The sequence below is a fragment of the Heterocephalus glaber genome, unplaced genomic scaffold (assembly GCF_053883595.1).
Source record: "Heterocephalus glaber isolate CG9 unplaced genomic scaffold, H.glaber_assembly_v1.0 deba00000937, whole genome shotgun sequence".
NCBI lineage: Eukaryota > Metazoa > Chordata > Mammalia > Rodentia > Bathyergidae > Heterocephalus > Heterocephalus glaber.
The window spans coordinates 1,481,579-2,498,636 of NW_028258173.1; the positions used below are offsets into that span (position 1 = coordinate 1,481,579).

At 49.6% G+C, this 1,017,058-nt stretch overlaps 13 protein-coding genes, 5 long non-coding RNA genes and 3 pseudogenes across 68 annotated transcripts; 10 read left to right on the forward strand and 11 right to left on the reverse strand.

Annotated features, from left to right (window-relative positions):
- The first annotated feature begins 28,605 nt into the window (after window positions 1–28,605).
- Window positions 28,606–34,543, forward strand: LOC110345082 (uncharacterized). Its single transcript, XR_002388142.2, has 3 exons — window positions 28,606–29,251; window positions 29,930–34,074; window positions 34,279–34,543. It is a non-coding gene; the product is annotated as an uncharacterized LOC110345082 (long non-coding RNA).
- Window positions 34,544–47,017: 12,474 nt separating this feature from the next.
- Window positions 47,018–88,911, forward strand: Slc38a10 (solute carrier family 38 member 10). Of its 8 annotated transcripts, none has more exons than XM_087208314.1 (18): window positions 47,019–47,372; window positions 49,069–49,402; window positions 51,467–51,584; window positions 56,300–56,345; window positions 57,179–57,272; window positions 58,913–59,056; window positions 60,062–60,186; window positions 62,926–63,028; window positions 63,687–63,869; window positions 66,644–66,755; window positions 67,499–67,605; window positions 77,209–77,365; window positions 82,474–82,641; window positions 82,904–83,338; window positions 83,872–84,012; window positions 84,992–85,015; window positions 86,864–87,043; window positions 87,433–88,911. In XM_087208314.1, the coding sequence occupies exons 3-18, from the start codon at window positions 51,512–51,514 to the stop codon at window positions 88,503–88,505; spliced, it is 3,165 nt and encodes a 1,054-aa protein (XP_087064440.1). In that variant the 5' UTR covers window positions 47,019–47,372; window positions 49,069–49,402; window positions 51,467–51,511; the 3' UTR covers window positions 88,506–88,911. The 8 variants fall into 8 exon arrangements, with proteins under 8 accessions (XP_021096652.2, XP_087064440.1, XP_012933627.2 ...); XM_013078173.3 differs by having other exon boundaries at window positions 49,307–49,402; XM_013078172.3 differs by lacking the exon at window positions 49,069–49,402.
- A 2,894-nt stretch (window positions 88,912–91,805) lies between these two features.
- Ndufaf8 (NADH:ubiquinone oxidoreductase complex assembly factor 8) lies at window positions 91,806–94,159 on the reverse strand. Its single transcript, XM_004860915.4, has 3 exons — window positions 94,011–94,159; window positions 93,768–93,878; window positions 91,806–92,083 (listed from the first exon to the last, which is right to left on the reverse strand). The coding sequence occupies exons 1-3, from the start codon at window positions 94,092–94,094 to the stop codon at window positions 92,054–92,056; spliced, it is 225 nt and encodes a 74-aa protein (XP_004860972.1). The 5' UTR covers window positions 94,095–94,159; the 3' UTR covers window positions 91,806–92,053.
- A 150-nt stretch (window positions 94,160–94,309) lies between these two features.
- Tepsin (TEPSIN adaptor related protein complex 4 accessory protein) lies at window positions 94,310–101,345 on the forward strand. 3 transcript variants are annotated; one of them, XM_004860912.4, is made up of 13 exons: window positions 94,310–94,469; window positions 95,582–95,654; window positions 96,083–96,174; window positions 96,298–96,391; window positions 96,534–96,601; window positions 96,803–96,878; window positions 97,048–97,119; window positions 97,788–97,985; window positions 98,280–98,454; window positions 98,615–98,728; window positions 98,910–98,988; window positions 99,244–99,378; window positions 99,987–101,345. In XM_004860912.4, exons 1-13 carry the CDS (start codon window positions 94,422–94,424, stop codon window positions 100,506–100,508), a joined length of 1,746 nt encoding a protein of 581 aa, XP_004860969.1. In that variant the 5' UTR covers window positions 94,310–94,421; the 3' UTR covers window positions 100,509–101,345. The 3 variants fall into 3 exon arrangements, with proteins under 3 accessions (XP_004860969.1, XP_021096764.1, XP_021096762.1); XM_021241105.2 differs by having other exon boundaries at window positions 99,322–99,378; XM_021241103.2 differs by lacking the exon at window positions 94,310–94,469 and adding an exon at window positions 94,476–95,268 and having other exon boundaries at window positions 95,464–95,654.
- Window positions 101,346–103,919: 2,574 nt separating this feature from the next.
- Cep131 (centrosomal protein 131) lies at window positions 103,920–128,503 on the forward strand. 2 transcript variants are annotated; one of them, XM_004860910.4, is made up of 26 exons: window positions 103,920–104,058; window positions 106,105–106,296; window positions 111,748–111,842; window positions 115,653–115,767; window positions 115,969–116,090; window positions 117,031–117,144; window positions 117,712–117,861; window positions 119,267–119,384; window positions 119,810–119,926; window positions 120,055–120,208; window positions 120,594–120,688; window positions 121,172–121,354; window positions 121,708–121,884; window positions 122,351–122,476; window positions 122,660–122,785; window positions 123,523–123,639; window positions 124,144–124,246; window positions 124,947–125,148; window positions 125,642–125,749; window positions 125,904–126,021; window positions 126,235–126,309; window positions 126,814–126,956; window positions 127,071–127,248; window positions 127,324–127,487; window positions 128,086–128,146; window positions 128,228–128,503. In XM_004860910.4, the coding sequence occupies exons 2-26, from the start codon at window positions 106,120–106,122 to the stop codon at window positions 128,300–128,302; spliced, it is 3,213 nt and encodes a 1,070-aa protein (XP_004860967.2). In that variant the 5' UTR covers window positions 103,920–104,058; window positions 106,105–106,119; the 3' UTR covers window positions 128,303–128,503. The 2 variants fall into 2 exon arrangements, with proteins under 2 accessions (XP_004860967.2, XP_021096704.2); XM_021241045.2 differs by lacking the exons at window positions 115,653–115,767; window positions 115,969–116,090 and having other exon boundaries at window positions 128,228–128,483.
- Window positions 128,504–143,298: 14,795 nt separating this feature from the next.
- LOC147828730 (uncharacterized) lies at window positions 143,299–144,766 on the reverse strand. The gene is made up of 3 exons (XR_015450167.1): window positions 144,585–144,766; window positions 143,626–143,761; window positions 143,299–143,480 (listed from the first exon to the last, which is right to left on the reverse strand). It is a non-coding gene; the product is annotated as an uncharacterized LOC147828730 (long non-coding RNA).
- Window positions 144,767–145,631: 865 nt separating this feature from the next.
- Window positions 145,632–186,663, forward strand: Lmtk1 (lemur tail kinase 1). Of its 18 annotated transcripts, none has more exons than XR_015450178.1 (15): window positions 145,671–145,799; window positions 165,644–165,777; window positions 168,392–168,539; window positions 171,011–171,090; window positions 171,393–171,511; window positions 171,638–171,725; window positions 172,667–172,800; window positions 174,016–174,100; window positions 174,174–174,295; window positions 175,569–175,718; window positions 176,053–178,570; window positions 178,683–178,865; window positions 178,977–179,195; window positions 180,017–180,215; window positions 181,325–186,663. XR_015450178.1 is itself a non-coding variant. In XM_087208317.1 (14 exons), exons 1-14 carry the CDS (start codon window positions 145,718–145,720, stop codon window positions 180,055–180,057), a joined length of 4,074 nt encoding a protein of 1,357 aa, XP_087064443.1. In that variant the 5' UTR covers window positions 145,632–145,717; the 3' UTR covers window positions 180,058–180,993. The 18 variants fall into 18 exon arrangements, 3 of the variants coding, with proteins under 3 accessions (XP_087064443.1, XP_004860965.3, XP_021096790.2); XR_015450180.1 differs by having other exon boundaries at window positions 178,683–178,836; XR_015450177.1 differs by having other exon boundaries at window positions 145,683–145,799; window positions 165,641–165,777.
- Baiap2 (BAR/IMD domain containing adaptor protein 2) lies at window positions 181,683–248,033 on the reverse strand. 11 transcript variants are annotated; one of them, XM_013078123.3, is made up of 15 exons: window positions 247,849–248,033; window positions 231,587–231,662; window positions 228,333–228,419; window positions 208,698–208,759; window positions 207,904–207,975; window positions 207,178–207,315; window positions 195,381–195,533; window positions 192,899–193,123; window positions 192,515–192,716; window positions 191,830–192,031; window positions 190,717–190,785; window positions 190,110–190,272; window positions 188,490–188,524; window positions 186,197–186,241; window positions 181,683–182,372 (listed from the first exon to the last, which is right to left on the reverse strand). In XM_013078123.3, exons 1-14 carry the CDS (start codon window positions 247,900–247,902, stop codon window positions 186,214–186,216), a joined length of 1,566 nt encoding a protein of 521 aa, XP_012933577.1. In that variant the 5' UTR covers window positions 247,903–248,033; the 3' UTR covers window positions 181,683–182,372; window positions 186,197–186,213. The 11 variants fall into 11 exon arrangements, with proteins under 11 accessions (XP_012933577.1, XP_021096798.1, XP_004860966.1 ...); XM_021241139.2 differs by having other exon boundaries at window positions 191,830–192,034; XM_004860909.4 differs by lacking the exon at window positions 186,197–186,241.
- Window positions 248,034–248,398: 365 nt separating this feature from the next.
- On the forward strand, window positions 248,399–266,495 carry LOC110345073 (uncharacterized). Of its 3 annotated transcripts, XR_015450186.1 has the most exons (4): window positions 248,457–248,591; window positions 249,026–253,777; window positions 254,582–255,171; window positions 255,728–266,495. It is a non-coding gene; the product is annotated as an uncharacterized LOC110345073 (long non-coding RNA). The 3 variants fall into 3 exon arrangements; XR_015450187.1 differs by having other exon boundaries at window positions 248,399–248,522; window positions 254,582–266,495; XR_002388115.2 differs by having other exon boundaries at window positions 254,582–266,495.
- Window positions 266,496–284,548: 18,053 nt separating this feature from the next.
- Chmp6 (charged multivesicular body protein 6) lies at window positions 284,549–291,496 on the reverse strand. The gene is made up of 8 exons (XM_004860902.4): window positions 291,190–291,496; window positions 288,807–288,916; window positions 288,623–288,710; window positions 288,168–288,254; window positions 287,452–287,517; window positions 287,157–287,237; window positions 286,098–286,152; window positions 284,549–285,551 (listed from the first exon to the last, which is right to left on the reverse strand). Exons 1-8 carry the CDS (start codon window positions 291,250–291,252, stop codon window positions 285,496–285,498), a joined length of 606 nt encoding a protein of 201 aa, XP_004860959.1. The 5' UTR covers window positions 291,253–291,496; the 3' UTR covers window positions 284,549–285,495.
- A 10,054-nt stretch (window positions 291,497–301,550) lies between these two features.
- On the reverse strand, window positions 301,551–305,964 carry LOC147828731 (large ribosomal subunit protein eL18 pseudogene; annotated as a pseudogene).
- A 171-nt stretch (window positions 305,965–306,135) lies between these two features.
- On the reverse strand, window positions 306,136–677,907 carry Rptor (regulatory associated protein of MTOR complex 1). Of its 5 annotated transcripts, XM_087208321.1 has the most exons (35): window positions 676,267–676,375; window positions 616,840–616,963; window positions 606,863–606,965; window positions 592,787–592,869; window positions 537,157–537,315; window positions 508,445–508,591; window positions 492,818–492,993; window positions 454,737–454,796; window positions 427,951–428,051; window positions 427,213–427,357; window positions 409,428–409,503; window positions 405,747–405,848; window positions 396,571–396,654; window positions 394,665–394,775; window positions 373,262–373,336; window positions 370,066–370,131; window positions 369,512–369,703; window positions 366,877–367,017; window positions 363,173–363,290; window positions 362,184–362,324; window positions 361,501–361,659; window positions 349,474–349,592; window positions 343,319–343,422; window positions 342,578–342,761; window positions 340,875–340,985; window positions 326,508–326,613; window positions 323,181–323,295; window positions 321,720–321,844; window positions 319,474–319,578; window positions 313,469–313,575; window positions 311,617–311,744; window positions 310,123–310,209; window positions 309,141–309,257; window positions 308,662–308,791; window positions 306,136–308,054 (listed from the first exon to the last, which is right to left on the reverse strand). In XM_087208321.1, the coding sequence occupies exons 2-35, from the start codon at window positions 616,906–616,908 to the stop codon at window positions 307,986–307,988; spliced, it is 3,915 nt and encodes a 1,304-aa protein (XP_087064447.1). In that variant the 5' UTR covers window positions 616,909–616,963; window positions 676,267–676,375; the 3' UTR covers window positions 306,136–307,985. The 5 variants fall into 5 exon arrangements, with proteins under 5 accessions (XP_087064447.1, XP_004860956.2, XP_004860955.2 ...); XM_004860899.4 differs by lacking the exon at window positions 616,840–616,963 and having other exon boundaries at window positions 361,501–361,656; window positions 676,267–677,907; XM_004860898.4 differs by lacking the exon at window positions 616,840–616,963 and having other exon boundaries at window positions 676,267–677,907.
- On the forward strand, window positions 339,037–353,588 carry LOC147828732 (uncharacterized). 2 transcript variants are annotated; one of them, XR_015450189.1, is made up of 4 exons: window positions 339,037–339,240; window positions 347,675–347,849; window positions 348,686–348,786; window positions 351,861–353,588. It is a non-coding gene; the product is annotated as an uncharacterized LOC147828732 (long non-coding RNA). The 2 variants fall into 2 exon arrangements; XR_015450188.1 differs by lacking the exon at window positions 339,037–339,240 and having other exon boundaries at window positions 346,874–347,849.
- Window positions 586,670–587,416, forward strand: LOC147828733 (small ubiquitin-related modifier 2 pseudogene; annotated as a pseudogene).
- A 38,727-nt stretch (window positions 677,908–716,634) lies between the features above and the next one.
- Window positions 716,635–725,682, forward strand: Nptx1 (neuronal pentraxin 1). The gene is made up of 5 exons (XM_004860897.4): window positions 716,635–717,196; window positions 717,465–717,672; window positions 719,407–719,651; window positions 720,957–721,136; window positions 721,814–725,682. The coding sequence occupies exons 1-5, from the start codon at window positions 716,753–716,755 to the stop codon at window positions 722,033–722,035; spliced, it is 1,299 nt and encodes a 432-aa protein (XP_004860954.1). The 5' UTR covers window positions 716,635–716,752; the 3' UTR covers window positions 722,036–725,682.
- A 35,836-nt stretch (window positions 725,683–761,518) lies between these two features.
- On the reverse strand, window positions 761,519–777,291 carry Endov (endonuclease V). 5 transcript variants are annotated; one of them, XR_015450191.1, is made up of 11 exons: window positions 774,281–777,291; window positions 773,711–773,882; window positions 769,154–769,288; window positions 768,917–768,956; window positions 768,131–768,243; window positions 766,930–766,998; window positions 766,151–766,543; window positions 765,600–765,724; window positions 765,252–765,395; window positions 764,010–764,083; window positions 763,056–763,168 (listed from the first exon to the last, which is right to left on the reverse strand). XR_015450191.1 is itself a non-coding variant. In XM_004860896.4 (9 exons), exons 1-9 carry the CDS (start codon window positions 774,334–774,336, stop codon window positions 762,946–762,948), a joined length of 1,011 nt encoding a protein of 336 aa, XP_004860953.2. In that variant the 5' UTR covers window positions 774,337–774,409; the 3' UTR covers window positions 761,519–762,945. The 5 variants fall into 5 exon arrangements, 1 of the variants encoding a protein (XP_004860953.2); XR_015450192.1 differs by lacking the exon at window positions 765,600–765,724; XR_015450190.1 differs by having other exon boundaries at window positions 765,252–765,724.
- Window positions 777,292–777,415: 124 nt separating this feature from the next.
- Rnf213 (ring finger protein 213) lies at window positions 777,416–878,989 on the reverse strand. 2 transcript variants are annotated; one of them, XM_013078126.3, is made up of 68 exons: window positions 878,833–878,989; window positions 878,392–878,531; window positions 872,899–873,068; window positions 863,738–864,223; window positions 863,409–863,531; window positions 862,702–862,874; window positions 862,092–862,244; window positions 861,502–861,701; window positions 860,468–860,748; window positions 859,722–859,981; window positions 858,235–858,432; window positions 850,899–851,118; window positions 850,393–850,448; window positions 848,913–849,066; window positions 846,414–846,563; window positions 843,712–843,801; window positions 842,913–843,035; window positions 839,360–839,540; window positions 837,284–837,457; window positions 836,695–836,844; window positions 833,370–833,956; window positions 832,180–832,345; window positions 830,401–830,618; window positions 829,262–829,402; window positions 828,864–829,028; window positions 827,053–828,208; window positions 826,223–826,416; window positions 825,837–825,992; window positions 821,464–825,072; window positions 819,664–819,800; window positions 819,249–819,344; window positions 817,727–817,845; window positions 815,718–815,837; window positions 815,229–815,356; window positions 814,683–814,830; window positions 814,305–814,443; window positions 812,654–812,842; window positions 811,305–811,444; window positions 809,999–810,153; window positions 808,456–808,668; window positions 807,975–808,156; window positions 807,317–807,437; window positions 803,802–803,902; window positions 803,512–803,694; window positions 802,632–802,801; window positions 802,441–802,540; window positions 800,002–800,113; window positions 799,068–799,281; window positions 798,733–798,920; window positions 797,789–797,911; window positions 796,680–796,790; window positions 796,018–796,257; window positions 795,315–795,396; window positions 794,118–794,152; window positions 792,592–792,686; window positions 790,786–790,945; window positions 789,933–790,113; window positions 788,579–788,670; window positions 787,821–788,072; window positions 785,511–785,643; window positions 785,108–785,191; window positions 784,535–784,715; window positions 784,083–784,284; window positions 783,195–783,272; window positions 782,008–782,202; window positions 781,404–781,493; window positions 781,138–781,316; window positions 777,416–779,354 (listed from the first exon to the last, which is right to left on the reverse strand). In XM_013078126.3, the coding sequence occupies exons 1-68, from the start codon at window positions 878,967–878,969 to the stop codon at window positions 779,201–779,203; spliced, it is 15,633 nt and encodes a 5,210-aa protein (XP_012933580.3). In that variant the 5' UTR covers window positions 878,970–878,989; the 3' UTR covers window positions 777,416–779,200. The 2 variants fall into 2 exon arrangements, with proteins under 2 accessions (XP_012933580.3, XP_021096800.2); XM_021241141.2 differs by lacking the exon at window positions 863,409–863,531.
- Window positions 849,407–854,941, forward strand: LOC110345083 (uncharacterized). Its single transcript, XR_002388145.2, has 4 exons — window positions 849,407–849,547; window positions 854,066–854,230; window positions 854,360–854,558; window positions 854,672–854,941. It is a non-coding gene; the product is annotated as an uncharacterized LOC110345083 (long non-coding RNA).
- A 38,545-nt stretch (window positions 878,990–917,534) lies between the features above and the next one.
- Window positions 917,535–934,526, reverse strand: LOC101725105 (uncharacterized). The gene is made up of 3 exons (XM_087208322.1): window positions 923,981–934,526; window positions 923,718–923,778; window positions 917,535–921,801 (listed from the first exon to the last, which is right to left on the reverse strand). The coding sequence occupies exons 1-3, from the start codon at window positions 924,012–924,014 to the stop codon at window positions 919,170–919,172; spliced, it is 2,727 nt and encodes a 908-aa protein (XP_087064448.1). The 5' UTR covers window positions 924,015–934,526; the 3' UTR covers window positions 917,535–919,169.
- A 7,835-nt stretch (window positions 934,527–942,361) lies between these two features.
- LOC101723185 (uncharacterized) lies at window positions 942,362–952,117 on the reverse strand. The gene is made up of 3 exons (XM_004860895.4): window positions 951,976–952,117; window positions 951,717–951,777; window positions 942,362–950,344 (listed from the first exon to the last, which is right to left on the reverse strand). Exons 1-3 carry the CDS (start codon window positions 952,007–952,009, stop codon window positions 947,950–947,952), a joined length of 2,490 nt encoding a protein of 829 aa, XP_004860952.3. The 5' UTR covers window positions 952,010–952,117; the 3' UTR covers window positions 942,362–947,949.
- Window positions 951,975–976,317, reverse strand: LOC147828734 (NAD-dependent protein deacetylase sirtuin-1 pseudogene; annotated as a pseudogene). The gene has a single exon (XR_015450194.1). The product of XR_015450194.1 is annotated as an NAD-dependent protein deacetylase sirtuin-1 pseudogene (transcript).
- Between the last annotated feature and the right edge of the window lie 40,741 nt (window positions 976,318–1,017,058).

Here is a 1,017,058-nt window from a genome sequence, read left to right on the forward strand (position 1 = left end):
CTCCAAGCAGCCGGTGGAGAGCGTGGGGGTACTGAGTTCCCAGAAGGGTGAGGGGCGGATAAACCCCTGGTGGGCGACTCCTTTGTCTGGCTTAGCCGCTGCCCAGGCCATCCAAGCGTGGGGCCGGAGGTTGGGGCGCAGGCTGGGGCGGGCTGGGCTGGGGGTGGGCGCCCCATCCTGACCCCGCAGGTGTTCGGCGGGGCGCACGTGCGGCCCACCCGGGACCGCGCCCCAGAAGTTCCCCGCTGCGGAGTGGGAAAAAAGTTGAAGTCTTGGTCCATTTTTTTTTTTAGTTCAAATTAATTGGGAAAATAGTAAGGGCACTTCCCAACGCGTGGGGGGGGGTCTTTTAAAAAATTATATCTCCTTGTTGTGGCGGATTTTCTGATCTTTCCCTCTATTAAAAGAAATGTTGCCACATTTAATTTTGTTGCCATGAGATATGGAGAGGGTAGCCCAACATTTTGAAGTAATTTGATAAGCCTTCAAGTAGCAAATCCGAAAGGGAGGCTGGCGGCCCAGGTATAGTTTCTTTATAACCTGAATTTACAATGAAAGCATTCTCCTTTATGGATATAATAGATTAGATTTCACAACTTAATTCTCCGCAATGCCTCCGTTTAAGGGAGCTCCGGCTGATTTTATTACGCCAAGCCAAATTGGATGTTTGTGGTCTTAACGAAAAGCGTTTGTGACATAAAATACATAATTTTTAAAGTAAAAAAAAAAAATGGGTCCAACCCCATCCCCTCCCCCTTCTACCTTTCCTCCTCACCCCCAGCTCAATTTGGGATATACTGAGAATTAATGGTGTTTGTTGATTTCTGCCGGGACACAGCTCGTGCTGGTGGGGACCTGGAGGCCTCGAGGGCCATGCGCACGCGGTGCGGCTCCCCGCCAAGGCCGGGCCTCGCCTCGGCGTCGTCCCACTCTGGAACTTCCCGGCCGAGCTCCGGGATCTCTGGGCACCCGAGGGCGGAGCCCCCCGCCTACCCCGGGCTGCACCGCACGCGGCGCACGCGGAGGACTCGCGCTGCCCGGGGTCTCGGGCGCTGCTTGCTGTAAAACAACTGCTCTCCGGGTCAGCGCGACAGGGGCGGCCGAAGCACCCACCCTGCCGCCGTCCCCCACCCCCCGCACCTCAAGTCCTGTCGGCGAGCACCGCCCCTGAAGAGTGGGTGTCCGAGAGAGGGCCTTCCGAGGCCCAGCCACCCCGCTTCTGAGCACCGGGCCTGACAAGGACCAGGGTGTTAGTGGCCCTGCTATGGGCCGAGGCTCACTGTGCCATCACTTCTGATTAAAGCCGGATTCTGTTCTCCTGGCAGCGCCCCCCATTGTCGGGGGCTTTGTTAGAGACTGATTCGGCCCCCCAGGAGCTGGGGACAATGACAGCCTGCCCGAGGTCACCTCGATTCGCGCAGACCAAAGACCCCCACCCTTCCCGGGGAGCCACCCATCGGTCCCCAGCAGCAGGGACAGCCTGGGCGCCCCGCGGCCCACACAGGCCCCGAACCCGCGCGTGGGCAGGACGCGGGCGCGCTGGCTGATGCTGGGGGCTGCGGGGGCGCGCTTTAAATTAAATCTTCGCAGCGCCTGACCTTGTTTTTCCTGGGGCGATAACGGCAACAGCTGTTTTTTCAGAATTCCTGCTGCTGGGGGAGGGGCGTTATTATTATTATTTTTGGTTGTCACAGCCTGCTGGAAACATTCCCTGGCCTCAGAAAGTGTAACAATAGCACAGCGGGTTTCTGGAGGAAGCCCCCTCTCCTGCTCTCTCCAGGGACACCTCTGTCCCCTGCTGGGGCCCAGCTCCCCCCTCCTTGGCCTTCAGAACCAGGCCAGGCCTTGGGGTCCTGTGAGCCACTTTTGTCTGCCACCCCCTGACCGCAGTCACTCCCAGGAGAGGTCACAGCTCTCCCAGCGGGGAGATGGGAGGAGTTAATAGTGTCCTCCAGCATCAGCACCTACCCCAAGCCCACGCCAAGTAATTGCTCACCAGGGCCCTCCTTTAAGACACTTCTTCCCGACTCCAGTCCCAAGGAGCTAGCTGCCTGGTACTAGGAAGGTGCCTCCTCCACAGGAAGCTGCCCCTGTTTGCTTTGGGGGTCAGCGCTGGCCCAGAGCAAGTTAAATATTAAGAGGCCTGCAGCCCTGGGGGAGGGGAAAGCCAGGCCACTGTGGTGTAAGTGGAGTGCACTCTGCCTGTCCCTGCCTGGGACCCTCCCTAGGCACCAGGCCACTGCTGGGCTCTGCACGCGGCCCCCCACTTCCACCCGGGTGGCTGTCCCCTACCCCCATGTGGAGGGCCAAGCAGTGTGTTCAGGAAGGGACAGTGACTGGTTCCCTCGTCTGTCGAGGGAAGTTGCTAACCACAGACCTGACCCCAACTACTTGTGGCTCTGTGCACCCCTGGGGACTCCAGCCTGTTCATTATGTGGGAAGGGTCTAGGCCCTCCTCACTGCTCCCCTAGTAGGACAAGGAGCCCAGAAAAGTGGCTGTGCCCTGGAAGGCAGGAAGCCAGGCTGGTCAGCCTGTCTTGCTGCATGTGGCTGGTCCGGGATCAGATAGGGAGTGTGTGTGTGTGTGTGTGTGTGTGTGTGTGTGTGTGTGTGTGTGTGTGGGGGGGGGCGGGGGCGGCTTCGGGGCCTCAGGCAGCCAAGCGTGCCCTGCATCTCCCGGTCTTTGCTGGTGGATGGACCCTGCTTGACCTCAGCCCCTTCCTGGCCTCCCCTGCTGGGAGAGGCCTCTTTGTGTCCAAGTGGCCTCAGGACCTCCTACCCATCAGCAGCGGGATGCAGCTCCAGGCTGTGGCCTCCATGACCTGCCCTGGTCAGCAGGGTGGACCCCCTCCCAAGCCCCTTGTCTGCCCGGAACTTTATTTACACTGTGTTACACCAGGTTTGTAGCTGTGACACCCAGCCTGCATGGATGGCAGGAATTGAACTTTAGTCTCCGAGTGATTACAGTGCAGGGAGTATACTTCATTAATGGTTGTTACACAATAAGAAAAAGATAAAATGGCCCCTATTTACTTTTTAAAATGCAATTTGTTTTAATTTATGGTTCTAAGTACTTCTGGAGTTTGATGGGGGTGGTTAGGACATGGATGGGGTGGGGGTCGGGGTACTCGGAAAAGAGGCAGACTGGACTAGCACGACCCCTCCAGGAGGGAGGAAGTGGACCAGCAGCCCTAGCCTGAGGCTGCAGGAGGGGACTATTATGGACTGCATTTAAAAAGCAGAGAAAGGCCATTCCGCGGCCTTGCCCTCTGTGTCTGGATGTCGCCGAGCAGTCCTTAGGAAGCATTCCTGAGGCAGACGTCTGGAAGCTGGCTGGATAGGACTTTCCCCCAGGGACCCTGGGACCTTGGGCACAGTAGTTCATCTCCCCCACGCCAGTTTGCTGAGCAGGTCCCTGGGCTCTGAGGTCCTTTGGGTCCCTTGCACCTGGCCTTGTGACTTCCCTCTGTATGAATTGAATTTGTGATTCTTCCAGCCTCTGGGGAGTCCGGTGTCCCTGTCAGGGGCTCTCACCTGGCCAGGGTGCCCCACGGAATGCCAACGAAAGCCTTCTTGGTCCCCTGCACCTGCCGTCTGCCTCCCTGCAGTCTCTGGCTTACACCCGCTGTTTCCAGGCTGCCTTCTGGGTCCTTTGGTGTGAGGGAGTGCTGCACCTCTGCCCCCTCCCCAACCACAGGCACAGAAAAACCTGATGGTGGCAACATTTGAACCCCAGCTACCGCTAAACGGAAGTGGGCTGGTGCTAGCAGGAGTCAGAGAGGTGAAGAAGTGCCGGGAGGGGAGTCCAGCACTGGAGCTAGGGCCTGGCTTTGTGGAAAAGACTAGCAGATGGGGCTGGGGGTGCCGCTCAGCAGGGCAGCACTGCATGGCATGCGCAAGGTCCTGGGTACCATCTCTCAAACTGCAAAAAAAGAAGAGACGACTACACGGGAGGGGCCAGAGCTGGAGACCATTGGGTACCACATTCTGTAGAGCCTGAAACATCCCAATCATCTGCATCCACTGGCTCCCAAGTTACACACCTACTAGCCTGCATGGTCTTCAGTATCCAGGCACAAATGCTACCAGAGCCAGGATCCTGCCCTACCCTGTCTCCCCACACTCCCTCCCTAACAGGTTCACAAGATGCAAGAGCCCCGCAGGACCCAGACTGAGAAGGCCTTGCCCCTCCTGCCACTTGGCAGTGTGGGTGGACAGGGGCAGTCTCCTAACTCCTCTTCATGACACCCCTGGCCAGTGGCTTTGGCTTGTCTGACCCTCAGGCTCTTGAGGACAGATTCTCCACCTGCCCCATCCGCCCAGGCCATCCTGGGCCTTTGCCTCCCTTTCCCTTTTATTTTGGGAGCCCTCAGCCTGCTGAGTTAATTGGCAAACTTTCCCAGAAGTAAACTTGAGGGATGGAAATTAATAATTTTCCTGGTGTTGCACTCATTGCTAATCAGGCCAGCTGGGGGGGGCCACCACAGAACCCCGGAAAAACCATTAATGAACAAAATCTTCCAGGGGCGAGGGGGTCCCCGTGCAATTTAGCAGCTCTGCAGCCCCAGTGCGGGTGGTGGTGCCTGGGAAGGATGGGAGCCATCTCTGTCACCAGGGCCAGGAAGCCGGCTCCTCTCTGGCCCCATGACCTGGGCACAGCAAGTCCTTTTGGGTACTTCCAGCCGGAGTGCTCCAGGCCAGGTGGGCCCTGGGGTGACAGCTGGATCCTCAACAGATCCTCGCCACAGTTGGCAGCTTTGCCAGCTCCTGGTGGGTCCTTTGGAGCCTTGGGATGGGTGGTCAGAGGCTCTTGGGAAGAGCCCCAAAGCTTGGCCCTTGTAACCCCCAAGGGCCCCAGGTGGCTCTGAGCCAGATGGTCTAATGACTGTCCCCGGGGAAGAGCCAGTCCTGGGGTGCTGGCTGGCTGGATGTGAATGGATGGGTCACAGGTGACAAGGTTTCTCTGGGCCACCCCCTTTAGGGGCCACACAGCCCATTTCAGCAGAGCCCCTCCCTGGAACTGTCCCTGGAAGCAAACCCTAATGGGGACAGCCACAGTGGGGAGGGCAAAAGGACATCCTGCTTCTCCACAGCACGCCCCACCCCACAGCAGCTCCACTCCTGTGACAGGGGCTGTGATCGAATGCCCTGGAGGAAATGCCACATGTGGGGAGAGGCAGAGCGAAAGCCCCACTGGGCAGGGATAGAGAGCCCTCTGCTTGGGGGCTGCAGGTGAGGGCCACAGCTAGGTGGGGCCTTCCTGCCAACCGCCCATGCCCTGTCCATCTTGAGCTGTGCTGACCCTCTCCGGGGTCTGGTGAGCGCGTGTGCTGGCCCAGGGTGCCAGCTTAGCCTTGCAGAGACTGCCAAACCAGACAGCTTCTCCCTCGGCACAGGGATACGGAGCAGGACAGAAGGGAAAGCTGGTGCTGGCCAGCACCTGTACTTTGTACATTCATAGCAGTAGCATTCTAGGGCCCAGGAGGGCTGGTGCCATGGAAGTGACATTACAAATGAAGACATGAAGCACAGAGCGGGTCCGTACTTTGCTCAAGGGCACACAGCAGGATTTGAACCAAGTGGATCTATCTGAAAAGTGAATTCTTGTCCTGACACAGTGTTTTCCAGATTAAGGCTGTCATTCCCCCAGAAGGAACCCTCCTCCATGCCCAGGACAGTGCCCGTGGGCCAAGCAGCTGACCCAGTTTCAGAGCTAGATAGCTAGAAAGGCAGCTTCTGAGCATGAGGAGCTCTCACCTCACCCCCAGCTCTGGGACTGGATTGGGCTGGGGACAGCGAAGGCTCTGCTCTGGCAGCACTAGGAGCAGCGTGTCCTGAACCCCTCAACCCCAGGGTCCTGATTAGAGCCATTGGGGACCTGCTTGTCCAGCAGCTCCTTTGCGGCATTAGCTCAGGATGGCAGGGACTTCCGTCCACTCTTCTTTCACTGACCTTGGCTCTGGATGGACAGACGTAGTCCCCTGTGCACTGGGCCCTGATGCCATCCCTGCAGTAAAGGTGTCCCGGCTTCAGAGAGCTGTGGAGGACTCTTCTGTGAACAGAGCATCATCTTGCAGAGGGAACCATCCACACAGGCCCCCAGGCTCTGGGGATCGGGGTCAGGGTGTGAAAGCCGAGGGGAGCAGCTGGGGAAGAGGCTTGCAGAGTCCTCATGTGGCACATGGGACCAGCTGGGGTTTCCTTCCACTGTCTGAGCCTGGGTTTCCCCAGGTGACTCACACTGTCACCTATGTGATGCCCTTGCAGGGATGTTTAACCAGGGTGAGGTCATGGAAGGAGCAGCATGGGCATCCAGTGGAGGGAGGGCCGTCCTGCAGAACCCCAGCTCCAGACTCTTAGCAGGGCCTTGCATGCTGGGGTCCTGGGTTCATCACCACTGCTTCAAAGAGAAAGAAAAGAAAAGGGAGTGGGGTGGGGGTGGGGAGAGGCTGCAGCATTGTTGTAGACAAACTGCTCACAGTGGGAGCCCTCCACAGAGTCCAGACCCAGCCTGGGAAGGGGCAGCCTGCAGGATAGAGGGTTAACCGGGAACTGTGGACAGGGCAGTGAGGAGCCTCACACCACTGCACGGCGACCCATTTCCTGGGCTCGATGACACAAGAAACTCTTTGTTCTTAGCTGTGAGATGCTGGAGCACTTGGGACAAGGTGGCATGATATCCATAAGACTCTCAAAAGTTTTGGCAATTTTAAATAAAGGTAGAGAAGATAAAGCAAATGGGACAAAAATCTTTCTAAACAGAATGGCCGGGTACAAATTCAATGTATAAAAATGCATTTTGTTTGCACAGATTTATAAAAATGTTCTTTGACTGCAAGTGCCAGAAATGGACTGTAGCTAACTTAAGCTACGAGCAAATATCTGGCACCTGTAGGGGAGGGCAGGAGTGGGCACTGCCCCTGTCTCCACGGTGGCACCCCCCAGTGGGCCCCAAGAGGACCTCTCAGGTATTCACGTGTCAGGAAAGGACCAGGCATAGAGGTGCACACCTGTAATCCTAGCCCTCTGGGAGACTGAAGCAGGAGGATACCAAGTTCGTGTCCAGGCTGGGCAATTTAGCGAGATGCTGTCTAAAAAAAAGGGGGCGCTGGCTGGGGATATAGCTCAGTGTGAAGGCCGTGGGTTCCATCCCCAGTACTGCCAGAAAAAAAGGAAAAAATTTCTAGAAAAGAAGCCCTACTGGCCTTGCTCATCTAGGGTTGTGACCAGTGGAAGGTCCTCAAAAGCCCACCTGCTGCTGTAGTCCCAAGGGCCACGTAAGCTTCCCTGTCACAGGGCCACAGAACACACGGGCTCTACAGTGCTCCTCGACTCACACGTGGATTGTCAGTGGCAAATACATTCTAGCTTAGCCGCCAGCACAGTGCAGTGCCAGCTATTTATCTTTGTTATTATGCAGCCGACTGGGCCCAGTGGCTCCTTAGTGGTGCCGGGGCCCTCAAGTCTGGGTCCTGGTATCATAGCCCAGAGTACACTTTTTTAGCGAATATGTATCACTTTCGTATCGTCATAAAGTGAAAAATCATTAGGTGAAACTATCACAAGTCGGGACGTCTGTGCTATTATAATCATTCTCATTTCATGGAAGAGGAAGTTGAGGTGCCAGGAATTTAAACTCTGTACCTAAGTCCACCCAGCCAGGGAGTGTGGCCCCTCCTGGTTCTGCAGCCCCTAGGGAGGATATGGGTGGGCAGCGTGTCCACCCAGGCTTCCTCCTTTGGGCTCCCAGCACTCACCTAGATGCGGGAACATTCCCAGCCATCAGAGCCTGCGAGCCCTGCTGCCACCACATGCCATAGCACTCAGGGTAGAGGTGCCCCTGGCTCAACCAGGCTTGCTCTGGACCCATGCTGGGCTGCATGTGTTGCTGACATGGCTGTGTGTCATGCTGGCAAAACAAACCTCAGTCAAGGAGGAGACAGTGGACACGGCTTGCCCAAGGCCGATAGCCCAGGACAATAGAACTGGCCCCAGGCCGGCAGGTGTGGAGTGCACTGCAAGGGCAGCCATGGTGGACAGGTGTCCAGTTCCCAGGGTGGGCGGACAATCATCCCTCTATGCAGCATGTAACCTCACTCTCCGGCCTCTGCATTTCAGAGCAGCACAGCAGCATGGCTTCGGCCGCCTCCACTCCGTACAGGCACCGCTGCCAGCTGCGGGGTAGCAGCCTCCTGCCCAGAGAGCCAGTCAGGCTGAAGAAGCCCCGGGAGGCCCTACTCACCACAGATCTGTCTTTTCCCCTCTCCTGTGCTTTCTTTGTTTTGCTTTCTGAGAAAGAGTCTTGCTATGTAGTTTATTTGAACTCACTGTGTAGCCCAGGCTGACCTCAAACTTGCCGTGACCCTCCTGCCTCAGCCTTCCAAGTGCTGAGATTTTTCGATGGAAAACAGATACCTCCACACCGGCAGAAAGGCCTTGGGGGTTAGGATTAGGGGTCCACCTTCGGGCTGGTGACCTTGGTGCACTCTGACCTGGCCTGGCAGCTCTGGGGCCAGTGACACTTGGGCAGCTCAGCAAGCCACAGTGGAGGCAGGAGGGGGCACCCTGTCCCCCAGAGCTCCAGGCTGAGGCTGCCCCGGGCCTGATTCTGCCCACCAAGACTGTGTCTGTGCCTGGCCATCTGCTCTCTCCCCTCTCCTCTCCTCGGTCCCCACAGCAGGCAGCGAGCACCCTTTCCCATGTGTGGCCACAGGCAGCAGACAGCAGGCCCTGGACACGAGCTCACATTTCTCTGGAAGAGACGGCTGGCCTGCAGGGGCTGTCACAGGATGCTTGCTCTAATCCTGGGTTCTGCTCCCCAGTGTGAAGGAGCCTTTGCGTGGGGCTCTCTGTAACAGGAGGTGTGGAAGTGTCCAACTCCACTCCCTGGACTCTGGCTCTTGTCTCCTCCCCATCAGGATGACTGACCCCTTACCATCAACCCAGAGAGCAGGAGTGGGGGCCCAAGCCCGCAGAGAGGGAGGCTGTGCCCTCAGTGCTGGACCCCAGGGCCCCATCGACTGACTCCTGCCACCCATTCCCCTGGGGCTGCAAGGCAGCATCTGAAAGCCTCTACTCTTGCTCTGCCAGCCTCACCACTTGACTCCCTACTGTCCCTGGGGGCCTGGGGGTGCTGTGAGGTCCCTGGCAGATCCTCCCCACTGGCGCTGGGGCTGGCTCCACCCCTCCCAGGGGATCCTGGGTGATGGAGAGACAAGAAGGGGCCCCCAGGAAGGAGGCCACCCTCCTCTGAGACCTGTGACCCCAGATCCTCCGCCTTTCTGCTCCAGGTGTGGGAGGTAGGGGGCTGGGGGAGCCCCAGGGACTCAGGAGTCAGTGACTGCTTGCACAGGGCTGACTAGCCATCCAGAGGCAAGAAACTGAGGCCCAGAGACCTGGCACAACCTGCCAGAGCCACACAGCTAGGAGGAAGCGGGAGCGGTGGGAATCTGCACTCAGAACAGGTAGGGGTGCAGAGCCTGGGATGACTGCCCCAGGACATTGGGGATCCCAGGGTTCTGGGCTTGCGGAGATGCTGCTGGTGCTTCAGAGCTGGGGAGAGACAAGCTGCCCCGGACACGCTGGACCGAGGCCTGTGTGGGTGTGGGAGGGAGCCACAGCCCAAACACACCTGGCCCAGCGCCTGGCCCTGGGGTGGGGTTTCACATCTGCTCTTCTCACTTCACCCCAGGCAGGGGTGAAAGGCAGAGGGCCCCCAGCCAGCCTGGAGTCAGCAGGCCTGCCTGACAAACAGGAAAGACCAGCAGCAGATGCCGGGAGCATACTTGCTGGGCCTAGGCTGTTTGTCTGCTCCCAGTGGAGGTGGGGAGCCCCCATTTGCCCTATACCCTCTTCCCTCCTCAGCCAGGTAAGGGGGAGAGGTGAGGGAGGTGAGAGAGGATCCCAAACCTCTGCGTGCCCAGGCCTGACATCTGTAGATCCCTGTACTGCTGCCTGTTTGTTTTCCACTAATTTCACAGGCTTCTCTTTACCTGATCTTGTCCAGAGTGTTTTGTCCGTGAAATCACAGGCTTAATGTGTTGGCTTTGTTTTTTTTTGTAATGCACACTAAAATAAAGCATGTGTGTTTTAAAGACTGCTGGGCCATCTGTGGATCATGTCAGACACGCCCAGCCTGGGGAGGACAACCCTCCTTTGGAAACTGAAGGGCCTTCCTGGGGTAACCCGGGAAGGGGATATCACAAGGGGCAGCCCCAGTCTGTGGCCTTGAGTAGGTCCAGAGACCCTCGCCCCACCTTCGACAGGCCTGGCCCCCTGAAGTGGCTTTGCCAGGCAACCTGGGATCCCACTCCCCTGGGGACAGTGTGCAGGGCAAGTGGGACGGTGAATGGGCTCCCTCCAGCCCCACACTGGCCCACAGCTCCCCTGGAATGGGCCAGCACATGCACCTTCTCATCTCCAGCCCTTCCTCATTCCAGTGCCTCCTCCCAGTGTAAGGCCAGGCAGTGGCAGGGTCCCCAAGAGCGCCCTCTTTCTGCACCCCAGTTTGCTCATCCAGGTGCCTTCCTGCTATAGAGAGCCTGCCTGGCTCCCAGGAACCTCAGGGTCCCAGCTGGGGCCCCCAGGGTGGCCTCCAAGCCAGGTGTTCCTGGTGTGGCGGAGAGAACTCTACCCAGCTACCTGCGCCAACTGTCTGCAGGGTGGAGGCAGGGAGCCTCGGCCGACCCTATCCGCCTTGGAGGGACACAGGGTGTCCTCTGCCCTCCCTTGTCCACCTCTGACACCTCTCCCTCCCACAGCAGCTGCTTCCTGCAGCCCAGCCCTGGAGGCCCTGGGGGGTGTTCAGAGAATGAGCTGGGGCAAAGTGCCAAGACTCACCAGGGCGAGGATTTGTCCCTCTGTGAAAGAAACCAGGTGGCCACCCTGTGGCCCTCTTCTCACTGGGCCGGGCAGTGGGCAGTGAGGGCTGACATTTACTGAGCACTGTTACATGCTGGGACTGGCCCTGTCTGCCTCTTGAGAGCTGGATGCTGTCCTGGGTGAGGAAACTGAGGCACAGAGTGATGGAGCCAGCTGCCGAGGCCCCACAGCTTGGGGGGGCAGAGCTGAGACTCAGTGGTACGGGTTGGCAGACCCTCAGAGCACCCTGCTGCCCAGCCTCCGGAGCCTGCACACGTCACAGATCCCTTGGTGGGGGGCAACAGTCTCCCGTCAAAGATTAAAGTCTGGACCAGGCTGGGAATGTGGCTCCAGAGTAGAGGACTTCTCTAGTATGCACAGATCTCTGAATGAATGAACGAAGGAATGAATGAAAATAAAAGCAACCTGGGTTGACAAAGGAAGCAGGGTTTTGTGGCTCCTTGAGAAAGTGAATACAGAATCCTCCTCTGACTCAGCAACCTGCTCCTGTGTATACACCCAGAACTGAGTCCTGGTCCACCATCGGGGTTCACATGGTTTTTGTTCATAAAACCAGGCCACTGGTGACATTGCCCAAGTGCCATTCATAGGATGAGCAGATGAGTAAATATCTAAAATAGTACCCAGCCTTCAGAAGGAAGGACATTCTGACCCAGGCTGCAATGGGCATGACCTTGAGGACATTCCAAGTGGAAGAGTTCAGACCCGAACATAAACAAGCAAACAAAGTGCAAATACCGTAAGATTCCACGGGTGAGGACTATCTAGAAAAGGTGAATACACAGAGACAGGGAGTAGATTCAAGGTTGCCAGGGACTGATGGGGGTACAAGGAGCCACTGCTCGGTGAGCACAGATACTCTCTTTAGGGTGATGCAGTCCCGGAGAGGGATGGGGTGACGGGTGTTCACTTGAAAATGGTTCAGATGGGTGGTTTTATGCTATATATATTTTACCACAAAACATAAAAAGGGCTTTTTTGTTTTTAGAGAAAAGGCCCTTCTGAGGGTTGGGGTCCCAGGGATTCCTTTGGCTGCTCCCCACTAGGTCAGGAGATAAAGAGCGATTCTGTCCACTTTGCTTCTTAGTCCACATGTGGCGAGGCCTGCAGCACACACAGAGTCTGGGGTGTCTGTGCTTCCTCACACGGACACCCCGCGTGCTGCAAGACTAACTGCCGTGGCTGTGAGTCGCGGGCACTCGGTCAGCCCACAGTCCCCTCTTATCCTGCCCCCGCCCGGGGAGCCTCTCCAGGCAGCCCTGGGTCTGGCACGGTGCTGGCTGTGTGGCCTACAGCACGGCCCGGGCTTGAGCTTGTCCTGGTCCCCAGTGTGGGCTGCTCCCCAGAGTGTGAGCCCGAGTAGTCCTCTGTCCCCACCTGTGGTGTGGCGCTGGATCCTGAAGCCTTTCCAGGCCAGAGTCTGCAGGCCTCTCAGTCTGCTTGAGGAGTCGTCTTCTCCACATGCAGACCCCAGACACAGGCTCCAGGTGCACTTGGAGACATTGCTTTCCTGTCTGCCTGGCATTTCACACCCGTTTTTTCAGACAGCTATTGTTACTTTTCAGGTTTTAATCTAGCAGGTCGATTGAATCGGCCATTTCCTCACTGTGCAGCCTTTCAGCAGGCTGCTTAGCATCTCTGGGCCTCACTTAAAGGTGAGGTCATCCTGGATGAGGGTGGGCTCTACCTTGAAGCAAAAGTGTCCTTACAGAGGAGAGGAGGGAGGGAGGGAGGGCTGGGGAGGGGGTACATGTCGGGGAGGACGGCTGTGGGAAAACAGAGATGGAGATGGGGCAGTGTCACCAGAATCCCATGAATCCCAAGGATCCCTAGTAACTCCCGGAGCTGGGATGTGGAGTTACAGAGTCCCTGACAGTTCCAGCATGAACCAGCCCTGCCGATGCCTCGATGCTGGACCCAGAACTCGGCTGCACTGCAGGGTGAGGGCTGGACACCGTCACTCTCTGGGGCCTGGGGTTCCAGCTCCTGCTGCACAGCGAAGGCTGTTGCTGTGGACCCTCTGGGTCCAGGGTCAGGCCACAGGCACAGCTGCCCTGAAGGCTGGTGGGCTGTGTCCTTCCAAGGACCCTGAGTCTTGGTGGGAAGCAGCCACCCACAGGGATCAGCGTGTGAGCATATTGGAGGCCTGCCTGATGTACCCACTGTCCTCAAGACCAGACCCTGGGCTGCTGCGGGGCTCCCAGGCTGTCAGAGCAGGGGCAGCTGCCTGTGACTCTCAGGCTCCTTGGTCATCCTCTGCTATCCCTGCCCCTTAGGAGGGCCTGTGTGCAACCCAAACGGCCTTCAGTGGCAGCATGCTGGCCAGGGACCTCACGTTGAAGGGCCCGGCCTGCCAGCACTGGGCCTGGACCCCTGGGATCCCCTGAGCCTGTTTCCTCTTTAGCCGAGTCGGGGACATCCTTATCTTACTTGTCACTCCGGTCCTGTTTATCAAAAGGACTTGGTGGGGCCAGGGATTTAGCTCAGTGGTTCCACCGCCTGCTTCGCAAGTGCAAGGACCCAAGTTTGATCTCCGGTGCCAAAAAAAAAAAATATGTTAAAAATGGTGAGTTTTGCCAGGGATTTAGCTCAGTGGTTTTGCTGCCTGCTGCACAAGCGCAAGGACCCGAGTTCGATCCCCGGTACCGAAAAAAAAAGGACTTGGTGGCCTGTCTTGCTGTTCCTGCAGGGGACAGGAAACCCCAACACCACTGTACTAGAAGGCAGTGGTCAGGGTGGAGGGAGACAGTGGGGACCTGCTGGGCCGTCAGACTCTGCACAGACCTCGGCCAACCAGGATTCAGGAAGCGAAGCATGGTCCCCAGCTCCCTGACTGACCCTCTCAGGCCTGGCTGGCCAAGCCGTGAAGGGCAGCCTCACCCCCACCGTCCCAGGGTGGGTTGGGCGTTGCCCAGAGAGGAGAGTCCCTCTGTCCCCTGTGTCCTGTGGGGACATGAAGCAGACCTCGGCAGCAGCCGCCTGTCTCTGGCCAACCTGAGTGCCCGGGGTTGTTGTGTGGGGCCGTCTGGCCCCGGGTGTGGAACCGATTTATTCGGTAGCTTTGCTGCTGATTATTTGCAGGTGAGTGGATGGCACGTGGTTTGTGTTGTAACAACATTTTGGGACAATTAGATTGAAACCACATTGCTGGCGGCTGTGCTGGCGGCTGGCCCTGGGCTGTACTCTCCCGCCCTCTGCGGCTCCTGTGCCCGCTGGGGGGCCCCTACCCTCGGGGCGGGGCAGGCGAGAGGGGGTGGCTCTCCTCCCAGCCTACACCCCCTCCTGTCCCCTTCTGGCCTCCCGGTGACCTCAGCCTCCAGTTGTTCCAGAAAACAGCTGCTGGGAGATTTCCCAGGGCAGGTGGGAAGAGGTGGCCCGGGGGACTCAGCGGGACCGTGTGGCCGGGGAGTCACCCAGCAGGGAGACAGCTGTCTCAGCCCGTGCCTGACTCTGCCCCCAGGAAGTCTCCCAGCTTCCTTCCCCTCCAGGAGGGGGTCTGTCCCAGGTAACACTGGGGCAGGCTGGCTGAGGCCTCTCCTGCCCACTCCCCATCCAGTCCCCAGAGATTCAAGGAATCTCACTCCCTGCTGCCCCTGACCCCCAGAGGTGCAGGGTGCAGGGTCTGTCTGAGTGGTACAAGGCCTGAGCACAGCTTCGACTGGGACCCAGACCTGCCTGGTGCTGGAACCGTCGCCCGTCTCCTGGGCAGGGCAGATGGGGTTCAGACCCCACAGCCTGACCTCCTACATGCCCGCTCTGAGACTGTGCCTGGGCAGGGCCTGGGGCAGCAGGCCATGGGGTGGCAGCAGGGTGTGATGAGGTGCGGGGGGTAGAGCACCAAGGGCGTAGGTAGGGGCCCAGCGACGGAGGGGGGCCGCTGGGTGGAAGGGGTACGGTGGGGGGGCACAGGGTGGAGCGCGGCACTGCCCTAGCAGCATGGGGGCTTGGACCCTTCCCTTCTAGAAGACGTTCAGGTCACACTGCGGACAAGCAGCCCCTGCCGAGTGCATTCTGGGGCAGGCCTTGGGTGAGTGGGTCTGGGCTTCTGCAGGAGACGCCAGGCTGCTCTTGGTTCTGCTCCTCAGCCCTAACCTAGGGAGGTCCTGAGAGCTGCCTCTCCAGGCTGCTGGAGCCCCCTCACTGGCAGACCCCTTCCCTGGGCATCTTCGGGACCCCTGGAGAGGGCTCCCTCTGCTGCAGGAGCCCAGCGACTCATTCTGGCCTTCCTTGTGGGCAGCTGCCATGGGTCCCAGCTTGCTGAGACCCTTGGGGCAACTTTGTAAAGGATTTTCTTGCAGCTCCGCACACCATCACTACTCAGCCCTGTCCCATCCCACCCCCTGGGGTCCTGCTCCCTCTGCTCTGCTTTCTGCACCAGCTGGAGCAGATCTTCATGTCCCAGAGACTCCGGGCAGGTGAGTAGGGGGGAGACACAGGGCCAGGGGCTGAGAGCCAGGACATGGAGGGCACAGGCCAGGCAGTGGGTGAGGGGCTGTGGGTCCCCGTCCACGGTGCCCACATGGCAAGTCAGGGCCTCTCCTTGTCTCTCCTCCTCCTTTGCTGGCATCATCTCTGGGAGCGCACTTGGACCCACTGAGGATCCACTGCCTCCACCTCAGGGTCCTTCCTGCCTCCATCATCTTGGACAGTCTGCCTGACTTCAGGCCCAAGGCTTAGGCTGTGGAAGCCGCTCTGCCCTCACTGACGGGTGAGTCTGCCATGGTCTTGTCCTGACCTAGGCTTGACCATATCCCTTTCTGCTGCCATCCTGGCCAAGGAGGAGCCCCAGAATCTGCCTGCCCACCCCACACCTTCCCTCCTGAACCCTCTCAGGGTGCCAGGATGCCAACGTGGACCTGACTTTGGTGCCTGGACGGGGACCTCTCTGATGCAGCTTCCTAGAGGGCTGGGGAGGAACGTGTCCACCCTGCCCTGTGTCTCACCTGCCAGAGGACCTGGATGGTTCTGATTTGATGGGCACAGACAGGCTGGCATCGAAGAGCCCCTCCTGGGACACTGGGGGTGCTTGGAAGACACACAGATGCATGCATAGTGACATGGTCTGGGGGTCACTGAGCCCCACCATGGGTCCCAGGAGCCGAGTGCCAGGCTGGGTAGTCTAGGGTGAGGGTAGGCTTGGCCAGGCCACTCTGGGCCTTGGGTTTGGGGCTGTGCCTGTCCCCCCCAACCACCCACGGTCTGAAACCTTACCAAGCACAAGGTGCTGTTTGTTAGGTTCCTTTCTTTCTGACTGCTGTGGGGGTTTGGGTCAGGTGGGCCAGGGTGGGGCAGTGGGCAGACCTTTAGGACCATCCACCCCCACTTTCTGGGCCACTCAAGATCCTGGGTATAACCTGGTGAGGCAGTCACAGACTCCCTGCCCTGGGACCAGGACAACACACATCAGTGGGGCAAGGGGGCCCCTTCAGCAGGGTATCCAGGTGGCTGGGCCTTGCCAGTTTCCCACCAGAAAATGCATATGCCTGCCCTGCCCTGTGGACCTTGGCAGGGTGCCTGCCCAGCCGAGGGGCCAGGCCTCCCTCAGGGTGGGGGGATAAGCAAATGTACATGGATCCCCAGGGAGGACAGGCCGGACAGCCCTGCGGCCACATCTGCTCTACTCAGGCAGGTGCCACCTGCGCGCAGCACACACTCCCACCTGAAGCACCTGGACAGGACCAGCCAGTTCACTGTCCATCTCACTTGGTGGCTGCGCATTTGTCATACTATCCTATACCTAATGTACCCCAGGTGACCCCCACTCTCCCCAGGGAACGGTGAAAGCCAGGGAGGGGTAACCCAGCTCTGCATCAAGGGAGTCTCCTGGGAACCAGTCTCCCTCCCACCCCAGGATCCAGACTGGCAGCCAGATGGCTTGCTTGGGGCGGAGGCCCTCTTCCCGCTACCTGTGGGTAGAGCCTGCCGCTGACTGGAAAGCTGTGGCCAGGCAGAGTGGAGCCCTACTGCACAGCGGGGAAACTGAGGCTGAGAGAAGCTGAAAGGCTCTCATGCCTATTGTGAAAGGGCTGAAGGCACAGAATTCCTTTGATCTACCCCATTGTCTTTTTTTTTTTTTTTGGTACCGGGAATCGAACTTGGGTCCTTGCACTTGAGCAGCAGGCAGTGGAACCACTGAGCTAAATCCCCAGCCCCACAATTTCTTTGTTCTAGATGTGATGCCCAGGAGACAGCACTGCTTACCAGCTTCTCTCCTGGCCAGGCTGTCAATCACAGGGCCTCTTCCCTTAGGGAGGGCAAATGGCCCAGGCTGGCCAATCACAGCAGCCTGTACTCTGACCATGTGACTTGGTCAGAGAGCCGGGCTGAGTAGGGACAATCAGCCTTCCCAGCCAACTCTGGGAAAGCCAGGAGAGGGTGCCCTTGGGGGTGGGCTTGGGAACTACAGGACAGGAGGGGCCCCAGAAGCCAGGCGGCGGGCAGCCCAGAGCACCCTTGTGCCCAAGTGCTGGCTTCCATGTCTGCGTAAGGGGGTCTTGGGTTTTGGGGACTGTGTCTTAGTATATGTGCTGCCAAAGTGAGCACATTGGGGACTGTGTCTTAAAGAGCCCACAGCATTGGAGAAGAGAAGACTGAGCCAGGCCACGACCACAGGCCTTGGCTGCCACCACAGAGGGCTTCGCCTAGAGCAGCACTTCTTAAAGGGTGGCCACAAACAGCTCAGCATCACCTAGTCCTTGTTGGATGCACAGGCTGTGGGCGGATTCCCAGACCCGGTTTCAGAACGGGGGCTGGGGCTGCAACTGGGCTTAGTTGGTTCTAATGCTGGCTGAAGATAGAGCCACTGGGGGCGGGGGTGTCCAAAGCAGGCGCTCTGGAGCTGGGACCTGCAGGGTTGTAGGACCCTACCTGGAAAACGAAACCCAGGGTGGGGCACTCTGGAGGGAGGTGAATACTTCCAAGGATGCCCTGGCTGGGTGGTCCTGGTGGCTGAGCTGCATTAATTGCAGGGTTCGGGGCCATCCTGTGGTCTGCCTGGCACTTGGCAGAGTGGAGTACTGACTCTCAGACACTTGTGGCTCAGTTTCCCCGTCTGTAAATAGGGCTAATAATGGCACCTTCCCATGGAGGCTTCCTGGGAGGACTGAATGAATGAATACACACAGAGCTCTTAGACCTGGCCTGGTGCTGTGAGAGGAGGCTGGTGCAGGGGAGGTTGGGGGCCCCAGGGTCTGTCAAACCTCAGGGTTTGGGGAAAGAGTAGACTATCAGGCTGGAAGGCTTCCACCCAGACACACAGAGCTGTTTGGCCAAATGGCTCTGCCTAGGCTGAAAAAGAAGATGCCTGGCAAGCTTCTAACAGTCTAAGCCTACGGTGGCGAACCTATGGCACCCGTATTATTTTTTTCTTGTAAGACAAAACATGTTAACATATGAGTTGTTTTTCCTAAACTAAAACCTCAGTAGTCTGGTTTAATTGCAATGTTGGTACTTTGGGATAAATAAGTGGGTTTTGGGTTCCAGTTTGGGCACTTGGTCTCTTAAAGGTTCGCCATCACTGGACCTAAGTCCTTATGGTCCCCTGGCTCACCCTCAGGGCTCTTCTTTCACAGGAAGGTGACATCTAAATGTCCTTTCAAGCTGAGCCTGGGGGCCCACGCCTGAAATCCCAGTACTCTGGGAGGCTGAGGCAGGAGGATTTCAAGTTTGAGCCCAGCCTGGGCAACTCAGTGACTTTAGGAACTCTTGTTTCAAAATAAAAAATTAAAATGGGCTGAGGATGTAGCTCAGTGTGAGAGCCCTGAGTTCAATTCATTTTAGTGACATAATGAAACTCGGTCTCAAAAAAAGAAAAGAGAAAAGGGGTGGGGATGTAGCTGAGTGTGAGGCCCTGGGTTTCATTCCCATACTGAATGAACAAATGAAGGAATGAACGAATGAATGAATGTTTGTCCTTTCAGCTGGAGCCCCACCCCCACCAGACTGGAGACAACCGGGCGAGGATCAGAGGGGATGTGCATTAGTGGCCTGGGGAGCTGGAGCGGGCTGAGGTGACCCTGGGTGGCCCAGGCCCTATTTGCTGCTCCTCTCCTCACCTTCAACTGCCCCACATCCCCTGTGGGCACCCTGGTCAGCAGAACCTCCCATGTCATTTGGCACCAAGCCTGTCCCAAGCAGCCTCTGCTCCAGGACATGCTTTGGCGCAGGAGCCATGAACATTGTGGTTCTTTGTGTAAAGCCATAAAAATGGAGATGCCAGGTGGTGCCAGCCTGTAACCACAGCTTCCCAGTTACTCGGGAGGCTGAGGCAGGAGCATGGCAAGTTTAAGAACCACCTGGGCAACTGAGTGGGACCCTGTCTCACAATTTAAAAAATAAAAAGGCTGGGGATGAAGCTAAGTGTGAAGGTTCTGGGTTCAAACTCCAGTAGTGAAAAAAGAAAAACAGAACGTCTTATACCCGGAGAAGCAGCCCCCCGTTGGGCTGGTCACTTCCCCAGCACACTGGCCATGTGCAGCTGAACAGAGCCCTTTTCCGGGGTCTGTGCTTTCACAGGGAGTTCCCTTCCATGGCCCGGCTCTTGTGGGTGAGGGCTCATGTTCTGGGGAGGGTCACAAGGGCTTCCAACACGGGGCTCTAAATTGAGGGCTAAGGGGGACTCCAGGCATAAGGAGTGCGAATGACAGAGGACAGGAAGTGGTGACTGCGAGGGAGGCAGGCAGGCAGGCGTTGAAAGGCTCCCTCTCCCAAGAGGCACCCGAGGGACAGGCCTCTGGGGGAGGGCCCTGTGTCACCACACCCACATAGGTCTGAGCTGACTGCCCGGGGAAGGCAGCTTTAACGGCCTTTGGAAGCATCGGAAGCCCACAGGCCCTGCTTCAGAGCTGGAAAGTTCCGGCAGACAAAGGCCAGGAAAGGGTGCTCCAGCTCCAGGAAGGGTTGCTGGGAGGTCCGGGCCTAGAGTAGGAGCTACACTGTGGGAGAGGCAGAGAGGCACAGCTGAGGAGCCCCTGGGCAGCTGCAGGGTCGGCCTCCACTCCATTGAATGCTGTCTTCTCAGGTGCTGTAACTGCTCTGTCCTGCACCCTAAGGACTGCAGCGGGGGAGGGACCCCGAGGGCTGGGAGGGGCAGAGTGGGGTGCAGAAAGCCATGAATAGAGTAGCAGGCTCACCTGGGACAGCTCGTGGTGGGGGTGGGGGCTGCCTCTAGGCCAGCAGCCCAGGGTGGGTGGCGCTCTGCTGCCCACCATCCCGGGCTGGCTGCGGGGCTGGAGCACCCCACTGTCCCCTTCCCACCACATTCATTTACTGTCTGTTAGCCATAATTTAGGCCCAAGGTCACATGGCCACAAGGGTTGCAGCTGTGTGCCTGGGAAGCAGGAGGCAGACTTGAGGCTCCTGAACCCAGGGGGAGCAGGCACCTTGGGCCTTCTGGTCAGGCAAGAGCTCATTTGGCCCCCCCACCTCCCCTCCCCTCCCCGATTTCTGGGAGCCCTGGCTGTGTGGCTTGTGTTTTGGAGCTTCCATGCCTCATGGGAACCCCGTGAGGGATAAGCAGACAAAGCTGCTGCAGGAGGACCAGACACGCAGATGGCTGGAGACTTTGGCCAGTGCAGGACAGGGCCCTGGTGTGGCCGTGGTCCTACACGGACAGTGATGTCTGTCTACACCGCTGTCCACATGGCTGGAGACGGGGTGGGCAGGGGGTGAGTGGGTAGCAGCCTGGGTGTGACTCCATCCCTTTGGAAACTTTTTTTTAATGAAAGAATAAAACAAAATTTCATAATCAAATAAGAGAATAACAACAGTTATTATACTGTGTATTATAAGTTACAAATAAGTTACTCAGAGTACAAGACATAAACCCAAAAAGATTCTTTTTTTTTTGGTACCGGGGATTGAACTGTGGTCCTTGTGCTTGCGCAGCAGGCGGCGAAACCACTGAGCTAAATCCCCAGCAAGATTCTTATAAAAAGCAACAGATAGTAACATAAAAGTTTCTTTTCAGTGAACTAAGATAAAGTAATAGTATAAATAAAACCAATTAGCATATATTGAAAATTTTTCTTTTGGTACCGGGGATCGAACTTGGGACCTTGTGCTTGCGAGGCAGGTGGCGGAACCACTGAGCTAAATCCCCCGCCCTATTGAAATATTTTTAAAACAATGGAATTTGTAATTTGGGAAAGTATATGAACTTCTCCCTACTTCTTATTTATCTCTCTTCTATTTTGCTCTTTATCTGTCCATATATATATATATTCCTGACTTATGAACAAGTTCTGTTCTGGAGAACGGTTTTTAGTCGGATTCATTCGAAACCCAACAAAGTGAGTTCTATACAGTACACTTGTGAAAGTTCACAACTTGAATGTTCATAAGTTGGGGACTTACTATATATATATACACACACACATATATATATATATATATATTTTTTTTTTTCTTTCATATAAGAGAAACCAGATAATAGCCAGGGATTTAGCTAAGTGGTTTTGCCTCCTGCTGTGAAAGCACAAGGACCCAAGTTCAATCCCTGGTACCAAAAAAAAAAAAAAGAGAGAAACCAGATAATATTTGAGCTGGTGTGTCTGATTTATTTCACTGAACATTATGTTCTCAAGTTACATCCATTTACCTACCCTTTGGAAACTCCTAAAAATAAATAGGGGCTCATGCTCGCCTCCTAAGCACATATACTAAGATAAATAGGGGCTGAAATCATCAGGATCTGGGTATGAAAGGAAACTGATGAAACCTTGTCTTAGTCACTTTTCTGGTCACTAAGATACAGTACCTGATACCTGCAACTTAAGGAGAGAGGCTTATTTGGGCTCACGTTTACAGTTCAGAGTGAGGTAGCTCCAAGGCAGGACGCCGTGACAGAAGGGCCTGGTGGAGGAAAAGCTGCTCTGGTCATGGAGGCCAGGAAGCAGATAAATTCAAAAGAGGACCCAAGATAGGAGATACAGTGTAACCTTCTGGGTCACAACCACAGTGACCACCTCTTCTGAGACCCCACCTCCTAAAAGCAGGTCAGCTCTAAAAAAAAAAAAAAAAAAGCAGGTCAGCCCTAAAGCATAACAAGCCCCAAACCCTAACAGAAAGAGAAATTTTCTGAACTATTTGAAAATTCTGCGTGATTAACACATGGTGATCAACCAGTGTCAAAAGATTACACACAGCCCAGGGTTGGTGGCACCCACCTGTAATCCTAGAACTCAGGAGGCTGAGACAGAAAGATCAAGAGTTCGAGACTTACCTGGGTTACATAGGGAGACCCTGTCTCTAAAACAAAACAAAACAACAAGGGGGGAATGGGATAAAATAAAATGAAATTTATTAAGAAAAAGCAAAACAGGGCCGGGGATTTAGCTCAGTGGTTCCTCTTCCTGCCTCAGAAGCACAAGGTCCCAAGTTCAATCCCTGGTACCAAAAAAAAAAAAGATCCTGTCTCAAAATAAAAAAGGGACAGGGATATAGCTCAGTGCAAAGGGCTTGAGTGCAAAAATAAATTTAAAAGGCTGGGGGGTAGCTCAGTGGTGGAGTACTTGCCTATCATGTCAAGACCATGGGTTCATCCCCTTCTCCCCAAAAGACGATGCACTGACCAGGGAAATGCAAGTGAGATACCACTACGTACCTTCCAGTGTGACTAAAATTTAAAAGGCAGACACTCTCGGGTGCCAGTGAGGGTGTGGAGGAGCCAGAATGCTTGTATACTGCAGGTGGGAATGTGAAACAATACAGCTGGTTTGGAAAGTGGTTTGGCAATGTCAGAAAACATTAAATATATACCTCTGTGACCCAGCTGTTCCACTCCCAGGTGTTCCTCCAGAAATGAATGAAAACATACATTGCCTAAAGCCCTACACTCAAATGTTCCTGACAGCTTTGTGCATCAGTAGCCCCCAATTGGAGACAACTCAAACGTCCAACTATAGGTGAACAATACAAATGTAGTCTATCTGGGCCATGGAGTGGGACAGCACCACAGAGCGTGGGCCTTGACACATGGGGTGCCAACACAACCGGATCTCAGGGTCATTGTGTGAACTCGGGGAAACCAGTGCGTTCCGGATAATTCCATTTCTATGACATTCTAGAAAAGGCAAAACTAACCTCAGTGCTAGAAGGCAGATCTGTGGTTGCTTGGACTGAGGGTGTGTGGATGCTGATTGAGACAGGGCCTGAGGGGCCTTTTGGGTGCTGGGGATGGAACCCAGGGGCTTGTGCATGCCAAGCACATGCTCTGACGTGACCTGACCCCAGCCCTGCTCTGCGCCTCGATTGTAGTGATCCTCAACTGTGTGTATTTGTCAGATTAAGTGTTATCCTCCTGAACACTTAAAATGGGTATTCTTTTTTGACTTAAAGTATATCTATCTCAATAAAGCTAATTAAAATTTTTTCAAAACCAAGATTCTATTTGTCACCTAAAATGACTGATAATACTCAGCTCTGCCAACTAAGGAGGGAAGTAGACCCTCATCCCTGGGCAGGAGGCGTGTGTGTTTTGGCATGCTCCTGGGCAATTTTGCAATATCAATTAACATTTGCAATATGCATACCTTTTAATCTGGCAATTTGTCTTCTAGGACTCATCCTCCAGACACAAACTTGCAATAAAGGCACAGAGTTGGGCTTGCCGACCATGCATAAGGCCCTGGACTCAATCCCCAGCCACACACACACACAAACACACGCACACTTACACAGCATAGAGATGTGAACAGAGATGTCTTTTGCAGGAATATTTGGTAGGTTGAAAAAACAGAAGCAAAGCAAATGTCTAACAGTGGGATGCTGGCTAAATACACACGAGCTGTTAGTTAGCTTTCTGTTGCTGTGACAAAATAACAGATAATCAACTTATAAGGAGGAATATTTTGTTCTGGCTCACGGTTTCAGAGGTTTTAGTCCATGGTCCTTTGGCCCTGCTGCTTTGGTCCTATTATAGCCCAGTACATCAGGGCAGGAGGTCATGGTGGAAGAAGGCTGTTCACCTCAAGGCAGTGAGGGAGCCAAAGAGAGAGGAAGGGCCCAGGGTCCCCATGTCCCCTTCAAGGGCAGCTGCGAGGATCTAGCTTCCTCCCAGAGCCCCACCTCGTAAGGCTCCACACCTTCCCAACAGAGCCACAGACTGAGGACCAAGCTGTTAATACACGGGCAACCAGGAGCACTCCAGACTCAAACTGCAGCACTGACCCATTGTCCCAGCTTGCCAGGGACAGTCTGTCCTGGTGTCAGCACTGAAACCCCCAGGTCTGCGAAACCCCTCAGCTTCCTCAAGCCCAGACTGATGATTATTCTCAACACACCGTGGTGCGGACATGCCTGGGAATATTATGGAGTCGGGAAAGGTGAATCCACACTGCCATTGTGGAGGCTGTCCTCGTGATAATATTGAATACAACTGAACACAACAAAGAGCCAGGGTGCAAGGGGCAGGGAGGGTAGGATTAGGCTTTTAAAGAACACCTGCATGGTACCCACCTTCCTTTGAGCAGAAAAATGCCTGGGAGGTGGAGCAAGTTGCCCTTCATGGAACTGCTTTTTGCTTTACATCCCATTGTGGTATTGGATTCATTTGCTCGCTGTGTGTATGAATTTTATAATTTAAAAATATTTTCTAACGGAAGCGTGACCTTGATCTGCAGTCAAAGGCAGGTGGGTGGGGCCTCTGAATTACAGCCTCAATAAGACGGGCTGAGGGCGGAGAGTCCAAGGACGGAGGCTTCAGCGAGGGAGGAAGACTGGGAGCGGAGGGCGTCCCAAGGTCAAGGTCTCGGGGCCTGCTGCCAGGGCGGGGGCAGGCAGGGGATTCCTGGCAGCCTTCCATCCTCACTTTCTGTCCCTGGAGGTGGACCCCGTCCAGGACCCACCGCCGGAGCCAACCCTCTCGCTGCCGCAGGCTCCTCTCAGCCCAAACACCCGCAGCCTGGGATTGTTAAGCAAATTGACTGGAGGGGCCCTGAGCCTAGCTAATTCTAGTGTCTTAATGAGCGGGAAGATGAGGTTTTATTCATCACTGGGGCTTTAAAAATTGCAGTAAAGTGGCCCACTTTATAAAGAAAAAATCAATCGCAAAAAGAAAACAGGAGTATGTAAATGGACAGGGTGACAAAAAGCGGGCCAATTACCCCCAAAATGAGACGCAGTTATGGCTCCATTAACTCAATTATATTTTCAAAAGGATTTCTTACGAGGCCCCCACCCCACCCCACCCGCACATGTCTGTAATTTTTACATCAACTTCAAGCCATTAAGTTGCATTAAATTATTTTGTGGGAGAGAGAGGTGTGTTTGGGAAGAGCAGGCTCTAGGCCGCCTTGTCCAGCCCTGTGGGGCCACCCCCAAATGTGTCTCAGGGTCGAGCCTCAGGGCTCGGAGCGGATGGGCTGGAGGCTGCTGTCCCGGGGTCCCCTCACACGGTCATAGCTGTGCTGCTCCTGGCCATGGTTGGTCCTGCAAATGCCAGCCCACCTGGGAGTCCCTAACTGAGGTTTTTCTTTGTCTCGTTCAAGTTAGAAAACTTAATTTTTTTTTAAGAAATGGAAAAATAAACTTGCATTTTAAAAAAGACACCTGAAATAGAGATCAAATGGGAACACATTCTGTTCTTCCTACGCTCCTTCGAAGGCCAAGCACCCCCTGGAAATCAATGGTCCTGGGTGGCACTGGGCATGAGTCGTTTGTCCAAGCATGAGGGCTCTCAGACTTGGTCAGAGCGCGTGTGGGCCCTGCAGTCTCAGGCTCCTCTTGTGGTCTCTGACTGGGTCTTACGATGTGCCTGCCCTGCAGGTCAGTGGCTGAAACCAGCTTTTCGGTGTCAGCTGGCCCTAGGGGAGCTGAGGCCTGCCCTACATAAGACTGTGCCTGGGCCGCAGGGGAGCGAGTGCTTAATATGGAGCTCAGGGGGAGCCACGGAGAAGGGGAGGAGCTGGGACAGAGTGGGAAGTGGGTAGAGGGGGGCTGTCAGACAGATGCCTGGGGGTTCTCAGCCAGCGGGACAGGTGTGGAGGACTGAAGGTGTGGACTAGGCAGACAGGTAGGGGTGGGCAGTGACCCTGAGCACAAGCCAGGCCCAGGGCTGGCAGGTTGAAGGGTTAAACCCTAAAACAGGAAAGATCTGTGCTGCTCTGCCGATGGGCATCACGCTGAGACAGTCGGAGGACTGGCTCAGGACAGGCTGGGGAGGAGGGCTGAGCCGCGTGGGGCTGCGGCCTGGCCCCTGGGACCTCCTTGCAGCCTCCTGAGGGGCCTCCTACCGGTGAGGCTGAGGGAGAGAGGGATGGGGGCCGGAAGAAGGATAGAAACCAAAAAGGAGTCCGCTCTGAGCTGCACCTGGACCCTGATGGAGGCTCGGCGGGCTACTGTGTGGGCTCTAGGTCTACAACACATTGTTGCCCCCACAAGCGCCCTGGAGTTGCACAGCCCCCCACCCCAGCCTGAGTACACCCTCAGCCCTGCTTCTGTGTTCATTCCTAGATAAAGAGCTACAGCGATTTCTGCTGCCCACCACCAGCCCCCGGCGGTGTCCCCCGAGGTGAGGCTGGGAGGGGAAGATTCCAGGAGAATGGGGAGTCTGATGCCGGAAATCCGGGAGACCTGGCCATTCCCGGGGCCCCAGAGACCCCCCCTGGGGCAGCTGTGCGCACATGCACGCGGGGCCGGCCGGGGTGGGGGGATCTGCAAAGCCTGGGCTCGGGAGAGCTGGGGGCCTTGTTGGCCTTACGTGGCCAGCGAGAGCACACACCTCCCACCCCACTACAGCCTTGTCCTGCAGCCCCAGGGGCTTCCTCTGAGCTCCCAAGCCCTAGGGATGACAGGTGGCTGCCCCTTATCCCCAGGGTACCACAGTCCGAGGGCCTGGGAAGTCCCCTCTGAGGGGTTTGGACCTCACCTCCCTGGGACAGGAGCCCTGTGTGTCCTCACTCCCTTTTATGTATCATCACCAGCTACCTACTCTCTGTCAGGCCACGAGGCTGCCCTTGCCTGCAGGTGGCTTCTTGCTGGGTGCTGAGGCTGCTGTTTGGGAGGGTTGAAGGGGAAGGCCTCAAGACAGGTGGTTGTGTCAGTGCTGGGCTCGGGCTCCTCCCCCGACCAGCCGGACCCAAGGACAGCCATTCAAGCCTGGTTTTGGAGGCCTGGAGACATGGGACAGAAAGGGTGATGCACTTGGCTCCTAAGAGAGCCTAGCACTCAGGGCTGCAGACCCTCATCTCTCCCTGTTGGAACTCTTTGAGCTCAAGGGGTTTGGAAGAGGGAGAAGGGAGGAGCTCAGGGCTACCACCTCCGGGGCACTGGGAAGAACCTCTGTCCACCTGCAGGGCTGGGGGAGCTTTTCATTTGAAGGGTGGCCATGACCTCCTGAGACTCAGCTGCCTGGTTCAGCAGCACATAGCTGCCAACTTGCTTCTCAGCTCTGACCCGCCTCTGTGGCCCCTTGGCCTCTTGTGTCTCTATCTCTGGGAATCTCTCCAACTCTTGTCATTCTTACCCCAAACCTCCACCACTCTGCACCCCCTTTACCCATGCTGCCTACATAGCTGTCCAGAGGGGCCTGGGCCTGCGGACCATCTCCCTGTGGAGGCCTTGCCAGTAGCTTGCCACGCTGACCCTCCCTCCAGCCACACAGACTCCATGTGCTGCTGCTCTGGGCCACCCAGAACTGCCTGGAACCGCAGCCCCTGCCCTTCCTCTGGCCCCCAAAGCTTGGGCACCTCACTGCTGAATGATGGGGACTTTGTACCTTTTCAGACCCATCCCCAAAGGGCAGCTTCTCTTGATCACTGCTCCCCTGGGAGGCTACAGGCTGGTGGGTCCAGGCCCTCTCTCTGCTTCTCTTGCCTGTATGGCCCCTAGACAGGAAGCCAGAGCCGCAGCCTTGTGGCTGGAGGGACCAGCTGGGCAGTCACAGCTGGGGCAGCACCAAGACCCCAGGAGGTTGTCAGGGACACAGGTGTGCTCTGCCAGGCCAGGCCCTGGCCCCAGGGCGAGGCTCTCTGATGGCTCTGCTGGTGACTTCTGGGAGCCCCCCTGCCTGGGGACAGGCAGTGGCTCTAACCTCAGAGCCAAAGGGCCGGCAGGATGCGTAGGCAGAGATGAGGTCCTAGCCCAGGTTGGAGGCCTCCCCCTCCACTGTCCTGAGACATGTCCTTTGGCTCAGGTGGGCAGCCACAGGGGCCCCAACTGGAGTCTCAGGGCCCCAGTGCTGGGGGAGCTGGGGGTGGTTTGTCACCTTGGGAGGTGGTTCCCAGCCACCACCGCTGCAGCCTGCTGAGTGGACTCTGTGTCCCTCCCCTCCCCACCCCCTCAGACCAGCTCGAGAGCTCAGAGTTCCTCAAGGTGAGGAGGGCGTTCTTGATGGCTCCAGCCGCCCACACGGAGGTCTGGGCACCAAGGTCACTGACAGCTGGGTGCTACACAGGAAGAGGGAGGGAGACGGGGAGGTTACTGTCTAGAGGGAGGAGACAGGGCTGAGGAGAGGAAATAAAAAGAGATTACATGTTTTAAAAGGCACTCTAGCTGTCTACTGACTCCGTCCCTGGTCTCCATCCGTTTTATGGCCTGCTGGGCTCAGGCAGCTGGGCCCTGTTTGTCAGGGGTGTGTGGAGGGCTGGGGGCGAGCAGCCAAGCCCTCCAGGTGGCCATGTCTCCCCTGCCTGGCTTCCCCTTGGGGCTGTCTGGGCAGCAGGAGCCCAGCCTGGGCAAGGCAGCGATGCTTTGTGCAGGGGGTCCCCAAGGCTGGAGGGGAGGTTGCCCCCCGCGGGTAGCCACTATCGCTGCCCATCTATCCCCCTGACAGGTCAATTTTCTCCCGTGTTTTACAGGAGCTTTCAGGGCAGGAAATGTGATCGGGCGGCTGATTTATGTCCTCACCTGGTCTTTGTTCACAAGCCTTGCTCTGGCCCCCCGCTCTCCTCCAGGGATTCCCGCCCTCTGGCTTCTTCCAGGGCCGCCACTGACCGCCCGAGCCCAAGCTGGCCTTCGTGAGGTGGGGACATGGCAGCCGTCGGGCGTGGCTTCACCGCTGGTTTTCTATGGAGAGGCTTCCACACGGGATGCCTGAGTTTCTTGGCTGCACCTGACCTCAGCTCCCTGTCACCTGCAGAGTGTGATGTGGGACCCAGAGGTCTCAGAGCTGCATCTCAGCCATGCTGGAGGGCAGCTGCGGACGGGGACAGAGTGACTCCCTGGAGACTTCTGTTTCTTGTGCTCAGAGTTCTTTCCTGCTGCTGTAGCCAAGTCCTCCTATCACACCTGTGGGAGAGGGGAGATAAGAAGACCCTAATGTCCCCCTCTGCTGGAGAAATGAGTGGTCAGGAGCCTGCAGTCCCCAAGCCATCTTTTGAAATAAGGACAATCTGGTGGACAATGAGTGGATTCTAGTCTTCTCTCCGAAGGGGTACGGAGCGTATTTGGAAAACTTTCGGTTGACATTCCGAGTGAGAGCAGCTCAGCTTCACGCAGCCCTTGCCCCTGGCCCCACCTCTCCCAGGGCTGCCCCAGTCCCTCAAAGATGGAATTCTGGGAGGCTAGGGTGTGGGTCCCCCATGCGTTCCCAGCAGCTCTGTGAGGCTTTGTCACGTACTCAAGTGCTAACAGGGGTCATAGCATTGCACCAGACAGATGAGATGCCATCCCCAGCCCCTTCTCCCCAGGGCCTGGCGGCTCCTGAAGAAGCTGGTCCCATGCTTAGGGAACCTGGATGCACCAGTCTCTCAATTCTGGGCCAGGCACATGAAGGTATCAGGGCCCAGGAGCAGCGGCTCTAAGAGGAAGGTGAATACTATGCCCTGCTCAGGCGCCCTGAGGCGTGGGGATGCAAACATGGGGGCCTTCATGGTGGGGGGTGGCCTGATGAGAGACCCCAGTGCGGCCTCTGCTTGTTCCCTGGTAGCCAGGACACACTGTAACCCAGAACTTAGCCAGTGGGCTTTCCATGGTTCTGGGCACTGGCTCCTAACCAAGTCACCAGGTGACAGGTTGGGCAGAATGCTGGCTGTGAGGCTGATGAGCTATGCCCCTTGCCAGGCTCTGACTGCCAAAAGACAGATGATGCTCCTTCCGCTTCTCTCCACAGAAGTTCCTGCTTCTCGAGCTCCACCTTCAACCACTCATGTCATCTCTGAGATCCCATCATCCTTCCAACCTCAACCATTTTTTTTTTTGGTACCGGGGATCGAACTCGGGATCTTGCTCTTGTGAGGCAGGCGGCAGAACCACTGAGCTAAATCCCCGGCTCAACCTCCACCTTTTTGATGAAGAGAGTAGGACCACTTTCTGTTGCCAAAAAGTGACTGGAAGCATTTGTTTGATATAAGACCCAGCAGAATGAAACTAACAGGATTAGGATTTAAGTTTCCACCTAGAGAGGACCTTAGTCCAGATCATAGCCATCCACCTACCCACTTATCCATCCATCCATCCACCCATCCATCCATCCGTCTGCCCACCCATATGCATGCATATTTATCCACCATTTGTCCGTTTACCTACCTAGCCCTCTTCCTCCTGGCCGTACCCATCAATACACCCACCCACACACCTACTCACAAATGTCCTTTCATCCACCCATCCAGTGATCTATTCATCTACTCATCTATCATCCACTTACCCATCCATCCTGCTGGTCATTCATTCACCTATTTACCCACTCACTCATCCATCCATCCATTTTATTCACCCATTTGTCCATCTACCTATTCATTCATCCATTCTCCCTTCTGTCATTCTACCCACCCAGACACCCATTTATTATTTTTTTCCACTAAGTGTATTGGTACATGTTAGGTATACAATACAGTTACGTTCCTCATTGGGATCTTGTACCTTTACGTAAGTATCTTGGTTCTTATTTTTTCCCCATTCCCCTGCCCTCCCTTCACCTCCTCCACCCTTCCCTATTTACAAAGATTTTGTTTCCATGTTTTTCCTTTTCTCATATTTTTTCTTTTCCCTTCTTTCCTTTCCCCTACCCCTCCCACTTCCCCTACTCCTTTAGACATTTTCTTATTTCACATTATCAATTATACATTTTGATTCTTATTTACCCTTTTAGTTTTTTGCACCAGAGAAACTATTTGGTATTTACACATGTGTGTCCTATTTATTTCACTTAAGAGTTTAGTCTTAATGTGCATCCACTTAGCTACAAATGTCTCCAGTTTCTCATTCGTTATGGCTGAGTAGTACTCCATTTTATTAAAAAAAACACACATCCTCTTTATCCAGTTTCCAGTTGATGGGGACTTGGGCTGTTTCCAAGCTTTAGCTATTACAAACTGTGTCGCTATAAACATGGGTGTGCATATATCACAGTAGTATGATTCTTTTAATTCTTTTGGGAAGATACCCAGTAGAGGAATAGCTGGGTCAAATGGGACTTCTACTCCCAGCTGTTTGAGGTATCGCCATACTGATTTCCACAGTGGTTGCACCAGTGTGCACTCCCACCAACAATGAAGCAGGGTTCCTTTCTCCCCACAACCCTACCAGGATTTGTTATTGGTTGGTTTCATGGTAGCAGCCATTCTTTCTGGGGTGAGGTGGAATCTCAGTGTTGTTTTCATCTGCATCTCTCGAATGATCAGTGATGTTGAACATTTTTTCATATGTTTATTTGCTGTTTTTACTTCTTTGTCTGAGAAATGTCTGTTCATTTCAGATGCCCATTTTTGAATTGGGTCTTTATATTTAGGGGGTCTGGTTTTCTTGAGTTCTTTATATATTCTAGATAGTAGACTTTTGTCTGAGGAACAGCTGGTAAAAATTTTTTCCCACATTGTAGGTTGTCTCAGCTCTGCTTGTGGTTTCTCTTGCAATGCAGAAGGTTTTTAATAAGATGAGATCCCAGTTGTTGATTCTTTGTGCTAGTTCCCCTGCTATTGAAGATTTGTTCATAAAGTCCTTTCCTATGCCAAGGTCTTTGAGACTTCTACCTAACTTATCTTCCAGCAAGTTTAGTGTTTCTGTTTTAATATTTAGATCTTTAATCCACTTTGATTTTAGTTTAGTGCATGGTGAAAGATAGGGGTCCAGTTTTAATCTTTGGCAGGTTGAAATCCAGGTTTTCCAACACCATTTATTAAATAGGCTATCTTTCCTCCAGTGAGGATGGTTGGCTCCTTTGTCAAAGATGAGGTAGCCAAGTATGTCTGGAGTTGTTTCTGCATCTTCTAATCTGTTCCACTGATCCTCGGGTCTGTTTCTTTCTTTCTTTTTTTTTTGGTACTGGGGATTGAACTCAGGACCTTGTGCTTGCGAGGCAGGCAGCAGAACCACTGAGCTAAATCCCTGGCCCCTCAGGTCTGTTTCTTTGCCAGTACCATGCTGTTTTTATCACAGTAGCTTTGTAATACAGTTTCAAGTTGGGAATTGTGATACCCCCAACCATGTCTCTGTTGCCTAGAATTGCTTTTGCTATTCTAGGTCTCTTCTGGTTCCAGATGAACTTTTGGATTGTTTTCTCTAGTTCTGCGAAATATGCTGTTTGGATTTCAATCAGGATTGCATTGAATCTGTATAGCAGTTTTGGAAGTATGGCCATTTTCACTTGGTTCTTCTTACCCAGGAACAGGGGATGTCTTTCCATTTTCTTTTATCCTCTTTGATCTCTTTTTTCAGAGTGCTGTAGTTCTCAATGTAGAGGTCTTTTGCTTCCTTCATTAGATTGATTCCTAGATATTTCTTTTTGGGGGGTGCTATTGTGAAAGGGATTGTTTCCCTAATTTCTCTCTCAGTGAGTCTGTTATTTGTGTACCAGAAGGCTATTGATTGATTTTTGAGTGTTGACCTTATATCCAGCTACTCTACTGAATCTGTCAATTAAGTCTAGAAGTTTTTTGGGTCTTCTATGTAGAGTATCACATCATCAGCAAATAATGACAGTTTAACTTTTTTTTTTTTTGTACCGGGGATTGAACTTGGGACCTTGTGCTTGCAAGGGAGGTGCCGGAACCACTGAGCTAAATCCCTGGCCTATGACAGTTTAACTTCTTCCTTTCCTATCTTTATTCCTTTTCTTTCTCTTGTCTAATTGCTGTGGCTAATGGTTCCAAAACTATATTGAACAGGAGTGGTGATAGTGGACCACCTATTCATTTTTCTTTTCTTTTTTTTTTTTTTTTTTTAAAGGGAGATCGAACTCCGTCCGGTCCTTGTGGTTGCGAGGCAGGCGACAGAACCACTGGGCTAAATCCCCGGCCCTACCCATTCATTTTTCATTCAGTCCCTCTCCACCCACCAAACTATCCACCTCCACCCTGTCTATTCACTCACCCATTCACCTGTCAGTCTATCCTTTATCCATTCTTCCTCCACCCATCTCCTGCCCATCTAACCAGCCAACTGGATTTATGGAGCGCCGATGATTTTCCAGGTGTGGACTACTCAGTGAGCTCACTCACCGGCCTCCTGTTAGTCATCATCTGGTGGAACAAAACGATGTCCTATAGGAACGTGGGCTCTGAGACACATAGGCAGGACTTACGTGACTGGCTGGGAGAGGAGGGGCCAGGGGGCTTCCAATAGGAAGCAGCCCTGGACCTGAGTGTTGAGAGGGGTAAGACTGAAGGGCTTGCTGAGTAGAGAATCAGGGTCAGGGCTAGAGGGCAAGAAAGGCTGGTTTTCTCGGTGTGTGAAGACCAGGGAGCCAGAAAACAGACCGAGCACACAGAATCCAGCTGGAGCTGAAGAGCTGGGGGTGAATGGCCTGCTGGCTAGACCTCGTTCCCAGGCTCTGGGGCTTTGCAGGCGGAGAGGGGTGGTTGGGGCTATGTTTGTTGGGGGTGTGGCTACTGTACCAGGAGCAGGAGGGGGCAAGAAGGGTGTGTGAAGGTGGGCAGGGCAAGCCAGCTGCAGCAGGCTGACCCTGGGTTTCCCTAGGCCCACTGGGTGCCCCCGTGCTCCCACCTAAGGCCTGTCTTCTCTCAGCTCTTCTCCCTAACCTGAGCCATATCTGACATTTTAGCCAAGGTCTTTGTCAAGAAAAAGGGCTGGCTTCCTGGGTGGAGGCCAGTGAGATTGCACAGGAGCTGGAGTTACAAACACCATGGCTTAAGGCTGTTCTAAATGTTGTAATGATTCTCTCTCTGAACTTGTGTTTTGTGAGATCTGGCGGTCCACAAGCAAGCCCATGAGCAGCCCTGCTATACAAGCCACACCATCCCTCGAGGTCCTCAGAGCTCGAGGGCACAGAATCTAGTGGACCCCCCAAGTGAGCATCAGGTGAGTGTGTTACACAAAGGGTGGAGCCCTTAAGGCCACGGGGGCCACGCTTCCTGTTAGAACCAGAAATAGCCCAATGACAGGAAGCAGGCAGTGGCCGGCATTTTGACTTTGTTACTTCCCTGTTTGAGCCAGGATGACAAGGAAGGACAGAGCAGAAAAGGGCAGCTCACAGCTGTTTTTCCTTCCTTTCTCTGCTCACAGGACATCAGAGGAGCAGCTCAGGGGAATGCAAACTTGCGAAGAAGTGAAAAGGAAACAGCAGAGGGCTGGGAGTGTTGCTCATGCTGGAGGCCCTGGGTTCCATCCTCAGCAGTGCAAAAACAAACGGACAAACAAACAAAAAAACAAAAAAGATGAGTTCCTTTTGTGTCCTAATTTGGTGATAACAAAACCCATGTGCCTCTATTTGTATTTTGGGCTGGCATTGAACAACCCAAAGATGAACAATAAATATATATGGTGATCATTTAAATCTTCTTTATTTTACTTTATTTATTTATTTATTTACTTTTGGTTCTGGGGATCAAACTCAGGACCTTGTGCTTGGGAGGCAGGCATGGTGCCACTGAGCTAAATCCCTGGCCCTACTTTATTTATTTTTGCAGTGCTAGGGGTTAAACACTGGTGAGTTCATTCCCCTGTTAGATGAGAAATCCAGGTGACCTGTGGGTTGGCAAGGGGACATTTCAAGACCTGTATTGGGGCTGGGGACCAGGCAGGGTTGGGGACATCTTCCCAAAGCTTTGCCATTTTCTGGGAACTGGAAAAATGGGTGGGAATGGGGGTGTCTTGGCTCTGCAGGGCTCTGCTGATGAGCACAGGACCTTGTCTATGTGGGGCTCAGGAGAGGAAGGAAACCGCCCAGTGCTGGAGCTGGGCTCAGGGCCATGACACAGGGTGGGGCTGGCCTTGTGCACTTTTGAAGCCTCCACCTGCCCCGAATACAGAAAGTAGCCCTCTTCCTCCTGGCCGTACCCCTCACCCCAGCTGGCAGCATCCAGGCTGGGCTGGCCTAGTGGCTCTGAGTGGAGAGCAGGCTAGAGCTTGGCCTAGGCTGTCCCAGGCCAGCCTCAAGGATGGAAACAGAGGCTGTCCACACCAGGCAGTCTTTTGCTGCGGCCTCTCTGGTCTCCAAGGCCTTAGCTGTCCCCAGGCCCCTCTGCTTTTTTGGTGTGGCAGATTCTGAAGGACTTGGGTGTCTTAACCATGTGTCAAGGTGTGAAGATCACATAGGAGTCTGGGTGTGACACAGAGCCTGGCCCAGGGTGGCCCCTAGACTTGGCCTCTGCTTCTCTCCCTGCCCAGGCCCTGCCTCCAATAAGGCCACCTCTCTTGGGGGCCCCTCAGCCCTGTCCTCAGGCAGACCGTGTCCTGGAGCCTCCCTGTGCTCCTGCCTCCATCACTTCTCAGCTGTCAGGGGCTCTAATTACCAGGCTCCATCTGCCTAGGCCTCTGCACAGCTGGGGAGGCGCTCCAGCCCTGCGCCCAGGCACACTGCATTCCTGCGTATCTCCCCAGGGCCACTGTCCTGCCAGCTGCGGGTGGTAGAGTGCAGGAAGCCCAGGGGGATGCAGCTGCCGGATGGGGTCCGGAAGCAGCCCAACTGTGCCCCAGGACTCCGAGCTGTGCCTCGCTGATTCTCACACCCCCTCCTGTATAGCCCTGTGCCCCAGCCTAACAGAGGGGCCTGCTGCCCCTGGGGAGTTCCGAGGGTTCTGACAGCCACAGGCTTCCATGTGGGCAGCCAGCAAAGGGACCTAGGCTTCCCCACACAAGGTGAGTCCTTTCCTGGAGCCATGGCCCTTGGGGTCTCTAGATGAGTCCCATCTGGGGTGCTCCTTTTGGGAGAGACAGGTGACACCTCTGCTCCTTGGGCTTCTGCTGGCAGTGGTGGGCCTCAGAGAGCCAGCTCCAGTCCGGTCTGCTCCCACTCCAAAGGTGGGGGTGCGGAGGATTGCTGCCCTCTCCCTTCTGGAGCGTGAACTGCATTCCCTGGGGCCGACACCCGTGAGTGTCTGGGACTGGCCAGTTGTGTGGAGCGCACACCTGCCCCAGGACACTCACCCTCTGCCCTGACCCATGCAGCAGCCTGAGGAGCAGGAGGCCTCAGCTCCAGGCCCTGGGGAGATGTGGGCCATGTACCCACACTTCTCAGGGCAGAGGACGCCCCAGGCTGCCTGGTCTTGGTGCCCTGGCCTAGGGAGGACAGAGGCCATACTGCGGGAGACTACGAGCAGCCTCGTGGTCAGGGCCGAGTCAGAGGCTCCTGTGCCCACTCAGAACCTGCTGAGGGGGTCAAGAGAAGGGCATGAGACAGAGGGTGAGCTCAGAAGTGGTTGCTACTATTCTTGTGCCCCAGTGGACCTGCCTCCTGCCCAAACAGGAAGGGTGACCTGTGTGAATGTCCTGGGGGCCCACCCTGGGGGCCTGCCAGACCCTGTCTGCAGGAGCTTGCCCAGTACTGTGCGTGCCTCTCCCAGCCTGTAAAGGGGCCACACTGCAGTTGTGTGTCCAGCACCTCCATCTGGAATTTTGAGAAAAGGCCAAAAAAAAAAAAAAAGGTCAATGAAAGCAGGTTCTCCATCATGTCAGATTCTTCACTGTCCTCACCAATTACAACAGGACAGTGAAGGTGTGGGGGACATTTCCTCCTGGTGGCCAAGATTTCAATCTGCAGCTTTTGTCTGGGCTGAGGATGACTGCAAAGGTCACGCTGTCCATCCAGCTCTGCAGATCAGCTGTGGGGGGAGGGGGTTGCCTCTCAGGCCCCACCTCAGGAAGGTGGGGGACATGGCACTCTGTAGCCATCCCTCGCTAGGACCTGGCGAGGACTCACACCCTGAGACCAGGGCAGAGCAGGTCCTAGCTGCCCCCTCTCTTGGAGGTCCACTCCATGCTTGCACCCAGGCCAGCCTGGAGGAGAGTCAGGCGTAGCTAAGTAGCATGTCCAGCATGTCCCTAAAGTGCCTGCGGGATGGTCTCTCCTCAACTCTGAGCAGTGATTAGATGCAAGTGGCCCGGTGGTATATAATGACCTATGACCTCTGTCCCTCCCCAACCCACACTTAGGAGTCCTGTGGCCTTGAGCACATAGTTGCACCTCTCCAAGCCTCAGTTTCCCCATCTGTAGAATGGAGAGGGTCATGGTTACAGACTGCCAGAGCTGCCTCTACCAGGAACCAAAGCAACAGTGCCACAGAGTCCCATCCAGGAGGGTGGGAGAGATGCTGCTACTCAGTTTTCTGACTGTGCAAATTTAAATGGATGACAATGTAAATTGAACGGAGACTCTTTATTTATTTAGCGGTCCTGGGGATTGAACCCAGGGCCTTCACACTGAGCTGTATCCCCAGCCCATTTTATTTTATTTTTTGGTACCGGGGATTGAACTTGGGTCCTTGCACTTGCACAGCAGGCAGAGAAACCACTGAGCTCAATCCTTGGCCCTCCCCTTTTTATTTTTTGAGAAAGGGTCTCACTAAGTTGCTAAAATGCCCAGGTGGACTTGAATTTGTGATCTTCTGCCTCAGCCTCCCAAGTATGGGGTTACAGGTGTGCAACACCACACTCAGCTAAATGAGACCACTTAAATGCAGGAAAGGTTTATAGTGGCTCATAATTTGGGGATTTCAGTCTGTGGTCACTTGACCCTGTTACTTTGGCCTGTGGTGGCACAATGCATCATGGCAAGGAGCAGGTGACAGAGGAGTCTCGGTTACCTCGGGTCAGCTGGGAAGTACAGAGAAGAAGGAGAGGAAGAGGAGATGCCAGGGCCCCAGTATCCCCTTTGAGGGCTCATCCTCAATGACCGAGCCTAGCTTCCTCCCACTAGGCCCTGCCTCCTAAAGGTCTCAGTAGCCAAGATGTTGGTGACCAAGAGCTTGCCGAATATACCCCAGATTGAGATGTACACACAGGACATGGTGAGAGATGGTCAGAAACTTGGATGGCTGAATGTGGACTCACCAGGATTTCCTGACAGATTGGGTGAAAGGTAGGACTGAAATGGAGATGTCGAGGATGGTTCCACAGAGGCTGCAGGAGCTCCAGCCGTTGCATCTGGCAGGGGAAAGGAGAGAGTGGAGAAGAGAGAAGCACTATTAGAAAGCCTTTTTTTAATTATTATTTTTACTTTTTGGTACCAGGGATCGAACTCAGGTCCTTGCGCTTGCACAGCAGGCAGCAAAACCACTGAGCTAAATCCCCGACCCCTAGAAAGCCTTTCCTGCAGTCCACCCAATCTTTCTGCTTACCTGGTCAGGACTTAGTCACATGACAAAGCTTGTCCCTCTGTCTGGCTGCCATCTCCCTGGCAGATTTGGGTTTGCTTGCTCTTTCTCTCTGGCTCCTGAACCAGAATGGCAGCCAGTTGGGCAGGCAGAAAGAGAACAAAGCCGAAGCTGATGGGTACAAGTGAGGACCTGGCTGCTTTCTCTCCTCCTCCATCTGTGGGAGCGCCTGTAGGAATTAGGCTGTTTTTCTCTGCACACACAAGCACAGATGCCATTTCTTTGACTCTCCAGGTGAGGGTGGCAAAATTCTGTGGGTGCTAGGAACTGGGTGTGCCAGCTTGGGTTGGAGGGGTGGCTGGGGGGTGGGGAGTGCAGAGCCAAGGGAGGGGGGAAGGCCAGTGAAGTGCACAGGGACCTGCTGCAGGAGTGGAGGACATCGGGCAGGGCAGGCTGTCTCTGGAGCAGGGGTGGTAGCCGCTTCCCGGTCTGCAGGATGCAGGAGTAAGTGTGGCCTAGAGGCTGAGCGAGGTGTGTCCTGGGGTCCTGGGGTCCTGGGGCACAGAGCAGAGTTCCACAGACAGGGCCCTCACATGCCACCCACTCCTCCAGGCAGTGGGGAGACTGCCCCAGGGGCTCCGGGGGGGTGCTCGATTGTTGGCCTTCAGCGACATATGGAAGACTCACCTGTTCTCTGGCTCCTTCACTCTTCAAATGACTTCACCCACTTGTGCATCTGCATCAGGCCTCCTGTTTTCATAGGGACAGACACCAGTCCCACTGGTTGTAGGGCCCACTCTTCCAGAAAGACCTCATCCTAACTGATTGTATCTGTGAAGACCCTATTTCCAGAGAAGGTCATATGCTGAGGTACTGAGGGCTAGCACAAAATTGGGGATACTACTCAACCGCTGCATGCAGGGAGAGAGGAGAACTTGGAGGCTCTTCACACAGCCCCCTCCTTGGCTGAGGAGCTGGGAGGTACAGGGGGTCCCTGTCCCCAGGGACAGCAGGCCTGTGAGGACGGGGCCTCTGCTAATAGCCACAGGATTCCCAAAGGAGAATAAATACATTTTGGACCTTCCCCACACACCACCAGATGTCCAGTGTCTCCCCAGTAAGATTCCTGGGGATGGTGAGGCTGGGGCGAGGGGGTGGGCCAGGCTCATGGTGGGAGGAGGTGTAGGTGTCCCTCTCTGGCACCTCCTTCTAGCTTCCTGTTTTCCAGGAGAGGGAGAGGGTGGGCTGGGGCTGGGCAGGGCCTCCTGGGCTCCCTCCTTCAGTCCCAGAGCCACCAAGAGGAGAGAGAGGGAGCCCCGACTCCTCCCTCGGCTCAGCTGGTCTCCCACGGGTCTGGGTTTGCCTGGTGTCCTCCTGCCCACTGGACCCAGCCCTGGGTGGCACTGTCTTGAGCTGAGTGGGGTGGGCCGAGAAAGGCTGGCTCCCAGGTTCTGGCCTCCTCTGCCGAGCCCCGGTGGGGGTGCTGGAGGAATGGACAGTGGCCTGTGGGCAGGTAGGGCCACAGCCAGTGGTTTTCCACCTGAGGGTCTCACGGCTGCTCGGCTTTAGGGCATCAACTGCTCTCCACCCCAGGGCCCGCTGGGCCCTTGTGGTTCCTTCAGACCCCCTCAGAGTAGCACTTGTGCCCTCTCTCCTCACCATGGCCTGTTCGGACACCCTGGTGGGTAGGAGGCAGCCCTCCCCACAGTCCTCCAGCCACCAGGGGATGCAAACAGGCCTGCGTGCTGAGTCAAACCCTGGCTGGGCCCCGGGTCCCCTCCCCTCCAGCTCCAGCTCTGCCCCCTAGACCAGGGAGTTCCCTGGGTGCCTCCTTGTTAGCTTGAGGGAAGCTCCCACAGAGGAGCAGGGGGCCAGCCTGGGCCTCTCCCCCTTGGCAAAAGGGCGGATCAAATGAGCAGATCCAAGCTACTTGGAGAAACACCCAGGGACTGGACCTCACTTCTCACACCCTGCCCCAGGCTCCTAGAGAAGTCTGTCCTTCTTGGTTCCCTAGCTGCCCTCGGATGTGGTCCTTGGCCATGGGCCTGGGTGGTTCCCAAACTCTCCGTGTGGGAGGCCTGGGTAGATTCCACCATGGTATGTAATACGTGGCTGCCGCTGGGCTCCCCTCCCAGCTGTGGCTTTAAAATGGGCTGTGGATGCTAAATTAGATCCACTCCTGCCTGCCAGAGTTGTGCTCAGCTTTGTGGCTCTGGATTTGTAGAAACGGGGAGACAGGGTGGGTAGAGATGGAGACCCCCAGGCCTGGGTTCCCCCTCTCCTTGATGCCACCCCAGGTTGAGGGGCTTCAGGACTCTGCGGGGACAGAGGGTTCACAGGGGGAGAAGCCCCAGAGAAGAAGTGGGGACTCAGTTTCTTCACAATGCAGCATTTGAGCTGAGTGAACTTTTTTTTTTTTTGGTACCAGGGATCGAACTCAGGTTCTTGTGCTTGTGCAGCAGGCGGTGAAACCACTGAGCTAAATCCCCAGGACCTAGCTGAGTGAACTCTTAACCTCTGCCTGCTGGGGACAGAAACCCAGTCCCACATGAGGCTCCCTGAGTCCACATGGCTCAGCCCCCAGGTTCTCTGCCACCCTGTGCCTCCAGATTGGAAGCCTGAGACGGATGGCAGAGCAGAGGACTGCCTAACAGAGGAGCTGGGGCAGGCGGCACCTGCACTGACCTCACAGTGATGTGGGGGGCTGGAGCAGGCTCAGGCTCTCCAGGTGACGTGGCCCGGGCCAGGTCCTGTGCATGGCAATGGGCTGAGCTGGAGAGTAGAGGAAGGGAAGGGGAGGTGGGGAAATCCACCCTGCCTGAGTCAGGAGGGACCTGGCAGAGCCTTAGGAGAAGTGGGTTCGGCCTCTGCGCAGTGTGGGAGAAGCAAGATCCTCACCACAGATGTGGACGTAGATCAAGGTTCCCAGAGGGAACCCCAAAGAGCAGCACCCAGAGCCATGGCTCTCTGCACTGTCCTTCCCACAGCTGTTGTGCCCACTGACCTGCTGGAAAGCTGCTGCTCTTAGAAGCCTTTCAGTGGTGGGTGCTGCCTGTGGACTCCGAGAGGCACATCATGTACCTGGGCTCACACAGCCCTGCGAGCTGGGGGTTGCACTGGAATGAGGGGATCAAGGGCGCAGGGATGGGCCCCAGCGCTTCCTTTTCCTGCCCTTCCTTACACTCAGCCTAAAGCATTCAGGCAGGCCAGGGCTGGGCAGTGTGAGTGAGGGGTGGGATCCAGGGTGCTTGGGGCCTCCCTGAGTGGGAACAGGAGCCGAGGGAGGAGGTGGAGATATTAGTGTTGGAGGCACAAACTCGGGAGGACTGGACAACAGGGTGAGCCTGCGGCCAGGCCCACCAGCAGTGGTGGAGGTGCTGGTGAGGACTCATCTTCCAGGACAGGCATCGAGGCATGGGAAGAAATCTAGATGTGAACATGTGGCGTGCAGTGGGGCCCCAGAGGCTATGAGCACTCAAGACTCCACCAGGGCTTCCTTTTTTTTTTGGTACTGGGGATCGAACTCAGAACTTTGAGCTTGTGAGGCAGGCAGCAGTACCACTGAGCTAAATCCCTGGCCCCTCCACCAGGGCTTCTAATGGAGGTCTCCATGGAAAGGAACGGGGTCCTTGCAAGATAGCTAGGGGCACCCTATTGAGCCAGAAGGCTAGGCCGAGCTCAGAGAATGAGAGGGACATGCTGAGGGACACAGGAGCTGGTGGAAGGGGCTCCAAGGTCCAAATCTGGGGTAACTCGAGAATCAAGATAGTGTTAGCTGTGTGAGGCCCTGGATTTGATCCCCAGCACTGCAAAAAAAAAAAAAAAAAAAAGTGTCCGCAATGGATTGTAACTCACTGCATAAAATAGGAGCCAGGAGTCCCTCCTAATGTAAATTAAAAAATGGAAAGTTTGACAAGGACCAGATATTTAGTTTCAAAGTATCTCTCCACAAACCGCTCACGAACTCCCCAGGACAAAGGGAGGCCTTTTTGGCAGACAGCTCAAGTGATCAGAGCAAACCTCATCAGCGACAACCACGGTGATGCCACACCTGATGGGATTCAGAGAGACTCACTGCCACCACTGCGACAAGGACACACAATGGCATCTTATCGGGAGGGGGTCATTGGAGCCCTGGCCCCAGACCTCACGCGGCAGGACTGTGCCCGTGATTAAGGTAACAGACCTTGAGGGGGCCAGGGACTTAGCTCAGTGGTTCTGCTGCCTGCCTTGCAAGCGCAAGGTCCCGAGTTCAATCCCTGGTACCAAAAAAAAAAAAAAAAAAAATTACTTGACAAGGGAACAGACCTTGAGATGTGGAGATTATCCCGGATCATCCAGATGGGCCAGGCTAATTGCAGGAATCTTTAAAATGGGGAAACTTTCCCCAGCTGGCTCAGAGATGTGACCTGGAAGAACTTCGTTGGATTGAGAGATAGAGGAAGGGGCAGCCAGCCTGGAAATGGCCTTCAGTTTACAATCAGCAAGAAAAGAGGACCTTGGTCCTGCAACTCTAGGGCGCAGAATTCTGCCAACAACCAGCTGAGCAGGAAACCAATTTCCCTGGAGCTTCCAGGAGGGAGATTTCAGCCCAGTGGGATCTAAAGGGGACTTCGAGCCTCGAAAACTGAGAGATAATAATTTGTGTTAACTGCCAAATTTGTGGTAATTTTGTTACAACAGTGATGAACTACAAATGCAACAGGAAGACATCTGACATAGACATAAATTGAAGGTCACAGGGTTAGTTGTCAATCCCACAGAAAAAGCACATAGAAAGAAAGAACTCAAGAAGCCAGGCGCACTGGGTGGTGAATACCTGTGATTCCAGCTACTCAGGAGGCGGAGGCAGGACGTTTGGAAGTTTAAAGCCATCCTGGGCAACTTTAGAGAGAACTTGTCTCAAAAGGAAGTGTGAGGATGTGTATCACTGGTAGAGGGCTTGCCTAGCATGGACGGGGCTCTGGGTTCTAATCCCTAGTACCCCATTCTCCTTCCAAAACCCAGACTCCTCAAAAGTCCTAAGAACAAACAGCTAAACAGAAAGATGGGCAAAAAAGAAACACACATTTCACAGAAGAGACATGAACAATAAAAATACGAATAAGCCAAGTGCAGTGGCGCATGTATGTAATCCCAGCACTTGGGAAGCTGAGGGAGGAGGATCACCATGAGTTAAACACCTGCCTGGGGTACACAGTGAATTCAAGGCCAGCCTAAGCTACAAGGTGAGACCCTATCTCAAAAAACCTCCCCCCAAAACCCAAAAAACAAAGCAAAACAAAAGACTAACTAAGGGAAAAGAAATGAAAGCTGTCCTGGGGACTCCATTCTGTTCACTACACTGGCCAAACTGATGCTATCAAACTGTTGGGGATGAGAGGAGACGACACAGACACACAGGACTTCAGGCCAAACTGGGACAGCTCCTGTTTTGTAAATAAAAGTTTTCTTGATCGCAGGCAGGCCCACTTATCCAAGGCCGCTTCTACAATGGCAGAACTGAGTAGTTGTGACACAGACTGCATGGCCTGACAAGCTGAAAATATGTACCATCTGACCCTTAGAAAAAGCTTGCCAACCTGTGATGTAAACCAGAACGTTTATAGCCACTTTGAAGAACACTTTGACTACAGTCATAGGTATGGATGCTCTTGGATCTACAATTCCACGTCTAGTTATTCGTGCTAGAGAAATTCTAACATACAGACATCAAGGAGACAAGTCCAGTAATGCTCACCGTGCTGCTGTTTAAAATGTCAGATAATTGGAAACAACTCAGGTGCCCTTTGTAGGAGAATGGAGATGGATTCTGGGCTACTTTAACAATGGGATTCCATAGAGCAGTGAGAAGGAATGACTCACAGCACACACATGCGATATACAAGTAATGGTGAATCTTGTAAATGATGTTGAATGAGAGAGTTGCAGAAGAATATCTGAAATATAATTCCTTTATTATAAAAGTAAAAAGTGCAGAAATGCTCTATCCCAATACGCTACTGAATTAGACCATAGCTACTTCATGGTACAGAATCCAAAACAACAGCAGCCCAAACCAGACATTCTGTCTCTATGTCACGGAGCAGTTGGGAGAAGGTAGTCAGGGATCAGCGGGGTGGCTCCACTCTGTGATGTTGCCCAGGGATCTGGGCTCTGTCTAGCTTGTTGCTCCACCCCTGCCTTTGGCCTCATGACAAGATGGCTCCATACCACCACGTCTGTGTTCCAGACTCCATGAGGAAGGAAAGGACAGATCCTGCCTTCTAACAATTGTGTTCTTTTTTTGGTACTGGGGATCAAACTTGGGACCTTGCGCTTTTGAGGCAGGCAGCAGAACCACGGAGCTAAATCCCTGGGCCTGGATTGTGTTCTTTATTCTAGGCACCCACATGTGCATGCCTATTAAATTAGAAGATGGACTACATGAATAATAAGAGACAAATAGTAATCTTTCTGTAATTGTTTAGAGCTATATCTGATGCAGTAAACTGCTACAGAAAAGTAATGACAAAGTCTGGACAGAGACCATTTGAGGATGGCAGGGAAGAGGGGAGGAAGATGAAACTGGGAGGGAACAGAAAGGGAGAACCCCAGCTTCTGCTAACATCCTGCTTTAAAAAACATTTTTTTTTTTTGGTACCAGGGATTGAACTTGCACTTGAGAGGCAGGCACGGTGCCGCTGAGCCAAGTCCCTGGCCCTAACATCCTGTTTTTAAAGCTGATGTTGGTCCCATGGGTATTTATTGCTATTCATTAAAATATACATTTAAATTTCACATCCTATCTTGCATGTATTTCATTAAAACTTACACAATTAATCAAGAGCAGGTTATAGACTATATATATGATTCCATTCACATTAAAAATAAATGAATGCTGGGCTGGGGATTTAGCTCAGTGCTTTTTTTTTTTTTTTGTATATCCTTTTATTGGTACATTTTAGGTGTACAATATAATGACATGCATCATTGGAGATATGCACCTTTACATACCCTCTTGCTTCTTATTTTTTCCCCCTTCCCCTGCCCTCCCTTCAACCCTTCAGAACTCTTTTTTTTGTTTTGTTTTCTTTTGGTACTGGGGATCGAACTCCGGTCCTTCTGCTTACGAGGCAGACGCCAGAACCGAGCTAAATCCCCGGCCTAGCTCAGTGGTTTTACCGCCTGCTGCGCAAGCGCAAGGACCCGAATTCGATCCCCAGTACCAAAAAAAAAAAAAAAAGAATGCCTTGAAAGCTCAAGGTCCAGAGTTCGATCCCCGGTTCCAAAAGAGAAAAAAAAAAAAGAACACAAATCAGGCATTTATTATTTTCGCTTTGTATTCAATTATTATTTTCCCCCCAATACTGGGGATTGAACCCAGGGGGTGCACTGCCACTGAGCTACATCTCCAGTCCCACTTATTTTGAGACAAGGTCTCCCTAAATTGTCCAGGCTGGCTTTGAACTTGCGATCCTCCTGCCTCAGCCTCCGGAGTAGCTGTGATTACAGGCACGGGCCATCACACTCCGCCCTTAAATCACTCTTCACCCTGGCATTTCTTCTTCTTCCTCTCCTGTCTGAGAGCAGGACAGAGACTGCCTGGTGCCTGAAGAACCCGCCTCCTAAGACCTGAGCCGCTGCTCTGCTTGCAGACGTGGCCTTGTTTCCCTGGCGGCCTCTCCCAGGCGCTTGTAATTCTTCCTATGCACAATTCCAGCCCACTTGGAATTACTTGCTTCCTCCGGAGGAGTTTCTCTGCCACCCTCCAACCCCACTCCCGTTTCTTTGCATTCATTTGTCCTTCAAGCCTTACCCTAGAAGCCACCCCGTCACCCCGCCTTTTTTTTTGTACTGGGGATCGAACTCAGGAACTTGCGCTTGCGAGGCAGGCGCGGCGCCACTGAGCTACATCCCCGGCCCAAGCCACCCCTTCTTGACGCCTTCGCAGATTTCTCCGGCCACATCAGTCTCTCCCTCTCGCCTTCTCACATTTCCTTTGCTCCTGCATTCCAGGGCGTTACCTCTCCTCTCCCCCGCTCTGGGGGCGGCGTCTGGCCGAGCACCGGCTGTGTGGCCGAGCCCCACGCCCTCTCTTACGATCTGTGTGACCTTAGCTGAGTCGCTGAAGCCTTCGGTGCCTCGAGTCTCCTTTGTAAAGCGGAGGTGCTAATTTCTCTGCGCAGATTGTTTTCAGCCCAGGAAAAGCACACCGCCTCCTGCGCCCCGGGCACCAGGAACCTGTCTGGAAACCGTTCCAGCAGCTAAATGCCGACCCAGAGCTCTCCAACCCCTCTCCTCTCCGGAAGGCGCAGCGCCCTCCTTTCTCCTCCGCCCTTCCGGACTGAGGCCCCACGGGTGAACACCCTGCTTCTCCAGCGCGGAAGCCCGGCTCCGCCTTCCGGCAGGTGCGCGACCAAAGAAGCCGGGGGTGGGGTGGGGTGGGGGTGGGGTTTAGCCCCGCCCCTCCCTGCCCCCAGGCTCCGCCCAGAGTCCGACCGCGCCCCTGCCAGGCCCTCGCAGGCCTACCTGTCATTGGCTCACATCGCAACGAGCCCAGCCCTGATCCCACCCAGTCAGTTCCGTCCTGGCCCCGCCCAACCAGGGCCTTACATTCTTGCATCTCATTGGCTCGCTTCCCTCCGAGTCTCGCCCCAGCATGGCAGGCCCCGCCCTGATAGCGTTTGGGGAAGCTTTTCCTAGGTTCCTGTCCCGCCTCGCCCCGCCCTCGATGCCGTCACTTCCGGCTGGGGAGCCCGCGGAAGGCGGAAGTATGTGAGTCGGCAGTGGAGAAACGCCGCTGAGGTGTCACTAGCGTCGCTTCCCGCCCGTGGTCTGGGCTCGGAAGCTCGGAGGCGGATACCAGAACAAGAGAGGGACGATGGTCATGAGGCGGTTGCCTGGCCTGGCGGGGTCTGGAGGCTGAACTGTCCCGCCGCCTGCTCCCGGGTCTCCTGCTGGCAGCCGCCGGCGCCGGCCCTCAGGATGACTGCGCCCGCCGCCTCCAACTGGGGGCTGGTCACGAACGTAGTGAACAGCATAGTGGGGGTCAGCGTGCTCACCATGCCCTTCTGCTTCAAACAGGTGCGTCCGGGCCGCCTCGCCGGGGCCCTGGGGTCGGGAGGCGGGGCCGCGGGGACTCGGTGCCGGCGAGTCCCGCTCGCAAAACCGTGCCGGAGGGCTGTGTGAGCACAAGGGAGAATCGAGAGGATTCAGTAGAGTTCCATTCTGTTATTTTAAAACTCTGCCCAACTGCATGAAAGCAGTTGGTTACAAGGTAATTTAAAAAATCACCAGCTCCGTGACTTGAGAGCTGTATTCCACAAACATATTGTACGTATTTGGTCTGTTTTGTGCAAATTTCACCGCCACTGGAACGATCTTACTATGTAAAAACGTTTGGTTTCATCTCACCATTGAATGCCACGTGAAAGCAAACGGTGGTTTCTGTACAGCTTATATTTAAATAATCCACAAATGAGCAGGCATTCGGAGGCTGATGGAAACATCAAATTGGGTAACTTCTTGCCTTAAGACTGTTTTAACAGATGAACGTGGGGCTCCCCCCTGAGGGGAATCATGTTTGCCACGTGTGCTGCTGTCCCCTGCTTCGTGGCAGGGAGGAGCTGGCTCTGGAGAGGTCCTGGCAGTTGTATCTGTTGATGCTAGAGTTAGAAAATGAAATAAGATGGAATTAAATTTTTTTTTTTTGCAGTACTGAGGATTGAACCCAGGGCTTTTGTCCTGTCCCCTGCCCCATTTTAAGATAGTCTTGTTAAATTTCCCAGGCTGGACTCAAACTTTCGATTTTCCCACCTTAGGCTCCCAAAGTGCTGGGATTACAGGCATGCATCACCATGCCCAGCTAGATGGACATTTTGGAACTGAAAATGGTATTATTGGTAGTTTAACTTTAAGTTAACATTTTGTGTTTTTCATATTTTGCATCTTTTGGATAAAAATATAAAAGATTATTTTTGATCTTAGAATTTTCCATCCCCACAGGGCCCCGCATCCTGGCCTGGGTGAAAATGCACGGAGGGTTGATGGTGTGGGTTCTGTCTGACATGGTTACAGTGTAGGTAGGAGGACAGAGTTACAGGTCGCTGCAGCCTCCGGGATAACATCTGTTTCTGAATCGTGTGCTGTGCCAGCCACTCCTGGGTGTGTCTGGAGCACCTGTGTGTTCTGGTGTCACAGCAGCCTGCCTGGTAGCAGAATTGCATCCTGGGGTGTGGAATGGTGGCTGGTTCCTCATCTGCAGTCTGATGCTGTCATCCTTGATGCCAGTCTTCAAAGTGGTTTGAGCTCTGGTTTTGACCCCTGTGTAGGGTCCAGGTGGTTCAGCTGTCTCCATATTGGGAACACCTGGTGTCCCGCCAGAGCATGTGAGGGTGAGGCAGGCAGAGACTTGCCTGGGAGGAGCTTGAGGCTCAGCGGGCAGCCCATGTGCAGAAACAGTCACTGTCCTGAGGGCCTGCCAGCTGCTGCTGTCTCTGGACTCAGCATCTCCTCTAGGGGAGGCCTCTCAGACCAGAGCACAGCCTGAGGCCAGCAGGCTATTTGGGGATGTGTGTATAGTGTTTGGCAGTCATGTCATTGAAATTTTTTTTTGGTTTAGTGTTGGGTTCTAAAATTGTTGTTTGTTTCAATAATTCTGGCACTATTGAAAATATTAGAACATCGTAGTTTAATGTATAGAAAACTGTACACACTTTAGGTGTGCTCCTTTCTTTTCATTTTTTTCTTTTTTTGTTTTTGTTTTTGTTTCTTGAGACAGGATCTCGCTATGCACCCCAGACTGGTCGTAAACTAACTATTGAGCCCAGGCTGGCTTTGAACCTGCAGATATCCTCCTGCTTCAGCCTCCTGAGTGCTGGGATTACAGTTGTGCATCACACGCCCAGCAGAGGGTTTTTTGGAACCGGGGATCGAACTCAGGACCTTGCGCTTTCAAGGCAGGTGCTGGAACCACTGAGCTAAATCCCCAGTCCAATTCTTGATGAATTTTCATACAGTGAACAAGCACATGTGACTCACTCCACATTGAAGAACACCACATTTCCAGCCCCCTGCCAATCACTCGTGCCCACCAACTACCTTTGGTGCTAGAGGTTAGTATTGGCTGTGTTTTTTCTTTATCTTTTTTGAGACAGGGTCTCCCTTGGTAATTCAGGCTAGTCTGGAATTCTGGGCAATCCTCCTGCCTCACCTTCCCAGGTGCTAGGTTTACAGGCATGTGGCACCATACCCGACTGCCTTTGTTTTGTTTGAGACAGGGTCTCACTATGTAGTTCAGGTTGCCCTTGAACTCACTACGTAGCCCAGGCTGGTATCAAACTCATGGCGATCCTGTTGCCTCAGCCTCCCAAATGCTGGGATTACAGGTGTGTGCCACCATGCCCAGCTAATGTCCCCTGTTTTGTTTTTTTTGGTCTCAGGGATTGAACTCAGGACCTTGTGCTTTTGAGGCAGGCAGCGGCACCACTGGCCTGTTTTTAAATTGAGGTAGAATTGTAATGTGTGTGTACTTGAGTGGCCAGTATCCCATTGAATGGATCTACCAGAGTTTTTTATACCTTTGTGAGGCACCTGGTGTTTCCTATTTGGAGCTCTTATGATGTACAGAGGACTATTGTGAATATAGGTGAATGTGACCGTGTGTCTGCTGGGTAGAATGGCAGAGTCGTGGGGTATACGTGTGTTCAGCTTTAGTATATGCTGCCCAGAGTTTCCAGGCAGATGTACCAGTGTGTGCTCCTGCCAGTGAGTATCTTGAGGCCCAGATTTTCCATATGTTATCAAATACTGCAGAGAATGCGGAGCCGTTGTGATGCAAGTTTGGTGGTATGGTGTGCATGTGCACTCATGGGTGTGTTTGTGTGTGTGATACTGGGGATCGAATCCTGTGTGCTCAACCACCGAGCTCTATCCTTTTTTTGGTACCGGGTATCAAACTCAGGACCTTGTGCTTGCGAGGCAGGCAGCGGAACCACTGAGCTAAATCCCTGGCCCTTATCCCCATCTCTTTTAACATTTTATTTTGATACAGCGTCTTGCCAAGTTGCCTAGGCCAGCCTTGAACTTGCACTTCTTTTGACTCAGCCTCTGGAGTATCTGGGATTACAGATATGTACCACTGCTCATGGCTTGTTTGTGTGTATTTTTTAAAATTGGTAGAATTTGTTTATTTTTAGCAGTTTTAGATTTATGATCAATGGAGTAGAAAGCACAGGGAGTTCCAGTAGACCTCCTCCCTGTCCCTTCAGCCTCCTTGTTAATATTTTTACACTAGTATAGTGGTGCTGAAGTTTTAAAGGTCAGAGTTATTGAGAAATAATTCACATGCAGTGAAGTACACTGGTTTTAGGGTACGGTTCCCTGGATTTTGATATATGTGTACAGTCATGTGGCTACCATGGTCAAAAAAAGTTACCTCTGTCTCTCTGCTGTCAACTGCGTTCCCACCCTGTGACCTGCTTCCCAGCCTGATTGTTTGCCTTTCTGGAATGCCCTGTAAATGGCTTCACAGTCTGTTGCCTCTGAGTCTAGCTACTTTCCCTCAGCATGGTGGATCTGAGAAGCACCCATGTCCACGTGGAGTGGGTGGTTCCCTGCCTACCTCTGAGTGATGCTCCTTTGCACAGATGGACCCCACTGTGTCCAGGCGCCCACAGAAAGCCATTCAGTTGCTCTTCAGCTGTTGGATTAGGGTTAAACATGCTGTAAAGTACAGGTTTGTGCATGGCCACGTTTCATTTCTCTGGGGGAAATACCTAGGAGTGCAATTGCAGTCACATGGTAAGCGTCTGTTTAACTTATAAGAAGGGTGCACGTGTCAGTGCTGATCTCTTCCTTCCGGAAAGTGTTTTCCACATACAGGTGACCGGGATGGCTACAAGGCAGTGTACGTGGGGTATGCAGAGCGCGGGGAACTAGCTTTGGCAACACTCTGCTGTCCAGCCAGACTTGGAAGGGCGCGGGGTGTCCCTGGTACTCTTTGGGATCCAAACTCAGGGTTCCTGCATTGCTGCTCAGTGCTCAAAGGAAGCCCACAGGAGAGGGAAGTGGAGTGGGGTCCCAAGTGCATGCAGGCATGAACGGAGGAGGCTCATGTGAGCCCGGTGCTGTTGATGTGTCCAGTTTTGTGAACAGTGCTTTCCCTGTCTTCCCTGCAGTGTGGCATTGTCCTGGGGGCCCTGCTGTTGGTCTTCTGCTCCTGGATGACGCACCAGTCGTGCATGTTCCTGGTAAAGTCTGCCAGCCTGAGCAAACGGAGGACCTACGCCAGCCTGGGTGAGAACTGGCTCCCTCGGTGGTTGGGTGCCGGCCTGTATCAGATACCTGCTCAAGAAGAGAGATGAGGGCTGGGGATGTAGCTCAGAGGTGCCTCGCCTGCCTGGCAAGTGCAAGGTCCTGAGTTCTATACCCGGTACCTGAAAAAGAAAAAAAGAAGAGGGGCGCGCTAGTTCTCAGGGACAGGGGACCTATTCCTTTTTTTTCTTTTGGTACCGGGGATCGAACTCAGGTCCTTGTGTTTTCGAGGCAGGCGGCAGAACCACTGAGCTAAATCCCCAGCCATGTCCTCTTGTCTAGTTATTTTTCTTCTACTTTATTCTTGGTGAGGTTCTTGGAGGGAGTGTCTTTTCTTATTTTATTGTTGGGGTTTTTTTGTTTGTTTTTTGGTACCAGGGATCGAACTCGGGACCTTTCACTTGCAAGGCAGGCACCGGAACCACTGAGCTAAATCCCGGGCCCATCTTTTCTTATTTTAAAATTTAATGCCATTTAAAAAAACTGCTTCAGAATTGAAGTGATGCAGAAGGGTATGAGACATACCCCCAACTCTTTTTTTTTGCGGTACTGGGGATTGAACTCAGGACCTCATGTTTGCCAGGCAGGCACAGTGCCACTGAGCTACATCCCCAGCCCTCCCCCCAACTCTTGAGCAGAGGGACACATAGTCTTCCCCTCCAGGTCTAGCACAGACAGCGGCACTCACTGCCTCTTAGTGGCTTGTTGACCCTGTAAGTCTCCAGGTAGTGAGGAGCCTTCCTTGGAGTTGGTGAGAGGAATCCTGCTAAATGCCCCACCTGGAATTCCCAGGAGGAAATGTACTCTGGTCAGGCTCATGCTGGATTAAGTAACTCATCTCCCCAAAGGCTTTGTCTCCCTCCTGGTGGTGTTGGGTTGTGGTTCTGTTTCTTTTTTTTTTTTTTTGGTACCGGGGATTGAACTTGGGACCTTGCACTTTTGAGGCAGGTGGCAGCACCACTGAGCTAAATCCCCAGCCCTCTGTTTGTTTTAGTCCAGAAGGAGCTGGTGATAGCAGTTTGGAATCTTTTCTAGGTAGTTTGGCTCAAGGACACTGTCCTGCACTTTCCTGTCTGCCCCTGTCAGGCTGGTGTGTGAAGCCTAATTTTCTCTTCCTGGCTCGGCCCAGGCTCCAAGTGTCCATACCAGGAACATTTGGTGTGGATGTTGAAATGCCACTTTCCTCTTCTCAGCGCTCAGCCTGAGGGTGTTTGGTGAACATTCCTGACCTGCAGTGAAGCTCCCGATTCTCTAGCCAGTGTGTGGCCAGGGTGCTGGGCCACCCTGCAGAGGGCTGGCCTGGCCCTCTCATGGAGGAGGGAGGAAGCAGGTGTGAGAGGAAGTGGGGCACAGAGTTCCGGAGCCAAAGTAGACATCTCTGGAGATGCACACGAGGGCTTCTGCAGTTCAGCCTCTTGTTTCCTGCTAGTCTGCTTTGTGCTGGGACCAGGACATTGGCATTTATTCCTGGCTTCAGAACCAAGGAGTGCCTTCCTTTTCTTCTGTTGAGGGCAGTGGTGTTGTCAATCTTACTGTTGGCACTTGAGGAAGTGAGGTTTATCAGTTAACTTGACCTACACTGAGGTAGGTGATCTAATTCCACTAGGGATGAAGTGTGCCTACTGGAACCCAGGGCGAGGTTCTTGGGTGACCCCCTTTCCTGCTTTCCAGAGCCATGGCCAGGCTGGCTCCTTCCCTGCTGAGGTCTCTGGCTAGGCTTTGTAGCAGAGGCTACAATTCAGGTATGCGCTGTATTCTGAAAGAAGCTTGGGGACCCTCTGCTGGAGAGGCTGTGGTTTCTGATTCTTATAGGCTGCCTGATTATTCTTTGAAAGTCCTTGAGAAGTCAGACCAGTTTGGCTAGACATGAAAGCCTGAAGGAAAGTTGCCTGATGGGCATCCCTGTGCACTGGCTGTGGGGGCTCCAACTTTCACTGAGTGGGGTGACTGCTGGAAAGAAAAGATTGCTGAATACCAGTGGCCTCAGATTGTGCATTTGATCTGTCCGCTTAGCACCAGCTTCCTCTGTCCCCAGAGGTGGATAGATCGCTGTGTGGGAGGGAGCCACACCGGACAGCAGCTGGACAGTGCAGAGGAAGATCTCCTGGTGCTGCTGCTGTGGAGGGGTGGCCCTTGTGGCAATGTGGTCCTTTCCTGGGGCCTGATGCAGACATTTCTGGGAGAGCCTTTTCCTCTGTCCTCCCCCGGGTGAGGACCTCACAGGCTTGCGCTATGTAGCCCCACTGCAGGGCCTGGACAGAGATGTCCTCGCTGCACCCGGCTTGTGTCTGTAGATGCAGGGAGCAAACGCCTTGTCGGGCAGGTCAGGGCATTGGGCAGCTGTCTGGTGAGATGGGCAGATGGCCTTCATCTGGACCTGGAGACTAGAAGAAAGTGTAGGAAACCCAGGTACTGCAGATGTGTCTCCAGATAGCCTGTTCACCTTGCATACTTGTTGGGAGAGTTGGTGGTGTTCCAGTGTGGATGAAGAATAGTGTCCTGACGCGGGTTTGGCAGTTTGGCAGGCTGAGGCGGTGGTCTCTCTGCCCTGACAGCCCACTGCTCCAGTTACTGAGATGATCTTTGCTGGTGTGCAGAGTCACACGTGTGGGGGTTTTGTTGGGTTTGTGCACATGTTTGTTTAGTTTGCTTTTGCCGTTCTGGTTGTTCTGTGGTTCTTGCAAACTTCTTGCCGGGTCTCTGTACGAAATCCCGAGGCAGTGAGGGGCCATCAGCACATAACTTAGCATACAGACTAGGGAACAGACACTGGGTTTCTTACCGCTTTGTCAGGCAGCTGTTAGTTATGTAGCTGCTGTGTGCTGGTGGCCCTCCCTGCCTCTTAGGTGTCCCCCATCTTGATCAGCACCCCTTCTCGCCTTGTCTGTGCCCTCATCTGAACAGCACCTCCCCTTCTCTTGCTGCAGCGGGGCATCACAAGCAGGTGGAGTAGGGGTCAGCACTGCATGTGGCCCTGGGGAGAAGCTGGCCCAATTCTCAGGCTCAGGGAATGCAGGGCAGGGCAGGTGAAAGCCTGGGGGCTTGGTGAGGCCAGAGCCACAGGTGTGACCTGGCCTCCTGTGTGGCAGGCCTGGATGGAGAAAGAGAAGGAGTGTGGAAAAGGGCACGTGTGTCCACGTGAGGACACCCCTGGGTAGCCCAGGGGAAGAGAAGAGGGGAGGGGAGGCCACGGTGACAGGGCCTGGTCTCCGTGCAGCTGTTCTGGGATGTTCTGGGAGCCTGGAGAGAGAACACTTCCCACTTGTCCTGACTTCTGACCACTGTCCACTTCCCTGTGCCCGGGCTGCGGACATTTCCTGGGCTTTTCAGGCAGGGCACTGCAGGCTTTGGAGCATGCTGTAGACTGTCACTTCCTTTTGGACAGTAAGGAGGAATGGAAAAGGGTAGGCACTCAGGATTCCTTGTGTTGGGCCGGGATACTGTGTTGTGCTAGGTGTGCTGGTGCCCACGTCTGAATGGCCTCTGGTGACAGCACGTTCTCTGGCTAGGGCCTCTGGAGTTCTTAGTTTTTGAAATTCTAGTTTAGATCTTGATCTGCACTCAGGATTTTGTATAGGGACCCGGCTTAGGTTTCTGCTTTGTTAGATGCCCTTGAAGGGTGCTAGGCTCCTTTACTAGTGATCCAAGTCCACGAAAGGCAGAGTGACCCCTGGAGGCCGAAGCCTTCACTGCTCCAAGGCCCTCGGGCCCTTGACAACTCTGTGCCTCTACCTAAGTAAGTTGTAAATAACAGGGAGCATGTGTAGATTGTTCATACCCACCTGGCTGTGTTTCCGGCCTTCACATCCCCTTGGAGGGCCTCTGGCCTTGTGCAAAGGGAGGAAACAAGGGGCAGGGAGTTGGGGTTCCCTGGAGCCATCCTGTCACTCGCATTCCTTTTGGGCCGTTCCTTGGAGACCAGAACTTTCTGTGGGCCTCATTAGACTGGACTGAGGAAATGCTGAGTGACCGGATCAGCGTTAGGGTCCTCGGAGGGACTTTGGGAAGGCAGCATTTAATTTCTCATCTGCTGGAAAAAATTCTGTGGTCAGGAAGGGGAGACAGAGGCTCCTTTTGTGGCAGGATGCCCTGTGTCTTGGCAATACACACTGCTCATCGGCAAGACTCTGGATGTCCTCCCTGGGCATTGGGGAGCCCCAGAACTCTTGTCCCCTCCCTCCCTAACTGCCACACTTGCCAGGATTCTGTATGCTTCTGTAAATCACACCCAAAGGGTGAAACAAAAGCCCTGTAGTGTCCCTGTGGTGCAGGCTTGGGTGTTTGGGGTGAGATTGGACCTGTGGGGTGCCTCTGAGCTCTGGGGACCCCCACCTACACACTGCCAGGGCCCTGGATGGGGCCAGATTGGCTGCCTGGGACTGTAGTGGGCAGGTCTCATTGCAGTCGCCAAATGTGGGGAGCCACCATTTTGCAGCCCCCTCCCTTAAATATCATGTGAAAAGAACAGTCTGCCTTGTGTCTCCCTTGTTTTGTCCTTGTCATAAGTAGTTTGGATTGTGGATGGTAAACCTGAAAATGCCTGAGGACCAGAATTTTAGAAGTATCCCCCTAGGCCGCATGAGCTCCGGACCTGTGGCTTTGTGTCAGGTTTCCCTTCACAGCTTTACTCAGTACCCTTTGCTGATGTGCTTCTCACGCTGTCGGACTGAGGGGCTGTTCTCTTTCCTTCGCACTAGCATTCCACGCCTATGGAAAAGCCGGGAAGATGCTGGTGGAGACCAGGTAAGGGGGCCACCTGTTCCTTGTCCCCTGCGGCTGCAGAGACAGGGAACAGTTGGGACATGCTAAGGAATGAATGACAAGTTTTGCTTGTGGGTTGGTTTATATCTTCTAATATGTTTCTGAAGAGTTATCTACAAAATAGTTGAAAGTCCAGTTTATTGTACCCTTAAAATAATTGTTGTCAAGGTTGAAAGCTTTATTTAAATATTATCAAGAAGTACTTAAAAATGGACAACCTGGGGAACATAGTAAAATTGCTTTCCCTCCATTGTAATTAATCTCTTAATGCTCTTCCTTAAACTGTACCCCAACACTGCTACATAAAATTGGCATTAAACTGCAAATGCTACATTTTTTTTCCTTTAGAGTAAAATTTTACGAAATGAAAAATTGCTGGGAAATTGTACTTTTAGGCTTCTAAATTAGCAAATTATAAACTCAAAAGAAAACCTTTTTTGGAAGCAGTTGATTTTGTATAATGTCATGGTGCATTTTTGTTCCATCTGAAAGAACTTTCAAAACCTCCTGTGGAGAGAAAAGTACAGTACCGCACAGCAAAGAGTTCAGTGCGGTTCAGTATTCACTCCAAGCCCGGAAGAGTGTACTAAAAAAACATGCCTGGGTCCAGAGACCAGGGATGTTTGAAATTGCAGCTCTCAGCAGCCAGGCTGTGGCGTCCATCCATGCACAGTCCAGGGGCAGGGCCTGGCCCTCGGAGTCCTTGGCCTGTGGGTGCCTGGGCCTTGATTCTGTGCATGGCCCAGCTTTGATCATGACAAGGCAGCACACTCCTCCAAAATGTCATTTTAAACTCACGGTCTCCTTCTTTACAGCATGATTGGGCTGATGCTGGGAACCTGCATTGCCTTCTATGTTGTGATTGGTGACCTGGGGTCCAACTTCTTTGCTCGGCTCTTTGGGTTCCAGGTGAGGACTTCGTTGTGAGGGGTTGGGTCTGAGTGCTATGGCAGCTGGCGGCCCCGTATCGGTTGGTTGGGATTGGTGCGCTTGACGGGAGAAGCTTCTCTGTGGCCAGCTGTCCACTCGGGTCCCGTGTTCTAGGGTTCAGGGGCTGTGCTAGGGTCGCATTGGCGAAAGGCACCAGGAGGGGGAAGGACAGCCGTGCGGTCTTAGCCAGCCGGTGCTGCCCAGTGAGGGGCAGCAATGACCAGGGTCTCTTGCTGTCTTGGCCGTCAGCTGAGCAGCCGTGCTGGGAACTTGGTCTCCACTCTGGGCGTGAGCGCGCTGCTAGCAGCCCTGTGGACAGCCGTGTGCTCCCTGCCGCTGAGGGGGTCACACCTGTGGCCTGGGCCCCAAGTAGCTTTCTGCACACCTGGGACTAGAGCTGGCTACGGGGGAGGGAGGCGGGGGGGCACCTGGCATTGGAGGCATATCACTTCTCTGTGATAGGCCCTCCCTCATATTTGGATGCCAGCTCTGACGGGGTCAGGTGGGAGCCCGAAGGTAGAAAAGGATTTCAGTTTGCAAGACTATAGCAGCAGAGGTAGGGTGGAATGTGCCAGATTTTCACACTGCCAGGGGACAGTGGGGTCTGAGCATGGCCCTGGTCTGTGTTCTGCACACGTCTTCTCCTGGACTTTTCATCTCGCATGCTTCGCTGTGGACTGAGCAGAACTTTTAGTCTGTCCTGCCCACAGAGCACTTGGGACTTTCCTGCACCTGCCATCCTGCCCGCCCCCCCAAGCCGGACAGCTGACCTGTGGTGCTGTGGGGCTTGGAGAGAGCGCTGGCTGCCCCTGTCAGCTGTGTGCAGAGCCTTTCTGTCCTCGTCCCTGCTGGTGTGTTGTTGAGGGTTCCCTGTGTGAGCTGCTCTCATGCTGAGTTGTGGACTTGGAATATATCATCTGTAGAAGTTTGGAGCTGGGGAGAGACAGCCAAGGAACATGTTTGAGGGGTCTTGGTAGAGCTTTCATCAGGCTGGCCTTGAATTCACTATAGTCCAGGTTGGCCTCAAACTTATAGCAGTTCTGCCTCAGCTTCCTGAGTGCTGAGACTACAGGTGTGCACTGCCACACCTGGCCAGGAACTGGAAATTGGATGTATTGGCTGCAGCCAAGTTAGATGTTAGATGTCTTTAGACCTTTATGTGTTCTGCTGTAGCAAATGCCAGTTTGGAGTTTTGTGATTAATTTTCTGGACCAGAATTGCAAGACTCCCATCCTTCTTGAAGCAGGGTCAGCTTTGATTCAATAGAGAAGTACCCTGTGGTGGGCTCCTTCGGGTCCCAGCCTGTCTCTGTCAGCGCTGGGTGTACAGGGAGGGTCCAGGCAGCACAGGCTCCTGCTCCCACCCCTTTTCTTCCCTGTGTGAAGGCGGACAGTGACCGTCTTTGCTCTGGCTGGCCTCATTCATGGGCTGGGCTGGACCCTGTGGGATTGGAAGTGGTCGGTGCCCTGAGCTCAGAGCCCTAGGACAGCGTCTGGAGTGCACGTGCCAGCCTCCAGCCTTCTGCCCCCAGGGCTCCCTGTCCAGCGGTGCACAGGTGAGCCCTGCTGGTGGGAACTGAGCACTGTGGCTCCTTGGGGACCCTGCCTATTCCCTTCCAGGTGAGCGGCACCTTCCGTGTTTTCCTGCTCTTCTTGATGTCCCTGTGCATTGTGCTCCCGCTCAGTCTGCAGAGGAACATGATGGCCTCCATCCAATCCTTCAGCGCCATGGCCCTCATCTTCTACACCGTCTTCATGTTTGTGGTGAGCACTGCGTGAGAAGAAGGGGTTGGTCACAGAGAGGCCGCCCCAGGTCTGGCTTGGCCTCCAGCTACCTTTTGGGGACGATGGAAAAGCGGCTCCGGGCCTGGGAAGTATGTTGCGTCTGCTGGCCAGTGAGCACTGTGGGACAGGTGCAGCCAGACAGCAGAAGATGCAGGGGATGCTGGGCAGGAGGGGCTCTGAGGCCAGCGTCACTGCATCCAGACAGGTGTCGTGTCTGCGCGATCTGTGGAGGGCCTTCCTGTGGGATTCGTGACCAAGAGCTTGATGTCAGTGTTTTGTCGCATGTGGCAAGCTTCATTTCTCTAAACGAGAGTTGGTAGGAGGATAGGCTTTAGGGTAAAGTGCAGAGTTGACGGCGGACGTGGAGACCTCACAGAGAGGACCTTGGGGCTCTGTCTGCCTTGCCCCTGTCAGGCCCCCTATACCTGAGGCCCTGGACCCGCATGCACTCTAGCAAGGTCAGAGACGCCCCTTCCTGGGGGCATCTTTACAGGAGGCCTGTGTCGGAGGGGGCTGTGAGTCACCAGGATTTCTCTATTGTCTGCCAGGACCAGCCCAGGGACAGTGAGTTTTCTACTCTCGGACAGCTGCATCTCAGTAGGGTGAGCTCTTGAAAGATACCTGCAGCACAGCCCAGGACCAGGCAGGGACCAGGTCGTATTGAGGGCACCGTCCTCTCTGACTTGCCACATGCTGGTTTCCGTCTGTGCTAAGCAGTCCCGCACAGGAGAGGCTGGGGTGCCTGCAGGAAATGCTCTGCAGCTGGGTGCACCCCATGTCTAGGGCATGGACTAGGGTGCTCCTGGGCTGCAGGCAGTGTACCAAGAAGGTGTGGTGCCCTCTCACCCCTCCAGGCACCCCAGACTGCGTTTGCAGGGGTCACCGGCAGCAGCGTGGGCTGAGAGCCACGGGGTACCTGCCTCACTCTTGGGAGGCTGAGCATGGCTGCCCCCTGACCTATGCCCTGCTCTCTCCTTGGTGCAGATCGTGCTGTCCTCCCTCAAGCACGGCCTCTTCGGTGGGCAGTGGCTGCAGCGGGTCAGCTATGTGCGCTGGGAGGGCGTCTTCCGCTGCATTCCCATCTTCGGCATGTCCTTCGCCTGCCAGTCGTAAGTACCACGGAGACTGAGCCTCTGCTCTTCTGCTTTTTCCTCTGGGTTTCTTTAATTGTTCATTTCTGGCTGCTCAGGAGCAGTGTCATGTTCCGGTGTGGCCTGCACCCTCCAGGCTGAGGGAGAGAGTTCTATGCGAACCAGAGAGAGAACCTGCTGCTGGGTCCGCTGGCAGGAGCACCTTGCTCTCCAGATCTTGTGAGAGGAGAGTTGGCTGTGTGGGTGTGCAGAGTCCCCAAGAGTCTTGCCAGAATTTACCTGCTCTGTGAATATTTGAAAGGAAATTGCACAAACACTGACTTCAGGCTGCTGCTGGGACAGCTCTGAGGCCCCTGTGTGTGTGTGTTTGTGTGTGTGTGCGTGCGTGGGCGTGCGGGGGCAAGCATCAGGCGAGCTTCCTGGCACAAGGGGCTCTGTGAATGCAGATCAGGCTGCTCCAGGATCTGAGTGGCAGTACCTACTCCACCAGGGTGGCAGGAGCTAAGTGATTCATGCCCGGACGGGAGCGGTAACCAGCTAAAAGGAGAGGTGTAAATCTGGCATGGGCCGAAAAGACCATCAGCGTGTTGGGGGCTGGCAGAGTGGCCCCCCCACAGTGTCGGTAGGGATGTATTGTGCCAATTGTAAACTAATGTGACAGATAAAATTTGCTCACACTGCTGTGTTTACACCCACATAGGAGATCCAAATCGTCATTTCCCACTTACCGTCTCTCTTGGCAGCTCTGTTTCCACCAGAACACACTCCAGCCTTGCTGTTTAATGTCCCCATTATCATCAGTGACAGAAGTTACATTCTTGTGCCGTGTACCTAGTTATCAGTTGTCCTTTCTGTCTGTGTGTTTGCTGTTTTAAAAATAAGCCTGTGGTCGGAGCTCCAGTGGTGGCCATGTAGCAGCCCTCGCACATCTGTTGGGTTGGAATCTCAGGGAAAATTACGAGTTCCTGGAGGGTGGCAGCACATTGCCCTCCCAGCACCAGCTCTTTCCTGCCCAGGAGAACACTAGGGTTGCAGGCTTGCCTGCTTCACCCATGCTGGACACATGAATGTTTGCCAGGTGCACGGCAGAGGACTCTTCCTTCCATGGCAGCCTGCATCAGATGGCCTGTCCCACTGGGTGACAGCCAGGCCCCTGCCTTGTGACTGGTGTAGTTGTTGCCATCACTGTCTGCCCATCTGGTTACACTTTCTAGGAACACGTCTTGGTTACAGAACTGTCTTCCTGAGCTCAGAGAAGCAGCCGAGGTGGCAACTGAGCACATGTCCAGGCTGGGCAGGGTCCAAGTGGCGACCCAGGGTCCCACTCCAAGCAGTGGGGGTCAGTGCGTGGCACCCCAAGAGCTGCATGTAGTCACTCAGGTCGCCCTGCAAGGGGATACCACAGAGTGGTGCTCGTGGCTGTAGTACCCTCCCAAATGGCATAGGGAGATCCCACACAGGTAGCGGGGATGTCTTGTGCCTCCACCTTCCATCTCTCCAGGGTACAATCCAAGGGAGGCCTGGAGCACAGTTAGGATTGGAAGGGAGCCTGACTTGGCCTTTCCGCCCCCTTGTGCCCAGACATGGCCTCCCCCATGGCCACCACAGCTTCCTGGACAGTGACTCAGGTGTGTGTTAGCTTGGGGCAGGCCCATGCCACAGGACTATGGCATGGACTCCTTCAAGCTGGGCTTCCTGGTGCAAACTCAGCCGTGGCCAAGGTCTGGTCCATGCAGGGAAGTTGCTGCTGGGATAGTCTTCTTCAGGGTGCCAGTCTGGGGCTCAGGGTGACTCCCCTTTGGGTTCTCTGCTGTATCCCCAGGGCTGCCTGTTCTCTCCCAGCCTGACCGCTGGGGGTAGCCTGAGGAACAGTGTGCCATGGGCCTGGGGTGAGCAGGATGATGCCAGACTTGCCCTCAGGGTCTTGTCTACTTTTTGATCGAGTTGGGGCGTCCTCTGTTTTTCTTTCACTTTTTAAAGGCAGTTTTGGTGTTTGGCTTTACTGACCGTTGTGCTTGCCCATCTGTTGGCTGCCGATTTCCTGCATCCTGATCCCTCCTTGTCCCCCTCACTGGCCTCATTTCCTCTGTGCCTTTGAACCCGGCCTGGAAGGGCAGCCACCAGACTCCCTCCTGTCTCACTGCGCGCTGCAGCCGAGTCCTCGCCTGAACTGCAGAGCAGCTCCCTCCTCCCCACGTCCCCACCTCTCGCAGGTGCCCAGGTCCTGCTTTCCTCAGCTGTCACCCTCATAAGACGAGCTGTCTGAAGAGAGCCTGCGGGGCTGTTCCCTGCTCAGCTGGTGACTTGGGCCCCTCCCACCCGCCCAGCAGCACCGCATTTCTGGCACTGGGTCTGGGAGAGGAGCCAGGCCTCTCATCCACAGGCGCAGGCACAAGGGTGGGAGCTGGGGCCGAGCCCACTCGCTCCTGTGCCGAGGTGCGTGGTGGCGCCGGGCTGGGCTGCAGCTGGCCAGGGGTGTTTGTGATTCCTGGCCAGTGGGCCTCTGGTTCTGTGGCACTTGTGAGATGTCTGTGTAGGGTGTGTTCTGGGGGCTGCTGGGGGCCCCTCGAAGTGCTGCCATCTGTACTGTCATGAAATCTGCCAGCTTTGGCTCCGTGAGCCACGGTGCATGGTAGATGTCATGTGAAGGAAGTGTGCGGGCTTGGCTGGGTGGCAGAGTAGGTCTCAGGAACTGCCGTGCAGCAGGCTGGTGAGGCTCCCTGGAGTCTGCTTTGTGAACTGCTTGTCTTTACACAGCCAGGTCCTGCCTACCTACGACAGCCTGGACGAGCCGTCTGTGAAGACCATGAGTTCCATATTTGCTTCCTCCCTCAATGTGGTTACCACCTTCTACGTCACGGTAGGACGCCTTCCATGCTCTTTCCTCTCCCAGGTCCTGCCCGCACAGGCGCCCCCTCCTTCTCCCTGTCGTCTCAGTGTCTGGGACACCCTGCATGTGCAGTGACAGGGCAGCTGCTCCTCAACCCCAGTCCTCCAGGGCCTGGCCCTGTGAGCTGCCTTCCCCCAGGCTCTGTGGGTGTCTTCTGTCTGAGGGGTTCAGGGCTCTGTTAAGATTTGGGTAGATTTTTTTTCTCCCAGTCTTCTTTTTTTTTTTGGTACCGGGGATCGAACTCGGGTCCTTGCGCTTGTGCAGCAGGCGGCAAAACCACTGAGCTAAATCCCCAGCCCCCTTGGTTGAGTTTTGAAGCCAGACTAAGAATAGCCTCCCTGAAGGGCTTGTTGGGGGGGCGGTGTCATTCTGGCACCTTCCTTTCCGCATATTTCTCATCTGCAGTCCTTTTGGAAAGTTAATGTCGACCCCTCCCTTACCTGTTACCTTTGGCCTTCTGGTTATCAAGAGAGTTGTGTGGATGAGGAGTCGAGTGGCATTTTTGTCCTCCAAGGCCGTCTGTTGCTCCACCTTCCTTGGGAAGGGGCTTGCTGGACATTCTGGGGCCACCCCCATTCCCCCACCAGACGCCATGCTCACCACCTTGCTGTCTTTCCTCCTCCTGCAGGTGGGGTTTTGTGGTTACGTCAGCTTCACCGAGGCCACGGCAGGCAATGTGTTGATGCACTTCCCCTCCAACCTGGTGACCGAGATGATCCGTGTGGGCTTCATGATGTCGGTGGCCGTGGGCTTCCCCATGATGATCCTGCCCTGTAGGCAGGCCCTAAACACGCTGCTTTTTGAGCAGCAGGTAGGGTTCTTGAGGCATCCTGGTGGTTGGGTAGGGTTCTCTGTTTTCCTGGGCAGCAGTAGGGGAAGCTTTTCTTGATTAAAGATGAGCAAGATCCCATGGAAATAGTCTCCTCATAGGGTTTTGCTTTATTTTTTTTCATTGTAAAATTAAAAAAAATTTTTTGTGGGACCGAGGGTCCTGTACATGCTACACACACATTCTATCATGTCCTGTACATGCTACACACACATTCTATCATGTCCTGTACATGCTACACACACATTCTATCACTGAGCTACGGCCCCAGCCCCTAATAGGAAAATTTTAAACTACCTTTGGAAAAAAGAGCACCAAAGACAGGCCTTTTGGGGTTTGGCTGGTGTGCAAGCAGCTCAGGCTTGTCTGTGTGTCTTCCTAGCATTAATGCCATCACCCCCCACTCAGAGGAATAGCAGGAAATGGAGTTTGGTTCAGAGCAGCCCTGGGCAGGCCTTGGTGGTGGGATGGGCACATGGCACTGGATTCATTGGCCACTGTTGGTAAAGACAGGAGTTGTGGGGCTGGGGATTTAGCTCAGTGGTTCTGTCACTTGCCTCCCAAGCGCACAAGGATCCAAGTTCGATCTCTGGTACCAAAAAAAAAAAAAGACAGGAGTTGTGGGGTGGCCTTCTTGAACTATTTTTTTTTTTTGAACTTTTGTTTAACTTTGAAAATATTAATAATTTAGCCAAAGATTTTTGAACCATAGTGTATGGGGGCAGCTGCTTTACAAGAGCTTTTTAAATACAGGGGTTGAAACCAGGAGGCTGCCTGTGTCACCTGCCTGTTGCTGAGTTAACCACCAAAGGTGCATTTGTGGCACAGTGCCCAGGTGGTGGAGACCGAGGCCTCACCAGGGCATCGTGGGAACCCTGGCTGCTGCTCAGGATGCAGTCCCTGTCTGTGCCAACACATAGCTTTTCTCTTTGGTGGCATCTTCTGCTCCAGGCCTGCAGTCTTTCTCTTCAGCAGGGACTTCTGGTAGCCAGGGACCCAAGGTCACTTCACCTGGTTGTGTTGTGGGGAGTTAGTGGCCTTCTAGAATCCAGGAGAGAGTCCAGCAGCAGAAGGGCAAGGGCGGCTGCCCCTGGCCATGGGAGCAGATGGCACAGGGCTACCTGTCCATGTGGCATGTGGTTGTGGCAGCACTGCAGCTCTTGACTTCTTCTTGTGTACTCTGTCACCAGTGATAGCAAGGCCAGCCCCAAGGACCAGTGCCCCTCATGTGCCAACACTCTGGGCTGCCTCTGCTAGCGCTCAGGCACCTGGGCAAAAGGAAGTAAGATGTAGGGCTTTGTCCCTTGGGGGAGGAGGCAGGGCCAGGTCGTCTGGCTGTGGGGTCCTCCCTGGCTTACCTTACTTCACCTTCGCCCATGGTGACTGGAGTCCATCTTCACTGGAGATTTCAAAGTGCAGATGTGCACTTTGTATTGGAACAGCATTGGTGCTGTTGTTTATAATACATTTTTCTGAAGTTAAAAAAAAAAAAAATTGCATGACAGAAAGTATGAAGTCAGAACACCTGCCCGGTGCCAGGGATTTAGCTCAGTGGTTCCGGAGCCTGGCTCGCAAGGACAAGGTCCCAAGGTCGATCCCCCGTACCAAAAAACAAAACAAGCAGAACATCTGCCTGCACCCTCCCCTGACAGGGCGTGTACAGGGACGTGGTGGGATTCCTCTCACTTGCCCTTCTGGTCTTCAGCGGCTGTGCCTCTGTGCCTGTGGAAACCCATGGCCCCTCTAGTCCCTGCTTTTTCCCTTTGTGGGCGGGGTGCTGCTCGCTGGCTTTCCCTGTGACCTCCCTGAAGAGCCATCTCATGATTGACTTGGTGCCTGTAGTTCCCTACTTCCCTTTCTCTTGGAGCATCACTTGGCGAACTGGTGTTGGGTTTCCTGGGCTGTAGACCTGAAGCCACAAACTGTCACTCAAAGTCAATAGAGATTCTGGCTCCAGCTCCTTCAGTCCATCTGGTGTAAAGTTTATTTTGAAAACTGGGGGCTTAGAATTCTAGGTCTGGAAGGTTCTGTCGTTGTTCCTAACATGGTCATCCTGCCCGTGTGTTAACTCCTGTGGTCCTCGGCATAGCTTGACAAGGACCTGCTTCTGTTGGGAGAGGGGAAACTGAGGCACTGAACTAGTATCAGGAGAGCATGGATCTGAGCCGGCCATCCAGGGCTCTATGGCAGGTGGAATCTGAGGCCAGTGCCTCTGCCTGTGCTGCTCCTCCCAGCTCCCTGTGTGGGGAGTGTGAGCAGGGAGATGTGGCTGTGCCGCCTCACACCTTTCTTACCTTTTCTTCCTCCCTTAACTGCTTGTTGTGTATTGGGAATGATGATAACACAGGTGTAGGAGAGGCTTCTGCCCAAGGCCTGAAACCCACAGACTTCATCTAGCAGGGTCCCAGTGGAATCCTATTTTGTTGTCCACACTTCATGTCTCTGTAAGAGTCTCTCTTGTAGCTCTGCTCTGAAAGTGAAAAGGAAAACACAAGGACTGGACTCTGACATTGCAAAACAAAGCTGTGAGATCTGTGGTCAGTACTGGGGGCGAGACATACTTGCACCTTCCTGCTATCGTACAGGTTCCCATTAAGGTCGCTCAGCCAAACCCGATGGTGCGGGTGGTGCTCGCTCTCCTGCTAGGCAGTGCCCCCAGCCCATGCAGAGACAGTGATGCTGTGCTCGGCATCGCTCTATAGGAGTGGGCAGAGGAAGTCAGTCGGTTCAAAACTTTTGTATTTCCTTTCATGTAGCAAAAAGATGGAACCTTCGCTGCTGGAGGCTACATGCCCCCACTCCGGTTTAAAGTGCTGACCCTCTCGGTTGTGTTTGGAACCATGGTTGGTGGCATCATGATCCCCAATGGTAAGGTGGGCGGCCACTCAGAAACTGGCCCTGCCGCTTTTCTGTCCCCTTTTGTCCATTCTTGCTGTTACATTCAGGCCCTGAGGTGTCCCTACCCTGTGTCTTGGTGTAGAGCTAAGACTCCCAGGGTCTCATGCTGTCCTCAGAAAAGTTTAGAAGCACCTGGGTCATATTTTTCTTTGACTCAAAGAGAAAGGCTGAGGATAGCATCGGCAGCCTGTTGGAGCAGCAGGCCCATGTTGAGACCAAGTAGTTCACCCCTGGGCAGAAACTCCAGGGCCGGAATACAGGCCCAGGTCGTCTTGTCTGTAGAGCTCCTCATTCTTTGATCTCATTCTGTCGACTGCTGAAGTGGTCCACACAGTACCAAGGAGAAGCATTTATCTGATCCAACCACCCACTCCCAGCTGGCGAGCAGGAGTGTGGGCACTTGCAGGTACTCCCCAGAGGCCTCCTGTCCAGATTCCTGGCAGTGGCTGCCCTCAGCCGGTACACTTGACTTTTATGTGGGTCCTAGGATGGCCCACTGGGTCGCCTGCCAAGTACCAGGCAGCATGACCCAGGGAATTCCCTGGAGCCTGGCCCTTCAAAAATGAGCAGCCAGCAGTCACCCTCCTCCAAGTCCCGATCAGCCTGATGGACCTGGCGCCTCTGCTGCAAAGCACCTTGCTGTGTGGGGTGAAAGCCAGGCCACCCTCCGCAGAGCCCTCCTGCTCACCCCCTGGTGTCACATCTGTTCCTAGTGGAGACCATCCTGGGCCTCACGGGGGCGACAATGGGGAGCCTCATCTGCTTCATCTGTCCAGCTCTAATCTACAAGAAGGCCCAGAAGAACGCCCTCTCTGCCCAGGTGAGTGAGAGCCAGGGCCTGGAGCTCGCGGGCTGGGCTGGGCTCCAGAGGATGGCAGCAGGGTGCTGTCCTGCTCTAGTGTTCAGACTGGGTCTGCCGATTCGTCTGCAGCTTGCTAGCTCGGGGGGTGCTCAGTCACAGAGGCCGGGGGCTTCTCCCCCAGGGGCTTCCATATGTGACAGGTATCCCCTCCCCAGGGTCCCGTTCTGTCCTGAGAGCACTGCCGCCGGCACTTGGGGTGTGTCCACAGAGACACTGCATGCATCAGCTTGCGTGTGTTCATGCTCATATTCATGCTTTTTTATTATTTTTTAATAGCAATCCAGCTTCCTGCTGCTTTTGCTTAAAATCCTGCGCAAGTTGCCCATCAGCAGTGTGCATGCACATCCAGCTGCTGTGCTGTTTTTAACTGCTTCCTGGTGCTACATTGTAGGAAAATTCCATAATTCCAGCCTTGGATGGAGCCCATGCCCAGCCTTTTGCTGTTACAGACAGTCTTCCGATGACCTGTGACGGTCCACATAGGGCATTTCCAGGCGTGTGAGAACATGGCCCTAGGGGGTTCCAGACTCGGGGTCCCTGGGCCAGTGTGAGTCTCGTGATATCCTTCCCTTGGGCAACCCGAGGAGACTCTGTCCCCATGCCCATCCTTCCCATCTTTATCTTTCTGGGCTTCTCTGCAGTGGACTTGAGCTCCTCTCATGAGTTTGGGAACCACTTGCATTTCTCTTCCTGTAAACTACTCCTGCTGTTGCTCACTTGTGACAGGGTTGTGGAGCTTTTTGTTACTGATGTGTATCAGTGGGTGTTTATAGGTAGAGTATGTGTGCAGCGAAGCACATAAACCGTGTCTGCAGCTTGAAATGGTTGTGCAAAGTGAACCCAGCCACGGAACGAGCATCAGGGGAGATAGATATCAGCATCTGGTGCCCGAAGCTTCCGTGTGACGCTGGGTCACCCGGCCCATGCCCCAGCGGCACTGCTGGCTGTGTGCTCACACTTCAGGATGCTGTTGCCCGACTGCAGCCAGGCACACACAGAGTTTCACATGTGTCCTTATGTGTCAGCCCCTCAGTCTCCCGGGCTCACCCACACGGCCGTGTGGCTTCCCTTCTGTGCCTTTCCTTCGCTTTCCCCAGCGCCCAGCAGGACAGGTGGCTTTTGGTCTGGCACTGCTCTGAGTGCTTCTTCCGTGCCTGCGCTGTGTGCTGTTCTGCCTTTGGGAGGAGGTTGCTGGGTCTGTGGATGGTGCTCAGTGCTGCAGCTTCTGGCAAGTGGGTTTTGGGTTTCCACCCTGGTGCCTCCACTGCATGGACAGTCCACTGCCCTTCTGGTTTACTGTCCCTTTCAGTTTTTTATTTTTTCAGTACTGGGGATCAAATCCAGGGCTTTCTCACTGAGCTATGTCTCCAATCCTTTATTGTTTTTTATTTTGAGACAGGGCATGCTAAGTTGCCCTTGCTGGGCTCAGACTTGCCATCCTGCCTTGGCCTCCTGCAGTACTGGGATCACAGCCCTTCTGAGGGGTTGTGGGGTGTGGCGGCGTCTTGTTGGGCTTACAGTTTGCAGTCCCCAGATGACTGATGGCACCATTAGCCCGTGGGTGTGCTCACTTGCATGTGGGTGTCCTCTTGTGCAGGCCTTTAAGACTTGCTTTGTTTTTTCCTGTTGGCTTTCTGTCTTTTTCTTACTGATTTGTAGGCATTTTTAATAGATTCTAGATTTTTTTTTCAGAAATATATATGGCCGGACCCGAGTTCGATTCCTGGTACAAAAAAAAAAAAGCAAGAATGGGAAGATAAAATTTGGGCCGGGGATTTAGCTCAGTGGTTCTGGTGCCTGCCTCATAAGTGCAAGGTCCCGAGTTCGATTCCCAGTACCAAAAAAAGAGAAATATATATTGCAGATGTTTTACCCTTGGCTGCCTTTTTGCTTTCTTCAGGTCATCTTTTGACGAACAGAAGTTCTGATCTCAGTGTGGTTCAGTTTATTGATCTTTTTCTTTTCCTTGGAGCTTTTTACGTCCTATTTTAGCAGTTTTTGCCTATGCAAGGCCCCAAAGACAGTTGTATGTTCTGGAGGCTTTTAATTTCGTCTTTCACATTTCGGCCTTCATTTCACCTGGAACAGACTGGTGTGCAGTGGGTTGTGTGGGTCTGGTGGATCCACTCCATCCTCCCATGCCTGTCCCTCTCAGGCCCTCACGTGTGTGAGGCTGTGGGGGACCTCTCTGTCCACAGGTGCATTGCTGTCTGCCGTCCCAGGCCTGCTGAATCAAGGGGGTGCTGCTTTATAGTATGTTGTGATTGGGAGGACTGGGAGAAGTCCTCCCAGTGTGTTTCTCTGTAAGATATGCTTTCCTAGAATGGCCTGTCAGCTTCTGCCAGATAACCTGTTGAAATTTTCATTGAGGTTGCATCAAACAGTAGATTGAAGCTGGGCACCGTGGTGTGTACTTGCAATCCCAGCACTTTGGGAGGCTGAGGCAGGAGGATCTCAAGTTCAAGCACAGCCTGGACAATTTAGTGACTTCGTAAGACCCTGTTGTGAAATAAAAAAATAGGAAAGGGGCCAGGGTTGTAGCTGAGTGTGAAAGCCCTGGGTTCAATCCTCAGTACCACCACAAAAATAAGAGTAGATTGAAGAATTAACATCCTTTTTTTTTTTTGGTACTGGGGATTGAACTCGGGACCTTGTGCTTGCCAGGCAGGCACCAGAACCACTGAGCTAAATCGCCAGCCCCTACATTATCCTTTAATTGACCATATTTTCTGATTTCCATTGTGATTTGTTCTTTTATCCGTAGCTTCTTTAGATGACCAAACATTTGGAAATCCTAGTAATCTTTTCATTGCTTTCATGCTAATGTCGGTGTGATTGGAGCATGCACTCTAGAGAGTCTCACTTCTCTGACAGTGGGGGATGCACCGTGTGGCCGTGCAGGCTCTGCCGAGAGGTCAGTGGGCTGTGTGTTGTGCAGAGCTGGGCGAAGTCTTACCTGTGTGTGGGTTCGGTCAGGATCACTCACTGCATCAGATTTCACGTGTTCCTACTGGTTTTTAATCTCATTTATGAGAAAGATAGGGTAACTCCTACTCTAAGTATAGATTCATCTTCCCTCGTCGTCCTGTCAACCTCTGCATCTAACTTCGGAGCTTTGTTGTTTGCAGGCACGGGCTCCAGTTGGCCGTGTCTCCTGCTGACTGGACACTGTCTCTGAGCGCCCTGTGTGTCTGTGGAGATGCTGCCCAAGCTGGCCTTGCGGCTTCCTTAGCACTGCTGGCACAGCATAGCTTTTCCATCTTTTTTCTTTTGGTATCTTTATGCCTTTTTATTGAAGTTATTCTCCTGTAATAGCATCGTAACGCTTTTTGTTTTGTTTTTATCCAGCCTGGTAATATGAGTTAATACAGCTAATATGATTACTGATTTGGAGGAGGAAAGTTCCATCTTATTCTTTGTTTTTTGCCTCATCAGTTTTTTTTCCCTTTTAGATCAGTCAAACATTTAAAGTATTCTTAGGGGCCAGGGATTTAGTTCAGTGGTTCCAACGCCTGCCTTACAAGCGCAAGGACCCGAGTTCAATCCCTGGTACCAAAAAATAAAAAATAAAGTATTCTTACTGGTGCATTTCTGTTCTTCTAGTGGTTACACTAGGTAGTTAATACAAAGCCTTGACTCACTAGAGTCAACTATAGGCTCTAATCACTTCCCAGACAAAGTGAGCATCCCAGAGTGTTTAACTCCATTTACCCTCCCTGGCCTTCAGTGTGATTGTTCTTGTGTCTTTTCACCCTATATACCTTTAAAGCCCCACACAACATTATTATTGTTGTTTCAAATACACATGGTTCCTGACTTAACAGTAGCTCAGCTTCTTAGTCATAACCTTCTGGTGTTATGAAAGCAATACAAATTCAGTAGAAACTGTACTTTGAGTTTTGATCTTTTCCCAAGCTGGCCATGTGTGGTGTGACACTCTTGTGATGCTGGGCAGTGGCAGTGAGCTGTAGCTCCCAGTCATCCTGCAACCAAGAGTGGACACTGCCAGTGCCTGTCCTGTGCTGGGTGGCTCACAGGTATCCGGTAGGCTGGGTGAATTCAATGCATTCTCAACTTAGATTAGTTTCCATGTATGTTGGGTTTGTTGAGATGGAGCCCCATTGTAAGATGAGGAACATCTGTAGCCCATACTTTCTGATCCTTTCCTTTTCAGTTTCTAGGTTTTCTGTCTTGGTCCTGTCTTCTGGAATGCTTGGTATTTTGCAGTTATTGTGTTTGAAAAGCTGCAGAGGTTCTGGGTCATGTGACCTTTGCCCGTTAGGATAAGCAGAGGGCTGGATCCAGTGAGGCAAACCTGTATCCACTTGCCCTGGCTGCTAGGATCTGCACAAACCTTGGCACCCTCAGGCTGCTGAGTTGTCTGCTGCACTTCATGTTCTTGCAGGTGCTCTTGCTCAGTCCTTGCTCACCTCTGCACGGCTGGTAGGTGGTATGGCCTCAGGGGAGAACGGCACACAGGACTGTGTGCTGAGTGCTTCGGTGGGGATTCCTTTGTCCCCAGGGCTGTGGCTGCTGGAGCCCTTGCTGCTTGTTCTTGATGCCCAGCCCTGTGAGTCTGCCTGGCATCTAGACTGCCACCTGGTGTCATCCCTGGTGCTGGTACCATGATGACGAGGGCCCCAGGAGCAAGCCTGGCTCTCTGTGGTGCTGCCCCCTGGGTTGCGGCCCCTGCATCTGAGCTGCTGAGGGTGTTCACCACCATCTTCAGTCAGGTGATGCAAGCGAGGGCTGTGGTGCAGCTTTTGCTGTTTTAAGTGTGAAGAGCAAATTGACAGCTGCTGTCCCACCGTAGTCTGAGGCAGAGGTTCCCAGTGAGCTGGAGGAAGTTAGCCCATTGAGGTCAGATTGCAAATGTTTTTCTCTGCAAAGTCTCAAGCTCATCATGCTTTATTTTTTTATAAGGAAAAAAAAATCACACATTCCCCACTCCAGTATTATTTTAACAAAATTCCATCACTTTGCCCAGTGCTTTTTTCCTTTAAATTTTTGATCCCTCTTTTTTATTTTGGTATAAGAATCCAATAAGTATCCTCTCTTTTCCTAGGTGGTTTCCTGGGTGTAGAACATTGTTTATTGAGTAAACCCGTTACTGATAGGAATCACTGGAGTCACCCTCATGGAAATGGAATGTTGGCTGGACCTAGTTGGGGACTTGCGTTTTAGTTGTTGGTCGGTTTCTCCTTCTGAACTGTTGTAATTATCATGGCCTTGTAACAGCACTCACTGCATTCTGACCTGCCACTCTCTGAACCATTTTAAAAATTCTTCCTCTTTGCCCTTATTAATTTATTTTGAGGGATTCATTCTAACCCCTGCTTTTTGCTCTTATTAGTATATTTTTGAGTATTCTTATTTGGTTTATTTTCCGTATGAACATTTGAACCAGCTGATAGGACACTAAGATAAACAAGTTCTGGTTTTGTTTTTTGATCTAGTTGGAGTTCATGGACGCTGTCGGTTAAGTTAGAAGAGTCAGTGTCTTAGACTCTGACTGATCTACAGTGTACATTTATGAGCGTCCCTCTGGTCCAGCTGAGCACGGCCTTCAGCTTGGGCCCAGGCCATACCAGGCCCCCCAGGGCCTCTGCTGTCCTGCCCCCCTGAGCTGCTAAGTGGGGATCCCCTCTGTTGGCTTTTGTAAGCGGTGTATGTAGGGAAGCTGTGGATTCCCATACATTAATTTTTTTACCTGTTAACCTTACTGAACTCTCCTTGGTTCCTCACCTGCAACTAATGATAAATTCAATCCCTTCTTTCCCATCAGTACAGCGCTTCCTTCTCTCTTTTCCACACGTGTCCTTGTGGGCCTGGGTGTGAGGGCCAGCGCTGCCTCTCCCTGACCCAGATTGGAATGGCTGCTAGCTTTTGGCTGTTCAGCCTGAGCTGGCTCTTGGCTTGATGGGCAGGAGTGAGTGTGCACAGTCAGAGCTCTGTGTGGGGGTGAGCACACACTGCATCACGTCAAAGGTCTGCCCAGGCCCCTTTCACTAGGTTTCTTTCTTTTTTTTTTTGAGACAGGGTCTCACTCTAATTCAGGCTGGCCGTGAACTCACTATGTAGCCCAGGCTAGCCTCGAACTCACGGCAGTCTTCCTGCCTCAGCTTCCCAGGTACTGTGATTATGGGCATGTGCTGCCCAGCTTTATACTCAGTTTCTTAAAGCCTAGGACATGTGTTAAATTGTCTAAATTACTTTCTTGTTGTTGTTATTGTTTGTTTTTTGAGACAGGGTCTCTCTGTGTAGCTCAGGCTGGCCTCACGGAGGTCCTCTTGCCTCAGTCTCCCAAGTTCTGGGGTTACAGGCATGCACCACCATGCTGGCCTGAACCACTTTTTGACCATGTTGGGGAGATGCTACAATTCTCCCTCTGAATTAGCATCCGAGAAGTTACCTTATCAGCTGCCCTGCTGATCTGGAGCAGGTGATCAGCTGGCCTGTGTGTGCCATAGCTTCCCGGCATGAGGGAAGGGTGGCTGGGCCCGGGTAGCCAGGCCCTGTCCTGAGAGCTCTGCCGCTTTCACAGGTGGGATAGGAACAGAGTCCATGCTTGGTTTGCCTGGGCTGTCAGCTTGTTCCCTAGTTAGGGAGCCCATGAAGAGCCATGTAGGTAGGGCAGTGTGGAAGGGTTTAAGGCCGTTCCCAGAAGATAATTAGGAAGATTAAAAATGGTCCAAATGAACCAAAAGAAAACTGTCTGCCCTCACAAGTTGCAGTTTTTAGGACCTGGGGATTTAGCTCAGAGGTGCTACACCTGCCTCGCAAGCAGCAAGCAAGCACAAGGTCCCGAGTCTCCCATCCCTGGTGGGGGGGGGGAGTTGCAGTTTTTGTGGGTCTCTAATCCTGAGTGTGGCTGGCCTGGGCCCCTTGTTGTGGATTTGATGATGTCCTAAAGCCAGCAGGGGGTGCTGGAGCCTGAACAGGCCATGGTTTTAGAAGAAAGTGATCTGGGGCCAGAAAGGCCTGCCTGGGGGAGAGATGGGCACTGCCCAGGGGGCTTGGGGCAGGAAGCGCCTGCTCTTGGAAAGACTGCATGATCAGCACCATCTTGTGCAGAGGGCAGAGTGAGGCTGCCTGGGCATGGCAGGGCCATGGGACCTGAACCAGAGCGCAGGCTGCAGGCTGCAGGATGGCTGGGGTGTGCGTTGTGTCGGGAAGCACAGAATGTGGATTTAGTTGTCCAGACAGCAGAAGTGAGCATTTTCTCCCCGAGCCTGGGGCTTGTCTGTTCTGGGTCAGGGCCCACCTAGAGCTGGAGCCCCATCATTGCCTGACGGGAGGGGAGGCGTGCTGAGACTGTGGCGCAGAGTCAGCGCCCCAGATTTTCCAAGCCTGAAAATCCAGTTTCGAGGCTGCCCAGGATAGATTTGTGCTCCTCCCCCTGCTGGGCCATTGCCAGGGTCATAGAGCGGGACCTCTGAGATGGATGTGGCTTATTGACCAGGTCCCCTGCTTCAAAAGCAGCCCTTCCCCCACACAGGTGGCTGTGCCGAGGGCACAGTGCTGCTGGGCTGGGCTGGGGCTCCAGAGGCCTGAGGCTGTGCTCCAGCCAGTGGCCCCCTCCCAGGCTCCCAGCTAGAAGGGATTTGTCCGCCATGGCTGACTGTTGGAGCAAGAGCTGGGCTCAGGTCCTCACCTGGACCCCAGGGGAACTGTCATCGATCCTTTGCGCAGTCAGCAGTTAGACCCTCCCACAGCAGTGCAGAAGGAGAACTGTCCACCCTAGAGGCCAAGCCTCGCTTCTGCTCTGCACCATAAAGCAGTGTGCCGCAGATAGAGGGTCGAGGCCTTGAAAACAAAAGGCCCAGAGGCAGTCTTGACTTAGGGCAGGCACGAGGTCAGAGTAGGGGTACCAGTGGCGTTTGTGAACCTCCCAGGCCTCCCTCCCATGCCAGCTTCTGCGCCACGTCAGCCTGGGTCACCCACTGGCAGCTGTTGGTCACGCAGGCCTTCCCACATCTTCCTGCAAGGCGCTGACAGCCTCAGGACATCAGAGTTTCCTCCTCTGTTATTCTAAGATTACTCTGCCCACTGTCAGACCCCATCAGTGGTAAGAAGAATGTAATATGCTGATTTGGAGCCACACAGCTGAGGCTGGGCCTCTGTGAATGTGTAAGAAAATAATTTAGGGCAGAACAGGGGCCAGGAGCTCTTGCCCCTAAGCTCTGTGTATCACAGGCCTGTGGGGACTCAGATCAGTGTCCCATATGCACCTTTGGCAGCCCTGCTGTCACCTGATAGGCCTGCTGTGACTACTGCTAGAGGGGTGTGTGGGTCCCCCAAGAGCCCTGTACATCTATCAGGCACTCTGGGGTGTCTGTGAGTGCTGGAGCCACCTGCTTCAGGCTAGAAGCAGATGAACTTTTCCTTGAGGTAGTTTTTTTCCAAGTTGGTCACTCCCCACTTCAGAGACTGCAGGTCTCCCTGTCCCATAGAAATCTTTTTGTGTAATTGCGTTGGACCTGGGAAAGTCTCACCAGTTAGTTCTTCTGAGCTGATTGGTTTAAAGTCAACACACCTTTCCGGAGAGGACTGAGACCTCAGGGGCGTGGAATAGTGAGGGCCCTCTGGCCGGGCAGGAGGCCGCCTTGTTGGCCCCATCACAAAACGGGGGCGCTGAGGTAGCAGAGCCTTGTGCTGAGACAGCACATAGGCGAGCATTGGCCCAGCAGGTGCATGTCCTAAAATAGCCCAAGCTGCAGCAGGACAGGTGAGGTGTCTGTAGGACTGCAGACTTTATGATCAACTCTGGGGTCCTTCAGAGGCAGGAGAGGCCCCTCAAAAATCAGGAGTGCCTGGAGTGCAGCTTGTGGGGACACTGACAGGCACCCTGCCACCGCTGAGAGAGGTCAGGCCCTGTCTCTCCCCAGTGACCCAGCACGGTCTACTGCCTTGCCATCTCTGGACACGTCCAGCCTGCTGCTGGGCATTGGGTGTGGCCGATGTTTGGAGACAGATCGTCCGTCCCCACGTGCCCCGCGTCCTCTGTACAGGGCCTGCTCTGTGGGGTCGGGGCCCATGCACCTCGAAGATGATATGTGCAAGGGGACCCCCCAAGCCGGGCGGTTGCACTGAGATTCTTGCTCCTCTTGCCATGTGCTCAAGAGACCTGGCCCCTCCCTTCCCGAGGAGCTGGGTCAGGGCCTGGGTCCCTGCAGCCGTCACACACACGGTGCTTGTGCTCTGCCTGGCTCCTCTGCATGCCCACAGCTCCCCAGAGACACAGCTCCTCTGCCTCCGTCCTGCCCCCACGCCCCACCCTGGTCCTGCCATCCCTGCTGATGCAGGTCAGCAGGCTTGGCCGAGGTCCCGGCTGAGGGAGGGAAGGACACCACTCTGATGGGTTAGGGAACAGTGCCACTGAGTGTCACTACAGCTCCTCGCCATCCGCAGGCGCGCAGTCTGCGGGGGGCCACTGTCCTCAGGCAACTCCGGTGCCCACTTGTCCTCCCTCCTGGAGGGATGCTTCGTGTCCCTTGCTGCATCCCTCAGGTCCTTCAGAGCTGCTGCAGCCACACTGTCCTGGGTCTCTGTCTGGTCCAGGTGGTGCTCTGGGTTGGCCTGGGCGTGCTGGTGGTCAGCACACTCACCACCCTGTCTGTGAGTGAGGAGGCCCCTGTGGACCTGGTGAAGGAGGCTCCCAGCAGCCGGCTCGGGGAGGCCGAGGGTGCCGTGAAAGCGGAGGTGGCCCAGCTCGCAGGTAGGCACACAGCCCTGGGCCCGCCCCTGAGCGAGTGTCTCATGTCACTTGGCACCACGGGGTGGAGGAGGTGCTTTCCAGGCTGCCCGTACCGAGCGTGTTGCTCCGCTGCCAGCAGCCTCTGCCCCGTGGTGATGGAGCCGGGGCAGGAGCTGAGCCCTGCTGGTCTTGCCCTTGGAGGCTCACACCACGAGGAGAGGTGGCCAGGGGCGTCCACCCGTGTGCAAGGCTGGTGTCTCACCGGCTGAGACAGTGCCTGGTTGAGGGCATGCTGACAGGTACGTAAATTGTTGGCTCGTGTTTGTTTTTTCTTTTCAGCATGTAAATTTCTAGCCAGTTTTCTCCTTAACAAAGTCAACCACGCTATCTCGGCTTTGCTTACTGTTTCATGTATTCATTGGTTGTTCATCAGCCCCACTGATAGGATCACAGCTCACACTCCCTCATGGGGCTCCCGGCCACCTCAGAAAGCACCCTGGGGGTGCCCCTCGGTTTCTGCTGTGGCCCACAGGCCCAGACCCACGCCTCCCCGGCAGCTCTGTGGCAGGGGTAGCTGCTGGTGGGGCTGACAGTCAGGTCCTGTGGCTCACAGAGGTGCGGCCATGTGTGGCCGGCTGGCCTCTGTAGAGAGGCATGGATTCAGACCCGGTGGGCGTGCATCTGGCCCGTGACTCTGGGCGGGCCTTGTGGGGAGCATGGCCATCCTGCTGGTGAGTTTCAGGTTGCCCTGGAGGTGCCGGCTGTGACACCCGCTCCACAGAGCCTCTGTGACGGACAGAGGAAACAGTCCCTCGAAGGAGCCCGGGGACAGCACTCTTGGAGCCTCTGCCTTAGCACAGGGAGCCCAGGCTTCTGGCTGCTGTGCTCAGGGCTCCATGGGTCTCACCTGCCTTGTGCCTGCGTGCAGACTGCTGAGTGGCTGTCCTGCCACCCCCCACCCCGCCTTGTGCAGCCCCATGGACTGGGGTGTCCCCACGAGAGGGAGCTGGGTGGCGCTGCCCTTCCCACCTGGGGTCTGCCAGTCTGGTACTGCTTCCGGGCCACCGGGCAGAGCGGGTGCTGATGCTGAGGCAGCTGCAGGAGGAAGAGGAGTCCGGGTGAGAGTGGCATGCTGGGGAGCCCGAGCTGGGTCCTGGTGCAGGGGTCCCTCTCCTAGATGGCAAGGCTTGTGACCCTGAGCACTTTGGGACCACCCGTACAGAGTGAGTGCCACCTTGTTCTCATCTTAGCGGCCACAGGCAGGCCTGGGGATGAGTTTCTTGGCCATTTAGACTAGGGCTTCTGTCTGAATGGCGCTGTGGAGCTCTGATCGTGGCCAGCAGCTGCATCCTGTCACCACGGCCTGCGCAGGCTGCCTGCTCACCTGTTGCCCTCTGAGACCACATCTGGTTTCCATTTCTTTGGTGAGGCTGTAACACACAGGCAAGGCCCCTCTCAGAACACGGGCCTTCTGCCAAGGCAAGCGCCGCCTCCCGCTCCAGGCCCTGCCTCCTCCAGGTGAGGAGCTGAGGGCTTCGGGCTGTCCCGACCCGACCCGGGAGTGCCTCAACGGGCTCTTTGATGTTGTGCAGGCCACAGACAGACCCTGCCAGCTGTGCCGAGAGCCCTGGCGAGGCTATGACCGAGTCCTGTTCTTATGTGGGACACGCATGATTGGCAGGTACAGCCAGGCCCCACGTGCAGGCTGTGGGCCTGTGGCAAGCACGGTCAAGTCACTGGGAAAGCTCATGAAGACAGTTACCTATTTAAAAGGCTAATTAGGCCATTCGTCTCTGGGCCTGACAGCACCCAGAGGGTCTCTGGACGGATTTGGATTTGGTGGTGGTCCAGCTTCTCATTGGAAAGCTGCTATGCCCCTTGTCTTTCTTCCTACCCCTCATGAGCACACTGGCCCCACCCTGGTCCCCGGCAAGCTGTCCCCTTGCCCAAAGCAGGAGCAGCCAGCTGCTTGGCTGCTTGACGGGAAAACAAGGTACGTACGGCCCTGCGGGACAGTGGACTGGACCAAGCAGGAGGCACTGTGAGCAGTGGCATGGCTGCACGTGTGGGCACTGGAGCGGAGGTGACACAGGCCCAGGGGACACAGCCGTGCCTGGTGTCCCGCGCCTCCAGCTGGCAGACTCCCTCTGCTCTGCCATCACCACTCCCTCCCAAGGACCTCCCTCAGCCTCCATTCCCTTCTGGAAGGAGGCAGGGCTCTGAGCCGGGTCCAGACCACTTGCTCCTCCAGCCTCGGGGCAGTGTGATCCCAAGGCTCCCCCTGTTGGCAGTACTGGGGCTTGAACCCGGGGTTTTTGTGCTGAGCTACACTTCCAGCCCATTTTGATGTTTCATTTTGAGACAGGGTCTTGCTAAGCCACTAGGTTGCCTAGGCTGAGCTTGAACTCTTGCTTCAGCTTCCCAGAGTGCTGACTACTGAACAATATTTAAAACCTCCTTTGCTCCCTCGGCCCCTGCTCTGGTCACAGTTTTCACCCCGTTTCCCTGCTGGTGCTGATTTCACCATCCCAGCTCTGCAGGACTTGGCGACTTTGAAGCCCCGGGAGGGCAGGAAGGGACACTGCTTTCTGCAGCTGCTGGCCTGCTCGGAGCCTGTGTGACGCGGGGCTGCTGCACTGCCTTTGAGGAGGGGCAGGCAGCATCCTCCGGCTGATGCCAACTCTGGTCCTGGCCATGGGGCTGCCTGGGCCCTCTGGGCACCAGAGTCTCTCGCCGAGCCGTTGGGATATCCTTGCATTCCAAGAGATGAGTTGGTGAGGCCTTGCAGCTGAGTGCTGACCGGGTTTTTAAAGCAAGCCCTTAACGAGTAATCCTTTCCTCAGGGCAGAAACCAGGTGTATTACGAAAGGTACCTAACCCAGGGGCTGGTTTTAGAAAACCAGCAGAGTGGTTTCTCCTGCTTCCTGGGCAGGGAGCTTTGGGGCCCAACCCCTAGTCTGGGCTCTCAGTGCTGGCTGGTGGGAGCTTGTCAGTGGGATGCAGGAATCATGTTCCAGCATTGCTGCTTATGGGGGTGGCAGCTGGAGGTGACCCTTCCCATGTTTACTGAGCACAAGATACAGCGACAGAAGGCGATGCTAGTGCCCCGCGGAGCTGCCCAGAGCGGGCCCACTGCCACCCGGCCTTGCCAGCTCCAGTGTGGTGGTCAGGGCCACAGGTGATGTTCCTTCTTCCCCTGGAGGAGTGCGATGGAAGTGCGATGTGCTACCCCAAAAGTGTCTGACTGTGGAGATGGGGCTCTGAGCTGCGGCCTCCCTGACCCCTGCTGGCCACGGGAAATAAGGCCAGACCGGCAACACCGCAGCGTTCCTGTGTGTGGAAGGAGCCGAGAGCCTGTGCTGTCGGCCCAGCAGTGAGAACACGGAATAAAGATGGAATTTCCCCGGTTCTGGCGCAGGCCATGGTGTTCAGTGACCAGAGGTGACAGCTTTGAGGATGCGTGAGGGAGACAGGGCAGAGCAGAGCCGCAGTGGACCCCATCTCTCCGAGCTCTCCGGAGCCCTGGCCGAGACCTTGGGGCCCCTGCCGCCCAGCACTTGCCTGCTTCCACACCTGGCTGCCTTTGATTGGAAGCAGGCGGAGCACCGGGGTCTTCTTAGCTGCTGATTTGAAGTTTTGTGTTAGTGTTGCTGCAGCCAGGAGGCACTGCCAGCCAGCTGTCCCTGATGAAAAGACCATGGCTGCTGCCCGCCAGCAACTGCAAGGTGCCAGGCCAAGGCGGCTTCTGGGAGGTGTGAGCCAAGAAGCCTTTGCAGCCTCTTGGGCTGTGCCCTGGAGCCTAGCAGCTCTCCCAGGAGGGTTTCCAGAAGTGTTTTAGGGTGACTGCGCTGTCCTGTGCAGAGCTCGCTGCCAGCTGTGCTGTGCTGCTCCCTGAGCGCCCGACTGAGCCCCCAACACCCAGGGGACGCAGCCATTCCCTGCCCAGTGCCGCACTGGGTTTGTTTCCTGCCCAGGCTGCTGCTCAGGCAGCTCTGTCTTGTGGAGAGTGGAGCTTCTCTTTGTTTTGTTGTCCCGCCTCCCTCCCCGTCTCATCTCTGCCGTGGCCGTGGCCGGAAGACCCTCTTGATTTATGGCCCCTTCTTACTTGCAGAGGCGGGGGCCTCTGGCAGGGAGGTAACTGAGTGGCGGACACCAGCATGTCCATGCCACTCAGCTGGCTGCACGGTGGAGCCTGGCTGCTGTCTGTGGGGCTGTCTGTCACCAGTGAGCAGGCGCTGGCCTCCAGTTTGCCTAGGAACCTCGGCTGCACATAGACAAAGCCTGGCCCTTATGTGCACACTTCTGCCTCCCTGGACTAGGGTCGGGGCAGGCGCTGCAGGCCTGCACAAAGCCCAGGTGGCTCCCACATTCTTCTCCGGGAGGTTGTCAGACTGCGGTTCCGACAGGGCTGTGCGTGACCCCTCCCCACCCAGCTTCCCTGGGGTCCTAGGGCCCCAGTGCCCTCCCCAGGCCACTCATACTTTTACCTCCCCCTCCAGGGGAACTAGAGTCCGGGGAAGGGGTGTGGAGTTTGCTTCGGGCTTCTGGGATGCCATGATTGCTTTCCAGAGTTCTTCAGTTTCTGCTGTGTTCGCCCAGCACATAGCATGTGGTCTTTTTAAACTGGGACCCTGCGCTGTGTGGCTCCCATGGGGCCACGCGGCTCCCAGGAGTGGCTAGCTTAAGCAGGCGCCCCTCTTGTTCTCATCTTTCTGGTGTGTTTCCCACATGAGGAGTAAGAAGTCGCCAGGACCACAAGTGCACGTTTCCAGCGTTCCTTCCCTTATAGCCGCTCTCGCTCGCAGCCTTTCAGGAGCGTGTCTGGCTTGGGGCCCTTGCAAGGGGGACCTGCGGCAGATGCAGCTCTTTAGTGGGCTTGTGCTGCCACCTGGTGGTCCCAGCTGAGTATTACATGGCATGGTCTTCTGCACCGTAGTTAAGTGTAAACTGCATTTTGACACATTTTTGTTGTTAATACACATGAAATATGATAGTTTTCTGTGCTGCTTAGCCGCTAATGATTGAGCAGGAAAAAATGACTGACTGGGCTTTGCCATTTGGCTGGGAGCTATGATGGCGACCTGGGTGGCCGCGGGGAGGCGTGGGCAGCTCACGGCACCTTGCTTCAGCCCAGGACCTTGTGGTGGATGTGGCCAAGGATGGCTGGGAGAAGCCGAAGCTGCCGGAGGAGAAGGAGGAGCTGGAGCGGGCCCAGATTAAGGGCCCCGTGGAGCTGCCTGCTGGGGAAGAGGCTGCTGAGAGGCAGGAGGTTGCACAGCTGGACCGCCCTGGGCAAGGTGGGTGGTGCTGGGGTCAGAGAGGGCTCCAGAGAACGCTCGGGGCTGCGCGCCTCCCGTCAGCCCGTGTCGGGCGCTGCCTTCCACCTTCCTCATCCTCTCCACCCCACTACGCCTCTCGGGACTCAGAGGTGGCGCCCGCCCTCAGCTGGACTTGCTGACCCAAGTCACACGGTCCAGAACCAGAATTCAGGTTGCCTGGGAAGGAAAGTGGGGTTTCCCCTCCTCAGCCCGGCCCCCAGCAGTCCCCATGCCCTTCCAGGTCTCGCTGTCCCGCTGGGGGAGGCCCACCGGCATGAGCCCCCCGTCCCTCACGACAAGGTGGTGGTGGATGAAGGTCAAGACCGAGAAGGACCGGAAGAGAACAACCTGCCTTCCAGACACACAGATCGAGGGGCTCCCGGGGGCGAGGGCCTGGCACCACCTCCCAAACCAGAGAGAGAGGAGGAGCTGGAGAGGGCAGAGGCCTTAGGGGACGTGAGGGGCCTCCCTGAAGACCTCCAGAAGGTCCCAGAGGCAAATGGCCAGCCTGCTGTCCAGCCGAAGAAGGAGGACCCCGGGCCAGGCAGCAGAGACCTGCACCCAGGGCCCCAGGCGGCCCTCCTGGCAGAGAAGAACCCCAGGGCGGCAGATGCAGGGGAGGAGGCCGTGCGTGACGCTGCGGGGGATGCGGGGAACGTCCTGGAGAGCGGCCCTGGTGAGTGTCGGCCTGGGGCCCACGGAAGGAAGCCCTTCTCCCTGGCACGGTGTTGGGGGCGGGAGGAGTCGATTATTCTTGTGTCCCATCTCTCTCCCCGTTCACAAGATTAGCATGTGAATGTAACAGCCCCTTCGGCAGCTGGTGAGGAAAACGAAGAGTCTGGTGGCTTGACAGCTACTATAATATCTGTCACACAGTTGTTTCCCAGACCACTAAATGTCAGGTGCCACGCTGTTCTCGTGTGTCTGGGCGCACACGGGGGACGGCGCCACAGCGCTTGACAGGTAGCACACTGTTAAGTGCCCGTCTAAGAGCTGGTTAGGACGGGGCTTGCATTTTAATTGGCAAAGGTAGTTAGCATTGGCTCCCTGCCACAAGCCTATGAGATTGTTAAATATTTTTTTATTACTTCCCCAGTAATCATCAGGTTGAGTATAAACTGCTGATGGGGGAGGGGGGCGGCAACGGAGAGTCATTTTAGGAAACATCTGCCGCCTCTGTCCCCCGCCCCTCCCGTGCCCCGTGTGCAGGTGGGAAGCTGCCCCTCCCGGGGCAGAGGCCAGCCGCTGGGGCTGGGCTGCAGCCGGAGCAGCCGGGGCAGCGGGAGCAACGGGACACGGAGCAGGCAGCGGAGCGGCCGGGCGGAGACCAGACGGGCAGCAAGCTGGAGGGTGAGCCTGGCCAGGGAGAGGTGGGGAGGGAGGGCCCGCTCCCAACGTCTGCTCCTGTCCTACTCAAAACATCTTGAGAGACCCGGGCCGGGGGTCTAGCTCAGTGGTTCCGCCGCCTGCCTTGCAACCCTAAGGAGCCAAGTTCAGTCCCCAGTACCAAAAAAAAAGTGCTCGCTTCGGCAGCACATAGGCGTCTTCAGAGACCCCCTTCTGCCTCCCACCAGTGACTTCCTCCCTGGTACCTCCTTAAGAACATTTTTTATCTCCCTTTAAAAAAAAATCTGTTGCTCTGTCATATGGCTTTTAATTAGCATTTTTATTTCATCTGAAAGTGGATATGTTAATACTGCCAACACTCAGGGTGTTTAAAGCCAGCCAGGTGTGGGACATCAGTACACCCACATATGAAGACTTTATTTCCAGGCTGGGCCTTGCCTTGCCTGGCGCCTGTCTAGGGGATGTGGCTGCAGTGGTCCCTGCCAGAGCCCCCAGCCCTGGAGCTCGGCTGTCCCTCTGCAGTCACACTGGCCCCTGTCCGCCGGAAGCGCGTGCTGCTCCATGTCCCAAAGCCAGACCCCTGTGCCTGTTTGGGCTTTTTATGCCACTCCTTGCACTGCACTTTCCTGCCCGAGGCCTGCCACGGCCTTGAGATGCCGCCTTTGTTCCTCAGGCCTGCCCCCAGGGAGCCCATGGCCTCGGGACCCTGTCCCCAGGCATGGCGCCTGGAGCCCGAGCCCCTGCCCCCAAGAGCCCTGGAAGGCAAACCTAAGGGACCTGTTAGGGTTCTGGAGCTCACAAGTTTCCTGGAAAACTCTTTCACTTAGTGTATCTGGTTGTCTCTGGTTGTAGTCTATTAATTGGTTCTAATTCCTGTATTCTGTTACCTAAACCTGTTTGATTTTTTTTCTTTCTGAAAAAGAGACTTTTCACGGTTTCCTATTCTGCCTTTCTTCCGTATGCCTCTCAACGGGATGAGCAGCTGAAATTAAAAAGATAGTAGCAGGTATGGCTCGAAGGGAGTGTGCTGAGATGAGAAGTCGCTTCTGGAGGTCTGCGGTCGCCCCAGCCCCTGGCCCGCACGCCCACCTCAGGGACCCTGTAGCCAGTTGGGGCTCCTCCCTTTGCAGATGCCTGTTCCTCTCGGCCCCAAAGCTGTGTTGTCCTCAGAGGACAGCGGCAGTGTCTGTCAGCAGGGATGCTTTCAGTACCACTGAGTCAGAGGCAGGGTGGGCCTGCGTGCACCCACTGTGTGTGCATGGCCTGTGCTCGTCCATCCCATCTGTGTGCCTGCCAGTGGCCCGGCAGACTGTCACCCCACACTTTCTCATCTGTCCCGTGTGGCTTCCAGCTGGACATGGTGCCTCTCCTGCTCGCCCTTCCTGATACTGTCCAGGTCTAGCTAGTCCCCTGAGGAGGAGCCGGTGGGGCAGGGGTCTGCTCTCGGATCTGCACCCTGGAGGCTGGGAGGGGGCCATCTCTGTACCATGGATGATTTCATGGTCACAGCTCAAGGACAGTGGGGTGAAGGGGCCATGGCTGAGGCAGCTGGTGTGCGCCTGTGGGGTCAGCACCCCAAGCTCCTGTCCCCAGGGGAGTACGTGGAATTGTCCCAACCAAGCAGCCTTTCCCCAGCAGGGGTCTGGATAACCTTGGGCATCAGCAGGGAGCAGCTGCCCTTCCTCCAGACAGCCAGCTGCAGCGCCCTCTCCTTGGTCCACTGCCTCCGGCATGGGCAGATGCCAACCTGGGGCACTCTGGCCACCCGTGGCCTGTCCCTGGCACACGGCGCCCTTGCTGGGACCCTCACTTTGACTACTTGCAGACACTCTTCTTCCTCCGACTTGAACCCACACACCTGGCAGCCCTAGCCGTCATCCTTCAGACTCCCAGTTTATAACAGGGCCATGAGAATGCGTACGCTGTGGCTGCGGCTGAGACGGTAGTAAAAGCTTGTATCCTCTGCACCTGGGCTGAGACTCCAGGCCACTCCCGCCCTGTGCTCTGTCTGAGGAAGACACAGCAGGTGTGAGCAGCGTGGAAGGGCTCCCTCTTCCCCACACTGGTCTGTGGTGCCCGGTGTGTGTCTCCCCTCCCACCGGGCTTGCCGGTACCTGGTGGGTGGTCAGGATCCACCCGTCAGCACTTGTGTGCTGACAGCTGTGAGCCTCCCTGGTGTCCCAGCCTTTGTGCTCTAGGCCTTGGGCCAGCCCCAGTACTGTGAGGGAAAAGGGAAAAGGAGCATCATTTTTGTTTCTTAAATTCTCGAGTTAGAGGAAATTTCCCCTCCTCCCCTCCCCTGCCCTTCTCTGTTTACCTTTTTTCCTTTCCTATCTTTGTTGCCCAGCTGGCCCTACACTCCCTCTCTTCCTGCCTCGGCCTCCTGAGTAAATTGGTACTATAGGTGTTCACCACCACAGCCGGCCCAGAGCAAACTTTCGTAAAGCATGAATATTCTTTTCCCAAATAATAGCTTCTAGTTTTATTTTCTTAATGTTTGTTGTAGAACAACTGAACTTATGAGATGGGGGAAATTACCCAGCCCAGATAGCTGTGACCAGTGTGCTAGCATGTTCCCTCTACTGCTTTCTCTGGACGTGTGTGTTCAGTCAGCACAAGGCAGGGAGCTGGGCCGCCAGCCTGAAGCACAGCAGCACAGCAGCACAGTGGGAGAGCGGAAGCAGGCAGGGCAGCCACCCGAGAGGGTAGGGGGGTGGGAGACCGGCCCCAGCTGGGGACTCTACTGACCGCCTCCCTGTGTGGTTACAACTGAAGACAGCATTGCCGGCATGGGCTGTGTCCTCACTGCTGCTCTGTGCAGGCAGCCGAGCGCCCTGACTCTGTGTGTCCCTAGCAGAAGCTGGCCGGGCTGAGATGCTGGACCACGCCGTCCTGCTGCAGGTGATCAAAGAGCAGCAGGTGCAGCAGAAGCGGCTGCTGGACCAGCAGGAGAAGCTGCTGGCTGTGATTGAGGAGCAGCACAAGGAGATCCACCAGCAGCGGCAGGAGGACGAGGAGGACAAGTCCAGGCAGGGTAGGTGGGGCCGTGGGCAGAGCTGGGCAGAGCTGGGCAGGGCAGGGCAGAGCTGGCGGTGGGCCCTGCCTAGGGAGGTGACGGAGCTGGGTCCGGTGACGTGAGGGTGTCTCCGGGTGTCCCTGCGGGCTGGATCTGAGGCTTGGTGGGCTCAAGTCCTACAGGGTGAGTTCAGGTTTTGATTCTTAATTCTATTTTTTTTTTTTTTTTTTTGGTACCTGGGATCAAACTTGGGTCCTTGTGCTTGCGCAGCAGGCAGCAAAACCACTGAGCTAAATCCCTGGCCCGATTCTTAATTCTAAACTGCTTGCACATTTGTTTGTTCAGTCCCTGCATTAGCAGCTTATGCCCATTCCTGTGGCTAAGCTGAGTACCAACTTCGCTTACAGGAGACATGCAGCCAGAGCCCGGGGTGGCTGTGCCCAGAGGTCAGGAGCAGGAAGCTCGAGACAGGCATGCTGGGGAGATGGTGGAGAATGGCCCTCCGAAGCCTGTGGGGCCTGTGCCCGGAGCTCCTGGGGACCGGCCTGCCCCACCCCAAGAGCTGGGCCAGCACTCCCCGGAGAAGCCCAGGCAGGCTGTGGAAAGAGACCCAGCTGGTCCTCCTGGTGGTGTCTCTGACACAGAGCCCCAGGCAGCCCAGGCCAACCTGAGCAAAGACCAGAAGGGCGCTGTGCCTGAGGCACCCAAGGCTGTGAAGCCCGTGCCCAAGTCTGACCCCACAGGGGCCCCTGGGAGCCCCGAGAAGCGGCTTGCTGAGGAGGTCCCCAGAGAGAGCCAGGATGTTTTTGGCAGAGCTTCCCAGGAAAGGAAGCAAACTGGAAAGAAAGTAGTGGCCCTTGGAGCCAACGCTCAGAATGAGGCTGCCAGGCCCATGGCAGGGGCAGGCGCGGAGCCTGGGGACGCCCTTGTGAAAGCCAGGCAGGCAGACCCAGGACCTGCTGTGGGCCCGTCGGGCCGGCCAGCAGTCATGGCCCCTCAGCCCCAGGCTGGACTGGATCAGCCTGAGCCCCGGGCCGTCTCTGATGGGGGCCAGGGTGGTCACCTGGAAGCAGGGCAGGAGTCACCTGGAGGAAACCACGCACCCACCCCTACCCGGCAGCCAGGAGCTGGGCAGGATGCTGCCAGCCAGGAGCCCAGGCAGAGGTCAGGCCCTGAGCCCGGGCCCAGACTCACTGTCCCCGAGGCTCAGAGGCCGGACAAGGCCAAGCCCAACCGAGACCTGAAACTGCAAGCTGGCTCCGACCTTCGGAGGCGGCGGCGGGATCTCGCCCTTCATGGAGAGGGGGACCCGTCCCCAAAGGATGGGGTCATCATCAGCTTTAACCCCCTCCTGGACATCCCGGCCAATGACCTTCGCAGCGCCCTGGACACCCAGCTCCGCCAGGCCGCTGGAAACGCGCTGCAGGTGGTTCACAGCCGGCAGATCAAGCAGCTGCCCGGGCCTCCTGAGGAGGCCTGAGCACCCCTGAGCAGTTGGCCTCCCGGCCCCGGCCTGGCTGAACCTGGACCTCAAGCTTGCTGAGCCCCAGGGCTGTGTCTGAGACCCTCACCAAGTACTCGTCTCTGCACCTGCTGCGCTCGTGTGTCCCACAAGTGGCTCTGAGTGAGGTGGCACTGAGGCCCAACTCGTAGCTGAGGAGAGCTGTGTCCTGCCAGCGGCACCTTTGACATCGCCAGGGCTGGGCCACCACTGGGCTCTGAGAACCTCCACTCACCAGGACAGTCCCGGCTGCCAGTGTCCCACGGCACTGTGCCCCTCCTCAGGGCCTTGGTACCCGCATCAGTGCCCTGCACACCCCGGGGTCTGCTCTTTGAAATCAAATTACTGAGGTAAAAAATAAATAAAAACCTGACTGACCAGTCAAGTTGGTGATGAGTCAATTCCTAAAGGAAAACGAGTTTGGGATTCTAGACAGCAGCACTGAGAGACACAGGGGGAACAGCGCCCCAAACCAGATGCCGCTGGGCTTGCAGGCCAGGTGGGCGTGCCCGGGGGACCTCCAGGCCACCGGTGCCTGGGGCTGGCCTGACCTGTGGCCGGGCAGGCGTCATGCACGTCGCAACTGGTGGAGTGGCGGCAACTCCTACTCAGGCGCTGCCTGTCCCGCATCCGCATGGGCTCCTAGCAGAGGCAGGGCCACCTCTTGGGCCAGCCTCCCCTTCCCGTGCTGCCCAGAGCAGCCATGGCTGGAGTTCTGCTTTTGAGAGGCCCGGCCCAGAGGGCTTGAGAAATACAGGGCAAGCGCATGAGAGCCCGGCTTGTGCCCAGTCCTGGCACAAAGGCCATGGGAGGACACATTTGTGAACGCTTCAGGGAGCCCTGGCCCATGCCCTGGTGTACTCTCCCTGGACCTGACAAAATCTTTTTGGGTTTTCTTAGAGTTTCCTCAAACCTGTCATTCCATGTCCTGAAGAGTAGACAGCGACTGAAAGGAGCGGGAACTTCCGTGAGCGGAGTCCTGATTCCTGCTGCATGGGCCAGGGCTCTGCTCACAGGAGGGATACACCCAGCAAAGGGGCCTGGGTCTCAGGTCTCTTTTTTGGTACTCAAAATCGAACTCAGGACCTCCTGCTTGCCAGGCAGGTGCTGCGCTGCTGAGCTATATCCCCAGCCCTTTTTTTTTTTTTTTTTTCAATATTGAGGATCGAACCCAGGGCCTTTGTACTAAGCTATGTCCTCGGCCTTTTTAAAAAAATTATTTTGAGGGCTGGGGATTTAGCTCAGTGGTTCTGCCGCCTGTCTCGTAAGCGCAAGGACCCGAGTTCAATCCCCAGTACAAAAAAAAATTATTTTGAGACTCTCACTAAGTTGCCCAGGCTAGGCTGAAACTTGTGATCCTCCTTCGTCAGCCTCCAGAGTGCTGAGATTATAGGTGTGCACCACACCTGGCTGCATCCTTTCTTTTTGACAAAAGAAACCATCACTTGGTGGTAATACCTCTGGACAGCGCTCTGCTCAGAACTCACCTGTTACATTGCCAGGAGTGGGGTCTCTGCTTGATGCTCCTGAATCCCGGAGCTGGTTTCAGTTTCTGTTCTGCCAGGTAACCTATGACCTGGGAGTAGGCAGCAGGCACACATGAGTGGCCCTGCCTCTGCACCCTGCCCTGGCCGCCCTCAGGACTCCTTTTCCTGGCCCTCCTGGGCAGCAGCCCCATGGGGAGGAGAGAGGTCTCCCCTAGAAATCTGGGGCCTCTGCTTCCTGGGCAGCACCCCGGCCGCACCACCATCCAGGTCAGACACAGGGTCCGGCCCACCCCAGAGACCCCTGGGGTATGGTTCCTGCCTCCGGGGCCCCTTTCTAGAGCAGCCGCAGTTCGGCCAGTCAGCAGCACATGCTCCACAGGGGTGGAGTGTGCCTGACGAGAGCCATGAGGTGGCTGGTGGGCTTGGCCTTCAGCCATGAGGTCTTTTTTTTTTTTTTTTTTTTTTTGGTACTGGGGATTGAACTCCGGTCCTTGTGCTTGTGCAGCAGGCAGTGAAACCACTGAGCTAAATCCCCGGCTAGCCATGAGGTCTTAACAGGAGCTGACATTTATAGCAGCTACGGTCGAATGTGGCCCCTGCAAGATTCAGGGGCCGGGCCAGGCCGCTGTGGGAGAGAATGGGGAAGTGGGCCTGTTTTGCAGGGTGTGTAGGCCCCGTGAGGCCCCCGCGGTGCTGGGTGTCAAGGTTGTACGCACCCTTACTTTCTGCCAAGTGAGGAGATGGCCCCAGGCCCTGCCGGACAACAGCGCCAGCCACGCTCCATCCCTAACTTCCCAGCTCCCCGATGTCTCCGAGGCGCAAAGGACCGAAGCAGAGCTGAGCACAGAGACATGGCTATGGAACAAAAGCCATCCCTGCTACACACTGACAGCCGAGTCCTCAGCAGAACCCCAGACCTGGGCACCCAGTGAGTCTGGGGGAGGCCTGAGACAGGTGGGCAGGAGCCAAGGCTGAGGGAGGTTTGAGAGAAATTTGGGGTGATGGGGCCATGCAGAGTGGGGTCCAGGAAGCCTGAGAGCTGAGTTTGGCGGCCTGGGCCACGTGGGCCATGAGAAGTGGTGGCCCCATCTGTCACCACAGAGGCGGGTATCAGGGGACAGCAGGAGGCAGCACCTGCCCAGTCTGGAGGGCTCCCACAGGGAGTCCCACGGGACCAGATTGGGCATCTTCAGGGAAGCTGGGCATAGCGGCACACACCTGTGATCCCAGCACTAGGGAGGCTGAGGCAGGAGGATCATAAGTGTGAGGCCAGCCTGGGGTACAGAGTGAGCTCAAGGCCAGCCTCAACTCTACAGCGAGACCTTGTCTCAAAAATATTTTTAAAAAATAATTTAAGTCTTCGGGAAGAAGCCCCAGCCAGCAAGGTGGCAGGTGCCGTCAAGAGGCTCAGGTGGGTTGGGAAGGACAGTCCTCTGCAGAGGGTCCCTGTGGTATGGGGTTTCCCCTCAGTATTGCTGGGCTTTTCTCTTTGGTGTGTCCTGGTCATGGGCCTTTTGGTCTAATGGCTTCACAAGATTTAGGTTAAATTTTTTTTTTTTGGTACCAAGGATGGAAGTTGGGACCTTGCGCCAGGCGGCGGAACCACTGAGCTAAGTCCCTGGCCGCAGATTAAATATTTTTGGTGAGAATGTCTTTAAGTAGGGATGTTGTGGCAGAGTTCACAGCCCAGACTCACCAGCTTTTTTGGGGGTGGGGGTGGCTAGGACCCCTTGTTCCTGGGAGAGACCAGGTCCCCACAACACAGCCAGTGTACGATAAACACAAAACCATGCAAGATGTAATAGTCTTTATTGCTGATTTGGTTACATCTGAATCTAACTCAGATCCTTCTGCACGCAGAGCTGAAAACAAATTCCTGTCTTGCCCAAGGTCCAGCCTGACGAGGAAAACACACTGGGACACCGAGAACTTGGCTGCTCCCACTTCCTTCTGCCCGGAGAGCGGTCCTGGGCACCATCCACATGTGGGGTCTGTGCCCACGGCAGTGGTAGATGCAGGGGCCAGAGCCCAGGGTCCTCCCTAGGAGCCTCCCTTCAGGCTCTTCTTGGCCTGAAAAACAAAGCATTCTGTCTGAATTGCTTATTTCTAAGTTAGGTATTGCTCAAAAACAAGAAATCTACCACACTAAATACCATGTTCTACCAAACACCTTACACACAACTTGAGTGCTGGTGTGTGGCAGGGGACCAGGCTGCCTGGAGCTCAGGAGGCCCCAAGGCTGGGTGTCTCTGAGACCCACTGGGTCCCATGCTGTTGCCAAGGGCAATGGAGCCTCTTCTCTCAGAGGAGACTGGAGGTGTCTGCCCAGCAGACAGGGCTCATGGGATGAAGCACAGAGCCCGGACCACCTCCTCAGGTAGCACCCCAGGAGCACCCTGAGTCACGGGGAGGAGAGGCTCCTCATCGAGAGGGTGTCTTGGGGGTCCCAGCTGAGCTCAGTCCATCTAATGATGGAGACTGGTCCCCCTGACCCCTGGGTAGTGGCTCCTGAAGGTCTTTGATCCAGGCAAAAGAGTGTAAGGGGGTTGGGGTCACGGATGGCCAGATACCTAATAGTTAACTCGTGCCTGGCCACAGAAAGGGTGTGTGGTAAAGAGAACCCAGGTGTATCGTATCACTGATCTCCTGAGAGCTGCTCAGAGTGAAGACCTGTCCACCTTTCCCCTCACAGAGAGCTGGCAAGTTGGGAAGCTCCTGAAAGTCAGAAACCGAGTCAGAAGGACCAAAATAGTGCTGCTTCTGATGAGGGACCCACCTCTGGGTGGGAGGATGGGCCACAACAACCACAAGGCAGGCATGAGTTCTCCCAGCCTTCCAGAAAATGAGTACAAGACTGAAAGAAATACACGTACCACATACTCTGCCATTCTGCTTAGGACAATCCCAGAGCACCAAGAAACTGCTTCAGTCACAGTCTTCTGTTACTTCTTGTCCAACTACCCTTCCCCAGTCCAGCTCTCATTAGCAGCTCCCTGGAAACGCACCCCACAGAATCAGGGTGCTCCAGGTGGGGCCCAGTGATGCTGACACTGGGAACCAGCTTCAGAATGACAGCCCGAGACCCTTGTGGTTAAAGCCCCATAGGCAGGGACACCTTGCTGGTCCTGTTCTGGAACATTCATAATGGCCATCTCCCCAGCCTGCAAGAACCCTACTTTCTCGAGGGCCTTTACGCAAGTCTTCCTCCTTCACAGTATGTGGCCATTTGCACAAGCAGTATGCCGTTTTCATCGGTGGTGCAACCCGTCAGACAAAGACCTTGACAATACCATGACTAAGAAACACAAAGGACTGGATGGTGGATGGGTCAGAGGTAGAACGAATCAGGGACCAAGGTGCTTCCATGAGAACCTGCTACGTTTCTTTGTAGATTCTTTGTAGAATCTACGAATTCCCTTTCCTCCTCTATGAAAGGGCGTGTCCGGCAGGTCAGGAGCTACAGCAGGTGCGGGGCCCCCATTAGGCAGTTACGCAGGGTAGAAACGGGCCGCGGTGGGCCTTGCTGAGTCCAGAGTCTGGGTCCCGCCCTTGGCGACAGTACCAAAGTTCAGGAGCGCTTCCCGCTGCATCACTGCTGGGCCTTCTTGAGGTTGGCGGGATCCTCGATTTACAAACGCAGAGACTAGCCTGTCTGCCGGGTCAGGGCAGCCCTTACAACCTGAGCCGGGGGAAAGGAAAGGCAGGAGAGGGACGACTCTCGGGAAGGGCAGGGGAGGGGGCAGCCCCCACCTACCGCAGCGACGAAGCAGCTCCGCAGGGCCTCGAACTCCCGTGCACAAAGGTCCTTGCTCAGGCGGCCGCCCGGGGCGGTGGAAGCCTGCACGCACCTGCCGTACGCCCCAGCCTGCGAGGGGACGGGCGCGGTCACGGGAGCCTGACGGTGGCCTTCGCCTGCTCTCCTGCCACCTCTCGCCTGGCCACAGGCCCCACCAGTCTTTCCTACCCTGCAGACATGGCCCCGCTCTCGGCTCCTTACCTCGGCCTCGCAGGCCGCCAGGCGCTCCGGGAAAGCGCGGAAGCGGCTCCGCACGCGCCGCCACACCGCTCCGTTCGCTGACATGAGAGGATCCTCCTGGCACGCGTGGAGGCCGCCATTTTAGGGGCCCCCTCTTCCGGCGTTCATTGCTTGGCCAGTCTGCGCTTCCGCCCATCATCCTTCCTATTCTTCCTCGTTGACTAGCATTTCCTGGCCTCAATCCCTACAATTGGTTTTTATCCTTGTCTGTCTCTACCTTCGGACGTCGGATTGGTTCAAGTGCAAATTGTTCACGAAGCCGACCTCAGGGCCCGCCTGCCACTAGCGATTGGCTGTTGGAGCCAGAGTCGCGTGGTGATTGGAGAGTACGCGCCTGGCGGAAGCGGGGCAGGCCGGGAGGTCATCTGGACCATGGCGGCCCCGCCGCCGCTGCGGGACCGCCTGAGCTTCCTGAACCGGGTGAGTGAGGCCAGCCCGGTTCGCCGACTTCCGGGCGTCCCGGTACCTCACTGGAGCGGCGGGGACGGTTCAGCAGCGCCAGAGAAAGGCGAGCCCACTCCGACCGCGGGAGAACGCGGTACAGGGCACAGGGACACCTCGTGTAGGAGACGAAGACACCTTGGAACAGAGGCCGCGGCAGGCCCGTCTTAGTAGATCTCCAAGAGAGGGGTCAGGGCCTTTTGCCAGCTGCTGGTCACAACAAATCGTAAAGTCCTTTGACAGCTCTCTGACTTCTGAGGCTGAAGTCTCAGGCCCTGGACGGTCCCAGGCAGGTGGTACAGCAGGTCTGCAGTCCTAGGCAGGGCTCTGGCGGAGTCCTTATGCCCTCCCTTCAGGCCCCCTTCATGGTGTGGTGGGCAGATAGGCGGTGTGTCGGAGTGGCGTGTGCCCACAGCCTCCCGGAATACCCACGTGGTGCACGTTTTACCTGTGTTCATGACTGTAGGTGCCTGGCGTTCAGACTGTATTCTCTGCTTTAGGACCTGACGTGGTCCCCATACTTGTCATTGTAAATAGCCTTGAACCCCTCCACAGTCCAGGTATTGAATAGGCGTTTCCATTTTTCAACCCCATAAATGTTATCTTTTCCTGACAAGCAGGTAACATAAGCAAACAGTCTGTACTGATGTGTGAACAAAAGCCCACAGCTTGATTGTTCTTAAGGAGCTTTGGAGTTAATTGAGCTGAGTTCTGATTCTGCCCATCAGTGTTCAGGAGAGCTGGTGTCACAGCCCTGAACTTTTTCTTCTGCTAGTCAGTAAGTATGTATATTAAAAGTACCTTCAAATAGTCTTACTGATAAATGTAGAAGGATGGGGCTGTGCCTCATCTTGTCTGGATAGAGGACCAGCATTGATGTTCCTCTCCCCTGGGGCCACATATCCCTGACCATGCAGAGGAGACCCTCCTTCAGGTCTCCTATGGCCATTAGAACGATTCTTGTCCCTTTCAGGTCCTACCCCAGGCCGGCATGTCATCAGTGAGAGCAAGGCCTTCTCCTACGACCTTTGGTGGCTGCAATCTCACCTTCTTATAGAAGGTGAATGCTTAGGGCTCTTTTTCCCTTTCAGCTCCCAATTCTCCTGAAGGGAACCTCAGACGATGATGTCCCATGTCCAGGGTACCTGTTTGAAGAGATTGCTAGTATCCTTCCTTGACATCCCCCGTGTGGACAGAGTGGATGGCAGGGGCCCTGGTGCAGCACCCGGGATTACTGGAGGTTCTGCCCTGCTGTGGGCACACATGATCCCTTTATCACAGTAACCTGGGGTGGCTGGGGTCTGGAAGCTGGGATACCATTAGGCCCCTTGGATGCAGCCCAGCTGCCCCTCTGGTCTGAGGACAGTGGGCAAATTGGGACTTCTCGTGCTTTGAGGAAAGTAAATGAAAAGACCTGGGGCCCAGGAGACCCTAGAAGCTCCAGTGCTCCTGAAACCTGGCCTGTGGTAGGTATCTGCAAGGAGTGTGAGCTAAGGAGGTGGATAACACAGGAGAGCGGGCTCTCTCCTCACCAGCACACCCTGCTGTGGCCTGCATCAGCTTGCTCCTTTCCTAACCCGAGTGCATCCCAGAAATCTCCCATGAGTCGGTGGGCAGCAGCCAGTGCTTACTGGAATACCTCCTGAACCGCCTGGACAGCAGCTCTGGCCATGTGAAGCTCAAGGTGAGTCCTAGCCTGGCTGCTGGTTGGGGTGGGGGGTACATGGCCCAGTGGTGGGTGGCCGGGCCCTGGCCTGAGCATCCTGTGTAGGGTCCTACCAGCCCCACATACCCGGTGATTCCCCAGGTGCTGAAGATTTTGCTCTACCTGTGCAGCCATGGCTCCTCCTCCTTCCTGCTCATCCTCAGACGAAACTCTGCTCTCATCCAGGAAGCCACAGGTAGCAGCACCAAGGGGAAGCCAAGGGCCTTGGATGGTAGGGAGGAGGATATTGGTTGGTCTGGACCTGCAAAGAAAGGTAAAGGGGTGCTCTCTGGGGTGGCCAGCTCAGCCTGCCTCCTTCTGCCTTCCCTGCCCTGCAGTTTTTGTAGGACCCCCAGACCCTCTGCACGGGAACAGCTTGTACCAGAAGGTGCGAGCAGCTGCCCAGGTGAGCCCCAGCCCCAGTCCCTCCCAGGGTCCCCAGGCTTGCTGAGGTGTCGGCAGAATATCTGCCGTTCTCCCACTGCTGCTGGCCCACAGCTCCTGTGTCTGGCTGGGAGGCTCCCGGCACATTTGGGATGGAGCTAAGTGACAGGGCAGGAGCCAAGAAAGCAGCCTGTAGCTCAGTGAGCCCTGCCTCTTCCCTCAGGACCTGGGCAGTACCTTGTTCTCTGACGCTGCACCACTGCCTCCCTCCCGGCCTGCCAGGACCCTGCCTCTCACAGGTAGGAAGTTCTGGTACTGCTCAGTGCCATCTCATTTCTCCCTGCCCTCCAGTCCTGGGCTTAGTGCACGTACGGGCCGTTGGGTGGGTGGGTTTGTGTGGGCAGGGTCAGATGCTTGTGTGGGTGTGGCCAGGGTGAGTGGACTCTGCTGAAGCCCAGGTCCTCCTAGGCATGGGCTCCCAGTCCAGGCCTCTCAGCGTACTCCAGGGTTTCGGTTACAGCCAGGAGCGGGGCCATGCAGGTAAGGGGGATCCTGTGGACCCAGCATCTGGGGGTGCAGGGAGACCAGGGCAGTCAGAGCAGGCCTCACTGCTCACAGTGGTATACTCCCCACCACCAACTCCTCTGCCCTTCTAAGAGGAGGGCAGCACAGGGGTGGCCAGGTCTGCTTGGTGGAAGTCAGGGTCGGCCAGAGTGGGGGCTCAATCCTACTTTGAGGGGCCAAAGGTGGTGGTCCCAGCCAGAACAGGAACTCAAGGTCCCATGTTGGAGCTGTAATCAGGGGTGGCACATTCCGGTATCTGTGTCCTTAGGACAAGTGAAGCCTTCCTGTTGGAGGTGTGCAAAGTGGCCTATAACAGGGACAGAGCCACTTCAGAGTCCCCTGGGACTGGACCTCAGGCTGTGGCCAGCTGTTTGCTGTTAGACCCTGTCACAGATCAACTTTGTCCTGGCTCTGGGGCCCCGGCTCTCACTTTAGTCTGGAGGGACCTTCTGTAGGGAGCTCACACTGGCAAGGGCAGCCCCTTCCCAGTGCTGGGACTAGTACCCCTTAAGGAAGGACAGCCACTTGGGATACCCCCTGCCAGTAGGCCTCTGCTCTGTACGTGCAGCGTGCATCCCTGTCCCCAGCCCTGAGCATCGGGGCAGGTGCGAGTGTCAACACCATGCCCCTTCTCCTGGGCACAGGCTCCTCAGGTGGAGCCTTCCTATCCACCATCCAGAGGGCTGCAGAGGCAGTGGTTAATGCCGTGCACCCCGGGGCTGAGAATTCCCGGAACCAGAGGCCTCTGCCACAGGGTGACACCTACCAGCCTTCGATGACACCTTTGGGCAGCCACCCTGCCCCTGGGAACCTGCTCCCTGGGGCCATCCCAGGTGCTCGAGGTATTGGGGGCTCTGGGTCACTCTCCTGTCACTTGCTGGGACCCTGGGCTTTAAGGGCTTGTAGGCAAATGACCACAGGGGAGAAGGCGCCAACAGCTCAGGCAGGTGGAGATGAGGGGTAGAGCAGGGAAGTGGAATGCCTGTTGGGTGGGGTTCACCTGCCTGAAGTTTTCTGGAGCTGCTACCCAGGCAGCTGCCCCGTCCTCAGCTCAGGTCACAGAGGGCCTGGGGAGGCAGGTGTGGGGCTGATCGGAAGCTGCTGAGCATTTCAGCTGCCATCCCTGTCTCTTCCAGCTGTGAGACACCAGCCAGGGCAGGCTGGAGGGGGCTGGGATGAGCTGGACAGCAGCCCTGGCTCCCACAGCTCGTCCCGGAACAGTGATCCGAGCCGGGCCTCAGACTCGGGCAGTCGGTCAGGCAGTGACAGCTACTCAGGGGCCAGCCAGGAGCCGGGTGACCTGGCAGAAAGGTGAGTGGAGCTGCCAGTGTCAGGCCATGTGGCCTGCCCCCTAGGAGGGCCTTCCAGCTGGCTTCTGCCCCTAGGCCCACCCAGCGCAGGGAGGGAGGAGGCCCGGCCCTAGCCCTCCACCAAGGACAGAGCTGCCCTGACCCAGCTGTACCCTCGTCAGGGCCGAAGCCATGTCCCTGAGTGACTGCCAGCAGGAGCTGAGCCTGGTGAGGACTGTGACGCAGGGGCCCCGTGCCTTCCTGAGCCGTGAGGAGGCTCAGCACTTCATAAAGGAGTGAGTGGCGGAGCTGGGGATTTAGCTCAGTGATTCAGGCGCCTTCCTGGTAAGCTCAAGACCCCGAGTTCAATCCCCAGCACCCCCCCCCCCGCAAAAAAAGAGTGAGTGGCCACTGGTCCTACCCGCCCTGTGGGGAGAGGGGACACCATGACCGCCCCCCAATTCCTTCCTTCGGCAGGTGCGGGCTGCTCAACTGCGAGGCTGTGCTGGAGCTGCTCCTTTCCCAGCTGGGCACAGCCAGTGAACACGAGCAAATGGTGAGGGCGGGCGGGCGCCAGTGGAGGGCACCCACAGGCAACGTGGCGGGTGGCTGTCCCTTGCCAACTCGGGGTGGGGCTGGGAGCAAGGAAGGGAGTGGGTGAGGAAGGTCTGGAGGAGCCGCCCGAGCCCCTCCCTGTACCAGGTCCGCAGGAGCTGAGGAGGAGCGGTCAGCAGAGGGGCCCCTGCAGGCCTCGCTGCCCCAAAGGCATGGAGTGGTGTAGGCGGCTGACCTGTCCCTCCCGTGCCTGCAGAGGGCCCTGGGCGCCATCTCCTCCCTCGGTTCTGCCGACCTCCTTCCCCAGGAGCACATCCTCCTCCTCTCCCGGCAGCGGCTGCAGGAGCTCAGCAGGGGTAGCCCCGGGCCTGTGACCAGCAAGGCCACCAAGGTGGGCAGCAGTTGGAGCCACAGGTGCACCGGGCCCTAGGGAGCCATGGGCAGCCTCAGCTGTCCCCACTGCCATGGGCAGCCTGTGTTTAGACTTCCCCAGCCCTGCCCAGTGGGCGGTGCCAGCTGAGGGTTGTCCAGCTCCTGGAACCCAAGAGCCCACTCCACCCAGTGCTGCCTGCTCCCCTCCCTCTCCCTTGCCTGGGCTCACAGCCTCCGCCAGGGACCCCACTGCTGCCTTCACCTGGACCAGCTCCAGGCGAGCAGAAGCCTTTGCTTTTGTCTGTGTCTACTTCCTGAGCCACTCTGAGTGCCTGGGGGCCTCTCCACCGCCTGGTAGCGCCCCCAGCTTTCTTCCCGTTTTCTCTGTGGCTGCTGAAAACTAGCTCCCTTGCTCCCGGGCGAACAGGGCCATGTGTCTGTGCAGAAATGACACATGCTGTGTGTCTCGATGTTTTGACATTACAAGGCCAGCAGCAAGTGACCACGGCCTCCCCACACTGGCCCTGCCTCTGGGCAGTGGACTGAGGAGGGACTTGGAGAAGGCACCCTCAGACTGTGACCCCAGGAGCTGCACACAAGCCCTCACCGCCTCCTCTTTCCTTCCAGATCCTGAGGCACTTCGAAGCCTCCTGTGGACATCGGCTCCCAGCCCCAAGGCCCCGTGCCGAGCCCGGCCCCACATCCACCCTTGTGGGGCCGTCAGACTTGCTGTCAGACCCCAGGCCTCCCCCTGGGGGCCAGGTCATCCTCCAGCCTCTGAGCTCCATCCCAGTCTTGTCAGGCAGCCCTGCCCCTTCCCCAGCTGCAGACACCAGCCCCCTCCCAACCCCTGGACATGCCAGCAAGGCTGAGACCCTCCCAGCAGCTTCCAGAGAGCGGGGGGCATGGCCTGAGCAGGGCTTGGGGGACACGGACACCCCAGAGAGAGGCCCTGGCCACTTCCCATGGAGCCACGACTCCTTGTTTGCTGGCATGGAGCTGGTCGCCTGCTCCCACCTGGTGGGGGTTCAGGCTACAGCAGAGGAGCCCAACCCGGCCCCCCACGGCCCTGGGACATGGGCCCAGAGGGCGGCAGCCACACAGCCTGCAGGCCCAGAGTTGTCAGCCTTTGCCTTCTTAAACAAGTGACCATGTGGGCCTGGCTGGTCTCCTTGTCCTCAGCTGGTGGCTCCCAGGACCCCATGGCCTCCTGCTGGCAGCCACCGACCCCACCCCTTCACTTACCCATCGCCCACTGTGGCCTGGGTACAGGAGCCTGAGCCAGATGGTGCCGAGTGGGCCTCCCAGCAGCTGGCCTGGTTGCTGATGGGCCGAGTGTCCCTCAGGATGCTGTGGAGCAGCCAGGACAGGATGCAGTTGGACCCTCAGAGCCATCTCGGATGCACTGCTCCCCAACCAGCTTGCCTGATGAGGACCCACACAGGTCGTTCTGGGGGTCTCCCTGTGGCTGGGGCCAACTTGGCCACTGCAGAGGTTTCCACCTTTCAATGGCGCATCTGCAGGGCTGGCATTCCTGAGGCCCAGCCCTCGGCTCACCCTGCTCCTGTCTCCAGCTCACCTGTCCACCATCTGCTTTGCCAGAGGCTGGCTATGGGGACTTGAGTTCTGCCAGGAAGGTGGCAGGGCTCAGACGTGCTGCCTGGGTACCCAGGGCAACTCTCGCCCGCCTTGCCCTCCGGACCGGGGTGCTGGTGTGGCTCTGGAGGCCTCTGCTCAGTTATTTTCATCTTGACCTCAGACCTCTCCTCCCCAGGAAGGTCACAGCCTCTGGAGCTGCGGCCTTGTGGGGTGGGCAGCTGAGGGGATTGGTGCCTGGGGCTGGGGCCGGTTCTCAGCTGCCTGGTGTCCTTGGCCCTTTCAAGGTCAGGGTGGGGAGTGGGGGTGTGAAACCCATCCCTGGAAGACCTGGAAGGAGCTCTGGGATTCACACTCTGAATAAACAGTGCTGTTTACACGGACCTGGAACATTGCTGGTGTTTTCTCCTTTTGTATAGGTGCATTTTAATGAAAATACCATTATGAAGGGAAACACTTAAAGGCTGCCTGAACAGCAGTGACAGGTGCTATCCCTCAAATGTTCGGTGCAGCTCCCCAGTGTTCTTGTCTTCACCATTAACCCCTGGGGCAGAGAAAACCGTGCACCTTGGTGGTGGTTACTCAGCCGGTGTCCTGGATGCAAGACTGGCGATGCGCCACTTGGTAATGGACTTCGATGTTTCCCAAATTCCACATCAGGTTTAAGGTGAGCCCCGGTAAGGCTCAGCTGGACCCCCCTCCACCCTGTGATTGTTAGGCAAGAGTTCCAGCCCCAGCCCTCTCAGCTGGATTTTTTTTTTTTTTTTGGTTATGGGGATCAAACTCACGACCTTGTGCTTGAGAGGCAGGTGTGGTGCCACTGAGCTACACCCCTAGTCCTCAGCTGGATTTTTAATATAGTGAGGAGCTGATACTAAAATTTATAGGGAAAGTTAAAGGAGTCAAAATAGCCAGGATAATTTTGAAAAAGAACATACTAGATTTCAAGATTTTCTATAAGGCTGCAGTAGTCAAGACTGTGGTATTGGTGCAAAGTTCCTCATACTGTAGGTCAGCAGAGCAGCAGACTGGAGACACAGACCATACAAACAGTCAACTGATTTTCTACAGAGATGTAAAAGTAACTCAGTGAAGAAGGGGTAGCCTTTTAAGAGTGAGCTGGAATAATCATCTGTATGGAAAAAAGAATCTTGGCCCATACTTCACCTCATGCCTTATACAAAATTTAAAGCGAGCCACGGACCTAAACATAGCACCGAAAACTATCAAACTTTGAGAAGAAAAGGAAGAAAAGTTTCTGTCATTGGGATTGGCCGTGGCTTTATACATTAGATTTTAGAAAGCACAAACCAGTCAGGCATGGTGGTGCACACCTATAATCCTAGCACTCTGGGAGGCTGAGGCAGGAGGCTCACAAGTTTGAGCCCAGCCTGGGCAACTTGGCAACTTAGCAAGAACTTGGCTCAAAAAATAAGCAGGCATAGCAGCACATGCCTGTAATCCCAGCATTTAGGAGGCTGAGGTAGAGGATTACCACAAGTCGAGGCCAGCTTGAACTACATAGTGAAATCTTGTCTAAAAAAAAAAAAGTAATAATAAAATTAAAAAGGGCTGGCGGTTTGGGTCAGTGGAGAGGCCACGGGTTCAATCCCCAGTATCTCAGAGGAGGGGACACCCTGAGGGTTCCAAGAGGTAAGTGGAGGGGGAGCCACTGGGGATTCACACAGTGCTGATGGGAGTGTAGCGTTATACACGTTCTTCAGAAAAGTTTGGCAGTTTCTTATAAAGTTAAATAAATACCACAGGCCCCAGCAATCCCACTGGTAGGCGTTTATCCAGAGAAATGTCCCGTGCTCACATGAAGCCCCTAAGTGGGTGAGTGAGGCCCCAAATGTGCTTGACCTGTAGCCTGCATTCTCCGGGGAATGCAGATGGATTTTAGTGTCAGTGGGGAAAGCCAGCCCAGGGTCACGCGGGGGTCACTCCGGCTGTGTGGCCTTGGCTGAGGCTGGGGCACAGGTCGGTGGAGGGGCTAAGGGCTGGGCAAGACTGGGGACAATGAGGCCACCCAGGGGTTCGGGTGGAGGTGGCAGTGGCCTCCATCTGGATTGAGGGGTTGGTTTACACAACCGCACAGCCCAAAATGTGAACGTCACTCTACCTTAATCAAACTTTTTCATTAAAAAAATGAATAAAACGGGAAGTCAGCACTGCTGTTATTTTGATACAACTTTTGCTGGAAGAGCATCTGATGATATACAGGGCGTAACTTCAATTCTTTTACATTTACTTAGACATGTCCTATGAGCTAGCATGTGGTCTATTCTGGAGACTGACCCGTGTGCAGCCGAAAAGAATGTGTATTCCGATTTTGTGGGGTGGAACACTATAAATATCTATTAAATCCATTTGTTCAATAGCTTGGTTCAGTTCTAGAATTTCCTTGTTAACTTTTTGTCTAGATGATCTGTCTATTCGTGATAGTGGGGTATTGAGTCTCCCACTACAATCGGGTTAGTGTTTATTTGGTTTTTCACGTCTATTAATATTTGTTTTGTATAGTTGGGGCCATTCGTATTTGGTGCATATATATTTAGGATTGTCATCTCTGGAAGAGCATCTGAACCGGGGGCCAGGGCTCTCTGGGCAGAAGGAGGACAGCCCACAGCGGGTCGGAGGCTCTGGACCCCGGGGGCAGGCGGACAAACTGGGGCGGAGACCACCGCTAGCCGCTCAGCCACAGGAGTCACCCCCCCGGCCCCGCCCACACCGCCTGTCCCGGCCCATGCGTCGCGTCCGCCCCCTTCCAGCCGCGTCCAATCGACAGTCCGCGTCGGTCCTGGCCCTCAACTCTCCGCCCCCTCCCCTCTTGAACTCCCTGACGGACAGCCAAGCTGCCCAATGAACTTGTGAAGCGGCCAGCGCGGGCGGCCGAAGGGCCAATCCGAAAGTGGCGCGCTCTCAGGAAAGGCGGGCCGGTGTGACGGACAGGGGAGGTGGTGCCAGGCTGGTTGCTAGCCGCCGGCGCTGGCCCCGCGGCTCCGGGCTTCATTGTCGTTCGCTTCCGAGGCATCGCCGAGGGCCGCGGGGCGCCCACCTGGCCGGGTCTGCCGGCCCAGCTCTCTAGGGCCTGCCCTCGAAGGTGAGGGGGAGTCCACGCAGCGCTGTTTGTCTAGGGTTAGGGGGTCCGCTCAGGTGTGAGAGATCCGCGCGAGTGAGAAGGGGGTGGACCTCGCAGGTGAGGGACTCCAGGCCCTGCAAGCGAGGAGGGGCTCGTGCCCCAGGATGACGGGACCTGGGGTCCATTCAGGCGTCTCTGGACCCCTGACCTAATCCTGGGGCGTGGGGACTGAGGAAGTGGGTAGGACTGGACCGCAGAGGACAGCCCGCTGCAATGGGCCCTGCCTCTGGCATCCCTGGGTCAGCTCAGCCCTGCAGGGCCAGGCAGGGGACCAGCCTCTACCCCTTCGAGACTTTCAAGGGACATCGCCTCATCCAGGAGACCCTGGCCTCCCAGGCCTCCTGGTGGTATGGGGTTTCTATGGAGAGGCTGTTTACCTCCTCGGAGCCTCCCCCTGCACGTGTGGTGGGCAAGCCACACCCCCCCCCCCCAAGCTCCAGGGCAAGCCTGGTGCAGGTGTCAGATTTCACTCGAATAACCGGAAATGTAGCTGTGGACCCTGGCCAGGCTAATGGGTGTGCAGCCTCTGGAGAATGGGTCCTGCCACCTGTGAGGTGTGGGGCCTCAGTGCTCCCTGTCTCTCGTGGCCCGATATGGAGACAGGTAAAGCAGGATGAGGGAAGGAAGAGTGCTGGGTGGTGGGGCCGGGAGGACACCATGAGTGGGAAGCGTCCAAAGCCAAAAGGCCAGCAGTCCTAGAGGTGTGTGGGACAAGCTGGCCGAGTCTGAGGCACGGCAGAGCTAGGGAGTCACAGAGAGCAGGCTCTGATCTGTGGGTGTTAGATTTAGGGGCTTTATCCCTAAGCCTGAGGCCTGAGCCGAGCTGAGAACAGTTTTGGGCCTGTGAGGCTGAATGGGAGCCAGCCAGCCAGGGGCAGAAGGGGTGTGGCTGGAGCAGAGTTCTGGTGTGGAGGAAGCCAGGAGGCCCCAGGTGGTCCCCAGGTGAGAGGGCAGATAGAGGAAAGAGGGCCCCACCTTGGGTTGGGAAGAGGAAGAGGAGACAGCAAGGGAGATGGGAGGGTGGCCTATACAAGAAGGGGTGGCAGGGGAGCCCTGGAATTGAGAGAGGTTGCCGCATCCCAGGAGCACATGGATGTTCTGAGGCAGTGCAGGGGTAGTGGTGAGGTAGTGGTGTCCAGGTAAGCCTGGGACCTGGGGGTGTCTTTACTGTGGAACTTCTGAGATCATGCACTTCTCGGTTGCCAGCCTCATGGCCATATCTTGTCTGAACTTCCTGACAGACCCTGTGAAGAGGCATCATTTATTTCCTTTGCAGTCCTGGGGATTGAACCCAGAGCCTTTGCATTGAGCTACATTCCCAGCCTCTTCTTAAATTATTTTTACTTAATTATTATTTAAGTCCCTGATTTATGAACATTTGAGTTGCAAATTTTCACAGGTGTAGTATATTAGAGTCACTTTGTTGGTTTCCAAACAAATCGACTTTCAAATGATTCTCCCAGAAAAGAACTCGTTTGTCAGTCAGGGCATGTATATATACAAATTTTTTGTTGTTTTTTCAGACAGGGTCTCACTGTATAGTCGAGGCTGGCCTTGAACTCACTATGTAGTCCAGGCTGGTCTCAAATTCACAGCAATCCTCCTGCCTCAGCCTTCTGAGTGCTGGGATTACAGGCCTGCGCCACCATTCCTGGCCCAAGATGCACTTTTAACCCCATTTTACAGCAGACAGGTGGGGTACCTGACTAGGTCATGGAGGTGGGGCTGAAGGGCAGAGCCTGCTCATCCCCATGACTGCTGCTGTCCCTGGCCATCCTGTCAGGTGCTGCTGTGCCTGTGCCGCCAGCCTCCACTGCCCCCTGCTCCTGTTCAGAGCCCTGCTGCCCAGCCCCACATCTGTGGGGGCGCTTAGAGCAGCCGTGTTCCCGTGGGGGCCCGTCCCCCACAAGGAGAGTGTGTGGATGGTGTCTGAGGCTCTGCCGTGGGTGGTGATGCAGGGGCCTGCACTTCCTCCAGGGTGTCCCATCTCATCTCTCACTTCCTCAGGGCCCACTGCCCGCCATGAAAGGCTGCAGGGCCATCAGGAGTGCCCCTGAAGGCAGCCCCGACTGCGCAGGCCTGAGTCTGACGGGCCTTCCTCCACCGTTGTCCCGGCGCCCCAGCAGCGCATCGGCCTCTAAGCCCTTTGTGCGTTCTGTCTCTGTGGCCGCAGGCAGCGAACCCAGGAGGAAGGCGCTGGTGAGTGCAGGGCCTGAGGTGGATGGGTCCGGGCACCTGGCCCTTGAGGGTTGTCGTCTGTGGCGTGGCTTCAGGCTCAGCTCCACTGACTCACCGAGAGGCCGAGGCAGAGCGTGTCCACCGGCACTGGCCCAGACTCCTGCTCTGTGGCCCTGTGGCTCTGCCTGGAGCCTCAAGAAATGGGATTGACCTGCGGGGGTGGTGAGCTCCGTGGCCTGGGGCGGCAGGGGCTCAGGTGAGCAGGGTGAGAGCCACCTTTCCTCTTCTGTCCCCTCTGCAGGGAAGGGGGAGGGGTTGTCACCAGTGAGTGGAGGTGGCCTCGGGTCTGTTGTGCCCCTGAGCTGCTGTCTGCCAAGGGGTGGGGAAGAATGAGTGCTCCGGAGGCTCCATGCCACCCCAGGCTGACCTCAGCTTCTGGTAGCAGGGGCCTGGAGGCTTCGCTCCGATGCACTGGTCGGGGGCTCCCTGCCTTGCAAGGGCTGAAGTCTGTGTGGAGGTCCCAGGAGGGGAGAAGGCAGCCCTGTACAGGGGCATCAGGGCTTGCCTGATGGGTGCAGGCCAAGGCTCCTCTGTGGACAGCAGGTTCCCCCTCTCTCCTCCCTGAAAAAGCCAACTCCGTGTCAGACAGGCTGGGGTCTTTTGGTGTCAAGCTGAGTTCTAGGCAAGAACAGCTGTCCAGTGGAGGGTCTTTTGTCCAAATAAGTTTCTGAATCCTGTGACCTGCATAGCAGGCACCTGGGGTGTCCTGCCAGGTTGCTTCTGACAGACACAGTCAGGAGCACTGTGCTGCCTCAGCGGAGGGATGATCAACTCAAGCTAGCAGGCCTGAGCTGTGCCCCTGGGTCACTGGACTGCTTGTGAAGCCATAGGAGGGGCCCTCTGAGATGGCCTCACCCCGGCATACCTGGCGGGGTCTGAAAGTTGTCCCTGGCCATCCTTGTCCTCCTGGTCACCTATCCTCACTGCCATTTGGTCTTGTTGAGATTCGTGGGCAGCATTTGCTTCGGCCAGGCTGTGACTTCACCCCTGACACAGGGATGGGGACTCTTTCTCCTGGTTTCTGGGGGGCTCTGGGGGGTGTTGGCCCCTGGCTCGGGGCCTTCTTCGTGACTGTGTCATCCTGATACTTTTACTCTGCCCTTTGTCTCCAAAGAGCTACCCCAATCCAGAACCTCTGTCCCAAGCTTCCTCATCCCAGACAGGAGCTGCAGTCACTGATGGGTGTCTGGCTTAGGTGACGCTGGTGTGAGACCCAGAGGGTCCTCTTCCCTGCTGCAGCTGAGTGGCCACTTGATTGCTTTGCCCTCTGCATCACTCCAGTTTGCTTCCCTGCAAAGGAACAAAGTCTTTATATCTCAAAAGTCAGAGCGTGTTGATAGAACAGGTGTTACCACATATGTGTTCCAGCCGTGTGGCCAGCTCTGTCCCCAGGCGGGGTCCTGTGCTCTTGGGCTGTTGATGCCCTGCCCTGTGTGATGGTGGAGTGAGTGTTTTTTGTTTGTTTTGGTTTTTTAGCACATGTTTGCAGCACATAATGATTACATTCATCTAGGGGAATTGAGTATGTGCACATGACCCACCTTCTTTTTTTTTTGTACCAGGGATTGAACTCGGGTCCATGTGCTTGCGGGTCCTTGTGCTTGCGCAGCAGGTGGGCGAAACCACTGAGCTAAATCCCCGCGGCCCTAACACACTTCCTTTTTACTCCTCATTCCCTTCCCTCCGCCCCTTCCTCCACCTCTTGGTCCCCTGCCCATGAGTTTGAGGTCTTTAGTCCATGACTTTATTTACCTTTTGAGAACTTCCTTTTCACTTTGGTGCTCTTGACTGAGCTCAAGATGCTCCTGCTCCCTGACATCTGTTGTTCTCAGCAGTAAGGTGGTAAAACTGCCGCCTGGAAGATGGAGAAAAAGTGATGGTCTCCTGAGTCAGTCACCCTGATGCAGTGGCTGGGGCTGTTTTGTTGGTTTCAAATATTCTACATATGTTATTTTGAGTGAGTCACATGTGCCTCCCATTTAAATGCAGAGGGCGAGGGAAGGGAGCATGCCAGGTGGGCCATTGTTTTGTTTTTTGAGCACTTTACTTCCTGGCCCTCAAGCTGCTTGGCCTTATCTGGTGTGTTTCACACTCCAGTCTTGAAACAGCCCATTTCTCCAGCAGCCCCGGTCCCTTCCATTGGAGAGTGGTGTGAGACTGAGATCTGGGAGCTAGGCCCCCTCTGTGTGTGCGTGTGCGTGCGTGCGTGCGTGTGTGTGTGTGTGTGTGTGTGTGGACACACCAGTAACTTTCCCTCTGTCTCCGTCTGCACCTGTATTAAGCAAGCATGAGTTCCCGCTGAGGTCTCCAGCTATCCCCAGCACCTGGGCAGGTGTCGCCTCTCCCCTTGCTCCTCTGTGGCACCCTGAGAGGATCCAGCCCCTCTGTCTTCCCTCAGCTCCTGGTTTGTTTCCAGTGAATGAGCGAGGTACTGTCGGGATTGGTGGCCTGGGCTGCAGGAACAAGCTCATTGGTGGAGCCAGCACCTTATTGGGCCCTCTGCCTTCCTCTCCTGTGAGCTCCACGTGGGCCACTGCTCGAGGGCCATACCCTGGTACCTCTGCTCTGCAGAGCTCTGCCTGCATCCCCCTGGGAGTGAGCTGTGTGGCTTTTCATGTGTTTAAGGCCATTTATCTTCCCTTCTCTATGGACTGTTCTTATCCTTTGCTGACTTTTCTATTTTTTTCCTATGGTTTGTGGTTCATATCATGAATGAAGCCGAGTTCCCAAGTGTTTTCTTGTGGTGTCATTCTGTCCTTTGTTCAGGTCTCCTTGCGGCTGTGCAGAAGCGCTCCCACCTTCTCCACAGTGACAGTCCCCAGCTGGGCTCTGCCGCAGCCACCTGTGCTGCTTCTCATTGCTCAGCGAGTGTCCTCCAGGCTGCGGGCTGCACCAGCTGCTCACAGCCAAGCACGTCCTCAGAAGGTTTGCATGAGTCAGCGGGCACATGGTCCTTGCAGACACCCTCATTTTTGACACCAGCAGCCTGTCTGGGGGTCCCCAAGACCACCCTTCCATTCAGTAATTTCCCAGAAGGACCCGCAGGCTGCTGAGAGCTGACACAGTGACAGATTTTTTTTTTTTGGTACCAGGGATCGAACTCAGGATCTTGCCCTTGCCCTTGCGAGACAGGCACACACCACTGAGCTAAATCCCCAGCGAGAATGCAGATTTAACAGCCCAGGGAGGGAGAGTCCAGGGGTCAGACACGGAGCCTCCATTGTCCTCTCCCATAGCATAGGGACAGACCTGCTTTCCTGCATCGATGGTGACAACATGCACGGAGCGTTGCCAGCCCAGGGCGTGCCCTGGTCCTGGTGTGCAGAGTGCTTGGGGTCCCCAGTGCAGAGGCCTTTGGGCAGTCCCTTGGCTAAGCTGTCTTCAGCCCCTCACAGGTCCACTGATATCGAGCCCCATCCCATGTCACCTTCTGGCCGTGGCTCCAACTTAGGTCACAGTGTTAAACCATGAGGGTGGCCACAGGCCCTGGGTCAGGCCCTTTGATCAGGCCCTTTGATCAGGCTGGATATTCTGGGGGTTGTAGTTACCACCCAGAAGCTGAGGGCAAAGGCCAGGGCTCCCTCTGGCAAGGCTGGACCCTCACTACACAGTGCCTGCAGCTGCTTCTCCCCGCATCGCGCACCCTCCCCAGGGCATGGGGCTCTCCGTGAGGCCCTGCACGGCTCCGTGAGGAGGAGGCATGCTCTTCAGCACGACCGTGTGTGACCACCACAGTGCCGAGCCTCTGCAGTGGGTTGCGACTTCTCCCCAGCCCCCTGCTCCTCCAGCTCCTGCCCCTGTGCAGCTTCCTTCACCCTAAGCCCCAGCACTGTCCATACCTCATCTCCTCACCGCGCCTCTATCCTCTCTGACACCCTTTCAGTGGCTGCCCCAGGGTCCACTGTGTGATCCAGCTAGGACACTCACAGGAACTGACTGAGCCTTGGTGTCACCAGCCAGGAGCCTGGCAGCTCTGCCTGGTATTGAGCATTCCATGGTCTTTAGTGGTCTGCTGTTTGCAGCCCGGTCGGATAGCATGGGTTCCTCCTGGGAAAGTAGCACTGTCAACCAGTATCACTTCAGGACCCCGATCCCCAGTAGCCTCTCCCAATCTGCCACTTCTGGGCTGGGGATGTAGCTCAGTGGTTCTGCCGCCTGCCTGCCTCACAAGCACAAGGTCCTGAGTTCGCAAGACAAACAAACCCATGTCACCAATCTGCCATTTCCCTACTTAAGAAGACAATTTCATGCTGGGCGTGGTGGTGCACGCCTGTAATCTCAGGCAGGAGGATCACCGTGAGTTCAAGGCCACCCCAAACTCATAGCAAGACCCTGTCTCAAAAAAGCAAAAACAAAGAAAGAAAACAATTTCATGAGGTGGGGAAAGACCCATGGCAGATTGCAGTGGGATTCCATGTTTCCTGGTTTTCTTGTTTTGTCTTATTTTGGTTGGGTTGTTAGTTTTTAGTTTAGGGATTCAGATTTTAAAGTACCTGAAGTATTTTAAAGTCCATAGCTTTGTTTTCCTAGTCTTAAAGCCTCACTGTTTTGGGGTGGAGTCTGGCTGGGTCACATCTCCTGGTGTAAGCTGGCATGGGGTAGGGGACCCCCAGGATGCCCCACTGGATTTTGATCCCTTTTCCTCAAAATACTTCATCTGGAAGATTTTTAAGCCTACAGAGAAGTTGGAGGCATAGTATAACGTGTGCCCATGCACTGCTCCGGGGTCCGCTGACAACTGGCGTTGCCTCACCCAGTTGAGAACAAGCTGTGGACAGCATGGGCTGTCTCTTAAGTCCTCTGCTCCTCTTCCCTAGGAAGTGGGCCATCTCCAGGGGTACCTCCTGACGCCATAGTGGCATCTGATACACTCATCCCTTCCTCTGCCGCTCCCAGACATCTGCTTTCTCCACTGAGATCCCAGAGGGCTCACACATTGATCAACAGCATTGTTGTTTCTGATTCACCACCTCTGAGCGTCAGGCTGCCCTGGTGTCTGGGATGAGGGAGGTACCTTCCTCACAGCATGGGTGGCTCTGCGCCCAGACAGCTGCCTGCCACCATGGGCCGTGCCGATGGCTGCATCTACCGTTCACCCACGGTGCTCTCTTCTTGCCATTCCCAGAGCTCACTGTGATAATGGTGGCAGGGAGGAGCAGTTCCTGGCCAACAGCCAGAACAAGCAGTCCTGGCAGGTGCAGAGGCCTCTGCCTCACACAGGAAATTGAGATGTCAGTGCCAGGGCCTCCCATACCCACAACTGTGCCCCACACTGGCCCCTGGTCCTGTGCCCCTACTTACCTGTCACCCCTCTGTTCTCACCCATTTCTCCAGGGCCGAGGCTGGCGCTGAGGAGCAGGTGAGTGTCTGAGATCTTTGTCACTGAATGGGCTGCTTTCTCCCTCTCTGCAGGAGGCTGCAGGGCCCGGGGGCTCCAGCGCCATCAACAACCTTCGAAGATCTAACAGCACCACACAGGTCAACCAGCCCTGGGCTGGGTCCCCTAGGTAATCTTTGTCTTCCTTGGGTGGCTGCAGCCCTTGGGACTCTGGAAGCCCCGCCCCTGGGCTCTCTGTGCCAGCTCCTCCTGCCTCTGCCTAGGCCCTTCCAGTTCTGTCAGTGGTGGCCCTTGCAGGGCACTGGACTTGGGGTGACCATTCTGCAGCCCAGCCCTTGGGTCCCACTCCCTCCTCTTGAACTAGGAGGGCCAAGGAAGCCATGTGCAGCCAGCCTATCCTGTCACATCCGCAGAACACTGGTACCAGGCCCTGGGACAGATTTTGGGCCTGCAGCCTCTGCCCTTACTGGTGGGGACAGTGGACATACAGGGGAGACCTGCACGGCCCTCATCTGCGTCCTCCAGCTGCGGCCATTCCCCTGCCCTTCGGACATCCAAACCTGTCCCCTGCAGGAGGTGGGGCATTGAGTCAGCTCTGAATCCTCCATGCCCCTGTCCTTGTCCTGGACAGTTAAACAGCCATTTTCCCCTGTGGGCTCCAAACTGGCGAGAGGGGAGGAGCCGCCATGGGGCCCCAGTGCCAGTGTGAGGGTCGGATCGACGCCTGTGAGCTGATTGTGGCCAACTCCTGCCGGCCAGGTCCCTGAGCAGGCAGGCGCTCCTTGGGCTGCAGGTCTGTAGATGGTTTAAGTTCTGGGCCAGCCAAGGTGCAGACCCTCCTGAGAGAGCAGAGCAGTGCCCCTGACCCAGCAGCAGGACTGCTCTCAAGCCTCTGGCGCCCAGGGCTGTGTGGGGCATTGCCTGGGACCTCGCTGAGATAGTGCCTCTCCCCCCAGGGATGTGGGTGCAGGAGTCGCCAGGGCAAGGGGCAGCAGCCACAGTGTCAGTGCTGGGGGTGGTATGGCATTGTGTGTATGCATGTATGGCATGTGTGTGCTGCATGTATGGTGTGTGTGAGCAGTGTGTATTTGTGTGGTGTGTATATATGTGTATGAGATACATTGTGTTTATCATGTGTGTGTCACATGTGAGGTGGGTAGGTGGGATGTAATTCGTGGTGTTTGGTATGTGTGGCATGTCCATGGTGTCCGTGGTGTGTGTGCGTGTGGCATGTGCAGTGTGGCTGTGCTGTTTAAAGGACGTCCGGGAAGCACCTCTCCCTGGCTCTAGGCTGGAGTGGGTCTGGCTGTATTAGCGGTTGAGGGCCCAGCGCTTTTGCTGCTTCAGCCATCTTTCTGCCTGGACCCGGTCGCCTGTGCCTCTGTAGTGCCATGGCTGTGTGTGGGCTGGCCGGGCCCCTGGCTCCTGTCCCCAGGCCCATCTCCCTCAGCTGGCCCACACTCCCTGTGTTCCTCCATACCGCTTGCTTTTGAAGCTGGTGGCTGTTAGGGAGAGGCCGGGCCTGGGGCTTCATGTTCCTGGAGCTTCATGCTCCCTGTGCTTTGACGTGCACATAGGTGATCTCCTGGAGTTTCTCTAAGGCTGACCCTGTGGGGTTTCCATGGGGTGGCGGCAAGCCACCATTTGGGATCCCATTTGGGATCTGGGTGCCCCGTGGGCCTGCCCTGCCCTAGGCTTCACTGTGTGGGTTCAGGTGGCCTCTCGTGGGTCCCAGCTGTTCCCCTGATGAAGGGCCTTGCATGTTTTGCTGGATGCAGCAATCGTGCCGGTGTGAGTGGCCTTCCTCCCTGGCCTGTGTTCGGTGGGCTCCATACTGGCGGGTGGGAGTTCCTGTGATGTGGCCCTCGTTTGCTGGCTCTTTTACATTTTCCACAAATAAAGACATTTTGCATTGCATGCCATCCGCCTGGCAGGAGTGGAGTGGGGTTTGTTTGGGTGATACTCACCCCTCAGCACCCCCAAGGAGGTGTTGTCAAGTTTGCCGGGATCCATTTTGTTTATGGGTGGATTCTGAGGCCCGTTCTGCATGTCCGTCTCCGCCGAGGCTTGTCAGCTCAGAGGTGCTTTTCGGGGCTCCAGACGCTCCCTGGGGGCAGCGAGGCCTGTGCTGGCCAGCGTGGCAGTCTTGGCAACGCTGTGCCAGGCCTAGGAACAGACATGGTCAGGCGGCCAGGGGCCAGGTCAGAGTTGGGAGCCTCCCCACAGTTCTTGGGCTGCTGCCTGTCAGCACTGCACTAGCGAGAACTGCCAGAGCAGCCAGGTGCCACCGTGCCTGCCTTCTAAGCTAGAGTCCTGAGCTACATCCCAGACATTTTAAAAAATATGTATTTATTTGTTGCAATAACTGGGGATTGAACTCAGGGGTGCTCTACCACTGAGCTACTTCTACAGCTGTTTTTGTATTTTATTTTGAGGCAGGGTCTTCTAGCCTAGTTCAGTGATTTTATTTTTTTTTGGTGTATTCACAGGGTTGTGCAACCATCACAGTCAAGTTTAGAATGTTTTCATCACCCTAAAAGAAAAACCACATGGCCAGGGATTTAGCTCAGTGGTTTCACCGCCTGCTGCACAAGGACCCAAGTTCGATCCCGGTACCAAAAGAAAGAAAGAAAGAAAGAAAGAAAACCACATGCCCATTACCAGTCAGTCCCCAATTCCCCTCCTCCAGCCCCCGTCAACCCCCAACGTGGGTTCTGCCCCTAGGGATCGGCCTGCTCTGGACAGTTCCCCTAGCTGGCGGTCATGTGGCCTACAACATGTGGCCTAAGGCCTTGCTTCTTCTCTTTTTTTTCTTTGGTACCAGGAATCGAACTTGGGATCTTGTATTTGCGAGGCAGGTGGCGGCACCACTGAGCTAAATCCCTGGCCCATCTTCTCTTTTTTTTCCCCAGTGCTGACTGGGGATCGAACTCAAGATCTTGCACTTACCAGGCAGCTGCAGTGCCACGGAGCTATGTCCTTGGCCTTGCCTCACCCCTTCTCTTTGCTTCTCTTCTCTTCTCTTCTTTTTTCTTTCTTTCTCTCTCTCTCTCTCTCTCTCTCTCTCTCTCTCTCTCTCTCTCTCTCATCTTTTCCTCATGGCACTGGGGTTGAACCCTGGGCCTTCTCACTGAGCTAATTCCTCAGCCCTTTTTATTTGTATTTTGAGACAGAGTCTAGCTAAATCACTAAATTGCCCAGGCTGGGCTCAAACTTGAAATCCTCCTGCCCTACCTCCCAGAGCGCTGGGATTATAGGTGTGCTTCACCTTGCTTGGGTGGGTCTGGTTCTTTCACTGAGCTGTCTTCAAGGTTTCACGTCCTCAGGGTTCTGCTGAGCCGTGGCCTGTGTCAGTGCCTCAGCCTCTTTATGGCTGGATAATGTACCGAGAGGTGGACAGAGTATATTTTCCATCACAGCTGTGTTTGGCTACAGTTGTAGCCTCCCACGAAGCAGGGTGTCAGGAGCTCTCCCTCCGGTTCAGTTCAGAGGTGGCAAGGTGGGTCCTGGGTCACGGTGGCTCCTCATCTCCTCTGAGCAGCAGGCCCGAGTCCCTTCGGTCCACAGAGAGGAGAGTGTCAGCGGCTGGAGGCCACCTATTTAAGGCCTTTGGTTCCCAGACAGCTTGGCTTAGTACGGCCAAGCCTTTGCCAGGGCTCGATGGGGGCCCCCAGGCCTCATCCCCCCCAGGCACCTCTGCTAGATGCCTTTGTAGCGGCATCAGGGCTGAGAAACTGTCTTTTTTGGTTTTTTTTTTTTGGTACCAGGGATTGAACTCAGGTCCATTTGCTTTCGAGGCAGGCGGCAGAACCACTGAGCTAAATCCCTGCCTGAGAAGCTGTTTTAAACTGTGGCCTTGGGCACAGAATCCCCCTGTCCTGGCCCCTCCTCCTCTAAACCCTGGACTTGTCTTCCTTGCTGGAGTAGGCTTCACTGCCGGTTGACTTTGCCCCTGTGTGCTCTCCTCCCTGGGACACAGGCTGGCAGAGTCCCCCGACTTCCTGACGCTGTTCGAGGGCAGCCCTGCTGGAAGAAGGAGGCTGGTGGGTCTGAGCAAGGCATCTGGTGAGAAGGCAGCCACTTGGAATGTCCTGGTGAGGCTGGGCATGAGGTGACCGCGAGTCCTAGTCCCCCGAGGTAGCTGCCTTTGACTGCAAGAGGGTCCCCCTGGGGGGCCCTGGGGCACCCTGTCTGCTTTCTTGGGGGGGGGGGACTCCTGTATTTATGGGTGTAGCAGTGTCAGGTAGGCGGGACTGGAGTTGGGGTGTACTGAGGGGTGTCCATGTGACCCACAGGATGAGCAGCCCAGGGGCCTTGGCTTGCAGGCCAATGCCCAGAATTCCAGGGCCTTCGATGCCCCCATGGGCCCACGGAGGAAGGAGTGCACCCTGGCACCCAGCTTCACTGCTAATAACAGGTGGGACCTGCAGGTAGTGGGGCAGCCCCAGCCAGGGGCAGGGGCCAAGGACTCTGTGTGTCTTTGTCTGGCTGGTGGCTGGATCTGGCTGTTTAGGAATGAATGAGTGGAGAAAGGAAGCAATGGCATTTTTATACGTGGTACTGGGGATTGAACCCAGGGCTTTCACACTGAGCTATATCCCTAGTGCTTTTTTCTTCTCTTTTCTTTTCTTTTTTTAAATTTTGAGACAGAGTCTCACTAAGCTACTGAGTTGCCCAGGCTGGGCTTGAATCTGTGATCCTCCTGCCTCAGCCTCCCAGAGTCTGGGATTACAGGCGTGTGCCCACACCCAGCATGCATGGCCTTGTTCTCCAGTGGTGAAGGGAGGGGCTACAAGGTGGCAGGTGGTGTCTGTCCAGGAGGGCCCGCTTGCCTCCGCTTGAGGATGGGGCTGTGCTTGGCCCAGCAGGCTGTGGAAGACAGCTTTCCCTCCCTCCAGAGGCCGGTATGCCCTGCAGGGCTTGTGCGGTGCTGTTGTGTGGCTCCTGAAGCCTCGTTTTGCTTTAAGCTTGGGGGCTGTATGTGTCCCTGGAGGTGGGGGCCAGGTCACATCCGGGCTGCGTCAGGCGCACGGCCAGAGTGTGTGGGAGTGGTGGCCAGCACGGCCTCTGCCTCAGCTGGGTCGTCAGGGCCTCAAGCCCACCTGTGGGTCGCCTCCAAGCCCGAAGGCAAGTGTGGCTCCACTCAGCCTCAGCGGGGCTGCGGACACAGGCTGCTCCCTTGGAGCGCAGGAGGGGTCCCCAATCCCAACAACGGCACAGGCCTTGGGGCCCCGAAGGACCCTCGGGTGATGCCACAGGAGGCCCAGACAGCTCCTCCCGGCCAGAGCCTGTCTGTGCTACAGGCGTGATCTTGGCCATCTGCTTCCTAAGCTGACAGCTTCCCGTCTCTCTGGCAGGAGCAACAAGGCAGCTGTGGGCAACTGTGTCACCTCCATGGTGCACAACCACTACACCCCCTCGGAGAAGGCGCACCCCCTCAAGAGCTCCAACCAGACCACCCCCTCCCTCAAGTAAGCTGGCGTCGGCTGGGAGGCGCCTGGCCCAGTGTTTGACTGCACAGGCCTCGGGGCGTGTGCATGTGAGGGTCCTTGGGCTGTGTGCAGGGACCCTGTCCTCTGCACTGTCACCTGGGCTCGTGTGGTCCAGGTCTGCTTCCCAGGGACAGAGAAGACAGACCAGACGAGGTTGAGCCCAGAACTCACACCTGGGGTGGCCCCTTCCGGGGGAAGCTGCCCTCGTGTCCAGAGCTGAGGGGTGTCTCAGTGAGGTGGCTGAGCAGAACAGAGGGGCCGGGCCCCTGCATGACTTTGCTCGGTCAGTGGCCCTTGGGGTTTCTTGACTTCATCTAGCTCTGGGCTCCTGCAGCTTTTGAGAACTTCTTATTCTTTAACCATAAAGAACATTCTCTTGGGTGCCAAGTGATGGGACCTTGTTGGGGTGCATGTGGCCCCAGCTAAGTGGGGCTGGGGGCCTGGCCTTGCGCTGTGGCCCAGAGGCCTCTCCAAGGCTCAGCCCAGCACAACTTGGGGCAGAGCTGTCCCCTAGGGCAGTTAGTTGGGCTCTCTTCTTCCTGCCAGCAACATCATCAAGGCGGCCACCAGTGAGGGCAGTGAGGGCAGCAGCTTCGGGAAGAACTTCTCCAGCGGCAACCAGGCAGCCCAGAGTGCGCCTGCGGGCAGCAGCACCCCACTCAGGCGGAAGGAAGTGACCGAGGAGGAGGCTGAGAGGTGAACACTTCCGGGGAGCTGGGGCCTGTGTCTCCAGTGGCAGCAGTGCCATTTAATAATTGTTTCAAAACACTAAGGTCGAAAAGGCCACACGTGATGCAGCTCCACCTGTGTGACACACCGAGGGAAGGCAGATCTAGAGAGGCAGGAGGTTGGGTGATGGTTGCTTGGTGGGACCTGGAGAGCAGAGTGCGCTGTGGGTGATGGGAGCGTCTAGAGCTGGATTGCTCTGGTGGTTGCACAGCTCTGTCGATTTCTAAAAAGCATGGGATTAGATGCTAAAAATGGGTGAGTTTTATAATATGTAAATTATACCTCAGTAAGCTTAATTATAAAATGTTTAGGGGAAAGAAGATGTGAAATTGAGAAGGACAAAACCCCTAAAGGACCGTCTCCTGGACGCACTCCCATGGGTTCTAGATGTGGCTCGGGGCCAGACGGCCACTGCAGGCGCTGCCCACCCTGGCTCCTAGGAGCCTCCCCTGCCCTGGGCTCAGCTGCCCCACTCCCCAGGGGACCAGCCAAACGCATGGGCAAGAGGGAGTGAGGGCACTGGAAAGGGAGGCGAGCTGGACAGGCCTCTTGGGGTGGGCACCTGTTACTCTCCAGAGCCAGGGCCTTCACAGCGGGCAACTGTCTGTGTCCTGGGTCCTCAGTGCCTTTGCTGAACGGATCTCTGGTTGGACCCTCGAACCGAGAGTGAAGTTTGTGTTCAATCACCTTTTTTTTTTTTTTGTACCGGGCATCGAGCTCGGGACCTTGCGCTTGCAAGGCAGGTGCCGGAACTACTGAACTAAATCCCCGGCCCTCAATCAGCTTTTTGAGTATTATAATATAGTAAAGTGTGTATGGTGATAGCTACAGATATACCATACCAAGTCCAAACCATTCCAGCAATCCCAGGATTCCCTCCAGCTCCTTCTGTCCACCTCCTGCCCCAACCCTGGCTCCACCAGCCTGTTTGCCTATAGCTGTGCCTTCTCTGGGATGCCTGTAAATGCAGCCGTGACGTGTGACTCCTGTGCCTGGCATGAGTTGCTGGTGGTTGCTCTTCACTCCGAGCAGCATCCTGTCACCTGGATGTACCTGTCTTCACTCTAGCTGGCTAGTAGGCATTTGGGTTATTTCTCGTTCCTAGTTTCTATCCGTAAAGCCACCCAAGCCTGTATCCATAGACACTCGCTTTGCCTGGGCAACGGCTCCAGAGGGTAGGTTTTGGGTTTTAATTGAGTGAGCCCAGAAGTACTGGCTCTGTCCGGCCCTGGCCGGGTGGAAAAGGACTATGTGCGTGCAGCCACCAGATTCACTCTTCCTGGCTGGACCTGTGATTTCAGGTTCCTGCAGGGCACTGAGGGGAAGGGGCCCACAGGCCTCCTCTTAGTGCTGGGCCCTGCTCTCTGGGCAGGTTTATTTGCCAAGTAAACCAGGCTGCCATCACCATCCAGCGCTGGTACCGCCGCCAGGTGCAGTGGCACCATGCAGGGGCCAGAAGCCTGGAGCACCTGCTGACGTCCAAGCGAGAGGTCAGTGTGAGCACGTGAACCACCCTAGAAACCCCAGGTCTGAACCATGTAGGTAGAGTTTTCGGGACAGATAGTTGAGACCTGCCAGCACCCATAGGTGTACCCATGTATGTGGGCCCACTTGGTCCTGCAGTGACTGTCGTCAAGGGTTGGGTGTCAGGAGATGCCTGCGAGCCTGGAAGGACACTCCATACAGGCTTCTGTCCCCAAGGTGTGGAGCTGTGCCCCTGCTGAGCCACCAGTGCCAAGGCTTGGGACTTGTCCTCTGTTGAATGGAGGTGGCAGGTTCAGGGTCTCACTTCCCCATCCCCACGAAAACTGCAGCCTCCCGGGATGGTAGGAGCCAAGTGGAAACCCCCAGCTGAGTCCCAGGTGTCCGTCCATCTGCTCGTCTGTAAACCCCCTGGCTTTGGCTTCCCTGGCAGGAGCAGCGGCAGCGCCTGGGTGGCGGGAACCTCCTGGAGCTGCACCAGCAGAAGGAGGTGGCGAGGAGGAAGGCCCGAGAGGAGAAGGCCCGCCAGGCCAGGCGGGCGGCCATTCAGGTGCAGGGGCCCCTGCAGCCCCCAGACCCAAAGCTAATTGTGATATGGATCCGCAGAGTGGCTGGCTGCGGGAGGATGAGGGGCTGTCCTCGCCCAGGGCTGCTCAGAGACCTCCCCCTTCCCTGCAGGAACTTCGGGAGAAGCGAGCCCAGAAGTCAGGGGAAGCTGCACTGCCCAAGGAAAGCCTGGAGACCAGAGCGCTGGGGCGACCTCCACCCGCCCAGGGGCCACTCCCACTGCCAGGCAGTGCTGCTCGACAGGGCCTCAAGGCCAGCAATGCTGGTGAGCGCTGTCCGTCAGCCCTGGAGCTTGTGACCAGGGAGGGCGTGGCCTCTGCCAGCATGCCCTTGGCCCTCACGCTGCAGCTGTTTGGTGGCTTCCATGTACAGTGATGGAGCCTTGGTCTCTGCAGCCCTGGCCCTCTGCCTCCACCCCTACCCCACTCACTGTAGGGCTGGCCTTGACAACCAGCCCTGGACAAGGGGCCCAGCAAGCAGAGACCCCGGCCCTGGGGCTGCTTGGCTCTTCCAGCCTCACACCCTGAAGGCCAAGGCTCCCCAGTGCCTCTGCTCTGTGGTGTCACACCTGCCTCCCCGTACCTGACTCCCTCCCAGGGCTTCTTAGGACTGGGGCTCTGGGCGAGATGGTGCTGTATTCTGTCGTGCAGGTGCCAGCGTCCAGCCTGCAAGCCCCAGGGACCCCTGCCCGCCCATCTCCAGCTCATCCCCAGAGCCCCAGCAGTCTCGGGAGGACAAGCTGCAGGTCTGTGCACAGCCCGCCTTCCCTCGCTTCCTGGCTCCAGCTGCGGGCCGAGTTGTGCCAGGGGTGGCTGAGCCAGCTGTTTCCCTGCCCCTGGCTCCGCCGCTGGGTCCCTGGTGCCCTGAAAGGCTGCTCGAGGGCTCCTGCTGAGGGATGAGGCAGCAACCTGGGAGCCCGCACTGGGGCAGGGTCTGGTGGAACTGCTCTGAAATCCAGTCAGGTTTTCACATTTGCCCCGGGTGGCCTCAGGCCAGGGGATGGCAAGGCCACCAGGCTGCCCTATGAGAGAGGCCCAGTGACTGAGCCTGTCTGTTTTCCCAGACAGGGACCCGGAGACATGTTCCCGGGTGGGACAGATGTTGTCAGCCTGCAGAGCAGGAAGCAGGCCACAGAGGCCTAGGCCCCGCGCCATGGTTGGGCTGCTACGTGGGTTACTCTTGGCCACTGAACCCGGCTGGCTTCTCACTCTCTGCCTGTCTGCTGCAGGGTATCCACCCCCAGGATGTGGCCAGCGAAGATGTGGTGACAGCAGCCCCTGTCAGGAGCAGGGCCAAGTCCAGGGCGACCCTGGATGAGCTGCTGGACACGCTGCAACTGCTAGAGGAGGAGCCAGAGCCACTGCCCCACCCCAGGGGCTATCAAAAGGAGAAATACGCCTGGCTCGACGAGGTGACTAGGCCACGCAGCTGCCCTCACCCAGCCCAGGCTCTGGCACTGTCCACACGGGTCCTGAGGTCACTACAGGGGTCGGTTGCCACCTGACAAGGATCAGAAAGGTGCAGGTTGACACCTGCTCTCCCTCCTGACCGCGGCCTCCCTGCAGTCAGGACACACAGTAACCTACCTCTGCCGTCAGCGGTGCCCCAGGCTCTGGTGTGGCTGGAGAGGCCCTTCCTTTGAGACCCAGGCCTGGCTGCCTCTCTCCCTACCCCTGCCCTTCCTGGCCAAGTGGTCCCTGATTAGGGGGACCCTCCGTGCTCTGGCTGCCTGGGCAGCCCCTGATGCTGGGCCCCCACCCACAGGAGGATGACACCAGCTCCCTGACAGCTGACAACCTGGAGAAATTTGGGAAACTCAGTGCACTCCCCGGGCCCCCCGAGGATGGGACGCTGCTCTCAGAGGCCAAGCTGCAGAGCATCATGAGCTTCCTGGACGAGATGGAGAAGTCGGAGCAGAGCCGGCTGGCCCCCCAGCGGGAGGTAGACACTCACCAGCTGCCCCTCATGCCCCCGCAGGAGGCGGGCACCAACAGGGCCCCCAGCCCCCAGTGGGAGTGGTCAGTCACCAGGCCCCCCACAGCAGCCCCAACCCCGCTCTGGATGCGTCACCTCTGGCACCCCTGGGCCCTGTTGTGCCCTGGGCTGTGTCAGTCCTGGGTGACAACCAGTGGCCAGCTGAGTGGAGCAGTAGTGGATTTTAGTCTACAGGCAGGGAGGTCAGAAGATGTAACCTTCTCAGTGGTCCGTGTGATAACTGAAGCTACGGCCTTTACTCTCCTGGGTAACAAAAATGGCGCTGTTACCTACTGTCCCTCACTCTGCCACATACCCTGCCTGTGGCTGGTCCTCCCGAGGGAGGGCGTCACACATGTCCGTGGCCACCCTAGCCATCCACCAGGTAGGCAGTCAGCAGTGGGCTGCCTGCCTGATGCTCAGCCATCCACAGAGGCTGGTGCCCCAGGCAGGGCAAGGCCATCCAGAGCTGGCATCCAGCAGGAACGTGTCCGAGATGCGGCTGAAGCTGGAGGTGGAGGAGAAGAAGCAAGCCATGGTTCTGCTACAGAGAGCACTGGTACGGCCATGGTGCCTCTTTCCTGGGGCCAGCAGGGCACGCCCTGCCAGCACCTCGCCCCAGGGGCCAGGGCGGCTCTGCTTTTCCTGGAGGCCCTGTCTTGCCTTCTCCCTGCGTGGCTGCCAGTGCCAGGCCCAGACTCTGGGGGGACCCGGCACAAGTGACCCCTCCTGTACCCTGCAGGCACAGCAGCGTGACCTTACTGTCAGGCGGGTCAAGGAGACGGAGAAGGAGCTGAGCCGACAGATGCAGCAGCAGAAGGAGCACTACGAGGCCACCATCCAGCGGCACCTGACTTTCATTGACCAGGTGACACTGCCCGGGGCCGAGCATGGGAAGAGGGTCAGAGGGACGGGGCCGGGCCCAGACCGCCATAGTCTTGTGGGGACTCCCAGAGCCAGGGCCTCTCATGCTGGTCATTGTCCCTCTGTTGAACGCAGTGCCAGGCAAGGGCTGCCCCCCTTCCATCTGGGCATAGTGGGCTGCAGGGGGAGCAGGCAGGACACTGCCAGCAGGCTCCTCAGAGGGATGGGCAGTGCTGGAGCTGGCTGGCCGGTGGGAGGTTCCCAGACACACATTCCAGAGCTTTCCTGTGCTGTCTGCCCCAGGGAGGCCACTCCTGGTCTGAGGGGCTGCCACTTTGCTGTCACTGCTCACAGACTCCTGCTCTGGGGAGAGCTCCAGGCCTGGGGTCTGGCAGTGCATCTGGTGACCTCTGCTTGGTGGTCATCACAGGTGTCCAAACCTGGGGCCTGGTCTGGGGCCTGGTCTGGGGCCCTCAGTGGGATGTCCTCAGAGGCTTCCTGGCAGGCAAGAGGCAGGTGACAGGGGAGGCTGCAGTGCTCTGCATCCTGGGGAGCTCCCGGTGTGGTCATGCCAGGGCCCAGACCACTGTGCCCGCTGGGGCCTCTCTGGCAGCAGCTGGAGCCCTGTGTCGCAGGTGCACGTAGTCCTCCCACTGACCGCAGGGTCCAGCCATAGCACAAGAATGGGGGTGGGCTGGGAGCGGGAGCATTGATGCAGCCTTGGCTCCCGACCTGTCACAGCTGATTGAAGACAAGAAGGCACTGAGTGAGAAGTGTGAAGCAGTGGTGGCTGAGCTGAAGCGGGGGGACGAGCGGTGTCGGGAGCGCCTGGCCCAGATGCAGCAGCAGCACGAGCTGGTGAGAGCCCGCCCGCCGAGAGCCGCTGGTCCTCACCAGGCAGTGGGGCCTGCTCATCTCTCTGCTGTGTTGGGCCAGAACCAAGCTCCTGGCTCCCTCCTGCTTGGACGGCAGGACATGAGGAGGAGAGTGATACGGCCTGGCTGGCTCTGCTTCCCATAGGCCTTCCCTGACGTGTGCCTGGCTCTGAGTGGGGCTGACGTTGGCATTCTGAAGGGCCCAGTGTCCATCGCCAACACCCCAGCTTGAGGACCCCCAGCCACACACTGGCAGAACACTGGCCCTGAGCTGTCCCAGAGGGTCTGCGGGGGCCTCTGTAGGCTGATGCTGTCCCTCTGCCTCTCAGCAGCCAGGCGTGGTGGGAGAGGCCCCAGCCTCCAGCCTGGCCCGGGGCCCCTTGGGAAGACCTAAGAGCTCTCTAGAGTGCAAACCCAGGAGGTGACAAAGGGGCAGCACCCATTCTTTGCATCGATTCTTTTCAACTTCCTGTGTTCCCACTCCTAGGAGATCAAGAAACTCAAAGAACTTATGAGTGCCACTGAGAAAGTCCGCCGGGAAAAGTGGATCAGTGAGAAAACCAAAAAGATCAAGGAGATCACTGTCAGAGGTGGGGTCCCCGAAAGATCAAGGAGGTCACTGTCAGAGGTGGGGTCCCCGAAAGATCAAGGAGGTCACTGTCAAGCTAGGCTGCTTGGGGGAGAGCACCAGGAAGGTCACCATCAAAGATGAGGCTGGATGGAAGGGTGACCAAGGAGGCCATCATCAGAGGTGGGGCACTCTTCTAAGAGTGAACAGTAGTGTCTGTCGCATGTATAGCATGGGGTGAGCACAAGACCTTCCTTAGGGAGGCAACCACGTTGGACATGGTGACTGTCCTGGGGCAGGAGGTGGCAGGGCCCACACAGTCTGGCCCAGCCTTGGCCAGAGAGGCCTGAACTGGGAGCAGCATCTCCCCCCAGGGACTGGGGGTTGGTATCTGAAGGAGCCGGGGACCCTTAGGTGGTGTGGGGGCTCCTCTGGCCTGGCCTCCTGTTCCAGGTCCGAGTAGCCCGCTGGGATGCCCAGTGGTTACGGCACAGGGCCGGCGGGGAGAGGGCGTGCGGCAGAGGCGTGCGGTGGCTCCAGGTGCCAGACTCCCAGGGCAACCCTGCCTTTGCCACTCAGCTGTGCTTCTGCAGGAGCCCCGGAGTGGCCGTGGTGGCCTGGGTCCTCCTAGAAGGTGGAGTCCTCTCACTGGGGGGGGTCCCCAGGCCCCTTGTTCCGGTGAACGGGGCCCCCTGCTCCTCTGCAGCTGGCTCCCTTCTCAGGTTTGGAGCCTGAGATCCAGAAGCTCATCGCCAAGCACAAGCAGGAGGTCAGGAGGCTCCGGGACCTGCACGAAGCAGAGCTGCTCCAGCGAGAGGAGCAGACTGCACAGCGCTACCTGCTCCAGGCTGAGGAGCTGCGGGAGAACGCAGAGCGGGAGAAGGAGGCGCTGGGCCAGCAGGAGCGCGAGCGTGCCCAGCAGCGGTGGGTGTCCCAGTGTGAGGACAGGGTCTGAGCCAGAACGGCGGGACCCTCAGCCTGAGGCTCGGGCTCACTGCTTTGAACTCCGTGGCCCCGTCTTGGATCCCGGGTATCGGAGGCGGTACAGGAGCTGAGCTCCCAGAGCAGTGGCCCTGCCTCCCTCATCAGCATTCAGTGGCCTCGCTGGGGCCGGCCGGGTGCCCTGACCGTGTGAGGGGACTGGGTTTGTAGGTCTCATTAGATCTCCAGACCCAAAGCCTCCGACGCTCAGGCAGGTGGCATCGCAGCTCCTCTGGGGCCGACAGCTTCTCTCCTCAGCCCTCGGCCCCAGCGCCTATGTGAGGTGTGACCAGATTGCACGGTCAGACCCAGGACCCGGTGGCCCTGGGTGGCCAGGGCCGTGCCCAGGGATGGTTCGTATCTGTAGGCAGCAGTGACCTGGGGCTCCTGGCCCTGCCTTCGTGAGCCAGTCCCCGCCATCCCTGCCGTCCTGCAGGTTCGAGCAGCACCTGGAGCAGGAGCAGCGGGCCCTGGAGCAGCAGCGACGGCGGCTGTACAGCGAGGTGGCTGAGGAGAGAGAGCGGCTGGGTCAGCAGGCAGCCAGGTGCCCTGGGCCCCTGGCCCCTCACGTGGGCCCCTCCCTCTCCCCTTCCAGTTTCCCCTCACCCACCCAGCCCTCTCCCCGTGACCCCTGGCCTGGCCCACCCGCGCCCTCGCACAGTGGCCCTTTGCCCCCTGACCCCTCACCCGGCCTGCAGGCAGCGGGCAGAGCTGGAGGAGCTGAGGCAGCAGCTGGAGGAGAGCAGCTCGGCGCTGACCCGAGCTCTGAGGGCCGAGTTTGAGAAGGGCCGGGAGGAGCAGGAGCGGCGGCACCAGGTCCTCTCCCTGTCCCCCTGGGAGCACTGTGCCCAGCCCGGGATCCAGTAGGGCAGCCCTCTCTGCCGCCCAACCCTGCAGTCTCCTAGCCCTGGGTGGGGCCCATTGGGTGGTCAGGGCCCTGGGCAGGGGCTGTGGCTGGGGCAGAGGGCACAGCTGTGGGCCAACCAGGCCATGAGGCAGTCGCTGGGCCTTGTTCCTGTCCTTGCGCAGATGGAGCTGAAGACCCTAAAGGACCAGCTGGAGGTAGAGCGACAAGCATGGACTGCCAGCTGTGCCAAAAAAGAGGTGGGTTCTGGCAGGTCGGTAAGGATGGGCTGCGCTTCCGGGGCTGAGTGGTTTATCTGAGCTTGTGTGTGTCTCTCTGCCGGGAAGATTAGGAGCTGGGAATAGGGAAGAAGCGCCTTGACAGGGCTGGGCCCTCTTTCCCCAGGAGCTGCCCCACCTGAGCCCTTGAGCCAGCTGACCCCAGCCCTCAGGCTGCTCCCTGTGTTTCCTTTGGGAATTTCCAGTTGCTTCCACGAGCTGGCCCCATCCACACTCTTTTAACAGCTGAGAGGCCATCCTGCTGTATCCACCTCTTGCCCATCTCCTCCTCATGCCCTGTGCGCACACTAGGTCCTGATGACAGGACATGGCCCTCCCCCGGGCATGGGTCTGTGCGTCCCCCTGTGGTTCAGTGCAGGGGAGCCATCCCAGGAGCCCGTGTGGCTGCCCCTGCGCTCCACTCCCACATGCATGGACACGCTGCCTCCCGACGGCAGCTGCTGAGCCAGCTGCATGTCCCTGCAGGAAGCATGGCTCCTGAACCGGGAACGTGAGCTGAAGGAAGAGATCCGGAAAGGCCGGGACCAGGAGATCGAGCTGGTCATCCGCCGGTTGGAGGCTGACATGACACTGGCCAAAGAGGAGACGGAGAGGGCCGCCGAGGGCCGGTGAGCTGGGGCTGCCTCTGGGCGCCCGAGACCCGGGAGGACCAGGAGCTGAGATGCACAGAGCAGTGGCTCATCCAGGTCCCCTGCCACCCTGCTCCTCTGCCCACTTGCCAGTGTGAAGCGTGTGCGAGACAAGTATGAGACAGAGCTCTCGGAGCTGGAGCAGTCGGAGCGGAAGCTTCAGGAGCGGTGCACGGAGCTGAAGGGGCGGCTTGGGGAGGCGGAGGGGGAGAAGGAGCGGCTGCAGGCCCTGGTGCGGCAGAAGGAGAAAGAGCTGGAGGACGTGCGGGCTGTGAGTGTCCCCATCCCCTCCTGCAGCACAGTCCCCGCCCGCTGCCAGCTTGCTCACCGCCTCCCCTGCCCCCAGGTGAACTCGCAGCTGGCCGGCGAGCGCAGCAGTGTGACCCAGCTGGTCCGCCAAGAGTTTGCTGAGCAGCTGGCGGCCTCGGAGGAGGAGAACCGGCAGGTCAAGGCCGAGCTGGCCAAGCTGCAGGCCCGCCAGCAGCTGGAGCTCGATGAGGTGCACCGCAGGTGGGCATCTGGGGGTGGCAGGCCTGGGGGTGGGGTGGGGGAGGCGGGGGAGCAGGCAGTTAGGTCAGATGCCCTCTCTCCTTATGTGGGACGCAGGACGACCCGTGGGCAGGGCTGGTCCCCTGGTGGCACCTGGTTCCAGGGCACCAGGGATTCCACCAGGCCGGTGCCCTTCTTCTGTTTTGGCTCCGGGGGTGCTGAGTGGGTGGGGTCAGGCCGAGGGCCCCACCCTGTGGTTCTCCAGAGAGCAGGCCGGCTGCCCCAAGGTGGAGGCCTAGGAGGAGCAGGCCTCTGTGGAAGGGGTGAGCACAGATGGGGTAGCAGTGTGCCCCAGGGACCCCTTAGCTCTCCTGTCGCCTGCAGCCCTCTGTGGGCCTGAGGTGGGCATGGGGGCTTCCCGCCCATCTCAGTCAAGCCCCCACCCAAGCTGCTCCAGTAACCCACTCTGCCAGGGGCTGAAGGGATTCCCATGGAGGCCTCTCCGGTGGGCAGTGGGCCAGGGCCAGCTTTGGTGCCCGGGTCAGCAGGGACCATGGCAGGAGGCTGATGTGGGGCCGAGGGTGAGCGCTACGTGGAAGCTCACTGTGCTCTGCTGCAGGGTGAAGACGGCGCTGGCCAAGAAGGAGGAAGCCGTGAGCAACCTCCGGAGACAGCATGAGGTGGGTCCCCATGGCTCCCCTTGCCATCCCGCATCCTGCCCGGGCTGGGGTGGCCCACGCCTGACCTTGCATGTGTCGCAGGCCGCCGTGAGGCGGGCTGACCACCTGGAGGAGCTCCTGGAGCAGCACAGGCGGCCGCCTCTGAGTGCCAAGTGATGCTGCCCGAGGGACGGAAGACAGGCCAGAGGCGGGCACAGGGCCCCGAGGCTGGTGCCCAGGCCATGGCCACCAAGCCCAGGGCTGCGCAGCGGGAGCGAGAGCTGAGTGAGGCGCCCCTCTGCCCACCCCTCCTCAGAACACCTGTGGTCAGAGTGCCTGCAACCACCTTCACAGCGAAAGAGGCCATGGTTTCTAGGGTTTTGTGTGACCTGTCTTTCTCTCCTGGGTGCGGGTCCCTGTGGCCACAAAGCTGGCTCTGCTCCCTCCCCGCCCTTTGAAGCTCCCTGTCCAGTACCCTGCCTTGCCTTGTGACCCAGAGCGGTGCTCCTGTCTGAGCACAGAGCACCTTTTGTCCCAGTGGCTGGGCGGGAGCTCTCACATCCCACCCTGAAAGTTCTGAGGCTCTCCCCAACCCTGCAGGGCCTCGGAGCCCTGGGCCACTGTTGTGTCCCCATGGCTGGAGAGACACAGAGGGAGTGGGCAGCCCTCCCGGGACACCCCCTCCCCATCGAGGTTCGGCCGCCTGGACGGTGCTGAGGAGAGCAGCATTGGCCCATTCCCAAGCTCAGAGCATGTCCTTTGCGCACGGCACGGCCACCTCGGAGCCCACTGAGCACCCTGCTCCTGGCCAGGTGGGCCGTGGCCGGCAGGAGTGCAGACTGCAGCCACATGGATGGAGGCGGAGAGGACGGGGAGGAGGGTCCTCCAGGAAGGCCACATCATGCCAGGATCAGGCTTTGGGTCGGCCAGGATACCACCGACACCCGCCCAGCCTCCCTCCCCTCCAGGAAGACCCCTCGTCCTGGGCCTCAGGTGCCGCTGGCCACATCTGGGCCTGCCCTGAAGGTCTCTCCGACCAGGCCTGGTCCCTGCCTGTCACTCCTGGACATGAGCCATCTCCCCAGAGAAGCGCTGTCCTGGTTCCTGTTCAAGGCTGGGTCCTGGTGAACAAAGACTGCGAGTGGCAGAGCGCCCCTCCGTGGCGGAGGGTGCAGGTTGCAGGGCCACCGGCTTCTCCTGAGTCAAGGTGAATTCAGACAGTGTGGCCTGTGCCTGTGCGTGTGTGGCCAGGGCAGTGAGGCTCGGCCTGGAAGGGGCCGTTCCGGGTCAGTGGAAGAGTGCAGGCTGTGAGTGCAGGACCTGTCACCCTCCGTGCTCCTGGCCCCGGCCTCCACCTCCCTCCCCGCCGCCTGCAGCCTGCTCCCCTCTGCCAGGGGTCCTGAACTCCGGTTCCAAATCTTGGCAGAGGCGGGGAAGCACTGGATGCAGGAGTGGGGGCCGCAGGGGGCTTGGAGAGGAGCTGTGGTCCTTCAGCCCCTGGGTCTGGCCCAGTGCCACCACCAGCCGCAGCTGCAGCCTGAGGGGACCAAGGGCGCAGTGACCAGGGGCTGAACTGGGGACAGGTTTCTGTTCTGGTACATTTGCATGCTGCAGCAAAAAAAAAGTTTTGATCTGACACTGATGTTAGATGTTGCTAGGAGAAGTGACTCTTCATTGCTAAACTGAGGTGTTTTGCAAGTGAGATATTGAGCAGATGGGGGCGAAGGTGACCTCTGCAGTCGGGGAAAAGGCAGTGGGGACCCAGGGCTCCCAGCCAGGGAGACAGCCCCTGAGTCCCAGCTCCTGATTTGCAGGTTTCCTGTGGCTTCACCTATTCCTCTGTTCATTCATGTATTCCCGCATTGGCTCATTCATTCATCCTTGAGTTCATTTAATTTGTTCATCCATTCATTCATTCTTAAATTCACTTGTTCATTCATTTGTCCATTTGTTCCTTTCTTCCCTGTCCTTTGTTCATTTCTCATTGATTTGTCCACTCCTTCCTTCAGCCCTGACTTTGTTCCTTCCTTCCTTTGTTCCGTCAGTCCTCGGTTTGTTCGTTCTTTCCCGCGTCCATTCATTCACTCAGGCTCTCACAGCCGTGTGCCTGACACCCCCTGGGGACCGCCCTCCAGTACGCTTCTGCACCTGCTGCCATTGGATCTCTTTGCTCTTGTTATTTTTAAATTCAAGTTTTGGTTGTCATGATAATCTGTGTGTGACATTAAGGGGCTGGGCTGAGTTTCTGGCCTGCCCACAAGCCGCACAAGCATCCATACCCTACCTGGATGAGAAATGCACCCCTGAGAGGCCAGAGTGGGGGAAGGTGCCAAGTACGACCAGGGGAAGGGGCCTGAGGTGCCATTTCTGCTTCCTGATGATGGTGGGACCATGTGCGGGCGAGGGGGCCTGGACCTGGGCTCTGGGAGTAGCTGCTAGAAAGACCCAGATCACGCTGTGGCCTCCGCTGTGGCCATCCAGCCTCTTCTGCTGCAGGTACTTCTGGCACCTGATGGATGAGGGCACAGGGCACCGTGAGGTGGGACTGGAGTCACCCAGCAGGGCACACACGGGCTCCCCAAGGCAATGGAGTGGTCTTCACACCATGAGGTGCCCGGAACCTCTGCCCTCCCAGCTGTGTTCCTTTCCTGGCCAGGCTGGGGGCCGTGGTGGGGGGCACAGGGAGGACACTTAATTCTGACCCTTAACATGTCAGAATTCCCGCCCTTATTTCCTCCCCTCTTCTTTGAGTCCAACTTTCCATTCTCTTTCTAACTCCTTGAGAAGGGTACTTACTCATAGATCATTGATTGCCAGCACTTTTGCCTTTCAAATAATTTAAGCTGTACCCACAAGGATTGGTATGTTGTATTTTCCTTATCCTTAGGTTCAGAATATTTTCTAATTTTCATGGTGGTTTTTCTGAACCAGGGACTGTTTAGGCTACATTGCTTTTCTTATCTTTGTTTTTGATTTCTGACTTTGCTTCCCTGTGGTCACAGGAGCCGTTCCATGTATTTCAGTCCTTTGACTGGATGGAGACTCGTTTTACGGCCCAGCATCTGGCCTATTTTGGTAAATGCTACACTCGTGTGTTTTAAGAGACTGTGTCAGATGAAGGGCGGTATCTGTACCACGGAGGTTCAGGTAGTTCATTGTTTCCTGACTACGATAGCCTTACTGACTTCTTTCCTATTTGCTCTACCGTTTGCAAGATGGGGAGGCTAAAGCCTCCCACCATATTTGTACACCATTTCTTTCTCACTTCAGTTTGCTCATTTTTACTTTCTGCATTTGAACCCCTATTATTAGATGCATACACATTAGAGCAGTTGTGTTTGCCTTAAAGTCTCCTTTATCTGATAGCAGCTTTGCCACACCCGCTTTCTATACCTCAGGTGTGTTACATGTGTACCTTCGCCTTCATTTTTACTTTCTGTGGCCTTGTAGTTAAGCATAGTGTGGCAGGAGCCACAGACAGAACAGCACACCAGGCTGGGCGAGGTCACCTGCTGACCCTAGGGGGCCAGTACCCCAGGTCTGGGCTCGCCAAGGGTGCTCCAGGCTGGGAGGATTGGCTGCTGTGCCTGTTCTGACTCCTCCCATGCAGGCTTCCCTTTTCTGGGATCTCAGGACCCTGTGTCCTTGGTGTTTTGCTTGCTTATAAAAAACATAATTCATGGCGATTATTATAGTGGATTAAGGGGAAAGAGACTCTGGGATGCCCAAGGAGGGCGGTGATGCACGAGATGGTGTCAGCCTCACAGGGTGTGACATTGGGCAAGACTGAGAGAGAAGAGGGAGCTCATCAGGCAGCAGAGGAGCATGTTAGGCTGAGGGACAGAGGTGCCAAGGCCCTGGGGCAGGGCATGCCTGGAGGAGCACTGGAGGGGGCTACCCACTTCCCATGAATGGTACCAAGGTGACCCCACCCCTGCTGCTCCCCTCTGCCCCTGGACAGCGGGACCGGAGAGGGGCAGGACTGTGAGCAGTGGTACTTATACCAAAAGGCCAAGGAGCCTGGTGTGTTGAGGGCGGAGGGCTAAGCACTGGTCGCTGGGGGTCCTGCCAGAGGACTGGGAGGGGGGTGGAGGATGAGCATGGAGGGGAGCCAGGGCCAGAAATAGGAGACAAGATGACAGAGCTGCCACCTGGGTGTCTCCGGCCCTGGAGAGACTGTAGGGCACCACTCACCCTGCCCTGGGCGGCGGGTGCCCGGGCCCCGTCCACACAGCTGCTGTGTGAATCCGGTGTGTGGGGCTGGGCAGGGGCAAGCCCAGGGCAGACTGGAAGGGGCCCTTCCGGGTCCAGGCCCAGAAGGCACCAGGCTGAGCAGTTGGGCAGGGTGTGGGGCCAGGTCCGTGTGCCCGCCTCCCCCAGGCAGTTCCCGCCTGCACACTCTGCAAACACACAGGACCACCAAGTTCATTTGAAGCTGCCTTGCTTCCATTTTCCTGGCACAAGCCTCCTCGAACCAGCCCCAGCAACTTCTGCCCGGTACACACCTTCCCTGCACAGGCCTGAGGCGTCCCAAACAGGCCTGGCCTGCTCATGCTTCTATTTCTTGGGAATTTTCTCCTGTTTGATAAGTTCAGAAAACTCCGGAGCAAGCAACCCATTTCCCATAAATGTCCTGTTCTGTGATTCTGCCCTCCCGGGCCCTTCAACCTAGAGATGATGAGGCTGCCCCTTTTATAAGGGTCTCACAGTCTGGGGACCCCCACCCCGGGCCTCTAGGGGTACAGGAGGGCCAGAGACTGCTGTTTGCCTTGAGCCAGACCCTTGGTCCTGCTAGGCCCCTGCCCTGGCTCACAATGACCTAGGTCTCCGGAGACCCTTGGGAATTCCCACCAGACCAGACCTTGCTGAGCAGGGGCCTGTGATCGGCCAGCCTTTCTCAGTGCGGAAACTGAGAGGAGGGGTCAGGGCTGAGTCCTGAGCAAAGCCCTCTAAGCCTTGGGCCGCCCATGTGCTGAGGTCTGGGGCATCTGCCAGCCCCGGTGCACGGAGGCTGCAGGGTGGACAGTGGGGAACGCGCTGGGTGCTGTCGGCCAACAGCAAACCTCGAGGGATGTCGTGGGGCGGGGCCTGGTGGGGTTTCCCACTCCCCGCCGTGCGCCCGACCTTCGTAGTTGATCCTCCTGTCCTCGTCCCTGTTGGCCACCCGGAGCATGGCCGCGGCTTCCCCACCCGCCGGGGGGGGGGGGGCAGTGGGCAGGTGACTCAGGAAGCACCTGAGCCGAGGGGGGCATGGGCTAGTCAGGGAGCTGCTGGGCAGCACCCAATGCTTCCAGGACGCCCCCTCCCTCCCCGCCTTACAGATGGGGAAACTGAGGTTGGTCAGGCCCCACCTCCCACCGGGCAGGTAGTGGGGACTGTGGGCAGGGCAGGTAGTGGGGACTGTGGGCAGGGGGCAGGGCTCGCCCCGCCCTGCCCCGCCCCGCCCCGCCCCGCCCCTTCCGCACTTGGCTTACTCCGTCTCATTCCATTCAATGAAGCCACTGTCGTCCTTGTCTAGGCTCTGGAAGGCCTTACGGGTGACACTGTCCAGCTGGCCCGAGGCCTGGAACTTCTGCATGTACTCAAAGAACCCGAGGTAGCTGAAGGACCGACCCTAGAGCACCCGGGCTCTGGTCACACGGGGCGTGGGGCCCAGCAGCCTGGTAGACAGCGCTGGTCGGGGCAGCAGTGCCTGTTCCCCCTTTCCCACCCACAGGCCATGATTTCCTGGGCTCGTCAGTCCGGGGGACACAGGAAAAGTGTCCATAGCTGGGGCTGGGCCAGGGCAGCTGGGCCTGTTCCCTCCCCACAGGCTGGCCCAGGGTGTGTAGCTCTGTGGTGCCTCATATCCGAGGGCATCAGCTCTATGTCCTTGTCTGACAGGGACGTGCCCATGGCCAGTGACCCCTTCATCTGGGAGGAGAAGTCCTCATCCATCCTGGCCCTAGGGGTGGACACAGCCAGCTTGTGGGAAGTGTGCCCTGCCCAGCCGCGGGTCCCATCCCCAGTGAACGCCACAAACCTCAGCAGATGCAGGAGGGGCACGAGGCTTAAAAGAGCCAGAGGCCAAGGGGTTTGCTCAGCTCTCAGCTCCAGCCTCCCCGTGCCTGTCTCCCCACTGAGAGCCAGGATGATTACAGGTCCCCAGCAGACCAGAGTCTGTGTGTCACCAGCTCCTGCCAAGGCCAGCTGCTGCCTAGGCCAGGGTCTGGCGCAAGCAGAGGGCCAGGTGGGTGCCCCCCTGGCAGCGCCTTGTGGCCTGCCAGGCTCTCGGGATGCGTCTCTGGGGCGGGTTGGGTTGTGGGGCTCTCGGAGCGGCCATCTGAGAGGTGTCCCGGGCTCCTTGACCCTCCAGAAGGCTCACAGGGTGGTGGGCCCTTCTGGAGCATGCATCTGGGCGGCGGTGCGAGTCCTTTCTCCTCCGGACAGGTCAAAGGCGGCACCCAACCCTGGGGAGCGGGGAGCCCTTCTGCCCTGGGTGCCCCCACTGCTCTGTGCCGCTGGGGTTGATGGGAGATGGGGAAGGGGCTTTGCACCCTTTGTGGGCCGGGAGCTGGTTCCCAGCAGTTGCTCCAGTGGCTGATGCTTGCAGCAGGCTGGGGAGCAGGTGGTACCCAGCTGGGCGAACTGAGGCCCCAGGACAGGCCCTTCCCCCACCCCGCCATCTCAAGATCCAGTCTGCAAGAGGACCCGCCTGCCCCTCAGGGTCCTGCCAGGGGACCTGTCACCTGCTGGTATATTTTTGGTTTTTTAGAGCCGGGGGCTGAACTCGGCCTTGCACATGTGAGGCAAGCACTCACCACTGAGTTACATTCCCGGCCCTTTTGGAGTGAAGGTCTCACGAAGTTGCCAGGCTGGCCTTGAACTTATGATTCTCCTGCCTCAGCCTCCCAAGTAGCTGGGATCATAGGTGTGTGCCACTGAACCCAGCTAACCTGTCACCTGCTCTATGGAGGCGAGGCTGGGTCACATTTGAGGCCAAGCCAGGAGTCCACATCCGTTTGCAGCGCACTGGGCACCCACCTGCCATCCCTCTTCCCATTCCATCCCGTCGGGTGCAGCGCACAGGCCACGCTGTGGCTGGGTGGGGAGGCAGAGCCTCGGGCTGTTGCTTATGTACAGCTCCCACATCTGCACCTGGGCTGGGGTTTCCCCGTCCCCTGGTTAGGCTGTGCTGTCCAGCCTGGTGGGGAACCTGCCTAGCTCCTGGGGCGGCCGTCGGCCCCTGGCAAGGTCCTACTTCTTTCCTCGGTACAAAAGCCTCCCTTTCCTCCCCTCCCTGCCCTTCCACCTCCCACCTCCTTGACCTCCAGAACCAGAGCTGCCTAGAGCTTCAAGGCCCACAGGTGCCAGCACTGCCGGGACCCGGATGCCCTTCCTGCACCCTGACCACTCCAGACCATCCACATGGCCCTCCTTGGGGGCCAGGGGCTGCAGCATCTGCCAGGGGCCACCAGGTTCAACTCTGGAGTGGGAGAAAGGGCTCATACGTGGGATAGGGTGAGGGGCAGCAGGGTCCCTCAGAGGTCCTTGGCATGCCTGTGGAGCCCTTGTGTCGGGAGGCCCTGGACCCACGGCCCTGCCAGCCCCCACCTGGTCCCCACTCAGTACCCAGGGCCTAAGGGTCTCTGGCTCCCTGTACTGTCCTGGCTCATGGCCACCCTCAAAGACTCCTGTCCGTGAGCTGGCAGGAGCCACACCTGCACACCTGCACCCTGCACACACTTCGACCCAGGCACACGCAGCAGCTTTCAGACCCCTTCCCCTTCCTTTACCTCCCCTGTGTTTCCCTGGGCTCCCCCGGGCCCCAGCCCCTCATACCGTATAGGAAGACAAGGCCCTGAGCTCCCAGCCAGCTCTGGTGGCCCAGCGCCCACTCTGCCTCCCCCCTGTGGCAGGGCTTACCTCCCTCCACAGGGCTCTCCTCAGGGGCTCTGGGAATGCGGCAGGCCCACTGTTGCGTGGCTGTGGGGATTCAGGTTTATACCCATGGCTGCTCTGCCTGTTTACATCTTGAGGCTGCAGCTGTCCCCACTCCTCCTGGGCACTCCAGCCTGGCACCTGCTGCCCCAAGGGACTCACTGGCGCTTGGCACGTTCACCTTGGGCCAGACAGACTGACCATCGGCAGCAGCGCCTGGCCTTGCCAAGCTCTGGGTGGGAGCAGGGAGGAACAGACAGATGGGGAGTGGGTGAGCAACAGAGGGTGCTGGACCCAGGGCCTTGGCCAAGGTCACAGGGCTGGAACCCCAGACTGAGCCTCTACCTGCAACCCTGTGGTGCTGAGCAGGAGAGGCTGGGCAGGAAATAGCTGCAGGTTGACCCCGGGCAGGGCTCAGGGGACCCTTGAGAGGTGGGTACTAGGGCAGGGTGGAGACTGGGCCAGTAGGGGCCACACAGCTTGGCACCCAGGGAGGCCCCTGGTAGAGAAGAAGTCATCCCTGCCACAGCTACCTCCCAGATCACACTGTGTCCCCCTAGCAGGGTAGAGGGAGGGCAGGGGTGGTCCCTGCTGGCTCGGGACACCAGGCACATCATCACTTCTGCCTGGGACAGGTGGCTTCACCCCTTATGCTGCCCAGAGCGTGCCCTGCCTCAGCGGGACAGCAGGCTGGGCGGGGGCTCAGACTGGGGCTGTGTGCTGCCAGAGGGACGTGGCTTTCTGGCAGAGGCCCTGGGGCTCTCACGGGGCTGGTCCTGGTGTGAGGATTTTGTCCTAGTGAAGGGAATGTGTTTAGGATATGTGGCCCGTGACAATGACCATGGTGGAGTGGGCCCTGCCCCACGCCGCACTCAATGGTGTCTCAGGTGACCCTTGCAGCAGCTCCCAGGCAGGCTCTATCACCCTGCCAAGAGACCCCAGGAAGGTGAGAACGTGAACCTCAGCTGTCTGCTCGGAGAAGACTGTCGTCCATCCCAGCCAGGAACAGGTGGGCAGGGGGAGCCTCAGGGCTCGGTTCAGGCACCAGGGAGACGTCCAGACCAGCATGGTGTAGACACGTTTGTCCCGGCGGCTCACTGTCCCGAAAGGCAGAGCTATCTTTGTCCGCAGCAGCAGCTGAGGCCAGTGCAATTCTTGCCTGTCTTTCGGCTCCATGTGTCATTGTTTTAACCGGGATGACTGAGGTAAGCCAGGCACAGGCCTGTGATTCCAGCACTCTGGGAGGCTGAGGCAGGAGGATCACAAGTTTGGGCCCAACCCAGTCAACTTAGCAACTGAGGGAGACCCTAAGCTGAGACCCTGTCTCAAAAAAAGTAGGGGAGGTCTGGGGATAGAGCTCAGTGCAAGGCCCTGGATTCAATATCTAGTACTAAAAAAAAAAATCACTTTTTGGATGAGATGAAGCAATGTTCAATGTAGAGAGTTTGCAATGTGCAAAAGAGACAACCAAAGGAGAGGAAGTCACCTGGGAAAGATACTTGATGATCAAAGTATCTGAGCTTTGGGGGTGCTTTTCCCTCTGCTTAATGCTGTTCTTTCTCATCCTGGTAAAGTAAGTGCACACGACAGAAGAGCTGCTGTCTTCATCAGCGCTGAGCACAGTCAGCTCATTCACTCTGAGGCAGCATCCCCACTGTCGGCTTCCTCCCCAAACTCTGCCCTCGGTACAAGAGAACTCCTTCACTCCTCCCCTAGCCCCTACAACCCCCGTCCCACTCTCTGGCTCTACGAGTGTGACAGTCCCAGGGACCCCCTGCAGTGGACTCGTCCACAGTGTCCGCCCTTCTGTGGCCGCCTGTGTCATTTAGCACCCTACCGCATGGTTCATCATGTTTCAGTGCGTGTCAGAATTCCTTTCTCTTAGAGGCTGGATCCTAGTCCGTCCTGTGGAGAGACACATTTGTTTATCCTCTCATCAGCTGATGGACACTTGGATTTTTCCCACCTCTTGGTTACCATGAACACCGCTTCTGTGAACCTGGGTGGATCATTGTCTCCTTGCGTGCCTGCTTCCGCCCTTTGGGGTCACGGCGTGGAAGGGCTGCCTCACACCGTAATTCTGCTTTGAGTTTGTTGAGGAACCACGGTACTGTTTTCCACGGTGGCTGCCCCCTTGCACTTCCCCCCAGCAGGACACAGGCTCCAATTTCTCCACACCCTCGCCCACACTGCTTGTTTTCTGCCTTTTTGAAGTAGGCCTCCTGCTGGTGGTCTCCGTGTGGCTTTGGGCTGCACTTCTCTCCTGGCTACTGATGCTGAGCTTTCTCGTGCTTTCTGGGCATTTGTGGGTCTTTGGGGACAAGTCTATTCTGGTCCCTGCCCACTTTTGAATAAATTATTTTTTTGTGGTTGAGCCTTAGGAATTCTCTTTATATTCTTCACATTAATCCCTCATCACATATGATTGGCAATGTTTCATTCTTTGGATTATATTTTTTATCCTGTTGATATTTTCTTTTGTTGCCTGTGTCTTTGGTGTCGTGTCCACAAAATCACTGCTAAATCCGATGTCATGAAGGTTTTCACCTATGTTTCCTTCTAACACTTGCAAGGCTTTCAGTCTTACGTGTAGATGTTGTGCGAACTGAGTCCAGCTTTGTTTTTATTTTTATTTTGGGGTGAACCAGGGATCCAACTCAGGACCTTGCACTTGCCAGGTAGGTGGCAGAACCACTGAGCTACATCCCCAGCCCTGAGTCTAGCTTTATTCTCTTGCATTTAGACATCTACTTTTCCTGGAACCATCTGTTAAAAAATCTATCTCAGGGCCAGAGATGTAGCTCAGTGGTTCTGCTGCCTGCTTCCTAAGCGCAAGGTCCCGAGTTTGATCCCCAGTACCAAAAAAGAAAGATCTATCTCTTCCCCAGTGAATGGTCTTCAGACCCTTGTCAAAACCAGTTGGACCATATATGCAAGAGACTTTCTCTCTATTCCATCCCACGGGCCCGCATGTCTGGTGCATGCCACACCCCTCTGTCCATTACTGTAGCTCTGTAGTAAGCTCTGAAACTCAAAACTGTGGGTCCTCTAGCTTGGTTCTTCTTTTTGAAGATTTTTTTTTTTTTTTGGTACCGGGGATCGAACTCAGGACCTTGCGATTTCGAGGCGACCGCCGGAACCACTGAGCTAAATCCCCGGCCCCAACACTGAAGATTGTTTTGAAAATTCCAGGTCTTTTGAGAAGACCTAATAATATATCCTATGAATATTAAGAAGGGTTTTTCTTCTTTCCTGGTATCTGGGATTGAACTTAGGACCTTGTGGTTGTGAGCCAGATGCAGTGCCACTGAGTTAAATCCCCAGCCCAAGATGTTTTTTTCTTTTTCTTTTTTTTTTTTGGTACCGGGGATCGAACTCAGGACCTTGTGCTTGTGAGGGAGGCGCTGGAACCACTGAGCTAAATCCCCAGCCCAGGGTTTTTCTATTTCTGCAAAAGTCATTGCAAGTTAGAGAGGGATTGCACTGAATTTGTTGATCACTTGGGCAGTCTTGACTTCTGAACATGCATTGCCATTTATTTATGTCTTCTTTACTCTCAGCAGTGTTTTATGATTCTCATTGGACAAATTAGTTACTGCCTAAGTATTTTATTCTTTTTGATGCTATTATACTTGGAATTAGTTTTTGCAGTTTCCTTTTCACATTGTTTATTGTTAGTGTTTACAAATGTAACTGATATATGTGTGTGGCCTTTGTTTCTTGCTACTTTGCTGAATCCATTTATTAGCTTTGACAGTTTATTTTTGGATTCTTTCAGTACCAGAAATTAAACTCCAGGCCCCTTTGCACTGAGCTATATCCCCAGCCACCCCCTCCCCCCACTCTTTTTTGAGACAAGGTCTTGAGTTGTCCTGGCTGGGCTCAAACTTGCAGCCCTCCTGTCTCAGCCTCTCAGAGTTCTGGTATTACAGCTGTGCACTTCATGGCCATCTGTTTGTGACCTCTTTACGATCTTCTATGTACAAGATCATATCATCTGTGAGCAGAGATAATTTTTAGTTCTTTCTTTCCAATGTGAATGCTTTTTATTTTTTTCTTGCCTAACTGCTGTGGCTAAAGTCTCCAGCACTGTGTTGAACAGGAGGGGCAGGAGTGGCCCTTGCCCCCTTCCTGACCTTAGAGGAATAGTATCAGTCTCCACATTCACTGAGCGAACCCACTGCTCAGGATTCTCCATAGATGGTTTGCACTCTGTTGAGATGATTTACTCCTCTTCCGCCTTTGTTGAGTGCTGCTACCATGAAAGGGTGTTGAATTTTGTCAAATCATTTTTCTGCATCAGTTGCCACGATCATGTGATTTTTATTATTCACTCTGCTAAAGTGAGGTTATGGTTTGGATCTAAAATGGCCCACACAGCCTCATGTGTTTGGAAGGTGATTGGACCATAGCGGCACTAGCTTGGTTTAGGGAAGTAGGGTCTGGTGGCAAGAGGCGGTCCCTGGCTTTATCTCCCTCCTTGGGTCCTGCTTTGACTCTGTGCTTCCTGTCTGCCATGAGGTGAGCAGCTCTTCCTCTGCTGTGCCCCTCTCCCAAGCTGTTTCTCCCTTGGACTAGAAACATGAGCCAAAATAATCCTCTCCTCCTTGAAGTTGCCAGTGCTGGGTACTGTGTCTGTGACGAGAAAGTAGCTGAGACAAGAGGTGTATTACACCAATGGACTGTCGTGTGGAACCACCCTGGTCAAGGTGATAGTCCTTTAATGTGCAGGTGGATTCAGTATGTATTTCGCTGAGGACATTCACATATGAGTTCATGAGGGTTTGGTCTGTAGATTTTTCCTCTTGTGGTGTCTTTGCTGCCTTTGGTATCCAGCTGAGCATAGCCTCAGAATGACACAGGAAGTATTTCCTCCTCTTCTGTTTTCTGAGAGCATTGTTTTCTAAGCATTTGGTAGAATTCAGCACTCAAGCCAGCAGGTCTGGGGCTTTCTTTGTCAGGAGATTTTTGATTGCAAAGTCAATCTCTTTGTTTTTGGTACCGGGGATCGAACTCGGGTCCTTGCGCTTGCACAGCAGGTGGCAAAACCACTGAGCTAAATCCCCAGCCTACTAAGTCAATCTCTTTATTAGCTGTAGGTCTGTCCGGGTTTTCTATTTTGTGTGCTTTAGATTTGGTAGGTTTTGTATTTCTAGGAACTTATCCTGTGCTTTCGTGTAAAACAAGAGATGAAGATATGAGTGGAAACAACAAGTCTGGCCCGAGTGCCTGAGAAGCAGCAGGAGAACCTGAGCCTCCTAGAGTGATCAAGGCCAAGCAGCTGTCTGTGTCCACTACAGGGGCCAGGGAGCCATGCCCAGGATGCTCTGTAACATTAAGGCCGTGGAGGAGCAGGAGGCTCTGTTGGGCCAAGCTGGCTTCTCTGGGGGACCCTGTGAAGGGCTATTGCCATAGTGGGACCTTGGGGACCGGGGCAGGGACCCCTCATCAGAAGCCCCTCTGGCTACGGCCTATCTGTAGGGGATGCCTCACTGCCCATTTGCTTTCCAGGCCTAAGACTTTCATCTTTGTATTTCAGCAACAGAACTGCATCTCAATAGTGACAGGGAAATAAAGGCCCGAGCAGCTCCTTTTCCACCCTGGTTTAGCTGTGCAACCTCCGCCCTCAGTGACCGACACCCAGGGCCTGCACGAGCTGCTTTGTCTGCTGTCTTTTCCCACAGGCCACCTCACTCCACAGCGTCACAAACTCCCTGTGTGTCTGGGCTCGGGTGTTCCAGCAGCTTCCTGGACTGAGCATCTGTGCTGGGCCTTACGAGGCTCCAGCGTGCTGTCTTTGCCTCTGTCCCAGAAGCACCTCCCTTGCCTTGGCCACGTTCCTATAAGCAGAATGATGGCCACCCCGTGGAAGGGCCCTGGTCCTGCAGAATTCTCCAAGAGGGTTTGCCTTGAGCCCAGGCATCCCAGGCAGCCCTGGGCAGGGTTCCCCCGGATGCCAGCATCTCCTCAGTAGCAGCTGCACCAACAGTGACATGTGAACAGACTAAGAAGATGTTCCAGCCAGATGATGGAATTTGCTCAGCCCAACATGGAGGAGCTTAGGAACACATGTAGGGTGAAGGAAGCCACACGGAAGACACGACAGGACGTAGGAGTCTATTTTTATGAAAGGTCCAGAATAGGTAAATCCATAGTGAGAGCACTGATGGCTGGTGGCCAGGCCTAGGGAGGGGGAGGGCGGTCGGTGTTCAGTGGGGTCAGGTTTCCCCTTGGGACAGGGAGAACACTGAGCTGGACAGTTGTGCTGGTCACAAGTCACTGTGAAGGTGTCAACGCCCCTGGGTGCCACATGTTAAGGTAGCTAATTTTGTTATGTTCATTACACCAGAATGAAGAAAGGAAACCCACAGAGTGCGTGAGGATGGTTTAATAAAGCAAAAACCCCAGGAAGAGCGGGATGGGAGCAGCCAGGCCTCGTGTGGGGGCTGGCAGCGGGGTGGAGGGGCCAGCAGCTTGGTGGACGGATGGAGGGATGGCACGGGCTCCAACTCTCCTGCCAGCACCTGCCCCGAGCTGACAGATGGCCTGTCCCCCGCAGCCCCTCCAGCTTCATTCCTGCCTGGAGCTGCCCCTCCAGCCCCAGCCCTGGTCCCCTGAGTTCAGCAGCCCTGCAGGGCCCACAGGGGCCACTGCACAGCTCTGGATGACACTGCTGGCCCCTGTCCCCCATGTGCACAGACATCCCCTCCCCAGGCTGGGGTCTCCGCCTGGCACTGCCCATCGTCTGTCTGGAGCGCTGGCCAGCAGGGTATGCGGGGGCCTCCTGCTGGACACCGCCCCCTGCTGGGCACGGGGATGGAGGAGAATTAGCTCCTCTCCCCAGGAGCCTCTCCATGTGGCCTCCTCCCAGATCACCGTGTGCCCTCTGGGTGGGTGGGTGGCTCCCGGCCCGCTCTGAACATTGGGCAGCAGGCTTGCCTTCCCAGGAAGGCTGGGCACCCTTGGCAGGCTGCCCTCTGCCCCATGGCAGCGTTGCTTTGGCAACTGCCAGGACTTACTGTCCCCGGCCTGCCAAGCACAGCTGCGGTGGGTGGCACTGTGGGGCAGGGCTTCTTCCCGGGCCGAGCGGCTCTCTGGGCCAGCTGGGGTGGGCGCAGCCCTCCCCCTGCAGCTGCACCCCTCTGCACAGACACAGGAGGGGCCACAGCCAGAGGCAGTGTGGATGGTGGGCTGGGGTCCCAGCCTTGGCCTCCTCTTGCTGCACATGTGAAGTTGCCCCTTTCGGTGCCTCGGTGTCCCTGTGTTCCCAGGAGGCTCAGCACTGGGGCTCCCCGGCATGCCGAGGTGCTATTCAGAGCCGGACAGGAAGAGCTGGGCATGTGTACGGGGACTGCCCACTGCAGGGGGTGGTCCTGCCAGGCAGGGGTGCCTAGCACAGGTTAGTGCTGAATCCAGGGCAAAAATGCTCACATGGCTAATTGGGATTAAAACACTTATGGGAAGAATTTAGGAAGGTGCTGGCCCAGTCCCCTGGCGCCTGAGTTCCCCACTCTGCCCTCCTATAGTTGGTTAAATTGCCCCCCTGATAAAAAGGAAATGTCCAAGTCCTAGCCTCGTACCTGTGAATAAAGCCGTAGGGAGTTTGGAAACAGAGTCTTTGCAGGTACAATTAGGACGAGGTCACACTTGGCAGGGTGCAGCTCAGCGGCAGAGTGCTCATCTGGCACATGCAAGGCCCTGGCTTCATCCCCAGTGCTGCACAAAAACAGAAAAGCTGAGGCTGTACTGGCCGAGGGCGGCCCTGACTCCGCTGAATGGCGGCTAGCAGCTTCTGTGGTCCCAAGCATACAGTCTGTGATCCTTTTCCTGGAAGCCACAGGACACTCCCAGTTCCTCCTTGTAAGGCCCTTCTTGCTCCTTGTCCTGCCCCCTAGTCCCCGTCCCTGAGCCCCTGGGTCTCACTCTGTGGAAGGGGACCCTGCTGGGGGCCAGGAGGACCCATGTAGGATGTGGGAAGGAAAGACCATGGCGTCCCCCGCTCCTGGCCCGCACTGCCAGGACAGGATCCTGAGCAGGAGCAGCCTTGGGCTGCAGAGGGCAACAGCCTTTCTGCTCCTGCCTTTGTTCAAAATTGTGGGATTTTGCTCCTCTTGTATTTTTTACATGAATTTTGACTCTTTAAAACACTGCATTAAAATATTGGTCACCTAATTCACAAACACCATTTTAAAGACTTCAGTGATTTTTGCTTTTAGAAGTGGTCTGTGTGTGTGTGTTTGAGACAGGTCCTCACTGTGTTCTTGAACTCACTCACTATGTATCCCAGGCTGGCTTCGAACTCACAGCGATCCTCCTGCCTCAGTCTCCCGAGTGCTGGGATTACAGGTGTGTGCCACCATGCCCAGTTTATAATTACTGAGTTTTCTTGCATCCCTGAAATTTTGCTAAGGTGGGTCCTCGCTCACCTTGCATTCACCCGAGTCTAGCCACCCCGGCAACCCTCTAACACCGAAAGGCTCCTGTTCTGCTTGACCTCCCTCCCGCACACCAGTATTTCCCTCCAGAACTTCTTCTTTACCTCTTGGACTGGCAACTCCTTCCACAGCCAGGCTGGCCTCTGGGTCAGCTCCTTCTAGGGAGAGTGTTCTGGGTATGGGGCAGGGCATAGCAGTGTCCTCCAGCATCAGTGTCCTCCAGCGGACAGTGACCACACCACGGAGGCCAGAAAGAAGGTTCTGGACACCCGGGCCGCTGCAGCAGCTTAGGTGGGAGAGACCTGTCTGCCCCAACGGGGCACTCGCAAGGTGTCAGGGGTCAGGGTGGGGTCCCTGGCTCTCCCCGTGTGGGAGACTTTCTACACAGGGCAGCACCGCCGCCCCCCCCCCCCCCCAGCCTGCTGACTCTGAGCACCTGTCCTTATCCCTGGGACCCAGCTGGGCTCCCCCCAGGGGGTTTGCAAATGGCCCAGGAATGAGTGAAGGCATACGTCTCCACAGCACTTTAGCATACCCAGGGGGGCCCTCAAAGATGGCGCTGCAGCCGGGCGTGGAGGGATGGGGGACACAGCGGGGCACACTGTGGGGGCTTGACAGCTTCGCGGTGCTCAGGTGAGGCTCACCACCGGTGCGGGCAGCGGAGTCCTTCTAAGTGGTTGCGGCTGTAGTTGCAGCACGGCACAGGTGCAGGCAGCTTGTGCAAAAATAACCTCCCTCCCGCCGCCCCAGCAAGGCACCGCCCAGTGGGCACGCAGGGGGCTGCACCCTGGCCGCCTCTGAAGCCTACAAGTGACCCCAGCGCCTCGGAGCCCCCCTCGGCTCGTGCTACCCCCTCCCCGCGCGGCTCCGTTTCCCGGCCCTGCCCGAGGGGCCCCCTGCCTCCGCGTCCCTCCCACGTCCGTGCCGCCATCCCTGGTTTTACTACGCAGCCCCCACCCCCGCGCCTCCGCGTCCCCTCGGCGCCCTCCCCTCTGCCCCGCCCCGCCCCGCCCCGCGCGCTCCCGCGTGTTTTCGGACTGCACCAGCCTGAGCCCCGCGGCGCCGCGGTGGCGGGCGGAGGCGCTTCGTCTGTCGCCGCCCCCACTGGCGCCCGCGCTGCGGCGGTAGCTGGGGGCGCTGGGCGCGGGGGCCGCGCGCTCCGCACCTGCGGCGGCCGCTGGGCGATGCCGCGGCGCGGGCCAGGGCCGCGGGCGCTGTAAGGCAGCGCCCGCCCGGGATGCCCGCCGTGCTGCTGGCCCTGGCCATGTCGTCCTCCTTCTTCAACCCAAGCTTCGCCTTCAGCTCGCACTTTGACCCTGGTGAGTCCGCAGGAGCCCCTGGCCAGCTCCCTGTGCAGCTGCCCGCGCCCGGTCCCCCCACTGCGGACATGCTGCTGCGGCCCAGCGCGGAGTTCCCATTTTGCATGGAAATTAATCCTTCCTCCACCCTGAGCCGGCGCAGAGGAAGAGAGCACGGCAGGACCCCTAAGGCCTTCAGAGGTGGGCCGGCTTTGGGGCCCTGAGCAGGTACATCTGGGGTCTCCAGCTGCCCGCTGGCAGCAGCCCCAGGCCCCTGGGTCTCTGGGATGCCTCCTGGCACAGGTTGCAGGGTGTCTGAGGGCCTATGTCGGCCCCAGCTTCACAGCAGAGGAGATTGCCGGGACTCCGGCCCTTGGGGAGGTGTAGGGGTGTCTGGGAGCTGGGGCCCAGGCCTGCTGTGGCCTCTTGCCGTCCACGGCCTTGTGTGGGAGGCTCCAGGAGCTGGTGCCAGGGCTCCCTGCCCAGACCCCTAGCAGTCTGTGCGGGAAGTGGGAGCCCGGGCTGGTCCTCGGAACAGAGCCCACCTGGTAGGGGCCTGGAGATGGGCCTCAGGTGCTGGGGCCCTGGAAGGCAGGTGAGGCCAATCGGGCGTTGTCAAGCCAGCTGCACAGAGCCCAGGCTGGGCCTCCTACCCAACCCAGCAGTGGGCCTGGTGGTGGCCTGTTTACCTGTGGCCGCCTGGCCATACTGGGCAGCTGGGGTGGGCAGAGGGGCCAGGTCAGCTGGAGGCCCTAGGTGCTGCTGGAGGGGTGGGCTTTCCTCCCTCTGCCTTCTGCAGTGCTCACCCCTGCTTGGCCTGAGTGGGGGATTAAACCCCTACCCAGGGGCCTGGCGTCCCACCCACGTGTCCCCGAGGCTCTGGCTCAGGGCTGGTGCTGCCCAAACAAAGCCAGGCGCACACGTGATGGCTCTCCTGGGTCTCCCTCCCTGGAGTGCAGCTAGCGTGCATCGTGATGCACAGGGTCCCCCAGGCAGAGCCAGGTCTGAAGGCATTTGCTACTGGGGGAGGGCAGCTGATGGGAGGTCTGTCTGCTTGGCCTACAGCTGAGAAAATGACCTCCTGGGGTGACTTGAGGGGTTCAGTGTCATCCTCAGGGAGAGGCCAGGGACCAGCATCAGGGGCAGTGACTGGCCAGGCCCAGAACAGGGATGGAGGGGGCCATGCTGAGCCGTACCAGGCCCAGACCAGGTGTTCCTGAAGCGGGTGGAACTGGCCTGGGCCCCCGGAAGTGCCCCTGCCAGGCACTACCCAGGGTGCTTGGTCCTTTCTGCTGGGAGTCGAGTTCACACCCAGGATGGATGGTCTTGGAACTGTTGGTGAGGAGGGAGGTGTGTGCCAGCAAGACTGACCCCTCCACTCAGCCCTGGTCCTCATGCTGCGGGGCTGGCCTTACTCTGGTGTCCTTTGGCCCACCCCACAGGGGCTGTCCAGGACAGGAGAGGCCCTGCCCCTACCGAAAGGAGCAGCAGCTCTGGGCTGCTCTCGCACAGGTGTGCAGACAGCTCCAATCAGTGTAATTACAGTGTGTCTGGCTAATGACCTAGCAGAGAACAAAGTTGTGCGGAGGCACGAGGAGGCCTCGGGCCAGAGCTGTGTGCTCAGGATGGGCACTGTGCCCTGCAGCCAGGGAGCTGGTGATGGTGTGGGGAAGAGGGCCCTCAGGGGCGACAGGGCGGGTCCCCGTGGATATTAGGGAGAAGGAGACTTGGGGTTCCCTCCCTTCCCCCACTAACTTAACCCAGCGTTCAGAGCCCACTGACCCCATGAAGTCCCTCTGTCCGTCTCTGCCTCGCTAAGCCTCTGTTTTCCCATGTGTAAATGGGGTAATGATGCCCGCAGCGAGGCCTGGTGGGGTGCAGAGCTTGGTGAGCGCCTGCTGCGTGTCAGGACCGGTGCTTTGGAGGTGCAGAGGTGTGTGGCAGTGTGGGGGGAGTGCAGGAGGGTGGTTCAGAGGTGGGCAGTGGGGAGCTGTGGGGGTCCTGAGTGGAGGCGCAGAGGTGTGGGACTGTGGAAATGGGAGGTGCGTGCAGGAGTTCGTGGCCTTCCTGGGGCACAGCCTGGGCACTGAGGCTCCCTTTTCATGGTGGTCTCCTGGCCGTTCCATCCCCAGTGCAGGGAAATGGTTCCCTCTGAGTCTCTGGCACCCAGGGGGTCCTACTGGGGGCGCCCACACCCGGGGGCAGGGGCTCACATCTGTTGTGGGGCAGTTTGTTGGTGGGGTTGCTCAGCAGGCCTCGGGAAGGCACAGGGTGCTGACCGTCCAGGGCCAGCATTCTTCTGTCACAGGACTTGATGCTGGTCGCCTGGAGTGCAGGGCCATCATGGTCGCACAGGTGGAGCGTGGCTCTGAGGCAGAGGCCCCAGCACCACCAGCAGCCCATACTGGGCAGAATGGGCTTTAGGGGCCAGGCCTGCACCTGTGCTCCTGGGCAGTGCAGTCTGCTCAGGTGAGCCCTAGGAGTGCTGCCTCTTCTGAGGCCTGGCTCTGCCCCTGGCTCCCCGCACCCAGGACGGGGTGACTGTGGTGGCTCTCTTGGCAGTTGTGGTTTAGCAGCCTCTGCAGTGGGCCAGTTACCCAGCTTCTCTGAGATCAGCTCTGCACCAGTTAAACCTCACCTGGGAGACCAGGTGGGCAGGGAGTGTGGAAGTGGAGAAATGCAGAGCAAGGGAGGGCCTCTGAGGGACTGGGGGGGAGGGATGGACGGAGGGGGCCGCCTCTTCTGCTGAGTGCCCCGAGCAGGGCTGGACTCCTTTCTCCCAGCCACAGTGTGACCAGATGCAGCAAGGCCGTCCGTGGTGGCTCCCGGTCTGGAGCTGTCCTGGGCACAGTGGGCGTATGGGGGCCCTGTCTGCCTAAGAAGAGCCCTCTCCCAGGATCGGCCGGCCCACGCACGTTCAGGGGCTGGGTTTATTTGGTGGCTCCCCACCCCACCCCTGCTCTCTAGCGCCTTCCCAATTGGGTCCCCTTGTGCTTCTGTGTCCTTATCTGTGAGAAGAAATAGGTAGAAATAGCTGTCACCGTGGGCCAGGCAGTGGTACTTGCCGTTGGTGGCAGCTCACAGAAGACGCAGCTGCTGCACTGCATGTCCAGCCCCTGGCTCGTGTCCTGGCCACTGGCCAAGTCCTTGCCTCATGTTCTGCGTGGGCACTCTGTGGCCCCCAAGGTGATGGCTCCCCCCTTTGGTGTGCAGGTTGGGCACACCTGGGCCCACAGTGACCATGTGCCAGAGGAGGCCATGCATTCCTGGCCTGGTCTGATCCGACAGGCAAGAGGACACGTACGCTCGGGAGGATGGGGCCAGCGGTGGGCTGGGTGTTCCCGGGAGTCTGGCTTGTGGCTTATGGATGTGCCCTCCCTATGGCAACTGGAAGGTCCTGACCAGCCCACTCACACAGCCCAAGGTGTGGGGCCCGGCTGAAGCGCAGATTGCCAGGCCCTGCTTCTTTTTTTGTTTTTTTTTGGTACCAGGGATTGAACTCGGATCCTTTTGCTTGCGAGGCAGGTGGCAGAACCACTGAGCTAAATCCCTGGCCCAAGGCCCTGCTTCTGATAATCAGCCCCTCCTCCTGGGGCCGGGGAGGACACAGGGGAGGCTGAGGAGCTCCCTGGAGAAGCCCTTGCTGGAGAGTGGTCCCAGCCAGCTTGGGACACCCCAGGGCACATGAGCTCAAGGTCGCAGACTCCTAGCATACTCTATAGGAAGCCGGACTGTGGCTCTCTCAATGGGGCACCACCCGCGGCTCCTGCCCTTCTGCCCCTCCCCAGAGCTCCACGGCTGCATAGAGGGCACATGGCTTCACACACACATACTTGCAGCACACACGCCTCACACGTGTACCCATACTGGACACCCCTATGTGTCTGTGCACACGTGTTCCCACCATATCCACCATGTGTGCACATGCGGGCACAGCTTGCTCTTTCAAGTGTGCGGTTGTCTGCATGGGGCCTCTCTCCATGCAGCTCCCTCCCAGCAGGGACCATGTACCCTCTCCCTCCTCGGGCTGCTGCCATCCATGTCTGTGCCCACAGCAGCTTTGGTTAATTGGAGCCCACACTTGGGGCTGTTTTGGGACCCAGTTCTTCCCAGGGCCAGAGCCTCTCCCTGGCCTGAGTGAACTTGAACTGGGTATGTTGGTGACCTACCTTTTGCATGGGCCTGAGTCCCTGGAGCTGGCTGGGCCGGCCCTGTCTTTGTTGAGTCTTTAGGAACATGTTGGTCCCCTGAGTGCTACCTTGCGTTTCAGGGTGCAGAGTCCCCTCCATGCCTGTGGTGTCCCCAGCCTTTGTTCTCCACGAAAGAGGGCAGCTGGCCCTGGGCCTGCCGTATGACCATGGACAAGTGTGTTTTTGGAGTCTCTGGACAGTGGGCTCGGCAGCTCTGGTTCGCAGTGCTGGCCGTGCTGCCCCACTCAGACCCTGCCACCCACCTGCAGCCTGGGAAGCCTGCACCCCTGGATGTGGGGGCTCCTCCCTGTGTCCCATGTCCCACCTAAGTGGCTCTCCTGAAGCTTTGTGGTGGTTTGAATGGTGTCAGGCAGATTCACGCCCACCCAGAATGTCAGCATGGGCCCTGACTTAGAACTGCGGCACTGGGGATTGAACATAGGGCCTTTGCAGTCATCTCCAGCACTTTTCACTTTCTGTTTGGAGACAGGGTGTCACTAGTTTGTCTAGGAGGGACTCAAACTCAAGATCTTCCTGTCTTAGCCTCCCAGAGTGCTGCGATTACTGGCTCACACCTGTGGAAATAGGGTCTCTGAAAATGTAGTTAAGATGAGGTCATCCTGAGGAAGGGTGGACCCTAAATCCAGTGGCTGGTGTCCGTGTAGGGCACACACAGAGACACACAGGAAGATGGCTGTGTGATGGTGGACAGATACTGGAGCGATGCAGCCACAAGCCAAGCAAAACCTGGAGCCCCAGAGCTGGAAGAGGCCGGAAGGACCCTTCCTAGACCACTGGGGTGGGCGCGGTCCTGCCTGTGCCTTGATCTCGGACTTCTGACCTCCAGGACGGAGAGAATGAAGTCTGGCATAAGCTGCCAGTTTGTGGTGCTTTGCTTCGGCAGCCCCAGGAAGCTGAGCCGAGCAGGGGGCAGAGGCAGAGATTTCTTCCACTTCATGTGCTGTGGGCAACAGCAGGACCCCTGGTGGGATATGGGACACGCACGTTCCAGCCTCAGAGCTGGCCGCTCCTTAGACTTCTGTGAAGGAGTGGGGGCTGCTGGGGGCCCCCAGACCCATGTGATGTGGGGCCGTGCATAGCAAGGGGTACTGGCCTGGTCCCCAGAGGCAAGGTGGCCTGGAGGGTCGTGGTAGGTGGGGGACAGACCTGGAAAGATGCCCTTGCTGTCCTTGGCCACGTGTCCCTACAGCCCTCCTCCCAGGCCCTGGGTTGGCTGCCCTTCTCCTGTTGTCTTGGGCATCTCGGGGCTAAAGCTGGGCCCGGGGAAGCCGGCTTGGCCTCAGCCCGGGTGGAGTCTGCTGCAGAGCACTGCCGAGGAAACCCTGGCCTGCTGTCCGGGCCCCCCGAACCCTGCTGTCTTGACTCCAGCTGGCCAGGACCGAGGGGTCTCAGAGCCATGTCTGGGGCGGGGAGACCCCTGTACTGGCCCCTGCGGAACGTCTGCCTCTGGCTCCTCGGCTGGTCCCACCTGCCCGTCACAAAGGAGCCAGTGGCTGCAGGACAGTGGCCACAGCCGCCCCGCCCCCCACAGAGGAAGCCGGCAGAGGAAATGAGGGCAGCGGACGCGGGGCCGCAGCCAGTCCCCAGGCTGCCTGTCTGGGCAGACGGTTGCCTGAGAATGTCACCATAGGCGGTCACACGGTGTCCCCTGCCTTTCCCCACTGGGGCCAGGGCCTGGGTCAGGGCTGGCACCCAAGGGGTTACCTGGGGAGGAGCTGCAGTTGGAGCCACGTGGGAGCAGCCACCAGCCTGGTAGGGTGCATGGGGCTTCCTGGGAAGACGCAGGCCACCCCGGGGTGGGGACGGGAACACTGGCCATGGGCCTCTGCTCCCACAAGGACCCTGCCAGAGGGCATGGCCACACCAGCGTGTGCTGGGCCTCCGCGGGGGCAGTTCTGGGCAGCAGAGGTCACCGGTCACAGGTGGCTGAGGTTAGGTTGTAGGTGGCTCACCTAGCCCAGTCCCAGTCCCCTCTGGGAGATGGCCACAGCTGTGCTGGCCCCGCCCCCTGAGGACATGGGGGTGACTCCACCTTCTCCCTGCTGAGGGAGGGGAGTCCGGCTCCACCCACATGCCCAGGTTGCTAGGGAGCCCCTCCTGGTTTCTGGCCTGGGCACCTGGCATCAGGCAGCCCTGGGCTGCTGGCCTCCAGCTCTTCGTGGAGAGGACCTGCCTGCCAGCCCAGGGGTGGGTACCTGGTCCCGCAGCTGTGCCCTGAGGCCACCCTTGGAGACCAGCAGGACATCAGAGGGGGGTGAGTCCTCTGGAGTCCTGCACACAATGGGGACCCTCTGGCTTCACGCTCTGTCCCTGCTCGCTTGACATTCTTCACAGTTCTGAACAAGGGGTCTGGGGTTCCCTTTAGCACAGGCCCTGTACTTCCCACACACGGTTGCTCCTATTCCGGGAGTCCCATCAGCCCACGGCCAGGCCAGGAGGGCATCCTGGTGGGCTGTCACCTGGTAGAGGGGTGTGGTGGCTTTGGGGCTCCTGTTGGGTTTCCTCTCCACTTGTGGCCTGGAGATGTGGAGCCATCCATGGTCTGTGGTCCTGGCCTGAGCAGCCTTTCCTGGAGTCCCCAGCTTCCTGCTGAACATGAGCCCTGTGCAAAGGTGCTGGTGTCTTAGTGGGTGTGCCCCAGTTGGACATACCTGGGTGACAGTGCTCCCAGCCCTGGCAGCCCCCTTGTCCCCTCTCCTAGCTCCTGGGCCACCACACTGCTCTTCCTGGCCATGACGTGTCTGCTCCTTGGCAGGTGAGCATTCAGTTCTGAGTGGGTTTGGGCTGTTCCACCAGGTGCTACTGGGAGCATTGAAGGGAGGCTGTCCCCCCCCACTCCCTTCCCTGCACCGAGGTTCAGTTTGCATACCCTACAGTGTGTCCAGTTAGTGTTGAGGCCGGGCTTTTAGCTGTGCTGCCATTACCACAGTCAATTTTGGGGCATTTTTGTCCTCTTATGAAGGCCCCGTGGCCCTTAGTCATCACTCTCATTCCTGCTGACCCTGTCATGGCGCCCTCAGATCTGCTTGCTGTCTGAAGTCAGCCCTTCTGGATGCTCTCCTGCCATCAAGTCACATGACCTCTGGTCACACTGCCCCGTACCACTGCATGCGTGTGCGCCGGTGTGCGCAGGGCCTCCGGTGTGTGGTGTGTCGCGTTCGCGGGCCCTGCAGCGGGCCTCCCTGGAGACAGTGCGCCCTGGGTCCTCCCCGTGGAGACCTTCTCTGTGTGCCACTCTGGGGAGCACAGGTCGGTCCTGAGGTCTGGCGTCCGGAGCCCCACCTCCTGATGATGAGAGACACTGAAGGCCTTCCTGGGCCTGGTGGCCTTGTAACCCTTGTGAGTGCCGCCTGCGCCTTTGTGTCGCTTTGTCCGGAGCCCTGATGCACTCTGCGTGGTCCCGTCAGATGCGCGTGTCCCCACAGCCTCGTTGCTCACTGGCTTCCTGGCAGTCCCGTCCCTCCTGGTGATGGGATGGCAGGGGTGCTGAGTCCCCTGCGCTTCGCACAACCTCCACTGTGGCGGTGGGCGTATTTACACCCGGGGAGGCGCATCCCCCTCTGTCCTCCGGAGCCCAGGGTGCTGAGCACAGACAAGCACACCACTGGGTGTGGGTGTCTGGTCACCCCAGAAGTTGCCTGGAGTCAGAACCAAGCTGCCATTCCTGAGGCCAGCCCTGGCCCCTGGGTAGTGGCTGAGTGCATGGTCCTGTGCAACTCAGCCTGTGCTGGCCCCGCTCGGCCTGCCCCGGCCAGGCCACAGCCACAGAGTTGCCCACGGCCGCAGCTACACCTGGCCTGGGCCTGCCCCACCGTTGTGTGGCCGAGGGGCTTCCGAGGCCTTGCCCACCGCACCCTCCGTTCACAGGGCCTTTGGTGGGCACAGCACTAGGTTCCGCCACCCAGGAGCCAGAGCTGATGCATCGCTCTCCTCCCACAACAGGAGCCCTGCAAGTCCTGAATAAAAATGATTTCAGCCCTTGTGCCTCCCGGTCTGGCTGGGGACCTGAGGGACCCCTGCCTGGCAGGGCTGAGCCTTGTGGCCTCTCCGCCTCTGCCGGCATCCAGCGGTGTCGGGGCTGGGTCCCAAAGTGACCGGGAGTCAAGGGAAGCGGGTCGGGGGCAGGGGCTGGGGCAAGGTGGGCTGTGGTCTGTGCAGGGAGCAGGAGCAGCCCCAGGGACAGAGCCTGAGGTCTGCCTCTGAGGACCTCGACCTCACTACCCGAGCTGTCAGCCGGGTGCCTGGGGCTGGGGCATCCTAGGCGCCCAACCCTTTGGAAGGCCAGCCTTGGGCAGGGCCCGGAGTTGCCAGGGGAAGTGGGAGGGGTGTGAGTGCCAAGGGACTCAGCACCAGGCTTGTCACCAGCAAGCGTCCTGCTGGGTGACTTCCCTGGCGCCGGGGTGTTGATTTCAGGACAGCCTGTGGAGGGGCAGGGCAGGTGGGCTTCGGGGTCTGAGGCCAGTTCTGGGGAGCCGTGTGGGTCCTGCAGAGCATCCCGGCCTGGTGCTCCCCCAAGCGTGGCTGTGTGTGCTTCAGGGCTGTGGGTGGAATCAGTGTGAGGACAGTGTGCACACGTGAACATACGGAGCTCCGAGAAGAGGCACACACAGGGTATGCATGTACTTGTGTGTGAGCACGCGTGTACCAAGGTTATCTGTGAGCATGTGAATGGGTGGGAAGGTAGACATGCTTGCATGTGTTTGAGCGTGATTATGTGTGGACGTAAGGATGCATGTGTGGCTATTGGGCACGCACGTGTGTGTGTGTGGACACCCGTGTGTGTCAGAGCACCAGAGTGAGGAGTGGGAATGTGCGTCTCCCTGGGGTCCTCTCTCAGGGTTCTGGGTGCTGGTGACCTTTCATTTCCATCCACACTGAGGACAGAAAGGAGACCGACCACCCTCACTGAGCACCCGCTGTCCCCTGAAGCCAGGTCCAGGGTCTGGGAATGAGCCTGGCAGGGCATCCATGTGGCCTCCTCTCCCGTGGTCCACTTGCCAAGGGGCTGACCCTATGGCTCAGTGAGCCCACAGCCCCACCCTGACCACCTTGGTGATGGCCAGCATGGTGCCTTCTGCTCGTTTGAAGGGGAGCTGGGTGGCCAGTCTGCCTGGGGCCTGCTGGGCTGGCTTTGGCCCTGTGGGTTCTGCCTCACTTGGCAGAATGGCTGCGGCCACTTCTTAGGCACGGGATACCCACGCTCACTCTCTGGAGGGACCCTGGGGTTGAGGAGGCCGGTCAGGACCCAGGGGCTGCGTCAGACCCTCTGGGGTCACAGCCTCCCCTCCCAGCTGGTGAGTCAGTGGGATCTAGCTGTGCCCTTCCTGGAGCTCAGCTTCAGCGGTACGAGGTGCTTGTGTCCCTCCTTGGGAAATCTGCTTCCCCATGTCTGGGCTTGGGCAAACCTTTGCCAGGAAGCCCTGACCTCAGTCCCGAAGCTCTGCTGTCCTCAGATGCCTTGTGGGGGGCAGGGCATCCCTCCTCCTCCCTTGCCCTGGGAACCCCAGAACCCTGCTGCATGCCCCAGCCAGGAGCTGGAAGGGGCATCTGCGACAGAGGCTTGGGGAGGGGTGGCCCTGGCTTCCCTGTGGCCCTGGCCCTGCCTGGGTTGTGTGAGTTCCTTCCGGCCTAGATCCCGTTTGCATCACCAGGTGGGCGGGCAGCAGGGGCGGGGCTGGTGCAGGAGGTCCTCAGAGGCCCCGCCTCCCAGGCCTCACCTTCCAGGGGCCTGGGATGGGCCGGGTGGGGTCCCAGGAAGGGGTCCCCAGGACAGTCATCTGTTGTGGACCTGGCTCCCATTCCAGGGGGTTTTGGGTGCCCCCTCCCCCGCCGCAGTTCCCACCTCCTAGGCCCCGGGGACCTCGGACCCCTTGCTGTCTCTGGAGTGGGCTGCCGGGTTTTCCAGTCCTCGGGGGTCAGGGCGCTCTCCCTGTCCTGCAGACAGCACCCAGGTCCGTGGGGAGACGGGCAGCTGCCAGGAGGCTTCTGGTGGACGGCCTGCGTGCCTGTCTACTCCCTCTTTCTTTCTTTTTTTTTCCTTGTGGTAGTGGGGGTTGACCCCAGGACTTTCATATTAAGCCATATGCCTAGCCCACTTTTACTTTTTATTTTGAGACAGGTGTGGTTGGTATTCTCAGTCTGTATCCTGCCCTTGGTTTTAGCTTTATTGAGGTAAAAATCAGTGTAGAGTCAGACGAACCTTTGTTCTTCACGAGTGTTGACATATTTCGAAGATGCCTGTCGATGTGTGGATGATTCTCTACTCATGTGAAGCCTGACCCACAGCCTGGGTCACAAGTGGCCCCTGAGCCCAGATGTCCTGCGTGTACCTTGCATCTCTCAATCCATGTGACATCACAGTATTGCTGTCTCCCTGTTTATTTAAAACATCTTTTTAAATTCACTTTTTAGCCAGGGATTTAGCTCAGTGGTTCCACCGCCTGCCTCACAAGCACAAGGACCCGAGTTCAATCCCCGGTACCAAAAAACAAAACAAAACAACAAAACAAAAAGTTAAGGGGGAGAGGCAGAGGGGAAGGGAAAAAAGAATTAAGAAATGTCATGTACACGTACCAACTCCCCACAATGAATATAAGCATTACGTACTACTAACACGTGCTGATAAAAATGAATAGTTAAAAGGCTTAAAGTGTGGAGTGCTCAGATAGATTGGTTATTCATATAAACCTGGCAGCACTGATTTTAAAACTATGTACATGTGTTACTCGAATAAAAATGAAGAAACTAGATCCGTATGCCTGCCAGGACACATAGTAACCATATGAATACAGGCATATTTTCTGAAGATGCATTACTGTCCTACTCAGCTGTGCTTCAGGGCACAAAAATCTGGTCTAGAGATATTTGTTGGTTTTAACTATCCCAAAATACAATTTTTTTTTTTGGTCCTGGGGATTGAGCTTGGGACCTTGCGCTTGGGAGGCAGGGGCCGGAACCACTGAGCCAAGTCCCTCACCTCCAAAATACAATTTTATGCTGCTGTTTTTATTTTGTTTTGTTTTGTTTTTGTACCAGGGATCGAACTCAGGTCCTTGTGCTTGTGCAGCAGGCGGCGAAACCACTGAGCTAAATCCCTGGCCCATATGCTGCTGTTTTTAGTGAGTGAACTTGCTTCATTGTTGAATATTCGGGGTGCTTTTTTCTCTATACGCACCACTGCAGTGAACAGCTCTGTGTGGGGAGTTTTTGTTTGTGGCCTTGATTTACTCATTCTTTCATCCCCTGTTGTTCTAGGTCTCTGTGTTCCTAGTGGTTCCTTAATTTGAAGTCCTCAGTGGGTCATTACCTGGGCAGGCCAGGCTCAAGGCTGTCCCTGGAGCCTGGGCGGCACTAAAAATTCCTGCTGACTGGACCATGGCTGCCACAAGGTGGCACACACCTGTAATCCTAGCACTCTGGGAGGCTGAGGCAGGAAGATGGCATGTTCCGGCTCAACCTGGGCAAATTAGCGACGTAGGGAGACACTGTTTCAAAATAAAAAATAAAGAGGGGCTGGGGATGTAGCCCAGTGTGAAGGTCCTGGGTTCAATCCCCAATTTGGCAAAAATATAAGCGTTTTTCGATTGTGATGGAAGCTGAATATGTCCTTGGGGGGCCAGTGGTTTGTATTTGCCCTCTGTGAGCTGGTGTCACATGGTTTTCTCCTTCGTGCTTTGGGGTCTTAAGGTATTATTTTCTGCAGATTATGTGCTCCTTAGAGTAATGACATCAGCTTTTAGACATACTTTCTGTTGAGTCATTTTTCCTAGTGTGCTGTGTGCCTTTAATTTGGCGACTTTTATTGATCATGCATTTTTCTCATAGCCAGATCTTGGATTTTTAAAAATTCCTTCTATTGCTTTTAGCTTAAAAACACATCATGCAGGATATTGGTACTGGAGCGTAGCTCAGTGGTACAGTGCTCGCCTAATAGATGCAAAGCACTGGGTTCAACCTCAGCCGCTACATAAAACAAGAACAAACCCCCTGCTGGTTACCTGTGTTCTGTGAAGTTGCTGCAGCTGGCTTGGATGCCCTGGAGCAGTCTGGGGATGGGGATGGGCCAGGACAGCCCTCTCGCCAGGCCTGGCCTTTCAAGCCTGCGGGCCACCTTCCCAATGCACAAATCCCTGGCAGTGGGAGCCACAGCTGCATCCTGGGTGCTCTTGGCGGGGCGGCTGCGTTCACAGGAAGGGCAGGCTCTGCTCTCTGCTCCCCCCTTCCAAAATGTTACCCCTACCTGTCCAGAGCTCAGGGAGAGGTTCGCTCCCTAATGGGCTCGAAACAGTGTGGTCGGGTGAGGGATCTTCGGATGAGACAGAAGCTTTGGTAGTCACAGAGAGGGGCCAGAGATGTGGCCCGAGGTGGCACTGAGCATGGGGGTCAGCCTTTGCCCCTTGCTTTCTGGGAGTCCCCTGGCCATTCCCTCCAGTCCCCCACCAAGTCCTCGCATCTGCCCCTCCTGGGGACAGGGTACAGTGTCCACCCAAGGCCCAGTCCCAGCCTCTCTCTGGGGTCCTTAACACAGGACGGTGCAGTCAGTGGGGAGGCAAAAGGGTCTGGTATAGGAGCCTTACCCTCTGAGCCCCAAACTCCTACCTGCAACTTTGGCTGTCCACTTTTAGCCAGTCTGGGGCCTGTTTGGGGTGTGGGCTGGGTCTGTGCAAGGGAACCTTGACTTTTGGTGCCACCCAAGACAAACGAGGAGCTGGGTGTGGTGGTGCATGCCTATAATCTCAGCACTCTGGGAGGCTGAGGCAGGAGGATTGCAAGTTCCAGCCCAACCTGGACAATTTAACAAGACTATCTCAAAAAAAAAAAAATTACAAAAGGACTGAGAGTGTAGCTCAGTGTGAAGCCCCTGAAAAAGAATTCTCAGTACTAAAAAAAAAAAAAAAAAAAGACAAAAGGGGAGTGAGTGAGTCCTGCATCCCTAGAGGAGTATATACACTGGGGAAGAGGCTTCCTGCTGGGCCTGGTGGTGCACACCTGTGATCAGTCCCAGCACTCTGGAGGGAGGCTGAGGCAGGAGGATTGCAGCAAGCTCGAGGCTGGCCTGGGCTACCTAGTGAGTTCAGGGCCAGCCTGAACTACACAGGAAAACCCTGTCTCAAAAAACAAAAAACAAAACAAAACAAAAAAGCACCTTCCCAAGGGCCGAGCAGGGGTAGAGGCTCCCATGTGCGGGCTGCCCTGGGCTCTGCCTCTGCTTGGGAGGCATGGGGTGGGGGTGGGGGGTTCTGCACCTCTGTGGGGGCCAGAAAGGCCAGTGCCTCCAAGCTCGGACTGTGCTCTGGGGGCCTCCTTGCACCCCAGGGCATGCAGGCCCTGAACTCTGGCGTGGGGCTCAGGAGGCTGGGCGGAGGGGGCTTTCAGGTGGGGAGCCTGGCCTTTCCCCCTCACCTAGGAGCCCCTGATGGGATGCAGTCCTGGCCTCCTGGGATGGGGGTTGCTAATTCTGGGGTGACGAGCTGAGAATGTGGGCACGCACAGAGATTGTGAGTGTGCACAGAGGTTGTGAGTGTGCAGAGATCATGAGTGTTGTGTGCACAGATGTTGTAAATGTACAAAGATTGCATGTGTGACAGAGGTGAGGATGTGCAGAGGTTGCAAGGATGTGCAGAGGGGTTGTGAGTGTGCACAGGTAGCAGCAGCAGACCCGGGTGGAGCCTGGGGGAGCAGATCAGACCCTCTGCAGAGAACTTGCCAGCACTGGAGCTGCTGTGGGGGCCCTGTTCCTGGGGACAGCTGTGCAGAGCTGGAGCAGGTCAGGTGGTCTGGACATGTGTGCTCACCAGGGCTGAGGTGCTCCCCTGGGAGCCACAGGAGGTGTGGCCAGGGCTTGGGCAGCAGGGCCACCTCAGCCTCACCCAGGTCACTCCCAGAACCCTCCCAGCAGCCTGGAGCGAAGGAGTGGCCACTCTTATGACCTTGGCAGGGCCTTCTCTGGGAGGTAGGGCTGGCCCAGGGAGGTCTGGGACTGGGGTGGAACAGGCCGTGAGTGGCCCCACACTGTCATAGGGGTGCATAGAGAGGCACCTGACCCTGGGTGTCAGAAGATGGCTGTCCAGCCCTGTGAGTCTCTCAGCAGATCAGGCTGCCAGGGCCTGGGAGCTGGTGGCCTCAAAGTGGTGGTAGGGTATAGCCCAAGGCCACCAGGTCTAGGAAACGTGTGCCTGTCTGGGGGTGGGCAGCATCCCCTCAGCCATTCATTAGCGATCCTGCTTTGGAAGGGGACTGGGGGCCTGTCACCCCTTCTGAACCATTCTGGGGGATGGTTCATGCCTGGCCTCCAACCTGAACCAGGAGCTCAGTGTTAATACGGCTGAGTTCACAGACAAGGTCTGACAGTGGGGGGACCTGGCAGATGGCCCAGCCCACATGTCTAGCTCCCCTTTACACAGTGCAGGTGGGGGCTTGTGCCACAGGATCTTGGAGGTCTGGTCACTCCACACACAGCTCAGGTTAAGGCCACAGGCTCAGCACATGCCTAGAGCACAGATAAGGGAACAGGGTCTTCTGGTGGGGGAGTCTAGGGTGCCAGTCCTGGCTGACATGGAAGGGTGAAATCTCTCTGTTGGATACTCTATGAACTGGGCAACCCTGGAAGGAAAGAACCCTGCTTCCAGATGGGGAGGCTGGGACTCAGGGTCTGGATTAGTCAGCTTTTCAGTTGGACACAGTAGCCACAACTTAAAGGAAAAGTATGATTTGGCTTACAGTTTCAGGGGATTCAGTCCATGGCTACCTGGCTCCAAGGCAGAGACGTTAGGTTGAAAGGTCTTGGTGGACCGGTGGTGTTCAGTTCATGGTGGCTGAGAAGCAGAGCCAGGGAACAGTGCCACAGAGGAAGAGGCAGAAGGATTAGACATAAACCCCAAGTCCATGTTGGGCTGGGTGGCACATGGCTCTAATCCCAGCACTCAGGAGACTGACACAGGAGAATTGCCATGAGTTTGAGGTCAGCCTGAGCTATATAGTGAGTTCAAGGCCAGCCTGAACTACATAGCAAGACCCTGACTCAAAACCAAAAAAAAAGCCTCAAAAATAAGTAAATAAATGAATAAATCAAAAAACCCTATAGCTCCGTGACCTAGTCAGAGACACCTAGAAGTGTGCACCACCCGTCTCACGGGTGGATCCCAGAGCCAATCCAGCCTCATTGCCACAGGGCCCCACAGCCAAGGGTAGCAGAGTTGGCCCCTTCCAGCCCAGGCTGCCCTGAAACTCTGACCTCTGACTTAGCTGTTCCCTCTCAGTTTGGGGGGGACTTCTTGTCTGATGGGCCCCAGGCAGAATCTCCCACCTGAAGCTATCCCTGGCATGCTGTGGAGGGTGGCAGGTGGCCACTCCTCCCAATGGCCAGAAGTCCCCAAAACCTACAAGTCAGTACACAACAGCCATCTTCTGCAAGGGACCCCCAGACAGGCAGAGCGGGGCAGGACCCCAGCACCAAGTGCCCCTGGATCCCATAGAGGTGTCTCCTGGGCAAGTGGGGGATGCTCTGGTTGAGAGGCTCTCCACCCCAACCCTGGCAGTGCCTTTCCCAGAGCCACATGTGGCCATACTGGATTGGCCCCATGAAGCCTAGGAGCCACTGCCCCTCCCTAGGGTGTCTTCAGAGGGGGCTGGACAGCAGGTCTTGGGGTCCCTGACCTTCCTGCTTTGAGGGCAGTGTTTAGGGACAGGGCCCAGGGGCCCATAGTGACGGAACCATGTACCAGGTTTAGCTGAGGCTGAGCAGGGCACATGGAGCCCCAGCTGTCTCTCCTAGGAAGGGTCCTGTGCCAAGAGGTGTCCTTACACTGGAGTTCCTAGGCTGCATCCCCCAAGCAGGCTCCTGTCCCCATACTAGTCAGATAATTGGTTACACCAAGCCTCTGCTCAGCTGTCAAGGGTCCCCAGAGGATCCCGCTCCTCTGAATGGCATATATAAAGTAGCTAGAGAGTGCCACCTGATGGGGTGAGGGTCATCCTGGATAAGCCTGTGGCTGGACCTCAGATGGGCTATGGACAGAGCAGGAGCCCAGGCAGCCTCTAGGCCCTGAACAACCCTAGATACTGGGCCCCTCAGAAAGCCAGGGGCGGAGCTTCATGGGTGAGGGTGGAGCCTCTGGGTGTGGGTGGGGCCTCCAGTGAGGGTGGGGTCTTACCTGGATGTGGGCGGGGCTTCCTGCCTGATGGCCCGGATTTCACAGGTGAAGGTAGGGCCATGCCTACCTGTGGGTGGGATTCCTGGGGGGGGGGCAGGGTCTCACTTTCGAGGGTGGACCTATGCCTGGGTGGGTGGAGCCCCACAGGCAGGGGCCACACCCATGAGGGCAGGGCCAGATTCAAAGCCAGGCTTGAAGTTTGAAGCCCAGGCTCCACTTCAGGCCCCTCCCTGTCCTCTCTGCCCGCTCCCCCCTCAGGCTCCCATCCACCTCCTTCTGGCCTTGGTTCCCCTGTCTTCCTCCCGCATATCAGCAGAGCTGACCAGAGAAGGACGTAGCTGCATGGATGAGTTGAGGACTCAAGGGCTCAGCCTGGCCCAGCTGAACATGCAGATGACTGGAAGGTGGCCTGGTGGGGTTGCCACCTTCCAGACAGGCAGCACAAAGCCTTCAGACGCTCATCGGGACTGCCGGGTGGCCACCCCAGCCCTTGGCTCTCAAGCATTGCCTAGAGGGCTGAATGGTGTAGCTGGGCAAGGCCTGCCTACCAGGATAGGCATTCATAGGCCCCTCACCCTCTCCTGTGACCCTGCCCACACCCTACACCCCGCGGGCACTGCTGACTGTCGGGCTGTGAACACCAAGTGGTTTCCTGTCTGTGCTCCCTCGCCCTCTGGTGGACAGGGGTAGGAAGTCTGTGTGTGTAGACAGACAACACAGACATGGCATCAGGCCGGGTGCCCCTTTTATGTATCGGGGTTAAGTATAACCCGGGTTCCTCACCTGCCTACTGGAGTCCAGTAGCCCAGGGCTCTCTGCTGCCCCGTCCGTGTCTGCACTTCCTTCACCAACAGAGCCAGGGTGGCTCCTGCTTGACTTTTGATCCATGGCCTAACTCTCTGCCCTGCCGTCTCTACCCAGCCTTCCATACCCTTGGTCCTGGGCCAGAGTGCCACATGGCTTCCCTAGCTGTGAGGACTGGGGACCCCTTATGAGCTGCTGGGCCTGGCTCCGCCCTATTGGTGACCGGTGTCCCGCAGCCAGCCTACGCCCAGAGTCACACCTGGGGTGGTGCCAGTCCCCTCATGGTCCTGGGCTTTTCTCTTTCTTTGTCAATCCGCATGGGTGGTCGGTGGTCCCCGGGCCCTCATGGCATCCGGAGGGTGACTGTATCCTTTGCACCAAGCAGGGACTCACCCCTGCCTGAGGTTGTCACAAGAACGAAAGGAGGGTGGGCCTTCCCGACCGCCAGTGTGAGTAGATCCCGAGGGGATAGTGGGGCCCCACCGTGGCTCATGGAGGAGAGAGTACAGGGCTGGCTCTGGCCCCCAAACATCAGCAGGGCATTTCTGGGGTGCATTCGTAACTCTCCTGAGCCTGTGTTCTTACCTGCCCAGTGGAGATGATGATACCTACAGAGCAGGCTTGTGGGACAGGAGGGGATCTGTACAGGTGCACATTCACGCGTGTGCACATGTTGTGTGCATATGTGTGGGTGTGTGTGCCTACGTACACGCTCGCTGTATGGGCCCAAGCACAGTGTCTGGTGCCTGCACGTGAAGGCTGCGTTGTGCCCAAGTGCAGGCACATGCTGTGCTGTTTTGGGGGGTGAGATGGGGCCCCAAAGCACTGTGCCCGGCTCTGGCCATTGGGGCCCGGCTGCCACCGGCGCAGCGAGGCTTGGAAGCCTCAGATGAGGGTGTCTGGGTGGCTGAGGGCTTCGTCAGCCTGAAACCAAGGAGCCTGGCTTTTCCACCTGGTGTTGCACCATGGCACAGCTTGCTGGGGCCCTGGAGCGAGTCTCCTGACCCACGGGCCTCAGGGTCCTGAGGAAGGGGTGGGATGAGCCCGGACCAAGGGCTTGGGCGCCTCCCTCCGGTTGTGCTTTGTACCGTCCCACCTGGCTGGGCTCCAGATGTGAGCTCAGGTCCACAGCCACCCCGTTCTTTTTTCTGCCTCCGCCAGCCCTTTGGATCATCTCCCTGCTGCTCCCATCCACAGGGATGGGGTGGGGGCGCTGCTCAGCACCTCTCTGCCCTCAGTGGTGCTGAATGACCCCACCTCCCCGTGCCCTATGTGATCAGGGCTGGAGTCGCTGCAGTGCATCCTGCCTGTGACCAGGCATGAGTGGCCCCAAAGGGTGGGTGTGTGACCCACCTGCTACGATCCTTGAGGACCAGAGCACCAGCCCCAGGCCCTGAGGCCACCAAGTGGGCAGTTTGTTCCTCACAAGCAGAGGTGGGTGGGAGGGGAGCCTGCTGCTTCGGGCACCAGATGGAGAAGGGAGAGGTCACCATGGCAACAGTGCAGCCTCAGGGCACTCGAGGCTGTGTGGAGGGGCCAGGCTGCTCAGCACACCTGCCTTCCAGTCCGTGCCTGGCACCTGCGCTCCTGTGTGTCTTGGATGTGAGGACACAGTGGTTCTTACACCTGTGAGAGAAGTTCACACAAGCAAGCCCACATCACACACCTGCCTTGGACCTCTCCCGCGAAGGCCCTGCAGGATGGGGACGCAGCCATGGGTGGCTGCCTTCTGTGTGGGTCTCCATGCACAGGCTGAGCTGGTGACCTTGCCCTCTTGTCCCCTAGCCCTGCCTGCCTATTCCAGCTGCTGAACCCCCTCTCTTCCCCAAGTGTGGAATTGTATAGGAATTCTTTTGGCAGTGAGTGGGAATTCTAGACTGTCCTCTAGGCCTTGCACTCCCACCACCTCTAGGCAGCCCCCCAGATGCCCCATTAGCCCCAATCCCTGCATCCTTGCTGCAGGGGACCCCTGAATGGGAGCCAGGCTCTAGCTCAGTAGTCGGGGTTGGGAGGGCACTGGGGGCCTCTGTTTCCCTAACTGGGATGAGGGACCTCACGTGAACCAGGTGCTGCAGAAGGGGGTGCCCCTGCTGTGTCTAGGACAGAAGCAGCAGCAGCAAAGGCCTCGGGGGTGGGTCGAGCAGGGGACAACTTGGAGCAGCTTCTGTCTGGTACACAGAGGGCCACCTTCTCAGAGCCAGGGAGCTCTCTGCACTTTGGAGAAAAGACAGGTTTGTAACGCAGGGCCCCGGCCTCCAGCTGTCCAGGCCCCAGCATGCGGCCAGTGGCCTGTAGTCAGCTCCACGATCACCCCTCCTTGGCAGTGTCCGTGATGCCCTCCTAGCCTCAGAGCAATGGAGGAGGGTGCCCAAGGTCCAGGAGAGAAATGGAGGGCTCCTCCCACAACCCCTGAGCTCCTGATCTCTCAGAGAAAGGTCTCTGAGCCCCCGCATTGGGACCGGGGCCCAGGTTGACCACTTTGCCAGGCTGTGAGCCCCACTGGTGTCAGAGTGCCCCTCAGTGGTCAGCACATGACCATAGGCTCTGTCTGCGGGGTCCTGGACAGCTTCCCTGAGCATGAGTTGGTGCTGACACTGGGCCCAGAACACAGGAGTCCGGGGTGGGGTGGGGGCCGGGGAAGGATGGGTGGGCCTTGCTGGGTGCTCAGCTCTGCCCTCACATGCTCCCTTCTCAGCAGACGGTGCCCCGCTCAGCGAGCTCTCGTGGTCGTCCTCCCTGGCTGTGGTGGCCGTGTCCTTCTCTGGGCTCTTCACTGTCATCGTCCTCATGCTGGCCTGCCTGTGCTGTAAGAAAGGCGGCATCGGGTTCAAGGTAAGGGTTGGGAGTCCATCAGGGCTGCGCACCAGGCCCCTAGGGTCCCTCACATCTGCTTGGCCTGAGCTCTCCTCCCTCCTGGCCCACTGGGGCTCTCAGGGGCCCCTGCCCACTGTCTTCCCTACTTCAGGTGCCCTCTGTAGGGCATGGCCTCATGCCTTTCTGTCCCAGGTCAGGGTCAGGCCCATCAAGGGCCAGGAGGCCGAGGGTGGCCTTGAGGGCCAGGGCGGGAGGGGGGCCCCTGCAACCCGAGGGCTCTGATTCCGAGTGGAGGGGCCGCCCTGAGAAGTCCTCAGGCCCTTGCTCATTGAATCAGAGGGAACAAGTCGTGCAGACAGGGTCCCAGGCACCAAACTGTCATTTGGAGTTCCCCGGTTTGGGTGTCTTCTTCCCATGAGCATTGTCTACAGGTTCTAGATGCCAGGGCATCGTTACCGGTCCTGGGGAGGCTGGACTTGAGGTGGGCCCCCCTCTGAAGATGGTGGCTGAGGGTAGACCGTCCCCCACCATCCAGTGTGGCTCTGGGCAGGGAGGGTCAGCAGGAGAAGCATGGAGCTGCACTGGACAAGGAGGCCCCACCCAGGGCCGCGTGGGCCGCAGTCGTGCCCATCAGCACATTTCGGGCTGGCCAGAGCCCTCCAGCCATTCATGCGCCTACGCAGGGCAGCCCTACTGGGCTGGAGGTCAGATTCCTGCCCTTGGAGAGTCAGGATGGGAGGAGCCTCTTGTGCCTGAGCACAGCACCCCGTCTGTATTTTGGGGCCAGCTCCCTACCGAGTGACCCGCGGCCCAGCCACCGTGGCCCCCATGTTAGAGCCCCGTTCTCTTGCCACCCTGCCTGCTGTCACGTCCCAGAGAGGCCTTCAAGCTGGTGCCTGCTCGCCCCCTACCTTTTTCAGAGCTGCCATCGATGGCTTTCAAGGGGAGCTGCGTGCCTGGGTAGCCTTGGTGCCCACTGCGCCCCACCCTCAGGCACACAGTTTCTCTGGAGGATCGGAGCCAGACTCAGCTGTGGGGCGGGGCGGGGTGGGATGCAGGCTGGGACTCCGCCATTGTGCAGCAGCCCCTCCTCCCATCGAGAACAAGGTCCTTCACACAGGCAGCAGCCCCTGCCAGCGCCTTCCTCACCCCCTGGGAGCACGGTGCCCAGAACATCCCAGTGCCAGCAGACCTTGGTGGGAGGCTCCCTCTGGGGCTCGGCCTCCTGGAGCTGTGCGGGGAAGGGGCTGGGCAGGCCCGATGCTAACACTGTGCTACCTGATCGCCCGCTGTGCTGGCAGCACCTGGTGGGCACCCAGGCCGAACGGGCAGGTAATGGGCTAGACCCAGGGCTGACCCTGCACGGGGAGGGGGCATCTGCAGAGCCCAGGAGGGAGGGGCCGGGCCGCAGCTGGGATTAGAGGGGTCTCCTGGGCCCCAGGGAAGGGGAGTTGCCACGGGAACGAGCCCTATTTTCTCACTCCTGTCCCCTGATTGGCTCTGCCTCTGGGTTCAGACCCCGATCAGCCCACAGGAAAACCAACAAGGAGCCTAAAACTCCCTCTTCACTGCCAGAAAATTGAAATCCAGAGAAAGGAGAGCCCCCAGGTGGCAGGGATGTCAGGGCTCCTCCCTCCCAGCCCAATGCCTGTCTACAGGAGCAAGGGCCCTGGAGTGGGTGGCAAGGTTCCAGCTCCTCAGGATGCCCCTTGACTCCGCAGAGCCTCAGTTAGTTTCCCCACTGGGCAGCAGGGCTTGTGGGGGAGTACAGCATGTGGCCAGGAGAGGCTGTTACTGGATGTGTGTGTGTATGTGTGTGTGTGTTTGTGTGCACGCTTGTCTTAAATTAGGCCTGGACTTGTTCCGGGGCTTTGGAGTGTGCCCTGGACCTGGTGTGGAGGTCTCCTCCAGTCAGGCGTGGCAGCCCCACTGCAAGTCTGCAGCCTGGCCAGGAGCAGCTGCCCCAGGGTGCCCAGCACTAGCTCTTAAGAGCCTGGCTCCAGGGGGAGGTGGGGGTGGAAGTCCAGGGCTGACTCAGCAGGGAAGGTGGTGGGACCCTGCCTGGGGGTGCACATGGATGGGCTCGCTGCCCCTCTTCTGACCAGGGGTGGGGGCCCCTAGCTGCTTCTCCCACATGACTTTGGGGACAGGGTGGGGTGAGGCCCCCTGTGCCTGAGCTTGTCCCAAGACAGGGTGGGACCGCAGACAGGGCCGAGGGCGAGGGGCTCCTGGGGGTTGGGGTGGCTGAGCCGTGTTGGGGTCTGGTTCGGGTAGGCAGGGCCAGCTGGCTGCAGCTCCTCCCCAGTGTGGGGCTCTTCCCAGCCTGTCCACCTGTCCCTGAGCCTGAGGCTGGCGACACAGGGCTCATGCTGTTCCCTGGGAGCTGAGGTGAGCGTCCTGGCTTAGCTCTGGCCTTGGCCCCTCTTGGGACAGCTGGGTCCCTGGGGACAGAGTGGCTGGGAGCAGGGCTCTGCAGGGGAGGTGGGGGGCAGTTTCGCGGGGTGGGCACTCCCCGCACCCTGCCCGGACCACGCCGGGAAGGGGTGAAGGGGTGCCGGGGTGCCTCGTGGGCCCTGGTCACACCCACGCCAGCCTCACGGTGCGGGGCTCACGGCTACGCCCTGGCCAGCAGGAGTTCGAGAATGCCGAGGGCGATGCGTGTGCGGCTGAGTGCTCGGCGCAGGGCTCCCCGGCGGCGGTGGCACAGAGCGGGCCCGACGTGTACGTCCTGCCACTGACGGAGGTCCCCTTGCCCGTGGCTAGGCAGCCGGGCCGCTCAGGTGAGTGGGCCGGGGGGAGGGGCGCTGGCCTCCCCTCCCCTCCCCCATATCTTGGGGTCAGCAGGCCTGGCCCTGGGGAAGCACCAGGACTCCGCTCCGGAGATGGGGACGGGAGGGGCTGGGGACACATGTGGCCACTTGCAGGGTGCTGGCCCAAGACCCTCTGGCTGCACCCTAGGCTGGGCTGTGGCTGAGCGTGCACGTGCCCCTCTAGACCTGGGGGCAGCTGTCAGCAGGCTTGGGGGACACCCTTCCACCTGCCACCTCCCCACCTGAGAGGCTGCACTACAGAGGGCACTGAGCAGGACCGTGGCCGGGCTCTGTGGGCCTGTGATTGGCTCCCTTTCTGTGCTAGCCCCAGATTCCTGCTCCCTGAGCCCCCACTCCGCAGGGACCTGGGCACCATTGTGCCTGCCAGGGTGGGCCTGTCCACTCACTGAGGGGCCTTTGTGGGGCTGCCCTGTGCCTGGCTCCAGGAATTGGGCTGGAGGACCTCCTGGTAGGTGCAGACACAGACACAGGCACGGCCTCTTCCTGGGGCTCCCTTGGCCTGGGGCTGCCCTCTGCATGTCTCCCTTTTGGCCTCCGGGGGTCGTTCCCACGATGCCGGCCACCACAAGAAGCCAGAGGTGATGGTTCAAGGGCCAAGTCTCCGGAATCTCAGTTCTGTCCTGGATAGGGCGGGGTCGCAGGCCTCAGGCCACCTCTATGGCAGTCAACTCTCAAGCCCCTCTGCCTGGAAGTTCTAGCCATGGGCTACTCCCCTTTACTGCCCAGTCGGCTCCCCCAAGGACGTTGAGGAAGGGCATGTCAGGCCAGGGAGCCCTGCTGATCCAACGGGGGCTCTGTTGGCACCAGGGCCTGTTACCATGTTGACAAGCAGACAGGTTGGCCTAGCCTGTTGGGCCTGACCACCATGCTTCCCATCTCAAGGCACTGGTCTGGGCCTGCAGAGCAGAACCGGATGACGTCCAGCTACCAGCAGGCCCAGGGCACCATGCATGTCCCTCCAGCCCCAGATCTCTTGGAGGAGAGGTCACTGGCCAGGCAGGAGGCTGGGCCTGGGACTCCAGCCTCAGAGCACATTTGTCCTCTGGCCTGAAGGCTTGTAGCTGCCCCAGCACCTCCTGAAAGGGCAGGCATCCTCAGCTGCACAGGGTCTGCCGTCCTGGATGGTGTGGGGGGTGCTCCGAGCCCTGTGTAGACACTGCTGGGAGCAGATGGGAGCCGTGGACCACCCTGGGGGCACTAGGCTGTGCCTGGGCCTATCTGCCAGGAGCAAGTGTGTGCCTGGGACCCCATGATCCTTGAGAGCCAGTTGGTCCCAGCCACTGGAGGGCTGTCCCTGGGGACAAGGGGGACAGGGACCCCAGGGAAGACAGGTATATTTACTCCATTGTTGCAGCTCTGGTCTGTTTTCTAGGGGACACCCTGCTTCTAGGGAGGGGAGAGATTTAGGGTGAGGCTAGGGGTCCAGGATTGGAAATGTGAGCAGTAGGAGTCACCCAACTCAAGATGGCAGAGAACAGCTCCACCAGCCCAGGGCTGTCCAGGCCCACAGGGCCCTGCCCCACGCTTACAGTAGTACAACACACTCCTGCCTCCATGGCTTTCCTGAGGCCTACCGGCATGGGACCTGGGCCTGCTGGGGGACAAGTGAGGTCCTGGAGACCCCAGGTGGGAGACAGGATGCCAAGACAGACTGAGGTGCACAGGAGCAGCCCCAGGAACAGGCCCAGTGGGGCTCCCACCCTAAACTCTGCATCAAACCAACACCGCCCCTCACCCCTGGGCTCTCCTGGCAGCCGGGCTCAGTCCCAACCCCCTCTGCCCTCTGAGCAGTTGGTGTGGGAACAGAATCTGGGGAATCCACTGGGGCATGAGTGGGTACAGCCAGCCGCAGCCCCTTCCTCCTGAGCCTACCCTGACCCTGCCTGCCTGCTGACCTCACCCAGCCTGGCCCGCAGGGAGAATAGACCCAGTGTGTCCCGTACAGGGCTGTGCCAAGCAGCCCCCAACAAAGGAGCCTTTGGTGTGCCGGTGCTGGGATGCCAGCCCCTGGGGGATGGGGGCGGGCTGCTCTGAGGCCATCCCCAGGCCTCGGCACCGGCCCTCCTGCCCCAGCCACACTGCCTGGCCAGTGTTACGCATCTGGCAGGTCCAGCTCCAAGCCCTGCTGGCTCCAGCCTGGCTTGTCCCGGTGGTTCCAGCACCCCCTTCCCCAGGCCACCCAGAGAGATGCCTGGGTGCAGCTTGCAGATCCACAGCTCTCTTGGGCATCGGCCATCCCTGCTCCCAAGGCAGCCTGGCCCCTGATGGCAGCCCCCAAGTGTGGTTCTGCCTCGGGGGCTGGCTTGCCCTCCCTGGCTGGTGCAGGGCACTTGGGAGCTCCCAAGGACAGCTGAGGAGCCAGGGAGGAGTCTGGAGAGTGGGAGGGGCTGACGGGTCCTGAGCCCCCTTCCCTGTTACAGTGCAGCTCCTCAAGTCCACAGACCTGGGCCGGCACAGCCTTCTGTACCTGAAGGAGATCGGGCATGGCTGGTTCGGGAAGGTGAGTGTGCGTGGCTGGCGGCTGGAGTGGCAGGGCACAAGTCTGCTCCTCTGGCAGCAGCCTTATGTGAGGCGGGGGGAGCAGCATAGTGGTCCTGGCTTCCTCCGGAACCCTCTTCCTCACTGTGGACACGCAGAGAGAGCCAGGATAGCCTTGGGGTAGACCCATGCTCACAGTATTCCAGCCTAGAACCCATTCTGCAAGTGGTAAACCCAGGCACAGGAAGGAGGTAGTTTATCCTGGGGGATGGGGAGGAAGAGGAACGAGGCGGAGGGTGGCCTGGGTGACGCCTGTCCCTGCAGGTGTTCCTGGGAGAGGTGCACTCGGGTGTCAGCAGCACCCAGGTGGTGGTGAAGGAGCTGAAGGTGAGCGCCAGTGTGCAAGAGCAGATGCAGTTCTTGGAGGAGGCACAGCCCTACAGGTGGGTGGCACCTGGGGACAGGCAGCTGGAGGGGCAGGGGCCAATCGGCCAGGATCCCTGTGACAAAGGCAGGCTATGTGCCACCTGCCCCACCTTGCAAGTCAGGACAATCTGTGGCTCTTGCAGAACCCTGCAGCACAGCAGTCTGCTCCAGTGCCTGGCGCAGTGTGCTGAGGTGACGCCCTATCTGCTCGTGATGGAGTTCTGCCCGCTGGTGAGTGGCTGCCGGGGAGGAAGGGCTGTCCCTCCCTCTCTAGGCCCTTGGCTCTGAGCTGCCGCCCAGATGGGATGGTGGGGGCCTCTGCTGAGTTGGGGTCCTCCATGCCTTGCCCATAAATAGTGCCACCCGGGCGCCTCATCTCCCCTAAGGTGGAGTCCCAGGAGACCCTGCCCTGAACCTTCCAGAGGAGGTCTGTGCAGAACGGGGACCCAGCAACACCAGCAATGGCTCTGAGGGCTTGGGTAGCACCAGCCTGGCACTGGGACAACCCTGTGCCCCCAGGGTTGTCCACTGCCTGGCTCCCCGAGCAGCCTGGGTGGTGGTTTAGCCCAGGGCATCCCAGGCAGCTGCACAGCCTGTTCCAGTCATGGCCAGGGTCTGACCACTTCCCCAAGGCAGTCTTGGAATCCTGTGCCTGCAGCCTGCCGCCCAGACCCCCTGTGTGCACACACAGCTCCAGCACCGGCACGGACTGAGGCCACCCTGCAGGACACAGGCTCCCGCAGTCTGATGTCTGGACTCCCGGCTGGGTTGTCAGCGGTTGCACCTGCCAGCCCATCCTCTGGTCACCAGCTCTGGGTTCCACCCTGGATCACTTGGCAGGAAGCAGATCCACTTGGCCTCATGTTCTTGTCTGTTCACGGGGACGTGGTGCTACAGACCCTGAATGGCCGGCTAGCAGGTCCCGTTAGAGAAGGCATTCTGGGAAGGGCCTCTTGCCTGTGGGTCACCTGGCTGGCCTGTCCTTCGACACACAGCCCCTCCCCAGCTCTGCAGGTAGCTGCTGCCCATGGCTGTTAGCCAGGCACCTTCTCAGCCCCACTCAGCTCCAGCATGGGCGGGCGCAAGATAAGGCAAGGTGGGGGCCCCTAGGGCAGGGCAGCAGGCAGCGGCTGCTCCTCAACTGGGAGGTAACATTCGCTCCCTCTCGGCAGGGGGACCTCAAAGGTTACCTGCGGAGCTGCCGGGTGACAGAGTCTATGGCGCCTGACCCCCTGACCTTACAGCGAATGGCCTGCGAGGTGGCCCGTGGTGTCCTCCACCTGCACCGAAACAACTACGTGCACAGGTGAGGGGCAGGCAAGGCCACCCGGGCAGGTCCTCTCTACAACCCACGGTGGGGGCTTCTCACCTGCACAAAGGGCGGGTGGTACTGCCGCTCCGTGGGGCCTGGTGAGGATGAACCGGGTTAATCTACATGGCATGAGCAGCCAAGCTATAAGGAATTTCACTAGTGAGGGCACCTGGCGGCCCCTCACCAGTCCCTCTTGTCTCTCTCGGGGTGCAGAGGGGTCAGCCAGCCCTGTCGGGGAGGGAGAGGGGGGCCAGGACACCCAGCCCCGGGGAGCCTGGGGGACGTGCTGGAAGAAGTAGTGATGGACGAATGGCCCCCGCCAGCCCTGGATGCCGCACGGGCCGTCCTCCCCAACAATATCCTGGTGCTGAGTGATGACACAGGCAACTCCAGCATCAGTGATTTTGTTGAAGAGGGCAGCTGCCAGCCTCCTGACCTGCCTGCCGCGCCCCTGCCCCAGTTGCCACAGGCTCAGGCACATGTCTGTGGCTGGGGCACTGGCCCACAGCTGTCCCCTGGGAGGCAGACACAGGCCTCAGGGAGCAGAGAGGGGCTGGGCACTCTGTCCCTCAGCGCAACAGCAACAAGGCAGGTGGCACATCCTATAGTGCCCTGTGCCCCCAACACCCACATGGCCACTGGCCAGGTGGAAGGGTTAGAGCCAGCTCCAGGGCTGGCTGCCAGTTGGAAGTAGTCCTGGGGCAACCTGCATGCCCTGTCTGGGGATGCTCCATGCCTGCCCTGCCCTGGGGCCTCAGCTCCACCTCTACCTGGCAGGGCAGGGCCAGGTCCTGGACCATGGGCTCTAGCTGTGGACAGGAACTCCTGGTACACTCCAGGCCTGTTTCCCATTGACTGCCGCCTCTCAGGGTGCTGGGAGGGGGGAGATGGTCCTGAAGACTGCAGACACACAGGGTGGGGCTGTCCGTGGCCTGAGAGCTCCCTGGGTAGGTCAGCAGACTGGTGTCCCAGAAGGGTGGGAGCTGGGCAGTGTCTTCACCGGGGACCCATGGGTGTGGACCTCTCTGGGCCACTGCCCTGTCACGTTTGAGGCCCTGTCCACGCGGACCTTCCAAGGTGCCCAGTGTAGGGCAGCCTCTCAGACACCGCTTCCTGTCTGCCTGCTGGGCTGAGCCCAGGATGGCCCTGGGGAATGAGCCATTCTGCTGTGGGCCAAAGCCGCAGCTGACCCTGCCTCCCGCCCTGCAGCGACCTGGCCCTGCGGAACTGCCTGCTGACGGCCGACCTGACAGTGAAGGTCGGCGACTACGGCCTGTCCCACTGCAAATATAGGGTACGTCAGGGGTTCAGGCCTGTGGGGCGGGGCTGCTACACGTGGGGTCCGACCCTGCCCCGTGTGCCCGCAGGAAGACTACTTCGTGACTGCCGACCAGCTGTGGGTGCCCTTGCGCTGGATTGCACCCGAGCTGGTAGACGAGGTACATGGGAACCTGCTGGTGGTGGACCAGACCAAGAGCAGCAACGTGTGGTGAGCAACCTTGCGGTGGGCACGTGAGCCTCTGGCTTGCAGGCCCAGGGGGTCACCAGGCTGCTGCCCCACCCACCCCATTCAGGGAAAGGCCAAGTGTGGCCTAATGTGCTTATGTTTGCCACACTTTGGTCTCAGGAGGTGTGGGCTCTTGGTGCACCCCACAGCAGCCGGGGACCCTGAGCTGGTGGAGGGACTGCCTAGATGGTCAGGGTACTGTACCTCCCAGGACCTAGTGGGCCAACACCCAGCAGTGTCAGGGCTGAAGCAACAGTGAGATTCCAAAGCCCTCAGTGAGCAGCAGCAGGGGGTGTACGTCCTGATGGGATGTGGGGCCTTGGCTGGCATCTGTGCCTGTGGAGAGTCTGGGGACTATCAGCCGCTCTTGAGGGAACTGGGAAGAGGGAGGAATAAACAGGCAGGAAGTGCTGAGATCTCCCAGAATTGTAGCCTGGCAGCCACCACCCTCCATCCAGCACCAAGCTGTGCACAGAGCAGCCATTCTTTCTGACCTGGCTCTGCAGCCTTCAGAGGGATGGGGCTGAGCTGCCTTGGGGGCTCTCACAGGTGTCAGGGTATCTCCTGCCATGGGGGTGTTCGTTCCAGGAGCAGCCTCTGCTTCTAACTGCTCCATCCCATGCCTTGCGCCCCTCAGCCTGTACACATGGAACAGCTCCTCCTGAGCATGTGGGGCCCTCCTTGAAGTCCTTTAACTATGCCCCATCACGGACACTCCAGCCCCTGCTTGTGACCCCATTGAGGAGCCCCTTCTTGGCATGCCCACCCTCAGAACCCTGGCTGGGTCCCCATCACAGGACTCTGGCCACCAGGGTCCAGCTCTGTCCTACCTCCCAGGGCACAAGGAGCCAGGGGAAGCCACTCCCAGCTGCTTTCTCCCGGCCCTGCCCGTCACCCCAGCCCTACCCACACTGCCTGGGGCTCCAGGTCTGCTCCTCCTTCAGCCTGGTGGACCAGGCCCTGTCTGGTTACAGGCTTCCTTTCAGCTCCCCTGGCAGCTCCCACACCTGGCATAGTGTCTCCAGTGTGACCAGTGAATGAGTGAGTTGACAGACCAACGGATGTGACTTTGTGCAAGGCCAGACTGCCTTTTACTTGCCAGGCACTAGAGTGTTGGGCTCTGGCCTGGCTGGGGTGGAAGGTCTGTCCTTGGGGAGGGCAGCTGGTGTGTACTGAGCTCTGGGCCCAGAGTGGCTGGCATAGTGGTGTCCTGTGTGGTCCTGCCAGCCCTGTCTCACCTCAGTCACCCCTGCAGGTCCCTGGGCGTGACCATCTGGGAACTCTTCGAGCTGGGTGCACAGCCCTACCCTCAACATTCAGACCGACAGGTGCTGGCCTACACTGTCCGGGAGCAGCAGCTCAAGCTGCCCAAGCCCCAGCTACAGCTGAGCTTGTCTGATCGCTGGTAAGGATCCCCCCACTTGGGGACAGGAAGTCCGAGACAGTAGGGTGCTCCAAGTCTCCAGGGACAGGTGGCCTAAGATGACCACCTGAGCCTGCAGCTGTCCCATCCTTTTCCTGGCCCTACAGTCAGGGAAGGGGACCTCAGGCAAAGTGTCGCCTTCCCTCACCTCTGGTCCCAGACTCCTTGGGGCTTAGGATGCTGAGGGAGTTGAGGAAGGGAGAGATTCCCCCAGCAGCCCTGGAGGCACCTGGGGTGCAGGGGGGCCAGCTCCTGCGTGGAGGGCGGTGCGCCACTCTCCTGGGGTTCTGGGCCACCCATGGGAACCCCCTGGCAGGTACGAAGTGATGCAGTTCTGCTGGCTGCAGCCGGAGCAGCGGCCCACGGCAGAAGAGGTACACCTGCTGCTGTCCTATCTGTGCGCCAAGGGCGCCACCGAGGTGGAGGAGGAGTTCGAGCGACGCTGGCGCTCGCTGCGGCCAGGCAGGGGCGGCTTGGGGTCTGGGCAGGGCGCAGCAGGTCCGTCGGTGGGTGCTGGGGCCGACCTGGCTGCCGCCTCGTCCTTCCCGCTGCTGGAGCAGTTCACGGGCGACGGCTTCCATGGCGACGGGGACGATGTGCTGACAGTGACTGAGACGAGCCGAGGCCTCAACTTCGAGTACAAGTGGGAGGCGGGCGTCGGCGCGGAGCCCTTACCCCCCAGCCCGGGCAGCGCGCGCCTGCAGGAGCTGTGCGCCCCCAACGGCGCGCCGCTGGGCGTGGTCCCCGTACTCAGCGCGCACAGCCCCTCACTCGGCAGCGAATACTTCATCCGCCTGGAAGAGGCTGCACCGGCCGCCGGCCACGACCCCGACTGCGCAGATTGCGCCCCCAGTCCCCGTGCTGCCGCCGACCAAGATGACGACTCCACTGCCTCGCTGGCCATGGAGCCCCTGTTGGGCCACGCGGTACTCGCCGATGGCCCCTGGGGCCGCCGCGCCCAGGACTCACCCTGCCCCTCCCGCTCGCCCTCTCCCGGCGCGGAGGACATAGGCTGGGGAGAGGCCACCTTCTGCCCCTTTTTTGAGGACCCACTGGGCGTGTCCCCTTCTTCCTGCTCAGGGGCTCTGCCGACCCGGGCTGAGCAGGTCGGGGAGGCCGAGGCACAGAGGGCTGCCCAGCGTGCCCACTGGAGCTCCAACATGTCAGCCAACAACAACAGTGCCAGCCGCGATCCTGAGTCCTGGGGCCTCGGCTACGTGGGCAGCTACACAGACAGCTATATGGACGACTGCCCCAGCCCAGCGCAGACCCCACGGGTCTCCCCGGACTTGGGCCACCCCCTGGCCCAGGAGGGCCCCAGAGAGCCTCTGCTTGGGCCACAGTCAGTCTCCCTCGGGCCGGAGCCAGGCCACTGCCTCAGCCTTCCCGGTCTGGGCTCTGCCCAGGGCCTGGCACCCGCTCCCTGCCAGGTCATGCCCCCCTGGACAGGGGCAGCCGTAAGTGGGGGTGACAACCCCCAAGCAGAACCCAGGCTTGCCCAGGAAGCCGAGGGCTCTGCTGGACCCCAACTGTCCCTTCCCTCTGTCCCCTCCCCGTCCCACGAGGGAGCATCTCTTCCCTCAGAGGAGGCCAGCGCCCCTGACACCCTTCCGGCCTCTCCCACATCCGCTGCTGGCAGCCAGGTGACAGTCTCGGAGCTGGTGCCCACCCTCAGCAGCAGCAGCAGCTCCCCTGAGGTGGAGGAACCCAGCAGTGAGGATGAGGACACAACGGAGATCACTTCGGGCGTCTTCACTGACGTGTCCAGTGATGGCCCTCAGGCTGAGAAGCCCGACGTAGTACCAGCCTTGCGCTCTCTGCAAAAGCAGGGGGGAACGCCTGATTCCCTGGACTCCTTGGACATCCCATCCTCAGCCAGTGATGGTGGCTGTGAAGTCTCCAGCCCATCCACTGCTGGGCCCCCTGGCGGGCAACCCCGTGCACTGGACAGTGGCTATGACACGGAGAACAATGAGTCCCCTGAGTTTGTGCTCAAGGAGGCCCATGAGGCCAGTGAGCCCAGGGAGCTGGCCTCAGAGGAGGATAGCCCAGGGCCAGAGACCCAGCTCTCAGCCTCCCTGGGGGGCCTCAGGGAGAAGAACCCCTACCGAGACTCCGCCTACTTCTCAGACCTGGACGCCGAGTCTGAGCCTGCGGTGGGCCCTGAGAAGAGCAGCCCCGACCAAGTCTCGGGGCAGAGCCCTGGGTGGCAGTCGGCGCAGACCTCTCCCGTTCTTGGGGTGCTGGGGGAGGCACCTAACGCTGGTCACAGGGAGGTGCTACCACCACTGCAGGGGCCCCAGGAGCCTCTCCCGGAGCCAAGCGCCTGTGCCCCCAGCCCCCGGCCAGAGCCTCCTGCATCCCTGGGCTCAGCTGAGGGCCAGCCTGAGCGGAGCCTGGGCTCCTCCAAGTTCTTCCTGCTGACCCCTGTCCCGCGGAGCCCAGAAGGTGATGGCACGGAGCTCGAGGGGACCCCAGGACTGTTTTCAGGGAGGCCAGGGGATCTAGGAACCCCCAGAGCCCCACTCTGCTTGGCTCTGCCCGGGCGTCCTGGGCCCTTAGAGGGCCGGCCCGAGGAGGAAGAGGAGGACAGTGAGGACAGCGACGAGTCCGACGAGGAGCTCCGCTGCTACAGCATCCAGGAACCCAGCGAGGACAGCGAAGAGGAGTCGCCCGCGGTGCCTGTGGTGGTGGCCGAGAGCCAGAGCGCGCGCAACCTGCGCAGCCTGCTCAAGTTGCCCAGTCTGCTGTCCGAGGCCCTCTGCGAGGACCTGGACCGGAAGAAGAAGGCCGTGTCCTTCTTTGACGACGTCACCGTCTACCTCTTCGACCAGGTGGGCGGGCCGCTCCCGCGGGCGTGGGCTTGGTGCATGCGCAGGCGCATGGACTGCGGGTGTGGAGGGGCTGCGGTGTGGGTGGCCGAGCAAGGTGTGCTGACCCCTGCAGGAGAGCCCCACCCGGGAGCTCGGGGAGCCCTTTGCCGGAGCGAAGGAGGCGCCGCCCGAGTACTCGCCCGGCAGCCCCGGCTCGCCCAGCGCCCCCAGCCGGCCAAGGCGGGGTGACCGCTCGCCCAACGGCTCCGCGGAAGAGACGGAAGAGGGTGAGGAAGGCAACGTCGGAGAAAGGGCTGTGAGTGGGGCGGCGTGAGGTCAGGGCGGGGCTGTGGCGTTGGGTACCCTTGGGCGGCGTCGGGGCGGGGCCTCCGCAGACGAGTGACGAGGCAGCCCCGCCCATTTGCAGGCGGTGGGTTCGTGTGGGACGACGGCTTCCCTCTCCCTCGGGCGCCGGCGAAAGGGACACTGGCGACTACCTTGGGCCCGGCCGCGCCCGCGCCCGCCCGTGTTGCGTCCCCCACACCGACCCCAACCGCGCTCTTCTCGCGCTTCACCGTGTCGCCCGCGCCTGCGTCCCGCTTCTCCATCACGCACGTGTCGGACTCAGACGCCCAGTCCGTGGGAGGTGAGGCGCGGAGGGCCGGCAGGGGAAACGCGCGGGCGGGGCAGGTCCTTTGCCCAGGCCCACACGCCTGCGCTGGCCTGGCTGCCCCTGTCCCGGTGGCCGCGGCCCGGGTCCAGGCCCCTGGGCCGCCCACGGTCCTTGCCTCACGCTGTCTGTCCCCCCCCCACCCGCTGCGGCCTCGGCCTGGGAACCCCCGCCTCCGGAGCCTGGTGGGTTCTCCCCCCCAGGGCTCATCTGGGCCGGTGCGTGTCCCCGAAGCCGCGCAGGCTGCCTGTCCAGGGCACAGGGCCTGTAGCCAAGACCCTTGGTGCTCCGGTGGGCATTGCTCGGAAGAGGGGCTGCACTCCCCCACCGCCAGCTGTGTTCCAGTCCACAGCCTGGGCTTCTGCCGGGCGTCAGCTCTCCCTACACCCCGCGCACAACGCCTCAAATTCCTCAGAATCCTGCTAGGTGGCCCTCAGAGTCCACTTCCTCCAGGAAGCCTGCCTGCCCCTCACCCCACCCGAGGCAGACCTAGTCCTCTACCTGCCCTTGGCTTGTACCTGCACCGGGAACGGGCGGGCCTGTCATCCTCACCCTGGCTCGGATGAGCCAGTTACCAGGAAGTACATGGGTGACCCTGGCCAGCTCCTTGCTCTCCAGGCCTCAGTTTCCCCATCTGTAAAAGGGCCCGGTCAGGCGGAAGCAGTGGAAAGAGAAACATCATTTCCCAGGGAGACACTGCTAGACAGGCGATGGGGGTAGGCCCACCGGTGACCGTGGGCCCTGTGGGAAGGAGAAATGGGGGCCCATAGGCTCACGTCGTACCTTCTCTTTGCTAGGCCCTGCAGCAAGCGCTGGAGGCGAGTACACTGAGGCTTGAGGCCCAGGCGGCTCCATCCTTTGGAGGCTAGCGTCACCGGAGCCCCTGCTGCCCTGTCCCGGGCAGCAAGAACAGTGACCAGGAATGAGTAGCGACTGTAGTCCTGGTGGCAGCAGATCCGGGGTCATGGCGCCCCACATGGCATCCTGGAGCAGCAGGTGGGCAGGAGGTCCCTCACCAGCCCTGGACAATATACTGTGCACACTGTCACCGTGGGGGCAGACTGTGTCCTGGACACTAGGGTTCACTGCCAGCTACCCCGGATGGCCTGGCCTGAGGACTGTGGGTGTCTGTATACACAAACTCTTAAAAGGGGCCCTATTATCCTACACCTCTGGGCCTGGCCCATCCCGACCCTGCAGCCGCCTTTCCACTCTGGCTGCTGCCTTTGGACTGCTCGGCCTCAGGCCGGGAGACCTGCCCCAGGCCATGGGCCTGCATGCCATGCCTGGCCGGGCCCCTCCATGTGTTCACAGGACACTCACACCCTTGGCTGCGTGAGGCACAGGCCCTCAGGTGGCCATCAGACGTGCCCCTCAGCCTCTCCTGGGTCCGGGTTTGTGCAGGGCCAAGAGGGGCCCCTGGGCCAGGGTCCCCATGCCCTCACCTGTCTATGGCTGATTCCCCTTCACTGCCTCCCCCGGAAGCCCCTCTGCACAGTGTCTGGCAGCTCCTGCCTGGGTTCTGAAGTGCCTGGCATCTGCAGACACCCAGAGGGCTTCCAAGCTGTGCCCAGCCCTCCGGCCCTGTTCTCGAGGTGTCCCTAGCAGGGCAGTGCCCTGTCCCGTGCCTGGCACCAGAGGAGAGTGGGGGCTGTACCCCACAGGCAGCGTCAGGGCTCCTGCCTATGCGGGGGACGAAGGGTGGGACTGGGCAGCACAGGGACTATTTTTGTAACAGCTACTGCTGGAATGAATAGAAATGGGGTGAATCTAAGTTATTGTTGCCAAAGAGATGTAAAGTTTATTGTTGCTCTGGGGGTGGGGGGGGTACTTGGTTTTGGTTTGTTTTTTTGTTAGTTTGAGGCTTAGGACGCTGGTGCAATGATTTTTGTTTTGTTTTTGTTTTTTAAGAGAAACCAAGCTACAAAAAAAGTTCTTGTGCTCAGCATGTTTTCTTTTGGGGTCTGTATAAAGCCCCTGTGTTGGGGGTTCAAGGCTGGGGTGGGGCCCAGTTGCCAGCTCTGCCTGAGGACAGGAGGGAGGCTGGCTCTTCTCCCATCCTGGTCACCTCACCCTGGTGATCTGGCACCGCTGTGCCCGCACAGGGAGACACTTGAGACCCCCTCTTCCTGCTCCAGAAGCCGGCCCTGCCCAGAGGGTGGATAAGCCTATACCCCACAAGCAGCTCCTGCCCTTCCCCGGCCAGCACTTGCCCAGCCTAGCGCTGGGTGGAGACTGGAGGAATCAGGTAATCTGTGCTCCCTGCTGTCCTGGCTCTGTGTCCCCACCAGAGCTCCATACCCTCAGCCTTTTGAGCAGGGTGTGGGCCCGTGGCTCAGGGGCTCCAGAGCCCTCCTGGGAAGGGTCTGTGAGGGCTGGACTTCTCTCCAGACAAGGACCACTGTCACCAACACAAGTCACCACATGGTACTGCATCCAAAGAGCACAAAGCAGACTTGGCAATACAAATTTTAAAGTCTTGTATTTGAGCAGCGGCCCAGCCCCTGCAGAAAGCAGCCTGAGGGGGGCACCCAAGAGCCAGGGGTAGAGTCCAGGAGCTGGATCCCTACCAGCCAGCATGTACACGGCCAGCGACCCTGGCCACTGCTATGGTGACAAGGTGTCTGCCACGGTGGGAGCATGCAGGAGCCCCAGAGCAAGGGGTGGGCCCAGGCCTTGGCACAGCAGGATAAATTACTCTTCAAATGAGGGTTCAGGCGCCCCCACCCCTCAGGCCACAGATCATGCTTTGCACAGAGGCCGTTTATTGACCAGACACATGGGAGTGTGGGAGTGAGCTCCTTTCTAGCCACTGGATGATGGGAGTGTCCTCCTGTGCCCAAGGCTTCAGGGGCCTCTGACCTCAGGGAGCTGCCTCGCTGCCAGGGTGGCACAGCCAGTGGGCCTCGGGTTCTTGGATAGATTCCTCGGGGCAGCTGGGATCCAGCCCAGGGCAGGCTGATGTGCAGAGGGTGATACCAGGAAGTGGGGGCCGGATGTTCGTCCTCTAACCAGGAACACACAGGTGGTGACAGCGTCAGTTATGTAGGTGGGCCCAGAGGGTGGCGCTGTAGATGTGGCCATCAGCTGAGGAGTGGGGCCGACCTGTCGTTGGTCACTGTTGGCTTCAGCTGCACATTGGCGAAGGGGTTCCTGAGAAGATAAGAGCAGTTTCTGGTCGGGACAGGTACCCCAGACAGGCTGTACCATGAGGGCTGTCCTGGGACACTCAGTGTGGGACTCCCAACAGCCCAGCCTAGAGCAGGAGATGAGGGGCAGGACCGGGTCTGAGCCAGGTGCTGTCTGCAAGGCCCGCTGGCCCCAGTGTGGCTGCCATCTGCTCACCCCACATGCTCTGGGCAGGCAGGGCACCCTCACTTGGAACTGGGGATGGTGGGGTCCAGCTGTGCCCCTCCCAGCTCAGGGTGGATGTCCCCTGTGGGGAGGGGACCATTTCCTTCTCAGGAGTTGGGCAGCCCTGGAGAGGGTCCACGTCAGTTTGGTGAACCCCCCACCAGGCTCAGCCCTAAGGATAGAGGAGCTGATGGCCTCTCACGAAACAGGACATGGCTCAGCAGACAGTTCGAGCCAGCCCATGCATGCAGGGCATCCAGGCACGCCAAGGACACGCAGACACGACAGACAGGGCGCACGCGCAGGCTGGGGTGAACACCGTGGCCTCTGCAGAGGGCTGACTGGAGGGCAATTTCCCTGCGGAAGACAGCACCACCTCCTCCCGGGAAAGCCACAGCCTCCCCTGCCACAGCTGATGCACAAATAGGACTCGAGAGACAAGAAGTGGAAATGGAACGAGATGAGCACAGACGGGGGCGGCACTGGCCCTGGCCTCATGGAGCCTCTCCCCCTGCACTGCTGGGCTCGGGAGGCCACCCAGGGGGACAGTGCAGGGCAGCAGGTGGGGACATCAGGCAGCTCCACGAAGGACAGCACAGATGGTGCGTGGACACGGGGGCTCGAGCACAGGACTGTACTCCAGGGAAAGCAGGCTCGGCGCTGGAGCTGTTACCTGGAGAGGGGTCACCTCGAGCCTGGTGGGCCAGCAGCAGGCACTCCATCCAGCGGGCCCCAGAAGACCCACGTGGGCAGGAGCATCACCCCATGTTTTCCGAGGACCCTGTGTTTTCTAAAATCTGAAACATCGACTGTGAGTTTCGGAAAGGATGCGATGCAGAGTAGACAGACCGGCAGGTCCATGCAGCCTTCACCCTCCAGAACGCGGTCTGCACGTCTTGCAGCTTCACGGCTGGCCACATCTGGGCTGTAGCATCCGGGACAAAGGCCACTGTGACTCCACCTGCAGCATCAGGGTCTGCCCATTCTCTGTGCCTCTGGTCTGCACAGGTAAGCTTCAGGCCCTCACTTGCTGGCCAGGTGGGGGGTGGGGGCACAAAGGCGAGGCTCCTGTTGTCATCAGCAAAGGCCACCAGCTGCAGGCCCAGTGGGGTGGGGGGCCAGGCCTGCCCACTGTGGCTTCTAGAAGGTGCTCGAGCCCAGGCTTAGGGTGGCAGATCTTGGGGAGATTTGGAGTGGGGACAGGTCTTCCCATGAAGGGTCTGGGACAGCAGAGCAGAGAGCAGAGCTGCCTGGTACGAGTGGGAGGCCAATTCCAGACCAGTGCCCAGGGCGGAATGGCCAAGTGTTCTGCAGGTTCCACCTTACTTCCTCAGCTTCAACTTGCAGTCCAGCTCTCACTGAAAGACGTGAATCGCCAGCCAGGAGCATGCAGAAGCGCAGGCCTACAAAGGGCCCCAAGGGACTTCCGAGAGGACCTCTGTACTCTGACCGCGTGTTCTTTTCTCCAACCCCAACATGGTGGGGCCATTCAGAGCACTGTGAGTTTTGAGCAGATGGGGGCTTGGGACCCCAAATGTGGTCGAGCCAGTCTGATGAGGTGGGAGGTGGCAAGGCCTATACCCTGCACACAGACACGAGGCAAGGCTCGAGACTGCAGCCAAACCCAGAAGAGGGGCTGGGCAGCCATGGCCTCCTGGAACAGTCTGAGAGCAGGTGCCTGTGAGTGATCCCCAGATCTCGCTGTGTGAAGAAGTTAAGGCCCAACACTGAGGTGGCAAAAAGACCAGATCTGGAGCCTAAAGTAACTGCAAAGTCTTCCTGTGCGTGTGCCTGCCAGGCACGTCTGTCCCCTCTGGAGGACACGTTTCCTTCTGAACACACCATTCAGCAGATGAGCAACCAACTTCCAAGGGATAGGACCAGCACGTGGCATGTCCAGCAAAGGAATGTCACCAAGAAGCGTCCAAGAGTGGGAGGACCCAGAGGGAAAACATGCCCTGAGTCAGGCCAGTCTGGAGGGCCGGGCAAGCTGGCCTTGGGACACAGGAAGACGGTGACTCTGATGCACAGAACAGTGTCCTGTCCCAGCACCGATCAGGGCTCTGGGGCCAGATGTGACAGAAGGTAGGTTGGGGATGCTGCCAGGGCAGAAGCAGGCCAGGCAATCCTTGTGCCAACTCAGAGCCAAGAAGACAGGGAACTCTACCTCAGGCCTGTGGGCAGCGGTCCACGGGGGACAGTGAGAAGAAACCTGGCTGAGCTGGACTCCCTTGCAGCCACTCTGGCTTGTCTTCCAGTCTCACGGGACTCAAGGACACTGCAGGCTTTAGGACACTGTTTTCTGATCAGCCACTTGAATGAGAAGCAGGGTGACTGAGAAAGCTCATCACAGATTCATCCGGAGCTTTCAGGGGACGCTGGGGCAGGTCAGGCCGCTGCCCATTTTCTCCACCGAAGTAAGTGGTTTCTGGCATCCTCCGAGGAGGGCCCTCCTGGGATCAGGGGTGGGCCATGGGCCTCTGCTGACCAGCAGTGTGGGTGGTGGACTGGCACCAGCCCCTCTCCCCAGGCCTCCCCTTGGGGTGAAGCTAGATAGCAGAGGGTGGGGGCACCTGCTAAGCAACCATAGGTGGCTTTTGACCACCCATCCAGGTGGGCTGAGGCCAGCTGGCTGTGTGGCCAGATGGCTTGAGGCATCGAGGTGTGGTGCCAGGCTATCTGCATCAGTGGTACCTGACTACCCCATCCCGTGTCTGTCTAGCCCAACAGAGGCCTTCTAGAACCTTCACTCCTCCTGGCCTCCAGCTGAGGACAGCATGGCCCCAGCCAGCTCAGAGGGACCCAGGTTCAGCACATGGGGACTCTGAGGAGAGGCTGGGACGCCCGCTCTCAACAAGCACTTTGTGTGCAGATAGCTGGAGGTCCACAAGCTGGCCTGCCCAGGGTCAGCCAAGGGCATTTATATTCCATCCTCCAACTTCAGGAGCATTTTCCCACAGAACTTCCTGCCATTCATGCTACAGCTCCCACATGAAGGCAGGCACAGAGAAGCAAGGGTCCAGGATCTGCTTGAGTAGCTGAACTGCCTGCACGGACATGGTGACCACGGTCCTCTGTCAGGGAAGCAGGTCCTGACTTCCCAGGCTGCCCTTGAGATAGGAAGTGTCAGGGAGGGCCCTATGTGGGGGAGTAGAAGGGCGGTCCTGGGCAGCTGAGATGGTGTCTTGGGACCATGGGAGGCGTGAAGGGACTCAGAAAAGGAAAGATCAGAAGGTAACAGGGCCCGATCCACCACCCCTGGGACCCTAACCCTGAGCCCAGCCCTCTCCCCCCAGCTACGATACCCACCAGGCTGGGCTCAGACCACCACACCCAGAGGACCACTCACACCGGTGCTACGGGGTCAGGGGAGCGGCCTGGCCCCCGCTGCCTGCCAGGGTCACCCTTGGATGGTAGCCGGAGCAGCAGGGACAGAAGAAGATAAGCAGAGGCCAGGCCAGCCCCACACCCAGCAGCAAGGGCAGTGATGGGGCAGACAGGCAGAGCCACACCTCCAGGCTGAAGGAAGGAGACCCACAAGCCCAAGGAAGGAAGCACCGGAGGCAAGAAGGCCCAGAGCCACTGCAGAAGCAGGCGGGCACAAGAAAACCAGGGCAACTTACTAACTAGTCAGGGCGGCTCAAAATCTGGCCACTTCCACATTGGCACTGCAAGGAAACACAAGGCTGGTTGGTGGAGCCAAGGGCTGGGGGGAGGGGGTCTGAGGACTCCGCAGGGAGGATGGGTCAACAGGGTCAGCGCAGGCTGCCAACAGGGCACCCAGAACAGGGTGTCCCTGCTCCCTCTGGATCTGCATCAGGCCCCGAGAGGCCCTCCTCTCTTACTGGGGCATGGGCCACCCCAGGTCCCATCAGCAAGCAAGGTGAAGGCCTAGCTAGGCCCACACTGCTCGCAAGGCCAGCTCATTCCAGCCTGTTACCCAGGTGCTCTGCAGAAACTGACCATGGGCCATAGGTGGGGGAGCACGGAGGCATGGCCTGTTCACACAGCCCGGACCTGTGCCGGGGCCTGGAAGGAGGCTCCCAACCCAGCTGGATGCAATAAATAAAACTTTTATTCAAACAGTTAACTGCAGTACAGGGCACAATTCGGGTTAAAAAAAAAAAAAAAAAAGGAAAGGAAAAAAATATTTTCAGTACTTTACATCTTCATACAAGTTTTGCTGTTTTATGTCTACATTCATCCATTGTGCATGGAATCCCCTGGATTTGAAATCTTTTAGCAAAGTTAGAACAGCACAGAAGGTTCTTTACACAGGTCCAGGCTCTGGCTATGTTTTCCTTAAATATAAAACAGGGTCAGTCTGTGCCTGAGCCACTGCTCACAACACCACCAGCCACATCCCAGTCCTCGGCAGGCAGGCCTGCGGGAGTTCGCTAACCACATCAGAAAGAGGCGCGTCCACGGCTTCGCAAGGGGCTCCGCCAGCCACAGGGCTAACCTGGCTGCACCTCAGCCTGGCTGCCCAGAATTCAGTGTATGAAGAGACAAAACCAGTAGCCACTGAGTCCAGTGTGCTTGTTTCTAAAGTCACCAAGACACACAAAAAGACGAGCATTTAGGAGGACCCAGGCCAGGACTGCCTGTCCCCTGGTGGGAGGCACAGGGCCAGCCTGACCAGGCTGGCGCACCCTGCCCCTGTGGCCCGGCAGCCACAGACGGTCACAACTCCCTCGCAAGGCTGGTTAAAGAACTGATTTCCAAAAAACGGGATGGGGTGGTCTCTGGAGGTCTTTGGAATGTCCGCATGTGGCCGGGCAGCGCTGCTCCCGACCCCCTCCTGCCAGCGCACTGCATAAGGTAACTGCTCCTGCTGCGGAGACACCACGCTCAGCCTTATGTACACCTGTCCAGCAGTGTCACCGAGGAAAGAGGCCTGGGGCCTGGCCGGGTGGGCCGGACGGGGGCTGCAGCCTCCCTCACAGGAGTGGCCAGTGTCCTCAGGAGGCCCCCCGCCTTGTCATGAGCCCCCTTTCTACATGTGGCCCTTGCGAGGGGCCTGAGCCGCTTCCTCCCCTGTCCTAGGAGATGCCAGGGCGCCAGGGTCAGATGCAGAATAACAGTACGTACACCAGAGTCCATGCATATCTATTTTTGTTTTTCAGGGAAAAAAAAAGTCCTTTTTCCCGTTTTTCATCTTTTTTTCTTTTTTTAAGATTTTTCTTTTTCTTCAAACTCTAGACCTGGCTCGAGGTGAGCCTTAGAAAAGGGTTTGCGTCACAAGCATCGCGGGCTGGGGCAGCGCCCAGCAGGCCCCACCCGGCACTTTCTGCTTGAGGCTGGGGACACACGGGGGGCAGAGGGAGAGCACAGGGGGCGCAGGGAGCAGCACCATGGACCCTGGGGGATCACAGAGTCTGGGGTCACCAACCAAAAGGCGGGGGCAGGTAGGGAAGAAAACAACCCAAGAACGAACCAACGAGAGCGGAGAAGGGAAACAGGGAGGGGCTCTTCAGAGCAGCCGCCGCGGTCAGCGTCCTCACACTGTGGACACCAGTGTGCCACTGCCGCTGTGAAACAAAGCACAGGACAGCTGCCCAGGCGCCCTTTGGGCCAGCAGCAGGCCACCTGTCCTCGGGCGGGCAGGGGGATGGAGAAGCCAGCGCAGCTCATGCCCAGGCCGGGGCAGAGGCAGGAGAGGTCCTACCTGGTTCTAGGCAGCCAGACCCAGAGGCGCAACCTTGCCCAACCCTGTCCTTTCCCCCGAGGGTGGACAGAGTGGCCTGGACATCAGGGAAGAGGATGAGGGCCCAGGAGGGCAGCACGCTCAGGGATAGCCGGGATGCCCCCAAGAACCACCAGTGGGCTTCCAGATCCCAAGAGAGGGCCACCCCACCAGGCCCCTGGTACCCCAGCCCCAGCCCCAGCCCCAAAGAGGAGTCCAAAGCCCCTTACCTGCTCACAGACCGTGCTCCGTAGTCCTCCAGCCCCTAGGGAGCGAAGGCACAGCAGTCAGGCTGGGCCCACGGGGCTGAGGCTGAGTCCCCGACCCTGCGCTCCGGCACCGTCCACAGGGATGACCCAGACGCTGGGGTTCAGACAGGGCTCCCCAGGAAGGCCGCTTCCCCATTCTCTCCACCCCTTCTCTGGGCACAGTGGTGACACCCCTGGTGACCTCCCAAGCTAACTGGGCCACCTGCACCTGGCCAGTGGCTGACCAGGTTACCTCATCAGCCCTGTGGGACACACCCGCCGTGCCGCAGGCCTCCCCAAGAACTAAGCTGGAGAGACACTTACTGCTCACATGGGAGGGAAAAGGAGGAAGGTCTGGGCAGGCAGAAGACATCTGGCTCCAGCCAGGACCTTACATAGGCTGGGGGTGGGGTGGGGCAGTGGGCATGGAGGCTGCAGCCGGCCCCCTGCAGGCCCGCCTCACCTAACCCTGGCTGGCCCAGGGCCCATGTCCTCCCCCGTTGCTGTAGCTTCCTGGAAACGGCTGGCCCCAGGACACCGAGGGGTTCGGGTTCACAGTTTCCTGGCTCTCCTAGGCCTGAACCCTCAGCACTGTGGGTGAGAGGCGTCTCCCAGCCCAGGGACTGGCCCAAGCCCCTGGGTCTCCACTCAGGCGGGATGGGCTCCTTCTGCCGCCACCATGTGCTCTGCGCTCTGGACGGCTCTGGCCAGTGGGCGGCCGCACCACCACGGTCTGGACCCTCACCACACCAGCCTCCCTTCCTGCATTCTGCCTGCCAAGCCCTCCTCACAGGTACACAGGGGCACGGCCTGAAGAGCACCTCACACCTCCAGCAGGACTTCCTGCACAGCCCCAAGTCCCCTGTCAATGGGGTCCCTCAGGTGTCAGGACAGTGATGGTCCCCCAGAATGCCCAAGACCTGGGAATGGACGGCTCTCTTTCTCCAACCCTAGCCCAGCCCAAGCAATGCAGCCACAGAACTGTCTTCCTACCCCTGACCTGGAAGCCACAGCAGACTAATGTCCTTCAACCAGAACACCTGCAGAAGAGCCCCAGGATGACAGGGGGCTCACCCCATCCACAGTCTGTCTGGGCAGAGCCAAGTGGGGCTCCACGAGCTCTGTTCCAAAGCTCAAACCCCATCTGGCCTGCACACTGAGGCCAGCTCTCACACAGGGGCACCGGGACCTGTCCCAGGGCTGGGGATCAGCCCTCTATCAGCCGCCTCTGGCCTGCAGGGTGAGATGACCAGGGCCCAGGATCATGCTGACCAGAGGGTGCTGGGCAGCAGGAGCTCCCGTGATGGAGGCGCATGGTTCTGAGGGAAGGAGCTCCTAGAAACCAATCCCCTGGCCCCAGGCTCTTCACAAGCAGTGGCAGGCATCCAAGGACAACCTCGAGGCCAGCTGTGCCCCAGCCCTGACATTACACCCGGGGTGGCAAGCAGACCAAGGCTGGTATGGGGCCACTGTGAGACACGGACTCAGCACTGACCCACGGGTGTTCGTGTGGCCCAAGTCCCGAACCACAGCCTTCACCCAGGCCTGTCAGGCAAGACACCCACACTCCACTCAGGGCCCAGCCAAGGGCCCAGCACTCACCTGGGAGAAGGCGGGCACGGCCACACTGTAGGGCCTCTGCTTGAAGGTGCCGGCTGTCTGGCTGGGGAAGGCCCGGGAGGATGTGCTGTAGTCGGGGGGTGGGATGGCCAGGTCGTCCTTGTCCAAGAGGTTGCCTGTGCTGCTGCTCTTGCCCTGCTGCAGGCTGTGTGGATGTGGGGCTCAGGGGCTGGCCAGACAGCGTACCCAGCCCTACCGACCTTCACAGGCCTTCCCCTTCTGGCCTCCCTGCCTCCTTCTGGGCCGGTCACCTGGGACCAGAGAAAGCTGGCATGGTGACTCCCCAGCCCTCTGGTTGCTGCTCACTCCCACGAGGTCCAGCTGAGTCCCCAAGGGCCAGGATGACCTGGGACCCTCGAGAGGGCTGTGTCCTCGTACACCCCACCCCAGGAGACGGGCAGCAGGAGTGTGCCCGGCCGCAACAGGGTGCCCAACAGCCAGCCCACACAGTACTGACTCCCACAGCTCCTCTGGATGCCACAGCCCCCCCCCCCCATGCTGGCCTCAGCTGTGCAGTGCGGCCTGAGCTGGGCAGCCCTGGAGGTGGAGGAGCAGCCAGGGAGCCATCTGGCTCAGCTGGCACACTCACCTCATGTGTAACCTGTCACTGCCGTCACTGTCCAGGACCCGGGTGTAGGAGAAAGGAAACCAGCCCCTCCTGGAAGAGAGGCTCCGGGTCGGTGCTACACCCGCGGGCCCAGGCAGGCAACTGGGTGGCATCCTACCCCCACCCCCGTCGGTAGACCCAAGTCCCAGCAGTTCCACAGTTCCACAGGGACAGGCGCCCTGCTCTGCGGAGACCAGGGACCTAGGCCGCTGGACATGGGCTACCCCTGCCTGGTGAAGCTATGGGTGTGGTCACCTGCACCCTGAAGAGGGATCCAGGCAGAGTGTCCCCCACCTGCCACATACCCCTCAGCTCCATGGGTCACAGCTCCAAAACCAGAAGAACCACAGAGAGAGGGGTGGGGGAGCTCTTGCTCTAGGGGCTCCCTCGCCCACAGCTCCCACTGGGCACTGGGCCAGAGCACAGCACGGTTCAGACCAGAGATGGCGAGCCTTTTAGAGCTGTCAATGCTAACCAACAGCTGGCTGCGGCACGTGTATGGCTGGTTCACCACCACTGCTTGACTCTTGCTCCCGTTTACTCTCCCCCATGGACAGTGTCTCCTTCCTCTCTTGCCCAAAGGGACCTGGACAAAAATCATCCCGAGAAGGGGCAGCCCCTAACCTGCCCACCCCAGGTGCAGCAGGAGCAAGGCCTTGACACAGCCTCTCTGCAACAGGTGTGGCCCTGTAACTTGGTAATGAAACTGAGAGGTGGTCAGACACAGAGGAGGGCTTAGGGGCACCACGACGGTGATGTCTGGCTGGCCGAGTCCCACTCTGCCACCTACCGCCCGGGAAGCCCAGTGCCCGCCCACAGGGAAATGGCCAGGTCCCTTATGGCACGGATGCGGTTAGGGTGCCACGCCCTGGGTCCAAGGGAAGGGTGTGGGAAGATTATAGGACAATGGAGCCAACAGCTAATGAAGACCCCCACCAGGCCAGGGCTGCATGTGGGCAGGTCCTCGGGGTCACTCTTGTGCTGGAAGAACCTACGACCTGATCAGCGCGGCGAGCGCCTCTGAGTGCCGGTGCCCCGGGATGCTCACCGCGGGGGCAGGCTGCCCAGGGCCCGCCCCTCCAGACGGGCACTCACATCTTGGTCTTCTCACTCTCGCCGTAGTGCCAGCCGTCACGGGCCTCGGGCACCAGGAGGGTGATGAGGTCCCCCTCTTTGAAACTCAGCAGGGTGCTATTGTCACCAGCCGCGTGGGAGAAAATGGCCTTCACCCGCATGCGGCCATTGCGCTCCAGGCCAGCTGCCATGGAGCTTGAGCGTGGCAAAGTCTTGTTCTCAGCTGCTGGGACAATGGGGGTGGGTGTGAGGGGTGGGCGGTGGCAGAGGGAACCCGGGGTAGAGGCCAGGGAGCCTGGATGTGGATGGTGATGGCGCCCAAGACTGGACACTGGACAGGATGGGGAGCTGCAGCCCCCCATGCCCATCTGTCTCCCCTGGTCACTGAGCCAGCCTGCAGGCGGTCCTGGCCTCACTGTACCTCGTGGCACCACACACACTGCACACCTGTGCATGTGAACACTGCCCCGGGCACGCACACACCAACACGCAGACGCATCACCCACACAGCATGCACACGTGCACAATACACTCCCCCACACACCTGCACAAGCACGGGCACACAGATGAATGTGCATGCTGCCCCCACGCAAGCTTTCGTGAGCCTTGGGGTCTCCTAGACCTCCACTCAGGAGTGTGGCAGTACTAGAGGCCTGGGGAGGCACAGGGGGAGGGGGACCCAAACCCAGCAACCGCAGGTCCTCACTGGTGGCGTAGCTGTTCTTCGGGGTCACACTCTTGCGCACAGGGAGAGTGTTGGAGTAGGAGTCACTCAGCTTGCTCTGAGACTGCGGGGGAGACAGGGATTTGGGCTGGGCAGCCTTGCGGTCAGCCCAGGGGTTGTAGTCCTCGCTGTCCGGGCCTGCGGCGCCATTCATGATGGGCGCATTCTCCTGAGCCGACATCCGCTGGAGAGAAAAGGAGGCGGGGCAGGGTGTCACTGGGGGACCGGCTTGGGAGACACCCCCCATAGGGCGCCTGGGCTCAGCACACTGGGCCTGCCCTGGGAGGATGAGTGGCCACGTGATGCCACCTCCAAGCAAAGGGGGCCACTCCTACACCCACAAGCTTTTAGAGGTCCAGGACTCACCCCCACAAATGGTGCCAGCTCGGGGGGCACTGGCAGGGGCTTGGCCCCAGGAATGGGGTCCGAGATGACCAGGTTGGACTTAGAAGCCGACAGGGAGCTGGGGAGGATGGAGCCGTTGCTGCTGGCCACCTGCTGCAAGAGCTGGACGGCGCGGTCTGGGATCTTGTTGGGGTCGGCACAGGCCTGCTGCCACAGTGGCAGCTTCTGGGCCAGCAGTTCTTTGCCCTGCAGAGAGGAGAAGCAGGGGAGGGGGAGTCAGGGGTGTCTGAAGGATCCCTGTAGCGAGCACAGCCCAGAGACGCCGTCCTGACACTGTCATCTTGCATGTGCGCTGTGTGTGCCAAAGGCCGCTCTTCACCAGGGGTGCCCGCAGCAGACCACCCATTTGTGAGGCCTGACTCACGAAAGGGAATGTGTGTGGTGTGCTGCCACACAGTGTGCTGCTGGGGAACATCGGGTAGACCACCCCATGGCCCAAGCCTGGTGGGGTCTCCGGGGGACTGGAGGAGAGAGAAATGGGCACGAGGCTCACACAGCCAGACATAGGATGGGCAACTCCTTCAAGGGCAAACCACACCATACTAGAGAAAGAGCCACTAGGGAGGTAGGAGAGGAGGGATCATGGTGGGGAACGGACGGGGCTGCTGGGTTGTGGGAAGATAACCCCCCAGGAGACAGAGCTGGGGCCAGTGCTCCTGCCCAACCCCAGGGGCTGCAGTGCAGTGAAGAATCTGCATCCTCTCCTGGGAGGTGGCTGTGGCTGCAGGCCAGGGGCACAGCTCTCTAGCCTTCAGCCCCAGCACAGCCAGCTGCTGCCACCATACTGGGTCTGTGCTCTCCTCCCTGACCCCATCACTGGGCCTGGCTACCGCTAGAGGGCACAGCTGCCTGCTGCTAGCTGTAGAGCGGAAGCCACGTGTGCAGGCTGAAGACCTGCTCTGCTCCAACTCTGGGAGAGGGCACCCAGTTACTGGGAGCTCAGAAGTGCAGAGGGAGAGGAGGTGTGGCCAGAAGTGCTGCCACCAAACAGACGCAGGTGCCATTCTGCCCTGCTTTGCACTTGCCCACAGCCAGAGCAGGCCTGGACAAGCAGAAAGCTCTGGGGAGGGAGGCATGTGTCCCCCTGGTGCCCTGGGCTGCAGGGACCAGAGCAGTGGTTCTGGGTCACGTGTGTATGCATGAGTACACCTGGTGGGCGGGGGCACATGTCCATGTGTACCCTGCTGATCCCTGACCTCCTTCACTTGAGATGAACACACCAGGGCTTCCCTGGCCAGCTCGTCCGCCAGACTGCATCGTCTCAGTTCCAGGAATGCTCTGGGGACAAGTCTGACCTCAGCTCAGCTCCTGCTAATGGACTATGGGTGAGCAGGGGCCCCTGACCACACCCCGCCCCCGTTTACAGTGGAGAGCCTGTTGTCCGCGCCCTGCCTGCGCCTGGGGGCTGCACCAGCCATCTACCACACTGGGCCTCTGACCCCAGGAGCCCCAGGGAGGAAGCCCACCGGGGCCTCTGCCGAGGAGCTCACTCCAGGGAAAACCCTGGCTACCTGTTCAGCAAGCCTGGGCCCGATACTGGGATGTGCAGCCTCCTAGGGCAGAATCACCCACCTCAAGTCACTGGAGGGAACCCAGCAGGAAATATGGGGTCTAGGACCTGTGGGGGGCAGGCCAAAGTAGCAAGGTAGGGGCTCTTACCGGCAAGTGCGAGTCTCAGGGGTCAAGAAGGAGAAAAGGATGAAGCTGAGTCCCTAAGCCCCCATAAGCCCAGTGGTTTGAAGGTACAGAGGGATGTATTTCATCCAGGGAGACCCCCAGAGCCTCGTGGGGAAGAGTAAACTCCAAGAGCCAGAACACGGAAGCAAAGGATGAGGGCAGGCTGGGATGGGTGAGGCGGCCAGGTCCCCAAGGGACAGCCAAGCTACGGTAGGTGCTCGAAACAGGGCCCAGGAGGCCCTGGGGGCTGGTGACATAGCCTTGTCTAGGACAGCAGGGGCCCCCAAGGCTAGGAGCCTTTGCGCCGGCAAGTGAGCAGACATGGTCGAGGAGCCCCCATCACGGATCCCATGGAGGGGCTGTCAGAAAGGGTAAGTGAAGGCACGGAGCCAACACTGCCAAGAGGGCAGGTGGAGACCCTGCACCCAGCAAGGAGTGCTATGGGCCACTCCCCAGCCTCTACCCAGCTCCGGCCTCGCCAAGACAGGGGTGACTGAGAAGGCCTCAAAACCCACCTCAGGACCTCCTCGGCAGGCGCTCAGCACAGAGAGCCCCAGAGATTCCTGACGTGGGTCTGCAGACTCGTGCCAGGGCTCTATCCCCTGGAGTCTCCAAGGGCACGGCGAGGTGGGGGTTCACCCCAGCTTCCTCAGCACTACAGCACAGGTGGAGACCGGGCTCTGGCTGCATGCACCCTGCTGGCTGGTGCTCACTCACTTCCCCCAACAGCCCAGGCCCGGAGCAGCAGCCCGGAAGCTGTGCTCACCTTGGAGTGGTAGGCGGCAGAGTTCTTGGCCACGGCGCACTGCTTCTCCACCAGGAAGCAGAACCTCCTGCGCTCCTCAGTGAGCGCCGTCTTGTAGCCGTCCGACACGTAGTTCTCCAGCTCGCCCTGCTTGTTGCTGATGGCATCGATGTACTGGGGGCAGAAGGACAGTGGGGATGAGTGGTAGGAGAATGCACCGGGGCCCTGGGTGGCCCTGAGGAAACAGTGGTGTCTGGGCCACTCAGAAGAGGCCCGATGACTACGTCCCCAGTGGCCATTCCCGTGTGCCTGATCAAGCCGACCAGTGTGGCCAAGGTCTGCCTCCTGCGGGAGTTCAGGCCGAGGGGTCAGGCTCTGGGGCTCCTCCTGAGGAGGGGAGGAGGTGCGTGTCCTGCTAACAGGCCAGCCCCTGTGTGTGGCCCCACCCACCGCACAGAAGCACGGTGTGGAGTGCCTTTCACATGTGCCCCAGTCCCTGGGCCACGAGGCAGCTGCTTGGTCCTCCTGTGACACCTGATGGTCCCTCAGCCTTTGTCTCAGCTCAAGCAGGAGACACCAGGCAGTTACAGTTGGGGACACAGACCTAGGGGACCTCAGGGGAGGCTTCTCTGCTGGGCAAGGACAGCACCTCGGGGACTGTCCTGTGGGAGACTACATCCTTCCCTGGTTGATGCTTGAGAAGCTGAGGAGGGGACAAAGCATGGCCACTGAGCAGATGCGGGACAGGCCACTTCCTGGAGATACGCGGATCACACTGGAGTGACCCAGACCCTGACCCTCCACCTCAGGGCTCCCCCTGGTGCCTCCAAGGTTGGGGAGGGGGTGAAAATGAGCCCAAACACAGTAGCCTTGGGGGCCCCTTGGCCCTTGAAGGTACCCTGGGGCCAAAATGGCATCAAGGATGTGGCTGGCCATCCAGGTCTGCAAAGCCCACAGCAGAACCTCCCTAGCACGCTTCCAGAGTGCCCATCTGTCCTTGGCTCCGGCGCACCCCACCCAGACCGAACTCCCTGTGGCCTGGAGCGGACTGTGCCTCCCTCGCTGACCAGAAGCTCCTGCAGAACTGCTTCCTGAGCAGGCCGTCTTCCTGCAGGAGCAGGCCTGCCTGCAAGGGTGCCTCCTGTCTGACTCACGCTGCCTGCAGCTCTGACTCAGCGTGGGTGGGCGGCTGAGTGTGGGCGATGTGGGTGTGAGCAGCAGGCTGTTCTCTGGGGGCCTCTCCATTCGGGGCTCAGCTGGATGTCAGGGAGGAGCCCGGCTGGTGTGGGCTGGTCCCCAGCGTGGCCACCAGCCTACCACGCCTGCCTCCCAGGCAGCACAAGTGAGCCACCCTGCCCCATCGAGGCCGCCCAGCTCTGTCACTGCACACAGTCCCTGCTCCCTCTGCTCCAGCAGCCCTCCAGCTTCCACACTGCGTCCCACTCCTCCTCTGAGAGGGCAATTTAAGTGGGGCTCAAAATAGCAGGTTCACTCCCCCGACCCCTAAATGCTGGCTGGAGCCACCAGGAATGGGCTGAGGTCCTCCCCAGTGCCACGGGGCCTGACTGAGGTATCCAGGATGGTACTCAGCGAGAGGCTCTAGGGCAGCCCTGAGCAGGCTCTCCAGCAGCGCTGCTCTGCTGCGATGGCACAGCCACCATCTCCTCCTCCTCCTCCTCCCCCCGCTCTGCCGCTCCAAGTACTCTTCCTCTGGTTACGAAACATGCGCCTACCAAGGCCTCCCACTCCTGCTCCCAGAACCACCTCTCCTCACTCAAACTCCTTCTCTGGAAGGTGGGGAGCATCCACTGAGATTCACAGCGCCCGGGGGCTGCGGCAGGAAGGACTCCCAGGAACAATGGAGGAGACTACCGGGAACACTGTGCCCTGGGCCTGGTCTGGGCTCCTTTCCTAAGCTTTAGGATGGGAAGGCCTGGATGGAGCAGGGCAGGCTCAAGGAGGGGGTGAGCTTGTGCCCAAAGAAGACCCCAAAGCCACATCCAGCCCTGGGCTGCAGCTGCCCAGAGGTTCCCTTTGCTTGGCTGAGCTACTAAGAAAGAGGTGCGGGTAGAGGTGCCGCCGCCACAGTCTGCACGACCGTTATTCTCTAACAGGACTTTGAACAGGGGAAAGCGATGCTTGCAACACTCGGTGACTCTAGCACAGCAGCATAAACCAGGACGCAAGGTCCCCTGGGTTCCCTTGCCCTGAGAATAGCACCTTCTAAACTGAGGCCCTGGAACCAGTGGCTGCCCACCCGATCGCTGGTTTCTGGGTTTGTAGGCTGTGGTGCGGCTTCACATTGAGGTGCTACTCCCTGGAGCGCAGTGCACCAAACTGGGCACTGGCCTCATTAGCAGGGTCTGGCAGCCTCTGGGGCTGGGAGGGAATGGTGTTTAACTTTAAGATCTCTACTTACGAGCTGGAGAAAGGCTGGGAGCCCCTCAGCTCATACCCCAGAGCCCACTGAGGAATGGCAGGCAGCCTGTCTGCAGGTGCCCCCAAGTCTCTGCACCCCCATGCACCCAACTCCTGAAGGTGTCCCCTGAGCCCACACTGGCCAGCCAGCCCAGGAAGGGGCCACGAGGACCAGGACAGAGCCTCCGGTCCTGCTAGGTTCAGCTGCTCTGAGCTCCCCTGCCTGCTCTGGGGCCACAGCAGAGCTAAGTCTGCTGGTGACACGAGGCTGCCACTTCTGTCCAGGAGCAAGAGTGGACTCCCCGACTTCCTTTAGCTGGTCACTGACTCCTCATGGAGAAAGGCCACAAGTTCGATGGGCAGGTCCTGGAGATCCAGGCCAAGTGAGGAGTGTCACCCCACAAAGGGGACAGCGAGGGACAGGGAGAGTGAGGAGGTGGCAGACAGCCCTGCGCTTCACTGCCAGGTAGACAGGGGTGCCCATGGGCTGGGGGGCATCTGAGCTCTCTGAAGAGTGCAGAGGACAACGTGAGGCCTATACCTCAGCAGCGCGGAACAGGCCACTCGAAATGGCACTGAGCCTGTGCCTGCCCGCGCTGCCTCAGCTCCCTGCTTAGCTGGGTGCTATGGTGACGGCACTATAGAAACACCCAGCTGAAAGCATTTAAGACCCACAAAATGCTCCACTTAGTCACCCTGGGCTGAACAGCCCTGTAATCCGAGAAGACAGAAGTGATCCAGCGTGTGTCTCCTCTTCTCCCCAGCAAGCCGTGACTCAGAGCAGGGAGGGGTGTTCTAGAAAAATCCGAAGCCACTGTGGTTCACCTCATCCCACAGCGCTTCAGTTCTGTTTCTCAGACACCGTGGCTGCTCCTGGAGGTCCCCTGCAGCTCACACAAATGAGGATGTAAATCTCAGTCTGCTGTCCCTGGGAACAAGGGCTCCCAAGGGGACAGCTTAGAATCCTGTCAGCTGTGCTGTGTAGGAGCAGAAACAAGAACCGGACACCTCATGTTGCCCAGAGTCACCAGGAACCTGCGGCTGCAGCCATGGGCTTCCTTGCTGCCTGGGCAGCCCAGTGTGGTGGTTGGGGACCTAGGTCTGTGCACAAAGCCTGGGGCTGCCAGACCATGGCATGGTTCAGAGGACCGCAAGCCCGTTAAATCTTCTCTCAAACCAAGAGCTCAGGCAGGAGTGGAGCCAGGGCTGTGCAGAGGAGCCGGGCATTTTGGCCTCGAGGAGGAATGCCCCGGGGCTTTAAACTGTCCCTGGCAGGTCCTGTGCTGAAAGTCCCCAAAGTCACCTGTCAATGGTGTTTGGTGGTGCGTGCCAAGGAGTGCCTCTGGGAGGTATCTGGGTTAGATGGGTCACAAGGGTGGGACTGAGGTGGCCTTACTGGCTTTGTAAGAAGAGAGACCCAAGCTATGTGACACCATCAAGAAGGCCTTGTCAGGTACAGGCCAGGCATGTGGACTCCCAGCCTCCAGAACTGGCCCAGGAGCTAAACAAACCTCCATCCTTTAAGAATTGCCCGGTCTCAGGTATTCAGCCACAGCAACAGAAAATGTCCTAAGGCAAATTTGTTATGGCAACATCCTTGGGAAGACAGCAGTTGCCCTCTGGAAGGCTGCCGGGATTCTCAAGTACTGGGGTCCCCACATTTCTGGGAAGGGCCCAGAGCTTGCATCACATTGGCAAGGGGTAGCTGTGAGCAATAGGCCCCAAATGCCCACATCCTGCCCACCACCTGCCCTGAAGCCCACCAGCCCCAGCACTGCACAAGCTCAAAGACAGGAAGCTTGGCCCCTTCTGTCTACCCTCGTGGGCTGAACACCCGGCAAAGGCTGGAGCCCCAAGGGCCACGTGAGGCGGGAGCTCTGATGTCTGAGTGACCCAGCCCACAGGCTCAGGGCACAGTGCTCTGTCCCCAGCCACCCAGTTACCCGGGCACACAGAGGTCTGAATGCCTGACAGGACTTGGCGTCTGGTGGCTCACAGTCCTGTTTTTCCCTGGTAAGGACCCCTGGCGATTTCACCCCAGAGAAAGGTGGGGTCCACCTGGTTCCTGGAGCCTGTCCATGCTGACTCTGGCTGGGAGAGCTCTGCCTCAGCCAGAGCTGGCTCAGCCGCCCGTACCTCCTCACGGCCCTCCATGAAGCGCCCAGCCTCTGCTATCATCTTCTTTGAAGATCTAAACTACGGTTATTTCACCTTTGCTTTGTTAATTATACAGCCCTCTAAATAGAATCTCTCTCTCCCTTCTCAGACCGCAGTCCGGATGTTTGAGAACACAGAAGGGACACAGGGCTGACGGAAGACCCTGGAGGCACCAAGGGCACTTGGCCAACCCCATGTCACGGTGGACAGGAAAGTGAGGTGGTTTTCCGCACAGGGGCTCCCCTGCCCCACAGCCTTTAGGACAGGCCCCTACCCAGGGCCAGGCGGGCTCCCTCTCCTTACAGGACCCGCGGGGAGGGCCACACCTGCACCCTCAAAGCCCCTTCCGAGGAGACAGCGCAGGTGACACAGGCAGGGCCCTGGCTCTCCCTGTAGCACCCACCATTCTCTCAGCCTTGGTGCAGGCAGGCCTCCAGGAGGAGGGGTGGAGCTACAGGCCCGTGTCCCCGAAGCAGGCCCAGAGACAGGTCAGTAGACACATGGCTGGGCGGCCAGGAGCCCTGGTGGGCCAGGCAGAGCCATTCTGGACCTCTGCTGTCTGCTCTTGGGCTGGCAGGGGCCACCTATGGCTGGCATGATTCTGAGTGGGGCTGGGCCTGTCTGCCTGCCTCTAGCTGCTGCTTTCTGAGCTCTCCCAAGGCCTTCAGTGCCCCAGGACGGCTTGGGGTTTTGGCTCCCCTTCCCAAAACTCCTGGAGCCTGCAAATAGGCCAGGAAGGACAAACTGCTTCCCCCGACCCCGACCCACCACTCACTAGCTCACACTGCCAAGTGCAGCATAAACAGTGGGCTCCCAAGGGGCATGGGCCCCTCCGCCCGGTGCGGCCCAGGTCGCTCCACTCCAGAGAGCAGGACAAGGGCGAGGGCCAGGGAGCACAGTGACACACAGTCATGGGGCAGGGACAAAAAAGGAGGTGTCACGTGGCAGAGGGCTGTCACACTCAGGAAGGCTTCCTACCTGTGCTCTGTCTCATAAGAGTGAGGCTGGGGGAGGGGTCAAATGGGACAAAAGCAAAACCAGGAGAAATCCAGCCCGAGATCTGCAGAAAGAAGGGGACAGTGTGCACAGCCCACCTGGCTCCTTTCAGCGCGGCTCCCACACCCCTGAGCCTTCAGTAAGCCCTGGGGACACCAGCTGGTCAGGGAAGGCTCTGGTCAGCATCACCCAGGCCTCTGAGAATACAGCACTGGGGCAGCTCAGCTACTCAGAGTGCATCCCTGAGAGGAGGAAGGCAAGGCCAGACCAGGCCAGGCCAGGGAAGGAAGCAGCTCTGGAGATGCACCAGTGGCTACAGGGCAGCCAGGGAGGAGGAGAAAACTTGGCCATGGGAGTGAGCTACCTCCTCCCAGGGAGGGCAGCTCAGTACAAACTCTCCCCACCCCCGGCCACGCAGCCCTGCAGCTGCCACCTGTGGCCAGAGCTCCTGAGGAGAGAGGAACAGGGTGGACCACTAGATCTCGGCTCCGCTCCTCCTCCCACCTGGGCTCCAAGTGCAGGGTGGAGATTTCACACAACCCTGTCCACATGTGGAGGGCACAGGCTGGGTATTCCGAGGCCTGTCCAGGCTAAAATGGCCCCTTTGGTTCTGAGCTGGACACAGCGTGCATGTGCTGTGTCCCTGCAGAATGGTCCTAAACATCCCATGATGATGGGCTCTTCCCTGGAGCCTGGACAGTGACTGAGTGAGGACCCAAGGCTACTGGGGGGAGGGTGCAGCACCTCAGGCCATGAGGGTGGCTTTTGGTACATCCCTCCTTATATATAAAACTCTTCGTCCCAGTTAGTGCCCCAAATGCTTCTATGCTCCTGTTCCCTGACCTATAATTAAAATTAGTTCTTTCTGTGGAAATCCCAACCCATAGGCCCAGCAAGCTTGGGACACCCCCAAGCCTGAGCAGCTATCATGCAGACCCGGGACGACAGTCACTTTCCTCTCTCTGTACCTCCCACCCTGCCTCACCTGTGGGTGGTGACCACTCTGGGCACAGCTGTCCTTGGTGCAGTCTGGGCCGAGGCCTGGCCACTGTCACACATGGACTCACCTCTGCAATGCCCAGTGGCAGAGGGGTTGTGGGGAAGACCACACGTGCTGGGGCCCTCTTCCAGGCAGGTGCCCAAGGGCACAGGGCCACCCCTGTGAGTTCCAAGGACTCACCCTTGATAGGTAGTGGCCGCAGGGTCTCCCAGGTGAGTTCCTGTCCAGGAGCCCCCAGGACACGTGACCCAGGAGGCTGAAGGGGGCGCCGTGGCTATGTCAGGCTCCAAATACACCGGTGACGCCAGACACCAATTCTCAAGGCAAACCACTCACCTCTGGGGTGCAGTGGGGAACCCAAGTCTGACAATTATACCTCAGAGCCCTCCCTTCCAGCCCACAGAGCCACACCTGAGAAGACCAGGACGGCAGGGACTCAAGCATCTCTTCCTCTAATGGTGGCAGCAAAAGTGGTCAGCACTGGGGCACGGGCTTTAGCAATGAGCCTAGGGGGAACCATGCCAGCCATGGGATGCCTCACACTCAGGATGCCTGCCTTGCTGTGCATGGGCTGCACCACACCAGGCCCTGCTCGGCTCTGGCCGGCCAGGTGAGGGACCTGCAGACCCAGAGACGCGGGTGCCAAAATCCCATCGAGGGAGCAGGCAAGGGCCTTGCAGGGCAGGGCTGGGGGGACGGAGGAGTCAAGGCCTCCAGTTCTTTGCACCATGCCCTGGGCCTAGGATGACTTGGCCCATCCTGGGGCATGGGGTCATCTCCATGTCCAGTGGTCTCGTTCTCCACCCTCCTGGGGCACTGAAGGTCCTGCCCTCCTCCACAGCGGCAGTGTGGGCACCCCTGCCTCCCTGGGTCTGCTTCAGGACTGACAACTCCTAATGCCAATGTGACCCCTGCAGGCACACAGAGGGCAGCGTGAAGAGCACAGAGCAACACGGTCTAGTGCTGTGGCTCCTCGGGCCAGCCGGGGTCTCCAGCACCATGAACCACAGCCTGGCTGGAGACCCCAGACCTGCCCCCAGGGGAGTCCTGCACCGGACTAAGCCACTGGGCTCCCCAGCAGGCCGGCTCAGGAGGATGAAAAGTTCGAGCTCAGCCTGGGCAACGTAGTGAGACTGTGTCTCAAAAATGTAAAAAGGGCTAGGGTATAGCAGGCATGAGGCCCTGAATTCAATCCCTAGGCCCCTTCACTTAAAAGGCAGAAAGTAGGCGGGGGATTCAGCTCAGTGGTTTTGCCGCCTGCTGTGCAAGCGCAAGGACCTGGGTTCCGGGTTTGATCCCCGGTACCAAAAAATAAAAAAGGCAGAAAGTCCTGTACTTCCCGGGTAAAGCGCCTTTCCCTGGTAATCAGGCCAACCCACAGGAAAGCCAGCCCAGAAGGGCAGGGTTGAGAGAGACTGAGGACTGGTAAAGGGTGGGGCCTGAGCAGGGGGTGGAGCTGGCGTAGAGTGGCAGGGCCTTGCAGAGGGCTGCACCAGCCAGCTCAGCTCAGCTGCCCGGGTATTTCCTCCTCTTCAGAGGGGAAGGTGCTACAGCACTGCCCCTCAAAGTGCCACCCCCTGCAACAGAAGTCAGAGCTTGGCCTGGCTGAGTTCCCACAGACACCAAGGGCTGCCCGAATGGCAAGGCTCCCCGAGCAGCCGGGCAGGCAGGGCATTCAGCACAGCTGCCAAGAAGGCTGCCCCAGCACAGCGGCCAGGGGGCTTCCCACCTGGTTCAGCAGGACCCAGGGCAGCTGTACCTGAACTGAGAAGTGAGGGACTCCAAGGGTACCCTGGCCCAGCCTCAGGCTTCTCCACCAAGGGAGCAGCCTCCCTGCTTCCCACCCTCAAAAACAAACGGAAGGGGCCAGGGCACAACTCCACAGTGGAGCACTTACCCAGAATGCACGAGGCCCTGGGTTCATCCCCAGCACCGCAGGAAAAGAAATGGAAATACTGAGCACTGTAAACCACCCATGTGACAGCCTTTGCTCCATGCTGAGAGGGATGCCCAGCCCTTCCCAGGAGGAACTCAGCGGTTCGGGGGAAATCAAACCCTTGGCTGTTTCTTGTAAGAGACAAGGAAGCAGAGAATTTGGAGAGGCAGAAGTTGTGGGGACCTGGGAAGTGAGCCAGAGCACATGTGACACGGGGGTGGACACCAGCTTCATCTAGCCTGGGAGCCCCTTCCTGTCCATGCCCAGAGAAGGGAGAGTCCTTACCGCACAGTCAGGAAAACTGAGGCTCAGAGAGGTACTGCGAATTCTCAAGGCAGGAGGCAGCTCAGTGAGAGCCAGGTGGTGGGGGTCAGAGACAGGCCTGGCCACTGACGACATGGGACAAAACAAGCCCCAGCCCAGGAAGCAAAGTCAGTATCACCTGTGGCCAAGAGAAGTCTGAGGCGCTGGGAAGTGTGGTCCCAGCCAGCCAGTCACAGGCCTCTCCAGCCAGAGGCACCCACACCTGGGCCCGCTGCACTCGGCTCACAGCCTCCCTCTTACTGCTGCTCATCGCAGTCCCACCTCACTTTCCCCAGGCCCGGGCTCCGGGGGCTGGGAGGACCACAAACCCGTCTGGGGAGGCACTGCTGAGCAGCCTGTCAGTCACTCCCCAGCACCCAGCCTCTGGCTCCGACCGACCCATCAGGACAGACAGACTCTTGGGCCATCGACATGCCTCACCCTCCACATCTGCCCAAAGCCCTGACCTCCCAGAGCCGCAGGAAGCTGGCTTCACACCGACGGTGGCGGTGGATGGTTCGTTCGGTCTGGCCCCCGAGGCACGGGGAGTCTCAGTCTAGGGCCCCAAGTCTACAGTGGGAGGGGCACCTGCAGGCCGTCAGAATGAGGCCTGCCACCAACACCTTCAGTTCTGCACCCAGCATTTTCAGCATGGTGCCCTCACAGGTAGCCATTCAGACAGGAGAGGGAAGCAAAGGGCCTGTCTCACCCAAGGCACGAAGGCCAGCACCGGGAGCAGAAGTGGACACTTCTCAGACGGCCTCCACACCCAGGCCCCCAGCAGCCTGAGACAGAGAGGTGAAGGGGAGGAGGCACCTGGACGGTCCCACGGCCACTGCAGGCCTGGGAGCACCCAATGGACAGCCAGCCCCACCCAAGTGCGAGGAGACAGGGGCAGTGTCAGGGGCAAACCCCACCTCCGGGCCTCAGGGCCACCCAGGGTGCAGAGGAGGACGGCAGTGGACACAGGTGTGTGGTCCACACTCCCCGAAGAGACAGGGCTGGCATCGGGGAGAGGGATGGTGTGTGGGCTGGACATGGAGAGAAGGAAAGCAGGTGGGGACGGGCCGGGAAGATGGGTGCCCTGGCCTGGGTGCGGGGGCTCCTAGTGAGGGCCCGACCCTGAGCAGGAAGAGACTCACACAACCATGTGACCCGTGGCTGCTGAGCTGTAAAGGCAAGGCACCAATATTCCAGGATAAAAGCCAGCGCAGGCACGCCCACATGCTACAGTGCAGATGAACCTCCAGACAGGCTCACTACACCACGCCGGGCATGAAAGGCTACGGCACGCAGCACTCCGCACAGGGCGAGCCAGGACAGGGACTCTGCAAGGACAGGCAGGATGGTGCCGGCGGGAAGGGGGCGGGAGGGGAAGTGGGGGGCTGCCGATGTGTATGGGGCTCTTTGCAGGGTGGTGGAACATGCTCCAAAGTTGGAACAATGGTTTCACAGCTCTGCGAAAACCACCCAGCTGCACACTCTAAGTGGCAGGCTGCATAGCACGTACATTATACTTCAATCAGGCTGTCATTGGATTTTTAAAAAGGGGGGACCTCAAGGACAGGGGACAAGCCCCAGCCTACCAGAGGTGGCTGACCCCAGGTGAGCTGGTCTTCGTGTCCCCAAGGCCAAGCTCCCAAGCCAGTCCAGGGGAGGCTCCCTCTTAGACTCGCTCGCACACCCTGGACAGGTGCTCGGGGGTCAACCGCAATCACACCTGCACTGCCCACACCCGAGCAGGATGTGTCCACTGGTCAAGCATTCAGAAGGCATCAAGGTCAGAGAAAAAGAAACACCAGTGTTCGAGTTCCTCAACCCCACAGTGCCACTGGAAGAGGCTGTTCACAGAAAAGGCTCAAAATGGCTCTCGGCAATGGTATCTGTCCTTAGAGCAGCCACGGGCTGTGGACAGTAACCCAAACAAAGACTCTGGACACACAAAAACGTGCCCCACCTGGGGACGGCAGGACTCACTGCCGCCACCTCGCGGAGCCGAGTGTGTAAGAGCCCCCTCCACGGCAGCGGGGTGGGCAGGGCTCCACTTCCTGCTTCTGTGGTCTCTTAGTCGGGACATGTGGGCATTACTCTCCTCCACAGCTGCTCGGGCCTGTCCTTCCCTTCGGCACAGCCCAGCTCCTCCAGGTGTCCCCTCGGGGCTGCTTGCTGCTTACCACTGCCAGGGATGGACACAGAACTGTCCTCCTGGTCCTAGGGAGAGGCCAGAGGCGCTGACTTCCAGCAGGAAGGCTGGGGCCCCAGGCCAGAGACGAAGCCCAGAGCCACACCCAGACCTGCCCTAGGGTGCTTCCGGAAGCTTCTACTAGAACTGTTTTTTGGGGGGGCTTTTTGGGGGTTTTTTGGTACTCAGGGATCAAACTCAGGACCTTGCACTTAATGAGACAGGCTCGGTGCCACTGAGCTAAATCCCTGGCCCAGGACAGCTGGGGTTTTCCAGCTGACTCCTCTACAAACAGCTGGAGGTCCTGCTGAGTTCCCTCTTTATCTGTGCTGCAGTGACCTCGGGAGCGGAAAAGGGGTGTCTGGGCCTGCTCTGTGTCAAGACACTGGCTGGGGGGTCTGACCACCTCGAGTGTCATTATGGGACATGATGTCCTAAACCTGGTCTGCTTAGCATGAAATACTGGCAGGATGGGGAGAAAAACACAAAAACCCAGCCTCTCAGGAGCCCCTGGGGCCATGTGCCACGGCTGCCTCTGACCAGCGAGGCTGGGGTGGGCAACCACAGTGATTAGTAACAGCCGGGCCTGGCTCCTGGTGCGATACAGGGGCACACAGGGAGGATTTAATTTGGGTTTCTGCTCCAGTAACCAAGAAACTTCCAGGAGCCTTAGCTGAAGGCAGGGCAGGGGGCCGAGGGGGAGCGACGGCTGTGAGCAAGAGAGAGGTTTTTCCTTCACCTGTCACTAAGAGGCCAGGCAGCCCAATTCGAGAAGAGGCTCCACGGCGGGAGCAAGCCGCGAGCACCCAGCGCCGGGCAGCCCTACCTGCAGCTCCTTGTCGGAGTACTTCTGCGGGTTTTTGCTTCCCTGGCTCTTCTTGCGGAGCTTCTTCAGCTCACCCTGGCATTTGTCCAGGGCATCTCCTTTGCTTCTCTGCTCGGTCTGGTATTTCTTCAGTGCAGCCTGAGGGTGCACAACAAAACAGGCCTGTGAGTGCCATCGAAGCAGCTCAGCAGCAGCTCCCTTCCTCCTCCCTCAGCAGGCCCTGGCTCAGGACCGCAGGAAGGACTCAGCAGCGATCAGAGAGGGAGTCACAGCTGAAGACTTCAGTCCTACCCTGCCTCGGCAGGTCTCTGCTTCCCAGAGGAAGACCAGACCTGGGGAAGGCGCCCAGCCCCATGTGCTTGCTAAGTGCAGCAAATGAGTGCAGGAACTCATAAACTTGGGATGGTATACATGGCCAGGAGCTGTGGCCCACAATTTCCCTCCAGCTCACGGGAAGAGACAGTGAGATACCACAGCCAGGGTGCCTGTGGGGGCTCCAGAGGGCAGCAAGGCCATGTCATCGGCTTTACAAGTGACAGAGTGGGGGCACTGCACACAGGGTGTTGGACACAACAGGTTCACCCACAGGGTCATAGATGGAGACCAGGAACACTTAGGCCAAGGCCCCTGCTTGGGCGGGAAGCACACAGACAGGAAGCTGAGACATGCAGAGGGAAGGATCCGGACACGCTCGAGCCCGGGAGGTGTGCTGTAGGGTGTACTTACACTCAGGTACCGGGAGTCCAGCTCTACCTTCTGCTCCAGCTGGGTGAGCAGCTCATTGTGAAAAGATTTTAGCTAGACATGGAGAGAACAGACCAGCACTGAGCTTCCACACACAGCCTGGGAGCAGGAGCCCAGGACTCTGGCAAGCAGAGGGGCCTGGACCCGAGGAGCACAGGCTGCAGGACTGAGTGTGGAGAAAAGCCCCAAATGCTGCATTAGCCGGGTGGTCCACCCCCAAAACATGGAACCTGCCCCCCCACCCCGTCCTTATCCCTCTGCCATCCCGTGCTGGGATCACTCAGGCCGAGGCTGACTGAGTTGGACCTGAAGGGAAACTGGAGGTCTCAGCAGCCCCTTGCTGTAGAGGGGACACTGCTTGTTGGGGGCCTCCAATCATGTTGGTTTAGGGACATCATGCTTGCTGGTCTGCCTACACCTGATAGTTGATGTCCAAAGGAAATGACTTTCCAGCCCATCAGTGGTGGGTGCTGGGTCCTCACTAGGGATGCTGCCAGGGCTTCCCTGGGATCGGTGCTCACAGAACCTGCCTGGCCCAGCTGAGCCTCAGATCTTGACCTGGTCCATGCCCCCTCCTCCGGGGCCCTCCTGCACCCCAGGACCCCAAGCTGCTCAGCATGGCTATGGGACCCTGTCCTGAGCCCAGGGCATGTCTCTGGCAGTGTACCCACAGGACCGTGGCATAGTCCTGACCCTCACGTGGACTGAGGGTCAAAGCACTCAGCCAGCTCTGACACCCAACTGCCCTGCACCTCAAGATCGGGCACTGGACTCACCGTCTCCTCCAGCTGGTTCTGGATCTGCCTGTGGACTTCGGCCATCTGGAAGAGGACATCCCCTAGGAGGACAAGACAGCAAGAAAGAAAACGGGTTACACACACCAAACTCCCACCTGCCCCCTTCCCTGGGGCTGAGCAGGACACCATCAGGCCATCCTGGGGACCTGTGGTCTGGGGGTGACAGGAGGTTCTGCTCAGTAAGTTCCTGTTGGCCACCCGTGATCCCAGGCAGAGGAGCTCCCAGAGGCCAGGGCCAGACGTGTGGGAGGGATGTCATGAGGAACAAAATTCTAGGATGAAAATGGCCTCAGGACAGAGTATCTGGCATCTTTGGGGACCTCAAATGTCTATGAAGCAGGTGCTCAGGACCAAGGCAGGACAGAGAGCTGTGCACGAGCCTCCACTGGGCACTGCTGAGGGCACACACACGCAGGCACCAACGACCACCCATCCAAGGTGGGCCCGCTTCCTTCCACTCACTTCCGCTTCTGCCAAGGTGTGGGACACAGAGAAGGCCAGGTGGAGAGGCCTCGGGGACACAGGGGACAGAGAGAAGAGCAGGGGAGAAGCCTCTGGGAGGAGAGGCTCGCCATAGCTCTCCCTCTCGGCTGGACAGTGAGTCAGCGGAGCCCCACCCCAAAATCAATGCCTGAGGAACTCAGGCCCCCAGCAGGGAATGTGCAGCTTGGTCTGTCCCTGAGACCCTCGGGACCACCCACCCCTTAGGTAAATGGCCTCTGGTCCATGTCTGCAGACCGAGGGGCTAGAACTCAGGAGTCCAGGCAAATATTTGCTGAGTGGCCATTTCCAGGATCCAGCCCCGACCACGTGCTGTGGACACAAACAACAGGACAGTCTGTCCCTGCCTGGAAAGTGGGTCATTTTCTGGTAAGCCCTGCCCCCAGTCCTGCCTGAAGGACTGCTCTTTCTGCTCATATCTAGACACCCCGGCTGATACGGCCAAGGGATAGTCTCTAGACTCGAGTAGGCAGGGTGGCCAATGAGGTGCCCCCAGTGCCCATAAAAACCAGAACAAGTCCTCTGGAGCCCTAGCAGAAGCCTTATCCAGATGCCACTTCCCCCAGGAGTGCAGCTGGCCCCAGGTGTTTCTGGCCCTCCTGGGAGTATGTCTGAGTTCCAGGAAGGCCAGCTCCTCCACCTGCTTCAACTCCAACAGCCACAGGGACCCTGACCACTGACTGAGGACCAGGCACTCAGCAGACAACTCAACCGCCAGGCATGACGGCCCCCTGCCCCCAGTGAGCGGGCAGAGCTGCCCAGCGGCTGGACGGTGGCCAGAGCCAGGACTCAGCCCTGCTCAGCCTCCACCCAGATACTCATAGGGTCACTCTGTTGTCAGTTGCCTAGATGGTGCTCACACCACCCATCTCACCTAGACACTCATCTCCCCGGCTCCACAGTAGGCCCTGTCTCTGTGGAGGCCATGGAGACTCGGCACAGGCATCTGCCCAACCTGCTCTGGACACTCGCGTGACAATAGGCCTGGGCACTGCCATGTGGCCCGGCGTGGTGGGGTGAGGGTACGATGTGCCCCAGGAACTGCACCAACACGAGTGGGCCATGATGAACCAAATGCTACGGTGGGAGGTGAGCCTAAGGCGAGAGGCCATGAGCCAACTCTGACCCTGTCACCAACTCTCCAACTCAGGCTTCATGGTACTCAGGGGAAGGAGCAGGGTCAAGGGGACAGAATGTGGCGTGACACAGCCTGGTCCTCATACCTGGCTGAAGGGAAACCTTGGGACCACACCGGCCAGTGCAGGGGGTGGGGTGGGGTGGGGTGGCGACAGGGATCAGGCTGCAGACATAGAGCCCTGGGGGAGGCTCAGCTCCCACCCGCACACACATGGCCACACTGGCAGCCCAGGATGTCCCTCTGTCTCCCAGCATCTGTAAAATTCCCCAGGACGGCTCACTACTACCTCTGAAGCCAGGAAGCCAGTGGGGGATGCAAACTCTGGGTTTGGTTTGATTGTGTTCCTGTGACCTAGCAGGTCCTGGATCCACCTGCTGGCTCGCAGAGGTGCACAGAAATCCAGGAACTGGCTTTAATCAGGTAACCATGATGAACACAAGATTGCACCTGGGCAGAGAACCTGTTCCACTCCTTGGCCCTGCCGACCTGACCCTCATCCTTGGGATGTTACCCACACCCAGACTTCCCAAGGCTGCTGCTCCATCGCCCCTCAAGAGAGGGCCATCAAAAGGTAAAGAAGGGGACTGGGGATTTAGCTCAGTTTCAGCACCTGCCTCGAAAACGCAAGGTCCTGAGTTCAATCCCCAGTACCAAAAACAAAAACAAAAACAGAGGTGAAGGGACCGTGATGACTTCATGACAAACCACACACGCTCTGCTGGATGTCTCTCTACTGGGTAGTCCCCATGGGCCTCACCATATTCTTTGGGCCCTGGAATTATAAGTAAATGTCAAGATCAAATAGAAAACACATTCCCCTGAATACCAATTCAAGAACCACCAATTCAACCCTGTAGGTGTCAGAAGACTGCCTGTCTGGGCCCAGCCTGGGCAACTTAGCAAGATCCTATCTCACTCCCTGCCCCCGCAAAAAAACAGGAGTGGGGACTGGGGATGTAGCTTAGTGGGAAAGCCCTGAGCTTAATCCTCAATACTAGGGGGGAAACATGATTTGGAAAACAGTACTGTCAAGCAGCAAATCCTCTAGGAGACTTGCAAGGGTCTATGAAGCTGCTGGCAGGTTTCTGGCCAGGTACAGGAGTCAGAGGCCCGACGGGGACAGTTGTCACCATTCTAGCTGGACTATGGAGACACTCGGGCCCAGACCCTGGCCTGCTGGCCTGTCCCCAGAGCCCCACACTGTACAGCAGGTGCACATGTGGGGGACCCCGAGGCAAAGCTGCACAGAGCCAGGCGTGCACACAGCCCCAAGCCACAAGACGGTGCCGTGCAGAATTAGCCCACACAGTGAATTTTTAAACTCCATTTTACAAGCAGCTGCAGGAAGCTACATGCACGTGGAGCAGGAGCATGCAGAGCCACAGCACTTAACCCCTGCAGTGCCATGTGCACCACGCTGGAGGAGGGACGGCACCCCCAAGCCTCCTGTGCCAAGCAGGCCAGCATCAGTGCAGTCACCAGCCAGGGTGAGTGGCTTCTGCCAAAGAGCAGCCAGGTCCCGGAAGATAGCCAGGGTAGGGGGGTGCTGGAGATGCCAGGCCAAGGTCCCATTAGTGGGCTCCGTGACCTCTGCCCTCTCCCCCCAGCAGTCAGGCTCTCCCAGGCCCATGCTGCTGAGGGCTTCGGGGATAACTGTCCTTTCTAACTGGCCTCATCTGACGCACACACAACCAACCTGTGGGGACCCGGTGTCTGGGGCCACAGCACAGGTGGGGCCAAAACTTGAAAAACCAGCTTTAAAATGGGAGGTAAGGCGCAGCTGTGCCAAAGCAAACAGCAAGCGAGGCAGGGTGAGCGGTGTGGACAGTTGTCCTCCGGTGGACTGCCAGGGTGCTGAGTGTCAGCGGGTGACCAGCAGCAGGCGGCCCTGCCCCAGGGTGCTGTCTGGGAGAGCAGGGTGGGAAAGAAAGCCCCTGGCACACCTGCAGTGGTGAGTGAGCCTCAGCCCTGCCGCCAGGGTGACACAGGGCTCAGGACACACTGGCTGGAGCTTGGAGCTGGAGGAAGTTCCAGCCACCTGAACATCTGGGGGGAGAGACCTCCAGCACACACGTGGGTGTCTCAGGCAACGTGTGTCACTTGCAACAAAAGTCTAAAAACACACGGGCCCCAGGGAACAGGCCACACCCTCCTCATCCACCCGCTGGCAGCCTGCAGAGTCAGGGCCACCGGGTGAGTCAGCTCCAGCTCCCCGCCAGGCCTCCTCTCTGAGGATGTCAGGTACTGTGAGCGACCTTGAGCACAGTCACATTGTGAGGTCAGGAGTGAAAAAAACAGTCCTCGTGGAAACTTCTCCTCCCCCACAGGGAGAGGCAGGGCCCAGGCCACCAGGTCCAGCTGAGCCATGACACTCATGTATTGCACACACGTGTTCACCTCACTGACATGCACACAGGTACACACACCCAGGCATGTTCACAACATGCCTACAGCTGTGCACACACAGAACACAAGCACACACACAAGGGCACAGACACAGATGCACACACATATACACGTGTACCCACAGATGCACACACTGCGATCCCCGGAGTGCTGTGAAACAAGGAGCATCCAGGATCCAGGCAACTTGGCCCAGGCTCCCTGCTGAGCACCGGCCTCTGGCCACCGCCCTGCTTCCCCATCCCTCCGAGAAGCTCTTCTGCACACTGAGCTGCCAGCCCCCACCGGCAGCTAACAGGATCCCCAAGGGCATGAGCACCAGTCCTCAGGGAGACTTGTGGGCCCCACTCTGTCCCAGTGTCCCCCACCCCAGTCCTAGGACACTGGGCCAGGCAGGCAGGAGGTCACACACCTCGAGACTCAGGGGCCATAAGGGCCTCCAGGGTCTGCAGCCAGCCTGAGGGACTGGGAGAGGGAACCCACCGGGCTGCACCTTATTTGAGGTGAGCATCTTCAGACCTTCTGGGGTCATCATTTGGCTTCTGCCCCCATGCAGCCAGCACATGTGACCCCTGAATCTGTTCTCCCAGAAGCCAGCGTGTTGTTTAGTGATTAATCACTTTTTTTTTGTTTTTTGAGACAGGGCCCCAATAGCGTATGTAGGTCGGGCTGGCCTTGAACTCACGGACCCTCCTACCTCAGCCTCCCTGCTAGGATAACAGGTGTGCTCACCACACCCCACTATTAACTCACCATCTTAGAGTGAACAAGGCAATCACATAATCTCCACTTCTAAAGTCTACAACATCTCCCTCATCCCCAAAGACCCCCCACCCACCATCAGCAGCCACTTCCCACCCCAGATCTCCCCACGGTCTATCTCTACAGATCTGCCTGTTCTGAGCTTCTCCTTTCACTGAGCATAACGTCCACAAGGCTCCTCCATGCTATAGCAGGGCTCAGAAGTTCCTCCTTCTCTAAGGCTAAATCATACTCCACTTAATGAAGGGGCCACATTTGTTACCCACGCATCCACCGGTGATATTCTGGGCGCTTCCATGTTGGGGCTTAGGAAAGGAGCAGCTCTCTAGGAAGTTTTATTTTATATTCCTAAACTCTACCTGTGCATCTTTAGTGTCCCTGATACACATTCCTGATCTCTAACAAAAAGCTCACCAGCAGGTAGCCCAGCGGAGTGGACAGGCGGCACAGGAGCCAACCTAGGGAGGCTGGAGCCTCACTCCCGGGTTCCTAGGTGTGTGCCACCTGCTCCACCACAGCTGGCTCCTTTCCCACCCCCAGGCTGGTCCCAGTCCACTGGGGAGATAAAGGAGGAATTCGATAAATCAAGCAGCAGCCAACAGGGCTCCATTCTTCAAGGTGGTTCTTGCTCCCAGCAGGTCAGTCTCCTCTGTGGGCGGGCACTCAGATGCAATCCCAGGGCCTCCATCTTGGCTGGCCTCTGCCCTGGCAAGGGCTGGCTTCAGCCAGACCTTGGGATCTTGAGGAAGAGTGATCCCCAGGGCTCTACCACCGTGTCATCTCTTCCTTATTTCTCTGCTGTTACAAAAATAATTCCTGACTAACCCTCAAATACACGTACAACCTGGGTGCAGTGGCACATGCCTGTCATCTTAGCTACTTGTGAGGCTGAGGCAGGAGGACTGCCTGAGCCCAGGAGTTCAAGCCCAGTCTGGTCAGCATAGTAAGACACACCTTCTCTAAAAATAAAATAAGACCCCAGGAAGAACTCAGTGCCACAAGCAATGGCTGAGGTACCCAGATGGCCCCACAGAGCCCAGGACCAGCCACAGCAAGGACTGGCCAGGGCCTGGGGGCCAAATGTATGCAGCAAGAGAAGGAACAGAGATCAAGAACAGTACATGCCACCATTAGGTCACAAGTGAGCCCAACACAGAGAAAACAGAAGAAAGCAGAGAACGTGTGGGCCCATGGGCCTGGAGATGCACTTGCGATTTTAAAAGGGAGGTTAAAGGGGAGGGACAGGTGAGGAAGGCCTAGCACCAGGGACACAGGGGGCCAAATACTTGGCACCGGAGCCTGGGCAAGACCAAGCTCAAGGAAGGGTCCTGAGGAACCAGCATTCAGCAATGCTCTCCCTCGAGGCCCCTGCTGCGTGAGGACCACAGCGCCGGCAGGCACACAGGGCCCCAGCTGAGCCACGGAACAGATGGCAGGAGTGTCCATCCCTGGCTGCTGTAAGAAATTTGGAACGCTTTGGGATTTTTGAGCTTTCTTGTTTTTTTGGTGGCATTGGGGTTGGAACCCTGGCCTTGTACATGCTAGGCAAGCACTGTCCCACTGAGCAGCATCTTCGGTCCCTTGTATGCTTTAAAACTTCCAGAAAGAGCATGGTGGAGTGAGAAACCACCCAAAATGGCAAATCTCAGGAGTCTTCAGGCAGGTTCACCCAAGGTCAAGCACTCAAGGTCACGCTGGTGACAACTGAGAGGGTCCATCTGGTGTGCTCAGAGCACACTGTGAAGGCTACTGAGACTGGAAACAGCAGAGGGTAGCAATCAGTACAACACAGGGAGAGCAAACCAGGGCTCAGGCTCCAAGCTTCCAGCTGGCTGTGGCAGCTGTGGTGCAGAGGTAGGGAAGAGGGTGCGGCAGCAAGATACCTCCCTGCCCCTTCCGGACCTTCCTACCTTAGCCTCCCGAGCCCAGCACAGGTGCAGGGCTTGCCTCCCACTGAAACCCACACCCACCAGGAGTCTCTGAGGACAGGCAGGGATCCACCGCAGCTGCAGACAGCTGGTACCACAACCATACCCGGGCTGCTCAGGAACACCCCTGGGTCGACAAAGTGGGAAGTAGCCAGGAGATCACTGCACACGGCATAGCCTCGCTGGGCCCGTCTTCCTGTGGCTTAGAAGACTGGACGAGTTCTCCCCAGCCCAACCTCTGGAGCCTACGGGCAATGCTGCAAGAATAGCACGGCAAACACAGCTCACCTCCTCCATGGCTCCCCTGGACGCTAGTGCTGCCCACGTCTGCTTAGCTCTCTCCTAATACATGTATGTGCACACAAGCTGCTCACATCGGTGCACACACAGGCATGCACGGAAGGCACATACATGTGCACACACAGATGTGCACACATGGATTTTCTGAGCCAGCTGAGATCCAGCTGCAGACAATGTGACATCCCCCAGCACCTCAGCTGTGTCCAATAGCAAGGACTTCTTGCTGTTACCACACTGTCCGGACGTGCAGGAAGGTGACCATGACACATATTCTCCTGCAGCCCTCAGTATGCTCCTGAGTCCCCAAACAGCCCTTGTGGCCCCTCCTTCTCACCAGCTAGAGCTTTATCTACCCGGGCTACTTCTAAAACACCCTAAACAAATACAGATGCATCCAACAGGCTTAAGTGTGGGTTGGGAGGAATTCGCTAACTTCTAGCACACTGGGATTCTTAGCTTTGCTCCCGTGCCAGCATGCTTTGGTCTCTTTAATCTAGAAACATCCCCTTGCATGTTTTTCACAACAGTGGCATTTTTAAACGTTCAGGCATTTTTTCTCTTTACCCAGAAAATACAACATGTTCTTATAATCCTCAGATGACAAGAAGCTGAGAGGGAGTGTGAATCTGGGAGACTGTGAGGAAGGCGGGAGGGAGTGCAGAGTGGGCTGGGGTGTGGCCCCCTGCAGATCTGGGCAGCCTCCGTCTGTCAAAGCAGGGGTGGGCCAGACCCCACCCGAGGGCCTTCCAGGCCAAAATGAGGCTCTTGACCCTCAACAGGACCATGAAGGCATTTCATTCGGATTGGAGCCAATCCTCCGCTTAAGTTTAAAGTCATTTCCACCAATGTAGCATAGGTCTGTGAAGGCGGCCGGGGTTACTCCATGGTGAAACTGGGTCACAGCGGGGGCACACTGGCTGCAGGGTCCCAGGGCTGGGCGCACTCTCTGGAAGGCCAGAGCCCCCCTGGGCTCGGGTCCTAACATGGTGAGCACCTTGGGTCCACAGGATCAGTGTCCAAAAGGCAACCCAGACAATGAAAACTCTAGCAACCTGCTTAACCCAAGAAACAGTGGAGGAGCCAGAACACCAGGGTGGGACGATGGCTTCCATCTCCGAGGTACACAGTCTGGCTGAGTCCTGGCTTGGGACAGGGTGGGCAGCATGGGGAAGGAGGGCCCAATACCACACAAGGGGCCACCCAGGAACCAGATTCCAGAACCCACTGCCACCACACAGCGTCCTCCCCAGCAGCAGGGGCCTCTGTCCACCGTCTGTCTGCCGGCTGAGGATGTCCCTGCACCCAGAGGGTGACACACTGCAGGCTCTGTGGGGGAAGGGCTGCAGGACTGGACCCTACAGATGCCGTGAAGGACACCCACAGCCTCAAGGCTGAGTATGGACACTCCCCTGTGCCTAGGAGAAAGTCAATACAAGAACAGGGACAGGGCAGAGGACACAAGCAAAGGGGAGGAAGAACCCCCAGCCCTCAGGCTGCTGAAAAGCAGGCCCCACACGTGGCCGCTTTCTCTCCCCGGCTCCTTCAGAATCCAGATCCAGGAGGCTGCACGCAGGATAGAGCAGAAACTGCCCTCCCCCGAGGTTCCACCTAGCACCAAGGTCAGAGGGACACACGTGAGCCTCAAAGCAGCAGGGACTTTGGCTGGACCTGGAGAGGTGCTCACGGGCCACAAGACTCAAGGCAGGAATGTGGGGAAAAGCTTTGTTTTCCCAGCTCACAATGGGTCAGGCCGGGCCAGGGCCACTCTGTGCCTTGAAGAGCCCAAAAGGGTCCTGGAGAATGAAGGGATCCAGAGATGTGGACAAGGATAGAGCCAGGGCCTGTGGGCTGGGCCGGCTTAGCCTCTTCAATTCTGCCCCGGTGCCCCAGCTGGGAGAAGAGCACATCACCCGGGCAGGGGGAATGTGGAGAGTTGGCCACGAAGTTCTGGGACCAGGAGCCAGCAGGAGGACCACAGCAGCTAGTGGCCATGGGAGCCTGCCCAGCTCGGCACCCGAGGAGCAGCCAGGAAGGCCAGGACTGGCCCAGCCATGACTTGGGGGCCCTGACCCTGGCGTGAGCATGTGCCGTGATGGAGGAGGTGGTTCTGTGCCACCTCTCTCACATGTCACAGACAGTAGAATGTGCTGGAAGGTCTGCCAGGCCCAGATGGAGCTGGAGGGTGCAGAGAGGGGACTCCTGACCCTTCAGGTGCCTTGACCCGGAGCCCTGAGGCTCTGGTGCTGGGTGGATCCTACACCACAGGGTGTCACCAGTGGACTCCTTCCTCAGCCATCCTGTCACTATGAAAGATACCAGCACTATCATCCTCTCTCTGCTGGTGGCAGAGGGCTCTGAGCCAAAGGGTCAGCTGCTCAAACTTGGCTGTGAGCACGTATCACCTTCCGGAGCCTTCTGAAGCAAATATCCATAATGCTCGATTATTCCGGTGGCTTCCCAAGCGGAAAGGCACCTCCGAGAGCTAATTAGCATACGCCTGAGTGAGGCATGAATAAGGAGTTCTCATTAGCCAAAGACAGACAGCTGAGGGGGCTGTGGGGCATCGGGCAGCCGGAGCCACAGAGAGGGGTCCAGAGCTGAGATGGGCAGAAGGACTCCATTCTGAGGCTACCAGCCCCGCTGTCCTCCGGCCTCCAGTGCTTCCTTGGGAGAAGTAGGCTCTTCTCCCACCTACAAAAAGGCTAGAGTGGAACTTGGCCTGGGGAAACCAACAGAAAATCAATGGCTGTGTTGCCATGGTGATGACAGCAGACTGCGATGCTTATGGTCATGTTGTTCTGAAACAAAACAAGTCCAAAGAGCCACCTGGATATCAATGTTGTGTCAACAATCAGACCTGGGAGTCCTTGGGGCTTGGAAGCAGGGAGGGAAAGGAGGGCACTGTCCTGAGCCGCCACCGCCTCCCCCAACCTGCTGTGAGCTCAGGTCAAGGACCACTGTCACCTGGAGTCTGTTCGCACCTCAGAATCTCAGGACAGCCTTGGGTGGTCGTGGCCCACAGACTATCAACTCACCTGCCCCAGGGTGGCAGTACGTGCTTCAGGCTCAGGCGTCTGTGCGGTGGCCAGGGTGGGCTGCTGCCAAGGGCCTGGCCATGCACAGCCGTGGAGACAGGGCTCAGGGACTGCACGGATTGATGTCCTCCCACTGAGGCCGAGCAGCCGGGGCCTTGGCCCAGCTCCGCAGCAGTGGGACCCAGGCCTGTCTGGTCCTCCCCGCCTAGCACCGCTCATTCCCACAGCCCTCACTGCCCCTGAACCCCGCCCGTCTTCTCTTCTGCCTGACATCTGCAAGAAGATACAAAGTCTGAAGGGGCAGAGGGGCTCTCCCACCTCCCCAGGCACGCTGACCAAGCTCCCCTGGTGCAGCAGACCTGACACCCAACCCAGGGGGCCGCCTGGATGCCCTCAGTGTGGGTGGGCAGCCCCATCAAGGCTTGGATTAGCCTCACTGCATTCTTCCTGGGCAAACTTGCCTCTTCCCAGGAAGTTTCTCGGGCCTCTGCTTGTGCTATCCCTGGGGGGTGGAGAAAGGAGGTGGGCTAATGTCACCCAGGAATGTGTGGGCCAGTGGCCATGCTCAGGACAACAAACAACCTTGGTACGATCTCTCATAGGGCACAGCCAGTGACCACGGGCAGGTACCCAGTGCCAGCCTTTCTGCTAGGGCCCAGGTGGGGTGACCAGTGCATCCCACAGAGGAGAGGCCTTTGCACAGGCAGAAGATGCCAGACTTCCACTGAATATCCCCAGATCTGTCCTGGGGCCCCAGCCAGCCTCAGTATGGACAGAAGTGCCACTGTCAGGAGCAGAGGAGCACTGCCAGTCCTAGAGGACTATCGCCGCATGGAAGGACCTCTGGGCGGTCACCCATCCAGCCACCATCAGTGTCCCCCAGCACTCCACAGAGATGGTGGTCACACTGCTGGTGGGCACTTGGACTAGGGACTGTCTGTGATGTGTTCACGCTCTGGATGGTTAACTCTGCCCGGGAGGCAGCCAGGCAATGTCACCTGCATGTGAAACGGCTAACGATTACTGAATGCTTCCGTTTTGATAATGCTTCCCCTCCCCAGCCTCCCGGAGTGTTAGGATTACGCCATGCACCACCATGCCCAGCCAGCTGGACATTCCTGCCTCCTCTGCCCTCACCTGGGCGCTAGCACTGCCACCAAGAAACAGCAGGCCAAGTCAGGAGCGCCTCAGCTGGGGGACAGATGGCCGGCCTCGAGCCTGGGGGTCCCCGGGGGCCCGCAGAGCCCTCTTATGGCCCTGGCACCTAAGGCACAGACTGGCTGTCCTGATACAGGGCAGCCAAGGCCTCAGAGACTCTGGGGTCTGCATGTGGCTCTGGAGGATGGGGCTTAAAGGAGTTTGTGCCTCCTGCCTTACACCACCAGGACACAGGACAGGACCATGCTTCTTACAACAGGAGCAGAGCTGGCGGAGGCCACCAGCCATCCTCCAAGGCCCCACGTTCTGCTCTGGTTCCACCTGCCTCGTCGCTGGGCAACAACGTTCATCTCCAGGGAACAGGCTCAGACGGAATTGGGCTGATGATGGCTCCTTATTTGCTTCTGATCAGAATCCACTGGTCACTGGCTCAGAGGCACCACAGTCACCAGCCCTGGCACCGCTGCTGTATTGATATTCCTGCCACAGAGCAGACCCAACGCTGGGAAACACGAACACACGCCATGCCACCTCCCGCTACCACAGAGCTGTGTCCTGGGCCACAGAAAATCCAATTACGGTTGTTATTAATCTCTCCCGACACAGGCTCCCCAGCCCCACAAAGCTTTCGGCAGGGTGGCCAGAGCTGGAGGCCCATCCCCCACAGGAGCCCAGGTTGCCTGAGCCTGGAGGCTCCCGGCCACCCTCAGGCTCCAGGTGCACTGCACTGCAGTCAGCCAGCTCAGGTTTGGAGCATCCGCCTGCAAGGGGAGCCAAGCGGGAGCCAAGCGGGCTGGGTGTGGCCGGACACCTCTCCCTTGCTCTCCCCTCACTTTCTCCTTTTGTTGCCAGACAGCAGTTGCCATGGAGGCCGAGGACCGGCCAGGACCTGGTGTCAGGCCCCTCAGGGTCGTGACGCTGACACAGCCCCTGCTGCGTGGATCTAATTAAGGCTCTGAAGGTGTCTGTTGGGAGGATTAGCAGTCTCCGAGGCAGGTCCCCGCTGTTAAAGAGTCTGACAGCGGGAAACACATCCAAGAGCCAGCTGTCACGCACCAATGGGGAGGCCTGAGATGAGGCTGGGGATGCACTGGACTTCTTGGCTGGATGTGGATGGCTCTGCCCAACCCGAGAGGCAGCCATGGCCAGACAGCCCCCAACTTCCCTGAGAACATGGGAGTCTAACCACAGTGCAGCATGGATGAGGCAGCAGCTCTGAACCACCATGGCCAACAGGAGCCACTGGGGGGACAGCCTTGAGGGCCCCTCAGGGTCCCAGCCCAAAGGGATTCCGCCTGCCTAGCCCCTGACATTCCAGAGACGTCACGTGCAGAGACAGGCCATCCTCGGCCTCTAAACTGGAGGCTGGTGTGCGAAAAAAATGAGGCTTGACTCACAGCCCAGGATGGTCTCCCAGTGGGGCAGGGGGAATGCTGCCTCTGAGCCAGAAGTAGACAGCAAGCCAAGCCTGCAGGAGCTGTCCAGGCCACACCTCAGTTCGATGACTCAGTGACTGAAGGCCAGCCCAGAGTTTCAGGCAGGGTGGCAGCCACCTGCCTGCAAACATCCGCATTCCGAGGCATGGAACTCCCACCCACTCTGGGGAGCCCAGGGATGCCAAGCAGAAGGCAGGGCCTCAGCCCAGGCCCAGAGCACCTGGCAAGCTCACACATGCCCTGTGATCACAAACAAGTGTGCTGTGGGCACCGGCAGGTACAAAGCAGCCCTTCAACGGCCAGAAGCACACACAGCAGAGGCATCCAGAGACCGGTGGCTTACAGAACAGCCTGTGGGGGACCAGCGCTAGCACAGCCCTGCCATGCACATGGGAAGTTCATCCACACCAAGGACTGGGACAGAAACACCTCCCAGGAAACCCCGTCCTCTTGGGACAGGTCGCTCCCTGCTCCTGCAGTAGTGGCTCCACTTCATACCTGCTTAGGTGTGTGAGCTGCAGCAGGAACATCGGGACTCTGGTCTCCCACTCCCACCTGTCTCCCCTCAGGTGGCTCAGGGTGAGCCCGCTCCTGTGCACCCAGGTGCCAGCCCAGGAGCTGGGATGTGCTCAGCATGCAGCCCCGAGGAGAGGCACAGTGAAGAGCAAGGAGACTGGACAGCAGCTCTCCACCCTCACAACCTCAGCAGTAGCCACATGTGCTCCCCAAGGCCCCAGCAGCAGGCTAGGTGCCTCCCTACCCCCTGCCCTGCAGCTTCCATGCAGGCCTCTCCAGGGCCAGCCGCCATGGTGGGCAGTGGACAGAGGGAGGAGCAGGAGGCACAGATGCTGCCGTCATACTTTAGAGAATCCCAATCCTCAAGTGTACCAGCCAGCTGAGGAACGTGAGCCCTGCAGGGACCTGGGTCCAGGGCACACCGCATGACTTCTGCCCCCACATGCCACCCATCCTCCTCAGGCCACTCTCCAGGCCCCTGGGTCCTGGGGCCAGTGCATGTGTGCAGACCTCAGTGACAGCCCTGGGTGGGGGCCCTGTCACCCTGAGCTGCTCTGCTCGTCGGCCCAAGCACCAAAACACCCAAGGAAGGCAGCATTCACATCCAGGCACACCATTTCACAGCAAAGTGGCTGTGAAGGCAGTGCATTCGCCTCTGCACCCCACTTGCTCCGGCCAGAGCTGGTGCTGAGGCAACCTCGACAGACATGAGGCTGGGGAGGGAATGGAGACAGGCAGCAGACAGGCGGCGAGGGATGGCTGTTGGCTAGGGGAAGAGCAGGGCCTCGAGAAGATGCTGGGACTCGGAGCCGCCCTCACTCCCGCCTAAGCACCCTGCCGCATCAAAGTGGAGCCCAGAGAGTCAACTGCAAAGACTTTCTCACTGCAGGGGAGAAAACACTCCATTGACAATCAGAGGACTCAGCGGAGCACTCAGGAGTGTGCAGGCCGAGGCCACCTCCCCACCGTGAGGCTGGGGCTGCTGCACAGAGGACCAAGTGGACCAAAGGCAGACGCTGCCGGCGGGCTCTCCTCGCTTAAAGGCGAGGCAGGGAACAAAGGGACAGCACTCGGCCCTGGCTCCTTGTCTGAAGCGAAAGTGACTTCCCAGGCTCTCACCACTGAGCAGCTGGGCCCTCGTCCAGCCCAGCCACCTCTCCACTGAGACTGGGAGGGAGACCTCTAGCTAATGCCACAGGGCGTCACTATTTCTGGGGAGAATGAAACTTGGGAAGCAAAGGGAAAGGGGGTCCGCAGGGGAGGCAGAAGCTTCAGCAGTCACCAGGCGAGGGTCGGCACAGGGAAGGCTGCACTGTCCTGACTTGACTGTGGGCCCAGTGAATAGGGTGGAGCCACAGCAAACTTCCTCCTGCTGCAGAAGAAAAGGCAGGAGGAACCCCGGCATGCCGGAGCAAGGATCAGGTGGGGAGGAGGAGAAGTGGTTGGCACCACTGCTCACCCGCTAACCCTGGCCACGAGAGGTCCCAGGAAGGAGATCGGCGGGCAGAGGGTGAGCTAAAGCCTTGCTTTCCAGACATCACGATTAAATCACCAAAGCCAGGCACGGTGGCACCCACCTGTAGTCCCAGAACTCAGGAGGTGAGGAGGGAGGTCGAGGGAGTTAGGATTTCAAGACCAACTCAGGATTAAGCACTGAAAACAACTGAGGGTCCTGTCGAAGGCAGGTCTAGGCAGAGTGCCCCCCATTTCTCCCAGACCTGGGCTCCATTCCTTCAGGCTGGGCTCTGGCTCAACCCTGACAGAGCAGAGAGCTACATTTCACCTCTACCATCCCGGAGCAGTAAGGGCAAACTGCGGAGAAAGGAACCAGAAATGACCAAGGCTGTAGACAGGAAAAGGACGAGCACCAATCAAAACAGATAAAACTTGGACTCACTGGTCCAGAGAAGTCGCCTTACAGTAGTAAGGTCCAGGTTAACGAGAATATTAACGGCTGGCTGTGTGCCTACAATAGATGGTATATGCCTGTAATCCCAGCACTCTGGGGGGCTGAGGTAGGAAGACCACAAGTCTGAGCCCAGCCTGGGGAACTCAGCCAGGCAGACCCTTTCTTTCTTTCTTTTTTTTTTTTTTTGTACTGGGGATCGAACTTGGGTCCTTGCGCTTTCGAGGCAGGCGGCGGAACCACTGAGCTAAATCCCCGGCCCAACAGACCCTTTCTTAAAGAAGAGAAAGGGGGTTGGGGCATGTAGTTCAGTGTGAAAGCCCTGGGTTAAGTTTCAAAACAGAAAAAGCTTTTAGGGAGGGGAAACCAAGAGAACTCACATTAAAAAAAAATTAGAATCAAATGGCATTGGACCCTACAGTACCAGCAGTTAAGACAGTGGTGAGGTGGCAGCTCCAGACTCCAACTGAAAATCCCTTCCCGCCTGGGATTCTACACCAGCCAAGCCACCAGGGCCAGGTAGGAAAACATCTGCAGACAAGCACATCCCCAAAACATTTCCCGTTCCCATCAGGAACCTTGAGAAAAATGAGATGATTCTCCTAAAGGAAGGAATAACCGAGGAATGGAAAAGACAGGTACCCAGAGAACAGGGGCGGCAGCCCAGGAGGCCCCAGAAGCTGCCCCGACGCACGGCAGGGAGCCAGAGGGCTGGAGCTGGCCCGTGGCACTGCCAAGGGGGCTTAGAAGAAGAAACGACCCAGACTGCAAACAGCAAACATAAGTCCAAGAGCGCGGTCTGCGGGCCTGGAACAAATCAGCACGGAAGATGAAGCAAATGAGGGTGTGAGGCCATTACTGACTCTACAAGAGACAGACTTTACCATAATCAAAATCACAGTCGGAGTCATAGGAAAAATCCATGTCAAAAAAAAAAAATCCAACAATTGGACTTTGTTAAAGCTCAACATTTTTGTTCTAAAAGCTTTCGGGCTGGGGGAGTATGATCCAGTGGTAGGGCCCCTGTTTAGCATGTGCCAGGCTCTGGGTTCCAGCCCCAGCACCAAAAAGAAAAAAATGTTGTTATAAAATCAACTTGAGGAAAAAAAAAAAAATCAACTTGAGAGAAAATATTTGCAAAATACACACCCGACACAGGACTTGTATTTGGAGATATCTTGTATATGGAGAACTTCTAAGTCAGTAAGACAAAAACCCAAAGAGGTAAAGATGTGAAATGTCAATTCATTAAAGATAAACAACTGGCAAATGAGCGCATGAAAAGACGACCATCACTAGCTGGCCAGGGAAGTGCACATTTGAAAGCACCCCAGCTAGAAACAACCCAAAGGTCCATAAGAGATGAGTGACAAACTGGACCATCCACACGCAGGACACGACCGAAAGGCACGGCCACCTGGAGGACTCTCGTACGCAGACCAGAGCGGCTGGACCAAAGAGGACACAGAGTGGCCCCATGGCTCCCCTCACAACCAGGCTGCAGACAGTTACAGAGACAGCGGGCAAAGGGCTGCCTGGAGATGGGGAGGGCGGGCAGGGAGGCCCAGGACTCTGTGAGGAACGGGCAAAGTCCACCCTCTCCATCCTGGCCACAGGGTTCCACACGTCAGAACTCTTCCTGCCCTACATGCAAATCTGTGCAGCTTATGCTCCAATTAAGCCCAATCAAGGGCAAAAACAAGGCGTCATAGCACACTGTGTCTTAGCTATGACAGGGATTTGTATTAACATCATATAAACACTGTGCTTTTTGAGACAGGGTCTCCCCTTGTAACTCAGGCCTTGAAGGCACTATGTAGCCCAGGCTGGGCTGGAATTCTCAGCAATCCTCCTGACTCAGCCTCCCGAATACTGGGAGTACAGGTGTGCATCACCACACCCAGCTAAACACTGGGCATTAATTTCAGCAGAAACTGTGATCATTACTCTGGGTGGGGCAAGAGAACAACATGAAAAAGCTAAATCCAGCCGAGCATGGTGGAACATGCCTATAATTCCAGTTCAGAGCCAGCCAAGGCTACACAGTGAGTTCAAGGCCAGCCTGGACTACATGGTGAGACCCTGTTTCAAAAAAAAAAAAAAAGAAAAGAAAAAAAAAAGCTACATCCAATCTTCCATCATAAGAAGTCATTAGATAACATCTAAAATTAAAAAGAAGAAGAAATAGCATTAACCTGTCGTTCAGACACACAGGAGAAAATAGCACAGGAGCTGGAGGCAGCTGCCTCTGAGAAGCAGGGCGTGGGCAGGAGGGGGCTGGCAAAAGAACCAACTTATTTTTAAAGCAAATGCTTTAATAAAAATTCAATTTCCAATTATTTGACCCAGCAGTTTTACTCTCAGGCACTTGCCCAGGAGAAATGAAAACATGCATTCACACAAATACATGTGTACACCCATGTTCACAGCAGCCAAAAAGTGGAAGCAATCCAGATGTTCAAAGAATTAATGGACGTGGAAGATGTGGTCCAGACTCACTGGAATATTACATGGCCATAAACAGGAAGGCAATCCTGATACACACAACATGAACATCAAAAACCCGCTCTGTGAAAGCAGCCAGACATATAAAGACTGTGCGATTCTGTTCTACGAAATGTTCAGCATAGGTAAAGCCACAAACATTTAACAGGATTATGTGATTTTTTGGTGACATTTTTCAGGACTCAATTGTGCAGTGCTCAGCCACAGACCACATAGGTGACCACAGAACACCGGGGGTGGGAGGGGGAGCGTGGATGTGCAGCGGTCACTTTGTCTCCCGTGTCACCACACAGGAGGATGGAAACCCTCCTGCGTCCAACACCGTACACATGGTGCAACTTGGCAAGTAAAACGCAGCAACTAGACTCCTCAGAGTATTTAACCTACCGGCCCGAGCGTCTGGTTATTGTTATTAAGCAGACGTCTAAGTTCTCATTAAACCTGGGCCTATTGTTTTAAAACATAATAAGTGAAAATATTAAATACAGGAAGTCTGGTTTCTTACATACTTGAACTATCTTATATATTCTGTATGCGGCCCAGGACCACTCCTCTTCATGTGATGCGGTGTGGCAAGCTGAGGCTGGACACCCACATTCGCGTGCCAGAGCTGGGGGCACAGCATGGCCTCCTGGAAGCCTGAGACCCCATGGTCTCCCACTCCGCTGGGCTGCATCCATGCATGGCCTTGTCCCCCTCACCCCAGGCCAGGCCCATGGTCACACCTATCAGCTCAGCAGCCCCTCAGGGATTCTGGAAGCCTCGGGAATCTGAGACCCATGGGACACTGGCAGGCCTCCGTCACCTTCAGCGAGGAGCAGCAGAGGTGACCCCAAAGCCTGCCGTCCACAAGTGGGATGTCTGTCCATGCGCAAGGTGAGGAGATGCACACGGGGCAGAGTGTGGGTGAGGCCAGGCAGAGCTGCGTGCACAGCCCGAGGCTGAGGTCCCCGACCCTGAGAGCCCAGCACCCAGCCTGCCCACACAACCTGGGCCTCGCCTGAGCCAAGGGAAGCTTCTGGGCTTTGAAGAAAAACTGAACAGAGGCCAGAGCGCATCAGCCTGGCTGCCCTGTCACACCAACCTGCTTCCACCTGGGCATCTCTACCTGTGGCCCTTGCTGGCCAGACACAAGGCCCACTTCCTGGAAAAGAGACTGCAGGGAGGCTTCGTGGACCAGGAGGCCAGACACAGACAGCCTGCCCTGTGCTCAGAGGCTGGAAGACTCCAAGCGGTGCTCAACCAGTTTGGGTTTTTCACTGGTCCACTGTCAGCCTGTGGCTGCAGCCCATCCCGGCACTGCGGAGCACACAGGCCAGGCCACCCCCGGCCTACACCATGGCCAAAGCATCCCCTTGAGGGAGGGGAGACCTCAGCTGCCTCGATGGCACTGATGCCCTGGCCAGGGGGACCATGAAAATGTGGGCTCCACTCGAAGCCAAGCTCTTGCTGACACTGCAAGCAGCCCGTGACTTCCACATTCTGGGTCCCTTGATAGCAATCTAAGCTTCTCACAGAACATCTCTAAAACACAGAAAAGCATATAAGTACCCAGGAATTCCACCTGTTGACACTCCTCCATTTACTGAACGTCTACATGTGTGACACTTAAGCAAAACGGGTCAGACCATGCCTGCACCTGCATCCCTTCCACCAATCTTCACACCAGCGGTGACTCTGTGTCAGGAGACCCTAGCAGCTGAGTCACATTTTCCACGCATGGCCCCCCTGTTGGCCATTTGGGGTTTGCCTCTGATACTTTTGTCACTGTGCCATGCTCCTATGGAAGATGAGCCCACCAGCGTGACCTCCAAACAGCACCGAGCCTGCCTGGGGACCCCCACTTTCAGGAGGGGGTGAGGTCGCTGCCTCTGAGGGCATGTGTCATTTTAAAACACCTTTGCTTGTTGTTGACAGGTAAAATCTGATCCCACTTTGAAGAAGGGTCAAAAGTGAACAAGACCCCAGACTGGTCTGGGACATGGGATGACCCAGGGACTCTGGGCTCTGCAGTCTGGAGACTTACCGAGTTCCTTAGAGCCCTGGCTCTCACTGGCCAGCTCCCCCATCTTCACCAGGGCGTCAAAATAGCCTTTGGCAGCGAAGGTCACACCTGAGAGAGAGGAGGAGAGGGCAGTTACTTCCTTCACAAGCCCCAGACAAGACCCACAGCAAAAACACACCGACTGCAGCTCAAGCTGACCCCCCTGTGTGCCTGGACAACTGCAAAGAATACACCTGCTGTGACTCTCTGGCCGGACATCACCTTGTCTCTTGTTGATGTTCTTACTTCACTCCAATCCTGGTGGTTCCTGTATGTGTAAGAACACTGTGTACTGTGCAGGTCTGGAGCTATTCAAGGCACCTGCAGAGCGCTGCACCCTGTCACGTGCCGTGCGACAGGGGGAGGGAGCTCTGCTTCCAGTGCACTCGGTGAGACAAAGAGCTGATGGGAAGATAGAGGCCCCTGCTTCACCCAAGGGCCCTGAACCAAATCCAAAGGGTTACCCACTTCCCCTGTCCCCAGTCTCAAGATAGGACTCAATGGGGAACACGTGCCACTGCTGGAGAGCCAGGTGCTGTGGCACAGCCCTGAAACCCCAGCTCCTGGAGAGGCTGAGGCAAGAGGATCACAGATGTGAGCCGAGTCTGAGCAACTTAGCAAGTCTTGGTTTCAAAATAAAATAAAAAGGGCTGGGGGTACAGCTCAGTGGTGGAGCACTTGCCTGGCATGTGTGAGACCCTGAGTTCAACCTTCAATATACAAACAAACAAACTCCCCCCAAACCCCATAACCCGGCATTGCTGCCGCCAGAGGGGCTCACGTCAACTCAGAGGTAACCCTGGCCTGAGGGGGGAAGGGAGAAGCGGGCTGATCACACCCTAGCCCAGCTGGGCAGCTCCTGCTGAGGTGCGGCGAATTCACACAGAAGCTGATAGGTCTCAGCTTCCACTGTGGCACCTTCTTGGACTCTCTGGGTACCTTGGCAGACTCCTACACCTGAGAAGAGGTCCCAGCCATCCTGCCCTTCAGGCTGCATGAAGGCCGAGGCAGCAGCTCTGGAGAACAAGGCTGGGGAGCAGCCTTCAGTGGCATAATCCCAATTTCTAATCTGTTTTCTACGGAACCCACTTAGGGGATTATAACTGGGCACTTGATCAAATTTTATTTATGAAGTTTTCAATTAAGTGCACACAATTTGTTCTGTGGCACAAGACTGTGTCCCCAGGGGGTGGGAGTGCTTCTGCCACCTGGGAGGGTGGGCTTCTTAAAATAAACCAAAGGACAGCAAGAGAGCAAGATTCTGGGTGTGGTGCAGCTACAGTGGTGTGGGGCCCGGACACTGAGCATGTCCCATAAACAATCCAGGAAAACAGGAAGAGGAAGTCACCCTCAGGTTCTGCACACAGCTGGGACAACCTGGGAGGAGCCCCAGGGGCAGGCAGAAAGGCCCGGAAGGAAATCTGAGCTCACATCAAAGAGGAGGAGGTCATAGCCCAGGCCACCAGCTCAGCCAGGAAAGGACGCCACGGCCACTCCCTGCCTCGGGACACCTGGGAACAGAACTCTCCGCCCAAGGGAGAGCCACAGGAGGTAGCGAGAGTTCTCCATGGCTTAGGTCACCGAGCACCTCACGGACAATAGCTTTGGGAAAAGGTGCTGTCGCTGAAACTTGCACATTTGCTCCCAGCCCCCAAAGGAACCCGTCCCGTACCTTCTGACTCCCACACCCAAGGTGCACAAGGAAAGGCAGATGGGCTGGAAGATGAGAGGCTGGGGGCTCTCAGAGCCCAGAAACTAGCTTCGCTCAGACAGTCTGACCATGGTGTGCAGTACCTGAAGCAGGACCTTTCTGCCACCTCTACGTCACCTTCCCTTCCCACCCCCTCAAAAGTCTCTTCTTGGGTCAGCACGCAGACACAGGCCAAGCCCACTCCTGTGAGGACAGGGCAGGGCCACCATGAGCAAACACCATACCATGGCAGGGGTGTGGACCGGACCTAGCTTCTGCCAGGGCCTGGAAGTGGCCATGCCTGCCACCACGCCAGGGCTCCTCCTTGCCATGGTCTGGGGGTCTGAGATGTCTCAAAGACTGCAGGCTGGCTCTCCACTTGAGGGGACAGCTCCCGCGACAGAATCCAGATACATAAGCAAGGGGCCTCTGGAGCTCCGACATGCGGGTCCCTGGGGCTGTGTGACCCAGTTTAGGCTGCAGAGGGATGGGATGGGGTGGGGATAAGTGAAGCCATCCCAGGATGGCACAGGGGACCCTGGCACACACGGGCTGCAGAGCTTCTTCTCTGTACCCTAAGAGGGAAGCCCGGACCTGTTCATGCCCACAGAGGCCACCCGCAGGGACAGGCTCCTCCCTGGAGCGGCCTCAGTAACCTCTCAGCCTGTACAGATCACTGTTGTCACTCCCCTTCCGCAGGGGCAGCCCTGCCTGTGGTGGTGCTTCAGAAGGAAGGGCCAGAGTGCCGGGGGGGACCCAGGCCGCAGGACAGAGTGCTCTCCATGGCATGACGGTGGGACACAAGGAGGCCAGGGACAAGCCTGTTCTGCCGGTGCTTCGTCACGGTGCTTTGTTCCCAAGTGGCCAAGGGGTAAAGGTAGCAGGAAGAGAATAAGAGCTGAGCCCTCTCCTTTCCCAACAGTGGACCACAGCCTCGGCTCACTTGGGGGTGGCAGAGATGTGGTGCCTATCTGGAGATACACATGACCTTCCTGCTGGGGGGGGGGGAGGTCACCTATAAAGATGTCACAGCTAGCGACAGCCCAGTGCTGCCCGGACAGCTGCAGGAGTACACAGAGAACAGCTGGTCTCCAAAGAGCACACCACTCAGCCCTGCCTGGGCCCCGCCAGACCCAGGATCCAAGGGTTGTGGGTCCGCATCCGGCCCTTTCATGAGCTGGACAAGGACGTCCTCAAGGGTCCTGCCGGGCCATCCCAGCCACTCACACCTCAGTCTTGGTTCCTGGACCTGGAGCTGCACAGGGTCTACTCAGCGGGGACAGGCCCGCACGTACTCTTGCTATGACACCAATGGTGTCCTGTGTATGCCAGCCCTCCATTTCCAGGTAACCCTGGAGGGCGGACAACCACGCCCATCTTTCGGTACCCTGCTTGTCACCACAGCCCTGGGACAAGATGACCCACAGGGTGAGGACATGCAGTCACTCTGATGGCATCCGCAGCCTCAGGCAGCCCGCTGGGTTTTATTTCTGGCTTCAACCTGGGCTCTAGGGCTGAGCCGAAGTCCATCTGCCCAGGGCACTACCTGCTAGAGCTTTCTCATAGTTCTTCCCCATGGCGATGAAGTTGCGAAGGCTGGGGTTGAACTGCTCCATGATGGTCTGGAAGAAAGCAGAGAGAGACTGTGTCACTGCTGCATCCACCCCAGGACTCTGGGAGGGCCCTGTGGGGAGCAAATGCAGGGCAGACATCACCTCAGGCTCCAAGTTCAAATCCCAGCTCTGCCCCTGTGAAACGCCCTTGGGCAGGTGACCCGAGGCTCCATGTTCACATAGGTACCCTGCAGACAGGCTCAGACCTGGCTCTGGGGCCTGCAGAGTAAGAAGCAAGCCCTCTCCAGGGCAGGTGGCACAGCGCCAGCACACACGTGGCTGCAGAGGCACCATTACCCGGCTGGCAGGGCTGAGTCAGCCCCAGAAGGCTGCCCGCCGGCCACACACAAACGCTCAGTGACGCCCCCCACGCTAAAACCCTAACTCAACACATCAATTACAAACATCAGCTCTGATTAGAGCGATCCACAGCCTGATTTGCAAATACCACGCTATGAATAATCCAACAGGCTCCAGGATCTGTTTGCCTGACGGACTTCGGTCTCCCTGCCAATATCGGCAGTTCTTAGACTCAAGAAATTAGATTTTCACTGCGAAGGCCAAATAAATGTTTTAATTACATGGCGTAAAAACAGGCACACACAAACAGCAGCCATATGAGAATTCTACTGGCATAATATGCACCGACTGTCAACAGCCAACCCCAGACAGAGAGGACCCCAGGAGGAACTTTGAAAGAAAATCCTGTCTCGGCCACATCCTAACCCTTCTGACTCTTGTCACGCTGTGAGCCCGAGCCTTCCTGAGGACAACAGGGAGGGAAGTCGGCTGGCTCTGCAGGCATACAGGAGGCTTCGCAACCCTACGCAGCCCCAGACTGTTGGCCCGGGCAAGGAAACCCTGTCACAGCTCCTGTCCTAGGATGCAGGACCAGCACAGTAGATGAGGAGGACAGACATCTTAGGACATCAAGCCGCACCCAGTGTAGAACCTAGCTCTGGGAAACCCGCCCCTGTCGTGCTGCAGGCCCTTGCCCTGAGGTGTGGCAGGGTGTCCACACCAGGGGACACCAAGACCCACGCTCTCGTGGGATGAGGGCTCAAGCTCTGAGCTGCCAACCACCCACATGTAGTCTGGACTTACTGACCCCTGGCTGCCGTGCCAGGCTTCCCACAGGCTAGGAAGTGCAGACAGTAGCACAGCTTGGCCAAATCCTCAGTCGGGTGGCTCTGCCTTCCTGGACACAGCACCAGTGTGGGAACCTATCCAGCCGGACAAAGTCCCACAGAGCTAAGGGGAGACTTCAGCTGGGGAGAGAGGGCCCAGCAGCAAAGTGGAAGCCAGGGAGGCGGGCCATCATCATCACCTGGAGACAACGTCAGGAGGCCAAACCAGTGCAAAGGCCCAGGTCCAGGGCTGTGCTGTGGTGGGAGGGGCAACAGGAGGTAAGAACAGGAGGAGAACTGAGTGTAGTGATTATCCCAGGCAGGACAGGAAGGGTCTGAGCAGATATGATACACAGTATATGTACCAACTCCTCACAATGAATGTATTAATTATGTATCACAAACATATACTAATAAAAGTAAAAAAATGTCCCCTCTGGCTGCTGAGATTTTAGCCACAGGCCCAGGTGGATGCTGGGAAAGCCCCAGCTCAGCCCTCTGAAGAAAGGGAAGGCAGCACCAGTCAGGCCTGGATTCCTCATGCTCTGCACACCAGGCAGCAACACCGAGGCGGCGGCGGCTACACACAGGACTGGGGACGAGGGCTCTGGACAGGTGAAATCCAAGCCCAGCCTGGGGCAGAGATGTCACATGGACAGCGAGATGAGCCTGCTCTGACATGCAGGAGAATCCTGGGCAGAGATGGAGCTCAGGAGGTAGAGGGAGCTCTGAGCAGGGTTGCTCCTCCAACTGCCCCCCAGGTCCAGGAGTGGCAGCAAGGCCAGGGCAGGACTGCTGTAATGAGACAGAACAGAAGGGAGGCACACTGGGCAAAGGCAAATTCGACTGAGTCCAGTGTCCTGGTGTGTGTGCATGCTTATGTGCATGTGTGCTCATGGATGTGTGCTTTGGTGTTTTGGTACTGAGGATCGAACTCAGGACCTTGTGCTTACGAGGCAGGTGTGGTGCTGCTGAGCTAAATCCCCGTCTCATGCATGTGTGCTTATGAGCACACGTTTGTGTGCATGTGTACGTACTTATATGTGCATGCACACGTGCTTGTGGATGTGCGAGTGTGTGCACATTCATGCACGTGTGTGCATGTGTGATCAGGTATGTGTTCACATGTATTCACAAGGTGTACTCTGCACATGTGTGTGCACTGGGAGCAGAGTTGCATCACACCAATGAGACTGACACTGGTCTGAGAACACGGCCCCAGAGAGGGTGGACTGTGTGTGAGTGGACCCCTGCTCACTAGGCCCTAGAGAACGGGGCTGCAGGCCCACAGGCCCATCCGGGACCAGTGCTCCAAGCTCCATTAATGTCCTGAGTGACAGAAGAAAATGTCAGAAGCCACCAAGGCCAAGCAAGATGGGTCGCCAAGGTGCCTGGCACACCCTCTGCGTGACACACAGGGATAGCCATGAAGTTTCACTTCCTCAGTGTCGCAGCTGAGCTCATACTCAAGGAATGCAGAGCAAGCAGGCAAGGCAATGTGGGTACTGAAGTGCCAGCCAGCCCACCAGGACACACAGGTGCTGCTGTCTGGGCGTGGAGGCAGAGGTGTGGATGCCACTGAGCTGACAGCACAGAGGCTTCTTGCTGGGGAAGGGCCAGGCAGCTCCTCCTCCCAGCTCTGCGGACCATGCCTGGCCCTGGCGAGAAGAGCAGCCTTTTGGAGAGCGAGCCTTGGTATCCTGGTGAACGTCACGGCCCTTCCTTCAGGTCAGCCCATCTCCCAGCAACCATGAGGGCTCTGGTGGGGGATCCATCTCCATTGGGGAGAGGTCGTGCTGAGCCGACAAGTCCACCCATCACTCTGGGCCTCACCCAATGGGCCATGCCAACCCATCAGAAACCAAGGTGGCTCCAAATCCATGCACAGAAGCCCTGGATGGAGGCTCCTGCCCCCAACTCAGACAGCGCCCTGTGCAGTGAACCACATTCCAGGCCCACCCTCCCCGGCCAGGCCAGGTGCCAATCCAGGGGCCTGTCCAGCCTGTGGGCATCTCCGGCAGGCAGGGGCTTCAGAACATACCTGGGTTCCCAAGAGGGACCACGGAAGTACTTGGCAGTGGACACAGCTTCTGCCTCAGCTACCTCCTCCTCCCTCAGAAGAGAATGTGAACACCACCCAGCCCTGGGTGGCAGAGCACTTCACAGTGGCTACCTGCCTCTCTTTCCCAGGCAAGGAAACAAAAGTCCTTTCTGCAGGAATCTGCCAGGAGGGAGCTGAACTAACACCTGGAGGGAGTGGGTGTTTGCTTTAAAGGGGAAGGGAATGTCTTTTCTCATCAACCCCAAAGGGAGCCAAAGCAAAATGCAGGGGGCAGAGGGAGAATCCTGATCTTGAGGAAATAAACTGACTGCGCTGTGCACAGCCCAGAGGCCAGCTTTCCACGAGGAGGGTGACCTGAGCTCAGTGTGCTGTCCTCAAGCTCATTGTGAAACTTGGGGGCTATAGGGGCTGACAGTGCAAAGGGCTCTCCAGGGCCCCGTGTGCCCTGACCATGTCATCCTGCTGGGACACAATCCCACTGGATGAGCAGGGACCACCCTGCCTTCAAATTCCAATGATACCTGTGTTGCGCTAGGAAAACCTCACCTGCTCAAATCCTGCTGCTGCACACTGTGACTGTGAGTTGTTCCTCAGTAGCTTTCGGGACCAAGAACTATATTTAGCACCTGCGTTCTTCTACTTATTCACTTGTTCATGCAATATTTATTAGAGAACACCTCTGCATGACAGGTGAGGTGCTGGAGGCTATGGACGAGACACAGCCACTTCACCCCCATAGCACACATACTGAGAAAGGCCAGGGGAGGAAGTGGGCCCTGCCCAGGGTGCTCACAGGTCAAGCCCTTTACAGCTGCCCTCCTTGCAGGACTGTAACAAAGCAGAACACCCTATAGCCCCGGAGCTGTGAGGAACCCAGGCCCAATGGTGTGGTCCCCAGCAGGGCCCCGGGGGAGGGGGCTGGTTGTCTCTTTCTGTAGGAGGAAGTGGGAGGGGTTAAGCCCACCAGTATTAGCGGCTGTCACCAAAAAGATACTGAGAACCCTGGGAGCTCCTTCTGCTGGCCACTCCCACACGGTCCTGGCTGACCTGACGACTGGCCAGGCCAGTAAGGACAAAGGTCAGCCAAAACAGCTGTCCCTACCCCACCCCATGCCTGAGGCAGCAGAGAAGAAAGCCAAGTGTTTGTAGAAAGGAGTCCCACCAAGGAACTTTGCCCCTCCTGCTCCTGCACACTGCCTGGTCAGGATCCTGTCTACCTGGCAGCCCTGGCTCCTGCCAGGCCCCTCCTAGCAAAGGAGGAGATGGGTGTACATGTGTGTGTATACAAGAGCACACACACATGCTACCTGCATTGCAGCAGGCTAGGCCCAATTTCCTCTCTACCCTCACGGCACTCAGAGGACCCTGGGAGTCTCCCTGAGTGCCCAGGGCCCCAATGATCCATTTTACAGATGACAATGAGGCTCAGGGTCTTAGGGAGCCTGCCTCTCAGTTCCTGGTGGAGCCAAGTCCTGGCTTCAGCTGCAGGCCAACCAAACAACCACACACAATCTCACTCCACAATGGCACCACTGCCATCCCTCAAGAAGCCACACTCCGGCAACATCAGAAAGAAGAGCGAGGCAACCCGCTCTGGTCCGAGCCTCTCCTGGAGTGCCCCACCTGCTTCCAGCCAACACTGCTTACTGCCAGCTTCCCCAGGCCCAGTGCCGGCTGGGGGTTTAGCTCAGTGGTTCCACTGCCTGCCTCACAAGCGCAAGGTCCCGAGTTCGATCCCCGGTACCAAAAAAAAAAAGAACCAGAATCCAAGGCCCAGTGCCACCCACCTGCTCCTTCCACTGCTCCCCTCCCCTCCCCTCCCACTGATGCTGGGACTCACCAGGAAAAGCAAGAGCCATCTTTGGGGGTGCTGGCTCCCCCCAGCCCAATGGTGCCACTGTCCAGGTGAGAGGGCTGCCACACAAACACAGGCCCCAGTGTCCCGTGGCTGTGCTCCAGGGTCCCCTGGCGAGACTTGCCCAGGACACCAGCTCCTGGGGAGGGGCAGGGGTGGAAGATGTAGGAGGGGACAGAGCCCAGCTTAGGAGGCTAGGCCCATGCACCTGGAGCACACTGGGAGGGTATATAGACATGGTCCCGCCCAAAGGATTTCCCATCCTGGGGCTGGCTGTCCTGAGGCCCCAGGAAAAGCCCTCTGCTGTGGGCGGGGCTGGGAAGAGGCAGCCTCTGGCCTGGGGGACACCCGCAGTGGCCTCCCCAACAAGGAGCACCACGGCTTGGGTGGAACTGTGAAGCCTCTGTCTCCCTCTAAAAACTGGCAGAGCCTTCTTGAAGGAATAAGCCCACTCCAGAAACTCGGTGAGTGGTGGGAGGGCTGCCTGGGGCTGAGCTGCGTCTAACTTGGTTAGAGCAGAGGAGGTTGGAAGCTGTTTGCGTGAGTTTAGAAGGTGAGGGGATGCCTTGCTTCTGCAAGGGAATGGTTCTTGGGGAGCGGGCAGAAGCACAAAAGCTAGCGGGACAGGCTCTCAAGGGAAGCGACCCAAGCAGAGCTCAGCTCCCCGCCCTGAACTCTCCCAGCTCAGGGCAGGAGGACGAACCGCTCTGGGCCCCTCTGACCTCACCCCACCACCGGCTGAGCAGGCCGTGGACTTGCTCAGTCATAGGCGCCAGCATCAGGAAACGAGAACCTTTCTGTGGAGCCAGGAGAGGAGCTGGCTTGGCCCAGAACGGAGGCTGAGTCCCTGGCCCTGAGGGAGGAGTGGCCACCTGGCCAAGAGGGTGGCAGGGAAGGGGAGCCCGAGGGAACTGGAGAGCAGTGGGGACAGGTCCCACCAGGGCCCGGGCAGAAGCCACCCTGCAGTACTGCAGCAGTTCTGGTTCTCAGCTTTGGTGGCTCCCCTGAGAAGCTGCCAACACTAATAGGGCGACTCCCTGTGTCTTTGGCGGGGCGCCCAGATATGACAGTAGGGCAAGAGAGGCAGGTCCTCTTCCCTGTCACCCTTGCCTGCCCCCACCAAACAGGGCCCTGCTCCACTGGTTGCAGTGGGGCCTTGGCTGAAAACAATGCCACAAAGGATACCAGTGTGGTCATTTGGTTCACCTGGTCACTGTGGTCTTCACACCATGTCCCGGCTCAGAGGTCCCCCAAACCTCCCAAGCACCCACTCTGCTTTTGCCTGATTTATTTATATTTATTTATTTATTTATTTATTTGGTACCAGGGATCAAACTTGGGACCTTGTGCTTTCGAGCCAGGCGCTGGAACCACTGAGCTAAATCCCCAGCCCCACCAACTCTGCTTCTGGAAGCCTTCAACTCCTCAGCCCAACCTGACTCTCTCCAGGGGTCTGCAGCGATCAGACACCTCAAATCTGGCTCCTCCTGCATGAGGTCCCCAGGGGCAGAGGTCCCCAATGGTAAAAGCTACACCTGAGGCCAGCATGGCAGGCACCTGGCCACACAAGGTAGTCCCATGTGGGCATGTGCTGAGAGAGCTTTGCTGGGGGCACCAGGCAAGGGCAGAAGCCAGGCTTGCACCGTCTGACCCACTGTGAGAGCCATTCCCACAGGCGCTGGACATCACCCATCAGTCCAGGAGCCCAGGGTAGCAAGGGTCGGACACAGGACCTAACAGCCTGGCCATCCTTCCTGTCTGAGCGGCATGTCCTGCCCATGTCAACTCCAGAAGATACACCCCCAGCAGGGCTGCAGACAGCCCCCTAGTATATGGCTGCTCTGGCCTGGGTCACAGAACTTATTGCCTGGCACCTGGCCTGCGTGGAGGTGTGCATTTAAACTGCTGTCTTTTGTGGATAGCATTAAGCTGGAGCCACACTTCCCAGCCAACTGCTGTATAACGACATCACAGTGTGGCCCCTGGATCCCCACTGTCACAAGCTGAGGGCTGCAATATGCGTGAAATTGGAAGGGACTCAAAATACAATTGACCTAGAAATGGATGGCTGCCAACAAGACAACACTCAGGACGACCCTCCCCAGTGGACCACACCTTACCATGGGGCAGGGGGAAAGGGGCTGGACTGCATCCCTCCCAAATGCACACACTGGAGCCCCAGCCCTCGGGACCTTAGTGACTATGCTGGAGATGGGGTCTCTAAAGAGGCCACGGGGGAGCTGGGCATGTGGCCAGCACTCTGGGAGGCGGGGCAGAGGATCTCAAATTCAAGCCCAGCCTGAACAAGATAGTGACTTCCTGAGATCCTGTCTCCAAATAAGAAATAAAAAGGGCAGGGGAATTTGGCTCAGTGTAAAGGCCCTGGATCCAATCCCCAGCACACAAAACAAAATAGGAGGGGGGGAAGGCCATTAGGTGAAATGAGTCACTAAGGTGGGCTCTGAGCTAATCAGCATCTTACAGGTGTCTTGTGGTAAAAGGAGATTAGGACACACAGGAGAATGAGCACGTGGGGACACAGGGAGGAGATATCCATCTGCCAGCAGAGTGGCCTCAGGTGGAGCAGCCCTGCTCATAACTGATCTCAGACGGCCAGCCTCCAGGACCGTGAGAGGGTAAGCGTAAGATGAAGCATCAGTCTGGGGTGCTATGTTACAGCAGCCTGGGCTGACCAAGGCAGGATCACCTCACATCCAGCACAGAGAGGCTGATCAGCAGTTTTCTCATCACCACTGATCACAGAGGCTCTGCTGACACCTGGCCCAACCCCAGCCAAGGCCACTCACTGAGCCATCCTCTTCCCTGTGACAGCACTGGCCAGGCCCCCTGCGGCAGAGAAACGAGCGATGAGCAAGCCGGGAGGCAGCCTTGGAATGCTCTGGGACTGTCCCTCCACCCACCGGCCCTGGCTCTGGCAGATACAGTGCGCTGGCCCCTCGGTGTTGTTACGGAGAGAACACCCGACCCTCCATGCCCAGGAAGGGGCTGGGTGTTCCAGCCTCCAGTGATTATTCTCTGAAGAACCTTCAGCCCCATGCACCGATGGGCCTGGTCACCACTGACCTGATACTTTAGGCACCAGGAAATATCCTATCATCTCACTGAATTTTTGATGAGAAAACAGTCATCTGGGAGCGAAAGATCTTGTCTGAAATCCCTGGGACTCCTGCATGACAGGGCAGAGGCAGCACCTGGGAAGTCAAGGTCTGCTCCGATCCTGACTAGGCCACCTATCCGCTGATGGGTATGGATATGCTCCCTCAGCCAGAGGCTCCCCCATGGGGCCCTGTGAGCTCCCTGTAAAGCCAGTGTGAGGGGGAATGATATCAGGCCCACAGAACTCTCACATCACACCTGGTAGGATTAGTGTGAAATCTACCCAAGATAACAGCAGGCTGCAAGGCCCAGGCCCTCCATGGCCAATATTCTACGTCCTCCAACACAGAGCCAGTGAGAGTGGTGATGCTGGCCAGCTCCCTCCCCCTATAGAGCTGGGATGCCAGCCACTGGCCTGATCAAAGCCCAGGGCTCCCATCTGCCCATCCCTCCAGCCCATCAGGGGCCAGGATTTCCACCCTAGGGATAAGATGCGCCCTCCATGGGTGAGGGTTGGAAGCGGTGGACAGTTAGCCTCTTATGCCAGAGATGGTCACTTAGGGCAGAGGTGGCTCAACAGTCCCCTCTCACAGGCTCAGAGGGGCAAGGTGGGGAGAGGGAAGCCAGGCCCACTCCAGCTGTCTCCACCATTATTCTCTGGTGTAAAAGCCTCGCCTGGAAGCACCAAGACGGCCCTGCCTGCTGTGAGCAGGCTCCGCCCTGACCACACATGGCTCCACTGAGACAAACTCTCTCCTGGACAGACATCAGCTCCTAAAGGCAGGGAAGCGCCCCACCTTCACCTACTCCGAAGATCAAGATGGGGATTTCTCTCACTGCACAGACACCTGTGTTTCACAATCTCCGAATCTCTACCCCAGCACCAGCAGCAGCCATGACACCCATGACACCCGGCACAGCCCCACCCAATGACTGGCCCCTCGTACAATGGGACGTTTCTACCCACAAACCACTGAAGGAACACTGAAAAGGTGGAGGTGACCTGGCTGTCATCAGAAAACTTTGTGATCATCAAGAAAGTGTCAGTAACAAAAATGATGCAAATGTCGGGGGCTTGGAAAACCCAAGACACTTCTTGGGACATGTTCCATCAGCAGTACCAGGGAAGGCTCAGGACAGAGTGCTGGGGACCCGCTAGACATGAACAGCTCTGAGCTGAAATGCAGTGCAGAGGGGTCTGAATTCACATGCAAAGAAGTTTTGGGGAAACACTACCAATTTTTAAAATATCTACCACAATAATTTTTATGTACTTATTTCTGTATTTGTTGTGCCGGGGATGGAGTCCTAGGCAAGCACTCTACCACTCCACATGCCCAGCAAGTACAAAATAAAAACCCTAAGCAAGAAGAAAGCACTCTAACTGGTAGCCTCACGGCTGTCCTTACTCCTGGTAAGGTCTGTAACATCTCCTAGCTCACGCACCTGCACCCAAGAACATGACGTGTAGAACGTGTCAAACCTACTCCCCACGAGAAGAGCTAGGACCCACCACTCTGGCCGTCCAGCTGAGGATGTCAACCTCCAGGGACCCTAGATCATCCCACCCATTATGTCTGTGGCCCTGAGGAATGAGACTCAACCAAGCTCACACAGCCAGAAGAAAGAAAAGGCAGCAAGGTTTCCTCAGGGAGCCTCTACAGGAATTTCAGGACACGACAGGATCTTCAAAGATGAGGCTGGCAACCCAAGCTGGAGCAGCAGAGGAGAATCCTACAAGGTAGGTGGGAAGGAGGAGCAAGGCTACTGCACGGAGCTAGCTGGGGAACCAAGCGCTGCCACACCCTGGCAAGCAGGGGACCCACTCCAGCATCAAACCTCAGCTGACTCCAGCTTTCCAAGGTGACCCCTTGGAAACCACACTGGCTCATGCTGTGAAAGCAAGGATGGGCTCAGGCCCACCAGCCCACTCTCCCCACGCTACACTAGCCATTCTGGTCTCCTCCAAGCCAGTCTCCAGAGCCTCAAGGACACAGTAAGACAAAGCACCTCCCACTGACATCTCAGCCCACACTGGCTGGCCCCATGCCTGAGCACCCACCTCCAGGGAACCTGCAGATGGCTGGGCCACTGCTCCTGGAGCTGACCACCAAAGCAGCAGCATGGCAAAGGGAGGTGGCAATCCCAGCGTGGCCTCTGTCAAGTCCAGAAATGGAACTCACTCATCCCCAAGTACTAGCGGACCTCGTCACAGTGTGGCCACCATTCCAGGCCCTGGGAATACATCAACAAGTATTGTGCCCCCAGTCACGGACCCAGATGGGTCTTGAATTTCCAAACCTGTCTCTCCGGGGAATATCACATGGGGAGAAAGAATTTTTCTGTTTATAAGAAGCACATACGGGCCGGGGATTTAGCTCAGTGGTGCCACCGCCTACCTCGAAAGCACAAGGTCCTGAGTTCGATCTCCAGTACCAAAAAAAACCAGAAGCCGGGGACGCCCAGGCCAACCTGCTGGCTGGAGGACCTGCTGGCTGGAACTGCCCTGGGTGTGGCTCAGGGGTGCAGCTGTGCCCCTCCACCTCCCTTTCCCCTGGATTGAGTGGTTCCGAATCATCTTGCAGCTGTACAGGCACAATCAGGGGCCTTGCATGACTCAGAGCTGGGGGTGGCAGGAGGTTGGAGGAAGGTGCCAGCTCGGTCCACGCCTGTCTGTAATTACCCCCGGCACAGGCAGCGGATCACAGCGCAGCAATGTACAGGGAGGCTGGCAGCCACCCAGCCACCCAAAGCACAGGGTTTCCAGGGACACAGTCGTCTCCACTGTGAGGCTTCAAGTTAAATCTCTGGGACAGAGGGGAGAAGACAGCATGGGGCAAGACTGGCTCCGTACTGGGGGCCCAGAAAGAGGGTAGGAGCAACCCTAGCCAGCAGAGGCCCAGGCCACCCCACACCAATCAACAGCTGGGTAGCACAACAATGACAGCCACAGGCAATGCCCGCCTGGAATAGCCGGCAGAGATGGCCAAGCAAGGCTGCACGGGGACTCGTGATATGGGCCAGCCCTGCCTCCCTCCCACTGCTCCCACTCTTGAGTAGGGCCCAGACCCACCAACCTGTGAGAAGAGAGGCAGGCCTTTGCCTCCCCAACAGCTGTTTCCTCAATGCCACACGCCAGTCCTCCCCTACAAGACTATGCCACCTGTGGCCAAGGGCCGAGTCCCACCCCACAGCCTAGGCCTCTGGAAACGTCTGTCCCCAAACACAAGAACAAGAAGAACATGGGGACCGGGGATTTAGCTCAGTGGTTCCGCCGCCTGCCTCGCAAGCACAAGGACCCGAGTTCGATCTCCGGTACCAACAAACAAACAAACAAACAAACAAGAAGAACACAGCTCCCAAGAGTACCCACACCCCAGTTCTGCCCCTAACAGTGGCCGTGGCCCTCAAGAGCTGAGAGCAGCACTGATCATCATTCGGACCTTGAACCTCAAGTCTAGCTGGTCACCCTCACTGGTCAAGCAACCTCCCTAAAGACATACTTGAGAACTGCACACAGCATGCACAGGCAAGCATGGTCCCAACCCAGCCCGGACACTGTAGAGAACCATGTCCCAGAGGCCCAGGTACACCTGGAAACAGGGCAGTCACCACCCACTGCCAATCACCGACCCCAAGCAACAGTGACTGGGCACCTTGAGAGCCAACAAGAATTAAAACCCTACAGAACATGGCCTGGGGACAAGGTCTGAGCATGCTGGTCAGCTCAGAGGTCTTTGTGACAGAGTCTGCCCCTACCAAGCGAACCGGGTCTGAACAGCCACCCCTAAAATGTTGATGGAGGACAAAGGCAGGCGATGTGGGATGTAAGAGAAACGCAGAGGGTCCGCCCAGCCATCCGGCGTGAAGATGGTGCATGACAAGCTAGCCCCAGACAATGCTCTATGACGCATGCAGGCAAGGAGCACACACAGCACTACGGCTGGTACCCTCCCCAGTGGAAGGGTGCCTGGGTGCCTGGTGTGCAGCCATCCAGTAGACACCTCCACTGCCAAGTCAGAGACCCCACTTCTTTACCTCTACATAGGCCGCACTACTTAAAAAGGGAGGACCACTGGATGTGCTGGTCCACACCTGTGATCCCAGTACTCTGGGGGGCTGAGGCAGGAGGATTGCAAGTTTGAGCCTAGCCCAGGCAATGTGGCAACTTAGGAAGCCCCTGTCTCATGATAAGGTTTAAAAAGGGCTGGGGATTTAGCAAAGGACTAAGACCCTGGATTAAATCCCCAGTATGGCAAATAATAAAAACACATTAAATTGGACCAGGATTTAGCTCAGTGGCACTGTGCCTGCCTCACAAGCACAAGGTCCTGAATTCGATCCTTGGTACCAAAAAAAAAAAGGGGGGGGGGATCACATTAAATTAAAAAGGGGAAGGGCCAAGGATTTAGCTCAGTGGCACCACGCCTGCCTCGCAGGTGCAAGGTTCTGAGTTCAATCCCTGGTACCAAAAAAATAAGTGGGATGGGGGAGAGGATTTAGCTCAGTGGTTTCACCACCCGTTGCACAAAGGCAAGGACCCAAGTTCAATTCCCATACCAAAAACAAAACAAAACAAAACCAAAAGCAGGGGGAAGAAAGAGTCTCACTGTGGTTCATGGTCAGTAGAAGGGTTCTGGGCTCCCCATATTTCTCACAAATCCTGGAAACAACCACCTTGAGAAGTAGGTGGGATGTGACAGGGACAAGTGGCGGCAGGTGCCCAGTGCCCGCTGCCCACACTCTGCTATCCCTGACCCTTTACACCAGAGGTGGCAAACCCAACTGGCTCCAGGAACCCTCTGGCATCTGCCACCTTCACAGGACAGCTGCACCAAGGCCAGGCCAACTTCCAACAGCTGCATGGTGAGGAAGATAACCAGATGGCTTCTGGTGCCCACCTGACTGCATTGCTCAAGGCCCAAGGCCCTGGGACCACAACACCATAGGGCCTTGCTGCTGCTAGGGTGCTTTCCCACCTTGCTGCATCAACAGGTGCCACTAACGCTATTGCTAAAGAAGGTGCTGAAGCTGCCACCCTCGAGTGTCATAGGTCATCTGGGAGCCAGAGCTGGCTCCTCATTCTCCTGGGATACAAGACTACGACCACCAGAAGCCATGGCCATCTGCTCAAGAAGCCCCCTTCTCCATGCAGGGGCACTTGGAGGACAGTGCAGAGGGTCCTTCGGTTTCAGGCTGCTTTAATTCTGAGTTCGCAGCAGACCCTAACCCCAGCACTCTGTCCCTGGATTCCAGGGGCTGCCTCGTCTTCCTCTCCTCACTGTCCTCCCTGGCAAAGCCTGAGGGGCCAAGGGTGATTTCCCAGGGGATATCAGGAAGCTGTCCTATTCCCCCCCCCTTCATCTTTCATGAAATTCCCCGAGGACACAGCTCCCAAGGGAACTGAGCCACCAGGAAAGAGGTCAAAGTCTGTGTTACGGATTCTTCCAGGAGGAAAATCAAAACTGTACATTTTATTCTTGAATTTTTAATCAGCAGGGCCAAGGACAAGCATCCTTCTTTGCCAAGGCAAACACCATTCAGAACTGCAGTTGAGGCAATGCAAGGGCCAAAGCAAACAGCTGAGCCGCACCACCGGGTGACACTGAGCAGGGCTACATCCCAACCTTTCCAACAGGCGATGCCAGCACTTCTGCAAGTGCCAACCCAGGCAAAGGAGCAGCCCATAGCAGGGAGCCATAGGCGGTGTGGTCCCGAGAGAGGACAGAGCACAGCGGTACCTGGACCGGCTGGACCGGCCCAGATCTGCACACAGATGACTTCGGCTATCTCTTGACTGTGCCTCTGGGTTTCTGTCTGGCCAACGTGCCAAGCTGCCCAACCCGTATGGCACTGCCACAGTGCTGTGAGCTTTCCAGTGACAACACACAAAGTACAGGACTCAAAGACTCAACAGTCAGGGCCCCAGAGGACAGCACAAACCCCCTACCTTCTAATCAAACAGCCTTGTAGAGTAGAGCCTGTCCCTAGGGCAGGAGGAGCCCCAGAGTAGAAGAGCCCTTCAGACACCTACAGCCTGTTTGTGTCCAACCCTGAAAGCAATCCTATCAAGATCTCATCTGGAGGACTGGGGATATAGCTCAGTGGCACCGCGCCTGCCTGGCAAGCACAAGGACCTGAGTTCGATCTCCAGTACTGAAAGGGGGGGTGGGCTCTCATCTGCACACCTTCCACAGGCCCAGCAAGTACAAAACACAGAATCCATGTGTTTAGTGTAAGCCTCAAACCTGCCATACTTGGGCCAGAGGGACGAAAAGCGCCCGTGTGCCCTGATCTGGACAGTGTTTCTGCCACCACAATGAGCCTCCCTTCAGCCACCCAGGTCGATGACAGCTGCGTCTGGGTGAAGCTGCAGCGCTGAAACTGCAGGCTGACGTCCGGAGATGTTATTAAGGGTGCCCTCGGAGTTCCCTGGAGCAAAGCCGCTCCACACACCCCTCACGGTCTTCACTGTGAAAGTTCCTGTTTAATGGTTTCAATTTTTCAATTCAGAAGCAGGAAAACTGTGGGGGGGGGGGGACTGTGACCAACACTTCTCTTCCAACCTCCACAATAACGAGCAAACTGTAATGGAACTAATGACTAATGATTTAATAAACCTCCCTCCCTTGACAGCATGTGCTTCCACGGAGCAACAAAGCCAGCAACGTACACATACGCCACAGATTCCCCACAATTCTGAACATAAAACCCTTTTAAAGGCTGTTCCAAATCCTGTTTACCAGCAGCTCCAACATGGCTTCAGAGCTGCCTTAGCACCCCCATCCGCCTTCGGGATTCCTCCAGACCCACTAGCCGCAACTTCAAAGCCTGATTAAAAGCTGTGTTAAAGTATAATCTGCTCTCTGGACTCCAGCTGAAACCAAAGGGGCCACCCCAGAAGCTTCCATCTGGCCGTCGGCAGCCTGGGCGAGCCAGTTAAGAGATCTCGGGCCACGGGCTAAAAGGCACAGCCATGGCTGGTTAACACAATTAGAAACTGTTGCTCCGAGAACGGGTCGGGTCGCAATCCCATTCAGCTGCCGTGAACCAGCAACTCCATATGAAAACCAGCTGCTCTAATCGCCAGCCTTTCACTTAACCTTCAGACACAGTTGTGAAAGAAAGCATATCTTTGTAGAAGGACGCCATGGACCGGCCAGGGCAGGGATTTGTCTCTTGAGAAAATGCCCCAGGGAGCTGCAGCCCGCCTGGTGCCATCCGGAGCAGGGCTGTGTGGCTGGGGGTGGGGGCCTGGACTGAGGGAATGGAAGCTGAAGAACAAAAACCCCGGGGCCTGTCCATCTGCACACAGGCACAAACGCGCCCGGGAGGGGGTGGAGAGTCGGCTTCCAGGGGCTCTGCGGTTGTTACATGGGAAACTGTCATTTCACAGATGAGGACGTGAATGCGACTCCTAACACATATCTGAAGCCAAGGCAGGCGCGTCAGCCTCCTACACAATTGGTCTTCTCCCTCCGCGGTTACATAAGATGATGGATTATCTGTCCACCCATCCAACCTGCCCGCGCTCGACCTCCCACCTTGGGCCACGTCCTCTAACGCGGGGAGTTGTAGAAAGGGAAAGCCTGCTAAGAAAGTGCCCAAGGGCTGGCGTGACCGCGAGTGGAAGAGCCCCACGACTCCAACCGGGCACAGGGTGACGGGCGACGGCGGCCTGCCGCCCCCACGAAGCCCCTCAGCTCGCTCCACTCAGCTCTCCCCAGGCTTGGAAGGGACCCGAGGGCTCTCGGACCGGGCGCGGCTCCGTTCCCCAGACGCCCAGCGGGCGCGCAGAGGGGCGCGCGGCGGCCGAGCAGCGCCGTCGGGGTGGGGGCGCCCGCCATAACTGGGCCGCGACGGGCGGAGGGGGCTCGGGCGGGCGCGGCCACCTGTGACTGGCCAGCACCAGGCTCACCACGCCCGCGCCCAGAGGCCGGGCAGGAAGATCCTGGAGGGCTCGGGCCACTGGGCTCCAGGCCGCCCGGTCGGGACCGAGCCTGGAGGCGGACTCTGCCAGGCGCTGGGGCTCACCTTGTAGACATTTTCCGTGAGCCGGTGCATCTCCTCTGAGCGTGACAGGGACATGGTCTTGGGTCCGGGCTGCACCACAGACCAGAGCGGGGAAACGGGCGGCGGAGGCGGCAGCTGCACGGGGAAGTAAAGTGGCGCGTACCCAAACCACAGAGCACAGTTCCCGGCGGCAGCCGACTTTATAAGTCGCGGTCGGCCCCGCCTCTCCCAGGCCCCTCCCCTCTCCCCGCCCCCGCCGCACCCAGATCACCGCCCCCGGCCGCCCGCCCCCGCCCAGCCTCGCGGATGCTAGGCAACCGCCAGGCCCGCTACAGCACCGCCTTTTCCATTGGTAAGTTCCGGGGGCGCGGGCGGAGGGCGGGCTCAGGGGCGTGGCCCGAAGGTCAGCTCCCGGCGGCGATTGACCGGCGGCGCCGTCGATCCGGGGAAGCAGGCGGAGGCGCGGCGTGGGCTGGGGCCCCGGAGCAGCCTGAGGGGGCCCGGCGACAGCCGGGCTGGGGGCGGGGAGCGGGGGCGGGGTGGCGCAGGAAGAAGGCGCAGAAGGTGGGGGGAGGCGCGCGGAGGCGGCACTCCGTGGGGCAGTGGCCCGGCGGCCGACCCGCTGGGGTCTCGGCCTGGCGCTGCGGGGGTCTGGTCGTGAGGCCAGGAAGGCGGAGGGGCAAGTTAGTCCGCAGGTTGGTCCTCGAGGCGGGCGGCTACCCGGCGGGCCTTCGGGGAGCCAGGAGAACCGCGACTGGGACCGGGTAGGGTGGGCCCTCGGGCGGCAGCGGGAGATGGGCAGGCGGGCGGGGGGCCTTGGGCCTAGGATTCTGGTGGGAAAGAGGGCTCTGGGAGGATCTGGAGAGTGGAGGTTGAGCGCAGCATTCTTCCGCGAGGACTGGGGGACCTGGGGAGGGAGACGGGGGACGGGAGGCGAAGCGCCCCGTGGGGACAGGGAGGGGGTCCCTGGCGGGGAGGTGGAGGAGCGCGAGCCCAGCCGGGTGTTTTAGGGAAGGTCCTTAGAAGCTCTGCCGAGGAGGCTGGCGCCCCGGGTTCCAGTACAGTACCACTGGGGAGATATTTACATAAATTAGACGAACACAGAGGAATGATTTGCTTTACGTTGTAAAACACCAGATCTGAATGTTTTCATGTGATTAAACCTGACACTCTCCGCCTGCATCCCGTTCCTGGACAGGCGGCCACTCGTTCATTCCTTCAACAAGAACAGGCTTCCAGAGGACACAGATCCACAGGGGGGCTGTCAGAGCCCCAGACAGGCAGCCGGAAGCTCAGGCAGGTCCCGTCCTCCACGCGGCTGCATGTGGATGAGGGGAAAAGGAAGTGGGGTCCGGGAAGCCGCCTCTGCCTGGCTTCCCTTCCTTCAGCTTCGGACACTGGCCTTCTCCTGTTCTTCACTGCCTCCAGTGTCTTGAGGTACACCGCTGTGCATTTCTCTTCTGTGATTCTTTTGGTTGCAAGTGACAGCCAGTTCTGTCTGGCTCTCACAAATGAGAGAATTTATTGACTCAGGAGACTAATAAGTCTCAAGCTCTTCTTTTCCCCTGTTCCATTTGCCTGGGCCAGTGCCCACTCCACTGGACCACTTACCATCCTGGCCCTCGGACTGGTCCTTCTGACCTGAGCCAACCTGGAGCTGGTGGGCACAGAGGTGCAACTTTTTGCCTGCCTAGCAGCAAAGACAAGAGGCCTCCTCTCTGGGATAGGGAAATTAGCCTGTGGAGAATTCATCTCCAGGTCTTGGTTCAACTCCCTGCAGCCTCCAGACAAGAGAGGGCAGGGGAGCCCCTCCAAAATAGTTTCCCTGGTCCAGGCCTGTTCCACCAAGTTTCCCACAGACTTTACCGGATCGCCTTACCCGTGATTACCCTGGGAGTGTTCCAGGGGGCACACTCACCTGTGGTGACCTGAGAGACTCAGAGCCCAGGCTGCCTTCCAGCAGCCTCTGGGCTGGGCCTGCCTCTCCACCTGGCAGCTGGGCAGGAGGCCGGAACAGAAGGCTGCAGAGAGAAGAGGCCCATCAGAACACCCGCCTTCCTGAAAATGAACACGCATCCCACATGGCACCTAACACTGAGAAAAGACACTGTGGCTGGTGGCAGGTCTGGGCAGGATTGCCTAGGAATGGGGGACGAGGGAGAGCCCATGAGGCCTGCCTGCTCCTGCCTTGCACCTCCAGGGACAAGTTCCTGCCTTTTCAGCTCATGGAAGGAAGTCCTAGCCCCAGGGGAGACTTCACCAGCCACCACTGAGGCCTTTCCGACTTAGGTAGCAGCCCCTTTTAATAGTGTGTGTGTGAGCCAGATGTCATGGCGCACGCCTGTGATCCCAGCACTCGGGAGGATGAGGCAGGAGGATTACCGTGAGTTTGGGGCAAGCCTGGGCTATATAGTGAGTTCAGGGCCAGCCTGGACTACAAAGGGAGACCCTGCCTCAAGAAAACAAATGACAAAAAAAATAGTGTGGGGGGATGGGTACCAAGGGTAGGCACTCAGGTCCTGGGAGTGGACAGGCAGGCTGCAGGGCTGAGTGTCCACAGACTGCCCGACACCGGCTTGAGGTGGCACCTTGAGGCTGCTCTGGCCAAAACCCTGTGAGTTTTGGAGAGATTCAAGCCCTTTGCAGACTCTATCTTGTTCCTGCCTCTCTGGCTCTGTTAGACTGGGCAGTGGGGTTGACTGGGCTCTCCCCACACCCCTCTCCTGCAAGACTGCCAGCCGCCACGCCCTTCCAGACCCTCTGCCTCTCCCCAGATTAGCGTCCTGTTCTTCAGGCTCTGTGGTGGGGACAGGGGCGGAGTTCACAGTCCAGGTTCCCGGGTGGGGCTTGGAGGTGGTTTCTGCAAATGAGCAGCTCCTCTCGGGAATCACCCAGCACAGAGACAGACGGGAACCCATACGCTCAGCTTTCGATCTGTCTTATGACTGTCCTTCCTTGGCTGGCATGGTGTTAGCAAGGGGGACTGTAGCCATGGAGATCTGTGGCCCCCAGCTCTGAACCTGAGAGTCCACTGCCCCTTGTTCCAGCCTCGGACCCTACACACACAGAGTGGTGAGCTGGGGGCAGAGGCAGGAATGACCTCATACCTAGACCTGACCCCCGAGCTCCGATGCTGACCCCAGGTCAGCAGCACTGGTGGGCAGCATGGGGGACAGGCTAGGGACGGGGAGCACCATCATGCAATGTCTCCAGCAGCTTATTTTTAGTTGTGTTATGTAAGTGGCTTCATCTCAACGTCACGTAGGAAGGGGGGGGGTCTCAGATTTAATTACAGGATGACAGCCTTTGCCTTTGAAGCAAGCTGTTCTCCTGGCAAGGCAGGCACAAGGATTGTGAGTTTTTGCTCAACACGAGTCCATCCAGCAAAACTTTAACCTGTTTTCACCGCTCTCCCTGTCTCTCTGACCTCCTCACCTGGCTCTGGCTGAGCTGGCCTGAGAGGGTGGCCCTTGGTCTGAGAACCCGGAACAGCCTGTTCCTGTCAAGGGAGCACTCTGCACCCCCTTCCTTGGCAGCTTCACTGTCTCTCCAAGGGAAGGAGCCACCCAGGCAGAGCTCCTCCTCCTTCTTTCCCCAGACCTGGACTGAAGCTCTTGTAATCATAACCAGAAAGTTCCGGAGCAGAAGAGAATGGAAGGCACAGGAGCCGGGTTCACTCAGGCTTCCGGGACAGTGTTGGGAGGGCCGGGTGTGTGCTCTCTGCTGTCCCTGGCCTTGCTGCCTGCTCCCTCCCAGCACTCCTGGTCCCTGGAAGGTAACTGTGCACACTGCATGGGACACTGCTCTCCTGGTTCCCGGAGAAGCTGAACAGCTCACTGCCTGCTTTATGCCCTGGGAGGGGAGCTACCCAGTTGGGAGTCCTGCTCCCTGCCTGCACAGGAGCCATCTTGGCCCCTTTGTCCAGTGTGTAGAGTAGGACCATGGTTCCATGGCAAGCTGTCACCTACAGGGGTGAGGAGAGGGTGAGATCTACTCTGCAGGGGTACAGGGGGGATGCAGCTTGGGAAGCAGGCTTGCGGGGAGAAGAAGGTTGGGGAGAGTTAGTTCTAGGAGCTTGTCACTCCCTCTCCTTTGTGGGCAAGATGGGGCTCCCATGGTTGCTGGGCAGGTTTCACAGACTCTCCGAGTGGCCATGAATGGAGGTTAGGGTTAGGCTGCAAAGCGATGTTGGGAGGAGCCAAGGCTCTCAGAGACCCTGGCCTGGTGAGTACTGAGCCCTCAATATGTTTTAGAGAGCGCTGCTGCTGTTAGGTTGGATGGGACATCTCCAGAGAGTGCCCAAGTGCTGCCCAGAAAGTCCCATTTGTTAGAGGCTGCCCTTTAAAAAGTGAGGGTGCCTGAGGCAGTGGAGCCCACTCCCTCCTTACCTGCGGGCTGTGTGTAAGCATTCTTCCGAGAGCACACTAAGGAAGGGGGAAAGAGCAGCTTCCTAGCCAGGAACCTCACCACCATCTGCTCGGTGGCAAGACCAACACCACTGAGAGGTCATGGAGACATCAGGCTCTGGATGCGATAGGACCTGTGGACGCTCTGCCTCTGATCTTCCTCTCCAAACCCATCTGATGGTGAGAGAAACATCACAACTGTCAAGGTCATCAAAGACAAAAGAAGTCTGAGAAACTGCAGCCAAGAGGAGACAGGACAACTGAAGGTCACATGGGAGCTTGTGTGGGACCCTGGACAGGACACTGGAGAAGTCTGAATAAACTTGTCTTAGTGATAATGTGTAGGCATTGGCTTAACCACAGCAGATGTGCCACAGCCCTCTAGGGGTGTGTGAATTCTTACAGGCATATTTAGGGAAACCTAAAACTATTTTGGGATTAACTTCATTAAAGGGGGCAGTGGTCTTGGCACAGGACTGTAGGGGCCTGAAGGTGAGTGCCGGTGTCCCACCCTGGAATCTGTGGGACCCTGCATCCCCTCTGCCCACTTCGGGATCTGAAGACGGAGCAGTGGCCCCGGGGCTCAGTACAGCTGGTCAGGGAGCACATTGGAGGCCGGAACTCCGAAGAGGGACCAGTCTATGAGCTGGTACAGTGCACGCTGTGACCGTGGCCGCACTGCCCACGAAAGCCAAGGTCGCAGTGTGGAGGTCCAGCTGGTGGCTGGCCGCCTAGACTGCGTCTGGGGTTCACTACCCTTGACCTCCTCTGCTTCAAGGGCTTTCTTTTCGCCGGCCATAGATGGGGCAGATGGGCCCCTGACAGCCTGCGATGTCCCATGCTGCCTGTCCCTCGGGCACCTGGAGTGTGAGTGCGGAGGAGGGTCCCCACCTGGCCCCTTCCTGCTGTGATCCAGCTTCCACTGTTTTTTTTTTTTTTTTTGGTACCGGGGATCGAACTCGGATCCTTGCGCTTGCGCAGCAGGCGTCAAAACCACTGAGCTTGAAACCACTGAGCTAAATCCCCGGCCCCCAGCCTCCACTCTTAAAGGCAGCCTAGAAAGTTCCAGCCCCAGCCCCCCACCCAGGCCCAGCACAGAGGAATGAGGGCCCTTCTGCTGAGCATTGAGGGGACAGGAGCTGTGGCCTTCCTCTGTAGGGTGAGGTTTGGAAAGAGGTTCCCCAGCAACTGGCCCTCTTATGTAATCTGCACCTTGAGTCGGCGGCGTGACTCCAGTCCCCGTGGGAGGCAGCATGAGGGTGCGTGCAGGGGTGAGAGCGGGCCTCGACGTCTCCTCGGGCGCCTCTCCTCCTCTCCCACATCTCAGCGTCATCCTGTCTGCCAGCTCGGTCACCCACTTGCCTATCAGAATACATTAACTGACAATGCAGACTTAAATAACTCGGGCAGGTGACAGGCCTGCTGGGAGCCCACTGCACCCACCGGGCCCTGCTGTGGGGTCGGGTAAGATGGGAGGACCTGGGTCCGGAGAAAGGATTCCGGTGCCCAAGGATCGGGGCACTGCCTGCTTCAGCCCCAGGCAGGTGGGTGGGGAGAGTGCGGGGCAGGGTTAGGTGCGCTGGGCACCTCTGGCCAGGCTGAGTTTGGGGTGGGGGATATGGGTGGGTGCCCATGGTATGGTACCATCCTGCCTGGCCCGCAAGGGAAGCCTTGTATGGGTGCAGAGACTTGCGGTGGGAGGGCTCAGTGATGGGGTGGGCGGAAGTCCAGATGGCGTCAGCGCTGCACACCACAGGACTTTTGAAGGGCGAGGGCACAGAGAGCAGCCGCTACCCAGGAGCAGCTCAGGGCTGTTGTGTGCACCCGCTGCTCCTGGGGCCCGGGGAGGGGCGTGGGCTCTGTGGTCACTCAGCCCCTTCCCTCCCCACAAAGACAGAAGACAAACTTTGCATCACGCTCAGTAAGATAACTCATTTACCCCCGAACAGGAAAGCGTATCCTTGTTTTCTTACCTCTCTACCCTTACCCTGACTTGAATTGCCTTAAAAGTAATGTGCAAGGTGTTTTGGGACGCGGGTGGAGGGAGCTTGTTCGGAATCTGAAGTTGGGGGACGCCCCGGAAGTGGCCTGTGTGTCCCCGGGGACCCTGCACTCCGGAGACGGCAGCGTTGTGCCTGGCATCCCCACTCTGCCTGCGGAGTCAGAAGCCCAGACGTTGACGTTCGGCTTCGCAGATGGCTTCCCTGCCCAGGGCTGGCTGGCTGATTCTAATTTCAGCTGCTGGAGGCTCCGGGCGCTCACTCTCTTTTTTTAATTCTACGTTTATTTAAAGCCAGATTTTTGAAATGTTGTCTTCAGCCCTGAAATCTGACTTTTTCTTCTTGCAGATCTCCAAACCCCACCTGGAGCTCCCCCCCCCCCCACCGGAGGGGGTAGAGGAACTTTGCCCCACTGTACGACACCATGTGATGAACCTTTGGAGGACTGGCAGGGTCCCCTTCCAGCAGTCCCAGCCCCTCAGCACAGAGTGCAGAGCTTGCTAGTGCACGTCCTGTGTTTCCAGATACAGAAGGAGACGCTGGGGGCAGCTCCCGTTGGGGGAGGAGCATAGTCACCTGGTGCTGATGGTCCGAATGGGAATGGGAAGGGCTGCCCTGGGGCCATCCTGAGTTTCCCCGCCACCGTCATCCTGCTCCAGGGCCTAATGTGGTCCAGGTGCGTACCCCTGGAGGTGGATTGACGACAGCTGCTTACTGGGCTGAGTCCCCTGTCTTGTTACAGCCTCAGGGCTCAACATTCCCCTCATCCACTGAGCCACGCCAGTTTCTCCTTGCTCACCCTCACTGGGAAATCCAGGACACCAAAGAGGAATTGGGTTCAAACCTAGTATAGGACCAGCATTCAGCGTTCTGGAGCATTGACCTGACCCTGGTTCTACAGGAAAACACCGCTGGTCACCCAGTGTTTATTACTCAAGGTCAGACTCGGGCCATGGGGACTCTGTCTCTTGCATGAAAGGGGGATGTCTTAGGGAATTGGACAGGGGAGAGGCAAACCAGCTGGCAGGAATTTGGGTGGGGGGATGTGGGGGGAGGACACCTCAGGAGGAAAGAGTGTGTTCACCTGACTGGGAATGAAGGCAGCAAGGGCCGGAGGGCTCACTGTGGAACTGTGAGGTCACCCGAGGGCCTCAGAGCTGCCCTGAGGGCTGGGGCTGGGGCCTACAGAGTGGGCACAGCTGGGGCAGTGGCCTGAGGACTGCCTGAGATGTTGGCCAAGTCCCCGCACAGCTGCTCTGCCAGTTTCCAGCCAAACTAATGCGAGAGCTACAGAGGCCCGAAGGGGGTGGGTGCCATTTGGAGAGAGAGCAAAGCAGTTCTCCCCAAGCACTGCAGACTCCTGCCAGGGCTGCTATGCTCTTAAAAAGTGGGGAGTGTTGGGATGGTGTCCCTGGCACGTCTGGTCAGAAAGTAGTATGATTTCCAGAAAAACTATTGGAGTGTTAAGCTTTAGAATGTCATTTCTCCCAGCAGGCTTGTTTTCTCCCAAAGTTGGAAGACGGAGTTCTTTGTTGAGGTTCATGGAAAACTAGCTCTCTGCTAGCTGTCCAGATGAAAAGAATATTCCATCCCCTGGGGAAGGACAATTACTCTACACAGATTCGGGTGACATTTTACCCCCAGTACAGCCAGAGGTCGACTTGATGTGACTTTTGCGAATGTCGCCTCTCTGCCAGCAGAAGCCAGGATCCCAATATCTGGCAGCTCGCTCCCTGGAATCTGCTATTAATTCTCACCTAGATTTGGAGATTTTTCTTTGCAGCCTCGGGAGCCAACAGTCCTTTGTGCCGCCTCAGGACTCTTTTTCAGAGTCCAGAGGAGCTGGAGCTCCTGGATTCAATTGTAACTTCTTACCTTCTTTGGTTCCTAGAGTTCCATTTGGGGAAACTCTGTGCCCTGGATTCTCATCAAAAATGTGGACACTGAGACTGTGGCAGGGACTCAGAGTCTCTTTCAAGGGCAAGAGCCAGTGGTTCCTAGTTTCAGGCCAGGTTCCAGGGCTTCAGTTGGAGGGAACCCTGGGACAGGGGAGATGCTGGGAAGACTTGCCCTCGAGCTGCAGCCTGGGCACTCAGACTTAGGACCGATGTCTTTGGAGTTTGCAGTAGGCTTTGCCCCATGGCAGAAGTGGTCACAGCCTTGAAACCTTTTGGCTGGCAACAGACTGGGAACTCCTTCAATCTCTGCCACGGCCCCAAGGCCAGACTTGGGGGGGGTGTGAATTTGCCATCGGGAACTCACCACTGCCCCCTGGTGGACAGCCAGAGAAAGGAGCTATGGGATGCCCAGGGTGGGGCAAGTGTGGAGGGTGTGAGGCCTAGGGGACAGGGCGGGGGAACAGGCTCCTGGGTGGACAGTCGGCCGGTGGAGTGCAGGGCAGTGGTGGGTTTGTAGGGCAATGGGGAAAAATAAGTTCAACTTGCTGGATGTCAGACTTATGGAGTCTGTGTCCCCTGAATTTCAAAAAATGAATTCCAAGGGACAAAGAAGGTCAAGAGTAGGAAATGTTTATTGAGAAAGCTCCTGAGAGTCAGGGGGGTCCCAAAAGGGATTGCTGCCGAGGCTACTTTTCCAAGAATGTTTCAGAGAGCAAAATCACAAGGTGAGTACAACGTGGGTCAAGCTACACCCCACCGATAGGATTACAAGTATAGTCACTTAGCTGACACTACTGCAATAGAGAATGAGGCATGTAGCAAGGGTACATGGCTAGCATCATCAGTCTCAGGTTACCTATAACTTCTAACATAGAACGAAGGCATTTGGGGGAAGGGATGGGTCCAGATGTTCTGGTCACCCGCTGGTATGCCTATCTGGACTTCCTGGACCTGGTAGTGCTAATTACAGTGGAATCTCAAGTTACTGTTTATCCCTTAGGAGGCTCCCAAGCCAGGCCATTGCGTCTCCATCTTGAGGCCTGGCCTTCTTCAGATGCACCTTCAGCCAGTTTTGATGTGTTCTTATCTTATGGGCTGACGCCACCGAGGGCCTATCCCTGTCTGATGCCTAAGACCCTCCTGGAATCCTGGGCTCTGCTCCTGGGACGTGCAGGACCTGGGTGAAGTCACAGAGCTGGGAGCTGCAGAGCAAACTTGTGGGGATGTGGGATCGCCTAGAAGCTCAGCACTGCAGGAAATGTCTCACCATGGCACTCATTTTCCAGGGACCCTACGGCATCTGTTTTAAAATTGAGGTCAAAGTCATAGAATATAAAATTAACAATTTTTTAAAAAGAGGCATGAGAAAGGTTTGTTGGAGATACAGGACGCACTCAAGACTGGGGTGCGGGTGCCCAGAGAAATGTGGCGTGATACAGTAGGCAACTGCGGGTCTTTCACGTGTTTTGGGAGGCAGAAATCCGTGGAATTTGGTAATCTGTAGTCTCAGGCTTAGAGGGTGGGAGAGGGTGGGAGAGGGTGTCCCACCCTTAATGAGCTATTCCTGTGGAAATGCCAAAAGGGAGGTCCCTTTCTGGGTGAAAAAGGACCATTTGCAAGTAAAAGGGAAGGGACAGACCAGTTTGCAGCTGAAAGGGTGCTACCCAGGCTTGCTCTTTTGGGAGAAGGAAACAAAGTAAATACACTGGGCTTTTGTTCTGAAGATGCAGTTTTTCTTTAAAATACAATTTTTAAAGTTTAGATTTCCTAGAAATGGGGATTTAGCTCAGTGGCACCTCACAAGCGTAAGGTCCTGAGTTCGATCCTCAGTACTGGAAAATAAATTCAATTTCCTTGTCTCCTTTCTACCTAACTTTATTTCTTCTAACTCATGTCCCTCTGAGACTTCAGTCCCCCCTTTTTTTTTTGGTACCAGAGATTGAACTCAGGACCTTGTGCTTTCAAGGGTGGCACTGGAACCACTGAGCTAAATCCCCGGCCCACAGTCCCTTATCCTTAAGGGGTTGTAAAAGACCGATGGTCCATATTCAGTAACTGCTTCAGACTGAGGAGGGACGAAATTAACATTTAAAGCATTCAGTTCAGTCCAATTCATAACTTTGTGAAACTGCCACCTCTGCCTGAGACAGGTGAAAAGCACCTGGCTGTTTGTGCCCTGTACCTGCTGGAGGGGGTGTGGCTTGGCCTCCCCCTCACTTCCTATTCCTCCACTTGCCCCCAGTGGACTGGGACAGTTTGCTTCAGTGCTTCAGTCTCCTCCTTGGCTATGACACCATTATTCTCCACTCCAGCATGAGTGCAGCCACGCCCCAACTCCTGCACTTTGGTGGATTCTGTGGCTAAAGGGGTACCCTGCAGTGGGAAGGATCAGGAAGGGAGGGATCTGGGTTTTTATCCACATACCCAGCATGCACAGCAAGCTTCAGCCCCGCCCTTCACTGACACAGGCCGGCTGCTGCTAACTGAGCACTGCCCAGCCACATCTGGGGAGCCGCTTGTGCTGCAGTGGTCCTGTGACATATTTCTCAGATAGTGTGAGCTTCAAGAGTCCTATAGATCTACTCAGCATTTTTTTATCCTGAGTAGCATGGAGAGAGCAGTTATTTAAAGAAAAAAAACAAGAAACATTCAGAGCTGTTAGCACTGAAGAGCTCAGGCCAGCAGCAGAGACAGCACCTGGTTGAGTCGACCTATGGTGTCTGGCAAAGGCTGGCCTCAGAGCCTCAGGTGTGACAGCCAGAGAGTGACTGTGCCAACTATTGGCGTCCAGCATTACCTGGTGTCATCTGGTGACATCACGACGGCTAGCAGAGCTGCACTTTGCCAATGCACAGATTCCATCTGAATTGAAGGAATGAAGCCCAGGCTGACTGGCAACACGGTTCTAATCTCCATCACCCCACAGGGGACCCCACAGCTACCAGCTGTCATTCCAGCTCGCCTTTGTGGCAGTGCCTGCTTCAATGACTGGTTGAGATGGGGTGACAGGACATGTGGCTTTCTGTGTCTGGCTTTTTGTGAGATCATGTGGAAGGTTCATCCCAGTTGTGGCATGTGTTGTTCTCTCGTGTAGCTGAGTAGTGTGCTGCTGTGTGTGAGTGTGAAATTCCATGTGGGTTTTGGTTGATGGGTGTCTGGATAGACAACCTAGGGTGGGAACTGGTTCCTGTAGCATTCTGTGCATAAGCTTCCAAGGAACTGACCGGCTTCTACTGTGGCTCTACCATTTTACATCCCCGACAACAACAACAGCTGGACTGGCACGTATTTTCCTTTTAATCCTAGCCATTCTAGAGGGTATGGAGTAGAATCTCACTGTAGTTTTTTTTTTTTTTGTACCGGGGATTGAACTTGGGTCCTTGCGCTTGGGCAGCAGGCGGCGAAACCACCGAGCTAAATCCCCGGCCCTCTCACTGTAGTTTTGACTTGTACTTTCCTGGAGACAGACAGGAGTCTTTCCAGGTATGGCCCATTTTTCTTTCTTTCTTTCTTTTTTTTTGGTGGTGCTGGGGATTAAACCCAGGAGAAGTCTATCACTGAGCAACATTCCCAGCTCTTTTTACGTTGAGACAAGGTCTTTTTTTTTTTGGTACCAGGGATCAAACTTGGGTCCTTGCGCTTGCACAGCAGGCGGTGAAACCACTGAGCTAAATCCCTGGCCCGAGATAAGGTCTTGATAAACTGCTTAGGTTATTCTCAAGCTTTCAATCCTCATGCCTCAACCTCCTGAGTAGGCTGATAGGCATGTGCTCCCACTCCGCCCCCAACCCTGGAATACTTTTCTGTTTTTATTAGTACATGTTTGCAGTACATAATGATTACATTTATTGTGGGAGGTCTGTATATTTTACGTAACACATCTTCATTCTTGTCTCCTTCCCCTCTCATCTCTTCCCTCTTCCCTCCAATTCTTATGCCCCTTCCCATTTGAAAAAGCTCTTTCCATTATTTCTCCTATTCTTTTTAAAATTCCTTTTTCCCTCTCCCCATGTCTTTGTTTCCCTTCCCATTTGAAAAAGATCTCACTACTTCCTATTGTCTATCCTTTGTTTTGCTCTTTACTTACATTTAGTATTTCTCATATGAGAGAAACTGTGGGATATTTAAACTTGTGCGTATGATTTATTTCACTTCACATTGTGGTCTCAAGGTGCATTCATTTATCTACAAATGCCTTAAGTTTATCCTTCTTTATGGGAGAATAGTACTTCATTGTGTATAAATACCACACTTTCTTTATCTATTCATCTGTTGCTGCTTCTGAGATTTAGCTATTGTGAATTTTGCCACTGTAAGTATGTGTTTGCAGGTGTCACAGTAATAAAGTAACTTTAACTCTTTCAGAAAGATACCTAAAAAAGGAATAGCTGGGTTGAATGGAATTTCTATTTTTAGTGTTTTAGGGAATCTCCATAGAAGTTGTACTAGTTTACATTACCACCAACAATGTAGGAATGCCTCCTGCCCCTGCAGCCTCACCAGCATTGGTTATTATTTGATTTCTCTTTTTTTCTTGGTAGTGGGGATCGAACTCAGGTCCTTGCGCTTGCAAGGCAGGTGGTGAAACCACTGAGCTAAATCCCCAGCCATGTGATTTCTTGATGATAGCCATTCTTTCTGAAGTAAGATGGAACCTCAGTGTTGTTTCAATTGGCATTTCTCAAATGGCCAGTGATGTTGAACATTTCTTCATGTATTTATTGACCATCTGTACTGAGAAGTGTGTTCATTTCAGTTGCCTGTTTCTTAATTTGGCCTTTTATTTTGGGAGGGGTTTCTAATTTTGTTGAGTTCTTTATCTATTCTAGATGCTAGTCCTCTGTCCATGGAAAAGCCAGCAAAATTTTTCCCATTCTGTAGGTTGTCCTTTTACTCTGTTTTTGTTTTCTGTGCTGTGCAGAGCTATTTAATTTGACATGATCCCATTTGTTGACTCTCAGTATTATTTCTTGTGCCACTGGGGTTTTGTCAGAAAGTCCTTGCCTATGCCTTTGTCTTCAAGAGTTTTACCTAAGGGCTGGGGATTTAGCTCAGTGGTTTCGCCACCTCCTTTGCAAGCGCAAGGACCCAAGTTTGATCCCCGGTACCAAAATAAAAAATAAAAATAAAGCATTAAAAATAAAAAGAGTTTACCTAGTTTATTTTCCAGCAGATTGCTTCTGTTTTCAACATTTAGATCTTGATTCATTTTTATTTTAGCTTAGTACATGGTGAGAGAAATGGGGCTAGACTCAATTTTCTGCATGTGGACATCCAATTTTTCCAGCACCATTTATTAAAGAGGCTGTCTTTTCTGCAGTGTATGTTTTGGCCCCTTTGTCAGTGATCAAATAGTTGAATGTGTCTGGTGTTGTTTCTGCTTCCAATATTGATCCACATTTCTGTTGTTTTTTTTTTTTCAGTACCAGGGATCGAACTCTGGTCCTTGCGCTTGTGCAGCAGGCAGCGAAACCGCTGAGCTAAATCCCCCGCCCAACACATTTCTGTTTTTATCCATGCTGTTTTTATCATTTTAACTTTGTAATATAACTTCAAATCTGGGATTGTGATGCCACCTGCTTTGCTGTTGTTACCCAGGATTGCTTTTGCTGTTCTGGGTCTCTTCTGGTTCCATATGAATTTTTGGATTGTTTTCTCTAGATATGTGAGGAATGCTGTTGGTATTTTGGTTGGGATTGTGTTCAATCTGTGTATCAGTTTTGGAAGTATGACCATTTTGGGGTTTTTTTGTGTGTTTGTTTTTGTGTGTGTGTGTACCAGGGATTGAACTCGGGACCTTGTGCTTGCCAGGCAGGCATGGCGCCACTGAGCTACATCCCCAGCTCAAGTATGGCCATTTTGACTATACTGGTTCTGTCTTTCCAGAAACATGGGACATCTTTCCATTTTCTGATGTCCTCTTCAATCTCCTTTTTTAGAGTGATAAAATTTTCCTTTTTTTTTTTTTTTGGTACCAGGGATCGAACTCGGGATGTTGCGCTTGTGTGGCAGGCAGCGGAACCACTGAGCTAAATCCCTGGCCCTAGAGTGATACAATTTTCATTGTAGAGGTCTTTCACTTCCTTAGGTTAGTTCCTAAGTGTTTAATTTTTCTTGATGCTACTGTGAATGGCATTGTTTTCCTAATTTCTTTATCAGTGAGTTCATGATTAAGGTATAGAAATGTTATTGCTTGTGTGTGTTGATTTTATATCCTGCTACACTGCTGAATTTTGTTATTAATTCTAGGAGTCTTTTAGTGGAATGTTTTTGGGTCTTGTAAGTAGAGGATTATGTCATCTGCAAATAAAGACATTTTTACTTCTTCCTCTCCTATATGTATCCCTTTTCTTTCTCTTGCCTGATTGCTCTAGCTAATGTTTTGAGGACTATGTTAAGCAGAAGTGATGATAGTGGACACCCTTGTCTTGTTCCTGATTTTCGAGGGAAAGCTTTCAGTTTTTCCCCATTTGACAGGATGTTAATGGTAGGTTTGTCATAAATGGCTTTAATCAGACTGAGATGAGGTCCTTCTGTATCTATTTTCTTCAGGGTTTAATCATGAATGAACGTTGGATTTTGTCAAAGGCTTTTTCTGCATCTACTGAGATTGATCATGTAACTTTTGTCCTTGTTTCTATTTATGTGATGAATTACATTTATTGATTTGCATATGTTGAACCATTCTTGCATCCCTGGGATGAAGCCTGCTGGGTCATGATGTATGATCTTCTTGATGATTCATTGCATTCTGTCTACGAGTATCTTATTGAGGATTTTTGCATTTATGTTCATTAAGGTGATTAGCCTGTAGTTCTCTTTTTTGGTTGGATCCTTGTCTGGTTTTGGAATCAGGGTAATGCTAACTTCCAGGAGTGACTTTGGGAGTACTCCGTCCTTTTTGATTTCATGTGGGGGCATTGGCCAGAGGTATGTACGAGATAGATATGCAGAGGTGAGGGACTTTTGGAGCCACATACCCAAAACCTCCCAGAATGCACGGTTAGAGACTAAAGGATAGTCTACAGAGCCACAAGTCCAAGTAAGATCAAATACATTGCCTTAAGGCTCTGGCCCTCATCCTCCCCATACTCCAATCTATTGTTAGATTGGCCCTAAGGTCAGTCACGTAACAGACCACCCTGAACTTACCCTGTCCTTCCCGTCCCCTACATGAATCCCTACACCGATATCCTTCCTTTGTCCTGTATCCTTGCTTCCTGGTTCTATCAATAAAAAGCCATAGAAGCTTCAGTTTGGGATTCTTTATGAGACTCTCATGCTGAAAGGTCTCAGTTAAGACCAGGCCCTCTGGGCCCTCTTGGAGTTTGAATTGGATATTGACTCTGAGTAATCTCTCATCCTTTGCGCTGTGCCATGGTCATAAACTGCAACAATTTCATTAGAGTGTGAGGAATATTGGCAATAAATCTTCCCTGAAGTTCTTGTGAATCCATTAGGACCTGGGCTTTTCTTTGTTCATAGGTTGTTTCTTTCCTGTTTCAATTTCATTGCCTGTTATTGGATTATTCAGGATTTTTAAGTCTTCTTGGTTCAGTTTTGGTAATTCATATGTATCTAGGAATCTCTCCATTTCTTCTGAGTTCTCTTATTTATTGGCATATGAATGTGAAGTAGCTGGTAACAGTATTCTGGAGTTCAGTGGTGTCTTGGTGTCTGTTGTGATTTCACCTTTTTCATTTCTAATTGCATTGATTTGTGTCTTTTCTTTCCTTTTTTGGGTAAGATTGGCTAAGGGTTTGTCTAGTTTGTTTATTCTTTCAAAGAACCAGCTCTTCAATTCATTGAGTCTTTGTATTTTTTTTTTTTTAGTCTCCATTTCATTGATTTCTGGTCTGATCTTTATAATTTCCTTCTTTGTACTAGTTCTGGATTTGGGTTGCTCTTGTTTCTCTATGGCCTTGAGGTACATCATTAGGATATTTATTTGGGGTTTCTCTGTTTTTTTGATGTGGGCATTCACTGCTATAAACTTCCCTCTTATCTTCTTCCATTGTGTCCCTTAATTTCTGATACCTTGTACTGGTATTATCATTTAATTCTAGGAACTATCTTATTTCTTTCTTAATTTCTTCTGTGACCCATTGATTATTCAATAGTGTGTTGCTTAATTTCCACGTGTTTGCATAATTTGTTTTGTTTTGTTATATCCCATCCTTTTTTTTTTTTTTTGGTATGGGGGATTGAACTTGGGTCCTTGCGCTTGCGCAGCAGGTGGCGAAACCACTGAGCTAAATCCCCGACCCCATATCCCATCCTTTTAAAGGAGCCAGAATTCAACCTGATGTGGTGGTGCACAGCTGTCATTCCAGTACTCAGAAGGCTGAGACAGGGGGATGGGAAATTTGAGGACAGCCTGGGAGTTTAGCGAGACCCTGCCTCAAAAAGATGAGGGAGGGGCCGGGGATTTAGCTCAGTGGTTCTGACCCCTGCTTTGCAAGTGCAACGTCCCAAGTTCAATCCTCGGTACAAAAAAAAAAAAAAGATGGGGGAGTGCTGAGGTCATAGCTCAGTGACACAGTGGTTGCCTCACAAACACAGGCCCTGGGGGGATCCCTAGTACTGAAAAAAAAGACTAAGCCGTCAGACTTTCAGTGCCTTCATTCTGGGGTCCATCTGGGAAGGGCTGGATGACGTCCTGGAGTCATCCAGCTCACACCCAGCCTCCTCATGGGCTTCTGGGCCCAAACCTCAGCTCTTCCAGCTGCCAGTCCCCATCCACTCGGAGTTTCAGAAGCAGCAAGGATGACCAGGACCATCTGTGCTGAGGGCTCCTGCCTGCCTTGATGCCCATGGCCATGCTGGGGGTTCAAGAGGGTGGGGTGTGAACAAGCTGTTGGCCCCACGGGGTCAGACACAGGACACGCCGTGGACCTGGATGCATGAGCAGAGTGCAGTCCCCACCTGCCAGCTGCAGATACCCAGTGGAGTGGCCAGCATGGCCGTGGCAGGCAGCTCATCTAGGCGCGGTGTGACTCCCTGCCACTGAAGCCATCCACAGGAGAGCAGGGCTCTCTGCACACCAGCCCTGTGGTGCTGGAAAGGGAAACAGAGGCCAGAGTGGGCAGGGACTTCCCCAGGCCACATGCCCGGCAGGCTCCTCTGGTCTCTTCCTGGGAGGAGCCAACTGCACCATGAGGCCCAGCAGGTGAGACCCTGGGACTTCAGCAGACTCAGGAATTGGTGAGAGAGCACTGGGGCTGACCAGGGTTCCCGGGAAGGTGGATGCAGAAGCCCTCACAGTCCTGGCCAGAGGATGAGCTGGTTCCACTCAAGGGCACCAGTGTGGCCTGCCACTGGCCGTAGTGTTGCTGCTGTCCCCGGGTCCCCAGGCTCACAGGAGCTGTACCCTGTGGAACCGAGCGATGGTGGCTGCCCATCCTCCTGAGGCTGTTGGTCAAAAGGACCTGTGCTAAGTTGCGACACCCCTCCACCCAGGAAGGTGCAGGCGGGTCGGCTAAGAACAGTTACCTCCTCGGGGGAGCACAAGAAGTGTGCGTCAGGGCAGAGCATGTGACGTGTGCAGGGCTTACTGCAGTCTGGGTGCAGGGCCAGGGCCACGCCCAGCTCCTGAGGCTGCTCTGTGGTGACCCCAGCTCTGGCACAGGGAAACTGAGGCCTAAGGAAAGAACTGGAGCCAGGGGCCCGGTGGAGGGATGGGCACATCAAGCGGGGCTGGGGGCTGGGAGCAGGGTCTCAGCATCTGAACAGCGCCCTCTCTCCGGTGTGTGGACTCAGCCCCGAGGCCCGCGCTTGCACCTCTTACTCAGTCCTCTCAGCTGTGCCCCAGCTGTGGCTCTGATCGCTGAGCCCACAGTCCCCGCCAGGACCTCCCAAGTCGTAGTCCTGCGTCCTCATCCTCGCCCTTGCCTCCATAAGTCCACCACTGCCAGCGGGAACCTGGGCGCGCCCTTTCTCAGTCAGCCTGCGAATTCTCCCTCCAGCCTCCTCTTCACTCCACACTCACCAGCCCTTTCCAGAGGCGCCGGTCCAGCCCCGCCCCGCTGCAACTCTACAGTGCACCCACAGCAACGCAAGGCTTGTGCGGGGCGGCCTGCACTAGGGGCCCTCCCTGAGCTCCAGACAGCCTGGCCCAGCTGGGCAAGAGCGGTGACTGACTGGGTGATGCTGAGCTGCCTCCTCAGCACCGATTTGGACTTTGGGCACCTGTGTGACTGACCTTGTCACCTTGTCAACCTGAGTAACAGAGATAAGAGTCTCCAAATAATGGGAGTTTTTTTGTTTTGTGGATCTTGCTGTGTAACCAGGCTGGCCTTGAACTCCTGGTGATCCTCCCGCCTCAGCTTCTCCAGTGCTGGGATTATTATAGGCATGTGCCACCATGCATGACTAATGGTTTTCATTTGGAAAGAGGAGGGGCTGGGATGAGAACACATATGCTAGAGTAACTATGATGTTTCAAAGGGGTTGAGAAAGGGGGAGGGGTTTTGTTTTTTTTGAGACAGGGTCTCACTATGTAGTTCTTGAACTCAATTATGTTGGTCTTGAACTCACTGTGTAGCCCAGGCTGACCCTGAACTCATGGTGATCCTCCTGCCTCAGCCTCCAGAGTCCTGGGATCACAAGCATGGCCACCACACCCGGTGAGGTTGTCTTTTTAAGGCAAAAATGAGGAGGATTCCATAAATTACTTTGAAATGGTAGTCCTTGGCCACAGAATCAAAAGTGGGAGTGGTGGCACATGCCTATAATCCTAGCACTCCGGGAGGCTGAGACAGGAGGATCACAAATTCAAATCCATCCAATTTAGAGAGACCTTGTCTCAAAATAAAAAATAAAATGGCTAGGGCCGGGGATTTAGCCCAGTGGTTCCGTCGCCTGCCTCGAAAGCACAAGGACCCGAGTTTGATCCCCGGTACCAAAAAATAAAAAAAATTTTAAAAACCCAAAAAACCCCCCCAAAAATAAAATGGCTGGAGATGTAACTTAGTGCTAGGGCATTTATCTAGTATGAGTGAGGCCCTGGGTTTGATTCCCAGCTGAGCAGACAGTTGATGGGCAGATATCCTCACAGAAGTGCTTTAGTGCAAGGTGGTGGCGACCTGTGTACAGACAGTGACCTTTGTGACCATCACAATCAGGCAGTCCCATGTGAACCCTTCCTCCACAACCTCCAGCTGTATTCATTTATTCTGACAGGGTTGATGCAACCAACTCCATCCTGATTCCAGTAACTTCCACAGCCCCTCAACCCCAGCTGCTAGCAAAACCCCCAGTAGGCACCCAGGAGAGAAGGGGCAAGAAATGGGACCCCTGTGACCTAGGAGGACAGGCCCAGCCCCAGGGGCCTCCACTGTCCTCTTACTTTGTGGCTCCCTCCTCCCAGCTGACCCCAGGGCCCCTAGCACTCTTAGGCATTAACAGCAGCTTCAAAGCAGCAGGTAGCTGGGACTGCCCCGCTCACCTAGGATTTGGTTTGTTTGTTTGAGATTGGGTCTCACTACGTAGGCCAGGCTGGCTGGAACTGGCAGCCATCCTCCTGCCTCAGCCTCCAGAATGCTGCGATCACAGGCCTGTGCCACCACGCCTGGCCCTCACCTAGAATTAAACCTCCCTCTCCCCTGCCTTGTACCCAGACCTGCCATGGGCAGGAAGCTTGGGGTTTGCAGACATTCCTAAATGTTTGTGCTATGCAAATTCCAATTCTCTCTGGAATTCCTCCATCATTTAATTTACTTTCTTCATTGTTTTCTCTACTTAAACAAAAACAAGCTGCTCAAAGGGGTTTGGAAGTTCTGTGGTGCCTCCCCAGTCTGTATGCCCTTCCTCTTGGTTTCTGCCCTGTGCTCTCCCATTGAATGTTAGATGTCATGTATTACAGACTGTGGGACCGGGCCGGCCAAAGGGAGCCCCATCCAGGGCATCTGTCCTCACACTGGCTGTGCTGCTGCTGCCCACCACAGCAGCAGTCAGCAGACAGAGAGATCTCTCCTTCAAAAGCCCTGCTCTCTGGCTCTGGAGAAAAAGCAAGCAAAGTTCTGCTGAGGACACTGGGCTCCAGCCTGGAGGGGCTGGCTTTCCCTGCAGGAGATTGATGGCCTCGCTCCCCTCTGGCTGAGCTGCATGGAGGGTGGGCTGCTCTCTGGCTTCTGTTCCTCCACACCAGTCCTGCAGGACAGTACCCCATGGCCTCCTTCCGTGCGTTCTGGGTCCTGGGCCCAGAGAGAGGCCACAGGGCCGGCCTGCTCTCCGAAAGCTCCACGCAGGCTCTTCCACATCCTCTTGGAAACTTGTCAGCCCCCTGAAGGGGTGGTCAGCCCTGCAGTCCCCACATTTGTCCTGATCAGACGCCCTCAGATCTCTGGTCTGTCATCATACACAGCAGGAATGCACACTTGGTGAGCATGGCCGCAGATGGTCCGCTCACTGCATCTGCAGCTTTCTGATGCCTTTAGAGAGATGCTTTTGATATTTCTGTTGGGCTTTTCTAGTTCTTATTGGGAGCATTGATCTGTCTGCTGTAAACTGCTGCATCCTATGTGCAAGTGGAAGTCTGCTTCCTGTGTTTACGATTTTAATTTCTGTTTCCGATCACTCATTGCTGGTAAATTCAAATATGCATTGAATGTTGTACATTGACCTAGTATTCTGTGATCTCACTAAGCCTTCTAATTAGTTCTACTGCATTTCTCAGTCCTATAGGATTTTCTATGTAGAGATCACGTTGTCTACAAATAGAGGTTTTATTTCTCTTACCAATATGTGTGCATTTTCTTTCTTTTTCTTGCTACCACATTGGCTGGGGCAACAACATGATGTTGAACAGAACTGGTGACAATGGACACCCTTTACCACTGAGTGTGGTGTCCCCTGTAGGGTTCTTAGTAGCTATCTTCTGTAAACACGAGGGAAGTTTCTTCCACAGCAGTGCTCCTTCATGTCGGGGGAACACCAAGATCCAGGGGCCCAGTGGAAGCCTGTACACCGCCCCCCCCACAGTTCCAAACCCATCTCCTAACAGCGTTTCCAGCTTAACCAAGCACCGTCAGGCACTGTGGGGTGTGACAGTCAAACTAGCACCATTGTTTTCCTTCACAATTTCATGGGCGGAAGACCATTTCAACATCAACATGCAATCTTTTTCTCTCCTTACTGAGAACTTACATCTTTTCACTTAAAGGAAGCACTTCATGGCTTCTCTTTGGCATATCCCAGTTCTTCAGGGCCAGGTATGGTGGTGCTGCTGTAATCCCAGGATTTTGGGAGGCTGAGTCAGAAGGATTCCAAATTCAAGTCCTGACTGAGCAATGAAGCAAAACTTTATCTCAAAATAAAAAAATAAAAAGGGCTAAGCAGGGCCGGGGATTTAGTTCAGTGGTTTTGATGCCTGCCTCAAAAGCGCGAGGACCCAAGTTCGATCCCCGGTACCAAAAAAAAAAAAGGGCTAAGGAAGGTGGCTCAGTGCAAAGGTCCTGGGTCAATCCTCAGTTCCAAAAGAAAAAAAGGGGGTGATGTGAGAACAAGACATCAGCAGAGCTGATGCAAAGCAGTCCGTCCAGCCAAGAGGACTACTTATGACTAACGGGCAGGTGGCTACTCAGCATGGACACACTGGGCAAAGACAGAACAAAGCAGAACAAGATTTCATTACACTACTTGTGCTGTGCATTTTTTTGTCACTGAGAAAAGCACCTAAGAGGAGGAAAGATGAATTTGGCTTAGAGTTTCAGGGGATTCAGTCTGAGGAAAGGGGCCCCAAAGCAGGACCGTCTTGGCCGAAGGGCATGCAGAGCAGGGCTGTGTACTTGTCCATGGCCAGGTAGCAGGGAGGGGAGCATGGGAGATTCCCTCTCCATCCAACCACACCCCAGAAAGCCCAGCAGAGGCAGGCAATCCTCTAGTGCAGGAGTTTTTGGAGGTATGGCAAATCCAAACCACAACACTACTCAAACCGGCATGCAATTTAAACTTACACAGTGTTTTATTTCTGGGATTCCCCTCTGAATATTTTTACACCACGGTAAAACTAAAACCATGGAAAGCAAAACCACAAGTAAGAGACCACTGTATTCCTAGCTTGCTGGGAGTTTCTTTTCGGTACCAGGGATCGAACTTGGGTCCTTGCACTTGCAAGGCAGGCGGTGGATCCACTGAGCTAAATCCCCGGCCCTGTTTTTTGGGGTTTTTTTTGGTACTGGGGATCGAACTTGGGATCTTGAGCTTGCAAGGCAGGCAGCAGAACCACTGAGCTAAATCCCGGCCAGTGAATATTTTCATTCAATTCAAAATATTTTCTAATTTCCCATACGATTTCCTCTTTAATGTATAGGTTATTTAATATTTGTGGATTTCCTAGATAACTTGTTACCGATATCTGAGTAATACTAGTCCTGAAAACATGGGTTTTTGTGGGTTCAATTCTTTCACATTATAAGGTTTATTCTATGGCCCAGGACATGGCAGGTCTTGGTGAACGGCCCACAGGTACTTGAACTGCTGGGAGGGAACAACTGCAAGTGTCAGTTAGGCAGGTCTCTCATATTCTTATGATTTTCTGTTTATTCTCTCAAGTATAGAAAGAAAAAGATCAAAGTCTCTAACTATAAAAGACCACTGACCTTTGGGTTCTATCAGTTTTTGCTTCCTCCGTTTTGAAGTTGTATTGTTAGGTGGACAAACATACATTCAGGATGGTTGCGCTTGCTTTGCTAATCATATAATGTGTCTTTATTCTTGCTGATATTCTTTGCTCTAAAGCTTACACTGACATTAACATCACTACCCCATCCTTATTTTGATTATAGAGTTTGCATGGTTTTCCTCCTTTTCCTTTTTCTTTTTTTTTTGGTACTGGGGATTGAACTCAGGTCCTTGCGCCTGTGAGGTAGGCGGTGGAACCACTGAGCTAAATCCCTGGCCCTCCTCCTTTTCCTTTTAATTTATTCTACCTTTATATTAAAGGGTGTTTCTTGTAGACAGCATACAGTTAATTTTTTTAAATCCCAGTTTCACTTTTTCACTTGCCATCAGTGTGTTTATATGATGTATATTGAATTACTAACACAACTGGGTTGAGGTCTACCATTTTATAGTTTCTAGTTGTCCATCCCCTCTTTTTTTTTTTTTTTTTTTTAGTGGTACTTGGGATGGAGCCCAGGGCCTTCACACTGAGCTACATCCATCCCAAGCCTTTTCTTTTCTTTTTTTTTTTTTTGGTACTGGGGATCGAACTCGGGTCCTTCTGCTTGTGAGGCAGGCAGTGGAACCACTGAGCTACATCCCCAGCAAGCCTTTTATTTCCAAGGTTTTTTATTTTTATTTTTTTATTTGTGAGACAAGGTCTAAGTACCTAAGTTGCCCAGGTTGGACTCAAACTTGCAATCCTCCTGTCTCAGCCTCCTAGAGTGCTGGGATTACAGGCACGGGTCACCACACCTGGCTTCCTCTCTGTCTTTTTGTTCTTCTGTTCCCCCTTTCCTGACTTCTTTTTGGTTTTCTGCCTTTTTTTCTTTTTTCATTCTTTTATTGGTACATTTTAGGTATACAACACAATTACATCTCTCATTGGGATCTTGTACCTGTAGCCTTTTTGTTTTTTGAGACAGGGTCTACCTAGTCCAGGCTGGCCCTGAACTCAGTGTATCCCCCAGCCTCAGATCCCCAAGTGCTGGGATACAGGTGTGCACCACCATGCCCAGCCCTTTTTTATTTTTAATTTTTGAGACAAGGTCTCGCTAAGTCAATAAGTTGCCCAGGCTGGGCTTGAATTTGGGATCCTCCTGCTCCAGCTTCTCAGAATGCTGCGATTATAGGGATGTGCCACCATGCCTGGCTTTTTGTCAGCATTTAAAATTATTGTAGCTAGGTGTGGTGACACACACCTGTAACCCCAGTACTCAGGAGGCTGAGGCAGGAAAATCACTGGAAGACAGCCTGGGCTAATGAGTTCAAGGCCAGGCTAATTACAGAGCAAGACCCTGTCTCAAAAAAACAAAAATAATAAAATAAACAAAAGTTACTGTTCCACTCTCTTCTGGCCTACATGGTTTTAATTAGAAACCTGCAGGGCTGGGGATTTAGCTCAGTGGTTCCACCAACTGCCTCACAAGTGCAAGGTCCCAAATTCAATCCTCGGCACCAAAATAAGAAAAATAAAAATGAAAAAAGAAACCTGCAGGCACCCACATTGTGTGCATGTTTTATTGTTATCCAGCTGCTGTTATGATGTGTCTAGGAAAGATTTTCTTTGGATTTACCTGTCTGTGGATCACTGAGTTTCAAGAATCTACAAATTGGTAACTTGCACTGAATTTGTGACTTTTCATCACTATTTCTTCCAATATTTTTCTGCTCTCATCTCTTTCTCTTCTCTGAATAGGATTTTAATTGCACCTAGGTTTGGCCTCTTGATCTTGTCCTGGGACTTTGCTTCCCCAACTCCTAGTCCTTGTCCTTTTGTCTGTTCTCCAGATAGAACAGGTTCTGCTCGTTTATCATCAAGTTCAGAGCCTCTTTCCTCAGTCATCTGCATTTACTCCTGAGCCTGTTCAGAAATTTTTATTTCTGGTATTGTAATTCCAGGTAGAATTTCTACTTCCCCCTTGTACATGGCTTCCGCTCTTCAGCTGAGAAGCCCTGCCTCGCCATTTGTTCTGATGTGTTTGCCTTTACCTTCTGGACCAGTTTATAATTGCTTTGAAGTTTGGGTCCAATAATTCTTTTTTTTTTTTGAGACAGAGTCTCGCTATGTAGCCAAGGGCACCTTCAAACTCGTGGCAATTCTCCTGCCTCAGCCTCCCAAGTGGTGGGATTATAGGAATGCTCCACTGTGCCCAGCCTGGGTCCAATAATTCTATCACTTGGATCATCTCCGAGTTGGATCTGCTGATTGTCTTTTCCTTTGGATATTGATCACATTTTTGATTCTTTGTACGTCAAGTAATTTGGGATTGCAAATTAGACATTTTGACTGTCATGGTGTGTACGCTCTGTTACAGTCCTCGGGAGAATGTTGATTTTTCTGTTTTTGCACCCACCAACCTGGTTAGTTTAAGGGACAAGTTCTGCTGGCCTCAGTGGCCTGTGGTTTCTGCCTAAATTCCACTTTGGAGGTCTTTTTTTTCCCCCCGAAGTCTTTTTATGCTGCTTCTTTGAGTCTGTCTGGGGTGGGGTGGGGGTAACTCAGGGGTGAGGGGGGTCTCCTGTTGGTTCTTACATAGAAAGACAGGGTCTCTTTCTGCAGCTCTCTAGGACAAACTCTTTCTAGACTCAGGGCCCCTTTCCCTATTCCTCTGGCCAGAAAGACAGGGTTTGTCAGAGGCTTAACTGTGTTTTGCTCTGCAGTTCAGAAGCTGAGGCCCACGTGGGGCAAAGTTGCATGAGAAAAGAGAAAGTAAAAACCAGCGGACCCCTTCCCCATTAAAGCCACCTCCTCCATCCATCTGCTCTGGTTTCTTCTGCAGAGCCCTGAGGGGCCTGGTGGTTGTTTCCTTGTGTTTTTCCTGAACTTGAGCTTTAGTTGTCACAATGAGAGATGTTGTAGTGGGCGTCACTGCCACACAGGTACAAACCCCTCCTAGGTCACTTTCAAAGAGAAGAAAAATCATAGGGAGATGAGGCAGTTAATCCAAAACAATTCATTTAAACATTTCTATTTTGCTTAAGGATTCAGATTGTTCCTTATTCAGAGTTCCTCTCTGTCAAAGTTCCCTGCTGCTTGAATGTTGCCTAAGCAGAAACCAGCTGCATTTGTATCACTTCTCTGAACATCGGTGTGGGAAAGCTCCCCACTCTGCCCAGGTTGGCAGAGGAGGCCCCTTGGCTGAGGCTGGGCAGCAGCACAGACCCGAGAGGCAGCCAGAGTCTCCAGTGTGCCCGGGGGCGCAGGGAATTTCCTCCAGGTCCTCACCTTGAAATAAGGAGGTGCCTAGTCCTCTCAGAGGTGGGTGTGTTCTCATGCGCTCCTTCAACTCTATAGTTAGAATTAATGTTGAGACCTTTGGAGGGTTATATTTTTGTTATTCACAAAAACATTTTGTCTTAAGAATCCAAGGGGGGAATACCACAGTACTTGAGAACAGATTGTTTATAAACATGGGTTTAAATATATTAGGAGGACTTCTGGGGGTGGTGGCACATGCCTGTAATCCCAGCACTGAGGGAGGCTGAGGCAGGAGGACTGCAAATTCGAGTTGGTCCTGGGCAACTTGAGATCCCAGCTCATAATTAAACAAACAAATTTGGAATGCAGTTTAGTAGCAGAGTACCCCTGGGTGCAATCTCTAGCACTGAAAAACTCAATCAATCAGGAGGACTTAAGTGTAAGGAATAAAGATGAGGACCTGAAAATGTCCAATGGGTTGGCATCCCCCCCTTCAGTTTTTTATCCCCTTTGTCACCTTAAAATGCTGTGTCAGATCCCTGCTGCGTTCTGCATGTTGGCATGTTAATCACGCAAGGAGTGTCCACATCACAAGGTTAGCCTTAAATTTCCGTGGCCTATCTCATCCCTCTCAAGACTAAGGACACCAAGATAAGAGTAACTAAAGTAATTTTCGGGATTTGTAGGGTCATCCAATTACCAGCCTGTGCACCAGGTCCAGTTCCAGACGCCCTGAAGCAACTATAGTTCTAAACCTCAGCCCCTGGGATGCAGGGAAAACAAGGACTCACAGACCACCCCCTAAGGAGTTCAGCTCCCCCAAGCAAGAACCATCATCACGGGAGCAGAACTGCTCCACAAACCTTAAGGATTACTCTGGAGCTGCAGAGCCGGGGGCGGAAGTGGTCAACCAGACCCCAGCCCGCCACAGCGCCCCGCCACCGATTTAGATAGGCCCCGTTTCCCTGCTAACAGTTAGGCCTGACCCTCTCGGGCGGAGTGAGTGCGCGCCTATTCTCCCTCACTTTCTAACTCTTCCTATTAAGTCCGCCTATGCCTCACACGCACGTGTTCTGAAACCCCTTTTTGCCGCCGAGGGTCAGAAACCTACCCCACAGGTCGCGAACAGGTCCCACGTCCTCTTTCCCGGCCCGGTCCAGAGAGAGGACGCAGAGCCGCGCGGCGCCGCCCCGTGACGTCACTAGGGAGCGACGCGTCCCGCGCGGGGCAGGCTCGGCAGCTTGAGTTCTCCTGTGTAGCCAGGGACGCTAGAAGTGCAGCTCGCTCTGCCCCCGGCTGGCCTTCTCGCCACACTCTCTTAACTTGTGAAGCAGGATATCCCGAATACAGTGGAAACGTTGGTTGCTGACCTGGGGCGGTGCTGAAAATGTTAAGTGTGTGAGGAGATGACCATGTTGTTCTGTTCACTCCAGCCCAGACCGGAAGTGCTTCCTTCAGTGAGGCCTGGAGTGACCGGACGTGTGGGCAGTGTCCGGGGCTCTTTCTGGCCCCCGTGCTGATCCCACCGGCCCTGACACGCCGTTGTTGGGTACCTGGTGGGCCAGCCTGAGTGAGGCTCCATCTGTCTTCCCAGCTGGGGATCCTGTCATGGGCCTCACTCTCCCTCCACGGACCCTGAGCTGTTAGTTCTCTTCGGGAAGCTTTTCACCCGACTGCACACCCGCCCACAAGCGTGCCGTATCAAACTCAGGTTTCGTGATCGGGATCACAGGAGTTGTATGAAGACCCACAAGTATGTATCTGAAGCCGGCGCTCAGGCACCACCCAGGCCGTCAACCCTGCGCCTGCCCTGCCCAAAAAAGGGAGGAAGGGTGTGCGTGGAGGTGGACGTAGTGGGTTGAATTTTGCACAAAATACTCTTTGTGTGGACTTTGTTTTTCTTGTTTTTATTTTTTTTTCTAACGTTTATTTATTTTTCAGTCTTTGTCAAGTTAATTATAAACACAGATTAACAGCCAGACTAATAGACCTAAAAACATATAAAACACATAAAAACAATTATATTCAATCAAGGTACACTTTTAGATACATTGACCATGCTGAATTAAAATAACTTTTATTTTCTATTATCTGTCTTTCATTTTGCACTATATTTATCTGTTGGGTTTGGAATATAAGAGAAACCATACAAAATTTAAATTTGTGTATCTGATTTACTTAATATTATGATCTCAGGGCACATCTGTTTTCCTACAAATGACTCAAATTTATCCCTTTTTGGGGGCAGTTATATGTAAATGCCCCATTTTCTTTATCAATTTATCTGTTGATGGACATATAGGGTGCTTCCAAAATTTAGCTGTTCTGAATCGTGCTGCTATAAACATGGGCATGCATGTGTCTCTGCAAGATGATGACTGACACTTTTGGGAAGATACCTAGAAAGGGACTAGCTGAGTCAAATGGAATCTCTACTTCAGGGTTTTTGTTTGTTTGTTTGAGAGAGGGTCTTGCTTTGTAGCCCAGGCTGGCCTCGAACTCACTTCTATACTCCTGCCTCAGTCTTCCAACTGCTGGGATTATAGGTGTGTACCACCATGCCTGGCAACTTTAGTTTTTTGAGGAAGCTCCATACTCATTTCCATTTTTTGGTGGTTTTTTTTTGTTGGTACCAGGGATCAAACTCAGGACCTTACGCTTGTAAGGCAGCCGTGGCACCACTGAGCTAAATCGCCAGCCCTCTCATGTCCATTTTGGATGTACAAGTTTACGCTCCTACCAACAGTGAAGAAGGCCTCCTCCCCACCTCTACAGCATTCATTATTGTTTGATTCTTTTTTTTTTTGGTACTGGGGATTGAACTCGGGTCCTTGTGGTTGTGCAGCAGGCAGCAAAACCACTGAGCTAAATCCCCGGCCCTATTGTTTGATTCTTGATGATGGCCATTCTTGTTTTACAAATCCAGATTCAGACCAACAAGTAGGTTCTTTTTTTTTGTGGTACCAGGGATCGAACTCAGGGACTCATGCTTGCCAGGCAGATGCTGCACCACTGAGCTACATTCCTGGCCCAGTTTTGTTTTAATTTACATGGTTTGTGTGTGTGTGGTACCAGGAATCTAACTCAGGTCCTTGTGCTTTCTAAGCAGGTGGCAGAAACACTGAGCTAAATCCCCGGCCCAATTTCCATGTTTTGAATGGCCAGTGATGTTGAACATTTTTTCATGTATTTATTGGTCATTTGTACTTCTTTTTCAAATGCCCATTTATTGATGGAGGCTTTAAATTTGGGGGAGTCTAATGTTTTGAGTTCTTTGTAAATTCTAGATACTAGTCCTTGAGTAGTAGTGGCAAAATTTTTTCCCATTCTTTGTTGGTTGTTTCCTTTGCTGTGCAGAAGCTTTATAATTTGGTATGATCCCATTTGTTGATTCTAGGTATTATTTCTTTTTTTCTTTCTTTTTTTTTTTGGTTCGGGGATCAAACTCAGGACCTTGTGCTTGGAAGGCAGGTGCGGTGCCACTGACCTAAATCCCTGGCCCTCTAGGTATTATTTCTTGTCCAACCAAGTCCTGTTCAGAATCTTTGCTTATACCTATGTCTTCAAGAGTTTTACCTATTTTTATCCTTCACTAGATTAAGTGTTTTAATATTTAGATCTTTGATCCATTCTTATTTTAGTTTATTGCAGTGTAATTGCTCCAACAGCAAGTTTTCTGGGAACTTACTCTAGTATTGTTAATGTCATAAAGGTAATCTGAGTGTTTGCTTACAGAGGAAACCCATTAATAGCAACAGTTATGTGACCCTGGTAATATCAAGTAAATCAGCTACATAGTATCCTCCATGACAAATTGGATATTAACATACCATAAGAACCAATTATGTATCACCCTTAAACCTAGAGAAGAAATTTACAGTTATGGTATAAACATTGAAACAACCCAGGTATTGACTTACAACTAATATGTACTAAATGAGATAGCTGTATCTCTGCTAAGGGTAGAAAATTCAGCAATAATTTTATAGAGGTAACTCTCTAAAGATGAATAAAGCTTTATGGTTATACTTTTTTTTTTTTTTTTTTTGTACCAGGGATCGAACTTGGGACCTTGTGCTTGCAAGGCAGGCATCAGAACCACTGAGCTAAATCCCTGGCCCCTAAGGTTATACTATTAAAGATTTAGGGGTTGGGAACTGGGAATGCAAGAGGAAAAATTGGAAACCTTAAACTATGATATGAGGAGGAGAGAGAGTGGGACAAAAGATCCTATTGGGCATAGAAGAATGTTTGAAAGGTTAGGTAAAGAAGAGAGAAAAAAACTGATGAATAAAAGATAAAATAAGAGGGGGGCAAAAAAATTATATGGGGAGTAAAAAACGAGAAAACATTAAAGGGGGAAAAATTAAAAGAAGAGGAAAAATAAAGAAAAAGATAAAAAACAAAGAAAAAGGAGAAAGGAAAATTCTCCAAACCCCAATAAACTGGTGAAGAAGAAAAAAGAAAGGAATGAGGAAAAAGAAAAAAAAAAGACACACAAAGAAAACCAATTTCTCTGGGATTTTGAGTGTGGTTTTCTTCTGGGATGTACAACTTTGGGGCAGCGTCCAAGTCAAGACGTCCCTGCTCACGCTGGTACACAAGGAGGGCAGTCAGCCCCCAGGTCTGTGCTGGATGCGGGCACCAGCAGGCAGCCGGAGTAGGGAAAGGGCGCCAGTGCCGTGACTTTCAAATCCAGAGCAACTCAGGCGGGGTCTGGCCTCTGGCCCTAGGGGTGGGAAGTGCGTCCTTTAGCTGAAACTTCTGGGGGAGGGTCTCTTTCCAGCCCACTTCCTGACTGTGGCTGTCTCCCGGGTCTGTTTTGGGAACACAACAAAGTCAGTGCTCAACCCATCAACCCTTCCCTAGAATGGCATCTGACTGAGCACTCTCCAGGGACACGGTGGGTGGTGGGATTGGAGTCACTCAGCAGCTGTTGTCTGTGGAAGGACCCACGGAGGAGCGGAACCCTCTCCCTCCAGTTCACAGCACCTGCCAGCCTTTTCCGCCGCTGAAACTTTCTCCCTGAGACTATGATGTGGAGTCTGCAGCTTTCACTTTGTCTCTGTACATGTAGTCTCCCTTTCCAGAAGCCGGGAGCCACAGGCCGGGAGCCAGGGAGGAAGTGCAGAGGTCTCTTCCCTTTGCGTTGTGTTGTCTCTTCACTTTCTCTAGATTTTCACCACTCTGCAATTTCCTTTTCTGTTTTTAATGCTATGAGGCTGGGAGCAGAACTGAAACAAAGTGGAGGTGCCCACTTTACCCAACATCGCAATGCAGGTTTTCACTAGGGTAAGGAGGCAAGGAAATGAAACTGGAGACATCTAGGTTGGAAATGAAGAAGTTAAACTATCTCCATAGACAGGTGTCATGTTTTTTTTGTGTGTGTGGTATTGGGGATTGAACACAGGGCCTTCACTCTAAGCTACATCCCCAGCCCTTTTTAATTTTTTTAATTTTAAGACAGGGTCTTGCAGTTGGTGAAATCTATTTGCCAGTCCTTTATGGCTCATTGCTAAATTGCCCAGATTGAGCTCATACTCAAAATCCTCCTGCCTCAGCCTCCCAGAATGTTGGGATTACAGGCATGTGCCACCACACCCAAATGATCTTTAATATAGAAAAACCTAAGAATGTAATTAAAATATCTAGAGCTTATAAATTCAGCAAGGTTGCAGGAGATCAGTATACAAAAATCAACTATTTCTATAGACTTGCAATTAATAATCTGAAATTAAAATTTAAAAAACAATTCCATTTAAAATAGCATCAAAAATAGTAATAAAATTACTAAATTGAAAAAAGTATAAAACATTTTGAAAATACAAAACTTGAAAGAAATTAAAGAAGACTCAAATGAAAAAATCACTCTGGCTCTGAAGAATTAATATTGGTTAGATGACAGTATGCGTGCATTCTTTATTTATTTTTGGTTTTTAAGACAGGCTGTCACTGTATAGTTCAGGTTGGCCTTGATCTCACTGTGTAGTCCAGGCAGGTCTCAAACTCAGCCTCCTGAGAACTGGGATTGCAGATATGCACCACCATGCCTGGCATCGTGAATATGATCTCCAGATTTGTTGTCCATTCTGTCATAGTCCCTTCTGGTTTCTTTGCACAAATTGAAAAAAAGCTTATCTGAAAATTCGTATGGAAATTCAAAGGCCCAGAATAACCAAAGCAACGTTGAAAAAGAACTTGGAAGACTCACATTTCCCAATTTCCAAACTTACTACAAAGCTAAAAGGAGACTATGAAAGTACACGTACAAATCAGTGAGAGAGAACTGAGAGACCATCATTTGTGATCAACTGATTTTTGACAAAGATGCCACAATGATTCAATGGGGAAAGAATTGTGTTTTTAACACATGGTGCTGGGACAACACATCTACATGGAAAAGGATGAGGGCAGATTCACCCAAACTCATGCCTTACACTGGTTAACTCAGGTTAACTCAAAGACGTATGTAAGAACTACAGAAATTTAAAAAAGGAATCATAGGCATAAATCTTTATGACCTTGGATTAGGCAAGAATTTCTTAGGTATGACACCAAAAGCAAAAGCAAGAAAAAACCCCCCAAAACCCAAAACTTGGCTTTATAAAAATTAAAAATTTTTTTTGTTTTTTTTTTTTGGTACTGGGATTGAACTCAGGACCTTGTGCTTGCAAGGCAGGTGGCAGAACCACTGAGCTAAATCCCCGGCCCAAAATTAAGGCTTTTGACCTTCATAGGATACCAGTAAAAAAGTAAAGATAGCCCATAGAATAGAAGAAGGTACTTGCAAATCATATATCTGTTAAGGTTCTGATATTCAAAATATATAAAGGTTGTTATAACTAATTATAATAGACAACTAAACAAATTAAAATGGGTAAAGAATCTGAGTGGACATATCACTAAGAAGATACACAAATGGCCACAACATATGAGATGACCAGCATTATTAGACATCAGAGAAGTGCAAATCAAAACCGAAGGACAGCATGTACCATCTCATACCCAGGAGGATGGCTGTGATCAAAAGACAGGAACCAAGTGTTGGTGAGGCTGTGGGGAAATTGGAGCCCTCATACACTGAAGAATGAGGAATGGTGGTTACCGCGGTGAACAGCTCTGTGAACACAGACACAGTAAGACCCAGTGATTCTACTCCTAGGCATATACCCAAGAGAAACAAAAACCTATGTCCCCCCAGACACATGTATGCAAATGTTTGTATCAGCATTATTCATACCGGTAATAATGGAGACTACCCCTCAAATTGAAGAATGGATAAACAAAATGGTATCAATAGGTAGCATATTCTGTGACAGTAGAAAGAAGTGCTGGTACATGCTACAACACAGATAAGCCTTAAAAATATGCTAAGAAGCTGCAGAAGACCACAAATTATATGCTTCCACTCTTACGAAGGTCCAGGGTAGGGAACTGACAGGGTAGTGGATGCTCAGGGCTGGGAAAGGGAACGGGAGTGGGGAGGTGACAGCTAAGGTATACAGGGTTTCTTCTGAGGTCATGAAAGTGTTCTGAGAGTGACTGCTGCACATGTCTGTGAATATGCTCAAAGCCATGAACTGGCCCTCTACCGTGGGTGCAGCACACACTGGTGGCACTTAAGGATGGGCAGGGCCCCTGCGCCTCTGCAGTCCAGCCTCCTGGTGGCATCTCTGGTTTCTCATCCCTGAGCACACTGCTGTGGTGTCTCGGAGTGTGGACGGCCCCGGGACACCTCGGGTGACAGGACAGGAGCCTGACACTCAGCTCCCTGTTGTGAGGTCACAACGTGGGTGTGTGTGTGTGTGCAGACATCATGGACAGCACAGGGCTGGCTCAAGTCCCTCAGGAAGGTGGGGGACAATCTGGATTACTGGGGAGTGGTCAGCGGGCCTGGGACTGCAGCCCCTTCCTGGCCCCCCAGCAGACTCTCTGTGGACACGGTAGACACTAGCAACCCTGTCACTTCCCTGCTGCATGGTGGTCTGAGCCCCAGCCCCACACAGGGAGATGGAGGGCTGGCAGCCTCCCCATGTCCTGTGCTGTCACAATAGCATCCTTGAGCCACGTCCCTCCTTTGAGGGGGACCCTGGGTCTGGGAGGGTGTGTGGGCCCCACTGCCCACCTCTTGGTCTCCCACGTGGCTGCACAAACTCCCATCCCTACCCTGCTCACCTGCATGCGTTCCTTGTGTCCTCACTGTGGTGGGGATGGAGGGATCTCCATGCATGAAATCCATAGCGTTGCACAGGAAAATGAAAACGGTTTTCCTGTGAGACTATTTAAACAAAAGAGCTTGGGGTGTCGCTCAGCATGAGGCCCTGGGTTTGGTCTCCAGTGCCACAAAAACAAGAACAAATGATATTACATCACCAGGTGCACACCTGTAATCCTGGCTACTTGGGAGACAGGCAGGAGGACCACAAGGTGGAGGCCGCCCTGGGCAACTTAGTGAGACCTGGTCTCAGAATAAAAAAGCCCGAAGGGCTGTGCTGCAGTGGTAGAGTATTTGCCTCATATGCACGGGGCTCTGGGTTCGATCCTCACCACGAAACAGACAAATGTGAACTGAGGCAGATGCAGCCGCTCCAGCCTCTGGGTACCACCTGCCACTTGGCTGGGGGCCGCAGTTTTCTGCAAGATGCTGTGAAGTGGGGGCTGCCTGGAGGTTTTCATCAGTGTCATCCTATTCAATGTGGCCATGCTCTGTTCTTTCTCCTTTGGTCTGAGTGTTGTTCTCTGCAAAACTTATGTTGAAGATTTCACTTCATCACAACTGTTTGAGAGGTGGGACTCTCCTGTGCTCCCATCTGGCAGGAAGCGAGTCTGGAGGGCTGGGTGCTTGAGACCCCACCCCCACAACCTCACGAGGGACCAGTCTGGGTCACAGTCTGTCCCTTGGCCGAGGAACTGCGCTGTGCAGGAGCCAGCCAGGCACTGGGCACACACAGGTCAGGTGCCCCATTCCACCCAGGACATCCTGCATCTGGCCCTCCCCTTTCGCTCCAGTCTGTGCTTCTCTGCTTTCCACCCCGCCTGTGGGAGCCCTGGAAACCTAGGTCACTTCCCGTCCCCAGCTGAGCCAGGGCTGGAGTGGGCTTTCAGTGGCTGCAGCCAGGGTTCCTCAGCACCCTTAAAGCTGCTGCCTGTCCCATGGCTCCCGGAGTCTCTTGCCCCTCTCCACCCACTCAGCACGCGCACTGCTGCCAGGCGCCCCACCTGTGCCCCCAGGGTCCTCCTGTTTCCCCAGACCCCAGGGAGCCTTGCTGCCAGGGTACCAACTCTGCCTCAGTGTGTGCGCTTAACTTTGACTTGTGATTGTCGTGGGTGCCATGTCCCCCTATACTGGAAGGAAGTCAGGCCAGGGTCTGGCTGGTACTGGGCTCCTGCAGGCTGGCAGGAGCTGCCACTGGCCCCATGACAGAAGCAGCAGCTGCCAGCCAGGCACGCTCAGCAGGGCCAGGGCATCAGCTCAAGGTTGTTCTGGGCTGCAGGGATGAAATTAAGACTGACAACCTGGTGAGGGGATATGGTCTCCTGTCCTTTTCTTGTTGCCCCAAGGGATGAAGGCTGCCCCCAAACTGTAACCATGTGGCTCAGGCCAGGGCACTGTGGCCTGCGCCTAGCCTGGGCTGAGGGCGGCCCATACTGTGAAATGCCACCAGCAGCCATCCTCTCCTGGGGGTGCCTGCCAGGGTCCTGGAGGAGGCAGACAAGAAGAGGGGTCCACCCTGGACAGGGATCTGGGGAGGCTGTGGCCATGCCTGGACATCTGCCAGGGGCTGTCCAGCTGCGCTGGCCTCTCTTGGGCTGGGCCCTCTGTCCCCTCCATAGGGTGTGGGCCTGGGACTTGCTGCTGCAGAGGGACAGGTTGTGGGCCTGGCCTGGCCAGGCCTCACTGACTACCCTCAGGCTCCTGCAGCAGAATCCAGTGGGTGGAACCCAGGCATTTTCTGCAAAGTCTCCTTGAGGTTGGTGGGCAGAGAGCCCCCTCCTAGCAGACACAGGCAAGAGCAGTGAGGCAGAGCAGCCCCTGGTCCAGTCTGGGAGGTGGCCATGTGTGTGAGTGTGGTCCCCATCAGGAGTCCCTCACCTGGAGACCCAGGTTCCAGCTTCTCCTGAGAAACCATGAGCCCTGGCAACACAGCCGGTGCCCCATGGTGCCGCAGTGTGTGTGGGGCTGCTCTCTGGGCTCCTGGCTTCCCACCAAGGCATCATGACCCCGACCCAGACACCTGGCCTCACTACCTGAGATCTCAGGCTGAGGGCCTGTAGCTATGGGGACCACAGGAAACCACTGAACAATCACAGGCAGCCAGGTGTCTCTGAGAGTGGCTGGAGGAGCACCCTGCCCGAGAGGTGGCACTGTTCAGAGGTGACCGTTGGATTCAGCCACAAGGAGCTGGCCTGCCTTCCGTCTACCAGCAGGAAGAGCCTGGAGCCTGCCCCTCTGCTGGGACCTGGTCCTGGGCTATTCCTGGAGGTGTTGGTCAGGGTCACACTCCAACCTGCCTGCAAAGCCAGGGCCACGTCGGAACACTGACATGCCAAGTCCACGAGGCCACAGGCCGTGCAAGGGCCACCTTTAATACATGGGTTGACCTGCTTAGGATAAGGAAGAGACTCCCTGCTGTTCCTGGTGTCCTTGCAGGTGTGTAGGGCTCTCTTGGGCCACTGCCCTCGTGCTTCTCACAGGCCAGTGAGACACCAGTGAGATTGTCCAACAAAGTAAGCGCCATGTTCGAGGAGTCTTCCAGGCTGTGTGCCTCCTGTCCTGGCTGTTGGTGGCTCAAGAGCTGGTGGGTGGGGGGTGCAGGACTCCCATGGGCACAAGATGAGGCCACACCTGCCAGAGCCGGGTCTTGCTACCCCCTTCAGGTGTCCTTCCTCAGCAGGGCCGAGCCACGGTGCACAGACCCACGGTGACAGGGTGAGGCTGGGACTCCTGTGATCGTCAGTCCAGCAGGGATGGCCTCTGGCCCACCTCCCCTGAATGACAGAAGCTTGAGTCTGGGTGCCAAGGCAGAGGTACTGGGAGGGTCAGCAAATGCAGGTTCCTAGGGGTTCTGCCCCTACCCTGCAGGGAAACTGATGTCAGGCAAGACGGGAGCCTTTACCAGCCCATCACCAGCTAATGGGAGCAACAAAGAAGTGAAAAAGCATAGGGACCTCAAGGCCAGCTGGCACCTTCCCCTCGGGAGAGCACAGGCCACTGGGGTCTGGGGCAGCAGTGAACAGCACCAGGAGCAGCAGGTCCAGGCCGTGGCCATTGCGGAACCATGGCCTCCAAGGGTTTGCACGTTGCCATTTAATCCAGAAATGAGAGCAAGACAGCCATGCCAGGACTCAGCCTGAACAGCGAGGGAGCCGCTCCTGAGCCGTCCCCGATGCTCGAGCCCACATGAGCCGCAGCTCCGCCCAGCAGCACAATCCACGCTGGCCACCAACCCAGACTCTCTGGGCCAGTCCTGGGGAGCCCCCAAGTCCTGTGAGCAGTTGAGTTAGGAGGCTGCCACCAGGTCTGCCTGCCTGGGCCTGACCTTGACAGGGGCTTTTTCTGTGGAGAAAAAAGGCAGGATTGTGACATCCAGAGACCAAAGCAGACACTTCCAGAGGGGGGTGGGCCACGCTAGGAAGGGCGAAGTCAGCCGGGCTCACAAAGGCCAGGGGAGTGAAGCTGTCTAGCAGCCCCTGTGAGGGGCAGAGCTCCCCAGAGCTACAGGGGAATGGAAGGAACATGCAGGAGCTGCCAAGGAGGGTCAAGTCCCGGGGAACTTTCCTAAGAGCCCGTGGCAAACACTGCCCACTGCCTACATCAGCGACTGATGCGGGCTGACCCTGCGAAGGAGCTGGTGCACCTCACAAGTCCCTGCCTGGGTCGAATGTTGGGACATGGCTCTGCAAATGGCAGGAGGTTGCCCCACTCCTGGGAAACCGGGTCCCACATGAGGCCACATGGCCGCACTCCACTGGGCTGGCCCTAGGGTGCCCGTGCTCACCCACCCACCGCTGGGGAAGATGCCAGCATGCGTGTGCAGCACTCCCTCCCAGGACTCGCTGTTCTAAGGATCCCAACACAGGTGAAAGGAGAGAGTGGAGGTACCTGGATGTGTCTCAGGAAGGGGCTCTGAAGGAGCCTCTGGGAGCTCTATTTGTTCCTGTGAGAAGCAAAGGCGAGGCAAATGAGGCCATGAGGCTTGGTTGGCAGGTCACCAGGAGGCTGCCTGGGCCCTGTCCTGAGTCGGGGAAGAGCGGCCAGTCCTGTGTACCCAGCTGCTCTTGGTGGGATGACAGAGGGACGGAACAAGAACCCTCCCATTCAGAAGATCTGGACCAGGCACCTTCAGAGTCTCGGGTCACCCTGGGGTCTCCAATGGGTGGCGTGTCTCGATGGCCAACTCTCGGGGTGTCTCAAGACCCTGCTTCACAAGCCTGGGGCCATGCCAGGATCACAGTTTTTAAATAGACACCCAGGTGGCACTGGTGCCCACAGGTCCAGGAAGTCACTGCAGCCATCAGGAGTCCTGAGGGTCCCGACCCTGGGTGAGTCTGTGAAGAGCTGTCCCAGTGAGTGGCGGACAGCCTGCCAGCCTGGGGCTGTCTACCTCCAGGCCCGCCTGTCCGGGCAGGGCCCCAGGCTCCTAGGCTCCAGCGGCAGGAGATTACGGACTACAAAGGCAACTTCCCAGTGAGGCCTCCCGTCGGGCTGAGGACAGTGGAAAGCTCTGGGGGCACAGGGCAGCCTTGGCAACCAGAGGCAGGGCCCACAGATGGAGAACCCCTGTGCTGGGGCAATCACCGAGCTCAGGGCCCGGGTGTGGGGCAGGGGCAGGACGCAGCATCAGAGTTCACAGGGCCCAGCGTGCACAGGAGAATTGGAGACGCCGCAAGGAAAGAAAACCTGCTGACTAAAAGTCACGTCAGGGAAAGAAAGGGGCTGAGCAAGCCAGGAAGGGTCTATGTGGATGCGTGGGTCACAGCTGCTGCAACAGACCCTAGTACCAGCCCCCAAACGGCTCCTACCCGAAAGGCCTCGGCTTAGCACAAATGCAAGCCACTTTGGGAAGGAGAGCAGGGGCAAACCAGCATCCTGTGTGCTCAAATAAATCAGTGGCGTACATCACAGGCAAAGGTCTGCTCGGGGTTCCCGGGCTCCTGGTACCTGAGTGATCGCGTTCAGCTCCTCCAGGATGGCGTCCTCATCCTCCTGTGTGAAGCTTCCGGCCAACAGCTCATCTATTTGCTGCAGAAGGAAGAGTGGCAGTGAATGTGTGCCAGGCTGAGCCGAGGGAAAGGTGGCCCCTCCTGAAGCAGACAGCCAGTGGCTCTAGGCGCACCCTCGAGAGCAGCACCACTGTGGACTGGGCAGTCTGGCCCTCGAGGGTGGCCGGTCATAGAGTCACCACACTGGTCCTGGCTCTGGCCAGCTGGTGGGGGGCAGGCCCGGCAGTACCTACCCTCTGGTACTCCACAGCTTCCTGCGTCTCGTCTAGGATCCTCTCCACTTCCTCAATAGACATCACCTAGAGAGGGCGAGGTTTTGAAGCTGGCACCTGGCACAATGCTACGGGGCCGTCAGACCTGGCTTCAGAGGCCTGGACCTCACTACCAGGCCCTTCCCCAGCCTGTGCCAACCATGACAATCGTGGACAAAATGAGTCAAAAGTGGAGCTCATTCTCTGAGCGAGTGATGTGGTTTCCTTTGAGTGGCAAGTTTGAAGCAGCACCTCTGCTAGGCTGGTGCCCATGGCACCTACACCCAGTAAGATGTTCAGAAAGGGCGAAAATGACCCACTGGCTGGCCTGCTTGTCAGGAGCACAATGGGGTGCCCTGGGCTGAGCCCCACTCCTCGAAGGACAGTTCCAGTCTGCTTCCCTAGACAGGTGGGGTCTCACCTCTCCAGGAAGCCTCAGAGGTGAGACCCTCACACTGCTCCCCACCCTGCTGCCCTCCCTGTCACTCAGCTGCATGGAGCCAGCCCACCACTGGGAGGTGCCGCTGTCAGGTCCCTGTGACCCCAAACTGCCTGTCAGCCACTGTGCATCTCCCCAGCTGGCTGGACCCCTGCCTGGGTCTGGCACAGACTCCTCCAGGCCAATGGCTGGGCCCGGGGGACCTCAGATGCTGACCAGGGAGCCCAGACTCACCCCACCTGGCCCGGCGAGGACTCACCTGATGCATCTTGTTCAGACACTCGTTTCCCACCTGCAGCCCCTCCATCACCTTCATCTCGATCTGGGTGAACTCAATGCTCTGAACCTGCAAAGAACAGCCCAGTGGTCAGGAGCCCCGGCCGCACTCTGACCTGGGGCAGAGCTCATGGGACAGCACTGCTGACCAGGGTCTTCTGGGTTAGGGTGGCGCCTGTGCTCCCTCCGTCTTCCCCCATGACTCTTGTTTTCAGAGGATGGAGAAGGCACCAGAGACACTCAGAGGATTGGTGACTGTCAGGGGCTCGGGCTAGCAAGAGCAGAGCCAAGCTGTTCAGGGCCCAGCACCAGGGACGCTGACATCGACCCCTTCACCCTTGACCCACTCACACCACCAAGGGTGGCTCCCCCGCAAGGGCCAATCTGTGCAGGCCCCTAAGGCCTCAGATTCCCGGCAGAGGTTCCTCCCCTGCTCACCATGGCCTCCAGGCTGCTGATCTGGTTCTCTGTTCGGTCCAGGAGCTGCTCCCGGTACCGCTTCTTCTTGAGCAGCAGCTTGGCCCGTCTGTGGAGGAAGCCCACGGTTAGGGCGGTGGCTTCTGCTGGACCTGCCCACCCACTCCAGGCCACAGGACGTGCCCACCTCTCAGGCCCCACTCACTCCTTCCTGCCGTCCCGCAGCAGCTGCCTCGCCAGTGCCCGCTCACGCTCCAGCTGCTGTGTGACCCTCTTCTGGTACTGCTTCAGCTTGTCCCGCTGCTGCTTCAGTTGCTGCCGCCGAGAGAGTGACCGAGTCAGTGCCCACTTGGCTGAGCCTTTGCAGGCTGTCGCACACCAGGCTGTGTGGCTGAGAGCTCGCAAATGACCCTTCAGGGGCCAGGCAACCTCTAACACAGTGTCCTCTGTCTAGGAGGCAGATTTGCCTTCTAGGAGACGGGCAGTGATCCTGGGAAATATTCCAGTTGCACAGTTGGGGGTGCACCTGACATCCATCCCCCTGTAACTTTAAGGAGGTGAATCCCTCTCTAGTCAGTCACTGTCCAGCCCAAGCCACAGAAGGACAAGGCTGTGAGCAGCAGGAGCACTCTGGGGTTGGGTGGGGAAGTGGCCACAAGTGCCTAGAAGATTCACATGCATCAGAGATCAGGCAGGCAGCTGACCAGCACCTGCACACACAGCCCACCTGGGGACATCTCCCCATTCTGAATTCATGCTTAGCTTCCCCTTGTACTAATACCCATTAACAAACACGCTGGATGGTGTGCGTGTGAGTCACTAACCACCTTTCCATGCCACCCAAAAAGGATGCACCAGTGTTTGCCAGCTTTGGCCAATCCTTCCCAACTTAAGCCATTTCCATTTTTCCAAATGCTACCATTTCAGATGTCTTTTGGATGATGGGTTCCAGCCCAGGGTACTTCTCACACTCAGGACGATCCCTTTAGGGTAGATTACCATAAATGAATTAAGTCAAGGTACAGACACACCCTTAAAGCTTAGCTGATAAGAAACCACTCCCCAGCACATGCACCCACGCACACAGTCTCTGAAGCTGTTTCCAGTCCTCTCCCCTCCACTGAGCGTTCCTTACAGTCTGGCAGTGCCAGCTACCAGTCTTCCCCTTGCTACAAGGTGCCCACTATTCTCAGACAGTCTATAGACTTCCTCCTCAGCTGTACTTATTGGCAAAGCATTCCCGGAGTAAGCAACTGCATAAGAAACTACAAGTCTGGCCTTCAGAAGGGATTGGAGAGGAGCCCAAGGGAGGCAGTATGGATAGGTTGCTTCTTTGTAAACCAACAGGTCTAAGCAGAGATCACAGACAGCAGACAGGGGCAGGACTTCTTTATGCCAGTTATCTCAGGAACATATAAAGCAATGATGTCCTGAGCATTTGAAACTCCACGGAGGGGCAGACCTAGGTCTGCCTTTCCTGTAGAACCTACAAAGTGAACCTCTGACAGAGAGAAAGCTTTATTTATTTATTTTTGGTACTGGGGATAGAACTCGAGTCCTTAGCTTGCGGGGCAGGTGGTGGAACCACTGAGCTAAATCCCGGGCAAGAGAAAGCTTCATTCGGAGAAAAGAGGGAGGATGAGTTCCTAAAGAGAGGAGAGGCCAGGCTGGGGATTTAGCTCAGTGGTTCCGCTGCCTGCCCCGAAAGCGGAAGGACCCGAGTTTGATCCCTGGTACCAAAAAAAAAAAAAAAAAAAAAAAAAATGGAGAGAGAGAGGAGAGGCCTAGGGTTTCCTGCTCTGGCCAGAGGTAGCAGAGGGTGGAGGCTGGACACCGGGGCAAGCCCTGAGCCCCACGGGTTTTGCACCAGCTTCCTCTTAAGTACCCAATGTTGTAGCCATGTTAGCGACAAGACATACCTATCGTTCCTTCTTCACCCCGGGGGAATTTGGTCATAACTTTTTAAACATGAGCTCAGAAGTCAAGGTAAGAAGGCATTCTTCAGTTGTATTCCTTTCTCTGTTAGTACAAGAGTAATCTGTGTTGTTGTTGGTAAAAACTTAGGGAAGCACCAGAAAAGGCCAATCTGTTCGTGTCTGGGGTACCTCCTTCCTAACACATTTTTCTATTCGAAAAACTGGTCATTCTGCACACGTTCCCCTAATACATCATTTGGTTCTTTTCCTGGACTCTGTAACTGCCCAGGAGCTCTGGGAAAACCCTGAGCCTGCAGGTAGGAACTCTGTCCTGTCCGTCGGGGCGGGGACATCAGTCCCACAGACGTAGATGAGCTCGGCAAAGCCCTGTCAGTGTCTGCGGGCAGGCCGAAGGGACCGGGGGCTCTGGGGCCAGGACAGCACCGGGCACGGGCGCGCGGCCGGAGGCCGAGAAACTCTCAACGCAGGATGGCCCGGCCCGGCCAGCAGCGCCAACCCGCCTGCCCGCTGGGGACCCCAGTGACCCGGCCCAGGAGCCCCAGGCGGCCCCCAGCAGACACCCAAGGCAGAACGCCAGCGCTCTGTCCCTGTTTTACCCTGAAGCAAGCGACCAAGGCCCCGAGCTCTCCCACCCCGTTGCTAGCCCCTCACCAGGATGGCCTTGTCTTGTTCGGTGACCCGGCTCTGCTTCTTGCGGCCGAACAGATTGCCCATGGCGGACCCGCGACCGGCCGCCCCACGGTCGCCACCCTGCGGCCACCGTACTCACTCCCCCTCCCTACGGCGGCCGCGCAGGGCCAAGAGCTGAAGAACGCAAACCGCCCACAAGCTCTGCAAGACTCTCCGGCTTCACTTCCCGCAGGGGCTCGCTGGACCCGCAGAAGCAGCTGGAGTAAACCCGCGTTAGTCCGGATGGTCTTACGGACGCGCCGTGTGCGCCCTGCCGGTGTGGCTGAAGACCAAAACTCTGCTCCCTGAAGTGCAGGGTTCCTGATTCAAGTCCACCGTCCCCCCCCCCCCCCCCCCCGGGCCTTCAGGAACTCCGCGGGCTCCGCACACAGATGCGCGTTTAGTGATGTCACATCCAGCGTCCCGACCCTAGAGTGCTGGCTGGAACGCCGTCCAGCAGCCGTTCAGCACCGCCCTTCGTTCTGTGGAATCATGCCTGCTCCCGGCAGAAGCCTTCCTCCTCCTTTGGGGGATCATAAACTTTCCTGGGCCCTTTGGGGCCACGGGGAGGAGTCACCCTGCAGCCCTGTGAGGCTTCAGCTGCTGGGACGGTTGCAGCTGATTGAATTTAGTCATACTCGGGGATTGTCTAAGGTCACGGACTCTAGACCCAGGGTAAGTTAGATGGGGTGTGATAGGCGCCTCACAACCATGGCTTTCCAGTCTTTGCCGGTGGCACTAATCTCGGCGGCTCCCAAGGGATGCAGTGTGGCCCAGGGTTTACTGTCTCAGCAGGGAGGGGAGTCCTTGGGCTTTCTCCAGCCCGGCTTCCCCTGAGTGAGGCAACAAAGCGAGTATGCGGACTGCTGCGCCTTCTAGTTCAATTATACATTCCAGAACTGAGGCACGAGCTATAGGAAGGGTCTGTGGCTCCCTGGCCCCACTGAGAGGCAAACGGGCTAAGCCTGAAACGTCATCTAATCCTCCCTTAGCCATGCCATCTTTGTCCCCAGGAATGAGCATCCATTGAAAGCCAGTGCCTCGTGATTCCTAAGCTGTTTGTGCATTTCTTTCCCCTCTGTCACAGTTACTGTGGTCAATAGGTGCAGGACCTGCTGGCCTAGGGGTGGCCATTTTGGTCTTGAAGCAGTGCTGCAGTGCTCCAGGTCAAGTCCACTGCGGTGACTCAAGTCAGGTTTGGCCACCGGACCTGGAGTTCTGTTTCAGGCCAAGCAGTGTTCTAGTGGGCTGCTCACTTATTTAATTCCAGGGATCCTCTGATTAGTGGAATTCCCCCACAGGCCAGGGCACAGGGAGCACCAGTGTGTCCCGCTGCCTGCTTCAGGGCTCAGCTCACCTTGGCCTCAGTGGTTAGCTATTGCCTCTTGGCCTCTGCTGCTCTGGGCTCCCATTGTCCCCAAGAAATCAGGGAGCCCTCTCAAGAGTGGCGCCCATCCCCCACCAACTCCACCTGCCAAGAGCATCAGTCACAGAACTTTCCAGCATGTGAGGTCCCCACCCACATCTGGTTCTTGCACCCTAGTGAAAGCAGTGTCCTCAAGGTGTGTGGTTGGGATGTGGCCTTGCAGGCCACCCCTGACAAACTGGTTCAAAGTCCCTTTCTCTGTGAATCTCCAGATTCTCTCATCCACACACATGGCGGACACTGGTGTCTCATGCTAACTCCAGGCCCTGTGGAGTCTGAGTTTCAGTCCATCAAGGAAGGCGTGGGGGACCCTGGGGAGGGTTGGAGCAGCGAGTTCCACCCCATCTGAGTTCTATTTCAACCTCCTCAGTCTAACACCCTAGAATCCACTTCCACACATATCCCCAGGTCTCTGCCAATATATAGTTGAAAAATCTGTGAGTTCTTGTAGTCTATAATCCAGGATTTGGCAAACTACAGCCCATGAGCCAAATTTGGCCCAGAGCCTATTTTTTTGTACAGCCCATGAGCTAAGAATGGTTTTTATAATTTTAAAGGGTTCCAACACACACATATTTATGCAGTAACAACACTGAAAAAGAAGAGGCAAAAGTTGGAGAACGAGCAGGTGGACAGAGGCCTTTAGTGTCCTACAGAGTCTAAAATGCATCCTCTTTGGCCCTTCACAAAAAACTCCCAAGTCTCTGCCATGAGCTGTTTCCTGCCGTCACACCCTGCACCTGGACCCCAGGTTGACACCTACCACTGGTCTTGCAGCAGAGGGGGCTGTGGAGGCCACCGAGGGGGAGGGAACCTGGGGGATCTGCTGCAGGTGGGCTCAGGAGAGGGTCCCCAAATGCAGGGTGCCGTCCTCTCGGCCACTGCCATTTGTGGCAGCAGGAGAGGAGGTTTTGGGTGACCTGGGAGGTTCCAGGTCTGAGCCTCCTCTGTGAGTTCAGGGTTCTGGTCTTTCTTTCAAGGCCCTAACTTTCAAGTGAGGAAACTAGCAAGGGTTGGAATTCAGCTGACACTGTGATCACGTATGTGGACTTGGGTTTGGTGTTTGAGCTTCAGCAATATGGGCTGTACAGGTACAAGAAGTAAGAGATCCTCGCTGGGCGCAGTGACACACATCTGTAATTCTAGCACTCTGGGAGGCTGAAGCAGGAAGATCACAAATTCAAGGCCACCCTGGGCAATTTCGGGGCCCCACCCTCCAGTCCTGGCTGGCATCCCCACTGTCCCTTGAGCCCCAGGGCACAAGCTTCAGGTTGCATTGTGTCATGCCTGCTCCCTTCAGGATGATGCCCAAACGCCCCACGGGGCAGGAGCATCCATTTTCTGTGGGCATGAAGCTCAGTGTAGTGGATTAACTAATGGTCAACGTGGGACGCCCTGCTGAGTTGGATCAGTGTGGTCTGGGCGTGGAAGACCCACCTGAGGATTGTTGCCAACTGCATCAAAAGAACAGGAGGGGAAGATCTTCGGCTGTCAATTTTCTTGGAGAAGCTTGGCTCGGCTGGTTTTCCTAAGGGGAACTTGGCTGTTCTCGTTGTTGGAGGAGCTCAGGTCCTTGCTGTTGCTGGGAGTGGTGGCTGCTCTCGGCAGGGGAGCTCTAGTCTTCGCTTTGAGCAGTGCTTCCTGGCTCCAGTGCAGGTCCCTCAGCCTGGTGGAACAGGTCCTTCACCAGTGGCACAGGCTTTCTGGCCTCCACCACTGGCCTTTGGGTCTTCTGGGTCCCGATCCTTGATACGGACAAGCATGAGACATTGCTGTGGGATCCAAGCCCTTGGCTGGATTCTTCGAGTCTCTAGGGTGTGGACAGATCTCTGGCACTCCTCAGCATTCAACTTTTTGGGTGACTATTATAAAATAGTCCCGTAAATTATATGTCCTGTATTAAATCTATTACCTCGCAAACCCTGACTACAACACTCAGCAATGTGTTCACGCCTGAGGTCACAGCCAGAACCTCTCCAAATCGGATGGTCTGTCTCCCAGGACAACTCCTGTCATCTGGTTCCAATCAGGAGACAGAAACTGCGCTGGTCATCTGAACAGGAAAATGTGATATAAAGAGTTGTTACCAGAAAAAGATGTTTAACTATGATCTAACTATGGATTCTAAGGAATCCAAGAATATCAGCTCCCATTTCTAGGGCCGAGGGCACCCAGGGGAGAGGCTGTGAGCCAGGAGGAAACCGCGAGCCAGGCTGCACTTCAGTGCAGAGTGTGGCAGCTGCAGGAGCTTCAGCTGCCCGTGGCGACCCCAGCTGCCAGCAGGGCCAGCCAGGGCCCCCTGGAGAGGCTGCTGGCCCTGAAACCCACAGAGGGGCGCGCATGGCCGGACACTGGAGGAGGCTGCAGAGTATCCCGTGGGTGGCTGAGAAGGTCACCAGAGTGTTGGCTGCAGCAGCTGCACTACAGGGAACCAGGAGAGGGGGAACCCCGAAGGGAAGCCCCTGGGCCAGTGTTGCTCAGTGGTACCGCATTAGCTCAGCCCGCAGGGGCCCCCAAGTTCCATGTCCAGCATGGCAGACAAGCAGAACAGAAAGGGCAGCCCTTCCCCTGCCAGGCCTCCCTGTGGCTCCATGCCCTCTGCAGCCAGTCTGAGAGGCAAAGAGCCGTCCTCACGGAGCTGAGGGCCACACACTGTGGGCCTCCAGGTGCAACTGACTCTCAGAGAAGGCCACGGAGGCCAGAGGCTCCCTCCTGGCATCTCAGGCTGCTCCTCCTGGGAACTCAGGGGTTCGGGGAAGGAGCCCATCAGTCCCAAGGGATGCGCTCACCGGAAGGGGCATCGCTCTGTCCCCATCTGCCAGAGCTGCCACCCCACGGTGCAGGGGAACCTTCCCCAGGAGCGCTGCCTCGGCCCACATCTGTGAGCTCAGAGAACCGCTCAGAGGCCTCACACAGCGATGGATAGCTAGGGCGATGGGGCAGGTGGCCAGTGCACATGAGTGTCTCACGGTGAGATTGGGAACACCTGTGTCGTAGGGGCCTTCTGCAGAGAAGCCCCTGGCCCTGCCCATCAGGAGCCACTCCTAGCCCTGGTGCCCGCCGCGCTGGGGTAAGAGCTCGTGGCTCTCCATTAGGGTATTTTGTGTCCTTTCCCAATCTCGCACACCAAGCAAAGACTCCCTGAGTTATATCCCCAGCCCTTTTTATTTTGAGATATGGTCTTGCTGAGTTGCCCAAGCTGGCCTCAAACTTGTGATCCTCCTGCCTCAGCCTCCTGAGGAGTTGGGATTACAGGTGTGCACCACCATGGCTGCCTCAGATTTTATTCTTTAATGGTCAATCTAGGCTTTACTAAACTGTCCATGTTTTTTTGTTTTTTTTGTACCAGGGATCGAACTCGGGACCTTGTGCTTTTGAGGCAGGCGGCAGAATCACTGAGCTACATCCCCAGCCCTAACTGACCATTTTTTTCAGCTCCAGGGATACTCGCCTAACTGGCCAAGACCAAAGGCCCTGGCAGCATTACCCATTCTGACCACTGCTTGGTGACCATGCCCAGCCTGCCTCACCCTCTCAGCTATCTGGGGACCTGGTCTTGGTACCAGCGTCTCCCACCTTGATCCCCAGCCTGCAGGCTTCTCACTGACAAGCTCCTGGGGGATTCTGTGAGGACGTGTGCTTTGGGGAGAGCCATACTCCTGACCATTTGGTGTCAGCGTTCCTGCCGCCCCAAGCGTCCGGAGTGACATCTCTCCGTGTTGGGCCTGGACCGGCAGTGTTTCAGCCGAGTCCTTGTGAGCCCGGGTTTCCACACTGGATGCTGCAAACTGTCAGCTTCTCACAGGGCCCCAAGGCTCTGAAATCCAGGGCTCCGGGGCTCAAGCCAGACCCACAAATCCAGCCCTGCCTCGGTTCTGCGTCTGTCCCCCCACCCCCAACTCTCCCGCAGCAATTAGGGCCAGGGATTTAGCTCAGTGGTTTCGCCGCCTGCTGTGCAAGCGCAAGGACCCGAGTTCGATCCCTGGTACCAAAAAAACCACCACCACCAACAAAAAACAACAACAAAAAAAACTTGAAGCGGAGGAGGTGGGCTGTGCGTCAGATGTTTACGCATTTCCCCAGACTGGGCTCCACCTCTCTCCAGTGTGGGGTCTGAGGGGCTCCCCGATGGTGTCCCTGCTGCAGGCGTGGTCTGCAGGCCAGGGGAGGCTGTTTGGGGGGGATCAAGGTCAGGTCCCCCAACTCCACCCCAGCTCTTCCCGCTCTGTGTTCTTCACATCAGCGGCCTGGGGAGGCTGAGAATTTAATTTACCTTGTAATTCTACAAGCAGCAGGCTAAAGCCTGGGGAACGATTTTCAGATACAATAGTCCCGCTACAAGCAATCTGATTTTTTTTTTTAGTAGTCCCACATATTTTCTGGTTTTCTCACCCTGGCTTGAGCTGAGAATTTAAAGCCTCTTGTATGTTATTTTAAAAATGGAATCTTCCCAGGGCTGGTGGAGCTCAGCAGCCTACCCTGCAGTCCTCCCTGTTCCGATTCCCACAGCAGGATGATGTATTTGCAGTTGCTTCTTGGCCTCCTAGGTCTGGCTTTCCGGAAAGACCCCACTCCCAGCGATGGCGGAGTAGGGTCTGCCACATCAGGCCCAATGGCCACTGTCCATGCTGCCCGGTGAGGCTGCACAGCACGGTGGGCAGGGTGGTTGGGCAGCTGAAGTTCCCAGTGGAGCCGTTCCAGGCTGTCCCAGCTCCTGGCTGTGGCTGGTGATGCCGGGCTCCTTGGTCTGTAGAAGCACTGCCCCGTCTGCCTCCACCTTCAGATGGCAGACAAGCGCTCCCTTTGTAGGACACCAGTCACTTGGAAGAGGGCCCACCCTGCTCCAGGATGGCCTCATCCTAACTAATTACCCTATTTCCAAGCCAGGTCACATTCTGAGGTGTTGGAGGCTAGGGTTTCAACAGGAATTTTAGGGGCACACATCTCACCCCCATAACACAAAATCGTCACCCTGTCTGATCCTTCCAGGATCTGCTTCTAGAAGTGGCTTCTGGCACTTAATACCCTGCCACTCGAGGTTGCTCAGGAAAACAAGAAGCTCTGGGCTGTCCAGCAGGGAGTTATTTGTGCAGGGACTCTGGGAGAATTGGAGGAAGGAAGGCCGGAAACCTGTCCCTGGGACCTGGTGGCATTCAGAGACAGGAACAGCCGGAAACTGGGTGATGGTCACGGCTGCCTCCACTGCCAGGGAGGATGAGTGGAGACCATTGTGTAATTGCAGGCCTGCCAAGGAACAGCGGTAGGGACTCCGCTCTCTTCCCCCTTCCTGTCTCAGGGGGAAGCTGTCCTGGGACTCTGCTCACAGCTTCCTGCCACTGGAAGGCAGCACAGAGCTGAGCTACCCACAGTCTGGAACACACAGGAAGGTGAGGGTCAGGGGGGAAGGGAAGGTTTCAACCAGGCAAAGGCATTTGGGTGGCCAATGGATGACACCCAGCCCAGGAGGCAAACACCGGTCCCTGTGGGGAGCAGCTCTAGACACATAGGGGTTTTTTTTGGTACCAGGGATCGAACTTGGGACCTTGTGCTTCCGAGGCAGGCACCAGAACCACTGAGCTAAATTCCCGGCTCTAGACTCATAGGATGGCTTCTTTCAGTAGTGCCCGAGGCCCACTGGGCTCAGGCAAGGTGGGGAGGTGCTGGCAGCCCCCACGAAGGTGACCAGGCCTTCTGGGCACAGGAGCTGCCTGACAGGAGACCTGACTTGCTGTAGGCCCCATCTCCCAGGAAAGCTTGTGTGTGGGTGCAGAGAGGCACCGCCAGTCCAGTCAGCTGGGGCTGAGCGTCCTGCCCACGCCAGAGCTACGCTGCAGTCAGGGAGAGCAGGCAGCTTCCAGTCACAGTGTGGAAATTGGAGGGAAAGAACCATGGCTCCTCCAGACTGGTGCTCCTCTGACCCGTACCCCTCATGTGTGTGGCATGCTTGGGGTGTGCTGATACCTGGCTCGTGCCAGGAGACCTGAGGAAACTGGAAGTGGGGGCCCCATCTGTAAATCAAATATGCGCCCGGTGGTGGTGGGTGTAGGTGGGGTACAAACAGGGTGCAGGCAGGATGCAAGTGGGATGTGTGTGGGGTACAGGTGGAGTGTAGGTGGGATGCAGGTGGGGTGCAAGAGGATGCCGTGAGCTGTGCAGTGTTCATGGAGAGCTGTGCAGTGTCCAGGGTTCCTGGCGGGGTCTCCGGGGCATACTAAGAAGGTGGAGACACAGGCAGGAGAGAAAAAGGAACGAGTCAGTCCCAGGAACATTCTGGAATAAATCAAAGGAATCAGCAAACCTTCAGGCTTTGGGTTGGGCCCCCAAAATGTTGACGCTGGAGAGCGAGGGTGTTGGAGGGACCAGCTTGCTCTGCACGCTGCCTGTGGGTGGCCCTGGGGGCCGGCCCCGTGGTGGGCGGGGCGGGGCCGCACTGGCGAGGAGGAGGCTGCTTGGAGGGAGGTCCAGGAAGGCCCGGAGGACAGCGGCTTGCTGGTGACCCTGAGGACCTGCGGAGTGCGCCAGAGTGAGGATACAAGCAGTGGGAGGTCTGGGGCAGGGAAGACGCAGCGAGGACCTCAGGCGCCCGCCTCCCGCTTGGCAGCCTGTCCCACTGGGCTGGCCTGGCTGCGCAGCTGCGACACCCGAGATGGCCACGTGGTGGCGCTGTAGGACAGGCAGATGCGACCGGCTGCGCGGCCGCGCCATCCTGTGAGCTGGGACGGCGGGCGAGTGGGTGGCTGGGCACTGACACCACAGGGACCGGAGTCGGAGAGCCAGCGGTGGGCCATGGAGACCAGGGTGGCCACAGGGTCTTCCCGCTATGATAAAAAATACCTGAGCGGGGCCGGGGATGTAGCTCAGTGGCACCGCACCTGCCTCGCAAACACAACGTCTTGAGTTCGATCCCCACTACAAGAAAACAAACAAACGAACAAACAAATAAATATACCTGAGCGCAGGCAGTTTATAAATAACAGGAATCCATTTCTCACAGTCTGGAGGGGGCTGCGGCTCTGGCTCTGAGGTGATGCCTCCCTGGCTGTGCCCTCACCTGGAGGCAGAAGCAGGTGTGGAGCTGCTGTAAGGGCTCTGTCTGGCAGGGGCCCTCCTGCCCCAGTCACCTCTGAAGGCCCCAGCCAGGAGCTTCACATTCAAACTGCACCCCTCACCCCTGCCCCTCTGGACTTGCACCAGCGTGGGGTGAAACTGGCATTCAGACCCTGATGTTCCAAGACGTGCCTGGGTGCTCTGCACGCAGCTTGTCTTCCTGTCCCGTGCTGTCATTTGTTTTAATTGAGCAGAGATTCCTGGAGCATGCAGGTAACCATTTAACAGCGTACACCGTGGTGTTTACGGCACTCACAGTGTTGTACAATCTCCACCTCCATGACATTCTTTCACCCCAGCAAGCCCCCTGTGCCCCCTGGGTGGGTGGTCACCCCTCCTTCCCTGCCTCCCCAGGCCCTGGTGACCACTGCTCCTGTATGCCTCCAGGGTTTACCTGTTTTGAGTGCTTTCTAAAACAAGACTGAACCATGTGTGACCTTGTGTCTGAGCTCTTCCACTTGCTCAAGGGTTCTTCTGAGAGTTGTTCATGTGGTAGCAAAGAAGTGCGAATCCTCCAGTTCTTCCCTTTTCACTATTGTCCTGGCTGTTGGAGGCCTTGGTAGTTCTGCATGAATTTGAGGGTTGGATTTCCTGTTTTTGCATAATGTGCATTGGAATATTGAAAGGGATGTGAGATTGTTAGGTTACTTTGGGGAATACTGCCACCTTACCGTAGTATTGCTTCTTCTGATCCATGAACATGGGATGTCTTTCCCTCTATTTTGGTCTTCTAACTTTCAGCAGTGTTTTGTACTGTATTTCCCTGAAAATAAGCCCAAGTTAAGATCATCACATAGATGCATTTAGTATGTCCACTGCCACACTCAACAGATGCACTGAATTATAAAATAATATTAACATATAATTAAGTATAAATAGCATTGACATTAATACTTAAATGGGACTGGGGATTTAGCTCAGTGGTTCTGCTGCCTGCCTTGCAAGTGCAAGGTCCTGAGTTTGATCCGATCCCTAGTACCAAAAACAGACAAACAAACACTTAAATGATAATATAATTTATTTTGTAAATATCCAAGCAGGCACCTTTGGATGCAAGGTAAATGTTTATGTAAACAGATGAACTCGAGACTTACTGCTGAGCAGTAAGCACACAGCGCACAAAGAACGTGGGCTCTCGATAACCAGTGGACATGGTCGTGTCTAATGTGAATCTTCGTAACTCAATACATCGTGTGTCATAGTGCATGTACTTAATGCACTCGCGTGAAATAAAGAAGTGCTTTCTGAGTTTTGGTGCCTGCAGGTTTTCTTCGCTTTTGTGTGGCCCACCATTCTTAACTGCGTCATTTTTGTTGCCCCTCCTGTCCTGAACGTCTTCAGTTCACGCTGATTAATGGGAACTTTGGGAAGCCAGCCTGCAGGAGGTTGTGACGGGTGAAGAACTCATGGGATGAAATCACTGGCAGCTGCAGGGCAGGTCCACTGGGAGCAGGCTGCGTGGACAGGAAGAGAGCCCCGTGGCTGCACAGGAGGGCCCGGGCCAGTGGCTCCCCGGGAAATGGAGTTGCTAGAGATTCAGGCTGGAATTTGGGGTTTGGAGTGATGATGATGCTCCAGAAGATGCTATGACTTTATTTGAATAAATGTAGATTTTTGTACATAAAAAAAAAAGACATCCCCTAAAAATAAGCCCTATTGTGTCTTTTGGAGCAAAAGTTGATATAAGACCTGGGAAATACGGGAGTTTTCAGTGTGCCTATCTTTACTTCCTTTGTTAATCTGCCCCGGGTATTTTTTTTTTTTAATCCAAAATCTTTTTATTCACAGAGCAAGATCCTGCATTAGTTCGTTCTTTTTTTTTTTTTTGGTACTGGGGATTGAACTCGGGTCCTTGTGCTTGCGAGGCAGGCGGTAAAACCACTGAGCTAAATCCCCGGCCCCCTGCATTAGTTCTTGCAGCCTCGGCTGGCCGGTCTGCCTCTGGTGCACTCAAACTTTCGGCCCTTGGAGCAGACGTAGGGTTTGGTGTGGCTGCACGGGGTTCCTGGGGCCTTGCCGAAGTGCCGGTACGCCTCTCAGCCCTCGCGCAGACCAGAGAGCAGGACGGTGCCGTGGCCCTTGGGGGAGTCCAGGGCCAGCTGGTCAAAGGTGAGGATCTTACCCCCAGCGTTGAGGATGCGGCTGCGGGCCCGGCTGCTCACACGCAGGGCACAAACCTTCAGCTTGGGCACCTCCAGAACCCACACATCATCCGTCAGGGTTCCCACGACCACAGCTGTCTTATTTTCCCGGCCAGGAAGCTTCATCTTCCGGATCATTCGGGAAAGGGACAGAGGTGGCCGATTGGTGAGACTCATGAACAACCTCTTCAGCACAACCTGGTTGAAGGTGGAGTTCGTTCTTCTGGCCAGAAACCTGGACAGCTTGACCAACAGCCTCAGGGAGATGTCCTGGCTCTTGGGTTCCTTGCGACAGACCTTTCGGTCTTTGTCGTGGCGGATGTCAACTCCCGTGATGGCGACTCCTGCTCCTGCCCCGGCTAGCTCATTCCTTCTCATGCCATTCATTTCTTTGCTCCCTTTTCAGATTGTTCAATGCTGCTGTATCATTTGCTTTATTCCCCCACCCCCCCAAATCCTGTTAAATAAAGCCAGGGATTTAGCTCAGTGGTTCCAGTGTCTGCCTCGCAAGCACAAAGTCCTGAGTTCGATCCCTGGTACCAAAAACAAAAATTCTGTTAAATAGCAAAAACAATAAATAAATGTATGCATGCATGCAAACCAATGTGAGTGAGTTCCACTTTGCCCTTGGTTGTGGTTGTCACTGGCCTGTCACCCTCCCTGTAGCACCTGGGGGAGTCACCAGCTCCCTTTCCAGGTCACAGGTGTCCTGTGTGTGGTTGGGGCTCTTGTGGCCGCCTGAGTTGGCGGAAGGACCTCACCTGGGCCTGCCAGTTGGGGGATGGCGACAGCTCTCTGGGCACAGTGAGCCTGGCCCTCCTTGTCCAGGACCCTGCTGGGGCACAGAGCCCTCAGCCCTAGGTTGGAAGCCCCTGCCCCTTGCTCCTGACTTCCTGGGTCAGAGGCTGTGGATCTCACCCCCATGGCCCACCCTCCCTGAGCCCCTTGGGCCAAGCCTTCCATACCTACCTCCCTTGCCCCGGGTCCATGGGGTGGGTGGCCAGATGGCTTGAGGTGCCCTACCTCCTCCCACAGACCTGCCATCTCGTCTGTCTCATCAGGGCGGGGTCTGCATGGGGACCTTGGAGGTGGGTGGCCCTCTGGTATCTAGATGGCACCTGCCCATGTGATGGTGACCCCCAGGACTCAGACTGGGTGGCAGGATGGACCAGTGGTGCTGGCATTGGCCTTAGAGGCCAATGCTGGCTGGAAGTCTCTCCTCTCCAGGAGGGGGCCCGGTGTGGTGAGCGGCCTGTGGCTTCCCTGGCCCTGGAAGCTGACTGTGAGACCTCAGGCTTAGAGGAAGCTGCACAGTCCCAGGCAGAGAAGACCAGGTCCTGGGGGTAGCAGGAACTCCTTTCTCGACACCCTTAGGCCCAGTGTGCCCTGACCCAGGGCTGGGGGACAGGCAGGGAGGGCAGTGGAGCACCAGACAGGTGGGGCTGAGGCCGTGTCCTAAGGGACACACCTGGGGGCTGCCACCAGCTGCTGAGGATGAATGAGCAGATACCAAAAGGGTCACCCACCGGCTTCAGCTCAGGGGGTGGCTGGAGACCTCTCAGGATGCTGCTTTTTCCTGCTCTGAGTCTCAGCCATGGGGGCCTTGCCCCCCTCTCCCCTGGGGTCCCCAACCTCACCTCTGTTCACCCTGCAGTGGGCAGCACTTGGTCTCTGAAGGTGCTGAGGCAGCAGACACAGAAACGGCTGGGCTGACCCTGGGACAGGGGCTCCAGCTGTGGAGCATCACCGAGTGTCCTGGTGTCACACTGAGGATATGGATGACTGCCGTGAACATGTCCCTGAGCCCAGGAGCCTGAGACCCTTCCCAGCACCTCTGGCCTGAGAGCACCAGCCCACCCCACCGCCTGTCCCACACCAGAGGATGGTGGAGACCCAGCCGGGAGTCCCTTGTGGCCCTAGGCTGGCTCCCAGCCGTCACAGTGCCCCGTGGTGGACTCGCGGTCCCAGGTGCTTCCTCATCCTCATCTTGGGTGGGGGCTCTTGGGCCCGTGTCGAAGGAGCGCGGGTGCCCAGGTCACATGGCAGCAGATGGGAGCCTGGTGCCACTCCTGTACACAGCTGTTGGTTTGGGGACTGTGGGGCCCGGAGGGGCCGGGCAGATGAGGCACCGCCTGGGCAGGGTGGGGGCTCTGGTTCGGCCAATGGTGGGGAGGAGGTGGGCAAGTATAGCAGCTGGGCCTGCAGTTGTCCAGGGCCATGGTGGCGGCACGGCTGCTGTAGGTCAGTGGTGGGGGCCGAGGGCTCGTCTTTCCCTCAGCTAAGCAGACACAGACAGGGTGTCCAGGCGGGAGCCCTGTGGCTGTGCTCTCAGAGCCCCCCATGGCCGTGCAGACCTTTGCTGACCACACAGCCTCCACCAGACACTGCGCTGTTCAAGCTCACAGCACTTAAATCCCATAGTCATTGTCCCTAACTGAAGATGAGGAGACACTGGCCAGCTGCCGTGACAAAGGCAAATCTCCAGTTGGGTGTGGCTGAGGCACCCGTGGACAGTGCTCCAGGCCGCAGGGGTCTGTCACCATTGACCGGGCTCCCAGGACAGGAGTTTGGCCCTCACGGTCCAGGTGAGGTGGGCTGGGCTGGTCCTCCCGAGGCCTCTCCTGGGCTTGCAGACCCTGTGTCTGTCTCCCTGTCTTCTCATCCGTACGCCAGTCAGACTGGATCAGGGCCCGAGTGGCCTCTGCAAAGGCTGTGTCTTCAAACACAGCCCTGTTCTGAGGGCGGGGGACACCACTTAGCCGCTCGCCCCGGCTGCCCTGCCCCTTTCTTGTCCTGTCATCTGTCCTTGGAGGGCTTCTCCATGGCCTTACTTGCCTGACATGGAGGCACTGTCTCACTTCTGGGGACTCATGGGCTGCCGACCAGCCCCCTGACTGAATCAGTGATCCCCCCAGGAAGGAGACGCAGACAGGGGGATGCATGGGAGGCAGCGATGGCCCCTCTAGCAGGTGTCTGAGGCCCCACCTGGTGAGGGAGGCCCCGAGGATGCTCTGTGGCTCTCCTCAGGACATGTCCCCACCCTGCTGTCCCAGCACAAAGTCCCTCGCCTTCATCGTGGCTGTGCGGCCTGGCAGCGGCTACAGAGGCACAGTGTGGCCTTTGCCTCCCTGCTGGACTGGCCCCAGGCCCACCCCATTCTCGTGAAAACTCAGTTTGTACCAGGTCCTGCTGACAGGAAACCGGCGCTAACAGGAAAATCGCTGCTCTTCAGGTGGAGCTGCGGCACTGCCTGAGCAAGGCCGGGCGTCTAGGTTTCTATGGCAACCACCTCCTCGCCACCTTCCCAGCCAAGGTTCAGAGCTGAGGACGTGTCTCAGGGAACCGCTTACTCACAGCCTGCCCTTGCCCACCACACCACGGCCCTGGGCTTGTGGCCGGGGCGAAGATCTTTGGCACATAATAGCCAGCACCAACCCAGCCAGCTCTGGAAGACAAAAGCCATGGCTGCGTGACCCCTGGAAACCTGGGCTGAGGACCCTGAGTCTCCATGGACGCTGCCAGGAGGGACGACTCTGGGGTAGACAGAGGGATGGTATGCAGCATGATGCCTCTAGGACATCCATAGCCCCCCCGGGGACACGAACATGTTTGTTACCTGGCAAAGCGGGTTATGGTGCTGGTCAGCTGCCTGCAGCACAGGGAGACTGCTCAGGACTTCCTGGGTGGCCCAGGTCAGCCAGTGTCCTGCCAGGTGGAAGAGGGAGGCAGGAGGGTCTGCGTCAGAATGAGGGGTTGTGAGAAAGACCACCGGCCGTTGCTCGTTTCAAAGGGGAGGAGCCCAAGGAGCAGGGGCCCTGGAAGGTGGAGCGGCCCGAAAGCACATCTTCCCCTAGACAGCAACGTAGCCAGGCAGCACCTTGACCCGACCCAGAGAGCCACCCTAAAATCACAAAAAACTGGGTGTGAAGTAGGAAGAGAAAACAGACCATGCAGGCTGGGTCTTCCCAAGGGTGCTCGCACCCGAATTTGGGTCTTAGTTACAAAACTGGTGCCTGGCAGGGCAGGCACAGAGGCTCGGTCACCAACGGCGATTTCTGCTCGGCATGGACAGGCCAGGCCCATGTGCCTGTGTGGAGGGGTCCACATGCAGAGTGGCCCATGCCTTGGGGACCGCACTAGGTGGCCGGAACATTTGCAGAAGACCTAGGCAACTCCCCGGCCTCCCACCCGCAGCACACAGCCACGTCCCCAGCAGGGTGGGCAGGCTGCCTAAAGGACAACACCACACAGCCAGCCACTCCTGCACTTCTTTATTTTTCAACAGTTTATTGTTTGCCATCGCTTATAGTTTCACATTTTACAATTCCATGTTTTCTCAAAGTTGTTTTCAATTCTCATTTTGGTAAAATAAATAGAGATAAAGGAACTCTAGGTCACTGCTCTCTTGAGCCTCGGTTAACTTCATGATTGAATTTTCGCATCCAGCCTGTGAAGAACCAGCCCACGCGGCAGCTTGCGGACACACACACCATGCCAGGGGCTCTGGGGCTTGAGGAGGGAGGGCCTTGTCACCCCCAGAGCCATCTGTACTTTACCAGTGGTGGTTTGTCTCAAAACAAAGAGAAATGCAAGTTAGGCTGGAGTGAAGCTGACCCACCCTGAGGCAGCCATGGAGGGCCGGCTGCTCGGCGTCTGTGGGTGGCGGCCCCCGGAAGTTTCCAGTGTGTCACCCACTGGAGCACCCGCAGAGCTGGAGGAACTGGTCAGGACCCTCCAGGACTTTCTCGACTCCAGGCTGCTTGTTCGCCCACAACAGGGGAAGAGTCTTTATCCAGAGCCTTCTCCTGCGGGAGTGCACACGCCCTGGGGCAGCAGAGGCTGTCTGGTCTCTCTCTGGTCTCTCTCGTCTAGGTCTGCCCAGTGCTGCCTGCAGGACTCCAAGTACCCAGAAGATGCTTTTGGCCAAAACAGAACCATCATCCACTGCACAAGGGACCTGGCCCTCTGTCTGGGCTCTGATTCCTGATCCCACTGTTCCTGGCCGCCTATTGGCACAATCAATAGTGCCGCCTCACTCCTCCATCTCTGGAAGATCCTGATTCCCAAGGAAAATGGAAAAAATCCTTTTGGAAACACCATCCCTGCAGTTGTGTTGTTTGTGTGCAATTGCTCAGCAATTCCCTGTGCTCCTTCTCAGGACTAAATGGTCCACACGGCTTCCCCAACTTGCACATGTGGTCACACGTCCACACACGTGCCAGACACATGCACGGAGCCACCAAGGAACTTCTGCATTGCAGGCTGCAGAAGGTGAGCCTTGGTCACACAGCGTGGGGGCTGTCGCTACCCACAGACCCTGCGGCCTCACGGTGCCTCTGCATCTGTGTGGATGACGAGTGTGCCCATGCGCACACGTGCCTGTGTGCAGGCACAGGCAGGGGACTGCTCCGTGGAGCAGCCGCACTCCAGGTGCGCTGGTGAACTGGGCCCCACCTCACCTGTCCAGCCAGGCAGAGCCCTACCCTGCGAGCACTCCACGTGGAGGCTCGGTCTAGAAGCTGAGCCGAGGGCCTGGCTGTGCAGGCCTTTCCTCAGACTCAGACGCAGCCAGGGACAGGGAGGCTTCTGAGGCCAAACGGCTGCTTCCTCCCACACTCACCGGCTGCCCCTGCCTTTCCCTCCCCTCCTTGTCAATCTCCAGCAGCACCCAGCCACTCTGAGGGGCTGGGAGGAGAGAGGGCCGGCCGGCTGCCCTAGGCCCACAGGACCTCAGGAGGCTTCTCCACCAGTGCTCGATCTTTTCTGTAGCTAATGCTCTGGTCACATGGAAAATAAAACAAATGTGTCCCTCTTGAAAAACCTCAGAAGAAAAACAGGCCCGAGGAGACTGAGATATGCTGCGACACGCCGTGAGTCCCAGGTGCCTGGGTGCTGGTTCGGGGCAAGAAGAGATGTCAAGCCAAGGCCCTCCCCAACCTGGACTTTGGGATATTACAGTGAAGACAGAAGGAAAGAAAGCGTAAGGTCCCTCCTCAATCGGCAGCAGCTGAGGCAGGAGCCGGCGGCGTGGGGCACTTCGCCTGGAGTGAGTGGATTCACTATGTACACGATGGCCGCGGCCCAGCGGGAGCCCTGGGGTGCTGCTATCTGGCCCGCTTCTCCACTGAGTACACGGAGATGTAGTAGTCGTTGCTTCCCACGGCCAGATGAGGCTGTGAGGGGAGAGAGGGAGACATGAGTCGGGCGGCTAGGTGGGGCCACGGAGGGTGTGTGCAGGGTCACAGCCTGGGGGGGCACGAGGGAGCCCTCCCGCTGCACTCAGGACAGGCCCCGAATCCGCCAGTTTCTAGCAGGGATGATGCATTGCCACCCTCCGCAGTGGGCCATCTGCATAGGACCCACACTTCCCTGCAGCTTCTCTTCACGATGGCCCCACTGGGACAGCTCTGGGAATCAAATGCGCTTCAGCTGAGAGCTGCACGCAGGCTCCCATGCTGCAAGAAGGCAGGCGGGCAGCATCCTAATTTAATCACACAATAGCCCACAACACATGGCTCGACTAAGTTAGGCCCGGTGCTCCTGCGCACTGATCTGTGGTTGCCTCATGTGGAGCCGGAGCCTTAGCTGCCTGGGCCTTCCCCAAAGGTGGGGTTCGGGGACCCAAGGACACTCCTGTGCTGTCTTCTGTGCTGTCTGCTCTTTCCTGAGACAGGGAGAGAGGGGCCCAGGGTACAGGCATCACGCAGATGGCCCCCGACTGCTAAAGGCACCCACTTGTCCACACCCCACCTCTGCCCAACCCTGGCCTGTGGCACAGACCCAGTGTGGGTGGAAGGCCAAGCAGCTGATGGCCCCGACTCGCTGGCCCATGAAGCCATCGTAGTACTTGATGTTATTGATCAGCTCCCCATTTCCGTTGTAGATGGCAGTGAACTGGTTCATGGAGCCACTGTAGGAAGTAGAGAAACTCAGGGTGTCATCTCCTGCCTCCTTACAGGGTGGGCCCAGAGGCTAAAGACCGAAGGGACTGGGACAAGGAGGGGAGTGGGCTGGCGGCAGGTGGGGCCGAGTCAGGGAACGGCAACTTGTCTCTTGCTGTCCTCACGTGAGGACTTGGCTCTGCCCCAGAAAGGCCTCACAGGGCCCGAGAGTTTGCTCTGGGCGGGGCTGTGGCAGGGAAGGGCTCTTCTGTTTTTGTTGCACAATGGTACAAGTTCAGTCCTGCAGAAGGCACGAGGGCAGAGAACCCCACCATGCTGCCCATGGGCTCTCTCCTGGCAGGGAGACGGGGGACCTACCAAGCGATCAGGTTTGCCTGCGGGTGGATGTCCAGGGCCGTCAGCCCCTTCACGATCTGCAGCACGTTCACGGACTCGGGCATCCGGGGATCGAAGAAGCGAACATCCCCATTGACACTGCAGGAGAGGGCCACAGTGACGCCTACGGGCAGGGCCCTGGGGACACCCCTAGAGCCCCTGGGGGCCTGGTTGAGGAGACTGTGGCATTGAGCATGTGGGGCCTGATGCCCATTTGCACACATACTGCTGAAGACCACGCCCACCTGGACACCAGTGCTGCCCACAGACCCCTCCCACTGGGCCTGGCAGCCAGGGCCCTGCCAAGTTCCCAGGCCCAGAAGGCCAGTGCGGGATGGGGGTGAATGCCCCGGCAGGACTGGAGAGGGGCCGTGGCAAAGGCACAGGGGGAGGGATGCATCATTTCCGGTCAGAGATGTGACTGCAGCTGGGGCCCACGGGGTGTAAGAGGGGCGAGGGAGGCCCTCGACCCCTGCGTCTACTTCCCACAGGTGTCCATCCCAAGAGTTACGTTTTGTTTTTATATCACAAACAAAGGAGAAAAGGGCATGTCTTTGAAGAGATGGTGGCTTTGTGACCATAAATTACATTTTGCTGTCCTGTTAACAGGCAAATAAATATTCTCTGCTCTCAGCACAGTATTTACCGAGCAGCAGAACTGAATTTATGTGCAGAAAACAGCTCAACTCGACAGCGCAACAATCCTGCTGGGCACTGTGCCTGCAGCTGCCCGTGGCCCTGCGCCCCACCCCCACACATCTGCCTGTGGCTTCCTCTGCTTACCGCCGGCAGGCATCTGTGCTGCCCCTAGCCCCACACCCTGACCTTTCTGGCCAGTCCCTGAGCAGGAGTCAATTACTGCCCTCAAATACCAGCACTCCCCAGCTGTTTAAATACCAAGGACACGTTTAAATGGAGGGAAAATAACATTTTTACAGTCAAACGCTGCACGCGCCGTGGTTACCTCACGCTCACAATGTGGCCCTCGGGGTGCTTCTGCAGGTAGGCCTTCACCACCCAGGCTGTGTGCTCCCGGTAGGTCATGACGCGGCTGCAGGGGAGGAGGGCACCATCAGGGCAGGACTGGGCAGGAGGCTGGGTAACTCCTTCCCAAGTCATGGAGCGGCATGACAGCTGGGCTGGTGTCACAGAGTAGCTCCACCACACACGACGGTGACAGGTCTCGGAGGCCACACACGTGGCCTTAGGTTGAGGCAGGGAAAATGGGGTTTGTTGAGAGCACCTAGGCTGCCTGCCTGGCACTGTCCATTTCCCACACATGGCTTTCCCAGTCCTGCTCCAGTGGGCACTCTTGTGCTCCCCTGGCCTGGCACTTGGCTGACCCCTGAGCTACTGTCGGACCCACACGAGGAGGTTACCATTAGTCCTAGAGCAGCTCAGTGAGCAGGCAGCCCTGTCACTGCTGGTCAGCTCCGGAAGCCTCTGTAGGAGGACTCTGGTACAAGTAGAAGCCCCTAGCCCCAGTGGTGATCAGGGAAGAGATGCGTCCTTGGGGCAGTGGACAGTGAAGGCAGGCATTGCCTCCTCGGTCCTGGCCACCAGGCCCTGGTGGGAGAAGGATCCTTCCCAGTGGGTTAGGGCCCAGGGCCATGCTGACCCCTGGAGTCCCTCCCTGGCCCTCAGGGCCACCCCAGGACTCTCCAGACTTTGTGGGGTCAATTCCAAGTTTACTTACTGGGCAGGTGGCTTTTTCTGAAGAGGGGAGGGGGCGGAGAGACAACGGGCACTGAGTAAAACTCACCCTTTTGAGGTACCTGCCAGGGGTTGTGCCCCCACAACAGCTGCTTTTGGAGGGCAGTGTTCCCACAGTCCAAAAAGGGACAGACACTCCCATGGAGGGGGCCCCCGACCAAGGCTGCTCTGGGGAAGAGGGCGCATGGCCCTGCAGCTGCCCTGGCTGGCCAGGCCTCAGGTCCACACTCCCTCCTATCCCCAGCCCCACCACTGCCTAAAGTGATGTCCCAGCTCAATTCTTCCTGAGGCTTCTTCAGCTCCCCCTGGCTGCTGCCATGTGGCTGCTCCCCTGACCACGGTCTGCACCAGGTCGATTTCCAGGAGGTGGGGCCAGTACTGTCCTCACCCACTGCTACGCCTTGGCCTCAGTCCAGCCCTTTGGCAAAGAGGCACTGGCTCCAGCTGCAGTGCCCACACGTGCTCATAACATGCCCAGGAGCAGATGTGATGTTCTGCTGAGGCCCTAGAACTGATGGCAGGTGTCCTGCCCAGATCCTGCCTTGCTAGCCCCACTCCAGGCCACAAGCAGAAGCCACTAGGCCTATCCATGTCCTGTCCCCCTCCCTGGGCCGTGGTACTGGCCTGTGTGGGACATTGCTGGCTGGAGCTCCCAGCTGGCCTTGTGCTCCACCACGGGCTCCTAGGGGAGGTGTCACATCTCTCTAACCCCATACGGCACCGGGGAGGGAGGCAGGTACCCTACCATTCACTGAGTGCCATCCTCCTGTCATAGACACGGATAGAGCCATCGCCGAGGCCAGCCACAATGAGTGAGCGGTGGGAATCACAGGACAGACTTGTCACACAGCTGTCTGCACCCGTGGGGATATCCTAGGCCCAAACAAAGAGCAGTGAAGATGAGGTGTGCTGTTGCCGGCAGCACCCGCTTGGACGCATCCATCTCCCTCCTGCCTCTGTCTTCACTGCAAGGGGCTCCCCAGGACTCAGTCCAGCTCCGATCTGTCTGAGCATCTGGCCTGCACCTCTGCCCACCGGCTGGGCCAGGCGGGGCCCAAGAGCTAGTGGGGGCCTGCAGGCACCTCTGAGACACCCAGGTCTTGGTGCCAATTAAACTTTCCAACAACGCCTCCCTCCTTCCTGAAAAGAATGATGAAGCATATTTTGGCAAGGAGGAGCCCTCATCAGCTCCCTCTCAAATCTCCTAATTAGCTGGGGGAAGAGCTGAGCAGCAGCTCCCCTGTTCCCCTCAGTGCCCATAAATGCTGCAGAAGGGCAAGAGCAGTGATGAACACCTGGCAGGAGAGGGTGGGAGACAAAAAATGGGTCTCAGGAGGGAAAAAGTGCTTTTCCGATTATATTGGGGACACCTGAGAGGAAATCCACTCCTAAGGAAAACAGCCCATCCAGGTGAGAGGAGGAGCCTCTGACCAACGCGCCCCTCACACCCGGATGCAATCAACACCTAAGGGCACCCTTAGTCTCAATGGTGACTCTATAAGAGCAGCTGCTCAGAGGTGTGGACACAAGCCTGCAGGTCAGGCAGGGAGGAGGCCACTTTCTGGGTGCCACAGCTGAGGTCTGCATACTCGCTTGGGAAACGAGCCCTGAACATCTGGATTGTCACACTGTACTGTCAGGAAGTGGGAAGCTTCATCAAGACTTATTTCCAGACAGGACAGAGGGGATGCAGTGACCTTGGCTGCAGAGCTGCCCAGAGGAGCCACGCAGCTTCTGACAGCTGTGGGTAACCAGGCCCTGTGTCCCCCAGTGCAGGGCACAGCTCATTCCTGTCAGGTCCACAGCTCTGCACACAGCCCGGGCCTCAGGTGGGCAGGTTGGGAGAGGCTGGGTTGGTCTGCAACTCTTTGGGAATCAGGACGAAGGATGCCTTTGGACTAACACCCCTCAGGCACTGCCCTTGCAGTGTCTGTGCTCCTGCCTCTCCTCCAAAGGAGGTGGGGCCAGCTGGATTCTACTGGGCAGCTGCATGGCCTTCTACTGCCTCTCCAGGGATCTTGGGGATAACCAGTACACTCTTCACTCTTTATTAAAACTGAAGATAAAAGATGCTCTGGGGGCGGGGGGCGGCTTAGTGGTAGAATACGTGCTTAGCATGCAGAGGCCCTGGGTTCAATCCCCAGCACACACAGACACACACACACACACACACACAAAAGGATGCTTTAAGAAGCTCACAGTGAAAAATTAATCATTCTAATTTAAAATATTTCACCCTACTGATTTCTGATATTCCCTAATTTGCAGATACAACAATATTTGAAAATAATTAGGATTAGCATAGGCTTAATTATACTGCAGTGCAAGGTCAAAGTGCCATGATTAATGCATATCCAGAGGTAATTAGTTCCAAGGGTGTGGAGCCAGGTTCTCTCCAAACAGCACGGCACCTCCTTCTCCACCTGCCTCCCCAGGATAGCAAGAGGCAATTGCGAACTGCCCTTGGCCCAGAGACCATGGTATGGCTGTCTACGTGAGGGCGGTATTTCTTTTGCGGAGGGGAGCAGGACAGTCTGGTAGGATGTGGTGAGGGGACCTGCACAGTGACCAAGTGCTTGCCAGCCCACCATGCTCACCTGCACCTTCGTCTCACGGTCTGTGTCCCAGATCCGGACGATCCGTACATCCCCTGAGCTCATGAGCAGGCCAGTTTCTTGCTCCCAGTCTACCACCATCCCAGCTCCTGGGGAGGGAGACACAGCAGGAGATGGGGAGCATGCAGGCACCAGGCAGGCTGGGGGTTTTCTGGGCAGCCACTCACCCAGCGACTCCAAGGAATATCTGCCAGCCCTTAGCCCATCAGGTGGGTCCATGTGCCCCACGTAAGCTTGGGCTGGGCTCTCAGTATACCCTGAATTCTGAGCCGCCTCAGAACCTGGCTACCCGAAGGCATCTGCCAAAGGAGCAGTAAGATCGAAAGTCCTTTGTCCAAGACGTGCTTTCTGGAATGCTGGGGCACAACTTGCAGGTCTGGTGACCTCAGAATGGCCATGATGGCACGAAGATGAGCCCTTTCCTGGTCACATCAAAGCCCCAGGACCCCAGCTCTTTAAGAAACAGAAGGAACTCTGCACATGCCATGGGGCAGCTGGACTGGCCAGCATTATGGGGAGGGGACAGAATACAAGGTTGGGGACATTGGTGGACAGAAAGAATGAAACAAGGGCTGGCAGGGCACAATGGTGCACACCTGTACTCACAGCTATTTGAGAGGCTGAAGCTGGAAGATTGTTTCAGGCCAGGAATTTGAGGCCAGTCTGGGAAACACAGAAGATTCCATCTCAAAAAAACAATAAAGGAAGCAAGAGTGCCTTGGGACTGGTCAGGAGGGACCTGCACCCTCACATAGTGGCCTCTATTTAAAACTATCTTTTGGAGCTGCCAGGGATTGAAATCAAGGCCTTACACATGCCAGGCCAAGGGCACTACCACTGAGCTACACTCTCAGCTGGCAAGACTTAAACACAGGTATACATAATTTAAGACACATGAAAGAATACAATAGAAATAAATGCTTGTGCCCAAGACCTAATAGTTGCTAAAATTTTGTCTTTTTTTTTTTTTTTTTTTTTTTTTTTAAGAAAAAAGGTACTATTTTATTTATTTAAATTTTTTTTCTGGGGATAGGGGATGGAACCCAGGGCTTTGTGCATGCTAGGCAAGTGCTCCATCACTGAGCTACTCCCCAGCTCAGAAAGTACAGTGTTGGACATGGGATCACGGTGCCCTCTGTCCCAGATGAGTGTCCGTGGGCAGTGGATGTCTCCCTGGGAGCCTGAGCTTCTTGGTCTGCATATCCACGAACTGCAAGATGTGCCTCCCACTCTTCAAAACATTCTTCAATTGCAAAATGGAGTCTATTTTCTAGCAACTTGCTTTTTTCCTTTAGAGTTCAAGGATTTATTCAACCCAATACAAACCGACCCATTTAGACCACATTGCATTTCAGTGCACAATCATCTTAGCTATTCACCAACGTGGGAAACCGCATGACACCCAGCAATGTCCTCATGTGCCCTGTGTGCAGCAGGAGGAAGGCCCTAGGAAGGGAACTGCCGGCCATGCATGCTGCACACGTCTAGTCTCTCTGGGTGCGGCCATCTCAACAAAGAAAACAGACAGGGAAGAGAAAAAGAAAAGAGAAGTGTCCACGCAGCTCTGGCTGTGGGATTCTGGCCTGTGTGGCCACCCGTGAGGACACAGGCCGAGGTCCAGGAGAGTGGCCTGTGTTCTGGAACAGGAGGGGGCCTCCTGCTGTCTGTTGGGACTGGTGTCTGGTGTCTGCGGAGGGAAGCAAGGAACCCCAATAACCGACGAGTGCCCACTGGCCTTTCCCTCGCCAAGTCGTCCCCAGGGAAAGGTGCTGCAGGAGGTACACCACCACACTGTCGGAGGAGCCCTGAGGTGCGGCTGAGTGCCAGCCTTGGCGAGCTTCCCTGGGGCTGTTCTGCAGAGTGACTGCTGGCTCCACGCAGGCCGACAGCCCATGCCACCTTGCTGGACAGGGGGCAGTTGTTCCAGATTTCTCAGCAATGCCAAGGCCTCTCCAGGACCAGGGCTGACCTACAGACAGTGGCAGCAATACTCAGGCAGCCAATGACAAGACCCGGCACCCTGAGACAGAGTCTCTGACACCCTGCTCACCAGGGCATGGGAGCTTCAAGTCATGTGGGAGCGCTGGGCTTCTGCCTGCCCTTAGCCCTGGCTGCCATAATGAAATACTATAGACTATGTGGTTCTTAGTTCGCAGTCCTCCATCACCTCCCAAAGGCCCTATCTCCATTTCATTGACAGTTAGGGCTTCAACAAATGAATCTGGGGGACACACTTAGTCCCTAACATTGCTCTTGGGAGAGAATGTGGGCTGGGTGGGGGGCCAGGACGCCAGGTGGGAGTTCATGCCTCTCCCAGGGAAGCCACGTCAGACCCCAGAAGAGGGGTCACTGGGGTAGCCCAGCCCCAGACCAGGACAGCGAGCACCCAGGTTTTTCAGGTGGATGTAACCAACTGGAGTCTTCCCTGCCAGGTGTGCTCTGAAGACTGTTCCTGCCATGCTGCTCTGCTGTGCGGCCTCTTTGGCAGGTTTTGGTTGACAACGAAGAATGAGGGCACACTCTGGGAACTTCCAGGGCATTTCCTTAGCTTTATCTGACCTGGGTTTGCTGTCCCAGAAGAGGACCTCAGATCAGTATCACTATCAGGACGGAAGGCAGTGCCTCTCCCCTGCCCGGCTTCTGCATGGGGCCGAGGTGCAGCTGGCCTCCCTGAACCCTTCTGACCATCTGTATCGTCTCAACCTCAGGACGAGGAAGGAGAGGCTGTCCAGTGCTGGGCAGTGGAACGTCCTCTTTTTCCTCCTCAGAGCATAAAGCTTCAGAGCTTGTTCACAGTCTCTGTCTCCACAAGACTGGTGACAGCCCCAGGCCGGCAGCCAGTCCAGAACAAGCTTCAAGGCCTATAGCACCCCCACCTGAGGGCCCTGGGAGTGTGGCCTTGAACTCATGGGGTTCCTGCCTGGGCACAGTGTCTGTGCCTTGGGGTCCTCCCTCTGCTTGCTTCCTGGCTGTCCCACCAATGACTATTAACAGCTGGCCAAAGCCCCAGATGCATGTCAGCATTCACATGCTGAGGTGAGGTCCTTCTCACTGCTCTCCGGGGCCACTGTGGTGGGATAGTCCCTGCTGCTGTGTCATCCTGGCTGCCTCCAGCTGCACCCTGGGAATGGAAATATGCCTGGCTCTGATAGCAGCATTCAAGGATGGTTTTGATCTGCTCATGGCCCAAACACTTGGCCCAGAGGGCCCACTGCTACCCAGCACCAGCTCTGGATATCTAAGGGTGCGACCAACTGCGGGAAGGATGCAGCCAATCTGCCAGCTTCTGCCCGTCCCAGACCCCATAGACGGAGGAGGTCCTTTGGCCTTCCTTTAGGATCTCAGAGAAGTAGTTTTGCCACATCTTTCCCACCTCATCTCCTGTCAGTTTTGCTTGTTTTTTTACATTTTTAAAATTTATTTATTTATTGGAACCGGGGATCGAACTCAGGTCCTTGTGCTTGCACAGCAGTCGGCGAAACCACTGAGCTAAATCCCCGGCCCCTAATTTTGCTTGGTTTTTTTTTGGTCTGGAGATTGGAGATTTAAGACTCTCCTTAAAAACTTACAGAGATGGAGAGAGGTCAATTTGAGTTTTCTTAACCATCTTTCTTTCCTTTGAACTTTTAATGTAACAGTTCTCTACGGTACTAAGATGTGAGCCCAGAAGGGCCATGGGACATGGCCCACCTCCATTCCTATACATCGGACATCACACAGCACCCGAGGCTTGTGCTAAGCCAGCTGTGACTCTAGGACAACACTAAGGGGCCATTGAAAGAGAGGCTAGGACAAGAGGGTGCCCACTGGAAAGCGGTCCCCCTGTAAAACGCAGATTCTACAAATCAGATCCAGAACTACATCTGTGCCAGATAAGCAAGGCGCCACTCTTATAACTTGCCTCAACAGTACGACCAGAGAAAGACCTAGTTTTAGTTCTCAGGATCTTGTTAGCCTGCCTTTGACACTGTGTATCTGCGGGCAGCTGAGATACCAAACTTATATGCCATGTTTCTATGGCAACAGATGCTTCAAGAGACTTTGCATAGAATTCTGAAAAAGGATCTTTTTTGAAAGCTTAGATGGGGAACAAATTTTATTCTGGACCATCTTCCTTGGGCAGGTCCTGTGGGTGAGGCTCACTTCGGAGCGCACCATGCCAGGAGCCTATGAGGCAGCTTCAGTGACATCCATGCTCTAAAAGGCTTATCCCTGGGTCATCCCTTGTTCCTAGGCCAGTGTGAGGTGACTCAGAGCCTCCTTGGCCACCAGGAGACAAGGCAGCAGGACGGGGAGGAGAAAGGGGGCTGGAGACTCAGGCTCCACATCTGCCTTTGGGAATGAGGAGCCCGGGGGGTAACCACAGCCCCTTGGTTTCAAGGAAGCATCCGGAATCCCGCTTCTCGGGGGCTTCCAGAGGCAACTGATTCGCCCAGTGAAACCCGCATGCTCACAGGCTGATGTTATGTTAGTGTTTGTTAGGTGACACAAGGAGGGGACAACACAAGGGGTGGAACAAGTAAGAAAAGCTCTGGCCCTAACCTCCTCCGGCCTCACAAACACTCAGGCCTACAGATGTAGTTAGGCACAAACAGACCTTCCTGGCCAGATCCAGGAAACCAGGCTATGGCTCTGACGCCAAGGTAAGTTGATGAGACAAAGCAAAATTAAGCAAGATTAAAACAAACTAGGATACAAGAATAACTGGCATAGACAGGGAAAAGGAGAAAAAGTGACTTCTGGACTAGCACCATGGCTGCCTCAGCCAGAGGATGCCCAGCTGCGGGATGAGGTGGACACCTGCCAGGCAAATGTAAACAGCCAACTATCAGTGTTCTTGGGTAAAGAAATGTGTCTCTCTATATGGGAAACTGGAGGTGCTGCCCCGGAAGACGTCAGAACTTCCAGTGCTTCCTCTTCCGTGACTGTGCTGAAGTTCCCGTGGTCAGGTGAAAGGGGCCCCTGGCTGGGAGAAGGTGCAGTCAGGGGTCTGCAGCTAGACATGCACACAGTCCACACAGACAAACTCTGAGAGGGGCCTGGAGAGCCTGGATAGCTGCGGAACAGAGCCAGGGCTACTGGCCAGAGCAGCAGAGGACAGTGCCTCTGCCGGGCCGAATCTCTGGGCCCAGATTCAGAAGTCAGCCTCAGCTGCTGCTCAGAGGCAGAACAAGAAGCCTGGGGGTGGGGCGTGGCCAGGGAGGCTTCCGGGCTCTAGATAGAGTACAGCAGGGGCTGGAAGGGACCAGCCCAGGGTCGGCCTTTCTCCAGAATGGTAGGGCAGAGATGGAACCATGAGGTCCAGGGCAGGCCTCACAGGGACAGCTGACTGGAGGGGAAGAAGGCCAGGTCCAGCAGGATGAAGACTAAGACCCAACTCACTGGTGCAGAGAGGCACCTGCGGGGCCACCGCTACTCTTCACCTAGTGTCAGCAGGGCGTGGGAGTTAGGCTGGAGGGTGACGGCCTCATGGTGCAAATGCCCTAGGCCTGGGGAGGCTCTGGGAACCCAGAACCCAAAGGCCTGACTGACACACTGGCCCTCTGGACTCCTGCAGAGGCCTTCCTGAAGGGCTGCGGGCACCTCCCTCCTCTTAAGCTGTGGAGTGGCACAGGGACATGGAAAGCCACCCAGCCCACTGGCCTCCTCTGCCCGGTGCAGGTTACCACTCCCCAGGGCGTGCAAATAGGCACAAGGAGCACATGACAGGTCCAGCCAGTGACAATGCTCTCCAGTGCCTGAGGACAGCCCTGCCCATGGGCACTGCCTCCAACCCAGGGCCACGCCGGAGGCTCGGCAGGGCACTCAGATCCCGGAGGTTTACGTACTCTCGTGGCTGGCAGGGGAGGCTGCTGGGTGATGCTTTTAAGGATTCTGAAGTGACAGGGAACAGGCCCGGAGGCACTGGAACTGCATCTCCTGGATTAGGGAAAACGGGGGTCCTGGTACTCATTCTGCACCTCCTTCTCCAGGAGCCACGGACCCACCTCGTGTTGTTGGCAGCATGTCTGAGAGCCCCTGCCATGCAGTTACCATCTCTGGGTTCTTTTCCAAGTCAGCAAAATTCTTCCAGACCCTGATGGCACCATCATCTGAGGAAGAGAGAGGGAGGGACATGGCCCTGTGCCCTGTGCTGGCCTGGTCTGGCTTGGCACAGGGGTCAGACCCTGCCCTGGAGGTCATGCCCAGGCCTATGCCTCAGGCGCAACCCCCAAAATGCAGCACAGAGCTCTCCGTGTCCATCTCCACCACTTTGTCTGCAGATCCACATCTGGGGAACAGGAAACCAGCACCCAAGCCAGAGGAGACCTGTGACCTCTGGGGCCTCTGCAGGCCGCAGAGCTTGACGTTAGCCAGCGGGGCAGCTCCTCTTGCCCTGAGCTCTCAGGACTGGGCCTCCCTCCCTCCCTGTGGTGAGGGGCGTGGTCGGAGCTGAAGACCTGGCCAGGCCTTTGTCTCCCTGGTCTCCTAGTCACTCGGTTCTCATCTTGGGGTCGTCTCTACAGAGGACACGAGGTTCAGGGGCTTCACTCTTGTGCCCTGCACACCATCAGTCTGAGTGTCTGAGGGAGTCTCCAGACTGTGCTGCAGGAAGGGTGCCCTCCTCCCTGCTCTGTACGGCTCATACACGTCCTCTGGCACCTGGGCAGGGACGCAGGGTCTGTGTGTGGTATGAATCTCTGTGCCCAGGAGCCCACTCTGACCCCACTGACCTGAGCTGAGCTGAAGCTGGGCCTTTACCCCACTGAGCTCTCTGCTCTCTGATGTCCACCTGGCGGTGAGCATCCCTGCCAGGAACCAGACCCTTCTGAGGCCCCTCTCCAATGCCCCCAGCCCTTGGTGCTCAAAGGTGCTCATGTCTGACCTGTCCTAACCCGGCTCCGTCTCACTGGTCCCTCCCTGCTGCACATGGTGTCCTCTCAGCTGCCCAGTGCCCAGTGTGGAGGACAGCTTTTACCCTACTTGGGCTGGAGGTGCACTACGTGGAAGGTGTGGCTCCCATTCCTCATAGTGATGCTGGGAATAGGGAGCCAATGCTTTGAGGGAGGAGCCAGGGCCAGTAGTGGGGTATACACATGTAATCCCAGCACTCTGGGAGGCTGAGGCAGGAGGTTCTGGAGTTCAATCCAGCCTGGGCAACTTAGTGACTTGGCTAGAACTTGTCTCAAAACAAAAAAAAGGCTGAGGATACAGCTCAGTGTAAGGCCCTGGTTTCGGTCACCAGTACCACAAAGAAAAAGAAAGAAAGGGAGGGAGGGAGAAGGTAGAGTCATGCTGTCAGTAACAATCACAGATTGGTGGCTCAGATGCCTAAGTCAAGGACAGAACAAAGACAGGACAGAGGGCCCAGGGTGGGTGACGGGACACCTCCCCTGACTCACTGCCACCCTGCTAGGCTTTTCTACCTGTGCAGTTCTACTACTGGTGCTTCTTGTGGGCAGGGGGCCATCCACAGAACCATGGTTTTATTTTTTATTTATTTGGTACCGGGGATTGAACTCAGGTCCTTGTGCTTGAGAGACAGGCGGCAGAACCACTGAGTTAACTCCCCGGCCCCTTATTTTTTATTTTTTTGGCACTGGGGATCGAACTCGGTACCTTGTGCTTGCTAGGCAGGCGGCAGAATCACTGAGCTAAATCCCTGGCCCAAGAAGCGTGGTTTTAAAGTGCTGAAGGAAAACAACTGCTGCCCAGAGTAAGTGACTTGGAAAACTACCGCTTCACCCAGTGTGAGCATGAAATGAAGATGTCTCAGAGCAACGGGAAAAAAATCATGAAAATCATCCAGAACGAGGTCCACTCCATGCTGGGACATGCCTGACAGCTTGTCCTTCAGGCAGGAGGCACCCGGCCTGCAAAGGAAGCAGGGACACACGGGAACCAGATGGTGACCACAGGCTGTGCAGGCCATGGTGTCCTCCCACATTTCTGGGTGTCACTTGTGGCCACCTGGGTCTCCTATGAAGAGGACAGAGGCTCACAGGGCATTTCCCGGATGGACGGGCTGGGGACCAGAGCCGGAAGACACGTCTCAGTCACTGCTGTGTTCCTGCCTGTGTCCACACCCTGTCTCTCACAAGCCCTGCTTCTGAACAGCTGCGGCCCTCATCGTGAGCAGCGCCCTCTTCAAGGTGACAAACTAAACCCATGGGTTTCATGAGCCTCAGGACGTCACACCTGTCCGGCCCTACCGTGCGCCCAGGTGCAGGTCCAGCTGCCCAGGCCCACTCACCTGTGGCGGTGAGCAGCAGGGAGCAGTCCTGGCCGTTCAGGTACTCCATGGCAGTGACCCTGGTGTACCGTGGGTTTCCGTTGTGGAAGTAATCCAGCTTCTCCCCTTTCTCCCAGTCCCAAAAACTTGGGGGAATAAGAGGAATAAGACTAGTCATTAAGGAAATCCAAACCCCAGCTACAGTGAGACCCCCACCTCACACCCACAGCATGGCTACTATCAGAAGACAGAAAACAACAAGCATGGGTGAGGATGTGGAGTAACCGTAGCCCCTGTGCTCTGCTGGGGGGAACGTGCAAGAGGCGGCCACCGTGGAAAACAGCACTGCAGTTCCTCACAGACCAGTCACCACCTCTGGGTCTACGTCCAGGAGAACTGGGAGCAGAGACTTAACAGATAGGTATTTATATACCCACGTTCACAGCAGCACTATTCACCATAGCCAACAACCCGAGGGTCCACTGACAGATGACTGTGGGAACAAAACGTGGTCCATCTGAGGACGGAATATGACTCAGCCTTCAAAAGAAATGGAATTCTGACACATGCCACAGCATGGACGAGCTCGGACAACACTAGGCTAAGTGAAAGCAGCCAGACAAGGAAGGGCAAATACTGTACGATTTCACTCAGGCAAGGTCCTTCATGTTGTCAAATTCAGAGACAGGAAGTAGAGTGGGGGTTGTCAGGGGCTGGGAAGGGAGGATGAGAAGTGACTGCCTAATGCGGGCAGCAGAGTTTTAGTCTGGGAAGGTGAAAAAGTTCTGAGCTGGGCATGGTGGCACACACCTGTAATCCCAGCTAGTCAGAAGGCTGAGGCAGGGCGATTGCAAGTTTGAGGCTAGCCTGGGCAACTTAGCAAGACCCTATTTCAAAATAAAAAATTAAAAAGTGCTGGGGATGCAGCTCACTGGCAGAGTGCTCCTGAGTTCAATTCATGTAACACTGTGAATGTGCTTAACGCCCCGATAGTGTCCTTAAATGTGATGAAGAGGTAAATTCTACCATAATTGGGGGGGGGGGGAGCGCAGGCATTTTCTAAGCTATAGGCGTCCCTTCACCCTCCTCCCCCACAAGCAGGTATTCTGTCTGCCACACACGGGTGAGAGTTTTTCTAGTTTAAATTTGGGCTTCTCTTTGGGACACCGGGTATCTTCTGGTCACTGATTTTTGGTTGCACACTGCATCTGCAGAGGAGGTAATCAGGGAGACCCCCCCACCCCAGCCTCTCTATTACAGATGTGGTTTGGAAGCTCCTGGCCCTGTGGTGACCTACGTTCAGAACTTTCAACTGTCCTTTGGCCAGAAAGAGGCAAGGGCGGGCCGGGCATCAGAGAGGGAGGGGAGAAGGGACAGCTGTCTAGATTGTGAGCAAGAGTGGTGATGATGGGAAAGGGATGTGGATCTACAGCACCGTGGTGCCGGCTCCCCAGGAAGGAGGTCTGCAGTGGCAGTGCCTACCAGATGCTGTCCTTGTCTGCCACGGCCACACATGGTGTGAAGGGGTGGAATTTGACCACAGAGGGGACACCGGGGTTCCTGTTGAGGAATATCTGGTCATCCAGCCTGGTGATGCCTGCAAAGGAAGCACACAGGTGGTGTCTTGGGTGCCCAGCAACACTCACAGCACATCTCGGGGGCTGACATTGACACCTGTGTGTGGGGACCCGCGAGGCATGGAGGAGACAGAGGGAAAAGCAGGGGCCAAAGAGAGGGCCGAAAGCACACACTGGGGAATGAGCAGGGTGACGTCGGCCCAGTGTGTCCTTGGGATATATCCCTGAATGTGCCTTTGCTCCCAACTCCCCAGAACTCCTGGCAGAGCTGGACGCTTAGTGAACATTCATTCAACACTTGTCAAGTTGCACAATGCAGACTGGGGCAAACTCAGCTGGGGAGGAGTCTGTGGAGTGTTGAGGACTTTGGAAGTTAAGCTGGTAGAGCTCTGACTTGGAGACTCACCACTCCCCGAGACCCAGTCAAGGAGCTGGGTCTTCTGTCTACAAAGAGGCTGGCCAGGAAATTGCACGACCTAAGGACCACAAGGCTCACAGGAGAGGCGACATGGGTTTCCTCACTAGGCCCCACACTGGCGTGAGGAGACACACCCTCACGGCTTCTCGAGTTTCCCTGAGAAGGAACCAGGAGGCTGAGGAGCAGTCAGGATGGGTTTGGACAGTTTCTGGGGGGTAACAAGGTTTACTTGGAGCAGCTGTGCACTCCCAGTACAGGTGCTGCTCCTCAGCTGCAGCACCATGGAGGGAAGACATGCACCTCTAGCATTGGACCCTGGGTACCTGGCAGGGTGTTTTGGGGATCACACGCCTCCCTAGCCATGAGCACAGCTCTTGGGTGGCTTGGCCGTACTTCCAGTCTGGCCTGGGGAACCTGGGGAGGTTCTCAGGTCTTCCTTCGGGGAGTGGTGGGCTTGATGCTTGGCATCAGGCCAACCCACCCTGGGGCACCAGGCCCTGTGTATGGGTAACTGAGCTGGGCGTGACTGTGGGCACCATGTAAGCAGCGCCCCCTACCTGTGACCCTTGCTGCTCAGGTGGCACCAGGACTGCAGGGTCGGGGCTGACCAGCTGGATGGCTGACACTGCCCAGCATGCAGCCAGTCACTGCTCTGCCACCTCCTGATCCTCCAGCCTCTCTTCCTTAAGAGGCAAATACCAGTGGCCACGATCGGGAGACAAATCTGCTTTGTGATCAGAGGGGTTACACTAATCGAGGAAAACAACCCTGCAGTTTTCAGTGACAGCAACACAGTTTGGCCTGGGGCACCGTCATTCTTGGTTAAGGTTTTTTGGAAGGAGGCAAAAGAGTGGTGATAATTTTGAGCATGAAAAGATAAAGGGAAACACCCTGTCAGTGAATGCATGGCATACGTAAGCACGTATCGGGAGCAGGTGACAGCCAAGGTCAGGAAGGTCTTCAGGAATTATGGACAGGCGGCTCAGGGACAGAAGGAACCCACACGGACCTGCTCAGCTCCTGTCTCTGGTTAATTTTGTTCAGTCTACCGACATCATTTCTCCACCTTTCCCTGTTTTCCTAATACACAGCTGGCTGGCTATAAAATAAGTTCACACTGCATCTCCATTGATGAGCCTGGTGGTGATGGGGGGCTGCCTGGCTGTGCTCCGCACCCTCTTTCCCAGCATTGAGTCTATCAGTGTCTCCTGGACTCACCTGTGGATGTTCTAGCAGTTCACTAGCTCTCCCTGTGTGAGCTCTTTTTAGAATGATTAACTCTGGTTTATAAAGATACTCTTTTTTTGTGTGTGTAGAAAACCCATTTCTGTTTTGTGAGTGCCTGGCTCAGTGTGGCCCTTGCTGCAGGGGACAGCTCTTTTCAGGGTTACTGAGGTGAACCAGGCCAGCCTCTGAGCAACAGGCTAATAACCTGTGCTGGCCTTCCAAGCCAGCAGGCTGGGGCCTAAGGAAGCATACCCTCCCGGACAGTCACCTCCTGTGCCAGCCATGCAAGAGGGCCGCAGAGCGGGCGCTGGGTCCTTTCCTGACAGCTCGCAGGCTGCACACGCCTGCACGGTGGCTGCTGGTGCAGCATACACTGAATTCCACGACACTGAGTGCTTTGGATGTAGTCTGCCAATGCCTTGGCAGGGGCACAGAGAGATCTGCTAGGTCAGTTCTTAGCAGAGCAGTACTCTGGGGACAGTGCGTGGATGTGGATGAGGCATGTGGGAAAGTGCTTCCACGGCATGGCTAGCCTTGGGGTGCTTGATGGAGGAGGACATGTGGGGCTCATGTGGTAAGAGACAGGTGCCACCCTGCCATCTGCAGCCAGGCCAGGGGCAGCAGCTGTAAGGCCTCTGCTTTGGCCAAAAGGGGAACAGTCTGTCTTGTGGGGTCTCAACCTCAACTCAGAAGGTAACGTGTCATTGTCATGAATCCCACAGGACAGGGAGGCTAGGTCAAATGTGAATCAACAGAGCAGGGGAGGGCCCGAGACTGGCTACGACAGACTGCACAGCCACAGGTCCCCAGCCATGGCCTGCTCATAAGAAAGGGCACTTGGCTGCTGGGTTGGAGATGAGGGGTGGCCACTTCTCAGTGCTCAGACTGTGGGTGCCGCCCTGGGAGAGGCTGCCTGGCTCTCAGCTCTGTTGACCTCAGGGCCCCTCACCTCCCGCATGGCCTCCCTTCACTCTTGCTGGCCCTGGCAGTGGTGCACACCTGCTGTCCTCAGCCACTCACTGACTCTTCTCCAGGCAAGGCTGGGAGCAAACAAGAGGCGATTTTGGTGTCTGCTGGCAAAGCTGGGAAATGGCTTGGTGAAGATGTGACTACAAGGCAGTCTGGGTAACAGAGGAACAATCACCTCAGACACACATGGAGAGCAGCTGAACAAGACCAGGCCTGTCTTTCTGCTTTATATTCCTGGGAAAGGGCACCCTGCCAGGTGCAACATGTAACCCTAGGGCCCCAGAAAGGCTTGGCCTTCCCTTTGGGGAACCTCAAATTAGAGATGTGCTCGTCCTCTGAGAGGCTGCCCAGGGCAGCACGGCTCCTCCAGAGGCAGCCCCTTCCTGCAGTCTGTCCCTTCCCTGCTCCCAGCTCCAGCTTCTGCATGACCTTGAATGGCCCCATCTCCACCAGCCTGTGCCCTTATCTGCAAGGAAGGTGCAGGGGTACCCCGGGCTGGCGGGAGGCGGGGCAAGGTCCTGGGGCCTGGCGGATGGTCTGCTCACAGGGCTGAGCCGCCCGCCCGCCCTCCCGGCCCAGCCTCTCCTCCTGAGGGCACCGTGTGCTTGCGGGCCTTACCCTTCTGGACGACCTGCTGTGCCTGCCTCCTGACGCGGGTGTTCCGGAGGAACCGCCACTCTCGCTCCTTGCGGATCTGACTCTCCAGGTCGTGTTCTTCAGGGATCTTCAATGATACAAACATCCACTTACACTCAGCAACTAGAAAACAGTCAGTTTCTAGCTAAAGCTTCCCTGCCTCAGGCAGAAGGTTCTGGGCCATCTAGTTCAGCCTGCGGTCCCTAGCCAGGCACAGAGCAGCATCCACAGAGACCAAAGGGCAGCACCTCTCACGGCATGCCCCAGGCTTGGGGTGGTGAGGCCCTTGGGGAGAGGTCTGAGGATGCGGCTAACAGGGATGTGAGTGGAGACCTAGGTAGTGCCTTCCAGACCCTGAGGGCCGGGCACTGCCTGCCCTCTGGTTTGACACTAACCCTCATTCGTATAATACTGCTGGATGTCCTTCATCTTAGAGCTGGTGAGTAAATTTGGCTGACTGGTTCCCTGCTACAAAGCTAGGAGGTAGTTGTAAAGTCCCAAAATATAGTAGAAATCAAACAAAAATAAAATCCTACTTCTTCCTGGCTGATAGTGCACAGAAGAGTTTATGCGACCAGCCTCGGGGTCAACCCCAATGATAACGCAAAGGCAAAGAGAACCCATGTTTGTCATTTTAAAGGCGGCTTCCTCTGGCAGAAAAAGTGTAGGCTGAAGAACCCTGAGCAGACTGGCCAGGCTGGGGTTGTGAGCCTGCGTGTGGCTGGGAACTGGGAGCCTCCCTCACAGGGACCCCGGAGCGGCTCTCATCCACACAAGTTCACAGAACACTTGTGCATCTCCTTGAGCGCTTGGTGTTATCTTTGACAGCAAAACACAAACAAGCAAACTCTACACCCCCAGTATTTTCGTAGGTGGCCTGGAGTTTGTTCTCTAGCATTTTATTACAATGCCCTTTCTTTCCTTTTTCTTCTTAAAAATTGCAGAAACTCACACCTGGCAGAAAAGCAACAACAGCAATAGAGGACATCCAAACCCAGAACTGACAGGAAGAGGTGTCAACGGCCTCCCCTGAAATGCTTACTGGTTTAGAAACAACCTGCAACGGCTCGTGGGAGAGACTGTGGATTCATAACAACTGGCTTCATTTTATGACAATCCAGAGCTTATTAGAAAAGAAGTGACAAATGACCAATAATGTAGAACAATAATAAGGGAAAAAACTCAAAGCCTGCGTTGGAAGGGGGATATTGCACTTTAATGACTCGGGTTTCTCTGGAGCATGCTAGAGGAAGAGGTCTAAAGGGTGCTGTGAGCAGGGAGGGGGATGGACTGAGGGGACAGCATTCCTGGTCCCTGACCAGCTCCTTGGCTCACTGCTCCAGACTTGGAGTGAGGGGGACTTGGGCAGGCTCCAAAGACAGCCACAGTGATAGCAAGAGCCAGAGGCAGCCTGCACATGGGAAGCCTGGTGGGTCTCAGAGTCTGGCACTTGTGTGGTCACTGACCAACAGCACCATGGGCTTAGGCCCAGGCCCCAGCCTCTCGGCAAGCCTGCTAGCTGTTCTGGAGCTCTCAGAAGCAGACTCTGCTGAGCTCTCTTGAGGGCTGGTCCTGGAACTCTAATGCCACACCCTAAGCATCCTCCTGGTCACAGTCAGTTCTGGCCACCAGGCTCACAGGTCAGCCAGAGGCAGGAAGGAGAGAAGGTGCAGTGGAGGTGGATGGAGAGACAGGAGAGGGCAGAGGGTACCATGAGAAGGCGAGGAAGTTGGGGGCCTGAGCAGGGCCCCTTGGAACAGAAGGAGGGATGAGACTGACCCTCGGAGACTTAATCACCCTTCCTGTGCCCCACCTAGCCACCCCAGTGGCCCCGGGGGCCATTTCTCTCCTGGCTGAGTAAAAGCTCTTTGGTAAACAGAGTCCAGACCCAGTTCTGCCTCCCTCTGAGCAGAGCTCCTGGAGGCCGTGGGCGGTGGAACAGTGTTATATGATGAAGATCACCACATTGGTTTCTCCTGACAGAAACCAATTACAGTTCTGTGGCCTCCCACAGAGGCACAAGGGCTGCAAGCCAGCGGTGCTCAGCTCCTTTCTGGTCACAAAGAAAAACTCAGGGCTTGGGAACAAAGGAAGATGAAGGGTCCCCAGGAGGCTAACGGGGAGTGGTTGTTGGCAGCATTTCACAGAGAGTAGGGAATCTAAGAATCTGGAGGCTGGGTCTTATTTTCTTATTTCCCATTGGTCTAAATTTAAAAAGCTTCAAGGTATGTTGGATAAAATTCAGAGCAGGAATGTGACCATCAAAATTGAAAAAGGCCTAGGTGAAGGATAAGGGGGAGGACCCCATGGGCAGGTGTGTTAATACCACACTGAATTCCTAGGTGCCAAGGGCCTCAGCTTCAGCTTCTACCCACTGGACAAAGCGTGTTCTGCCACATGCACCAGGGACAAGTCTCCATCCCTCGTGTCTCACCATGATGCTTATTTTTATTATTTGCCATCTTCTAACACATACAGAGAAGCTGCCATCCAGGAAGAGGAGCAGAGCACTAGGAGGCTGTGGACAGGTCCCATGCTGGCTGGACAGTACCTCCCTCTTGGCGTGGCCTTCTGAGCACGAATCATCAGGCCACAGTGGGCTTGCAAGCGACCATCAGAGCTTAAGACCGATTTACACTCAAGCAAGGGCACTCGTATTGTCTGACTCCACTTTTCCTTAACTATGACTTCTTCACAAGAGGGAAAGGTTCTTTCCCTCTTAAATTAAGTTGACTAAGATATAATTTATTATGTACAGTTAGTTTCACCCCCTGTAGGAACACTTCTGGTTTTGGCAAAGCCTTACAGTCACATGAACCAGGCGTGGTGATGCACACCTGTAATCCCAGCATTTGGTTTTTTTCTTTTGGTATCGGGGATCGAACTCGAGACCTTGTGCTTGTGCTTGGGAGGCAGGTGCAGGATGACTGACACAAGTTCAAGGCTACCCTGTGCTATATAGTGAGTTTCAAGCTTTCTTGGGCTATATGGAAAGACCCTGTCTTAGAACAAAAGCAATGCCAGACCAAAACAAAAAGCTACAGTTATGTGACTGTACCCGTCAGGGAACTGTCCTGGCACTCCAACACAATTAGTGACCCAGTGCTCCAGCCCTCCCTGGTGCCCCAGGCCTGGCACCACTGACCTGCTTCCTGATCCTACAGTTCTGTCTGCTCCGCAGCATTGTGTAGTGGACCACACAGTATGTGGCCCACTCAGTGTCTTCTTCCACTTGGCCTGTACACTTGCAGTTTTTCTGTGTGGTTGTACCAGTTCATTAATTTTTTTCTGACCAGCTCTATCAGAGTTTACCTGTCCACCAGTGGAGGATATCTGAGTTGCTTCCAGTTTTGGTGACTATAAATTAGCCACTGGAGACACTCACTGGTGTCTGCATGACACTTCCCACTCCTCTGAGTGGGTGTTCAGGAGCAGGATGGCTGGGATGTGTGCGAGGTAGATGTTTAACTTTATAGGAAACAGCCAGTCTTTCCAAAAGTGTCTAAAATATCTTGCATCTGTATGACCGGGTGTGAGTGTTCTGGTGGCTCCACATCCACTGCTAGCATCTGGTATGGATGGATTTCTAGGATTCATCATTCTGGTGGATGCACTGTGGTAATCTGAGCTTCCCCCATGACTGACTTCCTTGTCATGAGGATCTCTTCATGGGCTTGTTTGCCACTTACACAGCCGTCCTAGTGAAGGGTCTGTGCGAATCTTTGGACAGTTTTTAACACTGGGTTCCTTTCTTCCTTATTGAGTTTTGAGAGTTTTTTTCCCTTTTTTTTTGGTGCCGAGGATCAAACTCAGGACCTTGAGCTTGTGAGGCAGGCGCGGTGCCACTGAGCTAAATCCTCCGCCTAAGAGTTTTTTAAGTATACCAGATCTTTATCAAGTGTATGTTTTACAATTTTCTTTTAGTCTGTGGCTTATCTTTTTATTTGCTTAATGGTATATTTCAATGAACAGTTTTAAATTGTGATGAAGTCTCATTTTTCATTTTCCCACTGTTTTTTTGCTACCTGGGATCAAACTTGGGACCTTGCACTTGCGAGGCAGGTGGTGGCACCACTGAGGTAAATCCTCGGCCCTATCATTTTCATCTTGTATAGCTTATGCCTTCAGTAGTTTATTAAAGGAGTCTTTAATCCAAAGTCAGGAAGATTTTCTTCTGTTTTCATCTAGAAGTTTTAGTCTTGGATTATACATTTAGAGCCATGACTCACTTTGAGTTAACTGTCATATGAGGTGTGAGATATGAATTGAGGTTCCTGGCATATGACACCGCTTGTTGAAAAGTTTTCTCCTTTGATTGGATTGTCTTTACACCTTGTTGAAAATCCATTGAACATATTTGTGTGGTTCTATTTTTGGGCTCTCTATTCTATTCCACTGATCTTTGTGTATCTGTCCTTCCTCCAATTGCACACTTGTCCTAATGACCTTAACTTTATAGTGAGACTTGAAATCATTGTTGAGTCCCCTTTGTCCTAGTTCAAAATTATTTTATTTTAGTTTCTTTGCTTTTCTCCATTGAAAATCAATAATAAGCTTATTGATTAAAAATTCTATTGGGGTTTTGGTTGGGGTTGCATTGATTTACATACCAATTTAGGGAGAACTGACATCTTCACATTACTGATTCTTCCAATCCGTGAACTTAGGTCTTCTTTGATTCCCCTCATCAGTGTTTTGTAATTTTCAGCATATAGATTTCTTTTATATACCTAATTACTGTTGGTTTTGGGATTATAAATGGTACTGATGCAAAATTTAAATTTCCAATTGTTTTTTACAGTCACGCAATTGATTTTTGTACAATGATTCTGTATCCTATAGATTTACCAAACTCACTACACCTAACAGCATTTTGCAGATCACTTGTCGTTATACACACAATAATGTTGTCTGAGCCAGTGTGGGGCGCACACCTGTAATCCCAGTACATGGGAGGTTGAGGCAGGAGGATCACCGTGAGTTCGAGGCCATTTTAGGCTACATAGTGAGTTTGAGGCCAGCCTGCACTGAATAGTGAGACCTGTCTCAAAAAATCGAACCAAAACTAAAACCCCAAAACCAAAATCAAACCAAACAGCAAGAATGTTGTCTGACAATGGATATAGTTTCACCCTTTTCATTTGTAACTATTTTTCTTTCTTTTCTTGTCTCAGTGCACTGTATAGGACTTCTGGTAGGATATCAGATAGTGAGATCAGACCTTCTTCCCTTGCTTCTGACTTTAGAGAAAAAGGATCTAGTCTTTTACCAATCAGAATGATGCCGACTCTAGGTGCTCTGTCGGTGTTCTTTCCTTCTTGTCCTAGTTTGCTTTTCGTCATGAATGACTCTTGAATTCTGTCAGATGCTTTTCCTGCAGTAATTGAGATGACTGCATGGTTCCCTTTAACTTGTGGATGTGTGCAGTTGTGTGACTGATTTTAACATGAGTCAATTTTGCATTGCTGGGACAGCCTTCACCTGGTCCCCAGTATATTACTGCTGCTTTTGATGTATCAATACTATGCTGAGGACTGTAGGTTCAGGTTCATGAAAGATACTGGCTGGCAGTTTTTTATCCTTATAATGGCTTTGTCAGGTTTTGGTAATGCCATGTTTGCACAATGTGTTGTGAAGTGTTCTTCTTTTTATTTTCTGTGTAGAACTGGAATTACTTCATCCTTAAAGGGTTGGTAGAATTGCCAGTAAAACTATTCAGGTCTGGAGTTTTCTTTGTTGAAAGGTACCCTTGTAAGTTACCATATGTTTATTACACAGTTGTTTTTCGTAACTTTATTAATATTATTGTTATAATCAAGATCATCACATAATTTGTCTTCTATTGTTACTAATAATCTAAAGAAAGGTTTTAATTACTTTGTAGTAATCCTTTAACTTTGTAGTTAAAATAAACAAGGACTATTTTCTCTAATAGACAGACTATGCATTTGTTATTGAGTTTTGGCAGCTTATGGCTTTGGATGTGTGTGTGTTTGAGACAAGGCTTGCTATGTAGTTCAGGCTGTCCTCAAACTTGCAGCAATCCTCCTGCCTCAGCCTCCGAAGTGCTGGGATTACAGGTGTCTGCCACCATGCCTGACTCAATGACTGTCTTATCTAAGCTGTCAAGTTCATGGGGATGAAGTAGTAATGTTAGGTATCTTTTTGATGCCTGATCTTAATGCATCGATCTGTTCTGTCTTTATGTTGGTACCATACTATTTTAGTGGAACTGTGCAGTAAGTTTTGAAGTCAGAAAGCCTGAGTTGTTCTACTTCTTTGACTTTTTAATTTGTACTATTCTGGATCCCTAGCATTTCCATACAGATCTTAGTATCAGCTTATCAGTTTTGCAAAAAATGAAGCTGGGTCTTTACAGGGCTTGTGTTGAATCTGTAGATCTATACAACGAATACTGCCATTTATTCTCTGATCCATGGATGTGTGATTTGTTTCCATTTATCTGGGTCTTGAATATATTTCAATAATGTTTTGTAGTTTTCATCACAGAAGACTTACATTCTCTTGGTAAGTTTATTTCTATGGTAAATACAGTATTTCATTGTTCCTGATACTGTCAATGAAGTATTTTAAAACTTATTTTTAGATTGCTATTGCTAGTGTGTAGAGATGCCAATGGTGTTTGTATATTGACCTTATATGCTGCAACACAGCTGCAGTTGTTTTTTAATTCCAATAGTTTATTAATGGATTTCTTACAATTTTCCATATTCAAGCTATGTTACCTGTGAACAGAGATATTTTATTTTCTTTCCAATATGATGTCTTTATTTCTTCCCCCAGCTATAATTTCCAGTACAGTGTTGAACAGAAGTGGCAAGAAAAGGAAATGTTTGTCTTGCTACCTTTCTTTGAAAAAACATTTTCACAGTGTATAGCATTCTAGGCTGACAACTGTTTCTTCTGGCGCTTCAGATATGTTACTGTATTGTTTTCCATCCTACACGGTTTCTGATGAGAAGTCTGGAGTAATTCTTATCTTTGTTTCACTGTACGTCTGATGCCTTTCATGATTTTCTCTTTAGTTTTGATTTTCAGCAGTTTAAATACAATGTATCTAGGGGAATGTGTGCATGAGCATGTGCTTATATATCCTGCTTTGCTGGATCTATACTTTAATGTTTTTAAAAATTATTTTTGGGAAATTCCTGGCTATTATCTCTTTATAAATATTCCTGTTCCTACTTTGTCTCCTTGGGTTCCAATTATATGTGTGTTAGACTGTTTCATACTGTTCCAAAGCTCCGGTCCCTTCCCATTTTTTAATCTTTGTATTTTATTTTGGGTAATTTCTATCACTTTATCTTTAAATGAATTGTTTATTTTTTCCTTAAAAAATCTCAAAGGCAATCTATCTTTTTTGCTATGTTTTTATTTTATTTCTAACATTTCCATTTGATTTATTTGCTACTTAGGATTGAACCCAGGACTTTGTGCATCCTGGGAAGACAACACTCTGAGATCTATTACTGAGCCAAATTCGCACCCTTTATTTTATTTTATTTTATTTTGAGACAGTGCAGGCTGGCCTTGAACTCACTATGTAGCCCAGGCTGGCCTCGAACTTGCAGTGATCCTCCTACCTCGGTCTCCTGAGTGCTCGAATTATAGGGATGTGCCACCATGCCCGGCTTCCCAGGCATTTTTAAAAATTTTATTTTCGGGGCCAGGGATTTAGCTCAGCGGTTTCGCCTCCTGCTGTGCAAGAGCAAGGACCCCAGTTCCATCCCCGGTACCAAAAAAAAAAAAAAATTTTATTTTATTTTGAGGCAGGTTCTTGATAAGTTACCCAGGCTGGACTTGTGATCCTCCTGCCTCAGGGATTATAAAGTGTGTACCACCACTCTTGGATCCATTTGATTCTTCTTGGTTTCTATCTGTTGAAATTCCTCATCTGCTCATGTGTGTTCTCTATTTTTGTATCAATGCTCTTTTATCATATTAGTCATAGTTATTTCATATTCTATATTTGTTACTTCCAACATCCAGGTTGTCTTGAAGTCTAGTTCTGCTTTCTCCTTGCAGGGGGTATTCTTGTCCTATAATTTGGGGGCAGCTCAGAATTTTTAAATGAAATCCAGACCTAACATGTAGAATAGCAGAAAGCAGGGTAAGCAGATTTAGTTTCATGCCTGGAGACAGGTATATCCCTATTGCTAGGTCCTTCATGTAGGCAGATGAGATGGGTGGGGTTTTGCTGTTGCTATGCTTACCCTCCCAGTATCATCTCTTGCTACTTTTTACAGTTCCTGCCTGTGCTAAGGACGCTGAGGGCTCACACCCAGGGCCTGTTTCTGCTCTCCTTCCAACTCTGGCCAGCAGGTCAGGAGGGGCTCTCTCGGTTGTAAGCAGGGCCTTGTATCTCAGGCTCCGGGGCAGTCCCTCTCGAGATCCTACCCCTCTGCCCAGTGGTGTAGCCCACATGAAAAGTTCTTGGCCCCCTGGAGATGGGGGTTCTCTTTGACTCTACTTTGAGTTGCAGTGGGTCTTTGCCGGGGCCCTGGTGATAGCACTGTTTGCTGCCTTTTCCTCAGGCATGTAAGGGCTATATTCTGTGGGGACAATGGCCTGGGGGAAGGGAGGATGACTTCTCTTGCAGGTTCAAACCACTGAGGATGGCCCTTCTAGCCTCACCCTGCTGTTCCTCCTTGGGGTGAGGGGAGCACAGAGTTGAGCCTGTGAAGTGTGGCTCCCAAGGGATCAACACTATCTGGTGCACGCTTGGCCTCTGATGACCCACTATAACCATCAGGGGATTCTTCTCCCTGCCATGTTCCTTCCTGCTCTGCCACAGTGTGCTATGCTCAAGGCTTGGTTTCCCTGGGCATCACCTTCCCTTTGGGCAACTTTGTTCCTCTGCAGCCCCCACTCCTTTTTTTTCTTGTGTTTTGGGGTTTTTTTGGTACCTGGGATCGAACTCAGGACCTTGCACTTGTGAGGCAGGCGGAGGCACCACTGAGCTAAATCCCTGGCTCCAGCCTCCACTTCTAAAGGTTTCCAGACAAGATTTTGTGTGTGTCTTTTCTTGCTTCCATGGCAGAGTGATGCTCTTCCAGTTTCAACACCCCAGGTGGAAGTGGGGCCAGCCCGGGACTGATTGGAGTCAGAACCCTACAGGTCAGGGTGCAGGACCCTTGGCACACACAGCCCAGCAAAATGAGGACAAGGCTCTTAGGATAGGGCATTAGATCACTGTGGTCCTCAATTCATATGACACTGAGCAGTCACAGTGAAGTCCTTTTTAAGAACGGAACACATCTAATTCAGTCAGTGAGCTCTTGCTCTCTGTTTAAAATCCGGCAATGGACTTACAAATGAACACTGTGCTACAGCCAAGCACTGCAGGAGACAAGCAGTGTGGCCTCTTGTAGTCATTGTCCCTAAAGTGGGGGCAGGCAATCCCCACCGCCAGCAAGTGAGAGCGCTGTGGTCCTCCTGCCAGGCGCCAGGTAGAAACAAGTTAGAGACAGGCGAAGCGTCCACCTCCACCCAGCCAGACCCATTCTCTTTGCTCTCCCGTCACAAAGCATCGTCACCCTGTCCTGGTGACACCGACTGCTCCTCTGAGGTCCCCGGGGAAGAATCTCCCATAGGGTGGGGCCACAGTGGACACAGGGGCCTGGGGACACTTGGAGGTGGGGATGGGCAACCCCCTCGGGAGTGGAGTGTCACAGTCAGCATCACTTTTGTGGGAAAAGCCGCCGGGGAAACATTCGAGGCTGAGAAAATGCTTGGTGTTCACCACACAAGGTGAAAAGGCTACAGAGCTGTGCGTGTGTAAAAATCCCGACAGTGGGGAGGGAACCGTACCGTTGTGCACCCACGTCTGTGTATCGGGTGTGACTTCAATTTTCTGTAGGTTTGTTTTTTGAGCTGTTAACAATGCACTTAAAAAAGCAGATTCATAGATGTGCAGACTCGGCGAAGGGCAGTCTGCCAAGGGCCAGGTCGGGGTGTGAGACCCCATGAGAATGGCCTGCAGCCTTAGGGACAGGCTCTATGCTGAACTCCCCACCGCTGTGGTGCCATGAGCTGTCTGTTAAAGCTCTTCGTGTAATTAAAATTACACTTTAATCTGTTTTAAATTACAAAACTAATCATTGTTCTTTCTGAAAATATGCAAACTACCCCAAAGTGTATAATGCAGAAGCCTTGGGTCCCTGGCTACATCTCTGGGTGGCTCGCTTGTATCACCTGTTGAGCACGGTGCTGCAGTCACAGAGCTGAGCGAGTGATCGGTGGACGCTCCCCTCCAAGTCCGTGCAGACAAGTGCAGCTCAATGTCCATTACCATTACGGGGAGGTATATTTTTAAACCGATTTTCCTACTAACTCATATTCTGTTTTGATTTTCAACTTTTTGCTATTAAAAATGATGTTGTAGCAAGGTGTGGTTGTACACGCCTATAATCCTAGCACTCTGGGAGGCTGAGGCAGGAGGATTACAAATTCAAGCCCAACTTGAGCAACTTAGCAATTTAGTGAGACCCTGTCTCAAAAAAAAAAAAAAGGCTGGGGATGCAGCTCAGTGGGAAGATCCTGGGTTCAATCTCCAGTACCACGTTAAAAAAAAAGGAGTCGAACATCTTTGGATATATGTCATTTATATGTGTACTTGTGGTTTTAAGAATCTATTCCTTAGATGCCAAGTGTGGTGGCCCACTTGTAATCCCAGTACTCTGAGAGGCTGAGGCAGGGGGATGCCAAGTTCAAGCCCTGCCTGGGCAACTCAGTGAGACCCTGGGCAGCTTAGCAAGATGGGTCTACTGACCTGTAAGAAATCTGATCATAAGCTGATAAAGCTAGCCGAAACTCATTACAATCATGTTTTGGGGTACTCAGTCCTACTGACTGATAGGCATACTGGGTATAACTTTGTTATCTGGTGAATATTTCAGTTTTTATATGCAACTTTGAAGGAGTTGAGGGTTTGGAGTTCCTTGTACTGTCTGAGGTCCAATCTTAGCCTTAGAGCTATTTTTTTTTTGGTACTGGGGATTGAACTTGGGTCCTTGTGGTTGCGAAGCAGGCGGCGGAACCACTGAGCTAAATCCCTGGCCCCCTTAGAACTATTTTTAATTTACTTGTGAAGGAGACTAGTAAAAAGGGTTCCTAATGCATTTTATTATGTAAACACATTAGAGGATTAATTAAATTAATAAAAAATACCCTTATAAGTACCATTTGGAAAAGTAGGAAAAATATTAACATGATAAAACATGGCCTGTTCCTTCTACAGTTTAGAAAAGATCTCTCTCTCTCTCTTTTTTTTTTTTGGTACCGGGGATCGAACTTGGGACCTTGTGCTTGCGAGGCAGGCGGCAGAACCACTGAGCTAAATCTCCGGCCATCTCTCTCTCTTTTTAAATGCAGCACTGAGGATTGAACACAGGACCTCTATATGCCAGGTAAGTGCTCCACCACTGAGCTGCATCCCTAGCCCTTTTAAATTTTAATCTGAGACAGTGTCTTGCTAAGTTTCCCAGGCTGGCCTTGAACTTGCAATCCTCCTGCCTCAACCTCCTACGTAGCTGGGGTTACAGGTGTGCACTACCATGCTTTGATAAAGATCCAATTGATGTAAAGGAAAAAGCACTTCAAGTCTCTAAGCCCTAGGGCTGGGGGTGCCCCCAGGTGTTACTGGCAACACAGATGTGAAGGAGCGTTGCTTTCAACCACAGCACGACAGCTTGTCACTTCAAGCTGCACAAACAAGAGTCTGTTTCCACATAGCTGGCAAGGTCAGAGGAAAACAATGATTTACCTACTGAACAGCTTTTTCCTGCCTGCCTCCGTGCGGCAGTCGGGCCTACAGGGACCTCCCAGGCTAATACCATGTGCCATGCCCCAAGTAGGTGGGAGCTCTCAGACAGGGCCAATGTGCCACGCAGGGGCACAGAGGACTGGAATCTGTGCTGAACTGCAAGCGACAGGCACGGCGCTCAGACCCAGCCAGCTGGCACTCCACACGCCTTGGGAGCTTTCCCGTCACCCGTGCCTGAGCCTGGGAGGCTGGCCCACACTAATGCTTGGGAAGGAAAGCATCAAACTCTTTTGTTTTGGCGGTACTGGAGATTCAACCCAGGGCCTACCTTCATTTTGACACAGGGTCTCACTAAGTTGCTAAGTTGCTCAGGCTGGGCTCAAACTTGTGATTTTCCTGTCTCAGCCTCCCAGAGTGCTGGGATTATAGCTGTGGGTCATTTTTAAGTTTAAGAGGAATGTGCTTTGGATCATCTATGTGGTTCCTCCATTTCACCGCATATAGAAGAATAGGCCAGTTTCAAGGACCTCAAGAGAAGCTGCTCATTAGCACTCTAAGGAATCACCACCACTGCCAGCAGCTGCCCCTGCAGCCAGGGAGGATAGCAGGCCAACCATCAGATTTCTCGGACACCTGATCTCATCTGTGTGAGCAGGAGACAGTCTCAGGAAACCAAACTTCCATTAATGTTAAACTAAATTCCATTTCACTTCTAAACAGGCCATGTCAAGGTTCTAAAGGACAACTCTGTCTACCACCCCAGGGTCTAACTCCTTCCCAGAGCTTGCTCATTTACGAGGGCAGTTCTTGTTTACTGCACACAAATTCCAGGACGTGGGTCCCTTTCCCCTCTTAACCAGAAGGTCCCAGTGACCAGAAAAGGGCACTTTCCTCCCTGCATGGCAACAACACACCTACAGTCACCTGAAGGTAAGCGAGGCGAGCCCAACTTGTTAGATCCTGTGCTTGCTGACCACAGCCCGAGCCACGACCCTGAGCAATGCTGGGGTTGTTCATGTGTGGCACATGCGACTGTCATCATTCTGTAGGGCCAGGTTTCATCATGAGCATTTGCTTATGCCACTAATTAATTTTAAACTTAAGTTTTTTTCCTTTTTTGCAGTACTGGGGATGGAACCCAGGGTCGCATGCACACTATGGAAGTGTTCCAGTACTGAGCTACACCCCTTGTACTTTGTAAAAGTTTACTGGGACAGGTTTTGCTAAGTTGTTCAGGCTGGCCTTGAACTTGTGATCCTCCTACCTCATCCTCTTCAGTAATTTAAAGCTTAATTTTTAAATAGCTCCAATAATATCTCACTAAACATTATCTTAGCAAATCAGTTACTGGGCCAAAGGGAGCAGCTGGTTAAGGCTTCAAATACTTATTATCAAAGGGCCTTCCAGAAAAGTCAAGCCATTCTACACTCTTAGATTCATCTAAAAAATGAAAAAGAGACCTTCTTTCCCTTGTTGGCAGAGAGACTGACAATAAATTAGAACATTATTACTGGCCTTGGATACCAACAATTATTATCTTGCATTTTTACTGACAAAAATCTGTATTCACTATGGGGAGTGAAGTGGGAGAATGCTGTAAAATAGAATCCAAATGCTTTCCACAGAAGTTACTTAGTCATCTGGTTTGATACACTATTAAGAATAAGCTACAATTGGGCCGGGGGTTTAGCTCAGTGGTTCTGCCGCCTGCCTCGCAAACGCAAGGACCCGAGTTCGATCCTTGGTACCAAAAAAACAAAACAAAGAATAAGCTACAATTTTCAATTTTCAGTTATTATTATGAAGGGAGAGGAAGGTTTTCTAAGAATGTGCTTTAGACTTATAAAAATCTAAAGATGAGTCTGTGCAGAGAGACAAGACACCAAAGATCCCGATGATAAGATAGCTCCTGTGCTGCCCCAGGGGAGGGCCAAGGACCATGACCCGGACACACCTGGGGCTGGAATGTGCAGCCGGAGTTGCGTGTCCCCCGGACTTGTCTCAGGCTGTGGCTGGCAGATGAGACTGAAAGGCAGTCTTGCCAAACAAGCCCGAGTGTGCGGGGGCAGCCCAGAGTGCTGGGTCACCATGCACGGGCCTCGGTGCACTCCTTCCCGTGAGCAGAGGGACCTTGGTGAGGAGGGTGAAGTGACAAATGTGACAGCGGGAGCCCTGGAGAGGCAGGTTCCTTAGTCTCTCCTCTCAGAAGGCAAGAGGGAGGAGGCGCACACCCCGCTGGCTGTCCAAACTGCTGACACCCTCATCATGACAGCAACGTGGTGCCACCCTCCCACAGCCACCAGTGCCATGTGACAACAGCTGCAGAGCCCAGTGGCAAGGCCAGTGGGGCAGCAGAAGCCCTCCAAAGCGCTGGCCATCAGCCTGGGACGCAGCCTCCCCTTGGGGTAGTGGGGTCTCCAGTGAGTGCGAGGAGTAGAGGGGTCAGCACGAGGCCAGAGGCCAGTGTTAGGGACACGTGGGGAAGGAGGAGGGCTGAGCATTGGGCTCCAGCCCTGGGTGCTGGCCCGCCTCACGGGGCCCCACCCAGCCTGACCAGGACGCACCTTCATGACGGGCTGGGCAAAGTACCGGGCACTCCAGTCACAGAACCCCGTCTGCATCGCGGCACAGATGAAGCTTTTGTGTCCAGCAGCATCGTCTGCATCATCGGCAGTCTTCCGGGTGTCGAGAAGGAGGAGGGTCAGAAGAAAAGAGGAAACCAGGCCTTAATGTTCCCTTACTTCTCTGTGTGATTAAAAGAGGTGCTGACGGGGACTGAGGTGGTGTTGAGCTCAGTCTGCTCCTCACCCGGGCATCCTAATGACCAAGCCATCCTGCACATCTGGACAGGGGTTGGGTGGCAAGGGCTCCTGGGGCCGCCCAGTGTGGCCTGGCCAGCACAGTTGCAGTCACCCTACACTGAGTCCCACCGCTGGTGCTGACAGGCTCCCACATGCAGCTCCTCAGTCCTGCATGCCCCTGCTGCCTGGCACAGGCTGCCCCTCTGATAGCCACAAAGACACAGCTGGGCATATAGCCAAGGTCAACTGGGGCCTAACTGCTTAAAACGCTGGAAGCTGCTATGTGGACAGTGGCCATTTCCCACCATAAGCCCTGGGGTAGCCCTAGGGTGCCAGGGTTAGTGTTTGCCTTGTTCCACCCAGCTGGGCTCCAGGAGTACCCATGCCAAGTGCTCTGAGGTGGGCTGAAGGCACTCCTCACACCAAATCTTGGCAGAGGAGGGGCTCCCATCACCTGGGGGACAAGAGAGGGGCTCATCGCCCACTGGAAGCTGCAGCTTTGGCTCTACAGGACTGTGGGGACCACCCACGTCTGTGCCAGTTGTGGTGCTCCCCTAGACCACAGCCCCTTACACCCCAGCAACCCTCCCCATCAGGGCCCAGGCAGGAGGCCACTTGTACTTGGGGCTCATTGGCCATCAAGGCCCTCAGTCAGGTGGCTCGGGCCTGACCAGCACATGGAGATCTGCCTTAGTGCTGCTGTGTGGGCCCTGCTGATCACCCACACGGCAAACCTTGCCTGGAGTTAACCCCCAAGGTGGCCGGGACTCCATTCTGTTCACTGGTAACCAGTAAGCAAGGGCACCCCTCCAGGGCGGAGAGACGCTCACTGCTCCTGGTGACAAGGCAGCCAGATGCCCTCAGCACGGCCCAACAACCTTCTTCAGATCCTGTGTCCTTGACTGAGAAAGATACAAGCTCCTAGGACTTTACAGGAGGCCCAGGGTCAGCACACCTGGCCTGGCTCTCGAACTCTGGAGGGAAAGCACAGCTCTCTCTTTCCTGGAATTTCCTTTCCCACTTAGCTAAAGGCAAAGAGAGTGTGCTTGTGTGGACTAATTGAATGTTTATGGGAAAAAACAAACAATCCATTCAGAACAAACACTTTGTGGAGCAGCTGCCACCTCACGCTGATGCAAAATGCTCTTTACCCAAGAAAGGAAAAAAACAAATTAATTCCATGTGCTTATTTTGTCACATGGGGTTGCCAAGACCAGCGGACCAGGACAAGCTGCAGAATAGGAGGCGCCTGTGATGAGTGGGACCGGCCAGCTGGCAGGCAGGGGACTGGATCGAGGAGCCACTGCCCACCCAGGTCTGGTCAACAAAGGCAGTCATCAGGTGGGGCCAAGGAAACTAAACGTGAGGCCTCACACTCACATGGGAGGAGCCAAGCCCTCAGCACCAACCACAGCGTACAGTGCCTATGGGTCATGAGGAGTGCAGAAGGGGCTGCATCTGTGTACCTGGTCTGGGCCCTTGTCGAACATCTTCCGTGTCCGGGGGAACTGGTGGGAGTGAGGGGTGTACTGCGCCCCTGTGGGGCCTGTGGGGCCCGGGCGGCCAGGAGGCAGGTCACGGCTGACTGGCTGCTTGGCCACGTCATTGGTCAGACTGCAGCTGCTGGTGCTGGACGCCGGCGGGGAACCTCTATGGGGAGAAGAGCAGACAGCAGGCCTTACTGTGGGTCCCCCACCTGGGAATGAGACACTAATCCCCTTCCCTAGGTGCTGCTAGCAGACCCAGGAACGTCCTCAACCACTGATATGTTAACATGACTTCCAAATGCTGGGCTGCTGTGCTGGGTGAGGACCATCCTAGCTGTCCCCTGGCAGGCACTGAGAACCACCCCTCCCTGGACTCTACATCCCAGGAGGCACTGAGGACTAACTGGACCCAGGGCAGATGTCAGGGGAGCTTGGGCTGAGGGTGCACACTTACATTCAGTTTCTGGGACAGAGAAGGATTCTTGGAAGGCCTCAGATTAGATGAACATGGGTATGCATGGAAGGGGACACAGACACAGAGAAAGGGAGGAGACGGGGAGGGAGGGAGGGGAACACAAGATAACATGGGGGAAGAGGGAGCGCAAGGAGCTGAGCAGTAATGGGAGGCAGGTGGCTGGGACTGTCCATCATGTCCATTATAGATTGCTGAGGGGAGGCTGGCACCAGGCCACTTATCCCACCCAGTGGGTGTGCACTTACCCGACTTGGTGGATGTGCATGCCCTTGTTAGTTGGGCTGGCCGGGGCCGACTGTGTCAGAGAGGAGGTATCGAGGATGCGCTGAGGTCGGGCATTCACTGTGGCCTAGAAGGGCAAAGAACAAGTGACACAGGAGGTCAGAAGACAGGATCAAGAGGCTGATGGCTGCTCTTGCATAGTTTCAAAATGGCAGAACAGATCTTTAGGGTGAGGAAATCTCAAACACCAATGGGAGAACTTCTGCTAGACAGCCAGCAACACTTGCACTCCTGGACTTCTGCTCCCAGCACGCAGAGGGGCTGGCGGGGCCTCTGGGTTCTGGGTCCTGGAGGCTGTGCAGTCAGTAGGGGCCAGGTGAGGCAGAGCAGAGTCCTCCTCCAAACCAGGAAGGTGGGACAGTGGATCTTTATTCTTTACAGCCACTGACTCCTCCACCAGGGACAGACCGTGAGAGCTGGCGGGTACCAGGTTGCCTTCTAGAAGTCCGGGAGGGGGCCAGAGATTTAGCTCACTGGTGCTGCAGCCTGCCTTGCAAGTGCAAGGTCCCAAGTTCTATCCCTGGCACCCCCCCAAAAGAAAAAGAAGCCCGGGAAGCACAAGAACCAGAGACAACCTCAGCCTTGGGAAGCTCCTCTCCTGGGGGACCCGCCCTGCCCTCATGTTCCTGAATTATTCATGTGCAGTCAGGAACACTGTCCCCATAACTCAGCCACCACCAGACAGAAAGTCAAAGAGAACAAACCACCCTGAAAGTCTTCACTTAAATACACAGCATGAACGCTTCCCAGGAAACCCCTGGCTTCAAGTTGGAAAGGGCAAGAAAAAAGAGCCAAACTGCTCTTCGAACAGTATTTCTTATTTTTTAATTACAAGGGAAATACATGTTCTTGCTGAACTTGTTTCTGCTTTGGTATTTTAATTATTCAGCCAATTCTACAGGCACAAACCTCCCACAAAATGTGACAGACATATGATTCCTCAAGTCTAAAAGAGAAAAATTTAAACTGTAACTTTAATATATACTTCTCAAAACTTCTGGAGAAAGAGTGGGAGGTGATGAAGAAGTCATCAGAGAGCTTTAGGGGTTGAAATGCAGACTTTCACAGAACCCACTGACCTCTCTCATGCTCAGGGCACAGGACCTGAGCTGCGCCAGTGGTTCAAGAGCCGGCGCCTTGCAGCCTCAGGCGTCCCTCTGACTGCTGCCGCTGCAGTCACTGCCGCCTCCATGACTCACAGGAGCTCCTTGGGGAAAATGAGCTGGAGCCTGGCTAACTCTCTGCTGCACACAGCCTGCCTGATTTCGAGATGCAGTTTACACCCATGGCTGCTACCACAAGTCATTTTGTTCATTCTCAGAAATTCTGACAGGGCTGGACCAGCACAGGACGAGGGAGACCTCCACGAGTGTGGATGCAGCAACTTGAGCTGAGCCATTCCAGTCTGCTGACACCTCCCCAGGGTTGGCTGTGCGGAAGGGGCTCATGGCGGGCCTGAGCACAGCGTCACTCAGGGAGGGGATCAGGAAGGCCTGGTGTCACTATGAGGACTGGGGACACTGGGCAGGAGGACTGGAACAGGCTTGAGGACAGGCCTTCCTGCACAGTTCCTGTCATGTACCAAGTACTTGCTGGGAAAGCTTTTTTGTCTGTTTGTTTTTTGAGGCAGGGTCTCCCTTTGCAGTTCAGGCTGACCCTGAATTCACTATGTAGCCCAGGCTGGCCTCAAAATTGCGGCGATCCTCCTGCCTCAGCCTCCTGAGTGCTGGGATTACAGGCATGCACCACCATGCCTGGCTTCGGCAAGCTTAATGGAACACTTGTGTAGAGGCTGGGTCTGGGGACACAGACTGAAGAGGACAGCATGTTGCACAAGACCAGGGACCTGGACCCCACTCAAGCCCTTCCTTATCATGTTCGCCCCATCACTGGCTACCTGTCTGGGAGGGGTAGTGGGTTCCAGAAACATGCCAATTGCTTTCACATCAGGGGTCTGGAACTATGCGTGGGAAGTGGCACTGACCAAAGTCCACTGTCGCTTGATCACCGAGAAGAGACAACTAATACCTAGAAATTGTATTTCCAAAAGAAATGTTTGCTTTATTTATTTCGGAAATTCAGAATCCCTTGTCAGGGAACCAGAAGGACTGCAGAGTACCAGTGGGAACAGGTTCCTGGATGCTGCCCCAGAGCATCTGGACAGTCTCTCCAGCAGAGGCTTCTGCGTGGAAATTCCACAAGGCAACATGATTTTAAAAAGACATCTGCATTGGGGATTTAGCTCAGCGGCACCACGCCTGCCTTGAAAGCACAAGGTCATGAGTTTGATCTCCAGTACCACAGAAAAAAAAAAAAAAGAAAAGAACACCAAACAGACATATCTGTAAGTAACTTGTACTGTGATGGCGGGAAGCTGCGTGTTAATGACACAGAACTACTGACCATGCTTTTCTGAGCAACTCAATCTTCATTTCATTGGTCACTCAGGGCTTTGGTCTCTAAAAGAACATTTCGCCACTGGTTAAGAACAGTAATAGTGTCCAATGTGCCTGGTCTGCACCAGTCTCACTGCAGATGTAGTTCCTGAAGTGATCCAGAGGCAGCAACACTATTTTTAGGTGAGTTTATATGTCTGTGCATTTAGATTTCCTCATAACGACTAAAATGAGAAGTGACTGTGAACCCTGACATCTGAACACCTGTGGATTGGAGATGCAACCCCTTCCTTATTCTCTCTCTCTCTCACTCTTTGTTTTTTCCCCTTCCATATTCTCTTAAAACCTTGACAGCAGGAGGGGTCATGAGGTGAGAGCTACTGAGGCCACAAATACTTCCTCAGGGTCATTACTCTCTTCCTACCATACTTCTGTGTAGCTTGAGATTACCCATAGTGAAAACTAAGAGCACAATGCAAACTCCAAGGTTTTACAAACATGCAATTAGGCCATAGCTGTTGAGCTGTAAGGGTTCATTCTTAAACAGTTGGTAGCAACTCTATACAGTACTTGAATGGAGAATTCTAAGGCGTGTTCCACAATAACAAGGCTTTTTTGACTCTGATGAACAAATTTGGCTTCAGAGTTAACCTAAAATAGTCTCACTTCTCTATAAAATGAAATATGATCTCTTTAGTTCCTAGAGCACAAAGTAAGGCATTTCTTGAAATTAAAATGAAGACAAGAAAGGATTCCCTTAATGTTTATGCTTCCAAATCTTTCAGTAGCAGTGTTTACTCACACACACACACACACACACACACACACACACACACACACAGCACACACTGCACTGTGTTAACTTGGTCTCCAGAGGAGGCTCAAACTGGTCTCTGTTACTGGCTGTGGTATGTCTTCAGGCTGATGGCTGTGTGCACACCAGGGTGTATGTCACAGATCAGCAGAGCAGGCACAGAGCCATATACCCCTTTGCTGAGGGTTCTGGAGCTTGTTTGGAATGAATGCACTTCCCTATCACAGGTGATGCCATCTGCTCGGGGGTTGCTAACAAGGCAGGTCACACACAGGGAGGGGGAGGGTGTCGGGGACGGGGTGGGGTGGTGGGGGTGGGGGTGGTGGCTGAGTTCCTTAAAAGTGGGAGTGGGAGTGGGCGTGGGCTTTGCTGGCTCACTGGTACACACTTAGTGAACAATCCAGGAGGACCCAGGGCTGGGAGGGTTTGGCCAGCATCTCTATCACAGAGCAGGGAGGAGTGGTTTTTGTGTCAGAGAATAGAGAGGTTCCTAAGAGGGACTATTTAACAACCCGAGGTTGGGTCTATGGCCATGAACTGATAGTTATGAAATTAATATTAGGCACCAGGACTCTAGTGTTAAATAATTCAGGTGGAGTTTAGTAAGGGCAAATATATAAAAGACACTGGAAAATAAGCTCAAATAGGCTAGATCCTCATTCACAATGACTGAACTACTCAAGGACCTAAATTAATTGCGGGCCTCCAGCTTCTGCTCCAGAAGGGGAGCAGGCTGCCCTGTGTCTTCAAGAGCAAAGAAGAGGCCATCAGACACCTCTGTGTGCCAGAGACCTGTGACAAATGAAGTGAACTGGCCAGTCTCTGCTTTCTTTGAAAATAAATTCTAAAAATTTAAACCATTCATTAATGTCCACACAAAGCTGTGAAAATGACTGAAGTGCAAATGATTCTTTAAAATCTAACCTTGAAATATTGCACTAAAAATGGCAGACTACCTACAGCCTGAGAGAGCATTGATAAGTGGCAGGAGGCAGTACTGGGTCATTTATTAGTTTTCTTTCTCTTTTTATGGCAGTGTTAGCAGGATCAAACCTAGGAGTTTTCCAAAGAACAATGAAAACATTAACTTGATTGGCTGTTTTCCACAGGCCAGTGACACATGAAGGCAGACTGAGAGGTACCCCTGCAGCAAGGATGGGCATCTTTCATCTGGCTCTGCAGCTAGTCACACCGTGATGGAGTCCACTGGGGGAGCCGAGCAGTCCATTACGGGGAGAAGTCAGAGCAGGATTGAGCAATGCAGGCTGTCCCAAACTGTCAACAGTAAGCCCAACATGTTACTGTTAAGCTGGATGTTCTACTGGGCATGGAGGGCAGGGAAATATCTCTGGACCAACAAGTCTATGCTTCTAGGACAGTGTGCCATACATGTGACATGCTTGAGTTTAAAACTGAGAACTCACTCCTGCATTATTCTTTTGCTGCTTTAAAGAGAAAGATGAGTCTGACTACTATTGCATTTAAAAACTAAGGGAATAAAGAGGCTCTGTTTACTATTACTTGTGATACTACCAAGAGCTAAAGAAGTAACAACCACAGTCAATGAGGCGATTTCAATCAGTCAGGGAAAAGACATAAACTAACACAAAATAATTCCAGCTAAGAGACTGAACACCATGCAGACAGGATGAAGGCAGGAGACTATTGCAGGGGCTTTGGCTCAATGGCAGGCTAGGACCAACCGATGAGACAGCACCAGGGCAGAGCTTAATAACCCACTGGGAGAAAAAACAAGGGGCTGAGACTGAAAGGCACAGCTCTGGGGGCCCATCAGCCGTGGTGGACAATTCTTCAGTGTGATGTAGTCAGAGGAAGGTCAAGGGTACACCAGGCAAATGTAAGATATGGTGATATGCTTCTCACAACCTTTCTGCAAGCCTGCAATTTTATTAAGTTAGAAAAAACTTTAAAAAATGCTACAGTGAATTACTTCTAGATCCATTAATAAAAGTTAACTAAAAAGATATATTGTGCAACTTTGATAAACAACTAGATAACCAGAAAAAACATACGAAGCAAGTGTTTTCAGACACTAGATGTTGAGTACTCAGGAGGGGGATCCCTAAGAGATAGAAATAAACAACTGACCCAGTTTATAGCTTGCAGGCAGCTTCCAGCCCATCCCTGGCTGCAGCTCAGAGAAGGGGAACCCAGATGAAGCTGGCACTTTCAAGCAGCGAGGACACAGAGCCAGCTCCAGGTAGGCCGAGGGGGCTGGGATTTGCAGGGTGCAGTGGTGGGGAGGAGGAAGCTTCCAAAGTCTTCAAGGATGTCCCACATGTCTCTGACTGACACTTTTCTGCTCATGGGTGTGGGAAAAACCCAGGAGACTGGGAAAAGAACTGGAGGGCGTTAGGCCAAATTCTGAGCTCACAGAAAGGACTGGGAAGAGCTTACAGTCCTCCAAAGGATTTACACTTGTATCTAGAAATCAGGATAAGAAGACCAAATGAAATCCAAAGTAAGCAGCAGGAGGAAGGAAGCAAAAAAGGTAAAGTAGCTGTCAATGAACGAAAAATTTAAAAACAACAGAGAAAACCCAATGAAACCCAAAGATGATTCTCTGAAATCTCTACTGGCCAGAAGGATCAAGGATGAGAGAAGTTGTCAACACTAATGTCAGACAAGGAGGCAGGGACATCGCTACAGATCATACAGATGTGAAGATCATGAAAAATAACAATGCTGACAACTACAGTTATGCTAATACAGTTCAAAGTATATTACGAATATACAGTTTAAAAATATTTGTGAAAGCTCAACTTATTTATGTACTTTTAAAACCACAGTGTAGACCTATTAACTGTACTGGAGATTTTTGCTTGAATATTCATGAATGAAAATCAGAAATTCGAGAGCTTCAACATAAACATCCCATCATACCTACCTTGTAGGCAATGCTGTTGAGTACTTTCATGGCCAAATCAGAAACATCTGGATAAGGATCAGCAGCAAGATGCAATAAGACTCTCCAAATTTGAGTGTAAACACTATTAAAAGAAACTCCTAGAAAAAAAGAAATGGGAGATGTTTCAGTAGCAAATAGCTGCTGTTGCACAGATTGGCAGCTTCTGAGGTAGCTTGAGTTCCTGAAAACCTAATCGTGGTAGCAGGAAGGGGAGGGTTAAAGAAAGATTCCTGGTTTGCTATTCTGGTAAGGGGTCCAGAGATTCAAGAATCCTAGCAGTGTTCCTCAGGCTTAATCACACTGGTCTCATCTTCTGAGGCTAGCTCTTTCTAAAAGGAAAACAGATAGAGAAGAGCAGAATTTGCATTTGGGATGCTCTAGTTGACTGCAGAGGATTGCAGTCTCCAAGTAGCATTTGATTTTATGTTCTAGATTCCTGGAAGCCACCATGGTCTATGATATGTGGTCTATGGGGGATGCAAGTCTGTCTGCAGCCCACTTGACACTTAGTGCATGCCCTGTGTGCTGTAACTTGCTGGAATCCTTTTACCCATTCCACATGCTGGCGCTGTTCTGAGGTCCTAGGAAATCATGAGATGCATGCGATATGACCACTGCCCCCCAGATCTCCTAACTCACCCCAAGCATGACTAAGGGTGTACTTGACACAAGGTCTTATCCAGCATGTCCAGATGCAGAGGCATCACAGGAGGTACTAGAGGCTCAGACATATCAGCCTGTTACAGTGCAGATGTGAGGGAAGAAAACAGGAACTTGCCGAGGGCTTTAGCGAAGGCTACTCAGTCGTTTTAAATTCTGCAATAATCCTGAAGGCAGGGATTGCCCTGGTATGAGAGGAGGAGGTGAGGCCCAGGGAGCCCTTCTGCTGAGGTCCAAAGTGAAGGATGTGAACATGTCTGTCTGTCTGACTTTCAAGCCAGTCAGGAATTCCAGGACACAGTGCTGCCCCAGGGAGATGCAGACATGGGCATGAGAGGATCCAGGAGCAGGGCTAGGAGATGAAGGCCAGGAAGACAGATGGAATAGGCATGGGGTGCGGGCGGGGTGGTGTCTGAAGGGGAATGAGGATTGTTCCCCCAGAGAAGAAGCGGGGGAAGGAAGCTGGCAGCATAAGCAAGACCTGCATCCTGGAAGTGATGGAGACACTTGGAGCGTCTGGAGAACCATGACTGAAAACCAAGAGCCAAACAAGGAGCTCGAGAGTGGCACACTCAGAAACCCAGACATGGGTCCGTCAGCTGAAGCTTGGAAGGAGGCTGCAGAGAGAAAGGGCCTTAGGAGCTGGGGCCAAACTGACTCTAGAAAAGGGTGTGGTTTGAGTGAAGGCTGCTCAAAGGAGGAGAGGAGCTGCGTGTGGAAAAGCAGAGGAGGCACCAGAAGAGTCCTTGCTCAAGGTGCTGCCCACTGGGAGCTTCATGAGGGGAGGCAGAGACGCCTGCTTGGAGTTGGCCGGAGATAGCTACCCAGAGCTCCTTCCTTTTTATTTTGAGAGAAAGCTGGACAACGTGCTGGAAAGCACACACTTGTTTAACACAGAGACTAAACGGATTTCAAATAGGCTGCAATCTTGTGCCCCTTCCCTGGCTGCTTATGATGGGCGTGCTGTCAGAGGACAGAGCGCCTGTGATGAACACAGCTTTAGTAGAACAGGTTTCATGTGACACAGTCAGGTCCACAAACAGACCAGACGAAGGCTTAAAGTCAATGAGGTCCAGAGCTCCGCGTGGATGCTCATCCTCACCTGCCACTTGCCCGAGCCCATCGTTTCTCACTGGTGGACCTGAGTGCAGGGCCAAGAGTGCTGCTCCCCGGCACCTTCACCGGGCGGAAGGTGTGCTCTGATACGCATTTACAGAAGTTCTGCTACTTCATCATTCCGCCAAGGGGGATCAAGAGCTGCCATGCTCTGAGAAGCTCATCCCCTCGGCCTCTCTGGAGACAAAGCCGGAGATGCCCAGGTTGTTGCTGATTACCCAGAGGATGAGACCTAAGGAGGGTGTTTCTCTGGGGTGGCAGCTCATGGTTATATGACGGTCCTGTGAGTGGGTAATGTGTGCTCACTTTTGAGCATGCTCCGCAGTGCTGAGGGCTCACTCAGAAGAGCCAGGCGGTGCATGTAGAAGGAGGCCAAGGCCCATGGTAAATCCGGACTTGCGTGAAATGAATGCCACACAGTCCCTGGCCAGCATGGAGGAGGCCCTGCAGCAGTGTGGACAGCCCTGGGTGGGAACCACGGCCATTCACCTGCTGCTCTCAACCAGAGTCTAAGTAAATTGTTTGGTAAAATCAGAGCTGAATCTCTGTGGGAAAATGTCCTCAGTCTAATTTATTTCCCGTCCTGGCAGATGCCTGTTCATAGGAACTGTGCTCTATGTTATGGGGAGCAGCAGGCAGGAGGAAGCTGCTTCGAATAGTCTTGATTCACGTGATTCACAAGCAACAAGAAGGAAGGAGAATGTGTCCATCGTTTCTGTAAGCAGCGTCACTCAGCAGGAAAGGGAGAGCCCCCTCCCCACCACGACGGAAGCTCTCACAGATGCCCTAGGCTCATCGCCACCCTTGCTCAGCGTCCTTTCCCTCATTATTTTCGGGCTCACAGGCAAATCTGGCCCAGTGACTCATCAGAAGCAGCTTCCTCAGAAGCTCAGCTGCAGTGTGCCACTGGGTGTGAAAGGACTGTGACGTTGACAGTGAATCTCGGTTTGACTCAGACGATGGACCCTCGTCACAGGACAGGGTGGGGCGAGAAGGAGCCGGGGAGGGAGGGAACGGCGTGGGAGCAAGTGCAGGAGGCCCTTCTCATCAGCCCTTATCCATCTCTTAGGCCAGGGGCACAAACGCCGGGCAGGCAGATGCCTAGGGCATCCCCATTGCCCCATTGGCAGCTGTGTAAACCAAGGTGTCCGGCATCAGGCCGGGGTGACAGGTACAGATCCCTCTTGGGGAAGTGGTCTGGAGTCAGGAGCTCAACAGAGCGCCAGTAGAAAGGTCTGGCACTGTGCATGTTGGCCATTATGGTTTATTTTTAAAATTTAAATTTTTATTATTGTGTTGACTTTCTTGCAGATCTCGACTTTGATGTAACACTGTGACTCTGTAGGGAATTAAAAAAATCTAATTTTTGCCAGTCTCTTTGACTATAACAGATAAGTACAATTACTAGTAAAAAGCATAAAACTATGATTAAGAATTGCTACCTTCTTTCCTGTTTGGTCACAACAGTGATTCTCTCAGATACCTACTGTGTGGACTGTCGGCTCTTAGATCTGCTGTCTCCAAGTCAGAATGCAGGCATCTCCACACAGAGATCAGGGCCCCCTGGGATGGAGGCAGAGACACCTACGTCCTGGCCCCACAGAGGGGCAGGAGCTGGGAAGGGCCTGTGTCTGCCACTTGCCACACTCCTGTAAGTGCCGAGAATCTGTATCATGTCTAGACTAGAAGTAATAAAAGATCAAGATGAATGGGTCTAGAACTTATTTTCAGAGCAAGGGCCACAACTTTCAGAGAAGCACATGCTATAGGATGTTCCTCAGGGCTCTGTGCAGACGCCCAAACCATGGGGCCCTGCTGGCAGAGTGGCTGGGGAGAGGAAGCCTGGCTGGTGGGAGGGCTGCAGGCCCCATCCTCTGAGGATGTGGATGGCTGAGAGCCTTCCGTTTTCTTCAGAAACTATCTCCTGGGGTTCTGGGTTTGCTTCTTTCCTGCGATGCCTTCCTGTCTCTGGTGCCCTGCAGTGACTCCTGGGTGGCCAAGGGCTGTACCCACAACTGAGCACCCTTTAGGCGATCACGCTGACCCACTGCTTTGCCCTCCCTTCCTCCCGTGCAAGCTGGAGTTGTGGACCTCGTCTGTTCCCAGGAGGGACAGAGCATGTCCTGGTACTGGCAGCCAGTGTGTCTGAACAATCTTTTCAGCAGGGCTCCTCAGTTTCCCTAAATGACACACTCAGTGATAGCTTTTAATCAGGGGTTTTGGTTCTAAAAACACAGTTAATCCATCTCATGGCACTGGAAACAATGCCGTTCATTAATCAAATTCATGAGACCTCCAATCAGAATGTGTGCAGTCCTTCGCCACCACCCTGCTTAGCCTTCTTGTTGATCAAGCATCGGGCTTTCGATGAGCAAAGGCGGAAACTGATCCCCTCTACCTTGAGATGCAGAGGGAGGCCTTGCCAGATACACTGCTGTCGGCCGTGGGCCTGTGTGAAGGCTTGGAAGGCTCTCTCCTAGGGCTTCCTGGCATGCTGGCAAGAAGAGGAGGATGAGAGGAGGTGGCTGCAGGGCCATCCTGTTAATGCAGTCACAGAAGCCTGGGGGCAGTGGGACGGTGGAAGCCTGCTCTGTGGGCCTTGGACTGGGTCTGTTGGCTCTTTTCTCTCAGGAGTTGCTCTGCCCGGTAGATCCTGAGTAAGGTGGAAGGCTTGGATTTGAACATGGCTCTCATCCCAGGTCCCATGCTTAAGCAGTGAGAGTGCGGTGAAGAGCAGTGTGACGACACCCAGTGTCCTTCTCTTGGTTAAGTGGGGGTGATGGCAGTGTCCTGAGGCCTGGGGCCCACAGGGAGAGGGTAAAGCTAGATCTGGCTGCTGTTGTCCCTTCAGCCAGCATCAGCTCTACCTTAGATGTGTTGCTATGGTGACACGTTTTCAACACAGCATAAAATGTCACTGTTTTACAGAGCTGTGAAACCCCTGGTCCAGCCTCTGAGCTACATCTCAGCCAGTCAGTGCCTTTTGGATGAGACTCCTGCCACCAGAGAGCACATCCACAGGCTACCATATCCCTTTTCTTCAGGTCCCCAAACAGAAATTCAGTCCCACCTTGCTTTCTCAATCTGGGATGGCTAGACTCTGGCTGAGACGCAGAGTGACAGGTGGAAAGACAGGAGCACATGATGAGACAACCCTCTTGGGCCCGGCATCTGAATGGAAGTAGGGCCTTTACAGAGGATGATTCAGGGCTATGTGCACAGTAATTACCCAGCCATGGGGTCAGGAGTGTATAGCACAGCCAGGCCCCAGGTGTCTGAACACAGGCATTCATCAGCCTCCATCTACCCCAAGCTTCCCCACTGGCACAGCAGCAACAAGAATGTGGGAAAGAGGGATGGGATGAACCTGAGGGATGGAAAAGGCAAGGACACTTGCTGTACATGTCAGCAAGAAATGCCCTTACAGGAGCTTGGCAATAAAAATGGCAAGGGCATCCCTTACACAGCTGGGTTAAATGTGACACGAAACACCTTCTGGGCTGGGCGCTGCCTGCAGGACCAATTTGCCTGAGCTGTATGGAGCCAGGTGCATGGATAGGGGCCCAGTGGAGGTGGTGTCCAGGCATACAAAAGTACTGGTGGCCAGGGTGAGGCTGCTGTGGAGCTGCCCTGTTGAGGACCACAGCAGCTAAGGGAAACACAGCTATGACTGGGGAGGCAAGCATCGGGCTGGTGTGAACCACTTTCCTGTGGTCTACAGACACGCAGGTGGGCTGCAGAGAGCAAGACTGTGAGGTGGGGAGGGCCCAGGAACAAGAAGGATTGATTAGGAGATCCACATGGTTGTCAGGCCATGACTAAGAGACAAGAAGAGTGAAGAGATCAGAGAAGATTTCAGAATGGGAAGTGCTGTGGAGATGCAGGCTCCAGCTCAGATGGGGCAGGCCCTCCTGTGTGCAGGTGACTGTGGACACCTGCAGCAGGTTAAGTCAGCGGGGAAAGCAGAGCAGCAGAATGGCTGGGTGTGTGGTGCTCTTGGGGTGAGCTCCTGGAAGGAAGCTGCTTTTATGGGAACAGGTGTAAATATGTGAATGTCCCAGGTTGCCATGGTTTTGAAAACCTCTTTTGCAATATTCAGGGAAAGGGGCTGAAGAGACTGGTGTTCTTTGGGTGAAATGAAGGAAGAAATTGGCTTTAAACAGGCAAGTGCTGTTAGTAATGGGATTCTGTAAGCTATGAATTTTAAACACTGAGGTAAGCATTGTGGTCCCCAGGGGGATGTGAGCGTCATCTCAATGAACAGGAATGAGGCTGACTTCGAGGAGTCTTACTTTTCCTTCCTAAGCACCACTCATTCTGAAACTTTCTGCCTCAAGTTTTCTAAGATTTGAATAATAGATGATATAATTAAATTTCCCTGGCAAAAACAAAAGCTCCAGAATCAAACTGCAAGAAGGGAGGTATCAGCGATGCATATCTTGACCTCTGGAGAAGGAAAGATAGGAGGAAGACAGGCAGAGAAGGGAAACCCAGAGACACAGTACCTGTGTTCTCTCCCCTGTAGCTGCTATAGCCCTGTGCTATGGCCCTCAGAGGAAAAAGGCTTCCATAATCCTTATGCTGTCAAGACTGGTATGGGGGACAGGCACCATCTTTATTTATCACAGCAACAGTTGAGGTCCTGGCAGGAATCTGGAATTGGAACGGGGCATCCTGCTTCCCAAGGCCCTGCCTCTCGATCCTCAGGTCTAGGAAGCATCTAGGGCCTTGGTGTGTGCTAAACACATCTCACATGGCCTCACCAGGTGAATTACTTGGGGACACCAGGGCCAACTTCTGTGGCCCTCACCAGCACCAGTGAGAATTCCCACATGATGTCTAAAAGACCTAGAAGGACAGGAACCCTATGCTGGTGTTTCTGTGCTGAATGGCTGGTGTGTGTGGTGTCTTGGTATTGGTGTGTGGTGAGCAGAGCACCCGTCAGAGGGTGTGCTGGCAGCTCCAGATGCTACTACCACCCAGATGGCCCTTGGGGAAGGAGCAGGCCAGAGCCCTGCAGGACAACCAGATGGACCTGACTGGATACTCCAATCTCCCTCTCTTGGGGCTCACGTGCAGGTGAGCATTGGGGCTGTTCCTCCTCTAGCTTATGCCACCAATGTGTCAGAGCCGTCTCAGGCTAATGTGTGATGCAAGGGGGAGCTTAAACACTATGGCAGGACACTGAAACAAAAACAGGAAAATAACCTAGAGCTGAACATCAAGTGAGACCTGTGTCTATCAAAGTGAGAGACCGCAGACAAGTAGTCCTAAGGGCATTCAGACCACACACATATTGGGAAGGAAAGAGACTCAAAAGAAAGAGTTATTCGTACTTTCAACTTCAGACCTGAAAAAGAACAGGAGAGTAAACCTAAGAAAATAGAAAAAAAATAAAGACAAGCAAATAGTGGAACATAAAATAAAGATACAGTAATGAAGAAAATCAACAAAGCACAAGTTAAAATTTTAAGCTCCTAAAAAAATTAATAAATGCCTTACAGGACTAATCGAGAAAAAAGAAAAGTAAATAAACAGTCACAGGAGTAATAAGGGGGTGTACCAGAGACAAGAGAAACTGGAAAAGGTGAGAGTACTCTTGGCAGCCTCAAGGAGACAAGGGCTCAGCACCCTGTGAAACAGTTCCTGCAGCTAACCTGGGAAGAGACAGAGAAGGCACACAAGCCCAGCTTTAAAGAAATATCCTTTTATTTTTATTTTAATTTTTTTTTGGTACCAGGAGTCGAACTCGGGTCCTTGCACTAGTGAGGCAGGCGGCAGAACCACTGAGCTAAATCCCTGGCCCCAGCTTTAAAGAAATAAATGAAGGGGGGAATTAAAACTGAACACACAGAATCCTACAAAACCCCATCAGTTTTAGATGCAAATTCTACCCAGATAATCTTGGTCTCATACAAATTTTTCCACAAAATAGAAAATGAGGGCATATTCCTTTATGAGGCTAGTATGAGCATGATATCCAAACCAGACAAGGGCAACAGAAGACAAAAATTACAGCCCAAATTCACTCATGAGTATAGACAGGGAATGTTCTAAATAAACTATTGACAAACTTACTGCAATGGTGTTAAAGTTAACCAAGGTGGGTTTACCCAGAAATACATGGATGGTTTAACAAGATATCCTAAATATGTAATTCACCACATTAATAGAGTGAAAAACATAGGACAAAGTCAAAACATATAGAAAAAAATTCAATGAGATTTGTTTCATTTGTGAAAAAAAATCTTTTTAATCAACTAGAATGAATGGGAATTTCTACTTATAAAAGTTTTGACCAATGAATAGATGGAAATTTCTATAAATTGATAATATATCTACCAAAAACCCTATAGCAAACATTGTTTTTAAAAGTGAAAAGGGGCTGGAGCTGGACTTGCCATGGGTGTGTGAGGCCCTGGGTTGCATTCCCAACAACCGAGCAACAAAATAAACATGCAAGAAAGTGTAAAGTTAGAAAGTTTTCCTTTTCTCTTGGGGATGAAGAGATATATATACTTGAATTTTTTTTTTTGGCCAGTAATAAAAGAGTTAAATGAGGAAAAAAGAGGTTATTACTTAAAACTACAAACACCCTAGGTAGGATGGTGGGACACATCTTGTAGTCCTTCCTACTCAGGGGGCTACGGCAAGAGGATCGTTTGAAGTCAGCCTGGGCATCTCAGCAGGACCCCATATCAACACAAACTAACTAACTTACTAACTAAGGTATCTTGAATAAAATGACTATAACTTTCACGCAGAAAGTTGTAAACTGTCTTAAAGGTCATTAAGGGAGATTTAAATGAAGAAAAAGACACCTGGGCAGGGCTGGGAGACTCAATGCCGCAAAGTTATAAATTCTGTCAGGTGGATCCAGCAATTCAAAGCAATTCCAAACAACATTCTGATGAGGGTGTTGTAGAAACAGAACCGCTGATTACAAATTTATATAGCAAAGCGAAGTGTTAAGAATCATCAAGAAAATGCGGAAGAAAGAACAAAGTGATACCTGGCTTCAGTGTCTGTCCCCACTCAACTCAGCGCTCTCTACACAGAATGGGAGACCCCTGGGCCCGACCAGCCCAGTTCACAACGGGGGAGGCTGACTGGGAACAAAAACTCTTGGAGAGTGGCCTGGGGATTTAGCTTAGTGGTGCTGTGCCTGGCTGGCAAGTGCAAGGTCCAGAGTTCAATTCCTGGTACCAGAAAAAACCAAAGAACCAAACCAAACCAAAACAAAACTCTTGGAGAAAGGACAGAGGCTGTGAGGAAGAACACAGAGACAAGGGGCAAGGCCTGTGGGGAGAAGCAGGGGTGAGTCCCTCCCCTGCATCCACTCAAGGTCTGTGTAGGCATAAGCATAACAACGGAAAGTGAAAAATGTTAGGATATCAAGACAGTGAGGAAAGACAAAAATTCAAGAGACAAAAAGCACAAGCTGAAAGAAAAAGTGTAAAAGTTACGTAATGCTACAGACATCATAAAGTTACAGATTAGGAGACTTATTTAATGGTATATCAACCATGAATATGTACCCAGAGCTGTGAAAGACCAATAACACAAAGCAACATCTGCAGGCATTTAACATGGTTTGCAGAAGTGGAGACACAGGGGCCAATACATGAGGCTTGCCTCACTACAACCAGGGGAAATGTGAATTAATTCCAGTACATTCCCTTACACATGTACTGAGCACCTAGTATGAACTCAAATGTGGGCAGGGCTAGGAGACAGAACTGGACCAAATAAATGGTAAACAAAGGATAAATCTGGTAGTAATGAGTTCTCAGGAAAAGAAATACAGCAGGAAGGGAACAAAGAATCAGAAAGCAGGTCTACATTGGGGCGGGGCGGGAGGCTTCTGTGGAGAGGTCAAGTGATCAGGGTTCTGGGGGACCAAGGAGCAGTCAGAAACTGCTTGAGACAGGAGGGTCTTTGTAGGGGCCAAGGACTGGATGGAGGCAGAAGATGGTCCAGGGCCTAGGAGCCCAGCAGGGCAGGGGGTAGAGAAAGAGGGAGAGAGTGTTGGGCAGCGCAGAGGCATCGGGCGCCAAATCCCAAGTTTTCTTATATAAATAAATAAATAAATAAATAGGAGAGAAAAAGAAGAAATCAGAACTAGGCTTAGTGTCCCTGAACAGGTGAACAAAAAATTAAATTGTGGCAAAAAGTGAAGGTGTATGAACAAAACTGAGATGACCGCCAGGGGTAAATACAAACACCAAAGTGGAATGAAAGACACAGGGCAAGGTCACATGTCATATGGTGGCATCAAGGCAATGCTAGAGGCCTCCAAGGGGCACCTGGTGCCTGCCAGGGACCCAGCGATCGAAGGACAGGAGAGAGTGGGGTGGGGGTGGGGCACTGGGCTGCCACTCTCTAATTTTCTACGTTGGGAACATAACACACAGGTTTCTTGTTTTAGTCTCTGTCATTTTCATACGTTTGAAATGTTTCTGAATTTAAAAAATTCCAGCCCGCCCTTTCCGTCAATGGTGACACCATTTTCTGGGGCACGTGCCTGTGCAGTCGTGGGCCTCACACGACCCATGGAGCTGACCAGGAGGGTTCCAGCTCCACAGAAGAGCATCACAGAGAACCAGTTCATGATGGGCAGAAAGCAGCAAAGCAGCAAAGCAGCGAAGTAGCAAAAAGTGACAAGCAACGATCTTCTTTCTTTCCCTTAAATTTTATCCAGTCTACCCATCCTTAGGGCGGGCAACCCTCACACCTGGGGTGTGGCCGCTTTAATCTTACCATCCCACCATGAATCAACCCTAGCATCACATCCTTGATCCCAGCACCACACACCCTAAATCCAGCCACCTCCTATGACTACATGAGGCTTTGCAGGAACCTATAGACACAAGCCATAACACTGGAGTAGTACTCTGCCATAAAGAAGAATAAAGTTGAGTCATTTGCAAGAAAACGGATGCCCCTTGAGACCATAATGTTAAGTGAGATTAAACGAACACACAAACTTCAAGACCACGTATTTTCTCTTATATGAGAAAACCAAACTATAAAGAGAAATATACAAGATGGATAATAGGAAACTGGAAATACATCTACAAAATGGAAGGAGACCAAGAGATGAAGGGAACAGGGAGTGGGAGGGCTGAGAGGGAAGAAGAGATGTGTCATGTACATGTGCCACCTCCCCACAATGAATGCAATCATTATACACTACAAACCTGTACTGACAAAAGAATGGAAAAGAAGACTGTTTATAACACAGTACCATTTTTTAAAAAAATTGTATGTATGGATGTGAGTTACACACGTGAGCATAAAACATCTGAAGAGAAGGCACAAATCTACCTGGGAAAGAGAAGCAGGATAGGAAGGTGGGAGGAATGAACGAGCATGAGGAATCTTCTTTAAATATACTTGTCAGTTCTCAGTAATTTTATGACACGTATGTATTACTAGCAGTTGTTTGGTTTCTGTTTTCTTTTACAAATAAATGGATTTTGACAAGTGAAACACACAACACACACACACACACACACACACAAATAAAATAAAAAATTTCATTGAACCCTAAAAACCGCTCTGGGGCTCAGAACAAGAGAAAGGAGGTTGCCCAGTTAGGTCTTAAGTGTGTCGCAGCAATCTGAAGATGAACACAGGCACACAATGAGGAAACAGAGTGAATTCCCATTCCTCTTGGGCCAGCAACCTGGGGGTCAGAACCCAGGAGCCTGCTGTTCAGGGCAGGACAGGAGAAAATCCTTGCTGAACTCCAGCTTCTGGGCAGTGCTGGTCAAACGCTGGACTGGTAGGGGTGTGTGTATGTGTGGTGTCAAAGGCCTTCAAAGGGGAGCCACTTCCTCTGCCTCTGCAGCAGGCCCTCAGTCTCTCAGGCTGACTCTTTGGGGCCTCTGGGCATTGCCAGGCATGGTCCTCCACCCACTTGATGTCAACAGTACCCGATTCTGCTCCTATGTGACAACCATCATGAGTCCTGGGGACAAAACTCTTAGCCAGAGCTGCCATTCCAACCTGCTGGGGGTTTGGCACACATGAGGGTGCTCATTTGTCCCGCAAAGATGATGGATGTTCTGGCAGCCCTCCCGTAGGACATGCGGCCTCGCCCATGTCCCCTAGGCGGGTCCGCAGGCCATTCCCACAGCAGGACATGCTTTTTGCTCCTCATGCCCAGCGCATACATTCTTTCCCATCAAGCTGAAGTAGCTCAGGCACTTACGCGGCCTGACTCACCTATGAGGGAGTTGAGCGCGGAGTAGGAGCTCACGCGGCGCATCTTGTCAATGGTCTCGAAAGACAGGATGTGCTCCTCGTTCTCCGGGCTGCCCAGGGTGCTGCTAGCACTGCTACTGGTGCTAAGGTTCCCAGGGGAGAAGGCCACTGCGCCGCCTGCTATCAGGAACGATGGGACAGTGTCAGCCTGGTGACCAGGGCCCTCTTTCCCATCATGCAATTAAGGGACCCACTGACGGAAACGTGTGCCTTCTTCTGAAAAGTAATGCTCACTGTACGCGTGGGCACACAGAGCACCTGTGTGTGTGCACAGCGACACACCTGGGAACATGTGCACACACATTAACACACACGCACGGTTATATGTGTGCACACAGGCATGCCCCACCCTGATCTCTGCAGCTGTACCTCCCAGCAGAGCTGAGGGGAACCGACTTTGCTTGGGCTTCTCTCTGCAAGTCTGGAGGTGCCCCTGGCCATTCTGGGCAGGACCACACCTTTGGTACAGGTGTAGCAAAGACCCAAGAACAGCTGGCCAATCACCACGTTGGTCATGGGACCTCAGGGCAGCAGTTTATGGTAGGGAAGAGGGCAGTGGCAGAGTGGCTCTTGCTTAGATAAAAGCTCCATAAAGTAACATCCCAAGCCCTCCCAACACAAGCGCCCAGTTTCCAGGGTCTTACCTTCTTCCGTCAAACTCAGATTTTGCAGAGACTTGTTCAGGCTCCTCGCGGTGGTGACAGCTCGGATGTTTCCATAGGAGCTCACAGAACGAAGTTTAGGGGTGCATGGACTGTCTCGCACTGGGGTCAAGCTCCCCCCCTCTAGAAAAGAGGAAGAAGGAAAAGAATTAGTGACAGGCTTCAGGGTGGGAGGATTTGGCTTCCCCATGGGTGCAGCAAGGGCCTCAGGGCCAAGCATGGACAGAGAGGGCGGGTGTTTCACTCAGTGAGAACCTGACCTGAGCCTAAGACCCCTCGGGCGGAGGAATGATAGTATACAGTTCAGGGAGCATTACAAAAGATGTGGGGCAGTGCTGCAACTGTGCCTCTGCAAGTCCACACGAGGTGCTTGCTGGTGTGGGCCATGGGCTGCTGCCCGCCACCAACAGCACAGCAGGGCCAGGACACTGGCAGGACCCCCTCCATCTCACTGGTGCCTTCACTACCAAGTTTATTTGTCACCTCTACTCCCCCACCTAAAAGCAAGAATGCTTGGTTATCAATCATGAGCCCTCTTTACTGTGATTTGGAGGGAAGAGCAGTGCACAGGTGATGAAATATAAATGTAAAAGATGACTGCATCTTCCTGTGAAAAGGACAAATGTGAGCAGAGGAGCTTCCTAACATGACTCACCGAAACATGGAAGCAACACTGATTCAACTGCTCATCACAGGAAGATGGCGAATGTTCTTTTCTGCAAACCCCTACTGAAGGTTTACTATCCTTCAAGATTGCCACAAATTTGATTTCCAAGACAGATAAAGAGGAAAGAAAAGAGTGAGAGGGTCAGTGTGGCCCCTTTCCCTGTACTTTGAATTCTGCTATGGGAACAATGGGGATCACCCACAGCAAGGTTACAGAAACCCAAGCTCAGACTTGGCCTGACTGTAACTGCTGACAATTCTGGTGAAGGCTGGGGGGAGTCCCTGGCTCCCAAGAGCTGAGGTACCTGTGGCTGCTGGAGAGGGCAAGGGGTAGTTCTTTTCCTCTTCCATGAATTGCAGGGCCACTGTGCAGAAATTGCTCTCATACTGAACTACCAGATGACTCAGAGCCACTACTAGCTCCTGCCAAGAGAGAGAAGGGACAGTTACAGGGGCTGGAAATTGACTGGACAGTGGACTTACAAGTTAAGGCCCAATGGCTGCATCGCCAGCAGGAAGAGGAAGGTCGGAGCAAGACTGCCCCCAGTTAGAAACCAGCATGGATGCATCCTTGGAGCAAGCAGCATTGTCAAGGTTGCTGACCAGGAGCTTCTGAAGGGCATCCGTGGAACGCCCTGCACACCAGCCAGAACCTGCTTATTGACTGCTAGGGAGGAATGAAGCAACTTGAGAATTTCTGAGGCCATGGTATGGATCACATACCTCCAGAGTGGGTGAGGTATGAGAATTCATGGCCTCTTGTTTATAATTAGTCCTGCAACCCTGGGCTGAAAGATGCATTTCTCAAGTTAACCCAATAGTCCAGGGAACCAGACCAAAGTAGGACACATCTGAGAACCTGGAGCAGGGCTGGGGATTTAGCTTAGTGGTTCTACCACCTGCCTCGCAAGCGCAAGGACCCAAGTTCAAACCCCGGTACAAAAAAAAAAAGAGTAGAGAACCTGGAGCAGGCTCTTTTCACTAAGTGCAAAACGTTCATAGCTATACTAGGTTTCAGTCTCTAACAGGGAATGAGAAAAAGTCCTAGAACAAAAACATGATCTTTAGGCCCACATGGTTCAATCCAAGGAAATGGGGACAGTTTATATATCTTTTAGGAAGTTTAATGCTACAGTATGAGCTCTTGGGCTTCTGAAAGATCTTTAGGGAAACAAAACTGGAATGTAGGCTTATAAAAGTGAATACCTTTCCTTACTGCTACTCATACAGCTCTAACAAATTCATCTGCACACCCCCCTCGCCTTTAAAGAAAGATACTTAGTAGAAAGTCAATACCTAGGAGAATCTCTTGCTTGCTACATTAAGCTCCTGACTCCCAAGGCTGGGGAGACCTCTGTTAAAGCGCTGAGGTCTCCTGGGAAACCAGACAAGATGAGCCTTGGACAGGCACCCTTGGGTCCCTTTGTGGGCTCCTCTCCTCTCCTTGATATTCTCTCCTACCTCAGCCTCATGCACTCCTTGTCTTTCACCTGTCACATTCTGGATGGCTACACAACCAACCCCTACCCCATCTCTCCTCTAGCTCCAGCCTGGTCTTCCCACCTGCTGGCTCTGAGGCTCCGTCTGAATCCCAAACTCACCCTGCCCCGTAATGTGCTGGTGCCTGTGCTTTCCATTCAGATCCACCAGCAATCTCTTTTTTTTTTCCTTTGAGACAGGGTCTCACTCTGTAGTTCACACTGGCCTTGAACTCACTATGTAGCCCAGGCTGGTCTTGAAAGCACAGTGATCTTTCTGTCTTAGCCTCCTAAGTGCTGGGATTATAGGCGTGCGCCACCATACCCAGCAGCAGCCTCGACTGTGCCAGGGAACCATAGATCCTATTGCGTAGGTTAGACCTTGGCATTGTACCCCCACCCCCGTTGTGGCTGAGGCTGACTGCACTGGGGGCCCTGCCAAGTCTCCCCAGCCACTGCCAACGCCCCATAGCTAATGCTTGCTGCCACCTGTCCAAGTCAATACCACAGACTCCTCAGGTGACCACAGGGCCTACCCCACTTTCCCTGTGCAAGGAAGTAAGACGCTGCCCAGGGGAGCCTTGAATAAGCAAACACTCACAGGACTCCTCCTGGGAAGGAGAGGCTACACCTGGGTCAGGAAAGCTCCAATCCCCTTCACTTGGATGTGAAGTGAGAAAACCTAGTGTTGTACACTGAGGTCTTGGACCTTTAGCTTGAAGAAGGCCATTGAGGCAGAGCCCATTGTTCAAGGGAGGGAAGGTCAAGGCACAGCTCACAGCCAGTGAGAGAGCCAGCTCACTCTGGGAGGCTGCACTGGTGGGCCGCAAAGGCTCTGTCTTCCGTGCCTAGAAGCTGAGGCTCCTGCCCACCTCTGCATTTCGGAGCCCAGTATGAGCAGAGCTCATGTGTGAAGGTCAGCGGGAGCAAGCGAGGCCCTTCCCAGTGCTGCACAGACAGCGGGACCTGGGGGACAGACAGCATGCAGCCCCGAAGGCTAGCACATGCCACGCTGCCCGTGTGGAGGTGTGTGCTACCCGAGTGTTCCAGGGTCCAGGACCTGTGCTCTCCAAAGAGATCACAAGCAGGAGAAGAGAGGAACAGATCATTTGAAAGTTTAAGTTTTAAGCATTTTTTATTTTATTAAATTGTTCGAAACTTAGGTAGCCATGAATAGTGTGTGTAGGGCCATGTGAAGGTACTCGGAGGCACTTGAGGGCTTGTCAGGCAGCGCCCCATGTGGGTTCCTAGGGACCTGGGGACCACTCTCCCCATACTGGAAACTCAAGGGAACACTTCAGTTACCATCCTTTCTATTTAAACAAAATTTTTTTTTTTTTTGTATGTGTGTGTTTTTTTGGTACCAGGGATCGAACTCACGACCTTGTGCTTGTGAGGCAGGCACGGTGCCATTGAGCTAGATCCCCGTCCAATTTTTAAATTGTTTTTGCAAAGAAGGAAAAAGCCTTTCCTTACTTTAAAAAGAATTTTTACATACAATAAAAGAAAGTACCAATTTGCTATGTTTTTCAGTGATGTCTACTTAAGGCAATGCGACATGGGACAAGGAAGAACTGGGCACAGGATGAAGGACGCCAGGTCCAGAGATGCTGCTGACCTCAGAACTCAAAGACACCAAAGTCCCAGGGCAGGGGCTGCTGGAACTTGACTTCCCATTTTAAGATCTCATTAGAAAATTTGGCACAAGGACCTGGGTTAATTTCAGAAGAGGACACGAGATGCAAAGCATCCTCTCTATATGAGCCTGGGTGAAGCAATGTGCTCAGACACATCTCTCCCAAGATGGTCATGCAGCCTGCTCCCCAGCTGGACAACCCTATAGCCACAGCCAACTCCAGATAGGCCCATCTCAGAGGGGAACCAAATATAACTATTTAGAATCACCGAGAAGGAAGCTGATAACACACAAATCTGTGGTTACCTGTGGGTGGTTTTGCTTTCCCACCTCCCAGTAAACATTCTCCACTCAGGAGCACCCTCGGGTTTGCCATAAAACCACCAGAAAACCAGTGTTCTCCCCAACACACCTTTCTAGCTGGGACAGAAGTGGGAATCTAGGTTGTGTGGAACTAGGTTTTTACAGAGTTTGAAACCATGGACAATAATCCACGATACTTTTATGTCTAAACAGATAAGAGTTTTCAAGTCCATAAAACTGCTTTATGCAGTCACCGGCAAAAACAAGGCAAAGGACACACTACACACACCTGCTGTCATCTGTCGGGGGCCACTCCTGTTTTGGGGTGTGATGACATCTGCATGTGCCCCAGGCAGGAAGGAGCCTGCCATATAAGATGCAGGAAGCACAGCCTGCAAATTACCCTCAGATGAAGCAGGCACACTAGAGTCTAGTGAAGAAACATACTCGAGAAAATGGCATTTAATGATCTGCATTCATATGACACACACAGGGGGAAAGTGAGTCTTTGGAGCCCCAGATAGGGTAGTGCTGGCTCGGCCCTGGTGGTGGAGGATGCCTTGCAGCTGCCTGAAGAGCCAGGGTCACGTACCTTCCGGACCATGGGGCTCCCGTCATTGATCAGCTGGGCCAGCATCATGGCTACGTTGTGGTCAATTGTGGTGGAGTGGTCTGTTCTTTCAGCAGAGTTGCCCACAAATGTGCCAAGTGCAAAGACGGCTGCACAGCGGACCTGCAAGACAGAGGACAGGGAGTCACAGACATGCCCACGGCTGGTGTGTCTACTGTCTACATTTCTGACAAGACTGCCCACAAGTTAATCCAATTTTGTTCAGATAAGCACAGCTCAATTCAATTCCACAAGTACTATTGAACAGCAATCTGAGCCCAGAGCTATACTCATATTGCTGGAGCAGAAATAGGGGAGGAAGCCTGGGGGAACCAAAGTAAGCATCATCAAGGCCCCAGTTTGAGGTCCAAAGGCTATGGAGCTGAGGCAGGAACTATGTTTCTTCTGGAATCGATGGGCCACTCAGGCACCAAGGGATTTGTGGCGGAAAGACAGGAGCACTGGGGAGAGGGCTAGGCTGGGTCATGGGAAGGAGGGAGAGGCAAGTGGAGAAGGCATGGGCCTTGGAGACAGAAAGCGTTGGAGTGGAGGCCCAGAGGGGCCCAAGCCCCTGGGGACTGAGAAGGAGTGAGGCGAGCAACACCAGGCTGGCCATGTCTGGAGACCTTCCTCAGCTCTCACCTCCAAGGCTGTGTGAGCTTGCAGTTGGGGGCTAGGGGGAGAGGCCAGCCTTGTGGAGCTTCCATTTCCTTATTTCTAAAAGGAGCACCACAACATATCCTGGACGAGGATGTGGGAAGAGTCAATGAAATAACATAGAAGAACCCTAGAATTTCAACAAATGGTGCTGAGACTGCCCTGTGGAACAGTCAGTGAGCAGACACACTTGGATGGATTCAGAGAAACAGTGGCAGCGAATGGGAAGTATGGTGGCCCCCAACCCCACACTGTGGGCATCTGTCACCCTGAGAGCCATGGCATGAAGAGAAGGCTTCAGGCCCTGAGAAGGATCTGCACACAGGAGGCGGCAGGAGTGTCTGGGTGCAGCACCCGCACGCCAGTCCAGGGGGCTGTTCCTGAGCCCATGTGCTCCCTGCTCCCTTCAGTCCACACGTGAACCCCACAGGTGGCTCTGAGCCTGATGAAGGAGCAAAGCACGGGAGGAGGAGGGAATCAGGTTACCCTATCCCAAGAAGAGGGCTCCAGGGGTCTTGCCTTACAGAACTGCCCAGACACTGTTGGTGACACACACCTGTACTCAGCAAGAGGCTGGGCCTGAAGCCTTCAGGAGAGGAGGGACAAAGTGCTGTGTATTTCACTGACTTGGGGACAGGCAAGAGCCCAGATCACCAGCACTGTGATAAACAGCATGGGTGAGTACGGCAGCAGGGAGAGCAGAGGGGTCCTGTGTTCCAGAAAACCCTGTTTGAAGGCTCCGAGCTTGGCCACCCCTCCCTAGCCAATCTGCATGTCATCAGAGCCCCTCTATCCACCCCTCCCTGTACTTTCTCAGGCGTAAGGCCAAGGCCCATGCTGCCTGTGAGCAAGATGACCCTCCCCTGTGCCCTGAGGTTCCCTGCTCCCCACAGGAGCCCAACCTCGGCCATTCCTCATGGCCTGCTAGCACCCGACAAGGCCTCTATGTCCCCAGCTTCTCAGACTCCAAGGTACACTTCTGAGCGGCAAATGTGAGTGGGCCTAATGCACGCTGCAGGACCAGCCCAGGCTGTCCCACTGGCCTCAGGCTGGGGACAGCTGCATTTCCTCTGACCAACCCCCTCAGTTACCTCAGGGATACTGCTTCTGCCTTCTTTGGCTGTGAAGATGCTCAGAGCAACTCTGTGGCCACCCTGGGTAAACAGCCATATGGGCTGCCTCTCTGCTGGCCTCAGTTCTTGGGGAGACATCTTGTTTGTGTCCTAACTCCCCTCTAGTTCCTCCTCCACAACTCATTTCCTCAGTGTAATGTCATACTCTGTATTTTTGGTTGATGCCGTCAGCCCTTTTGAGAACAAACTTGAAAGTAAGTAAATCTATTTCCCTGAGGAAATCTTTGCATGAGGACCCTTCAATTTCAGAGGGTCTGAGTGGGTCTTGGTCCCCAGGGGGCAGTGAGGCCTAGTGGCCTGCAGTGTTGCTGGCACCCAGAGGCCAACTCAGAGCCCCTCTGAACTGCCCTACTGGGTGAGGTGAGTGCGGGTCCTGGGGGCAAACTGTTTCCCTACTGGGTGACTGAGGAGCCCACCAGGCCCCTGCGCAGGGCTGGAAGCTAGCACCCTGGCCAACAGGGGCAGACAGGGCCAGCACCTGCAGCTGGCAGCAGCAAGAGGGAGGCTGAGGTGCTGGCCTGGCTCCCCTTTGGCAAAGCGAAGATGATGTGGCCTGGGCCCACAGGAAGCTTGTAGCTCTCCACAGCACTCAAGCACTGGCTCTGTCTGAATGAGAAGTCATCAAGCATGTGACCCTTGGTACCGAGGTCCCAGTGTCCTACTCTCGTGAACTGTGTGGAGTCCTGATCTTTCTAGATGCAAAGTTGTGGTGGGTGTGAGTGGGCCTCTGCGTGCCGTTCCTGGGACCTTTTATGAACAGCATCCTGGTAGGGCCTGAAGACCTGACACCCAGACCTGGTTTGGAACCGCCCATGAGGATGACTCACCTCGGGGATGGGGTCGGAGAGGAGGCTGTAGAGCTTTTCGTGGGCGCTGTCCCTTACTCCGCACCATCGTGCTGAGTCGAAGTTCTGCCAGATCCTTCCCAGACAGATGGCCACCCACTGGCGCAGCAGGGGGTGCGGGTCGCTGAGCTGCTCCAGGCAGATGGCAATCAGGTTCCCCTGAAGGCAGGCTTCCTGGATGGGGGAGCATGAGACAAGTGGTCCTCTGCCCTGGGACCCAGGGCCCAGGAGAAGGGGCCTGGCTGGGGTAGGAGCTACTGTGGTTTCTCAGGAAAGCCTTGCTCAACCACAACGCAAGACATGCCTAATTTTCCTTATTTTAAGCCTCAAGGATTCACTTTTACCCTGATATCTCTCCTGCACTATCGCCAGCTGCAGGTATGCTCTGGTGGCCCTACTTTCTGAGGTGAATGGCCATCAGACTGCCAGAGCAACAGGCCCCTCCGTAAGCATGGCGCCTTGGGCTGTACCTCTACTTCCCTGCAGTGGCAGGGGGGTGGGTGGCTGAGGGTAGCTGCAGCTATTGTGGCACTCACCTGCCCTGTGGTATAGCTGTTGACAATCACAGCGAGAATGAAAGCTGTCATGGTTCTATGTTCAGCCTGCAAAACAAGAACCAGTCATGGCTGTGTGTTTTCCCATGGTTCCCACAAGTTCCCCAGGCACAGTGATGTCATCCTTCAGAGTCTTTAGACAAACTGGACACTAACTAAAGGAAGGAGAGGCAGCTTGCTTGTTGTCTGATTTGACTCCACGAAAAAGAGCAGCATTTTTAAAGGACAGACTGCTCGCTTGACTGCTAATGCCACAGGGCGGGCCAAGGCTGGCTGATGCCCTCCATAGAAGGCCATCAGTGGAGTCCATTGGTACGAAGGGCTTGCCCCATCCCTCTGCCCACTTCTATGTAAGCATTTTGTCCCCTGCTCAAGCACAGTGGTAACAAAAGGAGAGAAAGTATCATTCTAACTTTTTCTTTCTGGGCTTCTATTGGATTGATCAATTTTCCTTTCCTCTTCTCCTCTGTGCCATACCTATCTGGAAAATCAGCCTACTTCTGACTACCTAATGGTGCTTTACCTTTCACACAGACACACACACACACACACACACACACACACACACACACACACACACACACACGACCTAATCTGTTCTGTATTTTACTTAGACTGCTGCAAGGCTCATAGTGTGCCTTAAATCCAGTATTTCTCATCTCTAACCCCTCTAATTAGTGACTGTTAACATTATTTATTTTTACAGTCAAAGCTGACTTAGTCTTATCAGCAGGTCTGCCATTGTCTTTGCTTTTTGGCACTTCCTGGGACCTACTTTTCCCTACGGTCGGTCTGGGTTTGCTGTCCTCTCACTTTAAAATACAGTCCTGATGGTTGCTGTCCAGGGACAGGGTGCTCAGGAAGAGGCAAACTCAGTCTATGTCTGAAAATGTCTTTCCTCACGCTCTCCAGGGCAGCATAGCTGGGTAGGGAAGTGCAGCAGGCAGTCACCTCTTCAGCACTGTGAAGGTTGCTCGACTGAACTCTCACCCACGTTGGTGCTGCAGCGAGACTGCACTCACTGCCTGTCGGTGCTGTCCAGCCATTGCAGGTAACCTTCCTGTGTGCTCTGGTTGCTTTCATGATTTTCCTTTAAGCCTTTGATATTCATCACTGTCATTATGATGTGCCCAATGTGGATTTGTTTTCATTTAACTTCTCAGGGATCCATGGTGCTTTTAAAATCCAAACACTCATTTCTTTCTTCCAATGTGTCCTCAGCCACAATCTGTTTGAATGCTGCTTCCCTGCCTTTCTGAATGATGTGTCAGTACCCTTCCTCATCCATGTCCCTCACCCTTTCACACCCCAGGAGGCCCCTTCTCTGACTCTCCTACTGTGCATCTCTTCTGCTCTTCAGTTTACCTGCTGAGTTTTCAAATGATGACAACTGTCTCTTCTTCCATGACAGGTTCTATTTTTTTTCAGATCTGCCTATTTTTAAAAAATCTATTATTTTTGAGGATGAGTAAGAAGCACAAAGCACACTGTTTTCTACTGTAGACTGAAGACTATTTCTGGAGAGCACAAGGGCTTAATGTTTGGCATAAACTGTCTTACTCAGTTGTTCTTGAGCATGCTCATTCATGCTGGTCTCCCACTTCCGGGGGCCCTGTGAACGCTCCTCTGGGTGCCAGTCCTCCCTGTGACCCTGTGTGTTTATCCTGTGGGAGCACCTCACACTGCCTACCCCTGCCTGGGTCTGTAGGTGTCCTGTAGGAAAGCTTTGAGTTTGGGTCCTCCGTGACCCCAGGAGACTTCAGGGATCTGCACATGGTTTTCACGACAATTTCCTGCTGTGGCTCTAACACATGTGGGCAGAGGAAACTCAGACCCTGCATTGTGAGCAGAATAGCCTGAAATTTCAGGTTCTCTTCATGGCCCTTTTCTTTTCCACCGAGCACAGTTACTCTGCTTGTCCTCTTTCATGAAGGTCAGAGCATGAGTTGCAGGCTCCTGGTGTGAGTGGGACTGTCACTGAGCAGCACTGCCTGCGCTGGACCTTGCATCCCTCGCGGACTGAGGGTCTGCACAGAGTGCCATCCTTGGGGTGGCCATGGTGGTGCCTCTGCTGCCTACCAGGGCTCTCCATGGATCCCTCGCTCAGTCTCTGGCATTTGAAAATTCCCCTTTCTTTCTTTCAAACTTGGCTATGTCCTCCAGTTGGAATAGCTGAAGCTACTTCCTCATGTCAGCTGACTCACTGTTTTGCTGCAAACTGCAGCTTAGTGCTCACTATCGCTTGATTTGTAGAGTATTCTTACTTACCTCAGAGAACAGGGAAGCAGTTATTTGCAAAACTCATACAAAGTATATTAAACTGCCTGTGATAGTGTTCAAGAATATCACTTAAGTGAAGCACACAAGTACTATTTACCTTTCATATACCAGTACTGTTTATCCTGTTGCCGGTGTTTTCCTTATCATTTAGTTTAGAAAAACAACTTGGAGGGTAAAATTATATACAAAAATTCTTTCTATAACCAAAGTTACCTGTGTAGATGTGCTGTTATACTTAAATATTATGGCAATGTTAAGTTAAATTGATGAATTATTTAGAACATCTATTTTGTCCTCACTATGCTAGGGGCTGGAGTTACAGAATAAAGAAATTAACTATAAAGCATTACAAGGAGTTAGCATATAAGTTTTTCAGGCTTATTTCATCTAATTTTTGAATAATTTAATGAAATAAAAATATGTAAAACTTAAAGTTTCAAATGATTTATTCTTTTCTTCATCCTCTCCCCTTTTTTCCTACAATAAGGCACAGTGGATTTGTCAAGTCCCAGGGCCTTTGGAGGCATTCAAGTTACCACATCATGGGCGTAGTGTGCTTATTTGTCCATCTAACTCAGTGAGGGAGAGATGTCACTGCAAGGCGAAGGTGTGCAGTGAAAGCTGACAGATGCAAACCAAGCTGACCCAACCTGGGGACACAGGTGAACTAAAGGCAGTTACATAGGGGCATGGTATGGAGCAGAGTATGGCATGGGAAAGGGAGAAGTCCCCTGTGTCTGAGCCAACAGGCTGGCTGCCCTCTGTGGAGACACTCTCCAGTGACGAGCAAGCAGGAGCCACCTTGCCTCTCGTCAGACGAACTACAAAGCATGTGTGCGAGCAGAGACAGAGGACACTAATCTTGGGCCCCTCAAAGAAAACAAGGTTTGGTCCTTACTGGCATGTATGGGTCTGCCAAGACGGAGAGGAAGTACTTGTGCCCGTTGTCCTTCACGAGGTCAGCCTGGCATGACTGGAGGGAGAGAGGAGACACAGGGAACAGCCGTGAGTGTGGACGCCTGCAGGGGCTTCTGAGGCATCCTGTGAAGTATGGACACATGAGTAGGCAGAGGATTTCATTCCCTCTTATTTCTCCTCTCATGTTTGGTTTGCATTTGAGAAAACAGCTCAGGCTATTTATTGCTCACAGACATACTTCCTGGGCTGAGGGAATAGGACCAGGATCTCACATATTATCTGAAGTGAAGTGTGCCATAATATTCTCTAAAAACATCTTCTAGCCTCCTGGCTGCTGGCTGGCTGGTGTGGGGGTCACACTTAGCCCACAGCCTTTGCTAGGCCCAACCCCAGCCCAGACTCAGCTCCATGTACCACCCTGCCCCAGCCCTGTTTCCACAGCTCTGGGCCCCTGCTCAAGGCTCACAGAAGATTTGGCCTAACAGTTGCCTGTGTGAACCCAACACCTAGGAACCATCCCAGTTATGTTTCACAGGTGTCCTCTAGAGGTAAGTCCCTAACCACAGGCAGGGCTCTAGGGTGGGAGGTGTAACGTGTCAAAGGAGCCTCCAGGTTGTTCTGGTGAAAACACTGTGTGTGGTTGCTGTGTGTCACACAGTTCTGAGGCCATACACAGAGAGCACTGGCTCGCGCCTGGAGAGGCAGGGTAACCATGCCCCACTCACTGCTGCCATACTGGCAACACATGCTTGCAAGAGCAGAGGTGCCACAGTGGCTGGCGGTGGGGGTGTGCCTTCTGGAAGAGCTAAGCTGAGGACCAGACAGCAATATCCAAGGGAGAAGGGAAGACAGAACAGGGTAGGACAAGGGGACATGCAGTCCGGGTCCTGGACTATGGTATAGAAGAGCAGGTGATGGGCCAGCAGGAGCTGAGGCATGGGGATAGGGCAGTTAGGCCCCAGGTCCAAGGTCAGCTGGCAGGGAGATGCTGGCTGGGCCAGAAGGGGCCAGATTAGAGCTGGGGCGCAGGTGGGGACCATGTGCCACAGGGACAGAAAGATGAGGGCCAGCCTGGGGATATGAGTGTCGTGGCGGGGGAGAGGAGGTCCATTTCCCACATTGTTCTCTAAAGAGGCAGGGTGCCACTGACATGGGAGGGGGGCTGCAGGGACCTGAGTTCACAGGCACACACGGCAGTGGAGCCACCTGAGACACACAGGCAGAGCTGTTCAGGAAGAAGATGAACATGGCCTGAGTTGAAGTCACATGGGCACTGGTGGCACCTGAAGCCTCCTGCTCTAGTTGAGGGGTGCCCTGGAGCATGTAGAGAAAGCTGAGGCTCAGGGAAGGGGCCTGGGGATAGAGAGGCATGTGCTCAGGAGGAAAAAGGCTTCCGTGGAACAAAGCTTTCAGTCTGAGAGGAAATGGCCCGGGCGCCGAGGCTGGCTGTGTTGCAGGAGCCCCAACCTCTGCACTGGGCTGGGTGATTTGGGGGACATTACTGCAAGTGCTGAAATGATCATGCTTGGACATTCAGGGGTTGAGGACAATGTCTCAGGAGGCTCAGACCCACAGATCTGAGAAAGAGAGGAAAGGGATCACAGTTTGAACAAAGCCAGGTTCAAATCAGGTTCTTCTGTGGACCCCAACCTAAGGTTTAGAAACCTGTGAGTGAGTGGTGCAAAGATTAAATAACGCAGCTACTGACAAAGGATGCTATTGTTCCCAGAAAGGGAGGGACCCAAGGAGTTCAGTCGTGATGCTAACAGCTTGCAGGATGAATCTCCAGTGACACTGATTAGTGACACTTAGGATAGTGCCCCCAGGGAGAGATGTATGTTCCACCAGCTGCAGCCAGCTCTGCTCTAGAGGACGGGAGCTGCACCTTGCCACACACTGCCCCAGAGCACTGGCTCTTGGGGGCCCTTCTCCAGAGGCAGAGGGCCTGTGCAGGTGAGCCTGGGCTTACCGCAGCCCCAGTCCTCAGACCCATAGACTGATAACACAGGACCTGCTCTGCTGAAATGGGAATTAGGCAAGATGGAGGGGGGAACCAGCTCAGGTTGCAGCCTTTGACCCCAGTGGGAAGCCAATTAAGCCTCAGTTTTCAAGAAGCACACTTCAGAGGCTCCTTGCCTTCATTGAGGCTGTTGACAAACAAATAAGCTAAAAGGCGGTCTTCCCTATAAGACTCAGTCCCTAGGGCCAGCAGAGCTGATGTTGTCCCCAGGAGTGGGAGTGCCTTCTGGGAATAAAGTCACCTTTCTTTGTTTTCAAACCAGAGGTTTGACAAGTCAAATCAAAGCCCACACATTCAAGGGAAGCTCCTTAAGCATGTCTCATCAAAGCGTACAGTCATTAATTCATACCCTACTAATGCTGAATCTGAGCCTCCTCAGTCAGAATATCTAAAATGATGACTTTAATATGCCTTTAAACCAGGAGTCTGGCAATTATTAGGTATCTATTAAAAGATCTGTTTTGGCCGGGGATTTAGCTCAGTGGTTTCGCTGCCTGCTGTGCAGGCACAAGGACCCGAGTTCGATCGCTGGTACCAAAAAAGATCTGTTTTGATAAGCAGTAATGGCACCTCTTCATAGCCTACCTTCATTTTCAGTGCTCGGCAGGTGTCACTGTTTCTTGGTTTATACGCTCAGATTTTTACGCCCTGGAGGCCGGGGCCTCTCCCCTCAGTCCACATCCCACCCCATGCACTCTCCCCAGTTATGAGTGGCTCAGGCAAGGGCCTCCTTATGCTGAAAGGAAAGCAAGACTTCAAAATACAAGGGCAGGCAAGCCACCAACAGGTGACACACTTGGCAAAAACACAGGCTTGGTGGGGAAGAGACCTGGGGCTCCGACAAAGGCTGGGTGTTGGCAGCCAAGAATCTGCCAAAGCAGATGGTTCCCAAGGGCTTTACTGTGTTGTGTTTGCTGCTCTCCCCAGATCCGGCACAGATGTGACATATTAAGGCCAGAGAAGAAGAAGGGGATGGGGGAGAGAGAAAAGCAGGAAAAGGAAATGGTTTTCTTGGAGCCCCCTGCCCGACCACACTGAAACCCACTCTGACTCGAGTCATCTGTGTGTCAGGATTTCAGGCACTTGGAACAAGGAAAATGAAGGGGAGGAAGAGAAGCAAAGCAAACAGAAAGGAGAAAGGTCCAAGCATATGCTTTGTGGTTGCAGCAACTACAGATGTGGTTTGCAAATGGATCCACGGGAGCAGAGCAAGAGGAAGCCCTGACCAAGGCCCTGGCTTCCTTCTGCAGGGGCAGGTCTGTGAGCCAGTGTGGGTTCCTACCTCTGAATGTTCTGGCAAAATTCACGAGGAGAGACTCAGAGACCTTACAGAAGGTGAAGTCCATTTTATGGGGAAGCAGGAATATAGGACCGGTACACAAACAAACAGGCCAGCCACGCTAGGCAGAGCTGGTTCAAGCAGACAGAGGTGAACCACATGGAGAGCCCCAAGGACACAGGACCAGGGCCCATAGAGTGGAAGGGAGTTCACGCCTTGTCATGAGGAAGGACTGCAGTGCACAAAAGGTGAGGAAGTTTTCAGTGAGAGAAGAGCACCCCAGAGTGAACCCTTGGTGGTGTTGAGCATCGCAGCAGGATGCTGCCAGGGAGCCCACGTGAAGACAGATGGAGGGTACATGGGGTGTTTATATACCCAGCTCTTTAACACCAGTAGAGTTGGAAATGTAATACCCAAGCAAGGACTCTGTTTATGGGTCACAAGAGCTCACTGTCCTTCACAAACTCAGCAGAGCATCTACTGGGAAGTTGAAGATGCACGCCTCTTCTTTTGCCTTAAACCCTGAGCACAACTTGCCATGTGAGGCAAGACATTAACAACAACACAGATGCTTGTATTTCCATTTCTCCTCTCCCTCTCTGCTCTTGTATGTGGTTAGAATTAGTTTCTCACTTATTCCTTTGATGGTTTTTCTTCATAGAAACATAAGCATGAATATATACACCAGCCCATCCTTTTCTTAAACAAAAACACCTACTATGTCTGGGTGCTCTGTGCCTTGTTTTTCTTTCTCTTTGTAAAATTTTCAATCAATACATATTAATTATCCATATTTATGGGGTATATTGTGATAATCTGATAGATGTGACCTTGCTTTTCTTAGCTGAACAGCGTGTCTATCCTGGAGAAGGTGCCACATCTGCTGGCAAGAGCTTCCTTGCTCTTTGTACAGCTCCTGTGTGACATTCTTGCAGGCTAGTGTTGATTAACCAGTCTCCTATAGATGCCTGGACCCTTCATCAGGACCATATCTTTTATAATCACAAGTGACACTGCAATGCACAAACTTCTATGTAAATTATTTCCTACACAGGCAGGTAAAGCTGTAGTGCGGATTCCCAGAAGGCAGACTGCTAGATCAAAGATAAAAGCACTAGTAGTTTTGAAATATGTACCCCTTGGTATTTTTATAGCATAGCATGTTGTAAATGTTGGAACTCTTGCCAGTTTGATAAGCAAAAAATGGTACTTCAAGTGCAGCTTTATTTTATACTTAATATAAAAAAAGCATTTTCATATAATTAACTATTTGTGTTTATTTTTCTATGAACTGTTGGCTCATGTCCTTTGACCATTCCTCTATTGGAATGCTGATGTTTTTCTTGGTTTCTAGGAGCTCTTTGTATATCACGGAACCCACTCTTTTATCTGTGATATAGTTTTAAATATTTTCACACTTGAATTTTTTTTGTTTTTGTTTCAGGGATTGAACTCGGGACCTTGTGCTTGCAAGGCAGGTGGCAGAACCATTGAGCTAAATCACAGCCCCCCCACTTGAATTTTTAAAAATTTGTATGCAGTCGGGTTTATTATTTTCCAAAGACTTCTATAATTTGAATTATAGTTTAAAAGGCTTTCATTACTTTAGGGTTAAGCAGAATTTGCCTGGGTTTCTTCTAGTGCTCTGATGGTTTTATTCTTTATTTTTAATATTGTTAATGTTAATTCCAGTACTCAAGATATAGAATTAGCCTCCGTTAATCAGCTTGCCGTTACTGTGACAAAATACCAGCGATAATGTGTAATGGGGGAAGGCTTAATTTGGCTCATGGTTTCAGAAGTTTCAGTCCATGGTCAGTCCCATTGCCTCTGAGCATGTGGCAAGGCAGCACATCATGGTGACAACATGTGGAGCAAACTGCTTACCTTATGGTGGCTGGGAAGCAAAGAGAGAGAAGAAGAGGGGCCAAGGTACCACTATCACCTTCAAGGGCACATCCTCAATGTGCCCTTGTTAGGCCTCTTGCTAGGCTCTGCCCCTTAAAGATTCGAACCCCTCCCAATAATGTCACTCTGGGGGCCAAGCCTTTGCACACATGCACTTTGGAGTGACACTGAAGATCCCAACTATGGCAGCCTCCTAGTTATTCTAATGCCACAAATTAAAGGGGCTGGCCTTGCTACTCTACTCACTTAAGATGCTGTCTAACATCTCACGTGTACTTAGATCTGTCTCTGTGATGCACCTTTGGTCTATGTGTCCATTTGTGATCCAGTACCATATTCCACACTGTTCTTTATTACTGAGTCTTCATGGTTAACATACTATCTAACAGGACTTGTTCTCCATCCTTATTCTTCCTATTCAGAATTTCCTTCCTCTTATTTATTTCTCTACTTCAAGTTTAGAATAGGTCTGATTAGTTCCTGATAAAAAAAATACAAACCTGCTAGTAATTTTATTGGGATTGTATTAAAGTTATAAATTAACCCAGGGAACAGTGACATATTTATGATGTTGAATCTTTCTGTAAAGGAACAGAGTGTGTCTTTATTTGTTTAAGTTGATTTTTGTGTCTCTCAGGATGTTTTAAGGTTTACTTCATGGTGGCTTTTCAGTCTCAGGTTAAGATTATTCCTAGACTTTATGACTCTACTATAAATGGGGTGCTCTTTCTATCTTATATCTGGTTATTTTTGATTTCTGCATATTAATTTTTTGTCTTCCACCTTAGTAAGTTTTCTTAGTATTTAACTGATCCCACTGGGTTTTTTAGGCATGAAGTCCTATCACTTGCAAACAGTAATAGTTTTATTTTTCTAGTTTTATACCTTTCTTTCTCCTATCTCACTGTGCGGTTGATAATGACAGCAAGCCTCTGATATTGCTGTTTTAGTGGGAACGCTGTTTTCTCCCACTAAGTATGATTCTTGCCTCTGGGTGATGTGAAAACACTTTGAATGTTGGCAAAGCAGCTACTGATGCCTGTTTTACTGAGCATTTTTCTTGTTTTTGAGAAGATACATGTTAGCATTCGTCTGTCTGCTAATGTGTTACCTTAACAGTTTTCCTTTTTTTTTTGGGTACTGGGGATTGAACTCTGGACCTTGCACTTGCAAGGCAGGCGGTGTAACCACTGAGCTAAATCCCGGCCCTAATAGTTTTCCTAATATTGAACCATCCTTGCATCCTTGAGAGAAATCTCATTCAGTCATAGTGTATTATTTGTTCAATACTTTGTTATATTATTTCAAAATGTTTATAAGTGTGAATGTAATGTAGTTTGCTTTTGTTGGTGTAAACTTAAGGTTTGTAAAAATTGTGTTAAGATGCATATAACAGCCGGGGATTTAGCTCAGTGGTTCCGCTGCCTGCCTCGCAAGTGGAAGGATCCGAGTTTAATGCCCATTAAAAAAAAAAAAAAAAAAAGATGCATATAACATAAATTTACCATTTTTTTTCCCAGTACCAGGGATCAAACTCAGGACTTTGTGCTTGTGAGGCAGGCACGGTGCCACATCCCCAGCCCCCATTTTATTTTTTGAGACAGGGTTCAGGCTGGCCTGAACTCACTAAGCAGCCCAGGCTGGCCTTGAACTCATGGCAATCCTCCTGCCTCAGCTCCCAAGTGCTGGGATTATAGGCGTGTATCGCCATGCCAGGCTGAAATTTACCATTTTCAAGTATATAGGTCAGTGGCATTTATTTCCATTGTAGATTATGCCCATTTCATTAAAAATTTTTAAAATACATTTTCCTCCATTAAAAAAAATGCTCTAGAAGAGTTTAAGTAACAGCAGAATTAACTGCCCTTTATGGATTTGCTAGAATCCCTATATAAAATCAGGCCTGATGATTTCTCTGGAAAAAGGGACAGATTTTCTTTTTTAAACAACTTTCTGTATTTCTTCTGTGGAATTTAGTTTAGTAAAGCCTGTTTCTTCTTCAGAATTTTTTTTCTGGTGGTATTGGAGATTGAACCCAAGAACCTGTGTACACTAAGTTCATGCTCTATCACTGGGTTATATCTCTAGTCCTTTTAAATTTTATTTTGAGATAGGGTCTCACTGAGTTACTCAGGATGGCTTCAAACCTGTGAACCTCCTGACTCAACCTCTTGAGTAGCTGAAATCACAGATGTGTACCATCATGCCTGGCTAGGTTCAGTTCGATAAATTATATTTTCTTAAAATTTAAAGTTTTCTGTATTCAAGTCTTTAATGTATTTACATATAAATATACAGACTAATCTTAGGATTTAAAATATCATCTTTCCAGCTTTTCCTCTCCTGTCATTTCTAGATCTTCACCTGTCAATCCTCTGGGATAACCTGTCACTCACTGTGTACCTCCTCCCTTGCTCCCTTGCTTGGCTCTGGGCTGAATGGCCAAGGTCTCTGGCACCGGGTTCACTTGGAAATTTGCTTTCTGTTAGACCTCACCTAGAATCCATCTGAATGGTTTATGTTGTTTCTCTACATAGACCTAACTTTCCCAGCCAGGCCTGACACTATCCCTGAGGTGTTCTCCACTGCCTGGTGCTCGTGACGCAGTGGTATGACAAACAGTTGTGCTGAAGAAGTCTCTCTGAGGCCAGGCATGGCGGTGCATGCTGCAATTCCAGCACTTGGGAGACTGAGGGAGGAGGATCACCATGAGTTCGAGGCCAGCCTGGGCTACATAGTGAGTTCAAGGCCAGACAGAGCAACGAAGTGAGATTCTATCTCCGGAAAAAAAAAAAAAATGTAGAAAGAAAGAGATGTCTCTCTCTGAATACTGGAAGATGTTTACTCAGCCCTCCCACGCCCTTAGGGCCTTCATACTCTCTGCTGCTTGTCCTTCTCTCCTTCTTGATCAAGGTGTCTGAGGCCTGCAGGCTCTGCTTCCCAGGCTGGCCTGAGCTCTCTCCCTCTGCAAGGACTCTGGTGGAACTTGCTGGTGTCCCTGTGCTGGAGTTGGCCCTGTGTACTTCCAGCTTCTCTGCTAGCCTCTGAGCACTCTGTGAAGTCCCAGGAGGGAGCCCAGCCTCCGTGCATGGCTGCTATGAATCTGTGAGTGAACCTCTGCACTGAGGTATGACATCACAATTCCTAATCACAGTGCACCTGGTAACTTCACCCAGGCTGGAAGAGTCAATCTATCCTTGTGAGGACACCTAGACTCTGCCCGGTGCAGGGCATAGCCCAGGGAGTCCTGGGAAAGGTACCGGAGCTGGCACTTTCTGGACCACACAAGAGACCTGGATGATCTCACATCCCTCAGAGCCAAACTGTGGTTGCCCTTTTCATCAAACTCAAGAGTTAGGAGGAGGAATCTGGGCATGAGATGTAAGAGAAAAGCAGCTCAAAAAGAGGAGGAAGAGGGCGGGTGTTCATATTTTGGTCAGGAAAAGGGAACCCCTTCACCTCACACACAGCCAGGTGTGCCACACAGGGCTCTTCTACAGAGCCTTGTACCACTGCATTGCACTGCACTGCAAGTGAGAGCTGCGTCTCTGGGGGCCTCTCCTTATTCTTGCAAGCCAGATGATCTGAAACAACTGCCCCCATCCTGCTAGACATCCTGAGTTTCTCCATGAGGAGACCATTTCTCCATGGGCGCATGGACCACACTCAGGTGAAGCCTGGCCCCTCATCAATGTGTACATCTGCTTGGGCCTGGTCTCATCCTGGGCAGGTCTTCAGAAACCTGACCCCAGTGCTGGGTCAGGTGTACCCTGCTTCTGTGAGTGGCAGCAGGACTGCTGCTCTCTGGGCCCACAGTCCTACAGGGAAGGCATGAGGGTGTATTTCAACTTCCCCAGGGACTCAGACCCATTCTGAGGGTTCCCAAAAAGCAGCCCCCCCATGTACCTGGGAGAACACTAGAAGAGGCCATTTTGCATGACACATCCTTGCCAAATGCAACTTGTGGAAGATGAGGACCTTTGCAAACACATTTTCTGCATACTGCTGCTGTTATTTTCTGTGTACTAGTAACTATAGCTTAGAAATTACAAGGACCATCGTTATTTCTGTTAAAATGAGGGGACAGGAAGGACAGGTAACGTTGTCCCAGGACTCAGGACTCGCCAGGCTTGGGCGGGGCCTTTCACACAAGGGCATTCCCAGGTCCCAGTCATTGTCCTGGGACTGAAAACAGCCCAGTGTTAGAGAGGGTGAACATTCTTATGCTGTCTGTTCATGGTTAGCTGGAAGATGGCAAAACAGGAAGGATGGTTCAGTAAAGGGTGGGGAGATACCGGAAAAAGTCAAAAGTGCAAAAAATAAAGCAGTCCTAATATTAACTGTAAAAAAATAAGCCTAAATAAAAACTGAGAAGAAAGAAAAACTATATTCAGAACCTGCAAAGACAATGGACCGGCATAAAGTTCAGCCACAGACACGAAGCAACTTATAAACGAAAGTCCCCAGCACATCCCAGAGATGTCCTTCCAGGTCATAGTGGGGAGGGGTGGGGGACAACAGTAACGTCACAGCTGAGTGACCATGCTGACACCCACAGTGAGACGTCCTGGTGACAGCACTGACCCTGGACACAATGTGATAAGACAGCACTTTACCTCTGTGATCTCTCCTAACCATCACCTAGTCTAAAGGGAAAATCATCAGGCAAGCACCAGCAGTGGGGCAGTCTACAAACCCCTGACCAGTGCTCCTCATGTCAAGGTCATTAAAGACAAGGGCAGCCAGGTGCAGTGGTACAAGCCTGTAATGCCAGCCACTCCTAGCTACTTAGGAGGCTGAGGCAGAAGGATCACAAGTTCAAGGCTGGTTTGGGCAACTTAATCTCAAGATAAAAAGGGTTGAGGACATAGTTTAGCTCAGTGGTAGAATACTCCATGGTTTCAATCCCCAGTATCAAAAACAAAACAAAACAGTCAAGGAAAAACTGAGAAAATCTCAAGGCAGCCTAGCCCAGACAAGCCCAAGGAGACAGGATGACTAAAGGTCATGAGGGACCCTGCATGAGATCCTGGGCAGAAAGAAGATGCTAGATAGAGCCAAGGAAATATGATTAAAGCGCGAAGCATGGTTAACAATAAGGTACCAACACAGATGTCAACAGGGGAACTGGCTGTGAGGTACACGGGAACTTGATTTACTATAGTCTCAAGTTTTCTGTAAACCTGAATCTGTTCCAAAAAAGTTTATTAAGATAGAAAGTACAGGAACAAGGAGTTCAGGACATAAAAAAACAAATGAGAGCCCAGCTCAGGAGGAAACCTTTTGAATGGAATCTGTGTGTGTGAGGAGGGAGGGTCAGGGCAGCATGGAGAAGAGGGAAGAGTGGGGCTGTGACTCCCCAAGGAAGCCTCTCTGCAGGGGACGCCAAATCAGTCCTGGGCTGGGAGGAAAGCTCAGAAATGGGGCTGCACTCATGGAATGGCTCTTTCTTAGGACTAGGGCGTGGCCAAGTCTCTTTGTATTCCCAAACTTGGATGTACAGTACTTTCTAAATAAATACCAACTTGGAGTGTGCTTTCAAATTCACTGACACTGTGCCTTTGGTGTTCCCTGGTGGCACTATAAATAAAACTTTATTAACCGTAACTTGGAAGGTCTGCCTGAATTGCATATTAATTGTGCCTACGAAAAAAATCTCAATTAAGTGGAACCCAGCTTACAGGAGTCCTTAATTAACTGCCTCCCCTCCCTTAATCTTGTTAATTAGCAGAGAGACAAATGACAACAACGGACTTGAGGAACTTATTAAAACCCACCACCACCACCAGCCTCCCCGAGTGTGAGTGGCACACATTGTAGATCTGGTCACTTTTCCGTTACTTCTACACGCACAAGTCATGTGCTCTTGGCCTCTGATCCAAACATAGGGCCTTCAGGAAAACTAAAAGAATATTCACCACATCTGCTTTCTCCCTCCGCTTCCCCTGTATTTTTCTGCACCTTTGAAAGCTACAGATAGCATGATGTTTTGCACCAAAATATTCCAAGGCAAAGGACTTTTGCTTCCGTAACCACAGAGCTTTTACGACTCTCAAGAAATGTGACAGTGAAACAGCAGTACTACTGACATCGAACCCATACACAAATTCCTCCCATGTGTCCACATGTCCTTCACAGCATCTGGACCTTGGTCCAGGCTTCAATCAGGAACTGACTCCGTTACCATGCAGCATTAATTTGTATTTTTGTGGCACTGGAAGGGTGAACCCAGGCTTTGTACATGCTAGGCAAGTGAATTTTACCACTGAATTTTATCCCCAACTCTTTTATTATTATTTTTATTTTGAGACAGGGTCTTATTAAGTTGCCCAGGCTGGCTTTGAACTTATGATCCTGCTGCCTCAGCCTTAGGATTACGGATGTGCACCACTGCACTCAGCAGAGGAGCACTGACATTAACTGAGGACACTTTCCCCATATATTTTTATACACAAACTTTTTGTTTTGGTCTTTCTTGAGTTGAAAATTCAGTATAGTTCCTTGTTGACTGTTTAGTAATTTGAAATTTTTAACAGCTTCATTGCAGTGTAAGTGATATACAAGAAGTCCACAGATTTAAAAAAAGTTTAGAGTTGGATGATTGTGCACACATGTATACATCTGTGAAGCCATCACTACAACCAAGATAATGAGTAAACCTTGAAAAGTTCCTTTCCACCCCTTTGGTCATCCTTTGTCCACCCTTAGCTGCCCCAGGCAGCCAGTGATTTGCTTCCTGTGACTACTATGGATAAGTTTACATTTCCTAGAATCCCCCTCCTCCCCTAACTGGGGATCAGACAGTCTGGTGCCACTGAGCTACATCCCTGGCCCCTTATTTCCTAGTTTTAGTAAATGGAACTATACAGTATATATCTTTCTATTACTGGCTTCTTTCACTCAAAATTATACTGGGATCAGGTTATGCTTTATTTAGCAGAATGGGATCCCCTTGCATGGATAAGTCACAGTTTATTAGTTATTCACTTGTTAATGTATATCTGAGCTATTTCTGGCTGTTGGCTATTACAAAGAAAGGTGCTATCACCAGAGATTTAGCTCAGTGGTTACACCGCCTGCTTTGCAAGCACCAGGTCCTGAGTATAATCCCCGGTACCAAAAAAAAAAAAAAAAAGAAAGGTGCTATCAACATTAGTGGTCCATGTGCTTCCATTTTTTTGGGGTGAATATCACCTAGGAGTGGCAGGACTGGATCACCCATAAATGTGTATGTTAAGTGGAAATAATTTTCAAAAGTGGTTGATCTGTTTTGTATTCTCTTCAGCAAGGCATGGGAGTTCCGTTCCATTCCCTCTACAGCCTGCCATCACTTGCTGTCACGTCTTCCTTGGCCGTTCTACTAGGTGTTCAGTGGCGTCTGATGGTGATTTTGATTTCATTTCTCCACATACTGAAGATGTTCAGTGTCTTTTCATTGCTTGTTTGCCACACGTACTGCTTCAGTGAAGTGTCTGCTTGAACTTTTTGCCTATTTTTGTTTGTTTGCACATATTTGTTTCCACATCCAGTTTTGAGAATTCTTATACACTCATGATACAAGTTTTTATCACACAAATGATTTGCAAATAATTTCCCAGTCTGTGGCTTGTCTGGTAATTCTCATAATGATATCTTCAGAGAGTAGTTTTCATTTTGATAAGCTTCATTAATTTGTTCTTTATGGACTGTGAGAAATCTTTGCTTAACCCATGGGTCATAAAGGTTTCCTCTTACGTTTTCTTCTAGAAGTCTTACAGCTTTAACTTTTATATTTAGTTAATTTTTTATGTAGTTGAAGGCATGTGCTGTAGTTGATTTTTGCTTTTGCATATGGCTAATTATCCTAGCACTGTATGTTGAAAAGACTATCTTTTTTTCAATGAACTGACTTGTCTTTGAACTTTTATTGAAAATCTGTTGTCGACCTCCTGGATGGGTCTATTTTTCTTTCTTTTTCTTTTTTTGAGCTAGGATTTACTATGTTGCCCAGCTGGCCTTGAACACCTGGACTCAAGCCATTTTCCTGCTTCAGTCTCCCAAGTAGGTGGGGTTACAGGAATGTGCCACCCTGCCAAGGTTTGGGTGAGTCTGTTACTGACTTTCTTTTTCTCAATACCTATTTTGATGCCTTCTCAGGTCTTGAGTATTGGGGATTCAGATATGCCTTGAAGTCAGGTAGTTTAATCCTCCACCTTTGTTCTTTTTCAAAATTGCTTTGGCCATTCTAGTCCTTTGCATTTCCATATAGATTTTAGAATTAGGATTCATGTAGCAAACAGTCTGTTCATATTTAGGTCTTCCTTAGTTCCTTAATTAGCAACAATTTGTAGTTTCAGTGTACAGGTGTTGGATACTTTTTGTCAGAATTTATTCCTAAGTTATTTCATATTTTTGATGCCACTATAAATGTCAATTTCAACTCATTATTGACTACTAGGTTATGCACATAAATTGACTTTTTTCCCCACTGTATTGGGGATTGAACTCAGGCTCTTCACATTCAATTATAGCTTGAGCCCTTGTAATGTTTTTAAATTTTGAGACAAGGTCTCTCTAAGTTACCCAGGTTGGGCTTGAACTTGGAATCCTCCTGCCTCAGCCTTCTCAGAGTGCTGGAATTACACAGGCACATGTGCTACCACACCTAGCTATAAGTTGATTTTTGTATAGTGATCTTACAGCTGCAAACTTACTAATCTTACTTATTAGTTCTGGTAGAATTTTTAATAGATGTGAGCAGATTTTCTTTTAATAGGCAATCACATTGCTTAAAAATAAAGACAGTATATTGTCTTTATTATACTTCCTTTCCAACCTGGATACCTTTACTTCCTTGTCTCATTGTACCACCTGGGACTCTCAGTATAATGCTGAGGGCAGACCTTGGGGTGGGTTTCAGATCTTAGCGTTGGTCTTTCACTATTTGTGACATTGGCTGTAGGTTTCTTGTGGATGTTGCTTGTCAGATTGAGAAGTTCCTCTCAATCTGACAAATAGTCTGCTGAGTATTTATTTTAAATTAGAAATGGATTGTAGGTATTATTAAATGCTTCCTCTGAGTCTTCTGAGGTGGTAATGTAGTTTTTCTTTTCTTCTTTGTTAATATGGTCATCACATTACATTTTAGTTGCTGAATACCTTACATTTCAGAAAGAAATCCCACTAGGTCATTCTTTTTATATATTGTTAAATTTGATTTAAGAAAATTCTGTTTAGAATCTTTTTATCTATGTTCATAAGGGGTATATTGGTCTGTAGTTTTCACAGAATGATATGGCAAGGGGCTTCTTGCCACCCATATGTTTCTCCCTTAATGTTGGGAGAATTTGCTGGGGAAACCATCTGGACTTAAATGTTTTCTTTGTAGGACAGTTTTAAGCTAAAATTTCAATTTCTTTAACAGATATAGCACTATTCAGATATTCATTCATATTATCTCTCTCCCTCCTAGGGCTCGAACTCAGGGCCTTTGCACTGAGCTACATTCCCAGTCCTTTTATCTTTGAAACAAGGTCTTGTTAAGTTACCCAGGGCTCAAACTTGTGATCCTCCTGCCTCAGCCTTCCAGAGTGCTGAGATTGCACGTGAGTGATCTGTCCTTAAATGAGTGACTGTGTCACCCAGGAATATGTCCATGCCTGAAAGTCATAAAATGTTCTCAAACTGAGTTGGTTCCAGTATTTGCTTACCAGCCTTTTAATGCCCCAGAACATGCAGTGATGCCCCCTCTGCCAACCCAGATATGGGGATGTGTGTCTTCTCTGCTTCCTTACTGGCTGGGAGTGGTTTATCAATTCTATTGATCTGTTGAAATATCCAGCTTTTCTTGAACAGATTTTCTGTACTGTTTCACTGTTTTCTTTCACACTGATTTCCACTCTGGTCCTTGTTATTTCCTTTCTCCTCCTGTTCTGGGTTTACTTTGCTTTTCTTTTACTAGTATCCTAGGGAGGAAGCTGCAGCCACTTCCCTGCTTTTCTACTGTGTGCAATTAATGCTATACATCCCCCTTAGCACTGCCTAGCTGTGTCCCACAAATTTTGTTATGTTGTACTTTTATTTTCGCTCAGTACAAAGTATTTTTTATTTCCCTCAAGACTCCCTCTTTGAAAAATCTTATTAAAAATTTATTTTATATGTTAACACAAAGATTTACATTATATAAAGGTTTATAATTACATGTCTATTATATTAAATCATGCAATATATAATAGATTTTAAACATGAGTTAATATTTAATTATAATACATTTAAAACTTTAATGTCACATATTTATGCTTTATAGGTTTTATTCTTATTTAAAATTTACCTTATAACTTAAACATTTACTTACTGAAAAGTATATTGTTTGGTTCTCAAGTGTCTCAAGACTTTCCTGCTACTTAGTAAGGGCGTGTTTCTTTGCTGTGGCTGCGGAATCCACTGCGCAGTTTCGCTCCCTTAAATGTGCTGTGTTTTTAGCCAGGCTGTGGCCTGTCATTGAAAAGCACACACTGTGTGGTTGCTGAGTGGAGCAATCTCTAGGCCTGGTGGGCTGGTAGGTAGTGTTGTTCCTTGCTGACTTCCCTACTTGTTCTTCCTACTACTGAGACAGGAAACTGAAATCAGTAAGTGTGACTGTGGATTTACTCACACCTTCTTGCAGTTCTACATGGTCCTGGCACGGCCTTGGAGGATGTTGCTGGGTGAATAAGCATTGTGCTCTTTGGAAGGCTGGGCTCCTGGAGCACTCTGAAGACCTTCTTTCCCTGGTAACACCTGGGCAGTTACCGGACACTGCGGCCTTCTTCTGCTTAGTGGTAGTGTGGAATTATTTTTTTCCCCATCCTTTTACTTTTAACCTACTTGTGTCTTTTTATCGAAAGTGCACTTTTTATAGGCAGCATGTAGTTTCTCCTTGCTTTTAACCCAGTGAGGACTGCCTCTGACTGTGGAATTTAGACTATGTATGATTACTGATATGGTTTAAGCCTACCATCTTATCTTTTTTCCCTAGGTGTCTCATCTAGTCTTTGTTCCTTTTCCCTCCTTTTGTACAGCTGTATGTATGAATTACTTCATGTTTTCTCCTTTGTTGGTTAACTCTATTTCTTCTTTAATTCTAGTAGTAGTTTGAGAGTTAGGAACTATATCTTTCTTTCTTTTTTGTGGTGCTGGGGATGGAATCTAGGGCCTCACACATGCTAGGCAAGTGCTCTACCACTGAGCTGCCCCTAGGCCTGGACGACATCTTTACCTTCACAGTTCACCTCCAGCTGGAATTAGACCACTTCAAACAATTCCATCTCACTCCTCCTGACCTTTTTGCTGTTGTCACCATGCATTCTGCTGTAACATATGTCATAAACTCCATGGTGTACTGTTATTACTGTTGTTCAAACAATTATCTTTTAAGAGATTTAAAAAGCAAGAAAAATTCACATATTTATCATTCACTCTGAATTTTCTCGTTCCTTTCTGTACACTCACGTTCCCTTCAGATTTTATTTTTTCACGGTCTAAAGGACTTTTGTCAACATTCCTTACAGTAGTAGGAGCTCCTGGTGATGAAGGCTTTTATGCCTTTAAATGTCCTTTTTTTTTTAGTACTGGGGATCGAACTCGGGACCTTGCATTTGTGAGGCAGGCGGCAGCAGCACTGAGCTAAATCCCCTGCCCTTTTGCTTCCATTTTTGAAAGATACACTAGGTAAAGAATTTAAGTTTGACAGTTTTTTTGGTATATGTGCTGCCGAAGCGAGCACAATTTTGACAGTTTTTTTGTTGTTGTGGTGGTGGTATGAGATTGAACTCATATATGCTAGATGTTCAGATTTTAATATAAAGTATCCCTCCAAAACTCATGTATTGAAGGCTTGATCCCCACAGTAGCTGTGTTCAGAGGTAGGGCTGAGAGAGGTGACTGAAGAGTGAGGGTGCCAACCTTATCAATGGATTAATCTATTGATGAGTTCACAGATGAATGGGCTTTTAGGTCAGCCTGATTAGAGGAAGCAGGTCACTGGGGCTTTCCTCTCTCTGCTTCCTGGCAACCATGAGGTGAGCAGCTTTTCTGCCATGTCCTTCTGCCATGATGTTTCTACCTTGCCACAGGCAATAGAGACAGGTGGCCATGCACTGATTCCTCTGAAACTGTGAGCCAAAATAAGCCTTTCCTCTTTTAAATTGTTATGCTTAAGTATTTTGTCACAGCAACAAAAAGCTAACACCTGGGCAAGTGTTCTACCACTGAGCTGCACATCCAGCCCTTTTAATTATTTACTTTTTTTGAAACAGTGATTCACTAAGTTTCCCAGGCTGGCTTTGAACTCATAATCCTTCTGCTTCTGCCTCCTGAGTAGCTGGGATTATAGGCATGTGTCACAGCTCCTGGCTTAGGCTGATAGCTTTTCTTTCATTGTTTCAAAGATGTCCCTTTATGGTGGTAATTTTTCACTGACTCTGTAAGAAAGCTGCTGCTGTCCTTGTTTCTGCTTGCTTGTCTGGCTTTCTTTACTGGCTGCGTTTGGATTTCTAGCTTATGACTGTTTCAGGTGGGGCTGTGCCAGCTGTGGTGCAGCTCCTTGTTTCCTGGGCTAGGGGTTTGCAGAGTTTTCTGGATCTGTGGCTGTATAGTTTTCATCAAATTTGGAAAACCTTTAGCCATTATTTCCTCAAATGTCCTGTCTGCCCACCCCTCAGGAGCCCCAGACACAGTATGTTATGTCTGTTGCAGCTGTCATAGGCTCAATGACACTCCTTGAATTTAAAAAAATTTTCTCTTATGTTTTCCTTTTGGATGGTGTCCATTCCCTTTCTTCTATAGTGTTTAATTAGTTGCTCATCCAATCTAGAGTATTTTTCATGTCACAGATTGTCACTGTCATCTCCAGAAGTTTGAGTTGGGTGCTTTTTATGTCTCCAAATCTTAAATATATAGAACAGACTTTTCATATTATTTTAATGTCCTTGTCTTCCACTTCTAACATCCGCGCAGGTCTAAACAAGTTTCAGCGGTTCGTTTTCCTTTTCCTCATTATGGGTCTTATTTCTTGATTCTTCATCTGCCTGGTAATTTGATGGTGGAGCGTGCACAGAGTAACACAGTGCAGGGAATGATTTACAAGAGATGTTCTGGGATCAAATTACTTAGAGTGTGTCGGGACTCTGAAGACGCCCCCTTCTACCAAGTGAGGCTACCTATACAGTCAGGGATCTCACAATGTATGCTGCCCCTCAGGCAGAGGACAAATGATTCATCTGTATCCTGCTCCACCCTTGGGATCCCCTCTTCTTTTGCCCACACGAAGCCACCCTCTTGAGGACCTAGATAAACCCCGCTTCCTGCATGAGTCTTTTAGGAGCCCCTAGCAAAAGAGTACACAATGGGGCTCAACAGCTGAATGGGAGAGAAGACAGGTCTCAGTGTGTGCTCAGTTGGGCCCAGCCAGAGTGGGCCCCACCATTTCCCAACTCTCAGGGTGTTCTGGGGGGCTAGCAGGCTCCTGATGAGAGCATGGAGTCCCGGCAGTCCTGCATCCTCACAGTGTACCCTGTCCTGCCAATCCATGACAGCACACTCGAGGAGTCTTGGGCGACTCTGAGCTCTGAGGGGGAACAGTTCAAGAGAGCCAGGGAGGCTGGCTACCAGCGTAGCTAGATGTTAGGAGCAGAAAGACAACTGCTTAAACCCAGATAGAGCTGTAATCTTGGGGAGTTATGGCCAGGATAATTATGAACAGGAAGGATGAGGTAAACAAGGCTCAGTTTCAACCGGAAACAGTTCAAAATGTTCCTCTATGGGATTATTGCTGTTAAGTACACAGGTGCAACAAGCTGGGTAAGAAATTAATTCACAGGATGGTCCCTGGTGCGTGTGGGTATTTACAAGAACACTGCAGGCAATGACATTTCCAGCTGGGCTGCAGGAACAGTGCGTCACACAGTGTGACATGCACAGCTTCTTCGGCATCAGGCACAGTGTATGCAGACCGCACCTGCCCAGGGTGGGTATGAGAAACCATGTGGCACTGGGAGAGAATATGAACAAGAGGAGGATATAAACACTATTCCCTACATGCTGCGATGTGCTTGCTGATCAGCTCTAAAGTCAGAGACAATGGTGAAGTGCAGATAAGACAGGCCACCTGCTTTCAGATCTAGCCTCTCCTAAGATGACTAATAAGGACCTAAGGCCAGGTACTAAGGGCACTACAAAGATACATAATTATGAGAATCAAAATTAACTTAATCGTGTTCATGCTGTAGTGGTAGGCGAGGGTGAGACTGGGGGTGCAAGCTCAAGTGTCCTTAATCACCGACATGTTGGTCACTGTCCCTCATCCCAGACCCACTGCTCATTGCTGGTGGTTGCTCATCTATTGCCCTGGGTGCCTTTTCTGCCCTCTGCCCCCTCACCTTGTGCTTTGTTTCACAGCAGGATCTCTGTATTGTGCACCCAGGAGGCCTTCCATATGGTACCATGGCCAGGCACCAAATAATGGTGTCAGTAAGTTTCTAAATGTTCTGGCACAGATGCCAAAGACAATGGGGTAGGAGAGAAACAGTTTTGAGATGACTTCCTGAGAAAAGCTCTTCTGTTACATAATGTGGCTCTTCAATGAATTTGAAGGGCAAAATGAAAATGACAAAGATTGCTTCCCAAACCACAAGACCAAGCTTTTAGTGTAGCAGAAGTCTTAGTGTTACAGAGACCGGCAGGTTGAGTGTGGATGTACTATGCTACAGTCCACAGAGCAGCTGCCCACGCTGTGGTTCTGATGCTGTAGCTCCACTGCTGTGACTCATGGAGGCCAGTGATGGCCTGGGGAGTGAGACTGGCCTGCTGGAATAAATGAGATGGGCTCAAGCTCAGTTCTTTAACTCTTAAACCTGGTGTAGTCACCAATCTTTTAAAGTAGTCACTCCTTATCAGAAGTTAGCTTAATGGTCAGGAAGGTAAATATTTTGTTGAAATAGATAATCATCTGGTCATCACAGAGAAAAAAGGCAACAGAAGAAATCACGGGTTAGAGCCAGGTGCAGAGTGTGGGGCTCAGCAAGAGTCAAGGTGCAGCAGAAGTCAAGGTCAGCCTTGAAGTAGTTGAGAGCAGGTGGGGGCAGTGGGCAATTCCCAGCATCAGGAAGACCATGAAAATCAGGAAATTACCAGGCTATTTCCAGCACTGCAATCATTTAACAATGGACCTGGTCGATGCTCTTAGCCAGAAAAACAAGAGACCCAAGAACTAGCCGAGGGGTAACAGATTGCTCTTGTTTCCAAGTGGAATGATGATCTACATGGAATGGCCAAGAGACTCTACAGGGAAACAACTAGAACTAAAAGAACTCAACAAGCTTGCTGAATAAGAAACACTCAGTGAATAAACACTGATACAGTTCCTCCACTCAATAATAAGCAAAAGAACATGCAACGAAGACAGCATTCACAGTACAAGCAATTAGGGGTGATATTATCTGTCAGGGAGAGCCACCTGCATATCCTCCACAGTAGTCACCAGGTGTTGGTTCCCTGGCACTAAACTTGTGTGTGGGGAGAGGGCTGTCCAGGGGTGCGGTGCCCAGATGAGAGGAGGGCCCTGGCCAGATGGGCATGGAGGGGGGGCTGAGCAAGTGCCTGGGGAGCCCATGAGAAGCCAGGTCAGGGAGCCAGGGTCTGGGCTAGATTCGAGCCCAGGGGTTTGATGGTGGGACTCAAGCAGAGGGATGTGTCAGTGGCTCTGTGTGCAGGATTGAGGACGAGAGCACAATGTGAGGACTGGCCGGCCTGAGCATGGATGGGCTGGACAATGTGCTCCAGCAAGTATAGCTGAATGATGCCCAAAGAGCAGGTGGGCTGTGGTGGGTACAGGGGAGCACAGGCAGATCCTAGTGACCAGTATGGCATGGTGACAGGGAACAAGGAGGAGGCCTCTAAGGGAAGTGTGGGGACAATAAGGCAGGTGAGTCTACGGCTAGGCTGGTCACCCAGAGGTAGCCAGTGGGGCAGCATTTTGTCCTGGCAGATGAGGGACCAGAGCAGCAGTTGGGAACAGTACCTGTAGGTGGAAGGCTGGGGGATAGGCGGGAGGAGCTGGTTTCACCCCACATTCAGCATCTCTGTCATTTGGGATGGAGAAGCCCAGGACCCCAAGCAGAGCAGTTTCCTATCCTCAAGAAGACAGATGGAGTTACTCACGCTGTCCACTGCCAGGATCTTGGCCCAGATGAAGACGAGGAGCGGCCGCAGCTCTCGGGCCGAGCTCTGGAGCAGCTTCAGCACATAGGGGAAGATGCCCACGGACAGGGCCTGTTGAGAGAAACAGCATTAGCATGTCCAGTCCCAGCGCTGCATTTGCCACCAGGGAGCAAGGTGGCACAGGTGGCTAGATGCTCCCTTCAGCACTTGCAAGAAATGCGACAGGAACTAACGTGCCTCGCTCCAAGGAAAGAGAGCTCCCTGCAGATGTGTGCCTCTCTGGCTTTATGCTTAGCAGCTGCCAGAACTGCCAACCCTGCCTGAACTGAGCTGGCGGGGGCTTTCCCTCAAGGAGGAACATGCTTTGGGAAGGAGCAGAGAAACATTCTTCCCAGTTTTAGATTTTTCTCTCTCCTTTAATGTTAATTATTCTTCCTAATTTTAGATTTTCTCTCTCCTCCTTCAATGTTGGCCTATCCATGATCACTCTTTGCTTACATGATCTAATTAGTGAAAAACCTGAAACAGACATTAGCAGAGACTGCTCGGTGACTGCCTGCATGCTCATGGACCAGCCCCCAGCCACACAGTCCCGCTCCTACCTGAGTGCTCTTCCCCTGCAGCTCTGAGTAGCAGCAACTTCACTTGTGAACATTTAGTGTACTTCACTTACCATGAGCAACCATTTTTTTATAACGTGCAGTTCATACACAATTTTTCATTGTTCTGTGAATACTGAGTTTTATTTTTGTTCTGAGACAGGGTCTCCATATGTAGTCAAGGTTGGCCTTGAACTCAGGACCCTCCTGCCTCAGCCTCCCTAGTACTGGGATTGCAGGTGTGCACCATCACACCTGGCTATGTTCTGTGAACACTGATTTTTCAAACTTCAGTTTTCAGTAAATGGTGAGGGGAAGAACGGATGAGGGAAGGGGAAGGGAAAGGGAAAGGGGAAAAAAAAAGAATCAAGATACATTATGTACAGGTACAAATTCCCTATGATGAATGTGATCAATATGTATGACAAATATGTTCTAATAAAAATAGTTAAAAAAACGCTTCAGTTTTCAAACATTTATTTGTAAACAGGAACAAAGAAGGTCTATACATTGCAACTGGAAGACCAATCTCTTGGATCTCCTTTAATCTATAGATTTTTACCTCAATTTCTCTTTTATTTCCTTTGTGATTTGTGGAAAAAATGGATCATTTCCTCATTCAATTTCGGCCACTCTTTTCGGTTTAAAATGGCCACTGCTGGGCTGGGGATTTAGCTCAGTGGTTTCGCTGCCTGCTGCACAGGTGCAAGGACCTGAGTTCGATCCCTGACACAAAAAATAAATAAATAAAAAATAAAAATAAAATGGCCACTGCTACTCTTCTAGAAAATGAGCAATGAAAAAGTGTTTCAGAGGGCCGGGGATTTACCTCAGTGGTTCCGCCACTTGCCTTGCAAGCACAAGGACCCGAGTTCAATCCCCGGTACCGAAAAAAAAATGTGTTTCAGAACTGTGTATAAACAGTAGTGACAAGACAGTTGATGGGGTGCTGATTCTTCCGGAGAGAAAAATGCCTTACAAGGCTGAGGGACTCAGCTGCTCAGGGCTCTCAGGCACGGGTAAGCTGCTGTAAGAAGTAACACGCCCACTGTGCTTTCTTTCCTGCAAAGGCCAAGTTCAGCCTCAGATGGAAAAGAGGAAACAAGAAGAGAAAACAAGAGCCCCCAGCACTGTGCCCCATGAATGCTGTACAGACACGCGGACAATTTATGGGGTCGAGGGTCTTCCCAGACCACACAGCTGTGGCTGGGTCTGGACCATGACCTAAGTCCCCAGACTGTCACACAGAGTCTGCTAGCTGTCCTCCCTGGCCCTGCCCCCAAGGTGTGCGAGGAGAAGGCACGTACCAGGCTCACCGCCCAGGGACCCAAGTCCAGAAACCTTCCCAGCAAGTCCAAGGCCCTCAGCCGGTGCACCTGGCTTAGCAGCACCTGGAAAAAAAGAACAAAACTGCATCATAGCCAAACCGTAGCCCTCTGAGAAAGTGCCCACAGTGAGCCCTGGGCTCGGGAGGAGCCTGGCTGACCAGTCAGTCCATCTGTGCTGGCTCCTTCCTTCTTTACTTTTAGCTGGGGCAGCTGTCTGCCTTCTCAGCAGTTCCTGCTTTGAGATAGATTAAGAAAACACTCTTATTTCTTTTCAACAAAGGTAGAATATGCTTACTGTAGAAAGGATTAGAACAAACATTTCAATTGTATTTATTTATTTATTTTAATTTATTTTTTATTTTTGGTACCAGGGATCAAACTCAGGTCCTTGTGGTTGCAAGGCAGGCAGCAGAACCACTGAGCTAAATCCCTGGCTCAATTGTATTTAAAAAGAGATCACTGGTAGCATTTTGGTATATAAACTTCTAGACACTGTCCTCTAAGTACATGCCTTTCTGATGGATTCTAAACGAAGTGACACGTTACTTTATCTCTCGTCTCCTCTTTAAGCCAAATAACATACTAAGAAGAGGTTCCACATCACTAGATATGTACTGGTCATATCATTCCCAATGGCAAGAGAGTACTTCACTTGTATAAATGTACATAACCTATTTAAATGATTTCTCCACCTCTAGATAGTGATCATAAAATGTTGCTCTTATAAACAATGCTGTGATAAATATCCTAGTAAGTACATTTCTGTACATTTACACGACTCCCCCCCAACCCCCCAGGATAAATACGACAAGCAAAATTAGAGGGTCAGAGCATCTACATTTCTCTTACCAAGTTGCCTTCCAGCTGAACCAACTCACCCTTTTAACCAGAAAGCACCACTACACAGTGCTCACTGGGAGGGGACCTTGGGCAAGTTGCTTGACATCTGAGCCCTAGTTTATTATTTCATAATAAAATAAGGATAGCACGATACCTACTCACAAAGCTTTCATACAATTTAATTATAAGTTAAAAGCTCCGAGAATAATACTAACATATCATGCCATTATTATTAGCCAATGTGACAGGTTAAAATGTATCCTTTTAATCAGAAGTTTTTTCATTACAAGTGTTTTTCTTTTATCAGTGAATTGGCTACTTTTGTAGTGAAGTGGCTGTGCATATCCTTATTTTTCTATTTAAATGCATGGCTTTTTTACTGATAAGTAACAGTTCTTAATAAATTAAAGAGAGTACCCTTTGCCATATATTTTGTATACATTTTCTGTTTTTGTGATATCAAAATTTTGTATTTTTACAGTTACTTACGTTGACTTTTCCTTTATGGTATCCACATTGCAGGACGTGTGTACCCAGTTCCCCCAACCCAGAGCATCTCCAGGGCACTGCTTTGTGCTGGCTGCTCCAGGAGTGACCAGGGACACCACGCTTATCTGCATGGTGATGGCGGGCAGGGCTAGGAATAATCACAGGCCATAACCTCCGACCTGGATGGGGTTAGGAAGGGGGTCTAGTTCCAGCTGGGAAGATACACAGGATGCAGCCTGGCAGCCAGATCCTGGAGGGTGATTGGGGGATTACTGCACTATGGGAAGAGGAGGGAAGGGCAGCTTGGGTCGGGGAGACTGCTATGACTAACCCTGACTCTGCTCAGCTTCACACAGTAAGGGTGCCCATGGTGATGACACACCTTAGTGCTGCCACCACTCACTGGGACAGCTGGCAGTGGAAGACTCCAAGCAATGCAGGTTTTGTGCTGTAGTTACTAATATCTATTTTTAAGACTTTTGTCAATAAAGAGTACTGAGGAAAATGCCAAAAAGTGGTTTTTATAAATAGAATATTTTTCCTATTTTTTTGGGGGGGGTGGTATTGGGGACCTTTACTCAGCTATGCCCTCAGATCCCACCCCACTTTTATATTATTTTGAGACAGGGTCTTGCTAAGCCACTAAGTTGCCCAGGCTGGGCTTGAACTTGCCATTCTTCAGCCTCATCCTCCCAGAGGGCTAAGATTATGTTGATTCACACTTTTAAGAAAAGGAAGCCCAGGGCTGGGGATTTAGCTCAGTGGTTTTGCTGCCTGCTGCGCAAGTACAAGGACCCGAGTTCGATCCCCAGTACCAAAAAAAAAAAAAAGAAAAAGAAAAAGAAAAAGAAAAAAGAAACTGAAGCCCAACATAAATTCAAATTATTTTAAAAATACTGATTGGGTTTTTTTGGGTGGGGGATTGTATCTGTATTTCAAAAAATAAAAACAAAGTTGGGCCTGGGATGTAGTTCAGTGGCACAGCACTTGCCTAGTGTTTATAAGGTCCTGGGTTGGATCCCCAGCATGGAAAACAACAAACCAGACAGATAAAAATCAAGATAAAACAACTTCCTCCTCCAAAAAACTCCCAAGTTCCTATTTCAGACTATTCCAGGATGCATGGAAATTATGGAGATCAATGACAGCAAACTGAACAAACTACTATGGTTTCTTTTCATCGGTGCCAAACCAGACTAATTATTAAGCACGGCTACGTGAATACCAGTTAAAACAGACCTGGCTGAGGCAAGCCAATTCCATTTGCCCATTGTACAAAGATAGTAGTCAGACTTCCGGCCTGAGACTTGCTGGCACAGCTGCTTTGTGGAAAACTGACCCTTGAGGTCCAGCCCTGGGTCGTATCTGCAGACACAGGTGCTCAAGAACCTCTGAGGAGCAGCGCCATCACGGAGTATCTGATGCCAATCCAAACAACAAATATGCATATATGTAACAAGGCCACTCCAGGCCATTATTCTGCTGCCTCCCAGAAATAACCCTGCACTCTCAGAATCAAAATTTATTTGAAAATAAGAGTGCATTGGCAGCAGGGTTCTCCGATCTCATACTGATTTGCAAGATCTCTGTAAAGGTACTAAAATTTTACCCTATGAAATAATCCTCTCCTTGCTTTCCTATAATATTAACCTTCATTATTCTTTAGCAGGGGCCATCTCTGCCCATCCACTACCCAAGGGGAAGGTGGACAGGGAAGAAAGTCCTAGGCAGGATCATACAGAGCCAGAAGGTCATCACCAGGCTGAGACTGGAGAGCTTCTCATAAGGGGATGGATAACTCCTCATAAGCAGCTATCAGCAATCAGGAGTTGGGAGAAAAGGCAATTGAAAAAAATTACAGTTTCCTTCATATTCCTGTTGTTGACTTGCATTTCTAAACAGCAAAAAAGGACATAGAACTGGTTGGGAGAGGTGTATTTCATGTTTATATTTATTTGAGGGATTAGAACCCAGCAGTGCCTGCTGAAACCTCTCATTGGACCCTAGATATGGTCATCTGCTAATGTTTCTTGAGATTGTGGGTGGAGAAAAGTCACTCTGGCTAATGAGGAAAGTAGCAAAAATCTGCAAAAACCTATGAAGTCTGAATTAAGATGCTGCTTCCTTTAAGCAACATTTCCTGCCTTGCCAAGGCAATAGAGGATAATATATGGATAATTGGGTGCTGGATTTGGCAATAATAAAGGTTCTTAAGACAAAGCCTGGGGAAGTAACTGAAAGATTAGAGGCTGGCTGCAGGCCATGCCAATGAGGCTGGCATTCCTCTGTACTTTGTCTTTCCTTACTGTCTTGTTAGTAAATGTTCATTGATCCAGGCTGGGCACAGCTTGGGAGAGAGACCCTCCATGGTGATAAAGAACCTCCTACTTGAATTTGTCTGAAAGATCACACAGAAAATGCCTCATGTTCTTTTCAGGCTTATTTCTTCTTATTTTGGCATAAGAAAGGTGGCTTTAGAGGTCTTCTCTTTCCACAAGGGAGTGTGGACTGTAAATGGAACATTAATGCCTGGCACGGTGCCTGGGATTCGGGGAGGATCAACTTCACTACATCGCATTGTTGAAACGAGGTCAGCGACACTCTGGTGACACAGGTGGCCTGAGGGGGGCTGTGGAGGATGGCCCAGCCAACCCCTAGTCTGCTCCTGGCCTGTTCTTCCTGCACACATCTGGAGGACATCCACCTTTCCCAAATACCTAGCTTCCTTAGTTTTGTAGTTGTTATTTTTTTTTCCCATTAAGTTTATTGGTACATTTTAGGTATAAAATACAGTTACATTCATCATTGGGATCTTGTACCATTACATGAGTATCTTGGTTCTTATTTTTTCCCCCTTCCCCTGCCCTGCCTCCCCTATTTGCAAAGACTTTGTTTCTATTTTTTTCCTTTTCTCATATTTTTTCTTTTCCCTTTTTTCCTTTCCCCTACCCCTCCCACTTCCCCTGCACCTTTAGACCTTTTCTTCCTGTTACACAACATCAATTATACATTTTTAAAATTACAATATCAAGATCTAGGAGACATTACCACAGATTTTACAGAATTTAAAAGGATATAGAAAGCATATTTCAAAAATCTGTTTTGAAATAAATTTGACAACTTCTAAGAAGTGCCTTGGAAGACAAATTAATGAAACTAACTCTGGAGGAAATATCAAATTTGAATAGCACCTATTAAAGAAAGCATATTCCTAGCTTGAAAACCTACCTATACGACAACAACAGGCTCTTATACATTTTAACTGATAAATTATATCAAACAATTAAAGCAGAAAAAAGAAGGAACACTTCTCCCCTCATTTTAGGAAATCAACATTGTGCTAATCCTAAAACTGGATAAAGATAATAGAAGAAAAAAGTATGAACATAGATAGAAATTTGTTTAACAAAACAAACTATTAGAAGTCCGATCTGGCAGTATGTAGAAAGTGGTTTTGTTATAGGAATGGCAGTGTTGGTTCAGCATTGGAAGATCCACCCCCAAAAGTCATCATTTTAACAGAGGAAAGGAAAAAGCCATAGGATCCTGTCACTAGTTGGAGAAAAAGTACTGGACTAAATTCTACAGCTGTTCATGGTAAAAGCTATCAGGAGACTAGAAGTAGAACAGAACTTTCTCAACAGATTAAAGACATGTATTCCATACTTGCAGCCAGAATGCCTTATATGAATGGAGAAGATACAATGCTCTCTTCTTAAGGTGGGGAACAAGGGCAGATATGCTTACTCTTTATCTATCCATTAAACTTTGAAACCTAGGCCCCACCAAAATAGTCTGGCAATAAAATGACACAATTAGGATAGGATTGGCAAGGTAGAAGCAAAATCTTTATATGTAGATGAAATGAGCATCTACAGAGAAAATACTAAGAAATCTCTAGGAGCCCCTAGAACTTGTATTTGAATTTAGCAGGATTAGAAAACACAAGGGATATATAAAAATTCAGGTCTGTGTATACTTGCTATAAACGAAGAATTGGATATTGAAATTTAAAAGTTATGTAGGAGTACAAAGGACCTAGAAAAGTTAAAAAAAAAAGACAAAAAACAGTGTTGGAAGACATTTAGTACCTAATTTTAAGACTTCTTCTAAAGCTACAGTAATCAAGGCAGTGTTGGTGTAAGGAAAGACATATAGATCACTGGAATAAAACAGAGAATCTAGAAATAGAACCACACATATATGGTCCACTGAGTTTTGAAAGATTATTCAACATTAGCATTTTATAGAATATAAACTCAATTCAGGAGCCGAGGAAGAGATAGTGTTTTCAGCAAACGGCACTAGAACACCTGGTATTCATATATAAACAATTAACCTCAACCCTTTATTTCCATACATGAAAATAACTTGAAGGGATCTATGAACCTAAATATGAAAGCCTGAAAGTATAAAACTTTAAGAAGAAATTATAAGGGAAAATGTTTATGAATTCAGGGTAGGCAAGAACTACCTAGTATACAAAAGACATGATGTATAAAAGAAAAAAATTGATAAATGAGATTCCATCCAAATTTAGAACTTTAAATGAGATCATTAAAATGAAAAGTAGTCCTTAAACAGACCATATTTACAACGCCTATAACCTATGACCAGAATATATAAAGAATTCTTAGAGCTCATTAATAGACAACCCAATTAAAAAGTAGACATAAGATGATAAATAGCCAGTACAGCACAAGGAAAGGTGTGCAACTCTAGAATCAGAAAAATACTAATCAGTACAATAACAAGATTGAATTATACACTTATTAGGGAGACAAAGTTAAAAGTTTTAAAAGCCTTGTCATAACTTTTTCTTTTTGTTGGATCCTCCCCGCAAATGGATTCATTCTGCTGGGTTTCCTGGGGTTGTGATCCTCATTGTCTTTTCCTAGGGTATTGTCTAAAATTTTTTGGAGTGCCGGTTTGATATTCATGAAGTTCCTGAGGTGCTCTTTATCATGAAAGTATCTTATTTCTCCATCCATTTTGAAAGATAGTTTTGCAGGGTACATCAATCTGGGTTGGAGGCTGTTTTCCTTTAGGGCTTGAAATACATCACTCCAAGCTCTTCCTGCCTTGAGGGTTTGCATTAAGAACTCTGCTGTGATTCTGATGGGCTTTCCTTTGTATGTGATTTGTTTCTTTTCTCTCACTGCTTGTAGAATTTTGTTCTTCTGTTGGATTTCTGGAATCCTAACTATTATATGTCTATGTGTAGATTTTTTTGATCAAGGCTAGTTGGAGTCCTATATGCCTCACTTATCCGTATGTCAAGTTCTTTTCCCCTCCTTGGGAAGTTTTCTGCCATCACTTCTGTGAACAGTTTTTTTATGTCATCTGCACTCTCTCCTCTTTCTTCATTGACTCCAATCAGTCTTATGTTATTCTTCTTTGCATCATCTAGCAGCTACTGGATTGATTTCTCGTGTTCCTTTACAATTTTAAAGCAATTTTTCTTTTCCTGGTCACTAATTGTAATCTTTTCTTTTATATCTGAAATTCTATCCTCACATTGGTTCATTCTGCTGCGCAGACTTTCGATGGAGTTTTTAATCTCCTGGAAATCTGTTTGCATCTGTTTTATGGATTCCATTTGTTTCCTATGTTGGGATTCCATCATGTTCCTCAGATCCTCTATTTTTTTATCTGTGTCCTCTCTAGATTTATTAATCATGTCTTGCACTGCGAGCAAAATCTTTGCTGTTATCTGAGTAATTATTTCTGATTTCATTTTTCCCAGATCCTCTTTTGTTGCCAGTTCAGAGAGTCCAGGTGGATGAGTATCAGATTGTTCCATCTTGTTTCCCTTTGGGGTTGCTGCAGGTGATCTGGAAGTCTGTTTTTGAGGCTTGTTTACATGTCTTCTCATTTCCACGGGGTGGGGTGGGGGTGTGTGCTTCTGGTGCCCGCACGGCTCACCTTCTCTGCCCTAGGAGCTTGGGATGGCGGCAGGGTAGATTCCTTCCAGGTGCTGGGACCCGCTCACCTTCTCTACCCTAGGAGCTTGGGATGGCGGTGGGGGAGCTTCCTTCCAGGTGCTGGGACCGGCTCAGCTTCTCTGCCCTAGGAGCTTGGGGTGGAGGCGGGGGAGCCTTGTAGTTGTTATTGTTGCATATTTTTGTTGTTGTTGTTGTTTAGAAAATGTTTTGCTTATTTGTCTGTAGCTCACCTTCCAATCCCAGGATGGTTTTAATCTAGAAGCTTACAAGGGGAACAGTAACCATTTTTACATTCCCTTTATAATGTCAGACAAGAAGCAGTGATAATACACAAAAAGCACCAAAAATATCTACAGTGAAATGTGGCACAAAGTTATTCTTTGTTGCCCACCTGATTAGTGATGCCAGCAGGAAGAAGCTATTGTTACAGTTTACATTTACATATTCTTTTTCTTCTCGCCTTTTTTTGCTGGCTGGGCTTCTTGAGCAAAATCCTACATGAGAAATCTCAGTCCTGTGGCAAGTGAATAATCTCTCAAGCCTGCAAGGCTGGCTGGTGTAAGGCAGAGCACACTCAAGAGCAGAAGCCAGGGCTAACATGCTCGATGGAGAGACAGAGACAAACTGCGCCTCCGTTTCTCAAATGGTCTCTCAGAAGCGGAGCCACTCAGTGAACATTTGGTCCAGTGAAGATGGATGGTGCTGTCCATCACAATGTGGTTAGCAGCCTTAATAAGAAAGTACAAGCTCTTCTTGGAAAGAAGCGAGGCAGATGTCCTTGGACAGGCAAATGATGAAACTTATGTCCCTGCTTAAGGGATGCAGAATAACCTGACTGGTTCTCGGGAAAGTGATGATCTCACCTGCTGCCTCTGGTACTCGGTGTCCCACCTGGGGATACTGTCCTCTGTACCCCCAAGCTCCTAACCACATTTATTCTTGGATGTGGGAGGGGCCTTCCCACTTCTCCTGCGCTTGATTACACAGCTTCCGAGCCCCAGTTTAATAGCGCTGCCCTCATTACACAAGTGTTTGCCAGCCTCTAAAGTATGTTATTAGACCCTGGCATACACACTGCCCAGTGCTTTAAAAACCCACTAGATGTTGACCCAGCGTAAGACAGCATTTCTTGCATCATAACCCAGCCCACAAGTCGCACTGGAATCCTTCTCATCTTACTACCTAGGAGGTACTTTAGTATGCCTGTCTTGTCTCATTCACCAACAAATCAGCTGGTGGGACACACAAACCTGACCTCCCACCTGTGATGGAGTCACAGTCTGCATGGGGATGTGACACAGGCCGTGTAAGTGACTGGCCTCAGAATGGGACCCCCATTTGTGTGGACGAATCCCAGGCACAAAGGAAGGCCAATGGCTTCTGGGTCTGGGTACCGACTACTGTGTCAGCACAGGGCTAGGCCAGGAAGCCCACTGTGGCCATTTATAACCTGCTCAGCACATTTCTTCCTTTCCTCATAGGACTAATTTACATCCTGTGTCCTTCCAAAAAGCAGACAACAATGCTAAGAGCCAGCGCTGAAATGGAGCTCTTGACAGTAGCATTTCATCAATTTCTAAAGTGTAAATGTGGGAGGGGCTACATCTCAAACACATATTTAACTGGGGGTAGAAGGGGAGAATTCAATGACTTTACCAGGAAGGCCCATTAGGTATAAGTATGCAATTGGCTTCCTTGACTTCTGATTGGATCTGCATGATTTATTTACCATCTGGTCCAGAGTATAGCATGGCAGAGGAGGGGCTGGTGTTCCAGATCGTCATGCATGCATGCAAACACACACATGCGTGGGCTGTCATGGGTAAATGAGCCCCTTGGGGACTCTGGGTTTTGGCTTCCATTCTGTCTGAAGCAACTCACCTGCAGAACGATGGGCAGCTGCTCAGGGGGGCTCCTGTTTTCCACGCCCATTGTGAGCCATACCTGGAATGCAGTCAGCTGCTCTGCAAAGAATGGGCTGTGCTGTGGGAGAAGCAGAGGAGCTGGTCAGGTCTATGAAGCACCCACATGTGCTGGCTCCAGGACAAGGCAGAGCTGCAGGGTTTGTGAGCAGCCTGGATGTGGGCAGGACAGGGAGTTGAGGATGACTCAGAGGCTTTGGCCTGAGCACCTGACAGATGTGGTCAACATCAGTGAGAGGAGAGGAGCAGCTGGGAGAAGGCATTGGACCTCAGCCTGGGGCACCCACTTTGTGCTTGTGGTGTCCATCAGGCATTCACATGAAGACACACAGGCATCTGGCCACATGGATGAACATTTGAGAGAGGTCTGGCCAGGTGTAACCTCAAGAGCCATTGGCACACAGCTTTGTTTTTTTTTGGTACCGGGGATCGAACTCAGGATCTTGTGCTTGCAAGGCCCCTCCCATATCTTCCCACCTCCTAGGCGGGGGCACCACTGAGCTAAATCCCTGGCCCCACACAGCCTTTTTGAGAAAGAGAAGGAACCCAGGAGTGACTGGGGTCAAGGAGCTGAAGTGGAACCTGCCAAATGACCATGAAAGCCACAGCCTGGAGGGAGAGTAGGAAGGTGTGGTGCTCTGGAAGGCAGGGAGGGTGACATATCCAGCAGCATCGAATACTGGGGTTTGGTTACACAAGATCTAGATTAAGAACTGACTATTGATTGTTTTGGCAACAGTGGTCATCATGATCATTAAGAACACCCTGAAGGCCCGGGATTTAGCTCAGTGGTTCTGGCATCTGCCTTGCAAGCGCAAGGTCCTGAGTTTGATCTCCAGTACCAAAAAAAAAAAAAGAACAGCTTGGGGTTGGGTATCTGTGGGACTGGATTGGACCAGAATAGAGGAAAAGGGAATGTGGAGACTCAAGTATAGACAGTTCTCTGAAGTATAGACTCAAAGAGCAGGGTGGTGGCCACAGGGTAAAGTGGGTCATGAATGTAGTTTACAGATGGGAGAATAAGGGGATTCATGTGAGTTGATGAGGAAGATCCAGATGAGAACAGAGGAGGCAGGCTGGGGCCTGGCAGGCATAGCTGGAGGGTAGGCTGCCAGGGTAGGAAGGAAGATGGAGCATGCAGGCTTCATGTAGGCAGTGAGTGGCTGATGGCAGGCACCCCAGGGCTTCTCTTTCTATGCTTCTGTTCCTCAGGGAAAGCAGGAATGCAAAGCCCTTGGGAAGGAGGGTAGGAGCAGAAGAGACAGAAGAGGGAGGGAGGAGGGGCTGGAAAGTATCTTTGCTTAGACTGTCTGGCAGCTTCTCTGTCCTGCTTGACAGGGTGATCACAAAGAAGGTCACAATTGGCTATGCTGCACGAGTCTGGGCTCTCCAGTGACCTGAGCCGAGTGAGCACAGACAGAGCAGATGGGAGGCAAAGGGAGTGAGGAGGTATGAGTGCCTGGCTGTGGGAGTGGGCTGGCGAGCAGAATGGGCATGAGGCCAGTCCTGGAGGCCACACTGGAGAGGCCACAGTGGGTCTGGATACCACCACACTGCTTGTGCACTGCTGCTGGATTTGGGTATGGTTACACAAGTGTGTTCAATTCACCAAGCTGTATGTTTAAAGTACATATAATCTGTACGTATGTTATACCTCCAAATCTGTACGGATGTTATACCTCCAAAAAAGTGAAAATAAAATGAAAAAGTTAGTCCACGATCTACATCAGTTGCCCCTTCCCTTCCCTGACATCCCAGTTTGGCATAGTCATTCCCAGATGCAGAATACTGATTCTAGCAGATTAGAAATGATGTAGTAAGATCCTTGAAAAGATCCTTGGCAAAGATACCTGGCATTGAAATGGAAGTGTTCCATCTAGAGGGAACACACATACAAACAGAAAACTGTCTTATATAAAGAGGAGCAGGATTCTGATCTCCTAAAAGCACAGACTGAAACCATGCTCGGAGTACAGAAACCCAATTACAGGGTTTTCCAGACATCTGTTTGCAGCAACAGGCCCTGTCCTTCGTGGGAGAGCTCAGGCCTTCGGGGGCTGCTCTGGTGGATGTGGAGGCCAAGGACACAGCTAGGTGCAGGTGGCATCCTGCACGGGCCAGGCACTGTTCTCTACAGGGGTTTGTGGTTATGAAGGAGACCGTGTCCCTGCCCCCAAGACTTTACAGAAGGAAGTGGGCAGCCCTTTGGTCTAGAAGTCCAATAGTGGATGCCAGAAATACTGGCAGGAGCCAAGGGGAAACCTCATGAACTCCCCTTTAGAGTTCAGAAACTCCGGGTAGTCTGCAATGGATGTAAAATGCATTACAAAGATATGGGCAGATGGACATGTGACAGCAGTGTATAAATGCCAATGGCAGAACTAAGTGGTGGGTGTGTGGGCGCTTATTGTAGAGTCCTTCCAACTTCACTTTCAGCTTGAAAATTTTCATGTTATTCAAAAATCAAGCAATAAAAAGGGGTCAATATAAGTCCAAAAGGACAAGGCCCTCTGCCCAGTCATTTTGACCCTGGGACACATCAGTGCAGCCCACCACACCCCACAGCCCTGTGCTCCTGTCCCTGCTCTGGGAAGGTAAGATGCCTGGGTCATGCATGGCCATTGTGCACCTGACCCTGGCTCAAAGATGTGGTCAACTCACCCTGGGGACTGGTGTTCTGTGAATGACGATCTGGGCAGGCACATACTAGTGGCACCTGCCACACGGCAGCTCTGTCCTTGTACTTCAGGCACGTTAACCTAGGCCTCACAATGGCCCTTGTATTCACCCAGAACCCTCCGTTAAAATGAAGAAATTCAGGCCCAGGTAGCCTGCCTAACAGCGCCAGCTGCTGGCTCTGAACCCCGCTGGTCTCTCTGGTGGTGTGGAGAAGACCTGGAGGTGCTGGCCTCACTTCAGGCTGCCTTACGTTCTCAGCCTCGTGGGTGGCATGGGTGCTCTGCACAACACAGCTGCCACCCTCCATTCCTGAGTGCGGGGTGCCCTCTGGGGCCTCCCAACTCCAAAGTCATGCTCTGCCTTGGGATGGGTGACTCTTTCCACAGGCACTTGAGGGAAGATGGGGTTTTGTTCATACTCTATGTCTCATGCATAGCAATCATTCAACAATAAAAACTCAAGGGGGCTCTGGGTGCTGCTGCAAAGAGTCTAGGTTATAGTCAGATTCAGTGCTGTGAAGACTGGGGTCCTCCCCACACCACTGTCACGAGCAGGGTGGGCCAGGTCCCTGCAAAGTAACTCCACTGCCCTCACCTGCACAGTAAGGCTTGGGGTCACCATCCCTGGGCCTTGAGAGAGAGCCCGTAATTCATTCCCTGCATTGAGGCCAGAGATTTAAACAGCTCAGCAGAGGGGAGGAGGGAGTCTGCATTAAGAAAAGCAGATTTAGAAGAGCAACACTTTAACGTAATGGCTTTTAAAAGCCGGCCATTTCAAAGTCTAACTCTGACCCCTTGGCTGACCTGGTCTTGTACATTCTGGCTAGCTGCACATTTTCCAGGTGGGACACAGAATCCCTGACACCCTGGAGACCTGATTGCCATATACAAGCTGGGGTTTGCAGAGCAGGTGCCTGGGCAGCAGCACTGTAGAGACACACAGGATGCAGAAAGGGACTCACCCTAAAGGCAGTGCCCTCCTCGATGATCGTAGGCAGCTGAGAGAGACAAATGTCCACAGCGAGGTCCCAGGCCTGCCTGGGGAGGAAACAGAGGGAGCATTCTGCATTAGTGCATGGTCATTAGGGCGAGGGGTATCATGGGGAAAGAAAGAGCTGCCTGAGCCATGCAGCAAGGGTCTGGGGGAGGCCTGGAGCTCGGGTCAGTGGGCTGGAGTTGTCCTGAGTTGACCCAGGCTGCAGATGTCACCCAAGGGGACCTCAGAGCGGACACAGTGCCAGGGCCACTGGTGCTGGCAGCACACTCTAACCATTTGGTTTGTCACATTTTTTCTCTTTAAAATGAAGTGAGAAAAAGGCTTAGGAAAAACTGCAGAACTCTCGCCCCCTCTAGGGTGGTTCCTGACGCTGTCGTGACCCTCTCTAGAATCCAGCTTGTTTTTCCTCAAAGCAGCAGGGGTTCTGTGATGGCTGATGGGCAGGACAAGGTGTTTTACTGGAAGCAGGCCTGTGGGCCAGGGGAGGTGATCCAGCTTTGGACTCGAGTCCAGGTGCTGTTGACATGCATGCCCCACACCCTGTGCAGTTATGGCAGAGACTCCCTGACATCACCAGCCATCAGGCCCCAGCACCCCCTTGCCTGAGCAGCTGGGCCTGGGCCATGAAAGCCCAGGGGAATGCTGGTGGCCCTCAAGGACCAAACAGTAGGTACTGGCCTTAGGGGAAGGGGACCTCACTCTGGCTGGTGGACCTGGCCAACCTTACCAGGTTCTCATGGCACTGGGACACAGGTCACCACTCACAGTGGGCAGCATGTCCTCAATATTGCCTGTCACCATGCTTGGCAGCACCTGCTGGGAGAACACAGCCCAGGACCCCCTGCTAGGCAGACACCCACATCCTATTCTAGCTTTAAAACAGCCCTCTGGGCTCCATTCTGAAACAGTTCTGTGGCTCCGGCACACAAGCCCAATGCAGGATGATGTATGTGGCTTCGTGAACACATCCTCTTACATAACTGGGGGACAGGGACTCGGTGTCTGGGAGCAGACTGGCTGCTCTTACATAAGGCTGTCTGCCAGGCACAGCTTCTGAAAGGCCCAAGAGCAGGAGGGACAGCGGACCTCAGAGCCGTAGCCACAGGCCAGGGTTCAGAAAGGTTTCTGATTTTGACATGGGTATAAAACTTAGTTGAAATCTTATTGATTTTTTACAAATATTCAACTCTGAACTACTACTTTTAGACTTGCAGGGAAGCCACAATAGCTCAGACTTACCCTACCTGACCATGGAGCCCAATCAACACTCCCATGAAGAACAGCACCAGCTGGGGCAGGGCTCTCTGGTGGTGGCCTGGTTATTTCATGCCTGTCTTTCTGGTGATGTTCAGTGAAGGGCCCTGCCCAAGGTCACGCACCAAGGCAGGGAGGGGCCCAGTACCGAGCCCTGCACTATGCTACCACTGGGCTCTGGGTGTGGGTACCTGGTCCTCAACCCAGTTCCCCTTCTGCATTGAAAACTCACTTTTTACTCAGAGTTGGTCTACCCTGGGGGTCCAGGGGACGCCTTCCTCTCTGTGAAGAAGTAGGCACCCCTCCAATCATCACCCAACTGCACCTAGCCAAGAAACCTGCAGGGGCCCTGCAAAACTGGACCCTCCCTTTCCTTCTCCACTTTCTTCAGCTGTCAAAACCACAGTTGTGGGTTTCCTTTCCTAGAAAACAAACTGAGGCACACTGGACAGGTTTGGGTTGAGGACACATCAGCAGAAGGGTGCCAGTGAGGGACTGGGAGCCTCTGATATTGGCCCTGGCTAACCCTCTGCACTGCTTTCTTTGCAGAAATGACCAGACCAGGGGTTGCACAGGTAGCCACTGGGTGGCATGCATCTGTGACACATAGGGCAGCCCCATCACTGGCCCCTTAAAAGGCGAGCTCACACCCTGGCATGGCTTGCAGCCTCTGTACAGAAGCCATGCTATGGTGGCCCTCAGTGACCTTGCTGAGAGACATGGGGATGACAGGTGCATTGCACCATCTCCCCCCGACCCGCCACTTGTTGGGGATTCGCTGAGCTAAATATTTGTCTTGGGACATGGCTGGGCACCCAGCGTTCCCTGCCAAGCACAGGCCTCCTGCTGGCTGTAGAGGCAGAAGCCTGCTGCAGGCCTGTACAGTTCATCTCCTGCCATGGTCCCCTCTCTTCCCCACTGCCAACCCTCTGCAGCTGCAGCAGTGAGATGGCAGGAACAGGAACAGTGGTCCAGGCTAAGAAGGTACTTGCTCTGATTCATAACAAAGCTAGCCCCAGGCCCAGAGGTCTGGAGGACACAGGAGGTCAGTGCCTTCCCTTCTGCTGCCTGCCATGCCCCATAAGCCCTCTCGCCTCAGCACCACCCCATGGCTCTCTGGGGCACTGGCAGAAGCTGTCCTACTGGACTACTCCCTTCCTTGCCTGTGGTCCAACCCATGTGTACAAGATCAGACAGGGAGACTCCATCTAAATCTACAAGGATGGTGCTGCTGTGTGGAAACTTTGGGGAGAGGGCAGAGCAGGGTCAGCGGCTGGCGGCAGGAAGCCCCAGTGGGGGGACGAAGGAGCTGAGCACACAATGACCAGAGGTGATGTCCAGAGTGTTTGCTGGCCCTAGGTAGACGAGCATCTCTGGATGGCTCGTTGGGGCGTGGAGCAGCAGGGCAGCCCCAGCCAGATCAACCGGTTCTTCAAGTGCACAGAAGTCCAGTCCTGGCATCTCCTATGCCTCCAGCAGGCCTAATTTCTATACTGCTTCCTGTGTCTCTCCTGCCCTGTTCCCTAGCACAGTCGGCCATGGCTCTCAGCTGCCCCCATCAGCCCACGATGTCTCCACAAGCCATTTGGGTGACATAGCAGATACTCTGTCCCTCTTGACTGTCCTCTTGGACTTCACAAGAGTCCTCTTCCATCACAGCGAACATGCTGAGTGGCTTCTTCTCCAGGCTTGGCTAACTTGCTTCTTAAATGTGGGTGCTGCCAATGTCAATGAGCTGTTCTTCCTGCTCTGTGTCCTCCCTGTGTGGGGTGCCCAGCAAGAGCTGCTCACCAATGCCCCCAAATGCCATTTAAAGCAGAGTTCACCCCTTTTGGTGGGTCCAGATCCCAATTCCACTGCGGGCCCAGTGGCGTGTCTGTATTGGACCTAATACCTCTGGAACAGCTCTTTGAGTCCCTGAGCTCCACTACACCCTTCCCAGGCACCCTATCGCCTGTCTGCCCATCCTCTGGCCTATCGCTGCAGGAGTTGGGGGCTATCAGGCCACCGACTTTCACTTGCCTGCCTTTTCTGGAGCCCCGAAAACACCCAAAGCTGCTACTATTCTCTGCCTTCATGAGGAGAGCTCCTTTGTAGCCCCAGTGCCTTCTGACTTCTCCAGTTTTGTAGTTCCCCAGCTAGCCTAGTGTGTACTTGGCACACACTAGGTCCTCAAGAAACACTTGTTAACTGAGGATGAAGCAAAGTCAAAGTGACCTCTCTACCTGAAGCAGTCTAGGAGCTGAAAGACAAACTGACTGCACACTGAACACTGGCCCTGCGCCTGCTCTGCCCCCAGCAGCTCTGGCTGGCATGGGAGCAGCTGCCCTGCTCCCTTCGTTGTCATCTGCAGGATGAGGCCTGCATGGTGGCTGTTTATTGGAGATTTTACAGCAACCACTCAGCAGGAATGGGGCTGCAGCCTGGCTCAAAGGCTGGCTTGTGCTTCCATCTCTCCAGGACCAGCTTCACCATCTGTGAAGTGGGTAATGCTGGCAACTCTGTCGCAAGGTCCTTTTGAGACCCTAGGAGGCAAAGGCCATGGCTGAGCTGTGGACACAGAGTGAGGGCCAATCAGAGACAACATGGTGTTCAAAATTAATTCCAAACTGCAAGAAATGTCCCCCTCACTTTCTGTATGGCCACAGACCAAGAAGCACTGATGCCCACGAGTACAACAATTCTCTCAGCCTCACCCTCCCTTTCTTCCTTGAGAATTAGGTTCCTGAGGAAACAAATGATGATCAGTACAACGGATTCCGTTTCTGGAATAGCAATCTCTTCTCCCAGGTAATTTCCTGAGAGACTCATAGAGTCCACATTATTTTTTTTTAGACTAATAAGACTGTGTGTTGGCAGATAAAAGGGAACATTCTATGTTTTAACAAGGACCAAAACAAGAACAAAAATGTAATTCTAAATGCAGAAGAAAAGTAGAACTTTAAGGCGGACAAATGGCCTAAAGAACTGCTTTTCATTTTCCGTCTGAAATGCATCTCACCTCCCCACTGGTCCCCTGCATAGCAGGCCCCTTCCTGCTGACAGAATTAAGAGGCAATCAGGAGATAATCAAAAGTGGCTCCAAGTATGAGCAATAAATAGCTCCCATATGCTCAATAACCCCCCAGACTGCAAACTGGTGCTCAGCAGCATCGAGGGAGATATCTACTCTTTGTTGAGAAAGAAGCAAAGTCAATTATTGCAAATAAACTCTATAAAGATGCATTGAAGTTAATCAAATGAAAAGTTTCAATTTCAGGAGTTAGAAGAGAGTGTGTGAGTTAGGGGCGGTGGGGATGAGAAGTGGGCAGAGCGTGTCCAGGCAGCTGGCTGCCAAGATCAGCTCCCGACTTGCACAGTCTCACGTCAGTCACGCCCCGGGCCTGGCACCTGCGGAACTGTGTGGCAAGGTAGCGCATCGTTACACACTCCCTTGCAGTTCAGAGCTCATCAAAACTGTAAGGTAAAAAGAACTGTAAGCTGTCAATAAGGTCCCAGCAGTTCTGAGTCCTAGACTGCACTGCGTCTCCCACACATCTGACCCCGAGTGGCAGGACTGCTCCTGAAGGGCTGCGATCCCCACGGGTCTCATCCGTGGGTGGGGTGAACACGCCACACGTTTCTGGCACAGAAAAGCAGCTCCAGATAGTTTTGTTTTCTTTTGTGCAAAAGCTGAAATGAGACAAAGTACACAGGAGAGGGCTTTGGTCACCAGGACAGCATGGAGAGGCTCTCTGGGGCTGTGACCCAGAGGGGAGCAGAGAAGGAAGAGAGACTTGCTCAAGGTACTGAGGAGGAGAAAGGCTGCCTGGCAAGGCTGAGCTAATGAAGAAGGAGCGTCCCACCACAGCTCCTGCACACCACCCTACGCAGCGCCCTAGCTCACACCAAGTGGACTGTGGGGGGCCAGCTGGGCACCCTCTCAGGCTGGACTAGACGACCGACCTCCCTGCTCCTGTCAAACTCTAAAATCATGTGACAACCCTTTTCACAGCAGAACTACTGTTCTTTCGGATGAGCATAAACTCGGTAGATTAAAACTGGCTGCATTTTCTTGAATAAAACCCAGTCAAGCTTGCAGTTTTAATTTGGGATTCTCAGCTATGGACAAGTGGGAAAGTGAGTCCTATAAAAACCCGAGACCACAGCGGTGGGCGCTCTGAGTTTGGCACCCAGGAGGAGCAGAAGTTAGGAGGAGCAAGCCAGAGATGTCTGCATCTGCACCTCCCACAGTGGAGGCCAGGGGCTGCTCCCTCAGCTGGGGTACTCAGGAGCAGGCCGGGGAGGCTGGGAGAGCTGTGCCTGGTGGATCTGCGCAGGGCCCGCCCTCGCCTCATGGAGCGGGGACTTTCTAAGCTGCTGGCTGCTCCAATGAGTCACCAGCCTGGGTTTTGAGGAAACAGGCCTAGCATGGCAAGTGCCCAAGCAGTGGGCTGCAGAAACCCTCCTGAGTCAGTGCAGTCTCCATCTGCACTGATCAATCAGAGCGGGAAGCACAGGTTATTGCCGCAGAGAAATGTAAGGTTTCAGGACCCTTGAAATTGTGAGTGAAAGAGTACGACTCCCCGATGACTTCGCATCAAAAATTAAACAGGAAACGGGCTGTGTGTATTTCATCACTTGCTCCCCTGCCTGAAGCAAAGTGTAAATGTACATTACTTTATGCTTTAACCTCAATTTTTGTTAGGCTTTGTTCCCTTTCCCCCTGTTAAAAATTCAGCCTATCCATCACCACCCAAGGATATAATAACTAGATTTTAAATTATTTACTCCAAATGCTACCTTTCCCGGCCTCTCTCTGGGGATGTGCATACTGTGGTCTATTTATGAGGAGGGAGAAGGGATCCTGAACAGAGTTTAAAGAATTGTATCACCCAGAGTTTATTACCCTGCCCAAAGCCCAGGGGTCACCCTTCAGTGGAGAGGATCCCACCCTGAGGCAGACTTTGAGGCTGCCTCCACAGTGGCTGGTTCTCAGGTGCCAACTGGTTCTGTCCCTGGGCCTGATGCTCTCCCTTCTGTGCCTCCAAGAATATTGCTAGCACTCTCTCCCTCCTTTAAGCAGCAGGAATGGCCAGGGATATAGCTCAGTGGCACCTCGCCTGCCTCACAACCACAAGGTAGTGAGTTCGATCCCCAGTACCAAAAAACACACCCCCCCCTCCCACAGCCAAAAAAACAAAAAACCATGGAAGCCCTTAAGCAGCAGGAATCTGGGCTGTGGAATGGCACTCTGGATGGGGCAACATTCCCAGCCTCCCCAGATGGTTACCAGAGGACAGTGTGGCAGTGAGCCTGCTCCACAGAGCCTGTGCAGCCCTTGCCTCTCCCCGGAATGTGGCTCAGGTGGCCGAGGGGGCAGCCACCACAGGCGGAGGGGGGGGCACCTGCAGGATGGCATGGCTGGGTCCCTGATGCCATGGAGCCATGGAGCTTGTGCTGCCAGTGCTCGGAGATGGGAAGAAGGCCCGTTTGTAAAGCTGCTGAATTCTGGGTTACAATTAACTCATGTTTCATGGGTGATACCTAACTCCTTCCAGAGCATGAGGCAAACATTTGACAGAGCATTTCCACTGATCAAATGGCATCAGAAGGGGGGTCAGGTGTGTGCCCAGGAGGTCTGTCAGACTCGAGTGTTTATATCAGAGGCCAACGTCTTTCTCTGCCCACTTAGCAGATGAATGCTGTGAATAATTTTATAAAGAAATAATGTTACTGACAAGTCTTCTCTAGATCTATAGGAGGATGCCATGTTTGATTGGAGTAGCATCTTGTTCTAGTTGGTCTGGGAACAGGGAAGTGTGGGAAAGGCTATTCCTCTGTGGAAGGTTCCTGCACCCAGGGACAGGTCTGCCTCTAGGTCAACTGGGGGGAAACCCTATTCTGTTTTGTTCTTTTTTTGGTACCGGGGATCAAACTCGGGTCCTTGTGCTTGCGCAGCAGGCAACGAAACCACTGAGGTAAATCCCTGGTCCTATTCTGTTTTTTAAAAAATTAATTTTATTGGTACATTTAAGGTATATAATATAATGACATTCATCATTGGAAATTTGCACCTTTACATAATCCATCTTGGTTCTTATTTTTTCCCCATTCCCCTGGCCCCCCTTCAACCCCTCCATCTCTCCCTATCTACAAAGACTTTGCTTCCATTTTTTCTTTTTCTCACCCCTATTCTGTTGTATTGAACTATCATGAGCCCCTACAACTGTTCATGTATAAGAAGACTTGGTGTCTTCCATTCCAGGACACTCTCTCTTGGCACTAGACCTCTAGATCCATCAGTGGTAAGGACTGTGGGGAGTGTTAAGTCAGAACTACACTGGCAAAGGAATGTTCCTAATGGACAGCACAGGAGACTCCATGACACTGAACTCGCTGACAGCCACACGGGTTGGTCCAACACTGTCTCTGTTCCCTCAGGAAGCAAAGGGCCTCTCTAAAATTGGGTTTATGGCATGAGGAGCCTCTGAAGTCCATGGAAGATGGTCTGAAGAAGGGAGGGAGAGACATTCCAGCTCTCCTCAGACGTGACAAGGAAAGCCACTGGCAGATACAGAGCCAAGCAAAGCAAGGGGACTAGCAGTTAAGTAACTGCTGTTGGAGAACTCAGGGGAGAATCTAGTTCCCTTGAGTTTCTGTAATTTGATGAAGTTATGCAGGCTGAAAAAAATTCGTATTTCTCCAAACGTGTTTTGGTGACAGCGAGGAGAGGAGCTGGATGGGGCAGCAGCATGGAGCAGAGGCCAGTTTGGCAGCTCTGGCCTCAGGACAGGATTTTCTGGCCCCCAGAGCTGCTCTGACCCCAGGAAACCAAGAGGCCACTAAGACCCAGGAGAGAGGGCCTCAGTGTCTGTCCTGGCCTTGTCCTGCTCTCCCGTCAGTCAACACTTCCAGCTTTCCTCTGACCTGAGCATATTTCTCTTTGAACTACAAAGCCGGATTGGTATATTCAATTCTTGATGAAAACAGCTTCAAGGTATAATTTTCAACACTTAATGAGACTGACTAATATTTATTCCAGATTCGTGCTGGCATTGTCCTTAGAGAAAAACCCTCCCCAGAGAGAATGTGTGTCAAAGGCATGTGATTCTCCTTGAAATCACATCACCACGGATTTCTGTAAGGAGAACCCTTCAACATTACCTATCTGGTGCTTCCTAGCATTATAGGCAAGAAGCCAGGACCCCCCAGGGAAAGGCCCCCTACTGGAGGCAACCTTCAGACCCTTACAGCGAGATGGCATGGGCTCAGGAAGAAGGGAGCCCAGGCAAGACTGGGCAGAGTCTCCACGCCTACTGAGTGTACCCAGTGGAGAGGGGACAATGAACAGCCCCCAAGTGTGCTGAGCAGATGCTGTGCCAGGGACAAGGGCACCCAGGAGCTCGGGCTGAAGCTTCTGGCCTTAGCATCCCTCGCCTAGCTCATCAAAGGCAGTCAGCGGGCTGCATCTGGTCCATGAATGTGTTTGGTTTGGCTCTCAATGTTTTAAAAAAATACTGTATTAGATATGAACATCTAAAAATCAGATAGTTATAAACAAAAATATGAGTTTTTGGCTACTCTTTTAAAATTGGCTAACTGGGGCTTCTGGGGCTAAAGTTGCATGTGGAACCATGGGGTGGGCCGCCCAGACAGCAGGGCTCTGCCCTCAACAGGCCACGCCCTCCTTGACAGCTCTGGCCACTTATTCAGCTCTGGCCACTTACTCAGCTCCGTTAGGAAGGCCCAGCACACGCCTGTATCTTGGACCACTGTGCCTCCCCCAGGCATGTGAGCTGGCAAGCCACTCCCTCCTCCCCTCTTCTTCTCTTCTAAGTCCCATGGTACACCCACCAGTGTGCCATGCAAACCTATCCCACACATGGACATACAGGTCTGTCACAGGGCTGAATGGCAGATGGAGAGGTACATGGCTGACTGCAAGCCACTCGTGTTACAGATCCTTAATTCTTCCTGGAGGGCTCACCACGTGCTCACGGGGTCAGGTTGTTCCATATAAGTGCAAGCATCTTGAAAAGCCATCCTTTTCTGCCACCCCTCCAAAGGGTATGTGTGTGGGGAGCTCATCCCACAAGTAGCTGCTGGGGACGACACAGGACCCTCACATGGTACAAAAGCCAACCTGTCCTACGCAGAGTCTGTACCTGTTAGTGAAATGTATGGCCCTTGATTTGGGCTCAGATGAAGTAGAGACACACTGCCAGGTCCTGTTTCTCTTAATCGCTGTATGGACACTAACTTGCTACCCATGTCCCCCTTCTCTGGCGGTGGATCCCATTCCACGCAGAACAGAGCACAACCTCTGGGGAAGCCGAGTGGGCTTCTGAACCATGCTCTCAGCCAGAATGGCACTGTGTGGCTCACATCCTTCTTTTTGACAACACACATCCTTCTTGCTGACCCTCAGTTCAAGTGCAAATTGAAAAACATGCTATCTGTGCAGGAAAGTGTGGCACAGTCACTGAGACCATGTGTCTAGATATCGGGAGAGGGCCTGGTGCCCAGAAGCTGCTCAATAAATGCAGCCATTTATCTCCTCATCTGAACCCAGCTCCCCAAACCCAGATCTCAGTTCCTCCTAACCCAGATGCAGCCTCCAGCTGTCTGCTGGCTTTCCCTCTGGTTTGGTAACTCCATCTAATACTCCCACCTGGCTGGCAGGCTACTGGCAGTACCATTCACTCAGCTTTCCAGCGGTCCTGACTTCCAGTCTTTTCCAGACCCTGCATATAATCAGTCTCCAAACTCTGCCAGTGCTAACAGGAAGTATCTCCGAAATCTGGGCTCTCACAGCTGCAGCCTGGGGTCACAACTCTCACCTTTTACTTAGTCCCCAACCACTGCCTCCTGCAGGCTGCCCCTGCTGTCCACTCTCCAATCCCTCCCTGATGCCTTCCTTACCGCTCCCTCCTGCTTCAGCCATATCCCTCCTCCCCCAGAGGCCCGCAAGATTCCATTTCTTACGCTTGTCATCCCTAGCTCAGAAAGATCTCTCCACATCCCACCTTCCTGGTTCTCATCTTCTAGGGAATCATTCTTCACTCTGAAGTCAGAGATGCTCTTCCTCTAAGGCTAACTCCTGCTAATCCATCACCGTACACTGTGTAGAAATCCCTGCTCCAGGCTCCATACCCCTTGAGAGCAAAGACCATAGCCTGGATTCTTCATTTCCCACTTAAATCAGCACACAGCTGTACCTGGCCATCAAGGCCTTTGAGACTCAGGTCCACTCCATGAAGCTCCTTAGCCTGGGGCTGGGAAAACCCACAAGGACAGAAAGCTGAGTCTTAATGGGTCTCAGGGCTCAGCAACACATGGTAGGGGGATGACAAAGGAGGACCCTGGTCTGCTCACTACCATGCCAGGCTCCGGGCAAGCTCATGGAAACCTCAGAGTGTTCCAGTTTGCTCCTGGATAAAGCCTGTGTGCTCAAGTTCTGCTGGTATAATTCCATTTGACGATGTCCAGCTGCGTAGTTTTCTTGCACAGGACAAACTGTAGAAAAGCTGGGGCCATGAGGCTGGGTTATAAACTTTCTCAAGCTCCAAGGCCAAACTGAGTGGCAGCTCCAGGAACCTGACCAGCAAGTCCGGGGCTTGGGCCACAGTGGCCAATGGGTACCCAATCTCTTTTGGTCACACAGGGCAGACCAGAGAGCAGTCCTGTCTTCGGAGGCTGGTGGCTTTAAGAGCACCTCTCAACAGTCCAAGGCCCATGAGGCAGAGAGTGTCCTCTATCAGACACTCAAATACAGTGGCAAGGACCACGACACTTCTCTAAATCATCTGGCTTCTTAGGTCCTCTGCAAGGCCCACCCAGCCCAGGGTCTTCAAGTATGGGGTGTGCAACCACTTGTTAAATTAGGTTACACTGTGACTGGGCATTTCAATAATCCCACTGGCTGTGTAATGTATATGAATTATTTTTCAACTTGGGATTTTAATGAGCTCTTTACACATTACTTAAAAATACCAAATGACAGCCAAGTGCGGTGGCACTTGGGAGGCTGAGGAAGGAGGATCACTGTGAGTTTGAGGCCAGCTTGGGCTACATAATGAGTTCAAGGCCAGCCTAAACTACATAGTACAACCCTGTCTTAAAAAAAGAAAAAAATGGGCTGAGGATTTAGCTCAGTGGTTTTGCCGCCTGCTGCACAAGCGCAAGGACCTGAGTTCGATTCCCGGCACCACAAAAAAAAAATATCCAATGCGATCAAGACTAGGTACTAAACCTTAGGGAATTCTATTAGGTACATTTGTCTTACGTAAGGGAATATTCAGTTATTTCTTCTGTTTCCAGTTTTGTATTTATGAGAAATAATGCCTTACTCATAATGATTCAATTTTTTTTTTTAGATAATTTATTGTTAAATGGAGAAGTCACAAAGCAAAATGGAATGGGACAGATGTCAAAGATAAATTTAAAACACACTTTTGTCCAATACTATAATGATTCAATTTTTAAAAATAGCTTTTAGTGTCCAAAAACTTAGGCAATCTACAGGTAGGATTTAATTACAAAAGGGATCTTTGCCAGTTTTCACCACAGAGAGCTGTCGCCCCCACCCCCAGCACCTGTCAGGACTCTTTTTGGCCTTCTCAACACACAGTGCAGACTGCTACACAGCACTTGTACTGCTGATACAGTTTAATATTCAGTTTTTGTCACTTAGCATAAATTTTTATAGTAATGGGTAGAATTTTAAAATTTCTTACATTCTTCCAAAGCATACAGACTTTAATTTTCATCCCTATTCTTTTAGGTCCTGGGGTTATTCTCAATTCTCCTCCTGCAACGAATGTTCTGACAAATGGTTGAACTTTTCAGTCTTTCAGAAAGCCCCGCCAGTCATGTTCTTTGGCTTTTCCTGAAACCTGTTCATTGTGCTCCTGCGGGGCATCCATCTGCGGGGCAGAGTGGACAGGGGTCAAGGAGAGGCAGGGGTAGGCAGGGGCCACAAGGAGCCCTAGAGTGAAGTGGCAGAGGCTGGGGTCTGTCTGGCACCATGGACTGTGAGTGAGCTGCTCAAGACACCAGCCAAGAGCACCGAGTCTGTGGCCAGCAAGGTCACAGCCAAGGGCAGTGGAGCCAAGTCAGTATTAATGGGTGGGAAATGCCAAGATAACCAGGTTCCAGAACAAGTGTTGGGACTCCTGGTCTACTTCCATGTCCGGCTGGAGGGTAGAACCCAGGTCTCTATCCTACAGGGGGGTAACTGCAATGGGTACAAGAAACATGCCTGCACAGGGGCCTGGGGGAGGGGCGCTGGCCCTCCTGGAGATTGCAGGTCACCATGCCAGACAGCAATGTGGCTCCCTGGTCACCTAGCTTCTGATGCTCAGAGAGAGCCCTCACACGTGATAGCAATGCTATGGTCTGTCAGCACAACAGCCCCTGGAGCAGGAGGTGGCTGGCAGCAAATTGGCTTGCTCCCTGGCTCAGTGTTGCCCCTACCCAAGTGAACCCTCATTCCAGGAATGTATCTGTCTAAACGGCCATCAGGTCCTGAAGATGGCATGCACACGCATCAACACGTCAGCCACACCATGCAGCCTGAGCCTCAGTTCTCATCTGTGAAACAGGCATCTGACCAATACCTGTGTACTGCACTGCCACAGAGAGCGGCTCCACCCACAAAGGGCTTCAACACATGCTGACACACACCAGGCACCTAGAAAATACACCACTGGAATCGCTGGCAATGACCCACATGCCTCAGGGAAGGTCATTTCCCAGCCCCCGCTGTTTCCTTCTTGCTTCTGTACACTCTCCAGTCACCTGTGGCCTCTCCCACTGTGTGCCTTCCGCACAGTTCCCAAATGCTCTGCCCTTGCAAGATGCTCCTTATGTGAAGAAACTGCCGGTGGCATGATGACCTGGCTCCTGCTGCAGCCCCAACCCTTGGTGTGGCCAAGGCCTATGACTTCTGCTGACAGCAGCATATCGTAAAGGTGGCCAGCTGCCTGAGATCCAGTGGATGTGATTGTGTGGGGCATGACAGCAGGCTGGGACCTTCACCTCCCTTGCTGGTTGTGGATGGGAGACCACACGGGGCCATTGGGAGGAAGGCAGAGGCCTCTGGTGGCAGTGAGCCAGGTGGGACTGTGTGGAGGACCTGCCCCTCAGAAACTGTGACATGGTAGCATGTGCACTGAGCCACTGAGCTTACAGCAACACTGTTTGCAGCACTAGATAATGATTACATGCCTGAGCACTTTTCAGACTCCAAAATTTCCATTTTCCACATTGTGATGCTTGGAGGGATTTTCTATTACTAACTAGAGCAGTACGTCCATCAGAGAGCAGCCTACAATTTGTATGTAATTTGTGAATTAGACTTGTTTTCTTTCAGCACAATCTTTCCATTTCAGCACATTTGCTCCCCAGGGCCTTCAAATTCACTGCTCTTTTAGGAAGTCTAGGTTGCCATGCCTTTTCCACATTTAGCTATTTCTTTTGGTGAGGCCAAGTGACTGACGGAGGAGTCTGCATGTCTATGTCAGAAGCCAAAATAGTTCACAAAACACATGCTTAAGGCCTGGGTTTAAACAAGAAAAAAGAACTAAGAACGCAAGGCACAGGATGCCGCTTTAGCCACATGAAGGTGAAAGCCCCAAACCAGTGCCTTCCCCCAGTCTGGACTCAGGTGGTTCCCAGCCACTGCTAGGCAACGAAAGGTGGCCCAGCATGCACACACCACCTCTGCCCCTCAGCTTGCTCTGTTTCCAGTTTGTCACCTGAACTGTCCATCATGTCTAATTACAGGCCAGTCAGAAGTGTGGGAGGAGGTGGGAGTGGAAAGGACCCTGCTGCGCGGCCTTTACCCTTCCTGGTGGTGACACCCCACTACAGGGAGAGGGCATCTTGCCCCTCAGCTCAGAAGCACAGGCTGTTCCTGTCACACCCTCAAGTTAATGGGATTCCCCCACTGACCAGGTTGGGGGCTGGGCAGCACTGGGATCTCACCGAGGTGGGCTGCTGCAGGTTGCCTTATCAAGTCCAGCCCTGTGGTCACTGCTGTGGACCTTGATAGGGCCTGGTGACAAGCTACGCAAAACCGATGGGAAAAACCTTTGGGTGGGGAAAGGAAATGTGCTTCTTGGAACAGGTTGGGTGGGAGCCAGAGCACTGAGCCTGTGCAGGAGAGAAACTCTGCGTTCTGCCTTCTGATCTCCGAGGGACCCACTGAATGGGGTCTGGAGGTATAAAATTTTTTCTTACATAAGAAACTGACCTGAGTGCTTGGGCAGGGCCCCTGCAGGTCAGTGGTTTCCCTGCCTTGCTGCAGGTGGACAGCTCTGGGCCACCAGGGTCTTTGCAGGTGGCTGCCTGTGACGGGCTCCACTGATTGGGCAAGAACCCGGCCTTGCCTCCTAGCCCACCCTCAAAGCTTCCTAGGGGGCTGAGACCAGTACTGAAACTGGGTGGGACACAGCTTTCCTCTCTGCCCAACCCTGAGTGCCCCTTCTCTTTGTGCTTCTGAGCAGCCTCATGACCTCTGTGACCCATCTCAGGGTCTGTCCCCTTGGCAACCCAACCTGACACATACAGAATTAGCCTCAAAATGGAAAGGGAGGACACGAGTCCACAGTGGTGCTCTGCAGGGTGGTGGACCACAAGTCAAGGCACATGTTACCCTGGATGACCGCTGTGATGCTTAGGAGGTCGGAGTCAGGAGAGAGAAAGAGGTGAGTGTGCACGCATGACACGAGAAGTCAATCATTGCACAGCCCTGGGGACCCAGGGGTGCAAGCTTTCCCCAGGCTTCTCTGGGCCTCTGTGGGCTGACATGGCACCTCATGCATCTAGCACAGTGAGGACCACCACTGAGGACCAGCTTCAAGAAGCTCACAAGGTAAGGGCCTTGCTCCCAGGCTCCAGGCTAGTGCCGAGATGTTAGCTGCAGGGCAGGGAAGGACCTGGCTTCTCTCAGCCTGGAATTGTATAAACACAGTGCATGGACCAACTCCAGAGTTCAGAAGTAGTTAGAAGGACAGCAGCAACAACCCCCACAAACAAACAAACAAACAAATGAACGAACCAACCAACCTACCTACCTACCTACCTCTGGAATGATGGGGACAGATGTGGCTGTCCTGCACTGGTCATCCCAAGTGCTACTTTTCCTGGTCCCATCAGCCCTTGCTGTTCCTTCTGTTTTTCTACTCAGCCTCTGGTCTTTTACTTTCCACCCCAAGGCAATGAACATTTTTTTTTGGTAGCATTGGCAACTGAACCCAGGATCTTATGCATGCTGAGCAAGAGCTCCATCACTGAACTACAGCCCCTGACCTTTTTATTTTGAGACAAGATCTCACTAAGTTGCCCAAGGTGGCCTCAAACTTGCAGTCCTCCTGCCTCAGCCTCTCAGTTGGGTGGTCTGACACGTACGTAGCACTGTGTTTGGCTTCTATTTTTTTTTTAACACTAGGCAGCCAAATATATCCTAAAGGAGGCATTTTTACATTCAGAAAAAAAAAGATGCTAAAAAGGAACATGTTTCCAGGGGTTTATTTCTAAAGCAGTCAGGTGGGAGCAAGATGAGGAGGAGAGCTGGTGACTTCTTGCACCTCATGAGGGCACTCTGGTAGGCAGGGTACCACACTCCTAGTGCTGAGGTGCTTGTCAATTTGTGACCAAGTGTACCACTGACCCTTCGGGACTTTTTATTTATTTTTTTACCTTTCCTTTTTATAATAAAATTTTTTTAAAAACCTGAATTGGAAGAAATAGGATGTAAGGCATTACTTTTCTTAAGGGACTAAAGCTTTCTTTTTTTTTGGTACCGGGGATCGAACTCAGGGCCTTGTGCTTTTGAGGCGGGCAGCGGAACTACTGAGCTAAATCCCTGGCCCCTCTCTTTCTTTTTTTAGACAGGGTCTCCAAGTTGCCCAGGAGCACTAAAATTTGTGATCCTCTTGTTTCAGCCTCCCAGAGTGCTGGGATTACAGGTGTGTGCCACCATGCCACCGAGAAAGGCTGTCTTAAGTATGTACTCTCACAAAAATGTTTACTCTAAGTAGCCCACAAATGTGTAATTATTTGCTAAGTGTATTACAGTGGCTCTCTGTCAGGTCTGTCACTTATGACATCTTGAAAAGCGAATCTGTCATGCTGTGTCCTATGTACATTGTTTGAGATGCTGTTAGCAGCGCTTCTACAGTGGTCTACTTCAGCTTCCTTGTTCCTCTCCACCAGTGCTCTCTGTCTAACCCCGGAAGCCCGTTCAAAGTATACAGATTGTGTGTTGACATCCCAAGTGTACTGGGCACACTGCATTTTTGGTTTACTGCATATAAGTAATGTAGTTTCTGACTGTCTTTGAGTGGATGACAGCAGTGAGTTTACACAGTCCTTACTCTGGGTAGCCAGTGCTGGAGGAAAGCTGTCACTTACAAACTTAAAAACGTAAGTCACTAGCCAAAATAGTGAGACCACCAGAATAAACCACGCGATGGACTTTAAGGTTAAATACAGGCAAACTGCTCTTTCAACTTTTGTATTAGGGTTTCTCCTACTGATGTGCTGAACCAAGACTTCCCTGTTATCCCATGCTTGAGTTTGCCCAAACCCCAGCTGTGTTACAAGTGCTGTTGTTTTGATGTGGAGTGCCCCCAAAGGCCCCTGTATTGCAGACATGGTCTCTAGCCTGTGTGCCGTGGGAGGTATGAACCCTTCGGGAAGAGGGGACGAGTAGGAGGAAGTCAGGTCACTGAAGGTACAGCCTCCAAGAGGACACAGTCTGTGGCATCTCCTCCCCCTCTCTTTGCTTTCAGCTGCCATGAAGTGAGCAGTTTTCTCCACCACTCACGCCTACCACAGTGAGCAGCCTGACCATAGACCCAAAGGCAAGGGGCCAAAAGACCACAGACTGAAACCTCTGAAACTGTGAGCGAAAGTAAAGCTTTCCTCCTTCTCAGTTGATTATCTCAGGCATTTTGTTACAGTAACAAAAGGCTAACACAGAGAACAATGAAAGAGGAAGAAACCACGTCTTCAGCTATGTCTAGGTTAAAACAAAATTATATTATTATTGTTGTTGATATGAATATTATTAGTATAAAGAAATAGTAGGAGAAAATTATAATCAACAGCAATAAAAGGTTACAATGTGTGTGTGAGAGATAAACATACATATTAACTGGTCCTGAGCCCAGTGGTTTTAATTCTTGGAGCAATCCTGGATGTTCTTCACAGGCCCAGGCAGCAATTTCTTCCTCTCAGTATATGTCTCTACATGGTTAGCAGTCCTGTGCCTACTGCTGCACTCTGAACTGGGGAACTTCCGGGCCTAAAGCCACTGAGCCTGCTGATGTAGAAATGTTCTTGGTGTCTCTCACTTCTGAAGATCCTCCCATTCTATTCAGCTCTGTCTTAGTCTGGGAACAGGCCTCTCTACTGAGAGCACAGAGCTCATTACACCCACGCAGCCATAGTAGGGTGTTCACACCATCAAACCTATCACCAGCAGTGCTATCAGCCAGGACACTTACCACATTGCGTGCATGTAAGTTGGTGGGAGTCGGGGGCTGCTGACGGGGGTGCAATTGTACGACCTCATGATCCTTTCTGCCAATAAAAAATTTCGAAATAGACTCGCCACCAGCAGGTCTTGTCTGAAGAGCTTTTGGAAAAGGTCTGAGGGTAGATAAAAGATAAATGGAGTCTTCAGAGATTGGTGCCTACCATTTAAAGTCAAATACACAAATTTACATTTACCCAAAATTACTATAAACAGGTTGGGACTAATACACATTTCCACTATAAACACACACACCCCCCCCCCACACAAACACATAAACACACATATGTATATAAGCACATACACACATAGGCACACATCCACATGTAAGCTTATATACAAATGAGCAACCAAGAAACAAAAAAATACAAGTAAGTCTTAGAATAGCAATTCCGGTTTGAGGGAGTAGGGACAGCGCCAAAGTCCATGAAGAAAGCTAAGCCCTGAGCCCAGCCGGAAAAGCACGGACTGACACTCAGCACAGGGCCGATGCTGAGCTCACTGTGGACCACTGCTCCCTGTGCTCAACACACCGCTACTCTTTCCTCCTCACAGAAGTCTCCTTAGGCTCCCGCTGTGTCCTTCTCACCCCCTCCTCTTGTTCCTGTCAGTTTTCCTCACTGACAGAGAATGAACTGATCCCCTTCAACCACTTTCCTACCCAAGGGTCAGCAGTGCCCCCAAGTGGCCAGCCAGCCCACAGCCTCACCCCGGGGGAGCACATTCCACGCGATGGTGTCTGTGATAGCTGTGAAGATCCAGTTCAGCTCACCCAGAGGAGTCCTCCGGTCATTCAGCCGGCCAGGAATCCTAGAAAACATGATGCATTTTCCATTAGTGCCATCTGGGTACTGCCACAGCTAAGGAGGCAGGAGACGAAGGTGGGTGGGGGGGCGAAGGTTCAGACCCGGGGGAGGGTTGGCTGAGCATGGAGCCAGGAGGACCTCCTTGCCTCCCCTATGATTTTCAAAGTTCCTACACAGTTCCCTCTCAAGGAGAATACAACTCTCCACAGGTCACTCCTTAGAAGCTCAGCCTCCATCTTCCTCTTTCTCCCTCTCCACACCCACACCTGGACAGCCTCTTCATGTACCCTAGACGGAGGGGCCAAGCTCAGCTGGTGACACATGGTTCCACATCTGCGGCACAGGCCACAGACTGCACCCCAGGGACAGCTGTGTGGCTGGGCTGTAAGGGGTCCACAGCACCCTCCACTATTCTCCATCACAGCCGCTCTGTGGCTCCCACACTGCAGATGTGTGCTGTCAACCCCAGAGAGCCAAGGAAGGCCTCCCTATGAGGTCTGGTTATCTTCCATGCATTCAACAGATAATCCAGAGTTCCGGTAAAAGGGCTGTGCACAGAGGTGACTTATCAAGGCCCAAATTGTGCAGCTTATGGTCTAGTGGGCAATAAACATGTGCACATGGGGAGGGCAAATGCAGCGGACAGGACACGCAAAGGGCGAGAGGTGACAGGGATGCTGCCAGTTTAGAAAGAGCAGTGAAGGGTAGCCGCACGGAGCACTGGTCTGGAATGGGTGGCCGTGGTCCTACAGCAGGAAGGGAGGCGGCAGTGGCAACAGCGTGTGCAAAACCATGAGGTGTGGGCACATTTCTTCCTGCTCTATAGGAAGTTTAATTTTATCCACCAGGTATCAAGCTTAATTACATCTGACTGAGACTTTTTCTCCCAGAAGGAAAATGTTCAAAGCAATTTAGTTTGGAGTCTAGAGTGTGATCCTTGCTATTTATTAAGATTGAACAGATTAATAATTCCCACTGCAGTCACCCACTGCCTCGAATAATTCCTGTGTCTGAGCGACATTCAGAAGCTCCACTTCAGGAAGGGGCACGGGGCCAGGCTGACTTCCACATGGTTCTGCCATACCCATGCTCTCTCCATGCCTTTTCATTTAGGAACAAAAATAGTTTCTATTTCTTCAAGGAGGCATAGTGATGGGACAAGAGACAGGAGATGAAGAAACCACACTAATTCTCTAAAGCAGTGACATTATAAGTCTAAAAAAAGCTTTCCAAATTCAAGAAAGAATTTCTACTTCTACATGGAGACACTGGTTCCAACAAGGAGGTTTGCACGCATAGCCCCAGGATCAGTTGTGGAATGACTGCAAAGTAACTGGCAGTGGGGCATCATCAGGACCCACAGTGGAGGAAAGACCAAGGTGAACTTGGCACAGGATGGTGGGGACTGACCGCTCTCACTTCAGTGAGCACAGGCTAGGGCCATGGGCAAGGTGCCCCAGATGCCTGCCACGGGCTCTCCATGAAGGACAGGAGGAATAAGAACAATAGGGAAGGACTAGCAAACCACAACAGAGCTTTGTCCACAGGCTACATGAAGGCAGAGACAATTGCCAGGGAGAAGTTTCTTTAACCTCAAGAAACAGCCCAAGAAGCCACTTCATCAGAGATCTCCAGGTGGCTCTCAAGTACCAGTGCGGGCCAGCTGCCTGGAAAGAACGTGGCCCTGGGAAAGGGACAGAAAGGGGTGTTGAGGTTGTCCCAGGGTGGACATGGAGCTCTAAGACACTCACTCATGTCTCGAGTCTGTAGATGAGAAATATACATGCTGAAAACCCTCTCCGTAAAAGCTGACAAGACTGTCACCAACACAGGTCATTCCTTAGAAACTCTGGCTCCATCTTCCTCTTTCTCCCTCTCCACATCCACACCTGGACAGTTTCTTCAAGTACCCTGGATGGACCGGCCAAACCCAGCTAGTAAGAGATGGTTCCATGTCTCCAGCACGGGCCACAGACTAGACCCTGGGGACAGCTATGTGGCCCGGGCTATAGAGGGGGCCACACTACCTTCCACAATTCTCCATCACGGCCCTTTCTGTGGCTCCAGCACAAGCACCGTACCTCCCTCCTTTCCCTAACTCCAGGGCCTGGCTGGACACCTGCTGCCCTCTTCATCACAGTGGCATGGCAGATCAACCTGGCATGGTCACCAGGTTGACTCCTTGTGCCTAGACTTAACAAACATACAAGTGCCACAGTGTGCATGGAGTAAGGGTAGAAGGTGCTTGTGCCAAGCACTTGTCACAAGTTCTCTCTCTTGTCAGTGTATCTGAAGTTCCTCCAGATAGCTCCAGTTACTGATGCCACCCACAAGTGAAGGGCTCCCAACCCCCTCAGTTTCAGTACTTCACTAGGATGCCCTAGACATGCTTATAATCCCAGTTACCATTTACTGCAGAGAAATACAGGTCAGAAGTCAAGAGACCACTGGATACAGTTCAGAAAAGCTTCAACTGGGGACTTTCTGTGTCCTCTCTCTAGAGTCTAGACATGCTACCCTCCCAGGATGGATGAGACAACATGCATGGGGTACTGTGCCAACCAGCAAGGCCACCCAGGACCCACTGCACAGGTATGACTGACTGGTGGACTGTCTGTCTGCATGACTGATCTCAGCCTCCAGTTGACTGCTACAGGACTCAGAGCCTGCTGGACCACAGGCTGGTCTTCCCACTGTGGAGAGCCCACCCCAGGACTGCCAGGTATGACCGGCTCTAGCCCACCCATAGACATCAGACCCTATCTGATCTGACACAGGTGGCCTTATAGAAGCTGGGGACAAAGGCCAGACTTTTTCTTTGGGCAAGGCCAAAATCTCCACCACACACACATTAGCCTACTTAGCACCAAAGCAAACCTTTCCCAGCTAGATGTCAGTCTTTTCAGTCTACACGGAGTTCTGGGCACAATGCCAGCAGGACCAGGACAGCTTCTCACCACATGAGAAAATACCAGAAGCATGTGACAGGCTGAGCACTGGCAGTGTGCATACAGCTCTTCCATCAAGAAGTTTAAAATGGGAGCCAAGCCGCCCTCCTTTGAGCAAGCACAAGCGGGAAGAAAAACCCAAATAAACCACCAGGCTATGCCATTCACCAAAGGCTTTAGAAACGCTCAGGATCTACCTGTGTGAGGTTTCCATCTGTGTGGATCCTCAGTTTGTTCACAGCCAGGTCCTTCTTCAGATGACAAAGGTGGAAATGACTTCATCTCCCCTGCTCTTCATGTCATTCAGAATTAAGTCATTTCAGACATGGTTTCTGTTTTCCCTTCTATAGGATCTGACCTGGACACTGCCATACCCAGAACCCTCGGAGGCTGTTTGGATCATCGAGCGCTGCTGCAGGACCCAGAAGGATCCAGGCAGCTAGAGCGCCACATTTAAGACCATATTTCACTCCATAAGCTCCTCTGCTCCCTAGAGAACTGCATTAGTAACCAAGGTGGCATTTTAAAAGTTTAAATACAGTGTTAATCAAGGATGAATCTGTATGTGAAAAGTGTGAGAAGCTGTGCTTTGGGAACAGATTACTGGATTGAAGATGAGAAGAGACAAATTCTAGTCCCAGCTGTGCTGTGGAAGAGTGACTTCTGCATCCTGCCTCTCTGCTCTGAGTCACGAAGGCTAGCCGTATGTGCAACTTGGAGACTAAAATAAAATGGGTTGCATGCCAAAAGCAGACACAGCAAGGGCACCCAGTCCCCCCAGTTTCTCCAGCATGCTGCCACCTGAAGGACTTATTTCCACCTTTCCCCAGACATCAAGGCACCCCTGCAGCTTCCTGTTTCTTGCCAGGACTTGTCTTCCTTGATGTCAACCTAGAGGCCATTATTGGCGACCCCAGTGCTGCTGATGTACACTGTGCTCTTCAACAACCCGATCCCCATGGGTACTGGGACCTGAGCCTGGAGCCAGCTTTGAGTACCCACTTGGCGCTTCTCCTCTTGGGCCACCCTCTTCTTCCTTTGCCCTCCCTGATGTCTTTATGACCATCCGTGCAATCACTCCAGGTGGCTCTCTACCCTACCCCCGCAAAGTCCCTTCTGCATCAGGCTGTAGCAACGGCGCTCTTGTACTATCACCCCCTCCACCAGGACCCCTGCATGGGAGACATTAAATGCTGCTAAATGCCTTTCTATCTCAAACTCCTATTGAACTGTACCTGAATGAGAAGCCATATCCTCCTCCGACCCTCTTGGGCACTCCACTGTGCCCTTCTTTGCACTCTATTATTCACCAATGCTCCACATATATTAATTTTCTTTCTGGGTATCTAGATAATAAATTCCTATGGACAACGACTTTCTTTCCTAGATATATATCAATCTCCTTACAGTTTTTGGCAGAGTGCTAACCACACTGCATAATTGCAACAGCCCACAAGTCTGAGTCATGTTACTTCTACTTAAAAAACTGCTCCCACTCATGCTGATGGCTCTTTGTCACTCTGTGAATAGAATCCTAATTCTTCATGGCTGTGTAGCGGCTATGGACACTGCCCAGACCCTCAGAGGGCAGAGTAGCATTAGGTGATACTCTCTAGCTGTTCATGCTCAGGGTCTCTGAGGGCTCTCAGGTAATGACTTAGTCCTCTCTGGGCAGCCCCAACCCAAGTCAGAGCATGACAAAGACAAAGGCCTGGCTACTCCCAGGATCCAGCTGAACAGCTCTCCTAGGATACAGCTTCCTTCCCAGCCCAGACAGGTGCTGCTGCCCAATAAACCTCTGCACCCCTACTGTTCAGTGCCTGTTCCCCAGAACAGCTGACAGCACAAGTGGTATGTGGGAGATTCAGTAATCCACACTTTCACATTTACCTTCTTTGTACTATTTTCTATTTCTCCCTGTCTTTCTCCTTCACCAAATATATGGCTTTCCAGCATCATCACTGGTCCTTAGCAGACATCCACAATGCTCTCAGATTTGTGCAGACCACAACCCCCTTTTCCTGGTGTGGGCCCAGATGAACCCCTCATTCTCTAGCTCAACTGCTTTCTTCTCGGGAGACATTCCCCATGCCTCCTCCATCCTGTGCTTTCCCACAGAGTGCTGTGGGTATCTCTGCCTTAGATGCTGCATCTTTACCTAGGAGCTCTCTGACAGTGAGGGCCTTGTATACGTATAGGAGTGCTCATGCATGGCCCATTCACAATGCTATGTCTGAGCAGAATGTTTAGTGAAAAACCATGGTTTCTGAGAAAATGTTATGAGATCATTAAAAATATTCAGATGAGAATATAAAAAAGGAACTGAGAAGATAATACAAATGGTCTGAATTTCATCATCTAAAAACCACTAGAAACATTTTGTTTGTCATATCTCCAGGTATCTCTTTATACACAGAAATCAAATAATTTGAAATGCACCGAAATAACTTATTATGAATAGAAATGCTTGCATTTTTGTTAAAATACCCAGAAATAAGCTGGACATGGTGGTGCATGCCTGTAACCCCAGTACTCTGAAAGGGTGAGGCAGGAGGATCCAAGTTTGAGCCCAGCGTGGACAACTTAGTGAGACTTTGTTTCAAAATAAAAACTAATCAAGGGCTGGGGTGTAACTCTATGTTAAGGCCCTGGGTCTCACTACATAGTTCAGGCTGGCCTTGAACTCACTATGTAGTCCAGGCTGGCCTTGAACTCATAGGAATCCTCCTGCCTCAGCCTCCTGAGTGCTGGGATTATAGGCATGCGCTTATTTCCTATATTGAAAACAAAAACAACCACGCAAACAACCCAAACCCTCACAAATACATAGTAAATAGTGTGGGAGGGTATGCAGCAAAGTATTAAAATTATTATCCTGGCATAGCAGCAATTATGAATGATTTTTAATCTTTTCTGCTTTTCTGTATGTAATACTATAACGCACTAAAAACAGCCTTTACATAACATATTGAAAAAATTAAATTTTTTCTCTTTTAATAAGAGGGAAGCTAAAGCAAGTATTTCTGAAAATTAGAGAAAAATTTTTTTGGTGCTGGGGATCGAACTCGGATCCTTGTGCTTGCGCAGCAGGTGGCAAAACCACTGAGCTAAATCCCTGGCCCGAGAAAATATTTTTAAAATGTATTATTTTACAAATTTATAGCACAGATTAAGTTCAATTCAAGTAGGATATACCTTTACTTTATTTAATCTAAATGGCTATTAAGAAAAGATGGTGCAGAGAACCTGGGGCAAGATCATTACGACACTAATGATTCATCACTTAGAAATGTTCCCTGATAAAGGTCATGGGGAGGTGAGGCTGGTGATTTTCTCTGAAAACAATTCTTTTGAAAACCCAGGTCAGTGCACAATGGTGATGTCTTAGGTAAGGCAAAAGCTCTGTACCAGGCCCCAGGACTTGGGGTAAGGAAGAAGCTCACAGATTGTTGAGGGAGATGTATGAATATGTGTATACATGTAGCAATATGTATGAGTACACATATTTGCTCCCATCAATGAATGCTATATTGAAACTAGATGTACAAAACATGCACGTATATTTTCCCAATATTTATAAAAATGCAAATTTATGGGGAAAAAACTTGAAATAGGGAACTAATGTACTAGACGAATTTTTGAGAGACTCAAGAAAATATCTTGAGCTAACATTCCCCTGTGCCAAATCATGACACATGTCTATGATACTCTTTCCCAGTATCTTTTCACTTAGACATCTCTTCACTTTTAAAATGGGGCACAATCCAAGCATCTTCAACACTGCTGAACTCCTTACACAGCACTAGTATCCAGCCACCCACGGATCCAGTGATCACAGCCATGGTCCTTCTGAGTGGGAGACCAGTGGGTCATAAATTATAACACACGAGATGAGCCTGAACAGTCTGCAATTTTAAAGCCAGAGAAGAATCTCTTCCCACTGGGCCAGGACATGTCTGAGTAGTCAGTAGGAGAGGGAGACAAGAAAGCCTGGTGAGAAAGAGTGGACACAGTCATCTTTGCATAGCACAGCAGGACCCCAGGTGTGCAGCTGTGGTTTCCAGTGCTGTCACACACCACTGCAGTCACTGTGATGCCATCTAACAAGCTGAGTCAGTGCGGCCCCACACAATATCCAAGTCTGGAGCATGTGCTCCTGTGTGTCTCTTGGGGTTCTGATGACAGTTGGGAAGGGCAGATTGGTGATTCAGACCATTCTCATCTGGAGAACAACTGGAAAGGCTGTGAGCATGCTGGGGAAAGTGTTAGCTTCCCACCAGTATAAACAACACCTGAGATAATCAGCATTTAGGGAAAAGGTTATTCTCAATGTGCACACACAGATACACACACACTCCACTTGTGTTTCTTCCTCTACTTTTAAGGCACTAATCCCATCACAAGTCTCACTCTCAATACTTCATCTAAAACTAATCATCTCCCAAGGGCCTCATCTCTACACACCAGCACCTTGGGGACTGAACATATGAATTTGGGAGTGTGTAGGTCAGTCTATAGCATACAGGCCAAGAAATGCCACACACACAAGACAGGATAAGTCTAAAAACCTCCACCTACAGCCAGGCAAGGTGGTACATGCCAGTAATCCCAACACTGGGAGGCTGAGGCAGGAGGACTGCAAATTCTAGCTCAGCCTGGGCAACTTATTAACTTATTGAGATCCTGTCTCAAAATCAAAAATAAAAGGTCTGGGAATATAGCTCCCCTGGGCTCATCCCCAGTACTAAACACACACACACACACACACACACACACACACACTATGCCCATGTAGGCACATCAAGACACACCTGCGAAAGGCCAAAAGGAGAAAACCTTAAAAACAGTGAAAGAAAAATCCATACAATCCTTATGGGAGTAAGGATTAGTATAGGTCTGGTCAGGAGAGAATTTTTAAAAAGTCACTTAAACAAAGAAAATTTAATGCAAAACAGAAAATAGAGGCACACACGAGGGACAAAGGGACTCCAGAGGAAAGAGCAGTGGTGGAGAGCAGCTTCTCCTTCAGGTGCCAGGAGCACACCAACAAGGATACTCATGGCCCAGGTCTGGGCCAGTCTGGGGGAATATGGGAGGCATGGCTGTGGTCTCCAAGGTGTGAAGGCAAAGTGCAACAGTCAATTCTCGTGAACACTGGCAAGTGGAATGCAGCTGTGCACCAGAGGGCAACACCAGGATAAGCAGAGCTAGTCACAGGAACACAAGGAAGATTCCTTTAATCTTTGAACATCAATGACATAATGCAACACACAGAATAGAGGAAAATAAGCACACCATCATCTCAGCACATATAGGGAAAGTGTTTTTTTAAACAAATTTCAATACCAGTTCATGACAGAAACTCTCTGAAAACTAGGTGTAGAAAGAACTTCCTCAATTGATAATGGATATCCAGTAAAAGTCCTCAGCATACATTATACTTGATAGTGTACTACAAAATATTTCTTCCTCAACTGATCTCTGAGACAGGGTGTGGATGCCCAGTTTTATTGCTCCCACTTAACAATGTACTGGAAGCATTATGTGGTATAATAAAGCAAGACAAAGGAATTAAAAACAAAGTTTTGAAAGGAAAATGTAAAACTATGTACATGCAGATGATGTAATTACATACACAGATAAGAAATTTACAAAACAGCTATCAGAACTAATGCGTAAGGTTATCAAGTTTGGACGAAATGAAGTCATTACGCAAAAATCAATTATATTTTGATATGCTATTATTAAACAATAAAAATCCTGAAATTAATTTAACAAAATATTTGTGAGATACATACAGTTAAAACTAAACAGTACTAAGAAAACCAAAGAACATGTGCCAATGATTATGGAAGATGGACACACTCCAGCACTTACGGAATCACAGTGAACAAATATGTAAATCACATGGGTGTTCCAAGACTCAGAGCAGGTTAGGACAGAACACACCACAGCTAACCAAAGTCAGGATGTGGGTCTGGGACTTTCACTATTTGCATTATTACCCAACTTCTTTTGTGCTCAGTTCCATCTGTGAAATGTCAATCAGGACCCACTTCATTTGGTTAAGTTAATGAGACGATGTGTATAAAGTACAATGGCTAACACACTGTAACTGCTCGAGCAGGTGCACACTTTCAAAAACTGGAGAGAGAGCACACAGCAGACCACAGCAAGAGTGGTTAGTAAAGAAAGTGCACACACACCAGATGCCTCCATGTCCAGCAGACACTTGCAGCCTTAGCAACATGCCCTCAGCAGCTACAACTCCAGAAACTACATGTAACAATCAGCAATGAAAGAGGAAGACCTGGTTCAGAATCATATGTGACATGGTTCAAATTTCAATAGTGAGCCTTTCTTCTGGGCTCCAAGTCCCCATGTCACTGGTCATATCTTAAATCAAAACTAGGCAAAGAAGCCTTAGGATCTCCCTATCTTTCACTAAATAACCTCCACACTTGTCGTTGACTTCTTTTTACCTCCACTTCCTTCCACTTATAAAGTGTATTCCACTTGAACCAACACTCTCCCCCCAAAAATACCTCACTGCTTTACACTGAGACTGTCGCAGCTGCAGATGCTTGATGACATTTGTTAAATTTATAAGACGAAAGTAAAAAATTTAAAAATTCAAATATACATATACTATGTTCATGGACAAGGAAATTCAATACTAGTAAGATGGTAATTCTCCTCAAATCGATTTACAGATTGGATGCAACCCTAACCAAAATCTCATCAAGTTTATATTACAACTGACAGGCTGATTTTTAAATTTATATGAAATGCAAGAGCTAGGATAGCCAAAACTACTTCAAAAGGAACAGACTTACACTATGGCTACAGTGATCAAGACAGCGTGGTACTGGCATAAGGAGAGACACACAGATCAATAAAACAGAACAATACAATAGAACTATATAATCATAGGCAAATGATTTTCATTTAAGATACCAAAGTAGTAATTCAACGAGAAAAAGTCATTTCTACACATGGTACTATGGTGTTAGAACAATCTGGTATCTATGTGGGGAGGGGGCGCAGCTTTGACCTTTACTGCATACTATATATAAAACTAACTTGAAATGGATCACACACTTAAACATTTAAAGGTAAAATTATAAAAGTCCTAGGGAAAAAATCTTTACAACTCCGGGTGGAGTAGGCAAAGTTTGGGACCCAGAAAGCATGATCATAAAAGAAAAAACTACTAAGTTCAACTTCATCAAAATGAAAAACTTCTGTTCTTCAAAGAATTGTTTTGAAAATGAAAACATAAGGCAGAGACTGAGCAAAAATGTTCACAATATATAGATCTAAGATAGACTCCAAAATTCATAAGGACTCTTGAAGAAATACAACACAATTTAAAAATTGGCAAGAGACTTGAACATTTATTTTATTAAATATAATGGGCAGCAGCAGCACATAGAAAGCTGTTTAGCATCATGAGTCATTAGGCAAATACAAATTAAAATCATAATGATATTGCACTATATATATATGTTGGAACAGCTCAAGTTAAAAGAATGCCCAGAATTGACATGCACGGAGAACAACGGGCGTGCTCATCCACTGGTAGGAATATAAGCTGGTATATCACTTGGAGAGCAGCTAGGAGCTTTTAAAATAAAATTCATTGCACACCTACCACATGAGCCAGCCATCCCACACTTAAGCATTTATCCAGGTGAAATGAATACATATTTCTACACAGAAACTTGTACATGATTGTTTGTAGCAGCTTTGTTCACAACAGCTCAAACGATGATATGTCCATCAACAAGAAACTGTGACACAGAGACTGGAATGTGACTTGCCAAATAAAGGAATGAAGTACTGATACCCCAACAGCAAAAAACTCAGAGGCATCATACTGAGCAAAAGCCACAAACAAGCACATCCTGCATCTCTCCATTTACATGAAGTTCTGAAAAAGCTAAATCTACCACACAGTGAGAAAGGCCTGTACCTGGGAGTAAGGAGAGGGATCGGTTGGGTTGGTCACAAAGAACACTGGACTAATGTTGATGGTAGTGGTGGTTCCATGGGCATATAAATCTGTTAACACCCATCCAACTACAGAGTTACAGTGGGGTATATTATTGACTGTCTCTTGATAACGCTCATTTTAAAGCATAAAAACAAAGGGGCTATTATGGAATTTTTAAACAACAGACTTTTTTTTTTTAAACCAGATCTGTAATAAAATTAAAAGGAAAAGATCTCAGATGGGAGTTCTGAGATGCAAGAAGGAATGAAGAATAGAAGATGTAAATGTGTTGGCAAACGTGAATACTAGCTCTACAGAATAGTACTAACATTGATAGAAGTGAAGATATAGATTAAAATACATGTGAATAGGGGCTGGGGATTTAGCTCAGTGGTTCTGCCGTCTGCCTTACCCGAGTTCAATCCCTGGTGCCAAAAAAACAACCCCCCTCAAAAAAAATACAAACATGTGAATAATTACACAGAAGTCCGAAAGCGAGTAAATGGAATTAGAGTCCTAAGGTCCTTGAGTTGCCTGGGCAGCATAAAGTGCTAATCATTCTGGACCCCACAAAGTATATGTTGTGGCCTCTCAGGCAGAGGGCACCAAATCATGGCCCAAGGGCCAATGCTCCAGTAGCATGTTTTTTATAAGGCCCACAGGCCAGGAATGATTCTTATATTTTTAAAGGGTCGTAACAAAAGATACAGTATTGGATAGAGACCTATGTGGCCTACCAAGCCTTTAGGCTAGAGGTATGTAGCGCCTGGCCATTAACAGAAAAAAAAAAAAAGTTGCTGTGGAGTAACCAAAGTATAACTGAGAAAAAAGTAAAATTAACAAGCCAATTGAGAAAGAGAAAGGAATAATCAAATTGTTAAATCAATTTAAAATAACGCAATTGGGGAGAAAAAATAAAGGGGACTGGGAAAAAGAATAGGAGGAAAAATAAGAAAGCAAATAAAAGGCGCAAACCCAAAATGTCAATTACACTAAATGTAAACAGACTAAATATTTCAATTAAAACTAACTATAGTCAATCTGAATTTAAAAATAAAGCTAAACAAAGGCTAGTTACATCTTGCTAAAAAGAGATACACCTTAAACCTATATAAGGATGAAGATGCATTCTGCAGACACTAACCCAAAGACAGCCCGAAGCTATGTTACTACCCCAAACAATGTACTCTACAGCCACAGAAATCACCCAAGACAGTGACATTGCTTGATGGTACAGGGTTCCCTTTATCTCACCAGGAGGGTGAGTCATCATCACCCTGAAGATCAGGTTTGGAAGGTCAGGGCATGTGGTCAAGGGGAGGGGCTTTTAATAGTGAAATGGCAGATATTCAACAAAACTCTCTTCAATAAGAAAAGTAGCAACAGGTGAGACATATATTATCAGTGTCTCAAATCAGAAATGGGTTGCACAGGTTACAGGAAGCCAAAACAAGGTGTCAGGCTGAGGGCAGAACATGGATTCAAGACTGCAAAAAGGAAAGGAGTAGCTAAGCCTTAGCAGCACTGTGGAAGCCAGGACAGACAGTCAGGCAGGCAGCGTGGGCAGGTCCCTAACTGACATGAGAGCAGCACTCTTTTAAAGAGGAAGTTTTCAGACTCTTGATCATGAATTCCAATGAAAAATATCTTTCATATGGTGACCTTACTAACATAGGCACAATCACATACAAATACACGGATCCAAGCATAAAACCAGAGTATTCATCTTACTAGGAAGACATGATATTTCCTTTGAAAAATGCTAGCTGTGACCCACCAAGTTGGTTTTATAGCTACTGATAAGCCATGGCCTTTCAGGTCATGTTCAGGTTTAAAATATATGGACTGGACCTGGGGGTGTGCAAGGCCCTAGGTACAATCCCCAGCACTACAAAATAAATAACTTTTTATTTGTAAACTAAAACACATGTGCTTAAAAAAAAAAACTTGTTAGTTTTTCCCGGAGGATATGCTGGCTTGAGGTTATCAAAACAGATGGTGATCACAGTACCTGAGAGTCACTGGAAATTAGAAAATCACGTAATTCTCCCTCAAGGTAAGGGGTGTGTGTGTGTGTGTGTGTTGTGTGTGTATGTGTGTGTGTGTATGTACTGGGAACTGAATCCAGAGCCTCATGCATGCTAGGTAAACACTCTACTATTTTAAAATATTTGTTATTTTTTTTAAAACTTTGAGACAGGTTCTTACTAAATTGCCCAGGATGGCCTCCAATTTGAGATCCTTCTGCTTCAGCCTCTCAAAGTAGCTGGGATTATAGGCATGCACCACCATGTCTAGCTTATTTGACTGAGCTAAAAAAAAAACAAAACTACATACAGGGAGGCTGTTTTGTGATGATTTAAAAATCTCTTCTTGGAGTTTCTAAATCAAACAGTTTATATCCACAGAATCTTACTAATTAATACTTATGTAAACTATAGGAAAATGAAGTCTAAAATTTGGAGGAAAGGAACGGCGGTTCTTGGACTCAGCAAGAAAGAGTTAATGCTGGAGAGAATTTACCTTTCACTGAGCTTATTCTAGAATGATGACTCACTGCCAATCCCTGGAGTCAGCAGCAAACTACGACTATAGGCCTGGTCCCACTGGATGCTTCAAACAAAGCATCAGAGGAGGAACCACTCAAAGAGGCGAGTGGCAACTTCCCATTTGTTTATACTGTGTCATAAACACCTTAAAAAACATACCCCTTTAAAAAATTAAGTAGTGCAAATTCCTAAACTCCTCAATAGCACCTCTGAGTTCAAGTTTATGTTTGAAGCATGACTGCAAAGCAGGTTTTCCTGGGCTCCCAGGTTGAGACTGAGGTCAGGCAGACCCTTTCACAAGAGCTTCGGGCACAAAAGTGTAGAGTGGTCTCTTCCAAACAGCTCCTTAGGGAGCTGCTGAGAAGCCTGGCATGCTGGAAAGCAGCTTCTAAACTGAAGAGAGGGGAAGAAGGTCAGGTAAATCCCAAAGGAGACTGCACCTCTGGCACTTGCCACCCTGTGCTGGGCCTCCGGGTGTCTCCTGCCTCCCTGGCAGAGTGTTCTCTGAAGGGAGCAATGTCTAAGCTACTTCCTTCTCTTAGGTCCATTTCAGGGGCTCAGCTCCCACCTCCTGAGCCATCTTCTTGGTCCCTGAGACCCTAATGTGGCAGCATCACCCCTCAGTCTCTTAATGCCTATCTCCCTGGAGCGGTCAGAACCACAGAAACAGATGCCAGGTGCAGTCAGGTGCTGGTGTTGTTCTTGCTCTTCAGGTTAGTTTTCCTCGTGGCTGTGCAGTAAGTACAGATGTCTCCCCCTGCCAGCCAGGGATTCCTCCCCTCTTTTCATCACGTTCATCAAATCTGTTCTTTGAAGCCTGACACCCGAAGGCTTAAAGCTCATGCTCCTTCCTTCATAAGACCTTTCCTGGTGTGTCCCCAGCCATAATAACCCTTTCTCCCTGGGAAGCTCCAAACCCAGGACACGCAGGTGTGAAGAGATGCTGCAGAGATGGGGACAGAACCACACAGACCTGGGCTTGGTCCTCCGGGTAGCCTCTCCCGGCTGTGCCACGCTGGGCAGGTTACTTAACCTCCCAAGACTCAGCCACTTCATCTATAAAATGAAGGAAATATCACTGAGCACCACAGGGAGACAGAAAGGTGGAATGAGGTAACACACAACAATTTTAGCACGGATTCGGGAACACAGTAAGGGCTCAGTCAATACAGCTGCTTCAATTCATTTGTGACAAAAACTCCACAAATTTTAAAGTGAATTAAATCAGAAATGTTGAAAATGCTCAAATAAATTGAACTCCGAAATTTAATATAACAAACGTAATAATCTTCTTTTTGGTACTGGGGATTGTCGGATCTTTGCATTTGCGCAGCAGGCGGCGAAACCACTGAGCTAAATCCCCGGACCGAAACATAATAATCTTATGAGCAATCTAAGTTACATGCAGCACATTTTCATGTTTGCAATCTAAAACTGGCCTGAGAAAATATACTTGCAACTCACATATCTGATGAAGAATTTAATTTCAAAATATGTAAATAACACTTACAAATCAATAATAAGACAATCCAAATAAAAGAATGGGTAAAAGGTCTCAGCAGACTCACCACTGACAACAGAGGAATAGAAAATAAGGACACAGAAGTTGTACAACACTGTTGGCCACTAGCAAATCGCACATAAAACCTAGAGATTCACTTTACACCCACTAGGGTGTCAATGAAGAGGCAGATGGCAACACAGGCTGGTGAGGGCATGGAGACACTGGACACACTGCTGATAAGAATGGAATATGGCACAAATCTATAGAGAAAGTGTAGATCAGTAAATGCTTGAATAGGAATGACAATAAATGGGAACGAGGGTCTAACTAGATCAATAGATCTATTTTATTTTATTTTATTTTATTTTTGGTACCGGGGATCGAACTCAGGTCCTTCCACTTGCAAGGCAGGCGGCGGAACCACTGAGCTAAATCCCCCACCCCAATAGATCTATTTTAAAAGGGCTTGTAGCCAGGCATGGTGGCACATGCCTGTAATCCCAGCCCTCTGGGAGGCTAAGGCAGGATGATTCCAAGTTCAAGCCCAGCCTGGTCAATTTAGTGACTTAGTGAGACTCTGTCTGAAAATAAAAAATAAAAAGGAGCTAGGGAAAGTAGCTTAGGGTGAAGACACTGGGTTCAATACCTAGTACCATCATCACACACAAAAAAGTGGTTTATGGTGATAGTTGTACTAAATCATTAACTTGTATCATTAAAATGGCTATGTAAACTATACCTTACAGAGGAAAAGTAATAGCCTTTACAGGTTCTCAGTTGGAACAGACTCCTATAACAAAAGATGACTAATAAGACAAAAGGAAACAGAAGTTTAGCAACGTGTATGTCCCATATTTATGTGGGACACACCAGGGAATGCATAAGTCCGAGAGATGCCTTTAAATTCCGGCTTCTGTAGCATCTTTAACAAAGAGCAGTGAGTTTTTACAGAAGTGATGAGACAGAGGATCATGACCCTCCTGGGACAACAACCTAGAGGAAGACCATCTGGGGACAGACAAAGGCCAATGAGCACAGCTTGTTCATGTGTCTCTGCTCTGGGGTCTCCAAGCCTTACTGACAGGCCTCTGTCCTCAGAGGCTCACTTCTGCTTTCCCTGGTGGAGGGGAGGGCAGGACAACTTTTGACTCTGCAAATCTTTGCAAGTCTGCCTCTTGCAAAAGGCAGAGAGAGAGAGCAGGGTTTTCATGATAATCTCCAGCTCAACAGTTCTGCCTGAGGCACAGCCACGTCAGGCCTGTTTGGGCCACTGTCCACAGAAAGAATCTTCCAGATCTCTTAACCTCTTCTAGCAAAAGGACTGCTTGACAGTGACACCCCACTGTGGAGGTGTCCAGTTGCACTGGGTTTGGCTGACAGAATGGTTTTGGCTCCATTTGTTGGCTAATAGAAGTCATGAATCAGGCTTTGTGCTATACTCACTCCCTTTAGTGGCTGCTATAGTTAACAGACCTTAGAGTCACAGAAAGAATATCCAGTTCAGGTAAGTGCCTCAGTTTCCCCATGTAATGCAGTGATCTGAGTCAGACCTGGAGAGGCCCTGTGAACCCAGTAAATGTTCCCTGGTCAGCCATGTCTGTTCTAACTATGTCTGCCCTCTTTGGAAGACCACACCTGCAGTCCAGCCCAAGGTGGTGTCCACCTGAGCCCACAGGTTCTTGGCCGGTGATCTCAGGTTAAGCATCACCTTTCAGATGGGCCTCACCTGGCTGCTCAACCAAAAAAGCACACAGCCACTATTTTATGTCACCATATAGCACTCTTAGCAACTTTACATACATGGTTCGATACTTCTCTCCCCTAACTAGAATGTAAATTAATGAAAGCAAGAACTAGAAATGTCTTGTTACCACCCAGAGCCTTGCACAGAACCTGGCATATGCACGTCCTTAACAAACATTTGTTGAATGTCCAGGCCACAAATTCAGGTTTGTAAATACATTTATCTCAGAAGATGGATGCCCCCTTATGAGCTGGTGTCTCCTGTGTGATTCAGTGCCTTCTAGGTCAAGATGACAAATCAGAAGGGAGAGGTCTTCCCTGAAGAGATCATGTGGAATGGTGGCCAGAGCCACAGGCACATCCCCACAGGCTAGCGATGCCCAAGAGATGAGTGCTGCACAGAGCAAATGCTGCTCCAAGAAGGGTGATCTGTACCCAAGCTCAACCTTCCCGCTGCCAAGGAGCCTGCCTTCAATTAAGACAGGCTGCCTCTAAGCACTCGCAGCCTGTCTCTTGGCTGACAGGCGAGGGCAGCCATTAGACCTTTCCAGACAGAAGAAGCGTTTTCTTCAGGATGGCAGGAGGACTGAGGGCGCCATGCTGGAGCGGAGAGGAAATTAGTGCCGCAGATGTTGAAACACACAGTGCTGTGCAGGCCCTTATTTTGACAACAAAGGCCAGGGCTCTGGTATACTGTGAAGGAAATGGAAGGTCTCTACGCTGTGTGCAGATGCACCCTGGGTGGCCTCTCAACCACCCACGTCCCCCTCTGTGATGCATCTACATGCTCCTCCCTGCACTGAGCTGACTCCTGGCTCACCCGGCAGGACAGACCTCCGAGGCCTACTGGGATGAGTCCAAGGTACCTCTCATCTTCCCTTCTGAGCTGAGAGAGGTTTGAGGGAGAAGCACTGGAGCAGGGATGTCCTACCCCCGGGCCACCTGCCCCCACAGATAACCTGAGGGATGCAGCTCTGGCTGGGCAGGGGAGATCTATTACTCTCCTAAGCAGTGCCTGCACTTCTGACAGTTACTTGGGTGCTGTTCCTATGCAACCTCTTGGGGTTCATTCTCCTCACTTCATCTCTGCACTGGCTTCCCCTGCATCACTGTTCATCTTGTCAGTGACTGGCACACCTAAGGCCCCGGCAGCTGCTACCATGCACTCATGTTGGAAACAGAGGTGCTTCTTGAATTAAGGCAGTACTCTTGATAGTTTTCCTTTCCAACTTAATTCATGTCACAACTCCAACCTGACAGTGAGGTCGATTCTAACCATGGTCTGTGCCCGTGAGGCAGGCACCCTCCCCTGCCTCCCCTATGCCTTTCCAGGGCATATATTGAGGGCAAGGCACGGCTCTGGCAGGTTGCTCCGCTCACCCCTGCTCCAGTCTGTCCTGACTATGACTAGACAGGCTGCTCACCAGTTCTGTACCCCAGTTGCACAGCTTTTAGAAGGCAGATGGCAATTTCACTCCTTCTGAAGGGCCCTCATGAGGATTAAAAGAGGTATCATACGTCTAACCCTTAACACAGAATCCGGCACACAATAGGTACTCAATACATGTTTCACAAATACTCAACAGTTTCAGACCCAACTCAGGGCAGGGGCTTTGGCCCTGCTGGCCTCTGAAACACTAGTGTGCTGCTCCAGACAATGGACGGTTCGCCCTTTAGAATATGTGTTTACACAATCGATGTTAATCATGAATAATGTTTTGTACACTTTGAGCCTCCAGTGACTAGAATACTAAAGAACAGCCTCGTGGAATAGGTTTAGCATCTGTCGGATTCTCTGGAGCTTTCCGAGTACCCTAATATTTCTAGCACTGTTTAAGCGTTTCATTACTTTGTTTCAGGGCTGAAAAATGTCCCTTAATTTTCAAGCATGGATCTTATTGCCACTCTCTCCAAGGGCTCAGATTATAAATATGCTCTGCAGCAGCAACAGGCTTATTCATCAGGCAGCTAGGTGAGCACAGATAATTAGAAATGGGGGGTGGGGTGCTTAAGGAAGGCTTGCCCTGACTTCCTTCCAGGCACAGCAGCTTAATGAGAAAACAGATGCCTTCCCTAGCTTTAAAGATTGCAAGATAACACCCCCCCCCCACACACACACTGCTGCATCTTCTCTGTCATCTGCAGTTGGGGCCAAATGTGACACATCGGCCTCTCTGACAGTGAAGGCAAGGGCTAGAAAGGGCTCACATCTGCATTCTGAGGAACCTTTATCGGGAGCAAGTGCAGAGAGGAAACGGACCACAGTTATTACAGACTCATGGTTCAACAAGGGTGAAGCAGAGTGCTTCCATTTCTCCAGTGACAGCAAGAGAGGGATGATGACCATGTGTCTCTTAAGTGGTTTTCTGACCATTTGGCAGCAAGGGATGCAGTGGCACCCAAATGTCCTGAAGATGCCCAGGAAGCTGGGTCGCTATGGCCATGCCAGGGGTGGGGGTGTGGCTCGTTGGTAGAGCGCCTGCTTAGCATGCATGAGGCCCTGTGCTGGATCCCTAGTACCTGGACTTGTCCTCTACACACACAGAAGGGGGCCCGGGAAAAGCAAAGGTGGCCCCAGGGCAGATGTATGACTTTCTCTTCAGCAGGTCCTTAAGCTCAAATGCAGACACACTGGCCTGTTCCTGTCTCATCTGCTCAGTACAACTTGTCACACTAGCCAGGTAGGACAAGGAACCAAAGTGACCCTCACATTTAATGAGACAGAGGTGTGCTCATGGAGAAGAACTTTCCATGCAGAAAGCTGAATGAAAGAATAAAACTGTATGCAAAACTAAGTGTACAGAAGCCTTAAAAAGCTAGCAAAAATCAATAACAGACAAATCAAAGCTCAGCTAATGTTATCCTTATGTATTGAAAGAAGTTTCCTAACCTCCGCTTACTCCCACAATCTCTTCATAACTCCGTATCTTCACACCTTCCTTCTCTAGCTACCACACAGGCTTTCCCTGGAGTTTGCTGCTCAGGGAGTTCCTCCCTGGTCCCATCACCAATCTGCAGAGTTTAGGGTTTTGTTCAGAATAATGAGCTTCTAAAGAATAAATGGGTTGAGACCAAGGAACTGAGCAAAAGAGCCAATTTCTGTTCACTCCTATAACTGTAATTATAAACAACATACCCCACCCATTAATCTGGTTCCAAGACCAGCGCACCCAATGAGCTCAATGGATGTCCACACAGGTTTGTAGGTTTTGCATACAAAGAACGCAGTGTGCCTAGGATAGCTGTCAGGAAGGGAAAGCAAGACAACCACCCCAGGAGACAACACTGATCCTAGGCCACCATTATGGATGCCCTCTGCCAGTTTTAATGCAGATGTGGTTCAGAGAACCAGGCTCTGTCTCTCTTGGGAAGGAGTAGAGACATAGCAAGCAACATCGCCCAACCAGTTACACTAACCTCACCAGGCAACCGCTCTGACAGCTTTGTCAATATCATGCAAACGTTTTTATTAAAATCTCTCAACTACTCAAAAATTTATATATTTTGAAATACTCCATGGTTCTCGAAACATCAGCTACTTATAAATTTTTAAAAAGAAAAAATTTTAAGTGCTGCTTGGGCAGGGAGGTGGTGCCTCTGTTCCCAGCTGGTTCTGTCCTGTGGCTAGGAAGGCAAGGGGCTGAATGGAATCTCTGGATGCTGCTTTACAGACCACGACCCTGCCACCCTCCCTAGGGACAGCTGCAAGGTGGGAAACAGCTTCCTAGGAGGGTATGCCTCTGCTGACTCTGAAGTGCACACTGCCTGGGACACTCCAGATGCAAACTCTGGAGTTTGGGAGGAATTATTCAGCCTAAGGGACTGAGCTAATCTACCTGAGAAGGGGCAAGCAATGATTTTTAAAAAGACAAAAACCAAAACCAAAACCAAATACTCAAAAGGCCTTCCAAGTGTCTGAAGTGGCCCTGGGAGCTGGCCCTGTGCTGTGGCACATGGGAACTTAACCTAATATGTCCTTCCTCATGGTGTGAACAAGGGTATGAGGCTGTTTGGAGAAGGTTCCGCATGCAGTTTCCATGACCCCAGCACTTGAAAGAAGCACTCCACTCCGGGGTCCTATTTTCTGAGAAGGATCTCTGGGCCTTTGTATCAAGGAGGGGACTCTGTCACCCAGCAGCACAGTGCTCCCTGGAATGTTCTGGGGAGACTCATCCTCAGTACACTGGTGCCAGAATCCTAGGACAAGGCAGGACCCGCTGCCTACACAGTGGGAGATGGGATGCAAGCAGGATGGAGGAGGTAGACATTGCACGTGGGAGCACAGCTGGCTGTGGCTTCCAGAATGACCATGTACAGACATGTCCATCCAGACCACTGCGCCTGGGTACAGCCGCAGAGGGCAGCCATAGCTCGACCCCATCAGGAGGCTCATGTGTCCACCTTCCTTCCATTCTCTGGGTTCCATCTCCCGTGTTCTCTCACATCTTGGTGAAAGGACTTGCTATAATTGGGATGTAGTTTGCGTGTGTACCCTAAAGCTTCCTAGGTTGAAATCCAATCCTTCCTGTGAAGTAGTAAGACGGTGGAAACTTAATCCAGCTGTGGTGTTGAGGTAGGGCTTTTGGGAGGTGAAAGGAATTAGACAGGTCAGGTGAAGCTCCAAGATCAAACCAGGATTATGGTCCTTTTATGAGAAGAGGGAGATATTCATGCTCATGTACTTGTGTTCCCCATCTCTTGCCATGGGATGCTCTGCATCACCCTGGGACTCTGCCAGCAAGGTCATCACCAGATGTAGCCCCTCAAGCCTTCATCTCCAGAATCATGAGCCAAAATAAACCTCTTTTCTTTGTCACTCACCTAGTCGGCAGTACTGTGTTATTAACAAGAAAAAAAAGATGGACAAATACAGGACTTAAACCTGTATTTGAATTAAAATACAAGGACACAAAGCAAAAGCCTGGGTCTGCTCTGTTGATTCCGGCTACCAGCTGTGGACAGCTCAGTTCTGTCTGCACGTGTAGCAGGGTTGAGCACATCAGAGAAGCAGGTGACGATCGAGGGGTGTTTTGATGTTGTAAGTAAAACCTCTCAAGTACACAAAAGCACCACAGAATCAAAGTGCTCAGTGAGCTCCTCTCCAGGGGAATCCAGACCAAGCAGGGACAGGTGGATTTGTATAAAGGAGGGAAACCCAGATGGACAAAAGGTACAAATGCACAACAAAGGGTAACCTTGGGCTTGACTGCCTGGAGTGCACTGATTGTGTAAATCAGCTGTGGAGTTTCTGAGCCCAAAAACATGTGTTTGGTTTAGAACAACATTACGTGGCAACACTCTGAGTGGGTCTGCACTGATAAGTAGGCCAATGTCAGAGCCCACGTGTCCCGATGGTGCCCTAAGTCCAGAAGAGCAGGTGGCCCCAAGGTAGGGAATGCAGAGGGTGATGGTCAAGCACTGTGCTGACAGGCTGCAAGCCACCGAGTGCCCTGGAAATAAGTGAACACACTCTTAGAAGGAATCTCCAGAAAATGATAACACAGGTAACAATAATGACGTATTTTTTCTAGGAGTATCTTCTGACTACAAAAACCACAACCTCAAGGAAGGCCCTGTCAAACAGATGTGCTACATTTGTAGCCCAGCTTTCCAACTGCAAAATAAAGTTAACTTGCTAAAAAACTTTCTTCTTAAGAAACTGTAAATATAACTGGGGAAAAAACTGTAAGTTTATACAAACATTATGACAGCCTTTTCTTTAAATGGAGACATCTCTCAGGTGAGCTGCAAAAGTGAAAAGCATGTATCTGCCCAGAAACTGACCTAGTAGCTGTAGCTAGGTGGCTTCTGGGATTTCCCCTAGTGTGATTTAATTCTCAAGTTTGGAATTTGTCCTGGCATAAAAAGATAAATACAATTCAACCACTCACATCCAATTTAACCTTTGCCAAGTCACAAAGGAGAGTAGCAATATGGTACTTCAAACTGCAAATGTTGATTTGTGTCTCTTTCAACTGAACTCAACTAAAACAGCAGGTACAGTGGAACTTTGACTTACCAACTCAATTCATTTCTGAGGTCTGGTTGTAAATCAAGTTGGTCAATTGAAGGCTCAGGCTCTTCTACACAGCCTTCAAAGTCTCTCTCCTGTACACAGGAAGATCTCAGTGTCCTTAGAGACACTGGCCCAGGATTTCTCAGTTAACCTCACACAGGAAAGGATGTTGTAATGTTCCTTCCAGAACGCTTTTTTTTGGTGGTACCAGGGATTGAACTCAGGACCTTGTGCTTTCCGGGCAGGCACAGCACCACTGAGCTACATCCCCAGCCCTTCCAGAACTCTTTAAGGGTTAAATCTACACCGAGACCATCTGGAAGGACAAGTGGCTGGGCATTCGGCCAAAACTCAAGACTTTAGATGTAAGTTAAAATTAAAATTCTGATCACAACCCAAGTTGTTTGTATGTCAGGTCCATTGTAACTTGAGGGTCCATTGTACTTTGGCTGAACTGTATTCAGAGGGCAATGACTCAGATCCACATACCTTAAAAAGTTATTCACAGTGAAGACTGAAGTTCAAAAACAATTTGTTAAATAGGTCAGTCTCGACAATAATCTTTTTAAAATGCAAGTTTCTCTGAAACCAGAATTACTGCTTTTTAATTTCAAATGAACATGGATACATAATTTTCCAAAAGTCCTGTGGTGACACTCATCTGATAGTGAAGGGAACAGGTATGTATATGAGGGCCATGCTCCTGCTCTGGTTTTATCTGAAATCTAAAGGACTTTAGGACTGCAAGGTTGTTCTAGGAGTCATCCACATTGCTGTGTCTGGAAAGTGTAGGGAAGGGAAGATGTCTGTGGAAAGGGAGGACGTGCATGTGGGGAGGGGGCTGCTCATGTGGTACAGGAGCAGGTGTTATGAGCGAGCTCAGAGGGGTCACAAGGGCAGGACCCGGGCCACTCTGACCCTAATGTCCTCATTCTTCCACCATACCCCCTCCCCAAATGGGGTACATTGTGAAACTGCCTACTATTAATGACAATTCATTTTGTTTATCTTTGCTTTTTGGAGACAGGGTCTCGCTATGTAGTTCAGGCTGGCCTCGAACTCATGGCAATCCTCCTGCCTCAGCCTCCCAAGTACTGGAACTACAGGTGTGCTCCACCACTCCTGGCTCTTATTTATCTTTTTATACTAAAAAAAAAAGCCAAACTTTTAATGTTTAAACAACTTTGTAGCACCCCTTGGCACAGGAAAGAGGAGGAAGAAAGAAGAGGACAATGTGAAATTTGGCCTATATTCTCCTACAGCCTTGCTCCCTGACCCCATAAAAATTATATATTAATTTATTTTTTCAGTTATCACAGCAAATCGACTCATTTGTTCTACAGTTTTAACATATGCAGAGATCTGTGGAGCCATAGTATTCCTTCCCCCTGATAGTCCCTCAAGTCACGCTTGCCACTTCCTGACCCTTGCCAACCAATGGCCTGCTCTCTGACCTCACAGCTCTGCCTTTTCCAGAATGTCATCATCCAGAAATGACATCAGACCATAGGCTGCTGTCGTGGTTTAAAGATGAAGTGTTTCCCAAAGACTCAAGTGATGAAAGATTGATCCCCAATGCTGCAATGTTCAGAGGTGGGGAGTAGAGGTAGAGGTTGAGTTCACAGCTGTGAGAAACGGGTCACTGGGGCCTGCTTTTGAAGGGCATGTCTTCCCGGCCCTTTGCTGTCTCTCTGCTTCCTGGTCACCAGGTGAGCAGCTCTGCTCTACTATGTGCCCTCTGCCTTGATGTTTTGCCTCACTATGGGCCCAGAAGCAATGAAGCCAAGTGACCATGGACTGAAACCTCTGAAACTGTGAGCCAAAATAAACTCTTCCTCTAAGCTGTAATTCTCAAGTAGTCTGTTACAGAGAGGGAAAGCTGAATAACAAACAGTCATCCTTAGAAACTGGCTTCTGTTGGTCCCCACAGTGCTTCTGGGATAACTTGTATTGCATATTCCAGGTATGCATGAACTAGTCTTGTTATTCATTTGCTCTGTGGAGAAAAGACATTTGGTTGTTTCTAGTTTGAGCAGTGATGACTAGAACAACAATGAACATTCAGAGATTTGCCTGTGGATTTAAGTTTTTATTCCTCGCGGGTAAACACCTAGGAGTAGGCCTGCTGGGACACAGGGTATATAGAGTTAAATCAAAAAGCAACTGCCCAACCCTTCTCGTGTGGCTGCATGCCATGCCTTCCCAGTGGTGTGTGGCAGTTCCAGTGTTACTCAGCCTTCCCAGCACTGGGTACCATCAACCCTCATTTTAGCCATTTTACAGGTATGCAGTTTTCACTTCCATTTGCCAAATGGTTAGTGATTTTGAGCATCCCTTCAGGTGCTTATTTGCCCTCCTACATCCTCCTTTGGTAAAGTGTCTCTCCAAGACTTTTGTTTAGTTTTCAGTTGGGTTTTAGTTTTTGAGTTTCAGTTGTTTTTACATATATTCCAGATACAAATATCCTCTGTCAGATTTGTGACTTGCAAATATTTTTTTCCACATGTATAGCCTATCTTTATACATTATTAGCTGTGTCTTTGAGAGAGCAAATGGTTTATGTTTGGATGAAGGAAAAGTTACCAGTTTTTCCTTGTGTGTATTATGCTTTGAAGGTCATGTTGCTGGCCCTGGTGCATGTCTGCATGATTGGGATGGCAGCTAACTATCCTAAGACCAAGGTCTTGGTTGTGGGAAGACCCTGGTGTGATAGAGAGACTATAGATGAGTACTGGAGATTCTGAACTAAGCTGAGGACCAGGTCCTTTTCAGTAAAACATGAGGGTTTGACTCAACAACTCAGTAAACAAAAGCAGAGCCTTGTACGCCACAGCTAAGAGTATGACTGGGAGGCTGGGACGCTGTCCTGCATATGGATTGACACGACAAGTGAACGGGAGCCCGGACAGCACATATTTTGGCCAGTGTTCTTCCAACTGGTGGTGCTGTGAGTGTGTCACTGCAGGAGTGTAGCATGACTGGTCATCCTGACAAAAAACTCCTGTATGCTTTCGCTTACACACAAAGTCAAGTGCTATTCTACGGAGAACCTTAGTAGATTTGTTTTGCCCATTTAAATTACTACAGAAAATTTATGTCTTGCCTTAAATATTATTTTAACATATGATTCTGTATATCAGGACTTGAAAAACAATCATGTGCCTAGTTAATTCTAGGCGACACGGAGTTCAGAACACAAGGTTTCACACAACTCCTCCATTTTTCCACACTGTTGAGATGAGTCAAGGTGAGTCAAGGAATCAAATGTACATATGAACAAATAAGCTTGAACAACACAAGTTAAGTTTAGAGCCGGCAATGCCATTTCAAACCCCAAATGATCAAGAGACAGACATGGTGTGGTTCATGAGCACGGGAAGTCTGGGGTGGGGGCAGCTTCTGGAACCTGTCGGCCTCAGACAGTAAAATGCTTGGGGCTGGGGCTGGGGTGGGAGTTACAAATTACTGAAGGGCAATCAAGTTTAAGAAAATACAGTCAGAGTGTCACTAGGATCTGGCTGTTTCAGCCAAGGGAAGCAGAGATAATCTGTGCCTACAATGCTGTGTCTGGGCTTGGCGTAAGAGTCTAGATTTTTTTGGAACCAGGGATCAAACTCAAGACCTTGCACTTGTGAGGCAGGTATGGCACTACTGAGCTAAAGCCTAGGCCCAAGTCTAGAATATTTTTAAATGTTCAAAAGAACTCAGCTTTTTGTTATTCTTCTTTGAATATGGCCCCATGTTTAGCTGCCTCCTATACTAAGCACCAGTGTAACCAGCACAAAATAGCCTTAAACAGAGAACAAAAGAATATAGCCACACGAAAGGGAACGTCCCCACCTTGACAGAAAGCACTGCTGAGAACCAAAAGCAGGAAAAGGAAAAGAAACCTTCAGATCTGGAAAGCCACAAGGGCTTCACAATTTTACTTACTTTTCTATCAAATCCAGCGTGACTCCAGGCACCAGACTAACACATTTCTGCATGCAAAACCTGCAGAGAAAGGAAAGAGAGTGAGTGGTGGGAATGGAATATTGAAGGAAAATGTGACTGTCCAGCAGAAGAGTGGAATGTGGGTATGGAGACTGTCCTGGCAAACAAGTAAACCTAGGTTTCCCTAATTCTGGCAGTGTTTAAACTTGAGAAGAAATGCCCAATGCCAACCTATCACAGTTGCTGGACTCCTGAGTCACAAGTGGAGTTGTCAGTGGAGAGGAAAGAGCAGAGAGCAGTTCCGAGAAGCCCCAGAAATGAAAGCTTCTACACTAACTGCTGCTAGAATGGACTGGAATTTCATTTTTTCCTCCTTAAGGAAGTGAGCTGAGGAGAATGACCCAAAGGCACACAGAAGAGGCTGGAGAAGACAAAGGAAAACAAATTCAATTATGTAATCATCATGAAATCAAAGGAGTTGCAACGGAGAGACTTCACAGCTGCAGAAAAATCCATTCTCAAGAGTACAGTACAAGCAGCAAGGCCTTATTTTACTTGGGTGTACTGACAGAAGGCAGGAAGCCACCTTTCATGCTCCTGTTAAGGCCACTGGCATGTAGTGGGGCAGAATCAATGGCAACCTTGCATAAAAAGGCAACTCTATGTTTTTAGTAGAGGACACACAAAATGCTTGATTCATCTATGCTGAAACTTAAGAACAAGTAACTCTTCAACAACAATAGCAGGTATACAACAAATACAGATGACCCCTGACTTATGATGGTTCAATTTGCAATTTCTCAACTCTGCAATGGTATGAAAGCAACAAATTCAGTCGAAATTATACTTTGAATTTTGAACTCTTTCCAGACTCTTGATGCAGAGAGCTGCAGCTCTCAGTAAGCCATCCAACCACGAGGGGAGACAACCTATACTCTACTAGGGGAAAGGGTAGTATGGCTAAAGTACGATGTTCCACAGGTTAGGTGTATAACGTGTTTTTTCCACTTAAGATGTTTAGAACATGCAATGGATTCTCTAGGGTATTTACAAAGTATATTTCCATGTATTGCTGGTGGACAGTATATGCAGGAGAGGGGATGAGGATGAAGTCGAGGTCACAATCAGGGCAGAAATGGACGTGAACTGCCCCCCCCCTTTGTGTTATTAGGGGCTGAACCAAGGTATTCACACTGAACTACATCCTCATCCCTACACCCTTGTCTTTTGAGACAGGGTCTCATTAAATCACTAAGTTGCCCAATCTGGACTCAAACTTATGATCTCTCTGCCTCAGCCCCACAGAGCGCTGGCATTCACCACCAAGCCTGGCTGGCAGTGACTAGTTTATGCCAGCAGAGAGGAAGCTATATTTTTGTTTGTGGTTGCAGCAGCAAGTGTTTTATTATTCAAAGAGCAAAAGAAATAAACATAAGGGCCATATTTTCCTGAGGGTACACGGCAGTTCCTCTACCACGGACCTCTCCACAGTGGCCTCAGTGCTCCCTCTGGCCAGCCGGTGGTTTCATTCTGAGAAGATCCCACCTTGCCTGCTTCTAGGGACCTCTGCAGTCTCAGCACCAGTGCAGACACACATGGCTCTGATAAGAGTTTCATATTAAGTCAAGATCTCTCAGGGGCTGACTGTATGATCTGTAGACAATGCATTTTGGGGTCTAATTCTGAGTTGTATGCAAGCCATGAAGCTTTGTTATTTGTCTTTTCACCCATAATGTCCTTATTGATTGGAATTTCTGCATTCCAGTAATGGTAGACTCGTTTGTATCCAACTAATTCTTCTGCCAATAACAATGAAAAAACTGTCGACAAGATTAAAAAAACAACAACATTTGGGAATACCAAAGAAATAAGTGCAAGCAGAAACTGGAGGGGTTATGATACTTAACATGAGAGACTCACTCTGTATGAGTCACTTCTACTGGCATTACAATTCACACAGCTCATGGGGACAGTACTCAGCTCAAAAGCATCAGGCTTTCTAGGCTGAGGAGTCAGAGTTCAGCAGCCAAGATTATCAGGAAATTGCAGGGCATAACCAGAGAAAGGAGGGAGCCAAATTCTGCATGTAAACTTTCTTCCAGCCCTGTGCTGGCTCATGAGTCACAAGCAGAACATGACACCAAGGATCCCAGTGGAGTACACCCTGGCCTGAGTGGAGATTTCAACATCTCCTGCCACTAAGAAGACAGAGAGGGAGGGCAAGTCCAGCCAAATTAAATGGCTTGATAAAACCTAGGGCTTTCCTGGGTCACCCTTAGTTCATGCCTTAGTTACAAGCTGCATCACAGGACTATGGGCCACAGCTTGGAATTAAGACCAAAAGGAAAGAGAGGAGTCCTGTAATCAAGCCTCTACAAGGTCAGCAGATCCTCCTGCAGGAGCAGAGCCACACTCTGCTCAGAGGACAACAGAGTGTCCCCTCCAAAATAGACAGTAGGCTATCTAAAGCCAGGAGATAGAACGGTCAGAATAAACAGATTTGGAATTAGCAGAAAGACAGTTTAAGATTATAAAAAAATAGGGCCGGGGCTTTAGCTCAGTGGTTCTGCCCACCTGCCTCAAAAGCATAAGGTCCTGAGTTCGATCCCCGGTACCAAAAAAAAAAAATTGATTACTGACTAAGAAATGAATATATAAATACTGAAAATATAAAGTTCTCTTAAATAGGAAATTAAACAAGGACATCACACAACTTTACATATCCATGCTATAGCTATTTGAGTAAGTGTAGCATGGATAAGTCAGCTACTAAAGTCTGTAACCTCACTGCTGCTGATAACATCAGCTTCCTCTTGCACGTAGTTGCTAACAAAAGTTTCATGTGGTTTTGTCCTGTGAACGACAACACTAATGGACAATAAGAAGCAAAGATTAAGCAAAAGCAGAAGCAATAAAAGGGCTCAAAAATTCACAAAACCAGAATAAGTAATTTTAATAATGAAAAAAATAACTGACAGTTCTTTAGTCTTTACTATTTGGCACTTGTTCTATATGCTTTATTCAGATTGTTTAATTGTCACAACATTCTATTAGGTACCAATACCCATTTTATAGACTGAGAACAGCTGTAAATTAGGAACACGTAGTGATTAAATGTAGGAATATTAAAGATGGCTAGATGTAGAGGCATGCCTGTAGTCCCAGTTATCCAGGAGGCTGAAGCAGAGGGACTGCTTGAGCCCGAGTTCAAGGGCAGCCTGGCCAACATAGTGAGATCCCATGTACTAGTCAACATTTTTGATGCTAGGACAAAAAGCCTGACATACACAACTTCAAGGAGAAAAGGTCTATTTTGGCTCATAGTTGTAGTCCATGACTGGCTGGCTCTGAAGCAGCATCATGGGTAAAAGGCCATAGGCGAGAAGAGCTGCCAAGCTCATCACAGCCAGGAAGAAGAACACAGAAGAGCCAGAGAGGAAGGGGCCAGGGTGGAGATATAGTCCCCAAGGCCATGCTCCCATGATCTAACCAGACACACTTGGAAGTTGTGCTTTTTTTTTGGTACTGGGGATTGAACTCAGGACCTTGCGCTTGCGAGGCAGGCGCTGGAACCACTGAGCTAAATCCCCGGCCTTGGAAGTGTGCTTTACTGACCTCCTAGGCATCTCCTGAAGCAAATAAATTGATAATCAAGATTAACACCTGTCTCAAAAACAACAACACCAAAAATACTCAAACCAAAAGCAAAATAAAAAATGTCTCAAAAACAAAATTATTGAAGACAGCAAAAAGACATGGAAACCTTTCAAAAAGACAGAAGAGATCCCTTTCAAAGAAACAAGAATCAGATTAACACAGAATGCAAGGACACAATGGAATGGTACATGTAACTTACTGAAGAAAAAGAACTTCAAACCTAGAATTTTATAATCAGCTGAAGTGACACTGAAATGTGAGAACAAAACAAGTGTCCTCAGGTACATATGGCCTCTCAAGGCTTGCCATTAAGAGACAGGAAGCTGGGTGTTGTGGCACACACCTGAGGCAGAATAGCCTCAAGTTCAAGGTCAGCCTTGAATTACACAGTGAGACCCTATCACACACACAAAAACAAAAAATAGACAATAGACAAACAAAAACCAACCAACCACCATCCCCCCAACACATAAAATAAAGATAAGGAAGACAGTTTTGGACAATGCACTTACGTTGAAGGACAGAGAAATCTGAGATGCTGAAATACAATATCCCCAAATTGAAAACCTAGAAAATATAATGGGATGGGATGGGAGGACACCACACATCAAAGGACAACTGTTATCAAAGATATGTTGTAAGGGCAGATTAGAGTGACATAAAAAACCCAGGGCAAGATTTGGATGACTGAGATAGTAGAATCATCACATGCTTATCTGTGGCTGATGATTATAAAATTGTCATCTGCTTATCTGTGTACCATGTGCTTGAAAAAAATATACCCTACTTTATCCTTATGAAAATGTTACTCATGCTTAAGAAATCGCCAACTGACCTTGACCCCTTCACAGAAACAAAGGCTGAGACTCTGATTGGCCTAGCCCAAGCCAATCAACAAAACAGTTTACCAGTGTAAGTATGGGCACATCTCATACTCACCAGGCATCCTGAGCAAGATGTCCCCTGTTTTAGTTACCTTTCCCATCGCTGAGACAAAATACCTGACATCCAAAGTTAGAGGGGGAAAGGTTTATTTAGCTCACAGTTTGTAGAGGTTTCAGCTCATAATCAGCTGGCTCCAAGGCAGGGTGGATGGCAGACAGGAATCGCAGAGAAGAAACAACATGGGGTGCACAGGTAGCAAAAGCATCGAGGGACTTTAACAGCTTCTTTCTGCCCCTTTTATCCAGGGTATGTAAGGCAGGTAGCATTCACACCCTTAACCCTAGTGCCCTTGAGCCTAGCATTGCACCATGAATCAGTCACACACTCTAGATTCAGCCACCTCTGAAAAGCCCCACCTATGACTGCATGAGGCTTTGTGGGACATCTAGACACAGCCATAATATCTCCTATCTTGTAGCACCACTCTGCTGCTAAGATAGCTTCTCTTCTGCTTTCTTTTTTATTTGACACACTTTAACTTTTGCTCTGTAATGTATCAGTCTTGACTCCTTCATTTTCTGCTAACAGCTCCACTTCTTGATTCTTTGCTGGAGTGAGAGCAAGGACCCAAAGAAAAGCACAGGGTCAGTAGGAGGGACTCCTATCCCCCCTCGTCAGACACCCCCTGCCAGATGCAACAATGTCAAGAACTCCTATAATTAATATGAAGCACACACACAAAAATCCAATGAAAAAGTGGATAAGGGATGTGAACAGGAAACTCAATGACAAGGAAACATATGGCCACTAAACATAAAGAGATGTTTAGTGTCATTAGAGGTCAGAGATGTGGAAATAAAGACCACCTGAAGGCTTCTGTAGTTCTAGCTTCTCAAGAGGCTGTGGCACAAGGCTCACAAATTTAAGACAGCCTGGTCAACTTAGGAAGACTCTATCTCAAAATAAAAAGGGCTTGGGGATATAGCTCAATGGTAAGAGCACTTGGACACCATGCACAAGGCCCTGGATTCCATCTCTATCACCCCAATAAAAAACCACACACAAACATCATTCTTCACTCATTCAGTTAGCAAAAATGAAACAGCATGACAACATCAATTGCTAGTAAGGGTGTGGATATCTTAAACACCACTCTAGGGGTGTAAGATGGCACAACTATTTTGGAAAACATAGTTATTATCTCTTAAAATTGAACCTTCACATAAACTGATATCACAACTATTTTTCAGTATATATAAAATCCTTGAATAATATTCAACAGAACACATGGGATTACTGCTCTTAATAGCAAAAGTACAACACAACACCTTAAAGCAAACAAACAAGGGAGCAACTCAACTGTCAAAGAGAACATGAGGTGTAGAGACTGGTACATCTATAGATGGAATGATATCCAATGGTGCAGAACCTATGGCACAGATGCTGCAACCGGCTGTCTGTTATCACTGAAAGCTCTAAAAACGTTCACCACCACTATATAGACAGTTAAAAGGAAGGGAATGGGCAGACATACGCCGATATGAATACTAGCAACATAATACTAAGTGGAAATGCCCCTCAAAATCACAGTTAGCATTACAGTCATCAATACATTTAAAATCTGAGAAAAGTAGTAATCTGAATTTTTGAAAAAGGGCACCAAAGAAATGATGAGCCCAGAACACAGGGTAGTTGGCATGTGATGTGATGGGGGGCACAGGGAAGTTACTGCTAAGGTCCAGATCTTGGCTGGGTGGTGGGCTTGTGAGTGCTTGTTACATATGCTATGGAAGTACAATTCACTAAACACCTAAGGTCAGGCCAAATGTGGACTGATGATGAGTGTGAAGTAAAAATTAGCCTTAATCCAAGGCTGTACCTTCCTTCTCAACTGTGGTCCGGATTTGGAGAAGGCTGGTTACCTATGGGCTTTCCAAATAACTCTGCGAGAAAACCAAGGTGCTTTGACCACTGTACTTTTCTTTTTTCTTTTTTTGCATTCCAGGCCACTAAAAATGGTTCTTTATGTAAGTTTGTGTTTAACCTATCACAGTCACAAAACTTTCGGTAGCAGAGAACTCAAACTTTGAAGTACATCATATGTGAAGACCATATGAGATAGCGAGTTCAGGGAGTAAGAAATTAAAGACCCTAAAACCAGGACCCACATTAAGAAACAGGACATCACCAAACCCTAAAAGGCCTCATGTGTCCTCCCCATAACACCCACCCCTTCCCTCTGCAGAGGGAGCCACTCTGGGACATTTATTTGCATGCATGGATTTATTTAGGAATCGGCCACTTTGCAAAACACTCAGGCTACTGGTAATAGTTCTTCTTTTTCTTTCTTTCTTTTTGGAGACAGGGTCTCAGTAGGTAGTGCAGACTGGCTTTGAACTCACTACGTAGCTGGCCTCTAACTCGGCGATCCTCCTGCCTCAGTCTCCCAAGTGCGGGGATTACAGGCACATGCTTGGCCTGTTAATAGTTTTTCAACTCATTTTATTATTTTTCTTTCAAAGTTGAAACTTGCATCACACATAAACAATGCAAATTTGCCTTCTCTTCAGATTGCATCTTTCACTTTGTTTTCTCATCTAATCATTGTATCAAACAGCACTTTCAGAAGTGCTGTTTCGCTGCCCACTGAGCAAGCGCAAGGACCCGAGTTTGATCCCTGGTACCAAAAAAAAAAAACCCCAACAAAAAACAGAAGGGCTATTTGTGTCCAATGAATGAAAGTCCTAAATATAACAACAGAACACCCTTCCTGTTAGGGATGTGGCAGAAGGGTGGCTGCTGGCGTAGAAGAAATTTCTCTTCAGCAAAGGAACTATTCTACTGTTCTCCTATAGCTTTTGATTAAATTCATTTTTAATTTTATCAAATACACTTTTCCTTTGACCTGTTAATCAGATGAGGGACAGATTTATGGACAGTCACATGGAAAGTTATCCTCGGATGATTCTGGTATGACCCTCACCTGCTCAACATTTATGATTCTCTCACTGTATCGAAGGATTCAACCTGCTCATAAATGACTGAGCTCACGTGTGTTGGGTACGGATGCATGTGTGTACTTGTCAGGTTTGGCTTTCTAGTTGCAGTGACTTTAAGAAAATAAGGGAGCTTATACTTGTAAACAGCATATACTTAAATACTGTTTTGTTACCACTGTTCTATATTTCAAGAATAATTATGTATGTGAATCTTTATTGCTTTGTTTTGTGCTTCTCATTATTTTTTATTACTTTCCATTTCCCATAATACTCCTTCTACTGACAAGTGATTTTAAAATCATTTAAATTTCACAACTGAATTATTTGATTTCTTAAAGTTTCCCCTTCACTGTCAGTTCTCTTTTCATCTTTGTGTATTATTTTGTCATCTCAATATCCATGGTTATTTTTGTTGGTTTGTTTCCCCCACAGAGCCCACTCTTCTGTAATTTCATTGAGCAAATGCTTCCAATCTCTCTTCGTGTGCCTAGACCTGGCAGGCACTTTGTCTATAAAGACTTTTTCTCTCCTGGTGCATTCTAGGATAAATACAGTCTGCCCAGGACTCACTGACTCAGTCCAGAGTGCATTTCCCACTTTTTCTGAAGCAGCTGGGACTGGTGCAGAAGCAGCCAGAATGATCCTCAGCTCCACTCCAATCCCTTCGGGAAACGCTGCTGACTGCAGTGAGTATGATGGAAGCCATACATCCCCCCCTCCGTCCACTGGAAATAAGTGGAGCTTTTTTTTTTAATAATGAAACATTTATTGGTACATTTTAGGAATACATAATAACATTCATCATAGGGAATTTGCACCTGTACATAGTACATCCTGCCTCTTTTTGCCCATTCCCTTCTCCTCTCAAGCTCCCTCTCTTCTCTATGTGCAAAAGCTTTGCTTCCATTTTTTTCTGTTTTCACTTTTTTTTCTTGTCCCTTCCTTCCTTTCTCCCTCCCCCCTCCCTTGTTCCCATTCCCATTAATAAGTGGAATTTTTAAAGGTCTTTGAACACCCTGGCCTTTCTCATGGGGAGGAGGTCCCATGCCGGCATCTTGAGTCTTTCTTCAATTTGGTCCTATGTGTCTTAGATGTAGCAGAAATGCTTCACAATTTGTGGCACTTCCAGCCCTGATAAAATGCTTTCCCTTCATAGTCATCCTTCTGTTGCTGTATTGGAAATGGAATCCAGGGCATTGTGTTGCTACCACTGAGTCATACCCAGCCCTACTTCCCTTCCTTTTGTTCATTTCCTGTGTTACAGTGCCATCTTTCTCAGACCTGGCTGTGCTGTGTACCAACATAATTGTGACTCAACAAATGAGTGCCTTTTGATTCAGCTCAGCTCTGACACTACTTGGAGTGAGCAAGGCCCCACAGGGGCCCCACAGATGACCCCATTTTGGATGTAAGTTGCAAGTCCTGCCCCACCTGTACAGTTTGACCCAGTGGCTATCAATTGAGATTCCCAGGGTCTCTTCCTGAGGTTCAACAAAGCACCAGAACAATTCACAGCACTCTGCAAGTCCCTTTACTTACATTTAGTGGTTAACTGTAAAGGATACAACTCAGGCACAGCTTGATGGAGTGAAGCACAGGCTCAGAGCTTCCCTGATGCTCCAGCCCATCACTCTCCAGGCACTTCCAATCTGGAAGCTCCAAAGCCCCGCTGTTCACAAAGTTTTAATGTAGGCTTCATTACTTAGGCATGAATCACTGGCCACTCAATTGCTAGCCCCTCTACTCCGAGGCCCAATCTTTGGTCCTTACCTAGGTCTTTCTGGTGATCAACCCTGCCCTGATGCTGTCTCTGGGGCCCCCAGCCATCTTGTTAGACACCAAAGACCCTCATATCCTGGGGGATTTCAAAGAGCAAATACTGAATTTATTTTTTTATCACACCACACAGGGCTTATGGGAGCTACTAATGGATATTTTGCACCAAAGCCATTCTAAATGTTCTCAAGTTTCACCCACTACACTTTCTTCCCTACCGGATGATTCTGAAGTGGAAGAGCCACAGTACTGTCTGTTTTCTATCGAGGCAGGTGAGATCTGAGAGGTGCTTGGCTGGACTCCCTGGAGGGGGCTGGAGTGCATCGCATCGGCAGGGGCTGCTCTTTTGCAGTGTCACAGAACAGCCACAGGATATGAGCCATTGCCAGGCCTCTGGGGGTCGCAAACCTGGCTGCTGGAGCTTCGGATGTCCTCTGACTTCCATTCTGCAGCTTGGTCCTGATTAACAGTGACTAAAAGGAGCAGGATGAGATGCCCAGTGGCTCTGTTGGGGCCAACAGTGTCTTCCCAGGTCTACTGAGAGGCATGTGAGCTTTTCTGGGTGTGCTTTATAAGGGAATCTCAGTATGGATGGTATTATCAGATAAGGTGGCAATAATCTGGGGGCAAGGGTGTTCCGCACACTTGTCAGCACTTGCTACTGTCAGATTTATGAAAAAGTGATTTCCCATAGTTGTGCATTAATATCTCATTGTGGCTTCACTCTGCAGTACCTCCTTGAATGATGTCAGCATTTTTTCGCTTGCCCATTTGCTGTTTCCTTTGGTGAAGTGTCTGCTCAAATCTTTCACCTGTTTTAAAAAATGTTTTCAGGGCTGGGGATTTAGCTCAGTGGTTCCACTGCCTGCCCTGCAAGCAAAAAGATCCAAGTTCGATCCCCGGTACCAAAAAAATAAAATAAAATAAAAAATGTTTTCATTTTTTTGCCAAGTTTTGAGAATTCCTTCTATGCTCCAGTACAAGTCCTCTGGCTGGTGACAAGAGTTTCTCTCAGTGTGGCAAAGCAAAGGCTGTGACAATGCCCAATTTATTATCTTTTTCTTGTATGGAATATACTTTTGGATCATACCTAAGAACTCCTAATAGAAAGGTTTCCTATTATGTTCTTTTAATCTCCTAATAACAAACAAAAATGATGTTACTCTTCTAAAACCTGAAAGATCACCTTGGATTTTACACTTAGGTCTACAACCTAGCCTGCATCACATTTTGTATAAGCTGCTTATCACAGACAAGGTTTATTTTATTGGGCACAGATGTCTTATTATTCCAGAAACATCTGCAGTAAATACTGCTGTTTTCTTTACTGAATGGTTTGTTAAAGTTTACATTTTAACACTGTAGACACTTGTTAGGTATATATACAAAACATTTTTCACTTTTGTAATATTACAGATCTATTGCCACGTGTGTTTTGTCATGTCATGACTCTTGTGGTTCTAAGAAGCTGCTATTTTAATCATGATTAAGATGACTTTGTATTGGCAGCACAAACCCTTTTGAGCTTGCTCTTGTAACACAAGTGGCAGCCGAGCCCAGTGGCTTGGTGACAATCCCTTTGACTACTGGCTATAGACTGCCACATTGACACCTGTGCCCCTGATATGCAAACAGCTTAATGGTGTTCCAGACCTCTCCCACCAGAACAGGTACCTGGAAGCCAAGACACTGTACCTTCTGGGAGGATACACACAAGTGCTCTCTGGCTGCCTTCTGGGACACATCTCACTCTTAGGAGCACTGGCACTGCAGGCCCCGCTGAATGAACAGCCCCGTGACTTCTTTGAAAATTGGACAGCATCACAGACCCACACAACTACCACCTGGAAGGAACTGGCATTTGGACTATTCTACCAGCACGTAATTTTCTTTATCTATTTTTGCCTACATTTTCATATACTCCTTTTATTTTTGTTTATTCTGCTTTTGTGTGCACTGCAATAAACTGATTCATTTGGAAACTATCTTTGCATCATTTCACTTATAACTTGATTAAAGGATAAAAGGATTGGCCCCTCCTGGAGGAAATGTAACCCTTGAGATTAAAGGGTTACCAGTTATATGTGAAACCAGATCACCATGGCTGGTCCGGTGACAAAATGGAACTGTTTCTAAAATGCGGGCTTCTGACAATTCCAAGTGTCTGGAAATAGAACTGATCTGTTTATTGGTCCTTCTATCGTACAAGCTTGCTATAATCACTTACCAGTTCTAAAATTGCTTCTGTGGATTTTATTGGATTTTCTACAATTAGTTGTCTTTAAATAAAGATGGTCTTACCTCTTTCTTTTTAGTATGTGCACTTTTTATTTCTTTCCTTGCCTTTTTTGAAGTGGTGAGGGCTTACAGCATCATGGTCAATAGATTATTCACATTTAGGCCTCATCTGAGATATTAGATACTAAAGTTTTTTATATACATCGTCCATAAGGCCGAGAAATTACTTTGTGTTTCTGCTTTGCTGAGTTTTAGACAAGGATAGGTCTTGAAATTCTCACTTCTTTCTCTTCATTGAGATTAGCATGAGTTTGGATTTAATGTTAATGTATTAACATGGTGAATGCCTGACTTATTTCTGACCGTTGAACCAGCCTTGCATTCTAAAGATAAATCCCACTTGTTATGATGTGTTTTCCTTTTTCCCTATTGTGCTATGATGAATGCATATTTGTTCTTTGTCCCTGGTTCTTCCCACAGAGCCCTTAAAATTCTTGGTTTCCTGAGTGATATGAGTGTCTTTGGTTATTTACATCAAGTCTCTTTGAGGCCACCTGAGTTTATACTAAGGAGGTGACTCAGAGGGGGTCTCCACATGGCTTCAGGATGGCGTGGGGTACCAGAGAGTTTAATAAGTGAATGGAAGGGTGAAATTTTCAGCCCCACCCAGACCACGCCCATAAGGCAGGGAGGTCTGGTTGGTGGAGATTAAAGCCAAATAAACACCACGCAACAAGGAGATTCCAGAGCTTCTGGGTTGGAAGGTGAGCACAGGGTGTGTTGGGAATGTGCTACACCTTCTGCTTTCTCTGGGGGTAGGAGTCCCCTTCCCTGCCCTCCCTATTCTAGGATGTAGCCTGCAGCTGGGGCAAAGGTGAGGACAAAGGACAGGATGAGACCCTGGAAACACATTTCCCTTGTGGGCTATCCGTGGGAACTCTAACTCAATCTGGGAGGCCTGTCACTCTTCAGTCAAAGCAGTGACAGCTCACTCCCACCAGCTGGGACCAGGTCTCTGAATACCTATGTTGATGAAGGTGTCAATGAAACTTCCACAGTGAGTATTTTAACTTAGTCCTCCTGAATGTAAAGCAAACTGCCAGAGAGGTTGGACTGTAAATATTCCTTTTTAAAAAAAATCTCAGAAATAGCTCACGGTGGAATAAATGCACATTAAAATTGCAACAAGAAAATTCCTTCAAGTCTGCCATAAAGCAGGTAAACACACACACACACACACACACACACACACACACACACACACACACACACCAAAAAATCAGTAAGGAAGGAAGGAAGGAAAGAAAGAAAAAGAAAAAAGAAAGAGAAAGAAAGAAAATAAATGACCCATATGTTATCAGTGTGCCAACCACCTGGTATTTGTTACTAAATTGAAAAACTATGCCTGTAGAAGAAAAAAAGTAGAAGAGACTTTCTTTCTTTTTTGGTACCGGGTAACTCAGGACCTTACGCTTGCCGGTGGTGGAACCACTGAGCTAAATCCCCAGCCCCTAGAAGAGACTTTCTCAAAGTTTAATAAACATCATAAGAGGTTCTGTAGACCAAGCTCCTGCACTGGGCCCAACAGATTAGGCTAAACACAAAATGAAGCCACTCAGGCTTAAAGCTCGGCATCACCAACCTCAAACCAAGGTGCTTACCTGACCTTCCGAGAAACAGGGTTTGAGAGATAACAGCTGAGGTCCTAAACAGGCAGGGTAGTTTCCATCCCCATGATGAAGTTTCCATGAAAAAGATAACTTACAAGGAACTTTGAAATGACCAACTCAGTTTTTGTTCTTTATTTCTCTTTTCTTCAGCCCTTCAGTCTATGAAACCAACTCTTCCATTCAGCCCACTGGAATTCTTATTCTATTTCATGAAATGAAGTACTGGCAATTCTAGTATTGAAAACAAAGCCAAAGAAGATCTCTATATTTGCTGTAATCTTGCTCTTTGAAGCTAATTTACAAACTTTAACTAGCTGCCACTTTTTATTGTCCCTCTCTTTAGCAGCTTCTAGGCCAGTGACCAGGACAAGACACAAATGAGCCGCAAGCAGTTGCTGCCTCATAATTGCTTTCTCTGCTTCAGCAGCAAGTGGGCTGAAAGAAAAACTCATCATTTCATTAGTGAGAGAGATACAGATGAGCTCCTCCTCTGAGCTCGCTCCCGAATGACACACAAACTGACCCATCTGTGCTGGGCTGTGCTGCAGCCCCGGGCCAGGGTCTGGACCTGGAGCCTGGCAGGGAATGGAGGAAGGGCTCTTTGTACCTGCAGGGCCACCTGGCAACAGAAGTACCTGGCCAGCAATGATGCTAACTGCATATTGAAGGGGAGGTTGGCATGGTAAGTCTGTCATTTATTAAAAATACTCAGAAAAACACAATGATAGAGCAAATAACATGTAAAATCCATACATGGGGGTTCATTTTATTCTCAATTGCTGTTTGTTTGGTTTTTTTTGGTACCGGAGATTGAACTCGGGTCCTTGCGCTTGCACAGCAGGCAGCAAAACCACTGAGCTGAATCCCTAGCCCCTCAATTGTTGTTTAGAATGGCTAGAAACTCTCCTATAATAAAAAGAATGAGAGACAGACAGACAGAGAGACAGACAGAAGTGAACAGCAATACAGACACTCTACACGGATGAGCCTGTGTCAGGATAACATCTAAGGGTGCTAGCTAATGTTTCCAAACTCGTACTTGTGAAGAGTGCCAAGATTTAAAGGGAGTCTCCTAGCTTCTCTCCCCTCTTCTGTCCTTGAGGTTACCAATTGTTGACACTCTGACTGGCAAAGCAGACAACTAGCAGCCTTTTGTTAAAAGGCACATCTCTTCCCAGGACACAGGTGCCCACCTGGCATCTGCAATGCCCTCCACAGAGCGGGATCTGCGCCCGTGGCAGGGGCTGTTTACATTAAACCCACCTCCACACTTAGAATTCAGCTCATATGGGACAGCTTCATATCCTCCATGTTTCTCAGCCTGATTCAATTCTCACTGCATTCTCACCTAATAAACTAAAACAACAAGGACTGTATTTACACTACATGCTGACAAGGATTAGAAGTGAATAAACACTAAATTGCCTGGAGGAAGCCATGTAGTCAGGCAGAGGGACAGCCACCAAGGAACTGCACAGAGAACTCTACCTCTTCGCCAGTGTCCCTCGAGTCCCAGGCGCACATTCTAATTTAGGAAAGGAGCCTTCATGATGGCAGTGCTAAGAAATGGCTACAGGGCTGTCTCAGACTGTGATCCCTGGAGAACCAAGGTACTCCACTATCAAAAGAAAATGGTGCTAAATAGCTGAAAGGGTACCTTCCCACTAAGAACACCCTGCATGTTCACATGCAGCAGCTGAGCTCTCATCTATCTTTGTCTAGGATGTAGGATACCTTATGGAAGACCCATAAAACTCAGCTTTTAAAAAAACATGCAATTCTTTTAAATTACAAAGAACCAGATACTTAAATTATAATCATCCTCCATGTTTACTTTTACTGTCTTTTCTTTCTTGCCATCTGCTTTTCTATTTCCATATTAAGAAGTCATGCCCTGGGTCTTAACCTTCCCTTTACATTCTGAAGTTCCCTGGGTGGACCCCCATGTTGACAGGGTGGAGGAAGCACGCCAGCAAAGGATCAGCCGCCTCTGCCTCGGTGGTAGACAGGAGAGCACTGCTGCAGCCCTGCATGCCTCACCTCTCACCACTTGGTGAAAACCTCCAAAGATCTGACCCCACTTATACCACCACTGTGATACGCTGAGAGCAGCAGAGCTGGTGAGCGGCAGGCCTGCTGCTGTCCAGGGATTATTTCAGAAGCAGTCACTTCCCATTACAGGGACCAAGGCTCATGTCACCGTGGAGCTCTGAACTGCTGCACGTCTGGTGGCCCAAAGCCAAGCGTGGGCCCTTCCAGAGGTCAGGGTGAGAAGAAATCAGCTGGAAGGGATTTTAAACAGGCCTGGAGACCAAATGAGTTTTGGAGATCCACAACTCCCTCTGTGAGGCAGACACAGACAAGAGCACCCAGCACAGGATGAAGGTTTTACTGGAGAAACAGATCTTGGTTTTTCTCTGCTTCCTTTGGTGCGATATTCCCCTCTCCCCAGGAAGGTTGCATTAGATACAATTTTAAAACTCAGTCTGCTTAAAATCAGGTAAGGTTTCTCTTGGGGCAAATGTCTCAGGTGCTCAGAGTTCCCACCCAAGACAGTGCTGCAAAATCTAATCTCAAACCATCCACAAGGAGAGGCCTTTTTCGAAAACATTTCATCCATTTTAAACACAGGAAAGTCTTCCTATTAATTTTTTTTATCTTGTGGTGTTGGGGATGAACCCAGGACCTTGGCACATGCTAGGCAAGTGTTCTACCACTGAGTTACACCCCCAGCTGTCTATTAAAGTTTTTTCCAGTTGTTCTCTGGCTGCACCACGTTTAACTTCTAGTAACGCTGGGAGAAGTGAGCCACACAGAAACAAGGGAAGAGTGCTTATATTAGAGTGGAAGTCAAGGGCTGAGCCTTGACTATATGACCAAAGGTAAAATGTATTATTTTTATTTGCCAATTAAAGAAATTAATTCATTTAAAACATTTTTACCTGTCAAATTTAAAATTTAATTAAACTCTAAATCTGAAATGCACACAGCTCCACCTGCCTTTCTGGTCAGCTCAAGGCACCCAAGAGTACACAGCGTCGGAAGAAGATTCACATGGGGACCACAAAATCACATATCACGTGTCTTCTATGGGCAGGAAGTTTCCATTTACTACTGTTTAGGTCCTAGGGGGTGAAAACAGTGGTTCCGACAGGTCCAAAACTATCCAGAGCGACTTGGCCAGTTAAAGGGGCTGAGTACAAGGACCCACCTCTGGGGCTGAAGGCCAGGATGGGTTGAGACGCCGTGACTCAGTACATTTTAGTCAACTCAATAGTGAGCACATACCTTTCACTAGTGGAGAAAACAGTCTGTCATCTGAAACTCCTCTCAAGGAAGAGGAAGAAAAGAAGAGTGAGAGGTGAGATGAATCCAGGTAAGAGGAAAGGGGAGAGTGGATGGATACATGGGGCCCTCGTGGCAGAAGTGACCCATCCAGCAACTGGCACGTGTGTGATTTCTACTTACAGGAGGTGCACACATTCCTTCCTAATGTGTAAAACAGAGACAACACAGAATAGCACAAACCACAAGGAGGGGAAAAGCTTGTGCATCTTGGGCACACAGGCCAGAGGGGACAACATACATTTTCATAAAGGGCCTTGATGGGGCAGTGCCCACTCAGCCTCTGGCTGGCCTGGCCCCGCCTAGCCTGGATCCCACAGGTGTGCTGGCTCCATCTATCAGGCTGGACAAGTTCAGTGTCCATCAGCTGTCACCCTTAGGATCACACCTTAGTGGTTTCTGAGCCTGAAGTTATGCAGCCTTTGTTTCCATCCCTGTCTCTTCTGGTCCCCTTCCAACACTTAAGCTCTCCCTATGGGCTTCTCTCTGTTGATGGCTCCAATTACACTTAGGAAAAATAAAGTGCCCAGAACACTTCTGAACATTAATAGCGCCAACATCACTTTAACTTCTCATGCCTGAAACATTTATCAATTAAAGTTTGATAAGTACCAGACATTTCAGCTGCTTTATGACCATGCGCACATTAACTTAATAGAAGCAGATGGACATGACGGTAACACTGCTGGTTTGAGGATTTTGTAGGGAAACCAGCCAGAGGCATGAAAACTTTCTACTAGAAAACTGAGTTCCTATGCAAGTGAGGCCTGCAGTGAAATCCAGGCAGATGAAGAAAAGGAGGTCCTGATGCAGTCACTGGCTTCTCCCTGCTCACATAAGCATCAGAGAGCCAGGGATAAAATCTTTTCCTGGGGTAGGAGGTGAGTAAGCGTGCTGAGAGGAACGGGTCATTCCTGGAACTCTGGGAGCAAGTAAGGGGTCACATTAGTTTTCCAATTTAATTTAAGTGTCAATTGTGTCCTTTGTTGGCAAAGCTGCTTATTTTGTCACTTGCTAATTTTATCTGCTGGGTCCTGGTCTGTGGTTTAGATGTGAAGTCAGTTGCCCTACCACTTGATCCTCCATGGAGATTCTGCCCAATCCAAACCCGTTCTTGAGGCTTCCAGAAGCAGTTGAACCTACAGTCAGGAGTTCCAGCCTCTGGCCCCAGGGCAGTTCAGATTTCTTTGTTCACATGGGAAAATCCTGATTGCAATGGAATTTATCTATTTATTTATTTACTTGAGACAGGGTCTCCCATTAGTTCAGGCTGGCCTTGAACTCACTATGGAGCCCAGGCTGGCCTCAGAGGCAATCCTTCTGCCTCAGCCTCCCAAGTGCTGAGATTACAGGGGTGTGCCACCACACCTGGAATAATGGAATATATTCTATTACACAAACAACAAGTGTTGAAGGATAAGTAAATCAATGCTGCTTTCTCCACTGAACCTTTTGCTGAGCCCAAGCCTCAGTCTGTTTTACACATGTCTCCCTGTATCTGCTGCTTGTCACAGGACACTCAAGTCCCATCCTTCTGGCCAGATCCCTCTGGCCAGGCACCAGAAAAACTAGAGAGCATATTTTCACTTACTTTTATGAACAGTTCTGACATTTAATGGGGAGATGTCTATATCTGTGAATGCAAAGCCAGTGTATGGCAGTGTGCATACGCAAACAAGAGCTCTCAGGCTTACTCCTGCAAACACCCTCAGCTTGTGCTCTGTCAAAAGGCTGGGGACAGGCGTGGGCTGGGAGGTATATCCCAACATGTTGTCCCAGTACTTTCTGCATAAATGCATGGCTCTGCCTTCCCAGTGATAATAGTGAGTGTAAACCAAACTGCTTGGTCCAAACCATGGACAGTGTCCAGCTCCACTTGCTGGCCTCATGAGCTAAGAGCCCCTCACTCTTGACTGGACTTTGGTTTTTTTTTTTTGTCCTTTTTCTGAAGTGTTGTGGTTTTATCATCCCAATCCCTAAAGAACAGTCTTTCAATAATTTGAGGTACGTGGCAAATGTATTAAAAAAAAAATAATGACATCAAAATGGAAGAAAAAATTGCAAAGATTTCACTGCAATTTTCAAATGAGGTAGGTCATCACTATTCCCAAGAGGTACAGGCATACGGGATGTTCCTCAATCCTGGGCTTCCATTCCTTGGGAAAAATGAAGAGTAAGGCGCACAGTTTCACACAGCCTAGAGAAGGCTGATTTCCTTTCTAACACCAATTTTCACCTGCCATTAAATTCAGGATCCTTGAGCGGTGGCTGCCCTGACATCTGGTGGCATGGAAAAAAGTGTGAACCTGGGTGGTCTTAATGCTGTACTGGGGGCTGGGAGTTCAGCTCAGTATAGAGTAATTTGTCTGGCATGCGGGAGGTCCTGGGTTCCATCCCCAGCACAGCAAAAATATAGAGAAGAAAAAAAATTACGTTGATAGCTTGATTAATCCATAAAAGATAAAATATATTTTCACAGTTTTATGTGTATATTAAAATTGCAAACATATGTGGAGTATATACAAACCGTTTTCCTATTTTCATAAACTGCAATAATAAATTAGCATGTTAAGTGCCACACAATAAACTAATCCCATCCACTGTCCACTGAATGCTGCTGTACATAGAAAACATGCTAAGCTATGGGCCTTTCCTCTTTGACCTCAGGAACTAATCTTTTCTTTACATAATTCCAAAGTCATTGCAGTAATATCTTTGTCATTCCTTTGGAAACATTCTCAAAGTGAAAACCAGACCACAAGTCCAAGACTTACTTATTTAAGGCTTCATCATATGATTTACAAAAACTTAGTCAAAATAGACAAAAGACCTAAATGTAATAGCTAAAACTATAAAACTCTTACATGTAAAATCTTAGGTGTCAAAATCTCATGACCTTGGATTATGTAATGGTTTCTTAAACATGACACTAAAAGAATAAGCAACAAAAGAAAAAGAACTGGGCAATTTGTGCTTAATCAAATTTTCAAACTTTTCTGCATCACAGGACCCTATCAAGGAAGTGAGAAGACAACCTCAGAATGGGACAGAATGCCTGCAAGTCATACACCTGATAAGGGTCTGGTATCCAGACCGCATGGGCAAAGGACTGGAACAGACATTTCTCCAGGTAGCTATACAAATGGCCAAGAGGCCCACGGAGCAAAGGCCACCATCATCAGTCACCGGTGGAATACAGCTCAACACCACAATGAGGTACCAGGGCGCATGCACTAGGGCGGCCAGGATTGAAGGCATCGGAAAGGCATCTTGGCCCAATCCTGCTTGTGTGCTTGAGTGTTCAGATGTGTATTACACATATTTATCAGGAATGTGGAAGTACTCTGACGGTGACATGTACTCACTCCAGTGTTGAAGAACCTAAGAGGGTGACAAGGATGTCCCACTGTTCCTGTCCTGCTGGAATCAACTGCCCTTTCATTCCAATCCACGCCCAGCACTCGTGTTTCCCAAGGAGATGTAGTTCCCATGTTCCCTGGAACCATGTCACTTTTTTTTTTTTTGGTACTGGGAATCAAACTCAGGTCCTTGTGCTTGCGGGGCAGGCGGCAGAACCACTGAGCTAAATCCCCGGCTCGAACCACGTCACTTTGACCTCACAGTGCTGCTCCTTCCTCACACTGACTGGCCAAATCTTTTCTTTGCAACATGCAAAGTGAGGGATATTTTCTCCCTAAAACAAGGTCGTGTTGAAAATGACACCTTTGTACACGTATGATTTTGGGCAGTCTAATACATAGTCCAAAATTCTGTAAAAGAAGGTTGGCAACAGCTACCAAGAGCTGAACATATTGACCTACTGAGCACAATCCTGGAAATGTTTTTAGAGAAATAATCCAAAATGAGAAGTTCTATGGTCTGCAGAGATGAACAAGAGCCTGCTGCCCCCACAAACACTGTAATTTTACAATGATAGGGAAGTCTTTAAGTAAGTCCATAAATATGATGGAACATTAAATTGGAAAGAAAATACTGAATGGCAATAAAATAATAATCTTAAGTAATCTTTGAATTTTGGAAACAAAATAAACTATATATAAATCCAATTGAGTGAAATTATGTATGCATACTGACAGAAAGGATAAAGGATATGAAATAACAAACAGCTGCTGCTCTGGGTACTTTTTCTTTCACATCATCCTTTTCATTGCCTGCCATGTTAATGGTGTTTGTGCAGTAAGTGAGAAGGAGGCTCTGGGGCCCTGGCAATCTGCGCAGGATTGGGATATGTGGGCAGAGCTTTTCTGTCTCCAAACCTGAGGGTCCTGCCCTTGCTGGGTCACCTTACCGGATGCCATCAGAGTGCTGCTTGGGGTAGAGCAGGGCTTACTCCATGTCCTTGAACTGCTGCTCTTCAGCTGCCTTCCTTATTCTCAAGTACCCCCTCAAGAGTCTGAGAAGAAGAAAACAACTAAAGGAGCCTAGCTAAACAAAGGTAAAGAAATCTAGAGACAAAGAACAAGCCAAAGGGGAAAGCCAAGGATGAAAGAATATGGGAGAAGAAATGGCTGGAGACAAGAAGAGCAGAGGAAATGGACCCCAGCACCTGGCTGTAACCTCCTGCTGCCGGGGTGGGGACTCCTGCTCAGCTGCAGCCCAGGTTTGCTGCTAAGGCATCCATACTGTGAGGGGCAGCGGCAGCAAGAAAGAAAAGAAGATTCTAACAGGAGGCCAGGAGTGAGTATGAGGACAGGTGCAGAGCCTGGATGGAGGCTGACAATGCACCAATGGTGCAGGTGAAGAAAGACAAACTTTAAGAAAATAACTTCGTTACTTGATACCTCTCCAGGCCAGGAGGAAGGCTAAATGTCCCAAGGACAGATGCTGTGTGTGGTCCTCCCGATCTCTGGAGGCACTGTAAAGAGGGTTCTCAGGACGAGCCCCATCACAGCACCCAGCTCTGCCTGCACTGAAGGCTATGTGTAGCAGTGTGTAAGAACACCAGCACTAGCGAAGGCAGCAGCAGGCTGTGGGGAAGAGCAGGCAGGTCTCAGATCAGCGTTCAGCCTCCCGTTGGGCTCCGTTGGCAATCCAGCTGTAATACCAGGCAGTAGTACGCCGAGTATCTGGTCTCTTATCAATCACACACTGATGCTTCCTGCATTACATCTGCTACCACTACTCTTGGGTTATTAGCAAAAGTAAATATGCAACCATATGGCAAAATGCTTTGTAAATTACGTTCTACAATTAATACACGATGGCTTGCATTTACACTGCAGGTTCCACTTCTGCAGACAGTGTGGAGAGTTACACTTGTTACTTCAATTGCTGGGAGGCAGAGCATCATCATCACATGCATGTTGTGGAGAAAACTGACAACTGGAGAGGGTGTTTCTAACAGACACTTCAAACAGTGTTCCCCTCAGAGGAGGGGCAGAAAAATACAAGAGTAAGTTTACTGCAATGAAGAGCCTGTGCCCTGCAGCAGCATCCTTCCTGGCCTGCCTCAGGAGAGGGCCTGTGTCACAGCAGTGCACTGCATGGGGTAGGCCTAGCACCTGTCCACCAGGAGCTGTCCGGAGGGGACCTGGAGCCTTCAGCCTGACAGGAGCTCCACAGCACAACGGAACACCGTAAGTGCACCATGACACCAGCAGTTGTCTTCCAGAAAGAACAATTTACTGGCAACAGCTCCATGACAACATGTCCCTGACAAGGCTACACATCGGGCTGTCAGCCTGCTCAGAGAACCCACGCACAGGAGGGCCCTGTGCCAGAGGAAGCAAAACCAAGCAATGTCTAGCAGCCACCTGGCATCAACTAAAGCTGTAGCCTTGCTCTGTGTACAAAATACTCCAGCCAAGCAGCAGTTAATGGCTCCAACTCAGTCCTTGGTGTGAAATGTGCCTCCAGTGGCCTGCTTTGGAGCAAAGCATAGGCATAAATCAAAACAAAGGGAGGTCCTCCCAACACGCTTTAAGCCTAACAACTGGCTCGGGAGTGAGAAAGAATAAGAGAAACTGACCCACAAAAGGAAGAGGCATTTTAAATGACTGCTTTCCCACACACTGTCAGAATAGACTGGTCAACACCAACGAGGATATTAAAGCCCACTGCTGGGGACACCGCTCACCATAGCATAATTGAGCTGCAGCTGCAGCACCTTGTATGTGTGTGGTTTCTGGGGAGCAGAACTCCACGAGCCCACCTTAAGCAAGTCCCCTCAGGACCTGGAGACACACTGCAGGGAAAGGAAACACCGATCTCAGGAGCAGCAACCATCCCCACAGTCTTGGCCAATGCTGGGGTACTGCCCAGCCAGAGGCTCCTCATGGCTTTCTCTGACAGGAAGGGCCACCTGTGCCTCCCAATACCACACTGTGAGGGCTCTCTGAGAAAATCTGACATTAAAAGACCTGCATTCATTAAGCTGCATGAATTGTAATTATCACAAGGCAGAATGCTGAAGAAGAACAGAACATTCAAGTTCTAGAGTCCTGGGTTCAAATCCCAGCTTGGCCATGTACTGATTATAGGTCTCTGGGTGGATTAACTTCTTGAAGTCTAGTTGTTTTCACTTAAAAAATGAGGATAACAGACCTATAAAATCAGAATTACTGAGATTAAAAGGAACCAAAAGCTTTAATTTGTGCCTGGCATATAATAAAAATTAAATAAATATTAGCTTGCTTCTCCATTAAGAAAAAGATTTTTACTCACTAATGAATAAAGCCATCACAGTGCCAAGACGGTACTTCTAGGCCAGTGGTGGCAAACCTATGGCACGCGTGCTGCAGCGGGCTGTCTGTATCATTGAAAAGTCTCAAAGGTTCGCCATTACTGTATCCAGGTGAATAAAACAAGCTCCTGAGTCTCTGATGGGCACTGTGGCCACTGAAGCCCTTAGGCAAGAGAGAGAGGCAGGCAGAGAAGGCAGTGTTGGGTGACCCCATGTGCGTGGATCTTAGTGACCATCAGGGAGGGGCTGGTGCCAGCAGTACATGTTGGACCTACAGCACTGCCAGGGCTGCCCTCCTCTCGAGGTCTCTGGGAGAGCTATGGCCACTCAGTGTGTGGTGAGGAGATTGGGGACCAAGGCTCATATTCTAGCTCAGTGCACTGAGAGCCAGGGACCCACGCAGGCCATCCACTGGAGACCCTGCCACGTTCTGCTCTGAGATGAATGCGGCAGGGACCTGGGATACCTGCTCCTTTGCTGTCACTGCCCCATGTTCTTCTTCCCGAGTGGCCTGGAAGGGTGCCCATGGATTCTGCAGGGAAGTCTCTCTAAGTGGCCTGTGATGGCCCCAGGGCCCCTGCAGGGATGTCTCCCCAGATAGCCTGGGAGGATCCCTCAGATTCTATAGGGAAGTCTCCCAAGTCAGCCCTCAGCTCCAGTGGGAAGTCTGGTGCTTTGGTCACAGATGTGATCACTCACGTGCCATGTGCTGCCACCCACCCCAACCCCAGGGGCTTCTTTTCTCTATTTTCATTCTATTTAATTGTTTTATTTTTTCCTATTTATTTATTTAAGGCTGGATCAAACAGAAAGGAAGGGAATGTGTTGATCAGGGACTATTTTCTCACTTGACACCCTTTGAGGTACCCTCTCTGGTCCTCATTCCCTGAAAGAGCAACTGAGACAGCCCTCCATTTCCTCTCCCAGTGGTGAGTGGTCCTAGGAAACTGGGTGGGCTCAGGCTGCCAGATGCTCTGGGCCAACTCTGTATAGCACCGTGGCTGCCTACAAGATTTTTAAAGCTCATGACATCACTCCCAAATAAGTGCATCGGCTGATAAAAAGATGGGGACCTCTCATTTTATAATTACTTGTAGCAAAATTTACCGGCACCAAAACATGTACTGGTAAGGAGCTACAAACCCACATGTGAAGAGCACTGAGGGAGGGTGCATAGTGCCACTGGCCCTCCGCTGGGCAGCCTGTCCACCCCGCTCATCTGCCCAGTGCTTGCTCCCACAGCTCTCTCTACAGACCTCACCGCCAACTTCTCCGGAAGCTTCCCCAGGTACGTTCAGCTTGTCACACTCCTGGGGCAGAGGTGACCCTCTGGCCAATGGTCCCCCTTCCATACCATCCTCCAACCGACCAGAGTCATGCACAAGGCCACCATGCCCTGACCTGGCACACTTTTACTCTCCCTGGAGCTTTTCTTGCCAAAAGTTCCTCGTCAATGTCCTACTGTCTCATCTTTAACTCCAGTCCTTGGATTCTCCTGGTTTCTGAATCAACTGGCCTCCATGGCTGTCTCTCCCACCAGCTTTGGCCAGAACACCCTCAGCAGTGTAAGGACATCTTGCCAGAATGCAGAGCTTCCTACCCAATGAGCAGCCACAGGACTGGCTCTGTCACCACAGTGCAACCCAAGTACCTGGATCTGGTGTTTGGGTTTGTATATTTATTCTATTTGAGCTATGCTTTCAGTGATTTATATAACTGTATCAATCTGCTTTCCAAATTCAAAGCCCCCCTCCCCCCGCTCCCACGCTGCCCAGCCCCTCCAGGCCGGTGGCCAAGACTCCTTCCTTCTCACAGCTTGCTTGCAATCTCTAAGAGAAAAAGCACATACTGTGAAGGCCCTGGATCCATGGTCTGACCAAACTCCTCCACGTCTTCCTCTCTTACTCCTCCTATTTACAGGATACCCGCCTGCCTTCCAGCCTCCAGAACTGGGAGCAATAAATTCCTATGTTACCCAGTCTCAGGTACTTTGTGCTAGCAAGCAGCATGAACAGATTAAGACAATGGCAGGGATCAATATGTCACCAGTTCTGGAAACAGACCCAGGTCTGGCATGGCTCCTGTCATAAAGCCAGTGCTAAGTACATAATAGATCATACCTGTAAGCTTCAACTTAGGAGCCTCACCCTCTTTCTTGGGTCCTGGTCTCTGTCCCTGCCCTGAGGCACTCCAGGGTCCTGTCCCACCAGGCTGTCTGCCATGCCCTGACCGTGGCCAAGAGAGGAGTGTGTGCAGAATGCCCCCTCCCCTTCTTTTCCAGTGCAGCCTGACTCATTACAGGTTGGTGCTGGTGTCCTGGTGAAGAATGCATGGCCAATGCTCGTGGGGGTTTCTCCACCTCAACTCTCTCTTCAAGAACAGACTAATCAAACCACGTGCCTTGCCTTTAAACTACCTTGTCCTACCAGACAGTGACTTGGTCTCATAAATCTTTGTTATGAGACTTATAAATACTTACAAGGCTATACCTGGACCAGAACAAGTATGCACAAGAATTTGTTGATACCATCTCAGAATGAGCAGACGCCAGGCTGTTCTAATGATGGTGGGGACAATACTAAATATGAAAGCCAAGTTAAATGGAGACCCAGAGTACATGGAAGTAGCTTCTGAATCCTATTTAAACTACTCTGCATCTAGTATATGGGAACTGGGGAATGCAAACAACAAGAATTCGGGGGCTGATGTCCTCTGAATTAATTCACACCACTTTAAAACAATGCTGGCAAATATGTGTTACCATCTGTGCAGGTCACAAGTGACAATAGGATTCTGGCACTCAAAAGATCTAAGAGCCACATTAGTTCACTCTCAGCATAAGTGAAATAAGAATGAAAGCCCATTCTGCCACACACTGCCCAGAGCAACATGAATCAAGTGACTGCTTTTTAAATTTTCACAAAGGCCACAAATGTCCATTATTAAATATGCACTTTCATGCATCAACTATTTTTGCAACACAACCACATTACTGATTAAAGCTGCAAGTATGTGCAGAGTTCCATACATAAATTAGACAAGAAGCCAAACTATCATTAAATTATCCAGAAATTTAGTGAGAAGATACATATAGGCAAACAAGTAGTTAACAAATAACTACTCTCTAAATGTGGTATAATTCACTTGTTCTGCAGGTATGATTTCCAATAAGAACTGACACTAATTTGGAACAGTGATGGTGGCATCAACATAAAGGACAGCAAAGGAATCTCTTCCCATTAGCTAGGACTCAGGAGTACTGGGAGAGGGGATGGAGGCTGGGGTTCAGCACTGTTCCTATTATTTCACTCAGTTATTTCTTCAAACTGCAGTAATAACCCAATGGCTCTGCAAGCCTCATCATGAGCTAAACTGCATATAATCTCAATTATCTTCTGAACGCTCTTTATGCTAAAAGCATATTCTGTGTACACATGCTACCCTTGAGTCATCCACAAACATTATGTACTGATGTATTCAACTCTCACAAAAGGCTCCTGGATTCACTAAACTGCCTACCAAGGGCACATCTGAGACAATGTGTTTCATGGTTCTCTTAGATCAACATGGAAGAAAAAATGTGAGCCAAGAGAAAATTAGTAAAAGATATACAAACCCCAAGATGACCCAAGAATAAAAATGTAAGATGCCCTTTGAAAAAAGATTCACTTAGTTGGGCCAGGCATGGTGGTACACATCTGTAATCCCAGCACTCAGGAAGCTGAGGTAGGAGGACTGCCACGAGTTCAAGGCCAACCTGGGCTACATGGTGAGTTCAAGGCCAGCCTGAACTACACAGCAGCAAGACCCTGTCTCAAAAAACAAGCCCTCTCCCCCAAAATTCACTTAATACTTTTCCTTAGGGAAACATGCTGATTTTTCAAAGGTCCTAAGTGGCTAATACTTGCCTAATTTAGTCAAAGTTTAAGCAACAACTTAGCATTATTTCCTAGCTTTTACCATTACTGATTACACTGAGCCGTTGACAGTACTTCAATATGGTCAGCTGTTATTTTATAGAAATGAAAGGAGGCACGATCTTGAAGGGCCGGTATTTCACAGGAGGTTGCCACGTACTCTCACATGTGTGACCTCTGAAGATCTAGGTGGCCAGAGAAGCTGCTCATGGCTTTCACTTATGGAACACATCACTTTTGGTCTGTACCTCCTCCTTGTGTTCATTGTTTTGTTCTTCTGTACCACCAACGCCTTTGATACCTTTGCAGGAAGGGGGTCCCAGTCAGATGCCCTGAGAGAGTGCAGTTAGGGTAGGTGCTCTCGTCCTGAGCCCTCACCCACAGCTATCAAAGGCGTGTCCTTCCCTGACTGCACTTAGTGCATGTTTATGCTTATGCTTAGGCTCTAATTTCTGTTTAATTGACAAAAAATATTGCGCTATAAATCTAGTCCTGTTGCTCATTTTTTCAGCCAACATTTTGCATTTAAAAACATTTAAATCCATTTTAATGAGGTACCCTTTGCATACAGTAAAATGCACCATTTCAAGATTATAGTTTACAACACTGGCAAATACGTTTCTGTGTCACCCACCTTGTCCCCAATCCACAGAGGACATAACTGTGGATCACGGCAACAGCACCTGAGTCCACTTCTGGTGTACTTTGTGCCTGCACCTGCCCTGGGAGCCATAGCTATGCTTCGCGTGTCACAGGTCGGCCTGCTTGTGAGTGTCACGTCATCATAAACTAAATATGCATCTTTTCCACCAGGTGTGACTTGTCTCTTCCTTTCATAAATGTCTATCAAAAAGCAGAAGTTTTTAGTTCTGACGAACTTCAATTTACCAATTTTAAGTGGTTTTGTGTTGTGTCATGCCTAAGATCACAAAAATTCTCTTCTATGTTTTCATCTAGTTTTATCTTTTCTATGTGATAATTAATACAGACATTAGATTTTCTATATAGTATAAAATTCAGGTTAAGGTTTTTTTTCTTTTAATTTTCACTGTATGTATGGCCAGTTGTTCTACCACTATGTGTTGGAAAACAGTCCCTCCTTGTTGAATTACCTGGGTATCTTTGTCCAAAACAAACAGTGTACACGTGGGTCCACTTCTAAACTCTGCACCAATGGTCTACACAGCTATCCTGCTGCCAGCATCATGCTGTCTTGGTTTACACTGAGCCTGGAGATGAAGCAATGTGCTTCTTTTTTAAACTGTCCTGGGTAGGCCCTTTACATTTCTATTTAAGTTTTAAAACCAACTTGAATTTTTTTAATGCCAAGATTTTGATTTGGGATTGCACTGAAACTGTAGATCAGATTGAGGAGAATTAACATTTTAAAATTCCAAGTTTTCAATCTTGAAGTACAGAATTGCTTTCCATTTATTTAGGTCTTCAATTTCTTTCAGTACTGTTTTATTATCTCTTGTGCAGATATCTTGTACACGTTTTGTTATACTTATTCCCAAGTACTTCAGAATTTTGATGTCATAGCAAATACAAATATTTTTTTTTTTGGTACCAGGGATTGAACTTGGGACCTTGTGCTTGGGAGGCAGGAGCAAATACAATTTTTAAAATAAATGGATATCAACTGGTTTGGGGGCAACTATCTTGTGTCCTAGAACCCTGCTAAAATGAATTCTTAGTTCCGGTGACTTTTTGTTGACTACTCATGGTTTTCTGTGTATATAACCATGCTGTCTGTAAAAATATGAAGTTTACTTCCACTGGCAGTCTCTGTGCTTGTTACTTTTTCCTGTTGTCCATTTGTTGCAGAATAGCCATGGTAAGAGCAAACCTCTACTCGCCTTTGTTCTCTGGGGAAATGTGCAGCCCTGCACCATTTAGTACAATGCCAGAAAGAGAGCTTTCCTTTTTGCCTGTAGAAGATGGGGGTGAGGTGGATTTCTATTTCCTTCTCTTCCCAGTGTGCAGAATGGACATGCACAAATGGGTGTCAGCGTTGGTCAAATGTTTTTCTTGCATGTCTGAGATGATCATATGGTCTTCTTTACTAAGTCACTATAATGAACTGCATTTACTGATTTTCAAATATCAAGCAAGTCTTATATTTCTGAGACAAAACTTACCTGTATAAAGTTAAAACATTATCCTTACTAGTATTGTGTGAAGAATTTTGATATCCCTGTTCAGAAGGGATCTTCATCAGTAGGTTCTCTTTTCTCCCCTCCTTGCCTGATTTTGACTGTGAGAGTAAAGTCAACTTCTTAGAAGGAGATCAGAAATACCTCTCTTCCTCTGCTTTCCAAAGAGTTTGTATGAGGATGGTGTTTCTTTCTCAAATATTCTATGGAATTTTTCATCATATATATCTGGGCTGAGGGTTTCCTTTGTGAGACCATCCTGAGGATTGAGTCCAGGGCCTTCTGTCTGCTAAGCAAACACTCTATCACTGACTACATCTTAGCTCTTTTTATTTTTCTTTTGAGATAGGGTCTCACTAAAGTGCCCAGGTAACCCTCCCGCTCATAATCTTTCTGCCTCCTGAGGCTGGGATGACAGGAGTGTACCACCATGTCTAGGTCTTTGTGAGATTTTTAATTAGGAATTCAATTTCTTTAAGAGATATAACCTATCCAAATTTTCTCTTTATTCTTGTGTCAGACTTGGTAATTTGTATCTTTCATGGAATTCTTTTATTTCATCTACAATGTAAAATTTATATTGGCATAGGGTCCTTTACAATTAAAATGATACCTTCTAGGCTGGGGCTGTAGCTCAGTGGCACAGTGCTTGCCTAGCACGTTAGATCCCCAGCAACAGCCCCCCCGCCCAAATCCAAATGAAGTAACATGAAACATCAAAAATCCCTTATTCTACCCATCTCTCTCTGCCATGCTGGGGCCTGAATCCAAACCCTTGCACACACTAGCCGGCACAGCGCTTTATCACAGCGGCACCCCATCCCTTCATTTTCCTCCTAATGTCTGTGGCATCTGCATCAATGCCCCTTCTTTCATTTCTGATACAGGTAATCTGCGTCTTCTTTGTATTTTCTTGACCATTGTAGTGAGACTTTTAACAGTTCTACTTAACTTTTCAAAAATATCATCTACTTTCATCAATTTTCTCAAAAATTCTGGTCCATTTTTTCAGTTTTTCTTTTCTCTTCATTTCCTTTTAGTTTGATATACTCTTCTTTTTTCTCTCTCTCTTCAGTACCAAGGATTGAACCTAGGGCATTCATAATGACCTATATCCCCAATTCTTTTATATTTTGAGACAGGGTCTTACTAAGTCATTAAGTTGCCCAGGCTGGGCTTGAACAAGCGATCCTCTTTTTTTTTTTTTTTTTTTGGTACCAGGGATCGAACTCGAGACCTTGTGCTTTATGAGGCAGGCGGTGGAACCACTGAGCTAAATCCTTGGCCCTTGATCCTCTTGCCTCTGTCTTCCAGCGTGGTAGGATTACAGGCATGTGCCACCACTTCCAAGTCTTTTTCTGTTATTAAAGAGAAGGATAACTAGACTATATATTTAAGAATGTTCTAAGCTGGGTGTGCTGGTGCACGCCTGTAATCCCAGCACTCAGGAGGCTGAGGCTGTAGGATCGCTGCAAGTTTGACGCCAGCCTGGACTACACTGTGAGTTCAAGGCCAGCCTGAACTACACAGTGAGACTCTGCCTCAAAAAACAAAAACAAGTTCTAATTAAAATCTATAACCACCATTGTGATTTTGAGAGCAATTGTTGGCATCTGAAAAACTACTTCAGTAATTTTCTTGGTTGCACACATGACATATACCCTGTGATTCCCTAGCAATACACACTTAAGTCACCTCAAACAGCACTGCAGTAAGAGAGGTTGTAACACTGAGTGGATCTTTGCAAGTGTTTGCATATACCACTAAGAAAGAAAACAATCCTGCCAAGTAAAGAAGCATCTTATTTATTGTGAGATGGTTCTGGACTCAGATGCATTATATTGAAAATGTACATTCTAGAACCAATGAAATGCAATAGATGATCTATACTGTATCCTGATATTTTCAAATGTTCATGCTCCTCACACCAGTTACCTATTTATCTTGCTTTACTGGTCAGGACTTTTTTCTTTTGTTTTTTGTTTGTTTGAGACAGGGTCTCACCATGTAGTTCAGGCTAGGCTTGGTAGTCCTGGCTGGCCTTGAACTCATGGTGATCCTCCAGCCTCAGCCTGTGGAGGGCTGGAACTACAGGCATTCATCATCATGCCCAGCAAGGACTTCTAATACTGTCATATACTAGAGAGAATCTTTGTATTATTCCTTTCTTTAGAGGGAAGGTGTCTCGAGTTTCTCCACTGAGCACAGTGTTCAGTGAAAGCTCTGGTACAGCACTGATAGGTTAAGTAAGACTCACACCCCTCCTGAAGTGAGGTGGTTAAGCAGGCAGTTCTCTCAATCACAACGGTAGAGGAAGAATAAGATAAGGAAAAGAATACCAGGGAGATGAAAGATGCCAGTCATCACACAGAGAGGCAGAACACAACTGTAGCTAAGAATGTCAGCTCTGAGGTCAGGGCACTCAGCCTAGAATCCTGCCTCTCCCAGTTACCATCCATGCAATTTAAAATTCCTCATCTCAAAAGCAGGGCTAATGCCAGCCCACACCTCCCAGTCCCATTGTAAGGGTTGGATAAGTTAACTTTTGTAATGGCATTCATGATGCTCATAATAAATGCTAGCTGCTATAATTATTTTTATCTTAAAATTTCAATCAAATATAAGAAATAGCTGGACAAGGAGAGAACTGAAGAGGCAAACCTAGTTGGGAAGCATCCAGAGGAGTACACCAGCTCATAAGCAAAGCACACCAGCTGACAAGCAAAGTATATGTATTAATTACTTTCCCATCACTAGGACAAAATACCTGACGCTTACAACTTAAAAGAGGAGAGGTTTATTTTGGTTCATGGTTTCAGAGGGTTCACTGCGTGGTTAGCCAGCTCCAAGGTAGAAGCAGCACAGCAGAAAGGTGTGGTGGAAGAAAGCTGCTCACATTGTGGCAGCCAGGAAGTAGAGAGAGAAGAGGGGAAACAAGAACATACCCTTCCACATCTTGTGCCCAATGACCCACCTCCTCCAACCAGGCCTCACCTCCCAGCAGCATGTTCATTTATGAACTCATCTATGGATTAATTCACTGATGAATGTAACTCCCCATGATCTAATTCCAAAGCCTCATTATAAGCACAGACTTCTGGGGGACATTTTAGAACTAAACCATAATGTTATGCCTGCTCACAAACAAAGTACACAAGTTCAAAAGCAGAATAAGCACACCAGTTCATAAGCAGACCTCCAGGAAGGAGGAAGAGCTGAAAAATCAGGCTCTCTTCAAGGAGAACTGCAAACAAGTGTCCTGCTTAAAAAGCTGGGTGAAGGGTGTTCAGAGCCCTTGATTCCCCCTCCCTCAGTGTCAGGATTCTGGAGAAAGTAACCAGAGACACTTAGATGTGGAGCCATATGACCCAAGGATTGCTATTACATTCAGGACTTCTTTTATTCACATTTTTATTTGTTTCCTCCTGCATTTCCCCCTGATTCATGGAAGTGGACATTTAATTTTCTTTTATTTTTCAATGTTCATTTTCTGACTAAACTTATTAAATCCTAGTCTGGTTGAGCTACATCCCACAGGTAGGAGATGTGCTTTTATTGTCATTCAACTTTCAGTATTTTATCATCTGTTTATTTATTTTAGTATTTTATCATTTATAAAGGTATTACTTCTTCAATCCAATATTTTTGTTTCCAGATTTTAACACCATCATTAATGAGTTCCAATTCTAGCATGTGATGGTCTGAGAACAGAGTTCACCTGATGCTGATTCTCTGGAATTACTGGAGCTTCCCTTATAGTGTATTACATGGTTTATTCTTGTAAATGGCCTGCATTTGCTTGGAAATAATGTATATTCTCTAGTTGTTGGATATATAACCCTATGTGTGACCATGAGGTCTGGCTGATCAATCCTATGATTCAAATTGTACCTACTTTACTACTTTTCACCCACTTGTTGCCTTGGTCCCTGCTCACGTTCCTCACTTCCCTCTTCTTTGTGTTTTTGTAAGTTTCATCTTTTGTAAGTAAAGGTCATATTGTCACGTGCACATGGGGCATGAGCAGAATATCTTCTTGACCTCCTGCTCTCTTTCCACAGTGAGACATTTTCCTTGGACTCTTTCAATAATTTTTATCTCAGATTCTGTTCTGACTTGTATTAAAATTGCCATTCTAGCTTTGTCTGTTTATATTTCTCTTTTTATCTTTTGATTTTCAACTATTTATATATTTTGTTTCAAATATGTGTCCTAGAAAGTGCTGTATCACGATGATTTTCGTCCTCTGAGGAGTGAATTCAACTCATTTACAGTCAGGTAACCAATTTTATCTCAAAATTCCTTTCAGCCAACTTAGCTCATGTTTTCTACTTGCTACTCTTTTCTACCATCTTTTGGTGACGGGAAACTTTTCTTCCTTCATGTGAAAATTACATATTCTATCTTCATCCTTTTGGTGGCCATCTCTAACAGGATAAGAAGATATTTGGGTTTGTGATCAATAATTTAGCTCTCTGGTTTCTCACTTTCCTCTTGTTCTTTCCAACACAATCCCTCAGTGAGAAGGCCTTGACCAGCCTCCTAGCTCTCTGATTTGTTCCTGGTTACATCCATCATGCCACTTCTCAGCCCATCTCTTCAACCGCACTTGGTGTTTTCACACTCTGTAAATCTGGCTGGTTGCTCCTCCTTACTGCCCATTTGCTCTTTCTTCTTCTAACATTCTCTTGGGTAACTTTTTGCAAGGGAGAAGTGGGACACCTGTTTCCCTTCATCCCTCCCGGCGTCCTTCCTGGGCCCACATACAGCAAAGCAGTGGCACCATCCAGGGCAGGGGGAGAAGAGCCAAGTACACAAGCAGGAAGCCCCCCTTGGCCTGCCTTGGCTGTGCTCTGAGGGCCTTACTTGTGCCAATGTCTACCTGCCTGCACCCCACCCCCAGGGAGAACCTACAAGAGTCTACTTCTGCATGCCTGCTTTTTCTTCTGCTTAGAGTCACGCTAGGACCCATTAGCACCCATGCAGCAGGGGCTTTAGTGAAGGGAACTGTCAGCCAGGGCATTCTGGGTGTGTTCATTCTCTTTCATGCTGGCAGAAATCAGATTTTTATATGTCAACGTTTTTAAAAGGAGCTCTACCTTAATACATGATTATGTTCATCTTAACTGAGTATGCAGAAAAGCCCGGGGCAGCGAGAGCACATTGTCTAGTTTGAGGAGAAAAAAATACTGTTCTTGGGGTAGGAATGTAACAAATTACATAACCTGGAAGCTGCAGCGGGGTTTGCACAAAAGCAGATGATGGCTGAGTCCCTAGGTGAAGGTCTCGAGATGAAAAAGCCATTTCTCCACAAATAGATTCCAAATCCAACTCCTCTTCTACTGAGGTCTGTCTGAGACACAAAGGGTGGCATGCTCCAGGTAAGAGCAACAGTGGCCTTCTCACTCTTCCAAAGCACCAGGGGCAAAGACAGTAGCCTCCATTTGTTTTTAAAGGGGGCTCAATAAGATCATAACGCATGAAGTGTTGAACAAGTAGGAAGGAAGTTTGATTTCTAGCAAAGAGCCTGGATTCCAAAAGACTCCTCAGGGAGCAAATGGTTAATCTTGTCAACAAAAACTGCAAGGACTTGTATTTCCAAAGGTAATTCTTGCCAATTCTTGGCTGAATTATCAAGAAAAAAATGAACCAAATGTCACACCAGTATCTGAAATGAGACAAGCAATGCACCCTACTCAGCCTGGCCAGATAAAATGACACAGGGTGAGCTTCACATCCCACCCGTGCGTTAGGACCTGTGCGCACCTGCCATCTCTCTGGGTAAATGTGACAGCAAAACTGTCACGCTTTCAAACACTCACTAACACTGTGCTATTAACATTTAAACTCCCCAACATTCCTCAACTTAACTGAAAGAAAAGAAATAAGTTTCTTGACCTCTATTCAATCCAAAAGAATGTCTATCATTTTCATTAATAGACAACATGACTGCAAGCTGCACAATGCAACAGGCATCAATCTACTTTATAGCAAATCTCACAGTAAATAAAGTACGATTGAGTTATAATTTTCAGTAGTACAGAAATATGCCCATAATAAATTTAAAATGGTATTATAGCACTCAATCAAAGAAATAGAAAACAGTCAAAGAAGAAAATATATTTTGGATTCTTATACTACGTGAATACATATGTTCAGTAAGGTAATTGCTTCTATAGAGACTAATGTAATTGTTCATTTTACAATTACTGAAATCAGTTTCTGAAAGTAAGACTGAGGCAAAAATAGAAAAAAATCAGAGAGCACTGTCGCCCAACAACTACTTCATCATTAAACAAAATTCATAAATACATGTGCCACCAAACACTCACATACATATTCTGTACATATAAAGCAAAGCCGTATTGTTTGCAAAGCACATAACATTCTGTAGGCACCATGTCTTGCATAATGAATCAATGAGTTTGCACTGTCTTTCCAGCGAGTGAGAGGGAGGGAGGGAGAGAGAGAGCACTTCCTCTGCATTATCTCTTTCTGACTCAGTCACTGTCTAATACACATGAGTCACTGCATGTAGCTAGGACCTGGTTCCACTTCTGGAGCAAGAACTGCAAACCACAGCCCATAGGCCAAATCTGGGCCACTGCACCAGTGTTATACATTTTATTCAGTGTTTGGTCATCTACTGCCTTGAAATATTCCAGCATTCTTGGCTTTGCATGAAGTACCCATTTAGAAAGACGAACTTTCAGTCTCATCTCATCTCCTCAGCTAGAAGATGAGGTCCAAAGCAACCCGCCTCAGGGCATGCCCTGTGGTGCTCAGTGTGGGCTCAGTAGCAGCCAGAACCAAGTAAACTACTCCTGGACAATGAACCAAAGGCACAAACTCCTGAGTCATGGGAACCAGGGCTCTCCATGTGGGGATGGTTCATGGGGACTCACTCCTAAACCATCCAGTGACCAAACACACAGTACTGGGGGGTAAAAGGGATAAGGCCCCCAGAAACTGACGGATGCAGATACCTCCAACAACACAGAAAGGAGAACGAGCCGAGAGGAGCGCAGAAGCAACATGGCTTCTAGCAAGGTTGTCTTCCCTCTTTCTCCCCCTCACCCTGCTAAGGTGAATTCTCCCCTGAGTGCTGCTAGCTTGAGCCCCTCAGCCTGACAGCTTCTCCCTTTCCCAGTGCTGGGTGCCTTCACTCAACCATGTTTTGTTTCTCTCAGGAGTAACTGTCTTCCCTGCAGGCTGATACCCCATTTCCTTCCCATGTCCTTGAGCATACCCGTGTCCTCTGCCTCCTTGCTGGCCTGCTGTCCCCATGCGCTCCCCAGTGGGGTCCTCTAACCCACTCTCCGCCTCAGTGGCCTCTTCCTGCTAGGATCTCACCTGCAGTATTCTTTGCTTCAAACACCATAAAACCTCTACTTCTACGTGTCCTTCTTTATACTATTTCTTACTTCTTGTTACTAGTAACCTCCATTTTCTCCGCTATTATGTAAATTACGCCTGTTTTTATAGTGATGCTACCTCATGTGACTTGTGATCATTCCTTTGTGTGGTGGCTATGCCCCTTGGGTGTCTAGTTTGCCATAAGAGGCTGTGCCACATGGAGACTTGCCCTGGCCAGATCCAGGCTGTGTTGCCAGGTGTGGTAGGGAAAGCCTGGGCCGCAGAGACACAGCTAGACCCACTGTGGTCCACTTCAGGCAGCCCCTCTCCCCCTCATCACTAACTTCTTGGAGATGAGAAATACTGGAAGCACCCCCTACCCCCTGCCAAGACTGGGGTTTGGGAGAGGAGAAGGACAACAAGTGGCAGGAGCTGTGGTTCATCCAGCCCCACTAATATGACCTCCTACCCAGGGCCTAGCTTCAGAGGCAAGGCAAGAAAGCCACATTCCTACACCCAGCAGCCGAGCAATCTGTTGCCACCCCGCCCCAGGCTTGGTCACCCAGAGGGGTCTCCTCAGGGAGGATCCCTTTGTTGTTATCATTAGCTCCCAGGTTACACTTCTCAGTAGTTTCTCCGGGGCGTGCAGATGAGACCAGGGGACTGAGTCTGTGCCGCTAGGCTGTGTGGACAGAACCTAAGGAAGACATCCCACCAAGAGTCCAGTGTACAACACTGTTGTGTGGCTTTCACTGACCTCACTAGAGAGAATCTATCTGGCTACACACAAGCTTCTCATCAACACATAAAATGAAAAAGCAGGTACTAAAGAGTGGCAGGGTGGCCTGGGAGGAAGCTGGATGTGCAGGAGGGACACATACATCTCCTACGTAGCAAGGGCTGCCAGTGATGTGGGTCTTAAGGGCAGGCTCTCCGGTCTGGGTACCCACCCACATTTCCTCAGCAATTCCTCAGTGCTCAGCTCTAAAGAGAATGGTGGTAGGAAACAGTCATGACTTTTTTAGTGCTAAGAATAAATTGAAACATTATACTTTCAACAAAGAATGAAACAACTTTTTTCATAATAGCCCTACCCATAAAACTCGGTTATCAGTAGGACCAGTCTTAGTACTACTGAACAATGCTTTCACAATTAACAAAGGCCTGCACAGGGTGTTCCTGGAAATCACAAACCAGGCAACAGCATAGGACCTGATTTAGGAAGAAGAACCTTTTGCTCTCAGATAAGTCCCAGTATCCACCTAGAGGCCTGACATCAAGAGAAGACAAGGCACACCCCCACTGTAGGGTGGGTTCAGAAAACTCAGGCAGCCAACTTAGCCCCCCGTATTCGGATCCCAGCCCATCAGGGCACTCACCACCGCAGGGCAATCTTGATGGGGGTGGTGAGACAGGATGTGAACAGGTCGGCTGGGAGGTCGGGGATCATGGGCAGGAGCTCGTTGGCCTCACAGGCCGCCAGCTGGATGCAGTTCTTCATCGACGGGGGCAAGGGCATCTGGGCAAGTGGGTGGTTTGGGTTGATTGCTGCAACCTATGGGGAGAACACAGGAAGATACTAGCTTAGCTGACACAGCTGGAGGGGAAGCTAGACTGGAATGAGAAGGAAAGGAGGAATTAACTAAGGCCTGAAGCTTTGAGTTTTCACCACCAAGTCCTTCTGGGGAAGGCTGATGGTTGATGACAAAGCAGGAAAACTCATCCGTATCACTCCCAAGTCCTTCTGGCAGCAAAAGTGGCTATGCCCTTGACAAGTGGGTCTCTTTTTCAGTCTTCCTTTCTAAAGGCCCCTCTGTACCACTTTATTACATCAATGTCTGCACATATGCCACCAGGTCATTTGTGGTACCTTACTGTCGATCTTAAACAACCTTTGATCCTTCATCACTAATGTTCAGGGTATATGCAGCCAACCCCAAGAGAAATGCAGAAGACTGCCAATGGGAATGGGAGTATGCATGTAGCCCATTCTACTGAGACAGACTGAGTGGTGGAGGCAGAAGGGTGGTTCAAAGTGATTTTTAAAATTTTTTGCCTATCTTTACCACATTTCTCGAAATGTTCTACAAACAGATGCGCATATATTTTGTAATCAGGGAGTTTTTTTTAAAATTCAAAATGTAATCTCCATTTAATGCAAGTAGTAGTAACACCTGTTTGATTTTTACTTTGATCATGAAGCAAAGACCCCAAGGTAAGGTTGATATCACACCGTGATGGTAAGAGGATAGTCTCCAAAACAATTACTGTACACTGAGAATGTAGGCCAGGGATGTAGCTCAGTGGCACTGTGCCTGCCTGCCAAGTGCAAGGTCCTGAGTTCGATTCCTGGTCCCGAAAAAAAAAAAAGGGAATGCACACAAAATATACTTCTGACTTAATAAAATCTAATTAAAAGTGTACATTTTATAAAGTATGCAATGAGCCAAATGTTAAAAAATTACAGGACTGACTGATCTTGATTTACCACATGGCCACAGAAAATTTAAGGATTCTCAGAATACCAGCAAAGAACAGTATTCAACTGAACATGGAACCCTATTCGGCAAACACAAGAGTTCTAGACTATATATTTTGCTTCTCTTCTCTGCTTCAAAAGGTACATGCATGCAGCAACAAGATTTAAGTCCACCACAAGTTTTGCTGTCATTTTCAGAAATAATAAGGGTCACAAGAATGCACAGCATTTGGGACAGTAAAATATAATAAGTTTAATTCACGAGGGATTGTGCACACACTGCACTGCCTGCTCCTGAAAATAATGGTAAAGAACAGTGTCAGGACCATTTCACCAAAGGAAATGCTTCAGCTCAGGAGCAGAGCAGCAATGCATGGCGGCTCACCTTGGGATGACATGACTCAGAAGATGTGGGAACCTCTGGGTGCCCAGGAAGAGCATGGGCCCCCAAAGTCCTTCAGCAGCATTGCAAGGGTCAACTAGATGGGGGATGACTGTAGGGTTGAAGCAAATGAAGAAAAAAACTCTGAAGAATGCACAGGATGCTAGAGAAGCACTTGCATTTTCTCTGTTGGCCTGGGTTACAGTGTCTGAGCATAATATTTAGGTAACTAAAATAAAAAACCATGAAACTGAGAAAATAGATTGTACAGGTGCACACAATGTTCAGAATGCCTTCACTCACTGGCCTGGGAATACCAATTATTTGCCATGATGAAAGCTATCTACCATGAGCCCAAATTTAATCCACCCCACTTTGGTTAGGGATATGATATAACACAGCTCTGCCTGGAACCTGATAAAATGAAGTTTAATGCCGGAAAGAACCGCCTTCTAATGCAGTGTTATTAATTTATCAAGTCATTCAGCAACAAAGCTCTGCAGAATCATGTTACAGAATGCTGGCCATTCTGCCTCTACGGCTTTTAAGTTATTTGTTATTTAAGCCATTTCTTGGGTTTATTTCATAAATACCACAGGGGCACGATGATGTTTCTTTTTAACTCAGACAACAGCAGACCTCTGAGAAGGAAAGGTGCTGCACATCTGCAATTACAAGGAGCGCTGGGGAATGTGGAATGAGTCCAGAGGCATCATTTTTCACCACAGACGGCCACTAATGTTTCGTGACTTGTAAAGTACATTTATGCATCACCATTTTTGCTCCTTACTATTAATTTCTTCTAGTTGCACAGTTCTTAATATTTCTCAAAACTCTTTCATGTGTATCATTTCATTTGCTTTTTACAACATCCTGATGAGTTAACTTTCACCTCTATTTTCAAAGATCTTCAGTGACAAGGAAATAGAGCCCTCAAGTAGCAGTGTAACTATTCAGTTGCCAGGGCAGGACAAGGCTGGAGTGTCAATAAGCTGCTATTGGTTTTAGGGCCATTTTTCACTCTAATCTCTGACAGACATCTGTAACTCCACGGTTCCACACAGCATGCTCAGTCCCTTTCAAATCAAATACACAGAAAGCTATATTGGCTCCTAGGGACCAGCCTAGTGATGATGGTATAGAATGTATTACTGTACTACCCATAAACTCTACCTTAACATCTTGAATTTCTCAAATGCAAGGTACTAAAGGCTGTTTTATCAATAATCTCTTTTGATATAGGAACATTAAACCCAAAGTACAAGTCAAATATTTCTATGCACAATAATAAAACAATATAAACCTTTTAATTGAAAACAGCAATTTCTAGGAGAATGGGTGCTTATATTATAGTAAATTATACGTAGCAGAAAATTTGCTGTGTTAGCTACTGACTGATTGCAGTGTTGGGAAATCAAACCCAGGGCCAGGCAAGTATTCTATCACTGAGCTACGCTCTCAGCTCTACGCTATTTTAGATGTATAGCATTGAGTACACCCAGGCTATTGTGCAACTACCACCAACGTACGGGCCTTTTAAAAGCAGAGACAAAAGGGAAGCCAGAATCATATTTTAAATAATTTCCTGGACTCTGGCTGTATAAGCTAACACAGATCGGCAAAGCAACAGCTCTGCACAGGAAATTAGTTTCCAGGTCTGCGGCATCGACCCCCTACGCCAGATGACGGGTCTGGGCATGCTCGAGTCTGCAGCTCATCAGCTGTGAGTCACGCAGGGGCCAGGCAGGGTATGCGGGGGCTGCAGAGCATCTGAGCACAGCACAGGCCCCACAGCCTGGCACTATCGGGGTAGGAGGGGGCTGCACAGTCACAGTCTGACGACTGGGCTGGCAGGAAGATGGCCGGGCACACCTTAGCAGAATGAAGCACACTCCTAAAGTGTGAGACATAGTCTTGGCGATATCTGTCTGGAGCTGCTGGAAGACTGACAGACACTATTTTAATAAGCACCACTAACTATCACTGGGCATAGAAGTCTAAGGATGCCTGGCAGGTGAGTAAAAAGGAAACGACTCTAAGTAGGAAGAAATGGTCATTTATTCCAAAATAAGATTCAGATTCTTATTTTCACATTCAATAGGATGTATACTTTCCCAGGAGAAATTGGTGTGGCTTACTAGTTTTAAACTTTTCTTCTCATACTTTCTTTCCACATTAAGTTTCCTTTCTAAGTAGGGCTGAGAATTGAACAACAGGTCCTCTACCATGACCTCTAAAAATTAACATTTCCACTTTTGCTGTCTATTTGTACCAAGCTGCTGAAATCTAACCCTTTATAAGAAATGAAAGATGCTGGGGATTTAGCTCAGTGGTTCCGCTGCCTGCCTCGAAAGCACAAAGTCCTGAGTTCGATCCCCAGTACTGAAAAAAAAAAAAGAGAGAAGAAAAGAAATGAAAGACTTCCTCCATATCAGAACCCTGCCAAAACGAGATGCAGGCCCGAGTCCTTCTGAGCTCACTCCTTACTTCTGGGCCTCATTCCTCCCATTCATTCCCTAAGAGATAACTCTCAGTCACTTCCAACACTGGAGCACATGCCGACTCTCTCCCTCCTCAGCCTCTGCACTCACTACTCCCTTCCTCCTTCACCCCCGGCCAACAGTTCTTGTTCAAAACCCTTAAAAAGGCCACTCTTCAACCAACACAGGAAAGACCCTTGGCCCTCCTTACCACTCCTGTTCTGGCTGCCCTTTTCACCCTGCCCTTCTTATCAGTATTTTAAAACCCAAGAGTGTCAGGCTGTTCTGTGCCTTCTCCCCACAGATTTCTCCCAGAAAGCTACCCATTGTCTTTAAGACTCTCTTGCTCCATGAATTTACTTGCTTTACCCTCTCTCTCATTTAAGAATTAACATCCTTTCCCCCAACCTCAACTTCGTTCCCCAAAATAATCACTCACCCCTGGCTCCAGGACACCCTGAGTTCACTCCAACCTAGATCAGCTTCTTCACCTTCTGCCTCCAGTTTCTATTAATCCAGCCAGTACATTACCCATAACAAAAAATGATTTTCTCTGGCTATTCAGGTAACTCTCCTCCTGACAGGAATCAGAAGAGCCACCACTGTTGGCACTGGCCCAAGCAAAGTAAGTCTCCACTCACTGTTTCTCAGCGCTCTCCCTCAAACAAATACCCAACAAACTCTCCAACCTTCAAGACCAAATTAACGTCCCAACAACAGTGCCTCCAAAACCAAAGTGGTCTTGCCAGATTCAGCCCTGGCCCCTGCCCAATGGCTGCCCATGCTGACAACCTCAGTTCCTGACCAAGAACAAATAAAATTCATTGCTCTGGTGCACAAAGACAAAATTACCTCCTACTGCCCAGAACTCAACCCACCCTTGAACACCCTGTTATCTGCTTAAATTCCCCCTTCCTTTCCCCATTTCTCTACCTCTCTGAGCAGGTATCTACTGAACTAACTTCCAAGACCAATCGACTTACTGGCTGCTGTTGTGCTGCAAAACAGACGAGGCCTAGACCTGCTCGCCACAAAGAGGCGGACTCTGCCTTTCTCCAGAGAACCTACTGTTTCTTCCCCACCAAGTCCGGACTCAGAGACGGCATCGAAAGGCTGCAGGACCAAGCCACTGGCCTACAGAATCAGGCCTCGTCCCAGGCCCCTCCTAGCTGGCTGAGCATTTCTTGGAGATCCTGGCTCATATCCCTTCTTGGGCTCATTGTTTGAATATTCCTCCTAATCATTTTTGCCTCTCGTTTCTTCCAGACCCTGGCCAGATGCCTTGCTTACTTCTCAAGTGACCACTGCCCTGCTTCTCACCAGTCATTCCTACGGGCTCCACAACTCACCCCTGCTCAGCATGAAGCAGGTTGATGAGGACTCATGCCCCCAAACCAAACCCTTTATCTCATTTTTCTTTACTATCCTTAAAACCAGAGAAATGATAGGTCTGGACCTGGTCTGCTCTCTACCCCAAGCCACCCAAGTACCTGCAATGGCTGTTGCCAGCCACCTGAGCCCAGAGAACAATGCTTATTCTGCTAGGACATGGCACACTTGCTGCACCTGCTAGGTCCCAGTGCACCCACAACAGAACATAAGCCATTGCTATGGCCACGTACTCAGCTATTTTCACTTGCCCAATCTCATGCCCCCCTTTACCTTACCCCACCTAAGACCATCCCACTAACCCCTCTAACCTTATCCATAAAAGACCCAGCTCAATAAAGTGGACTCAGACTCTCCTCTGGAGTTTCTACAGGAGATCCTGCCCGGAATCCCAAATTCAGGCTGGCTGTGTTCTTTACCGGGTCATCACCGCTTACCTAACATCTCAGGATCCAAGGTACCTGCCTACTGGCTATCAACGAACTGCCATGGCCACATGGAAGGTGTCTGGGAGCTCTGCCTCCAGGGTAACTGGAGTTGGGTGTGATGGTGCACACTCGTAATCTCTGCTACTCAGGAGGCTGAGGCAGGAGGATCACAAGTTTGAGATCAGCATGCGAAAATTAACCACAAAAAGTTAATTTTTTAATGGGTGAGGATGAAGGTCAGTGGTAGAGCACTTGTTTAGCAGGCCTGAGACCCAGGGTTGGGTTCCCAGCCCTGAGGAGGGGAAAAAAAAGGGTGAAGGTTGGAGGTGGGGATTAGAACCAATGACATTAAAAAAGAAAATCCTTACAGTTGAGGCAAAGTATTCTGCCAACGAACATTGTTTTCAGGCTTGTTAACCCAAGAATAAAAAAAAACTCATCTTAACAGAGAAGTTACTTCCTGTACACTGTTTTAGTTATATACTCATCTAAGATATTGGCTGTTTAATGGGAATTATTCTTTGGAAGCAGAGCTGCACGTGAGGCTATTGGTAACTTGCAGGGCTGTGAAGGCAGCCAGGCATGACATTTAGCCTCCAACCTCCAAGGGCCCAGGTGAGCAGCACCTGCATGCAAGTGTTTCTCCTGGGAACTGGGAGGCTCCTCATAGCCTTCTGGAGGGTTTGAAATAGGTCCAGAAATATCTTCAGATGTGATTCACAGCACCAGCTCCAAAAAAGACATCTGCTGCATCTTCTCGCATGTGGGCCGAGTGGAGCTGAGGTGCTCAGGGTTAGTAAGGCCCGCGGCCACTCAGTTCAGACATACTGCTGTTGCCCCAGGGCAGCACCTGCCTTTCTCTCCCAAATGAGACCTGACATTAAGCTGTTTCTGTCCCTTCTCAAACACACATGAAAGACATCCTCATGAGAAGGGAGGGGCACCAATATCCCAGAGGCATTCTTAGGGAGTGAATTTTGAGAGTAACATCTCAGCAATACTTTTAGTTCTGCTGCAAAGCAACTTTAATTCTTAATTCGACAATACCTAATTTGGAGGGACATTCTTGCAAAGTTCAGTGGAAAACGAGCTCTTGAAGTAAAGCTCCTATTACTTGTCCAGCTCCATCAACATTCAGAGATCTAGCATCTGACAATCACTGTACCCAAACAGCAGATCCAAGCTCAAGTAGTATTTCAAATATGTAACTCAAATAATTACATGTATTGACTATTAAATAATAACTTAAAAAACAGGTGGCACCAGTTGCTCGGAGCTTGGAAATACAGTAAATCTCTGACTTACGAACATTCGAGTTGAGAATTTTCAGATATGAATGGATCCCGCATTATGAACATGTGTAAATGCGAACAATGCACAGAAGTACTGTACCACTATTTTAAGGTAATTGTAAAACTAAAACTAGTTTATTTACATCATCTTTGTGCATTTGTTTGGTTTTCTTATGCTTTACACTGTATATTTGTGTCAAAAGTGTGTAAGACTCACTTTTTCAGACTTAAGAATGAATCTGACTTATGAACGCTCTCCCGGAACAGAAGTTCATAAGTCAGGGACTTACTGTACTGGCTCAGAGTGCAGCCATGTCACTTTTGGTGAGTGACAACTCAGTATTGCACTTCAGAGGCCAGCTGGAGCTGCCTTTAGCACAAGTTTACCACAATTATCTTGAGTTTACCTAAATGAACCAACCATCCATTATTTTAATCCCATTTAGCTACTGGTAACAGCAGATTCTAAATGCTCCAAAACCATTCAAAGATTCAATGAAGATGGCTAATTAGAAATTACAACCAAATTCCACTCCCCAACTGGTCTCTGATTGAGTTAACAACTAAAGAAAAGAAGATGCTTCAAATTCAGCAGCCCTATCCATCAGAAGAAGGGAGGCCTTAATCTCCCCACACTACAAGCTCCCAGCTGCTGGGGGAAAGCAGTATCCTGTCCTGCCCTACTGCTTGCTGAGCAGGCTGAGTATGGAGGCCACGGGCTGCACCCACCCTTGCTGTCAGGGGGAGGCATTCAGCAACATGAGCCCCATCTCTCTTCCATGGAAGGAGCAGGAGTGCTCCGAACTGCACACTCATAATCTGAGCAGCATGATCCAGAACTGCCTTCTCCAGGGAGCCATTAGCTCAGTCTGCATCTGCAGCAGCCAGCACTCATTAGGAAGGAGAGGAGCCTCCGCATCACAAAGGAGGATGTGGGTTCAGTACTGACTGTGATCTGTTCTAGGATTCTGTATCCAGGTGATATGGATGCTTTTTACAAGTACTGACTGAGTACTTCAGTCTCACCATGGAGTCTTCTAGAGCCAGGTATTCTGAAGACAGCTGGAGCTCTCCATGTCAAGCTGTTCCCAAGTCCTGGCCTGTCCCCATACCCCTTCTCACTGAAATGCTCTTCCTACCCTTCCATACATGGGCCACTTCCATGTTCTAAGGTTTAGGGCAGTTGTCACCCTCTGTCATAGTCCCTGGTCCTCACAGCTTTTCATCTGCATGCTGTAAATCTGAAAGAACCCCTGGTCACTTCTGTCAGTAGTACTTTGTCCTGCATACTAGACTTCACCCCACCAGGCACAGGGCACTTTGGGGGCAGAAGCCACAGCAACTTTCCTTAGGGTCCTATTCTTCATACTCTAACTCAGAAGAGTTCACTTCTTACACTGATGAGCTAAATATCTTGTTTAAACCACTTGAGCATCTTGTTGTCCATCAACACTCACTGCATCTCTGCTGAGTGAACTGTAATGAACTGAGTCATCAGAGTCCTGGCTCCTTCAGAGTGACAGGACCATAGGAAGCTTTTGTTTCCATTAGCGAGTGAGAAAGGGAAAGCTGGGGAAAGCTGCAACAGTTCAGCATAAACATGTATGTTCTTCCCTATCCTCAGTCTACCCTACCTGACTGACCCACACACCTGCACTCATGCTCCCCTTTCTACAACTAACTCCATCTTGTTACAAAGGGAACATGTCTACAAAGACGGTAGGCACAAAAACTATTATGTGCACATATGTGTGCATGTGTGAAAGTGTATGCATGTGTGTACTTGTGTATGTTATGTGCATACATGTGAATGTACATGCATAGGTGTGTGTATAAGTGTACACGTGGGTAATTGTGTATCCATGCATACTTTTTGTATATGTGTATGACCGCACATGTACATATAGACCTGTGTGTGTATGCACACGTGCATGTGTGCGCACCTGTTCTCCCCACTGGTTTGGGCAGTGTGTCTCCAATGGTGGAAACAGGTCTGTCCTCTGTCTTCCCCGTGTATCTTCTCAGCAGCACACTCAGCAGCTGACTCTCCCTGCCCACAGGAATGTTTCCTCCCACCCCACATCCAGAGCACCTGCTCTTGGTTTTCTTCATTCTCTCCTGGCCTCCTCTCCTGTTCCCTGGGACTCGCAAAGCATTGCAGCACTGGATGCTGCCTCTCCTCTCCAGGCACTCACACCTCCTGGCTTCAGCCTCAGTCCACCCAGGGATGCCTCCAACACCTTCCAGCACGCACTGGGGTGGGGTCTCTGAAGGGACCTCAAACTCCACATGACTCCACACCCTCACCCAGCCCCCAGCCTGGTAGTCTTCCTGGCTCAGGGAATAACTGTTCCGCTCTACTTGTACCAAAGTGTTGTGAACACCTTTCTTTTCCTTCCACAAGCACATCACTCTTCTTCCACCATGGGCCCTGCTCAGTCACCATATCCTTGTCCCTGCCATGGCTCCCTGACTTCTCCCTACTTCCAGCCCTGCCCAGCATCTGGCCAGTATCTATATGGCTGCCCAAGTGATCTTTGCTCCACTTGTTTATTATGTCAGTGGACTTTAGTTAAGTGTTGACCACAGGCTGGACATTATGCTGGACCATGTGCCACTCCTTGCTCTCAGCCCTCAGTGGTTCCCCCACACTCAGATCCTACATGGGGCACCTGAGTCCCAGGGAGCAGCCAGCCCACCTGCCTCCCACAGGACAGACAGCCTGGGACACACAGCAACAGCAGGTTCACTCTGCTCTACTTGTCACAATGAGAATAATAGATCATCATAAGGCTCCAGTATGGAAGAGAATAATAAAAATAAACCAAAAGAAAAACATTATACTGGAGGAAACAGATAATATAGAAAAGCAGAGACCAGCTTTATAAAATCCACAAATTCATATCACTTAAAAATTGAAGGAGAAAGTAAAAATATTATAAAGCAGCTGCTGGCTCATTTCCTTGCCTACAAATGATTAAAGTAGAGGAGAAAGGACATAAGCCATGAAAATGGAAACGTGGAAGACAGAGACAAGCAAGGCTTGAGTTGCTGCAGCATGAGCACTGTGGATCCTGCCCTAAAGCGTGAATGCCATAACCATGGCGAGACCACGGAGAAAACGGCAATGAAGAAACATGTCTGTTGACAGGTAACCTAAGGATGAACCTATGGCATTCATAAGTCACGGGCGTACATTGTAATACCACAAATTACCTTGTAAACACAGAGGATCACCTTCATGGAGAATTTTGATAGCCAAACAGTGGACTCGACTACAGTAGTAGAAGGTATGATATTTCAAAATACAAACTGCTTAGCCCTGTGGGGTATAGCCTTAACACTTTTTCAGAAAACCCAACAATCTGGACATTTTTGTCAGAATGACTAGTTACAGTGACTGACATACAAGGAGAATCACCCCATACTGGTTCACATCAGAATATCTGTAAGGAGAACAGGTGGTTAGGTGTTGCACCCAGCAGTGCTGCAGCCCCCAGCCTATGTCTGCTGGGATGAGGAGTGTCTCAGACAAGCTTCTGTGCTGCAGGACCAGACTCCACAACAGTATCAGACAGGGGTACAACGTGCATGGAGCCAATACAAGTAAAGCCTTGCAAAATGTCAATGAGTGGCAGGAGAAAGGGCCTGACTGACGGGCCCAACGTCAATCAAAGATTCTTCCTAAGGCATGGCAACCCAGTCTCCTCCAGGAAGGGACTCTTCTTCTGCCAGGCTACTATGGAGAGGCTATCCCCACATCAGTGCTGAATCAAACGAAGATGGTGACATTCAGGTGTTGGTATTCCTGGGACAGTTGAGTATAAATGCATCTGCCTCTGCCTATTACTGAGAAGAACACCTGTCTAAATCTGATTCCACCATACTGCTGTCTCAGTGGAGATGAGAGATGTAACTGCCCTTGGGAAGCAGCCACTAGAAAGCAGCAGACCTGATGGACAGCATTGAATAAAGACCACTTCAAAGAGGACCGGCTTATTTACAATTTGGCCTTCCTTTTCAGCTGACAGACCAAGGATTAAATGTCTGAGACAAAAGTTGTTGGGAAAGTACTTGAATGCTCTTTTTTTTCTTTCTTTCCCATTCATTCAACACATATTTATATATTCAACATATTTACAGAGGGGGGAGTACTGTGACTATGTATATCCCTTTAATGCCTTTTATCTGTATGGTAATAGTTGACCCTTTGGATTTTTGATAGCAACAGTAGGATTGCTTTAAGAGTGAAAATGACCTAAAATTCCACATGCACACTGTTAATAACATATATAGCACAATGTGAATGCCATTCCTCAGCACATAATCCAGGGTCCATTCCCAACTCCATTCTCTTTTCTTACTCCCATGCTCTATATCTGTGTTGGCTTTGTGACCCAACTGTCACCAATGGAGTCTAGAGGAAAGTCTGCATTTACTGTCTAATGAGGGAGACAGGTGTCCAGCTTTGCCCCTAGCCCACTCCATCCTGCTGCAGAGACAGATGAAGTGCCTCCAACTGTGGTGGGCAGGTGGCAGTCTTGAGGATAAAGCACCAGTCAATGAAGGATGCCAGAGAGGAAGAGAGGAAGATGACAGGGGGCACTGCTTAAGTAGTAAATCATTTGGCTCAGAGATCTTATTAGTAAAAGAGACAAACTGTTATTTCTTTAAAAATCAACAGTGAGTTTACCACTGCTTATAGCTGAAGGCTGTTAATGCAAACATGGCCTGGAAAGATCCTTTCTGGGTGGGTACTTCTACTCTGGTAGAACAAAGGAGAGCATCAAGAAAGAGAAAGAGGTGTGTCCAGAACACAGTGTATATACCCAGGGGAGCTGGGTAGCAGCTGAAGGAGGCCTGTGGACAGCCGTCAGTGGAAGTGGTGGTAGAGGGCTTGGAACAAGGGTCTTTGGGGAAGGACACCCTCTGACATTGAGAATCTGGAGACTGAGTGAGTTAGTCAGCTTTTTGTCACTGCGACAAAATACCTGACTAGATAGCTTAAGGAGAAAAGATTTACTTTGGCTCATAGTTTTAGAGGTTTCAGTCCATGGTCAGCTGGCTCCAGGGCTGACACATCATAGCAGAAGGGTATAGTAGAGGAAAGCCGCTCACTTCATGGCAGTCAGGAAGCAGAATGGAAGGGAAGAGCCAGAGAAGAGACACACCCCTCAGAGGCACGGCCCCAGTGACCCACTGACTCCAACTGAGCCCCACCTAACAGCCCATTCAGCTGAAGAACTCATCAGTGGCCTAAGTCACTGATAAGGTTAGTGTCCTTAATATAAGAGCACTTGAGGGATACTTCAAATTTAAACCATAACATTGAGAATATATTAAAGATCCATATATAATTCAAGAAGAAAAAAGACTACAGGAAGACCAAACAAACTGCCACAAAAATGGTAATCACAGCACCCTATCCAGGCACTCAGTGAACATGCAATGAAATTCAATGTTTATCATCTTACAAACTCCATACACCCAGCACAGAAGACCTGGTTATTGTCAGAGAACAAAAGATAATTACAAGAGTAAAAGTACAGAGACAGAGCTGGGAAGAAAAAAGGGAAAAGAAAGTAGAAGGAAGGTAAGAGTTTTAAAAACAAGGCATTAACTATTAGTGATAAAACTAGAAATAAAAACATATAGATATTATTCAATACTGCAAAATTTACAACATACACAGAAACCAAAGAGAGCGCTATCTGGAAAATCAGGAAGAGTAGCCAGTGACAAGCAGGAAGGGTAGCTAGTTCTCTTCAGTTGAGGACTTTCTCTTTAGAATCCACTGTCAAACACAAATATATATTAATTAAAACTGCCACATAATATATTTCTGCATTATCAGTCTTCCATCTGATTTCTCTAGCTCCTACGGAGAAGTCACTAGAGGGAGTTCCGCCTTGGTTTTGGGTTACAGCAGATGGGTCCACAATGGGTGAGCCTAGAATCAGGAGCATCTGTGTATGCTCTGCAGCTAAGGAGGGAGGGAAGAGTTCAAAGAGATGCCTTTTGGACAGAGTCCCAGCTTGGAAGGCCTGGGGCCAGGGACTATTTTATTCATTATAAAGAAGCCCTCTGCATGCTTTAATTCTTTAAACCATAGGATGTATTAATTTGGCAAAATAAAAATATTTCTTTAAAAAAGAACACTGACAGCAGAGAGACTTGAAGGTTTTCTTTAATTTTCAAATTACAAAATAATATGACACAATGAAAAATATAAGACAGACTCCTGAGTGACAGACACGCATTTTTCTGACTATAATGAAATTTCAATTGTGTGCAATAAATTATGCTGTGCTTTTATGCAGTCATCTTCTATTTAGCCTACAGAGAAAGAAGCACATGACAAACAAACCTCCAGGGCCAGAACAGCACTTGCCACTAAGAACATGAAAGTTGATGATCAGCTCCAGAAATTTATGTCACTTATATTTGTTTGTCTTATTATTTTCGAGGTTTTTGTGTTCCAAATAACCACTTTCCTGCATTATAGTTAATCATTTTCCACTCACTTCTTTCTTTCCTCCCTTTTTTTTAAAACTACCAATGTAATCCTCAATTCAATCAGGGTGCCACAAAGACCAAAGGGAAGTATGGGGATTTGATCCCCCATAGACTCTCTTCATTTTTTAAACATCTACACAAAGCATTTACTCACCAATTTCTCTCAGGTCACGTATTATACAACAAAAAGTATTGAAATATATTGCAAATTTACAAAGAAGTTGGTTAGCTGTAGAAGGAGAAATAGTCTAAAAGAATACACCTAACAGGCCACCTAGGATGTCTGTTTCTGGAGCAAAGAGTAAATGACTAAAGTGAACATTAAGATATTAGCTGGGAGCCAATTTTATCATTTCAACTTCTGCTGCTTATGCAAGAGACTGACTGAACAATAGCCAATAATAGTAGGTGTGATAAACACAAGGTTGATCTATGTTGTAATTATAAAAAGAGCGAAGATAAAAATCAGAGCCAATTATAAAACATACGCTGTAACACTGTGCTACTTCCACTTGCTGCCTCAGTTAACGTTCTTTTCCATTTCATCTCCTTCATGAGGAACAAGTCAATTAAATTTTTGTTTTTCAAAAACGACGTGCATGTAAATCTTTTTTTGTTACACTTAAGAAATGAACACCATCTTAGGCTGATTAATCCTTACAGCATTTCAGAGAACACATACAGCCCTGATAGAGCACACGCCCCCAGTGCTGGGAAGAAAGCTTTAAAAGGATTCATCAGTAGAAAGGTAAGTCTCTGGCTGAAAGGGAAGAGGGTCCATATTCAACATACTTTAATTAACAAAGGCTGATGGACTGGACTTTTCATTGACCATTCCTCTTGGCTCAGAAACTGAGAATAAAAAGTCAGGCAAGATTCTTTGGCATTTTTACTGAAATATTATAAATATAAAAAATTATTGCAATGTTTATTGCTTGATGTGAAGAAACAGAAATTACTTCTCAGGGCTTAGGGCTTTGGGCTTTTTAGTGTTCATTAGACAACCTACCCTTGGGTAAACCCAGATGAAATGCCTGAGAATAAGGTAAAAAATTGGTGATACAAAATTTGATCTTTCTCCTCTTATGATAGAATGCAAAGCAAAGATGCAAGCAAACAAACCCGTGGCTCTCAGTGCCATTTCCAAGCACAAAGGGCATTATATTTATCAGTCACTCTTATGCAGTATCCCGAATAAGGACTTAATTTACAGATACAAAATATTAAACTGTAGACATGTTAACTGTAAATTCTACCGAACAGAATTTCAGATTTTGGTACTGACTCTTACAGCATTATCCTCTGATGAAATGTGAAAAACAAAACAATACATTAAAATGGAACAGACCCAAAAAGGCTTGAGGAAACATACCGAAGAACATTTTTTTGTTGTTGTTGTTCCTGGATTGAGAATTTCTTGCATTGCAACCAATCAGAATTCATGGCCCCCTGGAGGCTACAGAATATTTTATTCTGACACTCCTGTGTAGGCCACAGGCTGGAGGCCTCTTAATTGAAACGGCCTCCTCAATTTCTCTTTAGAATTCACCATTTAATTCAAGCATCAAATATTAATTAAAACAACCAGGCAAAACATCACCTCATTATCCGAGCACTGCTCAGGCTCTGGCTCCTTACATGGGAGCTACTGGTGGCAGCTGTTTTAGTTTTAACTATCTTGCTTGGTGACTTTGGTTAAAAAACTCAAAAGAAACGAGTAACAAAGATGCGAGTGAAAATGAAGATTGGAATTGAAGAAATGCGTCTATTTCTCCTAACATAAATGTGTATTATTTTGACACTGTCTTATAGGCAGAGACCAATGTAGCAGTACCAACTCTGTTAATGGTATGACCTCATGTAGAACATGATGTAAAACAGGTTCATCAGCTTGCTCTGACAACCTCCCCAGTGCCCATTAAATGTGCCACCGGACCCTCAGAATACGGTGGCCTTCCTCATTCTTACAATGTCCAGCACCCCGACCTCCCACCTGACCCTCGCCCCAGGGGAACAAAAAGGAAACCTGTCCACACTTGCCTCTAGCTCCTGCTCCCTCTGCAGCGCAAACTGCTTGAAGGACTTGACGATCAGGCCAGCATTAGAGCAGTCATAGACGAAGATGGATGGGCTGCCCATCCATGTCTGTAGGTCATAGATGGACAGAGGGATATACTGAGTATAGTTCTGGAAAACAAACAGAGTATAGATGGGTTACAAGTACATCTCATGAGCTAGGCTGCTGACCAGCATGTGTACATTAAAGAAGGAATAACATATCATGCCTCATCATTGGACAGATGTTCTTCAGTTATCATTCTTACAAAAGTATACATAACAGCAAGCCAGATGTCTCTGTATCTTCTTACATGGTATCTTACTTCAGCAATGCCAACAGCTGGATAGCTTTCCATGTTCGCTTCTGCAGCCCTGGAGTTGCTCTGTAGGTGCCCTGGCTTCCCCTTAGAAGATGGGCTTGTGTCCACTGCTCTGTGTATCCCATGGCCATTGCTTATCACTTTAAAGGATATGTGTGCTATTAACACCATCTCTCTGTAGCTGTTCTATGCTTATAAGACACAATGCCTCATTTACACAGAAAATCAGCTTTGAAGAGTTTATCAAGTCCTCAAATGTGCATGATTTCAGAGATGCCCACAAGTACTTTATCTTCTAGGTGATTTAAAAAAATGACACACAGAGACACAAGTGGGTTTGGCCTCGTAAATTTTTGTTTTTGTTTTTGGTACCAGGGATCTAACTCAGGACCTTGCGCTTGCACAGCAGGCGCAGGAACCACTGAGCTAAATCCCCGGCCCTGGCCTTGTAAATTTTTTTCAAATCACAAACAATAAACTATTAACACTAAACTACCATGTGAGACATTTTTCTGGACATACTGTTCTGTTCTGAAAAGACTCTAGTGATTACTTGTAAGCACAGCAGGGAAAGTTCTTGTCTCACAAGAAAAATGCCTAAAATGTTCACTCAAAACAGTATTTTAAAGCAATTCACAGAATACCTTTGCTGACCTTTCCTTGGACATCAACAACGTAAGTGGAAAAACTGACAGGAATCAAATTATGCACACTTAGATTAAAGGTGAGTTTGTTTCTGAGCAGCTGAGGACAAATACCGCCTCTGGTATTGCCTATGGGTTGTTTATGGCTCAGCAGGAAGACAAGAAGGTCAAGTGAGGCCTGGGGAAATGTGGTGGCAGGGTGGCCTGCAGCTCACACAACATGCACAGCGAAGAACCCAGGCCTGAGTCGCCTCTGAGACAGGACCATGCAATGTGCCACCAGCAGAGGTGCGCAGACATCTACAGTGGATGCGGGCCACTCTGCGCATACTCTGCCATCTCATTTGTGACACCGTCCTCATTTGGAGGATTGTTTACAATCACTGCAGTCTGTGAGGGAACACCTGGAAATGTTCTCTAAGTAAACTCTCCCTGAAGGATTCTAAATATGTCAATTCTCCCCTAATGAATCCATACCGTCCAAGCAAGCACAATCAAAACACCCGCAGGAGTTTTCCTTTAATAGAATTTGACAAGTTGATTCTAAAGTGAGTGCAGAAGAGAAATGAACAAGATTAGAAAAAAATTTTACTAAAGAATAATGAATAGATGGTTCCGGCGCCTGCCTCACAAGTGCAAGGTTCCAAGTTTGATCCCCAGTACAAAAATGAATGGAGACTCGGTACTACCAGATATTAAATACACTATAAATTTATGGTAATTACAGGCTAGCATTAGTGAGGGTAAGACAAACAAATCAACAGAACAGAAAGCCTAGAATAGACCCACATACATAACTATAATGACAGTGGCATTTCAAATCAGTAAAAAAGGAATGAACAGTTCAGTAAGTGATGCTGGAGAATTAACCATCTGATATTGCCACCTCAGATTCTATACACAAAAAAATCAGGGTGGACTAAAACCCAAAATGTAAAAGAATAGAATATTTTTATTCTGGGCTAAGAAAAGTCTTCTTTAGTCAAAAAATCAAGAAGTCTTGCAGAAATGGACCAACAGATACAATGATATACAAATGATATAATTCTGATAAAAACACATAGCAATGAATGGCAAGCTCAACAGAAAAGTGACAGAATTTATACTTGAAAGGTGTGTATAAGCTTCTGCTACAGATCAACAAAGACAAAAACAACAACAAAAACAAACACACAGGTAGACGATCTGAGCAGTCAATCCACAGAGCAAATGTGAATGATCAATGATTACAAACCAAGCTTCACACTCAACTGATCATGGAAATATAAACTATGGGAATCAGTCTACTGATGTATCCATCCATCCATCCATCATCCATCCATCCTATTGTGTTTTCATCCTGCAACCTGGAAAGATGAAAGATGGATAATACTCCATGTTGACAAAGATGTGTTGATTCATCACTGAACAGGGCACTCATTCAATGGTGGGAATGAAAATTGAGGAAACTTTTTTTGGAAGCCAAGTTTGCAGTACTGATAAAACTTTAAAATCTACATACATTTTAACTACTTTGGGTGTCCACATTATAGGAATATTAGCATTTGCACAGTACCAGAGATACTGGTACTAGTAAAAAACTGTGAGCTACCTGGATGCCACTGTGTAGAGACTAATGATCTAGTTATTTGTTTTCCCTCTCTTCCCTATTGAGCAGACTCCTACCTGAACACAGTGCCCAATTTCCTTTGCATCTAAGTTCCAACCTGCAGCTAAATTCTGGCCAATGGGACACGAGCAGAAGTGATGTGTTCACATTATAAATGTTGCCCCTGGTGCCCATCCTGGGGGATGTGAATATGGTAAACATCTCTGACAGTGCTGAGGATGACAGCTGAAGTACAGCAGAGCTGGGAGATGGAAGGAGCCTAGGCCCAAATGGAAATCAAATCCCAGGAGAGAGTAGCTTAACCTAGAGCCTTTCTGGATCCTAATACATCCAATATAAAAGAAGCAATAGGCATGCTACATGCGGTAGTGCATGCCGGTGGTTCCAGCTACTCAAGAGGATAATGTGGGAGGATAGCTTGAGTCAAGGAGTTCAAGGACTGCCTGGGCACACCAATATTCTGCCTCAAAATGAGGCTACTTTTATAAGCACTCATATAGAAAAAGATGTCAGGGGCTTATTGTGCTTTTTAAAATATAGATCTTGGAACACTGTAGTTTATATAGTTTCATTTTGTGTGACGAAAAAGAAGAGCTATGAATGTAAAGTGCTGTGCCCCCACCACCAGGCCAGCACTTCACACATCATGAAATGCAGCAACTCTGTGCTGATGAATGAACCAATCACCTGAATGGTGCTGAAAGAAGAAGTACCAAACTGCTACAGCTGTTTTCTCAGGGAGGTTAAGGTGTGGAGGACATGTCACCATTACTTCTTTAATGCTTCTGTGTGGCCATCTTTCATAGTAGAAATTAATTCAGTTTAAAAAGCCCGAATGCAAGCAGACTGTCCATAGGGAAGAAAGGGGCAGCCTCTGGGTTTCAGGACCAGACCTGCAGGCTCCTTCCTGGTCTTCAGTGAGGAGGATGGCATGTCACCTGCATCAGTAAAGATGATTCAGCAGGGGCCACATCTGACAGCCCCTGGACCAAGCCAGCAGGGCCCACAAACAGGTCTCCCTGGGTGCAGATGTCCACGCTCCTCCCTGATCTTCAGTGAGCTGGGCCGTCGTGCCTGCTGGAGTACAGGTGCTTTGGTGGTGCCTGATCCTGATATGAGCCAAGACGGCACACTAACAGGACTCCCTGGGCTGAGGCCGAGAAGAGCAATTTACTTGAGCAGGGTGCTCTATGCTAGCAGGAAGAAGGACTATGGCAGCAACCGGGAATCAGTGGCTGTTATGCACTGAAAACACTATGTGCTGTTCATAAATGTCCCGCAAGGTCCTAGGCCAGTGGTGGCAAATCTATGGCACTCATGCCACAGTGGGCTGTCTGTATCATGGAAAGGTTTGCCATCACTGTCCTAGGCCCTGCAGGGAATCTGAGTGCAGATCACCCAGTCCTCATCACTGTTGGTACAGTATCATCTAGGTGACACCATCACCTTTCCTGCCTTACAGGTGTAAGCCCACAGGTCCCACAGGCAGCAAAGGGGCAGGAAATAAAATAGCCTATTTTCTACATTTGCAAAAATCAAAAGTTATGTTTAAATTTTGAGGCACAAAGTTAATCAGTGGTGATTCATTAAAGTAACGAAGTATTAATACATCTGGAAAACCATTAATGACTTTCACTTTCGGCCTCTACGACTTGCTAGCAGCGAAGGCTGGGGCCCCAAGTGATCTTGCCCCCAGGTGAACCAGCACCGTAGCCTTCTCCATCTGAAGGGACCCAAAAAGGCAACGTGGCAAAAGTTTTAGTCTTGGCCTCGTGACTTTGCTTATAAGGGACTTTCATCGCATATAATGCCACAGGAAGCCCCTTGCAGAGAATGGCCGAAAAGCAAATGCCTCTCTGGCCCTTCCTGAGTGGTGCTGCGGGCATCGGGACCACTCTGTGTAGGCTGTTTTGTGTACTGCACACGTCCAGCTCTACCCACTACGCCCCAGAGTACTCACCCCTTCCCAGGAATGACAATCGAAAAGGGCTCCAAGCTGGCACAGTGGCATACATGCCCAGCTATGCAGAACACAGAAGGATTCCAAGTTCGAGAGCTTAGGAGTAGAGCGTCCTGGGTTTAATCACTAGTACCTTTAAAAAATCTCTAGGCCCTGTCAAATGCCCCTAAGAGGAAAATCTCCCTGGTTCAGAACCACTGGCTTGGAAGAGACAATTTCATTTAAAATGTTAGCTGTGTATGTTAAGTTTAGTAAGATTGCAACAATTTGGAAGTCTGTATCCCTTAGGGAGTATAAAATCAACTCTATTAAACCACTGTGAGGAAAATGACCTTGGAGAGCTCATCCTTATTAGAACATGAGCATGTGGATCTCACTTCCCATCTCGAAGAGATCCCGAGTAGTTTGTCAAGCCCCAGGCCAAAATTACAGCCTGTAAACCAGCAAAGGGAAGCAGCAAATTATAGCCTTGGTGCTTCGGGAGTGAGCCTGCAGAAGCAGGAGGCAGAGACCACATCCAAGGTGCACTGTCCTCTGTCCCTGGAATATTCCTGCAGCAAATGGGAGGTGCCAACTCAGACAAGCAGGTGCATCTGAAACCCTGGGGTACACTGAAGGTCACCCAAAACACCGAGGGTTTTTGTGGAGGGCTGGTTCCACCTCCACCCAAAATTAAACATACAGAGAATTCCTAATCAAAGCATCTCTCCTTTCTCTCAGAAAAGCATATTCAAGGCCATGTTTTCATTTCAAACAAAGAAACAAAAATGGGTTTTAGATAATTTATTCATTAAAATCCACTTTATCTGTCAGATTATATTAACCATTGGGGGAAAAATAGTCCACTTGCTTCATCAGACTGTCACCACAGACAGCGACAACCATGAGGACAGCCATAGCTGGAAAGGCCCAGCCCGTAATAGGCATGCGATGCCTCTCCCCACAAACTGGGCAACCACGGGCAGGGCCTGTTCCTCTCTAGTCCAGGGAGCCCCAGGATCGCTCACAGCTCATGGATCCTCGGTGGGAGAGTGAGGATATGTTCTAGTTTATTAAATGAATTGGGGGAGTTTTATCTGTCACACTACAAACTGGAAGACAATGTAAAAAGGCTTTACATGCCTGGTTATGCAAAAAAGATGGGGACAGAGAAGGGGCGCAACCTGCCACTCACAAGCCATCCTGCAGGGAGGGCAGGCATAATACTGCAGTGGACAAGGGTGGGAGGATCTGGCTTCATGGAGCCAAGTGTCCCATGGGTAAGAAGGTGCGGACAGCACACAGGTCCCCCACATTACGCCCCCGACTGGCGAACCTGAACACAGGTGTGTGCAGCAGCTCAGACTCTGCAGTGGGGGGCACTCCAGCACCAGGAGGGCTGGCCACACAGACACCACTGGCTTGCAGACTCCTAGAACCACTGCTGTCAGGATGGGAAAACTCACAAGTGTGGACTTTTTGGCTACAGGGGGAGATCGCCACTGGCTGATGACATGGGTCTCCAGGTGGCCTCACCCAAGCTTGGTCTGGTCATTTCGTTAACTGTGCAAAAATACCATCCTGCTTGATACAAACTGACATTTTCAGTGTTCGCTTGGCAGTGTTTTCTTCAGCATAAATAAAATGTCTGCCAGGTGTGGTGGTACAACCCTATAATCCCAGCACTCTGGGAGGCTGAGGCAGGAGGATCACAAATTTAATCCCAGTCTGTACAACTTAAAAATAAAAGATAAAGGGCTGGGGATTTAGCCCAGTGGTTCTGTCGCCTGCCTCGCAAGCGCAAGGACCCGAGTTCGATCCCCGGTACCAAAAAAATAAAAATGAAAAATTAAAATAAAACATATTTTTTTAAAAGGGGAGGGAGAGGGCCTAGGGATGCAGCTCAGTGTGAAGGCCTTGGGTTCAATCCCTAGTACCACAATCAGTCAAAATATCAAGTGTGTCAGAGGTGGTGGCCGTGGAAGAGGAGTAGGGCGCTATCATGTCTTTTGTCTCCCTGGGCTCTCGGGCACATCTGGCCTTGGCCTGGGTCAGAGCCTTGCACATGGGCAGCTGCGGCCTCTGCATCATTTGTAGTTTGCTTCCTCCTCTTGCTGTCCATCTTCTTTCCCCTCCCCTCTTTCCCTCACTCCTCTGCCTCAGAGAAAGCTGTGCTGCCTCCAGTTTGCCAGCTGAATGCCCTCTCTGCCCCGAGCTGATTTCTGCATACTTTCCTCTTTCTCACACTCGGCTCCACTGACTTACACTCTTTAGTCTTTGGCCTTTCTTGGACTCCTCTTCTATCTACAGATATTAGTTTCCTCCTCCCGAAACAAAACACTCTCCGCTCCTGTTCCTACTTCAAGTCACCATCCGACAGACTCCTCGAATCACACCTTTTCTTTTCTTCTTTCTTTTTTTCTCTCTCCCTCCCCCCATCTCTCTTTTACTTTTGCTTTTTTGTTTTTTTGAAATAGGGTCTCACTGTGCAGTCCAGGTTTGCCTTGAACTCACCATCCTCCTGCCTCAGCCTTTTTCTTATTGCAAAAATCACATTATGGAGAAAACTAGAAAAAGTATAAGTATTCAATAATATCACCAAAATTCTTCAAAAATAGCCTATTCTAGTCCCTAATCATTCACTTCCCATTCACTCCTTAAAATTTAGATCCTATATTGATGGGTAGATGTGGACAAATATGGATGGGCATAGCATGAGATGGATCCCAGCTCTGCAGCATGGTCACTCGAGTACAAGAGCACATCCACAGCCCACAACTTGGTTTCTGAGTACTATTCTCAAAGAGACCAAGGGTCTGGGGGAAGTATCCGATGCCAAGGCCCATTCCAGAGAAAAGACTAGAAAAGCCCAGAGCATCTTGTAGTACTAGGAAGAAATTATTCAAAGAATAACAAGGACATATCAAAAGGACACACGTGCTAGCCTCTAGGGACTCCCACTGCTTACATGTAGGATAATTTCAGAATCAAAAGACCTTAAAATTAAAGAAAAAATTTTTTTAAATACTTGTCATATCAAAAAGATACCAGAAAGAGCAATCAGTGGTCCAAGCTGGAATAATTTGAGCAACCAAATAAATGATAATAATACTTAATTATAACCCAAGAATAAACAAATATTCCTAAATCCATGCTAATATTAACAGGTAAGTGAGAGGAGGATAAATAAATAGGAGGAGAAGCAACCCTTTTGCAGAAAAGGATTCCAGTTAATAACCATGGAAGGACAGAGGGAGGAGAGTGGCCCCACCAGAAGGGCAAAGAGTGAGTGCGGAACGGAGATGTCTGTTCAAGGAGACAACAGCTCTGTGCCTGATCTCAAGGCACCTCCCCAGATATCTACTAATTACAAAGGAGAAAACAGTAACTTTATGGTGGATGCAGCACTGCCTTAGCCAAGCAATCAAAGAGGTATCATCAGCGATAAGAATCATCTGCCACATGTACCACAGACTGAGAAGAGAACATCCCATCAGTATTCTCTCCAAAAAATATTTAACCTTAGTCTAATCAAGAGGAGCTATTAGACCCCTAAACCAAAAGGCATTTCTGCAGAACAGCTTAACAGTACTCTTCAAGGTGTCTGGGGAAGACCAGGACATGGGACATCTAATGCAACATGAGGTCCTGCTGGGAACCAGGACAGAAAAGACCATCTTGGAAAAAGAGGTGAAATGGAGTCATCTGCAGCATGGCCAGTAGGACATAAGGATGTGCATTTGCCAGGGTCAAGTGCTATGTGGAGGTCACACGTGATGCCCCTGGGAAGCTGGATGAAGGCACAGGAACTCCTCACTGCATTTGCAATTCTCATGCTCATCTAGAGCTATTTCAAACGTAAAATGCAAGAACGTATATAAATCTAGTTACTATCCCAACCTCTCTCCATTATTATGGCAAATCTCCAAATGCTGTGTCCTGCGGCCTCTTTTACAGTTTTGTCCCACTAACACCTGTGAAGCACTTGCCCTCAAGCATGCAGCCCTCCCTGGCCCCAACTCAGGTCTCACTACAGAAATGTACGCCCATTAACAGACTTAATAAACTTCTGCATTCCTTTCTTTTCACCCCAACATCTGGCTGGTTGCCACCTTTAGCTGGTTTCTTATACAGTCATTGGTTTGTTCTACAATAAGCCAAGAGGCTCAGAACTGGGACAAAGAGAGACCCTCAAAGTCCTGGTGATCCCAGGAACTTATAGGCTAGCTGGAGATCACAAGCTAGTAGATTCCGGGGAGGGGTGGGCAATATGATCAGGGCACGTACAGGTGGGAGTAAGGACCTCCGAGATCCCTCTGTAGACCTGGCGGGGGAAGGAAGGTGGTCTAGGGATGGAAGCGATGCCTGAACAGAGTCCTGAGGAACACGTAGGGGTGCTCAGGTGCAAAGGAGTTGGGAAGAGCTTCCAAGACTCCTCTCACTCTTGGATTCTGGAAGTGTTGTCAGTAATCATATTATTATTCTTACTAGTTCCCATGTGCCCTGAACTTTCAGAACTGACTGGCTTTGTGCTTTCTCTTGCTAAATTTTATCTTTTAAATATTCTTTTATTTTTAATTAACACATGGTAATTACACATATTTACAGGGCACAGTGTGATATTTCAATACATACATACAATGCATAATAATCAGATCAGGGAAGCTGGCATATCTATTATCTCAGGCATTTATCACCTCTGTGTTGGAAATATTTAATACCCTCTATACTAGCTATTTTAAAATATTCCATTAGCTATTACCAACCATAGTTATCCGATGTGCTACAGAACGTTAGAGGTCATTTCTCCTATCCAGCTGCTCCCTGTCCCTATTAACCATCTTCTCTCCACTCCTCCCACCTGGTCCAGCACACTCTCTCTCCCCAGACTGGGGTGACCACTATTCTACTCCTATTCTATGAGATCAACCCTTTTGCTTCCACATATGAATGAAAACTTGTAGAATCTGTTTCTTTGTGCCCGAGTTATTTCACTCAACATAATGCCTTCCGGTTCCATTCATGTTGTGGTAAATGACAGAATTTTAGCCTTTGGGGAGTCCCTTCTTCCATTAATGCTCATACATTTACTTCTCTGATGCTGCACACAAAAGACCCTTATCTGTTTCTAACTGGCCACTTATTGGCCAATCTGCAGCAGGTCCTAAATGTGAGCTGAAGGCAGCATTTTACATTACAGAGGTTGGCCCATCCTTACCTATACAGCAAAGGGCCATAGAGACCCAACCTCTTAGCAGCTACAGGCCAGGAGTACTCTGACAGGGAACAGCAGGAACTCAGACACATTTATCATATCCTTTGCTTTCAATTTATGAACAATATAACTGCAAGACTCGGGTTCTAGAAATGCCAGGACGGTGGTCCCCAATCTGTGATAATTATAATTTTGGAGATTTTTGATAAAACAAGACAGAGAACTGTCAAAAAGCAACTCAGGAAAGGCTGCACAGGCCCTCCTCCATTTACACAAGCACAGACCACACCAGACAGGAGCTGAGGCTCACACCAAGGAGTGCCAGTCTCACACAGACAGTTATTTTGTACTTGATTTGTAAGGCTGAAAAATGATACAATTCCTTCTGGAAATGGTGACTGCTAACATCAACCAAAAAAAGTGCTTAAGATTTTCTCAAACACACAAACTTTGGATACTTAAAGAAAATTCCACAGACTTTAAAATGCCGTTGGTTTCAAAGCAGTGTGCCAGTGGATGCACCAGGACCTATGTCCTCCGTGTTCTGAGCTGACCATTTCTGACCATACCAGCTCTGTGTTTGGAAGCAGTCTCCTCGCTGCATGAGCTCAACCAACCTACAAACAGTTCAAGGCTGATTAACTGAAGCAAATGTAGCTGGCCCAGGAGGAGTGTGCCCAAGGCTAGCTCAGCTGGTGACCAATGACCCCTGCACAGTCACCATAACCACCAGGGTTCTTCAACACTGTCACAGTCTACAAGCTGTGGACTTCCTCCCATCTCTTCTTTGATCCACGTTTTAGTGCAAAAGTGTTCACAGAGGGATGTTTTTTGGTAATGGAAACAAAACAAGAACCCCATGCCCACCAACAAGAGAATGGATCAATAAATGCAGAACATTTCCAAGTGGAATATTAACCTGACAGTGAACTAATTAAGGCACTGCAAAACAGTGTGGATCAATTTCAGAAATATAGAAGTTAAATTGAAAAAATTAGCAGCACTACATCTGATAACATTTACATAACACATTAACACTCAAGAGCAAGCAAAACCAAGCAGTACAGGGCAAAACTGGTTTTTTTGTGGGGGGGTGGGGTACTGGGGATCGAACTCGGGTCTTTGTGCTTGCAAGGCAGGCGGTGGAACCACTGAGCTAAATCCCCAGCCCCCAAATTTTTTTTATAAAGCACAAAATTAAAGACTGCAGTTTCAAGAGGAAGATTTGCTCAGGGAATGGGACTGTGGTCATGTAAAGTTCCTTCAATAGAATTAACTGCTGAGTTCCAGCGATGGGTATCGGGCCCACCAGGTTCGTGACTGCTAGAGTTTAATTTGGAATGTCCCCTAAAGGCCCACATAGTAAAGGCTTGCTCCCCAGGGTGGAAATGCTTTGGAGAAGTGCTGGGACCTTTAAGAGGTGGGACCCAGTGGGACGTCTTAGGTCACCAGGGATGTGCCCTCCAAGGAGACGGTCGGACCCAGGCTTTCCCCTCTTTCATTTCTGGCCATTCATTCCCACCACAGGCCCAGAGCAACAGGGCCAAGCAGTCATGGAATGACCTCCAAAACTGAGCCAAAATACCCCACGGGGTGTGTGTGTGTGTGTGTGTGTGTGTGTGTGTGTTCTGGGAACTGAACCCAGGGCCTTTGCACTGAACTATATCCCCAGTCCTTTTTATTTTTTTTAATTAAAAAAAAATTTTTAAAGACAAGATCGACCTAAGTTGTTGCCCAGGCTAGGCTTGAACTCATGATTCACCTGCCTCAGGCTCCCAGAGTCCTAGAATTACATGTGTACAATGCCACATCTGGGTTTTTTCTCTTTTGAAAACGAGTATCTCAGGATTTTTGTTACAGTGATGGAAAACTGACTGACACAGTAACTAACAACGATACATGTACACATTATACCCACATGAGCACACAGGTGTGAATTCAATAGCCAGGGGCCACTCTCACTATTCTTTAAACTTGTGTGTACTGTGCAAGCTACAGCCATTTTCAGGGAACCAAAGTAAGAGTCAGGACATTTCATGGTTTTCCCATTTACTCAGTGTCTATTTCTAACTGGGTATCCAATAATTCCTAGAGCAGCAGTAAATACTTTAGTAAACATATTACAAAATAAGTATCTGTAAGTAAATGTATTCTTAAAATGAAATATATGATTACAATACAGCATTTAAACCCCTGACTCAGGAGTCATCAACCACTGCCCACCTCAGAAGTGGCCAAGGAACTCAGTGCACCGAGACAGCTGTCACCAGCCTGCCCTTACCTCAGACATGCTGCACACCAGAAGGGTGAGGCACAGTTAAGAGCTGTGCTGAGAGAAACTCAGATCTTAAACCCTAAAAGGGATTCCACACCACGTGGTTATAAACCCACTGGGTAGGGGAAGTAAATAAATTGGAGCCACACGAGTCAGGATGCTGCATCCATAAACACAGTAGAATGGAAACAGCAAACTGTGTAAAATATGCAAAGTGATACCATTCGTAAAAAAATTTCAAGTGATGCACATGATTACTCAATATTATTGAAAATTACATATTCATATATTAAGACACACAAACATTAGCAATGATAACCCCTAACTCCAGCCAGCCACTGACACTGGTAGAAAGGGAAGGATATAGAGCCCAGAGGGCTCTATAATGTAATTTTTAAGCTGGACAGGTAGAGGTGGCAAATGTCTATTTTTCCTTTTTTTTTTTTGGTACTGGAGATCGAACTCGGGTCCTTGCGCTTGAGCAGCAGGCGGCGAAACCACTGAGCTAAATCCCCGGCCCGCAAATGTCTATTTTTATAAATGGTAAACAATTAAAGAGTAACAAAATCTTAGAAGAATCTATAGGTACATATTTAAAAAATAATTTGGGCAAGATGAAATCTTTCTACGTATTGCACAAAACCCAAAATCCCCATGGAAAGATACTGATAAATTTGATTGCACAAAATTGTAACCTTCTGTAATTGAAAAAAAAGAAAAAGAAAGTTAAACAATAAATGAGAGAAATATCTGCAACACATACAGCAGAGTAGTATACAGGCAACTATTACAAACCAACTACAAACCACCTCACAGGAACAATGGACAGCAGTAGCAAGAGTAATTTAAAGACTAAAAATATAAATGGTCAGTCAGAACATGACTTGGTTTGACTCATGAGCAAAGAAATGATAAAAAGATGCCACTTCCATCTATCCAAAAAAATGGAGAAGTTAAAAACACCAAATACTGGAGAAGGGCAGGAAAACACCCAGTTTTAAACACTACTAGTGCAAGTATACATGGACACAATCCTTATGGGGTATGTGGCTTTGACCTTGGGACTCCACTTCTAGGAATAAATTCAATTCCACATCTGTACTTAAAAAGGTACACAAAGATGAGTATCAAGAGTAGTATTATTATTTTTTTGGTACCTGGGATCGAACTCGGGACCTTGAGCTTGTGAGGCAGGTGGCAGAACCAGTGAGCTAAATCCCCAGCCCTATATTAAGATTATTAATGCAAGACTATTTTCAAAAACAAAAACTTTGAAACAACCTTGAAAGTACTTACCATGGGGGCTTAGTAAGTTTTGCCTGGCACATGTATTTTTTAAATTCAAACATTAAAAAGAATAAATAATATAAAAGATTAGTCAAGTAAATTAGGTTCAAAAATGGAAGGTCCTGAACACTGCAGACCTGTCTGTCTGTCTGTCATGATCTTTCAGGACCAGGGATTCAGCTCAGGGGAGAGTGCTTGCCTAGCATGTACAAGGCCCTGGGTTCAATTCCCACTATCACAAAGGGGGGAAAAAAGTTAAATCTCTCTCTCTCTATCTCTCTGAAAGGACATGTCAGGAATTATCACTAGGAGTAGGACAGGAGCTTAGAGGGAAGAAAAGAAAGAACTTTTATTATTCATTTTATACTTTTCTGCACCATTTTTTAAAATAATGATTTTTATAATGACAGTTAATTAAAGAAAATTGTTAAGAGTTTTATCTTCAAATATTTGAAACAACCTGTGCTCCCAATCTGGTTGTCTGTGAAGTCAAAGTTCCCTGTCAACAGCACAAACCACCGGCAAAGCATTAGGAAAGTGGCCGAACTTTTGCCCTTGGCTTAGTAAAAATTTCAAATATAGAAAAAAACACCAAACTAGATAATAATGGGAATTTGCTCCTTCTCAGTTGGCACTAAAAGTCCAGAAGTAACTTCCTTCTTTCTCCTGCCTAAGCCTGTAAATAAATAAAGTAAAACTGGCTGTGGTCTCCATCATTCACCTTCCCAATGGACTAACCAAAGCACTTAATCCTCCCGACAAGTGTCCCTCACATCCAGAGTGGTCACCAGAATAAGCCCCACAAGAGGCTTCCCTAGTTACTGTGCAGGAAGGGCTGAAGGACGCCCTGCAGGCCCCAGCTCCTGGCAGCCAGTCACCACACTGCTTCCTTCCTGGGCCACCAGCCGAGGCTGCACAACAAGAAGAACACCATGGCCTCTGCTGCTGCCTTGCCAGAGGCATGTGGCCTGAAGATGCAGAAGGGATGGTTCTTGCTATCTCATTTGCCCTCTGACCTTACTAAACCTGCCACCCTCTTTCCCCACTGTGGCATCCACAGTGTTGAGGAGCCTTAACAGTGACAGCCTGGTGAACTATGCGGCTCACACCTTACTGCTGTGCACTGCTGCAGAGGGAGCCATGGCACTTGCTTCTCCGTGTCATCAGGGCCAGATGGGACTGACTGCTTCTTGTCCCCAGAACCTTCAGGCACTCCCAGACCCCACTTCATCTGCCAGGTTCTTACCTCCAGGTCAAGGCCACCTGAAAGGCCGTCTCTCAGCTCTTCACAGCCGTCCCAACTGACCTTCATGTCCACTTGGCACTGCCACCTTCCTAGACCGCGATGCTGGAGATGGGAATGGGCAGCCCAGAAGACACAGGCAGAGTGGAAGGCCATGTGCATCAGATCCTGCAGGGCCTGCACTCAACCCGGCCCACAGCAGCTTCCTTCCCCTGGAAGGCCTAAGAAAAGGCAAATGGCCAGATTCTACCAGAGACCCAAGAGGCAGGGACAGCCCTGTGGTGACTGAGGAACAGCAAGCTTCAGCTCTGTGCCTATCAGGGTTTTAAAATGTAGGACATGTGAGAAATCTGTTGAGGTGGCCTAATGTTCTGTACCTTTTAGGATGAAAGAAAAAATGATTTTTCAAAAACCAGACTTTTAAGGTCTTATAGATTTTTAGCATTTTTCCCAAAGAATTAACAATTTTTGCAGATGGCCTTCTACAACTGTAAGCAAACACAAAATGCCAGATATTCACAGAAAAGAGTTGTCATGTTTACAACAAAATTATCAGCTTTTTTTTTTTCTCGGACCTTACTGCATTCTCAATATGAATAAAGTAATGCTTTTAACAAATGATAGATGTAGTCTGGCCTAAATAGTGCTTTTTATTTTTATTTTTTTTGGTACCGGGGATTGAACTCTGGACCTTGTGCTTGCGAGGTAGGCAGTGGAACCACTGAGCTAAATCCCCGGCCCTGTATGGCTTTTTAAAAATCACCAATATAATGTCAGATAATTGCACATTAAAAACTTAAATTTAGACCCATCCTTCAACAGAAGCAGTAATTAACTGTATACTACTCCAGAATAAGAGACATCTATATGATAATGACAATGCCATTAAAAAAAAAATCTCTCTTAAATAACATTTTTTAAAGTGTTCATGGAGTAAACAATTATTTAAATGTAATAAAGGAAAGGCCGAGACAGTATTAAAAAGAAAAGAAACTAATACAAACCTCTAGCCTTAAAGATTTTAAGGACCTGAAGTTTGCTTGTGACCCTACTCCGCAAGTTGTTAATGGTCACATTTGGTTACGTGTACCACCTCACCCATGCCTAATATAGGGCCATCACCTCCCACTGCAGATGTTGTGCATCCAGAGAGCACACTGTGGAAGGGAGATAAAACTACTCTCCTCTAAGAAGAGTGCATGCAAATACGCCCGTGGCCGAGGGAAGGCTGGGTTACTAATCCAGAGGAGACTACAGTTCCTGTCTGTGAGTTAAAAGGAAGCTTGCATCCCTAAGGTGCTTGACAGAAACCAGCCCTTGAGAGGCTGCCATTTGAATATCACTAAGAACTCTGATTCACTTTCCCAGTCTTTAGCAGGAGATGTACTTAAGAGTTTCTCAGAAATGAGAAGTTGCTTCTTCAGAACTCGACTGCTTTCCCTGCAAAACCCAGTGCTCTTCTAGGCAAAGGACAAAACTCCTTTGAATAATGGGTATTAACTACATCTCATCTGTATGAGGCTGACCATTTCCTCATGCCCAAAAGCTGCCCCTCCTTGGGCTTCTCCCTGATTCTCCTTCCTGTCTTAGTCTATTTTCTGCTGCTATGACAGAATGCCACAGACTAAGTAATTATAAAGAACAGAATTTATTTCTTAAAGCTCTAGAAGCTGGCAGTGCAATGTCAAGGTGCTGGCATCTGGTAAGCCAACATATGCTTCTTGGAGCAGCATAACATGGCAAGGGCATCACACGGCAACACAGAGCAAACCTCAGGTCTCTCTTCTTGTAAAGCCACTGATGCCATCATAGGGCCCACCTTCACAATCTCATCTAATCCTAATTATCTTCCGAATTTCCCACCTTTAAATACCATCAGCGAATGAATTTAGGGAGTATGTTTCCAACACATGAATTTGGGGATCTATTCAAACCCTGGCCCCATGGCCTCCCTGGATCCCTTCTGTCCATGGATTTCATTCCATCTGCTTCCTTTAGCTCTACTCACTGAATGCTGGAGGCTCCCAAAGAGCACCTCTGTCCCACTTCTCAGCCTCACACTCACAGCCCCCAGGGCCTCCCCACCACCTGGACAGGGATGCCCACAAGTACCTTCTCCCTGCTAGATACAGCACAGTCTCAGCTGCTTCCCTACTCCTGTAGCTCACCACAGCACCTCCCTGCCCGCATCCTGAGGACGACTGAAGCACAGCCCCACAGTGCCCACCCTCTGGCCTCCTGAACAGTCCTGGAGCCCACATACAGCACAGCCCCTCCCTTGAAGGGCTCACATTCTCTCTGTGTTGCCCTGATACATCATGACATAACCATCAGTCTTTCTTTTAACCTGGACTTACAACCAGTAAGTGCTACGAGACGAGACAGTTTCTGCTTTCCATCCGTGTCCCCACAGTGTCAGCCCTTCCCTCCCTAGTTAATGTCCAGAAGTGGTCAGGCACTGCAAGACAGAAGGTAGGGTTCTCAGGTCAGGGTGTAAATAACAGAAGACTGCTCGACAATGAAACATTATGTTAAACCAAAATGCAAAGCCACGTAAAACTCCAGCTTTGTGTTCAGTAAATCAAAGAGAAGGAGGCGGGGGAGCAGCCTGTCCTTCTAGATGGGGCAGTGCCAGTTTTATGCAGACAGAAAAGCCACGGAGCTTTGTACCTGAGTGCACATGGCTTCTATCGTAATGGATCTTATAGAGCAGAGGAAAAAAATGTATTGAGTGGGAAAAATCCTTTTCTTCTGTGAAAAAGAAGAGAGGGTCTAAAAGTTAATTTGGGGCATTTGAGTGGTGAATGAATCCTGTTCCTTTGGTTAAGTTCTGCTGTGTGAATTCTTAATGGCTATAGCTGCCAGTCCTAATTGCCTGAAACACAGACAGGGGAGTGGAGGAGGGAGGGAAGCAATCTGAGCTGAGATGCACTTAGTTCTGGACTGTGGCTTTCTGCTTTGCAAGGAGCAAAGTATATACTTAAAGACTAGTGTGCTCAAATGCTTTTAAATCTTTTTTCTCCTTGCAATGTATTATTTATGATAACTCTTGCTTCATATTGATAGGCGGAGTAGGTTCAAAGGTAGAAAGGGTTAGTATTGTTACAGGATTGCATAGTTTTACTGTGGTTTGATGATTTTCTAGAACTAGAAAAACAGTGGCCTGGGCTGGGGATTTAACTCAGTGGTGCCGCTGCCTGCTTTGCAAGCACAAGGTTCGGAGTTCGATCCTGGTACAAAAAAAAAATAGTGGCCTATCTCTGGCGGCATATTATGTGAAAAGAGAAACCTATGAAAGTATGAACTAACAGAATAACACAGTAAAAAAACAAGTAGACAAAGACATGGGCTGAGAGACAAATCGACTGCTTTGATGACCCTACCCTGGACTCAACAATCACTGACTGGCCATTCAACATGCCCCAAGATGCTCAGTCTCAGGTATCAGGATCCAACAGTTCAGAAGGCAAAGGTCTGCTTCTATTAATCTCATATCTGAATGGGGAGACAGAGTCAACACACAGAGGACTACAGGGAGGTACAGAGAAAAGCAGCCACACCAGGATGAATTATAAAAGGAGAGGGAGTGGGTTCATGGTACATGTGGAGACCAGGAAGGACTTGGCAGGTAAGATGATGCTGAAATAAGAACAAACACCCATGGCTCCACCCACCCCGTGGACAGCTACTAAGCACCTTCAAGGGCAAAAGACAACATTTCAGGAGCTGAGAATGCAGTCCGGAATAGAAGAAAAAGTCCCTGGGTCACAGGGAATGAATGCCTGGCATGTTGTTGGTGGGAATGTTTTAATCTATGAATTTGCTTTTGTTGACAGGTACAGGGCTATTCAGATTTTCTATTTCATTTTGGGTCAATCTGGATAAACTTATTTTAGTATATGTGCTGCTGAAGCAAGCACTGGGTAAACTTATTTTTTAAGGCATCTGCCCTCTTGAGGCATTTTATTTATTGGCATGAAATTAATAGCCTTCCCCTACCACTGAATTAGCCTCTGCAGATTCTGTGGTGATGCCCCCTCCCATTCCTGATGCTAACAGGCTTGTCCTCTCTTACTCTGCCTGGACCTGCCCAGCTGGAGATGAGCCACCAGTGTGACCTATCTCTGTCACCAGCTCTCCATCTCATGCCTTCTGCTCTTTATTATTTCTGTCCTTTCTACTGACTCTGAGTTTATTTTGCTCATCATTTTCTACGTTAAGATAGAAAATCAGATGTCATTTTTATTTAGGTTTTTTTTTTAGTTTTTTAAATTTTTTAGTACCGGGGATCGAATTCGGGTCCTTGTGTTCTCAGGGCAGGTGGCAGAACCACTGAGCTAAATTCCTGGCCCCAGATGTCATTTTTAAAGCTTTCTTTTTCACATAAGAATTTAACACTGTTTCCGCATAAAATGGTTTTCACTGCATTATACAAATTTTGGTATCACATTTTCATTATTATTTAGCTTGAATTATTTTTTTTCCTTATGATTCTTTGATTTATGTGCTATTTCGTTTGCAAATATTCGGGATAGCCCACAGTTTCACATATCATACTCTGAGAATACATTCTATGGTTTTGTACCTTCAAACTTGATTAAGAGATTTTTAGGCCTAGCATGTAGTGAACTTTCCACTTTGGAATGTGAGTTCTATGGTTGTTGGGTAGAGTGTCCTATAAACATTAATTAAGTCAGGGTGATTAATAATATTATTCAGGTCTTTTCCATTAATAGGGCTTTTTTAGGGGAAGGAGTAAAAAGAATATATACTATGCCTAAATGTATTTTTGTAAGGGAGTTAACAATCTATTTTACTATTTTAGCACGTGTGTTGCCGAAGTGAGCACAATTTTACTTACCAGTTCTAATTTACTGATTACTCAAAGGCTATTCAGATTTCCTGCTAAGCTTATGGATGTATTTATTTCCTTCTTTACTTCTGTCCACTTTGCTGTGTGTTAAACTCTGACATTGAGTGCATGCACATAGGATGGAATGTGTGCTTCTGATGGACTGGCCTGCTGGTCACTAGAAAATGTCTCCCTTCATCCCCAGCAGTGCTCACCAATCTTAATGTGTGCTTGGTGATTAATATACAGTCACGCCAGCTTCCTCATAAGTGTTGGGGAGACCTTTCCCTTTCAAGCTCAACTTCCCTATGTCTCTGTACTTACAGGGCACTTCCGTGGACACTAAAAGGTTCATCAGGGTTTTAGATCCGGTCTGACAAAAATTCATAAAGAAGCAAAGAAAGTGAACCACAACTTTGGACAGTCTAGAAAACAACTGGCTCCAACCCTTCAAAAAGTCAACATCTATTGTTAATAAACGAGAACAGCCACAAACTAGGAGAAAATACTTACACAACACCTATCTGACAAAAGACTGACATCTAAAATGTGCAAAGATCTTTTGCAAGTGGGAAGGGGACCAGAGATGGAGGGAAGAGGGAGGGAAAGGAGAAGTAAAAAGAATTAAGATACGTTATGTACATGTATGAACCCCGATGATGAATGTAATCATCATACAGTAATAAAAACACTTAAAAGTAAACAAAATGTAGAAAGAATTCTTGAAACTCAATGACCAGAAGGCACACGATCTGATTTTTTAAATGGGGCAGGACTGGGGGTATAGCTCAGTGGTAGACCATTTGCCTAGTATGTGTAAGTCCTTGGGTTCCATCCCAGCACCACAAAAAAGGGCAAAAGATCTGGACACCTTACCAAGGAAAACGTACAGGTGGCACATAAGCATATGAGATATTCAACATCATATGTCATTATAAATTAATGAATAATAACAACTATAAATACAATAATAAGACGAAATCCCTCTACACCCAAAAGAATGGCTAGTAGCCAAATACAGACAACACCAAATGCTGGTGCGGATGTGGAGCAACAGCAGCTCCCATTCAATGCTGGTGGGCATGCAAATGGCACAGACACTCTGGAAGAAAGTCTGGCATTTTATACAAAGCTAAATAAACCCTTCCCACATGACCCAGAAGTCCTGCCCTATAAATCTACTCAAGTGAGATGAAAATTTATGTCCACACAAACACCTGCCCGCCAATGTTTATAATAGCCTTGTTCATGATTGCCAAATATTAGAAGGAACTGAGATAGCCTTTATAAGGTATATGAATACATAAGCTGTGGTACAGCCATACAACAAAATATTATTTGCTAATAAAAAGAAATGATCTGTCAAGCCATGAAAAGACATGGAGGAACCTTAGATGAATATTGTTCAGTAAAAGAAGCCAGTCTGAAAGGCTACATGCGTTACGGTTCCAACTATGGCACATTCTGGAAAAGACAGATGTAAAGAGGAAGGAGAAAGGGAGACAGTGGTGCAGAGGTGACACACAGAAGACTTTCAGAGCCAAGAAAGAACTCTACATGATATCATAATTCCAGATACATGACCGTGCATTTGGCAAAACTCACAGGATGTCCAACACCAAGAAGGAACCTTAGTATGTTTCTTTTGTTTGTTTGTTTTGGTACCGGGGATCGAACTTGGGTCCTTGGGCTTGCAAGGCAAGCGGACGGAACCACTGAGCTAAATCCCCGGCCCAGGAACCTTAGTATGAACCTTGTGCACAGCGAATAACAATGTATCAATAATGGTTCTTCAATTATAACAAATGTAAAACAACAAAGCAGATACCAATAACAGAGGAAAACCAGAGACCTGTGAAGGATGTGTGAACTCTCTGGACTTCAATTTTTCTGTAAAACTAAAACTGCTTTTAAAACCAAGGTCTACTGACGTTTTTAAGACTGATACATAATTATTTTAACTTACCAAGGGAAGACAATAGGATAGAATTTCACTTTTAAAAAATGTCAATGTCAAGAAAGAACACAGACAAGGAGACTGAGTTACACCCAAGGACACTGTGCAAGCCTCAGGAAGAGGAGCAGCATGTGAACCTTGGCAGGGCCCAAACAGAAAATAGGATGAGCAAGGGGAAAATGTTTGTTAATGCACATTTCTGAGACATCTGGGGAAGTACGAATATGGGCTCTACATTAAATGATATCACGTAATATGAATGATATCATGGAATTGTTTGTATTTAGCTAGAAAGACATCCTCGTTCTTAATGTCATGATGCCCGCATCTTTCGAGTGGTTCAGGCAAACAATACTGGCCCGTGGAGAGACATAAAATAAACCAGGCAGCCGCACCTGCTGTCCATAGGTGAAAACCATATTTATTCTGCATCTATTGAAAACCATATTTGTTCTACTGCTCTTCCAATTTCTGGAAGATCAAACCTCAAAGTTGGTTCTTTGACAAAACTGTTAAGAGAAAGCATATATAATCAGTACCAAAATGATAAATGTCACATCACTAAGAGGCACCCCAGACAGTGATAAGTTAATAATGGGCTATCATGAGCAATAAATGTCAACAAATTTGAAGCTTAGCTAGAAGCACAAACTCCTGACCTGAGAAGAGACAGAAGAACCCAATCTCTTTAACCATAAGAAAACCTCCTCCAACATAACCACATTCAGCCTCACCTGCAAGTTCTACCGACATGTACACAAGTGCTTCAAATCCTACAACAGCTATTCCAGTGCATATGAAAGAAGAAATATCCCCCAACTTAGTTTCTAAGGCCACAGTTATTACTCAGACAATGAACAAAAGTTTAAAATACCAAAAAAAAAAAAATCAGCAAAGTGAATTAAACCATGTATGAAACAGTTTATCATGACAAATAGGTTTTTCCAAGAATAGAAGGTGTACACAGTTACCATGTGACACATTACCAGTTAAAGGGAGAGAAATTATAAGACCAACTTAATAGACACCAAACTAATGGCTTCAGAAAAATTAACATCTATTCATGATTTTAAGAAATCAGTGCAATGGAGACTAAGAGAATGATACCAAAAAAAAAAAAAAAAAAATCAATGAAGCCAAGAGTTGGTTCTTTGAAAGAATAAACAAAATTGACAAACCCTTAGCCAACCTTATCAAAAAAAGGAAAGAAAAGGCCCAAACCCATGCAATTAGGAATGAAAAGGATGAAATTACCATGGACCCAGCAGAAATCCAGAGGATCATCAATACTTACTTCGAGAACCTATATGCCAAGAAGATGGAAAACATAGAAGAAATGCACAGATTCCTAGATACGTGTGAATTACCAAAGTTGAACAAAGAAGACCTAAAAATTCTAAATGACCCAATATCAATCAATGAAACTGAAAACGTAATTAAAAACTTACCAACTAAGAAAAGCCCAGGTCCCGATGGCTTCACTGCTGAATTCTACAAGACATTTAGAGAGGAACTACTGCCACTACTGTTTAAACTCTTCAGTGAAATTGAAAGGGAAGCAATACTCCCAAATTCATTCCTGGAAGCAAGCATCACCTTGATCCCCAAAGCAGAGAAAGACCCAACCAAAAGAGAACTATAGGCTAATCTCACTAATGAACATAGATGCAAAAATCCTTAGTAAGATCAACTGGCAAATAGAATGCAGAAGATCATCAAGATGATCACACACCCTGACCAAGTGGGATTCATCCCAGGGATGCAGGGATGGTTCAACATACACAAATCAATCAATGTAATACACTATATCAATAGAGCCAAGGACAAAATCCATATGATCATCTCAATAGATGCAGAAAAAGCATTTGACAAAATCCAACACGCATTTATGATAAAAATCCTACAAAAAATTGGAATAGACGGTCTCTACCTCAATCTGATAAAAGCCATCTATGAAAAACCAACAGCCAATATCATACTAAAGGGTCAAAAACTGAAATCCTTCACACTAAAATCAGGAACAAGACTATCACCACTGCTTTTCAATACAGTCTTGGAAACATTAGCCACAGCAATTAGACAAGAGAAAGAAAAGGAATAAAGATGGGAAACGAAAAAGTCAAAATGTCATTATTTGTAGATGACATGATACTCTATATAGAAGACCCCAAGAACGTCACCAAAAGTCTTCTAGACTTAATAACCAAATTCAGTAAAGTAGCTGGATACAAGGTCAACACACAAAAATCAATAGCTTTCCTCTACACAAACAACAGACTCACTGAGACAGAAATGGGGCAAACAATTCCTTTCACAATAGCATCCAAAAAACTGAAATACCTAGGAATTGGCCTAACAAAAGAAATCAAAGACCTCTACTCTGAAAACTATAGTACTCTGAAAAGAGAGATTGAAGACAATATCAGAAAATGGAGGGCCGGGAATTTAGCTCAGTGATTCTGCCACCTGCCTCGCAAGCACAAGGACCCGAGTTCAATCCCCGGTACCAAACAAACAAACAAACAAAAAAATATGGCTGCCTTCAAATTTTGGGCCGGGGATTTAGCTCAGTGGTTTTGCCGCCTGCTGTGCAAGCACAAGGACCCGAGTTCAATGCCTGGTACAAAAAAAAAAGAAAAGAAAATGGAAAGACATCCCCTGCTCCTGGGTAGGAAGGGTCAACATAGTGAAAATGGTCATATTTCTAAAACTGCTATATAGATTTGATGCAATCCCAATTGAAATCCCAGCAGCATACTTCACGGACCTGGAGAAAACAATCCAAAAATTCATTTGGAACAAGAAGAGACCTAGGATAGCAAAAGCAATATTAGGCAATAAAGACAAGGTAAGAAGTATCACAACCCCCAACTTGAAACAATACTACAAAGCTATTGTGATAAAAACAGCATGGTACTGGCAAGGAAACAGACCTGAGGATCAGTGGAACAGATTAGAAGATGCAGAAACAACTCCAGGCACACTCAGCCCCTCATCTTCGACAAAGGAGCCAAATACCCTCACTGGAGGAAAGATAGCCTCTTTAATAAATGGTGCTGGAAAAACTGGGTTTCAACTTGCCAAAGATTAAAACTAAACCTGTATCTCTCACCAAGCACTAAACTAAAATCTAAATGGATTAAAGATCTAAATATTAAAATAGAAATGCTGAACTGGCTGGAAAAGGGGTTATGTAGAACTCTTGAAGACACTGGTGTAGGAAAAGATTTTATGAACAAAACCTAAGTTGCCAGTGAACTAGCACAAACAATCAACACAAGGGATCTCTTCTTATTAAATGCTTTTGCACAGCAAAGAGAAACCACCAACAGTGTGAAGAGACAACCCACAATGTGGGGAAAATGTTTCATCTGCTGTTCCTCAGACAAAAGGCTACTATCTAGAATCTATAAAGAACTTTTAAAAATCAGACCTCTCAAATTTAAAGACCCAATCCAAAAATGGGCATCTGAAATGAACAGACATTTCTCAGACAAAGAAGTGGAAATAGCAAATAAGCATATGAAAAAATGTTCAACATCACTGGTCATTCAAGAGATGCAAGGGCCTGGGATTTAGCTCAGTGGTTTCGCCGCCTGCTGTGCAAGCACAAGGACCCGAGTTCAATCCACGGTACCAAAAAAAAAAAAGAACCACCAAAGAGATGCAAATGAAAACAACACTGAGATGCTACCTCACTCCAGAAAGAATGGCTGTTATCATGAAATCAGCCAATAACAAATGCTGGCAGGGCTGTGGGGAAAGAGGAACCCTACTCCACTGCTGGTAGGAGTGTAGACTGTTGTAACCATTGTGGAAATTAGTATGGAGGTACCTCAAAGAACTAGGATTGGAAGTCCCATTTGATCCAACTATTCCCCTGCTGGGTATCTCCCCCAAAGAATTAAAAGAATCATACCACATGGCTGGGGATTTATCTCAGTGGTTTCGCCATCTGCTGCGCAAGTGCAAGGACCTGAGTTCGATCCCTGGTACCAAAAAAATAAAAATAAAAAGAATCATACCACAGTGATATATGTGTACCCATGTTCATAGCACCACAGTATGTAATAGCTAAAACTTGGAAGCAGCCCAACTGCCCATCAATTGGGGACTGGATAAAGAAAATGTGGTATTTTTTATAAAATGGAGTACTTCTCAGCCTTAAAAAATGAGAAATTAGAGACATTTATAGCTAAATGGATGCACATTGAGGTGATACTCTTGAGTGAAATAAGTAGGACATATGTGTAAATACCAAATAGTTTCTCTAGTGTGAGAAACTGAAAGTGTAAATAAGGACTAAAAGGTATAGTAGATAATGTGAAATAGGAAGAAAGGGGGCAAAGGGGAAGGGGAAGTGGAAGGGGTAGGGGAAAGGAAAAAAGGGAATGGAATTAACATGAGAAAATGGAAAAATGTAAACAAAGTCTTTGTAAATAGGGAGGGATGGAGGGGCTGAAGGGAGGGCAGGGGAATGGGGAAAAAATGAGAACCAAGAGAGATCATGTAAAGGTGCAAATTTCTGATGAATGTCATTATATTGTATATCTAGAATGTAGCAATAAAATTAATTTTTCTTTTTTTGGTACTGGGGATCGAACTCAGGTCCTTGTGCTTGCGCAGCAGGTGGCGAAACCACTGGGCTAAATCCCCGGCCAATAAAATTAATTTAAAAAAACATCAAGCCAGATGTGGTGGTGCATGCCTGTAATCCTAACACTTGGCAGGATGAGGTGGGAGGACTGCCACAAGTTCGAGGCCAGCCTGGGCTGTACAGGGAGCTTAAGGCCAGCCTGAACTACACTGTAAGACCTTGTCTCAAAACCAAAAACAAACAAACAAAAAAATCAAACCAGGAATAGAACTTTCTTAATCCAATAAAAGATTTTTTTGCCCTCCCCAAATAGCCTTCTGAACACTGTGTAATGAAATAAAAAGCTTCAGCCAATAATGACAAAGGAGACACAGATGCATCTAGATGCTGCTCCAGTCTCAGTGCAGGAAGACAAGTAAATAAAAGGCACAAACTGGAAAGGAAGAAATGAGACTCTCACATCAGATCTCTTAGGAAAATCCAAGAATATGCACTGATAAGTTATTAGAATCTATAAGAGGTTGGCAATATTGGCATGTATAATGTATGAGTACAAAAATCATCTATCTTTACATAAACTCCGATAAGAAAATTGATTGAGAAATACAAACATTTATCAAGAAAATTATAAAACCGTACTGACATTTTAAAAAACATGGTTTGCTGGATATGGTAGTGCATGCCCACAGTCCCTGCTTTTCAAGAGGCTGAGGTGGGAGGATCACTAGAGTGCTTGAATTTGGGACTAGCTTGGGTAACACAACAGTTTGGAAAGCTTAATACTGTAATGATGTTTACTCTCCCGCGATAATCTATTGATGTACACAATTCTAAAAGGTATTCTCATGGAACTGAGCATAACGGATTCAGCATTTTCACAGATAAAGGGCCAAGATTAGCCAAACCACCACCAAACAGAACAGAGGGGTGCTCACCTGCCCCAAAACCAAGAGTCCGGAAAATCAGACTCGTGATGAACGCTTGGTGTTGAACAGAAAGTTCAAAAACACAACACACAATATAGGTGCAGGATGTACTTCAAAACTGACAATAATGACAACGAAACAGGCAGGTATTAACTTATAACCGTGAATGTGGACCATCCCTATCTCACTCTACACAGAAACAATCAGATCCATGGCAATTTGAAAGACCTAAGCGCAACAGATGAAAACATAAGGAGAACATACAGCAAAATATTTCTATGACCTCCACAGAAAGAAAGTCATCTTAAACAAGGAATAAGAGGGCTGCACCATAAAGGAGAGGGTGACCGTTGTGGCCACTTCAGAATAAACAGGTTCTGTCCATCAAGGGACACCATAAAGAGAACGGGAAAAAAACTGAACAAGTCATAAACCCAGAGAAGACAGTCACAGTTCATAAGAATGAAGAAGAGTTACTGTCTGGAATATAAAGAGTTCCCTCAAACAAGTAAGAAAAAGGCAAACAACCCAATGGAAAACAGACAGGAGCCTGGGTGCTTCACAGAACAGGAGGCCTATGTGGCTGGCATATAAATCAAAATGTGCTCACCCTCAACAATTACCAAGGAAATTCAAATTTCTACCATTTCTATGCTCACCCAACTGGTAAAAATAGAAATAATTTCTGGCAGCACCCAGGGTTGGTGAGGAAGGTGGCACCTGAAACACTTGTGCCATTTGAAACAGTACAAATATCGGACCCACCAATGTCCTCCTGCACAGAAGGCACTGAGAGGGTACAGGCATGCCACGGCCTCACACGTGGTAGGAAGGAAGAAGTCATCTGGCTGCCATGTGACAAGGGATGAACGTATACATCAGAAGATGGGTGAAACAAGGACATGCTTGCAGGACCACTGGGTGGTCCCAGGTCAACCACAAAGACCCCAGACCTACAGTGTATGCATTCCAAACACGTGTGGGGATCTACAAGAAGAACACAGTAAGAAGCAGGTCCAGATTCTCTGCACCAGTCATGTGGGGAGGGAGGGGTGCCAAGGAGGACATGTAAAGACTTCGGGAGACTTCTTTCCTAAATGAGTGGTGGCTGTCTGGCCACTCATCATGTCATGTTTCTTTAAATTCTACTTTTGTCATAATTACAGTTTTAAATTTACTTAAAATTTAATTACTAAAGAGTTCCTAGTTATATCTACAGGAGAAATGGCCCTGCCCTGAGGGAGGTCTGCAGCTAGCGCCCCCCAATTCCCTTGCTCACTGAGTCTTCATGGCCAAGGTCCTGGAACCTTGCTCTAGGTGTCTCCAGTTTTCCTACCGGCCAACACTGCAACGTCTAGTCTCTGGCAGGCCATCTGACTTCTGAAAGAGGATTGCACTGTCTCTGCAGAGTGGCTGGGCCTGAGCACTTTAGAATAGTCAGGGCACCTTGTTTTCTAAGAAGCTCACAGAAGGGAAGCCTCTAACAAAACTGTTTAGGCTGGGGGCAGGTGCTCTTGAGGCCTCTCCTCAGAGAACTACACACCGCCATCTACTCATGCTGTGCTTTGGACCTTTTGGCAGTGTGTCCTCCAAAAGAAATGGCTCCTGTGCATGATTATTTTTCAGCTTTTATCACCAACATGGAGGTAATCCCAGAATTCCCTGCAGAAAACTGACCCCACATCCCAGTCCACCTTCCTACTCTCTGGGTTGCTGAATGGATGAACTACCCACAGGTCAGCAGAGGTACTGGTGAGCCAGGCCTCATCCAAGCACCCAGCTGAGTGGCCTTCAGGCAAGAGGACAGCAGGATGCTGAGGGTGGGCCCACCTTGTTGAAGACCCAGACCTCGCCGTTCACCGTGGGCCTGGGCACCCCATGGCCATTATAGTGGAAAAGGACACGTTCCTCCTTGGCATTCCGGCGCAGTGATGTGCAGAGTTTCTTGACTTCATCCACAGTGGGATCCAGGCTCTGCTTATACCGGGCCTGTGGTGGGAGAAGAAATGAGATGCTTGTCAGGGACTTGGAACAGCTAGAAGGCATACTCCTCCTGTGCTCTGGGTCGGTAGTTAGCAGCCAGCCCTGCACATATGACCCCAAGCTTCTGCATCTAGAGAAGTGAACAAGAGCTACATCACAGGGAAGGTGAGAGCCTGCTCCTCACTCATTCAACACATATTCACTGTGAGCCATGACAAAGACCAAAGGCCTGCCACATGGCAACCTAGGTCAGATGCTGTTGTTACACTGATACCAGGTGTTTCTCAGAAGCAGGGAATCCCTCTGAACACACTGGAACATGGAACAGAGACAAGCAGCTCAAATGGGGCCTGTAGTGTACACAGCAGCAGTGGCAAAGTTAAGGGGGAGACAGAGCTGTGAAGCACATTCCTGCCCTCAACTGCTCAAAACCCCCTACTCTTGCCTGGACCTTCACTGGCCATAGTGCAGGAGTCACCAATTAGCAGGACCTGAAATTAACATACAAACCTCAAGAGTCTTTATATATACAAACAATAGACAGAGGGCATTGTGGCAAAAGAAACCACACTAATAAAGCAACAAAAAGTAGGAATAAGCTTAAGAAGAGATGTACAAAATGTAGTTGAGAACTTGTCAACACTCTCCCGGAAAACACAGAATACTTGAACAAACAGAACAGTGTTCCTGCCTGGGTAGGACACTCAACATTCTGAAGATGCCAGCTCTCCCCAGGTCATTCACACATTCAATGCAGTCCCAGCCAATTTCCCACTGAGCTATTCTATGGAGTTAGACAAGCTGCTACTGAAGTCCACATGGGGAGTGGGGGGGGGGGGCGCACAAGAAGATCCAGGAAAACATACAAAAAGAAACCCTATGGAGGACAGCCTCCCCAGCATCCCAACCTCTACCAGGGCCTCTAATTAAGATGGGGGTGGGAACAAGACCGTGGGTCAGGGAGCTGGAACACAGAGTCTAGAACCAGAGCCTTGCACTCAACTTGGCTTCTCATGAGTAGCATTTACACAGCCATAATATTCTGAGTGTTGATTCTGTTAAAGTTGTGCTAAGCTGCAGACAGGAGGTCTGGAGCAGGCCAGCGCAGACAAGTCTGGCCATGTGACAAGGATGCTGAAGCCAGTAAGGAAGACGAGGGTCTCTACTTCATATGCATTTCTCCTTGTTTGGTTACAAAGAACTTTTAATAATAAATCTCCAGTAAAGAAGAATGGAAGGGATGAATATTAAAGCACTAGGCCACACCAGGAAGTCAATAAAAATGCCCCAAGTTGATAAATCAACAACACAAAGCACAAACATATTCTTCAAAAACATGGCCCACCAGAAAAAGACTGTGAAGAGGGTTTGCCTGTATGTGGGTATTATGCTCTGATTTCAAAAAGCAATATGTATGTTCACGACTTTGATAAACTGTTTGAACTTAATTTTTAGGGGTTTTTTTTTGGGGGGGGTAGTGGGAATCAAACTCTCCAGCTAAATCCCCAGCCCTAAACTTTATTTTTTAAAAAGACATAAAATAAATAAAATCCATGCCACAATATAGCTTGAGAGAAACTGCAGCAAGAGTTTGGACGAGCAAGCAGAAAAGTAGCGGCAAATGAGTACCCGGGCCCACTGCAGACCTCAGAGGACAGCGGGGCCAGGCTCAGTAAGTGCCTGATGTTCAGAGGAGAGCAGAGAAGAGCAGAGCAGAGCAAAAGCTGGGTGAGGCATAATGTTTGGTTTCAGGTTTCCTGGCCTTTGGAGAAAAAAGAAGGTTACAATGTTAGCTTCTCTTCATTGATACACAAGGTCTGGGTTCATTAATTATATACATTATAACTACAATTTAAAACAATATAAACTCAATGTACTATTCAAATATAAACTTCTCAACGGCATACTACACTTCACACTAGGAGTCATCAGCTGAGGATGAATGTGAAAGCTTTAGAATGGCGTTTCCAGGTTCTCCAGACTCCTGGCACCTCTAAGCAAAGCCCATCAGAAACCACTGTACCACAGTATAATTTGGGTCCTTGCCTAAGGTGGCAGGATTAGGGTCCAGTAAAATGGAATCCCTCTCAGTGCTTCCTCCCTCAGAAGCAGGATGCTACTGGCACAATAAAGTAGTACGACAGAGGAAACCGACAGAATGCTAACTCACAGTGCAAGGTTTTCAATTTCATTTTCATCCATCAAGCATTGTGTGTTGATGTGACATCCATATGGGGACTCTACCAGAACAAGGCTGGCTGCCTCTCAGGGAGCAGTGGGAAAGAGTATCAGGAGAAGGATGCTGCTGCAGACCTGGGGCTGGGGGCATCACTGCCCAGGAGACCTGCAACAACATCCAGCTCAGATGTCCCTGGAGCCTGCTCAAAGCCTAGCTCTTCTGCAAAATTCTTTGCTGAACCCCTTAGGCAGCAAGTATTCTTTCTTCTCAACTGACTTACTCTGCTCACTACACTTGTGGGACTGTCTAAATTCTATTCAGACTGGGAAGACACCCCTACAATTCAATTCAGCATGGGTACTGTTTTAATAGCCTTTCCATGGCTTTACAACATATACAGTTATTAGCAACTGTTGGTAAGTGACAATCAGATTGCTAATGACATTAATTAGAATAACTGGTAAAGAAACAAATTAAAGTCATCAAATCCTATCTGACACTGAAATGGCATAAGTTAATGTCGATGTATGTGGAAGAACAGGGAGATCTAGGTGCTCCACACTGAAGTGTCCATCAAGCCTTTCAAATGCTTTGCTATCTGAAATTCTGCATACAAAATGGCCAACACCTGCAACTTAAGGGAGGAGAGGTTTACTTGGTGAGTTTCAGGGGGCTCAGTCCCTGCATGGTTGGCTGGCTCCAAGGCAGCAGTAGCATGGTAGAGAAAGGCTCCTTACCCAATGGCAGCCAGGAAGCAGAGAGAGAACAGAGGAGCAGGGAAAAGAACACACCTTTCCAGCTATGCCCACGGAGGCCTACCTCCAACCAACCCTCAGCTTCCAGCAGCACATTCAGCTGTAAACTCATTCACTGGTGAGTACAGCACCCTCACAATCCAATCACCTTCCAAATGCCCCACCTCTGAATATATGAGGTTTTTGGGTCTAAGCCATTTTAGATCTAAACCGTAACATGAGTGAAGAGTGGATCCGTGATGTAATGAGTGCTTAGCACTCACAAACTCCTGGGTTTAATGCTCAGCCTGAAAAAACTTTGTATAAGAGTTAAGAAAATGGGCTGGGAATGTAACTCAGTGGCACTGCACCTGACTCGCAAACACAAGGTCCTGAGTTCGATCCCTGCTACCAAGAAAAAAAAAAAGAGTTAAGAAAATGATTGAGGTAGGGATCCAACTCTCCAAGGGGTCACAGGGTGTCAAGAGGGGGAAGCTCCAAAGTGGAAGAGCAAAAATCTCAGCACTCATGGGAGTCCCGAGGGCCACAAGTGGCCTTCGGAAGGGGTCCAGGCAAGGAGAAGGAGGCTTGGTTCCTCCAGCAGCTGCTGCTGATGTGAGATTTTACCCCAACCCCAAAGCTGGAGCTCTGGGCCCCATACACCCCATGCCCTCTCTTCCAGAGATCACAGAGCTGCTCAGACTAAAGCAGCAGCCATTTGCCACATGGACCTATTCAACACTGGAAGTGTGCCTGGTCCAAACTGAGATGTGCCATTGGCCGTGGTGGAACACACCTGTAATCCCAGCATTCTGAGAGGCTGAGGCAGGGCAATCATAAATTTGAGCCCAGCCAGGCAATTTCCTAACCTCATGAGACCCTGTCGCCAACAAAAAATAAAAAAGGGCTGAAAATTATAGCTTAGTCCTTGGGCTCAATCCCCAGTACTGAAAAAACAAAAATCAAAACAAAAACTCAAACAACAAAAACCAAAATGAGATGTGCTATAAGTATAAAATATACCCTGAATTTTGAAGGCTCTCCAAATTAATAATTTTTATCCTGGGCTGGGAGTGTAGCTCAGTGGTAGAATACTTTCCTGGCATGTTCAAGGCCCTGCATTCAATCCCTAGCACCACAAAAATAAAAAATTTTTAAAGTATATATATACATATTATATATATATATATATGTATATATAACATATTGAATTGATAATATTCTGGATATATTGGGTTAAAGAAAATGTTTTATTAAATTTTTGTAAAAGGAAAGAAAGAAAATGACAGAGGCAGCCTGATTCATCACTGATGCATTGTTTATTTGTGCTCTGGGCAAGACAGCAAAGAGGCTGTATCTTAATGTTCTACACTTGGATTTTGCTTAATCCCATAAACCAAGATAAGAGTAGTTGATAAATGAAAACAAAGTTCTGAGGGCAATGAAGGAAACATTTTATTCAGATGTCATGACTTTGGCTATGTGCCCTCCAAACTGACATCTACGGAGATAAGTACATTCTGAAATTAGAAATAGAGATGGCTAAACATTATTTCCAAATGACAGATGCAAGAAACCAGTCAATGGTGGAGATTGCTTCAAATCCACACAGCAGCGAGCACCTCCTCTTGCCAGTACTTCCCCCACCCCCAACAAGAACTTTGAACATGCACAGAACCCAGTTAAAGCACTCTGGGCCACACACCTCAGCCTACTGTGATATGGCCTGCATAAATCCAGAGCTTGGAGTTTTCTCTGAATCACAGCAGCTATTCTATTAAGGCTAAAGTGGGCAGCAAATCACATCCAATTATGGCAGATATTTTGCTCTGGACCTTATGTAAATCAAAATAAGTACCTATACATTTTCAATATAAGTTCTTTTTAAGATGCATCCAAGCTGAATAGATAGAAATGAGAGGTATTCAAAGAACATTTCAGCACAAGAAACTACAGCCAAGAGCAGCAGGGCAGAAGGGCCAGGGGTGCCTCCTGGAGGCTCCCCGGGGGAAAGGGGGCTTGTAGCAGGTGAGAAGGTGCTGGCAAATACTGTACCTGTTTCCGCTTGCAGGAATGTTTTCAGGTGGCTCCTGCAGGGACAGCAAAGACCAAGCAAGACATAGGACTCAAAAACATGTTTTCAATAGGTGCTAAAAAGGGTTCTCAATTTGTTATTTATTTTCTCTGGCAGACAAAAAACAAACAAAAAATAAAATAAAACAAAAACTGAAAGCATTTTTATTTCCTACCAAGAGAAATAGTAGGGAAATCATATGGAGAGAGGCACCGGGTCAAAAGAGTTCAGTGGTTTTCAAGCTGTCTCTGGCCACCCTTTTGGGTGGGCCCTGGTGGTGAGCTCTCCACAGCGGGCTGGCTCCAGATGTTTGGGGCAGCATGTGTGGCTGAGGTAGCACTGCTAGAAGTGCCTTGGACACTCTCCCAGAGCAAAACGATACCTGTGAGATGAACAACTGGCCAGGCGAGAATGCCTCTCAACTAAAAGCAAATAAATCAGGAAGAAGTGCTAGAAGGGGACCTCCTTCCCATGCACTTGGGGCTGGAAGCCAAATGCCAGAGGATGGGCCCTCCCCCACCTCCCACGACTAGAGCAGGAGTGGTGGGAAGGTTCCAGAGAACGTAGCCTCTGCTCAGCAACCAGTGGGGACCATGGTGACAGAAACATGCCGTCTCCAGCTGCCTCTCCAAGCACCTCTCTGGCCACTGGGGGATTTTATCAGACAATATGAAGAAAACAGCAAATAAATCTTTGTGCATATGTTTATTCCCCATCCATGCGGATTTCCTGAAATTTCCTGCCATGTGTGATAAAAAGTGCAGGAGCTATCACTGTTAACTATCATGCCCGTGTGGAGTACTACCTTCATTACTCACCTTACAATTAATTACTACCAAAGCAGTGCTGACTGACTCATGCATGGCTCAGTATCTAGGAGGTGCTCACAAGCACTGTATCCTCACACATGGAAGCCAGACAGGGTACTGGGGCCACATGTTCATAGTTCACAGGGGAAGCAGGTCACCTCAGCGCACACCCCTCATGAACGTCATGTGATTCCGGCATTCCAACCCAGCTCTTGACTTGGTGTATGCCTACCTCTCCTCGTGCACATTAACACTCACTGTGAACACAGGACACATTTTTTCTGAGTCAGAAAACTTCTGAAGTTATGTGCTGTAAACACAATTAGGAAAGAACATGTGTAGAACTTGGCAGACAGCAAGGCAGAAAGAAAAAAGAAAAGGTACTAGCACCAAACCCAAGACATCAGGAGTTTCCCAACTTCCCATACCCACCCTGCAACTTGCTGTTAGGCTACAGAAATCCCATCTAAAGTGGAGAAAAGAGAAGCCACTCAAAGACGAGACACCTAAACTGAGAACAAGCCGCATTGCTAATCTGTATGTCTGTCTTCCCAGAGCACTGGCACATCTGCTCAGCAGTGCCGAGGTTTATCTGCAGGTCCACAAATTGCTGGGTGATTTTCAAGTGTAAACGTCAAGGGCTCCTTGCTTGCTGTCTATATCTCACTTATTATTTTACTGCTATTGCACAGTTTTTCTCAATTCTGCTCTCCTCTGCACAGCTATTGAACTAGAATTTGTGAAGTCACAGCTCCACTGAAAAAAATCATTCGTTGTCTCCAGAGATTACACCTAAATAGGAATGTTGTTCTTCCAAACCATACACAAGGCCCCAGCTGAAATCACTGAGAAATATCAATAAAATTAGGGAGTTGGGTTTTTTCGTTTTGTTTTGTTTTGTTTTTTGGTACCAGGGATCAAACTTGGGTCCTTGAACTTTCGAGGCAGGTGGCAGAACCACTGAGCTAAATCCCTGGCCCAGGGATTTGTTATTTCTGACCTTGGCTCCAGCTAGGTCTTGTCTTGTGGGTCTCCAAAAAAAATGACTCAGCCTCATTTTCTTACCTATTGCGCCAAGAGGACACATTAATAGACCAGCATGAAAGGCACTCCGGATATTAATAATATGCCTCCTGGGGTTTGACAGGAATTAATTACTATTTTTAAGAGCTTTGAAATGAGAAACACTAAATTAAATGTTACCATGCCACGGTAAGGTTTTGTTTCTAAATGAGAATGCCTCAATAATGGCTCTGTGGTGTGAGAGACAGGAGTGGCAGAAGAAGCATCTAATCGTTTGGGGGATTTATGGCCATTTTCACTGGGTATACAAAATGACAAAGCAAGTCTCTAAAATACTGCCTATTGTGTTAGTTGCTCCTGAAAAGCCAAATCTTGAGCTGTAATAAAATACACACATGGGAATTGTGGAGCCTGCAGTAGAAGAACAGGAAAAAAAAAAAGAATAACTGAATAAGACACAAAGAAAGCCCTTTCTGGGGTTAATGAAGGGAAGGCAGCTCTGAGTCCAATTCCTGCTCAGGGATGGTCTCCTGATGGTCTCCCACTCCGGCCACACCTGGCAACCTTAGATGCTAATGAAGCCTAGGAAGTATGCCTGCGATTGGATTTTGCAGTCTGTGTGTAAACACAGCTTCACTGCTCGTCCTCGCACAAAGACAGCCTCCAGGGGCCAGAGAGCTATGTGGAGGAGCGCTCTGCAACTTTTGGGATGGGTGGCAGCGTGGGCCCTCCCCAAACTAGTGACATTGCCAGTGTATCTGAAGGACAGCCGGGCCGCCCTGGGAAGGAGGAGGAACCCAAGGGTGCTGCTCCATGGGGCCTCTCTGGACAGGAGCCCAGGGTGAGAAGGGCCTGGGCAGCAGTGGAAGTATGCAGAGATGGTCACCTTCTAGCCATCCTCCCATCTCCCTTCAGCAGCATAATATGTCCAGCTCAGACCCAAGGAGCTGAAATGGCATATGGGACACTGGTGTGTTCTGTCACTGGCTTGGCTGGAAGACCAGCGCATGGGCACAGCACCCTGAATGGAGCAGCGTGTGGTGCTAAGGACAGCAGCGCACGAGTCACTGGGAACAGCAATGCTATGTGTTCTTTGGTCCTGCCTCTACATTCTTCATGCTGCTTCAGCCTGCTCCTGTTAATCAGGAGCCCTTTGTGACCAAGCGAGAGGGGAGTTTCCAGTGAAAGGTCTCCAGGTTGGCCGCAGCTCCATTCTCCCACCACGCCACCTTCGCTGGGCTCTCCTGCCTCTCGACCACCCTGACTGCTGCCCCTCACCTTTCCACCCCTACTCCTCCTTCAGTCCTCACACGTGACTGTCACTCAGCCTTGGTCCTCTTGTGCTGCATGCCTCTCCTATGTGTGCCTTCAGGAGCAAGTCTATCACTGAATCCTCTGCCTCACACTGGACTCAGCTACCTGAACCAGAACACAGAAACCTCAGGCTTTCCTTTGCTCTCCCTCCTTCCTGCTTCCTTCAGCCAGTGGGTACCCAGGACATGCCCTCAAACACAGCTGTACCACTTCTGTCTTCATGAGGGTCAAGCATACTGTCTTCAGGCCTCTGGTCTAAGCCGCCTTCCAGTCCCTGCCATTCTGTCAGAGTTCAGTGACCAGTCCACCTGCTTTCTAAAAACAAACCCAGCAATAACCACGGCCTCCAAGATGAACTGCCAGCTCCGAAAATGGCCCCCAGCTGTCCCACTGTGTGATACCCACATGCCCTCCACTCAGCCCAGTTCCCTCTCCATGATCCCAATGGTCCTGTGCTTTGGTGATTCGGCACCTCTGCCCAGGGTCAGGCCTAGCCTAGCAGGGCATGGCTGCTTTTGTCCTCCCCAAAGACCTACCCTACAAGGCTCAGCCCCATGGTCCTCTCACACAGACGGCCTGGCCCTCCAAGACCACAGCCCTGAACAAACACCCCTCTCTCAAGCTCTCTGATTCCATCTCTCTGGACACAGACATTACCCAAGAGCAGTGAGTGGGATGAACCAGCATCCGAACTGTATTTACCTTATCAACAACTGTTTGCCTTTAATTAACTAAGAGATCCCCATGATCCCTGCACAGGTTTGTCCTAACACAGATCTCAGGGTTAAGTTTACATCAGCAAGAATGTAGGGCAGATGTTATACAGTTTGTATTCTATGTCCCAACATTTGCATATTTTATTTTCTCTTTAAATGTTTCCACGGTAATATGCTGTTCTATGTGGTTTTCTCCTGGTGTTACCATTATAAAACTCGTTTTCTTCCCCAATCCCTTATTAAAGAACAAAACAGAACAAAAACTACCATTTACATGTTTAAATAGAACCCTTGAGTCTCTGAAATATGAAAAGGAAGCCTGCAAACCAGTCTCCAGTTTGTGTGCTGCCTTGAGAACCATCCTGTCCTAAAGGGACTTGTAGCCATGAAGCCACCGTACTGGCTCTGAGTTGTACAGAAAGAGCCAGGCAGCTCCATCCAAAATGAAACCAGGATCCTTTGCATCGTTGTCACAGAGATGGCTCAAAACCAGCTCACCAAACAAAACAGCCAGACCCAGTCTAGGCATTGTGGACACAGCATCCTTGATCACAGAGTGTCCCAGGCAGCCCCCGGCCTGTCTCCCTTTGTTTTGCATCCTTCTTGGATTGGCACCTCTGCAGTCTGAGTCCTTACCACGCTGAGTGGAAAGGGTCAAGTTAACTGACTTCTCAGAAATAAACAACTTGGCCATCAGAGGTCTACATCATGGAGGCCACAAGCTACTTTTCAATTGGTGCCAGAACTGCGACTATTATTCTGGAATTTCAGGTGACACACAAAATATATGAAGCCCACATGTCCCATGCCACTTTACCTTAAATGACTGCTTGCAGAAATCAGCTTCACAGTGGCCACAGGTATTCCCTTCAACTCCTTCTGTGTCCCTATGAAGGCTCTGACTCCAGGTTCCCCTTGCCTGCAGTTTCTAGCATGCCCCTCATGGTAGAGGTGAGTGGAAAAGAAGTACAGCAGATGTGTGTGCAGGTGAGTGGCTCCAGTGACAGGACCCACCAGCCACTTGACCTAGGACATCATGGAAAGCTTAACTTTCCCCCTCTATGACAAATGTACTAGTGTGACCTTGCCTATTCATGAGAGTGTTGTGAAGGGAAGCATGGCAGAGTGCTCTCTAGGCAGAGGATCCGCAGCATCCCTAGCTCGTGCAATGGGCCAGCTGCTGTTCTGACCACTCACTTCCTATGCAGTCACCGTTGTTCCCTCAGTGACCACCACCACACAAAGTCAACACTGGTATCACTCCTGCATTGCAGTCAGGAAGCTGAAGTACAAAGGGAATAGGAACCTCACAAGTTCACACCCACGGCAGGGCCCATTTCAAAGCCAGAGAGGCTTACTATTTACTGCTCACCACCTTCATGCTACTAATGGAGACCGGGAAGCATCTTCCTATGTGTGCAAACTGGAAACAAGCAGGAGTCACAGACTAGAAGAGTTATCTATCAAGCAGCCCTAAGGTCCTTAGGGCCTATCTCCTGCCCCTACAGCTGGCCCCTGTGTTTCTGGCTCACCACTGTTCCCCTGAAGACAGCTAGCATCTGCTAGAACCCTGGGGGGCCAATGCACAGAGGCTAGGAACTGCCTGGAGGGCCACAAGGCTCTGCTGGAGATGGTAGATCCCAACACCCTGCGTCACTCACTGCTATCAACCTGGCCAAACTGCTCCCAACCATGCCATACTGCCTTGAGAAAAAAATGCCCTCCTCATGTGAATGCTGGGCCACTGCCAGTGGGACTGACACCTTATGATGATGGTGACCTGGAACACTTGATATCTACTAACCCTCCAAGCAGGGAAAAGAACAGAACTTTAGGAACCCAACAGGCTGTAGAGGATGACGGGTGGGGGGCAGGGAGACTGGACCCTGGTCACCAGGCCTGGCACCACTCACAGGACACATGTGCTCAGACCCACAACCTCACCCTGTGCCTCTGCCATGGCTCACAGAGAACCCCAAAGATAGCTCTCATTCAGCCACAGTACACATTACCATGTGAGCAACTGCAAGCTTGCAGAGGACCTGCCCTCTATAACACCCAACAAAATGATAATACACAGCACAAGGCCCAACACTGCATGAGAAATGGATACTTGTTAAACCAGGTCTGCAGAGCAGTCTCCAGGGCCATGCCCTGCTGCACCACCACCTGAGAGCAAGCTTGAAGGAACACTCAAAGAAACCTGCATGCCAGAGGGGCTTGTGAGAAAGAGGTGCCTACCTACCTTCCACCTTTTGCCACCAAGATGCATTCTGAATGAAGTATATAAGGGAAGAGCAGCAGCCAAGAAGAAAGCCAAAATTTTAGGACCTGTTATCATTTGGTCTATAGCTGGCAACTCAAACTGTCAATGCTCGTGGAAGCATTCTTGATAATACAATTTATTTGCCTTTCAAAAAATTTATAATTTCTTATCAGATTTCTATCTGAGCTCACGATGACCCATCAGAGGCAAACCTATGCGAAGCGTCAGAAATCTGGGCATGACCCAGTACAACAAGCTGTTGGCTCAGGCCATAGCTCCAAGGACCACAGAGAACCCTCTGAATGCTCCCTAGCCTCCCCGCTTGCCATCCCAAGGATCCAGGGGTTTGGGCTGTGCTTACCAGCTCTGCTGCATGTTCTCTGGTTCACTAGCTGGCATCATCTCACTGGCCTTGGAGAAATGCCAGGGTTTCTTTCCAAGTTCCCCAGGAGTACCACCTGAATCTCCACTGTGTGGAAGAACATGTACCTACAGCATGCAGGGACACATGGGACTTGCACCATGCACTTGCAGATAAGAAACGACAACAAGGACACTGAAAGGACCATAAGGCCAGGGTAATGCCTCATATTTGAACACTTGTCTTACTGGAAAGAGCAGTTTTACATGAAAATTGTAAAATCGTTGTCACTCTTTCTTCTATGTATTATTCAATAAGAATCCCTCATTCTTTATTTTGCAAAAAACACAGAAGAGAACTAAAATAGTCAGTTTACGACTCAAAATCCAAGAACAGATGTTATGGCTCCTAGATAAGGCTAATGCACTGCTGAAGTAGAGGCTCCTGTGCCTCTTCAGACCTGTGCAGAATGCCCTGAGCTGGCCCACAAATGCTGTTCTCCACTGGGACCGTTGTACCCCAGGGGCCTTGTAATGTCTGCAGAAAGGCCTGGCTCTCAGAACAGGTGTGTGTGTGTGGGGGGGTGTCCTACTGCCATCTGATGGGTAAAAGCTAGGGGACCTGCTAAGCAACCTACAACTATCCCTACCACATGCAGGGGCATGGAGACCAGCATAACAAATTATTGGGCCAAAATGGCAACAGTGCTGAGTTTGATAAATCACTTTAGAGGAATGAATGGAGTTCTGATTCTAATGAGGATACATGGATTCTAATCTGATATAGTAGAAAAAGAGCAGTAGCAAAAGTAGAGAAAGGGCCAGGGATTTAGCTCAGTGGTTCCGGCGCCTGCCTCATAAGCACCAGGTTCCGAGTTCGATCCCTGGTACCAAAAAAAGAAAAAAGAAAAAAAAAAGATAGAGAAAAATGTGAATTATAGTATTATTCATTTAAGAAAGAGAGAAACAAATATGGACATGAGTGTGCATAGATATGCCTACATTTATTTTTATTTATATATGCACATAGTATTCAAGTGTTCAAATGGTTATCTACAGAAGGAAGGAGGAAGCAGCTGGAAAGGATGAAAAGCAGCCAGGCTTCTCTTCTGTTTAGATAACTTGTTTGTATATTAAACTTTGGAGTCATAAAATGTTTTACATAACTACGAAGCAAAATTAAATTTTAAAAAAAGCAGTCCTTGAAGAAGGGAGGGAGGTAAGAAAATGAAAAAGGGAATTAAGATGTGTTATGTACAGGTACCAGCTCCCCACAAGAAATGTAAATGTTATGTTCTACAAACATGTACTAATTTTTTAAAAAGCAATGCTTAAAAGTCATAAACAAAATGAAACAAATGAATTTAACCATACATCCAGATGGCTACTTAACAGAACAAAGCAAAACAAACAAACAATTGTAGTGGGAGGGCCAGTGCTGCTTTCCAAAACTGCTGAGCACAGGATAGGGCAAAATAAACGAGCACCAATGCTGGTGTCCATGACCCATGTGGACCATCAGCATGGGAGGAGGAAGGTAAAGCTGTCAGACCCATGAGATCAGGGAAAAGGCTTACAGCCTAAACTTGAGTCAGCAAGAGCTCATAACAGATCTTATCTTCCAAACACACAAAATGAGAAAGGCTGACAGTGAGCAATGTGCACTCCTGGGGCATGGATTATGCTCCCTAAATACTACTTCCCACTAAAGGAAACTGGGAATCCTCAGAGACTTGGCTGATTTCAGGCCTGGGGCAGGAGATGTACAAAATGAACACAGAACATCCTGACTTGTCATGCTGGATCTAGCCCTCTATCAAAAAGACTCAGGAGCCAGCACCACATTTGCCAATACCAAAACACCATGAGCATTGATGATTAACAAACAAGGTGGATTTCTGCACATTAAAGAGGGCAGGCAAACAGACCACACACACACTGGTTACCTCTTGAGATGATCACTCATTAGTTTAAAACGGGTAAATAAAGGACAGTAAGTACTGATTCTGGCTTTCCTATTTGAACTATGCCTCAAGTGATGCAGATACGTAATGAGAAGTGTCTTTCTACAAAGATAGCCCAGTTAGCAAACAGGGAGGAATGATAAGAGTTGTAATCATGCCACCATTCTGTGCTGTCTAACGAATGGATCCTGGTGATGCTCATCAACAGCTGCTTGCAGCTGGGCATGGTGGCACACACTGGTAATCTCAGCACTCAGGAGGCTGAGGCAGGAGGATCACCATGAGTTCGAGGCTAGCCTGGGCTACACAGTGAGTTCAAGGCCACTATGAATTATATAGTGAGACTCTGTCTTAAAAAACAAAAAGCTGCTCATATCATAGGGAAAAGGCACCCAGGTGTTCTGTGCATGAAAAGGAAGCACACAACACTGCTTCTGAAATATGCCCCACTCACCCAGAATCTATCAAGCCAGATGCATGGTTCTAGGCAAAAATAGGGGACTGACTTTTAAACTAAGTCTATGGGTTAAGAGAGCAGATAACTAAATCACAATGCATTCACCTTATCTGTGCCTTGATTCAAATAAATTCTGTGTGTCTGTGTGAATAAAAGCCACACTTATGTTTAGAAATACATGGAAATACTTACAGATGAAATTACACAATGTCTAGAATCTGCTTCAAAATAAATCTGAGGAGTGAGTGAGAGAGGGGTAGGTGGTAGTATGGATGAAGGAAGATGGGGGAATAAGCTAGTGACAACTGAAGACAGATGATAGATACAGGGTGAGATTTTCCATAAACAAATGAATAAGCCACAAAACAAAGAAGCAAACGAGCAGACAGCATTTCAAAAGGTTTCCATGATATAAGAAACTCCCTTATAATGCTTTTACATATATAGCTCAGTGGTAAAAGCAACACATGCTGTTTTGTTTTGTTTTGTTTTTTTGGTACGGGTGATCGAACTCAGGACCTTGCGCTTGGCGAGCCAGGTGGCAGAATCACTGAGCTAAATCCCCAGCCCCACATGCTGTTTTAATTGAAATTTATGAAGCCTTTTTCCAAGGTGTAGCCAAACATTTTAAGGTATCTAGACAGGTAAAAATCTTAAATGTGTTTTCAGCAGAGGTGCATGTATCAATAATCCAGACAATTAACACATCTGAGAAAATGTTTTATAAACATACACTGATACTCATGTGCCTCAGATAATCCTCTCCACTTCTACACAGGAAAGTGTAACAATGGCACAAGGTACAACCATCAATTACCAACTCAGAAACATCTTAGGTTTTCCCTGCAAAGCAGCAAGCACAGGTGTTCCCTCACCTCCCAGCTGGCATGCAGCAGCCCCGGGGTCCTGGAACTGCAGTACAGCACACTCCCTTAATGTGGTCCCTGGAGCTTACAAGCATCTCTGACCACACTGCTGCCTCCAGTGGCCCTGCTCACACTGGGCTGAGGCTCCAGTGACTCAGGGAAGCCAAGATGGGGAAAACATGGTGCTGACCTCTGCTTCAAGGACTTTCCCATGTGAGATTTCATGGTGCCTGTAAGAAATAAAGCATTTATCACAGATTCAGAGAGGAACATGAAACCTCTCTAAGAATAGAGCTGCTGGGCCGGGGATTCAGCTCAGTGGTTTGGCTGGCTGCCTCGCAAGCGGAAGGATCCGAGTTCGATCTCCAGTACCAAAAAAAAAAAAGGATAGAGCTGCCAACAGGGATATAAAAGTGACTATGCTCACCTGCTGACCAACCTCTGGCTCTCTGAGGACAGAAGAGTACTTACTGACCTCTTAAGGTCATTCTGTCATGCTGAAAACACTGCCCAGACATACTCCAAACACATGGAATTGTATTTTAGAAATGCTGCAAATGCCACATACAAAATCCAAAATGTCACTTTTAGTACCTAATTATCCCGCAATCTACCAGAACTGCAAAGAGCCAGCTGCTGTTTGGCACAAGAGGTCACCGTAGTGCTCCTACCCTCACTCTGGGGAGACCCAGTGGAGGGCAGAGCCGGTGCAGGTGGAGGACCCTGCAGAGAGTCAACTTTTGCCATACTCCTAGAGTCACAGCTACCAGTCTCAAAAACAGGACTGCAAAATTACCAGAGAAAAGAGGAACCCTGCTGCTTTCCTGAGCCTCTCTTCCCAACCAGCGCAGCTTAAGAGACTTAATGGTCTCTCCCAGTGAGAGCCCTGGGAGCCAAGCTGAGGGCTTCTGGAACAGGGCTCTCCCCAACAAGATAAGGGTGACTGCTCATCCTGCTTTCTCCCTTTGAGCACAGCTGTCAGGATGTGACATTTGGACCCATAGCAGCCATCTTGTCATCATTAGAGAAAAGTCAAGAAAATAGAGGAGCTCACTCAGAACCCTGACAATATCAACCATTTAAGTAGTCAGCCCTGTAACAATTTACCTTCGGACGTCATGATAAGCCTTTTAAATTGTTGATCCTGAGACAGATGACATAATGGTTAAAAGCATGTAATTTGGAGCCAGAGAAAACCCTAGCTCATAACATGCTGGGATCCTGGTAAATTATTGGATTTCTCTGAATCTCCATTTCTTCATCTGTAAGATGAAAAGGGGCAGGGAGAGTGCCTTAGAGTTCTTGAGAAGATTTAATGAGTTAATATAGAAGTACTTCGAGTAGTGGCTGCACATGGAAAACCCTGACAAGCTGGCCAGTGAGTGCTGATGAGCATGACCAGCAGGCACATGACTCCTTGTCAGTAAGAGCAATGCATCAGCAGCTTCTTCCTCCCCTACACAGGTCCTCAGCCTCCTTGTGTGTTCTTCCTGCAGTTCTGATCTGTTAAGGGGACATCTTGTGTTTCCAAGTCAGCTGCCCTGCATGCAACCAGCACTAATTCCAATGGAGTGCTACGTCCACTAAACAAGGGGATCCTCCTGACTTCCTGATATTTTGCCTTTCTTATGGCACTGGACAGAATGACTCACACATTCCAAAGGGCAACTTCATATACACATGGGAAAAAAAATGAACACAAGAATGAATGCTACTGACTGTATGTTAGTAAAACCCAAACAGATCTATTATTCTCCATAAAATTAAAATTTTCAAATATGCAAGCTGTTGAGAGCCAAAAGTACAGAAAGGAATGAGAATATAATGAACTCTAACCTTGCACTTACTTTCTGAGCCTTTTACACTTGAAGAAGTGGGCACTGGGTTTCAGCATGGGGACTGGCAGCTGGGTCTGGATATGAATCCCGGGGAGGGCAGCAGGGTGCAAGTTGTCACAGCACTGGAGACAGGCCATACCCAGACCTGGCCAATAGCTGTGAGAACAAGAGGTGGCCCGAATGTCCCACCCCCAGAACCGCCACGACTGGCCCTCAGCCTCATTTTTCGCCACCTGCTAAAGTTTGAGCACTACAGGGTGGAGCTCTCCTTTATTCTGGGAGGGTATGCTTTGAAAGATGTGAGAGTCACAGTCAACGAAAACAACAAGGACCATCTTCATATCCTTATATCCTTTTCACTAAACCAATGGTAGTTCAGTGACTATGCCATGGAGTCCACATAGGCTTGAGACACACTATCTCCACACACAGTTACAGGACTGGCTACCTAAATGATTCATATGGTCAGGGTTCTAGGTGAGCTCCTCTATTTTCTTGACTTTTCTCTAATGATGACAAACAGCACAGGCCGGGGGAGGGGGGTGGCAGCAGATGCCCACCTCAGTGATAGCCCCCCATACAGAAAACAAACTATGCACAAAGGAACACAGCTCGGCCAGTGTTAGGTACTACAGAGAGGTGCCCGGATAAAGTAGCTGCTTTGTGTGATGAGCTTGCTTCACGTGGATCACAGGCTGAGAGAACATCCTACAATCCATGGGAGGGGGTGGTGGGAAGAGGAAACAAAGTCCAAACAGGCCCCACAATGACAGTGGCTACCTGAAGGAAGGCTGGCCCGTGAACGTCCGAAGTGTGAGAGGACAGGAGGCAGAGACCAGCCAGGATGCTGCCCTCGGGGGCTTGGCTGCCTAGCACCTGACTGAAGAATCAGAGCTGGCCCTGGGGAAAGGCAAAGCAAGGGGAACTGTGGCCTGTGGAGATGAAGCTGAGCCAGGGAGACACAGGTAAGCAGATCTTACTCCGGTTACTGAATTGAAGGAACAAAGGAGCTGGCCGTCAGCTCTAACTAGAATTGACAGGCTCAATAAGCCATGTGATTTTAGCCCTCGCAGACCCTGCTTTTAAGGCTTCCTGTTACAAATAAATTTCACTCAAGATTTAAAATAAATCACATTTAAGGATCCAAAGTAGAATAGCCTCAGTCCAGACTGAAGCAGCTTAGGAGCCACATGGCTGGGTCAGAGGACTAACCACTCATCCTCTCACAGGCCTGACTCGGTAAAAGCCGAGCACGCACCAATTCATATTTAGTAGAGTGCTCAAGGCACATGGCCTCATTAGGCGTGGATCTTCCCACCCTTGCCAGGAAGAACCCTTTCGGAAAGACGGACCGGCTGCAGAGAAATCTGAATTGTGCAGTGAGAAGTGGTTCAGGAAGGAATACCAATGAGCAGAGCTCTTACTCTCTTCACTTCATGGCCCAGAAACACACTTCCATCATAGAAGGGTGCACCGCGCTGGTAACTGATGCACTCAAGTCTCAATTGCCTAATCCACAAACTGGCACCAGCTCACACTGTGCAGAGTGCTGAGCCCCAGCCCTGGCTGCAGGTGGCACTCAATGAAGTCACTGTGGTAAGCCAAGCACAACCCACATCCAGTTCTTTATCTGTGACACAAATGGTCTCAGAAATACACAGTACAGGTTGGGCCTGGTGGCATGAAGTGGCACATAGGTTCGAATCCTTCAAGGAAATCTCTGATTCATAGTTATGCCAAAGATGTTCATGTCCCTCTGGGCACAGGATGACCCTGCAATGTGGACCCCTAATGCTCTCCAGGAGTCTGTCAGTTTATCGTATTGCTCACTTCCAGAAGGGGCTCCACAGTCAGAGGCAGCTGGGAACATAGGGACCAGGGAGTATTACTCATGAGTTCTGAAGTCACAGACATAAAAACAGTTCTGAGACAAACGGGCAAAAGACGTAGACAGACAACAAAAGATAAATAAGTGGCTCTTAACTATACCAAAAAAACCGAACAAACTGAATTTCACTTACAATAAAAAGAATGCAAGTTAAAAGCACACAGAGAGAACATTTCTCTTACACTGGCACACACACTTGCAGGGACACCTTGGACTGGGGGCTCTTAATTGTGGTCACAGGGAATGTAAAAAGGCATACAAGCCTTATCGTGGGAGGGAAATTCACAATAATCAAAAGAACTACATATTCATTTTATTCAGTGATACCACAAATTTACTTTGACACACTCTGAATAATACAAACCACATCTGGATAAGGCTATTCAATATAGTATTATTTGCAATTACAAAATATATACAAGCAACCTTAATGCATTCATGAGAGATTAATGGACACTGGAATGCTACACAACTCTATAAAGAGAACAGGAAAGGCTCCTAGAAGTGATAAGATTATCTCCAGGATACACTATGTCACAGGGGAAAAAACAGAGTGCAATGGAGTATGCCATCCTTTGTGCAAAAATATGAAAATACACATGCATCTCATTAAAAAAATAAACACAAAGAAAGGCAGACCTAAAGCCATGGAACACGAGACAGAAGGAAATTGGGTGTGGAATGACACTGCACTGATGTAACCTTTGGCACAGTTTTGACTTATAGACCTATGTCAATATTTTACATACTCAAAACATAAAATATAAACTAAAGAAGGATGGGGGAGACATAAAGCAGAATATGAACAAAAGTGAAAGACCTCTGTGTCTTGCAAACAACTAACATAAGGCCACAGAAGGGAGGGGGAAAAACAAAGCCAACAAGCTTGTGAACACGGAACTCTGCCTGCATGCCTTCAGTCCACAGATGGAAAATACCCCTGAACAGAGAGCGAACTCATGCGAGGAAGTTTGTCTGCTATGGTGGAAAGGAACAGCGATCTGAGTCTACCCTGTGCACAATAGGACTAAGCCCCATCCCAGCCTCCAACAAAAGGAAACTGGGACTCTCTGGGGAACTGCTGACTGCAGGACTCAGTAGGACAGCATCATGGGGGGCAGGGGGGTTGCCTTGTTGTGGCAGAAAGTGACGAAGTGCTTGAGTAGACCAGAGGACTGAGCTCATATTTATTTCCCAAGTTATCACCTGACAGCCCTTACTCTGAAAAACTACACAATGTATTTATGGATAAAGGGACAAAATGTCTGCAAATTACTCTCAAATGGTTCAGGGGAAAACTATAAAAAGAGAGAGCATCGGTGATAAACAGGATGGGAAAAAGATCTCCCTCCTTTTTTATTTGAAAGCTGGCCTTTAATTCACTATGTAGACTAGGCTGGTCTTGAACTCAAGCCCCTCCAGCCTTGGCCTCCCAGGTGCTGGGTTGCAGGTGTGCACCCCCACGTCATGACAGCTCTCTTTACAGTGGAAAGGTGCTCCAAAGAAGCAAGCTCCACTGGCACTGTGGGCAGCACTCCACTCCAGCCCTATGCACCTGGGTGTGCAATCGACTTTTGCTTTCCATATGAATAATGACTATAAATAGAAAAGTCAAATAACAGTATGCAGAGTATCCATTTCCTTCCAGAAACAACCTAAACTCTCTGCTAGTGTCCAGGCGTCCCTTGGTGCCCTGGTGAAGTGCAGTGGTAGCTCCCTGTGGGTTGCAGTGGAACTGAGTTACGGGTGGCTGTGCTGGGAAGGGCTGGGAGGAGGGCTGTTGGCAGCTCGCATGGAAAGCGATGATGGCCCAAGCCCAGCGGGAGGGACTGTGATATCAAAACAGAGGAGGGAAAGTGAGTCCCAGGGCTTAATAACGGACTAAATGCAGGGACAATGAGGAAGCTGTGAGCAACTCCCAGGTCCTACAAGCTGGCACAGAGAGGGGTGCTGGTGGAGGAGGAGGACTCCACGACTAAACAAAGCAAGTATGGACCTCACTTATTCTACAGACTCCAGGTACCAGCACATAGCAAGCCCTGTCCCACACAGCACTGGCCCCACACACTGGCAGAGCCAGCTGGCCTGAAAGAAGCTACCTTGCCCAGCAACACCTCTCCACGTCTAACCAACCCTACCCTGGTAATGACAGCTTCAAAGGTAACCAATCCAGAGGACCAGGCAACCATGTCCAAAGAAAGTATTTGTAGTTCATGCCAAAAACAGAGAAGTGTCCTAAATGTTGTCTACTCTCGTAGGCCACAAAACACTCATTAGCTTTTATCAGCAAGGGGATGGAAAAGAATAGTAATGAACTGAGCTTTTACCAAATATACAGTCACGGTGACTTCTTATATTCCATTTATAGGAGCTTCCTGTGGCTACTGTCACAAACCACCATAAACTTCATGGCTTAAAATAATAGAAATTTTATCTCTCACAGTTGTAGAGGCCAGAGATCCAAAACCAATTCCAGCAGGGTCCCAGTTTCTCTCTAGGCTCTGGGCAAACCCCTAGCCTCTCCCAGCTTCCAGGCTGCTGGGCTGCCATGGCCTGTGGCCATACATGTCCACACATCTCTACCTTAGACTCCTTATCACCTTCTCTTCCCTGTCCAACTCAAAAGCTCCATCTTAGGCTGGGGATTTAGCTCAGTGGTTTCGCCACCTGCTGTACAAGTGCAAGGACCCGAGTTTGATCCCCAGTACCGAAAAAAAAAAAGCTCCGTCTCACAATAAAGATACATGTCCTTGTACTCAGGACCCACTAAAATAATCCAGGATCAGCTCTTCCCTAAAGAACCTCAATTTAGCTAGGCACAGCAGCATATGCCTATAATCCCAGAACTCTGACAAGCTGAGGCAGGAGGATCGAAAGTTCAAGCCTAGCCTGGGGGCCCAGAAAACACTGGCATCTCTACAAGCACAGTGGCTCTAGTCTTTACTGAGTTTCAAACAACCTTAATGGTTGTTTGAAAAGATGTTCTTTTCCTAAACAGTTATCAGTCTGGATCAAAAAATACATGCTGGCCTTTAGAGACCACGTTTTACTGACTGACACTAACTGGTCCTTCAGAGACCATATCACATGTGACAAAGATGCCAAAGCAGCCCCTGTTCTCCACAGGCCTCCCCCAGCAGGTCAGGCTCTTACTCCTGCAAACTGACAGTGTTGTGAGAATTATCCCCTCAGCATGGAAAAGGGCTAAGGATATCACTCTCCTTTCTGAGCCTCCTCCTGTTTGCTGAAATCTAAGGGGATTATGGTGAAAACCGAAAGCCAGCTGGACTCGAGGGCCCTGAACTTCTAACTTCTAACTGGTGTTACGCTCCAGGTCAGACAGTTGTCACAGGCTTACGTGGGACAGGAGATTGCACACATGGGTCTTCAGATGGGAATTCCAGACCACTCACAGGGAACTGTACCACGGCCATGTCTAGGTAAGGTCCCTTGGATGCAACAACAGAAATTGTGTCACTTGTCATTTAACCCAACAATTTACCCAACAAATGGTAATGGAGCCCCTACTATTTCAGAGGCACCATTCTAAGTATTTTAACATTATCTGCTTTAGAGAGTAGCACAGCCATACTCTTCTGTGAATCTCACAGTCAAAACCATACCAAGCATGGGTAGGCAAGACTGGGCACTCAGCCATCAAACGGCCACTCCCTTAAACTCTGTGCCAAAGCAGAATTAAGATGACAGATGATGGGGTGCTGCTATGATGTCACCCAGAGCCAGGACTGGCCGGAGGTGAGTGGGCAGCTGGGATGGGAAGCTGCCAGGAACACAATTACCATGCCAGGGCCCTCCCCTCACCAAAGGTAGTCTGTTCCTCCTGGCATACTTATGGGACTCTAGGGCCCCAACAAAGATTGGAGAGGATGTGGTCATGAACCACAAAGACCTCCTCCTCAGGAAACCTGGGCTTCTCAGAGACCAGAGTCAATGAAGAAAGGAGGTGCTAGATTGGAGACAGGTCCTGAAGTTGAACATTTTAACTCAAAATATAAAACATGCACCTGGAGTGGGATAAAAAGGCACACCCAAGGGTAGAAAGCTGGATCTCCAGAACCTGAAGTCACTGCAGTAAACCAGCATGCTGAGCTCAGCAGGGTCAACAAGCACAGCTCCTTCTGGGGCCCTGGATCTCGCCAAGAAGAACCACTGGGCTCCTTCCCTCTCTCTGGGCTTTGGGACACCAAAGAACTTGCACCAGACTGGCAGGCACTCTGCCTAGAACACAAGTGCCAGGAGACCTCCCACAGGCTGGAGGAGCACCGGTGAGGGAAAGGACACAGCCCACACCCACAAGGCTATGCACGCTGTACACCAGGTTCCCGGTGACAGTTGAACAGAGCCTCGGAGAGCAAACACTGATGCTGCAGACACTTCAATTCCTGTAGTTGTAAGCTATTTATGATTTCCTTTTCTACAATCTTCCACTTTCAAATCAGGATTTAAGTTACTAATTAAGTTATTTTTCACTGTAATGAAAATTAATAGCTTGTGGGCTCAAATATTAAGAGAAACAAAAAGGGGGAAGAAATGACATAAATCCCTAATTTTGAAGGCATTCAAGTGAGTCTATAATGGCATCTCAATATTCCCAAGCTTGGTACAAAGGAAACAAAAATTTATAATAACAAGATTAACCACCACTCCAAACGCCTTTTCTGTGAGGTAAAAAATGAAGTAAAGAGCATGGCTGCAGTAGGCAGTTTGTCCCCACCTCTGGCCAGAATGTGCTCCCCAAGAAGTGCACCCCAACTGTTTTCTTCCTGTGTGAACTCACAAGACACCTGGTTTTCATCCAGAGGGGAAAAAAGGGCAAGAAGAACAACCAATTGGGGATATTATGAGTAATGAGCAAACGCAGAGGCCACTCTTGAGGAGAGAGAGAAATTCTCTGAGAGGTAAACACAGCTACTGTCAGAATAAAGCAATATAAGGAAATCACCCCCACCAAAGGTAACAATAAAACCACTGACTTCTGAGGCGAGGGACTAGAGGACACACTGACACAGGCAGACAGAGGTGCCATCCCTGCAGGGGAGGAGTAATGAACCACAATGAAGATGGCGATAAATATAGCATCCTGGGTGGATAGTGACTCAGAGACATGATCCCGGGACCCAGTCTATCTCCTACTCACCCTTTCCATGCATTGTTTTTAAATGACCCCGAGTCAGATAACATGAATGAATGACTCTATCGCTCTGTCATGTGCCAGGCACAAATATAAACAGACACTTCTTGCTTTCTTTCCTTTCTTTCTTTTCACTTTCTTTTTTCTTTTTTTGTACTAGGGATCAAACTCAGGACCTTGTGCTTGCAAGGCAGACACAGTGCCACTGAGCTAAATCCCTGGCCCCTTTTTCACTTTCATTTTGAAGCAATTTTAGAAACTCAGAAATATGGCAGAATCAGTACAGAATTTCCATCTAGCCTTCCCCCAGCATCCTCGAACCTTGGATCTCATGTGACCGTAGTATGATCACAGAAAACAGAAAGTCTGCCTGGCACAATTCCACCAGCACATCTAGCTCTTGCTTGAACTTTTTGAGTTAGGGCTCTGCTCCTTCCCCACCTGGACCACACAATGCATTCACAAGTGTGTGTGCCCATCAATCTGTGACAGACTCATAGCCTTTGCTTTTCATGAGTTTCCCAGCTGCATGTTATTCTGTGGACCTCAGTTTGGGTCGCTGATGTTAATCCTCATTAGACTGGTCTGACAACGCTCTGACAGGAAAGCTACAGAAGTAACACCTACGTGTCCCCCTCTGTGCCTGTGTGTTCTGTTATCAGCGATCATCATTTTAACCAGTTGACTAAGGTGGGATCATCCAGGTCTCTACACTTAAAAGCTACTATTTTTCCCTTTGTAATTAGTAAGCATCTTTGGAGAACTTCAAGACTATTCATTCAAACATCTTGTTTCTCATTCTGTTTTGTTTTGGTTTTTTGGTACCGGGATCGAACTTGGGTCCTTGAGCTTTCGAGGCAGGCGGCGGAACCACTGAGCTAATCCTCAGCCCCTCCCATCCTGTTTCTCAACATTTCTTCCAGATTAATTCCAGTGACTGTAACCAACAAGGCCATCAGGAACAACCTTGTGCATGGTCTCCTGAATTTTGTGGGTGCATCATCTTCAGAGGAAGGAACACGTAAATCACCATGCTTGGCCTATCCAGCCCAAGGAATCAAGGTGTCAGTGTGGGCCCTCCAGTTAGCCAACAGGCCCTGCTGCCACCCTCTAATTCTTACCTGAAAAGGCAAGGGGTGACATCTCAGTGTTTTTCTACTTTGCATTTCTCCAATCATGGGCCTTAACTCTTTTTCATACTTTAAGTCCCACCTTCACACATTTTATGAATACACTGCCTATTCGTATCTTCTTCCTGTTTTCCATCACTTTCTCAACCTTTGATTTTTAGCAGCTGTTTGTATTTTGGGGCTCTGAGCCCTATGCCCACAACCTCATACAGGTACCACACACTTCCTCCCAGAGTGTAAGAATGACTGGCCCTACGTCAAGCTTAGGGAGGGACCTGCCTGTGTCCTCCCCTAGAATTTGCTTGATTTTCCTTTTTACCTTTCTGACCATCTGTAGCTTATTCTTCTGTTTGGTAAGAGGGGCCAGACCTAATTTTAACTTTTTTCCAAATGGCTATCCAGCTGTCTCAGGTCCATTTATTTAAACATCCACCTTTGCCTTAGTTGGATGTTGCAGGTATGATATTCTAAACCTCCTTGAATCCAGGCCTGTGTTCCAGAAATTTAACTGTCCCAAGATAGCACCAGCGGACGTGTCAGTGCCTGGTGGGGCTTGTCAACCCTCCTGACTTTCATTTCTCAGTGATCCCCAGCTATTCTTTAGGTCCGTTCCCCACAGACTGTAGAGCCCACTTCCATAACTCCATTTTTTAAAGTGTTGGTATTTTCACTGTGACTATATGGGATTCATTAAGGCTAAGGGAGACAGAAACCTTTATGAAGCCAAGTCACAGCCAACAAGAAGAGGGGCATCTTCCATTTGTTCCAGTAAACTTCTGTGTTTCTCAGGAGAGCTTTATAGTTTAATTCACATGGTTATGCACATTTCTCTTGAAATTTATTGTGACAATTCTGTTGCAGTGCAAAAGCAGCCATGGACCACAGACACAAATGGGTGAGACCCTGTTCTAAACAAACTTCATTTGCAAGAAAGGCCAGGGGCCCTCGGGCCTCAAGTAGCCAATCCTGCATGTCATCTCCTCTCAACTTTCCCTTTTTGTCCTTTTCCTCCTGTCTTCACGCCTCACTCCTTCTATGTCTTTCCCTCAGACCCTCACTCTGTCCTCAGGTCTGCTACCTAGCCCATATGCAGCTCCACCTGGACAGCTACTTCTCGGTGTTCAACCTCAGGTGATCTGGGCTTTCTCCAGCCCTGTATCTAGCGGTCTCCTCGCTCTCCTGAAGTTTCCTTGGCCTGCTTCTGTGGAGCCCCTCCCAGGCCGGCAGGGGGCGGGGGGCAGCTCGGATTCCATGTTGGGCTCGGTTATTTCCTTGTGATAGTTCAAGGTTGGTTAGAGTGGGTCTTTGTGGCCTTAGGACACAGTTGTTTGGGGTTTTTTATTTTAGTGGTGCTGGGGATTGAACTCAGGGCCTTGTACATCCTAGGCAAGTGCTCTATCACTGAGCTACATGCCCGTCACAAAGGGCATCGTTTTTCAGAAGCTTATTTCTACTCTTTTGTTCTATATTGTTTTTGAGGGGACATTTGGAACATACGGCATCCCCATTTCATAGGACCTAGAAGACTCCAGTCTTTGCTTTCTTTAAGCCTAAAGACCAGGAGCAATACTAATACCAATAATATCAACATATCTTACAGTGAAATATATCTTTTGGAATAAGAGTAACATTCTGTGGGAGAATAAAGGAGTGGGCATCTTCCCAAAGGCTTATTTTGTTGGTATACCTTTTTAAGGTGATAGGATTAAGGATTCAGGAACAGTTTCCAAAAGAAATAACATCAAAGATGAGACCTAAAACATGAACAGAGGTCCAGGGGCAGAGGAAGAGAGGCTGGTCCAGCAAAACTGGAGGAAAGGTCAAGAACACCAAAATGTTGAAAGTCAGCTTCAGTCTTGCAGGGGAGGGGGGTCTAAGGCAGGAGCGGAGAGCAGGGACCAGATCAAAAGTGATCTTTCTGTTCACTTGAGTGGAGACTTTGTTCTGGGTTCAATGAAAAGCCATTAAAATGGTTTAAGCAGGCCAGAGCCCTCTGAAATGAAACCTATAGTGTCCCCAGAGTGGAGGACTAGTACCAAGCTTGGGAATTAATGCACAGTTTTAGGGTTATGCTTTCTTTATTGCACTTCACAAGGTAGAGAAAAGTTATGACAGTTTGCAAGGCACAGAATTTCTAATTATCTCCAAGAGCACAATGTAAAAGGCAAAACACATAAATGACAGTTGAGAGAGCGGTGCATTTACTGCTAAGGATAAGAAAATACCTATCGTCGTCTTCTACTGTGTGCCCACAACGACCGTGAGAACAGGGCATCTCGGTGTAGCACCCACCATGAATGTGCACACTGAGTTAAAGCCTGTCCCTTGTCACCTTTGAGCTTCCAAGGTCTGCCTGGAGTCATTAATAAGTAAACCTCCACCCTGCAGACCTGACTGACCACATCAGCCAAGGGAACCTGAAGCAAAGACCACTATATTGTAATCAAGATAGTCAGTTCTTGCTCCACTCAGCAAGAGCTGAGACCCTGCACCTCCCTGGACTTTCCTGGGCCTCTGTGCTGCACAAGAAGCACAAGGGGACATGGCCAAGGCCACCAAGGCAGGTCTGTGCAAAGGGCCATAGTCTGTGTCATGCAGGTGACCTGGACTGAGAGCTCCTCTTGCATACATGCAACCTTGTTCCCCCTGTATTTCCTCAGGTGTCATTCTACCCCAATTCACCTCCACCCAGTCTCTCAGGCCACCCTGCTGACCTTCCCAGTGAGAGACTGGCAGCCAGCAGGTGGTCAGACCAGAAAGCAGGGCCGCAGCAGGCCCTGCAAGCAACTGCCCCATGATGTTTCCATTCAAGGCCCACACTGACACCCAGGCCAGTCACTAGTGGAAGTAATCTCATAGACAGTGACTCATGTCCTTCAGAAATGTTATGATTTAACTAAATTCTATTCCTCACTCACCTTTACTTACCTACTTCTTATCTTCTAGAACTCTCGGCATGAACAAAAAGTAGAACAAGGACATTACAGGTTTGCATCAACACTGCAAACTCCCTTCCCTCACTCCAAGACAAGGCTCATTGACCTACAAATTTCCAGAATTATCATCAATCTCTATGTGAACTTGATTTTAGAATTACTATTTATTATGGGTCCCAGAATCATAAACAGGTACACAATAACAAAGCAACCAGGAAAAGGCCAACAAAACCAAAAGCAAAAAATCCTGCAACATAAATGGGGGGGGGGGTGACAGAAGCAGACTCTTCCTCTTTCCTCTCAATGGAGGAGAAGGTAGTATAAGTTCCTAACTGTCTCACAGCTGCCTCTGAATAAAAGATACAGACAACCCCCAGCTGGTTCTCCTCCTGTTGCTGGATTATTCTCTTCCAAAGCACTCTCAAGGCAAAGTCAAGACACTGAGCCCAGACTGGGAGATGCATGGACTAAGCGGGCTGAGTGCTGGTCCTGAGAAGGAAAGAGAACCCCACAGGCTCGCTCTTCTCACTAGCACCCAGAGGTTTCATGTGTTCCAAAACTCAGAATTTGCGCATTTTAGAAACATAGTAATGGTAAATAAACAAAAATACATGTAAGTTTTGTTTTTATGTATCATTAAATATACTAATTTCTGAGACAGGGTCTCACTACATAGCCTAGGCTGGGCTTGAACTTGTGATCCTCCTGTCTCAGTTTCTCACACGCTGGGATCATAGTGTGTACTACTACATCCAGCATTAAACAAATTTAAATGAAAAAAGATTTATATCTCTGACATACATGGAACATGGATACAGTATTCACAGCTGTCAGTGGCAGGGGTGTGGCATGAACCTGGCCTCACTGACATCCCCTGGGGTGAGCACTGTACCACCCTCACTGCACAGACACCCGCACTGAGGTATGGGGAAGGGCTGCTACTCCAGGAAGCTCACAATGAGAAAAGTTTTTCTTTTACTCCAAGAAAATCCTCCAAGCACTGCTCTGTGCTGGGTGTTTTTTCAAATAAGTGATATGACCGTTCATCTGAGATAGTCCAGTATTTATGCACCTAATCCAGAAACAGTCTATGAGCCTCAGAGCAATCTCCTTCCATTAAAATTATTTTCAGAAAAGCAAATAAATAGATAAAGTTAAGGCTTAAGATAATTTCCCCAAATTTGCAATATAATACAAAATGTCTACAGGCAATAAGAAACTCGTAGGGAGATAAATCAGAAAAATGTAAAAGAATGGTTCCTTCAGTGCCCTCAGCAGCTAAGACGGCAGCAGCGCCTTCCACACAGGCACCATGTCTGCAGCTTGACAGAGACTGCCATTACTCACCCCGAATTCCCACACCTGCTGCAGCGTAGCTCCCCTCACTCACAGTGGGACTAGTCACTTCAGTGTTCCCTACCACACGCCTAGATCTCAGGACACTCCCCATCAGGGTAATTCATGCTCATATTCTTACTGTACATTTGATCACATCCCAAGACACTTTTTACTTAAAAGCAATTCCAAAGGATTAAAGAAAACTCCAAAGCAAAATCATTCTCTTCCTGGCATGGTGGCAAGATCTTAGCTAGGCTTGGGCAGAAAGGAAGGATTCCACATCACCCAGGATGATGTACAGACTAGTACAGACTAGTACAGACTAGACCACTAATTTTCCCCAATATCCACCCACCCCTGTCCTGAATAAAAGAAATCTATTTTTTTTTTAACCCAGTAAAAGCACCAGGTGTCACAAACATCCTTAAGGGAAAGAGAGGGGGTCTTCTTCTCTACTTCCTCCTTCCTGCAGGGTAAAGTGTATTTGCAAGCCTGGAGTTCTAGCAGAGGCAGTGGACTATGAGATAGCCAAGACAAGGGAATCCGTCAGCAGGAAGTTAAACACAGCAGGCGTCACAACGAGTTATTCCTAAAGTATCCAACACCTTGCCCTAGAACAACTGCCTTCAAATAATCTCAATGTGGGTGGACAAACTTCAATTTCATTTAACTACTGCTATTATTTTCTCCTATAACTCTTTTTTTTTTCTATTACCCATTATTTATTGTGGTGAATATATATAACAATTAACATTTAACCATTTCTTCAGTATCATTAATTACATCCTCATTGATCTGCATTACAACTATGCATATGCAAAAATGTTTATTTTCCCAAACTAAAATTACATACTTATTTTAATCAGCCTGTATTCTTCCAGTCTCATGAACCTTTCATCTAACATTCTGGTATGAAATATGCTGAGCAATTCAACTAATCAAACTACCAAATAATGTCCAGAAGGTAGACTTTACAGAACTGGATGTTTAGAATTGATGCCTTTTTCCACATATATTCTGTTTGGTTGCCTTGGGTGCTGATTCTAGAATTTTCTGCTATAGAGCCTTCCTAGGGCTTTTTTAATGTCCTTATTCCTCAGGCTATAGATGAAGGGATTCAGCATAGGAGTCCCAATAGTGTACATTATAGAAGACATCACGTTCTTTCTTGGAGAGTGTGCTAGAGTCGACTCAATGTACATCCCAAAGCTTGTTCCATAAAATAAACAACTGACAGGTGAGACTCTCCTATAACTCTTAAGCCAAACTTCATCCTCATTAAGTGAACAAAAAGAAATCTTAGCATGATAATCACAGAAGGAGAATTCAGGATCAGTCTTCCTCTACAGTATCTGAATCTCAACAAAGTCTCTTTAATTATTAAGTTTCTGCTCAAAAACGTATTTTGTGCTATCACCCCTCTAAAATTAAAAAAAAACATAAATCAACCTACTAATGATCATATTTTAAAACAAAGCAACAGATTCAACATACAAATGGAAGTAATTATTGAAACTTAGCCAAGGGTATTTAATGCTACAGCGGCTACTTAGAAATTAAGCCCATAGCCAAGAATTAAACAAGGCTTTAATTGCCTCCTTCATAAATGCCACGGTCCTTTTGTATACTAAGTATGTAATACACAGCACAATCCTCTCCTCTGCTGTCTATACCTAATCCAAACAAGAGAGGGTAATTCAATAGGCAATGGAATGACCAAGGATGGGAAGATCACAGTGATCCTGGCAGAAATGAAGCCTGTGTAGAGAAGGCTGGCAAGAGCTTCCACTGCCCACGGGGCCAGCCTCACCCCCTGAAGACCAGGAGGAACTGCTTCTCCCCTAGGCTTCCCAGGGCTTCTAAAAACACCCCTCATCACATGAGCAGCCCCCTTGCCACCTACTTCTTAAATTCCTTTTCAGAGGACCCCAGCCTATTTAAAATCACTACAAGCATCCCTTGAAGCTGTAGCCTCCTCCACAGCATTGCTGACAGGCAGGTAAACAGACGCTGGAATGAGGGAAGCAGGAAAGAGACCAGTGGTTGGAGAGCATTCTGGCCTGCCCAAGGTGCCCCACAGGAGCACACCCTCCCTCCATCCATGAATCTGACTACCAGGAAATGCTCTGCAGATGCAGGAGGGGTGAGGAGGGACTTGGGTATGGAGAAGGGATGGGTACTACAGCCAAGGCAAGGAGGAGGGGGCAGGTGGCAGTCCAGAGAGGATGGGCCTGGGGAGAGCAGGGTATGGTTCGGATTATGAGAAATGGGGAGAAACCCAAGAGACAGCAGAGCAGAAGTGGCCCATGGGCCTGAGGTTCTTCGGCTCCACGTGGAAGCAGCAGGGCCCATGGAGTCAGAGGAGAAGTCCAAATGCACAGCCAACTCTCCACCACAAAGAGAGGAAGATGGAGCATGTGCTCCTCTGGGACAGAGCCTCCCCCGTGACAGAGGTGACCCTGCTGCTGCCAGGGAGGCCTTGCTTAAGAGGAATCCACATGTCACTCTAGGGCACATCTGTGGAACACTATGGGTGTGCACCTCGTGTTATTTATTACAGGTGACCCCCAGACCCATCCGGGAGCTGAGGACACATCTGTAATCAAACAGGTAACAATCCCTGCCTCCTAGAGGCACCACCTGATGGGAGAGGTACTAAACACAATCAATACGAAAGCTGCTCCGCGTGTGGGAGGCCATAAGTACTACAGGAGAGAGGGAACAAATAAAGCAAGGTTCAGGGAACCATCACACACTGTGGCAACACTGACCGTTGACTACTATGTTCATAGTAGAACAAAGGTTTCAAGGTTAGAAGGAAGAAAATCTAACAGGCAGAAAAGGCAAGAAAGTGTTTAGACCCAGAGTTGAACCAAGGGCAGGATGGAGAAGAAGGGCAAATTCCCTAGATGCAGAAAGGAAGTCTAGCTGACCTCGTAGGTAATGTCACAAAGAGCAGGGACAATTTAAAGTGATGTCCTATGCACCGTGGTAGGAGATCAAACAGTTGTGACAAGAAACTGGTCTCGGGGGAAAACATCTCACCATAAACAAGAACCCAGAAGCCTGGGCCTCAGACTCCAGGCAATGTCACCAGGCAAGTCATTCAGACACAAGGAATCTAAACTCCAAATCCTCCATTTCTTTTCTGGCTCTGCCCCGTGCAATCTGTCCCATGACTGGAACCTCCAAGGAGAAGAGGGAGGATACGGTTCTCACTTCAGTGACTCTCTTGAGAAGAGTCATCTTTCCTATGTCTTTCAGTGTGAAATGCTGAAAATCTTGCCATTAGGTATTACCTGAAAAATTACCTTTCTCCAAAACTGGTTGTGTAAATGAATTATACTTATTATTCTTTTTCTCCCTGCTGTGAGTTTGAGAGGACTGTTCCCTCCCCTCTCTCCAGCCTTCCAGAGACATAAAAGATGGATATTAGAAGAGGTGCTAGGACAAATTACTGGTGTCTCTGAGGTAGACTGAAATCTGAGGGGCGTTGCTGTGAGCATTAGTTAGTGCTCGTGTATAAGTGAAGCTGCTGTAAGTGTGGTCTCAACCCAGGACAAAGCATAGGCAGGGCAGAAGAAAAAAATTATGACCACCTGGTTCAATGTGCCAAAATATTACTGATTTTTTGGCCAAAAATATGGCACTCCGCTAGTTGCTGTGGATATAAAAATAAGAGATGTTTCCTGCTGGCAAAGAACCTCAAGTCTAATTGGGAAAATAGATGCTCATTCCTATAGTCATTCACTCAACAAATGTGTATCAGGATTATACTATGGTCCTGCCTCTGGAAGAATAATCAGATGTGGTCTGTGCCACTGAGGAAGAGTCTGGGGGGGTGACAGAATAGTCAGAATCAGGAGCACAATCCAGAGTTTGGAGGGTTAATGGACGAGCAATACTACTTTTATATTTCCTACAAAGATTTTCCTAGACCTTTTAATATTTTATATCATTTTAAACAAGATGGTTAGGATATACCCCAGTAATTAGGCAGTTTAGTCATCTGCCTTGCTGTGGCTCCCCAGGAAACTTCCTGGCCTTTGATGTGCAGCAGCCGGCAGGCCACTTAATTAAGATGACAAGGAGCCCAGTAGAACAAGCCCAAACCCAAGTCAGAGTCGGAAAACAGGGAGCCACTGGGCCCTCGGTCAATAACAGCAAAAAAGTGGACAACATCGTCTATTTCGGTAACTTCTTTTCAAACACTGTAATAGACAGAAAAAAGACAGACATGGGGAAATACAGAAGGAGAAGGAAGAAAAAACTAGCTCAGGGGAAAAAAAAAAACTTTGTTCCTTTGACGAGTAGTGCCCATTAAAAGGATGTCAGTACTCTGGACTCAAAACTTATAAAAGCATATTTTACCTGGTAAGAAAAATTCTAGGTTCTCCTGAAGAAATGAAAGCTATAAATTTATTTCAGGCACTCTGTGGTTAACAACCCACATTATTATAAACACCTCATTTTCTAAATGAGCTAGCTTCCAGCAGCCACGATTCTTTTAGAGAACTGGCTCTATCTCTCCTTTCTTCATTAACAAGCCCTCTGAGATCAAGGATTCTGAGTACATACTACAGGCTTCTTGGGGGACTTGGAGGGAAAGCAGCAGGACAGGAGCAGGGAGAGGGAGAAGAGCCTGGACAAGCAGCTGGAGATGGAGAGCAAGCAGTGTGCTGGCTCCCAGGTGGGTGCTCCCAGCACCTACAGCAGAAAGCCAATACAGGGTCTAAAAAGTATTTGCTCAGACCAGGTGCAATGGTGCATAGCTGTAATATCAGGTGCTCAGGAGACTGAGGCAGAAAGAACACAAGTTTGAGTCCCACCTGGACAACTTATCAAGACTGTGTCTCAAAATAAAAACAAAAAGGGCTGGTGATATGACTAAGTGGTAGAGCACTTCCCTAGAATGTGTGAGGCCCTGGGTTCAACCTCCAGCACCGAAAAAAAATTTCTTCAGCTTTTTGCTTCTGTTACTTAAACAAGAAAACACAGCTCTTGTGTTCTTGATGGCATTTAGGGTACACTAGGGTTCCTCACCCCTTTCAGATGCACAGTGCCCAGGCCTTACTCAAGCACAGCACTGTGCACCCACAGACACATGGGAGTCCTACTCAATGGGTGTCTGGGATGGCAGCCAACCCACACAGGGGACACTCCACTCTGCTGCCATCAGGGAATTCCACACAGAACAGGGAAGCTGGAGAACCTGAGGAACCCAAAGCAGCCAGATGAACCTGCAGCAGGGCTGAGCAAAGAGCACTCAAGTGTCCAAACAGGGTAGGTGGTCACAGCCTCTCCAACACTAAGAAAAAGCTGGGGAAGACCCAGCCACAGGTCACCTCAGGGACAGAGGTGGCTGTGACCAGGAAGGCCTGAAGGGCCTTTAAAGTCGCAAGTCACTTCTATTCCTTAGTGGCTGAAAGCAACTGATGTGGTTACTTCCTGAACTTACACACATTTGTATACACACTTCCACACTATGTACAGAGATGAGCAGGCCGCCGTACCACCGTTCCCAGCGCAGAGGAGGTGAGCCACACAGGCGCCAGCAGCAGCCCCACCCCCCACACACATGGAAATGAGAAGACATGTAAACAAGTCTCAAAACCAGACTTCCAGATCACCTAAAGCAACCCCAAAGGGAAACCAGATGGAACACTCTGATACTCAAAAACCTGGACTCCCTGAACTGGCAACAAAAGAGGATCTGGAAAAACTGACATCAGAGATGAGCATGTTCTCCTCCCACCTTAAGGAATGTGTACAATTTGAGGGGAAAATAATGTCAGTACCTCATCTAAGAACTCACCCAAAGACAAGCAAGTGTCACCAACACCAATGTTTTCACATCTCCAGAGCACAGGGAGAACAATGTCAAAACAGGTCCTCAGTGGCTCCTGGCTTTACAAAGCAAAACAGGTGATTTTTATCATTTTTGTCAATTAAGAGCTACTTACAAAATGTAATTGCAAACACACAATGACCCATAACCTGAGTATCCATGCTTGGGTATTTAATAAGAAGATATGAAAACACATGCCCACACAGTTTTTTACATGAATGCTCCTGGCAGCTTTATTTCTAATAGACCAAAAGTGGAAATAACCCCAATATGCATCTGCAGGAGAACGGATAAACAAAGTCTGTTCACCTGCAAAATGAGATGGCACTCAGCAGCAATGAGAAAGGAACCACTGATGTAGGCAAAGATATGGAGAGAGCTCAAAATCATGACACCGAGAGAAGCCAAATCGTGAAGAATAGATTCTCCGCACGATTATTTGCATAAGGATAAAGAGTAGGCAAAGCCAGTTCACGGTGATGAAGATGGAAGATGGGTGCCCTTGGCCGGGAGAAACTAATGAGAAAGGCGCATGCAGGAACTTCCTGGGGATCAAATGTTTCTCCATCTTGGTTTGTAGTGATTAAACAGAAGTTTGACAGTAACCTGTCAAAACTCTTCAAACTAAATACTTTAGATTTGTGCATTTTACTACATGTAAAAGACATCTAAAAATGGCTTGGAACAAAAGTGTGTAGAATGGCGTATTAAAAGGGAAGCTGTAAACTTAAGAGATTTAAAGAGACATGGAATATATAAAACAGAACAGAAGAGATTTTCTGTACACTTCCACTCCCATGGTTCTGACTGTGGGTTATTGCAGCCCTGGGGTACAAGGCTGAGTTCGATGACACAGCACAGGCCACGTACCCTGAGACACTCACCAATGCCACTAATCACAGCCAACATCCTGGAACCACGGAATACAAGAAGCAGAGGCAACTAGAGAACTCCATGCCAACACACTAACCAATGTGTGACAACAGACAGCAGCTCATGCACCATTCTAAACCCTATCAGAAAATAAAAGAGCAGAGAGAAAGACGCCTCTCCAACCAGCAGGAGGGCCTCTACTGAGGAACTGGACCAGAAACACAAAGGACTCCGGAGAAATCCTTAGGCCTTCCTGAAGACAAAACACACAGACATGTGCCCTAACTTGGCGGCAACAGCACAGTTCTCACACCAATCTACAACTTGGCAACATCTCAATCAAAAGCTAGGCATAACCATGAAGCAACAACTGTGAGTAGGGGTTTGCCAGGAGCAAGGGGCAAGCTGAGGCTCCAGTGGTTCCACCAAAGACCTGAGGAAGTTTACTGGCCTCAGGCTCTCACTCCAACACAGGGACTGTGGGTGCCCTCAGTCAACCCTGCTGTCGAGACAGAATCACTCCCTCCCCCAACAGTACTGACTGTGAGGACAGATCACTTCACATCTCCCCCAAATCACAGCATCAGCCCAAGTGGGCCACTGCCATGCCTGACCATACCCCATCTCCACTGCTCTTGCTGAGCGCTGAGGCCCTGAGCTGACACACAGGAAGGTGGGTGAGCAGTGAGAGCTGGATAAACCAAAAATACAAGCCTGGAGAAGATGAGCAGGACGCAGAACAAGGGGGAGGCAGAAGAGGAGGAAATGGAGGGGAAAGTGAGAGGAAAACACACCCATGGGTGGCCTGAGGGCTGGGGACACTGTTAGACTAGAGCAGCGGCTAGGGCTAGAGCTTGAACTTGATCCTGTTTTATTTGTTTTCAGCAGGTGAGGAAAAAGAACCACAGTGATACTTCAAGGAGATTAATCTAAGGTGATGCTTGGGCAGAAAAAATAAAATGGGAAGTGGGGGCGGGGTTGGCCATGGAACAGAAAAGGAAATTCTGGAAAGATCTGCATGAGATTTTTATGGTGTTATTCAACTCTTTATGGAGCTCCACACTGTCCCCAACTCTGCTCCTCTAAAAGTGTGACTATAATTTCTATGACAGATGCTGCTTTTTCATAGTATAAGGTATATGGTACCACATATTGTAAAATGTATCAATGTTTTACATATCACTAAGGGAAAAATGCTGCCAAATGCTTTCTCCTAGATTGCGATGTTTATCTGGTATTTAGTAAAAGGGCTACTGTAAAGCTTGCTTCATGTATTTATTGTTTATCATGCTTTGTACATATAAGAAGTAGAATAAACAACTGAGCCTGGTTAAACTCCTCCTAGCACTTTTTTTCTTCACACTCAGAAGTGTACTCACTTTCCAGAGTCATTTCCCTCAGAGCCAGAGAGTGCGTTTGTCACTCAGGGTCACCATGTGTGAGGAATGTAGGTGGTATCTCTTAGCATCTCTTAAAGCATGTTCTGAGGTGGTCTGTGGGGATTCTCCCAAGTCACAGGCCCTCCCCCAGGTGAGCCTCATGCCATCACGTTCACACTGTACAAGCAAGGTCGGCTACAGCAGGGTCTCTGCAGGGGTCAGACCAACTGTAACACACACCCAACCTCAGGTGACACTGAAGAGAATTAAGAGTTGGGAGCTGGGAAATTCAAGAGAAGAGATAATAAAGTAGAAATTTTCAACAAAGAACTAGAACTAATAAAGAATCTAATGGGAATTATGGAATGGAAAAATACAATGGAACCAAGAATTTGGTGGGGCGGCTGAGTAGCACACTGGACACTGCAGCAACACAGGGGTGTCCTGAGTTCTAAAACAGCTCAGTAGAAAATCTACTGAACAGGATGTGAGATGTATGGGGCATGGTGAGAAGGTCTAGCATATTCTAACTGGAGTTCCAGAAGGAGAGAAGATACACAATGCAGCAGAACCAGTATCTGGAGCAGAACTCATAAAGATGCCAAGCTGCAGGCTCAGGAGGCACAAGAAAGGGTAAGTGAGGGATAAACCATATCTCAGAACACCTGGCAAAATGATAAAAAGCAAAGAAAAACTTTTAAATCAGCCAGACAAGGATGGAGACAAAGCACCTTCAAAGGGACAACACTAGGACTTACTGTTGGGAGCCCAGGGTGTGGCTCAGTGGTAGAGTAGGTATTCATACTCTCAGTCATAGTTTTATCAGAAAGGGTAGAAGCTTGAAGATGAGGGAAAATCACCTTTACACTGGCAAAAAATAAAGGTTGATAAAGAATTCTACACACAGCAAAAATATCCTTCAAAAATGAAATAAACATAAAATAAAAAACATTTTCAGACAAACTACATAAATTTGTTGTCTGCAGCTTCACAATAAAAGAAATATTTAAAAAGTTTTTCAGGTTGAAGGAATGTGACCCCAAGTAGAAGGAAAGAAACACGAGATGGAATAAAGAGCATTAAAACAGGTAAATGGGTAAATCCAGGTAAATAGTGACTGTATAAAACAATAACAATGGTGTGTGCAGGACTTTAAATCAGAGCTACTATCTATGACAGTGGGGGTCACACAGTGGCAAGGCTGTGAAAAGGCAGAACCTCAAGGTGCTTGAAGCTGCTTGCATCAGCTGGAAGAGGGAAGTAGCTCCATTGTAGAGAAAGTGTGTGCCATGTTGTGGTAACATCAACACATACATAGCTCATAAATTCCTCACATCACTAGAACAGAGATGGAATGACTGTGTAGAATCCAATTAATACAAAAAGAGACAAAAATAAGATGATCATGTATTTAAACCCAAATATATCAATAATTATATCAAATGTAAATGGGCTACATATACCAATTAAAAGACAAAAAACCTCTGTAACCAGTAAGCAAATGTGTCATCGAGTCAGCCTCCCTAGGACATCTACATTTCTGGCTGCATCTGCAGGGAGAGCTGCTGGGAGATTGTGCACATGAGAACCAGCCTCAGTCACCTTGTAAACTAAGAGGTAGTGACTGGTACATTGGTACAGACAGTGCTCATCCCCAGTCACTGGGGGCTTTGGGGATATGAGGGCAATTCAGCTGCTTACTTTGTCTATCAGAAACTAATACTTAACAGATCTTGGCAGAAACCAAAGGAATAAAAAAGATTTGGTCATAAGACCTTAAAAAGCTGAATTCCCTCCCCCCTCACCAGGCAGAAATCCTCATTCTGCCCTACTTACACTTCCAAAGGTTTACTTTGTAAAGCATGTCCTTTTCTGGAGCATGCTTCTGCCCCTGATACAGTAGCCAAGTCCTTGCAAAAGTCCACCAGTCCAAATCCCTTCTCAACAAGAGTCCAAGAAAGGCCTGATCAAGCCACACAAGGGTCCTTGGCCAAACTCTTCCTCTTTTTCTGTCAATTTAAAAGGTAAAGAGTTCATATCAGCTCACCAGTAGAAGCACACTCAAGCAGCCATAGACCTGCACAAAGAAAAGGACTTCCAATCTTCAAAATGACAAAAACACAGAGGAGAAACTGGATTAAAGTGCCATGATAAGCCTGGCTATTTTAATCCTAATGCTGATAAAGTCAAAGGGAGCAGGCTCCTGTGCAGAGCCCTCTTGCTGGGTCCCACCAGGCTCCCTTGAGTCAGTGTAGGTCATAGAAGCAAAGGAAGCAGCCATACCTGAACCTCTAACTGCAGTTTCATCACCTGGAAAGTGAGGCCTACCCCTGTGATGGAAGGAAGGCAGGCCTACACCAGAGCATACAGGCTCATCGTGTCATGTACATGGCACAGCGAAACAGTAGAGATGGTGGACAAACTATAGTGTGTGTCACAACCTAAAGGTAAAAGTCACAGGTGACTTCTTCTACCTCATAGTTCCCTTTCTTCTCAAAGGTGACAAAGGGGGATAGATATTTTAAATCAGTTGTTTATTATTCAAGTAAACCATAATCATCATTTTAAAATGCAAATATAGAAGGGCTTAGTGTAAAAAATAAAAGTCTTGCTTCTCCAAAGTCACCATGATAAATGTTCTGCACACCATTTCACTTGTAGAACTTCTGTCTCCCCTGATAAGAGGGACCACACCACAGCAGAATCAATCACAGCTCACTCAGGGGTCAGGTTCTGAAGTGAGAATAGAAGATATGAAAGGGATTTTGACTCACTATACCTCTGTGAATATCAGAATTAATCAACACACCAAGACACTAGGAGGCAAGCAGAAACATCAGGACTGAAGAAGCCATAGGCTCATCTCTCCTCACACACTCATTGTAGGGCATCTAAGGGAATGGACAGCTGGGCAGACCAAGCTACTGCTCTGTCTACCTTGTGTCTATTCTTCCTTCCTTCTATCCAACCATCCATCCACTCACCTATCTACTCAGCTGCCTAACATCTACTGTACATCTACCCATCACCCACTCATCTACCTACCCACCAACCACTCACTCACCCAACCATTCATATATATATATACAAAGAAGATATACAAATGACCATAATAATAATAATAATTTTTTAAAAGAGAAAATAACAAGTGTTGGCAAGGATATGAAAAAAATTGGACCCTCCATAACATTTCCAGTAGGAATGGGCAAATGGTACAGCCACTATAGAAAAGACAGTGGATGTGCCTTTCAAAGAACATGACCTAGCAATTCTACTACTAGGTAGGTGTATACCCAAGAGAATTAAAAACAACCATCTTTGCAAAAACTCAAATATAAATGTTCAAAAAAAGTATTCTTTATAGCAACTAAAAAGTAGTATAACATAACTGGCCACCAACAGATAAATGTATAAAATAAAAATGTAAAATATACAAGTACTAAAATATTATTTCATTATAAACAGCACTGAACTACTGATATGATATATCCAATAACAGGATGAATCTTTAAAAAAAACATGCTAAGTCAAAGAAGCCTGACACAAAAGGCCACAGAGTATACAACTCCATTTATATGAAATATCCAGAATAGGCAAATCCCTATAGAAGCAGAAAGTAGAGGAGTCACTTCCGGTTTCTGGTGGGATGGGGGGCTGGAGAGTGACTGCTGATAAAAAGAGTTTCTTTTGGGGAATGATCATAATGTTCTGGAATTGAGTAGTAGTGGTTGCAAAACAATGAGAATAAGCAAAAAGTCACTGAATTATAGACTTAACATGACAGATTTTATGTGACATAAAATTTATTTCAATTTTTAAGAAGTTTCCATTATATGTTACCAATACATTAATCCTTGATGTTTCAGATGGAGTTATCCAGAAGCCTTGGTAACCCAATGTGTAAACACCACTGTGGCACACAGGCTCTCTATAAAATGTAACCAGACACCACAGAAACTTTTAGGTGGTCATACCCTCCAGTCTGCTCTGGATTACTCCCCCGCCGCCACCACCCCATCAGCACTTTCTCATCTGGCTAGAGTATAATTTTACAACTCTTTCTATGGCACATGGTGACCATATATAGAGGCTCCCATTGGTACCCCCAAACTTAAGTCTTCCATTCCTTAACATGTCTATGTTCTGTTTTGTGACAGGCAGCACCTCCAGCCCTTGCCCTGACACCTCCTGTCCTTCAGGGCCAATTTGCCCACTGCCCCTAGGTTCACACTGGAAGCCCACCCAGCATGTGAGATGTGTGGACATCAAGCAGCTGGGCTACACTGCAATCCTCAAAAAGTGTGGGGTCCTCTTTTGCAATTTGTCACACACACACACACACACAGACAACTGCTTGTTAAAAGGAACATGAAAAAGAGAGATAATATCCTTGAGAGGCTTGTTAAGGACAGAATTAAGCCTTTATTTGTCTCTAAAAATATTATGCTTTAAGTAGGTCAATTAACGCAGGACAGTGAGGAAAGAGCTACCCAGGCAAGACTTTGGAGACACAGGAGGTCAAAGAATTGTGAGAATGCACACAGCCCCTAGGTAGACATCCTGAAGTGGCACAAGATGCCCCTCGATGTGACCTTCACCATTTCAGCACCCAGGGAAGGAAGGATGAGAGGTGGGCATCTCCTGGGGCCCGTGGGCCTCCTCCTATGAATACCTTCAGGTCAATGTTAGTGGATTTACTTTCTCTGTTAACTTTCCTTTTACATTTATAAATCTTGGGTGGGGCAGGGCTAGGGACTGAACTAGTACTGAACTACATCCCCAGCCTTTTTTTTCGTGTTTCATTTTGAGACTTGGTTTCACTAAGTCATCCAGGCTAGGCCTGAATTTGCAATCCTTTTGCCTCAGATTCCCAAAGTGTGGGGATTATAGACATTTGCCACCACAGTTGGAATATATTTATAAATCTTGAAAGGTCAAGTAGTAGTTTCTAGGAAGTGGCAAAGCTGAAAGTTAACACACACATGTTCTTCCCGTAGTCACTGGATTATTACCCACCCTCCCTCAGCACTGTAAGGACAGAAAAGAGACCCCACCCTAGGGTGCTCCTCTCCCCATGCCTGGCAGATGCACAAGCCTGCAAAGCACAAGATGCAAGTCTTCCCTAGAGTCATGAGCCTAACATGGCTATGGGAGTAGGAAGGAGAGATGCTAAAGATTGGTTCCCTACTTCTGAGCAGTGACGGACAGGTTGAAATCCCTTCTGTTGGTGTACCACTCAAAGCTGCAAAAGCTGAGATCCTAATCGCACCTTTGAGAGCCCTTCTGGCTGCCCCAGAGAGCAAGCATCCTACACAGGGATGGCAAACGGGTGTCCCTTCCCAGGCCAATTCTAAGGGATTGAAATCCCAAAGCACCCTAGCTGCACAGCACACTATCCATTCTCAATAGATGCAAAATAATCCCTTCCTTTCTTAACATGTGTTTGGTGTGTTTTTAAAAGAATGTATGCCTTATGTCACTAAGCTGAGTAATGGCAGAGAGACGAAGACACCTAGATGCTCTTATGAAGTGCAATGACCAGTGGGGTTCATGCACAGTCTGGTATAAAGTGGTTTTCAGTCTGAGCCCCACTCACTTCCAGAAGACTGCTTCCAACATCATGGCCTTTGGGGACAGGGCAAGGCAGGAAGTGTGTGGGCAGGGCTGACTAAGAAGCCCTTCAGCTGAAAAGCATAAATCAGAATTCTCCCTGAACTCGGTATGTGAAAAAGCTGTCAGATGAGATGGGATAGAAAAAGGAGAAAGAAGAATGGAGCATGATTAAGGGCAGAGCAAAAATATAAACAAAATATTTGTCACAGGTACAATTCTTAACATCTGGGCAGGAAGCAGCTAAGGGAAACAGTCAAAGCACAACAGTTAACCCCAAGATGACCAGAAGACATTATATACACTGTGATGCAAATTTAATGAGTACAGGATGCAAAGCACTTCACACACCACCCTGAATTCTGTCAACTGTGAGCCAGCCATCTACAATTCTGCCTTTGGCTAGAAGTCCTCATTTGATATTTGTCACAAAAACACAAATAGGTGGATAAGGCCCAACCTTAGGATCCACAGAGATAGAAAACCAGGTTGGTGAAGGTGAGTGGACGGAAAGTTGGCCAGCAGGGGAACCCAGCCAGGCCAGGAGGTCAGTATAGTAATGGCCTCAGGTGTGGTCACTTCAGCAGCACATATACTAGTAATGGTACTGGGGTGGCACACCAGGGAATGTCACCAACATAATTATTGGGCCATGTTCACCAGCTGAAATGCCCTATGGGACTAATGTCTAAAGGTGACTGCCCTAAGCAGTAGTTACTGCAGAGTAACAGTCCACATTATCTATTTCACAAAGATCTCTGGAACATCTCCCAGTGCTTTGTACCTTAGCTTCCTCCTCGACTATCCGCATCTGACTCAGAAAATTCTAGGCAAAGGCAGAGCCCACTTATGGGTCTTTACTGCATCACTATGTAAGATTTCTCCAGACCACTGGAGTGAGGTCAGGAAGGGGAGCTAAAAGTACTGATATCTATCACTTTGCCCCGCCTCCTTCCCCAAAGCAGGGGCGGGCACCTAGGACCTCTGGATCACAGGAAGGACAATCAGCTCCAGGAAAGGTGGCTAGCAGGACCCAAGAGCCCAGTCAGTCTTGAGCTAGAGTGCTCCTTCACTAATGCTGGCTCCGACAGGTTCCCTTAGCAGTCAGTCATGCTACTCAATTCTCCCTGCAGGGTGGGCAGGTTTAGCAATCAGCGTGCTTCAGGGAAGAGGCAAGGCAACCTGGACTCTTGCTGTCCTAACCACAATCCCCATAAAACATTGAATTACACATAAACACTAGGTTCTGCTAACGCCACCTGTACCATAGTTGAAAATAGAACTGAAGCGTCCGTCTCTGGCCTTCTCAACCCCTTTCTCAACAGCTTTGGTTCATTCCAAGAAGCTCAAAAGGTATGCAAACAACCTAGTATCAACACCAAGGGAAGGGTGATTGTCATTTAAACTAAATGCAACAGTGGTTTCTACTCAGCTAAGGTAACAGGTTGTGGAACCCTGCTTTGTTGGAGAGAAACTTCTCTCCCTAAGACATTCTACTTGGCATGAAACTCTATTTAAAAAACATTTATCTAATAGGAAAAGCTAGCTTTCACTCCTTGATCACAAATCAACTGTGAAAGATCCAAGAAGAATGATGAACCGAAGGGAAGCTAAAATTGAAAACCTACTCAATGTAACCCACAAGACATCGCTGTGTGCAATACCGAAGAACTGTCAGGCATCTCAAAGTTGACTCCTATTGATCATTCAGCTCCTGGGAAGTTCCACTGCACAACCCCCCACACACAAACACAGGACCTGCTGCCTTTGTCACATGCAGCTGATCAGGATGCGAACAGGCTCCTACAGCAAAGTACATTCATAGCTAAGGGCATGTCTAGCCCCTTTGCTGGACACTTGCACTGGACAAATGGACTCAACCAGCAGCCACCTCAGATACCTGCCATCTGTGGAAGTTCCACCAATCTCTTCACTCTTGTTAGTAAATTGTAACTATTCTTTGTAAGCCACCAAAAAACTGAAACTCACCTGAGTAGAGTGTGGGGATCTTTCTGCTCCTGGTTTTGGGGAACGATCGGGGAGGGCGGTGGCTCATCCTATGGGTGCTTACCTTCAGCTCCAAGTCCTAACTTAACATCTTGCCAGCCCTCAATTTGTTAGATACATTCTTATCTTCCCTGTATACTCCCAGCTTTGGTAAGTTCCTACTCCCAGCTCCCAATAAAACTTTTGTTTGAGGCTCATGACAAAACAGGATGTTTCCAGTCAAAACAATGGTTGGCATCTTTCCTTCCATCTCCTGCAGAACACAAATTTATGTACCTAAAGGTAATAAGGCAAAGTCTTATTAAATTTAACCAGAAGAAGTATTTCACCAGTGGCAAACTAATATATTATTTAGAAAAGGGCTTAATTAGCTGGGCAAGGAAATAGGAGCCAGAAAGAGTCTGGCAGTCTTCAGAAATAAATACAATCATTATCGTTTCTCTAAATTCCTTCCTGAGCCAGGATCACCTTTACCAAACTATCTAATCTTGAACAGTCATGGCTAGAAAAGTCAGGAGGAAAAAGCCTGAGCAATTTAGTGCCAGGAAGGAAACCATTAGTCCACAAGGCACCCCATGGCATGGGTAAGTTGCTGGTGGTCAGTCTTCCATACCTCCTAGATGGAAGGTGCTACTGAGACTAATGGACAACCCTTCGTATGTCCTCACCCATGGCAGGCATTGATTTCAGCAAACATTCATGAAAATGACCTTATTGCAAATTATCCAACCTTTGTGAGTCTTGCAATAAAAGATACAGAGAAGAGAAAACCAGATCTATGGGTCTTTACATCAAAGGCTTAGGAAATTTAATAACACCTCCATTGTTTTGTTGCAGATGGCACATCACACCTTGACCTCTCTTTATTACTGCAGAAGCTGGAGAGCCCTGCAAAGTGCAATAAAATGATGTGTGTTTAGCTCTGCAATGTTTCAAAGCATCCTGATTTACAGTTGGGGATCAGGCAACTTGTGCCACACATCTTAGCTTGGTAATTGCCTCATGTTTTGTGCAAACTCTATAAGGCAGCATGAGGTCTGCCACCCTCTGAGAAGTTCTGCTATGGATGCCAGGCCACTCACTCTCTCCTGGAATTTACAGGAAGTACCACATGCACAGGGGCATGTGCTATTATTACTAAGTGCTTATGGTACAACCCTGCATTTGACATCCGTGAACCAGTCAGAGCTATCTTGCCACATCCATTATTTAGGCTTGTTTCTGAATTAAGGAAGTCCCTGCAATGGATTGTAACAGGAAATTTAAAAACATTTCTAGCATACATAGAAATGAATCCAAACAGTCTTGGCATTCAAAAAGAAAATAATGACGTACTCTTGGTTGTGGCTTGGCTTCCGAAATGCAGGAGAAGACCCTGCTCTGCTTGCATGAACAGATTCTTGCTAGGTGGCAGCTGATGCTTTATTCCAGATTCTACTTTATGAACCAACACAGATGGAATCCCACCTGTACTGGTACACTGGCATCTCTTCCTAAGCATCCTATAATCTTTAAACACTCTCCATCTCACCAGCCCTTCAAACTCTCTTTTTATAGAAAATTATTTTGTAGATCTGTTCTTGAATCCTATGGATTGTAACCAGTTTTCTCAGCCTACAGATAATTACCTGAGAGATGCATCTTGTAGATCTGTGCTCACGACCTGAGCATGGCCAGGCCATGATCTCATCCTACATGATTCCACACTGCTGTCTTTGTGACTGTGATCATTTACTTACATGCAAATGCTGTATGCCCTATAACATAATGCCCCTTCCAGATATCATGGAAGATATTTGTTGTTAGAAATTTAGATTAAAATTTATAGTCGGGAGGCCCATCATTCCATCAGTGAGTGTGTGCAGATCCTGAGGAGCAGCTGTGTGACCCAGATTGGTGCGGCTGGAGGGAGACCCCAGCCAGGGGCCTGCCCCAATCCCAGAGGCTTAGGGACACCTGTCCAACCCAAAGGTTGACTCAGAAAGGGGCTGCACGGGCACACAGGCTTCAGCCAGAGGCCCTCCATACCATTGGCCACACCCAGGGACCGGCCTGGAGAACAACTGTACAGGCACACAAGCAATACCCAGAGGCTTGCCCATTATCATTGATAAGTGGGTGGCATCCCTAGCCAAAGCCTGTGCAGACAACAGGAACTGGGGTGCACAGCCCCAACCAAAGGCCCTCCCAGACAACAGCTACATAGGGACCCCAGTGAAAGGCACACCTAGATACCATCCCAAGTGTGCTCAGGCCCCAGCCAGAAGTCTGCCCAGAAAATAAGTCAGCTCAGGGATCCAGAAGGCCACCACTCTGAAGCCAGAAACTGGTGCACTGGTGAGCAGCAGAGTAAAGGCTGCTCGGTGGCTTGCTGAGAATTCAAGATCACAAGGTGACCAAAAAGTCACCTCAACAAAGGCACAGCAGGCTGCATCTGTTGAAATGAGAAGACATGTAAATAAGACTCAAAATCAGACTTCTAGATCACCTAAGGCAACCCCAAAGGGTAATGAACTGGAACAATCTGATACTCAACCACCTGGACTCCCTGAAATGGCAATGAAAGAGGACCTGGAAAAAAACGAAATCAGAAATAATTTCTCAGATAACAGCAGAGATTGTGCCCATAGAACAAGACATGATTAATAAATCTAGAGTGGACACAGATAAAAAATAGAGGACCTGAGGAACATGATGGAATCCCAACACAGGAAAGAAACGGAATCCATAAAACAGATGCAAACACATTTCCAGGAGACTGAAAACTCCATTGAAAGTTTACACAGCAGAATGAGCCAATGAGAGGATAGAATTTCAGATATAGAAGATAGGATTGCAATTGCTGACCAAGAAAAGAAAAACTTCTTAAAAATAGTAAGGGACCACAAGAAATCAATCCAGCAGCTGCTAGATGATGCAAAGAAGAATAACATAAGACTGATTGGAGTCAATGAAGAAACAGGAGAGAGTGCAGACAACATAAAAAAACTGTTCACAGAAGTAATGGCAGAAAACTTCCCAAATAGGGGGAAAGAATTTGACATAGAGATAAGTGAGGCATATAGGACCCCATCTAGCTGTGATTAAAAAAATCTACACATAGGCATATAACAGTTAAGATTCCAGAAACCCAACAGAAGAACAAAATTGTACAAGCAGTTAAGAGAAAAGAAACAAATCACATACAAAGGAAAGCCCATCAGAATCACAGCAGACTTCTCAACAGAAACCCATAAGGCAAGAAGAGCATGGAGTGACGTATTTCAAGCCCTAAAAGAAAACAACCTCCAGCCCAGATTGATGTACCCTGCAAAACTATCTTTCAAAATTGTTGGAGAAGTAAGGTACTTTCATGACAAAGAGCACCTAAGGAACTTCACAAATTCCAAACCAGCACTCCAAAAACTTTAAAACAATATCCCAGGAAAAGACAAGGATCACAACCCCAGGAAGCACAGCAGAATGCATTCATCAGGCACGACAAGAAATTAAACATAAAGGGGGAGAATCCAACAAAAAAGAAAAAGTCATGACAAGGATAAGTCAATATATATCAGTTATACCATCAATGTTAATGGTCTCAATATACCAATCAAAAGAAATAAAATGGATCAAGAAGCAAGATCCACCAATATGCCGCATACAAGAAACACACTTAATTTAAAATGAAACTCATAGACTGAAAGTTAAAGGGTGGAAGAGTTAAAGGGTGTCACACTCCATGTGACAGGAACCCGAAAAACAGCAGGAGTAGCTATCCTCTTTGCAGGTCAAGTGTATTTCAAACCAACACTGATTAAGAGAGACAAAGAAGGACACTACATGCTTGTAAAGGAAACAATCCAAGAGGAAGAGATGACAATCATTAATACATACGCACTGAACACTAATGCACCTAACTATATAAAACAAATACTAATGGACATGAAATATCATATAAGCACTAATATGATAGTAGTGTGGGACCTCAATACCCCACTGTCACAAACAGATAGGTCAACTAGACAAAAAATAAACAATGTAATACTAGAACTCAATCAAACTCTTGAAAAAACGAACTTAACAGATGTCTACAGAGTGTTCCACCCCACAAAATGAGAATACACATTCTTTTCACCAGCACATGGGTCGTTCTCTAAAATAGACCACATACTCACTCACAGAACATGTTTAGGTAAGTGCAAAGGAACTGAAGTTATCCCCTGTATATTATCAGACCACAGTGCGATAAAATTGGAGATCAACAGCAAAAGAAACTGCAAGAATTTCATAAACAAATGGAAACTGCACAACACACTTCTGAATGACCAATGTGTCACAGAGGAAATTAAAGAAGAAATGAGACAGTTCCTTCAATTAAATGACAATGCCAATACAACATATCGGAATCTATGGGACACAATGAAAGCAGTCTTATGAGGGAAATTCATAGGAATGAATACTCACATTAGGAAAACAGAGCGAGCTCAATTACACAACCTGATGGGAGGAAATTATAAAGATCAGGGCAGAGAGTGCACGACGTGCACGCCCTCTCCCTCAGCCACCACTGCCACCTCCTTCTGCCACTCCTGGAGCTGCTTGTGTGCTCGCTCAGTGCGGACCTGGTACCTCTTTTGTGAAGCGGCAGCTGAGAAGACTTGGGTGCTCGCTATGGCTGACGAAAAGCCCAAGGAAGGAGTCAAGACTGAGGACAACAATCATATTAATTTGAAGGTGGCGGGGCAGGATGGTTCTGTGGTGCAGTTTAAGATGAAGAGGCATATACCACTTAGTAAACTAATGAAAGCCTATTGTGAACGACAGGGTTTGTCAATGAGGCAGATCAGATTCTGATTTGATGGACAGCCAATCAATGAAACAGACACACCTGCACAGTTGGAAATGGAGGACGAAGATACAACTGATGTGTTCCAGCAGCAGACAGGAGGTGTCTACTAAAAAGGGAACCTGCAACAACTCTACTCCAGAACTCTGTTCTTATAGACCAAGAATACATTCTCAATTAGAAAACTGCAATTTGGTTCCACCACATCCTGACTACAGTATAGTTTTCTCTATTCTTTCATTTACCCCTTCCCCATTCCTTTATTGGACATAAAGTATCTGGTGTATGTGTACAAGTATATTGCTTTTTTTTTTTTTTTTACTAAATGGCCAACAATATGTTTTGATTGACATCAGATGGAGACGGGATGGGGAGATACTGGTTCTGTGAAAATAATTCCCTCTCTCCATTAGTGGCATGCTCATCAGCTCTTATCTTTATATTCCAGTAAGTTATTTTGGTCTCACTGTTTTAACAGAAAAGACAACAACATAAAAATCCTTGCATACCTTGTTTGATTGGAGAATTTTAATGTTTTTCATTTATCACTGTAAAATCAAGGACAATTTTATAACTTTTTTGTACAAAGTTGTTACATTTAGGGCAATCTGTCTTTATGTAGGAGTAAATTACTCTTCAAAAGAAAAGGCATCCTAGACAGTTTTCCCTTTAAGTCAAGTGCCTTGTTGTTTAAACAAATTTCTTGTTTAAAATGAAAAAAAAGGCCGCGGATTTAGCTCAGTGGTTCTGCCACCTGCCTTGCAAGCGCAAGGACCCGAGTTCGATCTCCAGTACCAAAAAAAAAAAAAAAAAAAAAAACAAAAATCAGTACTTTTGGGCTGGGGATTTAGCTCAGTGGTTTCGATCCCTGGTACCAAAAAAAAAAAAAAGACAGAATCTATATGCCAATAAGATGGGAAATCCAGAAGAAATAGAAAGATTCCTAGATACATGTGAATTACCAAAGTTGAACAAAGAAGACCTAAAAATTCTAAATGACCCAATATCAATCAATGAAACTGAAAACGTAATTAAAAACTTACCAACTAAGAAAAGCCCAGGTCCCGATGGCTTCACTGCTGAATTCTACAAGACATTTAGAGAGGAACTACTGCCACTACTGTTTAAACTCTTCAGTGAAATTGAAAGGGAAGCAATACTCCCAAATTCATTCCTGGAAGCAAGCATCACCTTGATCCCCGAAGCAGAGAAAGACCCAACCAAAAGAGAACTATAGGCCAATCTCACTAATGAACATAGATGCAAAAATCCTTAGTAAGATCAACTGGCAAATAGAATGCAGAAGATCATCAAGATGATCACACACCCTGACCAAGTGGGATTCATCCCAGGGATGCAGGGATGGTTCAACACACGCAAATCAATCAATGTAATACACTATATCAATAGAGCCAAGGACAAAATCCATATGATCATCTCAATAGATGCAGAAAAAGCATCTGACAAAATCCAACACGCATTTATGATAAAAACCCTACAAAAAATTGGAATAGATGGTCTCTACCTCAATCTGATAAAAGCATCTATGAAAAACCAACAGCCAATATCATACTAAAGGGTCAAAAACTGAAATCCTTCACACTAAAAATCAGGAACAAGACAAGGATGTCCACTATCACCACTGCTTTTCAATACAGTCTTGGAAACATTAGCCACAGCAATTAGACAAGAGAAAGAAAAGGAATAAAGATAGGAAACGAAAAAGTCAAATTGTCATTATTTGTAGATGACATGATACTCTATATAGAAGACCCCGAGAATGCCACCAGAAGTCTTCTAGACTTAATAACCAAATTCAGTAAAGTAGCTGGATACAAGGTCAACACACAAAAATCAATAACTTTCCTCTACACAAACAATAGACTCACTGAGACAGAAATAGGGCAAACAATTCCTTTCACAATAGCATCCAAAAAACTGAAATACCTAGGAATCGACCTAACAAAAGAAATCAAAGACCTCTACTCTGAAAACTATAGTACTCTGAAAAGAGAGATTGAAGACAATATCAGAAAATGGAGGGCCGGGAATTTAGCTCAGTGGTTCTGCCACCTGCCTCGCAAGCGCAAGGACCCGAGTTCAATCCCTGGTACCAAACAAACAAACAAACAAAAAAATATGGCTGCCTTCAAATTTTGGGCCGGGGATTTAGCTCAGTGGTTTTGCCGCCTGCTGTGCAAGCACAAGGACCCAAGTTCAATACCCAGTACAAAAAAAAAAAAGGAAAAGAAAATGGAAAGACATCCCCTGCTCCTGGGTAGGAAGGGTCAACATAGTGAAAATGGTCATACTTCTAAAACTGCTATATGGATTCGATGCAATCCCAATTGAAATCCCAGCAGCATACTTCACAGACCTGTAGAAAACAATCCAAAAATTCATTTGGAACAAGAAGAGACCTAGAATAGCAAAAGCAATATTAGGCAATAAAGACAAGGTAAGAAGTATCACAACCCCCAACTTGAAACTATACCACAAAGCTACTGTGATAAAAACAGCATGGTACTGGCAAGGAAACAGACCTGAGGATCAGTGGAACAGATTAGAAGATGCAGAAACAATGCCAGACACACTCAGCCACCTCCTCTTCGACAAAGGAGCCAAATACCCTCACTGGAGGAAAGATAGCCTCTTTAATAAATGGTGCTGGAAAAACTGGGTTTCAACTTGCCAAAGATTAAAACTAAACCTGTATCTCTCACCAAGCACTAAACTAAAATCTAAATGGATTAAAGATCTAAATATTAAAATAGAAATGCTGAACTGGCCGGAAGAGAGGTTACGTAGAACTCCTGAAGACGCTGGTTTAGGAAAAGATTTTACGAACAAAACCTAAGTTGCCAGTGAACTAGCACAAACAATCAACACATGGGATCTCTTCTTATTAAAAAGCTTTTGCACAGCAAAGAGAAACCACCAACAGTGTGAAGAGGCAACCCATAATGTGGGAAAAACTTTTCACCTGCTGTTCCTCAAAGGGCTACTATCTAGAATCTATAAAGAACTTAAAAAACTCAGACCTCCCAAATTAAAGACCCTATCCAAAAATGGGCATGTGAAATGAACAGACATTTCTCAAAGAAGTGGAAACAGCAAATAAGCATATGAAAAAATGTTCAACATCACTGGTCATTCGAGAGATGCAGATGAAAACAACACTGAGATTCTACCTCAACCCAGAAAGAATGGCTGTTATCATGAAATTAACCAATAATAAATGCTGGCAGGGCTGTGGGGAAAGAGGAACCCTGCTCCACAGCTGGTGGGAGTGTAGACTGTTGCAACCACTGTGGAAATCAGTATGGTGATACCTCAAAGAACTAGAATTAGAAGTCCCATTTGACCCAGCTATTCCCCTGCTGGCTATCTTCCCCAAAGAATTAAAAGATTCATACCATAATGATATATGCACGTGCACCCATGTTCACAGCAGCACAATTCACGATAGCTGAAACTTGGACACAACTTAATTGCTCATCAACTGGAGACTGGATAAAGAAAATGTGGGGTTTTTTTATAAAATGGAGTATTACTCAGCCATAAATAATGAGAAACTAGAGACATTTACAGCTAAATGGATGCACATTGAGTCAGTAATCTTAAGTAAAATAAATAGCACACACATGTGTAAATACCGAATAGATTCTCTAGTGTGAGAAACTGAAAGTGTCAATAAGGACTAAAAGGTATAGTAGATAATGTGAAATAGGAAGAAAAGGGGCAAAGGGGAAGGGGAAGTGGGAGGGGTAGGGGAAAAGAAAGAAGGGAATGGAATTAATATGATAAAAAGAAAAAATGGAAACAAAGTCTTCGTAGATAGGGAGGGCTGGAGGGGTTGAAGGGAGGGCAGGGGAATGGCGGGGGGGGGGAATAAGAACCAAGATGGATTATGTAAAGGTGCAAATTTCCAATGATGAATGTCATTATATTGTATGCCTTAAATGTGCAAATAAAATTAATTTTTTAAAAAATTTATAGTCAGTCTTACTTTAGAACATTCCATTTACTGACTGCTAGTGTGAACTGGCTGACATCTGCCAAGCTAAACTAATAATAAACCAAGCAGTAAATAATCTCTTAGCACTCAAAAAAAAACAAACTGTAAGTCATATTAAATAGAATAAATCTGTAATGTCCTGGAATATTAAACATATGTATTCTGAAAGACTATATTTTCTTATGGCATACTTCTTTAAAAAGAAGAAAGCAATTAAAACAGCACAGGCTCATTTAGTAAAGAACAACCCCAAGATCTGAAGGTATCTGGTTACATTCTACATATATAATTGGAAGACCTGAAATTACATAGTATCCTAAAGTATCCAGCAAAAAAGCAAAAGCAAAGTCAAACCCAGGAGAAGCCAAAAGCAGCTGAGTCACAGAGGAATTTCTTTAAATTAGGACAGTGCTGGTAGCAACGTCACATCTCCCAATATTGCCACTCTGCCCTATTCTCCCTTAAGGGCCGTCTTGCCTTGCTGAGGTCCAGGATATCTTCAAAGTCCTCAAAGAAGCTATTTCTCCATGAAACACTATACATCTCAACTATCTTTAAAAGAATATACCATCAAAATATCGCTCCAGTCCTCATCCAACTCCCAAATGCATTGCACTCTCGAGAAAAAGGTACTGAATTTTTATACAAACCATCAAGAGGTAACAGACTCAAGAGAGGAAAAAGCACAGCCTTTAGGGATTTATCAAAATAACCACTGAGAACCCTGCCTTCTAAAGAACAAAGTTCCGTTTTTATTGACTTGACAAGTTAGAAATACAAACCACAAAGACACAGAGATGTATCCTCACTACCATGAGCTCCAACAGAAATTACCTAAGGGCATTGTTAAAGGCAGGAACAAATTCATTTCTGCCTATCCTCTTATTCAAAGAATGTAAATAATATACAAGTAATCCCTAAATTCCAGATCATTTGGATAAATGATCCACAAGTCAAACTCCCAAACAGGCAAGTATTAAGTAGGTTCCATAAATCACTTGTTTCCATCAGGCTTATAGCCGAAAAGAAAGTAAAACCTACAGGAGGTGCACAGGTAAGGCCACCTGCCTAACTTGCCTTCTTCCTAACACTCCTTTATACGTAATTTCAGAATCAAGCCATCACATAAAGCTGAATATAATATGCGCACCTCCATAAACAGGCCAGATGTCTAATTTTCTACTAAATATAGTTAAGTCCTCAAGGTGGTTTATAAAAAGGGATAAAGGAAATAGGGCTTTGGGTAGTTCAAAAATACCTAGATCTTAAAGGCAACATGATAAGTTATATTCTATGCTGCTTTTGTTTAAGAAAGAAGGTAGGAGGAAGAGAGGGAGGGGAACAGAGGGGAGGGGAGGGAGAAAACCCTGTAAGATATAAACAACAAAAACACACTAATTGGTAACTGACTCCCTAAAAAGAAACCTACCTCTGAATCAAAGACTAAGTGCATAATAGGTGTCATCCTTTGAACATTGGGTACTTTTTTCTCTCCTGTCTGAAAACTGAAGACAGGAAGGATACAGCTCTACCTACCTGCGGTTACTGAAGAGTTACTGAAAATACATTTCCTGTGCAAAATAAAACCCAGAATTTAAGAGTAACATGAAAGATTTCTTTTCACAAGATTCTGTGAAGAAAATTCATGAAACAGGCTACCTGATGTATGGCTCACGGTAATGCAAGAGCTGTCATTACAAACAATACCTGTACACATCAACAGGCTAAGTGTGCAAGGGGCATGCAATCCTTGGATATACGAGGCGAGGGTCTGCAAAGAATTCTCGCTTGCACTCAGAGAGGGTTTGAGACCAAGGAACTGAAGCTTTCCCACAAGAAAGGAAGGGAACAACAAGTAAACCAGGCTTACCCTTGGCTGCCAGTTCTCATACTGCTTCTGTAAATTTGCACCGATGGTTTCCAGGGCTTTCTGAGGACCCATTGACAGAGGATCTGCAGAGGAATTGAAAAGGAAAAAGCTCTTTACACATGCACTTCCTCCACTGCCAAAGCTCTCTTTCCAGGAGCTTTCTCTTCCACACTCATTTCAAAGTCACCAATGTAACTTAACTGTGTTTAACCACTTATGGACCTGCTAATAACCACAAAACTATTTTATTAAAACTGCTGCCACCAGGATTGCTTTCCTTCTGACTGTGTTTGTTTGTATTTCAGCACCTGCCACTTTCCTGAACCCGTATTTCTGCTCCTGTGCCATGTTCAGGCTCTGTGGAGAAAGCTTAGCTGTGCTTCTGTCAGGACAGAGATGCTGGCACAAGGGACCACCATGAGGATCACACTGAACCCTCATTCCAACTGTAGCTCTCCTGGATGCAAGGGCAGGAAAGAGAAAGGAAGGGACCAAGGAATGACACATTTTAATAATTTTGCTCTATTCTCTAAATCCTCCCACACAAAAAATCAGTTTTATAAATATACACGTATGTCCTTGGTTTGCAACTTCTAGAGTGGCTTCTAGTGTCAATAGCTCTAATCCAAAGGTTCTCAAACTTGTTTGGTCTTAGGCCTTCCTTCCACTCTTTAAAATGACTGAGGAACCCAACAAGCTTTTATTTATGTGATGGTATCTATTGGTATGTGCTATATTAGAAATTAAGATGAGAAAAACTTTTACTGTATTTATTCATTCATCAAAAGTAATAAACCCCCTATATTTTAACATGAATATAATGAAAAATAACTATGGTTTCCCAAATTTAGTAAGAACAGTAACATTGCTGACATTTTTGCAAATTTCTTTAGTTTCAGGTTTAAGAGGGCTGAGGATTTAGCTCAGTGGTTTCGCCACCTGCTGTGCAAGTGCAAGGACCTGAGTTCGGTACCCCAAAAAAACAAGGTTTAAGAGATGCCCCGACCTTCCTATATGCTTCTGTATTCATCTGTTGCAATGTGAGATTTCAGTTAAGCCCTGAGAGGAAGATCTCCTCTCACACAAATATTTATCAATAGAGAGGTATTTAAATGGAGATATAGCTAGTCAGGGCATTTCCTTTGATACAATATCAAAACTTGTCAGACAGTAACCCCTTTAAGATTACTTGCAATGTAGTACCTGAAGCCATGTCAGTGAATGGGTTCTAGTCCTAAGGATCCTTAAGTGGCTATCTCACCTACAGATGACTTTGTAACGATGGGCATTGGCCACCTGAAATCATTGGTTCAAAGAGCTATGCTGACCTTCTCTATATTTAAAAAAAAAATACTCAATAGGGCTGGGGATTTAACTCAGTGACACCGTGCCTGCCTCGCAGGTGCAAGGTCCTCAGTTCGATCCCCAGTACCAAAAAAGAAAGAAAAAAACCCCACTCAAAACATCACCATGATCTCATCAGAAAAGTCTTCTGAATTCTAATTTTTCATTTGAAATCTCAAATTTTACCACTGGTAACATGACAGGATCATTTTGTTTCTTTTCCTGTCAAATACCCAAGTCTGTGTCATTCCTTCACGTGAAAAGATGTGTGGTGAAAACACCATGAGCCCAGCTCACAGCTGCACCAGCTGCTGAGCTGCTGCCTTCCACCCACCAGCCCTGCTACCAGCCAGCAGGCGCACTGCGGAAGCACTGTCTCCCACCGCCACTGCCCAACAGCCACCCCTACTGCAGGAGCACTGGGCCCCCAATCACTGCGCCTGTTGCAGAGGTGCTGTTCACCAGTCCCTCCGGCCAGCAGCTCCACCACGAAGCAACAGCACTTCCAGCAACATCCCATTTCATCACACAAAAATTTTTCAAAATGCGTTCAGTGGTTGAAATTTAATGAAATTAATACACTCTTCTGTTCTGTCAAGGACAATCTTTTACAAATCAGATTTTTTTTAAACTACAAACAACCAGCAGCACAGAGTTCAGAGTCACTGCTTTGATCTGTGCTAAGGCTCCAGAAGAAGTTATTTTTACCTACACTGCTTTTCCACCATTAGCAAAGGTGTCAACATGGGGAAAGGGGCAAATAACATCTTGATGGTATTATAAAAATAGTTCAAACTCAGGGACTCCCTGGGCCCCACATACCACAATGTGAGAATGGCTGCAAGCATTACTTTCGATAGAGACTCCATTTTCAAATCAGAAAGCATGGAAGAAGTTAGACTGCTGGATGGGAGGGGACCCCCCGCCCTGCAAACGTGTTCTTCACCAATGCAGTCGATTCCAGAGGGTTTGTGCTAAGTGTTAACTACCCCACCCTGTCATACATTCAACCTCTCCCCACAAGTGGGGCCTTTCCACAGGCTTCCAAGCTCAGTTAAGCATACATGCTTAGCTTAGGAGGTCAGAGAATAGGACCAAGGCTTTGAACCAAAAAGCCACTGTAAAGCAGTAACCCCTTCTAAATTCATTGGCTGGCATCTCTGACCTTTTCCTCCCTTTCCCTAAACATCTATGCTTAGATTGCTATTTCTTACATAGCATTTTTCTTTCTTCCAGTCTTAGCCCTATGCCCCCTTGCCTTATTCTCCCAACACAGCTACATCACATATGTATCAAATTAATATTTTGTGTTTTACAATATATCCATGGAAATATTCAATGCTGAGCCAATGAATGTATCAAAACTATACCTTTTCATAGTGTTTGTTTCTGAAGCTTCCCTGTATTGTTTTTTAGTCTCCTTATTTTCCATGAATCTAACAGAATTCTGCCTCAACTCATCCAAAGGATCCCCCGCAAGTATAACTTTCCCCACTCTCTTGGCCACCCACTGGAAACCCCACCTTGGAAGGAGAATGGAAGGTTCCACTTTGTAGAAAGTTAATGGCTCCCAAGAAAAGAGACCTACAGGCAATGATAAAGGACTGACATTCTGTCATCTTGTCATCAGAGTCCCAGAATGATGAATGTAATGCAGAAAACTTCCCAAACTTGTCAAAAAAACAAAAACAGATGCAAGAAGCTCAGTGAACCACAAACAAGGCAAATCCAAAGAAATCCACCTCCAGACACATCATAATCACACTGCTAAAATTTAAAGACAAAGAAACCCCTCAGAGAAAAACCAGATCACAAACAAAGGATCTGGAGTTAGGAAAGCTCTGGGCTTCCTAACAGCACTGGAAGCCAGAGAAAATAGAGCAGTGCCTTCAAAAGCCCCCATGAAAATAATTTTAGCCTACTGCTCAACTTAGAGGAAATAAACAATAAAGGTCTTTTTTGACACACAAACATGCACAAAATCTGTATCTTGTACTCCTTTTCTTCAAAAACAAAAGAAAATAATAAAGGATCCAAAAAACAATAAAGGATCCAAGAAATAAGGAGAAGGAAAAGATGGGGAGGAAAATGTGAGAGCAGGGGAAGGAAGAAAAGAAAGCAAAACAGAGGGGAGGAGAGATCTGCATACGGGTCTAGAGACCAAGGAACCCAATGGGAGTAAGAAGGGCATATTTTTAAAAACAAAACAAAAATGTACCTTTGTGCAAAAATCCTCCCAACTACTTGAGAGTTGAGACAAAAGAAGTCCAAGTTTGAGGTCAGCCTGGGCAACAGAATGAGACCCTGACTCAAAATAAGAAATAAAAATAAAAAGGACTAGGGATGTAGCTCAGTGGTAGAGTGTTTGCCTTGCAGGCACAACTGCCCTGGATTCAATCCCTAGCACTGGAAAAAACAAAACAAAACAAAAAAACTAATATGTTATATGCATTGGAAAAATGGACAGATCTGTAACACATGTAAAAAATAAGTTCACTGCAGTTTCACGGAAAACTTAGCAAATAAAAATAGCAAATTTGTAACTTCAGAGGGGAAAGCACACACAGACAAGAAAACCACTGATCACAGGCACCAAGGGAGGCAGGAGCAGCTTTTTCTTAATACAGCTATTAGTACCATTTGATGTTCTAGCTATGTTCAAGCATTACTTTGATGAAAAATAAAAATCCTAGCATTAAGTAACAGGATCCTATAGCTGGGAGGAGCCTGCACCCTTGAGTATGTCAGAGCTGTCAAGGACGTTTCAAAACAGAGGATCCAGGCCCTCTCCTTTTGGGAATTCTAGTCATAGCTCCCAACGAGGCTGGTGCCCCACAAGCAGCTCTGTCTGAGGGGAACTTGATGAAAACCAGATTCTATCTAACACCTCTGGAAGGCTTGTGGTACAATGTGTTACAATCAACCACAATAAATTACATGTTAATCTTCATTTCTCTCTGTTCTTCAGGAACAAAGTTTTAAGGTCTCAAAATAAGTATAGCAATCCCACTAAGTCAGGAGTAAGCCAAATCACAAGACTAAGTATGGGACAGGGGTAGACAGGGATCTAAAAAGTAAAAATGAACACAAAGGAAACAGAAAACAGCTGTAACAAACAGAAACATTTGCACATTAGGCTGGGCCAGGTATCTGATGAATAGGCAGGCAGCACACAGAGATGGTTGGAAAGCACTAGTTCTTGTAGCTGCACTTAACTGTGCAGCCCCTTCCGTGTTCAGCACCTCATTGCAGTATTAGTGGTCAGAAGAGTGGATGCAGTTTCTCTGTAGAAAGACAGGTCAATCTAGACCTTACCTTAACCAGTGCTTGGCACCTCGTGCATGTGGCTTCAATGTTTTGCACTGCAGCAAGAAAGTTCCTACAGCTTGAACTTCACCCCCTGGGGAGTCCAGCTCTTCACCCACACCATCTTCCTCGGTGTTAGGCCAGAGTGGGCTGTGGGTCACCCTTTTCAGTGCACCTCACAGCACCCAACAGAGATGCTGAGGCCTCATTAGCAGAGGCGGCCTGACAGTGGGAACCTAGGAAGGAACTGATAAACTCAACAGTGAGTGAGTGTGTGAGTGAAACTAAATGAAGTGGGTGGGTGGAAAAGTAGATGGTAATTAGCATTTATATAAAACTTTTTCCTTTTCATAAATTTTCCTACCAGCAAGATTTTCGGCATAACTTTTCTGTATTTCACAACTTTACATCAAAAGGTTTGTGGTCTGGGTCTCCTAACACAAGAGAAGCTGAAGTCCGAACTCTCCAATAACTTGGCCCAAAGTGTAAGGGGGCACGGATGGCACTGGCATCTGACCAGCAGAAAGGGATGGAGTGTTCTCTATTTCTACTTCCTGCTGCCTAGACACACACACACACACACACACACACACACACACACACACACACACGCACCCCACTTCCCTGCACAGTACTCCATGGTGTCCCTGAGAGATGCCTACTGCTTGGGGCTCCCAAGCCTGGTCCTGAGCTTGAAGAGGACAGCCAGGGGCAGGACCACCTAGAGAGGACAGGCTAACCTCTGGCCATGGCAGGGCCTGCCAAGCATTCCCACTCAGATTAGGTGCAGGTAAGAACAGAAGCATAAGCTGCAGCTATCGTGGGGGTGGCTGGCCAAAGGCAGGTGACAAATCTGGGTTTCTGGGCTGCTAATATTGCTCTTGGTCTGGATTTTATGGATGAGATCAGTTTGAGAAATTTACCAAATTCTACACTTGGGTTAGGTGCACTCTTCTATATGTAGGTTATATATCAATAAAAATTTAAAATGAAAACATACAGAACTTACTGCTCAAAGAATCTTTGTACTTCTTTGTACCTCGTATCCAGTAGACAGTTAATAAACATTTGTTAATTGACTTATTAACTGAGTACTGCCTGCTGGATCAAGCATAAATTTCTCTGCATGGCTTTCAAGAACTCTACCACTAATTAGTGCTGTAACCCTGAATGACTAATTTTTGACTGAAAAAATACATAATGACAAAAGGGCTACTTTGAAATTAGGACTGGTTTTTAATGACCATGCTTCATTAATCATAGTATCATCTTTCTGTATTTTATAATGAGTATAAGGTATACAGAGTGAGGGGCCTGTCCCCTCACTCAACTTGAGGGCAAAGCCTGGAGCCATGTGGCTGCAAGAAGCCAGACAGAACTGCTCTGGTAGTGGCAGGACCTACAGCCTTCGAGTGTCTGGGGTCCTGGGGCGGGGGCTAAATTCTACAGGAGCAGTCTTTCACTATCTAGCTGCATCCTACGCACTAGGTCTCACTCCCCACATGTCTACAAAGTAAATTAAGTCCCTGTGTTACCTATGGCTGTTACACCAAAGCCAGGAGCTTGAGGGATTCACAACAGATTCGCAGGGATGGCTGGGGCACCCATTTTAAAAAACAGGCCTCACAGTTTCCACACAACTCACCTGGAAAGGAACAAGGGAGGAGACTCTAAGCAGTTATGCCACCCTCCCTCAGAAAGGGAAATAGAGATACTATTCTAAGACTCCAGTGCAACTGCACAGAGCAAACAGGTTTTGAATGGTGAGTCCCAAAGAGAAAAGGTTCCAACTGAGACAACTGTGGCCCATAGCTGTGCCAGGGCACAGGCAGCCAACAGCCACAGCTAATGGGGACCACTACCCCCAGCGCACAGGGGGCCCAACAGGGCATTAAGCTCAGTCCCTCCAGGGGTGAGTTTGGTCTCCTGTTCCAAGCTTTGCTCTCACCTCCCCATTGGCCCACTTGATACTCCACCAACAGCACTTTCTGAGCCCCAGGCCACTTGACCTTGACTTCCCACAGGCTTCTGGTCTACTCCACTGGTGCCAGTCTGATCTCCCCAGCTATACCCTAAGCACCTAGAAGGCAAAGAGCACCACTCACAGCTCTTCTGTATTCACTACCATGCTTATTAGCATGTGATCTCCACTGGAGCATCCGTTCACCAACCAGAGTGATCTCCTGACTGACCTGATGACTAGGTTCTTTGGAAGAATCAACAACAGAGTTTGTGTAAGTTTTCTGTAATCACCAGAGCTATACAAAAGGCAGCCATCATTATTAGCTGAATGTGGTAGCACACATCTGTAATCTCAGCGCTCTTGGAGTCTGAGGCAGGAGGATTGCAAGTTTACGCACAGTTGGGGGAAACTAAGTGACTCTTCTCAAAAGGAGAGAAGAAGAGGGTGCAATCTCCAGTACCACCACCACTACCCAAAAAAAGACAGTCATTATTTTAGCCCATCTGTACAGGGTCTCTTAATGCTCAAATGTGGATTACGGTGAAAAGAATGCTTTTCTCTCAGGAGTGAAAGAGAAAAAAGGGTTAGGGGTTATAGCTCAGTGGTAGAAGACTTGATTAGACTGCATAAGATCCAGGGATTTATCCTCAGCAGTGGAGAGAGGAGAGAGGAGGGGGAGGAGGGAGGGAGAGGGAGAAGGAGAGGGAGAGGGAGAGCGAGAGGGAGAGGGCCAGTCCAAATAATTCGTTGGAATAACAGGACCTCCACTCATCTTACAAACCTCTGACATTCTTATCTCTCCTGATACACAGCTATCACTAGCTAGCACATATCAAAAAAAAAAAATCTTAGCTAATTACACTTTCTCCTGTTCAGCATTCAGCTTTTTTATGTTCTTTCAAACACAGTTTCCCAACAAAAATGGGTATGTTTTGCTGTTCAGTGGGACTGTGTTTAGTATTACTGCTGTAGCATTTAATGTCAGGCCATAAAACAAAACAGCCTCTCCCCTGCTTTTCTGAAAAGAGACAAGAGTCATTTCCAGGAAGGAAAACATCAGCCTTAAACAGCCAGAGGAGTGAGGAGCAGGGGTAGGAGAGACTTTGACTGCTGGCTATGTCAAAGCCACAGGTGCAGGAGAGCTCAAGACACCCCTACCCCTGCTCTGTCCAACCAGCTTCTGAAGACATGGGCACCAACGGCTCACTCTGAAATTCACTGCCCACATCCAGCTGTCTGGGAAGTCACGGTGGGGAGGAGTCTCCATCTATCAGTGAAGCTGCATCCCCTTCCTGTGCAGCAGCGCTTCCCTTCCTGCTTCTCCCTTCACAGACACCAACACGTGCTTCCCAGGGGCCTCTGGAACAAAGACTCTCCACAACGTGTGCGTTAAGTGGTATGTGAACAGGAGCACAAAGACAGACTGAAGTGAGCTGAAGGTTCTAAGCTTCACCCACACCTCGACCCTGAGATCTGAGCAGTTTCAACCCAGCACAGGCCAGCTCAGCCTCCCTGCTCCACAAGGCAATAGCCGTGCTCACAGCTTCCAGTGGAACACAAAGGATGAGCTCGGGTGGCTGCTACCTGTCACCATGAATGTTTAATTTATTAAATAAAACAGGGTCCATCCTGCATTCAACCATCAGACTTCTGCTTGAGAACCAACTTTGAGCAGGGTCCCACAAGGCCAGCACACTTCAAAACAGGGCTGATTGGGGTATGTTTGCTATGCTTCTCTGTAGCTGGCCACACAGGCCACTCAGTAGGAGAGATAAGACTCAGAAATCGTGGTGTTGTTGTGTTGTGGAGGGGGAGAAACACTAAGGTTGGTCTGAATGGATCCTTCAAAATTCATATTGGAACTTAGACTCTAATGAGACAGTAAAGACATAGGGCCCACGGGAAATGATTACATCATTAAGGGCAGGCCCCGCAGGAATGGGATCAGTGAGCTTATAAAAGGGTAAGGTGGGGCTTTTTTCTCCTGTCCCCTCCGCCATGTGAGGATAGTGTTCAAGACTCCATCTTGGAAGCAGAAATCAGGCCCTCAGCAGGCCCCAGCCTTGCCCTGATCTGCACAGAGCATGAGGGAGGTGCTTTCATTAGCGCCAATCTCCAGATGAGGAACCAAGCATGAGACAGTTGAGCAAGTGCAGCACAGCTGGAATGAACACAGCTGCAGGCCCAGAAGTGCAAAAGCTGCTGATTTCTGGCGACGAAGTACAAAATGCTAAGGCCAAATATAAAATAACAGACTACTGCCTTCTAAACTGCAACACCTTTGCAAGTTACCTGATCCCACCAACGCTGTAAGGGAGGCGTCCTCATGCCTCTCCCCACCCACCTGCTCTGATTTTGAGAAAGGCATAAGGAGCCCACCACCTACGCCAGGTCCCATCGCCTGTCACTAGGAGCCCCTCTCCTCGCCTCCCCAGCCAGGCACCTCACGACCTGCACAGCCTCACCATCCTTTCTCTTTGGGCCACTGCAATTTACCTGCTGCTCCTCACCCGCTTTCAGCCTGACAGAGTGGATGGACCAGGAGCCCCTCCGGGACTGCCCCTGTCCCCTCACCCTCCTCAGCATTTTCTCTGTAACCCCAGCGTCCTAACTGTTCCCCTGCCTCTGGTCACTGTTCCCACCACGCAGGTGGCCTTGCCAAGTCTCCGGCCAGCTTTTTTATAGATGCAGAAAAAGCACATGTCCTTCTCAACTCAAAACACTTTGGAATTATTACAAAGTGGATTATATTCCTAAATTGTACAAAAAAAATGTAGACCACAATATTCATTTGCTTAGTCTATTATTTTCATTTTCATTAATGTTGTATAAATCGTGACCAAAGATGCTGGGGGGGGGGGCCGCAGGTGAAAGAACCCTGGAGAATCTAATAAAAACCAAGGCTGGGGCAGGGATTTAGCTCAGTGGTGCCTCCGCCTGCCTCCCAAGCACAAGGTCCTGAGTTCGATCCCTGGTACCAAAAAAAAAAAAAAGTGTAACTCTATCCTCAGACACCCCCACCCACACATCCTAGCAGGGCCACACAACTTTAGCAAGGCCGCACATCCTTAGGAGCTCACATAGAATCCAGGAGCAATGCTTGTCCTAGAACACCAAATCATAAAGAGGGAGGAAATAGAAACAAATGATTAAACCCAGCTGGGGTTAGGGATAAATGGAGTGGAAACAGTCCGTGGAGGCTAATAAGTCGACATCAATCAGCACTATTACCAGGGGAGAGCAGTGCGCTGAGAAAGCATCTGAGAAAACTGGCCACAGAAAACCCTGGGCATGGGGACCTGGGGCCTGGGCTGGGGGCAGGGCAGCTGTAAGATAAAGACTGCCACCCCAAAACATACACAGTAAGACAGGCACAAAAAGCATCAAAAGCCACCCTTTTTTTTCAAATGAAAATAATTTATGCTTTTTGTTAAAGTAATAAAAGGAAGTTGTGTTTTAGCTCAGGAGGTAGAGGGCTGCAGAGCTGGGGAGGGTAGCCCTGCTCCTATCAACAACAGAAAGGTACATAATCAACATCATAACTTTTCTTGTGCTCATCAGACAAGAGACTACAGCCAAATAAACTGAATTCCCTAAGACTACCACCCTCGGACAGAGACCAGACACCTGTACCACACACTCACAGCCCAACTGTGGGCCAGCATGGCAGTGGGGAGCAGCCAAGCTCCAGAACAAGAGGGGCTCCCACCCCACAGTCGCTCCACTGGGTGTCCTGCAAAACCACAGGAGTCAGGGAGAGGAACACTCCCCCACCCAGGGCAGCACCCTGGCCCCACCTGCCTCCACAGGCCTTCCTCCCAGGGCAAAAGCAGAAGCCCCAGGCACAGGCGTGGAGCCTCTGCACCTGGAGAGAAATGGAGACAAGGCCTGTCTTGCTCAGGATGGGTACAGGGAACTCCAAGACACAGTAAAGAGTGTGGAGAACGCTGTGAGGGAAGAGACCAAAGCCCCACTGTGGAGCAGGGCACAGAAAACACCTTGGGCACAGAATTAGGCAGAGGCTGGCAACCACAGGGAGAAGATACTGGGTCCAATCCTCGGGATCAAAAAAATAATGGCTGGGAAATTTTAAAAATCAAGACATCAAGCTACACATCTAAGAATCTCAAAGAATCTCAAGAAGAATAAAACCGCAAAACCAAACAGCACAGTTGTCATACACCAACTATTAAAAAATCTAAAAATTAAAAGAAAAATTTGAAGACTACCAGAGAAAAAACATACAGAGACACAAAGACAAGAATTACAGCAAACTTCTCATCAAACACCGAGCCAGAAAACAAGTGTCTGTTTCGAAGCTCTGAAAGAAAAACTGTCAGCACAAAATTCTATAAACAGGAAAAATATCTTGTAATAATAAAGACAATTCTTCAAACAAAAATCTGGGAAATTCAATGCCTGCAGACCAGCAGTGCAAGCAATGTGAAAGGAAGTCTTGCAGCAGAATGACTAGGACACCAGATGGAAAATTAGACCTAGTCAAATAAAAGGAATAGTCCCCAACCAGGTTCGATGGTACACACCTGTAATCCCAGCACTGGAGAGGTTGGGGCAGGAGGATTCCAAGTTGAAGGCCAAGCTGGACTACATAGACAGTTCAAGGCCAACCTGATTACACTACACGATCCTAAGAAAAAAAATCTAAACAAGAAAGAGTTCCCAGGGCCGGGGATTTAGCTCAGTGGTTTCGCCGCCTGCTGCGCAAGCACAAGGACCTGAGTTGGATCCCCAGTAGAAAGACAAAGAAAGAAAGGAAAGAAAGAAAAAGAAAGAAAAGAAAAGGGGAGGGGAAGGGAGAGGAGGGGAAGGGAGGGAAGGGAGGGAAGGGAAGGGAAGGGAAGGGAGGGAAGGGAAGGGAAGGGAAGGGAGGGAAGGGAAGGGAGGGAAGGGAAGGGAAGGGAGGGAAGGGAAGGGAAGGGAGGGAAGGGAAGAAAGGGAAGGAAGGAAGGGAGAGAAAGAGAGAGAGAAAGAAAAGAAAAGAAAAGAAAAGAAAAGAAAAGAAAAGAAAAGAAAAGAGTTGCCAAATGGGCAAATGTGAAAGTGAATGTAAAAGACTTTTTTTTGCCTCATTTAAAAAAAATTTTTTAGGAACTGACAGTATCCAGTGCTTGTGAGGATGTGAAGTGATCAGAACTCTCCCATTCTCACATACTATTTGTAGGAATACAAAATAGTACAGTGAAAAAACGATTTGAAAGTTTCTTAAAGAATTGAACATGGGACCCAGGTAGGAAGCTGATGCAGGAGGATTGCTGCAAGTTTGAGGCCAGCCTAACCCACATAGTGAGTTCAAGGCCTGCCTGAACTACATAGGGAGTCTTGTCTCAAAACAAACAACAACAGAAAGAAGTGAACATGGGAACATTTTCTCTATTTTATTGAATGAAACACTGCTGGATTGTAGGGGGAAAAAAATCCAATTAAGACTACTAAAAAAAGAAATTGAACATATCCTTAATATATGACCCAATAATCCCAGTCCTAAATATTTGTCCAAAAGAAAATAAGACTACACAAAGACCAAGCACTTTGCCCAAAAGTGGAACAACCCAAATCTCTAGCAAAAGGTAAATGAGTAAACTGCGGTACGTGCACACAGATGGCATCAATAGATCCAAGTACTAATGGATACCACTTCATGGATGGCTCTCACGTACATTCTGCTCAGGGAAAGACACAAGACACAAAACTACAGACCTGCTGTCTGTCAGGCACAGAAATTAGAACAATGGTTTCCAGGAACTAAGGAAAGGGAGGGGACTGGCCACAAAGGTGAACAAGGGAGCTCTCTTAATACAACAACAGAAACACTGCACATTGATGGTATTTGTGACGCAAATGTACTGTATGTTTTGTCAAAGTTCACAGAAATGTCAGAGCCAAAAAGGTGAACTGTACTGCATATAACTATATCCCAATAAGTCTGATATAGCATGTAATACCAAAGAACACAGTTTCAGATGAGAAACTGTGGGAGAAAATAGTTTTTCAGGGAGAAAATAGTTTTAAGCCACACATCTGGGATTAATATCCAGAATATATAAAGAATTCCTACAACTCAACAACAAAACAACACAATTCAAAAATGGGCTAAGGGAAAACAAGCACACGAAAAGATGCTCACCATCACAAATCTTTCAGAAAATGCAAATCAAAACCACAAGATACTACCTCACACCCATTAGGATAGCTATTATTAAAAAAAAAAACAAAAAAACAGTAGCAAAGATGTAGAGAACTTGGAACCCTCGTGCACTGCTGGCAGAAATGTAAGATGGTGCAGCCACTGTGGAAACCAGTATAGCAGTTACTCAAAAAATTAAAACCTGACTCATTATGTGATGGAGCAATTCCACTTCTGGATATATACTCAAAACTAAAGCAGCATCTCAAACAGGCACTTATATACCCATGTTCTTGGCAACACTGTTCACTGTAGCTAAAGGTGAAAACATCTCCAATGTCCATCAGTTATAAACGGATAAACAAAAAGTGGACCATCCATATAATAGAGTATCATTCACCCTTAAAAAGACAAGAGTCTGACATATGCCACAACCTGGATGACCTCTGAGGCTACTGCAAAGTGAAACAAGCCAGATGACAAAGGGCAAATACTATATGATAACAATTACATGAGATCCCTACAAGTACTTGAACTCACGGAGACAGAGAGTGGAATGGGAGTTCTAGGAGCTGGGGACAAGAGTGTGGAGCGGTGGACACATAGTTGCAGTTGGGATGTTGTTGAGTGAATGGTGGTGACAGGTGCACAACAGTGTGAATGTGCTCGATGCCACTGACAGTATACTTAAAAATGGCTGGAGTGATATTTTGTGGTACAGTATTATACACCACAATTTCATTTTTTTAAAAAAGTCTCTAGACTTTGCATAGGTTCAAATCCCAGCTGTGCTCCTTACTCAAAGGATAACTTTGAGCATATTCTTCATTTCTATATCTCCTTTTCATAGGTTCTAAAATGCAGGTTAGTAACACAACCTGCCACACTGAGTCACCATGGAGACTGAATGAGTTAGTAAATGTAAAGTACTGTAAACAGTGCCTGGCACACTGTGAGCACTCAACAGACCCTGGCTACTATGTTCAACCATATATTATGTGAGGCTTCACTGGAAATGGCTCAATTCATCTTTTCTATAAACATTTGCATGTAGCCACCAGTCATTCGATTTTTAAGGTGTATATAGCTACTGTTATGTGCCAGACACAGAGAAAAAGAAAAGAAAAAACTATAAACTCATAATCAATATTTTATTAATGTTCCTTAAAATACATTCTCCTCTACAAAATGCAGATGAATGCATTTAAAATTATTTAAAGGATTTTATTTCTTTTTGGAGTTATATCAACCTTTAAATAATTTTAGATGCAGTCATCTGCATTTACACCAGCAGGTCTCAGAGATGGCTGGCACTTACCAATCCAACATTCCAAGCGTGCACAGGGTGTGGTCTTGACCACGTCTGGGGGATCCACACCAACGTTCAGGCACAGAACTAAGGCCACACTGACTGTCTTCATCTGGAAACACAGCAGAAAAACATCTATTTCAACACAGATTTATAGGTACATTTCCTGGCCCACAACGTCCCCAGAACACTCAACCCCACCCCCCAGCCTCCAGCCACCCTGTCAGCATTGTTACCTGTGCCCAGGTTGGCACGCTCTGAATGCCATGCTTCAGAGTAAGGTGGACATGTGGGGGTGGGTGCATGGCAGGAGTGGCTTTTCTCAGGCTTCTTCATCATAAACTCCACAAATAGAAATATTCGACCCAAAGATATAAACATGTTAAAGCACCTGGTAAAGTCTGCTAAATTCCTTTGCAAAATTCCACAAATCTGTCTGACCAGTCTATTTCCACGCTTATCATCTGACATTGTTCAGCTTTCATGAGGAAAACTGCTGAGTCCGTTTAGCCTGTGCTCTGCAGTAGCAGTCAGGCTGGACACTTCCCCAGGCATGTCTGCACTGTTTGTGCACTTTTGTGAACTGTCCATTCACATTCATACTGCCACTTACCCGCATTAGTGACATTTTCCAATTAACTTTCAAGTATTCTTTACATATTAAAGATGGTGTTTACCTTACAGATTGCAAATGTTCCCCTTGTTTGGTGTCTGCCATCTGATCTCTTCCTGCTTCTTGACACACTGACACACTTGGTGATCACCTGCTGTGCCTGCCTCCACACCTGCTCCCTTTCGAGTGCTCCAATATTAGGAAACAGCACCACCCAGCAGTTGTTCAAGCCAGAAAAATCTGGAAGGCATCCTTCACCCACTCACTCAAGTGTCAACAAAAACTGAGCACCTGCTAGGTGCCAGCCACTATTTGCAGGTTCTAGGGCTATAGCAGTAAATCAAAGAGTTAAACCTCCTGAAGGGGAGGCAAGAAGATGCCATTCAGAGTGCTGAGAGCCTGAGAGTCGGACATCAGCTCATCCTCCTTCTCACTATTCCAGCCACCAACACCCCACATTTGGGCCATCACTACCTCCTTCTCATCTCACCACATTAATATCTCCTAAACATGTGCCTTTCAAACCACCACCAACTCTGCTTGGGCTCCAGTCACGTTGCACATGTATGTGAGCATGTATACACCCCTACCTCCCCAACACAGGCTCCAGCTGCAGCAGAGCCAGGCTGTAAACATGGCAGCTCTCTGCTCTATTTACATCAGTCCCAGAGCTATTGGGGAGCTGCACAATATGCCATTAAACCCCAGATTTCCATCAGTCACTCTACGCCCTTCAGGACAATCAGCATGACCACCTGACCCTGGGCCCTCAAAGCCTCATGCCCTCTGCCTGGTGCTCCCCAACCTCTGGCCTCACTGAACAGGCTGACTCTCCTTGGGTCTCAGTGTAAATATCCATTTCTCACCCCCTCCCTGAACACCCTCCTGCATCACACTTCACACTCTCAGGGCAGAACCTTGGGTGCCTTCCTCCTGGAAGCAACTAGTTAGAACCTAAAGATCTTAGAACTTCTGTGAACCTAAGGCTCCCGCCGTTGTGACTGACACACACCAGGTGTTGAAGGAGTAAGCATGAACTTTTTTTTTAATTTACTTACTTATTTTGTGGTGCAAGGAACTACATCCACAGCTAGTGTATAATTTTTTACAAGTGACCCTTTAATCCATCTGGATGTTATATTGGTATATGATGCATGATGAGGATTTTTTTTTTTTTTCAGAAAACTAGCTCCATTGTGCCAAATCCTGTTAAGTACTCCCCCAAACTCATGGGTTCAGGGATCCTTCTGCTTATGTTAATTCTCACACAGACCAATATCCATGCTGGGTAATTAACTCATCAACCAATACTTCCACAGGTCCCATGCTGATTTAAACAATTCAGCTTTACATTTCATAATACTTGCAAGAGCCAGGTTTTCTTCCTCAAAAAAATTTTTTAAAGCTTCCTTAACTATTTTATCTTCTTCTATTTTTCTAAAATTATCAGTTATTCAATTTTTAATCCCACTGGAACTTGGAATGAGATTGCACTTATTTAAGTCACATATTTAATCAAATTTGGTAAGAAGTGACACCTTTGTAAGTAATATTCTTCACATAGAATGTTTCTGCATTTTTTCAAATCTCCTTTTAATTTTTTCAATGTTTTATAGTATTCTTCATCAGTAAGTCCTATACATGTCTTAAGAGTACCCCTAAATACTTCGCAAATATCTGAGGAAATGCACATAAGTTCTACAACAGTTTCCTACTGATACTTGCTCATGTGTAAGGATAATGTCTAATCACTTTACTAAATTCTCAATGACATGTAACCCTTTCTGGTGGTTCTCCTCATGTATACAGTGACACTATTACACTATGAATAATGACAGTCTGCTTCATTCTTTCCAACAGGCCATTCCTCTTGTTTCTGTGTTAGGTCTTATTGTATTATCCAGAACTTCTAAAATAATGTTATTAAAAATTACAAAAGGATGACAGTGGAGATCTTTGTGTCTGATTTTAATGAGATTGTCATGTTTCATCACTAAAAATGATGACAGCTACTGATTTCCTCTGTTCAGCACAGAATTTAAAGTTCAGTGGGGAAAAGGAAGGCTTTTAGTCCATCTTCTCCTGACACTTTCTTTCCACAGGAACTGTATCCCTGCCTTGATAACACACTGAAAGGAAGAACATCTTCCATAGACATGTACCAGAATCCTCTTGCTTTGAACCTAAAGACACATATGGTCCCTTTGTCCTGTCAATAAAATATAATAAATACAGTAAAAGTGATTGTATGATACAAGATGAAGACTGATTTTTTTCCTCAGCCCCCAAAGACAAGCTAGCTGTGGAAAACAAGAAGTTTCATAGGAACCTTTCTGAGATCTTCCTGGAGTTACAATGGACAAGTGCTAACTTTTGCTCAGTACAGTCTTAAGCCCTGAGTGTTTCTTGCTCCTCTGCAGCATGGAACCACAGATCTCAATGAGGCATAGCACCTCCCTGAAGTCAGTCCTGAGCAGCTTCCTGAGGGAAATGCAGGCTTGGCTCGTGGTCACTACAGGACCCTCCATGAAGAAGGCAACCTAGGGCTGGGGATTTAGCTCAGTGGTTTCGCCGCCTGTTTCGCAAGCACAAGGACCCGAGTTCGATCCCCAGTATCAAAAAAAAAAAAAAAAAAAAAAAAAGAAGGCAACCTACATAGCCTTAGTTCTCTAGTGTTCAAACTATAGGCATTCTCCCTGTCCTCAGTTTCCCTTTCTTCGGCTTGAGTTACTCAAGGTCAAATAGGTCAGAGAACAGTACATGGAAAATTCCAGGAATAAACAATTCATGAATTCTAGCTTGCACAACACTCTGAGAAACATGATGAAACTTCCATCTTGTGAATCAGGATGCATATCCACACAGTATAAGCTACCCACCCATTAGCCATGTAGCAGCATCTCGGTTATCAGAGCAGCTACTGAGGTTTGCCGTACTCGTATACAATTCACCCTTATTTTATTTGATATCGGCCCCACAGTGCAAGAGCAGTGATGCTGGCAATTCGAGTTTGCCAAGAAAAGGCCATAAAGTGCTTCCTTTAAATGAAGAGTGAAATTATAATAACATATTGAGAGAGAGCCCACATTAGTGTAATTTTTGTTATAGTACATCGTTATAATTATTCTTTTCTATTACTAGTTATTGTGGTTAATCTCTTACTGTGCCTAATTTATAAATTAAACCTTATCATAAGTATATATGTATAGGAACAAAGACATAGTCTATCTAGGGCACAATACTTTCCATGGTTTCAGGCATCAACTGTGATCTTGGAACATAGCCCCATGGGTAAAGCAGACTGTCTACCACACCTGAACTCTCCCAACTGGATTCTCACTTTGTCCTTAATCTGTAGTGAACGTCCTTAAAATGACTTCATGTTCCTTTCACAAAGTTCAGATGAGGAAACAGCATCCCTGACACACCTAAAGGACTACAGCTACCCACCACTCCCTGGGCAAGCTCTGTGGCCACTGCTCAGGGCTGGCCTGGCAGCACATTCTCTCCCAATACCCACAGCCCTGTGCACCACGGAGGAAGGGGAAGAGCCCTTTTCTGGGCTGAAACTTGCTTGGTAAGTTTGCCAGGAAGTTCACATCCAGATTCTGGGCTCCATCCCAGCACATCTGATTAGTAATGGCCTCCATTTATTAAGTGCCCATCCCTAACAACCACTGTGCCCTGCAGCTAAAGGGTCATGGTCTGGATAGTGGCATCCACAACTTAGGGAAGTATCAAGGGAATGAGCAGAGAGGCTGGTCTTGGGACAACAAGCTCTGTGAGGGGTGTTCCTCCCTCTTCACTGTCACAGAGGGAACAGGGCATCCATGTGGCATTCCTAGTATCTCTGATTCAAATAAAAAATTCTCAGTAAGTTCTGAGCTCTTTAGACAAAAATATTAATTTGTGAAAGCCCAACAGTCACATAGTATCTCAGTCCTATGAGATGCTAAAGGGCCTTATTTTAGTTACCTGCCAACAATGCATCTTTCAAACTCACCAGACAGTATGTACAGAGACAATTTCTCCTTGGCTGGTCTAAAAGTGAGCAGTCTGGCCCTCACACAGAAAGGGTGAAAAGAGCCACACTACAAGGATGAAGACATGGAAGCAACCCATTTGATTCACCTCTGCTCACACAGTACATACCTAACAGCCTGCACTGTACTGCCCAAGAAAAGAAAAAAACTCAAGAATACACTGTCATTCACATAGATATTGGTTCAATACCCAGTTAGCAATTTAATTCCAAAATTAGGCAAAGATTACTACTAAATAGCCTTAAGTCAGATACCTACTGCATTTCCCCAAAAATAAGACTGGGTCTTACATCAAAACTTTTTTTTTTTTTTTTGGTAACAGGGATCGAACTCAGAACCTTGCACTTGGCGAGACAGGCGGCAGAACCTCTGAGCTAAATCCCAGGCTCAATTTTTGCTCCAAAAGACACAACAGATCTTATTTTCAGGGGATGTCTTATTTTTTCATATATAACAATCTACAGGGCCAGAGATTTAGCTCAGTGGTTTTGCTGCCTGCTGCGCAAGCGCAAGGACCCAAGTTCGATCTCCGGTACCAAAAAAAAAAAAAAACAATCTACATTTATTCATGTATTCACGTACAAATATCCACATTTATTCATGTACAAAAATTAACATTTATTCAAATACAGCCATGTCACCTTCTTTGGGAACATCATCATAACTCTCCAAATTCCAAATTATGGGCTGAATTTCTTTTTCTCTGTACCAGAGATCGAACTCGGGTCCTTGTGCTTGAGCAGCAGGCAGCAAAACCACTGAGCTAAATCCCCAGCCCTATGGGCTGAATCTCTTGAAACTCCATTTCCTATACAACCGTTGGCCCTAATGGCTCATGTCCAGCAACAGAGTTCTCCTTAAATGGGCACTTTTTGTCCAAGTAGCCTCCTCATGGTGCATCGCTACAACACACAACATATTCAATTATGAAGATTCATATTAGACACAACCATGTCCATTCATTATCAAGTGCACACATTATTCATGCAATGTGTCTGCACTCTGATTGGTCATTGAGCAATAAGTCTCAAGTTCATCTGTTTACATAGGTGTTTATCTCTTGTCCAAAAGCACCCACCTGGGTATTAATATCTAATTACAATTTGTATTATCAGGCTGGGGATTTAGCTCAGTGGTTCCGGCGCCTGCCTCAAAAGCATAAGGTCCCAAGTTCAATCCCTGGTACTGAAAATAATATAATAATAATAATAATAATAATTTGTATTATCACTTATTTTAAGTATTAGTGTCAATAATGCTATTTATATTTAATTATGTATTAATATTATTTTATAATTCAATATGTTAATTGTATGTTGCAACAGACATATTAAATGTGTCCATATGACTGATAACCTTAACTGGGGATTATTTGGGGGGATAGTACTTATATTATGAGCATCCTAAAAACAATCATGCTGGGGCTTATTTTCTAGTTAGGTCTCAGAAAAATAATTTTTAAAAGATCTGGGGGCTGCAGCTCAATGTAAAGACCCCAGGTACAATGCCCACTACCACGCCTCCTCCCCCAAAAAATCCTGGGAAATTTTCCTTAGAGTCCTCTGGTGCTAGATGTATTTTGAAACTCAAAATTTTTTAGATTTAGGAAAGGAAAATCCAGAATCTAGTCCTGAGACCATATGTCATGTGAAACACTCAGAAAGGTCTGGAGCAACACTTGCATTCAAAAGCACTAACATTTCCAAGATTCAGCCTCTACTGAGTAAATAAAGACTATCAATGCCTCACCCAAGCTCAGACAAAGTTTTGCCCCCAAAGGTGTTATGGAAACACCCCAGGGCTGGAGGTCCATGCCTCAGAATTGCACATAAGGACCTGCAGACCTGTTCACCCCCTACAGGCAAATGTGGGCTACCTCCCTGGTTAGAAACACAATGCCTGTCACTTTCCAAAGAATTCAAACCAAATCACAGAGGATTTCTTTATTGGCATCTTTGTACTTAATGGATTTGACAAAACCATCTATTTTTTAAAAGACACAGGTGACTAGGTGGCATGACCAAACTAGAATATATGCTGATGTGCCATGATATCTAAGTCACTACTGTGCAGAATGAAGAAACGATGTGAGTCAAGCTGCCCAACCACTGGCATCTGTTCTGGTACTGAGCGTGGCTCATACATAAACAAGTGAGTGCGTGCAACAGAGACAGACAGCGGGACGAAGGGTTTACTGCGGATGTCATAACACACATTATTCCCCTGCTTGTCTGAGGACAGAGCCACCCACTCCCAGGAGCCTTCATTAGGACTTGGAGCATCAAGAAAAACTCTGAGCAGAGCTGAGGCTACACAAATGTATAATTTATAAAGAAAGTCAGAAACTAGAACACATAGCAAAGAGAAGAGGAAAGGGGGAGATGGGTAATCAGGTTGTTCAAGAGAAGGAAAAACCAGTTGGCCCCTAACTCCCATCCCCAAAAGACAAACAATAGAAAGAATCACATCAAACTGAATTCCTGCAACCAAAGCCTGTAACACAAAACAAGATTACCATTGCCAGTAGTGCTAGCTTGGGAGAGTTCCTAATTTATTTTCAATATTCCTTTGTCCCTTTCTATGGGAATTAAAAATGAGAAGAGAGTTTCCAGAATTTAGGGAATCAGTTTGTTTCTTGAGCCAGAAGGCTAATTTAGGTTTCAGTGTGCTTTTTTTTTTTTTTTAAGGCCAAACTCTGTCTATATTTCACTGATTTAAAAATATCTTTCTCTTGTTGGGTGTGGCGGCACACGCCTGTAATCTCAGCACTTGGGAGGCTGAGGCAGGAGGATTGCTGTGAGTTTGAAGCCAGCCTGGACTACATAATGAGTTCAAGGCCAGGTTAAACTATACAGCAAGACTCTGTCTCAAAAAAAAAAAAAAAATCTCACTACTCTTGTAAAGCAGCCTAATACAAAGGAAAAAACAAGCAGTAGATCTTCCTCAAACCACTGTTTTTCTCTCTAGTTCTCTCTTTCTTCGCAGTGGTGGGGCTTGAACCCAGGGCCTTGTGCATGATAAGAAAGTGCTCTACTACTCAGCTGCATGTCCAGCCCAAGAGATAGATTTTAAACATCAAAGTCAGGAAGCCTTGTCCACTGCTGCTACCTCAAACGTGTGTGCCATGGCCCTTACATTTCTCACAACTTGTATTACAAAAACTGCTCAGGAGACTTGGATGAGTTTGGTTCCAACATCAGAGACCCCTGAGAAACTTACATTTCTAAGAGTCTATATAAAGAACTGCATACAAAATAAGTCTCAAAAAAAGAGCCATTATGGCCCGGGGGGTTAGCTCAGTGGCACCACACCTGCCTCACTAGCACAAGGTCCTGAGTTCAATCCCCAGTACCCGCCCCCCCAAAAAAAGAGCCATTATAGCTTTAAAATATTACAAGCTGGATGTGGTGGAACACACCTACAATGCCAGCACTAAGGAGGCTGAGGCAGGAGGATCGCCAAAAGTTTGGGGCCAGCCTGGGCTACATAGTGAGTTCAAGACTAGTCTGAACTATATAGTGAGACCCTGTCTCAAAAATAAAATAAAATAAGCTTCTATACCAAATATACTTTTGTGGCTCCTTCATGACAGATGCCCAGCCCTGGTCCACATCTGAGACCTGGGTGGTTGTGTCCAGGGGGCTTTAAATCATATCCACCCTGAAAGCCTCATGGGTTGCCAGTCTATGCCCAAGAGGCTGAGCAAGTAACTGGGAACCACTTCTGTCTCTCTTCTTATAACACCTTATGGGACATAGTTAAGGGCAAATGGTACTAAGGACATATTCAACACATTATGGAGCATGTGTTAAATGTCGTGTTATAGAACAGAAAATTAGCCATAAAAAGCAGCCCAGTGGTAGAGTGCTTGTGTTAACATGTATGAGGCCCTGGATTCAATTCTCAGTAATAAAACAAACAAACAAAAATCTGTTTTCAGGTTGCACAACTCTGTTAATAAACTCTGCTGGCAAAGGAGTAGACTGTGTGGTATGTGCATTATATCTCAAGCTGTTAAGACATTTTCAAAGAACATTAAATGGCATGAGACACAGTTCAAACCTAAAGGAGTGAAAGGAAGGTCTAAGTCTGTGTCCATAAGTATTATTCCAAATGTGCAAATAGAGCATGCAAAGGTCACAAAATGAAAACACAAGGTATCAGAAGTGGTTCTGATCTCCAAGCAGGAGAAAACGCGTACGATTCCTCTGCTTCTTTGTATGTGGCCCTTTCCTGTGTGCTCTTTCCAATTTCCTACTATAAACACAGCTCTCTTCTGTAAGCAAGGAGGAGTTTATCAAAATGATTTTACCTCCATACTCAAGGCTTTTTTCTCAAGTGTGAGTGCATATACACAACTTTCATTCCACTCTGAAGATACAAGAAATGCCTAGCTTGGTTGGCTGAGCTGGGAGTAACAAGTGAGCTGGGACAGCTTTGGGGACTGTCTTGTAGGCCCAGCTAGCACTCTGAGACGAAGCTCTTTGTCATGTATTCCTGAGAACTCTGGTACTGCAGTCAACAAGCAATGGGTCTTGGCAAAATAAGTACAGTGAAAGGCTCTAATACAGGTTTTCTCTGCTCCTTCCCAGTTCAGAACACAAGAAAAAGCCCTCTGTTAAATGCCTTTCAAGGGAATAAGCCTTTCCTACTCAATTCACTGGTTCCAAGGCTTTGAGATTGCTTTTGACAAAATGCTCAACTGCAGCTTTACTATTCCTAAGGTATATTAAAATTAACAACATTGCCATGGGACTGACTCATTCATTAGGATAAATTTTCCTTCCCTCTTTATCATCCAGCAATATGTTATCCACGGTGCAGGTTTCAAGAAAGCAATCCCAAGACAGCAACAGAAATGTGGAGCCCCACGCAGGCTAAAGACACAAGCCTAGAGGATTTTACAACGCAAGTCTTGCAAAGCCGAGGGAGCTTTGCTCTGCTTCCATACCAGCCTCCTGGCTGGGCCAACATGACTTATGAAGCTGTCCCCAAGGCCCTGGCACTCACATGGAAGGAGTGGGAAGGATTCTGACAACAGGGGCCTTAGAGAAAGGCATCTCACAGGAGCTGGCCAGTGGCCCACCACAGCTGCCAGGTAGAAATGTGGCAAAATGGATGCTTTTGGGAAGACAACTAGCAAAGCCTGGAAGAAAATGGAGGAAGAGAAATTAGCCATAAAGCATTAGGGTAAAGCAGAAAGGCCTGAGCTAGGTGAGGCAAGAGTGGAAAGGGACAAGAAAGAGAAGGATTTCTATTTCAAATAGAACAGGTGATGGTGGGTGCTGAAGTGGGCATCAGAGATGAAAGATAAATAAAAAAGATCTTACATGGCTGACCCCAGTAACAAGGCATCCAGCAGGGGAACCACAGCAGACCCCACCTTCTGTCACGCTCATGATCCTTCTAACACCTGCCACATATGTGACCACCTCCCACAGCTGGGCCACCTTCCTAGGGTAGAAACAAAAACAACTATGTTTTCAGACTCTTCATCAAGGGCTGCATGTGACTAGGTCCCTGTAACCCATGATGCCAGCCAAGAATCTGATTCTGAGCCCTCAACGCCAGGCCACTGCCCCAAGTGGATGAGTAATCTACTACTTCTTTGGGAGGCAGCTGCAGCTTCTGTAATTCCTCCCAGTGTCTCTGGATGCAGCACTATAACTCCAGGTTCTAGCTTTGGGTCCTACAGATTCTTCGACAAATTCCTTTCTGCTTAATCTAGCTAGAGTGGGTTTTCATTGCTTTTTCTGAATGGCTTTGCCACCAACATAAAAATGATGGCTTAGCAAAGCAAACCTTACCTTAGTAAAATAATGTCAGAAAGCCCTACTGAGACTGAATTACTCCAAAGAATTCTAAATGAGAAATTACCACAGGACAGGGCCAAAGGTAGAAAGGATTATAAACAAGAAATAACAAAATTTCAATTTCTTCCCAAGTCCTGGTGATAAAGCCGACAGCACATACGAATATCCTTTGGGGATTATCGACCACTAAACCCTGCTGACAGCAAACCAGGGTCTAACAATCAAGCCTGTGGCCCAGATTTTACAGATACAAGCTATACACACATCTTCATCAGCTGCCGCACAGCCTCCCTTGGCTACAACTTCTAAAATGTGAGTAGTGAGATATTTTCTACAGCCTGCTCTTCTCTATATGGATGTCTTCTTGACATTCGTGCAACTCTAATGGCCCCAAACATTCTTTCTTTAACATTTCTCTATCTGGTCTGATCTGACACAACGGAATGCAGATGGCCATCCTTCAACACCTAGGTCTCTCATCTGTACACAGGGCCTGTGCCTTATGCAGGGTTTTCTGAAAGAACTACTAAGAATGAGAACCAAATATTCCTGAAGGAGTCACAACAATAACTCATAAAAAAATCTTTTCTTGGTGCATTAATTTTTTTAGAAGAAAACTCAAACAGAACCTCAAAAATATCTGTCCTTATTTAGACTGGTTATATTTTCTTTAAAAAAGAAAACCAGTTCAAAAATGACATTCTTCAGGAAACATTTCAAGCAGGAATAAGGTGGGCCCTCTGAAACACGGATGGTGGCTCTTCACCGGGGAGGCCACTGCTCAGTCCCCATGAGGTGGCCTGAGCATGCTGTCAGGCTGCAGCCCTGGTGTAGCAAGTACTGTTTGGGGCTGGGTTCCCTCTAACTGAGGGCAGGTCCACCAGGCCTTGCTTGTCTTTGGATCTCCACCACCTGGAACCCTTGCTGACAGGGAGAGTGTTGGATTTTTGTGGAAGTAAGACCCCCATGGTACTAGAGCGCTGCCTCTGGGAGAGGTTTTCCACAACACCAGGAAGAATCTCCATGTTCCTCCTGAGTCCTAGGACAGGGGGTCTAGTCATGTAGTCACATCCAGGGCACAAGAGAAGACCAAAGTGGACACTGCATCCTCTGCATGGTCACTTGTCTAGAACACACGGTCCACAAAAATCACACCGCCTCAATACTGCTTCCCACTGTTAAACCTAGAGAGCCCATGAACCCACATTAATCTTTTAAATTATTATTAAATTTATTTCTTGCTGGGCATGGTGCCACATGCTTATAATCCCCGCACTCTGGGAGGCTGAGGTAGAAGGACTGGAAATTCAAGTTCATCCAGGACAACTTAGCAATTTAGCAAGAGCCTGTCTAAAAATAAAAAATGTAAAAAGGGCTGGGGATGGAACTCAGTAAGAAGGCCTTAGGTTCAATCCCCAGTACTACCAGAAAAAAAACATATATTTCTTGATTCAGGGTGCTTTTCTTCTCCTGAAGGCTTTGAATAAGAGAGGAGGGTGGTAAGGGAGACTTGTTTTTTGGTACTGGGGATCAAATTCGGGTCCTTGCACTTGCGCAGCAGGCAGCGGAACCACTGAGCTAAATCCCCGGCCCCAAAAACATATATTTCTTAACTGACATAAAAATTTAAAATTATGCATATTAATGAAATACCTTTTGCTATTTCAACACATGCATATACTCCATGCTGTTCAAATCTGGGTAAATAATACCTATTTCCTGAAACACTGATCATTTTTTTGTGGTGAGGACACTCAAATCCCTTTCTTCTAGCTCTGTGGAATATACAAATCACCATCTGCAGTCCCCCTACTGTGCAGGAGCACAGAACTTCCTGCTCCTACCTAACTGTAACGTACTGCCCACTAACCAACCTCTCCCCAGCTCTGATACGAGCTCTCCAGAGTGTCCATATGTGAATGCTATTAAATATAAACATTAAAAAACAAGTCACAAGAGGCAGGGATTCTGGGTACTCATTTCAAATGTCTTCATTAAATGCCTGTGGCCACATGAAGATGGCCACCAGTCCTAGAGACACCATGATGAACAAGGTGCTGTCCCATCCAGTCCAAGGAAGGAGACACATGGTGGACTCCCTTCCAGAATGGCCAAAGTTCCGTAGAGTCTCCCCAGAATGGCTCAGAAGTAATGCTGTTCAGCAGAACTAGGGAACACTGCAAGGAAAAGCAACATTCAAACCCACAGGGAGAATTCACAGGTGCACCAGAAGTGCTAAGTAGCTCAGTGCCAGGAGCAGAGGCACTGCAGGGATGCTCCACACAGGGTGAAGACAGTGACTAGACTCCCAGAGAGAAGCGGGTGATGGGGAGGCTGCCCACCCACCACACCAGGGAGGGAACACATTGTAGAGGGAATTATCCACAGAGGGTGCTAGTTCTGCCTCTGTACTGATGGTGACAGACAGGGACCTCTGAGATGCTATGTATAAATACACACACACACACACACACACACACACACACACACACTCATACTCACATATATTACTCCTCCTTAAAATTTCCACTGGTCTTACATCTTTGACAAATGATTTCCAAGTCAGCTTCAATTAAAAGTTCAAAGGAGCGCCGGGGATTTAGCTCAGTGGTTCTGCCGCCTGCCTCGAAAGCGCAAGGTCCCAAGTTCAATCCCCGGTCCAAAAAAAAAAAGTTCAAAGGAAAATACTAATACTTTTCTTTGTACTATAACACAACACAAGCTTCAGAGAAAACTTTAGTCACTGCTATAGTTTGGATGTTGAATGTCCCCAAAGGTCCACGTGTTAAAGCCTTGTTCATCAGATGGCAGCACTGGGAGGTGCTGTGGATTTGTAAGAGGTAAGGCCTAGGGGGTAGGGAGCGGTCCTCAGGTCACTGGAGGTGTGCCTTCACTTGGGGGTTATGCCATCCCAGTCTTGCCCTGTCTCTCTCTGTTCCTGGCTTGTGAGACGAGTGGTTTGCTCCAACACATGCTCCCACCATTGCCACCTGGTGTTCTGACCAAAGGCCCAAAGCAATTGGGCTGCCTGATCTTGGACTGGAACCTCCAGAATGTTGAGTTAAATAAACCTTTTGCCTTTGTAAGTGAATTGCCTCAGATATTTCATTAGAGTAAGACAAAGCTGAATTAATTCAGCCACAAGGAAAAGGTTGAGATGATCAGAATGGCTTCAGACACCTCAACACTGGAAGCGAAGTAAACTAGATTTCAAGCCTACAATGTAATACCCAGTAAGTTAAGGGTGAGAGTTGAGAAAAATTAAAAATATTTTTAAACTCCCCTTTTTAGAATAATAGTGAACTCTTCTAAGTTAAAATTAATCTATTCATGGTGTACAGAGAAGTAATTAGCAATGCTTCGGAGTACCCTTGCCAAAAAAGCTTAACCTGGCCAATCACACCTCCGGACTGAATTCCTAGTCTGCAGAAAGGGCGGGGAACAAAGAAACAAATCAAATGACAGACATTGTGGGGAAACCCTCAACAAACCTAATACAGGACACACTCCAGCACAACCAGCCCAGACTGTCCTTCAAGAGTCAATGTCATTTAAAAAGCAAGTTATCAATTTAGAAAAGACTAAAGAGATGGGAAAAAAATGAAGAGATCTTGCTTCATTAAAAAGAAAAAACTGTAGAAGATATTATTGGTGCAGCTGGGGTATTTGCAAAGAGACTAGATGTGAGTAGTACTGTGGAGCTATGCTAGTTTTCCTGGGAACAATACTGGTATCGCAGCCCCACAGGCAAAAGATGGCTTTATTCCTAGCAGACGCTCAGATACGAAGGGAGAAAGTCAGGATGCAAGCTACAGACTGTCACATGATTCAAAATCACACAGGCCGGGGATGGAGATCAGTGGTGCCGCGCAAGGGCCTGAGTTCAATCACCAGTACCAGGGGGAAAAAAAACAAAACAAAGAACACAAAACATGAGAGAAAGAGCAAATCGGGCAAAATGTACACAACTCCCGGGTCTAAGTGGAGGGCAGGAGGTATTCATAGCACTGTTCTTTCAACTCTTCCAGTTGTAGAAACATTTTTCAGAAGCAAGACTGGGAAGCAATCCACATTGAGAAAAACAAAACTATTAACAAGAATCCAAGTAAAATGCATTCTGTTGCTTGAAACTAGTTTCAAGGAAATAAAAAGCACTTTCATTTCCAAGAAAGGATGGCTCTAAAAACTGTTACACTCACCAGAGTGCGCATGCATCTACAGCAATCTACGACGACTCACAGATAAACCAGGGGATAGCCATATTCAAACCCTCTTGTAAATAAACTGACAGGTGGCGAGACAGGGCCTTCTGGCAGAGCACTCTGCAGGCTCTTCTCCAGGAGAAGAGCACTGACAAGCCAGTGGAAGCACTGCTTCAGTGGCCTTCTCTCTCAGTGAGTCCCACCATAGAAATCCCACTTAGGCTCTGGTGAAGAGCACATCAGGAGCCCTACACACTCACCCTGCCTGGGAGCGCCCCCCAATCTCACCCAGAGTCTCGCAGCTAGCTTCCACCTCCCCTGTCCCCAAGCAGAGGTGCTGGGCAGCTCCCTCCTGGCACATGACCGTCCTGTCACTGAGATGGCAGGCGGCACCGTGCCTCACCGTGTCCTAATTACTAACCACACACAAGAAGCCCACCATACCCTTCCCACTTACAACTTACCCTGCTCACTTTAAAGGGCCATGGTAATCAACAATGGAAATGCTACATGTTACATGAACAAAATTCAGGAATGTTTTCTGTCTGTATCATCGCTATGCTCATAACTGAGCCTTTGCTCCATGAACCAAGAATACTAAGCAAAATATTTCACATTTTGCTTGGCTGAGTGTATAACAAATGAATATGGTAAAACCAAGCAAACAAGAGGAGGAGGGAGAAAAGGGGCAGGGTTGAGGGGATGGGGAAGAGGAGGAAGAGGAAATGGGGGAGGAGTTGTAAAAGGAGGCAGAGACTGCAGAGGAGAGGAGGCAGTGAAGCCACAGCACAGTTCGCAGGATGTTACCATGGGGAGAAAGTGGAGGAAAGTACACGGGGTCTCTGTTATTCATCAAAATGCATATGAATCTACAACTATTTAAAAAGTTTAATTTAAAACAGAAAAGTATCCAGTCTCTCTTTCCTCTTTGCCTAGCTGAAGACTTAATCTTGAGATGTAGTCCCCCACCCCAGAGCATATGACAACACTGGTGAAATATGAGTCATATCACAAGACGTGGATTGTATTAACCATGCGCAGCCATATTTCACGCAAATCATGTGTGCGCGTGTGTGTGCATGTGTGTGTGTGGGGGGGGGATGCTAGGAATTGAATCTAGAGCCTTTGCCCTGACCACATGCCCAGCCCCTTTTTTATTTTTTATTTTGAGAATCACTAAGTTGCCCAGGCTGGGCTTAAACTTGGAACCTTCCTGGCTCAGCCTCCTACAGTACTAGGAATACAGGTGTGTGCCACCATGTCCAGCTTCCAAATCCATTTTTTAAAAAGCCTACTCATGTCTCTCCTGGCCCCCACACCAAGAGTAGGTCCACTGTGCTCAGAAGCAGACCACAGGCTCTGCTGGTCCTGACAGTCTGAGCGGCTCCGTGCCCTCGGTGGGCCGGCCCACCCTCCCACACTTGCCTAGGTATGGGATGTTTCTGTCAGCCCTGGGCACCACGGACACAGGCAGGCGCACCACAGGACTTCACTTTCCGGAATAACAGGAAACAGCAAGCACATTAGCAACTCTGCCCCTGGGATAATTTTCTCATTCTTCGCCTCTTTCATCGAAAGACTGGCTCATTATTTTCTTTAATGATATTATCTAAATTTATGAAGACTGAGAAAATTACTTTAACCACTTTTGTAATGCAAATATATTTTATAGGTACTTAATATTTAATTACAATTCAGGGATGTTCTCACAAAAGCAACTCTCTGCCAGCATTTAGTATCTGCATAGAACATAAGCTTAGGAAAGTTCAGTTTCTACCCAGTACTTAATATAAAATTTTAAAGAAATGTCTTTTCTTCTCCCTACTTCCCCTTGCTGACTACAACTACAGCAGGTTTCAGTATTCAGTTGAAAATGCCTGACTGTAAGCGGTGATATATATGCAGATATTCTCTTTTTAAAAAAACCTTTTATTCTCTGTTTTAGAGAGAAAAGTCAATTCCAAAAAAAAGGTAAATTAGCACCTATGCTGAGCAGAGCTAACACGGCAGGCTTAACCCACCCCCCCGTAAAGGCCTGCTCACAGGCGAGGCCCTCGGCTGGACTCTGAAGGTGGACTTTGGGTGGTTCCCACAGTCTTAAAAATGAGTGGCTTGCTGGGCCTCAACTGTACAAACAATTCGTGCCAACTCTGGGAGCCTAGACTTTTGGTGCCTCCCAGGCAGAAGCTGCCCATGTGACAAGTGTCCAATAAAAACGCTGGGGGCTGAGTCTTAAGGAGCCTCTTAGGTTGTCCACCTGTGTTATCCTAACTTGTTCCTCGGGAGATCGAGCCCATCCATGTAGCTCCAGCAGGAGAGACCCTTGGAAGCTCATGCCTGGCTTCCTCTGGGCTCTTTTTGTCCTTTCACTGTAATGAACCACAGCCATGAGTACCATTTGCTGAGTCCCACGCATCCTCCAAATGATTCATAAAAGCAGGGGACACCAAAAGCTAACTAACTTTCTCTCCATCATTCCTTTAACCCTTCCAAAGATGTACCAACCCCCACCAATGATAAGCTGCCCTACAAACAGGCTTTGTCAGAAATGTACCCCTTCTTCAGCCCAATATTCAGTACCTGTCAGTACTCAACTACAAACCGCACCTTCCTCTAGCACTAAAGCTCTTAGGTAACTACCTATGCCAAATTGTTCTTCATCCAGAGCTCTCATCACTTATGAGTTTCTGGATAGGCTTCTTGGCTTGACAATAAGATAAATTAATTTAAAAATTATTTTCAAGGGCCGGGGTTTTAGCTCAATGGTTTCGCCACCTGCTGCGCAAGCACAAGGACCCAAGTTCGATCCCTGGTACCAAAGAAAAAAAAATTATTTTCAATTTTACTCAACAAAGACCACAGACCAGATTGTCTAGGTAAAAGTGAGATCATCCTTACTGAAAAAGATGTTTTCTCACTGCAAGACACAGACAATGTGATGAGGGAAGCAGGTGGCAAACCCAAGTTCCACAGTGGTTCCTGCTTTTCACCATGCATCAGGGAAACCCGGACACAGACGCGAAAAGGAATGGTGCAAGGCATACACCTAGGACAGCTGTGAAGCAGATGGCCCAGAAAACATTCCTCAGCCACGGCAGCAAAACATGGGATGAGCTGCTGGCAAAGCCTAATGACAACTGAAGTGCATGAGATGAACACGTCTTGGCTCAGCACCTTGGCAGCCATCTCTGGTACTACAGCCGAGTGCTGTGGTGCCAGAGGCAGGGCAGATTCTACATGCTGTGGCTATACAATAAACTGCCCAACACTCAGCGATATAAAACAATCATTTTATTGTTCTCAGAGTCAAGGGTCAGGAATTCAGAAAGGAAACAGAGGAGAAAGCTTGTCTCTGCCCCACAGTACCAGGCCTCGGCTAACAAGGTGCAAAGGCTGGCACTGAACTCTCCCCGAAGCCTCTTTGCTTGTATGCCTGTGGTTTCCTGGTAGTTGACAGTAGCCATGGCTGGCTCAGCTCAGCTGTCAATGGGAATGACATGTGGCCTCTTCATGCAGCCTCCCCAGTGGGACTGGTTGTACCATGTAGTCAGGTTCCAAAAGTGAATGAGCGTTCCCAAGAGAACCAGGTGGAAGGGGTATATATCGTCCTCAGCCCCAAGCCACAGAACACCATTTCTACCACAATCACAGCCTGCCTTGCTTCTCAGTGGAAGGAGGTTCAGTCATTGCAGGGGGATGTGCAGGCTAGGAGATACTGGTCTGGTCACTGCTAGAAAATAATCTTACCACAGTGCACCCTCCAGCCACCACAATTCATATCTGCCCATGTAATACTGCACTGGAACTCTTCAACACCCCCAAGGCCATCTGATACCACCTCATCTAAATCACCTAAGTTGGTTAGAAGTGAAGGGCAGCGGAACATGCAGTTCCTCAAGCCCAGTTCCTTCATTCCTGTTTGTCCACATTCAGATCTAAAGACCTCTGTCCTGGATAAACCCACACCCCATAAAGAAAGATGCCAGCCACAGTCACCACTAGGCAGGCACATGCACCACTACATGGACTATGGGGCTCACCACTACGGGTCTGGGCTCTGATGTACTTCACTTTCCTAACAAGCAGCCCACCTTTACAACTGGGTGGTTTTCTCAGCCTACTTCCTGTTCCTAGAAGATTAGGGGTCTGAAGACCTCTTTTCATTTTGTATTGTTTCTGATCTGTTCAGTCCAAGCAGACACATAATTTCTTTTAAAACGCTGTAAGATTTTTATCAATTTATAACCCACTGTACTACACAAAACCATAAAGAGAGGAGCCCTTTTCTACCCTGGCTCTCTCGGAGGCCAGGATAGTGACACCCTTCAGCAACTCAGAGCAACTCTGCAAGCCTTCCCTCCATGGCACAGGCTGCTGCTACACTGAGACTACAGCTCTGAGGCCCTGGCAAAGCAACCCACAGCCAGCCTGGATCTGCTCTCTGTCTTTTTTTTTTTAATTCTTTTATTGGTACATTTTAGGTATAGAATGCTCTCTGTCTTAAGCCATTTCTTCACTGGAGGATCCTATGCCTGGAAAAGAGGCTGGAAATGAGTTTTACTTTTTGAGCCCAGCAATTTTCTTTACAGCAAGTAGAAACCAGGTGGTACTTCACATCTTCTGCCTGCAAATCTCCTGAACTAAATCACAGAATTCATTAAGCATATGTTGCATATTTTCCACTTCTCTACAGCAATAATAATACCAACTTCCTACCACCCCTAAGAAGGGCCTCTTTCCTCCACTGAGGAGCAACATGTCCTCCCCTTTCCTTGCAAGCCTGGGCAAGATGCAGTCAACGGGATAAGTCCAGGCTGCTGAGGGCCAACCCAGGCCTGTCCATGTGTTCACTTATTATCCATGGCTGCAAAGTAGGGCAGACAGACATCACATGCCATCCCCCAGACCTGACATATCCACCCTGACTTGGAGCTTCCAAGTGACCCTTCAGGTGTCCAGGAATGTCCTCTTCGAGGCTTTCAGCTCTTCTTCACATTATTGTCCCAAAACCAATGCTATGGGCATCAGGATTTCATTATGGCAGCACTTGCTTCCCCCTTCCCAGACATGTTCAGTTTATCTTTGCTCTTTGGCATGCATCCCCTTGGCAAGCAGAGTAAGACAATCATTCTTTTATGCCCACAGCTTCCACACATCAGGGATAAAGAAATAAGCCCAGTGTGGTGGTACATGCCTATAATCCCAACTACTTGAAAGGCTGACACAGAAGGAGTTTGAGGCCAAACTGGGAAATCTAGTGCGACCCCGTCTCAAAATTTTAAAATAATAATAAAAAGGGCTTGGGAGACACACAAAGAGAATGAAGAAAAGGTCCAGAGGAGACACTGTCTCTGTGCCATTTGTCTGGCAGCCTTAACGGGGAAGACAAAAGTCTATGATGAGGCCGGGGATTTAGCTCAGTGGTTCCGCCACCTGCCTCGCAAGTGCAACGTCCCAAGTTTGATCCCTGGTACCAAAAAAAAAAGTCTATGATGAGTGTCCACTAAGGCTGGAAGCATCAGCAAGTCACTCACCTTTCTGTGGCTATGCCATGTGCCATGTGCCCTGGCAAGTCTGGGGGAGGCCTTTTATGGCCTGGCCCATGGTTACTTGGGCCCAGACTGAATGGGAAGGAACAGAGATGCCATCTCTCAATAGGAGAAATATGAACGCACATATTAAGAAGAGTTTTGGTGTGGCTCTGAAGAAAGTACAATCTGTCAAAGGCAGGATTTGAATTATTTTCTGTTGTCGCTTTTTTCACTTGTAAGCCCCATACTGAAAGGAATTTCATTACAAGTAGATCTGCATATTATATGACTCACTTTTTCATTAATTATTCAATGGAAACAGCTAAACAAAGTTCAAGGTCAACAAGAATGCAAGCTTTTTCAGACACGATGGACTGTTGTGCTGAGTGGCTTTCCTGGGTCCCTACTGCAACTCCAGCAGCCTCATCACTCAGTACCTTCCAGTGCTCCATGCCCTGCTCCACACCAGGGAAGCACAAATCCCAAATGTGGAAGAAGTCAGTTTCTCAGTGAAGAATACAGTATCAAAAATGAGTTCAATCCTGAAATCTGAAGTATTTTTCCTTCCTACATGCACTGCCTCTGAAAGTACTTAAAACACTCATTATCTTGGGCTCCCCCATAGCCCATCACTTCCACTAAATAGGTGCCAAAGCCTTCCATTTCCTTTCTAAATGTCTCTCTCCTTTACTGTCATTAGCTTTATTTTCATTTTTAGTCCTCTAGATCAAATGGCACCTCTTGATCATCTGGCATGCTTTGACCAATGGAATTTATGGCTTCCACTTCCTTAGGTATATACCAGGCAGATGAATCTCTAGGAAACAACTTTTACCTGCTCCAGGCTTTCACGGCTTTCCACTGCAAGATTAGGCTCAAACTCCTCAGCCTAGTTCTCCAGGGAGCCTCAATTTGTCTTCATGAGGCAGCTCTCTTTGCCCATCATGGTACCCAACCCCTTCCCCGGCCATTTGACCCTCATCTAGCCCCAGGAAAAAGTCACACACCATCTGCTCTCAATGCTGTGACAACTGTTCTGCCTACACCAGAACCCTCTTCCCCTTCTTCCTATCCTCCCTCAAGAACCAGTTCAAGTTCCATCCCCTCTGCAAAAGCATTCCACATTTCTTCTCTTGCCAAATGCGTTGGCTTTAATGTTCATACTGCACGTTCCGATCTCTATTCACAATAGCCTGACCACCTTCTGCTCACTTCTCTGGTTTAGTCGGTCCTACAGATGGATCACAAGAGTACAGGACCATATTTTAACCTTCTTGCAAACATCCTCCAGTGTCAAACAGCAGACAGTGCAGGATAAACATCTACTGAATGAATGACTGCCCAGCACTGCCTCTTCAGAGCCAAGAATAGGAAAGCCTCTAGGCCTAAAGACAATTGCTATTAAAACCTTAATCTTTGAAGAGTAAATTGCATTTTGCTTTGTAAACCTATGACATGGGCTAAGTTCCTGCTGCGCTCCACCACTCCCAGGCCACCTCAGTTTGAGTCCATTTAAATATGAGACTAAGGTATCAACACCATCAGGATTAAAACTGCATGGGGCTTTTCTCCAAAACGCTTTCTAAATGGAAGTTCCTAAATACTAACACCATCATCAAAGATAAAGGAATAAAAGGAAAAGGCTACACAACCTAAGAAATAAATGAAACATAAGCCGGGACATCTTTGTCATACAGAACTGCTCCTGATGGCACCATCACCTGCCATGACCCTGCAAATCACACACCTGCCGGCGCCCAAGGTCCTGCAGCTATTAAGGAAAACACTTGAAACCAAAACTTGGAGATTAATAGTGCCTGCCAGCCTTTGAAGAATTAGGAGACGAGATCAACAGGGGAAATTCAAGAACAGAATGTTACAACAGATTTAACTGAAAGGATAAACACTCTTCTCTTTACTCATGCTTTGAACACTTGCAAGGTGTTAATAGGTTAATCCCCTATTTACTAGTTTCAATCCCAACTAGGAAAATGTGAGGATGAGAACATGGTAGGAATAAGCTCATTTCTTTAAAATAAAATGTAGTTATTAGCGACAAAAAATGTAAACAACAGAGCTGCCCCACATGCACTGGCCCTGGAATCCAGTGTGCATTTCTTCACAGCACATCCATGTTAGAAAGCACTCCCAGCTCCGCATGAACAGATTAACAAACAAGTTCATCTTCCAGATCTTTGGTTTCCCATGATAACAAAAGAAAGCTATCATAACAGAAAAGTTATCAAGACTTAAATTTGTTATCAGTCCAAAAGACAGAAAAATATTTCAGTTACATTTACAAGTCCACAGTAAGATCTCTATAAAACACTGCACCCCAAACACAGGGAAGCTGGCCAGTGGTGAAGGTGTTCAGATAAACAGGCCACAGTGGCCTGCAGAGTACTCCAAGGAGAAACCACATGATGACTGCAAGAAGAGTCATCTAGTCTGAGTCTTCCTCCATGCAGCAAGGACCCTCTGGGGAGCAGTGTCCTTCTTACACCAACACTAGAAAGGAGCCCTGGTGAGCAGAGACTAGTAGTTGGGCTGCAGTGAACACAAATTAACAAATTGTGAAGCAGCCTTGTCTTCCAGGAACCTCTACATTGCCTCTATAAATCTCTTAGGAACATCCCTAGAATTTTACTCTCCTGGTCTAGATAGCCATTTTTCTTGTCATTCCTTCACAGATATATTGTTCTTTGTCTAAAAATTACATAAGCATCATGCTTTGTTACTTTGTTGGACTTCACTCTTACAAAGATCCCTATGCACATGTAAAACTAATACAACTTTTATACTTAACTTGTTAATCGGTTTTTGTATCAGTGGGATTCCTAGATACAGCCACAGAGCTCATATAAGAACCAAGAAGGGTAGAGGGGACCCCTCTCCTTCCCTACAATGGAGAGAACTCTTGTAAGAAAAATCAAAGTAGCCTGGTAGTATCAGTTAGAATATAGAAACCAAAACCAAACCCATCACCTTTAAGATCAAAGAGGCTGCTCCCACTTGTGAAAACCCCTGCCCAGGTGCTGCTCTCCAATCTCCAACCCAGCAGACCCCAGGAACAATGTGTGTAATGGAAAACAGACAGGTGCTCTGGGGTTCTGCTAGTGGTGGCTTTAGTTCTACCTAACAAAATTGGAGGTTGGGCGCTAGTATAAAGGTCAACTTCCTTCTGCACAATCAGAATAGCCATCTGCACCCCCACTGCTACACTACAGCACAAACTCCAGAACCAGTCCACTTAATAGGCATAAGAATGACTTTAAGTCTAGCCCCCCTACTCGAACCTGAGTAACTTTTAGGCTACAATGACTTTAAAGCCAAAAGGGCCAAGCCCAACTTCTATCTTATTTCATAAGAAATATATGAACAAGAGAACAAGGAATCGTTACACTGAACCCTTTTGCCCATTCCAATAACACATTTTGGGGAAGAAAAGCTGATATGCTCCCGAAGGAGAAGATTACCACAGACTGTGGAAGGGAACCCCAGGTGCCACTCACACCCATTAACTAGGTAGTCCACCCACCAGCTAAGGTTACCAGGTAAACTCAAAGTGGGCAGAAAGGTGACAAGTGACACACATGCTGGTCACCTACTTCCTCCATGTCCCCCTTCCCTTCCTCCTTCCCCCTCCCCCTGCTCCTTCCCCACCTGTAGCTCTCTCCTTCTCGGGCACATACAACAGCCTAAAATTTCCTGGGCATTTGCAGAAGATTCTTATAAACTCTTATCTGTAACTTCTGAAATTTACATAAGCCAAAATAGAAAAGGGATGGCTGCCACGCGGGAGAAACCCCGCTCACCAAGTGGCAATGGAACCAGAGTATACCGCTGTTTATCAGCATTCGTCACACTGGAGAAATAAAGGAAAAGAAGAGCCACTGGGTGATGGATACTTTTAATTAAAACATTCAGTTGTCAGTAATGGCTGGTTCCCTCTGCGGATGTTTAAAGGCTTTATTCTTGTGCATTGCTCACGGTCCACAGACAGCTCTTCTTCACACAGAGAGGCCGTGTGAGCTTCTGATTTAAAAGGAAGGAAACTCCTGCCACAGTGTTACTGCCATGCGGTTTGTGGTGGTTAAAGGGCGTGGTTCTGCCCCAAAGCAAGAAGTCCTGCAAACATTGTATGCCAAGAACAGGAGCACAGAAAAAAATCTGCCTTTGATTGCTGAAATACTAATGTCACACTGAAAAGCAAAAGTTTACAAAGAACTGTGAGACTATTAAATATTTTCTTTACAAACCAGCAATTCTCCAACTTTTCAGTCTCAAGACCCTTTTATATTCTTAATAACTTTGGAGGATTCCTAAAATCTTTTGCCAATTAACAGTACTTACCATTTTGGAGATTAAAATGTGGGCTTTTTCATTTTCATTAATTCATTTAAATTAATAAAAAATTATTACATAAAAATATAAATGACACTTCTTACTTTTTTAAAGAAATCTTTTTTTAAACGAAAATTTTTAGTGAGAAGAGTAGCAATATTTTTTGCAAAATTTTTGCAAATTTTAATTATCTGGCTTAATAAAAGTCATTAGGATTCTCATCATTGCTTTTGTGTTCAATCTTTTGCAATATGCTGTTTCAGTAGAAGAAAATTCAGCCTCATACATGTAGTTGGATATCTACATGCATTCTTTTTTTTTTTTGGTAACAGGAATCAAACTCGGGTCCCCGCGCTTGCACAGCAGGCGGCGAAACCACTGAGCTAAACCCCCAGCCCTACATGCATTCTTTTTTGATACTACCCAAAACTCAACAGCAGTAGTTTCTTAAAGGTCATTTGCAACACAGTATCTGAAACTACTTCAATAACTGCACCATGCTCTGTCACATGGAAATCTATTGTTCTAACTTGCACTACACTTGGCTCTTTTACTCCCATTTTGCCTGTTTGTTTGTTTTTGCAGTAGTGGGAATAAAGCCAGGTCCTTTCCACTGACCTATATTCCAAGCCCTTTTTTTATTTTTCACTTTGAGATAAGGTCTCACTAAGTTAATTAGGTTAGGCTAAACTTGTGATCCTCCTGCCTTAATCTCCCACAGTGTTAGAGTTATAGACATGTGCCACCATACCTGGCTAGATTTTGTTTGTTTGTTTGTTGAGACAAGGTCTCGCTGGCCTTTAACTCACTATGTAGTACAGACTGCCCTTGAACTTACGGCGGCCCTCCTGCCTCAGCCTCCTGACTGCTGGGATTATAGGCATGTGCCAACATGCCCACCTAGGCTACATGATTTTTATAGCATCATGCACTGGTTACTTGGAAAAGACTGGTTTATCAAGTTATACAGTGATACCAAATGTCGATGTTATGTCCTTCTACAATGTCAAGCATACTCATCAATGTCTCATCAGAAAAGGTTGCAGACATTGGGAGCAGAGTTCTCGGTGGCAGATACAAATTTTTCAAAATTCTGATTTTCACTTGGAAGCTCAGGATTTTATCACTGGCGACAAACACCATCAAGTATCTTCCTTAAAGTGACCGGTTCATTCATTTTTAAGAAAATTCTATTGGTCATTCTTTTAAGGAAAAAGTGTTCCATGGGAAAAGAACACAACCCCACTCCAGGAGCAACTGCACAAGGCCTGTCCTTGAAACAACCACGAGATTGGTATGTGACACAGGTGCTTTGGCACCTTAAAAACACCTGTACAAAATATGGATATTATGTCCGGCACAGTGGCACAAGCCTGTAATCCCACCACTCTCAGAAGCTGAAGCAAGAAGATCACAAGTTTGAGCCCAGCCTGTCTCAAAGTAAAAAATAAAAAGAGCTGTGAACATAGTCAGTGTGAAGACCCTGGGTTTGATCTCATTCCACAATAAATAAATAGTCAAGATTTAACAAAAATTAACTCTCATTTTCATTGTACGTGCGAAGCTATGAAATGGTTTGGAGACGGCAGTATCTTTGCTGCTGTTGCTTGTGCACCATCAGTGCCCACGCCAACATAAGAAAAAACAAACCACCTCACAGGCCCCTAAGGGTCCTAAAGACCCCAGGAGTCTGCAAAGAGACCTGGAAAGCTGGATCCACTGAATATGTATGGATGCAAACCCTTCTGCAGCAACCTTGTGTTTATGACAAGCATCGAACAAATACTTAAAAGTCAATGTTCCTAAGACCCTGTTTGTCCAAACAAATCTCTGCTTTGTAAGACACCAAGCAATCACAGAGGTAAGTGAAAATTACAAAGCTATGATTACTGAGAACTTGTGGACCACAGGTGACAATCACAACTCTGCTCAGTTGCTCTGTGCATGGTCCATTCCCTGTCCCATAGCAGAATCCCAGCCAGCATCTTCCTGGGCTTCAAAGGCAGTCTCTGAATGTGTTTCTCCCTTCCTCTCCTACCCGTACAATTCATTCTCTACCTCTGCCACATGAGTCAGAGTGCAACCCCCCTGCCTAAACCCACAGAGGATACCTAACAAGACTCCTTACCATGCTCTGCAAGCCCGCCAGGATTTAGTCCAGGGCACTCTCTCAGGCCTCCTTTATGGCTCACAGCTATCACTAACCTAGCTTTCTTTCTGTATCTGAGCTGGGCCACACTCACTCGAGCTTCAGGGCCTTTGCAGGGTACATCGATGGTGGTACAAGCAAAACTGCACGGGGAGGGAAAGGCATAGTCATAAACACAAATATAAGAAAAGCTGAAATGAGTAAACATCCATCATAAGAAGATAAAGCCAAAGAAAGGAATGGGCAGAAAATAAAGATTAGAAGGTGATTAAGCAGAAAACCAACCAGAAAGAAGATTCACAAAGCCACAGATGGTTCTCTGAAAGAGGCCACCCTCTAGTGCAGTGCCTCTCGACCTTATCACCCCGCTAATCTTTCCCTTAATCTTTTCCTACGCTGCACAAGCAGAGCACAGCATATCTGCGCTTCATTCTCAGAGCAGGATTCTTTTTCACTTCTCCCACCCCAGAATAATTGTGACTCTTGGATGGACAGCTTCCCTATAGGATGCGGGCTCTAATAAGACTAGCAAGCAAGAAGGGAAAGACACAAATAACCACCATGAAAAATGTCAAAAGGGAGGACTACAGACACTAAAAAGAGAGGACACTTTAAACAACTTTGGACTATTTTAAACATTTTAAACTACTAAATTTTTTAATTAAGATAAAAAAGACAAATTTCTAGAAAAGCACAATTGATCAAAACTGACAAAGCTATAGAAGACAAGGAAACTCATAACCATTAAAAAACTCATTCAACAAGAAAACTCAAGACCCAAACAGCAAGTTCTATAAATCTGCTTAGAAACCAGAGAGTAGAAAAATAAAACATGCACAAATTCATATTTCTATTTTTACTGGCATTAAAACCCAGTAAAAACTGTACCAAAATGGAAAAAGAAAACATCAGTCACTCTCACTAATAACAGAGATACAAAAATCTTTAACCAAACCTAGTGATGGAGAAAAAGTTTAAACACAAGGTCCAAGCTGGATTTTACCTGCAATGCAAGCCAGGTTCAGCCATTTAAAACACTATATGTTTTTGTGCACATGTATGTGCACACCTATGTGTACACTTCATCACATTAACAAATTAAAAGAGATAATGTATATGATCCTCTCAATAGATGTGAAAATGTATCTTATAAATTTCAATATCCATTCATTATAAAACTTGTAAGTGTGAACCCAGGGTCTTCACATTGAAATATATATTCAGACCTTTTTTATTTTTTATTTTGAGACTCTTGGCTCTTGCCAAGTCACCAAATTGCTTTGGCTGGGCTTAAACTTAAGACCCTGGTGCCTAGGCTCCCAGAGTGCTCATGCACCACCATGCTCAGCTGTAAAACAATTGTTACAGCAAGAAAAGAATACTTTATTTAGTGAAGACTGTCTACTAACATTTTGCAAAAAAAAAAAAAGTCACATTTAACAGTAAGAGGTTAGAAGCTTTCCCTTGGAAGATAAGAAGTTACAAGATGCCCCTTTCTACTCAACACTAATCCTAATCAGTATAACAGTTTTTAAAAACAAATAAAGAGAAAATATAAGCATGGGTAAGAAAAATTATCATTATTTGCCAACAACTATGACTATATTTATGGAAATTCAAACAAATATATAGATAAGTACTCATTAAAATGTTCAGCATATAAAAACTAACTGGACTGCTATGCACCAGGATAAGATAAAATTTCTAAGATATCATCAAAATAACATTTAAAAGTTCAATTATCTAGGAACAAATCTAGTAAAAGATGAAAATTGGGAACTTTGTTGGAAATTTAGATAACTCTCCATGGAAAATTAGACAACTTAATATTGAGAAGAGGTCAGGCCTCCACCTGCATGATCTATGAACCTAAAGATTTGATCAAAACACAATCAGAACCCCAGCATGCCTTTCTCCCATCAGTAGGATCTGACTCAGTGATTCTAAAAAGTATACGGAAATCCAGAGGATCAAGAAGTCAGGATGATCCTAAGAAGGATCAAATGCAACAGCTTGCTTTTTTGGATTACATAAAGCCACAGTGATTAGGAGTGTGAAGCTGGCAGAAAGCGAAGACAGGTTTCAGAACATCCCAGGTAGCCAGAAGCAGGCCCAGATTAATAACAAAAACAGCGCTACAGAGGAGTGACCTGACCATAGGTCCCTGGAAGGTGCTGGGACAGATGAATATTCATATGAAATTGGACCTTCTTCACAGGACAGGCAAAACCCAATGCAGATAAGCAACAGTCTATGTAACTGATCATCCAAGCTGGGCATTTTTTAGTGAAAGGGAATGATATGAGTAAGTATGCCAGGAAGCAGGCATGAAACAAGGACTGCCTGGGCAGCCTGTGAGTTCCTGTCACCCTAGTCAAAGACCTACAGATAAACACCACAACTATAAAGCCTTAGGCAGTGGTGCAAACCTATGGCACACTTTCTCTTTTAAGACAAAAGATGTTAGTGAATGAATTGCCTTTTCTAAAGTAAAATCTCAGTATTTAGTTTTAATTGCAGTGTTGGTACTTTGTGATAAATAACTGGGTTATGGGTTGCAGTATGGGTTCTCTTCTCTAAAAGGTTCACCATCATTGCCTTAGGGTACATTATGAGACCTTGACCTTAAGATGGGAAAAGATTTCAACACAAGCATGAACCCCAGAGAAAATATGCATACAACCAATTACAGTAGTAGGCTTAAGGGTTTCTGGTTTATCAAAAGTGATCTTCAAAAGGCTGCAAAGTAGGCCAGAGATTTAGCTCAGTGGTTCCGCTGCCTGCCTCCCAAGCGCAAGGTCCCAAGTTCGATCCCCAGTACCAAGAAAAAAAATTTTTTAAAGGCTACAAAGTCACAGTAGGAGAAGAAATGTGCCATACTCAAACACATCAAAAATGGTCTTCATCCAGAGGAGATGATGAACTCCTACAAATCAATAAGAAAGAGGCGTTGGGGCTGGGGATGTAGCTTAGCAATTAAGTACTTGCCTATCATGCAGGAACCCTTAGGTTCAATTCCCAGCACCAAAAAGAAAAATAAAGGAAGACGAAACAACCTAACAGAAAAAAGGTAGTTCCTGAACAGCTATGTCACAGAAGACACTAACCAAACCCCAGCCATCCAGGAGGCTGAGGCAGGAGGATGGCAAGCTCAACCCAAGCTTGGACAACTCAAGCAGACTTTATCTCAAAATTTTTAACAAGGGTTTGGAATATAGCTCAATGGTACAGAATTTGCCTAGCATGCACGAGATCAAGAGTTCAATCCCCAGCACCATAAAAAATAAAATTAAAAAATAGGACTTCCATATGATCCAGAAATTCTACTGCTAGGTATACTGTATAGGGAAATGAAATGAAACCAGCATGTCAAAGACATAATCTGCATTCCCATGTTCACGAGAGCATTATTCACAATGGCTACACTACAGAATCAACCTAGGTGCACATCAACAGATAAGTGGTTAGAGAAAATGAGGTAGACAGACACCATAAAAGACCATTTACCCATAAAAAAGAAGGAAATCCTATCATTTTCAACAACATAGGTGAGCTTGGAGAACATTATGCTAGTGAAACAAAGTCAGGCACAGATAAATAAATACTACATGATCTCACTTACACGTGACATGTAAAAAAAGGTCAAACTCATGGAAGTAGAGGGTAGAATGTGGATACCGGGGGGCTGGGTGTCAGGGAAGTGGGGGAGATGTTGGCCAAAGGGTACAAAGTTCCAGTCAGACATGAACAATAAGTCCAGAGATATGTTGTGCAACATGGTGACTATAGTTAATAATAATATTCCGTATATCTGAAAACTGCTAAGAAAAATTTGGGGGAGGTGGTGCTGGGAATGGACCCTAGGACCTTGCACATGCTAGGAAAGCACTACTACTACTGAGCTAAGGCCCAACCCAAGGAAACAGAATTTAAATGCTCTCACCAAGAGATTAAAAGTGGCAGAGTAAAGACTGACAGCAAAATAGTCTCTCTGGTACCTGGAATCTGGACACTGGAGAAAAAGAGAAAAACTCCAGGAATCAAGGAAAACTCAACATGACAACTAGCAACCCACAGAGAAACTGGAGAAGCTGGAGACAATGCAGAGAAGAGAATGAAGCAGTCTGGACCACTAACCACCGCTACCAGGGAGGGGTCCTGCTGAGCCAGGATGGAAAAGTACAAACTAGACACAAGACAAGGAATCAGTGTTTTTTAGATTGTACTTTTAAGAAGGACTGCAGCTTTAGGACACAAGTCCTGTTTTGTTTTGTTTTGTTTTGTTTTGTCCTTTCTCTTCTCCCAAAACACAGTAAGCCTGGGCAACTCCCTTTCACCTGCCGATGTGTTTGCTCATTCCCTTCTTACTCACACAAGGTCCTCTTCTCGCCCGTGAACAGACCACCTTTTTAGGATTTCCCATATGAATGGACCATTACCTCACTACAGTTGGGTCTCCTCTCCTATCCACCAGACAAGACTAAGACTACAGATTATGAAACTGCACAGGTTTTCACCGCGCAGAACACGTAAGATTCTCAGTTCCCAACTGCTGGACAGTGAGTGAGCTCCATTTCTGAGCACCAGCACTCTGCTCTTGAGTGTATCCTGTATCTCTGTTTAATAAACCTCTTCCCTCTGACACGCCCTGAAAATTGGTTTTCTGCAACAAGAGTCAGCAAACCCCACAAACTTATTTTATAAAAGGATGGGTTACGAGGGGTGATAAAAGAAATGGTAAATGTTTATACTTTTAATATTAGTGAAAAATATTGCCATTAATCTCCCTCAAAATACTCTCTGCTTTAAACACGCTTATCATATCATTCTTGCCAATTTCTGAAACACTGTTGGAAGTCCTCTTCCATGTCTTTACAAGGAGTGATCAAAAATATGGTGAATGGTACTGCTAAGTACCATCCAATAGCAAGCCAGGATTTTGTCCTCAGCCACCTTATTCACCGATTTGATGCTGTAAACTTCTGGCTCATCCTCCAAATCAAAATAGCCATGAAAGGTAAATGTTTTGGATCAATTAAGGACATCAAGGCAGCCATGACAGTGTGCCTTACTTTTCTGTCACTACCAAACACCCACAAATAAAGGAGGAGAAGTTTATTTTGGCTCCCAGTTTGTAGAAGCTTCTGTCTCTAGTCAGCTGGCTCCAAAGCAAGACAGTATGGCAGAGAGGCATGGCAGAGGAACAGCTGCTTGTGGTATGACAGACAGGAAGCGGGGTGGGGGATATATATCCTTTCAGGTCATGACCCCCAGTGACCCACCCCCTCCAACCAGGCTCTACCCCTCAACATCACATCTGGTTACAAATTTACTAGTGGACTAACCACTGATGAATACCACACCCAATGATTCAATCGCCTCCCAAAAGCCCCATCTATAAGTGCATGAGGTTTGGGGGGTTATCTAGATATAAACCATAATATAGTGCAACTAAAGACAACCACAAAAGAGGACTTCCAGAACTGCTTCAGAAATGACAAGATGAATGATGTGTTAAATGTTCAAAGCGGGGGGGGGGGGGGGGGATTCTGAGGGGAATTAATGGCAAAGTGTCTTTTACTGTGTTAAATGTTTTAATTTAAACATTCACTCTAATTTTCAATCATACATTGTAAATAAATACAATTCTAAGAAAGAAAAAAAACTTAAGGGAAATTAAAAACACAATGCCACACATATCCACAAGAATGACCAAAATGAAAATAACAGTGCTGGCCAGGAGGCAGAGCAACCAGAACAGCACACATTGCTGGTGGAAGCATAACAACTGTTTTGAAAAGCCACTTGGCAGTATCTTCTAAAACTGAACCCTATTACTCTGCAATTCCATTCCTTGGCACACAAATATGTACCCTAACCAAAAGGCACATATAAAAATGTAAATCAGGTGCAGTAGTACATGCCTACAATCCCAGTAGTCAAGAGTTGAAGCATGAGGATAAAGTCTGAGGCCAGCCTGAGCTACATACACAGTGAGTTCAAGGCCAGTCTCCAGCACACAGTAAGACCCTGTTTCAAAAAAACAATAGAGAAAAAAAGTTTATAGCTGGATGTGGTGGTCACACCTGTAATCCCAGCCACTTGGGAGACTGAGTCAGGAGGAATACAAGTTCAAGGATAGTCTGAGCAATTTAGTGAGATCTTGTCTCAAAGCAAGAAATAAATGGGGAGAGGTGGTATAGCTTGGTGGTAGAGTGCCCCTGAGTTCAATGCCCAGTACCATCACCACCACCACCACAACAAAAGGTTTATAGGGGCACTGTTCATAACACACAAAAACTGGGCAACCCAAACATCCAACACCATGAACAAATGACCAAACTGTGCCAAGTGTGCCCAGTGGCACACTATTAACAGGAAGAGTAAGGAACTCTGCTGCACATGATGTGGGTTTATCACAGGTATTTATAAAATTCAAAACCGGGCAAAGCTATATTATTTGGGGGGACAAATGCATAGTTGACGAACTTGTAAGGGCAAGGGTGAGTCTTACACAAATCAGGGAACGGGATGAGCTAGGGGGAGGGGGCTGCTGCCAGGTGGTTCTAGCAGCAAGTACTCAGTGCTGCTTTCTGAATATTCATTTCACCATCTATTTATTTCATGTGTCTTGCTGTATACATAGCACATTTTTTTAAACTCATGAAGGTTACAGAAACAGATGAAGCAGTCCATGACTGCTTCATGTTTTCATTCAACAGACAGCTTCAGAGGACAGTTCCCCCCAAGCATTCTCACCATCAAGACTGCTAAAATCTGATCAGAGGAATATGGACAATTATAGCACATGGCAAAATGTGACAAAGACCTGAGAGAAACAACACTCGGAAGAGGGAAAATCAGACACCTGAGCCAGACCCAAGGAGATGGCAGCTCCTCCTGAACTCGAGACATACCTTGCAGTGGAAGGGATTGGGCTCCAGTGGCCCTGAGACATGAGCATGAGGGGTGCATGTGAGAAGAGGTACAAGTCCCTGGAGGCCACCTTTCAGTTCTCTTTGGTTCCCATGGCGAGACTCCAGAGGCAGAAAGCAAGGAGACAGCTGACCCAGCGCAGACATCACTGGACCACAGCAAAATTTAATTCTTTATTGTTACTTTCTCAAAAAGAAAATTTAAGTGCTGGATTTTGGAATAAAAAGTAGAATGAAAAAGACACCTAATCTTCAAAGCAACTCTCCCCACTATGTGACCTATGATCAGGACATGCTTGCCACATCAGACATCACCTGGGGAGGTAGAAGGCATCCAATCAGCTCAACAGGCCTCAATTTAGTGAAATCAATAACAACTCCAGGGTGGATTTTTGTCTCTCAGGCTCAATTTCAGAGAAAAATAAGCCCATATAAAGCCAGCATCTGTAGAGAAATCAGGCTGGGCTGAAGTAGAAGTTAACATACAGCTTCCCTATCAAACCAAACAATTAAATCTGTGCCAGAAACCAAGGATTGATGCCCTCGCAGATTCTCAACATCCTGCCTCAGCCTCTCCATCTGCCTGAGTTCAGAGTGCCTCTGACAAACTGCAAACAGCATCATGATCTATGGTGCAAATGTTAGTTCACGGCCACAGCTGAGGACTGGGGCTCAGAAGCCTCAAAACAATACTTAATGCACTACATGATGAATTCTGAGCAGACTCTGTATACCACTGCATTATAGAGGGAAACACATTCAGAATGAGTATTTTTCAGAAACACTACAAATTTTGGAATCTAGTCACTACAGAATTTAACATTCAAATTATTTAAAAGCCAAATCAAAAACGATATATGTCGACCTTGAGTTTACCTCCAGGTTCTTCTTCATAATTACAAATTATAAAATGACTCATTGTAAACTATATGCAAATAGCCCTAGGTAGAATTCACTCTGAGAAACACAATCCATGTAACAGAAATGTGGTCGCCAAGAGCAGCTCGTCAGGCCCCCCTGGCATGGAGAAAGGAAAGGGCACCCGAGCTGCAAAGCTCACAGCCACCCCCCACAACACAGTGGCCCCGTGTGCTTCAGAACACAGGGAATATCAATGAGAACATCAGAACAGCACAAGGGCATTGTAAAACTAGGCGTTCTCTCATAATCCATTTCCAACTCATACCCTTCTCCAGCTTTCTGTGTCTATTCACATAAAAGCACACTCTCAGCCTTCAAGTGTGGTGGAGGCTGGGAAAGATGCAGAACCCAGCGGCGACCAGCTCACACTTTGTACTTTATGAGTTCATATAAATAATGTGTGGCTCATCTTAAATGTCTGAACTCTAGTAACATCTTGTCAGTAAGTACCCAACATCCATGAGATCATTTATTTTAATAAAGTTTCATGACTCACCAGCTACCAAAGCCTTGATTTAATTCAAAGTTCAAAACATAATTCCCCTTTTCTCATGATAAAAAAAAATAGGTCAAAGTAATAAAACACTGATAGCATCCATTTTCCAAAATGACAGAGAAGATGACAGATTCTTCAACCAGGTACCCTCAGATTAAGAGGAAATCAAGAGAGGCATGAGAGGAGAAAGCAAGGCAAAGGACTTCCTTTTTCATTTTATTGGGACAGAGTAAACAGAGTCACACAGGAAGGATGACTAGTCACCCCGCTCTGTCCACAGACTGGGTCCACACAGGTCCTGTAGTAGTGAGTGGCCGCTTTCTTCTACATGGGCAGGAAGAGCTCCACAGGGCTTTTTCCCAAATGAATTTGTTCATCTTGAAAGGTAGTTCATTATTTATGAGTCACCCCATAAAGTTTAAATTTTTTCCTACATTTTTTAGCTCCCCTGAGTTCTGACCTTAAAAGCTCAAAGAAAAACTTCCTACATCACAACCCTCCCCTGAAACCTCCAAATGAGTAGTTTTTCTGTAGCTTTCAGTAAAATCCCAACAAGCAAAAAGTAAACTTCATCAAAGTGCAATTCAGGATGCTAACTGACTCCCCTTCATAACTAAGAAAGAACTCAGCATTGAAGACCAAAAAACCTACAGATAGAAGGGGCCTCCTGGGCCTGGCTCTGTCTCTCACACAGTCTGGATGCAGAGCAGGTCATAAAGCAGGGGAGGAGGAAGAGGGAGCAGGAGGCAGGTGATGGGCTACCGCTGGGAACTGGAGAGACATCCCTCAGGCCTTTACCTTCAGTAAGAGAGACCCTAGGCACAGCACCTACTACTCCCTACTTGATAAGGTCCAAAAGAAAAAAGCTCAAACCTCCTCTGCTTGTCCAGGGCCAGTGACCATTTAGAAAAGCCCGGGTCACAGGTACCACAAGGGGGGGCCAACTGGAAGGAACATGCGGTTCTGTTTCAGTGTGCTTCCTCAGAGGGGCTTAGGTTACTCCTCCACTTCAACACGGGATCAAGAGGCTAATTCCGTTACCCCACTTTACAGAAGAGTGACAACAGAGGGGCAGGTACCCACAGCACAGGCAGTGACCTCCAAATGACGCCCAGTGCTTCCTCCTGTCCACAGGGACACGGTATGCAGGGACAGAAAAACACCACAGACAGGGATGGCAGGCCCCATCTGCTAACTTATGGTGCAGTGGCCAGCTGCTCAACATGCACCAAAAGTTTAAGTGAGGCTAAAAATTTTGGTACATTCCTAATTTTAAAAGCCACAGACTTAGTTGAGCATAGTAGCATGTGCCTGTAATCCCAGCACACCACTCTGGGAAGCTGAGGCAGGAGGATCACAAATTCAAGTCCAGCCTGGGCAACTCAGCAACTTAGCAAGACCCTGTCTTGAAAAATAAAAAGGACTGTAACTCAGTACAAAGTACCACCAAAAAAGACAAGGTCATAGGCTTGCATCAACACATCTGCCTGGTGTCACTTCATGTAAGTTTGTCAGATATGCACTCAAATATGATGAAGAGAGTCACATAGTCAGTAGCCATCCCAGGCCACAGCTTTTCAAGGAAAGGGAAAGAAGTGGTACTAAAATCCTCGGAATTGTGCAGGAACTAGTGACATCACCTCTTTAGATACTCATATCAATCACAAGAAGCACATATCAAAAGCTATTCTGTAGGAAATCCACATTCCAATGATTAAAGAATCATTAAGGCCACAAGCCAGAAATTGGTCAAGCTCTACCCTAAATTCAGACCCAGGTGGTATCCATTTTTCTACTATATCAAGCATCCTCCTCCTAATACAGAAATCCTGTCTCTTCGGGAGGTGGCCATCCAATTCCTCCTTAAAAGTTCCAATAACAGTGAGGTCTGTCCCACGGAGGGATCTGTTTGCGGTGGTGCTCAGAACGTGCCAGACAGACCTCCAAATGCCCAGTGGCTCCCTGCTCGGCTTGGCAAGGGGTCACCCAGTCCTTCTAGAACCTTCTCCCTCATTCAGCATCTCCCCACTCTCTGCCACTCGTACTCGGGGGCACTTCCTTCCAGACCTCTCAGGAGCACCTTGGATCAGGTCAGTTATGTGAATGCTGCTCAAAACAGAAAGTCCAGAACGAAGTAAGAGAATCTATCTGCTGCACAGAGTAAAAGAGGGATACACAGGCCAAGAACGGGAATCCACCCGGCAGTCACACTCAGCTTTGTACTCCCCAGGGCTTTCCACATGAACTGCTAAATGTTTGCATTTACACAATAGATGGGAAACAAAAAAAAAGGGAAGGAAGGGAGGAAGAAACGGAGATGAAAAGAAGGGAGAGAGGTAGAAGGGAGGAAAAGAAAGACAGGGTTCTCAAAACATCCCTCTTACACATTTTACCACATTCCTCTAGTGTTTGATCCTTTCAAGACCATGATAATCACGATTCACTCATCTACACTATTTCTTGTCCTTCCCAATTCTGCATCACCAGCAAATTTGGTAGGCACATTTCCAAATTCTTATCCGAGGGAGGCACTGACACAGTGCTGAACAGGAAGGGTCAGTACTGAGGCAAGGCCATACTTCCCAGGGGCCTCCCTCTAGGCCACAGAGTTACAAAACAATTCTCAGCACAGGGTGGCTGCAGAACCCCTGAGTATTAATACCATGCAGCTCATCTTCCACTGTTATACTCAGAATTGGGCAAACGACACAAACAATAAAAGAAGCAATAGAACTGATCCATAAACCTATGTAAAAATGTCCAGCCACACTAATAATTGAAAATCATAATTGAAACAATGGTTAAGTATGAAAGGATTAAGTATGAACTTAGTTGCAAACATTTTTTAAATGACAATGCCCAAGGCTGGCAATGATACAAGGAAGGAGAAACTCTCAGACCTTACCAGTGGGCATGTAAAATGGCACAGTGTTCCTAAAGAGTATTCTGCAAAGGGTGCTTCACTACCCTGTATCTAGATTTTTAGGAAGAGCACAGTCCATAGGAACTGTTGAACATTTCTCACACGACCATGGACCTCTCTGAAACACCTTAATCCACTCTCTTGTTTTAAAAAAACAATTCTTGGGCTTGGGATTTAGCTCAGCGGCACCCCACCTTTGTAAGTGCAAGGTCCTGAGTTCAATCCCCAGTACAAAAAAAAAAAAAAAATTCTTGGACAAGGCTAGCAGGCCCACTGTGGATGCCCCGGATGTGCGGTCATCACTGAGGAGAACACGGTGGGACTTTAATCCCCCCTCTTGGACGGAGGAAAGAAAAGATCCCAACTTGGCCCATGGTGACCATGTGCTTCCTGAGCATGGGTCATATGTGTGAAGTGCTGATATGGCAAAACCTCTGGTCATAAAGACCACAAAGTGTCCACAGGGTCCCCAAGGCCCTCACAAGCAAGGCTAAGAGCTTGCCATGATGAGGTAAGAGCCCCACAGGAGTAACAACCCACCACATGAAACCCACTGTGCACACAAAGGATGGCTACAAAGGCACACAACAAGATGCTGATGCTGATTCTCTGCTCAAGCACAGGTAGATACAGAAGGGACCAACAGATGCTGCCTGCCTGCCTGCCTGCCTGCCTGGAAGAGTGGCCTGGGCAGGTGCTAGGCTGCTGTCCTAGCTCCAGATGCTCCTTCAGTCTCTGCTGGAGGTGCTGGCAATAGAACAGTACCAGCTCCTGCCTCTGCTCCAGAGAACTTTCTCTTGGGTTTCTCTAAGGAGGAGGCTGTCAGATAAGAGGGGAACAGCGCCCTCTCTTCTGTCAGCTGGCTGTCCTTACACCCCCCAGGAACCGCCTCACACCCAGCAGAGATCCTAAAAGCACCAGGCTGTGACCCCGCCTCTTCCGGCCTAACTTCTTCTTTTTCCCTCAGCCTTAGGGGTGGTGGCTGCCTCCTGCAGTTACCTTCAATCATTTCAAGTTTTCCTTTCTGCCCTTACCTGCCTCTAACTCCTGTAAAACCAACTCTCTACCTACTGCCTCTGCTGAAGCACTCAGCAGGTTCTCTGTCTCCTCTACCACATCCTGACTGAGATAGCTTCTAAGGCTTCAACTCAAGGGGAAGAGACGCAGGTGATCTAAAGCTGTGGAGGCTGTGTAGAGCAATGATGCCCATCATGCTGCTTGATGATGCTGGAGAGCTGATCAGTTCATGCTGACCACGAACCCCAACTGTGGCAGGTGCCCCCTCTCTTTTTCCAGTCCACCCTAGCAAGCTTGAGTTCAAATTACCTCACCTCCCAAACCTTAAATTTCCTCCTCTGTAAGCCAGGGGTAAAAGCAGTGTTGACATAATATGACTGTTAACCTCTAGTGCAGGGATGGCAAACCTATGGCACACGTGCCACACCCAGCTGTTTGTTGTCACTGACAGCTCTAAAAGGTTCACCATCACTGCTCTTGTGGATTGTTCAGTCCCCCCCATACACCCCCACATTTGCCCTCAAAAAACACTGTGTTCCAGGTTAAGTAATCCAACTGCTTGACTGAACTTCCTTAGAAAACAGGGCTTTTGGGCCAGGGATTCAGCTCAGTGGTTCCACCGCCTGCTATGCAAGCACAAGGACCCGAGTTCAGTCCCCAGTACCAAAAAAAAAAAAAAAAGAAGAAAAAGAAAAAAAGAAAACAGGGCTTTGAATCTTTTCACTATCTCAGCTACACACCTTGAATAAATTCCAATTTAAGGTATATTCTTTGGTTTTTTTGGTTTTATTTTTTTTTGGTACCGGGGATCAAACTCGGGTCCTTACGCTTGCGGGGCAGGCGGCGGAACCACTGAGCTAAATCCCCAGCCTAAGGTACATTCTTTTTAAAGATAATGCTTTTTAAAAAATCAGTTCACAAGCAGGAAGACTGTCTCCTCCAATTCTGGATACTGTTTCTATTACCGCAGCCAGAAGCTGACAGCCAAGGTTGATTCGTTTGTTTTGGCAGCATATCACCGTGCTGGGTCATATTGTGCCTTCAATCAACTAAAATACCTAAATGTGTTATCTTTTTTTTTTTTTCCCTAGATGTGTTTTCATAAGCATGAAAGGTGTTCAATGTCTTCATTAAATGTTAGGCTTTCCGATTATGAAGAAAACCCATTCTGCATTTTAGCTATTCACCCTCTCCCTACTAGGAAGGCTCTGAGAAAATGGCCCTAGAGACAGCCAAGTTGCTGAAACTCAACACAACAGAAGCATGGTCTGAAGATAGATCTTCCAGGCACAAGGCACCATGGATGTGCCAATGCTATATCCTTATCAGTTACTCGATGAAAGGTGCCGTAAGTACACTTAGCCACTGAATGATTTAAATGGAAAAGGTTCACATTCCTAAATAATAGGGACTCCAAAAAGATTAAACAAAGCAACCAAATCTAGTAAAATAAAGCACCAACTGTATGTGCATAGAGGTAGAACAGACATGGCTTAGCAACGGCTAAGCATGTGTTACATGATGGCAGCACAGCATGAATCAGCAGCAAAATGTGCCCACCCCCTGCAAGTGTGTGGGCTTCAGCTGCTATCAGCAAGACATTCACACCCAAAGAATCCAGGCAATGGTAGTGACCTTTGCCCACTATAACCAGCGACCAACAGGTGGCCTGAGAATCATCCTCACTGTACTTTGCAAGTAACCTGAAAACAAATTTCATGACAATCTGATGATAAAGGAACATTCACTAACAAGTGAGAAAACTTAGAAGTCCCAAAACCTGAGCCAAAGTCAAGTTCATTTTTTCACTTTCTTCAGTCCACTGGGCAAGCATTACCGCTCCTTCACACTCCTACTTACTGCAGTGTGCAGCTTCAGTTAGTTGTGCTATTCCATAAACAATCTTTATCTGAAAAGGTAACTCTGGATACTTTTCACTGAGAATTCTGACATGGATGACATCTCTGGAGGTAAAAGAAAGTTTTTAAAAAGTGTACTAGTGGGAAGCTAGGGATGTAGCTCAGTGGTAGAACACCTGCCTCGCATGTACAAGGCCCTGGGTTCCATCCTCAGCATGGGAGCGGGGGTGCTAATGGAAACAGCGCTGGGAAATGGAGACTTATTTCAGGTAGAAAGGGCAAGGGGAGCAGAAACTCGGAGCAAAGTCAACAAGTACTCCAGGACAGGCATGAGGGTTGGGAACTAGTCCCTTCGGTCCTCCTTCTCACCCAATTTTCTCATCTTCTTGACCCACTAGCTGATTCCCACCAATCTATAATAATAAAATAATCCACAACACAGGTATGTAAAGCACAAAACAAGAAGAAAACTGAATATCCAATGAGGCAGGTGGTTAAAGTCTGGGCTAACAAAAAAACATCAAAAACTAGCAAAAGAATATTCTGTAATATGGAAGAATTATATAAGTAAATGGAAAACAATGTAACAAAATTGTATAGATACCCTGATGACAGCAATGTAATGCACTGAGAAAAAAAATGACAGGAAAAGAAACTCCAAAACTCATTTAAGTAGCTTCCAGCATTATTTCATTATCACAATTTTAATAGTATTTGCTTTGGTTTTTCAAATCTATGATATTGCCTTCTTGCAAGCAGCAAACTCTAAAACGAAAGTAATTTATGTTCTGAGTTCAAAGATGCACAAAATACTATAGGATTAAAAGATGAGGGTGGAGACAAGGATGTAAGAAATTGGCATCTGAAATAGACCTGACAAGTGTTACAAGTTCACTGCAACTGGAAAGCAGGCACACTGCTGTGACCTTTTGTCGCACAGGGATATGAATATGTCAGAATAAAGGGGGAACTGCAATGCAAAAAAGTAACACCATTTTTTAAGTATCACGAGTGCTTATATGCCAGTAAAAACACTATAAATTTGAAGCTCAAAATATGTTATTACTTTCATTTTAATGTGTTAATTCAGTAAACAAACCTTTGTCTTTTTAATTTAGCAAAAGTGCTATTTATTGCTGGCACCTATGTTGAGATCTTTCTTTTCTCTTCTGATACATCTGGTGTCTTTCCTAAGCCACATCCTTTCCTTTTCTGTGCTTACCAACAAAGGAAAGCAGCCATAGGCAAATCACAAAATCCAAAGCTTAACGTACCTAAGCAGAAACTCTAAGAAACAAAAAGACTAAGAATTGTGTTATCCACAATAATACTTACTATAATAAATACTTTCCTTATTAAAAATTCTAATATACAAGCATGACTGGCTTATTTCAAATACACCACACCCGACTCCTAAAATTAAACCAATTTTTAAAATTGTTTGAGTAAAAATGATATTCAGACTTCCTTAAAGTTCAGAATCAGGCAGGCTGCCCCTGCCCCAGCCCTCCCCCACACACCCCTATAACCAAGGCCGTGTCACTTGTGTCACTAAGAGTGATAGAGCACAGGAAATGTGTGCTCAGAGTATAGAGTTCAGACCGCAAAGGGACTTCAAGATCCAGGAAGAACCAGGTTCTGTGCACCTGCCCTTCTGTGTTAGGAGGCAGAGACAGTGTGGGCAAGGAAGGAGTGAGCTGTAATCTCTTTAAAATCACAGAGAAGCCTCCAGGTGCTACAAAACTACAAAGTCAAAACCTAAGGTAGAGCCAAAAATCTAAGGTAGACAGCAGGAGACCTGGGAAAATCTTCGGGGGAAGTGAAAGGAGTCAAGGAGCCCATGCAGCCCAAAGCAGAAAACCAAGCTGGGGCCTCCAGGCTGTCTGCACAGGGCAGGAAAAGTAAACCAGGCCACCACCTCCCCAGAGAACTTGGCAATGATGAGCAGAAAAGAAAAGAGACAAAAATCACAGTTCTGAGGACTTAATATAGTTCTGTAGCCTTCATGTATTTTTTTTTTTTTTTGTACTGGGGATCGAACTCGGGACCTTGCACTTGCGAGGCAGGCGCTGGAACCACTGAGCTAAACCCCCGGCCCACCTTCATGTATTTATTTTTAACCACTTTATTGAGTTATACTTTGTATGCCATAAAAGTCACCTGTTTTAAGTTTACAACTGGGTGATTTTAGAATATTTAGTGTTTTGTTGCCATCATCATAATCTTATTTTAGAGCATTTCCATTGCCCCACCCCACTTTTGAAACCCTTCTCCACTTCCATGCACATCCCCAGCCTAGTCTGCACACATCACATGAACCACACACGGTGTGGGCTTCTGTCTTCATGCATTTTTGCAAGCCAAATTCTCATCTCCAGGTGACCCAAGGAACCCCAAGCTATGAACTCATTTTCAAGTGATCTCAGACTGAGACTAACTGCATGGCAGAAGTAAACAAGAATCTGCCCTCACTGAGCACAGTGGCTCATGTCTGTAATCTCATAACTCTGTGAGGCTGAGGCAGGAAGACTGCAAATCTGAGCCCAGCCCAGGCAACTTAGTGAGACCCTGACTCAAAATAAAAAATTAAAAAGGGATGGGGATGTTGCTCAGTGCAAAGGCCCTGGCTTCAATACCAGTACAAGAAAAAAAAGGTCCTCCTTGGACAAAGGCTGTTCTTCATTCCAGGCTTTGCCTGATTCCCACTCAAAAAAAAGAAAATCTTAAGGGGAAAAACAGTGAATAATAGGAAATATCAAAGCACATAAACACATCATGGGACAATGATTAGCATAACCAGATCTAACAGAAGACCCAAAAATTCAACCTGGAATTGCCAAATAATAAAATGCTATGCTTACAGATTCAAATGAACTGAGAGGGCAAACTGAAAATAACCAGAGAATGGGGGGAAATGTAAATAAACTAGAAATAAACTAAATAACACCTAGAAATAAACGTCAAAAACAATATTAAAGGGCCAGGGATGTAGCTCCGTGGTTCTGCCGCCTGCCTCACAAGCGCAAGGTTCCACCAAGTGAGTTCCAACCCTGGTACCAAAAAAACAATATTAAAAACTCAGTGGGCCAGGCATTTAGCTCAGTAGTTTCGCTGCCTGCTGCACAAGCGCCAGGACCCGAGTTCGATCTCTGGTACCAAAAAAAAAAAAAAAAACCTCAGTAAATTGAGAGGACTGAATAGAATACAGAATGGGGATAAGACTCCTTCAAACCACTAGCAGCAGCTAGGGCATGACTAAAAAGAGACTGCGACCTCAATGAAGAAAAGAAGGAAACATCCATCTACAACAGCACAGAAGGGCAAAAAGGCAGAAAATATGAAGAAAAACAAAGGAAAGAGAGTGAACATTTATCTAAGCAGGGTTACAAAACAGTGTTGAAATGAAAAAGAGGCAATATTTGAACTGAAAGCAGATGAAGATTTTTGTATGACTGATGAAAAGCACTAATTCACAAACTCAGGAAACCCAATAAATTCAAAGGAAAAACGAGTAGAAATTCAATCCACCCTGAGAAAACACAGGAAAAGTCTTTAAAGTGGTAGGGGGAAAGTAGGACCAGGGTGGGGAAAACCAGGCTGACAAGGAGCAATCAGTCAGTCGGCAGACTCTTTGTGAGCAGAAACAGAGGCTGGGCAGTGGAATGGTATCTCCAAGTGCTAGAAGAAAATGTCAATCTAGTCTAGAATCTGTAGGGAAAATATCTTTCAAGAATTAGGGCTGAATGAAGACATTCTCAGACTAACAAAGATAATTTGACAGCAGCAGGCCCTCAAGAGAGGAAACTCTAAAACCTTTCCATCAAAATGAGTGGTCCCACATGAAAGTCCTGAGATCCAAAAGGAGTGAAGAGGGAAGAGTCATAAATATGTGCATTGAGCTGAAATAATATAACTGTAAAAAACGCAAGTGACCAGGACTTGTGGTGCTAGAAAATAGAGATAAAATGTCAACAATACTTGTACATAAGAAACATAGGAATCAGATGATTTCCAAAGTTTCTAATTGTCCAGGAGGACAAAGGCCTTAATTAACTTTTTTTTAATATTACTACTATAATTTCTAGGAACTATTATATTTCTTGGGAACTATTAAAACAAGAGAGAAACAACATATTACTTCAAAATTAGTCAAGGGGGAAAAATTAAATATTTTCAGTCCATAAAAAGTAGCACTGGTACGGCAAAAAGCACAAAATAAGGTGGCCAGTTTACACTCAAATAAATGTAAACAAACTTTCACTTAGAAGGTAAAAATCAAGCTGAATTTTTTTAATACAACTACAATCTGTTTACAAGAGACAAATGAAACACAAGGATACAGAAAGGCTGACCTACATAATGGGATAGATAAATAGTCCAAACACCAGCCACAAGAAAACTGGTCTAAGCTCACTAATGAGACCAAAGAGTCAAAAGCAAAAGGGATCATTAGGGGTAAGGAGAGTCACTCCCCAACAACACAGACACCAATTTGCCAAAAATATCCCATAGTTCTGAATTTAAAGGACATGATAGGATAGTCTCAAAATATAAACATAGCGCAAATGGGACTGTGCAGTGAATTAGACATGTGTACAATCATGGTGAGGAACTTTAATACATTTTTCTCAGTCATTCATAGACAGTCACAAATCAATAAAGACAGAGATGGTTTGTACACCAAAGATACAATATTAGACTTACAGGACTCATATTGAATGTGGTATCCAGCAAGGGTGGATACACACTTCACAAAAATTGACCAAATGCAAGTCATGCAGCAAATCTCAGTAAATTTCAATGACTGAAATTCAGTATCTGTACATTCATTCATTCTCTCTCTCTCTCTCTCTCTCCCTCTTTCTCTCCCCCTCTCTTTCATCTTCAACACTAGGGGGCACCATTTGCATGTGACAATAAGGTCAATAGCTCCCCCTAGATGGGCACTGCTTGCGTCACTGCCTTGCTGAAATAGATATTCACTGACCAGATGCAATTAGAAACTCAAAATTAAATCCTAGAACAATTCTTCTGTGCTTAAAGATTACATTTTAAACTAACAAATTAATGAAGTCAAAGTGAAGATGGAAAGCAATCCAAAATGAAAAATAACAAAAATACTACATATCAAAATGTGTTGAATGCAGCTAAGCATTAATTCCTAGAACTAAATACATGTATTAGGAAAATCAAATAAAATAGCTAAAGACTAAAAGGGTAAGTATCTATCCATCTCAAAAACATCTCCCTCAAGACAGGCATGGTGCCCCATGCCTGTAATCCCAGCACTCAGGAAAAAGAATGGGCAGAGAGGCAAAGAAAAGCAGAAAGAAGGAACTAATCAGACTAAAAAATACATTGACAAAATACTAATGAATGTACTGTACAGGAGTGTTGGTGAACCTTTTAGAGCCGAGTACCCAAACTGCAACCCAAAACCCACCACAAAGTGCCAACAATGCAATTAAACCTGAATACTGGGGTTTTAATTTAGAGAAAACAACTCGCACATTCACATCTTTTGTCTTAAAAGAAAAACAAATAACATGTGTGCCATAGGTTCACCACCACTGCTGTAGAGCATCGACAATGTCAAAGGAAATGGGCAGTCTTTGACAAGCATTGGGAAAAAAAGATGGGTGCACAAACCCTCCAAGTGAGGAGCAAGAAGGGACCATTACTATGCTCGTAGAGACTTAGAGTATCAGGTAAACTCTATAGCCACATACTTGAAACCTAGATGATCACCTAAAAATGTAACTTACCAAAAATGACTGAAAAAGGAAAAACAAAAGTCATTTTAAAAGCCTAAATCACAAGTTTTAAAATTTTTTCCAAGAACACTAGGATTACCTAGCTTAACTGGTAAGCTCTTTGGCGCTCGCAAAGCTGCTCGTCCAAGCCTGAATGCTAACTCACTGCCACTCAGCTAACAGGAAGCTGGAAGCTGCCTGAGGCCAAGCTGTGGTTTCTCACAGATCTGATTCTCCTGACACACACCTAGAAGACATGGAGAAGGCCCACGTGAGAAGTCAGTGATCCACCTTGGTTCCTGTGGCCTCCTGATCTGCGGCTGTGGAATGGGATCAAGACCAGAAAAAAAAACAGGCACTGCTGCACTGTGCCCACACTCACTCACATCATATCCCCAGCAGCCTGGCATGCTCCATGCGAGGAGCTGGGCTCCCATGAGATGGAGATGTGAGTGCTGCACAGAAAACATACCCAAAAAAGTGTATGCTCAGGGCTGGGGATTTAGCTCAGTGGTTCCACGGCCTGCCTTGCAAGCAGAAAGTCCCAAGTTTGATCCCCGGTACCAAAAAAAAAAATTAAATAAAATAAATCTGTGTTTAAAAAAAATTGTATCCTCATACCCCAGCAAAAACCAAAAACAACTAAAGGTGTCATTTAGGACAGCATCAAGACAATTATCAAGAGCCTTTAAGAACTTCCTCCAAAGACAGGCAGCCCCTCTACAAGGAAAAGCATTTGACTTTATTCAGGGGAATTAAAAAAAGACCCACACACCTCCATACATAAGAGGAATACCAGGCTTGTGAGCTAGACGCCTCAGCATTGTAAAGATGCCAATTCTCCCCAAACTGATGTACAGGCTCAGTGCAATCTCGATCAAATATCCCACAGATTTCGTTTCTTTGAACTTGACAAGCTACTTCTTAGACTCATGTGAAGTACAAAAGAACAAGAAGAGCTAAGACATTGTCAAAGAAGGCAAGTGTGAGGAGACTGCCTTCACACAATTCTCTATAAAGCCCCAGTAATTAAGACAGACCAGCTGAACAAAGAGAAAGCCCCAAACAGACTCAAATGTGTGTGTGTGTGTGTGTGTGTGTATATACATACATATGTATATATGCTTCCTATGTTACAGAACACTGAAACAAGGAAAAAAGACAAGCTTTCCTCAAAATTTACTAAGAAAACATGGTATCCACTGGGAAAAAGGGGAGACTAGATCCCTACCTTATTTATACCATGCACTAAATACATAAAGGACTTCAAGATGGGAGGCAAAGTACACAACAATCACAGATAACACAGGAAATTACTGTACCTTCACACTCTAGAGGTAAGAAAACAGTTCTTAAACAAAAAGCAGAAAAACAATAACCTTTATTCAGGGGAAATCCTGACAAATGTGACCACATTAAAACTGAAATATAAAAAGACCCTACAAAGTTCATGAAAAAACAAGCCTCAGAGTGGAAAGGTATTTATTATACATCTCCAAAATACATAAAAGCTCCCAAAATCAGTAAGAAAAAGACAACTCAACAGGAAAATACGTAAAAGACCTGAACAGGCATTTTTTTAAAAAAGAAAACATGCAATTACCTTGTACCCTATGCCTATTTTTATGCAGCAGAATATACATAAAAATGCTCATTTCAACACTGTGTAGCAATGTTAGTATAAATAGTAATACAGGGCTGGGGATTTAACTCAGTAGTTCCGGCACCTGCCTCACAAGCGCAAGGTCCCGAGTTAGATTCCCCGGTACCAAGAAAAAAAAAAAAAGATAAATAGTAATACACACATGTAATGAGATCTTACACAGAAGTGAAGATGAATTAATTACATATCTTCAACACCTTGGGTGAATCCTATAAATATTAAAGAAATGAGTAATATACAAAAATTAAATGCAGTCTATCATTTTTACAAACTTCAAAGTACGCAAAACTGAAGTACAATTTTTAGAGATGCATGCACAGGTACAAAAAGCATTAATAAAAGTGAAAAAATAGCTGGGATAACTCTGTAATCGCAGTGCTCTGGGGAGGCTGAGGCAGGAGGAAAACAAGCGAGAGGTCAGCCTGGAAAATTTAGCAACTTAGTGAGATCCTGTCTCAAAATTTAAAAATGAAAAAGTCTTCACTGTGAAGGCTTTAGGTTCAATCTCCAGCACTGCCAAAAAGAAAAGGAAAAAGAAGGAAGGAATTAAGGGAGGGAGGGAGGAAAGAAGAAATAATTAGTACCGAAAAACGAAAGCAATATTTGCCTGGTGGAGGGAGAGAGTAGTAGTGATGAGGAGAGGACACATGAAGGACTTCAAGGTGCTGCAATGTCCCTTCCTGACCAGAGCAAGGGTCCTGAAATAGTCTCTAGAAATATCGGTGGAACTGTACACACGTTCCATAGTCTTAAACAAGAAAAAAATTAAGTCAAGAAAAGGTCTCCCTAAATAAAGGAGGTGAGTGAAAAGCACTGCTGGACAATTCCTCGCAGGGCTCTAAAGGTTGCTGGTGCCAAAAGAGGATTTTGTATAATTAACTAAGCCCTCGAAGCACAAGTCAACTCAGAAGACTGCGTGACAAAGTGCCCAGTTTAGACATGTAACACCAACAGGGAGAGGATTTGATTCTTAAAGCTTAAATCCTCCTGCACGTTTAACAGCCTTTTCAGTTTTGCCTCTGACCTTCCTGGCTTTACAAAGCCCAAACGAGAGGCAAATGCTTGTGTGGAGAGAAACGTTCTACTGAACTCGACCTGCAGATTGCCTGTCTGGGGACCATGCATGCTGAACTCCTCCAGACTGTAATCTGCGCTACTGATTTGTACACCAAGTAGTCTTAAACTTTGATGCCAGTACAGTGTAAGTTGAAAAGTAAAACTCCACTGGGGGAAAAAGCTAGGTCCAACAAAAGAACAAGTACAATATATAACAACTTGTTAATTATAAGGAATCAACTGTCAACTATTTAATAGGAAGTGGATCTGGCTCTTCATTATCGCACTAGGGGGACCACCATTTCCAGGGAAGATAGAATAAGTAGTACTAGCGTTTCCACCAGGTATGCCTAGAAAACAACAAAGATATAAGATACTTTTCAGACATCGGACAACATGCCATGCTGGAATGTGATCCCTGAGAAGGAAAACAAATGAGGTGAACCCCACAGTCACCAGAGCTTTCTGCATGGGAAGACGGGCCTAAGAAAGGATGAAAGGGCCCTGAGCTAAGGAGATAGAGACCAGAGTTCATGGAGGCAGCTGAAATTGGTGGGGCAAAGTACCCAAGAGGAGTGTTCACAGAGAAGGAGCTCCAGAAACCTATAGAGGTCCCTCGGGTCCCTGACTGCATGCTAGGCCAAGCATGCTGATGGTGAGACTCCAAGAAGCCAGGCAAACAACAGTTGCTGGGGAAGAGGAAGCCAAGTGGTTGGAAAATACAGGTTCCAAGAAGTCAGAATTAAAGAGAGTTAGGTTGGTAAATAAATACCCAGCCGAGACCCAGCATATCCAGCAGAGACCGCAACAAGGCCACGGCTGGGCTCAGAGCTAACCTAGACCAAGAGTGTAGGCGTCTCTAGGTAAGAGTCCTCAGATTTCTACACAAAGGGCAGGGTAAATAGTCCAAGCTTCATGGGCCAACCCAGCTTTGCCCTTGCTGCGCCAAAGCAGCACAGATGACACATAAGTGATATGGCTATGTTCTGAAAGACTTTTTATAAAAATAAGCAAGGGCCACAGTTGGTCACATTTGCCAATCTTTGACCTCAATATGCTTTCAAAGAGATAGAAAACAATCCTTGAAAGAATGAAGCTCATCAAGAAGTAAATGAACTTCCTGCCAGGACACAATTCAATGCTGCTGTTTCACTGAAGACAAAAACGGCCAGCTGTTCAACAATGCAACATTCACTAGACCATCACTGTGGTCCATCATCCAATCAAAATTACTAGACATAAGCAAAAGCAGAAAAATGTGATCCATAACCAAAAGAAACTCAATCAACAAAAACAGAACTGGAAATGACAATGAGGATGAAATAACAGATGAGAGCTTTAAAATAGCGTTATGAATGTGTAAAAGGACTAACAGGAAAAAGTGAACATAAAGAAGAGAAATATAGGGCCAGGGATTTAGCTCAGTGGATCCACCACCTGCCTCACAAGCGCAAGGTCCCAAGTTTGATCCCCAGTACCAAAAAAAATGAAGAGAAATATAAACTATAAAGGCCCAGATGGAATTTCTAGAGGAGAAAAATATGATTTCTGAAATGAAAAGTACATGGGATGAGCTGGATAAAAGCGCATCAGATACTGAAGAAGCGTGAAGACAGCACAACAAAAATGAGCCAGGCTGAAGCACATAGGAAAAGGGGCCTCCAGGGAGCAACAGCAAGGCCCTAAAATAAATGTAACTGGAAGACTTGAGAAGGTGCCAGAGGAAGAATAGGAAAAAAGCTGAAAATATAATGGCAGTACATTTTCAAAATGCTGGTGAAAACTCTAATTCTACAGACCTAAGAATCTCAACGAGCCATAAGCAAGCTAATGACAACACTACACCAAGGCACATAATCAAATAACTAGCTGCCGATAATAAAGAGAAAAATCCAAGAAATAGCTGGAGGGGAGAGAGGTACCTGTTACAAAGGAGGGGGGACAAAAACAAGAGTGAGAAGTGACCCCTGCTCCTGGGGAAAAAAATGAACCAGAGACAATACAGCCAAGTCTTTGAAGTGCTAGAAGTAACACTGCCAACCCAGAATTCCACATCCAGTGAAACTCTCCTTTGGAATTGAAGGAGATGTAAAGACATCCTCAACAAACAAAAGCTGAGAAAACATCAGGCCAGTAAACCACTACTTCAAGGAATGCTGAAGTTCTTCAGGCTGAAGGAATACCCACATTCTCACGCAAAGCTACACAAAGTAATGAAAGCTAAAAACGCATGTTTCTCACATCACCAGGGAAGTGGTGTGACATCCTTAGCAGGTGGGCTGTAATAAGTTAAAGATGCAAGACTGTAAACCCCCCAAAAATTAAAGAGGAACACCTAATAAGCAACAAAGGACCTGTCATAGAGTTACCTTTTTTTAACTAATATTGAAATAATCGTTCAGGTTTTCAAAATTATAGCCAGGCATGGTGGCGCATGCCTGTAACACCAGCACTCTAGGAGGCTGAGGCAGGAGGATCAAAAATGTAATCCCAGAAGGCCGGGGATTTAGCTCAATGGTTCCGCCGCCTGTCTCAAAAGCACAAGGACCCGAGTTCGATCACCGGTACCAAAAAAAAAAAAAAAAAAATTTAATCCGAGGGCCGGGGGTTTAGCTCAGTGGTTTCACCGCCTGCTGCGCAAGCGCCAAGGACCAAAGATTGATCCCTGGTACGGAAAAAAAAAAAAAAAAAAGTTTAATCCCAGACTGGGCAACTTAGAAAATTAGTGAGAACCTGTCTCAAAGCATAAAATAAAAAATAAATTAAAAATAAATTAATTAATTAAAATTTTTTAAAGGGCTGGGGATGTAGCTCAGTGCAAAGGTCCTGATTCAATCCCCAGCACCCACCCACACACACCCACCCACAAAAACTACACGGGTTAGAGATAGAACTCAGTAGTAGAGCACTTGCCTACCCTGTGTGAGGTCCTAGGCCTGATTTCCAACATTGGGGGCAGGGTGGGGGAGGGCTGCAGTAGAGGAAATGCAAATTTTTACAAATATAATTCTATCCTCTCTCTCTACCATCCATGTCTATAAATGTATATCTTTCTATAAATTTTTACACAGATGAACAATTATTTTGTATGTATATATTTTTTTAAAACACACAAATAGGATCATGCCATATTATTTATTTAGTGCCCTGTTTGGCTTTAATTAACGATGCATCTTGGAAACCCCCCATATCAGCACATCTAGAATACAGTTCCACTGTCTTTACTGCTGGCACTGAAATCTACTGTATGATGCATCACAGCTTAAGTACTCCTTTCTCTGCTGATGGGCACTGGGTCATTTGTAGGTTACTCAATAAATATAAAGTGCCCCGTACCAAAAAAGTAAATAAATATAAAGTGAGTAGTGAATGAATGCTGCAATAAACATTCTTATAGAAAATTGGGATAAAGCCAGTTTCCATATTTGCTTGGATTTATTATTCCCAGATTTTAAAATAGTTTCATAATTCAATAGACAATTGCATAGTCATTTCATTTTTTGAAAATGCTCATACTACTTTCAAACCACATCTCTAAGTCACAAACAGCAAAAGATCATCTACAGAGTCAACCATAATCTAATTAACATAAAATATTTCTCAAAGAAAATTCATCTCCAGCAGGAATAATCTGAGCATTATTTCTCAGAAATATATAGTTAAGTGAAAACTATAGTATATGTAACTTTAATATGGTAGTAAAATAGATTATAAGTTAGGATCCACTGTCTAAAATTAAGAACAGCAATACAGAACATTAATATAGCACTACTGCCTCTATCGTAAACACAAATGTCCAGGGAGAGGTCACCATAAGCAAAGGTAGAGCAAGGAGCTAACATCCAGTCCTACTCAGTGGCACCAGATTAGTGTCAGGGATCTGGGCCAGAGGAACGAAGCAAGCTCCACGTCCACTCTGGCCTTCAGGTGCCCTTCTGACACCTGGGCTCCAAGACAGCATCTACGGTGAGGACGGCACCTACAGCCCAGGGCCACTCAGTGGCCATCGCTTGATACCTTTCATTACAGGACTGAAGCAGAGTCAAGCACATGCACCAAATAGAAATTCAGAAGGATATGAATCAAACCAGAATGCAGAGGAAATTCAATTCTGGAACACAGCAACACGGTCCTAGGTTTAGTTATCAGAGAAGGCAATCACTGTACAGAGTAAAGGAGGAGGCTAGCAAGCAGGATGAGAAGACAAAGACCCAAATGCAGGCTGCAGGAAATGTGGTTTCAGGTCCAATTCCAAAGTTGGCCAGGTCCCAACTTCTGGTCATCCCCCACACCTCACTCCACATGAGAGCTGAAGGATTTCTACCTCAAAGCTTACCTGGGCCTGGGTCCCACCTGGAGTAGGGACCAATACGGAGCAGAAGAGTCAGAGATGCACCAACAACAGAAAAGGCTTCTAGAAGGACGCGTGCAGAAAATTTCTCACAGACCACAGAGCATAGGAATTAACAAGTTTGACCTTTGTAGCAACTTCATCAGAAAGAAGGGAAAATAACGATCTCTCCACCCTAGTCTGATCTGATAGATTCCCAGAACTGTTTTAAAGAGAATACTTGTTTTGAATGAAATGAGCTTGACCTCTAAAGAAAATGTGAAAGCTATTATTGGATACCTAATACTTGCCATGATGGCTTGCAAGAATTGGTTCTTTTTCGGTAGAGTGTTCCTATTGATTTATGGAAAATGTGCCATAAAGTCTAGTTTTTGATACATCTATAACATTTACCAGAAATTCATTCAACATGGTCGTGTAGAGTACAGATCTCAGGAGGGCTCCTGTACTGTCTTGGGCTGGAAAAGGGCAGTCATTATGAAGGAAGGAAAGGATGGACAGAGGAAAGGAGGGAGGGAGAGAGACAAGGAAGGAAGAAGGGAGAGAGAAGAAACCCAAGTTGCCCAGCTTGGAGCTCCTACTAGGATGGTGACTGCTGAACCACTTCTGCCCCTCACCAACTGATGGAAATTCCACGCACAGCCTACTGTTTCAATTGGGCAAGGCTTCTGTTCAAAATCTACCAGATATTCAATCACTTGCAATATCTAAGCCCACACAAAAAATAGGATGGACCTGACTAGCTTGGCCACAGTGAGGATGTGGACAAAAATACTGTACAAAGAAGCTCAAGTCAGTGCTCCTCAGAACAGTACAGACAACCATTTACAGTAATTCCCCAACTTACAAACATATCAAAGTTAGAAACTTTCACAGACACCAATGGACCTTGCATTATGAACATTCATAGATGTAAACAAATCTCAGAGGTAGCTCACGTGCCTGCCATGTTCATTTACAGTACTTGTGTGTGCCTATATTTGGTTTTTTAATGCTTTACACTATATATTTGTATCAAAGGTATAAGACTCACTTTGTTGGACTTAAAAATGAATCTTACTTACAAACAGTGATGAGTCAGGGACTTACAGTACTGGGCCCTTAACTACATATGTATCAAGCAGTCCCAGGTCCTTCACAAATATCCCATGGACTCCCTACAACTGTGCCGAGGTAGGTAGTCTTAGACAGTTTGCAGACGCAAACACTAAGACCAAAAACAGACAGCTAGAAAGCTGTGGAAAGTTTGGATGAAGGTCAGTTAGACATCAAAGTCCATTATCTCAGATTCTAAAGCTTTCAATTCTCAGGAAAAACAAAACTCCATCAAGATTGTCTGACTCAAGGTAAGAAGGGACTTTACACCATGATGAGTCTCAACAAAAGCTGCATCCTGAACATCAGTAAGAACACTGTGACACCAGCACTTCTACAAAGTGTGACCAAAAATACAGTGAATGGTTGCAGGGGCATTTTCAGAGAAAGACACACTGCCATTAATCCTCCTTCAAAATATGCCTCTCATTTCAAGCACACTATTTATTCCATCACTCTTGTCACTTTCTGAAGCAGTTCTAGAGGTTCTCTTTCATGTCCTTATGAGATGTGGTCAAAATGATGACTGCTGATGCTGCACTGCCATCCAACAGAAAGGCAGCTTGTAAAACATTACCGTGCGTCCTCGTTCACTTTATCCACCAGGATCTTACACCTTGTGGCTCTTCCTGAAAGTGAAAGTGACTTGAAAAATAAACACTTTGAATCAATTTAGGACACTGAGGCAAGAACAAAGATAAGTGTGTTCAAACTGAGGGGGAGTACTTTGAGCAGGATTAGTGGCAATATGTCTTTACTGTAATAAATTTAACTTAAACATTCATCATATATTCAATCAGAAGTTGTCAGAGCACAAGGCTTGGACGCCTGACTCTGCCACTTATCAGCCAAAGAATTCATGCAGCTGCCTTCTCCAAATAGCCTCAGTTTACTTAACTGTAACAAGACATGCCTTCTGAGGTGGCTGGCAGGATTAGACAGATCCATGCTTTTTTAAAATTTTTAAAATTTTTTTTTCTGGTACCAGGGATCGAACTAAGGACCTTGTGCTTGCAAGGCAGGCGCAGCGGCATTGAAGCAAATTCCCAGTCCCATGCTTTTTTTCTTTAATGCAGATGATAAAGAAATAAAAAGTACAGGAGATGGCTCTGTTTTCACATCTCCCTTGAAAACAGCAGCTCCCAGCCCACCTGCAGCTGGAGACTAACCTAGCCCAGACACATATTTTGACTCAGCTAAATCAGGACATTAATTATCTCCCTTATAATGTTTACTTTTTTAGTAAATTTCATTGAAGTGGAACAGAGGTAAGAGTGCCATCTCCTACTGTGCTTCAAAAAGTCCTCCCTCCCCCTAACTGGACCCCATGCCTTCCCAAGGGCAGGTCCTTCCCTCTACACTGCAACCAGCCAATCTTCTCCCAACTCTCTGGATCCAGCTCAGGTCTTGTCTCCTCACCCCACTTCTCTTCTGCAAACCCTCATGGGCTGAGTGAAACACAGTCCCGAGCAACTGTACACATATCTCAAGATCGTGTACTGCGTCCACTACACAAGTCTGTAGGTATATTTTACAATTCTACCCAGGGTTACGGGTCTATACCAGTGGTGGGAAATCTATGCCACACATGCCACAGCAGGCTATTTGTGTCACTGAAAGCTATGAAAGGTTCTCCATCACTGGTCTATACCCTTACCATTCCCACAGGAGCTGGTATAGCAGAGGGTACTTACAAGATCAAAAAACAAGGGACAAATAGGTGAATGCACATTGTACATCTAAGGAGCTGGTATAACTGCTGTCTGCCAGGTTTAGCCATTAACACCTATATTCTTCCAAAATCAGATAATGCAGACTCATGAAGACAACCAGCTTCAAGTCTGTTACACCACCCATGAGCTCAGTGACCTCTGGCAAATAATTTAACCTCTCTTGCCTCAGTTTCCCCAATCATAAATAAATTGATGCCAGAGTTGTTATGGAAACTAAATGCACTGCTACTATAGAAAGCCAGATCAATGTCTAACACACCGTAAGTACTACTTAAAATGAAGCCTTGCTTATTGCGATTTCCAGAGGCAGGAAAAATGTTAAGAGTCAGTCGACAGCTGGCCTGGGGATTTAGCTCAGTGGCACTGTGCCTGCCTTGCAAGCGCAAGGTCCTGAGTTTGATCCCCAGTACCACAAAAACAAAACAACAAAAAAGAGTCAACAGCTGCAGGAGCAGTTCTCAAGTGAGGTGGTAACTCGCAAGTGTGTATCTTATTATCATGCCTCAGTTCTTACAAGGGTAAAGATATCAAAAATATAATACAGTCAGAAGGGCTGGAGGTGTAGCTCAGTGGTAAAGCACTTACTTAGCATGCACAAGGGCCTGTATTCAATCCTCAGTACCACAGGGGGGAAACAAACTATCAAAAATATATTTGATTAGGCCTTTATATCCTCAGGTTTTGCATCAACACCTCAATCAAACAGAACAAAAATATTCTTTTAAAAAATGCATCTCTACTGAAGATGTAGAGACTTTTTTCTTATCATTATGCCCTAAACAATGCAGTAGAACAATATTTACATAGCAAATACTTACTGCATTTGGTATCGTAAGTAACCTAGAGATAATTTAAATAAAGGATCTGCACAGGTTATGTGCAGATCTACATCATTTTATATAAGAGACTTGAGCTTCCTTAGATTTTGGTATCCATGAGGCGAGTTCCTGGAATCAATCCCCACAGATACTGAGGGGTGACTGCTATCTGCTCTCTGCAATTCAGAACTATAAACACGGAACATGGAAAAGATAATCCAGGTTTGTGGAGTGGAGAAAAGGGAAGACAGAGAAAAAGGAAATACATCAAAATATTAACAGTGGTATAATAGGATTTTATATATTTTTATTTTCATTATGTCTTTATATTTTCCAAATATTTAATATTATTTTGTAATCTGAAGGAAAAAATGTTTTTAAGGAATTGAGTTACTCCAATAAAAAATGTTAAAGTTTTGTTATAATTTTTTATTATGAACAGACATAGTGGCACAAGCCAATAATCACAGCTACTTGGAAGGCTAAAGCATGAGGACAGCAAGTTGAAGGCCAGCCTGAACTATATAGTGAGGTGAGGAGGAGGAGGAGGAAGAGGAAGAGGAGGAGGAGGAGGAGGAGGAGGAGGAGGAGGAGGAGGAGGAGGAGGAGGAGGGGAGGGGAGAGGAGGGGAGAGGAGCGGAGGGGATGGGAGGGGAGGGGAGGGGAGGAGAAGGAAGAGATTATTCACCAGTGCATCTTCAACACTTAGCATGGTGCCTGGCACATAGGTTCTCAATAAGTATTATCTGAACTACTAATGTCTATGGAGCAATTATTTGAGAATCAACTGCCCTTTTCCTGCCTTGTACCCCCAACCATCCCACCAAAACGCAGTGATTTTCACAGACTCCCTACCACACCAGCATAGGGCTCAGGAAAATGCCCTGTGGATAAGAGACACCATATAAATGTCTAGAGGGCAGAATTCCTTCAACCACTACCTGTCACTCACTGCAGAGGGACAATTACCACATCGTGTTTCTCCTTGACTTTTTACAAGGATGTCACTTTTTTAAATAAGTTCCTCAAGACCCACAATCATGTCTCATGTCCCTATGTCCCACACCATCCCAAGCTCAGTGCCAGAACACTTATGTAAATGGTATTAAATGTTTACTAAAACAATGATTTCCGCACAAAACATTGACAAACCCTGGTAATTTTTGTTGTTTGTCTATTTGTTTGTTTTTGAGACAGGGTCTAACTATTTCATCCATGCTGGCCTTGAACTCTCTAGCTAGCCAAGAATGGCTTCAAACTCGTAACACTCCTGCCTCAGCCTTCCAAGTGCTGGATTACAGGGATGAGCCATCACACCCAGCCTAATATTTGTTTTTAATAGCAAAAACTAATAGTTCATGTTTGTGCAGTTCATTGTATGTACAGTTTGCCTCAAACCCTAAATGTAAATTAATATGCTCCCAAGTGCTATGGGTTAGCAATTCTGAGACTTCCTCTGTACTCCCGGCTTGGGCAAATGATTAAATAAGGACCATGGAGCTAGCTTCTCACTGGTGGGAAGGAGTGGCAAGCAAGGAGAGAAGAGCAGAGGGTAGGTAGCCAGTGGTAATGGGTGGCACTGAAGCTACCTCTGTGCATTCATGGTGTCCAACATGAAATAAAAATCAACCTCCCATGCAAGCCTTTCTTGTTGAGAGGGCCTGCCAGTGATGCACACCTGGAGCAGTGAGCACACCCGGTGCCCACATCTTAGCTTCTAAATTCCATTCTCATGTGCTCACTTTGGCAACACATATACTAAATTCCACTCTCATAACAGAAACCAGGGTTTCTGGGGAAAGGCAGCATCCAGGACCAAGCAGAGAGTTTAAAATGTGAGCCTGGAATCTCTTGCTACGCAGGAAAGTAAGAAAGTACTCAACACTGGCGTGTGAAAGGGGCAAAGGAGAAAACATGACAAGGCAAGAAAACCACTAATAATAGTAAGAAATCAAAAGGGCAAAGATAAGAATACTGGAACAAAGCAACATGAAAAAGTCACATGGCTACTCAAAAGGTATAATCTCAACCTGAATATGAGGAAGACATTAAAGAAATGCTACCAAACAGTCTCTTTAGAAGTATCAAGGTCAGGGCTGGGGATTTAGCTCAGTGGCACTGCGTCTGCCTCAGAAGTACAAGGTCCTGAATTCGATCCCCAAAACCAAAAGAAAAGAAAAAAAAACCGTCAAGGTCAACAAATTTATAGACAGTGCAGCAGTAAAGCAAGGCACTGTGGTATGTGCCTGTAGTCCCAGCTTCTTAGGAGACTGCAGCAAGAGATCACTCGAACCCGTGAATTTGAGGCCAGCCTAGGTAACATAGCAAAAATTTCATTTCAAAAAAGACAAAAAGAAGAGAAAAGAGGGCCGGGAAATGCAGCTCTGGGATATGGTACTTACCTAGCATACTCAAGATTCAAACCCCTGTACCCCAAAATGGTGGGGCAGGGTGAGAGGGGGTAATAAAGGAGCAGTGGTTACCAAAGGCTGGGGAGAGGAAAGAACGAGAGATTAAAGTTTAATGAGCATGGAGTTTCACTATGGGAAGATGGAAATTGCACAATGCTATCATAGCTTGGATCTTAAGTGGCCCCAAAGGCCCATGGGGATTTAGCACACTATTGGGAAGTGATACACTTTAAGAGGTGGGCTAATGAGAGGTCTTCCAGTCACTGGGGTGGTACCCTTGAAGGGAGGAGTGAGACTCCAGCTCCCCACTTTCTCCTTTGCTTCCTGGCATGAGGGGAGCAGTTTTGTCCCACCACATGCTCTTGACATGATGTGCTCTTTTGTCATAGGCCTAAAAGCAATAGGGTCAAATGATGAGGGACTGGAACGCCTGAAACCATGACCCAGAATAAACTCTTTTCTCTTTACAAGCTGATTATCTCTGGTATTTGGTACAGTAACAGAGAACTGACCAACCACAAACAACAATGTCAATGTACTTAATACCACTGAATTGTGCACTTAAAGATAGCTAAAGTGGTAATATTTTACCACAGTTAAAAAAAATCAAAGTGAGGAAATTCTAAGAAAGGCTAAGAAACTCCTCTAGATTCAAGCAGACTACACAAAGTAATGTAATCTTGAATTATGCTACTCAGGATGAATCCTGGAAGAGGGGAAAAGGCAGAAACTGCTAATAAAGTGACATTTTGGGGACAAATAACAATATTTTAATGTGAACTGTGGTTAGTAACAGTATTAGGTATCAATGATAAATGCCCTGGTTTTTACATCTGTGCTGTGGTTCCCAAGGGAATGCCCTTGTTCTTTGGAGATACACACACACACACACACACACACACACACACACACAGATGCAAAAGGGACAGAGCCTCCAGCTGACTCTTGAGTGGAGACATACACATATTTAGGAGTGAAAGGGGACAGGATTTCCAACTAACTGTTCAACAGTTCAGGGGAAAATATTATGTATTTACATATGAAAACAGAAAACCATAAAAAAAAAATGAGGCAAGACGTAAACACGTGGTGAGTCTGGGATAAGAGGATATGGGAGTTCATTATGCTATTCTACAGTTTTTCTGTAAGTTTAAAATTATACCAAGATCTAAAAATATAAAATAGTACTAGTGAAGAACAAAAGACACAACCTAAAAACCATACTGACAGTTGGGTAAAATTAGAACTTGTTATCAATGACTGTTTCCTCTTGGGCTGTTTCCTGTTCTGCCTCCAAAGCATGAAAATGCTCTGCAGAATCACACTTCCCCGTGCCTGACAAGTTCAGGGGTGAAGAACATGTTACAGCATTAATATATAAGGCCAACATTTACTAGAATAGCATTTTCTACATTTCTAATTAGATTTAAACAAAAGAGGTGTCAAACTTCAGCTCTACTGAAACAAGGCTTGTAGATGACCAAAGTACCTTTTTAATGTCTTTGGGATAAAATGATAGAGCTGGAAACCTGGAGTACATCATCTATATATAATCCACATGCTACCTTGTTAAGACTCTAGCTTTAGAATTCTACAAGGTGATAATGAGGAGGAAATGTTCATATCCATTTCAAGACTTCCCAAAAGCACGTTGTTCAAAATGGAACATGGCACATTATTTTTAAGCAGATGTTTTAAATCAAGGTGGATGGTTCTCTGTGACTCCTGAGATTCACATGAGACACATGCTGAGGAAAGTTCATATGGTTCAAGTACAATGAAGACAGAGTGACTGAACCACCAGACAGTTGACACTGGATCATAAATTCTGCCACTCACTAACTCCACATTCCAACCACAGTTCCGACCACAGTACCTTCTCCAAGTCCACAGAATCCACATCCTAACCTCCAGCCCTACTGTGTCTGCCTCTTTCCAGGCCCTCCCCACCCCCACAGCCACTGAGATCTTTGGAAGAAAAATCTGTATTTGGCATTCCCCAGCTTAACTTCAAGAGCAGCTGCCCATCATAGCCTACGTTAGTCTTTGGTTGCTGAGGTTAGTTCCTTCAAAATGAACAGTGCATATGCTCATAAATGTGGCTCCACATAGATGATTTACTTCTTTACATGAAATCAAGGTGCTCCCGGTAATAGCGTTATTCTCACCCGTAAACACCATGACTGACACGCGCATCAGTGTATTACAGTTAGGTGCTGACATCTGTTGTCCTCCTGGGAACATTGTCCTGGAGGACACAGCACAGTGCAAGGGAACAATCAGCCTTTGCTGAACTGAATTAAAGACGTCTAGCCACCTCCTTGCCAGACTAGGTCCATTTTCCTCTCCTCACAGAACAAGATCCTACTGAGTGAGTGAGTGCTGGTGTGACTCCCTCTGCCCATGCACTGAAGTCTGGAGCCCCTGGAGACCCTGACAGTGGCAGTTAAGGCTGCACATCAGGCGACGCCTTGCCAACCACACAGGTGCTCCACGAACACCACGCAGCTCCAAGTCTCGAGAATGGAGGAGCTCGGTGACTAGGTCTTCCAGCCCTGACCTACTGTCAGGCCAAGTCTCTGCTTGACATTCTGCTCACCCGGCCTCCTGAGGCCTTGCTCCCTGACTCCAGTTTGATACCACATTCTTTTAACCATGGTCACAACTCTCAGACATCTGACAGCAGCCCCTCTATAATCTCAGAGATCCTCAGAGATCCCCCAAGAGCTTCTTTTATGAGCTACATTTATCAACATTTTCTATATTAGGAGTTAAAACAGGAAAAAAATATATTTATGAATTCATTTAAAAGTAATTATAAACTCATTACATATTTAAATAACATTTCTATGAAAAATAACTATATTTTCAAAAATTGCTAGTGAAACGTGGCACTGTTTTACATTCTTACAAATCTCTTTACTATCTAGCTTTACAAAAGACAGTTAAATTCTAATAATTTGCTTCTACATTCAGGTTTTGTTTTGTTTTGGTTTGTTTTGTTGGTTGAAGTATAGGAGAATCTGTCCTCACAAAGACACATAGCTGAAAACTACAGGAGTATCAGAAAGTATAAGTAAGAGTATTCTCTGGTATTACATCAAAACTCAGATAAGTAGTAGTTTCTTAAAGTTTTGTTGTAATCTAGCCAAATGGAATATAAAATAGAACATCCATCCACGTGCAAACACATAAATGAATACTGAAACCCACTGGCATGACTTTGAATGTATCACTTGCTTATAGGTGATTCTGCATTATCATGTGTTGGTCATTTGGAAATATTGGTTCACCAGCCAGTCAGGGTGGAGTACACCTGTAATCCCCAGCACTTAGGAGGCTGAGGCAGGAGGATCACCACCAAGGTCGAGGCCAGCCTGGACTTTGTAGTGAGTTCAAGACCAGTGTAAATTACATGGCAAGACTCTTGTCTTGAAAGAAAGAAAGAAAGAAAGAAAGAAAGAAAGAAAGAAAGAAAGAAAGAAAGAAAGAAAGAAAGAAAGAAAGAAAGGCAGGCAGAAAGGAAAGAGAAGAAAAGGAAAAGAAACAAAGACGGACAGACTGGTTCACTGACATATGAAGATGTTTCAAATGTGGACACATTTCCTTCTGTAGTAGTCAAAAAAAAATCACACTCATTCATGTCACCATATTCGCTATCAGAAGAGTCTTTTAAGTATTAGGGAGCTATCAAGCTCACAGGTAGGGATATAAGATTTCTATAACTCGAATTTTCAATTGAAAGCTCAAATTTTCTCACTGGCAACAAATATTTCCAGTTGCTTTCCTTACAGTGGGAGCTCACTAGTTCATTTTCAGCACATGCACACCAGCTACTCCAGCCTGAGGCCCAGCCTGCATCCAGGGAAAGCAACAGCTGACAAGTCTGCAGCTCTGACTCCTCCAGACAGCCACCGGGCTCATGTGCAGCAGAAAGGTCACTGCACCAGCTACTGAAAAAGCCTTGGCTCAAGAGCTGAAATGTAGTAAACTAAACACTTTCACCACTTTATCAAGGACATTCTCAGAGACTGGATTTTTTTTTTTAATTGCAGGTGAATAGCAAAGAAAACAGTAACCACTAGTGCAGTTTGCCACCAATGTCTGGATTCATGCTAAGACGTCAGTTTTACACACCACCACTTCTACACCATTGATGCCAGCATCCCCAGAGGGGAAAGGGCCAATAATATCTTCTATTAGCATGAGAAGATAATTCTGACCTCAGGAACCCCGGAAAGGGTCTGGTGAAACCCCAAGAGTATAAGGAGTATGCTGAGCAGACTGAATCAGTCCATACCTCCAGCACTGTTCTCAGTCTGCTTTTTTTATTTTTATTTTTATTTTTGGTACCAGGGATTGAACTCAGGACCTTGCACTTTCAAGGCAAGCAGCGGCACCACTAAGCTAAATCCCTGGCCTTTCTCAGCCTGGTTAATGTTGGTCTACCATCTACTTCCAAATCACCATCACCACCCATGCTGTACTTCCAATATATTTTGTTTCAGACCCATGACTTTTTTTTTTTGGTACAGAGATCAAACTCGGGACCTTGCACTTTCGAGACAGGCGCAGGAGCCACTGAGCTAAATCCCCGCCCCCCCCAACATGACTTAATACAAATATTTTAGTTGAGGCATTATGATACATTTAGATTTATTGGTTTTTTTTTAAAATGGGCTTCCTTCTCATTGCTAACCTGTAACTTATATAACTTCAAGCAAGCCAATTAAAGTCTCAGTTTCTCCATCAGTAACACAGAGATAATGATCCCTAAGCAATTTACCATGCTACTAAGCCTAGAGAGAGGTAACCTATGTGGGAGTTCTCTGTAAATGATTTACTCTGTCACAGGTACATTCTTGTTTAATCCCTAGCATGGACCAAACACTGTACTGTGAAGTAGAATAATTAAATCCTCACTTTATGATAAAAAGCTTGCTTTTATCTGGGCAAGAGAATATGGAAAAAATATCAGAGAAATACAGAGTGATCACAGGTGGTCCTGACTGCCTGGTTGGCTGCTTCAGATGGGTGACCAGGGAGGCCTCAGGAAGTGACTAAGATCTGAGTATGATGAGGAGGAACCAAGTGTGCAAAGATTAGAGGGAGGGCCGGGGATTTAGCTCAGTGGTTGCACCCCCTGCTGCGCAAGCACAAGGACCTGAGTTCGATCCCCGGTACCAAAAAAAACCCCAAAAAACAAAGATTAGAGGGAAGTGTGTTCCACATGTTACTATCCAAAAAACAGAAAAGGCAGGCAGGCACCAGGCATGAAGGCATTACAAGCCAGGAGAGGAGCTTGCATTCTATTCCAAGCCTTGGGAAGCCAGTGGAGAGGACCAGTAAGGAAGTAAGAGAATCTGATTTACACCTTTAAAACATCCCTTAACCACCATGTGAATAATCAGTTGTAGGACAAGCATGGATGTAGGGACACTAGTCAGAACACGGCTGCAGTCATTCAAACAAGAGATGGAGCCTGCCTACAATGAAATCACCATGGCAGCACAAAATTAAACCATCCAATAAAAGATATGCTTTGGAGGTAAAGTTGATAGGTTTTACGGATAAAATTGGACAGGGCAACAGGAGAGGAAAGAATTATGGATAAACTCTGGATTTGCAGCTTCAGTAACAGCGGATGGTGGTTGCACTCCACTGTGATGGGGAAAACTAACGTAAAGCAGGGAACAAGGCACCTGGGACAGGAGCATCAAGGTAGTCAGGACTAAAGACTGGGGTGAGGATCACTGGCATGTTGAGGGCATTTGAAACCATGGGCCTTGATGAGATCAGCTCCTCAGAACAGGCCAAGTCCCCGGGCACCCCCTACTTAGGTGCCAACCAGCAAAGGAGTCTGAGGAAGAGACATCAGGGACCAAGAAGAAAATCCACAGTTTGATGTAAACACAGGGGCAAGTGAGAAAAGATAAGAGTGATCACCTGTGTGTGGAATGCTGCTGAGCGGTCAAACAGGTTAAGGACAGAGGAGGGACCTTTAGATTCAGCAACAAATGATGGCCACATCAAAAGCAGTCTCCATGGACTACAACAGAGTCTAACTGCAGGAGCCGAGGAGAAAATGCTGAGGAATCAGAGGGGATTAGCAAAGGACTACAAATATCACTATCTTGGTTCAAAAGACACCCTGAACACTTTACTGTCCAAGTCTTAGCTTAATGTATCTCTTTCTCCACAGCTTATTCAAACAAGTATGTCTACAAAGCAATGCAACTGAACCTAGAGACTGATTTAAGAAACAGACTTCTTCAATTTATAGTTACATCTCCTACACACACAGACAGACCATTTCTGCCAAGATGCTAAACGTGTACATATAACATGTCTGAGAATGGCCCTCAACATACATGTAGGAAGTATGTTTACTGATGGACCTAAATGCACATAGCTATAGCATGTCTGGTAATGGTTTCTTTCACCACAATGACTGTCAAGCCATTACCTGATTCCATCCCACATATTCCAGGTAAGAGATGCATCAGAGACCAATTATCCCCACCTGCTCACTTTCCAGTGAGAAAAATAACTCTGTAATAACTGCAGAGTATCACAGTAAAACACAATTGGGAGAGATATATACCTGTGTTTAGGCATAGGTCCATGAATGATTCTTTTTGAACTGTAATTCATATATATCTAATTATTTGAAAATTACAAGCCAAAAATACTATTGATACATGTATGCATCATTCACTATACAAAGAATAAACCAAATAACAAACTTATTTGACAATAACAATATTAAGCTAACAATTGTTTTTGTTTGTTTGTGGGGTTTTTTGTTTTGTTTTGTTTTTGGTACCAGCGATCGAACTTGGGACCTTCCACTTGTGAGGCAGGCAGTGGAACCACTGAGCTAAATCCCTGGCCCAAGCTAGTAACTGTTGAAATGTAAAGAGTAATTAAGATGTGGTAATTGTGGCATTTGAAAACCAGAACTGATTCAAAACAAAGGCTATACAAATCCCAACTGAGAGTGGACAAGTACTATAACTGAAAGGATGGCAAATACTGAGGGACAGAAAAACCTCTTGGAGTTGCAAGTCAACGTTGGTGAAGATATCAGTTTTAGTAATCTGTAACAAGGCCACTAAATAAAATACCAACAAGTAACCATTAATACATATAAAATAAACGTATATGGAATTGCATAACATTCTGGGAGAAGCAAGAACTGAGCTTGCACACAGGATAGTAAATGACCTCCAGGAAGTGGTAGGTTTGGCTCCTTGTAGAGCAGGCCCACAGATGCTACTTTACAAAGATGCTGCTGCTCCATCAGGTTGCCACAACCCAGCACAGTGGGACAGGTTGGCCAGGACACCTGGCTGCTCAAGACCAGTGTTGGAGCAGCTGCCTATAACTGCAATGGCAGACCAAAAGGATAACCTGTTGGCCCAAAACTGTCTCACAAATGGAGTTTCTTTTGCCTGCAATGTTAGACTGCTTTGTATTTTATAGTATCTGAATTAGCACCAAGATTTTAAAACTGGAAGACTTCATTGTTTTTAAAAAAAAAAGAAAAAGTTTTCTGCTTCTTGAAAAAACAGACCAAGACCCAGCTGTCTCTTTAGCTGTGGCATGTATGCCCCAAAGTCTCACTGACTCTTCCAGAAAATCTACCAGACACTGAGTCATACATTTGTCTGCTGCCATTTGCCACTGAATCTGTGCTATAACTCTTAAGCCTGTTCCATTTGTTCATGCTACCTTCCAATTCTTCATCATTTGAATTTGCAACCATTATCTTAACAGGGTATGTTGAAAAGGCCCCCTAATGGTCTACCTGAGAAAAAAGACTACAAGGACTCTTTAACTTAGCTAAAAATGTTAGCTGCTGATGTTCTTCATTGAACAACTTGCAAAAGGTAGAGAAAGCAAACTTTCCCTCTGCCCTTTTCAAAATAGTAGTCTCAATATCTACAAAGATTCATACAGGGCCGGGGATTTAGCTCAGTGGTTTCGCCACCTGCTGCGCAAGCACAAGGACCCGAGTTCGATCCCCGGTACCAAAAAAAAAAAAAAAAAAAAAACGATTAATACAATTTGTTGTTATTACTAACCTGAGAAGAGCTTATTTGGAGATCTTCATCATTCATAAATTAATGTTCAAGTTAAAAGGTCAAATATATATCCAATGGGCTGGAGATAAAGCTCAGTGACAAGAGTGCTAGCGTAGCATGTGCAAGGCGCTGGGTTTGATCCCCAGCATTGTCAAAAAAAAAAAAAAACTCCATTAATCTGCTTTGAACAGTTTAATAATAGGTTTATGGTAGCAGAAGGAACCACATTTCAAAAGAACAACCTAAGCTACATCTGGTGGCACATATCTGTAATACCAGCATTCTAGAAGGCTGAGGCAAGAAGATTGCAAGTTTAAACCCATCCTGGGCAATTTAATGACTCAAGAAGACCTTGTTTCAAAATAAAAAAATTTTAAAGGGCTAGGGATATCTCATTGGTTCAATTCCCAGTACCAAAAAAAAAAAAAGGCCTCCAAATAGAATGAAAAAAAAAATTAAAAGTTACTTTAAAATACTTTTCTTATGCATAGCGATTACAAAGGATTTTAACCATATAATTACTACTAAAGATATCCGTAAGGCAGATTTTATACAACCTCTTCCACTGACCAATTTTACTCCTTAAACTGCTTTTAGATGATACAAATTTTCCTAATCTTTTAAAAATAAACCAAATGAAGAACTGAAATACTGGTTTCTAGTGACTGACTGGCTAGCATTACCATAAATGTTCGACATCATGTACTAAAAAACAATAATCTATAAACATACAGCCTAGAGTAAATCACACACTGTAACACCAATTTTCCCTTTTATACCACTCACACAAATGAAAGCAGCCTGGAAGAAAACAAACCACATTAAGAGAAATTATGTCTGCATATGTGCTCTGGAGACCAGAAAATAGATATGGTTGACAAAGGGCAGGGTCAACCAAATTGGCTGTTTTCTTTCCTACCAGTTGCTTGTGAGTAACTGTCCAAACTCCAACACCATGTGACATCCCCCCCAAAAAGACATGGACCAAGTTCCAACCCATCATCCCCCCGGCTCCCTAATTTCCATAAAAGAAATTCTGTATCAAAATCACAGCAACAAGAACCACATAAAAGGAAATCTGACTATGAGACAAACTGTTCGGAGGACTAGGATGAAGTGCACTGTAACTTTAAAATAACTTTGCTGAACATTTTCCAGTAATCTTGTTTCTTAGCATAGTATATCAGACTTCTACATTTCACCCAGCCTATTTTTTAAAACATTAAAAAAAGCTAGACTAACCACAAAAGCAGACTAACCACACAGATACAAGTATTATTCCCCAAGTTGTCTTTCCTCCAAGTGTTAACAGCACTAAGTGTATCAAAAAGCGTGTCAACACTTGCAATGCCGTATTTTCGAATTTACTTAACTTTGGGCTGAATTAAAACTTCATTTGAATTAACAGTAGCCAGTGAATAACAGCTACTCAAAACAGTTTTTTCCATTTTCAACCAAAAACTGGAGTCTGAAACGGTGTTTACTTTTTAGATGATTAACATGTGGCCGAGCACTGATGCTTTCCCAAGGACTCTTTGGCTCAGAACTTTCTTCACTGGAAAAACGACAAGTCCCAGGGATGCCGTGGGAATTCACTTACCCGATCCTTCATCCTCCAGCTCTGAGCTAGGGATTTGGAGCCTTCAATTTTCTCACAGTGTCTCTTTTTCATAAATGCCAAAGGCAGATTCCAGTCTGTAAGGTCGGCCTCATCTTCCTCCCCGAGTCCCAAAAGGGGCGACTGCAGCATCTCGGACTCCATCAGGGGGGGAGGGGGGGGAGGAGTCCTTGGCAGTAAGCGCTCGAGAACCTCCAGCCTTAAAAACTAGTGTGTACCAGAATTAATGAAATAAAATATAGAAAAAAAGGGAGAGCCAGAAAAGTAATGGATGAAGTGTTCGGAGATTCTTATCTCTTAACTCTGCGCGGGAAGTCAAGGGGGGGGGGGGCGGATGGGAAATGGGGCAGCCCAGGGAGCTCTGCACAGACACACGCACACTCAGATCCCCAGCCACTGTCAGCTTCTGAGCCTGTTGGTTCTCAGCAGGGCTGCGAGGGGAGCTGTGAAAGGCGTGAGAGACTTCGGGCCTCACGATGACCCTGCTCGGCCTCCAACGCCTGAGCAGATCCGAGGACGGTCCGGCCGTCCGCTCTGGTGCTGATTCGCCGCCTGCGCCGTCTGGACTGAGGTCTCCGGCCAAGGGGAACAGAGTCAGAGCGCCTCGGTCTCGTCGAGCCACGCTCAGCCCTGCGGGTCCCGCACTCGCCTCAGCTGCTGCAACCAGAGCCAGGACCAGCCCATCGTGCTCACCCTCAGCCGGTTCCTCAACCCCGGCTCCGCGCGGCCTCGCTGGCCCTGGCCTTTGGCCCCGTAGCTCCCTCCTGCTTGAGAACAAGTCCCGAGGAATGGGCGACACGGACGCGGGGAGAAAACGGGTAATGTGGTCTTATTGGGTCAGGGGAGTTTTGCCCTTTGGTTGGGAGGTACAGTGAAACTCCTCTCATCAGCACATCAAGGAGGACGCCATATTGCCGAGCCCCAGCATGCTCCGCGATCTACGGCGCGGCCAACAAACCAAATCTTTTCGCGCGTTCTCGCTGAGCTTCCCAAACTAGGGCAGGGAGCAAGAAGTCCCCGCCCCCGTTGCCCTGGTGACCGCGGTCTAGTTGTCATCGTATACCGCCTTTCTTTCAGTAGATGCGTGTTACCAAAGTCAATCCGACATGGAAACTATGTCCACTCAGTTATTTCTTTTAAAAAGGTTTTCGCTACTACAAATGGAGCTACACTTCTAAATTAAAGAAATCGACCACATTGTTTCTTCCAGATTTTGAAAAGGTTGCAAAAACTTCAGAAAGAACCATTGATAATATCACAAAAGATTAGAGATTCTGATTGGCTTGTGGAGTGCCCCCACATAGAATCCTCCACAGTATCAAGTCGATTTTTTGGGATTTTGTTTTGTTGGTACCGGGGATCGAACTTGGGACCTTGTGCTTGCGAGGAAGGCGCCAGAACCACTGAACTAAATCCCCAGCCCGATTTTTTTCTGAAATTTTTCCATAGAAAACCAAGTGAAAAAAAACCCTCAATTTTTTGTTTAATCTATTTTGTTTTCTGATCATTTTCTTCCCATCTTAATACAGCTTCATGTGCACGCAATTAAAGCTGTAGGTTTCTATGCATGGAGGCAAGCCTGCATTACTTCGTTTGTGTACTTCAATTTAGTAAATTTTGCCTACTGACGATATGTGGATTATTGTGTTAGTACAGCTGGGAATATAAAACCAAATGGCACTGGGCTGAGGGTGAAGCTCAGTGGCACATTGAGCCTAACATAGACGAGGCCCTGGATTTCACACACTGAAAGAGAATGAGAGGGGTAGGGGGGAGAGAAAGAGAAGAGAGGGGAAGGGAGGGGAGGGGAGGGGAGGGGAGGGGAGGGAAGGGAGAAAGAAGAAAGAAAGAAAGAAAGAAAGAAAGAAAGAAAGAAAGAAAGAAAGAAAGAAAGAAAGAAAGAAAGAGAGAGAGAAAGAGAGAGAGAGAGAGAGAGAGAGAGAGAGAAAGAAGGGAAGGAAGGAAGGAAGGAAGAAAAGAAAGGGGAGAGATAGATCTGAATGTGCCTTGCAGTGCCTGCCAGTAAACACACATCAAACCAGTAAAGCAAGCAAAGGCAGATGAAGAAATCCAGGCTTTTCTGCTTTCTCTGCCTTCAGGCTTTGGTGCCAATATAGTCTTGGCTGTACTATTTTCCATCTCTGTGACCTTGGACAGTCTCTTCAATAGCTCAGTCTTAGTTTCCTAAACTATAATATGTGGATAATACTACCCATTTGAAAGAATAAAATTAACTCGTGAAGGTGCCTAGAGTGCAATAAGCGTTCACTGAATGTTCGCATGAACAGGTCTGTGGCTACTGCAATCTAGCACCGCTTTGCCTCATTGATCTAAGGCCTCAGATTGGTCCCCACCAGACGCCGTCTCTCTCAGATGGTTTCCTAGGGTTGGACACCATGTGGTAGTCCATATACAAATGGTGTCATCTGCATTCCTTCCAACCTGAGACTGATGTGGCAATCCCAGATCTTTCTCACCTACCACACAGCAAGTGTTTAATAAAAGTTCTTGAGCCAATTATCATTCCAAATATCTATATGGTTATTATATCCCACTGAGCTCATGGAATGGCCCACCATAGAGCTGGAACTGAATCATTGGAAGGAACTTTGGAGAAGATATTGTATCCTGTCCCAAGATCTGGCAGGTTTTATGCAATCACCCTCTCACTGAAATTCAGGGCAATGCAACAGAACACTGAAGAGGTTTAACCTTCTATTCTCCCCACACACCTGCTGCCAGAGAACAGCCATGGTTACCAGCAGAGGCTCTGGGACTGCATGGAATCAAGAATACCCCATTTTTACCTGATGGCATCAGAATAACTCCTACCTCTGTTTTGTCACCTGCCTTTCTCTTGTAGCCCTGAAGCAGGCATCGGTGCAGGCAAAAGCCCTCCTCCAACCCTGGACTGCACATAGCTCAGCCCCAGGCAGGAAGCCACAGCTACAGAAAATTAACAGCATTAAGCCTTTTCATTCCTGACCAGCTCTAGGACTTGGAAAACCCACTTCATCTCTACGCTCTCTTGCAAAGGGTGTGACCTTGGGAATTCCACTTACCTCATGGGATATTTGAAGTACGGGTAATAAATGAACCCAGTGAAATCTAAACCCAGCAGGTGGTCAGAATCACCCAGAAAATTATTTAAAAATCCAGATGCCCAGGTTCCACCCTAGATAGATCTGCTCCATCAGAGGGAGCAGGAAGACAGAGGTTCAGGGTCTGTGTTTTTAATACAGTAACCCTGATGATTACAGAAAACCAGCCAGATTTGGGGACAGGAAACTATATTCTGTCCAACATCCTACCCAGTGATTCAGTTGTAGCCCCAAGGCGGGCCTTCCATAAACATTCCCACTGAATAAATAATTGCTATGAACCAATTGTCCAAACTGCCGTCTTATGGAGAAAAACAAGCTTCACCCTCTCCCAGAACTGCAAAGCAAAGCCACCCTCTGGTGTTTCACAGATGTGATCCAGAGCCAAAGGAGCATGTGGGTCTGTGTCTTGGTCTGAGGATAGGAATGCGCGCACACACACATCCTGCCCTCAGTCTCCACACCTGTGACACAAAGAACTTGAAGAAGGTAAATGTCTAAGGATAGTTCAGGTTCAAAACACTAGGATTCATGTAAAAAAAAAAAAAGGAGCTGGTCACAAGCTGACCCACCACCTGGAGGTTCAAGAGTGGGCTTGACTTATTTCATGGCATCATGACATTTAGAGGAAACCTCCATCCAGTGTAACCTGGATCCTGTTGATGGCAGTTCTAGGCTTTCGAAAGGCAGCAAGCCTCTCTGACCGATGAGAGTCTGGAAATTCAAGGACAAATATTTTTCAGCTGGGCCATCCAGTTACCATGGCATGTGATCAACTTGCCACTTGGGCCTACAGTTCCAATTTCCAGTGTCCCCAACTCTTTATGAGTAAGGACATTAGCTTCCCGTAACAGCTCTAAATAAGATAATTTAATCTTGAAAACAAGTGCCATGAAAATGCAGGAAACCAGACCTGACTGACACTATGAAAACAGGGTAGGGGATTAATGATAACCTGCCCACTGCATCTCTTACAGTCACATCCCAGGATGTGAATGTGGAGGTGTTTGTAACCTGAGTGCTCCTAAAACAACCTGTCTGGTGGGCAACATCAGGCTATAGATTCAAGGATGGAGAGGAGCAGGGCCTTCCAGGTGCACCTCTGATCCAAACTAGCAGAATGGCCTTTGACACGCCTGACAGAGGGATGGGGCCTTGTCCTTACTGTAAGGCTTCCCACCCTAAAACTCAGGCTGCTTGACAAGCAGAAGCCAAAGATACAGCAAAGTAAGAGAACAAATATAAGAACATGAGGCCAGGTGTGGTGGCACATACCTATAATCCCGGCACTTGGAAGGCTGAGGCAGGAGAAGGAAGAGTTAACCCTAACCCAGGCCAGCCTGGGTTACATAGTGAGTTCAAGGACAGCCTTTTCCCACACTAGTGCCTCCTGCAGGACTATAGGACAAGGGCAGGTGGCAAACCAGAGTGTTAAATCACACACAGCAGAAGTCAGGGAGAGACGAAGGGGAGAGCTAGGGTGGGAAGAAGGTCTAGATGAATGGCTCATGCAAATGGCCTTTTTACCAGGAAGGGCAAAGGAGTCTGGACCTGCAGCCTCCAGCTCAGCTTCGGCCCCTGCAAGTGAACGAACCCTCACTCAAGACAGACACGTCCGGTGAGGCACTCCTTCCGCAGCTGGGATGGGCTTCGATCCATCCTCCAATATTGCAGATTCTCTGCTAAATCAATCAAGGGCATGGAATGTGTTTTGTCATCAAGAATCAGGAATGAGAATGGAGGTCAGGGACCTGGAGACAGCCAGGTGCTTCGCTGAGCTATTGTTCTCCATGCAGGCAGGGAGACCAGCCAGCTCCATCCTTCCCAGAGAAGTCTGTGCTTAGCTTAAAAGAAACCAAAATAGACACAAAGTACTTTGCTTTTGTCTGAGCATTATTACTCTGTTTTTAGCAATAGCCAAGCTACCCTCTCTGCAGGTCAGATGATTCGTTGGCAGAAGTGAGAAGAGGAGGAGGGAGGGTTGCCGGGCGTCGGCCTCACCTTCAGCTTAGGCTGCCTCCCCAGCCTCTTCTCCCTCTGCGGATACCGTGACGTCCATGTGTGGGGTGTCCACCTTCCAGAGTGTGCCTTCCGAATCTATTCCAGTTGACAATGAGTGTGCAGATGTTGGTAGACAGAAGGAATGTCATTCCCGTTTTTAAAGGAGGGTTACCCCCTACCTATAAGGGGACCATCGTGAAAAGTGCTTCGTCTTGGAAAAACTTCACCCACTACCACATTTCTTTCTCCATAACTGAGGGTTTTTTCATAGCCCCAGTTTCAAAGAGCCAGGGCAAGACAGAGTCAAGAAGCAAACGCGTCAAGGCAAGGCAAGGGGGCAGGAATCCTTAGCAAAAACCAGACCCGCCCTCCACCTGCTCCTTCTCATTCTGGGGGTTCTTTCCCAGGGGGGCTGTTGTACAGGGCAGGGAAGAGGCTCTCTGGGGAGCTGTGAGCTTAGGGCAAGGAGCTGCAAGAGAAGGGGCCCCGGCCCCGTCTCCCCTAGATCTGGCTCCCATCCTGGGCATCCTGACCAGCTCTGGGGGCCTCATCTCCAACACGTTTCTGGACCAGATGCCACCATCCACAGCCCTGAGGAATTCTTTATGGAGAAGAGACCAAGACCAGCATCTTTTCTAGGTCGTGAACTCTGTTAGCAGGCACAAGCTCCTCCCTCCCCAGGACTCTGGAGATGTAGTCACAAAGACAGCATCTATGTCCTTCGAAGACACAGTGTGTGAAGAGAAGAGAAGCTTTTATGATTGAGACTCTATTGAGGAAATTTGTTATCCAATAAAAGCATCCAAACTGAATTTTATAACCTTTTATTTTAATAATATTGCCTACAATAAGATTATAACTTTATGAAAATACAAATAATATAACCAACTGTCTCCTTTTAAACTTCTCGTTTGTTATTTTATGTAATATTTACATAGCACCAGTGATTCTCAGGCTATGTGCTGAACACGAGGTCCCAGGGCGAGGCCCACCCGAAGTCGCCCCTGCCATTTACAGGAAGGTTACAGAAGTATGCCTGTGGGGGAAATACTAAAAACCTGAGCCGGGCACGGTGGCACAAATCTGTAAATCCCAGCTACTGAGACTGAGGGAGACTGAGGCAGGAGGATCACAAATTCAAGTCCAGCTTGGGCAGCTTAGTGACTTAGGGAGACCCCATTTCAAAATTGAAAAAAAAAAATTAAAGGGCTGAGGATGTAGCTCAGTGTAAAGGCTCTGGGTTCGATGCCCAGCACCACCAAAATGATGATGATGATGATGATGATGATGATGACGATGATGATGGTGTTGATAATTAATGACTGTGGGTAGTGAGCTAAGTTTTTTTTAATGAGAATTAACCCATTTAATTTGCCATAATAGCCCCATGTAAAAACTAATTTTCAGGAGCTTTGGGCATAGTTCAGTGATGGAGTGCTTGCCCACCATCCACAAGGCTCTGGTTTCTACCCCCAGCACCACGGCCAGCTCCTGTTTTAGGCTTATTTTATCAGTAAGGAAGTTGAAGCAAAGAAAGATTAATTAACTTTTTTTTTTTGAGACAGTCTCAAAGTTGCCCAGGCTGGGCTCCACCTCACCATCCCCTGCCTCAGCCTACAGAGTGCTGAGATTGCAGGCCTGAACCACCACTCCTGGCTTTTAAATGACTTTCTCAAGATCTGTCTGGGAGTCAGGGATGGGCAAAGGCTCCAATCAGAGAAACCTAATGTGAGATGCAGGCCCTCAGGGGGCAGCACAGTGCCCGACACAGAGAAAGGGCTGCTGCCCCGCTGTTTTGTTTTGCAGCACTGGGGATGGAACACAGGACTTTGCACTTGCTAGCAAACGCTCAGCTTTGAGCTGCACTCCAGCCCAGGACTAGGTTCCAATTCTCACCCTGGTATTTTGCCCTGAGACTCTGGAAGAGGAGCTGGACTGTAAAATTTTGACTCAACACTCTTAACAAGGGCTGGAAGTGTAGCTGAGTGAAGGAGTGCTGGCCCTGGGTTCAACTCCCAGTACCACACACGCATGCGCACATGCACACACACACACACACACACACTCACAAGACATCAGTCATATTGAATTAAAAACCACCCTTAATCATCTTAACTTATGTCTTATTCATATCTACAAAGATCTGATTTCCAAATAAGGTCACAGTCACAGGTACCAGGGCTTAGGGCTTGGGCATATGTTTCTGGGAGATATGATTTGGCCTACAACAAACAAAAGGTATGGTTTGTTTTTATTGTGTGTGTGTGTGTGTGTGTGTGTGTGTGTGTGTGTGTGGTGCTGGGGTGGAACCAGGTCCTTGTGCGTGCTAGGTGAGTGCTCCATCACTAAGCTACACCCCTAGCCCCAAAGGCCTGAACTTTCAGTGGTTCCTGAGATACCTCCAGGTGCTTCCATGAGAGTCTGATGTTACCCACCTTCCCCATTCTGAGCACCAGGAGTTTAATTTCTTCCTTAGTTTTATTATCTGGAGTTTTGCAAATTAGATAAAGGAATAATAGGATCTTGTTTTTGTTTCGTGATACACTCCTCAAGAAAAAGACTCAGAAAACGCACAAAGTGCTGGGGACTCACATCATCTGTCAGAGCTGGAGGGAGGTGCAGTCTGGACAAAGGTCAGAGGAATGAGCCCTGGGGAGGTGCCAAGCCTTCCAGCAACCGGAGGGGGGTTTTTTGGCAACAAGTGGCTGTCACAGGGCACCAGGAGCAGGAGCTTAGGAACAGTGGACTGGCAGTCATTAGATGCCTGGATCACAGTTTTCCTCTTGTAGAAGGCAAATATCAGAAAAAAAGTAAAGAGGACAAAAATTTCCACATATCCCCCCAAAACTAATGCTCCTGGCAAGAAGGAGGCCGCTGACTTTCTGCAGACAGCCCAGCTGCCAAGGCCGAGTTGTGTCTGGTCTGCCTGTCACCTTGGCAGATCGGGGCTGATGGCCACAGGGGCGGAGCACGCCAGCAGGCACCCAGGAAGCCGTAGCAGAGCAGCTCCACGGGGCCATCGGTGGCGGGCGCCAGTGCAGGGAGACTGCTGGTGCTCAGGCCAGATCCCACCCCTGTGAGTCAGGCGTGCCAGCTGCCTTCCCCAACACCATCCATCCTAAGCTGGAGATCTGTCAGCTGGGAAGACATTTGTAAATGTAATTTGTATTCTCAATTTCTGTCATAGCTGTGGTCGTTATTTTCCCCCCATAACTCTCCATCTTCCTCCCATATCTTCCCTCCTCCAGTTTTTAATCAGAGGGAGCTGTCAAGAGTGAGCTTGAAGTCCTGCCTTCTTCCCTCAGCACGGGCCTCCTGGTGATGAGCACTGGCCAGGAGCGCAGCCTCAGATCCCCGAGTTTATGTTTACAGTACTCATTTTTAGTACCTTCGAGCGAAAGTGATTGCTGTGGTTATCACCTTCTTATATCTACCTATTCTTCTCATATATTTTGAGTACAGTTTTAATTTTTATGCCTCTTTCTTCTCCTGCCCCTGAAAGCAGTGAGGAGGTACAGCAGGAAGATGAAGGCTCTCGTCCCCATGGCAGCTCCCTGGCTACTTGCACAACAGCTCACCTTCCTTTCCTGCTGCCATCACTGGATACCACAGCCTGCACAACCCATGAAAAATAAAGGTTTATCCAGCTCCTGGTCCTCATGCCAGGAAGTTCAAGATGGGCCAGCTGCATCAGGAGAGGTTGTTGCTGCTGGTGGGGACTCTGTAGAGTCCTTAGGTGATGTAGGGCGTCACCTGGTGAGACAGAGCAAGTGTGCTAGCTTGGGAGTCTTTGCCCCTTCTTATAAAGCCACTACTGTCACTATGGAGCCTACCCTGATGGCCTTTCCAGCCCTAACCTCCCAAGGGCCCCACCTCCAAATACTGTTAACGTAGGATCTTGGTGATTACGTTTCCAACACGTGAGATCTGAGTGCTGGGGTGCGGGGGAGATACATGCCTCAAAGAGACAGTCACCCCTCTGCTCCTTTGGAGTGTATAAAGCATCCCCTTCCTCTCCTCCTCTGAAGTGAGGTTGAAGAAGGCTTTCCTGGGGGGGTGGTTCCAAGAACCCCACCTATAGTCCAGTTAAAATTATAGAAAGAAAATGAAACAGAAACAAGAGGAAAAAGCACCTAGTGGCCAAGCTGAGTTCCACTGGACTGGAGGTTTGGTTTTGTTTTGTTTGTGCTGTGGAGATGGAACCCAAGGCCTCATGCATGCTAGGCAAGTGCTCTGGCACTGAGCCACCCCCAGCTCCTGAGGGTCTTTCTGATGGCAGAGAAGAGCTGGGCTCTAGGAGGACTCAGAAACTTCCAGAAGCAGAGGCAACAGCAGGGACCTAAAACTGTCTAATGCTGATGGCATCATCAAGGCCAAAGCCCACATGTCTTTGGCCCAAAGTTCCTGCTCAGAGGCTGGCCCTGAGCCTTCCCTCCCCTCGCATGGTCACTCAGAACAGTCGCCCAGGCCTGGGTCCCTTCTCAGTGGTCACTAGGTCCAGTCTGAAGATTAAGTTTCTCAGGAACCATTTAAAATACAAGATGGACCTTACCACCCTCTGTTCCTGACCCTGTCGGGTCTGTGGCCTGGGGAAGGGAGGGGTCAAGTCACTCCCTCTGTAGGGGAGTCCTATGGCTGCTCAAGCAATTGATTGTACCTGACAAGGGAGTTGTGTAAACCCTGATTCACGAGATGCGATTGAAAAATACAGTGTGTTAAAACTTGTTTTTTATTACAGTAAAAAACATTGCCAGTTCCACTGACTGCCTCACAAGTGCAAGGTCCCAAGTTTGATCCCTGGTACCAAAAAAACCCCACAAAAAACATTGCCATGAACCCCCTTAAAATATTCTCTTAAAACCCCCTTAAAATATTCCCCCTTAAAATATTCTCCCTCACTTTGAAGACACATATCCAGTTGTTCTTACCATGTTCTGAAGCAATTCTGGAAGTGTTTCATATCTTTATGAGATGTAATAAAAAATGTGGTGAATGCTGCTGCTGAGCGCTGTTTTAGTTTTTTGTTTGTTTGGGATTTTTTGGTTTTGTTTTTGTTTTTTGGTACCAGGGATTGAACCCAAGACCTTGCACTTTTGAGGCAGGTGGAGGAACCACTGAGCTAAATCCTCAAGTGCCATTTTAATGGAAATACTGGCTTGTAAAAACTGGTCCTCATCTGCTCTGTCCTTGTCCACCTTATTCACTGGCTCTGGCACCATGAGACTTCTGCCTCTTCCTCCAAATCAAAATTACCATGACAGGGAAATGTTTTGAATTGATTCAAGACATCAAGGCAGCCATAATAAATCATCTAAAGATGGCCAAGAGGGCTGGGGATTTAGCTCAGTGGTTCCCCCCTAACCTGCCTTGAAAGCGCAAGATCCCGAGTTCAATCCCCAATACCCAAAAAATAAAGACGCTCGAGAAAGAAGATTTCCAGAACTGCTTCAGAAAGTGGCAAGAATGATGGGATAAGTGTGTTCGAAGCAAGGAGTAGTATTTTGAGGGCAATTAAGGGCAATGTGTCTTTTACTGTAATAAATGTTTTAATTTAAATATTCACCATATATTTCAGCCATACTATAGCCAACTGGCTGGAAGCACAAGGAAATCAATCACCTGAGGCTGCATGGCTGGCATCTGGGGTGGCACTCTTGGGGACTGAGCCCTCCACCTGTGCCATCTGATGCTGACTCCAGGTTGACAGAGTCAGCACTGAATTGGATCAGAGCACACCCAGTGTCTACTGTCCCAGCGTTGATGGCTTGTTTGCTGGTGGGGAGAAGTCCCCACAGGTTCTGAGGTCGCAAAGTGTTGACTGGAGTGTGACGGCACAGCGAAAACAGTGTGGTTTTCCTGACAGAAAGACCCTGACAGAAGGGCTGCAGGGGTAGGGGTGGGAGGTTTGCCCCTCTGGCTCTGCTCCATGTGAGCACCCAGAACAGCAAGGCGCCATCTTGGAAGCAGACCCTCATCAGACCCCAGACCTGCAGCACCTTGATCCTGGACTTTCCAGCCTCGAAACTACATGAAATAGATTTCTGTTCTTGTAAACTACGCAGCCTCCGCACGAATGGACAAAGACACCACCTTGTCACACACAACTTGTGCCAGCGTTTTCAGCCTCAGCACTACTGACATTTTGAGCCAATGATTCTTATTTTTAATTTACATTTTAGCACCTTTGCAAATGTGGTAAAATATATGTAACATAAAATTTGCAACTTTTAATGCCCAGTTCAGTGGTAGTAAGTATATGTACACTGTCGCACAACCATCCCCTGAATGTATCCCCAGAACACCTCATCTTCCCAAACTGAAACTCTGTCTGCATTAAACAATTCCTCCCGCCTTCTCCTCAGCCCCTGGAAACCCTTATGCACCGCTTCTATGAATTCAACTACTCTGGGATCTCAAGTAAGTAGTATGGAGTAGTATGCCATTTTCCTTTGGCTTATCCTGCCTGTTTCCACGTTTCCTCCATGCTGCAGCATTGTCCTCACCTGTTTTGTGCTGCTCTGACACCACAGACTGGGTAACTTCTAATGAGCAGAAGTCTGCTCCTCATAGTTCTGAAGTCTGCAAGTCCAAGATGGAGGTGCCAACAGCTTGCTTGTCTGAGGAAGGTTGCTCTTGGCTTCCAAGACGGCCCCTTGAGTGCTGTGTCCTTCTGTGGAGGAACACTGTGTCCTCACCTGTCAGAAGGTAAGGGCAAAAGACATGAGCTCCCTCCATTAAAGTCCTTTATAAGGGCCTCTAGTCCTACTCACGGGAGGGAGGCTCATGACCTCACCATCTTCCAGAGACTCCGCCTCTTAATGCCATCACAGCACCCTTTAAGTCTCAAAACCTGAACTTTGGAGAGGCCACATTCAAACCATGGCAAGTGTGTGTGTCAGAATTTCCTTGCTTTTCAGGGCTGAATAATACTCTGAGGAAATGATCCTTTGCTACGGAGCTGTCCTGGACACTTGGTATGTTCTGTTTTTTTTGTTTTGGGGTTTTTTTCTGGTACTGGGGATCGAACTCCGGACCTTGCACTTGCGAGGCAGGCGGCAGAACCACTGAGCTAAATCCCCGGTCCCACTTGGTATGTTCGGCAGCACCCTGGGGCTCTGCCCATGAGCAACCAGTAGCACCTCCCTCTCTCCAATCACAACAACCAAATATGCCTCCAGACTTTGCCACATGCTTTGTCCAGCCCCATTAGAATCCCCACTGCACATCACTTGGGAAGACGAGTCTGCCCTGTACGTACCTGAGCTCCCCTCAAAGCAGCCATGCCCCAAGCAAAGGGAACCAGTCTCCAGGGAGGGGCCAACTCCCCAGCCCAGTCACAGAGTTAAAGCCTGTGCATTTCATGTCAGGGTCACAATAGTATCTGGGCAGACTCTGGGAGCCTGAGGCAGGAGAATTGTAAGTTCGTGCCCAGCCTGGGCAACTTAGGAAAACCCTGTCTCAAAATAAAAAATTTAAAAGGGGTTGGAGATGTAGTTCAGTTCAGAGGCCATGGGCTCAATCCCCAGTGCCAGAAGAAAAAAAAGGGCAGATTTCACATGGCCGAATATTTTTTCTAAATAATAAGAAAAGACCCTCTGTCTTGTGAAATGCATATGAAGCACATGGCAACCCAGCTGTCCCTCACCACCTCCCACAAGCTTACTGCTGGCCTCTCAGCTCACACCCCACATCTCCTTCTCAGAGTCAAACCTCAGGTGGTTGTGAAGCATATAAAAGTCAGATAGTCAGGCCTGCTTTGCAGAAAAACCCAAGTTCAAGGAAACCTTACAGCACAATCCATAAAACACACATAAATCCAAACACAGTGAGTCTGGCAGTCCGGGCAGCCGACAGACACAACTTGGACTGGGTTTCAGCAGCACGCTTCCTCCTCTGGCCCTGCCAATCCAGCTCAGTTTGGATCCACAAACATCCCGCGTTTCAACTCCAGCCCCATGGAGCTCTACTCAAACCCATCAGACTCAGACAGAGGGCTTTGTTTCCTAGTATGCCTGGGGGAAAGAAAGATGAATTTGTAGGGGATTTATGAGAGAACAAGATACTTGGGCCCCTCGGGATCCGTGGCAGAGAGTGGTTTTTGTTTGCTCAAGCATGGTTCACCAAGCATTGATGTGGAGTCGGCGAATCCTGGACTTAAGACCAGAGAGATAGATTGGCGAAAACAAACCTCCCTTCCAGATCAGGAGGAGCTGCCACTGTTTCCTCTGGAGCATGCACATTTGCCACTGTTTTTTGCCCCTCTCTGTGTCCCCCCCTTGTGTGACTTGCAGCTTTTTTTTTTTTTTTTGGTACCGGGGATCGAACTCCAGTCCTTGCGCTTGCTCAGCAGGCGGCGAAACCGCTGAGCTGAATCCCTGGCCTGACTTGCAACTTTTTTCATGAAGGTGGAACATCCTTACCCTCACCCTGACTACAAGTCTGGTCTTTTCTTTCTTCCTTTTTTTTGAGTCAGGGACTCCCTAAATTCACCCCAGGATGGCATCAAACTTGTGATCCTCCTGCCTCAGCCTCCCCAGTAGCTAGGATTACAGGCGTGCACCAAACCACACCCAGGGAAAGTCTGGTCCAGACTCGCTTGGGCCAATCCGCATGAACAGAGTAGCAAGTCAGGGACTTGAGAACGCACGTGTGGGTTTGGACCTGTGTCTGTGAGCCTGTGTCCCTGCCATCTCCAGAGTGAGAAGCGGGGAGCCCCCACCGCTGTGGGAGGCAGAGCTGCTGCACCTAGCTTCACACCCACAGGAAGGGCTGGCTTTGTGACAGTCCTTATGGTGCCGTGCAGACAAAACAGAACCGGGCTAGACGTGTGCGGTGCCCTGTGCGCCCTCTGTCTGGTGCACAGAACCTGCTAACCAGCGCGATGAGGGCCGCTCTGCGCCTCCCACCTTGGCACAGTGACTTTCTGTGGGGCTGGTTAGTGCCTCTACCCCAGCAGGACTTGGAAACAAGCCAGAATCAGTTCTGGATTCAGCTCCCTAGGAACTGTTGTATGTCAGTCTCCCTGGATCTGCTTCTGACCATGGGACATGGCGGGGAGGGGGTGCTCAGTTAAGGGGAGAACAAGGTCCCAGCTCAGAGGATGTGTATCAAGGAGCCCCAGGGGCTGTAGCCACTGAGGGCCCAGGGGAGCAACAGTCAGACGGAGCTGGGTCCACTGCAGGGAGGCCTGTGGCCCCCAGCCCTGTGGCTCCACCCTCTCCCACACAATCCCAGGCAGGGTGCTTCCTCCTGACCACTCCCACTCTGGGCTCCCGTCCTGGTGGTCCTGCCCTCCCCTAGGTGACCATTTGTGCACAGATATCTGCTTTCCGGTGTTCACACAAGCACAGTCACCACAGCCAGGTGGGGGCAGCCAGTCACCACAGCCAGGTGGGGGCAGCCAGGTGTCCATCCACAGGTGAGTGGGTACCGGAGATGCGGCTGTCCATACACTGGAATAGTGTCCAGCCATGAAAAAGTGCAGCACAGTGGTAGAGGAATCAGCTGGCATGAGTGAGGCCCTGGGTTCCATGCCCAGCCTGGGGGGGAATAAAAGGCATTTCTGGCACCTGCTACAACACAGGTGGCTCCTGAAGACAATGCTCAGTGAAAGACGCTGGATACAAAAGGACAAACAGGACAGGGTTCACTTACTGGAGGTTCCTAGAGTGGTCAAATTCCTGGGGACAGGAGGATGTGGTGGCGCACTAATTCTAGCACTTGGGAGGCTGAGGCAGGAGGATCGCTATGAGTTCGAGGACAGCCTGAGTTAAAATAGTGAGTTTGAGGCCAGCCTGAACTACATAGCAAGAACCTGTTTCCAAAAAAAAAGAGGGCTGGTATTTAGCTCAGTGGCACCACACCTGCCTCGAAAGTGCAAAGTCCTGAGTTTGATTCCTGGTACTAGAAAAAAAAATTACCAGATGACAGGAAGTTGGAGGAGATTGCCAGAGCTGGGAAAGGGAAGGGGAGTTGCTTAATGAGGACAGAGCTTCCTGGGGAAGATGAAAGCTCTGAGGATGAACAGCGCTGATGGCCTCACAGGGGTGTGACCGTGCTAAGCGCCACTGAGCTGCAAACTTGGAAATGACCAAAATCATGTTATGTTAAATGGCAAGTCGGATGTTGCATATATTTCTCTATGTTTCTAAAACATGTTCTATTCGTATTCCAACTTCTTAAACCCACTCCCACCTGGCTCTTGACACCCAGAGTGACCCGGGGCCTCAGGTGTGCTTGGGAAAGGCATTGCTCCCTGCTCCCTGCTCCTGTCTCCTGGATTCTGCAGTTCTCCAGCCCCTCGTGGCTTTAACTGTCATGAAGGGATGGCCAGTGGTGCCCGGGCTTAGGTGACAGAGAGAGGGAGAGAGCGAGGCCCGACGCACTGCTCCCCACAGAGAAGCAGCTGCAGGCGGTGAAGGGGCCTGGGGCAGGTGTGCAGGTGGAACAGCCTCCGTGGGAGGGAGCGTGTGCGTGGCAGATACACAGTGCATGCCGTGGAACTTGAGCAGGAGGATTTGTTTGGATGGAGAAGGAGGGTGAGAACAACAGGGCAACGGAGAGGGACAGACAGCAGAAAGATCAGGGAGGGTGGGCGAAAGATGCCAGGCCCAGAAGGTGGAGTCCTGGCCCCCTACCGTCTCTGCCTCCCCATCTGCTCTCAGCCTCTGCCAGCTCTGAGGAGGACGCCCTGGCATCTGACAGAGCTGCCGGTCCTGACCTGTTCTGTAGAGGAACCCACGGAACCTAGGTCCGAAGGCTGCAGGAGCTGGGTCCTGCTGACAGCCACCTGAGCGGTCTTGGAGGAAGAGCCCTCTCCTAGGGGCCCCGAGTTGACCACGACCTCCTGAGAGGCTCAGAGCTGGAGAGGTCGCTGTCACACCCAGGCTCTGACCCAGGACAGGTGTGCTGACCACTGAAGTGGTGTCTTTCGTGTGGTTGTTTTTGCTTTTGCAGTGCTGGGAATGGACACCAGGGCCTAGCGTGTGCTGGGCAAGCTCCCTACCACTGAGCTGCACTCTCAGCCTGAAGTTGTCTTGAGTCACTAAGTTTTGGGGTCTGTTACGCAGCAATAGGTAACGACACAGTGGCTGGCTTCTCTGCCCGGGCCTGGACCCCATTTTCTCTCAGGCAACTTCACCCTCTGATCACTCAGTGATTCTCTGGGCTGGCTCCTCGGTCTCTGCCCAGCACCCTCCCGGGCTGTGTCGCCTTCTCCCGCCCTCCCCTACCCACACAAGTGTGAGCACACATTATCACCACACTGCTGGCTCAGGCCCCTCTATCCTTTAACAGAACTGTCCCCAAGCTGCCTGGACACTGTGGATGTCCACCAATCGGCTGTCAGTTTACTTGTGTATGCAGGGATTGCAACTGCGGCTGCACATCTGCACGCTCAGCTCTGGACCGCAATCTGGTCTCTGGGAAGAGACTGGGTTTGCTGACCTCTAGGCTCTTGCAGCTAAATTTGAATCCTTCAGTGCTACAGTGTAGCTTCAAGTCTGCAATGGGGCTCTGCCCTTCCAAGCTGGGCCACTTTGGGATACGTTCTGCCAGTCCAGTGAGCCTCAGTCCCAGCCATTTTAGGGATCTACTATAAGAGGCTTAAATGAGGCAATGAATGTGAAGGGTCCTCTTTCCAGCTTGGCCCCAGAAGAGATGACCTGCTGTAGCCCAAAGACCCTGCCTGGTTGTGCATTTCTGACTGCCCTTCCCACTGGGAAGAAGCACATTGCCATTCACGTTCATCATTCAGTCTCTTGTGAGTTGGCTTATCATGAATCAGTTCCCCAGAACCTTCGCTCTAAAGGGCTGAGTATTTGCAAGGAAGAGAGCTGTCACACTACGACGGGCCTCCTCTGAGCTGCTGCTCGGCACTACTCTGGCTCATCCTTCACAACAACATGCTTGAATTGTCACAATGTTGTCTTGTTTTAAAACAAGAACCTGTGGGCTAGGATGCTATAGACGCTTACCTAGCACGCATGGGGCCCTGGGTTCCATCTCCAGTACCATAAAAAGATAAAAATGAGGTAAAATAAAAAAACAACCTTCATTTAACCTTACTGCCCAAGAATTTAGCTCAAGCCAGGCAGAGTGGTACATACCTGTAATCTCAGCACTCTGGGAGGCCCAGGCAAACAGATCACAAATTCGAGCCCAGCCTGGGACTTAGTGACTTAGTGAGACCCTGGCTCAAAACAAAAACATAAAAATGAGCTGGAGATGTATGTAGCTCAGTGTGAAGGCCCTGGTCTAATCCCCAGCACTGATGAAAGAAAAAGAAAGAACTTAGCTCTGAGAGTGCCAGGCGAGGGAGGACAGAGAAGGCCGGCTGTGAATCAGGAGCCCTCGTGACACCGAGAGCCATTAACCCTTCAGAAGAAGATTTCCTCCCTCTTAGCTCTCACAGAGAGGCAAGAAATCCTGTCCCAGCTTTCCCGGAGGCTCCGGCACCACATCAGAAGCACCTCACGGCTTTTCGGGGATCCTCTGGGGTGCCGGGGCCATCAGTGTCCTTCCCTGGCCTCATCATTTGCAGCTGCACGGATGCTCCAGGCCAGCCCCAGGCCCTCTTCTCCAGGGCTCTGGCCTCTGCCTGCCCCCAGACCGTAACTGGGAGAAGAAGCTGATCGCACTTTTTGGGAGAAGAAATGAGGTGCCCCCGTAACCCATGTGACCTAAACCACCCAAGACTGGGAGTTCCCCGAAAGCCAGGGCCACCTCTGCCCTCCAGCACTCAGGGACTCGACCTGGCCTGTAGGAGGGAGGCGTGGTGCCCGGGAGTGTGGGAGTGTGGATGGGTAGGTGTCGGGCAGGTGAAGAGTGGATGCACAGATGAATGAATAAATGAATCTTGGGCCAAAAAACTTTGCCCAGAATTCACAGCTGTCCAACCTTGTAACTGATTTTGTTAAATGGGGGAAAAGGTGGTTATATATATATATATATTCTTTGGTACCAGGGATCGAACTCAGGTCCTTGCTCTTGCGCAGCAGGCGACGAAACCACTGAGCTAAATCCCTGGCCCAAGGTGGTTATATTTTTATTTACCCCATAAGATTGTTGTGAGAATAAAAGTAGATGATATAAGCAAAAGTTCTTTGGCTACTGATACAGAATTAAACCAATGAAATAAAGTATTATACAAAAGCCAATGCTTTCTTCAGTCTAACCTAGGAAATGCTTCCAGGGGAGATGTTGATTCATAGAATCACTTCTAGCTCCTCTTGTGAGACACAGCACCCTCCTGGCTCTTAGAGGTGGGATTCAGAACCACCGAGCCTCCGTCAGTTACGATACCTCCCCTTAGACAGGAGGCGGGCGTTATGGGCAGTTCTTTCTCCTACACATTTGGACTCCTACAGGACTCTGAGCTTGCAGAGATCAGGGCTGCATCTGGACCACAGGGCACCTCCTGGGGAAAATGAGTCACTAATAGACACGCAGAGACCTGCTGCAGAGGCTTCAATAAAATGGCCCAATCAAGCTGTGCGTGGTGACACACACCTGTAATCCCAGCACTCGGGGAGGCTGAAGCAGAAGGATTGCAAGTTTGAGCCCAGCCTGGGCAACTTAGCGACTAAGGGAGACCCTGTCTGAAAATTGAAAAATTGAAAAGGGTTTGAGTACACCTCTGTTTAAAGGCCCTGGGTTCAATCTCCAGTGTCACAAAAAATAAATAAAGAATACCTTCACCGTACAACTTTATAAAAAGATAAAATGGAGAAACAATAGTGTGAAACATCATGTACCGACTGTGTCTTTCCACACTTCTGAATTGAGAGATTGACATTGGAAATGGTGTTTGACTCATCACATCTGTCTTAGTTGCTTTTCTCATTGCTGAGACAAAATATCTGACACTCACAAGTTAAAGGGAGAAAAGGTGTACTTGGTTTACAATTTGTAGAAGTTTCAGTCCATAGTTGGCTGGCTCCAACGCAGAGTGGCACATGGCAGAGGAGAAACAGTTCTTGGTGAACCAAAGGTAGCAAAAGCAACAAGGGACCTTAACAGCGTCTCCCTGCCCCTTTTGTCTTATCCAGGCTGCTTTGGGTGGGCAGCTCTCAGGCTTAATCCTAAGGCTTTTGTTCCTAACATTGCACCATGAAGTGACTCCACCATCACACACCCAAATCCAGCCACCTCTGAAAAGCCCCACCTATGACCGCATGAGGCTTTAGGGGACATCTAGACACAGCCATACAGCACCTGTTTGGGGTGGAGCAGGCCCTGCTGGGGATTGAACCCAGGATCTTTATACTGAGCTACATCCCCAGCCCTTTTTATTTTATATTTTGAGCCAGGGTCTCACTAACTTACTAAGTTGCCCAGGCTGGGTTTAAACTTGGAGTCCTGCCTCAGCCTCCAGGAGGGCTGGAGTTACAGGACTGCACCACAGGGCCCAGCTTTTAAGGTGGACAATGGGTTTGCCTAGTGTGAGAAGGGAACAGGGAAGGGGTGGGGCAGTGACCCTCCAGTGTGCGAGAGCCCTGCACAGTGACCCCTAGATGAAGACGGCCACTGGACCACAGATGGTGAGGGTGGCTGTGATTTGGGGCCCAGGCCTGCTTACCTTTTTACACCTGAAGCAGGCTTTGGGGGTCCTTGTCCCCTCCTCTCTGTTTTCTTTTTGTGTCTCCTCTCCTGCCTTGGATGGGGGCCAGGTCTGGGCTGGAGGAAGGAACAGGATTTGGGGCTCCCCTGCCCCGACCCCTTCCTCCCCGCTCTGGGCATTGTCCGTGGAGGTCACTGCCCACCAGGGGAGGCACAGTGCCAGCTCCTGTCGCATGTGCACCGGGCCTGGTCCTGGCATGGGGCTCTGGGACCAGAAGGGAAGGTGTGACTGTCGCAGCAGGTGCAGGCCTGTCCTCAGACCACAGCTCCCACCCCACGTGCCAGCAACCCCCTCCACAGGGCTCACTAGGGGACAGGAGCCAGGGACACAGTGTCAGTTTTTATGCATGACAGCTCTATGAAAAGGGCATAGCATTTACTTTGCAAATCTGAGGCCTGAGATTGGTGAACTGACCAAAGTGGGTAAATATCAAGGGTTAAAACACAGGTCCCCGCGTCACTGTCCCTGAGGCTGAGTTGCATATATCGTCCTTTAGAAAGGACAGGAACTGAGGGTCAGGAGGAGCTCGGCGGTATTCAGCTCCTAATATCACAGTCACACACTTCAGGAATGCAACGAGACAGCTCTATTTTAGCCCCATGCGATTCTCAGGAGCTGGACCCCAAATGATCTCTAATTATTACAGAATCTCTGATTTCTGGGCCAGTTTCCAAACCCATTACTGTGGCTGTTCATCAGAGCTGAGACCCACAGACAGATCATCAGAGAAGTCAGGCTGGAGGAGAACAGGACGTCTAGAGAGGCCCTGCTGTGGGTTCAGCCACCTCATTACCTCATTGTGCGGAGGACATGGGGAGGAGGAGTGGCTGAGCTGGAGATGGTTAAATCCAGGCGCAGAGAAGGTGGTCGGAGCCTGGAGTTCTAGGCAACTTCTGGCCTGGGTTGGTCCAGACCAGGATTCTTTCTTTCTCTCTTTCTGTACTGCGGTTTAAACCCAGGGCCTTTGCACCTAGCTACATCCCTAGCCCTCTTTAAATTTTTTTTTTTTTTTTGAGACAGGGTTTTGATAAGTTGCCAAGTTACCCAGGCTGGGCTCAAACTTTTGATCCCCCTGCCTCGGGCTCCCAGAGTGCTAGGATTACAAGTGTGTGCCACCACATCTGGCTTGGGTCTCTTTCTTTCTACCTCTAAAATGAAGGAACAGGGACCGGGGATTTAGCTCAGTGGTTCTGCCACCTGCCTCGAAAGCACAAGGTCCAAGTTCGATCCCTGGTACAAAAAAAAAAAAAACAAATAAAATGAAGGAACAAGATGAGAGCCGACCCTACATTAAAATTCTGTGCACAGACAGGAGGAGCTAACCCTTAAGGCAGTTTATTTGGATGGGTCCTGCACAGGGAGGAGATGCTGTTCTGACATTGATCGCCCATCTGGCCCCTTCAAAGATGGCCAGCGCACCTGCCCTCCTGCCGTGGGCCTCCCAGAAGCCAGCAGCCCCTTGGTAAACTCTGGAGTTAGCTGTTCTTCCTGCATCTCCCAGACAGGCTCAGAGCCTGTTGTTGATCAGTAAAACTGGATTGTTTGAGGCAACAACAAAATCTATACACTGTGAAGGCCCCGGGGTGGATTTCTGGGCTGAGTTTTGTAGTCAGACTGTCCTGGAGGTGTTTGTTCAGAACTCCCAGGCCACAGCCTTGCTCCGAAGCCCAGATGCCCACGGAGCAGGGGGAGTCAGGAGGGGATGAAGGCTGAGCCAAAGGAGTTCTCAGTCTTCCTAGTGAAACTGCTAAGGCAGGGGCTGAGTCAGGAGTCCCAGGAAGAGGGCTGCAGCATGGCCCGGAGTACAGAGCTGAGTTCCTGGGTCCCTCCTACCTCGAGGGCCAGAGAAAGTTAATGATTTTAATTAAAATATGTGTGCTGGGCTTTTTCCACTGTAAGCTCCAAACTCAGTTATTTATGTCACAGATTCCAGCCTCCCTGTGCTGGGTGCCAGGACCCCAGGGCACTGCCAGGGTGGCAGAGTCCCAGAGGCCAAGGGGTTTGCAATCAGGTCACTGCTCGTCACAGAAGACTTTCAATTTTTTCTTCAAGGAGAAAGGAAAATGTTGCCCATAATCTTCCACATTTTGATGAACTTCTTTCTGATCTTTTCACTGTGCTTAAAGGTTTCTGTGTTGTATTGTTTTGTTTTACTGTGCTGAGGATGAAACTGAGGGTCTCATACATGCTAGGAAAGTGCTGCATCACTGAGCAACATTCCCAGCCCAAAATATTATTTTCTTTGTGAGTCTGATGGGGATGTGATCATATCCACAAAGTACAATTTGGTACTGTGCTACTGAACATATTATTTCCATATTATTTAAAATTCTTCATAAAGAGGCCAGGGGTTTAGCTCAGTGGTTCCAGTGCCTGTCTTGCAAGTGCAAGGTCCAGAGTTTGATCCTCAGTACCAAAAACAAAAATTCTTCATAAAGGTGAAAAAATAGCCAGAGTTTATCTGTAATCTCAGCACTCTGAGAGACTGAGGCAGGAAGATCACAAATTGGAGCACAGCCTAGGCAATTTAGCAACATATATATATGGCTGGGGATGTAGCTCAGTGTGAGGGCCCTGCATGATCCTTGGTACTGCAATCTATCAATAAATTTTTTTTTTTTTGGTACCAGGGATCGAATTTGGGTCCTTGTGCTTGTGCAGCAGGCGGTGAAACCACTGAGCTAAATCCCCACCCCAATCAGTCAATAAATTTTAAAAGGACTTATCTTCTTGGTGATGTCCTGGTATCTTATTAAGTAGCTATTACTATCATTTACCATCTTTTTTTTTTTTTTCAGTCCCCAGCCCTTTTATTGTTTTGAGACAGGATCTCACTAACTTGCTCAGGCTGGACTCAAACTTGCAATCCTCCTGCTGTGCTCACCCAAGTCACTGGGTTACAGGTGTGCCTGGCTTCTGGGCTTCATTCTTCCTTCATGCTGAGCTCCACCCGCCTGGGCTGAATCCACAGTGTGGCTCTCAGTGCCGCTCTCACAGGGAACCCAGTGCCAGTGTGCAGGGCCAGGGGGGACTGTGGCCAGACCCACAGGCAGGGAGGAACCGGAATCCAGTCCTAACCCCTGGAAATTTGCTCCAGAAGGGAGACAAGTGTGCTTACATGTAGGAGGTTTTGTCTTCTAATTATTACTCTAAATCTTGACAAAATATCCATGACAATTATATTTGCCACCTAAACCACTTTAAGTATACGTAAAGTAGCTGTACTACCATTTGCCATCTCTTTTGTTTTTAGATTTTGGTCCTGGAGATTGGATCCAAGGCCTTTACACTGAGCTGCATCCCCAGTGTCTCTCATCACTCTGAAACAGGCTCTGTGGGTTCAGCACGTTCACATTATTGTGCAGCCATAGCCACCATCTACTCCCAGCACGTTTTCATCTTCCCAAGCTACAACTGTGTCCCCAGTAAATGGCTCCTGGTGCCCCTCTCCCAGCCCCCGACAACCTCATTCTATTCCCTGTCTCTCTGAATCTGGCAGCCTTAGGGACCTCCTATAGAGCCACTTTGCTCTATGGTTTTAATGGCCCTGGGACAAGTGGAGAGGCAAGTGTGACACTGTCCCTGTGTAGAAAACCCAAAGTCCGACAGCGTAGGTGGCTCTGAGGGTTGCCTGCTCTTCCCTCTGATTCCTGCCCAGTCTCACACCTTCCTCTGCTCCTTCCTGCCCTCAGACATGGGCGTCCCAGGGACTTCTATCTCTGAGACCAGCTCCATTCAGCTGTCCCACAGCTCCACAGAGGCATGGTGACATCATGAACCCACAAGAGGCAACCTGTGTGCCGAACCCTGAAAGAATCGGACCAGAGAAAGGTTAGGAGCCAGGGGGAGCTGAAAGCACCTAAAAGTTTAAAGAGATCCTGCCAAATGGGTGACTGGCTCCCACCGAGATTAGTTTTAATCAATTATTAAGTAATAGTTTAATATTTTAAGAGTTTGTTCAATCAGAGAAAGGAAAACATTTCATAAATTTTCCCTTACAAATCTTCTAAAATAAGAAAAAAAAACCCTAAACAAGAACAGATATGTTGGCATAGGTTTTTAAAATATGCTAGTAAAATAATTAGATGTCTTCATTTTTACATTTTGACTTCTTTTATTTTCCCCACCCAGCAGACCCACTACACAGACTGAGCGAGTTCCGCTGGCTGTGGTGCAGGTGCCCAGCCTGGTTCCAGGCAACATTATCGTGTCCTAAGCTGTCCGGCTTTCTGGTGGTGGCAGGACAGCCATCCTCGAAGCCCCTGGCCATGGTTCAGGTGAGGGAGACCCAACACCTCCTCCATGACCTCCCACTGTCCATCCTCCATAAACCTGGGGCCAAGCCTCTCCTTCCCTGCTCCCCAGTCCCTCCCTTTCCAGAGTCAATAATTAAGAACTGGGGTAGAGGGCAGCAGGAGAGGTAAGGGTCAAAACACATTAACACTTACATGAGCAGCCCTGACATAATAGAGTGACTCAGCTCTCATTTAATTCTGTGGTCAGTTCTCCCTTTGGGAGTCTAATACAGTATGCCTTTCTCACCACTCAGGTCCAACCACCCTCCCACCCATCTACCCATGCACCCACCACCCACCTATATGCGCCCATTCACTTTCCCACCCTCTACCCACCGTTCATCCACTCATCCCTCCATCCATCCATGTAACATCTACCAGGCCACACTCTAAGTCAGGGATTCATGAGCTCATGCTCTGGAGAGGAGACAGGCCTGGTATCCACGTGCCATCCAGCAGCTGGGTGGTAAGCCTACCTGTCTTTAAGGAATGCTGGTCACAGAGGGAGATGGCGGTCTCTTCTTAGGGCAGGAGGCCCTCACAGAGAAGGGCCTCTGCTCAGCCTGAGGCAGTCAGAGAGGCCCACCAGGCAGAGCAGATGGGATATGGGGCTGCCGGTCCAGGCAGAGGGACCAAACTGAAATGCGGGCCTGCTGTCCCAGCCCAGCACACCCTGCTCCCCAGTGTTCACTTTCCAGTCTGTCAGATAAGAACACTGTGGCCCGTCCCTTGGGGCTGGAGAATGGGGGCACTTTGAAGTGGTCTGTGTGCCAGGCAGCCCCCAGCATTTCCTGCCTGCCTATCTTCAGGGGAAGCTCATGGGGAGGGGGCACTCAAGACTTCAAGACATTTCTGCAGATTATTCAAATTCATCTGCCATATCTAGATCATGCTGTGTCCTAATTAATGCAGACCTTCAAGATTGCTCTGTGTTTGCAAAGTTTTCCGAAATGGGCCAGTGCTTCGCACTCCAGCTGTCTCCACCTCCCTGCACAGAACTTTTTTTTCCCTTCCCACCACAGTCCCTAGACACCCCGGCTTCCGCTCACAATGGTGATCTCACTGCATAGCAGAAACAGAAGAACTTGCCTTTGGCTTTTTTCAACTCCGAGCCTCACTAACCAAGGGCATTTGATAATTGATTCACCTCCCTAGAATGCACAGGTGACTAATACGCCCAAGAACTCCCAAGCTGCTCCTGGCCTCGCGTCCCGTTATTGCCATGAGTGCGCTGCCTGCATGGATGTCACTGCAGAGTGGGCGGATTTGAAGCAAGAGCCATGGCCACGGGCTGAGCCTTTCCTGGATTCTCTGGGTTCGATAACAGGGCTTGCTTTAACTTTCAGTCAGGGGATCTGTGTATCCTAAAGACAGTATGTAAAATATTTATTAAGAAGACTATCTATTTTTAACGGGATGATTTCAGTTCTATTATTCATGCAGCCTCGGAGGGCAGGCTTCATGCTCGTCTGCTTGCAGGAGATGTGGAAAAGAGCAGGTGAGAATCTGAAATCAGAGGCCAGGGCCATGGAGGGTCTGGGGGAGCCCAGGCAGAAGGGGTGGGAGTACAGCTGGTGGCCGGGCCTGACTCAGCAGAACCTCCATGATCAGGTCACTCTGCCTTTGAGATTTGGTGAAAGCTTTGGCCTCGCTTTGAAAACAGTCAGCTATACTTCCTACCAGCCCTTCCGAGGTTCTCTCTTCCAGACAGATGGGCCTTGGCCATGTAGGAAGCACCTGGACATGACCCCTTTCAGTCTGGGGAGCCGGGGTAAACCATCCTATTACACTCAGGCACCTGCTTCCCCGAAGGGCCTGCTGACAAGGTCTCGGAAAACAAGCTGCAGCCTGTCAGAATGCAAACAGGGGCACAGTCAGCTATCCACTGAGCCGAGAGATGGGTGGCTGAGGGACAAGGTTGGGACACCCTCTGCTTGCCCCAAATCTCTGGGAACAAAGCTGTTGAACATCTGGTCACCTGGAACAGGAAGGAGCTGTCTACACACTGAGCAGCAGAGGAGGGGAGCTGGGGTCAGGCAGGCTGAATCTGGATCCTGCACCTCCAATTGCCTGTCCATACCCCCATCCTGCAGACCAGGAGGTGACAGGAGAAGGCAGGAGATGGATGGACAGACCCGCGCCATGATGCAGCATCAGAGAGGAGGCCCTGTGCAGTCAGCGCTCACAGAGGCTCTGGCTCTCCCGAGAATCCCTCAGCGTCCAGGGTGCCATCCACAGTCTCCTTGCCTTGGGGTGCCCTCCTTATTCCGGAGGTGGCCAAGTGGGAGCTGCCCATGGAGGATACCTGGCTGGAGTGTACATGAGCCCCTGACCAGCCTGACCTTGCCTGTTGGGGTTGGTGGTGGATTAGGCCGAGAGGGAAGGAAGCAGGAGGCCTGAAGGCTGAAGACCAAGCCAAGGATGGCGGAGACTGGGCCATGTAGGTCAGCGCCTGAAGCCCGTGGAAAACCCAACTAGGCGCGCTGCTGTGAGGGAGCCAAGGATCCTCAGGCCCCGGGGAAGGTGGCTGGGTCACAGTGGCTCCAGCCCAGCAGGCTCTGTTCACCCTGGCCGCATCCTGGCGCTTGGGGCTCAGCTCTTCAGGCAGCTGGCCACAGCCTCTGGGGGTCTGGGCTCCACAGAAAGGCGGGAGGGAGGAGGAGGACACAGAGCCCCCTTGAGTCTCAGCACTGCCTGGGTGGATGGAGACACTTGTCCTGTTCAAGGGACGTGCTGGGCTGCTTCCCAGTCCTGCTTCTCCCTGCTCTGCCCCTGGGGAACATACAGCTCAAGCAAAGCCACAGACGCTGGGGATGTCACCCTTGGTCCTGAACACAAAGCCACAGGCAGCTCCCCCAGACATCCTTGTCCTGGAGTGGCTCCAGGACCCTCCCTCGCTGGTTCCTCCCTGCCTCCCACACCATCTTCTAATCCATCTCCGCCTTCTGCTTCCTTCCCTCTCTGCAGGCCCCACTTATTCCCGCCATGAGCTTCCAGCCCTGTTCCCAGGCTCAGAGGCTCCTGTGGCCTCCAGAAAACACCTGAAGAATGTCTTCCTGCCTTGGAGCCACAGGTGCAACCGAGGCACCTCAGTGAACACCTGCACAGTTTCGATTGTGTATCACGGGCATGCATTTTCTGGCTTAAAACCACTGTTGTTAAGTATAAAAGTAATGAGACAGTGTCCGCAGACGTTGTTAAAGGGAGGAAGACAGAGGCCCAGGGTGGGGTGGGCAGCTGCTGGAGATGTGGCCTGGGCACTCTGAGGCCTCTCAGCTTCAGACCTGCCAGGTCTAATTCACCCAGCTTGCTGCCAGACCCTAGGCTCACCCCCTCACCCACAGCTGCCCGGGTCCCCAACTTGCCACTGGTTCCAAAGCCCGTGCTGCCCTAACCTGATTGTCCCTTCCACAAACCCTGTCCAACTTGGCGGGAGGGGGATGGCATGGAGACAAGCAGCCAGCAGGAGGCACCCCACACCAGGGCTCACCCCAGGGGTCGCCTGCCCCGTTCCTCCCTGGCACAAGGGTGGCGCAGGGGACAGGCTGACTGGGGCAGAGGGTTCTTGTGCTGCCTGTCTTGACCAGGGCAAGGACTGCCCTGAAGCATGCTTGGGTGCTAGGAAGGCCTCCTAATGGCCAAGTTATTGCCTTTATTTATGTCCCTCTTTGGAGTGGCTTGAGGCTTCCTAGCAGCAAAACATTTTAAAACAATCAAGAGAAGCCCAGATCCTGACCACAGGAATCCTGGAGGCCAGAGACTGAGGTCCCACAGCTGGTGCTCAGTGGCGCTGCCCTCCAGGGGATGATCAGCAGGGGTGGGCGGAGCGTCATGGGCCAAGAGGGCTGAGCAGATGGCAAAAAGGGGACAGAGTCTGGCCCAGGATGGGAGGGGATTAGGGTGAGCTGAGAATCCATATGAAACCCTGTACTGGGTCCTTTGCATCGTTCCTCCCAGCCAGCTTGCCAGCAGACCTGTGCCTTACTACCGAGTTCCAGATGTGCTTGCCAGGGGCAGAGAAGCTACCAGCCAGGACCCACAGCTGGGAATCAGTGTGTCAGGCTTGGGGTGGAGGAGAAGGGAAGGCTGCTCCCTTAACCCTGGTTTACAGGTGGGAGAGCTCCTTTAGGGCTCTTCACTGCACACGCAGCCGTATCACCGAGCCCTGCTGTGGCCTTGAGCCGAGTCAGCCTCCCAATTGCTAACAGGCCAGGCTGTTGGTGCAAAAAGCAGAACCCGCCTAGGAGGTGAGTTGCCCAGGAGAGGAAGCTGCTGGGAAGATATGGGTGACCTCAGAATGAAACGGGACACCCGAGAGAGAGGCACATCATACTGGGTAGCAGGGTGCCAGCAGCTCTGGGCATGGGGCACCCCTCCCCGAGAGCCCAGGGAAGGCCTGGGGACGGCAGGGAGGGCAGCTGGGGCAGAGGCAGGTGGGGTTCTGCTACCTGCATGCTTGGGTGGAAGAGGCTGCTCCCCAGGGAAGCTGGGACTGGGAAAGCTCTGGACCCCAGTGTAGCCTCAGTGTCCTGATTTGTGAAGAGGGCAGAGACATCAAAGAAGTAAAGCGGGGTCACTTGTGTTCACGAGAGCAGAAGGTAGGAGCATGACAATTCTGTGGATCCCATTTGAACAGGCCTCTGGAATAGGGGGAAGGTGGGGGGCGGTCTGCACAGTGCTGTGAACAAGCTTACTGCCACCAACTGTGCACTTACACATGATTGGGATAGCAGATTTTATGCTATGTGAAGTTTTAATTTAAATTTAAAAGAGGGGCTGCTGCACTAGGGTCCAGCCTGTGGTGCTGCTTGGAGACCCCCTACTTCCTTCCTAGGGCTGAGCATGACCAGGCCCCCTTCCCTGGGACCCTTGCTTAGCCCACCCAACTCCCCTCCTGTGTTGCCAGCCTCTGAGCCCCTGAGGGAGAGGGAGGGAAACAAGATCCCAATCAGCACTTCCCAAATGCCGCTACCAGGCCCGCAGCCAGTGAGTCCCGTCAGCTTCATGGGCCTGTCTACTTTACCCTTACCGCAGCGCAGACTGAAGCCACCTGGCCAAGGTCACCCAGCCCCTGAGCAGCAGAGCCAGCTGAGCCCAGGAGAGATGCCAAGGCTCACAGTCGCTGCCACGCTCCCTGACCCTCTTTACATAGCCCAGTCCTGTGCAGAGGTCTCAAGGTTGGTACAAAATCAGAAGCAGGCTGCATGCTGGCAGCCCCGTGGCCTGAGCTGGACCTGCCTCCCGGGATCAGCAAGGCCCAACTGTCTGCATTACCAAGGGTGGGCACCCACAAAGCAACTCAGTGCTTTTTATACCCGGGTGGCAATGCCCAGCCACACACTTCCACTTGGAAGGATCCACTGGCCCACACACCCTCTTTTCCCAAGCCCCGGTCCACTCTTTGAGGCCCGATCCTTGATTCCATCATTTCTAAAGAACCACCATGGACAAGGGCAGTTCCTTCCGGGTCATTTCACCAAGGCAGCCCGTATCCAGGACTGGTTCCGCCCGGCTCTTTGGGTCTCCAAGTGTCCCTCGCCTCTCTACCCCGCCCTTTCCCGTCGCCCCTCAGCTGGAGTCCTTCCACGGCTGGAGCTGGGGGCTCTGATCCTGGGCACTGGACATGCCTCAGGAGGCGAGCAGTGCCCTGGGCCTGTGTGACGCCTGACGAGTGACACATGCGCAGGTGCCAGGTGAGACAGAGCCTGAGCGTGGGGCGCCCACGCAGCATAGAGGCCTCACACTGGGGGCGCAGCTGAGGGCAAGCTGTAAATGCTTTGGCAGCAAATCAATTCTCCAAAGCAATTTGTCCTCTCTCTCCAGCCGGCCCAGGAGGCTTAACTTAATCACTCTGGAACAATGTCAGAAGACAGTTGGGACGCACAAATCCCTGCCTTCTGCAAGGAACCAATCACAGCCTGGCCGGGCCTATGCGGGGAGACCCGATGTTCTGTGGGGTGAAGACCCCAAGTGTCCCTGCTCTGTGCCTGCATCCCTCTGTCGCCCTCCTCCCACCAGACCCTGAGGTCTCCCATGGGTCCTGGGCTGGAGGCAGCATGCTCCCTCCCGCTGGAAAAGGATACCCAGGATGGGGTCTGAAGCTGCCTCAGTGACAAGACCAGATGAAGAAACGGACACAGCCAGCTGCCAGCATTTCCCGCGCGGGAGTAGCCTGGTCTGGTGCCCCACTCCTCCCCCTTAGCCACAGCATGCTGACCCGACTGGAGCATCATCACACTGTCCTAGGAAATACTGCATCCACTTTATGGGGTTATGGGGTCCCTGGTGCTCAGAATGGGCAAGTAATTGCTCCAGGCCACACAGCCAGGAGGACAGAGGTGGGGTTGCAGCTCTGGACTTTGGTTCTGGAGGGCACAGGAGTCAGGTATCCAGAGAAAGACCCCTGCCCCTGCCGCCTGGCCCTCCTCCCCTGCCTGGGTTCCCAGGAGCAGCCCTCTCCTAGAAAAACAGAATGAGCTTGAGCTTCAGAGGAGAAGCCAAGAAACGTTTTCTATGAATGGCCAGCCTCCTCCCGGCTGCAGCAGCAGCTCAGCACACAGCGCATGCCCGGTGGCCAGTGAAGAGGGACCCCCTCCCTCCTTCCCCTGGGGCTCGGGATTCCCCCCTCCCCCTCCCCTGTTCACCGCCCCCCAGAGAAGGGAACCTGTCCCTCCTTTTCCTGTGCCCCCATCCTTTTAAAGGAAACACTGCAGATTCAAACCACAAATTAAATTTTAATGAAACCACGTAAGAGGAGTGGCTGCTGCGATGCAATATCGATGAGATCGCAGTGTCCACCGGCAGGCGCCCGCCCCGGAAAGCTTTTTAGGATGTTATGCAATATGGGACCAAACTAATTATTTGCATCAAAGGGCTCCTGTCTCTGTGGTGCTGCTGCGGCCCTGTGAGCACTAAACGGGTGCTTTTCATTGTTGTCAGCGGTAATGGCCGTCGCAGGAAGGAGGCGGTGACTTCACAGACCCAAATACTAGAGTGTAGGGAGGGGGAGGATGTGAGGGACTTAGAGAGAGGAGAGGAGGGAGGGAGGAAAAGAATTCGCGTGCTGATGAGAGAGAGGATGGAGCACTTAAACCTCCCTGCCAGGGAGCATTTAACTCTACCAGCAGATACTGCAGCAAAGTGCAGCGCATTCCTTCCTGGCCACCTCTGGGCTCTGCCCTGGCCTCCTGCCCCGCGCTCGCTCCGAGCCCTCCCTTCACTCAGAGGGGCCGTGGGTGTGACGCTGTCCCACTGGGGATGCAGCCCCCACGAGGGTAGGCTCTGTCCCCGGGTGCCCGGTGCCCTGAGGCGCCCAGTGGCCCCTGTGGCCTGTGGGTCAGTCACCCTGCAGCACCTGCTCCAGCTCTGTCTCGGGGCCCCACGTTTTGGATGCCTCACAGCCTGCCCAGGAGAGGGTAGGCACATCTGAGACCAAGCAGTCTGACCTCTCCAAGCTCCCAGAGCTGTACCTGCAACCTCCCTGGAGGCCGCCTTCCGGGGTGATGGTCACCCAGGAGCGGAGCAGGCTGGGGAGGGGCCTGGACGGGAGCTCAGGCAGGGCAGCAGAAGGCAGGGAGCGCCCTTCCTCGGCGCCCCTCTGAGCTGCACCCCCTGCCCTTAGGAGCCCAGTACCAGGCCCACGGAGGCCCCACCCATAGCTCTTCAGGCTTCTGGCTGCTCTTGTTCCTGGGAGGTGGAGAAAGTGCCTGTTCCTAGCAAGGAAGCCAAGACTTGGAGGTGGAGGGACTAGTCCAAGGTTTGGAGATGGAGCAGCTGGCACCTGGCCCCTAGCTCAGACCCTGAGCCCAGCCAACCCCAAGTGCAGTGCTGCCTGTGCTGGGGAAGGGCTGAGAACCCAAAGTCGCGAGTGTCTGAAACGGACCCAAGACAAGGGAGACAGAGGGCAGGGCCAGAGAGCATGGCTAGAGGCCTGTGGAGGGCAGACCTGCTGCTGGGTCCATTTGGGCTCTCTTCCTGCCTCTACCTTTGTTCCTGACTATAGCCCCTTGCCAGCCCAAGGGACTTTGCACACGATTTCTTTGCCTGTATAACACACCAGCTCCCAATTCAGAGTCCACTTAAGTGGTGCCCGGATCAGGGACTACAGTGTGCACCCCAACAGATATTCCTGCTTTAACTGAGCTCCCCCCAAAGCAGCAGCGAGCACTACTGAGGAGTGGCTGGGGTGGTAGGTGAAGGTGGAGAAGCTCCAAGGTGGAAGCAGAAGCTGGAGCAGCAGTGAGGGGGTGGGCAGTGAGCCCCCATGTAGCTGCACATTGCCATCCTCCCCCATTCCAGTCTCTGTCTCTCTGGGGACAAGGGGGACAGTGGTTCCCTGGGGTGGCCACAGGCACACTAGGTAATTACCTGCCTCGGGAAGGCACAGGGTGTCTGTGGGACGTTCAAAGGCCCGGAGGTCAGTACAGCTGCAGTTCATGAAGCTGGCAGGGCACTTCCTGAGGCCGAAGTTGTCTGGCCCTCTCAGGGCCTCGGGAAAGTCATTGGAAACCAAGCTATGAGCTATGACTGGAGCCTGGTTCCTGGCTCGAGGGATCTGCCTGAGACCCCTGGGGCGGTCACCTGATGGACTGGCCTGAGAGTGGGCATGTGGGAGGCTAGGGTGTCACCAGGTTCCTGTGGTTTCCTGCTGCAGAGTGCACTGGGGTGCCCCTGCACAGGAGATAAAATGGAACCGAAAACACAAATCTTCCCAGAAAGCAGCCTGGAGACATCCAAACCCAAGACATCCAACTTCTGGTTCTTTTGTTTCTTCCCAACCACCAGAACAATTTAAGATTGCTTCTTTCTCTGTCTTTCTGTCTCTCTCTGTCTCTGTCTCTGTCTCTCTCTCTCTCTCTCTCTCTCTCTCTCTCTCTCTCTCTCTCACACACACACACACACACACACACACACACGGTGTTTAAGGAGGCCTGTGCTGTCTTGGGATCCACACCTCATCCAATGACACCCCAGGAGGGAAGAAGGGGACCACACACCTCAGGGCACCAGACGCCGGCTCAGCCCCAGGCTCAGACAGTCGGCCCAGCCACCCGCTTCCCCCTGCCTGGCCTCGTGCTCCCCACCTGGTGCCGAGACCCCGCTTGTGCTGGCTCAGTCCTGCCAGCCACACATCATGTAACAATGACAGTGACTGATGCCCCGATTGGTGCTTGCTGCTCGCTGGGCACCCCCAGGTGCCTCCCTCGAACCATCCCGTGTGACCCTTGTGTCCCACCCAGAGTCTCACTGCTGTAAATGGTGGAGCCAGTGCTGAGACCCCAGAGCTGGCACAGGGAGCCCCTGTCCCTGCCTGCTCCCTCACCGGGAGCCAGAGGTGCCCATAGCATTGTTCTTGACATGGTGATGCAAGGCAGAAGCTGGCCGGGAGCTGCTGGGCTTTCTCAGGATGCCATCTTAGAGGAATATTAATATAGCTCTGGGGGGCCAGGGATTTAGCTCAGTGGTCCCACTGCTTGCCTTGCAAGTGTAAGGTCCCAAGTTCTATCCCCGGTACCAAAAGAAAAAAAAAAATATATATATATATATATATATAGTTCTGGGTAGCAGATGCCAATGTTTTAAGAGAAATACATGAAAGAGAAACTTAAAACCAAGAAAATTCTACCCATTAATTTTTAAAAACATTAACTGGAAACCTCTTTTTGTCCCCAGAGTCTGGCAGCATCCTGGCACCTCACAGGCCCTAGGAGAATATTCACCCAACAGGCCAATGAATGAATGAAAACTCTGAAGGGCTCAATTCCTGGAATTGTGCCATGTATGCTGGGGCACTAAAATGTTAAGGAGCCTTGATTGTTATATCTGTACAACGGGCAAAATAAAACAAGAACAGCACTGCTGTGCCTGCCTCCTAGGGTCACCAACTATTCAAACAAGGGGATGAAACGGCAAACACCTCGTGACCACTCTGTGCTGAGGAACTTATGTGCATGATGCCCACATCTGGACCTGTGGGAATCTTTCCTGCTCCAGCCGCTGTGGCTCCTGGTGGCTTCAGCCCCTGCTACCCCTGTGGCACCTTGAACTCTGCAGTCTGTCAGCCAAGCCCTCTCAGTGGCCAGCCTGTCCTCAGACAAGGAGGTGTGAGCGCTGCCCGGCCCCCACTGGATGGTGACTGCGTCTTCCCCTCAAAGCTGTGAGTGATGGCATCTGCACTCAGGCTTTGTAATAACTGCAATCCCCTGCCAGTACATACCGTTTTTATTCCGAAACACATTTATGCCTCAACTCATTTTATATTTCATATGCCCTCTCTTGGCGTTTGGCAGATGGTAAAATTGATGCACAAAGACACAGCGAGCTGGTGACCCCCGGCACCCACTGCATCAGCCAGATGCCATCAGCTTGAAGGAGCATCCTAGCTCAGGAACCAAATTAATGCAAACTGGGGTTCTCAGGGTGGGGGCCTCAGGGCCATTCTCTTTTGCATTTACTGGCCTGGTGTCAGGAGGGCAGGGAAGATGAGCAACTGAGAGCATTTTGAGGTCCAGAAAGCACTGTGCCAATGCTTCAGAGTTAATCCATTGTCATCATTGCTGTCGAATCCAGCAGGGACCAGAAATATTACTCCTCTTCTTCCTGGAAATTTAACCCAGGGCCTCACACATGCTGGGCAAGCTACATCCCCCATTGAGCTGAACTACTCCCCACCTCCCCTTCTTTATTTTACTTTGAAATGGGGTCTTGCTAAATTGCCCGTGCTGGCCTCAAACTTGCAATCCTCTTGCCTCAGCCTCCCATGTGGAGTAGAAATCTTAACCATCCCTAAAATATTGGTGTCCCAAGGTGCACTCAGCCTTCTTCTCTTATCATGCTATCATCTCCCTGGAGGGTACCTCCTCCACCCCTAACACTCAGAGCTCCAGGTTCAACCAGCCCTCCCTCCAGACCCTCAGGCTCAGCTCAGCTCCGAACAGTCCCCTCGTGGTACAATATTGAGTGTCTACTGAGCACCAAGCGCTGGGACGTTATGGTTTCAGTCTCCCAGATGTCAGGTACTTCAGACTCCATGTGGCCAGTGCAAACTCATGTCTCCTTCCCTCCAAACCTTCCAGTTCCTGCTTCCCCTCTCTGCAGGCACCAGCACCCCCCTCACTCTGTGTGGGAGCAGAGCCAAGGTCCCTTGTCTCTCACTCCCACACCTGAGCATTGCCAGCTGTCCATGAATCCCCAAGAGGGATCCCCTTCCCCCTCTCTGTACCTGCAGCAGGGCCCTTTGTCATCCTCCTCTGCAAAGCTTGGTCCTCAGAGCCTGCTCTGCTGGGCTCTTGAGCCACGGCTGCTCCCAGGGCCCGGAGTGGTTGCCTGACTCTCAGCTCTCAGCCCCCAGGGTGCCCCTCTACCCCCTACATCCGGGGACACTGCCTTGCCCCTGTGCTTGCCCCTCATTGCTCCTGCAAGGTTCACACCAGCCACCTCTATGCCCCAACTTGTCTAGGCCCCTCTCTGGATTGCTTCAGTCAGGGGACACCCCCACCCTGTGCAAGCCTGCTGAACCCCAGCTCCCCGCTGGCTGGTGGCTTGGGCCTCTCTGGGCCCCACGCACTGTGCATCATGTTGAAGGTGCGTCGACATCTGTCCAGCCCAGACGACTGAGCTGGTGGGGGGCCGTGTCTTATTCATCCTTGGCCCCAGGACCCGACCTGCCCCAAAGCAGTCTCTGGACATATTTGCCGAGCTGAGAGCCAACACTGTGCTAACCACCTGAGATTGTGCCCGGCACCACAAAACTCTGGCTCGAAGGAAAGTTGGATCAGTCTGCTCAAGCTCTCCTGCAAACTGTTGGTTTAGGACCAAGTGCCCAGTGGAAGGGCATCCATTCCCTAGCCCTCCCCCCAGGGCTGGGCTCGGGCCCAGGGAGGACAGGAGCCATGGTCCGGGTCTCTGTTCCCAGCAGCTGCCCCAGGGGGCTTTGGAGGAAGGCAGGCCCTTCTTGGGGGAAACCCAGTGGCTGAAGGATCCCTTATATGGACATGAATGGGTAAGTCCTGCGGAGCTGCAGGGTCTCTGCTGTACCAGGGCGAGCGGCCACTCTGGAGCCCAGGTCACAGCCTGAGCCGCCCGCCTTGAGCCAGGTGTGGATGGGCTGGAGCTTCCTCTCTCTTGCTGGCAGGGGCTCTGCACAGCCACCTCCACCTCTTTGGTGCCTTCACTGGGCCCGTGTGTGACCCTGGGCTTCCTTTCACTTCCTCAAGTGGGGTCAAGGGCCCAGCCATGCTTTCCAAAAGCAAATGACCAATCGGAAAGAAAAGGTTTGAGAAAGGAGCTGGGCATGGTAGTGTAGACTGTCATCCCAGCACTCTGGGAGGCTGAGGCAGGAGGACTGAAAGCTTAAGCCCAGCCTGGGCAAGTTAGCAAGACTTTGTTTCACAATTAGAAAAATAAAAAGGACTGGGGATGTAGCTCAGTGTAAAGGCCTTGAGTTCAATCTCTGGCACTGGGGAGTCGGGGCGGGGGGCGGGGAGAAGGAGCTTGAGAAAAGACAAATGCCTGTTCGTAAGACATGGCGATGATTCTGGGGTGTCCTTGAAGGGGGTACATGGGAGGCTACAGTGGGGCGTCTCCCGCGAAGAGCTGAGTAGCAGGTCCTGTCGCTGTCACACGAAGCAGGTGGGGGGCGTGTCAGGAGTGTGGCTGAGACCCAGGTGGGCTGAGCCTGTGACTCAGAGGTCCTGTGAGGCTCGCTGCTGTCAGAGCAGCCCCCACCCACCTGTCGGCCTCAGGGGGACCTCACATGGGGGACGGGCGCATGGCCTGGCTGTGTCCTGAAGGCTCAGCTGCCAGAAGTCATTGTCCCACAGTGAACCCCTCACCAGACCAGCACCCAGGTGGGGAAGGTGACACCGGCTAGAAGCAGGGGCTGCTGAAAACAGGAATAGGTTGCAAAACGGCTGTGGAGGGCCAGGGATTTAGCTGAGTGGCACTGTACCTGCTGTGCAAGCACAAGGTCCTGAGTTCGATCCCCGGTACAAAAAAACCCCCAATGCTGAGGAACACCCCAGGGAAAGGAATACATCGGCCACTGTTCACTGCCCAGTGTTGCCCACATCAAAGGGGGCACTGGCACAGCTGAGGGTGTGTCCTCCCGAGGGGCTGCCCTTGGCTCCACGTGAGTGCACTGTGTCCTGTTTCTTCTCCCCTGGGACTCCAGGCCTGTCCTCATGCACCCACTTCTCTCAGGTCCATCCCTGCTGGGACAGCTATTCCAGAAGGCACAGTGGATCCACCACTGGGAGGGCACAGAGCGGGTGGCTGCCCCTGCTGAGGACCCACCACGTCTATGCAAAGGAACTCGGCTGCTCAGGGTGGTGGGTCTAGACCTGCTCAGGGCCTTGTGCTTGGAAGGGGACAGGCCTCATAGATGCTGCAGGATGAGGCCTGGGCACAGCCCTGCAGCGCCTCCCGCCATCCACTCAGCAAACAGCCTGGGGGACGCTGGACCCCCACAACACTGTGCAGCTCTCCTCCTCTTCCTGTGCACGCCCACCTTTTCCGGTCTCCAGCTGCCACCCCACCCCCCACCCCCGCCTTCCACACCAGCTGAAAAGGTGTCTGTCCCACACCTCTTCCTCCAGGATGTGCTCAGTCACTGGGGGCCAACTGATCCTTCGATTCTCAGGAATTCTGCAAGCTGATTGATAAACGCCGCTACCAGGTGCAGGCAGGCACGGTGGCACTTGCGTGTAATCCCAGCTACTCAGGAAGCTGAGGCGGGAGGATTGCAAGCTTGAGACCTGCCTGGGTAATGTAGTGAGCCTCTGTTTCAAAAAATAAATAAAAAGAGCTGGGGATGTAGCTTAACGTTAGAGCACTTGCCTAGACCATAGGAAATCCTGGGTTCAATCCCCATACCACATGCACAGTTTATATAAACGTGAAAAAATATTACATAAACGTTCACTTAAATAAATATTAAAAGCTAAGATAATACTCAAAACGCATCACTTTCGAATTATTGTATTACATTTTACCCTTATCTATGGTTTCGAAGTTATTTAAGTCGGCTGCGTGCCTGGCTTCCTGAGTGTTAATGAGGTCGTGTCTCTAGGTAACTTCTCCTTCCCCCAGCTGGGAGGCCTTGCAGGTCTTCCTCCCTCGCCTCAGCTCCCGGGTCTGGGTTTGGGACCCATGCCAGGCACCGAGGGCCGTTCCGGCAGCGGGTCCCTTGGGTTGCTCAGCCAATGGGTTTGGGCAGGGGGGCTTGGATTCAAGCTCTTGCCCCCGCGGCTCTCTGACACTTCCAGAACGTCGGGAGCGGAGGGAACCCTACACAGGAATAGGATGAACTCCCCGCCTGCCCACGGCCTTGAGTCCTGCGGAAATGGAACTAACGAGGGTAGAGGAACACCCCGAGAGCGTGGCCCTGCCCAGGCCGGAGGGCGGGCCGGTGTCCAGCACAGCGCCTCCTGGCGGACACAGCGCTTCACAGCGGCGGCGACAGGACCGGGTCCCCCCCCCCCCGCGCCCCCGCGGCGCCTGGACTCAGTGCAACGAGCTTCCTCCTCCTGGGGCGCGCGCGCCCTCGTCCTCTGCGAAGGGCTGACCCGCCCTGGGTGACAGGCCCCGGGGACTCCCCGCTGGCAGTGGAAGTCAGGGTCCCCCGCTGCTCGTGCGGCTCGAGATGCAGGGCCTGGCGGAGGGCGCCCGCCCCGCCCACACACAGCCTGCTCCTCCCGCGCGCCCACGCGCTCCGGCCGGGACAGCCTCGCCCGGGGCCTGGCGGAGAGCGGCGTGCCGTTTACGCGTGGGGGAGCGCCAGGAGCCGCGGCCCGGGGTGGGCAGGGTTCCCTCTGCGGACCCGGCCGCGCGCGGGTCCCGGGCAGCTCCGGGTGAGCCAGCCCGAGGCGCTCGGGCGCACGCCTCGTGGGAGGCGCGTGGCGAGCCCCTGCGTGGCGCGTATCCTCGCCGGAGGGTAGGCAGTGGGGCTGACCGGGCGGGAACCCGTACGCCCTCCAACGCGGAGCCGGGACAGCCGCGTGCTGGCCGCGGGATCCCTCTGGCGCCCCAAGGCGGCGGCCGAAGGACGCGCGGACGTGCAGGGGCCGCGGCGGCTCGAAGCCTGGGGCTCGGGAACAGTTTGAGGCTGAGACCCGGGCTTGGCAGAGCGGCGCCGCGGGGCGGGGGAGTGCAGGAGGCCGTGGCGTTCATCCAGCTGGCTTGGGCTTGCCCCACCTGGAGCTGCCTGTGAGCCCGAGGGGAAGGACCCGGCCTGGTCCATCGCAGAGTCCAGTAAAAGGGAATAAAGGAAGGGGGCGGGGGCGGGCAGCGGGACCAACTGGACCGTGGCTGTAGCCTGTGCTCGGCCTGTCACCTTGCACCCGATTTGGAATCTCCTGCCCCGGTTTCCTGCTCCGTACAATGTTCACTTGGGCTCTGATCTCCCCGGGGCCGGGACAGTGGCCCCGGGTCTGGTCCCCAGCTCCCAGCCCGGGGTCGGTACCCGGTCGGGAATCCAGGGAACGGAGCCTGGCAGAGCCGCTGCACCAGAAAGAAGGCTGAGCACAGCAGCTGGCGAGATGTCTGCCACTAGTGTGCCGGCGTGCGGACCTCTTTAGGGGGAGCCCCTCCTCCCCACCGCCCCGCTGTCTGAGAAGTGAGAAAGCTGGGGTGCACCTGGAACAGAAAATCCAGCACGCGGACACAGACCGGGCCCCTCAAACGCGCCGCCAGCCCCTGAGGCGCGGTCCGCCCGGAACTGGGCCGGCTCGAGAGGCTGGGAGCGCCCCCCCCCCCCCCAAGCCCCAGCGCCCTGACCGCGGCGGGGCTGCTGGGGAGGAAGAGCTCGGGAGAGCCGGGAACCAGCTCGTGGGAAGTGCCCAGGCCCGGGTAATTCACGGCTTCTCAAACCCACACGGACATCTAAGAAACGTGGAGCAGCCCCGCGAGGCCCCACTCCGCGGCGCTGCCCGGCGCTCATGGACGACTGTATAGACCACTTGAGGTCGTGGGCACGTCCCGGGCCCGGGTCTTGCGAACGTTCAGGCGAGCTGAACGGCGTTCTGCCTCTCGCCTCGCCAGACCCTCCCCCCGCGAACCCGGTGGGAGGTTTGGGGTCGCCACCCAGACAGCCCCTCCCTGAGTCCAGGCCAGTGGCCCGACCTCCCCTTCCCCCTGGGCGCTCGGAGCTTTCGAGGAAGGGGCGCTGCCCAGGCGGGGGCGGGTCCAGCCGCGCTCCCGCGACCCCAGCCGTGCCGCCAGCCCGGGCCGCAGGCAATTAAAGCGGGATTCCTCCCCCGCTGACGTCGGCGGCGCTGAGCCCCCCCACCTCCCGCGGCAGCATAAAAGACGCGGGCTCCGCAGCGCAGGCGGCAGTGGGGGCCAGGCAGCGCGGCGGCGAGGACCGCGCGGCGCCCAGAGCGCGGGCCGCCCGCGGAGCGACAGCCGAGCCCCCCTCGAGCCGAGCCGGGCCGGCGCGCCAGGTGCCTGCAGCCATGCTGGCTGGCCGCGCTGCGCGCACCTGTGCGCTACTCGTCCTCTGCCTCCTGGGCACTGGGGCCCAGGATTTCGGGCCGACGCGCTTCATCTGCACCTCGGTGCCCGTGGACGCTGACATGTGCGCCGCGTCCGGGGCCGCTAGCGGCGCGGAGGAGCTCCGGAGCAACGTGCTGCAGCTCCGCGAGACCGTGCTGCAGCAGAAGGAGACCATCCTCAGCCAGAAGGAGACTATCCGCGAGCTGACCACCAAGCTGGGCCGCTGTGAAAGTCAGAGTACGCTGGACGCGGGTCCCGGCGAGGCTAGGACGGGCGGCGGCCGCAAGCAGCTCGGCTCCGGCAAGAACACCATGGGCGACCTGTCCCGGACGCCGGCCGCGGAGACGCTCAGCCAACTCGGGCAAACTTTGCAGTCGCTCAAAACCCGCCTGGAGAACCTGGAGGTCCGCGAGAGCCGCGGTTTCCCCTCAGGGTGGTGCTCCCCTCTGCCCTCCCTGCCCCAACCCCAATCGGTCCCGGTATACCCCAGCCCCTGCCTCGGGCGCGCTGGTGCCGTCCGCATCTCCCCGAGCCCATGGGGCCCCGCAGGCGGCCACTCGCCCGGAGCTCCCCCGCAGCGCCCAGAGGGGACCGCGCCGCGCGCCTCCCGGGCTCGATGGGCTCCACGGTAACGGTATTGGTGTGGCTTTCCCCTGCCCTTGTGCCCCGCAGCAGTACAGCCGCCTCAATTCTTCCAGCCAGACCAACAGCCTCAAGGATCTGCTGCAGAGCAAGATCGATGACTTGGAGCGGCAGGTGCTGTCTCGGGTGAACACGTTGGAGGAGGGCAAGGGGGCCCCCAAGAACGACACGGAGGAGAGGATCAAGATCGAGAGCGCCCTGACCTCCCTGCACCAGCGTATCAGCGAGCTGGAGAAAGGTAGGGGCCGGGGGAGGGGGCACACTGTCCGCTGGACCCCTCTGGGAACACCGCAGGTTCCGGCTCCGGCTCCTCTGTGCAGCCCAGTTCTGGTCTGCACAGCCTGGAGCTGCCCCTCCCCTGAAGCCCCTCCCCACGTTCTGCTCCTGGCCGGGGTGCGTGTCCTGGGCAAGAGTCCTCTCCAGGGAGAAGAAACAGGGCAGGGACAGGATTGCATGGTGCGCCCCATCCAGTCACTCACACCCTCGCAGGATTTTTCAAGTCTGATTTGTTTAATCTTCAGTAACTTTGCACAGTGGCTGTTGTTGGCCAGGCCCTCCCGGTTAGCAGAGCCTTGCTTCAGCTGGTCTCATCAGCAAAGAGCTGGACATCGGCCCACTTTGGGCCCTGGGCACATTTGCTCCCAGATTCTCCAACCCCCTGGTATCCTCTTGGGATCACCAGGTTCTCCCCACTTCACCCTGAATCCCTCCACCCCCTACCCCGCCCTGGGTTTCTTTTCTGAGTGACCCCGGTATCTTACACACCCCTGCAGCCCCCCACCTCCCGCCAAATCAGGCTGGCCCGGAGCACCCGAGCAGGTGCACAGATGAGCTCTGCCTTGGAGTCGCAGAAATCAAACAAGGTTGTAAGGGGGGGGGGGGGCAGAGGAGCAAAGCCACGTGACCCTGCTTGAACTGCAAAATGTGCGGGTTGGATTTAAACAGTGCCATCTTAAGGCGTGTTATGTAACTGAAAAATGGATCAGAAGAAAGAGGGACCTCAGGAAGGAGGGAGAGGGAAGGGGAGACGCAGGAAATGAAAACCCTCCACTGAGGTGCCCAGGGCTGGACCCCCTCAACATGAAGATGGGGAGCACTGCACTGAAGCCAGCCCTGTTCTGCTTCCAGATATCTGGGTTTGAGGAGGAGGGGTGGCTGGCCTGTTAGGATGCCTTCTGGAACTCACTTTCAGCCTGGGGGATGCCTTCCTCATGGGCTCGGGCAGGAGAACAGGTTGCACCCAGGAGCTGGCCCATTGTGTGCTCCTGGGCGGGCGGGGGGGGGGGCGCACAGCAGCCAGTCACATCAGGCATGTGTGGGGTGGGGTGGGGGGGCTGGACAATCCCCAGAGACACTGGCTGGCAGGCCAGAAGCTGGCAGCCGTGTGTGAGGGGGAGACCACCAGGCCAGGAGCTCCAGTTTTCAGGAAGCGGTGATCTCAACCCAGTCACCTTGGGGCCCCTGCTGTCCTGCCCTCTCAGCAGAGTTCCTGGAAAAGCCTGGGGGAGGGGACAGTGCTCCCTGCTGAGGGTTGCATGGACTTGGGCGTGCTGGCCTGCGTGGCAGGCACCAGGGGCCTGGCTGTCCTGCTGACGATCAAGAGAAGAGCCCAAGAGGAGCGGTGAGGGGTTGTGAGCACTCTGGGCCTCAGAATCAGGTCGTCCCCCAAAGGGACTACTCTGAGGGGAGCTAGCCTGGTTCCTCCTCCCCGGGCACTTGACGGTGTGCGCCGACTCCATGGCAGGCCCCTTCCCTCTCCATGCCCAAAGCCGGATGCCCACAACCCCGGCCTGCACCACATCTCACACTGCTCCTGGGGAAGGCATCACGTAGGAGACCCTGCCAGAGACCTTGGGTCCGTGTTCGTGCCAGCTGGCCGAGTGCCCTGTCTGCGTCACAGGGTTTGGTGGGGACCAAACATCACTCAGATGCCAAGGTGCAGATGTCAGGACTTGAGTTCTGTGCTCCCCAGGTCAGAAAGACAACCGCCCAGGAGACAAGTTTCAGCTCACCTTCCCGCTGCGAACCAACTACATGTACGCCAAGGTGCGGAAGAGCCTGCCTGAGATGTACGCCTTCACGGTGTGCATGTGGCTCAAGTCCAGCGCAGCACCCGGCGTGGGCACGCCCTTCTCTTATGCCGTGCCCGGCCAGGCCAACGAGCTGGTCCTCATCGAGTGGGGCAACAACCCCATGGAGATCCTCATCAACGACAAGGTAGGACCCGCCTACCCCAGGGCCCAGGCCTGCAGGTGCCAGGCAGGGCTGTGGTTGCCTCAGTGGCTGCTGTGGCCCTGAGGAAAGTGTCTGCTTGGACGGCTTAGGGAGGGGTTGGGTGAAGACCATGTGGGGAGTGCACCCTCACCTGCTCCCCTTGGAGAACGGAGAGGGCCAGAACCCTCCGCGCAGGCTCCCGGATGGGGCGTGGCGGAGGATGATGGTGGGGACCTCTAGTCCTGCGATGATGAACCTATTGCACGGGTGCCGCAGCGAGCACGCAGAGCCCTCTCTGTGATGCCCTTTGTCTTTGTAAACTAAAACAGTGTTCAGGTTTAACGGCAGTATTGGCACTTTGCGATAATGAAGTGGGTTTGGGGTTGCAGTTTGGGCACTTGGTCTCTAAAAGGTTCACCATCACTGGTCTAGTCCCTCCTGCTGATGGGACCCTGGCTCCTCCTCTTCCTCCTCGATGACCTCAGGGTGCCTTGGCTCCCTGTTTGGAGGACCATAGGTGAGAAGTGACCCAGAGATGCTTCCCTAGTCCAGACCTAGCCCCACTCAGCCCCCAACCCGTAGGAGGAGGTCAGGGCCACCTGACCCCATCAGAGGGGGACCAGAGAGCAGGCCTTTCCCTCTCATGAGTTCTTCTCCATTCCTACCTTGGAATTACCTGCTAGCTTTCAAACTCCTTCATCTTCCTGCATTGTGGCAGCAGATTGCTAAAACCAGGCTGGAAACTGGATTCCAAGCCCTTGTTCTTGAAGCTCCACCCCTGAAAGGGCTGTGCTTTCCAGGCCCCGTTTCCTCAGGTGGAAAGGGTGCGAGGGTCTGTGTTCTCCCTGCTCAGGGTGGGCAGGGCAGGACCAGTCCAGGGCCAAGGCTGGTCTGAGTGTGTAGAGGCAGCTGCCACCCTCCCATGCGATTCTCTGCAGTGGTCAGAGATTGTGGGAGCTGGCTGGAGATACCCAGAGCTGGAAGAAAGAAGCCCACAGGGAGGCCCAGCAGGCAGCGGTACACTCAGTCACCAGGAACACATTCGTCCCAGGGCTTGTTTTGTGGACCAGCTAAGAGGGAGGACGAGTAGGAGTGAGGCAGCCGTGTGCTCAGCTGTATCTCAGGGGTGCCCTGGTAAAGCAGTGGATTTCCTGCGTGACTCCACCACCCACCCTGGGCAGGGTGCAGCTGCCTTGGGGTCTCAGAATGGCTCCCGATGTTCCCTTTAGAAGTGCGGTGAGGAAGAAGCACCGTTGATGGGGTGGTGCTCCCAAACCCCTGACGTAGAGTGCCTCGTTCTTCTCCCAGGTGGCCAAGCTGCCCTTTGTGATCAATGACGGGAAGTGGCACCACATCTGTGTCACCTGGACCACCAGGGATGGGGTCTGGGAAGCCTACCAGGATGGCACCCAGGGTGGCAACGGAGAGAACCTGGCTCCCTACCACCCCATCAAGCCGCAGGGTGTGCTGGTGCTGGGCCAGGAACAGGTACTAGCTGAGGGCGCGGAAGGCAGGTGGTACCAGAGCCAAGGTGTGGTCAGGAGGAGAGGGCGGAGATGGGCTGAGAAGCAGCCAGGGCAGCAAGGGCAGGCCTCTGCTCTGGCTGAGCTCCTTCAGGAACTCTGGAAGAAGTGGGCTTGGGGTCTAGCACTCTTGGTAACTGCCCCTCTTCACCATCGTCGGAAGGCCAATTTTGCTTTTAGCAATGAATAATTCAGTTCCCGTGGAACTGTTCATCTCCCATTGGGTACTTGGGGGGGAGATGCAGGGATGGAGAAACCAGGCCTCCTGTTCCTGTCGGGATGTAGTTGATTGCAGCTAGTAGAGGGGTGTCTGAGTGGGGCCCCAAGACCTGCCGGCATGGCTGTCCACAGCCCTGCTGACCCCTCCTCATTGGCCAAGGGACTGGCTGCAGGAGGCGGGGAGTTCAGGAGCTCCAGGGGAAGACCAGAATGCAGAGCACAGGTGGCTGGCAGCAGTCCTCTTCCTGGGCTCCCCTCAGGGAGGGACAGATGCCTGGCTGAAGACACGGGGACAGGAGACAAGATGGTGTCCAGAGTAGATGGGGGAGCTCCTGGGGGAGACAGACGCAGACACTGCCCCAGCCAGGCTCCCAGATTGCTGGGCAGAGCCCTTCCACACTCATCCCTTGCTCTTCTCCAAAGGACACTTTGGGTGGTGGATTTGATGCCACCCAAGCGTTTGTGGGCGAGCTGGCCCATTTCAACGTCTGGGACCGCAAGCTGACCCCAGGGGAAGTGTACAACCTGGCCACCTGCAGCGCCAAGGCCCTCTCCGGCAATGTGATTGCCTGGGCAGAGTCTCAAATCGAGATCTACGGCGGAGCCACCAAGTGGACATTCGAGGCCTGTCGCCAGATCAACTGACCGCTTCCGGCCAGGGCTGAGCCCCAGGTCCCATGCCCGCCCACCCTGCTTGTGCGGTGATGATCCATCGTCTCTTCTTTCCCTCCCCCAGGAATGATCAAGGCCATGGCCCCTGCACACGCACATGCACACACAGCCTGGTGTTGTCCTCCTCATGCACACGAAGCAGTCCCGGCTCTCCTCTGTCCCTGAGGACACCCCACTTTTCCCTAGGAGCCCCAACTGTTTCCCAGGCCTGCCCTGACCACAGCTGAGCAAGCAGGTAGCAGCGACGTTCTGAACTGTGCAGGTGTAGGTGAGAGAGTGTGTGCGTGCGTGCATCCACGTGCATGTGTGTACCTGGATGTGTGGCTGGGGCAAGCTTTTCTTTTAGAATGAGATAATTTCATCCCCCGCCCCCATGGCTTTGGGAAATCTCAGAACGGGTCAGAAGTCTGTTTGCCAACTTCAGCATCTGCCCATGTACAGCTCCTGCAGCACAGCATTTGTCTTTCTTTGCAAACCTCTTGCAGAGCCACGTGGCTCTGTTGACAACCTAAATGTCTTTTTGTGGTTTGCTAAGGTTAAGTGGCCCTTTCCACGGAGGATTGTTATTTGGCATTAGGAATGCATGCTCTGAAGGTTGAGGCCAGCTGTCCTGGGACACGGCGCCTGCTAGCTTCCACACCTCTGCTGCAGCAGAGGCAGCCTGGGCCTGGGGATGCCTGCAGACCTCCTCAGTGGCTCCCTTGTCTTCTCACCTCGGCACCCTTCGAGCTTGGGACCTGTCACACCCTTTGAGCCACCGGGGCTGCCTCTGGCAGTGGGAGATCAGAGGCTTCCAGGAGGGGTCTCCTGCTGAGGGACCCATGTGCTGACTGAGACCCAGCCCCAGGGCCACAGGCAACGTCAGCCAACCACTCCAGGGAAGGACTCCCCATGGGACTTTTGACAGCCATATTCCCCCTTCCTTCCCCAGACCCCGGTGGCCAGGGCTTGGAGATGCCTCCTGTGGCTCATGGGCCTCTGGCTTGCAGCAGCCGCCACCCGGCCACGGGCCCCTGACACTGACTTGTGTCCAGCATCTTTGACTTATTTTTCCCCCATGAAAAGCAGCATGAATATTTCCTTCTAGTCTTTCTGAAGAGGGGAGGAAAAACTGTTCATGTGTGTGTGCGTGTGCATGTGTGTTGAGTGAGAGAACACTCAGAGGTCGTGCCCAGGATAAGGTGAGCCCCTGCTTTGTCCTGGATCTGCCGGCACACTGAGGACAGCCTGGACCCTCTGCCCAGGCGTCTAACTCGGGAAAGGCTGCCAAGTCTTTCTAGAAATGCTCTGTGCTGCCTGGCTCGTCTGCAGTGGCAGATGCCTCTTCAGAGGCAGGTTGTGTGCCTGCTGCTCCTTCCGGGGCACCTGCCTCCTCCAGTGCAGGTCTGCGGCGTGTCAGAACCCTAATGCATCTGTGTGTGTGTCTGTGTCGGTGTCTGTGTCGCTGTACTCGTGGGCGTCTGCACGGTACGGTCGCTGCTCTGCAGTGCATCACTCTTTCAGAGAGGGTGTAGATGTGGCGCCATGCTGCGTGTCATTGTTCAACTGTGGCTTTTTCTTAGATAATTGTGCTTCCTCAGCGCCGTCGGGTTGTGGCATCCTTGGATCTGCAAGGACCTTCTCCGTTTGCATGTTCCTTGCGGTGGCGTGTTCCTTGCTCCCTCGGTCCAACGTGTGTTCCCCTGCCTGCATGGACTTTTCCAGTTCTGTGTCATGTGCTGAGTGCCACCCAGTATTCTGTGACCACCCATGTAGCTACCGAAAATGTCTGGGTAAGTAAGCCAGGGTTGTTGGAGGGGGCTGAGAGAGGCCAGTGTCCCTCTCCCCCCACCCCAAACACGCCAAGAAGCGACTCTAACATGTAGGTTGAGAACAAGCCCCAGTGATACCGTGGTTGGGAGAACGAGAGCTTGGAATCACCTTTCCAGACTGGGTCGAGCCCCACCCTCACTCCAGCCACCTGGGAGCCATTCTTGGCTGGGCCCAGAGCGCCTGTGCCCAGTGCGCTCCTGCTGGCACCTGCCACCAGCCCCTGCCCCTGCGGACACGGACCCCAGACCACCGCCGCCTCGTGGCAAGGTGGGAGCTGTCCGTTCAGGACCACAAGCCATCCTCTGCCCTAGCTAGAGAGGGCGGAGCACACCCCAGATGCTTATGCCTTCGACCCTTCAGCCTCCCAGCCCCTTCCCCATCCTTCCCCTGCCCCCTGACGCACCCACGGTGCCCGGGACAGAAGCTGACTTTTAGCTCTCGCCCTAGCCCTAACTGGAGTCTGTGCCAAGGTCCTCAGCTCCCTCACTGTGTTCATACTTGGCACTTTGCTGGCCCGAGAAAGGCAGACGACAGAGCAGCAAATCTAATCCACATAGTTCCCATTGACTCCTTAATCTGATTGATGTTCCCTCTTGCACTGAATAATACATGCCTCTCTCAGGTAAGCCGTTTTATAAAATAAGAAGATAAAAAAGCACTGTTGAGACAGTGTTGCTTTTGCCGAGCTGGTGTCCGACAGCTCCCTGGGGGTCTGGGGTGGGAGAGCTGCCACGGAGGGCCCCAGGGCCTGGGGGCTTCGATCCCACTTGAATCGTAAAGCCTTCTTGCTTTTGATAACACAGTATTATTTCTCTTACTGTAGAAGACAAAGTTTATTACCAAACAAGAGTATTTTTATGAAAGAATAGGACAAACCTATAAATTATCTCAACCTATATCTCCCTTGGAAACACTTTCAGGCTCCACCAAAACGTCGGACTGAAAGCTTGTATTTTGGAAGAAAGAGATACATTTTGTATGCTTTCTTTTCCTTTTGTAGATTCCCAGTTTATTTTGTAAGACCGCAAAGATCTCTTTGTCACCAGCCCTGGGACCTGAGACCAAGGGGGTGTCTTGTGGGCAGCGAGGGCAGGGGAGAGGCTTGGCATGAGGTCCGAAGTCCTTGCAGCAAGCTCCAGCGAAGGCCCACCTGTTCTGAAGGTGCGCTGGGGACCAGGAGGCCCGAAAGGCTGCTCTGGGTGGGCCCTTTGTCTGGGAGCAGATCGGTGATGGGGGATGGGCCGAGGGTTTGGATGTCACTTCCAACCTGGTTAGAAGCCGTGAGGATGGAGGACTCTGTGACCTCGGCGCCACCACCGTGTGGCTGGAAGGAGTCGTGGTTTTGTCTCTTCAAACAGCACGTAAATTTATTCCGCCAACGACGGGAATCTATCGCTTCTGTGCACAGTGGGCTGAAGTACGATTTATTAAAAGGGAACAAGTCATTGAGGAGAAAAAAAAGCCCAATACTTAGAGTCCCAATTTTGTCTTATTTGCCAAAAAAAAAAAGCAAACCCCCTCAAGTTGATATTGTTACAATGTATATACTGTAAAATATGAAAGAGAATTGATGTATCTTACTTTTTCATTATTTGCTAACCAAAGCTGTACATTTTTCATATGATCTGCAGCCTTTTGGGTATCAAATGGGTCAAAACCATGGGACCTGCCACCTCCCATCAGCAGTTCTGGAAATGCACTATTTCTACTGGTATTCTTGCTTTCTTTTTTCTTTTTTCATTTTCTTGCTGAAATGACATGAATTGTTGAGTTTATTTTTACACAGTAAAGAGTGAAGAAAGACTGCAGGCCCCTTGGACTGTCTTTGCTCTTCCGGCGCCCTCAGCCTGTCCGGCTGCACCTCGCTCACCTTCTGGACCTCACCTGCCAGGGACCTCATGCTTTGCGCTTCCGTTGCACTGCACCCCTGGGGAACCCTACAGAGCCCTGGGATTAGGGAGGGATCCCCATTTCCCACGGGCAGTTGACACAAGCCTAGAGGAGAAGTGATTTTCCAGGTGACTGGGTGCAGAATAACTCCTAGCTCCCACCCCTGCCCTCCTGGGGGAATGAAGGCTAGGCCCCAGCGGCCTGGGCTTGGGGTTCCCAAACAGCCCTGGCTGTTCTCCCTTGCCACATCCCACCAACAGGTCCCCCGCACCCCTTCCCTGCACTGAAGGTTGAGGGTGTCCCTATGGCCATGTGACAAAGGCCATGAGTATCTGTGGGAATCCTGGGCTAGGAAGATCCCACTTCCCTGACCCAGTTCTACTCTGTATACCTGGAACTTAAAAGCTGCTCCCTTCCAAGGTCCAGATTCCCTGGTTTTAGAGATCCCAGGACACTCAAAGTGAGGTCAGGGAACACAGCCAAAATAACCTGGCAAGTTGAGATGTGCACGCACGTACACATGGCTAGCAGAAGGAACTGGCCACTCCAGCTTCCTGTTGGCAGAGCCCAGGGATTTCCTGCCCAGTGCCTGGTGTTCCCTGGCCAGAACTGAGGAGTGGGGCTTTGGTGGGGGTGAGTGAGCTGCCTTTGCCCGAGGGTGGGGGAGAAGTCTGGCTCATGGCAGGCATGCAGGCTGCTGCCCTCAGGTGAAGGCTGGATGGAGAGCAGAGCAGTGCCTGAGCCCCTGGCGTGTTTCCTCCAGGGTCATTGTAGAGGTGGGGTTCGCCTACCGTGTGTGTGCATCGTGGGATTCTGGGCCACCCCCTCCTTCTGCCTCTGCTCAGGACAGTGCATCATTATGTGTGTGGTCATTTATGCTTACATTTCTAATTTCTTTGTAAGAACTCACACAAAAGGTGGGTATTTTAACTCTCATTAGAAGTAATGGGGGCCGGGGATTTAGGTCAGTGGTTTTGCCGCCTGTTGCGCAAGCGCAAGGACTTGAGTTCAATCCCCAGTACCAAAAAAAAAAAAAAAGAAGAAGAAGAAATAATGGTTTTCCACCCTTCTCCACCTGACCTCGGTACATCGGTGACCAACCCCAGGGGGCCGTGGAGCTGAGGGCAGGGGTTGGGAATGGCAGCTGCTCTGACCTAGGTGGGAGTCCGGGCAGAGGGACTGGACTCAGGGCTACAAAGCCGGAGGTGTCTAGAAGCCTACTGACGTATGAAACTGCTCTTGGCTTTCATACTTCTAGCAGTGGAGGGCTCGCTACCCCGTAGAGACACTTTCACCTTCCGGCAGCTCGGACTGTCAAGTTTTCTTTTACATTTCTATCTTTTACTTTTCTCTTATACTGTGCTCGATTCCTTACATTCAGCCACAGCTTCCAACCATCTGTTCCCACTCGGGAAGACAGTGCTGTGTCTTCCCGCGGCGTCTTCACAACCCTGCCTGCACATAGCCCGCCTCCTCACCGCCCACCACGCCAGGCCGACCTGTCAGACCGTGGGGTGCCTCTGGCTCTCCTCATGTGGAGGAGGCCTACCCTGGAGGAGCCTTGAGAGTCTTCCAGTCCCGCTCCCAAACTTTCAGGTGATTGAGGCCCAGAGAGGCTGGGCAGCTTGTTCAGAGTTACACAGCTGGACTGTGCTAGACCTGGAAGTACAACTCGGGAGTCCCGACTCAGCCTAGTCCTCTCACCTCACCCTGCCAAACGGCATGGTCCTCACCTGTAATGGGCTGGTGAGACTCACCTCGCAGGCTCAGGATGCATGATGAGGTGGAGGATGCAGCCCAGGGCTAGCATGGGCAGACTCACGGGTGGGCCCTCCATTCCCCTTCCTGCCAGGCCGAGACCCCTCCTCCAGATTCTGTCATTAGGGCTCCCCCTTGCATCCTAGGGATGGCTGGACACTGTTCCCCACTGCCACAGGCCCTTCCCAGGATGCCAGAGCCCCCAGAATAGCAGGAGATGTGGCCGGGTTGGATGCTGGGCTGCAGGGTGGCCCTGGTGGGAGCTGGGGCCTGGTGAGAGGGCCAGAGGTCTCGGGGCACTCCCCCGGGAAGAGACTGTGGGGCTCCTGCTCGCTCTGGCTTCCTTTCTGGCCACGAAACTCCCTCTCCTGTCCCACATTACATCTTACTTTGCCTCCCGCTCCGTGTAGGAGCCCCGCCCCCACACCCTGCTAGGTCTCTGTGCCCCAGGAAGCAGGCTGGGTGTGGCCATGCGCTCCGTCCTGGGCCCCTGGGCAGAAGCGGTCCACAAGATGGGGTCCTGACCTGCTCCTGGCCCCTCCCACCAGGCAGCCAGATAGGCTCATCCCCAGTGTCCCCTCGCTGATCTCCGAAGAGCAAGGCTTTGAGAGGTGAACTGTCACACAGCCACATCCCACACTCAGCAGTCACCACAGCCTCAGTTGCTTGCAGTGCCACCCATGGGAGCAGGACACCACTCTCCAGACAGTCATGGCCGGCAAGTGGCTCCGTCGCAGGAGATGCCACAAGCTCCCTCTGAACATGCTGGCAGTACACCTCTCCTCATACCGGACACCAAATAAATGTTCCTAACAGTGAGATCCTTAAAACCTGGAAATCATTTTGTCTCCCACTCCAGGAGGGACACAAGCACTGCCCACCACTGACACGATCACTTGTGGAGGTGGTGGGTGGGGGTCTCCCCAGTCTCCTGCAGCTTAGAGTGACAGGGACAGTCGGGGTGGTCAGTGTGGCCCCTTTAGTCTCTTCTGGAGCCTAAGGATCAGCCTGTGCATCCTGCAAGTACCAGGAACGTCCCTCCTGGGGCACCTGATGTTCCCGGCTGCAAGCCCTGTACCTCCCTGCTTCAGGAACTCTGGCTTCCGCCACTCGCTCTTCGCCCCTCAATCATCAGATTTTTCCACCATGGTGACCTTCCCCTCAGGGTCTCTGTGGCCCTCCCCAAACCTACAGGTCACACTTGTTCTCCGCCCTCATCCTAATCTATTCCATGCAGGGTGCAGGGTGTGGGCAGAGAAGAGGTGCAGGGGAGGAAACCACAGGCAAGGCCTTAGCAGCACGTTCGCTCCCTTGGTCATCCAGGAGGTGTCTCTGAGCACCTGCCAGGAGCAGGCAGCAGGTCCGGGAGCCCAGGTGGGGTGTGCAGGGTTCTCTGGAGGCTCCCTGTGGACCTGGCCCAGCTCCGGCGTGCAGCCGTGAGGAAGCCCGCTGGCCGGGGAGGGAGGTGCGTGAGTTCACGTGCTTGTGTGCCTGTAAGACACTGCCAAGGAAGCCGTCGGTCCCGTTTGATTTCTGTGCTTCTCAATTCGGGCCAAGGTGGGGGGCCATCTGCTCAAGTGGGCCCGGGTAAAACATTTTCACCGTGCAGAAAATTGGCTTCCGAGGGAGGCTGTGCTTGGCACACAACGAGCTGGGAGCAGTGTGGGCAGGGAGAGGTGCCGGGTGCTGCCCCTCCGCTCCGATGCATCCCCATGCGTTCCCAGCATCGCACCCCTTCTCGGGGGTCTTTGAAGGGGGCTGCTCCTCACTCTGTCTCTGTCTCTTTCTTTAACACTTTATGAGATACCATTCACAAACCAGGCAAGTCACCTATGTAAATTGTACAATTCAACGGCTTTTGGTGAAGGACTTTAAGAAAAAATTGTGGTAAATACATTATCACAAGTTTACCATTTTCAAGAGTGCTTCGATGGTATTGATGACATTCACAATGCTGTATGACCAACACGAGCTGTTTTCAAAGCTCTCTCATTCCTGCAAACAGAAATTCCATGCCCAATACGTAAAACCTCTCCGATCCACGGCCAACCACAGCCCCTGGGAACCTCAGCTCGGCACTTGTCTCCAAGAATCTGCCCACTCGAGGGAGCCTACAGAATAAGAGTCACACACCATGTGTCCCCCTGTGCCTGGCCTCCTTGCCTTAGCACGTGCATGCCCAGTTCGCCTGTGCCAGGGCACGCCTGTGCCTCCCTCCTTCCTGCGGCTGATGGCACTTCCTGAGTGGGGGCACAGGCACCACCTTTTGCCCACAGACACCTGGACTGCTTCCACCCTTTGTGCTGCCGTGAGCCACACCGGTCAGAGCACAGTGTACAAGTATCACCTGAGTCTCCACTTTCCATTCTATGGGGTGCACACGTGGAATTGCTGGGTCATATGATAATTCCGTATTTAGCTTTCTGAGGCACTGCCAAGTGATTTTCCACAGCAGCTGCCCACTTTCCCATTCCCACCAGTGGTGCACAAGGTGCGAATCTTTCCACACCTCCCCGGTGCTTGGAATTCTGAAGCTTTCTAGCAAAGCCACTCTGATGCCTGTGAGGTAGTGTTTCCTTGTGCCTTTGGCTCGCATTCCCCTGGGGACTGGTGACACTGAACATCTTTTCATGTGTTTATTGGCCATGCCTGTATCTTACTGTGAGAAATATCTCTTCAAATCCTTTGCCCACTTTTTTGAATTGAGTTTTTTTCCCTGGTTGTCGGCGGAGTCTGTAGAAGTATGTAATATATTCTGGAGGCTAATCCCTCACCAGGCACACAATTTGCTAAGACTTTCTCCCCTCCTCCGGGTTGTCTTTTCTCTCTCCGTAGTATCCTCAGATGTACAAAAGTTTTGTATTTTCTGGGTGTCCTTATCTATATTTTCTTTGATTGCCTATTCTTTGGATGTCTGTCCAGGAAATTACATGCTAGACTCAGTCCCCTACGGCCCGACTCTGTGCCCATGTAAATGTCCCCTCTTGGGCTTCTCTCCCACTGGCCCGGCCTCCCCTTCCTGTGTGAGCCATGCTCAGGGGCCCGGGCAGCCGGGTCTCCCACCCAGCCTGTGAACTCCGTGAGGGAGGCCCTGTCTGTTCCTCTTAGAAATCCCTTCTGGCTTGAACATTCTTGGCTCTGGGCTTTGCTCTTCAGAATTTTGGTTCTCTAAGAATCACAGAATGTTAGCACAGATGTAGAAGGGAGCGGGGAAAGCAGAAACTCTCTGAAATAAGGGCCGACTGCTTTCCCACAGAGGGGAGCAGCGCACCTCCGAGGCCAGTTTGACTCTGCTTAGGAAACCGCTCCTCTCGCACCTCCAGGGTCCAGGTTGGAAGGAAAAGGTGACAGAAAAAGAGCACGGAGCCACTTTCACAAAACAGGCCAGGAACTGTAGTTTCCCAGATGTCCTGGCAGAGAAGGGGTGAGGGCCTTGGGACCGAGAGCCAGCGAGGGAAAAGAAGGCTCAAGAAAGGGCAAAACGAGACAGCTGGGGCCGGGCGGGGCCGAGAGAGGCACCGCGAAGTCATCGGTGCGATGCTGCTGCACTACAGGTCTGCTGCCCAGGTGACACTTGGGACAGCGATCTGCACAGATGAAGGAGTCGGGCGGTGTCCAGTGTGGGCCAGCGTCCACATGCAGAAGAAGCAGTGAACACCGAGGAGGTGGACACCGCCTCAACACAGGACATTGCGTATCTGCCGTATGAGGACACAGCCACACTGGGCTAAATAGTGTCCCCTCAAATTCACATCCACCCAGAACCTCGAAGTAGGGCCTGCTTCTTGAAGAAGAGAGGAACCAGGCATGGTGGTGCACACCTGCAATCCCAGTACTCGGGAGGCTGAAGCAGGAGGATTGCTGTGAGTTCAAAGCGAGCCTGAACTACATAGGGAGATCTTGCCTCAGAAAGACAAAAGAAGAAAGATGAAGGTGGGGCAGGGAGGGGAGGAGAGGGGATGCACAGAAACACAGGATGAACACCAGGTGACTCTGGAGGAAGAGATGGAAATGATGCATCTATGAAGACACCAAGGACTGCCAGCAGCCGGCAGGAGCTAAGAGAGCAGCATGGGGCAGATCCCAAAGGGACCAAGTGCACTGGCATCTTGATGTTGGACTTCTAGCTTCCAGAACTGGGAGAACACCGATCCTCGTGTTTGAGGCACCCCGCTTGTTGTGGCAGCCTGGCGCACTGGTAGAGGGGCTGAGGTCAGGCAGGTGTTGTGGCGCACACCTAGGGCCCCAGGGCTTGGCGAGGACTCAGCGAGGCAGAGGCAAGAAGATCACAGATTTGAGCTCAGCCTGGGCAACTTAGCAAGAACCTGTTTCAAAATTTAAAAAACAACAAAACCCAAAAAAGGGCTGGGGATGTATCTCAGTGCAAAGGTCCTGGGCTCAATCTCCTGTACTATAAAATTTTTAAAATAGGGTTAAGATCCTTCCATTTTAATAGCAAAAGGTAGAAAGGCTGACCAGGGATGGCCGTGGAGCCCTGTTCCAGGGATGAGAGGAGGAGCCAGGCCCCTTTTGGGCAGTGCAGGGGGCAGGGCCTGAGCTCTTCAGCTTCTCTGCTTTGCAGGGCTCTGGTGTCACCATGCTGCTGGCCCTGGGGTCTGACAGTGGAGGGGAGGCTGAGACTCTGCCTCATCAAAGCCACATATGCATTCTGTCCCACCTGCAGCCAGCTCCAGTCTCTCCGCCCTGCAGCAGAGGCACAACCGAGAGCGGGGTCACTGGCACATAAGAACACTCCAGCGGCCTGGGAGGAGAACAGCTGCACGCAAGCCACTTTCCCCAGGACAGTGAGGCACCGACGTGTCACCCAGACTCTCACTGTTGTGGGAAGTTGGTGGTGGGGTGGGAAGAAGGAGGCGAGCAGGGCCTGAGGGTGTAGGGTTCCAGTCACTGCAAAGGCCTGTGCGGCAAGACCTCCAGGAAGAGCAAGCAGGGTGAGAGGGCCGGGAGAGGGGAGGGGAGATGCGGGCCGGGAGTCAGCCGCAGGGCAGGGGCCGCAGCTACTGGGAAAGGGAAGCTTTCTTGAGCACAGAGCAACTGGGCAAGAGCAGCATGAGCAAGGGGAACGGGGTGGCGGGCAACTGGGGCTGGGTCACATGGGCCTCGAGTGAATAGCTGGCTCCGCCCATATTAGTTGCTGGCCTGGTGATGACGTCACTGGATGCCAGCATCAGACAAGGCCACTTGCCTGAGCAGGATGGAGGCCCACAAAATCTGCTGGAATCTGTTCTGGACTCAGAGTGTGAGTGCTGTCCACACCTGAGGCCTGACCAGTGGCCCTTCCTGGCTAAGGGCTGACTGCTGCTGCTCCCTCAGCTCTGGCTTCCACTTTGCTCTCCTCTTCCTGCTTTCTCCTTAAAGACTGAGACACCTGTCACAGCCTCACCCTAGCTTCCTGGCAGCTTCCGGTCAGCCTTTCTCCTTGAACCTCATCCCGTGTTCTCTCAACACCAGCCCAGGCCTGGTTGGTCCTTCCTAATGCCCTCTGAGACACTGCAGCTCCCGGCAGCAGGCGGCCTCCCTGGTTGCCCCCAGCCAACAACCTGACTTGACTCCACGGCAGTGCACCCTGGGGCTTTGGCTGGATGGCAACGGACACCGTGTACACTGTGGGAAGAACAATGGGTTTCACCAAGCAAGATGGGAAGCCACTGGGTGGTTTTTAGCAGAGGCCAAACGGGCAGTGACTTTGGAAAGGAACACTCTCGGGGGTGAGAGTCTCAGGGACTCTGTCTGGAGTCGGGGTGGAGGCGGCTGCAGCAGTCTCCCTGTGGCTTCCCTGCAGGGCAGGCCAGCACGTGAGAACAGGGAGGTGCAGCTCTCTGAGCGCTGGAACTGCTTTCCAGGGGCTTCAGACAGAGGACACCAGCAGCAGGGCTGTTGGCTCTACTCAGGCCCAGGGAGCCTTGGAAGACGAGCATCCTAGTAGAGGAGGGGCACTGCCACTCCCTGTAATCCCCGAGCAGAGGGGCCACCCGCCAAGACATTCTTTAAGACAAAGACCTTGGGCAAGACAAAATCATCAGGGACCTTGCAAGCACCAAAAAGCCAAGACACATGGGGCTCTGGGCCCTGTTCCCACAGTTGGGCTTCCCAGAGGAAGGTGCACTTCCTCACGACTCTCAAAAGGAGTGGCAGAGGACCGTGCTCTTCAGAGAGGGCTGAGGGGCCAGGCTTGTGGACCACTGACAGCAGGGCACACACATGCTGCTTCTCATGAGGGTCAGTGGGGTGCGGGTGGGGTGGCTTCCCCAGGCCAAGGACTCCTTCAGGGCTGCCTCATTGCCCTGTTAGGGTGACACCATGTGCTCAACTGTCCTCCTTTCATTACTGGTCCTGGGGTGTCCCCAGTGTTCCCTAGCAGTACAGAGGCAAAGAGTTAGGGTGGGGCCCCTTGCTGCCTCTACTCTGATCTGACTACATCTGTTACTCTTGGGATCCTGTGAACCTGGAGGGCGGAGCCCTCTTGTGCTTGCTTCAGTTTTCCTTCGCCTGGACTAGCAGGTTCCTCAAGCCTCACTGCCACCCTTTTCCCCATCATGGAGCAACTAACAAGCTCCCAGAAGCCCTTGCAGGGGAAGCTTTGGGAAAGAGGCCACAGCAGTGTCAGGTGCATCGGTGCACACCTGTCTTCATCCGAGGCCTGGGCTGCTGCCCTCAGTATGTTGGAGCGGCGAGGCTGGGACGAGGGTCAGTGAGGAAAGGAAACTCCATTCACACCCGGGTCTGTGGCTGGGACAACTGAACCATAAATGTGTTAAGACAGGTGGCGCACACTTGTACTCCCTGCGCTTGGGAGGCTGAGGTGGGATTCAGTTTGAGGCCGGCCTGGGCTATATAGTGAGACCCTGTTTCATTTAAAAAAAAAAAAATTCCTAAATGTCAGTGATTCTATGTGACTGTAGGATGAAGGATTTTTATATTTTCAAGTGTTTCCCCAAGTGTTCTACACCAACACGTGTTAGTTATATAATTCACATCTTATTTATTTATTTTTAAACCAAACTCCAGCCAACTGTGCCTTTCCCTGGTTGCAGTAACTTTCCTTCCAGCCACATTCCTGGGTGAACTCAAGCAACAAGCTTCCCCTCAAAGCTCACATTACATCATGTTCATGCTGTCACTTTTTCTCTACTAGACACCGATGCGACCGGCCGGCTCTGCGGGGTCCAACAGTGGGCTGAGGCCACAGTCGGGTCCCTGTCCGCAGAGGGCTTACAGCTCGTGGCTTCCTTCCACCTCCCTCCAGATGGGCCGAGGTGTGGACTCTGATGGGCTGGGGCTGACTTCAGTGGCCTGCAGACCCGGGGTGGGCCAACCTCCAGCCCTTCCCCGCCCGCTGACCCCAGGCCTGGCCTCGGGGATGAGGTGAGGGAGACAGGGGTCCGCGGCGCTCTGGGCAGCTGGGAGCCACCAGGACCTCTGGCCAGAACTGAAAGGGAGGCAGGTGAGAGGTTGGGGACCGGGAGGCTGGAGTGATGTGGAGAACACCTTAAAATAAGATGGAATTGTATAACCCTAAGTGTGCTGTAACCATAAGTGTGCTGTAACCCTAAAGTGTGCTGTGACTTTAAGAGTGCTGTGAGGGATATGTAACCATAGTAACCATGAGATATAGAAGTAGAACCTTAAGCGGTGTGGAACTGATAAGGATGAACCCCGAACTGGACAGGGCGTGGCCCAAATGGACAGTGTGATAAGTCTGAACCAATACCACAAACGCCCAGTTAGAACAGTATAAAAGGCGCTGAAGACCTCAAGCAAGTCGACGATCCGTCCCACCGACCAGTCTACTAGTCAGTCTGTTGATCTGACTACCGACCGGGACACCTGCACCTGATCCCGCTGGAAGGAGCATCGCCGCCGACCAGACGAGACCAGAGGACGAGGCCAGCGGAGAGACGGACAGCCTAGCACCGACTCGACGCCCTTCGTCTACGTCGGACCCTCTGACCCGACGGGAGGAAACGTCGCGCTCCCATAAGGACTTGCGCAGTACAGTACAGGGACGTGGTAATTGGCAGACTTAATATTGTCTTATTTAATATCGTGTGATAATTGCATAGAAGTGAATTATAATAATATAAGTGTGTGAACTGCCCTCCGAGTCTGAGTGCTCTTTACCCGCGGTACCTGCTCGTGACAGCTGGCGTAGTCGGCAGGATTCTGTTTAATATAACAGGATTCAACAGGATTATTCATTGGGGCTTCCCACGCAAAACTTTGTAGCTCAGGTCGGAGGTTAAACTTAAGGATAGTACCATTTGGGAATCGGTAAGAGAAGGGAGTATTTGGAAAGGACAACTCTGGACCAAAACTTCCAACTCAAACTGACACCCAAATAGAAGAGCCAGCACGGTGTAAGCCAAGTCTGGAGCTCTTATCAAGAGCAGAGAAGGAGGAAGAGCTGCGCACCATTCTGGACTCCGTAGGAAAAATTTTTATAGTACTACTAGCAGCAACCATAATCTCATTTGGAATTGGAATCGGCACAGTAGCTGCAAAGGGATATAGACTAATATATGTGTCTATATATTTTCTCATACTCATATTCTATAGCATCCTAAATTATTGGAATCACCTCTGAATAACCCCAAACCCACAAAATGCTGGCTAAATTTAAGAAACTAACAATCAAACCAAAACCAGAGACTGTGAGTGGAGATGACAATGACCAATGGCAAAAAAACAAAAAAGACCGTTAAGGAAAAATGTAGATATAAGGAAATAGATATAAAGGCTACATTAACAGATCCTAATGTGATACAACCCATACTAGAAAGAGCGTCACAACCTGAGGTCCCAAGCATATTGCTGAAAACAATAGAGGATACAGACAATGATAGAATGAAAGGAAAAGCCATGGCTCAGAAGATAATAGGAAAGTTCAAGGATACTAACCCATTTAAACAGCTAGCCGAACGTGAGGGTCCACCGGACCCACCCAGAAATAACTGGGAGGTTTTTCCGCTCACTAAGACTAGCATTAATACTCCAAGTAGATTTACAAACCCACCGGTGGAAGAAGGTTCCGAAATAAGAGAGGAAATTAGACCTCTTAAGGGAACAGAGTTAACTCAAATAAGACAAGAATTTGCACAGAACGGTAAGGGGGACGCCTCATACTTACGTGCAATGTGGGACAAAGGAGCAGATACTATAATGTTAACAAGTGGAGAAATGACTAGAATCAAAAATATAATAGAGAATCCTAGTGTACAGGAGAATCTACTACAGTTCATAGAACACAACCAAGGTAAGACATATTCTCTAATGGATCGGTATGCATATGCGATACAAATGACATATCCTACAATAGACCTCACAAAATGGGAAGCAGAGACAAAATGGAACACATGGGATCAAGGAATAGATTTAGTCAGGACATTAGGAGTAATAGGAATGGTATATTCGAGAGCACTTACACCACATGAAACAATATTAACACCAGGTTCCAAGAAAATCATCCTAAAGGGAGCACCAAACCATTTAAAAATAATAATAAGACCAAACGTACAGTCAGCTAGAACAATTGGAGACATGATAAATTTTCTAAGGGAAAACAGAGAATTAGAAAAAACAAATGTCATGAGCTTTGCCGCAGACAATGTGACAGAAAACAACATGAGGAAGAAAAAGGGAACATTCAGTAGAGTCAATAGATTCAACAATGTACAACCAATGAGAAACGAGAATAGACAACCAAGTATGAACAACCAACAGTTTCAAAATGAGACAAGACAAGGAAGATACCAACCCACATATCGTTACCCAAACAGATACCAAGAAAACAACAACAGAGGCCCAACTTTTTTAGGGAAAGGAGGTCTGGGCAGACAGCGGCCCGGGCAGCCCAGACAGAATCCATACTTCAACCAACCCCGCAGATTCTATCAAGCGGGGATCCAAGGCCGTGGATTAGGACACCGATAATACTACACAAGAAACCCACACCAACAACATGGCTAGTAGACACAGGGAGTGACATCAGCATATTCAAAGACATAATATTACCAAAGATACATAACACAAAAAACATGTTAGGAATACAAGGAATTACAGGGAACATAACTACACTAAACAAAATAAGGGCAAGATTAGAGATATACGACAAAATAATAGAATGCAACATGTATAATGGAAATGTATCACACAATATATTAGGCATGGATATAATACCTAAGATATGGAACCATTGGAAATACATAAGAAACTGCATAAAACCAGAACACATATGCCTAACACAAGTAAAAATAGATCCTATACAATTACCTCAAATACCAAACTCTTTCACAAGCCAATACCCAATCAAGGGTGGATTACAAGACATTACAGACACAACAGCATTATTACAAGAGGAAGATGTGATAGAACATACATCAAGCTTTAACTATAACAGACCCATATGGCCAGTAAAGAAACCATTAGGCACATGGAGACTAACAATAGATTACAGAAACATCAATAAATTAACTCCAAACATGCCAGGAAGTTTGCCAGAACTAGAAGATATCACAAAGAAAATTAACACATTTGCACCATCATTTCTAGCAACAACTGACCTAGAAAATATGTTTTTCTGTATACCATTACATGAGGATTCCAGGGAAATGACAACATTCACATGGGATAACAAACAATATAGATTTAAAAGATTGCCACAAGGATACAAGAATAGCCCAATAATAGCACATAATGCATTACAATTCACATTAAATAAAATGCCAAAGGACAAAGACATACTTATATTATCATATGTGGATGATATATTGGTAGGAGGAAAACAGGAAAACAAAGTCAAAAACACCTTAGACAAATTAGTACAAATATTAAGACAGGATGGATGGACAGTTAGTGATGATAAAGTACAACAGCCTAGCACATCAGTTAAATTTCTAGGTATACAATGGACTACTGAGGGACCTACAATCCCACAAACAGTATTAGATAAAATACAAATAATTAAGGACCCTACAAATAAAAAGGAATTACAACAGCTATTAGGCCTTTTCAATTTCTGGAGAAATCATATCCCATATATCCAAAATATTATGAAACTCTTACATAATATCACTAAGAAAGCATCTGACTTTAGATGGACAGAAAATGAAAAACAGATACTAAACAGCCTTAAAGAATTATGCAAGACATATAAATCACTAAATTACCCCAAACAGGGAGATATAATAGTCCTAGATATCTTATTCCACCAAGAATATGGAAGTTGGAACCTATTTATAAAAAATAATACAGAATTAAGACCTGTAGGCTTTTTCTGTAAAAAATTCCCATGGTCAGACCATAAATATTCAATACTTGAAAAGACAATATGGACAACTTAGGAAGCAATTCGGACACATAGCAGTTTACTAACTGACAGGCCCATAACCATTAGATCTGAGGTGCCTATCCTCCGGTGGATACCATCAGACCCAAGGGAAACAGCCACGAGACCGCTGGATGTGAAAGTCGTACACTGGAAATGGTTCTTGGAGTCAGCCCTGAGCAGAGGGACGGTGGTAGCAAAGAGGTCGCTGCCTTCTCCATCCCAAAGTGCTCTGATGCACCAGGGGACAGACCCAGAACCCTGTGACACGATAAGTGCAACAGAGGAGCTGGGAAAACCTATAATCTCCCCGCCGGATATGATCACCCTACCCCAAAAGAGGCATGCACTTGGACAATGGGGACCACCTATATACGATAACTCCTTGCTTAACGCATGGTTCACGGATGGATCTGCGTCACAAAAAGGCAGAACCATACACTGGAAAGAGGTGGCTTATAGACCTGGGGATGGTATGGTAAAAACCAAGGAAGGTACAGCAAAATCTGCCCAACATGCAGAAGTATTAGCAGGAGCAATGGCATGTGAACAATCAAAACTGGAAAAATGAGAAAAAATATATATATATTCACAGACTCATGGGTCGTAGCCAATGATATAACCATGTGGGCGTCCAAATGGAAGGAAAATTCTTGGAAAATTAATGATAAACCAATATGGTCAAAAGAAGCCTGGGAAACTATAGAATCAGCCTCCAGACAAATGAAAATATATGTAACCCATGTCTCAGCACATACTAGAAAGAAAGACATTACATCAACACTGAATGATAAGGTAGATAACTTCAGTAAGATTCACAATATCACAAACAGTTAAACACCTCTTAAACTCAGAAGACAATGGAAAGCACAGCGTACAGAATATGATAGAAACACAAAAAGAAATCAACATAAACAACTAACAACCAAAGTAAAAGGTACCTGGGATATCATACCAAAACAACAAGCAAGATTAACCAACAAACATATCCTACAAATCTATAAGATGTTAGGACACTTAGGAACCCATCCCACGTTTAAATGGATCCAGGATAGACATTTACCATCAACATGGCACTCAGTAAAGAATGCAATAAAACTATGTAAAAATTGTCCTTCTAATAAATTAAAATTTAACCTAAGAAGAGTTGGAGAACCCATATATAGACCAGGATTTAATAGGCTAGTACAAATAGACTTCACTGGACCACTAAAGGATAAATTAAATCTATATATGTGCACAATGGTAGACACAACAACAGGTTTAGGATTAGCAAGACATGGAAAGGCACCCACCTCTGGACTAACAATACTTACAATACAAACATGGATAGCACAATATGGTCACCCACACATAAGAGAATCTGACCAAGGAACACACTTCACATCAAAAATTGTATAAAAATTTGCCGAAAGCGAAGGCATACTCTGGAACTTCCATTTACCATACAATCCAACAGCTAGTGGATCCATAGAAAGATTTAATGCACTATTAAAAACTACATTATATAGTACAACAGGCACCATAGCACATCAAATCGCTGAAGCACTCCACATATTGAATAACAGACCAGGACCATATAGAGGTACACCCAAAGAAGAAGCATTTGAGAATAAACACAAACCGTACATAATTCAAACGACAACACCAGATAAGGAAATATCAAGGAACTATAAAGCCATATACAAAGATCATAAAAATAACATACATCCAACGGAGATAATTAGCACAAGGCACACACAACACAGTATGGACCACAAATGATAAAAGTAAATTAAACCAAGTTAGACTAGATAACATAGCATAAAAGATACAAATAGTAACTAGATTCCATCATGATTCCAGATGGAATGAAACCAAACAAGGATAACGATGGCAAACTTCGTAACAAGATCCATCAGGATTCTGAAGATCATGGTCATCACCATCACCATACTATACATATTAACATTCATAATCTCTGCCATAATACACACAAGATCACTGCAAAACAATATGGAAATGGACAAACCCCACAAACAACACAGCCAAAACAAAAAATTTCTTTGGATATCTGGCAAACCACACAATATGTATCATAGATTGTTACCTATAATGATGACATTAATAATAATTGGAACATCTACTGCTAATAGTGTAGTACTAGAGTACCAATCCCACATCAGTACAAATACTACAACCACAACCATGACAGGCAGTACAACAAATCCTATCGAAACAGTAAAGTTCAACTATCCAGTGAAAGAAACACACAACATCACAGGAAAAATATTAAGATATTGGGACCATCATCGCTATTAAATACACATTATGGAGTTCACGACTTCTTCCAAAAATATCAATATTGCAAAAAAACAATCAATAGGTACAACCCTTCGTGCACTCCATGGAACAATGCAGTACACTACAAGTTACAACCAATGTCACATCTACATAAACAAGTAGAAGGAGAAGACATCATGCTACAAGATGAAAACAATCCAATCAGATGCTCAGGGAACTTATTATGGAGACAGGCAACACAAGCTAGAGCCATATACAATATATGGTGGAATGAAGAAGAACTCAAACAAACTACAGCCCTATACAGATTAGAAGGACAGTTCTACCATATGATAGAACAACCACAAACAACATTTACATGCAATATGGGAATAACAACCAGATTTCTATCAGCATTCTTTGCACCATGGATAGAACAACAAAGAGAAGACACAACACAAGATTACAAATATGAATATGATTATGATGCAAATGATACAACACAAGAGTATGAAGATGCTGAGGATTCAACACCTACCACTACACCACAACCTATAAAAACATGTTTCAGGAATGGACCAATGCAACTGAACTCTACAGAATGTAAATCACATGTAACCCCATTGATAAATGTTACATCATTACCTTCATTTATACCACCATATGGAAATATATGTCCAAAGAATATCATAGAGCAATATCCAAATGATACAATACTATGTGCAGCAGGATTTCCGAATCTACCATACTGTAATAAATTAGAAATATTGAATCAATCAGGGCAATATATAAACTTCAGCTTACCACCATTACCAAAAATGCTAACCATCTTAGGGTTAGGAATAGAACACTACAGACCACCTATTGTATTGACAGAATTAATACCACAACCACTACCACAATTTTCAACACCTAGAAGAGCACAACATAAATATAGTAATAGATGCCTTTATCAAACAATGATATGTAATATAATAAACTTATTCAAAAATATTGCCAATACCACTAATATGACCCACATAAAACATACAAACCAAATAGGAGTTATATGCTATGAATCACTAAAAATCAACCCATCAGCACCAACAGAGCTTAAAAATATAAATGAAGATATCAATGCAACAATACCAGACATCAACATACAGATACATCCCAGGATTACATATATAAATGTCCCAGGTACATTTGAGATACCACAAAAACAGATGGTAAGAAGACCTCATATACCAACATATCTGTCAACAGTAATTACCAATAGCACAAAGGAAGGATTCTCAATGAGGTCATGGGACAGCACAAGTCTTAGGGTACCAGTTTATATAACAAACAGAAATACACTCAACAAAACATTATTTAAACATAACACATACCTAGAGACACAACCCATAAGTGCAAAAATGCTCAACTTTACCATAAATGGCAAACAAATATCACAGAATTTAGCTTGGTTTAATCGCACGCAAAAAGGAACAAAAAGCTTCTCAATAACATCTTGGTGGTTTAACATAACCAACCAAAAACCCTTATTTGAAATGACATGGAATATGAAATTTGGACATAATTTCCAAGTATGCAATTTGACACCATGGAATTATAATGATACAATTAATTTCCCAATACCATTAGATATAAATACAAAATTGCACAATATAACATTTACTAATACTCTAACCACCATAACTTCATGGTATGAAGGATGGACCAACAATTATACAGTCCCACAAACTGCTTTAAACAACGTACACATACCAGGACTCATTACCAGATCAGATGTTGAAAACTTTACTATACCATGATACTCATTAGATGAATGGTCACACAAGAACTTACACTGGTGGAGAACATGGAATATGGAAGCTAAGGGTTTAAATGACATCAACCACACCAACCTACCATATATATTCTCCATGATATTACCACATCCAATAACAAAGAAATGGGCAAGAGGAGACTTCATAGCACACAGACCACTACTAAATGCATCAATGACGACAATGCTAGATCAAGAAAACTGGGATAACATATACCACTTTCCAATAAATAGGAAAAGATGTGGCAACAACCAACACTCCAATGAACCATGCATGATGAATAGAGGAGACCTAGAAGATGGCAGAAGATTTCTCACAGCACATTATATAACAGGATACATACTACCCCCAACAAATATAACACCTGTGGTTAAAGAAGCACCAGGGTCAGTTCCAGACCTGACTACCCCAGCTCGTCTCATACTATCACCACAAATTCAACTTTTGGAAATACATCGAAACTTACAGGACATAATTACCAAACAATGTGAAAATGATTTCACACACCCACTGTACACATATACTACTGGACAACAAAACTGAAGAAGAAAACCATTGCAAATTGCAGCAGGACTATCGTTTGTAGCAGGAGCAGCAATAGGAGCACTGATTGCATCAGCCGCAGTAAGAGAACAAGCTGTAAGAATTGACCAACTACAACACTTAACCCAAGACCAAGCACAAGCAATACATGCCATATCAGAAAACTTAGGAGTATTGCAAACAGTAACACAACACAGAACAGAAGAACAAGGATTGATAACAGAACAACTTAAACGACAACATGAGGAGACAAGCACCCTAAGAAATACCCTAATATCATCAACAGAATCAATTTATGAAACTTTACAATGCAACAAATATACAAGACTATTGGATCTAATCTATAGGGATTTGGACATTTTATTCACAACAGGACAAGGAACAGAAACTTCATTTTATAAGACCATACTAAACCCAAATAGAGATTCAATATGTACATCAGGAATTTGCACCATAAATGTTATTCAAATAAGCCTCCTAAATGCAATGGAAGCATACAATGCTATCAACATACCTAAAAAATATAATGATGAATGGATAATCCCCATAGAACAACATATATGGGGATCAATTAATGGAACATATATAACAATACCAATATCCCAAACATTCAGATTTGGAAACACATACGTATACCCACACAACAAAGTATATGAACCAATAGAATCAGATGTAGCACTCACCAAGGTTTTTCACAAAGTACAGGACCTAGGTAACTACCAACATTTGGTATGTACTCCAACAATGGCTAATCTTACCATTAATAACTACAACACAACAAACCAAGAAGATGCTATACTTAATTATACCCTATACCCAGGATGTTTCCTCGTACACAATGCATCAATCATAATGCTGACAACTTGCAACCCTAGAAATTTGTCTCATATATTACAATGGGAATCATCGGCAACAATATGGATACAACAAAAATATCTGGGAATGGATGCATTTTCATTCTCATGGGACACTGAATTACAAAACATCCAAAACATAATCAATAAAGCCAAACAGCTGATGGAAATGTCAGACTTCAACTCCAAACAGAAAGTCTACATGCACAAACAATCAAAGAATTAAATTCTTCAAAAGAAATCCATAAGAAAGTCCAACAAATAGTAGCTTTGATAGATAAAGACTTAACCCTCCCAAAAGGCACACTAACCAACTCAGGACCCTGTAGATTATGGAGTATGATCACTAGGATAATCACATTTAATACAATATGTTTTCCAAATTGGGACCCATTTTATTGGATTAAGCATATCTTTAAAATCATGTTAGCTATTATATTTGCTGTTATAATGATAAAATTTCTAACCATTGTCTATAAGTATTGTTTCAAGAAATCTTTTTCAGACAACTACAAAGATGTCCTCAGAAAACAACTCCAGTACCCTCGTGAGACGGGACGGCTACTGGAGTAGACGAAAATATAACAAGAAAACTAAAAAAGAAGGACCATGGTTCATGAGACCAATAACGTATGAATCGGGAAGAAGATTTTGTGCAGAAAAACATATGGAACATTTTGTGAGGATGGCATTTATGGAAACCCACATACCAATAGATCTGTTATTTAGATGTTTTGGATTTGAATATTTAATGGCACATCATTGTAAATTCTGTACAACACCCTCCTTATTATTCACAGGTACCGATGATAACTCACAGGATTTTCTATACTTCTTATTCCACGCTATATCCCACCCATTGGCATGCCACAAACTATGCATATATGATTATGAGATAACACAGAGAACAATCGGTCTCTTAATAACATAATACATGTCACTATATCACAACTACTCACCAACATGGATATATGATACCCTAGTAAATAGACCACAGTTTATGCAACAAATGGTACAATTGCAAGGTACCAAAGTACAATCACCACCAGCACCATTACAAGATATATGTGTAAGAATTATTACTAAAGATGCAATGCTAGAAATGATATACCAATATTCTGCATGGCGTAATTGGAAAGGGATAATGAGAGCCAAACGAGTTGAGGCATTATCCAGATTTTTCTGTGAATCTTGTAACCGCCTCTGATGGAGACGCTTACAGATTCAGGGGATGGAATGTGGAGAACACCTTAAAATAAGATGGAATTGTATAACCCTAAGTGTGCTGTAACCATAAATGTGCTGTAACCCTAAAGTGTGCTGTGACTTTAAGAGTGCTGTGAGGGATATGTAACCATAGTAACCATGAGATATAGAAGTAGAACCTTAAGCGGTGTGGAACTGATAAGGATGAACCCCGAACTGGACAGGGCGTGGCCCAAATGGACAGTGTGATAAGTCTGAACCAATACCACAAACGCCCAGTTAGAACAGTATAAAAGGCGCTGAAGACCTCAAGCAAGTCGACGATCCGTCCCACCGACCAGTCTACTAGTCAGTCTGTTGATCTGACTACCGACCGGGACACCTGCACCTGATCCCGCTGGAAGGAGCATCGCCGCCGACCAGACGAGACCAGAGGACGAGGCCAGCGGAGAGACGGACAGCCTAGCACCGACTCGACGCCCTTCGTCTACGTCGGACCCTCTGACCCGACGGGAGGAAACGTCGCGCTCCCATAAGGACTTGCGCAGTACAGGTACAGGGACGTGGTAATTGGCAGACTTAATATTGTCTTATTTAATATCGTGTGATAATTGCATAGAAGTGAATTATAATAATATAAGTGTGTGAACTGCCCTCCGAGTCTGAGTGCTCTTTACCCGAGGTACCTGCTCGCGACAAGTGATGGGAGTGGGCGGCCGTGGGGATGATTGCCCCGGAAGGGGCGGTCTGGCTTCTCAACACCGGGACGGGGATGTCGAGACGCTCTGATTGGGCAGGCCGCAGCCTCATGTTCCTGCCCACCTTCAAACTCCCCAGAAGGGCGATCTGGGGCAGAAGGCCGCCCGTGACACCCGACGGCCTAGTACCTGGGGTGCCAAGGCCAACGCGACCATAAAGACGCAGGTCCGGGTTGTCGTGGCAACTCAGCCAGCCGCTTGCCGATTGGGGAAGCCCTGAGAGCGAAGAGGTTTGAGACATCTCGCGAGAGTCCTCCTCTGGGGCTTCCTCGGTGTCAGGTGCAGGGGGCATGAGGGCGGGGCCTGGCCTCTGAGGGCCTCGGTTGCGTCCTGTTCGCCCCGCGCAGACTGCGGGTGGGAGTCTCTGTCCGCGGCGGCACCCATGGGCCGGGTGGCCGGTGAAGCGGGACATGGAGGACTCGAAGCGGCTGGCGGGCGTGTGCGCGGTCTGGAGCCACCTGGCCCGGGGCTCCGCGTTCCGGCTGCTGCCCGGGCTCCAAGGCCTGCGCGTCCTGCCGCCTGCGCCTCCCACGTGTCCCACGGCTGACCGCTTCCCAGCTCCCCGCTGTCTCTGTGGCCCAGTCACCAGCACCGTCTCCCAGCCAAGATCTCTGCTTCCACCCTTGCGCTCTCTCCCACCCCCCAGTCTCTTCGCAGCGTGGCAACCACAGTAAAGACAGGCCAGGCCCCTTCTCCGTGGTTCCCTGTCCCCCCAAGTGGAAGTCAAGGGCCTTACCTACCTCCCTGTTCCATCCTGCCAAAGAGCCTTTGCGTCTGCTTTGCCCCTGCCTGGAATACCCCGCCCGCATCCCCCTTTCAGGGCATTGCTTCGTCGCAGCCTCCTCAGCGAGGTGAACGGCTGCTGTTTAAAGCTTATCCCCTTCCTCATACTCTTGCACTGTTTTTTCTCCTTAGGTTCTACCACAGCATAGTTGATAACGTATTTGGGAAGGCTCTGTGAACAAGGGATTGTCTTGTCCAGATGAGAGCAGGTGCTCAGTAAACCTTGTGTGGTTCCTCTTCTTGCCCAGAGGACGCCCTTCAACCAGGAGGTGGACTAAAGGACTCTGCTCCGGTTCTAGCAGGGATGCGTGGGCTCCCATGGGTGGGGAGCCAGCGTGGGTTGAGCAACTGCTCACCTGCCAAGGGCTTAGAGAGCCGGTTGCTGTGGAAGTGTAGGATCTTTGGGCCTAAAGAGGTCTTTGATTTGTGCAGGCACCACCTCCCGTTTGCCAGGCACTACTCTAGGTACTGAGTTGGCTTGAGAAGTCCTGGAGTCACATGAAGGCCACCTTGGTCTGGTGGGAGGGGATGAACAGCACACAGAGGGGAGCGCTGAGGCCAGGCGTGTGTAAGGCACATGGAAGAAGGAGGTGGACTGGTTTCTAGTGGGGCCTCTGGAAGTCGATGGGGCTACTTCCCTCTGCAGCGGCTGATGCAAAGCATGTTCCGTGCACACAGTGAGAAGGAACCAACCATCTCCACCACTCTCCTTGATGTGGCTCCGGTGACCTCACATTTATGTGATGAATTTTTATTTACACATGAGGAAACAGGCTTAGAAGAGGCAGCCCCTGACTGAGGTCCCACTTCAGCATGCTCTCTCTGGCTGCTCTTCCAGGGCACTGGGCTGCTTCCCAGGCAGGAAGCCAGACAGGCCTTGGGGCTGCCCAGAGTAGCATCAGAATGTCCGGATTACTGGCTTCCCTGTGGGCCTGGCACCAGGAGAGGAGCGCTTTGCAGGCATGTGGCTTGGGCAGGCCAGGTCAGCCATATGCCAGTCAACCTCCCAGGGCATGGCATAGGCCCCTCCAGCCGCAGATGCTCTTACAGGCATTTCCTTCTGGAGAAATGCCTGGCTTCTCTCCCTCTTAGCCCTGCCTCCCTCTCAGTTCCAAAATCAAGGGTTCCAGGGCTCTGTCAGCAAAGGACTGTGCTTGTTCCATCCTTCTGGCATGAAGCGTCATGGCCAGGAACAGACATCTGGTCTGCCTCAACCCCCGTGGCCAGGACATCTGTGGCCCTAGGGAACTTGGTGGTGAGGAGAGTAATACCAGGAAAGGCTGTACTCTGCAGTGTGCCCAAGAGTGTCAGTGTACCCCTGGCATGTCCTAGCTGGCATCTGCTCTTGCTTGAGGCTTCCCAAGGGCGACCCCCTAGGCCCTGCCATGCCAGGGCTGCCCATCTGCCAGGTGGTGTCCGCTTGGCCTGAAGGAGGGAGAAGCTAGGCTTTGGTGACAACTGATGGTGCCGGGCCTGTGGGGTCTAGACCCAGGGATGGTGGAGGAAGGGAACACCCTCCACCCCAGGCTGTGGTGTGGCTGCTGGCTGGCAGCGACACTGCCCTGCTCTGCAGAAGTGGGAGTTAGACTTGGCTGGGGAAAAAGCTGGAGACTGCTTCGTTTTACAGATGGAAAACTGAGGCTATGGAAGGGGGTGGTGTGCACACGTGCTCTGTGGGCTTTGTCCAATTTGCTCAGCACTAGGTCAAGGAGTGCATTGTGTGCTCTTGTTTTCCAGAGGAGGAAGTAGGGCTCAGAAGAACTCAAGTGATGCTGCTGCATCCTCCTGGTTAAGCAGGTTATCTGGCCTTGGCTGGAGCCATCGCCAGGTCCCTGGGCCAGTCCCTGTGCGTGTTTCTTCTGTCACACCACAGGAAAGGAAGCCAGCTGAGGAAAGGTGAGCCCAGGACCAAAGTTGACCTCCTCCCAGGAGCAGGAAGCTGAGGATGGGCTGGGAAGTTGGGCATGAGGACTCGATTCACAGGAGCCCCCTGACTGTCCCCAGTGTCCCCATGGGAATAACCCCAGGTACACCTCTGAAGCTGCTCCTCCCAGGCAGGCTGTCTGTCCTGGGCTCCTCAGCCCTGTGGTCAGGGTGGCCCCTTCCCTGGAGCCCTCCGCATCCCTGCCCTCTAGGCACTGGCCACAGAAATGGCCCCACGAGGCCAAAGGGCCCCTGAGGAGAGCCTCTCTCCAGGCCTGGATGGAGGGGGAGATGCACCATCTGCCAAGCCTAGGTGTCTCCCATCACTTTGACTGTGTAACAAGTTACCACAAGGCTTGGGGGCTTAAAACACGCAACATTCCCCAGAGTCCCTGGGTGGCTGATTCAGGCGGCCCTGTGCAGAGGCCCCTCCCTGAGCCCAAAGCTGTGACTCTGCAGCCGCCAAATGCAGCTTTGCCCAGGTGTGTCCTTGCTGTGCAGGGTCCCCACCTCCCTCTTAGTCACTTGGACAGTAAGGTCCTGAAGAAACACGCATGAAAACAGCATCCTTAACCTTGACTCATGGGCCTGACTTCGCGGGGTTCAGATGAAGTTGAGGTGGCTCTTCTCTTAGCCTCCTCCTGCCCAGAGCCCCCTGCGGGGCCTTCCCTCCTGCATATCAATGCCAGTTCAGCACAGGGGGAGCCCCAGATGTCTCCACTGTCACTGTCACTGTCACTGTCAACAGCACTGCGGTCACCATCTTGCAGGGTTGGGGGAAGGTCTGGCGGGGCGGGGGCAGGGAGCAGCAGCCTGCACCAGCTAACTGTGATGCGGAACAGAAGGGAGGAGCAGAAGAAAGTTGCCAAGGGGCCCTTCCTATCCAGGGACTGAGAAGGAGCCCAGGTAGCGTCCATCCCAAGGGGGAAGAAGGCATCCTAGGTTTTGGGGTCTTCTGAGCAAGCTGCTCTACGAGGCAGGGGCCGTGGTGGGGCAGGGAAGACTGTCCTGGGAGGCCCCTCCAGGGAACTCTGGAAGCTGGGCTGAGTGGTCTGCAGCGGGAGAGCTGGGAGAGGGTGATGGGCTTTGTGCCCAAGACTGATAGGAGCAGAACTGAGCTCCAGGAAGCCACTTTTCAGCAAGTGCCTCGGAGTGTTCTTGGAAGCAGGCTGAGTATAAATTATAAATAAACAAACGAGAACTCTGCGGCAGGGCGTGGGCCGTCGGGAAGAGGGGAGAGACGCAAGGCGGGGACCTGTTTAGGAGCTAAGGCCGCTCCCTGGCCTGCTGCCCATCGGGCCCACCTGTATGTGGACTGGGTGGTCCTCCCTGTGCCAGGCATCAGATGGTGCTCAGGCTCCTGGGGGCGCTGACCCTTGCAGGCTGTAGAAGGGAGGCCCTGGCAGACCCCCCCGGTGGGCACTAGGGAGCCCCACCTACCTCACACAGCCAAGGCTTAGTCTCCCTTGGACCAAAACAGACCCCGGTGGACACTCATCTGTGTGGGAAGTGTCGCACCAAATGTTGGAAGAGGGGAAAAAATCCTGTTTTCTTAGGTTTTTTTTCCTTTCTATTTTTGGATTATTTTTCTAGATGACTTCATTCCATGAAGGGGGTAGTGGAGAGATGGAGGGTGGACAGAGGGAGGCCCAGGGGCCCAGCAGGTGGAGTGAGGAGTGAGGGAGGAGCAGGAAGAAGTGGAGGCCCCTTCTGCTGGGGAGTGGGAGGCCAGCTCGTCCCGACCCCGGTGTGTCCAGCTCAGGCTGACTCCAGACCTTCTGGCCAGCTACCCTCCCACAAGGCTTTCTGCCCAGCCAGGTTAGGAGGGGAAGGGTCCCCAGAAGCTTGTCCCAGGACTCAGGCTCCCTGTCCTCTGCCTGCCCCATGGGCAGGGCTGAGAGTGGCTCCCCAGGACATTCCTTGCCCTGCACACTACCTGGACCACAGAGCCAGAAAAGAACAACTGCAGGACCCTCAGAGGCCCACTGACTCTGGAGAGCTGTGGAAGGAGGCCCGGTGGCCACACATCCAGAGCCACACCTTTAACACATGTCCTCCCCACTGGGCAGGGACCCAGCAGCCCACACCTGTTGTCCTGAAGCCCAGGGCCCTTGGCTGCATCTTTGATAGAGAAGCGCTCTGGGGATTGAGTCCTAGCGTTGAGGACTGAGCAGTGGAGCCAGGCCAGCTGCCTGCACCTAGCTGCAAGAGAAGCAGGGAGCCAGGATTCTCATCCTGCCTGAGAAGGGTGATCTCCAGGTATCAACCTCTTGGCACCCCTTTTGCTCATGAAGGATTTTTCTAACCCAAATCCTGAGCAGTCTCTGGGTTCAAGGACTGTGACTGGCCGGGCTCCAGTGCAAAATGGGAGCCATTTATGACCACAGCAGGTCAGGAGGGCAGCAGGACCAGCCATGCCCTGCGGACACAGGTGTATATACAAGGATAAATACTCAGGAGGCCCAAGGAGAGAGCTACTGAGGCTGAGGCGGTGGGTGGGGGGAGCTGTGGCCCCAGCAGAGCAGAGCCACAGGCTCTGAGGACCCTCCAAACTGTGTCCTTCTGCCCCACCTGCCCTGAGCTCTGCCCTCTGCTCTGCAGGCTGAGCCACCAGGTCTTAACTGGGATAAGGGAAAGGAGCTGTAAGCTGCTTGGGGCTGTCACTACAGGTCACACCAACTGCCTGCCTCAAATCACAGAAATTTCTTCTCTCACAGCTCTGGAAACTAGAAGTCCAAAAAAGGACCCTGGCAGGACTGGGTCCTTCAGAATCTGTACCAGGCTTCTCTCCAGCTTCCAGGGGGCTGGCAACCCTTGGGCCCTTGCCCTGTGGACCATCACTCCCACCTCTGCCTGTCTTCTCACAGCCTCCCCTTGAGTGTGGTCTCAAATCTCCCTCTCCTTTCTCTTTTCTCACCTTGTGAGTGAGCCCTAACCCTCACACTTGTCACTGACCTGCACCTCCAACCCCTCAGCGGAGTGCAGACCGTGTCTTCTGAGCAGGCTCCTCCCGTCCTTAGCAGTGAGTGATCTCAGGGGCGGAGAACCTTCCGGGTGCAGGAGTCAGCCTGGAGCACTGAGGCGCCTGACAGTGCTTTGCAGCTTGTCACTGCCCTCCAAGATGCTAGAGTCACTTCAGAGATGAGGAGGCAAATGCTAAATGAGTTCCTACTGACCAGCCTGGGCCCCAAGTCCAGAGCATACGAGGCTAGCTGTTAGTGCCCTCCCCACCAACCTGGCCACACCGGCCCAGCCATGGTGTCAGGGCCATCCTGCCCTGCGGGACTCAGTTAGGGACTCAGCTCAGTCTCTCCCAACAGTGCTGGGTATCAGGGCAGCTTCCTTCCTCAAGGGAAGACTTCAGGCCCGGTGATGGCGGTCACCTGCCTCCCATGCCTTCTCCAGGACAAATTCTCTGCTTCTCACCCCCTCCTTGGAAAGGGGACTCCAGGGCCTGCCCCCCAGGAGGCTTTCCGGCCTCTCTGTGCCCAGTCTACAATGTCAAGCATGTGGTGGGACCTTGGGTCATGAGGCAGCTGGGGAGGGTGACTTTGGAGCAGTGTCCTAGTGCCATGCCCGAGTCAGCTGCACTGGGGTGTGGACTGTGTCTGCCCTTGAGGTGACAGTCTCTGCCCAGGGACAGAGCCCACGGGTGCCCTGCCCAGTGTCTGGTTGTTGCCCTCTGTGGCTGGTACAAGCTTGACCCATCCGGGGCACTCCTGGGCGGAGGCCAGAGCTCCAAGAGTCACCTGCCACAATTCAGAGACAATGTCACACTTTGGAAATGGAAAAGGGGAAAGAACCAAAAAGACAACCACCAGCAAAGGGTGGGGAGGCTGAGGAGCAGCGGGCAGAGTCACGGCAGCGGGCGAGGGCAGCTGGCTAATGGAATTGGGGTGGGCGTGGGGCCACGTTAGGACCGGACAGGCAGGAGAGGGATAGAGGGGCCACCTGCATGCTCCCACAGACATCTGGAGGCACCAGGCAGCCTCTCCGGAGGACACGGGGCCTTCGGCTGGGTGTTCCAGGTGGACACGCTGCAAGCGGCCCTGGAACGGACCAGGGCACATGCAGAGCAGTGCAGTCTCCCTTCTGTCAAATGGGGCAAGGGCTGTCACGGGAGGGCTGGGTGCACACAGCTGCCCCCAGCACTCCTTAACGACCGAGCATGCCCCTGGGGCTTCCTAATGCCCACCAGTGGGCCTCTGGGGCTGTTGGTCCCCTTGGGGTGTTTCCTCTGCCTTCTGTGGGTCCCTGTATTCCTGAGAAGTTCTGGATCCAACGGGCTGGGCTTGGGGGACAGCCAGGGCAGGACAAGGTCTCCTACCTCGGACAGCATCCTCCCCACAGCCTGGCCCGGTGGCCTGGCAAGCCCCTTCCCCATTCTGCTGCCCTCCAGGGGACTGGAGAAAGTTGGCAAGGAATCCCGCTCTGCGGAGTGACCTTAGCTAACACCAGCACAACTCCAGCCTCTCCAGGAGCTTTGGCTTCAGAGCTAGGGATGGAGGCATTGTTCGTGTGCCCTGGATGGGTCCAGCAGGGTGTGCAACTGGTCCCCACCACCAGCCCCTGGCAGGAGGCCTCTGTGCTGAAGATGCCCCCAGCCTGTGAAGTGAGGGATCAGGACCTGGAAGGCACCTGAAGATGTCTCCTTCAGGCCCTGGGGACCTGGGAGGGAAGAGACTCACCCAAGGCCACCTGGCCAGCTGTGCCAGGCACGCCAGCCCTGATCTGTGCCTCCAGACGCTGCATCCCCTCCAAGGTGACCGAGGCTCCCCCAGCCCCAGGAACTGGTTCCTTGGGCTTCACCCCAACCCCAGAGCCACGTGATCCCACCCCCCCCATGCGGTCCCCCCCCTTTGGTGCCTGCCTCTCCCGCCCCCATGTTCCCCGCAGGAAGGGGTTCCTATGGCACCCCTTCCCCCGCACACACTTAGCTCACTGGCAGCCATCTGCCCCGAGACAGAGCAGCAGATGCTTCGATGCACAGCGGTGCCTGAAGCATGGCCGGCCCAACGCCTGCAGCGGAGGTGAGCGCTGCCAACCTGGGCAGGGGCTGCAGCCCCCAGAGCACTTGGCCCAGGTGGGGGCGCCATATCCAGGCAAGGTCAGGTGGTTGAGGTTACCCAGATGGTGACCTCAGGGCTAGGGACAAGGGTTATGGCAGGGCTGGAGTCAGTGCAGCACCCTCTTCTACTCCGCTGGGGTGGGGGAGTCAAGGGGGGGTCCTCTGCAGAAGCTACCCCTTGGGCTGCAGGACTGTGCAGCTCCCTGATGCCCTGGGGCAGGCCCACAGTGTAGGGGTGCTTCCCCCAGCCCAGCAACACTCTGGACCAAGAAGGAGGCTGGTGGGCCCCAGAAGCCTGCAGCACCACCACTGCACAGAGCGCATGCTGAGGCTGGCCGAGGGGTGTCCCCAGGCAGCACTCCCCTCAGCAGCTTGAGCACGTGCCTGTCACGCTCAGGCCACGCTCCTCAGCCCTTGTCCCTCATCCCCCACTCATCCGACCACATGGCGGGGGCAGGTGGCCACTGCGCCTGAGCCACCAGCCACTTCCGGGATGCATGTGGCCAGCTGTTGAAGAGGCCTGGTTTCCACAGCAGCAGCCTTCAGCCCTGGGTCAGGAGGTGAGGCCTTCGAGGGAACCCAGAGTTTCCTCAGGGCGACGGCCTCTCCTGCCCCTAGGGCCTTTTCTCAGCTCTGCTCTCCCCAGCCCCAGGAGCAGGTGGCTGAGGGTCCCTGGGGAGCCTGGGGCAGGGCAGGGTCTGAGGTGAAAGCCCTGGTGGGCTGCAGTGCCCCCACCCCAATATGGGGCCTACTGCTGAGCCTAGAGCCCCAGGGACGTGGTTTGACATTAGGCAGAACGTCCTGATTGCAGAGAATTAGAACATCGGAAGGACCCACGGGGGCGGGGGCTGCTGGGGCCGCTTAGGGCCTCCTGGGTGTTCGTGGCCCCTGGCCCAGCATTCAGTGTGAGGAGGCGGGAGAGGGTGGGAGGGTCTCCGAGGCAGCTGAAGCCTGGGCCGGGGATGGACAGACAGCCTGCTGCCCAAGGCCCGCTTGGGGATACTCACTCCAGAAGCCTCTGAGAACCCAGAGCGGCTCGAAGCCCCACAGCCTCCTCAGTCCAAGCGGCCTCCCTCCTCCCAGTGCCCTTGGGGCGGGCGTGTGTGAGTGCGTGCGCCCGCCCCCAGCCCGCCCCCAGCCCGCCTCCGCTCCCTGTGCATCTTGCCTTTCTTGTGCTTCGGCAGGGCTGGAATGGGGACGTGCTGCACTGTCGATTGGCAGCTCCCTCCAACCCCCCGTGGAGGCGCCATATGTCGGTGTCATGAACAGGCAGGCGGGGGGCGGGGGGCTGGAATGTGGCAGCTGCCAATCACTGCCTTTGTAGATCAGGGTGGGGCAGCTACCGCACGGGGGCGGGGGGTCCCACGAGCAAAGCCACAGGGGAGGGTGGGTCAGGAGGGTATGGTCACCAGGGTGGGATGCATCCCAGGCATCCAGAGGGCCTTTTCTGAAAGCAAAACAAAACCCAAACAGGCGTTGGCATCGATGAACTGGAGAGGTCAGAGCCTGCCCTCTGTCCCTGCCACCCAAGTGCCCGCTGATCGGCCTAAGCCTCCCCAGGACGCCTGTCCACCTCTGGACTCTGCCCTGGGTATGTTCTGTCTGGGCCTTCACCAGGGAGTCGCGGCCACACCTGCACCTGCGGTGAGGGGAGGGGCGGCAGGACCGAATTCAGCAGCAGCTGCCACAGGCCGCCGTTCATTCTCACAGTGCCCCGAGGAGCCTGGGCTGCGAGGAACCTCAGCTCCTGAAGAGCTGCTCACACCAGGACACAGACACCTGCCTGCATAATTGTCCTGTGGCGCTGTCCCAGTCCCTCTCGGGCCCCCATTCAGGCGGGTGACTGTGGAGAGAATGATCAGAGAGCTGCAGGGCCAGGACAGGGTCCTGAGGCTCATGGCGGCGGAAGCTAGCAGCCATTCTTGGGATGGAGGCCTAGCCTTGCTCTGGGCTCCACAGGCCCTTTCCCTTTCCTCATTCCCGGCTCTGCTGGAGGCTGAATCTGGATCAAGTTGACCGCTCCAGGTTAATTGGCTTTCTCTCCCTGCCAGCATGACGGATCCTGCCTGACATTTCCCCAGATAGTTAATTGATACCCGAGTAATTTGTCATGGAGACCTCGTTATATGCCAAGTGGGTCCCCTAAGCCGTTAGCGTCTGTGCCCCAGAAATAAGATTGGCAAGTTAATAATGGAGCCTTAATCACACTGTTCCCTGCTGGTTTGGGGAGAGAATTACTGGGAGACAGGGCGGGGTGCCGGTGGGAGGAGACAATGGCATCCTAGGACCTTGTGGATGAAGCTTCATGGGACCCCAAAGCCACTGCCCTTTCTGCAGAACCCCAGCCTTAGTTTCCTCACTGAGGTGTAACTTCTTTGGGCAACAGTGCTTTGATTTCCCACTGAGAAATCCCCCGCCCCACGAGGTTGCTGAGGTTGACTCCAGCCCCTGCCTCTGGCCTGGGTCTTGGTGTCCCCCACCCTCGCCTAGGCCAGAGCAGTGTGCTCAGGGAAGGCTCATGACTTAGCTGAGGCAGTAGCTGGTGCCTTCTGGATAGAGCAGCACCTGGGCCTGGAATCATGGGATGGGAGAACTTGAGCCTGAGCTGCTGCTGGCCACTGAGCCCCCCGTGAGGGAGGACCTGAGGGCCAAGCACTCAGAGCAGCCAGGCCACAGAGGGCCACCCCAGCCTGCAGTGAACCATCTGGACCCCTTTTGCGTCCAGTGGGTTCTGTCTTGTGGCTCGGCCCACATACCCACATGCTATTACTCTAGGATTTGCCCATCAGAGAGCCTGGGAGGAGGAGAACGTGGGACAGAGGCCAGCCCTGGCCTGGCCCTGGTGACTCTGTCCTCAGGGGCCACTGCCTCTGCCAGGACAGAAGCAGATGAGCAGTGAACTGGAGGAGAGGTCCCCAGGGCCAACCTTGGCTTATGCACCAAGGGCAGCAGCGGTGCCAGCCTGTGGATACGGGCTCACTAGTGACCGTGTGCTGATGGCCTGGCCGCAGCCTGTGGTACTACGGGAGGTGGTGGAGCCTCTAGGAGGTGGCCTCTGGGGGAGGCCTTAGACTGCTGGGCTGTGCCCTAGAAGGAGACTCTGGGACCCTGGACTCTTGCTCTCTTTTGCTTCCTGATGGCCGTGAAGTGAGCAGCCTGGCTCCTCACCACAGGCCGGAAGCAGTAGGGCCAGGAAGCCACAGACTGAAGCTTCTGAAAGAGCGAGCTGAAGTAAGCCAGCCCTCTCGTTAAGACGATTCTCTCAGGTGTGTTGTTGCAAGACGAGGAGGCTAACCCAGGCCACCTCGGCGCCACGCAGTGCGCCTGGTCTCATCATCTTCACTTCTCACGCAGTGTTAGAGCGGGGAACATTCAAAACGGAGGACTGCACGGGACGCGGGAAGGAAAGCACTCAACCCAGGAGAGGAGGAAGGGCAGCCCCAGGCAAAGAGTCAGCCAGGGCAGGCCCGTGCCGAAGAAGGGCTTTGCGCACTTAGCTTCCGCTGTGTAACAAATCACCCAGGGACAGAGATTTATTCTCACACAATTCCTGAGAGTCACAGACTTGGAAGCAGACTAGCCGGGGGCTCTGGGTCAGGGTATCAGGAGGCTGCAGTCAAGATGACAGCCATGCTGGGCATGGTGGTGCAGGCCTGTAAGCCCAGCTACTTGGAAGGCTGAGGCAGGAGGACTGCAAGTTGAAGGCCAAGTTGGGCAACTTAGCCAGCCTTATCTCAAAATAGAAAGACCTGGAGATGTCGCTCAGCACTTCCGAGGTTTGACCACCAGTGCTGGGGGATGAGGGTGGGCGGGGGAGATAATACTCAGGCTGCAGTCATCCCAGGTCTGACCAGAGCTGGAGGACCTGCTCCTAAAACGGCGCCCTCACCTGGCTCATGGCAGGGTGCTGGCTCTCCATCACGTGGACCTCTTCACCAAGCAGCTGACGACCTGGCCGCTGACTTCTCTCAAAATGAATGAAGCCAGGCGTGGTGGTGCCCTCTGGGAGGCTGAGGCAGGAGGATGATGACTTTGAACCCAGCCCGAGCAACTTAGTGATTTAGTGAGGTCCTGTCTTACAAAAGGTAAAAAAGGCTAGAGCTAGAGCTCAGTATGAAGGGCTTGCATTCAGTCCCCACTCACACACACACGCACACACGCATGGAAAAAAGACATGGAGGGAGAGAGAATGCCACCAAGACTAAAGCCACGTGTTCCCTGACCTAAACGTGGGACTGCCACACCATTGCCGCTGCCACCCTCCACTGGCTGTGTCGACCAATGCTGGTGCCACGGGGCAGGGCAGGGGCTTTTCTGGGCCGTCTTGAAGGCCGCTGCCACAGGCTCCAAGAAAAAACAAACTCATCAATAGCCTGATGTTTTCAACATACCAAGGGGAGATTTATATTCCATTTTATTCCACTGCACGGTTTAGGAATAAATAAGTAATGGGTACATTGAAAATAAACCAACCCCTCCCCACAGCCAAGGCAATTATTCAGTCTAGGACAAACAAGAGGTTGTCTAAGCAAAGCAATTACAACCCAGTACTCAGCTGTGACTAGTGTACACAAGGAAATAATCCACATACACTGTCTTCTGAGGGCCTGCAGTGAGATGGTTGGAAGTGTGTGTGTGTGTGTACATGTGCCCGTGCCTGTATGGGGGCTGCTGTTAGAGAACAAATTTTCAATCCTCATAGCAGGAAGTCAATGGGTAATTTCTAAATCTGAAAAAAGCGATATTAGCATGCTATTTAGAAGTAAATATCAAAAGAATCAGCTACAGCGACAGAAAAGCTAGCCCGAGAGAAGGAGGAATCAGAGTGCGGTGGGAGGGAAAGGAGGTACTGTTTTCTCACTACAAGCCTCACAGAACTGTTTGATTATCCAAGCTATGCGCATGGATGACTTTGATTAGAAAAACATATAAATGAAACCGGTGTAACTGAAAACAAAACTCCAAGCATCCAAGCTCCCCGCACTCCCAGCTCCACCAGGCCCTGCAGCTCCCTGGGCAGGCAAGGCCTGAGCCCTCGCTCTGGCCTCCTTCTTCCCTCTCCCCATCCCAGGTCTTTCTCTCCTCCTGTCCATCTCGAGCTTTGTCTCCCTCTCCCGGCCTGCCTCACCTTCCCTGCCCACTTCCCAGCATCCGCACGCCAGGGTGGGGAGGACCCGGACAAAGGGCAGGGGCTGTTCTGGAGGGGAGGGGCGGCCATGTCTGCAGGGCCTGCGCTGCCCCCACTCGCCCCCCTTGGGCCACCCAGGCACCAGGGAGCCGACGGAGCCGAGCCGCCCGGCTGCAGGGAGGGCCGTGAATGGGGAGAGGCTGTGCGCCATCATTCCGGGACACCTCCCCAATCACCCCACACGCCAGTCACCTGGCTGTCAGCGCTGCCACGCGCCTTTGCCTTTAATTGATAATCAGGTAAAACTCCACACAGGACCTGGCCAGGGCAGTGCAGCTGGGACTGCGAGGCTGGGCTGCCGCCGGGCGGGTGACCAGGCTGGTGACCTGTTCCTCCCTGAGAGACTGCAGCTGGGAGCTGAGGGCAGGTGGGGGCTTCCGCCGCTAGGGCACAGCCCGGGAGAGGAGGCAGGCCAGGCCTGGGCTCTGGCGCAGACGCCCTCCTGCCCCAAAGCCCACAGCTCACTCTGGAGACGCTGATGCCACTGACGGAGAGGCACACACGTGACGCGCCGTGGGCAAGCACACAGCCTGCAGGGGTGGGCCTCTCTGGGCTGCCTTGAGCACACCACAGCACCAGGGTGGCCCCACTCGGGAAGGCGGACAGCTGGGGGCCTGCGGTGGGGAGTCCTGAGGGGCAGGGTGTGAGCCAGAGGCCAGGCCAAACCACCTCCTGAAAGCCCCGTCTTCCCAGCTGCAGGCGGGGGCACGCTGGGAAGGGGCACGGACACCAGCAGGTGAATGGCAAGATCGATTTGGATCCCACCTGAATTATTAAGAGCTTCAAGAATATTCTTAGTGCCAGTGAGCCGTGTTCTGCCGAGATGGCCCTCACCGCAGCCCTATTTTTAAGGCTCTGTGGGAAGGAGCTAAGGCGCCACTGCACTTAGGGCCCCCAGAGGGCCCCTCTGCCCCAGCACTGACGCCTCACACCTGTCACCGTCACCAGGGGACCTGGGCCCTCCGCCTACCCCTCCGTCTGTGGCCCCTGGGCCCTCGTACCCTCCTTCCTCGGCCCTGCCCAGCCCCTCACAGATGGGGAAATGGCCCAGCTGGCCCTGGGGGTCATCACTGCCTACTACCGAGGGAAGGGCCGGGGTCTCTGAGAGCTGAGGAGATGCCCTCCACTGCTCAGCGCTGGCGTGGCATTAGCGTGGCCATTAGCAGTGAGGTCGGGGGCCTGTGGCACAAGGCCTGCACCCTCAAGCTAGGCTTCAGTTAGTGCCTATGAGGTTCAAGAGCAGCTCGCATTGAACCCCAGCCCTGCGGGAGCTTCCTGAGAAGAGCCGTGCCCTTCCTACGTCCTCCAGTCCTTGCTCTTTGGGCCGCACGCCCCAAAGTCAGGCCCCATCTGAGGACTTGGATGTGGGTCTGCATCGCTGGTCCTAAGGCTGGGGAGAGCCAGGGAAGGCCGGTGGTGGATGTGGTCTGAGGTGGGCCCTCTGAACCCTGGGTGGGGCTGCCCTCCATTGCCCATGGGTCAGGTCACCCAAGAAGCACTCAAGCCTCGCCACACAAGCCTCACCCAGGAAAAGGTCACGGGGAACATGCAAACCAAACTGACAGTGCAACACTGCTCTGTGCCTCCAGGATGGCTGGAATGCAAAGGACAGACAGTGATGAGTTGACCTGGACTCGGGGAAACTGGCACCTTTGTGCACACTCGTGCTGGCGGGCGGGGCTGTAATGTGGTGCAGCCACTGTGGAGAACATTTTGGTGGTTTTTTCACATCCTCTCCTAGCTGTGAACTCAACAGCTGTAGTTCACCAGAACTGAAACGTGGTCACACAAACACTCGTCCACAACACTCATAGCAGCATTACCCACCGTAGCCCCCAAACAGCAACAACCCAAATACCCACCACCTGAAGTGCGGAGAGCCAAGATGTGGTAGATCCAAGCAGCGGAGTATTAGTCACAAAAAGGAGCTAAGCACAGCAAGTGCCGACTTACAACAGAGTCCCGTTTGTAATCCAACAGAGCAAGTCTCATATGGTACACCTGCGAAAGTTCGAGACGCTGATCTTCCCAAGTCAGGGACTTACTGTGCCAACACATGGCACAACACAAACCTTGACACATCCGGTAAGTGTTCGAGGCCGGATTCCATTTACACTCGGTGCCTTTGAGTGAGCTCATCCAGAGGCAGGAAGCAACCAGGGGCTGCCAGGATCTGGTGGGAGGGGACACACCCAGGGGCTGCTGACAGGGGTTTCCCTTTGGGGTAATGAGAATGCTCTGGAAGTAGACAGTGAAGATGGTGACAGACTGGATGTTCTTGTTTATTTTTGTTTTTTATTTTATTTTTTTATTTTTGGTACCAGGGATCGAACTCGGGTCCTTGCACTTTCGAGGCAGGCGGCAGAACCACTGAGCTAAATCCTCAGCCCTATTTTTGTTTTTTAGACAGGGTCTTGCTGTTGCCCAGGCTGGCCTTCATCTCTGGGGCTCAAGTGATCCTTGCATCTTAGCCGAAGTAGCTGGGACTACAGGTTCACACCAAAATGCCTGGCTAGAAAAAGCCCATGAACTGCACACTTCAAAACGAATGAAATGGTGAATTTAATCTCAAAAATTATCCACATAAAAGTTGTCTGCAGGGCAGGAGAGGTGACTCAGTGGCAGAGTGCGTGCCTGGTGTGCACAGGCATTGGGTTCCATCCCCAGCACCGCAAAACAAAAGGTTTATCCACAAGCCTCCCTCGAGGCTCCGGCCTGCTCCTCACTGTGGGAGTGAGCGGGCTGGGCGGACCTCTTGCAGCTGCTGGCTGTGGCCACAGTGTGAAGATCCCGTCCCCACAGGAGGGGCACGGCCTTCTCTGCCTGTCTCACACTTGAAGCTGCCCCTCTGTTCATGGGGTCTACAGTGTGCTGAGCAGTGTGGGGCCACCACTACCGAGCTCTCCTGCTGGAACTGGGGGGACAGAAGGGGAGAGCAGGACCCCACCCCAGGTTGGCCGGTCTTGCCTGTCCAGCCCTAAACGGAGTGCAGCCAGGCATGCCCCCAACCTGTAGTTGGGTGGTGGGAGAGAACTCTGACCTGGTTTCTTCTCATCCCAGTTAGCATGGCCATCAGCCCAGGTCTCTCTGAGTCCCACTTTTCTAGACTAATGGCTTCCCTTCATCAAGGGACCACCGTGTGCCAGTCGCTGTGCTAAGCCCCTTATGTATGTCACCTCTTGGGACCTCCCCAGCCCCAGGGAGGGAGGACAGGCATTATCGCCACCTGACAGGCATTTCACCCAAAGCCCCAGTGAGAGACAGCTGGATCCCAGCCAGCCTTTCTCCGCCTTAGCCCTGCACTTCCAACGCCAAGCCCTGGTCCTCTGGAGCTCTGAGAGGGAAAAGTCTGGAAGCAGTTAGGAGGGCAGCTGGTGGGGCCAGCTGTGAGCCCTCCAGCCCTGGCTTCAGTGGGGATGCAGGGAGCCCCAGGCGTGTGTTTGTGTAGGCTGGGCTGTGCTCCAGGACCCCACCACTGGGGCATCTGCTGCTCCCTCTCCTGGGTACACCCCAGGGAGGTGGGCAGAGGGCTTCCTCTGAGAAAACAGGTTCTGAGCAAGAGCCAGAGCACTCCACCTCAGATGGGCTTGGGTGGGAGGCCTGGCAGCTCAGTCTCATATATATAGACACACACACACACACACAGACACACACACATCCCTTGGGACCATTCCTGGGGCTGGCTACCATCCTGAGGCTGGAGTAGAAGGCCTGCAGTTGGAGTCTTCATGGTGCCCAGGTCCCGGCGACTGCCAGGCCCTGCCCTGCTGCTCCCAGCAGCCCAGCTGTGTGGCTTCCGGGTCTGCCCCAGGGCCTCTGCTGAGGTCCTCAGGGTGCCTGCCCTCTCCTGCCAGCCCTGCCGAGCCTCCTTTGGGGTGTGCCTTTGGCCTCGGTCCCTTCTGGCTCCTGCAACAACATGGAGAAGAGGGTAGCCTCAAAAGGGTCCGGAGCCAGTCCGGACAGCCCTATCCCCTAAGAGCTCCTGGAAGGGCTGCTGACAGGCATGGGCCAGAGAGCTGGACAGAACTCGATGGCCAACCGGACAGGTCCGCCTTGACTCAGGCTGGCCAGTCCAACGCTGTGAAGCGGGGTTCCCGGTGGCCTTCCCCTCAGTTCTCAACGCAGCCTACCCAGGCCCGGGAACAGCTGCTGGCTGCAGGGGAAAGGGGTGGAGGAAGCACAGCCCTTGAACAGGAGTCTTAGGGGGTGAGGAGCTCCGGAGGCAGAGCTTGGAATCCACGCCACGTTCCACACCCTGCTCTGCCCCTTCCCAGTGTTCCGGGCCTCGTGTTCCTCATCTGCAAAGCAGGATCACGGTGCCCGCTCCATGCAAGGCCGCTACCAGGGTAGGCGAGTCCGAGCCCTGCACGGTCAGCTGAGGCTCTCTGCCAGGCAGTCTCACTCCACCTCAGAACCCGGAAGGGAAAGACTTACTCTTGCCTGTCTTGCCCAGGACACTGAGGCTCGGAGTGCAAGACAGGCAGGCTGTGTGGGGCTAGGCTATGCTGGGTCCGCTTAGGGAAAGTGCACAGGAAAGGCGGCAGCGGCCCTGCTGGGAGGTAGGCCTCAGACCAGATGGCCATGGGGTCGTGATTCTGGAGAGGCCCCGCCAGGTGCGAAGCCCACACCCTCCCTCCCCGTCAGGGACCTCTCCTAGCCAGGCCCAGCCCAGCCCCGTTGGTCCTGAGCCACAACACTAAGCAGGAAGAGGCTGCCCATGGGCATCCTAAGACTCCCTGGTGCTCACCTCTCCTGCCCTGGTACAGGTGGCCCAGAGTGTCCCAGAGTCCTGCGAATGTACTCGCGAGAGCGGATGTCAGCCTGGAGGAAACAGACAGCTCGGGTGAGAAGTGGTGGGCCCTCAGCTGGCCTCCAAACAGGCTGGGAAATGCCTTCATATCCTCCACACGAAGCCCACTTGGGTCCCCTTAGCTTCTGCAGCCCCGAGGATGTGTGGGGGTGACAGGGGTGCCAAAACCCTCAGGGCTGGGGACCTGCCGCTGAGGCTGGTGGGTGCATGGGCTGAGCAGGCGTCCTGTGGCTCAGCTGCTCGGCTTCCCTTGGGCTCACAGCTCCTTCTTCTGGGGAGGTTCTGCCCTGAGCAGGGAGGACTCAAGCTGGCCAGTCTGCTCTCACTCAGGTCACTTTCTGTCTCTCTGGCTAGTGTTGGTTGTGATTCTGCCTGTCTCCTCAAGTTCTGCAGAATTACTGAGAAAAGGGGGCTCAGGGGCCGCAGGTGGGGACAGACATGGAATGGGGTCATGCTGTGTAGGACATTCCCAGAGGGCCTGGCCTCAGGAAGTCCCCTGACCCCAGCTCAGATGGGTTTAGCTTAGCTTCAGGCTGCATGACACACTGACAGCAACAGCTAATCCCGAGGCTCCTGCTTCAGCTCATGGGGCCGCGGGTGGGTAGGCAGAAGGGTATCCTGAGGCAGCAGCCCAGCCTGGCAGGAGAGACCGGACCTGGCACAGGGAGTGCAGCAGCACTTGTGACCAAGGGGTCCCTTGGAAGCCCAGGGCTGTGCCAGAGCAGAGGGTAGGGAGGCCTCAGATGTCACACCATGAGGGCACAGCCAGCCTTAGCCCCATCTCGCCCACCCTCCAGGAACTTCTGGTGGGGAGCAGGGAGGGTCAGCGCTGAGGTGAGTGGGCCCAGGATGAAAGCGGACTGAGCTGCCGGCCCTGCAGCCCCTCCCCAGCGGGCAGAAGCGGGCTCCAGGTGGCACGCAGCCCACGCCCACTGGCGTTTCTGTGGAGGGTGGGCTGATTTGGCCAGCTCTTCTGCAGCACCAGGCATATGATTCTGCCCCACCTCTAGGTGTTCAGGGAGCTGGCCCCTAACCTGCAAAGGCAGAGGGCCAGAGTCCTGCAGGTCTAGGACAGCACAGCCAGGGTTCCTGGGCCTCGGGGTCCCTGGGGTTTTCTCATTAGGCCACGGGCGAGGGGATGGAAGCAGAAAGGCCTCCTGGGGTGGGGAGCCCACGCACCTATGAGCCCAGCGGCACCCTGGGCAGGGAGGATGAGACCGCGGGGCTGTTGCCGGATGCCTATAAGCTGCTGAGAGCCGCCTCTGGGCACGGCCACCCTGCGTCTGTGGGCTGCTGCCGCCACCTGGAGGCTGCCCTGGATCCCTGGATGTGTGGGGGGGAGGTGGGATGGAGGTGCGAGGGCCACAGTGTCAGAGCCCACCGGGCTGCAGAGTCCCCGGGACTGCAGTTGGGGCTGGGGGCGGGCTTCTCAGCCGAGTCCAGCCTGTGGCCCTCGGTGGGTGGCTGTGGGGCCAGAGTGGGCCAGGGAAAGGGCAGGCAGCTGGGAGGCTCAGGCCTCTGCCCCACCTCTCAGCACAGCAGAGGGCTCCAGGCCCGGATAGGGACAGCAACTCCCAAAGCCCCAGCTGCTTCTGTGGCACAGGCACGTCTGGGTGTCCGGCCGCGTATGCACAGCCCTCAGCTGCCCGTCTCTGCGGGGAGGCTTCAGACAAAACTGACTCCCACCCATCCCACCCCTCCTGCCCTGGCTGCGTGTCTCAGGTACACCAAAGCCCTCCCTACCCCAGGCCTCACAGATGCTGTTCCCAAGTCTGGACTGCCCTTCCCCTCTTCCTGGACCCCTGCCCTGTGTGCTGCTCTGGGACATACACCAGCACGTCGTGGGGCTCCCCTCAAGGCCGAGCGCTGTGGGCAGCTCCAGCTCCCTTGCCTGCAGGCTGTGTTCCTGCAGGCTCCACTGAGCTGACTGGCTCATCAAAGTGCTGGTCTCCTGGGCCTCAGCCTACACCCTGGAGTCCTCACTGGGGCTCCTGGCACCAGCACAAGCCTTCGCCAGCACCACCCTCCTGGTGGAGGGCCGCTTCCTCTGAGCAGGTGAGCTGAACGGGGACTGCTACCTGAGCTGACACCAACTGGTTCTCCACGCAATCTGGTACTCGGGTGCAGCAGGCTCAGCGAGGTGGAGTGTGGGCCAGGCGAGGCCAGTTGGCTCTCTGGCAAGGAGCCTGGGGCCTGTCCTCAGCCCAGGACCATCCTGACCTCACATCACTGCTCCATGATCCCACTGGGGCTGACAGGCAGCAGGTGAAGATCAGGGGCAAGGAGCACAGAGGAGCTGGGCCAGTCCCCAACCTGCCACCCACCACAGGCGCCCCCACCACCTGGCGCACGGGCTCCGGGACCCGGAACCTGCAGCAGCAACGGGTCAGGCGCACAGCTGCCTCCAGGCTTATCTTGTGGCCCACGGAGATGTACAGGGGCTTGGTGCTGTGATCGTGGCTCTTCAGGGCCTGCGGACGGAAGGTCAGGTCAGCACTGTGGGGACACACCCCTGTGGGGTCAGGACCAGCCAACATCTCAGGTAGCAAGCGGGGGCTGGGGCGTGCAGGGTGCTTTCGGACGCCAGCCCCCAGGTACCTCCCTGCTGCCTGTCCTGTGCAGGGTGGGGTGAGTGTGGCTGAGGTCCCCTCAGCTTTGCTGGGGTCAGAGGAGGAAATAAACACACACATCACATCAGCTCCGTGGCTGGTGAGAGAGGCAGGAAGACGTGGAGAGGTGAGTGGATCTTGTGTACATGTGTGCGTGCGTGTGCGTGTGCATGCGCAGGGGTCCACTGCCTAGCTGTCCTTCCTCTGTGACCTGGAGCCAGGGGGGACAGAGGCCTCAAAGCACTCACCATTCCCAGGACAGTCCCAGAGCTGCCTGTCAGAGGAAACACATCTCCTCCAGCCCGCAGGAGCCGAATCTGGGGAACAGGGGAAATAAACTTGTAAGAAATGTCTTCTAGGGCTGGGGCGTAGCTCAGTGATGGATGCTTGCCCAGCATGAGCAATGCCCTGGATTTGATTCCTAGCACTGCAAAAACAAAAACAAACCTTTCCTTGAAGGGCTGAAGGAATGCCTCTTCATTTTGAAAACCCAGTCACAAGCCAGACTCAGGTGGGAGCCGTGCCAGGAAGGCCACACCCCCGAGGCAGTACTGAGCAGGCTGGGTAGCAGCATGCTCAGGGCTCGTGTGGAGGGCACTGCCTACAGGACCCCACTAACCTGACAAAGGTGCCGAGGAGGCACAGCGGCCCTCCCAGGCCCACAACACTGGCCAGCTGAGCCATGGGCTGGGGCCCCACAGGTGCTGCCCCTGGACAGCACGCCTTAACCAGGGCTCTGACCACCACTTTGTTGTTGCTTCCTCTCCTGCTAGGAATCTGGGCACATTAGAGTCAAGTCAATAAACTTTTCTGGGGGTAGGCGGAGTGAGTCAGGGCTGAACCAGCAGTTGGGGACCCCATCAACTCAACAAACATTTACTGAGCAACTGGCCCATGGAGAGAGACACATACACAATCTCTGCTCTTGGAATATGCTGTCCAATAGGAGAGCGGGGATGTCACCAGCTCCCTCTGGATAGGGACATCATGCCCCCAGTGCCAATCCCAGGCTCTGAGGAGGGAGACGGTGAGGAAGGGGGTGGATGCCAGCTCCAGGCAGCCCTTGGCCAGAGTGGGCATCTAGAGGGCAGAAGGCGCTGCAGGCATGGTCTAGAGGCTGGAGGACTAACCCTAACCCTACACATTTACTGCAGCAGCACAGAGGTGAGGTACGTGTGATATGGAGGCTTGGAGGGACGCTGGGACACAGTGGTCAGGGCCACATGGACAGGAGGCTTCTAGAAAAAGCAGGCCAGGATCCAGGATGTGGGGAGTGGTCAGCAGGCAGACTGGGCAGAGATGCCCAGGGACAGTGATGGCGAACCTTTTAGAGCTTGTGATGATAACGAACAGCGGGCTGTGGCATGTGTGCCACAGATTCGCCACCACTAGCCTGGGAGGTACCCCTGAGGCCCTACCAGGCACCCATCACCGCCCATGGGCCCTTACCTTCTCCTTGTGCGCAGCGCTGTTCTCCAGTCCGTCCACCTGTAGGAGTTTCTTGGCCACCCCGATGCAGGGCAGCTCTGTGAGGATGCCAAGGTGGCAGGCCACCCCGAAGCCTGCCAGGGAGCAGGGGAGAATAAGCTGGGCCAAACTGGAACCCTGCTGCCTGCAGACTGGCAGAATGCTGGGGAAGCAGACTTGGAGGCCCAAGCTGACCCTGAGCAAGGTCCTGTCTACCCCGACTTCACTGCTGCTCTAGGGCTGCAACCTGAGGGCAGTGGCCAGGACCCCCACATGTGCTGCCAGGAAGGCCAACAGGTCCCACTTCCCTCAGACACCCTTCTGGGGGCTGCCACAGTTTGGATGAGGGTAAAGCAGCCCTATCAACTTCAGCACCCTCCCTGAGCCAAGGCCTGGGCCCTGGTGGGAGGTAGGGCTCCTGCACAGTGTTGGACAAAGGTCTGCCTGGAGGGCGCAAGGGAGGTGGGAGGGAGAGGGCGCTACTCTAAGTGGGGCCCTGTGACTTCTCACAGATGTGAGGTCAACACTGGGTGGTGGCACCTCCAGATGGGCCAGTGTAGAGTGTCTTGGGGGAGCAGAAGGGGCAGGAAGATGTGGGGGTGAAGAGAAGGCAGAGCTCTTTCCTGGGTGAGGGACACTGTGCATCCTGACAGTGAAGATCAGCCCAGACAGGAGCTGCGAAGGAGCTCAGTGTGGTGGGCATGGGAGGTACCCTCTCCCGCCTTTCCCCCAGCGCCTTCCCCGACCGTCTCTGGGGAGCAGGATTACCTCGGTGGTGGAGCACCCCGTTTCCATCCACAAGAAGGACCTAGAGCCACAGGGGTCATGGTCAGCTGAGGTGGCCGTCACGGCAAGCAGGGGAAGGGCAGACACCTGGCATTGGGGTGCAGCTTTTTAGCGAATCCCCCTCCTCTCAGGCTATGGCTGATGGTGGCCTACAGGGCCCTCCCTTCCCCTCCCCTCGGTGGTCAGCGGCACCCTCTGGCCCAGGGTCATGGCACCTGCCTGGGGCATGAGGCTTGGCTCCTTCTCTTGCAGCTGCCGCACCGCATCTACCAGGAAGGGCACCTCTCGGAAGGCCAGGAAGCCTGATATGTAGGGGGCCGTCAGGCTGATCATGCGGCTCTCCTCATACACCACCTGCCACCAGGCATGCGGGTCAGCAGGCAGCCTGTGGCCACCCGCTCGCTCCCACCACCCTATCACCCTCTGCCCCACCCACGATCCACTTTTCTGCCTATGGACTACTGGCTGGGGGCTTTCACTTTGATGTCATTTCAGAGGTGCTCAATCGGGACCTAGTGTGAGGTGAGTGTCCTCCACCTGGTCTCTCTCAGGAGCCAGCCTTCCCCAGCCCCTCCTCCTTCACTGGGCCCTGCACAGGCTGCTGGAGGCTCAGAGACAGCACAGGACAGCACTAGTGTGAGGAGCACCAGGAGCCGAGGCAGCACTATGTGTGCATTAGAAAGGACCAGAGGAGGCCAGTCAGAAGCTGCAGCAACAGCTTTATGAGAGGGGATTTCAGGTCACTTAGGAGAGAAGGGCAGGAGGAACTGGACAATCTGAGAGCCCGGAAAGAAAATCTCTGAGGCTGCAACTGAGTCCAGACTGGAAGGGGAGCCCCAGGACAGCAGGCCTTATATGAGATGCATGGCGGCATTGAGGACCCAAGGCTGCAGATAGTCAGGGGCTCTTTGGAATGGCAGGGGACAACCCAGAGCGATGTGGTATGATGTGATTTTATTTTGTGGTACTAGGGATCAAACTCAGAGCCTCTGCACTGAGCTATATTCCAAGCTCCTTTTATTCTTTATCTTTTTTAAAAAAATTCTTTATCTTGAGATAGGTAGGGCCTCTTCAAGCTGCTCAGGCTGGGTTCAAGCTTCCAATCCTCCTGCCTCAGACTCCCAGAGTTCTGGGATTACAGGCATGCATGACCACACCCAGCTCAGAAAGCTTTTAAAGCACATCACCCTTTCCTAGGGCTTCTCTGGCAGAGTCAAGACAGACCAAAGTGGAAGAAGGCAGCCCTGTTAAAGCCTGACTCACCATCAAGGCATCTGCTCAGGGCACCTGAGGGCAGAGAGTGTCCTAACCTTTTGTCTTCATCATGCCCAGCAAGGAGGCAGTTTCCTGCACAAACACATTCTCCAGAACCCCCTCCCTTCCTGCATTTCTGTTACTGAATCTCCTAAATCTCTCGGTGATCACTTCCAAGTCACAATTTTCACTTCTTTCTTGAGACTGGACCGATAAGCTAATGTCCCTAGGTTTGTTAGCATGGAGGGCTGGGCCCCAGCATTTTAATCAGCAACTCAATAGGAAACTTATGAAATCTGCCAGTGACCCCAGTGGCGGGGGTCCACTCTGAGGGCAGACAAGAGAATGTGATTCCTGGTGAACGCAGCAGTCCAGACTGCTGAAGCCCCACACGAGATGACTTCGCAAGGGCATACGTGGAGTTTAAGTGCAGCCTGTGTCTCCACGGGGTAATGGTGGCCGAACACATCCACGCCGTGGTCATGGCATAAGGGGAAAAGGCTGACAAACCTCACTGCGGGCCTCTGTGGGGAAGAAACCGCACAGGTTGCAGAGCAGCTCGGACGGCACCCTGTAGAGGATGGGGGGGGGCGGGGGGGGGGTCCTGATCAAAGTCATCTTGGAAACAAGGACTAAGTGACAAAGTGGCCAAAGGGGATGACCCAGGCCGATAGCTCAGCAAGAGCCACTGAGGGGAAAAATGAAACGAACATGAGAAAGAACAAAATGCTGAAAGAGGTTAAAAGAAATGGTGAAAAATAATACATGTGGGCAAAGAAAATCCAGCACCCCCAGGCTGAAGGAGAGAAGCAAATCAATGGAGGCCAACTAACAGACCGGGGTTTAAAACTACAATCCAAGCTGGGGGTGGTGGTGCACAACTGCAATCCCAACCCCTGGGAGGCTGGGGCAGAAGGACTGTAAGTTTGAGCCCAGCCTGGGCAACTCAGAACCCTGTCTCCAGCAACTAAAAAAGGGAAAAAAATAAATAAAAATAAAATAGGCTGCAGACAGTGCAAAGGCCCTAGGTTCAATCCCCAGTACTGCAAAAAATAAAAGCAAAATCCAAACCAAAACAAAAAACTGTAATCCAAGAAACACTCCAAAACCAGAAAGAGATCTGAGCCCACGTACTGAAGAGTCCACTGTGAGCTGGGAAACTGAACTGAAGAGAACAGAAGTCACTGAGGCACATCTCAGTGAGGAAAGAGAAAGGAAACAGGCAAGCAGTGGATGAAATAACCCCACAGTAAATGCAACATACTTGTTACAACCCTGAGCATAAATGTTAAAAATTCAGATGAGAAAACAAAATGGGGACAAGCGAGTAACGTGACTGAGCTTGGGTTCAAGCAGTGGTGCGGGTCACTGACTTTTCAGTGTGACAATGTGCCTGCAGTCATATGGGATGCTACGGGCAGGCCAAGGAACTCATGTACTCAGAGGTGAGCTGCCACAACCTCTAGGACGTGTTCTCAGGTACTCAGTAAACACACACACAAAACGCGACATGATCGGCAATAGCTGAACTTAAACAGAGCGTATGGACACATTGGATGTGTTCTGCTCCAATTTTTTCAGTATGGTTGTACACTTTCAAATTAAAAACCTGGGAAAAGAAAAATCAACCAAGTAACTGTGTGGGCAAGAGCTAGAGGATGGCAGTGCAGTAAAGAGGCCCGGGGCACAGATGAGGGTGACTGAGTCTAGCCAGGGAGAGGTGGACGGAGAACGAACACTGTGCTGCCTGCTTCCCACACATGACCTGTTATTTCCCAACTCTGCAAACTGGGCATTAGGAGTATCATCCTCCCCAACTTAGAAAAAAGGAGAGAGGCCAAGAGTGGTGGGGATTGGCAGAGCTGGGGTACAAACAGGAGTAGCCCGGTGCTGGCATCCACGCTTTTACCCCTGGCACTGCCACACAGAATGATCAGGGACCTGTGAGGGCAGGAGCCTTGACTCCCTCACTACAGATCCAGATCCTGGCACACAGCGGGTGCTCAATACATGTGTGCTGAGCCAGGAATAAAAGGGGCCTTCTGGGTAAAGCACAAAACCACAAAAGCAGGAAGCTGTTGCGGTCTTGGGCACAGGTAGAGGAGCGATGAGGGGTAATGCTGAAGCAGGGGTGCAGCCAAAGCCTCCTGAGCTGTGGACTGCTCATTCACGCACACCACCTACTTAGGAAGGATCTGAGTGTCTGCCAGGGGTTGAGCCAGGTGCTGAGGCCACCTCTGGTGGGCAAGATAACCTGGTTTCTGCTACCATGGAGTTCACCTTCTGGTAGGAGGGACAGGCCAATTCCACTCCATTCCAGTGTGACCAAAACCAGCTCAGGGTTGGCTGTGATCTGAATGCCCCCCTTCCCATATGCTGAAGTTCAAACCCACACAGTGATGGTGTTTAAGAGGAGGCTCTTTGGGAGATGGCTGCATCACCACGTGGCAGCTGTCTGAAACTTGAAAGAGCCCTAACCGGGACCTGATCGTGCCATATCCTGAAGTCACACTTTCACTCAATGGACTCTGAGAAATAAATTTCTGTTATTTATAAGCCATCCTGCCTGAGGCATTTTGCTATAGTAGCCCACATGGACTAAGACAAGGGTGCTGAGGAGCAACTCCTGGTCTTGTAGGATGAAGGGGCTCACTGAAGGAAGTAATGTGGAAACTGGGCCCTGAGAGGGGTCAGAGGTGAACGGGAAAGGAAACAGACTGCAAAGGTTAGGCAGCCAGATACAGCACGGCATGTCTGAGAGAGTCAAAGCCATCCAGAGTGGAAGGTAGGTATGCTAAGGATGGTGTTGGAAGATGAGCCTGCAAAGTCAGTCAATCAAGCACATCATGAAGCCATGTCAACCAGTGTGAATTTTATTTACCATGATACCACAGGAAGGGCACTGACATGTTTTCAAGGGACTCCTGGTGACATAATCATATTTGCTTTTTTTTTGGTACCGGGAATCAAACTCAGGACCTTGCGCTTTTGAGGCAGGCGCGGTGCCACTGAACTAAATCCCCAGCCCCACATTTGCTTTTTAAGAAAACTGCTCTTCTAACAAAATGAGGGAGCAACATTTGAGGCAGGGAGTCCAGAAAAACACTGCTTGCAGGAAAAGTGATGGCAGCAGAGATAGGCAAGGGGAGAGAAGAGGCAGACATGGGGAGCGAGTTCAGCAAGAGTTAACAGGCAGAAACAAGGGAGGCAGGGTGAAACGGGCGTGAAGGAAGGGAGAGGATTCCCTTAACTTTTGCCTCTGTTTTTCCTTTCAGAGGCTCCTCAACCTGTCAATCAAATTCTACAAAAGGAGGGCTATGGGGTTTAGCTAAGCAGTGGAGTGCTTGCCTAGTATGTGCAAAGTCCTGGGTCCTATCCTCAACACTGAGAATAAAATAAAATAAATTAAGAAACTAACTCTACAAGAGGAGAGACTGGCCTCTACCCTGAGTTTGTTCCCCGTCTTGCAGCTCTGTTCTTTCAGCTGAGGCGACACTTGGCTCAGCGTCCCTCCCAGGTTACCTCGAGCTCAGGGTAGCTGAGCACCACCAGGGAAGCACAGGCGCTGACACAGTCCCCCTTCACGAAGGACACGTCAACGCCCCCAACCCTCCGCAGACCCGAGAAGGCGGGGTCCCGCTGCCACGCCTCCGTGTCTCGGTCTACCAGCAGGGCTTTCAGCCGGGCTTGCTCCCTAGGACGACAGAAACGTCAAAGCAGGCCCCGGCCCCACGCCGGGCTTTCTCACATCAACCCCCGAGGCGCTCTCCTTGGAGCGTCCTCCCTCCCGCCCTGCCAGTGCTTATCTTCCTTCCCCGGGAAGGAAACGGACTCCCTGGCCAGACCACAGCCCCAGGGAGCCGGCCGAGGGGCGCGGGGGACAAGCGCCAGCCGGAAGCTAGGGCAACGGACTACAACTCCCACAGGCCTCTGGCCCGCGCCGGAAGCCAGGGATGCCCGACTTCGGTGGCTAGAGCACCGGTCTCTGCACCTGCAAAGCCAGGGGCACGAGGTCGGCGGGGCCACGAGGTCGGCGGGGCCTCGGAGAAACGCGAAGTCCCAGCCCTTGGCTGCCGCGCGCCGTCCCATTACCGTTTCCAGAGCGACAAAGTTTCCTCAGACGGTTGTACCGCGGCCTTCTGAGCCATGACTCATCCTCGGCGCGCTTCTGAACGTCATTTCCGGAGCGCCAGAACCTGCCCCCCCCCCGCGCGCGCGCCGTCGTTGCATTGTAGTCCCTGCCCTTGGCCGCTGGGGGGTCGCTTTGCAGCGACCTGGGTTCCCCGACCGCGGATACTCGTGGACTAGCCGGAGGCCCTAGAGGATCAAACACCCTCGAGTGGCGGACGCACGATCCTCTCGTACTCGGGGTGGCTTGGCCGCCGCGTTCGCAGCGGTCAGCTGGAGCCCCTGGCCGCCGGGTCCCCCGAGTTGCGCCTCGTGTGTCTCTTGTTCCAGCTTCAGCTCTTGCGCTGTGCTGCAGGATGCTCTCTGATTTTGGAAAAAGGTGGTCTGGCTCTCCTCCTCCAGCCCCTGCCCTAGGTGGCCTTTGCTGGACTCCGAAACGACTCACCAGGGGCTTCGACAGCCCAGCAGCGAACTCTCCAAGCACCTTCCGAGTCCTGCTGTTGACGCGGTCCTCCGTGGCAGTTCAATGGCCATGGAGGACGGAACTGCTCCCTGGACGCACAGGCTGGATCTTACTGGGCAAAAAGCCTCACCCAGCAAAGAAAATAGGGACCACTACCTTTGGAACACTGTTTTTTGTGACGGTTTCGCTACGTAGTCCAGATTGGCCTTGAATTAACTTTGTGGCCCAGGCTGGCCTCGAACTTGGAGTGATCCTCCTGTCTCAGCCCCCCCGGTGCTGGGATTACAGTTGTGTGCCATGCAACATTGATTCTTATCCAGTGCTCCTCAGTTTTATAAATATTTATTCAGTGCTCTTTCTGTGCCAGGCTTTGTGCTAGATGCTAGGGGTTATGGCTTCATCTTGGTGCTTTCTGTCTCATCAGGGGCAGGAGGACTTGTGAATATGTGATATCATTGTGATGAGTACTATAAGTGAAAATAAAATATGAGGAGCCAACTTGGAACTGGTGTGGGAAGGGCCCCTCTGAGGAAGTGATACTCAGACCTGAAGGGTGAGTTGCAGAGCGTGCCAGGCAGAGGGACGAGCAGGTGTAAAGATCTTAAGGTAGGAAAAGAGGTTGGTGTATTTGACCAGCAGTGAGGCTAAAGTCTGTTTCACTGGTGGCTTACATTCTAACTAGGAGAAATCAGGAAAGTACATACATTGTATAAGTAATATGGTGGAATGTAGACTTCAAGAGAAAAATAGAGCTTAGGTTAGATTTGAGTTTCTTCAGGGGAGGGACGTTTGCCTAACCCTTGAAAGATGGGCAGGTTCTCAGCTGGAAAAGAACCTCGTTTCTTGAGCATACACCATAGCCAGACACTGTGCTGTTTTTTTTGTTTTTGTTTTTGTTTTGCCAACTTTATCTTATTTCTCACAAAAACCTGGGAAGTATTTTATAGCAGGGGAAATTGAGGGTTAACGTTTGCCCCAGGTCAAGGAGCTGGCAAACAGGAGAAGCAAGACCTCCAAGCAGCTTTGTCTGGGGTGTTGTTGCAGAGCTGTCAGGAGAAGGGGCAACTGGATTTGGTAATTGGGAGCCACTGGACAGGCCTGCGATGGGGCACAGGCAGTGGGGTCTGAGGAAGGTGCTGTCCTGGGCGAGTTCCTCTTGTGCCTCAGGGTACAGCTATCAGCCTGGAAGGACCAGCTCTGCAGCCCGCCTTGGAGGAAGGCAACAGTTGCTAACTGTGCAGTGCCTGGGCAGGAGTGATGTCCAGAGCAGGGAGACGGGCTGCTGCATGTGCTGTCCCCTGGGCCTCCCCTCCTTACTGCCCCAGAAGACTGAAACACTCCCTCTACCTCAAAAGGAAGCAGGGTCACTGTCCCCAGGACACCCTACCGAGAAGGTGTGAGTTTTGTGAGCATTTGCTGTCAGGAAAAAATGCTGTCCTAGTGCTTGTTTTGCCAACTAGACAAGAATGCTTGAGCATCAGTGAGCTTGAAAGGATCAGAAACATGCAGAATGTGATGCAAATGCTAATCATGGCAGGCTTGAATTGCCCAGTACTCAGCCAAGGCCACCGGCATCTCCTGCCCCATGGAGCCTTCTCTCCAGGCCCAGCTGACACAGTGTTTCCTGTATCTCATCAGGGTTCTTTCCCATCCCATACCAGTTCAGGTGGGGACTGCTAGACTTTGGTTACCTCACCTCCTTTAAGTTTGAGTTGATGTTTTCTTCACAATGACTTACTTCATCACTAGAAGTTTGTTTCTGAGTTGGAACTGCCTCAACACTGCTCATGGCTGTCGCGGTTAACAGATTGGTAAATCTTCTAACGACAGTATTAAGGGTCATCACAGTGGATCCCTCGTATCTTCTCCCTGAGACCGCCCCCCCCCCCACCGATGCAACATTTGTTCCCTGACCGGGAAACGTAAGACCCCCAGACATAGTATGCTCAGATGAAGTGGCAGTGAACGTGGCTCCCTTTCTGGAGATAACCCCATCTTCTGGCTGGGCCCCTTCTCGGTGGTAGGGGAACCCAGTAATTTTGATTAACTTTAGGTTGGTCTTAAACACCCTGCAGTCAGCAAAGTCCATCCTATCCAGACACTCCTTCCCCCTTTGGGAAAACTCATGGATAATGACATTCCTTTGGGAGCCCATAAAAGAGCTATTACCCAAAAGTAGGGCCTTTGTTTGTGGTTTCAGTACAGAGGAGTCTGGAGGCCAGTCAGTCTGTGGAGGAGCCAAATTCTGTCCCTCCCTGGGGCTGCCTAAAGGACCCTCAGCTTTGTTTCTTTTCTACAGTAAATTTCCAATTAAAACTTTTGCCTGTAAACCCATAATGCTGCCTCTGTTTTAATCTCCATTATCAGTGACGCAAAGGCCCATGCCAGACAGTGACCAGAGGACCCTTTCTGAGGCTGAGGCTGGAGGGAATGGGGCCTGTGAAGAGCAGTTCCGCTGTCCTTGTGTCCAGAAGGAGTTTTCTGTCCCTCACTGTAGATCAGAGTGTAGGTTTCTTTGCTTAACCCTCTACTTCATAGTCACTTCTGCAAGGACATCAGCATAAAAACCCAAAACTATTCCCACAAGCCCAGCTGAGGTCTAGGTGCCCTAAATGGAAACTGCCCCCCATAAAGGATTTGTTAGCAGCAAAACTCAAGTTTATTAAAATAGGTGTGACAAGTATTATGCAATTTACTTTTTCTGTGCTAGACCAGTATATTTTTGTACAAACAAGATAATGCTAGATATGACAGTTAAGGCTTTGAAGCATACAAAATGAGGCATCTTAACTAAAAGCCCTTCATAACAGAAAAAATGCCCCGGCCAAAGCGGGGAAAAAGGTTTTCACAGCAAAAAACGTCAACTGACTCCCACCTGGTGAGAAACAGTGTGGGCCTGAGCTGTGCCCCAACTCTGGGGCTTCAAAGGCACTCCAAGGCCAAGGCGGGAGTCCCACAGCCCTCTCCCCAGCCCCCAGACAGAGATGTCCGAGAGCAGGCAGCGGGGAATGGCTCTGCATAGTCTGGAATGAGAAGACAGTTGTGGATTATTAGATTCAAGTGCACATTTTGTGGAACAGGCACGAGGTAGAGAATATCAACACGGTGGAAAGGGAGCGTGGTTCCACCTGCCCTCCCACCAGGTGCTCTCGTGTCCTGACCACCATTTTCAATTTTGTAGCTCAAGTACATGGCCCTGATTTCAAGTTGATGGAGACTCTTAACTCACTTACAATGTATGCGAAGGACACATCAGTTGCTCTGATGTCACTGCAGATGGATGCCCGGCCGCCAGGAATAGGAGTCAGCCCCAAGAAGTCAAAGGTGTCAAAGTAGATATTTTTTGGGGGAAGAAAAATACACCACAACAAAAAGAGCAGCACAAGATCAGGGTAAGACATTTTCTTATCCCTTTTTCAGAAACTTAACTGGTTTTGCACCAAGTCTCGGTTTTTATGCCTTGGCTGAGACCCAAAGGATGGACCAGATATGCATACACTTGGGGAAGCTGAGATCACACTAAGAATGCACACTTAGCTGGCACAGTGCTGGACAGCCGAAACCTCCCCACGAAATGGCCAAAAGCATGCTTCTAACTGAAGTGTACAGGAATCAACTTTCATTTAGGATCTCAAGATATGAGAATGGGAAGAGGCTGTGGCTGTCAATCCACACTGTTCAGGGGGGAACTGAGACCACCCAAGTCCCCAACTCTTAGTCCAGTGCTTTGCACCGAGTTTTGAGCCTGACCTTTTGAAATCTGGCAGTGACTTATGGAGGGTCTGGGTCAGCTCTCGTTTGTGCGGCTGGAGGCACAGGCAGATGCCGGCTTTCCAGCATCTGTTGGGAGAAGCTGAAGAGTGTGGTACTTCTGTACATCTTGGAAACCAAGAAATCTATGTGTAATACGGAGAATTTGAGGGACTGGGAGAAAGAAGAAAACCAGATTCTCTTCTGTGAGTGCGGAATGGAGTGGAAAAAAGGAAACATCATTTCCCCTATTTTTCCTCCCTTTACATTGTAATGGGAGGAAGAAAGGGCCTTATGGCCCAGAAGTTCAAGGTAAGAGGTTGGCAGGCCTGAGACAGACCATGAGCGGATATGACCATTACTTCGACACTGCTTGTCTCTCCTGGAAAACACAGGATGGGGCCTGATTTCCTAATTCATGTAACTGCAGCTCCTAACTCCTAATGAGCAGTGTTCACAGTACAACAAAAAAGTTCTGGAGTATGTGGTTCTAGAATGCAGAAGCAGTGCGGCTCCCACAGAGCTGGCGATGGAACAGTGCGTGTGGACTTGAGTTCAACGCTGCATGGCAGTTCCTCTCTGCGCAATAGTAGATGCCAATCCTGCTGGGCAAGGGGTGGAGCCATCTAGTCTGTCCAGGTGGGTCCGAGGCCAGAGCTGAGGGAGTCACTCTACCTTGCTTGTCGGTCCCGCTTCCGTGTGGCAGCGGCTTTCCACACAGAGACGCAGCTGGACAGCAGTATCTCTTCTGGGAACTGGGATTCCAAATCTGGAGGGACTTCACTGTCTTTAGTTTCCATGTAACTTACCAGAGTGTCCCTCAGGCTGCAGAAGCAAGAAACAAGAGACACTATTTATAACGTCAGGAGGCCAATGAACTGTCCATCTTCCTGGTCCTCCAGAGGGCCAGGGTGCTCACTAAGATCAGACATTGAGGTCAGCTGTCAAGAGCCATTTCATATACATTTTGAGGAAAAATCATTTCATAATTAAAGTATGAGAATAGTTGTGCAAGGCCCAATGTTGCCTTGCCTGAAAGCTGGCTATAGCACGTGGAAACATAACTCTGTTTTACCTCCGGTCACAGCTGAGGCCTCAATGGTCCATGAGGCTGTGGAGCTCAAAGGCAAGATTACATGAGCTGAAGACATCCTGGTTCTCTGAGAACCAAGTAGTAATACAAAAAGAGAAAGGTTTCACCTGGGGGAAGGACGAATTCCTTATCAGCTTAACTCATCCCACCTACGGTTGTGGGAATGCTCTCCTTTCTACCCTGATCAACATGAGATTCGCATCGACATAGATCACCGTAAGTCACCCGGTACTCCCTCCAAGTATTGTGTGTACCCCATAAATGCTGGCTGCTATGGAGGGTCTTGGTCTTTGCCCACTGTGAGGCACTGACCTCCCAGCCCCCATATACTTTGAAATTATGGAAGTCTCTATTGTGTTCTTTTCTTTGGCCCTCATTGGCCTCCTGTCTAGGCAGTCAGAGGATTGATTGGCCTCCAGTAGTCAGCTTCAGGCCCGCTGAGGCCTGAGCTCCTGAACTGGACATTGGCCTCTGCCACTGTGGGATGGAATCCTAGCCTCTGGCTTTGCTGGCGCTGACCTTGTCTGTGATGATGTCGGGTACTCTAACGTGATCTGTTGGGCTGTTCAAATGCAAAAGCTTTGCTGCTCAGAGAAAAGCATGTATTCCCTTTCATATTTTACATAAAAAAAGATTACAGTTCTCTAGGAAGGGGAACTTCTTTTATACTGCAGGTTCAGGATAGTAAAGACTTACTAAGTTGAAAGAATACAAGGCACATAGTTATATGCCATATGGCACAATGGAAGAAAAATAGCAAATGTGAAATATATTGGTGTGGAAAACAGGAGTTTGACTATTTAGAAAAACAGTAAAGTTAAATCCCTACCTCACAGTATACGTAAAAGTAAACTGGCTAAAAAAAGGTATTATACGGAACTACAAAAGCAAAACCAAACCAAACCCATGGAGGGTCATTTCTAAACTTGGGATATGAGAAGACCTTTACTCATGTATCTTCCTTTATAGGAAAATTCTACCAGATTAGACTTCATAAACTTAAAGGCAGAGATAAAGCATTTGTAATAACACATTTAGATAAAAATTAATTTCTGCGCTGTACCAAGAGCTTTTCTAAGTCATTAAGAAAGACATTAAGAGTTGGGCACTGTGGCGCACACCTATAACCCTAGCACTCGGGGGAAGATTACTGTGAATTTGAGGCTGGCCCGGGCTACGGAGAGAGACCTGGTCTCAAAAAAAAGTAGTTCAGAGGACAACAAACTTATGGCTAATAAGTATGAGAATGTGCCCAGCCATCCTAGTAAGTAGGGAAATACAAGAGACAACTAGATTCCACAGTGTTTACAAGCACATCTCTCCGATACAGAATTCTAGCCCACTCGTTAGACCTTGTGGCTTTGGGAGAAGCTAGCCCTCAGGTGCTGTGGTAGCGGAGGGACAGCGTGACAAGGGTCCCATGGAGGACGGGCTGTCTGCATGCGGGTGGAAGGGCACAGTGGGCGGACGTTCCTGTCACCCTGCCCCAGCAGCCGTGTGCGTGTCCCTCCCTACCTCCACTTGGGGTTGAAGGTGTCCTCGGCCTGAGTGTTCTTCAGCTTTAGCACCATCATTTCGTGGAGCTCCAGGAGGAAGGTGTCTAGGCTGCTGTGGTTTAGGAAAGTGCTGAGGAGCCTGGCATGTTCTGGGGTGAGATCCTCTTTATACCTTGGACTGATTTCCCGAAATGGTTCCTAAAACGCAAGACCGCCAAGGGGCCATTAAAGGCTGAGAAGAGGAGACTGAGCTCCCTGCACAGGGGAGGCAGAGGTCCCACTTACTTTCTTCAGGCGCAGCAGCTGTTCCGACTTATGCGCAGACAGAAACTGCCAGAGGGCAATGCTGTGTTTTAACTGACATCTGCTTAGGGCCTGAAAGAGGAACAGGAACCCTGCTAGGACGTAGAGGTCTCACCCCCTGCACCCCCATGCCGGGCAAGGAATCTGAGTGCTACCTTCTCTATGCTCTGCACTAATTCCATGTCCCTTGTCCCGAAGCCACCTCTGTTCATCACAGATCTACCTGCTGTGTCCTTCCAGCATCTCTGACAGGTAGCCCTTCTGGAGGCAGCTCAGAGTTGTGCAGTGCACAGCGGTTGACGGCCTCATCACAGGTGTGTCATGCTGTCTGGACGGTCAGCTCTGGGCTCTCTCTACTGTCCCAAGTGGCTCCGTTTATACTGTGCACTGGCTGGGGGGTTGCTGTGAGCTCCCCTTTTCCAGGATGCATGCACTGATGCTCCCTCCCTGGTGGTTTTCTTTTCTTTCTTTTTTTTTTTTTTTGGTACCGGGGATCAAACTTGGGTCCCTGGTGGTTTTCTAATGGGTAGCAGGAAACTCGGCTGAGGCTGCTGATCTCCTTGAACAGCCTTCACACCAGACCCACCTTTAAAACTGAAGTTGTCTGGTCACCCATTCGCAGGACTTCTTGGATGTACATATTCAGCTGCATGTTTGGGTCCCCGCCAGCTGTGCTCAGAAAGCCCAAGGTGACTTCTATGACAGAGAGGGCTTCACAGGCATCACTGAAGGACTGCAGCTGCCCACTGATGGTGCCCATAGCTGCACTCTGGAGGGCACTCTGGGAAACCAAACACAGGACAGTGACCATGGAATGGGATTTTTGTTTTTCTCTGCCTGGGAAGAGCTTAACTCTGTTACTGCCCCAGCTACAGGCGGCACAAATCAATCACAACAACAGTTGACATGCAGTGCTGAATGCAGCAGCATTACAGACATTTGACAAGAATACCCACGAGCTCACTGAACCCTCAAAATAACATGGTATGGATATGGGGAGAGAGTATTTATCTACCAGTATCATTTTCAAAAGAGCAGGAATAAGTTCTCTGGACCTTTTGCCTAATCTACATCTGAAATGTCATCACTAACAAACCAACCACATAAAATGTCAGTGTGTTTACAGTTGTTATGGCTGTGTCTAGATGTCCCCTGAAAGCCTCATGTGATCACAGTGGGGGCTTTTTCAGAGGTGGCTGGATCTAGAGTGTATGATGCTGGGATCGAGGGTCTATGATTGCTAATTAGTCCACCGATTGGTTTGTGATAGTTCTAGGTGTGGAGAATGGGAAGGGCCACCATGGGTGTGAGTGTTACCTGCCCTATGAGTGTGCAGCCTGGATGGAATATAAAGGACAGGAAGAGGACTGCTGCCGTGGCTTGCTTGCTGATTCCTTGCTACTTTGCTGCCTTCTGCCAACCATGAACTGTTTCTCCTCTTCAATGACCCTCTGCCATGCCACCCTGCCTTGCAGCCAGCAAACTATGGAGTGAAACCTCTACAAACTGTGAGCCAAAATAAACCTTTCCTTCTTTAACTTTGAGTGTCAGGTATTTTGTTTCAGGAACAAGAAAAGTAACTAAGACAACACTCAAACAAGAAAACAGAGTGATCCACTGTCTTGCTTGCCCTCTGTGAAGAGCACTGTCAGAGAGCGCCCGGGTCCTCAGGGAGCCTGAGACTCTGTTGCTCACAGTAGATACCCAGGAGAGGGTGAAGCTATCTGAATCTGGATGGAACCACCCTTCAGCTGACAGGTTTGTCATGATCACCTGTTTCATCTTGTTCTTGATGTCCATGAAGAGACGCTCATAGTTCTGGTCATGTCTGTGCACCAGTGTGGGGATCCCCTAAAGTGAGAAAGAAAAAGCATTTGGACATTATATCCATAGTAAAGGGTCCCTTGTTGGATGACAGATACATCTTGAGCAGTAGCTCAACAGGAGGGTCTTCCTTGGCAGCACACACAGCTCTGTCTTCTCATGAAGTCTCTGTTTAAGTCACAATCTCTGAAAGTAGTAATACAATATGAACCCAGCCCAGCCACAATGGCCCTGCAGATACTGCCATGGAGAATATATTGTACCCTGTGGATCACAGGAGGTGCTGGGGACAGAAATGAAACAAAATCACATTCACGTACCCACTCAGCAACTACTGAGCATATATCATGAACCAGGAAGTCATTCTGCTAGGCGAGAGTTATCAGAATGAATTAAAAATGGTTTTGGAGGGGCCGGGGATATAGCTCAGTAGTCCAGTGCCTGCCTGGCAAGCATGAGGCCCTGAGTTCAAGTCTCAGTACCAAAAAAACTCAAACCAAACAAACAAACAAAAATGCCTTGGAGCCAAGCATGGTGGTGCAGGCCTGTAATCCCAGCATGCAGGAGGCTGAGCAGGAGGAGCACAAGTTCCAGTCCACACTGGGTAACTTAGTGAGACCCTGTCTCAAAGGTAAAAACAGGAAAAAAAAGGGTTGGGGATGTAGCTCAATGGGAAGCCCCTGAGTTCAAAATCCCATTTTGGAGAAATAGAAAGGTTTTGGATGCAAATAATTCACAGCCTAATTGTGGGCAATGAGAAGGAGTATGACCCATTACAAAGTATCTGGCTGGACCCGGAAAAGACATGCATGTCCCTGGCAGCAGGGTTCAGCCTACCTTGACCGTCAGCCTGGGCTTGCCCTGCAGGAGGCGACCCCTGACCTGACGCTGGATCTTTTCCAAGTCAAACTCCTGTGAGGTCTCCCCACCTTGCACCACTTGATACTGGCAGTTGGACAGAATCAGCGGGATCAGGTCACGCTCCACATCGTAACTGATGACGTGCACATCAGTGATCTCGGAGGCATCCACAGAATAGCTGTGGGACATAAGACACAGTGCTTGGTGTCCAGGGCAGGTGTAAGGAGCTGGAGCTTTGGGCATATGGAGCCTGTGCCTCCTTCTGCCCTCATAGTCTGAACAGGCAACAGCCATTCACAGCTTTGGGGCTCTGCTGAGGGTAAACAGGGAGGGACTGGTGGGGATGGAGCTGCAGGCAGCTGGCGTCTGCTCAGTGGCCCAGGATGCAGGGCCAGGTGTATACTGTGCTCTGTTGCTTGTGCACGCACCTGCTGTTTTCCTTGGAGAACTTCTCCACCATGTAGACAACTTCATTGTGTAGGTGAATCAAGTAGCTGACTAAAGCAGTAGAGCAGAGGCCCAGGCCCCGCCGACGTGGCAGGATGACTTCAAAATCAGTGTCCAGATCCAAGTCAGAGCTGCAGTACTCTTTAGGGAGCTTGATCTCACCTTTAAATGATGGGGTAATTCTCAGGAGAGAGCATTCCACCCCAAGGGTCTCCTTCACAACACCAAGGAGCGGGAGGAGGAGGAGGAGAAGGAGGAGGAACATGGATATGCTCATCCCAAGTGAACACAGAGTGGATCTGGAGGTCTTGCCTCCAACCTCTCTTGCAGGCTGACAAGTTGCCAAAGTTCTCAATTCCCTTCTGCCTCCACGTTTTTGCATTCAAGAGGACTAGGGGTTTATTACGGATCAAGCTCACTTAGCACAGCACCTCCATCAGACGACCTGGAAGCTTGGCATGACCATGCCCATGGCCGGGCACTGGGATGGGCACTGGCAGAGCCAGCAGAGGAGCAGGTTCCAGATGCTCAGTGCCCAGGGGGAGGACACTCACCATGGGTCTCCAGTGATCGCCTCAGTGCATTCCACGTGGACAGAAAAATAGTAATCCTCTCCTCAAACAACTTCTTCAGCCCATCTGTTGAACAAAATGCTTGGTAAGAACCCATGGAAATAAGTAGCCAGCCAGAGTGAAACCAATACAGGGCAGGCTCTGGATGGAACCCAGCTCTGCTTCCTCCTGCAGTCACTAAGCAGGAGTTTGAGCTGGAGGAACTGGAGAGGAGGAGGGGCTTCCCAGCTGCAGCAGAAGCTCTGTGTGTCTCGGGGACCCAGGGAGCCTCACTGCATGCTAAAAGCTTAGGACATGGACCACCCATGAGCCTCCCTGGAATCATCCTTTCCAGTCACCAAACACTAGGTGGTTCTGATCTGTGGTTGGAGCAGAGAGCACATACCTGAACTGTGACTTTTAATAAACTTTCGGATGGAGGCGGATTCAATTTCTGGAACATTCTGGAATTGTTTCACTAAGCTCTTTTGTAGGGCCAGAATCTCAGGCAAAAATTTCACCAGCCTCAGTTCTGCCTCCTGGAGAAGGGAAGATCACTAAGTAACACTTCCTCTCTTCACAGAGGAAATGTTATTGGGCATACAGACTTTGGAGGTGGTTGAGGATTTGTGTTTGTGGTTTAGTTTGGTCAGTGGGGCATTTTCTAGGAAGACACACAGGGCTAACGGGAAAGGTGTCATCCCATCTTTCACAAGTACTTCTGGAGGACTTGCAGTGTGCTAGACCCTGGCCTGCTTCTGGGGGACAGAGTATGACTAGGACCAAGTCCTGCTCCCCAGAAGCTGAAGTGTCAAGCGTGTGTGCCAAGATCCAAAGAAAGAGACGACGACTTGACCCCTATTTCTCACCTTGTACAAAAATCAACTTAAGAGGGATCAAAGACCTCAATGTAAGACCTGAAATTCTAAACTTATTAGAAAAAGACACAGGGGAAATACTTTGAGATGTTGGCACTAGCATTAGTTTTCTGGACAGGAACCCAAAAGAATAGGAAACAAAAGCAAAACTGACAAATAGGATTTCATCACACAAACTTCTTCACAGTAAAGGAATCAACCCACGTGGAGAAGAAAGAACCAATGGAATAAGAGAACAGATTTGCCAACTAATCAATTGATAGAGAATTCATATCCAGAATATATAAGGAACTTCAAAAATTTAACAAAAACTAATCTGATTAAAAATGAAAGTGGTCTGAATAGACACTTCTGAAAAGAAGTACAAATGGCCAAAAAATATATAAAAGAATATCTGCAATATCATTAAGCTATCAGGGAAATACAAATCAAAACTATAATAAGTTATCATTTCACCCTAGTTAGAATGGCTATTATAAAAAAAAAAAATAACAAGTGCTAGTGAGGATGTAGAGAAAAAGGTACGCCCATACACGGCTGCTGGGAATATAAACTAGTACAGCTATTTTAGAGAACAGTAATAGAGGTTCCTCAAAAACAAACAAAAAACTAAAAGCAGATCTACTATATGATACAGCTATCCCTTTTCCATATATCTATGGAAAGGAAATGAAATTAGCATAGACACCTGTATGCCTATGTTTATTGTAGCTATGGAATCGACCTAGGTGTTTATAAATAGATAAAAGGGTAAAGAAAATGTAGCTACACAATTCAGCCACAAAGAATGAAATCCTGTTACTTGCAGCCAAACAGATGAAACTGGAAGACATTATGTGAAGTGAAATAAGCCAGACACAGAAAGACAGGTGCTGCCTGTTCTCTCTCGTGAGGTTTTTTAGTCAACCTGAAATTAGCATAGTAATTCCGAGTGGGAGAAGGGTTGCTAAATTTGATTAGTGGGTGCTGTCACACTGAACCACACTAACATGCACTAACATGCACGCTACATGTTAATAGCAAAATAAATTTGAAAAGAAAAAGAAATTGCCTCTTGGGCCCATGTGACTAGTTGGGTGTGGAAAGAAGCTGCTGGAGGCAGATGTTCAAGAGGTCAGGCAGCGGTGATTGCCATCATTCGTGGATGTTGCTCTGTGACCTAGGATCTAAGCATCCTTGGCTGAATGAAACCATGCGCCTCAAAGAGCGATCACTGCACTAACATGAAGTCCTTCCTAGTGTGAGCAACAGAAATGTCTGCATCATTTTGCTTCTCGCTAGCTGGAAATATTGGTCCATGGAGGGACATGATGAGAAAGTCCACTGTAGGCAACCAGAGCTCAAGCAGATGAAAGTCAGCAGCGTGTATTTCCAGGTTGAAGGCCTGACTGCTGTGACCCACAGCTCCGCACCCCACTGCCAGCACACGCTCACTCCCACCTGCAGTCTGCATGGCCCACACGGTGTAAGAACAGGGAAGAGATTCTGTTTGGTTTTGGCTACTCATTCTTCACTACACTCTGGCAGCTCAGCAGACAGGTGATGGATGACCACCTGGTCTAGGCTCTCTCTGGGGACAAGCTGTGTCCTTTGCTTTCTTGCTGAGTGTGACCAGGGAGGTTCTTTGCTGGCCCTGAAGCTCTTTACAAGTCAGTGCTGACCCCAGTGCGTGTGTGTGTTCCACCTGTGACTTTATGCTTGGTGGGTCTGGAGACCTCCACACCCTCCCTGAGTCTCTGCTACCCACATTCTCTTCAGAACCCCAGTGTGGATGGGTCGGTTAGAGTCCTGCCCCAGGAAGAATGATTCTGAACAAGAGCACAGGGAGGCCCACATACCTTCTGCAGGAAATTCCAGAGCACGGGCAGTGTTTCTTTGCCGTTCTTCTGCTCCACGATGTGCTGGAGGTACTCAACTGTGATCTTCTTCCTGCAGCTCCAGATCTTAGAGCAGTGGGTAGCGCTGTTCTGGGGCAGGTGGAGAAGGAAGGTCGCCGGGTCACCGAATATGATTTTGGCCACGGGGCTGGAGCTGATGCGTTCATCTTGGCTGATGAGAGTATTCATGGTGAGCAGGGTTTTATCTAGATGCTAGATGAAGAAAAGGACACAGAAGCCTGGAAGTGAGACAGCACTGCAGACAGACTGGCACCTTGTGACTTCACCTGGGGCTTCCTGGAGTCTGTCTGTGGCCATGGACATTCACGGTTATAATTTGAATGTTTCATGTTTGTAGGTGATTTGCCTCCCCAAATAGAGCGAGACTCACTTGGAGGTCCATATTTTATCGCTCTTCTTACCTAACACAGGAGTAGTGAATCTTATCTCAATGCCTCTCCTGTGGGTCTCTATGAGACAGTTCACCTCTCTACCTCTTACTCTTGCACACTGTCTAAATTGTAACAGAGACAAAAGGAAACTGCCGCTCACACTTTCAAGACTCCTGGACAGTTCCCTGGTCTGACTTGTGAGCAGCCCCAGGAGGTGCACTTGAGGAGAGCAACCCGACATGGGTCTCCAGAAGCTTCCCCAGGAGGGCTCAGCAGACATGAGGGACAGAGGCGTCCCGGAGGAGGAGCCGGACAATGGTCACTCACCTCCAGCTCAGGTAAGAGAAGAGCTTCCGTGTATTTTTCCCAATTGTTTCTCTCATCTTTGGTCGATAATTGTGCACTAAAATTTAAAGTCTCTACAAAGAAAACCAAAATGTATCGGTTACCCAAGGAACAAAAGCCACAGCAGTCTACATAAAGGAAACAGTAAATAAACGTTAATAGAAGTAATTCTCCCTTTGTGGTAATACCTTCCTAAATTAACCTAAGTATTTTAAAGCAGTTCCTGTCACCACCAACAACCCACTGACGATCCCTCTAACCCGTATTAACTGTAATCTTAGAGCCATTCTGAACAAAATTACTTAGGACGGAGCTGAAACTCGGAGGCCCAGGGGCACGTGACAGCGGCCCACACCTCCATGTGCCATCTTGGTGCTGCCTGCGAGCAAGCGGGGACCTCTGGAGGTGATGTGGATGCACAGCTGAGCTGGCGGGCCTCAGGAGCTCCTTGACAGGGAGCTTGCCGGGGTAGGCGGAAAGTCACCAGAATGGGAGGCCTTCACTAAAATCGGATGTTTTTTGGAATGGAAACTACATACTAATATTGGCTTCTGGTAAAGAAGTCCCTCAAGTGGGGACAGTCTCGGGCCCTGAGCAAAGCTTTTTATTGCTTTATTATCATTATGCCTTTTTTCTTTTGCAGTGCTGGGGATTGAATCTAGGGCCTTCGTTCTGAGGTACAATCCCAACCACCCGGCACCTTTTTAATTTTGAGACAGGTTCTTGCTAATTTGCCCAGGCATAGCTTGAACTTGCAATCCTCCTGCCTCAGCCCCCCAGAGTACTGGGATTACAGACAAACACCAACATGCCTGACTTATCATTATGCTTTAAATAACACTGTCTTACAATGGTAATTTAAACTATTTTTGTAGATAAGCAAAAAGAAGATCTTTCTGAATGCCACCTTTCAGAATCATTTACAAAGTTATCTTGCAGACCTTTTCTTTCTCCATGGATTTAAATGTTCCAAATAGAAAAATGAGCTCAGGGAACAATGTTCTATAGCCCGCTTTTGTTTCACACAGCAAACTGTAGACGTGTGAACGTATGGGGGCAGTGTACAATGATGAAACATTTAGGAAAGCAGTGACTGGACACACATCCCCTGCTCTGGAGGAGACACTTTCCCAATACCGTGGGTCAGCCCTGTGTATGAATGTCCCGGCCATCCACACGGCAGGTCCTAGCCAGGGTGGAGGAACCCAGCAGCCTCTCCCACCCTCTAGCAAGGAAAGTCCTTCGGGGTTCCCCACACCCACTGATTTTGCTCACTCTGGAGCCACAGGAAGCGAGCCTGGTTTCTTGCCAGCCACCCCTCTCCCTCTTTCCTTACTCTGGCCCGAAGTGGGTTGCTGGGTCCTGAGGAGTCTGCGCAGCATAAGGTGGACCACAAGGCTGGTCTCATCCGCATTCTTGCCTAGCATCTTGGTCAGCTGCTCCAGATCCCTCTGGATGTGCTGCTGTAGGAAAGCCTTCGGGTCCTCGACTGGAGGCTTAATGATGTTCCCCAGAGCCTGTGGGCAACCGAAGAGAGCTCCAGTGAGACCGCATGTGTGGATGAGGTGAGCTCAGGAGGGGCCCCCTCGAGTGCACACCAGCCCTGAGTTGGAGCGTGGCTGCTCAGGGAAAGCCGTGGCATGATCCACTCGTGATACAAACAGCAGAGGTGGAAGGAGCAGCTGCTGCTGGCTTTGATGCTACCCAAGTTCTGCCCTCTGCTTAGCCTTAATGTGGGGACATGCAGTATGCTCCTGCTTCTTCCCCTACAGCCTGAAGATGTGGGGGACATCTGGGCTCATCAGCCTTTCCACACCCAGTGTGGACCAAGGACATGGCACTGTGTCCTCCAAGTGGATTTTAGGACCTGATCGCCACACCTGTGTACGGGCACTCGGCTGTCACACTGCATCCCATAAATACATTCAAGTCTGTGTCAGTTAAAAATGAAACCACATTTAAAAAATTTAAAAATAAAGTGAACTTGATGTAATGTGATGAGGAGCTCCTGCATTCCATCACAGGCTACTGTGGAGACAGGTGGGATATGTAAATACTGTGTGAATTACTGGATTGGGTGTCAGTGACATAGTCAAAATCCGAAGGTGGTGGCTAGGACTCTTCAGACAAAGGACTAAAAGGTCATTTCTTCCTACAGAAACCCCGGGGTCAGCAGTGGTGAGAGATACCTGGGGACTGTGGGCAGCTCCTAGAAGCAGAGCCAAATGAGTGAGCAGCCGCAGGAGAATGAAGACCACTGGCAACAGCTCCCGGTCAGGCACCACGGCCACACCTCTGGGCTGTGGTTTGCCCAGCACGTGGCCACTCTGAGTTCTGTCTTTGTTGTCTCTGGCAATGACGAGAGAAGATGTGGTGAAGGCTACGTCCCCAGTTTTGAAGAAGACAACGAAAAAAGCACTTCTTATTCTACTCGACCTAGAGCGCTTCCTATGGGTCTTTTTCTTTACAGACTAACCTTTCTGGCTGACCTGACCCCACAAGGGTCTCGTGTGTCAGCAGAGCCCTGAGGCTGTCTCAGGTCGGCTAGAGTTTGGGACATGCACATCCATGTGGGGAATGTCCACATTGACCTCATCTTCAGAAGTCAAAACCTGGGACAAAAGGTCTGACACAAAATTTCTCTCTCTCTGTCTCTCTTCTTTTTTTCTGGACAGGATCTCACTATTTGAGGCTGGACTCAAACTCTTGATCCTCCTGCCTTTGCCTCCCAAGTTTTGGGACTACAGGCGTGCGCCACCACACCCAGTCAAAATGATATCATGTCCGGAAAAGAGATGCAGTATGATACATTCAGCTGTCAAAGTATTAGAGATTCAAGGATATCCTATAGTTTATGGAGATAACAGGCTAGATTTTTCTCTTTTCTTGCAGTATTGGGAATTGAATCCAGGGCCTTCGCATGAACTACTTTCCCAGCCTTTTTAAAAAATCGAGATAGGGAAGAGTCCTAAGTTCCTGTGTTTCCCAGGTTGGGCTTAAACCTGTGATCCTCCTGCCTTAGCCTCCCAGAGCGCCTTGATTACAAGCATACACCGCCACACCCAGCACAGGTTAGGACACTTTAAGCTTTGATGGTACCAGAAGTCGGATGTATGGTGACCACAGATAGGTCCCACTCACCATCTGAGGGGAGCACTGGTACTGCGCCTACCTCAGGAGCAAGCGTGGCTCTGTGAGGTCAGATTTCTGTCTAGACCCTAAAGTCTGGTACAGAGGGCCCTCCACATAGACTTGGGTAGATTATAGGCCCTCCCTATAAATAGGTTGTAGATCCAACCAACAGTGGATCAGAAATATTTTTTAAAAACTGCATCTGTACTGAACATGTAAAGGCTTTTTTCTTGTCTGTATCCCCTAAACAATGCAGCAGAATATGTATGTACACAGCTTTTACACTGTGTTAGTTACACGGAACTGGAGATGGCTTGACGTGTATGGGAGGACAGGCATTGGATATGCGAACATTTTACATAAGAAATATGATGCTTTGGTGCCTGGGAGAGGGCAGTGTCCTGGAACCAAACCCCACTGATACTGAAGCTGTCTGACAAGACTATGTGTCCTTCACTATCCTCAAATTAAAAAACAAAAACAGGAGGACAAGAAGACAGTTTACAAGTAAGGTGGCACTGCAGAGAGACAAATCCTGGATTTTGGCCTTACAGACTTCAGCATCAGTCTGAGTTAGGTCACCTCTTTGGATTGAGTGTATTTCTATAGGGGTGACTCGTGGCCCATATGGAAGGTCTTTTTAGTAAGTATTAACATGTCATCTGCTCTGCATTTGAAACCAGTGACAGATGAACACCTCACTGCTTTCTGACACAGGGACCTTGGCACTGAGACCCAATAGGACACAAGTGCAAATGTGTGACCCTTGGAATAGAACAGTTGGTATTGATTCATCAGCTGGAACAGAAACAGGCCCAGAGCCCATGGCGTGACTCTTAGGAAGGAAGCAGGAGCTTACGTACAGGGTCATCTGAAAGCCGGCTTCGGGTTTGTGATTCAGGCCTCCGATTTGAGCATGACAGTCCACACACACGGCCTGCTGCACTGGCCTGCCACACTGCGGGGAGACAGCGGGACACATGGTCAGGGTAGGGCCACTATGCTCAGTGACACCTGCCCCAGGATGGCTTCTCCTGGGATGTGCAGACTTCTGGGGATGCAGGAGCCCTAGGGACTGGGTGGTCACTTACTGCAAAGATACTGACCATGGGTAAATGTGGACTTTTATTTTTAAAAAATTAAGCATGACTACTGAAGTTTTAACTGCAGATAGAAGCATCTACAGACAAATACCTAAGATTCCATCTTCTTTTCTCCTATTCATTGCTTTTCCCATTCATGTATGCATCACACCAGACTCCAGACTGCTTCATTATCTAACACCAGGAATAACCAACCATATAAATAGCTTCCAAATTGATTTCTTTTCTTCCACTGGACTTTGTTATTTTATTACAAAACAAAAACAAAAACAAAAACCCAACCACAAGATTTACCACTACCAAAGGCCCATTTTTCAAAGCCCAGCAGTGTCCAGCTGTGGACTACGAATCCCAACCCACGACAGCCACAGACTCCCAGACCACAGACTTAGAGCTGCTGGGGGCAGTCTGAGGGAGAATCAATCTGTCAGTCTGTCAACCTGTCTTTCTTTTTTAGGGGTTGGTCAGTGAGGCTAGGGATTATATCCAGGGCCTCTGCACGGAGCTATATACCCATCCCTTTAAAAGTTTTTAAAAAAATTTATTTTGAGACAGGGTATTGCTAAGATGCTAACTTGCTCAGGCTGGGCTTGAAGATGCAATCCTCCTGCCTCAGCCTCCCAGAATGCTGGTATTACGAGCATGTGCCACCACCACTGGCTAAGAGTCTATTTCTATTTCATTTCAGTCAAGGAATTAAGTGAAGCTCAGAAAGACTAAGCCTGTGTATTGAGATCTCCCCCCATGTCTCTGGTTTATCATGTAACGTGTTGGTTCCCTGCAGTAACTCACTGCTCAGCAAGGCCAGATGTGCCATAGGAGGCCCCCGGGGGTGCTCTGGAGTTCAGAGGGGAGAAACAGTTTTCCCCCACAGCTCCCCCTCTATAAGTCTCTCTCTGGATCTCTAGTACCAGACCACATGGCCTGCCTGGCTGGTGTCCAGCCGATGGGCGGCCACTCCATGCTACTGACCCCAGCCACAGCACTGTGTCCAGGGGACCTTCAGCAAGGTCTGAGACATCCCTGGTCCCTGCAGGGACCAAGAGTGCTGGTCCTGGAGTGCTGCTGAGTCAGGAATGCTGCTGGACACCCAACCATGCACAGCACCGGCACACAGTGCAGAACCGTGTACCCAGCACCCAGGGCTGCAACCTGGAGCCCCCCAGCTACGCAGTGGCAGCACTGACCGCCCCGGGAGGTGGAGACCCTCACCTCCATGCCCCTCTTGCCTCAGACCCACAGGGGCGCACGTTTTCTCTACCTGCCCACCCGACGCCAAGACTCACCTCTCCCACGGTGCACGGGTGACCATTGGGACAAGCTGTTGAGAAGACAAGGGACACACGTTGGCTGAGAGCTCCCGACATGGAAAGGGAAAGCTAATGCTCTGCTCTCCTGTCCTGTCCCAAATACGACACACAGGAGGCGTTCTGAGCGCCTCCTCAGAAACTCGAACTACACCGTCGGGAAAGTTACCTGCCATTTACCCGGGAGCTCAATAAATGTTAGAGAAGAATGTCTTAATCTAACTTTACAAATGCAGGAAGGAATCCAATTGCAGATTTATGACAGGGGTAACCCGGTGCCAGCGTAGAAAGTACTGTATATCTAACTACCATGGAGCCCTTTTTATTCTTTGAGACAGGGTCTTGCTAAGTTTGAGCCTGGGCTCAAATTTTCTATCCTTCTGCCTCAGCCTCCTGCGTAGCTAAAGTTACAGGCATGTACCACCGTGTCTGACTATATCTTTCCATTCTCTTGGCTTTTCTTTACCATGAGCATGTTTTATTATAACTTTAAAAAGTAGTTCTAAAAGACTATTTTACTCAATGCAGCAACAAAATCCTCGTAAAGTCATGGGCTATATTATTCTACCTTCCAGCTCCCTCCCTCCCTCCTTCCCTCCTTCCCTCCTTTCTCTCTACCTCCCGCCGTCTTACTCTCCCTTCCTTTTGTGATATTGGGGATTGAACCCAGGGCCTTCTCACTGAGCTACATCCCCAGCCCTTTTTTATTTTGAGTCTGTCTAAGTTGTCCAGGCTGGGCTCACACTTGGAATCCTCCTGCGTCAGCCTCACAGAGCACTGGGATTACAGGGCTGCACCACTATGTCTGGCTCCAGCTTTAGACTTCGGGAAGAGCTGCCTTTGGGTCAAACCTGTTGCACTGTGACTGGCCTTTGAGTGAGCCTCGGAGTCGCTCTCAGTCCCCCTTCCCAGCCTGCACACTCCAGAGCACAGAAGGCGGCCCCCAGGGTCCTTCCCATGGTGGAGAAGTGGAAAGATGCGAACTGTCTACCCAGCAGAGCGCGGGGTCCTTCGAGCCACGCGTACGCTGCAGGCTGCCAGAGGCATGCAGGAAAAAGTGACTGTAAACTTTCAGGCAGAACTGTGGGGAGCTCAGGTGCAATTCAAGCTCTAGTGTGACTGCAGGCTGCTTCTCAAGCTGCGAGGACTGCACTCCACCTCAGACCCCGTACTTACTGTACCACTGGAGATGTTTCAGACCCATCCAGTGCCTCGCCTGGAACAGCAGGTCTTCAGGCATGGTTGGAAGATAAGCATTCTGCAAAACCAAAGGCAGAGACCAGGTAAGTGGACATCCTGCCCGGCCGCTGGAGGTCTACAGACAGGAAATAAACCTCTCGCTTTTTAAAATGTATTTTGTACTCGTGTGTTTGTGACGCATAATAACCACATTCATCTGGGGGAGCTGGTACACCCGGTACAGGTCGCCTCCCCTTCACCCCTCCCTCTGCTCTCCTCCTTCTCCCCAGCCCTCCCCATTCTCACGGTGTCTACCTCTCTGTTCCCTACCATCTTTCTCATCTTGCCCTTTAAATGATTTATACTTTGGGTTTCTCCTGTTAGAGAAGCCACGGGACATTCCATGCTGTGTGTCTGATTTCTCCGAGCATTATGGTCTCAAGGTGCATCTGTGAACTAACTTCTCATTTCTTTCTTCTCCATCTCCAGAGCGATTTATGCAGGATGTACGGTGGGTGTGTGTGACAGACAGCACAGAGCGGGCAAGTGTGCCCCACCACAGGCAAAGTAGCACAGACGGGCAGAGAGAGAATCCACAAGGCAAACGGATTCTACAGTCCTCAAGATCAGGCTCAGTCTCTACGGTGGCAAAGCACTGGGTTTTCCCGTGAAAGCCGAAGCTGTCGCAGTCTGGTCTTACCTTCATGTTGGCTGGGGAGAAGGCCAAATTCCTTAGGGGCGCCAGGACTCCATTCTGTCCACACAGAAGGACAACTGCAGCATGAATGGCCATTTCTGCCACTGTCCCTTCAAGCCTGCTGGAGCCAGGCCCTGAGTTCAGCAGAGGCAGGATATTGTTCACGAGGGGTGTGGCAAAGCGTTGGATCTCAGGAGAGAGGAGTTTGCTTTCCTCAATGAATTTATTCATAGCTTCACATTGCTGGCGGGAAACATGTTTTGCACGTTAGGTTATATCACAGAGGACTGGGAACTCAAGGCTTGCACTCTGACTCACACATTTCCATACAAAATATGTAGCAAATACCAAGACAAAAATGGTTACATTATCACCAATTGAGGGGAAATTTTTCAGAGAATTTTTCGTATGGAAACACAGTAACCGCATACATAAACCCAAATTTTCATATGCTGTTTTGGTAAATATTATCTTACGTTCTTGACTCTTGGTTTATGATCATTCTGTAAGCTTTGGGATAAATGCAAAATAGTACTTCCACATAACAAGGTTGAGAACCTCTATCCTAGGTAAGAATCAGCATAATTTGTGTTTGTGACTTTCGGTGCATGCAGAAGTCTCTTAATGTGAGGCTCCTCACACAAGCCCTGCAGACGGCCGCTCACCTTGGGCGTAGGGTGCAGGTCTTCGCTTTGGGAGCAGAACAGAACAGCCACTTCTCGGTACAGCGCCAGCAGTAAGTAGGCCGCTTGCTGGGGCCTGGGGCTCCTGCAGGCCTGCAAGGGCACCGGTATCAAGTGAGAAATTAACAGTGACAGGGCTCCGCTGGGTATGGTGACGCCCACCTGGAATCCCAGCTCTCTGGGAGGCTGTGACAGCAGATCGCAAGTTTGAACTGAGCCAGGGCAACTTAATGAAACCCTCTCTCAAAAAAGGGCTGGACCTGTAGCTCCGTGTGAAGGCCCTGGGTTCAACAGCCAGTACCAAAAAATAAAAAAAGTTGGGCCAGGGATTTAGCTCAGTGGTTCCGCTGCCTGCTTCGCAAGCACAAGGCCCTAAGTTTGATCTCTGGTACCAGAAAAAAAAAAAGTTACAAGGTGCTACCCAAGGGCCAAGACCCAGGGTGATTTGCATGTGGACGTGGAATCAGCCTTCAAACTACCCAGGGAGAGGGCGCCTCTCCCAAGCCCCAGACCCCGGACCATGTGCCTCGGGGATCTTCGTCTCTGCAACAACTCTGGGGCTGCAAGGTTCACCAAACATGCTCAGATCACACTTGGCACACGCTGAGCAGGCAGGCGATGACAGAAGGAACATAAACCAACATCTGTTCTTTTTCTGGCTGCATCTCTGGTCTTGGAAACATTTCCTGAGCAGGAACAGGCTTTTCTATTTCCTCTTCCCCAGCAATGCCATAGTGAACAGGGACTCAAAGAGGAAGCGAGACCACAATAACATAACAACAATTTAAAGGTAAGAATACTACAAACCCTGAATCTTTATCAAAATAAACAGACGCATAAGTGTAGCTATGAATTGTGACTGTACACAGGCATGGACTCTGAGTATCTCACAGCAGAGGATCCTGGAGGAAGTGAATTTTCAGGAGGACCTCAAAGGAAAGAACCAGTCAGCTAACACAACTGTCCCTGCTCACTGCTCCTTTAGGGTCTGCTCACGGCTCCTGTGTGTCGCCCTGTACCACTGGGCGTAAGAGGCAAGAGTCAGGTCCCAGGGTGCCACCACCCTGGTGAGGGGCCCCCCCCCAGCCTACCATCAGAGCAGTCCCGATGCCTGTGGTCTTTAGCTGGAGCATGGCATGGCCCACAGCATCACGAACGGCCTTGTATTCCTCACCATACACCAAGTATCCATCCATCTGGCTTAGATGGTCCTTCTGCAAGCCAGGAGGACACAGGGGTTAGTCTCAATGGGGACAGCATAAGGATGCTTTGTAAAGAACTGTCACCGTGGGTAAAGACTCCTAGTCATCATCAGAGGCCTGGAGGTGGCTGGGCTGGGAGCGCCTGGGTGTCCCACGCATGGCAGGCCAGGGCTCTCTGGAGGAGAGCAGACTCCACAGTGGGTGAAGAGCCCAGGGAGGGGCCGTGCCGACCTTCTACCTGGTGGTTTTCTCCACTCACAGCACCATACCAAGCCCAGATGACCAAAATGTGTCACCTCCGAGCCGCAGTTGCTAATATAAAAATGCCAGGAGTTTCAGTGTCATTTTGTAACCCCAGGGCAGTAGGACCATGCTAATTTCTGAGCACCAAGAAAGGCAAGCTGAGAGGCCCTAAAGCCAAACTTGGCGCATTTGTGCGTCCTTACTTCTCAGTCCTCCCGTCTCTGCCTGGCAGAGGGTACAATGACTCACCCTGCAAGCTGAATCACTCTCAGTTTGCTCAAAGCAAAGGCCATGCAAAGATTCAACTACTGTGTGTATGACTGGATGAGGAGGATGTCTATACAAACTGCAAGTAAGCCACAACCCAGCAACACACATACTCGTGTGTGTGCACCCGTGTGCCTGCCTCTTCTGCCATAGGGCAAGAGATCTAAACCTGTGCTAAAGCTCAGAGAGAAAGATCACACAGGCGCATGTCTGTCTCCATTCTGGAGTGGGGGGCAGCATGCAGGGCTGGCAGCCCCTGTTCCAGCTTGGATGTCCTGCAGGGACCCCACAGCCCAGGCATCCTCCTGGGACCCACGTCATACCTGCTCCGTGACTCCCTTGGGAAACACCCAGTGGCAGGGGTGGCCCTGCCTGCAGAGGCCCTGCACGAAATCCATCCCGCGCTGGCTGGAGAGTCTCCTCACCAGGTACACTCGGTACCAGTCGTTCCCGCTGCGGTCACAGAACTGCTTTACCTGCTGTAGGTAGCACTGCCGCTCCTCAGCCAGCTCTGAAAGGGCAGGGGAGAGTGATGTGGGGAGTCACAGTGCAGACACATCCAGGGAGAAGGCACCGGGCCGGGGGTGGGGGGAGAAGTTAGGCTCGCCTGGAGGGCAGGCTTCCCATACTTCCTAGCTAAGAGAGAGAGAAGACGTGCCTGAGCCCTCTGGAAGCTCTGCGAGGAAGTCAGAAGCCCTGTCGAGACACAGGCGGATCCTGGCCAACTCCTGCAAGTACTCCACGGAGGCCACAGTGGCCGGTCCCTGGCCATGTCTTCTAGGGGAGCAAGACTGGAGGAAATGGGCTTCCTCCCTCAGGTAGCTCAGCTCATTGTTCCTGGAGCAAGAACTGGTCTTCTCATATATCGAATCCTAAGGAACAAAAAACAAGAAAGAAAAGGACATAATTCTTTCTAGTAGGCAAGCCCTCCCCTTTCTAGTATCACACAGTGACTTTACAGAGGTAAAGCAAAGAATATCATTGTAGATATGAATGTAAATTTTATTAATCATGGAAAACTAATATCCCTTTCTATTTTGGGGGAAAGAAAGAGGAAAAACTTTTCAAATCATCCAGTTTGTGTCCTGTGTACTATAAACATTTTGGGAATAAAAATATGACGACAATAAGGGTTCATAATCTTAGCACCTGGTGATAAGCTCTGCTGACTTCAGTGGTGCCTTCTGCTCGGCTGTGTGTCCTTTGTGTGCACATGCACACAGATGTCCACACACCCATGCATCCCACAACAACCACAACAGGTTCTGAGAAAGGCATGACCACGAGGCTGTTGTGCAGATACCAGAGCACACTTACACAAGACAAGATAGCTTCAGCATCACTAGGTACTACCATTTCACTGTCAGTAGATGTCACTAAGGGTCACAGCAAATGTCACTAAGGGTCATGACTACAAATAGAGTGCTCAGAGCTAAAAACACCCGCCCCCCCCCCAAAAAGCGAAGCACCTGCTCACTGTACTGACTAAAGCAAAATGCTTTCAGTTTTCCTGAAACATTCACTTTTTGGTTGCATGAACTATACTGTTCAGACTTTGCTAAAGGGACTTGGGGAAGCGACAGTCAGCTCACTTCCAGGCAGTTGATGAAGAGCATATATAGTTCAGTTTTGTCTTCGAAGATGAATGCTTTGCTCTCTAGCAGGGACAGGTAGTCCTGAATGTAATTCTTCACTTCCTGGAAGCTGTGGACAGACAAATAGTATTCCTGGTTACGTGGGACCCGGAGATTTATCTTATAAAAGCAAGTATCTACCTATCAATCCGTAATCTATCCATCTATTTCTCTGGGTATGTGTAAGTGTATACTACATGTTATGACTCATAGGTAATTGTTCCCCAGAGCCTCAGATGCTCATAGGTGGGGGTCTGGGGAGTGACTGGATCGTGCGTGTGACACTGGATCATGGGTGTGTGGTACTGGGTTAGCCCACTGATTGGTTTAGCATAGTTCTGGGTGTGGATGATGGACTTACTGAAGAGGAAAGACCCACTCTGGGTGTAGGTGGCACCAACCAATAGGCTTGTAGCATGGATGGAATAAAAAGGGAAAGAAGGAAGTCTTGTTGCCTCCTGCCTGCCCTGCCATGAGCTCTTTTGCTCTGCCATGCCGCCCTCCCGTGGAGCCAGCCGACTATGGACTGAAACCTCTACAGACTGTGAGGTAAAATAAGCTTCTCCTCCTTTAACTCACAGGTGTCCAGTATTAACTCATAGGTGTCCAGCAACAAGAAAGTAAAGTTATATCACATGGTTTTATAAAAATACGTTAGCATAATTGCTGGAGTATGAAATTCCATATATGAGATAGGCTGTTCTCAAATGTTGTAGTCTCAAGATCCTTTCACAGGCTTAAAAGTTGCTGATAACCACAAAGAGCTTTTGTTCACATGGGTTACACCTATCAATAGTAAAGATAATTAGAAATTAAAACTAAGAACTTTCAAAAATATTTAATGATTCATTTACAACAACAAGAATAAACCTGTTACAAATAAATGAATAACATTTTCAGAAGTTTGTCTTGCAAATCTCTTTAACCTGCCTGGCTTAACAGAAGTCATCTGATTTCCCATGCTTGCTTCCAATCAGTTCTGCAATACTAAAGTATATGAAGAAATCCTGGCCCCACACGTGATGTAGCTAACATGTAGTTAACATAATGTAGTGTGGTAGTCAGAGAAGGAGAGAAACATTAATAGTCTTGGCAGCTAATTGTGGATACTCTTCTTTGATTCTGTAGCAAGACTTAATAAACAACTGTTTCTAGAGGTTGGCTGTGGAACCTGACACTGTTATCAGAGCAGTTTTCGTAGTCAATTATATTGAAATCAGATGGTTAATCTTCCAATTTAAATGGACATTTCCCCCCTGTGCTAGATTGAACTCAGGGCCTCACCACATGCTGGACAAACTCTCTACCCCTGAGCTATAACCCCAGCCCCTGAATCTTTCTTTTGTGACATCAGGCATTGATCATTTGAAAAATCTTGGGTTGCTGAGCGAGGCAAATCTTGCAATGTTGACACATTTTTATTCTACAACATTGGAAACAAAAATACTTCATCCACATGCATTGATATCACAAAACCACCTCAAAAAGCTTAAGTATTAGAAAGCTAACCAGCTCAGGGTAGAGCTTTCCAACACTTCAATTTTCACTCAAAAGCTTGAATTGTGCCATTGGCAACAAAAGCAGCAGGGGTCTTGGTGCCAGGCTCGAAGGCTGCCCCCATGTGGCCTGAGAATCATCCACTAGGCACAGGCTCCTTGGCCTCATCCCGAGTGACTTCGGGAGATACACGCTGTCCTTTGGTAAGAAGCTTGTGTGCTCTGTGTGAATTTCTTGTTTCCACGAACAGTAAGGAGTCAAATCAAGGATGGAGATTTAGTAAGTGAAACCAACGTGTTAGAAGACTCCAGGTGCAGAGTGGGAATGTGACTACTGCTACCATATCTGTGCGGAGGTCCATGCTCACGGGCCTCTGCTTCAGGAATGCTACTGTGAATACCAACATGCCAAAAAAGGCAAATACCGTACTTACTGTCTTAGTGTTATTTCTAAAATGGTGCTGAGGACTGGGGATTTAGCTCAGTGGTTCTGCCGCCTGCCTCACAAGCGCAAGGCCCCAAGTTTGATCCCCAGTACCAAAAAAAAATGTTATTGGGCCGGGGATTTAGCTCAGTGGTTTTGCTGCCTGTTGCACAAGCGCAAGGACCCAAGTTCGACCCCCAGTACCCAAAAAACTTTTTAAAAAAATAAGATGGTGAGGGATTTAGCTCAGTGGTTCCGGGACCTGCCTTGCAAGTGCAAGGTCCCGAGTTCAATCCCCAGTACCAAAAAGAAAAAAAAATGGTGCTGAGCCCAGCAACACAAGCCAGATTCCCTCGCACCAGTGAACATTCCCTGAACTGCAACCTGGCTCCTCCCCCTAAGAGCGACACTTGGTGGCCCGGACAAAGGCCTGTGAAGTTAAGGCTCTGTAGAAGCCTCCAGGTGAACTGCACCTACCTGTACTTCAACAGCAGCTTTAGCACCACGGAGCGGATGACAGGAGTCTTATCCACAACGTCATTAAATGGGGAAAGAGTCTTTGTGTGTTCACGGCATCCTGCAGCCAGGAAGAGGGAGCCACTGCTTAGTCACAGCACAAAGCTGAGATGAAGAACCGAGCTCTGGGTGACAGCAAGAAAGCCACTCACCCCGTGGGGCGACTTTCGGGAACTCCTTCTGTACGAAGAGCAAAGACAGCAGGCTATCGATCACTTTCTTCTGAGGCGGAGCATTGTCCTTGAAGCACATGGTGGAGACCAGGTCCACAAAGAAGCTGTTGCACATGCGCCGGAAGTGGGCGTGCTTTTCCACGGCCTCCCTGGGGACAGAGGGGAGGCTCAGTCACAGGACCCTGCGTCTCTCCGTGTGCAAGTTGGAGCTGGCTGCCAAAACAGTAACAGGCAGTGTCTGCCTCATCTCTTCCTAGGAGTGCCTGGGGCACTTGGGCCAGCTGGGACCCTTGCATGTCCAAAGCGCATCAAAAGACCCCTCTGCTGGGAGGGAAGGGAAGGGAAGGAAAGGTAATCACTGAGGCAGTAGGGCTCAGGGCCAAGATGCCACCGACCTATAGCTCCTGCTTTTCCTCTGCGAAGCCAGGTAAGAACTGGTATCACCTTCAAGCCTGAGAACATGCACGGCCCTACCCAGCAGGGTGGTCACAACCTGGGGCTCTGTGTGGGGATCGGGACAGAGCACTTGCCCAGCACGGGTGAGGCCTGGGGTCCAGCCCCAGTATGGGAGAAGGACAGAAGAGCTGCATGCAAATTCCACGGCCTCTTTCAAGGGCTTTAATTCATGACTTTTTGGCCATATGATTTTGCTGTCTCTATGTCGGTACGTGGGCATACCTGGCGGAGTGGTGAATTCTGAGGCCCTGACATGGGCGCCAGTGGCTCCTATAGTGCCTCTGCAGGCAGGCTCACTCTCGAGCAAATGACAGTCAGCAGAGATCACATTTCTGAGTATTATATTTGAAAAAAGAAAAAGAAAAAGACAGGAAAAAGAGAAAGCTTTAAGAGAGAGCTTTACCTGTACTCCTGGGAAATGGTTGGAGAGAAGTTGTCTGGCAGGTTGGTTAAGCAGTAGGGGCATAAGTCCTCCCCAGAGGCCAGCCAGGGTTTGATGCAGGCCAGGCAATACACATGGTCACAGGGCAGGCACACGGGGTCCTGCGCATCTCCCAGGCAGATGGAGCATGGGTGAATACCAAACCTGGAATGGGGGAGGCAATCAGTCTGGAGGCAGAGAAGCTGGCCAGGAGTGACTACCCCAGAGGCATAGTGCTCTCTCATCCACAGGTCCTAGGCCACAGGTTTTACCTGGTAAAGGTACTGCTGGCGCGGTCTTTGCATTCACAAAGAGTGGTCATTACAGCTACAAAAGGCTCATGCATCTTGATGTCGGAGTTCTCCTGAAGACACTGGGGAGAAAGGTGGTGATGAGGAAGTGTGAGCAGCAGAGCAGGGTGGAGGTAGGAGGGGAGCCAGGAGAGGAGCATGTTCCAGCAGCAGAGGGGACAGACTGGAACCCCCATGCTTGGCAGGCTGGAGATGCCCTGAGTTTGGCAGGTTGGCCTTGAACTTGCAATCTTCCTGCCTAAGCCTCCCAAGTGCTGAGATTACAGGTGTGCACCACAATTCCCAGCTAATTTCCCACACTTTATAAAAATGCCACCTGTGACTTCTGATTTTTTTTCTTTGCTTTTCCTCTTCTCTTTTCCCACCTTCATTATCAGATACTTCAAAATCTACATAATAATGTAATAATAAAATAATATTATAACCATCTGTGTATATACAACTAATCTTTAAGAAACCTCAGCAATTTTGAAGAAAGAAAGAAAGAAAGAAAGAAAGAAAAAAGAAGAGTGTCTCCAGGCAGGATATATCTAGAAATGGAAACATTGGTTGTTAGGAAGTACACAACTTCAATAATACATGAGACTAAGGTTAATAATTTTCTTTCTGGAAGTTTGTGGTTAGGCATGATGCTTGCATAAATGTTTCATGTTAGGTATTCCATTGAGCACTAGAGGATTAAGTAAAAAGAGCTCCCTATTCCTAGTTTGCCAAGAATATTTTTTCCAAATCATTAATTTTATCCAGTGTTTTCTCTCTACATTTTGAAATGATTGTTTGGAATTTATGTTTTAAATTATATGCCTGTTAACATTTATAGATGTAAACATTTTAAGCCTTTGTTGAATTCCCAGGATAAATCATACTTAGAAATGATGCGTGTAGGGCTGGAGATGTAGCTCAGTGGCTCTGCGCCTGCCTGGCAAGTACAAAGTCCTGAGTTCAATCCCAGGTATGGGGTGGTGGTATTAAAAAAAAAAAGGTATGTGTGATTTTAATACCTGAATAAATTTAATTTGTTAATCATTAACCCAATTCAAACAATGGACAAAATGTTTAGATATTGATCCAAAGATGAGACATAAATGCTAAAAAAAAACACATGAAAAGATGCTCAGTGTTATGGCTTATATCTAGAGGTCCCCTCAAACCTTCATGTGCTCATAGGTGGAGTTTTTGGAGCTGGCTGGATCTAGGGTGTGTAATGCTGGGATTAAGAGTATGTAGTACTAAATTTGTCCATTGATTAGAATTAGCATATTTCTGGGTGTGGCCAAAAGGATTTACTGAAACAGAAGCCCCACCCTGAGTGTGGGTGGCCTGGATGGAATACAAAGGAACACAAAGAAGGTAGGCTTGCTTCACTGCTTGCTGCTTCCTGCCTCCCCTGCCACGGACTGTTTCTCCTCTGTGATGCCCCTCTGCCATGCTGCCCTGCCTTGGGGCCAGCTAACTCTGGACTGAAATCTCTACAAACTGTGAGCCAAAATAAACCTTTCCTCCTTTAAGTGCCAGGTATTTTGTCTCAGTAATGAGAAAAGTAACTAAGACACTCAGTATCCTCAGTCATTATGGAAATGCAAAGCAAAACCATGGTGATATACTCCTTCACATCCATTAGGATGGTTACCATCAAAAAAAATTGAAAATAACAAGTATTGGCCAGGATGTAAAGCAACCGGAACTTCGTACACTGCTGGTAGAAATGCACAATGGAGTTGAGCATGATAGTACATGCCTGTATTCTCAGCTACATGGGAGGGTAAGGCAGGAGGGTCGCCAACTTTGAAGGCAGCCTGGGCAACTTAGTGAAACCCTGTCTCAAAAAATAAAAAGGACCAAGCAGAAGGACCTGGGTTCAATCTCCTGGCGGGGGGGGGGGGGGGGGGGACTGATAGTAAAATAAATGTGAAAAACAGAGAAGCAGGTCCTCAGAGTTAAACACAGGATTATCATAAGATGGAGCAACCTAAAGTATCCATCAACAGATGAATAGATAACAAAGTATGGTCCCTGTAATCTTATTCAATCTTAAAAAGGAAGGAAACTCTGACACCTGCTACAGCAGGGATGAACCTTGAAAACATATGCTAAGTGAAACAAGCCAGACACAAAAAGACAAATATTATATAGCCCCACTATATAAGGTACCCACAATAGTCAAATTCCTAGAGATAAAAAGTAGAATGGTAGTTTCCAGGGGCTGGGGGAGGAAGGAGTGAGAAGTTAGTTTTTAATGGGGACAGAGTTGGGTTTGGGAAGATGAAAAAGTTCTGGAGATGGACAGTGATAAGAGTACATCTCATGCTAGTATATTTTACAATTAAAAAAAAATATTGCAGTGGGCTGGTGGTTGGGTGGTGGATTGCACGGACAGAGGTATGACAGACAGGCCCTGATGATCTGTGGCTAAATCAACTGTTGCCTATGGCACCCAGGAAGGCAGACCACACAGGAGGGGAATCTGCCTCTAGCCACCTGTCATCAAACCCACGATCCTGTCCATGCACTCATATGACGGTCATAGGGTGAGGTCACGGGGTGAAAGAGGCAGAGCCTGTGCTGTGCTGAGCGACACTGCTGGTGGTGGTGTGGTAGGGCCCCTCCCTAAAAACTGTGGCAGAGCCTCCCCCGATTAAGGAATGTGAATTTTCAAAAAAATGTAGACCTTCAAGGAATGTGGAGCTTCTTAGAGTAAAGGAAGTCAGTGTGGCACAATTAGTCCCCACGTGCCCGTGTGTAGTTCTAACACAGCTCTGTAACACAGGCTGTACCCATCCAGCTGTAGTTTGTTAGGGTTACCATATAAGAGAGACAAAGATCCAAGAAGTATATAAAGGGCAAGATCTCGCCATGCTGGGCGCTCAGCCTTTAGATGCACATCCATTGAGCTTGTGCTGGTACAAATAAAGCTACTTCCTAGAAAGGCCCCCAGGTGTCCCATCTCCCCACGTGAGAATCTCGCAACAGTGGCTTTTTGTACAAGGCCTGTGCTGCACCATCTTTGGCTTTATCAAAGTTGTGCTAAAGCGGAGGCACGGTGGCTTTCTGTTCCTTTGGTCCCACTAACAGCACTGCACCCTAAAGTCCCCAACCCCAGACGTCATCTCCTGCACCTCTGTCATCCTCACCATGGCTCTGGTGCCTGCTCTCCAGGAGCCAGGCTGCTGGTCTGTTCTGGGGTCACCCAGTGGCTGGTAGAACCAGTTTCTCCATCCTTCCTCAAGAACCCCATTATCATTTCCATCCCTGCACCTGGGCCCCAGTGATATATCTTGACTTAGCAAAGAGGAGAGGTTAATAAACAATCAAACACTGAAAATGTAGAGGCCAGTTAACGAAATCGCTTTCTTTTTGTCCAGCACTGCTGGGCACGAGGCCAGAGCAAGGCCAGCTGCCTGTCAGGGTGCCTCAGAGACTCTTCATCCTGCCAGACACAGACCCACATGCATGGCTGAGGCAGCCCCAGCACCCACCTTGTTCAGCAAGAAGACGTACTTGGTCACCAGCTCGCTCAGCTCAGGTACCTGGCTCTCGGTCCCTAGGAGCACATGCTCCACGAAGAGCGAAATGGAGAAGATGCGATTCCACTGGGCTCTGTCAGAAGAGGGAAGTCCCTTGCTCAGCTCTGACAGGGAGCCCAGGACATAAGGAGCAGAGGGGAGGAGACAGCAGGTCCAGGCAGAGGACGAGGAGACAAGGCCAGAGGGAGGACCACCTGCCCTGATAGGTGCTGGCCCTTGGCTACTCCGCTCCTGCCAGGCTTGGTGTCCCCTGTCCAATGCCACAGTGGCCTGTGTGCCACAGCCCTGCACCTGGTAAGTCCTGCCTTGCCCTAAAGTCCAGCCCAATGGCCTATCCCCGTTCCACTCACCCTCCTGTCCCTGCTGCCCTGGCTGCTCCCTGTTGTTCAGCAGTCCACAAAGGGCATCACTATAAGCTGGCTAACTTTCCATGGGCCCTGGGACACAGTGGCCCCACTCCTGCAGCTTTCCTCTTGTGTCATACGAGCTGCTGGACACTTCCCGGGGTTCAGCACAGATGAAGTGGGGCCTGAAGGGAGAATCCTGCCCGAGACAGGTGTGCTACCTGTGGGCATAGAGTGAGAGCATGAGATGAGCCCCCGGGTCTCACCTGATCTCACCGATGAGAGCTCTGGTCATATTCCCGCTGCCTTGCAGGTACCCATCTGAGCAGATGAGCTCCAGCGGCATGGACAGGTTCTTTACTAGCTGCAGCCAGGCCTGGGGACTGGGCTCCAAGGTGTCTTCTGTCAGCTTCTCCACACAGGCCATTGCTGCAAATACGTCCAGTGTCTGGGAAGAGAACAGTCATGTGGGATGGCAGGGGCCCTGCCCTGCCCGTTATTTAGCTGCTGTATCCTCAGGTCACAGGCCCTGAGGTTAGCCCAGCGAGTTCTTGTATTCCAGGCTTGGAACAGACTCTGTCCACATCTTAGGGTGTAGGAAGCCTTAGTCAGGTGTGTTTGAAACACCTATGAGCTACGTGACCTACGTGCCTGGGAAGTCTCCCACTGGGACCCAGCCCCAAATGCCTTCTGCTCCCAGAACAGAGGCAAATCACCCCGACACTCTGGCACAGTGAGGGCCCATACCATCTCACGGCCAGCCAAGTTGTGCTTCGGTGCAGCCTCAGTGAGGCTGTGCAGGACTGAGGGATGGATGGTCAAGATTCGGGAGAAGTTCTGCAGCCGCGTCCTGAAGTGCTGGTAGGCCAGGTGCACCCACGGCAAGGAGAGCGCCCCCTCAGGCTGTCCCAGTGCCTCCTGCAGCTCCCTCAGGCAAGACCACAGGGCCATCTGCAGGAACTGGGGTCAATAGAGGCTCTCAGTTGCACTTTTAGGTTATAAAGATGTTTTCCCATGGGGCCGGGGATTTAGCTCAGTGGTTCTGCTGCCTGCTGCGCAAGCGCGAGGACCTGAGTTCGATCCCCGGTACCAAAAAAAAAAAAGAAGAAGAAGAAGAAGAAGAAGAAGAAGATATGTTTTTCCCATGGGAAATCAGGACTATTTAAAAACTTAAAAAAAGAAAATTAAAAATCAGGCTTTCTGTGATCATCTTCCTGTTTCTTTTTGATAGAGCCCTGGCCATTCTCATATCAGTCCCTTTTCCTCACCGTTACCCCAAATCAAGACCACTGTGTTCCTGGCTTTCTTCACTCAGTATGACATTATGGACACATAACCCTCGCTGAGCGTACTGTTTGGGGGGATGGTGCTGGGGACTGAGCCCGAGGGTGCTCACCGCTGCACTGCATCCCCAGCCCTTTCTGAGGCAGGGCCCCAGCTTGCAGCTGTCTCTGTGCCTGAATCACGGGCACAGCCCACACCCAGCTTGGAAGCACCGTTTCGCCAATGGCCATGTTTGTCCCCAACTCAAGTTTTAGGCATTTAAGTTATCCTAATTCTTTATTACTAGAAACAAAGCTGAAACGAAGCTCCTGGGAGCTCCTCAGATAGCACTGGTAGGCAACAGCAGCTCTTGACCAGACCAGCCACAGGGATTCCCCAGCGTCCCTGGTCCCTTCCCTCACAGCACTGACGACTGCCCTTTTTAAAGATCCCTTTTGCCAAATGAACAGGAGGAAGAGGGATGTGAGAGTCAGGTTTGTGACTTTCTAGTGAAGCAAACAATGTGCAAATGTCTTCTGGATGCTTGTATAATTATTCCACGAATAGGTGGCTTGTAACTTTTACCCACTTTTAAAAGGCAGGTTATGTTTTTACCGATTGCTGAGAACACTTCATTAACCTCTCGCCACACTGGCTATAGCATTTGTCCTCCTCAAACTTGTCCCTTATCCTTTTCTGTGTACTGAAGTGTGAAGGTTTTCAGCAGTCCAAAGTACTAATCTTTCCAGTGAACCTCATTTATTATTCTTACCTTACAGAGTCAGTTAAATATTTACCTTAATATTCTCCAAGCAAACTAAACATTTAAATTGAAGGACTTCTCGAAGAGACAGAAGGTTCTGTTCTAGCAGGGCCTGGCTCTGGTTTCTCACCCTGGCATGCTGCATGCTTCTTACTCTGTCCCCACCCACGACAGTGCGGGCTCCTGGGAGCCGAGGGTGTGCACCTGTGCTGCCTGGTGGTCTACCCTGGATAAGCCCCACGTGTGATGGGAGCCAGCATCTACCTTCAACTCCTCCATGGTGGACACTTTCATGGTCAGGAGCAGGAAGTCATTCGAGTAGCTGTGTAGGAGCTCTACCTGCTGCCTTTCAGGGAGCTGAGTGAGGAACAAACCCAGAGGCGTCTGCTGGAAGATTTCCACTAACTTCTGCGGCAGCCCTGCAAGGAGTAGGCCAAAGAGCATGTAAGAGAGAGAGGTGAGTTTCTGGAAGAGCTCACTGCACCAAGCAGGAGTGCATGAGCAGGGGCAGCCAAGTGGCCCTGGTGAATCCCAGCCCAGGTGCAAAGCCACACCGGCCACCTGACCTAACTGCAAAGGGCAGAAATAGCAATACACATTGTCTAGACAACAGGGGAAAAGCAAGAAAGGTGTGATCACTGTTACATTTAGGGCAGCAAGAGCCATGCTGCCCCAAGCAGGGGGAAGCCACTGAGACAGACCAAGTTTGCCACGTCAGAATGGACTGCAGGAACCCAGGTTCCAAGTGAATCAGGAATGCGTGGGCTGCTCCTCAGGAGCTGGGGTGAGAGATGCACACACCAGAGAGCTCTGTCTAAGGGTGCACGGAGAGCTGGCTCCTGGGTCGCATGCCATCCCAGACAAGTAGGACCACGTAGGGTGCTGCCCTCAAAAGGAAAATGCCAGCCCACCATGAGCCAGACTGGGTCATGCTGGTTCAGAATTGCAGGACGCTGACCCCGAGGGACAAGGTCATTTTTGAGCAGACTGACTCGTAGGTACTGAGTAAATGTTGAGAGGGTGATTTCATGTATGAATGATGACATTTCCAAAAATGCTATGCTGCCTTTGGTTTTCCTAGAATGCTATGTCCAGACCCCTTGGCACGGACACCCAGGCAGAGCGTGGGGGGGGTTGTCTGGCTTGTGCGACTCAAGAGGGCAGCATGGAGGAGGAGGACACTGCACTCCAGCTGCCCCTAGTTGCTGAGGAAGCTTAGTGGGGTGGTGCCTTAGTCCCCTGCCTGAGTTTTCCAGGTGCCTCAGAATGCGGATGACCGACAGTGAGTGCAGGTAATGAGCTCTCTCCCTGCCAGAGAGCACCCCGTTCACCAGATCCCCGGCCAGCGAGTCACTCAGCATCAGCTCGTGGGTCACCCTCGCTATGTGACTTAATAGCTTCTGACTCCCGCTGGAGAGTCTTGCTCCATTTTAAAATGAAGAAATGACATAAAACATGAGGCTCTCCCACCCGCAGAGTATTTAAGCTAAGAACTCCGAAGTCACCCTGGTGCCAGTAGTAGAATATCTGCACTGGAGGCCTGGCACACCCGACTCACACCGGCACTCACCTTCGGCATGTGTGATGTACTGGGCCTGGATACACAGCTCTTCCAGGTAGTCCTTGATTCTCCAGCTAAAGGGGATGTCATTGGAGGTGTTCCCAGCCATGCAGTTCTCCACCAGGATGGAGGACATGTCACTCTTAGATCTGCAGCAAGGCCCAGGAACGAGAATATGTTTGTGAGATGTCCATTTTACACAGTTACAAACATGGAGCTGAGAGTCACTCCCTCCCCTACATTTAGCTCTAAAAAGCACCCTAAGGTTCTGTCTGCTTCCAGCATTCTAAAAGAGGTGGAAAATAAAATAACAAAAGCTCAGAGGCTCACCAATGCCCTAGGCAAGAGCACATGCAGGTTGGATCTCCTAGCCAGACTTTCTGGTCACCTTTACTCCACTTCCACTTTATTACAGCCTTGTAAATATGCACTACATCTCATAAATAATTAAGATGAGTGAGTTCTGGGATGAGTGTGCATGCGAAGCACCTGTCAATCACATCTAGAGACTCAGTGGGAGGCACCTAAGGCAGAGGTGTCCGGGCTCTGAGTTGTGAAAGCCTGAGTCATCGGCCCCTTTTTTCTGTTGCTACCTTTGACCTGTGTGTGGTGCTTTTCTGTCACCCGGCACCTTTCTTGGTCTGTGTTAAACCTTTATGGCACAGACTGGCCCTGAGCACAACTTCCCGTGATCTTCAATAAACACAGCTGCTTGCCACTTACTACTGGGTGAGGGCTTGGGAACTCTTCCCTCATTGTACACAAGAACCCGGACAATTATGGGGCCATTCAGCTGTAACAGCTTGAAACTCCACACAGCAGGCACCACTGAAGCTAGTGCCCAGTCCTCAGAAGGGAGGCGCTGGGGTAGGAGAGTGGCTCAGGGGTAGAGCACTTGCCTGGGGCAAACGAGGCCCTGAGTTCGAGCCCCTGCTCCACGCCCACCGAGAAAGACAAAGCAAGGTGCTGAGGGCTACACAGTGTCCGTGTCGGCTGGTCTGCCTCCCAGGCCAGGGTTCTGCAGTAAAGGACCTGGAGGGCCGCTCGCCCCTCGCCGAGGCCTTGTTTACAGACAAAACAGAAACAGACCAAGGTGGCAGAGACCAAGAGAGATGCCCACCGTCTCCGGCAGGACCAGGCCCTCTGGCTGTGCACATGGAGCACGGGGTCACGCCGCTCCTGGGTGTGTGAGAGTGAGCGCTCCAAGGGCAGAGAGGTGAGCAGAATGGAGGAGAGCAGAGACTCACAGGGCGAGGGCCTCTCCTGCCAGCTCCCTCCAACTGCCCTGAGAGCAACGCCCACAGCCTGTCGCACAGGGCAGAGCACGTGGAAGGCGCCGTACATGAGTCTTCCCTCACCTCAGGCTGTGCACAAGCGGAATGTCCAGAAGCTTGTCATCACTGAAAATCAACATCCACAGGTCTTGTGCCCAGGTTGGTAAATCTGGCCTGCTCAGCAGCTCCAGGTTGGCATCTCTGTCGAGAAGCGCTATCATGCTCGCCAGGAGAGGGGTGATGGCTCCTTGGACTCGCTTCCACAGGGTGTGCCTGCAGGTGGGGGCAGGGCCGCTGTGGCTCAGTCACCTCAGCAGGTGCCTGCTGCCTTGACATTCCCAGCCTGGCAAAACACCTGCAAAACTTCTCGTCTCCTACTTCTCACATGGTGGCCAGGACAACAAAGTGAAACATTCACTGTTTTTATGTACAAGAGAAGAGGCCGGGTGTGGTGGTGCAGGCCTGTAATCTCAGCACTTTGGGAAGCTGAGGCAGGAGAATCTCAACCTTGGGCCCAGGCTGGGCAATTTTGTGAGTTAGTGAGACCCTGTCTCAAAAAAAAAACAGGGATGGGGATGTAGCTGGGTGCAAAGTCCTTGAGTTCAACCCCCAGTACCACAAACCCACCACAAAAAAAAATAAATGGAAATACCTAAGACTGGAGGCAGAAATGGAATAAAAACTCTCCACCTAATAAACTAATTTGTTTATTGAGAAGGTGAAGAAGCTCTTTGCTTAAATTTTGACATAGCTTTTCTAAAACAAGTCATCTATCTAGGTTCTATAAATGAAGAAAATAATGACCAGATTCACTGAGAAAAGATTAATGCTTTAAGAAAAATCAGTTGTAAATAAAGTACTACAATAAAGAGAAGGATGAAGAGACCAAAGTAAATTTGTTTCAGATCAAGTTCAAAAAGAAAGCACAGGAGGCCTGGACTGCAGTTTTTATGTCCTTATCTGGGTAGGGAAGGAGAGACCCGGTGCAGACCCAGGATGAGCTCTGCCCTTTAGAGATGTGCCAGCCCTGCAGAGGGACAAGTCAGGTCTGCAGCCTCCCTGCCAACCCGGGGCCTGGCAGCTGCCAGCGGGGCCGAGAGCTGCCCTCCTACCCCACCACATGGCTCCGAAGGCCCACAGGAAAGGGTCAGGTTTTTGTTAGAAAAGGACCATGGGCAACAAATGGCACTCCTGGGTCCTACTTCTGCAGTCGCTGTTACTTGAAGCCATAGGCTTGGGAAAATAGTTTCTCTTCCCTCCCCGCATGCCACTGTCTCCAGGTTCTGTCTGTAATTTTGAGACAAGGTCTCAGTATACAGTCCAGGCTGACCCTGAACTCACTATGTAGGCCAGGCTGGCCTGAAACTTGTGATCCTCCTGCCTCAGCCTTCCGAATGATGGGATTACAGACATGCACCACCATACCTGGCACCATTTTAATAACTTAAATTGGCTCCCTGTTCCGTGGTTTTTGATAGGCTGGTACTCACAGCCTTGTTACCAGAACAGATGTTCTGAGGTTTGTAGAAGTTTTTTTATTATGAAAAAATTGAAACATAAAAAAGGAAAGAAAAGGGTCCAACAACCCCTCCCCCCATAATCATATCCAGATTCATTCTAGGTTTGTGGGGGGAAAAGGCAGCTTTGAATTGCTCAGGTTTACGAAGAACCATGGTGGCATTTCCTGCTCGGTGGAGAGCAGCGGTGCAAACCCCGCTCCACCTGTTCCTCCTACCTGAACGTGCCCGCCTCCTGGAGGGCTTCCTGATTCGAGGCCTCCCTGGTCACCCACTCCTTCACACTGCAAGGCTGGTTCTCTTCTTGTTTCTTCAGAAGAACATGGAGGCGCATCTTGGACACCCGCAAGAAAAAGGCTGTAAAAAGGCAGAGGGTATGTATAGTTGGCTCACCCGTAGGCACCACATCTGCTGTGCTTGTTGACCCACTGTGAAAGGGCAGGAAGTGCTGGTCCTTCGGCCAGGCCAGCTCTGGAGCAGAATGAGAGATGCCCTTAGATCCCCGCTGTGTCTGTGGCTTCTGCCGAGTTACACACAGACCTATAGGTGTCTCTTCCCACACTGGGGTGTGGGCAGGGGACAGATGTGACTCCTACCGTTGCAGTCATTATCTTCATTTAGAAGGCTCAGGAGGATGACGACTCTCCTCATGTTGCGGGTGCAGCCCTCGTTCTGGTCCCTGAGCATTGCCACCGCGCCCTGCACGCAGCTTCGAAGCAACTTGGTGGTGTCCAGGACCTGCACCTGCAGGGGGAGACAGGTCCTGAACCTCTACCACGTCCAGGGCGGGCACAGGCTGAGCTGCCTGTGAGGGATGAGGGCCCCATGTGGGCACATGCGAGCACAGGGTGGTGTCTTCACGGCAGACGTTCCCCACCAACTTCCCACCTGCTGATCCCGGGTGCTGCCCAAGGACCAGGCAGTTGCTGATGGCAGGGAGTCAGGGATGGAGCAAAAGTGGCTAGGAGACTCTGGGAAGTGGGAACGCCAGGCCCTGCCCTCGGACTTCCAATATGCTTCTGGTGAAAAGGGTAGAGACCCCGCCCAGCCTGGGACAGCTGGTGGGATTCTTGAGCTCCAGCTGGAGAGGGTCAGAGGCACATCTTCAGAGCCAACGGGGAGAACACAGGGCTGGAACTCACACTGCCACCTTTCTGGTCCGAGGGTTCGATCTCCATCTCCTCCGGACTTTTTACTTCCATTTCAGTCTCGGCTGCTTCTCCTGACCTGCTGGGGTCTGTTTCCATCTCTTCCTCCTGGTTGCCTTCCCCTGTACAGGAAGCAAATGCAATCAGGCCATGGCTTGGGCAGCACCGGCTGAGTCTGCCTAGGCTGGGACTTGCCAGGTTTCCCATCCAGAGCCAGGGGCCGGGCCAGGACCACAGGTGCAGGCCGCATGCTGTGGGCACTCACTTGTGTGGCTTTACCCTTGGCCCGTGCTCTGCGTGGAGACCAGGCAGTCCAGCACACATGTCCCAGGCCCCCGCAGATGGGCAGGGCAGGCACTCAAAGGTGAAAAAGTGTGGTGGCCCTGCCTCCAACACCCCGAAATGGCCAAAAACGTGGCCACACTTGGCACCTCCCACCTGTCATCCCACCTCTCATGCCCAGGCTGCCACCCCGAGACTCACACTCAGGTTTGTTGTTTGGCTCGAACAGCTGGCTTAGGGTGATAGTCTGCAGCTGGGTCACATCTGAGGCCATGACTGTGGACCTCTGGAGGTCATCGATGTGCACGGACTGCCACAGCCCTGTGAAGGACAGAGTTGCCCAGAGTCTTTCTGTAGCTTTTCTAGCTTCTTCTTGTCAGCCATAAGCAGGATGCACTACTGCCCTGATCTTTAATTACACTGCTGCTAGAGGAATGCCTGGTAGCCCCAAAGTCTAAGCCCTTGAACTCACCAGAGACCACTGGACCCATTATATGCATGTCAACAATGTCAGTAACAGATTTAAGGCCTCAAATAGCCAACTTGCAAAGGGTATATGAATAAGCTCTGTGATTCTTTACACGTATTTGCTGTACCGTAACCAGTGAAGGGGAGTAAAATGCTGGCGAGGTTTGCTCACTATCTATATTAAAGTAAACTTTTTCCCCATTTCTAGAATACCAATTGTCTGGTAACCATTCCACAGAGAAGGGGGAAGGAGATGTACTAAACTGAAGATAGCATTTTCCCTATACTGGGCATAAAGAGTCCATGCTGGTGTGAGTCAGGAAGATCTTCTCTGAATCATGCACATAAGTGAGAAAGGTGGGAGCCAGAGAGAGTGTCCCCCTAAGTAGAGAAGAAAAAACAGAAGCTCCAGCAAGAAGTCCCAAGATGATGACTTTGAACAGTGACATGGGGGGAGATACATAACCGCACCTGGAAAGAATACTGCTAGAATTAACATTTTAGTTTCAAATTCAGCTATTTGATCTTTGACAAAGGGGCCAAAAACATACACTGGAGGAAAGGTAGCCTCTTTAATAAATGGTGCTGGGGAAACTGAACAGCTACATGTAGAAGTTTGAAATTTAGACCCATATACTACACTATGTACTAAACTAAACTAAAAATAGGTCAAAGATCTAAATGTTAAAACAGCAACACTTAATGTGCTGAAAGATAAAAATGTACTTTTGAAGACAGGCGTAGGCAAGGATTTTCTGAACAGAACCCCAGTTACCAAGAATCAACAAATGAAATCCTATCAAATTAAAAAGTTCAACATCGCTGGCCATTAGAGAAGTGCAAATTAAAACAACACTGAAATTCCATCTTACTCCAGAAAGAATGACCATCATCAAGAAATCAAATAAATGCTAGTGAGGCTGTAGGGGGAAAAGGAACCCTTCTACAGTGTACAACCATAGTACAATATGGATATCAGCATGGAGATTCCTCAAAAAACTAAAACTAGGAATTCTATTTCACTCAGCTAGTCCTCTCCTGGGTATTTTCCTGAAAGAGTTAAAGATATCTGGGCCAGGGATTTAGCTCAGTGGTTCTGGCACCTGCCTCTCAAGCGCAAGGTCCCGAGTTCGATCCCGGTACCAAAAAAAAAAAAAAAAAGATTCATGCATACACATGTTTACAGCAGCCCAATTCACAATAGCTAAATCTTGGAAGTGGCTTCTATTCATCAGCAGATGAATGGATAAAGAAAATGTGGTATTTACCCACAAGGGAATACTACTCTGCCATAAAGAAGAAGTTGAGTCATTTGGAGGGGAATGGATACAGCTTGAGACCATAATGTTAAATGAAATAAATCAGACACACAAGCTTAACTATTCTATGGTTTCTCTCACACGAGAAAGCCCAAATATAAACAAAGAGCAAAATAAAAGATAGATAATAGGAAGGAGAGAGATCAATCTTTATCAAATGGGAAGGGATTTATTAAATGGGGGAAAAGGGAAGGGAAAGGGGATGAAAAAAATAATTGAGATGTGTTACATCCATGCACCGACTCCACACAAAGGATGTAATCCTTATGCACTGCAAACATGTACTAATAGAAAATAAAAATACCTTTTCATTTGAAATTAACAAAAAGTTCTAGTTTGAGACTTGTGCCATTTAGGACCACATGAGAAATCCACCACCAGGCATGACCTCAGTGAAAATGTTCACTAAGATTTTGGTCCTACCTCCATGGAATCCCACGTAGGATGCTCCACTTCCCATCCGGGACAGTTTAGTGATAAAATAGACGAAGACACAGCTGTTCTTGCCTTGTGTTTTATTGATCTCATTGAGAGCAGAATACCTATTTAAAAAACAAACAAAGGGGCCGGGGATTTAGCTCAGTGGTTCCAGCGCCTGCCTTCCAAGTGCAGGGACCCGATTCAATCCCCGGTACCCAAAAAAACCAAACAAAAATCAAAACGAAGCCAGCAAATGAGCCATGGGAAAGTTGTGCAAAGCTGAAGGGTTCTCCTAGGAGCCCCAGTTTTATAAGCTCTCAGTAAACTTCACAGCCCCACTTCCTCTCTCACGAAAGAATGAGCTTCTCATATTGGGCTCATTTCACACCCGTTCCCGTGCTCTCTGCTTGGAAGGGGCCTTTCTCCACCGACCAGACCCTCAGGGGCCTACCCTGGGTGAGGAGGGTGAGGCTCGCTGGCTTTCCCACTTCCGGGCAGTTCTGAGCTCAGCGCGATGTCGCTCACACGACCCAAGCCCGAGCCAGTTTTCCAGTACCATCTGACTCAGCCCTGAAACTCGGGACAGTTGGAAGGCTTCAAGAAGCGCAGAAATCGCTCCCACTTTGACCCGCAGTAATGAGAACACAGCTCATTCTAAAAGTATCAGATTGCCCTTGTGCACGCCACAGAAATGTCTGAGACATAGGAACAGAAGTATTTACACACTGCTACTGCCCTTGAACTTGGAATTAATTCTTTTTCTTTTTGGTACTGGGGATTGAACTCAGGACCTTGTGCTTGCCAGGCAGGGGCTGTGCCTCAGCTATATCCCTGGCCCAGTTGCAATTCAAAATTATGAATAAAAAATAACTATAAATGTATGCTTCAAGGATATTAATGTACATTCAATTATTGACACTTCTTACATTTTACAGTTTTTATATTGTTATTAACCTTTTTGTTTCATCTTTTTTCAGTACTGGGGCTTGAACTCAGGAGCTTGTGCTTTCGAGGCAGGTGTGATGCCACTGAGCTAAAGCCCTGCCCCCCTGTTTCACGTTTCCTCATCTTTCTCTAGTCCACATTTGGGGGATGAGAAGGGAGAGAAAGTTTTCTTATTTTTAGTTTTATATTTGTTGTGATACAATATTGTTTTCAGGGAAGAAATTCTTCAGAAAGTTCCAAACAAACAAACTGTGGATTTCTTACATTGCTTTCTTTCTTTTTTATTTTCTTTCTTTCTTTTTTTTTTTTTTTTTGGTACCGGGGATCAAACTCGGGTCCTTGTGCTTGTGCAGCAGGCAGTGAAACCACTGAGCTAAATCCCCGGCCCCTCTTTCTTTTTTTGACACAAGGTCTTGCTGTGTAGTTCAGGCTGTCCTTGAACTCATTATGTGGCCCAGGCTAGCCTTGAACTCATGCCCTGGAACTCTTGGTGACTCTCCTGCCTCAGCCTCCCAGGTGCTGGGGTTATAAGTGCAGCGGCTTTCCTGCATTGTTTCTGAGAAGAATACTGAAACCTTACTTGGCAGAGGCAATGAGCTGAGCACTGTAAAAGCCATCGTCGAAGTCTGTCTGAATGATGAGAATTTTACAGCTGGCTTTACTTGCTAAGCAGTTTCTGAAAGAAAAAGGAAATTATCCAAATGAGTTCTCTGTCCCAAAAAAGGATAACGAAAATTCCCCAAAGGGACGGGGCTACACAGAAAACAGCTTTCGGCTGGGTTTTCCTCCGGGAGGCGAGCAGGCCCTCCGGGGCAGAGGACAGAAGGACAAGGCTGTGGAGAAGGCCCTTCTCAACAGACCCTGAGTGGCGGGGACAGAGGCACCCGGGGAGCCTGAACAGTGACGCTTTGCAGAGTACGAGTCCTCAGACTTCACTGTAAAACAACCCCACACAGCGGGGCTGGGCTGGGGGTGCCAGGCAGGGGGGACCTCACCGGACTGCTCTGAGGAACGAGTGCTCCGTGTCAAACTGCTGCAGTGACAGGATGGTGGGCTTTGGGGCCAGGCCTGCCACCTCTGATGCCAAGATTTCACAGTCGTGACTGGTCAGCAGCCTGGAAAAAGTGGTGATCTGGAAGGAGAAGCACACACGCTGCCACCAGGATGCAAGGAAGGGTGCATATGTTTGGGGTTACAGCTGGGAGCACGCGGGGTCCACCCTGTCTTCCAGGGCCAGAGCCTTGCACAGTGAGGACCCAGACAGGGAAGAACCCACAGTCGAAAGAGCTTTCTAATGCAAGCGAGGGCCAAGGGAAGCCGGACCTCTGGAATCAGATGGTGTCAGAGAGAAGACTGTCTGCTTTGGCCCCTGCCTGAGCGTCTCCTGGTGCTACAGGGTTGGCACAAAGGCCGCGTCTCCCTGCAATCTGGTGTCACACTGTCAGATGGTGTTACCCTTAGTTGCCTCTTCTCCTGCTCAGCAGTTAGCAATTCTCCTCTACCACTGATGGCGACACATCCGACAGCGCAGACTCAAATGTCCTGTTAGGCACGTGACACCTCAGCTCCCGATTCCCCCTCTCTGGGCCCGCCTGTACCAAGGGGCTGCTGGTTCTCACATCTGACTGCACAACAGACTGCAAACCCATCTCAGATGGGCCCTTCTGCTAGCTCCCCGGTCAGTCAGAAGGAATCCTGGGTCACCTCCGACTCCTCCACTGCCCATCACCTCTCCACCAAGGAAGCACCCAGCTCTGCTTATCTGTACCCTGAGCCTCCTACCCGCCCTCCACCCACCCTCCCTCTCTTTCTCCTACCTTCCTTTTTGCTTTTGCCCTGGTGATTGAACCCAGGGTCTTCACACTGAGCTATGTCACCAGCCCTTTATTTTAATTTTAAGATAAGGCCTTACTAAGTTGCTAAATTGCCCAGGCTGGGCTCAAACTCAACCTCAATCCTCCTGCCTCAGCCTCCTCAGAGGGCTGAGATTATAGGTGTGTGCCACCAGGCCTGGCTCCTAACCATTTTCTTTTTTGGGGGTACTGGGGATCGAACTCAGCTCCTTGCGCTTGCGCAGTAGGAGGCGAAACCACTGAGCTAAATCCCCGGCCCCCTAACCATTCTTTTATTCCATCGTCTCTTCTACTTTCACTGCACTGAGCCAACAGCTTCCTAACTTATCTATCTTTCCTGTCACCACCTTATCTCAATGTTTTCCCATCGTTGAAGCAATGGGGTGCGACTAAGCACACATTCTTCCGTCCAGAAGAGGCCAAGCCCCTCGGGACCACTCCTAAGGCCTCCAGGAGGTCTTTGTGACTGTCTCATCCCCTCGACCAGCCCTGGTCTCTGGCAGTGTCTCACACCTCGATCTCTTCGCCCCCAGAAGGCCTGCACGGCCAGCTCCAGAGGGCTCTCTCAGGGAGAATCACGTCTGACTCCATCCATCTCCCCACACAGCGTTTATGCCCAGCACTGCAGCGCTGCACTGCTCTCACACCACCCCCCACGTCGACCGCTGTCCACAGGGAACAGCACCGATTCCCTTCGCACGTCCAGGGCCCCAGCCCTGTGTGGGCACGTGGCCCCTTCACTACCGTCGGCACAGAGCTCTGCTCAGAAACCTGCTTAACCTGAACTCACTCTCTGTGGCTGTCGTGTGGAGAGGAACCCCAAGTCCCCACCTGCCCATGAATTTCCCCGAGCGCTGGTGTGAACACAGTGTCAATTCCCGGCCCTTGAGATCAACACTCCTGGGTGACAGAGCCCTGGGTACAGCTGGGGAAGACGCTCACCTCGGTGAAGATGGCTTGGCGCTCCAGGCCCGCCGCGCGAAGGTGAGCCTGCAGGAAGTCTGAGAAGGAGTTGTGCTCCTGCCGGTAGTAGTACTCGTGTGACAGCATGGCTGCGGCAAACGTGCCCAGAGTGGAGGTGCCCAGCCGCACCACAGCGTCGGGCGTGGCGCAGTCCAGCAGGATCAGCTTGGCCTCTTCCATCACCTTGCGGTCCAGCTCCTCCTTCTCAGGCCTGGGACCCTGCCTCTCGGTGGCCTGCAGCACCACAGAGGCACAGGCGTCCGAGTGGTAGCCGATGAAGACGTCCGCAGGGCTGTACTTGTGCCCAGCCAGGAACGGGCCTGCTTTCACGTCAGAGAACTCCTGGGCCCAGTCCATGAGTCGGCGCACGATGTCCTTCTGCCAGTGCTCCAGCACAGTGTGGATGTCCAGGAAGTGCTTCTCCAGCCGGTTGATGAGGGGCACAGGGAACTGCTGGTACACGACGTCCTTCTCCTCGATGACGATCAGGCGGAAGGCGGGGTGGACCCGACACTTGACTCGGTGGGTGCCCAGGCCGAGGTCCACATACTTCTGGCCCCCAAGGTAGACGTAGTATTGGTTGAGTGCGTCATACAGGCTCTCATAAAGGTTCTGTAGGTTAAGCAGCACCACCATCTTGCCTGTCTCCATGCAGATCTTCACCCGGTTGATGTTGCGGCAGATCTGTGTGTACTCCTGGTCCTGGGGAAAGCTGGAGCCGAAAATGATCTCCGGCTGCTGGTCTTCATCGAAGAAGGTCCGTTGCAGGATCTGCAGTGCCACATAGTTCTTCGTCAGCACGAGTAAGTAGCGGGCCTCGGTGTCTTCCAGCTCTGTGCCTGTCGCCCTCTCCGGACCCCCATAAATGTTCTGCTTGATCAGCTCGATGGTGCTGACCTCCTCTATGTACCTGGCCTCTGGTAAACTGGCTGTGAAGATGTCCAAGGCCTGGATGTCATCTTTGCCACTGAAGTTCCGGAGGACAGCCTGTGCGATATCCTGTGGGGAAGGCTTCTTATTAGAGGCCTTGGCCGTGGCAAAGATCATCTTGATGAGGCTGTAGTAGTCTCGAAGCCCGAAAAACTCCTTGTCCTGTGTCTGACACACTGTTTTGTACGCTCTGGCAAAGGGGCCGAAGTACGCTTGGATTCTGTCCAGAAGCAGGTTGTCAGAAGAGCAGATACCCTTGGCGCTGTCTATGAGCTCTTTCTCATTGGGAATGCCACGTGACACAAAAATGCCCCGGTTCATCTTGGCAGGGTCGAGGGCCCAATTGGAAATGCCTATGAAGCCAACTTTCTTGTGGGGGGCAGGGTCATCTTCAATGCAGCCGTCTTCCAGCAGGGGGTGTAATGTCTTCAGGGGCATTTTGGGGGAGTCTTCAGCTAGTCCCACCTCATCCAGCACCACCACAGAGACATACTGCTCCAGGTTCTTACCCTGCTGGAAGCGGGCACACTGCCTGAAGGTGCCAATGATACCTTGGGGAGTAGAGTGCGGGCTGCACTGAAAGGACACCAGGTGGACCTGCTTCAGGCTGCGGAAGAGATCGGAGTGTGCAGCCTGACCTTGCATGGCGTCTGCCACTATGGTCTTGGCGAGAGACTTGGAGCTGCCGGGCTTCCCCACCAGGAAGAGGGGGATCTTCAGCTCAATGCAGATGATCATCATGAAGACATTCTCTTTCAAAGCCAAATTCTTGGCTATGGTTTTCCTGAGGGGTACACCATTCAGAAAAAGATCTTGTGCCTGAGTGATCTCATCCAGGATCACCTTGCTGTCCTTGTACGGTTCTGGTAGAAACCTGCAGATGGTTCTCCGGTAGGGGTCTTTCTTTTCCAAAGAGGCATGGTAACAGATCCCGATGGCCAGCACCAGGGACCAGAGGACCGGATCTCTCTTGTAGGTATTTTTGCTGGCACCAGACTTGCAGAGAAATTTGGTCAGGTTTACCAAGAGCATATTGCTGCGCTCGTAGAACCACTGGAAGATTCTGACACAGCGCTCCACGTCCCGGAGGCTGACAAAACTGCACTCATTTTCTCTCTGCCTCATGAAGCCCTGCGAGGCCGAGAGCACTTCTGTGATCACGTGAATCCCGCTGTCATCTATCAGCGAGGAATCCACCCGTCTCTGGACAATCTGTTGGATGTAGAGCCTCTCGGCAGTGTCATTCAGTTGTCCAAAGTCCCACACCAGAGGAATCAGGCTTGGCGGCAGAGCGTGGACCCGGTACACCAGCTGCCTTAGCGGGATGGAGCCCAGCTTCTCTGCCGTCTCCTCAGCACTGACGCGATATCCCAAACCTGCAGACTCGAGGCGGCAGATCATCTCCTGAGAGTGCTTCCGGTAAGGGTTGCAGGCAGCTATGATGTGCAAACCCGAGTTGTTTATCAGCGGCTGGCCGTCCACTGTTCTGTCACACAGAACTTCTTTGATACAGCTTATGGCTTCTGTTGTGTTGGCTTCGTCGAAGAACAAGATGGTGTCCAACTGGAGTTGGCCCTTATTGACAAAGGCAATCTTCTCGGCCTCCCTAACACTGGAGTAGACCATCCTGGGAGTCGTTCCTCCATGGACCTTGACCAGCTTCATGGTGTCAGTCTTGGCACCAGCACGCCGCAGATCACTGAGGAACTTAATGAGTCTCGTTTTCCCACAGCCGGTTTCTCCCATGATAATTACTGGGATCCCACAGCGGAATCGCATTTCAATGGCCAGGATCTTAAGCATATTGTCTGTTGTAAGCTCATAGGTTTCATCAGGGTCAGTGACCCACTGGATCCCTAGCGCCTGGCAAAGCCTTTCAAGTTTCTCATGTCTGGGCAGGTTATCAAAATTAATATTGAAGGGCACCCTCTGAAGCAACAGCCCCCTGTACAGCTCTGAGGTCATGACATTTCTCTTGATTACTCTCCCATTCAAGTGATTGATGGCATCAATGCTGCCATTGTTATTGGGCTGGAGATAGAAGCCCATGAAGGTCATGGTCACACGGTCGCCATTGAAGAAAATATATGGATGAGGCTCTGATTCCCACCTCTTTCGGAGAGAGAAGGGGGCTAGGTCTTCTTCCTCAACCCCATCCATGGTGACCGCATAATTCCCTGGGCTTTGGTCAGAGGTGTGCAGTGTCGGTGTGGCAAAGTCTCTCGCCATGAAGACCATGAAGGTTACAACAAAGTTCTTGAAGCCCCTCAGTGTGTCCCCAATAAACCCTGCGTTGCAGAACACAGAGGCCTCACAGTCTCTGAGCTGACAGTTTAAGAAGCGAGCGAAGTTCCGAAGCTCCGACCAGGACGGGTTTACCACCCCACAGTAAATCAGGAGGTGCTGGACGCACTCCTCTGGGGTGCCTTCCACGGAGCCTTCCTGGTACTGAAAGGTGTCCAGGTTCTCGTTTTGGTGGAACCGTCTTAAATATTGGTAAGGCCTCTGGAAAGTCTCACTGCGAAACTTTCTCTTATCCATTCCGGGCTCTTTGCGGCTCCTCTTGGCAGACAGCTCCAAGTCTATCACTTCTTTAGGAGGTCTGCAGGTGACTTTGGGGAAGATGTCAAGAAAACTGAACAGAAGGGCATGCATACTCTGCAGAGGAGAGACATAAATAAAACAGTCAGGACTAGACTTCCTGACATTGCCTTTGTGTCTTAACTTTCTACATGGTCCACATTGGCTGGACGTTATGAAAAAAATTACTTGAATGTCTACAGTTTTCCAGAGCTTCCTCTTTCACACACATTAGTCTCTTTTGCATGGTAAGGTACCATAGAACCTGAATTCTAGGAGCTGCATTCTTTTCTTTTTTTTTTGATACCAGCGATGGAACTCAGGACCTAGCACCTGTGAGGCAGGCGTTGGAACCACTGAGCTAAATCCCCGGCCCTAGGAGCTGCATTCCTAACCAGGAAGTCATTTTCTAACCCAGCTTTCTGAGACTCAATTTCCTGTTGAGCATGTATGGGCATGCTTATGTGTGGACACAGAACCCTCCTCAGCTAACAAGTTTCATCAAGGAATGTCTCCTTGCCATCTTAACTAGCAATGAGAGAACTGCTCTGGACAGATGAAATTCCCTCCTTTGACAACACAGCTGGGGTTTAACTTAGACTTATAGCACAATCCAGAATGGAACAAGACATATTTAAGGCACTGCTAATTCTTACAAGAGTTTTTTATTTCAGACATTTAGAAGGTCGATAGATGGATTTTTTTCCTTATTAGCACTGTACCATACTCAGCTGCTTCCCTACAGCAAAAGCTGAGGAAGTACAAAAACCTACCACTGCACACCCTGAGGGATGCAGAACTGAAGGCACCCATGACCCGTGGAAATGCTCTATGATACACACCGTATTTGAAGCCATCTTTGGCAGTACTGTCTTTCTTTCCAGGATTTCAACGATATATAAATGGCGTGGGTTCCGAAGCCACATTTTCCCATTTATATCCATGAGGTATTGTAAAATGAGGAGTTTGAAAAGAAAGACCCAAATTCCAGTCTGTACCTAAAGACAGAAATGCAAGGGTTGGTAAGAACACAAGATGATGGCCGTTCTCCCGACCCTAAGGGCCTTCTTGCCTTGTCCTTTGAGGCTATGACAGTGATCATGAATACAAAGAAGGAGGTCTCTTCATACGGGGCGGAGGACTCCTCATATGGGGCAGAGGGAGGTCAGGAGGTGGGAACAATGTCCTCTCTGACCTGGCCTCTCAGCTGACACGCCAGGACACTTACAGAAGCAGTCACGTCGAAGTGGAATATCATGGGCGTCTGCTGGTATCGTGCTTCCAAGAAAGGCAGGAGGGAGCCCAGGACTTGGTTCTCATCCACCTTAGGGTCATTCAACCGAATAACTTTCAAAGGCATCATTCTACCGTTGAACTTCTCTTCCAGTTTGCCATGCAGTCTCTTCACATAGAGAGACTTTCCTGTGATGGTAAAATACAGAAACTAGATCCCAAGATTATGGACCAAGAGGAAGAGAATCCAGACAAATCTATTAAAAGTTACTTCTTATTGTGCAAAATTCTAATCTGATGCAACTTAATGTCACTGCATAAATGCACTCTGAGCCCTCAAGTCTCCTGGCTGCTTCCCACCTACAACCCTCACCTTTTCCCTGCTACTGACACCAGCCCAAGTACAATGAAGAGGGGGAGGGAGAAGGAGAGAATCAACAGAGTGAAAGTCACCATTTCCTTCCAGGGAAACCTCATGGTGTCAGGGGAGGGAGGGGGCGTCTGTGCCTGTTTGAGACAGAGCATTACACCTGCTCTGCTGGCAAGCAACGTGGATACCAAAGAGACCAATGCAGATAATGGGGGTGGGGGGACTGCAGACAATTTTGCGTGGGGGAGGGAGTGGGTTCTCAGGAATTGTTCCATTTGCAACACAAGGTGAGAAAAAATGTTGCGTTCTAGTGGGGTCAAGTAAGGGGCAGACAGACCTTCCCAAGACTTGGTCCCTCCACTTGCAGAGGGACCTTATCTGAGCTGCCCACAGCCAGAGAGGGAAGCACCATTTGGCAACCCCCAACCCCAGACAGGAGCCCACCCACTCATTACCGACACCCGCTCTCTCGGAGGCCACGATTCCAACACACGTCTGGTCTCTGAACACTGAAGCTGCCGACAAGCTTGGCTTTGGGACCTTGTAGTGCTGCTCCAGGTAGGCCTGGATGTCAGGGAGAGATGCCTGCGGGGTGAGGAGGGCTTTGTGCCGGCTGAAGGCAGAGGGGAGGAGGCAGTGCTCCCGGGCTGCATCACAGACCATGACCAGCTGGTAGTCCTCGCGGTGGTGCTGTGTGCGCAGGCTGTGGAAGAGCGCCTCTCCCTGGCAGGCCACCTCATAACTCAGCTGGTCTGCAAACAGCAGGCTGTAGACCTTGTGACCTTGAGCACCTGGGGTGAGGCAGCGGCGTAGGAGCAGTGCCACCTCCTCAAACGTGGTCTCTGGGGTACACAGAAGCACCTCATCAAAGGTGGGCAGGGGCTCGTCCTGGGCCTGCATGTAGATGGCCAGAGCGGCCAGCAGCACCTCAGAGTGGCCACACAAGACGAGGTTGGGCTGGCCCACGTGCAGGCCGTGTGGGAGATGCCGCTCCACGGGGGGCCCGCCCATCCCAGCCAGGTGAGCCAGGCAGCGGCCGAGGGCATCCAGGTCAAGGCAGCCCGGCAGGAAGGCAGGAAGGCAGCGCAGGGACTGCTCCATGATGAGCCGCAGCCTGGCCTCCAGGCTGCCCTCAGAGCTCAGCTGCAGTGGTAGTTCTGCCATCACGGTCCTCACGCAGTGTGTGGAAGCCTCACTGTCGTACTCCTCCACGGCCCTTACGACATCATGTGGGGTGCAGCTGCTTTTGATGAAGGACAGCATGGTCAGGGCGGGCTCGCTGGGGTAGCGCTTCCGGAGCTCGGTGCTCAGGTAGACCAGCTGCTCAGCAGTGTAGAAGTTGAGGTAAAAGTGCTCAGCACGCTTCTCTGTCACGAATCTCTTCCAGCGGTCCAGAAAATGCTCCATCTGCCTGCAGAGGGCTTCCAGGCATGCGGTGACGTCCCCACTGTCTGACAGCTGGGTCACCAGCTTCAAGCCAAAGTCCATGCGGATGGATTTACCTCTCCTGGGACAGCAGTAAACCTCAGCCGTCCAGGTCCTAAAGAGCATGCTGCCGGCAGTGTATAAGTTGAGGAAGGCCTGCAGGAGCCGCTGCATGCCAGAGAACACCTGGGGAGGAGGGGCCGTGAGGAGACAGCAGGGTGGCACATTAGTCTAGACACACACAGGGTTAGGCTCAGGGGACTTGGGTTCATTTATATCCATTGGCTCATGTGGTATTTATGAACAGGTCTTTCCTTCCCCATCAACATGATCTACCTAATAAGAGGGCCCCTTTCTTAAGGAAGCATGAAGGTGAAAGACAACAAATACCGACTGCAGAGTACGAATAAACTTTAAAGACAGACCCCACAAGACCAGGGTGAGGCTGCACCTAGCCAACACCCCTGTGTCCATGTGGTTCCTTTGGTTTGGATGAAGGATGCTCAGCAGAATCAGCAAGTGTTTGGATTTTTGCCAACTTGTGGAGTAGTGAAGTGATTTACACTTCCCACTGGGCTATTTTCCTTCCAACATAGCAGATTAACGACCAGCTGGGACGTTCATTTAGAGGGTCTCAAGGAGGAACTGCTCCCCCAAGGGTCTGCCCGCCTAAGTCCTCTCTCTGGGGCTGTGGTTTGGGGCCACAGGTGCCATGAGCTGAGCCACTCTGCCCATCAGATGCCAACTCAGACTACCTCGGGCAGCGTGGTGGTGAAAGTGCCCGGCCTGCCTGGAGGTGACGGTGGCACCTGCTGAGTGCCAGCACACGTGCGAACCTCACCTCTGAAAACCTCTCCACTTCCTCGTTGTTGTGGTCTTTCTTGCCAGACATCAGCATCAGCTTATTCAAAAGGTCCTTCAGCTCTTCCAAAGAGTAGCTGCGCACTTCCTCCAGGCCACCGTGACTCTCAGGGAGCATCAAGCTCAGGACAGCATCCGGGGAAATCTGGGAGGCGGCATGTGTTCAGAGGTCAACTTCTGTGTGAATTCTTTTTTTTTTTTTTTTTTGGTACCGGGGGTCGAACTCAGGTCCCTTGCGCTTGCCAGGCAGGCAGCAGAACCACTGAGCTAAATCCCCAGCCCCTTAGAGGTCAACTTAGAAGGCAGAAACCCCTAAATCTGCAGCACAGCAATATACATCACCCAAAGCCATAAGATCTTGGTAGGCTAAGGGCTCACCTTCTGGCCACTTTTGGGTGCCTTGATCATGTAGATGCCCTTGCTGTTGATTGCTTTGGCCAGGGTCAGGGACGACAGCTCTACGGACCCATGGCTTTCCTTGACTGTCTTCAGCCACTCCAAGTTCCTGGCAGAATCTCGCTGTTAGGATAAAAGCAGAGTATGGGGTAGGGTCCACAAGACCATCTTCCTTCCCATCCTCCTCTGCCTCTGCCCTTGCTGGGCAAACTCTGCTTGCCCCCTCCAAGGCTCTGGGCATGGCTGATGGCCCAGAGCCCAGGACTGCATTAGGTGCCACCGCTATCCTTCAGGACCCATGTCACTCAGGGAGGCCATCTGCTCATCATTCACACGCCCACCAGTGCCTGGTGTCCCATGGACATGTGGAGGGCCCTCAGGTGGCTGGGCAGATAGCCACAAATCGGGCTCTTCCGTGAGGCCACCATTCTTCTGGTCCTCATGGCACAGAGGCTTCAAAGGACTAATGCTACTGAGTAATGCTGTGCAGTCCCAAGTTTTAATGTCCTTCTCTGGTCCCTGACGACAACCAGAAGAATTAAGGCAAAATTGCAACAGAGGCTCACGTCTTCAGCCTTAGACACAAAAATTGTAAATCACTATCTCTGTTCATTTCCCCCCATTTTCTCCTCCAGCCACATGTAGACCCAGCTGTCCTCAGGGTGCTCCAGGCCCCAGGAAACACTTCAGCTGATCAGGCAAGGTATGGAGTGTAAGACAACTCAGTCCCTGCCGTGGACTACACTTAAATATTTATCTTTCCTGATCAAAAATCAATCGATAGGGGCTGGGGATTTAGCTTGGTGGTTCTGCCGTCTGCCTCGCAAGCACAACGACCTGAGTTCGATCCCTGGTACCAAAAAAAAAAGAAGAAAAAGAAAACTACTGGGAACATTTTAGTATATTTCCCTTCAGTCCTCTGTGTTCCATAGAGTATAGACTGTTGCAAAGACAGAAGGCATTCCACTGTAGAAAAGCAAATGGTTTCTAAGCACCAACTTAAACAGCTGCCCATGCCCCTGCCACATAGCACTGCCACCCTGCACACAGTCATTCTCCCAGGGCCTCTAAGCGCTGCTTTCCTAAACTGAATCTGCTGTGGCACCAGGAACATGACTTACCAGCTTTCTGGGCAGGTTTGGGTCGTTGTCTAGGGCCTTCCAGAGCTCTGTCAGATGTTTCATGAACACCTCGAAGCCTGCTGTCCTGTCCAGATCATACAGTAGGCAGGCGTAGCCCTGCACGGCATCATGGAAGCAGGCCACGCGGTCCACATCGATGTCGTTCTCCCCCGCTGAGATGGAGGCCAGGTCCACAAACACTTTGAGTTCGTTGATGCCTTGGGCAGATAAGAGAAGAGGTCAGTGTGAGACCACTCCTGGACAGCATGACACTTAAATTTGGCCCATCATTGCTAGTGAAGTTATCAATGGACACTAACTGAATGATCAAGGCTCTACCACTTCCTATTTTCTTTTTTTGTGTTTTGGGGTTTTTTTTTGGTACCGGGGATTGAACTCGGGTCCTTGCGCTTGACAGGCAGGCGGCAGAACCACTGAGCTAAATCCCTGGCCCCCACTTCCTATTTTCAATAAGGATCTGAATGGTTTGCTGACCACTGATGGACACCTAATCTGAACCCAAAACCAATGTCCCAGGCACCCCACTAGGCTTGTATGCACCTTATCTCCTTTAGTCTACCCAACATCACCGGTTAGAAAGAGACAGAGGCTCAGCTGGTAAATAATATGTTTATAATTGAGAATAAAAAACCAAGATAATTCATTCTCCTGGAGCTCATTAGTAATCAGAGAATGTGCATGAACGTGGATCCAAGAATCCACACCAAAATGAGCAAAAGCTAGACCGAATGCAGCCTGTGTCAGCAGGAAGAAGCCCACATCCACATGCCCACTCCACACTGTGCTGCTGTCTGCCCTCTGCCCACCTCCTCTACCCAATCCACCTGACCCAACAGGCTGCCAAGGGCCCTGGCTGGAAGAGTGATGAACATCCCACAGGCATGCTGAGTACCTCTCCATGGATAAGAGCTCTCCTTGTGTTTTGGTCAAAAAAAAAAGGGCCAGGGATTTAGCTCAGTGGTTTCACCACCTGCTGTGCAAGCGCAAGGACCCAAGTTCGATCCCTGGTACCCGCCCCCCCGCCAAAAAGAAAAAAACACCCAGAAGAAAAAGCTATAGGAGCCAGGATTTTTAAGAAAATAACCCTAGGCTATTCATAGTGAGAATCCACAGTGTGGAGGGAGTGGCATAGAAAAGTTTTTAATCAGGACCTGAGAAATATCCTAATGTAAGTTCTATCCACAGTCAATAAAGTATGCACTGCTCATCTACCTAAAGAATTCAGGCAAGGGCCAGGGATTTAGCTCAGTGGTTCCGGCACGCGCCTCACAAGCGCAAGGTCCCGAGTTTGATCCCTGGTTCCAAAAAAAAAAAAAAAAAATTCAGGCAAGTCTGGTGATGTGGTGCACACCTGTACTCTCAGCACTCTGGGGGCCAAGGCAGGAGGATTGCAAGTTCAAACCTAGTGTGGACAATTCAGTCAGACCCTGTCTCAAAACAAAACATAAAATTAAAAGCTAGAGATGTAGGGCCGGGGATTTAGCTCAGTAGTTTCGCCGCCTGCTGTGCAAGCGCAAGGACCCGAGTTTGATCCCCAGTACCAAAAAAAAAGGCTAGAGATGCAGCTCCATCCAAAGTCCTGGGTTCAATCTCTAGTACCACAAAAGCCAAAAATAAAAACAAAAACAACACCCCCCCCAACTTTCCTATCCTCTGCATGGGACTCATATGGGGACACAGGGTGGGCATCTTACAAAGTGTGGAAGCCCACACAGGAACCACCTGAGACCCCCACCAGCCACAGAGCACTGGCCATACCTTCGAGCGCCTCGTGGAGCCAGCTGACAAGCTCTCTCTGCAGGGACAGCTCCTCCAGACAGCGCCGTCGCGGCTCACTGATGTCCTGCAGCTTCTTCTTGGCCCGGACAAGCTGTGGGCTGATCTGGTCCAGTGTCTCACAGCAAAAGCTCTGGAAGTCATCATTCTACAAGACAGCGGTGCTGCGGGTGTTCACAGCAACCACTCACTCCCGGCCGCTGCCCTCCCCATCTCCTGGATGAGCAGCTGCTATGGCAACAGGGGACACAGGCTTCCCATAGAGGGAAGCTGCTGCTCCTGGCTGGCCAGGAGTCACTACTGCTGCCAGCACCTGACACCCTCCTAAGAAGCTCATGTAGACTCTGAATGTGCTTCTCACAATCACCCGCCAGTCCACACTGCTGTTTTTTCAGCGTTATCAATCAAGAAACTGGCCCAGAGCAGTGACTTACGAAAGGACAGGCTGCTGGGTTCAAGGTCAAGTGTGTATGATTCCAAATTCTGTGTTAAATTTTTTTTTTTTTTTGGTACCGGGGATCAAACTCGGGACCTTGCACTTTTAAGGCAGGTGCCGGAACCACTAAGCTAAATCCCGGCCCTCTGTGTTAAATTTTAATCATATTCACACTTTTCTCTACAACAAGGGCCACATTATGCCTTATGAAGACACGTCTAGAAAAAAAGGGAGAAAAGACTCATATCTTAGCTCTCACAGGGGCAAAGTATCATTTGCTGCTTCTGAATGGAACTAGGAGATGTAACTGGACAGCTGACAGTATTTTCTTCTTGGGCTTTTATAATCTGAGACCTGATTCTTCTGTAGAGGGGATGGTTTCCCCCTTTCCTGAATTTTTTTTTTTTCTTTTTTCTTTTTGGTACCAGGGATCGAACTCGGGTCTTTGCGCTTGCGAGGCAGGCGGCAGCACCACTGAGCTACATCCCCGGCCCATTTCCTGAATTCTTGATTCTCATACAGACCCAAGAAAACTCATCAGCTAAGGAGCAGCCATACTATCTATAGATAAAGGTGAGGATGGAGCCCCCGGTATATTCCAGCCTCAAATTCAGCACAAATGAGCTCCTGAGGAGCTGCCACACCAGTCGGCCCAGATTTTAAAACCAGAAGTCCCACAGCTCCCAAGGAGTGGTGGTCACTCCTCACCTCCACGAGTCCCTAGCAAATAACTTACAAAGTTTAATAAAATGCGAAGCACGCTGAAGTCCCCGGTCAATTCAAAGTTCTTCTTGACCTTCTGGATGACCTTGGCCGAGCTGATGGCCTGGTGCAGGCTGTGGTACTCCCTGATCTGCCCGATGCGCACAGGGATCCAGTCCCTTTGGGCCAGGGGATCCATAAGACACATGACCTGGAGGTCGGAGTCCAAGTCGCCATATTTATCTACAAAGTCCTTGAAGACGTCATTGATTGTGGCAAAGGTGACCTTTCCCAACCTCAGATTGTGATACAGTTCGGTGAACCTTTGGTAACAAGGAAAGTACAAGTATGCGTAGACCTCGGGAAATTGCAGGCTCTGCCGTTCCAATTCCTCTATCGGACTGCTCAGCTTCTCCGCAGCCTCTTCCCATAGGATCTGAAAGATGTGGCTGTCTTTCAGCAGGTCTATCTTTTCGGCCATTTCTTGGACCTGGGAGCTCAGGTTGTAATGTGTCCTGTAATTGGAGGCTGGGAACATGGGCAGTGTCACGGTCACAGCTTCGTTTAGCCTCTTGGTGCTGAGGTCTTCAGAGTGCATTGCTTCCATCTCTCCAAAGTCCACTTTGGAAACCAGGAGGAAAAGTAGGATATCAAACCTCTAATCCTGGTAGCGTTTTACGTTGTGTTCTTTGTATTTACTCTAGCCACTTCTCTAGGAAACTCAAGGGAATCCAATGGCTAGGTGTTTCCTCCCTCCACTCTGAGGCTTGTTCACCAATTTTCACCGTAAAGAAGCACTGTAAGCTCTGGGTGAAAAGGTTAGCTGCAAACCATACATCTATTTTCACTTCCTCCCAAATCCTACTTCAGGGACAGAATGAAAGTTGTTTTTAAAAAGCCATAAACTATGCTGGGCACGGTATTGCATGCCTATAATCCCAGCACTGTAGGGGGCAGTGAGGGGTTGGTGAAGCAGGACGTTCAACCCCCTGTACCACAAAAAAGCCAAGGGTGGGAGGGCTGCAAGGCCAGGGAGCAGCCACACAAGCTGAAAGGTGAGAACTGGCCACACCAGCGCAAGTGAGATGTGGGCTCTGGGAACATGGAATCCTGTGACTTTGGGGTAGCTCAGCCTCAGCCAGCTTCCATCACAGGGTTTCCCCAAAGCCCTGACCCTGGTGGTAGGTCGCTGGAAATCAGGAGGCAGAGATAAGAAGAATTGGCTTCAAAATCTATATTAGAAGCAGTGCCCTGCACCTACTTAGACTCTGCCCCACAATGCAGCAGATAGACACCCACATCTGACTAGTGACCTGTATTTATCTTGTAGAAACAATAACATAGAGGGGGTCTGGAGGTCATTTGCAGACACACACCCTTTCTCTGGAAGCTGACGGAGGACAAGAAATATTCAATTCAAGGAGGAAGAGGAAAACCCAAGACGCAGGAAGTAGAGAAGGTAGAGTTTGCCACTGTGAACACTGGATGCCGGGACTCCACCTTCCTGTCCCACCCTGGCTCCCCAAGCCTAGCTGCCAGGAAGGAGGCTGGAAATGTGTCACCATGCCAAGGCACAGGCAGCCTCAGTACCCAGGGGGCCAGCACCCAGAAACCCTCCAAGCCGTCAATGCCCTCACCCACCCTCTCCCTGCACAGAAACAGACAGACAAGAATCTCCAGGCAAGTGTGGAAAACGTAACATGAAAACAGACATCAAAGCAGCAGGCTTGGGGTGTAGCTCAGGGACAGAGCACAGGCACAGCAGAGCATCCACAGGACCCCGGGCTCCACCCCAGACTCCATGGGATGGGGCAGCTGGGCAACTCGAGGGAAATAGGTAAGTGCAGGAAAGAGAAAGAGAAAAACTCTAAAAATATTAGTAATCTCAGAAAGAAAAAGTACTATAACCACAAAGGAGAACAGGATGGTGTAAGAGAGGATCATTCAGAGAACAAAAAAGAACTTTAAGTGAAATATGGATATGAGAACCGAAATGGAAAATCTAGTAGATCAGAAGATCAAGTTCTGAGGAAAGGTCTCAGAAAGCAGAGCAAAAAAGAAAGGCAGAAACAGGAGAAAGGTTATGAAAGCCAGGTGACTACTCTAGGAAGCCCAATTGTCAACTGATACGATTTCCAGCAAGAGGGGAAAAGATAATTAAATAATACAAGAGCGTTTGCCAAAGACTTGGATTTCTAGCTTAAAAAGACCTCCTCCTAATGCTCCGTACTGTAGGTGGAAAACAGATCCACAGCAAGACACACTGGTATGGAATGCCAGGGTACCAGAGACAGATTTCGGTAACACCCAGAGAGGGCAAGGATGTCACACAGGAAGGACCAGACGCCTCAACAGCAGCACTTTAGGGACAACAGGACTGACACAGTTGGTGTTCCCAAGGAAAATGACTTCCAGCTGGGGTTCAGGATGCTGCCCCAGGGTGGCATCAGGGTGAGGGTTCCCTTCGCAGGCAGGTGGGGGCTCAGAGTCAGCCTCCTCCGCAGCCTCTGCCAAACACAGGAGGCGAACAAGCAGGCAGGGATGCTGTGCTCACCCCACCTGCACAGAGGCAAAGATGGGGAGCGGTGGAGGGAGTTCAGGCCAGGTGCCCACCCATGGACGATGAGATCCCCCTCAGGGAGAGTCTGTGGGGAAATTCAGACAGTTGGTATAGTTCAGGATTGAATTAGAAATAAACATGATGAATAAAAGAAAGGGCACAAAGTAAGGAGAGTAAAGCCACAGAAAACAGAAAGCTTGTGTAAGAAACCTAAAATAATAAACTGGGCCTGGTGGAGCTCATGTGTACTCCTAGCACTCTGGGAGGCGAGGCAGGAGGATCAGGAGTTCAAGCCCAGCCTGGGCAACTTAGCAACTTAGTAAGACCCTGTCTCAAAATTTTAAAAAACAAAAACAAAACACTAGAAAGGGCTGGGAATGTAGCTCGTTGCAAGGGTCCTGGGTTCATTCTCCAGTTCAACGACAACAAAAGAGGAATAATCAGAGTATGCTCCAGGGCCCACATGCGGGAATACCAGGAAGCCAAAGACTATACGTGCAGGGCACAGCCTAGAAAACAGTGGCCTAAATGCTCCCCTCCCACCACAGGGAAGTCCACAGATGACACCGACCCTGGAGAGATCAGTGGGACATTTGCTGATATGGAGGTAAACACCAAATCAGAAGGACCTAAGTGGCGAAGCAGATTCCCCCTGGCAAATACATGTAAAACTTGGTTAAAATTTTCTTTCTGTTTCTGCAAAACAAATTCGGCTCTTGTGACTCCTTCCTCCCTGTCCTCCTCCGGCCCTTCCCCGTGCCCCCCGCAGCAGTGCAGTGCAGTGCACTGCGGGAACCACCTGGTATCAGGTGTCTCGTCTTCCCACACAGCTTCAGGAGGCTGTCGACCCATCTCGCCTCTCTCTTTAGAACCCACAGGTCCACCATTCTGCAGTCCAGCACTTCCTTCAAATCGCACTGGGTCTTTTGAACTGAAGGACATTTTCTCTCTGAAACAACAACTAAGGGTTACAACAGGCCAAACAAACTCATCGCCCGCCATGGCACCCCCTTCCCCTCCTCCCTCTGCATCTGCTCCCAGGGAAGGGACCTGAGGGCGTCAGTGGAGCCATGGGCTCGGCAGCATGGAGGGAGAAAGAGCAGGCACTCTTGCTTCGCCACTAATCTGTCAGTTTTTCCTGAGAATTATAAACCACCCTTCACAACTTCCTGGGAAAGGATACTGATTATAAAGACTACGAAAACAGACATGCAGGGCCGGGGATTCAGCTCAGTGGTGCCGCTGCCTGCCTCACAAGCGCAAGGTCCGGAGTTCAATCCCTGGTACCACAAAAAAACCCCAAAAAAACCCCACACCTGCAGGCACAGGTTGCCTTCTCGCAGTAATTCCTCAGCAGCCTGAAGTGCACGCCTCTACCCAACACTTACTCAGTTCCCAGATGCTCAGAAACTGAGACTTATGCTTCAGGATCAGCTCCAATTGTCCAACTAAAATGGTCCCATCATGGAGGTCACCAGCTACTTTCGTAAACACAGAGTCGGCTACTGCCATCAACTTCTGGCTTTCCTCTGTAATACTGGCTAAAATTTTCTCATTGGTTCCTGATGAGAGAAAGAATACAGTCAAAACAGTGGGCTCCCCACCTCCCACCTCCTGTAGCTATCAGGCATTCACAAGGACCTCTGGCTCTGTCCTGACTCCCACGCAGTGCAAGCAGGAGGTTCCCAGATGCGCTGTCTCTCCACCTGACTCTGCTCCTACTCTGGAGGTTCAGGGGTTGCCCTGATTTGTCTCCTGCATGGCTCCCATGACTGTGGAGAGGGCTCCACCAAGAGCCAAAATAAGCCAGGAGAACCACACTGCTCAGGGTTTTATAGCCCGTGCCTTTAACACACTGAACATGTGTCTTAGACTGCACATGATCTGTACAAATTGCCTGGCTTGGGATTCCCTGCAACCGCAGAAGGAACTGCAGCAGGGCACACTCATACATCACAAGCTGCCGGTGGATGCCTTTGCAGAAGCATCAGCATGAGAGCTTTGCATTCTGCCTGTAGTGGGCACCTCACAAAACTTGGGATGTGAACGTCAAGATCCATTTGGAGGGCATGGTTTTAAAATATGCTTGGTTTACCCACCAGATGGTTCCTCTCTCAGTGACATCAGGCAGTGTTTATTACAAGAGCAAGCTTATCTGTACCAATAACAACAAAGATAGGAGCTTCATTCATAATTACAAAAATAGAGGAAACCAAGATGTCCTTTAGTATGTGAACGGAGAAACAAATTGTCCAGGCAGACAATAGAACAGTGTGCAGGGCTAAGAAGCAGCACCCAGCAAGCCCTGAGAACACGTCGGGAACCCTCAGTGCTTATTGCTAAGTCCAAGAAGCCCATCTGAAAAGCCGGCCAACAGGAGAACATTCTGAAAAAACAAAACTAGACGGGAAGCAGTAGGGAGGAGGAACACTGAGGTTGCGGAGGGCAGCGAAATGATTCCGAGTGATACTGTAAAGCCGGATGCACATCGTTCTACATCTGTCGCAACCTGAAGAATGGGGCTGGTGATTTAGCTCAGTGGCACCGCGTCTGTCTTGCAAGCGCAAGGTCCTGAGTTCGATCCCCCATACCACAAAAACAAAAAAACAAACAAATAAACCCCTGAAGAATGCCCAACACCAAGAGCCAGCGCTTCCCAGTCCGTGACCTCAGCTGTTGGGAATGTATCGGTTTCAGCTCACCAGCTCTAATCAACGTACCCACTCAGCAAGATATTACTAGTGGGGAAATCTCTATTTGGGTGGCAGAGCAAAGTGGGAACATTCTACTTTCTCACAAATGTTTCTATAAAGTTTAAACTGCTGTGAAATTTTTTTTTAAATGTAAAAAACAGAAATACAACCTCTTCCAGGAAGCAGCTATGACCAATACACACGGCACCCCACCTCCACTTTATCCCCATTGACTCCTGGCACCGCGTAAGGGGCTCAGCGGTTCTGTCCCGCTACCCAGTGACTCTGACACAAGCACGTGACCCGGGACCACAGTGGCAAGTCCAGTGCTTCCCCACTAAAAGAGCTCAGCCTAGTGACATACACATAAATGTGCATAAAGGGTTTTAGGGCAACTTATAACACTTGGGGCGGGTGCCAAGACTGTGCAGGCCTGAATGGTCTGTTGCCGTCATCAACACCGGTCTCAGACCTAGTGGGTTTTGGAGCAAGATAACCTGGGGGGAGATTTAATTCTCAGAAAGTTTACTGTCTTAGAGACCCTGGGTGAGGCAGTGTTGCTCAATACCTGCATTCCCTCAGAAGAAAGCTGAGGACCTCGAAGGGGGCTTTGGTATTAGTTATTCTTCACTGCCAGAGCTGCCCAGCACCTGCCTGGGCCTCTCGGTCCCAGCCGCCTCCTGGACGAACACCAGCTGTCCCAGTTGGGCATTGGGCCAAGTGCTCTGCTCGGCCAAGTCCGGGAGGACATTCCGGGCAGCACCCACGTACCGTACAGTTTGAAGAGCTGCTCCACATCTCGCCACGTGAGCAGGTATTTCAGAATCTCGTCTGGGTCCTCCACTGCTTGCCCGCTGCTCCGGGGCCAGGACTTGGTAACCACAGCGGACATGAGGACGCCAAGTTTCTGGCAATCAAGACAGGAGAGTCCTTCGAGGATGCTGGTCTGAGACTATAGCAGAATGAGTAAAAAGAAAGTCATTTTTCTCACTGGTTTTTTAGTAATGAAGATAAGTTACCCAAGAGCAGTCCAGAAATCTACTGAATAGTTTTATAGGACCTCAAAAAAACCTAAAATAGAGGCTAGGAGGTGGCTCAGTAGTAGAGTGCTCGGCTAGCAGGACTGAGAACTTGGGGTCAATCCCCAGCACCGCACATGCAAAAAACACAAAAAAATTAAACACGTCCATGTTTTTCAGAGCACTTCCATTTCCTCTGTACTATTTTCTGAAATGATCAGTACCAGAGACATGAAGGAACAAACACACACCTTTCACATCACGAAAAACACCAAAAATAATATGAGTGAAACCTTAACACATTTGTTTTATGTTCCTAAACTATAATTCTTTCAAAACATTTTAATTCTCTTCCTGATTCTTTACCAAGAGACAAAATATTTTTCTTCTTGAGGTTGAGAGTTTCAGCAAATATTAAAAAAAAAAATAGGGTAAATTTACAACAAACGTCTTGCCACTTAAAAGGACAAAAGAAAACATCCAGAAACAAGGGCGAAGTGGGATTTACCCTGGGGAAAAATTGGTTTAACATTAAAAAAAAAGAGTTAATACATTGTATCAATAAAAAAACCCCACATGATGGCTTTGTTATACATAGGAAAAGTTTTTTACAAAATCTAACCCCTCCAAACTAGAATAAGACAAGGATGCTTGGTTTCACCACGTTTATCACAGTACTGAAATTTCTAGCCAGGGCAATCAGTTGAGACAAAGAAATAAAAGGCCTTCAGACTAGAAAGGAAGACGCAAAACTATCCTCACGTGTAGATAACATCATCAGCCATGCAGAAAGCCTTACACATGTGCTCTCTCTCACATGGATACCCCTTCATTGGAGCTAAAAGACAAGCCCAGCCAGGCTGCAGGCTGCAAGAACAAGGTGCAGTTGTATTTTTATACACTTGCAATGAACAATCTAAAACGGAAATTAAGAAATTCCAGTTCCAACAGCAAAAGAATAAAGTACTTAGAAATAAATTTCACAAGAGAAATACAACACTCGGGCTCTAAAAACAAAACATTGTTGAAAGAAATTAATGACCTAAATAAATGGAAAGACATCTCAGCCTGAGACTGCAAGATGTGGTCTTGAAAAGAGGGTAAGATTCCCCAAACTGACCTACAGATTCCACACCATACAGCATTTCCTCTTAGAAATTGACAAGCAGAGTGTAAAGAGCTAAAACTGTAAGACTTTCAAAGGAGGTAGATCAGTGATAAAGCACGTGTTTAACACGTACACGACCCTAGGTTCAATCCCTAGCACCAAAACCAAAACAAATAAACAACTTTTAGAAGGAAACCCAGGCTTAAATCTTCATGACATAGAATTTAATAAAAGATTCTCTGATGTCAAAACTATAAGCAACAGGGCCGGGGATTTAGCTCAGTGGTTCCACCACCTGCCTCACAAGTGCAAGGTCCCGAGTTCGATCCCTGGTGCCATAAAAAACAAAACAAAAAAACGACAAGCAACAAATCTGGTTGAGGTGATGCATACCTATAATGTCAACACTCAGGAAGCTGAGACAGGAGATTGTGAGTTTAAGGCCAGCATAGACTAAATAGTGAGATTCTATCTCAAAACACACACACACAAGCATGCACACATGTAAGCACACATGCATACACGTGCACACACAAACCATCACCAACATACTGGACTTTATCAAAATTAAAAACATCAACAGAAACCACAGGAAAATGTAAAGATAATCCATACAATGCAAGAGAATATTGGCACAACATATATCTGACAAGAGATTTACATATGGAATATATAAATAACTTTCACAGTCAGGGCCAGGGATTTAGCTCAGTGGTTCCGGCGCCTGCCTCGCAAGCCCAAGGTCCTGAGTTCGATCCCCGATACCAAAAAAAAAAGAACTTTCACAGTCAATAAAAACACAACCTAATTAAAAATAGGCAAAGATCTGCATAGCTATTTCTCCAAAGAAGATATGGAAATGGCCAAAAAACATATGAAAAGATGCTTGATATTATTACTCATCAGAGAATCAAAACCACAATGAGATTCCCCCTCACACCTACCAGGGCAGCGGAAATCATCCAGTTAGATAGCATGATCTGTGAGGATGGGGAGATGCTGGAAACCTCCTACAATGTTGACTGAAATAGGAAAGGCCCAGCTGTGTTGGAAATTGGTCTGAGAGTTCTTCAAACAATATAACAGAATTACCGTATGATCCAGCAAATCCACATCTAGGAAGGGAATTTCACCAAGAGAAAAGGAAAGATATGCCCACACATAAAATTATACATGAATGCCTACACCAGAGTATTTATAAAGCTGGAAACAATCAAGATATCCATCAGGGGACTAATGGCAGAGAAACTCTGTACAATGTGGTACATGCATACACACTCACACACTGTTGTGGTTTCATCCTTATGACGGTGAATAGAGAAATCTCTTACAGAGACAGAAGGCAGACCAGCTATTGCCAAGCCTGGGCGACAGGTGGATGGAGGGGTGAGAGGTGACAGATAAGGCAGGGGGATGGGGTTTCTTTCTGAGGTGAGGAAAATGGTTTAAAATGTCTGTGATGGCAGCTATACACTTTTGTGAATAAGCCCAAGCCCAGTGAACTGTAACTGTCAATGGATGAATAATGAATTAAACAAAATAAGGAAAGGAAAGCCTCATAGTTATTAGCTAGTGGAAAAGATTAGGACCCCTTGTTCCTGGAAGCTGATGACCTGTATCTCCAGAACTATTTTCTGGCCAGCTGGGAGCCTGGACATGCGGTGTCCTGAGGGGACTGTTCCTGCCAGCCAGTGGGGAGATCTATTCCCACTTGGCAAAAACAAAAAACAAGAAAACCCTACGTGAATTCGTAGCATGTTTTTTGTTTGTTTTTCTGTTTTGCAGAGGATCAAACCCAGGGCCTTCTGCACAACAGGAAACTGCTTTACCACTCACCTAAACCCTCAACCTGGACAGAACCTGTTTGGTTTCATTGGTTTTCCCTCCAACAATGTTTTGTCAACCTTTGGAGTCTTTCTGGCCATGCAGGCCAGGCAAGTGTCAGCAGACGACCAAGCCAGCAAGCTGTGACGGTCCTAACAGGCTCACGTGTGGAGTGGCCTGCAGAACAGGCTGCGTCAAGGCCACACGTGGGCAGCTGTGGCTCCACCCAGCACAAACAGCCTGGCAGTGGGAAGTGGGGGAGGGCACTGGGTTTCAGCGCCTCAGCCCCAGGCAGGCAGGGGGACACCTGGGGCCCAGCCCAGGGCCTCAGAACCAGCAGGGACAAGGAGCCCAAGCAGAAGAGACTGGTCACCTGGCAGGCGGAGTTCACAGCTTCGAAGACACAATTCTTGAAGCTCCTGGCCACACTGTCGTCAGGGCTGGTGGCATCCCACAGAGTGCTGCAGAAGGCAGAGATCTGGAGGCGGGGCGTCGCCTGTGGGCGCAGAGGGGCGGGAGGCATGTGGGCCACCAGGTGAAGCACCCAGTCCTTCTCACCTCCCCACCCGTTCCCACGACTCTGACCTCCTCATCCCACCAGATGCACATCCTCCCTGCTCCCCACCATCACAGGAGCAAAAATAAAACAAACTGTCTTTTCTCCCACTCTGCACAAACAGCAGCTTGGAAAATAGATACATTTTGAGAAGGAAGTCATTTTCCCCTGTGCTTCCATTTCCCTAAAACACTCCCTCTGACAGGTACATATAAAACCTTCACCATGTAAGAACTGATTTTTCTGGGGTCACAGGCCTACATCCAAAATGAAGAGCACTTTTTATGTTTTCTCCACTGTCACCTTGTTTTATTAAGGCTCCTGTCACCCACAGACCACTTGGAACATGTGCCTAGGGGAGGGCTTTGGCCTGTTATGTTTAAGGCCCCCTGTGATGGCAAGGTCTTGTTGCCATATTCCCCTCAGGGATCTCACACTAGAACTTTGAAACACACCAGATCGGGAACAGAAATACACAGTCATGGTTTATCGAATCCCTTGCACAGCCAGACTGTCCATACTGATGCACCGTTCACACCCACTGGTCCTTCTCAAGTTCTGGTCTCATTGGCGCCCCTTCAGCCACCCCGAGAAGAGCATCCCTGATGTCTGGTACCTGCTTGAGTCTCCCTTCCATGTCTCCCAGCAGTGACCTTTTCCAGCCATGGGCCTCAGGGAAGTCTATGTCCACCAGCCGCCGCCAGATCTGCAAAACCAACCGTCAGTGACAGCCATCAGGACACCTCTGTGCTATTGGGTTGTCCTACAGAAAGGCCAGACAGCCAGGTGTGGGGACACACATGTGTAGTCCCAGCTATTCAGGAGGCTGATGCAGGGGGATTACTTGAGTCCATGAGTTCAAGGCCAGCATACACAATTTAGTTTAGACCCTGTCTCAAAATAAGTCAGGCAAGTTGGACATGGTGGCGGTGCACACCTGTAATTCCAGCACTCCAGGAGCCTGGGGCAGGAGGATTGCAAATGTGAGCCCAGCCTGGGCAACTTAGTGACTCGGTGAGACCCTGTCTCAAAATTTAAAATTTTAAAAGGTATGGGTAATGAAGCTCAGTGTAAAAGCCCTGGGTTCAATCCCAGTGCCAATCAATCAATCAATCAATCAAAGAGCCAGGTGTAGGGGCACATGCCTATAATCCTAGCACTTGGGTGCCCGAAGTAGGAGGATCACTGCAAGTTCAAGGCCAACCTGAACTACATAGCGAGACCCTATCTCAAAAAGCAAAACAAACAAACAAAAAAGACCAGTCACGATGGATACGGGGAACCGGACCACACAGATGCCTGGCTCTGGTCCCATTGTCATCACTCGTGAGTGTCAGCGGCTGGTCAGAGTGGAGCAGCCCACGTGGCCTTGTGAACCCAGGCCCTGGACTAGCAGCCAGCACTGCCCTTCCCTCTGCACAACTGGTTTGACTCTGAAAGGATTTCTCACCAGTATTGTATTTTGAAAAACTCCAAACTTAAAAAAAAGTCCACGAGGACAGCAGTGACCCATGCATCCTTTTCACCACAGTCCTGCTTTTCTCAGTACAGTGGCTTCCTCTGTCTGTCTGTCTCTCTCTTCTCCCATCTTTGCGGAACCACTTGCGGGTGAGTGGCAGACTTTGTGACACTCGTGCGTACACACCGGGGCAGGTGTCGCCATCACCCCTGCCCTGCCGCTCCATCTGGGAGAACACCCAAGACCTGACAGAGTGTGAGCTGCCCGCCCCGTGCCTCCTTCGGTCCACTTATGCTCTGAATGGACCAGGGTCCAGATGGGACACACACTCCATCGTGTCTCTGCCTTAGAAAAGCACCCTGGCTTTTACTTTTATGAAGTCGACAATAATGAAGCCCTCAGGCTATTTCGTATGCTGTGTCTCCATCCGATGTACTCATCATTTTCTGGTAGTTAGGGTACCTGGGGCAGGAACACTACAGGCTAAGCCTGGGGGAAGGCACTGTGGGCAAGTCTGGCAAAGCTGCGTATCTGGACCGCTCCATGATCCCCAGCTGAATCCCTCGGGTGCCTCTGCCCCAGCCTGATTCAGCCAGGCCACACCTTAGGTACGGGGCGTGGTCTGTCGGGTTTCTCCATTGTAAAGGTTCTCTCTTCTCCAGGTATAAAAATGAAACCTGCACTATATTCTTGCCTCAATCAGTCGTTACTACTGGGTTACAGGGTGTGAATGTTCTGGTTTTGTATTTTTAGTACTAGAGATCAAACCCAGGCCTTTCACACTAAGCTACATCCCCAGCCTTTTAAAGAAATTTTTTTACTTTTTATTTTGAAACAAGATCTCACTAAGCTGCTAAGTTCCCCAGACTGAGCTCAAATTTGTGATCCTCCTGCCTCAGCCTCCCAAGTAGCAGAATAACATATTAACACTTCAATTTCATTTGGGTGGCATCTGAAACTTCAGGTAGCAGGCGGGGAAGGATCATCTCATCCTCAATGAATACCCGCAGGCTGGTGCGGGCAAGCCTCCGCCTTGGTGGAAGGGGCCTAACAGAGGCTGCTACAGGCGGCTGAGCACAGGCTGGTGTCAGCTGTGGGAATAGGGGACGGCCACTGGCGCAGGTGGCCGAGGAAGGAGACTGCGCTGGCCAAAAGGGCAGCCCCCGTCACTGGCCTGCTGTCTCGTGTGCCTTGCAGTGCTGTCCCCAGGGGCCACACAGCTCCAGTCTCCGAGGGAACAATGTCTCACGTGGCCACTGACTCATCCCTCAATGAGATCTGCGCAAGGAGGAGGGGACCCCCAGGCTCCCCAGAGCTGGAAGAAAGACCTTGCTGCTGTAGGGCAGAGCCTGCCTGGTGGCGAGGGGCAGCCAGACCTCCGCCTTCGCCTCCCCATGCTTGGTGCTGTCCAGGGGGCACTGCAGCTCACGCTCCTGGTTCCCACGGCCCCACAGACCAAGCCCACCAGCAGTTCCTCCTCGCTCTACTCTGGGGGGACCCTCTTGTGGAATCTTCTCCATGTCCAGCCTCTCAGGGTGAAGACCCTTTCCTCAAGGCAGACTCAGTTTCCCCAAAAACAGCTCCTCCATGAGTATCTGCCTTGTTTCCAAAGCCAATGCACCTAACTGAAAGCCTCCGTCCTAACACAGACCCCTTATGTCCTCCAGGCCAGCCCTACCCAGAGGTTCTGTTACGCTTGGGGCCACACAGACACCTGCGGGTCCACAGTGATGCCCCCTCCTTGGGCGGCACACTGAGATTCAGGGCAAGGCTCACAAAGCGCCCGGCTGCGGCTCTGCTGACAGGTGGTGATGGGTCACTGTGGCCCATGCCGACTCCCAGTGCCTTTGGCAGCTTACCTTAATCTCCGTGGGGTAAGAGAACATGGCAGCCGACGGCACTGAGTACAACATGTTCATTTTCAACACTTTCCTGAGCCAGCTTCGAGTGGCAGTCAGAGCACTCTGGAACACAGCCCTGCTGGCTTCTGCCCCTGGGCCTGCAGTGTCCTGTGAGGATGTGAGATGGTTACTGGCTCTGTTCTGCAGCTCCCTCATCCCTGCCAGTGCTCAGAAGCCTTGTCCAGAGCCCACTGGACAAGCATTTTGTTCTTCCCAGAAGCCTGGGCACGGGCTTGTGTCCTCTGATAAAGGTCCCAAGCACACTCGGCCTCACCAACCAGAGTCCTGCAGACTGGGTCCCCAGGAGGCCCTGTCTCATCCAGACCAGGTGTAAGGAATGTCCCTGGACACCCAGAGCTTCCAGAGAGCCCGGGCCAGTGGGCCATGCACTCCACATGATTAAACAGCCGTCTGCCGGCCAAGAGGTTGAGCAGCCCTCTTCCCAGGTGCTCCTGGGAAAGGCAATGCCTTCTTTCCTCCTCCGATCTCCACCGGAGCAGAACAGCCCCCTCTTCCTATGTAAACTCACCGCACCTGGCCCTGCGTGTCTCCCTGCCCATCCCATAGCCCTCTGCCAAGGTAGGGAGGAAGGAGTGGGAGGAAGGATCAGGTGGCCCGGAGGGCAGAGCGGGAGGTGGCTCGGAGTCAGCATGACCCGAGGAACAGGGAGAGCAGGCGGACTTCACAGTCAACTCTCAAGTGAAAGCAAAACGTACTGCCCCTTGCTTAAGGTCCCTAGATGGCATGGCAGCTTCCAGAACGTTCCAGAAGCCTCAGGAGGGTGCACCCATGCCTTAGGCTCATCCGCAAGCACACTGTGAACTCGAAGGATGGTGTCAGCTATATGCAGCACCAGTCTCGGGGTCCCTTGCACCCAGCACAGGGCTGGGTGAGGGTGTCAAGAGGCAAACTGACCCAGAAAAGGTGGTAAGCCCCAACAAAACTCCAGACCCAACCCCCTCAACTACCACCATCACAAAAACAGGGGGGCCAGGCTGGTGGCACACGCCTGTAATCCCAGCACTCTGGGAGGCTACAAGAGGATTGCAAGGTGGGATGTAGCTGGGTCAGAAGGCCCTGGGTTCAATCCTCGACTGAAAGAGAAAGAAAGAAAAAAGAAAAGAGAAAAAGAAGCAACCTAAAGGAAGCACCCAAGGCTGCACTCAGAGGACCCCTGGATGTGTTCCTTTTCTCCACCTGAGCGATCAGCCTACCATCCCACCAAAAAGCCAAACCCTTGTCCGTCGAGTCTGTTTTGTTCAATTTTAGTGATACAAAGGTTTTCTGTTTTTATGGCATAGGTAGTGTACTTGCTCAGTCACTATGGACTTGACTAACCCTAGATCTCAACCAACGATGAAGACAATAATTTCCATAGAAAAATAAATCCTGTATAACCGCCACACTTCTCAGACACAATTTACTTGGAACCTGCCTATGATGGATTAAATAGTGCTTACTCATGAGTGCTTCCTTTACCAATAAAATTAAATCTGAAAGGGTTTCTGTTTTGTCTTGAAGAAAAATTCGAAGGGATAAGGTTAAAAGATTAAGATTTAGTGATCACTTTCTACTAAAGTCAGAGTTTTATAATAAGGTTGAGAAACAGTCTCAATATAAAATCCTACATCACTTTCAGAGAGAACCACAGAACACTCAGGTGAGTGACATCACAGCCATGAAAAAGAGCCCCTCATGTCACGGCTCCAAGGATGGGTCGAAGCCACAAAGGTGAGAGGAGAAAACCAGGCACAAAAGCCTGATGCTCAGAGATGGCCACGGCTGACCTGTGCAGGGAGACAGCAGAACACAGCTCCTTTTGGGGTGTGAAGGGCAAGGGCCCCATAGAGACTGGGACCACCCTGTGGTTTGGAGGTAGAATGTCGCCCAAGAGTCTCCTGTGTCCGGAGGCGGACTTTGGAAGGTGACCGGGTCATGGGGCGCTACGCGCATCAGTGGGTTCATCCACTGCAGAGCGCAGAGCTGACTGTGCTCTTAAGAGGTAGGGCTTGGTCCCAAGAGGCGGGTCACTGGGAGAGACCTGGGAGGGTGTGTTCTGGTCCCTGGCTCCTCCCTTCTCTCTCTGCTTCCTAGTGGCCATGGGTTGAGCAATTTTTTCTCCTTCACACCGTTCTGCTTGGAGCTAGCCAACCATGGACTGAATGACCATGACCTGAAATCGTGCGCTAAAATAAAGCTCACCTCCTTTAAGCTGCAGGTGTTGGGTATTTTGTCCCAGTGATGAGGAAGCGACAAGGACACAGGGATACAGGGGTGCAGAGCTGTGTGTGTGGGATGTGCACTTGGCTACTGTATGATGCTGCCTCACCCCGGCCATTGTAGAGGGAACTGGTGCATTTCCTTTTTTTTTTTTTTTTTTTTTTTCCTTTTAAATAGAGGCTGCTAGAAACTCCATACCTCCCTGAGCACAGTATTAGAGGTACTAATTCCACTTACCTGTAGTGGTTGAAGTTTAGTCATCCTGCAGATGAGCTCTGCAGATAAGGCCGGGATTTCATAGAACCTGTAGTCTCCCGTGCTGCTGCAGACACCTTCATGCAGTTTGAGGCACAAAGGCAGGTAGCACTGCACCAGAGTCTCCTCCAGAATTCTACCACGGAGGGAGAGGAATCACCAGCGTCACCCAGAAGAAATGGGAAAGCAACGCCCATTGTGACCAGCCCTTTCCCTTTGAGACCTGCAAGTAAGGCCTTCCTCCAACCTGCTCTAGAGCCCTGCCTGGAAAACTTCAATCATCATTGAACTTGTAATTCAGAGTACAAGGGAACAAAGACCTTTTTTTTTGCCTCTGTAGTCTCAACTGTTCTAACCAAAGCAAGTTAAAATACTTGCAACCACACGCCCTTATTCTGAAAAAGAGCAAGGGATGTATACCACTCATTATGAAAATACTATATACACCTGAAAATCAGCTCAGCTTCCAGGCAGGGAGGGGTTAGAGCAAGAAACACGTGGGGTGTGTGGAATTTCATCCAACCCCCGTGGACCTGATTTTGTGTTTACTGACAGGAGTTCGGAGAGGGTGAGAGCAGGGATACAGAGGCCCTTGGGGCAGCTCCATGACGTCCCAGGTAGGTGATGTGCACGGAGACCTGGTGCCCACCTGCAATGCACACACACCAAGGACCCGGGCAGGGGACACCGGAAGGGACAGGAATCCCAAAACCTCGGTCCTTGAACACACAGCTCTGTTCTGCATTCTATATGCTGTCCCTCCAAGCAGTAGTTGGCACACAGAGGGACAAGATAAATGATTTCAGATAATTATGCAGAGCCACCTGAGATTTTCATTTTAAAGGACCTGACTTGCAAAAGACCTATAAACACTAAATGTTAAAAAATGCAGGACGAGGCCGGGTGTGGCAGCAATTTCTGTAATCCCAGCACAAGTCTGAGTTCCGCCTGGGCAACTTCGAAACCTGAGAACTTGTCTCAAAAGTTAAAATACTGGGCCAGGGATTTAGCTCAGTGGCACCACGCCTGCCTCAAAAGTGCAAGGTCCTGAGTTCGATCTTTGACACTGCAAAAAAAAAAAAGTTAAGATACTTTTTAAAAGGCCAGGGATGTAGATGACAGAGCTCAGAGTGAAGGCCCTGGGTTCAAATTCCAATACCAAAGGAGAAGAAAAATAATGCAGGACACAAATATAAATATCCACAAAGATGACGATCATTTAAAAACACATTAAAACACACGGGAAACAAGACCAGATGGAAACAAAACAAAATCTCAGCAGCTGACAGCTATCAATTCCTTGTTAAAAAATTAAATGATTACATTGGTAACTTGAAAAGAGAAGGGAGTGTATATATTCGTTGGTGACCTTTCTGTCCTGACAGCAAGTGTGAGACACTGCCAATCAGCAGGGGTAACAGGTACCACCCAGGAGAAGGCTGCACCTGCCTTTTCTACTTACACGCCATGGTAAGTGTCCACGAGTTGCAACAGCTTCTTAAAAACATTCTCGACATCCTAGATCGTGAAGAGAAGGGGAAAGGACAGATGAACCACCGCATGCTATCCTGGGAGAGGCAAAGCTGAATGTACCTGAACAGTGTGTGATCACTTTCTTCTACCTACAGACAGGACTTCGAGTCCCCAAGCACCAACCTCCTGTCTCACCGATAAAATTCAGGATGTAAGATGACACCATTTTCTACTCCCAAAACTTTGTAAAAGGAGAGGCAGCAGCGAGGAAGCAGGTCCTGTCCACAGTGCCTGCCCATTCCGCCTCACACGGTCGTACATAACCAAAGGCCATTATTCTCTTCAGTTGTATTTAGCGAAACAAAACAAACTTAGAGAAATCAAACTTTGGACCCTAAAATATGATGGCCCCTTCTGGCTCTCTTATTTCTCAGTGCTTCCTCCGACCCCATCTGTCCTCTAGGAGAGAATCACCAGCCCCAGAGGTTCACACACCGCCACATTTTGGTGAGAGATCTGAAGTTCTGCCAGCCGATAGTCGAGCCCCAGGAAACAGTCCAGCACGTGAGCGGGCACAAGGGTCAGGAACTCGGTGGCCTTTTCTATGTATTGAGCCAGGGCTCTCAGAGGCAGCAAACTAAACCAGGACCGGAAAAGGTAGTCATCCACATATAGCAAATGTTTCTTCTTTTCCACAAACTGCAGCAATTCATTCCTGAGTAAGAAAACAGCAAGAGAGAAGGGCCTCAGTGAGACCACAAAGGAACGCAAAGCCAAGCCAAAAAAGCTCAGACTTTAAACATGATTTCAATGTCCCATGGAAATGAAACACAAAGAGCAGCGTCTTAAGAATTTGCTAAGATGGAGGAACCCTGTGGGTGCTATGTGGAGTGGAGGCAGCCACCACGAAGGGACACACACTGGGGGATTCCTCGGTGGTCACACTCACACATCAGAAAGTAGGATGGTGGGGGTCATGTGGGTCGGGAACAGAGTTTCTGGAGATGGAGGGTGGAAACAGCCACACAGCCAGGTGATGTGCATAATGCCTCCAAGCTGAACGCTTCCAAGAGCGTCACATGCTCAGTTATGTATGTTAGACTAGAATTTTAAAAAGAAGAATTGAGGCTGAGGTGTAGCTCAGTGGTAGAGGGCTTGCTTAGCCATGCATGAGGCAATGGGTTTGATCCCCAGCACTGCATACAAAAGAGAGAGAGAATTCAGCAGGAACGAGGTCTTCTGATGAATTCATGAGTATCCTGGATTAAACTAAGCAGATGAGCTCAGTGAGGGTCTGTAAACAAACAAGGCTGGTTCTGCAGCTCTGTACTGGAGACCCAAAAGCTTGACAAGTAAAAAATTAACAAAGCAAGGAAGTGACAGAGGTTATGAAAAACATCCGTACAGGTTCACTATGTACTAAGGGCTAGGTACAATTTTTTTTATTTTTAGTGCTGGGGATCGAACCCCAAGTCCTCATGCCTGCTAGGCAAGTACTCTACCACTGAGGCACATCCCAGCCCCTCAGGGTCACTTTTACCTGGAGGACAGGTCTGTAGCACCGTGCTGTCATTTTCCAATGTTAACAGCTAAATTTCTTCTAGATGGTCTACACATCTTTGAAGGACACTTAAAACACACACTTACATAAATAGTTTTGAGGTGGCTTTAATTTCAAAAGGTTCAGATAGTAGTGAAGAAACAAGAACTCAATTTAGCTTACTATTTTAATCCCTAAAATCTTCAGGTTTGCTGCTAGCGGACTGGGGTTAGGTGATGAGTTCTGGAATAGTTTCTTCTACAAAAAACAAAGTAAATGGGGGGGGGGGGCTAGGGATTTAGCTCAATGGTACTGTGCCTGCCTCACAAGCGCAAGGTCCTAAGTTCAATCCCCAGTACCAAAAAAACAACAAAACAACAAAAAAACAAAGTAAATGGAGGTGGGTAGGTTACCTGTCATTAAAATGAGTGGTAGTATTTTCATGTTCAATGTAGACCTTTTAAATTTAATTGTTATACTTAAATATGATTTTGTTTTGACTTTCGCTTTTCTGCAGTGCTGAGGATGGAATGGAGGGCCTCATGCCTGCTAGCCAAGTACTCCACCACACCACTGAGCTACTACTTGCCAGCCTCTCATAATTTTTCTTTTATAGGGTGTGCTTTCTGAGTCTTCTCTAAAAAATTTTTCTTGCCTGAAGATTAGGCTACTTAGAAGTCTGCTATTAAATTCCCAAATGTTTAGTGATTTTGCAGATGGTTTTCCTTCTGCTCACCTGTAGTTAAGGAACATGCTGCCACAATATGACATTCTTTCTTTTGTACTGTTTTGCTGTGGCACGGGTGAATGAACCCAGGGCCTTTGCACTGAGCTACATCCCCGACCCTTTTTTACTTTTTACTTTGGGACAAGGCGTCTTCTAAGCGGCTAAATTGCCCAAGCTGGACTTGAACTTGCAACCCTCTTGCCCCCGCCTTCCAGGGTGCTGGGATTACAGGCACTCGACACCATGCCCCGCTCAGTGTACTTTAACACCCTTCAATGTGTGGAGTCATCCAGCCCTGGACGCAGTCCACCTCTGCAAGCCCCAGGAAAATCTGAGACGGGCCTGTGCCCTGCAGGTGTGGGGTGGCGTGGCCTACAGGTGCGGCTGGGTCTGCCTGGTCAGAAGTGTTCCCACACCTTCTGTATCTACCCCACTGTTCTGTCTGGTATTGGGGAGGAGCGCGACACCCCAGAATCATGGAATCACCTGTTGCTCTTCTCATCGCTTCCAGTATTGGTTTTAATCCCACCCCCCACCCCGTCTGATGCACGTTTGTCTCCACATATTTGTCCCTCATCCTCTGTGACTCTAGTCTGCCTCTTCAGCTGGAGAAATGTGTATTTCCTAGCTTCCACTTTATCTTTTGTTCAACTTTGAATTTTGCACTTGACGAGTCCTTTCTCCTGCATGTGCCAGAGCAGTTTTGTGTGTGTGTGTGTGTGTGTGTGTGTCCTCTGGTCCCCACCCAGGAGACACCCGGCGACATCCCAAGACATAGGTGATTTGAACACCTAGGGGAGGGAGGTAAGCCTGGCAGCTTCTTGTAGGTGGGGACCAGGGCGTCACCTTCCCAGATAGGCACCTGTAATCCCAGCCCATGGGAGGCAGAGGCAGGAGAATAGCCACAAACTTGAGGTGAGCCTGAGCTACACAGTGAGCTCAAGGCCAGCCTGAACTACACAGCTAGACTCTGTCTCAGAAAGCCAAAGCCAAAAGCAAAAGCACCCTCCCATACCCAGAACAGTCTCATCACATGGAGCAATCCAGTCCCAAACACAGCAGAACCACAGGTGCGAAACCATGCCCTCCAGCTATAATAGCCACTGCTTTTTTAAAGTTAATTTTTTTGTTTTGTTTTTTGTTTTTGGTACCAGGGATCGAACTCGGGACCTTGCGCTTGCAAGGCAGGCGGCAGATAAAGGCATAAGCAGAAATCTGCTATTTTATGGTACAGTTCAATGTTACCTAATTCACACTGTTTGGCAAATAAACACCAGAACGCTGGCTGTTGCACACACTCTTTCAGTTTCTATGAATTTGATGACTCCAGGGACCTCATATAAGTGCACTCACACAGCCTTTGTCTTTTAGTGGTCTGTTTATTTCTCTTCGCAGAATGTCCTCTGTGTATGTCCAGGTTGTAGCATGGGCCAGAATTTCCTTCCTGCCATGGCTGAGTAATACTCCACCGTCTGTGTACTGAATGAGAATAGTCCTCCTGACCCGAGCCAGAGCACTCCATCTTACAGCGGCCACCTCCAGGTGTGGGTGGCAGGGCAGGTATATCACAAGGTCACTCCTCCCAGGCTAGATGGCGCTTGCTGAGACACTGGAATTTCCTGGTAACAATGGGGTGGGTCCCAGGGACTCTTCTTGCTTTTGATCCTGTTTTTACTGTATTTAAATCAGTACCCTGGAAAACCAGTAGCCTAGAACAGGGGTTGGTGACTTCAGCAGTGCAGCAGCCCACAAGTTGTCCACTCCTCTACAGAAGCCCTGAAAATGCTCACCTCACAGGACTTGTCCGCGATGTTCTTTGCTCTGTTGGCCCCTCTTGGCTTGCAGGCAGATGTTTCCCCTAGGTCTCTCCAGGAAATGCATGCGACAGGTATGTATTTTGTGGACATTTGTGTTGCCTCTAGCTTTTGGCAACTGTGAATAATGCTGCTGTGAACTACAAGTGTCCAAGTACCTATTTGTGTCCTTTCTTTTGCCTCTTAGAGATACGTATCCAGAAGTAGAACTGCCAGATCTTGTGGGAAGTCTATGCTTAATTTTTTTGGTGATCCATCATTTTCCATATCCACCAGTGATGCACAAAAGCTTCAGCTTCTCCACATCCTTGCTCTTGCTAGTTATTTTCTGTTTTTGAAAAATAGCAGCAGGCCAACCCACTCTCCGGTCCCCCTTCTGTCTCTCTTAGAAGCTTTCTTTCTTTCAATAAATTTTTCCTACTCTTAACCTCCATTGTTCCTAGAATTCATTCTTCAAGTTTAGAGAACATGAACTCTTGTTTCGGATATCTAGTAGGTTAGGGAGTTACATCTTTTCCCCTATATCATTTCAGAGGCCTTCCACTGAGATCACCAGTTGGAGGCTGGAGGTCTGATATCATCATCCTGATACCATGTGCTCTTCAAACAATGATGCCATATGCAGCGCTCACCACTGGCCCCTGCTGCTGGCAAGCTGGGCATTTACCAGCAGCTGTAGCCGGGAGGCTGAGCTAGCCTAGTCTCCTCAGACCAGCCTCGGTGACATCTGCCCATGAGACCTGCAGAGTGACTGTGAACAAATATCTGTAACTGAGGAAATTAATTCTTGGCCAATGCTGACAAATCTCGTCACTTGTGGAATGTTTTGTTTTTCCCACAAGATGTAAAACTTCCTGAGGCAAATATCACCCATCCTCCATCCCCCATATCCTCATAGTACCTAATAACATGGTCTCGCACAAAGCAAAAAAAAAAAAAACAAAAAGAAAAATCGCAGCAGTCCTAATGGGTGTGCTGTCGCGTGGTGGTTTTGATTTGCATTTCCCTAATAATACATGATGCTTAACACCTTCTTGTGTGCCTACTGGACATCTGGGTATAACTTCCTCGGGGTAACGTTTATCTACTTTTCTTTCTCATTTTGGAAAAATACACATCTTTTACTTACATGCTAGTAAGTATTCTTCAAAAATATTACATTATTTCAGGAAAAAAATAAGATTTACAATCGTCTACTTCCAATGACTTTTGTACTCCTTGCATATATTTTACTTTTCTATTGTTATATCATGCTCCTTTGTAGTTAGTTTTACTTGATACAATCAGGAGCCCTTTAAAGAGATTTAAAGTGCGTAGAAATTCAACAATAAGAAAAGCTCCTTACTAGTATTTCCAACATGTCTCCCTTCCTGGGCTCCTGCAGTCCCTTCTGCACACGGCCTCAGGTCTCCTTGGGGCACAGAGCCTGGCGCAGTGAGCTCGGGTACAGCCCTGCGCGAGCACTGTCCTGGCTACGTGTGCTGCGCGGCCCAGTTCCGTCCACAAAACTTCAGGCCGCATTTCCTGTGGTCAAAGTCTGCTGGAGATGAATTCTTTCCATTTTCATTTGGAGAGATCTCTATACTCCTATTCAGTTTGAAGGTTATTTTTTGCTGGACATACAATCCAAAATTGACAATTTTTTTCGTTTGGTCGTGTGTTTAAATTCAGGACACCAGAGGTGGCCCACTGTCTCCCGGCCTCTGCCGCTTCCAACGAGAAGTCCATCGCCACGTTCCCGGATGCAGTGTCTCCCCAGCGGCTGCTGCTTTCTTATCTTTGGTTCTCAGCGAGCTGTGACCATGCTGTATACATGTGTGGTCACTGTATTTGTCCCGCTGGGTGTCTGCCAAGTTTCCTGATTGGCATCATTATCAAATATGGAAATTCTCAGCATAAACCCTAAAAATATTTCCTCTGGCTTTTTCTTTTCTGAGGCAGAAGGATCGTCACACGTTTGAGGGCAGCCTGGGCTACACAGTGAGTGAAGGGCCAGCCTGAACTACATAGCAGGAGCCTGTCTCTAAATTAATTAATTAACTTAAATATGATTTTGTAAGAACATATACTGATTTTTTTTTTTTTTTTTTTTTTTGGTTTTTGAGATAGGGTCTCACTATGTAATTCAGGCTGGCCTCAAACTCAGGGCAATCCTCCTGCTTCAATTTCCTGAGTGCTGGGATTACAGGCATGTGTCACCGTACCCACCATGACATTTTAAAATATGCACGTTAATTAATTAAATATTTAGGGCCTGCAGTCTAGTCGGGCTTAGTTAGCATGCTTAGGGCAGTGGGCTTCATCCTCAGCACTACAAAATAATAATAATGACGTTAAGTATATATCTGAATAGGCCAAAGCCCAGGTATCCAAGTTTTCCCGAATACTTTTCCTGGTAGTATTTTCCTGTGATGAGGGGTAGTTCCTTCTATTTGGACACACATCATGATTATTCCTCTGCTATAAGACAACAGCAAGAGAAGGTACAATGGCCTACAACATGCAAGGTATTCGACTCAGCAGTTCGACTTGCAGGAATTTATGTCAAGAAAACAACTGGACAGGGAAGACAGGAGGATGCTTATCATAGCACCTTTCATAGCCAGGAGTGGTGGCACAGGCCTATAAGCCTAGCACTGTGGGAGGGTGAACCAGGAGAATCAAATTGAGTCTAGCCAGGGCACCCTAGCAAGAGCCTGTCTTGAAATAAAAAATAAAGTAAGGTCTGAGGATCAGGGAGGTAGCTCAGTGAGAAGGCCCTGGGCTCAAGCCCAGTATCAGAAAAAAAAAAATTTTATAAACTGAAGCTGCAGAAATAACCCAGATGCTGACAGGGAATTGTCTAAACAAAAGTCGGCACATTCTTTGAGTGGGATTTGCGGCTGTCAGCACCCTAACACTGTGGACGTGTGCACACTGACATTCAGTGGTTCACAGGGGCCGGGAGTGGAGCTTGGGAGTGGAGCACTTGCCTAGTGTGCGGAAGGCCCCAGCTCCATCCCAGCACCCCACACACTCACAGATAAGCGATGCATAACTTTTACGTAAAAAACTAGGTTGAAAACAATAAATACTGCATATGTAAGTATATTTTATTTTATTTTATTTTTATTTATTTATTTATTTTTTGGTACCGGGGATCGAACTCCGGTCCTTGCACTTGTGCAGCAGGCGGCGAAACCACTGAGCTAAATCCCCAGCCCTGTAAGTATATTTTTAAAATTATACATATTCTTTAAACCCAGGGCCTTTGCATCGAGCTATATCCCTAGCCCTTTTCATTTTTTATTTTGAGACAAGGTCTTGATAAAACTCTCGGGCTGAGCTCAAATTTGCAATTCTCCTGTCTCAGCCTCCCAGAATTCTGGGATTTCAGGTGTGTACCACTACACCCATCTAATAACTATGACTATGTACATTGTCATCACTGTTCTCTTAAGCATGTGAAACCCCAAGATACCCCCATGTGGACAGAACAGGGAGATACGAACACCACAGTGTCCACGAGTACCCCTGGGCTTGTTGGTCACTTTGCATTTTTCTTTGTAGCTTTTCTGTTCTACAGTGCTTACAGAAATCACATTACTTGTCTCAAGAGCGGCAAGGTAGAGTGCCCCACCGGAGCTTCAGGACGGCTATTCAGGGGCTGGCCTGCATCTCAGCTGTGAGTGCTGGGCCACCCCCAGCACCACAAAAAGACAGAGCTGTTATTCTAATATTTGTTTCTCTAAGAGCAGCTCCTCAACTTACTGATAGGTTGTGTCTTCCCGAAACTTCGAGAAGGGGATTCCTTCCAGGGCCGCCCAAGTGTCCTCCAGGTGGACCACTGGCTCGTTCTTGGCAGGGGAGAGCTGCATGCAGTAGTGCAGGACCGGCAGGGTGCCCAGCCATTGGTGGACTCCCTCTTCCATGCACTGTTGGCACAGGTTTACCAGGTACTCTTGCCACCTAGAAGGGACCCAAGATGCCATGTGTCAGACTGTCTGTGGCTGATGTCCTGGAGGGGAAGTGGCCACCACCTGCACAGGCACAAGAGCACCCTGCAGGGCTGGATGGCATCACCAGCCCAAGAGACACAGGGGGCAGGGAGACTCAGGGTGCTGGGCCCCACCCCGGAGCCGCGTGCTCACTAAATCCCCACAACAGACTCCCACGGGAATCATTGCTACCACACTGGATGGCAGAGGGACATCAGTGTGTGGATCCTGGCTAAGGATCCATGCAGGGCCCCGAGGGTAGATATCAGCAGAGCAGGGGTTTGGACCCAGGCTGTCTGGCAACAGTGGATCTAAATACAAAAGAGCAACTTCCTAACTGCAGGGGCCCTGCCTCTAAACACCATATGCCCCATGGTCCACAGTCGCAGAGTATTAATGCATCCCAATCCTTGCTAACACCGGCACTGATTCCATAGGAGTCCTTGCGACTGTTTCTCCTCCTTTGCAAAACGTACAGCGATTCCCTGGGGCTGGGGACGCGAGAGGCAGCAGCCAGGTGTCTCAGAAGAGCTGCTCGGGAAGGGCTGCCCAGAGAAGCTTGCAAGTTACACCCACAGGCAACACTGTGAAAAGCCCTGGTCCTGGCCTCCCAACCATGCAAAAGGCTCGTCACCACCAAGCCCTCCACGGCCCAGCAGTGGCCATGTGCTCCCTGAACTCTACAGCACAGGCAGAGCTGGGGAGCATAGCCTGTGGCTCCCAGAGGCCCTGAGCTGTCACCTGCAGCCAAGCAGGGAGCCTCAGCACCAAGATGCACAGATACAGTGCGTGATGCAGCAGGAAGCTTTTTTTCTTATTTTTATTTTATTCATGTGTTTCGCTAGAAGGTTCTTGATATGTTGCCAGGCTGGACTCAAACTCCTCGGCTCAAATTTCCTCCTGCTGCACCCACTGCACCTGGCTTCATGAAGCTGTGTAAAGAGCAGCATATTCAAGAAAACAGAGAGGCTAGGCTGTGTCTCTAGGCAGAGCGCTTGCATGGATACGTGTGGACTCAAGTTTGACCCCCAGGACCATCGAAGGGGAAAAAAAAGAGAAAAGAGAACATAGAACACAGTAGTGTGAAAAATAAGGCACACGCCTGGAAAGCCTAAAATGACAGGAATGAGTGGCGGAATGGCAGGTAGCTTTCCTTTCCTCTTTGTGTGCTCTTAGCCATTCTGTGCCAAGGGCTTGTCTTAGTGATCAGACAACCACCAAAGTAAATAGCTATAGACCCCTGACAACAGACAAAAATACCTCTCAGTTGTGCTGCGGAAGTGGTCTAGGTCGCTGTGCAGGGCGTCTGGTGAACAGGCAGCAGGGACCAGGAGGTAGCTCAGGAAGGAGATGTCAGATTTGGACAAGGAAATGTGAATTTTTCCCACTATGGAAAGGACAATCAGGCCCATCCGCAGTTTGCTCTTCACCGGGGAGTCCTCAGGCAGGGCGTCCCCATCCTTGCCTTTCACAAACGGGGCCATGTGCTTCTTCAAATGCTCCCACAGGTGTTGTTTCACCTGAGCCCAGGAGACAAAGACCACTCACGAGCCACGCAGTGCCTGCCTCAAAGACCGGACAACAGCTGGGCAGAGCACTGAGTGCTGTGAGCACGGAGAGCCTAGGAGAGTCCCCGGCCCACTCCACCTCCTGCTACCCCAGCAGGCAGCCTGCTAGTGCTCAGCCTGAGCCCCGCGGGGAGGGTCTTAGGCACCTGGATGCTCATGAGGGTCCACTGTCTAACGCAGGGACAGCTCCAGGTCACCTGGGCCTTCTTTCCACTCCACCCCCGGCCAGGTGAGAAATGGCACCAAAGTGTACAAGAACCAGGACGGGGAAAAGCGGGAGGGAGAAAGGTCCTATGCAGTGATGTAAGGAAAAAAGGGACAGAACAATCTCCCTGCCCCATCTGTGCCTGGCCACTCCGTCGAGGGGTCACCTGCTCTAGCAGGTGGGGGACACTTTGCCCACAGCGGAACTGCTGCAGACAACAGGGAAGCCCGCACCTCCTTCTCCGTGTACTGCAGATCACTCCATATCTCCTTCTTCTCTTGGTGAACCACAGGCTCTCGGACAACAGAGTAGAATTGCAGGAACTGGTTGAGAAAGGTCTTCAGGTTGATGAGGCTCCAGGTCTGCAGGACACTGAAGATGCGGTCCAGCATGACCACAGTCGCCATGTGCTTCCCAGCCACCACCTCCTTCCTCGTCCCATCAGTGAACCAGTCCTTGGCTTTCTGAAACCTCCCAGGAGGCTTCATGCAGACGTCATCATATTGATGCCATTCTAGGACGACAGCAAGGACAATGTCATACTCAGATCATGAAAGCCCACGAGCTCAGGCCCTTCCTGGATGGCAGTGACTCTGGGGAGTGGCCGAAGAGAGAAGAAAGGAAGGAAAACCAGAAGACTCCGATAAACTGAGGCACCAGAATGCACTCTGTTGGCCACACCTGGTGAGCCCCTGTGTGGAGATGCCTCACACAGCCCGTGAGGATAAGCCTAAAACCAAGCCACGGATCTGTGTAACCAGGCAGCTCTGCACACTTGGTATATGGGCCCCTTAAAACAGGACTGCGTGCAGGTCGCACACTTAGCACAATGACTGCACGGCTCCCCAGCACTGAGCACCATCCACAGTGACTGACATGGTGCAAGCGCTATTTCCTGTGTGTGCTGGGAACGATGACACACCCCCGAAAGACGGCGTAGCTTCCCTGCAGCATGGAACCCTGGGCAGGTGCCTGCTGTGGGGTGAGGCTATATTCATGGCTGTTCTTAGGACTGGATGGATTGCAAGTTCCAGTCCAGCCCAAGTAACTTAGCAAGACCCTATCTCAAAAATAAAAACTTTTAAAGAAGGGATGGAAACGTAGCTCAGCACAAAGGTCTTGGGTCAAGTCAAATCGAGCTGAGAGGGGTCCAAATGCCTCTACACAGCCAAAGACACACTTTCAAAGAGTGTTGCATGAACCATCAAGGCAGAGGAGGTGGGGCCAGGTCAGAGCCAAGAGCACCAGGAGTGTGGTCAGGACTCACCTCCTGCAAATACCAGGTGGGCCGGCATGTACAGACAGCGGTTGACATGCTCGCCTTTCTTCTGCTTCTTGTAGATGAATTCATACTCCCCGGAGTCTTGGCCTTTGACAATGACGTACTTGTATGGGATGGGACAGTTCACGCTCTGCTTGGGAATGACCATGCTGCCCTCGATGAGACACTCATTCTCCTCTAAGACCCTGTGAATCAATGAGACACTAGGAGGTTATCCAAAAGTCACATCAGGAACACCTGTAATCCCAGCACTTGGGAGGCTGAGGCAGGACAGCCACGAGTTCAAGGCCAGACTGAACCCTCTCTCAAAAAACCAACAAAACGAAACAACAACAACAAAATGAAACATCTGTCTGGGAATGTCAGCTCTTCCCCAATAGATGCCAACCCACAATACATGTCTGTAACAAAGCAGTGACCAGCCAGACCTAGAGGAAAGGCCAGTGTGATAAAGGCAGGCATGACAGGGAGGTTTTGTTTGAAATACTCATTTTTTGGCAATTTAAGAATGTCATCTACGCCCTTGGTGACAGGGCTCACTTACACCCACCTGAGCCAGCCCTCGGTATACTCACTTGGTGCAGTGCATCTCACACGCATTTTTCCATTTTGGCCTCCCAAGTCCATCACCACGCACAAACACTCGGTGGCAGCTGGGGTCAAATGCAAATTGCTTGGCGATGATGGCGTGGAAGTACACGGTGACTCCTTCCCCCGGGCCCAGCGTGCTGGGGAGAGCAGACCGGGAGGTGCTCAGCTCACTTGTCTGTCCTTCAGGGTGAGCCGGTTCACATGCAGGCACACGTGCACGCGCGCGCACACACACACACACACGAGCACACACACAGGCACCGTCCTTGCGTCTCTACTGTGCACTGACACACCAAGCAAGAGCACAGCGATGTCCACGCCCAGATACACCATGCACGTCCAGCGACCTCCTCTCTCCCTTTAGAAGGGAGGCCAGCCCTGCCCCGTCACCGGGCAGCCCAGGAAGGACTCTGGGACTCTCCTGCATTCTCAAAGGCCATGTGGGCTCTGGGACCCCAGGGATGATCAGAAAAGGAGAATTTGGAACAGGTGCCCTGGCCAGCCCACTTATAAGCGGTTTCCCCAAAGATGAACTCGATGGAGGTGTGGAGGGGCGTCCCCCGGGGTCCCCTTGCTCAGGCCTCCCAGCCCTACCTCGCTGTGACCTCCTGCGTAGTGGTGCTCTGGTTCCTCTGCTCCTTGTTTTTCACAGCCACTGGTTGAGCTCTGTTACTCTCTTCCTCCTTCCTCACGTCTTCTAGCTTCACATTCGCATTTTCACTGGTTTTTTCCCCAGCAACAGCTAACTTGCCCTTGGCTTCCACTCTCTGGAACCCAAGCCAAGCCAAGCCAACTGTTAAGGCCAGGCCTTGTGCTGTCGCCTGTTATCAATGCATCACACAGCTTCCAGGGTGGCCCTGTCTTTCCCTGCTCTGAACCTTCCAGGGTCTCCGGTCTGGTCCAACCCCATGGCCTCCAGCCCTCCAACCTCATGCACTCAAGGCACCAGCTGCCTTCTGCCCTGAGGACAGGCCCACACCCCACCCAGGGGCCTTGGCACACACCGTTCCTTCCGTCAGGGCAGGTCCCCAGGTAGCCTACACTCACGCCCTGCTCCCGCTGGTCTGCTCCACAGCACATCCCAAGGCCCTGGCTGACCACCCCGCTGTGGGACCAACCTTCCCTCAGAGCATCACTGGCACCTGCCCTTCTCCACGGTACTTCTCTAGTGAGCTCCAAGCAGGCAGCACCACGTCCCCTGACACTGCACCCCAGCACCCCGCAAACGCTCCCAGAGAACGTGTGCAGGAAGGGCTGCAGGGGAACAGCTAGGGTAGGCACAAGGGGATGCAGGCCTCTACCTGGCAGGGCTCCTTGGGCACAACGGGGCTGTCTGGTGGCTGTTTGACTGTCTGAGTCTTGCCCTGCATATCCTTGATGGCCTTGTTGGCTTTGTTAGCTGGCTCAGCTGTAGCATTCATTCCCTGGGAGAAAGCGGCCCCAGCCCCTGAGTCATGGTGACAGAGCAGCAGGGACAGACTTGGACTCAGTGGCATACGCCTCAGCACTGGGAACAAACTGAGGGGATGGGAGGCCAGCAGCCCCCTTCCTGCCCTCTAGGGAGCAAGTCCCAGGCAGCAGGGGAGGTGGCGGGCATGTCACTCACTCCAGCCACCAACCCAACACTTACTCTGGACGCTGGCGACTCTGCCTGCTGTCCATCCTTCTGTGCTTCCTCCTTGGACCCACAACCGTCCCTTCTGGACTCAGACTGCTGAGTGACATCCGAAGCCGCAGGGTGGTCTTCAGAGCCAGAGGCAGTTGAGCTGGACCTCTCCGCAAGGGAGCCTCGGTCTCCAGAGGGCACGGTGGCCCTGAGGTCCTGCCCTCCCGGGAGCTCCTGGGGCATGCCTCCCGTGGCTGCCTCAGGCCCTCCGACAAGGGGGACAAGGGGGTGGCCACCCTCCAACGGCAGCAGCCGCCAGTCCTGGGCCTGACCAAGCTGGCCAGCCGGGTCACCCTGCGGGGCTTGGCTGTGGGGCGTGGCTGCATCCAGAGAGCCAGGGCTTGAAAGCAAACTTTGACTTGAAGAGTCAGAGAGAGATGAGAACCAGGAACTCAGCTCCGAGGAATCAGACATGTTCTGATTCTTTTTCTTCTTTCCCTTCCTTTTACTCTAAACAGAAAAGACACTGATGTTACTTCTTCCATTTATCATATGCTACCCAATGTTTCCTTCCATCTTTCAAGTGCCTTAAGCTTGGCTTGGCCAGACTCTCACTTACAAACTCTGTTACATCAGCAATTTCTTTGTGATATCGGGAGTCTAACCCAGCGCCTTTGCACTGAGCTGGATCTCCAGCCCTTTTTTATTTTTTAACTTCAAGACAAGGTCTTGCTACATGGTTAAATTGCCTAGGCAAGGCCTGAGCTTGCAATCCTCTTGCCTCAGCCTCCCAGGAATACGGGTGTTCAGCAAAACACCCAGGTGATTCCTTTATCCTGGACTGAATGGAACAGAGAAACAAAGACGGGGCATGGCAGAGCTGAGGAGCACGTGGTGTGGGCCATAACCTTTGTTCTGCTGCTTTCACACCTGCACCCCACACATTATAAACACAAAATAGGGTAAAGAGGAAGGATATGGGAATGTGCAGGCGTCCAGGGTCGCTGCTGCACCCAAAGGCACATCCTGGGCCCAGCACAAGCATCCTTCCCGCCTTTGGAGCCAGCAAAGGGGCCTGCGAAGCAGGTGTGGGGACCCTGGGGCCCCATGGGTGTGGCACTCTAGAGAGAATGCCCTCCAAGGCCTGCCACACAGACAGGTGGCCAGTGGGTGCCTGTGTGCCACCCCACACCCCACTCTTGGGGTTAAGATATCTGGAAAGGGACACGGCCAACAAGGCTTCTTCTGCACATAACGTGCAGCCACTGTCCAGGTCAGCCTGCAGCTCCCCCAGAACCCTAAGTGATCCCCAACAGCCGTACCCCGATGGCCAGCACACTGTGGGGCATCCTCGGCCCTTGAATGGTGGCTAAGCTTTTACAGACATGGAATTTAATACAGAACCTTCTCCAGCTTTTGAGAGCAGCAAGTCGCGAGGCAGACCTCACCACTGTGCAGAGCAGCCACCGGTGTGGGTGCCCACGAGGCTCCCAGGGCCACACTGTGAGTGGGAGGCCGGGGCAGCAGTGGGGGCATCGGCCCCACAGCACCTTAGGGTCACCTGTCAACCCCATCCTCCCACTCCGCACCCCGCATCCTGTGATTCCACGCATCTGGGGGCTCCGGCTCCATCAGCTTCCCGATGCTGCCAAGTCCCACTGAGTCAGACGAGCCTCGGGCGATGTGATGATCACCCGCCACCCCCTTCTCCATATCCTGGTGCTCAATGCAAGCGGCCTCACTTCACAGCCAGCTCCTGAGCAGTGTGGGCTTCTGGAGGTGCAAGGGCACCAGCGCTCCATGGGGCCCCCATCCCGCGGGGCGGACAGCAAAGCGCGGCAAACGTTCACGAGGGACTCTCCAAGGACAAAGCAGGAAGGATGGCATCAGGGAGGCCAGAGAGCTCTCAACCCAGAAGGCTCCCTGGAGGAGGTAGCACGGGGCTGGGTCTAAAAGACGCTGAAGCCCAAATCTGAGGCTTCATCTCTTTCGCAAAGACTCTTGGGTTATTTTGGCTGAAAAGAAGCCTTGTCTCCCACGACTTCCTGCTCACCCAGAATCAACACTGAGGTCCAGCCAGGTGCGGTGATGCACACCTGTAATCCAGCACTGTGGGAGGCTGAAGCAGGAGGGACGGGGTTGGAAGGAGGCCGTGTGCTGGCCGAGTCCTCACACAAGTGGATGGAGACTGATGCCCACTGCCTCAGAGGTGGGCTGTGAAGCAGCAGAGGCCCACATGGGGAGGCTGATGTGACAGCTTAGACCTCAAACGTCCCCGGAGTACCATGTGTTTGGAAGGTGACTGGATCACAGGGTGCTATACTCCTCAGAGGACCCGGTCCCTGGTGAGTTCATAGCTGACTCGTGTTTGGAGCTGGTCACTGGGGGATGCCTTGGAAGGGTGTGTTCTTGCCCTGGGGTCCTCTCTCTGCTTCCTGGCCATCCTGCAGCGATCAGCTCTCCTCCCCTCGGTCCTTCCTCCACGCCCCTCTGCCAAGCCATTTTCGCCTTGGAGCCAGCTGACCATGGACTGAACTCACCGACTACCTTCCTTGAAGCTGTGGGCATCAGGCACTTCATCTCAGCAACAGGAAAGTGACTAACACCGCCGATAAGTAGGCGCTGGGTACTCCCACCTTCCGGCTGCCAGGGACCAGCTGGTTCATCCCCACAGCAAGGCTGGTCAGAAGGGCTGTACAGATGCACTCTGAGATACATCCTCAGCCTTTTTCCATTCTGTGTTTTGAGACGGGGTCTCACTAAATTTCCCGGTCTAAGCTTGAACTCACAATCACCCTGCCTCAGCCTTCCTGAGTGCTGGGATTATAGGCCTGTGCCACCATCCCCAGCCAACCAAAGATTCCTGATGATTGAAATAATTAGACCTCAAATTAGGTCATTTCCCTCTTACACACGTAGAAAATAAGTCCAGGTGATCGATGTTCTACTGCTTGATGACATAGCTATCAGTTCCTGCAGATGTACTCAGGCCACCACAGAGCACAAGTTGAGGCATGGTACAGGCAGACTCCCCTGTCACCAGGTCCTGGCCCTCCAGACATGTTAGAAGCATGGTCCCTACCATCTGTCCTTCAGGTGGCAGACCTTAGGGACAGTTGCCAGCTGCCCACCCCGTGGAAGGTGACTCAGAAGGAGGGGAGCAGTCACCAGGAAGGACGAGAAGCCCATGGCACGTGGAAGGCCCCTGGGGGTAGGACTATCCCCTCCCCATCACATGGGGGTTGCAGGGACCACAGTAAGTGCAGGGGTGGCCCAGAGAGACCCTCTGAGGGACCAGAGCTCAACTGCAGGATGAGCGAGGATGGCAGCTGGCCAACCGCCCAGCCTGTGTACCCCAGCCACATGGCGCCAGCAGCTGCTGCCCACACGCTGCTGTCGCTCCCCAGGGCTGGGGACAGAAGCCAGGATGCAGCACATGCTAGGCAAGCGCGCTGCAACCCAGCTCCACCCCCGGCACCTTTTTAATGAAACTAAACTCAACCCTGAGAGGCCAAATGGCACCGGTTAGGGCAGCCACACGCTCACCCTCCTGATGTCGTTCACAGCTCCTCTGTCTCTTCCTCTGCCCACTGCCTTCCACACCCGACCCACCATTCTGGAAATCCATGATGTGACCAGGTCTTTCACGAGACTTAACAAAGCAACACTGTTACTAACCCTTTGTGAACACCTCCTGGCACGGCCTTCCCAGGTAACAGTGTCGTCTTCTCGGACCCAGAACCTCTGACATTTATATTGCCACAGCAGTGTTTAGAGGTTTTATATGACACTTAGGAACATTTGCATAATTTGACACATACAGCATTCACGTATATTTTCTAGAACTCTAAAGAAGCGGTCTTGCATTAAAATACGTAAACAGCCTGGGACATATTTTCATGTTAGTATGAGTTGGGAAGCTTCTTTTTCCAAATGGTGAGCCTGGGGTTCAGCCAGTGCCTGCCTAAGATGCCAGCTGTCACTGTTTTCCGGGGATTCCTGTCACCTGTGTCTGCTCCTGCAGGGTCTCTGCCATTGCAGGGTTGATAGCTGTGCTACCAGTCTCCATTGCTATAGGTATTCTCACCAACTGACAGTTCAGGTGGATTTTAGAATATTTTCGTCAACTTCCAAAGAGAGCATCTCCTTCTCGGAGCTGTATTATTTTTCTCTATGATTAATCATTTCATTTAAGATACAAGTCTGGGGCAAGGACAGACAGCTCCTCCTCGGTGCGTCCGATTCCCCATTAGCTCAGGCCCTTCTTCCTCACATCTCAGCCCTCTATTGTACTGTCTGTTTTGCACTTTGGGGGGTGCCGGGGATGGCACCCAGAACCTCACAGCTATGAGTGCTCTGCCCTGACTGGGGCCCACACCTCTGTGCTATGCGAAGGGCTTGCCACTCAGCCCTGTGTGCTGTGCTCAGCAAGGGCCACAGCAGGGAGCTCACTGCCAGGTCCAAGCCACAGAGGAAGGACACACCTGGCTCCCAGCCTTCCACCTTGGCCTGCGCGGATCCAGTGCAGAGCCTGTGCTGGCACTGGACTTGTGGCCTTCTTACCCAGAGAACAGCAGCACCCTCCGCAGCAAGGCCAGAGTTCAACCTCCCGGGGTAGCTCGAGGCTAGCCTGGTCTCCTCACCAGCAAAAGCACTCTCACTGCACCCCATTTGGTGTGTCGGAGACAAAATCTTGCTATGTGCTGCTCTAGAACTTGCGATCCTCCTGCCTCCGTGATGGGCTTACAGGCATGGACCACCACACCCAGCAAGTTTCATTTCTTACATTGTTAAGGAGCCCTGTAATGCACCAGATGCCACAGAAAATGACAGAGGCCGGGGCTGAGCCTCCAGAGACAGACTGTAAGTTCAGCCAGGTGTCCACTCTGGTGTGACCATGGCCGTGACCTGCTGATTGGTTCCAGTTCGGCTGCGGTACTCCATGCTGGACTCAGGTCCCTGCAGCCCACGAGCCCGGCCTCCTCTCTTCCCTGTGAGAAGGGTCTTGGGTTGCCATGGCGCTTCCAGCAGGCAACATTTCTCCAGACCTCAAAGAGGAGAGCTCATAAGAAATAAAAGCTGGTGACAGGATAGGAGGACAGAGTGTTCGCAAAACGTCCTCCAGCACAAGAGCCAAAATCTGAGTCACTTGGCAGGCGGCCTGGGTGTGGCCCCAGCCTTCCTTGCCCCTTGGGGGGTGAGGACTGAGGTGTGAGGGCAGCCCCCTGTGTGCACAGCTGGACAAGAGGCACTGGTGCCGCTGTGTGCCAACTACCTGCTCACTCCCTGCAGCACACGCATGCTCCACCTCAAACAGGGCTGCGTCCTGCTTCCTTCTCTTGCTTGGAGGGTAATGAGTGGCTTCCATCTCATCAGATGTGTTGTCTACAGCACCTAGGCAAACCTCTGGGGCCACTCCCTGTTGGAACAGAGGCCCCTTCAGACAGGGCAGGGTCACTCCATGCACTGCTCCAGCAAATCCTCCGAGACCTCTCCCCTCAGGAAGACTCGGGCAGGGGCACCCGCTCGGCAGACTAAGCCAGCCCCCAGCACCCTCGAAGTCCAGGGCCAGCAGGCAGGAGGGTGTCGCAGAGCTGAGACAGGGCTGCAGGTGAGCAGGGCAAATCAGAGTAAGAGAAGCACCCTGAGCAGCAGGCACCCCAACCTGCCCCGGGCCTCCATCCACACTCCTGGGTTCAGACTGCTTCGGATGAAGTCACAGACCTGGCAGGGGCAGATCAGCCCAGGGCAGCACGACAGGCCTCCTGAGCCAAGGCCAGGACACACACACTGGGACCTCCCCACCTCCACCAGGCACTGCCAGGAGTCCAGCCAGTCCCCTCCCTCCGAGCAGCCCGCAGGAAGCTGAGGAAGGGAAGCCCTCCCCCCACAACCCACTGCAGGAAGCACAAACCCATCCCCCTCTTTGAGGAGCAAGAGCAGCAAAGAGCACCCATAAGCTGGCTTCGAAAGGCCTGGTGGAGGGCGGTCACCCAGGGGACACGAAGGGTGGCCTCCACACGGACCCTGCCACCCACGCCGCAGGGAGGGCTGGCCCATGGCTCACTGTTCTGGCTTCCCACGTCCATTGTCCTGGGGCCCTCCCCATGGGGGACCTCAGGGCTGCACTCGGAACTGCACACACGCGTCAGGCGCGGAATGACACGGGCACACAAGACTGGGACACACACGGCAGCCCCGCGAGCTGCTCACCAGCAGGAGGCCACAGGTGCAAGTGTGCACCGTGTCCTGAACTCAAGTGTGGATTGGGCCTTTTTTCCCACAAGTCTCCTCCGGTGTCAATGCTGTGTATAGTGCGTACCTCTCTCTCTTTGCTCTTTGACTACTGGAGATTGAACCCAGGGCCTCCATACTGAGCTTCATCTCCAGCACCTGCCCCTTTTTTGCTTTTAGATACAGGGTCTCACTAAGTCGTCCAGGTGGGGCTTGAACTTGTGACCCTCCTGCTTCAGCCTCCTAGAGTGCTGGGGTTGCAGGCGTGCACCTCCATGCCCTGCCCATAATGTGTTGCTGTTGAGATGAAAATCATAAAATTTAGAGCGTTTTTCTTTCTTTGTGGTGCTGAGGACCAAACCCAGGGACTGGTGCAGCCCAGGCAAGCGCTCAACCACTGTGCTACATCCCCAGCCCCAAACAAGCCATCTTCAAGTGGACGATTTAGTGACTTTTCCAGTAGACACAGTGTTGTCCATCACCGGCTCTATCCAACAGGTTCCCCCTAAAAGGCCCATTTCTATTACACAGCACCTGCCCACTCCCCTCCTCCTGGAGCCTGGCAACCACTGATCTGCCTTCTCTCCAAGGATGTGTGCACTCTGCAGTCCACACCGACGGGGCACACTCATCCGGCATCCTTTCCTCAGCATGCTTCTGAGGTCCATCCTCGGTGCAGCACTGGTCCTCCTTTTTCATAGCCAAATAATAGTCCACTGTAGCTATACATCACAACCGGTTTATCCATTCATCTGGGAATGGACATGTAAGTTTCTCCTCCTTCTTCTTCTTCTTCTTTTTTAGTACTGGGAATTGAACCCAGGGCCCTTGAACTGGAGCTACAAGCCCACAGCTATTTTCAGTTCTTTATTTTGAGACAGAGTCCCACTAAATTGCCCAGCCTGGGCTCGAACTTGCAATCCTCCTGCCCCAGCCCCTTAGAATGCTGGTATTACAGTTGTAGACCACCACACTGGCCACTTTACCTTTTGACTGGTATAGGTAATGCTATATTGAACTCGAGGGGGAAGATGTTTGTTTTCCTTTCTCTGCGAGCTGTACCCAGAGGTGGAACTGCTGGGTCAGAAGGCAATTCTGTGCGTAACTCTCTGGTGAATGGCTGACTGCCTTGCATGGCAGCTGCAGTGCTTTCCGGCCCCACTGTCGCTGTGCCTCTGCCGTTCCAAGTTCTGCCCAACAGCTGTTGGCCCCTCGCGTTTGAGACTCCAGTCCACAGACCAGTCTGTGCCTCCTGGTCATCAGCGATGTCCACACTGTCACATGCTTGCTGGCCACGTGTAAGTCTCCTCTGGAGAAACGCTTCAGCAAGTGCTTTGCCCATATTTAAATTGAACTATGTTTTAATGTCAAGTTCTAAGAGTTTTCTACACAGCGTGGAAGAAAACTATCAGATACATGATTGGCAAATATTTTCCCCTTTCCGCAGACTGTCTTCTCACTTTATTTTGTCCTTGAATATTCAAAATTTTTCATTTTGACAAAGTCCAAGTGTCTATTTTTTTTCTTTTGTTGCTTGTGCTTTTGGTTCTACATTTAAGCAACTGTTGCCTGAAGTTGGGTCTGGAGTTGCTCATACATTCCTTTATAATCTTATAACCTTCTCTATGTTTCAAGGATATTTTTCTAGATACAAAATTACATTGATAGCTTTTTATTAATTAATTAATCTATTATCTATCTTTCAGCACTTGAGTATGTTATTTGCTATCTTCTGGACTCCAACGCTATCTTCTATTGAGAAATTGGTTGCTGCACTAATTGAGGAATCACTTTTATACCACAAATCACTCATCTTTTGAAGATTTCAAGACTTTTTTTTTGAGACAGGATCTCGCTCTGTAGCTCAGACTGGCCTTAAACTCACTATGCAGCTCAGGCTGTCCTCAAATACAAGCCATACACACATACGCACCCCACACACACTACCGCCGCCACACAAGGCTCCCATGCAAACCCTAACAACAGATCAGGGCGCAGCCAGCTGTGTCTCTTCCTCTCCCACTGCCCACAGATCACCAGCAACCAGGAACAATACAGAAAACGGGCCCACCCCAGTCACAGAAAGGCAACTTCACAGCGGGACATGGTGGCACATGCCTGTAATTCCAGCACTCCAGGGGGCTGAAGCAGGAGAATTGCCTAAGTGACTTAGAAACTCAGTGAGACCCTGTCCCAAAGTAAAAAATGTTTAAAAGGGACTGGGGATGTAACTCCGAGCGAAGGCCCTGGGTTCAATCCCTAGGACCAAAAAATAAAAACAACCAAAAAAAGCCAAATTCACTCCTTCCGTACCCAGCAGCAAGCAGACATGTGGACATGGCCACTGGGGTCTGCACTGGGCTGCAGCAGACACTTCCTTGGGAAGAAGCCTCCCCAGGGCTCCGACTGGGCTCCTTACTGAAGAAATGCTCTGCAGTGTCCAGCACACCACAGATTCTGTTGGAGCCACGGGGCACAGAAACAGGCTGAGCCTCACCCTTGGAGGAAGGGCAGTCGGCTGCCCATGCACTCCCAGTGCCAACCTCGCCCAGAGCCAGCCAGCCTCCCACCCCCACACAGAGAGGCCCAGGGAAAAGCAGGACCCACGGATGTCTGGCCACACCCACATGTGTCAGGTCTGGAGCTGGACAGGAGACCCCAGGGGCCGGGAAGCCACGGCTCCCGTGCTGGAGAAGCAGACAAGGGACAGCTCTGTCACTTCCCAGGAGCATGGATCTGCAGGCTGGGGTAGCACTTTGGGGTGCCAGCCAGACAGCTGTTCAGTAACATTGTCCCAGAGAAGACACCATGGGGAGAGCAAAGGTCTCTCAAAGTGTACCTAGCTCGGCCACCAATCAAACCATCTTGGAAAACAGCTTCCAGGTACAGCAGAGGGCAGGGTGACAGTCAGGGACAGGCGGGGTGGGCACAGGCTGGAACAGTTCCCTCACCTTTTGGACGAGGATCCAGGGGGTGTCCGATTCAGGATCCTCTAAATTTTCCTGCCAGTCAGAGGAGCCTGGGATCGAATGCAGGTCGTCATTCTCCTTCGGTGCTTCTCCGAGCGCTCTCTCTCCTTTGGGGGCTGAGCACACCAAGGGGTTGTTCTCAGCATCTGCATCTGAGGGCAGATTAAGGAAGATCAGAGGAGACTGAGGAGCCAGGGAAGGGGGCACTGGCCCCTGCCCTCGAGCAGGTGCTGAGGCAGATCAGCCCTGCCCTCCTCCAAGGCCAGGCAGGACAGGGCCGGGCCCTCGACCCCAGCTACTGCGAGGGGCAGGCCAGAGAACAAGGCAGTGGGTCTGAATATCCACCAGCCCAATGCCTCAATTCCACACCTCTAAAGCAGTGGCCGCCCACTCCTCTCCTCCCAAAGGCTGCTCCTTCTTGTGGTGGTCCGGAGGCCTCTGGAGGCTCTAAACCCTGGCCCTGACCCTTCTGTCCACCTGCTGGTCTACACCCATCCACAGCAGCCATCCACTCGATGCTCACAAAGTCAGCCCGCGGCCGCCTTCGAGGGGCATCCACTCCCACACGTGGGTCCCTGTAACCCCAGCTCTCTCCCACAATTCTTCTGTCGAGAACCTTCTCTTCTCCTGGTCCCGAGACCCCTCTCCAAGCCCCCATGTCTGCCCCAGGTGCACGCCCTGCTCTAGAAACCTCCACCCCAGCTCGCAGCGCGGTCTGGCCCGGCTGCTGCCTCCGCAGGCTGGGGAAGGCAGGACTCGGAAGACCCAGCTCCCTGCGCACGGGTGCTCATGGCCCTGGGGAGTTTCCCTGAAGGAAGGTTACTGACAGGACTTAGAACTGATGACAAGGCCTCCAAAGGTCTGCATGGGTGCTTGTGCTTGTATGCATGCACACGCACACATCTTTCTAGCCAAAAAGCAGAAGCTGGAAAAAAGATCTTCGACAGACAGCCTGGACCACTTGCCTTTGTACCCCCAACACTGAATCAGAAACTGGGGGCCCTGAGCTTTGTCCCTCCCATAGGGCAGCCCTGCTCAACCTCCCCCACTCAGGACCTGGCATCTCCCCTCGCCAGTCAAAGTGAAGAAGGGCTACAGCATTCTCCCCCTTTAGGGACCAATAGCTCCGGATGCTCAGGATCCCAGCACTATTTCCCCTACTGCCTCATGGAGAAGGGCAGGGTGGCCAGGGCCAGATGAAGGGGTAAGAGGCCTTCAAACAACTGAACCCTCCCAGCAGGGGCCTGGCCTTCCTCCTGCTGAGCTGGGAAGCTGGACTGCTCCAAGCATCAATACAAGAAAAGGTACCAGGTATGGTGGTACACACCGGGAATCCCAGCTACTCAGGAGGCTGAGGCAGGAGGATTACAAACTCGAAGTTATCTTGGACAATAAACAGACTCTGTCCCAAAATAAAAAAAAATTAAAAAGGGGCTGGGGCCATAGCTTAGTGCAAAGGTCCTAGATTCAATCCCTAGTATGAGGGGAGGGAGCAGAGGCAAAGGCAGTTCAAAGAAAAAAATATACAGGTGATCCCCAAACTCCCCAAGTTTGGCTTCCCCGCCAATGAAGGAAATCAGAACAGAAATGCTGAGATGCCACTTCCACCCATTCCCGGCGCTGCACGGATGACAAGATCAGCCCCTCCCGGGGCCCAGAGGCTGTGCCGGGAAACGGAACCAAGGAGCCAGGCCGCCTGCAGCCGAGGGAGCTGCCAGGGCATTTGCGAAGGAGAAAGCCCTAGCCTGCCAGTGCAGCAGCTCCAGGGTAGGCAGCCTGACCCCTCCCCTGCAGTGGAGGGGAGTCCCCAGGGCTGGCTGCTGAGTCAGCCCTCGAGGCCTGGCCAGGCAAAACAGGGAAGAACAAGATGCAGTGTCAGTCTGAGCATAAGGGGCCAGGCCAGGGCAAGGAAAGAGGCCACCGGGGACTTCAGGTCCTCATGTCCGAGGCAGGTCATCGGCCACCTACATGCAAATTTCTGCAGTCACTGTCATACAAAGGAAAGTAGCCAAATGCAGAAATCATAAGAGCAAAGCACAGAGAAGTCTGAGAATCTGTCCAGGCCCCCCAGTGGCATGGAGAGTGAGGTGGGATAGAAGAAATAAAGCCAGTGGCCGGGTATGGTGGTGCGCAGCTGTAATCCCAGCACTTGAAAGGTGGAGGCAGGAAGACCGCTGACAGTTGAGGCCAGCCTGGACCCTATAGTGAGCTCAAGCCCAGCCTAAACTACTTAGTGAGACTCTGTCTCAAAAAAAAATTTTTTAATTTAAAAATAGAAGAAAAAGCAAGAAAAATACAGAGAGGTAAAAAGGAGACGAGAAAAGTCCTAATTTTAAAGTTGCCCTTTCAAGAAAACTGCAACTTCCTGGTACTGAACAAAAGAAGACAAGAAAACTGCCGCCAGGAAGGTGGGGTACACCTCTAATCCCAGCACTCCCCGAGGCCCAGGAAGGAAGATCGAAAATTCAAGCCCAGCAGCCTAGGCAACTTGGTGACTTAGTGAGACCCTGACTCAAAATAAAAATAAAGGGCTGAAAATGTAGGTCAGTGCAAAGGCCTTGGGTTTGATCCCCAGTGTTACAGACAGCTAAGTTAGATAGAAATGTAATGGGGAGCCAGACAAGACTAAGCCCCCAAGAGGGTCAGGACAAAAGGTGAAAACCCTATAACTAACTGGGGCTGTCTACCCACGTGGTTGTGCACTACCAAACTCCCCTGTAAAGTGGGGTCCCCAGCTACACATTCAGGTCCCCTCCGGCCTCTTAGGAGCCATCCTCTCAATAAATATTTTCCTACTCTAAACCTCCGTTGTTCCTAGAATTCATTCTTTGATTTCAAAGAACACGGACTCGCCGTACCAGACAGCTAACAGGTAGGAGATATAATATTTTTATATTTCATCTCCTGCATCAGCACGAGCAAACAGTACAACACAACTCTGCCCTGTGTGCCAGGTCTGGAGCCAGCAGGTAGAGGTGAGCAAAACTCAGAAAGCAAATACCCACAGCCGGGCCACTCCCCACCCTGCCCACACGTCCCTGGCCCTGGTCCTCAGGCTGCTGCTGGGCCCCTTCTCCCCCTTCTCAGTCTGTACCCCACCCACCCACACCAGGGCCTGAGCTGAACCCCCAGGAGTGACCCCACCATTGCCCTCCCGAGCTCCCAGCCCTGTGGGCTGACGATTCTCATCTGATCCTTCTGTTATAAAAACGTCTAACCTTCCTGAAGACTTGGAAAACGGGAGCATGACATGGTGCCCAGGGTGTCACCCCTCAAAATAACCTTCCAGCAATGGAGGGACAAGTCGCACCGGGCTTTCTGGGGACTGGAGCCCACCCCTGGCCCCCATGCCTGCTGCTGCTGGCCAGGAGGAGCTGTGAGTGGCTGAATGGAAGGAGAGGCAGGGGCCGCCTTCCTTTCCATAGCTGCAGCGCGCCAAGCCCCGTTCCAATTTCAGTTTCCTTTTCCCTCTCTTTGGGGGAGGAGAGGGGCCTCACACACGAGGCAAGCCTCCTGGCTCGCTGTGCCCCGTTTCAGTTTCTATTCCTGTACACAGAGTCGCAGCCAAGTGAGGAGGCGGCGGAGCCCTGACTCAGGGCACATAGGGCGGCTGCCCGCCTCCCCCCACCTGCCACCTGCCCGACGGGCGGCCGTGGGGCAGAGTTCAAGTATGAGAAGACTCAACGGCATCTCCCAGGGAAATGCCACACGCCCACCCTCTCAGACAGACCTTCATTTTTTCCTGTTCTGCTGGCACACGCTTCAGTGGCCCTCACAGTCCTGTCCAAGGCCTCACCCAGAACGAAGGAGGCAGGGAGAGCGACCTTTCAGGGAGTCCCCACCAGGGATGGCCATGGGGTCGCCCATGTCCCCACAGGAGCCTGAGACTTAAAAAAGCCACCCCCCCAGCCACAGTCAGGAACCTGACCACCCCGCTTTGTTCCCTATCAGTAATTACCCAGTCCCCCCAACCCTGCAGGCCTGTGCCTGCTCATCAAAGGAGACCGCACCAGCACCCAGTTTTCTCCCTTCACACTGAGGCCAGCAGAACGTGATCCAAGGGTCCTCCCAAGACATGGACTCCAAAGGGTTCAAATCCTGCCTCTGCCAGGTGCTAGCTGTGTGACTGTGGCTGAGTTACTTAACCTCTCTGTGCTTTGCTCCCAGCATCTGTAGCAGGGATTTATCACAGCTGCACACTCAGCACAGTGCCAGGCAAATCACGGGCGAGCAGACTGGTGTCTTCTCATCTCTGGAGCTGCACAGCCCCACACGGCAGATGTTCTTCCTAGTGCCCCAGCAGGTGGGGGGTGATGTCCCACAGGACCCAGGCACCAGGGGCTCCACCAATCTAAACGCAAGGAGTCTTTCACCAGAGCAGCTACTCTGTCGGTCACCAAGTACACACAAGCTGCTGCGACCTGGCCAATCCCAGGGACTCAAAAAGGCAGAGCCATTAAAATGTCAGCCAAAGCCCTTCCCCAAAGAGTCGGGAAGAAAAGGAAATCAGAGGGAGGCTGAGGCAGGAGGATCGCCAAGTTTGAGTCCCTTCTGGACAACTTTGGGTACCCTGTCTCAAAACTTAAAAAGATACAACGGGCTGGGGGTCTAGCTCAGTGATAAATCGCCCCTGGGTTGGATCCCTAGACACACACACACAGGGAATCAGTGAGACAAAGATCAACAACCGACAGCAGCAGCCTCCTCACACCTCTTGGGGCCAAGAAAGGCCCGGTGAGACCCAAGTGTGGAGGGAGAGCGGGGGCCACACCCCGGCCGAGGGACAGGGGCAGCACACAGAGAGGACGCCTCCCAGGAAGCCACACGCCATGGCCAGGTGCACGGAGGGCAAATCTCGGTGAAAGGCGACTGGGAATCTGGGGGAGGCGCAGGTCGCGGTTTTCCGTGGGTGCTCAGGACAGCCCCACTGCTGGCAAGACTGGGCGGGGGTCAGGACTCAGGGAGGGCAGTACAAAGGGAGTGGGAGCAGGCAGTACAAAGGCCCTGCGACTGGAGCACATCTAGGGTGTCCCAGCGGGCTCTGGGGCAGTGGGAGAGGGGGAGAGGGAGAGGGAGGGCAGCCGGCCGCCTGGGGGGGGGGGGGCATCTGAGCATCCCCCGCCACCCCCAGAGCTCCTGCCTCCATTCGTCTACCACCAAGGCCAGGAAAGGCCCTGAGCTGTGGCGACCCCTTGCGGTCACACTACAAACAACACTGAGTCCTCCCTCCCGGACCCCGGGGTCGGGTAAAGACCCCAGGCACCGCGGGGCCCTCTCACCCGCGTGGGAAAACAGAGGCTCCCAGTTCCTTCGAAGAATCGAAAGTGAAACTTCAGAAAGGCGCCTGGCACTGCTAGCACAAGGCCCGACCGAGCTGACCAAGGACAGTGCTTCTGCAAAGAGCTCTTCGGTCGCAGGAGCGCGCTTCCCGGGAAGCAGCGGCCGCTCCCGCCCAAGCGCCCGCGCCCACCTCACCTGGCTCAGGAGCTGCGAGCAGCAGCCGCTGTCCACACTGGCTGCAGAATTTAGGGGCTTGCTCGCTGGAGACGTGGCGGCACCTCGGGCACTCCATGCCTGGAGGGGCTCCCGGCGGCTGGCCGCTGTCTCCTGCAGTCCTGCAAGAAAGGGCAGAGTCCCCAGGCTGCAGGCTATAGGCCGCGCCTCCTGTCACGTGACCACGGTCCCACTTCGGTTTCATTTTCTGAGAAAGTGAAATTATTATGGCCCAGTGGGTCCCCCAATCGATCAAAATCCAGCACCGCTTGTGTCCTCTGCGCAGCTCAGGGGCTCTGCCCCACCCCAAGTCTAGCTCTGCCCTGGCTGAAATCCCTCCCCTCTTGGCTCTCCTGTCTCCTTCTGCCCTCCAAGCCCCTGCTGCTGTCCCTCCCAGTAAGGCCCAAGCTGTCCAGCACAGACCATGGGGCCAGCCGCTTCTCCCAGGTGACTCCTGAGAAGGGGGGCGCACAGGCAGAGTTGGGGTCTGCGTGGACTCTGACACGGGATGTGGGGGGCCGCCTGCCCGCCTGCAGAGCAGCTGCAGTGCCCCTGCCCATGCTGCCCCAGGTGTCTCAGGTGAGGATTAGCCACAGGTGAGGATTAGGTGAGGCACCCAGTAAGTAGGCTGGCACTACTGACAGCCACGTGAGCCCTGTGCAGGCAGCAGGGAGTCCCGAAGCGGGGGAGGCCGCCTCTTCTCATTGAGCGAGGCCCCTGAGCACCCTCTGGGGTGGGTGGTGTCAAACTAGGGGAAGGTCACAGCAGGAATGGAGACGGCAGCCGGAAGACACTTCTACCCATCACCCCTCTGCTGGCTTCGAACCAAAGAACCAGGAAAGCAGCGACTAAGACCGCTCCTCCCACTGCCCAGAGGCACCAGGGGCCCTGGGACACCCTCCCAGGCCTGGCTCATCCCTCTCCTCCCCCGGCTCAGTCTCCACTTCCTGATAACAGTTCCAGGGCAGGGCCCAGCTGGGGGTGGGGGAGGCTGGTGCAGTTCCCCGCTTCGCTTCACCCGGGGCAGTCCAGCCCTGCCCGCACCGTGTCCCATCCCCTCCCATGGCCGGAGCCAACCACTCCCAGTCTGGGCCCGGCCCCTGTGCAAAGGTCTTCAAGGGCGCCCACCACCCAGGTCCCTCTCTTCCCACTGTTGGGGAGTGAGAAATGGCTTCCTTCCACCCTCCTAGGTTCTCTGGCTGGGCAATGAACAAAATCAACAAGAGACAGATTAACAAGAGGAAAAAATAGACATATTTAATTACGTACTTACCGGCACGTGGGAGTCCCACAGAATCCCAGAGTGCCGGAAGGATCTGGCGGCTGAAGGTTATGCAGCCTCTAGGCCACGTCAGGCTAGGACCAGGAGTGGCAAGTGGCTAGGTGGGTAAGGAATCGCGTGCTGAAGGAGCTTGTGTGTTGTTACACAGAGGTGGTTTCTCAGGTAAGGAGAGCTGAGTCCCAGGGGCCTGCTCTTTTTGCTAATGCAGATTTCCTTTATGGAGGTAAATTTTTCTCACTGGAGGACTCCGCGACCAGCCATCCTAGGTGGCACAAGTCTGTGATACCAGCACTCTGAGAGGGCTGAGGCAGGAGGATCGCAAATGCAAGCCCAGCCAGGGCAAGACAGTGACTTAGCCAAACCAACAGGGAAGGGTGGAGGGTGGGGGTGGAAGAGAGGGAAGGGGAATGAGCCAAAAACAAGAACTAAGATATATCGCACACAGGTACAAATACCCGATGATGAATGTGATCGTAATGGACACCTAAAACGTACCAATAAAGTTAGCAAGGAAAGAGAAAGGAAAGGGCGGAGATGGAGCTCAGTGCAAAGGGCCTGGGTTCAATACCCTTCAATACCCTGTACCGCAAAAAAGGGAAGGGGGGGCGTGTGACACCCCCTCCCCAGTCTGCAAATCCTCACACCCACTCGCCCTCAAGGCCTTTCCGGGAGGGCTTTAAACCCCCCCCCCCCCTGGGAGTAGGGAGGACGCTGGGCTCTGGGCGGCCGCGCCTTTCTCTTGGATCAAGGCGGCTGCACTTAGCGCGGTGGGAGGGGAGCAGAAGGGCAGCAGAAGGGCAGCAGAAGGGCCCGGGGCGGGGGGGGGGGACACAGCCCGCGGGTGGGGCCCTGCCCCGAAGTAGCGGGGCCCCTTGCGAGGCCGGGGCCCGGCCGTCCGCCGCGGGAGAGCGGGTCTGGCCAGTGCGGGGGCCGGAGCAAGGCGGGGCTGACCCGGCCGACCCGGCCCAGAGAGAAAGCGAAGCTGGGAGCCGGCACCTCGGGACGCACCGCGGCCCCAACCTGCCCGACTGCGCCCGACGCCCGCCCCGGGGACATGGCACCGGGAGACCCACGCCCCACCCGCCCGCCCGCGCGCGCTCTCCCCTGTCCTCCAGCACCGCGGGGCCCGCGCGGGCCTGGCCAGGGTCCCCGGCCGGTGCCCTCCTCCCCCGGAGTCGCCCCTCCCTCAGAGCCCCGGGGCTGACGCGTCTCCCCCACTCACAGCGGCCGGGGAGACCCCCTGAAGCACCCGCGTCCCCAGCCCTGCCCCCGACACCTTGGATAGTGTCCCCTACCGCTCAGACCCTGGGAGGGCCGCTCTGCCCAGCTTCAAGACGCCTCGGAGTCATGAGTGGATCAAATGGCCACGAGGCCAGTGGCAGTGGTCACTGTCCATGGAGTGGGCGCCATGCCCGCGGCCGCACGGCCCCTCTGTGCCTCAGTTTCCTCATTTGTGAGGCTGCTAGTCCTGCCTCCTACGGCTGTTGGAATCTTAACACTGGTGTTGCAGGACCTGAGCCAAACTGTTGGTGTCCACGGTCTGCTATACTCTCCCTGCCATCTCCCCCAGCGCGGGCTGGGGGAACTTGAGCGGGGGGGGCATCTGTACCACCTGCCCTGCCGCACAAACCAATCACACCTGTGGCGTCCGACCACCGCCTCTCTGAGCCCCTTCCCTCCCACACCTCCAGTCACTTCCTCCGGGCTGGGTACCCTGGCTCTGTCCTTGTGGTGCCCCCTCTGGCAGGACTGGCTTCTCTGCCATCTGATCTCAGGACCTGCACCTGAGCTCCTAGGGGCACTCGGCTCAGGTGCCTGGGGAGTCCCTGGGCCCCTCACAAAGCCCAGCTGGGTGGTCCACTCTTGAGGCGCAGCCAGAGGAATTGTTAAGATCCAACGCTGGAAACCGGGAGGGGGGGGTCACCCTCTTCTACAGCGTGTCTCTGCATTCCCAACTCAGTTTGTGGTTCAAGGTACACGAAGCTGCAGCCGGCCCACCCTGGGGTGGGCTGTCACATGCGGCAAGTGAGTACTTCGCAGAGGGAGCCCGAGTGGGCGGACAGCAGCCACTTCCTACGTGCTGGAAGTGGGATCTGCATGTGGTCTGCGGAGCAGACATCCTATTTGGAGAGGTTCAGCAGCAGACCTTGAGGAGTTCCAAGAAGGCAAAGGTGGGCACATATCTGCCTCTCTCAGAGCCAGCCCAGAGCCTGGCGCTAAGTAAAATGCCCCATATCAACCACGAGCCCCTCCTCTCAGTGCCAAAGGCCTTCTCGCCCCTGGCCCATCTGCGCCCAGATGGGAAGAAACTCATCCAGTGTTGCTTAGACGTTGCCTGCCTCAGTGGTCTCAATCGTGCCTCCGTCTGACCCTACACTCACGGGAGCTGCTGGCGGGCTCACTCTGGAGAAGAGGTGCATACCGGCCTACCCACAAAGGCGGGAGGGGCAGCTGGGGGACTGGGTTTGTCATCACCTCCATCTTGGCTTCCTAGCTCTGGAGAAATCCTCGTGGCTTGAGAAGTGGTGACATTCCCATCAAAACAGTTGTCTCTGGGCCATGGATTTAGCTCAGTGGTTCCGCCGCCTGGCTCGCAAGCGCAAGGTCCTGACTTTGATCTCCGATACCAAAAAGAAAAAAAAGGGTTGGCGATGCAGCTCAGTGCAGAAGCTCTCGGTTCAACACCCAGAACTGCAAAAGAGGAGGATAAGACTCATAAACCAGACACAATAGGCTGGGGCCTGGACCAAGTATGGTCCTGGTCTAACCCTCAAAGGGGAAGAAAATATTTTAAGTGCCCGGCAACTTTTGAAATGGAGTTGAGGGCAGCAGACCAAGGAAGAGAGCAGCACTCAGAGAGCTGAAGGGAAGTCAGGTTTATCGCTAGCCAGGGGCCCAGCAGAAGTCGCCTTCCAGAGTCTGAGCCCCGCTTCTCTGTTTGTTCTCATATTTATCTGTTCTTCATGCAGGGGCAGGGAGCAGGCGGAATTTTACAGAAGCAGAACTTAGCAGAGGGCAGGGAGGCGGAGGTGATGTTGCTTTTACAGTTTATCTCTAAGACATAGGGAGGTGGGCAGCTGAGTCTCAGCAGTGCATCTTCCGTGCACAGTGACCTTGGTGGCTTTGGCAGGAGGCGCAAGCCTTAGACTGTCAGCCTCGAGACCGGCAGCCTCTGCTGTCTTGCTTTTCCATTTCACTTTTACGCCCCTTCCCCACCTATTCCCACGCCTGTCTCCTCAGAACCCAAAGCCGTAAAGTCGTTTACTTGTATTCTTCCCAAATTGCCCTTCCTGACTCCCTTAAGAGGATAGAACCACAGTTCTTCTAACTTAGAAGGTGCTTTTTTCATCAAGCTAAGACAATCATTAGTGGTTTCTCTTGGAAGTTATCAAGTTCTTATCTTAGTTAAAGGTTCTCACTCATAGCCTTATCCAACAAGGGAACTGTCATGGTGTAGATCTAAAATGTCCCTCCAAAGCCTCACGTGTTCAGAGGGGGTGCTTTTAGAAGGTGACTGGATCCTGGGGCACTGTGCATACTCATCTTTGAATTAATCCAAGGATGAGGTCATAGCTAAAGTGCTGTTAGGAGGTGGGGTCTGTTCGTGAGTGGTGGGCCACTGGGGCATGACCTGGGAGCAGGGGGTCTCCCTCCCGATCCTCCCTTCTCTCTGTACTTCCTGGCCTCCATGACTTGAGCAGCTTTCCTTCCCTAGACCCTGAGTCCATGCTCTTCCTGTCTTGGCGCCAATAGACTATGGCCTGAATCCTGTGAAAACTATGAGCTGAAATAATCCCCTCTTCCTCTAGGTTATGGGTGTCAGGTATTGTGTCCCAGCAACAAGGAAGTGACTCAGACAGGAGGGAAGCAAAAGGCCTACTTGAATCTTCTATCACCATCTGCCTAGAGAGCGGTGTGGCAAACACTAAAGAAAGAAAGACAAAGAGACACACTTTCAATGTACATGGTGGGCGGTAGGAGGCTAATGCCAGAGTGGGTAAAGCCAAAGACACTCCAAGCTAGCCACTGTTTATGGGGTGCACACAGTAATCGGAGGGAGTATCGGGTGACTCAGAGGGCGGCGGTGATCTTATGCTGATGAGGGCAGTGAGATGGGCAAAGCATTCTTACAGTAGCAGGCGAGAAGGCAGGTAAATAAGGAGTTTGTCTTTTCCTCCAGGCAAAACCTATTTTTTTATTACCACTTGGTTCTCAAGGAACCAGGATGTCTTCAGCTGATATAATCTTGCCCTGGAATGTCACAGCATCACGGATGTCTTCAGTTGATGTAATCTTGCCCTTGAGTGTCACAGTATCATGGGACCATTGAGGCCTCAACTATGACCGGAGGCAAAACCGAGTTACGTTTCCGCATACCATAGCCAGCTTGCAGGCAAGATGCCAGGCTTCAGAGGGGCCCTAACCACAGTGATTTTTGCAAGGATTTTTCCTCCAAAATTATATAGACTGGCTCTCAACAATCTTCCAGCCCCATAAGGACAGAGTTCATTGGGCCAGTTTCTTTCCCCCAAGATTTATTGTTCCAAGTGCTGAAGCTGGACAGGAGAGTCAACGAGGGAATAAGCCAAGTCCAACCTTAGAAACTAAGGCCCAAACTAAGCCAAAGAAAGCAGGCAAATGAAGCTGCTGGGTCAGGAAACAAGTGAGGCACATGAGACATCTCCCAAGACCGGCACCTGTCCTGGCCTGGACTTGTCCATCTAAGACGGGGCAACAGGGTGAAGGATTCTCCATCTTCCCAATGCCATCACTACTGTACACAGAAACCAATCAGAAAAGGGCTGTTTGAACCAATCAGAAGCTTGCTATTCCAATCCTTCATTTGAATCTGATGCTGTTCACATGACCAATCAAAAGATGCTCTTTTCAATCCTTTATTTGCATGTGGACACTACCAATCAAAAGACACCATTTCGGATCCTTCATTTACATGTAAAGGAGGCCAAGGAATTTCTCATAGGACAGTTTATACTGTGCATGAGGCCAAGTGAGCCTTTGATAGGATGACTTTCCCAATGCTTCTTTGCATGAAAGAGAGATAACCAAGGGATTCTGGATACAAAAGATCCATTTTCCTAGCCTTGGGGCTGCTGTGAGCCTTTCCACTGCCTGCTCTCGCTCTGCACAGTGTACTTCTTTTGGGCCATCAATAAATGTACACTTTCACTGTCTTTTCTGTGTGTTTTGTTCCATTCTTTGCTTGAGACACCAAGAACATGGAGAAAAGCACCTTCAGACTCTCCAACCAGCCCCACAACTGTACGGGTGTGAAGCCTGCAGGGCTACCGTATTCAGGGCTGTTCAGGGCCTCTGGGACCTGCACTGTTTTAATCCAGACAACACCCAACTCTGGGATAGTTGTTACTCTGCTGGGTCAAAGGAGCAGGACCCCATGCAGGAATATCCAGCCCCAAAAAACAGCTGGTGCCCACCAGCCAAACCAAGCTATAACCAACCAATCTGTACCCAGGAGCCCACAGATCTGAAGACAGGTTGGTGAGTAGCTGCCATCAAAACCAGAACCATAGGCCCTCCTGTTTTGTTTTGTTTTTTTGAGACAGAGTCTCACTGTGTAGTCCAGGCTGGCCTTAACTCACTATGAAGCCCAGGCTGGCCTTGTACTCACAGCGATCTTCCTGTGTCAGCCTTCCAAGTGCTGGGATTACAGGTGTGTGCCACGATGCCCTCTGAGTTTTGCAGTTTTTATGTACATGGCTTGGGAATAAATGTGAATATTTTGTTCCTCTCTGCCAGTCACACAGTCGCTTTCAGGTGATTGGGTCTAGGAGGCCGCAGCCACAGGGGACCCAAGCCACAGGGGCTGGAGGGAGCGCAGCCTCAGCGCTGATGCACACGAGTCCCAGGCCCATGCTCCCCACTCTTCCCCTCACAAGGCGCCCTTGTTCTCAGTGGCTCCCACCCCCCACACACTCAGCAAACTACACGGCGCTGGTGGACAGCATCCTCTCTGCAGCTGAGCAACATGAAGGGGGCACCACGGCTGTCCAGATACCCAGGTCAGGAGCTGAGCCACAGCCAAACTGTGTTTAAGGCCAACTGCTGGATGAAGCAATGCAAAGGTCAAAGCACATCCTCGGGCACAGGGAGAGAGTGGACCCCGGGCCTGGACGTGCAGTGGGCTAGGCTGAATGAGTTCCAGAGTCCTGGAAGACTGCAGTGTGGTCCAGGTCAAGTAAGATTTCTCCCACCCACTTTAAAGCTTTGCACTACTGGGGTTGGAACCCAGGGCCTTTGCTCTAAGCTACATCCCCAGCTGTTTTGTTTTGTTTTGTTTTGTTTTTCTCAGACAAGTTCTCACTAAGTCACTAAGTTTCCCACACTGGACTTGAACTTTAGTTCTCCTGCGTCAGCCTCCCAGAGTTCAGGAATTACAGGTGTGCACTTCAGGCTTGGTTCCTTATGGTTTTAACTTACCTTTCCCTGAGGACTGATAGTGTTGAGAATCTTTTTTCATGTGATCATTGCCTGTGTATTCATTTGTGAAGAATCTGTTCGTTTGACTAATTCCTAGTCTTTACTTTGTCTACATCTATTCAGATTGTCCCCTTTTTTAATTTTTTTTTTTTGCAGTGCTGAGGGTGGAGCTCAGGGTATCATACATGCTAGGCAAGCCATCCCCTTCTTAAGGATGCAAATATAGAATTCATGGATTTATAGTATCAGAAGAAAGTCACAGGCCCAATGTATCTTTAAGTCTGCTAGGATTTAGGAATGAGGAGGTGGAAGAAAAACAGGCCTGGGGTAAAAGAACGCATTGCAACCCTAGGTTACTTTGATTGTGTCTCAAAGCTGCAGTCTTTTTTCTCTTTTAATTTAAATTCTTAAAAAATTTCAGTACTGTGGATTGAACCCAGGCCCTATGCACTGGGCTACTTGCCCAACCCTTTAAAAAAAAAAGAAAAAAAAATATATATATGAATGACGGGGTCTTTATAAGTCAATAAATTGTCCAGACTGGACTTGAACTTGAGATTCTCCTACCTCAGTTTCTCAAAGCGGTGCAAGTACAGGTGTGTGCCACTATGCCTGGCTTGTAGGGGGTTTTTTAAGACAATTTTTAAATTTTGGTCCAAGGGATTGAACTCAGGACCTTGCACTTTTGAGGCAGGTGGCAGCACCACTGAGCTAAATCCCAGGCCCTTTAAAATGCAATTTTTAAAATTATAATTTCCTCATCTCCTTCTTATCTACCATTAGTTCTATCTTACCTCAGCATCACAAAAAATGAAATAAAATAAAAGGGTAAATTATATGGTATGTGAATTTCACTTTAATCAAAATTCTATCTGAACAGAACCCCAACAGTACAAGAAATAGTACAGAGAGGGCTGGGGATTTAGCACAGTGGTGCCACACCCACCTGGCAAGAGCAAGGTCCTGAGCTCAATCCCCATTACCAAAAAAAAAAAAATAGTACAGAGAATCAACGAATGAGATCATATCAAATTAAAAAGCTTCTGCACAGCAAAGGAGACAATCAACAGAGTGAAGAGTTAACCTACAGAATGGGAAAATGTTTTGTCGGTCATACCTCAGACAAAGGAATAACATCTAGAACATATAAAGAACTCACAAAAATTAGAACCCCTAACATAAAAATACCCCATGAAAAACGGGCATCCAAAACAAATAGGCATTTCTGAGAAGATGTACAAATGGCCAATAAATACATGAAGAAATGCTCAACATCATTGGCCGTGAAGGAAATGCAAATTAAAAGAACACTGAGATTCCATCTTACTCCAGAAAGAATACCTATCATCAGGAAATCAGATAGTAACAAATACTGCCAAGGCTGTGGGGAAGAAAGGAGCCTTTCTACATTGTTAGTGAGAATGTAAACTAGTATAACCACTACAGAAATCAGTATGGAGATTCCTCAAAAACCTAAAACTATCTGTACGTGGTGGTGCATGCCTGCAATTCGAGCAGTCAGTAGGCTGAGGCAGGAGAATTGCTGGGTTTGAGGCCAGCCTGGGCCACATAGTGAGTTCAAGACCAGCCTGAACTACTTGGTGAGACCCTGTCTCAAAATTAAAATAAATAAATAAATAAAATGAAAATAAATAAATATTCCACAGTTGTTACTAAAAAAGTAAACATACCCACACACAAACACTCACCTACCATGGTGTTGTCCACTGTGACCCTCTCTCAGGCCCCTCTGCCCTCTCCCTCCAGCTGCAGCAGCTGATTCCACATCCCTTCCTCCCACACCCACCCTGCCCCAGTTTGTCACTGACCTGCAAGCAGAGTGTTGCCCTCCAGCCCCTGCTTTGTCCAGGGGCCACCTGATGGGGGAGTGGTGCTCCCTCCCCAGCTTTCCCAGCAGCACCCCAAGCCCCAGGTCTACTCCTGGTTCCATGAAGATCCTGACCCTGTGCTCCTGTCAAAGGTCACCTAACAAGAACCACGCACTGGGCAGCTTGAGCAACAGAAGCTCGTTCTCCACAGCTCTGGAAGCTGGGAGAGCAGAGTCCAGGTGTGGGCAGGCCAGTCCCCTCTGAAGGCTCTGAGGGAGGATCTTTTCTTGCTCCTCCTGACTTTGAGGCTGCTGGTGCCATCTTTGGAGTGCTGGGCTTGGTCACTGTGACCTGTCTTCATTGTCACCTGGAGTCTTCCCCGTGTATCAAAGGTACAGAGATAGAGATCGCCCATGCAGGCTTTGTGTGAGGAATTAGGCTGTTGATTTCACTCAGGTGCAAGTGGGCTGAGTTGGGAAAAGAGTCAGCCAGAGAGAGGAGAACAACGGCTTTAAGGGGAGGTGGCCCTGAGAAATGTGGGGGTGGAGCAAGTGTGGTCAAGCTTCTCTGAACGGGGCAGTGCAGGTGTCATCAGGCTTCCTGGAACTGCAGCAGTTGGGCTGTGATGTACTGAATTTGTTTTTCTCTGTGGATTCCCACTGTTTTTGTCAGGAGTGATCCCAACCACCAGGTGCAACACCTTGCATGTCTCTGCCTCTGTCTTCTCTTAGAGAGACAGCATTCATGTTAGATTTTGGACCCATCTTGATTCAGTATAAAGTATGAATTTTTTTTCTTTCTTGTGTGTGGTACTAGGGATTGAATCCAGGGCATTTGGTTTGAACTATACTCCTGGCTCTTAAAAAAAAGAAAAAGAAAAAATAACCATGTGTACCATGCCTGACCCTATCTTTCTTTTCTTATAATCCCCTTTATTCTGTGATAACCAGCAGGGTCTCAGTATCATCTAGAAGCTGCCTTTTAACCAGACAGGTTACATCCAGGATTCTGTGATGAGGAGGCTGCTGGAATTGTACCCTGTCCACCACATGAATGTAAAGCAAACAGGTCTCCTTTTGTAAGACCCAACAGAGCACTCAGTTTGGCCAAGGAATGGCCCACTTCAGGGCAGGAGGACACCCTCTAAGGCAGTGTCCCTTTGAAGATTAGTTCCATCCAACAGAGACACCAGGCCTTCCTTTCCCTTATCTTTGGAAGTTCTTATTGAGAGGATGAGAAGGAGCCAAAACCACAAACACCCAAGGTAAGGCTTTTATTAAGGGGCAGGGGTACTGGGCTGTCTCAAACAACGGTGAGAGCAGTGGCCAGGGGCTGGCTAGGTGAGGTTTTATAAGGGAGAGGGGAGCATAAGGGGGGACATAGTGGAGGTAGATGTTTGGCTGCAGCCAGAGGTGAGGTTTAAATCCATTGGCAAGTCTGAATTTCTCGGAGGGGAGGACTATAAGCAGGAGAGCTTCATGGTAGGAAAGTTAGGTTATTGTTTGCCTGAGTGATTTATTATCTGCCGGGAGGAGCCACTTAGGATATGGGGCTGCCAGAGCCATTTCATCTAGCAGAGAACTCTATCACTTATGAAGCTATCCAGGGCCTCCAATGAACTATTTTGGGGCTTTGGAGCAGTTTGGGGTTTCTTCATGAGCTGATTTGGAGTTCAGTGTTCTTGAGAGGCTAGAGACACTGGGGTGTGTTTAGAGAAAGTTTTTGACTTGCCTGGGAATAAAAAATGTTTATGCTACTTCACAGCTCCTTAGAAAAGTTTGTTATTTGCAATTCTATAAGGTAATTCTTACTGATACAACATGGCCTGTACAAGTGAAACTCCCCTCTAATTTCATACAATGGTCCTCAACTCTCTGAGGTAATATCCACAGCTGCTTTCCTTGTCCTTTTCCAAGTGAGTGACAGCTACCAGCAATGGGCTCTGTGCCCACTGACCATGCAGCCAATCTGATAATGAGTTTCTTTTTTTTTTTTTTTTTTGGTACCGGGGATCAAACTCGGGTCCTTGCGCTTGCACAGCAGGCGGTGAAACCACTGAGCTAAATCCCCAGCTGATAATGAGTTTCTTATGGGAGCCTATACTTACCTTCACTTTGACCAATGGTCATCGGTTTATTGGAAACTGGTTATATTTCCAAATACTTGTCAAAAATCTTCTACTTGCTAGCAATTGATTTATGTTTCCTTCTCCTGCCACCTCTGTTCCTCAATTAGGAAAATGGGGAAATTTGACAACACAAGGCTTGCCTTTGGTCCTTCTCAGCAGGGATATTGTTCCTAAACTGGTTTCTTTTTCCACACTAGAGATCTCTGACAATAGATCCAGGATAAGATATGTAAACTTTTGACCAGCTATGTCTGCATTTCAATACAATGGAAAATGTTTTGAAAAAAAAAAAGAAAAGAAAGAAAATGTTTTAAAATCTGGAACAGGAGCTTGTTAAAATCGACTAAAATCGGGCTAGGGATTTAGCTCAGTGGTTCCACTGTCTGCCTTGTAAGCACAAGGTCCCAAGTTCTATCCCCGTTACCAAAAAAAAAAGAAAAAAAAGGACTAAAATCTATGTTAAGACAGAAAATAATTCAAGAAATTCAAACTAGGAGACAATGGGCAGGCAATCTTCTTTAAGATTTAAATATCCTGGGGCGGGGGATTTAGCTCAGCGGTTTCTTCACCTGCTGTTCAACCGCAAGAACCCGCTTCGGGATCCCTGGTACCAAAAAAAAAAAAAAAAAAAAGATTTAAATATCCCTACCATAACCAGAAATCCTGCCTTCAGGCACGCAAATTTAGAATTAGGAGTTTCTTAAGTCTGGAAAAAGGATTTCAAATCAGCAGTGTAACTTTATTTATTTATTTATTTATTTATTTATTTATTTATTTATTTTGGGTACCAAGGATAGAACTCAGGACCTTGCGCTTGCGAGGTAGGCGGTGGAACCACTGAGCTAAATCCCTGGCCCAATGTAACTTTATTTTTAAAGCTGGTAAGTGACAAATCTATGTTCTTGTTTTACATGTGGAGGCATGCATGTGTGTATTAGGTCTTTGTGTGTACTTTTGTTTGGAGGTTGTTTACCTGGTAGTGAGGTAGGATAAAAGAAATAAAAGACAGGCAAAAAGGAGGCAAGGAAAGTATAATTTTCAAAAATTGTATTTTTAAAAACACTACAACTTCCAGGACTGAGTCCAGGTCACTGAAGGTAATCCATATCAATATTTCTTTGGTTAAATTCAGGCTTCTTTCCTTCTAGACCATCACAGCCAAATTTCCTTGGAAATACTATAAATCCATAAATTGGCTTACTTGAAATAATAAAGAGTAGGAACTAGACTCTAAGATAAAGAAGCAGGTTGATAGAATAAAAAAAAGAATCAAAAGTGGGTCCATACCTGTAAAATGGGCTAGTGTCCTTCCAGTGCAGGGGCCACCTTTTCCTAGGGTTTCTACCCCCTCAAGAGTAGCATAAATGTTCCCCATTGATGGAAATGAGCCCTCAGACTCAAACTGTATGTGTCAGAAAGAATGCACTCAGACAGCAAGCAGGAGGACTCAACAAGGCACAGTGTAACATTTGCTTGGGCAGAAGGGCGTGAGCACACTCAGACACGAGACAGCAGGTGTATCAAACAGCAGGGAAGAAGAGTTTTTAAGTCCTGTGCCTGGAAGCAACTGTCCTTTAAAATAATTGGCTTAATTCCAAGGCTTACCTTTAACCACAGTTGGCTACTTCAAACTGCTCCAGGAGAGGATCTGAAGGATTGCTGAGAGGAGAGGGAGGGTAGAGTGTGGGGAACAGAAAGTCCCTGACCACTGATAAGCTCTCCTCGATCTGCAGCTCTGTTCCCAGAGTTTAGAGGTTTCCCGCAACTCACTGTGAAGCCCCGAGGGTGGACTAGAGTCAAAGATGGAGGCGCTCGTGTTTCTGTCTTTTGATGGAAAAGACAGGGCCACTGTTTCTCATACCTTTTCAAGAAATAATGTTTTGTTTCTCTGAATGCCTGCACTTCACTCTTGAGTACGTACTTTAATCTCTGCCTAATCAACTTTCTATGACTCTTACTGATGCTTCCTGAAAATTCTTTTTCTGTGAGGAGATTTAGCAAACCTACAAACCTATTTTATAAATAGTGGGTTAGACTCCTTTTCTCAGCTTGAGGGACCTCCTAGGACCCTGTCCAGTTACATTTCTCTTGCCAAGCCACAAGCCAACCAGGAGGTAAAAGAGGCATCAGAACATGGCTTCAGTAAGCCTAGCCAAAGCTTTGCATTCTGTTCCCCCCCCCCGTGTGTGTGTGTGTGTGTGTGTGTGTGTGTGTGTGTGTGTGTGTGTTTTATGAGACAGGATCTTTCTATGAAGTTCAGGCTGGCCTTGAATTCAATATGTAGCTCAGGCTGGCCTCCAACTCATGACAATCCTACCTCAGCCTCTCTCATGCTGGGATTACAGGCATGTGCCACCATACCTAGCAGGTTTTCATTGTTTTTTTCCCCATTTTTTTCCCATCCCTTGCTCTCTAAAGCATAGCTTCTTTTTTTTTTCTTTTGTCTTTATCCTTGGCTGCAAACTTCTGTAGCTTTAAGGTTTTTTTTTCTTTTCAGCAGTCAGAGGCTCCCAAGTCCTTATAAAATGAATGCTTACATAGGAAAGCACCAGGACTGGGGATGTAGCTCAGCAGCACTGCACCCACCTGGGAAGCACAAGGTCCTGAGTTCGATTCCTGGTACTGGGGAAAACAAAAGAAAAACATCAAAGAAGCTCCTGCCCTGCCCATACCATGGCCCACTGCGGACTCACACCTGAGTAGAAAGACCCAGGAAGCATCTGTCCTACACCAATTTGGTACTGGAGCCCAGAGGACTCAAGAACTGAGTGCCCCACTTCCAGTCCCTGGGTTCTCCACAATACAGGGAAACAGTTGACAACCAATAGATGGAGCTGATTAAAGAAGAGACACATATCCAGGAAGAGAGTCTCGCTTCAGATCTGAAGTCATACACTCTCCAGAGACTGCTGAGAGCCTTGGAGAGGGTTGGAGCTAAATAGGGTTCTCCTGGGACCCCTTGGGAGGCCCGGGCTCAGACAGCGAGGACCCGAGCTCCTCCTCTGACAAGAACAGCCAAGTTTGCATCATGAAAACCAGCCACGCAAGCTTCCCCAATAAAATCAGCAGGCCCCAATCTTTCCCTTCGGTTCCCTTTTCATGCCATTGGTAACACTCCTCAGATGAGTTTTTCACACCCAAACCACGCTGATTCAGTTCAGTTGGGCGTTCCAAGCTGACCATTAGTTAATCCACCACAGTTTGCACTTCTGCACTGCTGCCAACATCCAGCAAAAATCAGTGCTCTGAATTACTATAGGTAAATCTAAGGGAGGCCTAACTGTCTTCACTAAATGTTTTGGCAAAGGACTGTTCATGGGTGGTTCCTAGGGTTTGTCAATATTCAGCTGATATTTGATGCCACGGTTACTGAATTTACTACCATAGACAAGGTAACAGTAGTGGCCGGCAATTAGTTTTCTCCCTATGCCAATACCTGGAGTGCCTGGCAGGGGAGGGGGGATGTCATAATACTGTGGCTCCCTCCCAGAGAGTGGGGCTCTGGGCCAAAGAATTTACAAACTTCAGTACCACACACACACACACGCGCACACACACACACGCACACACACACACACACACACGCACATGCAAACAAAAAACAGAAATATGAAAAGACAAGGCAACCAAACCCCTCCAAAAACTTCTACCACTCTCAGAATCAGTACAGAGGCTAATGAGAGGGAGGAGACCATAAACTGCACAGCAGATAGGTCTGGAAATGTTACAATGGAGGTAAAACAGTTCTATAAGTTTTTTGGGGGGGATTTAGAGAAGATTTAACTAATCACATAATGACCATAATGAAACAAATGATCAGCGAGTCTAGAGAATACACTAATAAACAGCTAGTGGAGCCAAAGAGATGAAAAACATGAATGCCCATCATACAAAAGAATCAGAGTGCATAAGAAAGTTCAAAACAGAATATAGGAGATTAAACATATGACTGAAAGTATGGGTAGCAGAAGCAACCAATGTGAAGACAGAATGTCAGACCTAGAGGTTAGGGCTGAGGTCAATGATCAATTAATGAGAGATACCTTGAAAACAACAAGGAGACAGGAAAAATGGGTCCAACATATTCTACATGACTCAAACAGGTCTACTGGGTAACTAGAATTAGTGAAAAATCAGAAGACAACATACAGAGCATAAAAAGCCTGTTTATACGAGTAATAGCAGAAAACTTTCCAGCCATGGATGAAGAATTTTACATACAGATAAGTGAAGCATACAGAACCTTGAATAGCTATGAGCAGTTTAAAAAAAACCACTCCATGCCACATAATAATTTAAATACCAAAAATATAATATAAGAACAGAATTTTAAAGGTTGCTCAAGAAAAGCAATGAACCACCTATAAAGGAAATCCTATCAGAAGTTCAACAGATTTCTTAACACAAGCCCTGAAGACAAGGAGAACATGGAATAAAGTATTTCAAGCTCTGAAAGAAACATCCTACCCAGACTGTTATATCCTGCAAGCTTATCTTACAAAATCAATAGAGAAATAAGATACTTCCATGATAAAGAAAACCAAAAGAAATTCATGACCACCAAACTAACATTCCAAAAAATTCTGAATGATATCCTAGAAGGATATAATAAACCTAACAATGCCAAAGGTCCAATAAAATGAATAGATCAGGTAAGGATAGTAATAAAATAGAATAACAAATAGCAATAGGAAATTAATACAACAAGAGAAGTAAGTCAACACCTATCAATTATCACTGTCAATATAAAGACACAATTTGGAAGAATATTATCAAGAAAGAAATTCCAATGATATGCTGTACACAAGAATATTAAAGAGCCAGGTGTGGTGACACATGCCTGTAATCTCAGCATTTGGGAGGCTGAGACAGGAGGATTGCCTTGAGTTCAAATCCAGCCTGAGCTACATAGTGAGTTCAAGGCAAGCCTGGACTATATAGCAAGATCCTGTCTCAAAAAACAAAAAACAAAAACAAAACCCTAAAACAAAAACATTAAGTACAAAAAGAAATCCAGAGACTAAAAATCAAAGAAGGGGAAATAGTATCCTACAAAATGGGAACCTGAAATCAAGCAAGAGTAGTTATCCTATTTTCAGACAAAGTGCATTTCAAAACAGAGCTGATGAGGAGGCAAAGAAAGACATTACAGGTTGGTCAATAGAACTATTCAACAGGAAGAAATAACAGTTACAAATATACATGCGCCAAACCACAGTGCACCCAACTTCATAAAATGAACTGTGATGGACATAAAAGATCAGATAAACATCAATACAATAATAGACAGATCAACTTAACAAAAAAAATCAACAAGGAAATATCAGAATTGAACCAAACTTTCAAACAAATGGACTTGATAGATGCATGCAGAGTGTTCCACCCAACAACAGACTGCACATTTTTTCAGCCACACTCTCAAAGTGAGAGCACACACTAGGTAGCAAAGCACAAATAAGTAAATGCAAAATAATCAAAATGTTACCATGCATATTATCAGGTCACAGTGCAATCAAACCAAATTAATAGCATAAGAAACCCCAGAAACTATGCATCATCAAAAAGATCCTACACCACCAAGACCAAGAAGATTTCATTCTGGAAATGCAAGTCCAGCTCAACACATGTAAATCAATAAGTATAATTAAGCACATAAACAGAAACAAAGACAAAAACCACATGATCATCTCAACAGACGCAGAGAAGTGGCCTTGCCAAAGTCCAGCTTCCATTCATGATATAAAACCCCCAAGAAAATAGGTATAGAAAGTCTCTGTCTCAACATGATAAAAGCTATTTATGACCGATCTACTGCCAATATCATATTAAATGGGGGAAACCTGAGAGCTTTTGCTCTAAAATCTGAAACAAAATGAGGATGTCCACTATCATCACTGTGTTCAACATAGTCCTTGAAACACAGCAAGAGGAATCAGGTAGGAGGAAGATATAAAAGGGATATGTATATAGGAAAGGACAAAATAAAAATATCATTATTTGCAGATAAGAAGATCCTTTATTTACAAGCCGCCCAAAACTCCACCTCCTAGAATTGGTAATCAAATTCAACAGTGTAGCAGGATAAATAAACACACAAAAATCAACACCATTCTTATATACTAGTAAGGAATTTACTGAAAAAGAAATTAGAAAATCAATACCATTCACAAGAGCCTCAAAATAATTAATGCTCAGGTAGTAACGAAACTAAGGAAGTGAAAGACCTCTACAATGAAAATTACATCACCCTGAAAAAGGAAATCAAAGAGGAAAATATCCCCTATTTCTGGACAGACAGAGCCAACATATTCAAAATGGCTAAATCTCCAAAACTGATACACAGACTTAATATAATGCCAATCAAAATATCAATGCCATTTCTCACAGAGCTAGAGAAAACCGTCCTAAAGTCTAATTATGTTTGGAGTGAATTTTTGAGTAAAAACCAGGTGCTGTGTGTAACTTCTTTTCTTGCCTTTAAGATCTGTTGATGAAAGATGGGAGCAGCCGTGTCAGAACCAAGGATGTTTGTTCTGGATATGACCAACAGATTGCTACGTGACCAGCAGGGTCGCCTAGATTAGTCACGGCGCAAAACAGGGCAGATCTGCAGCTCCCAGCCGTTTGGACCCTGGGGCAGTGAGCTGCTCCTTGGGCAGTTCCAACCTTGAGAATTTCCTTGAAAAATATGATGCTGGAATCCTGTCTTTTCTGTATTTTTTCTTCTTTCTCTATTTATCTCTTACCAGAAGTACACACAGGAAAATGTAAAGCCATGCAGTGCATCTTACTACAGTATGGGTAACAATCCCTGAAATGTCACCTTGAGGTTGTAGTTTCTGAAATTGGGACTGTTTTTAATTAATTAATTTATTAATTTATTTATTTTTGGTACCGGGGATCAAATTCGGGACCTTGTGCTTATGAGGCAGGAGGCGGAACCACTGAGCTAAATCCCCGGCCCTCATGGGGGATTTAAAAATGAAAAAGATGACTTTCCTTTACAATTCAGTTTTGACTGAGTGTAAATTAGAAAGTGGGAGCCAGGTGTGGTGGTACAGGACTGTAATCCTAGCACTTGGGAGGGTGAGGCAGGATGATCACCTAGAGTTCGAGGCCAAACTGGGCTACCTAGTGAGTTCAAGGCCAGCCTTGAGACTCTATCTCAAGAAACAAAACAAAATAAAACAAAACTGAAAGTGAGGAGACATGGCCTCCAAACGGAACTTTATTTGATTTGTTTTTTATGAGGGAGAAAATGCACAGAAATCCTATATGTCTAGGTCTTCATGGCCCTATACTAAGATCCAAAATTACGTGGAACTTGTACAATCTGCTATGGCCACATGCTGACAAAAGCAGTGAGAACAGAACCAGACCCTGAAGAAGTTGAACTCTTTTTTTTTTTTTGTACCTGGGATGGAACTTGGGACTTTGCGCTTGTGAGGCAGGCAGTGGAACCACTGAGCTAAATCCCGGCCCAGAAGCTGAACTCTTGCGTGTCCCAAGCCTGGCATCCAAGCTTCCTGTAGCACCAGTAGCAGAGTGAGGAGAGGCCTAGTGACCTCTGAGGAAGACTCTAGCTCAGGGGCTTCCTCTACTCTGTATTCTCCCAGGGGTACTCCCTCATCTCACTTTTTTTTTTACGCACCAGGGATCAAAGTCAGGACCTTGCACTTGGCAGGCAGGTGCGCTCCTCTTACTTCTCTGCCAACCTATCTATCCCCTATTTCCAAAGGAATCCAGCCCAACTGGTGTAGCAACAAGTGGCACTTCTTATCGCCAGACTGATCCAAAATCGCCCAATTTATGTCTGCTTTGAGAAGTCTAGAGGAGAACAGGGTGCTATGAGAATACATGTTCCCTCCTGCATAAGTGATCTGGCCAGAGCAAAACATTGGGATTTTTTTTAAAGATACAGATAATTCATAGATAAGTTCCAGACTTTGACTGTAACTTATCATCTAATTTTGGCTGACCAAGCGCTGTTTTCTACCTGCTGCACCCCTGCTGAAAAAATTGACATATGGGCAAAAATACAAGCTAAGGCTGGCAAAATGCATGCCCAGAATGGTACTAAAGAGGTGGGTACAGTTGATGTCCTCACCCAGGCTCTTGACTGGCAATCTCACATTAGAAATTAGGGGGCCGGGGATTTAGCTCAGTGGTTCTGCCACCTGCCTTGCAAGCTCGAGGTCCTGAGTTCGATCCCCAGTACCAAAAAAAAAAAAAAAGAAAGAAATTAGGTTCGTAGGACCTGTGATAATACAACTATTATTCTGATTGAGGGAATGAGAAAATATATAAATAAGCCAGTCAATTATAAAAAGACTTTAAAATTGGGGATTTAGCTCAGTGGTTTCGCTGCCTGCCCCGCAGGCACAAGGACCCGAGTTCAATCCCCAGTACCCCCCAAAAAAATCTTACTTTATTTCTGGGATGTTCAACTAAAACCCTCCATACACATACTAATATTGATCCTAACTCACAGGCAGGACAGATTTTATTGGGAATACATTTTATTAGTTAGTCTGCCCCAGACATTTGTAGGAAGCGTCAAGAACAGGTTATGGGGTCTCAGACCCCTAGTGATGAACTTTTAAATTTGGCTTTGAGGTCTTCAACAACAGGGCCAAAATGGAGTTAACTGCCAGGGCCCAGGGAAATAACTGCAGGTGCAATTAATTGCTTAGTTGTTAGGAAATAAAACCCTGCCTCCTCAGAGAACCTGAAGACTCCAGATGCAAACAAGGAGAAGATGAGCCCAGGTGGATGGCAGTGCTGCAGAGAGCTTGGAAACCAGCATGAGGATGGTGGTAAACAATGCCCTTCACCTCCACAAGGAGGGAAAACACTGAGAGCAAGACTGCCCACACCTACAAAGGGGAGAGAGGCCACCTGCTTCCATCTTGGCTGCCCTGAAGACTAAATGTACCCAGGCTCTCAAAGCCCCTCTTGACAAAGTGGCTATCACTCTGGAAGAGCCTTGAGTAACTCTTAGTATGGAAGGTGTCTTAGTTATTTTTTCTCATTGCTGAAACAAAATACCCAACACCCAAAGTTAAAGAGGAAAAGTTTTCTTTGGCTCACAGTTTGTAGAGGTTACAGTCCATAATCAGCTGGCTCCAAGGCAGGGTGGCATGCCAGACAAGCCTTGCAGAGGAGAAACTGTTCATGGCAGCCAGAAGGTAGCAAAGCAACAAGAGACCTTAACAGTGTCTTTCTATCCCTTTTATCCCATTCAGACTACCGAGTTTAGGCCAGTGCCAAGCCAATCACTCACATGTAGTGAAAAAAAAAAAAAAACAACAACAAAGGACAAAGCAGGGAGGAACAGTCTCAAAGCTGTACAGAGCCTGACAGTCTCGGGGCTGACAGGGCCTAAGGCTTTGGCCCTCCTGCTAAACCCACGAAGGTCACTGTGCCAGAAAGAACTGCTGCTGCCTGCATCTCCCTATCTCCCTATGTCTTAAAGATAAACTACAAGCAGAGTAAAAAAAGCAACATCACCTCCGCCTCCCTACCCTTTGTTAAATTCTGCTTCTGTGAAATTCCGCTTGCTCCCCTGCCCACTGCCCTGGCTGAAGAACAGATAAATACGAGAACAAACGAAGCGAGGCTCAGACTCTGGAAGGCGACTTCCTCTGGGCCCCTGGCTAGCGATAAACCCGCCTTCCCTTCAGTTCTCTGAGCGCCGCTCTCTTCCTTGGTCTGCCTGCCCTCCTTGTCCCATTTCAGTAGTGGTTTAGTAATAATACTGTACACAGCTAAGTTAATTAGATATCTTGTAGGCAACTAGACAGGGCCAACCCTCCAGGGGTCAATACAAAAGGCAGTTGAGACACATTCACTGCAGGTCTGCATTATAAAAAGAGAAAAAGTACAACACTCACATACTTCCACTAGATATAAATAGCAATGATTGACATTCTAAACAGGCATCAATCTCCCTAGCCCATTTCCTTTCCAGAACTTCCTGTTCATTCCGTGCACATTTGTGTACTTAATCTTACTGGTTAATCACAGCATTGTCCCGCCTTATGGTCACCTTGTGATTTCCCATTAGATCTTACTAGTCAGCCATACTTTTGCCCTCCTATGTACCCACCTCACCTCATGGCTTTGCTCCATAGAAACTCCCTGGAAAACAAGGCTCCTGGGCAGCCCATTTCCTGGGTGTCCCCTCCTGTCCCTCTCCGGCAGGAGGTGTCTTTCCCTCAATAAATATTCCTTACTTTTAACCTCTGTTCTTAGAAATCTTTGATTTTAGAGGACACGAACTCTCCCTTCAGTTATCTAGCACAGGTGGAGTTATAATATTTCCTTTGTTTGGATTATTTTTGCTTATTTGGATTACTTGGTGCCCTGTATCATTTGGAGGTCTTCCACCGAGATCACTGGACAGAGGCAAGAGTTTGTGTTTGTTTTACAGGTTCTAACTTTTTGCTTCATAGATTCTAACTTTTTGTCTTAGAAATTCTAGTTCTTGTTTTATAGATACTTTTTGTTTCATAAGCTCTGGCCATTTGTTTCATAGATTCTGGTTTTTGTCTCATAAATTCTGGCCATTTGTTTCATAGATTTCTGGCTTTTGTTTCAAAATTGTCTTAAATTTTAGGTTATATTTTAAATTCCTGCAAATTGGTTCTCTTACGATATGTCGTCCTTTGTTAAATTACATTTTATTCTCATTTTGTATATGTTGTATTTGGACTTAGTTGATGAAGTTACGTTCTGTCAGTCACCAGTGCTAGGGAAAAAAGTAGCATTAAAGTGCCACCTAGTGGACTTTAATGGTAACTACAAGTAAACTTAGAAAATGCTGTAGAATGGGTCTTTTTATGAAATTTATTTTATATTTAAGAAATATACAGCTTATTAATAAATAATAGGACCCCATCCACTAGCTAAAAGATGACAGGTCAAGTGGCCATTTTCAAGACTTGTTGGACAGGTTTCACTGCGACGTTCTGGTTCAATCCTTCTCTATGTTCTAGAGAAAATGTTGGGCCTGTCCTGCCTCAGTTTCCTTTCTGGTCTGATCGTCTGTTGGTGAGGAGGCAATCTCAGCTCTTGAGATTCCCCATTCTCACTTTTCTAGGCTGAGAGTGACAACTTAGGAGCAAGCTGCCTCAGTAACTCACCGTGAGCATGAGAAAAGAGACTTCCTGTTTCTGGTCTCATTTCTGATCTTTCCCTGCCACTTGACACTTTCCTTATAGAGGCGTGTAAGATTAGAAAAAGGAAAGATCTCTGATAAGTTTAAAAGAAAATCCCAACCTTTTCTCTCTCCCCTTCTAGGTCTGGTGTTCATCATTTATGTGTGTAGGGGAGAACTTAGCTTTGCTGGTAAGTTGTAGACTTTGGGACTTTGTGGACTTCTAGAGGGCTATGTGGTGATTTCTTTGGATGTTTAAATGGCTTACACTTTATTTGGACTTTTTCTCTCTGCTAATAAGTTAGAAACTGAGTTGGGAGTTAACTTTAGAATCAACCACTTTGTAATTAGACCAGCTCCCCTTCCAGGAAGTCAGGCTAAGGCAACTTGTAGCAACTGTTTTTTCTTACACGAGGGAAAATAGCAATCAGTTAGCGGCTTGCATTTGTGTTTTTATATGCTATCTAGAATAAAAAGGAGATGTTGGTCAATCGTTCTTCTTTCATGTGTGTAGGAAACTGATATGGGTGCCTTTACTAACATGTAAATTGTGGCTGCCAGGCAATGAACATAGGTTTAACGTGTGAGTTTCAGATACTTAGTGAATTTAAAATGGACCTTGAACCGTGTAGCCTTGTCTTGCTGCTAAGAAGGGCCAACTAGGTAACTAGATAATATAATGTCTCAGCGGCTTCTCCGCCCTCAGGCCCAGGGCAGAATCTCTCCAAGGTGTACTTGACTATAGAGATTATCTCTTTTGCAGGCTCTAATTTGATCATCAACTTATTTCCTCTCTCTCTTCCAAAGAACTAGAAAGCAGTGGGTTTATTATTGGTTTTGCTAGGGATGCTTCCTGTTTGTAAACATGGGTGCTACAACTGGAATCCATTGTAACTTGTGTTTTGGAACTAGTTAGGCGGTGAGCACAGGTTTCCTGGGGAAGACAGGGCCACTGAGCCGGTGAAGGCGGCTAGTCTGGGCTGGGACTTCCTTCCAGTTTCCTCCAGATGGCAGCCAACTGCTCTGGAGCCAATCAGTTTGGGGATGCCTTGAGGATATAGGAATCAAATAGAAAATACAGGGACACCATTCTTTCTTTTGGATTTCTTCTAGGGAACTCAATGTCAGAGTCTCATGGTCAGCCTGCCCCCGAGAGCCAAAATAGAATGCAGAGGGAAGTATTGATTATATTTCACAACTAAAATCCTACTGTAAGGAAGAGAGAAAGTGGTCAAAATTGCCTTATGTTCAGACTTTCTTTACATTAAGAAGTAATCCTTGCTTGTGTTCAAGTGTAAATGTGGACTATAGAAAAACCATACACCTGGCCCTTAAGGCATTCACTACTACTGAGTCTGAGGCTTCCACTACCCACCCTTTGAGTCCTGAGGGTGAGGCTTCTAAGCCAGCCAGAATAAGTTTCTATGAGCCTATATCCATCCTTAGCTAAGTTGTTCAGGCCCCTGAAAGACAATATCCCTTGCAGGAAGTAAATGACAAATATGGGACTACCTGAATTTATATGTCCTCTCCTCTCAGTGACCTAAGACAAATCAAAGGAGACCTAGAAAAGTTTTTCAGACAACCCTAATAAGTACACTGAGGTATTTAGAGGACTTACTCAGACTTATGATCTAGATTAGAAAGATGTAATGTTACTCTTAAACATTGACTTCTATTGAGAGACAAGCAGTATTATAAGTTTCTATGACATTTAAAGACAAATGTTATCTTAATTTTAAGAAGTCAGAATACAAACAGCCAGGGAAACAGCCAGTTCCTACTAGAGACCTAGCAGTCCCTATACAAGACCCCCATTGGCCTGCCAACCAGACAGGAAAATAGAACAGAACTTTCAGACATGTATTCTTTGTTTGTTTGTTTGTTTTTGGTTTTGTGGAGCAGGGATCAAACTCAGGACCTTGTGTTTGCAAGGCAGGCACAGTGGCACTGAGCTAATTCCCAGCCCTCAGACATGTATTCTTGAAGGTCTAAGAAAAATGAGAACTGGGCTAGAGATTTATCCCAGTGGCACTGTGTCCACCTTGCAAGTGCAGGGTCCTAAGTTCAATCCCCAGTACCAAAAAAAAAGAAAAGAAAAGAAAAAGATGAGAACTGAGGCCTTCAGTTATTTTAAGTTGTCAACTATTTATCAGGAGAAAGATAAGGACATCTTTAGCTCCTAATTTGATAGAAGGAAACACTATTGTTTTCCCAAGTCACAGTCTTACAATGTGTAGATTGTATACTGTCTTGTGCCCCTTCAGAAGAGCTCTCTACCCAAGGCACTCATACTATACTAAATTTTCTAACATACCAGGGTTATAATGTTTCTACATCTAAGGTACAACTTTGCAGCCTTGAGGTAAAATATTTAGGCCTTGTCATATCTAAAGAACCTGAAAACTGGGGGAAAAAGGATTAAATTAATTCTTTCCCTCCCACAGGCCAAGACTGGTTAGGGAGAACCATAGCCTTAGAAAGATTACTCACATAATGGATCTAATTAAAAACAAGAGCCTCAATACACGTGGCCATTTAAGCTGTGATGCTTTAGCATCACTAGTGACTCTACTTATCTGTACCCAGAGCAATATTTTCTGAAGAGGAGTCTCAGGTCTTCCAGAATTTCTCAGGAATAGCTTTATTCTTTGTCCTGTGAAAATTCTAGTGACCATTTCCCATGCAGGATTTTTATGTCTTTGTCATTGCATCACTTGAAAGACCAGAATGATTCCTCAGGAACTGGGAATAAGGCTAGAGTCTTAAGGGCCTGTAGGGTGGTCCTTCTTCCCTCCCTATGGCCTTTTGATTACCTGTTGGGGTAGAAGGGCTGAAGGAGTCCTTTTTCGGTGAAAGTCCCAAAGAAAAGAAAACATGTGGGGCAGACACTGGCAACAAGGAGCAGCAGCAGCAGCAGCGCTTCTGTATTTTCCAAGCAGTTATACTGCCCTGTTATCACATACTGAGGCATACTGAAAAAACAACAGTTGTGTGACCTTGTATGACCATACTGCACACACATGCTTGATTTATGGCTATATAAGTAAGCTTTTCCTATGCCTGCGTTAATGACGGGGTCATGTCCTCCAAGAATCTTCAGATGCCTGAGCTTTGACTGACATATCTTGCACCAGCTCCCACATTGCCCAAGGAGACTTTAGACACATCTCTTTGGGATCCTTTACAATGAATGACAATGACCTGTTTGAGAAGATAGACCTCTAACAGTTGTAGAATTTCCTGATTATATTTTACAGATGATTGCTTATTAATCAGCAACCTTCTTACTTCCAGATTGCTGCACAGGCATGTAGCATCAGAAAAGCACATTTGGAGTCTGTAGCTATATAGCTTCTTGCCTTTTCCTAATATTAGTGACTGAGTATGATATGGAAAAGTTTTAGATAGCTTAATAGATTGAATATTAAGGTAGTTGTAGAAACAAAATAAGTAAAGTATTCTTTTAAGATTTGCTTTTCCCATAACTCCTTGTTTAAGATGACGATTATCTGACTAACTGGTAACTTCATTAACCTAACAAAAGTTACCATGCCAGGGTGAATTTACAATGTATATGTGCCTATGTTGTGTCTGTGACTTGTAAATAGGAACTGGAATTGTATTTACACATCAAAGACCACTAGGGATGAGATAATGGCTAAAAAGGATATGAAAAGGGAAACGCTGAACAAAGGGGGTGCAGATACTGACCAGACTGGTTTCTGGCATTCCTGCCCGCTCGCGAGAAGAAATTTTATTATTTTATCTGAATTCTGTGTCTCTGTGTATTTCTTTCCAAGATTTCTGTAACAAGTAAAACTATGAGCTCTGCTCTTTGAACAGAGGTCCCTGAGGGAAGTTGGCCTTCATGACCTGTTGTGAACTGAAAACTGCCTTTCAATATCCTTCTTGGAAAAGAAGGGGAACAACACTTTCATCAGTGAACAACACTTCTTCAAAGTCTTGGAGGGGTAGGGAAATGATGTGCTGTTTGCTTGCAAAGGTCTGGGAAATCATTTGTTCACAAGAGTGGCTAACTTTTGGGCCTATAAGTATCAGAGAGGCAGGATTAAGAGTAGTGCAAGTTTTAAAATAACCTCAGAAGTATCTAAGAGCATGGTCTGATACTTGGCAAGCCATTCCCCTGTTAACCAGAGGTGACTGATCTGATGGGGAGTCAGAACTTCTAGTTTCTGTTCTAAAGTCTTTCTCTGTTAGCACGACTGTAGTTGCTACTGCCTTCAGGCAGGGTGGCCATCCAGCAGGCACTCCATCTAATTCTTTTTAAAGTATGCTACTGGGTAGAGTTCTTGTCCTAGCCTTTGGTTCAAGAAATCCAAAGCAATTCTGCTCTTTTCTGATATGTAGAGGAAGAAGAGTTTTCTTAAGTCAGGTATTTTTTTGTACCATGGGTAGGATCCACCTATTAGATGAGTAGGTCAGGGAGACCTGGCATAGTCCCAATAGGTAAAATCCATTTTGGTCTTTGTCAGAATTTGATAATTGCCCCCAATTTTGCTAGTAAATCTTGTCCTAGCAATGGAGTAGGACCTTGTGAGGACGATTAGAAAATCATGGTTAAACATTTGGCCTTCAAAGTGACACATCAGAGGAGGAATAAAGAATCACTGACTAGGGGCTCCCCTCAACACAAACAATAGCTATAGATCTAGAGGAGGATTTTCCAGAGAAATAAGTCAAAACAGAATTTGCTTACCCATAACATCCAGTATTATCCAGGGTTCCTCATGGGAAATGGTGATGTTCACTGACATGGATATTGTAGGTTCCCATGGGCCTCTTCAGAGAAGGAAATGAGGACTTCAGCTGGCCTAGCCCCTCTCTGGGAGCAGGGACAGTTGATCATCCAGTCCCATGAGTCAGGCCCATTGGCTTCCTCATACTTGGAGCAGGGCCCAGGCAATGACTCGGTGCAGTTGGGTGCCCAGTCTACAGACTTCTTGCAGTCAGTCATCCTTGGGTTTTTCCTTAGACAGTGTGGGTGAGTCTAAAGCAGTGCCAATTGCATTAGGAATGGTGCTACAATTCGTTCCAGCTTTCCTCTTTTGACCCTCCTCCAAATCCCAATTGTTGAACAGAAAAGGCCATCTCCAGCAATTGAGTCATAGGTGTTTGACTATCTGGTTTCTTCATTAAGCAGATGGGAAAGACCCCCATCCCCTTGAGAGACAGGTGGGGATCTGAGGACAGGATCATCAAAGATATCTCTCTCTTCCTCAGGGGCCACTCTAAATACTGTAGTTTCTGGACTTTTCTTGAGATAAAGGGTCACAAAAGCCTGAATATCAGGGATTTCATTCCCTCTTTTATGTTTTAATTAGAAATGATTTAATGGAAAAAACTTTCCTAGTTTAACCTGCCATCCCATACGCATCTTTTGCCATTTCCTGGTTCAGATTGAACCCAAACTATATTTTAATAGTAGATAAACTATTCCTTTTTTAAAATTATCAAGATCAAACCTTTCCCACTGATCAAGGATATGGCCTAGTGGTAAAGTTGATGGACTCCGTGAAGCATGCTTCATGAGGTTTCCCATGGTTAATCTTGGGGCCAAGAGAGAAACAGAAGTAGGTCTCAGGTCCTTAAGATGGAATCCCATGCAGAAAGTGGAGACTTAGTGAGCCCACAAAGTGTCCCTGGTGAGACTCAAGTATTCACTAGACAGATATCTCTGTCCAAAGCTAGGAGGATGGCAGCATTTTTCATAGAAACATAAAAGAGCCTGCCTCAAATGTGGAAGGTCCTGAGTTCGATCCCCAGTACCAAAGGAAAAAAAGCGTAAAAGAAAGCTCTGCTGAGGGCTCTTTGTCTCCATATTGGTGCCCACTAACTCCTTAGGGAGAGAGAGTTGAGCCACTTGATGGCTCTCCCTGGTCCTTCAAAAATCCCATGAGACAAGAGTGGTGTCTCTCCCCACTGAGACTCCTTTAGCCACATCAAGCCATTTGATGGCTCTACATAAGCAGAGCAGAGCATTTGAGAAACAGTATCTCTTGCATTTACCCCAGTACTAAAAACTCTGGTACTATGTTTCAGGGAGTAGAGATGGAAACTTCTTTGTTGTTGTTTTTTGAGACAGGGTCTCGCTTTGTAGTGCAGGCTGGCCTTGAACTCACTATGTAGCCCATGCTGGCCTTGACTGATCCTCCTGCCTCAGCCTCTCTAGTGCTGGGATAAGAGGCATGTGCCACCACACCCGCTGGAAACCTCTTTTTTAAGAAAAACAAAACAAAACAAAACAAAAAACAAACAAACCTTTAAAAATCCTAGGAATGACTGACAGTCACTTGAATTAAGCTTCACTGGCTGTTCTTTTGTTCTTCCTAGGCCATCAGGCATATGTTTCTATATTACCTGCATTTTGTTAGAAGAAACAAGGACGGGATCTAGCTAGCTTAATTCAGAAGAAAAGAGGGAGGAAGGCCACATGTTCTTTGAAGTCAGAGGCTTAGCTCCTATCTAAAAGGGTGCAATTTTCTGGTGACCATGAGGTCACTTGAAATCAAACATGGTGCAACCCATGTGACTGACCCAAAATGGCAGCCAGTCACATGACAAGATAAGATGGCAACCCTAACTAAGATAACACCCTGAGAAAGAAACAGCCATCAAGGGAAAAAGCACAGATGAGACTTTTAGCACAAAAATGAGTAAATTCAGCCAGGCTATCAAGTTACCAACAGCTGTTTTTCCTTTAGGAGTGAGAAAGCTGAGCAAAGTATCATGGAGAACAGAAACATGAGGTCAAAAAGGCATTTAAAAAACACCTTCATGACATTTTAGAGAGAGCCAAAAAAAAAAAGTGCCCAAAGGGACTTACCAGCTTTCCTGGCTGGCTTGCCCAATATGTTACTAGGTTCTGAGGTACGAGAATCTCCTGCTGGAGGTGTTTTCTAGGTTCTTCCCGCCTTGAGCAAAGAGTTGGCCAAGTCAAGCACAGGTGGTAGTAAAGTTTTATTTAAGGTAGGAAGGGGAACAGGCTCTGCAGAGTGAGTTTGGGCCAAGGAAAAGGAGGGCATCTTACAGTGTGAGAGCAGGCTACTGCGCGAGAGAGCACAGTGGCCAAAACTCAATGGAGACTGTCTTTTTCTGTCACCCATTCCTCAGGCTGACGTCAGGTCCAGGCGGTCCTATGGAAAACCTGCTCCAGTTCTCATGAGAAGTCCACATTCAGGGCTTTGGGAACTGTTTTGTGCATGTGTCCTGGGATTTTACCCTAACACATCACCCCTCCTTCCCCAGACAGCTTTGCTATACCCTCATCTCCTCTTTCACTTTCACTACCTAGCAGTCTTACTCATAAGCTAACTAAATGAACTATTTTCTTTTCTACCATGCCTGGCCTCATATGCTATTTTAACCCATGTAAGGAGTGGAACTTTGACTGGGTTCTGGGCTTCTGTGGACTCATTCTAGAGATTCTTCCTAGGTTCTTCTTGTGGAAAAGAATGGGACATAAGAGACACAAAAAGTGGTGGGGTTTTAATTGTATTAAAGACAACCAAAGAAACGTGCTCTGCAGAACGAGTGTGAGCCAGTTAACAGAAGGAAAAGCGTGAGAGGACACCAGTGTAAAAGGGAGAACACAGTGGCCAAGATCTTAATGGTGGCTGTTAGGGTAAACCAAGGCATGACCAAGACGCTAAAGCAGGGAAAAATAAAGGACCAAGCAAGGTTTCATTTTCAGCCTGGGTGCAGGCTACTCCAGGGCACCCTGGGGGCTTGGGTGAAGGAAACTTTATAGGGGAGTTTGGGTAGGGCAGGGGTAATGCCAGGAGGAGTGGAAATTTTTGTTCTGGAGGGAGGAAGACTTTTGTTCTGGGGCAGAGGAAGTCTGGTGGTCTTCAGGAGTATCTGGACCTCCAGGTGGTGCTGCATGGGCTGTTTATCTCAAACCCAGGTCTTGGCTTCCTGTTATCCTTTGCACCTTGCAGGATGTGTAACTGTATTGTCTGTAAAGTTTTTCTCTTCTGTCTGGGCAAGGGTCTGACAGTGGTTAGGAGAAATAAAGGTAGAAAGGAGACAAGGAAATCATAACTAAAAAATCTACTGTGTAAAAAGACTGCAACTCACTGGCTTAGGTGATGCATGCCTGTAATCCCAGCACTTGGGAAGCTCAGGCAAGGGGGTCACTGTGAGTTTGAGCCAAACTTGAACTACACAGTAAGACCCTGTCTCAAAAAATAAAAATGAAAGTAAGAAGACGGCAACTTCCAGGACTTAGCTGAAGTCACCCAAGACAACTCCATGTGAACATTCTTTGACTAGATTTATACCTCTTCCCTACCAGATCCATCACTAAAAGATCATGAATTGGCACAATTAAGAAACTAAGAAATAGGAGCCTGGGCCTGAGATAAGGACCATCCCTGTGTCAACAATCCTAGGCCCGATTTATACTCCTTCTGTAACAAATAGCCAGTGAGACCATCCGAGCAGGTTAGTGAAAGCAAAGAGGTACAGACTTTATTCACTTGGGCAGAGGCAGACTGACAGCAAGCAAGAGGCCATCAGCTCTGAAAAAAGAAAAGGCAGAAAGCTCTATAGGGCACTGGAAGAGAGGTCTGGCACATCTGTCACATATAGGGGTCAGAGCAAATATTTGTGGTCAAGATCCATGCAGGAATTAGATGTATGGATATTTTCAGGTGACTTGGCATTAAGAAGATGCTGCACTTTGTAGTTGTTATCTCTGTGTTGGGATCACCCCATCTCATCCATGTTCTGTGTTCTCTGCTCTGAGATAGTAAAGCTTTTGTCAGGAGGAGACAGCACCTGCATGGGCTGCTCGTGTTGTTGTGGATTTTTTTGTAGCTTGTCAAACTGTAGCTTGGAATTGAAGAGCATGTTTATTAACCATTTCATGAACAGGTCAAGCCTGTCACCTTCCCTACCAGACCCATCACTAGAAAACCACAAATTTGTCCAATTAAGAAAGTAAACACCAGTGCTGGGGATTTAGCTCAGTAGTTCCCCCGCTTGCCTCACAAGTGCAAGGACCCAGGTTCGATCCCTGGTACAAAAGGAAAAAAAAAAAAGAAAGTAAACACCATGTTGAGTGAATTCAGAGAATGTTTAAGTCCCTATTCAACAAAACAAAACAAAAAAATTCATGCCTGTGTAGGAAAACAGGGTAGATAGGCAGGGAAAGACTAGAATAAGGGCCTTGTTAGGTTTTCTGACTAATGCCGACTAAAAGGAGTTACAGCTTTACTAGAGAAATTCCGCTGGGGGCAATGAAATGGATAAGGGAAAATAAAGAAGGAAACAAGTTAAGGAAAGACACCAGATAGCACAAATGGTAGGCACGGCAGAGGAAGCCAGGCCAGGAAACCAAGATAGCTGCTCCTCCCCAACTCCAATAAAATACAGAGGAGATAAAAGGGGCAGGGGCCGCGTAACTTAAAAGAAAACTCCTCTTTAGTCCGTTTAGTTACTTCAGGGTCACTGCATCACTGCACCCGCGTGAATCCCCCTTACTTAAACTACGAACTCTGAGCTGACTTTCTGTAAGGCTCATCCTAACCAACCTATAAATCCCAGTAATAAGGCCCTGAGAAGGACAGATGGGTAGGAAGACGTCCCACAAAGGTCACCGAAGGAATGTGCACACAGGCAGGGGTCCCCAGTTTAGAGTCCTGGGGCCTGGGATCCATCCAAAGACATCCCAGACGGCCAACCAGGTTGTGACATGTTCCAGGTACCCAACTAGGAGGAAGGGTCCCTAAAACCAGGTAAAAGAAGACTGGGACAAAGGCCCACAGGGATCCATTTTTTTCAGAGCTCCCTTCCCCCTCTTTAGGGCAGCTTTCTGTCTTCTACATTTTCCTCCTTACAAATAAGTGTCTTCCTTTCTTAAACTCCATCCCTCTAATTCATTACTGGTGCTGAGTTTATGATCCTGGCTAGTTGCCACTTAAAACTCGATCGACATCTATTGGCTTTGTTTGTTTGTTTTTGGTACTGGGGATCGAACTCGGGTCCTTGAGCTTGCGCAGCAGGCAGCAAAACACATCTATTGGCTTTGATATATATTTTGTTTTTCTGAGACAGGGTCTCACTATGTAGTTCAGGCTGATCTTTAACTCAGTGTGGAGCCCAGGCTGGCGTTCAACCCATAGCGATTCTCTTGCCTCAGCTTCCTGAGTACTGCTGGGATTGCAGGCATGCACTGCCACATCTGGCACTGTTGGGTTTGATTAAACAAGCATTTTGTTATTGCATAAATGAGACACTCATATATTGGGTAATAAGTCTATTTGATTCATTAACACAGTTTCCCAAACTTGTAAGTGTTCTAAAGATGTCCTTTAATTCTTGTAATTGCAGTTATACCATATGAACTTGTTAAAAGAATCTAAATTTTGGCTTAAGAGTAGAAACTAAGTAAATATATATAAAGATTTCTATATAACCATGATGTTAATTATTGCTAATCTCATGGTATATTCAATACATTTGTGTTGCCCACGTATACAGGACTTCTATGATACAGAATTTAACAAAACATTGTATGATACTAATGACATCCAAACTGAAGTTATTTATGATCGTGGGCTTTTTTAGGCTTAAATTTATGTGATTGTTATGTAATTGTGTTATGATATTTAGATGTTCCTAAATAATACTCAGTCCAAGCAATGTCCCTCTAAAAATGAAATATCGGGCAACAGTTATCTATAAGATATATCTGCAAACATATACATTTACTTAGCTACTTTATTTCAAAAAATAGCAAACCTAGATAAAAATTGTAACATTCTATAATTAGATAATGGTAAGCTATTCCTAAGTTATTTTATTCTAAAATGAGAGTTTAAATGTATTTTTAGAGTTGAAAATCCTAATGCCTCTAATACAATATGCCATCATAATTATTATGCTGAAATGCTATATTTGCTCTTGATTTTAACATTTCCTTGTAAAATTTATTTTTAAAAAATTTTTTTAGACAAGTTCTCTCTGTAATATAGTTCAGGCTGGCCTTGAACTCACTACATGTAGCCCAAGCTGGCCTCAAACTCATGGTGATCATCCTGCCTCAGCCTCCCAAGTGCTGGGATTACAGCCATGTGCCACCACACCTGGGCCTTGTAAATTTCAAAACATGCTACGAAAATTCTGGGCAACATTAACAAAGGCAAGGCAAGGGGCATCACAATCCCTGACTTGAAATTAATTTTTTTTTTTGGTACCAGGGGTCAAACTCGGGTGAGGCTGTGGGAAGAAAGATCCCTTCTCCACTGTTGGTGGGAATGTAAATTGGTACAACCAATACAGAAATCAGTGTGGAGATTCCTCAAAAAAGCACAATTAGATGTTCCATTTGACCCAGCTATTCCTCTTCTTGGTATTTTCCTCAAAAGCATCATACCGCAGCAATATATGCACACTCATGTTTATAGTAGCACAGTTTGTAATAGCTAAATCTTGGAAACAACCTAGATGCCCATCAACAGATGAATGGATAAAGAAAATGTGCCTTTTATATACAATGGAGTACTACTCTGCCATAAATAAGGATAAATTTGAGACATTTTTAGGTAAATAGATGCCCCTTGAGACAATATTTTTAAGTGAAATGGATCACATTTGTTTGAATATTGCATTGTTTCTGTTGTATGGGAAACCAAAACCCTAAATAAAGACCAAAATGGATGATAGATACTGGGATGTATGAAGAAAATGTTCAAATGGGAAGGGGGACAAGGGAGTGGTGAGTAGGAAAGGAAGCATGAAAAAAGAACAAAAAAGAATGGAAGAAAAAAATGGAAACAAAAGTTAAATGGGCAGGGGAGGAGAAGTTGAAAGGCAGGAAGGGGAGTGGGAAAAATGATATATTATATACAGATATAGATTCCCCATGATAAGTGTAATCAATATATATGACAAATACGTAATAATAAAAAGTAAAGTTAAGCAAAACAAAAAAGAGTTGAATAAGTACTAGAGGGTGGCTAAAGCCATCCTTTCCCTAATGGACAAAGCCCATAGCCTAAAGGGAAACTAAGAGTGACAGAAGCAAGTCAGAGTACTTCACAAGTGCAAATGACTGGGGCACTGGGTGAAGGAATGACCCCCAAAACCACCTAATGCTTTTTGTGCCCACTGTAGCTGTGAGAACAAGATCTTCTTGATCTTTGGCATTGGAAGAGGTACTGCCCTCATTCTGAGAGAGGGAAGAGGTCACCCATCACCATGGTGGCCAAGGAAGAAAGCTCAGACAGGAAATGATGGTGCCCGAAGCAGCCTGTATGGCTCCCATAGAAGCATATTCCCATCGACTTACAGGACCCTCAGGTGATGCTAGAAGTAGCAGCCAAATTATATTTCTCTGCGATACTCAGGTGAATTATTAAATTATTTTTTCTTATTAGGGTGAGCATCATCCTTTTCTAAATGCATTATAGTCCTTGAAGTAGTTAACTGGACAGCTTTCTTTATCCCCACTCTGAACTGTGGTTTGGAAGATTTCCTTTCCCGAGCAACCTTGTGGTGATACCAAAATCCCCCATACCAGTAATTCAAAGAAATACATGGTTCCTACTCAGGGCCACTCTGACATTCAAAACTCTGGCAACCCACGTCCTAGTTACTAGGGACTCGGGCAGCCTAACCCCATGGGGTTCAATGTCCCTGCCATAGTTGATCACCAAGCATGGTAGGATGGCACTCCAGGAAGGGCCGCTTGGATACTTAAGATTCCAAAGAGAATTCCTCCTCTTTGCATAGAATCAACTCCACCCATTTTCTCCCCAATTATGCTCTCCATGACACTGCCCTTCCTATAATATTCCTCTACAAAGAGTACTTACATCTATCAAAGGATTTATGAAGATGCTTCAGTAATCAAAGCATATATTGCATTGCATTCACTTCCCACATGGATGCACATCCATCTATTAAGGGCTCTGCAGAGTCACTCATTAGACAAACCCTTTCAATATTCCCAGGCTGTATTGGTTCTTTTCACTCAACCATGTCATTATTGTTTTGAATGCTGGATATGTTTGTGTAATATAATGAGAAATATTTAAGTAAATGAAGTAAGACATAGCACAAGATTGGATCTCATTAGATCACACTGTCATTTAACCTACTGAGAATAAAGCAATAAATGGACACTGACCACCACTGAGGTTTCAGTCTCTAGTAATGGGGAAATTCAAGGTTAACTGTATACATCCTTGCCCTGTGGATTTCCAACTGGCTCAAATCTTAAATTTCAAATCAGTAACCCATTGTGAGATTTACTATGTTCCCTAAAATTCCTATGCTGCAAACTGAATATCTATGACAGTTGAGCAAAGTGTCTAGTAAAATGTGATGAGCACATGAGTGCTCTTCCCTGAAGTGTACAATGATGTTATCAACACGAGAGTGGCTTATGATTAGAATCAGAACAGCTTTCCCTTACTTTTTATCTCATACATGCTTCCCTGCCTTTTACCAATGCAATGTAAAACAGAGGCCCTCACTACATTTTTGTGTCATGCTCTTGGAATTTCCAGCCTGAAAATGTGTAGAGAATATATTTAGGTTCTTTTTAGTTACTTACATGTGACACTCTGATATAGGAACAGATAACATAAAAGCATTCATATTCTGGATTGGAATAAGAAAGCCATTATTCCCATTCCAGAAGGTTGAGAAAGCAGTGTCTTGGGAATAGAACCTGAGAGCATGTTGAGGTTGAGTGCAGAAACCTTTGGTGGTGGTGGGGATATAATACATTAAAGAATTAAATCTCCCAAGTGGTGTAGACAGCCCACTACAGGGGTCAAATACCTGTTGCAACATGCATACTCATTTTAGCTTCTCCACAGTAACCCAAGCAATGAGAACTGGAAATATTTTTAAATTTCTCTAGCTTCAGGTGCTTCATCAGTAAAACCAGAGGCAATCAGAATTACACCTCAAAAGGTCCTCAAAAAGATTCAAATTGTGTGGACAAAGACCTGCATAATGGATGCACTCCCTTTCTAAGTGTGTTTCCAGGGCATTGAATGCAGACTTAAAAGTTTGACAGCTTGCTAAAGAAATGATACTGCTCTTCAGCACACGTATTACAAATTAGGTCTGAAAGATCCAAAAAGGCCACAGATGTGAAATGTGCCCCTTAAATCTAATGAGATATTTTCATTTTGGTTTTTTGGGGGGGATACCAGGGATCGAACTCTGGATCTTGCGCTTGCAAGGCAGGTGCCAGAACCAATATTTTCATTTTGAAAGAAGAAAAAACCAACAAAGACATTACTACAATAAACTGTGAGGTGGTTGGGGAAGGTGGAAAATGACAAGTAGGGCTGTATCACTCTGAGAATGTAGAATGCACTAGGGGAGAAGTTAGTGGAATGGGTCTGATGGAAGTCAGGTATTTGAGCTAAGCAATGAGATGTGACCATGCTGAAACTCCTGTCCTTTTTGAAAAAGCAGCGGCAAGTGGAGAAATGAATTACATTTGGAAATATATCATAATTGCCTAACTTTGTGAAATTAAGACCTGCCATCACACTGTAGGTTCTATGCTGATCCTCTGATGACGTCACAAACTGCATTTTCAACATTCCTTTTCTGTCCTTTGTAACAATTATTGGCTATGCTTGTGAGAACCTAATCTTCTCAGGAAGCAGCAGGTGGTGAAAACATGGGACGGTATTTCATGAGTCTGGCAAAAACCACATTTTTAAAAACTTTTTTGGCGGGGAGGGCTTGCCAGGGATCCAACTCAGGTCCTTGTGCTTTCAAGGCAGGCAGCAGAACCACTGAGCTAAATCCCCAGCCCCTGTCATTTACTTTTAATATTTGAGAATCTCAAAATAAATTGGAGATCAATCTTCTTTCCTTCAGGAATACTTTGTGCCTAATTCAGTTCATGAAATCTATAGTTGCATTATTTCTTCTAAAGTCTGAGAAAGATTGCTTAAATTTTCATCCTCAAAATAATCTAATTGTGAATTATTTATCGGGATATAAATTGCTGCAGGACACATGAAGCCTCATGCAATCCACTACACTGCTCAACACACAATATATCCTCATATAATGGTTTCTGTGTTCTGAATGTCATTACCCCAAAATACGTATTTTAGAACCTAATTCCTAAGATGATGGTATCAGGAGGTGGGGGTCTCTGAAATTTATTTGTCTTGAGTTAAGAACCCTCAATAATGAGATATATACATGTAAAAGAGAGGCCAAAGACATCTTGCGTATCTCCCTGGCTTCTGAGAACTTGGCTAGGAGTCACCATATGTAAATACTGACTCATTAGCTATTTGTGTTGCTAGTGCTTTGAGGTGGATTTCCTAGACTTCACAACTGTGAGAAATAATTATTTCATAAAGTGAACAACCCTATAGTATTTTGGTTAAGTCCACTACCATGCACTAAAGCAGGGTCTATATATATATATATATATATGGCAAATGGTATGGCATACCAACAGCCATGGTAGGAGCCAGAGAGCAAAATATACATATTTTCATTTGCTAACGCAACCTGACGGACATGTCCTGGTGCACGTGTATACCTAGTTGCTCTCCCTCACAAAGTCACATAATCACTGCCATAAGTAACCAGTGGAAGTGCATGTAATGGATTGCTGCTTAAATTAGTCAGTGTCGATACATTTACTTTGAGCCTGTTACAAAGAAAAATGTTTACCTGGAATTCAAAACCAAAGAAACCTGCAACACAAAGGTTGGTTCCCAGAGACCCAGTGGCATCTTCACAAAATATTTTGTCTGCTGATAAATCTTTAGGAAGCAGATAAAAAAGTATGAAATCTCTCTAAATATTTAAGAATTTAAATAGTAAGCTTTTTAATTAATACATGTTTGAAGTACATGTTCACATTCATCTTAGGGAGCAGGCATAGGTATTTAACAGTTGATTCTCTTATGATCCCCCTTCCTCTGCTCACCTACCACACTCCCTCTCTCTGGCTCCAGATCCCTGTTTGCCATTTCTTCATCATCATCATCATCATCTTCATCTAGGTCATGTTTGTGACATAAAGATCGCATTCATTGTGGGGAGTTGGTATATGACATCAAATCTCTTTGCCTCCCCTTCTTCCCATCCTTGCCCTCTCATTTCCCTCCCACTTGCCAAAGAGCTGTCTCTCTGTGTCCTCATATATGTCCAGTAACAGATGAATGATGAAAATAGAGTAGTTATACATAATGGAACACTACTTGATTATAAAGAGGGATAAATTCAAGTCATTTGTAGGACAATGGCTACATCTTGAAAACATGTTAAGTGAATTAAGTCAGAGAAACCAGCCTAAGTGCTTCTAACATGTAGAAAGTTTTCTGAGCACATATATAACAACTTTCCATCAAAATGAGATGAAATCAACTTGTGACATCAATTGTTTCAAAGTATGTCCTCAAAAACTATTTTACATTTCTAACAAACCAAGTATAAGTTTCACTAAAATACAAAATGCTTTCAGTTTAACAATATCTCACAACCTTTGGACCAACTAATATTGAATACTTTCAGAAATAAATATAGTACATTGGGCTGGGGATTTAGCTCGATGGTTTCGCTGCCTGCTGCACAAGCGCAAGGACCCGAGTTCAATCCCCAGTACCAAAAATATAAATAAATAATTAAATATAGTACAAACTAAATTACATTTGTAAGAATTGAACGAGAAATCTGTGGACACATTATGAAATCAGTCATGTTATTTATGCTAAATTTAATTCATTTCACTAAAAATAAAATCACTGAATGTATAGTGTAATATTTCCTGTTTTTATTGGGAAACTACTACATTCTTACTTGGTAGCATTTGCAACATCTAATACAATTAATTACCATATGCATATATATATATATATAACACTAACAGTAAGTTTTAGCAAATTATGCTGCTATGGGGCACCACATCAATCACTGTAGTCACTATGGGATTGATGCCATTTTGTACTCTACAAGAGAAACAATGTGCTTGCTCATTAACATCTCTCAACTTGCCACTCACCTATGTGGCAACCATAACTAAACTGCTTCTTTAAAATTGTCAATTTTAGATGCTCAAAATCAATATGATCAAGCTTTGTCTATGCATGGTGTATTTTACATAATAACCTCTTGGTTAGTCTACATTGTCACAAATGAAAATTTCCTTTAAGACTCAATAAAACTTCACTGTATGAATAACCTTCACTCTATGGATACAACTAAGGCAACAGGTTGCATGTAAAATGTCCCTTAAAGGCCATGTTCTGAAGACTTGGATGCAAGGTGATTTGTTGTTTGAATTTAACATTATCATGAACTTTCCAACCCAACCAGTGCATTAATCCATAGCTATATTGGAGGAAGACTGTCTCTACATATGTGCTTTGAAAGTGTGTATTGCATTGCTAACACACCCCTCTGTCTCTGATTCTTAGCGTTCTCACTTCTGGTATTTATACTAAATCTCATTTTGAGTTTTTGCATGTTTTCAGATATGAAAATCATAAAAAGCTTTCACACGTTATTTACATAGGCCTTCTCTTCAGTGGCAATTCTTTCATGGTTTTCAAGGTAAGTCAAACAATGGGTTTCCCGTATTGGTCACATACATATTGCTTCCCTCTCGTGTGAATTCTTTAATGAACTTCAATGTACTAAGAAAAATAAAACATTTCCCGCATTGTTCACATATGTTCAGATTGTTCTATGAATTCTTTAAAGTATGTAATAACACCTGTATACTGATTTTTTATTATGCATACAAAGGCTTCTCTGCACTGTCCTTTCATGTCAGAGCAAGTCACTTTATACACTGTTAATCTGCTCTCAATTTTTTAATGTCTATGATGATTACTAGAGTAACTGAAAGGCTTCTCCATATTGGTTACATCCATAGGGTTTCTAAATTATGTGATTCCTTTCATGCCTTTGACAATTCTTGTGTGTGCTAAACGCTTTCCCACATTGCTTACATATATAGGGTTTCTCCCCAGTGTGAGTCCTTTCATGTATTTTACATTCACTACGCCTGCTGAAAGCTTTCCCACATTGGTTACATACATGGGGTTTCTCTCCAGTGTGAGTCCTTTGATGTATTTCACAGTCACTGCGCCTGCTAAAAGCTTTTCGACATTGGTTACATACATAGGGTTTTTCCCCAGTGTGAATCTTTTCATGTCTGTTACATAAACTATGCGTGCTAAAAGCTTTCCCACATTGGTTACACACATAGGGTTTCACCCCAGTGTGAGTTTGTTCATGTATTTGACAATTACCATGTGTGCTGAATGCTTTCCCACATTGCTTACATACATAGGGTTTTTCCCCAGTGTGAATCCTTTCATGTATTTTACAATAAATGTGTGTACTGAAAGCTTTCCCACATTCCTTACATGCATAGGGTTTCTCCCCAGTGTGAGTCCTCTCATGTGTTCTACAATTAATGGGTGTGTTAAAAGCTTTCCCACATTGCTTACATACATAGGGTTTCTGCCCATTGTGAATCCTTTCATGTATTTTATATTGACTGTGCTTACTGAAAGCTTTCCCACATTGATTACATACATAGGGTTTCTCCCCAGTATGGATCCTTTCATGTATTTGACAAGAACTATGTGTGGTAAAAGCTTTCCCACATTGCTGACATACATAGGGTTTCTCCCCAGTGTGAGTCTTTTCATGTGTTTTACAATGATTTTGTGTCATGAATGCTTTCCCACATTGCTTACATACATAGGGCTTCTCCCCAGTGTGGATCCTTTTATGTAGTTGGCAAAAACGTTGTGTGGTGAAAGCTTTCCCACACTGCTGACATACATAACGTTTCTCCCCAGTGTGAGTCCTCTCATGTATTTTACATTCACTGCACCTGCTGAAAACTTTCCCACATTGCTTACATACATAAGGTTTCTCCCCTGTGTGGATCCTTTCATGTATTTTACATTCACTGCGTGTCCTGAAAGCTTTCCCACATTGGCTGCATACATACGGTTTCTCCCCAGTGTGGATCCTTTCATGTATTTGACAATAACTCTGTGTCGTGAAAGCTTTCCCACACTGCTGACACATATAGGGTTTCTCCCCAGTATGAGACCTTTCATGTATTTGACAAGAACTGTGCCTGCTGAAAGCTTTCCCACATTGGTTACAAACATAGGGTTTCTCCCCAGTATGAGTTCTTTCATGTATTTTACAAAGACTCTGTGTCATGAAAGCTTTCCCACATTGCTGGCACGTATATGGTTTCTCCCCAGTGTGAGTCCTTTCATGTATTTTACATTCACTGTGCCTGCTGAAAGCTTTCCCACACTGGTTACATACATGGGGTTTCTCTCCAGTGTGAGTCCTTTCATGTGTTTTAAAATGACTGTGTGTTCTGAAAGCTTTCCCACATTGCTTACATACATAAGGTTTCTCCCCAGTGTGGATCCTTTCATGTGTTTTACATCCACTGTGATGGCTGAAAGCTTTCCCACATTGCTTACATATGTAGGGTTTCTCCCCAGTGTGAGTCCTTTCATGTATTTGACAAGAACTATGCCTGCTAAAAGCTTTTCCACATTGGTTACATACATACGGTTTCTCCCCAGTGTGAATCCGTTCATGTATTTTACATTCACTGCGCCAGCTGAAAGCTTTCCCACATTGCTTACATACATAAGGTTTCTCCCCAGTGTGAGTTCTTTCATGTGTTTTACAATGACTGTGTCTCAAGAAAGCTTTCCCACAGTGGTTACATACGTAGGGTTTCTCCCCAGTGTGAGTTCGTTCATGTCTTCGACAATGACTTTGTGTGCTGAAAGCTTTCCCACATTGCTTACATACATAGGGTTTCTCCCCAGTGTGAGTCCTTTCATGCATTTTATATTGTGTGTGTTTGCTGAAAGATTTCCCACATTGCTTACATATGTAGGGTTTTCCCCCAATGTGAGTTCTTTCATGATTATCAAATGAAATGTTATTATTTAAGGATTTCAAATCATGTTTACAAAGATAGGATTTTGTTCCAGTGTGAACACTTTCATTTTTCTGAATATCATGGTGAGAATTCAAACTTTTTCCACGTTGCGTACAAATATAGGTATTCACCCTACTGTGATTTCTTTCCTGGATTTGAACAAAGTTGCATGTACTGAAGGCTCTCAGATCTTGCTTATATACAAAGGATTTCTCTTCAGCATTACTTTCCTCAGAGCAATCAGAGTAGGATTTTCCACATTGCTTATATCCATAGGGTTTTTCTTCAGGATGTGCCTCTGCGTGTTTCTGAAAGGACTGAAAGTCAGTAGGGGTTTTCTCATGTGTGTTACAGCTAGACAGCTGCTGTTCAAATCCATGGAGCTCACATGATTTGAGTTCAATATTATGTATGACGGCCACCTTTGGTGATGAATGACCAACTGGAGGTTTTCCACATGCAAGACTTTCACCTGGTTTTATACTAAGCAGCTCCGTGTGCACATTTGTATCAGGAGCCATTTCTCCATGTTGATACCATAATTTATATTGACAGCATTTATCTACATCTGCACTTCTGTCAAAGAAAAAAACAACAAAACAATCCGTCACATTTAAAAGTGTCTTTATATTAATGGTTTACCAGGAGGAGGTATGATTTGATGCCCGCTAGGCATTTTTTATCATGAATTTACTGTACAGGCTGGATGATAGCTTGGAAACAGCTTTTACCAAAGCAGTATTTATTTGGGAGTTTGGAGTTGATATGTTTGCAAAATATACTGGTTACTTTCATTTGGAACAATTGGTACATATGCACAATATGTGTTATTTTTCATACCTTTTTTCTCCATAACTCTATCCCTCCCCCTTCTAGTGAGCTTCTTCACCCTCTCCAAAATGTCTGCCTTTCTGTTTGCTACCACCTCTCCTTTATCTTACTTCTTAATTCATATTTTGCATATCTCATACAAAATACAAAATGTCATATTGAAGTTTTTGTGTTTATCTTATTTAATGTAACATGGGTTCCAGATCCATCCACTTTCTGGCAAATGGTATCAATTCATTCTCCTTTATGGCTCAATACCATTCCATTATGTATACATACCACATTCTTTCCAGTGCTGGACACTGAACCCGAGTTTTAGCGCTGAGCTATATTCTGAGTTATTATCTTTTATTATGAGACTGAGTCTCAGCAATCATTAAGTTGCTCAGACTGAGCACGAATGTGCCTCAGCTTTCCAGGATGCTCCATCTTGCCCAGACTGTCCCATTTTTCCTTTCTGGTCATCTGTGAATGGGCATCTAGGCTGTTTCCAGAGCTTTACTTTTGTAAGTTTTACTGCTACAAATGCAGGCATGCATGTAGCAGTGTAATATGATTACTTTGACTTTGGAGGAATACGCTCAGTAAAAGGACAGATTGATAAAATGGAATTTCTATTTTTACTTTTTTGAGGAACATCTATATACATTTCCATAGATGTTATACTATAATGCCATCCCCACCAACATTAGGGGAAGGTGCCTTCTAACAATGTATCTTGGAACATAAATAGATTAAATGTTTTTGAAGATTGCCTGAAAACAGCTACTATAAAAACAAAAATTAATTTTGATTTTGAATAGTTCTTCAAGATTACCAATGTTGCAAATACTGAATATGTACACCACCTTTAAATACATACAGCATTACTTACATAACTTGGTTGATAAGAAAGCAGTCTTTTTTTTTTTTTGGTACCAGGGATTGAACTTGGGACCTTGCGCTTGCGAGGCAGGCAATGGAAGCATTGAGTTAATCCCCGGCCCCAAGAAAGCAGTCTTTCAAAAATGTATGAGGGCTGGGGATTTAGCTCAGTGGTTTCGCCGCCTGCTGCACAAGTGCAAGGACCTGAGTTCGATCCCTGGTACCAAAAAAAAAAAAAAAAATACATGTATATGTAACAATATATATTGCACTTGGCTCTCAACTGAATACAAAGTTATTTTCATATACACCTTTAATCAATGCCTAAATACAATTTCATACAACAGTTTTATAATATTGAATATGGAAAAAATTTATTATTATACATTAGATAATGTCACTTGTGGCATAACGTCAATACACCCTACATTTCAGATAATGAGATATTTCAAATACTCATTTGTCAGATTCTAGATACTAAACATGGATGCATCTTTGGAGAAATTTTGTATGATTAAAGAAATCTGAGCATGGGCTCATTTTGTTTGTTTGGTTTTATTTCATTTTTGAGAAAAGATCTCACTATGTAGTTCAGGTTGGTCTCAAACTCACTACATAGCTCGAGGTAGCCTTGAACTCCTGACAATCTTCCTGCCTCGGTCACTGAAGTGTTGGGATCACAGGCATGTGCCACCATGCTTGGTTCTCTGTATTTTTTTTAACATGGCATCATTTGTGTGATTTGCTTGCTTTAATATCTCTGACCTTTGAGGAACATTCTTGTGAGTGCAAATTACCTTAGAGTTTTCCTGTAATTTTTGAACTCATCTTCAATTTGCTGGTCATCCCAATTTCTTCCTAATGTGTAGCAAAAAAGAAATGTAATAACGAGTTACTACATGCATAAAAATTACTAGCTTCCAGGTAGATTCATGGTATAGTTAGTGACCATACCCAAAGATTCATGGAAATATTTCTGTGTTCCAATAAAGTACACTGCACTAATGAGCAATAACCAATGCTCGCTGATCGCATAAATGAGAAGTGGTATCTTCCTTACCTAAAGCAGTCACATTCTTAAAGTTTTCCCACATCACATCTCGGTAGAGCTTCTTCTGGGATGGAACCAACAAAGCCCACTCCTCCACGGAGAAGTTCACAGCCACATCCTCAAAGGTCACTGCCTTCTACATCATCAGAAATATATTTCCAAGAAGAAGAGTGAGACTCACAACACAAAATATCTCAAATCTACTCATGAGAAGCTGGCACAAAGCTGAGTCCCAGAAATGGTTACTTCATGCCTTGGTCATCCAACACTTATTCTTTATCCGGCACTTGTCACACAGGAATTTTGAAGCCAGGTGGAAATTCACTGCTAAAAAAGCAGCAGAACAGGAATACTGGTTCTCCTACTGGTTAACCCCAGTTATATATGTTCACTGTCTGTAAAACATGGCTCATGGACACAGCCTACTGCATTAGACACGGGGTAAAAAAAACTAGGGTAGATGAATATCTAATGACTTGCTCTGACAGAACATAGAAAATACATCTATTTTCAGATTATTATTTAGGAAACAGATTCTTTCTTCCTATGATTGTATTTAGACAGCATTGTGAAACTTGAAACTGGTTTCACAGACAAATCAGTAAGTAAATACAAAGTAAAATTTATGAATGGCAATTTCAAAATTCTAATGAAAAGTATTATAGTATTCATTGGAGAATATCTAACAATGAAATTAGATTAAGGGAGACATTGTGGTTTTTTGTTTTTTGGAGACAGGTTTTTGCTATGTAGTAGAGGCTAGCCTTGAACTATGTAACCCAGGCTGTCCTTGAACTTGTGGCAAATCTCCTGCCTTTGCCTCCTGCATACAAGGATTTTAGGTGTGCACCACTATGCTCAGCAGTAAGACATATTATCTTGTAGATCACTGACATGAAATACTTACCTGTCACAGAGATATAAAAATTTCTAAGAGGTAATAGAAAGGGAAATGTGGGGATGGGCCAACCAACTGAAAGCCATGCCCTAGCTGCAGGCCAGGGACGTGCACCCAGCCCAGGGAGGTGATGGAACTGAGTGCCCCTCCCAGTCACACACCATGGCCCATAGCCAGAGCCCCAGGATGGGCCAGGAAGTCTGAAATGGAGGATAAATGGCAAATTTTGCAGAAGTACTCAAAGAGACCACAAAAAAGAGAAGAAAAGACCATTCAGCAGCTACTAGATAATACTAAAAAGAACAACCTAAGGCTAACTGGAGTTAGAGAAAAGCTAGAAGATAACATGGATGGAATTAATATGTTCACAGAAATCACAGTAGAAGAATCCCCAAAGATGAGAAAAGAGTTAAAAATAGAAGTGAGCGAGGCTTAAAGAACACAAAAACTGATGAAAAAAGAAGCTCACCAAGGCATATCCTTATTATACTGCCAGACTTCCAAAAACCACCACAAAAATTTAAAGCAGAGAAAAACAAACAAACAAAAAAATCGTCTATAAAGGTAAACCAATCAGAAATACAACAGACACAAACCTTGAAGGCCCAAAGAGCTTGGAATAATGTATTTGAAGGTACAATGAGTGAGAAACTTACACCCTCGTTCAACTTGCCCAGCAAAGCTCTCTTTCAAAATAAATGGAGAAATAAGGACATTTCATGAAAAAGACCAGCTCAAGAGCATCCTAAACAGAAACACAAGCCAATCCAGGTATTCCTCATTTAACAACTTGTTTTAATGACTTGGATTTAAAACGGACGCACATTATTTCTAACTTATGACCCACCACTCGGACTTATGACCCATCATTTCTGCACACTTCTGCACATATTGATAGAGTCTCAATGTCTCTTCCTGTACAGTGCACCTTGTTTATACAGAATTCTTAACTTTCACTGATTGTACTGCACAGTGCTATAGTTTTATGTTCTGTTATGTATTACATACTGCATGTAAGAGTTACACAAATAAAAGCAAAGTCTCCAAGTTGGAGTTTCCTTTGACTATTTCTTTATCCTGAATACTGCAAAGTGCATACTGTATATAATTCCTCATTTAGCACCTCATTCATTTAACAACCTAATCACAGGAGCAAGACTCAGTCATTACATGAGGAATGCATGTAGCCTACTGTATTTAGGCACATTCACTAAGCATGTTGTGCAAATAAGCACAGCATTCATGAAAGACAAATGTCTTCAAACTACATATTATTTCTATTATGTCTAATGCTGGGCACAAATAAGCTACCTTATATATTTTGGATATTGAGGCCAAAAAAGCAATCTCAAAAAATACATGGTTTCCCTGTTCTGATGCAGAAGGGAGTGACCTGGAGCACAGTTTTCTGTTTTCTTTTTTTTTTTTTTTTTTTGTACCAGGAACAAACTCGGGTCCTCGTGCTTGCAGGTCAGGTGGTGGAACCACTGAGCTAAATACCCGGCCCCAACAGCTTTATGAGACCTGTTGATCACATACAATACAGGCTGAACAACTGTGACAAAGGGCCAGAAATATTTAACAATGCATTGTTTCTATTGGGCTCATTTCCTTTTTTAAAAAAAAGTTTATTGGTACATTTTAGGTATATAATGATGACATTCCTCATTGGGAATTTGCACCTTTACATGATGCATCTTGGTTATTTTTCCCCTTTCCCCTACCCCCCTTTCAATTCCTCCAGCCCTCCCTATTTACAAAGACTCTGTTTCCATTTTTTTCTTTTCTCATATTTTTTCCTTTCCCCTATTCCTCCCATTTCCTCTTCCCCTTTTGACCTTTTCTTCCTGTTTCACAATATCTATTATACATTTTGATTCTTATTACACTTTCAGTTTCTTACACCAGAGAAACCATTTGGTATTTACACGTGTGTCCTATTTACTTCACTTAAGAGTATGGCCTCAATATGCATCCATCCAGCTATAAATGTCTCTAGTTTATCATTCTTTATGGCTGAGTAGTACTCCATTTTCTAAAAAACCCCACATCTTCTTCATCCAGTCACCAGTTGATGGGCATTTGGGCTGTTTCCAAGATTTAGTTATTACAAAGGGTGCTGCTATAAACATGGGTGCACGTGTATCGCTGTGGTGTGATTCTAAACCCCCAGAATTTGAAAGGCTGCCAGAGGAAAAAAAAAAAAATCACATACAAAGGTAAACCAATTAGAATCACAGCAGACTTCTCAGCACAAACTCTAAGGGCCAGGAGCTTGCAGTGAAGTATTTCAAGCCCTAACAGCAAATAACTTCTGACCTAGATTCTTGGGTAGCTCACTCAAGCTATACTACAAAGCAATAGTGATATATGGCATGGTACTGGAACAAAAATAGACATGTGGATCAATGGAACAGAATTGAGGATACAGGAACTACTCCACACACATTCAACTATTTCATCTTCAACAAAGGGGCCAAAAGCATATATTGGAGGAAAGACAGCCTATTCAACGTGTGGTGCTTGCAAAACTGGTTATCTGTGTGCAGAAGATGGAAACTGGACTTTTATGTCTCACCATATACTAAAGTGAAATCTAAATGAATCAAAGATCTAAACATTCAAACATAGACATTGAACCTACTGGAAGATAAAATAGGGTAAACACTTGATGACATAGGTATATGGATTTTCTAAATAGAAACTCAATCACACAAGAAAGAATGGCAAGAATTTTCCACTGCCTGCCTCCCAAGCGGAAGGACCCGAGTTCAATCCTAGATACCAAAAAAAAAAAAAAAAAGAATGGCAAGAATTAACAAAGGAGATTATATCAGACTAAAAAGCCTCTGTACACCAAAAGAATCAGTTAGTAAAGAGATAGTGTACAAAAAAGGAAAAAAAAGAGCCAGGGATTTAGCTCAGTGGTTCCACAGCCTGCTGCGCAAGTGCAAGGACCTGAGTTTTCTTTTCGGTTTTTTTTTGAGACAGGGTCTTGCTATGTAGCCCAGGCTAGCCTCCACCTTTAAGTGATCTTCCTGCCTTAGCCTCCATACTCCTGGGATTACAGATAATGTGTCACCATGCCTGGCTGAAAAATAGGACATTAAAAGATAGTTTTTAGGGGCTTGGGATTTAGCTCAGTGGTTCCTCTGCCTGCCTTGCAAGCAGAAGGACCCAAGTTCGATCCCTTGGTACCAAAAAAACAAAACAAAACAAAACCCCAAAAGATAGTTTTTATTCCTCTTAGAGATAAGTGGCTTCCTGAGACCAGGGCATAAACAGCTTCCCCACCTCTCCTCAGCCCAGATGAAAAACAAAATACGCAGGTGATGACACCAGGAAGCCTGGAGCCAGGTTTCCTTTCCACAAGAAGGGGGTCCGTGGGCTAAAGACAGCTGGAAGGGATGAAGCCAGTGTGGAGATCTGCATTATCTCTGTGTTCCCTGTACAATGCTCCTTAAGCTAAAGTACCTTTGCCCACCTTTCAATGGAGAGCTGGTGAGCTGAGGAAAAGAGGCCAGCCACTCTGTCTCCTCACTGCTAGCTTTGAGCAAATCCCTTCTCATTCTTAGCCAATTACAGGCTCTGATGTGTTCACTGGCCAGCAAGGGAAAATGAGCATATGAGCCTCAGAGGCCAGTAACTGTTTCTTAATAATTCTATGTTAATGAACAACTTTTGTGCAGTACTGTCTCTTTCCACACTTATTCAGTAATTATTGTCTTAGCATTCACTATGGTAATAGGGTAAAATGAGACCAATGTATTAAGGCCTTGAGCCAGGATTTAGTAACTAACAGTTTCTTTTCTTAGCATTGACTAAAGGAAAGTGGATGCATTTGTTGCAATTACCGTCAGCCATAGATGATCAAGCTTCTCATAGTTTGCAACATCTGAATTGGGTTGCTAGGTAAAATACATGTTTTCCTAGTTTTTGTCTCAATTGATTATTTAAAAATACAGTAATACCTTGTTTCATGAATGCTTTTGTTCCCAAACAATTTGATTCACACACAAAAGCATTCAACAAAATTTTGTTTCCATTTGCAACCTCCACATCTGGTGACAAACACGACCATGGCCACCTTCCCCACACAAACACAAACACATCCACCTTCCCCAAAATTGTAAAACAAATTAAGTTCATAAAACAACGTACCACTGTATATTGATTTACATTTGTAATACTGGTTTTCACTGCAGACATCTTATTTCATGTTCTTTAAAACATGAGCGCTGGGGCAGGGGATTTAGCTCAGTGGTTCTGGCGCCTGCTGCACAAGCGCAAGGACCTGAGTTCAATCCCTGGTAACCCCCTCTCCAAAAAAAACATGAGACCTGTGCATGGTGGCACATGCCTGTACTCCCAGCACTTGGGAGGTGAAGGGGGGTGGTCTGCCTTGAATTCCATAGTGAGCTAAAGGCCAGTCTGAACTGCACAATGAGACCTCGTCTCAAAAAACTGAAAACAGAGGCCGGGGATTTAGCTTAGTGGTTTTGCCGCCTGCTGCACAAGCGCAAGGACCTGAGTTCAATCACCGGTACCCCAAAAAAGCCAAAAAACCAAAAAAACCCTGAAAACAGGGGCTGAGGATTTAGCTCAGTGGTTCCACCGCCTGCCTCACAAGCACAAGGTCCCTAGTTCCATCCCGGTACCAAAAAAAAAAAAAAAAACCCAACTGAAAATAAATAAATAAATTAATTAATTAATTACTGCAGCAAGGAATGGTGGTACACCCATGCAAATACAGTATATTGGGAATATGAAGCAGGGGGATTACAATTTCAAGGTCAAAAGGAGCAATTTAGCATGACTTTGTACTGTTATGCAACCAGCATAAGATCAGAAACATATTTGAAATGATTCCTAGAATTCAGGTAGTAAATAGCACAACTTCACTGAGATTGAAGTAGAAAAAGGTAAATCAATAATACATAGGTAGATTAATGTAGTTCCAAATTTTAACTAACTTCAGAAATGCAAAGTATATGGGATTCATTCTAAGTCACTTAATAATATTCATGCACTAGGTGTTAGATACGTTTAGAACATTCAAAAAAAACAGAATATTTCCAAACATTCAGTTAGAACATAAGCAATCTTCCTCCAGTTATTAAGTATAAATATTGCCTCAATTGTAATACAGAAAAATTAGAAATTGTAGAGAGCAAACAGATTGACGAATCCCATTTGCTTTCATTTCTCGGTGCCAGGTAGGGGTAGGAAATCCAGGGCCTCAGTGTCCCTGAGCAACTGCTCTACAACCAAACCATATTCAGCTCACCCACAGGCTTCTAAGGCAAAATTCCTTCTTAAATAATCTCATTGCAAATATAAGTCACCAAAGGAATTTTGAAATATTTAGGGTTAGATGATAGTTTAAGAACACTGTCAAAGTTTCAAATAAGCTTTCAGCTAAGTATAGAGATTTTAAGAAAGTTTTAGCAAAACACTTCATGAGAAAAAAAAGAAACATTAATTAACAAAACTGACATCAAATCATCTGAAAAATATGAACAAGACAGCAAGTAACAACAAGGCAGGGGTAATGGCAAAATTCACTATGAAACTGAGAAATACTTGCAGAGACTGTTGGTATTTTAATTCTGAGAGTCACTATGTGGCCCATGCTGACCATCCAATTTTGATCCTGTGATCAGCCTCTGGAATGCTGGGATTACATGAGGATACTGTACCTCTGCACCTGGCTGATCCAGGATATTTTCAGATAAGTATCACTAAATTGTCATTTAATGAACTTTAGATAGTAGATACAGTCTTAGTAATGTCTAAAACTTCAAACATGGTACATGAATAAGAGGGACTGTGGAGAATTAAAGAGTTGGCAGCCAACTCAAGTGGCAGACAAACAACTTCCTGTCATAAATTCATCTCCCGTGAAACTTTAAGATACAGATCAAGGTGAGATATGTAGACACACCATTTCTGCATGAGGAATACATCTGTCATGTATAAAATATATACTAATATAACTTTTATACTAAAAAAAGTACGCTTAGCTAGACAAGGTCTCCCATATCTAATTTTAAAAAAGGTAGAGCTAGGTCTGGAGGTAGATACCAGTAATCCCAGCACTTGGGAGACTGAGGCACGACTGCCATGAGTTCAAGGCCAGCCAGGGCTACATAGCAAGATCCTGTCTATAAATAAATAGGGAATCTCTGCAGAAATTTCACCAAGGTAGTGTGATCTTTACCTGAAACTCGGCAATGTTTTACAAGAAAAGGCTATAACACCTACACGTGCAGATTTTTAAGGCCAGGATAAAACATTAAATAGTAAGTTAGAAGGACTGATTGGAAAATAGCTTCCTATCTTGGCAAAAGCTAAGCGGTAGCATTGGTCCTTAGCATATATGATGCCCTAGATGCAATGTGAAGTACAACATACACACAAACCCACACAGACACATATTCACACATACACTCACATACACACACCGTCACAATATTTTAATTAAGTGATGTTTATGTATTTTATCAAAGGATAGTTCAGCACCAGAAACATAAATCAACAAAGAAAAACCTCACGATTACTTGAATCTTGGCATAACCATGTTTTCAAAATCTTAATTTCTATTAATTATTTATTAAAGGTCTCAAATAAAATGCCAAAAGGGGTTAACAACTAGATAAAGAACATATAACACAAAACTAACACATGAGACTCTAAATGGAGACACTCTACATGAATTATTTTAGGATGAGAAGTCAAGGATATTCACTATCTCCACTGTTCTGTCACATGAGCCCAAACTTCACGTGTCATGTTATAATGCAAGAAAGAGAAATAAATGACATAAGCAAAATCATTATCCGGAGACGACAGGCTTTATCAAGACGTAACATCTTAGAACAATGATAAGAGGTTCTATCTTGTCAGAGATCAACTGGAAAATATCATAGTCCTTTTCATAGTTTTAATACTCACTAAAACTATGAATACAGTAAAGCCAGGGGATTCCCAGTCAGAAAACAGTATAAGGGATATAGTATAAGCAGTAACATTTTCTCTAATATGTTCGTAGGGCAGCAAGAAAGAGAATACTTCCAGCGCATTTATATCACCGATAGAACTTGAAAAGCCTGCTTTCCCACAACTATGGAAAAGGCAAAGGAGGTGTTATGTTGCATCCAAGTGCTTTGTCAAGAATGGAAGGGCTGGGGATTTAGCTCAGTGGTTCCGCCGCCTGCCTCGCAAGTGCAAGGTCCCGAGTTCGATCTCCAGTACCAAAAATACAACAAGATCAACAAAAAATTTTTAAAATATTAAAAGGTACGGAGAATGTAGTTCAGAGAAAAAGACCCAAGTTCAATCTTCTGTACAATAAAAACATCAAAAACACCTAAAATCTGTTGTATCCTGGAGAAATCCCTTTCCATCACACTTGGATGACGATAGCTACCAATTTTTAAGCCACACGAGCTCAGACAGTTTCCTAATTTCCACTTTTTCCTCAAAAACAATTAGGGACAGGTGTGCTGGCACCCACCTCTACTCTCAGTACTCCGGAGGCAAAGTCAGGAGGATTGCCACGAGTTAGAGGCAAACTTAGCCTACATGGTAAGTTCAAGGCCAACCTGAACTACACAGAAGCACCCAGTCTCAAAAGGATAACACAAAACAATTTGATTAGGTAATCTGATTAGCAGGAGGAGACATATTTATCTAAATTTTACTAAGTTTTCTCCTTCCTGACTGCCTGTGATATCTGACCCATTCTCAGATTGAGGCAGCACACAATCCTTTATTGTCACTGACACTCTAGCCTCAGGGGAAGACCCTCTCCCTTGTAGGTGTGGATATCAACACCATCACCACCTCCTCCTCTCCCACTTTCTCTCTCCTCCCATTTGCTCCTCCCTGCACAGAAAACTCCTTCACCACTAACCACTCACAAGGCTGCAGACTTCACATTTCAGGCTTTGCTCCTACTACAATATTCCCTTCATATAAAGTCCACCTGAACCAGCCTTTCAATTCTTAAAACAATGTTTACAGTCCAAGGACTACAATTACTTGACAGGCTGCCCCTCTCCTTTTCCACTCCTACCAAATCACATGTCCAGGTAGATGCCTGAGTTTAATGATTCTCACAGTGTAACACGCAGCTCCTGGAGATAATCCTTAGCAGGAACACTTTCTCCTGCCCTTGGTAATGCATTAACATCCCTTCCATGTCTCTCAGCATTCTGAACTCTATGGGAAGGCCTCACTTAAGTGGTCTCTCTGCTAACAGAGGGGCCACCTAAATCATAAATATGATAAATATTTTTGCATTGCTGTGTATGTAACAGGAGTTCACTGCATGCTTGGCAAGCACTCTACCATCAAATCACATGGCCAGCAATTTTGAACATTTCTTTTTTTTTTTTTTTTCTTCCTTATTTCTTTGGGGAAGGGTGGTCTTCTCTATGTCCTTTGACTCAGGATCTCACTAAGTAATTCAGGCTGGCCTCGAACTCACTAGGTATCCCAGCCTGCACTCCAACTCACAGGAGACTTGCAGCCTTGGCCTCCCAAGTGCTGGGATAACAGATGTGCACCACCAAGCCTGGCGATCCTTTCTTTCAAATCTCAGGGCATGAACCATCACTTATCCTGAGTTTGACAATGTGGTCATGTTGCAGGATAAAAGAGACAGGAGAGGCCACTAGGAGTCAGGATTTATTAAAAGTGCATGGCATTAAGGTGGACTTGTGTTTAAAAGCAGCCGAAGCCTCGCACAAAGGAATTTTTCAGCTTATATACCTTTTCTGGAGGGGTAGGTACGAAAAGGAACAAAGACTTTTTTGCTTGTTTGTTTTACTCAGTGACTGCTTTGCAGTTTAGCCTTGAGAGCCAAATATCAGGAGTTTCAAGATGTCCTCAACTTTGTCTACAGCATCACAGTCGCCAAACTTAGCTGGGTCTTTTGAGGCAGACAGTTCCTCAAAGGTAACAGGACTTCACTTACTGGAATATAACTGTCTACCTTACTAGCACCAGGGGGAGGTCAGCCTTGAAAGAGGGCAGATTCCTGAGAAATCAGGTCATCACAGGACCCTGGCAGCAAAAGCCTTCCTGTTTACCTTACGGGTAGAGGAGTGGAGATCAGCAGCACACGGGGCTGCGGAGCTGCAAAAGCTAGGAGACTGCTGTCAGCAAGGAAAACTGACTTTCCCGTAAGTTCTGCTTTAGGCTCCTACTGCAATGTGGGCGATTTACTCTCATCACAGAGCAGCTCTGGCCTGAGGAGCTAAGTTGTGGCTGAGAGCCCGTCACAGGTATTTGTAACACTGAAGGCCGCAGGCCTGCTGGAGGGAAAAAGGACACCAGGGACCCCGCACGCCAGTGCCCCACTCCACTCCCCAGCGGAATCGGGGTCTCCCCACCACGCCCTCTCCGCGCACAGGTGGAGACGCGGCTGTGGGCTGCGGCTGCCGAGACTGCACTCCGGGCTGGCGGGGCGGCTGTGGAGACGGGGCGCTGGGCACGCACAACAGTCCTGCGCGAGGCGGCCGGGAGGCTCGGAGCGCAGGCGGGAGCCCAGGAGCCGCTCCGGAGCCGCAGGGAGGCGCCGGCCGCCATTGCTGTGCCCACCGCGTCCGCCCAGACTGCACCCGACCCGCCGTCCGCGTCAGGGGCACCCGACCCACAACGTCACCATTGTGTGGCTGGAGGGTCTCCCCGGGTCCTTCGCACGCAGCCCGCAGCCGGCAGACATCCTAAAGCGAGACGGCCCAGCCAGCTGGAGCGGCTCTCAACTCTCCTCCGGGTCCGGATTTCGGAGGAGGAAACAGAGCCCGCCTCCCCGGGCCACCTGATTGGACAGTTCGTAAAGCCCCCTCCCCTTCGACGCTGATTGGCTCCTGCCCCACTGCCCGCCTTCTGAACTGAGAGTGACAACAGACGCCAACCAAGCCTTACCAGTGTGAGGGCAACTCAAATGGGAGATTGTAAACCAGATGCTTCTTGACCGGTTTGTCTCTCAGGATGCTGACCTGTCCTACCCTGCATTTAAGCAAAGTTTACTTCTGGCTTAGGGCTGCCTGTGTTTTTTTTTTTTTTGTCAGAGAAGTTTAAAATTTATCTAAAACCATCTCTGTACTGACACACACATACATAAAGTAGCACATTCTAAACAGATAACAGGAAAACTTAATTCCTTTTAAATACAGTTCTTAATTTATTAATGACAGTGGTTCTGCCGCCTGCTTCGCAAGCACAAGGACCCGAGTTCGACCCCCGGTACCAAAAAATAATTTATTAATGGCATGCATAATCAAATTATGCAGACTGAATTCATGGCAAATACTTGTATTCTTAAAATGCTAGTATTTTTTGCTGGTGTGGTGGCGCACGCCTGTAATCCCAACAATCAGGAAGCTGAGGCAGGGGGATTGTCAAGAGTTCAAGGCCAGCCTGAGCTACATATCAAGAACCTGTCCTCCAAAAACCCAAAAAATAAATCATATACTAGTTTTTGTATTCTATAGCCTTAACATTGATACTAGAACAGTGATTCTCACCTGGGAACATTTGATAATATCTGGTTGTCTTTTTTGTTTTTAAGGCAGGGTCCTGCTATGTAACTTAGTCTGTTCTTGAACTCGGTATTTAGCTCAGGCTGGTCTTGAGCTCCCTGTGATCCTGTGTCAGCCCAGTGCTGCGCTTATAGGGATGGCTCACCATGCCTGGCTACTCCAGTCTCCTTACTGGCCTCAGGGGGCTCTTCCTATGTGTTGCTCTTCCAAATGGGGTCATCTGTCCTCTAAGGCAGTTCCAGCATTAATTCACATGGAGAAATCACTGTGAGACAGCGGTACGAGTCCAGGCAAGGCCAGGACACAATGGAAGAGAGGGAGGCCCTGCTGTTGTGAGAAGTGAGAAACTAGGAATAAGGTCATTGTCTTCATGGACAAAACTTTCTCATACTGTATCTCTTGATTCACTCATTCTAAGCCAAGTAAATGCATGCCAAAGAATAAAGGCCCTTTCTGGTGTTGAGGCAGGCAATCCTAAGCACTTCAGACTGTAAGCTCCTTGTGCCCTGCAGTTGCCTCCTCAAAACTTGAAACTCTGTCTTTCAACACATTAATGTTGCTAGAAGAAAAATATTATCTGGAGTCAGGTGACATGCTTATTGATAGGCCTCCCACCCCCTCAGCAGCTATTATGTATCGTAGCTGCCCTCTTCCTCTCGTGCCTTGCCCCCGCCCCTGTGTGACGTCACGCCAAGATGGCTGCTCCCACCAAAGAACAAACCCTTCTTCCCAGCATGCCCCTGGTCCCGCCTAGAGAGTAACCTAATACTCGCTCACCTCCTACCACCTAGTGACGTCACGGTCTCCTCCATTCCCTAGTCACCACCTCACTCAACCCCGCCTCAGCCCCTACAAACCCCACCCCAGTCTCGATAAAAGACTCTCCCTGCCCCGGCCATATTGCTCTTGTCTCTCCTTTGTTCGGAGACAGCTCGGTAGATCTATTCCCCTAATAAAGGCTTGTCGCGGCCTGGTCTGGTCTTGGTCTTCGGCCTTTCACCTGACACCTATCATCTCTCTTCACCTCAACATCAGAGTCTGGGCCATTTCCACCCCATTTCTGGCCTCCTCCCAACACCCTCTTATCATCCCTCTCGAGCCAGACAACCACACAAGGCACAGCCATAGAACCCAAGGTCCTGCCTAGCTGTCACATGCAGCAGGACCACAGCCTGCACCAAGACTGCCCACAGCCCACTACCACCAAGACAACTTGGACCTGCACTGCGCGCTGACCCCACCCTCCCTGCTGACACTGCTGCTGCGACCGCCTGGCTCCACAAACGAGCTAGTCCGTGCCCAGCCTGAGCCCCCAGACAAAGGCCATGAGCCTCAGACTGCCTGGGATATACCACCCACAGATGCCGTTCCCCCTTTCCCTCTTCCTCCTCCTTCCATTCTCAGACTCTCACCCCATTGGTGATTATGCCACCCGGGGTGCTAGACATGGGGATCTTGCCTTAAGAGACCCCACGTTAAGTGTGCCCCATTCCACCTGGTGCCTTTATGCCACCTGCTCTGCCCTGGCTCCCACCCCCTCCTGTGTCCTGCGCTGCTCTGCAGCCTCCAAGGGGCTAAACGGACATGGGAGAGGCACCAAGCCAGACTATACACTCTTTGCTGCCTGACTCTGAGCAGCTAAACCTAGCACTCCACCTTCAGGATCCCAGCAGTAACTGATGCATACCTGGCCACCAGCAAAACTCACACCTGTGAGGTCTTGGTCAAGTGGCAGCACCCTGAGAAGTCTCTGCTGGCTCCAAGACCACAGCCACACCTCAAAAGCTGTCAGGCTACAGTAAATTCATTGTTCTCATATAAAACTATATCCATGCCTAACTCCTCCTTATAAAACAATCACAAATAATGTCCCTACTTCCATCAGACTGATCCAAATTCCAGAAGATATATAAATGTGTTGCTTTTGTAATCTGTTTTCAGGATATTCTGTGTAACTTCTCCCCAAAAGAGACCAAATTGTTTTCTTTCCTTCTCACCCTCCTTAAACACCTCCCTTTCCCCTTCCCATGCCCTTTGACCCAGTTATCTCTCCAGTTTCTCTCACAATACCCCTCAGTCACACCCTGCAGCTTCTCCTGACATTCCCTGCTAGACTCCCCAGTTACCCCCTTCCCTGCCTCCTCAGACTTCTCTTACAGGTCCCCATTCAGAATGCTGACCTGGTCACTCCAAGATATATTTCCCAAAATGTTTATCCCATATAGGCTGTCCATGATGCCCATTTGTCATGCCATAAGCATCCATTAGAAGCTCTGCCCACTGTAATCTACTGCTTTTTGTATATAACAACAAAAAGATGGGAATGTCATGCCCGGCCAAAACAAATAGGGACAAAGCAAACAGGCTGTTTTCAGCAAACAATAGTAGATTCTCAGCAAATAAAACAAATGGACTCAAAAGTATACAATCTCCCTGATGCTGAGAAGTCCAATGATTGTCTACAAACCCGAACAGACCATCCTTGGGCATCCAAGTCATAAACATTCCTTATGATTATAGCCCTTCCCCCCAAATCTACATAAGTATAGTTCTTCTTCCATGCTAGCTGCTAATATCTCTCTTCTAGTGCTAGCTCATCCAATCAAGGATGAAATTTCTCTCAGCTAGCTGCTCCTACTTCTCTCTCCCAATGTCGGCCCATCCACACAGGGATGTAATAAACTTGGCTTTTCCCAGCTAGCTACTAGAATTTCCCTGACTTTTGTCCCTGATTTTTAGTCTCTGTGCATTGGAATAAACTTTTCCTCACAACAAAATAGCCTATTTTAAATTTATGGATTCATGTGTGCCATCTACAACAAGAGGAAAATAAATAGGCAAGCCATCTGTAATCAAATTTCTCCACTTCATTAGTTCATGAATGAAGTTGGCAGGAAGCAAAAATAAAGCTCTAGCAGATAAAAGTTTTGACAAATCTATCAAAACAAAATGAGATAGGAGACCAGGGGTGGGCAAACTGAGCAAACAACTGGGTGGATTTTGTCAAAGGTCATAAAAACCTAGAGGACATGTGCAGAACAAAGGACCCAAAATGACGACAAGGCTTCTAAATTATGTACAGAAAACAACCCCAAAATTTGTATTTTGAATCCTGTACTTAAATTGGGCATTGCTTGCACTCCAATAGTTAATTCTGAGCAAAGTGCATGGTCTCACAACATCCAGGAATGAAGTTTCAAATCAAAAGGAGGAAGTTAGGAGAATTTTTGATGGATATAAGAAAAAATAGATTCCTAGTTTCTCCAGGAGGAGAATCTGAAATGTGAAATTTCACCCTGGCCTCTTGCTCTAAAACCTTTTTGGATGAGTAGGACATAGGCATTATTCAGTTGTGTAGTGGCCACAATCACAGGTGGTTCTCTGGATTTAAAATGATGAACCAGAACTCAGACTCTCTGATGCAGTTACTTAGCATGTAGGGTTTAAAGGAAATTTGAACCAGGGATCTTGACCAGGGATCTTCTTTCAATGTTATACTTTATGGAGTAACCTGTCAGATCTTAAAATTGGTGACCTTTCCTGGAGAAGACAGCTCCAGTAGCTCCCTCATCACGAAATCCTGATGCAACATTTCTAGTTAGTAAGAAGCTTTTAGACAATGCTGAAACTGTGCAGTTGGAACAACGGAGATGAGGAAATAACTCCCCTCCACACATTTTAATTTAAACAGCACCCTAGGGTCATTCCTCATTCCACTGCCTTAGAGAGGTAGAAAATAACAAAAATCCAAGTAACCTCTGAAGCTCTAGGTGAGAATACATGCATGTTGGGTTTCCTAGCTTGACCTTTAGTCACCTTTACCTTACCAGATGTCACCAGATGTGTATGCCTTGTGGTTTATCCAGTGGGATGAGGATTTTTTTCTGGTTAAGTCTTTTATTCCCTATTCTTAGACTATCAGACAGCAGGATATCATCTGTTGAAGTGCCTGTTTCTCAGCCAAAAGCTAAGAGCCACATTTATGGGAAAATTATCACAGTTTTGGGGTTCTGTTGAGTAGGAAATTGCTATCCTTCTGTGGACAGGATATTAGGTGGTTTTTAAAAATCTCTAGGAGGCATGCAGACTGTCAGGCATCCTAGTTCTGGGTTCTTTGTCTAGATTCTTTGTAGAAATATTGGAGACTCTCATGTTCAAAAAAGAAGTGACAAAAAAAAAAAAAAAAAGGAAGTGACACACACAGGGCTGGAAATACCCAGCACCCAGGGACTTCAGCTCAATAAGGCAATGCTTTGATAAAAGTGGGAAGTGAGGGCCTGGGATTTAGCTCAGTGGTTTTGTCACCTGCTGCGCAAGCACAAGGACTCAAGCACGATACCTGGTACAAAAAAAAAAAAAAGTGGGAAGTGGTAATAGAGAATCTCCATATGAGGTGAGAATTCATCCAAGGAATGGTTTGATAAGGCTTCTATGCCTTCATCCCAAGGAATTCTGCCTTAACAGGTTACAGTTCTGGGGCTGAAAGGCTCAGAAACTATGAGGAGATGCCCTGTCAGGTTCCCACTAATGGATCAATGACTAAGTCAGGGATAGGCCAGCTAGGTCTCCAACTCCTCCTGTCCACAAAACCCATACTGATTCCACCTGACTAAATGCCTTCTGAACAAGACTCGTTTTGGGTTAGGGACATTCGCCAGTGCAAGATGAACTAGAAGAATCTCAGGACGTTTGCTGATGGGTTCCATACCCTAACAATGGCATTTGGTCTGGCCTGGTGAGATGTACAGTTCACCCTGGTTTCTTGATGTACAGCAGGAGAAAGAAAAATGATTCTGAGGGTTGCAAAGTCGGCTAATGATAAAGCTTTCACAGCTGCACCTTCTGATAATCGGCCAACTGTTATGTTTTTTTCAACCCCCAAACACACAGTTGTTCACTGATGGGAACAGTAAGCTTTGTTGAGACTTTTCTCACAGAGAAATTTTAAGGCTCAATTCACTCTTTGATTACCACTTTCCAAAATACTTCTGGCCCATACATAGCTCTAACCCATGATCCCATTCCAGGATTTGGGTTAGAGACAGGATACTTCTTAGAAGAGCTTCAAACTATTCATAATGTGGGAGTAGTTCAAATGGGCCAAGTTCGGTATGTGGGACCCTGACGGTTCTTGTGATAAGTGTGGTGGAAAACCATTAAGTTCCTATGTGACGTGTTGCACCGAGAATGCCATGTTACCATCTCTATGGCACATAGACTCTTAGTACTTGTCTGGATTCTATAATGTTGTAACCCAGGTCTTAAAGACATGTCTCGTCTGTGCCCCCCAAAATACCCAGACCCATCCTACTCCATTGTCTGAACCAGTACAAAGGTGTGGGTCCTCCCCTGGAGAAGACTGGCACATGGACTTCACCCATATGCCTATGTGTAAAGGGTACACCCACCTCCTGGTACGCATTGACACCTGCATGGAGTGGACAGAAGCCTTGTCCATCAGGTCAGAACAGGCCTTGGAGGTGATGAAAGTCCTCCTTCTAGAAGTGATTCCTAGGTTTGGACTGCCTAGATCTATCCAGAGTGATTAATGGAGCTTCCTTCACATCCCAAGTCACCCAAGGAGATATCAAAGTACTGAGAATTAAGTACCATCACCACACTGTGTGGAGACCCCAACATCACTATCATCAACATTTTCACAACCAATTAAAATAAAAATTGCTGTGGTGACTGTAGTAGAAGACAAATGAAGGCAAGATGCCATGAAAATATAAGAGGGAGTGTGAAACTGACTAGGATCATGGAAGAGGTGGCATTTTACCTGCAATTGTTTGAACTACAGAGTTTACCAGACAGTGATGCACTGGCACTGACAGACTATAGTTTGAAGCCAAGGCATATTGGCATGGAGAGATGGCATTCTTAAACTCTGCATGTAGACTATCAAGGGTCTGAGAGAATTATCACTCTTGCGCCTGTAAAAGCCTAGGTAAAAAGTTTTGCCACCATGTAAGTTTAACCCAGATTGTCAGGGTGACAGAGGGGTACACTTCAATTCTCCTAAGGACTATCTCTACTGCCTTGTTATTTTTTGGAAGAAACAACATACTCCATGTACATTTTCTCATCTCAGCAGAAATGTGAAAAGAGCTTACAAGAATTGCAAATGGTTAGTTAACAAAAATGACTGCCTCTATCAGCTCATCCCTTATTGATGGTTCTGTCACACAAAGGCTACACAGCATAACTGTCAAAGGCTTTGAGTGAAATGGAGATGGGGAGGAGGTTGGACCCTGGAGTCTGCAAATACACCAACTTCTTCTTGTGTATGTAGAACAGAATTAATTATTTGATCATGATGGTGAATGTATATATAATCTCAAAATCATGGCACTGTTAAGTTTTCCCAGCCTTCTCTATCTGTAGGAAAACACAGGTAACATTAAGCTGAAGAAATTAGTTTTGACTGAAGGATAGCACACCTGCCCTTATATCATCAATGTGAGTCTAGTTTGGCGGACATTTAAGATTCCAAAGAGGATTCTACTATCAGCTGATCCCTCAGAGGATTCATGTGACTGACCTTAGAGGAAACTGAGGCTCAGAAAGAGGATGTAATCAAGTACAGCTGCCTTAGTTTAAAGGCATAGTCATTACCACCACCTAGACACCATCTCTGTCTGGGCAGACTTTTGTGGTCTTTTTCCTGTCTGTGTATCAGTCTCCTTAACTGTGGGCAGCAGTATGAACCTGGAGACAGTTTTGTGGATATGGACAGTGACATTTTTGCTATCCCTCAATTTCCACTCATTAAACCTTCAGTATATGAAGATATCAAGGCATTTGTATATAGGACAGGTAACATGTTGCATATTTTGTATCTGTCAGTGAAGTCATTTCCTGTTACTGCATTCTCCAACACTATGACCTTTTCTACAGCAAACATTCACTCTGCAAGCCTCACTAGCCAGGGAGCTTAGAGAACTTTCACAGGAGGCAGAGATGTTTTATTTTTTAATACTTCAATTCAACCAGCAGATGGACATACACCAAGGCATCTCTCAATAGGATTCATAATAACATGAGTACATTGTGGACATAAGATCAAGTCACAAAAAGATTCTCCTTTGCAAAATAAATGGAGAACGAGGGAAAGACCAGATGACAGAAGAATAATTCATGAGTCATGGCACATGGCCCGGAGAGGGACAAAATGGGCAGAAGGGAGAATTACCCAAATGCTTCAGTGAAGAGTACTCAGGAACACAGTAAGGTGCATACAAATCAACTCCAACCCATTTTCTCTCCAGTTATGCTCTCCATGACACTGCCCTTCCTATAATATTCTTCTACAAAGAGTACTTAACATCTATGTAATAATTCTTTTTTTGTTTTGGTACCGGGAATCGAACTCGGGACCTGGCACTTTCAAGGCAGGCGCCAGAACCACTGAGCTAAATCCCCTACCCTAAGAGAACTTACATCTATCAAGGGATTTATAATGATGTCTTCGTAATCAAAGCACATACTGCTTTGCATTCACTTCCTACATGGATGCACATCCACCTATTAAAGGCTCTGCAGAGTTTCTCATTAGACAAACTTTTTCATTATTTCCAGGCTGTATTGGCTCTTTTCACTCACCATGCTATTATTGTTTTCAATGTTTGTGTGATATAGTGAAAAAATATTTAAGTAAATGAAAATAAGTAAGGCATACTAAAAGATTGGATCCCATTGGATTACACTGCTGTGCAATCTACTGAGAATAAAACAATAAATGGACACTGACTACCACTGAGGTTTCAGTCTCCAGTAGTGTGAAAATTCCAGATTAACTGTAGACATCCTGTCCTGTTGATTTAAAAGTGCAAATCTGAGATTTCAAATCAGTAACCCAATGTGAGATTTAGTATGTTCTCTAAAATTACTGTTGCAAACTGATTGTCTAATGATGACAAGTGAACTGAGGGTCCAGTAAAATGTGATGAGCATATGAGTGCTTTTCCTTGAGAATGGCTTATAATTAGCATCAGGATAGCTTTTCCTTGCTTATCTCATACATGCTTACCTGCCCTTCAACAATGTATTTGGTAGAACAGATGACCTCACTACATTTTTGTGCGATGCTCTTGGAATTTCCCACCTGAAAACGCGTAGAGAATATATTTAGATTCTTTTTAGTTACATGGGACACTCTGATACAGGAACAGATAATATATAAAAGCACCTCATATTCTTGATTGGAATAAGAAAGCCGTTATTGCCATTGCAGAAAGTTAAGAAAGCAGCATCTTGGGAGTAGAAATTTGAAAGCATGTTGAACTTGAGTGTACAGAAGCCCTTTAGGGGGGACAACAGATTAAAAATTAAATCTCCAAGGAGGTGTAATAGCCCACTATAGGGATCAAATATCACAATATACACATTTTAGCTTCTCCACAGTAGCCCAAGCTATGAGAACCTGAGACATTTAGAAATTTCTCTAGCTTCAGGTGATTCATCAGTAGAATCAGTCAATCAGAACCATGTTTCCAAAGGTCCTTAAAAAGATTCAAAATATAATGCATGGACAAAGACCTGCATATTTGATGCACACCCTAAGTATTTCTAAGGCATTGAATGCAGACTTGGAAGTCTGACACACTTGCTAAAGAGATAATTCTTGCCTACAGCACACATATTACAATTAGATCTGAAAGACGCAAAAAGGCTACAGATGTGAAACGTGTCCCTTAAAAATCCAAAGGGATGTTTTCATTTTAAAAAAGGAAGAACCCAATGATAACATTACAATACTAAACTGTGAGGTGGCAGGGGAAGGTGGAAAATGACAAATAGAGTTGTATTACTTGGAGACTGTAGAACTCCTTGGTGGGGAAGTTAATGAAGCTGGTCTGATAGAAGTCAGGTATTTGAGCTAAGTGATGAGATGTGACCATTGCTAAAACTCCTGTCCTTTTCAGAAAAGAAGTCGGCAAGTAGGGAAATGAATTGCCGTTGGATACAATAGTGCACTGGCCTGCCTTTGTGAAACTGAAACTTCCCACTGCACCGCAGATTCCAGGCTGATGCTCTGATTACCTTAGAAACTCTTCAACATTCTTTTTCTGTGCTCTGTAACAATTGTTTGCTATGCTTGCAAGAGCTTAATCTTCTCAAGAAGCAGTAGGCACTGAAACCATGAGAAATTATTTTATAAGCCTGGCAAAAATCCCTTCCTGTCATTTACATTTTTTTTTTTTTTGGTACCAGGGATCGAACGCGGGGCCATCCATTTGCAAGGCAGGCGTCGGAACCACTGAGCTAAATCCCCGGTCCTCTGTCATTTACTTTTAATAATTACTTTCAGGATCTCAAAATAAATGGTGATCAAATTTGTTTTCCTTCAGCAATACTTTGTTCTCAATTCAGTTCATGACAACTACAGTTGCATTATTTCTTCTAAACTCTAATTGAAAAAAATTGCTTAAATTTCCATCCTCAAAATACTTCTAAATGTGCATTATGTATCAGCATATAAACTGCGGGAAGACACACAAAGCTTCATGCAATCCACTACATTTCTCAACATACAATATCACTTCATACAATGGTTTCTGTGTTCTGAATGTCATTACCCCAAAATATGTATTTTAAAACCTAATTCCTAAAATGATGGTATAAGGAGGTAGGGATCTCTGGAAATTATTTCTGTCATGAGTCAAGAACCCTCAATAATGACATATATACATATAAAAGAGGCCAAAGGCATCCTGCACACCTCCCTGCCTTGTGAGAATTTGGGTAGAAGTCACCAGTGCTTAGATGATACTGGATTTCCGAGGCTTCAAAACTCGAGAAATAATTATTTCACAAAGAGAACCACCACGTGTTATTTTGATTAGGTCTGCTGGAATGCACTAAGACAGGGTCTATCAATATATTTTGGTGAATGAGATGGCATATCAACAGCCATGGTAGGATCCAGAGAGCAAAAGATTACCTGTTTCCATTTGCTAATGCAACTTCATAGATGCAAATGTCCTGGTGCATGTGTATACCTAGTTACTCTCCCTCATAAAATCACATAATCACTGCCATGAGTAATCAAAGGAACTGCATGCAATGGATTTCTGCTTAGTGTTGATAGCTTTAGTTGGAGCCTATGACAAAGATAAATGTTTACTTGGAATTCAAAACTAAAAAAACCTGCAACCTGAAGGTTGGCTTCCAGAGACCCAAAGTCATCTTTACATATTATTTTCAATATATCTGCTGAGAAATCTTTAGGAACCAGATAAAAGCATGAAACATCTCTACATACTTAAGTATTTAAATATTAAGCTTTTTAATGAGCACATGTTTGAAGTACATGTTCATGTTCATGCTACGGAGTAGGCATCGGTACTTAACATTTTGATTCTTATAATTTCTCTTCCTCTCCTCACCCACCATCTTTCCTCTCTGGCTCCAGATCCCTTTTCCCCATTTCTTCTTCATCATCATCATCAATATTACTATCATTATTTAGTTCATGTTTGTGACATAAAGATCGCATTCACTGTGGGGAGCTGGTATATGACATTAATTTTTTAGGTCCCCTTCTTCCCATCCTTGGCCTCCCAATCCCCTTCCACTTGCCAAAGAGCTGTCTGTGTCCTCGTATCTGTCCAGTAACACAGGGATGGAGAAAATATGGTATCCATACATAATGGAGTATTACTTGACTAAAAAGGATAAATTCAAGACAGTTGTAGAAGAACGGATTCACCTTGAAAACATAATGTTAAGTGAATTAGACAAACAAGCCTAAGTGTTCTTAAAATGTAGTTTTCTGAACACATATACAACATTCTGTCAAAATGAGATGAAAAGAATTCATGTCAATTATTTCCAAATTATATTCTGAAAAACTTTTAATTTCAAACTAACCAAGTATAAACTTCAGTATAAAACACAGAATACTTTTATTTTAACAATATCTCACAACCTTCAGCCCAAACAATACTGAATACTTTCAGAAGTAGTTTGAATTAAATTAATTTTCAAAATTGAAGAGTTTAGATACATCGTGAAATCATAATCACATTATTTTTGCTAAATTCTAGTCATGGAACAAAAAATAAAATATATATTTAAAGTGTATAGTGCAATATGTTGCTGTTTATATGGTGAAATTATCATATTCTTCCTTGGTAGCATTTGCATTACCTAACAGAATTACCTTTTAGGAATGTGGCAGAAACACTAAAATCAACTTTTAGCAAATTGCGATGCTATGGGGCACCACATCAATCACTTGTAGTCACTATGATCTATGCCATTTTGTACTCTACAAGAGAAACACTGTGTTCTCATTAACATCTCTCAACTTTCTGAACCACACGTGGCAACCATCACTAAACTCTCTGCTTCTTTAAAGTTGTCAATTTTAGATGCTAAAAACCAATATGATCAACCTCTAGTTTGTCTATGCATGGCATATTTCATGTAATGACCTCTTGTTTAACCTACTTTGTCACAAAGGATTTCCTTTAAGACTCAATAAAACTTTATTGTATGAATAAACTTCACTTTACTCAAACTAAGGCGATCGGTTGCATGTCAAATGTCCCTTAAAGGCCATGTACTGAAGATTTAAACGTAAAGTGCTTTGTTATTCCAACCTCATCACTGCACTGATCCATAGATATATTAGAGGAAGACTGTCTCTGGATGTGTGCTTAGAAACTTGGGATCTAATTCCTAAATCACCTCTCTGTCTCTGTCAATCTGATCCTTAGCTTTTTCACATTGTTTTTATTCTAAATCTCATTTTGAGTTTGTGCATGTTTTTTGATGTTATGAGAACCATAAAAAATTTTCACACACCATAAACGCTTTCTCTTCAGTGGGACTTCTTTCAGGGTTTTCAGCGTAAGTGGAAAAATGGAAGGATTTTCCATATTTATTGCATACATGTGGCTTCCTTCTCATGAATAGTTTTGGTACCGGAGATTGAACTCAGGACCTTGTGCTTGCAAGGCAGGTGACAGAAACACTGAGCTAAATACCTGGCCTCCTTCTCATGAATTCTTTCATGAACTTGAGAGCACTGAGGAAAATAAGACATTTCACATATATTCAGATTAGCTGGTCTACAAATTCTGATGTAATAAGACCTGTGTACTGAAAGATTTTTTTTATATACAAAGGTTCTTTTTACTCAAAGGGCTTCTCTGCACTGTCCTGTCATGTCAGAAAAAGTCACTTTATATATTCAAAGGTAATTTCCTCTTTGAAGATTTTAATATCTATGATGATTACTAGAGTAACTGAATGCTTTTCCACATTGCTGACATATGTAGGGTTTCTAGACTGATTCCTTTCATGCCTTTGACAATTCCTGGGTTGAAAGCTTTCCCATATTACTTACACACATACACTTTATCCTTTGTGTGAGTCCTTTCATGTATTTTATATTCACTGTGCCTGCTAAAAGCTTTCCCACATTGGTTACATACATAGGGTTTCTCCCCAGTGTAAGTCCTTTGATGTGTCTCACAGGCACTGGAACTGCTGAAAGCTCTTTCACATTCCTTACATACTTAGGAATTTTCCACAGTGTGAGCTGTTTCATGTCTTTTACATAAGCTGTGGGTCCTGAAAGCTTTGCCACACTGTTTACACACATAGGGTTTCTTTCCAGTGTGAGTTTGCTCATGTATTTGGCAATTACTGTGTGTAGTGAAAGCTTTCCCACATTGCTTACATACATAGGGTTTCTCCCCAGAGTGAGTCCTTACATGTATTTTTCGTTCACTGTGCCTACTGAAAGCTTTTCCACACTGGTTACATACATACGGTTTCTCCCCAGTATGAGTTCTTTCATGGATTTCACAGTCACTGCGTCTGCTAAAAGCTTTGCCACAGTGGTTACATATGTAGGGTTTCTCCCCAGTGTGGATCCTTTCATGTATTTGACAAGAACTGTGTGTGGTGAAAGCTTTCCCACACTGCTTACATACATAGGGTTTTTCTCCAGTATGAGTCCTTTCATGTATTTTATAATGACTCTGTGTCATGAAAGCTTTCCCACATTGCTTACATACATAGGGTTTCTCTCCAGTGTGAGTCCTTACATGTATTTCACAGTCATTGCGCCTGCTGAAAGCTTTCCCACAGTGGTTACATAAGTAAGGTTTCTCCCCAGTGTGGATCCTTTCATGTATTTGACAAGAACTGCGAGTGGTAAAAGCTTTCCCACACTGCTTACATACATAGGGTTTCTCTCCGGTGTGAATCCTTTCATGTGTTTTATAATGACTCTGTGTCATGAAAGCTTTCCCACATTGCTTACATACATAGGGTTTCTCTCCAGTGTGAGTCTTTTCATGTGTTTTACAACGGTTCTGTGTCATGAAAGCTTTGCCACACTGCTGACATACATAGGGTTTCTCCCCAGTGTGACACCTTTCATGTATTTTACATTCACTGTGCCTGATAAAAGCTTTCCCACATTGCTGACATACATAGGGTTTCTCCCCAGTGTGAGTCCTTTCATGTGTCTTATATTCACTGTTCCTGCTGAAAGCTTTTCCACACTGGCTGCATACATAAGGTTTCTCCCCAGTGTGGATCCTTTCATGTATTTGACAAGAGCTGTGTGTGGTAAAAGCTTTCCCACATTGTTTACACACATACGGTTTCTCCCCTGTGTGAGTTTGTTTATGCATTTGACAATTACCGTGTGTGCTGAATGCTTTCCCACACTGCTTACATACATAGGGTTTCTCCCCAGTGTGAGTCCTTTCATGTATTTTACATTCACTCTGTCTGCTGAAAGGTTTCCCACATTGGTTACATACATAGGGTTTCACTCCAGTGTGAGTCCTTTCATGAATTTCACAGTCACTGCGCCTGGTGAAAGCTTTTCCACATTGCTGACATACATAGGGTTTCTCCCCAGTGTGGATCCTTCCATGTGTTTTACAATTACTCTGCGTTATGAAAGCTTTCCCACACTGATTACATACATACGGTTTCTCCCCAGTGTGAGTCCTTTCATGTGTTTTACAATGACTCTGTGTCATGAAGGCTTTCCCACATTGTTTACATTCATAGGGTTTTTCCCCAGTGTGAGTTCTTTCATGTATTTCACAGTCACTGTGTCTGCTGAAAGCTTTTCCACATTGCTTACATATATAGGGTTTCTCCCCAGTGTGGATCCTTTCATGTATTTTATACTGAGTGTGTTTGGTGAAAGCTTTCCCACATTCCTTACATATGTAGTGTTTCTCCCCAGTCTGAGTTTGTTCATGCATTTGACAATTCTGTTTGCTGAAAGCATTTCCACATTGCTTATATTTGTAGGGTTTTCCCACAAAGTGAGTTCTTTCATGATTACCAAATAAAGTGTTATTATTAAAGGATTTCCAACTGTGTTTCCATACATAGAATTTTGTTCCAATATGAGCACTTTCATGTTTCTGAATATCATGGTGAGAATTTAAAACTTTTCCACTTTGTATACATATATAGGTATTCACCCTACTGTGATTTCTTTCCTGGAGTTGAACATAGATGGGTGTACTGAAGGCTCTCACATCTTGCTTACATTCAAAGGATTTCTCCTCAGCATTAGTTTCAACAGTGCGATCAGAGTAGGATTTTATACATTGCTTATATCCACAGGGTTTTTCTTCAGGAGGTACCTTTACATGTTTCTCAAAAGACTGAAAGTCAGTAGAGGTTTTCTCATGTCTGTTACAATTAGATGGCTTCTGTTCAAATCCATGAAGCTCATATGGCTTGAATCCAGTGTGATCTATGATGGTCATGGTTAATGATGAATGACCAATGGGAGGCTTTCCACATGGAAGGCTTTCACCTGGTTTTGTACCAAGGCATTTCATGTGCACATTTGTATCAGGAGTCATAAAAACTGTTTCCTCATGTTGATACCATAATTTATACTGACAGTATTTATCTACCTCTGCACTTCTGTCAAAGGAAAAAAATAAGAAAATAACCAGTCACATTTAAAAGCATCTTTACATTACTGGTTTACCAGGTGATCTGATTTGATGCCGTCTAAGCATATTTGATCATGAATTTACTGTACACTTGGGATGATGGCTTGGAAATAGCTTTTACCAAAACAGTAGTCATTTGGGAGTTTGGAATACAATATATACTGGTTACTTTCATTTTGAACAATTGGTGTATATATTATACCAAATGTTGATTATTTTTCATATACGTTACCTCCATAACTCTACTCCTCCCTCTTCCACTGAGCCTCTTCACCCTTTCCAAAATGTCTGCCTCTCTTTTGTACCATGTCTCCTTTATTTTAGTTAATTTATATTTTGTATTTCTCTTACAAAATACAACACATCATAGTGAACTTTCTGTGTTTATCTTATTTAACATAACAGGGGTTCCAGATCCATCCATTTTTTGGCAAATGACATCAGTACATTCTCCTTTATGGCTCAATATCATTCCATTATATGTACATACCATATTCATTTCAGTGCTGCAGACTGAAATTTTCACTGCTACAAACATGGATATGCATGTAGCAGTATAATATGATCACTTTAACCTCAGGGGAATACACCCAGTAGAAGAATAGCTGGATTAAAAGGAATTTCTATTTTTACTTTTCTGAAGAACCTCTATACACATTTCCGTAGAAGTTATGCTCCAATGACATCCCCACCAACATTATGGGAAGGTACATTCTAATACTGTATTTCAGAATGTAAATAGATTAAATGCTTTTCAAGATTGCTTGAAAACAGCTATTATCAAAACAGGAGTCATTTAGATTGTGAATAGTTTTTCAAGGTTACCAATACTGCAAATATTGAATATGTCTACAAACTTTAAATACATATACATTACTTAATTTGTTGGATAAGAAAGCAGTCTTTTGAAAATATATGTATATGGAATTAGGTATCCTGTACTTGGCTCTCAACTAAACACAAAGATTTTTTTATATATACCTATAATCAATGCCTAAATACAATTTCGTACCAGTTTCATAAGATGCTAGATACTAATCATATAGGCATCTTTGGAGAATTTTGAACAATTAAAGAAATTTGAGCATGGGCTCATTTTGTTTATTTTGATTTTTAAGACAAGGTCTTTCTACATAGTTGTGGCCACCTGCAAACTATGTAGCACAGGCTGGCCTTGAACTCCTGGCAATCCTCCTGCCTTAGTCACCCAAATTACTGCAATTATATATACATCACCATGCCTGGCTCCCTATTTCTTTTTGAACATGGCCTCATTTGTGAAGTTTGCCTGCTTTTAATATATCTGACCTCTGAAGAACACTCTTGGGAATGTCAATTACCTTAGAGTTTTCCTGTAATTGCTAAACTTATCTTCAATTTGCTGGTCATCCCAGTTTCTTCCTAAAGTACAGAAAAAGAAATGTTATGATTGAACTACATTACATAGAAATTATTAGCTTCCAGGTAGATTCACAGTATAATGTGACCAGACCCAGAAGATTTATGAAAATATTTCCATGCTTCAATAAAGTACACTGCACTAATGAGCAATAACCAATGCTCGCTGATCGCATAAATGAGAAGTGGTATCTTCCTTACCTAAAGCAGTCACATTCCTAAAGTTTTCCCACATCACATCTCGGTAGAGCTTCTTCTGGGATGGATCCAACAAAGCCCACTCCTCCACGGAGAAGTTCACAGCCACATCCTCAAAGGTCACTGCCTTCTACATCATCAGAAATATATATCCAGGAAGAAGAGTGAGACTCACAACACAAAATATCTCAAATCTGCTCATGAGAAGCTGGCACAAGGCTGAGTCCCAGAAATGGTTACTTCATGCCTTGTTCATCCAACACTTATTCTTTATCCTCAGGCACTTGTCACACAGGACTTTTGAAGCTAGATGGAAATTCACTGCTAAAAAAGCAGCAGAACATGATCGTTCTCCTGCTGATTAACCCCAGTTTTATTTCTACACTGTCTATAAAGCATGGCTTATGGAGATAGCCTACTAGATCAGACGTGGAGTAAAAAGAACTGGGGTAGATGAATATCTAATGACTTGCTCTGACAGAACATAGAAACTACATCTATTTTCAGATTATTATTTAGGAAATAGATCCCTTTTTCCTCTTATTGTATTTAGACAGCATTGTAAACTTGAAACTGGTTTCATGGACAAAACTATAATTAAATACGAAGTAAAAATCATAAATGGTAATTTAAAATGCTAATTAAAAGTATTACAGTATTCATTGGCAAATGTCTAACAAGGAAATTAGATTAAGGTAAACAAACATATTATCTTACAGCCAACTGACCTGAAATACTTATCTGTCACCAAGATATAAAAATTTCTAAGGGAAAGGAAATGTGTGGATGGGCCAAACAACTGAAAGCCATGCCCCTAGCCACAGGCCAGGGATATGCACTCAGCCCAGGGAGGGGGATGGAACTGAATGTTCCCTCACAGCCACACACCGTGCCCCATATGGCCCCAAGGAGAGAGCCAGGACAGACCAGTCAGTCTGAAATGGACAGATGGTAAATTTTGCAGAAGTACTCAGAGAAACAAAAAAGAGAAAAGAACATCCAGCAGCTACTAGACAACATTAAAGATACCAACTTAAGGTTAACTGGAGTTAGAGAAAAGCTAGAAGACAAGACAGATGGAATTAGTCATATGTTTATAGATATCATAGTAGAAAAATTCCCAAAGATGAGAAAAGAGTTAAAAATATAAGTAAGCCAGGCTTAAAGAACACCAAAAAACTATGATGAAAAAACAAGATCATCAAGGCTTATTACCAAGGCTTATAATAATCCTTTTTACATTGCCAGATAGCCAAAACCCACAACAACAAAAATTTAAAGCAGAGAAAAACCAAAAAAAACACCTATAAATGTAAACAAATTAGAATTACAACAGATAGAAACTTTAAAGCCCAGAGGAGCTTGGAGAGCTTGGAGTGATGTATTTCAAATCCTAAGAATGAACCGCTTCCAACCTAGTTTAACTTACCCAGTAAAACTTCCTTTCAAAATAGGTGGAGAAATAAGGACATCTCATGAAAAAGACAAGCTCAAGAGAAATATGAATAACTCCAAAAAATACTCAAGAATATCCTAGACAGAAACACTGGAGCCAATACAGATATTCCTCATTTAACAACCTACCTGTTTTAATGTCTGTTTGAATTTACAACTGAGGCATGGTGTTTCTGACTTATGACCTGCCACTCAACCTTAATGGCCCATTAGTTTTGTATAGTTCTGCACATACTGATAGAGCATCAATATCTTTCTGTACAGTGCACCTTGTTTATACAGTACTCTTACTTTTGCTGATTGTACTTGTACAGTACAGTACTATAGTTTTACTTTGATTTTTTTTTTGGTACAGGGGATTGAACTTGGGACCTTGTGCTTGCGAGGCAGGTGACGGCAGAACTGAGCTAAAACCCCGGCCCACAGTACTACAGTTTTATGTTGTTACATATTACAGTACTGCATGTAAAAGTTACACAAATAAGGGCCGGGGATTTAGCTCAGTGGCAACGTGCCTGCCTTGCAAGCAAAAGGTCCTGAGTTCCATCCCCGTTACTGCCAAAAAAAAAAAAGTTACTCAAATAAAAGCAAAGTCACCAAATTGGAGTTTCCTTTGACCATTTATTGTCCTGAATACTGCAAAGTGCATACTGTATATAATTCCTCATTTAGCACCTCATTCATTTAACAACCTAATCACAGGAGCAAGACTCAGTCATTACATGAGGAATGCATGTAGCCTACTGTATTTAGGCACATTCACTAAGCATGTTGTGCAAATAAGCACAGCATTCATGAAAGACAAATGTCTTCAAACTACATGTTATTTCTATGATGTCTAATGCTGCCTGCAGACAAATAAGCTTCTCTATATATTTTGGATATTGAGGCAAAAAAGCAACCTTGAAAAATACATGGTTTCCCTGTTCTGATGCAGAAGGGAGTGACCTGGAGCGTGGTTTGATGAGACCCATGGATCACATATGACACAGGCAGAACAGCTGTGACAAAGGGCCAGAAAAACTTACCAGCGCACTCCTCTTTCTATCGGGCTCACTTCTAAGGACTATCTGCTTTCAACAGTTCCTCGCGGGATAACAATGCTGATTCACGTGGAGTTAAATAAATTCTGAGATATAAACAACTTCTTTAGAAGTGACGTTAATGTTGAATCTTTTTAGTTTGTAGAAATGTATCACATGGGTGCACATACATATTTTCTCAATGGTTATATATACACTTCCAAACCACAGGAAACAATTAAAAATTAATTAGCATTGCTATTCTTGGCTCTGTGATGGCTTCATCTGTTTAATTTTTGTCTTACTCCCTGGCTGGTAAGCTCCTTCATACATACTTTATATGCCTTTCTATCCTCCGTGGTGTTTACTGCAGAGGAGGACACAGCAGTGGCTCCATTAATGCCAGTTTCACTGTCAAGCATATTTGCCATTTCCAGTGTGTTTTACAGAGTCAGGGTTCATGATTCTGTGATACCTTGTTAGTAATATTTTAGTTTGATTGCTTCCTGGCAATGACCTGCACAAGCTCCTTTATTAATGAGCCAAAATTAAATTTTACAATACAGCTTCTAGCAAGATGAACTGTGTGAAGAATTCATGGAAACTGCCAAGATGCCAGGAGAGAACATTTGAAGAAATGTAGAATTAGATGTTTTAATGATTTGCTAATGATATTATCTGGATAGCATCTGTTTTACAATCATGATTATTGATGACTACTTTCTATACCATTGTTAGATCGTAAGATAAGTTTTCTCAATAATTTGTATCCCTGCTTTTTTCTGACATGTGCAGGATCAATATTACCTGAACCCAGCCAATGTGATGATTTGTTGCTGGCTGCTGTACTGCATTTTAAAGGTTATTGGAGAGTGTGTGTTCTTAAGAACAAATAATTTGGGCCGGGGATTTAGCTCAGTGGTTTCGCTGCCTGCTGTGCAAGTGCAAGGACCCGAGTTTGATCCCCGGTACAAAAAAAAACAAACCCAAATAATTTTTAGCTAACTAATTTGACAATATATCTAATACATATATCATTCATGTAACAAGCTACCTGTTTAATGACTCTTCAGACTAATGACAGGCACACAGTTAAGACTTACGTCCCACCGGTCAGACTTAGGTATGACCTGTTTTTTTCTTTTTGTACAGTTCTGTACATCTTGTTGGTGGAGCCTCAATGTCTTTATTTTGTACAGTACACATTCTTTTATAAAGCACTGTAATTTTTCTGATTTTCCCTACAGTACAGTACTGTAGTTTATGTTCTGTTATACATTTGAGTACTCCATGTAAGAGTTATGCAAATAAAATCAAAGTCAAGTTCAAGTTTCTTCTGACCATTTCTCTGTTTTGAATATTGTAATGTACATACTCTGTAGAATTCCTCATTTAGTGACCAATTTATTTAGTGAACTGCTCACAGGACCAGAACTTGGTCATTGAATGACCAGCGTCTGTATGGCTAAACACCCAGATGAAATGAAAACACAAGCAAGGTGAATTGGTAAACAACAACATTAATGGCAGGAAAAGAAAAACAAAGACGTCACCAACAGAGAAAGAATGCAATTATAGTGATTAATCAACACATCTCAATATTTCTCAACATTAATGGCCTCAGCTCTCCAATTCAAAGACACAGATTGGCAGACTGCATTAAAAAAACATATCCTTGGGGCCGGGGATGTAGCTCAGTGGTTATGCTGCCTGTCTCGCAAGTGCAAGGACCTGAGTTCGATCCCCGGTACCAAAAAAAAAAAAAAAATTCTAGCAGTATGTTGCATTCAAAAATCTCATTTAATGCAAACAATATGTATAGGCTAAAAATTAAAGAATGTAAAACAGTATTTCAGGCAACATTCTCCAAAACAAGCAGGGGTAGCAATTTTAATCTCAGACAATGTGAACTTCCAGGTAAAGTTAATTAGAAGAGACAAAAGATCACTACACACTACTTAAGGGAACAATACAACAAGAATGATAATGTTTAGAAATATTTATGCGTTGAGTACTGCAGCACCTAAAAGATCAAATAAATACACAATCATGAAGAAATATCAGAGATGAATGACACCCTTGGACATAAGGACTTACCGTGTACCCACCCAATAAAGCAGAGCAGACATTCTTTTCTGCAGCACATGATAACATTTTCCAAAATCGATCATACACTAGTCCACAAAGCCTGCTCAGATAAATAAAAGAGTAAAAAATCACCCCATGTGTACTATCAGACAACTGTGGAATGAAAATAGAAATCAAGGACACAAGAAATTACAGAAATGGTAGAAGAACCTGGAAAATTAATCACACACTGCTAAACAACCAATGAGTCATACAAGAAATCAAGGTAGAAATGTAAACATTCCTAGAAGTTAATGGCAAAGGGTGTACAAGGCATTGTAAACACTGGGGCACTGTGAAACAATCCTGAGAGGATTGTACTGTAATCACCACTCACATTATGAAAACAGAACAACTTCAAGTACATAACCTTATGAGAAATCTTAAGATTCTTGAGAAACAACAATCCAATTTTCCCTCATTGGATGGCAACATCCATTCAGCACCAGGCCCACTGCCTCCACTCTAGGTGCATCAGCATCTCCACCCTACATTATGCCAGTGTTATGGGCACAGTTTTTGCCTAATACAATAGGCCAGTCCCCTGCCTGGTTAAGCAGCAAGAGTTAAGGTTCTGCCTATTTTGCCCCATAGTTGGGATGCTCATGAGATACTGCACAGAGGCCTGCAACCTCTCTGGGCCCGCAGGAATCTCCCTACATTAGTGCTGGGGAGATCTGAGTCTCCCTCTGGGAGTCCTGAGTTGACACAAGCCTCCACCTGGTGTTGGGAGACTCTCCCCCTGACATCGGAACATATACCGGGTAAACAGTGTTGGTCCCCAAATAGCGGGAATCCATGACAGGAGCTTCAGAACCAAGGCCCACAGTCCCTGTTCTGATACTCCAGCCTGAACAGCTGCCACAAACAGGGCACTATGGAGAGGTTCCCTTGAAATGAGTAACTTCCATACAAACTCACAGATGATAACGAGGGGCAAAGAGGAATCTGACTTGTGAGAGTAAAAACTATTGGCCCTGGAAGAAAACACTCTTCTGGAAATACACAGGAAACTCCCCTACGCCCGCCCCCTTCCTCATTCACGTAACCCACTTTTTTGTCCTCTATTGGTACATTTTTTATCTTTTACTATTTTTTTCTTCTGGTGGAAGATGCAGTTCCCCTACCCATTTGCTCATCTCCTCCCACTTTTTAAACATTACTTTGCTTTCTTTGTTTGAATAGGGACCTTCTTTTATTCTCTCTTCTCTCCCTTCTTTTCTCACTTTCAATTGCAATTTTTTCTCTCAATATCTTTTTCTCATTTTCTTTTCCCCCAGCTTAATTTTTATTCTGGATTATTTATATTTTTCCTAGTTGGTCTTCTCTCTTGCTGTTATCTAATACCACTAATTTCCTTTCACTCCTTAACAGGATATTTTACATGAGTCCTACCACATCCTCCATTTCTATTGTTTTATACTTTATAATCTATTTCTTTTCTCTCTTCAGGCCTCCATACCCATACCATTTACCCTTATGAATCTGTAAGTATTTAACTATAGTGTATCTTACTGCAGCTGAATATTGTTTTATGGTGAAAAGGGGTAAAACTGCTCTATCAAGTAGATATTGACTGTGTATAATTTTCTGCTTTGGCTCAGATGTTGTTATATAATTATAAAATCTGGTACCGATGGTTAAAGTGGCAAAGTAATAGTGATTACAGTCTGTCATTCTCCAGTTTGTGTTTGATGCTATTGTTATTACTGATTACTCTGGCAAAGGTAACAGTTATTGTGATCAACCGATCTTCCTTGTATATTGTCTAGAGGTCATAAACAATACCACGGTCCAGTACAAAAGAACTGGGTGCTAGGCCAAAGAGGCTGCAACCTCTCATCCCTAATAAACACAAGACACAGGATCCTGGGATAGATTCAAGGGCCTAAAGCCAGCTATGCCTCGAAGACACTTCTGAAAAGTAGACATTACATAAAAAGGTCTTCATACTCGTGATAAAGCTTCCTAACATAAGCAATTCACAAGCCTCGATGCAGAAAACAAACAAAAAACAAAAACAAAAAGAAAGTGAGAAAACAGGGAAGCAAGCTGCACTCCAAATCATCAACTGCCACAAAGCAAATCCAGGGAGCGTTAAGGTAGAAGAAATCAAAAAGCATTCAGTTGACTTTTCTGAAATGGTAGCAGAAGTAACAAAGCAGATGAATAAGTCTCTTGACAAACTGAAACCAGAAATAATTACACAGGTAATTAAAGAGATGATAACCATAATGAAGGAAATGGTTAGAGAATCTAGAGTAGATACAGATACAAAAAATAGAGAAGCTTAGGAAAGACATGGAAATCATGAATGCATATCATAGAAAAAACTGGATTCCATAAAACAGAATCAAACAGAAATCCAGGAGGTCAAAAATTCTACTGCAAGTATATGCAGCAGAATCACCCAATGTTAAGGTAGAACATCAGATTTAAAATACAGGGTTGTGGTGATTATCAAATGAAACATTTCTTTAAAATACCAAGGGGTCATGGGAAATCAATCCAACAGCTGCTAGATGATGCAAAGAAGACTTAAATAAGATTAATTGGAATCAATGAAAAATGAGATGACAGCATAAAGGGCATAAAAAACCTGTTCACAAAGAATTAGTAGAAAACTTTCCATGCACAGAAAAAGAATTTGACTTCCAAATAAGTCAGGCATATATAACTCCAAATAGTCATAATCAGAAAAAAACAAACAATGGCAAACAAACTATACCACGGCAAATAATGGTTAAGATTCCAGAAATTCAACACATGAATAGAATATTAAAAGCCGCCAGAGAAAAGCAACAAATCAACCTATGAAGAAAAACCCATTAGAATCACAGCAGACTTCTCAACACAAACCCTCAAGTCAAGGACAGTCTGGAGTGAAGTATTTCAAAACCTAAAAGAAAATATTCTCCAACCCAGACTGAAGTACCCCACAAAATTTTCTTTCAAAATTGATGGAGAAATAAGATACTCCCATGCCAAAGAGCACCTGAAGAAATTCATGACCACCAAAACAGCGTTTTAAGTAGTTCTAAAAGACAGTCTACAAAAAGAAAATGAAGACAAAAATTCAAAGGCTCCTAATAGAATGAATCCACCGGGCAAGATAACCAAATAAAAAGAAGGGAAATAAAGGGAACCAACAACAGAAAAATAATCTAATGACACGGATAAGTCAACATATATCAGTTATAACCACCAATGTGAATGGTCTCAATTCACCAATCAAAAGAGACAGACTGGCAGAATGGATCATGAAACAATATCCAAGAATATGCTGCATACAAGAAACATTTAACTCAAAAATAAATTCATAGACAGAAAGTTAAAGGGCAGAAACAGGAACCTGGGTGGGGGGGTGGGGGGTGGCAGGAGTGGCTATGCTATTTACAAAGTGGATTTCAAGCGAAGACCATCAAGAGAGATAAAAAAGCCACTAGTATGTAAAGGAATAATCCAAGAGGAAGAGATAACAACAGTGTATATATAAAATACCAACACACCCAACTATATAAAACAAATACTAATGGATATGAAAAATCAGATAAGCATTAATCCAGTTATAGTGGGGGATCTCAATATCATACTGTCACAAACAGATCAACTAGACAAAAAATCAACAAAGAAATATCAGAGCTGAACCAAACCTTTGAACAAATGGACTTAGTAGATATCTAGTGTCACACCCAACAACACAGAATACACATTCTCCTCTGCTGCACACGGGACTTTCTCCTAAATAGACCACATACTAGTTCACAGAATATGCTTAATTACATGCAAAGGAACTGAAATTATCCTATGGATAGTACCAGATCACAGTGCAAATTGGAAATAAATGGCAAAAGAGACCACAAAAACTACACAAACACATGGAAATTAAATAACACCCTTTTGCAACCAGGAATTTAAAAACTAGTCTTTCCCCCACCCTACTGAACCATCCTCCCAAGGAAAATGTTCTCTTGTCCACAGGCTGAATTTTGAACAGAAACCAACACCTACCCTGCCACTTAAAGGTTCACTTTCTCCTCTGAACTCAAATGTGTTGCTTTTTGAACACCAAAAAATTTTCTCTCAAAAAATAGTAGGCCTGAAATTTAATAGTGACAACACCTAGATCTATTACAATTCTAACAAATTCAAAACCCAGTGCTTGCAGTGCTGCACTGTAGATGTGCCTTCCTCCGTCTGTTCCCCATAAAACCATCAAAGCATGATGTTCTGCAGACCTCAGCTGCACTCCCTGTTCCAGTTACGGGCAGCCCCTTCACCTCTCCCTGCACTTCCCTTATCACTACTACTATAAATACATGTGCTGCAGTTGTCTGGCAGTCCTTTTCTCCCATCAGGAAGATGGCTCCACCTGGCCTCAGCTTTTTGTATCTCTTTGTCTGTCTTTTCTTAATCCCCCACCATTCTCCCTCTAAGGGTCTTTGAGCTATGCAAGACATGGCAGTCAGCACCTGAACAGGCAGAGTATGGGACAAGTGGAATTTTCAGGTAAGAGGAGGCCTCTGGGTATGTGCGCATAAGTTTAGGGACAAGGCTGATTGGAAATTCACCAGGTGTAAAACATGGGGCAATCAGGATCCTGCAAGTGACATTTGTATACAGAAATGCTCACGGCACTTTTGAAACCTAAAGGGTCTAATGCAAAGATCTCCCAATTAGCAAAGTTTTTGAATTTCATTCAGGAAACCTGTCCCTGGTTCCCTAATTCCAGAACAGTGAATCCAGAGACATGGAGGGAGGTGGGGCAACAGCTACATGCCCAGTATATGGCTGAGGAGACCCTAATTGACCCTGATAGCAAGAGGTTAATTTTTTTTTTTGTACCAGGGATCGAACTCGGGTCCTTGCGCTTGCACAGCAGGCGGCGAGACCACTGAGCTAAATCCCCGGCCAGCAAGAGGTTAACTTTATATCATATAGTTCTCACTGAAATTTGGTCTTGAACGCCCAGTAGAAAAATATAACTAAAGATATGTAAAATCAAGAACACTGTAATAGCTAGATTTAAAAAGAGGCTCCAATCGCTTACCCATTCTGACAGTTTCCAGATACACTGGTAGCTAACCATCATTATGGGTCACTAGATAAAACCATGGTAAAATGAACTCAAGAGTTTTAAAAATATTTTAGGCCAAACTGTTTTCTGAAATTAAATTTTTAGTCTTTTACAGCTACAATTAAAAGATGTTTTGAAATATATGACTTATCGATAATCTCTATTGGTGGAGGGTCTACAGGTCACCAAGTTACATTCACTATTTTAGTCCTCTAAAAACAATTTCTAAACATGGCTCTTTCCCCACACTGCCTTTTTATCTTAGTGCTTATACCTTGACTATACATGCTCTAGTTTTTAAAAAATTTTACTCTTGCCTATAGGCTCCCAAACTCAAAGTGATCATACAAATAGTATCAACAACAAATGTGCTAGACATTTTTTATCAAAAACCACCAGATCAACCTTATAAAGAGTTTATAATTACTAAATTACCACATGATTTTTATTTAAGGTCTGTTAAATTAGCTCCCTAGAAGGGGTTCCTAACTGCAGTCTTCCCTACATCGACCCTTCTCAACTCGAAGCAGTCAGATGAAACCTGCACCCCTTCTCCCGTAACCACAGCTGGGGACAGCCCTTGGAAAAAAAGCTTATAGACAACTAATCCAGTTAAAAGCAATATAGGTCCTTATAACCCATAGACAAGCCATTGTTGGGTGTACTCACTTTTCCCTAAAAACACACTCACCTAAACAAGAAAGGGGGAGTACAGCTACCTCTACAAGCTCAATTAGATTTTGTCACCTTCTCTAGTTGCTTTCATTTAAAACAATTTTAAATCCACTTATGGAAAGTAAATATCCTCCATCAAAACTCCATTGACACTAAGATAAATCTACAGACAAGTCCCAGACACAAATGTTATCAAAGGATGTCCTAACTAAAAGGTAAAATGGCTCAATGTAATTAATAACATAGGGGCCAGAGTATGCTTGTGTTCCAACTGAGGACAAACCCAGACCTGCAGAGATCACCAGACCTGATACACCGCCTGCCACTGAAACCCAAGATCAGACATATCGTGCTACAGAGGAAACAACAACCAACCAACACCATCGTAAGCTGCAACTACAAAACAGAAAAGGGGGAAATTCTGGGAGCTCCATGCTATAGATGTGCCTTCCTCCCTGTCTGTTCCCCATAAAACCATCAAAGCATGATGTTCTGCAGACCTTGGCTACTCTCCCTGTTCCAGTTAAGGGCAGCCCCTTTACCTCCCCCCCGCCCCGCACTTCCCTACTATAAATAAATGCACTGCAGTTGCCCGGCAGTCCTTTTCTCCCATCAGGAGGAAGGCTCCACCTGGCCTCAGCTTTTTGTATCTTTGTCTTTTTTTTCTTAATCCCCCACCATTCTCCCTCCAAAGGTCTGCAAGCCATGCAGGACACGGCAACCCAGTCCTACCTCAATGCCTTAACTGCAGAATCCAGCCTAGAGCATGCAATATTTCATCATGAGTCATCATCCTGAAGTTATCAAAGGGTAGCACAATGAGTCATTTTAGATATAAAATGAAGATAATGCCTCAAAGTGCCTATGACAGAAACAGACAGACATTTCTACTATTCAGGACATGATAGTTTTAGATCTTATGTTCCAGAATATGAGAAAATGACCATTATTTTGAAAAAATCTTGAAAAATATTCTTGAGGTAATTTCCATTTTAACACAGAGCTAATCTCAAATTTACAGATAGATGGGCTGGGGGGGACTTAGCTCAGTGGTTTTGCCGCCTGCTGCACAAGTGCAAGGACCTGAGTTCGGTCCCCAGTACCAAAAAGAAAAAAAAAAAAATTACAGATAGATATCTACAGCAAAAGAATGCAGGGATGTATTCTAGACTGTTCTTCACACATTCTCAGACAAAAATCGCAACATTTTGGATATCGTTTTTTTACAGTGTCAGGCCCTGAACTCATTATATAGCCCAGGCTGGCCTTGATCTTATGGCAATCCTCCTGCTTCAGCTTCCTGAGTTCCAGGACTACAGGCATGTGTCACCACCACTGGCTAATATTCTGGATATGAAAACTACTGATAATGCTTAATTTCACTAACCACTGTGATCCTGGTAAATAGAAATAATAATAAAATCCTCACACTAGCTAGGCTTGGTGATCCAAACCTGTAATCACTTCAATCTGGGAGGCTGATGCAGGAGGTTCAGAGGTTTTAATGCCACCATCTATAACAAGGAGATCCAATCTCAAAGCAAAACAAAACAAAACTGCCTAAATATAGATCACAATGAGTGTTCTGTGTTCAATCCTGAGTACTCCTCCCATAGATCAATTTTCTAATTTCCAATTTTCCCTCAGGAAAAATGAGGTGAACTGATCAGCAGAAAGAGAAGACTTATTAGTCTAACGTTTTCTAAATTTCTCTTTCAGGCCTGTATCTATTTTAAGCCACATTCAACTCAAGCCAGCCTAAAAACAGCTTTTAACATTACACTAAGAACATTCTGTCCGGGGATTTAGCTCAGTGGTTCTACAGCCTGCCTTGCAAGCATGGTCCTGAGTTCAATCCCCGGTACCAAAAAAAAAAAAAAAAAAAAAAGATAAAAGGGGCAGAAAGAAGTTGGTAAGGTTCCTTGTTGATTCTATTATCTTCTCGCTGCCATGAACTGTTTTTTTCTCTGCCATACCCTTCAGGTATACGCCACTCTGCCTTGGAATCAGCTGATTATGGACTGGAATCCCTACAAACTGTACACTAAATAAACCTTTCTTGTCCTAACTTCTGGGTATCAGGTATTTTGTCTCAGCAACAAGAGTAATATAACTAAGGCAATAGTTAAAAAATTGGATGAGCTAAATTCAAAATTTGAATGACAGATGCAACAAGAATGAGGAATTCTCAAAACGATGTCAGACAGAAATACTTGAAATAAAAGAAACTACAGAATTCACACATTAGGCAGAAATGACAAATGTGATGACAGTGTCTAATTCTGAGGACAAAATAATAAATTACAATAAAGAGCTCAAAGAAGCCAAAAAGAAAATAAGAGAATAAGAAAAGACTATCCAGCAGCTACTAAATGATGATAAGAAGACAAATATAAGGCTAGATTTTCTAGAGACAAATTTGAATATTGCAGATGGATTCACTAACATACTTAGACAAATAATGGAAGAAAACTTCCTAAATATGAGAAAAGAGTTTAAAATGCAAACAAGTGACACTAATAGAACATCAAAAAATCATAAAAGGGGAATCTCAGCAAAGTATATCCTTATTAAATTACCAGATATCCGGGGGGGGGGGGGGAAACCCCAAAACCAAAAAAACAGAATTTAAAGGCAGCCAGAGAAAAACAAAAAAAAATCACATAGAAAGGCAAACCAATTAAAATCACACTAGACATCTCAGCACAAACCCTGGGGGCCACTGGGGATTTAGCTCAGCGGCACAGTGCCTGCATGGCAAGCACAAGGTCCTGAGTTCAATTCCCAGTACAAAAAAACAAAACAAAACCGAGGGCCAAGAGATCTTGCAGTGAAGAATTTCAAGCCCTAAGAGCAAATAACTTCCAACCCAGATCCCTGGGTTCCTCAGGGATTTTCTAAAAAACTATGTACTTTAGCATAATGGTAACAGGTTATACATCTCAGTAACTGTGCTGGTGGAATACAGGAAGCAATCTTTGTGTTCAGCCACTTGGCTGAAAAACTGAAAGGAATGGAGTAATTCCCAAACATTTATGGAAGCCACTTCACCCTAATCCCCAAATAAGATAAAGACCCAACTAGGAAAAAAAAAACCCTACAGGCCAATCTCCTTAAGGAAACAGATGTAAAAATCCTCAACAGATTAGCAAATACAATGCAGCACATTATCAAAAAGATCATACATCCTAGTAAGTAGGTTTCATCCCAGAAATGCAAGCATGGTTCAATGTATGTAAGTTAATAAATGTAATATGTCACAGAAAAAGAAGTATGGTTAAAAATCAAATGATCGGGCCGGGGATTTAGATCGTGGTTTCGCTGCCTGCTGCACAAGTGCAAGGACCTGAGTTCGATCCCTGGTACCAAACACAAAACAAAACAAAACAAAAATCAAATGATCATACCAATAGATGCAGCAGTCTTTTGACAATATCCAAAATCACTTCATTATAAAAACACCAAAGCAAACAGGTATAGAAAGACCATACCTGAATATGTTAACAACATATTATGACAAACCAACAGCCAGCATCATTCTAAATGGGAAAAAACTAAAAGCATTCCCCTTAAAATCAGGCACAAGACAAGGATGTCCACTATCACCTCTTTTTTTTTTTTTAAATGACAATTTTAATAGACTTTTTTAAAACAGTGTACAAGTATAAAACACTGGTTTTGTATTTCAAACGTTGGAGGAAGATATCCAGTCATTAAACAGTCTACAAAACATATGCCAGTAGATTACATAAAAGACTGTGTACAATATAAAAAGAGCTGAAAACAGTCTTCATTGTAAAAATAATTTAAAACAAATTTTTCAATTTAAAATATCATCTACAGCACAAACACATGCAAATGGAAAACTAAATATGGTGCATTCTTTAGTGTAGCCAAATAAATTCAAATCGAGACATCTTTTAGGTAGAGAAATGGCCATTCAAAACAATTTTCTTTGCTGGCAGTAATGGTCTAGCTGGATATTTTATGGATAAAGAACAGCTATACTTCAAACCCTTTTTATTGAAATAAATACTAAACCAACTTAGGAATACTTCCTAATTTGGGAGTAATGTTCAAAAAAAGCCTGGAAAATAAATGTTTACTGTGCAGTTTTATAAAGTATGAACTTTTTTGAAATACTAGAAGCTTCTGCAGTTGAGAAAGTTGATCTCTAGTTTTAAGGCAGGCTAAGCTTTTAAATAAAAAGTACATTATAAGAACTAGTTTCATTAACTATTCTGCTATTACAGGTTACATCATGTTCATCTCCATAATACTAGACTAACAGTTTGGTATTCATTACACCAAATCCTCCCAATAGGAGACATGTACTTTCTGGCTGAGTAATACTTAACATCTTTTTAGTTTGGAACTGTAATCAGGGGCCTGTTGCTCTCCACTAATGGAAAAACAGCAGTCCAAAATGTTACACTCTCCTCACTAATAGTACCATTATTACAGATTCAGAAAGAATTTGCATATTCACATCGTGGCAGTTTTAATACTTCTGGGAAAGGATCAATGCAAGCTCCACCACAGTGATAGGTTAACAATGGCAAATATTTCAAAACTAAGGGGATACAGGCAGGCACTATTGTTTCTGAAGCAACTGAAACATTTCCAAAGCGTTTATTTTTCAGTTTAGTTTTATGAGGTGATACAGACTAACTGCTGCGTGTCTGCAGAAGTACAAAAGCCATCTTCATTTGAATAAATACAATACTCCTTGAAACTCTTAGCAACAAGTCTTACTTTAAAAAAGTAAAGACAATTGAGTGCTCCCCCATATACTGTTGACTTCCTTCTATTCAAATTGCATGTCATTTGTGATTTTTAAAAAGTTAGCTGCCACAAGTTTTTTGGAAAATGCCAGTGTTTAAAAATAGGTAATTGTGCTAGAAGAATCAAAAGTTCAGCAGAACAGAGATTTTGAGGACTTCAAACCATTCAAACAAAGAAAAGTGAAAATACCATTCTTTGGTCTAGATAAGCTGTTCCCTTTACATTAATTTAACATTCCAATGGCTTTTTAAAAACTTGAAAACGTTGAAACTAACTAGGCAAAACCAAAATCACATATACATATGGATAATACAATGAATCTTTAAAGAAAATTAAAATCTTGACCAACAGCTGATTAAAGATACTTAGTACCTTTCTTTTAAAAAAAGTTAGTGTTGAGTATACAAGTACAGAAATAATGGAAGTTAAAAAACTATCCATGAAAAAAAGTATTTTACCAGTCTATAAATATTATACCTTTCTGGTATCCTTGCTCTATTGAGTACAAGTAAACATTCATTTTGACATGCTAAAGTTCCTAATGCTAGTGGAACAATTCCTGTACCTGGACATTCCATTATGATTTGTTTGATGGATAGTTCCTATCTGTTACTTCCTGTTTTGTGGATATAGCTTCATTAACTGCCTCTTGATCACCTCCATCGGCCCCAAATCCAGTTCCTCCAGCGATCTCTGGAGCATCAGGATCGTCCTCGAAGCCATTGTAGAACTCTTCAATTTCACTTTCATCCTCCAAGGGCTCTTCCAAACTTGGACTCTGGCATGTGCCACTAGCACTGTTACTGCCACAAGAACTAGAGGACAATACGTCATCTTCAGAGTCTGAATACACCTCAGCGCCGTGGAAAATGTAACGATTTGGCAGTAAAAACAGATACTGATTACCATCAAGCCGCTTACTAATCTGTTCCTTTGCAAGTCTATTGGGCCAGCACTTTCTCACTGTTTCAGCAACTGAAGTTCTTCCACTTTTCTCTGCAGTATTGGAACTGTCCTTCAGATCTGGATTTTCCACATTAATACTCTCAGCATTCCTAGTAGAAGCCTGTACTTCCTGTGGTTTTTCTTCTACATAGCCTTTTGATTCAGCTCCTTCTAAATCATCCACACTGCTCCTGGTTGCTTGGTCTAAAAGTTTAACAATCACTGAAGAATCAGGTGAAGTTCTTTCTGGTGAGCTTGAGTCTTCTGAAATATGAAGAGGTGTTGGTGGCAACTGTGACAAATGAACCAACTCTTTCTGTGTTCGTGGAGGTTTCTCAGTAATTTCTGAAAGCTTTACAGGGTTACAACAAAGTCTGGCAAATTCACCACCTAACCTATGACACAACTCATTAATTATGACATCACAGTCTCCAAGAAGCTCTACATCAAAATGCAGATGAGGCAGAGGTTCCCGATTAACTAATATCTGAGGCACTTCATGGGGTATGGAACTTGGAATTAGTGCTACTGGTCTCACTTTCAGGGAAGACCCAATAACAATGAGGAGATCAACTTCATCTTTGTCATACTTCATGGCTCTATGAAACTGTTCCGGTAAATTTTCACCAAAAAAGACAATCTCTGGCTTCAGGATAGCACGTGGTTCATCAGGTGGGCACCTAGGACATCGAGGGACTACCTGATTAAAAATATCTCCCCGTACAGCTTCACAGTCAACTTTATATTTACAAATCAAGCAAGACGCTGTTGCAAAGGAACCATGACATTGAACTATCCTTTGGATTCCTGCAACTTGTCCCAAGGTATCTGTATTCTGGGTATAGTTGCAAAGTAGTCTTCCTTCTTTATCTGATAAGGCTACGAGCTGATGACAGAGAGACGGTTGGAACTGTCCAGGATATATTTCCTTTGCAAACTTAAAGAATGGTCTTGGATCTTTTCTGAAATACTCAATATCAAACACGGCTTGAGGATCTGGAAGATCTGGGAAGCCAACAGCAAGGCGAGCCTAAATGCCATCTCGTGACCTGGAGCCGGGTACCCCACATGGAACAGGTACCCAGCTCCAGTTAGCACTCTTCTTTTTGGCACTCTTGCAGCCATTTCCCAGCATCTTCAACTGTACTGACATCGTTTCTTTTTTCCTTTTCGGTGGTTCTGAAAGGACATTAATGACAATCTGCCACCATGTCATGTCAGCTAGTGCAGGTGGTGGAACTGTTTCCGGTAGTAAATCTTTAAGAATTGTTCGAGGATCTGTGCCAATCATGAGATGTTGTTGAACAAAAGTATATGGACCCTCGTCGTGGTCGTCCTCGTCGTCGTCGTCTCGTCGAGCTCCAAGGCTAGGCCCTGCAGGCCCGGCCCACTGTCTCCTCCTCCTACCCCGGCTGTCCCCTGGGCTTCTCGCTCCCCGGCCGCCGCCTCCACCACAGCACCGCGGCCGCCCCACTGGGCTCACTTGGGCTCCGCCCAGGGACGGACCCTTCCCTCCGCGGCCTCTTGCGGAGCGGCTCCCCCGCAGGCGGCGACGCGGCCTCCCTCTCGGCCGCCGCTGCCGAGGGGGAGCCGGGCTGAAGGTGAGCGCCGGCGGGTCCGCCATCTTCCAACTGCCTCTCTGACCCTCGCCCCTCACCTCCTCCGCTGCCGCTCGACGCGCAGCACTGGCTACTGTCACCTCTTCTATTCAACATAGTACTTGAAACATCAGCCAGAGCAATCAGCCAAGAGAAAGAAGTAAAAGTGATGGAGAACATTTGAACTATAAGTTAGTTATTAAGGTAGCTGAAGTAGAATAAGTAAGACATTCCTTTAAGATTTACCTTTCCTGTAACTCTTACTGTTTAAGGTGATGGCTAATTGAACCTTTGACCTGTAACCTAGCTGTGGATAAAATTTAACCTGGAGAAAAGCAAAGTCGAAATGTTTGGGTAGTTTACAACGTATGTGTTTTAAGAGCCATCTGTTTGTTATATGTCTGTGACTTGAACCATTAACAAGAACTAGTTGTAAAAGAGAAACAGAAATTTTAGTAAGACCACCAGGAATGAGGTAATGGCTAAAAGAAGATATAAAAGGAAATGTTAAAACAAAGAATGGGACGGACATTGATCAGACGAGTTTCTGGCAGTCCCGCCTTGCTGGCAAGTAAAGGCTTTGTTTTTTTACCCAACTTCTGAGTCTCAGTACATTTCTTTCTGCGATCCCAAAACAAAAGGAATATGCATAAAAAAAGAAGAACTCAAATTATCATTATTTAGATGACATTATACTCTACAAAGACCCAAAGAACTCCATCAAAAAACTGAATCATTAGCATTGCGTACAGCAACAATAAACAGGATGAAAAGGAAATTATGAAAATAATACCATTCACAGTAGATTCAAGAAAAACGAAATACCTAGGAATTAACCTAACCAAGAAACTGAAAAACCTTACATAGAAAATTATAATACTCTAGGGGCTGGGGATTTGGCTCAGTGGTGCTGCGTCTGCCTGGCAAGCGCAAGGTCCTGAGTTCAGTTCCCACTAACGAAAACGGAAAAAAAAAAAAAATATATATATATATATATATATATATATATTATTCTGAAGGAGACAGAGGAGGACATCAGAAAATGGAAAGATGGCTTCTATGCTTCAATAGGCAGAATCAATCTTGTCAAAATGGTCACACTCCCAAAACCCGTACAGATTCCATGCAATCCCAGGCAAGATGCCAACAGCATACTTTACAGATCTTGAAAAAAACAACCCTAAGATTAGTATGGAACCAGAAGATATCCAAAAGAGTAAAAGCAATTTTAGGCAACAATAGCAAAGCAGGAAATATAGCAATACCTGGCTTCAAGCTATACTACAATGCAATCGTGATATACAGCTTAGTACTGGAACAAAAATAGACATGTGGATCAAAGGAACAGAATCAAGGATATAGAAATTCCTCCAGACACATTCAACTATTTCATCTTCAACAAAGGGGCCAGAAGCATATGTTGAAGGAAAGAGCCTATCCAACATGTGGTGCTTGCAAAACTGGTTATCTGTGTGCAGAAGATGGAAACTGGACTTTTATCTCTCACCATATACTAAAGTGAAATCTAAATGAATCAAAGATCTAAACATTAAAACACAGACATTAAGCTTACTGGAAGATAAAATGAGGAAAACACTTGAAAACACAGATGTAGGAAAGGATATTCTAAACAGAACTTCAATTGCACCAAGAATGGCAAGAATTAACAAAGATTGTATCAGACTAAAAAGCCTCTATACAGCAAAAGAATGAGCTAGTAGAGCAAAGAGACAACATACAGAATGGGAAAAAAAAACTTTTGCCAGCTACTCACCAGATAAAGGACTAATATTAAGAATATACAAAGAATAAAAAAATTAAACCACCTAAAATTAATGATCCACTCAAGAAATGGGCAAGAGAAAAGAACAGACACTTCACAGGGGAAGAAATACAGATAGTCAACAAACATATGAAAAAATGCTCTACATCTTTCGCCATTAGAAAAATGCAAAGTAAAATAATGCTAGGATTCTCACTTACTCCAGAAAGAATGGCAATCGTTAAGAAATCAAACAAGAAACACTAGTGAGGGTGTGGTGGAAAAGGAACCCTCCTTCATTTCTGGTACAAATGTGAACTACTGCAGCCATTCCAGAAGTCAGTATGGACGTTTCTCAAAGAACTGAAATTAGGAATTCCATATGACCTGGTTCTCTCTCCTTTCTAGGTATCTCCCCCAAATAGCTTAAGACATCATACTACAGTGATAGATACACCGCTGTTTATCGCAGCATAATGCATAACAGCTAAATCCTGGAAACAGCCTGTATACCCATCAACAAATTATTCGATAAAGAGAATGTGGTTTTTATATATAGTGGCATACTATTCTGCTATACAGAATGACAGATTTGAGACATCTGTACAAAAATACATGCACCTACGGGCCAGGGATTTAGGTTCCGCTGCCTGCCTTGCAAGCTCAAGGTCCCAAGTTTGATCCCCAGTACCAAAAAAAAGAGAAAAAAAAAAAATAGATGCACCTAGAAAATATAAGGTTGAGTGAAATAATCCAGACCCAGGAGCTTAAATACCACGTGGCATCTCTCAGTTGAGTAAGGCAAAGTACAAACAGTAAATAGACTATGACATGGATCTCTTGCAATAGGTAAGTGCTTCAAGGGGTGAGGGGTGAGGAGGGAAAGGGGAACTAAGTTGAATAAAGATATGCCATGTAGTAGAATCTATTTTACCTCAATTAATATAAACACTGTATGACATAACAGCTGCTGAAATTAATAATATCACTAAGCATGAAAATTGGCATAGGAGAATGGGAGGAGAAGGGAGGAGGAGGAGAGAAGGAGGAGAGGATTAGAAAAACAAGCTGTGGTATATAACTACTCCCCAAGATGACTGGAAACTGTACGAATTGCAAAGATACAGTGGTGAAATTTTAGGCTGTACCCAGATGAAATTGTATTTTAATAAGCACTGAGAGTAGAACTTTATTATTCCTTTTAGGTTTTTTAGAGACAGGGTCTTGCTATCTAGCCCAAGTTGGCCTCCGACCCAAAGAGATCCTCCTGCCTCAGGCTCCATGCTCCCAGGATTATAGATGCACACCACCATGCTTGGCTGATACACAGGAGGACGTCAAAAGACAGGTTTTATTCCCTTTAGAGACAAGCGGCTTCCTAAGACTTAGGGCGTACACAGCCTCCCCACCTCTTCAGGCCAGATGAAAACAGAGCACTGTTAGGACAAATTTGAAATTTTAGAGAGTGAATAGACTGACAAATCCCATTTGCTTTCATTCCTCGGTGCCAGGTAGGGGAAGGAAATCCAGGACTTCAATGTCCCTGAGCAAGTGCTCTACAACCGAACCATGGGCTCTGAGACAAAATTCCTTCTTAAAGTATCTCTTGTTTCAAATATAAGTCACAAAAGGAATTCTGAAATATTTAGGACTCGATGGTAATTTAAGAATATTGTCAAAGTTTCAAATAAAAACCTTTCAGTTAAGTATAGAGGTTTTAAGAAATATGTTTAGCAAAATTTCATAAGAAAAATATAACCACTCATTAATAACACCGAAATCAAATCATCTGAAAAATATGAACAAGACAGAAGTAACAACAAGGCAGGGGTAATAACACAACTCGCTATAAAAATGAGAAATAGTTGCAGACATCATTGATATTTTAGTTTCTGAGATTCACTATGTGCCCCATGCTGATCATCCAATTTTGATCCAACTGATTAACTCTGGAATGTTGGGATTACATGAGCATAGTGTACCTCTGCACCTGGCTGATCCAGGATATTACAACATAAAAAGTATAATTAAAGTATCATTTAGTGAACATCAGGTAGTATATATAAAGTCTTAGTAATATGTAAAATTTCAAACACAGTAATGAACAACAGGGACTGCAGAGAATCTAAAAGTTGGCAAGGAACTCAAGTGGCAAACAAAAAACTTTCCTTCACAAATTCATCTCCCAGTGGCATTCCAGGTGCTTCTATGAAACTTTGAGATATAGATCAAGATGAACTCTGTACATACACCAACTCCCCATGATGAATATATTTGTTACGTATATAAAATATATGCTAATGCAACACTTATACTAAAAAAAAGGTATGCTCAGCTACATAAGGTCCCCCATGTCTAATTCAAAAAAAAAAAAGGGTAAGAGAGCCAGGCATAGAGGAACATACTTGTATTCCCAGCATTTGGCAGGATTGCCATGAGTTCAAGGCTGGCCTGGGCCACACAGTGAGATCCTGTCTATTACATAAATAGGAAATCTCTGCAGAAATTTCATCATGTTAGTGCGATCTTTACCTGAAACCCAGCCACAAGTTTACAAGGCTGTAACACCCATGCATGCAGATTTTCAAAGCCAGGATAAAATATAAATAGTAAATTAGAAGTGTTGATTAGGAAATAGCCTCTCATCTTGGCAGGAAGTAAGTGGTAGCACAGGTTCCCAGTATATGGGATGCCCTAAGTGCAATGTGAAGTACTATATGCACACACACACTCACACAGCCACAATATTTTAATTAAGTGACGTTTGTGTATTTTATCTAAGATTAGGATAGTTTAGCACTAGAAACATAAATCAACAAAGAAAAACCTATGATTATTTGAATCATGTTTCCTAAATCTTAATTTCTATTAATTGTTAAGCATCTCTAATGAAAAGCCAAAGGGATTAACAACTAGATAAAACACATATACCACAAAACTAACACATGGGACTCTAAATGAATTGTTTTCGGATCAGAAATAAGTCAAGAATATTCACTATCTTCACAGTTCTGTCACATGAGACCAAAATTCATGTGTCATGTTATAATACAAGGAAGAGAAATAAGTGACATACGGACTAAAATGGAAGAGGCAAAACCATTATCCACAGATACGGAGATCAGAGGAGAAGAATGAGACCTAATTGGCCTCCCCGTTGGGAAGCGAGAAGAGGGCACACAAGCGCGCTGACACGATGCAGCGAAAAGTAAAAACCACTCCAGGTTAGGTTGTTTACCCGGAGAAGTACCGCGGAAGGTGGGAGACAGATGAATCCTGTGGAACTCTAATTGCTCCGCGTGTGTCTGAGTGCCTGAAGCCAAGGTGCGCCAGTCATCTGGGGCTCTATGTCAAAAGGAGACAATGAGTCCCCTGGCCCCCCGGATTTTAACTTGTTTCTGTGTCTTTTTTATTTCGCATCTTCATCACCCCTTGGTCAAGTGTGAGCTTAGCTCTTAGGCTGGTTCCCACACACAGATGATGAAAGAAAGTATCAAGATATAACATCTTAGAACAATGACAAGAGGCTCTATCTTGTCAGAGATTAATTGCAAAATATTATAGTCTTTCTCATAGTTCTAATACTCACTAAAACTATATGAGTACAATAAAGCCAAGAGATTCCCAATTAGAAAACACAATATAAAGGAATAGCTCTCAAATCTTTTTCTTAATCAAGGTCAGTATAAAGAGAAAAAAATGGTCTTTGGTTTAGATTTGAGGATGAATTTTTGTCATACTAGAAGTTTAAAAATGTTATTAATACAATCAAAAGTACAAGGATGGGGCTGGGGGGCTGGGGATTTAGCTCGGTGGTTCTGCCACCTGCTTCCCAAGCACAAGGTCCTGAGTTCAATCCCTGGTACCAAAAAAAAAAAAGGACAAGAATGGATGTACTTATGACATGTGAGTATCATGAATATTTTAGGGAAGAAATTATATTTTTAAAAATAGATTTTATAAGAAGATTGAACTTTTATCAATTTGTGCATAAACTTCTAATGTCAGCCTTAAAAGGAGTTAACATTCAATCCCCAGTACAAAAAAAAAAGGAGTTAACCGATGGACCATTCTGCTACTTGCCTCAATTTGTATCAATATTTTGTTTTATACAAGAAAATCTTCCTCATATACTGCTGTAAAGGAAAGACTTTATCAACAATGAGAAACAGGCATAAACCTCCAAGCATTTATATATCCATCTTTATGATACCTTATAAAGAAATCCTTTAAAAATCTGCAACATAAAGGGAATGGAATTAATATGAGAAAATGAAAAAATAGAAACACAGTCTTTGTAAATAGGGAGGATGGAGGGGTTGAAGGGAGGGCAGGGGAAGAGGGAAAAAATAACCAAGAGAGCATGTAAAGGTGCAGATTTCCAATGATGTCATTATATGGTACACTTAAAATGTACCAATAAAAGGATATACAAAAAAAAAATCTGCAACATAGTCATAGAGAAAAATTCCACGCACAGATAAAACTGGACAGCCAAGCAGGGCCACAGGTCTGTAATCCCAACAGTTGGGTGGGTGGAGGCAGAAGAAAAACACAAGTTCTTGCACAGCCTGGGCTACAAAGTGAGTTCAAGGTCATCTGGACTGTTCAGGGAATCCCTGTCTCAAGCAAACCAAGAGAAAAATGAATTGAAGATGATCTGAATATGTAGAAAATAATGTACAGACTTAGATTTGATGATGGGATATGCTATAAATTTTTGAATTATATTCTTAATAGAACTATATTTATACTAGTGAACTATAAATGACAATCCCTTCTGAACTATAATTTACAGTAACTATAATTTACAATTCCTTCTGAAAACAAAGGACAGCACTATATTTTTCAAATCTGAAAAGGTAAAGAGAAGTTTTCCTTTGCATTTCTTTTTTTTTTTCGTACCAGGGATCGAACTCAGGTCCTCGAGCTTGTACAGCAAGGCGGCAGAACCACTGAGATAAATCCCTGGCCCCATCCTTTGGATTTCTGGAACACACCATAGAGTTAGTCATTTAAGTCTCAACACAAGACAATATTTAAACACACTAAATTTATCAGAAATATCAATAAATATTTTTGCTTTATTATAAAATGAGATTTAAGATGGTTGGAAGTACAAATCAAGAAAGACAGGGCCAGGGATTTAGCTCAGTGCTGCTGCTGCCTGCCTCAAAAGTGCAAGGTCCAAAGCTCAATCCCCAGTACCAAAAAAAAAAGGACAGGTGATTGATCACACATTTACAGTGATGAACTGTACATTTTATGGGCTGAGTAAAGCTGATTTTTCATCACAAACTTTCACAGGTGCACTCCACGCAGATATAAGGCAAAAACACAAAAGAAGAAGCTGTAATACAGGAAAGAAAGCATGACAAAATCAGTTTCTCATCTGGTAAGAGTGGAAAAATTTTCAGATATAAATACGTAAAGGCACAAAAATTAAGTAACTATAAAAAGATACAAAAAGAGTAACATGACTTCTGTTCCTCAAAGAATATCCTTCATGAAACTGACCTGCAAATTAAAAATTACAGGTGTTTTCATTCTCTGCCAGTGATAAATAACCAGAAGAGAAAATATCTTATGTAAAAACTATCCTTCCTACAAATATGAACATATACTATGAGCAACTAAATTACTGAAAGGCTTAAACAGGAAAGGGGAAAAAAGAAGGCAAAAAAGACAGGGAAAATACAAATGAATGTTAATTCAAATCAGTAAATTCATCCAATTTGAAAACATTTGGAGTTTGTTTGGGACAGGAATTACTGCTCCTGGTAGGTACTGCGGATGTTTTCACTTTGTATCCTGTACCTGACAAATATGCCCAGCATCTTGAGCAAGTACTGTACCATAGACCGCTACTGTACAAACACCATAAAGTTCCAAATCAAAATAAATTTTCCACTACATACTTATCATTTTTTCTTTTATGCTTGAGTACTAGACTGAATTAAGGGCCCTGCACCTGTTTTGGGTTTTTTTGGGGGGGGGGGGTACCGGAGATTGAACTTGGGTCCTTGCACTTGCAAGGCAGGTGGCAGAACCACTGAGCTAAATCCCTGGCCCAAGGGCCCTGCACTTGTTACACAAGTTACTTTAGACTGGAGACATAGCCCCAGTGATGTGACTTTATGCTGATCTGGCTCTTGCTCCATTGTCCAGCCTGGCCTTACCATTGCAATAAGCCTGCCTCAGTGTTCCAAGGCACTGAGACGAAAGGTGGGCAACACCACGCCTCACTGAAGTTTCATTTAACCAAGCACAGTAATTCTACATAACAGTGGTAATTAAGGAACCCCCATCTTAGCCAGGCATGGAGGCAAGTGTTTATCATCTCAACACTTCAGGAGGATGAAACAAAACCAAAAGTTTGCTGCAGCCTGGCCAACATAGTGAGACCTGGTCTCAAAATTTAAAAATATTAAAAGGTAGGGCCAGGGATTTAGCTCAGTGGTGCCATGCCTTGCATCGAAAGCACAAGGTCCTGAGTTTGATCCCCAGTGCCAAAAAAAAAAACACCCCAAAATATTAAAAGGTGTGGAGAATGTAGTTCAGAGAAAAAGTCCCAAGTTCAATTTTCTGTACAATAAAAACAATCACACCTAAAATCTGTTGTATCCTAGAGAAATCCCTTTCCATCACACTTAGATGATGATATCCATCAATTTTTTTAGCCACACAAGCTCAGAGTGTTTCCTAATTTCCATCTTTTCCTTAAAAACAATTAGGGATGAGTGTGTTGGCACACACCTCTAGTCTCAGTACTCGGAAGGAAAAGTCAGAAGGATTGGCACAAGTTGGGGGCAAACTTGGTTTGCACAGTAAGTTCACAGCCAGGTTGAACTACATAGAAGCACCTGGTCTCAACAAAAGAAAACAACTTGGTTAGGTTACCTGATTAGTAGAAGACGATGTATTTATCTAAATTTTACTAGATAAATTTTACAAGATAAATTTTTACTAAATTTATCTAAATTTTACTGAGTCTTCTCCTTCCTGCCTGTGACATTTGACCCATTCTCAGACTGAGGCAGCACAGGGTCCTTTACTGTCACACTAACAATCTGACCTCAGGGGATATTACCACCATCACCATTCCCTCTGCAGCTCCTTCTGGAGGTAATCCTTGGCAGGAACACTTTCTCCTTCCCTTTCTAATGAATTAACATCCCTTCCATCTCTCTCAGCATTCTAAACACTATGGGAAGGCCTCATTTAAGGGTTCTCTCAATTAGTAGAGCCTAAATCATAAATATGTTGGGTTTTTTTGCCATTGCTGTGTTTGTAACACAGGTGTTCATTCCATACTTGGCAAGCACTCTACCACTGAATTACATCACCAGCAATATTGAACATTTCTTTTTTCTTTTTCTTTCTTTCTTTTTTTTGGTACCACGATCTAACTTAGGACCTTGGGCTTGCCAGGCAATCACAGCGCCACTAAGCTACATTTCCAGCCCTTCTTTTTTTCTTTTTCTTTTCTTCTTCTGTTTTTTGAGGAGAGGGTTTGTTGAGTTTTGGGGTTTTAGCTTTTTTTGTGTTTTGTCTTCCTGTTGTTGTTTAACTCAAGGTCTCACTACGTACTTTAGGCCAAGCTTGAACTCACTAGGTATCCCAGGCTGGACTCCAACTCACAGGGAACTTGCTGCCTTGGCCTCCCAAGTGCTGGGATTACAGGAGTGCATCACCAAGCCTGGCCATCCTTTCTTCCAATTCTCTTGGCATGAATCATCACCTATTCTGAGTCTGACAATGTAGTCAAGTTTCGGGATAAAAGACGCAAGAGACCACTGGGAGGTAGAAGGATTTATCAAGCAGAAGGCATTTAGGTGGACTTGTGTTTAAAAGCAGCCGAAGCCTTGCACAAAGGAATTTTTCAGCTTATATACCTTTTCTGGAGCGGTGGGCAAGGAAAGGAAAAAAGAGTTTGTTTTTGTTTTTACTCAGTGACCGCTTTACAGTTTAGCTTTGAGAGCCAAATATCAGGAGTTTCAAGATGTCCTCAACTTTGTCTACAGCATCACAGTCGCCAAACTTAGCTGGGTCTTTTGAGGCAGACAGTTCCTCAAAGGTAACAGGACTTCACTTACTGGAATATAACTGTCTACCTTACTAGCACCAGGGGGAGGTCAGCCTTGAAAGAGGGCAGATTCCTGAGAAATCAGGTCATCACAGGACCCTGGCAGCAAAAGCCTTCCTGTTTACCTTACGGGTAGAGGAGTGGAGATCAGCAGCACACGGGGCTGCGGAGCTGCAAAAGCTAGGAGACTGCTGTCAGCAAGGAAAACTGACTTTCCCGTAAGTTCTGCTTTAGGCTCCTACTGCAATGTGGGCGATTTACTCTCATCACAGAGCAGCTCTGGCCTGAGGAGCTAAGTTGTGGCTGAGAGCCCGTCACAGGTATTTGTAACACTGAAGGCCGCAGGCCTGCTGGAGGGAAAAAGGACACCAGGGACCCCGCACGCCAGTGCCCCACTCCACTCCCCAGCGGAATCGGGGTCTCCCCACCAAGCCCTCTCCGCGCACAGGTGGAGACGCACGCGGCTGCTGGGTGCGGGCTGCGGCTGCCGAGACTGCGCTCCGGGCTGGCGGGGCGGCTGTGGAGACGGGGCACGCACAACAGTCCTGCGCGAGGCGGCCGGGAGGCTCGGAGCGCAGGCGGGAGCCCAGGAGCCGCTCCGGAGCCGCAGGGAGGCGCCGGCCGCCATTGCTGTGCCCACCGCGTCCGCCCAGACTGCACCCGACCCGCCGTCCTCGTCAGGGGCACCCGACCCACAACGTCACCATTGCGTGGCTGGAGGGTCTCCCCGGGTCCTTCGCACGCAGCCCGCAGCCGGCAGACATCCTAAAGCGAGACGGCCCAGCCAGCTGGAGCGGCTCTCAACTCTCCTCCGGGTCCGGATTTCGGAGGAGGAAACAGAGCCCGCCTCCCCGGGCCACCTGATTGGACAGTTCGTAAAGCCCCCTCCCCTTCGACGCTGATTGGCTCCTGCCCCACTGCCCGCCCCCTGAGCTGAGAGTGACAACAGAAGCCAACCAAGCCTTACCAGTGTGAGGGCAACTCAAATGGGAGATTGTAAACCAGATGCTTCTTGACCAGTTTGTCTCTCAGGATGCTGACCTGTCCTACCCTGCATTTAAGAACAGTTAACTTCTTCTTTTTTTTTTTTTTTGGGTAGTGGGGATCCAACTCGAGACCTTGCGCTTGCGAGGCAGGCGCCGGAACCATTGACCAAAATCCCCGGCCCAAGAATAGTTTACTTCTGACTTTGCAGAGCTGAGTCTTTTTTGTTTTTAAGACAGGGTCTTTCTATGTAACTTAGTCTGTTCTTGAACTCACTGTTTAACTCAGGTTGGTCTTGAGCTCAAAAGTCAATGGGAGGACCAGGGATTTAGCTCAGTGTTTCTGGCGCCTGCCTGGCAAGCGCAAGGTCCGGAATTCGATCCCGGGTACCAAAAAAAAAAAAAAAAAAAAAAGTCAGTGGGAAACTACAGCAACCACATCCAGGCAAAATGACAAATGCTCCAGAACCTTCAGGAATGAAGGTTTGAGTCACCCCACCAGGGAAAGAAGACCTGCCGAGGTGCTGCTGAAGGCCATGGGAATACAAAATGGGTGGTAAAAGAAGGAAGTACTAAATACCAGCTACAACCCTGTGATCAGCTACAGAAAGGATATTTATAATTGTAGTAGTTCTCTCCTAATATCGTTCCAATTAAATATAGTGTTGATGGACTTAACTTTGGTTCTTAAGTATTGTTAAACCTTAAGAAGTATTAGGAGTTAGCATCACCCAAAGAAAACTTGCCTTCTATTCTGGGGAGAGAATTAATGCATTTCCATTTGTATGCACGATAATTATAATATTTTAGGTGTAATTATGCCTTTTTTGTGTGTCTGGAGACTGTGGTGTAAAGTCTGGTTGTCAAGTTGATAGTTGTGCTAATTAACTGTGTCAATTTGAGTAAGAAATGCCCAACTAAATGGCATCAGCATAGTTCTGTGTATGGCTGAGGGATTTACTGAAGACAGAAGACCCACTGAAGAGAATCTTTTCATCTGAGCATTATAAAAGTTAAACAAAGAAGGATGATTCACATCTCTTCTTTTGAATCTTTGCTAGTCTTCACCTTCCCCTGGGCTGTTGTCTCCTGGCTGCCTTCACAGACCCTTCAGTCTCCAGTACTGACTCTACAGCATCCAATGCAGACCTTTCAGCCTCCCTATATAGACTTGCCCAGGACAGTACAGTGAGCCCCAGGTCTGCGACTGGATCACAGCTGTAGCTCTCCAGTGGGCAGGCAGTGCTCTGCCACACCTAACTTGTGGGCAGCTATTGTAAGCCAAGCTTGTCAATTCTTATACATTTGTGACTGTGCATTAAATCTTTTTCTCTAGTAAGCACTAACTAATACAGCCACCATATCCAGATCTCTCATGACCATTTTTGACCATATTTTAAAAGCTTTGAATTACCACAAAGAATGAACATTTTAGCAATTTTCAGAATGAATTATGTAGGCATCTTATATGTTTATGAAAATGACAAGGAGGCCTTGTTTCATTTATTAACAGTAAAATTAAATTTTATCATCTCCAAACATATCCTGTAATTTAAAATAATAAAGCATTTCTGAAGATAAATTAAAACAAATATTTAAATTTGTGGTTTAAAAACCTAATTCCATGGGGCTGGGGATTTAGCTCAGTGGTTTCGCCGCCTGCTGCACAAGCACTAGGACCCAAGTTCGATCCCCGGTACCAAAAGAAAAAGAAAAAAAAAAGAAAAAATAAAAACCTAATTCCAAAGTATATATCATAATAAAAAAAAACAAAAAAACAAATTTGTAGTCTGCTTTATTCTAAAAGCAGGCATTTAGATAATTATGTATTTTTGGTAAGCATGTGTTGCTGTTACATAAGACATTTTGTCATCTTTTTCAATTCGGTTAACTTTCTTTTAACCAGGGATTGAACTCACAACCTTGCGTTTGCAAGGCAGTTGCCGGAACCACTGAGCTAAATCCCAGGCCCTCCGTTAACTTTCTTGATGAGTGTCTTCCAGAGCTTTTCTATAGCTGTGACATATAACCTGATCCCTATGAGTTAAATGATGGAAGATTTGATCTGGCTTATGGCTTCAGAGACTTCAGTCCATGTTCAGCTGACACCAAGTCAGAAACAGGATGGCAGAAGGCCATGGTGGGGAAAAGCTGTTAACTTCCCAGTGGCTGGAAAGCAGCCACAGTGGAGGAGCCACGGAGACACAGGACCAGATATATTCCATGTGTTCAGGTCTGCATGGCACATCCAGACATCCATGGGTGTAATTTACTGGTCACGTAAGTAGCTCTCAATTAAATCAAGTTGAGAAAATTAATTTTCACAGGGACACAATGGCCAATTTTTCTCAGAAATGTACATTCATGGGCCAGGGATTTAGCGCAGTGGTGCTGATACGGAAAAGTTTTAGATAACTTAATAGATTGAATATTAAAGTAATTGTAGAAGCAAAATAAGTAATGTGTTCTTTTAAGATTTGCTTTTCCCGTAACTCCTTGTTTAAGGTGAGGATTATCTGACTCTAACCCGAAACTTCATTAACCTAACAAAGTTACCATGCCAGGGTGAATTTACAATGTGTGTGGCCTGTCTTGTGTCTATGACTTGTAAATAGGAACTGGAATTGTATTTACACATCAAAGACCACTAGAGGGCCGGGGATTTAGCTCTGTGGTTCCGGTGCCTGCCTTGCAAGCGCAAGGTCCCAAGTTCAATCCCTGGTACCAAAAAAAAAAAGAAAAGAAATGTACATTCATTACATGTCTCTTCTGTGGGAATAAAAGTACATGTTTTCCTTTCTAAGTTGTCAGACTCATCACCAAAGCAGCACTTAGGAACTCCAAAGTAGCAACTGGAGAGAATGAGAGAGAAGAGCCACTTGGAGGTCATTTTGTCTATCTGCTTTTCCAGGAAACCAAAACTCTAATTATTAGCATGGCTCTTCACAATATATGCTCTTCACATTTGCAAAGGGAGTTCTTAAATTCCATTATTACTTTAGAAAATTCCTCGAGCAGTTATCATTTTTAGGGGGTGTTTGTCTTGAGTTCAGTGCTCAAAATGACTAATGTAGTCCCTGCTGTGCCTGAACTCATAGTGTGGACTAGAAATTAAATGTTCAAAAGTAAATACAGGTGAAAGAGAATGCTGAGGGATAAAAGAGACAGGACAGAGTAATAGGAGTCAGGATGATTTATTCAGTGCATCTTGACTCAGTTGGACTCCTGTCCAAAAGACAGAGTAAGGGACAAGGAAATGTTTTAGTTTTTATACATTTAGTCAAAGGGGATGGTCTTTTTCGTGATTTAGCAAGGGGTTTACAGAAACAGGACAAGGACAGACAGTTTTGTAACTTAGCCTTGAAAGAAGCAGAGCCTGTGAATCTTGTGAGAAGAAGATGACATAAACGTGGTTTACAGGAAATGGTTGCCAATTTTATCTGTACCAGAACGAGTAGTTACAGTTATGGGGGGCGGGGAAGGTGACCCAAGGTGGGGCAGAACTGTCTAAGGCTGGGAAAAACTTGTTTTTCTTCAAGAACAGAAGAAGCCATAGTGCAATACTGAAGAGTGACGTAATGGAAATGTTTGGGGAGACACTAGTTATGTGGATGTATAGTTATGTTAAGGGAAACACAAAGGGGCAAGCCCAGAAGCAGCATGCTCATGGAATACACATGGTGCAGAAACTTAGAGGCAGAAGATAAGTTCTGCAGAGATGAGTTTAGAAAGGTAGGTAGCAGGTTGTAGAGAACACATAAGAAGGGGAAATAAAGAAATAATGAGTAAAGGCCCAGACACAGAGCCTGACAAATTCCATCTTGCTGTGTGAAAAAGTTATCCTAAACTTAGTAGCTTACAACAAAGAGTTGTATTGAAGTGGACAACTAACAATAATGAGCTAAAAAAATAGAAAGTAATGAAGATGAGCAGGATGTTGCTAAATGTCTAGTTATTATCCTTGATAATGAATGTATCATGGGCTTCACAAAGATCTAAATATAATAATGTGGAGGAGTCAGTGGCACATGATTGTGCAGACTAGAGTTCTCTCTGAGATATCTTTTTTTTTTTGTACCAGGGATCAAACTCGGGTCTTTGCACTTGCGAGGCAGGTGGCAGAACCTCTGAGCTAAATCCCTGGCCCTCTCTGAGATACCTTTATGAGCCACAAACAACAAAACATTTTGGAGCAAGCAATTTCTCATGTGGTTTGCACACTAATGATCTGGATACTTCAATGGAGTTTTCTACATCTTGTGAAAAATTCGAAGTATCATTATGTTATGGCATGTGTTTAAATGTCTCCCCAAAGCCTCATGTAAATGAGATGGGGCTATTTCAGAGGTGGCTGTATCTAGGGTGCGTGATTGATTCATGGTGCAATGCTAGGCCTGAGGGAACTAAGATGTGAGTGCTACCTACCCTAAGTAGTCTGAATAGAATAAAAGGGGCAGGAAGATGCTGTTAAGATCTGTGTTGCTTTTGCTGTCTTCTGCCATGTGCCACTCTGCCTTGGAGCCAGACAGTTATGGACTGAAACCTCTATAAATTTGAGTTAAATAAACCCTTTCCCCTTTAACTTTGGATATTGGGTATTTTGTCTCTGCAACGAGAGAAAAGTAACAGAATTTGGTACCAGAGAAGTGGGTTCATTGCTATGACATTACCTGGCCATGTCACTCAAGAGGATTTGGAACTGGCTTGTGGGAAGGGGAAGGGTTAGTAAAGATTCAGAGATAGCAGCTGAAAAAGTAGAGCTGCAACACCTTAGGCTGCATTGTATGGCCGATTCTAGTCAGGGCTCAGAAGACCAGAAAGCCAGAAAAGACCAGCCCAGGAGGTTTCTGTTGAGAAGGACTGCATTGGCTGTTGGACACCAGACCTTGGCAGAAAATTTGTCTGCATTTTGCTCATGTCCATTGACTTTGCCTGAGACTGAGATTAAGGGCAGCAGCCTAATGAATCTAGCAGAAGAAATGTCAAGGCAGTCTAATCTTGAGGCAGTGGTATGGCTAATGTTGGGGGCTTTTAGCCAGGTTTATGTTGAGAATCAACAGCAAAGGCCAGTAGATTTAAAATGCTTTGAGCGTGGCCAGAAAGGAAGCTCCAGTAAAGTTGCAGCCTCTAAAGACAGAACAGAGGCGATCTTGATAGCTGAATAGAAACAGAAAAATAGAAAGGATAGCCTGAGGGCATCACAAGAAGCAGCAGGACCAAATTGCAAAAGTGAAGGACTTTCTTTGAGAAGGGATCGCTAGAGCACCATGTTCTAGAATGGTGGTTTCCTGGATAATTTATTCCCCAGAATTGGGTTCAGAGTGCTCAGTGATCCAGGCATGTGATCCCTACAGCCAAGAGAGAGGGACGACTGACCGCTGCTCCAGCAGGAAGGAGAACTTGGCATCATGCATGTGGCACTAGTTTTAGGTGCATATAGAATTCAAGAGTTGAGAGGTCAGGAAGGCTTCCACCCAGATTTCAGAAGGCCTGGGAGGCCAGGCAGGGTGTCTCTGAGAAGGCAGCGTGTGAAGCTGTGAGTGTGAAGCCAAAGGTACATTGGAGACCACAGTATTTTGGAGAAGCCAGGACCTTGGATCATCTGAGGAAAACTGCAAGGAGGGAGCAGAGCCAGCCCCGGACAGAGGCCATGGGAAATATAACCATTGCCGTGCCATAGGGGCTGAGCCGCCCAAGCCCTTTGGAGTTCACATCTTGCCACAGATTGCCCGCGATGCTGGAAGTAGAACCGCGGGCTTTCATTGGGGGGGGGGGCGGGGGGGGCTTTCATGTTTGCCCTGCTGGATTTTGGACTTGCTTTGGTCCCATTCCTTCGCATCCCCCCGTTTGCACCTTTGGAATGGTAACGTCTGTCTTGTGCCATTGAATGTTGCAAGTGTTTGACTTTCTTTTCATTTGTACAGGGGCTCACAGCTAAGAGTTTGCCTTTGATCTCAAAGGACATACTGGACTTGGACTTTTCAGCAAGGCTGAAACTGTTAGGACTTTGGCAGCTCTTAGAGACGGACTAAGTGCCTTTCCCATAAAGGGATGTGCATGAGTCTTTGGGAGCCAGGGCAGAAATATTATGGCTTGTGTTTCGATGTCCTCCCACAGCCTCATGTGAATGAAATGGGGCCTTTTCAGAGGTGGCTGGATCTAAAGTATGTGAGGCTGGAATTGGTTCACCGTGCAACGCTAGGCCTGACGGCACTAGGACTAAGGGTATAAGTGCTACACACCCTAAGTAGTCTGAATAAAAGGGGAAGAAAGATGCTGTTAAGGTCTCTTGTTGATTTTCCTGTCTTCTGCCACCATGAACTTTTGTCCCTCTGCCATGTGCCACTTTGCCTGTCAACCAGCTGATTATGGACTGAAACCTCTATAAACTATGAGCTAAATAAACCCTTTCCCTTTAACTTTGGGTGTCAGGTATTTTGTCTCAACAATGAGAGGAAAGTAACTAACATATTAGCATAATTGGAGTAATAGTCTCTGTGTCTCTGTCTCTGCTTCGCTCTCTAGATGAAAAGCCGGAGCCTTTGAACTGAGCTAATTTATTTGCATATTTTCATTAAAAGAAGTATACTATGGGCTGGGGATTTAGCTCAGTGGTTCCACTGCCTGCTTCGCAAGCATAAGGTCCCAAGTTCGATCCCCAGTACCAAAAAAAAAAAAAAAAAAAGAAACAAAAGAAGTATACTACACATATTTCTCCAAATTGTCCTGAAATTTTAAGGTAGACAACAAAAAAACACTAATTAGGGCATGTTTTCCACACGATTCTGCTCATCCTCTTTCATAAAAGTAAGAAACCATCATTCCTTCTCTCTGTCTCTTTTTTTTTTTTTGGTACCGGAGATCGAACTCGGGAACTTGTGTTTGTGAGGCAGGTGGTGGAACCACTGAGCTAAATCCCCGGCCCGACAAAGAGATATTCTTGAAAACATTTTATCTCACAAAGAAACCAAAGCCTTGTAATCTTAGTTTTGGGGGGCTGCTGTAATATATATTTTATTGGGTATTTTAATTGCATACTTCATTGCCTGCAGTTTCTAGACAGTGACATGGCTAAGGTCAAAGTGACTTTCTGTCTAATGAGAGATAACTGCATGGGTGGTGTCTTCGTGCTGTGTGCTCACATGGCAGGAGAGACAAACCACCTCATTCTCCAGCCTATTTGATAAAGGTACTGATCTCACTCATGAGGATGGAGTTTTTTTTAATAAAAGAACTCCCAAAAGTCCCATCTCTTACTCCAATTTCCTTTGCAAGTTAAGTTTTAATATGTGGATTTGGGATTAAAAAGCACCTACTTTGCTCACTAAATTATACTTGGGTAAATTACTAAGGGTAAATTAATTTGAGGGCAAATACTTTTTGGATAGTACAATGACCAGGACAACTTACAAATTTTAGTAAGTAGAGATGATGGGCCGGGGATTTAGCTCAGTGGTTTCGCCACCTGCTGCACAAGTGCAAGGACCCAAGTTCGATCCCCGGTACCAAAAAAAAAGAAAAGGAAGTAGAGATGACAAATAATCCTGAATATTGGGTAGTGTTAAGTACATTTGCCCTCTAGGAGTTTTGCATTCTTTTTTGAGACGGGGTCTTATTACGTAGTTCAGCCTGGCCTTGAACTCACTGTGTAGCCCAGGCTGGCCTCAGCTTCTCAATGCCCGGAATTACAGGCAGGTGCCACCAGGCCCAGCATATGTTAGAATTTTGATCACTGTAGATCAATTTGAAAACTATTGACATTTTCCCCAATATTTAGAATTTTAATCTGACAACACATTTTATCTCACATTGTATTTTATCATATTATTATTTTCCTAAGTGTTGTTGCATAAATTTATGGGCATATACATGTAATAACTTTTAGTAATTTTTGATATATTTTGCAATAGATTCTGTGGTCAGTGTCACCATTTATTTTTAGGGTTACTATCTGTAATTGTTTGCAATACACACTAATCAAATTTATGTTGGGAAAATATATAAGTACATTGCATCTTGGCCATCTTTGCCCAAGCTCGGTGCCCAATTGCTGCAGGGTCCCAAGCAGATCTCTTGTCCGACTCCTACACTCCTGGGGGTCCTGGCTCTCTCAAGTCTTGCACTGGCCGGTAATCCTGGGTTCCAGGGTTCTGCACTGGCAAGAACTGAGTGTTCCACGGGGACCTGCAGGGAGTCAATATAGCTGCCTCCGTGAGTCGCAATTCCGAGTCTGGCCGTCTGGCTGATGGAGTATTGCTGCACTCTGATCAGGTGGCTGTTCCCAGAAGAGTTATCACTGTCGGGTGTGATGAGCCGCCAGTCCAGGGTGGTTGGTTTCAGCCCAAACACCTGGATATTCAGACTGTAGTTACTGCAAAAGAGAACTAGGAGGGGGAACCTCCTCTGTGTCAGGAAACATCAGATATTCTTCAATACCAACTTTGGGTTGGAGGCTAGGGTCAATTGAGGTCCAGTCGGGGTGAAGGAAATTGTAGCCCTTAACTTCTGGACCAGATCACACCCTAGCAAGGGGAAGGGGCACTCGGGGACTACCAGGAAGGAATGTGTAACCTGTTTATACCCCAAGCCCACAGTTCTTTGAACAGGCGTTGGATATTTCTTGTTTTCCCCTGTGGCCCCTGGAATGGTGTCAGCCTGGCCTGAGAGAGGCCCAGATGAATCTTTTAGAACAGAAATTTCAGCTCCTGTGTCTATTAGGAACCAAGCTGAGCGGCCCCTACCATCACAGTGACCACGGGCTCCCGGGGGCCAAGGGCAAAGGAGCCCTGGCCGCGTCAACCTGCCCCTCCTCCCTCGGCAGGGAGAACCAGCCGTCTTCTTGGCCTTCCTTCCCACCGTGCCTTCACCCTTCCAGTGTCCAGACTGCACTTAGCTCGCTGATCCCTTCCCGATCGGGCCGCCTCTTCTCAGCCCCTTCTTCCTGGTTGTCTCGCCCCCATGGTTGACCCTTATGACTGCAGCTAAAATCCTTGCCTGCCTTTTAGACAAAATTTCAGCCTGCCTTCTTGACGCTAGCTCGGCTTGTTTCTGTTTTTCTGAGTCTCGATTATCATAAACCTTTGGGGCTATTTCCAGCAACTGGAAAGTATTCATTCCTGCAAATCCTCCTAATTTCTGTAACTTCCTCCTAATATTAGGAGCAGACTGTCTGACAAAAGCCAAATTACTGCCCGGGTATTTTCAGAGGCCAATGGGTCAAAAGGAGTGTATCCCCGGAAAGCCTCCAGGAGTCGCTTGAGGAGTCTCTTGGAGTCTCATTTGGCCCCTGAATTACCTCAGTGGTTTCAGACAAATTAATAGACTTCCAAGCCGCCACTCGGAGCCCATCCATTAGTCTGGTGGTACTTTTTCAAAGCCTCCCTTCCCTCTTCCATATTTGCCCTCCATTTGGGTTGAGTGGAAGGAAAAGCCTGGTTAATCCTCGCCCGGTAGGTCTCCTCTGATTCCCCAGCGGGGACCAGAGACTTCCGAGCGGTGGCCCTGATCCATTCCCTTTCTTCCCCAGTAAATAATGTCAGTAACTGCTGACAGTCATCCGAGCTAGGTTGGTGGGTCTGGAGGACAGAATCCAAGAGATCCAACAATGCCTGAGGTTTCTCAGAAAATGGAGGATTTTGGTATTTCCAATTGTACAAATCTGCGGAAGAGAAGGGAGCATATACTGGAAAAGGACGTTCAGAGTTTCCTGAGGGAGGCGCCTGCCTCAAGGGAAGGAGAGTGGCAGGCTGTTCTTCAGAGCCGTGGAGCTTCCCCGAGCAGCCTGATCCCGAGACCTCAGACAAGAACTGGGGGGAGACAAAACCTCCCCAGGGAATGAGGGTCCCAAGGAAGAGACTTTGGGGGAGGCTACAGGTCTGAGGGGGTCATATAGGGGAGGCAACTCATCATTCCCATCACCCGACGGCAGTAGGAGCCAGGGGAGTCATCGAGTCCCAGGGGCTGCAGGAGCGGAGCAGGTGAATGGTACCCACTCTGCACACTAATTGACGGCACAGGCTCATAGCCAAGGTGGAAAATGAAAGCTGAGTGACAACCAGGAGTCACTGTAGATACTGATCAGGATGGCCTGGTTTTCCAATCACTATGTCCCATGCTCTGCGGACCACCTGAGGGTCAAGAGACCCTACATCTGGCCAGCCTACGTTAGAAGTGGGCCACTTGGCCGGGGATTTAGCTCAGTGGTTCCACCGCCTGCCTCAAAAGCACAAGGACCCGAGTTCGATCCCTGGTACCCCACCTCCAGAGGAAAAAAGTGGGCCACTCTACTTCACATAGGGTGCATAGTCAGCTCTTTTTCATAGCCACATCATACTGGCCAGAAAAACCCTGACAGAAGTGGGACAACATGCAGTGGAGAGGAGTTTGGGATTTAACCTGGGAAGCTCCCACAGCAAAAGGAAAAACACAATCAGACAAGCAGTCAAGAAAAGGATCAAGAGAAATCTTGAATTCAAGAGGAGTCCTGGTCCAAGGAACGGTGAGACAGCAGGTGAATCTGTCTTGAGTCCTGAACGTCCAAAAAAGCTGACCTATAGGCCAACAGTGGGTCATTAAGGGCTAAGGAGAGCCCAAGGACGGCACAGAAGGCATTAGGGGGTTTCCAAGGGGAGTGCCAGCAGCACCGACTGCCCCAGAGACAAGACGGACACAGGAGAAAAAGACCTCCCTTACAAGTGGCAAGGGCCCAGTCAACCTCTGCTTACAAATGAGGCACCGGGGCAAGCTAGGGAACGGAGCAGGTTGAAAACCTGGACCTCGATATTCCTTCAGGTGACCGAGGTGATGGTAATAGCGCCACTCCTCAAAACAAAAGAATTCCCCAAAAGCCTTTTCCCTTAACAGCCCTAGGAGGGCTGGAGGACAGAGTTTGCCTACGGAGGGAAGCCTCTCACAGCAAGACCAGTGGAAGGCAGAAATCAGATTAAGGTCAGGGGCGAGTTACTGAAACCTGTAGGATTTGAGGGCCCAACCTAACTGCAGCCTGGAGCTAATAAGAAAACAAATGTGAAGCTTTAGGAGAGGCCCTCTCACAAAATTTTCACGGTATGAGATGAAGGGCGGCATTTTTCCCGGAGGGCAAAGGCGAATGACAGAAGTGATGAATGAGGAGGAGAACATCATTCTCCAAGACTCAAAAGCTATAGCAGGAACTGACCTTGTGACGAGAAGAGATTAGACATGGATGAGGCGCCAAACCCTTAAGGGCAAGGCAAAAGGGACAACTCTTTTGACCAAAGCCAAGTGTCTGAATTAACTCTATCTCACTCCTTCCTAATTTCCTTTCATTGAGAATTGAAAAGAATTTAGGTCCCAGGGGCCAGGGATTTAGCTCAGTGGTTCTGCCAGCTGCCTTGCAGGCTCAAGGTTCCAAGTTCGATCCCCAGTACCAAAAAAAAAAAAAAATTTAGGTCCCAGACAACGTAGACAGAAGACACAAACCAGGCACGAAACAAAACCTTCAGCCGCCTCTCGGCTGCCTGTAATCGCCGCTACTGGCCACTGAGGGCCACCTGCCGACCTCTCATCTGCAGTCCTTCATCACCCAGGGGCTTCCGCAGTCAGCATCCTGACCTTTACTTGGGACAGTCCAGAAGGGCCCTCGTCAGGGTGGTCCTTCTCCCCAAACCAGAAACCACAAACAGACAACAAGAGACACATACCTCCAAGTGGAGGATTCCTGAGGACTCCAAAATTTTGGTTGAGATAAGCAGTCCTTCCACATCCCTCCCGCCAGCTTCCGGGCTGCAGGCCCTGGAACATCTCAGGGGGCACCTCCCCTACACCCTGCCGCCTACACAGGGAGACTCCCAGTGAGGCGACACCTGGGGGGCGGAGACATCTCACTGGGGCCTCCAAGAATGTTATAGCTGTCTCAGCAAAAAAAATCACACCACAAAAATGTCCAAATTAAAGGAGTCTTTTTAATAGCCGTTGATCAAGGACAAGCTCAAGCTCCCATCTTCCTTGGTACCGATTAAACAGGAAAGCCCAGTTTTTAAAGGGAAAAACCACACAATAGAATGTCATGATCTCATCTTTTTGTTGATGTTGTTATTTTGTTTTTAGAGACAGGGTCTCAACTTTGTAGTTTGGGCTGGCCCTGAACTCACTATGTAGCCCAGGCTGGTCTTGAACTCGAAGTGATCCTCCTGCCTCTGCCTCCCAAATGCTGGGATTACAGGCATGTGCCACCACGCCTGGCTATGAACTCGTCTTTGAGCAAGCACAGGGGTACAGAAGCAGATTGCAAATTAGATTAAAATCCAATCTGGGGACCCGGCAGGAAATTCCCATCCTTATGGTTAGGGCCTCAGTATACCATGTCCTGTCCTGTGTTCTTAACCACAAGGTAAGCTATGTGCTGGTTAACTTATCACTTTGAACAAGTGGTCCGGGGAGGAAAAAGGGTAAAGTTCAGGTGCAGGCTACTGGGGGGGGGGGGGTTTCTGGTTAACTTGCTTACTTTAGGATTACATCAAATTAAAAACCTCTATACAGCAAGGGAATCAATAAGACTGAAGAGACAACCTTCAGAATGGGAAAATGTTTTTCTGTGTATTCCTCACACAGAGAACTAATATCTAGAATATATAAATAACTCAAAATATTAAATCACCTAATAAATAAAGCCCAATGAAGAAATGAAATAAAAAGACACTCTCAGAAGAATTACAAATGACCAACAAACATAAGAAAAAATGTTCAACACCTGCAGCCATTATAGAAATGCAAATTAAAACAATGCTGAGTCCATCTTATAACAGAAAGAATGGCAATCATCAGGAAGTCAAAGAATAACAAATGCTGGTGAGGCTGCCAGGTTAAAGGAATTCTACATTATTGGCGGGATGGAAACTAGTATGACCGTTATAGGAATCAGTATAGAGATTTCTCAAAGAACTAAAATTTACAATTCTATAGGATCCAGCTAACCTCCTTCTGTATATCTTTCGTTAAGCACCAAAGACATCATACTGCAGTGATATATGTTTACCAATGTTTATAGCAGCACAATTCATAATAGCTAAATCCTGTAAGCACTCTGCATACCCATCAATAGATGAATGGGTAAAGAAAATGTCCTATGGATACATAAGGGAATTTTACTCAGCCACAGAGAAAGATAAATTGGAGACATTCACAGGAAACTGGATTTACTTGGAAAATATAGTGTGTAGTGAAGTAAACCAGACACACAAGCTTAAATACAGTATGGTACCTTTCATTTGAGGAAGGTAAAGTACAAACCAACAGCGTTAATGAAGGATGGATATAAGGAAACAAAGAGATAAATCTCTTCCAAATGGGAATGAGTCCAGGAGACAAGAGAGTGAGGGGAATGTGGGAGGGGAAGGGGAAATAAGAATTAAGATATGCCATGTACTGGAACCTAATAACTCAGTGAGTACAAGCATTATGTGTCATAAACATGAGCCAAGAATAATAACATCAAGAATGAAAAGGGGGGGCCGGGGATTTAGCTCAGTGGTTTCGTCGCCTGCTGTGCAAGCACAAGGACCTGAGTTCAATCCCCGGTACCAAAAAAAAAAATTGTATCTTGTTTGGGCCAGGAATTTAGCTCAGTGGTTTTACTGCCTGCTGCGCAAGCTCAAGGACCCGAGTTCAATCCCCGGTACTAAAAAAAAAAAGAATGAAAAGGGGGAGTTTAGAGGTGGAGTGAGGGATGAGGGTTGGAAGCAGAAAGGCAGTTAAAAAAGAAACAGGTTGTATTGAGTACATGTACCTGCTCCCCAAGATGAATTTAAGATTCATGTAATGAAAATTTTGTACTAAAAAAAAGAAATTTAAAAACATAAACTTTTAAATGATATATATGTCAAATAAATGGCTCCATAAAATATTAAGCATTTCATAATGTATGAAAATGAGTCTAAGTATTCTTTTACAGTGTGGGTCCAAAGAAACTGAAAACACGGAGCGCATGTATGAAAAAAAGAACACATACTGCAACTCCATATTTGAACATTCCTTTTCAGAAACTAGGAAAACAACATCAGAATAAAAAAATTATTCAACAAATAATTGCAAATTCTATTGTTCACTCATCATTTAGGATTATAGACCACAATGAGAAATTATTTAAGATATGTAAATGGACTATTGAATAATTGTCATCTATTCATTAAAAACCTAAGGCAACTTAAGATTATATAGTAAAGGTAGAGAAAATACAAAGAAAACAAAGGGCTTCGTGATTGAGATAGAACACACAGAACTGTCTGCAGTGCCATATATCACCATAATGTACGTTGCAAAATTAAAGAACCCTTAAAAGATTACTGAAGTTATAAGAGAAGGTAGCATGGTGTACATTCCTAGCTTAATATAAAAAATTTGTCAAAACTGTAAACCAGATTAGAAATTGTAGATATTAAAGGATATGCAGCACAAAGAGTGACACAGAGATAAACAATTTCACATATGCTAAGGACCCCCTATTAAAAGTGTTCACAACTAGATGTGAGCAACCCAGAATAAAATCATAAAGGAATGGTGCTTCAATTCATAATACCCAAATCTTGGAAGCAGCCTACATTTCAATAAACAGATGAATAGGCAAAGAAAATGATATTTATACAGAATGGAGTACTATTCTGCAATAAAGAAGGATATACTTGGCTCATTTGTAGGAAAATGGATGCACCTTGAGACTATAATATTGACTCAAGTAAATCAGACACATGAGCTTAAATGTCTCATGGTTTCTCTTTTATGCAAAAATAACAAGTGCAAATAAAGTGCAAAATTACAGTTAGGGAATAGATTTAAAAAGAGAGAGAAAACATTCTCTTTTTTTCCACTAAGTTTATTGGTACATTTTAAGTGTACAATACAGTTACATTCCTCACTGGGATCTTGTACCTTTACATGATGTATCTTGGTTCTTATTTTTTTCCCATTCCTCTGCCCTCCCTTCAACCACTTCACCCCCTCCTTATTTACAGAGACTCTGTTTCCATTTTTTCAAGAAAAAATTTATTCTAATCCAGCATGGCCAATTTATTAAAAAGAGTTCCTGGATTCAGGATAATAGGCTTTTGCATTTGAAACATTTTTGGCCTGTTAGTTTGGCTGTTAATCTGTTTTTGATGATTAACTTGATAAAAAAAATTTTTTTATACCAGGGACTGAACTTGGGACCTTGCACTTGCAAGGCAGGTGGAGGCACCACTGAGCTAAATCCCTGGACCCAACTTGATAAAACTTTATAAAATAAATATGTAAAGGTGATGCTGGCAAAAAATTTTTTTTTAGTATTGGTATGGGGAAGGGGAACAATAAGAATTGAGATGTGTTATGTACATGAACCAATTCCCCACAATGAAAATAATCATTACGTACTGCAAATATGTATGAATAAAAACAAAGAAGAATTGTTTCACCTTAGGTGGGCACATACGAATTTCTTATATCATCCTAACTGCTGGCAAATCTGACAATAAGGAAGCACATTTCCATGATACACTAGATGACCAATTTATATAACAAACTTTTCTACAAATTTTGAATTTTTCATACTTTACACTCCACCAAGTTTTGTATTATTCTGTCAACAATTTTCATTCATTATCACTTGACAAAAGGAATGGTATGTTTAATAACATCAAAAACAACAACCTAAAAAACAACAAGAATAGAGGGATTGGAGTAAAGTGCTGTAATAAGATATTCACTACAAAACTATGGCCAATAGGTTGAGATTTTTTAAAACCCACAAATAATCTTTTCAATGTGATAAAAATTCTATATTAACATCATTTTTAATGTATTCAAAATTCCAAAGAGGGGCTGGGGATTTAGCTCAGTGGTTCCACTGCCTGCCTTGCAAGCGCAAGGACCTGAGTTCGATCCCTGGTACCAAAACAAAAAATAAATCTAAAGAGTTTAAACCAAGTAACAGTCTACTTAGTGATGAAATTATAAAGCTACATAGATTTTCCAAAAGCTCCATTCTGTGGCCACCTTGGTGTGCAGAAAGATGAAATCAGAGCGATGCTCTGGATGTATCCATAGCTGATATGTTCTCCTGCATTGCTTTTTAAATGGGTTTTTACAAATAATGATTTTCAATGTAAAACAAATAATTTCTAAATTTTCCTTTGCTTCTTCAGATCCAATCATTCTCTATACTCAGTTTCTATCTAAAAATATCACAATTGAATGGGTGAATCATGGAAAAATTCTAAATCCATGAGGTAACTTCTATTTTCTGCAAAAAGCAGCTGCAAAAGCAGCAGCTGCATGACTATAGCTTATGACCCCCACAATCCAAAAATCTTCAAAACACATGGACTATTTGAGGGATATTTTAGATATAAATCATGACAAGGCTGCTGTTGGGAGAAAACAAAACAGGCACCAACACATCACACTTCGGTACCCATGAATCAACTGTCTCCACACAGCCCCTCTGCTGTCACTGCACATTGTGTTTCGAAGCAGGGATGCAAGCACTGAGCTATCCAAGACAGAGCTCTAGGAATGCTGTGTAATCAGTAATAGTGGTGAGGCCAGAGCCTCATGATCTTAGCCTTGCAAGAGCTCTGACCATTGCAGACCCCCATTTATGCAGTCAGAGTGTTGTCTTCTCTTATTCTTATCCTCTCTGTACCGTCAGTCTCGTGGGGGGGGGGGTCACACAGCCCTCAATAACTGGTGCCCTGAATGGGGATGTTTATAGCCTGATTTGAGGGAAGGCCACGCAGAGCGGATGCCACTGGAGAGCATACATGTGAAGGAGTTCCCGGTATAACTTCAGAGACATTTGATGAGGGAGTAAGAGATTAGTGCTCACCACCGCGAATAGGCGCTTGGCCGGGATTAAAGCACGGGGTAGCATATGTCAGCCGAGAAACAGATATATACAATTGCTCCACGTTCTGCTAAAGCAGTCACGAGCAAGCGTCCTGGCCAGTAACCTAAGATGTTATAGGAGATTAAATTCAACCTGTGGTTCCCTCACACAGGCACATTAGATCTAGAAAATTGGGAACGGTAAGAGAAAACCTAAAATGAGCCCGAGGGCGGCCATGCTGAGGTCCTTTCCCCAATGGGCCACACCCACAGAAATCGTCAGACCAGCCAAGGCATCCCTCACTGACAGAAGAAGGAGGATCATTCCATGGGAGGATGTGGAAGCCACAATCTGAAGACCTCCAGGGCCTGTTACCGACCCCAGACAATTTGATCATTCCCTATTGGTTCTATTTTCAGCTTTAACATCCATGTGAGTCCTTGGATTTTCTTGGCCATGAATGTTGGACCATTGTTTGACCCTAAGCTCAGGGGTAGTCCCAATCTTGGGATAATATCTCTTAACAACACCTTTTTCACTTCTCCTGCCTTTTCTGTTCAGATGGGGAACGCTTCAACCCATTCTGAGAAGGTACAGACAAGCAACATGTATTGACAGCCTCCTGCTCAGGGCAGTTTGTTGAAGCCTATAAGCAAGTTTTCTCAGGGGTCAGCCCCCTCTTCAGTACTCCGGGGCCAGGTCGGCCTTGTCTTTGTTTGGGGTACAGGTCTGGCACTACTAACAAACAGCTCAAGTGATGGCAGTGAGCGTGGCACATAGAAATGTCATCCCAGTAATCTCTCCAATGCCGTTTTTCCCACGTGAGACCATTGATGGAGTTGTCTTCCAGACCTGGGACCATCATCAATTCAGGGATAGCCAGTCTCCCATCAGAGAATTTTCACCATCCTACCATGGTATAATTCCAAGATTCATGGGCAAACTATGCTTTTTCACTCTCTCTCTCTGGCTCCGGACCCTCTTTCTGCTTTTCAGGATCATTAACATTATTATCATTATTCAGTTCATGTTTGTGACATAAAGATTCCATTGATTGTGGGGAGTTGGTATATGACATCAAACCTCTTTTCCTCCCCTTCTTCCCATCCTTGCCCTCCCATTCCCCTCCCATTTGCCAAAGAGCTGTCTCTCTGTGTCCTCGTATATGTCCAGTAAAAGATAGATGAAGAAAATACAATATCCATACATAATGGAATATTTCTTGTCTATACAGAAGGATAAATTCAAGACATCTGTAGGAAAACGGATTCATCTTGAAAACATATTCAGTGAATTCAATCAGACAAACCAGCTTAAGGGCTTTTAAAATGTAGAAAGTTTTCTGAACACATATACAACAACTTTCTGCCAAAACAAGATGAAACAAACTCGTGAAAATGTTAATTGTTTCCAAATTATAGCCTCAAAATCTTTTACATTTCCAATGAATGAAGTAAATATTTAACTAAAATATAGAACACTTTCAGTTTAACAGTAGCCCACAACCTTCAGCTCAGCTAATACTGAATATTTTCAGAAATACAGTACAAAATAAATTACATTTATTATTATCCTTTATCCATTATTATCCTTTCTTCAAAGGATAGATTTGTGGACATATCATAAAACCATAGTCACGTTATTTTTGCCAAATTTAATTGTATTCATTTAATTAAACAAAAAGTAATAAAATCAGGGCTGGGATATATGTCAGCGGCACTGCACATGGCTGGCAAGTGCAAGGTACTGAGTTTGATCCCCAGTACTGGAAATAATCAAACAAAATCATATATTGCCAGTCTACAGTACAATATGTTACTGTTTATATTGTGAAATTATCACATTCTCCTTGGTAGCGTTTGTATCACCTAACACAATCACCTTTTGGGTGATTGTGATATGAAAAAAACACTAAAATCAACTTTTAGCAAATTGTGATGCTATGAGACACTGCGTCAATCACTGTAGTCACTATGGGATCTATCCCATTTTGTATTCTACAAGAGAAATACTGTGTTTTACCATTAACATCTCTCAACTTCCCCACCCACACATGTGGCAACCATCGCTAAACACTGATTCTTTAAAGTTGTCAATTTTAGATGATAAAATAGATGCATGATCAAGCTTTAATTAGTCTGTGTGGCATATTAAACAATGACTTCTTGGTTAACCCACATTGTAACAAATGAAGGATTTGACTCAAAAAAATTTCATTGTATGAATAAAATTCACTTTACTCAAACAACTAAGGCGATGGGTTGCATGTAAAATGTCCCTTAAAGGCCATGTACTGAAGGGGTAGATGCAAGGTGCTTTGTTATTCTGAATTTAACATTATTATGCACTTTCCAACCCCATCAACGCAGATATATTGGAAGAAGTCTGTCTCTGCTCGTGTGATTTGAAACAGTGTATCTCATTCCTAACTCACCTGTCAATCTAGCTTAGCTTTCTCATTTGGTAGTTATACTAAATTACATTTTGCGTTTGTGCATGTTTTCTGATGTCATGAGAACCAAAAAAAGCTTTCACACATCTTCGGTGGCAGTTCTTTCAGGATTTTCAAGGTACGTGGGAAAATGGGTTTCCCATATTTATTGTATACATATGGGTTTCTTCTCATGTGAATTCCTTCAAGAACTTGAATATACTGAGAAAAATAAAATATTTCCCATATTGGTCACTTATATTCAGATGCTATGTTCTATGAATTCTTTCAGGTATGTAATAATACCTGTGAACTGCAATTTTTATTTTTTAGTTTTTGGTACCGGGGATCAAACTCGGGACCTTGCACTTGCAAGGCAGGTGGCAGAACCACTGAGCTAAATCCCAGGCGCTGCAATTTTTAAAATATTGTACACAAAGAAAGAGCTTCTCCCCAATGTCTTTTCATGTCAATGCAAGTCTCTTTATGTACTAAAAGCTAATTTCTTAAGTGTATAATCATTACTAGAGTAAGGAAAGGCTTTGCCATATTGCTTACATGAGTAGGGTTTCTAAACTGTGGGGGTCTTTTCATGCCTTTGACAATACTTGTATATGGTAAAAGCTTTTCCACATTGCTTACATACCTTGGGTTTCTCTCCAGTGTGAGTACATTCATGTTTTTTACATGCACTGTGCCACCTGAAAGATTTCCCACACTGGCTACATAAATAGGGTTTCTCCACATCGTGGATCCTTTTGTGTATTTTATATTCACTGGGCCTGCTGAAAGCTTTCCCACATTGGTTACCTACATAGGGTTTTTCTCCAGTGTGAGTCCTTTCATGTATTTTACATGCACTGTGCTTGCTGAAAGCTTTACCACATTGGATACATACATAGGGTTTCTCCCCAGTGTGGATCTGTTCATGTCTTTTACAAGCACTGTGTGTGCTGAAACATTTCCCACATTGCTTACACACATAGGGTTTCTCCCCAGTGTGAGTGCTTTCATGTGCTTTACAATGACTCTGTATCATGAAAGCTTTCTCACATTGCTTGCATACATAGCGTTTCATGCCAGTGTGGATCCTTTCGTGCATTTTACATTCATTGTGCCTGCAGAAAGCTTTCCCACATTGGTTACATACGTAGGGTTTCTCCCCAGTGTGGATCCTTTCATGTCTTTCACATTGACTTCATGTCCTGAAAACTTCCCCACACTGGTTACATACATAGCATTTCTCCCAGTGTGGATCCTTTCATGTTTTTTCCATTCACTGTGCCTGATGAAAGCTTTCCCATCCTGGTTGCATAAATAGGGTTTCTGCCCAGTGTGGATCCTTGCATGCATTAGACAAGAGCTGTGTGTGGTAAAAGCTTTCCCACATTGCTGATATACATAGGGATACTCCCCATTGTGAGTTCTTTCATGTGTTTTACAATGACTCAGTGTCCTGAAAGCTTTCCCACATTGCTTACATACATAGCGTTTCTCCCAGTGTGGATCCTTTCATGTCTTTTACATTCACTTCGCCACCTGAAAGCCTTTCAGGAATGAATCTGACTTACGAACATTTTCCTGGAACGGGACTTGTTGGTCGGTTGGGGACATCCTGTACAAAGAGCACAATAAACGCAGAAAAAAAAGGAAACAAGGGGATAGATCTTGTGCTAACGTTAAAGTGTCCAAGGGACCAAGGATGAGAGAAGAGGGGGAGGGGGAAGAAGTAGAATGAAGTTATGCCAAGTACAGAACCCTAATAGCCTCAATAAACGTAAGCATTATATGTCATGAACCTGAGATAAGGTTAATAATAACAAGAATGGAAATGAGAAAAGGGGTTTAGAGGAGGAGAGAGGACAGCAGGAGGAGAGGGGATCAAAAATAGAACCACTTGCATTATAAACATGTACACATTCCCCAAGATGATTGTAAACTGCATGTACAGCCAACGTGTATTACTAATAAAAAGGAAATCTGGGGCCAGGGACGTAGCTCAGTGGTACAGTGCCTACCTGGCAAGTGTGAGGCCCTGAGTTTGATTCCTGGTACCAAAAAAAAAAATCTATCATGGAAGACTAAAAATGAGAAATATCATCCCTCATGCAGACTCACTGGATATTGCATAATACTTCATCTAACACCTACAGAGTACACAGTCTTCCCAGAAATTATAAGAAATATTCACCAACATGGGCCATGTTCAGAGGAGTAACAAACATGTCCAAACAAGGGAAATCATGTGAAGTCACCTCTCACACTGTGTTGGAATGGAACTAGAGAACAACAGTAGAAGCATACTTGGAAAATTACTAATAATTAGAGATTAAATCATCATTTTTATCTGACATCTACCAAATGAAAGGCTTTATGAAATATATGTTATTGATAATATAAAAGATCTTTTTGCAAACGGGAAAAGGACCAAGAGATGAAGAGAGGTCAGAAGGAAGGAAGGGAAAGGGGTTTTCAAAAGCATTAAAATGAGCTGTGTTGTGTACATGTACTTACTTCCCATGAGGAATGTAATCATTATGCACTTAAAACATGTACTAATGAAAATGTAAATTACAAAAAATAAAAGAATCACTTTAGGGCTGAGGATTTATCTCAGTGGTTTCGCCGCCTGCTGTGAAAGCGCAAGGACCAGAGTTCGATCCTGGTACCAAAACAAACAAACAATAAAAGAATCACTTTAGAAAACTGAAAATGAATGTATATCTTGTTACCATTTCTGCGATACTTTTAGAGAAATTTAAAGAATGAATGCATGCAGTAGGAAAGAAGAACCCAACTTAATATTGAAATATTCCACTTCAGAAAACCAAAGAAATAACAGCAAGATAATAATGCAAATCACTCAACAGATGTTAGCATTGATAATATTTACTTGGGACTACAGAACACAATGAACTTAGTTACAATATGTAAATTGAATGACTGAATAATTGTCACCCATTACATTATAAAATTTTAAAACCAAAATCTTAAGATCATATCAATGGAGGCAGAAAAAACACAAAGAAAGAAAAACTAAATCCTTGTTAGATGGAACATATACAACTGTCTTCATTCATACACAATGTTACATGCTAGAGAAGTTAAAGAACAAATTACTAGAATACAATAGTATAGAATGGTATACATCAGTAGCAGAAAAAACCGCAAAAGTCTGTCATTTAACTATGTATCAACTATAAACTACTGGATTAGAGACGGTAAACATTATACCATCTGTTGCATAGAGTGATATAGACAAACAACTTCACATATGTTAATGAAACACAGATGTGCCAGGGATTTAGCTCAGTGGTTCCGCCGCCTGCCTCGCAAGCAGAAGGACCCGAGTTCAATCCCCAGTACCAAAAAAAGAAAGAAGAAACATGGATGTAAAAATGATCAACTCTAGACGTGACATAGACAACTTCACATATGTTAAAGAAACGCCTACAAGGCCAGGGATTTAGCTCAGTGGTTCCGCCACCTGCCTCACAAGTGCAAGGATCTGAGTTCGATCTGCAGTACAAAAAAAAAAGAAAAAACACCTATGAAAAAACGTTCAACTCTAAATGTAATGACAAATAAAGAAATGATTTTTATCCTTAGATAAATATAAAGTAGATAGTTTCAAGTATTTGCAAATCACACAAAAACAAAGTACACATCTGTAAAATATTATATGGAAAAATTCATATATTTTCTACATATTCTGAATTGTTATACAGTTCACACACAAGTGATTTTATATACGCGCGCGCACACACACTCGCACACAGATACACATAGAAAAATGGAGAAGCAAAGAAATAGAAGACCTCTGAAGGCCCCTCAACATTCTGAAGGCAGAGCATGGGGACAAAAGGGGAAAAGAAAACAAATACCAGATAGCAGAAATCTATAAACAGGTCTGAAAAGGGGTGATGAAAATAGAGGAGTTCAAAGAAGAAATGAACAAAATTCACTCCAATTTCATGCAGTATATTCACGGTGAATTCTGGGGAAATGGGTGCTGGGGTTAGGGTCTAGATGTCCCCCCAAAGCCTCATGCAGTCAGAGGTGGCTGAATCTACAGGGTGTGATGCTGGGATTAAGGGTGTGTGATTACTAAATCAGTCCACTGACTGGTTTGGCAAGGACTAATCACAGTAGCCTGGATAAAATCTAAGAGACAGAAGTGGCTTGTCTTCTCCCTTGTTGCTTTTCCTATCTTCCTTCAACATGAACTGCTGCCTCTGTGACATGCCACCCTGCCTTGGAGGCAGCTGACAATGGACTAAAATCTCTACAAACTGTAAGCAAAATAAACCTTTCCTCCTTTAACTTTGGATGTTGGGTATTTTGTGTCAGCAGCGAGAGAAAAGTAACTAAGACGATTCGGTACCAGAGAAGTGGGGTCGTTGCTGTGACTGTCCCAGACCATGTGGTTTAAGAACCTTTGGAACTGGCTTGTGGGAAGAGTTTGCAAAGTTTTGGAGATGCCAGCTGAAAAAGGAGAGCTGAAAGGCCTTAGCCTGCATGTAGGGGAGATTCTAATCAGAGGTCAGAAGACGAGAATGCTGGTAAAGATCAGGCACCGGAGGTTTCTGCTGGGAAGAACTGCACGGGCTGATGGATTTCACATGATGTGCTATTCCTTGGCAGAAAGTTTGCCTGCATTTGGCTCATGTCCAGAAACTTTGCCTGAGACTGAGATTAAGGGCCAAAGACTAATAAATCTTGAAGAAATTTCAAGGCTGTCAAATGTTGCAGTGGCAGTTTGGCCATTTGGGGGGCTTTTAGCCAGATTTATGTTGAAAATCAAGAGCAAAGAGCCCAGAAGGATGATTTAAAGCATTTTGAATCTGGCCATAAAGGAAGGGCCATGAAAGTTGTGACCTGCAAAGATAGAGCAGAAATCTTGATTCCTGAGAAGAAACAGAATAGAAAGAGAATTTGAAGAGAAAAATTTCAAGACCTAAGAGCAAATAACTTCCCAGATCCCTGGGTTCCTCACTCAGGGCTCCAGATGCCTGTATCATTTTTTTCTATTGAAAATGTGTACGTTAGCATAATGGTAGCCAGCTATGCATCTCAGTAGCTATGCTGGTAGAACACAAGAAACAATCTTTGTGTTCATCCACTTGGCTGAAAAACTGTAAGGGATGGACTATTCCCAAACATTTATGGAAGCCAGTATCACCCTAATCCCTAAACAGGATAAAGACCCAACCAACCAACCAACCCCCCCCCCCCCCGCAAAAAAAGCACTATAGGCCAATCTCCTTAAATAAACATAGTTGCAAAAACCCTCAACAGGATATTAGCAAAAACAATGCAGTACATTATCAAAACAGTCAGGGCCAGGGATTTAGCTCAGTGATTCCGCTGCCTGCATCGAAAGCACAAGGTCCTGAGTTCAATCCTCAGTACAAAAAAAACCAAACCAACAATCATACATCCTAATCAAGCAGGTTTCATCCTAAAAATGCAAGGATGGTTCAACATATGTTAAGTCAATCAATGTAATATATCACAGAAATGGAAGGTCAAAAACCAAATGATCATGTCAATAGAGGCAGAAAGGTCTTTTGACAAAATCCTACACCCCTTCATTATAAAACCCTGAAGAAAACAGGTATAGAAAGACCATACCTGAATATAGTAAAGGCTATTTATGACAAACCAATAGCCAGCATCATACAAAATGAAGAAAAACTAAAAGTATTCCCCCTAAAATCAGGAACAACACAAGGATGTCCACTATCACCTCTTCTATTCAACATACTTAAAACATTAGATAGGGCAATGATGCAAGAGAAAGAAAAGAAAAAGAAGAACTCAAATTGTCATTATTTGCAGATGACATCATACTCTACAAAGAAGATCCAAAGAACTTCACCAAAAAACTCTTAAAGTAATCACAAACTTCAGTGATGTAGCAAAATACAAGATAAACACACAAGAATCATTATCATTTGTGTACAGGAAAAATAAACAGGATGAAAAGGAAATTATGAAAATAATACCATTCACAATAGATTCTAGAAAAATGAAATACCTGGGAAATAACCTAACCAAGAAACTGAAAGACATCTACATACAACACTATAGTACTCTGAAGAAGGAGACTGAGGAGGACATCAGAAAATATAAAGATGTCTCCACCCCGCCTCAACAAGCAGAATCAATATTGTCAAAATGGCTACACTCCCAAAACTCTCATACAGATTCCATGCAATCCCAGGAAAAATACCAACAGCATACTTTACAGATCTTAAAAAAACAACCCTAAGATTCATATGGAACTAGAAGACATCAGAAAGAGCAAAAGCAATTTTGAGCAACAAGACTAAAGCAGGAGACACAGCAATACCCGACTTCAAGCTATACTACAAAGAATAGTGATTAAAAAAAAAATAGTGATTAAAAAAAGGCATGGTTCTAGAACAAAAATACACATGTGGATCAATGGAACAGAATCACAACACCCTTCCAGAAACATTCAACTATTTCATCTTCAACAAAGGGGCTAAAAGTATATGTTGGAGGAAAGAGCCTATTCAACATGTGGTGCTTGCAAAACTGGTTATCTGTGTGCAGAAGATGGAAACTGGACTTTTATCTCTCAACAACTACTAACCTGAAATCTAAATGAAGCAAAGATTTAAGCATTTAAACACATTAAACCCACTGGAAGATAAAATAAGGAAAACTCGAAGACACAGATGTATGAAGGCGTTATCTCCGGACATATGAACTCTGGTTGAACCGTTATTAGGGAGACCTAGTAACACGAGGTTAAAGATAACCTCCTGGAGGCACATATCCAGGATCCCAGATGTTTACTGTCCTTGGTACATGATTTCTTGCTGTTCCCGTGAGAACTCTGTTAATACTTTAGAAATGCACTGTGCTGACATGTAGGCGAATACACACACTCCGTTTCTAATTGCTTAAAAGCTGGCTGAGAAAAATAAAGTTTGTCTTAGCTGCTTGAAGCTCTGACCCCCTGTGCCTCGCTGTTTTATGTCTTTCTTTTCTAAGTAAGATCCTCTCCATGCAGGACCCCCAACAGCTGTAGAAAAGCATTTTCTAAACAGAACTTCACTTACACAAGAAAGAATGGCAAGAATTAACAAAGGAGATTATATCAGACTAAAAAGCCTCTATACAGCAAAAGAATCAGTAGAATGAAGAGACAGCATACAAAATGGAAAAATCTTTGCCAGCTATTCCTCAGATGGAAGACTAATATTAAGAATATACAAAGAATAGAAAAATTAAACCACCTAAAATTAATGATCCACTCAAGAAATGGGCAAGAGAAAAGAATAGACACTTCCCAGATGAAGAAATACAAATGGTCAACAAACATGAAAAAATGCTCTACATTTCTGGTCATTAGAAAAAGGCAAAATAAAGCAATGCTAAGATTCTCACTTACTCCAAAAAGAATGGCAATCGTTAAGAAATAATAAGAAATGCTGGTGAGGCTGTGGTAAAAAGGGAACCCTCCTTCATTTCTGGTACAAATGTGAACTACTACACACATTCCAGAAGTCAGTATAGACATTTCTCAAAGAACTGAAATTAGAAATTCCATATAACCCAGCTCTCTCCCTTCTAGGTATTTTCCTCAAATAGCTTAAGACATCATACTACAGTGATACATGCACCACTGTTTATAGAAGCACAACTAATAATAACTAAATCCTGGAAACGGCCTGTATACCCATCAACAAATTATTCAATAAAGAGAATACGGTATCTGTATATAACAGCATACTGTTCTGCTATAAAGAATGACAGATTTGGGACATGCGTACAAAAATAGATGCACCTAGAAAATGGTGAGTGAAATAAACCAGACCCAAGAGCTTAAATACCACGTGGTGTCTCTCATTTGAGTGAGGCAAAGTGAATACAGACTAGATGATGGATAAAAGGGGACTAGGACATGTATCTCTTGCAATAGGGAAGTGGTAAAAGGGAAAAAGTTCAAGGGGTGAGGGGGCAGGAAAAGGAAAACAAGTAGAATAAAAATATGCCATGTAGGAGAATCTATCGACTCAGTTAATGTAAATATCATATGCCATAGCGAGAGCTGAGATTAACAGCATCAGTAAGAATAGGAGCGGGAATAAGGGAGCTGGAGGCGAAGGGAGGAGGGGAGCAGGGGGAGGGGATTAGGAGAAACAGAAACAAGCTGAGGGACATAGCCAGGGCCATCTGGGCTGCAGAGTGAGTTCGAGGCCGGGCCGGGTACACGGTGAGACCCTATCTGTACCTAAAGAAACAGGAAATCCTGCAGAAATTCCAACACGCTAGTGCGATCTTTACCAGAAACCCGGCCACACGTTTGCAAGGCTGTGCACCCACGCATGCAGATTTCCAAAGCCAGGATAAAACAGCAAATAGTAAATTAGAAGGGTTGATGGATTTCAACCTGTCAGAGATTCAAACTAGATCCCCACCTTTCACCACACACTGAGCTAAGATCGAAGTGGATTAAAGATCTGAATATTAAGACAGAAACACTGAACTTGCTGGAAGACAAGTTAGTAGAACTCTTGAAGACATGGGCATAGGAAAGGACTTTATGAACAAATCCCCAGTAGCACGGGAACTAGCACAAAGAATCAGCCACTGGGATCTCATCCTATTAAAAAGCTTCCGCACTGCAAGAGAAACCACAGAGCAGAGACAACCTACACTGTGGGGGAAAATTTTTAGCAGCTGCACTTCAGACAAAGGACTGCTATCCAGAATATATAAAGAGCTAAAAAAAAAATTCATACCCCACAAATATAAAGACCCAATTCAAAAATGGGCATCTGATATGAACAGACATTTCTCACATAAAGAAGTAGAAATAGCAAAAAAATATGAAAAAAATGTTCAACATCACAGGTCATTCAAGAGATGCAAATGAAAACAATGCTGAGATTCCACCTCACCCCAGAAAGAATGGCTGCTATGAAATCAACCAATAACAAATGCTGGCGGGCTGTGGGGACAGAGGAACCCTGCTCCACTGCTGGTGGGAGTGTAGAGTGGTGCAACCACTGTGGAAATCAGTATGGAGAGACCTCAAAGAACTAGGACTGGAAGTCCCATTTGACCCCGCTATTCCCCTGCTGGGGATCTTCCCCAAAGAATTAAAAGAATCATACCACAGAGATATATGTGCACCCATGTTCATAGCAGCACAATTTGTAATAGCTAAAACTTGGAAGCAGCCCAATTGCTTATCAACTGGAGACTGGATAAAGAAAATGTTGGTTTGGTTTTGTTTTGTTTTATAAAATGGAGTACTACTAAGCTGTAAAAAAATGAGAAATTAGAGACATTTATAGCAAAATGGATGCACACTGAGGCGATACTCTTAAGTGAAATAAACAGGACACACATATGTAAATATGGAATAGTTTCTCTAGTGTGAGAAACTGAAAGTGTAAATAAGGACTAAAAGTTATAATAGATAATGAGAAATAGGAAGAAAAGGGGCAAAGGGGAAGGAAGTGGGAGGGGTAGGGGAAAGGAAAGAAGGGAATGGAATTAATATGAAAAAATGAAAAAATGGAAACAAAGTCTTTGTAAATAGGGAGGGATGGAGGGGTTGAAGGGAGGGCGGGGGAAGGGGGAAAATATACCTAAAATATACCAATAAAATTAATTTTTTAAAAAACTGGAGCTTTTCCTTTCACCGAGGCTAAGTATTTGGAAAGGAGTCAGCTGAGCCAGTATACAGATTAAAACAAAAAATTCTGTTTCGCCAATTGGTCTCTTAAAATTCCGCACCATGATGACTCTATTCAATCAAGAGTGAAACCACGTGGGAAAAGATCTCTCACAACTACTCTGAAAGAAAATGTACTAAGAACTGAGATGGTGCTGTTTTATATATTCTCAGTGATTTGTAGTTAGGTTTTTAACTATTAAATGTTGTTCTATCCAGGCATCAGGCATAGGTCTTTAACTTATCTGCATTTAAATGGGGAAGCACAAAAGCCAGCCAGTGCTGGGCTCCCGCAGGCTCTTGGACCAGACAGTGCAGTGTTGCAGGTGCTCAGTTCTGCCCAAAAGAATTGGGCTTTTTAAAATGGACAAGCTTTTTCTCTTGTGTTTGTCAAGCCGGCCCAGACTGGGAGTAAGCCTACAGTGTTTGCACAGCCCTGGGCCTCCAGTTGTAGCTCCACCCCTCCCAAGGGTTTTCAGACTTAAAGGGATAGTACACAACTTTTGTTCCTGGGGACAGAAAAAAAAGGTTCCTCTCTCTGGTTTTCCCTAAGCTCATATGTTGTTTTAAAATCAGAAGCTTAGATTGTGCCAGTTATTTTTTTTTAAATGGAAAAAAGAAGACCGAGAAGAGAGAAGAAAGAAAGAAGGTGACAGCCATTGACCCATGCTCCTGTAAAAGTCTGCAACAAGACAAGATAGTGGCACCCGGACCAAAGCACAAACCAAGAAAAAGCCCTTCATTAGCTAGAATAAGAGGGGACCGGGTCAATTTTCCCAAAAGGGTAAGACTGCATAATTCTGTAATCCTAAAACTCCCCTAGCCCCACCTGTGATTGAATGTGAGTAAATAGATAAAGATGCGTCTTAGTTCCGGGACACTAGATAAGATCCCTATCAGCCATAATTATCCAACCCTTTGTTCCGGACACCACTATCTATAGACCAATCTACAAAGCATCTGCTGACTAACAGTACTGTCAGGCTAATTAACATACAAATGTAAGACCACTAAACCTTTGTTCCTTCTTCTGTAAATTTCGCCTGTTAACTACCCTGCAAGCCCCTATAAAAAAAGCCTCAGACTCTGGACTATGCCCCTCTCTAAGCTACTTTGCTTTGGGAGTGCCGTCTGGCCAGACTAAGGTCTGTTTCACTTTCCAACTTGTCCGGTGTGTTCCTTCCCGGGTGTTCTTCGCTGCAGTCAGCTCCTTGGAGCATTTGGTAAGGCCTTGGTCTTACATTCTGGAGGCACCGCTGGGATCCCCGGGTGTGCTTCACTATAGTCAGCTCCTCAGAGCTTTTGGTAAAGACAGCGGTCTTACAAAAGAGGGGTAGCCAACAAATTCAACACAAATGGAGAAAGAAAAGTAATTGATAAAACTAGGGTAAACTCAAAAATTTCCCAAAAAAGCCACAAAGTAACAAATAAAACAAACTGAGAAAGTGACCAGGTTAATTTCAAAGTACAACAAGCAAATGCATGGAAAACGGAAGGATACCAGAGGAGTAGAAGCAAAGTGTCTACAACAAAAAGAAAAGCCTTCCCACATCCCCCGGGGCTAGAAAGGCAGCACAGTCCCCTGGCTCCCTTGCGAACAGTCCCCGCATTCCCTGCCTTAGGGGATGGACTACTGATAGACCAATACTGTACAGTAACACAGGCCCTTGCCTTGCTTCCATGTTGTTCTTTTTCCACAAATTGTTTTGTTCCAGAAATGTTAACAGTCTCCTGCCCAATGTATCAAAATGTTTTATAACTGCTTGAACTGCTTGACCTCTCCAGAATGTTCTATTAACTCCACCCCTTTCAGGAATGTTCTGTGAACTCCGCCCCACTGCTTCTCTGAGCCTGCTCACCTACTCCTAGACCCCTATATAAAGAGGCTCCCGTGTTGAGTCAAGTGCTCAAGACTTGAGTGCCAACTCCTCTGAGCCTGCTGGCATAATAAAAGGTTTTTCCTGCACCTCTTTGAGTTATCTTCTGGTGCTTGGGTTTTCAAATTGCAGTGGCTGAGACACAAAGCTGTGACCCTTGGCTGTGCCTCAGAGCTGTAACACTTGGATGTGGTAGCACTGAGCTGTTCTGCTTTGCCACAAAACTACAGGACAGAAGAAAAGAAACCTTGCAGAGAGAAACACTGTTAAAAATAGGCCCCAGACTCAAATTGTTGGTGCTGTAAAATTTGCTCTTAGACAACAAGCAAGAGGACTCAGCAAGGCAAAAGTGTACTTCTGCAGAAGGGCCCATGGAACAAAGGAGAGTCGGCTCCTTTATCCCTAACACAGGAGGAGGGCTAGCTGACCTCTTCCCCACTGGCTGGGTAGAAGATTCACAATCTATCCTGATTGGCTAACTCAGGTGGCAAGGAGGAATCAGAAAGCTTACTGAGGAGGAAGGGCATGGAACAAAGGGGAAATGTAGAGAACAGAAAGTCCTTGGCTCTTGATAAGCTATCTAGTTTATACCTGTATTGCCAGGGTTTGAACTGTGAAAGCAACTTTGTGACTAGTGTGTTCAGGAAAGGCTGTTCAGGCTGTCACGGGCAGAGACAGGTGGAGAGTCCCGGCAGTCCTGGGCCTGACTCTCCAATGACAATGAAGCAGAAGGTTGTGGAAGAATCACATAGAGACCGAAAGCGTAGAGGGAAAGTTGTACTTTTATTCAGCAAGCATGCCAGAGTACAGCTACCTTCTCTCAGAGACAGGCAGGGGGTCCCGAAACGAGCCACCGTTGAAGGAGGGCTCAAAATGCTGGTTTTATAGTAGTGGGGGCCTATCCTGCCTCTGGGCTTGAGGGCGCCCCTACTTGATTGGTTAATGACTAACTTAGCTTGTTACTAGGGACAACAGGGAAGGGTCTTTTCAGGGGCCCTTTTACCCTCAGGGCCAAGGTATTTTTCCTTTTGATCTTAGCAAACCAAGCTTTGCAGGGTGCACCACGAAGAGGAGGTGCAGAGGCAGACGGTCCACTTTTCAGGGATGGTTAAGCCTGTTCTTCCGGCTATGGGGGGGGGGGGGTTCCTCATCTCTCCTTGCCTATGGGTCTCTATCCCTACAAGGCTGAGCTAGAGCCCAAGGCAGAGACAATCCCATTTGATAAAAAAGACAGGGCTTATTGTTTTCCACAACATAGCCCTTACCTGGGTCTCCAATATCAGACCCCAGCCCAGGCAATCCAGTCACATTTCACAAGGCACAAAAGATAACAGGAAGACAAGGCCAGGATTCAGGATAAACAGCCTGCCCCACACAGCAACACCTGCAGATCCAGATACCCCTGGAGACCACCAGATTTCCTCTGCCCTACAAGACTTCCTCCACCCCAAGACAAAAATTTCCCACTCCTCCTGGCACTATCCCTCCCCTACCCAAACTCCCCTATAAAGTTTCCCTTTGCCCAAAGACCCAGAGTCAATGGCTTTCTTGCCATTGACTCACCTGCACCCAGATTGGAAATAAAACCTCACTTGTTGCTTCATTTTGGCCTGCTCCAGTGGTCTCAGTCATACCTCGGTTTACCCTAACAGAATATCTAAGCTTTACTCTTGTGCTGGCCACCAAAATGTTTTTGGTTTTTGGCTGGCCCTGCCAAAATATTACCTCCTGGCTGGCTCTGCTGAACATGTTACCTCTCGGCTGGCTTTCCTGGGTCCAGATTCAAGCTCCTGGCACCAAGGCAGGTAACACCAGGTAAAGGAATTAAGGCATTCCACTTAGGCAGTAGGGAGCCACTGCAGGTTTATGAACAGAAGCAGCACTTTAGGACTACAGATCTAGCAGAAACATGTTAAATGTGATAGGAAGAAGTGGAGTTGGACACAATGAGGCTGTTAGATCTGATGGGTCTGAGGTCTAGGGGTCACCAGATTCACCCTCACCAGGCCTGTCTCTCTCTAACATAGAAAAAGAAAAAGCACTCAGAGAAGACCAGTGCAAGGCTGGGGATGTAGCTCAAAAGCACAGAGCCTGCCTGGCAAGCACAAGGTCCTGAGTTCAATCCCCGGTGCTGAGAGAGAGAGAGAGAGAGAGAGAGAGAGAGAGAGAGAGACCAGTGCAAAGCAAAAGTACTTTTATTGTAGGTATTGCAGGAAGCAGTAAAAAGCCACTCTGGGGAGCCAAGACACTGCCAAATTTGTGGCAGGAGTCCTGTTTTACAAGGTAGGGGTCCTGTCACTACCCCAAGGGTCCACACTTTATTGACTGGATATTGGGCTTGTTGACAGGGGTTTGGTATTGTGGGCTAATAGGGGAATTTGGGTAGGTATGGCAACCTGCCCTAGGAGGGACAGTTTTACCCTGCACAGAGACAGGTGTCAGAATCACAACTTGTCAGCTTCAAACCACAAAGCTGTTTGAAAACTGCTCATAGTCACACCGAGCCTACATTTTCCACCCTTTAAAGGGGGCGTGGGTCTGTCCGTACATTCTTCCCTCTAGAAATGGCTGTCCAAATGTTGTTGGGATCAGCTGCATTGACCGCTCTGGCTACTTCTGGCTGAAAGAGGGCATCTGCTGGAGCAGCAGATGATGTCCATCAGGAGGAGATGGCTGGCTCCATCTGGAGCACTGTCTGCAGGATCACTTGGAATTTGGCAGCCTCTGGATGAGAACAGACAAACCCTACCAAGCATGTATGACCAAAGCATGAGTGCTAGAATGGGAAGGACAATTGTAATCAGTTGGCTCCCAGACCTGCCTACAGACATGGCTGGAAACTATCAGCAGGAGTAAGTGATTAGTGCACCCTTTATAGGTCTAGTCTACATTACTATTACTTTTATATCTTTGGTTGTACTTTTCTGCTGGATGTTCAAGACTAAGTTAAAGTGAAACCTGTATTTATCAAAATTAATCTTTTGGCAAATATCAAGGTCAGTTAAGGCTCCCCAGTGGGTACTATGGAGCATGTGTAGAACCTCTTAAATCCTCTGTCAGTGTCAGCTGCCAGGATGGATCATGTTCCTGCTTGACCATGTGGCTTCTGACAGAAGCCATGCAGATGCTCCTCTCTCTGGTGACCCTCCTCTTTAGTACACTGTACCTTGATTAATTCCTGTTTTGGGGGATCCAACCTCCTTGCCAAAGTTGGAGGATCTTGTAGGGAAGGTCCCCTCCTGTCCTGGGTCCTTGTTGATTATGAAGGGCCAGGGCCAAAATATTCCCTTAGCCCAGTTTTCTTTTATATCTCTGGTCCCTGAACCTCAGTTGAATACCCAGAAGGATTAGTTACATCAGTATTGTAATGGGAGCACTAAATTTAATTTTATGATCTTATCTAGATATCAAACATTTTGAAATAGATTACATGACGAGGGAACTGTTATTTCTTACCAATTATGATTTTCTTGAATTTCTGGGGAATGTTAACAGATAACAATTACAAAGTCTTACAGAGAAAACTGTAGATTGAGGGCAGCATAACATTTTAGCACAACAATTGTGGTGACATCATTATATTAGAACCATTAAGTTTTGTTACCTCTGAAACATGTTTAAATGTTTATCTTAGTACAGAACAACCTTCTGGACAGTCATAGTCATCTCTCTCCCATTACAAGATAATAAATGCACAAACTTTCACCCCATTTTTTCATTCATCAATAGAATGTCATCCAAGTAGAATGCACTTGTCCATAGATGTACCTCATAGGTTATTTATGTCTAACCTCTAACTTCTAGAGTGACATTGCCTGGCTGCACAGTGTCTGAGCACCTTTTAATAAGAAAACCTCATTTTTTTCCCATAGAGAACTTAAAATTTTGATGATTGCCAATGCAAATGTATTAGAATAATCTTTAACAAGGTTTGTTAGAATGAGTCTCCTATAAGGCTTGTACAAGGAGATCACTAGTTATACTGATATTGGAAAAAAAACCCAAAATGAGTCCATTTTTGGCAGCTGCTTTATATCCAGCAAAGGGAGTCCAGTCCAGCTGACCCCTCCAAGTCCACAGGATCCCCACTTAGTTACCCTAACAATTTTCCCAGATGATTTTAAATCACAACAGTCAACACACTATTCCTGACTGAGACCCTCAAGTTATTACATAAGAGTCCTTCACTGATCAGAAACAGCAGCTCCAACAAGTTATCAGATGGAGGCAACAATGGGTATTGTATTCATAAAAACCCATAATGACATCACTTTGATAGACAGATAACCTGAGTGGAAACATGCCGCCAATCTTAAAGACATCTTTTATCTTTACTTAAATTACCCCACTGGTAACCATATTGACCACAAGCATTTGAAACAATGTCCTGAGTGTCCATTCATTTAGAGGCCATCTTAAACTATATGCCTTAAATGTTTTAACAAGTTTAGCTGTCCTGCAAAACTGTGTAAATTGTTTTCCATGGAAATCCCCCCAAAAAGCTAAAGACATAAAAGGAAATTATTGAGCTCCAAAAACAGTACCTTTAAACACAGTAGCCACAGGTGTTGTAACCTGTTACTAGCATACATTGGAGAGACAGGCAGACGAGCATACAAGATTTGCATTCATTTGGTGCACTTTCAGATATGCGTGTCGACCACGGCACCCCTTTGTTGTAAGAACACTGAGGGGAGGGCTTCCTTTCTTTCTGACAAACCTGTCCTAATTTTGCATAGGGAAAGGGCTTAACTCCTGTTTTCCTATTCTCTCCTTGAAGTAGTAGAAGGGCAAGCGGGCCTTTTTTTCAGGAGGCATTTCATAGAGCCATTGAGGTTTGGATGAGGGACAAACCTCATCCCCTGTGGGGGCTGACACTTTGTTAGCTATAACTGTCACCTCTGAAAGTCTTTTTTTCTTTCTCCCTGATTAAGCATTTCACTGAAGAGAAATAGGTTAACCTAAACAGAGAAGCTCCCTTCCCAAAGCTCTTACATATTCATCTGGGTCATCTGTGAGAGCTCCCCAGTCGTAACTGGTTTTTCTCGAGTGTAAGTAAAAGGGACCTGTCTTGGTTTCTCCCTCATATTGCTTCCCAGCGGCAGTACTCTGCCACTTCCCCTCCCTGAAGCGCCCCTCTTGTCCTTCTTAGCCCCTGGCCCTGTATGAATCCTGGTTTCCAGCAGTCAAGAGAGGGCTCAAGGGAACACTGAGATAGTCCCAAAGGCTGAAAAAAAGGTGGACATACGGCACTTCATTTCACTTTCCCTCTCCCTCACAGAAAGATCCCACTGAGGAATGCTGTTACAATTTAGGGGGCTGGGGATGTAGCTCAGCGGTTCCGCTGCCTGCCTCACAAGCGCAAGGTCCCAAGTTTGATCCCCAGTACCAAAAAAAAATTTAGGGAGCCCCGAAAGCCCCCCAAAGCATATTGTACCAGAGCCTCACTATAATAAAAGAGCCTGTTACTGAAGCAATTGGGAATCTAAATCTTTCCAAGTTTTTTTTGCTTCCTTTCCAAGTTTGAAGAGACATTCCAGAGGAGAATGCAGCAGAATGGCTGAGGACCCGACTCCCATGCAGGAGAGGAAGGACAGGAAACAGAGAGGAAGACTACATTTTTTTAAACCAAGACTCATCTCCCAAGTGGCCAACCAAGGCAGCCCTTTGACAGGCATTCCTAATGAAAGCACCCCCCAACCTGT

Bases quoted from the DNA above. Each gene is read 5' to 3' on its own strand.
- Chmp6 (XM_004860902.4), bottom strand. From the start codon at position 291,252: ATGGGCAATCTGTTCGGCCGCAAGAAGCAGAGCCGGGTCACCGAACAA. The intron at 287,518-288,167 runs GTGAGTCCTCGC...CGCCCTCTCTAG, and splicing joins GTCTGAACAAGATGCATCAG to GTGATGTCTATTGAGGAAGT. The intron at 286,153-287,156 runs GTACCAGGAGCC...TGCTTCTCACAG, and splicing joins AGCTGAACGCGATCACTCAG to GAACAAATAGAGCTCCCAGA.
- Endov (XM_004860896.4), bottom strand. From the start codon at position 774,336: ATGGCTCAGAAGGCCGCGGTACAACCGTCTGAGGAAACTTTGTCGCTC. The intron at 768,957-769,153 runs GCAGGTGCCATG...CTGTGGCTCTAG, and splicing joins AGCCAAGCCTCATGCCCCAG to GTCCTTCTTGTGGATGGAAA. The intron at 766,999-768,130 runs GTAAGGGCCCAT...CCTGTTCCCCAG, and splicing joins GCGCTGCGCACAAGGAGAAG to ATTCGGCTCCTGCGGGCTGG.
- LOC101723185 (XM_004860895.4), bottom strand. From the start codon at position 952,009: ATGTGGGAAAACTTTAGGAATGTGACTGCTTTAG. The intron at 951,778-951,975 runs GTAAGGAAGATA...TCTGTACTTTAG, and splicing joins TAGGAATGTGACTGCTTTAG to GAAGAAACTGGGATGACCAG. The intron at 950,345-951,716 runs GTAATTGACATT...TTCCTTTGACAG, and splicing joins AATTACAGGAAAACTCTAAG to AAGTGCAGAGGTAGATAAAT.
- Rnf213 (XM_013078126.3), bottom strand. From the start codon at position 878,969: ATGGGCAGGGGCACTGCAGCTGCTCTGCAGGCGGGCAGGCGGCCCCCC. The intron at 811,445-812,653 runs GTGAGGGAAGAC...GCCTTGCTGCAG, and splicing joins CCGCTTGTGCACAGCCTGAG to ATCTAAGAGTGACATGTCCT. The intron at 802,802-803,511 runs GTAAAGCTCTCT...CTCTGTCCCCAG, and splicing joins ACCATTTCCCAGGAGTACAG to GGAGGCCGTGGAAAAGCACG.
- Lmtk1 (XM_087208317.1), top strand. From the start codon at position 145,718: ATGCCCGCCGTGCTGCTGGCCCTGGCCATGTCGTCCTCCTTCTTCAAC. The intron at 145,800-165,643 runs GTGAGTCCGCAG...CCTTCTCAGCAG, and splicing joins CAGCTCGCACTTTGACCCTG to ACGGTGCCCCGCTCAGCGAG. The intron at 171,091-171,392 runs GTGAGTGTGCGT...CTGTCCCTGCAG, and splicing joins GGCATGGCTGGTTCGGGAAG to GTGTTCCTGGGAGAGGTGCA.
- Slc38a10 (XM_013078172.3), top strand. From the start codon at position 47,274: ATGACTGCGCCCGCCGCCTCCAACTGGGGGCTGGTCACGAACGTAGTG. The intron at 66,756-67,498 runs GTAAGGTGGGCG...ATCTGTTCCTAG, and splicing joins TGGCATCATGATCCCCAATG to TGGAGACCATCCTGGGCCTC. The intron at 77,366-82,473 runs GTAGGCACACAG...ACCTTGCTTCAG, and splicing joins GGAGGTGGCCCAGCTCGCAG to CCCAGGACCTTGTGGTGGAT.
- Cep131 (XM_004860910.4), top strand. From the start codon at position 106,120: ATGAAAGGCTGCAGGGCCATCAGGAGTGCCCCTGAAGGCAGCCCCGAC. The intron at 106,297-111,747 runs GTGAGTGCAGGG...CCCTCTCTGCAG, and splicing joins AACCCAGGAGGAAGGCGCTG to GAGGCTGCAGGGCCCGGGGG. The intron at 125,149-125,641 runs GTGGGTGTCCCA...GCCGTCCTGCAG, and splicing joins CGCGAGCGTGCCCAGCAGCG to GTTCGAGCAGCACCTGGAGC.
- Rptor (XM_004860898.4), bottom strand. From the start codon at position 676,428: ATGGAGTCCGAGATGCTGCAGTCGCCCCTTTTGGGACTCGGGGAGGAA. The intron at 592,870-606,862 runs GTAAGTGCCAGC...ATTCCTCTGCAG, and splicing joins ACGCTTGGAATGTTGGATTG to ATCCTCTGTCAATGGGTCCT. The intron at 454,797-492,817 runs GTGAGTGCCCTG...CTTTCTCTGCAG, and splicing joins ATCAAGATTGCCCTGCGGTG to GTTTTGCATGCAGAAATGTG.
- Nptx1 (XM_004860897.4), top strand. From the start codon at position 716,753: ATGCTGGCTGGCCGCGCTGCGCGCACCTGTGCGCTACTCGTCCTCTGC. The intron at 717,673-719,406 runs GTAGGGGCCGGG...TGTGCTCCCCAG, and splicing joins TATCAGCGAGCTGGAGAAAG to GTCAGAAAGACAACCGCCCA. The intron at 721,137-721,813 runs GTACTAGCTGAG...TCTTCTCCAAAG, and splicing joins TGGTGCTGGGCCAGGAACAG to GACACTTTGGGTGGTGGATT.
- LOC101725105 (XM_087208322.1), bottom strand. From the start codon at position 924,014: ATGTGGGAAAACTTTAAGAATGTGACTGCTTTAG. The intron at 923,779-923,980 runs GTAAGGAAGATA...GCTACACATTAG, and splicing joins TAAGAATGTGACTGCTTTAG to GAAGAAATTGGGATGACCAG. The intron at 921,802-923,717 runs GTAATTTGCACT...TTTCTTTGACAG, and splicing joins AATTACAGGAAAACTCTAAG to AAGTGCAGATGTAGATAAAT.
- Ndufaf8 (XM_004860915.4), bottom strand. From the start codon at position 94,094: ATGTCAGCGAACGGAGCGGTGTGGCGGCGCGTGCGGAGCCGCTTCCGC. The intron at 93,879-94,010 runs GTAAGGAGCCGA...GTCCCCTCGCAG, and splicing joins TGGCGGCCTGCGAGGCCGAG to GCTGGGGCGTACGGCAGGTG. The intron at 92,084-93,767 runs GTAGGTGGGGGC...TTTGTTTTTCAG, and splicing joins GGAGCTGCTTCGTCGCTGCG to GCCAAGAAGAGCCTGAAGGG.
- Baiap2 (XM_021241135.2), bottom strand. From the start codon at position 247,902: ATGTCCCTGTCACGCTCAGAGGAGATGCACCGGCTCACGGAAAATGTC. The intron at 228,420-231,586 runs GTAGTGCCCTGG...CCTCTCTCTCAG, and splicing joins CTATGAGAAAGCTCTAGCAG to GTGTGACCTTCGCTGCCAAA. The intron at 190,273-190,716 runs GTGAGTGTGCCA...ACATCCACACAG, and splicing joins AGTGACAGGTTACACATGAG to CCTGCAGCAGGGCAAGAGCA.
- Tepsin (XM_004860912.4), top strand. From the start codon at position 94,422: ATGGCGGCCCCGCCGCCGCTGCGGGACCGCCTGAGCTTCCTGAACCGG. The intron at 95,655-96,082 runs GTATCCTTCCTT...AGTGCATCCCAG, and splicing joins CCTGTTTGAAGAGATTGCTA to AAATCTCCCATGAGTCGGTG. The intron at 97,986-98,279 runs GTATTGGGGGCT...TGTCTCTTCCAG, and splicing joins GGCCATCCCAGGTGCTCGAG to CTGTGAGACACCAGCCAGGG.